Raw genomic sequence first — 1,153,433 nt, 5'->3', positions numbered from 1 at the left:
TATTTGAGTTTAACCATGCAACTGCCCCTCACCTGAAGTTGCTGTAGCATTTATACATAAATAATGGCGATGCCATTAGCCTCACTGTCATTTTAGCTGGACCAACTTTAATAAACTTTCAAGTCTCCAACTGCTGTCTCTCCATCAGCATAGGCAGTCCCTCAAACGAGGATGACCTGCTTCCACATGAGTTCACAGATGTTTCAATGAAGGACTCGATGTTTCAGCCATGAGCTCCAATTGAAGGGTGGAAGATGTCTGTGCGTGGATTTTTTTAACGTGTGGTGACCGTTGCTCACCAGCCACCACACGGGCTTGACAGAGCTAGGTCTTTATCCAGTGGCAAGGGTTAAGCAGGACGACTGAAGACCTGCTCTGCTGCACGGACCTCGTGCGCACACATCACAGTGTGGGCCGGCCCGTGCTGCCCCTGGGTCCTCGGCTTTTCTGGGCCCCGTACCCTCATTTGCCGCACCTCCGCCATGATCTCCCATCACACCTCCGCACCAAACATTCACCGAACCTCTGCCACGATCACCCACTGAATCTCAGCCACGATCCCTCAACGCTCCTCCGCCTCGATCACTCGCCGCACTTCTGCCACAACTTTCCCACTCCTCTGCTTTACCAGGGCCCCGCCGATTCTCCTGCCCGCGCTCCAAACAGCGACCTGGGTTTTGATGACGTCACCCAGTCGCCTACCTCGAAGCCGTGGCATACCTGGAACAGCTCGTGCTGGAAGTTGTAGCCGACCTGTGGAGCTGTCTCTTATTACCTGGTTATCTCTGCAGCCATCAGTTCTCCTCTCCTGTAAAATGTGACTCCTCAAGTCAGAGAAACACTGGAACACTTTGATGCAGCAGTGTTCTATTTTATAGTTAAGTCGAGAACTGTTACTGGTTGTAATGTATTTGATTTGTGGGTTCTTTGCTTAAGAATTCCGAGCAGCACGTTGCTATTAAGAACTAATTGGTTTATTAACAAAGGTTTAACAATCACACTGTACATTACCTGTTCATACACTCGGCTCACAACTGCATACCTCATCGTGGATGACCTAGACCCAACTGACTGGGGTTTTATTGAGTCTTGCGAACATCACGTGACTGGCTAAGCCACTCACAATGCAATGTCTCTATAAACCAATGAGCATACTCACAGGTGCCTACATTACACTGGTCACCCAGTGAAGTCAAACAAATTTAAATTTTCAAGTCAAGACTGGGATTTGAACATGTAATCCAATAGTTGGGGATACCATTTTTTGAGTGGGTAGACGGGGGAGGGGCACACTTAAGGACAACGAATGAACTTCTTTAAAGAAAGTACTTCTGATGCATTTTTTTCATAAAGATTGGAATGTGGTAACATTTGTTGGAGGAGCAAGCAGTATTTAATGCATAATTGCACATAACAAAAATTTCAACCAGACAAGAGAAATAAAAGTCTGATTTTCAAAAGCTTGTTTTCTAAATCCACATATCTCATGTATCTTGGGATATATATGGGAAAAATCCATTCCTTTGCATCATTTGGCTCAATACATTAAAAGTACAAGAATGCATACAGATAAATGATGAATATCACGTTGGAGGATGCCAATACCCTTCGCTATGTTTGACAAGTAGTGCAGATGAATTGCACACATATTCAAACAGACAGTGTTACGATTAGAATAAATCCACAAGACTGTATATCTCAAGCTCAAACTGTTGTGACCTTGGTCTCTTTATTGTAACTCCAGAGTGAGGAAGCAGCATGGTAGACTGCCTTTGATACCTGCTTGCCCAGTGTGCACAGGTGACCCTTAGGTCTCCCACAGGTGTGCCTCCTGGTGGCAAGTCTTATACCTTGGTGAGGTTTACATACATAACATCACTCCCCCCCAAAGTCTTATGTACAAGTTATTTACAAGTTGAACATAAGAACATAAGAACATATGAATTAGGAACAGGAGTAGGCCATCTAGCCCCTCGAGCCTGCTCCGCCATTCAATAAGATCATGGCTGATCAGGCCATGGACTCAGCTCCACTTACCCGCCCACTCCCCATAACCCTTAATTCCCTTATTGGTTAAAAATCTATCTATCTGTGACTTGAATACATTCAATGAGCTAGCCTCAACTGCTTCCTTGGGCAGAGAATTCCAGAGATTCACAACCCTCTGGGAGAAGAAATTCCTTCTCAACTCGGTTTTAAATTGGCTCCCCCGTATTTTGAGGCTGTGCCCCCTAGTTCTAGTCTCCCCGACCAGTGGAAACAACCTCTCCGCCTCTATCTTGTCTATCCCTTTCATTATTTTAAATGTTTCTATAAGATCACCCCTCATCCTTCTGAACTCCAACGAGTAAAGACCCAGTCTACTCAATCTATCATCATAAGGTAACTCCCTCATCTCCGGAATCAGCCTAGTGAATCGTCTCTGTATCCCCTCCAAAGCCAGTATATCCTTCCTTAAGTAAGGTGACCAAAACTGCACGCAGTACTCCAGGTGCGGCCTTACCAATACCCTATACAGTTGCAGCAGGACCTCCCTGCTTTTGTACTCCATCCCTCTCGCAATGAAGGCCAACATTCCATTTGCCTTCCTGATTACCTGCTGCACCTGCAAACTAACTTTTTGGGATTCATGCACAAGGACCCCCAGGTCCCTCTGCACCACAGCATGTTGTAATTTCTCCCCATTCAAATAATATTCCCTTTTACTGTTTTTTTTCCCAAGGTGGATGACCTCACACTTTCCGACATTGTATTCCATCTGCCAAACCTTAGCCCATTCGCTTAACCTATCTAAATCTCTTTGCAGCCTCTCTGTGTCCTCTACACAACCCGCTTTCCCACTAATCTTTGTGTCATCTGCAAATTTTGTTGCACTACAATCTGTCCCCTCTTCCAGGTCATCTATGTATATTGTAAACAGTTGTGGTCCCAGCACCGATCCCTGTGGCACACCACTAACCACCGATTTCCAACCCGAAAAGGACCCATTTATCCCGACTCTCTGCTTTCTGTTTGCCAGCCAATTCTCTATCCATGCAAATACATTTCCTCTGACGCCGCGTACCTTTATCTTCTGCAGTAACCTTTTGTGTGGCACCTTATCGAATGCCTTTTGGAAATCTAAATACACCACATCCATCGGTACACCTCTATTCACCATGCTCGTTACATCCTCAAAGAATTCCAGTAAATTAGTTAAACATGATTTCCCCTTCATGAATCATTGCTGCGTCTGCTTGATTGCACTATTCCTATCTAGATGTCCCACTATTTCTTCCTTAATGATAGTTTCAAGCATTTTCCCCACTACAGATGTTAAACTAACCGGCCTATAGTTACCTGCCTTTTGTCTGCCCCCTTTTATAAACAGAGGCGTTACATTAGTTACATAAGTTGAGGCGATCTGGCGCTCTGCGTTCCCGGGTCGATCGCCTGAGTTGAAGTTCTGGTATGGGTGAGTTGGTCGGATCGTTGCTGCACGGCCGCGCGGTTGGTCTGATCGGACTGACGGGCATGGTGGGTTCATCCTCGTGGTTGACAGCGAGGTCGATTGTGTTAGTGGATCACTGGGGGCCAGGTCCTTTCACAGTGGTTCCTGGTTATCTGTAGTTCGCAGTTTGGTCTGGTCCAAATGCTTTCTGCATTTGCCCATTACATGGTTTCACAACAAACGCTCCATTTTCATCACAAACACTCCATTCACCTCTTTGGCTAATACAGTGCTAGCAGCCCATCTGGGGCCATGTACATGGTCTACATCATTTATTCTGATGTCGCGTGGAGGAGCCGTACGATCATGGTGCATTCTCTGCTGATAGCATATGGAAGGCTCGGTTCTGAGTGATTCAGTCCGGTGACTGCATAGCACCCGGGATAGCCGGGTCTGTGGGGAGTCTACCGTGACACGTGTGGGGCTCAGCTTTATGATTTGGACTGCCAGCTCCAGATTACTTTTGCTGACCCTAAGGTCCGAAAAGCCAAGGATGGCAGATATGGCCTTGAGACTTTCAGTAGTGACGGGAGGCCGCGTGGTCCCCGTGGATCCTGGGCCATGGTATGTGTGTAACCTCCCTGCCTTTCTTTGCAACGTTGCAGGGTTGCCCCATAGGGGCCAATCTGATGGGATGGGCCTTTTGGCTTTGAAACGGATAAGCTGCAATATCCCGTCTAGTGGTTCGCCATGAGTAGGCAATAACTGGGGATCCTGGCTGGTCCAGGTCCTAGTCTGGGGAGCCGTTACGGTTGACCCCTCGCTTTCTAGCACTTCTATAACAATGAGCAGGTCTGCGGGCTGCGCCGTTTCCACCCCGGTGGTGGGCAATGGTAGCCAACTGAGGGCGTCAGTGCCGTTCTCAGTGCCAGGCCCGTGGCGGATCATGTTACAGTGCACAGACAGTGTTAGACCTATTCGAGACAAAACATTGATAATAGTGCCTCTGCTCTCCCAAAACTGAGAGATTGGCAGTTTGTCTGACTCGAGCAAATATTGGGACACTTTGGTATGTCTCTTTTGTCCCGTGAAGGCAGGCTACTGCCTTGGGTAACTTATTGGATACATGTACAACTGGTTGGGGTTCGCCCGCTACTTTGGCTGCTGTACAACACGCCCGACCCCGTGTGATAACACATCACTTGCTACAAGTACTTTGTTAGATACATATACAACCGGTTGGTGTTCGCCCGCAACTTTGGCTTGTTGTAAGGTACCCCCGACCCCATGTGATAATACATCATTTGCCACGAATGGGTTACACTCACATGAGTAACACAGTGCAAACAACTTATTGGAACGTAGTGGCTTCCTGGCCTTCTCAGCGGCCGCCCCTTTATCTTTGCCCCAAGCCCCGTCGTCTTCCTTGATGGGCAACACATGCCTCTGTTTTGTTGCGGTGACATCCCATGGTCTGGGTGCACTCTCGTCCCGTGGTCTGGACGCACTTTCGTCCCGTGGTCTCGACGCACTTTCATCCCGTGGTCTGGACGCACTTTCGTCCCATGGTCTGGACGCTCTCTCGTCCCGTGGTCTGGACGCACTTTCGTCCCATGGTCTGGACGCTCTCTTGTCCCGTGGTCTGGACGCACTTTCGTCCCATGGTCTGGACGCACTTTCGTCCCGTGGTCTGGACGCACTTTCGTTCCGTGGTCTGAACGCACTCTCGTCCATGTCCGTGATGCCGACTGCCGCGATCTTCCTCCCCAGGGATTTTGCCACTAGTGTCGGGAAGACGCATTCGGATCGTTTCAGCCGGAGTCCCACTCTGCTTGGTCGACCTGGAGCCTCTTCTGTCGTTGCAAAGAGGTCGTCAGCTTTGGGTGGTGGGTACCATGCCTGTACTGCTGCTCAGTTGATCTTTACCTCCTCGTGGTCGTGATGAGCGGCCTATGCCTCAGGGATCTGCAAATGGATCCGCACTTCGATGCCTGATTCAGCTGAAGATGGGGGCTTGCTCAGCCTTTGAGCAAGGGAGACGTCGTTCGCCGGAGAACATACACAGAGGTCTTCCCAGTTGCATCGAATTTTCCCCATCCACCTTCTACCAAGCAGCGTTGGCCCATCACCTGAAACAATCCACAGTGGTAAATCGTGCACTGCTCCCTCATGGGATACTCTTATGTCCACACTACCAATAACTGGTAACAGTCCCTTGGTGTAGGTGCGCAGCTTTGCCTGAATCGGGATCAGCTTGGGTCGTTGTGCTCTGTCGCCCCACAGCCCCCACGAATGCCTTCTGACTCATAATTGATTGACTCACCCCCATGTCCCATTCCATGGAGACTGGAGTGCCATTAAGTTTAACTTTTAACATCACCATAGGGCTTTTGGTGGTGAAGGTGTGTATCCTATACACTTACTCTTCATCCTCAGGTTGAGTTGCCTCTCCTGCTCGTTCAGCATGGTCCGCGCCGAATCAGTCATCTTCTGCCGACTCTGCCATGTGGTGAGTCGCATCATGTCTGCACATTCACTGGAGGTGCCCTATTGTTCCACAGCCCTTGCACACGTAGTGCTTGAATCGACATTGATGGGCTCGATGATTACCCCCGCAGCACCAACATGGTGCCAATGGATTCACATTCACGCCCCACGGCGGACTCTGAGTCATCCTAGGTCTGGCATCTGCAGGCATGTAGGCCCTGCCATGTACAGTTCTGCCTGCTGAAGGCGTTATTTTATGCAAAGTACTTACCAGTGAGTTCCGATGCTGCAATGATATCTGCTTAGTGTTAACATTCGTGGACATAAAAGCCTGGGCTATCATGATGGCCTTGCTCAGATCTAGGGATTCGGCAGACAGCAGTTTGTGAAGAATGACCTTGTGGCCGATTCCAAGCATGAAAATGTCCCGCAACACTTTCCCCAAAAATCCAGCAAACGCGCACAGTCCCGCAAGGTGTCTTAGGTTGGCGACATAGCTCGCCACGTCCTGGCCCTCGGAGCGGTGGTGCGTATAAAAGCGATACCTGGCCATCAAGATGCTCTCCCTCGGCTTGAGGTGTTCCCGAACCAGCGTGCACAGCTCTTCATCTGACTTCTCCGTTGGTTTCGCCGGTGCTAGCAGATTTTTGATGAGACCATATATCGTGGACCTGCAAACGGGGAGGAGAATCGCCCTGCGCTTGACCGAGATTTCTTCCTTTTCCAGCTCGTTGGCCATGAAGTACTGGTCAAGACGCTCAATGAAGGCTTCCCAATCATCACCCTCAACAAATCTCTCAAGAACACCAACGGCAGCCATAACTCCATGAAAGTTCGTGATCTGTTACTCGTCGCCAATTGTTATGTTTAGAATAACTCCACAAGACTATACATCTTAAGCTCAAACTGTTGTGACCTTGGTCTCTTTATTGCAACTCCAGAGTGAGGAAGCAGCATGGTAGATTACCTTTTATAACTCTTGCCCAGGGTGCACAGGTGACCCTTAGGCCTCTTACAGGTGCGCTCCTTCGTGGCAAGTCTTACACATTGGTGAGGTTTACATACATAACAGACAGAACTAAAAGTTGCTGTGAATTTCAACAAGAGGAAATTGTGAGTACATCAGAATCAGTAAGCAGAGCACTTGAGCAAATGTGTAGAGTGCAACTAACAAATTTAATGAAAATTGACGAGTGTATTAAAAAGATGACCAAATAAACACATTACCACTGTTGGATAGCTATTTTATTTCATTGTTATACATGTACTGTTGTGTTGCATTCATGCACAAAATTATCAATGTAAGTAACATTTTTGTTAGCTGCAGTGTTGCGATCAAATCATTACACATGACATTGAGGCATCTTATCATTAATTATGATACAGTTATATGATTTATCCATAGGGCTAAGAATTCCAGCTGCATACTGCAATCCTGGTGCTGTGACATCTCAACAGACACTAAGAGGAACTTGCTTTTATTTACACATAAACAATTTGATTTGAGCCAGGGCTCATGAACAGCAACAGGGCGAATGAGCAGGTGCTCTGTCTTCTTGGTGCTGTTAGTTGAGGGACAATTGTTGGCCAGAACACATGGGAGGCCTCCCTGCTTTTCTTTGAAGTGTGCCATGGGATCTTTTACATTCACCTGAATCACTAGACCGGGCAAACATCTCATCTGAAAGATGGACCCTCCAACACTGCAGTACTCCCTCAGTGAAACGTCCCAGGACACAATGGAGAAATGAACAAATCTGCTCAAAACAACAGGAATATTGCAAGCCATATTGTAAGGGATGAATACAAATATTTCATGACCTATGAATATATAAATGATAAAATGTCATTATTTAATTTCTGCTCTCTTGTCGCTCCCCTTCTATTTCATTCCCTGTTTTCCTGAAGGTGGTGATTCATGTGGGATATCATCACCCATCGCTAGTCCTCATTCGTCCTTCTCACCTGCCGCTGTCGCAGGCTTGAATCCTGCTTGAATAAACCCATGGATACTCTGTCAGCATCCTGCAATGTGCCCATCATGGCACCATCTCACCAACCTCCTTTCCATCCCACTTATCCTACGCAGCACTGCCCTCGAAACCCTGCCAGCAGATGAATAATTTCTGCCAGATTAACAATCATCACCTTCTCCAAACATAGAAACATAGAAACTAGGTGCAGGAGTAGGCCATTCGGCCCTTCGAGCCTGCACCACCATTTAATATGATCATGGCTGATCATTCACCTCAGTACCCCTTTCCTGCTTTCTCTCCATACCACTTGATCCCTTTAGCCATCAGGGCCATATCCAACTCCCTTTTGAATATAGCCAATGAACTGGACTCAACAACTCTCTGTGGTAGAGAATTCCACAGGTTAACAACTCTCTGAGTGAAGATGTTTCTCCTCATCTTGGTCCTAAATGGCCTACCCCTTATCCTTAGACTGTGTCCCCTGGTTCTGGACTTCCCCAACATCGGGAACATTCTTTCGGGAACATTCTTCCTGCATCTAACCTATCCAGTCCCGTCAGAATTTTATATGTTTCGATGAGATCCCCTCTCATTCTTCTAAACTCCAGTGAATACAGGCCCAGTCGATCCAGTCTCCCCTCATATGTCAGTCCTGCCATCCCGGGAATCAGTCTGGTGAACCTTCGCTGCACTCCCTCAATAGCAAGAATGTCCTTCTTCAGATTAGGAGAACAAGGCCTCACCAAGGCTCTGTATAACTTCATTAAGACCTCCCTGCTCTTATACTCAAATCCCCTAGCTATGAAGGCCAACATGCCATTTACCTTCTTCACCGTCTGCTGTACCTGCATGCCAACTTTCAATGACTGATGTACCATGACACCCAGGTCTCATTGCACCTCCCTTTTTCCTAATCTGCTGCCATTCAGATAATATTCTGCCTTCATGTTTTTGCCACCAAAGTGGATAACCTCACATTTGTCCACATTATATTGCATCTGCCATGCATTTGCCCACTCACCTAACCTGTCCAAGTCATCCTGCAGCCTCTTGGCATCCTCCTCACAATTCACACTGCCACCCAGCTTAGTGTCATCTGCAAACTTGGAGATATTACACTCAATTCCTTAATCTAAATCATTGATGTATATTGGAAATAGCCGAGGTCCCAACACTGAACCTTGCGGTACCCCACTAATCACTGCCTGCCATTCTGAGAAGGACCCATTTATCCCGACTCTCTGCTTCCTGGCTGCCAATCAGTTCACTATCCACATCAATACATTACCCCAATACCATGTGCTTTAATTTTGAACACCAATCTCTTGTGTGGGACCTTGTCAAAAGTCTTTTGAAAGTCCAAATACACCACATCCACTGGTTCTCTCTTGTCCACTCTATTAGTTACATCCTCAAAAAATTCTAGAAGAATTGTCAAGCATGATTTCTCTTTCATAAATCCATGCTGACTTGGACCGATCCTGTCACTGCTTTCCAAATGCGCTGCTATTTCATCTTTAATAATTGATTCCAACATTTCTCCACTACTGATGTCAGGCTAACCGGTCTATAATTACCCGTTTTCTCTCACCCTCCTGTTTTAAAAAGTGGTGTTACATTAACGACCCTCCAGTCCATAGGAACTGATCCAGAGTCGGTAGACTGTTGGAAAATGATCACCAATGCATCCACTATTTCTAGGGCCACTTCCTTAAGTACTCTGGGATGCAGGCTATCAGGCCCTGGGGATTTATCGGCCTTCAATCCCATCAATTTCCCTAACACAATTTCCTGACTAACAAGGATTTCCTTCTGTTCCTCCTTCTCGCGAGACTCTCGCTCCCCTAGTATTTCCGGAAGGTTATATGTGTCTTCCTTCATGAAGACAGAACCAAAATATTCGTTCAATTGATCTGCCATTTCTTTGTTCCCCATTATAAATTCATCTGATTCTGATGTTTGTCTTCACTAAACTTTTTCTCTTCACATATCTATAGAAGCTTTTGCAGTCAGTTTTTATGTTCCCAGCAAGCTTCCTCTCATACTCTATTTCCCCCCCTCCTAATTAAACCCTTTGTCTTCTGCTGAATTCTACATTTCTCCCAGTCCTCAGGTTTGCTGCTTTTTCTGGCCAATTTATATGCCTTTTCCTTGGATTTAACACTATCCCTAATTTCCCTTGTTAGCCACAGTTGAGCCACCTTCCCCGTTTTGTTTTTTACTCCAGACAGGGATGTACAATTGTTGAAGTTCATCCATGTGATCTTTAAATGTTTGTCCTTGCCTATCCATCATCAACCCTTTAAATATCATTTGCCAGTCTATTCTAGCCAATTCACGTCTCATACCATCGAAGTTAAGTTCAGGACCCTAGTCTCTAAATTAACTGTGGCACTCGCCATCTTAATAAAGAATTCTATCATATTATGGTCACACTTCCCCAAGGGGCCTCGCACAACAAGATTACAACTTAGTCCTTTCTCATTACATATCACCCAGTCTAGGATGGCCAGTCCTCTAGTTGGTTCCTCGACATATTGGTCGAGAAAACCATCCCTAATACACTCCAGGAAACATAGAAACCTAGAAAATAGTTGCAGGAATAGGCCATTCGGCCCTTCAAGCCTGCAACATCATTCAATACGATCATGGTTGATCATTCACCTCAGTGCCCCTTTCCTGTTTTCTCTCCATACCCCTTGATCCTTTTAGCCGTAAGGGCCATATCTCACTCCCTCTTGAATATATCCAATGAACTGGCATCAACAACTCTCTGCGATAGGGAATTCCACAGGTTAACAACTCTCTGAGTGAAGAAGTTTCTCCTCATCTTGGTCCTAAATGGCTTACCCATTATCCTTCGACTGTGACCACTGGTTCTGGACTTCACAAACATTGGGAACATTCTTCCTGCATCTAATCTGTCCAGTCCCGTCAGAATTTTATATGTTTCTATGAGATCCCCTCTCATCCTTCTAAACTCCAGTGAATACAGGCCCAGTCGATCCAGTCTCTCCTCATATGTCAGTCCTGCCATCGCGAGAATCAGTCTGGTGAGCCTTCGCTGCATTCCCTCAATAGCAAGAACGTCCTTCCTCAGATTAGCAGACCAAAACTGAACACAATATTCCAGGTGAGGCCTCACCAAGGCTCTGTACAACTGCAGTAAGACCTCCCTGCTCCTATATTCAAATCCTCTAGCTATGAAGGCCAACATGCCATTTGCTTTCTACATAAGAACATAAGAATTAGGAACTGGCCATCTAGCCCCTTGAGCCCGCTCCGCCATTCAACAAGATCATGGCTGATCTGGCCGTGGACTCAGCTCCATTTACCCGCCCGCTCCCCATAACCCTTAATTCCCTTATTGGTTAAAAATTTATCCATCTATGACTTGAATACATTCAATGAGCTAGCCTCAACTGCTTCCTTGGGCAGAGAATTCCACAGAGTCACAACCCTCTGGGAGAAGAAATTCCTTCTCAACTCGGTTTTAAATTGGCTCCCCCGTATTTTGAGGCTGTGCCCCATAGTTCTAGTCTCCCCGACCAGTGGAAACAACCTCTCTGCCTCTATCTTGTCTATCCTTTTCATTATTTTAAATGTTTCTATAAGATCACCCCTCATCCTTCTGAACTCCAACGAGTATATCCTTCCTTAAGTAAGGCGACCAAAACTGCACGCAGTACTCCAGGTGCGGCCTCACCAATACCCTATACAGTTGCAGAAGGACCTCCCTGCTTTTGTACTCCATCCCTCTCGCAATGAAGGCCAACATTCCATTTGCCTTCCTGATTACCTGCTGCACCTGCAAACTAACTTTTTGGGATTCATGCACAAGTGATTTTACGTTTTAAAGTTTAATTTGTTTTAATTGCTGGTGCTTTTAGTGTCCCCCTCCCCTTTTATAGGGGGCACTGGAAAAAATGTGATTTTAGCGCCCCAAAAAAAAACCAAAAAAAAAGAAAAACACACAAAAAAAAGAAAAAAGGGCCTTGTAAATGTCTGCTGTGTCATCCAGGGCGGGTGGCACGGTTTAATGTTTATGTTTTTTTTCAGGTAAACTCAAAAGGAGTTTCATGCACAAGGGCCCCCAGGTCCCTCTGCACTGCAGCATGTTGTAATTTCTCCCCATTCAAATAGTATTCCCTATTTTTGTTTTTTTTCCCAAGGTGGATGACCTCACACTTTCCGACATTGTATTCCATCTGCCAAACCTTAGCCCATTCGCTTAACCTATCTAAATCTCTTTGCAGCCTCTCTGTGTCCTCTACACAACCCGCTTTCCCACTAATCTTTGTGTCATCTGCAAATTTTGTTACACTACACTCTGTCCCCTCTTCTAGGTCATCTATGTATATTGTAAACAGTTGTGGTACCAGCACCGATCCCTGTGGCACATCACTAACCACTGATTTCCAACCCGAAAAGGACCCATTTATCCCGACTCTCTGTTTTCTGTTTGCCAGCCAATTCTCTATCCATGCTAATACATTTCCACTGACCCCGTGTACCTTTATCTTCTGCAGTAACCTTTTGTGTGGCACCTTATCGAATGCCTTTTGAAAATCTAAATACACCACATCCATCGGTATACCTCTATCCACCATGCTCGTTATATCCTCAAAGAATTCCAGTAAATTAGTTAAACATGATTTCCCCTTCATGAATCCATGTTGCGTCTGCTTGATTGCACTATTCCTATCTAGATGTCCCGCTATTTCTTCCTTAATGATAGTTTCAAGCATTTTCCCCACTACAGATGTTAAACTAACCGGCCTATAGTTACCTGCCTTTTGTCTGCCCCCTTTTTTAAACAGAGGCGTTACTTTAGCTGCTTTCCAATTCGCTGGTACCTCCCCAGAGTCCAGAGAATTTTGGTAGATTATAACGAATGCATCTGCTATAACTTCCGCCATCTCTTTTAATACCCTGGGATGCATTTCATCAGGACCAGGGGACTTGTCTACCTTGAGTCCCATTAGCCTGTCCAGCACTACCCCCCTAGTGATAGTGATTGTCTCCAGGTCCTCCCTTCCCACATTCCTGTGACCAGAAATTTCTGGCATGGTTTCTGTGTCTTCCACCGCCTGCTGTTTCTTCACCGCCTGCTGTACCTGCATGCCAACTTTCAATGACTGTTGTACCATGACACCAGGTTTCGTTGCACCTCTCCTTTTCCTAATCTGCAGCCATTAAGATAATATTCTGCCTTCGTGTTTTTGCCCCCAAAGTGGATAACCTCACATTTATCCACATTATACTGCATTTGCCATGCATTTGCCCACTCACCTAACCTGTCAAGTCACCCTGCAGCCTCTTAGCATCCTCCTCACAGTTCACACCACCACCCAGCTTAGTGTCATCTGCAAACTTGGAGATATTACACTCAATTCCTTCATCTAAATCATTAATGTATATTGTAAAGAGCTGGGGTCCCAGCACTGAGCCCTGCGTCACCCCACTAGTCACTGCCTGCCATTCTGAAAAGGACCCGTTTATCCCGACTCTCTGTTTCCTGTCTGCCAACCAGTTCTCTATCCACTTCAGTGCATTAACCGCAATACCATGTGCTTTAATTTTGCACACCAATCTCTTGTGTGGGACCTTGTCAAAAGTCTTTTGAAAGTCCAAATACACCACATCCACTGGTTCTCCCTTGTCCACTCTACTAGTTACATCCTCAAAAAATTCCAGAAGATTTGTCAAGCATGATTTCCCTTTCATAAATCCATGCTGACTTGGATGGATCCTGTCACTGCTTTCCAATTTCATCTTTAATAATTGATTCCAACATTTTGCCCACTACTGATATCAGGCTAACCGGTCTATAACTACCCGTTTTCTCTCTCCCTCCTTTTTTAAAAAGTGGGTATTACATTAGCTACCCTCCAGTCCATAGGAACTGATCCAGAGTTGATAGACTGTTGGAAAATGATCACCAATGCATTCACTTTTTCTAGGGCCATTTCCTTAAGTTCTCTGGGATGCAGACTATCAGGCCCCAGGGATTTATCGGCCTTCAATCCCATCAATTTCCCGATCACAATTTCCCGCCTAATAAGGATTTTTTTCAGTTCCTCTTTCTCACTAGACCCTCGGTCCCCTAGTATTTCCGGAAGGTTACTTGTGTCTTCCTTTGTGAAGACAGCACCAAAGTATTTATTCAACTGGTCTGCCATTTCTTTGTTCCTCATTATAAATTCACCAGAATCTGACTGCAAGGGACTCCTCTACCACCGTATTGCTACCAGTTTGCTCAGCCCAATCTATATGTAGATTAAAGTCGCCCATGATAACTGCTGTACCTTTATTGCATGCGTCCCTAATTTCTTGTTTGATGCTGTCCCCAACCTCACTACGACTGTTTGGTGGTCTGTACACAACTCCCACTAGCGTTTTCTGCCCTTTGGTATTCCGCAGCTCTACCCATACATATTCCACATCATCCAAGCTAATGTCCTTCCTTACTATTGCGTTAATTTCCTCTTTAGTCGGCAACGCCACCCCACCTCCTGAGGCATAGATAGCCCACAAAATTTCAAAGGCAATTGTCTTTCAGAGGAACATAGGAACAGGAGTATGTCCTCAAGCCTGTTACGCCATTAAATGAGATCATGGCTGATCTACAACCCAACTCCGCCTTTGGCCCATTTCCCTTCATACCTTTGGTGAATAAAAAGTTATTAATCTCTGATTTTAAATTACATATTGATCTAGCATCAATTGCCATTCGTGGAAGAGAATTCCAAACTTTTACCACCCTTTGGGCTAGAAATTGCCCGGGGTTGCGCCCATTTTTTGCGGTAAAAGTGTGTTTTTTGGCGCTAAATTTTTTCTGTCATTTCGCAATATTGGCCAGCAGTTTACCGCCAGCGGTAAAAAATACAATCCACCTTTTTTTTGGACCCATTTTGTGACGCCACTCGGCGCCAAACGCTCTGCTATCGTTGTTTTTGAAAAATTGACCAATGCTGTCATTTTTAAAGTCCGCGAAAAAAAATCGCCCAAAAAATGCAAGTCTCACCAGGTCGACTTCACAACGAACCCAGCGCTAACGGCGCCATCTTGAAAAACGGAGCTACAGTTCAGTGAATGAAAGCATTTGGACGGAAGGCTGCGTTTTACACTTTGAGTTTATACTTTGTTTTTAAGGACATTTAGGGACATTAAAAAGAATCGGGTATATGCTTTCTCTGCCATTATTGCTGGCTGCTTTGTCTATGGAGCAGAGACCTAGAAGAAGGCTTATTCAACAGCGTAATCAAAGAGCTCGCAGACTTATGGGGAGGGGTCCTTACCCCCCACGGGTTTTCACGGAACAGCGCTCATACCAACAGCTGTCTGAGGCACAGTGCATTAGAAGGCTGCGCTTTCGAAAAGAGCTGGTCACAGATGTATGCCAGCTCATAAAGGCAGACATACAGCCTACAAGCATGAGGAGGACTGCACTGCCCGTCGAAGTGAAAGTGACTGCGGCACTTGCCTTCTATGCCTCCAGCTCCTTTCAGGCATCAGCGGGGGACATATGCTCCATGTCACAGTGCGCTACACATCGCTGCATTCGCCAGGTGATGACTGCACTGTACACTCGCAGGATGAACTTTATCAAGTTCCCAATGACCAAGAAGGCACAGAATGAGAGGGCTTTAGGCTTTGTACAAATTGCTGGTTTCCCGAAAGTACAGGCTGCCATTGACTGTACGCACATCGCCCTGCGAGCATCTTTTGAGGAGCCGGAGGTTTGCTGAAACCGAAAGGGGTTCCATTCCCTGAACGTACAGTTCGTCTGCGACCATACTCAGCGCATCATGGCGGTAAATGCACAATTTCCAGGGAGCATCCATGATGCTTTCATCTTGCGTGAGAACACTGTCTCACAGCGGTTTGAGTGTCAGCCAGAAGGCCAGAGCTGGATGTTGGGACACAAAGGTTATCGGCTCGCCACCTGGCTCATGACCCTCCTCCAGAACCCTCAGACACAAGCTGAGCATCGCTACAATTACAGTCATATAGCCACATGCAACATCGTCGAGAAGACAATTGGAATGATGAAGCAGTGCTTCCGATGCCTGGACCACTCAGGAGGCTCTCTTCAATACCACCCTCAGCAGATCTCCAAGTTCATTGTGGTGTGCTGCATGCTACACAACTTAGCCATCATGGGTTTGCCACTGGAGACTGCATAACCACTTGAGGAGAGGGTGGGGCGGGGGGTGGAGGAAGGAAGAGGAGGTGGAGGAGGAGGTGGATGAGGGACCCATGCTACCTCCACCCCCACGACGACAGGGGAGGAGGCCTCGTGGTGCTTTCCCCAATGCAAAAGCCTTACGTCAACACTTTGCATGAAGGCTGAATGGCACATTTCATCATTGACTGCCCACTCTATCCCACCATGGTGACTATTTCCCCCTGTTAGTCTGCAAATGAGACACCGCACAAGTTTGAATTGGGTGAAAAAATACATTTAAATTTATTAAACATTTGTACAGTTGTACATTAATGAAACTTTATAAATGTTAATTTAGTAACTTCAGTAACATTTTTGAATGTTAAAACTTTTGAAATGTAAACTTTACTTAAATAACAGCATAACAACAACAACAAAAGAACAACAAAACTACAACCCCTGTACCAAACAGCCTTCAGCTGCAGCCACCTTTAACCCCCATAATTTGAACCCCCCCAGCCCCGCCATCATCCATTGTTGCCTTTGCCCTTGGCCTTGCCCACACCCCTACCCCTACCCCCGGTGGTCCCAAGACGTTTATTAGCAGCGCGGACAGAGCGCTGCTATTGTTGGGGGTCAGACGTAGGAGATGCCATTCGAAGCCCTGGAGAAGCTGGGGCTGTGGAAGGCCGGGCTTCTGAGTGTTGAGCCTGTTGCTCAGCCTCACCACTCACTGGTGCTGTCAGTCTGGATGGCATGACTCTGGGGACTGGAGTGCCCTGAGTCGAGACTGTCAATTGCCGCTGGGCATTGACCGCCTCGGTGTTCTCTTGCATTGTAGCTACTAGCTGCGACATGCCTCCCTAATGTCCACAGACAGTGCTGCAATGTTTGCGGAGATCCCACCCAGGACCTCGAGGAGCTGTCGGCTGAGCTGGGTGCTCTCCCCAGACAGTCCCACCAAATCCATTCGCCTGTCTGCCTGCCTTTCGGCAGAGCGGCTTTGCCAACTCAGCCTCCGCACAGACGGCAGACGGACTCCTGCCCGGGGTGTGCCTTGCTGCAACCCACTGGGCCCCGGGGCCTCAGATACTGGATAAGCAGGGAATGTAACGGTGTCCTCCTCCACCCAACTGGTGGCTGCAGCTGAAGTCGTTGGTGCCTGCAGGGGCTCCCCCACAGCCCTCCCCCCCGCCCCCCCCCCCCCACCACCCTGCGTGTACTGCGCATGCGTGGACGTATCCTGCACATGACCTGGAAGGTGCCAGAAAGGATCGGAAGAAAAAAACGGGTGAAATTTAAAAAAAAAAAATTTGCACAAGTGCAAAACGGATGTTTTTTTTAGCGCCGAAAAATTGAGTTTCGGTGCACAAAAGTTTGTGAAAACGGTGTAATTTTACCGCTGCAGTATAGCGATCGTCAAGAGCGTTTGACCAATTTTGCGCGTTTATTTTTTGGCGCTAAAAAAAAGATGTTAAACGCGATTAGCGCCAAAATAACGGTGCTAGCACTATTTGGCCAATTTCTAGCCCTTTGTGTGTAGAAGTGTTTTCTAATTTCTCTCCTCCTAACTTAACCCTCGGAGTCCGAGTAACATTCTGGTTAACCTACGCTGCACTCCCGCCAAGGCCAAAATATCCTTCCTAAAGTGTGATGTCCAGAACTGCTCACAGTGCTCCAGGTGTGGTCTAACCAGGGCTTTGTGCAGCTGCAGCATAACTTCCCGACCCTTGTAGTCTAGTCCTCTAGATATAAAGGCCAGCATTCCATTAGCCTTTTTGATTATTTTCCCGACCCGTTCATGACATTTTAATGATCTATGTACCTGGACCCCCAAGTCTCTGCAGTGTTTTCAGCTTTTCACTATTTTGAATTTTTGTATGCTTTTTCTTTTAGTTTTATGCTGTCCCTCATCTCTTTAGTTGTCCATGGCTGTTTTTTTTGGAAAGTATAAACTGGTTCTGTGTCACATTGAATTCTTTTTTGAAAATCTCTCACTGATCCTCTGTCGCTTTACCCATTAACAAATTTGCCCAGCTCACTGTGCACGGTCTCTGCCTCATCCTGTTGAAGTCGGCCTTACCCAAATGTAGAATCTTAATATAGCTGTTTCCCATTTCTCCCTTTCAAACACTACAATGATCACGTTATGATCGCGATTGGATAAATGTTCATGCGCAGTTAGGCTGTTAACTAATTCTGGCTCATTAATCATTACTAAATCTAATGCTGCTTTGCTGCCTCTAGAACATATTGTCGTGACTTCCTTGTGGACGATTGTGTAAACATTACAGCATTGACTGAAATGTGACTCCTGGGTGATGACAATACTTTGTCCCTTACCAAAGCCTCCCCACCTGCCTGTACCTCCCACTACCTACTCTGGCCAAACCACCGCAGGGTTGACGTAGCCCTTATCAGCAAGTCAGAATTTGCCCATTCCCCTGACTCCTTTAGCACCTTGTCCTCCTTCAAGCACCTTAATCGGTTACATCCTGTCAGCTGTCCTTGGAAAGCTTCCATTGGTCACTGTCCTGGCAAGCTCCAAGCTGGGTTTGCCCCTGTGATTTTCTCCCTCAGGTTCTGCACTGAGAAACTTCTCATTCTATGTGACTTCAATCTGCATCTCAGTTTCCCTTTCTCATCCTCTATCTCGTATAAACTATGTTCCCCATATGTATGCTGCCAGCAAAACAAGAGTATTTGGCCGCTTATTAACATGCATCACCAACATTTTCCATACACTTCAATCATACAATCACCTGATTCTTTTTTCTTCAACCAAAATTGTAACAGGTGTTACAAAGCAAAATAAAATGTCACACGAGCTAGAAATAGCATCAATAAATAACAAAAGGGAAGGAAATTAGGTTAGGCATCATTGAAACTGCACCCAAGGGTAGTCTGCAGTGTAGGTGCATCGCCACAACACCAAACAATGTAATCAAAATAGGTAGCAGAGTTTCGAGCACATTAACTCATGGTAACAATGAACAAGAGCTTGGTTAGAAAGATAAAGTTGTCAATTTAAATGTTAAGAGTGTGCGCTCTGGATAAAATATGAGATAATTCATGTTCAACTTAATTTATTATATGTATTTTCTTATCAAGATAGTGTTTAACCTGAATCAAATCTGAATCACAAAAATGACATGCATATTATATATATATTGTTATTTTTGGCAGGGTAGGATTAGGCGCAATAAACTTGTTAGACAGCTGCAATTGTTCTATAGAAACTCCCATCTCACAGCTCTTCACTTTCCAAGATCAAAAGCTCTTGCTTGCTGCATTTGGAAGGCACATGAGCTTTATGCAGATTGCAAGTGATTGGAGCAAACGCTCTATCCAGAGTCACCTCATTGGAACAACCTCTCTCACCCTTGACAGATCGTTTCTGTCATCTCAAGTTCACCTGCTTTCTATTACATTAGTATCGTTGCCCTTGAAACGATCTCACCTTGGTCCTCAGAATCCCGCCACTATCTGCCCCAACACCAGCAGCACCAGGCACACCAGCACCAACAATCAACCTTCTCCATAATCAACTGAAGGATATCCTTATTAGGCGGGAAATTGTGTTAGGGAAATTGATGGGATTGAAGGCCGATAAATCCCCGGGGCCTGATAGTCTGCATCCTAGACTACTTAAGGAAGTGGCCCTAGAAATAGTGGATGCATTGGTGATCATTTTCCAACAGTCTATCGACTCTGGATCAGTTCCTATGGACTGGAGAGTAGCTAAAAAAGGAGGGAGAGAGAAAGCGGGTAATTATAGACCGGTAATCAGTAGTGGGGAAAATGTTGGAATCAATTGTTAAGGATGAAATAGCAACGCATTTGGAAAGCAGTGACAGGATCGGTCCAAGTCAGCATGGATTTATGAAAGGGAAATCATGCTTGACAAATCTTCTGGAATTTTTTGAGGATGTAACTAGTAGAGTGGACAAGGGAGAACCAGTGGATGTGGTGTATTTGGACTTTCAAAAGGCTTTTGACAAGGTCCCACACAAGAGATTGGTGTGCAAAATCAAAGCACATGGTATTGGGGGTAATATACTGACATGGATAGAGAACTGGTTGGCAGACAGGAAGCAGAGAGTCGGGATAAATGGGTCCTTTTCAAAATGGCAGGCAGTGACTAGTGGAGTGTCGCAGGGCTCAGTGCTGGGACCCCAGCTATTTACAATATACATCAATGATTTGGATGAAGGAATTGAGTGTAATATCTCCAAGTTTGCAGATGACACTAAACTGGGTGGCGGTGTGAGCTGTGAGGGGGATGCTAGGAGGCTGCAGGGTGACTTGGACAGGTTAGGTGAGTGGACAAATGCATGGCAGATGCAGTATAATGTGGATAAATGTGAGGTATCTACTTTGGGGGCAAAAACGCAAAGATAGAATATTATCTGAATGGTGGCAGATTAGGAAAAGGGGAGGTGCAACGAGACCTAGGTGTCATGGTACATCAGTCATTGAAAGTTGGCATGCAGGTACAGCAGGCGGTAAAGAAGGCAAATGGCATGTTGGCCTTCATAGCGAGGGGATTTGAGTATAGGAGCAGGGAGGTCTTACTGCAGTTGTTCAGGGCCTTGGTGAGACCTCACCTGGAATATTGTGTTCAGTTTTGGTCTCCTAATCTGAGGAAGGACGTTCTTGCTATTGAGGGAGTGCAGCGAAGGTTCACCAGACTGATTTCAGGGATGGCAGGACTGACATATGAGGAGAGACTGGATCAACTGGGCCTTTATATATTGGAGTTTAGAAGGATGCGAGGGGATCTCATAGAAACATATAAGATTCTGACGGGACTGGACAGGTTAGATACGGGTAGAATGTTCCCGATGTTGGGGAAATCCAAAACCAGGGGACACAGTCTTAGGATAAGGGGTAAGCCATTTAGGACTGAGATGAGGAGAAACGTCTTCACTCAGAGAGTTATTAACCTGTGGAATTCCCTGCTGCAGAGAGTTGTTGATGCCAGTTCGTTGGATATATTCAAAAGGGAGTTAGATATGGCCCTTACGGCTAAAGGGATCAAGGGGTATGGAGAGAAAGCAGGAAAGGGGTACTGAGGTGAATGTTCAGCCATGATCTTATTGAATGGTGGTGCAGGCTCGAAGGGCCGAATGGCCTACTCCTGCACCTATTTTCTATGTTTCTATGTTTCTATGAATGACGAAACAATAAAAGTTGCTAATCTGATGACAGAAACATTATAGAGCTTTGGTTGAACTGAAATTGAATTGTCACTGCCATCTACTGTCTAGATTGTGCATTAACAACTTTATGTAGCTATAGTTACAATGCAAGTATGTTAACATTCTTTGAAAAATGCATGTTGTTTTCTGTCAGTTTGCCCCATATTCTTTTGTTTTAAGTGTCTGGCTGGCTGTTGCTCCTGTATAATCTAATTGGTCTGTTAGATGAAGCCAGCATTGCAGTGGGGGATCTAGCTTTGAGATGCAAAGTGCTGAGAATAAAAAAATTAAAATCACAATTTGCCTCAGCCCAACATGATTTATTTATTCCTTTCTCAGCTTGCTGCAAGACCCAGCTCGATCTCTGACATGACTTGATTGTATAAGCCTGAGGTGCTGTTCAACGTTCACATCTTACATAGGAATGCTCTAACATCTTACAGCAACTGATCATCAAAAAATATGCATCGGAAGACTGCTGCAATCTGCAGCCGGCCTCCAGCCAACCAGTGCCTGTGCTGTCTGACATATTTTAGCCACAAAAGCTTTTGTGGCTCTGCTGCCACCAATCCTGCCAATTCAAAGAGATGCAGAGAGAACCCAGGTTACTCAGCATGATAGGAAGTGGTTGAATGGGTCGGCATGGATCAGATCTCTTTTTCACTCTCCATTTTGTACATGATCTCCTTAGATCATTGAATACAATTGCTCTATAATCAAGTCGTATCAGAGATTTTTTTTTATTCATCGAAACATAGAAAATAGGAGCGGTAGTAGGCCATTCGGCCCTTCGAGTCTGCACCGCCATTCAATGTGATCCTGGCTGATCCGCTATCTCAACACCATATTCCCACTTTTTTCCCATACACCTTGCTGCCTTTTGTTTCTAGAAATCTATCTTTCTCCCTCTTAAATATATTCAGTGATTTGGCCTCCGCAGCCTTCTGTGGTAGAGAATTCCACAGGTTCACCAACGTCTGAGTGAAAACATTTCTTCTCATCTCGGTCCTAAATTTCCTACGCCGTATCCTGAGACTGTGACCCCTTGTTCTAGACTTGCCAGCCAGGGGAAACATCCTGCCCGCATCCAGTCTATCCAACCCAGTCAGAATTTTATACGTTTCAATGAGATCCCCTTTCATTCTTCTAAACTCTAGTGAATACAAGCCTAGTCGACCTCATACGACAGTCCTGCCATCCCAGGAATCAGTCTGGTGAACCTTCGCTGCACTTCCTCTATGCCAAGTATATCCTTACTTAGGTAAGGAGACCAAAACTGCACACAATACTCCATGTGCGGTCTCACCAAGGCCCTGTATAACTGTAGTAAGACATCCTTGCTCCTGTACTCAAATCCTCTTGCAATGAAGGCCAACATACCATTTGCCTTCCTAACTGCTTGCTGCACCTGCATGTTTGTTTTCAATGACTGGTGTACAAGGACACCCAGGTCCCTCTGTGCATTGACACTTCCCAAGCCATCATAATGTAGATAATACTTTGTCCTTATGTTTTTCCTACCAAAGTGGATAACTTCACATTTATTCACGTTATATTGCATCTGCCATGTGTTTGCCCACTCACTCAACCTATCTAAATCGCCTTGCAGCGTCTTTGCATCCTCCTCACAACTCACAATCCCACCTAGTTTTGTGTCTTAAGCAAATTTGGAAATATTACATTTGGTTCCCTCATCCGAATCATTTATATATATTGTGAATAGCTCGGGCCCAAGCACTGATCCCTGTGGTACCCAACTAGTCACTGTCCGCCACCCCAAAAAAGACCAGTTTATTCCTACTGTTTCTGTCAGTTAACCAATTTTCAATTCATGCCAATACATTACCCCTAATCCTATGTGCTTTAATTTTGCACAATAACCTCTGATGTGGACTTTATCAAAGGCCTTCTGAAAATCCAAATACACTACATCCACTGGTTCTCCCTTAGCTATTCTATCAGTTACATCCTCAAAAAACTCCAGTAGGTTTGTCAAACAAGATTTTCCTTTCATAAATCCATGTTGACTTTGTTTAATCCCGTTGATATTATTTAAGTGTGCAGTCCTTTATAATAGACTTGAGCATTTTCCATCCTACTGATGTTAGGCTAACCGGTCTGTAGTTCCCCGTTTTCTCTCTCCCTCCTTTTTTAAATCGTGGGGTTACATATGTTATCCTCCAATTTGCAGGAACTGTTCCATAATCTATAGAATTTTGGAAGATGACAACCAATGTATCTACTATTTCCATGGGATGCAGATCATCAGGCCCTGGGGATTTATCGGCCTTCAGTCCCATTAGTTTCTCCAGCACTATTTTCTTACTAATAATCATTTCCTTTAATTCCTCTTGCTCACTAGACCCTTGGTTCCCTAGCATTTCTGGGACGTTATTTGTTTAATTGTCCTGCCATTTCCTTGTTCCCCATTACAAATTCTCCTGTTTCTGTCTGTAAAGGACCAACATTTGTCTTTGCTAATCTTTCTCTTTTTACGAACTTGTAGAAACTTTTGCAGTCGGTTATTATGTTCCTTGCAAGTTTACTCTCATACTCTATTTGTTCCCTCTTAATCAATCTCTTGGTCCTTTTTTGCTGAATTCTAAACTGCTCCCAGTCCTCAGGCTTGCTACTTTTTCTGGCAACTTTGTATAACTCCTCTTTGGATCTAATACTATCCTTAATTTATTTTGTTAGCCATGGTTGGGCCACTTTTCTTTTTGTGTTTTTATGCCAGAAAGGAACATATATCTTGCAATTCATGCATTCATTCCTTAAATATTCGCCATTGCCTATCCACCTTCATGCCTTTTACTGAATCTTCCCAATCGAACACAGCAGGCCTCAAGCAGCTTTGCTGTAGGAACTGAGGCCTCATTAGGAGGAGCAGCAGGTATGGAAGGGAGATAAAGGGTGTGGGGGTGCAGGGGGCAGGGAAAGCACATGGCACGTCCCAATAAGGGATCGTACCACCAGTTGCAAATGTGTTCATGTGTAATGAGTGCTCCTGTTCATAGTTATTTTGTCATAATTTACTTTAACCTGAGTAACTTGCAGCAGGACGTATAGTTTTATATTGATGGCTTGAAGTATCGTTTGCTTTTGCTGTTTTGTAGCATCTTTTGAAATTGTTTGTTCATTGATTCATTGCGTTTGTTTGGGGGGGGGTCGTGTTTGATACTTTTATTCATTAAATTATAAATTTGAGCCTTTGACGTTGTTGTCTTGTGTATCATTGCGAAGCTCAGCGCAGATGTGCCTTTATGGCGGCATATAGCGTGGCCAGTATTAGATGCATCCCTCAGCTTCCTCCATTCATGCAAGCCTCTCCATTATGAGTTGGCAACATGCAGCTCTTGCTCCGGCAGCATCTCTATGCTACCTCCCCTGTAGTTGTGGCGGCTGTGTAATCGCTGCCTCTCCAGGCTCATCTTCATCGTCCTCCTGAGTTGGGCCAACAATCCCCACTGGCAATGGCTGGCCCCTGATGAGTGCCAAGTTGTGCAGCATTGCAGCACACCACAACGGCCTCGGAGACCAGTTGACGGGGATATTGAAGGCTGCCTCCAGAGCGGACAAGGCATCGGTGTGCCTGTAGGAGATGGCATATCTCTGTCAGCACTTCCTTCCGGGTGTGCAGCCTTCTCACACACTGCTCCTCAGAGAACTAGAGGTATGAGCGTTGGTGCCTGTAAACCCGTGGGGGGTAAGCCCTCCTCCCGAGACGTCTTCAGCCTCTCCTCATCCGTGGCCCGACATGGCCAGCAGCCCTTCTTCTAGCTTGACGCCGCCTGGCAATGGCAACGAGCACGAGACACTGGCGAACTAGTAATGCTCCCATTAAGTTCTCTCACTGACTTTGTCAGGACACTGTAATGACAGATAAAAGTGCCGTTTGCAAGGTTGAGCTTCACGCAGCGTTCTAAGCCCAACCGTTGTAGTCAATGTGAACTGCGATGTAGGATCTTCAGCCATGTATTTAAAAATGGTGCAATACCGTCAGCTGCACTCTGGAAATGTCTGGTTTTTCAGACGTTTCCTGGAGCGGGTGTTAAATGAGGCATTAGAGACAAATTTTTCATCCTGGGCGCTAGTGCAGCGTTGCACGACGATCGACATCATGATCTCAGTGAAACTGGAGGGCAGGGCGGTAAGTTTTTGCACCACCACGAAGCAGTAGCCTAATTTACTGGCCGGGCGCTAAAACCTGGACGCCCGGCATAATTACCGCTCCTTTGGGCTGCAAACAGAGGCACAAACGAGCCGAAACTCCAGCTTTGCTGGACCTCTAATTATTATAGTATGATGGATTTCATTTAATACAGGTTAAACCTCCCTTATCCGGAACTCTCTCATCCGGAACCACCCCTTGTCCGGAACCATTCCCGGCCACCGGGGGCGCATACGCAGAGCTCCGACTCGAACAAATTGAATAAATTGAAGTCCTTCCTCGCTGCCGACTCCTGCAATCGCTGGTCTGACCCCGCGATCCGCCGCCGCCCCTCCCCACCCATGATCTCTCTGTCGCACTCCCAACCCCAAGCCAGCCAGGCCTGATATCCCCTTGCTCAGTAACTGTACCATCCAATTTAGCGTTGCCATCCCTCATCCGGAAAAATCCCTTATCCAGAACAGGCCAGCTCCCGAAGGTTCCGATAAGGGAGGTTCAACCTGTCGATACTAATAGATATTGGCCTTAAATTTGCTGGAGCCCTTCTGCTTAAAACTGTTTCAGCCTGTAAGTTGACGGAAGTGTGAGCTGATAACAGCGTAGCGAGGGAGGCAGGGCATCCGGGATCTTGGGGAACAATGGAACCAACAGGGTATCTCCTTAACCACTGAGAGTTAAGAATTGAATAATAAATAGAGGAACGACAGAGAAGGAAGGAGAATTAGAGTGGGTGAATTCAACGTCAAATCAGGTACAGAAAGAGAAATAAAGGCCGCGGTCTCACCAACTGAGGCGATTCCAGGGCGGCCGAAGTCTGCAGCAAAGTCCTGCCCGCTGTTGGCTGCAGCCTGCTCTCTCCAAGTGATTTTACCTTGATGGGGCTCGTTAAGCCCGCCTGGCGAGGTTCCCGGCCAATTAAAAGGAAGCTGGTATCATGACATCATTTGATGATGTGTCATCAGTCCGTTTGATTTTGTGTCCACATTTGATTTTGACAGTTGTGTTGTCAGTGCTCTATGACATTGAGGTGCTGCAAACACTGACAAACACTGCACAAAGGTGCACGGCTGCACACAGGCTCTCCCATGACACCCTCCATAAGCTTATGGAGGGAATCACAGCAGGTAGGGAGGTTCTCTTCCCTTCCCATGGGCGGAAGAGACCTCCCCAGGAGATCAACGCAGCCTGGTTGCACATTGCAAAGGAGGGCACAAGCAGGTATGTCATCAGGAGGACCAGGCTGCAGTGGCACAAACCTTTCAATGATCTCAGTAGATCACGAAACGTTAGTACAAAGCCACATTCAACCTCATCCTGCTGTGCCACTCATCACATCCCCATCACTCTGCCTTCCCTACCCTATTCCTGCACATCCTTACTCACACCAACTTACCTTGCACCTCCACACATCCCTCTCTCTCTATATTATCACATCTCCATCTCACCAGCCACCCCTCATACTCACTCTCACCCGAGTCCAATCATACCAACTAACAACACACAAGGGTAGGCACTTGGATGTTATTGCCAATGTAAAACTTCTGTTAATGTGTTGTCAAGCATTGAAATCTTTACTTTGAATACTTTGCTTTCTTGGACTGATTTTTGTGCTCCTTTGGAAATGGCAGTGAAGTTGCAGTGAATGGTGAGACATAACGGTACCATCTGCAATGGTGATGAGTGTGAAAGGAATGGGTTGGGCATTGCAGGAATGCTTTATGGTGTTGGTGTGGGGTGGTACCAACCTGGCGCATCATGTGGCAGCCAGGGTGTACAGCATCAAGTGAAGTAAAGCTGGCCATGGTGAAGTCATCCCTGGCCACCTGGGCAGCAATGTGGTCAGGTGCTGATGCCATGTCCTGTGCAGCATCAGTGCACTGCAGAGAAGTTTAGTGTTGTTGTTGGTGCTGCTGGTGTGCCTGGTGATGCTGGTGTTGGGGAGGATTGTGGTGGGATTCTGAAGACCAAGGTGAGATTTTTTTCAAGAGTACCAATGCTGATGGAATAGATGGCAGGTGAGGTTGAGATGACAGAAGCGATCTGCCAATGGTGAGAGAGGTTGTTCCAAGGAGCTGAGAGTAGTATAGAGTTTACTCCAAACACTTCCAACTTTCATAAAGCTCAAATGTGTCTTCCAAATCCTGAAGGCTCCAGCTTCTAAGATTGGAAAATGAACAGATATGAAATGGGAGCTTTTATACCACATTTGCAGCTATCAACTATCCAGAAGAATGGATAATGATGGTACATCCGAACGACTTACCTGACGTGAGCCTTGAGCGCTGTGAACCTATGCAAAAGTTGTGCAAATGGTAAGAGCAGGGCAAAATGGTATTTAAATGACTTTTACCTATCTTTTAATGATCTAAATTGCCTCCCCTGCCACGGTGTCGAGGAGTCTGCTAAGTGCTGACCGATCCAACATATGGGAAACTACTGTGGAGGTGGGTTATCAGTGGGCTCCTGGCCCACTGTCAATCATTTCTATTTTGACACCTTACCCATCTCCGATCCCACCCTCTGAGCACTGGTAAAATTCCGGCCAAAGAGAGGGAAAGAAAGATTGGACTAAGAGAGAGAGGGAGAGAGAAGACTGAAAGCAAAAGTAATAAAAACAATGTAAACATTTTAATTTTGTCATTTTTAACATCTGCAACAAAAGTTCATTAGCTGAAAGAAGGAGAGTACATGCTTTTAATTGTTCGCTTTCTGGACCAAAGTGGTTGAATGACAGTCATTAACAATTATCATAACGTTAAAAGGGTACTTTGGTGAGCGGGAGATCGAGGAGCCAGAGGCATATAAAGGCCCGTGAGCGAGGAGTCCGGGGAGTTCGTGGAGGTGGGAGTTTGTTGGTGAGGCGGGAGATCGAGGAGCCAGAGGCCGATAAAGGTCCGTGAGCGAGGAGTCCGGGGAGTTCGTGAAGGCGGGAGTTCGTTGGTGAGGCGGGAGTTTGTTGGTGAGGCGGGAGATCGAGGACCAGAGGCCGATAAAGGTCCGTGAGCGAGGAGTCCGGGGAGTTCGTTGGTGAGGCGGGAGTTTGTTGATGAGGCCTACTGGTGCAGCTGCAGCAGGGAGGCAAAAAAGAAGTAGAAAGAAATCGAAAGGTGATGTCACAGCCAAGGGGGTAAGTGATTGGCTGGTGATTGGTGAGTAGTTTTTCTTTTCTTTATCAATAAGTAACATTTTAACATTGTTGTTGCCCAATTAGGTTAATCTAAGGGTTAAGTCATGGCAGGAGAGCTCCTCCTGTACTATGTGGGAAGTCAGGGACGCTTCCGGTGTCCCTGACGACTACATGTGCGGGAAGTGCATCCGTCTGCAGATCCTGACGGACCGCATTGTGGAACTGGAGCTGCGGGTGGATTCATTCTGGAGCATGCACGATGCTGAGAATGATGTGAATAGCAGATTTAGTGAGTTGGTCTTACCACAGGTAAAAGGTCCACAGCCAGATAGGGAATGGAAGACCAACAGGAAAAGCAGTGCAAGGAAGGTAGTGAAGGGATCCCCTGCGGTCATCCCCCTGCAAAACAGATACACCGCTTTGAGTACTGTTGAGGGGGATGACTTATCAGGGGAGAGCAGCAGCAGCCAAGTTCATGGCACCGTGGCTGGCTCTGCTGCACAGGAGGGTAGGAAAAAGAGTGGGAGAGCAATAGTGATAGGGGATTCAATTGTAAGGGGAATAGATAGGTGTTTCTGCGGCCGCAACTGAGACTCCAGGATGGTATGTTGCCTCCCTGGTGCAAGGGTCAAGGATGTCTCAGAGCGGGTGCAGGACATTCTGAAAAGGGCGGGTGAACAGCCAGTTGTCGTGGAGCATATAGGTACCAACGATATAGGTAAAAAACAGGATGAGGTCCTACGAGACGAATTTAGGGAGCGAGGAGTTAAATTCAAAAGTAGGACCTCAAAAGTAGTAATCTCAGGATTGCTACCAGTGCCACGAGCTAGTCAGAGTAGGAATCTCAGGATAGCTCAGATGAATACGTGGCTTGAGCAGTGGTGCAGAAGGGAGGGATTCAAATTCCTGGGGCATTGGAACCGGTTCTGGGGGAGGTGGGACCAGTACAAAGCAGACGGTCTGCACCTGGGCAGGACCGGAATCAATGTCCTAGGGGGAGTGTTTGCTAGTACTGTTGGGGAGGAGTTAAACTAATATGGCAGGGGGATGGGAACCTATGCAGGGAGACAGAGGGAAGTAAAATGGACTCAGAAGCAAAAGATAGAAAGGAGAATAGTAAAAGTGGAGGGCAGAGAAACCAAAGGCAAAAAACATAAAGGGCCACATTACAGCAAAATTTTAAAGGGGCAAAGCGTGTTAAAAAGCCAAGCCTGAAGGCTCTGTGCCTCAATGCGAGGAGTATTCGGAATAAGGTGGACAAATTAACTGCGCAGATAGCAGTTAACCGGTATGATGTAATTGGCATCACGGAGACATGGCTCCAGGGTGACCAAGTCTGGGAACTCAACATCCAGGGGTATTCAGCATTTAGGAAGGATAGACAGAAAGGAAAAGGAAGCGGGGTGGCGTTGCTGGTTAAAGATGAAATTAATGCAATAGTAAGGAGGGACAGTAGCCTGGATGATGTGGAATCTGTATGGGTGGAGCTGCGGAATTCCAAAGGGCAGAAAATGCTAGTGGGAGTTGTGTACAGACCACCAAACAGTAGTAGTGAGGTTGGGGACAGCATTAAACAAGAAATAAGGGATGTGTGCAATAAAGGTACAGCAGTTATCATGGGTGACTTTAATTTACATATTGATTGGGCTAACAAAACTGGTAGCAACGCAGTGGAGGAGGATGTCCTGGAGTGTATTAGGGATGGTTTTCTTGACCAATATGTCAAGGAACCAACTGGGAAGCTGGCCACCCTAAACTGGGTGATGTGTAATGAGAAGGGACTAATTAGCAATCTTGTTGTGCAAGGCCCCTTGGGGAAGAGTGACCATAATATGGTAGAATTTTTCATTAAAATGGAGAGTGGCACAGTTAATTCGGAAACTAGGGTCCTGAACTTAAGGAAAGGTAACTTCGACAGTATGAGGCGTGAATTGGCTTGAATAGACTGGCAAAGGATACTTAGAGGGTTGACAGTGGATAAGCAATGGCAAATTTCATCTGTGGAATTCTCTGCCCAAGAAAGCAGTTGAGGCTAGCTCATTGAATGTATTCAAATCACAGATAGATAGATTTTTAACCAATAAGAGAATTAAGGGTTATGGGGAGCGGGCAGGTAAGTGGAGCTGAGTCCACGGTCAGATCAGCCATGATCTTGTTGAATGGCGGAGCAGGCTCGAGGGGCTAGATTGCCTACTCCTGTTCCTAATTCTTATGTTATGTTCTTATGTTCAAACATTTAAAGATCACATGGATGAACTTCAGCAATTGTACATCCCTGTCTGGAGTAAAAATAAAACGGGGACAGTGGCTCAACCATGGCTAACAAGGGAAATTAAGGATAGTGTTAAATCCAAGGAAGAGGCATATAATTTGCCAAGAAAAGCAACAAACCTGAGGACTGGGAGAAATTTAGAATTCAACAGAGGAAGACTAAGAGTTTAATTAAGAAGGTGAAAATAGAGTACGAGAAGAAGCTTGCAGGGAACATAAAAACTGACTGCAAAAGCTTCTAGAAATATGTGAAGAGAAAAAGATTAGTGAAGACAAACATAGGTCCCTTGCAGTTGGATTCAGGTGAATTTATAATGGGGAACAAAGAAATGGCAGACCAACTGAACAAATACTTCGGTTCTGTCTTCACGAAGGAAGACACAAATAACTTTCAATTGTACTAGGGGACAGTAGGTCTAGTGAGAAGGAGGAACTGAAGGAAATCCTTATTAGGCGGGAAATTGTGTTAGGGAAATTGATGGGATTGAAGGCCGATAAATCCCCAGGGCCTGATTGTCTGCATCCCAGAGTACTTAAGGAAGTGGCCCTAGAAATAGTGGATGCATTGGTGATCATTTTCCAACAGTCTATCGACTCTGGATCAGTTCGTATGGACTGGAGGGTAGCTAATGTAACACCACTTTTTTAAAAAGGAGGGAGAGAGACAACAGGTAATTATAGACCGGTTAGCCTGACATCAATAGTGGGGAAAATGTTGGAATCAATCATTAAGGATGAAATAGCAACACATTTGGAAAGCAGTGACAGGATCGGACCAAGTCAGCATGGATTTATGAAAGGCAAATCATGCTTGACGAATCTTCTGGAATTTTTTGAGGATGTAACTAGCAGAGTGGACGAGGGACAACCAGTGGATTTGGTGTATTTGGACTTTTGACAAGGTCCCGCACAAGAGATTGGTGTGCAAAATCAAAGTGCATGGTATTGGGGTAATGTACTGACGTGGATAAAGAACTGGTTGGCAGACAGGAAGCAGAGAGTTGGGATAAACAGGTCCTTTTCAGAATGGCAGGCAGTGATTAGTGGAGTGCCGCAGGGCTCAGTGCTGGGACCCCAGCTCTTTACAATATACGTTAACGATTTAGATGAAGGAATTGAGTGTAATATCTCCAAGTTTGCTGATGACACTAAACTGGGTGGTGGTGTGAGCTGTGAGGAGGATGCTAAGAGGCTGCAGGGTGACTTGGACAGGTTAGGTGAGTGGGCAAATACATGGCAGATGCAGTATAATGTGGATAAATGTGAGGTTATCCATTTTGGGGGCAAAAACACGAAGGCAGAATATTATCTGGATGGCGACAGATTAGGAAAAGGGGAGGTGCAACGAGACCTGGATGTCATGGTTCATCAGTCACTGAAAGTGGGCATGCAGTTACAGCAGGCGGTGAAGAAGGCAAATGGTATGTTGGCCTTCATAGCTAGGGGATTTGAGTATAGGAGCAGGGAGGTCTTACTACTGTTGTACAGGGCTTTAGTGAGGCCTCACCTGGAATATTGTGTTCAGTTTTGGTCTCCTAATCTGAGGAAGGACGTTCTTGCTATTGAAGGAGTGCAGCGAAGGTTCACCAGACTGATTCCAGGGATGGCTGGACTGTCATATGAGGAGAGACTGGATCAACTGAGCTTTTATTCACTGGAGTTTAGAAGGATGAGAGGGGATCTCATAGAAATGTATAAGATTCTGACTGGACTGGACAGGTTAGATGCGGGAAGAATGTTCCCGATGTTGGGGAAGTCCAGAACCAGGGTACATAGTCTTAGGATAAGGGGTAGGCCATTTAGGACAGAGATGAGGAGAAACTTCTTCACTCAGAGAGTTGTTAACCTATGGAATTCCCTGCCGCAGAGAGTTGTTGATGCCAGTTCATTGGCTATATTCAAGAGGGAGTTAGATATGGCCCTTACAGCTAAGGGATCAAGGGGTATGGAGAGAAAGCAGGAAAGGGGTACTGAGGGAATGATCAGCCATGATCTTATTGAATGGCGGTGCAGGCTCGAAGGGCTGAATGGCCTACTCCTGCACCTATTTTCTATGTTTCTATGTTTCTTACGCTGATAACTACTAGATATGACTTTTGTGGTGATTTTAATGGGCAATTAATGAGCAAATGCAGCAACTTCATGAAACTCACGAGGAGGTTAGGTGCGTGGTGCTGTTTTCGGGAAGCTAATGGTGGTACGGCGCAAATCATCCAACAAATTGTGGGGATTCTCTTCCTTGCCTAAGTTGCTGGCCGATTTGAGCATTCATAATGGCGTGCATCATTCATAAGCTGTTATTTTTTCCAGCAAATGCTGGCCCATTATACTCTGTGGAGTAGTCGAAGTGTTTTTTAATTCTTGGTTCAAGCTATTTCTTGCTTTATTACTAACCTGTTTTTGGTGTCAACGTGACTGACTTACAAATGCCTCCTTATGCATTCTGAGATGATAAACCAGGCATAATTGAAAACAAATCCACCTTGTTCTTTCTCTAAAGAGCTATCATTATTTATGTATTACCAAACCAGTTAAAAGACAAAGAATAAATAACACACGATTAAATATAGTATATGTTATAAATATAATATAAATAGCATAGATTAATTGGATAATCTGGAATTAAAAGGACATCACCAGGTTTATACCAGATACCAGAATTGCGAGGGTGTACATATCAGGAAAGGATGAACAGGCTGGGTTTCTTTTCTCTTGACAAAAGAAGGCTTGCCCAATAGAGGTCTTTAAAATTATGAAAGGTTTTGATAGAGTGGATACAGAGAGAATGGGTTCAATTTTCACCACCATTCTGCGCCGTTTTTTTGGCGTCCGCTGGGTTTTTTTTTGCAAACTAAAACCTGCAATTTTCTCCAAAGTTTCTGCACCATCGTAAACTACTAATGGTCGATTTTTTTCGTTCCTGATTTTTTGACGTCACTGAGGGTGCCGGCTGCTGGCAGTGCCATTTCTGGCCATTTAAGCGAGTTTGGCCAACGAGGACTTTTTCAGAAACCCGCAGTGCACCGTTCTAAAAAACCTTACCTAACTTAAGAAAATCGGCGCAGAAGATCGGGTTTCTCGGCCCGGGATAGCAGCAGCGGGGGCGAGGGGGGCCTTTCGGCCTGGGATAGGAGCAGCACCGGGTGAGGGGGGGGGGGGAGGGGGCATTCGGCCCGGGATAGGAGCGGCACCAGGGGAGGGGGGTGGCATTCAGCCCGGGATAGGAGCAGCACCGGGGGCGGGGGGGGGGCTATTCAGCCTGGGATAGCAGCAGCATCGGGGCTCTACAATTGCTTATGTCTTGCTGCATCTTGTATGTTTCACTTTGCAGCCTCAGCCCTTCAGTGCGTCCCTCGTTACCCTGGCAACCTCAATTTTTCAGCGCAGACCTTAAGCTCCACCCACAGAGCTTAAAGTCTATGTGCGCCGCGCAAAAGGAAAGTTTATTCCGGCGAAACTTGCAACTTTTTTTTGGTGCAATCGGCCACTAAAAAAATCGGATGTACCTCTACAAATGCGCCAAAAATCGGCAATGTGGAAAAGTGGCCCCATAGATTCCACTTTTATGGAAGAGCATAACTGGAGCCCATCAATATAAGATAGTTACCAAGAAATAAAGATTTCCAGTCTTTTCCAACCCCGCACATTACTCATGCACCTTGAATGAGAATTTATGTAAGTTTGATTTATTAATCTGTGCATAGATGAGAAATGATGAGCACTTTAATGCAGTAACCCATTTCACTTTATTATACAAGGTGTAGTTTGTACTATCTAAACCATAAGCCTAAACTTAATTGTAACTTCTGTAATGAAAAATCTAAGACCTATACTTGCGGGCTGATAATAAGTGTGTTGTGGAGCAATATTTGAAAATACTCGCAATGTTCGCAGGATAATTTTAATAAAACACCTGGTATGTACTTTTCTATTTTACATGATTTTAGTACTTTCTGATAAGTGAGAGAATTCTCAACCTTTATCACCATTGTTTAGAATCTTGTGAGTTTTATATTTCATCATGTAAAAATTGCTGCAATTATTCAAAGCTGACGAGACACTTTAGGGCCGATTTTAACTCCCGCCGGAGTCTGATGCCTAGCAGATTTTAAATACGGCCTCATTTGAAAGCTGGTGGTCAGCTGTTCAGGCATTACCAGCAGAAAGCGGCTGTTGGCATCAGGAAAGGGCTTTCAGCAGCAAGCCAAGTCCAGCATGAGGGATTTGCCAGGGTCCTGAGGCTGGGGAGCCTGGAGTTGCAAAAGCTTGGACCCCCTGCTCCTCCAGGCCCCACTAAGGAATTTTTTAAAAATTACTTTCAGTGGCCTTGCTGGCTTAATGACAATTTCACGTGGCGGGGTGGGTTAAAATTCCCTCGGAGTCCCATGTTACGTCATGGTACCCTGATTTGCATTTATTGATGAGGCTCCCATCAGAGTCCGACAAAAGTGTCATCCACTGCCAAAAGCAGCAGCAAATGTGAGTCATTCTATTTTAACTGTTCTCTGCTTCTCTCCCGCCAATTGAGAAGATGTAATTCTCCTGTTGGGTGAATAAATTTATAAGAACGTAAGAACATAAGAATTAGGAACAGGAGTAGGCCATCTAGCCCCTCGAGCCTGCTCCGCCATTCAACAAGATCATGGCTGATCTGGCAGTGGACTCAGCTCCACTTACCCGCCCGCTCCCCGTAACCCTTAATTCCCTTATTAGTTAAAAATCTATCTATCTGTGACTTGAATACATAAATTTGGCAGGTAATGTGGATCGGAGACCACACACCTAATTAGTAGCAGCCATAATTTTGCAGCAAATGAAAGATTTGCATTTTATTTGGAACAGGAATGGGCCATTTAGCCCCTCAAGCCTGTTCCGCCTTTCACAACTTCAGGACCTCCCAAATCGCTTTACAGCCAGTGAAGTACTTTAGAAGTATAGCCAAAGTTATAATGTAGGAAACGTGGCAGCCAATTTGCACACAACAAGGTCCCACAAACAGCAATGTGATAAGGACCAGATAACTTGTTGAGGGATAAATATTGGCCAGGACACTGGAGAACTCCCCTGCTCTTCTTTGAACAATGCCCTGGGAGCTTTTACGTTCACCTAAGAGGGCTGACAGGGCAGGGCCTTGGTTTACCGTCTCATTTGAAAGACGGCACCTCTGACTGTGCAGCACTCCCTCAGTACTGCAGTGGAGTGTCAGCATAGATTTTGTACTCAAGTCCCTGGAGTGAGACTTGAACCCGCAACCTTTTGACACAAACAAGTGTGCTACCACTGAACCATAGCTGACTTGGCTAAGAAGATCTAGTCAAAAGGAGTTTGCAATGATTGCTCGTGCCTGCCTTATTGTAATATGGCAATTATGGTGATAATCGTGCCAAATTTCACGTTCTTTTGGTCAGTTCTGTCCCAGGTGCTCACTTCATCCATTTAAAATGGGTATCCATTTGTCTAGGAAGCAGAGCTGCAACCAGGAAGATTGCAATCACTCATTGACAAATGCTTCCAGTTATTGCCAGATCCAACCCCCAAGGCGCGTCACAGGTGTATTATAAAACAAAATTTGACATCGAGTCACATAAGGAGATATTAGGGCAGATGAGCTTGCTCAAAGGCGTAGGTTTTAAGGAGTGTCTTAAAGGAGGAAAGAGAGGCGGAGATGTTATGGGAGGGAATTCCAGATGAGATGAATGAAAGATCATATATTATACCTGGAAATAAATTGCTTGTACATTTCCGTCAATTCTAACTTAATTGCCATCTTCAACTATCCTACCATCAGTTAACTTAACATACCTCATTCCTGAAGGAGGGGCAGGTTTGGCAGCTCAATATTCCTGGTTACAGGATTTTTAGACAAGGCAGAGAGTGGGGGTAAAAAGGCGGGCGAGGGGGGTTACGGTATTGATTAAATAAACTATTACAGCTGTGAGGAGGTATGATATGTTGGAGGGATCATCAAATGAGGCCATATGGGTCAAACTGAAAAATAAAAAAGGGGCGATCACACTGCTGGGCGTATATTATAGACCCCCAAACAGTGGGAGGGAGATAGAAGAGCAAATATGTAGACAAATACCTGTGAAGTCCAAAAACCATAGGGCAGTAATAGTAGGGGATTTCAAATATCCTAATACTGATTGCCAGATCCAACCTTGAGGGTTGGATCTGGCAATAACTAGTGTGAAGGGTATAGAGGGTGCGGAATTCTTAAAATGCATTCAAGAGAACTTTTTTAGTCAGTATATAATGAGCCCAACATGGGAGGGGGTGGTTCTGGATTTAGTTTTGGGGAATGAAGCTGGGCAGGGTGGAAGGGGTATCAATGGGAGAGCACTTGGGTGCCAGTGATCATAATTCAGTCAGATTCAAGGTCGTTATGGATAAGGACAAGGATAGACCAGGAATAAAAGTCCCAAATTGGGGAAAAGCTAACTTTGCTAAGTTGAGAAGTGATTTGGCCACAGTGGACTGGAAACACCTACTTGATGGTAAATCAGTGTCGGAACAGTGGGAGGCATTAAAGGAGGTGATCCAGAGGGCTCAGGCCAAACATGTGCCCTTAAAGAAAAAGGGCGGAAGTAACAATTCTAGAGCCCCCTGGATGTCTAGGGACTCACAGGGGAGGATAAAGAAAAAAGAGAAGCTTATGTCATGCACCGACGGCTAAATACTGTAGAATCTCTGGAGGAATTTAGAAAGTTCAGAGGTGAAATTAAAAAGGATATTAGGAATGCTAAGAGAGAGCATGAACAATTTTTGGCAAGTATAATGATGGAAAACCTGAAGATGTTCTATAAATATATTAAGAGCAAGAGGATAACTAAAGAAAGGGTAGGGCCTATTAGAAACCATGAGAGTAATCTGTGTGTGGAGGCGGAAGATGTGGGTATGGTTCTAAATGAATACTTTGCGTCTGCTTTCACAAAGGAAAGGGGCAATGCAGATATCGCTATCGAGGAGGAGTGTGAAATTCTGGATGAAATAAGCACAGTGAGAGAAGAGGTATGAAGGAATTTAGCAGCTTTGAAAGTGGATCAGTCCCCAGGGACGGATGAAATGCATCCCAGGCTGTTGAGTGAAGCAAGAGAGGAAATAGCAGAGGCCTTGACCATCATTTTCCAGTCCTCTTTGGATTCAGGCATGGTGCCGGAGGTCTGGAGGACTGCTAATGTGGTACCCTTGTTTAAGAAGGGAGAAAGGGATAGGCCGAGTAATTACAGGCCTGTCAGCCTAACCTCAGTGGTAGGAAAATTATTGGAAAAAGTCCTGAAGGACAGGATAAACCTACATTTACAAAGGCAAGGATTAATTAGGGACAATCAGCACGGATTTGTTAAGGGAAGATCGTGTTTGACTAACTTGGTTGAATTTTTCGAGGAGGTAACCAGTCGGGTCGATGAGGGTAGAGCGTACAATGTAGTGTATATGGACTTTAGCAAAGCTTTTGATAAGGTCCTACATGGCAGACTAGTCATAAAGGTAAAAGCCCATGGGATCCAGGGCAAAGAAATGGCAAAGCAATTGAACAAATACTTTGGATCTGTCTTCACTAAGGAAGACACAAATAACCTTCCTGAAATACTAGGGGTTTGAGGGTCTAGCGAAAAGGAGGAACTGAAGGGAATCCTTATTAGTCAGGAAATTGTGTTGAGAAATTGATGGGATTGAAGGCCGATAAATCCCCAGGGCCTGATAGGCTGCATCCCAGAGTACTTATGGAAATGGCCCTAGAAATAGTGGTTGCATTAGAGATCATTCTCCAACATTCTATGGATCAGTTCCTATGGACTGGAGGGTAGCTAATGTAACATCACTTTTTAAAAAAGGAGGAAGAGAGAAAACAGGGAATTACAGACCGGTTAGCCTGACATCGGTGGTGGGGAAAATGTTGGAATCAATTATTAAAGATGAAATTGCAGCGAATTTGGAAAGCAGTGACAGGATCTGTCCAAGTCAGCATGGATTTATGAAAGGGAAATCATGCTAGAATTTTTTGAGGATGTAACTAGTAGAGTGGACAAGGGAGAACCAGTGGATGTGGTGTATTTGGACTTTCATAAGGCTTTTGACAAGGTCCCACGCAAGAGATTAGTGTGCAAAATTAAAGCACATGGTATTGGGGGTAATGTACTGACGTGGATAGAGAACTGGTTGGCAGACAGGAAGCAGAGAGTCGGAATAAATGGGTCCTTTGCAGAATGGCAGGCAGTGACCAGTGGGGTGCTGCAGGCTTCAGTGCTGGGATCCCAGCTATTTACAATATACATCAACGATTTAGATGAAGGAATTGAATGTAATATCTCCAAGTTTGCAGATGACACTAAGCTGGGTGGCGGTGTGAGCTCTGAGGAGGATGCTAAGAGGTTGCAGGGTGACTTGGACAGGTTAGGTGAGTGGACAAATGCATGGCAGATGCAGTATAATGTGGATAAATGTGAGGTTATCCACTTTGGTGGCAAAAACATGAAGACAGAATATTATCTGAATGGTGACAGATTAGGAAAAGGGGAGGTGCAACGAGACCTGGGTGTCATGGTTCATCAGTCATTGAAGTTTGGCATGCAGGTACAACAGGCGGTGAAGAAGGCAAATGGCATGTTGGCCTTCATGGCTAGAGGATTTGAGTACAGGAGCAGGGAGGTCTTACTGCAGTTGTACAGAGCCTTGGTAAGGCCACACCTGGAATATTGTGTTCAGTTTTGGTCACCTAATCTGAGGAAGGACGTTCTTGCTATTGAGAGAGTACAGCGAAGGTTCACCAGATTGATTCCGGGGATGGCAGGACTGACATATGAGGAGAGACTGGGCTTGTATCCACTGGAATTTAGAAGAATGAGAGGGGATCTCATAGAAACATATAAAATTCTGATGGGATTGGACAGGTTAGAGACAAGAAGAATGTTCCCGTTGCTGGGGACTTCCAGAACCAGGGGCCACAGTCTAAGAATAAGGGGTAAGCCATTTAGGACCAAGATGAGGAGAAACTTCTTCACTCAGAGAGTTGTTAACCTGTGGAATTCTCTACCGCAGAAAGTTGTTGAGGCCAGTTCGTTAGATATATTCAAGAAGGAGTTCGATATGGCCCTTGCGGCCTGAGGCATTAAAGGGTATGGAGAGAAAGCAGGAAAGGGGTGCTGATGTTGAATGCTCAGCCATTATCTTATTGAATGGCGGTGCAGGCTCGAAGGGCTGAATGGCCTGCTCCTGCACATGATTTCTATGTTTCTATGTTTCTAAAGTAGCAAGTTGGATCCAAAATTGGCTTAGAGGTAGGAAGCAAAGGGTAATGGATGATGGATGTTTGTGTGACTGGAAGGATGTTTCCAGTGGGGTTCCGCAGGGCTCAGTACTGGGTCCCCTGCTTTGATCATCAATGAACTAGATTTGAATATAGGGGTATGATTAAGAAATTTGCAGATGACACTAAAATTGGCTGCGTGGTGGATAATGAAGGGGAAAGTCATGGACTGCAGGAGGATATCAATCTACTGGTCAGGTGGGTAGATTGGCGGCAAATGCAATTTAATTCAGAGAAATGTGAGGTAATGTACTAATAAGGAAAGGGTATACACATTAAATGGTAGGCCACTTAGAAGTGTAGATGAACAAAGGGACCTTGGAATTCTTGTCCATAGATTCCTGAAAGTAGCAGGCCAGGTGGATAAGGTGATTCATAAGGCATACGGAATGCTTGCCTCTATTGGCTGAGGCATAGAATACAAGAGCAGGGAGGTTATGCTTAAATTTATGATACACTGGTTAGGCCACAGCTGGAATACTGTGTGCAGTTCTGGTCACCGTATTATAGGAAGGTCGTGATTGCACTGGAGAGGGTGCAGAGGAGATTTACGAGAATGCTGCCTGGAATGGAGAATCTTAGTTATGAGAACAGATTGGATAGGCTGGATTTGTTGTTCTGGGAACAGAGGAGGCTGAAGGAAGACCTCATTGAGGTGTATAACATTTTGAGGGATCTGAACATAGTGGATAGTAAGGGTCTATTCCCTTAGTGGAGGGGTCAATTACAAGGGGGCATATAGGTCTAAGATGGTTGGTGGAAGGTTGAGAGGGGATTTGAAGGGAAACCTCTTCACACAGAGGGTTGTGGGCATCTGGAACTCACTGCCTGGAAGAGTGGTGGATGCAGAAACCCTTACCACATTTAAAAGGTGCTTGGATGTGCACTTGAAGTTCCGTACCTGCAGGGTTACGGACCTAGAGCTGGTAAATGGGATTAGACTGCATAGCCTCTTGTTAGCTGGTCCAGATATGATGATAAGTACATCATGGAATCTAATATGATCTCCTGGACTAGTTCCAATCACCTGGATGGGTCGGAGAGGAATTTTCCCAGATTTTCTTCCCCCAATTGGGCTGTGTTTTTATCTGTTTTTTTGCCTCTCCCAGGAGATCGCATGGCTCCGGGTGGGGTGGAGTGTAAAACGTTACGATACATGGGGTATCGCATTTGTATGGGGCCGATTGGTTGGGCCGGATGCTCTTTACCTGTCCGCCATTGTTCATTGTTCATAGGTTTATATATAACTCTCAGGGCTGCTGACTGAGGGCCGTGTGACTCTTTGTCGGCCGGTGCAGACAATGGGCCGAAATGGCCTCCTTCTGCGCTGTAAATTTCTAAATCCTACAGGGAATTCAGAAGAAAATTCTTTACCCAAAGAGTCGTCAGAATGTGGAACTCGCTACCACAGGGAGTGGTTGAAGCGAATAGTATCGACGCATTTAAGGAGAGGCTAGACAAGCATATGAGGGAGAAGGGAATAGAGGGTTCTGCTGATAGAGTTAGATGAGGAAGGATGGGAGGAGGCTCGAGTGGAGCATAAACGCCAGCATGGACTGGTTGGGCTGAATGGCTTGTTTCTGTGTCATATATCCTATGTAAGTTTAGAATCAGTTTCGATTTGTGATGGGTAAGTCATGTCTGATTAATCTAACTGAGTTTTTTGAGGGGGTCATTAGCAATTTTGGATGAGGGCAAATCTATGCATGTTGTCTATATGGACTTCCAGAAGGCATTTGATAAGGCTCCGCACAATAGATTACTAGCAAAACTGAACATGCACAAAGTGGAGGCAACCTTGCAACTTGAGTTGGAAATTGGTTGGGAGGTAGGAGACAGAGAGTAGGGATAAAGGGCACATAGTCCAATTGGGGGATATGGCAATAGTGTTCTCCAGGGATCTGTACTGGGGCCTCAGTTTTTCATCATATTTACCAGTGACTTGGATGAAGGAATAGAGAGTTGTACATGCAAGTTAGCAGATATGACTAGTAGGAGGCGCAGTACATTGTGCAGGTGGGAACAGGAAATTACAAAGTGATAAACAGATTAATTGAGTGGGCAAAACTGGGGCAGATGGAATGCAATGTGGGAAATGTGAGGTCATCCACTTTGGATCCAAGAAAGACAAACCGGAGTATTTTCTAAATGATGAAAAACTAGGAACTGTGGAGGAGCAAAGAGTATCCATGTACACAACACACTAAAAACTAACGGACAGGTACAAAAAGCAATCAAAAGGCTAATGGAATGTTGGCTAATGGAAATTTGGCCTTTATCTCAAGAGAGCTGGATTGCAAAGGGAGGAAGTGATGCTTCATGTGCACAGAGCCTTGGCCAACAGGAGTATTGCCTACAATTCTGGGCACCACACCTCAGGAAGCATTTGGTGGTCTTGGAGGGGGTACAGCGCAGATTCACCAGAATAATATCGGCATTTAAAGAGTTAAATTATGAGGACGGGAAGCATAAACTTGGCTTGGATTCCCTTGAGGATAGAAGATTGAGGGGTGATCTAAATTGAGGTGTTTAAAAAGACAGAAGGATTGGATAGGGTAGGTAAAGATAAATTATTTTCTCTGGTGGGGGAATCAAGAACGAAGGGAAATAATCTTAAAATTTAGAGCTCGGACATTCAGAAGTGAAATTAGGAAGCACTTCACATAAAGGGTAGTAGATACCTGGAAATCTTTTCCCCCCAATGCCGTGGATGCCGTGTCAATCGAAGCGTTTAAGACTCCGATCAATAGAATTTCATTAGGTAAGGACATCAAGGGATATGGAGCCATGGGTGGGAAATGGAGTTGAGGTACAAATCTAATAGAATGGTGGAAGAGGCTGGAGGGGCTGAATGGCATTCTCCTGTTTCTATGTTGCTGTGTTTCATTTTCAAAGCAGAGTGCTTGATCTCACCAGCCCTCCTGTCTGGCATGGTAATCCTCATCTGGTAACACCACTTGTTCACCCTCAGACATGGCCTGTGACTCACTCTGTGCTACCTCCTGATGGATTCTTTTCAGTTGGTCTTCCCACGCAAAGTGATTTGATAACCAGCAATGTTCCTCAGATGAGTATTGACACCATGCAATTAGGAATGTACCATGTTTTCCTTACATCCACAGCTACATCTATCTATACTGACATTTCTTGTGTCCTATCTGTCACCTGGATATTTATAAAACAGGAATCAGCAATCGGACAGAAGAAATGTCAAATGTAACAACAACAACAACAACTTTCATTTATGTTATTGTGTATGTAAGCACTGTGTTAATGACTCCACAAGGCAGGGGTATGGCACTTGAACTGTACAGACTGTAGTCCTTTATTGCAGCTCCGAGAGTGAGGACACCAAGAGGTGAGCTCCCTTTTATACTTGGTTACCTGCAGTGTACAGGTGACCCTTAGGCTTCCAGCAGCAGCCTCCTCTGGTGTATAGACAGGTTGAAGGTACATTCAGGTCTAGTGTTACAGTACATCATTGACATGCATACATAACATATATGGGGCCTTTAATGTAGTAAAACGTCCCAAGGTGCTTCACAGGAGTGTTAGGAAATCTGACACCAAACCACAAAGCCACATAAGGAGATATTGGCCCAAAATTTGCTGTACCCAGTCAATAAATGGTGCCCGCCGGTAGTTAGACTGGCCCTTGCCAGTTAATCGGCAGGATATTTTGCACTGCAAGTTGCTAGAAGTGCGAGATGGAAACGGCATGACGCCCTCTACAGGGCATCTAGGGCCTGAGTGAACAGGGCAAACAACTGTGTATCTCCTGAACCAATCAGATTGAAGGATTGTGAAATTAATAGTAAATGGAAGTTAGAATGGTGAATTCAATGTCAACTCAGATACAGAAAGAGAAATAAAGAGAGGGAAAAAAAATTGGATTAAGAGACAGAGAGTAAAAAGAGACAGAAAGAAAAAGTTCAAATAATTTTTTTAAATTTAAATCTCCAACAACAATTAACACTTGAAGGGATGAGCCTCCGCACGTAACAGTTAATTTTCAGTACCAGGGCGGTTAACTGGCAGTAATTAACACTTATCATGTCATTAAAAGAATACTTGCACTTTCTGTGGCATGTTAGGTCTGTATCTACAGTGCAAGCACAGGAACCTCACTCTGTTCAATGCATTTGAATGGGGAGCCAGACAGCGAGATGCTATTTTCATGAAGCTAACGGCAGAGCTTCTTCTTCTTAGGCAGTCCCTCGTATCGAGGATGACTTGCTTCCACACTAAAAACGGATGAGTTCACAGGTGTTTCAATGAAGGACCTGATAATCCAGGTCCGGAACTACATGTTGAAGGGTGGAAGATGCCTGTGCGTGGATTTTTTTAACGTGGGGTGACCGTTGCACACCAGCCACCACACGGGTTTGACAGAGCGAGGTCTTGGTCCAGTGGCAAGGGTTAACCAAGACAACTGGAGACCAGCTCTGCTGTATAGACCTAGCGTGCACACATATCGCAGTGTAGGCTGGCCCGTGCTGCCCCTGGGCCCTCGCCTCTTCGAAGCCCCAAACTCACGCCTCTCCTGGGCCCCGATCACACCGTTCCACGAACTCTCGCCGCTCCTTCGCCCCGACCTCACTGCTCCTGCTGTACCTGCCCACGCTCCAATCACTGACCCAGATTATGGTGATGTCCAATCCAATCGCCCTCCTGCAGCAGCACGCACTGCTCCATGAAGTGGCATTGCTCCCTCTAATGGCCCCGGCCTGCTGATGGTCTTGCAGGCCGGGAGCACGCCGATTTCCGGGCCGGGCTGCCGCACAATGCATCTCCGACAGCAACTTTTTGATTTCAGCGTTTAATCGCACATCTGCCCTTGTCTGAAGTTGCGGTGGCATTTGCACATAAATAATGGTGCGCGCCATTAGCCTCGTCATTATTTTGACAGCAAATTTTGGGCCAATAGGAGAGGTGACCAAAAGCTCGGTCAAGGAGGTAGGTTTTAAGGAGTGTCTTGAAGGAGGAGAGAGAGGTAGAGAGGCGGAGAGGCTCAGGGAGGGAGTTCCAGAACCTAGGGCCTTGGTCACCAATGGTGGAACGATGGAAATCGGTGATGCATAAGAAACCAGAATTGGAGGAGCGCAGAGACCTCGGAGGGTTGTAAGGCTGGAGGAGATTACAGAGATAGGGAGGGTTGAGGCCATGGGGGGATTCGAAAACAAGGATGAGAATTTTAAAATTGAGGCGTTGCCAGACTGGGAGTGATTGTAGGTCAGCGAGCAGAGGGTTGATGAGTGAACAGGACTTGGTGCAAGTTAGGATACGGGCAGCAGAGTTTTGGATGAGCTCAAATTTACGGAGAATGCAAGGTGGGAGGCCAGCCAGGAGAGCACTGGAATAGTCAGATAGATAAGGAAAGTGTAACTGCACCAGGGATTTTCATGAGCATTGCTCAGGGGTGAGCCATTTCGGACCGAGATGAGGAGAAACTTCTTCACTCAGAGAGTTGTGAGCATGTGGAATTCTCTACCACAAAAAGTTGTTGAGGCCAGTTCATTTGATATATTCAAAAGGGAATTAGATCTGGCCCTTACGGCTAAAGGGATCAAAGGATATGGAGAGAAAGCAGGAGTGGGGTACTGAGGTGAATGATCAGCCATGATCTTATTGAATGGTGGTGCAGGCTTGAAGGGCCGAATGGCCTAATCCTGCACCTATTTTCTATGTTTCTATGTTTCTATGCCGCCTATTGGAGGAAGAAATAATTCTCTGATCTGTACCCGGTATTAAAGTGCACAGCAAAGATGTGAAAGCATTTAAAAATGATAAAGTCTTCATTTTATTTCAAATTTAGTTTTTTGTCATCTTGTCGATATACGGGACAATGTTTTGTCAGTAGTATGCAGAACTAAAGAGCCTTTTACAGGTAATGACAAGTATGACTGAACCTGACAGACTTTTGTGTTCTGATTGTATTAAACATATACAGGTTTATGACATACAACTATTTAAATGAGTTGAATACATTGTTGTGAAAATTACATAACAACCTTTAGCAGTAAGCAGAGTCCTTTCCGGTAAACTTCAATTTAACAAAAATACAATGACGCAATCTATAATTCATAAGTTACAAGAATTCATTTCCATCATCCACAGCAATCTGCAGCAATGACATTGGTTTCCCAGAATGTAAATGAAGTGCCCGACTTTAACTCGGGGCAGGAGTCGTGCGGGTGCTGTGAGGGTGCCAGGGGCTGTGGCGAGTGGGGGGTCGAGTCTGGCAATAAACGGCGGAATTTTGGCAGCAAGAGACTTTAATCCTCGGGCCTCAACTACATCGGCTAGTCAGGTTTATCGCTTGATAGCGGCAAGCAGCAGCAAGATACATAAAGCAGCCGGACATCGCCGCTGGGGGCCAAAGGAACGATCCCCAGCACACGGGCAACTTTCTGGGAGGGTGTTTGGGAGTGATTTGCGATTGGGCGAGGAGTGGTGGGAAGCCTGAGGCAGGAGAGGTCTAAGCGTTCCTTGTGGAGCCCGGAGAAAAGTCAAATAAAGTAAAAAAAAAAACTAACTATTGTGTCTTTAGATGCTCTAACAATGACTCCACGGGGCAGTGTGTTGTACTTGAACTGTAGTGAACTTAGTCCTTTATTAGTTAACTCCAGAGTGAGGATCACACCTGGTGGCCTGCCTTTTATACTAGGCCAGGCACACCTGTACAGGTAACCTACGAGTCTCCCACTGCTGTGCCCTCTGGTGGCACACCTTGTGATAGTACCAACAGTGGCCATGTAAGATACATGACACTAACTGCTCCGGCACCTTCTGGTCCACCTGCTCTTCTCATAAGACTTCTCCACGTAGGTCTCTGGTTAAAATAGCAATTGGGCCTCGATAACATCAGGCGAGTCTAATCTGCTTACAAGGGCCTTGCTTGTCTCCGGTGGGTGTCAAAGAATCATAGAACCTTACAGGTCGTTGTGCCTGTGCAGGGCTCTGTCAGAGCTCTCAAATTTAAAGAGGTGTCCTTCCCATCAGAAGGGTAGGTTAAGATCAGAACCTGTGGGAAGAGAGCGGAACCTCGGCTGCTAAGTCCCACAGACGATTTTAACTGTCCACCCACTCAGTTTCCGTCGAGCAGCAGGGTTAAAATCACCCCTAAGATTCCCAGAAATAAAGACGCTGAATGAACACCCAGTCAGGGCAGTGCTTTTGCCTGTTGCAGATTATATCAGGCCACTAGATGGTAGTCTGAGATTGGATAATGGGTCAGAATTCAAGGAGCGATGATGTGAAGTTATAACTTGTCAGATTTCAGCACAGTTTTTGGTTGAGCAGTTAAAAAAAATGTTCTCTGGATGTGGTTGTACTGGTGAAGAATGCTGGGTGTTATTTGTGCTGTCTGGGATGGTGCTGAAGTAGTGGGTAGTTTTAGCAGAGGAGAGTGAGGCCAGACCGGACTGGATGTGCCCCAGCCATATCTGGTGATGGATTGAGAAACCAGTCGTGCACCAAACATGCTCAAGCAATGTTCCCGTTAAGCTGCGCGGCTGTGCAGCGTTCTAGAGATTCCGCGCAGGCCGCTTGCCGGCTTCATAATGGAAAAAGAGCGCAGAATTCAAGGAACGTGAAGTTCTAACTCGACAGATTTCAGCACAGTTTTTGGTTGAGCGCGGAAATTTGAGCGGGCGGCGCAGCCCGTTCAAGGGGCCGCGCGTCCAAAAGAACGAGAGGGAACACTGCGCACAACTCTGCATCCCTTAGACGTGGGGGAGTGAAGATAGAGCTTGGAGAACAACCAGGATGGAAGAGAATAAAGGTTTTACCAGGGACAAGGGTATCAAATGTGGAGGTAAGGGAGGGAATTGGTAGATCAACATCTGCCGAACTATTGCCCCGGTTTTCACAGGGGGAAGGGAAGGGTGTCGGGGTACCCGGGAGTGGTCGATGAACCCGGCAATGCCGGTGAAGTGGAGGCCCCACCGATCCTAACGGGATTGGACAGGTTCGATGCAGGAAGAATGTTCCCGATGTTGGGGAAGTCCAGAACCAGGGATCACAGTCTAAGGGTAAAGGGTAAGCCATTTAGGACCGAGATGAGGAGAAACTTCTTCACTCAGAGAATTGTGAACCTGTGGAATTCTCTACCACAGAAAGTTGTTGAGGCCAGTTCCTTAGGTATATTGAAAAGGGAATTAGATGTGGCCCTTACGGCTAAAGGGATCAAGGGGTATGGAGAGAAAGCAAGAACGGGACACTAAAGTTGCAAAAATGATAAGCCATGATCATATTGAATGATGGTGCAGGCTCGAAGGGCTGAATGGCCTACTCCTGCACCTATTTTCTATGTTTCTATGTAAAGGCGCGACCTCATTTAAATAAATCTATGCCAAGTCCCGCCCAACAACCTAACCGGTGGGCAGGAGTCCACAGCTGGGAGCAGGAGCCCGCAGCTGGGGACCCGTATGAACCGTCCCTGGCAGTCGATGGGGATGGAAAGCTTTGGCCATAATATGTCCTTGCTATACAGCATAAATGCACACGAGGCCCATACTTGAGAGAAGGTCACTCTGTGACCAGTAACCTTTATTAGCCAGCACTGAAGTGATGAAGGTGGGTGGAGCTTTCCCTTTTATACCTGAAAGTCCAGGTTAGGAGTGTCTCCCACAAGTTCACCACCTAGTGGTCAATGTTCTCACGGTGTACAATTTAGGTCAGTTTATACATGGGTTACAATGACAGTTAAATACATGACATCACCTCCCCCGCAAAATCTTATTGGGATCACAGGTTGAGTCTCTCTGGTGGTTTTCGCTCCCTTGTAGAGCGCCTGAGTTGGGGCTCCGGTTGTTGTGAACTGGCCTGAATATCTGCTGTTTGCGGTGCCTCAGGACTGTCCGGACTGCCCACAGTGACTGGGCTCTCCTCCATTTTGTTCCGGTGTTCGGGCATCTGTGGTGGAGTAAACTCTACATCGTGTTCTTCCTCTGCTTCTTCTATGGGGTTGCTGAACCTCCTTTTTGTTTGATCCACGTATTTGTGGCAGATTTGTCCATTGGTAAGTTTAACTAACAGAATCCTATTCCCCTCTTTGGCAATCACAGTGCCTGCAAGCCATTTAGGCCCTGCAGCGTAGTTGAGGACAAAGACAGGGTCATTGACATCAATACATCGCGCCCTAGCATTCCCGTCATGGTAGTCACATTGTGACTGACGCCTGTTCTCAATAATTTCTTTCATGGTGGGGTGTATAAGGGATAACCTGGTTTTGAGCGTCCTTTACATTAGCAGCTCTGCGGGTGGGACCCCTGTGAACGAGTGTGGTCGCGATCTATTGGCCAACAGGAGGCGTGATAAGCGGCTTTGTAGGGAACCCCCTTGGATTCTGAGCATCTCCTGTTTGATTATCTGCACTGCTCGTTCCGCCTGGCCGTTTGAGGCCGGCTTGAACGGTGCCATTCTGACATGGTTGATACCATTTCCTGCCATGAAGTCCTGGAATTCAATGCTTGTAAAGCACAGGCCAAAGTCACTGACCAAGACGTCCGGTAGACCATGGGCAGCGAACATTGCCCGTAGACTTTCTACCGTGGCAGAGGATGTGCTTGAATTGAGAATGTCACACTCGAACCATTTGGAGTAGGCGTCAACTACAACCAAAAACATTTTTCCCATGAAAGGACCTGCGTAGTCTACATGGATGTGTGATCATGGCTCGGCAGGCCAGGACCAGGGGCTAAGGGGGGCTTCCCTGGGCGCAATGTCCAGCTGGGCACACGTGTTGCACCTACGAACACAAAGTTCCAGGTCTGCATCTATCCCTGGCCACCAAACGTGTGACCTGGCAATTGCCTTCATCATGACAATGCCCGAGTGCTCATTGTGGAGTTCTCTGATGAACATCTCTCTGCCCATCTGGGGCATGACTACTCGGTTTCCCCATAGAAGGCAATCGACCTGAATCAAGAGTTCATCCTTGCGCCTGTGAAATGGTTTGAATTCCTCAGGGCATGCCCGTATGTGGCTGCCCAGTCCCCATTCAGGACACAATTCTTAACTAAAGACAGTAGTGGGTCTCTATTTGTCCAGACTTTAATCTGACAGGCTGTCACTGGTGAGCCTTCGCTTTCGAAAGCTTTAACAGCCATGACCATCTCAGCAGCATGCTCGGTTGCCCCCTCGGTGGTGGCTAGTGGGAGCCTGCTGAGTGCATCGGCGCAGTTTTCAGTGCCCGGTCTGTGCCGAATTGTCACAGGTGGCTAACGTGAGTGCCCACCTCTGTATGCAGGCCGATGCATTTGCATTTATGGCCTTGTTGTCGGCCAAAAAGGACGTTAGGGGTTTGTGATCTGTCTCCAGCTCAAATTTCCTGCCAAACAGGTACTGGTGCATTGTTTTACAGCATATACACATGCAAGCGCTTCCTTTTCTACCATCCCATCACCCCGTTCTGCCTGGGACAGACTTCTGGAGGCATAAGCTACCGGCTGTAACTGACCCTTGGCATTAACATGCTGCAACACACACCCGACCCCATAAGATGACGCGTCACACGTTAAACTAGTTTCTTACATGGGTCATATAGCGTTAACAGATTGTTGGAGCATAACAAATTTCGTGCTCTATCAAAAGCCCTTACCTGGTTGTCCCCCCAGACCCATTCGCGACCTTTGCGTAGAAGCACGTGTAGCGGCTCTAACAGCGTGCTCAGTTTGGGAAGAAAATTCCCAAAATTGTTCAGGAGCCCCAGGAACGAACGCAGCTCTGTCATGTTATAGAAACATAGAAAATAGGTGCAGGAGTAGGCCATTCGGCCCTTCTAGCCTGCACTGCCATTCAATGAGATCATGGCTGAACGTGCAACTTCAGTACCCCATTCCTGCTTTCTCGCCATACCCCTTGATTCCCCTATGGGGTCTGGGTGCTCTCTGGATCGCTTCTGTTTTGGACGCAATAGGTCTGATCCCGTCTGCTGCTACCCTCGTCCCCAGGAATTCTACCTCTGGGCTAGGAAGACACACTTCGCCTTTTTCAGTCGCAGACCTGGTCCAGTCTGCATAGCACCTCCTCCAGGTTGCGGAGGTGTTCTTCAGTATTGCAACCCATGATGAGGATGTCGTCTTGAAAAACCACTGTCCTTGGAATCAACTTGAGGAGGCTTTCCATATTTCGTTGAAAGATCGCGACGGCCGAGCGAATCCCAAACGGACATCTGTTGTACTCAAACAACCCCTTGTGTGTCATGATGGTGGTCAGCTTCTTCAACTCACTCGCCAGCTCCTGGGTCATGTAAGCTGAGGTCAGGTCCAATTTTGAAAAAAGTTTGCCACCAGATAGCGTCGCATGGAGGTCCTCCGCTCTCGGTAGCGGGTACTGGTCTTGGAGTGACACCCGATTGATGGTGGCCTTGTAATCACCACATATTCTGACCGACCCATCCGATTTGAGCACCGGCACAATCGGGCTCGCCCAGTCACTGAATTCGACTGGCGAGATGATGCCTTCCCTCAGCAGGTGGTCCAATTCGCATTCTATCCTTTCCCGCATCACGTACGGCACCGCTCTGGCCTTGTGGTGTACTGGCCTGGCGTCCGGGTTTATGTGAATCACTACCTTGGTCCCCATGAAAGTGCCAATGCCGGGTTGAAAGTGAGTCAAATTTGTCCAGGACCTGAGAGCATGACATTCGCTCCACAGAAGAAATTGCATTGACATCGCCCCATTTCCAGTTCATGACAGCCAGCCAACTCCTCCCCAGCAGTGCGGGACCGTCCCCCAGGACAATCCAAAGTGGTAACCTGTTCTCCGAATCTTTGTGGGTCATGACTACCATGGCGCTGCCTAGCACCAGTATGATCTCCTTTGTATATGTCCGTAGCTGTGCGTCAATTGGCAATAATTTTGGCCTCCTGGCCTTGGACGCCCACAACTTGTCGAACTGTTTGATACTCATCAGGGACTGGCTGGCCCCCGTGTCTAGCTCCATTGATACTGGGATGCCATTGAGAAGCACTTTCATCATTATCGGTGGCATCCTGGTGTATGAACTGTATATGTGCTCCACATGAACTCGCTGAACTTCAGCTTCAAGCGATTTCCCCCCGTGTCCATTTGGCCTCGTAGGGCTTACATCGGGCCCGTCCTCCTCGTACATCAACCTGGCTGCAGGCTTCCTGCAAATACGTGCCAAGTGACCGCTGACATTGCAGTTTCTGCAGGTATATTGCTGATACCTGCAAGCTCTGGCTGTGTGTTTGCCTCCACACCTCGAACATGAGTCGTTGTTGGAAATAAAAGGTCCATTACCAGTCGATCGTCTCTGACTGTCTCTGTAACTGTCCTTAAGAGCACCATTGACAGGTGTTGATGGCCCCATTACTGGCCGCATTGTCCCTTGTGATGGCATGAATCGCCATTCAGCTAGCCATTGTCTCTGTTGAATTCCCCCTTTGGGTTCGACAACCTGTTCGGGCATGCCCGATTACCCCTGTCTGCCTGGAGAATTGTGTGCCGTATTAACAATGTTGACTCCCTGTCCATCTGCTGCATTTAAACCAAGATTTTTGTCAAACATCATTCTGGTCTCTTGCTCCCCTGAGATAAATGTCTGGGCCATCAAAGCCGCCATTTCCAGGTTCAAATCTTTGGTCTCAATCAGTTTCCTGAAAACCCCAGCGTGCCCGATGCCCTCAATAAAAAAGTCTCGCAGCATCTCCGCTCTGCATGCATCTGGGAACTTACATAGGCTCGCCAGTCGCTGGAGGTCTGCCACGAAATCTGGAACGCTTTGCCCTTTTCACCGCCGGTGCGTGTAAAACCGGTGTCTCGCCATGTGCATGCTGCTCACCGGTTTAAAGTGTTCCCCGATCAACTTACTGAGCTCTTCAAAAGTCTTGTCCGCCGACTTCTCTGGCGCTAGAAGGTCCTTCATCAGGGAGTACATCCTGGATCCACAAACCGTCAGGAGATGAGCCCTGCGTTTGTCGGCCAAATCCTGTCCCAGCCATTCCTTAGTGACGAAGCCTTTGCTGTAGTCTCTCAATAAAATCATCCCAATCATCACCAACACAGTACCTCTCATCCGTGCTGCTAGTGGCCATGCTCGCGTGGTTTAAATCTTAGTTTCTCGTCGCCAATAATATGTCCTTGCTGTACAATATAAATGCACACGAGACCCATACTAGAGAGAAGGTCACTCTGTGACCAGCAACCTTTATTAGCCAACAATGAAGTGATGAAGGTGGGTGGAGCTTCCCTTTTTATACCTGAAAGTCCAGGTTAGGAGTGTCTCCCACAAGTTCACCACCTAGTGGTCAATGTTCTCACGGTGTACAACTTAGGTCAGTTTATACATGGATTACAATGACAGTTAAATACATGAGAGGCCAGGTAGTGAGTGCGGGGTGGGGGAGACTGTCAGCCGGGATCTGTAAAGGGGGAGACTTTGGCCAGCATCAGGATGGGGGAAGGACCCCGATGCATGGGAGGCCCAAAGACTTCTCTTGTGAGGCCTAGAGAAACACTCCTGCCCCTCCTGGGCCACAAGGAAGCTTAAAATCAAACTTTAAAAATTAACTTCTGGGTCTCTCCTGGACTATGATCCCTTTCCTGACAGCTTAGTCTGGTGGGGAAGCCGACACTGCCCCACCCCCGCAGTTCAGGCTTCAAGTTGCAGATCGGGCCTTGATGACATCATCGGACACTATCTGCATATTTAAAGTAGGACCCTTTTCCTTCCTGCGTGTCTCCTGCTCGCCTGATCAAAAGACTAGGTTAATATCGGGACACGCGGGTAGGCAGCGGGATCGGAGGGGGCAAGTGACTTGCATTACTTTAAATGTCCCCCTGCCCGGTTTCCGCCAGGTGGGGGCAGTTAAAATCAGGGCCATTGGGACAAATGAAAGGCTAAGGGCTAAGCAGTTGGGAGTTTGAAAGTGCACTTGTGACTTGGGGAGAGCTTTTTTCCAGGGACGGATGCAGTTGGAAGTGGGATAGGAAGGGGTGCGGTGGTGAAGTCTACAAGGATCTGGCCAAAATTGTCTTGTCTGTGATGCAGACCACGAGAGTAGCGAGACCGCGGTGGCTTTAGGTAGGTGGCCTTGTCAGTTGTTCCTCTTCCCTGCTAGGTTGGCCTGGTGGGAAACATACTGTGGCCTCCTGCTCAGGCCACCGAGTTAAAATTGCAGGTGGGTCCAAATGATGCCATCGGCAGCTGACATGCACATGTAACAAAACACTCCGCTAGCCTTGCGTGGGGGTGGGGGCGGGTGGGAGGGGGGCGGGGCCCTTGCCAGCTGCTCAGTTGAGCAAATTAAAATTGGGAACTGTTAGCTCCCAGCAGCTCCAAGGTAGATAAGTAACCTAGGTGATTTTAACTGCTTACCTGGCTGGTTATCGCCGGGCGGTTAAAGATAAATCACCCACTCGATGTCAGAAATCACTTTTACATTTTAACAGGTACTACGAAGAGGCAGAATGGGCTGGATGTAGCTTCAACAGCTTAACATGTAATGATACATGAAATCCTGCTGGTCAATCATTAACATTCAGGGCATGAGGCAAAAGGTTTATTAACGAGCTCTTTTCCATCATTCGCAGTACAAGCATTTCCATTCCACAAGGGAAATAAATTGAAACATTCACAATTTGTAAAGGAATATTACATGTAGACCAAGCATATTTCTGAAAGATTATTTTAAATATGTATCCACTTTTGACAGAGCCAAGGATTTGGCAAAGATTTCTAATGATGATGGCCCAGAAATCCCGGTCGGCTGCTTCCCGCGGGCGATCGAAGGGAAAAACATAAAAAAGATGCGCACTTACCTGAAGCTGCTGGGCCCACGCAAGTTCCCGGTCCTGAGGCCTCCACTGACTGCGCATCACAGCACGTACACATCTGGACATGTGCAGGGCTGGAGCTGCAGTCACATAGCTCTGGGCAGCCAATCAGGTAAAGTATGTTCTCATTCATAATAATGGGAACTCTAAATTATGAATGAGAACCCCTCCCAACACCCAAAACACTCATTAAAAAATAGAAAAAATACACCACATATTTTTAGTAAATTAAATTAAAATTATTTATGTATTGTAAAAAAATATATATTTTTCTGACTTTTTAAAAAGTTTTTAAAATTATGGTTAAAAATAAACTTACTGTAGTGGGGAGGGTTTTTAAACAATAAAATGTGTTTTTATAATTTTATTTTAAAATGTTTTTGCGTGTTTTAAACCTCCTACGCCTGTAACAGTAGGCTATGCGCCTGCTTTTATCAGGCGCAAGAGTTTTGAGGACATTTGCTGAGCAAGATATGGGTAAATACCGCAATCTTGCCCATGCAAATGTCCTTGCTCACGAGATATGGAGGATCTGTCAAGCTGGAGCGTGACAGATCGGGAAAGTCGGTTTTCAGCGCATACGCATTGTGTGCTGAAAACCGGCTACATTAATGTAATGCAGTACTTTTGAAATGGTTACTGTTGTAATTAAATGTTGTAATTACGACGACATTAAAGAGCAGAATGAGAAGCAAAAGGAGATTACAAAGATCGGGAAGGGCGAGGCCATGGAGTGATTTGAAAGCATGGATGAGAATTTTGAAATCGAGAATTTACTTAACCTGGAGCCAATGTAGGTCAGCGAGCACAGGGGTTATGGGTGAGCAGGACTTGGTGCAAGTTAGAACACGGGCAGCCGAGTTTTGGATCACCTCTAGTTTATGTGTGGTAGAATGTGGGAGGCCAGCCAGGAGTACATTGGAATAGTCAAGTCTCGAGGTAACAAAGGCATGGATGAGGCTTTCAGCAACGGATGAGCGAAGGCAAAGGCGGAGTCTGGCATAAAGTCACAACTGAGACTAGCATAAGTGTTATCAAACCTATGCAAATATGAATCCCCATTGCAGGCATATGATCTTTCATGAAAGTGCGACCTATAAACCTGATATTACGGTATTAGAATCTGTATTATTGAAATATGATTGACCAAGAAGAGTTGCAGAATGATGCTCAGTCCTACTACTGCAGGCTGCCCTGGATTGCAAAGTTAGGTATCATTCTATAATATGTAATCATCCATCTCTTCCAAAACAAGGCCACCTCTCCTGAACTGAGTATGCAGCATGAATTTGTGATCAAAGAGGCACCCAAGGCTTCAGTTAAAACCGAATGTGATTCCACTAAAAAGAGAAAGGATGAAATATACTTAAACACTGAAAAATTCAAAAAGCAATTAGTAGTTTGGAGTATGTCATGTTGCTGAGAATTAGCAATTGTGGTTTCAAAACCTGAATATGTCTATGAATGAAATTAAAAACATTGCCGGCATGAAGCTCTTGTGAAAGGAATGAAACTGGGCAACTATTCTCTTCAAATCTGACATGAAGCAGACGAACAGCCACTGAATACCAAGTAAATAATTTGTCCATGAATATGTTCCTGTTCCCAATTGCTAATAGGTGGTCACAGCACTTCAGCAGCGTAACATGGAAGAGCATGGATTGAGGTTATAGTTAGCTGTATTTGTTTATCATGACAGCCGCACTTCATTTTTATGCAAGATGATGTCCAACAGCACAGACAATGTTGTCATTGTTGCATTTTGCAATCAAGCCTGTAATTATACTCAATTTTCATTCTGCAGCTTGGTTGCATACAATTTTAATTACTGTACATCAAAAAAGCATTGCCTTTTCCATGAGCAGATTATTCAGTGTTACTGGGAGAAAGACATATCTATGGTAATTCTGCACAATATCTGAACTGCACAGTGTTTTCATCTGTGTTGGCTGCCCATTTCTTATTCATGATTAGGTTGCGAGCTGCAGGAGTAGAAGATACAATAAGAAATACAGGTCCCTGCTGCATACAGCTTTAGTATCGTGGGCAGACTGGTGTAAAAATTACGTCTGAGGTCAGCAAAAATGCAATTCTACTGGTACACTTGTCAAAATTCAGATTTACAGACCACAAAATAAATCATGGAGTTGCAGCCTGTGGATCTGATATATCTCAAAACCGCAGGACCTCTTTTTAAAATTTCATGGACCAAGTTGAAATTGCAGCACTCAGCCCTGAAACTCCAATCTACCCTTGGTTGCAAGGGACATCTCATTCCGCTCTTTAATGTAGTAAGTACAGTTAGTTGTAAGTGTCTCAATACAAATCCGCATGTACCTTTAAAGGAAAGAAAATTGACAGCTTGTCCACATTTTCAGTCAATGTACCCTGTCGGCTGCACGATGTTCTGCGCGGCCTGTCTCTTTCAATACGCGGTCCCTTTAAATGCCTGCGCATGCGCGGCATTCCCAATGTAAAAGCTTGTGAGCGGCCTGCGCGGGATCGTGCAGAAGGCTGCACAGCCCACACACGTGTGCAACTTAGGGGCAACATTGTTTGCAGTGTTTGCACCAGGAGAAAAGAACCCATGGTTGTCTGTCTCTCGGAACCTTACCGTTCTCAATTTTAACTTGCTCAACTGAGCCGGTGGCAAGGCCACCCACACAAAGCCGACGGAGCATTTTTTTTACATCTGCATATCAGGTGACGATGACATCATCAGGTCCCAACTGCAATTTTACCTTGGTGGCCTGAATGGGAAGCCACAGAGAGTTCCCCACTCGGTCGACCTGGCAGGGAAGAAGAGCAACTGGCCAGAAAAGCCCCAAAGGGTAAGTTTTTAAAACCACTATTTTTTTAACTTTCCTTATGGGACCAGGAGGAGCTCCTCAGGGCCCCACAAGGAAAGCTTAGGCCTCCCCTACCACAGAACCGCTACCCCTTCCTGATCATGAGAACCCGCCTCCGCGAGGGGGCCCTGGCAGCACACCTTGCCACCTTACCTGGTGCCAGAATGTATGCAAAGTTGGCCAGTGGGATTTAAATGAGGCCCAGTGGCTGAAATACAGGAGGCTCATTCCTGAAGCAGCTAACTCAAACAGCTACTCACTCGTCAAAACTGGCCCAGAGTTAAAATTGGGCTTCTCGTTCTTGCGCACAGAAAACCTAAGTCCACAGCACAGCCCTCTGTCTCACTTGAAGGAGCACAAAAGCAACAGTAGGGATAACAACTCAACCATTGAAATGCACCTATGATTATTACCAAGTCAGAGTCTAAGGATCGAGATTTGCAGTATTACAGAGATCCTACTTGTCCTCTCTGCAGCCTTTTGACATGTTTTCCGACACCTACTTTTCCAGCGCCTCTCCTCCATTGCCCTGCTGAGTGGGACGGTACCCGTTTGGTTCCACACTTACCTATCCAGTCACAACCAGAGAATCACCTATAATGGCTTCTCAGCCCTGCACCATTACCTCTGGAGTCAAAACTAGTGGGAGGACAGAAGATTGGGAAGCTTTAAAAAAAAAACAGCAAAGAATGACTAAAAAAATGATTAAGAAAGGGAAGATTGACTATGAAAGTAAACTAGCAGGAAATATAAAAACAGATAACAAGAGTTTCTATAGGTATGTAAAAAGGAAAAGAGTGGCTAAAGTAAATGTTGATCCCTTAGAGGATGAGACCGGGAAATTAGTAATGGGGAACATGGAGATGGTGGAATTCTGCATTAGGATGGAGAATGAAACAGTTAATTCAGAGACTATGGTCCAGAACTTAAAGAAGGGTAACTTTGAAGGTATGAGGCGTGAATTGGCTAGGATAGATTGGCGAATGATACTTAAGGGGTTGACTGTGGATGGGCAATGGCAGACATTTAGAGACCGCATGGATGAACTACAACAATTGTACATTCCTGTCTGGCGTAAAAATAAAAAGGGGAAGGTGGCTCAACCGTGGCTATCTAGGGAAATCAGGGATAGTATTAAAGCCAAGGAAGTGGCATACAAATTGGCCAGAAATAGCAGCGAACCCGGGGACTGGGAGAAATTTAGAACTCAGCAGAGGAGGACAAAGGGTTTGATTAGGGCAGGGAAAATAGAGTACGAGAAGAAGCTTGCAGGGAACATTAAGACGGACTGCAAAAGTTTCTATAGATATGTAAAGAGAAAAAGGTTAGTAAAGACAAACGTAGGTCCCCTGCAGTCAGAATCAGGGGAAGTCATAACGGGGAACAAAGAAATGGCAGACCAATTGAACAAGTACTTTGGTTCGGTATTCACGAAGGAGGACACAAACAACCTTCCGGATATAAAAGGGGTCAGAGGGTCTAGTAAGGAGGAGGAACTGAGGGAAATCCTTATTAGTCGGGAAATTGTGTTGGGGAAATTGATGGGATTGAAGGCCGATAAATCCCCAGGGCCTGATGGACTGCATCCCAGAGTACTTAAGGAGGTGGCCTTGGAAATAGCGGATGCGTTGACAGTCATTTTCCAACATTCCATTGACTCTGGATCAGTTCCTATGGAGTGGAGGGTAGCCAATGTAACCCCACTTTTTAAAAAAGGAGGGAGAGAGAAAACAGGGAATTATAGACCGGTCAGCCTGACCTCAGTAGTGGGTAAAATGATGGAATCAATTATTAAGGATGTCATAGCAGTGCATTTGGAAAGAGGTGACATGATAGGTCCAAGTCAGCATGGATTTGTGAAAGTGAAATCATGCTTGACAAATCTTCTGGAATTTTTTGAGGATGTTTCCAGTAGAGTGGACAAGGGAGAACCAGTTGATGTGGTATATTTGGACTTTCAGAAGGCTTTCAACAAGGTCCCACACAAGAGATTAATGTGCAAAGTTAAAGCACATGGGATTGGGGGTAGTGTGCTGACATGGATTGAGAACTGGTTGTCAGACAGGAAGCAAAGAGTAGGAGTAAATGGGGACTTTTCAGAATGGCAGGCAGTGACTAGTGGGGTACCGCAAGGTTCTGTGCTGGGGCCCCAGCTGTTTACATTGTACATTAATGATTTAGACGAGGGGATTAAATGTGGTATCTCCAAATTTGCAGATGACACTAAGTTGGGTGGCAGTGTGAACTGCGAGGAGGATGCTATGAGGCTGCAGAGTGACTTGGATAGGTTAGGTGAGTGGGCAAATGCATGGCAGATGAAGTATAATGTGGATAAATGTGAGGTTATCCACTTTGGTGGTAGAAACAGAGAGACAGACTATTATCTGAACGGTGACAGATTAGGAAAAGGGGAGGTGCAACAAGACCTGGGTGTCATGGTACATCAGTCATTGAAGGTTGGCATGCAGATACAGCAGGCGGTTAAGAAAGCAAATGGCATGTTGGCCTTCATAGCGAGGGGATTTGAGTTCAGGGACAGGGAGGTGTTGCTACAGTTGTACAGGGCCTTGGTGAGGCCACACCTGGAGTATTGTGTACAGTTTTGGTCTCCTAACTTGAGGAAGGACATTCTTGCTATTGAGGGAGTGCAGCAAAGGTTCACCAGACTGATTCCCGGGATGGCGGGACTGACCTATCAAGAAAGACTGGATCAACTGGGCTTGTATTCACTGGAGTTCAGAAGTATGAGAGGAGACCTCATAGAAACGTTTAAAATTCTGACGGGTTCAGACAGGTTAGATGCAGGAAGAATGTTCCCAATGTTGGGGAAGTCCAGAACCAGGGGTCACAGTCTAAGGATAAGGGGTAAGCCATTTAGGACCGAGATGAGGAGAAACTTCTTCACCCAGAGAGTGGTGAACCTGTGGAATTCTCTTCCACAGAAAGTTGTTGAGGCCAATTCACTAAATATATTCAAAAAGGAGTTAGATGAAGTCCTTACTACTAGGGGGATCAAGGGGTATGGCGAGAAAGCAGGAATGGGGTACTGAAGTTACATGTTCAGCCATGAACTCATTGAATGGCGGTGCAGGCTCGAAGGGCCGAATGGCCTACTCCTGCACCTATTTTCTATGTTTCTATGGCAGAAATTCTGAACAAATATTTTGCATCAGTCTTTACGGTAGAGGACACTAAAAATATCCCAACAGTGGATAGTCAAGGGGCTATAGGGGGGGAGGAACTTAACACAATCAAAATCACTAAGGAGGTGGTACTCAGTAAGATAATGGGACTAAAGGCAGATAAATCCCCTGGACCTGATGGCTTGCATCCTCGGGTCTTAAGAGAAGTAGCGGCAGGGATTGTGGATGCATTGGTTGTAATTTACCAAAATTCCCTGGGTTCTGGGGAGGTCCCAGCAGATTAGAAAACTGCAAACGTAATGCCCCTGTTTAAAAACGAAGGCAGACAAAAAGCAGGAAACTATAGACCAGTTAGCCTAACATCTATGGTTTGGGAAAATGTTGGAGTCCATTATTAAAGAAGCAGTAGCAGGACATTTGGAAAAACAAAATTCGGTCAGGCAGATTCAGCATGGATTTATGAAAGTGAAGTCATGTTTGCCAAATTTGCTGGAATTCTTTGAGGATATAACGAACAGGGTGGATAAAGGGGAACCAGGGGATGCGGTTTATTTGGACTTCCAGAAGGCATTTGACAAGGTGCCACATAAAAGGTTACTGCACAAGATAAAAGTTCACAGGATTGGCGGAGATATATTAGCATGGATAAAGTATTGGCTACCTAACTGAAAACAGAGAGTTGGGATAAATGGTTCATTCTTGGGTTGGCAATCAGTAACTAGTGGTGTGCCGCAGGGATCAGTGCTGGGAGCCCAACTATTTACAATCTATATTAATGACTTGGAAGAAAGGACTGAGTGTAATGTAGCCAAGTTTGCTGACGATACAAAGATGGAAGGAAAAGCAATGTGTGAGGAGGACACAAAAAATCTGCAAAAGGATATTGACAGGGCTAAATGATTGGGCAAAAATCTGGCAGATGGAGTATAATGTTGGAAAGTGTGAGGTCATGCACTTTCACAGAAAAAAATCAAAGAACAAGTTATTATTTAAATGAAGAAGAATTGCAAAGTGCCACAGTACAGCGGGACCTGGGGGTACTTGTGCATGAAACACAAAAGGTTAGTATGCAGGTATAGCAAGTGATCAGGAAGGCCAATGGAATCTTGGCCTTTATTGCAAAGGAGATGGAGTATAAAATCAGGGAAGTCTTGCTACAGTTATACAGGGTATTGGTGAGGCCACACCTGGAATACTGCGTGCAGTTTTGGTTTCCATATTTAAGAAAGGATATATTTGCTTTGGAGGCAGTCCAGAGCAGATTCATTAGGTTGATTCCGGGGATGAGGGGGTTGACTTATGAGGAAAGGTTGAGTAGGTTGGGCCTCTACTCATTGGAATTCAAAAGAATGAGAGGTGATCTTATCGAAACATATAAGGTTATGAGGGCTTGACAAGGTGGATGCAGAGAGAATGTTTCCACTGATGGGGGAGACTAGAACTAGGGGGCATAATCTTAGAATAAGGGGCAGCCCATTTAAAACTGAGATGAGGAGAAATGTCTTCTCTCAGAGGGTTGTAAATCTGTGGAATTCGCTGTCTCAGAGAGCAGTGGAAACTGGAACATTGAATAAATTTATACAGAGATAGACAGTTCCTTAACCGATAAGGGGATAAGGGGTTTTGGAGAGCGGGCAGGGAAGTGAAACTGAGTCCATGATCGGAATTATGATGGTATTGAATGGCGGAGCAGGCTCGAGGGGCCGGATGGCCTACTCCTGCTCCTATTTCTTATGTTCTTCTGAGTCACCCAAGGATCACCTATTATTTCTCATCTACAAGCTGCCCCTCGGTGGCATCATCCAAAGACATGATCTCAGGCTCCACATATTCTACCCATGCTTTGTCCCGCTTTCCCATCACCCCTACACTCACTGACTTACATTGGCTCTATTTTTAAATTCTCATTCTCATGTACAAATCCCTCCATGATGTCACCCATGATGTGACCTTCTCCAGCCCTACAGTCCTCCAAGAACTCAGCGTTCCTCCAACTCTGAACTCTTATGAATTCCCCACTCCCTTTGCCTCACCTTTGGTGGCCGTGCCTTCAGCCGTCTCAGCCCTGAGCTCTGCAAATCCCTCGCTAAACCTCTCTGTCTCTCCACCTCTTTCGCCTCCATTAAGACCCTCCTTAAATCTTACTTTTTTGGCTTTTAGTCATTTGTCCTGATACCTCCTCCTTTGGCTCAGTGTCAATTTTTTTGTTATTTCACCACTGTGAAACGCCTTGGGACGAAAGAACTTGAATTTATCTTGTGCCTTCCATGACCGCAGGGTGTCCCAAAGCATTTGACAGTGAATGAAGTAGTTATGAAATGTAGTCACTGCTGTAATGTAGGAAATGCGACAGCCGATTTGTACACAGCAAACTCTCACACTGAAATAAATGACCAGATAATCTGCTTTTTTTTTTTAAAAGGTGTTGGTTGTGTAATATATACTGAGGAGGACACTGGGGAAAACATCCCTGCTCTTCTGTGAAAGAGTGCTGTATAATTTTTTATGTTCACCTGAGAGAGCAGGCATGATTTAATGGCCCTGAAATTCTGAGGAGGGTTTCCCACGGGTAAATCCTGAAAAAATAGAAATAAACTGCGCACTGGAGCGGCTGCGCACGTTGGGACTTCCGATTCACAGGTTTCCTCTTCCAACGACACGCAGTGCGTGCACGTCAGGATGTCCGCAGGAGTCACGTGGGCCTGGACACCCAATCACAGGTAAGTATTGTCTCATTCATAGTAATAGGAGATTCGTAAGTTACTATTAATGAGAAAAACCCCAAAACGCACTAAAACTATACAACACATTTAAAAAACACCTCACACAATAAACTAATAGAAATTAAAAATGTTACACACGTTTTCTAAATTAAAAAAATTCCCAATTTAAAAAAAAAATTTAGGGATAGGGTTTCAAATAAAATTATCTGAGTGGGCAGGGTTTTAACATAAATATGTTTTTAAAATTTTTATTTAAATCATGTTGTTTCTATGTTTTGAAACTCTTACGCCCGTAAAAGTAGGCTATGCGCCTGCTTTTTCAGGCGCAAGATTTTAAAGGACATTTGCAGGGCAAGATATTCGTAAATATCGGACATCTTGCCCTGCAAGTGTCCTCGGTCCCGCGATACGGAGGATCTGACAAGCCAGAAACTTGACAGATCGGAAATGCTGGTTTTCAGCGCATGCGCATTGCGCGCTGAAAGCGGCTTTTCCGATGCCTTCCCGGGTCCATAGAAACTTCGTACGGACCCGGGACATCGGAATTTCTGGGCCATAGTCTCAACTGAAAACCTCCAACAGTGCAGCACTCCCTCAGTGCCTCACTCAAGTGTCAGGCTAGGCTATGTGCTCAAGTCCGTGGACTAGGACTTGAACCAACAATCGTCTGACTCAGAGGTGACAGTGCTGCCGCTGAGCCAGGACTGGCACTTGACTACTACAGTAAAGGCACTATATAAATGCAAGTTGTTGTTGTTTCGAACAGGTTTTGAGATATAATAGTGTGTTGAGATTAGTTTGAACAATATTTGCCTTATATTCAGTAGTAAATGGCTTTCTTATGAACAGTACTACTCCATTGTAAAAAAAAATATAGGTGCAAAGTTCAGGACAATTAAACTATAAATGTGCTTTTTTACAAATGTACTATCTAGGAATTTTATTTATTTATATTGATTTTTAAAATTGAAGTTATTGCTTCACAAGCTGAAAGTGAAATAAAAGTACAAAGTTTTGGATACGTTGAACAGGCTACGCATATGTATTGATTTGTATACATCAGCTGCGCAGAATTGCACAAATCTTCAGGAATACAAAACTCAATATCGACCAATACAGAATGACATTTCGGAGACTGATCTTTAGCTGATGAAAATAAATAGCATCAGAATAGTTTCTCAGTTATAATTTTAATCTAATACTGTCTTGGTTCTGTAAACCTTTCTGAATGTCATCTAATGCATCATTACTGACTGATGGAACACATGAAGAATAAATGAGAGCCAGACATGTCAAGGAAGGTGCTGTTATAGTTTTGGAAGAGAATTATTAGGTAGAGATAGAATTTTACTGCAAACTGAAGAAGTGCTATTGTATTTAAAAATACATGTTACAAATCTCAGGTCTGCATTGGATGTTTTCCTGATTTCAGCAGTGCTGGTGACTCATGTATGCATTCTCTGTTCAAGAGTGTGACAAAACAGCCCAATACCTAATCATATGATACCGTGACCGGAGTGGGTATAACAATAGGACCCCCTCTGTGATCTGAACTGGACATCATGGGTGCTGATTGGAATTTTGGGAGGCTGGTTATGCAATCACTCCATCTGTTCCATGTGTTCACTGAGAGTCAGGTGTGGCTCAGTGGTAGCACTCCTGGCTCTCAGTCAGACGGTTGTGGGTTCAAGTCCCACTCCAGAAACCTGAGCACGTAATTCAGGCTAACACTTCAGTGCAGTACTGCGGGGATGCTTCCCAATCGGTAGTTCTGTCCTTCAGATTGTTAACCTGACACCTGAGAGTCCCTGACCAAAGACCGCCCTAAGTGGAGGAAGTGCATCCGGGAGGGTGCTGAGCACCTCGAGTCTCATCGCTGAGAGCATGCAGAAATCAAGTGCAGGCAGCGGAAAGAACGTGCGGCAAACCTGTCCCACCTCAACGACTATCTGACCCACCTGTGACAGGGACTGTGGTTCTCGTATTGGACTGTTCAGCTACGTAAGGATTCATTTTAAGAGTGGAAGCAAGTCTTCCTCGATTCCGAGGCACTGCCTATGATGATGATTATCTGCTCTCTCAGGTAGATGTGGAAAACCCCACTGCACTATTCTAGCCCCTCCCTATCTCTGTAACCTCCTGAAACACCTCCTCCCAGAATTCTCTGTTCCGCCGAATCAAGCTTCTTGTGCAACCCTCCCTCCCATTGCTACACCTTCAGCCATTTAAACACCATGCTCTGGATTCTCAACCTCTCCGCCGCCTCTCCTTAAAACCCACCTCCATGACCAAGCTTTTGGACGGCCCTTGCAGTAGCTCTTTCTTTTGCTCAGCATCCATTTTTGCCTAATTAGAAGATTACTGGGCTCCTCACTTTCTCAATGATACACTAGGTGAAGGGTTATTCACGGTCGATCCATTTCATTATCATATGCAAAACATTTGGCTGCTGTGAACCCTGTTATTATATAGTTGGGATACATGCTGTAAAAGATCATGACCTGAAATTTCTGGACCATCAGTTACCCAGACCGTATGTTTACAGAAACAGAGATAACGAACAATGAAAGTGCCAATGAGATAGATATTAAAAATAAATAAAGATAAAGCCAAGAAACCTAAACGGTTCGAAATGAGCATCACCACTTTGATAACAGTTGCAGCAATGGAACCAGTACTAGGTGTGAAAAAGTAATTATGTCCTAGGTAAGTACAATTCACTTCCAGAATTCAGGCAAAGGAACCTGGGTCAGTGCAATTGCAGTACAGATCAGAACCACTGAATGAGTAAGAGTCACAGCAATCTCTGTCACATTGGCTGGAACATTCTTATGACGTCAGACTGGAAGCAGCTAATGTGCCATTTTGTTGCATAATGCCAGTCACATTACATTTATGTTTGTTAACACAAAGGGGTCCTGACACCATGGGTGGTTTTACAACTTATTGGTCTTGCTCCCTCTCCTCTGAGTTCACTGCCCTCCTTTCCTTCCTTAATCTCTCCCTTCATGTCAACTCCTCCACCCATGCCCACTGCCACCCCCTCAATCTTATCATCTCACATGGCCTTGCTATCCCCTCCATATTAATCACCGATAAGCAAATTCTGACCATTTACTTACATCACTCTTGATCCAAATCCTCTTCTCCGTCGTAAACTCACTTCTTTTCGCACCTGTCCCTTAAAAAAAAAATTCTCTCTCAAGTCCTTTACATTACACTTTCTAATTCCCAACTACCTAGCCTTTGGCCTACAAGTCTTCATAACATCTCTGCAGCGACTGACTTACGAAATCACACCCTCTCCACCACCTTTAGCCCCCCCTGTCCCCACTAAAATCATTACGCTCTCTCACTCCAGTCGTTCCCCCAGTATACTCCTCCTCGCCGCTCCTTTAAGCCCAAGGGACAATGTCTTTGAACGTCTTTGGCAGATAACTGGTCTAATCATCCATCACCAGATTTGGCAGATCAAATAAAGCACTACCAGGTCCTGCTCTCCATCACTAAAACTGCCCACTATTCTAAGATCATCTCAGATGTCAAAAATAACACCAGGCTTCTCTTCACCGTGACTAAGTATATTCTCAAACTACCCTCCTCTGCCTCCTCCTCCCTCACATCCAACAATAATATGAGGAGCTTGTGGATTCCTTTGTTAAAAAGATCGGCAACATCGTTTACAGCTTCTGCTTTCAATTCCTTCCCTTCCCCGGGCCCACCGGATGTTACTTCCTCTCCGTTTTCCCCCTGCCCTAACCCTAAATTTGCGTATTTCTCTCATTTCTCTCCTATCTCCCCTTTTGCCTTTTCAAAGCTCATCTTGTCAATGAGACCAACCTCCTGCTCTCTCGACCCTGTTCCTACTAAATTGTTGACCGCCCAACTTCCCTTCCTGACTCCCATGTTAGTGGTTCTCTCTCCTCAGTTACTGTCCCCCTTTCCTTCAAATCGGCAGTTATCACCCCTCTCCTCAAAAAAAAACAACCCTTGACCCCTCCGTTCTTGCAAACTACCGCCCCATCTCCAACCTCCCTTTCCTCTCCAAAGTTCTTTAACATGTTGTCATCTCCCAAATCTGTACCCACCTTTCCCTGGACTCCTTGTTTGAATCCCTCCAATCATGCTTCCACCCATGCCGCGGTACTGAAACTGCTCTTACCAAGTTCACAAAAACATCCTAATTGACTGCGACAAAGGTAATCTATCTCTTCTCATCCTTCTGGACCTGTCTGCAGCCTTTGACACGAGTGACCACAAAATTCTGCTCCAATGCCTCTCCACCATCATCCAGCTGGGTGGAACTACACTCGTCTGGTTTCATTCCTATCTTTGCAGCTGTAACCAGAGAAATCGCCTGCAACGGCTTCTCTTCCTGATCGCAATGTCATCTCTGTGTCCCCAAGGATCTATCCTTGGCCCTCTCTTATTTCTCATCCACATGTTGCCCCTCAGCGACATCATCCGGCAACACAATGTGAGTTTCACATTTACGCTGATGATACCCAGCTCCTCTTCTCCTCCACCTATCTCAAATTTTTTTTTTATTCATTCATGGGATGTGGGTGTCACTGGCAAGGCCAGCATTTATTGCCCATCCCTAATTGCCCTTAAGGAGATGGTGGTGAGCCATCTTCTTGAACCACTGCAGTCTGTATGGTGCAGGTACTCTCACCATGTGGTGAAGGAATCCTTCACCGTCTCGACTATCAGACTGCTTGTCTGATATCCAGCACTGGAGGAGTAGAAATTTCCTCCAAATAAATATCGGGAAGGCCAAAGCCATTGTCTTTGGTTCACACCACAAACTCCATTCCCGTTCCACTAATTCGATCTTTTTCCCTGGCAACTGTCTAAGGCTGACCAAGTCTGTTAGCAACTTGCCATTATATTTGGTCACGAATGAAGCTTCCTACCACATATCCATTCTATCACTAAGACTATCCACTTCCACCTTTGCCTGTCTCCACCCTTACCTCAATGTACCTGCTGCCGAAACCCTCATCTATGCCTTTCTCACCTCTGGACGTGACTATTCCAACGTACTCCTGGCCAGCCTCCCTAGTTCTATCCTCCATAAACTTGAGGTCATCCAAAACTCTGCACCCATGTGCGAACTCGCACCAATTCCCACTCACTCATCTCCCCTATGCTCGCTGACCTACATTAGCTCCCAATTGAGGTTTTTGAACAAAGCCTCAATTTTAAAATTCACATCCTTATTTTCAAATCCCTCCATGGCCTTGCCCCTCCCTATCTCTATATTCTCCTCCAGCCCGATAATCCCCCTAGATCTCTGCGCTCTGCCTATTCTGTCCATTTGAACATCCCCGATTTTAAATGTTCCAGCATTGGTGATCATGCCTTCAGCTGTTAGATCCTGAGCTCTGGAACTCCCTCCCTAAATCTCTTTCCTCCTTTAAAACGCTCCTTAAAACCTACCTCTTCGACCAAGCTTTTGGTCATCTGCCCTAACATCTCCTTATATGGCTCGGTGTCAAATTTTGTTTTATTTCGCTCCTGTGATGCACTACAGGATGTTTTAATACATAAAGGCACTATATAAATATAAGTTGTTGTTGTTGTCAGAAAATAAATCAAATATCATGACACCTGGCACTGTGCTGACAGACTGTGCTCGGTTTTAACTCCAGGGCAGGAATGCGGCCGAGCGAGCAACTAGCCGGGCCTCATTAACATGAAACTTGCTGGTTTCCCAACCAAAACAGTCGGGAAGTCAGCGGGAACCAGCAGCCCGGCTGTTAAAATTGGGCAACGGGAGACTGCCATCGGCAATATAGGGGAACGGTCCCCAGTGTAAGGTCAGTGCTCCAAAAGGAGGCGGGGGGAAGGTAGGGGCAGGGGAGGACCAAGGTTTCCTTGTGGAACGTGGAGCACCTCGCTCCTCCTGGCCTACGAAGAAACCTGCTCAACAAAACGCAAACACTTAGCTTACTGTCCTCTCCTGGTCCCGGCTCCTGTTCCCGGCAGGTTTTGCCTGGCTGGGAAGCCAACACTGCTTCCCCACTCAGGCCTCAAGTTAAGATGGCAGCTCAGGCCCCAATTACATCATCGCAGGGTGATTTGCATATATAAAGTGGGCCCTCCCGGCTTGGGGTGGGCATCCTTGTTGCCTGCAATTTAAAATTACAGTCGGTCACATCACCTGCTTGGTTTGTATTTTTTGGAGTTATAAATGAACCCCAGTAATTCATGCTGTAGTGTCAGTGTCATTGCAGATATAATTGATAACATGGCAAGGTGCTTCAGCAGTGGTGTTGCGTATCACATAAAATGATTGGAATATTTTCTTTGAGGGGCAGCTTGTTCGTTTAATCATTATAGGACAAGCCCTGACAAATAAAATGTTCTCCACTGTTTCAATAATGGCTCCAAAAATTGTTACCAATCAAGGAATGGTAAATTCCAACTTCTGACTACCCTGGGCAAGCTACTTTTAAATTTTGATAATTTGAAAGCCGAAGTAAGTTACTAATTTAGCAGCAATATTGGATATTATTCAGTACTAAATGATTTGAATTTGATGCCCTTGTGACTTCCAGTTTCTGCTGTGTTTAAGGCTTTATAATGTAACTGCATATGTATCCAGGAGAGGGAGTTAGTCATGGGAGGTAATGCTGTTATTTTACTGGATAGCCTCCTGGTTTTCCAGATGTAGGCAACCAGCAAGTTGAAAATGTGCTTCGAAGCAACAGAGACAAGTCCGCAGACAGCAGCTCCATTAATTGGCTGTTAGACTGCAAGGTGCCGTTGAAGCCAGCTGGTCGAGAAAACATGGCGGCGGCTGACTCACTTCCTCGTTGCTTCCCCACTGTGGCCAGTTAACACTTTCGAAGCAATGTTGATTTTGTTTGGCTGTTTCAGGGAAACTGGCTGAAGAGTTTTAAAAAAGAAAGGATTGCATTTATTTTTAAAACTCAACAGGTATACATGCATGTCGTTGTACATGGAAGGGGAGCGCCCATGCAGTGCATTGATTTGGGTGCCGTCACGGGTGATGTTTGTGCCAGCCTCGCGGGTCGCGAACCGGGCTGCACTCGGGGCGAAAAGCAAAGGGGAGGTGCGCGCCGGCATTTGTTTGAAATTGCCGACAAACCAGTTGGGCCTTTCGCTGACGGTTTTTTGCGGGGTCTGTGCCGCAAAAAGGTGAAAGTCCGGCATTCCGCCTCTGTGCCGGGCTGCGGCCACGACACCCCGCTCCCCCGGTGGCACAGTGGTGGCCCCTCACCCCACTGCAGAGCTCGCAGCGTGCCCTCCCCTTTAACAGAAGGGGGAGGGTAATGTGCTTGCGCCATCGCTACGCGGTGCTCCGTGTAGCGCTGGAAAATTCACGTGCTTACTACCCCGGTCCCACCGCCCGAGAGGAAGTGGAGCACCCGACATTGCACTGCACTTCCTCTCGGGCGCGGTAACCCCAATTTCGCGGCTGGGCCGGCACCTCCTCGCCAGGCGTAGGAAGTCCCGCCCTGCAGCCGTTACCACCCATTACGGGGCGTTACCAAATTTCGGCCCCAAAGAGTCCAGTTACTTTTTCAATCACAGCAAATGTTAAAATGCAAACAAACACAGTACTCTGAAACTTTAAACTTTTTGCAGTGACAATGTTAGTTTGCAAGGTCAGCCCTGAAGTTATCTGTGACTAGACACAGCGAGGAACTTCAGTTTATACTTGCACCCACGCATTAGCTAAAACTGGAGAACAAAGGCAGATCTCTCTATGCTGTGCAGGCCTCAGCAGACATTGGCAGGATGCATTGTGACTTCTAAAGTATTTGTGATAGTAAAAATAATTCATACACATGCCTGAAGATTTCTAATATTACTGCTAATTCCTTGCAACTTACAGTGTCATTCATGATATTATTTTAATTAGACAAACATCAAAAATGAACTTGAATCTTATTATTTCTAAAACTGTGCTGAACACACAACTTATAAAACATATAATTGAAAATAAAATTCCAATTACAAGACCTAAATTATTTCAGAAGTTAGTTCCTCTGAAGCCATAGTCATTAAATGTACCATCATGGTGGTCTCGCCTGTGACAGAGACTGTAATTCCCAGATTGGACATACAGTCACCTGAGAACTCACTTTTAGAGTGGAAGCAAGTCTTCCTCGATTTCGAGGGACTGCCTATGATGATGATGATGATGGAGCCAGACAAACTCCATCCAGGTTCGCTGCTTGATCAGTGCACATTGAGTTGATCTCAGCTCTGGCACTTGCTTGGATGTTGCAATTGCCCTCAGTATCACTGACTAGGGAGATTCAAGGGTCTTCTTGTGTGAACATTGAGCAAAGGCAGGATTGGACTCAACTATGAAGCTCTTTGTTGTTGAATAGGCTACTGGTGCTCACTGTCTAGACTACACATGAAGAATGGCTATTTGGATGAGGTGCCAGAGGGTTATTAGTACCCTTGAATTCTACCCTCACAAGAAAAGTGTCTCTTCAAAAGAGAAAGAGAGAAAATTGGTTTCAAAAGTGACTGGAATCTTATTACACCATTATCAGAATATGTAAAGTACCTTTTTACAATTGCCTTTTTTATTGAGGAAAGCAAAATGACTGAGCGCTTACTTTTCGTCCCAACTTACTTGTGTAATTGTGTGGTTAGTATTGCATATCTTTACCAAAAGCATCAATTACATCTTCCTTCCTTGGTCTTTTGCAGTGAAGGCTGAAAAAGTGAAGCTATTCTGAAATTGTGAGAAGAATTTCATTTCTTAAATAACCACCCATTTTCTTTGATGTTGTAGAATTTGTTGAAGTACAAGGGTAATGCAAACACTGCTTCTACTGAGAATATCAAGGTGTTGTGTATTGTCCAGGTACATTAAATGTATAATATAAGTACAATGGTGCACCACAGAGGGCGCTGTGGTGGGAGACCTGAAGGTACCTGCAAGAGGCAGTATAAAAGGCTGCCCACCACACCTGAGAGGCACTCTGGAGCTGAACAATAAAGGACCAAGGTCACCGCAGTTATTACAACACCAGACCGTATGGAGTCAGTGATTTGTGTACTACATACACTACATTGGCGACGAGGACACGGACGAACTTCACGCATCACGCAACTATGGCTACTCTGGGCTCGTAAAAGGATTTTACGGTGGGAAATGATTGGGAGGCCTTTACGGAAAGGCTTGAGTACTACTTCACAGCAAATGACCTGACGGGGCACTCGGACACACTGAGAGAGAAGCGTAAGGCGATATTACTTTCCAGCTGTGGCGATGAGGTTTACTGACTCGTCAGGGATTTGTTGGTACCTGGGAGCGCCAGGGACAAGTCATATGAGGAGCTGGTCGCACTCATTCGTGACCAACTTAAACCGAAGGAGAGCATCCTCACGGCCCGGTACAAGTTCTACCACCACTGCAGACCTGAGGGCCAGGATGTCACCAAATATGCTACGGACCTCAGGAGACTCGCGGCGCCATGCGATTTTGGCACACACCTTGAAGACGTGTTGCGAGACGTTTTTGTTATGGGGATTGGCCATGAGGGTCCCCTTCACAAGCTGCTATCCACGGAACCTACAGTCACCCTGAAGCAAGCCATCACCACCAGCAGGGCGTTTATGACCTCGACTTGCAGCACCAAACAGATAATCCACAAAGTCTCGAATCCGGCAGGCACTGTCCACAGGATAGCGCCTACCACAGACAAAACTGCAGAACGTGGCTCTGCCCAGGACAGAGAGCATGGACCTCGGGGTCCTGGAACTCAGAGTCCGCTGAGGGGGGCCAATCAAGCAGCACCATGCTGCCGCTGCGGAGGAAGCCATGGGGCTCACCGGTGCAGGTTTGCGGAGTACACGTGCAATACCTGCCACATTAAAGGCCACCTTCAGCGTATGTGTAAAAGAAATCGGACTCACCGCGTGGCTGAGGAGATGGGGGATGATCCACTGTTCAGCGAGCAGCAGGTAGAAGAAGATGAGGTGATGAGACTCTATACGTGCACCGACGATTCGCCCCCAGTGATTATGGAAGTCAAAATCAACGGAGTCCCTGTGAGTATGGCAGTGGATACGGGATCGGGTCCGTCATTAATGAGTCAGAGAACTTTTGATAAACTGTGGGGTAACCCGGCTGCACGACCCAAGCTGGTCCCGGTCACGGCGAAGCTGCGTACCTACACCAGGGAACTGATACCTGTTCTCGGCAGAGCGATGGTGCAGGTATCTCATGGGGGCGAGACGCACGGTTTACCCTTGTGGGTTACTGCAGGCGATGGGCCGACACTACTCGGCAGGAGAGGGATGGGGAGACTTCGTTCCTCCACAGACTGCTGCTCCCCGGGTTTCCCAAAGAGCAGTCTTGTCGGTGCAGGCCGATTGCTGGGGTGCGGGCCAGCGGGGCGGCACAGGTGATGAGCAGGAGGTCCATCGATGGCCGACAAACCAGGGGGGCCCACACAGAGAAAAAGTCAGGCGGCGGTAGAGACGACAGCGGCGGCCGGAACGGCAGGAGAGGAGGCGAGAGCGGCGGCAGGTATGACCCGGGAGAACGCGACAAGTTTCAATTCTCAGATCTTTCCAGACGGGCTTCTCTCTCCGCACGCATAATCGCATAATCGATCCAGCCTCCTTAAAAGCTTCCACTGCTTTGCTATGTGTTAGTTCCCCTACATCTGCAACAACTACCCGAAGGACGCAATCTTTCCACCGCAGTCCCTCCTACCATGGTTGTTGTAATGAGAGGGCTCGGATCATCACCAGCGTGCGGATTATCGGTGCTACCTGCAATGCTGGAGCCCAGGCCAGAAAACCCCCGCCCCCCCCCGCCTCTTTCTTTCTTCTTTGTCAGTGAGCTCAAGATGGCGGCGGCCTCGTGGCAGCAACGCTCGGCAGACAAAGGCCAGCAAAGCAGCTAAAATGGCGGAGCCCATAGGAAAGCCTCGTGGGAACCACAAGATGGCGTCTTAAAAGGGCAATGCATCCGGGAGCCTTAAAAGGGCCCCCCCACCACTGGTGGTCCCCACAAAGAGACTTTTGTAAGGCAAGAATAATGAGATTGGTATGGTGACGTGTGTGGATAAGAATTAATTTATTTTTTGTGTTGATGCTGGTTTGTTACTGTGTTTAAAAAGGTGAAACGAGGGATATGAAGCTAAATGGGCACTGCGTTTAAAAATGATGGACACGAATGATTTACGAAAAGAGTCACATCACGGGGTACAATAAAACAAGTAAAAGGGTTAACGGACCCGTGACTTATAATGCAAGGATTCAGCGGCTGCAGATGAACTACTGAGCACAGAGGCAGCGCACCAGTTGTGATACCCTGTCTCAGTGCAGCCCAGTAAAAAGGGGGCTGTATTCCGCCACCATACCTTACCCAGCGGAGCTGGGATTAAACAACTGTTCAGTGCACCTGTAATCTTTTGACATACCAGCTGTACCACATATTGTATGTACCATACCAATGTACCGTCTATGTATACCTGTTTTCTGTTGGAGGTTATACCCGACACTTCATCACCCATGCGAGGACTGCAAACACCACATGCTTGCACCTAATAATCTCTGCATGGGATGGTCATGGACTCACACTCACTAACCCATCAGGACGAACAAGGCCGAGGTTACCGGCAATGGCTTTTGGAACTGTGGGTGGGGAAATGAGATGTTGTGTATTGTCCAGGTACATTAAATGTATAATATAAGTACAATGGTGCACCACAGAGGGCGCTGTGGTGGGAGACCTGAAAGTACCTGCAAGAGGCAGTATAAAAGGCTGCCCACCACACCTGAGAGGCACTCTGGAGCTGAAATAAAGGACCAAGGTCACTGCAGTTATTACAACACCAGACCGTGTGGAGTCAGTGATTTGTGTGCTACATACACTACACAAGGATACGCCAAACTTTATTTGAAGCGTTCAAAAAATCTGTCATGATTTCACTTTACAAAAAGCCAAATCTGGTCAGACTTTAATTTGAGACTGTAATTTGAAAAACAGCTGAGGCATGTAATTGAGTTTGTTAGCATAATTGTATTTCTGAATAGATAGGACTTTTAAATCCAGCGAGCCCTGTATTTAAGGCTCTGATTAATTCTGTTAGCGAAGCTAATTAAAAAGATTGAGATGGTGGTGTAGATCAGATACAATTCGTTTTAAGTATAAGTCCCTTGTTAGATTACTTTGTGTATGAACAGTACAAAGAAGTGGCAGTGGAGCATCTCAGGAGCTTGGTTAAAATAGATAAAAAAACACTGCTTTGGAAGACGGACAAATGAAAATTATGAATATAATCTAAATTACATGAAGCTCCTTTGAGATGTCTATCAGACTGAAGGCAGCAGTACCTGCAATCCTCAAGGCAAATAAAATGTGTTGGACTTTATTCAGCATCCTTCATTTTATATAATGTTCCCAAAGTTATGTTAGTTGTATTTTGTACTTTTTGGTGGCAGTCGACATAAAAATAAAGCTTTGGGCTGACCTTGTCTGTCACTGTTTGAGCCCATGAAGGGACAGCTGTCCAGAGCCAAAACCAAGATACATGAGAATACACCTGAATCTTGATCAAAGCATCATGAGCTTGCCCAGATAAATTATGTTTAGATTATTCATGAAAACTGCAGATAAAAATTGCCAATTTGCAAACATTTAACTATTCATTCCACAGTTCAATATATAGAGAACGAGCAGAAAATATTTTCAATATATACAAATAAGATCAAATTGATTAGGTTGCGGAAATTCTGCTGCTATTGTCGCAAACGTAAAAGTGAATTGGCTTTATTTAGTGTGTAGAGCATAAAAAACAAAATTGTGGAACATGTTTCGCTTGGTCAGGTTTTGCATTAACGGTTATGCTTGGATCGGGAAATCTGCACTTTATGAGTGAACAGGAGGTGGTCTGCTTGGATACATTGGATTTCGAAGCTTTGGTAAGAATTCTGCTTGGATCAGGTTGGGTTATTGGGTTATATGGGTTACTGTACAGTATGAATGGATGGAGTTTTCATACTTTGTACATCATTTTTATAATTTTCATTATATTCACTGGAATTTAGAAGAATGAGAGGGGATCTCATAGAAATATATAAAATTCTGATGGGACTGGACAGGTTAGATGCAGGAAGAATGTTCCCGATGTTGGGGAAGTCCAGAACCAGGGGTCACAGTCTAAGGATAAGGGGTAAGCCATTTAGGACCGAGATGAGGAGAAACTTCTTCACTCAGAGAGTTGTGAACCTGTGGAATTCTCTACCACAGAAAGTTGTTGAGGCCAGTTCGTTAGATGTATTCAAAAGGGAGTTAGATGTGGTCCTTACAGCTAAAGGGATCAAGGGGTATGGAGAGAAAGCAGAAATGGGGTACCGAAGCTGCATGATCAGCCATGATCATATTGAATAGTGGTGCAGGCTCGAAGGGCCGAATGGCCTAATCCTGCACCTATTTTTTATGTTTTTATGTTTCTATGAGGACAGCAAGTATTTATACTTTGTACTTTCCTACATTCTTGTCCACTATTCCTTTATAGTAGCATGTTTTGCACGTGCAGAGTCTGATTTATCAATTTGATTTAGCGGATGCTTTGCAGTTTCTCCTTCAATTGCCAGAGTTTGTTGTCCAGGGAATTACTGGGCACTCTTTTCATCTTTTTTCCAAAGCTTTACAGGACTTCAGCTTGAATGCTGTTGTCCTTGACTTGCTTTATATGTTATAGTTTTTATTTTTGGGTTAAATACCAGAAAATGTACGATACTGACAGATCAGAAAGGCTACGGTTCACCTTAGCTAGTCCACCTGGCAGACCCCACAATTCCCTCCCCCATCATGCATTACAACTGTTTCTTAAATTATTCTAGGGTTTTGTCTTCTCAGCCCTGCCCATCAAATGTTTCCATGTGTTGATCACTGATTGTGTGAGGAAAGACCTCCTGATTTCAGTCCTAAATTTGCCTTTTAGAAGTCCCCTTGTCCTATTGTCATGGTTAACTGTGAAATTATGTTCCAGACCTAACTGTTCTACACCACTTACTATCTTACACATTTCTAATTCATTCTAATTCATTTTGAGGTTCCCAAGCTGCCTTGTCAGATTCAACTGCCATTCCTAATTTGTTCTCATTTGAAAATTTGGTCAGCTTGATTGAGTCTCTTAATCAAGTTTGTAATACAAACTAAAAACAGTCGGGGCCCACTGCTACCTACTCTTAAATTAATTTCTTATCTAGTTCCAGGTTTTACTCTGAATTCTCATTGCTTTAAGCTTAATTAGTAGCCTTTCATGTGGAACTTTGTCAAATGCTTTTCAGAAGTCAAGGTGCCCCACATCATGAGGCATTCCACAATACCTCTGGGATGTTACTTTCTCTAAAAGGTCAAGGAGGTTGGATGTTGCTGCTAAGTTATAATCAGGTAATTCTCAAATTTACAGTGATAATTTATTCCATCGTTTCATTGTAAATTCTCTTGACTTCCTGTTTTCTCTTTGCCTCTGAGCACTGATTCTAAAATGAGGCAGCTCATTGATTGGATTTATTCCTAACAGAACTATTACTTGGCTGCATAATGTCCTGACCTTCATTCTTCCTTACTCAAAAAATACCGGTAATCTGTTCATTAATTCACTTGCTGTTTGTGGGACTTTGCTGTGTGGACATTGGCTGCCACGTTTGTCTATGTAAGAAAAGTGACTGCACTTCAAAAATAATTCATTGGTTATAAAGAGCTTTGGAAAGTGCCGAGCACATGATAAGGTGGTATATTAACGCAAGTACTTTCTTTTCTTATAAAAATTGAAGCTGAATAAACACTGCATCTGTATGTTTTTGCTGGAAATTATAATTTTGTTATTTTTAACAAACACAGATTTGAATAGTTTGGCAAACTGACCTCCACCTTGCGGAGACTCTGCCAACACCTCCTACCTCCCTCTGGATCATGATCCCACTACCGAACATGAAGCCATCGTTTCCAAGGCTGCCACTGACCTCTTCTCCACTAAAGATCTTCCCTCCATGGCTTCCAACCTTATAGACCCCTAACCCTGCCCATTTCTACCTCCTTCCCAAGATCCACAAACAGGTCTGTCTGGTAGGCCCAACATTTCAGCCTGTTCTTGCCCGACAGAACTGGTTGATTCCTATTTCGACTCATTTTTCTCACCTCGTCCAGTCTCTTCCCACTGACATCCGTAACTCTTCCACGTCCTCTGCCACTTTAACAGTTTCTAGTTTCCTAACTACATGCATCCTAGCTATGTCTGCCTTATCATGGGATATGTGAAACATTCTTTGTTCCAGTCCTACTCAGGTCCCCTCCCGCACCTCATTTTCCGGTACATTGATAACTTTTCCTAATTTTGCCACGAACTGGAAAATTTCATTCACTTTGCTTCCAAGTTCCACCCTTCCCTCTCCTTCACTTGGTCCATCTCTGACTCTTCTCTTTCCTTCCCTTCCCTTTCTTGACTTCTCTGTCTCCATTTCTGGGGATAAGCTATCGACCAATATTCACTATAAGCCCACTGACTCTGGCAATTACCTTGACTACACTTCCTCTCACTGCGCTTCCTGTAAGAACTCTATTCCATTCTCCGTCTCTGTCACATCTGCTCTGACAATGCCACCTTCCACACCAGTGCTTCCGATATCTCTTCCTTTTTATTTGACCAAGGATTCTCCTTCACCATGGTTGACAGGGCCCTTGACTGTGTCCGTTCCATTTCCCGCACTTTCGTCCTCACCCCTTCCCCTCCCTCCCAAAACCTGTTTAATAGCAATTAAAAGTGGAAATACTAGCTAGTTTTTACCTTCCCTGGCACTGGGGCTTTGATGCCATTTATCGCAGCCCAATTATCATCAGATAAGTGAACACATTCTCGGGACTGAACGTGGGAAGTTCTTGAATTTTTAATGATTGATATTTTTGTTTAATTCTACCCACAAAAATATCCTGGATAGTCCAAAAGCAGAAAGATGTAACTTTTACAAAGTGACTCTAAAGGCCTGATTTTATGAAAATATTCATAAATATCAGCTTTGGGAAATATTCACAACCTCTTTGATCTCAGGGTCTGGGATGATTCACTGTGGAGGTTAACCATAATGAAGGGTTGCAAAATTCATGGGAAAACCCCCCCAGTGTTTGGACTCATTGGAAAGGAAATTTAATTTGGAACTAACTACCAGAAAGTTTGAAATTCTAAAGTGCATATGGAAGAAAGTACGAACTTTAATCAAATTTGGGATTTTACAAGGCAAATTAAGTCTGTGTGGGCAGGGCTAAAGAACTAAAGGATAACTATCCTGCAAAGAAGCCAGTTTGAGTATTAAAACTGTCTGGGGTATTGAAACTAAAGTAAATTGTCTGGAGAATTATGGATACTCGAAAACCCTTCTCCCCAGAAGACATTAACATAGCAACAATTAACCCAGAGATAGCTAACCATTATCCTGATCTGGAAAACCATTCCAGCATATGCATAATAACAATAGCACATCCAGCCCGCATGAAAAACCCAAGCACAGACAGACACTGCAAATACCAAAGTTAATATTTCCATCAAGAAACAGATTTAATAGATCGAAACATCAGAGACAGGTTAACTTTTAATGAGCCCGCCAAAATATGACAAAGAAATATCAAGCCGGCCAAAATTAAACAAAGAATCCGGGCTGATTTGGTGCGAAGATTAGAACAGCTTCAAAGGTATAACTGGGTCATGCTTTAACAAAGGGTATGCTACTGCCTCAGAAGACACTGCTCGGGACGCTTAGCAGAAGGTATGCACACAGCATCATAGAGCATCAAGAAGGGAGAGAGACCACCGCAGCAGTTTTTTTAACTAACTTCTCCAGCCTCAACGTCCTGCTATCGAAAAGGAAAGAAGAACATCAGCATCGCGACAGCAACCGACCACAGCCAAAGTGGTACCACTAAAACCACCGCGATCGACCAACTTCGAAACAAAACTCCACAAGGAAGAAATTGAAGAATCGAAAGTTTCCACTCTACAACCTAGGCCTGACAACCAACTGGTGAAAACATTATCTAAAAAGACTTTGAAACCTATTTCTAACGAAAGAAAACGGGTACTTACCCCATAAGTCCATAACATGCCCTACTGCATCAGTGGACACCACCCAACTGAAGATTGTGCAGTAAGAAGTCTTCTCCGACGTTCGGGGTACAGCAAGCAGAACATACAGAATCCAGCGAACCCCGAAATCGCGAACCACCACTAACTACCAGTAAAGGATTGGTAAGCATAGTCCCTGTTTGCCCTGGAGTTTAATCTAGTCAGTATTGGGAGATGGGAGGTGTACTATTCACTGTAACCCCTTTGAATGTGTAATGTACTGTTCTTTATTTGAGTAATTTTAAGTTTGACATTGTATTTTCTTGTCTTTAATAAAATCAACCTTCTTTTGCACCAAACCAGTTGTCTCTTGCATTTTATCCCCCAAATAAATCCAGAGTCTAGAAAACAGGGAGTGGGAGTGATTCGAACCGCTCAGAAGGTCAGAGGTGAGCCTGACCCCACACACCACCCCCTACAATATGAAAGGCTCAGTGGGCACAACAAATAAAATGACCATAATTAAATTGTAGGTCAGATGGAGCTTCAGATGGTGCCTTCAGGAAGGAACCATTTGCAATCTGCTTTGCTGTATAATTGCAAGTTGAAATGAGGGCCAGATTGTTAAGTTTTCAAAGATGGTTTTCACGCCAAGGAGAGTAAAGAAAAAAATAATTGGTGGTTCAAAACCCCTATTGGAGGGCTTAACTAAAAGCTGCTTTAGCCTTGGAAGGAAAGATGTTATGGGACGGGGCCAGGAGAAGATTGGTTTTATGGTGATGTGTAACACTGTTCCAACCAAGAGCTGGCCTTTGAGTTAGGGAACTCTATGGAATTGTGAGCAGGAGGGAAGTGAATGAATGAAATTATGCAATATTTTAATCATTAAAACTGAATTAAATGCTAATGAATCTCACATGGTGCTGCATGGGTAAGTCAGTGTTGTTTTATAAGGACAGGAACATTATGCCAAGTAATTTCGGGCCCAAATTTCCCCAACCCCTTTTGCCGGCGCACTCTCCCGAGATGGGCAGACTTTGTGTGCTCAAAATGGCGCCAAAAAACTTACTAACAATTCTGGCCACCCTGCTGTGTGTCTCAGGTCCTGGCGCGCCGTTTCACGTGGCGTGGGGGGGTGGAGCTACAGCCCTGCACCGAAAACAGTGCCGGCAGCTGTCCGCATGCGCAGTAGAGCATTCGCGCATGCGCAGTAGCTCCTCCCATGATTGTGATGATGATGCCTGCAGCGTGGGACCCAACTCGTCCCGCCCCTAGCCCGGGCCGAGTGGCCTGCCACACAGGCCGGCCACTGCTTTCCCGCGCTGAGGGTTACAAGAAACAGGTTGGTGGGGATAAGAGTTTTGATGGGGGTGGGGAGAAGAGTTTTGATCGGAAGGGGGAGGGGAGGGGGAAGAGTTTTGATTGGGTTGGGGGGAGGGAAGAGTTTTGATCCAGGGTGGGGGGGGGGGGGGGGAGGTGGAGAAAGAATCTTCAAAGATTTTCCAGTACTTTAATATCTAGCTATCTTCACTAAAAATTCCCAATCTACAGTATCTTACAGCTCACCCACTACTGCATAGAATTCTAAAATATTACTAATTATCGGTGTCACACTACGCAATGCTGAACACCAAAATTTAAGTTTATATTTTGACATGCTATTTTTGTTAAGTCTGACATTTTAAATTTCTAAACCTAGTCAGGGCAATTCTTTGGTGCTGCAGAAGTCACAATCCAATGTGGTGTGGTGCCACACATGAATCCATGAGGCGAGAGTGTTGGTGCTCTTGATCTATTATTTACAAAAAAAACCTCCCCTTCCTTAAGTGGCTCCTATACTTCAGCCTTCATTACAAGATTATTACAGATTATTCTTGTAAAAACCCCATACTCAGTTTAATCAGGCTGATCGCACCTACACCCTGTCCAGTCCCGTTGCTTGGAATTTAAAAAAAAACCTCACATTCCTATCATAACACTGTCATTTGGAGACTACCTGCGCTGATTTCTTAACTCTCCGCAAGGGTTTTCTGTGCGGCCACAAAAGTGGCCACATACGCTGGCCTAAGTTAGTTTGGAGCAACTATTAGCTGTCCAAACTGGCTTAAATGGCCAAAACAGGTGTGGGTGGCTGGTAATGCCCCCTTTTGGAAAAAAAACTAAACTAAAAAAAATCCGAACTAAATCACTTACACTGGCGCAAATTATCTTAAAAATCCCTATTCTGTACTTTTAAATAGGGATTTTTAAGATATTCCAAAAAAATCTTGCTCCAAAAAAAACAGAGCAATTCCTGGCCAAATTTGGGCCCATATAGATATCTGTCCTTTTAAAACTGGAATGCATAATTGCTGTGGCTTCTTGAAGTGAATGCTACAAACAGTTGCAGGTCAGACTGCAGATCATAACCCTGGCTTGGTTTGATTGACAGTTCAATTATGAAGTCAGGAGACACTGATAGCTTCTCGGAGAGAGCGAGCTGAAACCTAGTGGGGTGGATTTTTACTCAAGGCCAGGTATCAGTGGCCTTCCTGCCCGCGAGCTTTGGCGATTTTAATGCCTGGGCCTCATTTACATCCTGCTTGCCAGCTGCCCACTCAAAACGGGCAGAAAGGGTCAGCTGATCAGCTTCGGGCAGGTCGAAATCACGGGGCCTGGAACATGGAAACATAGAAAATAGGTGCAGGAGTAGGCCATTCGGCCCTTCAAGCCTGCACCGCCATTCAATAAGATCATGGCTGATCATTCACCTCAGTACCTAGATAAGTTGCGAAAGGGGATGGATTCAGACTGTTTAGCAGGCCAGATGAAGGTGGAGCCTGGGGCAGCAGAGGGCCTGACTTTCCTTGTGGGATCCAAAGGAGCATTCCTGCACCTCCAATGAAGCAAAACTTCTAACATATCTTCGAGGGCCTCCTCTTCTTCCTGCTGAAATGCCATAGGGTCCAATGGACGTGATAGGACTGACAGGACCAAGATTGGGAATTAAGCTTATGGAAGAATGACTTAGTTAGGTGTGATAGAGTAAATGTGCCTAATACATTTTTACTGTGAGTAAACAGGACTGAGAAGCATTATAGAGAAGTGTTACAGCAAATTTTAGAGTGTGATGGCACTCTGAGCACAGGGACCCTGAAATGTTAATGGGCCCGCTCTGCTGGTGGATGTGTAGAAAAGTGGACTGTTGGTCCGCCAAAACCTGGAACTCCAGACCCCTTCCTCGATTATAGAGACAGCATCATTTGCATGCCTGGGATGGATGACCAGCACCTGTAAGGTCGCATCAGTGGCACCTGCCCTAGATGGCCTGCAGCAATATCTCAACAGCAACAAGTTGGTCTCCTGGTCGAAAAGAGGCTGGGAAAGGCACAATGCTTTTAATTCTGCAGGTACTCCAGGAGCTACTGGGCATTTTCACTCCTCAACTGATTACCTTTGGCATCACGACTTTCTGGAGCCTCACTGAGAATTTTGCCAGCTTTCAGCATTTAAGAAACAATTCATTCTCAGGATGTGGATGTAGCAGGCAAGGACGGCATTTATTGCCCATCCCTAGTCGCCCTGAGAAAGTGATGGTGGGCCTCCTTCTCGAACTGGAGTCCTGGTGGTGAAGGCACTCCCACAATGCTGTTGGCTAGGGAATTCCTGAATTTTGGCCCAGCAACGTTGAAAGGAAGGTGATATATGCCAAAGTCGGGTTGGTGTGTGACTTGGAGGGAAACTTGAGGGTTTTCCCAGGTATCAACTGCTCATGTCCTCAATGGTCGAGGTCAGAGGTTTAGGAGCTGCTGCTAATGAAGGCTTTATGACTTGCTGCGGTGCATCCTGTAGATAGTATGCAGCGCAACCAGTGGGGGAATGGGTGGATGCTAATGGATGAGATACCAATCAAGCAGACAGCTTTGTCTTGGACGGTGCTGAACTTGTTGAGTGTTGTTGGAGCTGCACCAAACCAGGCAAATGGAGAGTATTCCATCACACTCCTGAATTGCGCCTTGTAGGTGGTGAAAGAGTCTTTGGGGAGTCAAAAGGTGAGCCACTCACCACAGAATACCCAGCCTCTGACCTGTTCTAGTAGCCAAGCATTAATGTAGCTCATCCAATTGAGTTTCTGGTCAATGGTGACCACCAGCATAATGGGGAACTTTGTAATGATAATATAATTGAATGTCAAGGGGAGGTGGTTATACTCTGTCTTGTTGGAGATGTTTATTGCCTGCCACTTGTGTGGCATGATTGTTACTTGCCACTTATCAGTACAAGTCTGGATGTTGTTCTGGGGCTGAGATGATCAGCCTGAAACAATGACAACCATCTCCTTTATGCCAGATGTCACCCAGCCACAGAAGAATTTCCCCACCCCCGCATTTGAACATAAGAACAGGAGTAGGCCATTCATCTCCTCAAGCCTATATCACCATTTCATCATCATTGAGAAAGACTTGCTTCCACTCTAAATGTGAGTTCTCAGGTGGCTGTACAGTCCAATGTGGGAATTACAGTCTCTGTCACAGGTGGGACAGACAGTGGTTGAAGGAAAGGGTGGATGGGGAGTCTGGTTTGCCGCACGCTCCTTCCGCTGCCTGTGCTTGTTTTCTGCACACTCTCGGCGACGAGTCTCAAGGTGCTCAGCGCCCTCCCAGATGCTTTTCCTCCACTTTGTTTGATTTTGAGACAGGGACTTCCAGGTGTTGGTGGGGATGTTGCATTTTATCAAGGAGGTTTTGAGGGTGTCCTTGAAACATATCCTCTGCCTACCTGGGGCTCACTTGCCGTGTTGGAGTTCCGAGTAGAGTGCTTGCTTAGGGAGTCTCTTGTCGGGCATGCGGACAATGTGGCCTTATGTCTGCGCACAATCAGAGGCCGAACTCCAAGCCATCAACGTCAAATCACCATTTAATTAGATCATGGTTGATATTGATCAAGGACTCCATTTGCACGTCCTTGATCAATATTGTTTTATAGACTTACCTAATGAACCTCTGCCGATTTCAGTCTTGAAAATTTTAATTGACCCAACATCTGCAGCATTTGCGGAGAGAATTCCAGAGTTCTACTGGCCTTTGTGTGATAATAGTGTTTCCTGATTTCCCTCCTGAATGACCAAGCTCTGATTTTAATATTGTGATCCCCATCACCTTCAGTTCCTTAGTGTCACGCTCGAAGAATGCTGGCTTGATGTCAAGGGCAATCATTTACACCTCACCTCTGGAATTCAGCTCTTGTGTCGATTGCGTATGCAATAACCTCAATAGGCTTGGTACCGTGAACTCAATCAGGTGCGACCTGACTCTACTTTATTCGCTCTCAAAGTAAGGATTAAACATGGAGGCTTTCTTTATATACAAGGGCTGCACGTGTGTGTCTGTGGCCCAATGACCTCCGACAGTCGCTCCCCCTGGTGGCAGGTAAACCCAGGCATACGTATATTACAGTGTCTATGTTAGGACAGGCTATAATGAGGTCAGGAGCTGATTGGTTCTGGCAGTACCCAAACTGAGTATCAGTTAGCAGGTTATTGGTGAGTAAGTGTTGCTTTATAGCATTGTTGATGACTCCTTCCATCACTTTGCTGATGATTGAGAGTAGGCTGATGGTATGGTAATTAATTGGGTTGGATTTGTCTTGCTTTTTGTGGACAGGACATACCTGGGCAATTTCCCATGCTATCGGGTAGATGCCAGCGGTGTAACTGTATTGGTGTAAATTCTCCTGAGGCCTACCGAGGGCGCAGAATTCCTCAGATAGCCTGGGAACTCCCCCTAAACACACCCACTTGATGTAAGATGCGAGGGCAGGAGAATCACTTTCCTGTCCAAACAGAAAATTTGCTCTAGAGTGCAAACAGAGTAGAATCTTGGCAGAAATGAGTTTCGTCCCATTTTCCGGTCTGCTAATGGGTATCCCACCATATTTCTACCCAGGGTCCAATTAGAATTTCGAGCCCAAAACTTTTACTATATTACTTAGATAGGTATAAGATAATAGGCTCAAGTTTCGGACCCCCGCTAGAATGGCGCACATCGAAGAGGCCAGCCTAGTTTGTGGAACAGAAATTGCACCGAATACTTACCTCGCGACTTTCGGATATATGTCGGGCCGTTTCCAGCTCAGTGTGGTGCAGCAGGAGCTGCTGAGGGCGGAGCTATAGCCCTGCGCCAAAAAGAGTGGCGGCAGCTGCGTGCGTGCGCAGTAGCTCCTGGCCCTCCCAGCGCGTCCTGTCTCCGGGTGACGACCCTATCCCTGGCCGAAGGGACGTTGCACCTATCCCGGGCCGAGTGGCCTGACTGCCCTTACCTCTTCTGCAGCGGGGCCCGCCCGCCCGGCATCTCCTGTAACAAATGAGTCATATTCTACAAGTGTGAGAAACCAATCTGTTGATCAGTGGAAAATTTTCAGAGTTGGCCAAAACCAAACTATAAATCTCAATTGCTGCTTTGACTCCAATTGACAGTCCATGTCACTCCCCCCCTCTCTCTCGCCCTGCTCCCTCTCTTGCCCTCCTCTCTCGCCCCCTTGCCCCCTCCCCTCTCTCGAACCCCTCTCTCATCCCCCCTCTCTCTCATCTGTCCCCTCTCTCTTGCCCCCCTCTCTCTCTCTCCCCCTCTCTCACCCTCCCCTCTCGCCACACCCCACCTCTCGAACCCCCCTCTCTCGCCCCCCCTCTCTCACGCCCTCTCTCTCGCCCCCCCCTCACCCTCCCTCTCTTCACACCCCTCTCTCTCGCAACCCCCCTCTCTCTCACCCCCCACCTCTCGCTCCCCTCCCCCTCACTCCCCCCATCTCGCATAAAGGTGCTGAAGCAGAAAGAAGTGGAGGTTTTGATTAAGCGACACGAGGCAGAAGAATCGAAATTTGAACGTGAGAAAAAGGAGAAGGAGCATTAAGGGAAGGACAAATAGAGCTGCAAAGGAATCATTGAAAATCTAGTTGACTGCAGGTTCTCAATTTATAGAATTGGTCGCACCAGATACCATCGAGCCTTCCTCTTCAGTCATCGAAGGTTGGCATGCAGGTACAGCAGGCGGTTAAGAAAGCAAATGGCACATTGGCCTTCATAGCGAGGGGATTTGAGTACAGGGGCAGGAAGGTGTTACTACAGTTATACAGGGCCACACCTGGAGTATTGTGTACAGTTTTGGTCTCCTAACTTGAGGAAGGACATTCTTGCTATTGAGGGAGTGCAGCGAAGGTTCACCAGACTGATTCCCGGGATGGCGCGACTGACATATCAAGAAAGACTGGATCAACTGGGCTTGTATTCACTGGAGTTCAGAAGAATGAGAGGGGATCTCATAGAAACGTTTAAAATTCTGACGGGTTCAGACAGGTTAGATGCAGGAAAAATGTTCCCAATGTTGGGGAAGTCCAGAACCAGGGGTCACAGTCTAAGGATAAGGGGTAAGCCATTTAGGACCGAGATGAGGAGAAACTTCTTCACCCAGAGAGTGGTGAACCTGTGGAATTCTCTACCACAGAAAGTTGTTGAGGCCAATTGACTAAACATATTCAAAAAGGAGTTAGATGTAGTCCTTACTACTAGGGGGATAAAGGGGTATGGCGAGAAAGCAGGAACGTTGCATGTTCAGCCATGAACTAATTGAATGGCGGTGCAGGCTCGAAGGGCCAAATGGCCTACTCCTACATCTATTTTCTATGTTTCTATGTTTCTATGTTTAGAAGGCTGTTGGAGGGCTCCCAGTGCTGCAGTAGGTGTGTAGAAACTTTTAATGTTTTATTTATTGATTGATTTTTTTATTATCTTTTTTATCTTTTATTTTTTAATTTTTTTTGGATTGATTTATTGGTTGATTTTTTGATTTATTTATCATATATTATTGATGATGGCTCTTTATTGGTAAAAGTGAAGTGTTTAATGCTTTGTAAAATCCCCTAACTTCCCTCTAACTTCCCTTCACCCCCCTCCCTCCCTGCATCTCTTGTTCCCTACGTCTAATTCCTAAAATGTGGCAAGGTTTTTCTGAGCGTACAAAAATCTACACTTACTCCGTTCTAAGTTAGTTTGGAGTAAGTTTTCACTGCCTAAACTTTCAAAACAGGCGTAAGTGGCTGGTAACATCCCCTTTTGGAAAAAAAACTGTTCGAAAATGAAACTATTCTAACTAACTAGAATTGGAGCAAACTAAATGCCGAGAATTGCAATTTCTAAGATACTCCATATTAAACTAGTTGCTCCAAAAAAATAGGAGCAACTCGAGCCAAAACTTGAGCCCATAGTAATCAAAGCAACAACCGTACACTGAATGCTAGGAGAAATTACCCAGTTACTTGGTTTAGGGTATGGGCTCACGGAGTGGAGAACCTACAAAATCACTGAATTTGACCTCGGATAAGTTTACAGATTCCTGGACTCACATTTTTGAGAGTTTTATTCTAATAAATGCTCAATTTAATGAATAGTGCAGGAGAGTTCAAAATGTGTGCAGCAGTTAGAAAGCCTAGAAAACAAAATCATTAAAATTAATATTATTTTGATGCTAATGCAGGTCTCATGATTCCATTTGTGCATAAGGAACTTAGAGAATTTAGCTCTATACTTAAGTGTAGTAAAGCAACATGCTTAAAGTACTGAAGTGGAAAGGTATTAGGAAAGAACGCTGTGTATATATGGTAGGAGCTTAAAGACTGATGTTTCTTCAATATGTCGAGCCGGCAAGTCACAGCCTCATTAGTCTTTTTGCTGCTGTATCAGTCTTGCTTTACACTGGCTGCTGGCAGTAGGTCTGGTTAGTTTTCACAATTGGCCATGTAGCTTTCACTTTGTCTGCAATAGCAAGCCCATGAGTAATTATAGGACAGGATAAAGACTCCTGATGTTAAAAATAGAATCATTAAAAGGAAGCTATAATCTTCCAAAGTTCTCTCGATTCAGGAACCGTTCCTTTAGATTGGAAAATTGCGCATGTCACTCCACTATTTAAAAAAGGTGAGAGAGGAAAACCAGACAATTATAGACCAGTTAGCCTAACATCTGTTGTCGGGAAATTGCTACAGTCTATAATTAAGGATAATGTGACTGAACACCTTGAACATTTTCAATTGATCAGAGAGAGCCAGCATGATATGTGAAAAGTTGCTCATGCCTGACAAACCCAATTGAATTTTTTGAAGAGGTGACTAAAGTAATACACAGGGGCATGTCTGTGGATGTTATTTATATGAACTTCCAGAAGGCATTTCCTAAAGTCCCACCTAAGAGATTGTTAACTAAGGCAGAAGCCCATGGAATTGAGGACAAATTATTGACTGATTAGGAAATTGGCTGAGCGGCAAGAGATAGGCAGTCGGGATAATGGGTAGGCACTCTAATTGACTGGAGGTGACTAGTGGTGTCCCGCAGGGATCGGTGTTGGGGCCTCAACTATTCACAATATTTATTTACAACTTAGATGATGGCCTAGAAAGTCATATACCCAAATTTGCCAATGATACAAAGATAGGTGGAATTGTAGGCAGTGTAGATGGAAGCATAACATTAGAAAGGGATATCGACAGATTAAGTTAATGGACAAAACTGTGGCAAATGGATTTCAATGTCGGCAAATGTGAGGTCATCCACTTTGGACCTAAAAAAATAGAATGGGTACTTTCTAAATGGTGAAAGGCTAAAAATAGTGGAGGTCTAAAGAAACTTGGGGGTTCAGGTACATAGATCATTAAAATGTCATGAACAGGTACAGAAAATAATCAAAAAGGCTAATGGAATGCTGGCCTTTATAACTAGAGGACTAGAATACAAGGAACTTGAAGTTATGCTGCAGCTATACAAAACCCTGGTTAGACCACACCTGGAGCACTGTGAGCAGTTCTGGGCAAGGATATATTGGTCTTGGAGGGAGTGCAGCGTAGGTTTACCAGAAAGATACCCGGACTTCAAGGGTTAAATTATAAGGAGAGATTGCACAAATTAGGGTTGTATTTTCTAGAATTTAGAAGGTTAAGAGGTGATCAGATTGAAGTTTTCAGGGTATTAAGGGGAACAGACAGGGTAGAGAGAGAGAAACTATTTCTGCTGGTTGGGGATTCTAGGACTAGAGGGATTTTTCAAGAGTGAAATTAGGCAACACTTTTACACACAAAGGGTGGTAGACGTTTGGAATTATTTTCCGCAAACAACAATGGATGCTAAATCAATTGTTCATTTTAAATCGGAGATTGATCGCTTTCTGTTAACCAGAGGTATTAAGTGATATGGGCCAAAGGCAGGTATATGGAGTTGGATCGCAGATCAGCCATGATCTCATTGAAGGCGAAGCAGGTTCGAGGGGCTGAATGGCCTACTCCTGTTCCTATGAAATGATACAATGTGAAAACTGTCAAATTCTGAAATCAGTCCTCTATAGTAATAATTTTATTTGTTCTTCCTTTTTGTTATTGGCTGTCCTTACACACACCCATACACTTAACACCCATACTACAATGTCATTTCGAATCTAGTAATGAATTTAACAAAATGGTACTTTTTCAGCACTTCAGAGAGTTAAAGCCTGACCTGATTTTCATCCATTAGAAAACTGCACTTGTGTAAGCAGTCACAGTTTGTGAACTATACTCATTGGACTGGCTTTAGCCAATCAATACATGCCAGCGCTGATAGTGACGAGCTTTGCTCAGCACAAACCTCGGCCGCAGAAATTTATCAAAAGCTAAAGAAATGCATCATTACAATCGATGCTGGGCAGTGTTACAATGGCATAGATATACAAGGCCTATCTGAAGCATTATTCTTTCCAGCATGATGTATCTATATTTAGGCAGGTATGAGGAACAGAATCAATATGCTCACGGCAACTAATATTTCATTTGGTGTTTGTGCAAGGTGTTTTGTGCTCTGGTCCTGTTTAACGACTCGTCATACATTACTCAATCTTATTTGCTAGATGGCAGATGAAACCTGGTGCAGATCTGTGGGGATAATGACCTATTTCACAGGTGGAGTTAAAATGAAAGAAAGAACATGAGGGCAAAGAGACAAAGAGAAGCTCAGATGGAAAGGTAAAATGGTACCAAAGTGGGAATGATGGAGATTAACAGTGACAGAGAAAACAAATCTGATTAAAAAAATATTTAAAGAGAAAGTGAAAATAAGATGAAAGTCACAAATGTGAGAAAGGGTCCTAACTAAAATACGGTAGATAATTACTGAAAATGAGAAAAAATGCCATTGCATGAGTGATGATAAAATAATATAGAGCAATTTAATAAAAAATAAATGAAAACATAACAGGGCTGACTTTACGACCCCTACAGGCATGTATAAAGTGTGCACGTGCCCATAGGGGCCCCGCAAGTTCCAGGTTTAGGCACGCACTGCGCATGCGCGAAACCCGGAACTTGCGATCTGTCAGGAATTCTCTTGCCAGATCGTACGGATCTGAAGTAAATGAGTATTCACTGGCAGAGAGTTGGGCTATTTGCCCAACTTCTGCCCCAAAAATGCCCGTGAAATTCTTATGCCTGATAAAAATAGGCATAAGGCCTGCTTTTGTCAGCGTAAGACTTTTAAAGGACAGAAAAAACATTTTAAAAAATAATGTAAACATTTAAAAATCGTGAAATAAGGTAAGTTTATCTTTAGACCCGTTAAAATATGTAAATATATTTTTCAAAAAAATTCATTTTTGTTCGAAATAATTAATTAAATTCCATTTTGATTCATTTTAAATTTGTGATTTAAAAAAGTATATTTTTTAGTGTACATATATTTTGTGAGATATTCCCATTCATATTTCCCGTACATATGGAACTCACCACAAGTATGAATGGGAATACCCTGACTCTGATTGATTGTGAAACCCATGCAGCCCTGAGACACATGTGTCTCTCCGCAGACCTAGGCGTAGAGGCCCAGGACCGCAAGGCGCTGAACCTCCCGGACCACCAGGTAGGTTTGTAGATTTTTTTCAGGTCGGAGGCATCTGCCCGCGGGAAGCCTCCGACCACAATTCCTACACAATGTCCGAGATATCAACAAAACTACTTGATTATCCAGAATCTAGATATTTTAATGTAGCAGTGCCGATTTTAATTAATGGCACTTGTTTTATTCCTAATAGCTCTGTCGGCATAGAACATTTTAACAGGTTAAGTATATTCGGTCTCATAGCATTGCCCATTCCTTGCCTATGGCTATGTTCTAGATCCACGACAGTCATCTGACTGTATCAGTACATCACAATCTTGTATGGGTCATAAAGCGAGAGAGACAGTTCTACTTACTCCTAGCACTTTATGTCAGTAATTATAAATATTCTGCATAAGTGAAAAATGTATCTAATAAGTATGAAGTCAGAGGAAGCAAACCTTTAAAAGAAAATTATTGAGGTTTTAATCATCAGCCATGTTTTCTTTGAAAGCTGTTTATCATAAACCATATATTAATAATATTCTCTGTAAAATGTTTCTGTTTATACATCTTTTAACTGCTTATGGTATTCTTTTGCCCACATCGGAAAGCTGTCTTCCCATTTAAGGAAAGAGATTTAATAATAATCTGGAAAAATTTGCCTTTTGTCAGTTTTCATTGCAATGGTCCCTCATACCATCTGTTACTTTGTCCAGAAAGCAGATGTGCAAAATTGCTTTGTGGTTTGACCCACTCTCTCATTTTCTTCTCCCTCCCTCAGAAGGCATATGTAGCGGGGAAGTTGCAAGGCTCAACTCAACGGCCCAGAAATTGCTGGAGTGACTGATCTCGCAGTGAATTGGATTATTTTCCTCATCTTTCAGGTCATTTTATTTTTGTGCCGCAAATTGTTGGAAGTGCGAACTCATAATGGCACAGTGAGCTCAACAGGGCATCTAGGACCTCCTGAACGTCCAGTCCAATGGTTTATCACCTTAACCAATTAAATTTAAGCATTGAGAAAGATGGTGAAGGAAATAGAGTGAATTAGAGTCATATTAGCTGCAGAACGATAAATAAAGAGAGGGAAAGAAATATTAGATGAAGAGAGAGAGAGAGAAAAAAGAGACACCAAGAAAAAGTAAGAATAACATTTTAAATTTTTTTTTAACTCCAGGAACAATTTACTACCTGCAAGAGTGAGACACCACAGTAACAATTGTTCGTTTTTGGGCCTCCAAGGTTGAGATTCATGTTAGGACCACAAATCACGTCATTAACATGTCCGTACGACATGAAATAGCAGTGCTAATTATCTGCGACGAGATTCATTCCTATTTTGCACAAACCATGCCATTTTTTGACACTCATGGGGAGGTTGATGGTGAGCTCCCATTTTTGTGAAGCTAACGGTTCAGCAATTTGTGGCGAATCACAACTGATGACGTATCTCTTCCTCGCCACACATTGTTGTTTTTTACATACTAATAATGGTAGGCACCTTGAACTCGCTGTTATTTTCCCACCAATTGCTGGGCCAAAGATGGAGCAAATTTGTGCAAGAGTATTCTGAACACTGTGAGCTGTCTATGCTTCACTTTTCCCATGTCATGATACACCTCTGGTGCCCTACAAATCTGATGCAGAAATCACATTACTGAACCTCTCACAGCATGATCTCACTTGTAATTGCAATAACTTTGCACTATTAAGACGAAACTTTTGAATCCAACAATTGGCACTGGATAATTATCATGTTTTACTTTCCAGATTGACCCAGTATTTATCGTACCAAAGTACTGGACTTGTAAGTGTCTTGAATATAGATCCCACTCAACCAACATCCACAATCATTCTACCATGGGCTCTGGTTTCTTTGCTGGACTATCTATGGAAGAGTGAGAAAATTGATTGAATAAGGTTTTTTTTGATGTACCTCAAGTGACCTGGTGATCCAATGAATAAGTATCACTCGTGGTATTGTGGGTACCTCTAAATGTTTCTGAACATAAGAACAAAAGAAAATATGGAATGAGGTAAGACCAGTCAGCCCAACAAGCTCACTCCATCCACAGCCCACTTACAATCTGCACTGTTGATCTAACCTATTGTGAAAGGTCTTGATACCCAGCTGAAATTCTAAAATACCCATAGCAACGTCCTCACTGTTTAACCGGGATCGGCTGGTCCCCAAGACAACATCTTGTACTCCTTTCTGAACTATCACCCAGACACCTCCAGTAAAGAAACCACTGTGTCTTGTGGCTTATTCAATCATTTTAGTTTATAATTATTATTGTAACCTTCAATCATTTCCCAACCGGATATTTATCCAGTTCCTTTCTTAATTGACACAGCATCATTTGCTTTTTCTGGAAGTTTGTTCCACATAGCCATTGGTCATTGGGATTTGTTTCACTCATCTCTAGATTTGCTGGAGACTTGTTAACTTTGAATCTGTGCCCTCTGGTTCTGTGCTCACAGTCCAAGTAAAATTCTTGTAAGTATACCTCAACGTTTTAAAGACTGGTTCAATGTCTTCCCTCATTGTTCATTCGCAAGTTCAGTTCCATTTCTCCTTATAACATGGAACCATAAGTCTCATCCTTGTAACTTTTCTCTAAGTACTCCCCAATACAAAGGTAGTGTGTGTTAAAAGCGACCTCACCAGTGATCAATACAAGGTTATAATAACTTGCTTCTGCTTATGGTCAAATGCTCTTTATATCCAGCTTAATGTTGTCTGGAAACTTTCAGTAAATGATCTGTTTGCACACCCATAACCTTCTCTTTTTTCACATCTCATCATAGGCGGTCCTTCGAACGAGGATGACCTGCCTCCACATAAGTTCATAGATGTTTCAATGAAGGACCCGATGTTCCAGTCCTGAACTCCAATTAAGGGGGTGGAAGATGCCTGTGCGTGGATTTTTTTAACGTGTGGTGACTGTTGCACACCAGCCACCACACGGGCTTGACAGAGCTAGGCCTTTATCCAGTGGCAAGGGTTAACCAGGACGACTGGAGAACTGCTCTGATGCACGGACCTAGTGCGTACACATATTACAGTGAGGGCTGGTCCATGCTGCCCCTGGGCCCTCGGCTATTCTGGGCCCCATGCCCTCGTTCGCCGCATCACCGCCACGATCTCTCACCGCTCCTCCGCCACAAACATTCGATGCACCTCCACCACGATCTCTCAGCACTCCTCCACCACAAAACACTTGCCGCATCTTCACCACGATCTCCCGCTGCAGGTCCGCACCAAACATTTGCCGGACCTCCGCCACAATCACCCACCGAATCTCAGCCACGATCCCGATCCCGTGGCTGAGAGACTCACATCTACTAATGGAATGGAGTGCGTAGCTTAATTTGGAGTGAGGCAAACAAGTACCAATATGTACATCATTAATAGAAATTATTAATAAAGCTGAAGACTTTGAGCCTGCATTGGTGTTGTAACAGCTGGTAACCGCATTATTTGAATAGCTATTTATTTGTAACTTTTTGTCACGTTGGGTAACAGCTATGGTCATTCTACCTTCTCTGCAGAGGGGCTGTATGGGTGCAGAGGTCTCCTTTCAGAATTATTTTGTGCTGATTATAATGTTCCTGGCATCTACCAATGCCATACTCTCTGGGAGCCAACCAAGAAAGACTTTAAATAACAGCAAAGCCAGATAATCCATTTAGCAAGCACTCCAGAGGGGAGTGTAAAGTCCTTACACAATACCACAAATCCACACGAGGCACATTCTATGGACAAGGCCACTCCATGACCTGAACCTTTATTCACAGGATCAAGAAGTGATGATCCTGCGTGGGACCTCCCTTTATATACTTGGGTGACCAGGTAAGGAGTGTCTCCCACAAGTTCACCCCCTGTGGTCAAGGTGTGCATTTCGTACGCATATACAGTATTGCTGTGTTGTTACATAAAGATTACATGCATGACATCACCTCCCCCTCACCATCTTATTGGGATCATAGGTTAAGACTCTCAGGTGGTCTGCGCTCTCTCATAAGAAAATAACATAAGAACATAAGAATTAGGAACAGGAGTCGGCCATCTAGCCCCTCGAGCCTGCTCCGCCATTCAACAAGATCATGGCTGATCTGGCCGTGGACTCAGCTCCACTTACCCGCCCGCTCCCCATTACCCTTAATTCCCTTATTTGTTAAAAATCTATCTATCTGTGATTTGAATACATTCAATGAGCTAGCCTCAACTGCTTCCTTGGGTGGAGAATTCCACAGATTCACAACCCTCTGGGAGAAGAAATTCCTTCTCAACTCGGTTTTAAATTGGCTCCCCCGTATTTTGAGACTGTGCCCCCTAGTTCTAGTCTCCCCGACCAGTGGAAACAACCTCTCTGCCTCTATCTTGTCTATCCCTTTCATTATTTTAAATGTTTCTATAAGATCACCCCTCATCCTTCTGAACTCCAACGAATAAAGACCCAGTCTACTCAATCTATCATCATAAGGTAACCCCTTCATCTCCGGAATCAGCCTAGTGAATCGTCTCTGTACCCCCTCCAAAGCTAGTATATCCTTCCTTAAGTAAGGTGACCAAAATTGCACACAGTACTCCAGGTGCGGCCTCACCAATACCCTATACAATTGCAGCAGGACCTCCCTGCTTTTGTACTCCATCCCTCTCGCAATGAAGGCCAACATTACATTCGCCTTCTTGATTACCTGTTGCACCTGCAAACTAACTTTTTGGGATTCATGCACAAAGACCCCCAGGTCCCTCTGCACCGCAGCATGTTGTAATTTCTCCCCATTCAAATAATATTCCCTTTTACTGTTTTTTTTTCCAAGGTGGATGACCTCACAATTTCCGACATTGTGTTCCATCTGCCAAACCTTAGCCCATTCGCTTAACCTATCTAAATCTCTTTGCAGCCTCTCTGTGTCCTCTACACAACCCGCTTTCCCACTAATCTTTGTGTTATCTGCAAACTTTGTTACACTACACTCTGTCCCCTCTTCCAGGTCATCTATGTATATTGCAAACAGTTGTGGTCCCAGCACCGATCCCTGTGGCACACCACTAACCACAGATTTCCAACCCGAAAAGGACCCATTTATCCCGACTCTTTGCTTTCTGTTAGCCAGCCAATTCTCTATCCATGCTAATACATTTCCTCTGACTCCGCGTACCTTTATCTTCTGCAGTAACTTTTTGTGTGGCACCTTATCGAATGCCTTTTGGAAATCTAAATACACCACATCCATCGGTACACCTCTATCCACCATGCTCGTTATATCCTCTGTGGAAATGTATTTTTATCTCAGCTGATACCACACGGTATTTTTGTGCCCTTTGCATTATATAATAAAATGTAATACTGGTCCTTCCAGAAATTTCTGCATAAAGCAGTCGGCTTGCATAAACAGCTAAACCTGGCTTGAAATGGCTGATAGCCACCAGACAGCTGGGAGGCAAGTCCTGCTGAGACAAGTAGCGCCCCCCCACCCCCATGGTGCTCTCCTATTGTCTATACGACACCAGTTCCACTCCACCACACCCTTTTTGAAGTACTCAAACCACCAGCCATTATCTCTTGTAGAGACCTCATCCATTTTGATGCAAAAAGATAACTGACCAGGAAACTGGACAATCCTGACACAATGCAATGCAATAATAGCTCATTACCTCACTCTCATCGAGTGATGGCCAGCTGGCCAACTAATAACCCTGACAAAAGGAAATATCTGGAAACCATGTCAGGACAAGGATGTAGTAATTAACTCTTTATCTGTATTCACTGACTGCGGGACAGAGCCAATACACAGGGAGAGGCCATAACTTGGGTTTTGCTGTATAAATATCTCATGAAATTGTATCATTCACTTAGTCATTGACTGAGTTTGACCTTTCCCTTGCTAGCAAGTAAATTAAAGAAACTTCTGCTGGAGCTGAAGGTGTCTGAGATATTTATCGGAGGTCGAGATTTCGACAGTTACTTCTTGAAGGTTCCACCGAGATGCGTACACTCTGCCCTGTGAGTAAAACGGATACAGGCATAGTGCCTCTCCAGTGAAAGGCTTCAGTGGCCAAAACAAGGTGAGCCTGTTGCTCACAAGAGGTTTCTTCACTGTTGAATTGCATATGTAATCTGTTGTCCACAGGGGAGGTACTGCAATCTACGAGACTCGACATTTAAAAGCTAAAGTTATTTTTTATGATCATTTCTTTCTCAGCTCGCAAGCAGAAAAGAACTGGTTCTGGAAATATCTTGAAACAGCCCGGGGAAGGTTTCAGTAGGTAAGGTAAAAACAGCGCTAGTCGATCGAAGGTTCTTATGTGATAAGATTAGGGGAAAAACAGCGCAATCGATCGAAGGTTCTTATGTGATAAGAGTTAAGGTAATGGGACCATAAGTTTTATAAGTTTTATAAGTTTCATTAGGATAAGTTAAGGACTCGGTCTGTAGTGGCGTACAATGCAGACTGAGAATTGATTATTTGTTTAGATAGAGTTTAAGGTTATGATTTGTGTTCTCGCGTGAATGTTGTTTGTCCTAGTTGTCCTTGTTATACTGTTATGTGCAATACCTTTGTGCGACATTGCAATTAGAGAAACGGGAAGAGTCACTCGGGAAAATTGTGATTCGGATAAAAAAAGAAGGATTGATTGAGAAAAGAAACAGTAACTGATTGATCAACTACGGTTGGTTCGTGTCAACATCTCTCACACACCCAGACTGAGCCCGAATTAAGAGCCTTTTCAGGCCACGTAATGGCGAGGAAAAGTGGGCGTAGAGAACTTGGTTGGCGAAAGGATTGTGAGATCAGAAACTGTGGAAAATCTTAATCATCCAGAATGGGTACCGGAGCAAGTAAAACACCACAAAAGGGCATACCAGCCTATTTTATGCTCCAGAATTGTGGTCAGTCTTCAATTGACCAAAACAAAAAATGGGTGAAGTGGACTAAGGGTGAAAACAGGCCATTTCCACCTGATGGTTCATTTAATTTAGAGAGAATAACATGTCCAGAGGAGTGTCTTATAAACAGAGATCCAGGTAGAAGAGGTAAAGAAAAAAAAAGGAAAGTAATAGAAAAGGCCTGGGATCCGATTCTTCAAGCCCATGTAAAATTAACAGAGGAAGTAAATCAATATGAAAAAAAAGAGAACCTGATAGTGACTTATGGATTCAGAAAAAAATAAAGCTGGCCAACAAAAAAAGCTTTATTGAATGAAGAGAGACTTTTGTGAATGTCTGTCTTTGAATGAGAGTGCTTCTGTGTTTTTTTTTCTCATGTGTCTGGAAACCTGTTTGGAAAGGTGGTGCAACTGCCTGTTTGTTTTAACTCCACCCACTTTTTCAAACAGACTGAAGTTTTTTTTTAACCCTTCATAGTGTTATCCTGTATGTGGGAAGTTTAAGACATTTACAAACGCAGGTGTGGATTTATTCGGATGAGAAGTTACGGAGCTAGGAAATGCACAAAGGATAGGTTTGTTGAGACATGGTCCCGGTTTTAAAAAAAAGAGAATTTATTTGACACGCTCACTTACTTGTCGAAAGAAGACAAGCAATCATTGATTACATTGGGTATGAAAGACATAAATTTAGTCTAGGAGTAAGATAAAGAACGGGGAAGGGAAGTTGCAATGCCTTTTAAAAAAAAAGCCTTTGTGGGTCTCTCGAGGCTGCAGGCTGGGGGAATACACTCCCATTGTCCTTGGTGTAAAATCTTGACGCGAAAGCTTCCAGCTCAGTAAGAGGATTTGTTTTTTAGATAAAGAGTGGCAGTACAATATTTGAATTGGGATTTTGAGATATTTCAGGTGATCTCCTTGATCAACATTTTGGGTGTATGGGAAAAATCTTGGGTTTGGAAGCCTTTTAATAAAATTATAAAACAAATACTTTACATTCTGTGATCTGTGAATCACTATAAGCATAAATGAGAAGTCCGTGTAACACACCGATTCTTCCGGTTCAGAAGCCCAATAGTGACAAATGGAGGTTTGTCCATGACCTACGAGCTGTGAATGAATCTACTATATTCTCACAATGCTTAAAGAAGGATTTGGAATGAAGTATCCCGGAATGCTTTCCAGAATCTTAAGCGGTCCCTCACTTCAGCACCAGCCTTGGGATTACCAGATTACACTAAGCCATTCAACTTATTTGTTCATCACAAGTCGGGTTTTGCACAATCTGTTTTGACTCAGTTACATGGGGACAGGCAGCGAGCGGTAGGGTATTTCAATACCCAACTAGATCCAGTGGCACACGGACTACCAGGATGTCTTCCTTCGTTGGCAGCAGCTTATTATGCTGTACAACAGGCTCAGACAATAACTCTAAATCATCAGACCATTCTATACATCCCACACTCTGTCGAGATTTTACTTACTAAATGTGCCACCCAACACCTAACCTCTGCAAGAACCACTAAATATGAAGTTGAACTGTTATCAAATCCGAACCTTATCATCAAAAGATGCACTACCTTAAATCCAGCCACTCTACTCCCCACGGAAGAAGACGGCGAACCCCATTCATGTGAAATGGTAACCGAATTAGTGACTAAACCACGTATCAATCTAACAGATGTACCAATGTGTAACCCTGATCTAGTGTACTATGTTGACGGATCAGCCCTACGAAATGATAGGGGCCAACCTAGAGCGGCTTATGTAATTATAACCCAGTTTAATGTTGTCGAAACAGCCTCCCTTCCAGACTCCTTTTCAGCCCAACAAGCTGAATTGTTTGTGTTAACTCAAGCCTGTATTCTGGCTGAAGGACAAACAGTTAATATCTACACTGACTCCAGGTATGCTTTTGGGGTATCACATGACTATGGACAAATTTGGAAGATTCGCGGGTGCCTGACTTCTTCAGGAACCACTATCAAAAATGTAGAACAAGTGGAAAATCTCCTGCGAGCCATTCAGTGCCCCTTGAAACTTGCCATTATCAAATGCCAAGCACATACAGGCCAGTCGAATGAGGTGGCACTTGGAAACGCCAGAGCTGATAATGCAGCTAAGTCAGCAGCTCTGTCAAAAGAGGGGATGCAGGTGTCATTGTTCCCACTAAGGAACAATAATTGCTCAGACCCGCCACCCACTATTAATGATATGCTGGCCTTTCAGACACAGGCCAGTACGGAGGAGGTGGTGACCTGGACGAAGGATCAATGTTATAAAAATCCAGAAGGAATATGGGTTCACCACGACGGCCGCGTGGTGGCCCCAGATCCTTACTTCCATGGATTGCCCGATGTGTTCATACATTCACACATGCAGGCAAAGGGGGGATGGCAGATTATATTTTGGCAACTTGGTATGCACCCAGTATTTCGGCAATCGCAAAACAAATCTGTGAAAATTGTGTTACCTGTCAGACAATGAATCCGGGTAAGACGGAAAAAGTAGAATCTGCCTCCCACCGAAATCCAGTAGGGCCTTTTTTACATTTACAAATGGATTTTATTGAATTACCTATGTGTATGGGATTCAAGTATGTATTAGTTATTGTCGATGTGTTCTCTAGATGGATTGAAGCCTTTCCATGTAAAAAGGCCGATGCCACTACTGTTGCTAAATGTTTGTTAATAGAAATCATACCGTGCTTCGGAATCCCTGCTAAACTTTCAAGTGATAATGGGTCATATTTCACGGGAACTGTTATAAGAGAAATGTGTGAAGCTTTACAGATTAATCAACGTTTTCATTGCAGTTATCATCCACTATCAGCTAGACTTGTTGAAAGATATAATGGAATGCTTAAAAATAAGCTGGCAAAATTATGCAATGACATTGGACTGAAATGGACAGAACTGCCGCCCTTAGCTTTGATGATAATGCGATCTGCAACCAACAGAACAACAGGCCTGTCACCGCATGAGATAGTTATGGGACGTCCCCAACGACTACCTTTTACAGCACCATTTACTGCAAAACAAATGGAGGAAAATATGTTGAATTATTGTATTGCACTAACCAAATGTATTTCCAGCTTTCATTCACAGGTAAAGGAAGCTCAAGTCAAGCCAGCGGAAGAGAAGTGTCATAACCTGGAGCCAGGGGAATTCGTTTACATCAAAATCTCTAAAAGATAAAGCAGTCTACAGCCAAGATTTGAAGGACCATACCAGGTCTTGCTGGCAACTAATACTGCAATCAAGGTAAAGGAAAGACCAACATGGATCCATGCGTCCCATTACAAAAGGGCACCTGACCAGGAGGAAGGGAAGAAGGAACCAGAGGAACAGAAAAAGGAAGACTGAATAAGGAACTGTATGGACGATGGGGACTGATGGTGCTGGGCTTGACAGGGTTTTACTTTGCATTATTGATTATACCAGGGGTACAGACATGCCACCGAAGGGAACTGCAAGTAAACGTATTTATGGCACTGAGTCATAAGTATGCTCAAGAAAGAAACTTGTCGAGTTGTTGGATATGTTCCCATGTACCTGTCCACTCCAGGGGGGGTATTCCCCTGAGATCCGTCCCCTTTAATGAATCAGAAATGGTAGAATGGTTGATAGTGCAAAATAGGACAAACCTAACCAAGGTGTCAGAAACGAAGGAGCAAACAGAATGGAGGTCAGCAGGGTATAAACTTACAACCTTCCAGGGATGGTACCAGCCCAATTATAATAATAACCGTCAGCCACCCTTCCTAAGTATTACTCCCGGAATAGGAAATCCTGAAGGTATAATATGCCTAGTGAGTAATGAGACTAAAGGAGCAGAAATGGGTTGCAGCAAGTGTTCCCAAATGACTAAATGGCAAGCCACAACTAATCCCACTGATGGGAGAAAGATAGCAACCGTTGGCTGGACAATGGTCCATAACAAAGGCCCAGGTGAAGGGTGGGAAGGTGAGACCACTCGAGTATGGATGGCGCGAAAGGACCAGGAGCTGACGTCCTATAATTGCACCTACTTTATTTGTGGCCATAAAGCCTACCCATGGTTACCAGCCAACTGGACAGGGTCCTGTTACTTAGGATATGTGGTACCCTTTATCAGATCAATAATGACTCTAAGGGATGCCTGTGGAAGTCATAGATTCAAACGGGATTTGACATGGCTAAATGGAATATTCAAGGTAATGGTGCCACCCTATGGAATAGCATCAACCGAATGGCAGTTACGGGAACTGGCTAACTTAGTTGAATCAGTAGCCAACGCAACTTCCCAAGCCTTTGAAGGGGTGAATGATGAAATGGTAGCTATTCGAACAGTGGCTCTCAAATCGTATGGCCTTAGATTATCTCCTAGCCGAGGAAGGAGGGACGTGCGCATTAATAGGTGGAGAATGTTGTATGTATATTCCGGATAAATCAGAAGAAATCGGCAGTCTAGCTGAATACATTAGGAAAAAGGTAATAAAGGACGGTATGACCTTGTGGGGTTGGGCATCGGGATGGTTGAGATCCCTCGGGAGATCTGTGGTACAGGGTTGATCATGTTGATAGTCTTCGCCCCATATCTATTATTTGTCTTGGTTAAGTGTTGCTGTGCCAGGGTGGGAAAAACCATGTTACCTACCGAGACCAGGGCTAGAGTTATGGTAGCAACAACTACTGAAGGCTCTTGTGTGGAAATGGAAATAGAGAGACTGTAGAAGACCAGAATGGATTAAGTTGTCCTTGTGAAGGACAAAATGGGGGAATGTGGAAATGTATTTTTATCTCAGCTGATACCACACGGTATTTTTGTGCCCTTTGCATTATATAACAAAATGGAGTCCTGGTCCTTCCAGAAATTTCTGCATAAAGCAGTCGGCTTGCATAAACAGCTAAACCTGGCTTGAAATGGCTGATAGCCACCAGACAGCTGGGAGGCAAGTCCTGCTGAGACAAGTACCCCCCCCCACCCCCCACCATGGTGCTCTCCTATTGTCTATACGACACCAGTTCCACTCCACCCCACCCTTTTCGAAGTACTCAAACCACGAGCCATTATCTCTTGTAGAGACCTCATCCATTTTGATGCAAAAAGATAACTGACTAGGAAACTGGACAATCCTGACACAATGCAATGCAGTAATAGCTCATTACCACACTCTCATCGAGTGATGGCCAGCTGGGCAACTAATAACCCTGACAAAAGGAAATATCTGGAAACCATGTCAGGACAAGGATGTAGTAATTAACTCTTTATCTGTATTCACTGACTGTGAGACAGAGCCAATACACAGGGAGAGGCCATAACTTGGGTTTTACTGTATAAATATCTCATGAAATTGTACCATTGTGGAGGTGTTCACTTAGCCATTGACTGAGTGTGACCTTTCCCTTGCTAGCAAGTAAATTAAAGAAACTTCTGCCGGAGCTGAAGGTGGCTGAGTCATTTATCGGAGGTCGAGATTTCGACACCTCAAAGAACTCCAGTAAATTAGTTGAACATGATTTCCCCTTCATGAATCCATGTTGCGTCTGCTTGATTGCACTATTCCTATCTAGATGTCCCGCTATTTCTTCCTTAATGATAGCTTCAAGCATTTTCCCCACTACAGATGTTAAACTAACCGGCCTATAGTTACCTGCCTTTTGTCTGCCCCCCTTTTTAAACAGAGGCGTTACATTAGCTGCTTTCCAATCTGCTGGTACCTCCCCAGAGTCCAGAGAATTTTGGTAGATTATAACGAATGCACCTTCTATAACTTCCGCCATCTCTTTTAATATCCTGGGATGCATTTCATCAGGACCAGGGGACTTGTCTACCTTGAGTCCCATTAGCCTGTTCAGCACTACCGCACTAGTGATAGTGATTATCTCAAGGTCCTCCCTTCCCACATTCCCGTGACCAGCAATTTTTGGCATGGTTTTTGTGTCTTCCACTGTGAAGACCGAAGCAAAATAATTGTTTAAGGTCTCAGCCATTTCCACATTTCCCATTATTAAATCCCCCTTCTCATCTTCTAAGGGACCAACATTTACTTTAGTCACTCTTTTCCGTTTTATATATCTGTAAAAGCTTTTACTATCTGTTTTTATGTTTTGCGCAAGTTTACTTTCGTAATCTATCTTTCCTTTCTTTATTGCTTTCTTCGTCATTCCTTGCTGTCGTTTAAAATTTTCCCAATCTTCTAGTTTCCCACTCACCTTGGCCACCTTATACGCATTGGTTTTTAATTTGATACTCTCCTTTATTTCCTTGGTTATCCACAGCTGGTTATCCCTTCTCTTACCACCCTTCTTTTTCACTGGAATATATTTTTGTTGAGCATTATGAAAGAGCTCCTTAAAAGTCCTCCACTGTTCCTCAATTGTGCCACCGTTTAGTTTGTGTTCCAAGTCTACTTTAGCCAACTCTGCCCTCATCCCATTGTAGTCCCCTTTGTTTAAGCATAGTATGCTCGTTTGAGACACTACTTCCTCACCCTCAATCTGTATTACAAATTCAAACATACTGTGATCACTTATTCCGAGAGGATCTTTTACTAGGAGATCGTTTATTATTCCTGTCTCATTACACAAGACCAGATCTAAGATAGCTTGCTCCCTTGTAGGTTCTGTAACATACTGTTCTGAGAAACAATCCCGTATGCATTCTATGAATTCCTCCTCAAGGCTACCCCGTGCGATTTGATTTGACCAATTGATATGTAGGTTAAAATCCCCCATGATTACTGTCGTTCCTTTTTCGCATGCCTCCATTATTCCCTTGATTATTGTCCGCCCCACCGTGAAGTTATTATTTGGGGGCCTATAAACTACGCCCACCAGTGACTTTTTCCCCTTACTATCTCTAATCTCCACCCACAATGATTCAACATTTTGTTCATTAGAGCCAATATCATCTCTCACAACTGCCCTAATATCATCCTTTATTAACAGAGCTACCCCACCTCCTTTCCCTTCTTGTCTATCTTTCCGAATTGTCAGATACCCCTGTATGTTTAATTCCCAGTATTGGCCACCCTGAAACCACGTTTCTGTAATGGCCACCAAATCATACCCATTTGTAATGATTTGTGCTGTCAACTCATTTACTTTATTTCGAATGCTGCTTGCGTTTAGGTCGAGTGTTTTAATACTAGTTTTTAAACCATGATTTTTAGTTTTGACCTCTCATGCAGCCCCTTTATATTCATACATATTGTCCCTTCCTATCACCTTGTGGTTTACACTTACCCCAGTGCTACTCTGCTCTGTTCCCTCCTGCCTTTTGCATTCTTTCTTGGGGTCCTGTTCATCTGAGCTCTCACCCACTCTAACTAGCTCAGAGCCCTCTCCTGGGTTCTGAATACTCCTCGCATTGAGGCACCGAGCTTTCATGCTTGCCTTTTTATTGCATTTTGACCCTTTAGAATTTTGCTGTACAGTGGCCCTTTTTGTTTTTTGCCTTGGGTTTCTCTGCCCTCCACATTTACTCATCTCCTTTCTGTCTTTTGCTTCTATCTCCATTTTGTTTCCCTCTGTCTCCCTGCATTGGTTTCCATCCCCCTGCCATATTAGTTTAACTCCTCCCCAACAGCACTAGCAAACACTCCCCCTAGGACATTGGTTCTGGTCCTGCCTAGGTGCAGACCGTCTGGTTTGTACTGGTCCCACCTCCCCCAGAACCGGTTCCAATGCCCCAGAAATTTGAATCCCTCCCTGCTGCACCACTGCTCAAGCCACGTATTCATCTGCGCTATCCTGCGATTCCAACTCTGACTAGCACGTGGCACTGGTAGCAATCCTGAGATTACTACTTTTGAGGTCCTACTTTTTAATTTAGCACCTAGCTCCTTAAATTCGTCTCATAGGACCTCATCCCTTTCTTTACCTATATCGTTGGTACCAATGTGCACCACGACAACTGGCTGTTCACCCTCCCTTTTCAGAATGTCCTGCACCTGCTCGGAGACATCCTTGACCCTTGCATCAGGGAGGCAACATTCCAACCTGGAGTCTCGGTTGTGGCCTCAGAAACGCCTATCGATTCCCCTTACAATTGAATCCCCTATTACTATCGCTCTCCCACTCTTTTTCCTGCCCTCCTGTGCAGCAGAGCCAGCCACGGTGCCATGAACTTGGCTGCTGCTGGCCTCCCCTGATGAGTCATCCCCCTAAACTGTACTCAAAACGGTGTATCTGTTTTGCAGGGGGATGACCGCAGGGGACCCTTGCATTACCTTCCTTGCACTGCTCTTCTTGCTGGTCTTCCATCCCCTATCTGGCTGTGGACCCTTCACCTGTGGTAAGACCAACTCACTGCACGTGCTACTCACGTCATTCTCAGTATCGTGGATGCTCCAGAGTGAATCCACCCTCAGCTCCAACTCCGCAACGCGGTCCGTCAGGAGCTAGAGTCGGATACACCGGAAGTGTCCCTGAGTTCCCACATGGTACAGAAGGAGCATATCACGTGACCGAGCTCTCCTGCCATGACTTAACCCTTAGATACACTTAATTTGGCGACAACACTGTTAACAGGTTACTTACTGATATAAAAAAGAAAAAGAAAAGCTACTCACCAATCATCAGCCAATCACTTACCCCTTTGGCTGTGACGTCACCTTTTGATTTCTTTCTACTTTTTTGCTTTTTCTCCCGGCTGGAGCTGCACCTGCTCGCCTTTTGTAGGCCTCACCAACGCCACGAACTCCCGCCTCTGACTGCCGCCGCCTCTCGCTGCTGCTGGGCCTTTTGTAGGCCTCACCCCGCACCTCGAGCTCCCGCCTCCAATCTGCCACCATCTCTCGCAGCCGCTGGGCCTTTTGTAGGCCTCGCCCTGCACCTTAAGCTGCCGCCTCCGATCTGCCGCCGCCGCCTCTCGCAGCCACTGGGCCTTTTGTCGGCCTCACCCCGCACCTCGAGCTCCCACCTCTGATCTGCCGCCACCTCTCGCAGCTGCCGGGCCTTTTGTAGGCTTTGCCCCGCACCTCGAGCTCCCACCTCCTCTCTCGTGGACCACCGCAGTTGAGGCTCTGATTGTTGAGCCTTGGTATGCGTGTCTGTCACCTGTGGTGATTCCGGCCTGTCCGGGCTGACCACAGGGACTGCGCGTGCTGCTGAATGTTCTTGTTGCTCGTTCACTGGCGGTGGTGTAAATACTATCTCATGATTTTCCTCAGGTTCCTCAGTGTCCATGCTGAAGCTTTTTTTTACTTGGTCCAGATGCTTGCGGCATATCTGCCCATTGTTAAGTTTAACCACTATGACCCTATTCCCCTCTTTGTCTAATACAGTACCCTCAAATCATTTGGGCCCCAAAGCGTGATTGAGAACAAATACGGGGTCATCAATTTCTATACATCTCCCCTTTGAATTTCGGTCATGGTACTCGTTTTGGGACTGGTGCTTGCCCTCAACAATGTCGGACAGGACTGGATGAATGAGGGACAACCGGGTTTTGAGTGTTCATTTCATGAGTAGCTCCGCGGGCGGGACCCCCGTGAGCGAGTGCGGTCGGGACCTATAGGCCAGCAGGAGACGCGATAGGCGGCATTGAAGGGAGGGTCCTTGAATCCGGAGCATGCCTTGTTTTATGATTTGGACCGCACGTTCCGCCTGGCCATTGGAAGCCGGCTTGAAAGGTGCTGTCCTGACATGGTTAATGCCATTACCCGACATGAACTCCCGGAATTCGTAGCTTGTGAAACATGGGCCATTATCGCGAACAAGGATGTCCGGCAAGCCGTGGGTTGCAAAGACTGCGCGCAGACTCTCCACGGTGGTGGATGTTGTGCATGAATTCAAAATGATGCACTCGATCCATTTCGAGTACGCATCAACCACAATGAGAAACATTTTTCCCATGAACGGGCCCGCGTAGTCGACGTGAATATGTGACCATGGCATGGTGGGCCAGGGCCACGGGCTGAGCGGGGCCTCCCTGGGGCATTACCTAGCTGGGCACACGTCATGCACCTGCGAACACAGTGTTCCAGGTCTGAATCAATTCCCGGCCACCACACATATGATCGGGCAATGGCCTTCATCAGCACAATGTCTGGGTGCTCGCTGTGGAGTTCCCTGATGAATGCTTCCCTGTCCCTTTAGGGCATGACTACCTGGCTGCCTCATAGTAAGCAGTCGGCTTGGATGGAGAGCTCATCCATCTGTCTGTGAAATGGTCTGACCTCCTCAGGGCATGCTCCGTGTGCGGGCGCCCAATCTCCTGTCAGGACACATTTCTTAATCAAGGATAGGAGGGGATCTCTGTTGGTCCAGATTTTGATCTGGCGGGCTGTGATGGGGGAGCCTGCGCTGTCAAAGGCATCGACAGCCATGACCATCTCAGCGCTTTGCTCCGCTGCCCCCTCGGTGGTGGCCAGTGGAAGCCTGCTGAGCGCGTTAGCGCAATTTCCGATGCCGGGCCGGTGCCGTATGGTGTAGTCATACGCAGCCAGCGTGAGAGCCCATCGCTGTATGCGAGCTGACACATTGGCATTGACAGCTTTGCTGTCTGACAACAGGGATGTTAACGGCTTGTGGTCCGTTTCTAATTCGAACCTCCTGCCAAAAAGGTACTGATGCATCTTTTTCACCCCATAGACACATGCGAGCGCTTCCTTTTCGACCATCCCATATCCCCGTTCAGCTTGAGAGAGCGACCTGGAGGCATAAGCCACAGGTTGTAGTTTGCCCTCAGCGTTACCCTGCTGCAATACGCACCCAACCCCATAGGACGATGCACCACATGTCAGAACCAATTTCTTACGGGGGTCGTACAGGGTCAGCAACTTATTAGAACAAAGCAGGTTCCGCGCCCGATTGAAAGCCCGTTCCTGACAGTCCCCCCAAAACCAATCACAACCCTTACGCAGGAGCATGTGTAGCGGCTCCAAAAATGTGCTTAAGTTCGGCAGAAAGTTCCCGAAATAGTTCAAGAATAATAGTATTCCAGGTTGTGTAGGTGTTCCTCGGTGTCACGACCAGTGATGAGGGTGTCGTCCTGGAATACTATTGTTCCCGGAATGGATTTGAGCAGGCTTTCCATGTTTCTTTGAAAGATCGCGGCCGCTGATCGAACGCCAAACGGCCATCTGTTGTAAACAAACAGTCCCTTTTGCGTGGTGATGGTGGTCAGTAGTTTAGATTCGTTGGCCAGTTCTTGGGTCATGTAGGCTGAAGTGAGGTCCAACTTGGTGAACAGCTTGCCGCCTGCCAGCGTGGCAAAAAGGTCCTCCGCTCTCGGGAGCGGGTATTGGTCTTGTAGGGACACCCGGTTGATAGTGGCCTTGTAGTCGCCACAGATCCTGACCGAGCCGTCCGCTTTTAGGACGGGAACGATGGGGCTTGCCCAGTCGCTGAATTCAACAGGTGAGATGATGCTCTCTCTCAGCAACCGGTCCAAGTTGCTCTTAATTTTCTCCCGCATCACATACGGCACAGCTCTGGCTTTGTGGTGCACTGGTCTGGCGTCCGGGGTGATGCGTATCACTACTTTGGTACCTTTGAACGTCCCGACGCCAGGTTGAAATAGTGACTCAAATTGCAGTCGGACCTGTGAGCATGAACTTCGCTCCACAGATGACACTGCGTGCACATCCCCCTATTTCCAGTTCATCTCAGCTAACCAGCTCCTCCCCAACAGTGCGGGACCATTGCCCGGGACAATCCAGAGCGGCAGCCGGTTCACTGATCCATTGTGTGTGACCGCCAACATTGCACTGCCTAGCACTGGAATGATTTCTTTGGTGTACGTCCATAATTGCGTCTCAATGCGTTCTAGTTTGGGTCTGCTGGCTTTGAGTGGCCACAGTTTTTTGAATTGTTGAACATTCATGCGTGACTGGCTGGCCCCCGTGTCCAGCTCCATGCGTACAGGGATGCCGTTTAATAGGACTTTCATCATCATAGGTGGCGTTTTGGTATATGAGCTGTGAATGTTTGCCACATGAACCCGCTGAACTTCAGCGTCCATTGATTTTCCCCAAGCACCTGCCTCACAGACCGCTCATCTGGTTCATCCGCCTCGTATATTAGTCTGGTTACAGGCTTTCTGCACATTCTGGATAAATGGCCACTGAGGTTACAATTTCTGCAGATGAACTGTTGAAACCTGCAAGTCCTGGCAGCATGTCTGCCCCCACACCTCCAGCATGAACTGAGATTCCCATTGTTGTGACCAAAAGCGCTGTTGCAAGGCATTCCTCGCTGATAGTCCCTTTGACTGCTCTTGAGCACCCTGTTATTGGGTGTCAATGGCCCCATCCCGGGCCACATTGTCCACTGGGGGGTGTAAATATCCATTCAGCCTGTCATTGTCTGTGTTGGAGATTTACTCTTGGGTCTATTGCTGCCTGGGGTATGTCGAACTGCCGGTGCCTGCCTGTGGGGCTCTGTGTCGCGTTTATGATATTGACTCCCTGATCCATCGCCACATTGGAGGCGGAATTGTGCGCGTATATTATCTTGGTTTCCTCTTCCCCCGCCATAAAAGTCTGAGTCATCAACGCCGCCGCTTCCAAGGTCAAGTCCTTGATCTCAATTAGCTTTCTGAAAATCCCAGTATGACCGATGCCCTCAATAAAGAAATCCCTTAGCATCTCCCCCCTGCAGGCGTCTGTGAACTTACAGAGGTTGGCCAAGCGCCGGAGGTCCGCAACGAAATCCGGTATCCTCTGTCCTTCCCGACGTCGGTGTGTATAGAATCTGTGTCGGGCCATGTGTACGCTGCTCTCCAGTTTGAGGTACTCACCAATTAGTTTGCTGAGCTCTTCAAAGGCTTTGTCTGCCGGCTTCTCGGGCGCTAGCAGGTCTTTCATGAGCGCGTAAGTCTTAGGTCCACAGCTGGTCAGTAAATGAGCCCTTCGCTTGTCGGCCACTGCGTCTCCCAGCCAGTCCTTCGTGACAAAACTCTGCTGGAGCCTCTCAATGAAATCGTCCCAGTCCTCACCAACACAGTACCGTTCATATGTGCTGCCGCTGGCCATTCTCATGGGTCGTTGATTCCCGTTTCTTGTCGCCAATGTAAAGTCCTTACACAATACCACAAATCCACACGAGGCACATTCTATGGACAAGGTCACTGCATGACCTGAACCTTTATTCACAGGACCGAGAAGTGATGACCCTGCGTGGGACCGCCCTTTATATACCTGGGTGACCAGGTGAGGAGTGTCTCCCACAAGTTCACCCCTTGTGGTCAAGGTGTGCATTTCTTACGTACATAAAGTATTTCAGTGTTGTTACATAAAGGTTACATACATGACAGGGAGAGCCCTCTAGTCTGTAATTGAAAGTGTATAGGCTTTGCAACATGATCTTTCTCTGGAAGGTTCCGAAAGTGCTCAGCAGTTCAGATTAGACATTCTGTATCTTTACTAACTTAAATATGTTGTGCTTTTGTTTTTTTGTAATCGATTGTAATCTATTCTTATTTTCCAGATAAATCAAGATCATATAAGATTACATGACACTAAGAAAATCACATTCTGCTTCACATTAGCAGCTTAATGCTAAATAAGTTTGTATGACATATCTCTGTGCACTATTGTAACGGACATGATTTTTGCAGCGCGACAGCTGCAGGAAAAATGCAGGGAACAGCACCAGCCCTTTCTTGTACATGGCCTCCTTCGACCTTGCAAAGGCCATTGACACTGTCAACCCCGAGGGTCGATGGAGCATCGTCCTCCATTTCAGATGCCCCCAAATGTTCGTCACCATCCTCTGCCTGCTCCATGACGACATGCAGGCCGTGATCCTTACCAATGGATCCATTACAGACCCAATCAATGTCTGGACCGGAGTCAAGCAGGGCTGTGCCATTGCTCCAGCCCTCTTCTCAATCTTCCTCGCTGCACCTTGTCATGTATTTAACTGTCATTGTAACCCATGTATAAACCGACCTGAGTTGTACACTGAGAACATTGACCACTAGGTGGTGAACTTGTGGGAGACACTTCGAACCTGGGCTTTCAGGTATAAAAGGGGAAGCTCCACCCACCTTCATCACTTCAGTGCTGGCTAATAAAGGTTACTGGTCACAGAGTGACCTTCTCACAAGTATGAGCCTCATGTGCATTTATATTGTATGGTAAGGACATATCATTGGCGACGAGAAACTTGGATTTAAATCACGCGAGCATGGCCACTAGCAGAGCTCATCTCCTGACGGTTTGTGGATCCAGGACGTACTCCCCGATGAAGGACCTTCTAGCACCAGAGAAGCCGGCGGACAAGACTTTTGAAGAGCTCAGTAAGTTGATCGGGGAACACTTTAAACCGGTGAGCAGCATGCACATGGCGAGACATTGGTTTCATACGCACCGGCGGCGAGAAGGGCAAAGCGTTCCAGACTTCGTGGCAGACCTCCGGCGACTGGCGAGCCTATGTAAGTTCCCAGATGCATGCAGAGCCGAGATGCTGCGAGACTTTTTTATTGAGGGCATCAGGCACGCTGGTGTTTTCAGGAAACTGATTGAGACCAAAGACTTGACCCTGGAAATGGCAGCTTTGATGGCCCAGACATTTATCTCAGGGGAGGAAGAGACCAGAATGATGTTTGACAAAAATCTTGGTTTAAATGCAGCAAATGGACAAGGAGTCAACATTGTTAATGCGGCACACAGTTCTCCAGGCAGACAGGGGCAATCGGACATGCCCGAGCATGTAGTCGAACCCAAAGGGGGAATTCAACAGAGACAATGGCTAGCTGAACGGCGATTCATGCCATCGCAAGGGACAATGCGGCCTGTAATGGGGCCATCAACACCTGTCAATGGTGCGCTTAAGGACAGTTACAGAGACAGTCAGAGACGATCGACTGGTAATGGACCTTTTGTTTCCAACAACGGCTCATGTTGGAGGTGTGGCGGCAAACACACAGCCAGAGTTTGCAGGTATCAGCAATATACCTGCAGAGACTGCAACGTCAGCGGTCACTTGGTGCGTATGTGCAGGAAGCCTGCAACCAGGTTGATGTACGAGAAGGACGGGCCCAATGTAAGCCCTACGAGGCCAAATGGACACTGGGGGAAATCGCTGGAAGCTGAAGTTCAGCGAGTTTATGTGGAGCACATATACAGTTCATACACCAGGGCACCACCGATAATGATGAAAGTGGTCCTCAATGGCATTTCAGTATCAATGGAGCTAGACACAGGGGCCAGTCAGTCCCTGATGAGTATCAAACAGTTCGACAAGTTGTGGGCTTCCAATGCCAGGAGGCCAAAATTATTGCCGATTGACGCACTGCTACGGACATATACAAAGGAGATCATTCCGGTGCTCGGCAGCGCCATGGTAGTCGTTACCCACAAAGATTCGGAGAACAGGTTGCCACTCTGGATTGTCCCGGGGGACAGTCCCGCACTGCTGGGGAGGAGTTGGCTGGCTGTCATGAACTGGAAATGGGGCGATGTCAATGCAATTTCTTCTGTGGAGCGAATATCATGCTCACAGGTCCTGGCAAATTTGACTCACTATTTCAACCCGGCATTGGCACTTTCATGGGGACCAAGGGAATGATTCACATAAACCCGGACGCCAGGCCAGTACACCACAAGGCCAGAGCGGTGCCGTACGTGATGCGGGGAAAGATAGAAGGCGAATTGGACCACCTGCTGAGGCCAGGCTCTCACTAGCCACCACCGAGGGGGCATATGAGCATGCTGCTGAGATGGTCATGGCTGTTGAAGCTTTCGAAAGCAAAGGCTCACCCGTGACAGCCCGTGAGATTAAAGTCTGGACAAATAGAGACCTGCTACTGTCTTTAGTCAAGAAATGTGTCCTGAATGGGGACTAGGCAGCCACGCATGGGGCATGCCCTGAGGAATTCAAACCATTTCACAGGCGCAAGGATGAACTCTCGATTCAGGCCGATTGCCTACTGTGGGGAAACCGCGTAGTCATGCCCCAGATGGGCAGAGAGATGTTCATCAGAGAACTCCACAATGAGCACCCAGGCATTGTCATGATGAAGGCAATTGCCAGGTCACACGTTTGGTGGACAGGGATAGATGCAGACCTGGAACTTTGTGTTCGCAGGTGCAACACATGTGCCCAGCTGGGCACTGCGCTCTGGGAAGCCCCCCTTAGCCCCTTGTCCTGGCCCGCCAAGCCATGGTCACGCATCCATGTGGACTACGCAGGTCCTTTCATGGGGAAAATGTTTTTGGTTGTAGTAGACGCCTACTTCAAATGGATCAAGTGTGACATTCTCAATTCAAGCACATCCTCTGCCACGGTAGAAAGTCTACGGGCAATGTTCGCCGCCCATGGTCTACCGGACGTCTTGGTCAGCGACAATGGCCCGTGCTTCACAAGCATTGAATTACAGGACTTCATGGCAGGAAATGGTATCAACCATGTCAGAACGGTACCGTTCAAGCCGGCCTCAAACGGTCAGGCAGAACGAGCAGTGCAGATAATCAAACAGGGGATGCTCAGGATCCAAGGGGTTTCCCTACAAAGCCGCTTATCACGCCTCCTGTTGGCCAATAGATCCCGACCACACTTGCTCACAGGGATCCCACCCACAGAGCTGCTAATGAAAAGGAAGCTCAAAACCAAGTTATCCCTTATACACCCCACCATGAAAGAAATTTTTGAGAGCAGGCGCCAGTCACAATGTAACTACCATGATGGGAATGCGAGGGCGCGATGTATTGATGTCAATGATCCGGTCTTTGTCCTCAACTACACTGCAGGGTCTAAATGGCTCACAGGCACTGTGATTGCCAAAGAGGGGAATAGGATTCTGGTAGTTAAACTTACTAATGGACAAATCTGCCGCAAACACGTGGATCAAACAAAAAGGAGGTTCAACAACCCTATAGAAGAAGCAGAGGAAGAACACGATGTAGAGTTCACTCCTCCACAGGTGACCGAACACCGGAACCAAGCGGAGGAGAGCCCAGTGTCTGTGGGCAGTCCGGACAGGCCTGAGGCACCACAAACAGCAGACACTCAGGCCCAACAACCGGAGCCCCAACTCAGGCGCTCTACAAGGGAGCGTAAACTACCAGAGAGACTTAACCTGTGATCCCAATAAGACTTTGGGGGGGAGGTGATGTCATGTATTTAACTGTCATTGTAACCCATGAATAAACTGACCTAAGTTGTACACCGTGAGAACATTGACCACTAGGTGGTGAACCTGTGGGAGACACTCCTAACCTGGACTTTCAGGTATAAAAGGGAAAGCTCCACTCACCTTCACCACTTCAGTGCTGGCTAATAAAGGTTACTGGTCACAGAGTGACCTTCTCTCAAGTATGGGCCTCGTGTGCATTTATACTGTATGGTAAGGACATGTCACACCTCACAGTCAACAAGCTCCCCGCTGGAGTGGAACTAAACTACAGAACCAGTGGTAACCTGTTCAACCTTCGCCATCTCCAGGCCAGGTCCAAGACCACCCCAACCTCTGTCGTCGAGCTAGAGTACGCAGACGACGCCTGCGTCTGCACACATACAGAGGCTGAACTCCAGGACATAGTCAACGTATTTACTGAGGCATACGAAAGCATGGGCCTTACCCTAAACATCCGTAAGACCAAGATCCTCCACCAACCTGTCCTCACCGCACAGTAATGTCCCCCAGTCATCAAGATCCATGATGCGGCCCTGGACAACGTGGACCATTTCCCGTCCCTCGGGAGCCTCTTATCAACAAGAGCAGACATTGACGACGAGATTCAACATTGCCTCCAGTGCGCCAGTGCAGCCTTCGGCCGCCTGAGGAAACGAGTGTTTGAAGACCATGCATTCAAAACTGCCACCAAGCTCATGATCTATAGGCTGTAGTAATATCCGCCCTCCTGTATAGCTCAGAGACATGGACCATGTACAATAGACACCTTGCTGGAGAAATACCACCAATGATGCCTCCGCAAAATCCTACAAATCCCCCGGGAGGACAGACACACCAACATTAGCGTCCTCGACCAGGCCAACATCCCCAGCATTGAAGCACTGACCACACTTGATCAGCTCCACTGGGCAGGCCACAATGTTCGCATGCCAGACACAAGATTCCAAAAGCAAGCGCTCTACTCGGAACTCCTTCATGGCAAACGAGTCCAAGGTGGGCAGAGGAAACGTTACAAGGACACCCTGAAAGCCTCCCTAAAAAAGTGCAACATCCCCACTGACACCTGGGAGTCCCTGGCCAAAGACCGCCCTAAGTGGAGGAAGTGCATCCGGGAGGGCACTGAGCACCTCGAGTCTCGTCGTCGAGCGCATACAGAAATCAAGCGCAGGCAGCGGAAGGAGCGTGCGGCAAACCTGTCCCACCCATCCTTTCCCTCAACGACCGTCTGTCCCATCTGTGACAGGGACTGTGGTTCTTGTATTGGACTGTTCAGTCACCTAAGGACTCATTTTTAAGAGTGGAAGCAATTCTTCCTCGATTCCGAGTGACTGCCTATGATGATGATGATGATTGTAATGGAAGCATTACACTTAATACTAATTTTAAACAGTTTATCGGCAACATTAATTTCTCACCTGTCGGCAAGTATATATATATTAAGGCAAAATACTGCGAATGCTGGAAATCTGAAATAAGAACAGACGATGCTGGTAATGCTCAGTAGATCAGGCAGCGTCTGTGGAGAGAGAAACAGAGTTAAAGTTTCAGGTTTACCCTTCATTGACCCGAAATGTTAACTCTGTTTCTCTCTACATGTGGCGGCCAATGTATTCAAATCATCATCCGAGTAGAGCGCTTGCTTTGGGAGTCTCGGTGTCGGACATGCGGACGATGTGGCCTGCCCATCGCAGCTGGTCGAGTGTGGTCAGTGCTTCGATGCTGGGGATGTTGGCCTGAGCGAGAACACTGACGTTGGTGCGTCTATCCTCCCAGTGGATTTGCAGGATCTTGCAGAGGCAGCGCTGTTGGTACTTCTCCAGCACTTTAAAATGCCTGCTGTATATTGTCCACGTTGCTGAGCCATATCGGAGGGCGGGTATCACAACTGCCCTGTAGGCCATAAGCTTGGTGCCAGATTTGAGGACCTGGTCTTCAAACGTTCTCTTCCTCAGGTGACCAAAGGCTGTGCTGGCACATTGGAGGTGGTGTTGGACCTCGTCGTCGATGTCTGCCCTTGCTGATAGTAGGCCCTTGAGGTATGGAAAGTGGTCCACGTTGTCCAAGGTTGCTGTCGGGAAACAATGGGAAAACATCTTCTGACATCATTTATACTTTAGCAAATCAGGCTTCAGAAGTGCCATTGCATTCTTGGTATTGAGTGCTGCTGAGGCAGTGGGGGAAGGCGGCTGTCAAACCGAATGCAGCAGCAGGGGGCACCAGTCCCTTTTGTCTCGGTCACCTGAGGTGGCTCACCTAATAGCAGCACAAATACGATTAGGAGCTGACCAAAACAATGTAAATGAGCCTGAACTCAGAAGATCCACCAAGATCTGCACTCCGGAGAACAAGTGAGCACAAAGCTACCAAATAGTCCAAAATCCTTTGACTTCAGATTTGTCAGTTAGCCCCGATTAAAGAAAAAATCAAGTAAACGATTGCACAGGATGCTGATGAGAAGGTGCTCAGACTTTGTCTGATTACTGCGGGCCTGTTGCTGCCTTTGCCATTAATAACTTTCGACCAAGAACAAAGCTCCTATACCCTTACTGATTTCCAGATCAATAAATCAAACCCGATCTCACAAGAAATTCTCCCCAAGCATCCATTTTGAAATTGAATAAACAGCTTCCATTTTTAACTTTAGCTGTTTTTGAACAATGTGTGAAATAAAGATAGTGATTTCCCTGCTTTATTATAGTTTCTGTTGTCCTCTGTGTCATTTATCAAAGAAGCTTCCCTAAATTAGAAAAGCCTTCTTACTTTTGAAATGCAGGTTTATTGTTTGATTTAAATGAAAATTGCCGAGCATTCGCAGTAAATTTTATATATGGCCAGATGACTTGAAAATAATTATGTACTTTCTCTTCCAGCAAATATGGTGAGTGAAATCTGATATGGCTGATATCCTCTGTTAACACGTGTATTAGGATGGATGGCTGAATTGTAACTGTGCAAATAGTACATTTTAAATTCTATTATTGAATTTCAGCTCTATGGTCTGGGGAGAGTTTTGTGCTCCCAGTGACACTTACAAAAGCTGCACATGATCAAAGCATTTCCAATCATCAGGAGAGCCATCCCATGAAAGGAATATTGGGCACAAATGTAATCCAGAATCCGGAATCCTCGGGACCGAGGCCGCTCACGATTCCACGTTTTTCCGGACTTTAGATGATCTTTGTTACGTCACAAATCCAGATACATCCGAGCCCAGGTTCGGGTATTTCCGGATTTGGGAACTTCAGAAAGGGGGGTCACCACCGAGGAGCTGTTCAACTGAGCCCCACCATGGAGGAGCTGTTCGGGCAAGCCCCACCATGGAGGAGCTGTTCGGGCAAGCCCCACCATGGAGGAGCTGTTCGGGTGAGCCCGCCATGGAGGAGTTGTTCGGGTGAGCCCCGCCATGGAGGAGCTGTTCAACTGAGCCCCAACATGGAGGAGCTGTTCGGGCAAGCCCCACCATGGAGGAGCTGTTCGGGCAAGCCCCGCCATGGAGGAGCTGTTCGGGCAAGCCCCGCCATGGAGGAGCTGTTCGGGCGAGCCCCGCCATGGAGGAGCTGTTCGGGCGAGCCCCGCCATGGAGGAGCTGTTCGGGCGAGCCCCACCATGGAGGAGCTGTTCGGGTGAGCCCCGCCATGGAGGAGCTGTTCGGGTGAGCCCCACCATGGAGGAGCTGTTCGGGCCAGCCCCACCATGGAGGAGCTGTTCGGGCGAGCCCCGCCATGAAGGAGCTGTTCGGGCGAGCCCCACCATGGAGGAGCTGTTCGGGCGAGCCCCGCCATGGAGGAGCTGTTCGGGTGAGCCCCGCCATGGAGGAGTTGTTCGGGTGAGCCCCGCCATGGAGGAGCTGTTCGACTGAGCCCCACCATGGAGGAGCTGTTCGGGCAAGCCCCACCATGGAGGAGCTGTTCGGGCGAGCCCCGCCATGGAGGAGCTGTTCGGGCAAGCCCCACCATGGAGGAGCTGTTCGGGCGAGCCCCGCCATGGAGGAGCTGTTCAGGTGGGCCCCGTCGCCAAGGAAGTGTTCGGGCCGGCGGGCCCTGTCACATAGGAGGTGTTGGGGCGGGTCGGTGAGGGGACCCCGAGGTAAGGGCAGCGGCGGCGGTGGCAAGCGGCAGTGAGGTGAGTGGAGGCAAGGCTCGAGGTTGGGCAGCGGCGGAGCCCCAAGGTCGGCAGGGTCGGCGGGTCCAGATTCCGGAACATTTTACAGATTCCGGACGACCTTGCCAGCGATCGGTCCGGAGTCCCGATTACGGAACATTCCGGATTCCGGAACTCTGGATTTTGGATGCTGCACCTGTACATAGCTTTCAAAGATTTTATTTAACAAATAAACAATATGGGTTCTGATGATAAATCTTTGCGAATTCAAGGAAATGGCCATCACTTAGCACAAGGCAGGGACTCATTAATATATGTCCCCAGTAGATGGTTTTCAAAAGCCCCTAAATTATCTGGTTTCCTAAATAACAGGCGAGAAAATGAAAATGGGAAACAATGAAAATGAAGCTGATAAGTAGTTTAATTTAGTTAGTAAAGGAAAATTATTACATATAATATAATACTGTCTCCTGTCCGGCTCTGTGCCTGGTGGAGACAAGGTATACATTAACTATGATTATTTGCAAATGACGACAGATTAACAGAGCTGTCTTGGAGATCCTGCAAAATCCAAAGCTTTGTACTTCTTTTAATGAGACAGAATATAAACTGTTTAATAAAATGCAAAATGCCATGTAATCGATGATGAGCTTTATTATGTATTAGCTGTTTTATAGTTAAAGGGCACTATAAAAAAAGCGGGCAGTATATAAACCTGACAAACAGACTCCCTTTTGTTAAGTGGATGTATATGGAGATGAGCACATTGTTCTTTGTGGCCATAAGTGAGCTTTTTGATGCATTAATTACGAGTGGCATGTTGTAACTTTCTTATTATGAGCCAGATTCATGATATTAAGCAGGTTTATTGGGCTCAAATTTTGCCCAACCCCTTTTTTCGACGCACTTACCTTAAGTGCGCCGACTTTGCACGCTGGAAACGGTGCCGGAAAAAAGTCGCCCCATCCTGGCCGCTCTTCCGAGTCCCTGGAGTCCCAGCGTGGCATGCATTGTGAAGTGGGGGGGCGGAGCAACAGGCCAGCGCCGAAAATAATGCCGGCACCTGCGTGCCTGCGCAGTGAAGTCTGCGCGCATGCTCCTGCCCTCCCAGCGTGTCCTATGGGCTGTGAGCAGGACCCAATGCTCACAGCCCCTATCCCCGGCTGAAGGGACGCCCCGATCTCGTCGCACCGGCCGGCCAGCCCACTGAGTTCCCGGGCCGAGATAGGACTTCAGTTTTATTTTTTATTTATTGGTTGTGCTTGAGAGTTTTGATTGGGGGCGGGGTGGGGGAGGAGGAGCGTTTTAGCGGGGGGGGGGGCGCGTGAAAGAGTGTTTGTGGGGGTGGGGGAGAAAGAGTGTTTTGGGGGGGCGGGGGAGAAAGAGTGTTTTGATGGGGGGGAGAGAAAGAGTGTTTTGATGATGGGGGGGGGACTTTAAAAAAAATGTGATTCTGGCATAAAGGTAGGACTTCTATTTTTTATTTGTTATTGATTGATTGCTTAGTACTTTTTGTGCTTTGTTTAGTGCTTTGTAAGTCTTGGTGCTTTAAATGTACTAACCTGCGCCGATTTCTTAACTGCCCGTAAGGTTTTTCAGAGCTGGCCACATACTCTGACCTAAGTCGATTTGGAGTAAGTTTTAGCTGGCCAAAGTGGCATAAATGGCCAAAAACTGGCGTAAGTGTCTGGGAACGCCCCCTTTTGAAAAAAAAACTGAACTAAAAAAAACCGTACCTAACTGACTTACTCCGCAGCAAATTTTGGGGGGAAAATGGCATTTTTTAACTTACGCCAGAAAAAACAACTTACTCCAAAAAAATTGATGCAAGTCATAGCCAAAATTGGGCCCATAGAAACAAGTCACAAAAAACAGACAGGTGAAATGAAATAAAAATAAATCAATTAAAATATAGGACAAGGTGAATATATTGGGAGGGAATTTCCTTAGGGGCACAATCAGGAAGTTATACCCAGAATTCCGCCTGTTTGTGTGCCATTGTCTATCTTGACCCATTGTGTTGCCATTGTCTTTCTCGACCCAAATTTTCATCCCATCTTATTAACATATGCCAGAATGTTAAAATAGGTGTAAACAATAGGGACTTGAAAGCGCCAAACTCACACCGTGTTCCTTCTTTAAAAATGAAAACCAGCTAACTATCATTCATGCACATTAGGCACAGCATGTTTCACATCGTGGAAGATTTTCAATTTTTAATGAGACGCTTATTGATACCCTAAAAATCCATTCAAGGAAATAGAAACCACAGTGTGAGTCTCAGTGAGGATAAATCTCAAAAGATTGCTCAAAAATCGCAATAAGCAAAAATTGACTTTGTTTCCTGCTGCGCTGAACATTCTGGGCGCAATTTTACACCATTCTTGGACCAGCATAATTGCAGTTTGCTGTGTGTACGCATCTTTAGCCTGGAGGTGGAGCCAATATAATCAGCTGAGATGCGTTCAGGTGCAGGGATCGATCATTGGGCCTAAATAATCGAGGAAATTCGGGCGTAATGTAATTTTGTGGGGAACACGCTTGCACCCGAGTTTCCTCAATCTTTCACACCGGCTTTTGCTTTACACCCCGATTACATGTGTCTCTGGTAATTCCGCCCCATTGCATAGAGGCAAAATACAGAAATGAGAAGAAGAGGATGGCAATACTTCAGGCTCTTTTCCGAGGAGTGGTATATTGGTATCGCAATACTAATATACAGCAAACTAACTGATTATCATTTGTTGTCTGTTGCCAATTCTTCTGAAGTTTTAATGCTCTGTTTTATCTCCATTCAGTTACCCTCTAATAAGGTTACCTTTCCATCACCAATTCCCACCTCTTGTCACATTCTTAAACATACTCGTCAAGAACACTTAAAGTTTTATTTTCTTGTCATTTTAGGTTAATCACATATTGAGAGACATAAAACAGATGTTTTGAAAGGGAGCATATTCCCCAAATTGCTTATTCTGGTTATAACGCACAGTCATCACATTTTACTGCCTGGTTTTGAAATCTGCCAAGATCATGAAAAAGCAAGGATTGAAATTGAAAAGACGTGAAGCATTCATCACCTGATAATGTCATACATTTAAACTAAGAGTACGTTTTAGAACTTCTTCCAAAAGGGCAGGATAAGCAAAACTCTACCAAATTGCAGAAGCAGCTGGTAGCAAAAATACATGGGCTGTTTCATGTCGATTTTGTGACAAATCAGTACACTGAAGGAAGTGAAATCATGTTGGACCTTGTTACAATAAGGTGAAGCCAACAAATTGGATGTGACAAAGAATTAAATTCCTTTACTATGGGGGCAATTTTCATGTTGGGGCACTGGCAGGAAACATAGAAACATGGAAATATATAAAATAGGTGCAGGAGTAGGCCATTTGGCCCTTCGAGCCTCCACCACCATTCAATATGATCATGGCTGATCATGCAACTTCAGAACCCCATTCCTGCTTTCTCTCCATACCCTCTGATCCCTTTAGCCTTAAGGGCCACATCTAACTCCCTTTTCAATACATCCAATGAACTGAACTGAACAAATTTCTGTGGTAGAGAATTCCATAGGTTCACAATTCTCTGGGTGAAAAAATTTCTCCTCATCTCGGTTCTAGATTGCTTACCCTTTATCCTTAGACTGTGATCCCTGGTTATGGACTTCCCCAACATCGGGAACATTCTTCCTGCATCTAACCTGTCCAATCCTGTCAGAATTTTATATGCTTCTATGAGATCCCCTCTCATTCTTCTAAATTCCAGTGAATATAAGCCTAGTTGATCTAGTCTTTCTTCATATGTCAGTCCTGCCATCCCGGGAATCAGTCTGGTGAACCTTCGCTGCACTCCCTCAATAGCAAGGATGTCCTTCCTCAGATTAGGAGACCAAAACTGCACACAATACTCAAGGTGTGGTCTCACCAAGGCCCTATACAACTGCAGCAAGACCTCCCTGCTCCTATACTCAAATCCTCTCGCTATGAAAGCCAACATGCCAATTGCTTTCTTTACTGCCTGCTGTACCTGCATGCCAACTTTCAATGACTGATGCACCATGACACCCAGGTCTCGTTGCACCTCCCCTTTTAATAATCTATCACCATTCAGATAATAATCTGCCTTCCTGTTTTTGCCACCAAAATGGATAACCTCACATTTATCCACATTATACTTCATCTGCCATGCATTTGCCCACTCACCGAACTTGTCCAAGTCATCCTGCAGCCTCTTAGCTTCCTCCTCGCAGCTCACACCGCCACCCAGCTTAGTGTCATCTTCAAACTTGGAGATATTACATTCAATTCCTTTGTCTAAATAATTAATATATATTGTAAAAGGCTGGGGTCCCAGCACTGAGCCCTGCGGCACCCCACTAGTCACTGCCTGACATTCTGAAAAGGACCCGTTTATTCCCACTCTTTGCTTCCTGTCTGCCAACCAATTCTCTATCCATGTCAATACATTACCCCCAATCTCCCAATGTGCCTTAATTTTGCACACTAATCTCTTGTGTAGGACCTTGTGAAAAGCCTTTGAAAGTCCAAATACAACACATCCACTGGTTCTCCCTTCTCCACTCTACTAGTTACATCCTCAAAAAGTTCTAGAAGATTTGTCAAGCATGATTTCACTTTCATAAATCCATGCCGACTTGGACCGATCCTGCCATTGCTTTCCAAATGTGCCGCTATTACATCTTTAATAATTGATTCCAGCATTTTCCCACCACCGATGTCAGGCTAACCGGTCTATGATGCCTTGCTTTTTCTCTCCTTCCTTTTTTTAAAAGTGGGGTTACATTAGTTGCCCTCCAATCCATAGGAACTGATCCAGAGTCCATGGAATGTTGGAAAATGACCACCAATGCATCTACAGGAAGGCAGAGATCCGGAAATCTGGCAGAGATCGTGTTAGTTTAAGGTCCTGCTTGATCTTTGGATCAGGCCTGGGGTTGTGAATAAAGTTCATGCATGAAGCAGGTGGGAGCTTCATTATTGTATGCAATAGCGGGCAGCGAAGGACAAGACACCGTTTTCTAGGCCATTGGCTTGTTGAATGCCTTGTCTCCAGAATTCCCGGTGAAACCTGGCGCAAACAAGGCCTGCAGGTGAGAGGGCAATTAAAAGGCCCACATCAGCATCATCATCATCACAGGCAGTCCTTCAGAATCGAGGAAAACTTGCTTCCACTCTTAAAATGAGTTATTAGGTGGCTGAACAGTCCAATAAGAGAACCACAGTCCCTGTCACAGGTGGGGCAGATAGTCGTTGAGGGAAGGGGTGGGTGGGACTGGTTTGCCGCACGCTCTTTCTGCTGCCTGCGCTTGATTTCTGCATGCTCTCGGCGACGAGACTCAAGGTGCTCAGCACCCTCCTGGATGCATTTCCTCCACTTAGGGCGGTCTTTGGCCAGGGACTCCCAGGTGTCAGTGGGGATGTTGCACTCTATCAGGGAGGCTTTGAGGGTGTCCTTGTAACGTTTCCTCTGCCCACCTTTGGCTCGTTTGCCGTGAAGGAGTTCCGAGTAGAGCGCTTGCATTGGGAGTCTCGTGTCTGGCATGCGAACAATGTGGCCTGCCCAGCGGAGCTGATCAAGTGTGGTCAGTGCTTCAGTGCTGGAGATGTTGGCCCACACTCTATAAGGGTAAGTACATTATGCACTTTAAAGAATCTGCCATCTGCTGCAAGGACACTAGTAGTTACCAGGCATCATCGAGCTTGTACATGTGCAGGGACAGGAACAGTCAGCTGTGGCCTGAAACTTGCCTCCTCCAGCAGGTATGCTACAGTACTGTCGTCTGGAGTGGTGCTGTAGAGTGACACAGATGAAAACCTTCTCGCAAGCATCTGACGCAGTTCCATCTCAACCTAAGCAGTCATCAGAGAAGAGGCCAAGTGTAGGTTGTGTCATGTATTCAACCAGCATTGTAACCCATGTATAATCTGACCTAAGTTGTACACTGTGAGAACACTGACCACTAGGTGGTGAACTTGTGGGAGACACTCCTAACCTAGACCTTCAGATATAAAAGGGGAAGCTCCACCCACTTCCATCATTTGAGTGCTATGAAATAAAGGACAGGTCACAGACTGACCTTCGATCAAGCATCGGCCTCGTGTGCATTTATACTGTATAGTAAGGACATATCAATGGCGACAAGAAACTAGGATTTAAACCACGCGAGCATGGCCATGAGTAGAGCAGACTAGAGGTACCGTGTTAAGGAATGGTTGGGACAGAGATTCAACATTGTTAAAGCAGCACACAGTTCTCCAGGCAGACAAGGGCAGTCGGGCATGCCCCAGCATGTAGTCGAACCCAGAGGGGGAGTTTGACAGAGACAATGGCAAGCTGAACGGCGATTCATGCCATTGCAAGGCATAATGCGGCCAGTAATGGGGCCATCAACACCTGTTAATGGTGCACTCAAGGGCAATAACAGGGGCAGTCAGGGACGATCGACTGGCAAGGGATCTTTTGCTTCAAACAGCAGCTCATGCTGGAGGCATGGAGGCACACACTCAGCTCATGTTTGCAGAGGTGAGCAAAATACCTGCAGAAATTGCAGAAATGAACACTGGGGGAAATCGCTGGAAGCTGAAGTTCAGCGAGTTCATGTGGAGCACGTATACAGTTCATACACCAGGACGCCACCAATAATGATGAAAGTGCTCCTCAATGGCATCCCAGTATCAATGGAGCTAGACACGGGGGCCAGCAAACACATGGGTATCAAACAGTTCGAAAAGTTGTGGGCGTCCAAGGCCAGGAGGCCAAAATTATCGCCAATTGACGCACAGCTACGGACTTACACAAAGCAGATCATTCCGATGCAAGGCAGCGCCACGGTAGTCGTGACCCACAAAGATTCGGAGAACAGGTTGCCACTCTGGATTGTCCCAGGGGACGGTTCCGCATTACTGGGGAGGAGTTGGCTTGCTGTCATGAACTGAAAATGGAGTGATGTCAATGCAATTTCCTCTGTGGAGCGAGTATCATGCTCACAGATCCTGGACAAATTTGACTCATTATTTCAACCCGGCATTGGCACTTTCATGGGGGCCAAGGTAGTGATTCACATAAACCCGGACGCCAGGCCAGTACACCACAAGGCCAGAGCGGTGCCGTACGTGATGCGGGAAAAGATAGAAGGCGAATTGGACCGCCTGCTGAGGGAAGGCATCATCTCGCCAGTCGAATTCAGTGACTGGGCGAGCCCGATTGTGCCGGTGCTCAAGGCGGATGGGTCGGTCAGGATATGTGGCGATTACAAGACCACCATCAATCGGGTGTCACTCCAAGACCAGTACCGGCTACCGAGAGCGGAGGACCTCTTTGCGACACTATCCGGTGGCAAACTTTTTTCAAAATTGGACCTGACCTCAGCTTACATGACCCAGGAGCTGCCGAGTGAGTTGAAGAAGTTGACCCCCATCACGACACACAAGGGTTTGTTTGAGTACAACAGATGTCCGTTCGGGATTCGCTCGGCCGCCGCGATCTTGCAACGAAATGTGGAAAGCCTCCTCAAGTCGATTCCAGGGACGGTGGTTTTTCAGGACGACATCCTCATTACGGATTACGATACTGAAGAACACCTCCACAACCTGGAGGAGGTGCTACGCAGACTGGACCGGGTAGGGCTGCAACTGAAAAAGGCGAAGTGCGTCTTCCTAGCTCCAGAGGTAGAATTCCTGGGGATGAGGGTAGCAGCAGACGGGATCAGCCCTACTGCGTCCAAGACGGAAGCAATCCAGAGAGCACCCAGACCCTGTAACACGACGGAGTCTTGTTCATTCCTGGGGCTCCTGAACTATTTTGGTAACTTTCTTCCCAAATTGAGCACGCTGCTCGAGCCGCTACACATGCTCCTACGCAAAGGTCGCGAATGGGTCTGGGGGGATAGCCAGGAAAGGGCTTTTAATGGAGCACGCAATTTGTTATGTTCCAACAATCTGTTAACGCTATATGACCCATGTAAGCAACTTGTGTTAACGTGCGATGCGTCATCTTATGGGGTCGGGTGTGTGTTGCAGCATGTCAATGCCAAGGGTCAGTTACAGCCAGTAGCTTATGCCTCCAGAAGTCTGTCCCAGGCAGAAAGGGGCTACGGGATGGTAGAAAAGGAGGCGCTCGCATGTGTATATGCGGTAAAGAAAATGCACCAGTACCTGTTTGGCAGGAAATTTGAGCTGGAGACAGATCACAAACCCCTAACGTCCCTTTTGGCCTAAAACAACAAGGCCATAAATACAAACGCATCGGCCCGCATACAGAGGTGGGCACTCACATTAGCCGCCTATGACTACACAATTCGGCACAGACCGGGCACCGAAAACTGCGCCGATGCTCTCAGCAGGCTCCCACTAGCCACCACTGAGGGGGCAACCGAGCATGCTGCTGAGATGGTCATGGCTGTTGAAGCTTTCGAAAGCAAAGGCTCACCCGTGACAGCCCGTCAGATCAAAGTCTGGACAAATAGAGACCCGCTATTGTCTCTAGTCAAGAAATGTGTCCTGAATGGGGACTGGGCAGCCACGTACAGGGCATGCCCTGAGAAATTTAAACCATTTCACAGGCGCAAGGATGAACTCTCGATTCAGGCCGATTGCCTACTGTGGTAAACCGCGTAGTCATGCCCCAGATGGGCAGAGAGGTGTTCATCAGAGAACTCCACAATGAGCACCCGGGCATTGTCACGATGAAGGCAATTGCCAGGTCACACGTTTGGTGGCTAGGGATAGACGCAGATCTGGAACTTTGTGTTTGCAGGTGCAACACGTGTGCCCAGCTGGGCAATGCACCCAGGGAAGCCCCCCTTAGCCCCTGGCCACGGCCCGCCAAGCCTTGGTCACGCATCCATGTGGACTACGCAGGTCCTTTCACGGGGAAAATGTTTTTGGTTGTAGTAGACGCCTACTCCAAATGGATCAAGTGTGACATTTTAAATTCAAGCACATCCTCTGCCACGGTAGAAAGTCTATGGGCAATGTTCGCCGCCACGGTCTATCGGACGTCTTGGTCAGCGACAATGGCCTGTGCTTCACAAGCACTGAATTCCAGGACATCATGGCAGGCAATGGAATTAACCATGTTAGAACTGCATCGTTCAAGCCGGCCTCAAATGGCCAGGCAGAACGAGCAGTGCAGATAATCAAACAGGGGATGCTCAGAATCCAAGGGGGTTCCCTACAAAGGCGCTTATCACGCCTCCTGTTGGCCTATAGATCCCGACCACACTCGCTCACAGGGGTTCCACCCGCAGAGCTGCTAATGAAAAGGATGCTCAAAACCCGGTTATCCCTTACACACCCAACCATGAAAGAAATTGTCGAGAGCAGGCGCCAGTCACAATATGACCACCATGACAGGAATGCGAGGTCGTGATGTATTGATGTAAATGATCCTGTTTTTGTCCTCAACTACGCTGCAGGGCCCAAATGGCTCGCAGGCACTGTGGTTGCCAAAGAGGGAAATAGGATTCTGGTAGTTAAACTTACCAATGGACAAATCTGCCGCAAACATGTGGATCAAACAAAAAGGAGGTTCAGCAACCCCATAGAAGAAGTTCACTCCACCAAGATGACCGAACACAGGAACCAAAGGGAGGAGAGCCCAGTCCCTGTGGGCAGTCCGGACAGGCCTGAGGCACCGCAAACAGCAGACACTCAGGCCAGCGCCCAACAACCGGAGCCCCAACTCAGGCGCTCAACAAGGGAGCGTAAACCGCCAGAGAGACTCAACCTGTGATCCCAATAAGACTTTGCGGGGGGGGAGGTGATGTCATGTATTCAACCAGCATTGTAACCCATGTATAATCTGACCTAAGTTGTACACTGTGAGAACACTGACCACTAGGTGGTGAACTTGTGGGAGACACGCCTAACCTCGACCTTCAGATATAAAAGGGGAAGCTCCACCCACTTCCATCACTTGAGTGCTATGAAATAAAGGACAGGTCACAGACTGACCTTCTCTCAAGCATCGGCCTCGTGTGCATTTATACTGTATGGTAAGGACGTACCAGGTTGTCTGCAGCACATGCTTGCACGTAAGGGTTTCTTTCCCTTCATCCTGGCCTCCTGCTACTTAATCCACTGCCCCTTCAGCCTTGGCAAAGGTTGCTCATGGGTTGAAATGCCTTATAATGCTCTCCGGAAGCTTTCTAAATGTTTGTGTCCCCAAACCAATGATATCCTCCCGAGACCCACTGGAGTTTGCCCCTGGAGTTGTGAATCATTACGCAAATAAGGTTAGACATGAAAATTGAGTGCTATTAGCACTTAAAATTTGGACACGTTTTCATGCAGTGCAAACTGAAATAGAAGTCCCAGACTTTAAATGCCCATACGCCACACCAATGGGTTGTAAAAGCGTGGCGATATGATATCCTGCCTTTGCACTTCTCACCATTTTTGCAGGTCAATTTTGGACACCATGCCAAGCATTGGAGGATCGAATTGAAAGGTGAAAGCCATGCTCTGATGACATAATTCAGACCCGAATGCCATTTTAGCATGCAGTTAAATAGTTAGCAAGTTCTCAGTACCTTTTCACCAATATAATTTTCATACTACAGCCATACATTGAAGATGATATTGCTAAACGGTATCAATTTACCTGCACATTCCAGCCAATAGTAAATGAAGTGATACGAAGTTGTTGCAATTATAAGTTATTTCCAGCTTCCTACAATCAGAGTGAATAATTAATTAATTAATGACTGACAATGATTTAAAAGCTTGTTATTAAGGTCCCTCAAGGGGCTTGTAGGTAAAGACGTTAAGCTCGAAATCCAATCCGCTGCTATACCCAGCACTGATCCCGTCCCATATCCCTGTTGACCGAGTGATTTAAATATTTGGGATGTGCGCCTGTGCCTGTAGTGAAATAGAGGGAGCCGTTCCACTGAGAAGATGGAATTGAGAGCAGACCCTGCAAGGGAGAAGCGGAGCAGGAGGGAGGGGGCACAGTGCAGGAGGTGGCTCCCAAGGTCTGGATCAGGCTGAAGAAAGATGGCCCAGGAAATGTTTCACTTCCCCTTAGGAAACCAGAGGGCCAGCGTAGTTAAGATAATTGAAACCTTACTGTTGTTATCAACTTTGGGACCTCTGCCTGCTCTCAGCCAAGGTAGGTTGGGCACATAGGTGGAATTGCTGGAGTTGCCAGGGATTGTCCCGGGATACACCCCCAAAATTAGTTTTCAATGTCATGGCAGTGAGCAAAAGCAGCTCTGGCCTCCTCTCCTCGGAGCACAGTTTCTCATGGAACTTTAGAGGGGCAGAAACCTTGTGGATCTGAGTTCCACCTCAACTTATAGTGCCACCCCCTCGTTGATGAAGGTGAGCCAAGTGCGGCCGAGGTAGGTGGCAGACTGCGACCACGCTCCTGGTTCCATCGCACTCCGTGGAAATGATTTTGCCCTGATTAGGCTTGTTAAACACGCCCTGCAAGGTTCCTGGCCAATTAAAAGGAAGCGGGTCTGATGATGTCATTTGATGAAGCATCATCAGCCAATATCCTTAAAGGGACCATACCCATATTCATTTTGACAGTTGCAGCATTGAGGTGTTGCAAACACTGACAAGCACTGCACAAAGGTGCACAGCTGCAGCTAAGCTCTCCCATAACTCCCTCCATATGCCTATGGAAGGAGTCACAGAACACAGGGAGGTCTTCTTCCCTTCCGGTGGGCAGAAACATAGAAACAGAGAAACATAGAAATTTACAGCGCAGAAGGAGGCCATTTCGGCCCATCGTGTCCCCGCCGGCCGACAAAGAGCCACACGGTCCTCGGTCAGCAGCCCTGAAGGTTATATCTAAACCTATGAACAATGAACAACAGCGTACAGGCAAAGAGCACCCGTCCCAACCAGTCCACCCCATTCAACTGTGATACCCCATGTATCGTAACATTTTACACGCCACCCCACCCGGAGCCATGCGATCTCTTGGGAGAGGCAAAAAAACAGATTAAAAACCCAGCCCAAATGGGGGAAGAAAATCTGGGAAAATTCCTCTCCAACCCATCCAGGCAAGCAAAACTAGTCCAGCAGATCACCCTGGCCATATTAGATTCCATGATGTACTTACCATCGTATCTGCGCCAGCCAACAAGAGACTATCCAGTCTAATCCCACTTACCAGTTCCAGGGCCGTAACCCTGCAACTTACGGCACTTCAAATGCCCATCCAAGCACCTTTTAAATGTGGTGAGGGTTTCTGCCTCCACCACCCTTCCAGGCAGTGAGTTCCAGACCCCCACAACCCTCTGTGTGAAGAAGCTTCCCCTCAAATCACATCTAAACCTTCCACCAACCACCATAACCTATGCCCCCTCGTAATTGACCTCTCCATCAGGGGAAATAGGCCCTTGCTATCCACTATATCCAGGCCTCTCAAAATTTTATATACCTCAATGAGGTTTCCCCTCAGCCTCCTCTGTTCCAAGGAGAACAAACCCAGCCTATCCAATCTGTCCTCATAGCTAAGATTCTCCATTCCAGGCAGCATCCTCATAAATTTCCTCTGCACCCTCTCCAGTGCAATTACGTCCTTCCTATAATACGGCGACCAGAACTGCAAGCGGTATTCTAGCTGTGGCCCAACCAGTGTATTATACAATTTAAGCATAACCTCCCTGCTCTTGAATTCTATACCTCGGCCAATAAAGGCAAGCATTCCGTATGCCTTCTTAACCACCTTATCCACCTGGCCTGCTACTTTCAGGGATCTGTGGACAAGCACTCCAAGGTCCCTTTGTTCATTTACATTTCTAAGTGGCCTACCCTTTAATGTGCATACGCTTTCCTTATTGGCCCTCCCCAAGTGCTTTACCTCACATTTAAATTCCATTGCCACTATTCTGCCCACCTGACCACTAGATTGTTATCCTCCTGCAGTCCATGACTTTCCTCTTCATTATTAACCACACAACCAATTTTAGTTTCGTCTTCAAACTTTTTAATCATACCCGCTATATTCAAATCTAGATCATTGATGCAAAGCACAAAAAGCAAGGGACTCAGTACTGAGTTCTGCGGAATCCCACTGGAAACATCCTTCCAGTCACAAAAACATCCATCAACCATTACCCTTTGCTTCCTACCTCTAGGCCAATTTTGGATCCAACTTGCCACTTTGCCCTGGATCCCATGGGCTTTTATCTTCATGACCAGTCTGCCATGTGGGACCTTATCAAAAGCTTTGCTAAAGTCCATATACACTACATCATACGCACTACCCTCAGTGACATTCCTGGTTACCTCCTCGAAAATTCAATCAGTTTAGGCTAACACAATCTTCCCTTAACAAATCCGTGCTGACTGTTCCTGATTAATCCTTGCCTTTCTAAATGTAGATTTATCCTGTCCTTCAGGAATTTTTCCAATAATTTTCCCACCACTGAGGTTAGGCTGACAGGCCTGTAATTACTCGGCCTATCCCTTTCTCCTTTTTTAAACAAGGGTACCACATTAGCAGTCGTCCAGTCCTCTTGCACCATGCATGAATCCAAAGAGGACTAGAAAATGATGGTCACAGCCTCTGCTATTTCCTCTCTTGCTTGGGAGGCATTTCATCCGGGCTTGGGGATTTATCCACTTTCAAAGCTGCTAAACTCCCCAATACCTCCTCTCTCACTATGTCTATTTCGGCCAGAATTTCACACTCCTCCTCGATAGCAGTATCTGCATTACCTCTTTGTGAAAACAGACACAAAGTATTCATTCAGAAGCATACCCACATCTTCCGACTCCACATAAAGATTACGCTCAAGGTCTCTAATAAGCTCTATCCTTTCTTTAGTTATCCTCTTGTTCTTAATATATTTATCGAACATCTTTGGGTTTTCCTTGATTTTACTTGCCAAGAATGTTTCATGCTCTCTCTCAGCATTCCTAATATCCTTTTTAATTTCACCGCTGAACTTCCCATATTCCTCTAAAGATTCTACTGTGTTTAGCTATTGGTAGAGGGCATAAGCTTCCTCTTTTTTTTCTTTATCCTCCCCTGTGAGTCCCTAGATATCCAGGGGCTCTAGAATTGTTATTCCCACCCTTTTTCTTCAAGAGCATATGTTTGTCCTGAGCTCCCCCGGATCTCCTCCTTGAATGCCTCCCACTGTTCCGGCACCGATTTACCTACAAGTAGCTGTTTCCAGTCCACTATGGCCAAATCACTCCTCAACTTAGCAAAGTTAGCTTTTCCCCAATTTGGGACTTTTATTCCTGGTCTATCCTTGTCCTTATCCATAACTATCTTGCATCTGATTCAATTATGGTCACTGGCACCCAAGTGTTCTCCCATTAATAACCCTTCCACCTGCCCAGCTTCTTTCTCCAAAACTAAATCCAAAACCGCCCCCTCCCGTGTTGGGCTCATGACATACTGACTAAGAATGTTCTCTTGAATGCATTTTAGGAATTCCGCACCCTTTATACCCTTCACAATATATCTGTCTCAATCAATATTAGGATAGTTGAAATCCCCTACTATTACTGTCCTATGGTGTTTGGACCTCACAGAAATGTGCTTACATATTTGCTCTTCTATCTCCCGCCCACTGTTTGGACATCTATAATACACGCCCAGCAGTGTGATTGCTCCTTTTTTATTTTTCAGTTCGACCCATACGGCTTCATTTGATGATCCCTCTAACATATCATCCCTCCTCACAGCTGTAATAGTTTATTTAATCAATACCGCGACCCCCCCCTTTTTACCCCCTCTCTGCCTTGTCTAAAAATCCTGTAACCAGGAATATTGAGCTGCCAAACCTGCCCCTCTTTCAGCCATGTCTCTGTAATGACTATAATTTCATACTCCCAAGTGTCTACCAGTGCTCTCAGCTCATCCGCCTTATTCGCTATGCATTGAAGTATATACCATTTAGCACAGGAAGACCTCCTTGATATTACTTACTCACCCTTGTTTCTTCTGTCTTACAAATTCAAGGCTCAAATTTCCCCAAATCCTTTTTCTGGTGCCCTCACCCGAGGTGCGCCACTTTTGTCCGCCTCCAAGCACGCCAAAAATCTTCCTCCCGATTCTGGCCGCTCCCCAGCCTCTCCTCAGTGATAGCGTAGTGTGGCCCAGTGGATTGGGGGCGGAGCCAGGTCCCAGCGCTGAAAACAGTGCCGGGACCTCTGCACATGCATGCTAGAGTCTGCGCGCATGTGCAGTAGCTCCTGGCAGGCCGAATCTGTTGGGAGGGGCCCGAAGCACGCCGTCCCCAGCCCTGGCCGAATGGGTTCTCTCATCGGCAGCCCGCTGCGTTCCCTAAAGTAGGACTTCTATTTTTTTATTTGTTATTTATTGATTGATTGATTGCTTATTACTTTGGTCTTGGTGCTTTAGGTGCAGCGTTCCTTCCATTTTTTATTTGTTAATTAATTGCTTATTACTTTTTGTGCTTTGTTTAGTGCTTGGTGCAAATGTACTGCTTTGTTTAGTGCTTGGTGCTTTAAATGTATTTATGCTTCTTTAGTGTTGTTGTGAAGGTGTTTAGTGCTTTGCAAGATCCCCTTCCCCCCGCTATCTCTGGCTGCCTGCGCTGATTTCTTAAGTCACCGCAAGGTTTTTCTGAGCGTACAAAATTGGCCACATACGCTGGCCTAAGTTAATTTGGAGTAACTTTTAGCTGGCTGAACTGGCTTAAATGGCCAAAACAGGCGTAAATAGCTGGTAACGCCCTCTTTTGAAAAGAAAACTAAACTAAAAAAAAACCTAACTAACTCACTTACACTGGTGCAAATTAAATGGCCAGAAATGCAACTAAAAAGATACTCCAGAAAAATCAAGTTGCTCCAAAAGAAACGGAGCAATTCCTGGGGAAATTTGGGCCCTCACTTTCTACATTCTTGCTTTGCAATTTCTGCTTTACTTCTCTCCCTACTGAAGTTGTTCTCAGGTTCTCATGCCTCTGTCAAGCTAGTTTAAACTCTCCCCAACAGCACTAGCAAAACTCCCCGCAAGGATATTGGTCCTGGCGCTGTTGAGGTGCAACCCGTCTGGTTTGTACAGGTCCCATCTCCCCCAGAAGTGGTCCCAATGCCTCAGGAATTTAAAGCCCTCGTTCCTGCATCAACTCTCCAGCCACGCGTTCATCCTCCCTATTCTTCTATTCTTGTACTCATTAGCACATTATTACCTTTGAGGTCCAACCCTTTAATTTTTCTCCTAGCTCCATAAATTCTGCCTGTAAGACCTCATCCCTCTTTCTACCTATGTCATTGGTCCCGATATGGACCATGACCTCTAGCTGTTCACCCTCTCCCCCCAGAATGCCCTGCGTTCGCTATGTGACATCCTTGACCCTGGCACCAGGGAGACACCACACCATCCTGGAGTCATGTCTACGACCTTTCCAGGACACCAAGCAGCCTGGTTGCACATAGCACAGGAAGGCACAAGCAGGGATGTCATCAGGAGGGCCTAGCTGCAGTGGCACAAACCTTGCAATGATCTCGGCAAAGCCACACTCAACCTGCTGTGCCACTCATCATAATCCTGATCACTCTGCCTTCCCTACGGTACTCCTGCACATCCTTACTCACACCAACTTACCTTGCACCTCCACCCATCCCTCTCTACCTACATTATCACTTCCCCATCTCACTAGCCACTCCTCACACTCACTCTCATCCTTGCCCAATCACACAAAAGTACAACACACAAGGATAGGCACTCTTTTAGCCAATGTTCATGTCAAATTTCTGTTAATGTGTTGTCAAACATTGAAATCTTTATTTTGAACACTCAGGGGGAGAAATTTGCCTCCACTGCACCTCCCGTTAGCACCTCCAGGAACGATAATGGGGGCTAACTGTATACCGACCTGGCGTGGCGAAAGTACTGATACCTGCTAACTTGCATGGCGGGTTCCTTACCGGCCCAATCGCCTGCGCCCCAGAGATTGTGACATCATCCAGTGCACAGCACCCCGTTATCACCCTGGATCATAACTTCCCTTCCGCCCCCTGCAGCACCGCCGGGCATCAACAACAGCTCGGCTGGCCGCTTAGGAAGCAGTAATTAAAGGCATTGCTGATCAGGTAGGCCACAATTTTTGTTGCACCCCACAGTGCTGCTTTTTGACTTTTTCCAATGCCGCGATTTATCAGCACTGCACTCTGTTAGAGTGCTTCGGGGTGATCTTCGCCGATCACCGGTGCCATCACCAACCAGTGGAAGTCTTATCTTGAAATGACCTCAGCATTGGCCCTTCCCTTTAAGGAAGGGAAGGAGCCTGTGATTCCGCCAATGTTGCACGTGACAGTGTGCAGTGCTCTGCTGCCACCGCTCCTTTTGCTTCGCTTGGCATTCCAAGGGAAGTGGTAGCACTTGATTTAGCACTCTACTTCCCGCCTGGAGCTCTAAGCTGGAAGTTTGCGTCTGCTGGACTTGTGTAGCGCCCGGCAATACTTTTGTGCTCCCGCAAAAGTTATCGTGTCAAATGGGGCACGACACAATTTCTTGCCCTTTGTCTTCCTGGATAGATCTGTGTGCTCCTTTGGAAGTGGCTTAGTGAGTGGTGAGACATAACCAATTCCCACCATCTGCCCACCCCCCCCCCCAGCAATGGTGATGCGTATGAAAGGAATGACTTGGGCATTGTGGGGATGCTTTATGATGTTGATGTGGGGTGGTGCCAACCCGGCATATCATGTGGCAGTCAGGGTGTACAGCGTCAAGTGAAGTAATTCTGGCCAGGGTGAGGCCATCCCTTGTCTTCCGGGCAGCAATGTGGTCGGGTGCTGATTCCCTGTGTCCTGCCCAGCATCCGGTGATTGCAGAGAAGGTTGGTGTTGTTGTTAGTGTTGCTGGTGTGCCTCGTGATGTTGGTGTTGGGGCTGATCGTGGTGGAATTCTGAGGACCAAGGTGAGATTTTTTTCAAGGACACTGATGCTAATAGAAGAGATGGCAAGAGAAGTTGAGGTGACAGAAGCGATCTGTCAATGGTGAGATAGGTTGTTCCAAGGAGGTGACAGTGGATAGAGAGTTTACTGCAAACACTTCCAACCTGCATAAAGCTCAAAAGTGTATTCCAAACCCTGAAGGCTCTAGCTTTTAACATTGGAAAGTGAACAGCTGCAAAATGGTAGCTTTTATACCAGTTTTGCAGCTGTCACCAATGCAAAGTAATGGCGAGGCACTGAAAACCCAATGTACTTACCTGACATGATCCCCAAGTGATGGGAACCTCATGAAAAAGTTAGAAAAATGGTTTGTGGCTGGTAAAATGCTGCTTAAGTACCTTTAACACCCTCTTAATTATTAAATTGGCTCGCCCATTGCTTAGTGCCTGGTCTGCAAAGCATAAGCAGAGCTGGCACTTGGGAAACTTACACGGAGGTGAGTTCAGAGAGGATATCAGCCCAACGTCAATCTTTTAGAATTTGACAGTGGACCCGGCTGCAAACCTACCCTCTGACCCCAGCAAAATCCAGCCCTTTGTGTCTCAAATTCATGGTCAGCTTTTAGTTATTTTAATAATGCCTTAATGTTAAGAAGAGCATTAAGTTTTGACTTTTCTTACTTCTGTGAGCAAACGAGTGAATATGTGAGTTACACACTTGTAGCTTGTGCAAAAGCATAGTGGATAGTAGCATATAACTGAAGGTAGAAGGGATCAATGACTGCCACAGTAGCATTGCTGAAGGTTTCAAACAGTAACATGTTGGGAAATGAACTGGACACTTTGGGTTAAAAATTAGTTTGAATCGCACCACCCATTAGCGCCCAAGAGGAGCACTAAGATGTGGCCGCCCGAGTACCGTGCTGTTAGTGCCTGCTGCGAACGTCATTGGTGGTTTAGCAGTGACGCTAACAGTTAGTGCGCACGCTCTAGCATCACCCACTTGGTGATGTCATGAGTGTGTAACGCGACGTTAGTGCCACGATCCCGAACTTCATTCCTCCTGCCTGCGATAGCGCCCGGTGCCGTCACCGACGGGGAGAGCAAGCGTGCCGTGGGAGCTCCCGGGACAAAATTATAAAGCAGGAGCAGGTGGGTGTTCAGTATAACATCTTTTAACGTGGCTGTGATTCTGTGAGGTCTGACATACCGCTGCTGATGTTTCCAATTTTCCCTTCAACTTTCTCTCATTTTTCGGGTGGTCCAGCTGAGCTCACCTTTAGGCGCTGGGATGCCAGTTTTCTAGCGCCAGAACGTCATTATCCCTGTCGCGCTATTGTTCCGTAGTGCCCTCAGAGTAGCGTGGACTGCTTCCCTTCGTGCTCCACTCCCCTCTTGGGGCGCTAATAGTGAATATCCCAGTTGGAGGCTGTAAACATCGGCCGGCACTAAAATTAGCAGGCGTTGTCACTGCCTCAAATTGGGCTCTAACACATTTTTTTAGCCCTTTGTGTTACATTCCATTAGCTGATAGATAGGTGGCCATTACATTTGTGAGCTAATTGTTGAAATATATGTGTACAGCAAATGATTGGAGTAGTCCAAAAACATTCATTCAGTGAACATCCCAGAATCTGATTATTGAGAAAAATGTCATGAAGCTCCCAGCATTCAGAAAAGCTCTGTTCTGTGAGTGTGCCTGTGTCTTTAAATAAAGATCGTAGTTTTGCTAAAACTGAGCTTGATTTCAAAGATCAGTTGAAGTTATGCTTTTACAGAATAATGCCACATCTGCAATTTTGTCCTGGAATGATTCGTTCAATATATTTCCTCATTTTATGCATGACTTCATTACTTTCAAGTATTGCACTGGGGAAACTGAAGCTTTAAGTACAAAGGAGACAACAGATAGATTGTTCTGAACCCAACAAATCTCAGTTGTTGTCCTTCCACATTTAAAAGCTGTTGAAGGATGCTCATCTGTCACAGAAAACTGCTTTAAATGAACCTGCTTACTCTGCTGTTAGCAAAAACTGAGCAGTGAGTCAATGTTCCTAAGATCCTTTGGGCTTCTTGTAATGAACATTGTCTAAGTGCGGAAAGAAGTGTTCCAGATTGAACAAGAGAAATAGATGGCACAAGTGTGTACAACCTATTTGTAAAGTGGCTCTGGTAAATTGAGGCTCTGGAATTTAATCAATTGTATTTTCTGCACTAGTCTAGGGCACATCCATACACATCCACTGCCTGCATTTCAGACAGATAGTCAGTGTTCTGGGCGCCCTGACTGTGCGAACACGTTCACAGATAAAAATCAGCGCCCCCCCCCCCCCCACCTCACCAATCCTACCAGAGTCCTACTGCCACTGTAAATGATTCCAGTCATTGCATACTGTGGCCGTGAATTCTCAGGAAATGAGGAATTCCTGCTCACGATGTGCAACGGCTTCAATCGCTTACATGAGAAGTACAACTCGGGGAGGAGAGAAGCTGTGGGGAGACAAAAAGCCAGAAGCCAGCACATCGCTTTTGTGGGGGGAAAGAGCAGTATCTTGAAGTAGTGGAAGTAATTGAAGTCATGAAGGTATTTGGTGGGTGTGCAGTGTCTCTGTGCTCTGCATCTGGAAGGAACAGAGTGTCCCCCTGAACGCTGGGGAGAGGGGTGCAGAAGGGGAAATGATCACTTGAGGTAGCTTTTGGGGAAGTGCTTTCTGATCTACTGAAAACACAAGTAGGGAAGAGCTGGAAGCCTTGGTGGAAAAGAGACCAAGAGAGAAAGGTTGGGACTTGGGTGCCGAGGGGAGTGTTTGATACCCTGATTTGTGAAATGTTGTCATATAACCTCCTTCCCTCTATGGTTCACAGCATGTTTCGAGCAAACACAAGACATTTGAAGGTAGAGTATACGCAACACACTTTATTAATATACACCACAGTGATCAGCTTAACTGTATACAGAAGAGCAGCTTTTTGCCTTCTGTATCTTTTGAGCTCTCTGAAGAACTGTTGAAAACCACGCTCCTTTATACATCATATTTTGCCTACATCAAAGGGACATGCCATAGATAAGACCTCATGATGTATCTATTCCCAAATAGTTTGAAGACAAACTATTCATGTAAACAGTTGTAGTTGTTTACACCAAAGCTACTTCCCTCAAACAAGACTTCCTGAGGCAACTGTTCTTAACCTCTTTGAAGAATAGGCTTTATTAACCATTATCTTTCTATACTATAGCTAATGGATAGCTCTTCCGTTATTTATTACCCTAGCCCCTAAAATTACACTTTATCAGAAGACAAGCTGTGCAATCCTCTTACGACAGGTCAAAACCATCCTGTTTTATTGGAAAACCCATTGCTCCAAAATACAAAGAAGTTCGACTGTTAACCCTTAACTCTCCAGGATGTCTAACGTGGTTAGAAATTGAAAATTGGACTGGAAAATATGAATGTTTGCAATTATTACTGCTGACCCAGGAGGAGGAAACTATCCTGGTGTATTGGTGGAATTTCCAGCGAATGCACCGATGCTCCAGCAGTTGATTATAGCAATGAAGCTGGAAAGAGATACTGCAAAAAGAGGCTACTGGCACCAAACAAGATCTCTTGCTTCCCTCCAGCCCATACTGGCACTCTGCTCCCAACTGCACATCTATGCTAACATTATGTCCTTCATCCTCTCTTTACCTCCACTTTTCCACTTTATACTTTCTCACCTTAACATAAGAACTTAAGAAATAGGAACAGGAGTGGGCCATACAGCCCCTCAAGCCTGCTCCGCCATTCAATAAGATCATGGCTGATTTGATCATGCACTCAGCTCCACTTCCCCACCCGCTTCAGTAACCCCTTATCCCCTTATCGTTCAAGAAACCATCTATTTCCGTCTTAAATTTATTCAATGTCCCAGCTTCCACAGCACTCTGAGGCAGCGAATTCCACAGATTTACAACCCTCTGAGAGAAGAAATTTCTCCTCATCTCTGTTTTAAATGGGCAGCCCCTTATTCTAAGATCATGCCCTCTAGTTCTAGTCTCCCCCATCAGAATCTGACCACGATGAGCCTGAACACCAGAATGACCAGGCACACCAGCAGCACCAACAACACCAATCTTCTCCATAATAACCTGATGCTGCACAGGACACAGGGCATCAGCACCTGACCACATTGCTGCCCGGGAGGCCAGTGATGGCCTCACCATGGCCACATTTACTTCACTTGATGCTGCCACATGATGCCAGGTTGGCACCACCCCATACCAACTCCATAAAGTATCCCTACAATGCCCAAGCCATTCCTTTCATACCCATGACCATTGTGGGGGATACCGTTGTTTCTCGCCATTCACTGTAACTCATTAAAGCCACTTCCAAAGGTGCACACAAATCTGTCTGAGAAGGTAGGTAAAATGTGGAAAATTAAAATTTTAATGTTTGACAACACATTAACAGAAACTTCACATGAACATTGGCTAAAACACACAAGTGCCTATCCTTGTGTGTTATTAGTTGGTATGATTGGACAAGGATGAGGGTGAGTGTGAGGGGTGGTGACTGAAATGGGGAGGTAATAATGTAGATGATAATAATAACTTTTATTTATAAAGCATCTTTAATGTAGCAAAATGTCCCAAGGCGCTTCACAACAGTGTTACAGACAAAACAGACAAATTTGACACCAAGCCACAGAAGAAAAGATGATCAAAAGCTTGTTTAAAGAGGTAGGTCTTAAAGGAGGAAAGAGAGGTAGAGAGGCGTTGAGGTTTGGGGAGGGAGTTCCAGAGCTTAGAGCCCAGGCAGCTGAAGGCACGTCCACCGATGGTTGAGCAGTGATGATGAGGGATGTTCAAGAGGCCAGAATTTGAGCAGCGCAAACGTCTTGTGGGATTGTGAGGCTGAAAAAGATTACAAAGATAGGGAGGGGCAAGTCCATGGAGTGATTTGTAAACAAGGATGAGAATTTTGAAATCTAGGTGTTGTTTAACTGGGACCCAATGTAGGTCAGAAAGCACAGGGGTGATGGGTGATCTTGACTTGGTGCGGGTCAGTACTTGAGCTGCTGAGTTTTCATGTCTTCAAGTTTACGTAGTGTGGAATGTGGGAGGCCGGCCAGGAGTGAGTTGGAGTAGTCAAGTCTAGAGGTAACAAAGGCATGAATGAGGGTTTCAGCAGCAGAAGAGCTGAGGCAGGGGCGGAGGCAGGCAATATTACGGAGGTGGGAAAAGGCGGTTTTAGTTATGCCGCCGATATGTGACTAGAAACCCATTTCAGGGTCAAATATGACACCTAGGTTGTGAAGAGTCTTGTTCACCCTCAGCCTGATGCCAGGGAGAGGGATGGAGTCAGTGGTTAGGGAACGCAGAATGTGGCGGGGACCAATGATCATGGCCTCAGTCTTCCCAATATTTAATTGGAGAAAATTTCTGCTCAGCCAATACTGGATGTCGGACAAGTAATCTGACAATTTAGATACCAAGCAGTGGTTGAGAGAAGTGCGTGGAGATGTAGAGCTGGGTGTCGTCTGCCTACATTTGGAAACTGACTCCGTGTTTTCAGATGATATCTCCAAGGGGCAGCATATAAATGAGAAATAAGAGGGGACCAAAGACAGATCCTTGGGGGACACCAGAGGTAATGATGTGGGAATGGGAAGAGAAGCCATTGCAGGAGATTTTCTGGCTACGATTAGATAGATAAGAATGGAACCAGGTGAGTGCAGTCCCACCTAGTCCCACCTTGGTGGAGAGGCACTGGAGGAGGATGGAGTGGTCAACTGTGTCAAAGGCTGCAGACAGGTCCAGAAGGACGAGGAGGGATAGTTTACCTTTGTCACACTCACAAAAGATATCATTTGTGACTTTCATGAGAGCAGTTTCGGTACTATGGCAGGGGCGAAAGACAGATTGAAGGAATTCAAACAGTGAATTCATGGAAAGATGATCACGGATTTGGGAGGCAATAACACGTTCAAGTACGTTGGACAGGAAAGGAAGGTTGGAGATGGGGCGCTATCTAGCAAGCAAAATGGGGTCAAAGGTTGTTTTTTTGAGGAGAGGGGTGCTGACAGCAGATTTGAAGGATAGAGAAAGAGGGATGGGTGGAGGTGCAAGGTAAGTTGCTGTGAGTAAGGATGTGTCGGAGAGGGAAGCAGAGTGATAGGGATGTGATGACTGGCACAGCGGGATGAGGTTGAGTGTGTCTTTGCAGTAACGTTTCGTGATCTACTGAGATCATTGAAAGGATTGCGCCACTGCAGTCTGGTCCTCCAGATGACATCCCTGCTTGTGCCCTCCTGTGCAATGTGCACCCAGGCTGCGTTGATCTTCTAGGGAGGTATTATCCGCCCATGTGAAGGGAAGAGAATCTCCCTACATGCTGTGACTCCCTCCATAAGCATATGGAGGGAGCCATGGGAGTGCCTGCGTTCCGCCATGTACCTCTGTGCAGTGCTTGTCAATGTTTGCAGAACCTCAATATCAAATTAAAGTTAGCCACGGTCCCGTTAAGGAAACCGGCTGATGACGTGTCATCAAATGACGTCATCAGACCTGCTTCTTTCAATTGGCTGGGAAATGCGCTGGGCGAACTTAATAAGCCCAATCAGGGGAAAATCATTCTACAGAGCGGGCTGGAGCCAGCAGTGGGTCCAGGACCCACCGAGGCTTGTAAAATCCAGCCCAGATGTTCTCTGGACTTTTACACTGGAATTTGTGGCTATTAGAAATCCAAAACAGCAAGGCGCCTTCTGCAAGGAATCTGGGGCCTTTGTGAACAGGACAAGCAACAGGGTGTCTCCTTAACCAATCAGACTGAAACATTCTTACTGAGACATGCAAATTCTAAACCAGGAAGTGTAAGTTAGAATAATTAATTAATTGCCAAATCTTGTACTGAAAGCAAAATAAAGAACAGGAAAGAAAGATGGGATTAAGAGAGAGAGATAAATATCTTTACGTTTTTTTATTTTTTTAAATCTCCAACAATAATTAAAATTTTAAAGAATGAGGCTCCACATTTATAAAATGGAATTTTCAATACCAGAGATGTTGTTTGGCAGTAATCAAGACTTATCAAGCCATTAAAAATTCACTTACACTTGAATGGACAAGCTCTAATTTTTTCTGGCATATTTAGTGGGTTATTACTACAACTTCTCGCGTTCCATGTATTTCAATGCCAAGTGTCTTGGCGAGATCCTGTTAGAGCAAAGCTTCTGGAGGAGCAGGATAACTTCCTGAATTCCACGTTTAACTGTGCATGTGTGGCTGAACATAAGAACATAAGAAATAGGAGCAGGAGTAGGCCATACGGCCCCTCGAGCCTGCTCCGCCATTCACTAAGACCACGGCTGATCATCAACCTCAACTCCACTTTCCCGCCCGATCTCCATATCCCTCGATTCCCTCAGACTCCAAAAATCTATCGATCTCAGCCTTGAATATATTCAGAGACTCAGCATCCGCAGCTCTCTGGGGCAGAGAATTCCAAAGATTCCAAACTCTTGCCCAGCTAATGTCCTTGCAAAGATTCTAAAATCTACTGAGACCCTGAATATATTCAAGGCTGAAGATCGATAGATTTTTGGAGTCTGAGGGAATCAAGGGATATGGAGATCGGGCGGGAAAGTGGAGTTGAGGTCGATGATCAGCCATGATCTTATTGAACGGGAGAGCAGGCTCAAGGTGCCGTATGGCCTACTCCTGTTCCTATTTCTTATGTTCGTATGTTCAACAGTATAGCTACTGTTAGGGGGCCTGTATACTAATACCACCAGTGTTTTCTGCCCCTTGTTATTTTTTATCTCCACCCATACTGATTCTACTTCTTGATGCCGGAGGTCAATGGTTTTGGTCCTTAATAACAGTGAGCACTGATAGCATCACTGTTATTTCTACCTCAAAATCTGGGCCATTAATATTATCAGTTAAGTTTCACAGAATCAAATCAGGTGCAGAATTCAGAAATCACAGGTTGGCAACTTTACCAACTTTCAAGTCAAAAACAAGTAAAAATTCATAAACATTGGGGATGTAAGAGTTAAAAAGTGGACCTGGGAACATTAATCCTTAAACATAATGCTTTGGCAAGCACCACAATGAAACAGAATGAATGAAAATGATTTCTCATTTAGCTATAAAAAGGCTCAAAAATATGTCAAAAACAGAACACTGAGTTTAGGCACTTGGACTTTATTTTCCAAAATCTACAGTACTGCATCTGCTAATTCTGCATAAAGGCAGTGTTATTTTCCCCTGTGTGTAATAAATTGTGAATCATAATAGAAGAGTAATATAAAACAAATCAACACTATAATGGCAAATGTCTAGTACCCTGTTAGAGATAAAAGAACATGCCAGGTGTAATCTGGACTCTGAAAGTAGGTGCTTCATCACAAGCAAATTGGGCCAAAAAACCCTAATGCTTCAGTTGAGTCTCAAAACATTCAATTATTTGATTTTAAGTATGGCAGAAAATGTCTTTATTCCTTTGTGTAACCTTACAAAACACAAAGATGGTTCTTTCTGTGGAAACCTAGCAGTGTGTGAACATTCGCAGTGTTCTTGCTGTACCATGCAGAAAGCAAGCGCAGGCAGCGGAAAGAGCGTGCGGCAAACCAATCCCAACCTCCTTTTCCCTCAACGACTACACGTCTCATAGAAACATAGAAACATAGAAAATAGGTGCAGGAGTAGGCCATTCGGCCCTTCTAGCCTGCACCGCCATTCAATGAGTTCATGGCTGAACATTCAACTTCAGTACCCCATTCCTGCTTTCTTGCCATACCCCTTGATCCCCCTAGTAGTAAGGACCTCATCTAACTCCTTTTTGAATATATTTAGTGAATTCGCCTCAACAACTTTCTGTGGTAGAGAATTCCACAGGTTCACCACTCTCTGGGTGAAGAAGTTCCTCCGCATCTCGGTCCTAAATGGCTTACCCCTTATCCTTAGACTGTGACCTCTGGTTCTGGACTTCCCCAACATTGGGAACATTTTTCCTGCATCTAACCTGTCTAACCCCGTCAGAATTTTAAATGTTTCTATGAGGTCCCCTCTCATTCTTCTGAACTCCAGTGAATACAAGCCCAGTTGATCCAGTCTTTCTTGATAGGTCAGTCCCGCCATCCCGGGAATCAGTCTGGTGAACCTTCGCTGCACTCCCTCAATAGCAAGAATGTCCTTCCTCAGGTTAGGAGACCAAAACTGTACACAATACTCCAGGTGTGGCCTCACCAATGCCCTGTACAACTGTAGCAACACTTCCTTGCCCCTGTACTCAAATCCCCTTGCTATGAAGGCCAACATGCCATTTGCTTTCTTAACCGCCTGCTGCACCTGCATGCCAACCTTCAATGACTGATGTACCATGACACCCAGGTCTCTTTGCACCTCCCCTTTTCCTAATCTGTCACCATTCAGATAATAGTCTGTCTCTCTGTTTTTACCACCAAAGTGGATAACCTCACATTTATCCACATTATACTTCATCTGCCATGCATTTGCCCACTCACCTAACCTATCCAAGTCGCTCTGCAGCCTCATAAAATCCTCCTTGCAGCTCACACTGCCACCCAACTTAGTGTCATCCGCAAATTTGGAGATACTACATTTAATCCCCTCGTCTAAATCATTAATGTACAGTGTAAACAGCTGGGGCCCCAGCACAGAACCTTGCGGTACCCCACTAGTCACTGCCTGCCATTCTGAAAAGTACCCATTTACTCCTACTCTTTGCTTCCTGTCTGACAACCAGTTCTCAATCCATGTCAGTACACGACCCCCAATCCCATGTGCTCTAACTTTGCACATCAATCTCTTGTGTGGGACCTTGTCGAACGCCTTCTGAAAGTCCAAATATACCACATCAACTGGTTCTCCCTTATCCACTCTACTGGAAACATCCTCAAAAAATTCCAGAAGATTTGTCAAGCATGATTTCCCTTTCACAAATCCATGCTGACTTGGACCTATCATGTCACCTCTTTCCAAATGCACTGCTATGACATCCTTAATAATTGATTCCATCATTTTACCCACTACCGATGTCAGGCTGACCGGTCTATAATTCCCTGTTTTCTCTCTCCCTCCTTTTTTAAAAAGTGGGGTTACATTGGCTACCCTCCACTCCATAGGAACTGATCCAGAGTCAATGGAATGTTGGAAAATGACTGTCAACGCATCCACTATTTCCAAGGCCACCTCCTTAAGTACTCTGGGATGCAGTCCATCAGGCCCTGGGGATTTATCGGCCTTCAATCCCATCAATTTCCCCAACACAATTTCCCGGCTAATAAGGATTTCCCTCAGTTCCTCCTCCTCCTTACTAGACCCCCCGACCCCTTTTATAACCGGAAGGTTGTTCGTGTCCTCCTTCGTGAATACCGAACCAAAGTACTTGTTCAATTGGTCCGCCATTTCTTTGTTCCCCGTTATGACTTCCACTGATTCTGACTGCAGCGGACCTACGTTTGTCTTTACTAACCTTTTTCTCTTTACATATCTATAGAAACTTTTGCAATCCGTCTTAATGTTCCCTGCAAGCTTCTTCTCATACTCCATTTACCCTGCCCTAATCAAACCCTTTGTCCTCCTCTGCTGGGTTCTAAATTTCTCCCAGTCCCCAGGTTCGCTGCTATTTCTGGCCAATTTGTATGCCACTTCCTTGGCTTTAATACTATCCCTGATTTCCCTTGATAGCCACGGTTGAGCCACCTTCCCTTTTTTATTTTTATGCCAGACAGGAATGTACAATTGTTGTAGTTCATCCATGCGGTCTCTAAATGTCTGCCATTGCCCATCCACAGTCAACCCTTTAAGTATCATTCGCCAATCCATCCCAGCCAATTCACGCCTCATACCTTCAAAGTTAGCCTTCTTTAAGTTCTGGACCATGGTCTCTGAATTAACTGTTTCATTCTCCATCCCAATGCAGAATTCCACCATATTATGGTCACTCTTCCCCAAGGGGCCTCGCACAACGAGATTGCTAATTAATCCTCTCTCATTACATAACACCCAGTCTAAGATGGCCTCCCCCCTAGTTGGTTCCTCGACATATTGGTCTAAAAAACCATCCCTTATGCACTCCAGAAAATCCTCCTCCACCGTATTGCTTCCAGTTTGGTTAGCCCATCACATGTGACAGGGACTGTGGTTCTTGTATTGGACTGTTCAACCACCGAAGGACTCATTTTTAGAGTGGAAGCAAGTCTTCCTCGATTCCCAGGGACTGCCTATGATGATGATGATGCCCTGAAGGGGAATTTGGCTTGTCAGGATCGTGTGATTGGGCCAAAAATCGCGGTCTCTGCAGGCACTTACGATGTGCGTACACACCCGTAGAGGCCCCTCAAGTTCCGTTTCCTGGCCTGCGATGAGCAAGCGCCGAAATCCGGCACTTTCGAACTGTCAACATTTCTTTTGACAGTTCCAACACATCCCCGGAAGAATGATCATCGCGGGCGGAGATTTGGGCAGTTTGCTCAACTCTTATCCAGCGAATATCCTTCAAACTCTTACGCCTGGTAAAAGCAGTCACAAGGCCTCCTTTTACCAGCGTAAGAGTTCTAAAAACTAGTAAAATAAAATGTAATCAATAATTTTTATATTAAAAACCCTGTCCATGAAGGTAAGTTTATTTTTACCCCTATTAAAACATTTGTAAAAATATAAACATTTTTTTTCCAAAACATGTAATTCAATAAAATTTCAATTAATTTCAAATATGTGAAGTGTTTTTCTTATTTATTTAAAATGTTTATGTGTTTTTACGTATATCCCCATTCATAGAAATGGTGATCTCCGTACAAACGGAACTCACCATGACTGTGAATGGGTGTTAGATCTCTTAATTTTCAATGAAATGCGAACTTCGATTGTAGTTTTAACATAACTTTTATTCTGGCAGCAGCAACAAGCTTCTGGCTGATTGCTAGTTCCTTTGTCCTTCTGGGAACACATGGCGAAACGTGATAGTCAGAGTAGGAATCGCAGGATAGCGCAGATGAATACGTGGCTTGAGCAGTGGTGCAACAGGGAGGGATTCAAATTCCTGGGGCATTGGAACCGGTTCTTGGGGAGGTGGGACCAGTACAAACCAGACGGTCTGCACCTGGGCAGGACCGGAACCAATGTCCTAGGGGGAGTGTTTGCTAGTGCTGTTGGGGAGGATTTAAACTGATATGGCAGGGGGATGGGAACCAATGCAGGGAGACAGAGGGAAACAAAAAGGAGGCAAAAGCAAAAGACAGAAAGGAGATGAGGAAAAGTGGAGGGCAGAGAAACCCAAGGCAAAGAACAAAAAGGGCCACTGTACAGCAAAATTCTAAAAGGACAAAGGGTGTTAAAAGAACTAGCCTGAAGGCTTTGTGTCTTAATGCAAGGAGTATCCGCAATAAAGTGGATGAATTAACTGTGCAAATAGATGTTAACAAATATGATGTGATTGGGATTACGGAGACGTGGCTCCAGGATGATCAGGGCTGGGAACTCAACATCCAGGGGTATTCAACATTCAGGAAAGATAGAATAAAAGGAAAAGGAGGTGGGGTAGCATTGCTGGTTAAGGAGCAAATTAAGGCAATAGTTCAGAAGGACATTAGCTTGGATGATGTGGAATCTATATGGGTAGAGCTGCAGAATACCAAAGGACAAAAAACGTTAGTGGGAGTTGTGTACAGACCTCCAAACAGTAGTAGTGATGTTGGGGAGGGCATCAAACATGAAATTAGGGGTGTGTGCAATAAAGGTGCAGCAGTTATAATGGGTGACTTTAATATGCACATAGATTGGGTTAACCAAACTGGAAGCAATACGGTAGAGGAGGATTTCCTGGAGTGCATAAGGGATGGTTTTTTAGACCAATATGTCGAGGAACCAACTAGGGGGGAGGCCATCTTAGACTGGGTGTTGTGTTATGAGAGAGGATTAATTAGCAATCTCGTTGTGCGAGGCCCCTTGGGGAAGAGTGACCATAATATGGTGGAATTCTGCATTAGGAAGGAGAATGAAATAGTTAATTCAGAGACCATGGTCCAGAACTTAAAGAAGGGTAACTTTGAAGGTATGAGGCGTGAATTGGCTAGGATAGATTGGCGAATGATACTGAAGGGGTTGACTGTGGATGGGCAATGGCAGACATTTAGAGACCGCATGGATGAACTACAACAATTGTACATTCCTGTCTGTCGTAAAAATAAAAAAGGGAAGGTGGCTCAACCGTGGCTATCAAGGGAAATCAGGGATAGCATTAAAGCCAAGGAAGTGGCATACAAATTGGCCAGAAATAGCAGCGAACCCGGGGACTGGGAGAAATTTAGAACTCAGCAGAGGAGGACAAAGGGTTTGATTAGGGCAGGGAAAATGGAGTACGAGAAGAAACTTGCAGGAAACATTAAGACGGATTGCAAAAGTTTCTATAGATATGTAAAGAGAAAAAGGTTAGTAAAGACAAACGTAGGTCCCCTGCAGTCAGAATCAGGGGAAGTCATAACGGGGAACAAAGAAATGGCGGACCAATTGAACAAGTACTTTGGTTCGGTATTCACTGAGGAGGACACAAACAACCTTCCGGATATAAAAGGGGTCGGAGGGTCTAGTAAGGAGGAGGAACTGAGGGAAATCCTTATTAGTCGGGAAATTGTGTTGGGGAAATTGATGGGATTGAAGGCCGATAAATCCCCAGGGCCTGATGGACTGCATCCCAGAGTACTTAAGGAGGTGGCCTTGGAAATAGTGGATGCATTGACAGTCATTTTCCAACATTCCATTGACTCTGGATCAGTTCCTATCGAGTGGAGGGTAGCCAATGTAACCCCACTTTTTAAAAAAGGAGGGAGAGAGAAAACAGGGAATTACAGACCGGTCAGCCTGACATCGGTAGTGGGTAAAATGATGGAATCAATTATTAAGGATGTCATAGCAGTGCATTTGGAAAGAGGTAATATGATAGGTCCAAGTCAGCATGGATTTGTGAAAGGGAAATCATGCTTGACAAATCTTCTGGAATTTTTTGAGGATGTTTCCAGTAGAGTGGACAAGGGAGAACCAGTTGATGTGGTATATTTGGACTTTCAGAAGGCTTTCGACAAGGTCCCACACAAGAGATTAATGTGCAAAGTTAAAGCACATGGGATTGGGGGTAGTGTGCTGACATGGATTGAGAACTGGTTGTCAGACAGGAAGCAAAGAGTAGGAGTAAATGGGGACTTTTCAGAATGGCAGGCAGTGACTAGTGGGGTACCGCAAGGTTCTGTGCTGGGGCCCCAGCTGTTTACACTGTACATTAATGATTTAGACGAGGGGATTAAATGTAGTATCTCCAAATTTGCGGATGACACTAAGTTGGGTGGCAGTGTGAGCTGCAAGGAGGATTCTATGAGGCTGCAGAGCGACTTGGATAGGTTAGGTGAGTGGGCAAATGCATGGCAGATGAAGTATAATGTGGATAAATGTGAGGTTATCCACTTTGGTGGTAAAAACAGAGAGACAGACTATTATCTGAATGGTGACAGATTAGGAAAAGGGGAGGTGCAAAGAGACCTGGGTGTCATGGTACATCAGTCATTGAAGGTTGGCATGCAGGTACAGCAGGCGGTTAAGAAAGCAAATGGCATGTTGGCCTTCATAGCGAGGGGATTTGAGTACAAGGGCAGGGAGGTGTTGCTACAATTATACAGGGCCTTGGTGAGGCCACACCTGGAGTATTGTGTACAGTTTTGGTCTCCTAACCTGAGGAAGGACATTCTTGCTATTGAGGAAGTGCAGCAAAAGTTCACCAGACTGATTCCCGGGATGGCAGGACTGACCTATCAAGAAAGACTGGATCAACTGGGCTTGTATGCACTGGAGTTCAGAAGTATGAGAGGGGACCTCATAGAAACGTTTAAAATTCTGACGGGGTTAGACAGGTTAGATGCAGGAAGAATGTTCCCAATGTTGCGGAAGTCCAGAACCAGGGGACACAGTCTAAGGATAAGGGGGAAGCCATTTAGAACCGAGATGAGGAGGAATTTCTTCACCCAGAGAGTGGTGAACCTGTGGAATTCTCTACCACAGAAAGTTGTTGAGGCCAATTCACTAAATATATTCAAAAAGGAGTTAGATGAAGTCCTTACTACTAGGGGAATCAAGGGGTATGGTGAGAAAGCAGGAATGGGGTACTGAAGTTGCATGTTCAGCCATGAACTCATTGAATGGCGGTGCAGGCTAGAAGAGCCAAATGGCCTACTCCTGCACCTATTTTCTATGTTTCTATGGCTGTTCTTATACCTGATCAATTTACAGAAAAGAACGCGCCTTCTTTGACCTTATTGGCTCAATTAATATTCTGTTAACCTTTAATTGGCTCGCTACCAAAGGTCCTGAAATGTCAAGTTGATTGATAACTTAATGCAATGTGCTGAGTTGCATGTAGAAGTTCTAACTGGGGGGTCTGTGCTTTCTCACCGACTGCTGTATGCAGCCTGTTTGAATTCTCTATCAATCCCCCCTTTGATTCTTTCACAAACTGAATCATAAAACATCAGGTATCACTGGTTAAACATTCTACAAAATAATTTCATACATGTTAATAGAGTTTCCTTCTAAAATTTGTTGATGTGTTTCACCACATGTCCGGACTAGTAGCTTCCACACAAATTTACACCAACCCGAATTCCATCATGGCCACAATGGAAGTCTGGTTTTAGTAGGTTAATTAACCTTATTCCAATTTAATCCAAATCAAAATCTTAATTCAACCAGTAAACAACCTTCCCTTAAGCATAACGTACCCCTGTGGCCCATACAGATGGTCTTCTGGGACCTGCAAGGTGTCTCACCTGTGGGACAGCAGCTACAGCCGCCTGGTCACAACAACATTTAATCAACATAAACAAACAATATAAAAGTAAAATAATTACAACGAATAGAATTAAACTTTCCACCAATGAAGTTCCTATTGAACCTAGCCATTCAGTGGCTCCGCTCCACAAAGTGAATGATGGGGGTTGCTTAAGTTTTTCAACCTCCTCTTGGATATGCTCCGCTAAGTGGGTAATTTCTTCGGAGCTATCTGGGATATACGTGCAACACTCAGTTCCGAGTAGGGTGCAAGTACCTTCCTTTTCAGCCAGGATGTAGTCAAACATAGAAACATAGAAACATACAAAATAGGTGCAGGAGCAGGCCATTCAGCCCTTCTAGCCTGCACCGCCATTCAATGAGTTCATGGCTGAACATGAAATTTCAGTACCCCCTTCCTGCTTTCTCGCCATAACCCTTGATCCCCCGAGTAGTAAGGACTTCATCTAACTCCCTTTTGAATATATTTAGTGAATTGGCCTCAACTACTTTCTGTGGTAGAGAATTCCACAGGTTCACCACTCTCTGGGTGAAGAAGTTTCTCCTCATCTCGGTCCTAAATGGCTTACCCCTTATCCTCAGACTGTGACCCCTGGTTCTGGACTTCCCCAACATTGGGAACATTCTTTCTGCATCTAACCTGTCTAAACCCGTCAGAATTTTAAACGTTTCTATGAGGTCCCCTCTCATTCTTCTGAACTCCAATGAATACAAGCCCAGTTGATCCAATCTTTCTTGATAGGTCAGTCCCGCCATCCCGGGAATCAGTCTGGTGAACCTTCGCTGCACTCCCTCAATAGCAAGAATGTCCTTCCTCAAGTTAGGAGACCAAAACTGTACACAATACTCCAGGTGTGGCCTCACCAAGGCCCTGTACAACTGTAGCAACACCTCCCTGCCCCTGTATTCAAATCCCCTCGCTATGAAGGCCAACATGCCATTTGCTTTCTTAACCGCCTGCTGTACCTGCATGCTAACCTTCAATGACTGATGTACCATGACACCCAGGTCTCGTTGCACCTTCCCTTTTCCTAATCTGTCACCATTCAGATAATAGTCTGTCTCTCTGTTTTTACCACCAAAGTGGATAACCTCACATTTATCCACATTATACTTCATCTGCCATGCATTTGCCCACTCGCCTAACCTATCCAAGTCACTCTGCTGCCTAATAGCATCCTCCTCGCAGCTCACACTGCCACCCAACTTAGTATCATCCGCAAATTTGGAGATACTGCATTTAATCCCCTCGTCTAAATCATTAATGTACAATGTAAACAGCTGGGGCCCCAGCACAGAACCTTGCGGCACTCCACTAGTCACTGCCTGCCATTCTGAAAAGTACCCGTTTACTCCTACTCTTTGCTTCCTGTCTGACAACCAGTTCTCAATCCACGTCAGCACACTACCCCCAATCCCATGTGCTTTAACTTTGCACATTAATCTCTTGTGTGGGACCTTGTCGAAAGCCTTCTGAAAGTCCAAATATACCACATCAACTGGTTCTCCTTTGTCCACTTTACTAGAAACATCCTCAAAAAATTCCAGAAGATTTGTCAAGCATGATTTCCCTTTCACAAATCCATGCTGACTTGGACCTATCATGTCACCATTTTCCAGATGCACTGCTATGACATCCTTAATAATTGATTCCATCATTTTACCCACTACTGAGGTCAGGCTGACCGGTCTATAATTCCCTGTTTTCTCTCTCCCTCCTTTTTTAAAAAGTGGGGTTACATTGGCTACCCTCCACTCCATAGGAACTGATCCAGAGTCAATGGAATGTTGGAAAATGACTGTCAATGCATCCGCTATTTCCAAGGCCACCTCCTTAAGTACTCTAGGATGCAGTCCATCAGGCCCTGGGGATTTATCGGCCTTCAATCCCATCAATTTCACCAACACAATTTCCCGACTAATAAAGATTTCCCTCAGTTCCCCCTCCTTACTAGACCCTCTGACCCCTTTTATATCCGGAAGGTTGCTTGTATCCTCCTTAGTGAATACCGAACCAAAGTACTTGTTCAATTGGTCTGCCATTTCTTTGTTCCCCGTTATGACTTCCCCTGATTCTGACTATTCTGTAGGGCTACTGTGCGGATTGCTACCATTTCTGCATTGATTTTAACTAGGGCCTCTGAGGTATCATTGGCTACCCGTTCCACAACGGATGCCATGTTAATGGATTCACTTGCCAGTCTGGCGGTCCCATACCTGGGGATCAGAATGGCAAAGAACCGCTCTGTTTCTGTGATAGCTCTCTTAGGACGGTGTAAATGTTCCAACAGTGACTTTATATGATACATATAAGGCACAATGTAGGCTAAATAGCAGGATCCTGTCCAATTCTGGGGCAGCCAAGGTTAGGCCAATACCCAATAGGTGCCATTATAAGCAATGAATGTGAGCTGTTTCTTTGTCAGCAACACTCCGGGGCCTGTCCAGGACTGTGGAGATCACTAATGAAGGTGTCCCTGCCTTTTTTAGTCACCACTACCTGATTACCCCATAGGAGGCAGTCTGCTTGTATCGACATTTCAGCTTTGCGCCGCTGGTACGGCTTTATTTCTTCCTGCATCTCTAACGGGACACTAGACCAACTCCCATGGAGCACACAGTTTTTTACTAAGGACAGTAAGGGGTCCTGGCTCGTCCAGTTTCTAATCTGTCGGGCGGTGACAGGTGATTGCTCACTCTCGAATGCTTCCATTACCATAACTAAATCTGCGGGCTGTGCCATCTCCACCCCTGTGGTGGGCAATGGCAGCCTACTGAGAGCATCGGCACAGTTTTCTGTGCCTGGCCTGTGGCGGATGGCGTAGTTGTATGCGGACAATGTGAGCGCCCATCTCTGGATGTGGGCCGTGCGTTTGTATTTATCCCTTTACTTTCAGAAAAGAGGGATATAAGCGGCTTATGGTCGGTTTCCAATTCAAATTTGAGCCCGAACAGATATTGATGCATTTTCTTTACCCCATAAACACACGCTAATGTTTCTTTTTCAATCATACTGTAGGCCCTCTCAGCCTTAGACAGACTTCTGGATGCATAAGCAACCGGTTGCAATTTCCCAAATTCATTCGTTTGTTGCAATACACACCTGACTCCGTACGACGACGCATAACATGCTAGTACCAAACGTTTACATGGATCATACAACACAAGCAATTTGTTTGAACATAACAGATTCCTAGCTTTCTCAAAGGCATTTTCTTGGCTTTTACCCCATACCCATTCATCTCCTTTACACAGTAAAGAGTGCAGGGGTTCTAAACTTGTGCTAAGACCCGGTAAGAAGTTACCAAAATAGTTCAGGAGTCCTGGAAACGACCGCAGTTCCGTCACGTTCTGTGGTCTCGGTGCGTTCTTGATTGCCTCCGTCTTCAAATCGGTGGGCCTGACGCCGTCCGCCGCGATTCTTCTCCCCAGGAACTGCACTTCAGGTGCCAGGAAAATGCACTTTGAGTGTTTTAGCCTGAGCCCCACACGATTAAGCCAACTAAGAACCTCCTCCAGGTTCTGCAGGTGCTCGACGGTGCCCCGACCTGTAACCAAGATGTCGTCCTGGAAGACCACTGCATGGGACCGACTTCAGCAAGCTATCCATGTTCCTCTGAAATATTGCCATGGCCGATCGAATCCCAAACGGGCATCTGTTATAAATGAAGAGACCTTTGTGCGTGTTGATGCAGGTGAGGCTTTTCGATGATTCCTCCAGCTCCTGCATCATGTAGGCCGAGGTCAAGTCCAGCTTCGTGAACATTTTCCCTCCCGCCAGCGTTGCAAATAGGTCGTCTGCCTTTGGTAGCGGGTATTGGTCCTGCAGTGAGAAACGGTTGATAGTTACTTTGTAATCACCACAGATTCTGACGGTGCCATCTCCCTTGAGGACTGGAACAATCGGACTGGCCCACTCATTGAATTCAATCGGCGAAATGATGCCCTCTCGCTGCAGCCTGTCCAGCTCGATCTCCACCCTCTGTCTCGCCTTGTAATGGATGGGTCGTGCCCCCGGAATCAAATGGATCTACACTTTTGCTCCTTGGAACTTCCCGATGCCTGGTTCGAACAGCGTGGGGAACTTGCTTTGGACCTGGACACATGTGATGTCGTCGACGGATGAAAGCGCTCGGACGTCGTCTCAGTTCCAGCATATCTTTCCCAGCCAGCTCCTACTGAACAGCGTGGGGCCATTGCCCGGTACCACCCAGAGTGGTAACTCATGCACCGCCAATTACGCGAATCAGTTCCTTTGTGTACGTTCTCAGTTTAATACGAATGGGATTCAGGACTGGTCTTCAGGTCTTGCTGCACCACAATTTATCGAAAGGCTTATTGCTCATTATGGACTGGCTTGCGCCAGTGTCCAGCTCCATGGCCACCGGGAATCCATTTAATTCAACCTTCAGCATTATCGGGGGACACTTTGTGGTAAATGTGTGCACCCCATATCCCTCTGCCTCCTCGGTCTGAGACTCTGGTTCGTCGTGATCCACCGTGGATCTGTCCTCCTCTGCAACATGGTGGCTTGCAGGATTAGCAGGATTTGCAGCTCGCCTGCACATGCGTTGGAGGTGTCCCATTGTTCCACAGGCCTTGCAAGCGTATCCTTTGAAGCAGCAGGAATGGAAACGATGATCACCCCCACAGTGCCAACAAGGTGTTAATGGCCTTGTATTCACCACCCTTGATGGTGGACTCTGAGTCATCTGCGGACGTGCAGTTGCAGGCATGTAAGTCCTGCCTGTACATTTCATTTCGAAAACAATGTTACTTTGTTCACAGTACTTGCAGCAGAACTAGTGTGCTGAGAAATTTGTTTGGTATTGTCACTGGTGGCGATAAACGCCTGGGCTATCGCTATGGCTTTACTCAAGGTTGGGGCCTCTGCAGTCAAAAGTTTGTGAAGTATTACTTCATGGCCAATGCCAAGTACAAAGAAGTCCCTGAGCATGTGCTCCAAGTGTCCTTCAAATTTGCAATGTCCTGCAAGGCGTCTTCAGACCTCTTGTACGTGTAGAACCAATAGCTCGCCATCAGAACGCTTTCCTTCGGGTTTAGATGCTGCCAGACCAGTGTGCACAACTCTGTGCACAACTTGTCTGTGGTTTTCGCTGGAGCAAGCAGATTTTTCATGAGGCCATACGGTGGTGCCCTGCAAACGGTGAGGAGTATCGCCCTTCGTTTGGCAGCATTCGCTTCTCCTTCCAGCTCGTTGGCCACGAAGTATTGGTCGAATCGCTCCACGAAGGTTTCCCAATCATCTCCCTCCGAAAATTTCTCCAGGATGCCCATGGTTCTCTGCATTGTTGCGGTGGGGTTCGTCATCTGTATCTTGTCGCCAGTTGTTATGTCTTGAATAAAGAATCAGACTAGATACTGCAAGCTCAAAGTAAAGTGTGACCGTAGTCCTTTATTACAGATCTCAGAGTGCCTTTCCAGCCTGTGAGGCCTCCTTATATACAGATGCTCCCAAGGGATTGTGGGATCCCTTGGGACTCCAGGGGATAAGCCCTCTGGTAATTAGACATGGTATTTGCAGATTTACATATATAACAGTTTTGGTCTCCTAATCTGAGGAAGGGCATTCTTGCTATTGAGGGAGTGCAGCGAAGGTTCACCAGACTGATTCCCGGGATGACAGGACTGACATATGAAGAAAGATTGGATCGACTAGGCTTGTATTCAATGGAATTTAGAAGAATGAGAGGGGATCTCATAGAAACATATAAAATTCTGACGAGATTGGACAGGTTAGATGCAGGAAGAATGTTCCCGATGTTGGGGAAGTCCAGAACCAGGGGTCACAATCTAAGGATAAGGGGTAAGCCATTTAGGACCAAGATGAGGAGAAACTTCTTCACTCAGAGAGTTGTTAACCTGTGGAATTCCCTATCACAGAAAGTTGTTGGTGCCAGTTCGTTAGATATATTCAAAAGGTGTGAGATGTGGCCCTCAAGGCTAAAGGAATCAAGGGGGTATGGAGAGAAAGCAGGAAAGGGGTACTGAAATGCATGATCAGCCATGATCATATTGAATGGTGGTGCAGTCTCGAAGGGCCGAATGGCCAACTCCTGCAGCTATTTTCTATGTTTCTATGTTTTTCTTCCCTTTCATTGGCTGGCCTGCTGTGTGGCAGTAATAGTTGACAGTTTAGCCTACACACTAAAGACGGTAAAGTCAAGAGCTAATCAATAGTTTTTGTCGCCCATAAAAGAGCAAAAGTAAACCTCGGTTAACCCCTTAATAGCTCATAAACAGTCATTTCCAGGTTGGCGTCTGACAAACCATTTTAGCTTGGCATATAATCATGTTAATGTTAGATTCTGCAAACTGAATACAGTTGTTTTAGAGTTGGACAGAAAATAACTGGAGGCCAAAATCTGATAGATGTGATGGCTTTCATTTTAATTACTTTGACCAACTCATGCATATTTCTGCTGCAAAACACGGGAATGGTTAGAGAGGTGAAAGAGTTGGATTGCTTCTTGAGACTTGAAACAAGGCAAAATTTGGACTAACGCAAGCTAGGTTGTGATAACAAGTACATCGCCAACATTTGATGGAAGAATTATGATGAGAACAATAAGAGTGTAAGGAAATACTCAAGGGATTGTTTCCTGTCAGCTTTGAAGAGCAGACGGTGCTTGCTACGTATCAGACAGCTCCTCACCTGCTAAACTAGTCATATTTGATTGTCTTCTAGCTGTTCAGCCTTTTATACCTTTACAGGGCATGTTTCATTCCAGTGCAAGTTAGTTAACCTTTTAATACTTTAAGATACTCCTCTTAAACCCGTTTTTTTCCCCTTTCATCTCCAACTTGTCTGGGGTACATTTCACATGAAATAGAGGTTAAGTAACAGAACCCTTATTTTGACCTTTAAGGTAATTCTATTGATCTATCGTTTCCTTCCTCCTTGTGTGTAATACAATCTGTCAGTTTCCAGCAGCTGGGTCATGCATTCTTTCCCAGTTCTAAGGCTACATGTTGAAGCTGGAATTTCACTTCCGGTTGGATTTACCCTTCCAGTGATAGCTTATTTCATTGTCAGCCTGGTGAGTCCTTTCCTCCTGTGGACAACATTGGTAATATTTGGTTACTGACCATATTTTGTGCCTCGAAAACACACTTGGATGCAGTTATTTTAATTTCTCTACCATTGTAAGTTACTTCGCCTTTTAATTATATGTTTTTTTCACATACCAAAATGTTATTCTGGAATTTTATCCGACTGGTATTTAACCCTCATTTCACTGTTACTGTTAGAAATATTCTTAGGTTCCAACTGGATGTGCCCAGACAGTTTGGTCTGCTGCATACATAGGGCCCAAGTTTCGGGCCACGCCTAGAACGGCGCAACCCCGACCTGGATGCCCGTTTTTCGCTCGAGAAAGTGCGCCTAAAAAATACTTCCCGATTCTCCGGCTCCCTGCAGGTCCTCTGGAGCTGGGCGTGGCGCAGCATGATTTGTGGGGGTCGGAGCCAGGTCCCTGCGCTGCAAACAGTGCCGGGACCTCTGCACATGCGCGCTACAGTAGGCGCGCATGTGCAGTAGCTCCAGGCGCTCAAGACTGTGTGGGAGGGGCCCGAAGCACGCAGCCCCTAGCCCTGGCCGAATGGCCTCACTGGTGCTGCGTGGATCAGGCTGCACCTCCCATGCCCAGCTCCTGCTTCCTCCCGATCCGACCCGACACCTGCTCACCCCCCCCCCCCCCCCGCCCCCAGACCGGACCCGATCCTGGACGACCAACCCCCCCCCCCCTTCGCCCCCGGACCCGACCCCCCCACCCGCCCCCGGACCGGACCAGACCTGAACAGACTCCCACTCACCCCGCCCCCCCGCCCCTGGACCCGACCCGACCCTGGACCCGACCACCCCCGCCCCCTTCGCCCCCTAACCAGACCCCGGACCCGACCCTCCCACCCACCCCCGACCGGACCGGACTCGAACAGACTCCCACTCCCCCTCCCGCCCCCCGGACCCGACCCCCCCCCCGCCCCCGGACCGGATCCGACCCAAACAGGTTCCCACTCGACCCCCCCCGCCCCCAGACCCGACCCAACCCCGGACCGAGCCCCCCCCGCCCCCGGACCGGACCCCGGACCGAGACCCCCCCCCCGACCCCGGACCGGACCCCGGACCTGAGCCCCCCCCCGCCCCCGGACCCAACCCGACCAGACTCCCACTCCCCCCCCCGGCCCCCGGACCCGACCCGACCCCGGACCCAACCCGACCCCGGATCTGACCTCCCTCCACCCCCGGACCGGACCCCGGAACGGACCCCACCCTTCCCCGAACAGGACCAGACCCGAACAGACTCCCACTCCCCACCACCGCCCCCGGCCCCCGGACCCGACCCGACCCCGGACCCAACCCGACCCCGGATCTGACCTCCCTCCACCCACGGACCGGACCCCGGAACGGACCCCCCCCTTCCCCGAACAGGACCGGACCCGAACAGACTCCCACTCCCCACCACCGCCCCCGGACCCGACCCGACCCCCGGCCACCTACCTTTAAATCAAGTCTTGGGCCCGGCCGGGCCCGGCCCGTTCAGCCTCCCTCTCCTCTCTCCCCTCCCTCCCTTCTCTCCCTCCCTCACCCCTTCCTCTCCCTCCCTCCCTCCCTCCTCTCCCTCCCTCCCCCTGCCCCTCCCTCTTTCCCCCCTCTCCCCCTTTCTCCCTCTCCCGTTCTCTCCCTCTCCGCCCTCCCTCTCCCCTACCCCTCCCCCTGCCCCTCCCTCCCCCCCCTCTCCATCTCTCTCCCTCTCCCCCCTCTCCCCCTCGCCCTCTCCCCCTCTCCATCTCCCCCCTCCTTCCCTGCTCCTCCCTCTCTCCCCCCTCTCTCCACCCTCCCTCCTCCCCCCTCCTTTCCCCCCTCCTCCCCCTCCCCCTCCCCTCTTCCCCTTCCCCTCGCTGTCAGAAACACAGACACTGACAGACAGATAGTGAGAGAGACACACACAGACAGACAGAGAGATAGAGACGCTGACAGAGACACAATGGGGGGAGGTGGGGGGGGGGCGTCCCAGCATGCTGTTGGAGGGCTCCTGGTGCTGCAGTCGGTAAGTAGAAAATGTTTTATTTATTGATTTTTAAATTTTTTTTATTTTTTATTAATTTTTTTGATTGATTTATTGGTTGATTTATTGATGTATTTATTATTTATTATTGATGATGGCTCTTTATTTGTAAAACTGAAGTGTTTAATGTTTGTAAACTTCCCTTTAAACCCCCCCCCCCATTCCTTACGCCTGATTTGTAACCTACGCCTGATTTTCTAAGTGTAGGCAAGGTTTTTCTGAGCGTACAAATATCGACACTTACTCCATTCTAAGTTAGTTTGGAGTAAGTTTTCACTGCCTAAACTTTCAAAATGGGCGTAAGTGGCCGGACATGCCCCCCTTTGAAAAAAATAATCTGTTCCAAACTGAAACTGTTCTAACTGACTCGAACTGGAGCAAACTAAATGCCGAGAATTGCAATTTCTAAGATACTCCATTCGCAACCAGCTGCTCCAAAAGAACAGGAGCAACTCAGGCCGAAACTTGGCCCCAAAGAAAGCATGGATTGATTGTATTGGAAAATCCTGGGGTCAATTTTCGCCAGTTCCTTTAGGTGCTGAAGAGCCTCTGAGGTGGCCAAGAAGGGGTCTTGAGCTGAAACACCGGTTTAGCCCGTGTTTAGCGCAAGGCGTCATCTTGGTAAAAGTGTTGAAGCGCACGCGAGGAACGGCCACCCAAATGATCGTTAAGGAGCTGATTGGCACTTAAATTTCCTGCTAGCATTCATTAACGAGGCGGCACGATATTTTGGTGGCTTGTGCTTGATCTAAAGCTGTTATGTATGCAATGGAGGTTCAAACGGATTACTGTTTAGTTAAGCAAGGTACAACCTTGCTTCTGCTTTATTTTGGCCCAAAGTGCCTGACTCACAAAATGGCTGGCCTTTTATACCAGAGCAACACTATGTGCATGCTGCTCAGTGGCTTCCAACAATGACACCATCTGGTGGCTACAAACAGTATGTACATACATGACAAAAGCTCTCTCCTAACAGTGACCAGCTGATTGGGAGTAAACAAGTCATAGCAGAGGATTTCGAGCACGACTTAAAGGCATACTCGCCTCTTACTCTTCACTTGCTGCGGGAGGTTCGAAGAGCACTTTTAAAACACATTGGGAGAGTTTCTGTGACCATTTGTCAAGGCTTCACCAACATTCTATCATCATTAATTCCGGAAATTCTCTGAGGACGTAACCTAAAAAGAGTAAGTGTTGCGCTACTCTACCTTATTGGACACCTTATCGGAGTCACCAGGAGAAAGGGAGTGCTTGGTCATGGGCATCTTGCTAGTGATCCCCCTTGGTCTGCAGGAGGAATGGGAGGAGGACATGAGGCCAGGCAGAGCAGCACCAGCTGCTGCAGGAGAGAGGTACAGGAGGGCGAGGTGAATTTCTTCCCCGCTGTGAGTATAGGACATTCCTCCTCTGGACCTCCTCCACCAGGAACCTCCAGTGCCGCGTCCGAGAATCTGTACGCTCTCTCCCTCAGTCCCTGAGCCTTCCTGAAACCTGCCGCTGTATATCAGCCAGCCCATACTACACCTTCAGTTGAAGGTGCGACGAACTGGAGCCCAGATATACTGCTCCACAAAAATTGCCTCTAATCAGCACTTGAGTGCTAAACCTGCAGGTGTCTGTTTTAGCATCTCCAAGCAAGTTCAAATTATGGTAATCAGCAATTAAAACCAAAATTGTGTGCTAAAATCAGACTTTCAAACAGGCGTGTCTTATTAGCACAGCACCCATTTTGCACCTCTTTTCACCCTTTCACCAAAATAATCCCCTCAGTCTTTTCATTTTGGTTACATTGTTAGAATTTAGTACCCATTGCTAAAGTAATAGTACATCTCAGAATAGTTGACCATTGTGAAATTCACAGACACCAGTAAACCTGGGCTACTAAAATATAATTTAGGCTACTAAATTTCAAATGTTAGAAATCAGGAAAACCAACACATCCCTGTTACTTTGTGGTGAACATTTTCATAAATATTTTGGTACAACTGAATCTTTGATCAAACTTTTGACTCAAAAGGGACTCTGATAAACTAAGATTCAAGCAGATAAAAAATCCTTCTTTAGATGTCGCTTTTCAACAGTGTAAATTCTGTAGCCAACTTTGTTGATACTGACTCAGTGCTCACTTTCAATGCTAAATAGTTAAGTTCGTTAGACAAATGCATTTGTATAATTTTAGTTGAAACCTTAATGTCGATGAAGAATAAGCAATGAATCAGTTATCTGAAGTAATGGTTTTCTCTTAATAATTTAAAAAGAGGAGCCGAATGGCCTTCTTCTGTGCTGTATAAATCTGATTTTATGAGGAGGTTTTTTGCCCTAGGTATTAGTTTTCAGAAGTTTCTTGCTTGAAGAAGGAAGAATTTTGAAAAAGAAAGACCTCTGTAAATAAAACCCAGTTCATCCAAGCTGTGGCATTTAATGAATATCCAGCTGTAACGCAAACACATATTATTAGTTGTGCAAAACGATGTGTTCTGTTCAGGCCTTGATGTCTTTGACAAAAAATAATGGGTCCTTGTAATGGTGTGAGTTTATGCAGGACAACTCAAGGGCCAAATTAGGTACAGGTATTACATATAACCTGTTAATGTTCAGAATAAATCCACAGGACTGTGTTGCAAGCTCAAACTGTTGTGACCTTGGTCTCTTTATTCAGACTCCAGAGTGGGGAAGCAGCATGATGAATCACCTTTTATACCTACTTGCCCCAGGGTGCACAGGTGACCCTTAGGTCTCCCACAGGTGTGCCCCCTAGTGGCAAGTCTTACATTTTGGTAAGGTTTACATACATATATAACAAAACCCTTCCACAAACAACCCACCAATTTCAATGTATTTCTCTTATTTTAGGAAATAATCATCAAATATTTTCCGTGCAGCTACAGGTATTGATTATGTTCTGATCACGATTCATCAGCCTGAATTGTTAACTCTGCTTTTCCTTCACAGGTGCTGCCCTAACCCGCTGAGATTTCCAACATTTTCTGTTTTTATTCCAGATTCCAGCATCTGCAGTATTTTGCTTTTGTATTGATTATTCTTATTTGCTCAGCATTGGCTGATAGCATTTTGGAATCCTACTAATTATTCATATTATTACATTATATTATAGATACTCAAATAACACGCTCAAAAAAGAGACTGACAGTGGCTATTATATTGGGTTATATTTGTTTCATCTCCTGTAAATGGTGATCTACCAAGACAAGTAGCAATTAAGAAACAAAGGCATCATATGGCTGTTAGACAGTGGCATCAGCATGGGCATTTTTCACGTTTGATGTTGCTAAACCGATCAATGAGCAGCAAACTAAATGTCAAGAGAAGGCGCAATGAATCTTCACTGTAACAAATTTAGCATATGACCCTGAAAACTCAATTGAATGGCCTTGAAATTTTCTACAAATTCAAAGTAATTTATAACAAGTAATAACAGAGGCAGCACGCGTCATACCTAGATTTGAAAGTAGCTTTGAAGTAGCCTTGTTCAGATTTGAAATTCCAGGTTTAGTAAAATCTCTGGATTGTCATTCAGCAAAGCACTGATCCCAATGTGATGAGAGCTCGATGGGCCACAGAATTGTTCCTATAATTTTAGAATCCTGTCTCCGACCTGCTTTCTCGTGTGGCTCCACAGCAGGAATACACTCCCACATAATGATCGTTGTACGTTATTTACTCCCTGCTTAGCTTGTGGCAGCCCTGTGGCAGACAGAAAAGACTCGTCTATAGAGAGACTTCTGCAACTGCACTCCATGGTGCAGCAGATTAGTATAGCAGCACTCCGTATCACTCTTCAAATGATTTTGGGGTTCTGGCAAAGAAATTAGTGAAAGCCTAGCCAGAAATGTAGCGTGTAAAAACAAATTGTGCTGGAAATACAATCTGTTCTTTTTACTTTCAAAAATGTAAGATTTGCCTTTGGTGTGTACCGTACTGCAGTGTGCTGAGACTACAGCAGCAGTGGGTTTCTGACCTTAGCTGTGCCAAGCAGGAACGGCATTGAACTAAAGGAGGATACTTCATCACAGCTAGAGAGGAAATCAGAGGGAGAACACTGTGGACTGCTCTTGTGCACCTCCGACTGCTATTGCCAGAGGTCTTAGACCAGGATATCATGCAATGAAATAATTAACAAAATTAAATTTTAATGAAATTAAAAGAAGCCATCATCCCTTCTTCTGAAGAGGAAAGGAAAGGTTATGTTAGCCTTTAACATTCAGAGACGGCGAAGTTCGGAGAGGGATGAGAAAATAGATCGTGGGGCAGAAATTCCGGCCTCCCGGGTCCGTACTGTCATGTATGTAACCTTCATATAACAACACTGCAGTACTGTATATACTTGAGAAATGCACACCTTGACCACAGGGGGGTGAACTTGTGGGAGACACTCCTCACCTGGTCATCCAGGTATATAAAGGGAGGTCCCACGCAGGGGCATCACTTCTTGGTCCTGTGAATAAAGGTGCAGGTCAGAGTCACCTTGTCCATAGAATGTGCCTCGTGTGAATTTGTGGTATTGTGTAAGGACTTTACACGTACGGAGTGTGTATGGATTCGGGAAGGCATCGCAAAAGCCTATTATCAGCGCACAATGTGGATGGGCTGAAAACCGGCTTTTCCGATCTGTCAAGCTGACAGATCTTCCGTATCTCGGGAGCGAGGACATTTGCAAGGGCAAGATTTCAGTATTCACCCATATCTTGTCCAGCAATTGTTCTCAAAACTCTTGTGTCTGATAAAAGCAGGTGCATAGCCTACTTGTACAGGCGTAAGAGTTTTAAAATACACAAAAACATTTTTAAATAAAATTATAAAAACACAATTTATTGTTAAAAACCCTCCCCATTATAAGTTTATTTTAAACCATAATTTAAAAAACTTTTAAAAAATCTGAAAAATATATATTTTTTAAATACATAAATAACTTTAATTTAAATTGATAAAAATACATGGTGTATTTTTTCTATTGTTATTATTGGTTTTGTGTGCTTTGGGGACTGTTACCCATTCATAATAATGGGAACTCCAACTTACAGAGATCCCATTATTATGAATGAGAACATACTTTACCTGATTGGCTCTGGGCAGCCATGTGACTCCAGCTCCAGGCCTGCGCATGTCCTGACGTGCATGCGCTGTGACGTGCAGTCACTGGAGGCCTCAGGACCGGGAACTCGCAGCAGGATAAGCTAAGTGTGCATCTTTACAAAGTTTTTTACCCGGTTGCCAGCGGGAAGCAGCCGACCGGGATTTCTGGGCCACCCATTGGATTAGAGTTTGTCCTATTCTATGCTATAGCATTTACTTTAAAAGTACAAACACCCACACAGTCTAGTAGCTCAATCAGTAGACCATTTACCTCCCAGCTATGAAGAGAGTTTTATCCATTCGTCGCCAGTTGATAGATGGAACAACACAAGAAAACAATAAAAACAATAGTCCTCACTTGAAATATGCCATTTGTTGGCTGACGTGATTTGTCATTAAAGATAGATATGGAGGAACAACTTGGTATCTTGACGTCTGAACTGATGATAAATGGTACGGTCAGAGTGGAAAAAGAGACTTTTGAAAAACCTGCGAATGCTGAATATTTTTAGGCTATCAAATAGTTTGGTAAGAAACATACAGCAGTTTTTAGAGAATGAAATTATGCAAAGATTGCTACTAGAATGCAATAATATTAATGTATTAAACAAAAGCTTGATGAGGTGAAGCCTTCTTATACAATTGGAAAATAAACATCAAACATAAATTAGTATTAGCATGTTCCTTGCACCAGAACAATGCAGTTGAATACCTGGATAATTATTTTGGTGTCCTTTAAGTAAATTATAAAACAAATTTGTATTTATAACAAATGCTTTGACGGTATAGCAGGATTAGGCTACCAACCAAATTAGTAGAATTAACCCTGAAATTTTAAGATGCTTCAAATTGTTAAGGAATGATCATTATCAATGGCAAAACACTGAATGCACAATAGGAATAGCAAGCGGTATCATTTGGGTTTAAGTTTTTGTCCCTTTTAAGGCCATATTTTGTCAGAGACCTTTGTCAAGTTCAAACAGGATTACTGTTGATTACAAAGATGCTGGAAAAGATGCATGAATCATATTTATTTGAGTTGTCTATGGCAGGAGGTTGAACATAATTTGGATGACCTTATCAGAATGGATGGTAACTGTTGTGTCCTTACACACTACAGCAAATCAACACAAGGCACATTCTGGAGACAAGGTCACTCTGTGACCTGTACATTTATTCACAGGACCAAGAAGTGATGACCCTGCATGGGACCTCCCTTTATATACCCTGATGACCAGGTGAGGAGTGTCTCCCACATGTTCACCCGCTGTGGTCAAGGTGTGCATTTCTCAGGTGTATATAGTGTACAGTGTTGTTACACAAAGGTTACAGTTATGTGAGGTTACAAATATGACAGTAACAATACTGGAGTTCATATCGATTAGCAACTGGATTAGAAGTACCCAAATTCATGTCATGTTAGAGAAAGAATCTTCATCCCATCTGTCTTGGCTCTAGTTAAACCCAGTTTCCAACAATGGAGGGCTAATTACATAAACACAAAGTGCCACCTGCTCCTTTTTGAATCAGCTTTGTAAGTACAGCATGAAGGGGACACTTGAAAAGATTTTTTTGGAGTGTGCTCCCCCGCCCCCCCTTTAATCAGGGGGGCACTTGATTACTGATACAACTAAAATAGTTGTAAGTATACCATGTAATTTTAAAAAAAGAAACTGTTTTCGTGTTCCTGGCATTTAATGGCTCTGACTTTTGAATAGAACAGATCAATGTTTACTTTATTAATGGCACTCATTATGTTGGTTATTAATATCGGGTCCAGTGTAGTCCAAAGGTGACATATATCTTTGCTAGAAAGATGTAATGATTCCTGCTACACAAACTATGAACCTTGATTATTTTCCTTGGGTGATTACACTTTAACTCATCAGATAGCATCAGATTTCACAGAGTAGCAAGTCCTTTTAGAATTACTTCTGAAATGCTTTCAGAATCTAATCAAATTAACCATTCAGTCAACTGGTCTTTTTCTGGCAAACTATAAACTCAGTTGCGTAATATCATTTGACTATGATTTTATTGGGACACTGTTGTAGCTCAGTTCTTTATGTGTAATTTAAAATAGCTTATATGCGCAATTTAACTGCAGTGGTTAATGTGTTTATATCAAATTCCACCTTGCACTACTTTCAGGAAGTCATTAACTTATGAGTTAAAGGCTTCTTTAAATGAGTGCATGCAGGAATTTAATGGAATTTAAAATGCAGAAAAAATGTCAGATTGGAGAAAATAAATAAAGTTATAAAATTAAAATCAGAAGAATGGGAAAGAATAAAGAATAATGGGAAAAGACAGATGCTAAGGTGAGCAGATAATGTACAGGTACATATGATAGTTTTTGTCATATTAATGACATTGCCATATTGTGTGTTGATAAACAGCTTAAAAACACTTTTGTTTTATAAGTTTACAGGGTGGCAATGCTCCTTTGCAAGTTTAAATATTAAAATGGCAGCTAAGGACAAGATGAACAGTTTACCATTTATTACTTGCAACAAGACCTGGACAACATTCAGGCTTGGACTGATAAGTGGCATAACATTTGTGCCAGGCAATGTCTATCTCCAACAAAGAGCGAATCTATCTATCTCCCCTTCACCTTCAAAGGCATTAGCATCGTCGAATCCCCCACCATCAATGTCCTGGGGGTCACCATTGACCAGAAACTTAACTGGACCAGCCACGTAAATACTGTAGCTGCAAGAGCAGGTCAGAGGCTGGGTATTCTGTAGCGAGTGTCTCACCTCCTGACTCCCCAAAGCCTTTCCACCATCTACAAGGCACAAGTTAGGAGTGTGATGGAATACTCTCCACTTGCCTGGATGAGTTATCAACATAGGTGGTCCTTCGAAACGAGGATGACTTGCTTCCATGCCAAAAAAGGATGAGTTCACAGGTGTTTCGAATGAAGGACCCGAACTACATCCTCAAGGGTGAAAGATGCCTGTGCGTGGATTTTTTTAACATGTTGCACACCAGCCACCACATGGGCTTGACAGAGCTAGGTCTTGGTCCAGTGGCAAGGATTACCCAAGAAGACTGGAAACCAGCTCTGCTGCACGGACCTAGTGTGCACACATATCGCAGTGTGGGCTGGCCTGTGCTGCCCCTGGGTCCCTGGCCCCGAACTCACGCCTCCCCTGGGCCCCGATCATATTCCCTCCACGGTCTCTCGCCGCTCCTGCTGTATCTGTCCACACTCCAATCACTGACCTGGACCTGGATGAGTGCAACTCCAACAACACACAAGAAGCTCCACAAAGCAGCTCACTTGATTGGCACCTCATCCACCACTTTAAACATTCACTCCCTTCACCACCATGGCTGCAGAATGCACCATCTACAAGATGCACTGCAGCAACTCGCCAAAGCTTCTTCGACAGCACCTCCCAAACCCGCAACCTCTACCACCCAGATGGACAAGGGCAGCAGGTGCATGGGAACACCATGACCTCCAAATTACCTTCCAAGTTACAAAATATCCTAACTTGGAAATATAGCGCCACTCCTTCATCATCACTGGGTCAAGGTCTTGGAATTCGCTGCCTATCAACTTCGGCAGTCCCTCGAAACGAGGATGACTTGCTTCCACGCGCTACCTAACAGCATTGTGGGAATACCTTCACAACATGGACTACAGTGATTCAAGAAGGCGACGTACCAACACCTTCTCAAGGGCAATGAAGGATGGACTATAAATGCTGGCCATGCCAGCGACACCCACATTCATAAATATATTTTAAAAAATGAAAGCAAGTAAATGACTGAAGAGGCTAGTTCTTAACAAGGCAAAGCAGCTATTTTCATACTTCCTGTTCCCCAGTGTTCTGCCAGAGTCAGAACAATTCCGAACCAGTGCTGACCAGAAATGTTTGTCATGCCATTATCTGCCACAGAACCTCTGATAATTTTAACGAAATAACAGCTATGAAAACTACAGTGGTAGATGGTTTCAGAAAAAAAAAATCTAACACAGAAAAATGCCCTTTCCTATAGTTGAACAGATCAATTTAAATTAAAGATAGAGCTGTAGTAATCTCTGAGAAATGGATAGTATCTATTGACCTTCATACAATATTAATTCCTTATGTGAGATGAAGCATACCTCTGTAATCATCTCTAGTTCATAAGCAGAGATTATGCATCTAAGTTTAAAATGTCCCGTAGATCAATTTGCCAGGTAAATTATTGATTGTGAAGTGAAAGGTAGTATGGATCTTGGATACTTTGTGAAGGTTTGTTTTATCAAAGACATCTGCTTTCAGTGAAATGACAGTATATGAGGCCCTCCCAATTTGATTTCAATAATCTTCTTCTGATCTCAGCTCAGCTGATGGAAACATAACTGACATGCCTTGCATCACATTATAATGAAGCAGATTTTTGTGGGAGTTAATGAGTAAAATGATGGTGGATTCCGAATGTATCACCACACTTAACTCTTTACTGCTTCTACAGTAAATGCTGTACCAGGGATTTTCGGTCCCCCTTTACCCTCATTGCACCTGTAACATTTACATCATACCTGACTGTCGTTCCTTTTGTTTGTTTTTAATTATGATATGCATTTAATTAAATGAATAAACTTTCATCATCAGAAGAGAAAAGCATTGCAATAATCAGTTCTTACCATCGAAAATACCATCGCCATAGTAAGACACATTTTTTTAAAGATAAAAGCCTTCAAGTATCATTCCAGTTAGTGTTTTTGACACTCTATCTAACCTTTATCTTTTATTAATAGCTAACTTAACAGTTGTGAGACCTTAAAAGTAATTCTCCCAGGACTATTGGTATTCACAATCAGCAGGCCTAAAGTCATATAAAACTCGTATAAAACTCACATAAATTGAAATCATGAGCATATTAAGTCCTTACCTCTTACTTTGCGTCAAAAAGCTGGTTATACTATTTACACCACACATGCCATTTAGATCTTTTTCTTTCAAATAATTCTATACACTGATGCTAATTTTTTCTCCTTCAATTTCCTCCATGTCTCCCCTGTAGGTGCTGACTTATTCCGGAGTGTGTTCAATGGGTACCAACACGCCATCACCACATCGGCAAAGTATCCATTATTCGTATGTGAAATAATAATAATAAAAAGATTTAACAATCAATCACTATCAGCAGAATATTCACACGTGCCAGTCGTCATAGCTGGGCCTTAATCCTGTCCTCACCTGATATCCACATATGCACACAGGGTAGCAATCAAGACCAGGAGCCCCGTCTGATATTTAAACATTTCCTAGCTCAGAGGCAGTGAGGCTAAGCTTTTTTTGATTCATTCACAACAACAACAACTTGTATTTATATAGCACCTTAAACGTAGCAAAATGTCCCAAGGCACTTCACAGGAGTATTATAAGACAAAAGATTTTACACTGAGCCACTAAAGGAGAAATTTGGGCAGGTGAACTGAGGCAGGTTTTAAGGAGCATCTTAAGGAAGAAAGAGAGTCGAGAGGTTTAGGCAGGGAATTCCAGAACTTAGGGCAACTGAAAGCATGGCCACCAATGGTTGAGTGATTATAATCAGGGATGCTCAAGAGGGCAGAATTAGAGGAGCGCAGATATCTCGAGGGGTTGTGGGGCTGAAGGAGATTACAAAGATAGGGAGGGATGAGGCCATGGAGGGATTTGAAAACAAGGATGAGAATTTTGAAATTGAGGCGTTGCTTAACCGGGAGCCAATGGAGCTCAGCGAGCAGAGGGGTGATGGGTGAACAGGACTTGGTGTGAGTTAAGGGTTGAATGGGTAGAATGTGGGAGACCAGCCAGGAGTGCGTTGGAATAGTCAAGTCTCGAGGTGACAAAGGCACGGATGAGGCTTTCAGCAGTGGATTAGCTGAGGCAAGGGTGGGGGTGAGCAATATTACACAGGTGGAAATAGACGGTCTTAGTTATGCTATGGATATGTGGTCGGAAGCTCACTTCAGGTTCAAGTATGACACCAAGATTGCAAACAGTGTGGTTCAGCCTCAGTCAGACGTGAGGTAGAGGGATGGAGCCAGTGGGTAAGGAACAGAGTTTGTGGCAGGGACCGAAAACAAGGCTTTGGTCTTCCCGATATTTAATTGGAGAAAATTTCTGCTCATCCAGAACTTGATGTCAGACAAGCAGTCTGGTAATTTAGAGACCGTGAAGGGGTGGAGAGCAGTGGTGATAAGGTAGAGCTGGGTATCGTCAGCGACAATGTGGAATCTGATGCCGTGTATTCGGATGCTGCCACCATGGGGTAGCATGTAGACGACAAATAGGAGGGGACCAAGGATAGATCCTTGGGGGACACCAGAGGTAACAAAGCAGGGGCGGGAAGAGAAGCCATTGCAGGTGATTCTCTGACTACGGTTAGATAAATAAGAATGGAACCAGGCGAGTGGGATATAGGCATTTCCGGCTTATCCAGTATTTATTGCCCATCCCTAATTGCCCTTAAGAAGGTGTTGGTGAGCTGCATTCTAGAAACGCTGCAGTCCTTGTGATGAAGGAACTCCCACAGTGCTGCCAGGTTGGGAGTTCCAGCATTTTGACCCAGCGACGATGAAGGAACAGCAATATATTTCCAAGTCAGGGTGGTGTGTGATTTGGAGGGGAACTTGGAGGTGGTGGTATTCCCATGCGCCTGCTGCCCTTGTCCTTTTAGATGGTAGAGATCGTGGTTTTGGGAGGTGCTGTTGATGAAGCTTTGGTGAGTTGCTTCAGTGCATCTTGTAGATGGTACACACTGCAGCCACGGTGCACGAGTGGTGGAGGGAGTGAATGTTTAAGTTGGTGGATGGGGTGCCAATCAAATGGGCTGCTTTGCCCTGGATGATGTTGAGCTTCTTGAGTGTTGTTGGAGCTGCACTCGAAGAAGCTTTGGCAAGTTGCTGCAGTGCACCTTGTAGATAGTGCATACTGCAGCCAAGGTAGTAAAGGGAGTGAATGCTTAAAGTGGTGGGTGAGGTGCTAATCAAGTGAGCTGCTTTGTGCTGGATAGAGTGGAGCTTCTTGAGTGTTGTTGGAGTTGCACTCATCCAGGCAAGTGGAGAGTATTCCATCACACTCCTGACTTGTGCCTTGTAGATGGTGGAAAGGCTTTGGGGAGTCAGGAGTTGAGTCACTCGCCGCAGAATACCCAGCCTCTGACCTGCTCTTGTAGCCACATTACTTATAGAAAATGCTGGAAATCTCAGCAGGTCAGGCAGCATCTGTGGAGAGGAAGCAGAGTTAACGATTCGGGTTGAGATTGCCAGCATTTTCTGTTTTTATTCCAGATTTCAGGATTTCGCTTTTGTATTAGCCACATTGTTTATGTAGCTCGTCCAGTTAAGTTTGTTAAGTTAAGCTGTGATGGCCTTCATGATATAGTGTTCACTGATATTATTGGATAGTCCCGGGCCCAGACTTCTCCAGGCTCCAGGCTCTTTCAGAATCATACACTAGCATGAGTGACGACATTTCGGTGATGGAATCAGAGGGAATATTGAAGCAGAAAATTAGATTAGCATTCTCACTCGTGCCTACTGTAAATGTACAGAAATCCAGACTGATTTCCCTCATATATTTGTACACATTATGGAACAGAAATGTAAGTATCTTCAGCATCATCATAGGCAGTCCCTTGGAATCGAGGAAGACTTGCTTCCACTCTAAAAATGAGTTCTTAGGTGACTGAACAGTTCAATACGAGAACCACAGTCCCTGTCACAGGTGGGACAGACAGTCATTGAGGGTAAGGGTGGGTGGGACAGGTTTGCTGCACGCTCGTTCCGCTGCCTGCGCTTGATTTCTGCATGCTCTCGGCGTTGAGACTCGAGGTGCTCAGCGCCCTCCCGGACGCACTTCCTCCACTTCGGGCAGTCTTTGGCCATGCATTCCCAGGTGTCGGTGGGGATGTTGCACTTTTTCAGGGAAGCTTTGAGGGTGTCCCTGTAACGTTTCCTCTGCCCACCTTTGGCTCGTTTGTTGTGAAGGAGTTCCGAGTAGAGCGTTTGCTTTGGGAGTCTACATACATACATACATATATACTTACCTACATATCAGCTCACATGGGGCATTATTCTTTGTTTTAGATGGTGAAGGATACACTGCTACTGACCAGCCACTGAGTATCTCCTTTTATTTTATTTAGACCGACTCTGTAAGCCTGACAATTGGAAGGCTGCAGGTGTGCCATGGAATGATGCAGCACTGGCTTCATCTCTTATTCACTGAGTTCTTGATCTCAGTCTGGTGTAGTGGGGAAATACTAGGCCAAATTCAGGCACATCCTCGGGGAAGAAAGGAAAATGAATGGGAAAGTAGTCCTCAGGTATTCTCATGTGTCCCCTTGCAACAGCTTTTGAATGGTATTGGTGGAGGCTTGCGAACGGTTGATTCAGGAAAATCAATGGGGGAGAAAATAGAGTAAAGCATGAAATAATTAAAAATTGTATAATTGAATCTGCCTGAGAATCTTTTAATCCCCAAATTCTACACAGCCAGCGAAATTTGAAGATGCTGAGCATGTTAGTATTTGTGTTACAGTTAGATGCCCAGCACTGACTTTAAATTAGAAAAACGGATAAGAGAAAGACTTAGCAAGATAGGGTTGATTGCAAAAGGACCTTGGTGCTTGTCCTTGGAATGTGATGCATCTACTGTCATAAGAAGCCATTGTTAAAGTGATACTGTTCAGAAAATCTCAACACGGGTCACAGATTGTAAAAGGCAGACAGTTCACCTCACATGTTTATGTTCTCATGGGCTGAATTGGTGTCAAAAGTGTTGACAACCTTATGCTACAGCTTCTGAGTATGTAACAAAATAAACATCACAGACTAGTGGGCAAAATGTACGGTGTGAATAACAGGAAGAGGAACTGAAAGAAAACTAGTGAAAGATGTTTTCATTGAAAGAACCGTTGACTAATGGCAAGATTTAAGAACTTTAGAAAAATACCTAGTCAGGTCAGCAGTAAATCTTTCTGTGTTGTTTTGTGTAGCTTTATATTGACCGAGCCAAAACAACTGTTTCTTCATGCTTCTTAATTAGTGAATGGAAGTTGGAGGATTTTGCATCTGTTGAATATTCTGTGGGAAGAGAATTTACATTTTGCTAAATGGTAATAATATATGTTATCTGAGAGTTCAGCACATGGAATAATTGGAAGTGAATACACATATTGAGGCTTGTAAATATGTGCCTGCAATTCTCCACGCACTCATTTCCCATTTTGGCCATTCTGATGGAGGAGCGGTGCTGAGTGGAGGCCAGACACTCTGCCACAAGGTATGAGGGGATCCGGAGTATCAGGCTGCTTATTTGGGAAGGATATCATAGACAGTTTAAACACTTACCTGGCAGGGGAGTAACCATGATCAACAAGGTGGTTTTCCCAGGCTAGCCCATTGCACTTCGGGTGTGCTGACGCCTGCGATGTTGATCGCTTCTCGGCCTTTTGGCTAAGATCAAGTGTAGTATCTGTTCTTATCAGTTTAATATCCCCTATCTGGGGTCCAAATATTAAATTGATTTTTGGAACAGGGAGATGGAACAGAGCCTTGCTCCGTCCACTCCACGCATCGACCTGGTATTGCAGTGTTTCCAGGAACGGTGAAGCTTCCCCTCTCGGCCTTTTGGCTAAGATCAAATGTAGTAGCGCAAAGTGATCTTTGGCGCTGGAGTTGATCTGACAAGAATGATCAAAAAAAAAATCATAGACAGTTTAAAGCCCTCCTGCCACAGTAAACCCGGGGGCAGGAATCAGTATAAAACTCCCCTCGGGCCGTACTTGTAACTTCTTTTTTGTGTACATGGAGCACCATGATCTGTAAACACCTATGTAGTGCCATGTACAATGCAAGGTCTGTTTCGTAATGCACGTTGAAAAGAAAAAATGTAAATGTACCGTCATCCATTCCACGTACTGTATAGTGACACATGTAATGTAATTTGTCGAATGTACTACAATGTATCCCGTATTGTACCAAATTGTACTTGAACTGAAAAGCAAGGAAATGTATCGAACGGAACTGCTGTCAGCACCCAAATGTAGTGTGTGGGATTGCTGACCGCAGCTAAATGTACTGAACTGCTTTTGAATGTACTGTACAAATTTTTATATGATATTTTGAAATTTTAAAAAAATCATAGACAGAGAGTAGACAGCAGGTGACCCCCCCCCCTGCCCCTCCTTCCTCCCCCTCCCCCAGCCCCAGACAAGAAAGAACTTCAAAGCTACAGGAACTTTCGAAGCACAATGCAATCGTTGTATTGAAATCAAAAAGAAAGTAAAAGAGTTCATTAATCAGACATCAAACTATCGTGGACAAGACAAAAAACAGCAGTTGCTGGAAATCCAAAACTAAGACATAAAATTCTGGACACACTTGACAAGTCAGTCAGAAATTGTGGAGAGAACAGAGAAGTTAACATTTCAGGTGAGGACCCTTCGTCAGTATTGGAAAGAAACGTAATACCATTTGTACCTACTTCCGAGACAATTACTGGCACAATGCAGGATATTTGTAGTTCAACACACCCGTGAAATTAAGCTGATGTTGTAAAGTGTAATGGTGACACAGTGTACAGAGCAATGGGTACCTGGGAATGATTACAAGACAGGGATATAGGGCTCAATTTTGCCCAAGGCCATATTTTGGCGTATTGCCAGAGTTACTCCCATTTTCTAGACCACAACTGCTCCAAAAATAAATGTGCCAAATTTCCCCGCTCTATTTTTTAAAATTGGTGCCACGCAGCTTGTCCTGTAGCCTCGGGGAATGGAACCAAATGTCTGCGCCGAAAAAACGATGCCGCCCCTTCTGCGCATACGCAGGGAAAAAAAGGACATTTTTGACGTGATTCGTATGGACGCGCATGCGCAGTACAGCTCCCGGTCTGCAATCGGCCATTTTTAAAGAGCCAGTTGTGTGTGTGAGAACTTTGAGTGCTGTGTGAGAACTTTAACTATCATTCGAAAAATCAGAGCTGCAATACAAGATGCAACGCGGCGCAAGGACCAAGAATTTCTCACAGGATGAAGTGGAGGCACTAGTTACTGTGATTGAGGGCAGATGGCAGGAGCTGGACTCCAGCAGAGGTCACATAAAAGTTCCACCCAAAGAAATGAAGGAACACTGGAATCAACTTCCACAAGATTTCTGTGCAATGGTGACCATCCCGAGGTCTGGAGGCCAGTGCAAAAAGAAGGACCTTGGTCAAGTAGTTAGTGTAAGTAATATTTTCATTTTTCAATCGAATTGCAATTGTAAATGTCCCACCCAGCAGAAAGACATCCTCTCTAAAAAGTTATATTTTCATCTTTGCAGAGGAAGGTGGCATGCAACAAACAAGAAACAACCCGAACAGGAGGAGGCCCGGCAAATCTGCACCCACTGACACACTTGGAAGAGAGGGTCGCTACTTTGATGGGTCCTGCCTGGAGAAAAGCAACCACCACTGCACAAGCTGGGCTCCACACTCGAGGGAGAGGGTAAGTCCTGCAAATTCCACAGTCCGGCTTTGCTAAATGTTAAGTACTGCGCGGGCTAGCCATGCTTCAGTTCATGGGGATGTCTCCCTCAGCTACGCTTGGGTTGATGTAATGTGCCATCATTCATTGTGGTCCTTCAAATCAGCCTGCTGCCTGCGCTGTGTGAGCCTACTCATGCCACCCTGCCCCCTCCTCTGCTGCTAACCATTTGTCTGTTCTGTTATATTTTGCAGAACTTGAGGCAGAAAAAGATTCAGACGAGGACGAGACGAGGAAGAGAACATCTTCTAATCACACTTTCCAGACTAAAAGCATGGGGGTGAGGGGGAGGGGGAGGGGATGGATGAAGTACCCACTGTTATACTCACTTTGGAGAAGGTGCAGGTGCTGCCCATTAAGGTGCTAGCCCCGTCCCTGAGTAGTTTGTGTGTTGGTTGGACATTCCATGGTTTCCCACTGTCTGAGGCTGTGGGTTCCAATGGGATGCAGTGAGCCACACCCAAGGTGAGAAGGGAAAGGAGAGCTCGACAGCACTCTCGCAAGGTGCAGGATCTAACAGATGTGGTTCAGATGATGGCAATGAGTACGGAGAGCATTGACCTTACCCGATCACTCCTGGAAACCATCAGTGGGGTGGGTGATGAGATATCGGGACTGTCAGGAGAAGTAACAACACTCTCACGAGAAATGGGAACACTGTCCGGGCACATGAGGGAGGGAATGTCTCAGTCAGCTGATACAATGTCAGTGAACATGAACGAGGGACTGTTGTAACTAGCTGATGCGCTGTCAGTGACTATGAGGGAGGGAATGTTGCAGGTAGTTGACACACTTTTGCTCAACATGAGGGAGGGCATGTCACAGGTAGGTGAGACACTGTTGGCGAACATGAGGGAAGGAATGTTGGAGATAGTTGAGACACTGTCAGGGCACATGCGGGAAGGAATTTTGGAGTTAGCTACTGCAATAAGGGAACACGCCCAGACCCCGTGCCCATTGACAAAATCAACTGCCACTCCCACTCCAATCCCCAGACCAACCTCTGAAGAGGCCCAAGCCAGGCCCTCCACATTGCCGCCTGCCCTGCCTCCCCGTGCGCATTACCTGAGATGTTCGAAAGAATAAGCTTGGTACCAACCTAAGAAACGCTGCAGTCTTAGAATAAGGTGGAGGAGAGATGGGTGCAGTCTTTCTTTGCTGCTGCTGTTGTTGTTGTTGTTGTTATTCTTGTTATGATTATTGTTGTTACTGTTATAACTGTTCTCAAATTAAAAGTTTTTTATAAGTTATGTAAATTTACAAATTAGTAAAAGTCAGTAAGTAACCTTAAAGTTTTTAAGTGATCTTAGAGTTTGTAAGTGATATCAGAGTTTGTAAATGATCTTAAAGTTTGTAAGTGATCTTAAGTAAAAACTTGAAAGTTTGATATAAAAATATGTTTATTAAAGTTAACTTAAGTACAAATAAATGTTTGTTAAACTTTTGAATAAAATATATTTTAAATTATAACTGAATCATTTACATTAATTATTCCATTACTAACACAATTTTTGGAACCTAAGAAGAATCATTTCCATTATTCGTTTGATTATTAACACAACTCTCTGAAGTAAACAAGAATCATTTCCATCATTTGTTCAATTAACACAACACAACATTACGGAACAGGTCCAAACAGTAAACATGCTCCATGTGGAATAGTTGCCGCTGAGCCTTCAGGCAGCAAAGCGTTCACAGATGAGCTGCTGACGCAAGGCTCGAGCAATCGTTAAAGGGGCATGACGGCCCGCCCTCCTCCGGCGTCGTGATCCGGGTTCAGGTAGTTAATGGCTTCCTCGTCCTCATCCTCCTGCTTCTCATCATCTGCATCTTCCTCCTCATCATCAGCCATTCTCACCGCAAGTGGATCTCCTCCTACCAGCTGCTGCTGCCTCATGATGGTTAAGTTATGCAGCATGCAGCACACAACAGTGAACTGACCGACAATCTCAGGGGAGTATTGCAAGCAGCCTCCGGAATGGTCCAGGCATCAGAAACGCTGTTTCAAGATGTCAATGGTCCTCTCTATGATGCTGCGCATCGTAATATGCGACGTGTTGTATTCCCAGTCAGCTCCCATCCGGGTTACGAGTAGGGGAATCATGAGTCAGGTGGCAAGGCCATACCCTTTGTCTCCCAGTAGCCAGCTCTGCCCTTCTGGTTGCTGCTGAAACATGTCAGATATAATGCTTTCGTGTAGGATGAATGCATCTTGGGTGCTCCCAGGGTATCTTGCATCAACTGACATGATGTGATGCATGCCGTCACACACAAGTTGCACATTAACGGAGTGGAAGGCTTTGCTGTTCCTGTACATCTCGGAATCCTCCAAAAGCGATGTGTGTACAATCAATGCAGCCCTGTACCTTTGGCAAGCCAGCAATCTTGGAGAAATCCACAGCCCTGTCACGCATTGCCTGGATGGTCATGGGGAACTTTATGCAGTCATTCCTCCAGGCATATAGTGCAGCAATCTCCTGCCGAATGCAGACATATGTTGCATGTTGAGAAATGGTGCACACATCCCCAGTTGTAGCTTAGAATGATCCAGAATCATAGAATGGAAGTGCAGCTGTAACCTTGACTTCAATTGACAAAGCAATCCTCCTAATGCTTCTAGGTTGCAGGTCTGCTTTTACTAACTCACAGATCTCAGTTGCAACTTTTTACGGAAACGCAGCCTTCTGACATAGTCTGCATCACTCAGGTGCAGGCCCGAACGCCTGTCTCGATATACCCAACGTGGGTAAGGCCTGCCCATCACCCTATGGGCTCTGAGGTTCCTCATGCGATGCCGTCGAATCAATTGTCTCCTCCGCAGCGTCATAATGCAAAACACTTGCATGAGGTATGGCATTGTCAGTATTCCCCACATGCTTAAATTTTACCTTTACAAGAAGCTCAAAACGGCAGGCAGGCAGGACAAGGTTCTTTGTTCTCTCTCCCCCCAGGTCTGTATGGACCACACCCTGATCTGAGCAGGCGCAGTGATTGGGAAACCCGTCCCCCAACCTACATTTGATGCATGGTGCAGGCTTCTGATGCCTTCCGTATGCGTTCCCCAGCCGCCCCCCACCCCCCCCCCTCCCCGGGCTTCTTTTGCAGCCAAGCACCGAGCCCCTGTGTCCGGGTGCGGGAACGATTCTGCCAGCCGACGCTCCGACACTCGAGCCCTGTTAGCAGACGTTCGGTGGTGGCATGTCCGTTGAAAAAAAAAGAAAACTTACAGAATTCCATCAAACTTCCATTTATTGTGTTATAAGGTTAAAAAAAATAATCTTTATTATGCATATTTAAGTGTTCTTGATTCCCCCCCAAAACTTCGCTGATAAACAATGACGTCTTTCTGTGCTGATTTTTCAATGTGCGCTACTTTTTCTTAACTCACCAGAAGGTTTTTCGGGAGTGGAGAATTTTTTGGGGGGCAAACTTACATAATTTACAAAAGCTAACCTAAAAAAAAATCGTAACTAATTGAGTTATGCTGGTGTAAATTCCTTGGGGAAACTTAAATTTTTTAACTTGCACCAAAAAAAGCGGCATGCCAAAAAAACGGCACAAATCACTGGGGAAAATTCAGCCCCTGATCAGGGTGGTGAAATGATGATGTAATCCATTGACAGTGAAGTTCAATTGTATGTCCCTGATTTAGATGGCCACCCGGGACACCTAAAAATGGGCCCAATGAATTTAATAGTAGGTCCAACGCCTGCACAGATTGAGTGCAGGCTGTCCCACTGCCAAATTGATATGTTTTGCACCCGTTTTACGCCTGAAAAATGAGGTATTAAACAGGAAGTGAACCAGAATGGAACAATTTTAGTTAATTCACTGAATACTTGAACACTTCAGAGTAAGGATGGAGTGTTACTTTTAACAAAGCACGCACATGCACACCCCATTTTATTTATTATTCTCTAAATTTCCCCACTGTTATGGTGGGTGGTAATTGAGTTGGTTTCCATTGATGGAAGGATAACAGTAACAAAGTTTTTTTGTTTTACTTCCTTTTATGTTCTTGTCTCCTGAAGACACTGTCTGATGCTGGGGTACAGTTCCACGAGCACCAATACCTCTCCAAAGCCTTGCCTGAGTGACCGTCCTCCATGTGGAACATAGCTGTGCCCATTCTGATCCCATTATCCCCTGAAATCCTCACAAGCACATTCTCCAACAGGAATACAGATAATGCCAGAATAAGAAGTCTTGTTTAATTCATCTCCATGATGCTGAGATCAATTCTAGTCGCATTTTTCACTGCACTGACTGAGAGTAAGAATTTAGTTCATTCATTTACTTTAGTTAGAAAAATTCCAATCTGCAAGCTGCCAGCCTAAAGGGATTTTTTTGTGGAGACCATTCAGAATATACAGCCAGTCTCTTTTTTACTTTTTAACTGTCTCTTTGTCCCCACTCAATTTTGGCTCACTGGGTAGCACACTCACCTCTGAGTCAGGAGATTTTGGGTTCAAGTCTCACTCCAGGGACTTGAGCACTAGGCTGACACTCCAGTGTGGTGCTGAGGGAGCACTGCACTGTCAGAGGTGCTGTCTGCTCTCTCAAGTGGACATAAAGATCCCATAGCATAAAAATCTTATTTCAAAGAAGATCCCTGGAGTCCTGGCCAATATTTATCCCTCAATCAAAAGCAGATTATCTGGTCATTATCCCATTGCTGTTTGTGGGAGCTAGCTTGTGCACAAATTGGCTACAGCATTTCCCACATTACAACAGTGACTACACTCCAAAATCATCATCATCATAGGCAGTCCCTCGAAACGAGGATGACTTGTTTCCACGCCAAAAAAGGATAAGTTCACAGGTGTTTCAATGAAGGACCTAATATTCCAGATCCTGAACTGCATCCTCAAGGGTGGAAGGTGCCTTTGCGTGGATTTTTTTTAACGTGTGGTGGTCATTGCACACCAGCCACCACACGGGCTCGACAGAGCTAGGTCTTGGTCCAGTGGCAAGGGTTATCCAAGACGACTGGAGACCTGCTCTGCTGCATGGACCTAGCGTGCACACATATCGCAGTGTGGGCCGGCCCGTGCTGCTCCTGGGCCCTTGGTCCCAAACTCATGCCTCTCCTGGGCCCCGATCACATCCCTCCATAGTCTCTCACCGCTCCTGCTGTATCTGCCCATGCTCCAAAAGTACTTCATTGGCTGTAAAGCGCTTTGAGACATCCTGTGGTTGTGAAAGGCGCTATATAAATCCAAGTCTTTCTTATCATCTAATGGAAAGATGCATATAGAACCATCTGAATCCAATGATGGTCTGAATTCTCCTCATCTTGTCAGACGGCAATAGGTGCTCATGCCTCTCTACTATTCCTGGATGTAAGTAAGCACCGAAGACAGTTGTATTCCAGATCCTTGAAAATGTGTGCACAGGTGGGAGAAGAGAACTGTAATTATATTCTTTACTCGTGCAGTAAGAAATGTTATTTGAATCTAATGCAAAAAAGATAACACAGCCATTTTTGTTTCAGGGCAATAGCGAAAGTTACTTGATACAAATGGGGAGAAATAAAAAAGTAACAAGAAGGATACACTGACATCTTCAAAGTTGAGCCTTTTGTTGTTAAAAATATTTAAATTGCCTTTGGCGAGTTGTATCCTGCAACTTCTGATATTGAGATGTTTTGGTGGTCTTAAAGGTTTAAAATGATTTTTTTGTCTTTTAGTAATTTCTCGGTTTTTGTGATGGGTACAATTTGCATGGATATTGAAATGAACAGTACAGCATTATGAATTGTAACACATTATTATAGGAAACCTTGTTTTGTATCACAGCAATCATATTATTTATGCATTAGATATTTTAGATAACCAGGGATAGTGATATAAGACAAAAGATAAAGGCAGGGAGGATTGCTCACTGAATTCTTGCTGGCTCTCCTTGGACTTTTGTGTCCTGGTTCTAGTTTGCATATATATTGAGAGATACTGCACTGCATTACAGTGTTTCTCCTAATAGTTTTCAATAATACTGTTATCGAGCAGCATATTTTTGCAAAGTAATTATATTATTCATGTCCTGGATATGTTAGTTGGCTTCAAATAGAGAATTACTATGGGAGAAGCATTATAGATCAGCTATGTGTGAACTCTTGAGTTGTTGCAGTTCTGCAAGGAGCCAAATAAAGGAGTGGAAATAATATCAGTAGCTATAGAAGAACATTTCTGTAATAATCAATACAATTGTCAATAGTAAGAATTGAAAAGATCTCAATTTAGTCTACTTCGTTTCATTGACGGTACTAATAAGATCATCAAAATGACTAATAAAAAGTTCACTAACTAGATAAAGACAAAGTTGAAGAGGTGTAGGGTTATGAAACATTGGGAAAAGATCATTAAGTGGTTTTTCCAAACTTATTTAGACATTAACTACATTTCAGCTTGTCTGTTTAATAACAGGTTAGCCACCCAATTTACATTGGATTGACATGATCTCGAAGACTTTATTTTCACTGATGGTGTTTATTATGTTATTGTGAAATTTACATCTTCAAGTTCTGATCAATATCAAGAAAAGATAATCCATAACATGCTTCCCTCATTTTATTTATAACTTCTCTCTCCTCTCTTCAGAACAGCATTATAATGACAAAAATATAATGGTCAAACAATAATCCTAGAAAGAAATGATTCCTTTCGCATGGAGTCTTGTCAGAACCTTTACTAAGTTTCCTTCTGCGAGGTTTTGTGGTGCTGTAAATATAGAATGATATGTTGATGTCTTAACACTGCCCCAAAGTCAATCATTTTAAGGAAGTGGCCTTGACTTATTGACATGCATATCCCTCTCATTCACTCCATCTCAAGGGCGAAGGGTACAAAGGGCAACTGCCGGTCACTTGTTACTGGGTGGCCATCAGAGGAAGGTGGGCTGCTGGACATCCAGTTGCCTGCCTGATTCAATTTTCAGGCACGCCTTTAAATGGGTGCTCAGCATTCTCAGCCAAAACAGACAAGAGGCTGTTTAAATACGCAAATTGGTGTCCGACATCAGTCGTAAAATCCAGGTTGCCATTTTAATCTACAGATGAGTGCCACATGCGTTCTGCATGCTAATCCCAGCGGGCGTTGAGCACCCAAACCAGTAGTGTGTAAAGGGACCGCTGGAAGTTGCTGATGGAATTTAAGTTTTTTGAGTTTGTTAAAGATTTTAGTTGGCCCGCTGCCAACCCATTCTCGCCTCCCCCCACCCTCACCCAGCCCCCGCCGCCTCTGCCGGATTTGTGCCCGCAATCCCACCGCCTCCTCCCCGAACCAAAAGACCCTGTTTGTTGGCCGGAAAAATCACAATCTGCACTTTTCAGTGGCAAACATTACAAGGTATTCAGATTTGTTTTGCATTTTAAATCTGTTAAAATATATCCTTGCACCAGTACAGTGACTGTATTTCTAAAATAAAAATTCTGTTCATTAAAGAGAGGGATATTCATGGTGGGGAATGGGCGTTTTTCATTTCAGGTACCACCAAGTAGGGAAATTACAGTTAGTTGCGGGATCATTCCCCCCTCCAACCTGCCCCAACAATGTGTATTAGCCCCAGCATCAGAAGAGCAATCTCTGCTGCACCAGTGTGATACTTTTAATTTTCTGCACCAGGCATTCTCTGGCCTCTTTTTTAGCAAGATTGCCAATTTTAGGGTCAATCAGGGGTCGGTTGTGGGCTGAAGGTCTCCAGGAGCTGGACTGAAATTGCCCAAACCCATTTTACATGGGACAGTTACAGCCAGCAGAGAGAGGAAACATACTCCATCAGTCTAAGGGCTGGATTTCAACCCAAATATATGAGTTATTTGGGCTTGTCGTTTTCTTTTCCATCTAAAAGACATATTGGGGTCTAGTTTGACTTTTGGAGCGCACTGGTTGGCCGCCCATTCTGGCAGTAAAGAGGCCCGCGATTTTGAGGCCCCGGCCTCATTTGAATCTGGCAGGTATGCTGTACAGCGCCAATAGAGGTCCTGGTGCAGTTCACCGGATTGAGGCCTCAATATCGGGCCGGGGCGGCGTCAGAAAGGTGAGTTACGGGGGATTGGGTGGGGAGGGGGGGTTGCAATCACGAAACATGGGGGTCCACAAAAATAATTTACCACTTGCCTTTGCTGGACCTCATCGGTTCCATCGCATTGCACAGGCTCTGACCAGTTTTGACCTAAACTGATCATCGATGTCCTATTTATGTCATAGGAACCCAATTTCCATATTAAAAAGGGGCCGATCACCTAAAACAAGCCTTTTTCAAAATGGAGCTGATCGTATCGCTGCTGTTAACGAGGCGGTAAGGTTCCGACTGCATTTTGAGGCCTGTTATCGACAGGCAAAGGCAGTGAAAATCAGCCCCATCTTTTCATAAGTCCTTTAAAAATGAGAAATGTGTATTTGTTTTTTTCTCAAAAATGGTAAATGTTTTAAGGTTTTGAGCTGAGTTGCTTTGAAGGGGCCCGACCATGCAAATTTCAGCATTAAGAACCTTGACTAACAATTTATACTTTTGCGGCCATGACAGTTCTGTTGTGCTGTTAGTTACATATGACTGCAATGGTGGTGGCACGGTGAAAAAACAAATCTAGCCTCAAAAGACTTGTTCTGTTAAAAACCACAAAAGTATTGCATTGCACTTATCTCCACAGTGATTGCAGGATAATCGGACTCAACATGTAAAATGGCCTCACCCCTTGCAACCTATTGGTTGAAATGATACAGGGGCAGGTTCCAGTGCTAAGGTATTCTTGTGTCCGGCCTTGTTCTGGGTCACTGATGCATGCAACAAAGTACCATGGTGCATATACATCAGTGACCCTCACCCAGTCTGGATCTATGAACAATTTAGTATTATTGTCCACCTAAGCACTCCAACACTCCGAAACTCCACTAAAACATACAAGATTTGTGGTGGGAATATTTAATAACCATTATGTAATGTCCACCTAAGCACTCCAACACTCCTTTGAAACATAAAAGATTTGTGGCGGTAACATTTAATATAAATTATTTATTTTCCACCTAAAAGATTTATGCTGGGATTATTTTTTTTTCAATGTAATGTTCCACCTTTATTAGATATCACTGCTGCTTGCCTTTCAGCCTGGAGGGTCTTGCACTGTCTTATGTGTGCAGCCCTTCGGCCTGGGCTAGCAGCCGGCCGCGTGGATGGAGGACCTTCGGCCTGGGCTAGCAGCGGGCTGCATGGATGGAGGACCTTCGGCCTAGGCTAGCAGCGGGCTGCGTGGATGGAGGACCTTCGGCCTGGGCTAGCAGCGGGCTGCGTGGATGGAGGACCTTCGGCCTAGGCGGAGAACCTTCGGCCTGGGCTAGCAGCGGGCTGCGTGGATGGAGGACCTTTGGCTTGGGCTAGCAGCGGGGCATGTGGGTGGAGGACCTTCGGCTTGGATGCCAGAAGAAGAAGACTTGGATTGGTATGCTGATTCTTCATTTTTGGATGTGTATAATGGTTTCCCTTAACTATTTGTAGTATTTTGGGCTGTGAGGACATCAATGTAAAAAGGCAAATATTTTTTATTTGCCATCATTCTTTTTTCATCGCAGGAGCATCAGTATGGGTAAGTTGATATTTATTTTTGATTTTACACCTGCGTTTAGTTAAAATTTGGTTTTTAAATTACCTTAAAGTTTAATTGTCAGATAAACGGAAGTCCCTTCAGCCGGGGATAGCAGCGGGCCAGCGCGGATTCTCTGACTGCAGGTAAGGGTTTTTCCGACGGTGTTTCTAGAGTCTGTGCGCCGGCTTGAAAAATATTGTTGGTGGGGAAAGTTTGCCTTATGAAAAGAAATGGTGCGGAACCTTCTTTTGCAGGTACACCAAACATTCTGGCACTGGTAGTAGACACCGGCGCCCCGACACTGGGGAATCTTTGGACTGAGCTTTGGCGCCAAAAAAATTCACTGGTCGCCGAAAATAACGGTGCGCAGTGCTAGGAAAATTGGAGCCTATGGACCAGAACATGACTTCCAAGATTGCCGATTTATGAGAATAACTGACGTTTGCAGTGGACTGAAATTCAGATTGAGGTAAAATTAAGCATGTGACATGACTGAGAAAAGGAGGCAGCTTTAATCATTCATTTATTTGTATCAGTTCTGTGACAATGACCAGTTTTGATCTTATGTTATTGCGACATGGCTTTAGCAAAGGTCAGCCAATTATGACTTTTCTCAGTGTTTCTACAAGTTTCATACTTCTAAAGGCATGCCCACAAATCAGTATTGTTTGAATATAGACATTGTTCATAGCTTCCGATTAACTGTACCAGTATTTCTCTGTTTAGTCATCATGTTAATACATCTTTTCCAGCAAATAACAAGCAGACATTCTGCTGAGACAGCCTTAATATTATAGAATCCCTTTTGTATGTAAAAGTGGCAGATATCAAGTAGGTTTCTAATGTTAAAGAAATGGTAAATGGAATATCACCATAGCGACCTGCAACAAGCAATTATACCTACGTTATGTAATATATGTAAAAAGTTATATAGAGTCATTAAAGGGTCAGCAATGGGATTGATATGTGAATACCATGCGCTCAGAGAAGGATGCTGGTATTTGAATAAAACGTACATGCTGCAAATAGTTGCTCATTAAGGTTAGAAACCTTTACACAGGAGATCTGTAAGTTGATGCAAAGCAGGTCAAAAATAGCTTTCAACTTTTTCAGTGCATATTAAGAGGATGAACAAAATCCTCCTGCCAGACTTGTATCAATGTCACTTTTGAGCCAGTTGAAAGAGATGTCTGAAAGCAGTTATTGTTCATATTGCTTCATCATTACTTCTCTTGACAGAACAACCAAGATTGAAAACCTGACATTTGACAAAGAACAAGATTGAGCCCATGTCCTTTTATTGAATTCATTAGTCTGTACAACGTCAGGCTGAGGAATAAATCTGCCCATAATTAGATTGTTTTTGAATGAGATGAACCATGTTGAAGCCTAATGTTGAGCAGAAGAGCACAGGTCACAGAAATCTAGAGGATGCACTGACTTGGCTTAAAAAGATGTGATCTAAGTTGGTCATAGAAAATTCTTTCACATGCAATTCTGCTGTACTATCACTCCCTGACTGCTCAGAAATGGAAGAGATGGCATTTGTTCAGTGCAGTGACCTAGACGTGTTTTAATGGAGAGACTCGAAAGGTTAGGAAGTTTCATTAATGTGCCTTGGTGTGGAGGGAAAAACTCTGCTTTCATTTCAAAGGTGCTCATTTATTTCCAGCAGCAAATGGGTTTTCCTATTAGCTTTACTTTTAAAAAATGGATGAAATGGAAATTATACGGTTATTACACTGTCTAATGTCTGTGTCCATCAACATAATGACATTACAACAAAAGCAGAATACTGTGGATGCTGGAAATCTGAAATAAAAACCAAAAATGCTAGAAACACTCAGCAGGTCAGGCAACATCTGTGGAGAGAGAACCTTTCATCAGAACATTTTCTCTTTTATAACATAATGACATTGGCTGTTTGTTGCACAGTTCATTTCTGCTCTCAGTTTACTTTGCTCATTCCATCTCAAGTTCTCACTATTCTCTGAATGAAGTCTGTTCTTTTGTGGGCCAATAGATTGACCAGTAACGGATAAAATAAGCAAAAATTCCTCTTATTTTCACACCTGGTCTTCTTGGTTTCAGAGGAGAGTGTGTTAAAACTGCGTTCTCTCAGTGACACCTGCATTCAGTTGTACAGACCCAGTCTCTCTCTGCATGGCTGTCCTCTTGGGATTTAATGAAAAAATCCCCCTAAGCGACATATCACAAAGATGGATGTTGGGCCTGCAGCATGAAACAGAACTTGCTCATTCAGAACAGAACAGCAGCTTAGATGAAAAGAAAGGTTATGACCTTCCTAATGCAGAAATTGTACCTTTCTGACAGAAAGTGATAAATAAAGGAAGCACAGGTTGAGGAGCATATTTCTAAGGGAAATAAAGGGATGCACCGTGCAAAATGGAAAAAAAATGGCTGATAAGGCTCGAAGGGACATCATCAGGGAATGTTGAAACTTCATGAAAAACAACAGTTTATACTCTGATATTTCACCACCATCCAAAGGCTACAATGCTGAGGAAAAATATTGATTGAAGATCAGAGTCTATGAAGCCTGTTTTCCAATGTTTTTGGTACATAAGATGTAAACATAGGCTGCTAATCTTGTAGGTAAAAGTCACTCATTTAATTCAGGAAACAAATGAGTTCTGGATATTTTCAGCTGGAGTTATTGTTCATAAAAGGCTTAAAAATGTTCAAATACAAAATGATTTTTTCCCCTTTTTAAAATTAAACAGGTTTTGTGTGTCTTTCTTAATTTTTGAATACTGACTCATTTTGTGCAGTGGCTGCGTAGTTGCAGTTCTCTGAGAATTGTAAACAATGCAATATATGTCTGGTGAGATTTTGTCCCTGAGAGATTGACTCAAATAGGATTTATTTTCTTATTTTATACCTAAAAGCAAACTGCTAGCGATAGTACTAGCAGAAAACCTTAGTCTAAATTTGGCTTTTGTTAACAAACAAATAGCAATGACAAAAAAGCATAAATAGCTTACAGTGTCAGCTGTCAATTGTTCCACTTATGTTGCTGATATCAGTTAACTCAGCTGGGACCCAAGCCTGGGGATTTCCCAGTCCATATAATTGAGCCATTTGAGGGAGTATAATTGGTCATTTCTTTCAGAGCCAGCACTAAATAGGGGGAAACTCATACCTTGCATACCTTGCATAAAGGAAGATAGTTGTGGTTGTTGGAGGTGAATAATCTCAACCCCAGGACATCGCTGCAGGAGTCCTAGACCAAATGTTCTGCAGTTGCTTCAACAGTTAGCTTCCTCCATCATAACAATGGAGCTGCTCGCTGATGATTGCACAGTATTCCGTTCCATTCACAATCCTCAGATAATGAAGTAGTCCATGCCCACATGCAGCAAGACCTGGGCAACAGCCAAGCTTTGACTGATAAGTGGCAAGTAACATTCACGCCACACAAGTGCCAGGCAATGGCCATCCCCAACAAGCGAGAGTCTAATCACCACTCCTTGACATTCAACGGCATCACCATCGCTGAATCCCCCACCTTCAACATCCTGGGGGTTACCATTGACCAGAAACGTAACTGGACCAGCCACATAAATACTGTGGCAACAAGAGCAGGTCAGAGGTTGGGTATTCTGTGGGGAGTGAATCACCTCCTGACTTTCCAAAGCATCTCCATCACTACAAGGCGCAAGTCAGGAGTGTGATGGAATAATCTCCACTTGTCGATATGAGTGCAACTGCAACAATGATTAAGAAGCTCGACAAAGACTGCTTGATTAACAGCCTATCCACCACTTTAAACATCCACTCCTTCCACCACTGGCACATCTTAACTGCAGCGTGTATTATTTACAGGATGGGACCCAAGCATGGGGGTTTCCCAGTCCATATAATTGAGCCATTTGACAGAGTATCAGTGGTAATTTCTTTCAGTGCCAGCACTAAATAGGGGAAAATTCTCCAGTGGCTGGAGTCATACCTTGCATAAAGGAAGATGGCTGGTTGTTGGAGGCGAATACCTCGCCAAGGCTTCTTCGACAGCACCTCCCAAATCCTTGACCTCCAGCACCTCGAAGAAGAGCAGCAGGTGCATGGGAATGCCATCACCTCCAAGCTCCCCTCCAAGTTACATACCATCCTGAATTGGACATATATCGCCGTTCCTTCATCGTCGCTGGGTCAAAATCGTGGAACTTCCCACCTAAACTGATTTTACGCCCATAAAATGTGCAACATATGTTGAATTTATTTTCCATAGTGTAAATGTACACCATTTATTTATAAGAAAGGCCAATATTATAAAGTGGTTATATTTGATCAGAATGGTCTGCTTTAGACCCGTGGCTGAGTGTACAATTGTTATACTCATTAAACCTCATACAATAATCAACTACACACTGAAAACCAACTAATTCTTCTTGGAATGCTATCGGAATACTGTATATCAAGAATGGGTTGTGTCATTAAAGAAGTTAAAATGCTCTGACAGTAGTGGATTGATTAATGCTGTTTTTAGACTAATTTAGTTCATTCATGCCTAAAAGTCACCCTTACAGGAGACTACAGTTCACCCACGCTACTGTTCATCTCTATGGGCGATGATGAACAATTGTATTCTGGGATGGATTATGAGAATTACATAGTCACACTGGATAATGGATCATTGAGTTATTGTCTCATGGTACATGATATGTGACTGAACATAGCCCTCCAGCACTAATCATTAGAGGCAAATGCCATTAATTACACAAACCATCAGGGCACTGTAAAATCAACCTCTTTGATAAAACAAAGTTACTCCAAACTGCAAATACAAATAAACTGCAGCTGCTCAGCTAAAAATGTCACAGGAACGTTAGGAAATAGCGAAGAGTAGAAAATAAATACTGGAATAATACCTCACTTAAAGGCTCGGATTTTGAGGTAATAATAACAGTGAGGCTGTCAGTGCTCACAGTTATTAAAGAGTAAATTGGACAGCAACTTGCGCTGACCGCACATGTACAGTTAAAGGTGCAAATCAACAATTAAATGTCTGATTTGCCGAGCTCCTCCACAAGCTGCTCTATACCAGTACAGTGGTACCCCACTGAGAGACTTAGCATTGAAATCCATGAAGGCGTGAAGTTGGGGTACATACCCACTAGTTACCAATTAAACCCACCAGAAAAAGTTAGGGCTTGTCCTTTCAACTGTAAGTGAATTTTTAACGGCGTGATAGATAAGACTTGATTACTGCCAAACAAGCCAAGGAGGTTGACTTATGAGGAAAGGTTGAGTAGGTTGGGCCTCTACTCATTGGAATTCAGAAGAATGAGAGGTGATCTTATCGAAACGTATAAGATTATGAGGGGGCTTGACAAGGTGGATGCAGAGAGGATGTTTTCACTGATGGGGGAGGCTAGAACTAGAGGGCACGATCTTAGAATACAGGGCAACCCATTTAAAACTGAGATGAAGAGAAATTTCTTCTCTTAGAGGGTTGTAAATCTGTGGAATTCACTGCCTCCGAGAGCTGTGGAAGCTGGGACATTGAATAAATTTAAGACAGAAATAGACAGTTTCTTAAACAACAAGGGGATAAGGGGTTATGGGGAACAGGCAGGGAAGTGGAGCTGAGTCCATAATCAGATCAGCCATGATCTTATTGAATGGCGGAGCAGGCTTGAGGGGCCGTATGGCCTATTCCTGTTCCTATTTCTTATGTTCTTATGTTCTTATGTAACCTCTCTGCAACTGAAAATTTACTTTTACAAGTATGGAGTCTCATTCCTTCAGATTTTAATTATTGTTGGAGATTTTAAAAAGTTAAAAGAATTAAAAAAATACTGAGGACCAAGGTGAGATAGTTGCAAGGGCACCAATGCTGATGTCATAGATGACAGGTGAACTTGAAATGACAGAAGTGAGAGAGATTGTTGCAATGAGGTGAGGCTGGCTGGAGAGTTTACTCCAAACACTTGCAACCTGCATAAAACTCACTCTGTCTTCCAAATGCAATAAGCAACAACTTCTGAGCTTGGAAAGTGAACAGCTGTGAGATGGGAGCTTTTATAGTATATTTGCTCCCGTGATATGCTCCTCCTGCACCATGTGGGAACACAGGGACACTTCCGGTGTCCCTGATGACTACGTGTGTGGGAAGTGTATCCACCTCCAGCTCCTGACGGTCCGCGTTGCGGAATTGGAGCTGAGGGTGGATTCACTCTGGAGCGTCCACGATGCTGAGAATGACGTGAGTAGCACGTATAGCGAGTTGGTCTTACCGCAGGTGAAGGGTCCACAGCCAGCTAGGGAATGGAAGAGCAGTGCAAGGAAGGTAATGCAGGGGTCCCCTGCGATCATCCCCCTGCAAAACAGATACACCGCTTTGAGTACTGTTGAGGGGGATGACTCATCAGGGGAGGCAGCAGCAGCCAAGTTCATGGCACCGTGGCTGGCTCTGCTGCACAGGAGGGCAGGAAAAAGAGTGGGAGAGCGATAGTGATAGGGGATTCAATTGTAAGGGGAATAGATAGGCGTTTCTGCGGCCGCAACCGAGACTCCAGGATGGTGTGTTGCCTCCCTGGTGCAAGGGTCAAGGATATCTCGGAGCGGGTGCAGGACATTCTGAAAAGGGAGGGAGAACAGCCAGTTGTCATGGTGCACATTGGTACCAACGATATAGGTAAAAAAAGGGATGAGGTCCTCCGAGACGAATTTAAGGAGCTAGGAGCTAAATTAAAAAGTAGGACCTCAAAAGTAGTAATCTCGGGATTGCTACCAGTGCCACATGCTAGTCAGAGTAGGAATCGCAGGATAGCTCAGATGAATACGTAGCTTGAGCAGTGGTGCAGCAGGGAGAGATTCAAATTCCTGGGGCATTGGAACCGGTTCTGGGGGAGATGGGACCAATACAAACTGGATGGTCTGCACCTGGGCAGGACCGGAACCAATGTCCTAGGGGGAGTGTTTGCCAGTGCTGTTGGGGAGGAGTTAAACTAATATGGCAGGGGGATGGGAACCAATGCAGGGAGATGGAGGGAGACAAAATGGAGACAGAAGCAAAAGACAGAAAGGAGATGAGTAAAAGTGGAGGGCAGAGAAACCCAAGGCAAAAAACAAAAAGGGCCATTGTACAGCAAAATTCTAAAGGGTCAAAGTGTAATAAAAAGGCAAGCATGAAAGCTCGGTGCCTCAATGCAAGGAGTATTCGGAACCCAGGAGAGGACTCTGAGCTAGTTAGAGTGAGTGAGAGCTCAGATGAACAGGACCCCAAGAAAGAATGCAAAAGGCAGGAGGCAACAGAGCAGAGTAGCACTGGGGTAAGTGTAAACCACAAGGTGATAGAAAGGGACAATATGTATGAATATAAAGGGGCTGCAGGAGGGGTCAAAACTAAAAATTATGGTTTAAAAACTAGTATTAAAACACTCTACCTAAACACAAGTAGCATTCAAAATAAAGTAAATGAGTTGACGGCACAAATCATTACAAATGGGTATGATTTGGTGGCCATTACAGAAACGTGGTTTCAGGGTGGCCAAGACTGGGAATTAAACATACAGGGGTATCTGACAATTCGGAAAGATAGACAAGAAGGGAAAGGAGGTGGGGTAGCTCTGTCAATAAAGGATGATATCAGGGCCGTTGTGAGAGACGATATTGGCTCCAATGAACAAAATGTTGAATCATTGTGGGTGGAGATTAGAGATAGTAAGGGGAAAAAGTCATTGGTGGGCGTAGTTTATAGGCCCCCAAATAATAACTTCACGGTGGGGCGGACAATAATCAAGGGAATAATGGAGGCATGTGAAAAAGGAACGGCAGTAATCATGGGGGATTTTAACCAACACATTGATTGGTCAAATCAAATCGCACGGGGTAGCCTTGAGGAGGAATTCACAGAATGCATACGGGATTGTTTCTTAGAACAGTATGTTACAGAACCTGCAAGGGAGCAAGCTATCTTAGATCTGGTCCTGTGTAATGAGACAGGAATAATAAACAATCTCCTAGTAAAAGACCCTCTCGGAATGAGTGATCACAGTATGGTTGAATTTGTAATACAGACTGAGAGTGAGGAAATAGTGTCTCAAACGAGCATACTATGCTCAAACAAAGGGGATGAGGGCAGAGTTGACTAAAGTAGACGAGAAACACAGACTAAATGGTGGCACAATTGAGGAACAGTGGAGGACTTTTAAGGAGCTCTTTCATAGTGCTCAACAAAAATATATTCCAGTGAAAAAGAAGGACGGTAAGAGAAGGGATAACCAGCCGTGGATAACCAAGGAAATAAAGGAGAGTATCAAATTAAAAACCAATGCGTATAAAAGTGGCCAAGGTGAGTGGGAAACTAGAAGATTGGGAAAATTTTAAATGACAGCAAAGAATGACTAAGAAAGCAATAAAGAAAGGAAAGATAGATTACGAAAGTAAACTTGCGCAAAACATAAAAACGGATAGTAAAAGCTTTTACCGATATATAAAAGGGAAAAGAGTGACTAAAGTAAATGTTGGTCCCTTAGAAGATGAGAAGGGGGATTTAATAATGGGAAATGTGGAAATGGCTGAGACCTTAAACAATTATTTTGCTTCGGTCTTCATAGTGGAAGACACAAAAACCATGCCAAAAATTGCTGGTCACGGGAATGTGGGAAGGGAGGACCTTGAGATAATCACTATCACTAGAGGGGTAGTGCTGGACAGGCTAATGGGACTCAAGGTAGACAAGTCCCCTGGTCCTGATGAAATGCATCCCAGGGTATTAAAAGAGATGGCGGAAGTTATAGCAGATGCATTCGTTATAATCTACCAAAATTCTCTGGACTCTGGGGAGGTACCAGCGGATTGGAAAGCAGCTAATGTAACGCCTCTGTTTAAAAAAGGGGGCAGACAAAAGGCAGGTAACTATAGGCCGGTTAGTTTAACATCTGTAGTGGGGAAAATGCTCGAAGCTATCATTAAGGAAGAAATAGTGGGACATCTAGATAGTAATAGTGCAATCAAGCAGAAGCAACATGGATTCATGAAAGGGAAATCATGTTTAACTAATTTACTGGAATTCTTTGAGGATATAACGAGCATGGTGGATAGAGGTGTGCCGATGGATGTGGTGTATTTAGATTTCCAAAAGGCATTCGATAAGGTGCCACACAAAAGGTTACTGCAGAAGTACACAGAGTCAGAGGAAATGTATTAGCATGGATAGAGAATTGGCTGGCGAACAGAAAGCAGAGAGTCGGGATAAATAGGTCCTTTTCGGGTTGGAAATCGGTGGTTAGTGGTGTGCCACAGGGATCGGTGCTGGGACCACAACTGTTTACAATATACATAGATGACCCGGAAGAGGGGACAGAGTGTAGTGTAACAAAATTTGCAGATGACACAAAGTTTAGTGGGAAAGTGGGTTGTGTAGAGGACACAGAGAGGCTGAAAAGAGATTTAGATAGGTTAAGCGAATGGGCTAAGGTTTGGCAGATGGAATACAATGTCAGAAAATGTGAGGTCATCCACCTTGGAAAAAAAAACAGTAAAAGGGAATATTATTTGAATGGGGAGAAATTACAACATGCTGTGGTGCAGAGGGACCTGGGGGTCCTTGTGCATGAATCTCAAAAAGTTAGTTTGCAGGTGCAGCAGGTAATCAGGAAGGCGAATGGAATGTTGGCCTTCATTGCGAGAGGGATGGAGTACAAAAGCAGGGAAGTCCTGCTGCAACTGTACAGGGTATTGGTGAGGCTGCACCTGGAGTACTGCGTGCAGTTTTGGTCATCTTACTTAAGGAAGGATATACTAGCTTTGGAGGGTGTACAGAGACGATTCACTTGGCTGATTCCGGAGATGAGGGGGTTACCTTATGATGATAGATTGAGTAGACTGGGTCTTTACTCGGCATTCAGAAGGATGAGGTGTGATCTTATAGAAACATTTAAAATAATGAAAGGGATAGACAAGATAGAGGCAGAGAGGTTGTTTCCACTGGTCGAGGAGACTAGAACTAGAGGGCACAGCCTCAAAAAGGGGCAGCCAATTTAAAACCGAGTTGAGAAGGAATTTCTTCTCCCAGAGGGTTGTGAGTCTGTGGAATTGTCTGCCCAAGGAAGCAGTTGAGGCTAGCTCATTGAATGTATTCAAATCACAGATAGATAGATTTTTAACCAATAAGCGAATTAAGGGTTACGGGGAGCGGGCGGGTAAGTGGAGCTGAGTTCATGGCCAGATCAGCCATGATCTTGTTGAATGGCGGAGTAGGCTCGAGGGGCTAGATGGCCTACTCCTGTTCCTAATTCTTATGTTCTTATGTTATGTATTTGCAGCTGTCAAGTAAAGAGATGATTTCATGGTAACACAACTCCCGACCTCCTTACATGACGTGATCCCCGAACAGCGTAGACCCCGTGGGTGACCTCGTAAAATGGTAAGGTGAGCTCAAAATATTGTTTAATGGATTATTAACAAGGTCAGAATGACCTAAATTACTTTCCCTGCCACTGCGTGTCGGGTCGGTTTTGCCCTGACAGACCCGACATCTGGGAAAAGTGCATAGCAAGTGGATGACAACGGGTTTTCGACCCGCTGTCACAAATGTTTTCTTCCCACCTGACCCTGCCACTGAACGCGCCAGCTGACCCCCCCCCCGAAAATCCCCCCCGCAGAGTCTGAACCAGGAAGTGTCAGTTAGAATATTTAATTCAATGCAATATCATGTACAGAAAGCAAAATACAGGGAAAGAAAGATGGGATTAAGCGAGAGGTAAAAGAGACAGATTGAGCTTTATGCAGGTTGCAAGTGCTTGGAGTAAACTCTCAGCCAGCCTCACCTCATTGGAGCAATCTCTCTCAGCATTGACAGATCACTTCTGTCATCCCAAGTTCACCTGCCATCTATTACATCAGCATTGGTGCCCTTGAAACTATCTAACCTTGGTCCCCAGAATCCTATCACAACCAGCCCCAACAACAACACTTACCTTCTCCACAATCAACTGATGCTGCACAGGACATCAGCACCCAAACACATTGTGCCCGGGAGACCAGGGATGGCCTCATCATAGCCAGATTTACTGCACTGGATGCTGTAGACCCTGGATGCCACATGATGTGCCAGGTTGGCACCACCACACCAACACCATAAAACATCCCTATAATGCCCAACCCATTCCTTTCACACTCATCAGCATTGCGGGGGTACCCTTATGTATCACCATTCACTGCATTTCATTAAGTCGCTTCAAAAGGTGCACACAAATCTGTTAAAGAACGCGAAGTGTTGAAAATAAATGCTTCAATGTTTGACAGCACATTAACAGAAACTTCACATGAACATTGCATAAACCGTCTAAGTGCCTACCCTTGTGTGTTGTTAGTTGGTATGATTGGACTAGGATGAGGGGTGGCTAGTGAGATTGGGAAGTGATAATGTGAATAGCGATGAGTAGAGTTGCAAGGTAAGTTGGTGTGAGTAAGGATGTGCAGGAGTAGGTTAGAGAAGGTAGAGTGATGGGGATGTGATGAGTGACACAGCAGGATGAGGTTGAGTGTGGCTTTGCAGTAGCGTTTCGTAATCTACTAAGATCATTTGAATGGTTTGTGCCACTGCAGCCTGGTCCTTCTGATGACATCCCTGCTCGTGCCCTCCTGTGCAATGTGCAACCAGGCTGGGTTGGTCTTCTGGGGAGGTCTCTTGTGCTCATTGGAAGAGAAGAGAACCTCCCTGCTTTGACTCCCTCCATAAGCATATGGAGGGAGTCATGGGAAAACCTGGGTGCAGCCATACACCTTTGTGTAGTGTTTGTCAGTGTTTGCAGCACCTCAACTGTCAAAAATAATTTGTGCATGATCCCTTTAAGAAAACTGGCTGATGACGCATCATCAAGTGGCTTCATCAGACCCGCTTCCTTCAATTGGCCGGGAAACACGCTGGGCGGGCTTAACAAGCCCAATCAACGTAAAATCCTTCAACGCAGCATGCTGGAGCGAGCAGTGAGGTCGGGACCCGCCACCGACCCCAGCCGCACCGGACCCGCTGAGGCAGGGGAAATCATGGCATTCATCGCTCAGTAAGGATTCTTCATTCTGATTGGTTGAAGAGACAAGCTGTAGCTTGCCCAGTTCACGCAGGTCCCAGATCCCTGTAGAGGGCGCCGGGCTGCATCCGACTCCTGATTACCGTAAGTTGCTGTACAAAAGCCCACAAAAAGTCTGTGGGAAGCTGTAGGCAGGATGAACAGCGAGCGCTGTTCGTTCGCCGCTGACTGTAAAATCCAGGCCAGCATTGTTCTTGCGGGGGACTTTTAACTCCCGGGCAGTCAGTCAGAAGATCGCATAGGTCGACCACCGGGCTTTAATTTCAGGAACCAAAGAGGCTTTCCTCCATTCATTTCATTTCCCTAAAGCCTGTTTCTACAATTTCAACCATGAGATGGTGCATGAGCCTAGTTTTCCACCCAATGGGAAAAAGTTAAATCTACCACTCTGTGTAAACTAACTAAACCAAGCTACAGAACACAGAGTGGTTTATGGGTCCTATTATATTGTTCTTCTCTCCCTTATTGCCCTAATAATGTGATAGCAATATTTTTTTATACTTATATGCATATCACAATTATTGTACCAAACTATTTAATATTTTTAAGTGCGCTTAAATATGTTACTGGAGCTTTGGTCAAAACCGAATAATCCCAACATTTCATCCTTTAATTCAAATATGTAAATACACAATAGACCATTTATAGATATCAAAATGTAGCTACCACCAACAGCATCTTGTTTCTATTTCTCTCAGGACCAATAAGGATGTTGAGTGGCTCCCCACGGTTGTGGTACTTTCAATGTGGTTTGTTTCGATTAAACTGGAATGATAGTGTACCAAGAATGTCATAACACATTAGCCATTATAACAAATTAATTAGAAACACGTTTTGCAGATGATAGCTTTCATACTTGCTTTCCTTCTATAATTACTGATATGCAGAATGAAGCATATGTTTCCTTTTAATTACACTTATTGTGATATGCTTTTCCATTGCCTCCAGTGTGAGTCAATCTGTTTGGAGAATTCCATAAATAGAAAGCAGCAGTGAATAAAGCCAGTGACCATTGAAAGGTTTTCATAATGTACAGTTTCACTTGGTCAGGATTCAACAGATTGACTTGAATATTTGGGGCAGGCAAACTTTCAATTACATGTTACTTTGTGAAAGAAAAAATATATTTTACGGATCGGTGTGTTGGAAAGCAGTGTATTTCAGTGGTGAATTAAGATTCCATTTTTAATGTGTGAGAGAACACTTTTCCCGAGTATTTATAATGAAAACACAGCTCTACATGATTTGAAATGCATTAAAGTATTTTAAATTTATTCTATCCTCCTTCGAGCCATCATGTACCAATGCCAATATGGTAAATAAACTGTAAAATGCCTCTTTTCTTTGATCAACTGCAATAGAGCATCACTATAATGAATGCCCTTGGGACTGGCAGAAAAGATCATTATATTAGGGTATTCACCACAGTAGGGTCTGATGATTAAAGGACTCAATCACCACTGCACCCAACCTCTGATCCTCTGTCCACCCCGACTCCCGATTACAGGCTCCCAGCGCCGACTCCCAATCGTGGATGCCAAGTCTCCTGACCTCCACTCGTGGAACCCCGACCTGACCCAACTCACATTGTCTCACATCCTCATCCCTGACATGACCCCACTGCAAGGCTAGTGTGAAGCCCGAGGCCCAACATCACGGGAGCCTCGGAGCTCACCATTTTGCCAGTCTTCAGCCAATTCAATTCACGTGATATCAAGAAATGGCTGGATACAGAAAAGGCTATGGGCCCCGACAACATCCCAACTATAGTGCTGAAGATTTGTGCTCCAGAACGAGCCATGCCTCTAGCCAAATTGCTCCAGTACAGCTACAACATTGGCATCTACCTGAAAGTGGAACATTTTCCAGGTAGGTTCTGTCCACAGAAAGCAGGACAAATCCGATCCAGCCAATTACCGCCCCATCAGTCTACTCTCAATCATCAGCAAAGTGATGGAAGATATCGTCGACAGTGCTATCAAGCGGCACTTACTCACCAATAACCTGCGCAATGATACTCAGTTTGGGTTCCACCAGGACCATTCGGCTCCAGACCTCATTACAGCCTTGGTCCACACCTGGACAAAAGAGTTGAATTCCAGAGCTGATGTGAGAATGACTACCCTGGACATGAACGCAGTATTTGACTGAGTGTGGCACCAAGGAGTCTTAGTAAAATTGAAGTCAATGCAGATTAGGAGGAGAACTCTCTACTGGCTGGAGTCATACCTAGCACAAAGGGAGATGGTTGTGGATTTGGAGCCCAATCATCACTGCAGGAGTTTCTCAGGGCAGTGTCCTGGGCCCAACCATCTTCAGCTGCTTCATAAATGACCTTTCCTCCATCATAAGGTCAGAAGTGGGGATGTTTGCTGATGACTGCACAATGTTCGGGTCCATTCGCAGCTCCTCAGATAATGAAGCAGTCCATGCCCGCATGCAGCAAGACCTGGACAACTTCCAGGCTTGGGCTGATAAGTGGCAAGTAACATTCGTGCCGCACTACTGCCAGGCAATGACCTCCTGCAACAAGAGAGAGGCTAACCACCTCCCATTGGTATTCAACAGCATTACCATCACCGAATCCCCCAATATCAACATCCTGAGGATCACCATTGACCAGACACTTAACTGGACCAGCCACATAAATACTGTGGATACAAGAGCGGGTTAGAGGCTGGGTATTCTGTGGTGAATGGCTCACCTCCTTACTCCCCAAAGCTTTTCCACCATCTACAAGGCACAAGTCAGGAGTGTGATAGAATACTCACCACTTGCCTGGATGAGTGCAGCTCCAGCAACAATCAAGAAGCTCAACACAATTCAACACAAAGCAGCCCGCTTGATCAACATCCCATCCACCACCTTAAACATTCACTCCCTCCACCACCAGTGCAATAGAGCTACAGTGTGTACTATCTCCAAGATGTACTGGAGCAACTCACCAAGGCTTCGTCGCCAGCACCTCCCAAACCTGCAAACTCTACCACCTAGAAGGACAAGGACAGCAGGTGCACGGAAACACCATCACCTCCAAGTTCCCCTCAAAGACATATACCATTCTTACTTGGAAATATATCACCAATCCTTCACCATCGCTGGGTCAAAATTACTGGAACTCCATACCTAACAACAGTGTGCATGTTCCTTCAGCACACATACTGCAGTAGTTCAAGATAGCAGCTCATCATCACCTGGGAGAGACTAGAACTAGAGGGCATGATCTTAGAACAAGGGGCAGCCCATTTAAAACTGAGATGAGGAGAAATTTCTTCTCTTAGAGGGTTGTAAATCTGTGGAATTCACTGCCTCAGAGAGCTGTGGAAGCTGGGACATTGAATAACTTTAAGACAGAAATAGACAGTTTCTTAAACGATAAGGGAATAAGGGGTTTTGGAGCGCGGGCAGGGAACTGGAGCTGAGTCCATGATCGGATCAGCCATGATCTTATTGAATGGCGAAGCAGGCTCAAGGGGCCTAATGGCTTACTCCTGTTCCTATTACTTATGTTCTCAAGGAAAATGAGGGATGGGCAATAAACACTGGACTTGCCAGCAATGCCCACATCCCTTCGATGAATACTTAAAGAAAAAATGTCTCATTTAAAATAACCATATTCAACTACACAACGCTGAGCTTCATCTGTTTATTCCTTATAGTTGTTGATAGTATAGTATTCCAAGCCGGCATGGACTGGTTGGGCCAAATGGCCAGTTTCTGTGCCGTATATCCTATATCCTATGTACTATAAAGTATTAATTTTTTTTTCCTGATTGCTTAATGCCTCAGGTTTCTCTAATGACTAAGTTATCCTATATTTGATTTTGGTAATCCTCATTGAATACTCTCCACCACCCACTTTCATTTTAAATGTTTACTACCTGGCTGTGCATCAGGTCATGGCTCAATGGGCAGCACCCTCGCCTCTGAGTCAGAAGGTTGTGGGTTCAAGTCCCACTCCAGAGACCTGAGCACAAAAATCTAAGCTGACACTGCAGGGAAATTCTAAGGGAGTGCTGCATTATCTTTTGGATGAGATGTTAAACTGAGGCCTCGTCTGATCTGTCTCAGGTGGATATAAAAAATCCCATGGCATTATTCTGAAGAAGAGCATGGGAATTATCCCCGGGGTCCTGGCCAACATTTATCCTTCAATAACATAACAAAAACAGATGAGCTGGTCATTATCACATTGCTGCTTGTGGGAGCTTGCTGAGCACAAATTGGCTGCCATGTTCCCTACATTACAACAGTGACTACACTTCAAAATTACTTCATTGACTGTAAAGCGCTTTGGGACATCCGGTGGTCATGAAAGGCGCTATATAAATCCAAATCTTTCTTTTTATCACTGCTTTGAAAAGCTTTATCCCAGTTTTGTAGTGTCTGCACATCATCTCCTTCAAGCAATCCATGCCTTCCCACAAACCTGTCCAATTTTTAGCAAATTCTATCTATCTTTATTATACAATCTCTCCAGCCATGATCAGAACCACCTTTACTGTTCGATTTTACGCTATTACGTCATTGCTGGAAGCAGCTCAAAAAGAAGTTTTGCACTTCTACTGAGTAGCCTCATATCAACACCTTGGGGCCGAATTTGGTCAATGCCTCCGCCCGCCCAACTGCTGCCCAAAGTGCCGCCGATGGCCGTCGAGGTACCGGGCGGTACTTTCAGCGGGGTTTTCATCGCCGAGGTCCCTTGAAAGTCAGCGGGCGGCAAAGCAACGACGTACGCCACCAATCTGGGCGACAGTGAGCGGGAGGTCTCATTCTCGGCAGCAGAGGCGCTTGCCGCCCAAATGCCACCGAGGATGGAGTTGGGCCCACGGTGGGGGGGGGGTCGAAGACCTGAAAATAAAAATCATCAACAAAAAATAAATAAACATCTGATGATCTTCAGGGGACCCCATCCAGGTAAGTACCTGTAATGAAATCATTTAAAAACATTCCACTTACCTTTTTTACAGGACCTTGACACTCACCATTCAGGACAGAGCAGCCTCCACGCACCGGTCCACCGCCGACTCCCACCTGCACCAATCTGGCATCTCGGCGGGCGGGAGGTCACTTACGTGCATCGGCCGTCCGCTGACGTCGGCGGGCACTTCCCGGCGGCTCTCCCCTCCCGCCCGCTCCAGGCCACGTCGAGCAGAGGAATGGCGGCAGCAGTGGGCAGCAAGTTCATCAAAATCGGCCCCCCTTGTTCCTTGTTAGGAGCTTCGGTTGTTTGGGATTATATGATTAATTCTAATATACGAGCAGCTATTTAAGATCTTCAGCTCCAAAATGGAAATCAAAGCCTGAAGAAAATATTATTGTCCCTGATGAACTTATGGAAGCCTTTAAGGCTCAAAGCTCTCACAAGACTGCAGGAAAAAAAAATGAGTACCAGACCTGCTTCCAGCTTGCTCTGACAGCAGCTAATGATGCCTTTAAATAGTGTTGTAAATTGGTGCCTCCCAACCTGGACTGCCCATGGTTCAGGCAGAGCTGATTGACATGAAAATGGTGTTGTGGGGGAATGTCCTGACACCATCAGTTGAACCCTATTTGAATATCTTAATTAACAGGCCTGTTTCCAATGGGAATGCTGGTCGCCTCAGTCAAAGTGTGCTGAGAAACTGGAACAGAGGCAGGGGGAGGCGGGTGCCTCCAGCACTAATTCAGCAGGTTCTCTTTTTCTGATTTTCATCCTGCTACTGCCCCATTGGCAAGTGCCATCGGGGTGGTAGCGAGACAAAATCGATCCCAATGAGGAGCATCACAGCTGAGCCCAATTCTGCCCTCACCTGATCACCACAAACCATGCATTTTCCAACAAATAAAAACCATGGCTGATTTTGCCCCTTCCTGTCCCAGTTGCTATCAGTTGCTCCCTGCTCACACCCCAGTGGGGATCAGTTAATTCAGCACAGACCAGGGATCAAACATGGCATCTTCCTGGTCTGTTTCATATTGCGAAGTGAATATACATTTTTTGAATGATAAAAATTCTGAATCTTTCAGAGAGCCTAACAGATAGCTGTTGTGTATGGAAAAAGAGTCAGACTGAACACTGTGAGCTCAAAGTAAAATGTGACCGTAGTCTTTTATTGCAGGTCTCCAACCTGTGAAGCCTCCTTAAATACCTGTGCTCCCAAGGGATTATGGGATCCCTTGGGACTCCAGGGGATGAACCCTCTGGTGGCTGTACAGAGTAAATACAAGTTTACATATATAACAACACTCCCTCCCAAAGTCAATAGTGTAACTATTTACAAAGTGAGTCAATCTGGGGCCCTTCTTGCCCTGGTTGATCGTCTCGGTGTGAAAGCAGGTGTTGTTGAATCATTTGTTGGGCCCTCGCTGGGCTGCTATGCAGCTGCCTTGCTGGGTTGCCTGGTGTGTTGTGTCCTGCTGGACTGTTATGGATGATGGGTTCTGCTTCGTGGTCGACCATGGTGCTGGTTGCCTCTGATGTGTATGTTGGGGAATCAAAAAAGGTAGGTTGCTCAGGGTAGTCTGTGAATCTGAGTTTGATTTGGTCCAAGTGTTTCCAGTGAATGAGTCCATTTGAAAGTTTGACCTGAAACACCCTGCTCACTTCTTTGGCCAAGACAGTGCCGGGAAGCCAATTGGGACCTTGTCCATAATTCAATACAAATACAGGATCATTGATTTCAATCTCGCGTGACACATTTGCGCTAGATCAGGGTGAACTAACGAGAGCCTTGTCTTTAGTGCTCTTTTCATGAGCAGTTCAGCAGGTGGGATCCCAGTGAGTGAGTGCGGTCTCGTGCGGTAGCTAAGCAGGACTCGGGATTGGCGAGTCTGCAGTGAGCTTTCAGTTACCCTCGTCAAGACTTGCTTGATGGTTTGCACTGTTCTCTCTGCCTGACCATTGGACGCTGGTTTAAACGGGGAAGATGTGACATGTTTGATCCCGTTATGGGTCATGAATTCCTTGAACTCAGCACTGGTAAAACATGGCCCGTTGTCGCTCACCAGGACATCGGGTAGGTCGTGTGTGGCAAACATGGCCCTCAGACTTTCAGTAATGGCATCAGATGTGCAAGCCAACATTATCTCACGTTCAATCCACTTGGAATACAACCACAAGGAACATTTTACCCAAGAACGGGCCGGCATAGTCGACATGTACTCTAGACCACGGTTTGGAGGGCCAAGACCATAAACTTAGCAGTGCTTCCCTGGGTACATTGCTTAACTTCGAGCATGTATTACATCTGTGAATGCAAGACTCTAAGTCCGCATCGATTCTGGGCCACCACACGTGGAATCTAGCTATTGCTTTCATCATTATGATGCCTGGGTGGGTACTGTGGAGGTCATTGATGAAGGTGTCTCTACCCTTCTTGGGGACCACTACTCGATTGCCCCTCAGAAGGCAGTCTGCCTGTATAGACATTTCATCTTTGTGCCGCTGAAATGGCTTTATCGCTTCCTGCATTTCCACTGGGACACTGGACCAGCTCCCGTGAAGCACACAGCTTTTTGACTACAGATAATAAGGGGTCCTGGCTTGTCCAGGTTTTGATCTGCCGGGCAGTGACGGGTGATTGCTCACTCTCAAATGCTTCCATAACCATGGCTAGATCTGCGGGCTGTGCCATTTCTACCCCCATGGTGGGCAATGGCAGCTTACTGAGAGCAATAACCCAGTTTTCTGTGCCTGGCCTGAGGCAGATGGCGTAGTTGTATGCGGACAACGTGAGCACCCATCTCTGAATGCGGGCCGACGCGTTGGTATTTATCCCTTTACTCTCAGGAAACAGGGATATGAGTGGTTTATGGTCGGTTTCCAATTCTAATTTAAGCCCAAACAGGTATTGATGCATTTTCTTTACCCCATAGACACATGTTAACGCTTCTTTCTCAATCATGCTGTAGGCTCTCTCAGCCTTAAACAGACTCCGAAATGCATAAGCAACTGGTTGCAGTTTCCCAAAATCATTAGCTTGTTGCAATACACACCCGATGCCATATGACGACGCATCACATGCTAGTACCAAACACTTACATGGATCATACAACACAAGCAATTTGTTTGAGCATAAAAATTTTCTCGCTTTTACAAAGGCATTTTCTTGGCTTTTGCCCCAAACCCATTCATCCCCTTTTCATAGTAAGACATGCAGTGGTTCTAACAGTGTGCTGAGACCCGGTAAGAAGTTACCAAAGTAGTTCAGGAGTCCCAGCTCCATCACATTCTGTGGCCTCAGTGCGTTCTCGATTGCCTCCGTCTTCGCGTTGGTGGACCTGATGCCGTCTGTCGCAATCCTCCTTCCCAGGAACTCCCTTCAGGCGCCAGGAAATCGCACTTGGAGCGTTTTAACCTGAGGCCCACGCGGTTGAGTCGACTAAGAACCTCTCTCGGTTCTGCAGATGCTCGACTGTGTTCCGATCTGTGACCAACATGTCGCCTTGGAAGACCAAGGTGTGCGGGACCGACTTCAGTAAGCTTTCCATGTTTCTCTGGAATATCGCCATCGCTGATCGGATTCCAAACGGGCATCTGTTATAAACAAAAAGACCTTTGTGCATGTTGATGCAGGTGAGGGCCTTCGATGATTCCTCCAGTTCCTGCGTCATGTAGGCTGAAGTCAGATCCAGCTTCGTGAACGTCTTTCCTCCTGCCAGCATTGCAAAGAGGTCATCGGTCTTTGGTAGTGGGTATTGGTCCTGCAGGGAGAAACGATTGATAGTTACTTTGTAATCGCCACTGATTCTGACGGTGCCGTCTCCCTTGAGGACTGGGACGACAGGACTGGCCCACTCGTTAAACTCGATCGGGGAAATTATGCCTTCTCTTTGCAGCCGGTCTAGCTCGATCTCTACCCTTTCTCTCATCATGTACGATACTGCTCTCGCCTTGTGATGGATGGGTCGCGCCCTCGGAATTAGGTGGATCTGCACTTTTGCTCCTTGGAATTTCCCGATGCCTGGTTCGAACAGCGAAGGAAATTTGTTTAAGACCTGGGCACATGAAGTATCGTTAGCGGGCGATGATGCTCTGACGTCGTCCCAGTTCCAGTGTATCTTTCCCAGCTAGCTCCTGCCGAGCAGCGTGGGACCATCGCCCGGTACCACCCAGAGTGGTAGCTTGTGCACCGCTCCATCGTAGGAGGCCTTTACGGTAGCAATACCGATTACAGGAATCAGTTCTTTCGTGTAAGTTCTTAGTTTCGTGCGAACTGGAGTTAAGACTGGCCTTGAGGCCTTGTTGTACCACAATCTTTCAAAAGTCTTTTTGCCCATGATGGACTGGCTCGCGCCCGTGTCCAGCTCCATTGACACCGGGAGTCCATTTAGTTCAACATTCAGCATTATCGGGGGACAACTCGTGGTAAATTTGTGCACCCCATGTACCTCTGCCTCTTCGATCTGAGGCTCTGGTTCATCGTGATTCTCCATGGATCTGTCCTCCGTTGTAACATGGTGGTTTGCAGGTTGATATGGAATTCAATCTCTGCAGCCTGGCTGCAGTTTTGAGAAAACACAGACCACATTGCATTAAGTCATCAATCAACTTGACATTTTAGGTCCTTTGGTAGCGAGCCAATTAAAGGTTAACAGTATTTCAATTGAGCCAATAAGGTCAAAGAAGACGCGTTCTTTTCTGTAACCTGAGTCAGGTATTTTGGCCATGTGGTCTCAGAAGGACAAAGGCCTGGCTTAAAACCAGAAGCTTGTTGCTGCTGCCAGAATAAAGTTACATTAAAACTACAACCAGAGTTCGCATTTCATTGAATAGTAAGAGATCTAATAATTTTGGCGTCACGAACACGATTGCTGAGGAAAGAAACTGAATTTTGGACATCGGACCTACATACTGAGGTAAGGGCTCCTCTTTATAAAAGTCCATGGTCAAAAGTATAAATTCGCCTCTCCTTCTACGTGATTCCGAATGCCTCCGGTTTGCGAACCCTCCGGTTGGTAGTCGGCTCGAGGTCCCATAGACGTCTAACTTCGGCGGTGTGTTAGTTAATTAATCACGACCCACTGATCGGCTGGAAAGCCTACGACTCGAGACCCCAGTAAAGAAATCAGTATTATGGCAGCAGGAGATAAGAGCAAAGAATTGCCTACAACTGTTAAAGGCGGGCGGGCACCACCTGAGGTTTCGATAGATGAAATCCTCGAACAGTTGAAAGAATACATAGAGCAACAATTCGACTTATCTAAAACCTGTATTAAGATCGAACAAAAGTACGGAACCTCCAAAGGACAATGGTCCTTGGACGAGATTAAAGGGGTCTGGGGAAAAACGACCCGTTTGAAAAATAAAGAGCGAATCCGATGGTACCTAGCCGTTATGAGACAGATCCGAAAGTGGAATGAAATTATAATGCGTTCCCAACATGATCGAGAACTGACCAGTACAAAGGACCAATTGCAAGCTGTTTGTGCACAGCTGCGACAGACAAGACTTGAACTTAAAAAGTCGGAAGCGGAAGTTAAAGATCTTAAAGGTGAAATTAAAGAATGGAAAAAATCATTAGGTCAAGAGACAGTAATAGGAAAAGGAAAATGTATCGATCAATTCCCAGGGTACCCATGTTTGGATAAATTAAAAGCGCAAACCTGAGGACACGACCGAGGAATAGATACGGATTCTGAATCCTCTGACGAGACAGGGTCGGAGAATGAAGAATTAGGGGTGCGCTTTGCCCCGTTTAAAAAAAAGACGAGTTGTAGTCAAATCAGAAGAGACTGCGGATGAGGGCGGAACAAAAAAAAACGAGGAAAAGGGTGTATGCAGAATACTTATTTCATGATCCGGCAGACCCAGAGAAAATTGATAAATGGTCCAAGGAATTGCCCAATCCAAAGAAAGAGGGAGTGAAAACGTGGGACCAATTGGACCGCTTACGAAATATATATCAACTTCATCCCTGGGACGGAGTGCAAATTTTGACCATAATGGTGCCAAAAACACAAGGAAGAAAATTGCACGACAAGGTAGAAGAAGCTTTGGGGCAGGATGAGCAAGAATTAAACGCAGGGTGGGAGGCAATTAAACACTGGCTGCAAGCCTTCAGTCCAGCTAAGACAGACTGGGGAAAAATTGCAGCCTTCCAACAGAAAGGAACAGAGGAGGTTCTGGAGTATGACGAACAGTTTAGATGCACGTGGCTAGAACATTCGGGTATGAATAATACGGATGAGGAAATGGATGAACATGTGTTTGGACCCCTGAAAGCAGCTTTTATGGCAGGTCTAAAGCCAGAGCTGTCCAAAATGCTTAAGGTAGTGTTACCGGACTGGGAAGGTAGAGGAACTACCTTTGCAGCATTGGTGGATCGATGTAGCCAATTAGACAGGGATATGGGAGCTAAAGTCCGAGCTGTACAGGCTATGGGATGGAAATCCCAGGATTCCGATAAGCAGTCATTCGGAAAATTACCCGGAAAATGTCATTATTGTGGGAAAGAAGGTCACTGGGCCAAGAAGTGCAGGGCAAAACAGCAAGGTCACGGCCGGGGAAGAGGACGCAGCCAGGGATACAATTCAGCCAACAGACCAGGCCTGTCACAAGATAATGACCTCATAGAAGCATTTAAGCGACTGACAATACAACAACAGAAGGAGTTACTTGGGATAGCAAAAAACGATTAGAGCCCACCCTGGCCCCCCTCCTCGCACTAATACAACAGAGGGGAGATGGGCTATATATAACTGTGAGGGTGGGCGATAAGGAAGTGGACTGTCTTTTAGACACAGCGGCGGAATTAACATGCTTACCCCTACAATATGGAGACTTTTTGCCGTTGGATGGTAGGGCACGTACAGCCTATGGAGTTGGGGGCCATAAAATGGAAATTAAAAGGACAACACCGGTACTTATAGGGCTGGGTCTACATGAACTAACCACGCCGGTCTGGATAGGCCCAGTAGATCAACCCCTTTTGGGAATGGATGTTCTAATCCAAGTAGATTCATTGTTGCATTTCGAGGATGGTCGGGTGACATGGTCAATTAGAACTTTGAAGAAAGAAGAATTGAAGGAACACCCGATATGGGCTAAAAATAAGAACGATTGTGGCCTACTCCAGTTGGAGCCTGCGGCATTTACCAGGACCAAGCCTCCATGCACTAAACAGTATCCCATCAGTCCAACTGCCATCGCGGGAATTTTACCGGTTATTCAGCAATTGGAGAAACAGGGGGTGCTTATTAAAACACATAGCTCCTCCAATAGCCCCGTGTGGCCGGTACAGAAATCTAATGAGACTTGGCGTTTGACTGTCGATTATAGGAAAGCTAAAGGGGAAATGTGCCTCTAAAGAAGCCATCACCCTCACTAAGGAACAGCAAGAGGCCTTCCTGAAATTTGAAAAAGGCTTTGTGTTCGGCACCGGCTCTTGGAATCCCCGACAGTGGTAAACCATTTACCCTGTTTGTCCATGAGAAAGAAGGATATATGACAGCTGTACTGACACAAGAACATGGGGATCGGCAAAGACCTATTGGCTATTATTCGGCAAAACTGGATGCGGTAGCCCTCGGATGGGGAAGTTGCCTAAGAGCCATGGAAGCTACATGTCGAGCGGTAATGATCACTGCAGGTCTAGTCCTCGACCAAAAGCTGATTGTCAAGTGTCCCCACACCGTACACACTTTGCTGTCTATGAATAGAAAGTCTCAGGTGACCGCAGCTAGATGGACCCGCTGAACAGCAGTTTTGGAAGCTCCTAATTTCCATATCGTCCGGGCCAGCCCGGTTAATCCCGCAACTATGCTGCCGATGTCAGAATCGAGGGAGCAAGAGGGGGGAGAATGTGAAGAGCATGACTGCGTGGAGATTTTAAAAGAAACAGAAGAAGCAACCTTAGCAGCAGAGGAGCCTCTACACAACCCAGACCTCATCCTGTTTACAGATGGTTCCTCCTTTGTTGACAATGGTACCAGAAAAGCAGGATGGGCAGTTACAACCTTATATGAGGTAGTGGCAAAGGATGTTTACCCTCAGGAACGTCAGCACAACAGGCCGAGTTACGGGCCCTGTCAGAAGCATGTTGAATAGCAGAAGGGCAGACAGCTAATGTCTACACAGATTCGCGTTATGCTTTTGGAGTCGCTCACGACTTTGGTCTGTTATGGCGGAAAAGAGGATTCCTCATTGCTGCTGGTACACCTATCTGAAATGGAAAAGTAGTCAGAGACTTACTAGAGGCCAGACAATTACCTCAGCAAGTGTCCATCCTGAAGTGTAAGACCCATACCAGGGAAAATACCACGGAAGCACAGGGAAATGCCCTAGCCGACCAGGCAGCTAAAGATGCCGCCTCACAGGGTGTTCCCCCAGAAGGACCCACACAGATGTGCAGATTGAAAGCACTCAGGACTCTGATACGAGACCTTCAAACAATGCAAGGCGAGTGCTCCCGAGAGGAAAAATGGACATGGATTGAGGCAGGAATTAAGCTATGTGAAGATGGTGTCTGAAGACAAAGAGTTACCGACAAGCCAGTCGCGCCACAAGCGCTTATGCCTTTTTTAGCCCAACAGATCCACTCGTGGGGACACTTGGCCTCACAACAGATGACGGCACAGTTCCAGAAAAGCTGGTGGGGTCAGGGATTTAAAAAACATGCCCAGCTGGTAGCAGACCGCTGTGTGGTCTGTCAGAAAAATAATTCTGGACCCATCACGGTAATGCCCCAACTGAGGTCCCCTGCCCCTGTCGGACCATTCCAGCATCTGCAGGTTGATTATATATCTCTTCCTTCATGCCAAGGATACACTAACATTCTTGTCATGGTCGACAGATTCTCTAGATGGGCAGAAGCTGTCCCAACTAAAAGAGCCACAGCCAATCACACTGCAAAGGTCTTGTGTAAGGATTACATTCCTCGATGGGGAGTCCCGAGTAGCATTGACTCAGATCAGGGAACACACTTCACAGGTGCTGTCTGCCAAGAAGTCTGTAGGTTACTGAACATTACATGGGATTTACACTGTCCTTCTCATCCACAATCATCAGGACAAGTAGAGCGAATGAATCGAACTCTGAAACAACGGCTTGCCAAATATCACCAAGAAGGAACACCATGGCCCCAGGCACTAACAATAGTGCTATGTAGCATTAGGGCAACCCCGAACAGAACTACAGGTCTAAGCCCATTTGAAATTATAACAGGAAGACCCATGTCGCTGCCAGGAACTATTGATTTACGGAAAACTGATGTTCACTTAATGAGTGACACTTTGTTATCATAATGTCAGAACCTAACCAATGCTATCAGTTCTGTTTCCCGACAGGTATCGGCAGCTTGGGGTAATACACCTGAAGGAGGACACGACATCATCCCGGGAGTCTGGGTGTATGTGAAAAAGTTGCATAAAGAACCTTTGGGTGCCAAGTGGGAGGGACCTTATCAAGTGTTATTGACCACCCAGGCAGCTGTTAAAGTCCAAGGAAAGAAAGCCTGGATCCACGCTTCACATGTTAAATGAGCACCCTCTAATTGAAGCTGAAATCTAATAAGGACAATTACTTTTTGCCAAAATGTATAAATTTACTGTATTACTGACTGTAGGCATTCTCAGCATTTGCCTACTTCTTACTAGCCGACCCTCTGCACCAAAGGGAAATAGTAGAGTAGCAAGGGAATTACATGTAAATACCTTTTTATATATGTCATGCATTTATGCCAAACAAGGTAACATTTCTAGTTGTTGGGTGTGTGGCCACAAGGCCTACCCTTGGTTTCCCCAGAATTGGACAGGATCCTGCTATTTAGCCTATATTGTGCCATATATGTATCATATAAAGTCACTGTCGGAACATTTACACCGTCCTAAGAGAGCTATCACAGAAACAGAGAGGTTCTTTGCCATTCTGATCCCCAGGTATGGGACCACCAGAATGGCAAGGGAATCCATTAACTTGGCATCCATTGTGGAACGGGTAGCCAATGATACCTCAGAGGCCCTAGTTAAAATCAATGCAGAAATGGTAGCAATCCGCACAGTAGCCCTACAGAATAGACTGGCCCTTGACTACATCCTGGCTGAAAAGGGAGGTACTTGCACCCTACTCGGAACTGAGTGTTGCACATATATCCCAGATAGCTCCAAAGAAATTACTTCACTTAGCGGAGCATATCCAAAAGGAGGTTGAAAAACTTAAGCAACCCCCATCATTCACTTTGTGGAGCGGAGCCACTGAATGGCTAGGTTCAATAGGAACTTCATTGGTGGAAGGTTTAATTCTATTCGTTGTAATTATTTTACTTTTATATTGTTTGTTTATGCTTAAGGGAAGGTTGTTTACTGGTTGAATTAAGATATTGATTTGGATTAAATTGGAATAAGGTTAATGAACCTACTAAAACCAGACTTCCATTGTGGCCATGATGGAATTCGGGTTGGTGTAAATTTGTGTGAAAGCTACTAGTCCGGACATGTGGCGAAACACATCAACAAATTTTTGAAGGAAACTCTATTAACATGTATGAAATTATTTTGTAGAATGTTTAACCAGTGATACCTGATGTTTTATGATTCAGTTTGTGAAAGAATCAAAGGGGAGATTGATAGAGAATTCAAGCTCTGCAGCCTGGCTGTAGTTTTGAGAAAACACAGACCACATTGCATTAAGTCATCAATCAACTTGACATTTTAGTACCTTTGGTAGCGAGCCAATTAAAGGTTAACAGTAAATCAATTGAGCCAATAAGGTTAAAGAAGGCACGTTCTTTTATGTAAACTGAGTCAGGTATAAGTACAGCCATTTTGGCCATGTGGTCTCAGAAGGACAAAGGCCTGGCTTAAAGCCAGAAGCTTGTTGTTGCTGCTGCCAGAATAAAGTTACATTAAAACTACAACCAGAGTTCGCATTTCTTTGAAAATTAAGAGATCTAACACAGGTTTAACAGGATTTGCAGCTCACCTGCACACTCGTTGGAGGTGTCCCATTGTTCCACAGCCCTTGCAAACGTACTCTTTGAATTGGCATGAATGGAAATGATGATTACCCCCGCAGCGCCAACAAGATGTTAATGGCCTTGCATTCATCACCCTCGATGGTGGACTCTTGAGACATCTGTGGACGTGTAGCTGCAGGTATGTGTGACCTGCCCTGTACATTACGATTCAAAAACAACATCACTTTGTTCACAGTACTTGTGGCAGTACTTGAGTGCTGAGAGATTTGCTTCGTATTGTCACTGGTGACAATGAAGGCCTGGGCTATCGGTATGGTCTTACTCAAGGTTCGGATCTCTACAGTCAAAAGTTTGCGAAGTATGGTTTCGTGGCCAATGCCAAGTACGAAAAAGTCTCTGAGCATGTGCTCCAAATTCACAACATCCTGCAAGGCGTCTTCGCTCGGCGACATAACTCGCCACTTCCTCACCTTCAGATCTTTTGTAGGTGTCAAACCGGTACCTTGCCATCAGAACGCTTTCCTTTGGGTTCAAATGCTCTCGGACCAGTGTGCACAAATCGTCGTATGATTTCTCCATGGGTTTCGCTGGAGTGAGCAGATTCTTCATTCGACCATACGTTGGTGCCCCACAGATCATGAGGAGGATCGCCCTTCGTTTTGCAGTGCTCTCTTCCCCATCTAGCTCGTTGGCCACGAAGTATCGCTCCACAAAAGTTTCCCAATTATCTCCCTCTGAGAATTTCTCCAGGATGCCCACTGTTCTCTGCATCTTTGGCTTCGCTATCTGTATCGCCAGTTGTTGTGTATGGAGAAAGGGTCAGACTGAACACTGTGAGCTCAAAGTAAAGTGTGACAGTCTTTTATTGCAGGTCTCCAGAGTGCCTCTCCAACCTGTAAAGCCTCCTTAAATACCTGTGCTCCCAAGGGATTATGGAATCCCTTGGGACTCCAGGGGATGATCCCTCTGGTGGCTGTACAGAGTAAATACAAGTTTACATATATAACAATAACAACTATCATTCAGTACTTTTTATTTTTTGGCCGGGGAATCCGAAATGGAGGAGGATGCTCCATAAACCCTCGCGATTGACAGTTCAAAGGCCTTCGTAAGGTTGAAGAAGGCCATGTATAAGGGCTGGCGCTGTTGCCTGCATTTTTTATGCAGATGTCACACTGCAAAAATCATGTCTGTTGTGCCCCGCAGGGGATGAAATACGCACTGTGATTCCGGGAGGAGCTCCTCGGCCACAGGGCGAAGACGGTTGAGGAGGACTCTAGCGACGACTTTCCCAGTGGTTGATATCAGGGAGATTCCTCTGTAGTTGCCACAGTTGGACTTGTCCCCTTTTTTAAAGATGATCATGGTCACTGCCTCTCTGAGATCTTCCGGCATGCTCTCCTCTCTCCAGATGAGAGAAATTAGGTTGTTTATCCGCGCCAACAGTCCCTCTCCGCCATACTTCAATTCTTCAGGCATTCCATCCCTGATGATGATGACTTTTATATTTTATATATTTTTTTAGCAGACTCAGGAAGGGGAACCCTTTAACAAGGAAGAACAAATACATTTCTTACCATATGTCGTCTATTTAATTATGTTTTCACAATGCAAATGATGAGTTATTGTCAGAATCATTACAGCTATTTTTGAATGGAAAAAAATATAACTGCAAATTTTTCAAATAGGTTTTGCTACCAAATAGTTTCATCCCCCCGAAGTATTGGCCTTGTAAAGGAATGGTAACATGAATCATTTTCTATAATAATCTTGGGTATCACAATGGCTTCTCACCTCTTGGTCTTGTGTTTGAATCAAGCCCAGGCTGATAGGGTGAAACTTCCTCTCTTTATGTTAGTTGTAATGGCCCTATATGAAATCAATTTGAACAGCCTCAACTCTATTTTCAATAGCCATAGGTCCAACACAAAGAACTGGCAGTGTATATGGCAATCATACTCAAAAGGGACCAAATGATGACTGATGTGGGGAATGGAAAATATCAAACTGCTGTAGTGTGGATCTTCTGAAGTTGGGACTTGTTGGAATGGAGTTGAGAGAGTTTTATTCTGAATGGAGGTATTTCTTACTGATACTCGGTGACTGCATTCTGAAAATGTTCCATTTCCACAACTAATATCATGTATCTTAATGAGCAAAAAATTTACTGGAAAATAAAAAGTTAAAAAGCAAAAGTGTTTCCAAAGAAAGAAGAACAGCTGACCTGCCTGAGAATCTGGATCATCTTGGATATATTAAACATACATATTTTTGTAATATTTTTGATGATATCTTGGATATGTTAAACATACATATTTTTGTAATATTTTTGATGATACCTGGGATATGTTAAACATACATATTTTTGTAATATTTTTGATGATATCCTGGATATGTTAAACATATATATTTTTGTAATATTTTTGATATCTTGGATATATTAAACATACATATTTTTGTAATATTTTTGATATCTTGGATATGTTAAACATATATATTTTTACAATATTTTGATGATTTTGACTGCCAATTTAATGCGTTTACATCCATCCATAAAAACAACTTGCTGAACAATGAAAACTTGAGCAATCCATCCAAACTGAACTTTTGCAGAGCACTAGAATAATTTTACAAACACAACCTTCTATAAATGGTAAAGATTAGAAAAGACCTACTTGTGGACAAATGCAGAAAACAGTTTGGTGACCTGGTGCAATCGCTGATGCGCCATCGACTCCAGACAGACAGATCAAATAACGCAGACCAGAATGGCAGTTCTATTACTCACAAAAGTCACTTCTCATAGCTGCTTCTGTCAGACATGTGTCACACAGGAGCCCTGTAATTATCTTTCGCTGCACCACAAGTGAGAAGTAATCAGCGACTACATATATGTCACACATTTGAGGACTAGTGTGACAGAAAGCCAAGGACCAGGACAGAGACTGCAATCAGGATATGGGCTGTCCACAGATTAGGTATCAACCCTTTCGAGTAACACCATGAAAATTTATTTCAAATGTCAAGAAAATGAAAAGTATAGGTTATTGAGCACTGGGAGTAGGCGTCTTTAAAGGAATGGTTATAATGCGCGACAGAGAGAATCGGTTATTTTTGAGTTCTGATGAAGAGTCCCATCTGAAACATTAATGAATCTTTCCCTTTCAGATGCTGGCTGACCTGCATATTCAGGATTTTCTGTTTTAATTTTAGGTTTCCAGCATTTTCTTTTTTTTCTTATTATCTTTACCAGTGGATTGTCTTGGTGGTAAGGACAAAGGAACATGGCCCCAGCTTTTAAAAAGCTGACTACTACAATATCCGACTTGCAAAAAGCAAATAAATTAAATTATACAACAACAACAACAACTTACTTAAAAAGCAACTTTAACGTAGTGAAACATCCCAAGGCACTTCACAGGAGTATTATGAGATAAAAATGTTGACATCGAGCCGTATAAGCAGAAATTAGGGCAGGGGCTTGGTCAAGGAGGTTGGTTTTAAGGAGCATCTTGAAGGAGGAAAGAGAGGTAGAGAGGCGGAGAGCTTTAGGCAGGGAATTCCAGAGCTTAGGGCATAGGCAACAGAAGGCACGGCCACCAATGGTTGAGCGATTATAATCAGGGATGCTCAAGAGGGCAGAATTAGAGGAGCGCAGACATCTCGGGGGGTTGTGGATCTGGAGGCGATTACACAGATAGGGAGGGACAAGGCCATGTAGGGACTTGAAAACAAGGATGAGAATTTTGAAATCAAGGCATTGTTTAGCCGGGAGCCAATGTAGGTCAGCGAGCACAGGGATGATGGGTGAGTGGGATTTCGTGTGAGTTAGGACATGGGCTGCCAAGTTTTGGATCACCTCTAGTTTATGTCGGGTCATCATCATCGTCTTCATAGGCAGTCCCTCGGAATCAAGGAAGACTTGCTTCCACTCTTAAAATGAGTCCTTAGGTGGCTGAACAGTGCAATACGAGAACCACATGTCCCTGTCGCAGGTGGGACAGATAGTCGTTGAGGGAAAGGGTGGTTGGGACTGGTTTGCCACACGCTCTTTCCGCTGCCTGCGCTTGATTTCTGCATGCTCTGGGTAGAATGTGAAAGGCTCGCCAGGAATGTGTTCAAATAGTCAAATCTAGGGATAACAAAGGCATGGATGAGGGCTTCAGCAGTGGATGAGCCAAGGCAAGGGTGGAGACGGGCAATGTTATGGAGGTGGAAATAGGTGGTCTTAGTTATGCTGCAGATATGTGGGTAACAATTAGATGAGAAATAGGAGAGGGGTCAAGGTTAGATCCTTGGGGGATACCAGAGGTAACGATGCGGGGACAGGAAGAGAAGCCGTTGCAGGTGATTCTCTGGCTATGATTAGATAGCTAAGAATAATATTCCACCAACTGGATGTTGGAGAGGCGTTGGAGAAGGATAGAATAGTCAACCGTGTCAAAGGATGCAGATAAGTCAAGAAGGACGAGGAGGGATAGTTTGCCTTTGTCACAGTCACAAAGGATGTCATTTGTGAATTTGATGAGGGCCGTTTCGATGGCAGGTGGGGAAACCAGATTAGAGGGATTTAAACATGGAATTCCAGGAAAGATGGACATGGATTTGGGAGGCGACAACATGTTCAAGGACTTTGGAGAGGAAAGGGAGGTTGGAGATGGGGCGGTAGTTTGCAAGGACGATGGGGATAAGAGTTGTTTTTTTGAGGAGAGGGGTGATGGCGGCAGATTTGAGGGAGGGGGGACATTACCTGAGGAGAGAGAACAATGTCAGCTAACATGGGAGCCAGAAAAGGAAGTTGGGTGATCAGCAGTTTGGTGGGAATAGGGTCAAGGGAGCAGGAAGTGGGTCTCACGGACAGCTCTATTCATCACTGAATGCATTACCTGGAAATGTGAGTTAGCAATAATTCAGAAAGTTTATCATCCCCTGCTGTTTGTTGCTTTTTTTCAAATTACCTTGAGTTTGATATTGCTGAGATGACTCATGCTCCCATTTCATCAAGTAACAGTCAGTGTGCAGTGATGACTGGTGATGTTCTAAAATCTTAAACTTTTCACAGAAGTCTACTTTAAAAAGATGTTTGGTTTTAAGATAAAAACAGATGTAAAGCTTTAAAATATTGCACATTTTTGGGAGAATCTGCTGGCTAAGAAATTCATCTCGGGCGGTGGTCCAAAACAGGCGGTATCGAATCGGCTGCCTGTTATGTGCAATTCCATCGCAGTCAATGGAACCAAATGTTAGGCGCTGTGTATAACAGGCGGCCGATCGGATACCACCCGTTTCACGCCACTGCCCGAGACAAATTTCTAAGGCACTAAGTTCTAAAGTTATATTCATATTCAAGTTAAATTCACGAGAGAAAATGTCCAGGCAATCTGAAGCTGTAATCAGTAAAACTCAAATACATTTTATCGGTATTTGACTATATGTCAAACAGGTTGTTTAACTCTTATAGTTTCAGGAGTGTAGTACTCTCTTCTCTCAGAAGCAGCTCCCGTAAGTAGATCTTTGCTTGTAAGGATACAGAAATTAAAATTTCTCTACTTTGCCCTCGCAGAGCCTAACAGTTTCCCCCACTACAGTGATCTGCTTACTCGATTTAACATCATTTTGTAGTATGCTGCTTAATTCTGTTAGAAACTGTGAAGGTTTAGAGATTAAAGCCACAAATAACTTTACTTTTAAAACAAATAAAAAAGTGAAACACAACAATTAGCAAATGCTAATGGTACAATATAAATATCTCCTTCTTAGGCAGTCCCTCGGAGTCGAGGATGACTTGCTTCCACAGTAAAAATGAGTTCTCAGGTGACTGATGAGTCCAATGCGGGACCTGCAGTCCTTGTCACATGTGGGGAAGGCGGTTGTTGGAGGGACGGGAAGTCGGGGTGCTTGGGTTGCCGTGTGCTCCTTCTGCTGTTTAATCTTGGTTTCAGCTTGCTCCTGGCGAAGAGCCTCGAGGTGTTCGGCGCCTTCCTGGATGATTTTCCTCCATTTTGAGCAGTCTTGGGCCAGGGATTCCCAGATGTTGGTGAGGATGTTGCACTTTTTCAAGGAGGCTTTGAGGTGCCTGCTGTACATGGTCCATGGCTCTGAAGCATTTCGGAGGGCAGGTATCACTACTGTTATGTAGACCATGAGCTTGGTGCCGGGTTTGAGGTCCTGGTCTTCACTCTCTTCCTGAGGTGAGCGAAGGCTGCACTGGAACACTGAAGGCGGTGCTGGACTTAGTCATTGATATCTGCCCTTGTTGACAGTAGGCTCCCGAGGTATGGAAAATGGTCCACATTGTTCAAGACCCTGTCGTGGATTTTGATAATCGGGGGGCAGTACTATGTGGCGGGGGCAGGTTGGTAGAGGACCTTTGTCTTACGGATGTTCAGTATAAGGCCCATGCTCTTGTACGCTTCAGTGAAGGTGTTGATGATGGCTTGGATTTCGGCCTCCGAGTGTGTGCAGACGCAAGCATCATCTGCATACTGTGCTTCAATGACAGAGGATGGGACGACCTTGGATCTGGCGGAGTTAATTGTCAGTTTGGTTCAGTACCAACACACTCGAATGGTTGAAGGTTCAGATATTACTTCAGGACCGAAGCATATAATTGACGCCGACACTTCAGTGCAGTACTGTGGGAGTGAGGTATTGTTGGAGGTGCCATCTTTCAGATGAGAAGTTAAATCGAGGCCCTGACTACCTTTTCAGGCGGATTAAAAGATCTGAAGAAGAGCAGGGAGTTTTCCTATTATCTTGGCCAACATTCATTCCTCAACCAACACTATCAAAACCAGATTAAATGGTCATTCATTTGGTTTGCTGTACATAAATTGATTGCTCCAATTGCCCACAAATGGACAGTGACTAAACTTCAAAAGTAACTAATTGGCTGTGAAACACTTTGAGATGTCCCAACCATATAAAAGGTACTACATAAATGCATCTGTCCTAATTTGGTTAAAATGTGGTTACTATGCTTCACTTTCACTCAACAATCAGTTCTATGCTTCATTTCCTCCACATAGGGTTGATGAAAACTCCTTCACCTTTTCGCGTCTGACACCTCTTGTTTTTTAATCACTTCTGAGTCAAAAATAATACTTCTTGAATTCTCAAACAAGGCAATGTTTTATGTATTTGGCAATTAACATAGGCGATTATTGAAGTGATTTCCTAAACAAATTAAACAATTGTCACGCACCATCATCATTATCATCATAGGCAGTCCCTCGGAATCGAGGAAGACTTGCTTCCACTCTTAAAATGAGTCGTTAGGTGGCGGAACAGTTCAATACGAGAATCACAGCCCCTGTCACAGGTGGGACATACAATTGTTGAGGGTAAGGGAGGTTGGGACAGGTTTGCTGCACGCTCTTTCCGCTGCCTGCGCTTGATTTCTGCATGCTCTCGGCGATGAGACTCGAGGTGCTCGGCGCCCTCCCGGATGCACTTCCTCCATCTTTGGCCAGGGACTCCCAGGTGTCAGTGGGGATGTTGCACTTTGTCAGGGAGGCTTTGAGGGTGTCCTTGTAAAGTTTCCTCTGCCCACCTTTGGCTTGTTTGCCGTGAAGGAGTTCCGAGTCCAGCGCTTGCTTTGGGAGTCTCGTGTCTGGCATGCGGACAATGTGGCCTGCCCAGCGGAGCTGATCAAGTGTGGTCAGTGCTTCAATGCTGGGGATGTTGGCCTGGTCAAGGACGCTAATGCTGGCGCGTCTGCGTCATGCATAAGTTCAACTAAATTCAGTACACAGCTTGTTATAATATGTGAGTATGTCTCGTGAATAACGTCAATTTAGATGTATCAGACAATGTATGCTAGTTTATTGCTTCCGTGTCTTCAATAAAAAATTGAACAAACCAACCATGAAATTCACATGATTCCTTCTCATTACCTCAATGAGGCCATCTGCTATTTAGATCACAGACATCATTTCAATGTTACAGTAAAAGGAGACAAACAATTCAGACTCTACCATGCAAACTGTGAGCTATGATTTTGCAGAGTATTTCCCTCACAAGTCCACAGCTGAAGTAATAAAAAAGCAAAGGAGCTAATTTTGTCAATGGTGTAAAATGGCCGATTTTGGATTGGAAAGGAAAATCGAGTGGGTTGTTTCATGGGGCTGATCCAACCATTTATACCATCTCCGAAAGTTAAAGTGAACCCCAATGTATCAGTCTTAATTCTAGTGATATGCAATATACTCACTGCAGTCAGGAATATTGGCCCTGAAATTCCATTTTGGCCTTCCTGCGGGCATTTTAGAGAAAAAATACGCACCTACCTTAAGTTGGGGCCCACGTTCTACTTTCCGATGCTGAGGCCTCTCCTGACTGCCAGTCACAGTGCGTGCACGTTGACGCATGTGCAGACCTCGAGCTGGACTCACATGGCTCTGAGCAGCCAATCAGGTAAAGTATCATAGTAATAGGAGTTCTGTAAGGTCCTACAACTCTTATTACATTGATTGAGAAACAGCCCCAAACAACCAAAACACTAATAAAAAATAGAAAATATATACTACATTCATTTAAATTAAAGTTATTAATGTCTTAAAAATATATATATTTTCCCGATTTTTAAAATAGTTTTTTTAAATAAACTTACCGAAGTGGGGAGGGTTTTTAATGATAAAATATGTTTTCATAACTTTATTTTTATATGTTTTTGTGTTTTTTAAAACTCGTGCGCCTGTAAAAGTAGGCTATGCACCGGTTTTTTCAAGCGCAAGATTTTTGAGGACATTTGTAAGCGTAAAAATCGGAAATCTGCACTTACAAATGTCCTCGCTCCCGATCTGCGGAGGATCTGTCAAGCCAGAAACTTGACAGATCGTAAATGCCGGTTTTTAGCGCATGCGCATTGCGCGCCGAAAACCGGCTTTTCCGATGCTTTCCCGGGTCCGTACAAACTTCGTACGGGTCCGGGAACGTCGGAATTTCAGGGCCAATATCTCAGCTAAGAAACTAATATTATATAGTTAGCTTCAGATCAAATACATGGTGAATTGTTTGAGGGAATGGGTGGAGAACAATTGTTACACAAGTTGTATGCTTCCTAGGTTCTCATCAGCCTCATCTCCAACATTAAAACAACCAAAGGCACAACATTTTTACAATACCTTTTCATCGGGTAAGTTTGATGCATGTCATCAGAACTAAAATTGTAATACATTCATCAGACATATCTGCAGTCTCCTTTCTGCATAATTCACATGAATTATTATTTCAGTTTACAATACGAATTATAATAACTGCTTCCAGGCAATACTGACACAGTAAAGTGCCTGTCTGACAGGAAGCTGCAAGCCTGATGCAATGTTGGCATTCTGGAAATTATTGTAGTGTTCAGAAAATGACCTTATAAATCATCATTATTATACTACTCAGGGTATGTGACATTAAGAACTAAACCTAAAGTTAAAAAAATTATTTTATGTAGTGGTGTCCTAGTGATAGAAATACTGTGCTTTGTAATTTTACATTTCACATATAATTCTATAAATTCAAGTAAGATGTAGCTCTGCATTTCAAAACTGTATTAAATACCAAAGCATCAGAAAAGCTATTATTTATAAAACTCAAGAGATCAGATAAACCTAGCTTCATCTATTTTCACATGTCCTTTGGTATTAAAGTCAAGGAGATCTCAGAATAGGCTTACTTGTACACTGTGTGATTTACAGATGATTTTTCATTGCATTACTGCCGTTCTGCTTTCTTAAAGCATGCAGAGGCAATACATATCTTGTTCTGGACATTTCTCACAAGTAATACTAGAAACGGCTTACGATAGATGTATTTCCCTAGAGATCTTCAACTGTGACATGAAATAAAACCTAAAGCCTTTTTTGCACCTGAAAAAAGAGGGGGGAAATAACAGTGTACTTACTTTACAGCTCTGACAGATATCAGCACTGTATGCTGTAAAGCTGCTGAATTCAGGACAAACTTCAAGGTTACCTCAGAGAGTGGGAAAATTCCATTTTAAGATGTCCGATTCCAATATATGGGAAATTTGTCGAACAAATGATTCAAGCTCATTTAATGATCTTCCGATAAAGTTCCATATTTATTCATCAAAGCTACAATGCTCTTCAGAAAATAAATTATATAAAAATGAACAGGTTCATTAATAGTAACAAAATTTGCTTTAGAAGAAATAGAATTTATGAAGTCTGGGACCGTATCGTCCGGCTGTACCACAACTGATGGAGATAAACAGCCACTATAGAGATCATCATCATCATCATAGGCGGTCCCTCGGAATCGAGGAAGACTTGCTTCCACTCTTAAAATGAGTCCTTAGGTGGCTGAACAGTCCAATATGAAAACTACAGTCCTTGTCACAGGTGGGACAGATAGTCGCCGAGGAAAAGATTGGGTGGAACAGGTTTGCCGTATGCTCTTTCCGCTGCCTGCGCTTGATTTCTGCATGCTCTCGGCAATGAGACTCAAGGTGCCCAGCTCCCTCCCGGATGCACTTCCTCCACTTAGGGCGCTTTTTGGCCAGGGACTCCCAGGTGTCAGTGGGGATATTGCACTTTATCAGGGAGGCTTTGAGGGTGTCCTTGTAACATTTCCTCTGCCCATCTTTGGTTCATTTGCTGTGAAGGAGTTCCGAGTAGAGTACTTGCTTTGGGAGTCTCGTGTCTGGCACGCCCAGCGGAGCTGATCAAGTGTGGTCAGTGCTTCAATGCTGGGAATGTTGGCCTGGTCGAGGACGCAAATGTTGGTGCGTCTGACCTCCCAGGGGATTCGTAGGATCTTGCGGAGACATCGTTGGTGGTATTTCTCCAGTGACTTGAGGTGTCTACTGTACATGGTCCATGTCTCTGAGCCATACAGGAGGGCGGGTATTACTTCATCCCTGTAGACTATGAGCTTGGTGGCAGATTTGAGGGGCTGGTCTTCAAACACTCTTTTCCTCAGGCGGCCAAAGGCTGCACTGGCGCACTGGAGGCGGAGTTAGATCTCGTTGTCAATGTCTGCTCATGTTGATAGGAGGCTCCCGAAGTATGGGAAATTTTCCTCAATCTTCCTCGCTGCCATGTTTCACCTCACAGTCAACAAACTCCCCGCTGGAGTGGAACTAAACTACAGAACCAGTGGGAACCTGTTCAACCTTCGCCGTCTCCAGGCCAGGTCCAAAACCACCCCAACCTCTGTCACAGTATACCGACGGGGCCTGCATCTGCGCGCATACAGAGGCTGAACTCCAGGGCATAGTCGACATATTTACTGAGGCATACGAAAGCATGGGCCTTACATTAAACGTCCTCAAGACAAAAGTCCTCTACCAGCCTGTCCTCGCCGCACAGCACTGCCCCCCACTCACCAAGATCCACGGCGCGGCCCTGGACAATGTGAACCATTTCCCATACCGATAGAGATAAAGAAAAAGGGGCTACAAAAGAAAATCTTGTGATATTGAAAGGGTTAGTCCTTTATCTAGTTGAAAAAGTCAATTCTGTTACACATCAAAATATTGTTTTTTATTTTAGCATTTTTGACATAATCCTCCTTCAGTCAGTATGGTCTAACCTCTAAACTCTCTGCAAAGTCCTGTCCCCTCAGTACAGATTCACACGAGGCATGTAGTGAAGTCAAGGTCACTCTGGACCTGCACCTTTATTTCACAGCTCTGGAATGCTGCACTTGCCTGAGACCTGTGCTTATATACCTGTCTCTTGCAAGTGCACCCCTGGTGGTAAGGTATGCTGGTAGTTACAGGTCATATCTTATTACAGTCATGTTAGGGTACAGTTATGTATAATAATGTAAGATACATGACACTCTCTATCAATACTGTCAATGGACTGTAGATCAGCCAAAAGTAAACACAATGGAGTACAAAAAGCCTGTGTAAATTCTCGGAAAGTAACTGAAGCGATTCAATTGCACAGTAATAAGGTGAGATGGGCATGGAGTCTGGGCATCATGCCTTCCATCTGCAACAGGCTGAGGGAGGGACAAGGCAAAATTTGCCACCCCATATAAACTCTGTAAACTGAGTGAACCTATCAGATGAGTGCAGGGAGTACTACGGCCATAAGAGCGTAACTTAGCACACATTCTGAAGTGGCTCTACCTCCAACCATTTTGGAAGAGGTTCTGGAGGCCACAAAGCCATGATGTGCCCTACAATGTTGCTGAATTTGAACCCATGCCAACTTCACCAACTGCATATAAGGCAAGCAATACGTCCCACCTGCAGGCCTTCCCACCTTTCATTCTTGGCAGCAAGCTGTTCCACCCTCAGCTCTGGTGTAACACAACATCCTCATCACAAATTTATGGATAACTAACCTGGAGGATATCTGCCAAACAAAACAACTGAGGCACAGACATGATGTGCACTCTCTTCCTGCTGGCTCACTGTCCACTCCAAAATCCCACAGGTCTCTTAGGCTGCCCTTGGAATGGACAGATACCTGCTCCCACCGAATCCCTCACCTCTGCCAGACTCTAGCCAATGCTCCAACCTGGTGCCCAACAGGACCCTCCTTCTTGTCCTCACGACCTGGTCCTGTAAACTAGTAAACATACCCAGTGGGAAGAACTGTGGAATAGCATAGGGTCCTCAGTATATCTACTTGCAAGTACTGTAACCTACGAAGCAGCATGTACCATTATTCTGTATTCTATCATGGCTTGAGAAGGCATGTAAATTCTACTTACTAATAATAATAAAGGAAAAAAAAAATCTTGTGAAAATGCAAAATTGAACAACAAACCCTGAGTGGAGCAACCCTTCAATTATATAATGTCCGTGTTGCTTCAATTAAAATTGCACTATCTTACTTGTATCTCTTTTTAATAATTCTACCTTAATGATATCTTCCTTAAAACCATTCTATTTTAAACCATACAGTATTTTACAGGTGTAGCACTAAAAATCAGTGGCAAACAATTAAAATCGTAAAAAAAATTTATTCATTACACAGATACCAACTACAGTTTTTTTGGTGAATATAATGCATTTTGTGGTATATAATTCTATATCTTCAGATATATTTAGTTCAAAAATATAAAAAAACATGTTTTGTAACATGTTTTTTAAGAATGTCCTGAGGCATTTGTACTGTACTACAAAGCATTGAATATATTTTTTATCAATACCCCGAGGAGTCCTTGCTGTTGAAGTATATTAATTAGGTAGTTACCAGTTGCTGTAAAACTGAAGAAGTATGGGAAAGAACATCAAATTAATTTGAGAACGATGTCATTAGAGACCATTGGAGATCAACTAATTCTCTTAAAATGTTTTTTAAAGTTAAGGTATTCTTTACCCTAAAGGGCATTTCCTTTGAATTTTCTAGAATTTAAACGTAATTCATTTTAATGAAGTTCAGATAGGTTTCTGGCGAGTCAGATTCAAATCTGTGCAATAGATGAGAATGAGAACTTGAGATAGAAACATTGGGCCCAAATTTGGCAAAGAGTTGCTCCGTTTTTTTTGTAGCAACTTGATTTTTTTGGAATGTCTTAAAAATCCCCATTCTGCACATTTAATTTGCGCCAGTGTAAGTGAGTTAGTTAGGATTTTTTTTAGCTTAGTTTTTTTTTCAAAAGGGGGCGTTATCAGCCACCTACACCTGTTTTGGCCATTTAGGAAAGTTTAGACAGCTAATAGTTGCTCCAAACTAACTTAGGCCAGCATATGTGGCCACTTGTAGCCCGCACAGAAAACCCTTGCGGAGCGTTAAGAAATCGGCGCAGGTAAGTACATTCAAAGCACCAAGCACTAAACAAAGCACAAAAATAAGCATTCAATAACAAATAAAAAATACGAGGAAGCTGAGAGGACCTGCACCAAGCACCAAGACTTACAAAGCACTAAACAAAGCACAAAAATTAATAAGCAATTAATTAACAAATAAAAAATAGAAAGAACCCTGCACCAAAAGCACCAAGACCAAAGTAATAAGCAATCAATCAATCAATAACAAATAAAAAATAGAAGTCCTACCTTAATGTGAAGTGAAGGCAGCGGGCCGCCGATGAGGGAGCCCATTCGGCCAGGGATGGGGTGGCATGCTTCGGACCCCTCCCACACAGCCTGCAGCACACACTCACAGATTCTGGGGGCTAGGAGCTACTGCGCATGCGCGCACACTCTAGCGCGCATGTGCAGCCCAAATCCAGTTGCCACACTACGCCACCATCAAGGAGAGGCTGGGGAGCGGCCAAACTCGGCCTGAAGATTTTTTGCGCCCTTGGAGTTCTACAAAAGCGGCGCACCTCTGGTGAATGCGCCAGAGATCTGTACTGGCCAAATTTGGGCCCAATATCTAAACTCAATATTATCTTTTATAACAATAATCTTTAAACCATTTAAAAATAGCATCCAGTGTTTGCAAATGTCTTTCATAAAATTTAAATAAATCACTGAGATAAGTTCACTATCATATGGCTCACTCTTTCCATTAAACGGCCATATATCTACCATATGGCTCACTCTTTCCATTAAACGGCCATATATCTACCAAATGGCTCACTCTGTCCATTACACTACCACATAACTCACTCTGTACATTGCATGACCAAAAAACTCACTCTTTTCATTACAATATCTATGAATCTTAGAGGTCAGATTTAGTTAATATTGCATATAAACTGGATTATCATTGTTGCATCCTTCCTTGTTTATGTGGAGACACAAAGCTGCGATAATTGATAAATTTGAGGTGTACTATACCAAGTGTCAGTTTTAAATTTAACACCATCTGTTTTGATCACAGAAACTCCAAAGAGAAACAGGATAATCAAAATGCAAAAGGATCTTTAAATACATTTTATTTTAGGTATGATCAGAATGGAATACTTTCTTAAACTTGAAGTGGCAGCATTGCAAATTGTAAGTTAGGGAACAATAAATCATGTAAAAGAGTGGATATTTAAAATAATCCACCAAGCAATGTTGCAGCTTGAGCTGGAAGGATGAGTTATGCAGTTTGTTTAAGAAGGTGATTGCTTTATTTATTCTACCGCTGCAAAGTCATTTATTATGTCTCTACATTTTGCATTTGTGTATAACTATGATAAACAATGTTAGTTTTAATTGTAAAACATAAAATATTCAATTTTTTGATCTGTCACAGGTGCACATTTTTTCATCGCAGACGCATTCTACCAATTGTAAGAGAAGGAAATAGTTAATTATTCACTGTGATGGCACTGGAAAAAATTCTGATATTAAAATAAATCATTAATACAGCAGTAGAATAAAATAATCTAACAGAACAGTACTCTAAACCACTGAATGTTCGCCATAGATTCTGCACTGATATTCAAGGATTCTGACATGTTAAATTTTTTTCTCAGAAGATAGAATATCACAGTACAAAAGCTATTCTGAATTTGTTGAAATTGTTCTGTTGCTGTATCAATAGGTTTAAAGTGTCTGGTTACAGCAATATGAAGTTAATGTATGAGGTTTCACCAATATGAAATTAAAGTGTATGGTTACAACAATATTAAGTTAAAGTATGTGGTGAGATCAATATGAAGTTAATTTATGAGGTTACAGCAACAGGAAGCGTATATCCTGGGTTACAACAATGTGAAGTGAAAGTATTTGGTTAGACCAATATTTTGTATTCATAGGGCCCGAAATTGATGCATTCACCGTCCACTGCCGCCGACATTCTTCCTCGGGTTCTGCCCAGTGTCAGTTTCGATCTGGTCTGGAGCAGGCGGGAGGGGAGAGCCACCGGGAACCGTCCACTGACGTCAGTGGACGGCCGAGTGGCGTAAGTGGATTCCCGCCTGCCGAGATACCAGATTGGTGTGGGCAGGAGCCAGCGCCAGAACAGGGGTGGACCACTGCGAGGAGGCTGGTCTGTCCCCGACGGTGAGTATGAAGAGCTGAAAAAAAAGGTGAGTAAACGTTTCTTAATTTTTTTCTTTACAATGGGGTCCCCTGAAGGTGTTCCAGTGTTTTTTTTTAATGCTTTTTCTTTGCAGGTCATCGACCCTCCGTGGGCTCCGACTTCATCCTTGGCGGCACTTGGGCGGCAAGCGCCTTTGACGCTGAGATTGGGAGCTCCCGCCAGCTGCCGCCCAGATTGGCGGCATAAGTCCCTCATTTGCCGCCCGCCACCCTTTGAAGGAACGTTTTGATGAAAACCCCACCCAAAGTACCGTCAGGTATCTCGCCGACCATCAGTGGTCCTTTGGGCGCAATTGGGCGGGCGGGGGCCTTCATTAAATTCGGGCCCATAGAATCATAGCGGCCAAAATTGCGTAGCGCCCCATTTAGGGGCGGTAACAGCCGTGAGGTGGGAGTTCATGCGCCTGGCGCGGAGGTCCCACACAATGACCAATATTCGGGTTACCGACCCCGAGAGCAAGTGGAGCGCAAAATATCGTGCTCCACTTGCTTTGTGGGGTGCGAGCAGGGCGGTAGGGCGCTGCGAGGGGCACAGTGCTGTGCGGTGGGATGCGTAGCTCTGTTAAATAGACAGGGCCCTCTCCTTCATTAAAGGGGAGGGCCAAGCTGCAGACTCTGCAGGGGAGAAATGGGGCCCTACTTGGACTACCACGGAGTGGGGTGCCGTGGCAGCAACCTGGCACACGTGCGGAGTGCCGGGCTGCAAGACTGCGGCACGGACTTCGCAATCCAACGTGAAGAAGGCCGCGTCCGGTAAGTCAGGCATTTTTTTTTCTCAATTCCCCACCTCCCCTTTAAATTTCGCCCCGCAAGCAGCCGGCAGCCTGATACGCGCCCCCTGAAGCTTTTGCTGGCATCGCCCGGCACAGCTTCGGGATGTGTTACCGAATTCTCACTCCGGGCGAAAACCGGGTCGCTGCGCACGGTAATGATGTTGTTATCGCTGGCGCAGTGGGGCACCACCGGTAACCGCGGGATTACCGTCGCCGCTAAACTGCAGCGGAATTACCTGGGAGACGTTAGTGTCGCTGCACCCGGGCGAAACGTAGTTTGTGTCCTGTTAGCATGGGAGGTGCGAACACCCCGAATTTCTCCCCCATAAATCTTATAGCACCTTGACTTGAGAAAGTGTGTAATAATGTTTTTTTGAAAAATTGAAAGAAAGTATTGGCCCAAAATTAGCTGTGGCAGGGCTGTTCGTTGGACTTGCCCTTGCCGTTTAATGTCCACGATATTTTGCACTGCAAGTTGCTGAAAGAGGGAGATAGAAATGGCTTGAAGCCCTCTAAAGGGCATCTGGGATCAAAGTGAACAGGACAAGCAACTGTGTCTCTCCTTAACCAATCAGATTGAAGTATTGTGAAATTAACAGCACAAGGACTGAGAAGGCAGTGTAAGTTACAATGGTGAATTCAATGTGCAAATAGATAAAGAAAGAGAAACAAAGAGAGGGGAAGACAGATTGGATTAAGGGAGACAGAAAGAAGAGACAAAAAGTAAAAGTTAAAACAAAACGTAAAAAAAATCTCCTGAAGGAATGAGGCTTCACACTTGTAATAGTTAATTTTCACTGCCAAAGAGTCGCAAAAATTATCACATACACATTGTTAAGAGTACTTAGATTTGAAATGACTTGACTTAACATTCTATAGTGAGTTTACTTCATATCTACTGAGCAATTACAACAACAACTTGCATTTATATAGTGACTTTAATGTAGTAAAACATTCCAAGGCGCTTCACAGGAGCATTATCAAACAACATAAGGCACCGAGCCAAATAAGGAACTATTAGAACAGGAAAAGATAGATTTTATAGAGCGTCTCAAAGGAGGAGAGAGATAGAGAGGTGGAAAGGCTTAGGGAGAGCCCAACACCCTGGCCGCCGAAGGCATGACTGCCAATGGTGGAGCAATTAAAATTGGGGATGCGCAAAATAGGACACCAAGGTTGAAAACTGTTTGGTTCAGCCTCAGAGAGTGACCAGGGAGAGGAGTAGAAACATAGAAACATAGAAAATAGGCCCTTCGAGCCTGCACCACCATTTGATAAGATCATGGCTGATCATTCCCTCAGTATCCCTTTCCTGCTTTCTCTCCATACCCCTTGATCTCTTTAGCCGTAAGGGCTGTATCTAACTCCCTCTTGAATATATCCAATGAACTGGCATCAACAACTCTCTGCGGCAGGGAATTCCACAGGTTAACAATTCTCTGAGTGAAGAAGTTTCTCCTCATCTCAGTCCTAAATGGCCTACCCTTTATCCTAAGACTGTGTCCCCTGGTTCTCGACTTCCCCAACATCGGGAACAATCTACCCGCATCTAACCTGTCCCGTCCCGTCAGAATCTTGTATGTTTCTATGAGATCCCCTCTCATCCTTCTAAACTCCAATGTATAAAGGCCCAGTTGATCCAGTCTCTCCTCATATGTCAGTCCGGCCATCCCGGGAATCAGTCTGGTGAACCTTCACTGCACTCTCTCAATAGCAAGAACGTCCTTCCTCAGATTAGGAGACCAAAATTGAACACAATATTCCAGGTGAGGCCTCATCAAGGCCCTGTACAACTGCAATAAGACCTCCCTGCTCCTATACTCAAATCCCCTAGCTATGAAGGCCAACATACCATTTGCCTTCTTGACCGCCTGCTGCACCTGTATGCCAACTTTCAATGACTGATGAACCATGACACCCAGGTCTCGTTGCACCACCCCTTTTCCTAATCTGCCACCATTCAGATAATATTCTGTCTTCGCGTTTTTGCCCACAAAGTGGATAACCTCACATTTATCCACATTATACTGCATCTGCCATGCATTTGCCCACTTACCTCACCTGTCTAAGTCACCCTGCAGCCTCTTAGCGTTCCCCTCACAGCTCACACCACCACCCAGTTTAGTGTCATCTGCAAACTTGGAGATATTACACTCAATTCCTTTATCCAAATCATTGATGTATATTGTAAAGAGCTGGGGTCCCAGTACTGAACCCTGCGGCACTCCACTAGTCACTGCCTGCCATTCTGAAAAAGAGTGGAATTGGTGGCTAGGGAACGCACTTTGTGGCAGGGATTGAAGACAAAGGCTTTGGTCTTCCAAATATTTAGTTGGAGGAAATTCCTGCTCATCTAATAGTGGATGGCGGACAAGCAATGTGACAAATCAGGAACAGTGAAAGGGTCGAGAGAGGTGGTGGTGAGATAGAGCTGGGTGTCATCATCGTACATGTGAAATCTGACATGTTTTCAGATGATGTCGCTGAGGGGCAGCATATAGATAAGTCGTAGGAAGCAGAAAATAGATGAGAAGCACAGGAACTTCTTGCTGCTCAGTGCATTTGAATGGGGAGACAGATAGCAAGATGCTGCTTTTGTGAAGCTAATGGCGGAACGGTGCATGACAGCAACTTTTCTATTTCCAGACCTGCCCTCACCTGAAGTTGCTGTGGCATTTGCACATAAATAATAGCAAACACTATAAGCATCACAATTATGTTGGCAGCAAATTTTGGCCCACTATCATTTTACCAGTCTCAGTCAATATGGAGGGGTGAGATTATCTGATTGATATTTCTAGCAATACTGTTAATGAGTTCTTCGTATGCACGATTATAATTTCTAAAACTAAACAGAAAAAAAATATTCTTTGTGTTAATCAGTATTGTCTGAAATAATCTACAGTGCCATCTGGTGCAATTATAGAACTGAAAATGGCTGGAGCTTCGGCAGAGGAATTCATTTTCTGATAAATTTTCAGGTTAGAAACACAAGGGGATTTTCAGGTATCAATTTTGTTGAACGTGTCGAAGTATATAAAATCAATTGCCTTTATTTTACAATTGTTGATACTGGTGGTAGTTGCATTGGTGTGTTATTAGCAATGGAATTGAGCAAGGAAACAGCATCTGACTTGTGGAAAGCTTCTGAGAGGAAAATCCTGAGAGAAACACTGGTGAAGGGAAATTTGAATGGGACTAGACGTGAGAAAACTTGTTGGAAAACACTATTGAGCCTGGACCAGTTAGGATCAGCAATTTAACTAATTTCATTTCGTTACAGTAATCTGTATTCCTGTGGTAAGATAACCTCAATTATATTGTAAAAGGATACATGTTTACCTTTTGAAATACATATCTGATATACAAATGCATTTATTCCGTATTGTGCTACACAAGTAAATTATGGCTCATCATTCATGATAGTATTGCAAATACATTCAATTTACTGAAAGGAATTGATAGGGTAGATTGAGAGAAATATTTTCCACGGGTGGGGAGTCTAGGACAAGGGAACATAACCTTAAAATCACAGCCAAGCTGTTCAGGAGAGAAGTGTGGCAATCTCTCCCACTAAAAGCAGTAGATTCTGGCTCAATGAATAATTTTAAGCTGAGATTGATAAGATTTTTGTTAGCCAAGGGTATCAAAGGATAGGGACCCAAGGCAGGTGGATGGGGTTAAGATACAGATCAGCCATGACCTGGCGGAATAGGCTCGAGGGGCAGAATGGCCTGCTCCTGTATGTTCCTATATTTAGAGTGAGCCCACCATGGTAACTTAACCATAACAGATATGGGCATGTTCAATACTTTACTGGGTACAAATAGAATGAAGTTCCATTTGCTATTATTAGATACATCGAGGATCATTTTCAACTTCACTGCCTGGGTGGTAACCTGGCAGAGTGGGTTGCCCAACCATTGTAGAGCCCAGCTAATTTTCACCCTGTTAATTTCAATGAGATGAACATTGGACGGGTTCTACAATGGATGAGCAATCAGCTCTGCCAGGTTATCACAAAGGTAATGAAGTTAAAAATTATCCACATTATATTGATCACATAGAAATGGGATTGAATGATGGACAACCACTACAAAGGTCGTTTGTACCATGAAAGTTCTAATGGCTTGATGGAGTCATGTATGTTTTGGTCAATTGGCTTAAACTGTACACCCCAGGGCACAAAACCCAACACATGTGGAAAACAAATAAATGAGACCAAGTCACATTTCAGTATTGCTATGTGTCCACGGAAGGATCTCAGTACAATTTATGTTAAAATGTTACGTAAATTTTTTCTCGAGAGGTTATTCAAACCAAACAATCCCGTTTGTGGAAGGTTGCTTCTTGCTTTAGACAGTGGACTGCATTCGGACCTTCCTGTGAGCCATCCAAATTCATTTAGTCAAGGTCTGATGGAAGGTCATCGACCTGAAACGTTAACTCTGTTTCTCTTTCTACAGATGCTGCCTGGATAGCATTTTCTGTTTTTATTTCAGATTTCCAGCATTCGCAGTATTTTGCTTTTGTTATTATGTCAAGATGGTCCTATCCATTTGAGAGCAGCAGGAGATTATTTTCTGGGGATCCCCATGCCAAAGGACGGTAGCTAGTTTCACTGGCAGACCGATTGGCCAACCTCTGGACAGGAAAAGAATCTGAGGTCAAGCTGTTGGCTTTCTTTCCAGTAAGGAAAAGAGCTGGAAGGTCATGTTCAAAAGGGAGTTCTTGAAGTTCTGCCGAGGGAGAGACAAGAGGCAAGTAATCCCTAAGTCAAAACCATCTTGCTTGCTGATTATCAAATAAAGCAGCTTGAGAATTTGTATTTGGCCTCATTTCATTAAAGTTTGAATCATTCAGCCTTTCAGAAGATTGGCAACATGGGGCAACATCGTACATGAGCCATCCAGGGGCAGGCTATAGAGCAGCTAGGGAAACATTCTGCTGTACCTGTTGGGAACAGTGAGGTCCGTGGCACAGCCCCTAGCATAATATTAATGGGTGCACTCCGACATAGAGAAAATGGCAGCCTTGTGATGCAGCACAAGCCACAAGCAATCCCAAAAGGGTTATGCTCACCCATTCTTAGCTTGTACCCTCCTACCCTGAAGATCTACCACAGGAATGTGGGGGGGGGGGACAAGGGGGAGGGGGCAGTGCAGACAATGAGGAAGAGGAGAAAGATGAGGAAGGTGGTGATGAGGGAGAGAATGTGAAGGTAAAGCTCACCCACGAATTCCTGGATCAATAGTGTGAACCGTGTTCCTCTGTTGCAACCTTCCGTTTCTCACCTGTCATGTCACTTGCTTCTCACCTACGCACCGCCTCAGATACTTTTACCCAGGGGAATTAGATCTGACCCTGGTTGATTCACAGGGCACAAAGGAGGCGGAGGAGTGCAGAATGGTTGACGATGATTGCAGCTTCCCAGTGGAGGCCAAGGAGAAGGCTTCAGAGCTGTGGTATCCAGATCCCATAGGTACCCGCCTGAAGTAATTTAATATGCATTAACTGACAGATTTGACCTTGGAGTCTACAGTAATCATCAGGGAAGCATTTTCTTCACTGCAGACATCTATAGAGCATATATATAGCTTCCCACATTACAACGGTAACTACACTCCAAAAGTACCTACATTCCAAAAGTACTTAATTGGCTGGACAGCGCTTTGTGACATCCGGTGATCATGAAAGGCTGAATATAAATCCAACTCCTTCCTTCTTTCTTTCATATGACAGCATCATTTAAATCGGCAGTAACACCTCACCTAAGAACTGGCCAGAGACCAGTCAGGACCTCCTCCTCCATGGAAACAAAGACTGCGGCTCTAGTGGCAATAGGGAAGAGATTAGATAGCACCGTGCGGATTGAGGGTCGGGGTACAGGTTACGACCTCTTGGAGCTTTCATTAGACCAGCCAGCCTGGTGATCAGTGTGGACTCAGATCCAGGGCCCAGATGAATGGTGACCACTGCAGGTGACCCGTGTCAGTCTGCCAATTCTCATATTGGCAGCACATGTATGGCATATGGCTTTCTTTCTCCTCAAAGAGTACCATGCTAGCGGCACACAGAAAGTAACACCAGGCTTTCCAGGCACAAGATCCAGAGATGCAGACGGCAGAGTTCCCTCTCAGGAGCACTGTGCCATCAGAGGAGGGCCGTTTCAGAAGCATGCACTGTCGTTTAATGCAGGAACAGCCAACCATCTGGCCCTCAGCTGGTGCATACATTTTTGAAAAATAAAAATAAAATAAAAGAATCTGGGATAAGGTCAAGGGAGTGGGATAGCCAGTGTGGTGGGCCGAATGGCCTCTTTATGTGATGTGAAATCTGATTCTATTGCCCAAAATTGCAGTTAACGCACATCAGCTGAGGAATGAGTGGAGACATTTTCTTTCAATTTCCCAGCAATGTTCGTCTGTTCAATGCTGGCACCATTGCCCATGCAGACCGCCAAATCAATTCTGGTATTAAACAGAGGAAAACATAGAAAATAGGAGCAGTGGTAGGCCATTCGGCCCTTCAAGTCTGCACCGCCATGCAATATGATCATGGCTGATCCTCTATCTCAACACCACATTCCCGCTTTTTCCCCATACCCCTTGATGCCTTTTGTTTCTAGATATCTATCTCCCTCTTAAATATATTCAATGACTTGGCCTCCACAGTCTTCTGTGGCAGAGAATTCCACCGCTTTGCAATCTGTATCACTTTTGCTGATCTTTTCTAACATTTCCTCAGTCTTGACAGGTTTGGGTCAGGGTGGGTACAGGGCTCGGGCTGGAGTCAGGGTCGGTTCGCTATCGGCTGAGGGGTTAGCTTTGGCTGTTCGGTGATGGCACCACTGGCCTTGCGGATCAGCAATCAGTCCTGGCGTTTACATGAGATTTGCAATCCCTGTCACTTTTCCTGATCATAAACAGTGACTGACATTTCCTCGGTGTTGACAGCCCTGCAAGAGGTTTTTTTTTAATCTTTGGAAGTGGCTCAAGTTGTGCCCAGTGGATCAGCACTCAGTTGCTTGTGGCTGCAGGTGATGTTGTGGATTAGTTGCAAGTGCTGCTGCTGCCACACCAAGTCTTCCAGGGGTTTGGTCTGTGCAGTCACCGGAAGTAGAGCTGGGATTTGCCCCCGGAAGCACTCTCTCGGGGTTAGGGCCAACATGGCGCCGCCCAGGAGGCGCGGGCTGCTGATGACTGCTGGTCGCTGAGCGCAGTTTGTGTGGAGAACCAGTGTGTAAGGATGGACGGCAGAGAGTTCATTGCGTCTCTTGTGGTGAGTGCTGTACGGGGCTTGCCGCTTCAGGTCTGCAGAAAGTAAGAGGATCAGTTTGTGTTCGGTTTTAAACGTTCAGCTTAGACTCCATGGGAGATTAAAGTGGAACCATGAATAAAGAGCCTTTTTTTTTAGAGTTTTGTCAGGATGTTTTAACAGGCGTTTTCTGCATTAGACCATTATTATACACTCGGGCACTTTTTTCAAAACAATCTTCTTTTAGAAACCAGTGAATTACCCGAACAGTTGAAGTAACGCACTGTACATATAGTGTGCTAGTTTCCATTAATTTATATATGCTTTAAAAACCTGTAGGCACTTTGCACTGCCCTTGGAGCAGTGGTTGTAAAGGTAGGGTTTTGCCTTGCTTAACATGGCCCATGCCATTTCCTACATCATCATCATAGGCAGTCCCTCGAATCGAGGATGACTTGCTTCCATGTCAAAAAGTTCACAGGTGTTTCAATGAAGGACCTAATATTCCAGATCCCGAAGAGTGGAAACATAGAAACATAGAAAATAGGTGCAGGAGTAGGCCATTCGGCCCTTCTAGCCTGCACCGTCATTCAATGAGTTCATGGCTGAACATTCAACTTCAGTACCCCATTCCTGCTTTCTCGCCATACCCCTTGATCCCCCTAGCAGTAAGGACCTCATCTAACTCCTTTTTGAATATATTTAGTGAATTGGCCTCAACAACTTTCTGTGGTAGAGAATTCCACAGGTTCACCACTCTCTGGGTGAAGAAGTTCCTCCGCATCTCGGTCCTAAATGGCTTACCCCTTATCCTTAGACTGTGACCTCTGGTTCTGGACTTCCCCAACATTGGGAACATTCTTCCTGCATCTAACCTGTCTAACCCCGTCAGAATTTTAAATGTTTCTATGCGCCTATGCGTGGATTTTTTAAACGCGGAGTGGTCGTTGCACACCAGCCACCACACGGGCTTGACAGAGCTAGGTCTTGGTCCAGTGGCAAGGATTAACCAAAACGACTGGAGACCTGCTCTGCTGCACGGACCTAGTATGCGCACACATCGCAGTATGGGCTGGCCCGTGCTGCCCCTGGGCCCCGAACTTGTGCCTCTCCTGGGCTCCGATCACGTCCCTCTACAATCTCTTGCCGCTCCTTCACCCCGACCTCGCCGCTCCTGCAGCACCTGCCCACTCTCCAATCACCGACCTGGACCTTGGTGACGTCCCTCATCACTGCCGATGCTCCCCTGCTCCAACACATGCTGCTCCCTGTAGTAGTATGCTGCTAACACAGCCGGGGGCAGTGCTGGCAACAACTACCGGTAAAGCAAGGGAACCGTGTTCAACCAATGGCATCCCATGCGACAGTCCATGATTGAGGCAGACAACATCCTGCTCTTTACCCCTAGCCAACCTTTCTCACTCCTCCCAAGCGCTGTGTCGCAAGCTGGGGTATAGTTTCACAGCCCTGCCGCCCCCCCCCCCCCAGCCCCAGGACTCTACTGCCGTGCCCAAGATGTCTTTCCGTACTTTGGTGCACTCGCTGTCTGAACACACCAAAGTACATTTCCTACATTACAACAGTGACTACACTTCAAAAATACTTCATTGGATGTAAATTGCTTTGGGACGCTATGAGGTTGTGAAAGACGCTGCATAAATGCAAATCTATCTATCCAAAAAAAATGCAAATGCTGGAAATTTGAAACAAAAACTGACGTCAAGTAGTTAGTAATGTTTTAAATAAGTAAAATAGTAGCTTTGCTGTTGAGTCCTGGGGTGGGAGTGCAGCTTGTGATATCCATACTCAGGTCCTGGATCAACTCCTGAAACAACTGTTGTCACTCACTCATTTAAGGTGCATGTTGCGAATCATTGTCCCAGTTCCCCGGTCATTAACATCCATGGACAATGTGGACCATTTTCCATACCTCGGGAGCCTACTATCAGCAAGGGCAGACATCAATGACGAGGTCCAACACCGCCTCAAGTGCAGCCTTCGGTCGCCTGAGGAAAAGAGCGTTTGAAGACCAGGACCTCAAATCTGGCACCAAGCTCATGGTCTACAGAGCAGTAGTGATACCCGCCCTCCTATATGGCTCAGAGATGTGGACTATCTACGGCAGACATCGCAACGCGCTGGAGAAGTAACACCAGCACTGCCTACGCAAGATCCTACAAATCCACTGGGAGGATAGACGCACCAACGTTGGTGTTCTCGCTCAGGCCAGCATCGAAGCACTGACCACGCTCGACCAAAACTGGGCGGGCCGCATCGTCCGCATGCCCGACACGCGACTCCCTCAGCGAGCGCTCTACTTGGAACTCTCACACGGCAAGCGAGCCCCAGGTGGGCAGAGGAAACATTTCAAGGACACCCTCAGCACCTCCTTGACAAAGTCCAACATCCCCACCGGCACCTGGGAATCCCTGGCCCAAGACTGCCCAAAGTGGAGGAAGAGAGGGCGCTGGGAGGGTGCTCTTTGGCCATGGATTCCCAACGCTGGGCACCTCGAATCTCATTGCTGAGAGCACGCAGAAATCAAGCGCAGACAGCGGAAGGACCGTGTGGTAAACTAGGCTCCCCACCCACCCCTTCCTTCAAACACTATCTGCCCTACCTGTACAGAGACTAATTCCTGCATTGGACTGTACAGCCACCTGAGAACTCACTTTTAGAATGGAAGCACGTCTTTCTCGATTTCAAGGGACTGCCTATGATATGATATGTTCAGGAATGACTGCAACGAATAGAAGTACTGTACTGCATATGATTGGGCAGGTTACCAACACTCAGAGTAACTTTATAGTGCAGAGACTTGGAACAATGCTTGTCTAACTACTTCCACCATACAAAGTGAAGTGAAGCTGGATTCAGGACTATTTACTGTGATTATGGGTTTTTAAAAGTCAGAAATTTTAAAGGTGTATATAATGGGGTGGAGGAGAAACTGGTTGTGTGCCACAAAATTTTGTTACATAAAAATATCATTAGATCAGTCACTCTACAATGATGCCTCTGAAGTGATTGAGAGATCTAGTGAAATGCAGCTCTTGGATTTGATTTTTTTTTTCAAAAATATACTTTATTCATATAAAAGTTTCACAATACATTGGAAAATAATTCAGTACCTTGCTGTTAGCAATTCCATACAATTCGTCTGGATGCTGACAGCAGTTCCATACAATGCACTCGTGTGCATTTTATTTCAAGGTACAGTTTAGTACAATCCGTAAATCACGTTACATGTAGCACTGTGCAAATAAGGGTATTACATGGAGCAGATAAGAACAGGTTTACATTACACTCCAGGATACATTTAAGTACCGATCACGAATCACGTTGCATGTAACACTATGCAGATGAAAGCAGTTCATGGAACGGATGAGAATACTTTTACATTTCTTTACAAGTTACTTAATAGTGCAGAGACTTTCATTATACATGGCACAACACAGGTGTTTTTCAGTATATGGTGCTCTATGTATACAAGCAGATTAACAAGTACAGCCCGAGGGGGTTCTGATTCCATCCCCTGGGTTTACCCGTGGCAGAAGGGCCTTAAACTGTTCTTCCCCATTGTGCCTTTGCGGCGACGGCACCAACCTTTAGTGCGCCCCTCAGCACTAAATTCTGAGTATAAGGGGTGAAAGGGATACTGACCAAGATACTATCAAAAATCACAAGGATCTAGAATTTCCACATGGTGAGTCGCCCTGCTTTTACACCAGTGGAAAAAGATTTGTGCCTGACAGTGGCCTGGAAAGGTATTTACATGTGAGTTATCTGTCATCTCATTTGCATATCCATTGCTGTAGATCTCGTTAAAAAAATGGATGTAGAAATTAGAGTACAGCCTTTAAAGAGAGAATTCTGGCTGAACACTGCAACAGCTGATTGGTACAACAACAACCGTTATTTATATAGAGCTTTTAACGTAGTAAAACGTCCCAAGATGCTTCACAGCAGTGTTACAAGACAAAACAGCTAAATTTGACACTGAGCCACAAAATAAGAAATTAAGGCAGGTGACCAAAAGCTTGGTTAAAAAAAGTAGGTTTTAAGGAGCGTCTTAAAGGAGGATGGGGAGGTTTAGGGAGGGAGTTCCAGAGCTTAGGGCCCAAACAGCTGAAGGCACGGCCACCGATGGTTGAGCAGTTATAATGAGGGATGTTCAAGTGGGCAGACTTTGAGGAACGCCGACATCTTGTGGGGTTGTGAGGCTGAAAAAGATTACAGAGATAGGGATGAGTAAGGCCATGGAGTGATTTGTAAACAAGGATGAAAATTTTGAAATCTAGACGTTGTTTAACCGGAAGTCAGTGTAAGTCAAAGCACAGGGGTGATGGGTGAGCATGACTTGGTGCGAATTAGGACACGGGCTGTTGAGTTTTGGATGACCTCAAGTTTATGTAGTGTAGAATGTGGGAGGCCAGCCCGGAGTGAGTTGGAGTAGTCAAGTCTAGACGTAACAAGGGCATGAATGAGGGTTTCAGCAGCAGAAGAGCTGAGGCAGGGGTGGAGTTGGGCAATGTTAGAGGTGGAAAAAGGCGGTTTTAGTTATGTCGCGGATTTGTGGCCGGAAATTCATTTCAGGGTCAAATATGACACCTCGGTTGTGAATAGTCATGTTCACCCTCAGCCTGATGCCGGGGAGAGGGAGGGAAGGAGTCAGTGGTTAGGAATGCAGTTCGTGGGGGGGATGAAAGATAATGGCTTCGGTCTTCCCAATATTTAATTGGAGAACATTTCTGCTCATCGGACGAGCAGTCTGACAATTTTAGATAGATAAGAATGGAACCAGGCGAGTGCAATCCCACCTCGCTGGATGATGGTGGAGAGACATTGGAGGAGGATAGAGTGGTCAACTGTGTCAAAGGCGGCAGACAGGTCAAGGAGGGATAATTTATCTTTGTCACAGTCACAAAGGATGTCATTTGTGACTTTGATGAGAGCCGTTTCAGTACTGTGACAGGGGCGCAAACCAGATTGAAGGGTTTCAAACTTTGAATTCAGGGAAAGATGCAGGACAAGGTGACAACACGTTCAAGTACTTTGGACAGGAAAGGGAGTTTGGAGATGGGGCGATAGCTAGCAAGCAAAGTGGAGTCAAGGGTTGTTTTTTTTGAGGAGAGGGATGATGACAGTAGATTTGAAGGAGGGGGGGAACAGTACTTGAGAGAGAACCGTTAACAATGTCGGCTAACATGGGAGCCAAAAAAGGAAGTTGGGTGGTCAGCAGTTTAGTGGGAATAGGGTCAAGGGAACAGGAAGTGGGTCTCATGGACAGGATGAGCTTGAGGAGATCAAAGAGAAACTCGAGAGAGATGTGAATTTAGGGCTAGTGCAGGTGGGAGCATCAGGCTCAGTTTGGCCCTGTGGACTAGGGGAAGGAAGGGCAGAGGCAACTGATCGGATAGTCTCAATCTTTGAGACAAAGTCGTCCATGAGCTCCTCACAGTTATTGGAGGTGAGTGTGGTGGAGACGGGAGAGCGGGTAAGTAAGGAACAGTGCTTGACTCGCTCACTGTATGTCCTATGAATCTTTTTCTGCCCTTTTTTAAAAAATAAAACTTGTCTATTACAGGAGAAGTTGGCACATGCAGTCATACAAGACAGCAGGGCATAGAACACAAGCAGCGAAGAAGATGCCATAATTTCACAGACTCTGACCTGAAAACCCTACTCCAGGAAATTAACACCAGGGAACACAAACTGCTCGCTGTCCATGGCAGCAAACCTGTCACTCGTGCCACCTGGTGACACGATCAGAGTGCCAATTCTCTCTCACTCCCAGGGCTGCAGATGAGTGTGGCAAAGTTTCATGTTACCATACTGACTTACTTGGCCTCTCTGGGCACCAGCGCATTCTTCACTGTATGAAAGAAACGCTTGTACAACTGACCCTTCACAGTGCACTCTGGATAAAGGCCTCACCGTCACCTTGTGGGCTCCAACCTGTCTTGCCTAACAGCAATTACATGCACAACTCTTCTTCCACTTTTGCAGACTGATATTCCCATAGCTCTTACTTCAGCTCTCCTATGCCACTAGGCACACTTTCCTTAACTACTAGCCTTCTGCACAGTCTTGCTGCAGGACAAGTTGTGCAATTACCATGGGAGACAGGCCACTGGAAGGGGCACCCTCGACTTCAAACAACTCTGGCCTTCAGAGGAGAAGGCTATGGAGCTTGTAGGGAGACCATTTGCTCTTGCCATGGGAGATAGTGAGGTAGGGGGCATATTGCTGGTGCCAGGTTAGTAACTGTATCCTGGCAGCTCTATGAAGTACCACACAGCACCCCTTCACACGTTCCTTAATTTCAAGAGACTAATGCTCTCCCATTCTTAGCTTTAACCTCCTATTTGGCAAATCCACCACAGTCCTTCTCAGATTTGTAAATTGTGTAAGAGGAAATGGAAGCTAACCAGTGTAACACCTCTGCTCAGGAATGGAGTAAAGAATAAACTAGTAATGATAGACCAGTTAATTTAACATCATTTGTGGGCAGACTCTTAGAATCTGTTATTTGAAAAAAATTGAGAGTATTTAGTAAAGCATCGGTAAATCAATTACAGCCAGCATGGATTATTAAAGACCAGTTGTGTTTAGCAAATTTAAGAACTTTTTGAAGACACAAACAATTGGATAGATAAAGCAAATGCAGTAGGTGAGGTGCACATATGGAATTTCAGAAGGGATTTAATAAAGCTATCGTACAGGAGGCTTGTTAGAACAATATGGTATAGAAAATCAAGAGTTAAGGTTAATGTGTGCTGTTCAGTTTGGAAGTATTCTACCCCAGCAGTCTGTGTTAAATTCATTTTTGTTTTTGAGTTCTATTATACAAGAATCATACATCCTTTAGTATTGCACAGGAGGAGGCCATTCTGCACCGGCTCTTTCGAAGAGCAATCCAGTTCGTCCCACTCCCCTGCTCTTTCCTTATATCCCTGTCATTTTTTTTCCTTCAAGTATTTATGCAATTTCCTATGCAAGGCTACTATTGAATCTGTATTCACCACCCCATCAGGTGGTTAATTCCAAATCCTAACCACTCGTTGAGTGAAAATGTTTTTCATCATGTCGCCGCGGGTTCTTTGGCCAGTCACCTTAAATCTGTATCCTCTGGTTATCCACCCTTCAGCTATTGGAAACAGATTCTCTTTATTTACTCTGTCTAAATCCTTCATGATTTTTAGCACCATTATCAAACCTCCTCTTAGCCTCCTCTGCTCCAAGGATAACAACCCAGCTTCTCCAGTCTCTCCATGTCATTGTAATCCCTCATCCCTGGAACCATTCTAGTAAATCTCTTCCGTGTCCTCTCCAAAGCCTTCACATTCCTTCAGGGACCCCTCTCACATAGGTGAGAGGGGATGGAACTCGCACTCATTTCAGGGATCCTTCCTCAAATTAAAGGGGTTGGGTTTCGTTGACCTGTTGGAGGTGGTGTGGGGGGAGAGAAAGAGAATGCTTCATCGCACTGTACATAATAGGGAACATGACTTTGAAGTTTTCTGACGTTGAGAAGGACTGTAGAGGACAGATAAATTTGGCAGAATGGACAGACAGGTGGCAGTTGTTATTTAAGGTGAAGTGTGCAGCAATAAGTTATTTGAGGTAAAAACAGGGAATGGGAGTTTGCACTCAGTAACCAGAAGAGAGACTCTTGGCTTTTATTTCTCACTGACCTGGGTACTCAGGCTGACTGCTGCACTTGCTGAAATCAGCAAACTCAGCACAGAGAAGGAATCAAATCTGCAACTTTCAGGGCAATGGGGAAAGAGCAGGGGAGTGAGACTAATTGGATAACTCTTTCAAAGAAGCGGCACAGATTCGATGGTCCATATTACCTACTCTTGTACTCAATGATTCTAGGATCTATCATCCTTGGTATTGCACCAGGTTGTGCCTTTAACCACTTGGCCATTGGCGGGGCAGTGTGGGGGGTTCCTTATTACTCGGTGTACGATTAAATGTGTTTCTTTCCAGTTACTGAGGCACATGCTTTCTATAAATAATTTGAGGCTTCTTTGACTTTAAAAGACCAGAATTAAAACCTGACAAAGCTATAATGTCACATCTAACTGATTATATTGTTCTTTGAGACCTATTTTGACCTAGGTAACAAAATATTTATTTCATTTCACACATATCTTTTTGCCACCACAGTGAGCACTTCTGCTTTTCAGAAAGATTTGTGAGCAAGTCTCTCTCTCTCTCTCTCTTTCTCTCCTTCCCATTACCCCTGTTGCAAGTACCATTCCTGACTGTCATTAGCAGTTTTTAACATCCATCGAGCGTTCAGGTTGAAAAATCTGAATCGGCAAACAACAGTCAACCAATATATTTAGTGGCTGTTTGGAATCGAGTGTGGTCAGTGCTTCAATACTGGGATGTTAGCCTGGTCGAGGACACTGATGTTGGTGCGCCTGTCCTCCCAAGTGATTTGCAGGATCTTGCGGAGACATCGTTGGTGATATAGCTCCAGCGACTTGAGGTCTCTACTGTACATCGTCCATGCCTCAGACCCATACAGGAGGGTGGGTATTATTACAGCTCTAGACCATGAGTTTGGTGGTAGATTTGAGGGCCTGGTCTTCAAACGCTCTTTTCCTCAGGCAGCCAAAGGCTGCGCTGGCGCACTGGAGGCAATCTGAATCTCCGCATCAATGTCTGCCTTTGTTGATGAGAGGCTCCTGAGATATGGGAAATGGTCCACATTGTCCAGGGCCGAGCATTGGATCTTGATGATTGGAGGGCAGTGCTGTGCGGCAGTGACAGGCTGGTGGAGGACCTTTGTCTTACAGATGTTAAGCGTAAGGCCCATGCTTTCATATGCTTCAGTGAATACATTGACGATATCCTGGAGTTGAGCCTTTGAATGTGCACAGACGCAGGCGTCGTTTGCATACTGCATCTCAACGACAGAGGTTGGGTTGATCTTGGACCTGGCCTGGAGGCGGCGTAGGTTAAACAGCTTCCCACTGGTTCTGTAGTTTAGTTCCACTCCAGCGGGGAGCTTGTTGATTGTGAGGTGGAGCATGGCGACGAGGAAGAGTGGGAAGAGGGTTGGAGCGATAACGCAGCCCTGTTTGGTCCTGGTCCGGATGTGGATTGGGTCTATAATGGATCCATTGGTAAGGCCACATAGTACGCATGCCAGATACGAGACTCCCTAAGCAAATGCTTTATGCGGAGCTCCTTCATGGTAAACGAGCCAAAGGAGGACAGCGGAAACATTATAAGGACACCCTCAAAGCCTTCCTGGTAAAGTGTGACAACACCACTGACACCTGGGAGACCCTGGCCGCAGACCGCCCGAGGTGGAGAAAGTCCATCCGGGAGGGCATTGAGATCTTCGAGTCTAAGGTAAAGAGCATGAAGAGGCCAAGCGCAAGGCGCGGAAGGAGCGCGCGGCAAACCAGCGACCCCTTCCCTCGATGAATGTCTGTCCCACCTGTAACAGGGTCTGTGGCTCTCGTATCGGACTGTTCAGCCATCAAAGAACTCACTTTGGAAGTGGAAGCAAGTCCTCCTCGATTCCGAAGGACTGCCTATGATGATGATGTTTGGAATGCCTCTGCTGCATGCTATTTGGGGAAATCGCTCCAATAACTGCGCATTTGTACTGTAATATTGACAGTCCTGAATTGTGAGCATTGTACTATAGATAGTCTTAGCAGTATAACTGTTTCAAGTCTTAAGAACATAAGACATAGGAGCAGGAGTAGGCCATTTGGGCCCCTCGAGTCTGCTCCACCATTCAATAAGATCATGGTGGATCTGATCACGGACTCAGCTCCACTTCCCCACCCACTCCCCATAACCCTTTATTCCCTTATTGCTGAAAAATCTGTCTATCTCTGCCTTAAATATATTAAATGACCCAGCCTCCGCAGCTCTCTGGGGCAGAGAATTCCATAGATTTACAACCCTATGAGAGAAGTAATTTCTCCTCGTCTCAGTTTTAAATGGGCAGCCCCTTATTGTAAGACTATGTCCCCTAGTTTTAGTTTCCCCTCTGAGTGGAACTATCCTCTCTGCACCCAGCTTGTCGAGCCCCCTCATCTTATCACATCTCATTCTTCTGAACTCCGATGTGTATAGGCCCAACCTACTCAACCTTTCCTCAAAAGTCAACCCCCTCATCTCCAGAATCAGCCTAGTCAACCTTCTCTTGACGTGGGTGGGGGGCAGGGGTGGGAGGGGGACGCGACGAGAGGGAAGAGCAGTGAGACGGTAAGTGGAGACCCGAAGTAAATAATGACATGCTTAATACTTGAGGGAATCGCTTTCAAAGTAGAATAAATGGAAGAATCCCAAAAAGTTATTTGAAATTCTAGACAGCTGGATTAAAGCTGATCGACATTTTCTTTTTCCAGCTTGACATGAATACTAATGTGATAAAAAGAAATCAATGTATCCAAAAAAAATTTTAAACAGATTTAAAACAGTAATTGCCCTATTGATTAGTACCTGCACTTGGCAGAAGCAGTGGAGTGAAGCAGATGCAAAGTTTAGCACATTTAAGTGTCGTCTGTTTCGGGTATAGTCTGTCGTATTCTGCATAGTGTGAGCTCTTCTCTAGATAAAACTACTGAATATTATCGTATTACATCAGTTCGTCATACTCTCCATTTTTGAACCAGTAGATGTTAACAGACTACTAAATTGAAATGCTAATTTAAAGTTTTGAGTCGGGTCTATTTGGCTTTAGATAGGAATGGCCACCTCCATTTATGTTTGGGGGGGACAAAAGATATTGATTTGTATAGGTAGAAAGAGCATCCTTGGTTAAGTTGGTAATGTTTGAGGAGTACTGGGGCTAAAAGGGTTAAGTTATGAGGATAGGTTGCATTGACTCGGCTTGTATTCCCTTGAGCATAGAAGATTTAACGGGTGATCTAATTGAAATGTTTATGATGAAAGGATTAGACAGGGAGAGATGCTCCTCTGGAGGGGAGTCCTAAACAAGGGGGCATGACATTAAAATTAGAGTTAGGCTGTTCTGGCGTGATGTTCACACAAAGGATAGCGGAATTCTGAAACACTACCCACAACCCCCCGAGATGTCTATGCTGCTTTAATTCTGGCCTCTTGAGCATCCTGATTTTAATCGTGCCACCATTGGTGGTCGTGCCTTCAGCTGCTAAGGCCCTCCCTAAACCTCTCCGCCTCTCCATCTTTCTTTCCTCCTTTAAAGTGCTCCTTAAAACCTACCTCTATGACCAAGTCTTTGGTCATCTGCCCTAATTTCTCCTCCTGTGGCTCGGTGTCAAATTTTGTTGAATAGCACACTTGTGAAGTACCTTGTGATGTTCTACTACGTTAAAGAAGCTATATAAATACAAGCTGTTGTTTCAACATAATGGGTACGAAGTGTTTATAATTTACCCAGACTGGTTAGCTCATTCAACCACCTTTCGTTTCTGCATTTTCTTTTATTTAAAACAAAAATTTGGCAAAAACATTTACATGCATCTTTATTCGTATCTTTTCTTTGGGAAATGATCAAAAGCCCAAAACTTCAGAGACACAGGAGTGATTATAAAGCAGTACATTGGGGGTACAGAGATGCTGCAAACAGTGAAAAAGAGATGGTGACGTCATGTGTATCATGGATAATGTGTGCTCGGTTTTTTGATGTCCCGATGCCCACGTTGAATAGTTAATGAAAAATCAGTGCTTGTTTATCAAAGTGATAATCTGCAAGTTAATTACTTCGTTGGGACCATTCCTAGTCTTGCAGTAATTTGATATTAAGCAAAATTCAGATCTTTTAAGATTTGTGGTAACACAAATCTTGTGATTTTAAACACTACTTGTTCAACAAATCGACCATCCCAGAAATGACAGAAAAATCATGAAAAGTTCCGTGGCTCAGAAGTATCTTTCTGAATAAGTAAGCCATCTGAATATTTATCAATTTGAGGCTGTAATTTGGACAATGTAATACAAGTGTGTATAGTACCAATAGCAGTAACATTATACATTGTAGCGTACAATGATTTTTTGAAAGTACAGTCTATGTGTAAACCTACATGTAAGTGTTGATGCCAAGATAACTGATTCATGTTGCTTTTGCTTGTTGCTTTAGGCTGGTGGCATGGCAGGGATGTGTGTGGATCTGACACTGTTCCCACTGGACACCATGAAAACCAGACTACAGAGTCCGCAGGGGTTCTACAACGCTGGAGGGTTCCGTGGGATTTATGCTGGTGTTCCTTCTGCTGCCATAGGATCTTTCCCCAATGGTAAATTCCTGTTGCCATAACTAGCTTTCATCTGGCACTTCCTGAAAAAGATGCGACCATATAGAATATTAAAACTTCTGTAATGTTTATAGAATCGAATTTTTAAAGCAGTTTATTTGAGCACTATTTTGTGTAAATTTTTAAACATGTATTTTTTCTGTTGCTTTTGGAGGCCAAATGATCCTGATATTTGCTGAGGGTGGAAGTTGGAGGTGTGTAAGGTGAGACCATCTGTCCAGCTGCCACTGCCACATCCTTCCCCTCCCCATCAAAACAAGCTTTCCGTCTTAGCCCTGAACCTGCAACGCTCTCTAGTTTTACTCCTATTTCCTCTCATACCCTCTTCGAGTTCATCTTGTCCTTGAGACCCACCCCCTGTACTCTCAACCCCATTCCCACTAAACCGCTGATCACCCAACTTCCCTTCCTAGGGCCCTCGCTAGCTGATGTTGTAAACGGTTCCTTCTCCTCAGATACTGTTCCTCCACCCTTTCAAATCTGCCATCATCATTCCTTCCCCCTCATCAAAAGAACCCATGCTGATCCTTCTGTCCTTGCACACTGCTACTCCATCACCAACCTTCCTTTCCTCTTCAAAGATGCTCTCGCCTTCTAAATATGTGCCCCCCTCCCTCTTTCCTGCAACTCCATGTTTCAACTTCCAATTAGGTTTTCACCTGGCCATAGCACTTAAAACAGTTCTATTCAGTCACAAATGACATTCTCTGTGACTGTGACCATGATGTAGTATCTCAACTCATTTTCTCGATCTCTCTGCAGCCTTTGTCATGGTTGACCTCACCATCTGCCGACAACACCTCTCCTCCATTGTCCAGCTGTTGAACCTCGCATGGTTCCTCTCTTCTCTATCCAGCTACAGCCAGAGAATCTCCTGCAATGACCTGTTCCTGTGCCCGCACCGTTAACTCTGGCGTCCTCCAAGGATCAGTCCTTGACCCCCCCCCCCCTCTTATTTCTCATCCACCTGTTACACCTTGGCGACATCATCTGAAGACACGTCGGGTTCAGTGTACGCTGATGACACCCAGCGCTACCTTCGCACCGCCATCACCTCTCTTGATTCCTCCACTGCCTCTGCATTGTCAGCCTGTTTGTCTGACATCCAGACCTGCATGAGCCACAGTTTCCTCCAATTAAACATTGGGAAGATCAAAAGCATTGGCTTTGGCCCCCGCCACAAACTCTTCTTTTGCCACCAATTTCATCCCCTGCCCTGGCCACTTCTCAGGCTGAACCACAGTTTACAACTTTGGTGTCCTGTCTGACCCTGGGTTGTGTTTCCAACCCCTTGTCCTCTTCATCACAGATGACCATTTACTTCCACTTCAGTAACGTGTCTTGTCTCTGCTGTCGAAACACTCAACCATGCTTTTGTCACCTCCAGTCCTTACTATTCCAGTGTTCACTGGGCTGGCCTCCCATCTTCCATCCTCCATAACCTTGAGATGATCAAAAACTGTGCTAATCTGCACCAAGTCCCACTTGCCCATCGCTCAGGTGCTCATTGACCTGCATTGGCTCCTGGTCCATCAAAGCCTCAAATTTAAAACACTCATCCTCATGTTCAGATCTGTCCATGGCTTTGCCTCTCCCTTTCAAGGGAGTCCTACACCCCTTCCAGAATCTCTTCAATTCTGGTCTCTTGCGCAACCTCCACTCCCTTTCATCAGAGTCGGTCCCTCGAACGAGGATGACTTGCTTCCACGAGAGTTCACAGATGTTTCAATGAAGGGCCCAATGTTCCAGTCCTGAACTCCAGTTGAGGGGGTGGAAGATGCCTGTGCGTGAATTTCTTTAACGTGTGGTGACCGTTGCACATCAGCCACCACATGGGCTTGACAGAGCCCGGCCTTTATCCAGTGGCGACACTAATAGGAATGTTACAGAACCTGTCGGATTTTCATTCTATTTAAATCGGTGAAATGAAAATCGAGCGGGTGATTTGCTCAAATAGGCAGTGAAGGTGAAAATCTACCTTTCTATTACTAGGCGAAGCAAGATACTTGGTCTCTTCTGGAATAGAAACCCCGGCTTTGCTTCCTCTTTCACACACTTCAAAAACGAGGGTGCAAGTGCACTTTTACATTATTTTGGTTCCAGTGCATCATTTGCAGCCAACTCAATTTCTTGACTGGCGTGAAAGACTGGCACCAGGAATGAGATTGCTTTGAGTGCAGTTAGAACAACTGAGTTGCACACACACACTACTCTAATATTGGACAAAACTCGAGAGTGAATCATAAATAAAATGCTAATGAATTTGCACTTCACTTAAATATTCACTTTAGTATCACTCTCACCTGGAGGATAGTATTAATTGTGTGAGCTTAGAGAAATTAGATTTTGTCATTTGAATATTAATTTTAGAAATTCTTTTTAGGAACAGATTGCCCAAAAAACAGTGTTTTTAATTTAAATGTACTTTTTGATTCCATTAAACATTCTAATAACATGGCATAGTTACAACCTGTTTTGCACTTCAGGGGCAGGATTGCAAACTGTGTTGGTTGTCTTAAACACTTTTTTGCAGTAGTAAAAAGGAAAGGCTGGTAGGTTATTCACCTCTCAATAGCCAATTGCGAAGTGCCACGAACATGCTTGGGAGGAGCTGCTTCTTGGCCAAAAGCCCCTTTGAGAGAAGAACATACTCCCTTTGCTGCACCATTGCCAGCCATGTCTTCAGCCATCTAGTCTCTAAGCTCTGAAATTGCCTACCTAAACCTCTCTACCTCGCGCTCTCTTTTTTAAGACTCTCCTTAAAACTTAGTTCTTTGACCATTTTAGTCACCTTTCCTAATGCCTTTTTTGATTTGGTGCTAATTTTTGTCTAATTATGCTCCTATGTTAAGCTGCTATGTAAATGAAAGTTGTTGTAGACGCTGCAAATCATACTCTGTCCAGGGGCAATGAAAGTGCATGTGTACATGTGCTGCACACAGTACCTGGCTGTGGCAGATGGTGAAAGTACTAATTCTTCTCTGGAAAATGTTTTATTTTGTCATTTCTGAAACTAGTTTCTGGCCCTTGGCAGCAAATAACTGGGACCTTGCGGTGTGCAAATTGGCTGCCATGTTTCCTATGTTACAATAATGATAATACTTCAAAAGTATTTCATTGGTTGTAAAGCACTTGGGGTCGTCCTCGGGTCCTTGCGACTGTGTTTGCCTGTGGGCATAGAGAGTGGGTTTAACAATGTGAAGGATTGGTACAAGATATCTTTCCATATTTGGTCAGATGTAGTGATACATTCTTTCTAATCTATGCCAGCAATGCATCTTAACACTGAAGAACACATTGCACTAAAACAGTGTGATGCTCCCCCCCCCCCCTCCCGCCCCCGCCTCCGCCTCCCCAAACACACAGCAAGATACTTCAATCCTATCGATAGGTGCTCTATTGCAACCTAGGTCTCAGCTGAAATATGATGTGCTGATTCATTACTCTTTGCAGTTTCCATGTTTTGTGTTGTTTCGGAACATCTCGAGACCGCTGCTTTATGATCATTCCCATGTATCTATTATTTTTATGTAACTTACTGCCAGCCATTGCTTCCAAGGTTGTTCACTTAATTAAACATGAAGTTATGTCAACATTTATATTTTTCTGACCCCAAAAGTCATTGGTTGACCCACAGTTGATTCCACATGATTTTTTTAAAAATTCGGAATTCGTGAATGTTGTCTGCTGAAGATAGTATTGTATTGTAAAATCTTTTGTGCAGCTCCTTGTAATTCTAAAGGCGATGCTTAGATGACACAAAATATAAAACCACCAATCTTTGAGGGTTAAAAGAAAAGGTATGTTTACAGAAACGCTAATGTTCTAAGCAGACATTATAGTGCGAAGGATAGTGGGGTACACATGGTTAAATATTCAATTGATTTTGGTCATCTTGGTGTGGAATGATCGTCAAGTAATTTACAACCAGTAAACTTGTAACTCTGAAATTCAACAGCCTAGTTCTTTCAATACGGTGATAAAGTACTGACGAGTAGTACTTTGCTATTGCTCACAAACTGATATTAAGACTCAAGATGTAACTCTCTAAATTAAAAAAAAAAATGTTGCTGTTTGTTTTTAATAATTCACCGGCTATTTCTAGAACATTTGGCAGAACTGCCACAAACTGAGTGATTTCAGCCAGGTGTTGCATAGGTTTACTCTTCATAGCCATAATTGGACCTGCTATCCCTAGCTCGTCTACTTTATAACCCCAAATTTAATTCATTATTGATGTGTAAAATTTGCTGTCTCCAAAGATTGCACTGCATTGATGAAGCCAATTTTAAAAATAGCTAAGTTTTGATGAGAGCAAGTTGTGAACCACTGAATGTTAATCAGTGACCAAACCAATCACAGCACACAGGAATGAAGTTTGACAAGAAAAGTCCACTGACACATAAATTGTCGGCCACCTTCAAATGTCGCGCGTCCATCAGCTAACAGTTTGGCGAAACCATTAGAATTTCATCCCTGAAACAATGGCAAGTTCTGTGCTCCTCTAATAATTAGCATTGCTTAATTAACTGCAAAGGTCAGCAATTCCAGTCATCTTGTCAAATTAAAACCAGTAGTCATAGTTATTTTTTTCTCTTTACGAATAACATTAAATTAAAAATTCCATTGATTAACATGTTAACTGTTAGTTAAATGAGCAATTGATGCACGTTGATCATTTGAAAGGCAATTGATTATCGAGCCTGCAACTGAGGCACTGCATTGATAAAGCAAATTTTAAAAATAGCTGAGTTTTGATGCATAAATTTCAAGTGTTTACCTCTCTTATTGCAGAGACACATGACTTTACAGTGATTTCCAAACTGTCCCCTCCATCTTTGCTCATAGCATGACTCTTGATGGTGGGTGGGGTTGGGGGTGGGGGAGCGCGCAGAAGGAAGGAGAGAATAAAACCTCTGTTTTAACATAAGAAATTCATTGTTAAATTCAAAAACCTAGCTTTGTGTAATTTTTTTTCAATCAGCAAAGTCATATTGGGCAAAGTTTAATGTGAATGGTGTAATTTTGAAACATCTTTGTTAGAAATTACTGGGGAAAGACAAAATTCTGCAGTTCAGTATCTGTTGAAGTAGAATTGGGGACTGTGTGGTGAATCTCTCGTGATCTTGTTTGTGGTTACTTGGAGGAAATACTGCGGGGTAGAGTATCCGCGAGGTTGTGCTGGTTTTTCCAGCGTAATTCAGTCCATAAAACTGACCATGCCCCCAGATCGAATTCATCACCATGGCGAGTTTCCACTAATTGCGTCCATTTGCGGTCCTTCGAAGGAGGCTCTTAAACTTCAGCTTTTATTTTAGTGGCAAGGGCACTAATGGGTACCTTTTTAAAATATGAATTATTTAATTTACTAAAACTGACTACTGTGCACCAATGAAACTAATAAATAGTTGTGTGTAGTTTTTTTAAAGTCATTTTCAGTTATTTAAAATCAGGTTATTCATAGGTGGCGGACAAGACACTCTGACTTAAATAAATGCTTATTTTTTGTGATGAACCCTTTTGAGCTGTATTAATAAAACTGCATCACTCTTAAATATATCACGGATTATTTTTTAATGCATGAGAAAAAAACAATTGGCTTCTACAATACTGCCCGATTGCGCTGGTTCATGGAAGATTTTATGTTTGTGATTTAGCAAAAGTGTTTGAACGGAAATTTGAACCATAAACTTGGGAAAACTAGTGCAATTTGCGCCCAAAGCAGAAACTCCACCTCTACATCTTGAAACAGCATATTTTGTCATGGTCTGAGGGAGGTGAGGGAACCACCTGGAGAGCAAGCAAGAAAACAGGCTTTCTGATCATTTATTTTGAAGAAGTAACTGTGCCATCCTCCTGGAGGGAGTAAAAGTAGTAGTTGTTATTTGTGTTACCATGGTACTGAATGAATTCAGTGGAGTGGAGACTTTGCAGCTTTACCTATCGATTTTCATGGTCATTATTGTGATATTATGTACAACGGAAACAAAAACTTGAGGGATATATAACCTGCATAGCACAAGTGATTGTGGGAAATTGTAGCCCTTAATTGCTTTGTGTTTAAAAGATGTGCAGATTTGAATGTGGGTTACTCAGTACATTCTGATTATTGTATTTTTCAAACAGATTTTTAATCCAAAAAGACATTTTGATTCAATTGTGTGAGGTTGGTGACGAATGTACCCTAAATTCCCGAGGGCACTTTTGTCAAAAACCTGAAAATTGGCTTGAAAACTAGATACAATTAATATGAAATTAAGAAGGGTTTTATTGCAAACAATAAATTAGTGCAGTGATACTCTGGCACTTGCCCTCCAAGGTGCAGTCAATAGAATACTAACTGAGTTTTCTTTTTATAAATCACACATTTCTAGTAGTGAGGGCTTTGTTTAATAGCTGTTGGCTGTAAATCTATGGAGAGCATAAACTAAGTTTTCAAATTCTTTTTCAACCAGCAAAACCTCCAATCTCCCATTCGCACATCATTATAGTGTGCATGGATGTAATAAAATAGATATATTACACACGCACACACTCTCTGTCACTCACTCCTGGTAATTGTCTTTTTTTAATTATTTTTTTGGAAATGAACAACTGCATTTACATGGCACCTTGCATGCCCTCAATGTCCCAAAGTGCTTCCGAGCCATTGACGTATTTTGAAGTTTCGCCATTGTTGTAATGTGGCAGCCAATTTGTGCACAGCAAGCTTCCCACAATCAGCAATGCGATAAATAACCAGACAAGCTATTTGGGAGGTTGGTTGAGGGATAACTGTTGGCCAGGACACTAGAAGAATTCCCCCTCTCTCTTCTTTTGACTAGTCCCATGGGATCTTTTACATCCACCTGAGAGGGCAGGTTTCAAGTCTCGTCTGATAATGCAGCATTCCTTCAGTACTGCAATGAAGTGTAAGCCAAGGTTATGTGCTCAAGTTCTTGAAATGGAGCTCGAGTTCACAAGCTTCTGACTCCGAGGTAAGAGTGCTGCAGAAAGCATGCGTAAAGAAAGATAATGCAATTTGAGGCAATACAGTGGTGCCTAATACAGTGCCCTGATTAAAGACTGCTTTAAGCACCAGTGGGCCCTCAGTTTGATGGTGAATTTCTGAATGGTTTGATCTGCACTAATCTAATTTGTCATAGAGGTGTATTTATGGGTTGTAATTATGCAGTTGTGGTATTTTGTACTGCTTGCCTTTTATATGTATATATAGTCTGTAATAGGGCGTTGCCTTTATCCACACTAACATACCAGGTTGAGTCTTGTACATTTTGCATGCTTTTCTAGGCATATGTACTAGCTAACCTGGCTCAGTTTTCACCCCGTGCTGCTGCAACTGTCGGTCACGGGGGAAGAAACTGTTGGAATTCATGCACAGTGTGTGTGCTTTGCTCTACTTTCTTCTTTTAAATCGTAAAATTCTACTCCGAATAACATTTCATGCATTTGTATTCATGCGTGTATTTTTCCATATAGATATGGATACTTACTGTAATTTCATGCTTTCCCTTCCCTTGGATTCAGTGTGATTTCTTGCCAACTCCCTTGAAAATGGGCAGATAACTTGCTTAAAATATGTTGCACAATATGCTTAGCTATTGGTGTTTTCACTATTGTCTTGATTGCAAAAAAGAATTCTGCCAGAAACAAATTAAACATGACTACCTTATTCACATCTGCCTTTGACTCTTCCTGCACTCCCCACCCCACGGTTGTTCAGGCTAGCCTCTGAAGAATCATACATTGTAAAGGGTGAGCAGACCTGGGTAATTGAAAGTCAAATAGTATAAATGGAAGAAGAGCAGGATATACCATTATCCATTCAATAAAGTCTTGTTCGTACAGTTGCTATGGTGATAAGGTCACAACTTGGCAAATATTAAAGTGCTTTTTCCCAAAGTAATGTATATGATTTGGTTGATTCAAGTTGTCAAATAATGTTCCAAGATTTTGGGTGCTTATTTCGCTCTTCATTTGCATCATATTGTCATGAACATGCAAAGGTTTAGTTCAGTCTTTATGTAGGATCCTTACTCTGTCAGTATTTATATTTCCAAATATTTCTTTTTACAATTAAGTTAAGCATTTACTTCTGATAAGTTTGGGGCCTGTGTATTTTGATGGTACTAAGGCGGAATGTATAAATTGATCAAGACACTACCAAATGGAAATGTAGTTCCATCAGGGACCTGTAACTGGTGATTAATTAAAGAGGTACTTTAGTTCTGCAAACACCTGCTTTCTGTTCAACTCTGGTGTGAGCGACAATGGTTCTGCTTTCTCTTGATGGTCCTCATTCTAATTTGTAAAGGGCACAACCCCGCATTCAATGTTTATTCCATGTAAAAATAGAAGATTGAATAGAAAGATACAAGTTATACACTATCCTGACATAGATGTGTATCACCATTCCTTCATTGTCACTGAGTCAATATATTGGACTTTGCTATCTCATTATCATCATAGGCAGTCCCTCAAAATCGAGGAAGTCTTGCTTCCACTCTTAAAATGAGTCCTTAGGTGGCTGAACAGTCCAATACAAGAACCACAGTCCCTGTCACAGGTGGAACAGATTGTCGTTGAAGGAAAGGGTAGGTGGGACTGGATTGCCGCACGCTCTTTCCACTGCCTGCGCTTGATTTCTGCATGCTCTCAGCGATGAGACTCTAGGTGCTCAACACCCTCCCGGATGCACTTCCTCCACTTAGGGCGATCTTTGGCCAGGGACTCCCAGGTGTCAGTGGGTATGTTGCACTTTATCAGGGAGACTTTGAGGGTGTCCTTGTAACGTTTCCTCTGCCCACTAGAGCACTTCCTTTGAGAGTCTCGTGTCTGGCCTGTGAACAATGTAGCCTGCCCAGCGGAGCTGATCAAATGCAGTCAGTGCTTCAATGCTGGGGATGGTGGCCTGGTCGAGGACGCTAATGTTAGTGCATCTGTCCTCCCAGGGGATTTGTAGGATTTTGTGGAGACATCGTTGGTGGTATTTCTCCGGTGACTTGAGGTGTCTACTGTCTCCTATCTAACATCATCCTGAGAGTACCATCATCACAAACAATGTTGTGGTTCAAGGAAAAGACCACCACCACCACCATCTTGGAACAACTGGAGATGGACACTAAATGTAACCTTGCCAGTAGTATTGCCCACATACTGAGAATAATAAAAAAAAAAAATGAGCAACTACTGCTGGTAAGCAGCACTTCGATAACAGGGATATTTGTTCTGCTGTCCTTGTGTGTGATGATGTAAAGGTGTTGCATCCAATATGCCAAAATGTGTGAAGTGGCGAGACTAAAATAAACTGGTCAATAGTTAATATTGAGAGTGGAACATTGGGCTATATTCTAAGAAAATTAGCCTTGTGCCCTCAAGAAAGCAGATTTCCACATAGACAGATAGGGATATAGCTGTTCAAATATCTTAAGTTTAAATGAGTTAGATGATGAATAAATGTTCAAAGTAACTGGAGTGGTGACCAGTTGTTCTATCACTCTTGCAAATTCCTTTTAGAGCAATTCGATAACACTTTATTTTTAGACTGACTGGAATCTTTTGTTCTGTGTATGATTAATTGCAGCTGCTCTTTTCTTCGTTACCTATGAGTGTACAAAATCTGTTCTGGGTTCTCGTGTGTCTACAACAAAGGCTCCACTTGTACACATGATTGCTGCTGCTCTTGGCGAGGTGGTGAGTGCCGAATTTTATGCTCGATCTGAAAGTTTAAAATGATCAAATGTAAAGAGATACTGATTTATTATTTGTGATCATTTTAACAACAGTACTTTTAACATAGGAAAATATCCCAAGGTGCTTCACAGGAGCGTTGTCCAGCAAACATGTATAGAACCGTGGTTAGAACACACTGGAGGCCTGTGAATAGTTCTGGTCTCCATTTTATAAAAAAAATAGAGTTGCACCGGGGCAGGTGCAAAAAAGATTTACTAGAATGAAATCAGAACTGAGAGGTTATACCTATCTGAAAAGATTGAACAGGCTGGGGCTCTTCTAGAAAAGAGCAGACTGAGGGGTGGCCTGTTGGAGGCCTTCAAGATTCTGAAAGGATTTGATAGGTTCGATGGAGAGATGATGTTTCCACTTGTGGGGGGACCAGAACTCGGGGTCATAAATTTAAGATCGTCACTAATAAACCCAAAAGGAAATTCAGGAGAAACTTCTTTATCCAGAGAGTGGTTAGAATGATGAACCCGCTACCACAAAGGGTAGTTGAGACAAATAACAAAGATGCTAGATCAACACATGAGGAAAAATGGAATAGAAGGATATATTGATGGGGTTAAATGAAGAAGGGTGTATGGAGGCTTGTGTGGAGCATGAACGTCGGAATGGACCTGTTGGGCCTGTTTCTGTGCTATCAATACTACGTAATACTATGCAATATTTGACACAAGCCAGTTGAGATATTAGGCAGGTGACCAAATGCTTGGTTAAAGGAGCATCTTGAAGGAGGAGGGAGACGTAGCAAAGTAAGAGAGGTTTAGGGAGGGAATCCCAATCTCTAGGCAGCTAAAGGCACAGCCGCCAATGGTAGAGTGATTAGATTTGGGGGAGTGCAGAGATCTTGGAGGGAGGGGCGAGGCCATGGAAGGATTCAAAAATAAGGCTGAGAATTTAAAAATTGAATCGTTGTCGGACCGAGAGCCAATGTAGGTCACCAAGTACAGGGGTGATGGATGAGCAGGACTTGGTGCAAATATAGAAAGCAGAGTTTCGGACAAGTTCAAGTTTATGGAAAGTGGGAGACCAGTCAGGAGAGCATTGGAATAGTCAAGTCAAGGGGCAACACAGGCTTGGATCGTCACACATTTTCTGTTGCTCTTTTTGTTGCACTTTTGTATCAACTTTATAGGAAACCACCTGTATAAACTTGTCACCTTCTAATTGTACAAACTGACCACTGATGGCATTATTATATTTGTCCAACAAATCGGTCAAATTGCTTTCTAAACATTTTTGATCTGCCATTTTCTCAGGAACTGAAATTTCCAATGTTCGAAACAAAAAATTCAAAAATTTACACATTTCTCTATGATTAAACAGATCTACTGAATATTCTTTTGTGCCTTTTTCAAGCATTCATTTGTTTTAATGTGAAGGCCTCCGTTTCTGGGCTTGGTATTTTTGCCTCGAGCTGTGATGATGATGTGCACTGAATTTAGGTTGTGTGGTCTGAGAATGGGCCGGGTACTTAATATCCCAGAATGCATCATACATTCAGTCAGCTGTATTGATGGATTTTATTTCTTCAATGTTTTTCAAAAATTTTGAAGAAAGGCTAGAGCCATATGGCATCTCTGGCATGTTCGCTACTTTGCTAATTGTGTTTATCAGTTTTGGATCCAGGCCAGAGCACACACAATGAAGTAACATTTCTCCCCTTTTTTGAAGATTGTTCTGAATTTGTAACAAAATGTGATGACTGGCATGGGTTGACATACTATTTTTTTAATATACTGGATCTCCTGTGGTGTTGCTCACGATGAGGTGGAAGATGCAATTATAGGGTATAATGCACAACATATTATCAGGATGATTGATTTGATTGGTGAGATTGATTGATTTGTTCAGTCAAATTCTGCTTTTGTGGTATCCTGGGATTTTGGCTATTGTTTCATGGATTGAATTACGTGACTTGGTTCATTTTTTCATGAAAACCATAAATGAGTAGCATTGATTGCAGATTCTTTTACCCATATGTACTTAGTAGCATAAAGGAGATTGTAGTATCTAATTAAGGCATTAATTAAAACACAACAATATTTGACGTTTGTTTTTAGTCTACTTTTGACATTGTTTCTCATTAATTTTGGACTCTGCTCGGGGCATTAATTGCATTGATCCTAAAAATGCGTACTTCAAATGTTTCAACATGCCCAATTATTTATGAGTGACAATTATTACACCCAAATGGATTCTGGCCTTTTGTCCCAAGTGTTCCAGTATGGCAGTAGCAGTAGTGTACACAATACCAGCTAGAACCATAAGTAAATACTGTTTCACTAGTGCAATTGATCAGCTCCGCTGGGCAGACCACATTGTCCGCATGCCAGACACGAGACTCCCAAAGCAAGAACTCCTTCATGGCAAACGAGCCAAAGGTGGGCAGAGGAAATGTTACAAGGATACCCTCAAAGCCTTCCTGATAAAGTGCAACATCCCCACTGACACCTGGGAGTCCCTGGCCAAAGACCGCCCTAAGTGGAGGAAGTGCATCTGGGAGGGCGCTGAGCATCTCGAGTCTCATCGCCGAGAGCATGCAGGAATCAAGCGCAGGCAGCGGAAGAGTGTGTGGCAAACCTGTCCCACCCTCCCTTACCCTCAACGACTATCTGTTCCACCTGTGACAGGGACTGTGGCTCTCGCATTAGACTGTTCAGCCATCTAAGGACTCTTGTTAAGAGTAGAAGCAAGTCTTCCTCGATTCCGAGGGACTGCCTATGATGATGATGATAGTGGATCACTATACAATGCAGTATTTTGCCCTTTCAATGTCACAATATGCAGGGAAAATATGTAATGTGTAGAATCACTGAACATTATTTTATTCACTATATATTCAATAAATATTTTAAAAACATCTAAATATTTGTTTATTTTGATGCAAAAGTGGGCTTCAAACTGGATATTATACAATGCTGCTGTGTTTCTTAAGTACTGTATTTTTATAGACCTTATTCTGGTTTAACTTCATTTGTATTCCACGTATGTATTCCTGGAGAGCTCATTTGTCAAGTTGAAGTGAATCGCTTACTTGCATTTATAAACCTTTTCTCCCTGAGGACATACTAGAAAATACAGTGTGACATGACACGGCAAAGCAATTGGCAGGCATTTAACTTGGCATGTCAACTCATCCACAAATTTTGGGATGCCAAAAGCTACTTGAAACAAAATGCATTGCATTTGTAACAAAAGACAATGGCTGCCCGATTCCATTGTTTTTCCTTTTATTGGAGAGTAATACTTTTGATAATATTTCAGGGGTATAAATAAAGTTGACATTATCAGGAATAATATATTCCTTTCTATGTTGAAAAACGATTCCGAATTTACCTGCTGAGCATTTTGAGTATTTTCTGTTTTTATTTCAAAATTCATATTTGTTGAGTTCCATATTCTGTTCCATTGGATTCTGTGATAGGAGAGAATGGAATTCTGGAAGAGTATTTCCATCTAACAAATTTAACATACAAATGTGAACAATAAGCAAGTGTCCAGTTAATCCTTTTATTTCCCTATTTTAAGAAGCATAGAAGCGGATTGGGCCGCTACTTATTCCAATGCTTGACCGATTTCAGCTGGTTGTACAATGATCTGACTGCCAAGCTGGAAACTACCACTTTTCTGATCTTTGCTCACGCACCCCCCACTCCCGTCGCCCCACCATTGGCGGCTGTGCTTTCAGCCATCGAGCTCCTAAGCTCTAGATTTTCCACTCTAAACCACACCACCTCTCTCTTTCTCCCTCTAAGACCCTCCTTAAAACCTGCCCCTTTGTTCAAGCTTTTAGTTACCCTTCCTAATAACTCCTCCTTTGATTTGGTGTCAAGTTTTGTCTGATAACGCTCCTTGGGATGTTTTCCTCCGTTAAAGGTGCTATATAAATGCAAGTTGTTTTGCAGAGCTGCTTTTAAGGCTAACTATTTTCTGTCAGAATAAGTTTTGGAAGGTAATGAATTGTACATTGAACCTGTGAGTCCATAGAATTTGTGTAGCTGCGAGCTTCTTGTATTTCAAGGGAAACTGTCTGTTTACAGTAGTTGCTTTTCAAAGCAAAAATCTGTACTGAAAATGTAATTTTAAAAACACAAGGATAAAAGCCATTAAATCATCGACAGGGTCTCTTTTACTAAGGCTGTCTCTCCCATTCGCATGAACAATTCTGTTGATGAAATTAAATTTTCATAATAAATGTTTTGCATGACCTCTAGTTGAAGTACTTTGTGTTCTGAGCCCTTACCTGCTGTACAGGTTCCTGTGAAAATATACCAGTTCCATGTCTCTGCTGGATAGATTAACCATTTGAAATGCATTCTAAAGGAATTGCCACAAAAATTGGTCTGTCATTTCTTAGGGACGTTTCCATCTTATTGAACTGAAACTCTACCTCTGTTGTGCAGAGCAGAATACATTGTTTTATACAAAGGATAAGTTGCAACTCTGAAACAAACTGGAAATGCACAGCAGGTCAGTCAGCATCTGTAAAGACAAGTTATGATATTTTGGGTATAGAATCATAGGAACTTGCAGCAATGAAGGCCATTCGGCCCAATATTTCTGTGCTGGCTCTTTAAAGGAGCAGTCGTGCTTAGTCTCCCGCCACCACTTTTTGTCCGTAACCCTGTAAGTTCCTCATAGAAACATAGAAAATAGGGGCAGGAGTAGGCCATTCGGCCCTTCGAGCCTGCACCACCATTCAATATGATCATGGCTGATCATGCACTTCAGTACCCCTTTCCTGCTTTCTCTCCATACCTCTTGATCCCTTTCGCCGGAAGGACCACATCTAACTCCCTTTTGAATATATCTAACGAACTGGCCTCAACAACTTTCTGTCCACATGCTCACTACTCTGAGTGAAGAAGTTTCTTCTCATCTCGGTCCTAAATGGCTTACCCCTTATCCTTAGACTGTTACCCCTGATTCTGGACTTCGGGAACATTCTTCCTGTATCTAACCTGTCCAATCCCGTCAGAATTTTATATGTTTCTATGACATCCCCTCTCATTCTTCTAAATTCCATTGAATATAAGCCAAGTCAATTCAGTTTTTCTTCATATGTCGGTCCTGTCATCCGGTGACTCAGTCTGGTGAACCTTCGCTGCACTCCCTCAATAGCAAGAATGTCCTTCCTCAGATTAGGAGACCGAAACTGTACACACTATTCAAGGTGTGGCCTCACCAAAGCCCTGTACAACTGTAGTAAGACCTCTCGCTATGTAGGCCAACATGCCATTTGCCACCTTCACCACCTGCTGTTCCTGTATGCCAACTTTCAATGACTGATGTACCATGACACCCAGGTCTCGTTGCATCTCCCCTTTTACTAATCTGTCACCATTCAGATAATAATCTGCCTTCCTGTTTTTACCACCAAAGTGGATAACCTCCCACTTATCTACATTATACCACATCTGCCATGTATTTGCCCACTCACCTAACCTATCCAAGTCACCCTGCAGCCTCTTAGCATCCTCCTCATAGCTCACACTGCTGCCCAGTTTAGTGTCATATGCAAACTTGGAGATGTTACATTCAATTCCTTCGTCTAAATCATTAATGTATATTGTAAATAGCTGGGGTCCCAGCACTGAACCTTGTGGTACCCCACTAGTCACTGCCTGCCACTCTGAAAAGGACCCGTTTATTCCTACTCTTTGCTTCCTGTCTGCCAATCAGTTCTCTATCCACTTCAGTACATTAACCCCAATACCATGTGCTTTAATTTTGCACACCAATCTCTTGTCTGGGACCTTGTCAAAAGCCTTTTCGAAGTCTAAATACACCAGATCCACTGGTTCCCCCTTGTCCACTCTTCTCGTTACATCCTCAAAAAATTCTAGAAGATTTGTCAAGCATGATTTCTCTTTCCTAAATCCATGCTGACTTGGACCGATCCTGTCACTGCTTTCCAAATGCGCTGCTATTCCATCTTTAATAATTGATTCCAACATTTTCCCCACCACCGATGTCAGGCGGACTGGTCTATAATTCCCTGTTTTCTCTTTTTTTTAAAGTTGGGGTTACATTAGCTACCCTCCAGTCCATAGGAACTGATCCAGAGTCTATAGAATGTTGGAAAATGACTACCAATGCATCCACTATTTCTAGGGCTACTTCCTTAAGTACCTGTCCAACTCCCATTTAAAATTATTTATGGATTCAGCTTCCACCACCTTTTTCAGGTAGAGTGTTCCAGATCCCAACAACTCTGAGTGAAAATATTTCTCCCCTAGATCTTGTACCAATCTGCGACCTCTGGTTATTGACCCACTTGCCAGAGGGAATCGTTTTTTTTCTATCTAATCGATCAGAGCCTCTCATTTTGAAAACTTCTTGACCTTCTCTGTTCCATGGAGAACAGTCCTAACTGTTCCAAACATTCTTCATAACTGAAGACCCTCGCCCCTGGTAACATCCTGGTAAACCTCCTCTGTACTCTTTCTAAGGCCTTTGGATCTTTCCTGAAGTGCGGTACCCAGAATTGTCTTTATAATGCTTCTCCCTGCGCCCGAGTCTCAGTAGTTTATGAAAACTGACCCTTGGGGATCATTGCTGCAAACCACCTCCCAGTCTGAAAACCATCCATTCATCACCACCCTCTGCTTCCTGTCACTGAGCCAATTTCATATCCAAACCACCACTTCCCATTGATTCCATGGGCTTCCATCTTAACAAGCCTTCTAAGTGGCACTTTGTCAAATACCTTCTGAAAGTTCAAGTATACAATATCTACTGGCAAACTTCTCTGTTACTTAAAACTCAGTCAAGTTAGTCAGACACAATTTGTCTTTAACAAATCCATGTTGGTTCTCCTTGATTTCCCTTTGGGCCCTTAATCGGCCCAACTTTTTCCCGAGCTAACCTCTTGCAGTTATATGTTTAGAAAATGTTTGAGGATTAAATTTAATGTTGCCTGCTAATCTTTTCTCATAATCGCTCTCTGCCTCCCGTAATAACTTTTTCAATTCCCTCTTGTACTTTTCATAACCTTCCTGGTTATGAACTGAATCTTGCTTCTGATATTTATCATAAGCCTCTTTTTTTTCTGTTTTATATTTCCTTGGGGCGCATTAGCTTTATGGGTACTGTAGCATCGTGGTTATGTTATTGGACGAGTAATCCGAAGGCCTGGACTAATGATCCGGAAAAACAAGTTCAAATCCCACCTTCCCAGCTGCGAAATTTAAATTCAATTGATTAAGTAAATGAAATGAGAGAAATTTCTGAAATGAAAAGCTAGTATCAGTAATAGTGACCATTAAACTATCGGATTGTTTAAAAACCCATCTGGTTCATTAATGTCCTCACCAGTCTGGCCTATATGTGACTCCAGACCTACAGCAATGTGGTTGACTCTTGACTTCCTCTGAAATGGTCTAGCAAGCCACTCAGTTGCATCAATCTGCTGTGAAAAACAATAATGAGAATAAAACCGGACAGATCACACGGCATCGACCTAGGCACCATCTCCACCAAGAGAATGTATAACCCCCCTCCCCATGACATTCAATGCCATTATCGTCATCTAATCCCCCCCCCCCCCCCCAACATCAAAATTAACTGGACCGGCCACACACATACTGTGGCTACAAGAGCAGGTCAGAGGCTGGATATTCTGTGGTGTGGGCATCACCTCCTGATTCCTCAAAGCCTTTCCACCATCTACAAGGCACAAGTCAAGAATGTGATGGAATAATCTCCATTTGCCTGGTTGAGTGCAGCTCCAACAGCACACGAAGCTCAAAAGCAGTCCACTTGATTGGCACCCCATCCACCACCTTAAACATTCCCTCCCTCCACCACCGGCGCACCGTGGCTGCAGTGTGTACCATCGACAAGATGCACTGCAGCAATGTGCCACCGCTTCATCGGCAACACCTCCCAAACCCACGAGCTCTGCCACTAAGAACGACGGGGCAGCAGATGAATGGGAACACCATCACCCCCCAGTTCCCCTCCTAAGTCACAAACCATCCTGACTTGGCAATATATCGTCATCTCTTCATCGCTGGAGATCCTTACCTAACAGCACTGTGGGAGTACCTTCACCACACGGACTGCAGCGGTTCAAGAAGGTGGCTCACCACCACCTTCTCAATGGCAATTACGGATGGGCAATGCATTTTGGGCTTGCCAGCGACACCTTTTCCTTTGAAAGGAATAATGCCTAGTTTGTACCTGAACTATCTCTTTCCTGAATGTCTTCCATTGCTCCGTTACTGCTTTACCCTGCAATCGCCTTTTCCAATTTACTTAAATCACTGAAATTAGCTCTTTCCCTAATTAAGCATTTTTAGTGTCGATATTTGTTTTATTTCCATAATTACTCCAAACCAAATTATGCTGTGGTCACTGTTAGCTCGATGCTCTCTACTGTAACACATTTCATTTGCCCTACTTAATTTCCCAGAACCAGATCCAACACGGCTTCCTTCCTTGTTGGACTGCCGACATATTGATCGAGAAAGTTCTCCTGTACACACACCAGAAATTCCTCTCCTTCGCAAACCTTCGCTCTGTTTTTCCAGTCTATATTAGGGTAATTAAAGTCTCCTAATGTTACTACTCTCTTTTTGTTATACATGTTTGAAATTGGCCGACATATTTGCTCATCTATCTCCTCCTCACAGTTTGGAGCCGTATTAAAAATAACTCCCAGCATTGTAACAGCTCCCCTCTGTTCCTTAACTCAAGCCAGATATTTTCAGCCCTAGAACCATCTGGTTTATAAGTGCTATTTAGAACTGTAAAATCATCCTTAATCGATACTGCTACATCCACTCCTTTCCCTTCTCTATCATTCCTGAATACTTGGTAACCAGGAATATTAAAAACCCATTCCTGGCCTTGTTCGAACCAGGCCTCTCTTGATGCAACTATGTTATAATCCCATGTGGCACTTTGTGCCTGCAGCTCACCAACATGCACTGCGGACATTGATGTACATACAATATATTACCTCCTTCGTGACTTTTGCCATTTTCCTCGATCAATTTTTTGTATATTTCTAATATTCCTGCTGTTTATAGATCTCTCTGTCCTCTGATAACATTGCTGCTACTTTTGGTTCCCCTCCCTGTCAAATTAGTTAAAGCCCCCTCCAACAGTACTAGTTAACCTCTCGGCCGGAACATTGGTCCCGGCTCTGTTCAGGTGCAACTCATCCATCCTGTGCAGGTTCCCTTCGCCCCTCTCCCTCCCCTGCCCCATTGCCCCAAGAATCTGAAACCCTCCCTTCTACACCACTTCTCCAGCCACGCATTTACCTGAACTATCTTCCTATTTCTATATTCACTAACACGTGGCACTGGGAGTAATCTGAGATTACTACCCTTTGAGGGTCTGTTCTTTAATCTTTTTTCCTCACTCCTGAAACTCTGCTTGAAGGACCTTAACACTTTGTCTACCTATGTCATTGGTTCCAACATGCACTATGACTTCTGACTGATCCCCTTCCCCACGGAGAATGTTCTGTACCCACTCGGTCCTTTATGAGAGGGTAAACATCCAAAACACCATTTAATTCACAAATAAATTGAAATTTACTTACAAGGACTATATGGTATTGTTTGTTAAGCCAGAGATGCTGACTGACCTACTGTGCATTGCTAGCATTTTCTGTGGGTTTTTTTGCATATTGTTTGGCAGTTTTCGTAATCTCCACTGTAGCAATAATTCTCTAAGTGTGGTACCTGCAGCACAAATCATACATGGATGCAGATATTTGTTCAGTGCCTTCATTGTACTGAAAATCTTCCTAGATTACTAAGGTGCTATTTTTCAGAGCCTAATAACAATTGGCAAAGGTATGCACATGCGTAAAAAGCCTAATTGCCAATTATGGTGCATAATATTGTAATTATGTAGCTTACTGATGGGTTAATGTGGCCATAATTCCACCTATAAATCAGAAGCTTTTGTTTTTTGTGGAAGAAGGAACAATTGGATTTTACCTTTTTAAAGTTTGTTCCTCCTATCATTTATAACTTTAATGAGCTCCTAAAACTGAAATAATGGGGGGAAAATCTGGTTCGTTTTCAAAATACAAGATTTTCAAATAAGACACAAATGATCCTTTATTTATTGATTGATTGTTTCCAATCTTCTTGAATGTGAGTAAGCATCACTTCACATTGGGAACTGATTGAAGAGACAAAGTGTTTATGTGTTGAAGAGTGACAGAACATTTTATCTTCTCAATCAGCTCTTTCATCCATGGATCTGGTGGAAAGTTTTGCTTTTTTTCCATTCAGGCAGGGCACACAATCAATTGATCCTCTTGACAAAACACAGTTGTGTGGTTACTATTTTATACTCTTGTAAAAAAATTCTGTTCCAATTTGAAGATAACAATTTAATTCCCCCTCGCCCTTTTCTCTCTGTCCTTTGGTATGGTTCCTCTGGCAACCTTTCAATACCTCACCAACTAACTACTCTTCGTGGTCAAGCTTAATGCTTCAGACAGCATTGACAAGTGAAATGGTGTACATAAGAGAAATATTTATATGTGAGTGCTCTGGGGCAGAAGAAATAGGACAAATTGACATAAATATACAAAAAGGACTGGGTTTTAAGGGCCAGAGCTTGGGTTCCACGTGTTTCTCGGGCCACAGGAGGAACATTTCTGGCTTAACACACACTACCATATAGTCCTTGGAAGTACATTTTAATTTATTTGTGAATTAAATAATTCAGTCCAATTTTTAAAATTGTTTAAAGTTCTGAGTATGTATAACTTTAGATCTGCTCAAGTGGGATAGTTTCTGATTAAGCAGTCATAACTTGATACGCTCAGTCAGTTATGGTTGTTTTAAGTACCCTTTATCCCCCAGTTAGATCATGAGATTTTTGTGCTGAAACAATTAATGATGCCGACTACAAACATATGTGCAGTCCCAAGAAACATGATTTAAAATCCACGCACACCTGTATCAAATACTGGAATGCATAAAGAATATTAAAACATACGTTATCAAGAGCTCATCTGATCTGGAGTTTCTACATGAAGTGTCGTCAGTTTAGATTGTAGAATGTAGAGGAGAATATCCACTTTTAGTACGTTGACCTGGATGGTCAAGTTTTAATTAATGTTTGCTATTAATTTTTTAACGTTGGTGGAAAAAATTAATGTAATGATGGCCATTAGCAATTCTTTGAATGGGGTCAGTAGGACAGATGACTCTTACCAACATAGTCTGCCTGAAGAGGACCGTACAACCAAAACTGCATTTTATTCTAGAATATGTTTTCACCATTTTTAGGTCCTGGAACTGGTGATGAGGATTGCTGAACACATTTAAGGTACGGTTATAGGGATCCGCACCTTGAGGATGTTGTCTCAAAGCAGCAGTATCCCTTAATATTATTTCTTATTGATTGTGCTTTTTGTTTGGAAGATACACTGTTTTTAAGCAATTATTGCTATTTTATCTCCATAGAAGCATGGTTTCTCTTGTTTCCCAGTAAAACAAGGATTAATTAGTGCAGTTCAGTTGGCTTTTCATGCAAACTAACTCTTTTTTGTAAGTGATGATGTGGAACTGAATTGTTCACTGCGTTTTACTTAAATACAGCAATGTGGTTCTGTTTTATTGTCCTGCTTGGGATGAGAGATTAAGAGCAGAAACAAAAGGAATGTAATGTTAACACTGATCATTTTAATTGTGGTACAAGTTACCAGTAATTTTCCTGATGGGTAGTTTTTTGTGTTGAACTGATATTGTGGTGAATGCATGCAATGTAGTGTATTCCAAAAATATCAGTTCAGCACTACACGATTTGACAAAAGCAGAACTTCACATTATTATGTTGCAGTCCCTTCTAGATAAGTGTCAGTATCATCTTGCTGGATCCATCATAGAATCTAAATATTGTGACACTTCCCAAATCAAGCACTCGTTTAAATATCTTTAATTTGCAACAAAGCTGCATACTTCAGTAGTAGTTCTATAAGGAGTGTGGTTTACAATACTTGGTTAAAAACCAATACAAAATGCTGCCAGAATTTCCTGTGATCCAGCTGCTGGCTTTTGAGGAATAAATTGGAAATTGAATCTGTGTTGGGAAATGTTTGATGAAGAAATTACTGGAGTTGACAATAACAAAGCAACTTTACATTCCAGTGATGGTTAAGTAAAAAGTGTTACTGGTCTTTTGTGCCAAGATGTTAATCTACTTGCAAAAACTATCTGGAGCAAAAATTACACAGTAAAAGGAACTATCCAGTCAAATGAACCAAATAATACAACAACCATACCTCTGGGAACAATCAGTGCTCACAAGGCTGTTTCTGTCAAATATCGAGTGATGAGCATATATGTGGGCGAGCAAGTGCATAAGAGCAAGTTGAACAAATTTTTTTTTTGCATGCTTTCCCCCCCCACTTATAGTATAGCTGAGATGTGGAACCCATCTCAACATTTTTTTGCATGATGGGCAGCATTCTTTTCGTAAAAGAGCAATAGAATCGTGGAACAGATCACTGGTAGGGGTGATAGAACTGAAAACCATGGCATGTTTAAAAACATGATTTCCTGTTGCGGGGAAAAAGGCTTATGGGGCAATTAGCTTGAGATTATGAATTATGCCTTTCTTCAGTGTATTGAAGCCAGGGGTGGGGGGGGAGCGGTGCGGCGGGTGGGGAAGAAAGGGAGCATTATTCATCAGGGCAGAAACATTATGGTTAAAGAATCAATGAAGTTGTAGAGAGATGGTGAAAACCGGGTTCTTCATATCCAGTACTGGGCACTTCCATGTCGAGTCCTGCCAATATGTGTTACAGCTGTTCTTACAGTGGAGTGTTGATACAGGTGCAGCGTCGAAAATCCGGAGTTCCGGAATCTAGACTCCGGGACGATCCGTGGCGGCGTCGTCCGGAATCTGGACATGCTGCCAAACCGTTACCGCCGCCAGCCAGGCCCAGGGAAAAGTTCAAAAATGAAATCCAACCACTGTACAGTGACGAGAATTAAAACGCCAATCCTACATGTTCCAGGCCAGGTCTTCACAGTCACCGCACTGCTGCTCCTGGGTCCGCACCAACTGTGCACAGCTCACAAGTACCCAGCCAGAACTAACCAAGCTCAGCGCGCAATTCACTTCGGCCAGAACCAACTCTGCATCGCACGCAAGTCCCCGGACAGAACCAACCAAGCTCCCGCACAAGTCCGGAAATACCCGAACCTGGGCTCGAGCGTTTCCGGACTTCGGACATTAGAAACATGTTCGAAAGTCCGGAAAAACGCGACATATGGAATGGTCTCGGTTCCGGATTTTAGGCGCTGTACCTGTATTACACTGTCTGCAGTACTCCAGCAATGGTCTGAGGAAACAAAAAGGGAATGTGATTTTGCCTTAATACACTGTTCTCCAATGCAAGAGGGCTCAGGTAGATTTCTATTATGTGCCACATCTGCTGACAATGCAGGAATCCTGGCAGGCAATGCAGGAAGTGATCATAGAAATTTACAGCACGAAAGGAGGCCATTTTGGCCCATTGTGTCCACGCCGGCTGACAAAGAGCTAGACAGCCTAATCCCATTTTCCAACTCTTGGTCTGTAGCCTACGGCACTTCAGATGCACATCCAAGCACTTTTTAAATGTGGCGAGGGTTACTGCCTCTACCACCCTTTCAGGCAGTGAGTTCCAGACTCCCACAAACCTCTGGGTGAAAATATTTCCCCTCAAATCCCCTCTAAACCACTGACCAATTACTTTCAATCTATGCCCCCTGGTTGGTGACCTCTCTGCTAAGCAAAACAGGTCCTTCTTATCCACTCTATCTAGGTCCCTCATCATTTTATACACCTCAATAAGATCTCCCCTCAGCTTCCTCTGTGCCAAAGAAAACAACCCCAGCCTATCATAGAAACATAGAAAATAGGTGCAGGAGTAGGCCATTCGGCCCTTCTAGCCTGCACCGCCATTCAATGAGTTCATGGCTGAACATGCAACTTCAGTACCCCATTCCTGCTTTCTCACCATACCCCTTGATTCCCCTAGTAGTAAGGACTTCATCTAACTCCTTTTTGAATATATTTAGTGAATTGGCCTCAACAACTTTCTGTGGTAGAGAATTCCACAGGTTCACCACTCTCTGGGTGAAGAAATTCCTCCTCATCTTGGTCCTAAATGGCTTCCCCCTTATCCTTAGACTGTGTCCCCTGGTTCTGGACTTCCGCAACATTGGGAACATTCTTCCTGCATCTAACCTGTCTAACCCCGTCAGAATTTTAAACGTTTCTATGAGGTCCCCTCTCATTCTTCTGAACTCCAGTGAATACAAGCCCAGTTGATCCAGTCTTTCTTGATAGGTCAGTCCCACCATCCCGGGAATCAGTCTGGTGAACCTTCGCTGCACTCCCTCAATAGCAAGAATGTCCTTCCTCAGGTTAGGAGACCAAAACTGTACACAATACTCCAGGTGTGGCCTCACCAAGGCCCTGTACAATTGTAGCAACACCTCCCTGCCCTTGTACTCAAATCCCCTCGCTATGAAGGCCAACATGCCATTTGCTTTCTTAACCGCCTGCTGTACCTGCATGCCAACCTTCAATGACTGATGTACCATGACACCCAGGTCTCTTTGCACCTGCCCATTTCCTAATCTGTCACCATTCAGATAATAGTCTGTCTCTCTGTTTTTACCACCAAAGTGGATAACCTCACATTTATCCACATTATACTTCATCTGCCATGCATTTGCCCACTCACCTAACCTATCCAAGTCGCTCTGCAGCCTCATAGAATCCTCCTTGCAGCTCACACTGCCACCCAACTTAGTGTCATCCGCAAATTTGGAGATACTACATTTAATCCCCTCGTCTAAATCATTAATGTACAGTGTAAACAGCTGGGGCCCCAGCACAGAACCTTGCGGTACCCCACTAGTCACTGCCTGCCATTCTGAAAAGTCCCCATTTACTCCTACTCTTTGCTTCCTGTCTGACAACCAGTTCTCAATCCATGTCAGCACACTACCCCCAATCCCATGTGCTTTAACTTTGCACATTAATCTCTTGTGTGAGACCTTGTCGAAAGCCTTCTGAAAGTCCAAATATACCACATCAACTGGTTCTCCCTTGTCCACTCTACTGGACACATCCTCAAAAAATTCCAGAAGATTTGTCAAGCATGATTTCCCTTTCACAAATCCATGCTGACTTGGACCTATCATATTACCTCTTTCCAAATGCACTGCGATGACATCCTTAATAATTGATTCCATCATTTTACCCACTACCGATGTCAGGCTGACCGGTCTGTAATTCCCTGTTTTCTCTCTCCCTCCTTTTTTTAAAAAGTGGGGTAACATTGGCTACCCTCCACTCCATAGGAACTGATCCAATCTTTCCTCATAGCTAAAATTCTCCAGTCCAGGCAACATCCTCGAAAGTCTCCTCTGTACCCTCTCTAGTGCAATCACATCTTTCCTGTAATGTGGTGACTAGAACTGCACGCATTAATCTAGCTGTGGTCCAACAAGTGTTTTATACAGTTCAAGCATAACCTCCTTGTTCTTGTATTCTATGCCTCATCTAATAAAGACAAATATTCCATATGCCTTCTTAAACCACCTTATCTACCTGGTCTCCTACCTTCAGGGATCTGTGGACATGCACTCCAAGGTCCCTTTGTTCCTCTACACATCTCAGTACCCTACCATTTAATATGTATTCCCTTACCTTGTTAGACCTCCCCAAATGTATTACCCCACAGTTCTCCGGATTGAGTTCCATTTGCCACTGTTCTGTCCACCTGACCAGTTCAATGATATCTTCCTGCAGTCTACAGTTTTCTTCTTCATTATCAACCACACAGTCAATTTGTGTATCATCTGTGAACTTCTTAATCATGCCCCCTACATTCAAGTCTAAATCATTGACTTCTGCCACAAAAAGCAAAGGACTGAACCCTGCAGAACCCCACTGGAAACAGCTTTCCAGTTACAAAAACACCCATCAACCATTACCCTTTGCTTCCTGCCTCTGAACCAATTTTGGATCCACTTGCCACTTTGCTCTGGATCCCATGGACTTTTACTTTCGTGATCAGTCTGCCATGTGGGACCTCATCAAAAGCCTGGCTAAAATCCATATACACTACATCAAAAGCATTACCCTCCTTGTTACCTCAAAAAATTCAATCAAGTTCGTCAGATATGATCTTCCCTTTAAAAAAAAATCCATGCTGCTTGTTCTTGATTAATCTGTGTCTTTCTAAATGAAGATTTATCCTTGCTGCTTAGAATTTTTTCCCCAGTACTTTTCCCACCACTGAGGTTAGGCTGACGGGCCTGTAATTACACAGTCTATCCCTTTCTCCCTTTTTAAATAAGGGTACGATGTTAGTAGTCCTCCAGTCCTCTGGCACCACACCTGTAGCCAGAGAGGATTGGAAAATGATGGTCAGAGCGTCTGCTATTTCCTCTTTTGTTTCGCTTAACATTTCATCCGGGCCTGCAGATTTATCCACTTTCAAAGCTGCTGAATCCCTTAATACTTCCCCTCTCATTGTTTGTTTCATCCAATATTTGACACTCCTTCCTGATTGCAATGTCTCCATTGCTCCTCTCTTTTGTGAAAACAGATGCATAGTACTGTAATCATGAAGAACCATACCCATGTTTTTTGCGTCCTTACACAGATTACCTTTATGGTCTCTAATAGGCCCTACTCTTTTTTTAGTTCTCCTCTTGATCTTAATGTATTTATAAAGCATCTTTGGGTTTTCCTTCATTTTACTTGCCAACATTTTTTCATGCTCTTTGCTTTCCTCATTTCCTTTTTAATTTGACCCCTACACTTTCTGCAGTATTGAGCACTTAGTATTTGTCATAAGCCTCCCTTTTTTTCTTTATCCTATCCTCTATGCCCCTTGACATCCAGGGGGCTCTAGATCTGTTAGTCCCACCCTTTTATTTTAAGGGAAAATACTCAGGATGTCCTCCTTGAATGCCTCCCACTGCTCTGACACTGATTTATCATCAAGTAGCCGTTTCCAGTCCACTTTAGCTAAATCCTATCTCAGCTTAGCAAAATTGGCTTTTCCCCAATTGAGAACTTTTATTCATGGTCTATCTCTGTCCTTTTCTATAACTACCCGAAATCTAACTGAATTATGATCACGAGCACCAAAATGCTCTCCCACTGATACCCCTTCAACTGCCCAGCTTCATTCCCTAAAACTAAGAGCAGAATCGCCCCCTCCTTTGGGCTTGCTACATACTGCATTTTCAGAATTCCGCACCCTCTATACCTGTATGGAGAGGGGCTTTATAATGTATCAAACATGAAATATTTCTGCATTATACCTTTTTTATATGACTTCAAATAGAGTAAAATGACTTGAAGATTGGCTTTACATTCGCCATATCGTTAAGAGTTTTTGTGTGCATTGAAGTGTTAATGTATCTTAATTTGCAGACAGTGGAAAAGAGATTCATTATCTATAATCTGACTAATTTGGGGTTCTCTTGAAATGAAGACTGTCAAACATCTCAAATTTAACACTTGTGTCATGAAAGGCTTATTTTGGCATCGAGGCATTTCTGTTGCAAATTGTCCACAATTCAGTGTTTCTGTTCGAAGTCCAACTTTCAATTCCATTTCAGTAACTGACATTCTGAATCCTTTTAGTGGCGAGTGTTTCCCACAGTGACTACACTTCAAAAAGTGCATTGACTGTGAAGCACTTTGGGATGTCCTGAGGTCGTAGAAGTCTTTCAAACTGGCAGCCGCGTGCCACACAGGAAAGTCCATGATAGTCTAATTTATCCATAGATCTTGTTGATTATTGGACTGCTTAACAATGTGCTCTGAAGGAGATATTAACTTGTGGGCTGTTTTCAAAATATTCGTGCCATCAGCATGTTATATATTTCTGAATCTGCGATTACTTTACATGTAAATGAGTTTTGTCTCTTCACCGGACTGTGATCGTGTAGCAGTGTGATGGTTATTGCTCTTCAAAGAGGACACGACCGTGTGGAGAATATCCCATATGGTCACCAGTGTTGTAATGTATAACAAAGGGTATTTGTTAATTGTGGCACATCAGGTTATTCACAGCACACACAATGGTGCAAGCTTCAATTGACCGAATAATTCTATTGATGTAAATTGTCCTTTTGTTGTGAATACAGGTTAAAAAGTATTGCGAGAGAACCTTAATCACGAGAGACAATTTTTTACAAAGTGCTGTGGGGCCACTCTCTTTCACATGAATTTGGGATGGATGGGTTCCAGCAGGGCAGATGGTCTGGGGTGCACTATACTCCATGTCTGATGTTTAAATGCTACTCATTTCTTGAAACCCAGAATGGAAAAAAATGGGTTAGATTTTTACTTTCCATTTCATTCGGCCTGAGCCTGGATTTGAATGCAGTGCAGAAATCCAGGCTGATATCATCTGGTGGTGGCAAGGATCTTGAGTGAAATGGACTTGAGCCTCCATCCATTTCCCACTGGGTATGACACTCTTATCACAACAGTGCCCCTATTTCTGAACAATTGTCATTATCTATTCTATTATCTCAATAAGACCATGAAGATAAAGGGTGTAAGGGTGCTGCCTGGGTGGAATGAAGGGCCAGTATTCTGAGGCTGGGTTTTTGTACCTGTTTGGACAATGTAGGGCAACCTCTACACTGTACCTGCCAGACACGAGACTCCCAACACAAGCGCTGTATTCGGAACTCCTTCACGGCAAACAAGCCAAAGGTGGGCAGAGGAAACGTTACAAGGACACCCTCAAAGCCTCCCTGAAAAAGTGCACCTGGGAGTCCCTGACCAAAGACCGCCCTAACTGGAGGAAGTGCATCCGGGAGGGCGCTGAACACCTCGAGTCTCGTCGCCGAGAGCATGCAGAAATCAAGCGCAGGCAGCGGAAAGTGTGGACGGCAAACTAGTCCCACTCTCCCCTTCCCTCAACGACTATCTGTCCCACCTGTGACAGGGACTGTGGTTCTCGTATTGGACTGTTCAGCCACCGAAAGGACTCATTTTTAGAGTGGAAGCAAGTCTTCCTCAATTCTGAGGGACTGCCCATGATCTGATCTGACTTGACCTGACCTGTAAGGTGCAAAAGAAATTCTATTTTCCCTCGTTCACCCAGAAAAATACAATCTTCTCAATTTCTGTAGCAGCACGTTGTTTATTTTGGAGGAAAATGGGGAGGAGGATCAAGAGAGATTATTTGTGTTCTTTCTCTCATCTCTTTCCGGCCTGCTCCAAAAATAGCTTTCCTCCTGTAACCAACTTAATTTAGCAAGTGGGGAAATCGGGTGTTTTCTTTTTCTTGCTACTTTTCAGTTTGTGACTTGAAGACCGCTTTCTGTGGAATGGGAAAGAGATGTCCGATTCACCTTTTATAAGGTGAGCTGCCGCCGCGAGCTGGTGGCCAGGCTATAAGGCCAGTTGCATCATCAGATATGGCTGACTGTGAGTTGAACCTGTAGCATTTGGTTTCCTCAGAAGTACTGCATAACCTGGCTGAGCAAGTGTGACTAGGATACAATGGGGTAAATAAGGGATCAGTGAGATTCATCTACTATTACAGTGCAAGTCTGTGGACGTTTTAGTACTTCATTTGTTGGTGTTCAACCAAGGTTGCTGCCAATTTTGGCACACTGGTAGATTTTACAGTTTTTCTGTTCATTTGTTACACTGTGACTGAGAGGATACTTAATTCAATTCCATGTAGTTCACCTTCAATTAGTCATGTAGACCTTGCCTTTGAAGTGACCATTGCTCAAATTTGGTAGCATACAATCCAATTGTTCATGCAACTACAAAGAAAACAAGCACTTTGAGAAGTCCCATGGTAGTGAAAATAAATACTTTTTAGTTGAAATTCTATATCCTGTAATCTTGCATCTTGTGCCATTTCTATTTTTCATCTGCCTTTGCAAAATGGCATTATTCAGACTGACTGTTTTCATCCATTTTAAAACGCTGATTGCTTGCTTCAATGTTTCTGCAAAATGTCAACTGTGTCCTTTGCATTGTAGTTGCTGTTGTGCTTAGTCACCCTGAAACACCAGTCTGATTTAGCTTAACCTAATGGTTGCCCAGGAAATGAGATTGCTGCCATAAAGACCTGCTGCAAAATGCAGGCGAGTTTTGTGGTCATATCAGACCAAATCCTTAATTAAACCTGGAGTGGAAATTGCCTGTAAATAAAGATGAATGGAGTCTGAAACCCTCCAACACAGCTAGCAAATTCATCATACAATTAGGGGCTGAAACCTATAAATTAGGACCTGTCAGCCACCCACACATGAGCTGCATCAAAACTGCGCAAGCAACAAATAAAACCGGTTTTATTACACTTAAAAATGCGTTATAGCGACATACTGATAACACAGAAAACCTGCAATCATCTGTTTAGCCTACATCATAAGCTATGATACAATACTAGTTTTAATCATCTAAACAGTAGAAAGAAGGTTCCTAAATTTAAAAATCTGAATATTTTAATGTGCACTTATAATTTCATGAAAAGTTCCAGGATTTATTGATGATCTCAAATGTGATTCACTGTTGAATCTTTAAATAATTTCACTCAATTAAAAATTATTTTCACAGCCTACTTTAACACTATACCTATGAATTTGTCACGATATTAAATGTTTGAAAGCATGGTAGTATAAATATGATATTGTGGAGGGTCTTGCAAAGAAGCATTATCCACTTCCAGCCTGAAGGGGTCAGTCTTGTCACAGTGAATTCTGATATCCTTTGTACTGAATAGGATCACTAAATTGTTCTCTGTAAAGTTATTAAATTTTTAACTACATGCGATCCGGACCCATTTTATATTTTTTTTAATAAGAAAGCTCTTTCTAGTTTTCTGTTTAGTAGCTGAAGAGCACATCATTATTAAGGTTTTGTTTGCGCACAGAAAACTGGCTTAATCCCAATGAGGCTAAATTTAATTAATTCTGGACTTCACATATTTGTAGAGTTTATAATCTTTACTTTAAACATTCTTTGGCCAATTAATTCTATATCTATGTCTGTCTTATGAAGTTAATTGCTTTTTATCCCTGTCAGAAATTTGCCCTCATTGGCCAGTTGGAAGGTTCTAAATGAGCTGGGGATTCTCATTGAAGTGAGAGCATCGTTTAATTCTAGATTGCAGCCAGGTATAGCGTACTTTATCTCAAGCATGATCAACACAATAAAGCTAGATGTCGCCTCCAGGAGCTCGTGAGGCTGCTTAAAGGTCTGGCTCATCAACAGTCATTGACTTTTGGAGACTATTGATATTTGGATGATGGAAACCACTGGTTCCCAGTGCTTGTCTTTTCATCAGAGCTTTAAGTTAAATCTATCGGCAGCAGTCTCCTGCAGATTCCCTTGTTTTATTTGATTCTTGTGAACTGAGCATTAGTCCTGTTCTAAAAATATGCTACTTTATTGTGTTTACAGAGCTGACTACCAACCTTTGGGAGGTACATCACTTAAAGGATCCTCCACACAGTGAGACTCTGGATCAGAGGCCACCTCGGCCACAGGAGAACTGGATGTTGGCCTAAGATCCTCTGCCGAAAGTCCTTCTGAGAATTGTGTTTGGCAACACGCTAGAGCTGTGTAGAGTAGCATTCCTGGGTTCTGGCAAGCAGATTGATAAGGGTGCTAACCTGCTCCTTTAGCATTGTCCAGCCCAATTGCATTATATTATGCAAGATAATTATTTCAGTGTACATTAGGTGTTTCCACACAGATATAGATATTTCTAATGACCTGATGAAGGTGGCATGTATTGTTGTTCAGTAGCCTCTGGAATAATAGTAGGGTGTTGAAGGGCCAACATCAACCTAATACTCCTGATGTATATTCTAATCTGCCAATCCTCTGGACCCCATGGAGAATCTGATAAGTGAAGGCTGTTCACAGCACTTGGAAGCAAAATATGATGCATAGTCCCTGGGTGGCACATCTTCAGTATTTGCTGCTGATTTCCTCTTCACCAGAGGAGCCAGTGTCATCCTCTTGTGTCTTGTTGCTGGCCTCTTTTAGATGGCAGTTGCCTCAGGTTTCAGTTGGGAAAACAAACTTGTCAGTGCTGTCAGGGTTCCATTAAATACTTTGAGCAGTATATGCACTAGAAACATGGGAAAGTTGCCAGACAGGCGCATCATTTATGCAGCTGAAGTAAGCAAGGAAGGACTTTCTTCACTTCTTTATTTTTAATGCATGGGGTAATTTAATTTTTTTTGGAACTGTTTTGCACTTTAAACTCAGGTGATACCTCGTTTGTGAAAACAGTTGAAATGAGTTTCCCTGATTGTTTGGTGGGTGAAGGCACTTTCCTGTTTGTGTCAAGTTATCTGATTTAAGTTGCCGTGGCCATAGGGGTGATACAATTGACTTTTGTGTCTCTGAGCTTTGGGAGGGGAGAATCAGCCAAGGTTCCTGCTCCAGACTGTAATTCAATGACTCTTGCAGGAAGGTGTGAACTTGTGGATAGCTTGTGAGTTCTGAAATAAAAGAGAAAATGCTGGAAATGCTCAGCGGGTCAGGCAGTTTCTGTGGAGAGAGAAACAGAGTTAACGTTTCAGGACGATGACCCTTCGTCAGAACTGGAAAAAGTTAGAGATGTAACAGTTTTTAAGCAAGTGCAGAGGCGGGGAAAAGGGAGAGGAAGGCAGGAGAGATTAAATGACAAAAGGGATGATGGTGCAAGGCAAAAGGGGGCAGTGCTGGGACAAGTAAAGAAACAAAAGATGGGTCAAGAGGAGCTGTAAATGGCAACAGCAGAACCATTACCAGCTCCTGCTGTCTGGGGGGGAAAAATGGGAGCAGTAATTATGATCTGAAATTGTTGAACTTGATGTTGAGTCTGGAAGGTTGCAAAGTGCCTAATCAAAAGATGAGGTGCTGTTCCTCGAGCTTCCATTGGAACAGTGCACGAGCTGAGGTCAGAGTGGGACGGAGAATTAAAATGGTAAGCGACTGGAAGCGTGCGTACTGAATGGAGGTGCTCAGCAAAGCGATCATCCAATCTGCATTTGGTCTCCCCAGTGCAGAGGAGACCACGTTGTGAGCAGCGATTGCAGTATACTGCATTGAAAGAAGTACAAGTAAATCGCTGTTTCACCTGGAAGGAGTGTTTGGAGTCCTGGACAGTGAGAAGGGAGGAGGTAAAAGGACAGGTGTTGCAACTTCTGCACTTGCACAGGAAGGTGCCGTGGGAAGGGGATGATGGAAGAGTGGACCAGGATGACACGGAGGGAATGGTCCTCTCGGAATGCTGAAAGGGGAAGGGTGAGGACAGAATTGGGCTCGGCTTTGTTGCTCTTCAGAAGTCAATATCCTGCTAACCTCCATGCCTTCATAGTATACAGCACAGAAGGAAGCCAATCGGTCCATCATGCCTGTGCCGGCTTTTTGGTAGAGCTGTTCAATTACTACCACACCCCTGTTCTTTCCTCAAAGCACTGTAATTTTTTTCATATCAAGTATTTATCCAATTCCCTTTTGAAAGTTACTATTGAATCTGCTTCCACCAACCTTTCAGGCAGGGCATTCCAGATCAGAATTCTGCATTTATTTATTTTTTTCCTTCATGTCGCCTCTGGTTCTTTTGCCAATTAACTTAATGTGTGTCCTCTGATTACTGACCCATCTGACACAGAATAAATAGGAGAAACTTTTTTCAATCAAAACCATTCCTAATGCTGAACACCTCTATTAAATCTCCTCGTAACCTTCTCTGCTCTGAGGAGAACCCAGCTTCCCCAGTCTCTCCACATAACTGAAGACCCTCATCCCTGGTGCCATTCTGGTAAATCTGTAGGGCACACCCTCAAAAACCTTGACATCCTTCCTAAAGTGTGGGGCCCAGAATTGAATACAGTCATCCAGCTGAGGCCTGATGGGTATTTTATGAAGGTTTAGCATAACTTCTTTGCTTTTGTACTCTAGTCCAACATTAATACTGCTAAGGATCCCATATGCTTTTTTTAACAGCCTTCTCAACCTGTCCTGCCACCTTCAAAGCTCTTTGTACTTGCACCCCAGGTCTCTGTGTTCCTGCACCTCCGTTAAAATTGTAGCAATTGGTTTATATTGTCTCTCCTCATGCTCCCTACCAGAATGCATCACCTCACACTTCTCTGTTAAATTTCATGTGCCATGTGTCTGCCCATTTCACCAATCTGCCAATGTCCTCCTGAAGTCTGTTACTACCCTCCTCAAACTTTCACTACGTTTCTGAGTTTCAGACCATCTGCAAACTTTGAAATTATGTCCTGTGTATCCAAGTCCAGGTCATTAATATATTAAACAGAGCTGTGGTCTTAATACCGACCCCTGGGGAACATCACTGTATACTTCCCTCCAACTGTTCATCACTACAATCTGCTTTCTGTCCCTTAGTCAATTTTGTATCCATGCTGCCATGGGCTTTAATTTTGCTAACAAGTCTATTATGTGGTAATTTAACATGCATTTTGAAAGTCCATATACACAACATCAATCGCACTACCTTCATCAACCATTCTGGCACCCTCCCCCCATATCTAAGGAGCATTGGAAGATTGTGGTCAGAACCTCCTCATTTTCCCCCCATCTTCTCTCTCTAGCATAGGATGCAACCCATCTGGACCGGGTGACTTTTCTACTTTGAATGCTGCCAACCTTTTAAGTACCTCTTTATCAAGTATTAGTATTTACAGCTCAGAAACAGGTCATTTGGCCCATGCCAATGTTTATGCACCACAATAACCTTCCCCCTCCCCCCCTCTTCATCTAACCCCAGCAGCATACCCTTCTAATCCTTTTTCCCTTATGTGCTTACCTTTCTTCCCCTTGAATGCATCGATGCTATTCACCTTAACTACTCGCTGTGGCAGCGAGTTCCACATTCTCACAACTCTCTGGGTAAAGATGTTTCTCCTGAATTTCCTGTTGGATTTATTAGTTACTATCTTGTATTTATGGACCCTGGTTCTGGTCTCACTTGCAAGTGGAAACATCTTCTCCATCAACCCTATCAAACCCTTTCATAATCTTGAAGACCTCTATCAGGTCACCTCTCAGTCCTCTCTTTTCTAGAGCAAAGAGCACCAGCCTATTCAATCTTTCCTGATAGATATAACCTCTCAGTTCTGGTATTCTAACCGTTGTATCATTCTATTTGTATCCTATCCAATATCTCTACTACCTCCTTTACTGCTACATTAGCAGCATCTTCTCTGGTAAAGACAGATGTGGAGTATTCATTTATTACCTAAGCCCTCTGTCTCCACGAGTCAATCTCCTTTTCACCCCCTCCCCCTCCCCCCGAGTCAGCTCCACCCTTTTTGGCTAACAGACGAACAGTCACCTCAGTGAATTCATCATCATCATAGGCGGTCCCTCGGAATCAAGGAAGACTTGCTTCCACTCTAAAAATGAGAATTGCTGGAGGGTGGCTGCCCTTTGAAACTCTATTTCCACAATATTTGCCATTATCAGGCCCAGAAAGGAGAATTTTTTTTTGGTGGGGGTAATCAAACCAAGTTAGTGTGGGTGCGAATAAGAAATTTGGCCCCGTTTTGTGATGTGGACAGTAGTCTTAAGACAAGTTTCCAGCAATTCTGCTGAACTTGGGTGGTGGGGGGGGGGGAACAGTTAATGTTAAGGATCATGGTCCTTCAAGAAGACACCGAGTCATTAAACACCTTTCACAATGGAGGATGGCAGATCTAGATTGCCAGGGAAACGAGCTTAGAGAAAGCATGCTGGGGTGACACAGATAAATGCCACTTTTATCTGGTGATGTTTTGTTCTCTTGTTATTGAAGGTTGAGAAATTATGGGGATTCATCAGCCAGCAAGCATTTCTGGTTTTTGTTTTGTAGTTAAAGTTGAATTATTGTAAGCTCTTTACAGGTGTTTGTTTAAGGCAACCATAGGAACAAGATTAGTCCAATCAGCCCCTTGAGCCTGCCATTCAATTAGATCATGGCTATTCTGTATCTTAACCCCATTTACCCGCCTTAGTTCTATAACCCTTATTGTCCTTGCCTAACATAAATCTGTCAACCTCAGTTTTGACATTTTGAATTGATCTAGCCTCCACAGCTTGTTTTGGTGGGAGCGAGGAGAAAGAGTTCCAGATGTCCACTGCCCTTCGTGTGAGGTGCTTTCAGACATCACCTCTTAATCATCTATATTCAGGAGAATACAAACCTAATCTATGCAACTTGTCCTCTTAATTTAACCTTTTTAGCCCTGGTATAATTCTGGTAAAGATGCTTTGAACTCCCTTCAAGACCACAATATCCTTCCTGAGGTGTGGTGCCCAGAACTGAACGCAGTACTACAGGTAGGGTCTGCCCAGAGCTCTGTCCAACTGTAACATAACTTCCAGCCCTTTGTATTCCAGCCCTCTTGAGACAAAGGTCAACAATCCATTATTTGTTGTACCCTGTACCTGTCAACTAGCCTTTAGTGATTTCTATTCTTGGATCCCTAAATCTTTGGTCATCCACAGGTCCTAGTTTCTCGCCATTTAGAAAATACGCTGATCTATCTTTCTTTGATCCAAAGTGGATAACTTCACACATTGCCACATTGATCCCCACCTGCTACAGTTTTACACATTCACTCAATCTATCAATGTTCCATTGCAACTTGCTGCTCCCACCTACACTAATTACTGTGCCACCTTACTTAGTGTCCTTAGATAGACAGCCCTCTATTCCTTCACCCAAGTTATTAATAAATCTATTGAAATGCTGAGGTTCCAATACAGATCCCTAGTGGATACCACTAGTCATATCCTGCCAATTGGGGTACATACATACCCATTATACCTACTCTTTGTCTCATTCTAATAGATCGCCTCCAATTCCATATGTTCTCATTTTTATTAACTGTCTCTTATGCGGAAATTTGTCAAATGCCTTCTGGAAGTCCATATAAATAACCGCCATAGACACTCCCTTATCTACCATGTTAGTTACCTCCTTTTTTTAAAAAAAAAAGTTCAACGAGGTTCATTCGACATGACTTACCTGTTATAAATCCATGCTGGCTCTCTGATCAGCTCATATTTGTCCAAATGCTTAATCAATCTGCCCCAAATAACAGATTCTGGTATCTTCCCCACAACTGACATTGGACTAATGGGTTGGAGAGATAAATTTCCTCGTTTATCTCTCCGACCCATCTTAAATAATGGAGTGACATTGGCAGTTTTCCAATCCAAGGGGACAATTCCTGAATCGAGAGTTTTGGAAGATCGTGACTAACATGTGAACAATTTACTCACCTACTTTGAATACTCTCGGGCGGAAACTATCAGGTTGTGCGATTTGTCTATCTTTTAATCTCATTAGTTTCTCCATCACCATTTTGTAAAACTTGTAATGAATCTAGTTAGTTCTTTCCCATGATCTCCTAATATCTCTGGTACTTTAACCTCATCCTCTATTGTGAAGACCGACACAAAGTTGCTGTTTAGTAAGTCTACCCTAGTCTATGCTGCTGCAGAATACTGCTCTGCCACCTGGACCTGAAGCTGCCACACAAAGACTGTGGTCATGCAAGCTAAATGCCACAGTGTCGGGGATGCTCAAGTCCAATCGAACTGTCCCACATTGCCCCACCTGTCATTCACTATGATGCCTCCGTGCACCGTGAGATGGAAAAAAATCATGAGCAATACCAACCTTCCTGTTGACAAAGACTTTGACAGCGCTCAACCGAATCTGCACAGGGCATGAACGATGCGGCCACCTGTTCCACGAGTGAAAAATGAGGGCGGCCCTAAGTGAGACTGTGACCATGAGTCTCAGACCATGGGACACATCACATAAATCTGCCCACTAAGATCTGCTGTGGGAGGCACCTCATTTCTCCACTCGACATCTCGGGAGGCCATTAAATAGATAGCCAAAATAGACACAAAAACAGAAAATGCTGGAAATCTCAGCAGGTCAGGCAGCATCTGTGGAGAGAGAAACCAAGTTAACATTTCAGGTTGATGACCGTTCTGACGAAGGGTCTTGTATTCTACTAAATACATTTTTGACTACCTCTCACTGTTCACCTGTAGTTTAATAGTTCTGCCTAGTCAATTGTGGTCATTTCCTGCCTCATCACTCCAAAGTCTGCATTGCCGAAATTTAAAACCGTTGTTCGTGACTCACCCTTCTTACACGCAAACCTAATATTGAATTTTGCCATGTTATGGTCAATGTAAGTTAGGCGTTCCCTTACCATTAGATTTTTGACCAATTCAGGCTCATTACTCATCACTAAATCTAACATGGCCTGTTCTCTTATTGGTTCAAGAGCATATTGTCCCGTATACACTTGGAAAGTGAGCTATTCTGCTTTCCCCAGTCTGTGTGAAAATTAAAGTCTCCCATTATAACATTGCAGCTAGCTTCTCTGATATCTGCGATAATTTGTCCTGCTACTTTATCATTACTATCTGGAGATCTATAAACAACTCCCACCAAAGTCTTGCATCTTATTCTATTCCTCAGTTCTACCCATAGCATTTCTGCTGCCAGCTCACCCTTAGTGGTTGGCACCTAAAGTTTAAACCCTTATAGTACATGTATCACCCAGATTGACCAACTGTCAGGAGTTTACTTTATGAAAATTAATGGTACAAAAGATAGTGATTGCAACAACCAAAGGACAGAGAAAGAGAAAGAAACGTCTCGATGGTTTCAGACACTTTCAGATGAACAGAAAGGCACTGGGAGAGTTTAAAGGTCAGAGAAGCTATGGTAGATCTGAAGAAAAGTTCAAATGTTGAGTCAGATACAGTTTAATTGTGCCATTTGTGTACAAGAAAAGTTTCCTTGAGAAGGGACGCGAGGTTTGAACTAGCTCCAGTCTAAATAATAGTTCCGCATGTGAATGCTGGATCTACCCAGGAGAGGCAGATGATCCGTGAGGAAAGGGACGCCACGTCCATGGATGGAGGTTCGTTGCTTTTCTTGGTCCAGGAGACAGACATAGCCTCCAGTGGGAGGCAAGGCAACCACCTATACTATGCTGACCCAGAAGGGCAGGGTTGTTATAAGATCCAAGAATCGTTGCTAAAGCTGCAATCTGATCATCAATAAGCTGAACTAACTTGACTTTTAATATATCTGGTATACTTGTTATTCCAAGCTGTTTACTTGTCAGTTTTACAAGGGATATAATAAACTAACCATATGAACTTTGTCAACCTTGGACATTGAGTTTAGCTATCAACTTTTAATAAGTAAAACCCAGCTAATGCTAAATTACTATGATACACTTGAACTACCTTTGTAACCTGAAGCTTACTAATTCCATCAGTTAATTATGTCTGCTTAAGTACTTTATTGTGTTTAGTAATAAATGCTGGTAATTGTGTCATTATCAATATTAATAAAGAAATGTTATTTCATGATTTAATTGTTTGACTTTGATTTGGCAAGAAGGGATTAACTCATTGGCTGTAAAACGCTTTGCGATGTCCGGTGGCTGTGAAAGGCACTCTATAAATCAAAGTCCTTTCTTTCTTTTTTTTGACTTTGGTACCCTAGTCCTCTGAAGGGAGGTTGATTGTGTAGGGGTTAATTATAAATAAGGTTAATAAAATTTGGATGGGTTGATTTAAGTGAGCCAAATTTTGTCATCAAAATATTTTTTAGACAGGGCTGTTAAGTCCACAGGTACTACTTGGATGAGTTAAGATAAAGTAGTTAAGGATACCTCTGGTGCCTTTTTTATTTAAAGGTAATATACCCTGCAAAAATGATGGGTTTACCGACCAGTACAATCTTACAACATTAATTATACTTGACTTTCATCTTTGTTCTTTTTAGACATTATTGATGAATTGAGAGCAGTACTGTACACGTAATAGAAATTTCTAAACACTTGATTTTATGTACGATTGTCGACAAAACCATTTTGTAGCAGTGTGCTTGGGCGAGCAGATTTTGTGCGAGAAAAAAAGTAGGTTTTAATTTGATGAATTATTTGACGAGAACAAACCATTTAGCTTCTGAAAAATGTGCTTATCTTTCCTTTTTTTTGTATTTGGTTCTATTTTTGTCTACCAGCAACATATTGTTGCAGTTGTAAACACAGAGCACGTACCTTGTTCTCGCTCATTGAGGCAATAACTTCAAATCATTTCAGCTAACTTCTAATTAGATAATGTATGATAATTTGGGATACAGTTTATCTTGAATATGCATTGTGCTCTGCTAGTTGTAACTATGCTATTACAGGTTTTATGAAGTCTAAAATGCTTCAATTCTTGACGGCCATGGAATAGCAATTTTCTGCATTTTGGACCCATTATCAATGAGTACACTCCAATCAGGTTCATGACAACTTAAATACATGCTAACCCTCTGAGCTTGCCTTAACCCCAACTTTGCAATGGCTGCACGTTGTGGTGACAACTTCTCTTTCAATTTCTCTCAGTGATTATTCTCAAGCCTCCGTGGATAGACAGTTGGTTCTTTGGATGCTTGGGCACCAGGAGGCGAGTTCTGAATACAAGGCATTAAAGCCTCTAATTTTGCACTGAATTCAAACCAGGCCTCAGAGCTGAAGAAAAGTGATGTGGAGGAAAGTAGTTATCATATTTCCATATATTTGGTGGGGTATTTTGTGCTCATCGAGGTGAAAGATGTCTATGCCAGAAATTGAACAGTTGTTCCGCTTTTGTCAGCATCAGGCACTCACCAGGCAGTTATGCATGAGTTATAGCTCCCTTATTCTGCCCTAACAATTGTAAATAAGTATATATTGGTTGGTGGAGCTCGTCAAAACTGTGTTTTCTTTTCTGGCCATCGAAAGCGAATGATATAGGTCAAGACTACAAATAATCCAATAAGCAAGGTTCTACAACAACAACAACTTGTATTTATATAGTGCCTATAATGTAGTGAAATGTCCCAAGGCGCTTCACAGGAATATTATAAGGCAAATAAATTGACACCAAACCACATAGTAGAAATTAGGGCAGGTGACTAAAAGCTTGGTCAAAGAGGCAGTTTTTAAGGAGTGTCTTGAAGGAGGTAGAGTGGCGGAGAAATTTAGGCAGGGAATTCCAGGACTTGGGGCCTAGGCAACCAATGGGTGAGTGATTATAATCGGGGATGTACAAGAGGGCAGAATTTGAGGAGCACCGATATCTCGGGGGGGGGGGGGGGGCGGAGGGTGATGGCTGGAGGCTGGAGGAGATTACAGAGATAGGGAGGGGTGAGGCCATGGAGGGATTTGAAAACCAGGATGAGAACGTTGAAATTGTGGCATTGCTTAACCGGGAAGCAATTTAGGTCAGCAAGCACAGGGGCGATGGGTGAGTGGGACTTGGTGCGAGTTAGGACACGAGCAGTTGAGTTTTGGATCACCTCTAGTTTACATAGGGTAGAATGTGGGAGGCCAGCCAGGAGTGTGTCGGAATAGTTAAATCTAGAGGTAACAAAGGCAAAGGTTATCCACTTTGGCAGAAAAAATAGAAAAGCAAATTATAATATAAATGGAGAAAAATTGCAAAGTGCTGCAGTACAGAGGGACCTGGGGGTCCTTGTGCATGAAACACAAAAAGTTAGTATGCAGGTACAGCAAGTAATCAGGAAGGCAAATTGAATGTTGGTCTTTATTACAAGGGGGATGGAATATAAAAGCAGAGAAGTCCTGCTACAACTGTACAGGGTATTGGCGAGGCCACTTTTTTTTTTGGTCTCCGTATTTAAGGATGTTACGGAGGTGGAAATAGGCTTAGTTATGCTGCGGATATTTGGTTGAAAACTCATTTCATGGTCAACTATGACACCAAGATTGTGAACAGTCGGATTCAGCCTCAGACAGAAGTTGGGGAGAGGGATGGAGTCAGAGGCTAGGGAGCGGAGTTTGTTGTGGGAATCGAAAACAATGGATTCGGTCTTCTCAATATTCAATGGGAGAACATTTCTATTCATCCAGAATTGAATGTCGGACAAGCAGTCTGACAATTTAGAGACCGAGGAGGGGTCGAGAGAAGTGGTAGTGAGGTCGAGCTGGGTGTCATCAGCGTACATGTGGAAACTGACGCTGTATTTTCGGATGATGTTGCCAAGGGGCAACATGTAGATGAGAAATAGGAGGGGGCCAAGGATAGATCCTTGGGGGACATGAGAAGCAACGATGCGGGAATGGGAAGAGAAGCCATTGCAGGTGATTCGCTGGCTACGATTAGAGAGATAAGAATGTAGCCAAGCGGGTGCAGTCCCACCCAGCTGGACAATGGTGGAGAGGCGTTGGAGAAGGATTGAGTGGTCACTCATGTCAGAGGCAGCAGACAAGTCAAGAAGGACGAGAAGGGATAGTTTGCCTGTCAGTGTCATAAAGGATGTCATTTATGACCTCGAGAGCCATTTTGGTACTGTGGAAACCGGATTGGAGGAATTCAAACATGGAATTGCGGGAAAGATGGGCACGGATTTTGGAGTGAACAACACATTCAAAGACTTTGGAGAGGAAAGGGAGGTTGAAAATGGGGCGGCGGTTTGCAAGGTCAAGGGTTGGTTTTTTGAGGAGAGGGGTGATGACAGAAGATTTGAGGGAGAGGGGGACAGTACCTGTGGAGAGAGAACCGTTAACAATATCAGCTAACTGAAAAGGAAGTTGGGTGGTCAGCAGTTTGATGGGAATAGGGTCAACGGAGCAGGAAGTGGGTCTCATGGACAGAATGAGCTCGGAAAGGTCATGAGGGGAGATTGTAGAGAATGATGTGAGGCTCGAGCAGGGGGGGACCCTGAGGAAGTTTGGCCTGGTGGGCTAGGGGAAGGAAGGGAAGAGGCAGAGGGGGCTGAACAGAGGGTCTCAATCTTCGAGACAGAGAAGTCTATATGAGCTCCTTACACTTATTGTTGGAGGTGAAGGTGGAGACTGGGGAGAGGGGTTTAAAAAGACGGCTAGCAGTGGAGAATAGAAGCCGGAGTTTATCTTTACATTCCAGAATGATCCTGGAATAGTGAGCGATTTTGGCAGACGAGAGCAGGACCCGATAATGCTTTATGGTCCAGCCAGATCTGGCGGTGAATGGCTAAACCAGTCGTTCGCCATATCCGTTTAAGTCTGTGTCCCTTGGACTTGGGGAAGGGTAGGGGGGGGTGTGGGGGGGCGAAGATCAGGGCTGTGCCAGGGGGAACGGCCAGGGTTCAGAGAGAGTAATTGTTTTAACAGGTACTGGACCATCAAAGATGGTGAGGATGTGGTTGAGCAGAATGTTCGGTGCAGAAATGTCATGGTGAATGGAGGGCTGGACAGTTGGGAGTTCGTAAGTGCAGTTGTAAGAGATTTTTTTTTTTCCTGGGGTGGACCCAGAAGGGGGATGTGGCTGGAGAGGGGATGTGGGTGCAGAGCGATACGAGGGAGTGGTCAGAGGCGGCCTTATCTGCGTTTGACACGATGGTAGTGGCGAGGCCACGGGACATGGCAAGGTCGAGGGAGTGGTCGTGAATATGGATTGGGGAGTTTAAATGGAGGGAGAGATTAAACGAGGACAGGAGGCTAGTGAACTCGGAGGAGAGAGTGCATGATGAATTGAGATGAAGGTTGAAATCACAGAGGATAAGTCGTTCGGTGCAAAGGCAGATGGAAGAAAGTAGTGAAGAAATATCAGTATTCAAATTTTTATGGTACTTGGGTGGGTGGTAGAGAACGAGAATTTTAAATGAGGGGTGGAATAAGGCGAGATGCTCAAAAGAGGAGAAATTGCCGGAGGAGTAGTGGGACAGACCAAGATGCGATTTGCTGATAAGAGCCAAACCGCCGCCACGGTGGCCTGAGCAGCGAAATTGGTGGAAGGTATAGCCAGGTGGAGAGACTTCATTTAAGGGTAAGGTGTCATCATCCCTCAATCAAGTTTCTGTCAGGGCCATGATGTCGATGCCATCATCCACGATAAGCTCATGGATGGGAAGGGCATTGTTTGTAAGCAAACGGACATTCTGAAGGGAGTTGCAGAGAGAGTCGGTAATGACTGTCCCACTGCCAGCATCCACAGGGTCAGCACTGTACGGGATGAGTTGAACGGGAAGGAGATTGGCAAGATTAGCCCCTAGTCAGCAGGAAGATTGGCGAGAGAGTAGGGCGGGACAGTTGGGATTGCTGCATGTAAGGAGGCAGCGATGATGATTGCCTCAATGGGCAGATAAGGTTAACCCTTAATCTCTCTCATGCAACAGTTCAAGTCCAAATTATTGAAATACTTGAAATTGTACACCACCTCTTTGACAAGAAACCCAGTGGTCCAGTCACTTTACCATGGCTGCTTCTTGGGTATCCTTGAAAATAGAATTCTCATTCATAGAATATATAATGAGCACTCTTTATTTGCCATTCTCTGCAATTCAAACCTAGCAAATAAGTATGCTGATGTCTGGTCGATTTTCTCTGGAGGCTGGGATTTCTGTCCACATCCAATCTCTCACTCCATCCCCACAAAGTCTTCCTTCCTAATCCTGTCTGGGAATGCGTGGAGAATGCCGGTGAGAGAAAGATTACGTGCACTCTAATCTTCATTCTTTGATATGATTCCTGCTTCATTCACTTCAATCCCACTCTGGCTTTGCAGGAGAATAGTCATATTTTTGTCAGAATCTGGTAGGCTCGAAGGCAAAGCAAACTGCCATTTGACTCTTTGGTGACTTGAGTGCACAAGAGTAGGGTCACCAGGTGAGGTGGGCTGACATTGAAAATTTTACTTAGGGGCAGGGTTCGAAGTGTCTATTGACATTACTGTGTCAGCGAGTGAGTTGAAGGTCGGCCAAGACTTACAGCAAACAATATATTTTACAGCAAAGTTTATTTACCCAGCAGACAGAGTCTATTTAGAAAGAGTGCAGCAAACTGAACTCGTGACCAAAACTGCAGCAACTTTTCCCAATAAAAGCAGGGTGATTTCTCCAGCAAAATGCAGTGAGTTAAGGATAGTTACACAATACAAATTATATGTGTAAAGTCAATCCGAGTCACTTACAGCAGTGTGGTCTCCAGGCATGGTTGACTGGAATATTACTAATCATCTCCATTCTGGCCAGAAATAGTGGTATCACTATATGCGGCTGACAGGGCTTGTTGTGTAATGAGACAGGATTAATAAATGATCTAGTAAAGGATCCTCTAGGAATGAGTGACCATAACGTGGTTGAATTTTAAATTCAGTTTGAGGATGAGAAAGTTGGATCTCAAACCAGTGTTCTCAGCCTAAGGAGACTACAAAGGTATGAAGGCAGAGTTGGCTAAAGTGAACTGGAAAAATAGATTAAAGTATGGGATGGTTGATGAGCAGTGGCAGACATTTAAAGAGATATTTCATAACACTCAATAAAAATATATCCCAATGAGAAGCAATGACTAAGAAAAGGGATAACCATCCATGGCTAACTAAGGAAATAAAGGATAGTATCAAATTGAAAACGAGGGCATACAATGTGGCCAAGACTAGTGGGAAGTCAGAGGATTGGGAAACTTTTAAAAGCCAGCAAAGAATGACTAAAAAAAAATGTTAGAGAGGGAAGATAGATTATGAAAGTAAACTAGCAAGAAATATAAAAACAGCAAGAGTTTCTACAGGTACATAAAAGGAAAAGAGTGGCTAAAGTAAATGTTGGTCCCCTGGAGGATGAGACTAGGGAATTAATAATGGGGAACAGGGAAGTGACAGAGAGGTTAAACAAATATTTTGTATCCGTTTTCCCAGTAGTAGACACTAAAAACATCCCAATAGTGGATAATCAAGGGGCTAGAGGGAGGGAGGAACTTAATACAATCACTAAAGAAGTAGTACTCGGTAAAATAATGGGACTAAAGGTGGACAAGTCCCCTGGACCTGATGGCTTACATCCTAGGGTCTTAAAATAAGTGGCTGCAGAGACAGTGGATGCATCTAACGCCCCTATTGAAAAAAGAAGGCAGACAGCAAGCAGGAAACTACAGACCAGTTAGCCTAACGTCTGTCGTTGGGAAAATGCTGGAGTCCATTATTAAGGAAGCAGTAGCAGAACATTTGGAAAAGCATAATTCAATCAAGCAGAGTCAGCATGGTTTTATGAAAGGGAAATCATGTTTGACAAATTTGCTGGAGTTCTTTGAGGATGTAACGAGCAGGGTGGATAAGGGGAAACCAGTGGCTATGGTGTATTTGGATTTCTAGAAGGCATTCGATAAGGTGCCACAAAAAAGATTACTGCACAAAATAAAAATCCTTGGGATTGGGGGTAATATATTAGCATGGATAGAGGATTAGCTAACTAACAGAAAACAGAGTCGGGAAAAATGGGTCATTTTCCGGTTGGCAAACAGTAACTAGTGGGGTGCCACAGGGATCGGTGCTGGGGCTTCAACTATTTACAATCTATATTAACGATTTGGATGAAGGGACCGAGTGTAATGTAGCCAAGTTTGCTGATCATACAAAGATGGGTGTGAAAGCAAGTTGTGAGGAGGACACACAAAATCTGCAAAGGGATATATAGACAGGCTAAGTGAGTGGATAAATATTTGGCAGATGGAGTGTGATGTGGGAAAGTTTGATGTTATCCACTTTGGCAGAAAAAATAAAAAAGCAAATTATTATTTAAATGCAAAAAAATTACAAAATGCTGCAGTAGAGAGGGACCTGGGGGTCCTTGTGCATGAAACACAAAAAGTGATTATGCAGGTACAGCAAGTAATCAGGAAGGCAAATGGAATGTTGGCCTTTATTGCAAGGGTGATGGAGTATAAAAGCAGAGAAGTCCTACTACAACTGTACAGGGTATTGGTGAGGCCACACCTGGAGTACTGCGTACAGTTTTGGTCTCCTTATTTAAGGAGGGATATACTTGCATTGGAGGCAGTTCAGAGAAGGTTCACTAGGTTGATTCCTGAGATGAAGGGCTTGACTTATGAAGAAAGATTGAGTAGGGCCTATACTCATTGGAGTTTAGAAAAATGAGAGGTGATCTTATTGAAATGTAAGATACTGATGGGGCTCGACAAGGTAGATGCAGAAAGGATATTTCCACTCATGGGGAACTCTAGAAGTAGGGGGCATAGTTTCAAAATAAGGGGTCGCCCATTTAAAACTGAGATGAGAACGAGTTTCTTCTCTCAGGATTGTAAATTTGTGGAATTCTCTACCCTAGAGAGCTGTGGAGGCTGGGTCATTGAATATATTTAAGGCAGAGATAGACAGATTTTTGAGCGATAAGGAAGTAAAGGATTATGGGGAGTGGGTAGGGAAGTAGAGCTGTGCCCATGATCAGATCACCCATGATCAGATCAGCCATGATCTTATTGAATGTTGGAGCAGGCTTGATGGGCCAAATGGCCTACTCTTCTCCTATTTAATATGTTCTTATGTTCTAATACAACCGCTACACCAGCAAAGACATGCCAATGCAGGCTGACTTGAACAAACAACCACCAACTTGGCTCAAATCTAGAAGGCCATTTTGGGCTGTTGCTGAAGCCCTTCAGCGATCTCCCCTCAGCCTTGATGGCCGATGGCGAAATGCTTGGAAGATCAGCGACATACAGAATGGATTCCTTATGGAGGACCCCACAGTACAACCTGTAGGATCAAATCTTCCTCGCAAACAGTGAGCAACCATCAACTGCCTCAGAACTGATCATGGTAAATGCTTCTCCATGGGGATGCTTTAATGTACCTATTAAGCTACTATCGAGCTCCTAATCAGACCCTGGAGCACATCATTGAGCACTGCCCTCAGAGGGAATTTGCAAGCAGTCTACAAAATATCCACGCTGTTAAACTGGAAGCTTTGGCCTGGATCTCCAATTTAGATATTGACATTTGATTTGCCTTGCTACTACCATATGAAAGAAGATGATTTGTATTGTGCCCACATTATGGTTTATGTCCCTGGTGTAGGATTTAACGTTTCATGTGTTTGTTTCAGTGAATTGTAACTGATTGACAGTGCCACAAAGGCACAACAATATAATTAAAATGTTCTTGACTTTGCTAAATTGAGCAAGTGTCTCGACGTTACTTAGAAATAAACTAAAATAATTGCAGTATAAATTTCTACAGCCATTAAAAGATGTAGCTAATTCCTAAGTAAGTCAATTGGTTTAGCATTTGAATTAATTTAATGTTTGGGACCAAAATGATTGACACAAAAATGGTGCCTACTGAGGTTGGTGTGCATCAATGGATGTTCAGTTTGTACCATTGAGTTATTAAGTACTTTGATACCATACAATGTGACTTTATTTTTGTGGATTTCCATTATACTGTATGTAAATGTGCACACTTGCCTGTCACGCTTACTACGTCTACCTATTCTGTTTCCTTTGCAACACCAAGGCTTACCTGTCATACCACCATGTGGGGCTGTTATTTCCCCCTCCACAAATCATTCAAAATGCTTTCGTAAAATATTCTGCCTGCCATTTTTCTCCAACTGTAATTTCTAGTTTTAGGATGAGGTGAATGATTGATTGTGGGCTGAGGGGGAGAGAAGTATGCCCAGGTTTCATGAGTAGTTCTAAGCGAGGAGGTATGGAAGTAAGTATAGATAGCAGTAGGGTCAGGGGGAGGGGCGAGTTAAAAGACAAGAGATACAGAAGTCAATCGGATCGAGTGGGTGGAGGGGTGGGGGAAGTATGTGTTAAAGGATGAAAAAGAACCTGCTGTTGGCTGCAGGCCGCGTTTGCCCTGTAACTCGGATTGGAAAATGCAGCTTTTCTCTTATTTTCCAGAGTGGGCATTGCGGGCGAGGCTGGCATTTATTGCCCAAACTTAGTTGTTCTGAGAAGGTGATGGTGGGCCGCCACAGTCTATGTGAAAAGGAGCTGGCGGAAAGAAACCTGTCGAGAAGCAAAAAGAAAAATGAGGGAGAAAGAAGCAGGAGAAAATATGAGGGCAGAGAAAGAAATAGCAACATGAAGACAATAGACAAGGAAGAGAAGAGCCATATGCAGTGGATCCAGTGATGTATGTTTTGCTTCAGTCAGCAGTCTGCACCGGTCAGAGCAAAGCCGCAGTTTTATTATTTTTTTTAACAGGTTTGGAGTAGCAAAATGGTTGTCAATTTTTACAAGGCCGCATTGCAGAGCCAGGCAGAGGAGGGATTAGGGGCCAGAGTTTGGGAAATAGTTTTATTTTACAGCTGGCAACACCCCTAGGAGCAGAGTCATCATTTTATTTTCAGGTTTGACGTTGCAGAGTAGAGATGAGTAATGTTACAAGGCGCTGCACTTTGCACTTCAAATGAAGATGGGAGAGCTAATACTGTGGTTGAAGGCAGAAGAATGGTGAGACTTTTGGAGGATAGCTGGGCAAAGTGTGCTCCATTTAATTTTCCATTTACTGGATCATGCGGTTGAATTCTGAAACTTATCCGGAGAATGTGGTCTAGGATGAAGTAATGTTTTTTTTTAAAGAGAGGTGAGCGGAACAGGGCCACAGGCCTTAAGAGAAGTCTTTAAGACAAATAGGAGCCTGAATTGTAGTCATCGGCCTGGAGTTGAAATTGTTATAATGAGTCGGTCAGCAGGGACTGAGATGGTAGGTCTGAAGTAGTTTATATTTAAAGCGGGACAGGGTAGAGTGGAGTCAAGGGCAGGTGGGACTTAAACGTAACCACTATTGGAAGAGAGTGGGGTGGGTGGGGAATGGGTGCAGGGTGAGGGGGTCGGGGGGGTTGTGGGTGTCGAGACAGACCTGAGAAATGAAAAGATACAATGAATACATGAGAAACAAGTAAATTAAAAAGTAAACTTATCAGAAGTACAATTGGTGGCTGGACTTGATTGAATCTGCTATAGCACCTCTAGTGGCAGTAGATCTGCAACTACTTTGTGACAGGCAACCTTTTATATATGGAATTATCATTATAAATGTTTACATAGACAGAGGGCATAATCTTAAAATTAGAGGTAAACTAATTAAGAGTGAATCCAGGAAGTACTTTTCTACACCTTTTCCAAAAGGCTGTTGCTGGGTCAATTGAAATTTTCAAGACCGAGATGGATAAATTTTTGTTAAGTAAAGGTATCAAAGGGTGAATCAACTTTTATTTATATAGCACCTTTAATGTAGTAAAACATCCCAAGGTGCTTCACAGCAATTTTGCAACACTATATAGATTGACCATTGAGAGAAAGAGAAAAAGCGTGAGAAGGAAGTGTAAAAAGAGGTTAAAAGCTCGGGTCTGAAGTGGCAGCCAAAATGTGCACGCAGATAGACACAGGCGAGAAAACTAAAAAAAATAAATTCAAATTACATTGTAATGAATACAAGAAGGAGCAAAGGTGAGTAAATGGAGTTGAGATACAGTTGAGCCATGATCTAATTGAATAGAACAGCTTATTCCTGTTCCTATATTTGTTTTAAACATTTTTTGCAGGAATTAATGTGTGGATGGAATGTGTATGCAGACTGAAGATTTTTAATAGCCCATCAACAATATTTTCTGTGTGTTTAGAATGTTTATCCCACACTCAGGAAGATGTTGAAAATTCATGTGTGGCTTTGACATTTTTAAGTTGTACTCTTTTTCTCATCCATTGCATGGAAGCTTTTTTAAGTTATTGTTACAATTTAAATGTTTTGTACTTTTGACATATTTGCATCATATTAATTCAATAAATATTTGCGGTGCTTTAAACAACTGTTCAACACAAACTGAATACAGATAACACAAGGTGATCAGCCTGCAGCTACTGTAAATTATTATTTCAGGATAGGGAAGAATTATTTTCTGGGAAAAGGGTTCGTCACAACCTTGCTTTTCAAAGTTCTGGATCAGAATTTGTATCCAAATCGGAACTGCTTAATGCTATACCTCTTCCTTCTAAGAAATTGTTTGAGAAATAACAAAGCAGGGCTGAAGGAGAGATTTTTAAAAAAATGGATGTCAAATGGAGGAAAAAAACAGTCCTGTAGAATTTTAATCTACTTTGTAATGCTTATAGAATTTTTAATTCTATATCATAAATGACAAATATTCTGTAAGTATTTGAAATGCCGAAATTTTCTTGTGGAGTTTAGGTAACATACAAATTTGTTCTTCAATACAGACCCTGTAGATCTGGCTGAATTCTCAGAGATCAAAGTTAATTCAAAAAAGCATGTAGAATGCCGTGGAAATCAGGAAGGCCTGCTGATCACTTTGTGCCTCATTGGATAGTGAAATTGCTGCACTGTGGATGTCAGGAGTCCCTGCTGGCTCCTTTGTACCCCTCAGCTGGAGAGATTGCTTTTCATCACTGACTTTTAGCAGTTCACCTTGTCACCATATTAATAAGAGATAAAAAGCCAGCATAAGGACATGTGAAGATATGAAGTGTAAAGTGCTATAAATATTTATGCATACTTCAAAAGTTGACAATTCTTATTTTCTTGACATATTGAGGTCATAAGTTATTCGTAACCTTAAGAATTCTGGGTGTTCTTGGAATAATCTTTTTGGATTCACAAAGGAAATGGCAAGTGAAGTCTATTCTTAAATGTGTTCACAATTGACTTGAGCTTATCAGTAGAATAGTGATGATTCATGAGGCCTTTTGCAAAAATTATTTGAGCTCACTCGCAGCTAAAATTGATATTTAAATAATTTGGCTTCTACTTTTGCCTTCAAGATTGATATGCTTTATTAAAAATAATAAAAGCCTAATTGATGCAAAATATATTTGGACGTGTTAAAATTGTTTTATCCATTTGAAATCTCAAAACATGTGTTTGATAAGTCGCTGCAATGATTACCAGGCGTAAGATCAAAGTGCTGTGTGGATAGGTTGGGAACTTTGGCTGTTCTCTTGAGAGTCAAGAAGATTTATGGGGATGTAATGTAATTAGTTGATATGAATGCTAAAATATCCCTTTATTATTTTTAATATGCTTTTCATAATAGATGCAGTGCATAGAAAATTAATCTTTGATTGTAAGAAATTTCAAAAAAGATGATGCCGGGAATAGCTGTTTTGCTCACTTGGGTTTTGGGTTTTGAAAATGTCAGTGGACTGCCACCAAGTGCAGTTATGTATGTAACCATTTACCATATAGAATTGGATGTGTTTTGTTTCGGAAGGGATTTGATGATTAAAATATCAGGGGAAAAACTTTGAAGGAAACTTGATATGAAATGATATTCATATGCATAGGAGACCTTGTTTATACACATCAATATCAAACTAGATTAATTATGTTCAATACCTTAGTATAAACACAGATGAGCTAACAGAATGATTTGATATAGATAACATTATGAAGGGATGGCACAGAGTACATAGAAACAGGCTGTTTCAAGTGGCAAAGGGGTTTAGAACAAGGGGACATAGATGTAAGAGATTTTGGACAGACAGCAGGAGAGGATTGAGAGACTGAAATGCTCTACCAGGGTTAGTGATTACAGTTGAAATCAGATCACCATTTAATAATATTTGGTTGGTGGATGAAGAAAATGAGATAGAGATATGGGAATAGAGCAGGTACATGGGATTAGGACTGCTGTTGATGCGAAGAATATACAGCAGTACAAGCTGGTTGGACTGAAGACCCTGTTTCAGTATTGTAATTTCTATGTTGAATAATTAAAGAATTAACTGACTGGTCTTTTCATTTGTCTTTTTCTTGCAGTCATTCATTTTACAATTCTTTCTTGTCCTTCTATTTATATTTTATTCAGTCAATCTTGATCCCACTCCCTCACTGGTTTTCACTTAGATAAACTATCGATTATATATATGTGGTATGTTTTCTTGGCTTTCTGTGGCAGCCTTGAAGACAAATACCAATAATTTTTACAGAAAGACTTGCATTTATATAGCACCTTTCATGGCCTCAGAACATCCCAAAGCGTTTTACAGCCAATGAAGTATTTCTGAGGTGTAGTCACTGTTCTAATGTAGGAAACGTGGCAGAAAGTTTGCAGACAGCAAGCTCTCACAAACAGCAATATGTTATAGTTTAGGGATAAATATTGTCCACGTCATGGGGAAAACCCCTCTGTTCTTTGAAATAGTGCCACAGGATCTTTTACGTCCACCTAACAGGGCAGACGGCGCTTCAGTTTAACGTCTCATCCGAAAAGCAATCCTTCAGTACTGCACTGAAGTGTCAACCTAGATTATGTGCTCTAGTTTCTGGAGTGGGGTGTGAACACACAGCACTCTCGCCTCAGTCAGAAGGCTATCACTGAACCATGGCGGACACCGGGCAAGGTCGGTGTGTCTTGTTTCAAAGCTCATGGGAAGAATTGATGCAGGAGAAGAAATGCAAAACAGACTAGGCTTGTTGCAAATTATATTTGCAGCAGGTCTTGTAGAAAATGGACTAATGTGGACATAATAGCTTGCCACTCCGTTGTAGATACTTTGGCCTGGATTCTGTGGTCACTCACTGCTGACCACGAAGAAAGCTGCCCACAAAGATTTAGCGATCTCTGGCATCTATTTCACCTCTTATAATTTGATCTGATGCCAAGTTTAGGGGACGACCAGTGACGTCATCAAGCTGGCTAAGCAGCCGATCATGTTGAAGAATTTTCCCAGTCAGCAAACCAGGAAGTAAAATGTACTGATTTTCCTTCACTTTTTAATCATTTTATAGAGAGCAAAATAAAAATTGGGATTAAGGTAGAAGCTAAAATATCAAACTTAAAAAGAAATTATTAAAAAATACATGAATTTTATCATAATGGAAAAATGTGACATTCCACTATAAAATTAGATTTTCAGGGCCAGAACTGTTGTTTAGCAGTAATTATGACTCATTATGTCATTAAAAACCTAGTTATACCTCATTCAACGAGGCTTGATTTTTTCGGGTAATTTTAGAAGCAATATTCCAGCGTAAAGGGGAAAGTTTTCGACAGTCCAGTGATTACAATTGATTGTCGGCTCTGGGGAGGTCAACAGTGCACCCAGTGGAGGAGCAGGGAATGTCTGACACTGACTTCTGGAGTCCGCACATGCTCAGTTAATCGCGGAAATCCAGAAGTTGCTGTTAGATTCAGAGTAATGACAGCGAATGCTGACAGTTTCACCATCATTACAACCACAATTTCTGGGTCAATAACTTCTATAACTCAGTTATCGGTACATTAACTTTATTTTAATAGCTTTTTTGATCTGAGGTGAAACAGAAGTAATAAATCTATGAATGCAAATGAGTGCATTCTTATTTTGTGTGACGACTGGCTTAAATTTGCAAATAGCTATCAAACTCCTTTATAAACACTCTTATTAATTTTTATTTTACTTTTTATGTAGTCTGGACTATATTAGTCTCATTTATTAGGTTATAATTGCATGTTAGTCTGAGTTAATATTTAGCTTTTTCTATTTTTGAATTCATGAATTTGATTAAGGTCAAGTAAAGTGCTCTATTATCCAGATACAAAATTGGCTAAAGTGACAAATGATTTGGACAGCACCAATGAATGCTTTTGTTCCAAAAATATTCTTTCCATTATATTTGCAGCAATAAATCATTTTTCCCCCCCCCATGGCCATTTGACAGCAGGAAACCCACACATCACCGTGTTTGAGTTAAAGCTGGTTAGTTAGTTAGTCCAATAAGAAATGCACTTTCTCACCATAGGGACTTATACAGGTCCACAGAGCTTAGACGCAGGTTGGCAGAGTTGGAGTTCAGGGTCCCTCAAGTACATGCAAGGATTACTGCTGGGGTTTAACTCGGCTTATTTCTTCCACTTGTCTACCGTTGACTACCCTCTCCATCAGGACATTGGCTTGCAGTGTTAGCTGGGCTGAGGGGGAAGAATCCAAACTCTCAATTGCATCAAATATTTAGAAGAGTTAACTGTTTTGGAAGTATTGTTATTTGCGTGATTGCAGGTTTGAAATGAAACCAAATTCAAAGAATGGAACACTGTCATCAAATCATCATCATCATAGGCAGTCCCTCGGAATCGAGGAGGACTTGCTTCCACTCCCAAAGTGAGTTCTTTGATGGTTGAACAGTCTGATACGAGAGTCACAGACCCTGTTACAGGTGGGACAGACATTTATCGGGGGAAGGGGTCGGTGGGGCTGGTTTGCCGCGCGCTCCTTCCGCTGCCTGCACTTGACCTCTTCGTGCCCTTTGCGTTGAGACTCGAAGAGCTCAATGCCCTCCCGGATGGATTTTCTCCACCTCGGGCGGTCTTCGACCAGGGTATCCCAGGTGTCAGTGGTGATGTTGCACTTTACTCGGGAGGCTTTGAGGGTGCCCTTATAACGTTTCCGCTGTGCTTTGACTCGTTTACCATGATGGAGCTCCGCATAAAGCATTTGCTTCGGGAGTCTCGTATCTGGCATGCGAACTATGTGGCCTGCCCAGTGAAGCTGATCGAGTGTGGTCAGTGCTTCAATACTGGGGATGTTAGCCTGGTCGAGGACACTGATGTTGGTGCGTCTGTCCTCCCAGGGGATTTGCAGGATCTTGCGGAGACATCGTTGGTGATATATCTCCAGTGACTTGAGGTGCCTTCTATACACTGTCCATGCCTCAGATCCATACAGGAGGGTGGGACTGCAGCCCTGTCGACCATGAGCTTGGTGATAGGTTTGAGGGCCTGGTCTTCAAACACTCTTCCTCAGATGGCCGAAGGCTGCACTGGCACACTGGAGGCGATGCTGAATCTCCGCATCAATGTCTGCCTTTGTTGATGAGAGGCTCCCGAGATATGGGAAATGGTTCACGTTGTCCAGGGCTGCGCCGTGGATCTTGATGATTGGAGGGCAGTGCTGTGCGGCGGTGACAGGCTGGTGGAGGACCTTTGTCTTACGGATGTTAAGCGTAAGGCCCATGCTTTCATATGCCTCAGTGAATACATTGACTATATTCTGTAATTCAGCCTCTCAATGTGCACAGACGCAGGCGTCGTCCACATACTGCAGCTCAATGACAGGTTGGGGTGATCTTGGACCTTGCCTGGAGACGGCGTAGGTTAAACGGCTTCCCACTGGTTCTGTAGTTTAATTCCACTCCAGCGGGGAGCTTGTTGATCAAATATGCAGCATTTGATTTACTCGACCAATCCTTCGGAGGATTCGGCTGCTTTTGTATATAAACTTGCATTTGTGTCTTTGGGAATATTACCAGAACCTTAATGTTCAGCCAGTATTTGGGTAGTCCCAATACTGACATTTCCACTCAGAAAAATGTTCTAAAGTCAATGAGGTGTTTTTAGTTGGTGACTGTCCCTTTAAATCCAGACACAGTACATAAGTACATAAAGACTTGATTTCTGATTGTTGTACAACATTTATTCCAATAAAATCACTGGGAATTTCCTTGAAGCTTATCCCACTCAATCACTATAGCTTTGATGGAAATGGGATTTTCACTGAACATTTGCCAAAGTTACAGTAGTGGAACGGGAGACACGCCGAGGAAATTTCTAGGGAATGTTGCACATTTAGATGGTTACAGGCTGGAGGAAGGAATAATTCCACAGTGCTGCGGGATTGGTTCAGCTTGTATGTGACTATCCATTCTTAAATTTGAGTGGTGAGATATTCAAAATCCAGGTGGTCCTGGTAACTCTTTTCCAGGATATAAAAAAGAGCTGTGTGCAAAAACAGAGTCAGCTTGGAAATAAGTGACCAGTTTGAAATTAATGAAAGAGAAAGATCAAGGAATAATTCAGATTCCTTAGGTTCTCAGTGTTGAGAAGTTTAAGAAAAAGAACCGTACTGTAGTTATTTACAAAGTGTTAGCTAAACGATTCGGAGTTGTTTTTTAAAATTATTTATTATGCAAGGAGTTAGGTGGAAGGATGTTTACTGCAAATTTATTACTATTATATGACTGTTTCCTATGTGCTTAATATTTTTAACTGATGTGATGGTTTACTGCTTTCAATGACTGGACTGAGATCTTAGCAGAAAAAGAAAACCCTAAAATGATATACCAGGCAAGGTTTTGCTGTTAATGATCTCGGGAACATTGCTGAAGGCTTATCTAGATCTAAAGGCAAGAATAGACATTCTGCAAGGACTGGGGAATTGGAACTCACTGAAGAGAGTGATCTTAGATGCGTGAGTTAAAATAATCTAGAGTGAGAAGATTAGAAAAGACCCAAAATGTCAAGAGTGCTATACAGTAAGACATTAGGAAATCAAAACCAAACTGTTCAATCTTGCTGTGATTAATACTGTATTTGTTCTGTGCACCTGATTGACAACCTCTGATTACTCGGTGGTTATTTCATATGTTTGTAAATCTAAATGATAACTTACACATGTGAAATGACTACTAATCACTCCCAAGCCTCATATAATGTTCCAGAATGTATTTAAATTTATTTCCAAAAGCTACGTGCCTACAAATAAAAGAACAACTTATCAACTGTGGTGAGCTGCAGGCCGATGATTTATCAGGGCAGGTGAAGTATGAGCATGAAGATATGGCGGATGAGCTAAATAGGTACTTTGCATCAGCTTTCACTTCTGAAGATGATTGTTCAAATAGGATGGAGTTGTTGAACCTGATTCCATTTATCCCAGAGTTGCTGAGAATTGGAGGAAGGCTTTGTAGTTCCATTATTTGAGAGGGAATTGGGCTTTGGGAATGATGGGTTCACGAGATTGATATTGGTTGTAAGAGAGCTGTTAGGCAGCATTATATGGAATGTAATTTATGATCACTGGAAAAGTTTGTGGTTGGTGGAGATTCCCAGCATGGCTTCAGGAAATGTAGGTCCTGCCTCACTAACCTCATTTTAGTTATTTGAGGAAATGCTCAGCATGTCCCAAATTGTACTTCTGTTGATATATATCTGGATTTCCAGAAAGCGTTAAACAATGGACCTGGCACATGGTGAAGAATATCCAGGTTCTGAAAAAGATGCTAAAGAAAGTAACCAGACTGATACCTACCCTAAGAGTTTTTAGTTCTGAGGATAGGCTCCAAGAGTTAGGGCTATCTACCGAGGAGAAACAGGTGAGGAGTTTGACTGGGGCGGTACACCTGTCACACTAACACAAGTGTCCTAAGGCGAGCTTGGAGGGCAGAAACTTCCTGTGGAGCAGAAGGGATATGGTTGAAGTTTTTGGAAGGGCTAGCACTTCGAGCAGTTTAATTAGATATTTGAGATGGATATAAATAGTAGGACTAGAGGACAAGAATGTAAAGAGCTAGTTTAGATGCTAGAAAATATTCAGCTTTGTAGAGTCACCCTCTGCAACAGACAACTTGATTTGGTGGTCAGTATGAATTCAGTACAGTCCTTTAAATGAGATGTTGATATGTTCCTGAGGGAGGAAGATATTTCCCGTTATGGAGAGTAAGTTGTGTGTTTGTAATGATTATAAGGAGCTATGGGCTAACGTCTCCTGCAGATTTGCTTGGTTGCATCATGCATGGTTATATCATGTCTAGCTGGGATGATCCTGATGAGTTTCGTCTTTTAAAATGTCAGCCTTAGATCAGTGCCTCCGAGTCAGAAGGTCAAGGGTTCAAGCCACACTCCAGACATTTGAGTATGTAATCTCGGCTGCCACTTCAGTGCAGTACTAAGGCTGAGATGAGTCGGAGATGCTGTCTTTCAGAAGAGATGCTAAACTGAGCTCCCGACTGCTCTGAGATGGACATAAAAGATCCCATGTCATTAGTCGAATAAGTGCAGGGGAGTTCTCCTGGTCAATATGTATCCATCAACCAACATCACTAAAACAGATTGTCTGGTTATTTATTTCCTTGTCGATTGTGAAACCTTGCTTTGCACAGATTAAGCATGCACCTATTATGATAACAATGAGGAGCATACACAATACCAAATATATAGGAAAAAATAGACAGAGAAGAAAACATAAACACAAACTGATGCAGTGTGACTGCTATACACAGAGTGACATGTACAGAAGTAGAGGAGAATGACGGAAGGAGTGCTTGCGAGATAGAGCCAGACAGAATGAATGAGAGATTCTGAGATAGAGCAGGGAGAAAGTGACTGAGTTATACAGGTCCAGACAGAAAAAGACAGGTAATCGGAAAAAGAGAGAGATACAAACTCAAAAGAGCTTGAGGAAATGAGCAGAAGAACATTTACAGAGAGAAAAATAAATACAAATGTTCCTCTCCTTTTTGCTTATGAACAACGCCACAGGAGCTCAACTAATACGGCGTGGCCAAGATCCAGCCCACAAATCCCATTCCTTTCTCCTTTGCTTTTTGTGTAAAGCTGGAGCAGAAGGTTCAACTCTACTGGGTGCTCCCTGATTGATGGATTTCCCTGAGGGAGAAGTGTTTTTGCACCATTCATGGGACGAATGTTTATTACTCTTCTCGGCCCAGAAACTTTAAGGAGCTGAAGGTTCCAAGTTTCCCAGCTTGGGGAATGGGTGGGAGCTTGAAATATTAATGTATGGGGCGTCTGAAGTTTAATGTATAGGGCATTTTTTGCATTTTTATGGATGGGAGGTTTTGCTTATTTGTTTTGAGGACTTTTTTCCGTTGGGGGCGGGTCCTGCATTTTCATATACGGCTCACATTTCTGTTTAATCAGATGTGTCCCATTCACTGCTTTTGACGTGTATCTAGCCCCAGCTTCAAAACATTGGATATCCCCGAATGAGTTTGTTAAAAACTGCCCATGTTTTTGTAAAAGATTAGCTGCATTGAGTAATGTTAATCGAGGAAGTTTTCTTATTGCGTCTATATAATGGTTCTTGAATCATACAATGAATATTGCACTTGTATGAAGTAGAGTTCAAAAGATTAGTGGAGGAGTTTTCTTTTAATGACAGCAAACTGAAAGGATTTATGCTCTCAAAATTGCTGGTTTGTTTTATTAGGCACATGATTGCATTTTGAAAAGTCACATCCATTTTCTGATGATCTGCATTGACCCAGCTCTATTTGTGCTTGATGTGATGTTTTGATTATTTACAGGTTGCATGTCTGATACGGGTTCCTACAGAAGTTGTCAAACAGCGGGCCCAAGCTTGTTCCTCACTGGGTACCTACAAGGTATTTGTTGACACCATAAGGCAAGAGGTAAGCTTTCTTCTGTAGTGAAGTATGTGATTAGTGCCCTTGATGCAGTGGCAGTGGTCTGATGGATATCTATTTTATCAAATTGAAAGAGAAACCAGACTGCATCGTTTCAGTTATGGCATAAGAGGGAAAGACAGAATAAGACAAAACATCATAGGCTGGATTATCCTCCTGGTTAATTCCCCTTTGTGGGCTGCCCCAGGCAGCACCAAGAGGAAAATGGAGCAGGGAGACCAACTATTGAATCCCAATCCCCACCCCTCCATAAAAAGGGGGGTCATTTTTATCAACTCCACCCTCGCTCCCCCCCCCCCCCCCCCCACTCTCGCAATAGAGGTGGCCATATCGCCTGCCGCTTATGCTTTCACTGCATGTAGATAAGAGCGAATAGGCATAGATTACTGCTCCAGGGATTTGCCCCTCCTATTACCTGTGGTCTGCATCTTTTATAAAATAAAGAGGCATTGCCAGTTGGAGGAAGGTAGAGAGGGCAAGGACAGTCAAAAGCATTTTAATTAGCATTGTGATCTTGCTGAAACTTTACTGTAGAAAAATCATTTCTCTTTAATTTTTTATGCCTTTTCCAACTCCATCTTGCTGAATGCTGCAGCATTGCTGCTGAGCAGCTTAAATTTGTCCACTCATTTTTTTTTTGTGCCCCATTTTTTAAAAACCATCACCTTTGTGGACAGGGTATTACTCGCTCAGTCTCCAGCTGGTGTGTGATGCCAATCACCGAATCATTACACATGAATGTGTGCTGCATTTTATAGGACACCAGACCTGCACTTTTTACTGGTGAAAGGCGGGTGCCTGGATGGTTGTTCTTTGCAGCAGTGGATCATGACTCCAGTTTATGTCCCTATTGCCCCTGCACAGCACTGACACAATGAAACTCAAGCTGCTGTCACACTGTGATTCCAAAGAGCCCAAGGGGGAGCCCGTTGCAGGCTGCCAAAATATACACATGCAGATGATGATAGACATTTTTAGTCAAGATCTGTGCCCGCTGCAAAATCAGTTCTGTCATCTTTTATCCGCTTTTCCAAATACATAAACCCATTCATTCACTCTCCTCCACATTTATCAAGGTTCCCGTTTGAAAAACTTTCTGCTGCCGTTTCCTGCAGATGCTCCCTAACCTTATCCAAATCATTCTGCACATACCCCGTCAGTGAATGACACAAAACCTTCAAGGAGCACAGGCACAAATCTGTGCGCCTGCCTACTATTTTTCACTACCTTTTGTCCCCTTACTGCCCACAGTTGAGTCCGCTTTCAATGTGTCTGGCCTACTTCTGCACAGTGCTTCCTCAATGACTTGGCTAATGCTTTCCATCTGGGGTCTTGAGGCATTTGGGGGCACTTTTCTCCCTTCAGTTGTGGGTCACCTTCCCCTTTGAAAAGAAAGTCAAGAGTGTGAAGGCACGCGACTTCCTTTCATATGGAATGCAACCCAGGTGCCTGAAAACATTCCTTGGTGGGGATACGAACAAGTGCAGGAAATGCGCACATGCATCTCATATTAGTCTCTGACTGCTTTCTTTCATGCTGTGATTTGAGTGAGGGGAGGGAGTTGTTTCAGGGAAGAAAGGAGGTGTGAAGGGTCTTGTGGTTCCTGCGGGAAATTTCAGGAAAGTCATACATATTGTTGACGATGTGGAGGGCAAGATAGGTGGAATTGTGAATCATTGTTCTTTTTTCACATTCTAATAGTGTCTTTGTACCTTGGCTGACCTGGTGAAGTCACTAAACTTCTTCTTGGATGAAGTCGCTTTGTGGGGGTTCCTAGAGTTGGCGTTCACGTGCAAGGTTACCTACTTCCACGGGGCATGCTCCATGGCCTCGTTGAGGCTCCTTCCCTCAATGCCAAAAGCTGGATACTCTTGTTAGATTTCTGACAAGACAACCTCAAATGAAGAATCTGTAAATTCGAGGGCCCTAAAAAAGACCAGCCTGAGTCATTGCAGTGATGAACATTGCTCCTGGCCTGCTCCTTTAGCTTGCTGCTGCCATCCCTTTAATACTGCAACAACACAGCATTTTTGTTCTTCCTCCCCTCCTTCCTGCAAGCAGTAGGCTCCCTATAGAGGGAACAAGTAACACTTAAAGCCCTCCCTGAATATTTAATGAAGATCCTCATGGGGAAAATTGGATGGAGTCATGACAGAGCATTTCTGGTGGTGGAGAAAATCCAGGCTGGTTCTTTTGTCTATGGGCCTTGCTTTATATGTAGTTATATATTCTGAATAGTATTTTCCTTTTTCTCCTAGATATATATATGTATGTATAATAACAAATTAACTGAGTAAAGCTTTTGTTCATGATGACCAGCTTGTGTAATATCAATAGAATTGAAGAAAAAATTGATTTTAATGGCACTGAAAGGAATAGTGATGGAACAAATTCCATTTGCCTTGGTAATGCAGATTCTGATTTGTCTTGTTTATTCTGCAAAAACTCACATTTCTGTTGTGAATTTTGTGAGAGTAGGGCAGTCTGCCAGTTGTTCACATTGCAAAGCTATGTGAAATAGGATTAGCGATGAAAAGTGTGAGGCTGGGATAGAGAGGAACTTTCTGAGAGAGAAAGACGGAGGTAGTGTTCTGGGGAAGAGAATGAGTGAGTCTTCGGAGGTGGAGAGTGGGTTGCAGTTTTGTGTGCAGCAATTGCAGGCAACCTTCACAAACTTCTAGACCTAACCTCATTGACAAATCCATAAGTGCATCATGAATTATTTGTCTGAGCTGTTGCTAGATTGCTCCTGTTGACTTGTATGAAATAAAAATCAAGAGTTGTACAGTGCAAGCCACAAAACGTGGTAAATTATGCAGTTATTTAATCTATACGCACATTAGTCATCAAATTTGCTCCAGTGCATTCTAATGATTAGATTTAACATTTGAAGGATGGGCCTACCCTTTTTTGGCATTTATTTTGATCTATTTCTGTCTGGGCCTTTTGCTTCATAGATCATATTGACAAATTTACTAATTAGATTGAATTTCGTGCACAAATGACTCTGATTATCAAATAGACTTTACAAGATCATCATTATTGTCTGAACAGCATAGTACCATCTGGAGGATGTATATATGAAGAAGATTAGTGTCGAGACAAAGGAGTGTATCTTCTGTGTTGAATTTAGCAGCACTGGGAAATGTCTGAAGGAGCATGTTGAGGGCTCTGTTTTTAAAATCCAGCTCACATAAGGTAAAAAGGTTGTTTGCCAAATGGTTGTAGTTGGATTAGTTTAGTTGGCCTTGATCCCGTTGAGCACAAGTCGACAGCTCAGAAAGCTTGCTCTTAAGCCACAAGGAGGAGGGAGATTAAAGTTTAGGCACATTATTGGGGTAATTTTGAAGAGCTTCAAACACTGAAGCAAGATTTAGGAAGGATGGTTGTTGCCTTTCTTTTGGAATAATTTGGGCCAGTCCTTAATTAGAAACTGGCCCTTCAACAACAACAACAACAACTTTTATTTATATAGAGCATTTAACGTAGTAAAATGTCCCAAGGCACTTCACAGCAGTATTATAAGACAAAGCAGATAAATTTGACACCGAGCCACATAAGAAATTATGGCAGATGACCAAAAGCTTGGTCAATTTTGACAATTTTGGGCAAAGTTTTAATGACTGGAATATCGTTATCCAGTTGGTCAGCGATAGACAATCAGAATTCAACTGCATTTTCCACCACGATGATATCACTCGTGAAATCATTGGCCATTTACAGCACATTTCTCTTAAGAGTGGCATTTATCAATTTGAGACTCCTGAGGATTGTAAATTCATGTTACAGGGTATGCTTACACCCTTCCAAAGATTGGTCACTTCAGAAGAATTCAATATTGAGCACTTCGACTGAGCATTTCTAAAACACGCCTTCTCAAATGATATTATCATCTTTACCACTGTCAAACATCACAGAACATGTCTCACCAATTCATTATAAGCAGTTTATACTTTTATACCGAAGAGGTAAGACTAGAGCACATTTTGAAGCTAAGAAATTTGAATAAACGTAGCTATGAAAATAAATTTACAAAAGTATCCCTAAGCCATCTTTCCAAGATGCTTATTTCTGAGAACAATTTAATAATTTTCTATACTCATAGCAAACACAAGGTTCTTTTAATTGATTTCATGCCTTAACCACAGACTGTGGTAATTCATCGAATACTTCTGCTCTCATCTGTTGGTGCCTTTCCCAATGTTTGAGTGGGTGGGTTCTGCCACCCAACTGGACAAATAAATCTGTTCAAGTCCATTTAACTATTTTCTGGAAGGTTAACTTTTGCCATCAATCTTCCACAATACCATCCATATCATTGAAGACTTGGACGTTATTTTCAGATAGCTTTGGAAATCCTCCCTCTACTTTATCCCTTGACTGTTCGGACATCTTTGTCACTGCAGTTATGTTTGAGGAAGGGGGGCTGGTTTCTTGTGTCTCTCTTGTTTCACGAGTTACATTGTAGTTAAAAAAGGACACATTTTCCCCATGTAGTATTTTTATTTTTAGGGCATGTATAGGGCACTACTACTATTCTCTGCTCCACTTTCCCCCCTCCTCCCCCTGACCGCCCTCATTCATGCTGCGTTACATGTCCACCTGCCTTTCAGTATCTTGTCATCTTTTTCATGTGTGTGTCAGCAGACTACGTGATTGTGGGATAGCATCACAATGAAACCCAACCCAACCCAACCTTATCCAATGTCCACATTTATTTCCAGCAATTATCGAAGGCAGAGATCATGGCTGATTTTTCTTGCCTCCTTCCCAGTTGAAGGATGTGAAGCATATTGCAGCACCTGTACCACCAACTAGTTAATTCGGTGCAGAGCGAAAATTGAACCTGGGACCTTCTGATCTTTATGGGTCAGTGACGCATTGCTTTTACCAACTGAGCTCTTGGAGGGTGAGTGGAGAGTTGCACTTATTTCGCTCGCACCTTGATCCCCACATTGTTAACGGATACAGGGAGGGAAATTGATGGAGAGTGTTTGCACAAAAGCTTGACACGTTGCAGAACTTGCAATGTTTAAAGTCTTTCACCATGTTGTTGCAGAGTCTCTCTCATTAGTTTTGTATGTTGCAACCAAAATCTCTCTTCTCCCATTAATACTGTTACCTGTATCTGCATTTTTCCTGCTCCAAGGCGATCTTGTTTTATAAAGCCTATGCATTGCATCCCTAGGTCTGGAACAGTCAAGATGTTAGGGATTGGATGATGTTGGCTTTGTTAAAACCCTACTATAATCCTGCAGAGGTTGCACTTGGGAAAGAAAATATTGCCAGCCTCTGACTTTAGAATCTGTTTGGAAAGATTGTTCAAAAGTTCTGTTATTGTTGAGAAGAAATGTAACAGTTTGTTGCATTAAATGTTTCAAGTATTGCCTAATTTTATCTGGAGAATTATTGTTACCTTTTCCTTCCCTCCCCAGGGAATTCTCGGACTCTACAGAGGCTATGGAAGTACAGTAAAACGAGAGGTCAGAAAAACCACACATGTCTTTCCTTTAGTTTATAGATTATTCCTTGAAATGTAATGCAACTGATTTTGGTTAATTAGAACCCCACAGAGCCAACTGCTTTCAAAATGTAACAATAAATTGCTGCCATTTATTTCCGCCCTCCCCGCCACAATTGGATAAACCTGTCTCTTCATTCTGTGTGTGAATTTACAATGGTGGAAATTGATAGATATTATAGTGTGCTCTCTTTATGGAGCCTGCTTGATGGATATTTGCTTAGTGTTGGAGCACGTGTGCTTGAATTTTTATGGTGTTTATGCGTTTGGTGGTGATTGTTAGTTGTAAAAACAGCATTGGGCATGAGTGTGTCAGTGTAGAATGCATTTTCTGACCTTGTAGAATTTAAAAGATGGTGGAATCAGTCCATTTGCTGCATTCAGAATTACATTTCATAAACTTAATTTGTTGCTAATTTTATAGGAAGGGCCACGAAGGAATGAATGATTGGATTTGAAATTTTGAATTTTGTAATCGCTATTTTCGTAAATGAAAATCTAAAACCGGGTCGATATGATGGTCAGGATAAAAGTAATTTTGTCAATGTTGGACGAGATCATAGTCCAGTGATGTTAGATAAGGTGCAGAGTGCATTAGATACCAAGGATCAATGCAGTTGGTTCTGGGAAAGGGGTAGTTACTTTGCTGTTGGTTGGTTTTGAAGCAGACTGATTGCATTTACTAATGCTCAGCGACAGACGAACTCTGCCTGGTTGTTCTTTTGGCTGACATCAGGGTGTGGCAGTTTGGTTCCTGAACCTTGTGGAAAAGCCTTTCTGTTATATGTAGAAAACAAAATTATAAGAAAGAATTTGCCTTCAGATAGAGTTTGCGCAATCTCAGTGAGCAGCCAGTGAAGTACTTTTGAAGTCTTGTAATGTAGGCAAATGCAGCAGCTAATTTGTGCACAGCAAGGTACCACAAACAGCAATAAGATTACTGACAAGATATACTATGATGTAAAATGGCAAAATAATTGCTTAGAACATATCAAGGAGCAAATACTTTACATTTCATGGACTCATCTCCAGAGTTACATTCCTCTTTAAGTACAATAGATTTTGTAAATGAGTGGCAGTTGCAACTACGTTTGAAGATTAGAGTAATTTATAGTTGGTAGACAACCATTTTGCACTTGTGCCTGTGGGAATTTTTTGATGCTCTTCACAATTTGCTGACTGGAAAAAATCCATTGGATTAGATATTAAATATGACAGTCTATCTTTCCACTGTATTTTTCAATATCTACTCACCTTTACTTTTACTCACGTCAAGAATCTCATTAATTGGTTACATAAAGTTAGTGGCAAATTGCGTAAACAAGTAACATCTGGCATATAATCACTAACTGGAGCCTACATTTGTCCTCTGAGTAAAAGGAAATGACTTCTACACCAGAATGAATGTTAGACTAATGCGATGCAAGTAATTTGCATAAAGTTACAGATGTGTGATTTATTCATCCGAATTTGTGGCCGTACACTTATTCATGCTGTTTGGTAACACTTTTACTCCATGCTTACATAATTTCAAAATAAATTGAAATACTTTAAGCATTTTGAAGTTAATTGTAGACAGGTGTTCTGTGGTAAAACATGATATTGACATTGATGAATGTTGTAATAGTCACTGTACTTGACACCACAGGTGTGAGTAAGTTGGGGAAGTATTTTCCATATTTTCACAAATGGAATGTAACTTGCTGTGAGGACTAACTGGTGGCCACTCCAGCAACAATACTATTTCATTGTTCCCCTAATACTAAGGGAGTGTGGCACTCTCAAACTGATATTCAGCATTGCATATCCGTGAGAGTGACGATACCTTGAAGGAATGCAGTCCCGAGCTTGGCACTGTGCAAAGGACTGGACAGAGGGCCCGGAGGTGGGTGTGGGGTACACCAAAGTGCAGGAATGCAGTAGTAATTGGGGATTCGGGAGGACAGACAGACAGGTAGTTCTGCTACCATTAACATGAGACCCATATAGTATTTTGCCTCTTTGGTGCCAGGGTAAGGGACATCACTGAGAGGGTGCAGAATGTTCTGCAGGGGTAAGGGGACAAATCAGAAGTCATGAGCCATGTCAGAATCAATGACATAGGGAGGAAGAAGTCCTGCAGTCAGAGATTAAAGAGCAAGCAAGGAAGTTAAAAAGCTGGATCTCAAAGATAGTAGTCTCTGGATTGTTTCCCATGCCACGTGCTCGTAAGAGTAGAAATAGGAGGATATTGGCAAGTTAATGCGTAGCTAGAGGCATGTTGCAAGAGGGAGGGTTTCAGATTTCTGGGATGTTGGGTGTTCAAAATGGACGGGGTGCACCGGAACAGATCTGGGACCAATATCCTTGCGGGCAGGTTAACTAGTGCTGTGGGAGAGGGTTTAAACTAATTCGGCAGGGGGTTGGGCACCAAGTTCTAGTATTAAAAAGTAGAAACAAGGTGCACAGAGGACTGGGTGAGACAGGTAGAGTTGGAAACAACACCGAATTAAGTGGGATCATAGAAAAGACAAAGAAGATCTCAGTTAGGTTTGGAGTGAATGTGTGTGTATGCATGAGTATGGTTAATAAGGTTGAGGAGCTGCAGGTACAAATAGCCACATTGGAAATATGATGTAGTGGTGATAACTGCGACCTGGCTCAAAAAAGGATTGGGTGCTTAATATTCTAGGGTACAAGGTATTCAGGAAAGAGAGGGAAGGTAAAAAGGGTGAAGAGGTAGCAGTTTTGATTAAGGAAAATATTGCAATGCTAGAAAGAGAGAATGTCCTTGAGGGAATCAAAGACAGAATCTATTTGGTTGGAGTTGAGCAACAATAAAGGAACTATTATGCTACTTGCTGTATTTTATAGGCCATCAAATACTGGAAGGGAGACAGAGGAACAGATTTGCAAAGAAATTACTGAGAGGTGCAAGAACTATAGAGTAGTGACAATGGGAGACTTTAACTACCCCAATATTGAATGGGGCAGTGATTGTGTTAAAGAAAGAGAAGGGGAGGAATTTATGAGGTGTGTTTAGGAGAATTTTCTTGATCAGTATGATTCCTGCTCAATGAGGAAGGAGGCATTGCTGGATCTAATCCTGGGGAATGAAGTGGACAATTTCGCACTTAGGGAGCATCTCTAGAATAGTGATCATGGTGGCTGAACTTGGTGGACTCACCGCCCGCTGCCACCGAGTTTTCTGGGCGGTCTCCCCTCTGAGTGAGTTTCGTGGAGGCTTCCCGCCGGCGGGGAGGGAAAACTGCCGGGGACCGCCTGCTGACGTCCGCTGGCGCACAACTCGTGTAAGTGTCCTCCCGCCCGCTGAGCTGCCAGTTTGGTCCGGGCGGGAGTCCGCTGCAGCAGGGGACAGGACCGCCGTGTGGAGGCAGGTCTAACCTCAACGGTAAGTATGAAGACCTGCAAAAAAAAGTTAGTAAACTTTTCTTTATTTTTTTTTCCAGCGATTCAGGTGGATGGAATCCCCTGAAGGTTTTCCAGTGTTTTTTTTTTCGTTATTTTGGGGAAATTTTTATTTTTATCTGTTTCCCCCCTCCCTGCGCCCGACTCAATCCTCGGTGGTACTTTGCCGAGGATTGCATTTGCCGCCGAGATTGGGAGCTCCCACCCGCTGCCGCCCTGATTCATGGCGTAAGTCCTTTTTTTGCCCCCGGGCGGTCTTTCCAGGACTTTTTCATGAAAGTTCTGCCCAAAGTACTGTCAGGATCTCAGTGGTCCTTTGGGCTGCACTTGGGCAGAACTTAGTTTCTACCAAGTTCGGGGCCTAAGTATCGTAAGGTTTAGATTAGTTATGGAGATGGACAAGGAGCAATCTAGAATAAGAATACTTAACTGGAGCTGGGCTAATTTCAGCAAATTGAGGAGGGATTTGGCCTGGGTAAATTGGAGTCAAAGACTAATGGGCAAAAATGTAATGGAGCAATGGGCAGCCTTTAAAGAGGCGATGGTTCGGGCATATACCAGGAACATGTCTGCAAGGGGGAAAGGGAGGGCAACCAAAGCCAGAAGTCCCTGGATGACAAAAAAGTTAGAGAATAGGATGAAGCAGAAAAAAGTGGTGTATGACAGATGTCAATTTGATAATACAAGGGAGAATCAGGCTAAATATAAAAAGTACTGAGGAGAAGTGAAAAATAAGAGAAACAAAGTGATGGTACTAGAATAGATTGACGGCTGACCTCAAAGGGAATCCAAAGATCTCCTGTAGGCATATAAAGAGTAAAAGGATTGTCAGAGGAGCAGTGCGGCTAATCAGGGAGCAAAATGGAGAACTATTGGTGGAGGCAGAAGGTATGGCTAAGGTACTAAAAGAACACGTTGCATTGGTATTTACCGAGGAAGAGGACTTTGCAAAGCTATGGTAAACGAGGAGGTTGAACATAAGAACATAAGAAATAGGAACAGGAGTAGGCCATACGGCCCCTCGAGCCTGCTCCGCCATTCAAAAAGATCATGGCTGATCTAATCATGGACTCAGCTCCACTTCCCCACCTGCTCCCCATAACCCCTTATCCCCTTATCGTTTAAGAAACTGTCTATTTCTGTCTTAAATTTATTCAATGTCCCAACTTCCACAGCTCTCTGAAGCAGGGAATTCCACAGAATTACAACCCTCTGAGAGAAGAAATTTCTCCTCATCTCTGTTTTAAATGGGCGGTCCCTTATTCTAAGATCATGCCCTCTAGTTCTAGTCTACCCCATCAGTGGAAACATCCTCTCTGCATCCACCTTGTCAAGCCCCCCCATAATCTTATAAGTTTCGATAACATCACCTCTCATTCTTCTGAATTCCAATGAGTAGAGGCCCAAACTACTCAACCTTTTCTCATAAGTCAACCCCCTCATCCCCGGAATCAACTTAGTGAACCTTCTCTGAACTGCCTCCAAAGCAAGTAAATATGGAAAGCAAAACTGCACGCAGTATTCCAGGTGTGGCCTCACCAATACCTTGTATAGCTGTAGCAAGACTTCCCTGCTTTTATACTCCATCCCCTTTGCAATAAAGGCCAAGATTCCATTGGCCTTCCTGATCACTTGCTGTACCTGCATACTATCCTTTTGTGTTTCATGCACAAATACCCCCAGGTCCCGCTGTACTGCGGCACTTTGCAGTCTTGCTCCATTTAAATAATAACTTGCTCTTTGATTTTTTTCTGTCTGGTTGGTGGGATACTGGCTGAGATAAAAATAGATAAAAAAGGCTGGTGGTACTTAAAGTGGATAAGTCACCTGCTCCAGATGGGATGCATTCCAGGTTGCTGAGGGAAGCAAGGGTAGAAATTGCAGAGGTGCTGGCCACCATTTTCCAATCCTCCTTCGATACAGGGGTGGTGCTAAACGATTGGGAAATTGCAAATGTTACCCCCTTCTTCAAAAAAGGGAGAAGAATAATCCTGGCAATTACAGGTCAGTCAGTTTGATATCTGTGGTGGGCAAGCTTTTAGAAACGAAAATCCGAGAGAAAATTAACAGACAAACATGGACTGAAAAGAGAGCCAGCACAGATTTATTATGGGTAAATCGTGTTTGACTAACTTGATTGAGTTTTTTGATGAGGTGGATGAGGGCAGTACAGTTGATGTTGTATATATGGACTTTCAAAAGCCGTTTGCTAAAGTACCACAGGTTGGGCTTGTGAGCAAAATTGAAACCCATGGAATAAAAGGGGCAGCAGCAGCAGCATGGATACAAAATTGGCTAAAAGATAGAAAACATAGAGATGTCGTGCATAGTTGTTTTTCAGACTTGAGAGAGGTATACAGTGGCGTTCCCCAAGGTTCAGTACTAGGGCCACTGCTGTTTTTGATATAAATGACTTGGACTTGGGGCTATAGGACACATTTTCAAAATTTGCAGATGACACGAAACTTGGAAGTGCAGTAAGTAGTGAGGAAGATAGTAATAGGTTTCAAGAGGACATAAACAGGCTGGTGGAATGGCAGATGAAATTCAACGCAGAAAAGTGTGAGATGATATATTTTGGTCAGAAGAATGAGGAGAGAGAATACATGCTAATAGTACAATTTTAAGTGGGGTGCAAGAAGAGAGAGACCTGGGCACAAATTTTTGAAGCTGGCAGGACAAAGCAGTGAATAAAGCATATGGGATCCTGAGCTTTATAAATAGAGGCAAAGAGTACAATAAAGAAAGAAAAAGAAAGACTTGCATTTAAAGGGCATCTTTCACGATCAGCAGACGTCTCAAAGTGCTTTGCAATCAATTCAGTAATTTTGGAATGTAGTCACTGATGTAATGTGGGAAATGCGGCAGCCAATTTGCACACCGCAAGCTCCCAGAAGCAACAATGTGATAATGACCAGATAATCTGTTTTTGTTATGTTGATTGAGGGATAAATATTGACCAGGACTCCCCTGCTCATCAAAATAGTGCCATGGGATCTTTTATGTCCACCTGAGAGCAGACGGGGCCTCGATTTAATGCCTCATCCGAAAGATGACACCTCTGACAGTGGAGCACTCCCTCAGTGCTGCACTGGAGTGTCAGCCTAGATTTATGTGCTCAAGTCCCTGGAGTGTTACTTGAATCCACAACCTTCTGACTCTGAAGTGAATGTGCTACCCACTGAGCCACGGTTGACAAAAGCCAGGAAGTTATCCTGAACCTATGTAAAGGTTTTTTTGCTTTTTTTTCTCCCATGAGAATTTTTCATTCTGCTTGGGTACAGCTTGTAGAAAAAGCCAGGTTTATCAGCATTTAAGATGTCTTTGTGCTTATAATGAGATCCAATTTTGTGAACTTTTACATGCACCCAGCTGTAAATATTTTCTGTGTAGGCTGATGTGAGATCATCCACTTTGGACCTATAAAGGATAGAACAGTGTGTTTTCTAAATGGTGAAAAGCTAAAAACAGTGGAAGTCCAAAGAGACTTTGGGGTCCATGTATATGGAGCATTAAAATGTAATGAACAGGTGCAGAAAATAATCAAAAAGACTAATGGAATGCTGGCCTTTATATCTAGAGGACTAGAATAAAACAGGGTAGAGGTTCTGCTGCAACTGTGCAAAGCCCTGTTTAGACCACACCTGGAGCACTGTGAGCATCACACCTTAGGAAGGATATATTGGCCTTGGAGAAATGCAGCATTGATTTGCCAGAATGATACCTGGACTCCAAGGGTTAAATTACAAGGCGACATTACACAAACAAAGGTTGTATTCCCTGGAATTTAGATGGCTAAGGGTGATTTGATCGAAGTTTTCAAGATATTAAGGGGAATTGATGGGGTAGATGGAGAGAAGCTTTTTCTGCTGGTTGGGGAGTCGAGGACTAGGGGGCATAGTCTGAAAATTAGAGCTAGACCTTTCAGGAGTGAAGTTGGGAAACACTTTACACGCAATGGATGGTAGAAGTTTGGAACTCTCTCCCGTAAATGGCAATTGATGCCGGGTCAATAGTAAACCTGAGATTGATATATATTTTTAACCAACGGTGTTAGGGATATGAAGGTAAATGGAGTTAGATCACAGATCAGCCATGATCTCATTGAGTGGCGGAACAGGCTCGAGGCGTTAAATGGCCTACTCCTGTTCCTATGGGGTAGAATTTGGCCAGTACAGATTTCTGGCAGAATCACCAGAGGTGCGCCGCTTTCGTCTGCCTCGAAGTGCTCCAAAAATCTTCGGGCCGAGTTTGACCGCTCCCCAGCCTCTCCTCGATGGTGGCGTAGCGTGGCCACTGGATTCAGGGGCGGAGCCAGGTCCCAGTGCTGAAAACAGTGCCGGGACCTCTGCACATGCGCGCTAGAGTGTGCGCGCATGCGCAGTAGCTCCTTGCCCCCAGAATCTGTGAGAATGTGCTACAGGCTGTGTGGGAAGGGCCGAAGCGCGCCACCCCTATCCCTAGCCGAATGGGCTCCCTCATCGGCGGCCCGCTGCCTTCCCGGGCTGTGTTTTGGTAGGACTTCTAGTTTTTATTTGTTATTGATTGATTGCTTATTACTTTGGTCTTGGTGCTTTAGGTGCAGGATTCCTTCTATTTTTTATTTGTTGATTAATTGCTTATTACTTTTTGTGCTTTGTTTAGTGTTTTGTAAGTCTTGGTGCTAGGTGCAGATCCTCTCAGCTTCCTTGTATTTTTTATTATTGAATGCTTATTTTTGTGTTTTTGTTTAGTGCTTGGTGCTTTAGAATGTACCTACCTGCGCTGATTTCTTAACTCTTCGCAAGGGTTTTCTGTGCGGCCACAAGTGGCCACATACGCTGGCCTAAGTTAGTTTGGAGCAACTATTAGCTGTCTAAACTTACCTAAATGGCCAAAACAGGCACAGATGGCTGGTAACGTCCCCTTTTGGGGAAAAAAAACTAAACTTAAAAAAAAAAAGTCCGAGCTAACTCACTTACACTGGCGCAAATTAAATGTGCAGAATGGGGATTTTTTTAAGATACTCCAGAAAAATCAAGTTGCTCCAAAAAAAACGGAGCAACTCCTGGGGAAATTTGAGCCCATATGTTCCTATGTTATGTTCTTTGTTCAGATTTCTCTCTCTCCAGATTCTGACACGGTGTGTGGGTGGTGTGTGTGTTTCGTGGGTCCTCATGCTGTGGCACATATAAAATTAACAAGTACCCTCTGATTACCTCCTATAGTATTTAGGTTTATGTCGAAGATGTAATGTGCTGAGGCACCATATTTATTTTCAAGGCAAAAATGAGTGTCCTTTTTCTCCTCTATTACCTTCCAGAAGGTGACACCAGCTATTTTTTTTCAACAAAAAGGAGTAAAATCCTATCTCGTACTTATTTTCTGCCTCACTAAACAAGTGTTATTTAGCCTACCTCCATCTGGAAGCAGGAAAAGGGTAATAAGCTGCTTTTTTTTTGATTTCTCTAAGGGGTTCCGAATATATGAATAAATTTAGAACCCAGTGAATACAGATTTTGCATACTAACAATTAGATAAAACACACCGCTACAAATGGATGCTATTCTCTTTAGAATTTGTTTTGACATATGTCACGCAGGTAATTAATTTTCAGTCTGCTATCTTCGTGTGAGATGTGACCCTGTCGAGATAACTTTGTTTACGGAAGATGGCAGAACTCCAGTGGCAATTTAATTGGGGTCTTTTCCATCATGTATATTCATTAACCAACCTTCAGAACTGATTTCTACAGAAATATTGCTTTTTTGTGCATTTGCCGGATTGTGAAGTGGGACAAATTACTGACTAATGAAATGCTATTTCCTTTTAAAATTAAAGAAATCACAAGTGACCTAGCATTTAGCATGAAGCCTTGCAAAGATTCTTGGTGAGGAATTATTAGTCTCCTCTCCCTACCAGTAGAATTATTACAGTAGAACACTGGGAATGTAAATGTTCATTTGTTGTACTGCTCTCATTAAATATCTAAATGTTTCAGTACTCATAGGGCAGCAGGCAGCTTTTTCAGCATCAAGTATTTTCATATATGGGTGCAGGATCAGCGATTACAAAATGAAGTAAAATGGCACAAAAGCTGTGAGGGACACTATTGTGCTGATCACTCAGCAAGCATGCAGCGTAGCCATTTCGTTCACATAAAGGAGGTATTTTCTTTTTAAAAAGAGGTTAAATCAATCAAACCATTGTCTGCTTCAGTAAATGACTGGAATATTCATGCATTGACCACCAGGCAGCCTAGGATTCTATGTTGTACAAGAAATCTGAGTTCAGAATCATTTACCGTTGCCAGTAGATCTCCTGTGATATTCCTTATGAGTGCCTGGAGTGGCATTTATGACTTTTATCTTGGTGTTTCTAATTTTTACAGTGGCACTGCATTGAGGTCCCAGAACACTTGCTCCAGCTCTGAAGCAGCACCGTCATGGTGGCCCTGACTCGGACACGAGCAATGCTCCCTGTGTACTTCCTGGGATATTGACCAATGAGAAAGAAGAAAAGGCATTTAGCCAATGAAGAGAAAACAACCGATAGGTGTTTGTGACAGGGCAGTTTGTCACAATCTGGGAATATTGCACATGTGCATGGCATAGAAAGATTGCAACAGTGCAAGCTCTGGCACGGGAGTAAATGGAAGGTCAAGGCTGATCAAAAGCGGAGTGCCATATTGGGGATGGAGGGTCAGTGGGGAACACCTGAAGCAAAAGAGGTAGGTTATAGTATTCCATGGCAGTCATCCCTAAAACGGGAGAGTGAGGAAGAATTAACAAAAGGGGGGAACTGGAATACTGTCGCAGTCTTTCTCACAGTGTCTTTCAAAGATATGTTTGTTTTCTTTTGTGTGAATGGGAATTTTTTGAGAACATTATTATTCTGTGTTTTGTGAGCATTTTGACTCTCTCAAGTGTTCAGTAAGAAGCAACCAATCAGCATGTTAGTATCCTGCCAACATGGATGTACACAAGACACAAAATGTAAATTATATTTGAATGTTTTAATTGCCATTTAAAACAAAAATTCTTTAAAAGCAATTGCTTGTTGCATCATCGGAAGGATTAAAATCATTCCTTTAAATGAGTTTTCTGAAAGGTCATTCATTGTGGTGTGGGAGGTGACAAGGATTGCATTTGCTGAAGCTATATTCTGTGGGTCTCCATTTTGCCAGTTTGGACTCCTGTGTTAGATAGCTGGATGCACATGTTGCAGATAGAACTTGAATGTGATCAAGTTTATTGAGAAGACAGACAGTGCAAAATGGTTAAATGAATAATGATTTTTACCAATTAATTTATTCATGCAACAGTTCTGTTCTTTAATCTGTTTTAGCTATTGTATCAAGTTTGGCAAGGGGCCAACAATGGAATGCAAACTGGATTGCAATAACAGCACTGTAAGAACGGTCCCACAGTTGTGATAGATAACTGAAAGTGTATTTGTCATTTGCTCCTTTACAATATACATATTATAGTGCAGTGCAACAAATCTTCAAAAAAGGCTTTAAAATCTTTGTTTAAAAAAGTACATTAAATTCTCATTTAAAAAAAAAGTATCTTCAGAAACGGATTAATCACATCGAGCAATACTGCATGGTATTTAACAATTAATCACTTAAATAACAGTTTGTGACTTAATGCTTGCCTTTTAGCTAGAGACACCAGATGAACTGTATAAAATCAAAGCTTGAGCATTCGTACCTGATGAGGGTGGGGAGTCTGGTTTGCCGCACGCTCCTTCCACTGTCTGCGTTTGGTTTCTGCACACTCTTGGCGACGAGACTCGAGGTGCTCAGTGCCCTCCCGGATGCAAGAGTTTTCCATAGGTATATAAAAAGGAAAAGAGTGGCTAGAGTAAATGGAGGACGAGACTGGGGAATTTGTAATGGGGAACATGGCGATGGCAGAAACTCTGAACAAATATTTTGTATCAGTCTTTACGGTAGAGGATACTAATAATATTCCAGCAGTGGATAATCAAGAGGCTATAGGGGGGGAGGAACTTAACACAATCACAATCACTAAGGAGGTGGTACTCAGTAAGATAATGGGACTAAAGGCAGATAAATCCCTTGAACCTGATGGCTTGCATCCTAGGGTCTTAAGAGAAGTAGCGGCAGGGATAGTGGATGCATTGGTTGTAATTTACCAAAATTCCCTGGATTCGGGGGAGGTCCCAGCAGATTGGAAAACTGCAAACGTAATGCCCCTATTTAAAAAAAGGAGGTAGACAAAAAGCAGGAAACTATAGACCAGTAAGCCTAACATCTGTGGTTGGGAAGATGTTGGAGTCCATTATTAAAGAAGCAATAGCAGGACATTTGGAAAAGCAAAATTCGATCAGGCAGAGTCAGCATGGATTTATGAAGGGGAAGTCATGTTTGGCAAATTTGCTGGAATTCTTGGAGGATGTAATGAACAGGGTGAATAAAGGAGAACCCGTGGATGTGGTGTATTTGGACTTCCAGAAGACATTTGACAAGGTACCACATAAAAGGTTACTGCACAAGATAAAAGATCACGGTGTCGGGGGTAATATATTAGCATGGATAGAGGATTGGCTAACGAACAGAAAACAGAGAGAAGGGATAAATGGTTCATTCTCAGGTTGGCAATCAGTAACCAGTGGGGTGCCGCAGGGATCAGTGCTGGGACCCCAACTATTTACAATCTATATTAACAGCCTAAAGGAAGGGACTGAGTGTGATGTAGCCAAATTTGCCGACGATACGAAGATGGGAGGAAAAACAATGTGTGAGGAGGACACACAAAATCTGCAAAAGGACATAGACAGGCTAAGTGAGTGGGCAAAAATTTGGCAGATGGAGTATAATGTTGGAACGTGTGAGGTCATGCACTTTGGCAGAAAAAAATCAAAGAGCAAGTTATTATTTAAATGGAGAAAGATTTCAAAGTGCTGCAGTACAGCGGGACCGAGATGAGAAGAAACTTCTTCACTCACAGAATTGTGAACCTGTGGAATTCTCTACCACAGAAAGTTGTTGAGGCCAGTTCGTTAGATATATTCAAAAGGGAGTTAGATGTGGCCCTTACGGCTAAAAGAATCAAGGGGTATGGAGAGAAAGCAGGAATGGGGTACTAAAGTTGCATGATCAGCCATGATTATATTAATGGTGGTGCAGGCTCGAAGGGCCGAATGGCCTACTCCTGCACCTATTTTCTATGTTTCTATAACCTGGGGGTACTTGTGCATGAAAACCACAGGTTAGTATGCAGATACAGCAAGTGATCAGGAAGGCCAATGGAATCTTGGCCTTTGTTGCAAAGGGGATGGAGTATAAAAGCAGGGAAGTCTTACAGAGTATTGGTGAGGCCACACCTGGAATACTGCGTGCAGTTTTGGTTTCCATATTTATGAAAGGATATACTTGCTTTGGAGGCAGTTCAGAGAAGGTTCACAAGGTTGATTCCAGAGATGAGGGGGTTGACTTATGAGGAAAGGTTGAGTAGATTGGGCCTCTACTCATTGGAATTCAGAAGAATTGAGAGGTGATCTTATTGAAATGTATAAGATTATGAGGGGGCTTGACAAGGTGGATGCAGAAAGAATATTTCCGCTGATAGGGGAGACTAGAACTAGAGGGCATGATTTTAGAATAAGGGGCCGCCCATTTAAAACTGAGATGAGGAGAAATTTCTTCTCTGCGGGTTGTGGATCTGTGGAATTCGCTGCCTCAGAGAGCTGTGGAAGCTGGGACATTGAATAAATTTAAGACAGAAATAGAGAGTTTCTGAAACGATAAAGGGTTTTGGGGAGCGGGTAGGGAAGTGGACCTGAGTTCATGATCAGATCAGCCATGATCGTATTAAATGGCGGAGCAGGCTCGAAGGGCCGTATGGCCTTCTCCTGCTCCTATTTCTTATGTTCTTATGCTCTTCCTCCACTTAGGGCAGTTTTGGGCCAGGCATTCCCAGGTGCCGGTGGGGATGTTGCGCTTTATCAAGGAGGCTTTGAGGGTGTCCTTGAAACGTTTCCTCTGCCCACCTGGGGCTCGCTTGCCGTCTCGGAGTTCCAAGTCAAGCACTTAGTTTGGGAGTCTTGTGTCGGGCATGCGGACGCTGTGGCCTGCCTAACGGAGCTGGTTGAGTGTGGGGTCAGTGCTTTGATGCTGGGGATGTTGGCCTGATCGAGAACACTGACCTTGGTGCGTCTATATTGCAGGATCTTGTGGAGGCAGCACTGGTGATACTTCTCCAGCACTTTGAGGTGTCTACTGTATATGGTACATGTCTCTGAGCCATATAGGAGGGCAGGTATCACTACTACCCTGTAAACCATAAGCTTGGTGCCAGATTTGGCTACCCACTGAGCCACAACTGACATGATATGTAGAAATCATAATGTGATAACACTGATGCCCTTTACCTCTATTCAACAATAAAATAGCTTACAACTTAGTTTTGCGGACTTAATCACACAAATATACAGAACGATTTTGCCTTTAAGATTCATTTACTAGTAGCAAAACTATTGGAGAGATGTTCCATTTTATAAGGCCTTATCACATTCTCAGAGCATCTGAAAGTGCTACATATTCAGTAAATAATTTGTAAAGTGCTGTCACTTATACAAATGCATGTGCCCCACAAACAGCAAATAAGATGAATGACCAGTTAATTGCTTTATTCATTCTATTCGAAACAAGACAGTTTTGCAGGAAAATTCAGACGGTAGTGTTTTAAGAATCAGAGCATGGTACTAAACAGAATATTAAAGCTGTTTTTTGAATGTAATGCTGCTGGTTGAAAGACATTAATATTCTTCTGTAAATTACATAAACTCTTCTGGAAGGCTCTGATGGATATAAACCATTAGGAAGAAACAAAGAACAACAGTTTTCATGAAAGGATTCATCTTTAGGGAGTCAGGGTAAATCTCGTGAATGATTAAGGAATTGGCTGAAGCGTAGAAAACAATGGATCCTCATTGGAGGAGTTATGTCTGAGTTGGATTTCAATGTGGGGTACCTCAGGGATTGCTATTGAGACCACTATTTGTAATTTTGATATGTGACTTGGATTCTGAAACTAAATGCAAATTGGCCATATTTATGCATGATACCAAACTAGGAAGGGAGTGGATTTGGAGAATGCAGCTCAGAAATAGGCAGAATAATGCCAGGTGAAATGTCATGCAAACAAATTGAAATATTGCACTTGGGAAGGAAATTAATGATGAAACAGCTAACAAGGAAGTTGAAAAAGACATATAAGTCTTATTGGATCTGACACTCAACATGTCCAACCAGTGCAAAGCAGCAAAGTCCATAGAATGCTCAACTATATCGGCAAAACAGTAGAGGACAATTGACTGGAAGTCGTGCTCAAACTGCATATGGCCATGGTTAGGCCACACCTTGAGTACTGTGTCTAGTTCTGGTCACCGAGATACAAAGTAGGCATTCAGGTGCTAGAGACAGTGTAGAAAAGAGCAACAAAGCTAATCCCTAATGTTGGAGGTCTAAGTTATGAGGAATGACTGGCGAAAGATGAGTTTTTCATCCTTGAGCGGAGGTGTCTGAGAAGTGATCTTCGAGTTACATAAAAATAGTAAATGGTGTGGAAAAGGTAATTCTGGAAAATTACTCATTTCTGATTATGCCTCTGCAAAGCACCTTGGGACATTTTTCTACGTTAAAGGCACTATATAAAGTCACATTGTTTTGTTTTAGGATCTTTCTGGATAGCTGAACGAAGATGGGCTGAATGGCCGCCTTCATCCATAATTATCTTGTGAACTTGTATCGAGGTTTTATGCAGCCCAGTAGCCTATGGGATTTGTTTCTCTTTAAACGCAGATATGGATGCTCAAGTGGAGTTTCCCCATTGGGCGTAATGGGCAATCTGGGCACATGTTTCACTGGTTTCCCCGAAGTGATGTTATGGTTCAGGTTTCTACCCAAACTCATTTGCATAATCACAAACTTAAAGGCGGGGAGGGCGCGGAGAAAATGCCCTCAGCGAGATATTGGGGAGGGCACTAAGAAATATCCGGAAATTTAGCACTCGGCAAGACGGGCTGCTTAAATCACTGTCAATTCAGCACATGGAGTGAAAAAGGTAATGGGGGTGGTAACCTGGGCGTTCGCGGGGCATAAATCTCAGCGGCTCACTCCACACATCAGTGCCGTGCTGCTGACGTCAGTGACAATGCCGCCGCCTCGCAACATCCCTCCCAATGGGCTCAATTTTGCCCGTTTTCTGGCATATGGCCAGAGTTGCGCCGGGTTTTTACGTCCAGAAATGCGCCAGATAAACATGTCCAAACTTTCCTTGATCTTCATACTGCAATCCAGAGCCGCGCAGCATGGCCAGTCGCCTCAGGGGGTGGAGCCTGCTGTCTGTGCCGAAAAACCAGCCGGGCCTTCTGCGCGTGCGCAGGGAAAAAAAACTTAGATTTTTGACGTCGCTGAAATGGATGCACATGCGCAGTACAGTTCCGAGTTGGCAATCGAGAGGCCTCTGGACTGGGACCGGATTTCAGGCGGGTGCAGCAGCTTAAGGTAAGTGCACATTTTTTAATTTCTACTCTACAGGGTTAACAGAGAAGCGCTCCCTCCCCCACGGACCCTGGCCCCGCTTGCCTTCCTGGTCCGCTCCGCTCCCCGCCCCTAGCCCAGGCCGAAGGGCTTGCCGGTCAGTCCGCTCCCTCCCCTGCCGACCCCCTCCAGGCCCCGAGTGAATGCCTTCCCGGTCCGCTCCGCTTCCCGCCCCTAGCCCAGGCCGAATGGCCTCCAGTTTATTTTAACTCTCCGTAGGGGTTTTCTCGAGAGGCCACGTACGCTGGCCTAAGCAGAAATGGAGTAACTATCAGCTGGCCAAAGTTCACTAAATGGCCAGAATTGGCGTAGGTGGCTGGTTACTCCCCCTTTGAATGGAAAAAAAAACTTACTTTAAAAAAAAACGTAACTAAATGAGTTACGCTGGTGCAAATTGATGGGGGAAACTGTGGATTTTTAAGTTAAGCCAGAAAAAGCAGCCTGTTCCATAAAAAACTGCGCAAATCACTGGGGAAAATTGAGCACCTTCCCTTAAAGGGGAGGGCCGCTGAAACTGCGGCATCCACTTCAGTGACACCCACTGGGCCACCAGGGAGGGTTTCGGCCGGGTCAGTGGCCCGTCAACCAAGAGGGGCTGCCGTGCTGCCTGTTGGCGGCCCGGCCAAACCAGCGGCCGCCATTGTCGGGCCGACTCCAGACAATTGAAGTAAGATGGCGGCCACGGCACTAGGCCCTCCCCTCTAAGAACATAACATAAGAAATAGGAGCAGGAGTAGGCCATACGGCCGCTCGAGCCTGCTCTGTCATTTAATGCGATCATGGCTAATCCGATCATGGACTCGGGTCCACTTCCCTGCCCGCTCCCCATAACCCCTTATCCCCTTATCGTTTAAGATAAGGGCGGCCGCAGCACCCCAGCCACCAGTAACATCGTCTGGCGCCGACTGCGCTCTCGCAGGGCAATTTCCGCACGCAGGGCGCAAAGGGGTTGGCGTGTATGGTGATGTCATCGCCATGCGTGCCGGTGCCCAGGGCACCAACGACAAGGCACGGCGCAAAGCTGTTTTCACCACTGGCACTCCGTATTTCTGCTGATGCCCCAGGGCGCAAAACACTTACTGCCCTAATGGGCATTTGCAGAAGCGGCAATTTTGCCCACAAAATCTTCCGTGAACTAGCACAATTGGGCAGCATAACAGAACGGAATTGTTTTTTTTCCCTTGCAATATAAAATATTCTTGTGGTAACCTGGTGCAGATTTATTAATACAGCTGAAAATGAGTTTATCACAAAAGATGAGCATTTTTAATAGAAGTGTCTAGTCCAGTAACTGTGAATGATTTTTAAAAAACTATACTGAACCATTTACTAGTTTCATTGATGTACTCGAGTTCATTTCTTAGTAAATTACATTTTTCAATATTTAAAATCTTTTAAAATGTGCCGATGCGCCAAAGAGAGCTTGATTTGAAGACCCGCCTCGAATGGTCGCAAACGACCACAATCGGCAAAAACTCGCTGTGCTTATTATTTCGATCCGGGGCTGTGGCCAGTTTTATGGGCCGAGCCGGCTTCCAACGCAATGCTTTTTAAACCAGCAGAAAATCTAATTAAGCTCGGCATAACTTGCATTTAAAATTCTGCAATCTTTTACGCCGGTTTGGTTGATTTTTGTGCTGATAAAACCAATGCAAACTAGTGCAAACCCTGGGCCCCAGTGTGTGTGGAAATAAAAATGTTACCAAATATAGATCAATGGATTTTATGACCGAATGAAATAATACTTACTTTTGTTTACATGATTGTATTTCTTATGGATTTTCACTGTAGTGACTGCTTGATCAGTTCTATTACTTTACCCAGAATTGTACTTGTTCCTTAATGGACTAAGATAATCATTTAAATTTGCGTATTGTCACGTACAATTGCTGTTCTTCTATATATATATATTTATCTGAAGGCTTGTAGATATCAAACAATAATGCTTGAGTTCCATACAAATGTGATTGGTATTGATTTTCATAGAACTTAATGCTGAAACATTCAGCTGTAGCAATGTTAGCTACTTGATAGATTTCTGATTTATACTCATAATTTAGCATTCTGTACAAAATTAAGCCACTCAATAAAAGCAATGGACATTTTAGTTACACTTTTTCAAGGGATTTGTCTATTGATTTTCAGATTGTCAACTTTATCTTTGAAAATCAGATAAAATTAATGTCTCGTTCTCTTGTCTGCAAAACAAAACAAACTGAGCTTTAGAATGAAAGCACGACATGACTGTAAATAGGCTAAAGATAAGAATGCTGTACAAAGACCTGGACATTCCAAAGACTAACAAAATTACTGTGCTCCTTCACGGCAAATGAGCCAAAGGTGGGCAGAGGAAATGTTACCAGGACACCCTCAAAGCCTCCCTGATAAAGTGCAACATCCCCACTGACACCTGGAAGTCCCTGGCCAAATACCGCCCTAAGTGGAGGAAGTGCATCCGGGAGGGCGCTGAGCACCTCGAGCCTCGTCGCTGAGAGCATGCAGAAACCAAGTGCAGGCAGCGGAAAGAGCGTGCGGCAAACCTGTCCCACCCTCCCTTACCCTCAATGACTATCTGTCCCACCTGTGACAGGGACTGTGGTTCTCGTATTGGACTGTTCAGCCACCTTAGGACTCATTTTTAGAGTCGATTCCGAGGGACCGCCTATGATGATGATGATGATGATACATTGTGTTATAGAATCTTTGGGAGCTAAATTGGGGCCGTGTCGTGCCTGCATTTTAGGCGTTACGCAGCCACATAAGCCTCAAATCCAAAATGCGTACACACACATTTCCAACAGCATCTTTGTAAAGGGGTTTGCGTGTGCCTCACGACCGGCAGCCATGTGCAGAGCAGTGAGATGATGACATGAATGAGTGTGCAATGCTGAATTGAAGCCGCTGCTGCCATTTTCCAACTTCCAGCTCCCAATTCTAGCCAACCCCTGCTGCCTTAACTTCGCACAGCTGAACCAATGTTCCCTTTCAGTTGTACAGCCACACAGCACTCCAAGGACCCCGCGCAGTCAGCTTGCCGGCTTTTCAATGCAACAACGCACATCAGTGGTATTTTGAATGGCCTGCACGGCCCCATTAAAGGGCCGTGGGGCATCAAAAATAATTACAGGGAACATTGAGCTGAACACAACGTTAAACGGAATGAAGGCCGACCCCCCACAGTGGTACTTAAAAGGAACACTAAGTACTTGCAATTTAGTTGGTGCAGTACTTCTTCTGGCTGCTGATGCAATCTTAGGCATTTTGAAGCTTTCCTATACTTGGTTAATGTTGACAGGGAGTGGTCTGGCTGGTCTTCCAGTACTTTTTTGTCATAGAAAATATTGTGCTGAAAGAAGTTGCTTTCAGACATGGGTGGCCTAGTAGGGCTTCCTCTGGGAATTGAACATGCCTGGGAGAATGAAGAGAGGCCGCACAGAGCAGGGCAAGCTGCTGAAAGAGGGAGGAAGCAGAGGGAGAGGAAGGTAGGAAACGCCCTTCTCTGCCCGGGCGCTACATAATCAGATTATTCAATAACCGTGACTACACCTCCCCAATCAGCAACAATCCCACACTCCTCACCTTTTCTCACCTCTGTCAGTGAACATCACATTGTCTTCTTTCTGACAACGCAAAAATAACAACCTCCAGGAAGTGAAAATTTCAATCCAATTTTAGCAATTCACTCATTAAGTAATCTATACAAAATGATACCAATTATCCTTGTGCATTTCCTTAGTCCCTGTCTTCCTTGCCTTTACCTTTCCTAGTGCTCCTATGAGGCATTTGCTCAGTGGCTGCAGCATGGGGGGGGGCAGAGGTGGGTGGAAGGCTGCTGACCTTCAATTGAGGAGACTGCAGATGGCCTTGGAGGATAACCTCGAGCAGTTGTGGGCCGAGAGGGTCTGGCTTCAGACTGCACTATCCCAGGCTGGGCGGTAGCAGTCTGGGTTGGCTGGCTGACTGGCAACAATAAGGGCACTGGGGATGTGGCAGGGGTCATCCTGAGAGAGGATAGCAGGTTTGTGTTCCATGGCGGCACTGCCATTTTCCTGGGCGGCACCTCAGCAAACCTGGTGATCTGCTGCAGAACAGATTGCTGGGCCGCTGTGACCCCCTAAAGGCCCCTTTGAGCAGTGGTGTCCAGAGCCATGATGGCAGTGTCTGAGCTTGCAAGGCAGCACTCAGACCTTTGATGGAATGGAAACTGTCATCGACCATCAGATGCTGCATCATGGTGGGGTCCACAGGTGTGCTGATAGAGGTGACCACCTATTCCATGTTTGAAAGGATGGGCTCTAAGCTCTCTACAAAGCCTTGTGCCGAATTGGAGCTGGATTCCTCCCTTCTTGACATTGTGCGAAGGCTTTCCAATTCACCAAGCATTCTTCCATCAGGCTGCTTCTGTAGCCTTGGCCATCAAAGTTCTCATCTGAGTCCTCTGCTGTAGAATTAATGTGCGACCTCAGCCTCTGGTGAACTGGCTATCCTTTCTAACCTGTTCTATCCTCTTTCCTTGCCGTGGCTCCTGTGCACTTATGCCTGGAATCTCACCATGTGCAGATCCATCCTCTATCTTAGCCGCTGAAGTCAGTATCTGAGTTGTTGGCTGTGAGTGTACGATCCAGTGATGGTGTCTCTTCATCTTCACTCTCCTTGTCCTCTGACTGGGGATGGTTACAGTCCTTGGGTATCTGAAATTAAAAAGGTAAAAGGGTTGGGTTGTGGTGCGGGGAGAGGAGAAAGTAGGAAGTATGTGCTTACACCATCTGAAGTTTTTCAGTCAGAAGAGATTGTGGTATGAGGGAGAAGTGGGAAGAGAGAAGGAGGATTAGGTATGCAGGTACCCTCATCATTGATCCTTCTAGCTAGGCCATTGGCCATGGCCTCAGCGATGCCCCTTTCCATGAGAGCCAGCACTCTTGTCATCCCTGTGAGTTAAAACATGTAGGCGTGCTTATCCACCTCCAGTTTCTTGCTGCTGCCTGCTGTTAAGCATCACCTGCAAAAAAGAGAGAAGTGTGTCAGCGAGTGTCCTGCAATATGTTTGAGTAATGTGGCTGTCATGGTTGAATAGTTGACAGTGCATGGTGTGATTTGTAGGTGTGTGGCTTGCACAGTGCTAATTGTGTGAAGGAGAGGTAAAGCATACGAATTGAAGGGTTGGGTGATGGGGATTATTGATAGGTGGGTGATGGGGATGTGGTGAATTGAGCAGTGGATGAGGCTAGTGATGAAGTTGGTAGGATATGGTATTTTAAGATGAACTCACTGACCTTGACGTTTCATGTCAGATTGTTAAACTTCTTCCTGCACTGCTTTGCTCTTGGCATTGACCTCCACCGATACGTCTTCCTACTGCCTCCTGAATATACATCCCGTGGGCCTCCTGCCCCGCTCCCCCACCCTGCGGATATACGATGTCTCTCCTCTCCACGTCTTACACCAAGGCCTCCAGTGCATTATCAGAAAATCTTGGTGCACCCTCTCTCGCAGGTTGAGCCATCTTGACAAAAATCTTCAAAATCAATTCCGGACATCACTTCCAGCAGCCACACTGCAACTCCCCTTTAAGAGGTGCAGGTCACCTTTAAGTAGCACTAGCCATTTGTGATATCGGGCACCCTGCTGATGCGTGTAGCCAATGAAGAGTGCAGGTAGCGCTGGCTGCCCACAGCAATCATGGAAATCAGCAGCCAGCACAAATTTCATGTCCTGCCTGCAGTGTAGTGAATGGGCACGGGTTAATCGTCGCACCTGTTTTGGATCTTATCCAATTTAACCCCTATCGAATCATTCAACACGGAAGGAGGTCATTCGGCCCATCGTGCCTGTGCTGGCTCTCTGAAAGAGCTGTTAATTAGTTCCACTCCCCTTCTCTTTCCCCATAACCCTGCAAATGCTTCCTTTGCAAGTGCAGATCCAATTCCCCTTTTAAAGTTCCTTATTGAATCTGCTTCCCCCACCATATCAGGCATTCCATTCCAGGTCATAACTCGGAGTAAAACAAATTCTCCTTAGCTCTCTTCTAGCTTTTTTGTCAATTATTTTAAATCTACATCTTCTAGTTACTGACTCTCCTGCCATTGGAAACTATGGGCCCCAAGTTTCCGGCCTCTGGAAAAACGGTGCATCTCGATAAGGTGCACCGACTTTCTGGAAGAAAAAGGGCACCGAAAACTTACCTTGTGATTCTCCGGTCTCCTCAGGACGTCTTTGTGCTCGGCGTGGCGCAGCACAAGGGGTCGGGGGCGGAGCCAAGTCCCGGCGCTGAAAACAGTGCCGGGACCTCTGCACATGCTTGCTAGAGTGTGCGCGCATGTGCAGTAGCTCCAGGCCCTCGAGGCTGCGTGGGAGGGGCCAAACCCTAGCCCTGGCCGAATGGGCTCACAGGGCGAAGATTGGGACTGGACCTCCCTCCCGTTTAGCTCCCTCCACCCCCACTCACCCGTTCCCTGTTCAGCTTTTTTCCTCCTTCTCTCTTCCCCCCCCCCTCCTTCTCTCACCCTCCCCCCCCCCCCCCCCCACCCCACCCCACTGCCCGGCATCTCACTGGGGGTGGGCTCCGCCCGAAGTGGCGGCAGAGGCCCGGCCCGTTCAGCCTCTCTCCCCTCCTCTCTCCCTCTTCTCTCCTCCTCTCTCCCTCTTCTCTCCTCCTCTCTCCCTCTTCTCTCCTCCTCTCTCCTCCTCTCTCCCCCTCTCTCCCTACCTCCCACTCTTCCCCCCCCCCCCCTCCCTCCTCTCTCCTCTCTCCCCCTTCCTCCCTTTTCTCTCTCCCCTCCCTCCTCTCTCCCTTCCTCCCTCCTCTCTCTCCCTTCCTCCCTCCTCTCTCTCCCCTCCCTCCTCTCTCTCCCCTCCCTCCTCTCTCTCCCCTCCCTCCTCTCTCTCTCCCCTCCCTCCTCTCTCTCCCCTCCCTCCTCTCTCTCCCCTCCCTCCTCTCTCTCCCCTCCCTCCTCTCTCTCCCCTCCCTCCTCTCTCTCCCCTCCCTCCTCTCTCTCCCCTCCCTCCTCTCTACCTTCCTCCCTCCTCTCTCTCCCCTCCCTCCTCTCTCTCCCCTCCCTCCTCTCTACCTTCCTCCCTCCTCTCTACCTTCCTCCCTCCTCTCTACCTTCCTCCCTCCTCTCTACCTTCCTCCCTCCTCTCTACCTTCCTCCCTCCTCTCTACCTTCCTCCCTCCTCTCTACCTTCCTCCCTCCTCTCTACCTTCCTCCCTCCTCTCTACCTTCCTCCCTCCTCTCTACCTTCCTCCCTCCTCTCTACCTTCCTCCCTCCTCTCTACCTTCCTCCCTCCTCTCTACCTTCCTCCCTCCTCTCTACCTTCCTCCCTCCTCTCTACCTTCCTCCCTCCTCTCTACCTTCCTCCCTCCTCTCTACCTTCCTCCCTCCTCTCTACCTTCCTCCCTCCTCTCTACCTTCCTCCCTCCTCTCTACCTTCCTCCCTCCTCTCTCTCCCTCCCTCCCTCCCTCCCTTCCTCCCTCCCTCCCTTCCCCCCTCTTTTTCCTCCCTCCCCCCTCCTCTCCCTCCCCTCCTCCCCCCTTCTCCCTGCCCTCCCTCCCTCTCCCCCCTGCCCTCCCTCCTTCTCCCCCCTGCCCTCCCTCCCTCTCCCCCCTGCCCTCCCTCCCTCTCCCCCCTGCCCTCCCTCCCTCTCCCCCCTGCCCTCCCTCCCTCTCCCCCCTGCCCTCCCTCCCTCTCCCCCTGCCCCCCCTCCCTCCCCTCCCTCCCCTCCCTCCCCTCTCTCCCCTCTCTCCCCTCTCCTCTCCCCCCTACCCACCCCTTGCTGTCAGAAACATAGAGACACTGACAGAGAGAGAGAGACACTGGAGGGGTGGGGGGCATCCCAGCATGCTGTTGTGTGGAGGGCTTCCGGTGCTACAGTTAGTGAGTCGAAATAATTTTTTATTTATTGATTGATTTTGTAATTTTTTTTATATTTTATTTTTTAATTTTTTTTGATTGATTTCTTGATTTATTTATCATTTATTATTGATGATGGCTCTTTATTTGTAAAAGTGAAGTGTTTAATGTTTGTAAACTTCCCTCCCCTTCCCCCCCCCCTCCATCTTTCATTCCCTACGCCTGATTTATAAGTGTATGCAAGGTTTTTCTGAGCGTACAAAAATCTACACTTACTCCATTCTAAGTTAGTTTGGAGTAAGTTTTTACTGCCTAAACTTGCAAAACAGGCGTACGTGGCTGGACACACCCCCTTTTGAAAAAAAAATTGTTATAAAATGAAACTATTCTAACTCACTATAACTGGAGCAAACTAAATGCCGAGAATTGCAATTTCTAAGGTGCTCCATTCTAAACTAGTTGCTCCAAAAAAATAGGAGCAACTCAGGCTGAAACGTGAGCTCAGTTTCTCCCGATTTATTCCATCAAAACCCCTCATAATTTTGAACACCTTTATTAAATCTCTTCTTAATCTTTTCTGCTCGAAGGAGAACTGTGCCAGCTTCTCTAGTCTTTGCTGAAATCCCTTATTCCTGGTGTAAATCAGCAGTGTGGGTGCAATGCCAGGCTGAGCAAAGTTACACGATTATTTCATTTTTAACCAGGTTTCACTTTTTAATTTAGCTTCATTGTTTGTCTTATTATTTGGATCTATGTTTATAATTTGCTCACAAATAGGTATTCCTGGGCGTGAGGTTTCTGACGTGGTCTGGCAGCATCCCCTAACACTGCAGCACTGTGGGCGTGTTGTGGTTTGTGCCTTTTCATTTTAGCTTTTAGATTTTTCCCTCCTTCTCTGGGCTGGATTCAAGTCTGATGACTGAAAGCCATGTAATTGCATTAAGTATCCTCTGTAGGATTGGCCAGTAGACAAGTAAAAAGAATATACAAAATTATTTACTTGTTTGAAATAAATCCATGTCATATGGGCTGCTATCTGGAAAGCAAAACTTTTATTCTAAAAGATGGTTTGCTGCTGATCATCTTTATCCTTCAGGCCTCGTCGTCTTGTGGTACAAACATATTTCCAAACTGTAATGAAAGCTCCAGTGTATTTTATGCTCCATTCTCCTTTTCAGTCAATTTTTGTTACTGCATTGAAATGTGTGGCTAGTTTTCACAGAATTCCTTTTCAGTCTTGAAGAATCGATTGTGATTTCTCACAGATTGCGTGAAGCTTCATCTTGTCTAAGGTGGCGGCTTTTCACAGCAGCACTGCATGTCATTTCTTTTATGTGGAAGAATCAACCTGCTACTGTACAAATGTCTTGCCACATAATTGTGACCACTCTTGTCAAAACAATAAGGGGCAATACTTTAGACTCAACAAAAAGTCCTGAACCGTATCCATTCATTTGCTGTTCTCTGCAAACCGTTGTTGTCAAGGCCAGAAATAAGACTCAGAATTCAAAAAGTGACTGTTACCCAGTTGGATCCAGTGATGGTTCACTGAGCTTATCCAGTGAGTAGCTGAGCCATATAGATGAGGGAAGTATCACATCGATCCCTGGCCTGTGCTGAGCTAGCTGAACTCTACTGGGGTGGCATTGATAGCCATAATGTCCAGAATGTCCCTCAGTGAGAGCGGCCAAAATCAGTCCATGTTTCAGGTGTGGGCTATTATCCTGCAACCCCATTTCACGTGCTTGTGTGGCCATGGAGTGAAGGCTCAACAGTACTCTGCGTTGATGCCTCAGTGCGTGAATAGCCTGCTGACACTGACTGAAAAACTACTGGCCACTTGAGGAAGGGGCTGTGGGACGCCTGGTGTCTAAGGGACTGTGTACAGGAAAGAATCCATAAATTTAGGAGGAGAGGGGAGAAATTTGGTGGGGGTAGAAATAAAATAGCTGTCTCTTAAAGCTTTTTTGTCCCTTGATCATGTGACTTCTCCTTTATATCTCTAATCTCACCAAGCCTCCAAGGGAACGTTGGCCAGTAAACCCAAAGGAGGGTGATGCATTATCCAAAGTTGTCTCTTGATTTGAAGTTTTTGTTGGCATTTCCTGGGCTTAAGTCCTCCGGCTAATGACAGGAACATCTATGCAACAGGCATTACATAGCTCAGTGACATCTGTTCCACAACAACTGTAACTTACATTTATTTAATGCCTTTAATGTAAAAAAAAACTCCCTAGGCACTTTACAGTTAGGCATATTGTAAACAGACGGCTTTCTTAGTCTGGTATTCCAGAAGTAAGTTTTTTTTTTTCTCTTGGGTGGGAAATTGTTAAAACATCATAGAACTTTTGTTGAACATTGCAACTGTTGAAACAAGTAAAAGTAAACTATTGAAAAAGGATGGTGGCACCCTGGCTGTAATTTGCAAATCCTTTTCCTCTTCTCAAGGTATCTTGTAGAAATGGAAGCTTCAACACAATGTGAAGCATTACAAATGAAGCCCCATGGATGGGAGAACTATTAATAGATACTTCGTAATCTCTATGATAACACATGGCTTCAAACCAATCTTGGATATAAGCGATCTAAACAAACTTGTTAAAAAGTTCAAAATGTTCACACCATCATCCAAATTATTTGCCCAGAGTACTGGCTGAGAGCAATCAGTTAAAAGTATGTCTGTTTTCCACAATCATAAGGGACAATTGCAGATTGTTACTCTAGTTTCATGACCTGCTAATTACCAAAAGTTAGGTAACTGTCTTTTATGATGCACTCACAGGGAGGAGTTAAGGGAAATTATCTCCAGATTATTCATATGATTAATTCTTACGATAAATCTGGCTGACTCCAACTTGAAATCCGACCAGCATGCCACCGTCATAGTAACCAGTTTCCAGATGGTTCATGAATTGCTGGCACTTCTAAAGCATGTTTTACAGACATCCATAAATGATTGCTTCAAGTTAGGACAAGGTCACTAGGTTACAGCAACACTCCACGACAGAGTCTTGGGTCTGAGGCTATGGCCATTTTTATAGTGGACCATTTAGGACCCTTCTAATACAATGGTTGAACAAATGTTAAACTCCGATCCTAGCTTGGTAGTTTCCAGTTTTGTAAAGCTGGACAATGTTGTACAGACTGTATCAATGTCCAAGCAGGTGTTTGGCTGCAGTGGCCTTCACGTTCTTTGATCATCTTGATAAATGCTTCCCTGTCTGACTGGAGAGCACATCTGGGAGGCAGATGTCTGCCAAATTTATGATCCCCTCAATAGTCAAATGGCACATCACAGGCTGGAATTGAAGGCAATTTGTACAGTTTTATAACATTTCCTGCCTCAGATCAAGGATCAATCTATTCATCTGTGAACAAAGCACGGTGGTGAAATACATAAATAACAATGGATGTTCTGGGCCTTATGCAGATTACACTATCTCTAAACAGGTCGACACCTGGCAAAGAATCAGACCGTCATTGCAGCCCTATTTAGTAGAAAGCTTATTCAACCCAGTGAGCATCATAAAATGACAACTATATTTTCTGCAGATACCTGGAGGATAACTTCTTCACAAGGAAGGTGAATTCAAATAAATAGATGGAGTTGCTAACCCAGCTGCTTTAAATAATCTTGCCATTTAACTATGTGTGTTAATTTAGCTCCCCTGGACTGCTATGTACAGTAACCATTTTCCCTCCAGTGATTTCCTCAGAGCTGATGTTTAAATCGGGCACAAGTAGAGAGCATTTGATGAATCCAACATTCCCCAGACTCAGCACCGGGTCAATATTTAAAATTATTTTTCCCTCTTTGGTAGATTTCCTCCTGTTACCCAAGTGCCGTAGAGGATATCTAGATGGAAACCAATTCTCTGGAGATTTGAGCCCTCGCCTAAAAGCCCACGAAGAATAAATAAGGCCAAGCCTTTCCCACCCATTTCATCAACCAGTTGATCACACGTCTTAGATCTCAGATCGCTAGGACATAGATTGCAGGATTGTTCTAATGGGAGCCATTTCAAAACAAACTATTCTTCGCTGAACTCTCAGACAGTCCATTTGGTAAATGTATTGCCTTACTGACCTCGAAGGTCTCTGGTTTGATCCCTGGAAGGTGCTGAATTAGTTGGGCTCAGCCAGGGTGACAATCGGGGTGTAAAAATGAACTTGAGTTCCTGATCGAGGTGCAAAGTCAGCAAGGGTTCCCATTCGCCATTCAGTGATCCCTGCGAAGGAAGATGAAGGATGTGGATGAAGACAGAATTGGCAACATGGTCTTAATAGCCTAGTGACTTGAGGCTAGCCTTTTCTCTTTGGGGTGGTGTTTTGGTGGTGCAGGTCTCTCTTTCTCCCCCCCCCCCCCCCCCCCCCCCAACCGCACTACCCCATGCGCCCATCCATTTTCCTGGGTTGGTGTTCATTTCTCAAAACCTATACTTGCTGGGGTTTAGAAGAATGAGAGGCGGTCTCATTGAAACATAATATTCTGAGAAGGTTTGACAGGATAGATGCTGAGCGGCTGTTGCCTTTGACTGGAGAGAATTGGGGAGCATAGTCTCAGGATAAGGAGTCGGCCATTTTAGACTGAGATGAGAAATTTCTTCACTCAGAGGCTGGTGAATCTTTGGAATTCGCTACCCCAGAGGGCCGTGGATGTTGAGTTGTTTCAAGGCTGGGCTAGATAGATTTTTGAACTCTATGGGAATTAAGGGATATGGGGATCATGGGAAAGTGGAGTTGAGATGGAAAATCAGCCGTGCTCATATTGAATGGCGGAGCAGTCTCGAGGGACCGAATGGCTTATTCTGCTCCTATTTCTTATGTTCTCATTAATGAGGCAGTGAGAAACCTTAATGGGCAAGAAGAACCCTGAAAGACAGCAAGAACTGCAACCTTGTGGGCCCCAGTAGAGACTGAGACGTACGTAGATAAATGGGAGCAGGACCGGGGATGGGTGGGTGGTAGAGGATGAGGGGAGGGGAAGAAGAGTCCATTACTAAATCCCTGCTCTCCATTTGGAGACATTACCGCTGCCCCTCTGGGCCTATGCCACCTTGCACCAAGTTGGCCTCGGGTCGGAGTGGCCAGCTGGGGTAGGGGAATTCCAGTTGGGGCATGGAGGGAGCAGTCGACCTCATTACCCATTTTCCCACTATTACTTTGCTATTCCGCCTGATTTCAGGTTGGATAGTGGAGGAAAATTTAACCCCAATACTCTTTAATTTCACGTGTGAAGAATGGATATTTGGACGATGTAACATAAGGTAGCCAGTGCATGTGGAACTGAGCCATCATCATCATAGGCAGTCCCTCGAAATCGAGGAAGACTTGCTTCCACTCTTTTATTAAAAAAAAATGAGTTCTTAGGTGACTGAACAGTCCAATACGGGAATTACAGTCTCTGTCACAGGTAGGACAGACAATTGTTTTGGGAAAGGGTGGGTGGGACTGGTTTGCCGCACGCTCCTTCTGCTGCCTGCGCTTGATTTCTGTATGCTCTCGGCGACGAGACGCAAGGTGCTCAGTGCCCTCCCGGCTGCACTTCCTCCACTTAGGGCGGTCTTTGGCCAGGGACTCCCAGGTGTCAGTGGGGATGTTGCATTTTATCAGGGAGGCTTTGAGGGTGTCCTTGAAACGTTTCCTCTGTCCATCTTGGGCTCGCCTGCCCTGTAGGAGTTCCGAGTAGAGCACTTGGTTTGGGAGTCTTGGTGTCAGGCATGCGAACAATGTGGCCCACCCAGCAGAGCTGGTCGAGTGTGGTCAGTGCTTCGATGCTGGGGATGTTAGCTTGGTCGAGGATGCTAATGTTGGTGCGTCTGTCCTCCCAGGGGATTTGCAGGATCTTGTGGAGACATCGTTGGTGGTATTTCTCCAGTGATTTGAGGTGTCTGCTGTATATGGTCCACGTCTCTGAGCCGTACAGGAGGGCGGGTATCACATCAGCCCTGTAGACAATAAGCTTGGTGCCAAATTTGAGGGCCTGATCTTCGAACACAATGGCTGCGTTTGAGCACTGGAGGCGGAGTTGAATCATGTCGTTGATGTCTGCCCTTGTTGATAACAGGCTCCCGAGATATGGAAAGTGAAGAATGGATATTTGGTCGATGTAACACAAGGTACCCAGTGCATGTGGAACTGTAACCCCACATGAGCCACCACCTTGACAGACAGACAGACTTGCATTTATATAGCACCTTTCACAACCACCGGACGTCTCAAAGCGCTTTACAGCCAATGAAATACTTTTGGAGTGTAATCACTGTTGTAATGTGGGAATGTTTAGGAGAGAAATGGGGGTTACAGGAAAAAAAAATACCCCTAACATTCCCACATGAATATTCCCCCAAAAATGCAGTTTCTAAAAATACAGTTCCTTTGGATGGTTATGGATGGAAAATAATGCAGTTCATTTTACACTTGTTGTCCATTGGTCCAATCAGAGAGATGAGGCAACTGGGTTGGACATGTGTGGAAGTGAGGAACATGTTTTTTCAGTTTGAAGATTTGTTAAAACATAACGGTGATGAAAGTAGAATTTGCCATTCTTGAAATGTAGACGGGTACCAAATGAACCATTCTGGCCACTCCACTACTTGGAAATTCAAGAGATGTATGCAAAATTACACTCTCTCAAAATTCCACATTTAGGTGCATTTTGATTAATAACCTAACACTTCAATTATAACAGAATAAACTGATGATAAACATTTAAAACATAAAACATGAATATTTAGAACTAGCAAAAAAAAAAGCTTCCAAGATACTTCATTGTTTTTGTAGTGAAAACAATGGGTTAAATCAGATAAATATTCAAGCTGCAAGGTTTGAAGCACATTATTTCTCCCCTGAATAAACCAAAGAACCTCCAGGGAAAATTTCCCCCACAGCTAACTGAATCAGTAGTGTGTTTATTGTAGGTTACCCTTCAATAAAATGAAATGTGCGAACAGGAGCTGTAAAATGCATTGATATTCAATCTGTGGAAGATAAACAATATATTTCAAACTTGCAGAGGAATAAATGAAGACAATTATTTTCCTGTTGCTTTATTCAATACATGTCTTTAGCTATGCATAATTTAGAGAGCTCAGCACCTTTCACTTTCAGTACATGAAATGAAATAGATTCAGCTGGTTAATTAACTTGCCTCCATGTTGAAACGAATATATGTTAGTCTTGATTCTCTGTGGAAATGCTAATGTTTATTACTTACCTATTCAGTCTCTTGACTAATTTCTTATTTTTTATCAGTTCTGAGCACATTTGCTGAGGTAATACAATGCAAACTTAATTTGGAAAGTCAACAATGTTGCGAATGAAATCAAAGCTCAATTCAAAGAGCTATTTAAAAAGTGTTAGAAAATTAGAGAATCTGATGGAGATCCTAAATGAAGCTAATGAGATTTTGCTGAGAATATTAAGTTTCAAAATTAAAAGTCATTAAACTATGTGAGAGACGATATACCTTATTTACAATAACTAAACTAAAGAGGTCAAAATTGACAAAATTCAAATCTTAATTGCGTACCTTTAATCAGTCGCTCGAGCTTGCATTGAATCTTGCAATGTACTTTTGAGGCTTGTGTATCATATTCTTGAGCACTCGAGCAATTATTTAAGGCTACTGATTTGCAGAATGTTTACATCAGTCTAGGATTTTCCCCCTTTGCTTTGTGCGCATGCCAGTATTTTAACCAAAACAAGAGAGGTCGCTAAATAATGGTGACCTACAACATTCTGTGGCTTGCATAGCAGCCCAAGTATGCTGAGGTAAAAGTTGCAGATCCTATGTTTGATATTCACTGTCGGGTTAGGGTTCGAGTTCCCTCCGCTGGTCTTGTTAACAGAATGCCAGTATAAGTCCAGGTCAGGAGTGGGAAAATCACAAAAAATCGTTGTTGGGGTTACCAACTCTGGCTGGATGTGTTCCTGGAGGTTTCATCGCATGACGTCCCACCTCCAAGTCCCCCACCCCCACGTTTCCGCCTTTGGTTCATCCCCACTGCTTTCCCACACCAATTGGCCATTCGATCAGGCCAACATCCCCAGCATCAAAGCACTGACCGCACTTGATCAGCTCCGTTGGGCGGGCCACATTGTCCGCATGCCCGACACCGAGACTCCCAAAGCAAGCGCTCTACTCGGATCTCCAGCAGGGCAAACGATCCCCAGGTGGGCAGAGGAAACATTTCAAGGACACCCTCAAAGCCTCCTTGATAAAGTGCAACATCCTCACCGGCACCTGGGAATCCCTGGCCAAAGACTGCCCTAAGTGGAGGAAGAGCATCCGGGAGGGCACTGAGCACCTCGAATCTCGTCGCCGAGAGCATGCAGAAACCAAATGCAGACAGCGGAAGGAGCGTGAGACAAACCAGACTCCCCACCCACCCTTTCCTTCAACCGCCGTCTGTCCCACCTGTGACAGAGACTGTAATTCCCATATTGGACTGTACAGCCACCTGAGAACTCACTTTTAGAGTGGAAGCAAGTCTTGCTCGATTTCGAGGGACTGCCTATGATGATGATGATGATGGAAAACAAACACTCATCATTATCCGATTGGATGATTCTTGATTGTTGGTCAAACAGACGTTTTTCTCATTTCACATATTTTTATAACTAATAAACAAAAAATTCTTAGAAAATGAAGGAAACGTGCACTTTTTTTTTAATGCCCCTAAGATTTTTATCCCGGGGTGCTCACAGCAGTGTCTAGGAGATTCATCTTTCAATTCCTGGATTCCAGGATAATCTTGGAGGGTTGGCAAGCCCTTAATGTAGTCCCTTAATCAGGTTATTTATAATTGACCATGAGCGCAGAACTCAAAGGCACAGGCCAAAATCTAACAAGCCTGAAGTGAGACTCCAGGTTAGAACCTTTGCCTGCAAAATAATGAATATATGGAACAGATTCTGAACAAAAGTAGCTAGCGCTGTGTCAGTTTAACTCCTTCCTAAAGGAAGTGCTAAAGCCCAAAATAAGTATTGGGGGAATGATCCATAAGCATGCAGACTATACGAAGCTGTGTGAGAGTGTTTGGGCCAAAGAGGATGATAAACTATTGCAAGCAAATCGCAACGTGTTGGGGGAATGGGCCCATGTTTGGCAAATGATGCTTAAATTAGTGCATTGCAGTGTTACCCATGTGAGAAGATCTACTGCTAAATAGACATACACCCTATAGGGAACAGAAGTAAAGCTAGTGGTGGAAGAAAAAGATCTGGGAGTTACAGTGTATCCCCCTAAAGGTTCGCGACTGTTGTTGTGAAGCTGTTAATAAAGCAAACAGCAATAAGTTGCATTCACGGGGCAATTCACGACAAAACAAAAAAATCAATGATGTCCTCTTAAAAGACCTTGGTTAGACCTCATTTGGAATACTGGGCCCAAGTTTCGGCTCAAGTTGCTCCTATTTTTTTAGAGCAACTAGTTTAGTATGGAGTATCTTAGAAATCGCAATTCTCGGCACTTGGTTTGCTCCAATTCTAGTTAGTTAGAATAGTTTCGTTTTAGTACACTTTTTTTTCAAAAGGGGTCGTTACCAGCCACTTAGGTCTGTTTTGCAAGTTTAGGCAGCGAAAAGTTACTCCAAACTAACAGAATGGAGTAAGTGTAGATTTTTGTACGCTCAGAAAAACCTTGCCTACATTTTAGGAATTAGGCGCAGGGAGCGAGAAATAGGGGGGGGGAAGGGAAGTTAGGGGATTTTACAAAGCATTAAACACTTCACTTTTACCAATCAAGAGCCATCATCAACAATAAATGATAAATAAATCAATAAATAAAAAATAAAATTTTCCTACCTCTCCATCGAAGCAGCGGCAGCAGGCACTGAGCTGCAATCTTTCGGCCGTTTGGCCAGGGGATAGGGGCGACATTGAAAACACCGGGAAGACGAGCACACACGCAGGCAGCAAGGCACCGAGCTCCACACACCCAAAATTCACTCTTCTGCATGTCCCTTTAAAGATGGCCGATTGCCAATGTTTGTGTGCCATTGTGCATGCTCCAACGCGCATGCGCAATGCTGCCGGCACTCAAACTGATGCTGGGCCCTAGCCCCGCCCCCCCTGCTGGCAGTGCTTGGTCAGAGCGTGTTTGCTCCACCCCCAACAGCTCCTGCTGCGCCGCGCTGAGCTGCAAACAGGCCTACAGATATCGAAGAATCGTGAGGTAAGCATTTGGCGCTTTTTCAGTTCCAGAAATTAGGCGGGCCTCTCCAAGGTGCACCGTTCTACCGGGGATCCAAAACTTGGGCCCACTGTGTCTCGTTTTTTTTTCCTCTTCACATGGTGGGGGGGATATTGAAGCTTTGGAAAAGGTACAGAGGAGGGCAAGAATATTGATTCCCAACACCCAGACAGGCTTAAAGAGCTGGGTCTGAGATGCCTAGACTAGGAGTGATATGATCAAGGTTTATAAAATAATAAAGAGACTAAGTTGAGTTTACATTGACAAAAAAGTTCAATTAGATGAGTTATGTAAATTTGAGGTCATCCAAAACTCGGCTGCCCGTGTAGTAACTCGCACAAAGTCCCATTCCCTCATCACCGCTGACCTTCATTGGCCCCTGGTTAAGCAATGCCTCGATTTCAAAATTTTCATCCTCGTTTTCAAATCGCTCCATGGCTTCTCCCTTCCCTATTTCTGTAATCTCCTTCAGCGCCACCATCCCCGAGATATCACCGATCCTCTAATTCTGTCCTCTTGAGCATCCCTGATTGTAATTGCTCCACCATTGGTGGCCGTGTCTTCAGCTGGAGTTTAATGTGGGAAAATGTGAGGATATCCACTTTGGCGGAAAAAATAGACAAGCAAATTATAATTTAAATGGAGAAAAATTGCAAAATGCTGCACTACAGAGGGACCTGGGGGGTCCTTGTGCATGAAACACAAAAAGTTAGTATGCAGGTACAGCATGTGATCAGGAAGGCAAATGGAATGTTTGCCTTTATTACAAGGGGGATTGAGTATAAAAGCAGAGAAGTCCTGCTACAACTGTGCAGGGTATTGGTGAGGCCACACCTGGAGTACTGCGTACAGTTTTGCTCTCCGTATTTAAGGAAGGATGTACTTGCATTGGAGGCTGTTCAGAGAAGATTCACTCGGTTGTTTTCAGAGATGACGGAGTTGATTTACAAAGATAGGTTGAGTAAGTTGGGCCGATACACATTGGAGTTCAGAAGAATGAGAAGTGATCTTAACGAAATATATAAGATAATGAGGGGGCTTGACAAGGTGGATGCAGAGAGGATATTTCCACTCATAGGGGAAACTAAAACTAGGGGACATAGAGGCTGGATTTGATGCAGGTTGTGCCCGCAGCTGCCGAGGATCCGCTGGAAATGTATGTTTTCTGGGCGATTCCTCCGGAACCCCCCATCTGCCATCCAGGTTCCGCCCGGCGCGAGATTGGTCACGGAGGGATCCGCCGGCGTGATGTCATGCTGATGCCCATGCCGGATGCTGCAACTCTCCCATTTTGGTCAGGGATGCTGGCCTCAGATCGACCCACCGCCCGCCAGAAGGACCGCTCACAAAAAGCAGGTGTGAGCTGGCCGTGAGACGGGTGGCAGGGAGAAGGGCTCCGAGTGCTGCAGCGCTGTACATCGCCGCTATGGTGCAGATGCTGGACCATCGTGAGTGGGACTGCTGGGAAAAAGTTAGGTGGATGTTGCTTTACTTTATTGCTGATGGTCATATTTAATTTGGGTGTGATACAAGCGACTGAAATGTGTCTAGGCTGATGGAAACTTTTTTCCTTGACCGAAGGCAAAATAATTATGAATATGAAAAGTCACATTTTGTCCATCCAAGCTGATTAATGAATTCTGTGACACAGTCCTTCAAGAAGTTCTCAGGGAAGCACTATATATCACACAGAGGGTGAGAGGGTTAGGATTAGAATGCTCTATTGTAAGCCTGAGGCAGTTGCAGACTCTGACAACATTTGTATGGGGGGAAAAGGGTATAAAGTTACAGCTATTCGACTTTACAGCGCGATTACAGACCAAACTGAGGAAGGACTACGGTCAATAGAACACAGCAAGAGACAAGTGACGCAGTGGCCTACGTTGACTAGACTGTCACTATCACCTTGTTAATGTGTCTTTCTCTGTACTGCAAGAAAACTACTTCATAAAATCTGTTCTGATTCATCACAAAAGACCTGTACCCAGTACCCAGTGTGCCTTATTGTGGTGACGGACATAAGTCTGTTCTGAGAGATGTAATTAATCTGACACATCAAATAACCCTCTCAGCACATACAGCATGTTGCGATGGCCTGATGACTGTACCCATTATACAGTGCAGTCATATGTAGATGGGAAGATATTCCTGATAAAGCAGATGATTTGAGGGACAGATGTATGTTTCTCACAAGGCACCACACATGACATTAAAATCAGACACTCACCAAGAGAGGGTCAACAATGTGAGTGTATTTACAAGTACACAATAACAAAGGTTACATAACATTATTACATTTACACCACCAACACCTACCCCTCTAACCGGCACCACCAGCTCTATTCCTCCCCCTTGAAGCCATGCCCAAGCTCCTTTTCCTCGCCCCGCCTACACCATGGCGAGCCGCTCCCCTGCCCCTCTCTGCCTCTGGTTGACGAGGTTGTGCAGGAGGGCAGTGGGATGTCTGCAGGCATGTCCGTCTTGGTGAGAAGGCAGGGGGCGTGACCGAAGGCGCCGGGATCTCCTGCTCCTCCGATCTGTCTGCCTTGAGGGTGTGGGGTCAGGGGCTTGAACTGCGCGTCCAACACAGTGATGAGCCGATCTCTTGCCTCATCGCCTCAACGGTCTCGGTTATGCGCTCCAACACAGTGATGAGCCGATCCATCTGGTCATCATGCTGCTGGGTGAAGGTGGCCATGCTGCCAGCTATCCCAGTCGTGGTCTGGAGCATATCGCGACCTATCTGCATGCCTGTCTGTGTTAGCTGGACCATCTCCAGAATTGCAGAGAGCCGTGGTGAATCCTCCGGTGGATGCTCGCTCCTGGTGGGCTCTGGCGTCTTGCTTGCCTTCGTGCCACGGCCTCTGCACTTGGTTGAGCTTGCCAGTGTGACGTCCGTTCCAAACCCCAGGAACTCAGAGCCAACGCCGAGGTTCTGCTGATACCTGGCTCACGTGGCAGGAGGCTGCTGTCATCCTGTTCCTGCTCCTGGAGCTCAAGGGGCTCAAAGACAGTCCCTTCTCCCTCCTCTCTCTCTCCTCTTCTTCGTGGCTCAGGGTGGCTGAGGTGGGAGCGGTGGAAATGGGTGATATGGGTGTGGAGGAGGGATCCGCTGTCTTGGGCTGGGGGCAACGTCGGCGTGGGAAACGTTGGGGACTGACGACTTCTCTGAAGGCCAAAGGTCGATGGTGTGCCTTGATCCGTGCTGTCCGAGTCATCATCTGCAAGTAGAGGACGACATTTCAGTCTGTGGGGGGTGGGGCGGGGCGGTTGGTGCTGGTCAAGCTGAGATGTCAGCTGTGCCATCTCACATTCTGCCACCAAGGAGTTCCATCTCTACATGGGCACACCAATAATGGCGAACAAAGTGTGCAGTAAACCGCGAGTACATCAACTTTGCATGTCCTTTCATGCCATGAGCACGGCTCAGACCACAGATTAGTCTAACCTTGCCATGCTGTGGCATCGGATCTGCATCAACCGTTGTGGTTGCAGGGCGGTGGGCACCCACCAATGCCAATGCACGCTCCTCCAGGCTGCTCAATCTGACCACCTCTGCTGCTCCCCCTCCTGTTGCTCTCAGGCTTGCTGCCTTGGATGCTTTTTTCTTCTGCACAAAGAAACGTTGCAGCCTTTAGCCCCTTTGCTGATGCCCCCCACACACTCTCCCACACACACACACATCTGGCGCATAACCTTTTTGGTGTTGGGCAGGAGGGGGCGAATAAATTTGGACTCACTCTTGCAGCCGCCAACGTTTCCGGCATTGGTCCGCATCGCGCTCAACGTTGCCCATTGCGCTCACGATCTCACCGATCTCCCTCCAAATGCGTCGGTGTTGGGGTGGTGGAGGCTTGTCACGGCCATCCCGACTGAGGTCTTTATACCTGCCCTCCATCTCCATCATGAGCTCCTTCAATTCCTGCTCATTAAACCAGGGAGCTCTGGGCCTGGTTTTGCCAGTCTTCATTGCTGGTTTCTGGCCACTCATCGTCAATGATGAAACGAATGGCTGCTCAACAGTTTGTGTGTCTCAATTTCTCCGACCGCCCCCACTGCAACTCAGACTGACCCCTCTGCAACCTTCCAACTCTCTCCTCTCCCTCCTCCCCTCTCACAGGTGGAATAAAGTGGTGTGCCTTTATGCGCATGCACAGTGCAGCAATCCTCAAATGGCCCCGAAATGACGACACGTCGGAAGACAAAAACTACAAAAAAAAAAATCACAAAGTCTCGCACATGCACGTTGGAGATTGGAGCTCTCCGAAGGTCCCCGAGTGGAGAGGCCTCCAACTGCCATACTCTAATGACGCCGGCCACTCACTCCCGCTCCCGCCCAGCGACTGCCGCTGACGCTGTCGCCCACACAACTGAGCCAAAAGTGGCTGCCGACAGGACTCGGCGGCAAAAAGATAGGGGCCGTCGAGAAATGGGCGGCGACCAAATTTGGCCCCATAGTCTCAGAATAAGGGGTCGCCCATTTAAAACTGAGATGAGGAGAAATTTCTTCTCTGAGGGTTGTAAATCTGTGCAATTCTCTTCCCCAGAGAGCTGTGGGGACTGGATGATTGAATCTATTTAAGGCGGAGATAGACAGATTTTTGAACAATAAGTGAATAATGGGTTATGGGGAGTGGGCAGGGAAGTGGAGCTGAGTCCATGATCAGATCGGCCATGATCTTATTGAATGGCGGAGCAGGCTCGAGGGGCCGAGGGGCCAAATGGCCTACTCCTGCTCCTATTTCTTATCTTATGTTCTGTTGCCTGGGCCCTAAGCTCTGGAATTCCTTGCCTAAACCTCTCCGCCTGTCTACTGCTCTTTCCTCCTTTTAAGATGCTCCTTAAAGCCTACCTCTTTGACCAAGCTTTTGGACATCTGCCCTAATTTCTCATTATGTAGGTCAGTATCAAATTTTTTGACTTGTATCACTCCTGTGAGAAGCGCCTTGGGATGTTTTACTATGTTAAAGGCGCGATATAAATAGAAGTTGTTGTTGTTAATGAGGACCAGGGATCACACTTACAAGTTATGTAAGGGTAAAACTAGATTGTATTTTAGGCAGTTCTTCTTTTCTCAGAGAATCATAGACCTATGGAAGAGGCTGACAGCTTGTGTGGAGAATGCTGAAATCAAATAGGGAATTTAGAAAAAACTTCTATACCCAGAGAGTGGTGAGAATGTGGAATTCGCTACCACAGTGATTGAAGCAAATAGTATAGATGTGTTTAAGGAGATGCTAGATAAGCATATGAGGGAAAAGGAAATATAGGGTTATGCTGATAGATTTAGATGAGGAAAGACTGGAGGAGGCTCAAGTGGGGCATAAATGCTGGCATGGACTGGTTGGGCCAAATTGCCTGTTTCTGTGCTGTATATCCTATGTAATTCTCTGCTTTACACCTTCAAGAGAACTGTACCTGTTTCTGGATGGGTCAGAGATCATATTGTACAAAAGATAAGTCTGCAATATAAATCAGGTTATCTGGACTAGTTTTAATCATCTAAAATAATCAGAGAGGAATTTTCTATATTTTCCCCTCAAATTATCATAGGTTTTATGCTGTTTTTTTTTTCCTCTTCCAGGATATACTTGCATTGGAGATTGTTTAGAGAAGGTTCACGAGGTTGATTCCGGAGATGAGGGGGTTGACTTATGAGGAAAGGTTGAGTAGGTTGGGCCTATACACATTGGAGTTCAGAAGAATGAGAGGTGATCTTATTGAAACATATAAGATAATGAGGGGGCTCGATAAGGTGGATGCAGAGAGAATATTTCCACTCATAGGGGAAACTAAAACTAGGGGACATAGAATAAAGGGCCGCCCATTTAAAATTGTAATGAGGAGAAATTTCTTCTCTCAGTAGGTTGTAAATCTGTGGAATTCTCTGCCCAGAGAGCTGTGGAGGCTGGGTCATTGAATATATTTAAGGCGGAGATAGACAGATTTTTGAGAGATAAGGGAGTAAAGGGTTATGGGGAGTGGGCAGGGAAGTGGAGCTGAGCCCATGATCAGATCAGCCATGATCTTATTGAATGGTGGAGCAGGCTCGAGGGGCCAAATGGCCTACTCCTGCTCCTATTTCTTATGTTCTTATGTTCCAGGTGAGTAAGAATTCCGTGCCTGTAACATGATGCATAAAGCATCGCAATGTATGGGACATGCTAGATAGGCCAGCTGGTCTTTTCCGGCCTGATGTTTTTGTATGTCTGTTTGTGGAATATGAAGGTGAACCTCAGCTGATGAATCATACATGGCATGGGGAGAAATTTTGAAAGTGGCCGTTGTGTGTAAAATGGGAGGGAAACTTGGTAATAATGGAAAATTCATGGTTAAAAAAAATAATTTAGATGAAGGCAAAAAGATGAAGATGAAAACATATTTATTTTGGTGACCACAAATTTCCTACATCCTTAAAGTGACATGCACCACCTATATTAAACAGCAGGTAAATCCGACCGAAATGTTTTCTCTTGGGCAAATTAAACTGAACTTTTGTCTCCATTCATTTCAAATTGTAAATAGTTGGTATGCTCAGCATCGCAAGACTGTGCTTCACACATTTTAGAATCTAGGGATGGGCTTTGAAATTATGCCAAGAAATACTGGAATATCGGTACGTGCTGTAATTGCCGAAATCCTACTCTCTGCTGTTTTAATGCAGATTTGATTTATGTGATTGTGTGCAAGTATCCCTCAGCATACTTTCAACATCACTGCTTTTACCGTAAAGAGGTAATCTTTGTGAAAACAAAAATCAAAACATGTTGCGTTTGTCTATGGAACACACCTTTTTGAAAACTAGTGTGGTTAAGATATTTATACGAGCAGAATTACTTTATTTTCTAGTCCCAGAGAAATGTGCTGAGCATAGTAAACAGCATCGAAGAGTCTCGAGAGCAGCTCGCCACTGATCCTTCAGTCAAAGGTTAGTCAGAAGGTTGTGATTTATCTCTGATAACAGTTTGATTTGAAGGCTAACTTAACATTTTATAAAAGCTGTAAATTATTAACATTCCAGTTAATTCTCCTTGTAATTTCCATGCTGTGGATTCCCTGTGTTAATTCAAGTGTTATTTGCCGCTGTGTTGGTAGTAGAATGCATGCAGTTTCTAGCCGGCTGCAGGGTTCTGAGCTATTGACATTATTCTAAATTTCACTCAATAGTAAACCCCTACTGTAAACATGCTTCTCATTTCCCTGACTACTGTTAGTGAATCAAAGTTCAGCCACAGTACAGTGCATTACTTCCTGTCAGTATAGTGGTTGTAGACGCTGAAGGGTGCCCATTTCTAATGTAGTTTCAATAAATAGTATTAGATTTGTGAAGGTCACAACCAGCTGCTAGTCCTTTTGATTAATTGTGCGCTGTGTTTTGGAGTAGTCATTTACCAACAACAACTTGTATTTATATAGCGCTTCTGACACACTGAAACATTCCAAGATGCTTCACAGGAGTATTATGAGATTTTTTAAAATGACGCTGAGGTGCACAACGAGAAACGAGCGCAAACACAAAAGCAAAATACTGCAGATGCTGGAATCTGAAATAAAAACCGGAAATCTCAGCGGGTCAGGCAGCATCTGTGGAGAGAGAAACAGAGTTAACGTTTCAAGTCGCTGACCCTTCGTCAGAACTGGCGAATGTTCGAAATGCACAGATTCTTAAGGAGTACTGAAAAGGGAAGGGGAGGAAAGAATAAAAGGGAAGGCCTGTGATCAGGTGGAAGACGGGAGAGATTTGAGAGATGTAGAGATGGTAATGGCAAAAGTTAGAAAAAGATTAGTCTAGATAGGGTGTGAATGGCAGAATAATTACAAGCTACTATGGAAAAAACAGAGAAAAAATACAAGATCGGGGGAGGTTTAAAAAAAGGAGGAAAGGGAATAAAATACGGGCAGAAGTTATGGTCTGAAATTGTTGCACTCGATGTTGAGTCCAGAAGGTTGTAAAGTGCTTAAACAAAAGATGAGGTGCTGTTCCTCGAGCTGCATTGAGCTTCATTGGAACAGTGTAGGAGGCCGAGGATGGAGAGGTCAGAATGGGAGTGGAGTGGGGAATTAAAGTGACAGGCAACCGGAAGCTCAGGGTTACACTTAGACTGAATGGAGTTCCGCAAAGCAGTCACCCAAACTGCGCTTGGTCTCCCCAATGTAGAGACCACCACATCATGAGCAGTGAATACAGTTAACTAAATTGAAAGAAGTACAAGTAAATTGCTGTTCCACCTGAAAGTATTTGGGACCCTGGACAGTGTGAAGAGAGGAGGTAAAAGGAAAGGTGCCGTGGGAAGGGGAGGGGGTGCTGGGGGTGACTGCGGAAATGGACCAGGGTATCGCAGAGGGAGCGGTCCCTTCGGGATGCTGGGAGGGGAGGGGAAGATGTGGTTGGTGGTGGGATCACGCTGGAGGTGGCGGAAATAGCAGAGGATGATCCTTTGAACATGGAGGCTGGTGAGGTGAAAGGTGAGGACAAGGGGAACCGTGTCGTGGTTCTGAGAGGGAGGGGAAGGGGTGAGAGCAGAGGTGCGGGAAATAGAATGGACACGATCGAGGGCCATGTTAAACATGGCGGAGGGGACTCCTCTGTTCAGGAAAAAGGAAGACATGTTAGAGGCGCTAGTGTGAAAGGTGGCATCGTCACAACAAGTGCGCTGGAGACAGAGAAACTGAGAGAATGGAATGGAGTCCTTACAGGATGCGGGGTGGGGGGAAGTGCAGTCCAGGTAGCTGTGGGAGTCGGTGGGTTTATAATGAATCTTTATCAATAGTCTATCCTCAGAAATGGAGACAGAGAAGTCAAGGAAGGGAAGGGAAGAGTCGGAGATGGACCATGTGAAGGTCAGGGAAGGTTGGAAATTGGATGCAAAGTGAATGAAATTTTCTAGTTCAGGGCGAGAGCAGGAAACAGCACCAATACAGTCATCCATGTACCGGAAAACGAGGTGAGAGAGGGGACCTGAGTTGGGCTGGAACAAAGAATATTCCACATATCCCACGAAAAGGCAGGCATAGTTAGGACCCATGCGGGTTCCCATAGCAACACCTTTTAATTTGGAGAAAGTGAGTGGAGTTAAAGGAGAAGTTGTTCAATGTGAGAACAAGTTCAGCCAGGCGGAGGAGGGTGGGGGTTGGGGACTGGTTGGGCCTCTGCTCGAGGAAGAAGCGGAGCGCCCTCAGGCCACCCTGGTGGGGGATGGAAGTGTAGAGGGATTGTACGTCCATGGTGAAAAGGAGACGGTTGGAGCCGGGGAACTGAAACTGTTAAAGTGGCGGAGGGCGTCGGAGGAGTCATGGATGGAGGTGGGAAGAGAGTGGATAAGGGGAGAAAAATTAGTCGAGATAGGAAGAAATAAGTTCTGTGGGCAAGAACAGGCTGAAACGATGAGTCCACCGGAGAGTCCTGTTTGTGGATCTTGGGAAGGAGGTAGAAATTAGCCCAGTTGTCCAGAAGCTTGGTCAAAGAGGTAGGTTTTAAGAAGCGTCTTGAGTATGACTTCATCTGCCTTGCACTCCAACCAACATTTTAGCTTTATAATTCACCAATCTATTTGCTTTGTTGATTTGCTTCTCTGCTGTGATTGGACTTGCTGAGGGGTGAAGTATGCTAAATCCCACAGATTCTTTTCAACTTCATTGTTATCGAATTCAACACCATTCATGGAGTACTTTTATTACTAATTTTTAATTGCAGCACTTTACACTCATCGGTATTACATTTTATCTGTCGTTCTGCCAAACTTGTCTATTTTGTCTGATTCTTTTTGCAGTTCCTCTGCTGAATTCTCAGATTTAACTGTCTCTCCTCATTTGGTGTTGTCTGCAACTCTGCGTACTTTTCATTGAGATTCTTAATCAAACTCTGTAATGCCAATTAGAAACTGTAGGGGTCATAATACCAATCTCTCTGGCACCCTACTCAGCATTGCCCCACAAACTAACACAACTCCTCTTAACAAGTACACATATTCAGCTAATTGCTTAAATAGCCCGATATTACCTTGACCAGCAACAGGTACTTGCATTTATATAGCGCCTTTAACATAGTAAAACCTTCCAAGATTCTTCACAGGAGCATTGTCAAACAAAACTTCACACTGAGCCACATAAGGAGATGTTCGGACAGTTGTCCAAACGCTTAGTTGAAGAGGTAGCTTTGAAGGACCGTCTTAAAGGAGGAGAGAGGGGTGGAGAGGTTTAGGGAGGAATTCTAGAGCTGAGGGCCTCGGCAGCTAATGGCCAAGCGATTAAAATCAGTGATGCGCAAGAGGCCTGAATTGGAGGAGCGCAGAGATCCCGCAGGGTTGGAGGGCTGGAGGAGGTTACAGAGATAGGGAGAGGTGAGGCTTCGGAGGGACTTGAAAACAAAGATGAGAAATGAAAAGTAAGAACCACCATTTAAGCTTGAACAGCAGTCTTAGTGCACTTTGCAGTGCAAAAATCTTGACAATGTCATAGGGCTCTCAAAATTTCATGGAGGTTAGTTAGGTGTCAGCTTCCTTTTCTGAACCCAGTTGGCTGCTGTTTACTAGATTTTCTATATTAATTGTCTAAAACCTTCTCCAGATTTGCTTTGCTCTTTAGTTTCAGCCCCATTAGCACCTTTTAGAGTTCGAACCCGAGAGAAGTCTGAGCCTTGGACTGTTTCTTAACACTATAAATACAGAAAGCATTTCTTAAGGTTATGGTATGCTTTTTCTGGGTCTATCTTCCCACCTGGCCACCTTTTTTAACATTTCCGCATGTTCTTCCACTTGTCTCAGTCAACCTGTTCACCCCTCTCCCAGCAAGGTTTATGGTGCTCCTTATTCCTCCTTATTTTGCTGCTTTTTCCTTAATTTGTTAATCTGTTTGGGGTCACGATTGTTTAGTCTGCGATGATTAATTCTAGGTAACTGTTTATCTTGCACGCTTGTTATTGTGATAATGAAGGCCTCTGCCGAAGTGCTGTTGAATATGTCCAAAACACTTCGCTTCAACTCTTCTCTCATTTACCTGAAGCTAAAATATTTTAGAATTATATATGTGGCTTCTGGTCTTGGGTATTTCCGAACCTCAGATCATATTGAACCAGATCGTTCTGTGGTCACTATCTCCAAAGGGTTTCACAGACTCGTGCTCAGACATCTTGGGCTGGATTTTCCCCGCTTCTCTCCCGCTTTTGCCCCGGAGCAGCGGCAATGGTGGTGGTGAGGGCTTCTGGGCGGGCGGTCAGCCTCCAGCGCCCCGCAGCAACCCTCGGGTCCGGTTTTGCGGCCCGCAACGACTGCCTGGGAAATCAGGGCGGTCCTCCCATCCCGAAGCGGAGAGTTGAGTAATAGACTCCTAAAGTAAGTGTGATTGTTTTTTCTTGAAATGTTTTCAGTGATTTGTGTTCTGGTGGCGTGGGCAATGTTTTCGGAATGTTTTTGAGGGGTTTTTTTTAGGTTCCCTGCCCCCGCCCCCCCCTCGATGTCTCGGAGCGCTCCCGGCCCAGCTCTTCAGCTCGGGAGTTTCCCATCCTTGCGCCAAGAGAGGTCTACAACGCCTCCCTTAGCGCTGTGCCCCCTGACGCAGGGCCCAGATGCCCAAATTTAACGACTAAAGCGAAAACTATTCCCAGCCGCTAACTTTCTCGCCCCATCGCCATTATTGCCCCAAACATAAAAGCCTAAAATCTAGACCCTTATTCTTGGAGCTTCAAAGAGGTGTGTTGCCTTGATTTACTCCTAATGTCTTAGTTACCACTAAGCGTCCTCGTCCAGGCCAACATCCCCAGCATTGAAGCACTGACCATACTCGATCAGCTCCGCTGGGCAGGCCATATAGTTCGCATGCCAGACTCGAGACTCGCAAAGCAAGCGCTCTACTCGGAACTCGTCCACGGCAAACGAGCCAAAGGTGGGCAGAGGAAACGTTACAAGGGCACCCTCAAAGCCGCCCTGATAAAGTGCGACATCCTCACTGACACCTGGGAGTCCCTGGCCAAAGACCACCCTAAGTGGAGGAAGTACATCCAGGAGGGCGCTGAGCACCTTGAGTCTCATCGCCGAGAGCATGCAGAAATCAAGCGCAGGCAGTGGAAGGTGTGTGTGGCAAACCTGTCCCACCTACCCTTTCCTTCAATGACTATCTGTCCCACCTGTGACAGGGACTGTGGTTCTCGTATTGAACTGATCAGCCACCTAAGAACTCATTTTTAGAGTGGGAGCAAGTCTTCCTCGATTCCGAGGGACTGCCTATGATGATGATGATGATAATGAGGGAGTGCTACCTTTTGTATAAAGCATTAAACTGAGGCGCTCTCTGTCTATTTGGGTGCACATAAAAATCCAAAATTCGAATAAGAACAGGGGAGGTTTATTGGCGTCCTGACCAGTATTCCTCTCTCGGCCAATACAACCAAAACAGATTGCTCACTTATCTCATTGCAGTTTGTGGGACCCTGTTGTGAGTGAATTAGTTGTTGTGTCCCTGGGAGTTGTTGTGTCCCAGGGAGAACAAACTTGCTTTTTTATAGCACCTTTCACATTCTCAAGCAATTATCACTTAATTTTTGGGGGGGAACGGTGCAGTTTTAAGGGAACATTGTTCTCAAGATGCACCGAGTGCTTCACAGCCAGTGAAGTACTTTTGAAGTGAAGTCACTGTTGTAATGTCGGCAAATGTGGTATCCAATTTGTGCACAGCTCAGTCCCAAAAACATCATTGACCAGATAATCTGTTTTTTAGTGATGTTGGTTAAGAGAGAAATGTTGGCCAAGAACTGCAAGACCTCCTTTGCTCTTTGACTGATACCATGGGATCTTTTACATCCACCTGAACAGACAGACAGAGCCTTAGTTTAATGTCTCATCCAAAAGGCAGACTCGCTGACAGTGCAGCACGCCCTCGGTTCTGCAGTGAAGTGTCAGGTTAGATTATATGCTCACGTCTCTGGAGTGGGGATTTAACCCAATATATCCTGGCTCAGAGGCAAGAGTGTTACCACTGAGCCAAGGGTGACATGTGACAACAACAAATACACTTCAGAGTAATTTATTGGCTTCGAAATCCTTTCGGGGTGTCCTGAGGACGTGGAAGGTACCATATAAATGTTAGTTTATTCCTTCTTTCATGAAAAAGACTGTTCTTTCGAGCAGGAAGAAATGTCTGCTTCAGAATTTTCTGTAATCTATAAAATAGTTAATGCAATCATTGAAAATTAAACATCAATGTTAGCAACTAGAACAAAATCCTCAGTTAAAAGGTCATACACCTGAGGCACTGAGCAACCTGTCTGTCCCTCTATCTATCTACAAGGACTCGTTTATCATCTAACCCATTCAAGCACTTGCAAAGGTTTCCATCAAACCTGAAATCTTGATTTCCCCTCATCAGATTCTGCAGTTCATCCCTAATCCATAAATAGATTTCCCATTAACACTGGCCTTTCTCGCTTTCTTTTATTTACTCATCATGTTCCAACGTAGTTATTTTCTTGATTGATTTTGATGTAATATACGACAAAAATAATATAAACCACAGCGCTCATTAATCCAAAATAGAGCCGACATTGTAATACATCTCGTTTTAAAATCAGACGGTACAGTCTCAACCTTGAAATATTGTAGAGGAAATTACAAATATATTGGCGCCCTAACTTTAAATATATACATAAGAAATATCTGGGGATTGTTTTGAGGTTGAGTTCCCAGGAAAGATGCTGAAGTACGGTGCCATGTTAAGATGCTGTCAGCTGTCCTCCTTTGTTGTGCTTAGTTATCCACCATAAAATGTTTTTACCGTGGCAAAACATAATAGAACCTTATCAGGTAATGATAGTGACAGCTTGGCTCAGTGATAGCACCCTCACCTCTGAGGTAGAGTGTTCAAGCCCATTCCAGGGATTTCAGCACATGATCTGGACAGGCATTCCAGCCCTATCCTCACCTGTCCACACCGCACAGCACCGCCTCACAACCCCTTTTCCATCCTTGAAGAATGAGTCTATTAGCAATTTTTTAACTAAGTATCAATTTTGTTCCTTTCAAAAGTACTTGGATCAGTTCATTTTCCCAATAATGACATTTTGTGATCTTGTGTTTTGTTAATTCTCAAAGTGATGCTCATCACTTCTTTGGAAAAAGATGAGATTATGGGCCAGGCTTGCGCACGTTTTTTTGGCGATATTTTGCCTTTTTTTGCTGTTAACTTTGGTAAGTACCTTTTTAACGAATGGCGGTTTTGAAATGTCACCGAAAAGCAGATCGACCACGTGCAAAAAAATGCACCGCTTAAGATTGGCCATTTGGGGAACCCGTACTCAGCGTGAAAAAAACCACCTGCGAAAAGCCTGCGTGGAAGCCCCAGAAGCAGTGGTAGGTATGAATACCTCCAAAAAAGGTAAGTTGAAGTTTTTATTTTGTAATTCTTTTCCAGCGATTCATTGGTTAAGTGTATAGTGAATGTTTCCTGATTTTTTTTTTTTTTTTTTTGCAATTTTGTTTGTGTTTTCTCCCCTCCCAGGGCCTGTATTTTTGGCGGTGATTGGACTCGGGCTAAAGTTGACGAGGACCACGAATCCTTGTGCAGCACTTATTTTTACCGTCGGGCGCATTTTTTTTGCCAATTTTACCCCCTTAAAAAAATGGCGTTGTTTTTAGTGGTATTTTGTCCGTAAAATAACGGGAAAAAAACGATATCGCCAAAAACTGAATTTCTAGCCCGATGTGACACTCCCAAAGAAGTAAACTAATGAACCCTTTTCCACCTTACATCTCCAGCATTCTACAGAATGTTTTCTGCACTGCTTATTGATAGTGTATCAGATGAAGCATCCCCTGTTCAGCATTCGGCCAAATACCATTTCACTTGGCTGCAGCAGAATACATTTCATATCTTTTCCTTAAAGTGCAACACTTCAGGCGGCAAGAAAGGAAACAACGTCAATTGGCAGAGCCTGGATTAAATTTTTTTATACAATGCTTTTCATAAGGGATTCAGTGAAGACTAGAATTTAAGAGGTAAGCTGTTAAATCACTGATCAATTGTTTGTATATCTCCGCAGTAATTAAAGAAGCTAAGAAACTGCTCTAAAAATACTGAGGGGGGAAAAAAACAATAGTTGAAAGTCAAGGATAGCCACACACTCGAGCACTTCAAATGTCAGAATCCAAGGGGGCAAAGCTCATATCATTTACATAGTTCTTTGAGCTCTTTTCTATGTTAAAGCCTTGGACATCAGTCTTTTTCATTAAATTTTGTTGGAGCTGTCCCATTCCGGTGTGCTGTTGGAATTTGTGTATTCTGTTACTGTTGTCATTGTCACTGTTTTCCCATCAGAGGGCAAGTGCTTTCCAACATGATGCTGGACCATGTAGCTGATGGGAAAGGTGTTTTAATGAAATGGATACATTGTCTTGAGAGGTATAAAACTTGTGCACTTGTAAATTGTTAGAGGTTCAGTCAACTAATTATCACATTTATCAATTTTTTGGAAATGACTTCATTCACCTCTATGGGAATCTGTAAACGTTTCAAGAAAAGTCTTCCTGCTTGCACATTGAACTGCAGGTATATTCATGTGCTGAGTATTTTGAGACTATGGAACTCATGTTATTTTTTTCTCAAAGCTAGGTTTTCTTTTGGTGACTGCCAGCACTTTGTAAGACTTGCATTTACCTTTTTGTTTATTTACTTACAAATCCTGGTTGGAATGATTTCTAAGTTTTAGAATATTGAGTAAGTACAGTGATTCGGAACATTGCTGTAGATTTATGTTGTCCGATTCATTACTTGCAGTGCTAGAATTATCATGGTAAATATGCAAAAGGTGTTTGTATCTTTTTTTAATTAGCTTTGTGAATTTGCAAATCAAATTTTTTCCATCAATTTTCACTGATGAACCCACTACATTTTAGTCAAGTTTTCAATGTTATACCACTAGAGGGCAGGATAGATCTATGGTGAATGTAACAACCTCTAGTTCATTTTTAGTTTGTCAGATAATATATGCAGCACAGTATAGAAAGCACATCTGCTGAATTTGTGTACAGCATGCTTTATGAAGTCTGTCTGAATAAAAGGCAGATTAATATAAAGCACCATGGCAAATAATGAGTCTGTTGGAAATGTTGCGTTGGCTCCAGCTGGCTGCAATGTCTCCAACATGTTGGTGTATAATGCCATGAAAATGGGGCCAAATTATAAGGCGCTTTTTTTTTTCCTTAATTTTTTTTCCCCAAGAGAACTGGGACCCGCTACAAAATAACACTTGCCTGTTTTCTGAAGTCGTTCTCTCCTGGTAATTAGATTCTGTTGAACAATTGTGACGAACCCTCTTGGCAGTTCGATCTTTGGCAGCTGACAGCACTCATTTAAAGTCTGAAAGTTCAATTTTTCAGCAAATTCCACAAGATGCTCGTAACTGCAGCATGTTGGGAATATGACAGCATCACGCTCTTGCTGCAGCTGCTTTGTGAGGATTCAAGGCCTGCCAGGAATTGTCAGGACAAGCTTTTGCATTGGTTGAGGTTTCGTTGTGTTTAAGTAAACAAAATTTTTCTAGAAATTGACTATTTATTTTCTAGTTGTTTCAAATACAGAGGATGTGTGTAAAGAAGCAGATGTTTGCTTTATCCCAGATAATAAAATGCATTCCTCACTAACCTTCCAGAACATGAGGTTCTTGGGAGACACCTGCAGCTGGATTAATTACTTTTTAGTAATTACATAACTGGGGGAGAGAGAGAATAAAACTCCACATATGGTGTGGCTCTGTTAAAAATGGTTTTGTCCTTTTCCTTATGCAATGGATCATCTAATGAAAAAAAAAAGCAATAAATTGTGTCGTTTTGGAATTGGATTTGAAAGTTTTCCCAGACTCTGTGTCCTTGTCTCTCTCATCGAGGATTCACTCCTGCAATGCATGTGTTTGTAGCTTTGCGCACAGCTTTCGCAGGTTCCCCCGGGAAAACATCTAGTTGAACTCATTATCTTCTTGCCATAAAAAGAATTGTTTGCCTCTGAGAAAATTATTTTCACAGTTTTGTGAGATAATAATGGTTCATGCATATAGGTGGTCCTCTTTTATGCTACATGCATTGGTAGCTCAGGATAAGCAGTATAAAAACCTACTTTAGGACAGCCTACATGTAAAGAAAGAAAGCATTTATATAGCGCCTTTCATGACCACTGGACGTCTCAAAGCGCTTTACAGCCAATGAAGTAATTTTGGAGTGTAGTCACTGTTGTAAAGTGTGGTTTCCCTGCTTTCTCATGTAGATGGTGACTGGTTTGAGTCCGGGAGACTTCACTTGCTCAAGCTACTGCTGAGTGTGAGTTTTCTAACTTCTCCTAAATGATAAAGCCTGGAATACAAGAACACGTAGCGATCAGGACAGTCTTTATTTCAATGGTTTGATTGGAGTCCCAGCAAGGCAACAGTGCACTCCGGCAGCTCTGCAGGGTCACACAATGTTGTTGCACCATGTGTAGAAAGGTCAGTGCCACTCTGTGAAGTATCATTTTTATTTTCATTGTGGAGTTGCCTGAATAACTCAATCACAAGTCGGTTTGATGAGTGGAATCAAACTAATTGAAGCGTGAATCAGTGTGTCCACAAACAAAGTCAGTTTCTACTCTCTTTGCAATTCAGTGACACCTGGAATGTGTGTGTGTGTGTGTGTGTGTGTGTCGGTGAAAAGATTAGGCTCAGTTATTACCTATCGCACACCACACTCCACTACCATCCTGTGATGGAATAACCCATCGACACTCACTATCTGGGCTCACACATGTATAATTATCACTTGGGTGAAGTGCTGATGTTTGTGCAACAATATCCTAATATTAATCACCAGTTTTAGGAAGAGAGAACGTTAGAATCATACAGCACAGAAGGAGGCCATTCAGCCCGTGTTGGCTCTTTGAAAGAGCTATCCAATTGGTCCCATTCCCCTGTTCATTTGGAAACATCTGATTAGACTCACTATTTTGAGGTTTCTCAATTTATTTTCATATATTTTACCTCCTTTTTCATTTTCTGGGTAAGTTACTCTTTAGCTTTTTTTTGCACCCAACTTTTTTCTCCTCTTATGGTTTCCCATGCCAATCATCGAATGCTATCAAAAGGGTGAGACATATGACCTGCTCCTGGGTCTCCCCCACACTGGCCCTTAGCCCGGTGCCAGGTGGCACATGCAAGTGGCTTACTGATAGAAACATAGAAAATAGGTGCAGGAGTAGGCCATTCGGCCCTTCGAGCCTGCAACACCATTCAATAAGATCATGGCTGATCATTCACCTCAGTATCCCTTTCCTGCTTTCTCTCCATGCCCCTTGATCCCTTTAGCCGTAAGGGCCACATCCAACTCCCTCTTGAATATATCTAATGAACTGGCATCAACAACTCTCTGCGGAAGAGAATTCCACAGGTTAACAACTCTGAGTGAAGAAGTTTCTCCTCATCTCAGTCCTAATTGGCTTACCCCTTATCCTTAGACTGTGTCCCCTGGTTCTGGACTTACCCAGCATCGGGAGCATTCTTCCTGCATCTAACCTGTCCAGTCTTGGCAGGATTTTATATGTTTCTATGAGATCCCCTCTCATTCTTCTCAACTCTAGTGAATACAGGCCCAGTCGATCCAGTCTCTCTTCATATGTCAGTCCTGCCATCCAGGGAATCAGTCTGGTAAACCTTCTATGCACTCCCTCAAAAGCACGAACGTCCTTCCTCAGATTAGGAGACCAAAACTGAACACAATATTCCAGGTGAGGCCTCACCCAAGGCCCTGTGCAGCTGCAGCAAGATCTCCCTGCTCCTATACTCAAATCCCCGAGCTATGAAGGCCAACATGCCATTTGCCGCCTTCACCGCCTGCTGTACCTGCATGCCAGCTTTCAATGACTGATGTACTATGATGCCCAGGTCTCATTGCACCTCCCCTTTTTCTAATCTGCCACCATTCAGATAATATTCTGCCTTCGTGTTTTTGCCCCCAAAGTGGATAACCTCACATTTATCCACATTATACTGCATCTGCCATGCATTTGCCCACTCACGTAACCTGTCCAAGTCACCCTGCAGCCTCTTAGCATCCTCCTCACAGCTCACACTACCACCCAGCTTAGTGTCATCTGCAAACTTGGAGATATTACTCTCAATTCCTTCATCTAAATCATTGATGTATATTGTAAATAGCTATGGTCCCAGCACTGAGCCCTGCGGCATCCCACTAGTCACTGCCTGCCATTCTGAAAAGGACCCGTTTATCCCGACTTTTTGCTTCCTGTCTGCCAATCAGTTCTCTATCCACGTCAATACATTACCCCCAATACCATGTGCTTTAATTTTACACACCAATCTCTTGTGTGGGACCTTGTCAAAAGCCTTTTGAAAATCCAAATACACCACATCCACTGGTTCTCCCTTGTCCACTCTGCTAGTTACATCCTCAAAAAATTCTAGAAGATTTGTTAAGCATGATTTTCCTTTCATAAATCCATTCTGACTTGGACCGATCCTGTCACTGCTTTCCAAATGCACTGCTATTTCATCTTTAATAATTGATTCTAACATTTTCCCCACTACTGATGTCAGGCTAACCGGTCGATAATTCCCCGTTTTCTCTTTCCCTCCTTTTTTAAAAAGTGGTGTTACATTAGCTACCCTCCAAACCATAGGAACTGATCCAGAGTCGATAGACTGTTGGAAAATGATCACCAATGCATTCACTATTTCTAGGGCCACTTCCTTAAGTACTCTGGGATGCAGACTATCAGGCCCTGGGGATTTATCGGCCTTCATTAATTTCCCTAACACAATTTCGTGACTAATAAGGATATCCTCAGTTCCTCCTTCTCGCTAGACCCACTGTCCCCTAGTATTTCTGGAAGGTTCTTTGTGTCTTCCTTCGTGAAGACAGAACCAAAGTATTTGTTCAATTGGTCTGCCATTTCTTTGTTCCCCATTATAAATTCACCTGATTTTGACTGCAAGGGACCTACATTTGTCTTCACTAATCTTTTTCTCTTCACATATCTATAGAAGCTTTTGCAGTCAGTTTTTATGTTCCCAGCTAGCTTCCTCTCATACTCTATTTCCCCCCTCCTAATTAAACCCTTTGTCCTCCTCTGCTGAATTCTAAATTTCTCCCAGTCCTCAGGTTTGCTGCTTTTTCTGGCCAATTTATATGCATATTCCTTGGATTTAACACTATCCCTAATTTCCCTTGTTTGCCACCTTCCCAGTTTTATTTTTACTCTAGACAGGGATGTACAATTGTTGAAGTTCATCCATGTGCTCTTCACGACATCCTCAGCATCGCGGATGCTCCAGAGTGAATCCATGCGCAGCTCCAGTGCCGCAGTGCGGTCTGTAAGGAGCTGCAGCAGGATACACTTCCTGCACATGTAGTTGTCAGGGACACTGGAAGCGTCCCTGACTTCCCACATCGCACAGGAGGAGCATGACACGTGTCTGGGCTCTCCTACCATGACTTAACCCTTAGATTAACTTAATTTGGCAACAATGTCAAAGGTTACCTACTGATAAGGAAATAAAATGAAGAAAAAAAAGATTAAGATTAAATACTCACCAATCCACCAGCCAATCACTAACCCGCTTGGCTGTGACGTCACTCTTCGATTTCTTTCTACTTCTTTGTTTACCTTCTGCCCCTGCACCGGCTGGCCTCCTCGAACTCCCGCTGGCCTCCCCGACTTCCGCCTTTTATGGGCCGTGCTTGCTCGAACTCTCTTTCATTCCATAGTTGGGTGCTCTGTGCTCCTGGGATATAGCGTTGCCTTTTTAAAACATAAAACATTTTTTGTTAATGGCAAGAGACGAAGAACTGTGGAGGAGGGATTTTGGTGTCCAGGTACACCAATCACTAAAATCTAGTCAACAGATACGAAAAGTAATTAAGAAGCTAATGGAATGTTGGCCTTTATCTTAAAAAGGCTGGAATTCAAAAATGACGAAGTGATGCTTCAGTTATTCAGAGCCTTTGTCAGACCCCAACTGGAGTACTCCATTCAGTTTTGGGCATTGCACCTCACGGTGGATATATTGGCCATGGTTGGAGGTACACCGCACATTTACCAGAATGATACCAGGGCATAAAGGGATAAATGATGAAGATAGGATCCATAAGCTAGGCTTGTATTCCCTTGAGCTAAGGTTGAAAGGTGATCTAATTGAGATGTTTAAAATGATAAAGGGATCCATGGGGGCGAATCTATTTCCTCTGGTGGGGAATCCAGAAAAAGCGGGCATAATCTTCAAATTAGAGCTAGGCCATTTAGGAGTGAAATCAGATAGCACTTTTTCACATCAAGGGATGTGGAAATCTGGAATTCTCTTCCCCAAAAGCAGGTAACTGCTGCATCAGTTGAAATGTTCAAGACTAAGATGGACAAATTTTTATTAGATAATGGTATCAAGGGGTTTGGTTCATAAATTGGCCCATAGTTTTCTTTGTCCATTGTTCTGTCTCATTCAGTTGGTATTACTGGTGGTGGGAAGGTTGCACCCTCTGATGGATATGGTGAGCATGGATGGACCTGATGGTCTTTTCTCATCTTCTTGCACACAGTGTTCCCGTTACATTTTGTTTTGGGTGCGCGGCCAATGCGAATTCCCGCGCGTGTGCGTTTTTTCCGACTGTAAAGCTGGCAAGCGGTCTGCGCGGGAGCACTATTTAGCTGAGCAGCTTAAAGGAAACGTTGCTTATTTGTACATTGGCACCCTTCTGTGTGACTTTGTTGACTGAGTAGATCTGAGAGAAAGGCTTTGCTTGCTATGCTAGAAAAAAGCACGGCAGAAAAGAGTGGTGAAGGGTGTAGGCCAAAGCCGGTTGGGGAGTGGAAGGTGACAAATTAAAATTGGAAAAGGAAAACCCTGTTTGCTGTTAATCCAGCAGAGACTGGACGAATAAGGTGCCACTAATTATCCTGGCCCCATTTTTTTTTCCCTTTGAAAGCTTGGGTTGGTTGAGACTATCTGGTGCATTTCCCATTGGACAAATATCACAGCTGCTTACTATGTAACATAACTAACGTGTGTCACTCAGTGTTGTAACAAAATCATCAAAATGTAATAAATAACATTTAGGCCGTGTAATCAAGCCGAATGTACAGGGTTTCAAAAAGATAATCTCGTGTAGTTTCATTAGATAATGGGTCTATTTATTCAAACAAGCCCATACTTTGAGATAATTATTTGAGTATGACAAATTACCAAGATAACATTTTTTGCTCATAGTAATCCTTTTAACTCGCAGCTTCAGTCAGAACTGTTGCTGCAATCTAGATTGGCAGTCCTTCACTGCGATAATCAGTTTATTCTATTGACCATTTTTGTGATTTTTCAAGTTCAAAGGGAAATGTAGGTGCAAGATGACATCAGATTCCTCGACTAACCCATTAATCACTCAGACATTTTGAGCCACTTTGAGACACTTTGATCTGAAGAAGATGGATCATACTCAGCAGTACTGTCAGATTATTACGGATATTTTCAGCGTATTAGATGTGAACTGCAAGGTTTAATACAACAGGTTGTTGCCTTAAAATTTCATTTTTATAGTCTTTCTCTCGCTCCCCCCTCCCCCCCCCCCCCCCAACTGCCAAAGTTAATTTCTCAGACCATCTTCAGTTGGGTCGAAGGTGGAGGGTTAATGGAGACCGAGGAGGTTGGAAAAGGGATTTTAATAAGCTCCAACAGTGTTGGTCTATAATCAGCCAAAGGGGGATGATGTGCTTCTCACAAATCAGATGAGCAGTTCCTTTCTTTCAAATGTAATATGTGAATTTTTCTAATTAAGTTTCAATAATAATGATTTTCTTTTCATATGCCCTTGATACAAGAATACGTTGGCAAAAAAGTAGGCCAGCGTAAGTTAGACTTGCCCTTGTCTGTTTAATCGCAATTTTACGTGGCAAGTTTCTGGAAGTGCGAGGTGGAAATGGCACGCGCCCTCTGCAGGGCATCTGGGATTTGAGTGAACAGGGTAAGCGACTGTGTATCTCTTTAACCAATCAATTGAAGGATTGTGAAATGAACAGCGCCAGGTCTGAACAAGGAAGTACAGGTTGAACCTCCCTTAACCGGCACCCCCGGGACCTGGCCTGTGCCGGATAAGGGATTTTGCCGGATGACGGGAGGTCATGCTAAACCCCCCCCCCCCCCCCCCACCAGACTTACCGGGTACTGCTGACTTGCGGCACCAACAACACCCACGCTGTGTCCTCGGGCTGACCCCCTCACCTCTCACTCCTCTCCGACCCCCTCACCTCCCGCTGCCCCCCGACCCCCTCACCTCCCGCTGACCCCCTCACCTCCGGCTGCTCTCCGACCCCCTCGCCTCCGGCTGCTCTCCGACCCCCTCGCCTCCGGCTGCTCTCCGACCCCCTCGCCTCCGGCTGCTCTCCGACCCCCTCGCCTCCGGCTGCTCTCCGACCCCCTCGCCTCCGGCTGCTCTCCGACCCCCTCGCCTCCGGCTGCTCTCCGACCCCCTCGCCTCCGGCTGCTCTCCGACCCCCTCGCCTCCGGCTGCTCTCCGACCCCCTCGCCTCCGGCTGCTCTCCGACCCCCTCGCCTCCGGCTGCTCTCCGACCCCCTCGCCTCCCGCTGCTCTCCGACCCCCTCGCCTCCGGCTGCTCTCCGACCCCCTCACCTCCCGCTGCTCCCCGAACTCCCACTGCTCGCCGACCTCTTCTGGGCCCCGACACCGCCGCTGGGCTCGACCTCGCACGAAGAGACCTTGTTGCTTCAACCCAGGTTGGGTCTGCCGACGCCAGAATGCTGCAAAATGGCAGGCTGTGCAGCTCGATGGCTGCAGTTGTCTGTGTGAGTGTCAGGCTGTCTCTCTCTCTCTCTCTCTCTCTCTCTCTCTTGGGGGGGGGGGGGGGGGGGAGCTCGAGGTGTCGGGGTTGATGAGAGAGGGGGGAGGCCGGCACTGATTCTCCGGATCACCGGCCATCCCACATTCGATGCAGCAGCAGCTCCCACTGCTTTCACACACAGACCTGACCCCCTGCCGGGAGTGGTGCCGGACTGGGGTGATCCCGGATAAGGGAGTCCCGGATAAGGGAGGTTCAACCTGTGTAAGTTACAGTGGGTCAATTCAAAGTCAAAATCAGGTACAGAAAGAGAAATAAATAGAGGGAATGAAAGGATGGATCAAGAGAGACTATAAAGAGACAAAGGAAAAATAACACTTTTTTTAAATTACATTTTTTTTTAAATCACCAACAACAATTAAAACCTGATGGAATGACTCCACACTTCTAACAGTTAACTTTTAGTGCCAGAGAGGTTGACTGGCAGTAATTAACACATCCAGTTGTGAAAAGGCTACTTAGACTTGAAATGCAATGATTGACTTCACTTTCTGTGGTGAGTTTACTTGGTCATTGCAAGAATCCTACTGAACTCCTATGGCTGAAGAACTCGTCCCAGAGTCGCAAGGCGGATTTCACCCACTAAGGAGCACAATGGACATGATCTTCACCGCATGTCAAATTCAAAAGAAATGCAGGGAACAACACCAACCTCTGTACATAGCCTTCTTTGACCTCAGAAAGGCCTTCGACATTGTCAAACCGTGAGGGATTATGGAGCGTCCTCCTCAAGTTCGGCTGCCCTCAAAAGTTTGTCACCATGCAAGCTGTGATCCTGACCAACGGATCTACCACAGACCCAATTCACGTATGGATCAGGGTCAAGAAAGGTTGTGTCATCTCATCAACACGATTCTCGATCTTCCTTGTTGCAATGCTCCATCTCACCCTCTGCAAGCTCCCTGCCGGAGTGGAGATAATCCACAGAACAAATGGGAAACTGTTCAAATTCCATCGCCTCCAGTCCAGATCCAAGGTCGTCCCATCCTCTGTCATCGAATTACAGTACACAGACGAGGCTTGTGTCTGCACACACTCGGAGGCCGAACCCCAAACCATTGGCAACTCCTTCACAGAAGCATACGAGAGCATAGGCCTTACACCGAACATTCGTAGGACAAAGGTCCTCTACCAACCTGCCCCCGCCACATAGTACTGCCACCCGATTATCAAAATCCACAACAAGGCCTTGGACAACGTCGACCATTTTCCATACCAGCCATGATCGTATTGAATGGTGGTGCAGGCTCGAAGGGCCGAATGGCCTACTCCACCTATTTTCTATGTTTCTATACTTCGGGAGCCTACTGTCAACAAGGGCAGACGCCTGAGGAAGAGTGTGTTTGAAGACCAGGACCTCAAACCCGGCACCAAGCTCATGGTCTACAGAGCAGTAGTGATACCCGCCCTCCTATATGGCTCAGAGATGTGGACTCTATACAGCAGACACCTCAAAGCGCTGGAGAAGTACCACCAATGCTGCCTTCGCAGGATCCATTGGCAGGATAGGCGCATCAATGTCAGTGTTCTCACTCATGCCAACATCCCCAGCATCGAAGCATTGACCACGCTCGATCTGCTGTGATGGACGGGCCACATTGTCCGCATGCCCAATACGAGAACCCCAAAACAAGCGCTCTACTCGGAGTTCCGACACTGCAAGCGAGCCCCAGGTGGGCAGAGGAAATGCTTCAAGGACACCCTCAAAGCCTCCTTGAAAAAGTGCAACATCCCCACCGACACCTGGGAAATTCCTGGCCCAAGACCGCCCAAAGTGGAGGAGAGGCATCTGGGAAAGCGCCGAACACCTCGAGTCTCGTCGCCGGGAGCTAGCGGAGGCCAAGTGCAAACAGGTGAAGGAGCGCACGACAATGCAAGCACCCCACCCACCCGTCCCTTCAACCACCGTCTGCCCCACCTGTGACACGGACTGTAAGTCCCACATGGAACTCATCAGTCACCTGAGAACTCATTTTTAGTATGGAAGCAAATCATCCTCGGCTCTGAGGAACTGCCTGAGAGAGACTTGGTATCTACACTGCAAGTACAGGAACTTCACACTGCTCAATGCATTTGAATGGTGAGCCAGACAGCAAGATGCCATTTCAAAAATCTAATGGCGGTGCCGCACATTTCTGACAGTTACTTTCCGATTTCCGCGTTTAATCGCGCATCTGCCCTCGTCGAAGTTGCTGTGGCATTTGCACTTAATTAATGGTGAATGCTATTAGCCTCACTGTTAATTTGACAGCAATATTTGGGCCTTTAAATCTCACTTTTCACAGAATGGTTGAGAATGTTAGTACAATGATTAAACCGTTTCAAACCAGCATCAGATGTGTGCAAGACATGACTTGACTGAGTTATTTCTTCACGGTGCTTTTCGGTAGGCAGGAAACTTTAGGTCATCCTGGAGTTGGTGGAGCATGTGTTAGAATATGAAGATTTAGTCACTTGCATGCTGCTACCCCAGAGTCGTTTCTTCAAGTCTTTGTGTTTCCAGCAGAGACAAGGGTAGAAATTGAGAGACATTTGCACTTGGTATAGTTGCTTATCACTTTGTCCTGTTTTTATCTAACCGATAATACGTCTTTGCTATAATTAAACTGATGCATTTCGTGTGTGTTCCTGTGCCAGTTAACTGATCATTTAAATTATTTATTGATTATTAATATGGTGACCAATAGACCATGTCTGACTTTTTTCATGTGTTCTATCATCAGTACAAAGTGATTTTATATATTTATATAATATATATATATATATATAATATATATCCTCAGTTATGTTCAGCTTTTCTGACTCACATTGAATAACTAGTTAGATTTATGACATAGTGATCAAGAATATCTCCTAATCTTTATAGTAAGCAATGCAATCTTTGGCTCTTTCCATTATGAGTTAAATATGTTCAATTGATTTCATGTCAAAGCCTTTGAAAAGTCCGATTCATTATTGTTAAATTAATTAAACATATTGTGCAATTCTGAATGTTGATACAGACTGACCAAGATCACACGTAGCCCACAGTGAGCAAATAGTAAACGGTTGGGTGGAAAAGTGTATTCAATTTCAAACTACATTGTCAATACTGAGTTTAGTAGCACTATAGTGCGATTTGCAAAATGCAACATTATTTAGTGGTTCAGCTGTGTTATAGCCGGCACCAGACTAGTTTGACAAAGGCTTGTTCGGATCAGGACTGCATTAGAACCAGTGACCAGTCAATTTGCAATATGCGTACCTTAGTATGTACAATTACTTGTTCTACAATTACAGGTGGGTACAAAGCAAAGGTCCTTTTACTGTACCTTAACTGCATTTTCAATAGAACACCTCCCATTGCCACAAGAATTTTACCTTTTCCTGTACAAGTTTATTTGGCTTGTGAGTGAGATTGTCATTTTAGTGCTGAATTATAGTCCAATTTTCTGTTGTGGGACCGTGTCTATTCGTGATTGGATTGAGAGTTTCCAAGCTTATTTCCTGTGGGACCCTTACACCAGCAAGCAGTGTAGAATTTGATCACATTAGTCTGGGCAGGATTCAAATCCGAATCCTAAAAGTGAAAGGACATTGTGATACCAAGTGCCTGAGTTTGCACATAAATCCATCGATGGCAGGAAGGTTGGTTGATGCCAGGGCACTTTAATAAGCAACTCAATATTGTATGCAGTAAGGAAATACAGTAAGGTTGATGCTGTGGCAAGATGAGATTAAATAGCTTTCAATGGAACCTATGTGTGAGAAAGAAAGACTTGCATTTATATAGCGCCTTTCAGGACCACTGGATGTCCCAATGCGCTTTACAACTAATTAAGTACTTTTGAAGTCACACTATTGTAATCTAAGAAACACGGCAGCCATTTTGCGTACAGCAAGCTCCCACAAACAGCAATGTGATAAAGACCAAATAATGGCCCTGAATTTGTGGTCATAGGCTTCCCACGGGAAAATGCCTCCAATCTGCAAATAAAATGCCCACATACCTGGCGGTCCTGGGCCTCTCCGGGTACCCGCGGATAGAGGCCCACGTATCCCAGGGGCGCAGGTGGTTCGCGAGCACTCCTGGGATCATGTGGGTTTGCCCAACGAATGACAGAAGGGGCTCCCCATTCATGCTTATGGGGATTCAGTATATACGGAAACCGCATAAGTATGAATGGGAATACCCCAAAAATTCATATTGGGCTGGAAGTTCCGCAACCTTCGGCGGTATTTCGCCGTTTTGGGCGGAAAACGGTGCAGCGGGAAATTCCCTGAAGTCTTGCGCCGGCGTTTTTGGAATACCGCTGGGGAGCAGACCACCGGCGTGCAAGACTGGAAAAAGCACTTTCGCCCGATATTTGGCTCAGCGGTGACCTGTAGGTAGGACCAAAAAAAAAACGCAGAGGAAAAACCTGTTGGTACGGCGGTAGGTATGAAAACCTGGAAAAAATTGATGCTCGCATTTTTTATTTTTAAGTTATTTTGCAGCGATTTGCGAGAAAAGGGTCGTGTGAATGTTTTATGTTTTTAATTTTTGTTCTTTTGAAGAAAAAAAAATTGCGTTTTCCCCCCTCCCTGGGCCCCAACTCACAGCGGTATCGACCTCGGCGAAAAGTGCAGAAAATTTGCGGTTTCGCAAGCCCTCATGCAACGCTGATTTTTCCTGCCGGGCACATTTTTTCCCATTTTTTCCCGAACGCTCGGCCTCGAAATTGTAGCGGAGTCATAGCGTTTTTTTGCGGAAAAAAAAACGCTTTGACCCAAAACCGAAATTTCCAGCCCTATAGACTTCAAATAAATTTTAAAAATCACACATTTAAAATTAATTCAAATGGCATTAAATATTTTAAACAAAAATGTAACTTTTTGAAAAATAAATTTATGTGTTGTAAAGAGGCTAAAAATAAGCTTACCTTATTCATAGGTTTTTAAATGTATAAATTATGTAACAATATATAAAAAAATGAATTCTTCTGTTTTTTAAAACTCTCTTGCTGGTAAAAGAAGGTCTTACGCCTGCTATTACCAGGCGTAAGAATTTCACGGTCATGCGCTGCGCAGGCATTTGGAAACTAGCCCAACTCTCCGCCTACGGAAACCCTTTTCCCGGGGATTCGTTCCATCTGTCAAGAAGATGCCTAAACCTGAAACCTGCGCAAGCCGCTAAGGGCTCATGCACACTTTGTACGCATCCCGTACTGGCCGCAAATTACGGCCCAATCTGTTTTTGTTACGTTGATTGAGGGATAAATATTGACCAGGACTCCGTGGATAACTCCACTGCTCTTCTTCAAAATAATGCCATGGGATCTTTTACATCCACCTGAGAAAGCAGATGGGGCCTCGCTTTAACCTCTCATCTGAAAGACGGCATCTCCGACAGTGCAGCACTCCCTCAGTACTGCGCTGGAGTGCCAGCCTAGATTTTTGTGCTCAAGTCCCTGGAGTGGGACTTGAACCTACAATCTTGTGACTCAGAGGTGAGAGTGCTACCCACTGAGCCACTGACTAACACTGAGCTTCTCATATTTCAAGGATTATTTTTAATTTCAGTTTAATTTTTGCCAATAAATGTAGGGTTTTGTATGTGCTTTTCAATCTATCTGAAGGCAAGTATTAGTTACGCCATATGTATTTATCTTTTTTTTAACTCTTATTTTCAATATTTATCATGATGGATTTGCTGTTTGTTCATAAGGTTAAAAATTGTAGAGGTATGAGCGAGTACTGGGTTTGCTTCACTCGTGAGAAAGAACTCCTAATTCTTGTGACATGTAATCCAGGAATGCACTCCTACCACTGCAATAGATTATATTTCTTGTATGGCCTAAAGTATTGATGTACATGTTTGATTTTCTGCTGATTATGCAGCCTCTCCATGCTTATCTGTTCTAAGAACTCGACATCCGCTATCTAAGTATGTACATCTGTGGAGAATTTAAATCCTGTGGTTTAATTCATGAGAGATACCAGGATCTGCAGGCTTTTATTTTGCCTAACTTTGCGTGCAGCTGAGCGTCTCATTTGTGCCATCTTGCATGCCAACAGTGCCACCAGCTTTTCATTTAAGTGACGGTTGGAGCTGCATTTCACTGCCAATTCAAGTTGGTGTGGGAATGGTACACCCCAGCTTTGGATAGAGTTCTCAAAGTGCTGTGCAATCCATAAGCTCACTGATGCATGTACTCGTTGCTGTCTTCAAATTAAATTTCTGTTCTTCCCTTTGTTCAATTTCAAAAGAAAAAGGAAAAAGATTTGGAAAAAGCTGCGGAAAGGTTAGCATGGTGATTTCTATCAGAATTACCAGCTGCGTTCTATTTAGCTGAGCATTCGCTTTGTAAATCTTGGTACTGGTTTGTGTTAAATTTCATCTCAATTACAGATCTTGAAACTAATGATCTTAATTTGTTCTTGGGATGCACGTGATGTAACCCAAGCAGATTTTATTTTTGCTAGTGTAGATTAATAGTACAGTTTTCAATTTTGGTTTACACCATTCAAAATTGTTTGTGTAAAATAAAGGCCAGGCAATTGTATAATTTGATGGATTAATGAATTGCAGGGTTGGAAATAAATTTGAGGCGAGGAAACCTCAATTCTGAACTGTGTACCTATTGGATCTTGTTTGGGAAAGGAACATAGGGGGAGAAATTCGTGTTAGCCAGCAAAGCTGCCGGTGTCACCGGGAATTAACGGCAGCTGAAAATGGCTGCAACGCTTTTGGTGCAATATTCGTCTGGGGAGGGGGTGGGGGTGGGGGAGGGGTGGAGATTGTGGGCGCAGTGCTTACCTGCCGAGCAATGCTGTCCTGTGTGCAGGTGCGGCGTTCGAGCCTCGCACAACTGCTGGAAACGAGGCTCTGGAGCTCGCATGGCATTGTGGGACATGAAGAGGCCTGAGAATTAATGGGCCATGCACACTTGAAGCAAAAAAAATAAAATTAAGCGAAACAATGGCGTTTTCTGCCCTTTCTGCCTTTTTAAAAAAAAAGATTATTAAAAAGATGTCCCAAAATGTGAATATTCATCTCTTAAAGCCGAATTCCCTTCCTAACCTCATAAAATGAGCAAAATGCCTCAACACTAACACAAATGGCTCAGCAAGCCAGGGAAGGGGCACCCAGAGTCTTGCACGCAGCACTCCAGCTTTGTGCAGGGGACCAACACTGCAAGACAGGCCCTCTAAACACGGGCCAGGAGGCCCTCCAGAAAGAACGATGTGGAACCACATTACCGAGCCCGTCATGGCCAGCAGTGTCGCCCCACCACCTGGCTCCAGTGCCCAAAGAAGCTTCATGACCTCAGCCCACTGGTTAAGGTCAGTGAATGCATCTTCAAGAGCCGCCTCCAACCAACTGCACCACGAGCCTCACACACTGCTCAACGCACGACCCCCACCCCCAATCACTCACCTTCCAACAATCTGCACCAATTACGAGGCATATCTCCCATTCCTAAACTCACCTCACCTTGGAGGAGACGGTGTTGGCCATTCTTGGCAGGAAAATGGTTGAGCCCTTGGCCAGCGGCTGGGGTTAAAAAGGATACAAGATGCGTTCATCCTCACATATTATCCTCCTTCTGGCATGCACCTCTTGCTTTCCCACCCTCCTGTCACCATAACTCCACCCTTGTGCCTTCCTCATTTCACACACCCAAGAAATGCAGCCTGCCCATCCAGTGGGTGACCAAGAAGAGGGAGAGGAGAGTGAAGAAGAACAAGAAGAAGGAGAAAATTAGTTTGACACTCTGTTACCAGCTCCTCAAGGTCAACCAGCAAGGGGATTTGCAGTGTCCCTCTCTGAAAGTCAGCAGCGTTCTTCCAGCCAAACTGCAGCCACTGGGGTAGCACTGTGAGACATCAGTAGGATAGGCAAAGGCACACACAAGATAGTCACGAAGAGAAATCAGTTGATTTCTTCATGCCACATTGCAGGAATAGACACATGTAGATGGATTGGAAAGTTTGCTTTTGTGTTGGCTTTTATTTCAGCATTGCGGCCAGGAGGATACTGTGATGGTCAGTGACAGATGGAAGGTAAGATGTGGGACTAATGTTAAAAGAAGAATCAATGCAAATTGCAGAGCTATCCATGAAAATTTGTGTTTCAATGGAATGTCATGTGATCAGTTTCTAATCTTTAGATACAAAGTATCCAAAATGTAACAAACTCTTCGATCTACAATCTAATCCATGGAACTGAATGGATGAGTTTGTGAATCCAAGTGTCCCAATTCGCACCAAGTCCCGTTCACTTACCACCCCTGTGACCACTGACCTGTTGCTGTTCCAACCACATAACCAAGACATCACTAAGATCACCTATTTTCACCTCCGTCTCTGACACACACAAATCTAGGCTGACACTCCAGTGCAGTGCTGAGGACGCAAAAGATCCCATGGCACGATTTTGAAGAGCAGGGGAGTTATCCCCGGTGTCCTGGTCAATATTTATCCCTCAATCAATATAACAAAAAATCAGATGATCTGGTCATTATCACATTGCTGTTTGTGGGAGCTTGCTGTGTGCAAATTGGCTGCCACGTTTCCCACAACACAACAGTGATTACACTCCAAAAGTATTCCATTGGCTGTAAAGTGCTTTGAGATATCCCGTGGTCGAGAAAGGCGCGTTATAAATCCAAGTCTTTCTTTTTCTTTATTTTCCATCGCGCGTCTGGCTGGCCTCCCCCGTTCCACCCTCCATAAACTGAAACTCATCCAAAACTCTGCTGCTCATATCCTAGCTCGCACCAAGTCCCGTTCACCCACCGCCCCTGTGCTCGCTGACTTATATTGCCTCTTGGTTATGCAACGTCTCAATTTTAAAATTCTCATCCACGTTTTTAAATCCCTCCATGGCATCGCCCCTCCCTATCTCTGTAATCACCTCCAGCCCCACAACCCTCTGCGATGTTCCTCTAATTCTGGCCTCTTGAGCATCCCTGATTTTGATCACCCCGCCATTGGTGGCCGTGCCTCCAGCTGCCAAGGCCCTAATCTCTGAAATTCCTTCCCTAAACCTCTCTACCTCTCTTTCATCCTTTAAGACGCTCCTTAAAACCTACCTCTTTGACCAAGTCTGCCCTAATATCTCCTTATGTAGCTCGGTGGCAAATTTTGTTTGATAACGGTATTGTGAAACGTCTTGGGACGTTTTATTATGTTAAAGATGCTATATAAATACAAGAAAGTTGTTGTTACAATTTGGATATTTAATATTAAAAGGCTTGATTCTGATCTCACATGTCATTGATACTTTTTATCCCTGTTCCATGCTCTTTTGATCTTATGCCCTGTGATCTCCTAGCTGGATTGGGTTTGACATTAGGATTTTAAAGTTAAAATTAGCCTGTTGCGAAATCCAAAATCAATTTCATTAAATATTCTTTTATTTTTGTCATGTGCAAATTAAGATTTTTATCCAACTGAATCGGTTCAGGAAAAAAAAAATTGCTTGAAATTCCAGTGATTGCTCTGCAATCTAATTGGTGGACCGCAGATAGGAGAGGCAGCAGTTTACTGGGTCATGAGTGAATGACCAAAAAATGAGGGATAAGATTATAAGAAATAGGAGCAGGAGTAGGCCATTTGTCCCCTTGAGCCTGCTCTGCCATTTAATAAGATCTGATCATGGACTCAGCTCCACTTCCCTGCCCGCTCCCCATAACCCTTTATTCCCTTAATGCTCAAAAATCTGTCTGTCTCCGCCTAAAATATATTTAATTTCCTGGCAGGATTGAGTCCTACATTGGAACCCAGATATCAGAATTTGTCTGCCATAAAGTCCAAAATCACTTTAATTTGGTGAAGTTTATTTTGTATAAATGCACATTTTATCAAATTTAATCCAATTGGATCAGTCAGGGGTAAAAAAAATCCTCGCTATATTACCGTTGCTTCTCAAGTTAGGATTTGCAGTTTGAATTTAGCAAATGAGTCCCCATGGTGATCTTTGCCATCAAACAGGACCTGTCAGATATAACCCCAAGAAATTGAGGAAATAGTGTGACTAGGGGTGGGGGGTATGATTTCGTATGAGTAACAGCTCTTGGGAACTCGTTTGCTAAATTCAAACTGCAAATCCTACCTTGAGAAGCAACGGTAATATAGCGAGGATTTTGTTTTTCCTGACTGATCCAATTGGATTAAATTTGATAAAATGTGCGTTTATACAAAACAAAGTTCACCAAATTAAAGTGATTTTGGACTTTATGGCAGACCAATTCCAATGTAGGACTCAATCCTGCCAGGAAATCATAAGGCATCAGATAATGAGGTGGGCATGGATGTAAAAGGCAAGAAATCCAGGCCATGGAATGGGAGAATGATGTTCCCCCATTCAGTCCTTGATGAAGATGGAGTTGCTCTGTGACAGATGTTATTCTGTGATTGTAATCTACATATACCAGGGATTGAACACTGGATTCTTGGCCTGTCTGCCTCAAGACCACACTGGACCAGTGTGTTTACCAACTGAGCAATTTGGAGGATGAGCTTGCTCCTTATAGTACCTGCTATTTTGTGTACGTATGTCATAAAAATCAGCTAGAATCAAAAATCATCACCAAAATTGAAGCTTGTGCACTATAAATTTAATTGGGACAAACAAGTAAAAATGGCCCATTGTGCATTGTAAAAAAAGCATTTCAAGATTTGAAACCAAGGTCTGTTTTAACTATGGTAGAGTGAGCAGACTGATAAATGATGTATGACAAGTCACTGCCAATCAGGCCTGTTAAAGACTTCTGACACAAAAATCCTGGCCCACAAAATCTAATCTCACTTTCACTAAACAGTGGTGTGAATAGTTCATCGGTAAATTTGAAATTGCTCACAGATCAAAGTTGTTCACATTTTTTGTCTTGACAGACAGACAAAAATATTTGGGATGTCAAATGCCCTTTTTTCATAAAAAGTTTCCTTTTAATCGTGAGGATTGTGAATGTACCTTCCAGCTGTGAGTGTAGGGACATGTTTTTCATCACCTCCTATCTATAAGGTTCACAGTCTGCAATGTTTCAATGTTGAGGATTTGAAAGCAAAAAAGATGGAAATAGATAATGGGCAACAGTGGAATATTCATTTCATTCCAAGAGTGAGGAAGATCTGATAAAACTCGCAAGTGAATTATGTTTCTGAGATTTTTCCTTGCAAGTGAATTAATCTGGGCATTCTATTGTCTGCACTGCACGTACAGCAGATGTGGGATAATTTTGCTTAGAATCACTAGAAATGTGGGTAAATTACTGCTTCATATTCTGTTGGGATTACCTCTGTTGTCACAAATACAATTCCAATCCCACAGGTCATAGAACTATTGTAAATATTTACTTACATACAAAGAGAAAAATTAACTGTGTTGTCAATTTTTTAGTTAGAATTTCCTGTGCAACTTGCTACTTTAATCCGTACAGCCATTTGTCCTGTGATATAATCATAGAGGGCCAGTGTAAGACACATTGATGGGAGAAGTCCTGGTCGTCCGGAAGTGTGCTGATGAGATTAATTGCAAGCTATCTTTTTTTGTTGTTGTTTCCAAATCTCTCGAGTTTTGCTGACCATCAGTCAGTGGCAGAGGGAGATGTGCTCAAAGGAAATACCTTTGGCGACTGTCACTGCAGTCCACCATTTTACTGAGGAAATGGAGGATGTATTGGGAGGAAGAAGTAAATAAAAATAAATATTTAAAGACAAAACAGCTACGTCATGGTGCATTCAGTGTTGCCTTTTCCTTAAGCAAAGTTGCTACTGTAACACATCAAAGATTGTTAATTCTGCATTTAAATTAAAAACAATAGATGTTTCTTGTTTGACATAGTGAGGAAATGGCATTCAAACTGTGTCCATTGGGCAGCATGATGGTGCAGTGTATTGGAGTCCCAGCATGCCAAATCAGAAAGATACCACTTCACACTCGTCAATGGCTGATGTTGAAAAACATCTGGCTATTGCATGAATGTGTGTTGCAAATGTTCAAGTTATTAACCTATCTTCGATATCGCATTAGAATTAGCTGATAAATTTGTGGGAATGTAGTTCACTATATTCCTTCGGACTGGACCTGTTCCATAGCAGAAGGTGGTAGAAAATCGACTGAGTTGTGCTAGTTGCTGTTTCTATTAATCAAAAGTCCAAGCAGCCTTCATCTCAAGTAGTCCTGGTTATTGGTTACCATTTTGCAAATGAAATCAGCTAATGTTTAAATTAAATACTTAAATAAATACACTTAAATGAAAGCAATAATAGATTAGCAGGCTGCATTAGGTATGCAGAAATCAAGCGCAGGCAACGGAAAGGGCGTGAGGCAAACCTGTCCCACCCACCCTTTCCCTCAAAGACTTATCTGTCCCACCTGTGACAGGGACTGTGGTTCTCGTATTGGACTGTTCAGCCACCTAAGGACTCATTTTTAGAGTGGAAGCAAGTCTTCCTCGATTCTGAGGGACTGCCTAAAGTGATGATGATGAGCATTAGGTATGTTGTTTGTGATTCCTAGTCTCCACCGTTATTACAAATTCAGGCATTTTGTTTTGTTTTGGACTTTGGAAAAATAAATCCATCTGAAAGCAAATGTTCCCTGTAATTGAGCAGTGGTATTAACATGAGTTACTGGAAGATGCTTTCAAATGGATGTAGCATTTCTGTTGCAGGAAGATGTATACTGTAATAATTTAGAATGAATTAAATGCAATTAATTTCCAGGTAGAATAATTTACTTCTCCAGTGTGGAACATCTAACCAAAATGTACAGCACGTGTTTCACACGGTCCCAAATTCATTTTGAAGTTAATGTGTGGAATAACGTTTCCAGGCTTTTGCTCGAACTCAGTCAAATGACAGAAGGAACACCGAGCACCTTCTCTGTTTAGTTTATAAATACATTGTTAACTCTGAAACTATCAATTCAAATGAAAATATTGTGGCGGGGAATCATGTGATGCAGTTGACATGGAACATTCAGGTGAATGGGTAACTGGGTGGTGGAACTAGGCAAAGTTCCTGCTGAAATTGTAGAGTACCATGAAATGTGTCGCAGTTGAGAAGAAGGAACTGGCCTTGCCACTTTGTCAAGGAGTCTTAGGATATAATGTTGCTCCTGCAGTTCTCAACACAGATTTCATGACCACAGCTGGGTAGTTAAGAAGTGCATAGCAAAGATTCTTCACAAAGAATCGAGGAAAATTCAGATGAGTCACTCGGGGGCATTCCAGTGTACATCCTTGCATCCGGTTTCAGAAGGACACTGGCAGAGATTTAAGACAAGGTTGTTTGTCCATCCTTTTGGATTGGAAATGGCGTTAAGCTGTGGGAACCAATAACTAAATGAAGTGTTTTATTACAAAAATCAAATTATTGGGTAGAAATTGCAGTCGGAGGCTTCCCGCGGGCAGATGCCTCTGACCTGCAAAAAATGTAGAAATTTACCTGGTGGTCCGGAGGTTCATAGACTCGTTCTCCTGGGCCTCTGCACGTAGACCTGCGTAGAGGCCCAGGTACCTCAGGAGCGCATGTGCTCCTGGGATCGCGTGAGCTTTCCAACCAACAAAATAAGTGATTCCCATTCATACTTATGAGAGAGTTCCATTTGTACAGAAATCCCATAAGTATGAATGGGAATCACTTAGAAAATACACAAACACAAGAAAAAATTTTTATAAAATGACATGTTTAAAGTTAGATAAAATACCATTTAATTAAATATTTTAAATAAAAATGTATTTAAAAGCATTTTTTTTTTAATGAGGCCGATTTTGATCAAGGCCTCTGCCTGCCCAAAGTGCCGCCGAGGGCCACCGAGGTACTTTGGGCGGGATATTCATCAGCGAGTTCCCTCGAAAGGCGGCAAATGGACGACGTACGCCGCCAATCTGGGTGGCAGCGGGGCGGGAGGTCTCATTCTCGGCGGCAGAGGCGCTTGCCGCCCAAGTGCCGCCGAGGATGGAGTGGGGCCCACGGAGGGTCGAAGATCTGAAAAAAAATATCGGCAGCAAAAAAATGTAAAAACTATCGGAAGACCTTCAGGGGACCCCATCCAGGTAAGTCGCTGTGGGGAAAAAAATATATAAAATGTTCACAAACCCTTTTTTTTTCAGGATCTTCGCACTCACTGTCGGGGACAGACCAGCCTCCAGCCAGCGGTCCATCCCCGTTCTGGCGCCGACTCCCGCCCGCATCAATATGGGAGCTCGGCGGGCGGGAGCTCAGTTGCGCCACTCGGCCGTCCGCTGACGTCAGCGGGCGGTTCCCGGCGGCTCTCCCCTCCCACCCGCTCCAGGCCACGTCAAAGATGGCACTGGGCGGATCTGCAAGAGCAATGTCGGCAACAGCGAATAGTAAGTTGATGAATTTCAGCCCCTATATGTTTTAACGGGGCTAAAAATAAACTAACCTTAATGGACAGTGTTTTTAATGTATAAATGAGTGCTAAAATTTTATTTTTCTATTTTTTTTAAACTCTTATGCTGGTAAAAGCAGGCCTTATGCCTGCTTTTACCAGGCGTAAGAATTTCGAGGACATTTGCTGGACAGAAGTTGAGCAACTGGCCCAACTCTGTGCCCGCGAATGCCCGTTTCTTTCAGATTCGTATGATCTGTCGAGAGGATTCTTGACAGATTGCAAGTACTGGGTTTCGGTGCATGCGCAGTACATGCCTGAACCCGGAACTTGCGAGGCTCCTACGGGCACGTGCGCACCCGTAGGGGGGCCGCAAATCCAGCCCCTATCTCTTTGAAAAATGTTTCCATCTAAAATTTGGACAGGACTCTAAATATTAACAATGAAGTTGGTGGCAGATTTATCTTTTTCAGCCTTTTGCTCACCCTTTCGATCTTCGCCACCTCTTGCAATGGGCAGTTTTTTCCAACTGTGGTTAAAGGGGTTGGGTGAAAAATGAATCTTTCTTTCACAGATCAACTGCAGAACAGTTGCACTTTTACTCAAATCCTTATTTTTCATTTGGGGACTTCATATATAGTACAAGTGGTGTCCCTTTTATGACTTAACAGACTGTACGAGAAAACTTGAAACAATAAAAAAAAGAGACTTCAATAAAATGTATAAAATATAACACATGGTATAGATAAAGTAAACCCAGATTATTACTTAATAATATGCCAAGCAAGTAGAATCATAAAATTTGCAATAGATATCAGGAAAGAAAAAAAATAATTGGATTTATATAGCGCCTTTCACAATCTCAGGAAGTCTCAAAGCGCTTTACAGCCAATCAAGTACTTTTTGTGAAGTGTAGTCATTGTTGTAGCAAATGTAGCAGGCAATTTGCACACAGCAAATTCCCACAAACGGCAATGAGATTCTGACCAGATACTGACCCTGAGTTCACGGTCTCTACAGGCGCATAGGAAGTACGCATGCGCATGCGCCTGTAGGGGCCCCGCAAATTCTGGGTTTAGGCATGCGAAGCACGTGCGTCTAAACCCGGAACTTGCAATCTCTCAGGAATCTTCTTGACACATCGCACGCATCCGGAAGTAAAGGGCCTCCGCAGGCGGAGAGTTGGGCTATTTGTCCAACTTCTGCCCAGCGAATGCCCTTGAAATTCTTACGACTGATAAAAGCAGGCTTTTATCAGCATAAGACTTTTAAAGGACAGAAAAGGACATTTATTTTCAATAATTTAAACATTTTAAATCCTGTTAAATAAGCTAAGTTTATTTTTAGACCTTTTCAAAAGTGTAAAAAAAAATAAAAATTAATTTTTTGTTTTAATAATTAAATGTTATTTTTGATTAATTTTAAATATGTGATATAAAAAAATATATTTTAAATGTTTTTGTGCTTTTGAGGGTATTCCCATTCATACTTATGGTGATTCGGATTCACCATAAGTATGAATGGGAATACCGCAACTTGGATTGGTTGGGCCAGCCCATGTGATCCTAGGGATACGTGTGAAGCGCCTAAATCCCTGGGATACATGGGCCTCTACACAGACTTTCGTGTAGAGGCCCAGGAACACAAGTTTCCAAATCTCCCGGACCACCAGGTAGATTCGTAGAAATTTTTCAGGTCGGCAATTTCTGGGCCAATCTGTTTAGTTGGTTGAAGTTAAAATATTAAAAAGAAACATAGGGATCCCCAAATGTGTTATGAAAAATGCACAATATCCATATCTATGCCCATCTTTCCAGGCATGGAGCTTCATGAACTCGTTTCAAGGATAGAATAAGTAACCCAGTGGCATTGTGCCTTGGAACACGAGTACAGTGCTTTGTGGTGTAACATGAATTTATGCCTATGATTTCTTGCATAATGGTTTCTTGATTTTAGTTGTCCTGGGTTTGGGCCAAGCAGTAAAGAGAGTTAATCATTCTGTGTTCTCGTAATACTCTGTACTTGGCTATTGAGTGGCTTCTTTTGAGGCCAGGAAGCAGCCTCCAGTCTGTTTTTCTGACTGGGAAAAGGGCACGGCATATTGAGGCAAAAAGAGGTCGACAAAGTACCACACGGGAGGCTTATTAAGAAAATGGAAGTCCATGGAATTAAGGAGAGCGTGGCTCGATGGATGCTAAATTGGCTCAGTGACAGGAAGCAGGGGGTGGTGATGGATGGATGTTATTCAGACTGTGAGATGGTTTGCAGTGGTGTTCCCGAAGGTTCAGTTTTGGACCCATTACTCGTTTCAATATTTATAAACAGCCTAGACTCGAGTGTAGGGAGCAGCATTATAAAGTTTTCAGATGATGTGAAACTTGGCAAACTAGTAGATAGTGATGAGGATAGTTATAGACTTCAGACATAGACAGGATGGTGAAAAGGGCAGAAGCATGGCAGGTAGAGAAGTGTTATGTGATGCACTTTGGGAGGACACTATAAATGGCACAATTTTGATAAGTGCAGATGAGCAGAGCGACCTTGGTGTCCTTATACATAAATCCTTAAAGTTGGCAGAACAAGTTGATTAGGTGGTTAAACATGGTAGTTACTTGGGTTATAAATAGAGGAATATAATATAAAAGCAAAGAGATGATGCTAGAATTTTATAAATCACTGGCTAGGCCTCAACTAGGGTATTGTGGATAATTCTGAAAACCACACTTCAGGAGTAAAGTATAGGCCTTAGAAAAGGTACAGAGGAGGTTTACTGGGATTTTACCAGGAATGAGGGATTTCAGTTATGAAGAGAGGTTGGAAAAGTTAGGACTGTTCTCCTTGCAACAGGGAAGGTCAAGAGGTGACTTAATAGAGGTTTTGAAAATGAGAGCTTTTGATAGAGTAGATAGAAAAAAAACTATTCCCTTTGGTGAGTGGGTCAATAACCAGAGGACATCGATTTAAAATCATTGGCAAAAGATGTAGAGGGGAGATGAGAGGAATTATTTTTCTCTCTGAGAATTGTTATGATCTGGAATGCTCTACCTAAAAAGGTGGTGCAAGCTGATTCCATCAATAATTTTGAATGGAGTTGGACAGGTACTGGAGGATGAGGAAATTACAAGGTCACTGACAAAAAACGGGTATGTGGGACTATGCATGGTGGCTCCTCACAGAGCCAGCATAGGCATGACGGCCCGAATGGCTGCCTCCTGTGCTGTAAGCTTCTATTATTCTATGAAAAGAATGAAAACAAACAGAAATCTCACACGCCGATATCAGGTGACTTGGGGCACAAATCTACACCAAGACATTATGATGTAAATGTAGGAAACTGGTGTGAGCTGCTTTTTTCACAGGGATGGAGCATTTCGACAGGCCGATCTCAGAGCTGGCAAAAATGATTCGTATGTACCAATGTAGAATTGGCATAATGCTAATATCCTAGCCAGAAAAACAGGGCTATGTCGTATTTATGCCGAAAGTGTCCAGGAGATTTGGGCCAATTGAATCCTTCCATTTTCTTGATGTGTTTTCATAAAAGATAAAAAGTGGTCATTAGCAACTGGGAAACACAACAGAAAAACATGATCATTGCCCAGAAATTTCAGCCTCCCCGTGTCCGTACGGAGTGTGTACGGACCCGGAAAAGGCATCGCAAAAGCTGGTTTTCAGTGCACAATGTGTATGCGCTGAAAACCGGCTTTTCCAAACTGTCACGCTCCAGCTTGACAGATCCTCCATATCTCAGGAGCGAGGACATTTGCTTCGGCAAGATTGTGGGATTTACCCATATCTTGCCCAGCAAATGTCCTCAAAATTCTTGTGCCTGACAAAAGTAGGCACATAGTCTACTTTTACAGGCGTAAGAGTTTTAAAACACACAAAAACATAAAAAATAAAATTAAAAATACACATTTTATTGTTAAAAATCCTGCCCACTACAGTAAGTTTATTTTAAATCATAATTTAAAAAACTTTTTTAAATATCGGATTTTTTTTCTTTAAGACATTTATTAACTTTAATTTCAATTAATTTTAATTATGTGAGGTGCGATTTTTAAATTTTTTTATCATGTGTGTTTGTTTTTTTCTCTCATTAATAGCAATGAGAACTAGTAGATACTGAGGTCCCATTGCTATTGATGGGAAAGCTGTGGAATACTGTACCTGATTGGCTGAGCAGTCACATGTGACTGCACCTTCTGCGTGGGAACCTGGAGGACGGGAACGCGCTCCGCAGCGCGGGAAGAGAAGGCCTCCCCACCGGAATCCCACGCTCCTCCTGGACCACCAGGTAAATTTGTAAAAATTCTCCGGTCCGAGGTGTTCGTCCGAAAGAATCCTCCGACTGGAATTTCAGGTCCCGTGATTTCAAACGACCAGTCAGGCAACATTCCATTTAGCCTGAGGGCCATTTTTCACCAAGGCAACATTGGTTAGGAAGCTTCGTTATAGTGAGGGAGCATACCTTTCAAAGAAAGCCCTGCTCTCAAATTGGTTATTCAGCTTAGACCATGCCAGTGGTTTTAATTACTTCCAGTAGTGGCTCAGGAAAAAGAAACCATTATCGGCACGTGATATATATATAAAATGATAAGCTATTTTTAACTGGATAGCTGTACAATTGTATAACTAACAAAAAAAACACTGAAAACTATTTTTTATATATTTGCAACAATTGAGTTAAAAATATCAGAAAAATATTCTTAATCCAATTTATGATTTGTTTAATGATTCACTTATTGTTCCTGTGAAATATAAATGGAATCACATAATTTGAACATGAAATTATTATTGACACTCCCATGGCACTTTGAATAATTAGTTTAGTTCATGGTAGTTTTGTTACAATCACCAGACGTCAGTAACCCTGATATGTTACAGAGTTGTGTCAGAAACGAGCGTGCTATGCTTAAACAAAGGGGACTACAGTGGGATGAGGGCAGAGTTGGCTAAAGTAGACTGGAAACAAGGACTAAACGGTGGCACAATTGAGGAACGGTGGAGGACTTTTAAGGAGCTCTTTCATAATGCGCAACAAAAATATATTCCAGTGAAAAAGAAGGGCGGCAAGAGAAGAGATAACCAGCCGTGGATAACCAAGGAAATAAAGGAAAATATCAAATCAAAGACCAATGCGTATAAGGTGGCCAAGGTTAGTGGGAAACTAGAGGATTGGGAAAATTTTAAGCAACAGCAAAGAATGACTAAAAAAGCAATAAAGAAAGGGAAGATAGATTACGAAGGTAAACTTGCGCAAAACATAAAAACAGATAGTAAAAGCTTTTACAGATATATAAAACGGAAAAGAGTGACTAAAGTAAATGTTGGTCCCTTAGAAGATGAAAAGGGGGATTTAATAATGGGAAATGTGGACATGGCTGAGATCTTAAACAATTATTTTGCTTCCATCTTCACAGTGGAAGACACAAAAACCATGCCAAAAATTGCTGGTCATAGGAATGTGGGAAGGGAGGACCTTGAGATGATCATTATCACTAGGGAGGTAGTGCTGGACAGACTAATGGGATTGAAGGTAGACAAGTCCCCTGGTCCTGATGAAATGCATCCCAGGGTATTAAAAGAGATGGCGGAAGTTATAGCAGATGCATTTGTTCTAATCTACCAAAATTCTCTGGACTCTGGGGAGGTACCAGCGGATTGGAGAGCAGCTAATGTAACGCCTCTGTTTAAAAAAAGGGGGCAGGCAAAAGGCAGGTAACTATAGGCCGGTTAATTTAACATCTGTAGTGGGGAAAATGCTTGAAACTATCATTAAGGAAGAAATAGCGGGACATCTGGATAGGAATAGTGCAATCAAGCAGACGCAGCATGGATTCATGAAAGGGAAATCATGTTTAACTAACTTACTGGAATTCTTTGAGGATATAACGAGCATGGTGGATAGAGGTGTACCGATGGATGTGGTGTATTTAGATTTCCAAAAGGCATTCGATAAGGTGCCACACAAAAGGTTACTGCAGAAGATAAAGGTACGCGGAGTCAGAGGAAATGTATTAGCATGGATAGAGAATTGGCTGGCGAACAGAAAGCAGAGAGTCGGGATAAATGGGTCCTTTTCCGGTTGGAAATCAGTGGTTAGTGGTGTGCCACAGGGATCAGTACTGGGACCACAACTGTTTACAATATACATAGATGACCTAGAAGAGGGGACAGAGTGTAGTGCAACAAAATTTGCAGATGACACTAAGATTAGTGGGAAAGCGGGTTGTGTAGAGGACTCAGAGAGGCTGCAAGGAGATTTAGATAGGTTAAGCGAATGGGCTAAGGTTTGGCAGATGGAATACAATGTCGGAAAGTGTGAGGTCATCCACCTTGGGGGGAAAAAAACAGTAAAAGGGAATATTATTTGAATGGGGAGAAATTACTACATGCTGTGGTGCAGAGGGACCTGGGGGTCCTTGTGCATGAAACCCAAAAGGTTAGTTTGCAGGTGCAGCAGGTAATCAGGAAGGCGAATGGAATGTTGGCCTTCATTGCGAGAGGGATGGAGTACAAAAGCAGGGAGGTGTTGCTGCAACTGTATAAGGTATTGGTAAGGCCGCACCTGGAGTACTGCGTGCGGTTTTGGTCACCTTACTTAAGGAAGTATATACTAGCTTTGGAAGGGGTACAGAGACGATTCACTAGGCTGATTCGAGAAATGAGGGGGTTACCTTATGATGATAGATTGAGTAGACTGGGTCTTTACTCCTTGGAGTTCAGAAGGATGAGCGGTGATCTTATAGAAACATTTAAAATCATGAAAGGGATAGACAAGATAGAGGCAGAGAGGTTGTTTCCATTGGTGGGGGAGACTAGAACTAGGGGGCACAGCCTCAAAATACGGAGGAGCCAATTTAAAACCAAGTTGAGAAAGAATTTCTTCTCCCAGAGGGTTGTGAATCTGTGGAATTCTCTGCCCAAGGAAGCAGTTGAGACTGGCTCATTGAATGTTTTCAAGTCAAAGATAGATAGATTTTTAAGCAATAAGAGAATTAAGGGTTACGAGGAGAGGGCGGGTAAGTGGAGCTGAGTCCACGACCAGATCAGCCATGATCTTATTGAATGGCGGAGCAGGCTCGAGGGGCTAGATGGCCTACTCCTGTTCCTAATTCTTATGTTCTTATACCACAGTGCGTTATTTGTTGCACCATGAACAGCTCTCTGGGTGATCCAGCAGTAATATATTGCATTTCTTGTACATAACTTACATTTCCTGTTTGCTTAACACATTCCATCTTGTTTTACAATCAGACATTTTGTGTCACACTTTATTGATTGTTTAAAATTTTAAAAGTGCCAATTCAGAACTGCTGAAGTGTGAATATCAAAATTGAGGGAACTACCTGGAAAGTGCTCAGTGAGAAAGTACTAAAGACTTTGGAAAACAAATCAGTCCTAAATGACCATCCAGGAGAACCTACTAATAATCGAAAGAAGAAGCAAAAATAAATCACTTAAAGCACTTTTTGAAACATTTCTCATCTACCATTTTTTCTTAGTAACTAAAATTTTTGAAGTCCAAGCTTAAGGTTTGCAACAAAAAGATAGAGACAATGATAGATTTCCCTGAAAGTCTCGATCTGCAGTCTAAAAGCTTGGCCCTGGATTTGATATTTTTACCCCGCGCTAAAGATGGATTCTGTAGCGTGTCTGTGTGTGTGTAATGTGGACATTTTCTCAGCGCATCAGTTTGTATTTTGTCAGCCTAACTAAATGTTTCTCTACCGCCTCCAAGTGTATCTGGTTGTTTTCCAACAATATTTCAGAAAAAGCTGGAGGATGTATTTCAAAAGCTTTATTTAGTTAATGCTAGTCATCTTTTCTTTGAAAACAGAAACTGTGGGAAAGAGAGAAGCAGGCAGTCTACTTCAAACATGATAGTACAGCTTGCACACCTGTGGTGCTTTTGTTTATCTTCAAATTTCAAAACAATGTATTATTTTCTCAGTCTAAAAGTCAAATTGTGTCTTTGCATGTTGCAATGTGTGTGTACAACCGTACCTGTATTTTTAGTATCAACACTTTAAACACAAGGGGCTCGACTTTCCACTGATGATTGCCCATCTATCGACCAAATAGGCAGGCTATCGCCCATTTTACTTAAAAAATGGAACGTGGGGCCGGAACATCGCCCAAAGATTGCCGGCCCAACTTTCGGCGCACAAGAATTTCACGTCGTTGAGGTGATCGCCCACCACAACTTTCGCCACATCGCCCACACATCGCCAGGCTGATCGCTTGCCGAGGAGATCGCTGGAGAAAAGCTGCTCCTACCTGGCACTGTTCACAGGACTCAGCACTACGGACACCATTTTGAACGTCGGAGGAAGTGAGAGGCTACTTGAAGAGGGACTTATCAGGATCATTTCAATTTGTGAGTTATTTAAGGATCTTACTGACCTGCTCACATTTATATTTATTAAGGGCATTTATAGCAATAGTGATGGGGTCTGTAACTTCTCTACCATTATTTGTAAATGCTCACATGCTGGAGACTGAAGTTGGATTTAGTAAAGAGGTGGCAGACTAATGCGGAGCAAGAGACCTTACACCCGACGAACTTACAGGGAAAAGCAATCATAACTGAACTTGTCTGGTAACATGTGCCTTCGGCTGCGCTTCCGAAAGAAGGTCATCGCTGAGATATGCCAGCTAATTAAGGGAGATCTGCAGCCGACCAGCATCATCAGGACCGCACTGCCCGTTGAGGTAAAGGTCACTGTGGCACTTTCCTTCTACGCATTGGGCTCCTTTCAGGTTTCAGCTGACGACATCTGTGGTATCTCTCAGCACGCTACACATTGCTCCATTCGACAGGTGACTAAAGCCCTTTACGCCTGCAGGATGGACTTTATAAGCTTCCCTATGACCAGGAAGGCATAGACCGGGAGGGCTTTGGGTTTCTCAAGAATAGCAAACTTCCCCAAGGTGCAGAGAGCAATAGACTGTATGCACATCACCTTGAGAGCACCTTTACAGGATGTGGAGGTGTTTCGTAACCGAAAAGGATTTAACTCCCTGAATGTGCAGCTCGTTGTCGACCACAATCAAATCTTCATGGCAGTAAATGCTAATTTTCCAGGCAGCATCCACGATGCGCACATCTTGCATGAGAGCACTGTCTCTGACCTGTTTAACAGTCAGCCACAAGGTCATGGTTGGATGCTGGGAGATAAAGAATACGGCCTTGCCAGCTGGCTCATGAACCCCCTGCGTAATCCCCAGACGGAAGCTGAGAAGCGTTACGATGAAAGCCATATAGCTACATGCAATATCGTCAAAAAGACAATTGGAGTGCTGAAGCAATGCTTCAGATGTCTGGACCACTCTGGCGGCAGATTGCAATACCACCCTAACCAGGCCACTGAGTTTATTGTGGTATACTGCATGTTGCATAACCTAGCTATAAGGAGAGGACAACAGTTGCCAGATGGGGCTGCCGGTCCAAGTTAGGAAAGAGTGGAAGGGGAAGAGGCAGTCGACGAGGAGGGGGAGGATGATGATGAGGACCTCGGGGAGGACAATCAGCCTGGCGATGAACCCATGCCCCCACGCGCCCCCCCCCCCCCCCCCCCCCGCAAGACTGGAAAAAGCCCATGGGAGTTACGCAGCTGCAAAACTCTTGCGTCAGCAGCTCATAAATGAACGCTTTGCATGAACTTACATTGGTGACAGTTACAGTTACAATTATGGAAAGACAACAGTTGCAGTTACGTGACGTTTCATCCTTGTCTGGCTGGCCTGGCCATTGTTTTCCAACAATTGTATTCATGTTTTACTTTGTCTTACATTATTATAAGACACTGCACAACAATTGTAAAACTCAATTTTAAAAAAAAATTAAATAATTGAACACTTTTCATTTTTAAAATGTAACACTCCCCCCCCGCAAAACGGTCACACAATGATAAATTTAATAAACAACAACAGTACACACACACACAATAACACCCCCTTCCCTACCTGTGGCCACGCTTCCCTCCAGGTCCTGTACTCCCCCCCCCCCCCCCCCCCGCTTCTTAGCCCCCCGTTTGAATCCCCGGGTAGCGGGATGAGACAGACGTGCAGACGGACGGGCGATCTCAAGACTTCCTGCTGTGGGGGAGGTTACGGTGGCAGGATTGGCTCGGGGGGGCGGTGGAGGAGAAGAAGACGTTCCTGAGGAAGCGAAGTTCTTCCTCCTGACTCGTGTCTGTGCTGGCGGTTGGTGGGACGGCACCTCGGAGTACAGTACCAGCCTCGCCAGCCGCAAGGCGTGGATGGCGGGGGTCTGCTCACGCATCTCGTAGATCATCTGCATATCCTCCGATATGCAAGCGGACATCCGGGACATGCTCCCCGTGAACACACCAAACACCTGGAGGAGGTCGCAACTTATCGTGACGCTCTCCATGCCCAGTCTGGTCGTGCCCTCAATCCAATCTGCCAGGAGTGCTAACCTCGCTGACTCGACCTCTGTGGGGTCGGCGTGAGCATTAAACGCCTTGGAGTCACCGGCTGCAAGCCGCTTGGTCCCGCTACTACTTCTGTCGAAGATGACGACGAAGAAGTGGCCGCAGGTACGACATCCAGTTGGATGCAAGGGGCATCCTCCTCCCTTTCCGCAACATTCTCCTCCTCTGGTTCAGGTTCCGACGTGTCTCCCTCCTCCGTGACAGGTGCAGGTGTGGCCCCCCCCTCTGTTGTGGGACCTGCAAAACACAATTGAGCTTATTTGGGACTCTTGCGCTGCGCTGGCATATGTAAGAGGAGCAACACTACTACAATAAATGTGACCGAGAGACGTTGGACGTTACATATTAATGCATCATATGGTAGTACATCTATGTGGAATTCACTGCCCCAGAGAGTTGTGCAGGCTGGATCAGTTGGAGATGGACAGAATGATAAAAGAGTGAAGGTTTATGGGGAGTGGGCAGGGACGTGGAGCTGAGCCCTACATCAGATCAGCAATGATCTTATCAAATGGCGGAGCAGGCTCGAGGGGCCAGTTGGCCTTCTCCTGCTCCTATTTCTTATGTTCTTATGTTGTTAACCTGAGAGTCGGACAGAAGCTGCATGCATAACGTGACATCATTTGTATATGAATTGCTGTTGCATTACTTTGAATTAACACTGCTTTGCACATTACTCACGTGACGCAAGAGAGGGCTCTGCCTCACCACGGGTGGTGGCCGAGCGACAGTGGCTGCCGACCAGTGCTGCAGCGCGTTCCTCAAGGTCGGTCAGTCAGCGGAGCTGGGCAGGGCCTTCTCCTGTGCGCCTGTGCTCAGCTCGATTCTTAGATATCTTCCTGTGCAAACGTGGCAAGAGCATGGCATAAGCTAATTGACTAGGTAATATCATGGAAAGACAACAGTTTCCAACGTTATATGCTAATGGGGTTTTTTATCCAGAATTGATGCATGGTTATAACAAAGATCGTGTTTAAGATCTAATGCTTGACACACACATCTCGACTACACTCTCCATTGAAGGGCCCCTGGGGGTGGTGGGAATTAGGATAGCTGGTGAACTCGGCAATGACAGGAGCTAATGTCCCAAAGTGTCCCAGGGCAGACAGTGAGCCAGGGCAGCTCTCCCCCAGTCCAGGCTGGGTCACTGTGTAAGTGACAGCAGCTGGAGAGACTGACACAGTCTGGGTAAAGGTGACCGGACACCTCGGTGCTCAGTCATGCTCCATCCATCAACATAACTCAAAAGGAGATGGTGCCAAAATTAGACTTAAAAGGGGCGCAGGCTCTGAGCCCTGTCCAGATCTTAGCAGGGAATATATGCAAGAATAACCAGCGTAATTTCAATCCTGGGGATTTATGTATTATGTGGATCATTACAATTTAAAATCTATTTCATACTTACTCTTGCCAAAGCAACCAGGCTGTTCCAGCGCTTGCGGCACTGGTCGGACGCCCTCGCCTCGTGGGACGCCGCCAAGGCCACGTGGGCAATCTCGCCCCAAATCTTCCTGTGGCCCGGGGTGGAGGTTTCCCACGCCCACCCCGGGTTAATTGGGCCCACCGGGAGTGCACCTCCTGGACGAGGGCTTCATTGGCCTCGCCCGAGAAGGGTTTGGCCCCCCTCCTCCCCTCCGTATCCTGCCCACTCTCTGCCGACTCGTGCTCCAGGTTTGACATATTTATGATTTATGATATATTATCATATATAATATTTAGAAAATTAATCATTAATAATTATTAATCTCCTCTCCCCTCTCTTTGTTTGTCTGTCTCTCTCTCTCTCTCTTTATCTTCTCTGGCTCTCCTCTCCTTTCTACTCTCTGTCTCTCTCTCTCTCTCTCTCTCCCCCTCCCTTTGCCTTCTGCGCATGTGGATGACCCCCGACCTCCCGAAGCGTGGGAAAACCTGTTTGCCAAAAAAAAACACATGCTTGCCTTCCACATCGCTGAGCTATTGCTGGGCTATTGCCGGGACAAAAAAGCCGAAAGTAGCGATCTGAAAAATGGGCGATGTTCCAGCAATCCTGAAAGCTGAAACATCGCTAAGGCTGGAACATCACCCATTTTGTGGGCCCGAGCGATCTGAGTGGAAAGTCTAGCCCAAGCAATCTTGTGTTCTTTAAATATGTGATTATCAAAAAAGACTTTTAGCCTTATCCTCTTTCGACATGACTCATAATAATTAGATTTAGTTGCTTTAAAGAGAGAGAGCTCCATGTATGCAGCAGAATAATACACAGGTTATACCTCTCCAGTCCGGGACTCTTTAGTCTGGAAACATCCCTGGTCCGGTATCAGTCCCGGCGTGGGTGGTGTCCCGTGCTGTTTGTGAGGTAAGCGAGCCAGGCAAGGAAAGGGAAGGGAAGGGCAGGCAGCTGACTGAGACACCGAAGCTGGGCCTGGCCCCAGGCTCGCTCACTCTCTCTCTCTCTCTCTCTCTCTCTCTCTCTCTCTCCCCCTGCCACCCGCCGCCACCACTCTTCCCCCATCGCCACCACGGCTCAGCGGAAGGCTCAGGGCCCGGTCGGGGGCTCGGTGGCTCAGCTCTATCTCTCTCCACCCCGCCGCTTCTCTCCCCGTTCTGCCACTTCTCTCTCCACCCCGCCGCTTTTCTCGACCGATGGACAACTAAATGCTGCGCAGTAGGCTTCTGCACAGCGCATGCATAGAACACGTCTGGGTCGTTGTCAGAAGCGTTGTCATCAGTTGGCCTCCCATGGTTCAGGAAATTCTCTGGTCCGGCACCGGTCAGGTCCCAAGGGTGCCGGATTGGAGAGGTCCAACCTGTATTAGCCATTGTATGGTATAATATTGCTGTCTTCATAAAACTATGAATTCTCTAAATTACAGTGAGCATGTAATGGGAGATCCAACATTATTCTCCACACACCATGGATAATCTAGCAAACCTTGCAGGTGAGTCAGAAAGGGCACCGATTTCTTTCAACTTTCTATTCTGCGCAATGTAACCTCCCATTCACATTCCTTTCTTCAGCGTCTCTGTGGTCAATCATCATTCTATTTCACCCCTTTACCACTTTCCATTAAGTGCATCTACGTTAGACAAATATTTTCTTGAACAGTTCTATTTTGGCCGATGGGCCCAAGATTTACTATTAATTTGGTAAATTTAAAATCCCGGTTCTATTTGTGTACATTCCTCGATCTTTGCTAAGGCAGGATCCAAAATTAGCTCGGCGGCAGGAAGCAAAGGGTAATGGTTGATGAGTGTTATTGTGAATGGAAGGCTGTATCCAGTGGGGTTCTGCAGGGCTAAGTACTGGGTCCCTAGCTTTTTGTGATAGATATCAATGACTTAGACTTAAATGTTGGGGGTATGATTAAGAAGTTTGCAGATGACACTAAAATGGGCTGTGTGGTTGATAATGAAGAAGAAAGCTGCGGTCTGCAGGAAGATATCAATGTATTGGTCAGGTGGGCAGAACAGTGACAAATGGAATTCAATCCGGAAAAGTGTGAAGTAATGCATTTGGAAAGGTCGAACAAGGCAAGGGAATACACATTAAATGGTATGACACTGAAAAGTGTGGAGGAACAAAGGGACCTTGAAGTGCAGGTCCACAGATCCCTGAAGGTAGCAGGCCAGCTAGATAAGATGGTTAAGAAGGCATATGGAATACTTGCCTTTATAAGTCGAGGCATGGAATACAGTAGCAAGGAGGTTATGCTTGAACTGTATAAAACACTGGTTAGGCCACAGCTGGAGTACTGTGTGCAGTTCTGGTCACCATATTACAGGAAAGATGTGATTGCACTGGAAAGGGTGCAGAGGAGATTTACAAGAATGTTGCCTGGACTGGAGAATTTTGGCTATGAGAAAAGATTGGAGATGCTGGGACTGCTTTCTTTTGAACAGAGGAGGCTAAGATTGACTTGATTGAGATGTATAAAATTATGAGGGGTCTGGATAGAGTGGATAGGAAGGACCTGTTTCCCTTGGCAGGGGGGTCAACCAGGGGGTATAGACTTAAAGTAATTGGGGGGAGGTTTAGAGGTGATATGAGGGGAAATTTCTTCACCCAGTGGTGGGGTCTGGAACTCACTGCCTGAAAGCGTGGTCGAGGAAGAAACCCTCACCACATTTAAAAGATACTTGGATATGCACTTGAAATGCCATAACCTACAGGGCTACGGACCAACAGCTGCAAAGTGGGATTAGGCTGGGATCGCTCTTTGTCGGCCGGTATGGACACAATGGGCTGAAATGGCCTCCTTCTGTGCTGTAAATTTCTCTGATTCTATAAAAATCGATTTCTGTTGCATATGGACCAATGGTCAAAAGATTCTCTTGAGTGTCTTTTGATGGATCACAGCTTTGCATTCTTTTGAGATCTTCCAAAAATTGGAACGGGGATCTAAGGAAAGCGGCTCCAGTGGTTTGATAATATGATCAAATCCAGAATAGCAGAAACAGTAAAGCATTTCATAGTCAAAGCTAGAAAGCTATTTCCACTCTTGCTCACGTAAGGAAAAATTGAAGAAACTTTGGGAAAGAGAAGTTTTGGAGTTGAATTTTTTTGCTAAATACTTAACTTCCAATCTGAGGTTTGCTTAAACAGTAAACATTTCTTGCATAAGAATATGCAGAAATGCAAAGGTACCAACTCCCTATCTAGTCCAAGCATCCCAAAGAGGTTGGATTGAGGGTAATGAGAAGGGTTTGGGTTGATAGGTGATTTAACTGACTCCGACAGTGGGCATCACTGTTGTCATGTATGTACTTTTGGGATCACTAGCCACTGGATGGCGTCACTGTTGGAGACCATTGGACTGCACGCACGTGCGTGCAGCTCAAGTATAAAAGGCCAGCCATTTTGTATATTAGTCACTTTGGGCATTAATAAAGCCGATCTAAGGTCGTACCTCTTGGAGTTAAACAGTACTCAGTCTAACAGTTATTGCATACACAACGTTTGGCGATGAGGCATCAAGAACCTTTGCTTGCAAAAACGAGCACAATTGAATTGTTGGAGCGATTCGTGGAAGGAGAAGATTGGGCCGACTTCGTGCGCCATTTGAGCCAGTTCTTCATGGCCAACAAAATGGAGGAGGTCGGCGACGCAGATCGGCGCTGGGCGGTGTTCCTCACGGTTGCGGTCCAAAAATTTATGGTCTGATAAAGAATCTCTACTCCTGCCTGTGAGTCCAACAGAGAAGACGTATGAAGAATTGTATGCACTGGTACAGGACCACCTTAAGCCAGACGAATGCATCAGCATCTCGAGATACAGATTTTACATGCACGTTTGCGGAATTCGTTGCTGACCTGAGATGTCTAGCAGGACCATGTAAGTTCGGGGCTGTGTTGGCAGACATGCTGCGGGACTTCTTTGTAATCGGCATCGACCATGAGGTGATTCTGCTTAAACTACTGGCAGTGGAGATGTTGGACTTGAACAGGATCATCACGATCGCTCAGTCATGCATGACGATGGATAGAAGTCTAAAGCAGTTTTAAGTGAAAAATCTAAACTTGGCAAGTACTGTAAATATGATTGATTTGACGTTCGGCAGAGCGGCACATGGCAGGGCCGACCCGACTGTGTACGCGAAACCTGTGGTTGCCCAAAGTCCGCCAGCAGGAATGCATCCAATTTCTCCATGTTGGCGTTTTGGGGCAAATCGCTGGCACCAGCAGTGCCGATTTCAGCAATATAGTTGCAAAGGCTGTCTGAGAGTGGGGTATCTCCAGCGCAAGTGTCCGCAGATGAGCAAGCGTGCTGCGACACACCACATGGAGGATGATGGTCAGACTAGCGCGGATCCGGATACGCAATCCGAGATACCAGAGGAGGAAGTGTATGGACTGTACTCGTTCCGAACGAGGAGCAAACCGATAATGATCAACGTGAAACTTAATGGGGTGCTGGTATCGATGGAACTGGACACGGGGGCGAGTCAATCAATAATGAGCCAGAGGGCATTCGACAAGCTGTGGGATACTAAGGCTGTGAGGCCCAGGCTGAGTCCAGTCAATGCCAAGTTGCGCAAGTACACCAAAGAACTCATAACAGTGATTGGCAGTGCCACAATTAAAGTGTCGTATGACGGTGCGGTTCACAAGTTACCACTATGGATTGTCCCAGGCAGTGACCCAATGCTGTTCAGCAGGAACTGGCTTGAAAAAAATCAGATGCAATTGGAACGACATCAAGGTGTTGTTGTAGGAGAAAGATATATGTTCCCAAGTACTGAGCAAGCTCTCCTCGCTGTTCGAACCAGGCATCGGCAACTTCACGGGAGCCAAGGTGCAGATCCACATGGACTCGGATGCAAGACCCGTCCATCATAAAGCTCAGGCAGTGCCGTATATGATGAGGGAGAAGGTCAAAATCGAACTGGACAGACTCCAACGTGAAGGGATCATAATGAATGGGCCAGCCCCATTGTTCCTGTGCTGAAAAGTGATTTCACAGTCAGAATCTGTAGAGACTACAAGGCTACGATCAACAGGGTTTTGAAACAGGATCAGTACCCGTTACCGAAGGCTGATGACTTGTTTGCAAAGCTAGCTTGGGGGGTGTCGAAATCTCGACCTCCGAAAAGAATGACTCCGACACTTACAGCTCCGGCAGAAGTTTCTTTAATTCGCTTGCTAGCAAGGGGTAGGTCACACTCAGTCAAGGGCTAAGTGCACACCTCCGAAATGGTACAGCTTCACAAGATATTTATACAGTAAAACCCAAGTTCTGGCCTCTCCCTGTGTATTGCTCTGTCTCACAGTCAGTGAATACAGATCAAGAGTTAATTACTATATCCTGGTCCTGACATGGTTTACAGATATTTCCTTTTGTCAGGGTTATCAGTTGGCCAGCCGGCCATTACTCCATGAATCATATGTAATGGGCTATCACCTGTCTTGTATTGTGTCAGGATTGTTCAATTTCCTGGTCAGTTTATCGTTTACATCAAAAGGATGAGGTCTCTACAAGAGATAGTGGCTGGTGGAATGGAGTACATAGGAAAGGTGGGGTGACATGGAACTGGTGTCATGTAGACAATAGGAGAGCACCATGGGGGGGTACTTGTCTCAGCATGACTTGTCTCCTCGCTGTCTGATGGCCATCAGCCATCTCCAACCAGGTTTAGCTGTTTATGCAAGCTGACTGCTAAAAAGCAGAAAGTTCTGGAAAGACCAGGACTCCATTTTGATATATATTGCAAGGGGCACACAAATACCGCATGGTATCAGCTTAGATAAAAATACATTTCCACATTCCCCCATTTTGTCCTTCACAAGGACAACTTAATCCATTCTGATCTTGTACAGTCTCTCCATTTCCATTTCCACACAAGAGCCTTCAGCAGTTGTTGCTACCATAACTCTAGCCGTGGTCTCGGTAGGTAACATAGTTTCTCCCACCCTGGCACAGCAACACTTAACAACGACAAATAATAGATACAGGGCGAAGACTATCAGCAGGAATATGATCAAACCCTGTACCACAGATTTCCCTAGGGATCCCAACCATCCCGATGCCCAACCCCACAAGGTGATACCGTCCTGGCCAACTGTCTGTTTATACTCTATTACCTTTTTCCTGATGTATTCAGCTAGACTGCCGATTTCTTCTGATTTACCTGGGATATACGTACAGCATTCTCCACCTATTAATGCGCATGTCCCTCCCTCCTTGGCTAGGAGATAATCTAAGGCCATACAATTTTGGAGAGCCACTATTCGAATAGCTACCATTTCGTCATTTATCCCTTCAAAGGCTTGGGAAGTTGCGTTGGCTACTGATTCGACTAAGTTAGCCAGTTCCCGTAACTGCCATTCGGTCGATGCTATTCCATAGGGTGGCACCATTACCTTGAATATTCCGTTTAGCCACGTCAAATTCCATAGGCCTCCCTTAGAGTCTTTACTGATTTGATGAGGGGTACCACATATCCGAAGTAACAGGACCCTGTCCAGTTGGCTGGTAACCATGTGTAGGCTTTATGGCCACAAATAAAGTAGGTGCAATTATAGGGCGTCAGCTCCTGGTCCTTTCGCGCCATCCATACTCGAGTGGTCTCACCTTCCCACCCTTCACCTGGGGCTTTGTTATGGACCGTTGTCCAGCCAACGGTTGCTATCTTTCTCTCAGTGGGATTAGTTGTGGCTTGCCATTTAATCATTTGGGAACACTTGCTGCGTCCCATTTCTGGTCCTTTCGTCTCATTACTCACTAGGCATATTATACCTTCGGGATTTTCTATTCTGGGAGTAATGCTTAGGAAGTAAGGCTGATGGTTATTATCATAATTGGGCTGGTACCATCCCTGGAAGGCTGTAAGTTTATACCCTGCCGACCTCCATTCTGTTTGCTCCTTCGTTTCTGGCCCCTTAGTTAGGTTTGTCCTATTTTGCACTATCAACCATTCTACCATTTCTGATTCGTTAAAGGGGACAGATCTCAGAGGAATACCCCCTTCGGAGTGGACAGGTACATGGGAACATATCCAACAACTCGACAAGTTTCTTTCTTAAGCATACTTATGACTCAGTGGCATGAATGCGTTTACGTGCAATTCCCTTCGGTGGCGGGTCTGTACCCCTGGTGTAATCAATAATGTGAAGTAAAACCCTGTCAAGCCCAGCACCATCAGTCCCCATAGTCCATACAGTTCCTTATTCAGTCTTCCTTTTTCTGTTCCTCTGGTTCCTTCTTCCCTTCCTCCTGGTCGGGTGCCCGTTTGCAATGGGATGCGTGGATCCATGTTGGTCTTTCCTTTACCTTGATTGCAGTATTGGTCGCCAGCAAGACCTGGTATGGTCCTTCGAATCTTGGCTGTAGACTGCTTTTTCTTTTAAAAATCTTGATGTAAACGAATTCCCCTGGCTCCAGGTTATGACACTTCCCTTCCGCTGGCTTGACTTGAGCTTCCTTTACCTGTGAATGAAAGCTGGAAATACATTTGGTTAGTGCAATACAATAATTTAACATATTTTCCGCCATTTAGTGGATGTCCATTTGTTTTGCAGTAAATGGTGCTGTAAAAGGTAGTCGCTGGGGACGTCCCATAACTATCTCATGCAGTGACAGGCCTGTTGTTCTGTTGGTTGTAGATCGCATTACCATCAAAGCTAAGGGCAGCAGTTCTGAACATTTCAGTCCAGTGTCATTGCATAGTTTTGCCAGCTTATTTTTAAGCATTCCATTATATCTTTCAACAAGTCCAGCTGATTGTGGATGATAACTGCAATGAAAACGTTGATTAATCTGCAAAGCTTTACACATTTCTCTTATAACAGTTCCCGTGAAATGTGACCCATTATCACTAGAAAGCTTAGCAGGAATTCTGAAGCGCTGTACGATTTCTTTTAACAAACATTTAGCAACAGTAGTGGCATCGGCCTTTTTACATGGAAAGGCTTCAATCCATCTAGAGAACACATCGACAATAACTAATACATACTTGAATCCCATACACATAGGTAATTCAATAAAATCCATTTGTAAATGTACAAAAGGCCCCACTGGATTTGGGTGGGAGGCAGATTCTACTTTTTCCGTCTTACCCGGATTCATTGTCTGACAGGTAACACAATTTTCACAGATTTGTTTTGCAATTGCCGAAATACCTGGTGCATACCAAGTTACCAAAATATAATCTGCCAATCCCCCTTTGCCTGCATGTGTGAATGTATGAACACATCGGGCAATCCATGGAAGTAAGGATCTGGGGGCCACCACACGGCCGTCGTGGTGAACCCATATTCCTTCTGGATTTTTATAACATTGATCCTTCGTCCAGGTCACCACCTCCTCCGTACTGGCCTGTGTCTGAAAGGCCAGCACGTCATTAATAGTCGGTGGCGGGTCTGAGCAATTATTGTTCCTTAGTGGGAACAATGACACCTGCTTCCCCCCTTTTGACAGAGCTGCTGACTTAGCTGCATTATCAGCTCTGGCATTCCCAAGTGCCACCTCATTCGACTGGCCTGTATGTGCTTGGCATTTGATAATGGCAAGTTTCAAGGGGCATTGAATGGCTCGCAGGAGATTTTCCACTTGTTCTGCATTTTTGAAAGGGGTTCCTGAAGAAGTCAGGTATCCGCGAATCTTCCAAATTTGTCCATAGTCATGTGATACCCCAAAAGCATACCTGGAGTCAGTGCAGATATTAACTGTGTGTCCTTCAGCCAGAATACAGGCTCGAGTTAACGCAAACAATTCGGCTTGTTGGGCTGAAAAGGAGTCTGGAAGAGAGGCTGTTTCGACAACATTAAACTGAGTTACAATTGCATCAGCCGCTCTCGGTTGGCCCCTATCATTTCGTAGGGCTGATCCGTCAACATAGTACACTAGATCAGGGTTACACAATCTGTTAGATTGATACGTGGTTTAGTCACTAATTCGGTTACCATTTCACATGAATGGGGTTCACCGTCGTCTTCCGTGGGGAGTAGAGTGGCTGGATTTAAGGTAGTGCATATTTTGATAAGGTTCGGATTTGATAACAGTTCGACCTCATATTTAGTGGTTCTTGCGGAGGTTAGGTGTTGGGTGGCACACTTAGTAAGTAAAATCTCGACAGAGTGTGGGATATACAAAATGGTCTGATGAATTAGAGTTATTGTCTGAGCCTGTGCATAGCATAATAAGCTGCTGCCAACGAAGGAAGACATCCTGGTAGTCCGCGTGCCACTGGGTCTAGTTGGGCACTGAAATACGCTACCGGCTGCTGCCTGTCCCCATGTAACTGAGTCAAAACAGATTGTGCAAAACCCGACTTGTGATGCACAAATAAGTTGAATAGCTTAGTGTAATCTGGTAATCCCAAGGCTGGTGCTGAAGTGAGGGACTACTTAAGACTCTGGAAAGCATTCCGGGATACTTCATTCCACATCCTTCTTTAAGCATTGTGAGAATATAGTAGATTCATTCACAGCTCGTAGGTCATGGACAAACCTCCATTTGTGTGGGCTTCTGAACCGGACGTATCTGTGTGTTACACGGACTTCTCATTTATGCTTATAGTGATTCACAGATCACAGAATGTAAAGTACTTGTTTTCTAATCTTATTAAAAGGCTTCAAAACCCAAGATTTTTCCAATACACCCAAAATGTTGATCAAGGAGATCACCTGAAATATCTCAAAATCCCAATTCAAATATTGTACTGCCATTCTTTATCCAAAAAAAAATCCTCTTACTGAGCTAGAAGCTTTTGTACCAAGGTTTTACACCAAGGACAATGAGAGTGTACTCCCCCAGCCTGCACCTCGAGAGACCCACAAAGGCTTTTTTTTTTAAAAAAAAGGCATTACAACTTTTAACCACCGGGACCATGTCTCAACAAACCTATCCTTTGTGCATTTCCTAGCTCCGTAACCTCTCATCCGAATAAATCCACACCTACGCTTCTAACTTAAAATGTCTTAAACTTCCCACATGCAGGACAACACTATGAAGAGTTAAAAAACTTCACTTTGTTTGAAAAAGTGGGTGGAGCTAAAACAAACAGGCAGCTCCACAACCTTTCCAAACAGGTTTCCAGACACAAGGAAGAAACACAGAAGCACTCTCATTCAAAGACAAGACATTCACGCACTCTCATTCAAAGACAAGACATTCACAAAAGTCTCTCTCCATTCAATAAAGCTTTTTTTTTGCTAGCTTTATTTTTTTTTTGAATCCATAAGTCACTATCAGGTTCTCTTTTTTTTTACATTTGATTTACTTCTTCTGTTAATTTTACATGGGCTTGAAGAATCGGAACCCAGGCCTTTTCTATTACTTTTCTTTTTTTTTCTTCTACCTGGATCTCTGTTTATAAGACACTCCTCTAGACATGTTGTTCTTTCTAAATTAAATGAACCATCGGGTGGAAATGGCCTGTTTTCACCCTTAGTCCACTTTACCGGTTTTTGTTTCTTTGGTCAATTGAAGACTGACCACAATTCTGGAACATGACATAGGCTGGTGTGCCTTTTGTGGTGTTTTAACTTGCTCCGGCACCTATTCTGGATGATTAAGATTTTCCACAGTTTCTGATCTCACAATCCTTTCGGCCAACCGAGTTCTCTACGCCCACTTCTCCTGGCCGTTACGTGACCTGAAAAGGCTCTTAATTCGGGCTCAGTCTGGGTGTGTGAAATATGTTGGCACGAACCAACCATAGTTGATCAATCAGTTACTGTTTCTTTTCTTAATCAATCCTTGTGTTTTTTTTTCCGAATCACAATTTTCCCTAGTGACTCTTCCCGTTTCTCTAATGGCAATCTCTCACAAAGGTATTGCACACAACAGTACAACAAGGACAACAAACAATATTCTCAGTCTGCGTTGTACACCACTACAGACCGAGTCCTTAACTTATCCTAATAAAAAAACTGATAAAACTTATGGTTCCATACCCAAACTCTTATCACATAAGAACCTTTGATCGATTGCGCTTTCTTTTTTTTTTCCTGTACTCTTATCACATAAGAACCCCTTCCGAATTAAAAACAATAAAAATCTTATCACATAAGAACCTGGAACCCTTTTCGATCGACTAGCGCTCCCTTACCTACTGAAACCTTCCCCGGGCTGTTTCGAGATTTTTCCAGAACCTGTTCTCTTCTGCTGGCGAGCTGAGAAAGAAATGGTTATAAAAAAATACCTTTAGCTTTTAAATGCCAAGTCTTGTAGATTGCAGTACCTCCCCTGTGGACAACAGATTACATATGCGATTCAACAGTGAAGAAACCTCTTGTGAGCAAAAGGCTCACCTTGTTTGGCCACTGAAGCCTTTCACTGGAGAGGCACTATGCCTGTATCCGTTTTACTCACAGGACAGAGAGTATGCATCTCGGTGGAACCTCCAAGAAGTAACTGTCGAAATCTCGACCTCCGAAAAGAATGACTCCGACACTTACAGCTCTGGCAGAAGTTTCTTTAATTCGCTTGCTAGCAAGGGGTAGGTCACACTCAGTCAAGGGCTAAGTGAACACCTCCGAAATGGTACAGCTTCACAAGATATTCATACAGTAAAACCCAAGTTCTGGCCTCTCCCTGTGTATTGCTCTGTCTCACAGTCAGTGAATACAGATAAAGAGTTAATTACTATATCCTGGTCCTGACATGGTTTGCAGATATTTCCTTTTGTCAGGGTTATCAGTTGGCCAGCCGGCCATTACTCCATGAATCATATGTAATGGGCTATCACCTGTCTTGTATTATGTCAGGATTGTTCAATTTCCTGGTCAGTTTATCGTTTACATCAAAAGGATGAGGTCTCTACAAGAGATAGTGGCTGGTGGAATGGAGTACATAGGAAAGGTGGGGTGACATGGAACTGGTGTCGTGTAGACAATAGGAGAGCACCATGGGGGGGTACTTGTCTCAGCATGACTTGTCTCCTCGCTGTCTGATGGCCATCAGCCATCTCCAACCAGGTTTAGCTGTTTATGCAAGCTGACTGCTAAAAAGCAGAAAGTTCTGGAAAGACCAGGACTCCATTTTGATATATATTGCAAGGGGCACACAAATACCGCATGGTATCAGCTTCGATAAAAATACATTTCCACAGGGGAAATCATTCACCAAACTGGACTTGACGTTGGCCTACATGACACAGGAGCTGGTCGCAATGTCGAAGAGACTTGCGTTCATTAACACGCATAAAGGCTTGTTTATTTATCACAGATGCCCTTTTGGAATTCGCTCGACTGCAGCAATGTTTCACAGGAACATGGAGAGTCTACTGAAGTCTGTTTCCAGAACCGTCGTGTTTCAAGATGACATCCTGATCACAGGGCGTGACTCCGAGGAACATCTGAACAACCTAGAAGTGGTTCTACATCGTCTGAGCAAAGTGGGACTCAGACAGAAACGCTCGAAGTGCGTCTTCATGGCACCAGAGGTCGAATTCTTGGCGAGGAAAATTGCTGCTGATGGCATCAGGCCCACGGACGTGAAAACCAAGGCCATCGAGAATGCACCCAAGCCGCAGAATGTGACGGAGCTGCATTCGTTCCTGGGTCTACTCAACTACTTTGGTAACTTCCTACCTAAATTGAGCACCTTATTAGAACCACTGCACATGCTGCTAAGAAAAGGTGACAATTGGGTGTGGGGTATGTCTCAAGACAGAGCTTTTGAGAAAGCCACTAATCTGCTTTGCTCTAACAAGCTGCTGGTACATTATGACCCATGCTAACATTTAGTATTGGCCTGTGATGCTTCGTTATATGGAATTGGTTGCGTACTCCAACAAGCTTAATGAATCGGGTAAACTTCAACCAGTCGCGTTGGCTTCAAAAAGTTTGTCTAAAGCAGAAAGAGTCTACAGCATGGTAGAGAAAGAAGCACTAGCCTGTGTGTATGGGGTTAAAAAGATGCATCAGTATCTGTTTGGTCTTCAGTTTGAACTGGAGACAGATCACAAGCCGCTCATTTCACTGTTCTCTGAAAACAAAGGCATCAATACCAATGCTTCATTCTGCATCCAGAGATGGGCGCCGACATTATCCGCTTATGATTACGTCATTCGCCGTAGACCTGGCACCAAGAATTGTGCTGATGCTTTGAGCCATCTGCCGTTGTCCACACCGGAGGTGGGAACACCACAACCGATGGATCTGTTGTTAGTTATGGATGCTTTTGAGAGTGAAGGAACCCCTGTCATGGCTCAACAAGTTAAGACCTGGACCAGCCAGGACCTTTTATCAGTGGTGAAGAGTTGCATCCTCAAAGGTGATTGGTCTGCCACACCCAAGCAAATGTGCGAGGAGACCAAACCTTACATTCGTCGCAAAGACGAGCTGTCTATTCAGTCGGATTGTATACTGTGGGGCAACCATGTTGTTATGTCCAAGAAAGGGAGAGAGAAATTTGTATGTGAGCTACATAGCACACATCCCGGCATTGTAATGATGAAAGCCATCGGCAGGTCTCATGTATGGTGACCGGGAATTGACTCTGAGCTGGAATCATGTGTGCACCAGTGCAACACTTGCTTGCAACTCAGCAAAGCTCCAGCGGAATCACCGCTGAGTCTGTGGTCGTGGCTGTCCAAACCATGGTCCAGGATCCATATAGACTTTGCAGGTCCTTTCCTGGGAAAGATGTTTTTAGTTGTGGTGGATGCATATTCGAAGTGGATAGAGTGTATAATCATGTCATCTAGCACATCCACAGCTACCGTTGAGAATCTCAGTGTCATGTTCGTGACACATAGTGTGCCTGACATCGTTGTTAGCGACAACGGATCGTGCTTCACCTGTCAGGAGTTTCAAGAGTTCATGAAACTCAATGGTATCAAACATGTAAGGTCAGCACCATTCAAACCTGCATCCAATGGGCAAGCAGAACATGCTGTCCAAATCATAAAGCAGAGTATGAAGCGAGTAACCCAAGGGTCACTGCAGACCCATCTGTCATGCATACTGCTTAGTTACAGGACAAAACCACACACGCTTAGCGGGGTATCGCCTGCTGAACTAATGATGGAGAGGTCTTAAGACGAAGCTATCTCTTGTGCACCCTGACTTGAATAATCATATTGAATATAGAAGACAAAGTCAGCAAGGGTATCACGAACGTGCAGCTGTGTCACGTGATATTTCTGTAAAGCATCCTGTATATGTTCTGAATTATGGTCAGGGTCCCAAGTGGATCACTGGTACTGTCATGGCCAAGGAGGGCAACAGAGTATTTATTGTCGAGCTCAAAAATGGTCAAACATGCAGGAGACATATGGATCAGATAAAGCTGCAGCACACAGACGAACCGGAACAGTCGGAGGAAGAGATAATCGACGACCAACCAACCTACCCCCAGTCATCAGAGAACTCAGTGGTCATCAGTGAATCGAGACTTTCAATCATTGACATGTTCAATGAAAATGGACTTTCAATCCCTGACATGGCCATTGCCACTCCCACCAGGTCAGCCACCAGCCACAACAGACTCAGGTACTCACCCAAGGCTGGAGTTGAACTGAGGCGGTCAACCCGGAAGCGTAAAACACCGGATCATCTCAATTTATAAAAGACTGTGTTAATATCTCAGAGGGGGGTATTGTCATGTATGTACTTTTGGGATCACTAGCCACTAGATGGCGTCACTGTTGGAGGCCAAGTGTATGCAGCCCAAGTATAAAAGGCCAGCCATTTTATATGTTAGTCACTTTGGGCCTTAATAAAGCAGAGCCAAGTCATACCTCTTGGAGTTAAACAATACTCAGTCTAGCAGTTATTGCATACACAACAACTGTCACCAAAGTTCTTTCCACTATTCTGTATTGATTGTTATTACCTATGTCGAGCTTGAGTCAAAACATTTGAGCAAGTGGGATAATGAGGTAATTCTATCTCTTACATGGATAATATGATAATGCAGGAAGCAGCATGTACCTACAAGGAACTCTACAAGTCTGAATAGCTATTTTAGGAAAATTTATATCTCGCTGGACAAGCCAACTTTGTGATGTGATGAAGATATTATGATCCCTGGTATTAGATGCAGTTCTTTCTCTTATTGAGGATATATTGGGCAGATAGCAAGCTTAAAATAAAGCAAGCTTATGAAACCCTTGATCTTGGCCTCATAACTACCAAGTGAGCAACATTACTCATGGGTTTAGATTTATGTCCCAGGCCAACGATACTTCCTTTTGAGCTTCAGGAAACTTTTATCAAGTACAAACAGACTTCACTTGCTAACACTGTGCAACTTGGCTTACTCCACGAGAGAAAATCCTTCCCAGAAAGGAAAAGAGCACACAGCTCATGTCAAAGCAGAGTTGCTTTCAGTGCTGTAAAAGTATCATCTCAGCAAGATTCAAAAAGAATGTTACAAGTAGTCTCTTAGGACCCCTGACATCCGAAGTCTCTTAACCCTACCCCCACCCCCTGCCTCACCACAAGGCTGTACAGAGGAATAATGTAAAGATTTCATAAATCAGTTGAGATTACCTCAGATGAGGTAAGTTAATTCAAATGTTTTTTTTAGGGAATATGCTTTGGAGATTAATCTAAAAGACACATTTTAGCATAGCTTTCAGATAGGCATTCCAGATGGTGGGTACATAATTCCAGGATAGACTATTGGTCGATGGCCCACTCTTTGAACCTTAATAAAATGTCTCTCTGTGGCTCCACATCTGGACAACTTTTCCCAAACTTATACCTTCAGCTTCAAAAGCTTCCTCTGAACACATCTCTCCAACAATGCCTTTGGTCCCCTTTCCCACTACTATACGACTGATGCTCAATGTCTTTTTTTCTTCTTTGTGAAGCACTTTGAGCATTTACTACATTAAAGATGCTACTATTTTAAAGACTCTGCATAACTGTTGACCACAATTTCTTCAATGCAGATTCGACTGTAACTTGACTGATTTTACCCATGTAACTTTGTATCATAGCAAGTGATCAACAGGTTAGGTTATATATTTTCCTCCTTTATTCGCTCGTTAGTAATGCTCACATTGTACTATTATTTCAATATAAATTTGTATTATCATCCACATGCATTGAAAAATAGGTTTTCTTTTTTGGTTAATTTGCCTTCAGCCCCCTCTAAATATCATATTCTGTCCTGAGGCATCAGGCTTCCTCGATCCTCGAGGTTGATCAGTTGTTATACAGCCTCCCCGCCTCCTCTTTGTGCAGCTTTGCGTCTTCTCTGTAGCCAGGTACATAGTCATCAAGGTCCAGGTCGGTGATTGGAGCGTGGGCAGATACAGCAGGAGCGGCGAGGTTGGGGGCGAAGGAGCGTCGAGAGACAGTGGAGGGACGTGATTGGGGCCCAGGGGAGGCGTGAGTTCGGGGCCAGGGGCCCAGGGGCAGCACGGGCCAGCCCACACTGCGATATGTGGGCACTAGGTCCGTGCAGCAGAGCAGGTCTCCAGTCTTCTTGGGTAATCCTTGCCACTGGACCAAGACCTTGCTCTGTCAAACCCATGTGGTGGCTGGTGTGCAACGGCCATCACACGTTAAAAAAATCCACGCACAGGCATCTTCCACCCTTGAGGATGTGGTTCGGGTCCTTCATTGAAACACCTGTGAACTCATCCTTTGTTGGCGTGGAAGCAAGTCATCCTCGTTTCGAGGGACTGCCTGTGGCTGATATGAAAGTGAAATCAGTGACATTTCCTGACGCGTGGAACAATTAGTTTGCTAATTTGGCTTGGAGAATCTATCCTGGCAGTAGATAGTGATGTTGACACTGACCAAAGAGATAGATAGTCTCTCTTTTCCAGTTCACGGTGGACAATGTGAAAGCAGTATGATTGTCCCAATTTTTACTGTCATATCAGACTATCATTACAAAAAAAAATCAAGTGCATAATAATTTGAAATAAGAGCTCGCCCATTGACATCGAGGCCTCTGAACACATAAGGGAGAAAAACTCTATGCCGTAAATCTTTTATTATCTAATATATTGGTAATTTCATTTTTCTGCTCACTCTCGTCTTACCATTTATACCATTTGAATGTGTGACAGATGCAATTACCTGTATCACCAGAGTACATATTGCAGATCCTGCACTGACAGTTTATATAAATAACTTTTCCAGTGAATTATTAGCTCTGCTTGAAATGTTTATTCAGAGAGTGGGGAAATAAATGCCCACAGTGCCTTCCGGAAGAAGAAAGCAATTGTGCCACAATTATGGCACAAAATAATTAGCCTGTAACAAAGTCAAGATATCTTATTTCTGTGATGAAGTCAGTTTTAATGCAATTGCTACAATTGTTAGGAGATTTGAAATTCACTCAAACAGATTGTGTTCATGAACCTGTAATTTTTGTTTAAAGATTTGCACTGTGCAGTGTAAGGTGCAAAAGAGAGAAATTTAAATACTGGTCTTTTTTTATTTTTGAAGTTGTGCAGATGAATAACAATAAGTTGAACTGACAAATATATCGTTCCATGCTAAATATTGTGGTAGAAATTCCGACGTCCCCGGGTCTGTACGAAGTTTCTCCGGACCCGGTAAGGCATTGGAAAAGCCGGTTTTCAGTGCGCAATGTGCATGCGCTGAAAACCGACTTTTCCGATCTGTTAAGCTGGAGCAGTTGTACGGACAAGATTGCAATATTTATGCACATCTTGCCCAGCAAATGTCCTCAAAAATCTTGCGCCTTAAAAAGCAGGCGCATAGCCTACTTTTACAGGCGCAAGTGTTTTAAAACACACAAAAACATATGAAAATAAAGTTATGAAAACATATTTTATTGTTTAAAAAACCCTCCCCACTACGGTAAGTTTATTTTAAGGCATAATTTAAAAAAAAATTTAAAGATCTGGAAAATATATATTTTTTATGACATTAATAACTTTAATTTAAATGAATCTTAAATATGTAGTGTATATTTTCTATTTTTTATTCGTGTTTTGGGTGTTTGGGGGGTCTTTCTCATTCATAATGGGAACTCCAACTTACGGAGTTCCCATTATTATGAATGAGAAAATACTGTACCTTAATTGGCTGGCCAGAATCATGTGACTTCAGCTCCAGCTTCAGCTTATGGACGTCCCTACGTGCACACGCTGCAACGCGCAGGGAGAGGAGGCCTGTGGATCGGGAACTCGAGAGGGCACAGCAGCTTCCGGTCGGTACGAATTTTTTCTCGAAAGTCGAGTCGCACGCCCGCGGGGAAGGAGAAAGCAGAATTTCTGTGCCATTGCGCCTGTAAACTAAGTTTGGTTTGAATGCTGTAACATTCCTGTTTATCTTGATAAAGCAATCAAGCTTAAAATATGACTGGGTGAGCTAAAAACAATTGAGAAGATTTGAAGACAAGGTGAGAAAAAAATCCGCACACAGCAGGGTTTACTTTTGAGGGCCTCTTTCCGTAGTGCTGACCCGTAAGAAGTAACATCAAAACTTGGGACAGGAGGATCCTTTGCTGAAAAACCTGTGCGCTGAAAATTATGCCATGTTACAGTCATTTTGTTTCACTTTTTCATTTATTTTAAGCATTTCTGCGCAAAAAGATTCAGAATTTCAAAACGTTTCTAATCAGCTCAATGCAAGAAGAGGTTCCAGAAGGAATATTTTATTCACTCTTAATGCAACACAATCAAAACCGATCTAGCACTGACAAATCCACTTGGGTATCAGAATTGAAAGAAAAACTGACCACAATATGAAATCACCATTCAGTTCACTCAATCTGAGTTTTTTTTTTAGGGGAAAAATTCAGATCATTTGCGCCTCCAGTTAGCGCCCCGGGGTGCAAACCACTTTTTCGTCCAGGCACGACATCGCTACTGACTCCCGCGAAATTCCGTGGGAGTTTCGTGGTGGCGCTAATTGATGGCGTCCCGCTCGTGCACCGGGCCGCTGCGCGAGCGCCGACAACATCATCACTGCGCAGCGACCCGTTTGCACCCTGGTGCGACAATTCAGTCGAGCCCCATAAGGCTGCCGGAGGCGAAAATGAAAAGGGGGGTTGCGGCCCTGAAAATTAAAAAAAAAAAAAAATGGCCTGCTCACTGGTTGCAGCCTTTTTCAGTGCAGATCGCGGGGTCCGTGCCGCGATCTTGCACCCTGCTCCTTGGTGGTCTAGCGATGGCCCCTTCTCCCTCCTGCAGAGTCAGCAGCTTGGTCCTCCCCTTTAACGGAAGGGGCGGGCGCTGTCTTCCCGCCAGCACTGCGCGTTCCTCAGAATCAAAACTTTGCATTGTTTAACGCTCCAGTACTGCCCCCGAGAGGAATTGGAGCACGAGATTTTGCTCTCCACTTCCTCCCGGGGGTGGTAGTCCAATTTAACTCGCGGGGCGGAACTTCTGAGCCTGGCGCAGGAATTCCCGCCTTGCGGCTGTTACCGCCGCGGCGCAATCTCACCCCGCTAAACACATCATTTTCTTTCTTTTAAAAAAACCCCCAGTAAATGCTGAAAATATCCAGCAGCTCTGTCACCATCAATAAAGAGTCAAGATGTAAGCCAACGGTTTAGATATGGACCTCTTGTCAGAACTGTAAACTTGTAAAGAAAAAAGTGAGCCCTTCAATGGAGCTGAGCAAAACAAAAAGATGTAGGGGGCCGGGGGTGGGGGGTGGCGGGGCGGTGGAATTCATGAGCTGCATGCCCAAACAGATTTTATTGAATAACTGGCAAGAGTTGAATGATGTGATGAGATCATCTCTAGGGAACTAAAGCAACAATTACACATCATCTTTACATTACAGTGAGGTGGTTTCTGCTTCACCACAAATTATGTCGGATTTCATCAAACTCTATACCCAGAAGCGGAACCCAGCACCTGATGATTTGAGATCCACCCTCAGATCATGGACCACAGTGTAAAACTCTGCGGTTTCGGTATGGAATTGCTATGTAGAGAGTGGACACAGCAAAGGACTCTGTGGCCGGGCATAGAAACACGGAAATTGAAGGAAAAAGCTTGATAGGATTGTCTGTCCCTCCTGTGATGATGCAATAAATCTTTTTAATAAGAACATAAGAAATAGGAGCAGGAGTAGGCCATACGGCCCCTCAAGCCTGCTCCGTCATTCAATAAGATCATGCCTGATCTGATCATGGACTCAGCTCCACTTCCCTGCCCGCTCCCCTTATCCCCTTATCGTTTAAGAAACACTCTTTTTCTGTCTTAAATTTATTCAATGTCCCAATTTTCACAGCTCTCTGAGGCAGCAAATCCCACAGATTTACAACCCTCTGAGAGAAGAAATTTCTCCTCATCTCTGTTTTAAATGAGCGGCCCCTTATTCTAAGATTGTGCCCTCTAGTTCTAGTCTCCCCCATCAGTGGAAGCATCCTCTCTGCATCCACCTTGTCAAGCCTCCTTATAATCTTATACGTTTCAATAAGATCACCTCTCATTCTTCTGAATTCCGAGTAGAGGCCCAACCCACTCAACCTTTCCTCATAAGTCAAACCCTTAACCCCGGAATCAACCTAGTGAACCTTTTCTGAACTGCCTCCAAAGCAAGTATATTCTTTTGTAAAAATGGAAACCAAAACTGCATGCAGTATTCCAGATGTGGCCTCACCATTACCTTGTATAGCTGTAGCAAGACTTCCCTGCTTTTATACTCCATCCCCTTGGCCTTCCTGATCACTTGCTGTACCTGCATACTATCCTTTTGCATTTCATGCACAAGTCCCCCAGGTCTTAATTCTTAATTTTACCAGCTGCCTTGTGTACCTGCACACATCATGACACAATAACATCAACTGTCTTGATAGCCTGATAGCCAGATGACAGCATCAGTGTTTGGAGGAGTTAGCATCAATTAGCTCTCCAAACCCAAAGTGAATCTGGGGCAGTTGGATTCCAATTTGCTTCCTATTTCTGAATGCACCATAAAAGGCACAGAAGAAAGGGGCATGAACATAACTAAGATGGGCAGTGAACAGATTGGGAAAAAATGGGGGGAAAACAAGATTTTGAGGTGTGTCTGAAAGCTTGGTCAAAGCAAAGTGTTATGTATTGATGTGTGTATCGTCCTGGTACCTTAAATGTAATGTAAGCACTATGCCACACCACAGAGGGCGCTGTGGTGGGAAACCTGGAAGTGCCTAGAAGATAAGGCTGACCACCACACCTGAGAGGCACTCGAGAGCTGAACAATAAAGGACGAAGGTCACAGCAGTTAGACTTACACCAGACCGTGTGGAGTCAGTGATTTGTGTGCTACATACACCACTTTGGCAACGAGGAAGTGGACGAACTCCACGCAACCATGGCTACTCTGGGCTCGCTGAAGGATTTTACCATGGGCAATGATTGGGAGGCCTTTACGGAAAGGCTCGAGTACTACTTCACAGCAAACGACCTGACGGAGGACACGGACGCAATGAGAGATAAGCGTAAGGCGATATTGCTCTCCAGTTGTGGAGATGAGGTTTACTGTCTCGTCAGGGATTTGCTGGCAGCCGGGAGCGCCAGGGACAAGTCATACGAGGAGCTGACTGAACTCATTCGTGACTAGTTGAAACCGAAGGAGAGCATCCTTACGGCCAGATACAAATTTTACCATCACTGCAGACCTGAGGGCCAGGATGTCACCAAATATGCTGCGGACCTCAGGAGATTCGCGGCGCCATGTGATTTTTGGCACACACCTTGACGAGGCGTTGCGGGACGTTTTCGTTATGGGGATTGGCCACGAGGGTCTCCTTCACAAGCTGTTGGCAACGGAACCCACAGTCACTCTGACAAAGGCCATCGCCATCAGCCGGGCATATATGACCTCGACTTGCAGCACCAAGCAAATAATCCACACGGTCTCGAACCCGGCGGGCACTGTCCACAGGATAGTGCCCACCACAGACAAAACTACAGAACGTGGCTCTGCCCAGGGCAGAGAGCACGGACCTCGGGGTCCTGGAACTCAGAGTCCGCTGAGGGGGGCCAATCAAGTAGCACCATGCTGGCGCTATGGAGGAAGGTTTGCGGAGTACACGTATAATATCTGCCACGTTAAAGGCCATCTTCAGCGTATGTGTAAAAGAAATCGGACTCACCGCGTGGCTGAGGAGATGGGGGATGATCCACTGTTCAGCGAGGAGCAGGTCGAAGAAGATGAGGTGTTGGGACTGCACACGTGTACTGACGATTCGCCCCCAGTGATAAGGGAAGTAAAAAATCAACGGAGTCCCAGTGAGTATGGAAGTGGACACGGGCTCGGGTCAGTCGTTGATGAGTCGGAGAACTTTTGATAAACTGTGGACTAACCCAGCTGCACAACGCAAGCTGATCCCGGTCACGGCGAAGCTGCGTACCTACACCAGGGAACTAATACCTGTTCTCAGCAGAGCAATGGTGCAGGTATCCCACGGGGACGAGACGCACGGTTTACCTTTGTGGGTCGTTGCAGGCGATGGGCCGACACTCCTCGGCCGGAGGTGGATGGGGACGGTCCGTGGGAGCTGGGAAGACTTCATCACTCCACAGGCTGCTGCTCCCCAGGGATCTGCCGTTCCCCGGGTCCCCAGAGAGCAGCGCCGACCGAGCTGGAGCTGCAGCCTCAATCTACCCACAGGCAAGCCCCAGGCCCAGACCTCAAGCCACAGAGATCCTGCAGCCTCAGCCCCCACAGGCAAGCAGCCCTGCAGAGAGGGGCCTAATGGAGGTGGGGGGGGGGGGGGGAGCGGGGTGCGAGGGATCTAGGATGGCCGGCGGATTGGAAGAGCCCCACCGAGGAAGCTGCTGTCGGGCGGGCCCCGCAGAGGAAGAGGCCGTTGGGCGGGCCCCGCCAAGGAGCTGGTAGCGTCGGTCGGTGGCCATGGCAGTCGCAGGGGAGGCTGCTACGGAGGCCGCGGGGGAGGCGGCAAGTGCGGCCGCTGGAGAGGCCACGACGGCCGCAGGAGAGGCGGCAAGTCAGGTGGCAGCGGGGGGGGAGTGAAAGCTGCGACGGCGGAGGGCATCCGGAGCGGCGGAGTAGAAGATGGCGGCGGCATTGTGTTCAGAGCAGCAGAGCATCAAAGATGGCGGCGCCCAAGAGAAGCCTCGTGGAATCCCCCTGCATCAAAGATGGCGCCTTAAAAAGGAAATGCACCCAGGAGTCTTAAAAGGGCCTTACCAAGAGGTGGTCTCCACAAAGGACTTCTGTAAGGCAGAGCGAGTCTAAAATGAGCTATGTTAATGTGAGATGGCGAATTTATAATAATTTTTTAATGCTGAATGGCCATTGTATTTGTGTAAAATAATGGATATGAAGTACAATTAATGATAAGGGCTAACAAGGAAATCAGGGATCCGTTACCGGTCAATAACTAGTTAGTGTGGTACATATTATCTGGTACATTAACGCGCTGTCCATGCCTACCTGCCTTCCGTTGGACAAGTGTGATGTTATGTATTGATGTGTGGGGGGGGGGGGGAAGGTGATGTTATGTAATGGTGTGTGTATCGTCCCAGTACCTTAAATGTAATGTAAGCACTATGCCACACCACAGAAGGTGCTGTGGTGGGAAACCTGGAAGTGCCTACAACAGGCACTATGTAAGGCTGACCACCACACCTGAGAGGCACTCTGGAGCTGAACAATAAAGGACGAAGGTCACAGCAGTTAGACTTACACCAGACCGTGTGGAGTCAGTGATTTGTGTGCTACATACACCACACAAAGGGTATTGAGAAGGTATGTAATGGTGAAGAGAGACCTTTAGGGAGAGAATTGCCGGAAGTAGGGCCAAGGTAGTTGAAGGTTCTGCCTCCTAATGGGGTGAATAGATGGGTACCGAATGCCAGAGTCAGAGGGACAGTCTTCAGAGGAGGATATAGGGCTGGAGAAAATTGCAGACATAGGGTGGGGTGAGACCACAGAGCGATTTATTGATGAAGATTTAAAACTTAATGGGCTGGATTTTCGGCGACTTTGCGACCGGGTTTTCACCGCAATCTGACTTCCACGTACTGCCGGGGAGGGGAGCGCCGACATGAAGCAACATGCAACATCGGGGATTGCGTTACCATTGTACTTTCGGCCCTCTCCGGACCCGTATTCGGCGGCCAGAATACCGACCGGGTCAACCTGTGGTGCAGCCCTGCCGGCAGCAGTAAGTATGAAGACCTGCAAAAAAGGTAAGTTAAAGTTTTTGTTTTTTAATTATTTTTTAGCGATTTAGTAGGTAAGGGTTTTGTGAATGTATTTTGCAATTTTTTTTGTTTTCCACCCTCCCAAGGCGCCTCTCGCACGCTACTGGCCCTGGACTAAAGTTGCCGAAACTCGCGACTTTACCAATGCGTCCAGACGTAAAGGCCGAAAGTTCGGCCTAAAAACGGTAGCGCAGCGAAAACGGTAATTTTGGTGGAAAACTGCCGTTTTCGACTAAATCCGAAACTCTAGCCCAATATGTTGGGTGCCAGGGAACTAACATAAGATATACTTGCATTCGTAAAGGTACAGAAAAGATAAACAAGACTGATGCTGTGTAAAGCTATGAGGTTAAGAAAGAAGGTGGTTAAGGGAGACTTCAATAAAGCTTATAAAATATAACAAATGGTAAGATAAGGTAAACCCAGATTATTACTTAACAATGTGCCAAGCAAGTAGAATCAGAAAATTTACAATAGATATCAGGAAAGAAAAGAAAGAATTGGATTTATATAGCACCTTTCATGACCACCGGACCTCTCAAAATGCTTTTCAACCAATGAAGTACTTTTGGAATGTAGTCACTGTTGTAATGTAGGAAACGCAGCAACCAACTTTGCGCAGAACCAAGCTCCCACAAAGAGCAATGTGACAGTGACCAGCTAATCTGTTTTTTTTTATGTTGATTGAGGGATAAATATTGACCAGGACACCGGGGATAACTCTCCTGCTCTTCTTCACAATTGTGCTGTGCAATCTTTTACGCCCACTTGAGAGAGCAGACAGTTTAATGTCTCATCCCAATGACCTTCAACAATGCAGCACTCCCTCAGACACCTCAAAGCACTGGAGAAGTACCACCAGCGCTGCCTCTGCAAAATCCTGCAAATCCACTGGGAGGATAGACTCACCAACATCTGTCTTCTCGCTCAAGCCAACATCCCCAGCATCGAAGCACTGATCACACTCGACCAGCTCCATTGGGCGGGTCACATCGTCTGCATGCCTGACACGAGACTCCCAAAGCAAGCGCTCTACTCGGAACTCCTATATGGCAAGCGAGCTCCAGGTGGGCAGGAAAAATGTTTCAAGGAACACCCTCCTTGATAAAGTGCAACATCCCCACCGGCACCTGGGAATCCCTGGCCGAGGACTGCCCTAAGTGGAGGAAGAGCATCCGGGAGGGCGCTGAGAACCTCGAATCTCGTCACCAAGAGCATGCAGAAACCAAACGCAGACAGTGGAAGGAACATGCAGAAAACCAGACTGCCCACCCATCCTTTCCTTCAACCACTGTCTGTCTCACCTGTGCCAGAGACTGTCATTCCCGTATAGGACTGTTCAGTCACCTGAGAACTCGCTTTGAGTGGAAGCCAGTCTTCCTCGACTTCATGGGACTGCCTATGATGATGATGACTCCCTCAGTATTACACTGGATGTCAGCCTAGATTTTTGTGCTGAAATCCCTGGAGTGGGACTTGAACTCACAACCTTCTGACTCACAGGCGAGAGTGCCACAAAAGGTTCTTTATTCAAAGAGTAAAAAATGGTTGCAATAATAAAAGTATGGAAATAAAGGAGAAAAAAGTTATGGTTATTCAAAATACAGATGGCTGCCAAGATGGGACAGTTAATGTAATACAGCAGGGATGTCGACACCTTATTTCTTGGTGGAACACATGTACCATGGAACGCTGCAAACCATCGACAAACAAATTGACACGTAACTCCTAAGTCCACCCATGAGGGAGCAGCCCTTTCCAAATTTAAACGGGTTATGCCAGAAAAAAAGGGATGACAAAACAGCGATAAGAAATCTGAGTACGCAAATTGAAGCTAAGCCACTATGGGTTTGTGGACTCGGTTACCATGGCAGCAATGGCCCAGGGGCCCTGACAACCTGTTGCCAGAACTTGGAACCCTGGCATTGGAAGGATAAGCATTGCATGGCCAAATGACCCTTTCTCTTCTGTGACCTTTTCTTAGTTGTTATATTTTAAACTATTACATAATCAGTGAGGCAGAAACAGAAAGGTAACTTAGCAGTGAGTTTCTTTTCTGCTCTTGTATATGAAAAAAAACAGACCAGGAAAGATCAAATAAAAAACAATCAAGAGTTCTTGTTGTGTATTTAAATGGGCTAGTTATCCCATAGAAGATTGTTTCCAGGTGGACTGGGGATACATGCAAGGTGCGAGGTAAATTTATTGCAAGAGTAAGGTGAATCAGAGTTTAGACAAGCACATCATTCGCAATAAACAAGACAAAATCGTTATTCATCCTAAAGCAACACAAGACTTTCTCAAGGAAGATAAAACAAGTGCAATAAAATTAAGAAACCACCACTGATCCCAGTCAGAACAAGATGGATGGCATAGAAATTTGTTGATGCCATGGCCATTCTACAAGTGTAAAATGGGCGCCGACGCATCCAGTAATGCCGCACGTGCACACATTCCGCACTGGAAGTATGCTGCCCACCATATTGGTAAAGGATCCTGCATAGGTGTCGAGGGCCTGCACCTGAAACAGGTGTTGGGGCCTTTGCATATTCTTATAGGGAACTGAACGCCTGCTTGAACCCCTCGCCTCGAAATTGGGCTGCCCTGAACGCAGCCAGTGCCGGCAGTATGTGGATGAGCCCCAATTTTGGGTGAGCCTCGGGCCACTGGCTTCTGGCGCATACTCCTCCTGCTTCAGGCTCAAAAAAAAAAAAGTCTGAAACGAATTTCCATCTTGATATCTTCCTGTTTCTTTGTTTCTCTTTTTACTTCCAGCTTTGCCCTATTATAGCGGTGTTCTCCAAACCGGCAGCTCATGTTCCATCTGATGCTATCTTCCTTCAGCAACTATCTACTTTATAATTCTCAAACCATCTATCTGACTGTCCCAGCTCTACCTAAAACTAGCTATTGATATCAAAAATGTACAAAAAATCAGCTATTTATAATTGTGGATTTGATTTTTGACATGCATACACATGAAACTGTGAACCCACGCAATCTTTTTTGTACATTAGTCAATATATTGATACTAAACCTTTATTGCAGACAATACAAGCTTTTCCAGTCTGGCCTTCTGTGTTTCTACAAGCGATACTTGTATGAACAGACGTTGGAAGACAGCAAAACTTTTAAGTGAAGAATCTGAGGAAGACAGCTGTTGAACAGATGGGGACTTGCTGACATAACAGGATACTAACTTGGCATCACTACACACTCCAGTATTTCAAACCACAACCAATAGGAAAGCAATCTGTTTTTAACTAGCCCACTGCTGTCGGTGGTACAATTTGAGCTGAGAAAAACTGATTTCTGCCGATTTCCTTTGGAAGTTCTCCTTATGATGGCTGGTGCTCATTTGAATATTGGATTCAGTCGTTCTGAGGTCATCAATGGCTCAACGGTGTATTCATCGAGCTGTGGCCACAATGCAGAACTTTTATAATTAAATTAAATAAGATAGAGAAAGTGGGACTAAATACTAAACAATGAATTATAATACAATTAAGTTACTAGGCATGTAACGACATTTGAGGGTGGGATTAGATGCCATCATTGTGCTTTCGTAGTGTTTGTTGTGATTGCACAAATTATTTTGACCATTATCACTGCATACTACGGCAGAGAAATAAAAACTAAAAAAAAAAAGAATATATGTTGCATGGACTACTCCTAAACAATAGTCTAGGTGTTCTGGGTTGAGGACGAGGGAGGGGGCCAGGAAGGGGGTCGGGGGTGAGAGGGTAAGAAGAACGAGATTCGTGCATTGATTTTAAATTCGGTTTGATAAGAAGCAGTAATATCCTGTGGACGAAATGTAAATGAAAGGCAGAAGCTGAGCAGTGAAAAGATAATTTCTCTTATTGGGTTGAGAAGATTTCGTGATCTGTTTCAGATCCACAAATCACCACCACTGCAGCGCACATAACAAGTTCAGTTTGGGATTTGAGCCCAAGCCAGACTTGAGATTTTTAAACAATGTCTAAACTTAAATGGATTAAACAGAATGAAAGTCAGACAAAAATGGACCTGACATGTGACGATTGTAATCGCTCCACCATTGGCACCCGTACCTTCAGCTGCCAAGGCCGAAAGCTCTGGCATTCCCTCCCTAAAGCTCTCTACCTCTCTGTCCTCTAAGATGGTCCTTAAAACCTACCTCTTTGACCAAGCTTTTGGTTACCTGTCCCAATATCTCCTTATGTGGCTCAGTGTTAAATGTTGGTTGATGACGCTCCTGTGAAGTGGCTGGAGATGTTTTATTACATTAAAGGCGCTATATAAATGCAAGTTGTTGTTATGACATTTAAAGGACTCTTGTGTGTCTGGGAAGTTGCTTTGTTCTTTTGAAAAGCTGCAATGTTACCTCTAAAGCTAGAAAAAAAAACAATATTTTAAAAAGAACATATTTACTTGGGAGGGGTGAGTACATAGATGCAAATATATTTTGCTCCAGTTATGCTATACGAAGAGGTTTAAATACTGATCAGAATAAACCCTAATCTAGTCTGTTTGAGTTGTGCATGCCTGATAATGCAATGTTTAGCTGCGGCAAGACTTGGAATCACGGATTGGTGACTGCTTTCTTTCTGGCAACCTCACTCCAACTTTGACAACTCACAGGGCCCAAATTTCCCCAACCCCATTTTCCGGCGACGCACCGACTTTGGGCACTCAAAACGGCGCCAAAAAACTTACAAACAATTCTGGCCACTCTGCTGTGTGTCCCGGGTCCTGGTGTGGCGTGGGAGGCGGAGCTACAGCCCTGCGCTGAAAACAGTGCCGACAGCTGTCCGCATGCGCAGTGGAGTCTGCGCGCATGCGCAGTAGCTCTCGCCCTCCCAGCGCATCCTGCAAGCTGTGAGCAGGACCCGATGCTCGCCCCCCCCCCCCCCCCCCAATCCCTGGCCGAAGGGACGACCCGATACTCTTCAACAGCACTGCACTGGTAAACGATACTGCACCAACACAGAGCCATGGTTGAAGTAAGTTAGGGGTGCTAGCAGGAGTGGCATGTCTGTCAGACAGGTTCCCACAGAGTTCATGGAATCCTGTTGTTTGGAAGCACCAGCAGCCATAGTGAATCGCTTAGCACAGTGTGCACAGTTGCATACATGGGACTTGCGTACAAGGAACTTTTTTTTATAGCCGGGTGGGAGAGGTATTATTTTGTCTTTAAAGAAAAGTCCGGTCCTGATGCAGTTAAACATATTTCTGTAATATTAAATTCAGAATTTTCGTAACAATAAGTTGGCAGCATAGAGCGAGGCTAGTGGTGATCTGAAACGTTAATATGCTATCCAGAGATGTAGGTCATAGCTAGTCCAAAGACATGCTGGCATTGATGCTGCTTAATTTCAGTGAGAAACTCTCAGGTCAACCCATCGTTTAATTAGATTTTGGGTGTCAATATGTTGAAATGGACATTTTAGACTATAAAAGATAGTTTTCATTTAATGTTGATAGGATAGCCAATCTGTGTGAACTAATGTACATTGTTTGGCCCAGCTTTGAGCCCTTGGTGACCTATGTTTTTTTGTAATTTATTATTGATGGTTCTTATGCTTCTTTAATGTTGCTGTGAAGGTGTTTAGTGCTTTGCAAGGTCCTCTCACTTCCCTCCCCCATCCCCCCCCCCCCCCCCGCCAATCTCTGGCGACCTGCGCTGATTTCTTAACTCTCCGCAAGGATTTTCTGCGCGGCCACATACGCTGGCCTAAGTTAGTTTGGAGCAACTATTAGTTGTCCAAACTGGCTTAAATGGCCAAAACAGGCGTCGGTGGCTGGTAACGCCCCCTTCTGAAAAAAAAATCCTAACGAACTCACTTACACTGGCACAAATTACCGTATATACTCGCGTATCCTGCGATCTCGCGTATCCTGCGATCTCGCGTATCATGTGACCCCTAAATCTTCGTCCCCAAAACATGATTTTACCATATATCTCATGTATCATGTGAGTCACTTTTTTGAGATCGAATACAGACCTTAACATGAAACATCGAGTGGATTCTGCTGTGAAAGCTGTTCGCGAATCGAACACCGATACAGCAATCGTTCCAGCTGGCTTGACTAGCGTCGTTCAGCCACAGCCTCTACTGTGTTTGCGGGTAAAAGAAGCATGGGCTGAGATAGATGGAGCCTCTAATAATGCAGCAAACTTCAGAGGGAGTTGTGGGTGGCGGAGGTCGGGTCGCCGGGGGGGTGGGGGGGGGGGGGTGAAGAGGAGGTCGGGTTGGGTCACCGGGGGGGAAGCGGAGGTCGGGTTGCTGGGTGGGGGGGGAGTTGGGGGAGCGGAGGTCGGGTCGCCGGGGTAGGGAGAGCGGGGGTCAGGTCGGATCCGGTCTGGTCTCTTTCCTCCCCCCCCCCCCCCCCCGACCTCCGCGACTCTCTCTCTCATCCCCCCCGATACAGTACAAGCGACAATAGAGGCTGCAATCCAGCCCAGGAGATACCTGCCGAGATTCAGCGTGGATACGGTCTGCTTAACAGCCTAACAGCCTAATCTTGGCCAGCACTTCACACCCGCAAATTTTGTATCTCGCGTATCATGCGACCCCCCCAAATTTAGGTTACAATTTAGGTCTTCAAAAGTCGCATGATACGCGAATATATACGGTAAATGTGCAGAATGGGGATCTTTAAGATAATCCAGAAAAATCAAGTTTCTCCAAATAAAACGGAGCAACTCCTGGGGAAATTTGGACCCAGAGAGTGCACAAGGAAACACACACACGTTGAACTTTTTTAAAAATTCCCTTGCTGTTTTTTTTCTCCCATCTCCTCTACAAGACACTAACTTTGTGCTAGGTACAGTTCCACAGTTGCCCTTCCTCTTAATCCCTTCACTAAAACTGGTTGGCTGCCTCATCAAAGTCTCAACCAATGCTGATCAGCCCAAGAATTTGGGTGTTACCTTCTGTTTTGTTGCTGCTTGTCATAAGCTGTACAATGTACTTTACCTTAACTTCGCAAACTGTGAAAATAGGGGGAAGGAATTACAGGGGAGGAATCAGTTTGCCGCCTTTATGTAACCGAGCCATTGCTGCTTTTTCTAACTAATTTGTTTTGAATACTGGAAGTTTCTAAACCTCCCAATCACATTACTCTCCTTCATTGGCGATCATCCCTGGTGCTGCTGATCTGCCGTTGCTCATTTTCAACCACTGCTCTGATGTTGCTGGTGAGTTCCAGATTCCTACAAGCATATGGCAGCTCTTTAAACTCCTTGGCATTGCTACAGAACATGTGTCGAAACATTAATGAGCTACCTGGGCAATCATGGAGACCCCAGTGGGTCCCACAATATGCTTCTTTTTTGGCCACTGTTCTGAATCTCTCTCCCTCCATGGCAACCATATTTCCACTGTGTACTGCTTAACGTCAGCAAACTCCGTTTATCACAGCAGTCCTCCAGAGCCTTCCATATTCTCTAAGCAATACTGTTGGCCTTTGCTGGATTAACTCCAGAATTCTTATAAGGGTATTAAAGGCAATAATGCTAGGAATCTCTACCAATTACCTAGTACTATCAAACTTGAATAAATTATTTGAGTCACCAATTCCTGGAACTGTCACCATAGTACCTGTGCAAAGGAGGAAAAGGAGCAATTTTTACAATGTATAAAATACCTGTGCGTATTGTGTAAAATTATTTCTGTGTGGGGAGAGAGCAAGTTTATGTCGAGGAACCAATTAGGGGGAGGCCATCTTAGACTGGGTGTTGTGTAATGAGAGAGGATTAATTAACAATCTCATTGTGCGAGGCCCCTTGGGGAAGAGTGACCATAATATGGTGGAATTTTGCATTAGGATGGAGAATGAAACAGTTAATTCAGAGACCATGATCCAGAACTTAAAGAAGGGTAACTTTGAAGGTATGAGGCGTGAATTGGCTAAGATAGATTGGCGAATGATACTTAAGGGGTTGACTGTGGATGGGCAATGGCAGACATTTAGAGACCGCATGGATGAACGACAACAATTGTACATTCCTGTCTGGCATAAAAATAAAAAAAGGAAGGTGGCTCAACCGTGGCTATCTAGGGAAATCAGGGATAGTATTGATGCCAAGGAAGTGGCATACAAATTGGCCAGAAATAGCAGCGAACCTGGGGACTGGGAGAAATTTAGAACTCAGCAGAGGAGGACAAAGGGTTTGATTAGGGCAGGGAAAATGGAGTACGAGAAGAAGCTTGCAGGGAACATTAAGGCGGATTGCAAAAGTTTCTATAGGTATGTAAAGAGAAAAAGGTTAGTAAAGACAAACGTAGGTCCCCTGCAGTCAGAATCAGGGGAAGTCATAACGGGGAACAAAGAAATGGCAGACCAATTGAACAAGTACTTTGGTTCAGTATTCACTAAGGAGGACACAAACAACCTTCCGGATACAAAAGTGGTCAGAGGGTCTATTAAGGAGGAGGAACTGAGGGAAATCTTTATTGGTCGGGAAATTGTGTTGGGGAAATTGATGGAATTGAAGGCCGATAAATCCCCAGGGCCTGATGGACTGCATCCCAGAGTACTTAAGGAGGTGGCCTTGGAAATAGCGGATGCATTGACAGTCATTTTCCAACATTCCATTGACTCTGGATCAGTTCCTATCGAGTGGAGGGTAGCCAATGTAACCCCACTTTTTAAAAAAGGAGGGAGAGAGAAAACAGGGAATTATAGACCGGTCAGCCTGACATCGGTAGTGGGTAAAATGATGGAATCAATTATTAAGGATGTCATAGCAGCGCATTTGGAAAATGGTGACATGATAGGTCCAAGTCAGCATGGATTTGTGAAAGGGAGATCATGCTTGACAAATCTTCTGGAATTTTTTGAGGATGTTTCCAGTAAAGTGGACAAAGGAGAACCAGTTGATGTGGTATATTTGGACTTTCAGAAGGCTTTCGACAAGGTTCCACACAGGAGATTAATGTGCAAAGTTAAAGCACATGGGATTGGGGGTAGTGTGCTGACATGGATTGAGAACTGGTTGTCAGACAGGAAGCAAAGAGTAGGAGTAAATGGGTACTTTTCAGAATGGCAGGCAGTGACTAGTGGGGTACCGCAAGGTTCTGTGCTGGGGCCCCAGCTGTTTACATTGTACATTAATGAATTAGACGACGGGATTAAATGTAGTATCTCCAAATTTGCGGATGACTCTAAATTGGGTGGCAGTGTGAGCTGCGAGGAGGATGCTATGAGGCTGCAGAGTGACTTGGATAGGTTAGGTGAGTAGGCAAATGCGTGGCAGATGAAGTATAATGTGGATAAATGTGAGGTTATCCACTTTGGTGGTAAAAACAGAGAGACAGACTATTATCTGAATGGTGACAGATTAGGAAAAGGGAAGGTGCAACGAGACCTGGGTATCATGGTACATCAGTCATTGAAGGTTGGCATGCAGGTACAGCAGGCGGTTAAGAAAGCAAATGGCATGTTGGCCTTCATAGCGAGGGGATTTGAGTACAGGGGCAGGGAGGTGTTGCTACAGTTGTACAGGGCCTTAGTGAGGCCACACCTGGAGTATTGTGTACAGTTTTGGTCTCCTAACTTGAGGAAGGACATTCTTGCTATTGAGGGAGTGCAGCGAAGATTCACCAGACTGATTCCCGGGACGGTGGGACTGACCTATCAAGAAAGACTGGATCAACTGGGCTTGTATTCACTGGAGTTCAGAAGAGTGAGAGGGGACCTCATAGAAACGTTTAAAATTCTGACGGGTTTGGACAGGTTGGATGCAGGAAGAATGTTCCCAATGTTGGGGAAGTCCAGAACCAGGGGTCACAGTCTAAGGATAAGGGGTAAGCCATTTAGGACTGAGATGAGGAGAAACTTCTTCACCCAGAGAGTGGTGAACCTGTGGAATTCTCTACCACAGAAAGTAGTTGAGGCCAATTCACTAAATATATTCAAAAGGGAGTTAGATGAAGTCCTTACTACTCGGGGGATCAAGGGGTATGGCGTGAAAGCAGGAAGGGGGTACTGAAGTTTCATGTTCAGCCATGAACTCATTGAATGGCGGTGCAGGCTAGAAAGGCTGAATGGCCTGCTCCTGCACCTATTTTCTATGTTTCTATGTGTATATAATATGTGTATTTTACATTGTTATTACATCATCATCATCATAGGCAGTCCCTTGGAATCAAGGAAGACTTGCTTCCACTCTTAACATGAGTCCTTAGGTGGCTGAACAGTCCAATACGAGAACCACAGACTCTGTCACAAGTGGGGCAGATAGTCGTTGAGGGAAGGGGTGGGTGGGACCGGTTTTCCGCACACTCTTTCGGCTGCCTGTACTTGATTTTTGCATGCTCTCGGCGATGAGACTCGAGGTGCTCGGCGCCCGTCAGGGTGCGCTTTCTCCACTTAGGGCGGTCTTTGGCCAGGGACTCCAAGTGAGGATGTTGCACTTTATTAGGGAGGCTTTGAGGGTGCTTGTGTAATGTTTCCACTGCCCACCTTTGGCTCGTTTGCCATGAAGGAGTTCCGAGTAGAGCGCTTGCTTTGGGAGTCTCGTGTCTGGCATGCGAACAATGTGGCTTGCCCAGCGGAGCTAATCAAGTGTGTTCAGTGCAAACTCTCTTTATCACAGCAGCCCTCTAGAGTCTTCCTGAGGCTTAAGCAACAACCCAACTCCGGAGCAGCAAAGCAGCATTATAGACGCCTCAAGGCTGAGATCCAACAAAAAACCCGGGACCTAAAGAACAGGTGGTGGTGAATGGAGAAAGCGCAGGAGATACAGCAGATGGCCGACAGCCATGATGTGCGAGGATTCTTCATCGCGGTCAAGGCCACCTACGGTCCAAACACCCAAACTCCACCCCACTGCTGCCCAAGAACGGGGAAACACTCATCAAAGACACCGAAGCAGTTAGGGCCCGCTGGAAGGAGCACTTTGACAATCTCCTCAACCGAGACTCTGTTATTACATCGAACTATATAGAATGTACATGCGGTCCAACTGGTCCATGCAAGTAGCAAGTTTTCTCTTAGTCTACCCTATTGAATCCTTTCATAATCTTAAAGACCTCAATACTCTCTCTTCTCGAGACAAGAGCTTCAATCTGTTCAATCAGTCTTGATAGTTATTACCTCTTATTTCTTTTATCATCCTTGTAAATCCTTTTTGCACCTTTCCCATGCCTCTATATCATTTTTATAATATGGAGACCAAAACTGTTCACAGCACTCCAAGTGTGGACTAACCAAGGTGCTATACAAGTTGAACCCGAGATCGATTTAATGCCATTCCTGCATTACAGTGTGGAAAGAGGAATCTTTTATGTCTTTAGCCACAAGCCAATCCTATGAGCAAATTCTCCAAATAACCTGAGGCAGTGTTAACATCTTGAACTTTTCTTGTTTGAGTAAACAATTCAAGATCTAACTGTAGCATTGGGCAGAGGCCACGTCCCCGATATTTAAGTGGAGGTGGAGAGGGTGCGGGGGAGAGCAAAAATGGCCGGGGAATGCGTCGAGGTGGGGGATGCAGGGATCGTGCCGAATTTAATGGCAGGACCTAATTATCATCTTTTTTCTTACATTTCCCGCTTGGCAGCCGGCCAAATTGACGAGCTGGGCAGCTGCTGGGCGAGAAACCAGACTTCCACCAGTTCAGGCTGATGCACGTTATAATGACACCCAAGTTTGCCAATAATCTGATTTCATCAGTTTCATTGACTTGTGTTTTTTTTAGTCCACATTTTATCTCTTGAAGTGAGGGTATGTTCTGGAGTTCAGGCTGTGGCTTGCATTAAAAAAAATCACCTTACTTCATGTTCAAAGGGCCAAATGTTGCACCATCACACATACAGCTTTACAACAGACACATTTTTTTTTCCTTGTTCCGATTGCATTTGATTTAAGATCCGTTAGAAGCAGAAAACCTTTGGTTCTGCACTAGACAGTGGATAATCTGTTGACAAGAGGTCCAGGTCAGTGACAATCCGGCATTGAATAAATCTGTCACCGATATTTATACCATATGTGATCTGATTTTTGACGATCACCACTAAAATTTAATCCGATCAAAGATGTCTCTGTAATTAAATTCATATTGCTGTTCTGAGAAAGTTCCAGCTCTGCAGCTATTTTAAATTAATAAAGCCCTTGACTAAATATTGCCAAATGTAAGGTGATCTTGGGACCTTAATTCAGGATTAGAAACCCTGCAGTGGAACCTGACAGCTGCCTCACGCAGGCTTTGCATGTTTAAATGGCCTGTTTAAATCTGCAGAATTTTCAATCTAAATTTGTAGATAGGAATTTTAAAAATGCAGTATAAATTTGAAGTGTAAATGGTAAAATAAATTTGTAATAATTACACAGAGTGACCCCCCATGTACTTCAGAATTCAGCACATCCACCAGTTGAGCTTTATAGCTTGAGAAGAAGATCTTAACTAGAGCTGGCACGGGGTTTTCTAATAATGAACATCTGTGCAAAGCAAGTAGTGTGGTAAAGGTAATGTGTGTTTATTTTTTAAAAGAGCTCTTTTGCTCGGTCAAAACTGAGCTCAGATAAAGAGAGTATTTCAAAATGTATATTTTGCAACTGGAATCAAAGAATTTTATGTGTTTTCCCTATTTCTTGATTCTTTATATGGTTTCCTTGTAGTTTGTTTTTTTTCTTCTTGTATTTTCTTATATTTTATTCTTGAATATTTCTCAGTCAGATAGCTTGCACTTTATATTCTTATTTGGGTGAAGCCAGGATGTGCTGCTTCATGGAATGGGTGGTAGAAATCTGGAATTCTCCTCCAAAAAGCTGCTTCAAGTAAGTCGATTGCAAATTTAAAAACTGAGATTGATAGATATTTGTTGGTCTCGGGAATTAAAGGATATAGAACCGTGGATAAATGAAGCTAAGATACAGATCGGCCATGATATAATTGAATGGCAGACTAGGCGTGAGGGGCTAAATGGCCTACTCCTGATCCTATGGGCTGGATTTTCGAGGGGTTTGCGACAGGACGTTCACCGCGTTTTGACCCTCCGCGGCGAAAACCCGGACATACCGCCGGGGAGAGCTGCGCCGGACGTGTAACGACGCGGATTGCGTTACTGTCCGAGTTTTGTCAGTCTCCCGACCCGTACGCCGCACCCAGAACACCGACGGGTGTAAAACCTGCAGCGGTAAGTTAGAAAACCCGCATAAAAGGTAAGTTAAAGTTTTTATTTTTTAATTTTTTTTGCAGCGATTAGTTAAGGATCTTGGTAATGTTTTTGGAATGTTTTTTGGAATTTTTTTTCCCCCTCCCAAGGCTTCTCTCGCAGTGCAAACGACCCCACACTAAAGTTGCCGAAACTCGCGTTTTGCGCCGTGAATAATGGTGAATTAATCCTTTGCGACCCCAAAGGCCAAAAGTTCGGCCCAAAATCAGTAATGCAGCGAAAACGATAATTTTAACATACCGCTAACGTTTTCGCCCAAAATCCCGAAAATCCAGCCCGTTAGGTTCCTATCTGCTAGCATGTACTCTGAGAATCCCCTCCCTTTTTCTCCATTTAATAATATATTCTGTTTCTCAATATGTCTTGTCTTGTGGCTAAATTGATTCATATTTATCATGTTCTTTAGATTCTTTAATAAAGGATAGAAAAATAGAACTTGCATTTATATCCCACATTTCATAATCTTAGTCCCAAAGCACTTCACAGTCAAGGACTTTTGAAAGGTGGCCACTATTGAAAAGTAGGGAACTGGTTGTAATAATCTTTATGTCTTCTCAATTTGTCATTTTATTTCTTCAATTTGATCTATCCATTGCATGGAGATCACGTCTTAAAATATATATTTCTAAGTGTACTTACAGACTAAATGGAAACTATTGTGTTCCTAACGCAGATGAGGCTGCACACAAGGAGGTTAAAGTAACAGTGACCTCAGTCTTTAATAAGACACTCCAGAGTGAGGAACAAGCCTTAGGGGGACGGCTTATATACAGTGCTCCCAAGGGATGCTGGGATCCCTTGGGGCTTCAGGGGATGAGCTCCCTGATGGCGGAACATGGGAGTGCATGCTTTACAGATGTACAACATCACTACCCTCGCCCCCCCAACAGTCAAAATGAAAACTATTTACAAGGTGAGGCGCTCCGGAGTCTTTCTTTCCCTGGTGGACCGCCTCGCTGTGTTGGCTGTGCCCTCGCTGGGCTAGCGTGTTGTTGGTCCTGCAGGGCTGCTTGGTGAGCCTGGCCTTGCTGGGCGTGATGGGTTCGATTTCCTGGTCCGGCGTGGTGTCGTTGATCCTTTGGGTGTGTGTTGTGGGCTCGAAAAAGGTGGTGTCTGCTGTGGGTTGTTCAGGGCAGTCTGTGAACCGCAGCCTCGTTTGGTCCAGGTGCTTTCTGCAAATTTGTCCATTGTCAAGTTTGACTACAAACACCCTACTCCCTTCTTTAGCTATCACCGTGCCCGCGATCCACTTGGGACCATGTTTATAGTTTAGCACATACACAGGGTCATTCAGATCAATTTCCCGTGACACAGTGGCGCGACCATCGTTTACATTTTGTTGCTGCCGCCTGCTCTCTACCTGATCATGCAGGTTGGGGTGAACCAGCAAGAGTCTGGTTTTAAGTGTCCTTTTCATGAGTAGCTCAGCCGGGGGCACCCCTGTGAGCAAGTGGGGTCTCGTGCGGTAACTGAGCAGTACTCGGGACAGGCGGGTTTGGACTGAGCCTTCTGTGACTCGTTTAAGGCTCTGTTTGATTGTTTGTACTGCCCGCTCTGCCTGCCCATTGGAGGCTGGTTTAAACGGGGCCGAGGTGACATGTTTGATCCCATTGTGGGTCATGAATTCTTTAAATTCGGCACTGGTGAAACATGGCCCGTTGTCACGGACCAATATGTCAGGCAGGCTGTGGGTGGCAAACATGGCCCTCAGGCTTTCAATGGTGGCGGTGGCGATGCTTCCCGACATTATTTCACATTCAATCCATTTTGAAAAAGCATCCACCATCACCAGGAACATTTTATCGAGAAACGGGCCCGCATAGTCAACATGGATCCTCGACCATGGTCTGAAGGGCCAGGACCACAAGCTTAGTGGTGCCTCTCTGGGCGCGTTGCTCAACTGAGCACATACGCTGCATTGCCGTACACAGGACTCTAAGTCAGAGTCGATATCGGGCCACCACACGTGGGATCTGGTTATCGCTTTCATCATTACTATACCCGGGTGTGTGCTGTGGAGATCTGAGATGAACGTCTCCCCGCGCTTTTTTGGTAGCACTACGCGATTACCCCACAACAGGCAGTCTGCCTGAATGGACAGCTCGTCCTTTCGCCGCTGGAACAACTTGATTAGCTCTTGCCTTTCAACGGGGATGCTGGCCCAGCTCCCATGCAGTACACAGATTTTTACTAGGGACAGCAGAGGATCTTGGCTGGTCCAAGTTCTAATCTGGTGGGCCGTGAAAGGTGACTTATCATTTTCAAACATTTCCATGACCATCAACAAGTCTGCAGGCTGCGCCATTTCCACCCCCGTGGTGGGCAATGGTAGCCGACTGACAGCATCCGCACAGTTCTCGGTGCCTGGCCTGTGGTGGTATAGTTATACGCTGATGGCGCGAATGCCCACCTTTGTATGCGGGCTGAGGCATTAGTATTTATCCCCTTGTTTTCAGCGAACAGGGATGTGAGGGGCTTGTGATTTATTTCCAGCTCAAATTTGAGGCCAAACAGGTACTGATGCATTTTCTTTACCCCGAGCACACACGCTAATGCCTCTTTCTCAATCATGCTGTAGGCTCTCTTGGCCTTAGACAAGCTCCTGGAAGAATAGGCGACAGGTTGCAACTGCCCCGCAACGTTAGCTTGTTGTAATAAACACCCGACTCCGTACGACGACGCGTCACATGCTAGCACAAGTCTTTTACACGGGTTATACAATACAAGCAGCTTGTTGGAGCATAAAATGTTTCTGGCTTTCTCAAAAGCAATTACTTGGTTTTTTTCCCCCATACCCAGTTCTCACCTTTACGCAATAACACATGTAGGGGCTCTAAGAGAGTGCTTAACCCTGGAAGGAAGTTATCAAAATAGTTGAGGAGTCCCAGGAACGACCACAGCTCCGTGACGTTATGTGGCCTGGGCGCATTCCTGATAGCCTCTGTCTTGGCGTCTGTGGGCCGAATGCCGTCCGCCACGATCTTTCTCCCCAAATACTCCACTTCTGTTGCCATGAAGACGCATTTCGACCTCTTCAGCCGCAGCCCTACGCGATCCAGTCGCTGGAGGACCTCCTCCAAGTATTTTTGTAGGCTCTCTACGGTGTCCCGACCCATGACCAATTTGTCGTGTGTGGTACCAACTTGAGTAGGCTCTCCATGTTTCTCTGGAAGATCGCTGCAGCCGACCAAATTCCAAACAGGCATCTGTTGTAGATGAACAGTCCCTTGTGCGTGTTGATGCAGGTGAGACCCTTCGAAGACTCCTCCAGCTCCTGCGTCATGTAGGCCGAAGTCAGGTCGAGCTTGGTGAATGTCTTGCCAGCGTCGCAAATAGGTTGTCTGCCTTAGGTAGCGGGTATTGGTCCTGTCGCGAGAAACGATTAATAGTTACTTTATAATCGCCACAAATCCTGACCGTGCCATCACTTTTGAGTACTGGAACAATCAGGCTGGTCCACTCGCTGAATTCCACTGGGGAGATGAATGCCCTCGCGTTTGCAGCCTGTCCAGCTCGATTTCCACTCTCTCCCTCATCATATGAGGTACCGCTCGCGCCTTGTGGTGAATGGGTCGTGCCTCTGGGGCCAAGTGGATCCGCACCTTCGCCCCGGAAAAGTTTCCAATGCCTGGCTCAAAAAGGGAAGGAAATTTGTTAAGAACCTGGGTACATGAGGCCTCATCGGCATGTGAAAGCGCTCGGATTTTATCCCAGTTCCAGCGGATTTTGCCCAGCCAGCTCCTTCCAAGCAGTGTGGGGCCATCGCCTGGGACAATCCAGAGTGGCAGTTCGTGCACCGTGCCCTTGTCGGTGACCTTGACCATGGCGCTGCCCAGGACAGTGATGAGCTCTTTGGTGTACATTCTCAGTTTTGTGTGGATGGGGCTCAGGGCTGGTCTGAATGCCTTGTTACACCACAGTCTCTCAAACATCTTTTTACTCATGATGGATTGGCTAGCGCCAGTGTCCAGTTCCATGGCTACGGGTCAGCCATTCAATTTTACGTTTAGCATTATAGGTGAACATTTCGTCGAAAATGTGTGCACCTCAAGTACTTCAGCATCTGCCTCCTCTCTCTGAGGCTCGAAATTGCTTTGATCCACCATGGAGCGATCTTTCTCTGCCACGTGGTGGTTAGCAGGTTTTGCAGAGCTTGCAGCTCGTTTGCAATCTCGTTGTTCCAATTGTTCCACAGCTCTTGCAAACATACTCTTTGAAGCAGCATGAATAGGCTGAATGGAAGCCTCCACAACACCAACAAGGTGTGAATTGCCTTGCATTCATCCTTTGTTGGGGACTCTGAGTCATCTGGGTCACCTGAGGCCTGTTGGCAGTTGCAGACTCGTGGGTTCTGCCCTGTACATTTCTGCTCGCAAACACAGTTCCAGTTAATTTATGAACATTGCTAGCACTTGTGTGCTGAGAGATTTGTTTGGTGTTATCACTGATGGACATAAACGCCTGTGCTATCGCAATGGCCTTACTGAGGGTCGGTGTCTCTACAGTCAAAAGTTTTCGTAGGATGGTCTCGTGGCCAATGCCCAGTACAAAAAAGTCTCTGAGCATTTGCTCCAGGTAGCCATCAAACTCACATTGTCCTGCAAGTCGCCTTAGCTCGGCGATGTAGCTCGCCACTTCCTGACCTTCAGATCTCTGGCACGTGTAGAACTGATACCTCGCCATCAGCACGCTCTCCCTCGGGTTAAGATGCTCCTGAACCAGTGTACACAGCTCCTCATACGACTTCTGTGGGTTTCACCGGAGCCAGAAGATTCTTCATGAGGCTGTCGGTCGGTGCCCCGCAGACTGTGAGGAGGACCGCTCTCCTTTTTGCAGCGCTTCCTGCTCCGACCAGCTCATTGGCTACAAAGTACCGGTCTAGCCGTTCGACATAGGCTTCCCAGTCATCACCCTCCGAGAACTTCTCCAGGATGCCCACAGTTTGCTGCATCTTTGCGTTGGATTCGTATTCTCGTCGCCAGTTATTGTGTTCCTAACACAGATGAGGCTGCACACAGGGAGGTTAAAGTAACAGTGACCTCAGTCTTTAATAAGATACTCCAGAGTGAGGAACAGGCCTTTGGGGCCGGCTTATATACAGTGCTCCCAAGGGATGCTAGGAACCCTTGGGACTTCAGGGGATGAGCTCCCTGGTGACGGAACATGTGAGTGCATGCTTTACAGATACACAACAGAAACCTTGCCAGTTTGTGGACATCTACTGGCTCATTCATTGGTCCTCCAGGTTGTAGCTTCAGCTGCTTTAAGCACAGGTACTAATCTTGAACAAAAATACTTGTACCAAGTATTATGTGACCCTCATACCAGTCCGTCAGATGTGTACTTTTATGCATAAAATGAAAATACCAGATTCGATAACTGGCTGCTGTGAACGTCTGTGCCTCTCATTGCTGAAATGTCTTCTGAATTGCTCTAAAGACCAAACTTTGTGAGGGTTATGTCAGTTTAATTAAACTGTCCCTGGACAGGTTAGAATTGTTTTATGCATTATAACAATGTCTGCAAATTAGTAATCATGTTTTTGCCACATTGTTAAACCTTTAGCAGATGCTAGTAGCCTATACTCTCAAGAATACTTGTTGTTATTTATGTTTTACTGTCAGCAAGAAAATTCACTTCGGTGCTCAGACAGGCAGGTTTCATGCAGGTTCGAGGGAGTAATGTTTGAAATTCTGTAGTAGCGTCAAGGAAGACTTGACAATGAACTGAAATTTCTTCATGCATTAAATTAAAGCAAAATCTATCAATATATGGACATGAGGTGTGTAGGTCTGTGACTACATTTGCAATCATTTCACTATTTGCTCATCGATAAAAGGAACAATTCTAAGCATCATAGAATTTAATATGGGAACTGTGAAAGACATTTGTTGAATTAATTTTACTCTTTTTTTTTTACAATCAGCATTTGAATTTTACTCAATGTAATTTGAAATAAAAGAACATTCTGGTGACTTGCAGAAGTAAGTCGGCACTTGAAGAGCTTAATATGTGCTGGTTCTCATTTATTGTACTCTCTGAATAAGTACGGTATATTTAATGAGATCACGCATCATTAATTCGGCTCCATGCATGGTTGTGTGTTTCAGATGAAGTTAAACTGTTCTTTTCCTCAACGCTAATCAAAAAGCTTTTCTTTGAAAAATATTATATGTCTGAAAACAATAAATGCAGCAAGGTTTTCTAGACTGCTTCAGTTTTATAATGTGTTTCACCTGTAGCTTTCTACATTTTGTATTTATCTGTGTAATAATCATATGTGTAAATATGTGTTTTAATAAACAAAGCAAAGATCACCACTATACAAGAGTTGTTGCTGATACAGTGTGACGTATTTATCTAGCTCAGGTTTTTGCTGTCCATGCTACTGTATAAAAGAAATACAACGGCACATTATTTATGGTGTGGATGTATTGTGTTCGATGCTTTCTAATATCAGTTTAATATTCTTTATCTGTCAGCTCTTTAACTCAAGCCACTGCATAATAGCTCTTTCTGCCATTGAATTCAACAATGTTAGGATATTAAATTGCCATGAATCATTCTTTTTGAAAAGCATGTTAACCACATTTTAAAATCTATTTCCATAAAATGTTTTCTCTTAAGTGAACATCTAAAAGTCTTTCATTAAAATAACTCTCATTGAAAATGATAAGAAATCAATAAATATTCCAACAGTTTCTGAAATGACAGTTTGTACAGGTTTCAATGTATTATGTATGCAAAAAGAATTTGCAATGCATTCTCTATCCCTTGAAAGCTTTTCAAACCCATTTTATCTATGCCATGGCAGAGATTATTTTTGTTATTAAATTACTGCACAGTTAACTTAATATTTAAATGCCTGCCAACATATTTCATATGGATTAAGGAGGCTATTTCCACTGGGGCTGATAGACGTGCAAAATTGAATAAGTAGGACAGGAAGGGTGGTGTGCATGTGCTGTCAGAGCTGAGATCGCCAATGGCTTGGAAATACATATTTCTCCAATTTTCCCAATTAGTGGCAGATCTGAATTACCTACAATGTACTCTGTATTACAAGCTTACCTATACTCACATTGAGGTGAGAGCCAATTCCGTAGGCCAGTTATTCCTGGAGCCACTGTTAGCCTCATCCAAGATCTGCTCTCCACCACACATGGCTCCTATGCAAGTGCATATTGACCCTGTCTGTGAGGCATGGGCATGTAATTTTTTTTTAACCTCAAATATTATTCCCCTGATGTCTGTTTTCCCCCTAATTCAGTGATTATGCACAGTCATATGCGGCCCAAGTTTGCCCAGGAGTTGCTCCGTTTTTTTTTGTGGCGCAATCAGATTTTTTCGGAGTATCTTAAAAATCGCAATTCTGCCCATTTAATTTGCTCCAGTGTCAGTGAGCTAGTTAGGTTTTTTTTTTAAGTTTAGTTTTTTTTTCAAAAGGGGACGTTACCAGCCACTTAGGCATGTTTTGGCCATTTAAGCAAGTTTAGACAGCTAAAAGTAATTTAGGCCAGTGTATGTGGCTACTTGTGGCCACACAGAAAAACGTTGCGGTGAACTAAGAAATCAGTGCAGGTAGGTACATTTAAAGCACCAAGCACTAAACAAAGCACAAAAATAAGCATTCAATAACACATTAAAAAAATACAAGGAAGCTGGCACCTAGCACCAAGACTTAGAAAGCACGAAACAACGAGATTAAAAATGGATTGGTAAACGAACAAATACATTATGGCAAGTCCTGTAAATAAGAGTTTCAGCCAAACTAGTTTACAGAATTCCTTTTGAAAGCAGATAAAGAGTAAACTTGAATGTAAATCAACAAGAATGTAGGACCACATAATCAATCAATAAATAAATAAATAAACAAATAAAAAATAGAAGTTCTACCTTCAGCAAAGCTTTTTACTGCAGAAAAACACTAGCAGCTGGCCGCCGATGAGGCAGCCCATTCAGCCAGGGCTAGGGGTGGTAAGATGTACGCCGGGAGGCTAGGCTCAACGTGGCATCGGTAAAGGAGCGGGGGCAGGGGTGGGGGGGGGGAGGCTGAACACAGCATTGGTAAAGGGGGGGGGGGGGGGGAGACTGAACGCGGCAGGGAAAGCTGATGAGGGAGCTCATTCGGCCAGGGCTAGGGGCGGCGTGCTTCATAGAAACATAGAAAATAGATGCAGGAGTAGACCATTCGGCCCTTCGAGCCTGCACCGCCATTCAGTAAGATCATGGCTGATCATTCACCTCAGTAGCCCTTTCCTGCTTTCTCTCCATACCCCTTGATCGCTTTAGCCGTAAGGGCCATATCTAACTCCCTCTTGAATATATCCAACGAACTGGCATCAACAACTCTCTGCGGTAGAGAATTCCACAGGATAATAACTCTGAGTGAAGAAGTTTCTCCTCATCTCAGTCCTAAATGGCTTACCCCTTATCCTTAGACTGTGTCCCCTGGTTCTGGACTTCCCCAACATCGGGAGCATTCTTCCTGCATCTTACCTGTCCAGTCCTGTCAGAATTTTATATGTTTCTATGAGATCCCCTCTCATTCTTCTAAACTCCAGTGAATACAGGCCCAGTCGATCCAGTCTCTCCTCATATGTCAGTCCAGCCATCCCGGGAATCAGTCTGGTGAACCTTCGCTGCACTCCCTCAATAGCAAGAACGTCTTTTCTCAGATTAAAAGACCAAAACTGAACACAATATTCCAGGTGAGGCCTCACCAAGACCCTGTACAACTGCAGTAAGACCTCCCTGCTGCTATACTCAAATCCCCTAGCTATGAAGGCCAACATACCATTTGCCTTCTTCACCGTCCGCTGTACCTGCATGCCAACTTTCAATGACTGATATACCATGACACCCAGGTCTTGTTGCACCTCCCCTTTTCCTAATCTGCCGCCATTCAGATAATATTCTGCCTTCATGTTTTTGCCACCAAAGTGGATAACCTCACATTTATCCACATTATACTGCATCTGCCATGCATTTGCCCACTCACCTAACCTGTCCAAATCTCCCTGCAACCTCTTAACATCCTCCTCACAGCTCACACCGTCACCCAGCTTAATGTCATCTGTAAACTTGGAGATATTACTCAATTCCTTCATCTAAATCATTGATGTATATTATAAATAGCTGGGGTCCCAGCACTGAGCCCTGCGGCACCCCCAATAGTCACTGCCTGCCATTCTGAAAAGGACCTGTTTATACCGACTCTCTGCTTCCTGTCTGCCAATCAGTTCTCTCTCCACGTCAATACATTACCCCCAATACCATGTGCTTTAATTTTGCACACCAATCTCTTGTGTGGGACCTTGTCAAAAGCCTTTTGAAAGTCCAAATACACCACATCCACTGGTTCTCCCTTGTCCACTCTACTAGTTACATCCTCAAAAAATTCTAGAAGATTTGTCAAGCATGATTTCCTTTTCATAAATCCATGCTGACTTGGACCAATCCTGTCACTGCTTTCCAAATGCACTGCTATTTCATCCTTAATAATTGATTCCAACATTTTCCCCACTACTGATGTCAGGCTAACCGGTCTATAATTACCTCTAGTTTTCTCGCTCCCTTCTTTTTTAAAAAGTGGTGTTTCATGAGCTACCCTCCAGTCCATAGGAACTGATCCAGAGTCGATAGACTGTTGCAAAATGATCATTAATGCATCCGCTATTTCTCGGGCCACTTCCTTAAGTACTTTGGGATGCAGACTATCAGGCCCTGGAGATTTAACGGCCTTCAATCCCATCAATTTCCCTAACACAATTTCCCGACTAATAAGGATTTCCTTCAGTTCCTCCTTCTCACTAGACCCTCGGTCCCCTAGTATTTCCGGAAGGTCATTTGTGTCTTCTTTCGTGAAGACAGAACCAAAGTATTTGTTTAATTGGTCTGCCATTTCTTTGTTCCCCATTATAAATTCACCTGAATCCGACTGCAAGGGACCTACTTTGTCTTCACTAATCTTTTTCTCTTCACGTATCTGTAGAGCTTTTGCAGTCAGTTTTTATGTTCCCAGCAAGCTTCCTCTCATACTCTATTTTCCCCCTCCTAATTAAACCTTTTGTCCTCCTCTACTGAATTCTAAATTTCTCCCAGTCCTCAGGTTTGTTGCTTTTTCTGGCCAATTTATATGCCTCTTCCTTGGATTTAACACTATCCTTAATTTCCCTTGTTAGCCACAGTTGAGCCTCCTTCCCCGTTTTATTTTTACTCCAGACAGGGAATGTACAATTGTTGAAGTTCATCCATGATGTTCGGGCTCCTCCCACGCAGCCTGCAGAGATTCAGGGGGCAAGGAGCTACTGCACATGCGCACACATTCTAGCGCGCATGTGCAGAGGTCCCGGCACTGTTTTCAGCGGCGGGACCTGGCTCTGCCCCCCGCACTGCCTATGCTGTGCCACGCCAAGGCCCGCGACGTTCCAAGGAGCGGGGAGAATACCTAGTTAAGTTTTCAGCGCCGTTTTTAGTGTAGAAAGTCGGTGCACCTCATGGAGGTGCGCCATTTTAGGCAGGAGGTGGGGGGGAAGGGGGCAAACTTGGGCCCGTTAAGACGAAGTACAGTTCTGCTCTGACTCCGCATCACCCATGACTCCAGCATGGCACAGGCAGTTACAATTGCCATGAACCAACCAAAAATGCCTTACTGAACCTGCCCCCAAGTCGCTGTGTATGAAGTCAACAAACAAGCAAGCAGAAAGTCAATCAATACCCTACCTTAGACCCAGGAGTTTCATCTACAACCACACTCGGTAATGAACACTGAGCTTGATATTCTCATCAGGTTACAAGGATGGATTTAATCTTCAAATTTCTGGAGGGTTAAAAATTGGAGGGAGCCATTGGTTCCCCCTCCCCCGCCCCCACCAACTCACTGCTTATACTCCCCTGATGGTTCCTGTGTTTTCTATATTTAAAAAAAAAAGTCTATTTAAACTTGTAAAGTGACCTCCCACCTATTGGAATTCCTCTTTAAACAGAGCTGTTATAGAAGGAACTGGTTGTGAATTGCAGTTTCCAATTTTTAGGTACAGATCCACAATCAATAACAGATTACTTGTGTATTCAGACATAATCTTCTGAGTGACTAGTTTAAGCTTGTAAAATCTGTGCTCAGGCACATGCACATCAATAGTCTAGGTGTCCTTGCCTAAAGGATATGCTCCAGTGGGATTGCTATGGATTTAATAGTACTGAAATTTCCTATCGCAAAGCATTGAAGGGACATATCAAATATGTAGGATTTTATATGCACTCTTGATTTAGAATAACTTATACTGTCCTGAAGTGTGTGCAGATCTTTGTTACATGTAGCTTTCTAAAACTTGCTCAACTCAGATATATTTTACTGCCATTTACATCCACTATCCACAACCACCGTGCATGCACTGGGTCCAAGACTCGCTTTTATGCAGTGCCTTATCATGTCCAAGAAATATCTCAAAGCACGTAACCTTCAGTTACTTACTTTGAAATGCATTCACTATTATGTAGGTTAATACTATAGGCAATATGCATACAGTAACATCCTTCAAATATCTGAGATGAATGGTCATTTTTTTGGTGGTGTTGAATGCTTACCTATAGACTGGGATTATTCTTTGGTGCTTTGAAATGTTTAATCATAGAATCATAGAAATGTATGGCACAACTTGCCACTTTCCCTTGAATCCCATGGGCTTTTACTTTTTTGATCAAACTGCCATGTTGGACCTTGTCAAAGGCCTTGCTAAAATCCATTTAGACTACATCAAGTGTACTACCCTCATCGATCCTCCTCGTTACCTCTTCAAAAAATTCCATCAGGTTAGTCAGACATTGACCATAATTTAACATCAACATCATCGGCAGTCCCTCGGAATCGAGGAAGACTCTCTTCCACTCTTAAAATGAGTCCTTAGGTGGCTGAACAGTCCAAAACGAGAACCACAGCCCCTGTCACAGGTGGGACAGATAGTCGTTGAGGGAAAGGGTGGGTTGGACAGGTTTGCCGCACGCTCTTTCCGCTGCCTGCGCTTGATTTCTGCATGCTCTCAGCGATGAGACTCGAGGTGCTCGGCGCCCTCCCGGATGCACTTCCTCCACTTAGGGCGGTCTTTGGCCAGGGACTCCCAGGTGTCAGTGGGGATGTTGCACTTTTTCAGGGAGGCTTTGAGGGTGTCCCTGTAACGTTTCTTCTGCCCACCTTTGACTCGTTTGCCGTGAAGGAGATCTGAGTGGAGCGCTTGCTTTGGGAGTCTCGTGTCCATGCTGACTGCCCTTGATTAATCCGTGAATTTCTAAATGATGATTTATACTGCCCTCAGAATGTTTTCAATAATTTTCCCACCACCGAGGTTAGGCTGACTGGCCTGTAATTACATAGTTTATCCCTTTCTGCCTTTTTAAACAATTGCAAAACATTCGCAGTCCTCCAGTCCCCTGGGCCATGCCTGTAGCCAGAGAGAGAATTGGAAAATGATGGTCAGAGCCTCCGCGATTTCCTCCCTTGCCTCTCAACAGCCTGAGATACATTTCATCTGGGCCTGGCAATTTAGCTACTTTCAAATATGCTAAACCTCAATATTTCCTCTCTCTCTCTATGTTTATCCAATCTAATATTTCACACTCCTCCTGCTTAACTACAATGTCTGCATCATCCCTCTCTTCTGTGAAGACAGTTGCAAAGTATTCATCAAGAACCACGTCTTCTTCTCCACATATAGGTTACCTTTTTGGTCTCTTATAGGCTTTACTCTTTCCTAAGTTATTCTCTTGCTCTTTATGTATTTTTAAAGCATCTTTGGGTTTTCCTTGCTTTTATTTGCCAATATTTTTTCATGCTTTCTCTTTGCTTTCCTAATTTCCTTTTTAATTGCACCCCTGCACTTTCTGTACTCCTCTCGGCTTTCTGTAATATTGAGCTCTTGGTATCTGATAAAAGCTTTCCCTTTTTTCTTTATCCTATCCTGTATGCTCCTTGACATCCAGGGGGCTTTAGATTCTGGAGTCCCACTCTTTCTCTTTGTGGGAACATATTGCTCTTGGCCCTCGCTATCTCCTTCTTGAATGCTCTGGCACTGATTTGTCTTCAAGAGTCCACTCTTGCTAAATCACAGCCAGCTTAGTAAAAGTAGCCTTTCCCCAATCGAAAACTTTTACACCTGATCTATCTTTGTACTTTTCCATAACTATGCTAAATGTAACTGAATTATGGTCACTATTACCAAAATGCTCTCCCACTGATGCCTCTTCTACATGCCAGCTTCATCCCCTAAATCTAAGTCCAACACTACCCCCTCCCTTGTTGAGCTTTTAAAGCGCTGTCTGAAAAAGTTCTCCTCAATGTTTCTTAAGAATTCCACGCCCTCTATTCCTTTCACACTAATTCTATTCCAGTTAATATTAATCCCCTACTATTACTGCCCCATTGTTTTTGCATTTCTCAGAAATGTGCCTACATATTTGCTCTTCTATCTCCCTCTGACTGTTTGCGGGTCTATAGTACACTCCCAGCAGTGTGATTGCCCTTTTTAAAACTTCTTCAGTTCAACCCATATGGCCGCATTTGATGATCCTTCTAAGATATCATCCCTCCTCACAGCTGTAATTGTTTCCTTAACCAATATTGTGACCCCGCCCTCCCTTTTTATCCCCCTCACTATCTCGTCTCAAATTCCTTTAATCAGGAATGTTGAGCTGTCATTCCTGTCCTCCTTTAAGCCATTTTTTAGTAATAGCTATATCATACTTTCATGTGCCTTCAGCTCATCTGCCTTGTTCACTAGATACCTTACATTGAAGTATATACCTTGCATTAAGCACAGTCAAACTCCCTCATTGTCTTTGTTCTAGCCTTTGCTTCCTCTGCCTTCCACACTCACTAATTTACTACCTTCCATTTCCAGTTTTGCTTCGCTCCCTGCTAAATCTATGCTCCGATTTCCATGCTCCTACCAAGCTAGTTTAAACCCTCTCCAACAGAACTAGAAAACTCCCCCAACGAGGATATTGGTCTTGGCCCTGACAGGAAGGCACCATTTCACTGAAAAATAAGATTCTGTTCTATTGGATTACAACACTACTGCTGAACTTTCGAGAAATGCATAATCAGACAAATATTGTTCCCATTTAAAAACCCAACTTATAGCTGGAATACTACTTTGTCTGCTGTTTTCACTGCCCCACAATAGTGTTTTACTGGCTAAGATCCAACATTAGTGTAATACTCTGGGTAGCCACCTGGTTTTAAGCAGTATTCCTACCTATATATTATGTCACAGCATTTGAAGAGTTTTCCAAGAACCATGAGCCGTAACAGCTAACAGAAACACCAAGTGCCAATGGGAATGACAATTTAATATTCATAGTTGTGAAGTGTAATGTTAACACTCATGTTTTTATTTTATTCTGTAAAAATTTATTAAAGTTAATACAAAACCACACTTCTCTTCCAAAAAAAATTAAAAAGAGAAGCTGCTGTTTCTGCTTATAGTTCTGTCAATGCCTCTGCTATTTATGGCAGATCATAAAATAAAGATTTGGTTTCAGTTTAATGTAGTAAATGTGGTAGTGGTAGAATGAGGTTCCGCGCAATTTATTTTAGCTTCATATTGGGGCCAGGGAAGGAGACGGAGGCAGTGGTAAAGGATCACAGTTTGTGGCAGGGAGCCAAAGAAGATGGCTGGAAGTAGTTATGGCTCATCGTAGGCTGGATGGCAGGCAAGCAGTCTTGACAGCACAGAGGCAGTGGAGGGGTTACGAAACGTCTTAAAGAGATATCATTGGGTGTTATCACCATACATGAGAAAGCTGACCCCCATTTCTGTGAATGACATGCGCAAGGGGCAGTATGCAGATGAGGGAGAAGAGGGGGCCAAAGATGGATCCTTGGAAAACTTCTGAGGTGAATGCAGAAGGAAAAGGGGTTGAAGACGGGTAATGGGATGTAGATAAATATCGGTGGGAGAGGTTTAGGGAGGATGAGAGAGCAAGTGGAACTGAGGTAGAGATCGGAATCATTGAAGGTGAGACATTGCTCAGAACAGAAGCTGAGGGAAGAAGGAAAGGAAACTGTGTTGGGGGTAAGCTCAGAATGCAGGTTGGGGGGAGGAATGGGAAGAGAAGACCCCGGGGGGGCGGGGAGTAGACCCCAGAGGGGGTTGGGGAGAGTAGGCCTGGGGGAGGTGGGGGGAGTAGGCCCGGGGGTGTGGGCAGGGGAAGTAGGCCTCGTGGGGGCAGGTGTGGGGGAAGAGTAGGCCCGTGGGGCAGGGATGGGGGGAGTAGGTCCAAATGGTGGGGGGAGTAGACAATGAAGATTTTAAGGGGACATGGTGTTGTCACCCATGAGCCAAGTTGCTGTCAAATCCAGGATGGCAATATGATGATGCATAATGAGATTGTGGATGGCAAGAGCTTTGGAAATGGGGAGAGGGCAGTGAGAATTGACCAACCGGCAGATTCCAAGGGGCAACAGCGAATGGGATGAGCTGGCGAGCTTTGCACCGCAGAGGAAAACTCACTTTAACATCAGTGTTTGATGAATTTTTTGATCCAGTGAAGTTTTGCACCTGTGAGCTGACAGTTGGTTAATTAGATATTTTAACAGCTTATTGTAATAAGGTACAGAGTGTAACAATGTTTTGTTCAATTTGATAAAAGACACCTGGAGTAAGGGCCAAGTGCTTACTCTGCCATGCGATGTAACACAAATTCTTTCGGTGTCCAATCACCTGCAGATTTTGCCTCTGGACACCAGCCCATTACTTGTATCCCCCTTGTGACAAAAAGGGAACCGCTCCCCCCCAGAGTCTAACAGTTGGAAAACTGAAAATGTAACACCCCTATTTAAAAAAGGAGGCAGACAAAAAGACAGGAAACTGTAGACCAGTTAGCCTAACATCTGTGGTTGGGAAAATGTTGGAGTCCATTATTAAAGAAGCAGCAGCAGGACATTTGGAAAAGCAAAATTTGGCCGGGCAGAGTCAGCATGGATTTATGAAGGGGAAGTCATGTTTGACAAATTTGCTGTAATTTTTTGAGGATGTAACAAAACAGGATGGATAAAGGGGAACCAGTGGATGTGGTGTATTTGGATTTCCAGAAGGCATTTGACAAGGTGCCGCATAAAAGGTAACTGCACAAGATAAAAGTTCACGGGGTTGGGGGTAATATATTAGCATGGATAGAGGATTGGCTAACTAACAGAGAACAGAGAGTCAGGATAAATGGTTCATTCTCTGGTTGGCAACCAGTAACTAGTGGGGTGCTGCAGGGATCAGTGCTGGGAACCGAACTATTTACAATCGATATTAACGATTTGGAAGAAGGGACTGAGTGTAACGTAGCCAAGTCTGCTGACGATACAAAGATAGGAGGAAAAGCAATGTGTGAGGAGGACACAAAAAATCTGCAAAAGGACATAGACAGGCTAAGTGAGTGGGCAAAAATTTGACAGATGGAGTATAATGTTGGAAAGTGTGAGGGGTTATGCACTTTGGCAGAAAAAAATCAAAGAGCAAGTTATTTAAATGGAGAAAGATTGCAAAGTGCTGCAGTACAGTGGGACCTGGGGGTACTTGTTCCTGAAACGCGAAAGGATAGTATGCAGGTACAGCAAGTGATCAGGAAGGCCAATGGAATCTTGGCCTTTATTGCAAAGGGGATGGAGTATAAAAGCTATGACCTTATTGAATGACGGAGCAGGCTCGAGGGGATGCATGGCCTACTCCTGCTCCTATTTCTAATGTTCTTATGTACGACGTGCTCTCTGCTGATGACTGCACGTCACTTGGCCATATTCTCGAGGACATCTGCATAACTATTTCCTCATATCTACCTTTGATGCACTTGGTCGCAGCAAAACCTTTACTCTCTCCCCTCCTGGTCGATCCCACTGGTCTGCCCCACCCCCATCATCACTTGCTGAAGTTTAAGAAGCGCACACTAGAGCATATCTAACACAATTGTTTTAGCCATCCATCACCAGCTCTGGCTGGACCACATCAGTCCTATTGGGCAACATCCTCTCCTCTGCCTAAATCACACACAACTCTAAGATCACGCTGGATAACAAAGATAACCCACTGCTTCTTTTCTCCGCCATCAATTGTCCCCTTAAGCCTCTCCCCCTGCCAGCTCCACCCTCACCTCCAAGGAACTCCTGGGCGATCAGTTGCCTCTGCTACAACACCCTTTCCCTTGCCCACCAAACCAAATGTGCCCCCGGGTACCCTCCTGTCCCAACCCTGAATCCACATCTTTCTCTAGTTTCTCTCCTGTCTCCCCTGCATGCTCTCTCCAAGCTCATCTTGTCCTGCTCATTTGACCTAATTCCACTAAACTGCTGACTACTCATTTTCCCATGCTAGCTACTCTATAAATGGTTGCCTTGCCTCAGGGACTGTCCCTCTCCCTTTCAAAACTGACACCACCCCAGCTCATCAAAAAAAAAACCTTTTACCCTCTGCCTCTGCAAATTGCACCATCTCCAACCTTCCTTTCCTCTTCAAAGTTCTTGAACATGTTGTCACCCCCCAAATCTGTGCTCATCTTTTCTTCAACTGAATGTTTGAATCTCCCCAAACAGATGTCTGTCCCTGCCACAGCACTGAAACAGCCCTACTCAAAGTCACAAATGACATCCTCTGTGACTGATCATGGTGCACGATCCCTCCTCATCCTTCTCTACTTCTCTGCAGCCTTTGACACGGTCAGCATTGCCATCCTTCTCCAATGCCTTACCTCTTGTCCAGCTAAGTGGGATTGTCCTCACCTGGTTCCAGTCTTATATGTCTGATCACTGGTCGAGCATCTTCAGTGATAAAGAGCATGAGGATTGTGAAGCCAGGGGAGGAAGGGTAAATCTAAAGGATCATGTCCAAGGAACAGCTGTAGAGTGGCAGGGAGGATACAAAATCAGGAGCAGTAGCACAGTTCTGAGGACCGAGTCTGGTGAAGGACAATGGAAAAGTACTGAAGGAAAGAAAGTACTTGCATTTATATAGCACCTTTCACAATGTCAGTACGTCTCTAAGTGCTTTACAGTCAATAAAATATTTTGAAGTGTAGTCACTGTTGTAATGTTGGAAATACGAGAGCTAATTTATGCACAGCAAGGTCCCACAAATAGCAATTTGATAATGACCAAATAATCTGTTTTAGGTATTGGTTGAGGGATAAATATTGGCCAGGACACCGAGGAGAACGCCCCTGCTCTTCTTCGAAATAGTGGCAAGGGATCTCTTAACTCCACGTTAAAGAGCAGACAAGGCCTTAGTTTAAAGTCTCTTCTGAAAGACAGCACCTCTGACAGTGCAGCACTCCCTCAGTTCTGCATTGAAGGATAGACCAAACAGTCAGCAGCCATGGGAAAACAGCAGATAGTGGTAGGGTTTTCAGTAGCACTACGTGTAGCAAGGTGGGAGTCAGAAAGAGCGAATAGGGCTAGTCACAATGGTGGAGCAGAAACTGAACCGGCAAAAGCTGTTCGAAACAGGCATGTTCGTGGAAATGAAGCAGACTGGCAGAGAGCGCTGGCAACATGGAGGTAAAGCTCATAAAACCGGGAAGAAATGAAGTTCAGCTCAGGACCCAGCATAGTAGCAGAGTTGGACTGAGAAGCCAGCTTAGTAGTGAATTCCAGATCTAGGAAGATCCTTAAACAATTAAATCTTTTCATAATTGAATTCACAACTTCAATCAGGGATAAGAATGGGAAAAACTGGACCATTCTGTTAGGCATCTCTCGGTTTTTTTCTGCACTCTGTGTTGAACCTCCACCTACACTGCCGCTGCTATTAATGAGGAATATATAAGATAAGTGATCTTGTGAAGAGCACCCAATTCGATTCCATTGACCAGAAGCAAACCTCCTTGATCTGGGAGTAGTGAACAGCTTCCGTTACTTTCAGGCACGAGAGTCAGGGCCTACAAATATTGAAGACCAAGTACCATCTGTGACTTCTAATTGATAGAAATGATTAAGGAATGTTTTAAGAGCATTACTTTTTCATTCTGATTGTTTGACACCTCTTCTTTAAAACTGCTCCCCTTCAGCTTGACATTTTTACGAATATACATTAAATGGCCACTGTGTTTTGTAAAACACTCATTCAAGCCTATCACTGCCTTTGACTAAGAGCTCAGTGAATGCAGAAAGCAGTCCTCCTGTAATGTAGTTTCCAGGTTGAGACAAGTCAGCCATAGAATAGTCATACAAGTGGATAGAAGAGCATGTCTGGTTCTTGTCTCATTTTTCCTTTCCTGCAAGTTTTGACTTTTTGTTACTCACTTTTTTGTTTGTTCTTGCGCTCGATCCTGAAAAGAATATTGCTCATAACTAGTATTTTTAAATGTTTTTAATATGGCTTATAAGTCATGAAAAATGACAACTTTCAAACGAGGTTAAATGTTTACATTGCAGCTTTCAGACCATAATAACAAGACGTTCTTTCATAAACAGTTTATAATTATAGTAAACACACCTGCAAATGTGGTCAAGGGAACAATGGGATCTTTCCATAAAACTCAAGTTGTGCAGTTTGTTGGCAAGAGCCAACTGAACAGAGTACAGCAGAAAGAATGTAGACTCAGGTATCATGTTCACATCGACAGGTTGTGACTAATGTTTTGTATTGTGATAAGTGCAGTTTCTATACACATTTACACAGAGACCAGGTGATGGAATCCAGGCACATTCTGTGAGTGGAGATGACCAATTTCTACCACTGGCTCTCATGGGACAACTCCACTTGCATTTGATTTTTTTGCAAGCACAAATGGTGCCATCTGCTCCAGATTGTGGTTGTGCAAAGAACATTTTATTTGAATGAAAGCCCCCAAGGAACGTAGAAAGTGGTGCAGGGGATTTGGTCATGAGTTTGTATTGTCTAATGCTCGTACTGGTATCAGCTTCAAACCTACTCTCCAGATAATCAGAAAATCCATGATACTTCGTGGTTCCTGTGGTGTTGTGGTTTTGTGTGTATATATTTATGGACTTCACGAGTCTCAGCACTTTTACATGTGTCTTGTGGCTGTACAAGACCCACTCTATCTGCCAGTTGGGAATAGGACGGCAGTGCCCCAGAAATCGTGGTGATTCACTTACCACCCCAACCTTGCCTGCTGCCGTTTTGGTTGGGGCTTCTGAATTAGCGGCCTTGGTACCTTCATGTTTTAGGTGGGAGCCTATTTAAAATGTGCTATTCGGGGCCTATGACCTACATAAGGTCCTGAGGAGATTTGTGGTAGCAATGGATTAGCATGCATGCTCCGTCCATTGGTACGTGACGTTGAATGCATTAATCAGTAGTCCTTCAAGGGACCGCTGTGGGCTGCTCCTGAGAAGATCGGTTTTAGTTTTTTAAATTGTTATGGTGCCAGGAGGGGCAAGAATGCTCTTCCTGTCCCCACAAAATGCCTCGGGTCTCACGCAATGAACTCATTGAATGGCGGTGCAGGCTCGAAGGGCCGAATGGCCTACTCCTGCACCTATTTTCTATGTTTCTATACAATTGCATTGCCCACTGTCTGCCCGGGATTAAAGATCACCTCTTAAAGTTTAAACATGGCACTTGCAGTTAATCTGAATTCTCACAAGATTTTACGATGCATAATGAATGATCTTTTGGGATGAACTTTGTTGGGACCATTTGAGAAGAATTGCCCTCTCAGTCACTGGAACAATGATATTCATACATGATGTTTATTCTTGCTGTTGTTTGACATACTATGCAATCCCATTTTCTTTTTGAGTGTTTTTATAGGAAATTTTGTGGAAGTTGCTGAGATTAGACATGTGCGTGGAATTCGTAACCTCGTCGCCTGTTATTGTGTATGTAGGCACTCTGTTAATGACTCCATGAGGCAGGGGTATGGCACTTGAACTGTACAGACTGTAGTCCTTTATTGCAGCTTCTAGAGTGAGGATACCAAGAGGTGAGCTCCCTTTTATACTGGGTTACCTGCAGTAACCAAGCAGCACCCTCTGATGTACAGGTAAGGTATATACAGGTTGAAGGTACATTCAGGTCTAGTGTTACAGTACATCAGTACATCATTGGCATGCATACATAACAGAAGTCATCAATTTTTCTAGGCGTTTTAGTAAGCAAATGCATCAAGCAGAATTTCTGTATTCCCTCTGTTTCCTTTCTAAGCAAGGATCAAGTGCTCCTTTGACTTTGTGAAACCTTTCTTCTGGTCCAAATGTATCATTGACATTTGTCCTTGACATTTTCCTCACTACTTTGGGATGTAGTTCATTTCTCTGTACCCACAGGGTTACCTTTGTTGAGCTTATTATGCGACCTTCATTTACATTCTTGCCCAGCACCAGTGATTTCTATCAGTGGTACACTATAACTAGTCATTCTGTCTTGGAGAATATCTACATTGAATTTGCTCTCTGGAGAGCTGAAGAAATGCAGATATACAGCACGTCAGGGCAAAACCATATCAAAATACAATTGAATAAATATTAGGCATGTTGATAAAGGGAAATATTGTTTTTGTCGGACCAAATGAGTAAATTCTAATTATAGCTTTATTCGCAGCATTTGATAACAAATCACTGTAGTCATACAGAATCCAGTTTATAATCCAGTGTAGTTTGAGACATGAGTTTTTAAGAACAATATATTTAAAGTCCAGAATGAAACTTGGTCCAATAATGTTGTAATTTCACAAATCAAGGATTCCAGAAGAATAAGATTACAACATTTTAGTTTATTCCCAGAAGAACATGGTTTTGATTATCTTGCTCTCTGCATTTATTTCTCACTTCATAACACTAATTGCTGAAAATCCAGAGATTTATTTTTGCAGATGTTGTGTGAAAGAAAATAGGGATGTATATTCCAAAAAATCTGGGGAGAACTTTTAGTACTCAAAGGACTAAGCAAACTTTTATTGCTTTGAGGTCACTTTCCCACTGATTAGTTGATATAAGAAGTGCAAGCATTACTTCCACTAAATTCCAATATGTTTCTATAGTCGCATCAAAATCATTTCGTTTACACCAGCTTTAAGGATTTGTGTCTGGATCAGGTCAGAGTCAGCTCACTTGAAAACAGTTGACATTGTCAACTGGAATCTGTTTGAAGCTGGTCCAATTTGCTGTGCATGGTTCGGTGCAGGAACTAACAGGTCCTGGGTGAGAACAGGGGATAGAAAAATTACTGAAGCAGGAAACTGCAGTCTACCATACTGTCTCTTTCAGAACACGCTACCATGCTGAATTATAAATGTCATTCTAAAAGTCAGTTTTGTAGATTCATGTTATTTTATCAGCCAATTAGACACATAGTTGTGCATTCGTAGAGGCATTTTCACCTCATACTATTGAACCCCTTCTTTACCTGGGTAACATGTCTGAGAACAGTAGATCATGTATCTTCTATCCCAACACAGGGAAGGTTATGAGCGCTGACCGCATCCTGGTTGTAATGCTGAAGTACTGTGAGGGGTCAACTTGTCCTAGCCATGGAATTCTGTCACTAAAGTGTAGTATAACTGCTTCACTTTGCTTCAAAACTGTGCAGCAGCTGACCTGTAGTTTTACTTCAGTGCAGTGTGAACTGCACTCCAGTACAATCACAAGCTCGTCAGTTTCTTTCTTTTGTGTCCCTTAGTACAACTTGATAAGTGTTTGCAAGTTTGAGAAGGAAAGTGGAGGGATTCCAGAGAGCTTGGTGCTGAGCACAGATAATGTTAGTAGGATTGGGTCCGAACAGGGCGGTCTAAGCTATTATATTATGCTGAAGAGAATGCTGAGTGAAAAGATAGTGAGGCAAAAGTCATATCTAATTCAAAAATTGGTATCTGGATGTTTTACAATACATGGAGTTATAGAATAAAATCAAAAGTAGAGTGTGTGTGTATATATATATATATATATATATATATATATATATCTCACTGTGAGTGGGAGTAAAAAAGGAATAACAGAACAGGAGCAACATTGTGCAGGCAGCTCAAATCTTCTGTCACTCAGAGAAACTGGGCGATTTAAAAAAAAACTTCAAGCAGTCGGCTCCAGCTGGGAAGTGGGGAAGATATTCTGTGGGGATGGCATTTTATTTCAAGTGGGGCCAGTTTTTGGACATGTGGGAGGCAGGACTCAGAGCGAGTTCACTGGGGGAACTAGGGAATGTTTAAACAAATGAAGTTGGCGACAGGTGCTACAATGCTACCACTGGGAGCAGACCTAGGTGCAGGAGACGTAGGAGCTGCAAGAGCAGTTAACATTATAAAATGTGGCCATAGAAATTTATAATGAAAAAAAAAAATGACTCAAAGTATGCCAAAAAAAAGGCACAACTGGAATTAAGGTTTTCTAGACAGGAAATGCCATGCAGATATTTTTAAAGAAGATACTAATCTCTCGTGGCATTGACCGGATGCGGGGAGGATGTTTCCCCTGGCTGGGAAGTCTAGAACAAGGGGTCACAGTCTCAGGATACGGGGTAGGAAATTTAGGACCGAGATGTCATAGCAGTGCATTTGGAAAGAGGTAATATGATAGGTCCAAGTCAGCATGGATTTGTGAAAGGGAAATCATGCTTGACAAATCTTCTGGAATTTTTTGAGGATGTTTCCAGTAGAGTGGACAAGGGAGAACCAGTTGATGTGGTATATTTGGACTTTCAGAAGGCTTTCGACAAGGTCCCACACAAGAGATTAATGTGCAAAGTTAAAGCACATGGGATTGGGGGTAGTGTGCTGACATGGATTGAGAACTGGTTGTCAGACAGGAAGCAAAGAGTAGGAGTAAATGGGTACTTTTCAGAATGGCAGGCAGTGACTAGTGGGGTACCGCAAGGTTCTGTGCTGGGGCCCCAGCTGTTTACACTGTACATTAATGATTTAGATGAGGGGATTAAATGTAGTATCTCCAAATTTGCGGATGACACTAAGTTGGGTGGCAGTGTGAGCTGCGAGGAGGATGCTATGAGGCTGCAGAGCGACTTGGATAGGTTAGGTGAGTGGGCAAATGCATGGCAGATGAAGTATAATGTGGATAAATGTGAGGTTATCCACTTTGGTGGTAAAAACAGAGAGACAGACTATTATCTGAATGGTGACAGATTAGGAAAAGGGGAGGTGCAGCGAGACCTGGGTGTCATGGTACATCAGTCATTGAAGGTTGGCATGCAGGTGCAGCAGGCGGTTAAGAAAGCAAATGGCATGTTGGCCTTCATAGCGAGGGGATTTGAGTACAGGGGCAGGGAGGTGTTGCTACAATTGTACAGGGCCGTGGTGAGGCCACACCTGGAGTATTGTGTACAGTTTTGGTCTCCTAACCTGAGGAAGGACATTCTTGCTATTGAGGGAGTGCAGCGAAGGTTCACCAGACTGATTCCCGGGATGGCGGGACTGACATATCAAGAAAGACTGGATCAACTGGGCTTGTATTCACTGGAGTTCAGAAGAATGAGAGGGGACCTCATAGAAACATTTAAAATTCTGACGGGGTTAGACAGGTTAGATGCAGGAAGAAGAATGTTCCCAATGTTGGGGAAGTCCAGAACCAGGGGACACAGTCTAAGGATAAGGGGGAAGCCATTTAGGACCGAGATGAGGAGGAATTTCTTCACCCAGAGAGTGGTGAACCTGTGGAATTCTCTACCACAGAAAGTTGTTGAGGCCAATTCACTAAATATATTCAAAAAGGAGTTAGATGAAGTCCTTACTACTAGGGGAATCAAGGGGTATGGTGAGAAAGCAGGAATGGGGTACTGAAGTTGCATGTTCAGCATGAACTCATTGAATGGCGGTGCAGGCTAGAAGGGTTGAATGGCCTACTCCTGCACCTATTTTCTATGTTTCTATGAGGAGAAATGTTTTCACTGAGGGTGGTGAACCTGTGGAATTCTCTACCACAGAAGGCTGTGGAGGCCAAGTCACTGAAATATATTTAAGAGGGAGATAGATAGATTTCTAGGAACAAAAGACATCAAGGGGTATGGGGAAAAAGTGGGAATATGGTGTTGAGATAGAGGATCAGCCAGGATCATATTGTGAATGGTGGTGCAGACTCGAAGGGCCGAATGGCCTACTACTGCTCCTATTTTCTATGTTTCACAAATCAGAAAATATGGCCTCTCTCTTACCTATCTCTGGTGTCTTTATGTTGCTCATGCTCTTGCTCTCTCTGTCCCTTCTTTGATTCTGTCTCTGTGCTTCTCTCTATCTATCTTCTTTCCCTTGAGTGTGATGTGGCAGGGATAGAGCCACCAATGGCTGCAGGCAGTATTTGGGGTGTGGGTTGTAAGGAAAAGGTAGCGATCACTGTCTCCCTTCCTATCCCCTCCCTCAATCATCATGCTTCCCGCATCCCTCATATTCTCTCTACCTTCCACTTCTTACCACTCATTCCCCTTCGTACCATCCCCTTACTCCCATCATAGCCCTATCTTTTCATCTTTAACTATCTGCTCAACCCTTTTACACTCCCCTCCCCCATGCTGCATTCACTCGCCTCACCCTTAACGCTCTATCTATTCCCCACTCCCCCTTGCCCTCTCCCCAAAGGAAGATGGTGAGAGCCCGGAGGCCCTCTTGCACAAAATCCATTTTCCTCCTCCCTTTACCCACCAATGTGTTTCCCCAGAGGCTTTGTTTGCTTTCAAAACTCAATTTGTCTTTGAAAAACAGGAATCAAATTCTCTTCCCTTCTATCTCGTAGGTGTTAGAAATTGGACCCTCTGTCTCTCAGGTTAAGGCCATTAGCATTGACCTTTTCTGTCAACAAAACGCAGGTGTGATAATTAGCTGGCTTCAAAAATAAGACAAAAATACCATTCAATGTGTGAATGTAATCATATTACTGTGAAATATATCATTTTACATTTTTTTCATTTTAGTTCAACCTTTATTTTGGAAATTTGGAAATGTCAATTACTGAAGAAAAATGTCAGATGAATTTTTATTTCCAGAAAGCATTTTGAGAGGGTTATGGGAACCCAGTGATTGGATTGTGCAATCATAGCAATAAGTTTACATGGACAGTTTCCACTATAAATATGGTAGGATTTTTTAATGAAGTCAAGTGATGTCGACAGGAAGCATGTGCAGATATATATATAAATCTATCTATCACATTTAGATACACATACACACCTCACTCACTCACTCTTGGGCTAGATTATATTTTCACATACTAATGTTATTTATAATCATTTTATGCTGTCTGATACTAGCCAGAGAAAAACATAATCCAAGCAGATGTTAGCAAATACCTAAACACTGAGATGTTATTTTGCCAGGATAATTGCTAATACTTGTATTCTTATTAAGAAAATAAACTGTATTTCTCCTACAAAATTACAAAGCCTCTGTGTAATATTGTAACATGAGATTTCAACTTGTCATAGGTACCTTTTGTATTCTCTTTATGCTCTTGTATCAAGAGCTTGCTTAAAGTATTAAAGTGTAACAGTCAAGTGAGGTGCTGTTTTTGTATTTCCTTCACTTAGTGATACTGCAGGATTGCAGAGTTTCAACAGTAAAAGCACAATGTGAAGATAATTTAACATTATTTCTCATGGTAAGGATTATCGTCCTGGAAAGGAGCCATAATACTGGGCCAAGTACCCATTCCTCATCCTAATTTGTGTGAAATATAATTGCCCTTCACTAATACCCAATTTGTCCTCCGGCCAGATTTGGAGAAATCCTATAGAGCTCTGTGCTATTGTTTTGACATGCTCAGTGACAACTTTAATTCACTTTCTGTAAACACAACATATGTGGTGGTGGTTCACAGGGTGGGGGAGAAGGTTTACAACTGACAGGTGGAATTGTTCGGCAAGTGTTGAGTTACGATGTTCAACTGGGATCATTTTAATCTACATTTACAATAAGCAATGACTACATGTTTTGCGTTACTAACGGCATCTGCAACAACTGGAAATTGTCCACTAGTTATAAATTACAGATGCCATTTGTGCCATTCCCAGCTAATCAAAGATTATTCTGCAGAGTACAGCTACTGCCCATAATTTGCTTGTTTACTGTAAGCAACTAGTTCAGCTAGTGTAACTTGCAGAAACTAGGGCCACTATTTTCCATTTACCCGATTTTTGGCGTCTGCGTACAATAACGTACGATTTTTTTTGCCCGATTGCTCCCCCCAAAAAAAATTGCAATTTTCCCCAAGATAAAATTTTATTTTGGCGCCACGCTACCCGAAATTAATTCTGGGGGCGGAGCTTCAAGTGTGCGGCAACAATTCTGTGGGCATGCACGACAGGCTGAGGTTGCTAGGGCAACCAGAGACACACTGACAGCTGAAACCCACTCCCCCGCGGTAACCCCGGCCAGAAAGGACAGCTCCCCCTGCTGTACCTGCTGCAATCCCGGGCCGAATGGTCCCTCTCCCGGTCCCCCTCCCCCCTGCGAGTTGAAGTTCCATGGCCTGGGGTTGCAGCAGGACTGGGAGTAGGAGGGCAATTCGGTCCAGGGTTGCAGGGTACAGTGGGGGGGGGAGCGGGTCCTTCGGCCCAGGTTACAGTGGGGGGAGCAGTCTGTTTGACCTGGGATTACGGTGCGGGGGGGGGGGGGGGTCAACAGATGAAAATCCATGAAATAGTTCCCTCTGAAAAATCTTCTTCCCTTGCTTCAATTTCAGAGTACCCTGTGAAAAAATAATCATGCATTGATATTTTAACTTGTCTTTTGCCTCGCTCCAATGTCATTTTGTGTGCCGCGCCGATTTCCCTAAGTTAACAGAAGGGGTTTTTTGTGGTGCTTTTGGCCACTGTGCACCTCAAAAAAATAAAAAATCGCACACACGGGGAAAATCACTTAACTGTGGAAAAACGGCCAAAAACGGCGTCCGAGCCAGTTATGACATCATCGGGTGCCAAAAAAAAAACTGGCACTGGCAGTGGGCGTCGGCGCACAAACTTTTGCCAAAGTTGCAAAAGGAGGATTTCACGCCATAAAACGGCGCACGCCAAATAAACGGCGCCCAATCGTGGCAAAAATAGGGGCCTCGGCCTCTGCATTCTGCAGTTAGATAGAATCCCGACGAAGGACTTGTAATTATATAAAGTAGATCTTTCCTGCAACAGTTATGAAATGTCTGCCAAATATAGGGCCTGAAATTGATGGCCTTACCACCCGCTGCCGCCGGCATTCCTCCTCGAGTTGCGCCCAGCGCCACTTTCGATTCGGGCGGGGGAGGGGGAAAGCCGTCGGGAACCGCCCGCCTGACATCAGCGGTCGGCCGAGTGGCGTAAATGGACTCCTGCCCACGGAGATATCATATTGATGTGGGTGGGAGTCGGTGCCAGAATGGGGGTGGACTGCTGGCTGGAGGCTGGTCTGACCCTGACAGTGAGTATGAAGATCTGAAAAAAAAGCCGAGTGAACATTTTATGATATTTTTCTTTACAGGGACTTACCTGGATGGGGTCCCCTAAAGGTCTTCCGATGGGGTTTTTTTTTGATGCTTTTTCTTTTTCATGTTTCCATGGGCCCGACTGCATCCTCAGCGACACTTGGACGGCAAGCGCCTTTGCCGCCGAGATTGGGAGCTGCCGCCCAGATTGGCAACACAAGTCTCTCTTTTGTCGCCCGCCGACCTTTGAAGGACCTTTACAATGAAAACCCCGCCCAAAGTACCGTCCGGTACCTCGGCAGCCATCGGCGGTCCTTTGGGCGGGCGGAGACATTTACCAATTTCGGTCCCATAAGCTGCAACTTTGGGTTAACAATTAAAAATAACTTCTTATTTAAGAACTCAATGAAGGTTAAATCATGGTAATGAATATCGAGTTCCTACTATAGTCATCACCTTAAGTTAATGAGAAGAGTCTGCTTTTTCTAATAAAATAAAATTTGCAAGATGTATATGTTCCAATTTTATTCTGTATACTATTCTATTTCTGCGGAAAGTTACTCACCCTGGAATATGCTTCCACTCACCAGCAGATCACGTGGTCATCCGTTTGAGGCCGAAACACTGAGGGCCGAAAATTGCAGTCGGAAGCTTCCTTCGTATAAACGCCTCTGAGCCGAAAAAACTCTACGAAACTTCCTGTTGATGCCGGAGGAACGTAGGATTCTGGTCTGAGGCCTTCATTTGCTGTACAAAGCATGGGAAGATGTCTTCCACATATGAACGCATCTGCTGGAATCATATGGGCCTGGACCCCCAATCACTATCTAGTATTCTCATTGATAATAATGGGAACTCCGTTTGTACCGGCTCCCATTACTATCAATGAGAATAACTCCCTAAAACACTGAAACACAGCGCAATAAATAAAAAAACACTTCACACATTTAAAATTAATTGAAATTAAATGTAATTTTGTTATTTTTTTGAAATGCGTTTTAATCGGGTTAAAATTAAACTTACAGTAATGGACAGGGGGGCCGAAATTGGTGAAGGCCAAGGGCCGCCCAAAGAACTGCCGAAGGCCGCCGAGACGGTACTTTGGGTGGGAGTTTCGGCAAAAAGGTCTTTGAGAGGGTGCCCGGCGGCAAACAAGGGACTTACGCCATCAATCTGGGCGGTAGCGGGCAGGAGCTCCCAATCTCGGCGGCAAAGCCTCTTGGCGCCCAAGTACCGCCGAGGAGAGTCGAAGAGTTGAGAAAAAAAAAATCAGTGCATAAAAAGAACGTAACACCTTCAGGAGACCCCATGCAAGCAAGTCGCTGTAAGAAAAATGTTTTTAGAATGTTCACTAACCTTTTTTTGCACGTCTTCACACGTCGGAGACAGACCAGCCTCCACACAGCGGTCCTTCCCCGTTCTGGCTCCGATTCCCGCCCGCACCAATCTGGCATCTCGGCGGTGGGGGAGATCGTTTGCACCATTTGGCCGTCGGCTGACGTCGGTGGGCGGTTCCCGGCGGTTCTCCCCTCTCGCCCGCTCCAGCCCAAATGTAAACTGGCACAGGGCGGAACCAGAAGAGGAATCTCGGCGGATCTCAGCGGCAGCCGGCGATAAGGCCGTCAATTGCAGCCCCAGGGTTTTTAATATAAAAATGAATGATTAAAGTACATTTTTCTATGTTTTAAAAGTGTTAGGTTGGTAAACGTAAGCTTATACACTTGCTTTTACCAGGTATAAAAGTTTGAAGGACATTCGCTGGGCATGAGTTGGGCAAATAACCCAATCTCTGCCGCGCGGATGTCCTTCTCCTGGGGATGTGTAGAAGCTGTCCCAAAAAAGTTTGACTGATTGGAAAAGCCGGTATCAGCACGTGCGCATCACGTCCCGAGAACCAGCTTTTACGAAGCCTCGTTGGGTCTGCGCGCACTTCGTATGCACCTGGTGAGGATGCGAGTGTTGGGGGCTATTCAGTTTAGGCCATGAGCTTATTCTGATCCTTTCATTATCCAGCATCAGCCTGGGTCTATCCAGCCAGGAGTTGCAACCAATGGCTGGTTTCATTTTATTTTCTCTCCCCAACCTGGGAACATTGTAGTAGCCCCACTACCACCTCTGTTCAGATTGGTTAACTCATTGTGGGCAGGGGATCAACCCTGGCACCATCCTGGTCTGTTAGGCAGACCTATTTCAAATTGAAATCAGCCTAAGATGAGTGTCCCAGAGCTCCTAACTCAAATGCAGTTCGGGCTGCCACACAAATATCAATCAGCAGACCAAAGCTATGCCGAATTAACAAGAAATTAGAAATGACAAGAAACAATCCTTTCTCGATAGTTTTGAACATTTTTGTAAGTTTATACATAGCGCAGTTCTTCTAAGTCATAGTAGCACATAGAAGTGTGACTTAACTCGCTGCAATATAAAGTAGTAATTATGGACAACTGTAATTACTCCACAGAAAGTTTCTAAAATTCACTCTGGCATCTAAATCTTAAATCAATAGCATCCTATTGAGCTTCAGCAAACTATAGTTTTAATGGGCAGTGGTTATTTAACTACGAATTGGTGAAATTAGCAATGCTCATTTCTATAAAGATCTTACAGGGACTGGCATTTTCTACGCTCTTTGCTCACTTCGCTTTGATAGCAGCAGGAGTTGTATTCATTTCATTTGTTAAACATTATAATAAAGAATAGATTGCTAATATACAAAAATTACGAGATAATCAATGCAAAAGGCAATAGTCTTAACAAACTATTCAGAGTTTAAAACAGATAAAGCTAACGGACTGTGACTTTTATGGAAACGTTAACTTATCTGTTCCTTTTTTTGTTTGGCTCCGGCACCTTGAATGAGCATCGGATGTTGGCTATACCTCTTCTGATTTGTCTCTATACTTGCTGCGGCGTATTCTAATCCGTTCACCAGCACACGTCGGCGAAAATTCGCTACCGGAGGATCGGGGAGCTCAACGGTCTAACTTATGGTGATCAGGGCCAAATGTTCCATTCCAAGAAAATCGCAGCCAAAGGCCTTACTTAAAATAAATGTTACAAAAGACAGATTTTGCTTTAAGCGGCGAAGGAATGGCTTTCGTCGTTTACCTTGCGTACAGTTGCCCAGAGACTTTTGCGGCCTTGTCACCGGAGATTTCTAGTAATTAGGCATCAGATCCAGTGCGGCGCCCTCTACAGGGGATCTGTGGTGTCTGTGAGCGGGAAGGCAGCAGGGAAGCTCTTCACCAATCAGATTGAAGAATCCTCACTGAGACACTCATACTGCAAAACAGGAAATAAAAAACAAATATATAAATTACATTAAAATCATTGTAGAGGAATCAAAATAAATATTGGGATAGAAATATGGGATTAAGGGAGAGAGATAAAAGAGAAAAACTTAAAAATATATATCTTTTATTTTTACTTTTTTTAAAATCTGCAACATTAATTCTCTATTGAGGGAATCTCGGAATGAGACTCCGCACTTGTAAAATAAATTTTTCAGGGCCAGAGAAGTTGTTTTGCAGTAATTATCACTTATTACATTAATAAAATCTCAATTACACCTGATTGCACTTTTTCATCTGTCTTTGGTACGAGATTAGTGCGTCATTAATTACCCCAAGTTCATACCATTACAATGATTGCTGTGCAGATTCCATCAGCGAAGACTGCAACAGCGCACCTTGTGGAGGAGCTGACAGCAACTTTCGGATTTCCGCGTTTAGTTGCACATCTGCGGACGCCAGAAGTTGCTGTCAGTTTAAAAAGATAGTGCTGAGTCAAATGCACTAAAATGTTTATTTATCCAAATGATATTCAGTGACAATTCATTTGTGCCAAACTCTTGTGATTGTTTTGTTTCAAATTATTTTGGAATTATGAATGCATTTTAAACAAGTTTTACTCTCTAATGTCAATAACATTTTGAAACTTTAAGATAGCAACTTGAATTGCTTAACTGGTTGCTCATTCTGTTGCTTAGTTGCTGGTCTTGTGCAAGTACTCCAGACTTGGGTTAGCTGGTCTGGCAATTAAGTCAAAGAACTCAATTTTCCCCAATGCCATTTACTGTGTATTGCCTATGCCCGTTTTTCTTGGCCCCCAACTACTCCAAAAAAAAGGAAGCAAGTTTCCCCGTTCTATTTTTTGAAATTGGCGTCGTGCAGCCTGTTCTGTAGCCTCGGGGGGTGGAGCCTAATGTCTGCACCGAAAAAATGATGCCGCCCCCCCACCCCCTTCTGCGCATGCGCGGAAAAAAAGGACGTTTTTGACGTGATTCCTGTGGGCGCGCATGTCCTGGTCTGCATTCGGCCATTTTTAAACAGCCAGTTGTGTGTGAGAACTTTAATTCTCATTGGAAAAATTGGAGCTGCAATACAAGATGTAATGTGGCGCAAGGACCAAGAATTTCTTACAGGATGAAGTGGAGGCACTGGTTACTGTAACTGAGGCCAGATGGCAGGAGCTGGACATCAGCAGAGGTCACATAAAAGTTCCACCAAAAGAAAAGAAGAAACGCTGGAACCAACTTGCAGAAGATTACTGTGCAATAGTGACCACCCCGAGGTCTGGAAGCCAATGCAAAAAGAAGTGGCAGGACCTTGGTCAAGTAGTTAGTGTAAGTAACATTTTCCTTTATTCAAAGGAATTGCAATTGTAAATGTGACCATCTGTATATGTCCCACCCAGCAGAAAGACATCTCTCTAAAACATTATATTTACATCTTTGCAGAGGAAGGTGGCACACAACAAAAGAGAGAGAACTTGAACAGGAGGAGGCCCGGCAAATCTGCACCCACTGACACCCTTGGAAGAGAGGGTCGCTGCTTTGATGGGTCCTGCCTGGAGAAAGCAACCACCACTGCACAAGCTGGGCCCACACTCGAGGGAGAGGGTAAGTCCTGCAAATTCCACAGCTTGGCTTTGCTAAATGTTAAGTACTGCGCGGGCTAACCATGCTTCATGGGGATGTCTCCGTCAGCTACGCTTCGGTTGATGCAATGTGCTCCCATTCATCGTGGTCCTTCCAATGAGCCTGCTGTCTGCGCTGTGTGAGCCTACTCATGCCACCCTGCCCCCTCCTCTGCTGCTCACCATTTGTCTGTTCTGTTATATTTTGCAGAGCTTGAGGCCAACCCTAACGAGGCAGAAGTCGATGCAGAAAGAAGATTCAGACGCGGACGAGCCTGAAGAGGAGAACATCTTTCAATCCCACCTTCCAGACCGAAAGCATGGGGGTGAGGAGGAGGGGGAGGTGATGGATGAAGACCACGCTGTTGTACTCACTGTGGAGGAGGTGCAGATGCCGCCCATTGAGGTGCCAGCCCCTTCCCTGAGTAGTAGTTTGAGTGTTGGTGGGACATTCTATGGTTTCCCACATTCCGAGGCTGCGGATCCCAGCGGGGTGCAGCGAGGCACACCCAGGGCCCCACCGCCCGAGGCTGCGGGTCCCAGTGGGATGCAGCGAGGCACAGCCAGGGCCCCACCGCCCGAGGCTGCGGGTCCCAGTGGGATGCAGCGAGGCACACCCAGGGCCCCACCGCCCGAGGCTGCGGGTCCCAGTAGGATGCAGCGAGCCACACCCAGGGTGAGGAGGGGAAGGAGAGCTCAACAGAGCTCTCCTGAGGTGCAGGATCTAACAGATGTGGTTCATATAATGGCAATGAGTGCGGAGTGCATTGACCTTACCTGATCACTCCTGGACACCATCAGTGGGGTGGGTGATGAGGTATCGGGACTGTTGGGAGAAGTAACAACACTCTCACGAGAAATGGGAACACTGTCCGGGAACATTAGGGAGGGAATGTTTCAGGTCGTTCAAATACTGTCAGTGAACATGAGGGAGGAAATGTTGCAGGTAGTGGACACACTGTTGCTCAACATGAGGGGGAGGACACCTCACAAGTAGCTGAGACACTGTCAGTGCACAAGAGGGAGGGAAGTCGGAGTTAGCTACTGCAATAAGGGAACACGCCCAGACCCCACGCCCACTGACAGAATCAACGATGACATCGAATCAATCGTCTCCTCCGCAGCACCATCATGCAGAAGGCTTGCACAAGGTCTGGTATTGTCAGTATTGCCCTGTGGTTAAATTGTACCTTTGCAAGAAGCCCAAACCGGCAGGCAGGAAGGACAAGGTTCTTTGTTCTCTCTCTTCTCAAGGTCGATGCCCTTGTGTGGACCACACCCAGGTCTGAGCAGGCGCAATGATCAGGAATCCCCCCCCCTCCCCCCCACCCAGGCTTCATTTGATGCATAATGTAAAGCTTCTCATGCCTTACACCTTCCACAGCCCCCACCCCTCCCGGGCTTCTTTTCAAGCCGAGCCCCTGTGTCCGGGTGAGGGACCAAGTCTGCGGCCGACGCTCCAACCCTTGAGCCTGGTTTGGAGACGTTCGGTGGTCGGCGTGTCAGTTTAAAAAAAATCTAAATTTAAAGCATTCCATTAAACTTCCGTTTCCTGCATTTTAAGTTTTAAAAATTTAAGCTTGATTATGCCTATTTGTGTGTTCTTGACTCCCTCCAAAACTTCACCCAAAAACAATGACGTCGTTCTGCGGCAATTTTTTAATGTGCGCTGGTTTTTCTTGAGTGCCCAGAAGGTTTTTCGGGATTGGTCACATACGCCGTCCTGGGAGAAATTTAAATTGGCCAAACTTGCATAATTGTGAAAAACTGGCGCAGACATCAGTTTATGTCCGCTTATGACGCAAGAAAAACTTAACCCCCAAAAAATCGTAACGAACTGAGTTACGCTCGCACGCAAAGATTGGGGAAACTTTGATTTTTTAATTTAGGCCAAAAAAAGCGGCGCAAATCACTGGGGAAAATTGATCCCAAAAACTTCTGAAACAAACTACTCAGAGAGGAATAACATTTCCCCACTGAATCTGCCCATGTGAGAGCAGTGATTTGGTAAGAAGCTATTATATTCCTTTATTCAGTTTATTGAACTAATTTGTGAGGTTTTGGATGCCCAGCGTCTGTGCACATTGAGTTTACAATGTTGTCCATCAATCACACGAAGAGTTCTGTGATTGTTTCATTTCTGTGTGGGACTGATTGACAAGCTAGGCTCGGAAAGCTGATCTGAACAGATGCTGAGAATCCTGGTTCAGAAAAACAAAACTTTAATTGGTTGGATTGAAGTGACAGATTTTTTTTAGTGGCCGGACAATTTAAAAAATACTGGGAACAAAGGCATCTTTAAATAAAAATTATCCCGAGGATGGTGATATGTACACTAGAATGCCTCTTTAAGAATATTTGTTAAAATGATGACTGTAAAGTAGGGATGAAACTTATGCTGCAGACTTTTAAGTAATTAGGTAAGTGTCAGCTATGGCTCAGTGGTATCTCGAATCCTATCTCTCCCCCACCCCCTCCCCCAAAACACTCTCGAGCCAATTGGATCAATTGAAAATTTCAAAACTGAGATTGATAGATTTTTGTTAGGCAAGGCTATTAAGGGCTATGGAACTAAGGTGGGTAGATGGAGTTAAGCTGCAGATCAGTCATGACCTAATTGAATAATGGAACAGACTCGAAGGGCTGAATGGCCTACCCCTGTTTCTATGTAACTAGATTATGAATTTGGATAAACTATAAAATCTGCTGTATCGATCATAATTTTATATATGCTTTCATAATCTCTAAATATGGAAGATATACACTGGACCACTATAGTGGCTTCTATATGAAAATTGGAAACATAAAATAGGATATGATAGCCTGTGAACATAAGAACATAAGAATTAGGAACAGGAATAGGCCATCTAGCCCCTCGAGCCTGCTCCGCCATTCAACAAGATCATAGCTGATCTGGCCGTAGACTCAGCTCCACTTACCCGCCCGCTCCCCGTAACCCTTAATTCCCTTATTGGTTAAAAATCTATCTATCTGTGACTTGAATACATTCAATGAGCTAGCCTCAACTGCTTCCTTGGGCAGAGAATTCCACAGATTCACAACCCTCTGGGAGAAGAAATTCCTTCTCAACTCGGTTTTAAATTGGCTCTCCCATATTTTGAGGCTGTGCCCCCTAGTTCTAGTCTCCCCAACCAGTGGAAACAACCTCTCTGCCTCTATCTTGTCTATCCCTTTCATTATTTTAAATGTTTCTATAAGATCACCCCTCATCCTTCTGAACACCAACGAGTAAAGACCCAGTCTACTCAATCTATCATCATAAGGTAACCCCCTCATCTCCGGAATCAGCCTAGTGAATCGTCTGTACCCCCCTCCAAAGCTAGTATATCTTTCCTTAAGAAAGATGACCAAAACTGCACGCAGTACTCCAGGTGCGGCCTCACCAATACCATGTACAGTTGCAGCAGGACTTCCCTGCTTTTGTACTCCATCCCTTTCGCAATGAAGGCCAACATTCCCATTCGCCTTCCTGATTACCTGCTGCACCTGCAAACTAACTTTTTGGGATTCATGCACAAGGACCCCTAGGTCCCTCTGCATCGCAGCATGTTGTAATTTCTCCCCATTCAAATAATATTCCCTTTTACTGTTTTTTTTTCCCAAGGTGGATGACCTCATACTTTCCGACATTGTATTCCATCTGCCAAACCTTAGCCCATTCGCTTAACCTATCTAAATCTCTTTGCAGCCTCTCTGTGTCCTCTACACAACCCGCTTTCCCACTAATCTTAGTGTCATCTGCAAATTTTGTTACACTACACTCTGTCCCCTCTTCCAGGTCATCTATGTATATTGTAAACAGTTGTGGTCCCAGCACCGATCCCTGTGGCACACCAATAACCTCCGATTTCCAACCCGAAAAGGAGCCATTTATCCCGACTCTCTGCTTTCTGTCGCCAGCCAATTCTCTATCCATGCTAATACATTTCCTCTGACTCCGCGTATCTTTATCTTCTGCAGTAACCTTTTGTGTGGCACCTTATCGAATGCCTTTTGGAAATCTAAATACACCACATCCATCGGTACACCTCTATCCACCATGCACATTATATCCTCAAAGAATTCCAGTAAATTAGTTAAGCATGATTTCCCCTTCATGAATCCATGCTGCGTCTGCTTGATTGCACTATTCCTATCTAGATGTCCCGCTATTTCTTCCTTAATGATAGTTTCAAGCATTTTCCCCACTACAGATGTTAAACTAACTGGCCTATAGTTACCTGCCTTTTGTCTGCCCCCCTTTTTAAACAGAGGCGTTACATTAGCTGCTTTCCAATCCGCTGGTACCTCCCCAGAGTCCAGAGAATTTTGGTAGATTATAACGAATGCATCTGCTATAACTTCCGCCATCTCTTTTAATACCCTGGGATGCATTTCATCAGGACCAGGGGACTTGTCTACCTTGAGTCCTATTAGCCTGTCCAGCACTACCCCCCTAGTGATAGTGATTGTCTCAAGGTCCTCCCTTCCCACATTCCTGTGACCAGCAATTTTTGGCATGGTTTTTGTGTCTTCCACTGTGAAGACCAAAGCAAAATAATTATTTAAGGTCTCAGCCATTTCCCCATTTCCACATTTCCCATTATTAAATCCCCCTTCTCATCTTCTAAGGGACCAACATTTACTTTAGTCACTCTTTTCCATTTTATATATCTGTAAAAGCTTTTACTATCTGTTTTTATGTTTTGCGCAAATTTACCTTCGTAATCTATCTTTCCTTTCTTTATTGCTTTCTTAGTCATTCTTGGCTGTTGTTTAAAATTTTCCCAATCTTCTAGTGTGCAACAAGTAATTTGTTAAAAGTGTAATTTCAGTATGTGTTTGCAGTCAATGTTAATTATGCCAATAAATTAAGGGATCTATGAATCTGAATCCCATTTAATTCCTTCATCCGCTCATTTACTGACAAATTACCCGTACTGTAATGTCACCTCGAAGATTGTTTTTGTCTCAGTTGCTTTTAAATTTCTTGTTTTAAAAAAGCTCATTGACAATACATCAGATATTCTCAATCAAATGTTGAGATTTAATTTTATGTTACACAACACTATCTATATTATAGCGTGTTATTCCCCCCTTTGTTTTTTCTGTAGCTTTTCACCATAGTTGATTATTCCATCCTTTGCTGCTTCAGCAATATGGTTTATCTCTGTGCCACTAATTAGGCTTGGTTACACTCCTTGTCACAATGTGTCAAATGCATCTCCTTCCGTGTCAAACGCATCTCCTTCCATGTCACAACATCCCTCCATCACCACCCCTTCTATAGATGCTGCCTTTTGACAACCTTATCTGTAAATACGAGGTCGGCTTCCATATGTATATTGACGCTATTCAACCTCTCTCTGCCACCACCCTCAACTCCATGAGCATCGGTCTCGGGGATGACCCAGAATTTTATCCAGCTGTATTGATAAAACTGAGGCCGTCCTGTTGAGCTCCCACCAGAATTCCATTACCTTGCCTCCAATATTGTCCCAGCTGCTTGCTCAGGCAAATCCCAATACTATATGAGCTCAGTGTTCTTCTAATTCTGACCTAAGCTTCTAACCCCATATCCTATCCATCACTAAGACCTCCTATTTCCACCCCGAAACATCACCTACCTCTGTCTTTGCCTCACCCCACCGCTGGAGAAATCTTTGTGCATGCTTTCACTTGCGAATTACTAAACTTATCTCCTCGTACTATGTGTACCACTCATGTATCGCCATTGACTTTGCCAACCACACTCACTCTTTGTATTGAATTTAAAATCTCTCATTGTCCTGATCATTTACATACTCTCTCTCTGCAACCTCCTCCAGGCCTATGTCCCAGCTCGTGCTTTTTGCTCTCCAAAGATTGCTCACAGTCCATCTACCTGCCTCCTACTCCGCTCTCACTGGCCGGGCCATCGGTGAATCCTGAGCCTAAACCCTTCTACTTTGCTATTTTTCTCCCTACTTTCAAAAGGCTCCTCAAAACCTACTTTTTAAACTATGGCTTTAGTCACCTCCCCTAATTATTTTGTCTGTGTTCAGTAAGGTGCCTTGGGACTTTTACTACATTGAAAGTGCAATATAAGTGCATGTTGTTGTATAAATGACCTTTGAAATAATTTTGATTGTTTATGTATTGGGTACTTGGCAAACAGCTTGATGTTGCTTCATCTCTCGTGCTGGCCGTTGCCTGTTGCAGTATTCTGTCTGTGCCACGTGCAGCTTAATCGGGGATTTCAGCAGCTTTTATAGCACTTAAAGCCCACACATTAATGAGTGACAATAGCTTTACAGAGTTTTAAAAGCCTGTTCTTAACATAAAGGCTTTTATTTGAAGATTGTGCTTTTAAAGCACTCCAAAAAAAGAATGCAGTAAAGATAATGGCAGACTCACTTCTGCTGCCATCTCTAATTTACTTGCATTGCTCAAAACACTTATCATAAGAGTACTCCCCACGACACAGTTATCAGGGTGGGTTATGATCTTGAAGAGCAAATGCAGCCTTTCTCTGGATATCAGTCGCTATTGGCAAGCATTCTAATCCAAGTATTTTTCTGTTTATTGTATTGAAAAGTGGCAGAGATGAAGGGATAGAAACTACGTGAGCAGAGGCCCAGAATTGGACTTCGGGCCTCATCATTTCCAGATGAGCTTCCAGTGCGACACTCGGGCAAGTCGCTGTGGCCATCGGGAGCACACCTACCCCCCCACCCCCAGCTCCACTCCACATTAAGATGAACATGAACAAAACATTTTTTACTCACCCACATCCACATCCAGAAAGCGCATTGGAGCAGGCCCAATTTCTGGAAAGGGTCCTTTTTGTTTGTCAAATGCTGTTGAATTAAATTATAATGACACAGTTTGCATAGAATGTCCAGCACAGAAACAGGCCATTCAACAACCGGTCCATGCTGGTGCTTATACTCCACATGAGCCTCCTCCCCATCCCTCTTCAACTAACCCTGTCAGCAAAACCTTCTATTCCTTTCTCCCTCGTGTGTTTATCTAACTTTCCCTTAAATGCATCTATGCTATTCATCTCAAATACTCCATGTGGCAGCTAGTTTCACATTCTAAACACTCTTTAGGTAAAGAAGTTTCTCTTGAATTCCCTATTGGATTTATTAGTGATGATCTTATATTTATGGCCCCTAGTTCTGGTCTCCCACACAAGTAGGAACATTTTCTCTACATCTACCCTATCAAATCCTTTTATGACTTCAATACTTTATTTTCTAGATCTGGTATCATCCTTGTAAATCTTTTTTGCACCTTCTCCATTGGCTCTATATCCCTTTTGATTAAATGGGGACCAGAACTGTGCACAGTACTCTGTGGGGCCAAAGTTGGTTGACGTACCGCCCAAAAATGCGATTTTGGTCAAAAAACACCTATATACCGCGCGGCGGAATATTCATCATTGGCATCTGCCATGCAGGACCACCCGCATACCGCCCCAAAAAGTCCGATTTTCGTGGCATATCGCCGACATAGCACCGGAGCTGCATACCGTCCTGGAAAAGGTGGTTTTACGCGATGGTGAATGGGCGGAGTTCGTGGATCCACCATTTTGGAAATCGGGAACTGTCAGCTAAAACAGCAGCTCTGTATTTCAGAGGTTAGCAGTGATTTTACATTGCGATTTGGAGGGGAAGAGGTATTTTTATTGTTATTGAGCAACTTATTAAGATGGAAGACATTTTAGTTATTTTTTTTCATCGAAAAATATTGTGGAAATTTAAAAAGAATGGAGCCTGTACTATCTCAGCCTGTATTGCTGACAACCTGTCTAATGGAGGAACCAGATGTGAGAAGGTTTATTGAGCAGAGTTATAAGGGTAATGGAGGAGGCCGCAGACTGATGAGGAGCAGGAGGCCTTACCCTGATGACTATTACCCCAAATGTTTGACACTGTACAAAGTGCTTAAATTATATTCAAACGTTTATGTAAAAATCTCAAAAATATACAATTTTAAAACTTTGTAACACTTATAACTATAAAACAACTCTAACAACTTTAACAAAACTTTTACAATTTTAATAAACTTTTACAAATCACACTTCAATTATTCAATGAACAATTACAACAAAAAGACCCTTTATTGTCCTCGGCCACGACCTCGCCTCCTTCCTCGACCGCGTGCTACACCACCCTTGGAACTATTCCCCCCTTTCTTACTCCCGCCCTTCCCTTTCCCAGTGCTCCTGAGCCTGGACCTCCCCTGCTGGTACCAAGCCGACGTGCAGCACGCACCCCAAGTGCTGTTGCTATCGTTGGGGGTCAGACGTTGCAGGCGCAATAAATGAAGCCTCAGGAGGAACTCGCGATATGGAAGGCGTAGCTTCAGAGCTGGAAGGTGATGTCAGCTCCCCACCCTCAGGTGCTGTCGACCCGACTACTGTGGCACGGGGAGGGGTTCCACGCCATGTCCCGATCCCGTCGATTGCCGCATGGCTTCGACGGCGTTGGCGGTCTGCTTCATTGCGGTGATCATACGCAACATATCCTTCGACTGCCGCTCTGATAGAACCGCGATGTTTGCAGCTATTGTAGCCATGGCCTTGAGCAGCTCTCGAGCTTTGTTGACACTGGCCTGTGACAGACACATCATGTCCTGGTACACGCCAACAACCACCAACCTTTCCTGCACCAACCTCCGTCGCTGCGGCAAAGGCGCTGCAACACTGGGGGTGCCTTGCTGTGCACGGCTTGGTCCGGCAGAATCAGAGGGGCCATGGGGGAATCCCCTGAGTACAGACTCTGTGTTTGGAGGATGTTCCAGCTGTCCCACATGGAGCTGATGTATCCTCCTCCGTCTGCACCCTCACCCCCACCTTCACTGGCTGCAAGATCAGCGGCTCTTCCTCTTCCTGTTCCTCTTCGTCTTCCTCATCTGTGCAAGTGGTGAAGTCGGGAGAGGGTTGGGTGATGCCAGAGGTGGAGGCAGTGTTTTGTCGTCTGTGTCGGTGTGGTCTGAATCATCCGAGTCTGGAAGTACAAAACAACATTTAAATAAGCTTGGCACCAGGGGAGGGGTCAGGGTTACATAGTACAGTGACTTAGTGCAGTCTTACTTAAATGTCCACCATTGCTGCAGTACTGCATTACATATTGCAGACAGACAATGCATATATGCATTGCGTTACATTCCCCCAACATTGCAGTACATCTCATGAGGCCAACGTTACAGTACAATAAACCTACATTACATTACATCAGGCCAACATTACAGTTACATTACATGACATGAGAGGACCGCAACAAAGACTGGATTGTATTCAACTTACCGTCCTGTGTGAGTGGGTCAGCTCCAATCCCGGTGGTGGCACGGTTGCTATCCCCAATCAGGGACAGGGCACGGATCTCGATGTCAGTCAGAGGCTCTTGGGTTGTGGGTCCTCTCCCCGTATGCCGCTGATCTGCTGTTATTTCAGATGTCTCCTTGTGCAGAAAATAAAATAAATCAAAGTAAAAATCTTCAATCCATTTAACATCGCACACACACAGGGTCAGACACACACACACACATTAAAAAAAGCACTGTTTTGATCCTCTTGTCATTGCCTGAAAGCACAAATACATCGCTATAACCTTAAGATAAATAACATCATCTGTGTGACATGGAACCTACATTTACATGGTACATGGGGGGTGCATAAATAAAATCATTACTTACTCTTGCGACCCTCACCAGGTCATTCCAGCTCTTATGGCACCTTTCCCCGGTGCGTACCATGCTACTTTTGGAGGAGACAGCCACCCCGATCTCGTCCCATATCCTGTTGTACTCCTTTGGGAGGGGCTTTCCACGACCACCCTTCGTTAGCTCGGAGTATCTCTATTATATGCTTGAGAAGGGCAGGTAACTCCGTCTCGTCGAAGGTGGGCGTCCTCAACTTCCCCTCCTTTTCGATGTTCCTGTGCTTCGATTTTAAAAAAAATGTCCATAATATTTCTGTTATGAATTTTGCTTTGTAAAATATCTCCTCTTATTCTTCAAACTGTAGAATTATTAGTTGTTAGGAATATTTTTTAACTCTGCAATGTGTTTTTAAAGTAACTGCCCATCGACTAGCTTGCTGCTCCTTCTCATTCTCACTCCCTCCTCTTCAATTCACAGCGCATGCGCGGGTGACCCCTGATCCCCAAAATCGCGGGTAAAACGCTTCTGTAAAAAAAAACAGGGAAAAAAAATGCGCATGCGTGGTTCAGTGTCGCACTGTCCATCGAAGAGAAAGTCGATCTGGATCGCCTACTAGGTTACATACCGCCTGCTGCAGACCACTGGTGTACCGCCGACATAACGCCAAACATTTTTTGACCAATTTTGTCCTCTTCGATCTCGGCGGTATGCCGGTGGTTTGAAACGACGCACCGGCGGCATACTGCCGAGAAATAGGCGGACCTTACACATCGACCAAGTTCAGGCCCCAAGTGTGGTCTAAGTAAGGTTCTATATAAAGTTTAACTTAACTTCTCTGCTTTTCAATTCTTTCCCTCTAGAAATGAACCCCAGTATTTTGTTTGCCTTTTTTATGGCCTTATTAACCAACGTCGCTACTTTTAATGAATTGTGTACCTGTAACCCCGGGTCTCTCTGCTCCTCAACTCCATTTGGACTCTTATTGTCCAAGGAGTATGTGGCTCTCTTATTCTTTTCTACCAAAATGCGCCACCTCACAGTTACCTGTATTGAAATACATTTTCTAATTACATGCCCATTCTGCAAGTTTAATCATGTTTTTTGTAATTTGTCGCTGTCCTTCTCAGTATTTACTATACCCCCCCCCACCACCAATTCGGTGTCGTCTGCAAATTTTGAAATTGTACTTCCGATTCTGGGTCCAAATCGTTTTTGTAAATGGTGAACAGCAGTGGTTCCAATAGCGAACTCTGAGGAACATCGCTTCCCACGTTTTATAAGTTTGTGAATACAGAATGACTAAATATTGATGATGATTTTAAAATGAAAATAATTGAATGAAGGGTAATGCTTTGGCAAAATATTTTAATCTATTTGAGATTAAGATTGCATGTTTTAGGTTTGAGTGTTTATAGTTTAAAAGTACTGGCCGATACATCACATTGCCTGTGTGTGTTCAACGTATTTGTGCTCTTGGCCTAGTTAGGGTATAAATATTGAAGTTTGACCTCGAATTAGATCCCTCTTTAAGATCTGTTCTGGGGATGATGGTTGTTGTAAATTTTTCCTATAGATTTATCAGCACACATAAAGCATATTTAGCTTTTTAAACAATGAGCAGCTTTTAAGGACCAACAGGACATTTTGTGGTTTCACAATCCAGAGTATTATGGGCTCAATTTTCGCCACCGTTTTGCGTTTTTTTTTTTTGGCATCCACTGTTTTATTTTGAGCAAACTAAAATCTGCAAGTTTCGCCAAAGTTTCTGCACCATCGTAAACTACTTACGGCCGATTGTTTTAGTTCCCGATTTTTTGCTATCACTGGCGGCGGAACTTATCGGCTACGCCATTTTTGGCCATTTAAGCGAGTTTCGCCAACTATGATTTTTTTTCAAACGCCGCAGTGCATCGTTCTGAAAAACCTTACGGTAACTTTAAAAGATCGGCACAGAGACGACGCCATTGTTTTAGTGGAGATGAGTTCGGTTTTGGAGGGAGGGAAGACGACATTACTCTCATACACAACTGCATGATGCATGTTTCTTCTTGTAGGAGGGAAAAGAGAAACTAAATTTATTCAAGTTGTAAATGGAAATTGTGACTTGAGGTTCCACCCCACCACCGAACCTCTGCTCACCGGGCTTGAGGCACACAGGGTCCGAGCGCCGGCTGGCAGCATCGCTCCCTCGGCCGGACACAGGAGCTTGGCGCTCGGCTTCAAAAGAAGCCCGGGATAGGAACGGCACCGGCACCTGGTGTGCCCGGGATAGAAGCAGCACCAGAGGCGGGGCGGGGGGGGGGGGGGACTTTCGGCCTGGGATAGGAGCAGCACCAGAGGCGGGGGTGGGGGGGGGGACTTTCGGCCTGGGATAGGAGCAGCACCGGGGGAGGGAGTGGGGGGGGACTTTCGGCCTGGGATAGAAGCAGCACCAGAGGCGGGGGTGGGGGGGGGGACTTTCGGCCTGGGATAGGAGCAGCACCAGAGGCGGGGGTGGGGGGGGGACTTTCGGCCTGGGATAGGAGCAGCACCTCCTCTAGAATAGTTTGGCCTCCAATGTGAGCTGAGACTGTCTGACAGTCGTTCCAGCCAATCGGCGCACATACACACACTGAAAACATGTGACCTCCCCGTATCCGGAAATATCCCTCATTCGGAACAGGCCAGGTCCCGAAGGTTCCGGATAAGGGAGGTTCAACCTGTATTCATTGAAATTGTTTGCTGAACAGTTGGAGTTTGGGGGAAGTTTATTTTCAAATGTGAAAGAATATGATTTGCAAAATGTCTGTCACGTAGAATACCTTGACCATGCGGCCTCCAAACTTCAGTTGGTACTTCATTAGTATGTTGTCCAAAAGACCACAAATAATATACTTTCTGAACTTCAGAAACAGGATTTGATCAGTCGGGAGAATGTGTGTTTTTCCCGAGATTCAGTTACAGGATACATGCGATAAAATGCTTAGTGGACAAGAATACTGGGTTGGAACTATTGTAAAAAAAATTGTCAAGTGTGCAACAACTGTTTCCTGCCTCCCAAAAGTTCAACCAGCCCTACATGTAACAGGTGTTAACAATGTAATTGACACTGCCCAGTTATTCAAGAAAGAGAAAGCTCTCCCCTATTTAGCTCATTTTCCATGAGCTGGTTTTGAGTATTCTCACTGTTGTACATGTTTATCTATTCAGGGCTCACTGACCTATTGATCATTGTTATACAGGACTGTAGGCACTTCAGGCAATCCTACCATTATGTGCATTTGGATTGAAATGTTTCAAAATTAACTTGTTTCATACAACATACTTTACATTTTCTCATCTTAAGCATGTTGGGAAGAAAGAGCAGTCATTCAAGTGGGTTTATATTAAAATAAGAAAGTTAGCAGCGCGATTGAAATTGCAGATGCTGGAATTTGACAGAAATACTTTAAGTGTACACTAATTTTCTGTGTGCGATTGCAAAGTTTTCAGTTTTAGCACTGTAACAACTGTACTCTAATATGCTGTGCAAAGATAGGGATTTGTGTCAATATTTCCCACACCTTGAATATTCAATCTAAACCAGACCTTCCGTGGAAGGGAATTACATGATGATTGACTCAGTATAACCTTGTGCACCTCCGAGTGACCAGCTCAAGATCAGTCATGCCAGCGATCTGTGATCTATAAAAGAATTCTACTTTTCCCATTGAGAAATTACACGATGAGAAAAAGAAAAAGGTGTCTGGAGGGAGCTAATTTGTTCCCGTAATTAAAGGCATCAGATAAGCGGAACCATGTGACCGTATTTCTTTGCACAGCTGCTTCCAGCTTGAAGAATGAAAGTTGTATGCACAAGCAGTCAATCTACTTTTAAGCCATACTGTTTGAAATCACACAGGCAACATTAAACTCACATTAGCAAACCCAAATGCAGATGTTTGATCTGGCTCTGAATGTGCTGCCTTTCTATTCAGTGTCAGCAATGAAAGTAGTCAGTTAAATGGTGGCTTTTGGATAAAAACATAAAATAATTCAGTGCATTTGATCCATGTTCTCTGGATGAGCTCTAAGGCGGTTCTTTCTTCAAAATAAAACTGGGTTTACTGTAACCGCAAAGGATTATTCCAAGAAACTTAATATCTAATAGAATTAAATATTCTGATCGAGGTATTTACTGAATAAATGGTATATCTTTTTTCATAAAATATGTAGCAGATCTTTTCAGCTTTTGTGCAGCTTAGATTAAACAGCCGGGCCAGTTGTTTGTGTGTCAGTACAAAAGGACCAGTGGCTGTGAAGGGCGTTGTAGAATAGCAAGTCTTTCTTTCAGCTCGGGGTAATCACTAAGTAAAGGATATACTTGCTTTGGAGGCAGTTCAGAGAAGGTTCATTAGGTTGATTCTGGAGATGAGGGGTTGACCTATGAGGAAAGGTTGAGTAGGTTGGGCCTCTACTCATTGGAGTTCAGAAGAATGAGAGGTGACCTTATCGAAACGTATAAGATTATGAGGGGGCTTGACAAGGTGGATGCAGAGAGGATGTTTCCACTGATGGGGGAGACTAGAACTAGGGGGCATGATCTTAGAATAAGGGGCCGCCCATTTAAAACTGAGATGAGGAGGAATTTCTTCTCTCAGAGGGTTGTAAATCTGTGGAATTCGCTACCTCCGAGAGCTGTGGAAGCTGGGACATTGAATAAATTTAAGACCGAGATAGACAGCTTCTTAAACGATAAGGGGTTATGGGGAGCGGGCAGGGAAGTGGACCTGAGTCCATGATCGGATCAGCCATGATCATATTAAGTGGTGGAGCAGGTTCCTATTTTTTATGTTCTTATGAATCCTTCGAATTTCTGCCGATGATGAGGTCTTACACAATTTCAGGTGGAAAATTGGATTCTCCTCTTGATGAAACTACAGAGTAAACATTTTACATTAGATCTATCAGCAGTCCAGTGTCACTGCCCATATGGTTTGCATTGGACAGTCTAGTTGTCCACATTATGACGCCATTTTAAGAAAAGGAAGTTTAAAGTTTGGTTTTCAGCAATTGCTCTGTCATACATGTGTAGTGCAAAACAGCTGAAATAGTTTTAGTTCTTGTTACTTCTACTTGATCTCCCTTGCCCCATCTCTTCCTGCTGTTCCCAGCTCTGCCTCTTCTCATTCATCCTGACTCTGGGTGGTCCCACTCACCTGCTGCTGCCGCCTCTCACTCTCTACATCACTGCTTCTTCTTGCCCTCCAAAGTGCTGCCTCAACGCTGCTTTCATTGCTATCTCTTCCTGCATTCCAATACCACAGCCTCTTCCCGCTCTTTCTGTGCTCCCAAGGACTACTTCTTCCCACTCTATGGCCCAAATTTCCCCATGAGTTGCACCGTTTTTTTGGTGTAACTTGATTTTTCTGGTGTATCTTTTTGGTTGCAAATATGGCCATTTAATTTGCGCCAGTGTAAGTGAGTTAGTTAGGTTTTTTGTTAGCTCAGTTTTTTTTTCCAAAAGGGGGCGTTCCCAGCCACTTACACTATTTATGCCAATTTGGCCGGAAAAAAGTTGGACTGAACTAACTTAGGGCAGTGTATGTGTCCACTTTTGTCCGCACAGAAAGACCTTACTTACAGTTAAGGAATCGGCGCAAGTAACAACATTTAAAGCACCACCAAGCACCAAACAAAGCACAAAAAGTAATGAGCAATTAATTAACAAATAAAATAGAAGGAACCCTGCCCCTAAAACACCAAACCAATCAGTAAATAATAAATACCTTGGGGAACGCAGCGGACCGCCGATGAGGGAGCCCATTCAGCCAGGGCTGGGGGGGGGAGAGAGGAGAGAGAAGAGAGGGGTTGGGGGGGTGGTGGTAGAGGAGGGAGGAGGGGGGGAGGTGGAAGTACCCTCTTGCGAAGCACGTCTAGACTGATGTCCGGCATGGCATTAAAGACCCGCATGAAATCCCTGGTTCATCTGGTCGAGAGTTACAAACCCTCTTCAGGATTTTACAATCAGGTCAGAGGCGTCGCCACTGGTGGATTCAAGAACCATCACCACGAGACCCTCCCAGCCCAAAGTTCCATCTTGATTTTCTTAAAGTGTTTCTAATCTGTAAATCCCCTAATCCAAGGCTGAAAAGAATCAAATCATCTTTTGACATGAAGGGAAGAAAACAATCAGATGACACAGCCTGCAGAGCACACTCTGGCCGCCGATGAGGGAGCCCATTCGGCCAGGGCTCGAGACGGCGTGCTTCGGGCCCCTCCCACACAGCCTGCAGTGCGCGTTTGCAGAAACGGCCTGCCAGGTGCTACTGCACATGCGCACAGACTCTAGCGCGCATGTGCAGACGTCCCGGCACTGTTTTCAACGGCAGAACCTGGCTCCGCCCCCATTCCATTAGGCCATGCTGCATTACGACGGAGGAGAGGCTGGGAAGTGGCTAAAATACCACGGTCTTTTCTCGGCACGCTTGGAGACGGACAAAAGCAGCGCAGCTTGAGTGAGGGCGGCAGAAAAACAGGTTAGGGAAATTCTAGCCCTATATGCTGTTACCTCTTCCAGCACTCACCGCTGCGCTCTCTCTATCTGTTTTGTAGCTGTCTTTTGCCATGGTTCTCATCGCTGCCTCGAATTGCAGCGATATTAGCACGGAAAGTATTCGTAGGTTGCACTGATTTCGCTGATTACACTGATTGACCGCTATGGGGTTGGTGGGGGGGCGGGGTGTATAGGAGCAGTGAATGACTGACTGCAACATCACGAGTCCCACATTTAGATGTGCATGCGCTAAATCCTGAAGTTGCGGTCAATTTCAGAGGGATAATGACGGCAAATGCTGACAGTTTGCCATCACTGCATAATCCGGGACATTAATTCTGTTTCTCTCGCCACGGATGCTGCCTGGCCTGCTGAGTCTTTCAAGAATGTTCTTTCTTTATTTCAGGTTTTCCAGCCTCTGCACTATTTTGATTTTGTATTAGTGTTCAAAGTTTTACCTCTTACAGCCTCAGATTTTACATTCTGTGCTAAAGTCCAAGGTGTCCTTTGGATCTTCCATTTTCTGTGCAACTTCTTTAAGGTTTAGGTAATAATGAGCAATATATCCCATTTGTCTTTGCTTGTTCTCACAAGTCGCAAGCTGCAAGGCAGGAAATCGATTCGAATCAAGCTGCCAGCTAAACAACATTTTTTTGTACCAATTTAGAACTAAGCCCAAGAACGTACCAGAAAATTGGTGTTGACAGGTTTCTTAACTAAACAGAAATGACCTATTTACCACTGGCAATCAAAGCTCTTTCAAGGTCACCTGCCGCTTGCTTTCAGCAATGCACTTTTGTTTAACTCCGAAGTGGATAAAAAAAAATCCAATCTATCTATGATGAGTCCAACAGTAAAACAGCATATTCTAAGCACACTTGAATTGCAAGCATTTAGCAAAGGAGACCAAGGCTGACCTTTCCTGTGGAGCTTCAGGATGTCTCTGGAGAGAATGCTTTCTGTCAAAGATGACAAACATCCTCTGAGATTTCATTTTGTCAGCTCCGTGTACAGCAGTGACATTGATTTTTTTTCTCGCTACCATTTCCTGTCTGCGTTGATAATAAACGTGCTGTGGCAGGTGTCTGTCAAGCAGAGTTTTGCTTGAATGTCGCAGTGGAATCCTCTCATTTATTAATCATGATAGCAGAGTTGAGAACAATTTTAACTAGCTTAAGGGAAACCTGCCCCAAAAAGCTTTGACCTCCCTTGTTGTATTCTGGAGAGGGGAGTAACAAAACCTCTTATGATTTAGTTGTATGTCTGTAGTTTGGAAGATCAGTGTTGCCTCGTTGTTACTGCATTAACTATAGTAATCATAGTAGTGAACAGATAAAGCTGTTTATTTTCAGGTCATGATTGGTAGTTTCACTGCCCACAGAATCAATATTGTGCATGACTGATAGAGGTATCGGATAATAGTTGGCAGTAAGTTACGAGTAATTCAATCGAGGGATTGCAATGACATAAACGCTGACGTGGTTTATGAATGGTAGCTGGCCCCTGAGATTGAATTAAAGCTTGAACTGCACTGCCAGCTATTTGCTATTGTAACATTCAGTATTTTTTTTTTAAAGTGTTTTCTCTGCTGAACATAGTGTCATAGGTGGTGAAAAGATGCTTAATGTGACATTCAACGTTAAGTTATAAGTTATTATGCAATATGTACTGTAACAAGAGTTTTTCTTTGAGCAGTGGATTAGCAGAGAATACATTTTTAGTGTATTTTATAAAGTGATCATTTACATGTGAAATAACACATTATGGTGAACATGAAGAAAAGCTGTCTCAGTGGGTAAATACATTGACTCTCGCTTCACCTCAAGCATTGGCTTTGGATTCAGTCTAGATGGAAAATCTCCCCACTCTAACAGTTGTACCGTTCCAATACAGCGGATTAGAGTTTCTGGTGAAAGTGAATCCACTGCACAAAACATCATTGTTCAGTGTGTGTGGATCTGCACACACACACACGCACACATTAAAAATCTTATACCTGCGTGCGCCTCTATTCCTATGTCCACATTTACAATGGAAACTGCCCATGTAAACTTGTACTGTAATGACACACGCCTGCCAGTGGTGGCATTGTAGAACCTCAGTTTTGCATGTCCCAGCTCCTAAGCCTGTACTGCAAAGAAACATCAATGCTCTAAATAATATCAAATCAAAGTATTATGTCAAAATAAGTGTGGAATTATTGATGCCAAAATGAGCTCTGAATTATGTGTGTTCACCCTTGTTGAGCTGTGCCCTGTCCTCTAACTCTGTTTAACCTCACGCCTACACTTGATCTTCACTCTACGTGTGCATTGTCACAGGAGATCGGCTGGTGTGAGCAATACTGTATATTTCCTCTCTAAATATGTGTCCTGAAAAGTTTAAATAGCCATACCTTATGACTCTATTTTTGAAATGATGCAACAGCAAGATGCTTCTGAACTCCCTGATCTATTTGTATTTTACTTTCAGATTCCCTTTGCTCTGATCCAATTTCCCCTGTGGGAGTTCCTGAAGGTAGGTTAGCATTTTTTTGTAGTGTAAATCAATAAGCTTCAGCAATGAAGCACAAATGCATACAAAAGTGTTGCTGCCTATAACACGGAGCCAAGCTGGGGGATAGGGAAAGGAAATGCAGATTTGACTTCATTGAATCATAGAATGGTTACAGCACAGAAGAAGGCCATTCGGCCCGTTCAGTCCGTGCCGGCCCTCTGCAAGAGCACCTCAGCTAGTCCCATTCCTCTGCCCTTACCCTGTAGCCCGGCAAATTGTTTTCTTTCAGCCGTGATTGAGTCTGCCTCTACCACTCTGTCAGGGCCGTGCATTCCAGATCCTATCCACTCGCTGCGTTAAAAAGTTTTTCCTCATGTCACCTTTGATGGTTCTTCCAATCACCTTAAAACTGTGTCCTCTGGTTCTTGACCCTTCTGCCAATGGGAACAGTTTCTCTCTATCTCCTCTGTCCAGACCCCTCATGGTTTTGAACTACAGAACCAGTGGGAAGCTGTCTAACCTACGCCACCTTCAGGCCAGGTCCAAGATCATCCCAACCTCTGTCGTTGAGCTGCAGTATGTGGACGACGCCTGCGTCTGTGCACATTCAGAGGCTGAACGCCAGGATATAGTAAATGTATTCACAGAGGCATATGAAAGCATGGGCCTTACGCTTAACATCCGTAAGACAAAGGTCCTTCACCAGCCTGTCGCCGCCGCACAGCACTGCCCTCCAATCATCAAGATCCACGGCGCAGCCCTGGACAACGTGGACCATTTCCCATATCTCGGGAGCCTCTTGTCAACAAGGGCAGACATTGATGCGGAGATTCAGCAACGCCTCCAGTGTGCCAGTGCAGCCTTCGGCATCTGAGGAAAAGTGTGTTTTGAAGAACAGGCCCTCAAATCTACCACCAAACTCATGGTCTACAGGGCTGCAGTAATACCTGCCCTCCTGTATGGATCTGAGACATGGACGATGTATAGAAGGCACCTCAAGTCGCTGGAGATATATCACCAACGATATCTCCGCAAGATCCTGCAAATCTCCTGGGAGGACAGGCGCACCAACATCAGTGTCCTCGACCAGGCGAACATCCCCAGTATTGAAGCACTGACCACACTTGATCAGCTTCGCTGGGCAGGTCACATAGTTCGCATGCCAGATACGAGACTCCCTAAGCAAATGCTTTATGCGGAGCTCCTTCGTGGTAAACGAGCCAAAGGAGGACAGCGGAAACGTTATAAGGACACCCTCAAAGCCTCCCTGGTAAAGTGCGACATCACCACTGACACCTGGGAGACACTGGCCGCAGGCCACCCGAGGTGGAGAAAGTCCATCTGGGAGGGTGTTGAGCTCTTCGAGTCTCAACGCAAAGAGCATGAAGAGGTCAAGCGCAGGCAGCAGAAGGAGCGCGCGGCAAACCAGCCCCACCGACCCCCACCCCCGACGAATGTCTGTCCCACCTGTAACAGGGTCTGTGGCTCTCGTATCGGACTGTTCATCCATCAAAGAACTCACTTTGGGAGTGGAAGCAACTCTTCCTCGATTCTGAGGAACTGCCTATGATGATGGTGATGGTTTTGAACACCTCTATCAAATCTCCTCTCAATCTTCTCTGCTCTAAGGAGAACAACCCCAGCTTCTCCAGTCTATTCACGTAACTGAAGTCCCTCATCCCTGGAATCGTTCTCGGAAATCTTTTCTTCACCCTCTCTAAGGCCTTCACATCCTTCCTAAAGTGTGGTGCCCAGAATTGGACATGGTATTCCAGTTGAGGCCGAACCAGTGTTCTTCATAATTTCCACACTTTTGTACTCTTATACCTCTGTTCATGAAGCCCAGGATCCTGTAAGCTTTTTTAACTGCTTCATAGAATGATAGAATCATAGAAGGTTACAGCACGGAAGGAGGCCATTTTGGCCCATCGTGTCCGTGCCGGCCAACAAGAGGCTATCCAGCCTAATCCCACGTTCCAACCCTAGGTCCGTAACCCTGTGCACATATACCCCCAGGTCTCTCTGTTCATGCACCCCCTTTAGGATTGTACCCATTAGTTTATATTTCACCTCCTCATTTTTTCTACCAAAATGTATCACTTTGCACTTTTCTGTGTTAAATTTTATCTGCCATATGTCTGCCCATTCCATCAGCCTGATAATGTCCTCTTGAAGTCTATCACTCCCCTCCTCACAGTTCACTGTACTTCCAAGTTTTGTGTCAACTGCGAATTTTGAAATTGTGCCCTGTACACCCACATCCAAATCATTAATATATATCAAGAAAAGCAGTGGTCCTAGAACTGACCCCAGGGGAACACCACTGTATAGCTTCCTCCAGTCCGAAAAACAACTGTTCACCACGACTCTCTGTTTCCTGTCACTTAGCCAATTTTGTATAAGAACTTAAGAAATAGGAGCTGGAGTAGACCATATGGCCCCTCGAGCCTGCTCCGCCATCCAATAAGATCTTGGCTGATCATCGACCTCAACTCCACTTTCCCGCCAGATCTCCATATGCCTTGATTTGCTAGACTCCAAAAATCTATCTATCTCAGCCTTGAATATTTTCAGAGACTTAGGATCCACAGCTCTCTGGGGCAGAGAATGCCAAAGATTCACAACTCTCTGAGTGAAGAAATTCGTCCTCATTTCTGTCTTAAATGGCCTACCCCTTATCCTGAGACTGTGCCCCCTAGTTCTAGACACTCCAGTCAGGGTAAACAACCTCTCAGCATCTATCCTGTCAATCCCCTTCAGAATCTTGTATGTTTCAATGAGATCACCTCTCATTCTTCTAAACTCCACAGAGTATAGGCCCAACCAACTCAATCTCTCCTCATAGGACAGCCCTCTCATCCCAGGAATCAATCTAGTGAACCTCCGTTGTACCACCTCCAAGGCAAGTATATCCTTCCTTAGATAAGGAGACCAGAACAGTGCACAGTACTCCAGATGTGGTCTCACCAAGGCCCTATACAATTGTCGCAAGACTTCCTTACTCTTAGACTCCAACCCCCTTGAAATAAAGGACAACATGCCATTTGCCTTCCTTATTGCTTGCTGTACCTGCATGCTAGCTTTCTGTGTTTCTTGCACAAGGACAACCAAATCTCTCTGAATACCAACATTTAAAAGTTTCTCACCAATTAAAATATATTGGGCCCGAGTTTGGTGAAGCCTAAGTTCTGCCCAAGTACCTTCGAAAGGCTCACTAAAATCCTGACAGTTACTTTGGGCGGAAGTTTGGTGAAAAAATGTGGGAAAAACCGCCCGGCGGAAAAAATGGGCCTTGGGCGACAAATGCAATCCTCGGTAAAGTAATGCCGAGGATAGAGTCGGGCCCAGAGAGGCGGAAACGGCTAAAATTAAAATTTGCAAAGCAATTTTTTAAAAAAACTACCAGAAATCCTTCAGGTGACCTCATCGACCAACAACCCTGCAAAACAAATAAAGAAAACAAGTGCATTAACCTTTTCTTGCAGGTCTTCATACTTAGCGTTCAGGTAAGACCCGCCTCCATGCAGTGGTCTCTTCTGCTGCTGCAGCAGCGGAGGACTGCCCGGACCAATCTGGGGACGCAATGGGCGGGAGGACTTTAGTTGGCGTTGCACACCGGCGCATGCCAGCGAATGGCGCCCAGTGGTCTTCTCTCCCCGCTGGCGTGAGGACCTGACTAAACTCGCTCGGAGGGGAGAGCGCGCAGAAAATATAAAGACTGCTGAGAAAACTCGGCGGCAGCCGGCGGTAAGTCGACCTGTTATGTCTCAAATAAAGCAATGTGACTGAATACTGTAGACTTGAGTAAGTGTGACCTTAGTCTCTTTATTCTGACTCCAGAGTGCCGGCACAGCATAGGAGGCCTGCTTATATGCAGTGCTCCCAAGGGATGCTGGGATCCCTTGGGACTCCAACAGGTGCACCCTCTGGTAGCGGTAGGATGCTGGTTACAAGGTGTTGCATACATAACATCACTCCCCCCCCCCCCCCCCCCCAAAAGTCAATAGTACACTTATTTCCAGGGTGAGACGATCTGGGGCTTTCTGCTCCCTAGTCGATTGTCTCGGTACAAACACAGGTGCAGGTGAGTTGGTTGGGCCTTCGCTGGGCTGCTGCACAGCTGGCCTTGCTGGGCTGCTGGGGTTGATGTTTTCAGCTTCGTGGTCAGCCGTGATGTCGGTTGCTACTTGTGTGTGTGTATATTGGAGGGTCGAAGTTGGTGGTATCCTCTTCAGGTTGCTCGTGGCTGTCTGTGAATCGCAGTTTGGTTTGGTCCAAATGCTTTTTGCAAGTTAGTCCATTTGCAAGTTTGACCTCAAACACCCTACTCCCTTTGGCTACAACAGTGCCAGCAAGCCATTTGGGGACCATGTCCACAGTTGAGTACAAATACAGGGTCACGGACTTCAATATCGCGTGACAAATTTGTGCGACCATGGTACATGCTTTGTTGATGCCACCTGCCCTCGACGTGATCATGGAGATCAGGGTGGACAAGAGAGAGCCTTGTTTTGAGTGCCCTATTCATGAGCAGTTCGGCAGGGGGAGCCCCAGTGAGCGAGTGGGTCTTATGCCTTAGCTGAGCAGCACGCGGGACAGGCGGGTCTGCAGGGAGCCTTCCGACACGCATTTCAAGCTTTGCTTGATGGTTTGGACTGCCGGTTCTGCCTGGCTGTTAGATGTGGGCTTGAATGGAGCAGATGTGACGTGCTTGATCCCATTGCGGATCATAAATTCCTTGAATTCAGCGCTGATGAAGCACGGCCCATTGTCGCTGACAAGGACATCAGGCAGGACATGCATGGCCAACATAGCTCGTAGGTGGCAGTGGATGTGCTTACAGACATTATTACACACTCAATCCATTTTGAATAAACATCCACAACAACCAAAAATATTTTGCATAGAAATGGGCCAGCGAAGTCAACGTGGATCCTAGACCACGGTTTGGAGGGCCATGACCACAAACTTAGCGGTGCCTCCCTGGGTGCATTGCTCATTGAGAGCAAGTGTTGCATTGGCGCACGCAAGACTCCAAATCTGAGTCGATGCCGGGCCACCACATGTGGGATTTGACTATAGCTTTCATCATTACTGTACCTCGGTGGGTACTGTGTAGGTTGCGTATGAATGTTCCCCTACAAAACCATGCAATTACCCCACAAAAGACAGTCCGTCTGTATGGACATTTCGTCTTTGCGCCGCTGGAACGGCTTTATCTTTTCATGCATCTCCGCTGGGACACTGGACCAGCTCCCATGGGGGACACAGTTTTTTTTACAAGGGGCAGTAAAGGATCCTGGCTGGTCCAGGTCCTGATCTGGCGGGCCGTAACGGGTGACTTTTCATTTTCAAATGCATCCATCACCAAGAGCAAGTCTGCAGACTGTGCCATTTCCACCCTGGTGGTGGGCAATAGTAGCCAACTGAGAACATCAGCGCAGTTCTCTGTGCCTGGCCTGTGGCGAATTACATAGTTATATGCAGACATTGACCAAACTCGGGCCCATTCTGTTTTTCTATTCCTCCTACCAAAGTGAATAACCTCGCATTTCCCTACATTATACTCCATCTGCCACCTTACTGCCCACTCACTTATTCTATCTATATCCCTTTTCAGACACTTTGTGTTCTCCTCATAGCTTTGTATCATCAGCAAACTTGGATACATTACAATCGGTCCCTTCATCTAGGTCATTAATATAGATTGTAAATAGCTGAGGCCCCAGCACTGATCCTTGTGGCACCCCACCAGTTTACAGCCTGCCAACCTGAAAAAGACCCGTTTATCCCTCGTCTCTGCTTTCTGTCCATTAACCAATCCTCTATCCATGCTAATACATTACCTCCAATTCCATGAGCCCTTATCTTGTGTAATAACCTTTTATTTGGCACCTTATCGAATGCCTTTTGGAAATCCAAATATACTACATCCACTGATTCCCCTTTACCCTGCTAGTTACATCCTCAGAAAACTCTAATAAATTTGTCAGACACGATTTTCCTTTCATAAAACCATGTTGACTTTTTCTAAGTGCCTTATACCACTTCCTTAACAATGGATTCCAGCATTTTCCCAACAACTGATGTCATGCTAACTGGCCTGTAGTTCCCTGTTTTCTCTCTCTCTCCTTTCTTAAATAGCGGTGTTACATTTGCTACCTTCCAATCCGCTGGGACTGTCCTAGAAGTTATGGAATTTTGAAAGATCAAAACCAATGCATCCACTATCTGCAGCCCCCTCTTTTAGAACCCTAGGATGTAGGCCGTTAGGTCCAAGGGATTTGTCGGCTTTTAATCCCATTAGTTTCTCTAATACTTTTTCTCTACTTATACCAATTACATTAAGTTCCTCAGCCTCATTAGACCCTTGGTTCCCCACCATTTTAGGTATGCTTTTTGTGTCTTCGACAGTGAAGACAGATAGAAAATATTTATTTAACGTTTCTACCATTACCTTATTCCCCATAATAAGTCTCTAAGGGACCAATGTTTACTTTTGCTACTCTCTCCCTTTTTACATACTTGTGGAAGTTCTTACAATCTGTTTTTTATATTTCTTGCTAGTTTTCTCACATAGTCTATTTTTTCCCTTTTTATCAATTTTTTTGCTGGTTTCTGAAACGCTCCCAATCCTCGGGCTTATTACTATTCTTCGCAGCATTATAAGCTGCTTCTTTCAATCTAATGCTATCCTTAACTTCTTTAGTATCCATGCTGCCACTGTCCCTTTTATTCTCGAGGCTTCAACTTTGCTGGAAAGCCTATTATGTGGCACTTTGTCCAACACCTTTTGGAAATCCATGTACACCACGTCAACGGCATCGTCCTTATTGGACTTCTGCCACCAAAGAACTCACTTCAGGAATGGAAGCAAGTCTTCCTCGATTCCCAGGGACTGCCTATGATGATGATATCAACCCTCTCTGCTACCTCATCAAAAAACTCTATCAAGTTGGTTAAACACGATTTGCCTTTAACAAATCCATGCTGGCTTTCCTTAACATAGCCACGCTTGTCCAAGTGACTTAATTTTGTCCCTGAGTCTTGTTTCTAAAAGCTTCCCCACTACTGAGGTTAAAATGATTGGCCTATAGTTGCTGGGTTTATCTTTACACCCTTTTTTGAACAAGAGTGTAACATTTGCAGAGTTCGGCCTCTGAATGTGCGCAGACGCAAGAACATAAGAACATAAGAACATAAGAATATAAGAACATAAGAATATAAGAACATAAGAATATAAGAACATAAGAATATAAGATAATATAAGAATATAAGAACATAAGAACATAAGAAACAGGAGTAGGCCATCTAGCCCCTCGAGCCTGCTCTGCCATTCAATAAGACCATGGCTGATCTGGCCGTGGACTCAGCTCCACTTACCCGCCCTCTCCCCGTAACCCTTAATTCCCTTATTGGTTAAAAATCTATCTATCTGTGAGAATTCCACAGATTCACAACCCTCTGGGAGAAGAAATTCCTTCTCAACTCGGTTTTAAATTGGCTCCCCCGTATTTTGAGGCTGTGCCCCCTAGTTCTAGTCTCCCCGACCAGTGGAAATAACCTCTCCGCCTTTATCTTGTCTATCCCTTTCATGATTTAAAATGTTTCTATAAGATCACCCCTCATCCTTCTGAACTCCAATGAGTAAAGACCCAGTCTACTCAATCTATCATCATAAGGTAATATATCATCATAAGGTAATATTCATCTCCGGAATCAGCCGAGTGAATCGTCTCTGTACCCCCTTCAAAGCCAGTATATCCTTCCTTAAGTAAGGTGACCAAAACTGCACGCAGTACTCCAGGTGCGGCCTCACCAATACCCTGTACAGTTGCAGCAGGACCTCCTTGCTTTTGTACTCCATCCCTCTCGCAATGAAGGCCAACATTCCATTCGCCTTCCTGATTACCTGCTGCACCTGCAAACTAACTTTTTGGGATTCATGCACAAGGACCCCCAGGTCCCTCTGCATCGCAGCATGTTGTAATTTCTCCCCATTCAAATAATATTCTCTTTTACTGGTTTTTTTCCCAAGGTGGATGACCTCACACTTTCCGACATTGTATTCCATCTGCCAAACCTTAGCCCATTCGCTGAACCTAACTAAATCTCTTTGCAGCCTCTCTGTGTCCTCTACACAACCCGCTTTCCCACTAATCTTAGTGTCATCTGCAAATTTTGTTACACTACACTCTGTCCTCTCTTCCAGGTCATCTATGTATATTGTAAACAGTTGTGGTCCCAGCACCGATCCCTGTGGCACACCACTAACCACCGATTTCCAACCCGAAAAGAACCCATTAATCCCGACTCTCTGCTTTCTGTTCACCAGCCAATTCTCTATCCATGCTAATACATTTCCTCTGACTCCGCGTACCTCTCTTTTACTCTACCTCTATCATGACTTTCTTTCAGTCTTAATTGTGTCGCTTCTACGGACTGTGCCAAGTTTGGTTTTAACGACGAGAATCTGGTTCTTGGCTGTCGTTTGGGAAACAACTCTGCTGTGTTCTACCAGTAGTTGTGTGAGGAGTATTATGATACGTAATTAGGAAATTAGCCAATTTGTGGTCCATTGACAACTGTCATTTCTTTGGATTTGGATCCAACATCTGTTTGATGAGGGCACGTTTTACAATTTGTACTGTGCGCTCTGCTGCACCATTTGAAGCAGGGTGGTCCAGTGGAACCTTGGTATGTTTCACACCATTTTTGCTCGTGAACTGTGCAAATTCTTCTGAACGAAATTGTGGTCCATTATCAGAAACAATTTCTTCTGGGAGGCCAAATGAAGAAAATAATCTTCGTAAAATGTATAATGTTTTACTTGTTATTTTCCACATTGGAAACACCTCGACCCATTTAGAATGGCTATCAATCACAATGAACAATTGTTGTCCTTCTAGCTCACAAAATCGATATGTAGCCTTTGCCACACCCTGGGAAGCCATTTCCATGGCTGTAATGGTACTGATGATAGTTGCTTGCTTACCGATTGACATGTTGTACACTGACTGACGATGTACTCGATACCTTTATCAAGACCCATGGCCACCATAAGTAACTGCGTGCAAAATTCTTGGTCAAGCACATTCCCAGGTGCTGGTCATGGAGGCCTCCTAATAATTTGGACCTGAATTTATTTGGTATAACCACTCTTGCACCCCACATGATACAATCTGTATCAACTGATAATTCATTCCTACAAATGAAGAATGGATGAATATCTTTGTCTGTTACCTGGTTTGGCCAGCCATTTGCAATATAATCATACAGCTTTGACATCACTGGGTCACGTTTGGTTGCTCCACCAATCTCTTCAGCTGTGACTGGCAGTTCATCAATGTATGAAAAATAGAACACTTCTTCCCTATCGGGTGTAACTTGTGATGAGGAAGGCAATCTAGACATAGCATCAGAATTACTGTGATCAGCTGATCACCTGTATTCAATATCATATGTATATGCTGACAAAATCAAAGTCCATCTCTGCATTCAGGCTGCAGCCAATGTTGGAACTGGGGACTTTGGATGGAGGATTGCTGTCGGGCTTATGGTCCGTAACGATGGTAAACTTACGACCATACAAGTATTTGTGGAACTTCTTGACCCCAAAAATGAATGCCAAAGCTTCCCTTTCGATTTGCGCATAATTACATTCACTGGCACTGAGAGTGCGTGAAGCAAAAGCAATTGGTCTCTCCTCCCCACTACGTAATACATGAGAGATTACTGCCCCAACTCCATATGGAGAGGCATCACATGCTAGCTTGATCTTCTTAGATATGTCATAGTGAGCTAACATGGTGTTCTCTACCAATTTGCTTTTACACTCCTTGAATGCTGTATCGCATTCTTCTGACCACTTCCAATGGACCTGTTTTTTCAATAGTTCATTCAGTGGATGTAATACTGTAGCCAAATTTGGTAGGAATTTCCCATAATAGTTCAAAAGACCCAAAAATGATCGAAGTTCAGTGACATTCTTGAGAGTGGGTGCATTTCTGATTGCATCCAGCTTTCCTTTGGTTGGCTGTAAATCATCTTTGTCTACTCTGTACCCTAAGTACTCCATTGTGTTTTGAAATAACTCACACTTACGAGCAGACACTTGCACTCGTTTGAGGACTTCATTCAATAAGTTATTATGAATTTGCCTATTTGGTGCTGAAATTAATATGTCATCTAAATAACAAACTACCCTTCAATACCTTGCAAAATCTGGTTCCTCACCCTTTGGAATATGGCAGGAGCGGAAGACTTAATTGATATAGGCCTAGATGAGTATTTATAGTGAAGCATGACTTGGACTCCTCATCTAGTTCAAGCTGTAAGATCGAATTTTGAGTTGTGAACAAATCTACATTTGGCAATGTCATCATCATCATCATAGGCAGTCCCTCGGAATCGAGGAAGACTTGCTTCCACTCCTGAAGTGAGTTCTTTGGTGGCTGAACAGTCCAATATGAGAGCCACAAACTCTCTATCTGTCCCACCTGTGACAGTCATTGAGGAAAGGGGTGGGTGGGACTGGTTTGCCGCACGCTCCTTCCGCTGTTTGCGCTTGATTTCTGCATGCTCTTGGCATTGAGACCCGAGGTGCTCAGCGCCCTCTCGGATGCACCTCCTCCACTTAGGGCGGTCTTGGGCCAGGGACACCCAGGTGTCGATGGGCATGTTGCACTCTATCAGGGAGGCTTTGAGGGTGTCCTTGTAGCGTTTCCGCTGCCTACCTTTGGCTCATTTGCCATGTAGGAGCTCCGAGTAGAGCCCTTGCTTTGGGAGTCTTGTGTTTGGTAATGTATAAGGGACATTACCTTCTTGAACCTGGTTTACGGTTACTTTATAATCACCACACAGTCTTGCCTTACCATCGGACTTAGGTACAACAACAATGGGTGTAGCCCAATTACATCGATCTATCTTAGAAATAATGTTCTCAGTCTCTAGTCTTTTGAGTTCTTGCTCAACTTTCTCCTCGAGTGCATATGGTATGGAACGTGGCTTGCAGTAAACTGATCTGGCGTCCTTCTGTACCCTGACACTCACCTTGAAGCCTTGGATCGGACTTCCTGTTTCGCAGAACACTTTTGTATAATTCTTGATGACATCATCCTTTGATACAAATCTCATTTCAACACGAAAAATCTCACTCCAATCCAGCTTCAGTGATCCCAACCAATTTCTTCCTAGTAAGGCAGGCTTATCTCCTGCCACTACTATTAGAGGCAAGCTCTGAAATTGATCCTTGTATTTCACCGGTATGAAGATACGACCTACCACAGGAATGTTCTCTCCCGAGTAGCCTCGCAGCTCGATCTTGGATTTCTCCAATGGGACATCACGCAATTTGTCGAGGTATAGTGACTCCAGTACTACGCTCATGGATGCACCTGTGTCGATTTCCGTGGGTATCTTGATTCCTCCAACATCTATATGGATTATGATGCTTTTCGAATCGCTGTTAGTTAACCTCATGCTCCTGATGATGTTTAGCTCTAACATCTCTTCGAACTCTTGTTTTTCTTCCATGCTATGTAGTCTCTGGGGATTTCTACTCATAGCTTTGAAAGCTGATTTACCCTTCAGTCGGCATGCCTTCGCAAGATGCCCAGTTTTCCTGCAGAAGAAGCACTCTGCCTTCACATATGGACAACTTTGAGCAACGTGTTGTCCCAGGCACCGCTAGTAGGATGTCAATGCTCTGTTACCATTGCCAGTTTCTGAGACTTTGGGGCCCCACCACCTTTTACTTTTAACCTGCAGGCGATTCACCTCGGTTGTCTGACGACAGAAAATAGTATGAAATTCTCTGGAATATTGGTCGGCCATGTTCATTGACATAGCTGACAAGCTAAATCAAAAGTCAAGTTAGGCGTTGTCAATAACTTTCTTCTGATCGCATCATTTTTCATCCCACAAACAAAGCAGTCACGCAATGCTTGGTCCTGAAAGTTTCTGAAATTACAGTGAATTTTTTAATGCTACAATGTACTCGCTGATAATTTCTTCGGTTAACTGATCGTGTATTCCGAAACGATAACTTTCAGCAATTTCCAAGGGCTTGAGGCTGTAGTGCGGTTCTGCTTAAGAGTTGTTTCCTTTGGCCTGTCAGCCACAAGCAAATTTTTCAAGGTTTTATACACCTTAGGCCCTGCTTCTGTTAAGAAAATAGCCCTTTGTCGTTCCAACACCACCAGGTTAAGGTTTTCATCATTGGGGACTTCGATTATATTATTTGCGGTGAAAAACATTTCTAACCGTTCCACATACGCTCTGAAGCTTTCACGGTCGCATTGAAATTCCCCCAAATGCCCGATTACCCCATAGGCATGGCCATCTGGACTCTGGCAGTTCAAACAAGTGTACTTGTCATTTACCTTGGATTTGTAGGTGTCTATCAAAACAGAGAAGCTCTCAAAATCTCTCTGTTGGCTGGCTGAATCCACCACCAACAAAAATTGCAGCTTTGTTTTGTCTGCTTAATCCCGTCTTCACCGCCATTGTGATATTTTCAGGTATTACAGAAACACACACACACACACACACACACACACACACACACACACACACACACACACACACACACACACACACACACACACACACACACACACACACACACACACACACACACACACACACAGCCTTAAGATGGCAGAATCTTCCAGAAGTCACCTGGCCTCTTTATCATAAACAGCACTGGCTGCAGTGCCCCAGTGTGGAGCTACAGACATTACACGTATCGGTGCTGCTTTGAAACATAGAAAATAGGTGCAGAAGTAGGCCATTCGGCCCTTCGAGCCTGCACCACCATTCAATAAGATCATGGCTGATCATTCCTTCAGTGCCCCTTTCCTGCTTTCTCTCCATACCCTTTGATCCCTTTAGCTTAAGGACCATATCTAACTCCCTCTTGAATATATCCAATGAACTGGCATCAACAACTCTCTACGGCAGGGAATTCCACAGGTAACAACTCTCTGAGTGAAGAAGTTTCTCCTCATCTCAGTCCTAAATGGCCTGCTCCTTATCCTAAGACTGTGTCCCCTGGTTCTGGACTTCCCCAACATCGGGAACATTCTTCCCGCATCTAACCTGTCCAGTCCCGTTGGAATTTTATATATTTCTATGAGATCCCCTCTGATTCTTCTAAACTCCAGTGTATAAAGGCCCAGTTGGTCCAGTCTCTCCTCATATGTCAGTCCAGCCATCCCGGGAATCAGTCTGGTGAACCTTCGCTGCACTCCCTCAATAGCAAGAACGTCCTTCCTCAGATTAGGAGACCAAAACTGAACACTATTCCAGGTGGGGCCTCACCAAGGCCCTGTACAACTGCAGTAAGGCTTCCCTGCTCCTATACTCAAATCCCCTTGCTATGAAAGCCAACATACCATTTGCCTTCTTCACTGCCTGCTGTACCTGCATGCCAACTTTCAATGACTGATGAACCATGACACCCAGGTCTCACTGCACCTCCCCTTTTCCTAATCTGTCACCATTCAGATAATATTCTGCCTTCGTGTTTTTGCTCCCAAAGTGGATAACCTCACATTTATCCACATTATACTGCATCTGCCATGTATTTGCCCACTTGCCTAACCTGTCCAAGTTACCCTGCAGCCTCTTAGCGTCCTCCTCACAGCTCACACCGCCACCCAGTTTAATGTCATCTGCAAACTCGGAGATATTACACTCAATTCCATCATCTAAATCGTTAATATATATTGTAAAGAGCTGGGGTCCCAACACTGAGCCCTGCGGCACTCCACTAGTCAGTGCCATCTATTCTGAAAAGGACCCGTTGATCCCAACTCTCTGCTTCCTGTCTGCCAATCAGTTCTCTATCCACATCAGTACATTACCCCCAATACCATGTGCTTTGATTTTGCACACCAATCTCTTGTGTGGGACCTTGTCAAAAGCCTTTTGAAAGTCCAAATGTACCACATCCACTGTTTCTCCCTTGTCCACTCTACTAGTTACATCCTCAAAAAAATTCCAGAAGATTTGTCAAGCATGATTTCCCCTTCATAAATCCATGCTGACTCGGACCAATCCTATCACTGCTTTCCAAATGCGCTGCTATTTCATCGTAAATGAATGATTGATTCCAACATTTTCTCCACTACTGATGTCAGGCTAACTGGTCTATAATTACCCATTTTCTCTCTCCCTTCTTTTTTAAAAAGTGGTGTTACATTAGCAACCCTCCAGTCCATAGGAACTGATCCAGAGTCGATAGACTGTTGGTAAATTATCACCAATGCATCCACTATTTCTAGGGCCACTTCCTTAAGTACTCTGGATGCAGACTATCAGGCCCCGGGGATTGATCGGCTTTCAATCCCGTCAATTTCTCGAACACAATTTCCTGTCTAATAAAGATATCTTTCAGTTCCTCCTTCTCACAAGACCCTCGGTCCCCCAGTACATCCGTAAGGTTATTTGTATCTTCCTTTGAAGAGCCAAAGTACTTGTTCAATTCGTCTGCCATTTCTTCGTTTCCCCATTATAAATTCACCCGAATCCGACTGCAAGGGACCTACATTTGTCTTCACTAATCTTTTTCTCTTCACATATCTATAGAAGCTTTTGCAGTCATTTTTTATGTTTCCGGCAAACTTCCTCTCGTACTCTATTTTCCCCCTCTTAATTAATCCCTTTGTCCTCCTCTGCTGTATTCTAAATTTCTCCCAGTCCTCCGGCTTGCTGCTTTTTCTGGCTAATTTGTATGCCTCTTCCTTGGATTTAACACTATCCTTAATTTCCCTTGTTAGCCACGGTTGAGCCACCTTCTCCATTTTATTTTTATTCCAGACAGGGATGTACAATTGTTGAAGGTCGTCCATATGATCTTTAAAGGTTTGCCATTGCCTATCCACCGTCAACCCTTTAAGTATCATTTGCCAGTCTAATCTAGCCAATTCACGCCTCATACCGTCAAAGTTCCTTTTCCTTAAGTTCAGGACCCTAGTTTCTGAAATTAACTTTGTCACTCTCCATCTTAATAAACAATTCTACCATATTATGATCACTCTTCCCCAAGGGGCCTTGCACAACACAAAAGCTAATTAGTCCCTTCTCATTACACATCACCCAGTCTAGGATGGCCAGCTCTCTGATTGGTTCCTCGACATACTGGTCTAGAAAACCATCCCTAATACACTCCAGGAAATCCTCCTCCACCGCATTGCTACCAGTTAGGTTAGCCCAATCAATATGTAGATTAAAGTCGCCCATGATTACTGCTGTACCTGTATTGCACACATCCCTTATTTCTTGTTTGATGCTGTCCCCAACCTCACTACTACTGTTTGGTGATCTGTACACATCTCCCACCAGCGTTTTCTGCCCTTTGGTATTCTGTAGCTCCACCCATACCGATTCCACATCATCCAAGCTAATGTCCCTCCTTACAATTGCATTAATTTCCTCTTTAACCAGCAACGCCACCCCGCCTCCTTTTCCTTTCTGTCTATCCTTCCTAAATGCTGAATAACCTTGGATATTGAGTTCCCAGCCTTGGTCACCCTAGAGCCATGTCTCTGTGATGCCAATCACATCGTATCCGTTAACTACTGTCTGCGCAGTTAATTCGTCCACCGTATTCCAAATACTCTTCACATTGAGGCACAGAGCCTTCAGGCTTGCCTTTTTAAACACACTTTGACCCTTTAGAATTTTGCTGTAAAGTGGCCCTTTTTGTTTTTTGCCTTGGGTTTCTCTGCCCTCCACTTTTACTATTCTCTTTTCTATCTTTTGCTTCTGTCTCCATTTTATTTCCCTCTGTCTCCCTGCATAGGTTCCCATCCCCCTGCAATATTAGTTTAACTCCTCCCAAACAACACGAGCAAACACTCCCCCTAGGACATTGGTTCCGGTCCTGCCCAGGTGCAGACCGTCCGGTTTGTACTGGTCCCACCTCCCCCAGAACTGGTTCCAATGCCCCAGGAATTTGAATCCCTCCCTTCTGCACCACTCCTCAAGCCACGTATTCATCTGAGCTATCCTGCTATCCCTGCTCTGACTAGCACATGGCATTGGTAGCAATCCTGAGATTACTACTTTTGAGGTCCTACTTTTTAATTTAACTCCTAGCTCCCTAAATTCGTCTCGTAGGCCCTCATCCCGTTTTTTACCTATATCGTTGGTACCTATATGTACCACGACAACTGGCTGTTCACCCTCCCTTTTTAGAAAGTCCTGCACCCGCTCTGAGACATCCTTGACCCTTGCACCAGGGAGGCAACATACCATCCTGGAGTCTCGGTTACAGCCGCAGAAACGTCTATCTATTCCCCTTACAATTGAATCCCCTATCACTATAGCTCTCCCACTTTTTTTCCTGCCCTCCTGTGCAGCAGAGCCAGCCATGGTGCCATGAACTTGGCTGCTGCTGCCCTCCCCTGATGAGTCATCCCCCTCAACAGTACCCAAAGCGGTGTATCTGTTTTGCAGGGGGATGACCGCAGGGGACCCCTGCACTACCTTCCTTGCACTGCTCTTCCTGTTGGTCTTCCATTCCCTATCTGGTTGTGTCCCCTTTTCCTGCGGTCAGACCAACTCGCTAACCGTGCTACTCACGTCATTCTCAGCATCGTGGATGCTCCAGAGTAAATCCACCCGCAGCTCCAGTGCCGCAATGCGGTTTGTTTGGATCTGCAGGCGGATACACTTCCCGCGCACGTAGTCGTCAGGGACACCGGAAGCATCCCTGACTTCCGACATAGTACAGGAGGAGCATAACACGTGACCGAGCTCTCCTGAATTAACCCCTAGATAAACTTAATTTGGCAACAACAGTGTAGAGGATGGCCGCTGTTCTGCAAGAGTCGACGGAGCGTCTAAGTGCTGTCACATCTGGTGGCTTTCAGACTGTGGCTGCTTGGACGCAGTCTCAGCTGGATGCCCCCCGAGATCTCAGTGTTGCTTTCGCGGCCCCCACAGGGCACCTTCCTGTGTGGTGCCACAGCACCGACCTGAGCTCCCTCAGAATCATGGTGGTGGTATTGTGCCGCCCCTGGTGAGTTATTCAGGCTCCTCTGGCCAGGGTACGGATGATGCACTCCCTCCAGCTCGCAGCATTCCTGACTCCAGACCTGTCACTCCACAAGTGCCTCCACGCTTGGCCTTGCCCGAGCCAAATCAGACTGAACCCTGGCTTGGGGTTTGGCCTCCGAGTGGTTGACCAGTCTCCAGCCGGCCCTTCCAGGCCCAAAGCTGCTCGAGGGCATCCTAGAAGGACATCTGCAGCTTCCACACAGGGAACACAGCAACCTTCCCAGACCTATGAGGCAGCCACAGGGGAGACACTGAGGCGAAGTCGCAGATTGGGCACATACAAGATCATCATAGGCAGTCCCTCGCAGTCGAAGATGACTTGCTTCCACTTTAAAAGTGAGTTCTCAGATGGCTGGACAGTCCAATGCGAGACCTACAGTCTCTGTCACAGGTGGGGCAGACAGTGGTTGAAGGAAAGGGTGGGTGGGGAGCCAGGATTGCAGCATGCTCCTTCCGCTGTCTGCGCTTGGTTTCTGCGTGCACTCGGTGACAAAACTCAAGATGCTCAGCACCCTCCTGGATGCTCTTCCTCCATTTAGGGTGGTCTTGGGCCAGAAACTCCTAGGTGCCGGTGCGGATGTTTCACTTTATCAAGGAGGCTTTGAGGGTGTCCTTGAAGCCTTTCCTTTGTCCACCTGGGGCACGCTTGCCGTGTTGAGGCTCCAAGAAGAGCGCTTGCTTTGGGAGTCTTGTGTCAGGCATACGGACGATGTGGCCTGCCCAGCGGAGCTGATCGAGCATGGTCAGTGCTTCGATGCTGGGGATGTTGGCCTGTAGACCATAAGCTTGGTGCCAGATTTGAGGTCCTGGTCTTCAAAAACTTTCTTCCACAGGCGACCAAAGGCTGCGCTGACACGCTGAAGGCGGTGTTGGACATCGTCATCGATGTCTGCCCCTGCTGACAGTAGGCTCCTGAGGTTTGACCACAATATGGTGGAATTCTGCATTAGGATGGAGAATGAAACAGTTAATTCAGAGACCAAGGTCCAGAACTTAAAGAAGGGTAACTTTGAAGGTATGAGGCGTGAATTGGCTAGGATAGATTGGTGAATGATACTTAAGGGGTTGACTGTGGATGGGCAATGGCAGACATTTAGAGACCGCATGGATGAACTACAACAATTGTACATTCCTGTCTGTCGTAAAAATAAAAAAGGGAAGGTGGCTCAACCGTGGCTATCAAGGGAAATCAGGGATAGTATTAAAGCCAAGGAAGTGGCATACAAATTGGCCAGAAATAGCAGTGAACTCGGAGACTGGGAGAAATTTAGAACTCAGCAGAGGAGGACAAAGGGTTTGATTAGGGCAGGGAAAATGGAGTACGAGAAGAAGCTTGCAGGGAACATTAAGACGGATTGCAAAAGTTTCTATAGATATGTAAAGAGAAAAAGGTTAGTAAAAACAAATGTAGGTCCCCTGCAGTCAGAATCAGGGGAAGTCATATCGGGGAACAAAGAAATGGCGAACCAATTAAACAAGTACTTTGGTTCGGTATTCACTAAGGAGGACATTAACAACCTTCCGGATGTAAGAGGGGTCAGAGGGTCTAGTAAGGAGGAGGAACTGAGGGAAATCCTTATTTGTCGGGAAATTGTGTTGGGGAAATTAATAGGATTGAAGGCCGATAAATCCCCAGGGCCTGATGGACTGCATCCCAGAGTACTTAAGGAGGTGGCCTTGGAAATAGCGGATGCATTGACAGTTATTTTACAACATTCCATTGACTCTGGATCAGTTCCTATCGAGTGGAGGGTAGCCAATGTAACCCCACTTTTTAAAAAAGGAGGGAGAGAGAAAACAGGGAACAGCCTGACATCGGTAGTGGGCAAGATGATGGAATCAATTATTAAGGATGTCATAGCAGCGCATTTGGAAAGAGGTGACATGATAGGTCCAAGTCAGCATGGATTTGTGATAGGGAAATCATGCTTGACAAATCTTCTGGAATTTTTTGAGGATGTTTCCAGATAAGGGAGAACCAGTTGATGTGGTATATTTGGACTTTCAGAAGGCTTTCGACAAGGTCCCACACAAGAGATTAATGTGCAAAGTTAAAGCACATGGGATTGAGGGTAGTGTGCTGACATGGATTGAGAACTGATTGTCAGACAAGAAGCAAAGAGTAGGAGTAAATGGGTACTTTTCAGAATGGCAGGCGGTGACTAATGGGGTACCGCAAGGTTCTCTGCTGGGGCCCCAGCTGTTTACACTGTACATTAATGATTTAGACGAGGGGATTAAATGTAGTATCTCCAAATTTGCGGATGACACTAAGTTAGGTAGCAGTGTGAGCTGCGAGGAGGATGCTATGAGGCTGCAGAGCGACTTGGATAGGTTAGATGAGTGGGCAAATGCATGGCAGATGAAGTATAATGTGGATAAATGTGAGGTTATCCACTTTGGTGATAGAAACAGAGAGACAGACTATTATCTGAATGGTGACAGATTAGGAAAAGGGGAGGTGCAATGAGACCTGGGTGTCATGGTACATCAATCATTGAAGGTTGGCATGCAGGTACAGCAGGCGGTTAAGAAAGCAAATAGCATGTTGGCCTTCATAGCGAGGGGATTTGAGTACAGGGGCAGGGAGGTGTTGCTACAGTTGTACAGGGCATTGGTGAGGCCACACCTGGAGTGTTGTGTACAGTTTTGGTCTCCTAACCTGAGGAAGGACATTCTTGCTATTGAGGGAGTGCAGCGAAGGTTCACCAGACTGATTCCCGGGATGGCGGGACTGACCTATCAAGAAAGACTGGATCAACTGGGCTTGTATTACTGGAGTTCAGAAGAATGAGAGGGGACCTCATAGAAACGTTTAAAATTCTGATGGGTTTAGACAGGTTAGATGCAGGAAGAATGTTCCCAATGTTGAGGAAGTCCAGAACCAGGGGTCGCACTCTAAGGATAAGGGGTAAGCCATTTAGGACCGAGATGAGGAGGAACTTCTTCACCCAGAGAGTGGTGAACCTGTGGAATTCTCTACCACAGAAAGTTGTTGAAGCCAATTCACTAAATATATTCAAAAAGGAGTTAGATGTAGTCCTTACTACTAAGGTGATCAAGGGGTATGGTGAGAAAGCAGGAATGGGGTACTGAAGTTGCATGTTCAGCCATAAACTCATTGAATGGCGGTGCAGGCTAGAAGGGCCGAATGGCCTGCTCCTGCACCTATTTTCTATGTTTCTATGTTTGGAAAATGGTCCACGTTGTCCAAGGCCCCACCGTGGATTTTGATAACTGAGGGCAGTGCTGTGTGACGGGGTCAGGTTGGTGGAGGACCTTTGTCTTACGGATGTTTAGTGTAAGGTCCATGCTTTCATACGCCTCGGTGAAGGTGCTGATGGTGGCTTGGATTTTGGCCTCCGAGTGTGCGCAGACGTAAGATTCGTCTGCGTACTGTAGTTCGATGACAGAGGATGGGACGGCCTTGGACCTAGCCTGGAGGCGGCGGAGGTGGAACAGATTCCCATTTGTTACTGCTCGGAATTCTGAGCCGGGGCAACGTTTCCAGTCTGAGCCCCTGGATTGAGATTTCAGTTTTCTCTCTCTGAATCTTGGGATCGCTATTTCTCTCTCTCTTTTTTTTCCCCCTTGTTCTCTATTCCTATTTCTTTATTTCTCCCAATCAAATTTTCTCATTCTGTTTCTCATTCCCTTTCCTCACTTCTATCTCTTTCTCCTGTCTTCCGCTGCCTTCCCTCTCTCTCTCTCTCTCTCTCTCTCTCCCTCTCCCTCTCCCTCTCCCTCTCCCTCTCCCTCTCTCCCTCTCTCCCTCCCTCTTTCTCTCCCTCCCTCTTTCTCTCCCTCCCTCTTTCTCTCTCTCTCCCCCTCTCCCTGAGCACGGATTCTGTGCTGAACTCCTCCCATCCATTGAAGAGGCTCCTGGACTTGTTGAGCAATACGGATCTGGCTCCGGGATCTCGCCCCGTCCGGAGCTGGCTGATCTCCCCCAGATGATCCCTTACCGGGCTTCTCTGTGAGACCGACTCAGCTGTTATTACTTCGAGGACTCCGGGGAGCTTCCGACCCATCCTCAGGTTTGGATCTTACCTTCTTGTCTCTCTCCGTTCCCACGGCTCCGAGATCTCTGCCAGTCTGCACCGGCCCTAAAGCTGGCGGGGGCACCGACAGCTGAAGGGCCGGCTTTTCATGCTGAAAATGGGTCGGGGCGGAGCGGCACCGTGTGCACTTTTAGCGCGTCACTACTGCCGCAAGCCCCACACCGCCATGAGAGTTCACGGTGGCCCGCACCGCTGCAAGACCTCCCGGGCCAAAAGCTACGTCGTAGCAGTCAGTTGAGCCCAAAGCGGTGGCCATTCGATTTTGACGAATGGCTGCCGCAAATGGGCAGTAACGGGTCTCTTTGAGACCCTGAATTTCAGCCCCAGTGTCTTTCTGTAAAGCCATCGACAAGCCTGACCTTGGTGATTGTGTCTTTGTGTCATACAGACAGAAAGCATTAACTGATGAGCACATTTATAATGGTCGAGGAAGTAAACCCATCAACAAGATTGGCCTTTGTGACTGTTGATTCAGCAAAGCTATTAACCCTTTACCCCAGAATGCATCCCATTTGGTCCTGGTGACTTATCTACTTTAAGTACAGCCAGCCTTTCTAGTACCTCGTCTTTGTCAATTTGTATCCCATCCAGTATCTCCTCAACCTCCCCCTTCACTATGTCTATGGCAGCATCTTCCTTGATGAAGATTGATGCAAAGTACTCATTTCGTACCTCAGCCATACCCTCTGCCTCCATGCGTAGGTCTCTGTTTTGGTTCCTAATCGGCCCCATCCCTCTTACTACCCGTTTACTATTTATGTGTCTGTAGAAAACTTTTGGATTACCTTTTATTCTCATCCCCTCTCTTTGCCCCTCTTATTTTCTTTTTTACTTCTCTTCTGAACTTTAGCCTGATTCTCAGATGTATTCTCGACGTGACATCTGTCATACATGCTCTGAATGTGCAGGACATTCTAAAAAGGGAGGGAGAACAGCCAGTTGTCGTGGTGCACGTTGGTACCAACGACATAGGTAAAAAAAGGGATGAGGTCCTACGAAATGAATTTGAGGAGCTAGGAGCTAAATTAAAAAGTAGGACCTCAAAAGTAGTAATCTCGGGATTGCTACCAGTGCCACGTGCTAGTCAGAGTAGGAATCGCAGGATAGCTCAGATGAATACGTGGCTTGAGCAATGGTGCAGCAGGGAGGGATTCAAATTCCTGGGGCATTGGAACCGGTTCTGGGGGAGGTGGGACCAGTACAATCCGGACGGTCTGCACCTGGGCAGAATCGGAACCAATGTCCTCGGGGGAGTGTTTGCTAGTGCTGTTGGGGAGGAGTTAAACTAATATGGCAGGGGGATGGGAACCAATGCAGGGAGATAGAGGGAAACAAAAATGAGGCAGAAGCAAAAGACAAAAAGGAGATGAGGAAATGTGGAGGGCAGAGAAACCCAAGGCAAAGAACATAAAGGGCCATTGTACAGCAAAATTCTAAAGGACAGAGGGTGTTAAAAAAACAAGCCTAAAGGCTTTGTGTCTTAATGCAAGGAGTATCCGCAATAAGGTGGATGAATTAACTGTGCAAATAGATGTTAACAAATATGATGTGATTGGGATTACGGAGACGTGGCTCCAGGATGATCAGGGCTGGGAACTCAACATCCAGGGGTATTCAACATTCAGGAAGGATAGAATAAAAGGAAAAGGAGGTGGGGTAGCATTGCTGGTTAAGGAGGAGATTAAGGCAATAGTTAGGAAGGACATTAGCTTGGATGATGTGGAATCTATATGGGTAGAGCTGCAGAACACCAAAGGGCAAAAAACGTTAGTGGGAGTTGTGTACAGACCTCCAAACAGTAGTAGTCATGTTGGGGAGGGCATCAAACATGAAATTAGGGGTGCGTGCAATAAAGGTGCAGCAGTTATAATGGGTGACTTTAATATGCACATAGATTGGGCTAACCAAACTGGAAGCAATACGGTGGAGGAGGATTTCCTGGAGTGCATAAGGGATGGTTTTTTTGACCAATATGTCGAGGAACCAACTAGGGGGGAGGCCATCTTAGACTGGGTGTTATGTAATGAGAGAGGATTAATTAGCAATCTCGTTGTGCGAGGCCCCTTGGGGAAGAGTGACCATAATATGGTGGAATTCTGCATTGGGATGGAGAATGAAACAGTTAATTCAGAGACCATGGTCCAGAACTTAAAGAAGGCTAACTTTGAAGGTATGAGGCGTGAATTGGCTGGGATGGATTGGCGAATGATTGACTGTGGATGGGCAATGGCAGACATTTAGAGACCGCATGGATGAACTACAACAATTGTACATTCCTGTCTGGCATAAAAATATAAAAGGGAAGGTGGCTCAACCGTGGCTATCAAGGGAAATCAGGGATAGTATTAAAGCCAAGGAAGTGGCATACAAATTGGCCAGAAATAGCAGCGAACCTGGGGACTGGGAGAAATTTAGAACTCAGCAGAGGAGGACAAAGGGTTTGATTAGGGCAGGGAAAATGGAGTATGAGAAGAAGCTTGCAGGGAACATTAAGACGGATTGCAAAAGTTTCTATAGGTATGTAAAGAGAAAAAGGTTAGTAAAGACAAACGTAGGTCCCCTGCAGTCAGAATCAGGGGAAGTCATAACGGGGAACAAAGAAATGGCGGACCAATTGAACAAGTACTTTGGTTCGGTATTCACGAAGGAGGACAGAAACAACCTTCCGGTTATAAAAGGGGTCGGGGGTTCTAGCAAGGAGGAGGAACTGAGGGAAATCCTTATTAGCCGGGAAATTGTGTTGGGGAAATTGATGGGATTGAAGGCCGATAAATCCCCAGGGCCTGATGGACTGCATCCCAGAGTACTTAAGGAGGTGGCCTTGGAAATAGTGGATGCGTTGACAGACATTTTCCAACATTCCATTGACTCTGGATCAGTTCCTATAGAGTGGATGGTAGCCAATGTAACCCCACTTTTTAAAAAAGGAGGGAGAGAGAAAACAGGGAATTATAGACCGGTCAGCCTGACATGGTCAGTCAGCATGGATTTGTGAAAGGGAAATCATGCTTGACAAATCTTCTGGAATTTTTTGAGGATGTTTCCAGTAAAGTGGACAAGGGAGAACCAGTTGATGTGGTATATTTGGACTTTCAGAAGGCGTTCAACAAGGTCCCACACAAGAGATTGATGTGCAAAGTTAGAGCACATGGGATTGGGGGTAGTGTACTGACATGGATTGAGAACTGGTTGTCAGACAGGAAGCAAAGAGTAGGAGTAAATGGGTACTTTTCAGAATGGCAGGCAGTGACTAGTGGGGTACCGCAAGGTTCTGTGCTGGGGCCCCAGCTGTTTACACTGTACATTAATGATTTAGATGAGGGGATTAAATGTAGTATCTCCAAATTTGCGGATGACACTAAGTTGGGTGGCAGTGTGAGCTGCGAGGAGGATGCTGTGAGGCTGCAGAACGACTTGGATAGGTTAGGTGAGTGGGCAAATGCATGGCAGATGAAGTATAATGTGGATAAATGTGAGGTTATCCACTTTGGTGGTAAAAACAGAGAGACAGACTATTATCTGAATGGTGACAGATTAGGAAAAGGGGAGGTGCAAAGAGACCTGGGTGTCATGGTACATCAGTCATTGAAGGTTGGCATGCAGGTGCAGCAGGCGGTTAAGAAAGCAAATGGCATGTTGCCCTTCATAGCAAGGGGATTTGAGTACAGGGGCAGGGAGGTGTTGCTACAGTTGTACAGGGCATTGGTGAGGCCACACCTGGAGTGTTGTGTACAGTTTTGGTCTCCTAACCTGAGGAAGGACATTCTTGCTATTGAGGGAGTGCAGCGAAGGTTCACCAGACTGATTCCCGGGATGGCGGGACTGACCTATCAAGAAAGACTGGATCAACTGGGTTTGTATTCACTGGAGTTCAGAAGAATGAGAGGGGACCTCATAGAAACATTTAAAATTCTGACGGGGTTAGACAGGTTAGATGCAGGAAAAATGTTCCCAATGTTGGGGAAGTCCAGAACCAGAGGTCACAGTCTAAGGATAAGGGGTAAGCCATTTAGGACCGAGATGCGGAGGAACTTCTTCACCCAGAGAGTGGTGAACCTGTGGAATTCTCTACCACAGAAAGTTGTTGAGGTCAATTCACGAAATATATTCAAAAAGGAGTTAGATGAGGTCCTTACGACTAGGGAAATCAAGGGGTATGGCGAGAAAGCAGGAATGGGGTACTGAAGTTGAATGTTCAGCCATGAACTCATTGAATGGCGGTGCAGGCTAGAAGGGCCGAATGGCCTACTCCTGCACCTATTTTCTATGTTTCTATTCTGCTTCATCTTACTCTCTCTCTTTTTCGTCATCCACGGAGCTCTGACTTTAGTTGCCTTACCTTTCCCCCTAGTGGGAATGTACCTCGACTGTACCCAAACTATTTCCTCTTTTCACTACCATTTTGCCTGCCAATCTTTGATTCTAATTTACCCGGGCCAAATCCGTTTACACCCCACTGAAATTTTCCTTCCTCCAATTAAGTATTTTTACTGTAGATTGCTCCCATCCTCCACCCTCCATAATCTCTAAGTTGTCCAATTGCTGGCTGCCCACATCTTATACTGTATGAAGTCCCGCTAACCCATCAAACCGTCCTCACTGACTGCATTGGCTCCCTGTCCCCCAACACATTGAATTTAAAATCCACATCATTCACATCTTCAAGTCCCTCAATGGCCTGGCCCCAACCTCGCTCTGCAGCCACTGCCAGCTTAGTTTAAGGACTGTTGTTTAGGCCACTAGAACTGGAAATCTAGTCAGTGCTTGCAGACACAGGACCCGCCTTTGCATATTTAACTCAGGGAGGCCTAAAACCAATGAGGATGCTGCCATCGCAGATTGCACCTTGCACCTAATTATTATACATTGTACCCATTTTACATCTAAAAAACGGGTGAAACGCCTATTAATTTCTACCCCAGTTTGTACAAATAACTTTTGCTGAATGTAGCACATACTAAATATTAGGATATCAAATCAGGACCACCATGTAAATTGAGTATGACACCCCTGCCCTGAACTCTAAAAATCTCTCCCTAAACCTGTCATGTATGTAGACCATGTATACTAACAGTATGGTCACATAAAGTGTGGCACCAGAGGGCACTGCGGTGGGAGACCTGAGGGTCACCTGCATAGGTGTGCAGGGCCCAGAATAAAAGGCTGCCCACCGTGCTTGTGCCTCACTCTGGAGTTACAATAAATGGGACTAAGGTCACAACAGCTCTCAAGTACAATACTAGACCTCGTGGAGTCATTCATAAGAGTACAACAAAACCTACCTGCATTTCCACTTCCCTCTCTTCCTTTGAGACCATCCTCAAAACCTCCCTCTTTGATCAAGCTTTTAATCCCCCACCTCATAATATCTCCTCCTTCTTTATCTCGGTGTCAATTCTGATTACATTTTTATAAAGCGCCTTAGGACATTGTTTTAATGTTTTAAGGCGCTATATAAATGCAAGTTGTTGTAATGACGGTCATCACTTTCTCAAGGCAACTGGGGATGGACAATAAATGTGGCCTTGCCAACATAGTCCACATCCTGAGAACAAATTAAAAAGAATTATAATGCATTTAATAATATATAATGAAGGGGTCGTTTTTATATTTTTTTTAAAAATCCATGAAAAGGAAATCAACACTGTCGATTTGGTTATAAGGAGCAAGAAACCTTTCTTGGGTGCAGCTCATTGAATAACTCGTTGCAGTGCTGCCGACAACAAGATCTGCAGCTGTTCGCTCCGAACAACCCTCAGGTTATATTTAGGCACCGAATGGAGAGCACTGCAAGAGTGCCCAATTTACAGTTTATTCTTCTTACTTGTAACAACAGAGTTTCATTGGATGTTATTCTTGTGGATATTACAGTGGCAATCTCAGAATAATTGTTGTTTGGGTGATACAAAGGAAATTGAATGCTCCAAGGATTCGGGCATATATTGAAGCTTCCAGTGGACTTAGATTTGATCCTCTCCACTTTGAATGCTCACAAAATAGGATTAGCAGGCTTTAGTCATGTTGCCTGCCATCATAAATGTAAACCTCCTTTCTGCAAATAAAACGTCAGATTTTTATGTGCGTAAAATCTTAAAGCACAAATAGTGATCAGGTAGGAGTTAAAGTGGAAGGCTGTCCGGGAAGGTTAACAGAGACCTGCCTGTGTGGCTTCCCAGGCTCAGCAGCAGTGGATTTATTTGCAATTTGTTATTCATAAGGGAAGAGCAGGAGACGCAAATGGCTCTCTGTGACAAGAGGCTTTGAAGTGGAAAACAAAGTCTTCTATTCAATCTACAGCTTAATGGAGTGCACGTGACGCAGGCTCGGGACTCCAGCCTGCCTCACAAAATAGCGCTTGGCACATCATCTTCAGGAGACTGCATATGATGGTGTGAGAGGGCAGCGTCCTTTTCAAAAATAAACTAATTACTTCATGCTGTTCTTGCAATTGTGGGCCTCATTGTTAATGCGTTGCTTATTTTTGGCGCAAAACTAGTGAAATGCTGCAATAAGTCACCCTAATTATGTTATAAATACTTTATGGCATTTTAACCAAATGTCCTGTGCACAGGGAACCCCCGATACACCTGTTTTATTGTAAATCATGTCCCCAATGTGTACCCGAGTACTCCCATTGTTATAGGCAGGTGACCTTTTTAAAAAATCTTATAAAGCATTCCTAAGATCCAGACTGGCACTCAGTATAGTTTTTGTTCTCCCTCTCGTGCTTGAGGATGGTTCACACGGGTCAGTGACCCCACAATTAGTTTACTGACCTGACCAGGTACACACAGGCTTCAGTCATTACCAGGCACCAGCAGACACGAGACACGTGGCCTTCCAAATCTGACTGCCAACCTGCTTTTTTTTATATTGGTGCTGATGGCAATGGTGTTGGCAAAGGCGCCAGTGGGAATCATTCTATTTGGTGCTGCACAGCTTTTCCAAAAGACAATGCTGCCACCTCATTTACCCCGCTGGTGTGTCGATGGTAACAGGCCAGCAGTTTCATAGTAGCATGCTCATGCATAGTCATTACCAGTACTGACACAGCCCTGCTTTATACTCACACTCACAGTCTGACTGTATGGAATGGCAGACGGAATTAACGTCAATGTATCGTTTAGTTTATTCTTCCGTGTTCACAGACTACACCACAGGGTTAGTTTGGCACGAGTGCTTTCATAGCCATGTGTGTTCAGTGTTCCTGTGAAGGGATTTCTCTTGTGTTTCATTTTGTATGAAACAACACAACTGTAAATCTTATAAGAACATAAGAACATAAGAATTAGGAACAGGAGTAGGCCATCTAGCCCCTCGAGCCTGCCCCGCCATTCAATAAGATCATGGCTGATCTGGTCGTGGACTCAGCTCCACTTACCCGCCCTCTCCCCGTAACCCTTAATTCCCTTATTGGTTAAAAATCTATCTATCTTTGACTTGAAAACATTCAATGAGCCAGCCTCAACTGCTTCCTTGGGCAGAGAATTCCACAGATTCACAACCCTCTGGGAGAAGAAATTCCTTCTCGACTCGGTTTTAAATTGGCTCCTCCGTATTTTGAGGCTGTGCCCCCTAGTTTTAGTTTCCTTTTTATTAGGGAGAGAAGAATGGTAAACCGGTGATATTGCTTCTTTCACATATGGAGAGGCGATTTCTCTATTGCTTAGTCAAGTGCGTAAACATAAATTAAATTTAATGCACACATTTTACCTTTTGTATTTTTTGCAGGGCAAAAAGGTCATCTGATTCTGTCACGTAAATAAGTTTAAAGGCACATCTCATAACATTTCTAGCAGTCGTAACAAAATATCAATAGCACATTAACGTCGGTATATAGGTCACACATTCCCTTGAAAATGATTTAGGTAACTATCTCCTGAGGTTTCTAATATTAAAATGTCAAGTGTTAGCTGTCACAATTTCATGTCATGCCTGTAGGTGGGGTATTAACAGGATTTTCCATTTTAATCTGAGCAACGTGCTTGTTCCTTGTAATACCTGATGGCCATCTATTCCCACACACACACACGCAAACACACGCACACACTCTCGCACACACACACCTCTGCTGCAGTGCTCCACCGTCAGGTTATTTTATGGACTTAGTGTTTCTTTCTACTTCCCCCTGACCCTGAAATTCCTTCAGATCCTCACATAACTTCTTTGTAATATCCCCTGCCACATTGCAGTGGCTCCGGCCTTACTGCTTCTCTTGGCTCTTCTCCTGCTGTGCCTGCCCCAATGCTAACTCTCCCAATAACTCTCTTAATTTTTTGCTGGTAAGCCGGCATTTAAGTTTTAGCATTGGTCTGAGCACTTCTTCCCTTTCACCTGCTGCCTCCCATCCTCCTCACACCAACCCTCCTCCACTCGCCACTGCCCCGCACACCCCTCACCTGATGCCTCTGCCTTCTAGACCTCCCACCACCTGAGCTTACCAAGCAAACCACTCCCTGTCAGCTAAAAATCACCACCTCCCAAACTTACCAGTGCCCCAACCAGTCTCCACTGACACTACCCAATCTCACCAATGACCACTATCCACTCCTCCGCAAAATACCTACTCATACAAACTCCATTTCACTCTGACTTTTTCTTCCACCTCCTCATAACTTACCATGGCCTCGCCCCTCCCTATCTCTGTAATCTCCTCCAGCCCCACAACCTGCTGAAGTTATCTGCGCTCTTCTAATTCTTCCCTGATTATAATCGCTCAACCATTGGTGGCCGTTCCTTCAGCTGCCGCGGCCCAAAGCTCTGGAATTCCCTGCCTACACCTCTCCACCTCTCTACCTCTCTTTCCTCCTTTAAGATGCTCCTTGAAACCAACCTCTTTGACCAAGCTTTTGGTCATCTGCTGTAATTTCTCCTTATGTGGCTCAGTGCCAGATTTTGTCTTATAACACTCATGTGAAGTGTCTTCGGACATTTTACTATGTTAAAGGCATTATATAAATATATGTTATTTTTGTTACCATAATCATTGCCATAGGGAACCTCTTATTCGAAATATATTGACACAAACAGTAGCGTCACTGATCAGATGACAAAATTTACTTTTTAATAATGTCCATTATTCCAGCAGTCAATGAGCACCATAATGTTTTGAAAAATACCACAGTGGTTTGCCGATTGCATAACAAATTGCAATTGGAAAGACTCCACCGGAACAGTTGCAAGGCTGAAGGCCACATCTCTTGCATCTTTGTCAAATTTGACTCTTGATATAATACAAGTGTGTTCCAAAGCTATTTTCCCAAGTTGCCTGTATGTTAAAATACATTTCAGTTCCTTGGGAAGTTGGATGTGTTACACCATGAAAAGCACAGAAATAGCCACACACTTTGTGAGATGAGTTCTCATCATCTCAGCGAACCTCTGGGCTTTCAAATGATTTGGAATATAACTAATAATGTTGTTTTCTTTTTTTTCAACTGCAGGCCCTGTGGTCATGGAAGCAAAATCATGCGGTTGATTCTTGGCAGTCTGCAGTCTGTGGAGCATTTGCAGGTGCAGGGGATTAAATACTATACTGGGAGGGCTGAGAGCGGGAAACTTGCCAAAAAATCAAGTTAACAGAAACATTCTTCTAAAATTCCAGCGGTAGTTTGGAAATATTGTTCAGGGCTGGGCAGGTTCATGGAATAGAAAAGGTTGAAGAGAAAGGTGTTCGCATAAAGGACAAGCAATTTGTACTTGACAAATTTGAGTTGTGGGAAAATAGAGACCGTCAATCAGTTTGTTAAAGGAATATTTACAAATCTTTCAGTGAAGAGAGGCCTGTGCTGAATCCTCAGCTGTGCAGCTGTCTGTTCCAAACTATTCTTCAGAGGTTTAAAGTCATATCAACAAGGACCCATGATTAACAGTTCATGTGGCAGGTTTGACAGAAGTGCAGATTAATTAGAGTGAGGAGCACGGAGGATGCCACTGCACAGACCTCGAGGGCTGAAGACACTCCATTTGCTGCATTAGCGAGGCCGCAGGGCACAGACACCTGGTTAGTCCTCGGGCAAAACACAAAAAAAGATAGAATTGTTTGCGATGGTGCTTTTGTTGAATCTCTAGCAAAGTTTTTTTCACCAGCTCCAATTCTTCTACTGAGATATTTTCAGCATTTTTTTTTTAAGAAACTGTTTTTTGTCTGGTAAAGCAGGAATTTACTCTGCTAGTCTGTTCAATGTCATTTGGCATTACAAACCAAATTGAACAAGTCCTTTGCACATAACCGAATGTAGGTTGGTCAACACTACTGCTAGTGTAGCTTCTGTGTACATTTGCTGCTTGTTCGAGCCACTTTACACTAGCCTCATTCACAGCTACCAATTACCCGTGACCATTTAATTGATCTTCTGACCTTTAAAGTTGAGTGAAGTAAAGGAACATAAGAGCACACCAATTTTTACAAACAGGAGACTGATTGACCACACCTTTTTGATTAATGTCAGCTTCATTTACCTGTCATTTTGCCATATTTCTCAATCCTTTCTTTTTCCAGAAACACAGGAACCAATGTTTACCATTTGTTTCCATGATGACTCCTGGTATTATGTTTAAAACTCTATTACTCCTTGCGTTTCGAAGAGAAGCTTCACCGAACTTCAATTCTCATTAATAACTTTATTTCTCCTAGTATTGAAACTCATCACCATGGTGAAGAATTTGCTTGTGCCAACTACATCAGTCCGCTTAATAGTCTTGAAACTTTAATTTTGATCACTTTGAACTTTCCTCTTGTCCAAAGTGAACGAGCCCAATTTCCTTTACTTTCCTTAAAGTCAAGTAGATCAAATTCTGTTTTTATTTCATGGTATTCTGAGAGTTTTTGCTGGCATTTTGTGCATTCCATTTGGTGATCCTGTCTCTTTTTCTGTGGATACAGAAAATCAGTGGTTGTCATCATAAATTTCTACTATTCCTGGTCATGTGACTGTATATCCTAATTTGAATACACAATCTTCTGATCTGGAGTCCGATGCAGTGCCTTTGGGAGTAAGGAGGCACCTAATTGGAATTATTTAGCAGTACCAGGAACTCAATTATTTTCAGACATGCCAATATTTTTAATTTGGGAAAGTTTTTTGCTTTGATTCTTTTTTTGCAAGATTTTATTAACTTATACTGGAGTGACTGATCTTGCCTCTTACCATGAACGAACTGACTGTACTCCAATATTGACATCAGAAGTAAACCTCTTTTTCGCACTTAGTGGTATCCCCGAAGAGAGGTTCAGCTACTGGCCTGAACTCAAATACGTTTGATTTAAATTAATTATTTATATCCAGCATCTGCCAGTGCAGACTACTGCCCAACACTCAGCATTGAGACTGCTTTTAGTGCACATTAACAAACAGGGGCATGGTTGTTTCCTGTCAAAATTCATTATCTGACAAATCTGCATTATGCATAAAGGCCGCATCGCCACTTAGCAAGTAATTTTGACACTTGACTTTTTCTCATTAGAAAATATTAAATTCTAAACACCAATTCACACTTAGCAAAATGTGTGCTGTAATTACTAAGTGTGAGCCTGAACACAAATAAACCTCTTGTTTGGAAGACTTCGGATCACAAATGATCCCGCTTGGAGCGGATTGACCACACTTGACTTTGACAGCCCAACTGTTCCATTCCACCATTTAAAACAGGATACAGACACTCATTTCTTCTACGTTAGTAGGTGGTTTTTCCTTGGGGTGGTGGAACAGCTGGCATTTCGGTAAGAAATTAATGGATATCCCGTGTTGCTGTCACTTGCTGTAGTTTGCAAGTGAGTGATCAGTGAAGGCAGTCCGTGCTGTTCCAAGAAGCTTCAAGTCTCCAGTTGCTTAACCACTAATAACTGGAAAAAAACAATTGAGACTTGCACTTGCCAATGACATCTGCTGTGGTGGGGCTTCTCATTGTTGTCAACTTGAGGTGATTTGCAGAATGTAACTTTACATAGTAACCTTAAGTTGACAAAAATGATTAGCCCCGCCACAGCAGACATCATTGCAGGAGTATTCTGAAAAGCTGAAGGGAAATCTCGGGACAGTTGCATTTTACAAATACAGCACACCAGCTGTAAATCTGATATACAGGACAGCTGGCTAAACCCGCCTGTTTGTTCGACATGTGTGCTCTTTAAGTGAATACTAAATTAATAAGGTTGTGGACTGTCAAATACTGCAAACTGGACTTGGCAACAGTACACTCACCAATACTAAGCCCACTTATATCAAAATTACAAATAAAGCGATTATCTTTCTTGCAAACCTAATACTTTTAAAGCACTGTAACTGATAATAGTCATAATATTCATAAATGTAACATAGTCATTGAATAGAGGGTGGATGTGAATTTTTTTTAAATGATTGACATAGAGAACTCTCCAAGAAGCAACTAGAATAATTACCAATATTTGCTGTGGTTTTTGTTAACAAAATTGCCCATCAACTCAGCTACAAGTGCAATTTGATGCCATATTTTCATACACTCCAGATGTTCTAATTCCATACCAATCCAGAAACAGGGATAATTTGGAGCTCATGATGAACAAAAACAGTTAAATTCTGACACGATACCTAAAGTTATCACTAATCCCTGTTAGAAAACAAGTTTGAATTTCCTGTTCATTTTTGACTGTGTGTAGCCTCAGAAACAGACCTATACTGGGTCAGTATAGTCAATGGGAGGTGGATTATCTCTTGTTTTGTTGCTGCTGCTGAATGGCCTTGCGTCCAATCGGAACTTCAGATGTGGCATTTAAAGTTGTACTCTGTGGAAAACGTGTGTAAGAGTTACTCAAATACAGTGATGTGTGTTTCCTGTATATGTCTGTTTTTTTCTTTCCTTTGGCTCTTTTTCTTTATATTAGTTTTATTCTGTTCTGCCCTTCATTATTCCTTCCTTTTGTGAGACACCAAAGGGGCAAAAGACCAATTAGACCTGCCATATTTGTATGGAGGAAGGATTGGAAAACACAATCTACCTGCCATCATGTTAAATAACAGCCTGTGGGCTAGAAATTAGCCAGCCTTGCACCCGTTCTTTTGGCGATATTTCACCTTTCTTGACGTTAAAAGATGCTCACCTAAATTAACCAAAGTTGTGTGCCGGCGGTTTTTGAAATACCGCTGAAAAGCAGACTGCTGTTGTGCAATGTCAGAAAAAGCGATATCGCTTTAAATTGGTCGTTCGGCACACCCGTATCCTGTGCAAAAAAAAACGCCTGAGAAAAGCCCGCGTTGCCCAGAGACAGTATGAAAATCTGCAAAAAAGGTAAATTAAAGTTTTTATTTTTTAATTCTTTTGCAGCGATTACTTAGTTAAGTGTCTTGTAAATGTTTCGTGATTTTTTAAATTTTTTGTTTTCTGCAATTTTTTTTGTGTGCATTCTCCCCACCCCCCCCCCGCCCCCCAGTGCCTGTCTTTTTAGCGGTTATTGGCCTCCGATTAAAGTTGGCAAGGACCGCGGTTTCTACCGCGAATCCTCGTGCAATGGCGATTTTTAACGTTGGGCGCATTTTGTTGCCAATTTTACCCCTTTAAAAAATAGTGGTATTTGTAATGGTATTTCTGCGCAAAAATGCCCCAAAAATATCGCTATTGGCAAAAGACCAATTTCTAGCCCTATGTAATGTTTCATCTGTATCAGTGAAGTTCAGTGAGGGAGTAAGTGGAGTATCCATGTTGGGAATTGGTGGTTTATGCTAAGTAAACTGCCATATGGTGTCTGCTGCATAATTCACAAGTGTCGTAAGTGAGTTGTGGTAGACTAGATATGAGTGGTTTATTCTCTCTCACCCACTGGTCCCTCGTATATAATCTCTATATACAACATAACTGACTTCATTTTTTTTCTTTTCACGATGTCACTTGGCAACATGGATTTACTGAGGCTACTGATGAGGCATATGATATACAGATTGGTTTTAAAAAAAGTGAAATAATCAAGCTTTGAAACAAAGTTATTAAAAAGATTTCAAAATGGGACTTTAAAAACATTGTGAGGGAATGACTTCCTTCATTTAGTTATTTGTAAAAAATCATAAATACAAGTATAACGAATGCATTTACGATGTCACTACCACCAATAAACAGGAAAGCGTGTTGCTCTCTTCCTGGTGTTGAATTAGATATAGAGGATTAAGCAGCAATCTATATGTTTATATAGGAAAGTGCAGGGCAGGAAACGACTACTGCAGACCATCTAATCAGTCCCAAAGTTAGAGGAAAATCCATACTGCACTCTATCCTGTATACTTCCAATTGCTTCCATTTTCCAAAAAGTATGCCAGCTCTTTCTTAAATTTGTCGGCACTATCCAGCTCAACCATCTTCCCGCAGCAATCTATTTCACATATTCATCAGCTTCCCTTTTCCAACCTGGAGTCCATTCACCCAGTTTACAAAAGGCTAATTTGGAGTTTTAGTTGTAGAATAGTAAGTTTTAAATTGCAACATATTTATGATTTTCATTGGGTTTTATCCACTCAAACAACCATCACCTGATGAAATGGAAAGCTCAATTAAGCCATCATTTGTTCAGCAACACAAATGAACCTTGTGTACGGCATTAGCTAATGACAATAACAGATGACCTAGTAACATTGGCTTAAGAAAAGAGTAGAGAGGTACAGATTTTGATTGGAGGAAAACATGAGAAATGGTCAGATTGGACCCTGATACAGCTCCTGGTTCAATGTCCTTTTCTTGTTCCATGTTGTTATGTTTATATTGTTCAGAAAACGTCACAATAAACTGGAATATTTTATTGGTTAATGCTGTTTTTCTTTTTGTTTTGCATACTTTGATTCCATAGTTTGCCTATGTAAAGCTGCATCTCTTAACTTTTTTAAAATCTTGCTTCTTCTCCATCATAACCTGAGGTTCCCACTGAGCTAGTTTTATTTAGCTGCACTTGGATTTTGTCTGGTCTGTAGAGAAAAAAAAGACTGTTGAGAAATCAAGCAGGTGTGAAACTATCAGAAAAAGCCCCAAGGGCTAAGTTTAAGTTTAGAACCTACTGCTTCAGTCAGAACTGCTTCCAGCTCCCAGCACCTGTCATTTTCCACACACAACTTAGTCACAATGATTGTGCCTAAGTACATGGAAAACACATACCAATGTTTTTAAATTTGCTGTTTCCGAAGATCAGTTCTCAGACAAACAAGGGGAGATCAGTGCGTTGACACTGAAAGGCTCAGTAGGTGCAATGCCTTACTCTCAAGGTGGAAGCTGAAGGGCTGTATTTTTGGTCTTTTGGGCAAAAACGTAAGCGATACATGAAAATTACCGTTTTCACTGCGTTACCAATTTAAGGCCTATCTTTCGGCCTTTGGGGTCTGCGGCAACATCGCAAATGGAGGCATTGCACAATTACTTGCAACGCAAAAACGCGATCCTCACCAACTTTAGTGCGGGGCTGGGAGTGCTGAGAGAGAGGCCTTGGGAGGGGGCAATAAAATTCAAAAAAACATTCAAACATCATTACCAAAACCCTTAGCTCACAAATTGCTGCAAAAAAAATTTAAAAATAAAAACTTTTAACTTGCCTTTTTTGCAGGTTTTCCAACTTACCGCTGCCGGCAGAGCTACACCGCTAGGTTTTACCTGTCGGTGTTCTGGCCGCAGTGTACAGGTCAAGAGAGTGCCGAAACTCGGACGGGAACGCAATCCGCGTTGTTACACGTCCGGCGCAGCTCATCCCCAGCGGTGCCTCCAAGCACCGCCGCAAACAAGGAGCCGAGGATCGCGACCGGGCTTAGCAACCGGGTTTTCGCTGCGGAGGGTTAAAACGCGGCAAAGACCCGGTCGCAAACCCCTCAAATCCAACCCGCCTAGTCTCAACTGACACGGCTTCTCCATTGGAAGGAGTTTGCCCGTTTCTGCCAGGTTATTTGAGAGTGGGGATGTAAATTGATTGGGTGAGGGTCCAATGCTTCAGTTTACTTCCTTACAGGCTGAGTGAGGACTACTTTGGCATCTGTTGACATTTCCATGGGCTGGATCCTGTAGATTAAACAGACATTTTGGGTGGAGAGGTTGAGGTGGCAATAAATTTTTAAAACTAGGATTTCTGAAAACTGCCATTAACTTCTGGATATAATTATGTAATAGATTTTTGACAAATTGGCTTATGATTAGCTTCTCCTTGATCTGTTTTCAGGTGGGCTTGCAGCTGCAGTCACCACACCTCTAGATGTAGCAAAGACGAGAATCATGCTGGCAAATGTAAGATTGTGGAATAATACTGCAGGAAAGACAAAAGGGCTGTTGTACATTACTTGTGACGGTTCAACATCTTTTACATCTTTAGTCTTTGTAAATTATAATGCATTGCCCATTAATACTGTGAAGTAAAAATCCTTAGCCTTAAAGAATGAACTATGTAGGCCAAATCCTTTAAAACACAAGTGTAATATTGTGATAAGTTTCAGCTGCTGGGGTGCAGAATTTGTAACAGTGTGGATTAAAATTCTTTTTAATGGGGGAAAAAATGTTTATTGAGCTGTGAAATAGTTCAATTTTGCTTCAAAACTGTGTCTGTGTAAATAAGATGCAGCTTATCAATCATTTACTAAGACATTAGTCAAGCAGATTCATAGATTGCTCTGTGTGAAAATTGTTTTTTAAAATGTAGACATCAAATTATTTTCCTAAAGTACAGATATGGTAAAGTTAGGAGGCTGTTTCTTTGGTTGATAGTTATTGGAGAAATGATTTAGTCCTTTGTGGACAAAGCATTTGGGATTTTTCTTTAAATGATAATATCTAATGTTGAGAGTCACAAGGTACCTTTCGATGGGAAGACTCTTCTAAAGCAGACTTCTGACACAGAAACAGTTCACACAGAGCCTAAACAAGGTGCACCTTGCATTATTGTGACATACCGAAGGAAGATGGTGAGACAGCTGTTGATTTTCTGAAAATGTTCCTTCTGTGTAAGTCTGATCTGCGCTGTCCTTTGATGCAGGCAGGAACCACCACGGCCAGTGGAAAGGTGTTACCTATCTTGAGCAACATCTGGAAGACTCGAGGGATTTCTGGGTAAGGCTTTACTTTCTTTTCACCTCAAGGAAGCACAACAGATGGATGCTTTGTGACAGAGCATTATGACATGATATTTAAATTCCCTTAGAGAAACTAAAGCCTCAGTATTAACCTATCCCGCCTGGTGGGAACAGGGCAGGTTCAGGTCGGCCATCCATTTCACACACCCCCTGATTTTAGGCTCCATTGAAGTCCATCGAATGTAAAATCGGCTGGGAAGTAAAACATGAGTCCGACCCAAACTCATCCCTTTCCCAACAGATGGCTTACGTTAAAATCGAGGCTCCTCTAGAAGCTTCACTATACCAGTATCTCACCGAGGGACTCAGCATTGATACATGGAATGACGCGAAGTTGCTATAATTACCTGCTAGATACCCACTAAACACACCAGAAGAAGGTAGCGCTTGTCCATTCAAGTGTAAGTATATTTTTAACGGCGTGATGATCAATGTTCCCGCCAATTTTTTTTAGAACGCGGTCTCCTTAAAAGGCTGCGTGGCCCATTCCGATTTTCGCGCATGCGCGGTTTCTTCCATTTAAAAGCCGGTGAGTGGCCGGCACGGGATCTCCAACATGGCCACACAGCTTAGCGAGAATGTTGGTGATAATTCTTTAAACATCTGCTAATTGCCTCTTAACATCTTTTAATTGCCAACTCGCCTCTCCATGAGGGTTTCTCGCCCGCAGCCGAATGCGCTCCAGTTAAGTGCGGAAGTCGGCGAGTTGAAGCCGGATTGCCAACACGCTGTCAATTTCAGTGCCTTTAACTACCGACCCGCTCCCAAACCCACTTGTTCTTTGCTGTTAAAATTGCCCCTGTGTGTCTCAGTAAGGATTCTTCAATCTGATTGTTTAAGGAGACACGCCTTTGCTTGCCCTGTTTAAGCAGGTCCCAGATCCCCTGTGGAGGGCTTGGCATTGTTTTTAATTTCTAATTACCGCAACTTTCAGTGTGAAACAGAATGTCTGTGGGGAATGGTAAGTGTAATGAATGGCTAGAACCGTTTGTTCACCACTGACCACAACATCCGTGTCAATGTGTTTTATTCTGTGACACAATTGGCCGTTTCATTGTTTTCGTGTGTGGAATAATACTCAATAGTCAGCACTTGTGTGTGGTGTGTGACGTTCTACCAAGAGTTGGACAGACATAGAATAAACGAGATAACTGACTTGAAATGTTGAACTAATGAATGAAGCTAACCATGATTGTATAAATACCATGATTTAGATGTCAGCAGTCAATTATTTTCTTAACGTTAGATCTGCATTTGGACTACAAATAATTTAGCAGCATGATAATTAAAACTAAAGATAATTATGGCTTTGCACAGGTTAAGAGGGTTTATTGATTGGAAGAAATAAAGCTTATATTGGCCCATAAGCAAAATTTAGAAACAAACCGAGATAGATTTGTGCAAAAGGGGTGAAGAGATACAGGGTGAGAGGGATCCAGACTCTCTGAACCAGTCATTCAGTATTTTGGAGAGAAAGTTAGCCTCACACTGGGCATGTTTCTTTGTCCAATCCTCTCACGTGTGAGGGCCTGAATTAAGCAGTAATAAATCAAGTACATGGCATTGGTCTTGGAAATCTAGCATGTTAGGGTAGGCCATGGGCATTCGCCTTCAGCAAGGTGCAATCATTTAGCTGATGAGGGCATTGCTTGAAGACAAACGTGCTCATATAACCAGGGTTCAATGCCGACCATGATTGGATTTCTGCTGAAGCTCCACATCACCAACTGGTGGAAACACTGTTAGATGGATTATGGGTGCGGCCATGCTGTAATCGGGGAGGATGGCAGCAATGCACTCATGTATTTTATAGTAAGCTGTACTGCTCATGAGCTTCTGGTATCTGCTGTCCTCCAAAGCGGGCTTGTCAGTTGTATAATGGCCAAATAGTGATTATCTTCATCAGGGGTTGAAGATAGGTGAAATTACTCTTGCGGTCATCATGGCTTCAAGACAACTTGCCCCGAATGGAAAATTTAAATTGAGCCAACTATCTGTGGTCAACTTGGTGTTCTGATATCCTAGGCAAGCAAGTCCATAGCACTATAGGGCTTTGTTGAAGACTGACCAGCCGTCCTTGCTTCTTAATGGGATTTGAAGGAGTAAACTTCTCACTAAAGGCTGGCATTCTTTCCATTCATCTCCAAATGATGTTGCATGCCAGTGGCCGAGTAGATGGAGTGCATCTTAGCTAACCAAGCAATTTGAAACATACTGGTGTGCATCCACTTGGGGGTCCTTGAGTCTTGGCTCTACCAATCTGCTTCTCAGCTCTCTAGACTTGGGTGAGTGGGGTATACATCGATGGGGAGAGTGTGTGCATTCTATGCTGGGGAAACAGAAATTCTATCCATCTAGATTTCTCAACAGCATGGTTTGGGGACTCCATACACAATGTTGGATGTTGATGTGTATTGGATATCCGGTTGACTTAAAATGATATTAAAACTAGAATCAGCATTGAAGCCTGCATTGACAGACAATTTATAGTATCAATATATGTTATTGAAATAGAGTCAGTTGTGAATGAGTACCTTGGAATTGCATTAAGCGGTGAGCTTAAATTAAATGACCGCAGTTAAACGTTTTCTTGCAAACACCACTTCCGTGAAATAATGTGGGAATGATAACGGATACTCATCCCAATAATTGCTGGGAGCCATTTTACTATGTTATCATCTTTTGCAATTTAAATTTCCAAATGTACTCCATAACATCAGAAGCCAAATCATTCTGTATATTCTTTAAGTGATTGAATATTCTGTAAAATAAATGTTAACTGGTTTATAGTCGACTCCCAGTGTCCCAGGGCACATGGCCGGATAGGACACTGGGAGTTGACTGTAATTCTTTAACATTTATTTTACAGAGTAATCAATCACAACAACTGCAGTAACAACTTGCATATAGCGCCTTTAATGTGGAAAGCACTTTGCAGAGGCATCATCAGGCAAAAATAGATGCTGAGCCAATGAAGGAGATATTTTGAGGAGTGATCAAAAGCTTGGCTAAAGAGTCGGTTTTAAGGAGAATCTTAAAGGAGCAGAGTGAGTTGCAGAATTGGAATGGGTTAAGGATCCCTCTTTTACAAAGACCCAAATGTAATAATCTTCAATAGCAGCAAACGCACTGGGGGATTGATAGTGAATCAGCAGTCCATTTTACACTGTGCCCAATATTCCTTTCCATGGGAAAATTAGGTACAGTGTAAAAGAGGCTCATTTGCTATCAGCCTGTTTGCACTACAAGAATTGACCAATTTCTCTCCAACAGAATTTAAAAGAAAACACAGTTCTTTCTCTTGTATGTGTTCTGAACAGTGTCTTCTGTCTAACGTCATAAAAGACTTACAAACAATTACAATTAAATCAGAAAACCCTGTACCATCAACAGCCTGGATCTGATGATTTACATAACATACATTACCGTCAAAATGCACATGTATGTGAGTTGTAACTGCGAAATTATACACAAGTTTTTTAAAATCGCTTTATTAAACCTTAACCTTGTATGTGACTTGGACATGCGCATCATGCAGGTTGTGTGCAATATTTCATCAAACTTATGTACTAATGGAAACTTTCATCCATCATAGGCGGTCCCTCCAAACAAGGATGACTTGCTTCCACGCCAAAAAAGGATGAGTTCACAAGTGTTTCAATGAAGGACCTAATATTCCAGGTCCTGAACTACATGCCTGTGCGTGGATTTTTTTAATGTGTGGTGGCCGTTGCACACCAGCCACCACACGGGCTCGACAGAGCTAGGTCTTGGTCCAGTGGCGAGGGTTATCCAAGACGATTGGAGATCAGCTCTGCTGCACGGACCTAGTGCGCACTTTATCCTCCTTTTGACTTCCTTTTCCAGCTTGCATGTTTCTTCCTGTTTTCTTTCCTGACATTCTTTTGTTAAATTGGAAGAGGTGTAAAACTGGTTCTGATGGCCAATAGAAAAGCCTCACATTGCTAAAAAAATAGCTGTGGGAGGTATATCCCTCCAGGAAATTGCAACAGTCATTGTATCTCCTAAGATTGCTTGCAAATTCAGCATTATCCAGCTCCAGATACAATAAGCACCTTCGCCTATATCGTAACAATCACTATACTTGAAAAGTAATGAATTATGTGAATACTGAAACATTCAATTGTGATAAGGTGCTCTATAATGCATATACTTTTTCACGTTGCATGTCACAGCATTGTTTGCTCTGAAATATATCTAAACAGTACTTGTCACGAATGGCACATGTAGTATGGTGTGTCCATTTAAGGCAACAGCAACTGTAACCTATTTACCCTTTCTCTTGCCAATTGGCATTTTTACAACCACAAAGCCTCATTGTCTCCAACAGTGATTTTTTCTCACGGATATTTACTCCCACCTAACCCCACGCCCCCCACCCCCGCTCCCAAAAGAAAACACAGATGAAATTCTGAAATGGACATTAGTTTGGCTGCTGCAGATGTAGAAGGGTCATTGTCTATTTCACCACAGACACCTGGGCAAGCGGCCAAACTATTAAAGGGAAATGAAAGTTTTGGAAATGAACATCCAAGCTTTTTGTCTTCATGGGCCATTTAGGTTCATATCATGGAGTCTCGTGGGCCACATATAAATGAAACAGCAGGAAAAGACTAACTTGGTTTTTTAAGTTGCTATTTGCTCATTGGAAAGATCCCTATTTTGTGATTTGTTGCTGTTTTATGAACACCATACTGGAGCCAATCAAGCACAAGTTATGAGACATTTAAATCCAACAGCTGAGTCATTACAAATAAGAACATAAGAAATAGGAGCAGGAGTAGGCCATACAGCCTCTCGATCCTGCTCCGCCATTCAATAAGATCATGGTTGATCTGATCATGGACTCAGCTCCACTTCCCCACCCGCTCCCCATAACCCCTTATCCCCTTATCGTTTAAGAAACTATCTATTTCTGTCTTAAATTTATTCAATGTCCCAGCTTCTACAGCTCTCTGAGGCAGCGAATTCCACAGATTTACAACCCTTTGAGAGAAGAAATTCCTCCTCATCTCCGTTTTAAATGGGAGGCCCCTTATTCTAAGATCATGCCCTCTAGTTCTAGTCTCCCTCATCAGTGGAAACATCCTCTCTGCATCCACCTTGTCAAGCCCCCTCATAATCTTATACGTTTCAATAAGATCACCCCTCAATTCTTCTGAACTACAATGAGTAGAGGCCCAACCTACTCAACCTTTCCTCATAAGTCAACCCCCTCATCCCTGGAATCAACTTAGTGAACCTTCTCTGAACTGCCTCCAAAACAAGTATATCCTTTTGTAAATATGGAAACCAAAACTGCACGCAGTATTCCAAGTGTGGCCTCACCAATACCCTGTATAGCTGTAGCAAGACTTCCCTGCTTTTATACTCCATCCCCTTTGCAATAAAGGCCAAGATACCATTGGCCTTCCTGATCACTTGCTGTACCTGCATACTATCCTTTTGTGTTTCATGCACAAGTACCCCCAGATCCCGCTGTACTGCGGCATTTTGCAATCTTTCTCCATTTAAATAATAACTTGCTCTTTGATTTTTTTTCTGCCAAAGTGCATGACCTCACACTTTTCAACATTTTACTCCATCTGCCAAATTTTTGCCCACTCACTTAGCCTATGTCCTTTTTTAAATTTTTGTGTCCTCCTCGCACATTGCTTTTCCTCCCATCTCTGTATATTCAGAAAACTTGACTACGTTACACTCAGTCCCTTCTTCCAAGTCATTAATGTAGACTGTAAATAGTTGGGGTTCCAGCACTGATCCCTGTGGCACCCCACCAGTTACTGATTGCCAACCAGAGAATGAATAATTTATCCTGACTCTCTGTTCTCTGTTAGTTAGCCAATCCTCTATCCATGCTAATATATGTGATGGATGTTCTTGATGCAAGACTTTTATTGTATGTACAGGTATTTTTTTTCATACACAATGAGGGTAGTGCTTTGAACAGAAATTACTCCCCCTTGCTGTGCTTTCCTCTACAAGTATTTGTCCTGACAGTTCATTGGGTTAAATTCAAAAATCCATCACCAGGGTTAGGAAGAGTTGTATGGTTTGCATCATTTAATGTCATCCAGCTGGAAAACAAAATGGAAATATATTCATTTTTGCAGGAAAAGTCTTAATAGTTTTCTACGGATTGATTTTGTGGTTATGTGTGCACAACATGGTCAAAAGTGTACGGTACAGTCACTTTAACAACGTTGCTTATTTCATCTCTACTCTGTCTAGTCAGATATAAAGCCAATAAATCTCAAAGAAAAATGCAGAATCTCTTGTCATCACAAGACAGCCAAAATGCCATCTTGAATTTGCATTGTTACAACCTTGGTAAATAGCCTATCTTAAACAAAGTGACCTTGTCTACAGTGAGACAGCAAGAAGGAATTGAAGTTTTCTCTTGGCAATCTGGTAGGGTAGCTGTGGACAGAAAAGCTATGAAGAACCTCGACAAAACTCAGTTAATGCTCTGGAGCTATTTTCTGTGAAAAGAAAATGCTATAATGTATAACAATGGGCTGCAGTGTTTTGTTCTACAGGTATTATCTATCCATGATATGGTAAAAGATAACTAGCTATCTTATTAAATTAATTGTTAGCAGCAATCAAGCTGTTGTAGCTTGCACCTGAAAATGCAAAAAGCATAGAATTTGAAGCTGAAATGAACACCACCATTCCTAGATTACTCTGATAAAAATTCAGATTAACCTATTCAATCACCATAAAACTCTGCTCCTAATAATATACTGTAAATAACATTGCATAGCTGGTCTAAAGAGTAAATTTATGTCTGAAGAAAAAAGTCAAGGCTATAGAGCAGAGTGGCAATTGGGGTAAAATCAAGTGGATGTGTCAGGAAGGGACAGAGTGTTTAGCGGTATTAGGGCATTAGCGACTATGGCCACATCAAGGAAAAATAGTAAAAAGTTAAAATTACAGGTGCTATATCAGAATTCACAGAGCATTTGCGACAAGGTAGATGAATTAATGGCACAAATAGAGATAAATGGGTATGAACTAGTAGTAATTACTGAAGCATGGTTGCTGGGTGACCAAGGCTTTTATATTCCAGGGTTTTAGAAAAAGATAGGCAAAATGGAAAAGGAGTTGGGGTAGCTCTGATAATAAATGATCAGATAAAGGCACTAGGGAGCAAGGATCTTCGCCCAGAAAATCATGATGTCAAATCAGTTTGGGTGGAGCTAAGAAATAACAAAGAGCAGAAAACACTGGTGGAAGTAGTTTATAGGTCTCCTGACAGTAATCATATTGTTGGACTAAGTAAAAATCAGGAAATTAGAGGAACACGTAACAAGGGTAATACAATAATCCTGGAGGACTTTATTCTTCTGATAGACTGGGCAAACCAAATTGACAAAAGTAGTTTGGAGGATGAGTTAGAACAATATGTCAAGGAACCAACATGGGAACAAGCTATTTTAGATCTAGTCCTGTCCAATGAGATGAGGTTAATTAGTAATCTTATGATAAAGAATCCTCCGGGGAAAAATTATCATCATAGAATTTCATATTAAGTTTGAGAGTGATATAGTTAAGTCCAAAACTAGGGTCTTAATTTTAAACAAAGCTAATTACGGAGATATGAGGGGCTAATTGGCTGAGGTAGATTGGGAAATTAGATTGAAAGATATGGTAGATAAGCAATGGCAAACATTTAAAGAAATAATTCATAATTCTCAATGAATATACATTCCCTTGCAGAATAAAAAAACTCCTGGATAAGTGATACAGCCATAGCTAACTGGAGAAGTTAAGGGTAGTATTAGATTAAAAGAAGAAGCTCACAATGTTGCCAAAAAGAATAGTAAGCCTGAGGATTGGGAGGGTTTTAAAAGTCAGCAAAGGATGACCAAGAAATTGTAAAGAGGGAGAAAATAGAACATGAGAGTAAACTAGCAAGAAATACAAAAACAGATTGCAAAAGCTTTTACAAGTAGGTAAAAAGGAAGAGATCAGTAAAAGTAACCATGGGTCCCTCACAGGCAGAGATAGGAGCAATTATAATGGGGAAGGGAATAAGGAAATAGTGGACACGTTAAACTAATGGGCTGTAATTTGCGATCCCTACCGGCATATACGAGGTGTGTAAGCGCATGCGCCCCTGAGATACTTGGGCCTCTACCCACGCGTGCCCGAAGAGGCCCAGGACCGCAAATCTCTGTACCCCCTGGACCACTAGGTACGCGGGAATTTTATTTGCGATCGGAGGCATTTCCCCACGGGAAACCTCCGACTGCAAATTCAGGGCCAATATTTTATATCTGTTTTCACAGTAGAAGACACAAAGAACACACAATTGTGGGGAACCAAGGGAGTGAGGAACTTAAATTAGTTAATATTAGTAAAGTAAAAGTACTGGAGAAATTAATGGGTCTAAAAGCCGACAGATCCTCTTGTCCTGATGGCCTGCACCCTAGGGTTTTACAGAGATAGTGGATGCATTGGTTTTGATCTTCCAGAATTTCCTAAATTCTAGGATGGTCCCCATGGATTGGAAGAAAGAAAATGTAACCCCATTGTTCAAGAAAGGAGGGAGAGAGAAAACAGGGAACTTTAGGCCAAATTACACTGACATCAGTTGTCGTGAAAATGTTAGAATCTATTATTGAGGACGTGGTGACAGAGCACTTGGAAAATTGCTTTATGATTAGGCAGAGTCAAAACTGTTTTATGATAGGGAAATAGTGTTTGGCAAATCTATTAAGAGTTTTTTGAGGGTGTAATTAAGGGGGAACCAGTGGATGTAGTATATTTGGATTTTCAGAAGGCATTTGATAAGGTGCCACACAGGAGGTTGTTACACAATATTAGGGCTCGTGGGATTGGGTTAATATACGAGCGTGGATTGAGGATTTGTTAACGGACAGAAAACAGAGAGTATGAATAAATGGGTCATTTTTGGGTTGGCAGGCTGTAACTAGTGGGGTGCCGCAAGGATCGGTGCTCGGGCCCCAGCTATTCACAATCTATATCAATGACTTCGATGAGGGGACCGAGTGTAATGTATCCCAAGTTTGCTGACGATACAAAGCTAGATGGGAATGTAAGCTGTGAGGATGATGGAAAGAAGCCGCAAAGGGATATAGAAGGTTAAGTGATTGATCAAAAAGTGGGTGATGGAGTATAATGTGGGTAAGCGTGAAATTATCCACTTTGGTAGGAAGAATGGAAAAGTAGAATATTTTTTTAAAGTTGAGAGACGAGTAAATGGTAGTATTCAAAGTGATTTGGGGGTCCTTGTACACAAATCACAGAAAGTTAACATGCAGGTACAGCAAGCAACTAGGAAGGCAAATGGTATGTTAGACTTTACTACAAGGGGGTTGCAGTTAATATTCCCTTTCAGCCGCGCAGCTCTCGGGACGTCCCACGCAGCCGGCTTTTCAATGCGAAAAACTGAGCATGTGTAGTATATTGAATGGGCCGGCAGCCACTTAAAGGGGCCGCGCACCCCCAAAAAAAGGGAACATTGGTTTCATTATAAGAGTAAGGAAGTCTTGCTGCAATTATATAGGGCTTAGGTGAGACCACACCTGGAATACTGTGCACAGTTTTAGTCTCTTTACCTAAGGAAGCCTTAGAGGGGGTGCACCGAAGGTTCACTCGATTGATTCCTGGGACGAGAAGGCTGTCCTATGAAGAGAAATTGAGTAGAATGGACCTATATTCTCTGGAGTTTAGAAGAGTGAGAGGTGATCCCATTGAAACATAACATTTTTAAGGGGTTTGACACGGTAGATGCTGAGAGGCTGTTTCTCCTGGATGGAAAGTCTAGAACTAGGGGGCACAGTCTCAGGACAAGGGGGGAGCCATTTAGGATTGAGATGAGGAGAAATGTTTTCATTCAGAGGGTTGTGAATCTTTGGAATGCTCTGCTCCAGAGAGCTGTGGAGGCTCAGTCAATGAGTATATTCAAAACTGAGATCGATAGATTGTTGGGCACTCAGGGAATTAAGGGATATGGGGATAGGATAGGAAAGGGTAGTTGGTGTAGAAATTCAGCCATGACCTTATTGAATGGCGGAGCAGGCTCGATGAATCCTATTGCCTACTCCTGCTCCTATTTCTTACGTTCTTATTAATTCCAAGTTGTCACTATGAGAGCAAAGAGAGAGATTAGGAAAAATGAATTTACACACAAGATTGTTGGAGTCCGAATACTCTGCACAGCGAGTGGTTGAGGCAGTGACCATTGCATCTTTTAAAGAAAAGCTGGATAAATGTTTGGAGGATGATCGAGCTATGAGGAGAGCATTGGGCAGTGGGGTTAGTTTTGGAATACTCCAGCAAAGAGCTGGCACAGACACAATGGGATGAGTGGCCTCTATCTGTACTGTAAACGTCTATTGTTCTGAAATACTTCAAATTTGCCTTTTCTTCACTACACCTATTTTTGTTTTAACCACAGATTTTAGTATGCCATATAAATGTACAGGAAGAATGTGATAGTCTGAAATGTTTTGCAACAAAACTTGGAATAATCTAATGAAAATTGTGGGTAACATTTACAAGCTTAACACATTTAACTGTCAATTTATTTGACAATGTGGCTAGTACATCCCTGGTACAAATTGCAGTACTTTAAAGCTATAATTATAGTAATAAGCTGAATCACTGTCTACTAAAACCATAAACTGTTTCCATCTGTCAGCTCTAAGTCAATTTTGGAAAACCAAAACAACTGGAAAAACAAGCTGCCTAACTATTAAACTGTATAAGTTTAAAAACAATGTTTCAAGAATATTTACCACGCAGAGCTGGTCCTTAAAGGTTTCTATTTTTCTTTAATGTTTTTTGTGTGAGTGTTTGTCTAAGTATTAGTTTTAGCTCGGTGTCAGCACTTTTGTTCCTGCCTTAAAATGTTGTGGATTGAAGCCCGACCCTCGGACCTGAACACATCATTTCGGCTGACATTTCAGTGCAGTAGGAGGACATAAAAGATCCTACAACACCATTCGAAGAAGAGTTCATCCGGTGTCCTTGCCAACAAGTATTCCTCAACCAGCACCACCAAGAATAGAGTAACGGGTCATTTATCTCATTACTCTTTGTGGGATTATGCTCTGTGTACATTGACTACCGCGTTTGCCTACCAAACAACAGTGACTTCAAAAAAGAAGTAATTTGTTGGCTGTGAACTGTTTTGGCATGTCCCGAGGACATGAAAAGTGCAAGTATTTTCTTTTCTGGATTTTCTGTCTCTGCATCAAGTACTCCCAGATCAGGTATAAATAACATGGCCACAGGAGAAAAGCTCGTTTCCACCAGCAAACATGTCTTCATCTCAACCCCAGAAAAATGCTCCCATTGCAGATTTTGATTTTTATCTCCCACACCATTTATCCTTGGCCTCTCTGAGTATGATTGCTAATTAAGTAACAATTTATGTTTCATTTATGCTTCCCCTTTTATACCTCAAAGTCCAGGTTAGGAGTGTCTCCCACAAGTTCACCTCCTTGTGGTCAATGTTCTCAAGGTGTACAACATAGGTCAGCCTATACATGGGTTACAATGATAGTTGAACACATGACAATTCCAGCATCCAGTTCACTAGGAACAGTGTACGTGAGCCCATAAGGTTATTCCAGGCCAGGTTTACCTTGAAATTGTACTTCTTATAAAGGGGACTCATTTCAACATGTACTGCACTGTTTGTTCTATCAGATTTAACCACATATGTCTTCTGAGTACCATATCCACCGCACCCCTCCCCCCCCCCCACTCCCAACACCACCTCAAAGCGTGCACCCATACTGGTGTGTGGACATTTGTCTATTATGCAAGTAGTCTCATCAAGGACACACCAGAGGGGTTAGGCTTCCTGCTCTGCCATAGTTATGGTATTCGAGCACGAATATCACTGATATTCAGCCACAATATTCCGTCAGTCTGAGCTGGATTCAAACCAAACGACCTTAATACTCCCAACTGGTTATATACATTTATAGTTCCACAGCTGTCTTTTTGATGTCACTATATTTAGGAGTTTCAGTAGGGCTGATTTTTTTTCTTTTAGTTTTCTCATGTAAAGAAATGCATTTCTGTGCTCTGAGTTTGTGAGTAGAGAGCATCAGTTTAAGACCATTGAAAGAATGAAGGAAGAGGTTGGGAGAATGTTTTTATACAGTGACAGAAATAGTGGTGGGAGCAGAAGCGATACTAACTTTTAAAAGGGAAGTAAATAAATATGTTTTTTTAATTAAACGGGTATGAAAAAAGGCCGGACTAAGTGGATTAAGGATGATGGGATGAATGGCCTCCTGTGCTGTACAGTTTGGGTTCATTCATTCTTGTGTCGTGGGCGACAGTGGCATGGCTGGCATTTATTGTCCAACCCCAGCTTCCCTTGAGGTCGTGGTGAGTCTTCTACTTGAACTGATGCAGTCCATGTGGTGAATGTACTCCCACGGTACTATGATCATTCCTAATCCCCAGGACCAGATGTGCAGATAGACGTTTCTCACTAAATCTTACATTTCAGTGACATTACTTCATACCACAGATGTGATTTTCTGAAGCCCATGAGAGTGCATACAAATGAAATATATTTTGAACTCTGTTTTAAAATAGTTAAGCTCATCATGTTGATTTGTTAATTGTCTTTAGCGGTGTCGATTCATATTTTCTTTTAATTCTTTCTGAATTTGTTTGCCTACTTGGAAAAAAGAGACTGTGTGCAGGTTGAACCTCTCTTATCCAGGACTCTCTTATCCAGGACTCCCTTATCCGGCACCACCCCTCGTCCAGCACCATTCCCGGCCGCTGGATGGCACATGAGCAGAATGCGGCAGCAACGTGAGGCCAAGCTGCGGGGGGAGGGGAGGTGGAGGGGGGATTAGCCAAAGACATCCCCATCTCAATCCTCACTTTAGAAACATAGAAACATAGAAAATAGGTGTACGAGTAGGCCATTCGGCCCCTCGAGCCTGCACCGCCATTCAATGAGTTCATGGCTGAACATGCAACTTCAGTACCCCATTCCTGCTTTCTCGCCATACTCCTTGATTCCCCCTAGTAGTAAGGACTACATCTAACTCCTTTTTGAATATATTTAGTGAATTGGCCTCAACAACTTTCTGTGGTAGAGAATTCCACAGGTTCACCATTCTCTGGGTGAAGAAGTTTCTCCTCATCTCGGTCCTAAATGGATTACCCCTTATCCTTAGACTGTGACCCCTGGTTCTGGACTTCCCCAACATTGGGAACATTCTTCCTGCATCTAACCTGTCTAAACCCGTCAGAATTTTAAACGTTTCTATGAGATCCCCTCTCATTCTTCTGAACTCCAGTGAATACAAGCCCAGTTGATCCAGTCTTTCTTGATATGTCAATCCCGCCATCCCGGGAATCAGTCTGCACTCCCTCAATAGCAAGAATGTCCTTCCTCAAGTTAGGAGATCAAAACTGTACACATACTCCAGGTGTGGCCTCACCAAGGCCCTGTACAACTGTAGTAACACCTCCCTGCCCCGTACTCAAATCCCCTTGCTATGAAGGCCAACATGTCATTTGCTTTCTTAACCGCCTGTTGTACCTGCATGTCAACCTTCAATGACTGATGTACCATGACACCCAGGTCTCGTTGCACCTCCCCTTTTCCTAATCTGTCACTATTCAGTTAATAGTCTGTCTCTCTGTTTTTACTACCAAAGTGGATAACCTCACATTTATCCACATTATACTTCATCTGCCATGCATTTGCCCACTCACCTAACCTATCCCAAGTCCTCTCCAAAGTCTTGAGTTGACACCATTAAAATTCATACCTAACCCTCCTGTAACTCCCTGTTTGAATCTCTCCAAACAGGTTTCTCCCGTCTTACAGCACTGAAGTAGTACTAACGAATGACATCCCCTGTGACTGTGATCATTCCTTCTCATCCTCCTCTTTGCATCCTTTGACGCATTCAGCTACATCATTCTCCTGCAACACGTCTCTTCCATATCCAGCTCGGTGGAACTGCCTTGCTTGGTTCCACTTTTATCTATCTGTTTTAGCCAGAGCATTTCCGGCAATGGCTTCTCTTCTCATCACCTCCTCTGTCCTTGGCCGCCTCCTTTTGCTGATCTACAAGCTGCCACTAGGTGGCATCATCCGCAGACATGGGATTCATCATTGGCAGTCCCTCGAAGCGAGGATAACTTGCTTCCACGCCAAAAAGGGATGAGTTCACAGGTGTTTCAATGTTTCAGATCCAGAACTAATATTCCAGATCCCAAACTACATCCTGGAGGGTGGAAGCTGCCTGTGCGTGGATTTTTTTAACGTGTGGTGACCGTTGCACACCAGCCACCACACGGGCTTGACAGAGCTAGGTCTTGGTCCAGTGGCAAAGATTAACCAAGACGACTGGAGACCAGCTCTGCTGCACGGGCCTAGCGCACACACATATCGCAGTGTGGGCTGGCCCGTGCTGCCCCTGGGCCCTCGCCTCTTCTGAGTCCCAAACTCACGTTTCTCCTGGGCCCCGGTCACTTCCCTCTACAAACTCTTGCCGCTCCTTCGGCCCTCCTGCTGTGCCTGCCCGCACTGCGATCAGCGACCAGGCTTCGCAGCCGTCGTCCTCCTGCAGCAGCACGCATTGCTCCCTGCAGTGGTATGCCACCACACGCTCCTCTCTCCAATGGCCCCGGCCTGCTGATGGTATTGCAGGCCGGAACCGCGCCGATTTCCAGAGCTTCCACATGAAAGTTGAAAACACCAAGCTCTACCGTTACTCTCATCCCTTGCACTGCATCTGTGCTGTCACAATGCTTGTCCAACATCTTGTTTGCGTGAAGTGCAATTTCCTCCAACTAAATATTGGGTAATCTGAAACCAGCATCTGCAGCCCCTGCGACAAATTCTTGCCATTGATTCCATCGCCTCCCCAGCCACTGTATCAGACTGAACCAGACTGCTGCAGTCCTATTAGACCTCAAACTGAGCTTCCAACCCCATCACAGAGACTGCCTACTTCCATCCCTGTAACAGCACCTGTCTTCACCTCTGCCTCACCCATCAGCCACTGAAACTTCCATTCGTGTCTTTGACATATCCAGACCTGACTCTTCCAATCCTCTCATGTCAGGCCTCCCATCCTTCACCCTCCATAAACTTCCGCTCATCCAAAGGCTCAACTGCTCAACCGTTACACCATCCTCACTGGCTCCTGGTTCCCCAACACCTCGTCCTCGTGTTTAAATCACGTCCTGGCTTTGTCCCACCCTATCCTTGCAGCCTCTTCCAACCCTACAACCCTGTTCTTCATACTCTGCGTTCCTCTGACTCTGGCCTCTTGCACATTCTCTCCCTCCCTTCGATCCAACATAGGCGACGGTACCTTAGCTGCCTCGGTAACGTGCTCTTGAATTCCCTCTCTGAACCCCTTTGTCTCTCCAGCTCCCTCCTTTCAAGCCCTTATGTTGACAAAGAAAATATAATACACGTTAGAAAAGCAAAGTGCTGCGGATGCTGGAAATCTGAAATAAAAGCAGAAAATGTTGGAAAGGTTCGGCAGGTCAGGCAGGGTCTGTGGAGAGAGAAACCGAGTTAAAGCTTCAGTTCTGATGAAGTGTCATCGACCTGGAAAGTAAACGCTTGTTTCTCTCTCCACAGATGCTGCCTGACCCGCTGAGCATCTCCAGCATTTTCTGGTTTCATTTATAATATATATTTGTATGGCCTACACATACTCCCTCCTCCTTGCAATTCTCAGTGTTCGAATCAAAAGGGGCTTCTTGATTTATCTTGTTTCCTTCCCTGTTCTTCTCAATCCTGGTTGTGTCTTGGGTGATGAACCTTGGCCCTTCACCTAATCTTCTCAACGAAATAAAGTGATCTCCCCTCCACTTGACGGTATTTATATTTATATTTCGCTGTGAAAATCCATTTTCTAAGCAAGTGGACAGCAGCGGGGCTGAAATTTCTTGGCCCTCGTAGAAGGGCAGAGAAATAGGCCGAAACCTAGATGTGCCTGGTATCAGCCTGCGCTGGAAATCCATCAACATCTTTGCCTGCCCTCTCAATGTTTTACTCAACACACAACTGAAAGTTTTACCCTCTTTTCTTGTCCTTTGCCAGGATTGTATTCTTCTACCTCTGGATTACTGCATGTTCCTTGGTCCCTTCGCTCCACCACTGGCGTTTATTCTTTCAGCCACTATACTCCTTGGGGCCGAAATTAGCCCCTCTCTTTAAGGCCTGTTACCACTGCAAATCGGTGGCCACGCTGCAGAGTGGAGTGACCGCCGACTTTTTGTGGAATGGCCGCTGATAGCCCAGTTACCCTCCTGCGTTTTCCCAGTGGTGCCCCGATCTCCCCACGACCACTCCACTGCCGCTGATCCGTGATACGCACATCAATCACCGTGTGCACCGCCAATCTACCCCCCCCAAAAGTGACATTCCCCTCTGAAAATCTTTGGCCCGCCCGGCGGTGCCAGAATCTGTTTTGTCCCGGTGGTCCAGTGAGGCTGTGGCCTTCTGCACAGGGAGGGCTCACTGCCGCTATGTTTTTTTTTTTGCCAGCTGACTGCCATGTCGCCCCGACAGTTATGCCCCCGGGTTTGGCCGGGCCGCCAGCAGGCAGCCTGGCACCCCCTCTTGGGTGCCAGGCGACTGGCCCGGCCGAAGTCCTCCCTGGTGACCCAGTGGGCCGAAGTTTTAAAATCTCGGAGGTTCTCCCCTGCCGTGATAACGTCATCGCGGCGATCACTCCGCCCCGCCCCCAACTTCCGCCCCTCAGGTGTTGCCATCGCCCCCATTAAGAGCGACTTCTGCATCCAAAGAAAAAAAAACAAAGAGGCAACCTGAACCGCAGCTGCGGTAAAAACCAGCGAGCAGGGGGGCAATTTGTACCCCCTTGTGTCTGGAATTCTCTTCAGCAAACACTACACCTCACTATTTCAAAATCCAGGCTTTCAAAAACCTGCCTGAAACTCGTCTATTGTGACTTCATTCTCTTCTTCCCGACCCTGTGCCTGAATTCTTTCAACTTGTTGCTCAGAGTTCACCTCTCTCCCATTTCTAAAGTGCTCCGAGACATTCTTCAATGTGAGGAGCAATGTGTTGTTGAGCACCGTTGGCAGAGGTCCTGAGCAGGATGCTTGTCCACCATTGTGCATGGCATGGGGAGAATATCCCATAACTAGATCAGTGATTCCAAGAGAAATTACTTAATAAATCATTAGACAAAGTAGAAAAGTGTCATCATGAATATCCGAATATTCTGTACTATTCACAATAAATGTTCCTTTGACCCTCCACTTGTGAGTCCAAATAATCTAACTCATTTCTCAGTGTACAGCATTTTTAATAGCAAGTTTTGTGCAAAGTTATCAAGAAGGGGATCATTTTGTTTTCTTTTGGTTTGGGTGTTCACCTTGTGCAATATAAAGCCTGACAGCAAGCAGCTGTTCCCTAAATCACTAAGACAATAGAATCAATTGACGTCTGTCGTTTGAGATGATAAACTATGAATGATGGAGAATTGGGAGTGTACTGAAAGGCTGTACTGAAACTGCAACAGTGAGGTATTCTTTATAGAGTCAGCTGAATTGTAAGTATGTAAGAGCCTTGATCACACTTTTCTGGTCCATCCAGTTTCTGTACTGTTTGAACTTAGTCACTGGAGTTTATACCTTCTGTTACCATTGCCACTTTTCTGAATCAGCAACATTGAGTTATTGAGTTTTGCACTTTCATTCTGTTGTATATGGAGAAAGAGTCAGACTGAACACTGTGAGCACAAAGTGAAGTGTGACTTTAGTCTTTTATTGCAAGTCTCCAGAGTGCCTCTCCAACCTGTGAAGCCTTCTTAAATACCTGTGCTCCCAAGGGATTATGGGATCCCTTGGGACTCCGGGGAATGAGCCCCTCTGGTGGCTGTACAGAGTAAATACAAGTCCACATATATAACACATGCCCTATTACCTTTTTTTGTTTTATTTTAAACAAGAATGACACGAAGGTGAGTGTTATTGCAGTGTCAGTTGACAAGAAGGATTTTTACTGAAAAACACTATGTTCTACATAGCTCTCTATATTTGATGTCTTTTTTATATGTTCTGGGATGTGGACATTGCTGGCACCGCCAGCATTTATTGCCCATCCCTAATTGCTCTTGAGAAGATGGTGATGGTGAGCTACCTTCTTAAACCGCTGCAGTCTCTGTGGTGAAGGTACTCCCACAGTGCTGTTAGGGAGGGAGTTCCAGGATTTTGATTCAGCGACGATGAAGAAATGGCGATATATTTCCAAGTCAGGATGCCATGTAACTTGGGGAACTTGCAGGTGGTGGTGTTCCCATGTGCCTGCTGCCCTTGTCCTTCTTGGTGATAGAGATCGCGGGTTTAGGAGGTGCTGCCGAAAAAGACTTGGCAAGTTGCTGCAGTGCATCTTGTAGATGGTAGACACTGTAGCTCTGTTGCACTGGTGGTGGAGGGAGTGAATGTTTAAGGTGGTGGATGGAGTGCCAATTAAGCGGGCTGCTTTAACCTGGATGGTGTCGAGCCTTTTGATTGTTGTTGGAGCTGCACTCATCTAGGCAAGTGGAGAGTATTCCATCACACTCCCGACTTGTGCCTTGTAGATGGTGGAAAGGCTTTGGGGAGTCAGGAGGTGAGACACTCGCCGCAGAATACCCAGCCTCTGACCTGTTCTTGTTGCCACAGTATTTATTTGGCTGTTCCAGTTAAGTTTCTGGTCAATGGTGACCCCCCCAGGATGTTGATGGTGGGGGATTCGGCGATGGTAATGCCACTGAATATCAAGAGGAGGTGGTTAGACTCTCGCTTGTTGGAGATCGTCATTGCCTGGCACTTGTGTGGCGTGAATGTTAATTGCCACTTAACAGTCCAAGCCTGAATGTCGTCCAGGTCTTGCTGCATGCAGGCATGGACTGCTCCATTATCTGAGTGATGTCCTGGGACTGGGGTGATTGACCTTCAACAACCACAACCATCTTACTTTGTGCTAGGTATGACTCCAGCCAGTGGAGCATTTCCCCCCCGATTCCCATTGACTTCAGTTTTACTAGGGCTCCTTGATGCCGCACTTGGTCAAATGCTGTCTTGATATCAAGGGCAGTCACTCTCACCTCATCTCTGGAATTCAGCTCTTTTGTCCATGTTTGAACCAAGGCTATAATAAGGTCTGGAGCCGAGTGGTCCTGGTGGAACAAAACTGAGCATCGGTGAGCAGGTTATTGGTGAGCAAGTGCCGCTTGATAGCCCTGTCAATGACACCTTCCATCCCTTTGCTGATGATTGAGAGATAATTGGCCGGATTGGATTTGTCCTGCTTTTTGTGGACAGGACATACCTGGGCAGTTTTCCACATTGTTGGGTAGATGCCAGTGTTGCAGCTGTACTGGAGCAGCTTGGCTAGAGGCGCGGCTAGTTCTGGAGCACAAGTCTTCAGCACAACAGCCAGGATGTTGTCGTGGCCCGTGGCCTTTGTTGTATTCAGTGAGCTCAGCCGCTTCTTGATATCACGTGGAGTGAATCGAATTGGCTGAAGACTGGCTTCTGTGAAGGTGGGGACTTCAGGAGGAGGCCGCGATGGCTTATCCACTCCGCAAGCCTGGCTGAAGATGGTTGCAAACGTTTGAGCCTTGTCTTTTGCACTTACGTGCTGGGCTCCACCATCATTGAGGATGGGAGTATTCATGGAACCTCCTCCTCCCGTTAATTGTTTAATTGTCCACTAACATTCACGACTGGAAGTGGCAGGACTGCAGAGCTTTGATCTGATCTGTTGATTGGGGGATTGTTTAGCTCTGTTTATAGCATGCTGCTTCTGCTGTTAAGCATGTGTGTAGTCTTGTGTTGCAGCTTCCGCAGGTTGGTACCTCATTTTTAGGTATGCCTGGTGTTGTTCCTGGCATGCTCTTCTGCACTCCTCATTCAACCAGGGTTGGCCCCCTGGCTTGATGGTAATGGTAGAGTGAGGGATATGCCAGGTCATGAGGTTACAGATTGTGGTGGAATACAATTCTGCTGCTGTTGATGGTCCACAGTGCCTCATGGATGCTCAGTTTTGAGCTGCTAGATCTGTCCGATTTAGCACAGGGGTTGTGCCTCACAACACGATGGAGGGGGTCCTCAGTGTAAAGACGGGACTTTGTCTCCACAATGACTCTGTGATGATCACTGCTACCAATGCTGTCATGGACAGATGCATCTGCAACAGGTAGATTGGTGAGGGTGACGTCATGTAGATTTTTCCGTCGTGTTGGTTCTCTCACCACCTGCTGCAGGCCCAGTCTGGCAGATAGGTCCTTCAGGACTCGGCCAGCTCGGTCAGTAGTGGTGCAATCGAGTCACTCTTGGTGATGGACATTGAAATGTCCCACCCAGGATACATTCTGTGCCCTTGCTAACCTCAGTGCTTCTTCCAAGTGGTGTTCAACATGAAGGAGTACTGATTCATTAGCTGAGGGAGGGCGATAAGTGGTAATCAGCAGGAGGTTTCCTTGCCCATGCTTGACCTGAAGCCATGAGACTTCATGGGGTCCAGAGTCAATGTTGAGGACCCCCAGGGCCACTCCCTCCCGACTGTATACCACTGTGTCACCACCTCGGGTGGGTCTATCCTCTCGGTGGGACAGGACATACCCAGGGATGGTAATGGAGGAGTCTGGGACATTGACTGAAAGGTATGATTCTGTAATATGTAATCCCGTTTGGAGATAGTGGATTCTTCAGGTGATGTAATGCATTTTATATATCCCATAACAGCTTAACCTGGCAGTTTTGGGTTAAAAATATTATTCAGCCTCCCTTGAAGTGAAGTGAGTAATTGTTCCCAGTGTAGTACTAAGTCACACAGAGCACAAGGTTCTCGATTCGATTCCTGTTTCTGTGCTGAGTTGGCTGATCGCAACCTGAGCTATTGAGTTGAAACAAAAATGGAACATGCTGGAAGCACTCAGCTCAGGCAGTATCCATGGAGCGAACAGACAAGTTAATGTTTCAGGTGTTCAGAACTTTTGACGTCTCGCCACAGATGCTGACTGACCTCTGTGTTTGCAGTATTTTTTGTTTTCGTTTAAGATTTCCAGCATCTGCAGTTTTTTGCTCACCAACTGAGGTGCTTCAATTTACCACAACACCCTGGGATAGGACGGCAAAATAATCAATGGAATTCCTGCTTCTGATCGCTATTCACTGACTCCTGCATGTGGAGATTCACTCCTCAGCTTATTGTCCTGGCTCTCTCTCATTGAATACTGCTTGGGCTGTCAGGGACCATGGAACCTTAGTTCAGTGGTTTCAGGAAAGGATGGGGAAAAAATTCGCCAAAAAAAAAGAATCAAATACCAAGATTTTAATAGGTTAAATGGACAATAACTTTCTGTTTATTATTCTTAAAGCTAGAATCCAATGTCTGCAGGGCACGTGTGCAGACACAATGGGCCCAAATTTGGGCCGCCCTTTTTTTCGGCGCACTTACACGAGGTGTGCCGACTTTCTGCTCTCAAAACGGCGCCGAAAATATCTCTCTGTATTCTCCCCGCTCTGTGGACTGTCCTAGTGCTTGGCATAGCGTGGCAATCACAGTGGGGGGTGGAGCTAGGGCCGTGTGGCTGAAAGAGTGCCTGCAGGGGGACGGGGCTGGGGCCCAGCGTGTGTAACAGTGCCGGCAGTGTTGCGCATGCGCATCGGAGCGTTCGCGCATGCACAATGAGGATTAACATTGGCAATCGGCCATTTCTAAAGGGAAAGGCTTCTGATTGATTTTTGGTGCCTGAAGCAGTGCTGTGAGGAATGCTGTGGAAGAAATCAGTTGCTGGAATCAGTGAGTGCTCTGTGTTGCTGCTAAAGTTCCAGAAGGAGTGCTGCACAGGTGAAAATCATTGCTGCATGCAACATACATAAGGACTGTGTGTTTGGAAAAATCAGTGTGTATCTAAGAGCATTGGAAAAGTGCGGAGAGTGTCAATACAGCAATGCAACAACGTGCACCAAGAACGAAGAATTTCTTGCATGACGAAGTGGAGACACGAGTTAATGTCATTGAGAACAGATGGCAGGAGCTGGATACCAGCAACAGAGGTCGCACAAAAGTGCCACCCAAAGAAATGAAGAAACGCTGGAACCAAGTTGAAGATTACTGCGCAGTGGTGCATACCAAGAGATCTGGAAGCCAGTGTAAAAAGAAATGGCAGGACATTGGTCAAGTAGTTAGTGTAAGTAATATTTTCATTTATTCAATGGAATTGCAATTGTAAATGTGACCAGCTGTATATGTCCCACCCAGCAGAATTTGCAGAAGAAATTGTCCCACAACAAAAGGGAACGAACTCAAACAGGAGGCGGCCCGCCAAATCTGCACCAACTGACACCCTTGGAAGAAAGGGTCGCTGCTTTGATGGGTCCTGCTGGAGAAAAACAATCAGTCCTGCCCAAGCTGGGCCCACACGTGAGGGAGAGGGTAAGTCCTGCAAATTCATTGTGGCCTTTCAAATCAACCTGCTGCCTGGCCTGCTACATGTGAGCCTACTCATGCCACCCATCCTGCCCCCTCCTGTGCTGCTAACCATTTGGCTGTTGGGTTATATTTTGCAGAACCTGATGCCAATCCTGAAGATCTAGAAGAAGATTCAGACGCGGGCAAGCCTAACCCTGCAGACCGGTGGGGGTGGGGGGGGGCATGGAGATGTAGGAAGGGGAGAATGTTGATCTTAATATGGTTGAGGCCACGGTACAGAACTTCGCATTGCCTAACACTTCCATGAGTTCAGGTGCGACATTCTATGGTTTCAGCACAAACCCGTCCATGTATAGGTCTGATGCAACATGCCATGGCTTCCCAAGTTCCGAGGTTGCGGGTCCCAGTGCTGGTGGGATGCAGCATGGAACACCCAGGGCCCACCATCCCAGCCTGTGCCTCCCACTGGGGGGGTGCCGCGAGGCAGACCCAGGGTGAAGGGAAGGAGAAATCGACCACGCTCTCCTGAGATGCAGGATGCAACAAATGTGGTTCAGATGATGGCATTGGGTGTGGAGACCAATGACCTTACCCAATCACTCGTGGACACCGTCAGTGAGGCGGGTGATGAGGTAACGGGACCGGCGGAAGAAACCGCTGTAATGACACGGCAAATGAAGGAGGTAATTTCAGAGGCAATGGGAACGACGGCACAGGCCATCAGGGAGGAAATGTGTGCGGTAGCTGCTGCAATAAGGGAACAGAGCCAGGCCAATCAACTGCCACTCCCACTGCAATCCCCGCACCAGCCTCTGTCGAGACCCAAGCCGGGCCCCCCACCCTTGAAGAAGTGCACATTCACCGAGATGTGGATAAGAGATGGGTGCAGCCTTTCTTTGCTATTATTGTTGTTGTTGTTGTTGATACTGTTGTATCTGTTTTCAAATTGGAAGTTTTTTGTAAGTTATGTAAATTTACAACTTTATAAGTGATCTTAAAGTTTTTAAGTGATCTTAGAGTGTAAGTTTTTTTCAAATTGAAATTGTTTTGTAAGTGTTGTAACTTTACAAGTTTATAAGTGATAAAGTTTTTAAGTGATCTTAAAGAGTCATATTAAAGTAAAGTTTGATACAAGAATTATTTTATTACACTAAAGTGAAGTACATTGTAAACTTTTCAATTAAATATATTTTACATTAAAACTGAATCATGTTCCATTAACACAACACAACATTTAGGAACAACTGTAAAAAAATAAACATGTCCATGCGGAACAGTTGTCGCTGAGCCCTCAGGCATCAATAAAGCGTTCGTGGATGAGTTGCTGGTGTAAGGCTGGAGCAATCGTTAAAGGAGCACAATGGCCCGCCCTCCTCCGTGTCGTGCTCCGGCCTCAGGCACTTGCATGGTTTCCTGATCATCGTCATCAACCTCCTCATCCTCCTGCTCGTTATCTGCATCTTCCTCATCATCATCATCATCAGCCACTCTCACCACAGCTGGGTCTTCTTCCACTACCAGCTGCTGCTGTCTCATGACGGCTAAGTTATGCAGCATGCAGCACACAACAGTGAACTGACCGACAATCTCGGGACTATTACAAGTAGCCTCCGAATGGTCCAGGCATCGGAAACGCTGTTTCAAGATGCCAACGGTCCTCTCTATGATGCTGTGCGTCGCAATGTGCGCCATGTTGTATTGATGGTCAGCTTCCATCCGGGTTACGTGTAGGGGCGTCATGAGCCAGGTGGCCAGGCCGTACCCTTTGTCTCCCAGTAGCCAGCTCTGCCCTTCTGGCTGCTGCTCAAACATGTCAGATGTAACTCTGTCGCATCATGGGTGCTGCCAGGGTATCTTGCATCGACTGACATGATGCGATGCATGTTGTCACACACAAGCTGCACATTAATGGAGTGGAAGCCTTTTCTATTCCTGAACTGTTCGGCATCCTCCACAGGTGCTCGCAAGGCAATGTGTGTACAATCAATGCAGACCTGTACCTTTGGGAAGCCAGCAATCCTTGAGAACCCCACAGCCTTGTCATGGATTGCTTGGGTAGTCATTGGGAACTTGATGAAGTCATTCCTCTGCGCATACAGTGCAGTCGTGACCTGGTAAATGGAGACATGTTTTGCACGTTGAGAGATGGCGCACACATCTCCAGTTGTAGCTTGAAACGATCCCGAGGCATAGAAGGAAAGTGCAGCTGTAACCTTCACTTCAACAGACAAAGCAGTCCACCTGCTGCTTCTCGGCTGTAAATCTGGTTTCAGCAACTCACAGATCTCACGGACAACTTCTCTGTGGAATCGCAGCCTTCTGACGCAATCTGCCTCACTCAGGTCCAGGTACGAACGCCTGACTCAAAATTGCCGAGGTGGGTAAGGCTTCCTGCCCAGCAGCCTAGGGGCTCTGATGTTCCTGATGTGATGAGCTCTAATCAAGTCTCCTACGTAGCACAATGATGCCGAACCGTTGCAAAATCCGTGGCATTGATATTGCTGCAAAGTAAAAGTTAAACTTTCAAAGGTCAAAGAAGATGAAAAATGGCAGCAGTTTTGCACTTCTCCCTCCCCCCAAGGTATGTATATGGACCCCAGCCAAAGATCTTTTGTTCGCTCCCCCTCCCACCTTCAATCATGTGACTTCTCTCTCCCTCCTCGTCACCCCCCCACCCCTCCCCCAGCCTGTTGCAGCCTGGTTTATTCCTGCAGCCTGTGTGTTCTGCCCAGCCCAGCCCCCCTTTAGGTTCCCTCCTGCAGCCTCCTTCTGCGAGCCCAGCCTGCTGCTGCTTGCATGTGTGGCCAGCTCACTGTTCTCCCGCCCGGGCTTCCCACCCACCGCACCTATCCCCGCACCGGCCGGCCAGCTGACTTCCCAGGCCGAGTATGAAGGTAGGACTTAAGTTTCATTTATTTATGTCTTATTATTGATGGTTTTTATGCTTCATGAATGTTGTTAAGAAGGTCCTCTGTGCTTCCCTTCCTTTCCCTCCCCCCCACCCCCCCCCCAACCACCAGCCCCCCCACCTTCTCTGGCTACTTGCGCTGATTTCTTAACTCTCCGCAAGGGTTTTCTGTGCGGCCACAAGTGGCCACATACGCTGGCCTAAATTAGTTTGGAGAACTATTAGCTGTCCAAACTGGCTTAAATGGCCAAAACAGGCGTAGGTGGCTGGTAACGCCCCCTTTTGAACAAAACTAAACTAAATGTAAAAAATCCTAACTAACTCACTTACACTGGTGCAAATTAAATGTGCAGAATGGGGATTTTTAAGATACTCCAGAAAAATCAAGTTGCTCCAAAAAAAACAAGAGCAACTCCTGGGCAAATTTGGGCCCAACATAACTCTCAAAAACCAGAAATAAAACAAGTAGGGTTTTGGTTGTTTCTATGAGCTTCACAAACACTGAGGCTGTACCTAAGGCCTGAAAGATACCAAATCCTTCATTAACCTAGAATTCTCTGAAGTGGTAATTAAATCAGTGGATGAAAAATATCCAGCGGATTATAATTTACTTGGAGTTTCAGAAGACGTCTGATAAAGTTCAATTTGTGTGGCTTTTAAAGAAGCTTAAAACTAATGGAATTATTGCCAGATTAGCTGATTGGATTCAAAACCTTCTTGGCAATAGGAAGAACAAGTGGTGATAAATGGAAATGACTTTAGTTGGAGATTGTAATAAATTGGTTGTACAGCAACACTGAAAAAGGCATGATGGACCAAATGGCCACATGCTGCACTGATAGAGGTGCAATCTTTCAGGTGAGATTTATGCCGATGCACGTAAAAGATCCAGTGGCACAAATCGCAGAGCAGAAAGTTCTCCCAGGGTCTTGGCCAACATTCCTTTCTCAATCATCACCAACGAAGATTATTTGGTCTGTTATTCACTTGCTGTTTTTGGGACCTTACTGTGTGTGAGTTGGCATTTGCTGACAAACCAACAATGACTGTTTTGCAAAAAAGTTATTTGGTTGCAAAACACTTTGGGACATGCTAGGGATGTGATATAAATGCAAGTTCTTCCTTTCTATGCCGTAATTTCTGTATGATGTAGAACAAACTTCCATCAAAAAGCAGTTATTGTATTAACTTCTTCAAAAAAGAGATGACTGAGTATCTGGTTGGAAATGGAATTGAAAGTTATCAGGGCTAAGTCTAGATGAGATAATCCAAAACAGGACACAGAACAATGATTCCTATACTGATGTTGGGGATGGTTTCAATTGTGGAGATGTGTGGATGGATGTTCAGGAATCTCGCTTCCTTCACACAGATGGTAAACTGAGGCTGGGAACTCACCAGGTGAAGAATCATGGTTGAGAACTAGAAGGTGGTGACGTTTTCATTTTAACCCCATAGCAATTATGTTCCACCCCAAATCCTGTAGGATGGAAAAAGGAGCAGGAAATTGGCATAACCAGCTGCCTGCTGAAATTTCCTCCCCGTTCACTTAGATTATGTTTTTTTTTAAAAGCCAATTTTGGCGCGGATATTGGGCCCCGTGATATCACGAAATGCATCCTCTGGTTAAAATGTGTTCTGGCATTGTACAAGATAGAGTTATGAGTTTTGGACAAAGCCCTGTAAGTAGATTGTAATTACTCCTCTCCCAGCTTACCATCAATCATGGAGAATCTTCCACACCCAAAGGCCAGCAGCCTACTTTTCTGCATTCCAATACAACTGTTTTTGTATCAAAAATTGCTATTCACCAGCATCTCAGTATTTACTTGGGATGATCAGGTAGTACCTATTTTTAAAGTGTTTATAAACACTAGGAAATTAATCATTTAAATGCATTTTATTTATTAGACTAAATCCTTTAAGCATGGTGAGTTATAATAGTGTTATAAATGTCACTAGCTTTATAACCATTATTCCACAGATGATTTATTTTGTACTCTGTTGCCGAGGCCCTAAGCTCTGGAACTCCCTGCCTAAACCTCTCCACCTCCATTTCCTCCTTAAAACCCACTCCTTTGACCAAGCACCTGCATTAATTTCTACTTCCGCGGCTCAGTGTCAAACTTTTATTGCATAACTCCTGTGAAGTGCCTTGGGATGATTCATTATGTTAAAGGCGCTATATAAATACACATTGTTGTTGAATGCTAGGCTTGGAATGGGTCCAGACAAATTTCAAATATGGGTCACTATTTAGATTCGTGGATCTCCCTTGTTTTGCCTATAGAAAGTAAAAAGTGAATTACCCTCAGAGTGCATTAGATGATGATGATGATGCCGGTATGGATATGAGGATCTCCATCTTCTGGAGTGTATGAAGCTCCATCTAGAGGTAGAAGTGTGCAAGTTGCTGGTGTGACTGTCGCAGAATGGTGACGCTCGTATAAGTAGTGTGCAATGTGCATAGTAAATTTAATAGACAAGATTCTCAGGAAGCTGATACCAAGAATATTTGAACAAACATGCTTCAGCTTTAGTGGCAAAAACCAAACTCAGCAGTCTGTGTTTTGCATCTTGCTTGTAGATTCAGAAAGTGCAGTGTATCACTTTCTCTTGTATCAATAGAAAACTCTGTTTCAAAATTAGCTCTATCTGTGTATATTACAGAAATGTAAAATTATTTTGGAGATAAGATGATTACAGCTTTAAAAACCAATGCATTTCAATAGAATATGTAATGCTTAAAAATATTTAAAGCAAATATTCTTGGAAGAGTCAGGCCAGACCCACAGAATGTTTAAGAATTGGGCCAACGTAGGCGCTGGGAACCTTGCAGAAGGACTATCTATGAAAGTGGTAGAGGAGCACTTGGGGTTGGCCTGCTTTGGGGGAAGAAGGATTGTTGAGGCACAAAATGGCAGAGACAGACTCGGGATCAGCATTTAGAACCAATAGGAGGCGAGGCAGGTGGGTGGCAACCTTGAGGCCGAGGCTCAAAGTGATAAGGAGGGAAGTTGACAAAGCCATTTTGAGTTAAAAATAATTCATGAGGTTAAAACACAGCTTGACAGAGTGTTCTACATCCACACCAGGTGGAGCCGCCGAGTACAAGTGGACAAAGCAGTTTTTGAAGTATCAGGATCAGAGAGATGTCACATTAATGGAAAATCATTAAAAATGTGACAGAGTGGGTGTCACCAGACGTGGACATAATGAACAGTCTATGTGGGTTACTCATAGGACTATTTAATGGGAAGCAACCATCTATACAAATTTAATATCTAGATGTTTGCACTTCAGAACCCACATTCAAGTTGTCAGCATAGTGGCTGTTTTTGGTTGTTAAAAATGTTTACCGCGTGCAATTTTTTTTACTGTTTCTCTTCCTAGAGTCCATGGGCTCAATTTTCCCCAAAGCATTTTTTTGGCATATTGGAGTTACGGCCGATTTTTTGGGGCCCAAGTACGTAAAAAAAAAGCGTTGCAAGTTTCCCCGTTGGACCTCTTCATTTTGGCATGGCCTAGCCCGAGGGGGGGGGGGGGAGCCTTGATCTGCGCCAACAAGATCGGGCTGCCATGGTAACCAGGGATACAATGCGAGCTGAGGCTGCAAAGTGAAGCATACAACCACCTCCCAACACATTAAAAGAATTGAAAAACATAGCACCACCTTACCTCCAACCCCACCCAAAGGCTGTCCGGTCTGGTCCCATTCTCGATCACTGGTTCATGTCTCTCTCTCTCTCTCTCTCTGGTCCCATTCAATGGTTCACACAGACAGCCTTCCTGTGTGTGGGGACTGACTCTCTCATGGGACCGGACTGTGTGTGTGAACCAGGGACCGAGAATGGGACCGGACAGCCTTCGGGTGGGGTTGGAGTTAATTTGCTGCTATGTATTTTTCAATTCTTTCATTGTGTCCGGGCATCTGCTGCGCTGCTTTCCTTAACTCTATGGAAGGTTTTTCAGGACAGGCCACAAATGCTGGCCTAATCAGAACTGGAGTAACTCTCAGCCGGCCAAACTTCCCTAAATGGCCAGAATTGGTGTAAGCGGTTGGTTACGCCCACTTTGGCTGAAAAAAAAACTGACACAAAAAGTTCGTAACTAACTGAGTTACGCTGGTGCAAATTGTTTGGGGAAATGGGATTTTTTGAGTTAGGCCAGAAAAAGCAGCCTGCTCCAAAAAAAACTGCAAATACTGGGGAAAATCGAGCCCTATAAAAAGGTGCAGCCACCTTCCCGTAACCTCATCTGTTATTCATGTACCAGCACTGCCTAGAAGGCTATTTGACTGTGCAGAACATTACAGTCTGTCCCAATTATGGTCTCTAGTAATGTCTGTGTACTTCTGTGGAGGGTTACTGTGTAGGCGCAGAAATCCTGGCTGATTTACCCTGTTCCAGTTGAGATCAGTTTATTACTTTAGCATCGCTAATTGCTGAGAATAGTCAGCCTTCTTGAATGTACTGACTATTTACAACAATCCAGCAGATTTTGTGGTCCTTATTTTTTTAGTGGAGTCTCACAAATGACCAGATTTACTTAAATTTTTTCACAACTTATCACAGTGGAATTTGAACTCAGGAATTCTGGGTTGCTAATTCAGTACCATAACCAGGTATGGTAGCATTTGGTCAGCTTAGAACAAACCAGGGAGAAAATTCTAAGACATGACAATGGCCAAGAATCTGGCCTAGAAATTCAGGTTTGAACAATCCCAGCACCTGGTGAGGCCTGTGGCACACCAAATACTGCTCCTCCCGGCTCGAAATTCAGGAAAGTATATTTTAAAACCTTACCTTGCTGGTTGTGTCCTAAGTAATAGCTGGATGTAAACCTGGTTGTCCTGAGTGCAGTTAGCACCTCGGGGCAAACCAATTTTAGTGGGGCCTCAAACAGGAATTAGGCTTGCCGACTGCCTGTTTGAAGCGTGGATCTGCATGTGATTTTTTGGCCTTTACTAATACGGGGAGGGTTAGGCACACCTCCAGTTTGTAATGAGCATGCGCTTCCTACCTGCGGTCTCTGAGGCGGTTTAGCGCCTGCCGATTTCTAGGCCTATGTATTTAACACCGTAGTAGTGCAACTCTTGGTTCATGTCCCCAAAGACCATTTAAGCTGACATTCCAGTAATTACTGAGTAAATGCCATCTTTCTGATGGGATTAAAAATGAAGCACTGTATGATGGTTAAACATCCCATGACAATCTGACCAACACAACCAAATATAAATTAGCTAGTTAGCAGTAGTCATGTGGGACCTTACAAATTGTTCTGTGATACAAGATGCAATATAAATTGCAAGTCTTTCATAGTCAGCACCTTTGAGATGCAGAAAGCACTGAAAATAGTATTTTGACCTTGAAAGCGGTGCCCAGAATAGTTTATGGGTTAATAATGAAAGCACAAAAAAAGAGTTGGTAGAAAGTGGAGTGGTGCAAGTCATGATGTAGTATCATTAATTTGAATATTGCAACTGCAAGCTTTAAATAAACTAAGATTTTTTCCATTTTTCTCAGCTTATTTTCAGGAATTGCCCCCCGAGTAACGTGGATCAGCCTTGGTGGATTCCTTTTTCTAGGAACTTATGATAAAGTACACAAGGTGCTTCTATAATCAGTGTCAAAAATGGAGATGTAATAATGAATACAAAATTCTTAATGCAATATTATAAATGATTTTTATTAGACACTTCAATACCTTTGTTAGATACTTCTATATTTTACATTTCTGTAACAATGTATATTTTACCAAATTGTATAAATAAATATTTGTGCAGAAAAGTAACACTTCCTTCCTCGGTTTGCTTCCTTTAAGCAGCTTTGCTGTGTCCTTTCTGGCAATGTATAAAAGGAAATATTAACTGATGGATAAGTCATTTTACCTAGTGTGGTTTGAGGCAGATTCAATATGGAAATATTTGCTGGAAGTGGCACCATTCTGTCATTAGGATTTTAAATCTTAAAACTTCAGTCCAAGTCCATTAAAATTCTACATTTGTTTCCAATTTTAGCAGTATTGATTAGTAAAATTTCTACTATATCATTTCTAAGGAACAAAAGTTGCAAATACAAAGACTACAGTGAGCAGTATTTGGTTAACCCTAATGCTATTTTCCTAATAATGCAGTCCACCAGTTTCTCAAATTATTGGCACTTACAAGAATGTTGACTGACGGCTAAGGAAAACTCTTTCCAAGTGATCTGGACAAGTAGTTTTACAATTAGATGATGCATTTTCCATTTCTTCAGTATCCCTTTGCTGATAGCAGAATTTGTACTACAACTCACTGTCTGATCACAGGATTCAAACTTATCATAAAGCTTTTGAATGGCTTTTCTACAATTTCTGAAACATACTTCTACACCAAACTATCAAGGGAGCAAACGTGGGAGATTTGTAATTAAAGTTGATCCTCATCAAATGATTTATGCAATTCCCCAGAAATTCTACAGTGATGTGATTGTCCAATTTCTGCATGTAGATATTGATAATTATACCTAGCTATTCAGTGAAAAAGTGAGTGGGTTTATACAAGCAATGTTATTTTAATTATGACCCCTTGCAATAAGGCACCAGAAGGTTTTGCAAAATTTAAAAACAGCAACCAACATAACCAGGAGAAATAGTTTCAAAAATTCTAAAAATGTGTTATTCATGCGCTAAATAGGTTTAAAATATCTTCTGTAAAAGATACATATTTGGAAACTCTTATGTACAAACATATAAAAACAAAACATTCCTTTGTCTGTACATTATTCCCCGCATTTACATGCTTCAAATGCAAGTCAATTGTTGAGCTACTAATACTTCCCATGGAAGCTTAAAAAAATATATAGTTAAAGAACGCTCGAATAGGATTTTTCCCACACAAGCTCTGTCCTGCCACATCTATTCATCTTGTTGCAGAGGTATGCTAAGAGGTGAGGTAGTAACAAAAAGCTGACAAAGTTTTCAGTGCACAGGCATAAGTTTGCATTCATCTGCAATTTACTTCTGTTTTTCAGACAAAGTCACATGATCGTGATAACGGTCCATTAAGTAGTAAAGTCTGTGGTTTGTCACACAACGATACTGGTTGGTGGCTTGGGGCCTCCAATGATGGAGGTTGTACAGGATTGTGAAGTTCCTGAAGTAACTGCACAGGTTGGGAAGACAAACCTGAAAAATTAAAAAGATTTAAATTTGGCAGAGTTGTTAAGAATTGTATTTTCATGACTGATTTAAATTTTGTGGGAAAAAAGACATTTACAACTTATAGTGCCTCAAAAGGATTTGCAATTGCTTAGCTTTTCAGTTACTGCAAAATAAACTTTTTCACAAAGTACAGCTACTGTTTTTGTACTTTACACTTCAACAAAGTAACGGCCAAACATTACCTTTTTTGTCAGCAAACTTTACAGGTGGTAATTTTTGTGGCTGTGATGTCATCCTATCATGGTTGCTAGGATATACAGGCCCTTGTCTCTCCCTCATGCTACTAGAAGTCCCGTTGCATGGATAATTTAAAATGCCTCCATCGATTTTATTCTGTTCTGTACCATGTGGATGATCCACAGTTCTATGTGGATTTGAACATTCAAGTTCCTTGGAGTAAATGCTGGAATTATCAAATTGATCCACACAGACCATCGCTGGAACATCAAATGAACCTATTAACATGGAGAGATTCTCAGTCACTGTGCGAAAAAAAAAATCAGTATGCTAGAGCTTGTTATTGTACACAGGTAATTCTTTAGAAACCACTTTTAAAGTTTAACCTTGAGAATGGTCTAGTTTGTTTGTATGCTGGTAAAAATTCTCACGGTTGGAATTTTGATCATAACCAGAAATGTAAGGAATGCTTACAAAAATCTTATGAAAACTAGTCAGCTGTCATGACAGTTAACATACAAAGTGCAGTGAACAGGCCTCATTAACTACTTTGTATCAGCAGGTTTGTAATTATTTTTTTTGTCATGGTGCAGAACTAGAAGTGTTCTATGGAGAGTCACTTAAATATTCTATGGACTTTGAGCAAAACTTTGAGAACACAAATGATATTTTAGTAGCAAGGGCAGAAATTTTAATGTAAAAAAAAAAGTGCTTTTCCCTTCAGACTAAAAATAAAATTACTTAACTGACATCCAAAGCATCCTCCATGTCCATATCCATTCTCTTACTATGTGCTATAATCCCTCTCCAATTCCACTGTTTTGAGCCTTCATTCTTTTCAGTAGTACAGGTACTGAATATAAAGAATCCTGACAGGGATATTCCAATTTAGCATGCAGTAATATTCATGAAGGAATGAAGATCACTCCATGTGATCACTGTGCTGAATGTTTCAATTAAATTTTCTTCAGATTAGCACAGGATATCAATGTCAATCTCACTTGGAAACAGCTTTAACCAATCGTCTGAAGATACAAAGAGCTCATTATCCTTACGGATAGATAGTCTAATTCACCTAAAAAGATCAGAGCTTTACAAATATCTAGTGCAGCCCGTAGTGTTGACAATGTTTAGAGTGAACTGAAGGCTCTATTTTCAAGGCTTTAACGTACTCTTCTAATTTTTCAGAGGGTTTTGTGTTATCATTGGTTCCCACTCCCACGCCTCCCGCCCCACACACTTCTCCAACAAATGACAAATTGAGCTCAAACCTGCAGCATATGTAGGACACATGAAATTTTGTACATCTACCTTAATATGAACATAGAATGTGTCGGTTAGAAATTACCTATCGCCTTAGCCAGTTGTAAGTAGCATAATTGGCCCCAGTATCCTGGAGCTGGGAAGGGAGCGAAAGGGGGGGGGGGGCCTACTCTGTAACAACATCTGGTAATACATGGTCAATAGCATTGGCAGCAATGCCTGATAGCTAAACAATCCACCCTTTAATCAGCATCTAGGCTCATAGATGAATGGCCACTTGGCAAGTTCCTGGAGCACTGCCAGTACCAGTAGAACCATACCTTAACAGGAGTCTCAGTGAAGTGTTTGTCAGACCTGCCAAATGTTAGCTCCTAATGGTCTTTTCTGATATATCTATTATTCTTTGAAATATCAAAATACATCTGCTTCATACGACCAAGTTTTATTTAATTTTATTGAATATTTTCTCAAAGAACAGAACTGTTTGTTTTCATTCATGTACCATGCAAATGTCCCATAAACATTTTATACACCATTTCCAAAGCTGCTCCACTATACAATTAACCAAAAATTTACCTGTAAACTAGAGGTGCTAAAATGACTAGTCTACAAACAAGTCCCTTCTACACTTTTCTTTGAAGCTGTAGGCAGAAATCATTATAAATTGCAATAGAATATGGATACTTTTTACTCGCAATAGACTTAAGTATTTTTATAGTTAGATGGACTTCTGTTTGCAAAAGCCACATACCTATTTTTTCTGAGCACAGTCTTCCATCTGCTGCATATTTACATCCATCTTTAACATTACACCCAACAGAATGCTTGCTTTGTCTGCAGGGAATATTACGAGAGTCCACATCTGCACAGCTTCCAGCATTGGACCGACACATACCTATAACCAAATAGCCCATCAGAGCTCCACAATCAAAATTTGGCTGCCCTGTAAAATTATTGCTCACCATTAACAATCCTGATATTCCAATATATGGTCACAGATTATAAACAATCATTAGATTTGATATGATCTTCCTCATTCTTTAAATATCCATGAAATATTAATAGGCCCCGATCTTCACAGGACTAATCCAGCGGAATGCTGTCTTTTCAGAGGACCCATGATTTAGTCTGCTCTCCAGCTCTATCTGTTGGCCTCATTCTATAATCACAGATTTTAATGAAAAGTGGTGACATTGAGAACAAAAAAAATGAAACTGCAAGCCTCTTAGTGCTTACAGTTTAAAGAATAGTTTGATAGATTCTGGGGAAACCACGTGTTCAAACACACACATCAGCATCGAAGGGCAGAAAAGGGGGTCGACTGGTGCCATCTTAGCAACATCAGGTCATAACGGGGAACAAAGAAATGGCAGACCAATTGAACATGTACTTTGGTTCGGTATTCACTAAGGAGGATACAAACAACCTTCCGGATATAAAAGGGGTCAGAGGGTCTAGTAAGGAGGGGGAACTGAGGGAAATCTTTATTAGTCGGGAAATTGTGTTGGGGAAATTGATGGGATTGAAGGCCGATAAATCCCCAGGGCCTGATGGACTGCACCCCAGAGTACTTAAGGAGGTGGCCTTGGAAATAGCGGATGCATTGACAGTCATTTTCCAACATTCCATTGACTCTGAATCAGTTCTTATGGAGTGGAGGGTAGCCAATGTAACCCCACTTTTTAAAAAAGGAGGGAGAGAGAAAACAGGGAATTATAGACCGGTCAGCCTGACCTCAGTAGTGGGTAAAATGATGGAATCAATTATTAAGGATGTCATAGCAGTGCATCTGGAAAATGGTGACATGATAGGTCCAAGTCAGCATGGATTTGTGAAAGGGAAATCATGCTTGACAAATCTTCTGGAATTTTTTGAGGATGTTTCCAGTAAAGTGGACAAAGGAGAACCAGTTGATGTGGTATATTTGGACTTTCAGAAGGCTTTCGACAAGGTCCCACACAAGAGATTAATGTGCAAAGTTAAAGCACATGGGATTGGGGGTAGTGTGCTGATGTGGATTGAGAACTGGTTGTCAGACAGGAAGCAAAGAGTAGGAGTAAACGGGTACTTTTCAGAATGGCAGGCAGTGACTAGTGGGGTGCCGCAAGGTTCTGTGCTGGGGCCCCAGCTGTTTACATTGTACATTAATGATTTAGACGAGGGGATTAAATGCAGTATCTCCAAATTTGCGGATGACACTAAGTTGGGTGGCAGTGTGAGCTGCGAGGAGGATGCTATTAGGCTGCAGAGTGACTTGGATAGGTTAGGTGAGTGGGCAAATGCATGGCAGATGAAGTATAATGTGGATAAATGTGAGGTTATCCACTTTGGTGGTAAAAACAGAGAGACAGACTATTATCTGAATGGTGACAGATTAGGAAAAGGGAAGGTGCAACGAGACCTGGGTGTCATGGTACATCAGTCATTGAAGGTTAGCATGCAGGTACAGCAGGCGGTTAAGAAAGCAAATGGCATGTTGGCCTTCATAGCGAGGGGATTTGAATACAGGGGCAGGGAGGTGTTGCTACAGTTGTACAGGGCCTTGGTGAGGCCACACCTGGAGTATTGTGTACAGTTTTGGTCTCCTAACATGAGGAAGGACATTCTTGCTATTGAGGGAGTGCAGCGAAGATTCACCAGACTGATTCCCGGGATGGCGGGACTGACCTATCAAGAAAGACTGGATCAACTGGGCTTGTATTCACTGGAGTTCAGAAGAATAAGAGGGGACCTCATGGAAACGTTTAAAATTCTGACGGGTTTAGACAGGTTAGATGCAGGAAGAATGTTCCCAATGTTGGGGAAGTCCAGAACCAGGGGTCACAGTCTGAGGATAAGGGGTAAGCCATTTAGGACCGAGATGAGGAGAAACTTCTTCACCCAGAGAGTGGTGAACCTGTGGAATTCTCTACCACAGAAAGTAGTTGAGGCCAATTCACTAAATATATTCAAAAGGGAGTTAGATGAAGTCCTTACTACTCGGGGGATCAAGGGTTATGGCGGTGCAGGCTAGAAGGGCTGAATGGCCTGCTCCTGCATCTATTTTCTATGTTTCTATGTTCTGAAGTATTACACGAAACAGGAGTAGATCATGTGCAGTACCACCTTCCTACATCGTCATATTGTGATGTGTAAGTTCAGCACCTGGTTACCCTAGAACCTATCAAGCTAGACTATACTCCAGTAGTGCACAGAGAATGTGGAACGAAGAACAATTTAAAAATTCTCATTTGTTCAACCTCCGCATACTTATGTAGTACAGAAAAAGATGAAATTTGCTGAAAATGTTAATGCCAGTTTGGTCCTAAAACACCCTTAAGTAGTTAGAGACTTTGTAAAAAAGCCCCCAGCTAGGGCTTTTGAGCTTACCTCAGATCTGAAACTGTTGCTGCTCTTCAGTTAAGTACCACAAAAGTATTTAAACACATCAACCTACAGCTGTTGAATCAAACCTTTAGTGGCTTGCAGCATTTAGATGGGTTGAGGTGTAAAGATTACGCCTATCGTTATGCAAAGCTTTGTTTGCTGGTGCCATCTTTTCTACCTTTAAAAGTATCTCTTAATGATGCTACTGCAGCTGAATACTAGTAAGGTACTGAATTCAAAAGTATTTGTATTCTGGAAATAAATACTTCTTGAGGCAGAGAAAAGGCATAAAGCTCTGTTAATATTTACTCACTATACTTTCTCCCAGTTTTAAAAATTTTATACATTGGGCTCAATGGACCTTATCCTAGTGACTCTCAATGTGTTGCAAAAGAAAGCAACGATGTTTTGAAGGCAGGAGATTTAAGTAGACTGTATAAATTTTTTAGAACATACCAAATTGCATAGGAAATCAATAAGCTCAAAAAGGATAAAAATATGGTGCAAATGGACAAGCATTTAATAGTCAACCCCACATAGAATATATACTTGTTTATCACAAATGTACAGCATTTTTTGTGTGGTTGACTATCATTTTTCAAGCAAATTAGTACATAGTGATAAAAATTCCTATCTTTAAAGTATGGCTGAAAAACTAGACAATTTAAAAAAAAAGGATTCAAACCAAAATCAACCATACCATTGCTCTCCATATGTCCATTGGGAAGTGTCACTGCTAGTTGCAAATTGTTACTACCATCCACCCTGACACAGGTTTCCTGACGCTCAGACAACGTCCCTTGTGAAGAGAGGTAACTTGGTACATCAGGCGGTACAATGGTTTCATCTACAGTTTAAGCACAGACACATGCTAAGGTAAACACAGGTGAGAGGCGGACAGGTCACATTTTCCTTTTTACACTAGAATTACAATTGAGGATTGGCACATAGACCCTCCCTAATTCCAAACATGATTCAACCCACACGATATGAAAAGCTCTTTTGACTGATTTTAATTCAGTGACTACATATGAAATGAAAGCCTGCTTTAGCATACAAATTGGCAAGCTTAATTCTTTAATCTCCAGAAAAATCTTGACACCATGCCAAAATTTCTCGAAGTTTCATAACTTTGGTTTGCTGATGCGTTTTTGTTCCTCATGGAAAGAGCTGTTTGGTAGTGTACTGCTTGGACTAATAATTTTGACGTCAAATTAAAATCCCAGTTTGATCATTTGAAATCCGTATTGAAATAAAAAGCTAGTAACAGTAAAGTGATCTATACGTGATCCCAGTCCCACACCATCATGGCTGATTCTTAATTGTCCTCTGAAGTGGTATAGCCAGCCACTACCTTCTCAGGGCAAATAGGGATAGGCAATAAATGCTGGTCTTGCCAGCGATGCCCACATCCCCAGATTTAATAAATAAATGGGGAAAGAATGGTGAAATTATGTACAAAGAAAAACTGTGCAAAGGGAGCAAGGAACCAAAAGAAGTGATCAAATAAGGTACACAGTATAAATTGTTGCTGCAAACAAAATTAGTCAGACCCCATTTTGAGTATTGTGAATAATTCTGGTGACCTAAACATGGAGAGGGTACGAGTGCTCACGAGGGTAAAGACAAGCAATGGTGATTCCGGGTATCAAGAATTTAAATGCAGAAGAAAGCAAACGAGATTGGCATTTTCTTTGGAAAGGAATTATCCAAGAGACCTAATTGAGATTTTCAAAATTAAGTAGCAATTAAAGTTTATCTGGGCAACTGTTCACTATAGTGAAGAATTCAAAAATAAAGTTTAAAAATTAGGAAGTTAAATTGTCAAATAAGCTACCGATGCAAAATGAACAGGTTAGTAGTTAAAGTTCTTACCCTCAATTTTACAGACATTTTAATCTATGCAATGTTTACTGCATCTGCTAATATTAGATAACAGCTAAGTAGGTGTGGGGACCATTTCGTGCATATGCATCAAACTTGTTTTGGCGATAAGATCACTACTATATCCTTAACTTACTGCAATGCACAATACTTGCAAATGTAGTTGAATGGTGGGAAGAAACATAAGTTTTAGTCGTCAATAATGGCACTTAGCTCTGTTGCTAGTTAGAAAAGATACAAACCACTGAAGACAGCACAAGTTGGTTCAAAGGTATAGAGAGTATAGATTGAACGATGGTATGAATGCAGGTAGATGCAACTGATCTAGCAAAATGAATGGCATTTTTCTGTTTCCAAAAAAATGCTTGTGAACAAAATATGACTGACATAACTGGCAAAATATGAAACTTCATAAAATTGCTTACCAACATTTTTAGCCACTGGGTAGTTTTATCAATCTATGCAAAATTTACTGAATGGGCAGAGAAGCAGCATTTTTCCAGGGATATAAAAATGGCAAAATCTAATACGCTGACAACAGGATGAGAGAGAAAACACCAGAGGATCATGTACAACACTTTAAGGTGGCACTGATCTGCTGTATGGGCAAAGGAATTAATGATTTGTGCCTCTACATAATAACATGCAACAAATTACTCAAGTGCAGTCAAGTGCTTTGAGAGACCTAATATGACATTACATAACAAGCTGTGAGTTTCCCCACCTGTATTGGTGACACTGTATTCTTCACTCTTCTTCCTGGTCTGGTAGATGATACATACCCATACCAGTGAGGTTATCACAATACTGCAGACTACAGCAATGATGACAATGCCCACAGTCATAGTTCCATCCTTTCTGCTTTGTCCCACAACACAACCTGATGATGGTAAAATGTTGAGGTGGCTGTGAGCTCGCTCAGTGCCCAGTGTATTAGACATCTCACATGTGTATTTACCCCCATCATCAGACACCACATTTCGTATGATAAGCAGTTGGTTTCCAGGTGTGAAGTGATGCCTCTTTGTAACCACGAGGGGTTCATCACCTTTTAGCCACGTTATTCGTGGAGATGGGCTTCCTGATGCCATACACTGTAGAGCTATAGTTTCACCAATTACCACAGTTTGATCTTCAAGGGGATAAACCAATGATGGAGTTTCTAGAAATACAAAAATGAACAAGTTAATAGTTGAAATTCTTTCTTGCCTTCAATTTTACAGATAAATTTAAATCTATAAAAGGCTACTGGAAGTGTGAATACCATTTAGTGCAATTGCATCGAAAATATTCTGCCTGGGACATAGAAATGTCCTCCAATAGAAAAACTAGAACACCAAGATGAAGTAGTGGCACATTTCACAAACATGAGGAACGAACTAGTTGATGTGTGGTGGAAGAAGAATTTGGAGATGACCAGCGAGCTAATGGTCTATGAGCTAGGAATGTTTTTAAAAACAAGATTACAAATGTACAGAATAATATATTCTATTAAAACCAAAGGAAACTAATAGAAGTTTCAGGATGCCACTGATCAATTAAAAACAGGTTTTAAACCAATTAAGATTGATAAGGAACACCTGTAAGGATTGTAATAATGAAAAAAGAACATTTGAAAATGTAAAGAGGTGAAGAGCATGATAAGGAAGCGGAACGAGGGTACAAGGGAATCAAAAGGAACATTAAAGTAATTTAAAGGTACATCAGCAAAGAGACCATTGTTAAGTGAGGTGGGACCCTTGGAAGGAGAAGATTGTCAATTTGTAGATGATCATCAAAAAATGGCAGAGATTTTTAATAAGGGCTTCATATTAGTCTTCACTAAAGAGAAGGATCCAAGAGGAAGTGAATCTTGGATGTGGTTAAGATTCAAACAAGCAATATTGTGATGGATAAAAGGAAAACTTTCAGTAAAAGACAAAGTGGTAGGGCCCAACAGGATACATCCTAGGATCGGGAGGGAGAGGAGGTGCAAATTGTCATGGCCCCAGAAATAACGCCCAGATTTTGCGGTAATAATAATGGCGAGGCCATCAGCGCTCAGTTATTATGGAGTAAATCAGACAGCAATTTCCGGTGTCCGCAGTTGCTTTCCGAGATGCCCTGCTCCCCCAGAATCTGCGCTGCACCAGTACCTCGCCGATAGACTCGGTATTAAAACACATGAAGGGCGTGAGGTTGTTGTACGTACCCACTAAGATACCTACTAAACATGCTAGAAAAAGTTAGGGCTTGTCCTTTCAAGTGTAAGTGAATTTTTAAATGAAGCGATAAGCCTTGATGACCAAACAACTTCTCTGGCACTAAAAATGATCTTTTTACAAGTATGGAGTCTCATTCCATCATATTTTGAATATTGTTGGAGATGTTAAAAATTAAAATAATGTTTTTTTTAAATTTTTTTCTTTGTTTGTTTTCTCTCTCTCAATCCCATGTTTCTTTCCCTCTCTTTATTTTGCTTTCTGTACATGATTTTACATTGAATTAAATATTCAAACTTACACTTCCTTGTTTAGACTCTGGGCTAGAAAGTCGGTACATTCCCCAGGGGATGCTAACGGGGCGCAATGAGTTTGTGACCAGGCGCAACGCTGTTAACGACTCCAGCCATATTGAGCGGGAGCTCTCTAATTACCATAAGTCGCCATGCAAAAGCCCATTAAAAGTCTGCAAACAGCTGTAAGCGTAATGAACAGCGAGTGCAGTTGATTCAGCGCTGACCGCAAAATCCGGGCCTATATTTCAGAGCTATATTGAAGGTGGATGTGTCCCAGAGAATGGCCAATTAATAACCATTTTTTTAAAGTTTGGGTAATTACAGTGTAACATCCATGATAGGAAATTTTTCCAAGCCTATTATTTAAAAATTAGATTACCAAATATAAAGATAAATTTGAAGTAGCCTGCACAAATTTCTAAAAGAACAATAATGCTCAGAATTCTTTGAGCAGGGAACAGCTTTGGTACATGGGGGTGGGGGGCGGGGGAATGCAGTGGATGTAGTGTACATGGACATTAGGAAAGCCTTTGAAAAGGTACCACACAGAAGATTTAATGATTATGCAATTAGCCAAAGGATAGAAAACTAGATTAAAAATTGGTTGGAAGGGAGAAAACAGGAGTAAGCAGTTTTTCAAAGCGGCTGCAGTGGATAGTGATGTCCCAGAGAGTTTAATTCTGGGACCACTGTGCACATCAATGACTTGGATATAGATGTACAGGGACTGGTGCGGAAATTTACAGATGATACCAGTATTAGAGGAGGTATAGCTAATTCTTTAGAAGATCAAAAGGAAGCTACAATGGGATATTGATAAGATGAGAACATGCACTAAAAATTGGCTAGATGGAATTCAATGTCTTTAAGTGTGAGGGAATACTCAGTGACGTGAATGTGCAGAGGGATTTGCCAATACAAGTTCGCAAAACATTAAAAACAGCGCCCAAGGTTCACAAGGCTGTCAAAAAAAGCTAATATTCTTGGTTTTGTCACAAGCATAGAATATGAAAAACGAGGCAATGATAAGCCTATATAAAACTTTAAGACCTCAGTTAGAGTACTGTGTGCAGTATTGAACTCCACACTATGGGAAGGATATTAGGACTTGAGAGCGTACAACAGATCCATTTGGATGCTGCCTGGCATGAATGAATACAAATACAAAAGTGAAAACTTGGGACTTTTTTGTTAGAAAGACTTTTTTGTTATGGAGCAATATGATATTAAGTATTTAAAATAATAAAATGACGGTACATAGTAGATAGAAGCAGACTGTTTCCTATAGTTGAGGAGGTCAAGAACAAGGGGCCACAGATACAAGATTAAATACAAGAGGTTTAGAACAAGACTGCAAAAGAAACTTCTTTACACAAAGTTATGAGGTTGTGGAATTCACATCCAGGGTTAATGATTGTGACAGAAATTATGTCAGCATTCAAGATTAGATTGGATAGGTGGATGAAGCAAAAGGGGATATAGGAATATGGGAACGGGCGGGTAAATGTGATTAGAACCACTTGTTCACATGCAATGCAAACATCGACACAGATGGGTTGGGTGAAATGGCTTGTTTCCATATTGTAACTTGTATGTAGTTCTATGATTCTGGTGTGCCAAATCCAGCATCATGTTTTCACACCCTCTAAACATAAAGGAGCAACTTATACACCAAATCAATTAAAAAAATACTGAAACAGAGGAGCAACCTTATACTCTGCACACTACAATATAGTTATACTTTATAGAGAAGCCTACCCACCACAGTTTAAACATTTATAATCAATATGTAAAGGGGGTTTGTTAAAGAAGGAACAGCATATGAAATGGAGTCATTGCAGGATACCACTGTAAATGATGTTATTGGAACAGTTCAGAGAGAATGTGGATCCAAAATGGTTGGTCTTCCTGGGAAGGGAAATAATTCACTAAAAGAAAAATCTTACTAACCAAGAAGTAACTTGATTTTTTTTGTACAAGAACATATTAAATAGGAGCTGGAGTATACCATTTGGCCCTTCAAGCCTGCTCCGCCATTCAACAAGATCATGGCTGAACTTTTACCTCAACTCCACCTTCCCGCACTACCCTCATTCCCCCTATAGTGAGAGAGAACTTTATACAGAAAACAATCTGTCCGCTTATGCCTTTCTGTGTTTATCACAAACCAAATCTGCACTGAGATTGCATCAACAAGTTACCGTGATATGGAACTGGGCCATAAACTAAAAGTATGATCTACGAGTAATGGGATTAAACATTTGGGCTCATCTTTGCCACAATATTTTATTCTGCAATGAATTAGTGGTTTTAGATACAGAATTTTTAAATCAGAGGCATTTCAAAATAAAATATGCTATATATAAATGCTGAATCCACATACCCAATACCGTGAGGGAAGCATTGGCTGAAATGGCCCCAGCAATATTTTGAGCTGTACAACTGTAAACTCCCATATCTTCAGCTTTTACATCCACAATAAAGAAAACATCATCTTCAGGCATCACATGCATCCGTCTCTCTCGAGCTGCAGGAAAATCTGTGCCTCCGTCCTTCTGCCATGCAATCTGTGGAGTTGGGTGACCAGTGGCGGCACATTCAAGACGAGCATTGGCTCCTGTTCGGATCGTTATATCTCTTGGAGTCTTAACAAATGATGGTAACACTGTAAACATAAAATATTAACATAAAACCCAATGGAAATTTTTTCTCAAAGTATAGTTTAGTTTCTTCAAACATTGTGAATTTAAATGAGTTGAGGATGAATGGTCAAATCAGATCTATCTTGGTTCAATTGACTTATTTTAAAGTCAGAAGGAGAACATTAAAATAGAGCCATAAGACTTTCATTTTATCATCTGAGCAAACAAGTCTAACAAGGACGTCATTAAACTTCGGGATTTATTGGGATGTTTGTACTGAAAGTTTCCCAACATTGTGTCTTGCTAACTGTCTTCAAGCCAAGCATAAAACTGCCAGGAGCTGGTAGAACATGTGGTTTGGAAAACCAGAGAGATCTGTGTTTTAGGGACCAGTGGCACAAACACCCAACAATATGATACCAAACACTCCACTGACGCCATCTAAACTGTAAAATCTGCACTTCAGGGACCAGCATTACTAACACACCACTGACAATATAAAAGGAGCCTGAAGACAATCAGGGTGGGATTTTCGGATTCGGTGAAAACGGTAATTTTTTGCCAAAATTATTGTTTTCGCTGCGCTACCGTTTTTAGGCCGAGCTTTCGGCCTTTACGTCATCGGTAAAGTTGGCATTGCATGAGAATTGGCGGTGCAAACTGCAAGTTTTGGCAACTTTAGTCCGGGGCTGGTAGTGCTGCGAGAGAGCTGCAAGGGAGGGGGAAAAAAAATTGCAAAAAACATTCACAAAACTCTTACCTCTACTAAATCGCTGAAAAATAATTAAAAAATAAAAACTTTAACTTACCTTTTTTGCAGGTCTTCACAATTACCGCTGCTGGCAGGGCTGCACCGACAGGTTTGACCCAGTCGGTATTCTGGGCGTAGTGCAAGAGTGCAGAAAGTTCGACGGGAACGCAATCCGCAGCATTGCACGTCGGCGCAACTCTCCCCGGCGATACATGGAAGCGCCGCTGCAAAAAGGTGCCCGAGGATCCTGCCGACGGGTTTTCGCCGCGGAGGGTCAAATCGCAGTGAAAACCTGGTCGCAAAGTCAGCAAAAATCCAGCCCTCATTATTTAAAAAAATATATCATAATTTGTTGCACATGGTCTTGGTAAAATGTTTCAATTTGTTTTCGCTGCAGCTTTGAATATATGTACAACATTTTTTTTTAAATGCATGCTCATCCTTAAATGATTTGTTTTAAATATAGGAACAAGAAAATAAGTGTGATATTTACACTTTCAAACATTATAAAAATCAATCATTACGAATTCAAAACAACTGAATGAATAGCCTTCTGCCAGAACAGTTTACTTTTGTATTACCATAGTGCAGGGTTTCAAAGGATTTTCACATATGCTAAGGAATAGTATATTTGATTTTCTACTCATTGTTCCAGAAGCAACTTTCGTGACAATATACTGTAGAATAACCACAACTCTCCAAAAATATCCTGGAAAACCTCTAAATTGATCCTCCACTGGCATTGTTAAACTTCTAATTGACTCAGGGTTGGCATTGTGTTGTCCACCCAGACTAATCTTTGATTCAAGATCAATGGGCAATCAACACTGCACCTTGCCAAATGAACTGTTGTGCTATTTACCCAAAAGAAATTGACTGACCTTGCACCAGAGCCTGAAATTAGGCCACAGCTAACCATAATATTCATAGTTCAAGTTTGTTCATGGAATCATACAACACAGGAGGTCGTTCGGCCGATCATGCCTGTGCCGGCCTGTTATGTGCCAAGTAGAGGCCACTGGTCCTTAGTTCACTCCTCGTTTATATAATGCACCATCCACATGGGGGGTATCAATCATCAGCATCAGTGAAAAGGGTAGAAGAAGCTGAAGGGAAATTCCTTGAGGCATGTTCTGCTTCCAGGGCTATCACCTCAGGGCATGTCTGCCTCCACTAGCTGGGATACCATTTACACAATAGGCTCAGATTCAAGGATCTTGTAAATAACCTTATACCAGCAATGACGGAGAAGTTAGTAGATCCACTTAAAAAGATTTAAAGGCAGAAAGACAAGGCAACCACAAATGGTGTAGAAACCAAGGATCGTTTTGTAGCAAGATCAAATTGAAAAATGAAAACAATCATCTTTAAGGTTTACTGCAGTCAGTTAGTCTCCTGGACAAACTCCTGGATTTGCAACATTTACCATCTTGAACTTCCATTTTTAGCAACAATTAAATTAAAAACAAGGAAATGATTAGCATACCATCAAGCACTTATCCTGCATATACCCACCATTGACAGTAAGTTTGGCTCTATTGGAGTAGGTTGAGCCAAAGTTGTTAGTTATCATACACTGATATCTTCCCTCATCTGTAAATTTTACTTTTCTTAAATGAAGAATGGTAGTGTATTCCATTACTTCACCATCCTTTGCCCGAACATGTGCAAAGTTCTCAATCTCAGCATAGTGAAGAATCTCATGATCTTTCTTCCAGGCAAATATCATTGGAAAGCTGCTACTGCTTGCTGCTGAACAAGTGAAACGAATGTCTTTGCCAAGCATAGCCATTGTTGTCTCAGGTTGAACAATGATCTGAGGCTTTGGGAAGTCATCTGAATAGTTAAACAGGAAACATACAAATGAGGAACAGTTTGTAACTTGTATTGCTTGGAATGAGCAGGCGTGGGGGTGAGGTGCTGGAGAAATAAAACACTGATATATTCAATATATAACGAGTAAAGGTGAATTATAAAGACTATAACTGAGTTACACAAAAGTCGAGGATTCAACAGCAAAATGATTTATGTGAAGCTAATAGAATCATTGAAGAGAATCAATTTCAGAGCTACCAAAGTGGAACATTTTGGTGGTTTGGGCCCTGAATCAAACTATTGAATCAAAAATGACTTGCTTTTCAGTATTCACAAATACTGGGATTATCAGAAGGGACAATAATGGGGACCAGCCTCGATTTTAAAATTCTCATCCTCGTTTTCAAATCGCTCCATGGCCTCGCAGCCACCTCCCCCCTGCCCCCCCCCACCCCCACCCCCCCCATCTCTAATCTTTTTCAGCCCCACAACCCCCCACCCAGATATCTGCTTTCCTCTAATTCTGTCCTCTATCATCCCTGATTTTGATCGCTCAACCATTGGTGACCATGCCTTCAGCTGCCTAGGCCCAAGCTCTGAATTCCCTTCCTAAATCTCTCCATCTCTCTATCCTCCTTTAAGAAGCTCCTTAAAATCTACTTCTTTGACCAAACTTTTAGTCATCTGTCCTAATTTCTCCTTATATGATTTGGTGTCAAATCTTGTGTCTTATAACACTCCTGTGATGCACCTTGGGACGTTTTACTATGTTAAAAGCACTATATAAATACAAGTTTTGTTGTTGTAGCTAATGGCACTCAGCTAACTGTAAACAGGATGTGAAGATTGTTTTTTAATTATCGGTAAAGTCAACATTGTAGCTGTAAAAGCTGCAATGAACAGTTGGTCTCAATTCAGAATTCCTTCTACTATTTCAAATCTGATGTTCACAAGTCAGTCACTATCTTAATGAACAGTTTCTAAAAATCGTAAGCCATACTTTTAGCATGGCATAAAATAAAGCTGTATATACTTTGACACAATGAATTAATCAACTACTTGCAGCACACAACAGCCAGAGTTAGGCTTCTGCCTTTTATTCCCATAGAGCACGTTTGCCATGTCAGCGATGTGATGGGGGTACTAATCAGACAGGCAGTACCATACCAATAAAGATCCTTGCATCAGTCACACCTACCACTGGCACATACCTCCCTGCAGTTAGTTCTACAATACCATTAGAAGAGATCTTACAACAACAGGAAAATGGTTTACAAACATAGAAAATATGTGCAGGAGTAGGCCATCCGGCCCTTCGAGCCTGCACCACCATTCAATAAGATCATGGCTGATCATTCCTTCAGTACCCCGTTCCTGCTTTCTCTCCATACCCCTTGATCCCTTTAGCCGCAAGGGCCATATCTAACTCCCTCTTGAATATATCCAATGAACTGACATCAACAACTCTCTGTGGTAGGGAATTCCATAGGTTAACAACTCTCAGTGAAGAAGTTCCTCCTCATCTCAGTCCTAAATGGCTTACCCCTTATCCTAAGACTATGTCCCCTGGTTCTGGACTTCCCAAACATCGGGAACATTCTTCCTGCATCTAACCTGTCCAGTCCCGTCAGAATTTTATATGTTTCTATAAGATCCCCTCTCATCCTTCTAAACTCCAGTGAATACAGGCCCAGTCGATCCAGTCTCTCCTCATATGTCAGTCCTGCCATCCCAGGAATCAGTCTGGTGAATCTTCGCTGCACTCCCTCAATAGCAAGAAACATCCTTCCTCAGATTAGGAGACCAAAACTGAACACAATATTCCAGGTGGGGACTCACCAAGGTCCTGTACAAAGACTTCCCTGCTCCTATATTCAAATCGCATTGCTATGAAGGCCAACATACCACTTGCCTTCTTCACCGCCTGCTGTACCTGCATGCCAACCTTCAATGACTGATGAATCATGACACCCAGGTCTCCCCTTTTCCTAATCTGCCACCATTCAGATAATATTCTGCCTTCCTGTTTTTGCCCCCAAAGTGGATAACCTCACATTTATCCACATTATACTGCATCTGCCATGTATTTGCCCACTCGCCTAACCTGTCCAAATCATCCTGCAGCCTCTTAGCATCCTCCTCACAGCTCACACCGCCACCCAGTTTAGTGTCATCTGCAAACTTGGGAGATATTACACTCAATTCCATCATCCAAATCATTAATATATATTGTAAAGAGCTGGGGTCCCAGCACTGAGCCCTGCGGCACTCCACTAGTCTCTGCCTGCCATTCTGAAAAGGACCCGTTAATCCCGACTCTCTGCTTCCTGTCTGCCAACCAGTTCTCTATCCACATCAGTACATTACCCCCAATACCATGTGCTTTGATTTTGTACACCAATCTCTTGTGTGGGACCTTGTCAAAAGCCTTTTGAAAGTCCAAATACACCACACCCACTGGTTCTCCCCTGTCCACTCTACTAGTTACATCCTAAAAAAATTCCAGATGATTTGTCAAGCATGATTTCCCCTTCATAAATCCATGCTGACTTGGACCAATCCTATCACTGCTTTCCCAATGTGCTACTATTTCATCCTTAATGATTGATTCCAAGATTTTCCCCTCTACTGATTTCAGTCTATCTAGTCTATAATGAGCCATTTTCTCTCTCCCTCCTTTTTTAAAAAGTGGTGTTACATTAGCAACCCTTCAGTCCATCGGAACTGATCCAGAGTCGATAGACTGTTGGAAAATAATCACCAATGCATCCACTATTTCTAGGGTCAATTCCTTAAGTACTCTGGGATGTAGGCTATCAGGCCCTGGGGATTTATCGGCCTTCAATCCCGTCAATTTCCCGAACACAATTTCCCGCCTAATAAGGATATCCTTCAGTTCCTCCTTCTCACTAGACCTTCGGACCCCTAGTACATCTGGAAGGTTATTTGTGTCTTCTTTTGTGAAGACAGAACCAAAGTATTTGTTCAATTGGTCTGCCATTTCTTTGTTCCCCATTATAAATTCACCCGAATCCGACTGCAAGGGACCTAAGTTTGTCTTCACTAATCTTTTTCTCTTCACATATCTATAGAAGCTTTTGCAGTCATTTTTTATGTTTCCAGCAAGCTTCCTCTCGTACTCTATTTCCCCCCTCTTAATTAATCCCTTTGTCCTCCTCTGCTGTATTCTAAATTTCTCCCAGTCCTCCGGCTTGCTACTTTTTCTGGCTAATTTGTATGCCTCTTTCTTGGATTTAACACTATCCTTAATTTCCCTTGTTAGCCACGGTTGAGCCACCTTCCCAGTTTTATTTTTACTCCAGACAGGGATGTACAATTGTTGAAGTTCGTCCATATGATCTTTAAAGGTTTGCCATTCCCTATCCACCCTCAACCCTTTAAGTATCATTTGTCAGTCTAATCTAGCCAATTCACGCCTCATACCATCAAAGTTACCTTTCCTTAAGTTCAGGACCCTAGTTTCTGAATTAACTTTGTCACTCTCCATCTTAATAAAGAATTCTACCATATTATGGTCACTCTTCCCAAAGGGGCCTCACACAACAAGATTGCTAATTAGTTCCTTCTCATTACATATCACCCAGTCTAGGATGGCCAGTTCTCTGGTTGGTTCCTCGACATATTGGTCTAGAAAACCATCCCTAATACACTCCAGGAAATCCTCCTCCACCGCATTGTTACCAGATAGGTTAGCCCAATCAATATGTAGATTAAAGTCGCTCATGATTACTGCTGTACTTTTATTGCACACATCCCTTATTTCTTGTTTGATGCTGTCCCCAACCTCACTACTACTATTTGGTGGCCTGTACACAACTCCCACTAGCGTTTTCTGCCCTTTGGTATTCCGTAGCTCCACCCATACTGATTCCACATCATCCAAGCTAATGTCCTTCCTTACAATTGCATTAATTTTCTCTTTAACCAGCAACGCCACCCCGCCTCCTTTTCCTTTCTGTCTATCCTTCCTAAATGCTGAATACCCCTGGATGTTGAATTCATTTCAAGCAAATTAGATTCAAAGATTCATGCAGTGTAATTTAATATTTGATTAGCAATTGAACAGTTTCAGATGTCTGCAAGATGAATATTTGAAGCTGATGTAATCAAATAAGTTGGTCAGTCATATGGCTCAATGTCAGTTCTAAAATGAGTCTAATTATTAACAAAATAACTGAAGTCCCACCAGAAATATGCCCCACAAATATTCAAAAATTATAATTCAAGTAAACACTTACCACAAACAAAACTTTCTGCAGGCACAATGAAGATACTTTTGCCTTTCAGTGATTCTGGATGTGCACATGTGGCAATTACACTAGACTGGAATGCTCTTCCCATGAGCCACTCCGGCAGCCATTTTAGTTGGCAGTCACATAAAAAACTATCACTGTTCATAAATCTGTAGAAACAAAATATTTGTTTGAAAAAACCTAATGCATTAGTATTTTGAACAATATACAAGCATACAGTAGAGCTCCAAAGATAAAACTGGCATAAAGGATATGATTAATAGTAGCACTTTATTAATGTATTTGCCTGGGAGTCATTAATTTTAATGCGAAGTTGACTCTTCACTGCTACTGAAAAGTTTAATTATCCCATTTTAAGTCACCAAGATGATCAACAGATCTTCCAAATTCAAGAAATTGTGTGCATACAAGGCATAGACAGCATCTGCGGCATAAAGCATAGGTTATCATGATCAATTTAGTAAGCACTTAATACATGGGTTAATTAATAGCCAACACAAATTGGTTAAAAGCAAGTCGTATTTGGCAAATTTAATATTCTGAATTGACCAATTTGATTGATAAAGGGAATGCAATAAGTGTGTATATGGATTTTCAGAATGTGTTCGATAAGGTGTCTCCAGAGGCTTATTATCAAAGTTCAGGCATATTGTAAAAGAGGAAATATAGCAGCATGGCTAGAAAGTTGGTTAATGAGGTTAGGATTAAATGGTATTCAGAGTGAAGAAAGGGACACAACCTTGAAATTTCCTTACGATGCAGAAGTAGGAGCTCAGTAAACAGCAAGGAGGACTGTAAAAGACTTCAGGTCCATGGAATGGGCATAGGGTACAGGTGCAATTTAATGTGGAGAAATAGGAGCTGATATATTTTGGAATGGAAAGATGCTGAAGGGTGTAGATGAACAGACACCAAAGTGTTCAAATACACAATTCCCCGAGAGTGCAAATGCAGGTAGGTAAAGCCATGGAAAAATCATTAGCATTTTGGTATCCATAAACAGGGGCACACAATACAAATGCAAAACTTTGTACAAGGCAATGGTTAGGCCACAATTAGAGTATTGCAGTTTTTGTCACCCATTATAAAAAGGGCATTAAAACCCATAGAGAACCTACAGCATAGATTCTTCAAGATAATGCCAATGATGGGAAATCATAGTTATGAGTAGAAAATTGAGATTCTGGGACTATTTCCACTGCAGAAGAGAAGGCCAAGAGGGAATCCAATATAGATGTTGTGATGGGTATTGATAAGAGTGAGTAAGGAAAGACAAATTTCTCTGGTTGGGGAATGAGGGACAAGGGGTCATCAATTTCAAATGGTCATCAAGAGAGTGAAGAGAGGGTTAGGAGAAATTTCTCATTGTTGAAGTAGTTGAGGCTAAAAGCACTGCATCTTTAAATGGAAAAATGGAGAAGTATTAGAAGTAAAGGATGCTACTTCATTGCTACTGGAGAGAAAGCAGGTCAGTGAGCTGAGATTTAGATTGCCCTAGCAAAGAATCGGCACAGATACTACAGGGTGAACAGCCGAATCCGTCATAGGAGCAGGAGTAGGCCGGCCATTCTGGGTCTTGATCCTGTTCGAACATTCAATTAGATCCTGGCTGATCTGTATCGCAACTCCATTTATCCGCCTGTGATGTGCATCCTTTGAAATTAATCAACAAAAATCTATCGATGTCAGTCTTGAAATTGACCCAGCATCCACAGCCTTCTGTGGGCAGGGGGGGGGAGGGGGGGGGGGGGGGGGGAGAAAGATTGTGCCAGATTTCCACTACCGTTTATATGGAAAAAGTGCTTCTTGATTTCGCTCCTCAATGTCCCCTTGTTTTGGATTACCCCAGAGGAAATAGTTGTATCTGCGTGATCAAATCCTTTTTAAGATTTTAAACATCTTGATCAGAACACCCCTCAGTCTTCTTTATTAAATGCAATACAAGCCAAGTTTATACAACCTATCCACATAATTGAGCCTTCTAAGCCCTGGAATCATTCTGGTGAATCTGCACTGTATCCACTCCAAGGCCAATATATCTTTCCTGATGATTCATGCCCAAAATGAACGCAGTACTCTAGATGCCAAGACTCTAGAATTGAAGCATCACTTCCTCAATTTTTTTAATTCCAAGCCCCCTGTAATAAAGGCCAGCGTTCCAATAGCCTTTTTGATTACTTTTTGTACATGTGCACTGGATTTGAGTGATCGGTGTATATGAAAACCCAAATCCCTTTTTGCTCGTGTACAGTTCAGATTCTCTCCCATTAAGAAAATATTCAAATAAGTCTTTCTTGGATCCAAAGTGGGCGATCTCACATTTCCTCACATTGAACTCCCATCTGCCGTAGTTTTTCCCACTCACTTCGTCTGTCTATGCCCCTTTGTAACTTCCTGTTCCCGTGTACACAACTTAATGTCACTTGCAAACTTGGATGTACAACTCTATTCCTTTATACAGTCATCAATATATATGGTGCAAAGCTGAGGCTCCAGTATAGATCATTGGGGACCACCGCTGGTCACATCCCAACAATCAGAGAACACTCCCTTTGGGCCCAAGTTTCAAGCCGCGCCTAGAACGGCGCAGTCCCGACCTGGACACCCGTTTTTCGCGCCACAAAGTGCGCCTAAAAAAAACCTCCAGCTCCCTGCAGGTCCTCTGGCCCTCGGCGCAGCGCAGCAGGAGCTGTAGGGGGCGGAGCCAGGTCCCTACGCTGAAAACAGTGCCTGGACCTCTGCACATGCGCGCTACAGTGGGCGTGCATGTGCAGTAGCTCCAGGTGCCCGAAACTGTGTGGGAGGGGCCGAAGCATGCAGCCCCTAGCCCTGGCCGAATGGACTCACTGGGGCTGCGTGAATAAGGCTCCTGCTTCCTCCCAACCTGACTCCCGCTTCCTGCCTCCGGACCGGACCCGACACGACTCCCGCTTCCCCCCCCCGCCCCCGGACCGGACCGGACCCAACCACCCGGACTGGACCGGACCCAACTCCCGCTCCCGCCTCCCGCCCCCGGACTGGATCCGACCTCCCTCCCCCCCCGACCCGCGCTCCCCCCGACCCGACCCAACGCAACCTACCTGTAAATCTGGTGCTGGGGATGGGCCCTGCCCGAAGTCTCGGGCCCGGCCCGTTTAGCCTCCCCCCCCTCTTCTCCTTCCTCCTTCCCCCCACCCCTCCTCCACCCCCCCCACCCCCTCCCCCATCTCCTTCCCCCCTTCCACCTCCCCCACCCCTACCTCCACCCCCCCCCCCCCATCTCCTTCCCTCCCCCCTCCCCCATCCCTCCTCCTCCCCCTCCCTGTCAGAAACACAGACACTGACAGACAGAGAATGAGAGACACTGACACAGACACACTGGGGGGGGGGGGGGGGGCATCCCAGCACGCTGTTGGAGGGCTCCCGGTGCTGCAGTCGGTAAGTAGAAAATGTTTTATTTATTGATTTTTTTAAAAAAATTATTTCGTATAAATTTTTTTTGATTGATTTATTGATGTATTTATCATTTATTATTGATGATGGCTCTTTATTTGTAAAACTGAAGTGTTTAATGTTTGTAAACTTCCCTTTAAACCCCCCCCCCGCCATTCCCTATGCCTGATTTGTCACCTACGCCTGATTTTCTAAAGTGCAGACAAGGTTTTTTCGAGCGTACAAAAATCTTCACTTACTCCATTCTAAGTTAGTTTGGAGTAAGTTTTCACAAACGAAACTTTGAAAACAGGCGTAAGTGGCCAGACACGCCCCCTTTTGAAAAAAAAATTCTGTTTCAAAGTGAAACTGTTCTAACTGACTAGAACTGGAGCAAACTAAATGACGAGAATTCCGATTTCTAAGATACTCCCTTCTACACCAGTTGCTCCTAAAAATCAGGAGCAAATCATGTGGAAACTTGGGGCCTTAATCCCTACTCTGCGTCTCTCCTATGAGACAATATAAAATAAATGATACAATTTTAAAGGGGGTGCTGAAACAAAGGGATTCACATACACAAATCTTTAAAGGTGGCAGAATAAGTTGAGAAGGCTGTTAAAAGCATATTGGATCCGGGGCTTTATAATTAGAGGTATAGAGTATGAAAGCAAAGACATTTTATGTTAAATCTTTATAAATCTCTGGTTAGGCCTCAGCTAGAGCAGTGTGCCCAATTCTGGGTACAACATTATAGGAAGGATGTCAAGGCCTTGGAGAGGGTGCAGCGAAGATTTACTAGAATGGCACCAGAGATGAGGGACTCCAGTTATGTGGAGAGATTAGAGAAACTGGGATTGTTCCACTTAGAGGAGAGAAGGTTAATAGGGGTGCTCAAAATTCTGAAGAGTTTTGCTCGAGTAGATATTGGATAGCTCTTTCAAAGAGCTGGTATAGACACGACGGCCTGAATTGCCTCCTTCTGGGCTGTAAGATTCTATGGGCTAGATTATCCAAAAGATCCACCAGCGCTGGATTGCCGCCCAAAATATCACTAAGATTTTTAAATTACCGCTGGCGAAAAATTCCATAAAAAAGGAAAACATTCCACCCAGTGAAAAAAAATGGACCTTACACCCAGATTCCCAGCGGAAAATGGAATCTTGGGACGATTCTTAAACAAAATGGGTGGTAATTACTAAAATTTACATCGAGGCTGCGGGTTGGGCCTCGGAGGAGGAAAACACAAAATATTTTGTGTATTTAAATATGTAAAACGTAAAATAAAAAAAAACAGAAAACATTCTCAGGACCCTTTTCACCTTAAATCACTAAGAGAATTTTAAAATAATTATTAAAAACTCATTAACTTACCTCTTTTTGCAGGGCTACTTACCTACCACTCAGCTCCCACTGCTTCTCGTGGGTGTTTTTTTCCCCCTACTTACCTACAGGTCACTGCTGAGACAAAAATTGGGCGAGGGCAGTCTGCGGATGGTGCACACCGGCGGTCCGCTCCCTGGTGGTATTTCGAAACCGCCGGCAGAACTCTGGAAGTTTTCACCAACCTGGTTTTCGCCCAAAACAACCAATACTGCCGCGAAACCGGGCGGAGATGCAGTGCAAATTCTAGTCCTATGACTATGTCACAACATAGCGCACAAAATTGGAGGCATTCATTTTTGCTAATAATCTCCTGTGCAACCTTATCAAATGCCTTCTGGAAGCCCATATAGACAACATCCATCGACGCATCCTTATCCACCATGCTAGTGACCTCCTCAAAAAATTCAAGCAGATACGTTTGAAACATACAAAATTCTTACAGGGCTCGACAAGGTAGATGCAGGGAGAGTGTTTCCCTTGGCTGAGCAGTCTAGAACCAGGGGTCAGTCTCAGAATAAGGGGTCGGCCATTTATGATTGAGATGAGGAGAATTTTTTTTTCAGAGGCAGATGAATCTTTGGAATTTTCTACCCCATAGGGCTGTGGAGCTCAGTCATTGAGTGTATTCAATTCAGAGATCGATAGATTTTTGAATATTAAAGTAATCAAGGGATAGGGGGATAGTGCCGGAAAGTGGAGTGGAGGTAGATCAGCCATGATCTTATTAAGTGGCGGAGCAGGCGCGAGGGGCCGAATGGCCTACTCCTATTTCTTATGTTCACAAATCCATGCTGACTCTCTTTGATCAGCTTACACTATGTCCAAGTGTCCAGTCACCCTGTCTCTGCTGTTAGACTGATGAGTCTGTAGTTACCAGCTTTCTCCCTTCTTAAATAATGAGCGATATTTGGAATTTTCCAATCCAAAAGACACAACTCCTGCATCGAATCCTTGGTAATGCATTAATAGCTGGTATTCCTCACGCAGAAAAGGTTGAAAATCATTGCCATAAAATGTCAAACACTATGTGTGATTTTTCTTGTAAACATCCACATCAACTAACCATGCTAACTTTTAATGGAAGTAAACATTATACATTTAACTACAGTGAAGATTCAACAATGTAACTATTTATTTAAACAGTTTATGTTCTGTTTCCTTTTGGTGTATTTTAAAATGTGAAGCAATGGTGCCAAGTAAGCAAATAAAAACATTTTCTGTGAAGGGGAAGATTGCACCCTTACATAAAACATTGCAGGTGCAATAGAAAAAGCAATAGATAACTGTGCACTGTCAAAAGACAAAGGATCGTAACATTGTGCCGTCCATCAGTCAAACGGCCTTTCCTCATCACCTGCAACCATCCATTGTTGTTAAAAGATTGTGGGGTATTTTCAGTGCAACTCACCCAAACTAAGGTAAAAGATTGAGGAATTTCAAGCGCAAGATACTTCCAGTGCAAATCGAGTTTCCGTGATCTTTTGCACTAGATTAAAAAACACTGCACTGGAGGCTGGCCCCGCCCACAAAACCGGCCATGCCCCCAGATCAAATTAATCCCCATGGCAAGATTCTGTTAACTGCACCCTTTGAAGAGGCTCTTAAAATTAAGATTTTTTTGGTGCAACGGCACTAATAGGCATATTTTAAAAGCTTTTAAATATGAAAAAAAATAATTTACCAAAGAAACTGACTACTGTACACCAATTATACTAGTAAAGGGTTCTGTACATTTTTTTTTAAATCGGGTTACTCACAGATGGCAGACTCGACACTCTTGATTACAAATGCGATAAACTAGTTTTGAGCTACATTACTAAAACTGGTTACCACTCTTAAATAGATCATGGAGTACATTTTAATGCAAACAATTTTGTTTTAAAGAAAAGAATTACATTCTAAAACCCTGTCTGAATGTGCTGTTCCACGGAAGATTTTGTGTTTGGCGATATGCAAATGAGTTTGAGCGTAAGTTCAATTCAGAAAACTAGCACGACTTTGAGCACAATTTGCACCGGGTTCACCAATTGGAAACTCTACCTCCAAGCACCACTATTTCAAAATGTAGTATCATGTTGTGTTACTTCCAGCTAAAACAGATTTCAAACACAAGTTAGTATGGTGCATTTTTTTTTAAACTTACAGTTCTTTCAGACTCTTCATTTTGACAAAGACTTCTTCCTGGATAGACCTGATCATATTATTCCCCAGGTTTCTATAAAGGACAAATCATTTGTAGTTTTAGTATGCATATTATCACAGGCCATTTAAAAGACAAATAAAATTCTAAATTTCTCCTCAAAATGTCATAACTAATTTGTTCATAAAATAGTATCTGCAAATTAATCTAACATTGGCTATTTATGGATCCAACTACACCTCATTCCCTTTCCTACACTATGCCAAATTGCTTTTCCAATAAATATTTTTGGAAGCTTTATAACCAACATGAGAAAAAGCATTATACATAGAAATCAGTCTACTGCTGTGTACCATCTTGACATCTTCCTTTTAAATTTGAGTTGAACAGATATTTCACAACTTACATAGACTATACAATTTCTGATAAGGGGTTAGGAAAGAGAATCTAGAGTTATTTAGGTTTATCATATTGAGCTATTGACAAAAATATATAAATACCATTTAAAAATACTGAAACCCCTCAGGAACATAATTCAACCAAACATTGAGTTCCTTATGTAATATGATAAGCCTAGTGGGTAAAGTACTGTTTTGTGTAGAAAACAGGATAAAATATAATTCCAAATTAGTTTAGAACAAACTCTAAAAATACAAGAGTATCTAAACTATTTTACTCAATTACATCTGCCATAAATCAATACAACACATTTAATAAGCAAGCTGAATGGTCAATAAAAATCAACGCGGAGCCAAATTAACCCTTAATAACCAAGGTGTCAGCTGTGGCTCAGTGGCAGCACTCTCACTTCAGTCTTGTGGTTGTGGGTTCAAGTCCCACTCCAGAAACTTGAGCACAAAAATCCTGATGGAAACTCCAGTGCGGTACTGAGGGAGTGCTGAGCTATTAGAGCTGTCATCTTTTGGATGAGACATGAAACCTAGCCCTCGTGGGTGTACGTAAAAAATCAAGTGGCACTATTTGAGAAAGAGCTTGGAGTTCTCCAGGTCTAATAGTTATCCGTCAATCAACAACACTAAAATAGATTACTCATTCTCTCATTATGGGACCTTGCTGTGTGCAAATTGGTTGCGGTGTTGGCCTAAATTGCCAGAGTGACACTTCAAAAGTACATAATTGGCTATAAAGCTCTTTGGGACGTTCTTAAGTCATTCGGAGGTCGGGAAAGACATTATATAAATGCAAGTCATTTCCTAACCTGCAACATTAGCTTGCAACAAATAAGAATTGCACTTCACTGCAGAAAACTCATTAGACATGACATGATCTGCTCTTGCAGGAAAAATCCAGGTCCCAAATTGCTCTCATATTAACATATAGAATGCCCTAGCACCAATTTTTGTATAATTTAATAGAAATGGTTAAAAACGAGGGAGGAAAGCATTTATCATTTCTATATTAAGGTTACTGGACCCAGTAAAGTGGGAAAATACCCAGCATGCTAAGCAAATCTCCCAAGTCAACCAAAAATGGCTAAATACTGGAGATTAGCTACAGCAGCCATCCTTACAGATCCAACAAATGTATTGATTTACACATTTAATAGTTTTAACACCGGATACCAGTTTTTCCTGTTGAGCTGGATCCCACAATTTTGAGTAACTAACCATACTTTACAAATTGTGGGGAATACAGCTTTGAGTCACTAGTATAGCAATATTTTAATAAGGTATTTTCCCACAGTAACAATTCTAGTTTATCTTCTATTCAAGACAGCAGTAGCAAGCAGTCTGGTAAGACTACCAAGAATTTCTCAGGAATTAATGCTGATCACCAGGAAAATATCCATTTTGGAATTAATTTTTACTATAGAAAATAAAGGATGAAATTGGAATAGCAAGAGAGATATTAAAAAAAGAGGTAAGGGGTGTGTATTAAATGTAAAGTTATTTGGAGCTTGGGGTTTTTCCTTTAATGTCTTAAGGGCAAAATAAAAATAGGGCCAAAGTTTAAACAGACTATAACGAGAAGGAAGCAGATGGCCTCTGCAAATGCAACAACTTCTCAGTTTACAAAGAAGCTATTAAATTGCTAGCAGTCTGCTAAAGCAGCCACTCTTGGCAGAATGTTAACTCAGTGTATTGTGGGATACTCACAGGTGTTCAAGGGCCTCCAGTCCGGTGAATGCTTTTTTGGCTACGGATTTGATCTTGTTTCCAAACAGTGTTCTGCAGTTTCCAAACACATACAGCAGATAAATGGAAAAGAATAAGCACAATTAGTTCAGCAAAATCAGATAAAGAAACTATATGAAGAACAGGAAATCTGAACTGTTCCCAGATTAAAATGTAAATTTAGTAGTGGTCTGCTGCTTTGAAAAAAAATCTTGAGAATTCATGAACTGCAAGAGGACAAAACCATGTGGATCACATTAAATTAGATTCCAAGTACCAAAAAAAAAATCAGCTTGCTAAAATAAAAATCTGTCCAGTCATCAGCAACGAATAATGAGTAAGATTGACTGTACTGACAGCTGCAGCCTCCAACACTACACTAGACAGAATGCTTATATAGTTCCAAAGCCCTCCAGCCAAATCCACTTGCTTTTACTTTACTTCCTGCCCCTGTGTGCCTTTCTGAAACACTCTAGAAACACTAACCTCACAATCTAACTACATCCTGAAAACTGTCAAAACAAAGCTAGACTTTGTCTTGGAACTGTTTTAGACTCTGTAATTGTGCTGATATGCTTCGCTCACATGTATTAATTCACCCGTCGGTGAAAGGTTCTTTATCTCTCTTCCAGATATTTAGTGAAGAATAGCTCCACAACTCCTTTCATTGGCTCAGGTAATTTTTCTGCCCAGTGTGGAGCTGAGCCATTCAGACCAGAAAAATACCAGACTTGTACCCCAGTCTGTTTAGAGTTGGCTGATCCAAATAGGATCGTGCTAAGAGTGCTAGAATTTGCAGCCCCAGTGCCCCAAGCCAAGGAAGGAAGATTTTTTAAAAAGCTGCCAGTTTATCCATTCAAAAGTGGTATCCAATCAAGTGCATGTATGTGAATAATAGGCAAAGTTACATAAAGCTCTAGCTTGCCAGTACTGACACATGGCGAGCTCATGAAAAATACCCACTTAGGCAAGTGCCACCCATAGAACTGCATCCCAGCATGCATCAGTATTTTTATAGAGGAGGGAAGAGGAAACCTTTTCAAAAATTAAATTGTACCAGTGGTGCTCTAAGCACAAGGGAAATAACTAATGCCATGTACTATCATCTTTAAAAGAATAAATCATTCATTTTTTAAATCTCACTATACATAGCACCACAAGGTTTAGCAATGCAAAACAATATACAGCAAAGAACAAACTTGCATTTATAAACTTTCCTTTAGGACATATGCAAATATTTCACAATCTTTCCGTTGATCTATGAAGTGAATGCTGCAGCAGGCACCTGCATTTTCAAAAATCTATCAGCATGAAAATATTGAATACCAGTAAGATACTGCATAAAATGAAGCATGACTAAAGCCCTTTATTTTGCTTGCAGGAGAGGGTTACAAAAATCCATGTTCCTTTTTTAACTTTGCATACAAGAGGATAATAATTTCAGTTAAAATTAAATTCCTGTGTAAACATGTATACGTTACATTTTTATGGCATGATGCAAGCTATCGTCGAGGAGCCTCTTCCTTCCCTCTCCACCCCTACTGATTCACGCATCATCACTCAAACCAGTTCATTATGCGAATTATCAGGGGCCCTGCAAGCTAAATCTGCCTCAACCAGAGTAAAGCAACATTTTAATTCCTCTCCTCCGTTAATACAATCAACACAATTGGCTGGCAGCCATTTACGTTTCCTACACTGGAACAGTGACTGCACTTCAAAAGGTACTTCATTGACTGTAAGGCATTTGGGACGTCCAGTGGTCGCGAAAGGCGCAATATAAACAATGTGATTATCTGCACGACCATTTTCGTGTCCTCCTGTGCATGAGAGCGGACGGGCATGCCCCTTCTGCGCATGCTCACTGGTACCGAGATCCGGCCCCGGAGAAACATGGTTCAAAAGGGGAGGGGAAGAGAAAGAGAGAGGAGGGAGGGAGGGGAGGGGGGGGGGGGGGAAACATGACGGGGGGGGCGACACATGACGGGGGGGGGGGGGGGGAAGGAAATGACACGCGCACACAACACACAACGGAGAGGGGCGGGGAGACGACACACACGAGGGAGAGGGGGGACAAAAGAGAGTGACAAATCTGGGGAACCGAAGGGGGTGGAGAGGAGGCCAGGATCTCGGTGTGGAGGTAGGGGGGTGGGTAGGGTAAAGAGAGCAGTGGGGATGGCGGAAGAATGTGGGGGGGGCGGGGGGATTGAGAGCTAGAACGTGATCCAGATGGCAAGACTGGCCGAAATCTGGCCAACGCTATCACTATTCACTTTATACCCAGTAAATCCGTTAACAATACATGACCCACACACAATGCCCACAGACAGGCGAAGGTCATGAACTTGTTGGGAGAGAAGGTCATGAAACGGAAAGGGGCAGTGGGGAAAGAATGTCAGGAACAGGAGTTTGGGGAGGGGGGAAAAGGGGAGGGAACTTGGGCCGGGGGGGGAAATCATGAACTTTGGGAGGGGGAAAGAGTGGGGGCAGGAATGTCTTTGGTGGGTGGGAGAAGGTCTTAACCCATGAGAGTGAGCCCTGCCTGTTCCAAGTGAGCTCTGTTCTATCTGGAGTCAGCAGTCAGAATGGCTTGAATTACACTTTGCAAAGAGAAACGGCTGGGTGTGTCTTATTTTCCAAAGGGACCAATCAGCAATCTGGACTGGTCATTAAGGGGGCCCAATCAGAACTTTAGCTGTTGCAAATGAACGTGTCCTTAGTCTTTCTTTTTTACAAAGCACTTTTTGTACATGTTTTTCCAGCTGCTGTTCAGGAATGCTGAAGACATTTTTTCTAGTATATCTTTCAGCCCTTAATTACTTAACAACCTTCCTCATTTAATTTTTTTTTATATAAAAAGGAGATGTAGGGCCCAAGTTTCGGCCTCAGTTGCTCCTGATTTTTTGGAGCAACTGGTGTAGAACGGAGTATCTTAGAAATTCAAATTCTCAGCATTTAGTTTGCTCCAGTTCTAGTCAGTTAGAACAGTTTCATTTTGGAACAGAATTTTTTTTCAAAAGGGGGCGTGTCCGGCCACTTACGTCTGTTTTCAAAGTTTCGGCAGTGAAAACTTACTCCAAACTAACTTAGAATGGAGTAAGTGAAGATTTTTGTACGCTCGAAAAAGCCTTGTCTACACTTTAGAAAATCAGGCGTAGGTTACAAATCAGGCGTAGGGAATGGGGAGGGGGAGGGGTTTAAAAGGAAGTTTACAAACATTAAACACTTCAGTTTTACAAATAAAGAGCCATCATCAATAATAAAATGATAAAAACATCAATAAATCAACCAATAAATCAATCCAAAAAAATTAATAAATAAAACATTTTCTACTTACCGACTGCAGCACCGGGAGCCCTCCAACAGCGTGCTGGGATGCCCCCCCCCCCAGTGTGTCTCTGTCAGTGTCTCTATCTCTCTGTCTGTCTGTCTGACAGCGAGGGGAGGGGGACGAGGGGGGTAGAGAGAGAGAGAGAGAGAGGGAGGCAGAGGGGGAGTGATGGGGGGGACAAGGGGGGGAGAGAAGGGGGAGGGGGGGGAGAGAAGGGGGAGGGGGGGGAGAGAAGGGGGGGGGAGAGAAGGGGGGGGGGAGAGAAGGGGAAGGGGGAGGGGGGGAGAGAAGGGGGAGGGGGAGGGGGGGAGAGAAGGGGGAGGGGGAAGAGAAGGGGGAGGGGGAAGAGAAGGGGGAGGGGGAAGAGAAGGGGAAGGGGGAAGAGAAGGGGAAGGGGGAAGAGAAGGGGAAGGGGGAAGAGAAGGGGAAGGGGGGAGAGAAGGGAAGGGGGGAAGAGAAGGGAAGGGGGAGGGGGGGTAGAGAAGGGGGAGGGGGGGAGAGAAGGGGGAGAGAAGGGGGAGGGGGGGAGAGAAGGGGGAGGGGGGGAGAGAAGGGGGAGGAGGGGAGAGAAGGGAGAGGGGGGGAGAGAAGGGGGAGGGGGGGAGAGAAGGGGGAGGAGGGGAGAGAAGGGGGAGGGGGGGAGAGAAGGGGGAGGGGGGGAGAGAAGGGGGAGGGGGGAGAGAAGGGGGAGGGGGGGAGAGAAGGGGGAGGGGGGGAGAGAAGGGGGAGGGGGGAGAGAAGGGGAGGGGGGGAGAGAAGGGGAGGGGGGGAGAGAAGGGGGAGGGGGGGAGAGAAGGGGGAGGGGGGAGAGAAGGGGAGGGGGAGAGAAGGGGGAGGGGGGGAGAGAAGGGGGAGGGGGGAGAGAAGGGGAGGGGGGGAGAGAAGGGGGAGGGGGGAGGGGGGAAGGGGGGGGAGAGAAGGGGAGGGGGGGAGAGAAGGGGAGGGGGGAAAGAAGGGGAGGGGGGAAAGAAGGGGAGGGGGGAAAGAAGGGGGAGGGGGGGAGAGAGAAGGGGGAGGGGGAGGGAGGTCAGGTTGGGTCGGGTCAGGTCCGGGTTGGGGGGGGCGGTTCGGTTTGGGTCGGTGGGGGGCTGGGGGGAGTGGGAGGCAAGTCGGGTCAGGAGGAAGCAGGAGCTGGGCGTGGGAGGTGCCTTATGCACGCAGCCCCAGTGAGGCCATTCGGCCAGGGCTAGGGGCTGCGTGCTTCGGGCCCCTCCCACACAGTTTTGGGTGTCTGGAGCTACTGCACATGCGCGCATGTGCAGAGGTCCCGGCACTTTCAGCGCAGGGACCTAGCTCCGCCCCCTACAGCTCGTGCTGCGCCACGCCAAGGGCCACAGGAGCAGCAGGGAGCCGGAGAATCTGTAAGTTTTTTTTAGGCGCACTTTGTGGCGCGAAAAACGGGCGTCCAGGTCAGGGCTGCGCCTTTCTAGGCGCGGCCCGAAACTTGGGCCCGTAGTGCTTAATTTATCAAGCAATTTGTATATACACTTTTAAAGTGCCAATCCTTCTCTCATTTAGCACCCTTATTATTTGAAATCCCATTCTCGTTGCTGTGCTAATGACTTGCTCTTCACAGGCCAATTCTCCATAGACCAAATCATAGCTGTTGCCATGTAATAGCACAGAATTAAGGCATTTATTTACTCATGTAAATCCTACGGTTCATAACATCAGAACATCTCTCAATTTTAGATTAATTGGAAGAATCAAATAAATCAGACTCCTATAATCTAGTATGCTCCTAGACTATCCAGGGAAATATCTTTTCATCCAAGCCCTCCTTCCCAAACTAATGCATACTCCATTACATGACTTCTCTTCCAGGACATTATCTACTTTCCTAAATAGTCACATGCCTATGATGACACTACCAGGGATCACATACATAGGATATGATAGTTAGCGGGGCACAATCTCTGAGAGGGGTGGGAGACGGGAATGGTCGGGACCTGAACACCCTGGAGTTTTAAAATCAGGCTGTGTTTGAATATTTTTTTGCCAGAATTCCCACCCAACCAACCCGATTGCCAGAGCGGCTGTCTGCCTGTCTGGCAGGAAAGGCTGCAAGCAGGTTTAATGGTGGTGTGGTGGGGGGAGTCATTGTGGAGTGGGGGGGGGGGGGGGGGGTGTGTGGAGAGCGTGAAGTGGGGGGGGGGGGGGAGAAAAGAGAGCGGAGATGCAAAAATTAGGTGGGTGACGTTCCCAAGATGGAAGTAGGTAGCCTTGATGGCAGACGTAGGGCTTCAAACACTGGGTTGATCCGGATGCAAAGGTTTCATGTGGCTAGAGAAGGTGATGGAATCAGTGGTAAGGGAGTTTATGTCGGACCCAAAAAATTATGGTTTTCGGTTGGTGAAAATGGGATTGAAATGCAATGAATATAGTGCATATGGAATTTAAGTTTCACGTAGACGGTCATGGTCTCAATTTGCAAGGGAACCGTAGCTTACAAGTTTGGTGTCCAAATGCATCTGGCAAAGTCATACACGCGAGTAGAACTAAAGAATCTGGGCCCAAAATTCAGTGCTGCTGGAAAGCTGGTGCTCCCCCCAACTTTTTGTGGCCATTAGCGCCAACATTTATTCATGGCTGGGGCACCCCATATTCAGCTCCAAAAGTGAACAAATGGGTTCCAGCGCTAATGAACCCTTCCAAAGTGGATTTTTCAGCAGTGTGGCTGTCTTAATTTGAGCGTTATCACCATTGAGAAATTCAGTTTGCAGGTAAGGGTTTCTAATGAGCCAGCTGCCTTTTTGAAGGCCAGGGTTTGCAGCAAGGCTCTGAGCAGGGGGGGGGGGGGGAGAGGGGGGAAGGAGTTTTGGAAGGATGGCTGGTGTAAGAGGTGCAAGGAGAGCCAACAGGTTCGCTGATATGGAGCTGGAGACACCGATGGACGGTGTGGAAGACAGAAGAAGAATACTGTTTCCTGACGTGGGGAGACCTGGCATACCGCCAGTACACAATGCATGGACGGAGATTGTAGGGGAGGTGTCGGGCACCTCCATATATGTGTGAGGACACACCCGTCCAGGAGGGTGCTGGCCAGTCTGCATTCGGCCCTTCCAGGGTGGCGATGGGTCAACGCCTCCTAGCTCTGGGACGACGGGGATCCTCCTCCTCCTCAGGTGGTACTGCTGGCTCAACCTCCAGCGGTTGTCCCCTCATGATGGCCAGGTTGTGCAGCATGGACGTAGACCATCAGGTGCAGAGGATTTGTCGGCTTTTAGTCTCACTAATTTATCCAGTACTATTTCTTTACTAATACTAATTTCTTTTAACTTCCTCATTCTTACCAGATCCTAGATTCTTCACTATTTCTGGAATTTTTTTTGTGTCTTCTACGGTGAAGACAGATACAAAGTAAATCCTCTGGACCTGATGGCCTACATCCATGGGTTTTGAAAGAGGCGACTAGAGATTGTGAATGCATTGGTTTTTGATCTTCCAGAATTCCCTAGATTTTAAAACGGTCCCTGCAGATTGGAAGGTAGCAAACATAACCTCGCAATCCAAAAGAAAAAGGAGGGCGAGAAAACGGGGAACTATAGACCAGTTAACCTGATATCAGTTCCTTATTCCCCATTATAATTTATTTGGTCTCTGCCTCCATGTTTACCTTCACTAATCTCTTCCTTTTTACATACATATATATACACAAGCTTTTACAATCAATCTGTTTTACGTCTCTTGCTAGTTTACTCTCATTCTGTTTTCTCCATCAATTTCTTAGTCATCCTTTACTGAATTCTAAAATTCTCCCAATCCTCAGGCTTACTACTCTATTTGGCTACATTATAAGCCACGTCCTTAAATCTAATACTATCTAACTTCTCTTGTTAGCCACAGTTGGACCACTTTTCCCATAGGGTTTTATTCCTTAAGGGAATGTATATGCGTTGCGAATTATGAATTATTTCTTCAAAGGTTTGCAATTGCTTATCTACAGTCATATCTTTTAATTTAGTTTCCCAATCTCTACCTTAGCCAACTCACCCCCTCATATCTACATAGTTTGCTTTGTTCAGATTTAAGATCCTAGTTTCAGACTTGATTTAAATCACACTCAAACTATAAACTTCTATCATATTATAATCACTTCTGCTCAGAGGCTCCTTTACTACATTTAGTCCTTTACTAATTAACCGTCGCATTGCACAATATTAGATCTAAAATAGCCTGTTCCCTAGTTGGTCCCTCGACACACTGATCGAGAAAACTATCCTGTATGCATTCCACAAACTCGTCCTCCACACTATTACTCAAATTTGGTTTGCCCAGTCTATATGAAGATTAAAGTCCCCCATGATTACTGCATTACCCTAGTTATGTGCAATTCTAATTTTCTGATTTATACCCTGCCCGACACGACAACTACTGTTAGGGAACCTATAAACTGCTCCCAGCAGTGTTTTCTGCCCCTTGCTGTTTCTTAGCTCCACCCAAACTGATTCTACATCTCAATTTTCCAAGCTAAGATCCTTTCTATCTTTATCCCATCCTTTATCAGGGCTACCCCTGCCCCCTTTTCCATTCTGCCTATCTCTTCTAAAAGTCAAGTATCCTGGAATATTTAATTTCCAACCTTGGTCTCCGAATTGATTATTAGATCAAACTCATTTATTTCTACCAGTGTTATTAATTCATCTATTTTGTTGCGAATGTGTCCCCTTTGGCTTTAACCTTTTTTCTATTTTTCCCTGATGTCACCTTAGTCACTAATGCTCCATTACCTTTGTTAAGCTTGCTGTCCTTTCCTGGCCCACTCTGCTTATTTTTACCCAAATCATTATTCTGCTCAATAACCTCAACTTTTCTCTTGCTTCTTTTGTATCAACTCTTTCTTGAATCATTCCACCCCCACTTCATTAATTTAAAGCTTTATCTACTGCCCTAGTTATACGATTCACCAGGACACTGATCCTAGCTTGGTTTAAATGGAGCCCGTCTCCCTCTTTTCCCAGAACTGGTGCCAATGCCCCATCAATCAAAACCCCTGCCTTCCACACCACTCTTTCAGCCACGCATTTAACCTTTTAATCAGTTTGTCCCTATGTCAATTTGTGTACCACTCTCTTAACAATCCAGAGATTATCACCCGTGAGGTTCTGTGTTTTAATTTCGACCCTAGCTCCTCAAACTCTCAGCAGAACCTCATTCCTAGTTCTTTCTATGTCATTGGTTCCTACGTGGACCATGATCGCTCTAGAGTTCAGTATAACTAAAGCACACTTTCACCAGTCTTTGTTCTTCACTTCCCCATATCGTTTTTAAAGGCTTTCTTGCAGTTAACTGTAAAATTAATAAAATAGTTTGTGTGTAAAATGTGGGTCCTTTAACCTGATGTACCATGAATATCTGGAGGTGTACTTACTTTCTAGGATTCTATAACTTAGACAGAAAGTGTTCAAATAACTAAAATATTAAAGTATAGCATATCACATCTTCTGAATTGAACAGCTAATTAGAAGCCATTGCATCTCATCACTTCCTTGAACCCTGCATAAAAATGAGCCTAATTCCCAGAGTTCCTATTCAAAGCACAAGCACAAGAACAATGGTTGTAAAGGAATAACCTTTTTATGCATGCAGTTTGGCTGACTTCAAAAGACGAGATACTCACAGCTTGCTCAGACTATCCAAGCCAGCAAAGGCCCCATTTGTATCTTCTATTATCCCCGAGATTTCATTATTGTCCAGTTCCCTGTAGGGAAGAAAAATAAGAAAGTGCAATCAATTTTCCAGTCTCACTCATTTACATTACGAAAGGTAAGGAGAAGGGGGAGGAAAGTACTGCTTTAGTTCTTCACTACATTACCCACAAAAAAAAGAGATCTATCATTATATAAAGTTATTTAGTACTAAAATAAAATCTTATCCAACTGGGTCCTTTTAAAACTGCCAATCATTCTTATTCCCAAGAGACCACCACTGTTCTTTGGATCTGATCATTTCTGCAAGATGAAACAGCTATTAATTTGGGATTTGAATATAGAACTTTTAAACAGACTACTAACATTTATACAACACTCCATTTTGAATTTCTGTCGGGTACTTGATTTGTTATTGTAATAACTGTTTTTACTGACTATTTCACTTCATATTCCAAACAAAAATACACAGGAATCAGTGATTGGTTTACTGTGAATGTCAAAAGTGTTCTGGAAAATGCAAAGTAGTTTGTTGGAAAGGGAATGGTGTAGCTCTAATGCTTATACTGTACTACTGGAATACCACAACTTTATAAATATTAGTATGAGGAGGTGACAATCTGCACTTTTCTCTTATTTCTGCTTCAGGCTTTTTAAAATTTCAGTTGCTTGCATGGTATACACAGACTGAAGACACTACAAAAAGCACTAAGTTTACAAAATGTACTTTTCTGTATCGTGGAATACAATGAAGAGCAAGAGGTAGTTATTTTAGTTTACCTGCTGCCCTCTGCTGTATTATGTTTAGGTTATCCAAGGGGGGGGGGGGGGGTAAAGTAAAGTGTTCTTGAACTCACCCCCCTCACTCATTAGCCTGCATTTTGTTGTAATGATGACATTATCAACACTCACCATTATTATTGTGTAAATCGGACAGCAACTTCTGGCATCTGCACATGCGCAGTAAAACGCAGAAATCCGGAAGTTGCTGTCCAATTTATCCTTCTCCTCAAGCTGCGATATCTCGGTACCTCACCGATAGTCGGCAATGAAATATATGCAAGGACCTTAAGTTGCGGTATTTACCCACTAGATACCCACAAAACATGCCAGAAAAACTTAGGGCTTGTCCATTCAAGTGTAAGTACATTTTTAATGGCGTGATAAGTCTTAATTACTACCAAACAACCTCTCTAGCACTGAAAATTAGCTTTTTAGTGTGGAGTCTCATCCTTTCAGATTTTAATTATTGTTGGAGATTTAAAAAAAATTTAACTTTTTCTTTGTCTCTTATTTTTATCTTTATTTTCCTCTCTATTTCACTTTCTGTACATGATTTTACATTGAATATTATAACTTACACTTCCTGGTTTAGACTCGCCTCCTGAATGATTGAAGAGACACGCTGATGCTTGCCCTGTTCACACAGGTCTCATATCCCCTGTAAAATCCTGTAGAGGGCACCATGCTGTTTCAGACGCCTAATGACAGTTGCTGCTCAAAAGCCCACAACACATCTGTGGCCAGCTGCAAGCGTAATGAACAGCGTGCGCCATTCGTTAGCCTCTGACTGCAAAAACACGACCATTATCTCCTCTCTCACTACGCAAAAAGATCTGCTAGGCAACACCATCAATGCCAACAAGAGTCACATCATTTGAAGGATTTCAAAACAACATTTCTAGTCAACAACCTTGCTTTAGATCATGTATATGGATTTTTAAAAACAGGATATATAGCACTGAAGTCCTTTAAATTATGTTGCGGCTACTTGAACAGAACATATCATTTTGATACATTAACGTGTTTAAAAAGGGAGAAAGGGATAGACCAAGTAAGTACAGGCCAGTCAGCCTGTAGTGGTGGGAAAATTATTGGAAAAAATTCTGAGGGACAGGATGTATCTTCATTTTGAAAGACACTGATTAATCAAGGACAGTCAGCATGGATGTGTTAAGCGAAGTTCATGTCTGACTAACTTGATTGAATTTTTTGAGGTAACAAGGAGGGTCGATGAGGGTAGTGCGTTTCATGTCGTGTATAAAGATTTTAGCAAGGCTTTTGATCAGTCTGTCATGTGGGAACTTGTCATGAAAGTAAAAGCCCATAGGATCAATGGCAAAGTGGCAAGTTGGATCCAAAATTGTTTCAGAGGCAGGAAGCAAAGGGTAATGGTTGATGGATATTTTTATGACTGGATGGCTGTTTCTAGTGGGGTTCCACAGGGCTCAGTACTAGGTCCCTTGCTTTTTGTGGTACATATCAATGATTTAGACTTGAATATTGGGGGTATGATTGAGAAGTTTGCAGATAATACTAAAATCGGCCGTGTGGTTGATAATGAAGAAGGAAGCTGTAGACTGCAGGAAGATATCAATGAACTGGTCAGGTGGGCAGAACAGTAGCAAATGCAATTCAATCCAGAGAAGTGTGAGGGGAGGGCTAACAGGCAAGGGAAGACACATTAAATGATAGGACACTGAAGTGTAGAGGAACAAAGGGACCTTGGAGTGCATGTCCATAGATCCCTGAAGGTAGCAGGCCAGGTAGATAAGGTGATTAAGGCGGTATACGGAACACTTGCCTTTATTAGCCGAGGCATAGAATACAAGAGCAGGGAGGTTATGCTTGAACTGTATAAAACACAAGTTAGGCCACAGCTAAAGTACTGCATGCAATTCTGGTCACCACATTACAGGAAAGATGTGATTGCACTAGAGAGGGTACAGAGGAGATTTACAAGGATGTTGCCTGATCAGGAGAATTTTAGCTATGAGGTAGATTGGATAGGCTGGGATTTTCTTTGGGACAGAGGAGACTGAGGGGAGACCTTATTGAGGTGTATAAAATTATGAGGGGCCGAGATAGAGTAGGTAGGACGGACCTATTTCCCAAGCAGAGGGGTCAACAACCAGGGGGCATAGATTTAAAGTAATTGGTAGAAGGTTTAGAGGGGATTTGAGGGGAAATTTCTTTACCCAGAGGGTGGTGGGGGTCTGGAACTCACTGCCTGAAAGGATGGTAGAGGTAGAAACCCTCAACCATATTTAAAAAGTACCTGGATGTGCACTTGAAGTGCCATAACCTACAGGGCTACGGACCAAAAGCTAGAAAGTGGGATTAGACTGGATGGCTCTTTGTTGGCTGGTGCAGACACAATGGGCCACAATGGCCTCCTTCCATGCTGTAAATTTCTTTGATTCTAAAGTATAGGGAGACAAGACTTTTAAACACGCTATGGTTCAATATATCTCGTTTTGTGACTTTGAATACTGAAATCGAAGAATAGTGAAAGTAGTGTTATCCACTAAGGGGACTCTTTGGTACAGAAAATTCAATGCAAAGGTGCAAAATTACTTCCAAAGGGCAAGGATGATAGTCATAGTTATGGAGTAGAATCCAGGATGATTAGGTTTTTTCCTACTGCTTTATTTGTTTCTTTTTCTTTTTCAGTGTCACTTGGGAAAGAAATTTGTTACTTGCAGCTTTCAAAGTTGACTACCCCTATGGGCCATTCCTCTGTGGCTTTTAAGTACTGCTGGTGTTTCTAAAATCAGGATTCAATTTCTTCAACCAGTTACCAGAACAGGAATTTATTGTCACAAAAGCACTTCTGCCACTCTAATGATTCAGATGGTGTACAATTGTGCATATCTTTGGAGGAGAGACTCAGTCCAAATTTGAAGTGGTTTAGTCTCCAAATTCAAGCAAATCAGTGAAAATGCTTTAATCCCACAGAAATTTGTCCCAACCTAGAAACTATATGCTTTCTCATAGAAAACTTTTCCCGGGCATCTGACATGAAACTGAACTTATTTGTATATGAAGTACACCATCCTGCCACAAGCAACCAATTTCTGGGATTCCTTCGTTTGCATAAAAAGTTCTTCACTCATGCATGAATTTCCCCAACATCAATAGTGCACTTAATATTACTTTGGAATCCACATCAGCGTGTTTAAAACGGTTTCAAAGTTCAAGATTTCCAAGATCAGATTTCTAAGTTGCCTTTGGGACTTCAGGAACCTCTCTGGTCCCAAGAAAAACTATGGGGGCCAAAATTGCCCCTTTGCACAGGGCCAGTTAGCACTGCTGGCCGGCGCTAATGAGTTAGCGTGCGGGCACGCTGACCTCATTGACCCACGAGGAATTGCCCCCGGGAAGAGTGTTTTGCACTGTGCCCCGCGATTAGCACATCGGTGCGCCGACCCCTTCGCGCTCCTCGGGGGAAATTGTCTCACAGCATGTGGGGTCGGCGTAGGGCGATGCCGTCGACAGCTCCTCAATGGTGCGGCAGCCACCATCTTTTTTCAGTCGGCCGCTGGTCTGGCTGGGCCGCCAACATGCAGACCGGCACCCTTTCATGGGTGCCAAGCCCCTGGCCTGGCCGACATCCTCCAGAGTGGCCCAATGGGCGCCACTAAAGAGACTGCAGAGTTCGCAGCAGCCCTCCCCTTTAAAAGGGAGGGATGTCCATGCCGCGCTGATGTGCTGAGCATCGCGCCCCGTGAACATTCTATTCGCGCACCTACCATTTTTTTTCCCATCAAAGAGGCCAATTCCGTGCCGGGGCCAGCGCAAAAAAAACCCATCCAATTCGAATTATGCTCGGGGCAATTTCGGCCCGAGGCTCTTCCCAAATTAATCTTATGGTCCATACAGGAGGCAGAAAGCATGTGATGGCAGGTATTCTATATGTTTTCCTTCACTTGTACATTTGACTGGCCCACTTCTCAACACGGAATAGTACAACTAAATACTGCAGAGGCAGATGCATAAAAGAAATCAGAATGATGTTTTTATGATAATCAGACAAATTTGAATGAATCGGAATTTAAAAATAGTGAAAAGGCAAAACCTTAAAAGTATCCAACAGGACATTGCACAGCATTTAGTGACTTTGCACTGGAATAGTACAATACTATTTATTATAAAAAGACATTCCCAGCAAGCTTTAACCTACATGTTTCTTTTGTAAAATAGTTTTCAAAAGCAGTGCTGGAGTAGACAAATGTTCAGGTTGTTTGAGGCTATTATCCTTCCCTATACAGGTTATAAATATACAAACCACAGCTATTTAGTACCAACAAAGAGAACATTTATTAGCAAGTTCGACAACTATCACTGTCAAATAAGACATGCCACTTTGTAATTAATCATTTGAGGAATGCAATGTTTCTTTATTATTTCCAAATAAGTTTCATTTTGACTGAAGCAATTCCCCAAATAACCTACAACTTCAATGTAAACCTTGATAAGGGTTAGAATAATAGTGGTGGGTAGTAATTAGGATTTCACTCGTAGCAGTTTATAGCAACAGATAAACAAAGTCACAATCATTGCTACCACTGGCATTTAGAAATAGAGAAAAATGTAAGTACCATTCATGTTCTGATTTTAGAATTGGACAGTTTACAGTTGCTATGCAAATTGAATTATACACCCATCCACTACTATAAATGTAATAATAAATCTGATAGGATGATGAGGAGAGACTCCAGAGTGTTTAAAAAAATTAAGCGTATGGCAATAGATCCAGGAATTTTTGTGCATCAAGCACAGGATTGTAGGACTAAGGACACAGTTTGAAGTTAAGGGTTTCAGAGGAACACAGGAAATTGAGGGAATAATTTTTCGGTAAGAGGGTGAAGAAATGTGCATTAGATTACCAAAAGGTTTTAGGAAAGAACAGGATTGGATGAATTCTTATTAATAAATAAGATTTAGGACTATTAGTTCCGGAATCAGTAGGAAACCCAATCAGAGATTTGGAAGACCAGGCAAGATGGACCAAGAGTCTTCTGCCCAAAACATTACTATGTTACCATTTTTTCCAATCGTTGTGGAGTTTCAACACTAAACACTAAAAATTAAACAAATATTTTGATGGTATTGAAAAAAAGAGTTTAAAAATTATTCGGGGCTGTTTATCTGCTACAAATCTGAAACAATCTTGCTTAAATGTACAAAGTAAACAAGATCCAATTTTGATACTAGGCATACAACAATCTACTGGGTTAATGCACATGGTCCTATATAATTGAGCACATGATGTTCCACTAATTAAAAGACTGAAAAACAAAATCTATTCGATATGAAAGTGTCTGAAAGCAAAATACATAATGACATTTTAGCTGAAAATGTAGTTTAAAAATACAGAATTTGATTCTAGACTTAACCAGTCAACATCTCTCGACATGAAAGTACGTACAAATAGAATGGTGTGGCATTCTATCTGGGGCTATTTATTCTCTAAATATATGGTTTTAAATTGGCTATGACATTGTATTCAATACAATGCCAATACCCTGCTCATTGCATGTTTTCTTTTCTTTGAAAAGAACGCAAGACGGTGAAGTAAAAGAAAAAATGTTCTCTCAAACTAGCAAAACCTTTGATTTGAGCTCTTTTTGTATTTACTTCCTTTCTCTCCCAGGCTTCACTGGCAATTTCCTATTCTTTCTGGCTGGCTAGGCCTGAATGCCTGCTGGCTTGTTAATCATTGCTGTGTGAAGGCCCCAAGGCTTGACCTCTATTTGAATAGCTATGCATTTCAGCAGTTTCACACCCACTGAAGGCTCGTCAATCCTCAGCAACAATGGAACCATAATTAAAGCGTGCTCGTTTCTCTTTCACCAGGTGCAGGACCCTATGGGCCTCTGCTTTATTTAATTAGAATTCTCTGCATAGAGTAGAAAGCCTTATCACTCTGCCGTGGCTGGTCATTCAAAATACAAACAAAAACCTCTCTGGAAACTAAAAAGGTTTCAGGAAAGTCCAAGTACACTTCTGTCGACATCTTCCTGTAAGCAGTTTAAGGTAAAGGGGTCTTTTGCTTCCAGCTTTGGGCATAGAAAAGGAGAAGATGTGGTGTTTGTATAAGTCCTTTTTTAAATTCCTTTCTTCTGACAAACTCATGACTAAAGACAAGATTTGGCAGCTGCTGAGAATTAGAACTAAAGCAGGTCTTTAAAATACATTAGTTTTTAAATACCAACAATTAAACCATTCCTGTCTCAAGAGAAAAATAGAAATGAACACTCCGAGCATACTTTGGAGATACTGAAAATCGCATTTACAACACTTACTAGTGATTTCTAGCTGTAGCAAAGTATTGCATATAGCTTCCCCATTTAATGATTTTTGTGGTTTCACAACTACTGCTAATATTATAGGTAATTGGAGGTTAGGAACACTTCGATCTCTGGTATTTTCCCTTGTATTTTGCTGTCTGCAGAATTTTAGCAAAGATCAATGTTTCCACTGACATGCAATGTATTTGCATAATATTTATTACATTTGTTGCCATATTTATCCAGCCCCTCTTTCAAACTTTAAGTAAATGTTTGTTTTATTTTAAGATTTCAGGATTAGCATAGTGCATTGGGAAATAATATTTACACAACACACCAAACCAACTTAAAGTATAGTGAACCTTTCCTTAAAGAGAACATGGTTTGACTGCACCTATTTGTTCCCATTTTAAAAAGGCTGCTCCTGAAGAACAGCAAAGTGCAATGGAAGTCAATCAGAACAAAAGTCCCCAATCACAGCGTTGTGGAGCCTATCATTATGGACCAGATACTCTCGACAGCTCAATATCATCATCATCATCATAGGCAGTCCCTCAAAATCGAGGAAGACTTGCTTCCACTCTAAAAGTGAGTTCTTAGGTGACTGAACAGTCCAATATGGGAATTACAGTCTGTCACAGGTGGGACAGACAGTCGTTGAAGGAAAGGGTGGGTGGGGAATCTGGTTTGCCGCATGCTCCTTCCGCTGCCTGCACTCAATCTCACACTAGCAGAGGCCACTGGAGTAGATCTTTGTCTGGTACAGACCAACAGTGGTCACTTAGAAAAAGTTATGTAAAAAATGTAGTTTTGGGGTGAGCAAGTTTTATTCATAAATTTATACTTCCTAGTTGGATGGCAAGAAGAAATGTCCAAAGGTCAGGAGTCACTGCTACTATCCAATTCAAAAATCAGATACCAGCAACACAACTAGCATAGAAGTTGAAGCTCATAATTAAGTTTTTAAGCTGATGCTTTTCAGACAAGTATTTAACACTTATTTTTGCAGCAAAATCAGTCTTACTTAGAAAAGAGGACTGAACACCACTGTTCATTTTTAATTCCCCCCTCCCCACATTTAATGAAATCTCAAATGAAACTGATGCTAAAGGCCGACACCTCTGTGCTGCAAACCTCTCCCTCCAACTTCATCCAATATTTTTTTTTACCACTGAAGCCCTATTCCCATTCCTTTCCACCACCATTTATTTTGCCATGTTTACCCTTCCTTGTTATAAAAAATTGCAATCGAGTACGGCAAAGCTAATGAGTAGAGCGTTATTGCAGCCATTTCTCTACATCATGAAACTGACCTATTCCTCACCAGGAAGGAACAGGAGCTAAGGAATCATTTACATCCACCTAAACAGTCAGATTAGTCCCTAGTTTAACATCTTATTTGACCCATTTCTAGTATTGTGGTATTCCAATAGTATGCTATAAAGGTCCACAAAAACTGATGGCTTTATGCAGGGCTATTGTATTTTAAGATGGAAACAATTTAATATAAAAGTCTTAATTTGTAAGTGTGTGAACACAAGCTAGATTTGCTGAACCCTAAAGCACAGCATTACTACATTTAAATAGCTGTCACATGTTGCTCATTGTTACAGTAGATACTCTACATGGAAACCAAATGTTTTCATGTCTCACTATATGCCAGATTTTAATACTTACAATACTCGCAGACTTCGAAGTCCTTTAAAGGCCCCATCAGCAATATGACTTATTGTGTTGTGGCTTAAGCGGAGAATCTGTAGCCCACTCAGCCCCATTAGGCTTCCCTCATCCAACCTCATCAGGTTGTTGTGAGAAAGATTCCTGAGAAAGACCCAAAAAAAGCTATTAAAACTAAAATTTATAACCAGTTAGTATCTTTTTTGGTATTCATAAATAGCTTTCCCTATGCAGAGAGAGAGAGATGTTCATTGACCTTCCCCCTAACCACAGCAATCTTTTCCCTTCCCCTTTGCTGACACCTTGTTGCAGTACAATTCCACAAGTGCCCTGGCCCACTGGTGACCAATGTCACACGAGTCATGGTAGTGATAAGTTAGCAAATAATTCAACCACAGGGGTGGGAGTCTTCAGAGCCAATCCTGTCTTCATTTATGCAGTTCCAGTAGAAGTTAATGCACAGTGATCAGCAACATGAACTCCCTAAATCGTGGACACTGAAGATAATATAGCATTCCAACCACCATCCCTGGCTGAGATCAACTAATGCAGACAGATCAGGGATTGAATTTGGACCTTCTCACCATCACCATGGTCTCTACAACTCAGCTACTCACCGTTTTAACCAGCTGAGCCACCAGGGTAGTAATGGGGAGGGAGGGGGGGGCGGGGGAAAAAGAGAGAGAAGAAAACTGTTGAAGACTCCTCTCATTACTTCTTATGCTCCATGCAACCCAAGTAAAGAAAACAGAAACCCACTATGCGGGAGGGAGAGCAAACAGCTAAGATACACTGCAATCAAGTGTGAAGCCTCCATGCATATTTACTGCCTGCATGCCACCCTTGTCTGGATTTCAGATCAAGTCCAAGGTGGGTCTGGCCAAGTGCGTCGAGGAGGCGGAAGTCGGAGCGGCAGCAGCCTATAAAAGACCCAGCAGTTTGGGGAGTTCGAGGTGCGTCGAGGAGGTGGGAGTCGGAGCAGTAGCGGCCTATAAAAGACCCAGCAGTTCGGGGAGTTCGAGGTGCGTCGAGGAGGTGGGAGTCGGAGCGGTGGGAGTCTATAAATGGCCCAGCAGTTCGGGGAGTTCGAGGTGCGTCAAGGAGGTGGGAGTCGGAGCAGCAGCGGCCTATAAACGGCCCAGCAGTTCGGGAATTCGAGGTGCGTCGAGGAGGCTAGCTGCTGCAGCTGCAGCAGGGAGAGAAGGCAAAAAAGTAGAAAGAAATCGAAAGGTGACGTCACAGTTAAGGGGTTAAGTGATTGGTAAGTAGTTTTTCTTTTTCCTTTCTTTATCAGCAGGTAACCTTTAGCATTATTGTTGCCAATTTAAGGGTTAAGTCATGGCAGGACAGCTCGGACACGTGTAATGCTCCTCCTGTACTATGTGGGAAGTCAGGGACGCTTCCGGTGTCCCTGACGACTACGTATGCAGGAAGTGCATCCGCCTGCAGCTCCTGACGGACCGCGTTGCGGCACTGGAGCTGAGGGTGGAATCACTCTGGAGCATGCACGATGCTGAGAATGACGTGAATAGCACGTTTAGTGAGTTGGTCTTATCACAGGAAAAGGGTACACAGCCAGATAGGGAATGGATGACCAACAGGAAGAGCAGTGCAAGGAAGGTAGTGCAGGGGTCCCCTGCGGTCATTCCCCCGCAAAACAGATACACCGCTTTGGGTACTGTTGAGGGGGATGACTCATCAGGGGAGGGCAGCAGCAGCCAAGTTCATGGCACCATGAGTGGCTCTGCTGCTCAGGAGGGCAGGAAAAAGAGTGGTAGAGCTATAGTGATAGGGGATTCAATTGTAAGGGAAATAGATAGACGTTTCTGTGGCCGCAACCGAGACTTCAGGATGGTATGTTGCCTCCCTGGTGCAAGGATCAAGGATGTCTCGGAGCGGGTGCAGGGTATTCTGAAAAGGGAGGGTGAACAGCCAGTTGTCGTGGTGCATATAGGTACCAACAATATAGGTAAAAAACAGGATGAGGTCCTACAAGACGAATTTAGGGAGCTAGGAGCTAAATTAAAAAGTAGGACCTCAAAAGTAGTAGTCTCAGGATTGCTACCAGTGCCACGTGCTAGTCAGAGTAGGAATCGCAGGATAGCTCAGATGAATATGTGGCTTGAGGAGTGGTGCAGAAGGGAGGGATTCAAATTCCTGGGACATTTGAACCGGTCCTGGGAGAGGAGGGACCAGTACAAACTGTTCAGTCTGCACCTGAGCAGGACCGGAACCATGTCCTCGGGGGAGTGTTTGCTAGTGCTGTTGGGGAGGAGTTAAACTAATATGGCAGGGGGATGGGAACCTATGCAGGGAGACAGAGGGAAGTAGAAAGGGGGCAGAAGCAAAAGATAGAAAGAAGAAAAGTAAAAGTGGAGGGCAGAGAAACCAAAGGCAAAAAACAAAAAGGGTCACATTACACCAAAATTCTAAAAGGGCAAACTGTGTTAAAAAGACAAGCCTGAAGGCTCTGTGCCTCAATGCGAGGAGTATTCAGAATAAGGTGGACGAATTAACTGTGCAAATAGCAGTTAACGGGTATGATGTAATTGGCCTCACGGAGACATGGCTCCAGGGTGACCAAGGCTGAGAACTCAACATCCAGGGGTATTCAACATTTAGGAAGGATAGACAGAAAGGAAAGGGAGGCAGGGTGGCTTTGCTGGTTAAAGAGGAAATTAATGCAATAGTAAGAAAGGACATTAACTTGTGTGATGTGGAATCGGTATGGGTGAAGCTACGGAATACCAAGGGACAGAAAACGCTAGTGGGAGTTGTGTACAGACATCCAAACAGCAGTAGTAAGGTTGGGGACAGCATCAAACAAGAAATTAGGGATGCATGCAATAAAGGTACAGCAGTTATCATGGGTGACTTTAATCTACATATTGATTGGGCTAACCAAACTGGTAGCAATGCGGTGGAGGAGGATTTCCTGGAGTGTATTAGGGATGGTTTTCTCGACCAATATGTCGAGGAACCAACTAGGGAGCTGGCCATCATAGACTGGATGATGTGTAATGAGAAAGGACTAATTACCAATCTTGTTGTGCGAGTCCCCTTGGGGAAGAGTGAACATAACATGGTAGAATGCTTTATTAAGATGGAGAGTGACAAAGTTAATTCAGAAACTAGGGTCCTGAACTTAAGGAAAGGTAACTTCGATGGTTTGAGGCGTGAATTGACTAGAATAGACTGGCGAATGATACTTAAAGGATTGACGGTGGATTGGCAAAGGCAGACATTTAAAGATCACATGGATGAACTTCAGCAATTGTACATCCCTGTCTGGAGTAAATATAAAACGGGGAAGGTGCCTCAACCATGGCTAACAAGGGAAATTAAGGATAGTGTTAAATCCAAGGAAGAGGCATATAAATTAGCGAGAAAAAGCAACAAACCTGAGGAATGGGAGAAATTCAGAATTCAGCAGAGGAGGACAAAGGGTTTAATTAAGAGGGGGAAAATAGAGTACGAGAAGAAGCTTGCCGGGAACATAAAAACTGACTGCAAAAGTTTCTATAGGTATGTGAAGAGAAAAAGATTAGTGAAGACAAACGTAGGTCCCTTGCAGTCTGATTCAGGTGAAATTATAATGGGGAACAAAGAAATGGCAGACTAATTGAACAAATACTTTCGTTCTGTCTTCACGAAGGAAGACACAAATAACCTTCCGGAAGTACTATGGGACCGAGGGTTTAGTGAGAAGGAGGAACTGAAGGATATCCTTATTAGGCGGGAAATTGTGTTAGGGAAATTGATGGGATTGAAAGCCGATAAATCCCCAGGACCTGATAGTCTGCATCCCAGAGTACTTAAGGAAGTGGCCCTAGAAATAGTGGATGTATTGGTGATCATTTTCCAACAGTTTATCGACTCTGGATCTGTTCCTATGGACTGGAGGGTAGCTAATGTAACACCACTTTTTAAAAAAGAGAGGGAGAGAGAAAGCAGGTAATTATAGACAGGTTAGCCTGACATCAGTAGTGGGGAAAATGTTGGAATCAATTATTAAGGATGAAATAGCAGCGCATTTGGAAAACAGTGACAGGATCGGTTCAAGTCAGCATGGATTTATGAAGGGGAAATCATGCTTGACAAATCTTCTGGAATTTTTTGAGGATGTAACTGGTAGAGTGGAAAAAGGAGAACCAGTGGATGTGTTGTATTTGGATTTTCAAAAGGCTTTTGACAAGGTCCCACACAAGAGATTGGTGTGCAAAATCAAAGCACATGGTATTGGGGGTAATATTTTGACGTGGATAGGGAACTGGTTGGCAGACAGGAAGCCGAGAGTCGGGATAAACTGGTCCTTATCAGAATGGCAGGCAGTGACTAGTGGAGTGCCGCAGGGCTCAGTGCTGGGACCCCAGCTCTTTACAATATACATCAATGGTTTGGATGAAGGAATTGAATATAATATCTCCAAGTTTGCAGATGACACCAAACTGGTTGGCGGTGTGAGCTGTGAGGGGGATGCTAGGAGGCTACAGGGTGACTTGGACAGGTTAGATGAGTGGGCAAATGCATGGCAGATGCAGTATAATGTGGATAAATGTGAGGTTATCCACTTTGGGGGCAAAAACGCGAAGACAGAATATTATCTGAATGGCAGCAAATTAGGAAAAGGGGAGATGCAACGAGGCCTGGGTGTCATGGTTCATCAGTCATTGAAAGTTGGCATACAGGTACAGCAGGCGGTGAAAAAGGCAAATGGTGTATTGGCCTTCATAGCTAGGGGATTTGAGTATAGGAGCAGGGAGATTTTACTGCAGTTGTACAGGTCCTTGGTGAGGCCTCACCTGGAATATTGTGTTCAGTTTTGGTTCCCTAATCTGAGGAAGGACATTCTTGCTATTGAGGGATGCAGCGAAGGTTCACCAGACTGATTCCCAGGATGGCAGGACTGACATACGAGGAGAGACTGGATCAACTGGGCCTTTATACACTGGAGAGGGGATTTCATAGAAACATATAAGATTCTGATGGGACGGGACAGGTTAGATGCGGGTAGAATGTTCCTGATGTTGGGGAAGTCCAGAACCAGGGGACACAGTCTTAGGATAAGGGGTAGGCCATTTAGGACTGAGATGAGGAGAAACTTCTTCACTCAAGAGTTGTTAACCTGTGGAATTCCATGCCGCAGAGAGTGGTTGATGCCAGTTCATTGGATATATTCAAGAGGGAGTTAGATATGGTCCTTGCGGCTAAGGGGATCAAGGGGTATGGAGTGAAAGCAGGAAAGGGATATTGAGGGAATGATCAGCCATGATCTTATTGAATGGTGGTGTAGGCTCGAAGGGCCGAATGGCCTACTCCTGGCACCTATTTTCTACGTTTCTATGATAGCTCAGACAACAAGAGTTAGTTTAGAAAACAGATGGGTTTACCCTAATTTGTATACAACCAAATATTATTTTTGTAAACTAAATATTATTCTTAGTGAAGCAGTTTCATGGGATTTTAAAATAGGTCACTATAAAAACCCAACTGAAAATCATAAGTTAATACTTGGAACATGCTACAATGTGCTCCAAAAATATTTCTATTGTGAGCTTTTAAAATGCCTTATTTGTAGTCTCAGGTTTATATTAGGAAAGCTGATAGTGAATGAAAGAGATTTGCTATATTTTGACCTCAAATCTTTGACAAATCTCAAGTGTTTTCTATCTCAGCCTAAAAACCACAATTAAACATCAATCATGCATCAAAAAGCAAAACCCCAAATCACATCCGTTCATGGTGATGAAATTGATACTTTAGATGTTAGATTCTTTTAAAGAAAAACTACAATGAGTAACAGGTCTCTGACTTAAATTCAAAATCCATCTTTGAGTTACTTCTAGTAACAAACAAGTTTTTTTTCCAACTAAAATGCAATTTTATTCTCAAGCTGGGGAAAAGCAGGTCATTATGTGCATATTTATATTCTGCTCACCGGCCTCCAACCCAGTGACAATTTCAGTTCTTTTCCAACATTTAAAACTTTAATTCGAAGTTTTTAAAAAAGTCAACTCCATTTGCAGTTCGATTGCAACCAGTAGGGAGTCAAAGTAGGGAAGACTACCTAAAGATAATCTCACACCCAGTAGCAAATAAAGAAACATAGAGTACATTTTAACTGTAGCCAGACTGGTGTCTATCACCATAAAATAGAAACCACTTCATAGCAACCTGTTTTGTGCAATATAATGGCAGTCAAACTCAAAATGATGTTAATTGTGCCATTTCAATTAGTATTTTATAGTACAAAAGCAAAATACTGCGGATGTTAGAAATCTGAAATTTAAAAACTGAAATGCTGGAACTACTCAGCAGCATCTTTGGAGAGAGAAACAGTTATCGATTGAAGTCTATCTAATATTGCAGGGGGAAGGGAACCTATACAGGGAGACAGAGGGAGACAAAAAGGAAGCAAAAGCAAAAGACAGAAAGGAGATGAGGAAAAGTGGAGGGCAGAGAAACCCAAGGCAAAGAACAAAAAGGGCCACTGTACAGCAAAATTCTAAAAGGACAAAGGGTGTTAAAAAAACAAGCCTGAAGGCTTTGTGTCTTAATGCAAGGAGTATCCGCAATAAGGTGGATGAATTAATTGTGCAAATAGATGTTAACAAATATGATGTGATTGGGATTACGGAGACGTGGCTCCAGGATGATCAGGGCTGGGAACTCAACATCCAGGGGTATTCAACATTCAGGAAGGATAGAATAAAAGGAAAAGGAGGTGGGGTAGCATTATTGGTTAAAGAGGAGATTAATGCAATAGTTAGGAAAGACATTAGCTTGGATGATGTGGAATCTATATGGGTGGAGCTGCAGAACACTAAAGGGCAAAAATCGTTAGTGGGAGTTGTGTACAGACCTCCAAACAGTAGTAGTGATGTTGGGGAGGGCATCAAACAGGAAATTAGGAGTGCATGCAATAAAGGTGCAGCAGTTATAATGGGTGACTTTAATATGCACATAGATTGGGCTAGCCAAACTGGAAGCAATACGGTGGAGGAGGATTTCCTGGAATGCATAAGGGATGGTTTTCTAGACCAATATGTCGAGGAACCAACTAGGGGGGAGGCCATCTTAGACTGGGTGTTGTGTAATGAGAGAGGATTAATTAGCAATCTCATTGTGCGAGGCCCCTTGGGGAAGAGTGACCATAATATGGTGGAATTCTGCATTAGGATGGAGAATGAAACAGTTAATTCAGAGACCATGGTCCAGAACTTAAAGAAGGGTAACTTTGAAGGTATGAGGCATGAATTGGCTAAGATAGATTGGCTAATGATACTTAAGGGGTTGACTGTGGATGGGCAATGGCAGACATTTAGAGAACGCATGGATGAATTACAACAATTGTACATTCCTGTCTGGCGTAAAAATAAAAAAGGGAAGGTGGCTCAACCGTGGCTATCTAGGGAAATCAGGGATAGTATTAAAGCCAAGGAAGTGGCATACAAATTGGCCAGAAATAGCAGCGAACCTGAGGACTGGGAGAAATTTAGAACTCAGCAGAGGAGGACAAAGGGTTTGATTAGGGCAGTGAAAATGGAGTACGAGAAGAAGCTTGCAGGGAACATTAAGGCGGATTGCAAAAGTTTCTATAGGTATGTAAAGAGAAAGAGGTTAGTAAAAACAAACGTAGTTCCCCTGCAGTCAGAATCAGGGGAAGTCATAACGGGGAACAAAGAAATGGCAGACCAATTGAACAAGTACTTTGGTTCAGTATTCACTAAGGAGGACTCTAACAACCTTCCGGATATAAAAGTGGTCAGAGGGTCTATTAAAGAGGAGGAACTGAGGGAAATCTTTATTAGTCGGGAAATTGTGTTGGGGAAATTGATGGGATTGAAGGCCGATAAATCCCCAGGGCCTGATGGACTGCATCCCAGAGTACTTAAGGAGGTGGCCTTGGAAATAGCGGATGCATTGACAGTCATTTTCCAACATTCCATTGACTCTGGATCAGTTCCTATCGAGTGGAGGGTAGCCAATGTAACCCCACTTTTTAAAAAAGGAGGGAGAGAGAAAGCAGGGAATTATAGACCGGTCAGCCTAACCTCAGTATTGGGTAAAATGATGGAATCAATTATTAAGGATGTCATAGCAGCGCATTTGGAAAATGGTGACATGATAGGTCCAAGTCAGCATGGATTTGTAAAAGGGAGATCATGCTTGACAAATCTTCTGGAATTTTTTGAGGATGTTTCCAATAAGGTGGACAAAGGAGTACCAGTTTATGTGGTATATTTGGACTTTCAGAAGGCTTTCGACAAGGTCCCACACAGGAGATTAATGTGCAAAGTTAAAGCACATGGGATTGGGGGTAGTGTGCTGACGTGGATTGAGAACTGGTTGTCAGACAGGAAGCAAAGAGTAGGAGTAAATGGTTACTTTTCGGAATGGCAGGCAGTGACTAGTGGGGTACCGCAGGGTTCTGTGCTGGGGCCCCAGCTGTTTATATTATAAATTATTGATTTAGACGAAGGGTTTAAATGTAGTATCTCCAAATTTGCGGATGACACTAAGTTGGGTGGCAGTGTGAGCTGCGAGGAGGATGCTATGAGGCTACAGAGTGACTTGGATAGGTTAGGTGAGTGGGCAAATGCGTGGCAGATGAAGTATAATGTGGATAAATGTGAGGTTATCCACTTTGGTGGTAAAAACAGAGAGACAGACTATTATCTGAATGGTGACAGATTAGGAAAAGGGAAGGTGCAACGAGACCTGGGTGTCATGGTACATCAGTCATTGAAGGTTGGCATGCAGGTACAGCAGGCGGTTAAGAAAGCAAATGGCATGTTGGCCTTCATAGCGAGGGGATTTGAGTACAGGGGCAGGGAGGTGTTGCTACAGTTGTACAGGGCCTTGGTGAGGCCACACCTGTAGTATTGTGTACAGTTTTGGTCTCCTAACTTGAGGAAGGACATACTTGCTGTTGAGGGAGTGCAGCGAAGATTCACCAGACTGATTCCCGGGATGGTGGGACTGACCTATCAAGAAAGACTGAATCAACTGGGCTTGTATTCACTGGAGTTCAGAAGAGTGAGAGGGGACCTCATAGAAACGTTTAAAATTCTGATGGGTTTGGACTGGTTGGATGCAGGAAGAATGTTCCCAATGTTGGGGAAGTCCAGAACCAGGGGTCACAGTCTAAGGATAAGGGGTAAGCCTTTTAGGACCGAGATAAGGAGAAACTTCTTCACCCAGAGAGTGGTGAACCTGTGGAATTCTCTACCACAGGAAGTAGTTGAGGCCAATTCACTAAATATATTCAAAAGGGAGTTAGATGAAGTCCTTAGTACTCGGGGGATCAAGGGGTATGGCGTGAAAGCAGGAAGTGGGTACTGAAGTTTCATGTTCAGCCATGAACTCGTTGAATGGCGGTGCAGGCTAGAAGGGCTGAATGGCCTGCTCCTGCACCTATTTTCTATGTTTCTATGTTTCTATCTCCTTTTGCTTTATACAATCATACCGTTCGTCATTTAATCTCTCCTGCCTTCTACCCCATCACAGATCTTCCCTTTTGCTCTTTCCTCCCTTCCCCCTTTCACTGCCCCGCTTAAAACCTGTCACATCTCAAACCTTTTGCAGTTCTGGCGACGGGTCATCAACCTGAAACTTTAACTCTGTTTCTCCCTACAGATGCTGCCTGACCTGCTGAGTTTTTCCAGTATTCTATGGTAACTGTACATCATTCCACACTTGAATCAGAAATTCTTTGTAATAGAAATAAATTTACTACAATTTATGCTGGAATCTGGTGTGCATACATCTAGTCAACTATGCTCAAAAGAAGTTTTCATATTCCTTACAATATAGGGCGATAATGTTTGCAGTGTTATAGTTTTTGTTGTGGTAACTTTAAATAATGTGAACATAAACATTTCATCCTTGTTTGAGGGTAAAATGATTATTACAAATGTGTTTAACTTCATAAATGCTTTTTTTTTTGGGGGGGGGGGGGGAGAGGGGAATTAATTCTGAGGTTGCTCTCAATATTCTAAGTTAGACAATCTGAGCAGAAGTTAAAAACAGGTATCTCAGGCCACTTACAGTTCCACTAACTTTTGGCAGAATCCCCAGGCATCAGGGTTTATTCGAGAGATGGTATTGTAACTCAGGAAGAGCTGCTGCAGTGAGGATAGCCCATAAAGCCAACCACTAGTCACTTCATTCAAGATATTATTATCCAAATGCCTAGAAGAGGTTAAAGATTTGAGTTATATTACATTAATACAAGACATGGCAACAAAAGCCATTTAAACAAAAATAATTCAGTATTTTCCTTCCATCAAAGCACAGTCCAAAACCCTATTTATTAAAAAAGGTCAAAAATATTTTCTTTCAACACTTGAGGTTGATGTCTATTAAAACTGGTTACAATGCAGATTTTCAAACCAAAATTAGCACCACCAGAGATGTGACCAAAATCACCAGGTGGAAAAAGTTGCAAACATGTTGGGGAAAAAAACCCATTAGCCATTAGCTGCATAACTGGGATAGATATCAACTTCAGACAGCTGCCCAGTTTGCACTGGGGCAACCAGGAAGGATACTAGCATGAGCTGTTAAATGCAACTTTTCATACCATTATGACATCGGAGTATTCTATATTACAGGGGTAAACTCAAAAGTTTATGGCGCTTTGCAGTATCCACCAGATTCACTCCAGCACAAGATAAAAAGTACAAACAGGGCAAAAGATGAAAACACATGAACTTATTAGAACTACAGCATCTCAGATTGAACACCAAGTCGGATAGCTTAGTAATACGCAACTATTTATATGTAGGTGTGCGTGAGGGAGGGGGAAGATAGAAAGAGAATGGATGGACAGAAGACAGTGTAGGATCCTGCAATGTAATTGTATTCCTGCAATATATGGTCTTACATATTCTTAACATCTGTGACACAATTCCCTAAAAATAACTTACAGAATTTGCATCCTGGCAAGGCCCCAGAAGGCTCCATCCATGAGTTTGCTGATGTTATTCCGCTGCAGCTTAAGCACTTCCAAGCTGTCTAATCCATGAAATGTTAGTCCATCAATGAGACGTATTCGGTTTCGGTTCAGCTCTCTGGAACATAACACACACAAAAACCCATCTTTAAACCTGCTTCCACTTGCCACTGTCCTATCTCTTCTGTTGAGAAAACTGGCAGCTCCTGAGGTAACTGATCGATTTTCAAAACAGTGGTATTATCTTTTTCACTAACTACACACGGAAGAGAGTTCAATATCAAAGCCTCAGATGCAAAAGAACAAATATTCTTTGTCTTTCATCTATGTCATTTATCACAATACTCAAATGCTTTGAAATTTGATTCCAAAATATTATTTTCGAATTACAACAAAACTAACCAACAGGACCAGGTGCAAAAATGTTGGTTTTATAATACTAGACAGTTGAATGTTTAGATTCTGTGGAGAATGCATATCAGACCAGAAAGTTTGTCTTTGTTTTGCCATATACTGCATCAATGAGGCCAGTCCGTTCTCCTTTCCATAGGGTTGCAGCAAATTTCACAAGACTTAGGGCCCAAAATTGCCCAGGAGTTGCTCCATTTTTTTTTTGGAGCAACTTGATTTTTCTGGAGTATCTAAAAATCCCCATTTTACACATTCAATTTGTACCAGTGTAAGTGAGTTAGTTAGGATTTTTTTTTAGTTTAGTTTTGTTTTGTTCAAAAGGGGGCGTTACCAGCCACCTGCGGCCATTTTGGCCATTTAAGCCACTTTGGACAGCTAATAGTTGCTCCAAGCTAACTTAGGCCAGCGTATGTGGCCACTTGTGGCCGCACAGAAAACCCTTGCAGAGAGTTAAGAAATCAGCGCAGGTAGGTACTTAATGACTTGACGACAGAATGTGAATAAGATTAAACAGCTATACAGGACTGAAACTTGGCAAAGTTAATTTACTATACAACAGAAGCATTCATGGAAGCTTAAACTACAAAAATAAAAAAAAGTTGAGAGACAAAACATATTTACATAATTTTTTCAAAATATCCAAAAAAAATAGAACTACCTCCTGCTCGTAGTATTTTCATCAACAGGGTTAAGGAAAGTCTTGAGTAAGCTCATTAAAATTACTGGCTACACAGTTATCACCCCCTTCCGCCCCCCCCACCCCCCCCCGCCCCGCCCCATCAAAACTCTCCTCTCTTCCCTTCCCCCCCCCCCCCACCCCGCCCAGATATAAAGTCTTCCCACATCAACCTGTTTCTTGTAGCCTCAGCGTGGGAAGGCAGCGGGCCGGCCTGTGTGGCAGGCCACTCGGCCTGGGTTAGGGGCAGGATGCATCGGGTCCCACACTGCAGCACGCAACATCATCATGGGAGGAGCTACTGTGCATGCGGACAGCTGCTGGCACTCTTTTAGGCGCAGGGCCCTAGTTCCGACCCCCAATGGACTCGCCACGCCATGCCAAGCCCCAGGAGAGTCGACAGAGGGGCCAGAATTTGGGGACATCTTTTTGGCGCCGTTTTGACCCTAGGAAATCGGCGCATTTCACGTGAGTGCGCCGAAAAATGGGTGGGCCAAATTTGGGCCCATAGAAATCAGTCATGCAAGGTCATCCAGTGATCTTTACTTTAATGGCAGCAGTAATTCAAGCAGCAATAGGTTGAATAGATTAAAAAACAAAACACCAAATTGCTACTCAGGTCTTGCTCACCAATTTGTGAAGAAGTAAAATGTGATCACAAAATATCAAATGCATATCATTTACAAACAATCTCCATTTGCAATCCCATTTGTTATCTCATTGGTGACAGCAAGAGAACAAGGTTCTGGAGATTAATTTAGAACACCTGTACGAATTGGATTTCGAATAGAAAATGAAACCTCCTTAATGTCTTGCTCTAAGTTTGACTAGCTTTTCTGCCAGGAACAAAGGTTGGTTATATAACACTGTTAGCAGCTATGAATAATCTGACCCATCTTCAGTGGAGTTACTTGGGTGCAAGCTATTTTTGATCAATAAAACCAAAGCGTGGTGGGAGAATGTAACATAATATATTTATGCTACACAGCTGACATCATTTTTAAACAAATTCTGCACAATGTCTTTGGCACACCAGTTGAATAGACAGCGAAAGAAAGAAAGACAGACTTGGATTTATATAGTGCCCTTCACGACCACCAGATATCTCAAAGAGCTTTACAGCCAATGAAGTACTTTTGGAGTGAAGTCACGGTTGTAACGCGGCAGCCAATTTGCGCACAAGCAAGCTCACACAAAAAGCAATGTGTTAATGACCAGGTAATCTGTTTTTGTGTTATGTTGATTGAGGGGTAAATATAGCTCGCGCTTATTTGTATTGCCAAAACGGCTGCCATGCTCCATCCTTTGTCTAGGATTGGTCCCCTTGGAGGATAAGCCACACCTTGAAGTTTCACTGGAATGTGTAACTGGAACCCGCCTATCCCAAGGTCTCACTGACTTTGCAAATTGTAACTCGATCCACTTTGACATCCTGAAGCGACAGACGACAGAGCTCCCCAGAAGACAGCCAGGGCCAGCCAAAGTGCCACCTTACCCCATCCCCCATCCCACCCTACCCCACCATAGATGGGGCATTCTGTACGGATCGTTAACAGGTTTATTGGGTATGAAGTGAATAGTGACAGTGTTGTGACTTCTGGATTTCATCTACTCCAACGAACGTGATCAGTCTTCCCGGAGTTCCCTCTCTCCCTTCCGATTCCCCCCCACCAGTGTCTCTGCCTGCCCCCCCCACCCCATCTCTCTCCCCACCCATTCCCTCTCGCACTTCCCACCCCCGCCTGCATCTCTATCTCTCTTCCTTCCCTCCCTCCACCCCACCCCCCCCCGCCCTCTCGGCAACCCGCCGCTGCTCTGCCTGCCGCCGTTCTCGGCCGGCCAGCCGCCGGTCCTCTCACCCACTCACTTCACAGCCCCACCGCCGCCAATCTCAGCCGCGTGGAATGAGAGCGGGGCCGCACTTCCGGTCCGGGTGAGAGCCACCGGGGGCGGAGCTTGACAGACACATGCACAGAAAAAACGCAGTACAAATAGTTACTCCCATAAATATATTGATCAGGACACCGGGGATAACTCCCCTACTCTTCTTCAAAATAGTGCCATGGAATCTTTTACATTCACTTGAGAGAGCAGATGGGGCCTCGGTTTAACGTCTCATCCAAAAGACAGCACCTTCAACAGTGCAGTGCTCCCTCAGTGGGACTTGAATCCACAACCTTCTGACTCAGAGGCGAGAGTGCTACCCACTGAGCCACTGGCCAACACTGAATCCAAGAGTGATGAATGAATCTATCTAAACACATTTACAATGCACTAAAGGTATAATAATCCTAAAATATCAAGAATAATGAAAACATGTTCAGGATTTCTACTCACAGGTGTAACAAATGTGGTAGCTTGAAGATTTTGACAGGCAGATGTGAAATTCTGTTCTTGCTTAGCCGAAGAACTTGTAAGGAGCTTGACAAATTATCAAACGTGCCAGGTTCCACGATACTGATTCGGTTGTTGCCCAGATACCTACAAGAATATAGATTCATAGATTATAATAGGAGTTATTACCAGGTCCAACAGAAACCAAAACATTAAAACATTATAATTAAAAATTTGAGAATCATTAATTTATGATGCATTCAAAATAATCTAATAATTTATGCAGTTGTAATCTAAAAAAAAATTCAAACAGAAGCAAAGATTTACGTGCATTCAAAACTGCATTCAATACATACAATAGTGTATTCATCAAAGCATGTAGCTTGGTAATCTAGTGTTACAAAGTATGAGCTAGTGAGATATTAACTTCAGGTGAAAGGCATTTTACCCTTCAATTACCAGCATTTATCTTCGAACAATTGCTTTTGTTTTTATTCATAGAACAATACAAGTTTACAGCAAAGGAGGAGGGCATTTGACCCATCATAATCGGCGCTGGCTCTTTACTAGATAGAAAAGCCTAAAACTGCCCCACTCTATTCCCATAGCCCTGTATCTTCCTCTGCTTCAAATATTTATCCACACTGTGAATCTGAAAAATATTGGCCATAATTTGTGGCCCCTACGGGCACATACAAGCTCGTAAGGGTTTTAGTGTGCGAAGCGCATGCGTGAAAATGTGGAACTTGCGATCTGTCAAGAATCTTTTTTTTAAATTTGTTCCGGTATGTGGGCGTCGCTGGCAAGGCTGTTGCCACTGGAGAGTAAAGTAAGAAAAGGTGTTAATTTATCAAGGTCCAAGTAACCATGGTAATGCAGAACCTTTGACCTGGGAAGTATCTGATCTTGAACTCCATCTGGTATTGCTGGCTGCGATGGTATGTGAATGTGAATGTAGGCATCGCTGACAAGGTCAGCTTATTGCCCATCCCGAATAACTCTTAAGATGGTGGTGAGCTGCCTTCTTAACAGCACTAAGGACTGCAGCGGTTCAAGGAGGGAGTTCCAGGATTTTGACCCAGCGACGATAAAGGATAATCTATAACTTGCAGGTGATGGTGCTCCTCTGCTGCCCTTGTCCTTCGAGGTGGCAGAGATTGTGGATTTCGGAGGTGATACCAAAGAAGCCGTGGCGAGTTGCTGCAGTGCATCTTGTAGATGGTACACACTGCAGGCACGGTGCGCCAGTGGTGAAGAGAGTGAATGTTGAAGGTGGTTGCTGGGGTGCCAATCAAGTGGTCTGCTTTGTCCTGGATGATGTCGAATTTAGAGTGTTGTTGGAGCTGCACTCATTCAGGCAAGTGGAGAGTATTCCATCACATTCCTGACTTGTGCCTTGTAGATGATGTAACGGCTTTGGGGAAGTCAGGAGGTGAGACACTCGCCACAGAACACCCAGCCTCTGACCTGCTCTTGTTGCTACAGTATTTATGTGGCTGGTCCAGTTAAATTTCTAGTCAATGGTGACCCCCAGGATGTTGATGATGGGGGATTCGGTGATGGTAATGCCGTTGAATATCATGGGGAAGTGGTTAGACTCTCACTTATCACTTATCAGCCCAAACCTGAATGTCGTCCAGGTCTTGCTGCATGCGGATATGGATGGCTTCAATTTCTGAGGCGTTGTGAATGCAACTGAACACTGCAATCATCAGCAAACATCCCTACTTCTGACCTGGGGCTGGGGGGGGGGGGGGGGGGGGAGGTCATTGATGAAGCAGCTGAAGGCCATTCGGTCAAATGTTGCCTTGATGTTAAGGTCAGTCACTCTCACCTCCACCTCTGGAATTCAGCTCTTTTGTCCACAATTGGACCAAGGCTGCAATGCGGTCTGGAACAGAATGGTCCTGGCGGACCCAAACTGAGCATCGGTGAGCAGGTTATTGGTGAGTAAGTGCTGCTTGCTTGATAGCACTGTCGACAACACCTTCCATCCCTTTGCTGATGATTGAGAGTAGACTGATGGGGTGGAAATTAGCTGGATTGGATTTGTCCTGCTTTTCATGGACAGATACCTGGGCAGTCTCCCACATTGTCAGGTGGTTTTCAACCTGGTGGAGTACTGATTCATCAGCTGAGGGAGGGCAGTAGGTGGTAATCTGCAGGAGGTTTCCTTGCCCATGCTTGACCTGAAGCCATGAGACTTCATGGGGTGTGGAGTCAATGTTGAGGACTTACAGGGCCACTCCCTCCCGACTGTATACCACTGTGTCACCACCTCGGATGGGTCTGTCCGACTGGTGGGACAGAACATACCCAGGGATGGTGAGGAGGCTAAAAGGTACGATTCTGTGCGTATGATTAATCTGTGGGAAAGCTCTTCCAATTTTGGCGAAAGTCCCCAGATGTCAGTAAGCAGGACTTTGCAGGATCGACTGGGCTGGGTATGCCGTTGTCGTGTCCAAAGCCGGTGCCGAAGTTGATGTCAGGTGGTCCGTCCGATTTTATTCTCATTATTGTTTTCTGTCGCAAATTGTTACAATTGAGTGTTTCGCTAGGCCATTTCAGAGGGCAGTTAAGAGTCAACCACATTGCTGTGGGTCTGGAGTCACACATCAGCCAGGTAAGGACAGCAGATTTCCTTCCCAAAAGGACATTAGTGAACCAGATGGGGTTTTTTTCTTGACAGATCCAATGCATCCCCAGGAAAAGGGCAACTTCTGCCCAGCGAATGGCCATAAAATGTTTACGCCTGGTAAACATTTGTTTCAATGATTTAAACATTTAAAAACTTGCACAATAAAGCAAGGCTATTTTTAGCCCCTTTAAAACATTTAAATTTATTTTTCAAAAAAATTATATTTTTGCTTTAAGTAATTAATTAAATGGCATTTTAATTAATTTTAAACATGTAATTTTATTTTAATTATTTGGTGCGTACATGAATTTTTGTGGGTATTCCCATTCCGTACATACGGAATCCCCATATGTATGAATGGGGATTCCCTTCTTTCATTCATTGGTTTGGCCCACGTGATTCCAGGGGCACTTGCGAACCACCTGCGCCTGAGATACGTAGGCCTCTACCCGCGAGTTCCCGGGGTGGCCCAGGACAGCGAATCTCCGTACCTACTGGACCATAAGTACTCGGGCATTTTATTTCCCCGCGAATAGCCTCTAACTGCAAATTCAGGGCCATCAAAACTAGTCAATTAGGAATAGCTTTATTAGCCCCAAGATACTAAATCAAACTCCAGTTAACACTACATAGAAACATAGAAAATAGGTGCAGGTGTAGGCCATTCGGCCCTTCGAGCCTGCACCGCCATTCAATGAGTTCATGGCTGAACATTCAACTTCAGTATCCCATTCCTGCTTTTGCGCCATACCCCTTGATCCCCCGAGTAGTAAGGACTACATCCAACTCCTTTTTGAATATATTTAGTGAATTGGCCTCAACAACTTTCTGTGGTAGAGAATTCCACAGGTTCACCACTCTCTGGGTGAAGAAGTTTCTCCTCATCTCGGTCCTAAATGGCTTACCCCTTATCCTTAGACTGTGACCCCTGGTTCTGGACTTCCCCAACATTAATAAGAACATAAGAACATAAGAATTAGGAACAGGAGTAGGCCATCTAGCCCCTCGAGCCTGCTCCGCCATTCAACAAGATCATGGCTGATCTGGCCGTGGACTCAGCTCCACTTACCTGCCCGCTCCCCATAACCCTTAATTCCCTTATTGGTTAAAAATCTATCTCTCTGTGATTTGAATATATTCAATGAGCTAGCCTCAACTGCTTCCTTGGGCAGAGAATTCCACAGATTCACAACCCTCTGGGAGAAGAAATTCCTTCTCAACTCGGTTTTAAATTGGCTCCCCCGTATTTTGAGGCTGTGCCCGCTAGTTCTAGTCTCCCCGACCAGTGGAAACAACCTCTCTGCCTCTATCTTGTCTATCCCTTTCATTATTTTAAATGTTTCTATAAGATCACCCCTCATCCTTCTGAACTCCAACGAGTAAAGACCCAGTCGACACAATCGATCAACATAAGGTAACCCCTTCATCTCCAGAATCAGCCTAGTGAATCGTCTCTGTACCCCCTCCAAAGCTAGTACATCCTTTCTTAAGTAAGGTGACCAAAACTGCACGCAGTTCTCCAGGTGCGGCCTCATCAATACCATGTACAGTTGCAGCAGGACCTCCTTGCTTTTGTACTCCATCCCTCTCGCAATGAAGGCCAACATTCCATTCGCCTTCCTGATTACCTGCTGCTCCTGCAAACTAATTTTTTGGGATTCATGCACAAGGACCCCCAGGTCCCTCTGCACCGCAGCATGTCGTAATTACTACCCATTCAAATAATATTCCCTTTTACTGTTCCCCCCCCCCCCCCGCCACAAGGTGGATGACCTCACATTTTCTGACATTGTATTCCATCTGCCAAACCTTAGCCCATTCGTTTAACCTATCTAAATCTCTTTGCAGCCTCTCTGTGTCCTCTACACAACCCGCTTTCCCACTAATCTTTGTGTCATCTGCAAATGTTGTTACACTACACTCAGTCCCCTCTTCCAGGTCATCTATGTATATTGTAAACAGTTGTGGTCCCAGCACCGATCCCTGTGGCACACCACTAACCACCGATTTCCAACCCGAAAAGGACCCATTTATCCCGACTCTCTGCTTTCTGTTAGCCAGCCAATTCTCTATCCATGCTAATACATTTTCTCCAACTCCGCGTACCTTTATCTTCTGCAGTAACCTTTTGTGTGGCACCTTATCGAATGCCTTTTGGAAATCTAAATACACCACATCCATCAGTACACCTCTATCCTCCATGCTCGTTATATCTTCAAAGAATTCCAGTAAATTAGTTAAACATGATTTCCCCTTCATGAATCCATGTTGCGTCTGCTTGATTGCACTATTCCTATCTAGATGCCCCGCTATTTCTTCCTTAAATGATAGCTTCAAGCATTTTCCCCACTAGAGATGTTAAACTAACCGGCCTATAGCTTTTTTTAAACAGAGGCGTTACATTATCTGCTTTCCAATCCGATGGTACCTCCCCAGAATCCAGAGAATTTTGGTTGATTATAACGAATGCATCAGCTATAACTTCCGCCATCTCTTTTAATACCCTGGGATGCATTTCATCAGGACCAGGGGACTTGCCTACCTTGAGTCCCATTAGCCTGTCCAGTACTACCCCCCTAGTGATAGTGATTGTCTCAAGGTCCTCCCTTCCCACATTCCCGTGACCAGCAATTTTTGGCATGGTTTTTGTGTCTTCCACTGTGAAGACCGAAGCAAAATAATTGTTTACGGTCTCAGCCATTTCCACATTTCCCATTATTAAATCTCCCTTCTCATCTAAGGGACTAACATTTACTTTAGTCACTCTTTTCCATTTTATATATCGATAACAGCTTTTACTATCTGTTTTTATGTTTTGCGCAAGTTTACTTTCGTAATCTATCTTTCCTTTCTTTATTGCTTTCTTAGTCATTCTTTGCTGTCGTTTAAAATTTTCCCAATCTTCTAGTTTCCCACTAACCTTGGCCACTTTATACGCATTGGTTTTTAATTTGATACTCTCCTTTATTTCCTTGGTTATCCATGGCTGGTTATCCCTTCTCTTACCGCCCTTCTTTTTCACTGGAGTATATTTTTGTTGAGCACTATGAAAGAGCTCCTTAAAAGTCCTCCACTGTTCGTCAATTGTGCCACCGTTTAGTCTGTGTTCCTAGTCTACTTTAGCCAATTCTGCCCTCATCCCACTGTAGTCCCCTTTGTTTAAGCATAGTATGCTCGTTTGAGACACTACTTCCTCACCCTCAATCTGTATTACAAATTCAACCATACTGTGATCACTCATTCCGAGAGGATCTTTTACTCGGAGATCGTTTATTATTCCTGTCTCATTACACAGGACCAGATCTAAGATAGCTTGCTCCTTTGTAGGTTCTGTAACATACTGTTCCAAGAAACAATCTCGTATGCATTCTATGAATTCCTCCTCAAGGCTACCCCGTGCGATTTGATTTGACCAATTGATATGTAGGTTAAAATCCTCCATGATTACTGCCGTTCCTTTTTCACATGCCTCCATTATTCCCCTGATTATTGTCCGCTCCACCGTGAAGTTATTATTTGGGGGCCCATAAACTACGCCCACCAGTGACTTTTTCCCCTTACTATCTCTAATCTCCACCCACAATGATTCAACATTTCGTTCATTAGAGACAATACCGTCTCTCACAACTGCCCTGATATCATCCTTCATTAACAGAGCTACCCCACCTCCCTTCCCCTCTTGTCTATCTTTCAGAATTGTCAGATACCCCTGTGTGTTTAATTCGCAGTCTTGGCCACCCTGCAACCACGTTTCAGTAATGGCCACCAAATCATACCCATCTGTAATGATTTGTGCCGTCAACTCATTTACTTTGTTCGAATGCTGCGTGCGTTTAGGTAAAGTGTTTTAATACTAGTTTTAAAACCATGATTTTTACTTTTGACCGCTCCTGCAGCCCCTTTATATTCATACATATTGTCCCTTCCTGTCACCTTGTGGTTTACGCTTACCCCAGTGCTACTCTGTTCTGTTGCCTCCTGCCTTTTGCATTCTTTCTTGGAGTTCTGTTCATCCGAGCTCTCACCCACCCTAACTAGCTCAGAGCCCTCTCCTGGGTTCCCATCACCCTGCCAAGCTAGTTTAAAGCCCGTACTATCAAAACCACCCACGAGAACATTGGTCCCGTCTCTGTTGAGGTGTAACCTGTCCGACTTGTATAGGAGACAAATTTCTCCCAGTTAACATTACAAACATTCAGAACGGAGGATTTTGTGGACACAAAAGAATGGTGCTACGGTCCAAAAAAAAGCCTTACAAGTCGGGGATTATGAGAACTGTTGTCCCCTTTGCATGGATATTAAGATCTTTGCTATTGGAGGAAACAGAGCATGGAACGAGGGTAACTTTAACCCCCAAGGACGAAAGGATTTGGGGTAGATGGGAAGTAAAACATTTTAAAATTTCAAAACCGACCCCAATCTACTCACTTCCGGGAGGCGGCTTTAATGGAGGCAGGTCAGGCGACCAATTGGTCACTGAAATATTTTAAGGAGGCTGCATGCCTCCATTTTAACAGGAGTCTTTATTTTTAAACCAATGTTGCCCACATTTCCCAGGGCGCAGGAAAATTGGCAAGTAAAAGGAGGCAAGAAGGCCGTATCCATAAGATAAGTGCATCTACAGTTGTGGTTTGGGCAGGAGTGTTCACACACCTCGCGATCGGCCGACCCCCCCCACCCCCCCCAAGTAATCGCTCCATCACTCCATGGCTTGTGCCGGAGGCTTTCCCACCCGACAATCAGATAATTTCAGCAGGGCGTCCGCAGAATCCTTTCTTCTGGGTTTCCCAACTGGAAATCCACCCCCCCACCCAGACCTTCACAGTACCAAGTAAATATCCAGACGTTCCTATTCAAAAACATTAACAGGCCAGGTTGTTGAGTGCTACTGCTCTGCTTTCTTGCTTCCTGCAGCAAAATCTTAATTCTTGTTCTGGAAGGTTAGGGTAAATTCTATTTTCAGGAAATGCAAAAATCAGCTAAATTGACTTTGGTTCAAAAATCCATGTTAGGTTGAACAATGTTTTGTCACTGTTGCATTCTGAGCTCAACAAAGGTAGTGAGCAGAAAGATCAGTGTGATCAATGTAGTAACTACCAGTCTTCAATAGTATTGAAGTAGAGCAAATGGTATTCGTTTTAGTAAAAATTGCTTTTAAGCAAATATCTAATTCAGCAAGTGAGGCTTTCAACTGAAATGCATCGTGAAATTTATTTAGCTTCTTGTGGGGGTGGGGAGAAAGGACAATTATATAGCAGCAGTAAAGGATTATGAAAAAAAGAACTGGTTTGCTTTTTCTAAAATTACTAGTATATTGATTTAAAAAAAAGAATGGTTGCCTTTCAAACAATCATCAACCTTTGCTTTTAAACATGTTAGACAAACTTACTTTGTCTCTTGCAGTGGGTCGAATGGCCTCCTTCTGTGCCGTAATCAAAGAAGACCTCACCCCAAGTTAATGTACTCTGCAAAAGCCAAGAACCTAACTTCATGCTTTGCTGCCTTATATGGAAGATACTACCTTGTACTCAGCAAAGCAATGGAACTCCCTGAGGTTCCTTCTCATTTGCAGAGGAAACAAGGTTGTTCTTGTTAAAGAGAATGTTTATAAATCAGAAAACTGGTAAGCGATAAAAAGGTGCTTCTGTCTGGTTACAAAAATTCCTTTACCACCCATGAGAAAGTAACAAAAGCAGAAATTCTAATTCAAATCACTTCAAAATTGCCAAATACCCTCGGGGAATTTGACAATGGAGCAACTGATAGATCACATTTTTTTTTAAATAACAGAAAGCAAAATAGTACACATGCTGCAAATTTGAAATATAAACATATCATACTGAAAACATTCAGTAGATACAGCTACATCTGTGGCAATGGGAAAGTAGACCTTCCTCTCTCAACAGACGCTGCCTGACCCAAATGTTTACAACATTTTCTGGTTTAAAAAAAATAGATTTAGGTTCACAGCTACATAATTTTTTTCCCCAAATGTTCATGAAACTGACTATAAATAGAATCTGAGACTATACCAATTACTTTTATAAAACTTAGAATTTAGTTTTAAGCTGTAACACACGATGCAGCATATCCAGACCCAAGGCATTTTCTCTTAGGTTCATAATTGTGCACTACTGATGGTACATTGGCGGCAGTGGTTGCATGTTTCTTCATTATAAAGTAATGATGGTTAGAAGCATTGGAAGGTATGATCCTGTCCTTCTGATTGGCTTGTACAGAAAGGAAGGCTGCAAAAGGCTCACAATGAGATCTTACGTGATTATAGTGGCTGAAAGAGCAAAATAGGAGGGTATGTTATGAGGGGTTAAAAACTCAGCAAACCCTCCGCCCCTCCCACCTCCTCAGTGGTTAACACCTCTCACAGCATGGTACTGAACCTTGCAGATCATGAAGGACCCAGGCTCAATCCATGAGCTATGCCATGAACTAATTTCAGCTGGGGCAGTGGGGACAGTAATTTGTTTTGTGTCCCTGTGCTAGGAAGAAAATAAATCACTGGTCCTACTCCTGGCTGCATTGCTGTAAACCTTACAAGAAACTGGGTGTGGAAAAGTCAAATGAGGAAGCCATCAGGTAGGCTAACCTTCCCCCAACCACTCCCAGCTCATATCCGACAACATTTCATAGTTTTTCACCATCTCTACCCAACCTTCACGAGTCTTATCACCTCTGCAAGACCACCTCCTGCTCTCTTATCCCCCCTCCCAATTCAGTTCCTGATTACTCATTCTCATCCAAATGCTCCCAACATAATTAACTATTCCTTTTACTCAGGTAGCATTTCCTGTCCCCCTTCAAATTACCATAATCACCCCACTTCTTTATAAAAAAAAAAGCCTTCTCTCAATCACTCTGGCCTCTCTAACTACTGATTCATCTCCAACATACTCTCCCTGAAATGTATCATGGCCATCCAAGTCAGAAAATCTCCACATTCAAAGTGCTTACTTATCCCCAGTAATCATTTTCAAAAGAAAAAGAGAATCAAAAGATTTAGTTCTTCAGATCTGAACAGTTATTAGTGATGCATTAATATGCCAGAACTGCTTCCTGAAATAGCTCTGCAACACCAGGTGTCACTTTTTTGCTCTAGGAACAGCCCTATTCTTCCGTCTTTGCCACTTATACTTCCTCTCCCCAGTCTTACTCCTTCACACCCTTCTTAACCCCTCAACACATCCATCATCATTCACACACTGCTCTCCTTTCCTGCCACCACCCCTACGTCACATCCCATCTGCTGCAGCCTGGGCACCTCCAATATACCTTACAGGAACCATGAGCTGTTCCATTCTCAATCACCCAGGATATATTCTGCCATCTCAAACCCTGGGAGCAAATTTCACCAACATTGTCCCTGTTCTCCTTTCTACCGCCCTCTCCCCCCACCCCCCACCCACCCCACTCCACCCATTGCCCTCTGCAATCACCTCAACTGGTTTTCCCAATCCACAACTTTGTCTTAGACAAGTCAGATGCCAGCAGTTGACAAGTCTGACTGAGCTCCACCTTACAAGGATTCCTTCCTCCTCCATGCCACCATATCCTTCAGATCACAACCTGTCCCCTTATTCCTCTGGGACTGAACCTTCACTCCTGCCTTTTCAAGTTCCTCACCTACTGTACTCCAAAGCCTCCCCATCCCCCAACCTCCTTGTTCCCTGCTGTTCCTACTTAGTCCCTACACAAGCCTTATCCTCGGCAACTTCAACCTGCATCTAAGCTTATGATTTTACAATACTTTAAACTAAAGATTGCTGTCAAATACTCAACTATTGCTTTTGTGCTTGGCCCAAGTGAAGTAGTTCATAGATATTCGTGCAGCTTTATATAGGAGAAATGTGTTCAAAACAAAAATAATAAAAACCACAGACTTTTATGCTGTGTCTTTTACCCAAAAGATAGTCAAGCTACTCAGCAGCAGTGTTGTAATGTAGATAAGTTGTGGCCATGTTTCTAGCAAAATGGGAACTCAAAATTCACTGCTAAGGCTCACACATGAAAAATGGCCACTTGGTCAAAGGATTGACAAATAAAGCTGCCAAGGAAAAAAGGGGGGGAAAAGCAGAAGCAGCTCTGCAATATATATTCAGTGCAAATTTCCTCAGCTACTAATCCAAGTGCAGTGTGGAAGGATGGGGGAATCAAAGAAGAAAGGAAGCAAATTAATGGTACCAATGCCTTTTTTCCCTGCCTGTGCTCAACCTTTTAACAGTCAGAATATAGTACTCACAGGTCTTTAATTTTGAGACGCTGTGGAAAGCAATTGTTTCTGACTTCAGTTATTTCATTGTAGGTTAGGTCCAGTGTTTCTAGGGATTCATAGAACTTCAAATGATTTGCCTCAATGCTGCGGATCTTGTTGTGGTGCCTGTTAAAAAAAGAAAAGTCGCATATCAAATACAACTTCAGGAAAGTGAAAGTCAGTCACTTATTTCTGCACCACAAAATGTGTGTTGAAACTTGTATTTTACAAACTAGTGCTGCAAGTCAATCAGTCTTTCTGTGCAAACATACAAGATATATCTTTAGTCAATCAATATGTTTGTTAAATGCAGATTATACCAATAGGACTTCTCATTACCAAATTGCATCTTATCAAAATAAACATTCTTTACTAAGTAAAGCTAACAACTGGATGAAGCCAATTGTCGTGTGCCATTACTATAGATACTAGCACACCACTGCAAAACCTGAAGGTTGTTGTGTGTTATTAGCAGCACATTTAAGAACAGTGTGAGCGGAGAGCCACCATTACACTACCCGCTCACACTGCTGTAGAATCCAGGAATGCAAAACGTTGCGCACCAACTCAAATAGAGGTTGCTTACTTACTCTCAAATTACCAGCAACATTTCTACATTGAGAAGAGCTAATAAGACAGTCAACTCTTATTACAAAATTAACTGCTGTATAGCAAGCTGCCAGAGTTGTTAGTTTAAAAACATAAGCTTGAAAAAGCAGGCTTCACATTTGGCTAGTTATACAAAATTATACTGATGCTTGTCTGCATCAGGATGTCACACTGTTACACAGAAGACGAATAGTACCAGTTCTTCTGGTACTGGTGAACCACTTTCTGCACAGCCAGACACAAAAATACATATTATAAATGCAGCATTATATCACATATAATTTAACTAGATTTTAAACTTGTAAAATGTACATACCATTCCAATGTCTGTGTTCCTACCAGCTTTCAAAACCAACCATTTACACAGTACCCATCAATGCCACCTTCTCATAATGGTTTATCTCTACTAAATGTAGAAATTACAGAGATGATGAAATCCACCGAAAAAAAATTGTGCATGCAAGTATTGCACATGAAAGCACTGTGGATGCTTGTGCATGTGAATTATTTTGACAAAAAATGATATACGGCATGGTTCATAGCAAGGAAACTGAAACGTGGCAGGCAAAACAGTCAAAGGCACTGGAGATTTTTCTTTATCCACAAGCTTGTTTATTAATAATGGGCCAGAAATCGCAGTCTCTACGGGCGCATACGATGTGCGCGCACACCCGTAGAGGCCCCGCAAGTTCCGGTTCCTGGCCTGTGATTTGCATGCGCCAAAATCTGGCACTTGCGAACGGTCAACATTTCTTGACAGTCCCAACACATCCCCGGAAGGGTCATCGCGGGCGGAGATTTGGGCTATTTGCCCAGCGAATGTCTTTCAAACTCTTACGCTTGGTAAAAAATGTTTGAAAAATAAAATATCAATAATTTTTATATTAAACCCAAAAAGATACATTTTTGTCTGAAACATTTAATTAAATTCAATTTCCATTAATTTTAAATATGTGAAGTGTTTTTCTTACTTCTTTAAAGTATGTGTTTTCGGGGGTATTCTCAGTCATAGAAATGGTGATCTCCATACAAACGGAATTCACCATTACTGTGAATGAGGATACGCCATTTCCATTGGTTGGCCCGCCCACATATGCTGCACATATGTTCCTAGAATACGTGGGCCCCTACGCTGGACTGCGCAGCGCAAGTCTACGTTCCTCCGGGACCACCAGGTATTTTCGTTAAAAAAAATTTGGTCAGAGGCATCCGCCCGCGGGAAGCCACCGACTGCAATTCTTGGCCCAATAACTCCATACTAGTCCTGATCATAAGATCAAGGTCTGAAGTCGGGATAGGACAATTCAAAATCCTGCTATAGTTTAGAAATTTGGAGGGCTTTCGGTTTCAAATCAAAATAATCAACCAGGTTCAGAAGAAACAGCATGGAACTCTGATTTGGACATGCTCGGAACTGTAAATAACCTATTATGATCTTGTAACTTCATTTGAAGTACATCAGCACAAACATACACACCATATTTTTGAACAATTCCATCACAAACACATCAATTTGCCATTGGTTCTGATGAAGTAGCATAGACAATGATTACAAAGAATCCCAGATCCTGGAATGCCTTGCCCAAACAGCTGAAGGTGCAAGCATGGAACTGCTACTAACACAAGAATGAAATCAAGACTCAAAACAAAATCCAAGAGATAGAAATTATGCAATATTTTTTGTAACCTATAAAAGAGAGCACATATTTTCAATTTTAACCTTCTGGGCAGCATACAAAGACTGTATTTTAGTCCACTGAAAGGTTATTTGTTTTGATCCAATCCAATCTTTTAAATTAGCTCTTTCAAACCAATTTAAACAAAATAATACATTACAGTAACTAACCATTAACATTTTTATCTGTTGCCATGATTTGTAAACTTATAGGAGCTTGCACAACAATTCATTACACTTACAAGGAGACAAGTATCATTTTAAATGCACATTACTCAAGTAAGTGAAATGGATACAATTTCTTCAAGCATGTTTTGCCAAATTTCTATGCAGATATATATCCAAGCATAATTAATTCTATTAACCTAAAGGGCTATGCTTGAAAGACAGATCTAGCTTGTTGCAAACTATGTGAAATCCCCCACTTTCACACCCAACTTATGCCATCACATGCCCAACAGAAATGTTAATGCTGAAAGAATTTGACGAACTGCAATAGTTAGGATGATGTTTTGGTGGTTTCCAGGTGGCTTGTGTCATTTCAGCTGTTAGTTTTCCACGTAGCAGATGTACTTTCAAGTCGGTGTAGTATTTTACACAGATACCAATTTCCCTCAATGGTGCCCAAGCCAGTTTTAACTGTTTTTTGTTATAAAGAAGAAAACGAATACATACAGATTCACAGTTGCCACTCGCATTTTGAGTAGTCAGCTTTTTGAACACCAATTCGCACCACCCATGCAGCTTGATTCATCTCTATTGCAGTAGAACTGAATAGTAATACATTTGAAAAAGATCTTATTGATCACTTCACTGTTGCTGTTTGCGCTTCTGGCTGGCTGCACTCCCCCCCCCCAAACGCAGCTCAGCTCCTGCATGCGAGACAGTCCGGAAGAATCATTATGCAGTTGTGGGAGAATAATTTAATTTGTGACACTGCAGTGAAAGTAGAACTGACTTAGTTAAAGTATATGTGACGAAAGACCAGCATACACATAACCCTGGAGGTCACATTTCTATCAAACTATAATGGCTTGGCCTGAATACGATCTTCCCTCCTGATTCAGACAAAACTGATGGAAAGAGATGGGAAATTTGACTTTGAAATACAGTTTGAAATAATTCCTCGCCACGACAAGGACCAGTAGTTGTGATTGTGCTGCAGGATCATAGGAAATGTGAATTTGCAGATGTATAAAAATGGCATGCAAATAGCACAATAAATTGTGAAGAATACTGCCAGGACAACTGGAGAACTCGCTACTCTTCTTTGAACAATGCCACGAGATCTTATACGCCCAACTTGAGCACAGAGCTTGGAGACAGTGCTGGGAGATTCTCAAACAGAGTGATTTGCAAGCAGAGTGAGGAATTTTGTGAGAGCAGGAACTGGTAGAGAGGGGGAAGATGGTGACTGAAAAGGACTGGAGCTACAGAACCCAAGGTCTCTAAATTAAGACACAAAAGCAGACCTGCAGGAAAGTGAGAGGAGCAGCTGCAGATATAGGTAGGCCGAAGAGCCCTGAGGGAGAAGAGTGTCAGGAAGCAAGATAAGTGATGTCATTACAAGGGAAGGGAGGGGCGGATTGGAGAGTTGTTGATAAGTTACTGAAAGAAAAGCTAGTTAATAGTCAAATAAATAAAGACATGGCAGGGCAGCTCAATCCAACGGAATGCACATCCTATGCCATGTAGGATCTCTAGGACGCTTCCTGTGTCCTGGATAACCACGCGTGCAGGAAGTGATGTCAGCTGGAGGAGTTCAAGCTCTGGGTTTCGGAGCTTGAGCAGCAGCTGGAGTCACTGCGGTGCATCCGCGATGCTGAGAGCTACGTGGATAGCACGTTTCAGTAGGTGGTCACCCCGCAGCCAAAGAGTGCGCAGGCAGAGAGGGAATGGGTGACTACCAAATAGAAGAGGAGAACCAGGCAGGTAGTGCTGAAGTCCCGAGTGCATCTCACTCTCCAACCAGTATTCTGTTCCGCGTACTGGTGAGGGCAATAGTTCCTCTGGGGAGTATAGCCAGAGCCAAGTCCACGGCACCACGCGTGGCTCAGCTGTACGGGAGGGAGGGGGAAGAATGGGTGAGCAATAGCGGTAGGGGATTCGATAGTTAGGGGAGCAGATAGGCTTTTCTGCGACCGCAGACATGACTCCAGGATGGTATGTTGCCTCCCTGGTGCCAAGGTTAAGGATGTTACTGAGCGGCTGCAGAATATTTAGTGGGAGAAGAGGGTGAACAGCCAGAGGTTGTGGTCCATATTGGTACCAATGACATAGGTAGAAAGAGGGAAGAGGTCCTGCAGGCAGATTTAGGCGAGTTAGGAAAGAGATTAAAAAGCAGGACCTCAAAAGTAGTCATCGCTGGATTACTCCCAGTGCCACGCGTGAGTAAGTATAGAAATAGGAGGATAGAGCAGATGAATGCATGGCTGGAGGGAGGGCTTCAGATTCCTGGGGCATTGGGGCCGGTTCTGGGGGAGGTGGGACCTGTACAGGCCGGACAGGTTGCACCTCAACAGAGCCGTTACCAATATTCTCGCGGGGAGGTTTGTTAGTGCTGTTGGGGAGGATTTAAACTAAGTTAGCAGCAGGATGGGCACCAGGGTGTAGTATTAGAATGGAGAAACAAAGGATTGGGAGAGATGGATAGCACTAAAGCAAGAAATAGTGAGGTAGCTATTAGACAGAGTCAGATTAAAAGAGAACACAGGATGGTCTAAGATAGGTCTACAGTGTACGTATGTGAACGCACAAAGCATAGTAGACAAGTTTGGTGAGCTGCAGGCACAAATAACCACATGGGAATATGATGCAAGGGCAGGATTATGTATTAAATATTCCTGGATATAGGGTATTCAGGAAAGATAGGAGATGGTGCGGCAGGATTGGTTTAGGAAAACGTTACAATGCTGGAAAGAGAGGATGTCCTGGAGGGGTCAAGGACAGAATCTATTAGGTTAGAAAAAAGAAATAATAGAGGTGCTATTACACTACTAGAAGTATTCTATAAGCCACCATCTAGTGGGAAAAATATGGAGGAGCAAATTTGTAGGGAAATTACAGAGAGATGCAAGAACTATAGAGTAGATATAAAGGGGGACTTCAACTAACCTAATATAGACTGGGATAATAATAGTGTAAAGGACAGAGAGGGGGAAGAATTTCTGAAGTGTGTTCAGGAGAACCTTCTTGATCAGTATGTGTCCAGCCCAACGAGGAAGGAGGCATTACTGGATCTGGTTCTGGGGAATCAGGTAGGTCAAGTGGAGCAAGTGTCAGTAGGTGAACAGTGATCATTGTATCATAAGGTTTAGATTAGCTTTGGAAAAGGACGGAGCAATCTAGAGTAAAAATACTTCATTGGAAGAATTTCAGTGGGATGAGAACAGATCTGACGCAGGTAAATTGGAATACTAAATGAGTACTTTACATCTGTCATTATCAAGGAAGGTGCTGCCATAGACTTAGTAAAGGAGGGGCTAGAGGAGATAATGGATGGGATAAGAATTGATAAAGACAAGGTACTAGAAATGCTGGCTGTACTTAAAGTAGATAAATCACCAGGGCCGAATGGGATGCATTCTAGGATGCTGAGGGAAGCGAAGGAAGGAATCGTGGAGGTACTGGCCATAATCTTCCGATCCTCCTTAGAAACGGCGGTGGTGCCAGAGGACTGGAGAGGTGCAAATGTTACACCCTTCTTCAAAAAAGGGTGTAAAGATAAACCCAGCAACTATAGGCCGGTCAGTTTAACATCGGTAGTGGGGAAGCTTTTAGAAACAATAATCAGGGACAAAATTAAAGGCTGATTTAACCAACTTTAACCAACTTGATCGAGTTTTTTTGATGAGGTAATACAGAGGGTTGATGGGGGCAATGCAACGGACGTGATGTAGATGGATTTCCAAAAGGCATTCGACAAAGTGCCACATAATGGGCTACAACTTTGCTGACAAGCCTACGGAATAAATGGGACAATGGCAGGATAAGAAATTGGCTAAGTGACAGGAAATAGAGAATTGTGGTGAACGGCTGTTTTTCAGACTGGAGGAAGGTATACAGTGGTGTTCACCAAGCGCCGGTACTTCTTCTTAGGCAGTCCCTCGGAGTCGATGATGACTTGCTTCCACACTAAAAATGAGTTCCCAGGTGACTGATGAGTCCGATGCGGAAACTACAGTCTCTGTCACAGGTTGGGCAGATGATGGTTGAAGGACCGGTTGGTTAGAGTGCGTGGGTTGTCGTGCACTCATTCTACTGTTTGCGCTTAGTCTCCGCTTGCTCCCGGCAAAGGGACTCGAGGTGTTCGCGCCCTCCCGCATTATTCTCTTCCAATTTGACCGGGCTTGGGCCAGGGATTCCCAGGTGTCGGTGGGATATTGCTCTTTTTCTAAGGAGGCCTTGAGGGTGTACTTGAAGCATTTCCTCTGCCCACCTGGGACTCGTTTGCCGTTTCGGAGCTCAGAGTACTGCGCTTGTTTTGGGAGTCTCGTATCAGGCATGCAGACGATGTAGCCCGTCCATCGGAGCTGATCGAGCGTATAAATGCTGCGATGCTGAAGATGTTGGCCTGAGCGAGAACATGGACGTTGGTGTGCCTATCCTGCCAATGGATTTGCAGGATCTTGTGGTCAGATCTCGGACCACTGCTTAAAGTGCAAAGTGATACATTTTGGTAGAATGAGGAGAGGAAAGATAAACTAAAGGGTACAATTCTAAAGGGGGTGCATGAACAGAGACCTAGGGATATATGTGCAGAAATCGTTGAAGATGGCAGGGCAGGTTGAGAATGTGGTTAAAAAAGCTTACAGGATCCTGGGCTTCATGAATAGTGGTATAGAGTACAAAAGCGTGGAAATGATTATGAACCTGTACAAAACACTGGTTCGTCCTCAACTGGAGTAGGGTGTCTAATTCTGCACACCGCACTGTAAGTATGTGAAGGTCTTAGTGAGGGTGAAGAAAAGATTTACGAGAATGATTGCAGGAATGAGGGACTTCAGTTACGTGGATAGACTGGAGAAGCTAGGGTTGTTCTCCTTAGAGCAGAGAAGATTGAGAGGAGATTTGATAGAGGTGTTCAAAATCATGAGGGGTCTGGACAGAGTCGAGAGAAACTGTAGATGGGGCGAGAACCAGGGGTCACAAATTTAAGGTGATTGGCAAAAGAACCAAAAAGACAACATAAAAGAAATTTTTTTTTTTTTAAACACCGAGTGATTTGGATCTGGAATGCGCTGCCTGAAGGGGTGGTGGAGGCAGACTCAATCACTGCTTTCAAAAGGGAGTTGGGCAAGTACCTGAAGGAGTGAAATTTGTAGGGCTACGGGGAAAGAGCGGGGTGTGGAACTACCTTAAGGGTTCTTGCAGAGAGTCAGCACGGGCTCAATGAGCCTTCTTCCATGCTGTAACGCTTTTATGATTCATTGGGCCCAAGTTTCCACAAGAAAAAAAACGGGCGCCCAAAACGGCGCCTAAAAAAATCCTCGGTATTCTCCACCTACTTACAGGTCCTGTGGCACTCGGCGCAGCCAGCACGAGCTGTGGGGGGGGGGGGGGGGGGCGGAGCCAGGTCCCGGCGCTGAAAACAGTGCCGGGACCTCTGCACATGCGCGCTACAGTCGGCACGCAAGTGCAGTAGCTCCAGGCGCCGAACTGTGTGGGAGGGGCCCGAAGCACGCAGCCCCTAGCCCTGGCTGAATGGCCTCACTGGGGCTGCGTGAATAAGGCTCCTCCCACGGCCAGCTCCAGCTCCCTCCCCCACCCCCCCCGATCAGACCTGTTTCAACAGCATCATGAAATGTGATGTAGCCAGCTCCTGCTCCCTTCCCCCCCCCGTCGACCAGACCCAAACCGACACCCGCTCTCCCCCCACCCCCCGACCCGACACCCGCTCCCCGCCCGACACCAGCTCCCCCCCGCCCCGACCCGACACCCGCTTTCCCTCCCCCCACCCCCCTCCGCCCCGAGATCAGACACCCGCTCCACCCCCCCGCCCCGAGACCCGCTCCCCCACCCCGGCCCCGACCCGAGACCTACTCCCCCCAACCCGCCCTGACCCGAGACTCGACACCCGCTTCCCCCCCCGCCCGACCCGAGACCCGCTCTCCCCCCCGCCCCGACCCGAGGCCCGCTCCCCTGCTACGACACCCGCTCCCCCGCCCCGACACCCGCTCCCCCCCGACCCGACCCAACCAGAGGCCCGTTTCCCCCCCCCAACCCGACACCCGCTCCTGTTCCCCGACCCCCCCCTCTTCCTCCCCCCCCCTCCCTCCCTCTCCCCCCTCTCTACCCCCCTCCCTCCCTCTCCTCCCCCCCCTCCTTCTCCTCCCCCCTCTCCCTCCCCCCTCTCCCTCCCCCCTCTCTCTCTCTATCCCTCCCCCCACTCTCTCTCTCTCTCTCTCTCTCTCTCTATCCCTCCCCCCACTCTCTCTCTCTCTCTCTCTCCCTCCCCCCACTCTCTCTCTCTCTCTCTCTCTCCCTCCCCCCACTCTCTCTCTCTCTCTCCCCCCACTCTCTCTCTCTCTCCCCCTCCCCCCACTCTCTCTCTCTCCCCCTCCCCCCACTCTCTCTCTCTCCCCCTCCCCCCACTCTCTCTCTCTCCCCCCACTCTCTCTCCCTCCCCCCACTCTCTCTCTCTCTCTCCCTCCCCCCACTCTCTCTCTCTCTCCCTCTCTCCCTCCCCCCACTCTCTCTCTCTCTCTCTCTCTCTCCCTCTCTCTCTCTCTCTCTCTCCCTCCCTCCCTCCCTCCCCCCACTCTCTCTCTCTCTCTCCCCCTCCCCCCACTCTCTCTCTCTCTCTCCCTCCCCCCACTCTCTCTCTCCCTCCCCCCCTCCCCCCACTCTCTCTCTCCCTCCCCCCCCTCTCTCTCCTCCCTCCCCCCCCTCCCCTCTCCTCTCTCTCTCCTCTCTTTCCCTCCCGCTCAGCGGCACGAACGGCTGCAGAATTCTCCCTGGCTGAAGCACTTTCACACAGGTAGGATGTTGGTTTATTTAATCTTTTCTTGGCTTATAAATGTTTATTCAGGTTGGATTTATTTGTATAATATTTGTAGAAGTATAAATAAGGATTTATTGTCGAATTTAATGAGTTCCCTTCCCCCCCACCTCGTTCTGCACGCCTAATTTGTAACCTGCACCTGATTTTTTAATGTGTAGAACAGGTTTTTTCAGTTCTACAAAAATCTTCAGTGGCTCCATTCTACTTTAGTTTGGAGTACATTTTCACTGTGGAAACTTTCAAATCAGGCGTCAGTGGCCGGACACGCCCCCTTTTGAAGAAAAAATTCTGTTCTAAACTAGAACTGTTCTACCTGACTAGAACTGCAGAAAAAAAAATGTGGAGAATTGCGATTTCTAAAATAGTCCGTTCTCCACCAGTTGCTCCTAAAAATCAGGCGCGAATCATGTGGAAACTTGGGCCCTATAACTGAACAGGACATCAGGGCCTTAGTTTAATCTCTATCAAAAAGACAGAAACTCCAGACAAGGCAGCATCTCTTCACTGCACTGATGAATCAGCCTAGATTATGTGCTCAAGTCTATGATATCCACAACTTTCTGATGCTGGCAAGAGTGCTCCTACCTGAGCTAAAGTGGCACTTAGCAGTGTCTGAACTACTTGAAGCTCCCAACACTGCTGTCCAGCAAAGACTATTTACTGCACCATTCAAAAAAAAAGTGTAACAGGGCTTCACCTTCTCAAAAATTATACTAATTTACTTAAATGAGTGTAACTTGCATACCGAATTTTTCAAAGCTAAAACTATAGATGATAGATAAATGATAAGATATTTAAATCATGGCAGAACCTTTAAGAGAGCTTACTTTTGCAGCTTAAGTAATGGAGAGTTCATGTCCTGCTGCACATGCCTTGCAAATGCTTTATGTCATACACGAGGCCAATGGGTTTCAGCTTCTACAGAAAACAAACTGAATTGCAGAGTGTGATCCTAAAACACCAATAAAAATCCATACATCCAATGTAATAAAAAGGAATTCAACGTATTCAGTCATCTTGAAGCAATAGTCTTGGTCGCAGGACTGTTTTTCAGTTACATGCTTTTTTTTTTGAGATGCCAGCTTTTGGGAGTTGTGACAGCTTTTCTAAAACTCAGCTTTTCCGAGTTTTGTAGGTTCACACATATAACTGGAATGGATTTTGTGCACCTTTTCTCAGGCTTAGAAACCAAGAGTCTTTGAGCTTGTTAGTTAATCAAATATAAGCCCAGGTTTTTAACCACACTGTGCCTAGCTATCAGCAAGCTTGCTAAACTTTTTCACATCGGATCAAAGAAATGGAAAAAGTTGCATCTGTAGGGCTAAATTAACTATTAGAAACCTCAGATCAAGAATAGGCCATTTTGCTCATCATTTTGTTACTTACAACAACATTATCTTTTAAAATGCCAATTACCTCCCTTTTCTCCATCCCTCCTAATACTCCTTTGGGATAAATGGGTCATTTTCCAGTTGGCAAACAGTGACTAGTGGGGTGGGGACTCAACTATTTACAATTTATATTAATGACTTGAATGAAGGGACCGAGTGTAATGTAGCCAAGTTTGCTGATGATACAAAGATGGGTGGGAAAGAAAATGGTGAGGAGGACACAAAAAATCTGCAAAGACAGGCTAAATGAGTGGGCAAAAATTTGGGAGATGGAGTATCATGTGGGAAAATGTGAGCTTATCCACTTTGGCAGAAAAAATAGAAAAGCAAATTATAATTTAAATGGAGAAAAATTGCAAAGTGCTGCAGTACAGAGGAACCTGGGGTCCTTGTGCATGAAACACAAAAAGTGATTATGCAGGTACAGCAAGTAATCAGGAAGGCAAATGGAATGTTGGCCTTTATTGCAAGGGGGATGGAGTATAAAAGCAGAGAAGTCCTGCTACAACTGTATTGGTGAGGCCACACCTGGAGTACTGCGTACAGTTTTGGTCTCCGTATTTACGGTAGGATATAATTGTATTGGAGGCTGTTCAGAGAAGATTCACTCGGTTGATTCCGGAGATGAGTGGGTTGACTTATGAAGATAGGTTGAGTAAGTTGGGCCTATACACATTGTGGAGTTCAGAAGAATGAGAGGTGATCTTATCGAAATATATAAGATAATGAGGGGGCTCAACAAGGTGGATGCAGAGAAGATATTTTCACTCATAGGGGAAACTAAAACTAGGGGACATAGTCTCAGAATAAGGGGCCGTCCATTTAAAACTGATGAGAAGGAATTTCTTCTCGGAGGGTTGTAAATCTATGGAATTCTCTGCCCCAGAGAACTGTGGAGGCTGGGTCATTGAATATATTTAAAGCGGAGATAGATAGATTTTTGAGCGATAAGGGAATAAAGGGTTATGGAGAGGAGCAGGGAAATGAAGCTGAATCCATGATCAGATCAGCCATGATATTAAATGGCAGAACAGGCTCGAGGAGCCTGATGTTCTTATGGAAGCCAACGTAGGTCAGCGAGCACAGGGGTGATGGGTGAGTGGGACTTGGTGCGAGTTAGGACCTGGGCAGCCGAGTTTTGGATCACTTGGGGTAAGACTGGAGCTCTCAAACACGTGCAAAGGAACATACTTCTTCCTAAATGGAACTTATAATGGCCCCAGTAAGTGCATGCACAAGATTCCTTCCCTATTCAACAAATTATCAACTGGGTATAAACAGTGAGAGAGAGAAAAAGAGAAAGAGAAAGAGAGAAAGAGAAAAAGAAAACACGAGAGCAAGCAAAGTGGGAAGAAAAAAAAAGACATAGGCCAGGGAGAGGAGCGAGGGGTAAAAAAAAGTCCCCGTCGAGGATTTGAAGGAAGGGACATGGAGACTAATGAGGGAGACAGCGACACTAATGAGAGAGACAGGGGCACAGACAGTTCTACGGAGGGGAGCAGAAAAAAACCTTATAGGGTTGAAGCGGGTAAATTTCCAGCTCAGTTTGGAGGGAAGGTTGCAGCTGCTAGCAGGCCCACATATTGGGCTCAAGTTTCGTGGAGCGCCTAGAACGGCGCAGCCTCGACACCCAAGCCTGTTTTCCGCACTCAAAAGCGTGTCAAAAACTTACGGAGCAATTCTTGGCCTCGCAGCAGCTTCTTTCCAGCTTGGCGTGGCGTGCAGAGATCAGCGGGGGGGGGGGGGGGGGGGCCAAAGCGTTGTGTCGATTTTGAGACTGCAGGGGGGCGGGGCTAGGTCAGAGAAGATGTTGTGCCGGCAGCCCTGCGCATGCGCGCTGGAGTGTGTGTGCATGCGCAGTGTGATACAAACATTGGCACTCGGCCATTTTTAAAAGGTACATGAGGGAAAGTGCTGATTTGTTTTGTGGAGCTGTGGAAAGGCTTGAGTGAATTTTGGTGATTTTTTTGTGCCTGAAGGAGTGCTTTTAGCAGCACTGGTGAAGAAATCACCTGCTGAAATCAGTGAGTGCTGCTTTTTGCTGCTAAACTTCCAGAACAAGTGCTGCATAGGTGCATGCAAAATAAGGACTGTGTGTTTTGAAAAATCAGAGTGTCAATTCAATACAGCAATGGAACAACGTCCACCAAGAATTTCTTGCATGAGGAAGTGGAGATACTAGTTAACATTATTGAGCAGAGATAGAAGGAGCTGGAGACCAGCAACAGAGGTCACATAAAAGGGCTACCCAAAGAAATGAAGAAACGCTGGAACCAAGTTGCAGAAGATTACTATGCAGTGGTGCATACCATGAGATCTGGAAGCCAGTATAAAAAAGAAATGGCACGACTTTGGTCAAGTAGTTAATGTAAGTAATATTTTCATTTTTTAATGTAATCGTAATGGTAAATGTGACTATCTGTATGTCCCACCCTGCAGAAAGACGCACTCTGTAAAAAGTTATATTTTAATCTTTGCAGAAGAAATTGGCCCACAACAAAAGGGAAAGAACTCGAACAGGAGGAGGCCCACCAAATCTGCATCCACTGACACCCTTGGAACAGAGGGTAACTGCTATGATGAGTCGTACATGGAGAAAAGCAATCAGTACAGCACAAGCTGGTCCCGCACATGAGGAAGAGGGCAAGTCCTGAAAATGCATTGTGGCCCTTCAAATCAACCTGCTGCCTGGCCTTGTATGTGTGAGAGTACTCATGCCACCCATCCTGCCCCCTCCTCTGCTGCTAAACATTTGACTGTTCTGATATATTTTGCAGATGATGATGATGATGCCGATCCTGAAGATCCAGAACAAGAACCAGATGCGGATGATCCAGACTGGCTGCAGGCAGCGATGACTGAAATGTCTTCAAAGGAGACCTTCCAAATAAATATTTATGAGCCCACATTAGCGGGAATCAGAGTTTCAACCCCTTGCATAGGTGCTGATTCCACCTTCCATGGTTTTGATTCCGATGTTGCGGGTCCCAGTGGTGCCGCTGATATAATGGAGCAGTTTACACCCACTGACCCACCATCCCAGCAGTTTACAGCCAGTGCCCCACCGTCCCAGTCTGCGCCTCCCACTTGCATAGGTTCTGGTTCCACCTTCAATGGCTCGCACTCGAGTGGTGCCGGATACAAGATCCAGGGCCGCACCATCCCAGCCCGCGCCTCCCACTCTAGTGCTGCCGTTTGGAATACCGAGCGTCCCACCGTCCCAGCCCGCGACTCCCAGTGTACTGGTGCTGCGAGGCAGACCCAGGCAGAGGAGGAGATTGGAGACACGCTCTCCTGAGATGCAGCGTTCAACAGATGCGGCTCAGGTTGTGGCATTGGGTATGGAGACCAATGAGCTTACTCGATCACTCGTGGGCAGCGTCAGTGCAGTGGGTGAAGAGGTGACAGTACTGACGGGAGAAATAGCAGTAATGACACGGGAAATGAGGGAGGGAATGTCCGAGGGAGTGCAATTGACGGCACAGGCCATCAGAGAGGGCATGCAAATGACGGCACAGGCCATCAGGGAGGGCATGCAAGTGACAGCACAGGCCCTCATGGAGATAGCTGCTGCAATAAAGGCACACAGCCCGGCCAATCAAATTACACCCCCATGAAGAAATGAACATTCACCGAGATATGGATGAGAGATAGTTGCAGCCTTTCTTTGCTGCTTTTGTTCTTGTTCTTGATGTAACTGTAGTAACGTTTTTCAAATTGAAATTGTTTTGTAACTTTAGAACTTATAAGTGATCTTAGGGTGTTTAAGTGATCTTTTAGTGTAAATGCTCTCACGTAACTTATTTAATTTTGCACCTAAAAAGTGATCTTGAAGTTTAAGTGATCTTAAGAGTGTAAGATTTTTCACATTGAAATTGTTTTGTAACTTTTGTAACTTTATAAGTTTTTAAGTGAGTCATATTAAAAAGTAAAGTTTGATGCAACAAATATTTTATTACACCGTTAACTTTTCAATAAAATATTTTTTCATTAAAACTGAATCATGTTCCATTAATACAACAGAACATAGGAATAACTCCAAAAAACAAACATGTTCATGCTCAAAAGTTGTCGCAGGGCCTTCAGGCATCAGTAATTGAAGCATTCACGGATGAGCTGCTGGCGCAGGGCTCGAGCAATCATTAAAGGAGCACGATGGACCGCCCTCCTCCGACCTCGTGCTCCGGCATCAGGCACTTGCATGCTTTCCTGATTGTCGTCATCATCCTCATCCTGCTCTTCCAAATTACTATCATCAGGTACTGGCCCCTCATGTGGGTCTTCTGGTTGCACTACCAGCTCCTGCTGCCTCATGATGGCTAAATTATGCAACATGCAGCACACAACAGTGAACTGACCGACAATCTGAGGAGAGTATTGCAAGTGGCCTCCGGAATGGTCCAGACATCGGACACGCTGTTTCAAGATGCCAATGATCCTCTCTATGATGCTGCGCGTCGCAATGTGCGCCATGTTGTATTGGTGGTCAGCTTCCATCAGTGTTACACGTAGGGGCATCATGGGCCAGACCGTACCCTTTGTCTCCCAGTAGCCAGCTCTGCCCTTCTGGCTGCTGCTCAAACATGTCAGATGTAACGCTGTTGCGTTGGATGAACGCATCATGGATGCTGCCAAGGTATCTCACATCGACTGACATGATGCGCTGCTTGTCGTCACACACTAACTGCACATTAATGGAGTGGAAACTTTTTCTATTCCTACTCAGAATCCTCCACAGGTGCTCGCAAGGCGATGTGGGTACAATCAATGCAACCCTGTACCTTTGGGAAGCCAGCAATCCTGGAGAAGTCCACAGCCCTGTCATGCATTGCTTATGCGGTCATTGGGAACTTGATGAAGTAATTCTTCCGCGCATACAGTGCAGCCATGACCTGGTAAATGCAGGCATGTATTGCACGTTGAGAGATGGCGCACACATCTCCAGTTGTAGCTTGAAACGATCCCGAGGCATAGAAGGCAAGTGCAGCAGTTACCTTCACTTCAACAGACAAGGCAGTCGGCATTCTGCTTCTGGGCTGCAAATTTGTTCTCAGCAAGATCACAGATCTCAACGACAACTTCTCTGCGGAAACGCAACCTTTTGACACAATCAGCCTTGCTCATGTCCAGGTACGAGCACCTGGCTCGATATTGCCGACGTGGGTAAGGTCTCCTGCCCATCAGCCTACAGGCTATTACGTTCCTGGTGCGGTGAGCTCTAATCAATTCTCTCCTATGCAGTGAATTGATGGCGAACCATTGCATAATTCGTGGTGTTAATAATGCAGCACCCATAATGAATTACAAATTTAACTTTTAAACTTGCTGGCTGGCTCTCCCTCCCGGTGCTTTGTACGCCTCCCCTGTCTCCTGGCCGAACGGCCTGCAGCCTATAAAAATAACTTCACAGCTCTGGAGGCTGCTGCGTTGCCTGTGTGTGTGGCCCCAACCATGTCCCGCCCCTGTCTCCTGACCAAACGGCCGAAGTCACAGCGCAGCTTGGGAGGCTGCTGTGCTGCTGCTGCTTCAGACAGGTAGGAAAATTCAATTTTTTTATTATTTGCTTTATCATTTATTATTCAGGATTACTCTTTATTTGTATAAGTGAGACTGCTGAATGCTTATGAAATTTCATTACTTCCCTCCCCCCTACCTCTCGTTCCCTATGCCTGATTTGTAAGTGTAAGCAAGGTTTTTCTGAGCGTACAAAAATCTACACTTACTTCATTCTAAGTTAGTTTGGAATAAGTTTTTACTGCCCAAACTTGCAAAACAGGCGCAATTGGCTGGACACACCCCCTTTTGGAAAAAAAATCTGTTCTAAAATGAAACGGTTCTAACTCATTGGGGCCAAGTTTCGGCCTGAGTTGCTCCTGTTTTTTTTGGAGCAATTGGTTTAGAATGGAGTATCTTAGAAATTGCAATTCTCGGCATTTAGTTTGCTCCAGTTCTAGTCAGTTAGAACAGTTTCAGTTTGGAACAGATTTTTTTTTTCAAAAGGGGGCTCGTCCGGCCCTTTGAAAGTTTTGAAAGTTTAGGCAGTGGAAACTTACTCCAAACTAACTTAGAATGAAGTGTAGATTTTTGTACGCTCAGAAAAACCTTGCCTACACTTAGAAAATCAGGCGTAGGGAATGAAGGGGGGGGGGGTTTAAAGAGAAGTTTACAAACATTAAACACTTCAGTTTTACAAATAAAGAGCCATCAATAATAAATGATAAATACATCAATAAATCAACCAATAAAAATCAATAAAAATTCATTAAAAAAAATTAAAATTAATAAATAAAAAAAATTCTACTCACTGACTGCTGTATCGGGAGCCCTCCAACAGCATGCTGGGACGGGGGGCCCCCCAGTGTGTCTCTCCCTCTCTCTGTCCGTCAGTGTCTATCTGTTTCTGACAGCGAGGGGTGGGGAAAGAGGAGAGAGGAGAGGAGGGAGTGAGGAGGCTGAATGGGCCCGGCTGACATAAAGAAGCTGCGCCCAAGACTTCGGGCGGGGCCTGCCCCCAGCAAGATGCCGGGTGGGCAGGCCCCACCGAAGGAGTTAAAGGTAGGTGGCCGGGGGGGGGGGGGGGAAGAGCTGGGGGGTGGGGAGGGGTTGAGAGAGCCAGCTGGAGCCAGAGCAGGAGCTGGGTGTGGGAGATGCAGCCTGATCCTCGCAGCCCCAGTGAGGCCATTCGGCCAGGGCTAGGGCTGCGTGCTTCGGGCCCCTCCCACACAGTTTTGGGCGCCTGGAGCTACTGCACATGCGCGCCCACTGTAGCGCCTGTGCAGAGGTCCTGGCACTGATTTCAGCGCAGGGACTTGGCTCCGCCCCCCACAGCTCGTGCTGTGCTGCGCCAAGCTGCAAAGGACCTGCAGGGAGCCGGAGAATCTGCAGGTATTTTTTAGGCGCATTTTTGGGCACGAAAAACGTGCGTCCAGGTCGGGGCTGCGCCGTTCTGGGCGCGGCCCGAAACTTGGGCCCATTAGAACTGGAGCAAACTAAATGCCGAGAATTGCAATTTCTAAGATGCTCCATTCTAAACTAGTTGCTCCAAAAAAAATAGGAGCAACTCAGGCCAAAACTTAACCCCATTAGACCCAAATTTCCCCAGGAGATGCTCCGGTGTTTTTGGAGCAACTAAATTTTTTGGAGTATCTTAAAAATCGCAATTCTCCCCATTTAATTTGCTCCAGTGTAAGTGAGTTAGGTTTTGTTTTTAAGTTTAATTTTTATTTCAAGAGGAGGCGTCACCAGCCACTTACGCCTGTTTTGGCAAGTTTAGCAAGCTAAAAGTTACTCCAAACTAACTTAGGTCAGCATATGTGGCCACTTTTGTACGCTCAGAAAAACCTTGCGGTGCATTAAGAAATCAGCACAGGTAGCCAGAGATGTGAGTGTGTGGGAGGGGGGGAGTGAGAGGATTTTGCAAAGCACTAAATACCTTCACAACAACATTAACGAAGCTGAAGTACATTTAAAGCCAAGCACTAAACAAAGCACAAAAATAAGCATTCAATAACAAATAAAAAATACAAGGAAGCAGAGAGGACCTGCACCTAGCACCAAGACTTACATAGCGCTAAACAATGCACAAAAAGTAACAAGCAATTAATTAATAAAAAAAAATAGAAGGAACCCTGCACCTAAAGCACCAAGACCAAAGTAATAAGCAATCAATCAATAACAAATAAAAAAAATAGAAGTCCTACCTTTATGTGAAGGAAAGGCAGCGGGCCGCCAATGAGGGAGCCCATTCGGCCAGGGCTAGGGACGGTAGACGCACACCGGGAGACTAGGCTCAACGTGGCATCGGTGATGGGGCGAGAGGGTGGGGGGGAGCATTTTTTTAAATCCAATAAACCAATGAAGTGCTGAAGCTGTGGAGGATTCATACTTCCAGTTAGGTGGAAGTACCCTCTTGGACTTGTAATAACGAGCCAGTCTGTGGATTCTGCTCTCAATAAAAATCAAATGGAACTTGGCATCTTTATCCTTCCTGTTCCTCTCCAAATGCTTGCGGACAGCCACAGCAGTCTTGATCAAATGGCGGGGAGCCCGTTCAGCCAGGGCTGGGGGCAGCGTGCTTCGGGCCCCTCCCACGCAGCCTACAGAGATTCGGGGGCGAGGAGCCACTGCACATGCGCACACACTCTAGCACGCATGTTGTTTTCAGTGCCGGGATCTGGCTCCGCCCCCCATTCCTTCTGCTGCGCCACGCCAAGGATCTGCAATGTTCCAGCAGCAGGGAGAATACCACGGTAAGTTTTAGGCGCGGTTTTTCTTCTACAAAATCGGCGCAAACTTGGGCCCTATAAAACAGCATGTTCTCTGAAATCAGCATGAGCAATGCCACAGGTGATTCACTAGCATATTCGAAAATTAAACGATTAAAACAACCAGTCATAACAAACAAAATAAAACTGTTTATAATCAAAAGTTTAATTTTCTCCCAGGAAATGTGGGGACATTTACTGAAAAGTAAATGCGAGACCTCCTTCCTTTCCAATACAAACATTAATTCCTTGTAGAAACAAAGTTGTTCGGTGAGAGGCATTTAGGTGCTTGGATTCCAGTCACTATCTCAGTTAGATCTAGGCTGACTAGATGGTTTTGTAGTACATACCTACTCCCAATTCGAGCATATTTTTTGTTACTAAAATCTACAGGGGCAGATCCAACACGCTGATCAAACCAACACCACAATTATGCAGCTTCCAAAAGCCGGTAATTGCTTCTGACTTCATCACAATTATGCTGCCTGTGAACTTCTTTTAATAATTGGGTTTTTAAAGATACAACACACATAGGTCACTACAAAGAACATCAACTAAAAACAGAATATGTACACATACTTAAAACTGTAGGACAGCTAGCAATTTATTTTTCCTCGATCTAGTCCCTTCACCTGGTCATGAATTTAAATAGTGTTTATTAAAACAAACTTCAATCAGGCCCATAATTCATTGAGTGAAAGAAAACAAAACAGAATTTTCCAGGAGTTTTACTGCAGCCAAGCTTCCCACAAACTGGCAGCAGATTACAAAGGAAGGGAAGTCTGCAGATTGGACAACATTGAAACAGGAAGCTTTCCAGTACAAGATAAGAACATAAGAATTAGGAGCAGGCATAGGCCATTCAGCTCCTCGAGCCTGCTCTGCCATTCAAAAAGATTATGGTTGATCTTCTACCGAACTTTACTTTCCTGCACTAACCCCATATCCCTTGATTCTCTTAGTGGCCAACAATCTATCAATCTCGGTCTTTAATATACTCAAAGGGCTAGAATTTCGCCACCTTTGCGACTGGGTTTTCACAACGACGTGCAATACCCGAAATAACGTTTGCGATCGATTTATGGCTCTCTCGGGATCCGTATTCTGCGCCCAGAATACCAACAGGGTAAAACCTGTGGTGCAGCCCTGCCAACAGCAGTAAAAATGAAGACCTGCAAAAAAAGGTAAGTTAAAGTTTTTATTTTTCAATTCGTTTTCAGCGATTTAGTAGGTAAGGGTTTTGTGAATTTTTTTCTGTTTTTTGCAATTTTTTTGTTGTTTTTTTCCCCCCCCTCCCAAGGCCTCTCTCGCAACGCTATTGGCCCTGGACTAAAGTTGCTGAAATTCGCGGCCTGCGTCGCAAATCCTCGTGCAATGTCGATTTTTACCACTGCGCAAATTGATGGCCGAAAAGTGGGCTTAAAAACGGTAGTGAAGCGAAAACGGTAATTTTGGCATAAAACTACCGTTTTCCTTGAAAACCAAAATTCTAGCCCAAAGCCTGAGCATCCATAGCCCTCTGGGGTAGAGAATGGCAAAGATTCACCACCCTCCGAGTGAAGAAGTTTCTCCTCATCTCAGTCCTAAATGGCCGACCCCTTATTCTGAGACCGTGACCCCTGGTTCCAGACTCCCCAGCCAGAGGAAACATTCTCCCTGCATCTACCCTGTCAAGCCCTGTAAGAGTTTTGTATGTTTCAATGAGATCACCTCTAATTCTTCTAAACTCTGGAGAATATAGGCCTCATCTACTCAATCTCTCCTTATGGGACGATCCCCCCCATCCCAAGAATCAGTCTGGTGAACCTTCTCTGCACTCCCTCTATGGCAAGTATATCCTTCCTTGGGTAAGGAGACCAAAACTACACAATACTCCAGGTGCGGACACACCAGGACCCTATATAATTGCAGTAAGACGCCTTCACTCTTATACTCAAATTCTCTTGTAATTAAGGTCAACATACCATTTGCTTTCTTAATTGCTTGCTGTACCTGCATGTTAATTTTCAGTGATTCATGTACAAGGACACCAACATTTCCCAATTTTTCATCATTTAAAAAAATACTCTGCTTTTCTATTTTTCCTACCAAAGTGGATAACTTCACATTATATTCCATTTGCCATGTTCTTGCCCACTCACTTAGCTGGTCTATATCCCATTGAAGCCTCTTTGCATCCTCTTCACAACTTACATTCCCACCTAGCTTTGTATCATCAGCAAACTTGGATGTATAAGTTGAGCGGCCGAAATCCAGAATGTTCCAGAATCCGGGCCGAGCTGTGGAGGTGTTGTCCGGAATCCGGTAAATGTTCCGAAATCTGGACATTTTTTGTGTTTGTTTTAAACTGATTACTGCTGCGAGGGGGAAAAATACCCCCCAAAATCAAATAAAAATTCATAAAACATTCACAAAACTCTTACCTACTAAATCGCTGAAAAAGAATTAAAAAATAAATAAAAACTTTAACGTACCTTTTTTTGCAGGTATTCAACGTAGGTTTTTTCCGGCCACCGACCTCCCGATGCCAACCGCTGCGCCCCCCCACCACGGCCCAGGCTTTTCCAGATTCGGGAGGGAGACACATTCCGAAATCCGGAAATACTCGAAATCAGAATCCAAATCATTGATGTAGATTGTGAAAAGCTGGGGCCCAAGCACCGATCCTTATGGCACCCCACTAGTTACAACCTCCCAACCTGAAAATGACCCGTTTATTCCTACTCTCTGTTTTCTTTCCGTGAATCAATCCATGCTAGTATATTACCACCAGTCCCATTAGCCCTAATTTTGTTTAATAACGTATTGACACCTTATCGAATGTCTTCTGAAAATCCAAATACACCACATTCACTGGTTCCCCCTTATCTATTCTGCTAATTACCACCTCAAAAAACTCAAACAGATTTGTCAAACATGATTTCCCTTTCATAAATCAATATTGACTCTGCCCAATCCTATTATTATTTTCTAAGTGCCCGATTACCACAACCGCAACAACTTGTATTTACATAGTGCCTTTAACGTAGTGAAACGTCCCAAGGCGCTTCACAGTAGTATGAGATAAAAAATTTGACACTGAGCCGCACGAGTGGAAATTAGCGCAGGTGACCAAAAGCTTAGTCAAAGAGGTATGTTTAAGGAGCGTCTTAAAGGAAGAGAGAGAGGTAGAGAGGCGGAGAGGTTTAGGCAGGGAGTTCCAGAGCTTGGGGCCTAGACAACAAAAGGCACGGCCACCAATGGTTGAGCGATTATAATCAGGGATGTTCAAGAAGGTAGAAATAGAGGCACGCAGACACTTTGGGGGGGCGGGCGGAGGTTTGTGGGGCAGGAGATTTTAGATAGAGAGGGGCAAGACCAGGAAGGGATTTGAAAATAAGGGTGAGAATTTTGAAATCATGGCATTTCTTAACTGAAAGCCAATGTAGGTGAGCAAGTACAGGGGTGATGGGTGAGCAGGACATGGTGTGAGTTAGGACACGGCATGAGTTAGGACACGGCAGCCGAGTTTTGGATCACCTCTAGTTTGCGTAGGGTAGATTGTGGGAGGCCTGCTAGGAGTGTGTTGGAATAGTCAAGTCCAGAGGTAACAAAGTATGGATGAAGCAGTCAGCAGTGGATAAGCTGAGACAAAGGCAGAGACGGGCGATGTTACGGAGGTGGAAATAGGCGGTCTTAGTTATGCTGTGGATATGATAAACTTTGATACCGCTTCCTTAATAATAGATTCCAGCATTTTCCCTACTACTGGTGTCAGGCTAACTGGTCTGTAGTTCCCCATTTTCTCTTTCCCTCCTTTCTTAAATAGCGGGGTTACATTAGCTACCTTCCAATCTGAGGGAACCATTCTAGAATCCATGGAAAGTTAGAAGGTGACAACCAATGCATCCACTATCTCTAAAGCCACCTCCTTCAAAACCCTAGGATGTAGGCCTTCAGATCAGGGGATTTATTGGCTTTCAGTCCCATTAATTTCTCCAGTACAATAGTTAAGAAATGGTGCAAAAAGGTTTATTCCACATTATCTGTACCTAAAATTTTGCCTTTGAAGTTCAAAATGTGACGTGCTTCACACAGGATTTCAGACCAGCACTCCCTTTCATTTTGATTTTTGTCAGGCAAACCTTAGTTATCCTTAGCAACTGACCTTTCAAACCTTTAAGTCCCAAATTCATTATAGTGCTAACTATTAATTACCAAAGTGGCTTCATTTTATGCGCAAACTACTTTATCAAGAGAAAGATAAGTTCTTTATACAAACTACACTTCTAGTTCTCTCTAACCTGTTAATTCATTATGCCCATTTTTAACTTTCTTCATCCAGGAGAAAAATCTTCCTCACTCCATAGAAACAAATAAATAATCAAAGCAAGAGGAAACAACACTTAATAGTACACTATCCGGCTACTAAATTACTGAGATGTTTACTGCTAATATTTCCTTCTCCTCAGCAAAGTTTCTCACCTCCAATGGATACATCCTAAAAAGCCTCAGTTTAGATCTCAGTCCAACAACCTACTGGTTATCATTTTTAAGTACTGCAGAGATGAAATTTATAACCACATTAAAACAATTGAAACAGACTTACCTGTATATATTTACAATGTAATCTAATTGAAAAAACATGAAGGCAAAACACTGTACATGCTTCTAGATTTTTTTCCTCCCTGCTGCCAAAATCAAAACAGGCAGTACAGTGAACTACTTGAATTGCCATTCTGAATTGATTAGCAGTATGGCATCCTTTAGTGTCATATTCGTTAACGGCTTGCAAGATATCTTCATATGAAGAGAAATACTAAGTTTACCGCATGACTCACCTTTACAAGTTAAACTATTAATGACTGTTCAATCTAAAGGTTTACACTTCTTAGTAAGGTAAGACTGCAATAACTGAAAGACTGCAATAGTTAGAATACAAGTGTGTACACTGCTTTATGCTCATGAAAGTACTTGCCCTTTTAAAAACAATTGCAGTCATCCCAGAAACATAGCGTTTGGCATAAGCAGTAAAAATATAACTCTCTTGACTTAACATTAGCAGAGTGCTTGCAGAAACTTTTGCGTAACTTATGTTGAGATCTTTAGACAATACCTGCCTGCTAATGTGTAGACCTCAATTTTAATGTACTTCACATGAAGGCAAACTAACCAGTTATTTAGATTATAAGGAACAAAGCTATCTAAATTGGATACTCAAGAGTTCAAAATATGCAGTTTCAGATTAATACCCGTTTGGATTAAAATAAAGTCAGTTACAGTGTTGGCAGACTTGCAATTCCTCTCGTCACATCCAGTTTTGCAGCCGATTGCTAAAAAGGGCAAGGCAATGTCCCAAAGTGAGTTGCTCTCCAATTTTTTCCTCTCTATGTGTGAACACCTGTCTTTCACTCTGCACCATCTTCTCCCTTTCTCTGCCCGTTGTCCCTATAACCAACCAAAATCCACCAACTTCACTGTGAGCAATTACAGATGCTGCATACATTTTATATTATTTTAGATTTAGATTTTCTATTCCCTTTTAAACAAATACATTACTTCAATTTTTGATACATGTTCTTGAACTGGTTGTGCACTTTAGAAAAGTCTGCACAAGAGAAAGACAAAGAATGTGGTCACTGAAGAAGGCCATGTCCAAATGGCCTCCTCAAATATAGACTCTAGCTGGAAGAAGCCAAGATCAAAGGGGGAGTAGAACTAAGAATCTAGTGCGAGCTAATCCTTAAGAAACTATGCTGAATTGCATTGCTAATGAAGAGTCTCTCTTGTGATTCACCCGAATTCCCACAAGGGCCAATGGTATCTTGGAAGTGTTAATTCTGCAACTTCAGTGTGGTTGGAAGCTCATTTCAGGGTCAAATATGACGACACCAAGGTTGCCAACAGTCTGATTCAGATGCTAGGGAAAGGGATGGTGTCGGTGGCTAGGGAATGGAGTTTGCAGCAGGGACTGAAGACTATGGTTATGGTCTTCCCAATATTTAGTTGGAGGAAATTTCTGCTCATCCAGTACTGGATGTCAGACAAGCAATCTGACAATTTAGAGACAGTGGAGGGCTCGAGAGATGTGGTGGTGAGGTGGAGCTGGGTGTCATCAGCGTACATGTGGAAAATGACACCATGTTTTCAGATGATGTAGCCAAGGGGCAGCACGTAGATGACAAATAGGAGGAGGCCAAAGATAGATCCTGGGGGGACACCCGAGGTAACGATGCGAGAGCAGGAAGAGAAGCCATTGCAGAAGCTTTCTCTGGCTACGATTAGATAGATAAAAAGCACTGTACACAGCAGTCTGAATATACTGTAAGCCACAGTCTCAATTCTGGACTCAGTATCATTCTACATGTCTTTGACAGTGGACAGGCTGTCCATCTAGTTGTTGTTCTGTGCCAGTGAAATTTCACAGCATCTGTTGTCTTAGCTTCTGGTTTGTGTCTGCATTCAGTACAGCAATACCAAATAAAATTTGAGAAATAATTAAAGCCAGCTGTACACCTGCATTGACATTGTGTGAGGAAGTCTGCTCCATCGCCCATCCCACCCTCCACCTCAGGATGTTGGAAATTACCTCCAACAAACCCAAGTTCATCCAGAGACCCTGAATGCAATTTTATATTCAAAAAAAGATAGAAAAAAATAGAGTTAAAGGACAGCTGATTTAGAAACCAACTTAAAAAAAATACCATGGGGAAAAAAGCCTTTTTACTGCTATCTTTAGCCTCACTTAAAGCTGCTTTTCTCCATTAGAAGTCTTTTTCAAAAGCACTTGCTGAGTTCAGTTACAGTGATTTTTTGAAAGATTGTTTACAGAGATGCCAAGGTAGGCTCTTTCCATTTGGTGGATTCTCTTTCTCTCTCCCCTCCTCCACCTACCCACCCGCCCTATACTGAAAGGTGCCTATAACATGCAAACATTGATTGAGGTAACAGTAGGGTGCTGCACAAAGGAAGTAGTGGGATACGGATAGCGTGTCATTTCAGACCTTCCTAGTACCAACAGCACTACCAGCAGTTGGAAATGAAGGTTACAAATTATGTCATCAGAACTCTTCACAACTTTTTAGTAGTGTTTGAGGTGGAACCAATCTTCCACCATTAACTGCAAAGAACAGGTCAATAATTTCCTGATTGATTAACCCATTTCAAATTTAGGCGAATTTATGCAGAGTACATAACTGGATGCAGCAGGAAGTTGTTGTAGTGGACCAAGAAGATTTCAGAGTCATAGGGCCCAAGTTTCCGCCCTCTCTAAAAACAGCACACCTCCATAAAGGTTCGCCAAGTTTCTGGAATAAAAAGAGCAGCGAAAAGTACCTTGTGATTCTGCGAGCTCCTCAGGGCGTCTTCGTCCTCGGCGTGGCGCAGCACAAGGGATCGGGGGCAAAGCCAGGTCCCAGCACTGAAAACAGTCTAGCGCGCATGTGCAGTAAGCACCTTGACCCCGAAGCTGCGTGGGAGGGGCCCGAGGCACGCCAGCCCTAGCCCTGGCCGAATGGGCTCCCCGGGCGAAGATGGGGACTCGGGCCTCCGTCCTGTTCAACTTCGCCCTCCCGCCCCCTCCCGTTCAGCTGCTTCCCCACTCCCCCTGTTACAGCTCCCCGCCCCCCCGTTCAGCTTTCTCCCCCCCCCTCCCGTTCAGCCCTGCCCCATCCTTCCTCCCTCCCCTCTCCTCTCCCCATTCCCCCGCCCCCTCCTCTCTCCCTTCCCTTCCCCCCCTCTCTCCCCTCCCCCACTCTCTCTCTCCTCTCTCTCCCTCCCCTCCCCTCGCTCTCTCTCTCTCTCTCTCCCTCCACCCCTCCCCCCTCTCCCTCCACCCCTCTCTCTCCCTCCACCCCTCCCCCTCTCTTCCTTCACCCCTCCCCCCTCTCTCTTCCTTCACCCCTCCCCCCTCTCTCTCTTCCTTCACCCCTCCCTCTCTCTCTCTCCCTCCACCCCTCTCCCCCCTCTCTCTCCATCCCTCCCTCCACCCCTCTCCGCTCTCTCTTCCTCCACCCCTCTCTCTCTCTTTTCCTCCACCCCTCCTCCCTCCTCGCTCTCTCTCTCCACCCCCCTCTCTCCACACCCCTCCTCCCCTCTCTTCTCACCTCCTCTCCCCCACTCTCTCCTCACTCCTCCTTCCCTGCCCCCTCCTCCTCTTCTCCACCTCCTCCGACTCCTTCCTCCTCTCCTTCTCTTCCCCCTCCCTCCCTCTCTTCCCCCTCCCTCCCCTCATCTTCTTCCCCCGCCTCCTCCCTCCCTTCTTCTCCCTCCCTCCCACTATCCCTCCTCTTCTTCCCCCTCCCCTTCTTCTTCTTCCCGCTCCCCTCCCCCTCCTCTTCTTCCCCCTCCCCTCCTCTTCTTCTTCCCCCTCCTCTCCTCTTCTTCTTCCCCCTCTTCTTCTTCCCCCTCCCCTCCTCTTCTTCTTCCCCCTCCCCTCCCCCTCCTCTTCTTCTTTCCTCTCTCCCTCCTCTTCTTCTTCTTCCCCCTCCCCTCCCCCTCCTCTTCTTCTTCTTCCCCCTCCTCTCCCCCTCCTCTTCTTCTTCTTCCCCCTCCCCTCCCCTCCTCTTCTTCTTCCCCCTCCCCTCCCCCTCCTCTTCTTCTTCCCCCTCCCCTCCTCCTCTTCTTCTTCCCCCTCCCCTCCTCCTCCTCTTCTTCTTCCCCCTCCCCTCCCCCTCCTCTTCTTCTTCTTCCCCCTCCCCTCCCCCTCCTCTTCTTCTTCTTCCCCCTCCCCTCCCCCTCCTCTTCTTCTTCTTCCCCCTCCCCTCCCCCTCCTCTTCTTCTTCTTCTTCCCCCTCCCCTCCCCTCCCCCTCTTCTTCTTCTTCTTCCCCCTCCCCTCCCCCTCCCCCTCCTCCACCCTACCAGTGGGTCTAGTGAGAAGGAGGAACTGAAGGATATCCTTATTAGGCAGGAAATTGTGTTAGGGAAATTGATGGGATTGAAGGCCGATAAATCCCCAGGGCCTGATAGTCTGCATCCCAGAGTACTTAAGGAAGTGGCCCTAGAAATAGTGGATGCATTGGTGATCATTTTCCAACAGGCTATCGACTCTGGATCAGTTCCTATGGACTAGAGGGTAGCTAATGTAACACCACTTTTTAAAAAAGGAGGGAAAGAGAAAACGTGTAATTATACACCGGTTAGCCTGACATCAGTAGTGGGGAAAATGTTGGAATCAATCATTAAGGATGAAATAGCAGCACATTTGGAAAGCAGTGACAGGATTGGTCCAAGTCAGCATGGATTTATGAAAGGGAAATCATGCTTGACGAATCTTCTGGAATTTTTTGAGGATGTAACTAGCAGAGTGGACAAGGGAGAACCAGTGGGTGTGGTGTATTTGGACTTTCAAAAGGCTTTTGACAAGGTCCCGCACAAGAGATTGGTGTGCAAAATCAAAGCACATGGTATTGGGGGTAATGTACTGACGTGGATAGAGAACTGGTTGGCAGACAGGATGCAGAGAGTCGGGATAAACGGGTCCTTTTCAGAATGGCAGGCAGTGACTAGTGGAGTACCGCCAGGTTCAGTACTGGGACCCCAGCTCTTTACAATATACATTAACGATTTAGATGAAGGAATTGAGTGTAATATCTCCAAGTTTGCAGACGACACTAAACTGGGTGGCAGTGTGAGCTGTGAGGAGGACGCTAAGAGGCTGCAGGGTGACTTGGACAGGTTAGTTGAGTGGGCAAATGCATTGCAGATGCACTTTAATGTGGATAAATGTGAGGTTATCCATTTTGGGTGCAAAAACACAAAGGCAGAATATTATCTGAATGGCGGCAGATTAGGAAAAGGGGAGGTGCAACGAGACCTGGGTGTCATGGTTCATCAGTCATTGAAAGTTGGCATACGGTACAGCAGGTGGTGAAGAAGGCAAATGGTATGTTGGCCTTCATAGCTAGGGAATGTGAGTATAGGAGCAGGGAGGTCTTACTGCAGTTGTACAGAGCCTTGGTGAGGCCTCACCTGGAATAGTGTGTTCAGTTGTGGTCTCCTAATCTGAGGAAGGACGTTCTTGCTATTGAGGGAGTGCAGCGAAGGTTCACCAGACTGATTCCAGGGATGGCTGGACTGACATATGAGGAGAGACTGGATCAACTCGGCCTTTATTCACTGGAGTTTAGAAGGATGAGAGGGGATCTCATAGAAACGTATAATATTCTGACGGGACTGGACAGGTTAGATGCGGGAAGAATGTTCCCGGGGACATAGTGTTAGGATAAGGGGTAGGCCATTTAGGACTGAGATGAGGAGAAACTTCTTCACTCAGAGAGTTGTTAACCTGTGGAATTCCCTGCCGCAGAGAGTTGTTGATGCCAGTTCATTGGATATATTCAAGAGGGAGTTATCTATGGCCCTCACGGCTAAGGGGATCAAGGGGTATGGAGAGAAAGCAGGAAAGGGGTAGTGAGGGAATGATCAGCCATGATCTTATTGAATGGCGGTGCAGGCTCAAAGGGCCGAATGGCCTACTCCTGCACCTATTTTCTACGTTTCTATGTCTATTGGGGTATATAATCCCAATATTGAATTTAATGAGTTTCACAGCCTCTTGCTTTGTCTCCTGGGCAGCAATCCACCAAAATGTGATACCAAGAGGAGGGACAATAGAGATTTTTGAAATTACGTAGGAGCTCCATAGGCTGGATGTAGAAAAATTATTTCCTTGCGTGGTTGCAAGTTGGAAAGATTGGGAGCATGCTCATGGCACATGTGAACACGCCGAGGTCAAATTGCCTTTTTCCATCTTGTTCATTGGATTAAATAATCAGCTTTATATTCAATCAATGAACATGCTGCACTATTCTAACTGTTCATTCTTCCTTCCCACAGCAACACGGAGACCAGCAGACAAGAGAAAAGGGCACCAAGGTGGAGACTGAGTAAAAGGATGAGGGGGCCGAGTAACCCCAGGGAGTGCCCCCATGAAGGTGCTGACGTAAATGGGATGCTTGACCGTGGCCACTTTCCTTACACCCCCCATCTCCCAGAGCTTCACCTCCTACCCAACTCTGTGGCCTCTATCAATCTGTACCAGACACACCAGTCTCCCCTCTCATAAAGCTCCAACCACCACAGAGACCTACGAGATGGGAAATGCATAGCGGACAGAGTCTGACCTGTCGGGGCATCAGAAAGCATGAGTGGGTGGGAGCTGTGCCCCCAGTCCCTGTTGAGGCAGGGTTGATGTTCAACGTTGGTGCCAGCATGAGGATGACTGGGAGCAGGACGACAGGGGCCCATATCCGTGAAGGAGGACAATGCAGAAGCATCGCAGGTATCTGCGACATCTGGTCTAGACAACACTGCTCTGTGGAAGGCAGGACGCTAATGGGCAGAAGCTGGACAACCTCCATCGGGAGGTTGCGCAGGCAGCTCAACTGACTATCATGCGACCCACAGCCGTCATGCTGTGGGGACAGTCGTTGTCCTCGACGGACATGTTGTTGACAAGCAGGATGGTAGCAGTTCCCTGGGCCACTTCTGTACACCCTCAGGCTCTGTACCAGATGCACAAGCTTTGCAGGAAGTGGCTGCTGAGGATCACACTCCATCATAGGAGGCAGCTGCCAGTAGTCAGATCACACCTGTTCCTCATGTCCCCTCAAGACAATATCCAAAATCACCCACTTGCCAGTGGTTACCGATGTGGAAATTAACTTATCAGCTTCGGCAAGGTTATTTATGCAAATGTCCCAGCAAATAATGGCATTTTCATTATTTCCTGGAACCTTTACGTATTAATAATAGCACCTGCCGATCTCTTATTGGGAATAAACATTATAGATTGAAGTGTAGTACAAAGTAAAACCCAATCCCCACTGCTGTTATTCGTCACCACATTATCTCTGTCACAAAACAAAACAATTAAGCAACTCCTCTTTGAAGCCATCAATGGCACATTGGTTAATAAATTGCTGGTGTGCTTCAGTTTCACACACTCTCCAAGATTCAATGCTTCAACTATCACTTTGGCAAAGAGTCAGGAAATTTATCTAATAATGGTAGCCAGATTCAAGTAGTAGCAGTGGCTGGGATTCAAATTTTGGCCGTCTAGTTAGAACCATTATTGTCAGAACAATTAAGAGCAATTCCATGAGATTGTCTTAAATTTAGGATGCAGCAGTTTAAAAAAAAGTAGTGAGAACACAAGTGAAATGGATTAAGAATTAGCATTTTTTGGAGAAAGAAAACTGAACACAATAATTTATCATGGCCATTTGCAGCCTGGCAGTTATAGGGTTTTAGATGTTTAAATACAAGATGAAATGTTAAACAAAGAGTAATTTCACTTGGTCAAAAAAGAGAATCAAACGTGAACTTTTTAAACTACTTCAACTGAGCATTCACTCCTAAATACAAAGTAACTGTAGCACTGCAACTCTTAAGACCGTCCAGGGGAACTACAATTACAGACTCAAACACAATTAGAAACATAGAAATTTACAGCACAGAAGGCCGCCATTTCGGCCCATCGTGTCCCTGCCGGCCGACAAAGAGCCACATGGCCCTCAGACAGCAGCCCTGAAGGTTACATATCATCATCATCATAGACAGTCCCTCGAACTGAGGATGACTTGTTTCCATGTCAAAAAGTTCACCTGTGTTTCAATGATAGACCTAAAATTCCAGGTCTGAACTAAATCTTAAAGGGTGGAAGATGCCTGTGCTTGGATTTTTTAAATGTGTGGTGACTGTTGCATACCAGCTACCACATGGGCTTGACAGAGCTAGGTCTTGGTCCAGTAGCAATGATTAACCAGGACGACTGGAGACCTGCTCTGCTGCACGAACCTAGTGCGCACAAATATCGCAGTGTGGGCTGGCCCGTGCTGCCCCTGGGCCCTGATCACATCCCTCTACAGTCTCTCGGCGCTACTTCGCTCCGATCTCGCCACTCCTGATGTACCTGCCCATGCTCCAATCACCAACCTGGACCTTGGTGACGTCCCTTGTAAGATTACATATAAACCTATGAACAATGAACAATAGCGGATAGGTAAAGAGCATCCGGCCCAACCAGTCTGCGCAACATTTTAAACTTCCACCCCACCCAGAGCCATGCGGTCTCCTGGGAGAAGCAAAAAAGATAAAAACCGAGGCCAACTGGGGAAAAAAAAAAGACTGGGAAAATTCCTCTCCGACTCATCCAGGCGATCAAAACTAGTCCAGGAGACCATTCTGGCCGTATTAGATTTCCTGAAGTACTTACCATCGTATCTGCGCCAGCCAACAAGAGGTTATCCAGTCTAATCCTACTTGCCAGCTCTAGGTCCATAACCCTGCAAGTTACGGCACTTCAAGTGCACATCCAAGCACCTTTTAAATATGATGATGGTTTCTGACTCTACCACCTTCCCAGGCAGTGAGTTCCAGACCCCCACAACCCTCTGCGTGAAGACACCTTCCCCTCAAAACCTTCCACCAACTACCTTAAACCTATGCCCCCTCATAATTGACACCTCCACCAAGGGAAATAGGTCCTTGATATCCACTATATCCAGGCCTCTCAAAATTTTATACACCTCAATGAGATCTCCCCTCAGCCTCCTCTGTTCCAAGGAGAACAAAACCCAGCCTACCCAATCTGTCCTCATAATTTTGTTTTCTTTGTTTGTGCCAAAGTATGCATCAAAGAATGTGTAGTTTTACTGTGGCAGTCTTGAGCACACATAACTTTTTTAATAAGTCAACTTGTATTAATGTAATCAAATGCGTTGAATCAAGTCGATGCATCTTTTACATCAGTTTAATTATACCCTAATTAGAATGATCAATAATGACTTTTTTTTAATTAAAAGATGCAAGCTTATCTTGGATTCCTTCAAATAGCACTGTTTTGGGTTTCACCAACACAGTGACACAGTAGTTATGTGAGCATTTTCTCCAATCTGAAGTTATAGGAGTTTGACTCATTACTATCAGCGCTACCCAAAGATTAAATACTGAAATGTTTCTTCTTCCCAAATAATATACACTAAAGTCTACATCAGCATGAGGTAGAGGAGAAAGGAAAAAAGAAAAAGATAATTCCCTGAGTGCAATTTTAAAGCCACAAATTTGCATCTGGATTTTACTACTTACGGCTAGTAAGCAATTCATTCAGTTAAGTATTCTATTACTAACAATGGTTTGGGAACATGCAAATACTGTAAGATATCTTTCCCCAGATCCATTTAATATAACATTTTATTTGGATAAACTTGTCTGTCAATTAATTTTTATCCTCCCAAGACTATTTGAATTCTAATTTTGAATTGCCAAAGTTCAAGGTCTAGGAGCCATATTTTAAACCAGTGAGTTCCACAGTAAAAGCATTTCAGTCAGATGCAAAAGCAGAGAAACATTTGCAACACTGATGCCTGAAAGCTTATTCCATTTACAGTGCCAATCATCGAAAACTGCTTTTTAGTAAAAGAAAGAACTTGCATTTATGTAACACTTTATGTACCAAAGATGTTCTGAAGCAAAAGACAGAAAGGAGATGAGGAAAAGTGGAGGGCAGAGAAACCCAAGGCAAAGAAAAAAAGGGCCACTGTACAGCAAAATTCTAAAAGGATAAAGGGTGTTAAAAAAACAAGCCTGAAGGCTTTGTGTCTTAATGCAAGGAGTATCCGCAATAAAGTGGATGAATTAACTGTGCAAATAGATGTTAACAAATATGATGTGATTGGGATTATGGAGATGTGGCTCCAGGATGATCAGGGCTGGGAACTCAACATCCAGGGGTATTCAACATTCAGGAAAGATAGAATAAAAGGAAAAGGAGGTGGGGTAGCATTGCTGGTTAAGGAGGAAATTAAGGCAATAGTTCGGAAGGACATTAGCTTGGATGATGTGGAATCTATATGGGTAGAGCTGCAGAATACCAAAGGGCAAAAAACGTTAGTGGGAGTTGTGTACAGACCTCCAAACAGTAGTAGTGATGTTGGGGAGGGCATCAAACATGAAATTAGGGGTGCGTGCAATAAAGGTGCAGCAGTTATAATGGGTGACTTTAATATGCACACAGATTGGGTTAACCAAACTGGAAGCAATACAGTGGAGGAGGATTTCCTGGAGTGCATAAGAGATGGTTTTTTAGACCAATATATCGAGGAACCAACTAGGGGGGAGGCCATCTTAGACTGGGTGTTGTGTAATGAGAGAGGATTAATTAGCAATCTCGTTCTGCGAGACCCCTTGGGGAAGAGTGACCATAATATGGTGGAATTCTGCATTAGGATGGAGAATGAAACAGTTAATTCAGAGACCATGGTCCAGAACTTAAAGAAGGCTAACTTTGAAGGTATGAGGCGTGAATTGGCTAGGATAGATTGGCGAATGATACTGAAGGGGTTGACTGTGGATGGGCAATGGCAGACATTTAGAGACCGCATGGATGAACTACAACAATTGTACATTCCTGTCTGGCGTAAAAATAAACAAGGGAAGGTGGCTCAACCGTGGCTATCTAGGGAAATCAGGGATAGTATTAAAGCCAAGGAAGTGGCATACAAATTGGCCAGAAATAGCAGCGAACCCGGGGACTGGGAGAAATTTAGAACTCAGCAGAGGAGGACAAAGGGTTTGATTAGGGCAGGGAAAATGGTGTACGAGAAGAAGCTTGCAGGGAACATTAAGACGGATTGCAAAAGTTTCTATAGATATGTAAAGAGAAAAAGGTTAGTAAAGACAAACGTAGGTCCCCTGCAGTCAGAATCAGGGGAAGTCATAACGGGGAACAAAGAAATGGCGGACCAATTGAACAAGTACTTTGGTTCGGTATTCACTGAGGAGGACACAAACAACCTTCCGGATATAAAAGGGGTCGGAGGGTCTAGTAAGGAGGAGGAACTGAGGGAAATCCTTATTAGTCGGGAAATTGTGTTGGGGAAATTGATGGGATTGAAGGCCGATAAATCCCCAGGGCCTGATGGACTGCATCCCAGAGTACTTAAGGAGGTGGCCTTGGAAATAGTGGATGCATTGACAGTCATTTTCCAACATTCCATTGACTCTGGATCAGTTCCTTTGGAGTGGAGGGTAGCCAATGTAACCCCACTTTTTAAAAAAGGGAGAGATAACAGGGAATTATAGACCGGTCAGCCTGACATCGGTAGTGGGTAAAATGATGGAATCAATTATTAAGGATGTCATAGCAGCGCATTTGGAAAGAGGTGATATGATAGGTCCAAGTCAGCATGGATTTGTGAAAGGGAAATCATGCTTGACAAATCTTCTGGAATTTTTTGAGGATGTTTCCAGTAGAGTGGACAAGGGAGAACCAGTTGATGTGGTATATTTGGACTTTCAGAAGGCTTTCGACAAGGTCCCACACAAGAGATTAATGTGCAAAGTTAAAGCACATGGGATTGGGGGTAGTGTGCTGACATGGATTGAGAACTGGTTGTCAGACAGGAAGCAAAGAGGAGGAGTAAATGGGGACTTTTCAGAATGGCAGGCAGTGACTAGTGTGGTACCGCAAAGTTCTGTGCTGGGGCCCCAGCTGTTTACACTGTATATTAATGATTTAGACGAGGGGATTAAATGTAGTATCTCCAAATTTGCGGATGACACTAAGTTGGGTGGCAGTGTGAGCTGCGAGGAGGATGCTATGAGGCTGCAGAGCGACTTGGATAGGTTAGGTGAGTGGGCAAATGCATGGCAGATGAAGTATAATGTGGATAAATGTGAGGTTATCCACTTTGGTGGTAAAAACAGAGAGACAGACTATTATCTGAATGGTGACAGATTAGGAAAAGGGGAGGTGCAACGAGACCTGGGTGTCATGGTACATCAGTAATTGAAGGTTGGCATGCAGGTACAGCAGGCGGTTAAGAAAGCAAATGGCATGTTGGCCTTCATAGCGAGAGGATTTGAGTACAGGGGCAGGGAGGTGTTGCTACAGTTGTACAGGGCCTTGGTGAGGCCACACCTGGAGTATTGTGTACAGTTTTGGTCTCCTAACCTGAGGAAGGACATTCTTGCTGTTGAGGGAGTGCAGCGAAGGTTCACCAGACTGATTCCCGGGATGGCGGGACTGACCTATCAAGAAAGACTGGATCAACTGGGCTTGTATTCACTGGAGTTCAGAAGAATGAGAGGGGACCTCATAGAAACGTTTAAAATTCTGACGGGTTTAGACAGATTAGATGCAGGAAGAATGTTCCCAATGTTGGGGAAGTCCAGAACCAGGGTACACAGTCTAAGGATAAGGGGTAAGCCATTTAGGACCGAGATGAGGAGGAATTTCTTCACCCAGAGAGTGGTGAACCTGTGGAATTCTCTACCACAGAAAGTTGTTGAGGCCAATTCACTAAATATATTCAAAAAGGAGTTAGATGAAGTCCTTACTACTAGGGGAATCAAGGGGTATGGTGAGAAAGCAGGAATGGGGTACTGAAGTTGCATGTTCAGCCATGAACTCATTGAATGGCGGTGCAGGCTAGAAGGGCCGAATGGCCTACTCCTGCACCTATTTTCTATGTTTCTATGTTTCTTGCATTCAATTAATCCCTGTTGAAGTGTAGTTACTATTTTGTGGCAGCTAATTCGCACACAGCAAGATCCCACATACAGCATACGAAATGAATGATCAGTTAATCGGTTTCTTGGTGGTGCTGGTTGAGGGAGGAATGTTGGCCAGGGTACTGGGAGAAATCCTTATCATCTGATAGCACCACAAGATCTTTTATATCCATCTGAACTGTGAGCTGGGGTTTCAGTTTAATGCCTAGTACAGAAGACTGCATCTCAAGACAATGCAGCTGCTTCCTCAATAATGCAATGAAGAAATGCAGAGAAATACCACCAACCTTGTCTCCACAAGATCCTGCAAATCCTCTGGGGGGACAGACGCACCAACGTCAGTGTTCTCGCTCAGGCCAACATCCCCAGCATCGAAACACTGACCACATTGGACCAGCTCCATTGGGCGGGCCACATTGTTCGCATGCCCGACACAAGACTCCCAAAGCAAGCGCTCTAGTCGGAACTCCTACATGGCAAGGGAGCCCCAAGTGGGCAGAGGAAACGTTTCAAGGGCACCCTCAAATTCTCCTTGATAAAGTGCAACATCCCCACCGACATGTAGAAATCCCTGGCCAAAGACTGCCCTAAGTGGAGGAAGAGCATCCGGGAGGGCACTGAACACCTCAAGTCTCATCGCCGAGAGCATGCAGAAAACAAGCGCAAGCAGCGGAAGGAGCATGCGGCAAACCAGACTCCCCATCCACCCTTTCCTCCAACGACTGTCTGTCCCACCTGTGACAGAGATTGTAATTGCCATATTAGACTGTTCAGTCAGCTGAGAACTCATTTTTAGAGCGGAAGCAAGTCTTCCTCGATTTCGAGGGACTGCCTATGATGATGAATGCACTGAAGTGTAAGGCTCCTATGTGCCCCTAACGATGGGCCGGGTGTGGCGGGATTAAATTTGTAAAGATGTGAAATGTGACTCCTACCCACTGCGAACGTGCCTACTTCCAGTTTAACAGGAACAGGTTTGGGGTCAGTTGGAGAGGCAGGTCAGTAATTATAATATTTAAATGAGGCTCCATGCCTCAGATTTTGGCAACCATTTGAATTTAAGGGCATCAAGTTGGGTTTTCCAGGCCTTGGGGAACCCAGCAGCTGAAGGGAGGCAGGAGCTGCCAGATCCAGCAGGCCAAGTGCTTTTCCAGCATTACTTGTGGGCCAGAATGTGTAGGAGTGCTTCCCCCAGAGCCCTCAAGCACAACTGCCACAATCTATCCCTTCCGAGATTCCCCCCTCCTCCCCCACCCCCTCCCCCCCTCCACACCGCGATCTCTTCACTGCACTTGTAGCCCACCAATACCCAAGTTTCTCAATTACAGGGGAACATCCACAGAGGTCCCTGGCTGCTGCCTTGTACGTCAGGCTTTCCCACCTGGCATTGGCCAACACCTCAATCTGGCTAGCTGCTGGGCAGGAAACGGGGTAAAAAAAAATTCTACTGAGGTCCTGCCATTTAATTTGGCAAGACCTCTGCGTTCCCCAGCTGTTGACATGTGCACCCACTCCCTCCCCATAACTTCCAGAACCTATGGGGCTAAAATTCAGGTCAGAGGCTTCCTTCATACGAACGCCTCTGACCCGAAAAAAATCTACGAATCTACCTGTTGGTCCCAGAGAAACTTAGGGTCCCGATTGGAGGCCTTCATTTGTTGCGCATTGCATGGCGACCTATCTTCAAGATACGCAAGTCCAAGCTGGAGTCACGTGGCGCTGGACAACCAATCACTGTGCAGTATTCTCATTGATAATAATGGGAACTCCATTTCTCCGAGTTCCCATTACTATCAATGAGAAAAACCCCTAAAATACCCAAGCACAACATAATAAATAAATAAAATAAATAAAACACCTCACATATTTAAAATTAATTGAAATTAATGTTAATTAAATGTTTCAGAAAAATATCTATATTTTTTAATTTTTTTAATGTATTTTAATACGGTTTAAAATAAACTTACCTTAATGGACAGGATTTTTAAATATAAAAATGTATTTTTAAATTACATTTTTATGTTTTAAAACTCTTACGCTGGTAAAAGTAGGCTATGCGCCTACTTTCACCAGGCGTAAGAGTTTGAAGGACATCCACTGGGCCCGTGTGAATGTGGAGGATCTGTCAAGAGCAATCTTGACAGATCGGGAAAGCTGCTTTTTGACGCATGCGCATCGTGTCCCAAAAAACGGCTTTTGCAAGGCCTTGCCAGGTCCATCCGCACTTCACCGGTGAGGCTGCAATTTCAGCCCCTATGTTTCCGCTTTAATAAAGTGCACTGGTGATTGATGAATATGGTTATAGGGAATCCCACTCAGGCCACAGGATGGCTGATGTGGGAAATGCAACAAAAATGTTCCACTACTTGCTCTGTGTCTCAATGCGAGGAGCATTCGTAATAAGGTGGATGAATTAACTGCGCAGATAGCTGTTAACGGATATGATGTAATTGGGGTTACATCATGGCTCTCGGGTGACCAAGGCTGGGAACTCAACATCCAGGGGTATTCAATAATCAGGAAAGATAAACAAAGGAAAAGGAGGTGGGGTAGCATTGCTGGTTAAAAGAGGAGATTAACGCAATAGTAAGGAAGGACATTTGCTTGGATGATGTGGAATCTGTATGGGTAGAGCTGCAGAACACCAAAGGGCAGAAAGCGCGAGTGGGGGTTGTGTACAGACCACCAAACAGTAGTAGTGAGGTTGGGGACAGCATCAAACAAGAAATTAGGGATGCGTGCAATAACGGTACAGCAGTTATCATGGGTGACTTTAATCTGCATATAGATTGTGCTAACCAAACTGGTAGCAATACGGTGGAGGTGAATTTCCTGGAGTGTATAAGGGATGGTTTTCTAGACCAATACGTCGGGGAACCAACGGGAGAGCTGGCCATCCTAGACTGGGTGCTGTGTAACGAGAGATGATTAATTAGCAATTTTGTTGTGCGAGGCTCCTTGGGGAAGAGTGACCATAATATGGTGGAATTCTTCATTAAGAAGGAGACTGACACAGTCAATTCAGAGACTAGAGTCCTGAACTTAAAGAAAGGTAACTTCAATGGTATGAGACGTGAATTGGCTAGGATAGACTGGCGAATGATACTTAAAGGGTTGACTGTGGATAGGCAATGGCAGACATTTAAAGATCACATGGATGAACTTCAACAGTTGTACATCCCTGTCTGGCGTAAAAATAAAACGGGGAAGGTTGTTCAACCCTGGCTAGCAAGGGAAATTAGGGATAGTGTTAAATCCAAGGAAGAGGCATATAAATTGGCCAGGACTAGGAGAAATTTAGAATTCAGCAGAGCAGGACAAAGGATTTAATTAGGAAGGGTAAAATAGAGTATGAGTGTAAGCTTGCAAGGAACATAAAAACTGACTGCAAAAGCTTCTATAGATATGTGAAGAGAAAAAGATTAGTGAAGCCAAATGTAGGTCCCTTGCAGTCAGAATCAGGTAAATTTATAATGGGGAACAAACAATTAGCAGACCAACTGAACAAATACTTTGGTTCTGTCTTCACTAAGGAAGACACAAATAACCTTCCGGAAACACTAGGGGACCAAGGGTCTAGCGAGAAGGAGGAACTGAAGGAAATCCTTATTAATCAGGAAATTGTGTTAGGGAAATTGATGGGACTGAAGGACGATAAATCCCCGAGGCCTGATAGTCTGCATCCCAGAGTACTTAAGGATATGGCCCTAGAAATAGTGGATGTATTGGTGGTCATTTTCCAACATTCTATAGACTCTGGATCAGTTCCTATGGACTGGAGGGTAGCTAATGTAATCCCACTTTTTAAAAAAGGAGGGAGAGAAAACAGGGAATTATAGACCGGTTAGCCTGACATCGGTAGTGGGGAAAATGTTGGAATCAGTTATTAAAAATGTAATAGCAGCGCATTTGGAAAGCAGTGACAGGATCGGTTCAAGTCAACATGAATTTATGAAGGGGAAATCATGCTTGACAAATCTTTTAGAATTTTTTGAGGATGTAACTAGTAGAGTGGACAAGGGAGAACCAGCAGATGTGGTGTATTTGGACTTTCAAAAGGCTTTTGACAAGGTTCCACACAAGAGATTAGAGTGCAAAATGAAAGCACATGGTATTGGGGGTAATGTATTGACGTGGATAGAGAACTGATTGGCAGACAGGAAGCAAATAGTAGGAATAAACGGGTCCTTTTCAGAATAGCAGGCAGTGACTAGTGGGGTACCGCAAGGTTACTGCTGGGATCCCAACTATTTACAATATACATTAATGATTTGGGTGAAGGAATTGAATGTAATATCTCCAAGTTTGCAGATGACACTAAGCTGGATGGCAGTGTGAGCTATGAGGAGGATGCTAAGAGGCTGCAGGGTGACTTGGACCGGTTAGGTGAGTGGGCAAATGCATGGCAGATGCAGTATAGATAAATGTGAGGTTATCCACTTTGGTGGCAAAAACATGAAGGAAGAATATTATCTGAATGGTGACAGATTAGGAAATGGGTAGGTGCAACGAGACCTGGGTGTCATGGTATATTAGTCATTGAAAGTTGGCATGCAGGTACAGCAGGCGGTGAAGGCGGCAAATGACATGTTGGCCTTCATAGCAAGAGGATTGGAGTATAGGAGCAGGGAGGTCTTACTGCAGTTGTACAGGGCCTTGGTGAGGCCACTCCTTGAATATTGTGTACAGTTTTGGTCTCCTAATCTGAGGAAGGACATTTTTGCTATTAAGGGAGTGCAACGAAGGTTCACCAGACTGATTCCCCGGATGGCAGGACTGGCATATGAAGAAAGACTGGATCGACTAGGCTTGTATTCACTGGAATTTAGAAGAATGAGAGGGGATCTCATAGAAACATATAAAATTCTGAGGGGATTGGACACGTTAGATGCAGGAAGAATTTTCCCGATGTTGGGGAAGTCCAGAACCAGAGGTCACAGTCTAAGGATATGGGGTAAGCCATTTAGGACCGAGATGAGGAGAAACTTCTTCACTCAGAATTGTGAACCTGTGGAATTCTCTACCACAGAAAGTTGTTGAGTCCAGTTCGTTCGATATATTCAAAAGGGAGTTAGATGTGGCCCTTACGGCTAAAGGGATCAAGGGGTATGGAAAGAAAGCAGGAATGGGGTACTAAAGTTGCAAAAATGATCAGCCATGATCATATTGAATGGTGGTGCAGGCTCGAAGGGCCCAATGGCCTACTTCTATTTTCTATGTTTCTATGTTTACTGCAGTAGACTATGTTCTTCTGAGTGCCAGGCTGAGGCAAATTGTGGGAAAGATTACAAGAAACTTTACTCTGCTTCTGGCTATTCTATACCTGATCTGGGAGTATTTGATGCTGACAGGGGATAATTGAAACGTTACAAGTTCTACTCCTCTACACAAACATCTCTCACCTCAAGCACAAAAATTGAGCGCTCAGGTGAAGTGGTTTAGGGAGGAAGATCCAATGGGTAAATCTACAAAGCTGAAAGCTCTTCAGAGAGAGTTTAATACTTTGCATTCTGTGATCAGTCACCAAAAGGTTAAAACAGGTAGTGCTCTTGGCATTTCTGTCTACAGAAACTAGAAGCCATGCCAAGATAAATCTCTGATTTGAAAATTACATCAGCAACATTTTTATCAATAGGCTTGTTACACCAAGTTGCCTTTACTGACTTGTTGATTTAATTAAACTATTCAAAAGTAAATACAGGTGAGCAGAGACGACTCGCAGAGCTACATAGGATTTAGTTTAACTGGAGTCACAGCTTTATGCAAACATGAAGCAAGCTTCGCCAATGCTTGCATACACCAAAAACTGCTGAAGAGGGAGATCTGTTTGACACAGCTCATTTGTCCAAGGTATCCACCAGCACAGAATATTGAGACTTGACTATTATTCCTTTTACGACAGGCTTACTCTCACAATTTTTTCAAAAAATTGATGTAATTACCATGCTCAAGTGTGTAACTACCATGCTCAAGTGCTATGAAGAAACAGAGATGATAATGTAAATGTGCGACAGTAAATGCCTCACCAAATTCAAACACCATCAACTGGTTCCAAAACTAATTAAAATAACCACAAGTTACAAAATACATCACAATTCAACCACCCTGCTGAGCCGATCTGGCATCCAAGTGGAGAAGAAGTGTGCTTTCAGATATTGTAAAAACACTCAAGCTAATACTCCTGGCACATTACAAGTAAGTAAGTGGACTGTACCAAATGATTCGACCACCTCGCTAAGTTGATCACTTTTGATCAGTCCCTTTGATGGTAGCTTAACGAGCCTCTACTATAGGAAGATCTGTCGCAATGACTTAAAAAAAAATCTAACATGCACACAAACATTCAAATGGAATTCAATTCCTGAGAAGTGTGAGGTAATGCATTTGGGGAGGACGAACAAGGCAAGGGAATACACAATAAATGGTAGGCTACTGAGAAGTGTAGAGGAACACAAGGACTTTGGAGTACATGTCCACAGATACCTGAAGGTAGCAGAACAAATAGATAAGGTGGTTAAGAAGGCATACGGGATACTTTCCTTTATTTGCCGAGGCATAGAATACAAGAGCAGGGAGGTTATGCTTGAACTGTATAAAAGACTAGTTAGGCTAGAGCACTGTGTACAGTTCTGGTCACAGCATTACAAGAAAGATGTGATTGTACTAGAGAGGGTACAGAGGAGATTTACAAAGATGTTGCCAGGACTGGAAAATTTTAGCTTTGAGGAAAGATTGGATATGCTGGGTCGGTTTTCTTTAGAACAGGGAAGGCTGAAGGGAGACTTGATTGAGGTGTATAAAATAATGAGGGGCCTAGATAAAGTGGATTGGAAAGACCTATTTACCTCAGCAGAGAGGTCAATAGCCCAGGGGCAAAGATTTAAAGTCATTGATAGAAGGATTAGAAGGGAGTTGAGCAGAACTTTTTTCATCCAGAGGGTGGTGGGGGTCTGAAACTCACTGCCTGAAAGAGTGGCAGAAATGCTCGTCACATTTTAAAAATACTTGGCTACGGACCAAGAGCTGGAAAGTGGGATTAGGTTAGATAGCTCTTTTTCAACCAGTGCAGACATGATGGGCTTAATGGGCTCCTTCTGTGCTGTAAATTTCTATGATTTGCAAAGACATCAAATGAGACCAAGTACCAATACAAACACCAGTATAAAATATTTACAATAAATCTTATCAAGAAAATTGACTTCACTTCCTAAGAAGACTTTGTATATGGTATGATTCCGATAGAAATTGAAACAGATTTTTTTTAATTAAAGTTGCCTATTAAAGTATAATGATACAATGAATAGTTGAAAAATTCAGTAATGTTAAAATATGATAACTATCTCAGTTTCACTTGGTTATAAATTAACTTAGAAACAGGACTTCAAATACATATGGAGTACAGAGGAACAGTTGGAAATAACTCACAGATAGAGAAAGACAAGGTGGGCTGAAGCGGGTCCTATCTCAGGGATTGCAGTAAACTCATTATGATCAAGCCGTCTGTAAGAGAATAAATACAAAACCTGTGATACATCACCTCCTTTATATCTTTCACTATACAAGTATTACTTGAATATAGACCATTAACTATACAATCCTACTTCAAAAAAGAAAAGACTTGCATTTATATAGTGCCTTTCACATCCAATAAAGTACTTTTTGAAGTGTGATCACTGTTGAAATGTAGGAAACACGGCAGCCAATTTGTGCACAGCAAGCTCCCATAAACAGCAATGTGATAATGACCAGATAAGCAATTTCTGTATTGTTGATTGAGGGATAAATAATGACCAGGACACTTGGGATAACGCCCCTTCTTTTCTCCAAAATAGTGTCACCTAAGAGATCGGACGGGGCTTCGGTTTAACATCTCATCTGAAAGATGGCACCTCCGACAGTGCAGTACTCCCTCAGTACTACAGTGGAGTGTCAACCTAGATTTTTGTGCTCAAGTCCCTGGAGTGAGACTTGGACCCACAACCTTCTGACTGAGAGGTGAGAACACTACCCACTGAGCCACAGCTGACACTTGCTGTACCACGACATTTATGCTCCAAATTGCCAGTATTTCCTCCTCTACCTTCAAATCACATTCATTATCAATACAGGTGCAGCGTCAAGAATCCAGAACCCTTGGGACCGAGGCCGTTCCAGATTCCGGGCTTTCGATCATCCTTCTGACGTCAAAAATCCAGAAACACTCGAGTCCAGGTTCGGATATTTCCGGATTTCGGAACGTCTGAAGGCGTGGGGGGTGAGGGGGGGGGAGAGCTGTTCGGGTGGGCCTCGCCGCCGTGGTGGTGTTCGGGCGGGCCGGCGAGGAAGCCCCGAGGTAAGGGCAGCGGCGGCATGCGGGGCATGGGGTGATGAGGCGAGGCCCTAGGCCGGATAGCGGTGGGACCCCAAGGTCGGCAGGTCCGGATTACGGAACATTTTACAGATTCTGGACTACCCTGCCACCAATCGGTCTGGAATCCAGATTTTTGACGCTGCCCCTGTAATAAGTTCAGAAATGTGAAACTGTTTCCCGTTTAACATTTTATTAAATACAAATGCTGATAATGGGGAATGGGGGAGAAAGATTTTAAAAAGCTCGGTGGTACATAGATCCAAAGCATAAAGAAGGCAATTTAACAGAATTGAAATGTTGCAAGGTAAGCCAAGGCACTGAAACACTCTTGGTTAAGATATCAACCCGAAGGTAGTTTTCCTAATAAGTCAGTTTAAAATAAAAATAGTTTAAAAAAAAATTGCATCTCACAATCCAACAAGAACACGAACAATTCCAAAACATCTTGCAGCATTTCATCTCTCAACAAAAGTAGTTCCTCACAAGAGGTATGCAAATAGCAAGCATTCCTCAAACAGTAATGGGCAAGTCACTTCAAAATTAGAAATATATTGAGAATCCAGACAGCAGGTTGGTGTTGAATTCATTCTTTTTTCTTTGATTCAATTTGAAAACATGCTTCAGATATATTCGATATGAAACAGAAAAACATAACCACAACAAGCATTTTCAGTAGAAATCTTAACTTTCCAGGCAGGTGCAAGAAGGCAGGAGAAAAGGGCTGAACGTCAGTCATGTAAAAGGGTTGTAGAAGAGAAAGGAGAAAAAGTGGGGAGAGAAAAAAAATAGAAAAAGGTCAGAGAAAGCGAAAGAGGTCAGCAGTCTAGTAGCACACTCGCCTCGGAGTCAGAAGGGTGTGGACTCAAGTCCCACTCCAGGGACTTGAGCACATAAATCTAGGCTGACACTCCAGTGCAGGACTGAGGGAATGCTGCACTGCCAGAGGTGCCGTCTTTCGGATGAGACGTTAAACGGAGGCCCCGTCTGCTCTCTCAGGTGGATGTAAAAGATCCCATGGCACTATTTCAAAGAAGTGCAGGGGAAGTACCTCCGGTGTTCTGGCCAATGTTTATCCCTCAATCAACATCACTAAAAACAGAATTTCTGATCATTATCACAGTGCTGTTTGTGGGAGCTTACTGTGCGCAAATTGACTGCCGCATTTCGCACATTACAACAGTGACTACACTCCAAAAGTCCTTCATTGGCTGTAAAGCACTTTGAGACATCCAGTTGTCATGAAAGGCGCTATATAAATGCAAGTCATCCACCTTAGGGGGAAAAAAAACAGTAAAAGAACATTAGAACATTAAGAATTAGGAACAGGAATAGGCCATCTAGCCCCTTGAGCCTGCTCCGCCATTCAAAAAGATCATGGCTGATCTGGCCGTGGACTCAGCTCCACTTACCCGCCCGCACCCCGTAACCCTTAATTACCTTATTGGTTAAAAAACATTCAATGAGCTAGCCTCAACTGCTTCCTTGGGCAGAGAATTCCACAGATTCACAACCCTCTGGGAGAAGAAATTCCTCTCAACTCGGTTTTAAATTGGCTTCCCCGTATTTTGAGGCTGTGCCCCCTAGTTCTAGTCTCCCCGACCAGTGGAAACAACCTCTCCGCCTCTATCTTGTCTATCCCTTTCATTATTTTAAATGTTTCAAAAAGATCACCTCTCATCCTTCTGAACTCCAACGAGTAAAGACCCAGTCTACTCAATCTATCATCATAAGGTAACCCCTTCATCTCCGGAATCAGCCTAGTGAATCGTCTCTGTACCCCCTCCAAAGCTAGTATATCCTTCCTTAAGTAAGGTGACCAAAACTGCACACAGTACTCCAGGTGCAGCCTCACCAATACCCGATACAGTTGCAGCAGGAACCCCCTGCTTTTGTACTCCATCCCTCTCGCAATGAAGGCCAACATTACATTCGCCTTCCTGATTACCTGCTGCACCTGCAAACTAACTTTTTGGGATAGTGTCCAGTGGCTCAGTTGGGTAGCACCCTTGCCTCGGAGTCAGAAAGTTGTAGGTTCAAGTCCCATTCCAGAGACTGAGCACAAAAACCTAGGCTGATACTCCAGTGCTGTGCTGAGGGAGTGCTGTACTCAGATGTGCCGTCTCTCAGATGAGACGTTAAACCGAGGTCCCGCCTGCCCTCTCAGGTGGACGTAAAAGATCCTGTGGCACTATTTTCCCCTCTCCTTTTATAGGGGGCACTGGAAAAAGGAAAAAATTTGATTTTAGTGCCCAAAAAAAAAGAAAAACGAACCGGCCTTGTAAATGTCTGGTGTGTCATCCAGGTCGGGTGGCATGGATACATGTTTTATGTTTTGCAGGTAGACTCTAAAAGAGTTTCATGCACAAGGGCAAAAAAAAAAAGAGTTTCATGCACAAGGACCCCCAGGTCCCTCTGCACCGCAGCATGTTGTAATTTCTCCCCATTCAAATAATATTCCCTTTTATTGTTTTTTTTCCCCCAAGGTGGATGACCTCACATTTTCCGACATTGTATTCCATCTGCCAAATCTTAGCCCATTTGCTTAACCTATCTAAATCTCTTTGCAGCCTCTCTGTGTCCTCTACACAACCCGCTTTCCCACGAATCTTTGTCTCATCTGCAAATTTTGTTACACTACACTATCCCCTCTTCCAGGTCATCTATGTATATTATAAACAGTTGTGGTCCCAGCACCAATCCCTGTGGCACACCACTAACCACCGATTTCCAACCCGAAAAGGACCCATTTATCCCGACTCTCTGCTTTCTGTTAGCCAGCCAATTCTCTATCCATGCTAATACATTTCCTCTGACTCCGCGTACCTTTATCTTCTGCAGTAACCTTTTGTGTGGCACCTTATCGAATGCCTTTTGAAATCTAAATACACCACATCCATCAGTACACCTCGATCCACCATGCTCGTTATATCCTCAAAGAATTCCAGTAAATTAGTTAAACATGATTTCCCCTTCATGAATCCATCTTGCGTCTGCTTGATTGCACTATTCCTATCTAGATGTCCCGCTATTTCTTCCTTAAATGATAGCTTCAAGCATTTCCCCCACTACAGATGTTAAACTAACCGGCCTATAGTTACCTGCCTTTTGTCTGCACCCCTTTTTTAAACAGGCGTTACATTAGCTGCTTTCCAATCCGCTGATACCTCCCCAGAGTCCAGAGAATTTTGGTAGATGAAACGAATGCATCTGCTATAACTTCCGCCATCTCTTTTAATACCCTGGGATGCATTTCATCAGGACCAGGGGACTTGTCTACCTTGAGTCCCATTAGCCTATCCAGCACTATCTTGCTAGTGATAGTGATTATCTCAAGGTCTTCCCTTCCCACATTCCCGTGACCAGCAATTTTTGGCTTGGTTTTTGTGTCTTCCACTGTGAAGACCGAAGCAAAATAATTGTTTACGGTCTCAACCATTTCCACATTTCCCATTATTAAATCCCCCTTTTCATCTTCTAAGGGACCAACATTTACTTTAGTCACTCTTTTCCGTTTTATATAGCGGTAAAAGCTTTTACTATCCGTTTTTATGTTTTGTGCAAGTTTACTTCCGTAATCTATCTTTCCTTTCTTTATTGCTTTCTTAGTCATTCTTTGCTGTTGTTTAAAATTTTCCCAATCTTCTAGTTTCCCACTAATCTTGGCCACCTTATACGCATTGGTTTTTAATTTGATACTCTCCTTTATTTCCTTGGTTATCCACGGCTGGTTATCCCTTCTCTTACCGCCCTTCTTTTTCACTGGAATATATTTTTGTTGAGCACTATGAAAGAGCTCCTTAAAAGTCCTCCACTATTCCTCAATTGTGCCACCGTTTAGTCTGTGTTTCCAGTCTACTTTAGCCAACTCTGCCCTCATCCCACTGTAGTCCACTTTGTTTAAGCATTGTACGCTCGTTTGAGACACTACTTCCTCACCATCAATCTGTATTACAAATTCAACCATACTGTGATGACTCATTCCGAGAGGATCTTTTACTAGGAGATCGTTTATTATTCCTGTCTCATTACACAGGATCAGATCTAAGATAGCTTGCTCCCTTGTAGGTTCTGTAACATACTGTTCTAAGAAACAATCCGGTATGCATTCTAAGAATTCCTCCTCAAGGCTACCCCATGCGATTTGATTTGACCAATCGATATGTAGGTTAAAATCCCCCATGATTACTGCCGTTCCTTTTTCACATGCCTCCATTATTCCCTTGATTATTGCCCACCCCACCGTGAAGTTATTATTTGGGGGCCTATAAACTACGCCCACCAGTGACTTTTTCCCCTTACTATCTCTAATCTCCACCAACAATGATTCAACATTTTGTTCATTAGAGCCAATATCGTCTCTCACAACTGCCCTGATATCATCCTTTGTTAACAGAGCTACCCCACCTCCTTTCCCTTCTTGTCTATCTTTCCGAATTGTCAGATACCCCAGTCTTGTCCACCCTGAAACCACGTTTCTGTAATGGCCACCAAATCATACCCATTTGTAATGATTTGTGCGGTCAACTCATTTACTTTATTTTGAATGCTGCGTGCGTTTAGGTAGAGTGTTTTTATACTAGTTTTTAAACCATGATTTTTAGTTTTGACCCCTCCTGCAGCCCCTTTATATTCATATTGTCCCTTCCTATCACCTTGTGGTTTACACTTACCCCAGTGCTACTCTGCTCTGTTGCCTCCTGCCTTTTGCATTCTTTCTTGGGGTCCTGTTCATCTGAGCTCTCACCCACTCTAACTAGCTCAGAGCCCTCTCCTGGGTTCCAAATACTCCTTGCATTGAGGCACCGAGCTTTCATGCTTGCCTTTTTATTACACATTGACCCTTTAGAATTTTGCTGTACAGTGGCCCTTTTTGAATTTTGCCTTGGGTTTCTCTGCCCTCCACTTTTACTCATCCCCTTTCTATCTTTTGCTTTTGCCTCCATTTTGTTTCCCTCTGTCTCCCTGCATTGGTTCCCATCCCCCTGCCATATTAGTTTAACTCCTCCCAAACAGCACTAGCAAGCACTAGGACATTGGTTCCGGTCCTGCCCAGGTGCAGACCGTCCGGTTTGTACTGGTCCCACCTCCCCCAGAACCGGTTCCAATGCCCCAGAAATTTGAATCCCTCCCACGTATTCATCTGAGCTATCCTGCGATTCCTACTCTGACTAGCTCGTGGCACTGGTAGCAATCCTGAGATTACTACTTTTGGAGGTCCTAAGTTTTAATTTAGCTCCTAGCTCCTTAAATTCGTCTCGTAGGACCTCATCCCTTTTATTCCTATATCGTTGGTACCAATGTGCACCTCGACAACTGGCTGTTCACCCTCCCTTTTCAGAATGTCCTGCACCCGCTCCGAGACACCAGGGAGGCAACATACCATCCTGGAGTCTCGGTTGCGGCCGCAGAAACGCCCATCTATTCCCCTTACCATTGAATTCCCTATTACTAGCGCTCTCCCACTCTTTTTTCTGCCCTCCTGTGCAGCAGAGCCAGCCACGGTGCCATGAACTTGGCTGCTGCTGCCCTCCTCTGATGAGTCATCCCCCTCAACAGTACTCAAAGCGGTGTAGCTGTTTTGCAGGAGGATGACCGCAGGGGACCCCTGTACTACCTTCCTTGCACTGCTCTTCCTGCTAGTCTTCCATTCCCTAGCTGGCTGTGGACCATTCATCTGCGGTAAGACCAACTCACTACACGTGCTACTCACGCCATTCTCAGCATCGTGGATGCTCCAGAGTAAATCCACCCTCAGCTCCAATTCCGCAACGCGGACCGTCAGGAGCTGGAGGCGGATACACTTTCCGCACACGTAGTCGTCAAGGACACCGGACACCGGAAGTGTCCCCAAGTTCCCACATGGTACAGGAGGAGCATATCACGTGACCGAGCTCTCCTGCCATGACTTAACCCTTAGATACACTTAAATTGGCAACAATAATACTAAAGTTTACTCACTGTTATAGAAGAGAAAGAAGAAAAACTACTCACCAATCACCAGCCAATCACTTACCCCCTTGGCTGTGACGTCACCTTTCTATTTCTTTCTACTTCTTTTTTGCCTTCTGCCTGTAGCTGCACAAGCACGCCTCCTCCTCGACGCTGCCCGAACTCCTGAACTTGCGGCCTTTTTATAGGCCTCCGACCCCGGACTGTCACCTCCTCCTCGACGCTGCCCGAACTCCTGAACTCGCGGCCTTTTTATAGGCCTCTGACCCTGGACTGTCGCCTCCTCCTCGACGAAGTGAATATTATTTGAATGGGGAGGTGCAGAGGGACCTGGGAGTCCTTGTGCATGAAACTCTTTTTGGGAAAAGTACACCAGCTCCTTCGAGCCAGAATTGAACCAGCGACCTTAGGATGACTTTGCTGAGTATTCCGCTACAGTCCTCCGCTCTACCAACTGAGCTATCGAAGGGAAGCGGCAAAATGATGCTTCCGCCCAGACATGAATCCCAAAAAGTTAGTTTGCAGGTGCAGCAGGTAATCAGGAAGGCGAATGGAATGTTGGCCTTCGTTGCGAGAGGGATGGAGTACAAAAGCAGGGAGGTCCTGCTGCAACTGTACAGGGTATTGGTGAGGCCGCACCTGGAGTACTGCATGCAGTTTTGGTCACCTTACTTAAGGAAGGATATGCTAGCCTTGGAGGGGGTACAGAGACGATTCACTAGGCTGATTCCGGAGATGAGGGGGTTACCTTATGATGATAGATTGAGTAGACTGGGTCTTTACTCGTTGGAGTTCAGAAGGATGAGGGGTGATCTTTTAGAAACATTTAAAATAATGAAAGGGATAGACAAGATTGAGGCAGAGAGGTTGTTTCCACTGGTTAGGGAGACTAGAACTAGGGGGCACAGCCTCAAAATACAGGGGAGCCAATTTAATACCGAGTTGAGAAGGAATTTCTTCTCCCAGAGGGTTGTGAATCTGTGGAATTCTCTGCCCAAGGAAGCAGTTGAGGCTAGCTCATTGAATGTATTCAAATCACAGATAGATAGATTTTTAATCAATCAGGGAATTAAGGGTTATGGGGTGCGGGCGGGTAAGTGGAGCTGAGTCCACGGCCAGATCAGCCATGATCTTGTTGAGTGGTGGAGCAGGCTCGAGGAGCTAGATGGCTTACTCCTGCTCCTAATTCTAATGTTCTTATGTTATGTTCTAAGTCTTTCTTTTCTTTCTTTCAGGGAGGGTAGAGGCTGGTTTGAATGGCAACGGAAAAATTGAACCTTGGTGGCAAGATGTGGATTTGGATTTTGTTGCCAGTGAGATGAGGCAAGGTGGAGAATGTTTTGGAGGTGAAGCTAAGCAGATTGAAAAAGAAGGAAACTCACTTCAGGATTTAAAAGGATGCCAAGATTTCACCCCTTTCAAATATTCTCAGTTCAAATATACAAAAAGCTTGGTGTGTGATGAGTGGCCCTACTCCCTGAGCACAAGAGATCTAAGTGATACCCACGAAGAGGAGTGCCATGTAATCCATGTGACAAAAAAATACTAATACACTGGGATAAAATCAATGTGACAATATTTTAGCAATTTGTCAGATGATTTGGAATTATTCATCAAATTAACAAAATTAAAATTCTGCCAGTCTCTAATCCTACAGTAAGCATACCACCCCACAGTATTGGCTGAATATTTGAGAGAGATTTTAGGGAAGAAGCCAATAATCTCAAACATTCCTTCTTTCTATTCTTCTCTTTCCCCTTGATGTGGCCCTTATGGCTAAAGGGATCAGGAGGTATGGAGAGAGAGTGGGGTATTGAAGTTGCATGATCAGCCATGATCATATTGAACGGTGGTGCAGGCTCAAAAAGGTCCAAATGGCCTGCTCCTACACCTATTTTCTATGGCCCCAAGTTTCCACATGATTTGCTCCTGATTTTTAGGAGCAACTGGTGTAGAACGGAGTATCTTAGAAATCGGAATTCTCGTCATTTAGTTTGCTCCAGTTCTAGTCAGTTAGAACAGTTTCACTTTGGAACAGAAATTTTTTTTCTAAAAGGGGGCGTGTCCGGCCACTTACGCCCGTTTTCAAAGTTTCGTCAGTGAAAACTTACTCCAAACTAACTTAGAATGGAGTAAGTGAAGATTTTTGTACGCTCGAAAAAACCTTGTCTACACTTTAGAAAATCAGGCGTAGGTTACAAATCAGGCGTAGGGAATGGGGGTGGGGGGAGGCGGTGTTTAAAGGGAAGTTTACAAACATTAAACACTTCAGTTTTACAAATAAAGAGCCATCATCAATAATAAATGATAAATACATTAATAAATCAACCAATAAATCAATCCAAAAAAATTAATAAGAAATTATTTTTTTTTTAAATCAATAAATAAAACATTTTCTACTTACCGACTGCAGCACCGGGAGCCCTCCAACAGCGTGCTGGGACCCCCCCCCTACCCCCAGTGTGTCTCTGTCAGTGTCTCTATCTCTCTGTCTGTCTGTGTGTGTCTCTCATTCGCTGTCTGTCAGTGTCTGTGTTACTGACAGCGAGGGGAGGGGGAGGAGGGGGAGGGGGGGGGAGGAAGGGGATAAAGGGGAGAAGGCGGGGGAAAAGGAGATGGGGGGGGGGGGGAAAGGAGATGGGTTGGGGGGGGGGGGGAAGGAAAAGGGGGAGGGAGGCTGAACGGGCCGGGCCCGAGACTTCGGGCAGGGCCCGTCCCTAGCACCAGATTTACAGGTCTGTGCGTTGGGTCGGTGGGAGGGAGGTCGGTTTGGTTCGGGTCGGGGGGAGGAAGGGAGAGGGAGGTCAGGTTGGGGGGAGGGAGGTCAGGTCGGATCCAGTCCGGGGGGGGGGGAGGAGCGGGAGTCGGGTCGGGTCCGGGGGCGGGGGGGAGGAGCGGGAGCCGGGTCCGGTCCGGGGGCGGGGGTCGGGAGGAAGCAGGAGCTGGGCGTGGGAGGAGCCTTATTCATGCAGCCCCAGTGAGGCCATTCGGCCAGGGCTAGGGGCTGCGTGCTTCGGCCCCTCCCACACAGTTTTGGGCGCCTGGAGCTACTGCACATGCGCGCCCACTGTAGCGCGCATGTGCAGAGGTCCCGGCACTGTTTTCAGCGCAGGGACCTGGCTCCGCCCCCTACAGCTCGTGCTGCGCTGCGCCGAGGGCCAGAAGACCTGCAGGGAGGTGGAGAATCTGGAGGGTTTTTTTAGGCGCACTTTGCGGCGCGAAAAACGGGCGTCCAGGTCAGGACTGTGCCGTTCTAGGCGCGGCTCAAAACTTGGGCCCAATGTTTCTATGTTTCCTCACAAAATAAACTAAAGCATGGATGGAGAGACTATTATCAAGGCAAGGAGAATAGAGGTCCATGAAGGTTGCTTTTGGGTTTTAATTTTGGCTGATTTTCAAACCAAGCTCCCAACTCTAGACATGTTTCTACTTCCTTTGCTCAATTTATCATTCTTTTTTCTGTTAACTGGAAATCAATCTCCAAACAGGATTTTTTTTTAAAAAGAGATTACAAAATTATTTTTTTATTAGACCTTATATAGCACTGCCATTTAAAATCAAGTTACCATATTTAAAACAGCAGCAGACAGAATGAAAGGATGTAAACAAAGCAAAACTACTGAAAATTGTAGTGAAGATAAATTTTCACGGTATGGATGGCCCCATGGAAATTTCTAGAAGATCTAATAGTTACCTTCACAATGAACAAATTCAAGTGTTCACCTTTAAAAATATAATTAAGGTATTAAGTTCAATACTTACACTTCACGAAGGTTGGGTAGTTCTGTGAAAACAGAGGGATCGATTGATGCCAGTCTGTTGTAGCTCAGGTTTCTGTAGTAAGAGAAGCACGTGCAAATCAGATTTTGTTCAGTAGAACTCCACTAATATTGTCAATTTTATTTAAATTACATTGTAAACTAATCTCATGTTTTACAAACAAACTGAAAATTCTACTGCGCTGGTTGTCTGGAAAGAAAGTCAATCAGTTGTGACAAGTCTAGCAACTTTCTTTATAAAGAAAATCATTCTTGGTGTAGATTTTGATTACACCAGAAACGTACAAGTAATCAGTGCATAAAAGTTGCATCTACAATTTCAGTATTACAGAGAGCCTTAAGCTCAAAACAATATAGCACCCTGAATGTAAAAAAAAGCACTCATCTTGAAAACCTCTATTAAGTCACCTCTTAAACCTTCTCGGTTACAAGGAGAACATTCCTAACTTTTCCAACCTCTCCTCACAATGAAAGTTCCACATCCCTGGCAACATTCTGGTAAACCTCCTCTGTACCCTTTAAGGCCTTTACATCTTTCCTGAAGTGTGGTGCCTAGAATTGTCCAGAATACTCTAGTTGAGGCCTAACCAGTGATTTAAAGTTCTAGCATAATCTCTTTGCTTTTATATCCTATGCTTCTATTTATAAACCCAAGTAACCGGCATGCTTTCTTAACCACCTTATCAACTTGCCCTGCCATCTTTAACAATTTGTGTAAATGGACATCAAGGTCTCTCTGCTCATTTACACTTTTCAAAATCATGCCATTTATAGTATACGGTCTTTCCATATTAGGCCTCCCACAGTGCATCACTTCACACTTCTCTACATTGAACTCCATCTGTTATGCTTCTGCCCATTTCACTGTCCTATGTCATCCTGAACTCTATAACTAGCCTCATCACTAACTACTACGTTGTTTCAGATCAACTGAAAACTTTATAATGCTGCTCTGTACACCCGAGTCTCGGTCATTTATAAAAATAAATGGACCCAAAACAAACCCTTGGGGAACACCACTGCAAACCACCGATCAGTCTAAAAACATCCATCCACCATCACCCTCTGCGTCCTGTCACTGAACCAATTCTGTATTCATACGGCCACTTTTCCCATAATTACACGGGCTTCCATCTTCTTAACAAGCCTCTTGTGTGGCACTTTGTCAAATGCCTTCTGAAAGTCCAAATATACAACATCCACTGCACTGATCAACCTTCTGTTATCTCAAAGAATTCAATCAAACTAGTCAGCCACAATTTGCCTTTAACAAATCCATGCCGGCTCTCCTTGATTAACCCATGCCTCCCCAAATGAAAGTTTATTTTGTCCCAGAGAATGATTTCCAATAACTTCCAATGTAAGAGCTTGCTGTGTGCAAATTGGCTGCCGTGTTTCCCACATTACAAGTGACTACACTCCAAAAGTGGCTGTAAAGTGCTTTGAGAGTGGATTATGTGGTTATGACAGGCGCTATATAAGTGCAAGTATTTTAATGTTAGGCTGACTGGCCTGTAGTTTCCTGATCTATCCCTTTTCCCTTTGTTTCACACTACAAGCATATCATTTCAATCTGTACAATGTCCAAAATTGAATAAGATGCCCAATATGAATGGGTTTAAAGCCAACTTTTCAAAGCTGCAATTTCACATTTGTCTCCAGCTGATTAACACATGAATTGTGAAGAATTAGGTGCAGCCACAATTCAGGGCAAAACTTCCTACCTATAAACTGTGTAAACTGGTCTGTTAAAAACATGATATCTTGAACATGTGTTGGAAATCTACAGGAAACAAAAACGCAATGCATGAACCAGGCGAGTCTCATTACCCTGAAAATAACTCCACTGAATCCGCAGGTATAAAGCCTGGAAATCTGCATTTTGAGCAGCACTTACTGATCTGAAATGAATGCAATTGTTATTGAGGCCTGGACTATAAAATTCAGAATCAGTGACTAGATTTCAATCTTGTTTTGCCGGCTTCGCTCCACTATCAGATTAAAGGATTAACTGTTCCCTCTACCAGCAGTTTCTTTCTAATCACCTCAAGGACAGCAGTGTCTCAGTGCAGGTACAGGTGCAGTGATAAAAGTTCTTGTTTTAGCTTAAGAAGAAGATAAGGCAGGAGGAGCTTTCCAATCACATCAAAGGGACTGACAATGAAAAGATTAACTTCTGCTCAAGATAACCTTGACATTAAGCCAACTACATTAGCAAACCACTGATACAGCTGCCATAAATATGCGATGCAGAAAACAGTTACACTAATCCCTCTATGATTTTCAGCGATAGGGGTCCAAATAATTCCCCGACGAGCTATTGAAGGTACATTGTGGAAGGATACCAATTAGCAATGTACACCAATTCTCTAGGCTCACTTTTATTTGGGGGGGGGGGGGGGGGGGGGGGGGAGAGAGGGGGGTTAGTTGAAGGAACTGAGTTACAGTCAAAAGAACGATCATTGTTTTACACCAAAAGATCGGGCTTCTACCTGAACGCTACAATGGGCAGTATGAATAAGGTGCACAAAAACTGCAGCTTTGTGCAAGCAGTAACCCTGAGAGCTGGGAAGATTTATATAAAATGTCAGTCATGTCATTAATACAATGCTTATTTTTAAATCCTCAAAGAATAACGTAAAATCCAAGAGGCACAATCATTTCTGTAAATGCCTCATTTTTCTTTTAAAATGGAAATAATATGCACAATATAAAAACACATTCGTAACAAAAATGAATACCATCAACACGCTTTGCAGTACACAAGATACTTCTATCTCTGCCTTCGAGGTTATTTCATTTATGACTAATGTAGCCTCAGAGTTTGAATATGAAGTGTAATAAAGTGTTCAATTCCAAAACTTTATCTAATTGAGAAATGTACACATCAAGAGCTTTCATCACATGCAATCTACATTTTTACCATATGCTAAATGGTGAATCAGAACAGCAATAACCTACCTGCAATAAAACACCTCTACAGAATAAAGGTAAACACACAGAAGCCTGACCAAAGAACTCTCCCATAGTGTATAAGAACTGTCAATGAAAGTGAATGAATGTGGTGGAAAGAGAGAGACACCTGGAGTACTAGGTTCAGTTTTGGGCACCCATCTCAGGAAAGATATTGGAGTGGGTACAGTGCAGATTCACCACAGTATGATGGGTTAAATTATGAGGAAAAGTTGCATAAACTTGGCATGTATTCCGTGGAGTTTAGAAGGTTGAGGGGTGATCCAATCGAGGTGTTTAAAATGATAGGAGGCAAAAAATCCACTAAGAGATTAGGGTTTTGATTGAGTAAATAAGGAGAAACAGTTTCTACTGGCAGGAGGGTCAGTAATCACAGGGCCCAGATTGAAGGAAATTGGCAAAAGAACCAGAGAGATGAGATGAGGATAACTTTTATTAGTGATGATCTGAAATGCACTGCCTGAAAGGGTGGTGGAGCAGATTCAATAGTAACTTTCAAAAGGGAATTTGAAATATACACTTGAAAAGGAAAAAATATGCAGGGAAGAGCAGAGGAGTGGGTCTAATTGCATAGTGCGTTCAAAGAACCGGCACAGACATGATGGGCTGAATGGCCCCTTCTATGCTTTTTGATTCTATGACTAGATGGCTGCCCAGGGGAGGGAGGGAGGGTCCAGTATTGATGCTCCAGGCATCTTGTTTGGGGCAGGCTTGATGAACCAGCTGATCTTTTCCTACCTGCCATATTCATATGCTCGCATATGGTAGGTGGGGGAATCCAGAACAAGGGGACACAATTGTAAAATTTGAGGTAGACCACCTAGAAGTTAAGTTAGAAACAATTTTTCCACACAAAGAGCAGTGAAAATCTTGAACTCTATGCCAAAAGATTGTGGAGTTTGGGTGAAAAAAAGACTGAAATCGAAAGATTTTTGGTTAGGTACAGAAATCAAGCGACATGGAGAAATAATAGGTAAATGGAATTGAGGTACAGGTCAGCCATGATTTAACAGAATAGCAAAAGGCTCAAGGAGCTGACTGGCCTACTCCTATATTCCTGTATCATACTACAGATGTCAGTCGAGCTAGTGAGCATTTGTATGCTATTCCACTGTGGAGGGCATCACAGCCAAGTGTAATCCTGTCCTCACTAGTTGTTTGCAAACATGTACCTTGCAGACAGGGGCAAGCGTTAGCCATAAGGACCAGAGACTACAGCTAGTTTTCCCCTTCTTAGTCTAAAGAGACTAAAATTCAATCATGTCATCCCTACTATCAAGATCAGCTATCACCACCAACCTAGAGGCTTCTTGATCTGTATGGCTCAGTTCTATTCAGCATGGTTCATTTTTGAGTTACATCAAGTCTACAGCACAGAAACGGGCCATTTTGGCCAACTGATGTATGCTGCCACTTATGCTTCATACAAGCCTCTTTCTACCCTTCCTTCTATTCCTTTCTCCTATTGATCAAAAAATCAAGGTTTCTTCCAATTGCATTTGCTTCCCGTGACATCATTCTGACTTGGATATATAAAATCGCTGTTCTTTCATCATCCAAGAATTTCCTGCCCAACACCACCATCACCTCCAGGACTACAGCGGTTGAAGGAGAAGGAAAAGGTCCACCACCACCTTCTCAGGCAACTAAGGATGGCCAATAAATGCTGCCTTGCCAGAGTTGCCCACATCCTGAAAACAAACTGTAAACCAGTCCTAAATTATATGTCTGAAATATAAGTAGCGAAGAGTAACATGAAACAGTTAAGAGGAAATTCTTAATCCTTCTCTGATAATACTAAACAGGTCAGAATAAAAGACCACACACAAATAGCAATTAAACACAATATTCAAAGGACAATGTAATAGTGTACTATTAGTCTGAAGTTATTTTTACTTGAAAATAATGAATTAACCTTCAATTTGTATTAAACAATTTAAATAAAACAGCAAAGGAGGCATCTTTGCAGTTTCAATTTGACTCAACAGATAATTCAAATTAAGTAACTTCAAATTAGGAAGGATAGATTGTAGTGCATTGCAAAACATTGCAGCCATTATTTACAAGCTTTGGCACACATCCCACCTCTCACCAATATGGAAACTGGAGCAACTAGAAAGTTTAAAACTAACCCACAAGAAGCCATAATGTTCCTGCAACTAGACAAACCTAGCTTTTACCTACTATGAAAACCAACAAAATGATCTTTCAAAAATGGTGAGAAGGCAAGATGAGGTGGAAAAATCAAGTGCTCATAAAAATGTTAAGCTGTTGAAAAGTGTTGTTTGCACAAGGCCAATTCCAGTTTCATGGAAAAAAAATCTATGGCTATAAATTCATTTGTACAGAAAGTCTAATCTAAACACCGATGTTTATTTTGACTCTCTTCTTTTGATGAACTTATTATATATCATTCCTCATAGGTAACCACACCTTACCCAAATGTGCACTTGTACTATGAACAAAGAAATTACTGTACAAGGTAGAAGACCTTCATTTCTTGGTAGAATGTGCAGAATACACCTGCAAGCATACAGCACAGAATTGTTTATGCTAATAAGATTAAAAATTATTTAAAGAGACTTAACACTATACTCCTGAACACACAATGTATAACTGACCTGCAAATATGATAATACAGTCACATCAGACAAACCAACTGTCCAATGAATCCCCCCCCCCTCCCCCCGTCGCCCACTCCCCCACCCGCCACCCCCCCAACTCAAAACAGATATATTTTCCACCCTGTGGTGGGAAGATACAGTTGTCTTGTATCTAACACACTTCTCACACAAAAGACAGAAACACACTGTTATAGATGTAAAACAATCTTTAACAAACAGAAAGGTGGTCATTGACCTGGTGCCTAAAATTTACAAACACATCTGTTAAAGTTCAATAGAATTGAAAGCACAGAAACAGAACTATGCTGGTGTCTATGCTCCACATGAGCCTCCTCCCACCATACCCCATCATAGAACGATACAGCACAAAAGGAGGCCATTCGGTCCATCGTGCCTGTGTCAGCTCTTTGAAAGAGATATCCAATTAGCCCCATTCGCCCTGCTTTTCTCCATAGGCCTGCAAATTTCCCCCCTTCAAGTTTTTATCCAAATCTCTTTTCCAAGTTATTAATCAATCTGCTTCCACCACCCTTTTAAGCAATGCATTCCAGATCATGAAACTCGCTGAGCAAAAAAAAGGAAGTTTCCTCAGGTCAGCTCTGGTTCTTTTGCCAATTACCTTAGTGTCCTCTGGTTATCAACTCTTCTGCCACTGGAAACAGTTTCTCCATATCTACTCTTTCAAAACTCTTCATCATACCCCCCGTGTACATTATGTAACCAATATTCCCTTCCCTTTAATTTTTTTTGTACTGAGTGGGCTATGAATTCCTTGGAGCGCAACCTTTTCATACTTGGGCAAATTTTACAACAACAGCAACCACTTAAAGGCATATATACAGTAATGCTATATTGCTACCCACTGTCTCAAATCATGAGACAATCACACAACGTTCTGTACAGGTTTAACACAACTTTTGAATTCTATTCCTCTAGAAATGAACCCCAGTGCTTTATTTCCACGTTTATGGCTTTTTTAACCTGCGTTGTTACTTTTAATGATTTGTGAAGCTGTACCCCTAGATCCCTTTGCACCTCTACCCCACTTAGATTCTTATTTTCCAAAAAGAGTAGGTGGCCTCCTTATTCCTCCTACCAAAATGCACCACCTCACACTTATCTATATTGAAATTAATTCATCATTTACATGCACCTTCAAGCTTGTTTATGGTAGAATTAATTAAAAGCTTTTAGTTCGTCATACAAACTCTCCTTCCCCAATCTCTCTCTCTCCTCCTCCCCCAGTCTCTGTCTCTGTCTCTGTCTCTCCCCCTCCCCCAGTCTCTGTCTCTGGCCCTCCGATCCTCTCCTCTCCCACGGAGTTGAAGAAAATGTGGTCACACTAAGGCCGCAACTGTTGGGTGATCATGCGCAGCTCTGGGATATTGCACGCATGCGCAGAAGGCCGCAGAAATTGCCATGCGGATAATCACAGCGTTCACAGTCAGTACCTTGGGGCTCAGGGTCAGGCCTGTATAGCGGGGGACCAGCGCACAAGCGCCGAAATGGGTCCAGTGCGCAGGCACCGAAACCCGCTCCTGCGGGCCGAATGAACGAGCCTGTGGGACGCGATTGAAGAGATCGCCTGGGTGCTGGAGCCCGCATTAGCAGGACTGCGCAGCCTGCAACACCTGGTGCGCGGCAGGCTCAAAGGAGCTGCGCGACTTAGGGAGAAACAGTGCCTGTAGCTCCGACATATCCAGCAACCCAGACTGTTTAATTGCTCATTCACTTGCAGGAGCTGCTGTTCCCCCTCAAATCTCGTGTACTTATCTAACCTTCCCATTAAATGCATTTATGCTATTCGTCTCAACCACTCATGTGGTAGCGAGTTCCACGTTCGCACCACTCTGAATAAAGAGACATCTTATGAATTCCTTATTGGATTTATTGTGACTTATGGTCCCTAGATTTGGACTCCTTCACAAGTGGAAACATCTTCTCTGCTTTTACCCTCTCGAATGCCTTCATAATTTTAAAGACCTCATCAGGTCAACTCCTGTATTCCCCATTCAGTCTTTGCTGTAGTTGTACCCCCTCAGTTCTGGTTTACATCCTTGTAAATCTTCTTGCACTGCCTCCAGTGCTTCTATATCCTTTATGTAAAATGGAGACCACAGCTGTGCACAGTACTCCAAGTGTGATCTAAGCAAGATTGCATATCAACATATGTTCTCTACTTTTGAATTCTATTCCTCTAGAAGTGAACCCCTGTGCTTTGTTTGCATTTTTATGGCTTGTCATGGCTTTGTTAACCCGATTTCCCTCATAAATTAAACTCCAATGGCTGTATTTACAACAATTAGACTGTGTGGCCTTTAAAAAAACATAACTTTACCTCAGCAGTAGAATATATGATACAATACTCTTGCCCTTATAAGACAATGCATCAGACATTAAGATTTTATAATAATTGCTGCAAGCAGATGTAATGTTCTCAACAGCTTTTTTTTACAAAAATATTTTAGCATAATTTTAGAATAAAAGTGTAATTACAAATCCTCTCCCAAAGCCGATAGAGAAATAGTCACATCGAATGGACCAGCTTTAAGGTTATAACTTAAATAAAAACAGAGAAATACATAAATCAAATCACAATTCAGAATGAGAAAGGACCAGTGAATGTTTCTGGTGTATACTCATCACCAGAATCAAATACTGAAAGATAAGTAAGCAATTTAGTAATGTGGAGGGTGGAAAAAAAATGGAGAAAAAGGGAAGGAGAGAAATTGCAAACTTATGATATTAAAGCTTTTGGTATTCATTCCTGGGATGTGGGCGTCACTGGCAAGGCCAGCATTTACTGCCCATCCCTGATTGCCCTAGAGAAGGTGGTGGTGAGCCGTCTTCTTGAACTATTGCAGTCTTTGTAGTGGCTTGCTAGACAATTTCAGCGGGCAGTTAAGAGTCAATCACACTGCTGTGAGTCTGGAGTCACATAGAGACCAGAGCAGGTAAGGATGGCAGATTTCCTTCCCTCAAGGTGAACCAGATGGGTTTTTAATGACAATCCGGTAGTTTCATGGTCATTAAACTGGTGTTTTATTCCAGATTTATTTAATTAACTGTATTTAAATTGCTCAGCTGCTGTGGTGGGATTTGAACTCTCATCTCTGGATAATTAATCCAAGCCTCTGGATTACTAGTCCAGTAACATAACCATTATCATCATAGGCAGTCCCTCAGTATCGAGGAAGGCTTGCTTCCAGTCCTGAAGGGAGTTCTTTGGTGGCTGAACAGTCCAATACGAGAGCCACAGACTCTGTCACAGGTGGGACAGATAGTCGTTGAGGGAAGGGGTGGGTGGGACTGGTTCGCCGCACGCTCTTTCCGCTGCCTGCGCTTGATTTCTGCATGCTCTCGGCGTTGAGACTCTAGGTGCTCAGCGCCCTCTCGGATGCACTTCCTCCACTTAGGGCGGTCTTGGGCCAGGGACTCCCAGGTGTCAGTGGGGATGTTGCACTTTATCAGGGAGGTTTTCAGGGTGCCCTTGTAGCGTTTCCGCTGCCCACCTTTGGCTCGTTTGCCAGGAAGGAGCTCAGAGTAGAGCACTTGCTTTGGGAGTCTCGTGTCTGGCATGCGGACTATGTGGCCTGCCCCGCGGAGCTGATCCGAGTGTGGTCAGTGCTTCAATGCTGGGGATGTTAGCCTGAGTGAGGATGCTGATGTTAGTGTGCCTGTCCTCCCAGGGGATTTGTAGGATCTTGCGGCGACATCGTTGGTGATATTTCTCCAGCGACTTGAGGTGTCTACTGTACATGGTCCATGTCTCTGAGCCATACAGGAGGGCAGGTATTACTACAGCCTTGTAGGCCATGAGCTTGGTGGCAGTTTGGAGGGCCTGGTCTTCAAACACACTTTTCCTCAGGCGACCGAAGGTTGCACTGGAGGCAGTGTTGGATCTCGTCGTCGATGCCTGCTCTTGTTGATAGGAGGCTCCCGAGATATGGGAAGTGGTCCACGGTGTCCAGGGCCGCGCCATGTATCTTGATGACTGGGGGGGCAGTGCTGTGCGGTGAGGACAGGCTGGTGGAGGACCTTTGTCTTACAGATGTTTAGCGCAAGACCCATGCTTTCATACGCCTCATATGTCGACTATGTCCCAGAGTGCGGCCTCTGTATTTGCGCAGACGCAGGCGTTGTCAGTGTACTATAGCTCGACGACAGAGGTTGGGGTGGTCTTGGATCTGGCCTGGAGACGGCACAGGCTCCCACTAGTTTTGTAGTTTAGTTCCACTCCAGCGGGGAGCTTGTTGACTGTGAGGTGGAGCATGGCGGCGAGAAAGATTGAGAAGAGGGTTGGGGCGATGACGCAGCCCTGTTTGACCCCGGTCCGGACGTGAAATGGGTCTGTGATGGATCCGTTGGTAAGGATCACGGCCTGCATGTCGTCATGGAGCAGGCTGAGGATGGTGACGATCTTTTGGGGGCATCCGAAACGGAGGAGGATACTCCATAGACCCTCGCAGTTGAGTGTCAAAGGCCTTTGTAAGTTCGAAGGCGGCCATGTATAAGTGTTGGCGCTGTTCTCTGCATTTTTCCTGTAGCTGTCGCGCTGTAAAAATCATGTCCGTTGTGCCCCGAGTGGCTGATAGGGAGATTCCTCTGTAGTTGCCGCAGTCAGACTTGTCCCCTTTTTTAAAGATGGTCACGATTACTGCATCTCTGAGATCACCCGGCATGCTCTCCTCCCTCCACATGATAGAGATAAGGTCGTGTATTCGTGCCAGCAGTGCCTCTCCGCCATACTTTAATGCCTCAGCAGGGATTCCGTCCACACCCGTAGCCTTGTTGTTTTTGAGCTGTCTTATGGCTTTTTCTACCTCGTGCAGTGTTGGGGTCTCTCTGAGGTGGTGGCAGGTAGCATGCTGCGGGATGGAATAGAGAAAACTCGAGTCAAAGGCAGAGTCTCGATTGAGGAGATCTTCGAAGTGCTCCTTCCAGCAGGCCCTGACTGCCTCGGTGTCCTTGATGAGTGTTTCCCCGTTCTTGGCCAGCAGTGGGGTAGAGCCTTGGTTGTTTGGCCCGTAGGTGGCCTTGACTGTGAAGAATCCTCGCACATCATGGTTGTCGGCTAGCTGCTGTATCTCCTATACTTTCTTCATCCACCACCTGTTCTTTAGGTCCCGGGTTTTTTGTTGGACCTCAGCCTTGAGCCGTCTGTAATGTTGTTCCCGCATAGAAACGGCCTGTGCTTGCGATCTATTAGTTCTTGGATCTCCTGATCATTCTCATCAAACCAATCCCGGTGCTTCCTGGTTGAGTAACCGAATATCTCTTTGCCAGCACTAGTTATGGAGGCCTGGAGGGCAAACCAAGCGCTGTGGGCATTCTGCGTCTCGGGATTGTCAAGGCACGCCAGGTTAGTTGTGAGGCACTGGCTATATAGGGCTCTCTTAGCTGGGTCCTTAAGTGCTCCGGCATTGACTTTTTTGCGGCACTGCTTCTGCTGCCCCCTCCGCTTTGGGGCTATGTTGATGTCGATGACGAATCAGATTAGGTGGTGGTCCGTCCAGCAGTCGTCGGCTCCAGTCATGGCGCGGGTGATGCGCACATCCTTGCGATCCCTGGCTCGTACGATGACATAGTCGAGCAGGTGCCAGTGTTTGGAGTGAGGGTGTTGCCACAATGTCTTGTATTTATCCCTTTGGTGGAACAAGGTGTTGAAGACAAATTCGTGCTCTCGACATTTTGTCAGGAGTAGGGTACCACTGGAGTTGGCTTTCCCTACCCCCTCTCTGCAAATCATGCCCCCCCAGAGGTCTGTGTCCTTGCCAACCCTGCTACCATACCCTGAACTATCAATGGAAAGATATTACAAAAAAAAAACAAGAGCATAGATAAATAGTTAAAGGAGGGTGGTATGAGAAGGGAGAAGCCACAACAAATTAAAAAAGGTGAGAAAATGTGAGCAGGCAGGGAAGAGAATGTCTTCCTGGCTGCTGGTTTTAGAAAGTCCTCGCAGTATTACATTCAGTTTGCAGACAGCTGTGCAAGATTCACCTTCAAGAACCAACAGACCTAGCACGAGTCTTGTGCTAGATACTGTTAACACTACTTACTGCATTACATTAGAGAAAGGGGGGGGGGGGGGGGGTGGGGGGGGACCAGCCAATTCACTAGAAATTAAAAGGAAGATTTTAAAAGAGTGGGGAATGATAATTGGTCCAAACTGTAAAACAGTTTTTAAAAAGTTTGAAGCCTTCTTCCCATTCAATTTCACACCTACAAAGCACTGCCAATTTGATTTATAACCACTGCAGTACACAAACTATAATTTAAATGTATAACTTAGTGCTTTGCCAACTAATTTTAAGCAATCAAATTATTTAAAATTTAATTTTTAGGAACCATCCAAAGAAGCAATTTCCAGTTTGTGGTCTCTTGTGCAGTTTGTCTACTTAATAGTTTATTTTTGCCAATCGATAAGCTAATAAAACTAATGGCTGCAAAGTGCATTTTAGTATCACCAATCTTCTGAACAGGATCTGAAATGATAAAATCAAAAAAGTAGCTCATGAAAATCGGTCAAATCCTGGCAAGTCAATCATTTTAAATTTTCAATGATAAAAGGATAAATGCAATGCCAATTTATTTTAAAAAAAGAGGTATAAAGGTAACCCTGGGAATTACAGTGCAATATCTCTTGTGGATAAAACATGAGGCATCCTGAATGAGGGAATAATGAAACACAAAAAAAATGGAATAAATGTGTCAGCAATGATTTATGGGAGAACAGTCATGCCCCCAAGTATGCTACTGGAATCCTTTGAAATAGTTCACAAACCAGCAAAAGGAACTCACTCAATGTTAAATATTTATATTAAATAAAGAAAGATTTGCATTTATAGCGCCAGTCACAACCACCGGATGTCTCAAAGCACTTTATAGCCACTGAAGTAGTTTTTGAAGTGTCGTCACTGCTGTAATGTAGGAAATGCGGCAGCCAATCCCACAAACAGCAATGTGATAATGGCCAGATAATGTTTTTTGTTTTGTTGATTGAGGGCTAAATATTGGCCAGGACACCGGGGACAACTCCACTGCTCTTCTTCGTGGGATCTTTTACGTCCATCAGAAACAGCAGACAGGGTCTCGGTTTTACGTCTCATCCGAAAAATGGCACCTCCGACAGTGCAGCACTCCCTCAGTACTGCAATGGAGTGTCAGCCTAGATTTTTGAGCTCAATTCTCTAAACTCAGACAAGGGTGCTACCAACTGTGCCACAGCCGACACTGATTATTGTCGCAAACCTTTGAAATAATGCTACACAGGAGCCTGTTTCACAAGGAGGGAAGGAAGGATTTGAAGTGGATCAGAACTTGACTAAATCGAGGTAATAAAAGGGTAGGTCTATATGGAGCTACACATCAGCACGAGAAGAAATGACCTATGAGGTACCTCAGGGATCTATGTTCTAGCTGTTGTTTCCAATGTACATAATTAATGGAAACAAAGCTGAGTTCACTGATGATATCAATGTAGAGGTGGTAGAAAAGAGAGTGGGTTGTAAATGTTAGGATGAAATACAGAGGGATTCAGTAGATTAAGAAATTGAGCTGCAAAATGGCAGATCTCATTTAAATGTGGATAATTGCAAAATGATGAGCCTGGAGAAAGGGAATAAGCAGTGAGGGAATAACTGCTGGCATACGAGATGCAACACTTGACAGATGTATGTGGGCACTCATTGATAACTTGCTGAAACCATCATAAAAGTACGTAGCAGAGGTAAAGAAAGCAAACAAATATTTATGCTGCACAGCAAGAAGGATAGAATGTGTTCCAGGAAGTGAAAAGGAGCTTAAATAAAGCACGGGTCCAGCCCCACCTTTAGTAGGGTGCACACTACTACAATGGGCAGAACCAGACATTAGAGAAGGTACAGTAAAGGTCAAGTCATTTGATACCTTTGATTAAACTAATTAAAGAGAAACGGTTTCAGAAATTGGGAATGTTTTGTACAAGTTAAATTTCAACATACCTCATAAGTTCAGATCATCCTAGTCCAAGTAAATACAATATCTTGGTATCTGTGTAGCTTATCAATCACAGCAATGGATGGACAACTGTTTGGCCAAATTATGTGCAATGCAGTTTTCCACCTTCTCCAGCCCATGTCAATTTTTTTTTGATCAAAAAACTTTGCACAGAATACCCAAAGTTACTTTTATATAAATGTAGTCTATCCAAACAGGACATGCAACAACCCAATGACAGAATCCTCTTTCACTGAACACTAGATGACAATATTTTCAATTTCATTTTGCATAAATGTCTATGGATTAAAGTTGCACCAGTGAGAATGGGGGATGGGTGAAAAGAGGGAGAATAAAGAACTGTTGGAAGTTTTCAAAAAGTAGCTGAATGGGTCCTAATCCTGCCCAATACTATGATGCTCCCATTCTACTGGACTTCTGATACCATATTCAATGTCATACTTAATGTAAAATTAATATTCCAATGATCTCCCTCCTATGCCATGCTAAACTTTTCCTTTTGTCAGTAGTCCCCAAAGGACTGATCTCATTGTGTATGGAACTGTTTTATAAACATACTGTTTCATATAGCTTCATTCAAAGCATCAGCTTGGCTCAGTTGGTAACAGTCCTGTCTCAATCAGGCATCGCAATCTAATCTCTTTCTATTAGAATGACCTTGTTCAGTGACTGCATACATTGAATTCTCAAACCTTTCAGTAATAATTTTAATTAATGTAAAAAGTATGGAGGATACAAGAACAAGCTGTACTGTATAAAAAACAGATACAAGCAAAAGATTGGCTTGTCAACTGAATTATCAAATGTTGCTTGCAGGTACAAAGGCCCCAAGTTTCCACATGATTTGCGCCTGATTTTTAGGAGCAACTGGTGGAGAACGGACTATCTTAGAAATCGCAATTCTCCACATTTTTTTTCTGCAGTTCTAGTCAGTTAGAACAGTTTCACTTTGGAACAGAATTTTTTCTTCAAAAGGGGGCGTGTCCGGCCACTGACGCCTGATTTCAAAGTTTCCACAGTGAAAACGTACTCCAAACTAACTTAGAATGGAGCAAGTGAAGATTTTTGTAGAACTGAAAAAACCTTGTCTACACATTAAAAAATCAGGCACAGGTTACAAATTAGGTGTCCAGAACGAGGTGGGGGGGGGGGGGAAGGGAAGTCATTAAATTCTACAATAAATCCTTATTTATACTTATACAAATATTATACAAATAAATCCAACCTGAATAAAAATTTATAAGCAAAGAAAAAATTAAATAAACCATCTTCCTACCCGTGTGAAAGTGCTTCAGCCAGGGAGAATGCTGCAGGAAGCCTCACAAGTTGAGGCAGCCGTTCGTTCCCGACGGCAGGGGGGGAGGAGGCAGCCGTTCCCGACGGCGGGCTGGGGGGGGGGGGGGGAAAAAGAGAGTGCGGGCCCGACCGACCAACCACAGCCGGGGGGGGGGGGGGTGGAGGAAGCCGTTCCAGACAGCGGGCGGGTGGGGGGGGTGGGGAGTGCGGGACCAACCGCAGCGGGGGGGGGGGGGGGGGGCGGGGGGGAGCCGTTCCCGACAGCGGACGGGGGGGAAGGAGACAGTGAGAAGGAAGCCTCACAAGTTGAGCAGCCATTCCCGACGGCGGGGGGGGGGGGAGGCCGTCGGAAAACGGCTGCCTCAACTTTCTGAGGCTTCTTGCAGCCTTCTCACTGCTGCAAGAAGCCTCAGTGCTAATCATGGAAGGGCAATGTGCTTTTATTAAAAAATGTTCAAAAATTAAACAGCTACAAAGAACTACAAAAATGGCCGAGTGCCAAAGTTTCCTTCACACTGCGCGTGCGCGAACGCTCCAACTCGCACGCGCAGGGTTGCCGGCAGGAAAAAGAACTAATTTAAATGGTACCCGCCCCCTCCCACTTACAAAATTGGCGCGAGTGGTAGGCTCCGCCCCCTGGGCGCCGCGCCAAGCTGCTATGGAGCTGCAGGGCGCTCCAGAATCGCACGTTTTTGGCGTGAAAAACGGGCGCCCAGCTCGGAGGGACGCCCGTTTTGTAGCGTGTGGAAACTTGGGGCCAAAAGGTCTTCAATTGAGGCAATTATATGTTCCTCCAAAATTTTATAAGTTGTCAGGATGTGCATGGATGGGGAATTCCCATTCAATTTTCAAATTCCCAAACAGCTTTTCAGTCTTGTGTTCAATCAGTGATACTGGGAACAAACAGCATAAACAGCAAAAGCAGTTTTTTTCTGCAACATAATAGGCACCTCTATCTTGTTTGAACTGATTGCTGTACTGCCCAGGGTCTGTTTTCAACACTCAGAATTTAGGGTCAGCACTTGTAAAAGAACAGGTACAAGGTTGAGTGGTAAAGGCCAAGCCTCACCTGCGTGTCAACAACTCTGATCCTGCGACTTCACCATGCAAGACAATCTCCCAGTATGGGGCCGTAGTTTCCTTCAGTTTTTGGTTAGTGTTAGCATCATTCAAAAATAAAAGATTTTAAATGAGTGGTGAACTCCCTCAATATTATTTCTTCTGCATTCAGAGACAATATTCCTTTATTCCTTCATAACAAAGAAACTTATAGATCCACAAACTGCACCTCAAAAGAGAAGAGAGAACCGCATAGGTTTACTGTTCATCTTTTCTAGCCTGCACAGGTGAAAAAACTGTGGTTTTAAAAAAAGGTGATGATCACATTTAGAAAAAACATTGGTGAAATACCATTAGTGTTTCTTACAAAAATTTAAATGAAACATTAACCATAAAAAGAATAGTTAGATAAAAATAAGTCGAAGAAAAATAAAAAGTGGAAAGTAATAAAATTGTTGTCCACAAATAGCTTAGGGCGTTAAAAATATTTGCAGGTGGAGTTTTAAGCCATTAAGAATTGTCTAATAAATTCAATACCTTCATATTGTAAAATAAATTACAGTTTAAGTTTTATTTAAACCAGGTTATTGCACAAAAAAGGTGCTCAACTAATAAACACAATGTTAAACAGCCTTTCAGAGAAGATCTTTCCCAGCTGGAGCTTCCATATAAAAACTTACCCTGAGATGGGAATGCTGTGTCTGCATAAATCAATATGTTAAGCTCCTTCACACAAAAACATGTCATTTTGCACCACCTGTATTGACCCATCATAGGCTTACCAATGAGGTAACTGACATGAAGGCATTTTTATTTCCCAGCCAGAGGATAAAAGCTTGCCCTGAAAGAACCTTGGATGTCAATACTCATCTAGGACCGTTCAATGTGTTCTAACAGAAGAACCCAAATCACACTCTTTAGTTCTGATTTTCGTGAACTAATTACAGGTGCAGCGTCGAAAATACGGAGTTCCAAAATCCAGACCGATCGGTGGCAGGGTCGTCCAGAAACCGTAAAATGTTCCGGAATGTGGACCCGCTGACCTCGCCTCGCCTCCGCTGCCCTTACCTCGGTGCCTCCTTGTCGCCCCACCCAAACACCACCTCCGCACTGGGCCGACTGGTCCTAACAGCTCCTGCACAGCAGGGCTCGACGCGAAATTGCTCCTGCACGGTGGGACCCGCCCAATGATCTAATCGACTGGGCCGGCCGGCCCAAACAGCTCCTCGGCACGGACCGCCCTTTCTGACATTCCGAAATCCGGAAATACCCGAACCTGGGCTCAGGTGTTTCCCGATTACTGACGTCAGAAAGACGATTGAAAGTTCGGAAAAGCCCGGAATCTGGAATGGCCTCAGTCCTGAGGGTTCCAGATTCTCGAAGCTACAACTGTTTTTCCTTTTCAAACTACAGTACTAAAAAATTCCATCAATTTAGCTTGATAATGTTAGTTGAACAAAAACTAGCAAGCAGTAAATAGTCTTAAAGGCATCAACTGGAATATTTTACAGCAATGTTATAACAGATTAACATAACCCAATATGCAACATTAGACAATATTAAATATTTAAAAATTATAACTCGAGGACAATACTTTGATGCTGTTCAGAACTGCTGCATTCAATGGTACCAACACTAGTTGGTAAAACCATCCTATCAATTTCACCTATTGCGGTAAGAAAAAACATGATTGTACCAGCCACCAACCAATCTCACATAAAACAGAACTTCTCTCCTACACAAGGCTGAAAAGGAGGGGGTGGGGGTTAAAATTAATTTGCTTCGAGCCAACATGTTATGAAGATTTTTTTAAATATTTAAAAGTCAGTGAGTGGGTCAACTCAGTCTCACTTAAGATAATTATATCAGTGATTTTTTTTAAATTGTGAAGTTAGTTTCAAAAAAATTCTTAAACATTTTAGTTTTGTAAAACTACAGTGGCTTAGGCATTTGTAAAGTATTGACTGATAGAAAATTCAGCAATTTGCCGTGGAACCCAGAGAACACAAGAAAAAAGACACCTTTCACGACCACCAGACATCTCAAAACGCTTTAAAGCCAATTAAGTACTTTTGAAGTGTAGTCACTGTTGTAATGTAGGAAACATGGCAACTAATTTGCCGACAGGAAGCTCCCATAAACAGCAATGTGATGATGACCCGATAATCTGTTTGTGTTATGTTGATAATGTTGGCCAGGACTCCCTTGCTCTTCTTCGAAATAATGCCAGGGGATCTTTTACACCCACCCGAGACAGTACCTCGGGTTAACGTCTCATCCGAAAGACGGCACCTCCGACAGTGGAGTGTCAGCCTAGATTTTTTGTGCTCAAGTCTCTGGAGTGGAGCATGTACCCACAACTTTCTGACTCAAGAGGCAAGGGTGCCACCAATTGAGCCACAGGTGACACTTAAATGTCGCATTACATTTTTAAAATGTCTAATTTCAGGGCAAAATGAGTATGTCATTTTAAAATGTTGCTTTTAATATACTGGATTATCAAATCACGAAACCTACACCAGACTCTGCCACAGAGAAGGGAGTGATGCAAAAACTGAACGCAACAGTGATTCTTAACATGTAGAGATAACAATTCATGATAAGGCTCCTTGAAATTGTGAAACTCACAGGAAACAGCACGCAATTGCTATGACTTCCATTATGTTGGATTCTAAAGACTCAGGGAAGCACCGATTTAAAGAAAATCACTTTGAAAAAGGAAAGTATGACAGCTGACATTTAAAAGCCACTCTGAGAAACATGGCAAGACCACAGGCTGGATGTGCTTTAGAATAACAGTTAAAAATTGTTTAAACAACCTCTATAACTAAGAAAATGTCTTTATATTGGGCCTGCAACCACCAGATTTTGGTTTTACGGCACTAAAGTTGCAAGAAGCCAATATATGGCGATGAGAAAGAGATAGCTGCAGGCTAGTGAGTAAATCATTGTAAATTACATTTTGTTAGTGGGTTATTATTGGATTAAGCCATAATAAAAAGGCAGTATTATCCAACTGTAATAAACTGCAAACCAAAGCAATTGTAATATGTGTGCATCAAGTCATTTATGCATTTTAGGTATGTTAGTTTGGGCTGATAAGTGGCAAGTAACATTCGCACCACACAAGTACAATGACCATCTCCAACAAACAAGGAGTCTAACCACCACCTCTTGACATTCAACATTACCATCGCTGAATACCCCATCATCAACATTCTGGGAGCACCATTGACCAGAAACTTAACTGGGCCAGCCACATAATTACTGTGGCTACAAGAGCCGGTCAGGTGCTGGGTATTCTGTGGCGAGTAACTCACCTCCTGACTCCCCAAAGCCTTCCCACCATCTACAAGGCACAAGTCAGGAGTGTCAGGAGTGTGATGCAATACTCTCCACTTGCCTCAATGAGTGCAGCTCCAACAACACAAGAAGCTCGACACCATCCATGATAAAGCAGCCCACTTGATTGGCACCCCATTCACCACCTTAAACATTCACTCTCTCCACCATTGGTGCACCGTGGCTGCAGTGTGTACAAGATGCACTGCAGCACCTCGCCAAGGCTTCTTCGCAGCACTTCCTAAACCCACAACCTCTACCACCTAGAAGGACAAGGGCAGCAGGTACATGGGAACACCATCACCCGCAAGTTCCCCTCCAAGTCACACATCATCCTGACTTCGAAATATAGAACCGCTCAGTCAGCATTGCTGCGTCAAAATTCTGGAACTCTTCTCTCCTCCTCCCGCATCAAAAAAAGCCTGACAATTTTAATAGCAGCACAAAAGGGAGTTCCAGTAAGCCACCTGGAACAAAAACAAATACTGCGGGATTTCATCACCGTACCTAAAGCATGAGAACGGGCACACTCACGTGCAATACAATCGGTTTCAGTTTATAAAAAGGGAAGAAAAGTGCTACTATAGGTGCAACGTCCCAAATCCGGACTTCCGAAAATCGGAATAGTCCGAAAACCGAACATTTCGGCAAGCAGCGAATCGACAGGCAGCAAGATCTGAAATCCAGCAAAACCCGAAATCCTGCACGGACTGCGTCCCAAGGATTCTGGATTTCAGACATTATGCATGCATAGAGAAGAATTTTTGTCCTTTCTCCTACTCTTTCCCCCTCCCCCCAAAATAATAGAAAAAAATACGGCCTACTTTGGGACTTAAAATTTACAACGACAGAGATATTCAGGCCACCTCTAAACAGGCAATGCTTCAATAGAGGTTACATCCCTCAATTATGTATAAATAGGGGCAAGATTAAAAAAGTAATGATGAATTTGTACAAAATATTGGTTCTGCTACAGTTAAGAGTGCTGTGTGCAGTTTTGGGTGTTCCATTGTAGAAGGATATTAAAGCATGGAGAGCATGAGAGTGTAGATACACCAAGGGTGAGAAATTGAAATCTATGAGGAGAGACTCAAGATAATGAGACCATCTCCGCTGCAGCAGAGAAATCTTCGAGGAGATTTGATAAGAGCATTTAAAAATTCTGAAGAGTTTTTGATAGGGTATGGTTGGGCAGTCAGTGATGAAAGAGTCATCAACTTAAAATATCACAGTGAAGAGAGAGGTTAGAAGAAATTTCTTTACACAAAGGGTTCACAGTATGAAATGCTTTGCCACAGGAAACAGTTGAGGCAGCAGGTATTGCATCTTTTAAGTGAAAATTGAATAAATATTTGAAGCACAGGAAGATACAGGGCTATTGGGGGGGGGGGGGGTGGAGAAAGAGGGTAAGGAAATGGAATTTGTTTTAGATTGCTCTAGAAAAAACCAGTACAGACAAAATAAGCCAAATAGCCTTCTTCTGTGATATAAACATAGAAAATAGGTGTAGGAGTGGGCCATTCGGCCCTTCGAGCCTGCACCACCATTCAATATGATCATGGCTGTGGTTCTATTTTTGCTTTAAGTCCCATATGCTACATACTCTTAAATTAAGTCAACTGGGAGATACATCAACTTACTTCCACTGATCCAAGTGTAGCCAGGTGACCAGAATGATCATGAATAAAAAGTCAACTGTCTCTCTTATAGATGGGGGGGGGGGGGGGGAAAGAGAAAGAGAGGGAAAGAGAAAGAGAGGGGAAGAGAAAGAGGATGGCACTAGCAAAAAAATCAAAAACTCACATTGGGAGCTTACAATTTGAACAGGAATCCAGTATACATATTTTACAAATACCAGAAAAATCAACTAATATTCTCTAGATAGTTTGAGATATTTGTAAAAGGTATATAGTTGGACCTCAAAAAGATCAAATTCCATGCAATTCCGTCAAGTCAATCTGAACAATTCAAACAAGCTACAATATAATCCATGTATCAAAACGCTTGTCATTTTAAAATAAGTGGTTTGAGGCAAACCAGCACACTATCTCAAATCTGAAGGATACGTTGATAAAATTATTGAAATATCACTTTATAGGACACAGAAACCAAGAGAAGTGTCTTTTTCCATGCACTGTAAAATTATGAGAATTTTCTAGGTTGTCTTAAAATGCTCTACAGATAATCAGCATAATGACAGTGAACACAATGCCAAGGTGCATACAAGTCCATCTGAAATTCCTGGCTTTGACAAGCTTTCAACACAAAAAGAATTGACTATGGTATCTGAAATGAATGCTTGTTTATCATGGTTGAATTCAATAATCCTGTGTTTACTTTCCCATTTGAACTGAACTAAATGTAGAAAAGGCACACATTGACAACAAAAGTGGAGTTTTGTTCCAGTTAGAACCATTATTTGCATCATGTTCCCCTCCCCCATTATTTTGACACATTTGCAAAACACCTCACAAAGTTAGTGATCCAGAACCACAGCCTCTTCTGTACCAAGGCAAGCTGCTTCCAACTCATGTTAAGTTCAGTCCCTGCCCCCAACTGTCACAATCACAAGAGTCAGCAGGCCCTTCACACTTTCCTACTGTAAATCTGTCTAAAGCAATTACTCAGTTACAATAAAGATGGGGCCAGAACACAAACATTATCCAATTTATAAATAAAAAGCCCAGTCTGCAGTAGGGGGCTGGCCTCTCGGCAGAAGGACAATCGAAAGGCTGCTGGAATCAATCAGATACCTTTTTGTACCCAGAAAAGTGCCCCACTCACTGCCTTATACAAGGCAGGGCATACTATTAAACCAATTATATTTTGCTCCTTCACTAGAACAATTGTGTACAGTATTTAAGTTTTTTCAACAAAAAAGTTTTCTGAACAACATCCTACCCTATATTGCTTTGTACATCTGTGAACCAGGTAATTCCATTTTACAAAATAGCTGGAGTTGAACACATTTCCGTTGCCATAAAAGTGAGTTATCGCCATTTTTGTTCCATAAGTTTTTGTATTTATTTCAATACTACAGTAACCATTGTATTTGATATTTGCGAACATACACGTGCACAACAAAATCTTGTGTATGGTGCACACAAGTCCTATCATAATTTTTAAAATAATGTTGTCAACATTTCTTACTGAAACTGCCTTGATAAGTGACAATTCTGTATGTAAATAGCTGCTGCCACAATGAAGTTATTGCAGTCTATCACCATTCAAGGCACATTTCGCACAACTTCTCATCTGCTGTCATTTTGTCTTGGTCGTCAGATACTTTTTCCCTGTTTGCGTGTAAAATCTGCTTTTTGGGTTTTCCACCCAATAACTAGGGCACCTGGGAACCCTTCGCTTGTTTGCAGGCCTCATTCTCATCATTTGCACTGGCACCATTTGGTTTCGCTGGTGGTATAATGGTTGGCCTTGAGCCCATCATCTCAGGCCTTCCGCCCTCCACGCCTCATATCCACCTAAGATCATTGACCCAACTAACATCCTCCCCCATTTACCTAGCCCAGTCTTTCTCTAGGAGCTTTCTTCCAAATAGTCTTTTTGTGGTGGATTAGCCATACCTCTACATCTTGAAAGTTCAGGAATATTTACAAGAAATTAAACATTATAATATTGAAATACATAGTAATGGGTTAAGTGCCTTTGGAAACTAAAAACCTCTTATTGCCTGAAAGAGCCTTCAATTGTTTTTAAAACTTGGATGTACCATCAAATCAGAGACCATTAAGATGCAACTTTTCAACATCGTACAGGTGTTGACTCCCAAAAGCAACGATTTGGAAATCAATGATTGGTATTTAAAAAGTGGCAAGATAATACTTCTGATCTTTTAGAGGATATTATATATAATATTTTAGTACACAGTTATACTATATAAAATGAGCTGATTCCTTTTCAGCAAGAATGTGGCAATCTCACTTAACAAGAACTAATTGTCACATCCAAATAACTAAATAACATAATCAAACTAATTCAGTTACCACAGCTTGTTTTGCTCTCGCCCCCCTACAGCACCCCCCCCACCCGTCTAACCCATTAATTTAGCTCAACTATATGATAACTATGTATTTCATGAGTTATGTATTGAAGAAAAAGACTCAACAACTCTAGGCTATTCAATATTGTCTTGGCCATAGCAAGCTGATCGTAATCCTTTGTGATTTTATTCAGTGACTACGTTTTACGTGTTTTTAGCATGCATGTAGTCCTGTGTTGCAGCTTAGTCAGGTTGGCATCTCATTTATGGTATGCCTGGTGCTGCTCCTGGCAAGCTCTTCTACACTCCTCATTAAACCAGGGTTGGTCCCCTGCATATGGACTCGACAATTTTCTAGTCCATATTCATATAGCTGGGCTGTCACAAGCTTTCAACTGCCATCTCATTAAAAGGCTTATATGGTCTTCATTCTTAAGCAGCAGAGACTACATTGGAAAGTAGGTAGATAAATTTCTTCCCACATTATAAACACCACAAAGTTAGCTTTGTATACATGTCTGAACAGCAAATTCTGAGTGAAAATGATTCATTACAAATACAGTCAAATCTTGTAACGTGAAATACAAGGCAGGTGATAACAGACATAAATCTGACTTAAGTTTACATTTGTGTATAGTAGAAATGACTGGAAATAGTAAGAGAAATAAGGACCCATGTTAAAAATCTGATTACATAAAAACAAAATCAGATTCTGTATGAACAGATTTACATAGACATATGACACACATAAACGTCCAGTCTTTTGTTTTGGCCCTCGCTCACCAATTTCTGCATTAGGCAAGGAATATAAAAAAGGTTTCAAGTCGGTAGTCAGTTATGGAAGTGCTTTATCTGCAAGTGACTATCATATTTATTGACCACTTCTTACTGAAAATCTAGCACCAACTAGTTTGTTCCACGTGTGTGTTAAGATAGCATCACTGAACTCACTTCACACATAGAAGTACAAAGTTCATTCTGATGCTGTGTTTTATCATTCCTGATGCTGGCAAGAATCAGAACTGACTGGTTCTCACAGGCGCTTAGCCACAAAAATATGGCAGCGAGCCTCCCTGCTCGAGCTTGCACAACCTATCTAAACAAAGAGGACTGGCCTCCTTAAACATCAGCATATGTTTCCACTCTCTCATTCTGGCTGATGTATGGTTTCAAATTTCTTCAAGCAAAAACAGCTTAAAGCATACTCTAAAAAGGTGTTAAAACATTGAAGTTAAAAATGTGAAATAAGGGATTTTAAATGAAATCAAAATCCTATACCAAAATGACCCCTTCCACTCACTTATAAAACTTAGGTTATTTTTAAATCCATTTCCCTCCCAAGAAATGTCTCTAATTGTATGAACATTTCATGAGCAGTTGCAGCACAAGTATTTTACCCCAATCATATTTCAGCATAGTATTTTTAATCGTTAAAATAACTTTATACCTTTTTTTCAATCTATAATGTTTACAATATCCCATTTCCTTTTCAGTTCATTTCAGGCATTCAGAAATGAACAGCATTATATAAAAACAAAGATGACTTTACTGAAAGTCTCACAGAAGAGATAACCCCAGAAAAGATTTTTTTAATAAATATGATTACAACACTTTGGTTATTATGGCTGTGCACCAACTGCTAATATTCTGAATTAGTGGTTCAATGTGGTCACAAAAAAATTTAGATTATTTTAATGATTTAGGTAATCTTCATATGTCTTGGTACAGCATTTTCTACAGAATTCAACTGAACTTCTAAAAAATGAAATGTTCAACAATTATATTAAGTCAACATATTCTTAGTTTCATTTCAGTATTTTATTTCTCGGACTAATTTAACAGCCTCTCATGCCTTGATGATGATGATGCAGTCCAAGAGAAATAACCCAAGGCTTCTTCAGCTCTGTTCCAATAATCATCGAATCATAGACATTTACCGCACGGGTGGAGACCATTTCGGCCCATTGTGTCAGCACCGGCCAACAAGAGGCTATCCAGCCTAATCCCATTTTCCAGCTCTAGATCCGTAACTCTGCAGGTTATGGCACTTCAAGTGCATATCCAAGTACTTTTTAAAAATGTGGTGAGGGTTTCTGCCTCGACCACCCTTTCAGGCAGTGAGTTCCAGACTCCCACAACCATCTGCGTGAAGAAATTTCCCCTCAAATCCCCTCTAAAACGTCTACCAAATTACGTTAAATATATGCCCCCTGGTTGTTGACCCCTCTGCTAAGGGAAATAGGCCCTTTCTATCCACTATATCTAGGCCCCTCATAATTTTACACACCTCAATAAAGGTCTCCCCTCAGTCTCCTCTGTTCCAAGGAAAACAAACCCAGCCTATCCAATCTGTCCTCATAGCTAAGATTCTCCACTTCCGGCAACATCCTCGTAAATCTCCTCTGTACCCTCTCCAGTACAATCACATCCTTCCAGTAATGCGGTGACCAACTGCACGCAGTACTCCAGCTGTGGCCTAACCAGTGTTTTATACAGTTCAAGCATAACCCACCTGATCTTATACTTTATGCCTCGGCTAATAAAGGCAAGCATTCCGTATGCCTTCTTAACCACCTGGCCTACTGCCTTCAGGGATCTGTGGACCTGCACTCCCAGGTCCCTTTGTTCCTCTACACTTCTCAATGTCCTACCATTTAATGTGTATTGCCTTTCCTTGTCAGCCCTCCCCAAATGCATTTCCTCACACTTCTGTGGATTAAATTCCATTTGCCACTGTTCTGCCCACCTGATTGATATCTTCCTGCAGTCTGCAGCTTTCTTCTTCATTAACAGCCTATTTTTGTATCATCTGCAAACTTCTTAATCATACCCCCTATATTCAAGTCCAGATCATTGATGTATACCACAAAAAGCAAAGGACTTAGCACTGAGCCCTGCGAAACCATCCTTCTAGTCACAAAAATACCCATCAACCATTACCCTTTGCTTCCTGCCTCAGCCAATTTTGGATCCAACTTGCCACTTTGCCCTGGATCCCATGGGCTTTGACTTTGTGACCAGACTGCCATGTAGGATCTTATCAAAAGCGGTGCTAAACTCCATATACACTATATCATACACACTGCCCTCATCGACCCTCCTGGTTACATCGAAAAATTCAATCAAGTTAGTCAGACACGACCTTCTCTTAACAAATCCGTTCTGACAGTCCCTGATTATCCAGTATTTTTCTAAATGTAGATTTATCCTGTCCTTCAGGATTTTTTCCAATAATTTTCCCACAACTGAGGTTAGGCTGACTGGCCTGTAAATTACTCGGTCTATCCCTTTCTCCCTTCTTAAACAAAGGTACCACATTAGCAGTCCTCCAGTCCTGTGGCACCACACCTGAAGCCAGAGAGGATTGGAAAATGATAGCAAAGGCTTTTTCCACTTTTGCTTCGCTTAATAGCCTGGGATACATTTCATCCGGGCCTGGGGACTTATCCACTTTCAAAGCTGCTAAACCCCTTAATACTTCCTCTCTGTTTATTTCATCTAATATTTCACATACTCCTCGATAGCAGTGTCTGCATCGCCACCCCCCCCACCCACCCACATCTTTAACAGACGCAAAGTATTCATTGAAAACCACACTCACATGTTCCGCCTCCACTCACAGATTACTTTCATGGTCTCTAATAGGCCCTACCCTTTCTTTAGTTACCCTCTTGCTCTTAATATATTTCTAAAACATCTTTGGGTTTTCCTTGATTTTATTTGCCAAGAATTTTTCATGCTCTTTGATTTCCTTCTTTGCTTGCACATTTCAAAAAAATTTCACTATCCATGAACTCCTTCCAAATTAAAAAGCTCACTCATAACAGTGTGGTGCCAGTGTGCAGTTTGATACCGCACTCCGTGGAGTTCCCAATCTCAGTCTTGTTACTGTGGTGGCGATACCAAGCACTTCGCAGAGGAAGGTGGGAAATAGGAAGTTATTCCCAGGAAATGCTTACACATTTCTTTATGGTCAGGTCAAGGTGCACTGGTAGAGACCGAGGAATAGATCGTCAGCGCTCCCGCCACCCCCCCAAAAAAAACATGAATTTTATATGGATCACTGTAAAACCATAAGTACATCTATTATTTTTCTTTTAATATATTGAAGTTCCAAAAGATGTTCCTTCATAATTCCAGAAATCAAGGTGTTTCAATAGTGACCAATGATGGTAGCTGTAAACTAGAAACAAACAGAAAAACCAGCTGCAGTTGAACAGGTATTCCTACAAACTGTCAACAGGTCAGGCAAACACCAGTTTTGACTGCTTCACAGTCCAAACTGAATACTGTTCTTTTCAAACCAGTTGAAAATGGGAAGCAATTTTTTTGGTATGGAGACTCTTAACTGGTCAGATTGTGTGAACAGTCTCCAATGCACAGTTGCAGTCAGCATCTACCCATGCTAGATTACAGCCTTTTTAGCTTACTGCAGAATTCAAACTAGTATATACTGCAACTACTTTAGAACACACCTCCGTTACTGCAAGGATTAAAAAAACAGAACAACTAAGAAGTCAATCCAATGGCTCTAAAGATAATGTTCAAGTCTCTAGATGGACCTGCCAACACTGACCCCAATAAGGCAGCTCCATTTTGTTTGTGCTTATATTTCTAATCTCAACCCATTTCCACCAAACTTCCATTCCTGGCTCTATGTAAGCGGATATTGTTAACGGTTCTCTCCCCTCAGTTACTGTCCCCCACCCCTTCAAATCTGTCATCACCCCTCTCCTTAAACCCTCCCTCCCCTTTGCCACCTCTGTTCTTGCAAACTACCATCCCATCTTCAACCTCCCTTTCCTTTCCAAACTCCTTGAGCATGTTGTCGCCTCCTAAATCCATATCCATCTTGCCTGCAACTCCAAGCTTTAACCCCTCCAATCATGATTCTGGCCATGCGACAGCACTGAAACGGCCCTGATTTAAAGCCACAAATGACGTTCTATTTGACTGTGACCATGGTAACCTATCTCTCATCTTGTCTGCAGCTTTTGACACGGCTGACCACACCATCCTCCTGATTTATCATGCCGTTGGTGGGGATGTTGCATTTTATCAAGGAGGCTTTGAAGGTGTCCTTGAAACGTATCTTCTGCCCACCTAAGGCTCACTTGCCGTGTAGGAGTTCCGAGTAGAGCACTTGCTTTGGGAGTCTTGTGTCAGGCATGCAAACAATGTGGCCTGCACAACAGAGCTGGTCCTGTGTGGTCAGTGCTTTGATGCTGGGGATGTTGGCCTGATCGAGGATGCTAATGTTGGGGCATAGGTCCGCCCAGGGGGTTTGCAGGATCTTGCGGAGACATCGTTGGTGGTATTTCTCCAGCGATATGAGGTGTCTACTTTATATGGTCCACGTCTCAGCCATACAGACGGGCAGGTACCACAACAACCCAGTAGACTATGAGCTTGGTGCCAGATTTGAGGGCCTGATCTTTGAACACTCTCTCCCTCGGGCGGCCGAAGGCTGCACTGGCGCACTGGAGGCGGTGACTATTCCAATGCTCTCTTGGCCGGCCTCCCATCTTCCACCTTGGAATCACCCAAAACCTGACTGCCCATATTCCAACTCACACCAAGTCCCGTTCACCCATCACCCATGCTTACTGACCTACATTGGCTCCCAGTCCAGCAATGCCTCGATTTTAAAATTATCTTCCTTTGTTTCATAGTAAAATGTCCCAAGTCAGCAGGCGTTCACTCAGGCACCACCTGCACAAACATCTGGTGGCAATACAGCACTACGTTTTTACATTTGTTCACAATCCAGCCACAGTGCCTTCCTCAAAGGATAAAAGCACATCTTTCATGGTGAGTGCCACTAAACAGTCATGAAAGGGACTTAAACACAACAGCACCAATGCAAGCTCCTTACTGCAGCAGTTTCCAATTCGAGAATTACTCTCCAAAAAACTCTGCAGTCAGTGCTTTCAGATCCTCAAAAGCAGGGATACCCAAACTATTGCATACAAGCCATTTCCAGCTTTCGAGCCATGCCAGCTCCGAACCTGTGAAGTCGGGCAGCTCCAATCTGTTCGTGCTTATATTTTTAAACTTTACTCTGTGCAAATTTTATAGTCCTCGAGTTGTGGAAAGAGCTGTTCTTAGTACTGTGGTCTCATTGGTGGATAAATCATAAAATAAAACACCAAGAGTTGTTAGTATCTGTAGCTTGAGATACATACAAATAGGAACATCAATTTAAACTTTGTCTCCCATGGGGCTTCACAGTATGAACTCAAGCAGTCCACAAAGTCAAAGCTCAGACACTCTTGTTCCAAAGTAATTGCAGCCTAGTTTTAGTGAAGAACCTGTCGGTCTGTATATGACAGTAAATGCCGCCACCACCACGGCCCAAGTTTAGGCTATCACAGTCAAATATTTGGCTTTGGTGTCTGCATATCAAAAAAAGTCAAGCCCCACTGAAATTTGTTGTACAATACCCTTGATTTTGCTCAAATCAGAGCTGCTTGGGTAATAAAAAGTTAACAGCTGGGATGATGGTGACCACATCTGAGGATTGTCATGCCCCAATTCACCAGCATCTGGAAGTGATGCACAGCCTTCCACGGTTCCTTAATCCCAAAATAGTATTCCCCAGTTGATCATCGAATGGTACTGCTGTCACTAGGGAAGCAATAGTCACAATCAAATGATTTCTCATTTATTTTTATTCATTTTTTTATCCTAATGCTTTTTGTGGCTTGTATTTTTTTTAATCTCTGTGGAAACTTTGTACTTCTTACTGAGAAAGAAAGATTTTACAGAAGCTAAAAAAAATGCACAAGCCACAACAAATTCTTTTAGAAATGAGCAAATTCAGAAGATTGAGCAGAGAATATAAAAATGTTATAATTCAGGATATATAATTACTCTCAGTATTACCGATGAAGCTTTCTTCACATAATGGTCTTGATTTTCATTCCTGCTTTAATATTTCAGCGTAATGTTAGATTTGCTGTCCACAAATGTGGAGAAAAGGGATAGTGCCGTTTCATTGCTGAGCATTCATTCAATAATTCAGGCTCATAATGTTCCAGATTTTGCCCTTAATTTATTGAGAGCGCTTTAAAAACTAAATTCCAAATGTGGCAAATTCACAGATGAGTCATTAATCAGATTCTACGGCTCAAATTTGACCCACCCTTTATTCGGTGCACTCACCAGAGATGCGCCAACTTTGTGGGCTGAAAACGGCACCTAAAAAAATCTCCCCCCACCCCGATTCTGGTCGCTGTGTTGCCTCCCCCGGGGCTTGGCGCGGCGTGGCCAGTCGATTGGGGGGGGGGGGGGGGGGGGCAGAGCTAGGGCCCTGCGCCAGAAACAGTGCCGGCAGCTCTGCACATACGCATTGGAGTGTGCACACATGCACAGTAGCTCCTGACCCCAGCCTGTGTGTGCGTACTGCAGCGTGGGACCCGATGCGTCCCTCCCCTATCCCGTGCCGAGTGGCCTGCCGCACAGTAACTAGACTTTGATAGAGAAGCCTGCCTTCTTCTAAAGCACTTGGTTCTTTGGTTGACTGCCTGCATTATTGCCATTTTATGTCAATATTCTGCACACAACTTGAAGACTGAAGGACATTGCCATGCAAAGGTTCAGGTAGGATTGTATATTCTGAAATCCATCTCAAAATTTTGATGGGGGGGGGGGGGATAACTGTGTAGCCAGTAATTTTAATCAGCTTACTCAAGACTTTCTTTAACCTTGATGAAAATACTTTCCGCCATTAGAACATAAGAATTACGATTAGGAGGTACTTCTATTTTTTATTTGGATATTTTGAAAAAATTATGTAAATATGTTTTGTCTCTTTACTTCTTTTATTTTTGTAGTTTAATCTTCCATGAATGCTTCTGTTGTATAGTAAATTAACTTTGCGAAGTGTGTCAGTCCTGTATAGCTGTTTGATCCTATTCACATTCTTTAGTCAAGTCATTAAGTACCTACCTGCGCTGATTTCTTAACTCTCCACAAGAGTTTTCTGTGCGGCCACAAACGCTGGCCTAAGTTAGTTTGGAGTAACTATTAGCTGTCCAAAGTGGCCTAAATGGCCCAAATGGGCATAGATGGCTGGTTACGCCCCCTTTTGAAAAAAAACTAAACTAAAAAAATCCTAACTAACTCAATTACACTGGCGCAAATTGAATGTGCAAAATGTGGATTTTTAAGATACTCCAGAAAAATCAAGTTGTTCCAAAAAAAACGGAGCAACTCCTAGGCAATTTTGAGCCCATGGACTCGCACTTAAATCTTGATGTCCGCATTCTGTCTCCCAACTGTATTGCACCAATTCTAGACTCCCAAGCAAACTGTTTTCTATTATATTTAACATTCTTGTAAAACCAATTCAACTTATGGCCCCCCTGAGACAGTCAAAACTCTTAAGACTTGTCCAACTAGGGCATAACAAAAACAGTCATGACATGTTTCTATTGCAGCACAACAAACAGAAGACATTAAAACAGTAACTTTCAAATCAGAATAAGCAGTACCATTTTTAATCAGCTCAATTCAAAACCAAATAAACAGCAAAAATTGAACATGCCTTGCAGTACTTTAGCAGAGACAAGCTATTAGGGAATAGATTACTGGACTGTACATCAAATGTACACTGTAGTACTTAGTGAACCTTTGCAAGAGATCTCTTAAAATTATAAAATGTTTAAAGAAAAAAAGACACCCAGTGATATGTAAACAATCAGGTTTTGAAATGAACACCATTAATGAAGCGCACACGACATTACATTGGCTATTTTATTTTTAAAGGCTTACTGCCAGACTTTAAAGGGATCAGCTCCTTGGACAAACCCCAAGAGTGTTTACTCATAATGACTTGACATTTCTACTTGCACGATTATTCGCCACTGATTTCCTCTATGAATTTATTGGTGCTTTGTTTTTCTTCAAACACAATGTTCACAGCAAGAATCACGTTCTTTAATCAAAACATTTCCTGGACTCTTCACATTTAAAACAGACCTGGAAACACTTGCTTTTGAAGCAAGTCAATTAAAACATGTACAAAAGAAATCTAAATGTAGCTTTATAAAACAACAGCATGGAACACAGATCATGTAAAAGAGCTATATAACCAATGTATTAGCCAATATCATTTGTATTTTCAGTAAAGACTTACCAAAGGAATTGTATCTAAAATCAAGACACTATCCTTGCAAATGTTTTACTATGTTTTCCCCTTTTTTGCAATTATTTCTCTCTTCACCCCATCCAATATCCAGATTGTCTGCAAAAATTCTTCCAAATAAATAACTCATAACCCAACTGCATGCACAATCATACTGTTCACTTCGAAAATTATAGGGTTTGGAATGTACCAGACCATGACATTTTTAAACCATTTTACAACACAATTTGGAATACACTCACAAATGAAAGCACATACAATCCCACAAGGAATCCTGCTATTGCTTCCTATCACACCAGATTATCAACAAACCAATTTCCTGAAGAGGAAGCCCTCATTCCCCTGTTTACAAACACTAGAAGCAAAGGGCAAATTAGCCTTGGAAGTAGCGATGACTTACACAGACAAAATATTATAAAATTAGCAAAGCTATTCCTACACTGGGGAGAATGTGTCACAATATAGGAGGCCAGAGAGAGAACCGATCCCACAAGCACCAGTTATCGCACGGGGGGCCGGGGGATTATTGAAGAATTAATAGGGAGTAGTTACCATAAAGCAACAGAGCACCAAATGTAGTTGCATTGTGTTTTTATATTTAATGGCAAGATATAGACACACCTCACAAATCCCCACATAGTTAGTTCTCAATTTCAACCCCTGTTCTCTATTGCAACCTCTGCTCCAATAAAATGCAGAACAGTCAAAACATATACCCAGGATTAAAAGGAAGAGGGAAGGAAAGGCAAGAAAAAGAAATGCACCATCCACACCACTCTTAAGCAGCTAACAGCACCCAGAAATACTGAGAGGCCTACAAAGATTAGTACATCGCCTCAGGGCTCCTTAATGTCTTTAATGCAAATCACTTTAGAACTTGAAAATCTTATTCTCCACAGCAGTAAGAAATATTGCATGAAGTATTTAAAAGAGATACAAATACAATTTACACCAACTTAGAAAATTGGGAAAGGCTGGCCAATAGCTTCACAAAAGCTGATAAAGCCCTAAAAAGCTGACAGCTCAGAAACAGCCCTAGATACAAGCTTTTACACTCTGTACAGTGTTGGCCAATAAATTAGGCACTGGACAAAATGTAGCTAATTGGGAATACAGATGTGGCTAATTGCATTTTTTATTAGTAAATTGTTAAACATCATTGGGCATATGGAAATAATCATATTTGCATGGCATGTGCATGAGTACTTTCACCTTGTGTGCTGGTTGTCAAAATGGTTAAGATAAAAATCAAAAAGTGTGCAAGTGTTTTTTGATTCTTGTATGTGTTTTATTTCTTTGTTTACTGGTTATATGTGAAAATGGTGTGTAACATGGGTGAAAGTGCCAGGCTTCAGCACCATGGAAACACCAGCAACATGGTATGGCAAGGGAACTGTCATTGTGGTTACTTCAAAAATCAGAATAACCGTTCCAAGCCAGCAGAACAAGCTCAACCAGTAACGAGCAGCTCCAACAGGACAGACACATCATGGCAAAGGACAAGCAGCATCCAACAGTGTTCTGGATGGAGACCCAGAGTGGGTCTGGCACATCTCATGTGAGTCAACATTCTCAGCAATCATTTTGATGAAAAAGTACTGCTCACAACTGTTGGACAAAATAGAAGCTGCACTGAAATGTACTATGTCTGATAAATTCATGCCGGAATTCCAAACTTTGGTGAAAGAGAAGTTTGTTAAGTAAATATGCACGCAAAATACATTTGCCTGTATTGTATTATGTGAAAGACATTTTCTGATAAAATTAGTGCAAGTGGCTAAAACGGTTTAGCCATAGCCACACCTGTGGCTAGTCAGCAGTTCCTACTCCACAACACTGCTTCAAGATGCAAGGGTTGCAACTGAAAGTGCAGTACAGCATTATCAGGCCACAACTTAACCTACAGCTATACCCAACATTTCATCACTTTTATTGTAGGGATAAAAAGTATCCAAAAAGTGCACATTTGACAATGAAGAATTGAGAGATTAATAAACAGTGATGAGATTACTGAAGGCAACGTTTATTTTCTGGGGCATGTTCCCACTCCAAATCTTTTTTTTACATTTTATTCTATACATTTATTGGCATGTTGGAGCCTTTCAAACTACGAATAGTTTCTTCTGGAAGAATTGAAGAAATTTAAGAAAGGTAGCTGCAAGGACTTTAATGTGACGTTGCAGGGTAAAGTTAAAATAAATGGGTTAACACCCTCCGATTAAAATAACAGCAGAATATCAAATTGCTATTTTTGGCAAAAGTAATTCCTAGTCTGTGTAGCTCTTTGAAATTGGTCAAAAAGGTTTATTTTATTCCACTGGTAATACAACAATTACACATTGCAATCATTAAAAAAAAGTTTTAAAAATGCAGAAAAATGTGATTTCCAGGAAAAGACATGGGAATCTGAATATTGTGCTTTCAAATACAATTGATTGATTACCTCCAGTTTGGATGTGAGAATCTATTATAACCTTATTGATTATTAATGTGACTCCTCATATTCTCCAGTGGAAGTTGATCAGTCTAATATTGGTAATGTGAGCTCCTTTCCTGGTTACTCAGCAAAAGGACCTCAACCAAATATGCGTAAACAAACTGAAAGCAGTCAAATTACCAGGCACTGTAACACACACAGACACACGTGCCAACTATGCACATCACAACAGTATACTGTAGTAAAAACCTAAATATGGAATCACAATGTAATCGGTTTAAATTAAGTAAAGATTATTACCACTTCTTTCCCACTCTGACAATTCCAGTACAGTGACAAGAATGCTCAATAAAGCCAGTTAATGATTTCACATCAAGAACATCATCCTCCTCCCAAAAAAGGTGCTGCAACCAGTCTTGAACCTTGTTACAAGGCAACAGTCAGGCAGGGCCTAGAAAGTTATTTTGAGGAAAATGAAAAGATTTTAAATTCTACCTTTTAAACATCTTATTCATTATATGCATTAACTGCTTTGGGGGCAAGCACTAAATAACACTTTAAACAGAGACACTTGGAAGCTTAAACACTGCTGCTTCAAGTTTTTGCGTAGCCAACAGTAGGAAAAAAGTTGGTTCCAGTAACCATCACTTCCTCCCTTCAACTGAAGCGCACCAATCAAATTGATTGTCAGAACCAATTTCTAATAGTGGGGATTAAAAAAAAAAGTTATGAAACATGAATAGATTGAAAATACTTATATCGGTGGCACATATGATCACATACAACCAGTAGCAATTTATATTCAAGACTCTTATCTAAAGGAGTAGTTATTGGGCTGAAAATTGCAGCCTCGCCGGGTGCAGACGAAATGAACACACACCTGGCAAGGCCTTGCAAAAGCTGGTTCTTGGTGCGCAGTGCGCATGCGCCTCGAACTGGCTTGTCCGATCTGTCAAAATTTCTTTAGACAGATTCTACGCATCCCCGCAGGAAGGACATCTGTGCAGCAGAGACTGGGCTATTTGCCCAACGAATGTCCTTCAAACTTTCACGCCAGGTAAAAGCAAGCGTAGTATAGCCTACTTTTACTAGCATGACACTTTTAAAACATAGAAAAAATTAATGTCATCATTCATTTTTATATTAAAAACCCTGTCCAATAAGATATATTTATTTTTAACCCTATTAAAACACATTTTTTTAAAAAAAAAATTTTCTAAACATTTAATTGCAATTGATTTTAAATTTATTGTGCTGTGTTTCTTGTTTTAGGGAGTTATTCTCATTGATAGTAATGGGAGGTCTGTACAAACAGATAGTGATTGGTGGTCCAGGCCCACGTGATTCCAGCAGTTGCATTCGTACGTGGAAGACATCTTCTTGTACGCTACGCAGTGAATGAAGGCCTCAGACATTCCTGCGTTCCTCCGGGACCAAAAGGTTGTTTCGTAGTTTTTTCTGGGGTCAGGAGGAGTTTGTACAAAGGAAGCCTCCGACCGCAATTTTCGGCCGAATAAACGTTAAGAACACAGAACAATTTTGTGTACACCATTATTTAAAAAATATATATTTAAACTTTGAAATAGATTACACACACACACACACAGCACCGCGAAACAGAAATGATTGATCAGACTGCTAGAAAAGAACCTTATCACACTGCTGACCAAATGCAAACACTTGTGAAACAAGCACCTTTCAAAGAATCAGATAAAATTCTGCCACATACTATTGCACGAAATGATATACATATATATTCTAAGGTTTGCACTTATCACTTCAGGTTTGAAACAAATGTCTCAGATTATAATGGTTTTCAAATAGCATCCATTTTTACACACGCATTTTAAAATAATAAGTGCTGGTGACCTCATTGGGAGAACTTTCTGGAGGGAGTTATAGTCAAATGCCGAGAAAGAGCAGAAGTCGTATCTACATATTGTCATTAATGCAAAACACTTCAGTAATCTTGTGCTGACTTTTTTTTTAAATCTCTGGTCAAGATTAGTGAACGGCTGAAGAAGTTGCAATCACAAGCATACTGAGTACTGCTTGAATTATCATTGGGACCATTAGAAACATAGAAACATAGAAAATAGGTGCAGGAGTAGGCCATTCGGCCCTTCTAGCCTGCACCGCCATTCAATGAGTTCATGGCTGAACATGCAACTTCAGTACCCCATTCCTGCTTTCTCACCATACCCCTTGATTCCCCTAGTAGTAAGGACTTCATCTAACTCCTTTTTGAATATATTTAGTGAATTGGCCTCAACAACTTTCTGTGGTAGAGAATTCCACAGGTTCACCACTCTCTGGGTGAAGAAATTCCTCCTCATCTCGGTCCTAAATGGCTTCCCCCTTATCCTTAGACTGTGTCCCCTGGTTCTGGACTTCCGCAACATTGGGAACATTCTTCCTGCATCTAACCTGTCTAACCCCGTCAGAATTTTAAACGTTTCTATGAGGTCCCCTCTCATTCTTCTGAACTCCAGTGAATACAAGCCCAGTTGATCCAGTCTTTCTTGATAGGTCAGTCCCGCCATCCCGGGAATCAGTCTGGTGAACCTTCGCTGCACTCCCTCAATAGCAAGAATGTCCTTCCTCAGGTTAGGAGACCAAAACTGTACACAATACTCCAGGTGTGGCCTCACCAAGGCCCTGTACAATTGTAGCAACACCTCCCTTGATGTAAATTAGTTTCTAATTTACATCAATAAATTGGTCAAATTTGCATACGATACCAAACTAGGGTCAATGGAATTGGAGGAGCGAACTCAGAAATTACAGCACGAGCTGGACAAAATGTACGAGGGCAGAACAAAAAGCAAGTGAAGTTTGATACAGACAAGTGCAAAGTACTACACACTGGGAGGGAAAAAAATGGTCAACACATGCATTCAATAAATTGGTGAAGATGAAGATATACAGTCTCTGCAGACTCAGTACTCAAAATGTCTAAATCAATACAGAGCAGCGATCAACAAAGCAATAGAACGTTACACCTAGCCAAAATACAAATACAAATCGGAGAGAGTCAATCAAGCATTCTCAGCAATCACAATGATGAAGTCAAAGTATTGCTTGCAACTGCTGGACAAAATAGATGCTGCACTAAGATGCACTGCGTCTGAAATTCATGCCAGAATTCCAAACTTTGGTGAAAGAGAAAAGACTGCAAAGTTTTGCACTGAACAGTGATAAATGTTTAAGTGTTCAAGATGTTTTCGAATAAAATTAGTGCATGTAGCTAAAACAGTTTCACCATAGCCACACCTGTGGCTAGTCAGCAATTTCAATTGAACAACACGGAGAGGGATGCCAAATAAGTAAACATGACATCATCCAGCAGTGTAGCATCACAGGAGCAGCTGGCTGGCACACATGTCGGCAGCTGTCTGCGCTATTATGTAGCCCGAACAAATTGTAATAGATGCCACCTTTGAAAACATCCAACCCACAACAACTCCAGCAAAGGAGACCACCTGGCAATGATGCAGGGGCAGACAGCAATTCTTCGAGATTCCCGCAGCTTATTTGCTAGCCAATCACCAGTAGTGCTCTTTCAATTTGAGCATTTAGTATTAAACATGCACAACCAGCACAGCAAAGTACAGGATACATAAAAGGCAACCACATCAGAAAATGACATTGAACACCTACACCATAATCAGTGAACAACTAAATGAAAATACTTAACTTCTACTATATTTTGTAGTCTTTTTCATTGGATAACTCTTGTTCTTACACAATGACAAAAAATCAGACTTCCAAGAGATTCTCAGATGCCTAGAAGAACCCCAGTGAATCCACTGGTAGTGCATTGCAGATAGTCAACTGTCACTGCACACATTTGTGGACCAGGTAGCACAAACTGAGTCATAACTTGGTGAAGTGGAGTGTCCTCTTGCTCTGCTTTTCCACCACCACCACGCACACATATCCAACACATGCTGAATCATATGGCACTTAAACTTGCCGGTGCTAGGCCTGCTTTCCTCCTCCACTGCTACATTCACGTACTCAACAAAAGTCTCCTTTGCCTTATTCATTTCTAGGAGATGCTTCTTTTGTTAAGTTCAGAGACTAATGCTAGAATAAAATACTCCCCATTTGATTTGACTATGCAGCAGAGGAAAGCTACACACATTAATTACCAAGGCCTCATCGTGTAACTATTCGAAGAGCAGGGAGTTCTCCTGATGTCCGGGCCAATATTTCTCTTTCAACCAACATCACTAATACATAATGTAATGGAATTTCCTGTGGGGACATAATCAGGAAGTTAGGCCCAAAATTACATTCATTCATGTGCTCATTTGGCCAGTATCATTTTACACCTATATTTTCCTTCAATCTCATTAGAATACAGCGAAAGGTAAAAATCTGCATTACTAGTGGAAAGAAACAGAAAATACAGTGCAGGCATCAGTGAGGATTCAAAAATAACACTTGAAAAATTGCAATCACACACCAGAAAAATGGCCTTGATCCTGCTCTACCTAAAGTTCTGGGTATAATTTTACACTTATTTTGAACCAGCATACTTGCAGGAAATGTGTGTTTGGTTCTTGAGCCTGGGGCCTGATTGTCTGCATCCCAGAGTACTTAAGGAAGTGGCCCTAGAAATAGTGGATGCATTGGTGATCATTTTCCAACAGTCTATCGACTCTGGATCAGTTCCTATGGACTGGAGGGTAGCTAATGTAACACCACTTTTTAAAAAAGGAGGGAGAGAAAACGGGTAACTATAGACCGGTTAGCCTGACATCAGTAGTGGGGAAAATGTTAGAATCAATGATTAAGGATGAAATAGCAGCACATTTGGAAAGCAGTGACAGGATCGGTCCAAGTCAGCATGGATTTATGAAAGGGAAATCATGCTTGACAAATCTTCTGGAATTTTTTAAGGATGTAACTAGTAGAGTGGACAAGGGAGAACCAGTGGATGTAGTGTATTTGGACTTTCAAAAGGCCTTTGACAAGGTCCCACATAAGAGATTGGTGTGCAAAATCAAAGCACATGATATTGGGGATAATGTACTGGCGTGGACAGAGAATTGGTTGGCAGACAGGAAGCAGAGAGTTGGGATAAACGGGTCCTTTTCGGAACGGGAGGCAGTGACTAGTGGAGTGACGCAGGGCTCAGTGCTGGGACCCCAGCTATTTACCATATACATAAATGATTTTGATGAAGGAATTGAGTGTAATATCTCCAAGTTTGCAGATAACACTAAACTGGGTGGTGGTGTGAGCTGTGAGGAGGATGCTAAGAGGCTGCAGGGTGATTTGGACAGGTTAAGTGAGTGGGCAAATGCATGGCAGATGCACTTTAATGTGGATAAATGTGAGGTTATCCACTTTGGTGGCAAAAACACGAAGGCAGATTATTATCTGAATGGCGGCAGATTAGGAAAAGGGGAGGTGCAACGAGACCTGGGTGTCACGGTTCATCAGTCATTGAAAGTTGGCATGCAGGTACAGCAGGCGGTGAAGGCGGCAAATGGCATGTTGGCCTTCATAGATAGGGGATTGGAGTATAGGAGCAGGGAGGTTTTACTGCAATTGTACAGGGCTTGGTGAGGCCTCACCTGGAATATTGTGTTCAGTTTTGGTCTCCTAATCTGAGGAAGGACGTTCTTGCTATTGAGGGAGTGCAGCGAAGGTTCACCAGACTGATTCCAGGGATGGCTAGACTGACATATGAGGAGAGACTGGATCAACTGGGCCTTTTTACACTGGAGTTTAGAAGGATGAGAGGGGATCTCATAGAAACGTATAAGATTCTGACGGGACGGGACAGGTTAGATGCGGGAAAAATGTTCCCGATGTTGGCGAAGTCCAGAACCAGGGGACACAGTCTTAGGATAAGGGTAGGTCATTTAGGACTGAGATGAGGAGGAACTTCTTCACGAGAGTTGTTAACCTGTGGAATTCCCTGCCGCAGAGAGTTGTTGATGCCAGTTCATTGGATATATTCAAGAGGAAGTTAGATATGGCCCTTACGGCTCAAGGGATCAAGGGGTATGGAGAGAAAGCAGGAAAGGGGTACTGAGGTGAATGATCAGCCATGATCTTATTGAATGGTGGCGCAGGCTCGAAGGGCCGAATGGCCTACTCCTGCACCTATTTTCTATGGCCCCAAGTTTCCACATGATTTGCTCCTGATTTTTAGGAGCAACTGGTGTAGAACGGAGTATCTTAGAAATCGGAATTCTCGTCATTTAGTTTGCTCCAGTTCTAGTCAGTTAGAACAGTTTCACTTTGGAACAGAATTTTTTTTCAAAAGGGGGCGTGTCCGGCCACTTACGCCTGTTTTCAAAGTTTCGTCAGTGAAAACTTACTCCAAACTAACTTAGAATGGAGTAAGTGAAGATTTTTGTAGGCTCGAAAAAACCTTGTCTACACTTTAGAAAATCAAGCATAGGTTACAAATCAGGCGTAGGGAATGGGGGGGGGGGGGGGGGTTTAAAGGGAAGTTTACAAACATTAAACACTTCAGTTTTACAAATAAAGAACCATCATCAATAATAAATGATAAATACATCAATAAATCAACCAATAAATCAATCAAAAAAAATTAATAAGAAATAATGTTTTTTTTAAATCAATAAATAAAACATTTTCTACTTACCGACTGCAGCACCGGGAGCCCTCCAACAGCATGCTGGGATGCCCCCCCCCGCCCCCCGCCAGTGTGTCTCTGTCAGTGTCTCTATCTCTCTTTCTGTCTGTATGTGTCTCTCATTCTCTGTCTGTCAGTGTCTGTGTTTCTGACAGCGAGTGGAGGGGGAGGAGGGGGGTAGAGGGAGAGAGGGGGGGGAGCAGAGGGATGGGGAGAAGGGGGAGGGATGGGGGAGATTGGGGGGGAAGGAGATTGGGGGAGGAAAGGAGATGGGGGGGGGAAGAGAAAGGAGATGGGGGGGGGGGGGGAGAGAGAGAGAGAGGAGATGGGGGGGGGGGCGGGGGAAGAGAAAGGAGATGGGGGGGGGGGGGAAAGAGAAAGGAGATGGAGGGGGGGGGGGAGAGAAAGGAGATGGGGGGGGGGGGGAGAGAAAGGAGATGGGGGGGGGGGGGGGGGGAGAGAAAGGAGATGGGGGGGGGGGGGGAGAGAGAGAGAGAGAGGAGATGGGGGGGGGGGGCGGGGGAAGAGAAAGGAGATGGGGGGGGGGGGAAAAAGAGAAAGGAGATGGAGGGGGGGGGAGAGAAAGGAGATGGGGGGGGGGAGAGAAAGGAGATGGGGGGGGGGAGAGAAAGGAGATGGGGGGGGGGGGGTGAGAGAGAGAGAGAGAGAGAGGAGATGGGGGGGCGGGGGAAGAGAAAGGAGATGGGGGGGGGGAAAGAGAAAGGAGATGGAGGGGGGGGGGGGAGAGAAAGGAGATGGGGGGGGGGGGGGGAGAGAAAGGAGATATGGGGGGGGGGGGGGGGGAGGGAAGAGAAAGGAGATGGGGGGGGGGGGGGAAGAGAAGAGAAAGGAGATGGGGGGGGGGGGAAGAGAAGAGAAAGGAGATGGGGGTGGGGGGGGGGAAGAGAAGAGAAAGGAGATGGGGGGGGGGGGAGAGAAAGGAGATGGGGGGGGGGAAGAGAAAGGAGATGGGGGGGGGGAAGAGAAAGGAGATGGGGGGGCGGGGAGGGGAGAAAGGAGATGGGGGGGGGGGAGAAAGGAGATGGGGGGGGGGGAGAAAGGAGATGGGGGGGGGGGGAGAAAGGAGATGGGGGGGGGGAGAAAGGAGATGGGGGGGGGAGAAAGGAGATGGGGGGGAGAAAGGAGATGGGGGGGGGGAGAAAGGAGATGGGGGGGGGGGAGAAAGGAGATGGGGGGGGGGAGAAAGGAGATGGGGGGGGGAGAAAGGAGATGGGGGGGGGGGAGAAAGGAGATGGGGGGGGGGGAGAAAGGAGATGGGGGGGGGGGGGAGAAAGGAGATGGGGGGGGGGGGGGGAGAAAGGAGATGGGGGGGGGGGGGAGAAAGGAGATGGGGGGGGGGGAGAAAGGAGATGGGGGGGGGGAGAAAGGAGATGGGGGGGGGGGAGAAAGGAGATGGGGGGGGGGGGGGGGGGGTGGTGGTGGGTGGGAGGTCGGTTCGGTTCGGGTCGGGGGTCGGGAGGGAGAGGGAGGTCAGGTCAGATCCAGTCCGGGAGCGGGCAGCGGGAGGCAGGTCGGTGTCGGGTCCGGGGGCGGGGATGGGGGAAGAGAGCGGGAGTCGGGTCGGTGTCGGGTCCAGGGGTGGGAGTCGGGTCAGGTCAGGTCCAGTCCGGGGGGGTCGGGTCGGGTCCGGTCCGGGAGCAGGGGGGGGGGGAAAGAGAGAGCGGGAGTCAGGTTGGTGTCGGGTCCGGTCCGGAGGCGGGAGTCGAGTCGGGTCGGGAGGAAGCAGGAGCTGGCCGTAGGAGGAGCCTTATTCACGCTGCCCCAGTGAGGCCATTCGGCCAGAGCTAGGGGCTGCGTGCTTCGGCCCCTCCCACACAGTTTTGGCCGCCTGGAGCTACTGCACATGCGCGCCCACTGTAGCGCGCATGTGCAGAGATCCCGGCACTGTTTTCAGCGCAGGGACGCTCCACCCCCTACAGCTCCTGCTGCGCTGCGCCGAGTGCCAGAGGACCTGCAGGGAGCTGAAGAATCTGGAGGGGTTTTTTTTCGGCGCACTTTGTGGCGCGAAAAACGGGCGTCCAGGTCGGGACTGCACCGTTCTAGGCGCGGCTCGAAACTTGGGCCCTATGTTTCTATGGGATGGAACCATCAGAATAAGCCAAGATGCCTTCAAACATAGTGCAAGAACGGGTGAGTTACGTCCAAAATTCCTCCATATTTTGCACTATATTTTGACGGAGGTGCCATCTTTGGGATGAGACATTAAACAGAGACCCCGTCTGCTCTCTCAAGTGGACGTAAAAGATCACATGGCACTATCCAACACGTGCTGAATCATATGGCACTTAAACTTGCCGGTGCTGGGCCTGCTTTCCTCCTCCACTGCTACATTAACGAGCAGGAGAGTTATCCCCGGTGTCCTGGCCAATATATTTATCCCTCAAATCAACATAATAAAAACAGATTATCTGGTCATCATCACTTTGCTGTTTGTGGGAGCTTGCTGTGCACAAATTGGCTGCCGCATTTCCAATACTGATTACACTCCAAAAGTACTTCATTGGCTGGAAAACACTTTGGGACGTCCGATGGTCATGAAACGTGCTATATAAATCCAAGTCTTTCCTTGTAAATCGGCATTACAAGGAAATTACCCCAATTACGGGCCTAATTGTGCAGGAAATTTCAGGTTGGTAATTTATCCCATTGCTGTTTGTGGGAGCTTGCTATGTGCATTTTGGCTATCACATTTTTCTAGTTTACAACAGTAATTACACTTCAAAAGTACTTCATTGATTGTGAACCTTTGAGATGTCCCGCGGTCAAGAACGGTACTGCACAAAATTCTTTCTTCGCTCTGAGAAAGAAAACTTCCTTCATTAATCCATTTTAGGAAAGATAGGAATCCTCAGAACAACGCCAAGACCGTTTTTTTTTTAAATCTGCTTTACAATACTTTTCACTCATTGATCACTTCACCAAAATCAGGAGTATCATTCCCCGTCATGATTTAAACTGTACACATTAGTTCAGCACCGTAACTGCATCTTGGGCCATTATCCATACAAATTTCAAGTCTATTTAAGTTATTCTCAGAGCATCAGCGTCACTACATTCCTCCATAAATAATCCAGTGTATGTTACAATCAAAAGTTTACTTTTACAAGCCAATATCTGGTAATTTACAGTCAGTACACGAACATATATAGCAACAGTTACATTAATCTCACTTCATTTCAACTCAATTCAGTAAACCTTCTTGTAGTACCCTGTATAGATAATAAAAAAATCTTCCACCAAGGTCCTGTTAGCGGACTAAATATTTGTTTCATCTATCAATCTGGCTGGCTCCGAGCTCAAGAGGAGCAAACTTTCTCGCTGGGTTGCGCTCCCTCCCCAGACCTTACCGATATGACCCCAGACTACATGATAATTTGTCCTTTTGTTCTCTGACAGAACAAGAGTTCAGAACTTTCACCTGTAACTCCTTCCTGGTCAGGGATTGGCCAGTAGGGCAGCCAATTAATCTGGATATCACTCTCCGTAGGTGAAAGTTCAATGGCAACTAACCACTGCTTAACACAAATGAACAGGACCATCCCAATAACAAGTGTAGAGGATCATTGGGCTGTTAAGTGAATTTCCTTTGTTTTAAGCAATTGATCCCTATCTATTACTAAGAAGTATCAGAGTACCTGAACAAACATTTTTATGCAGCTAGTTGTTATGATCTGGTATACACTGCCTGAAAGGGTGGTAATAGTGATGTTCAAAAGAAAATTGAATATATACTTCAAAATAAAATATTTGTAGGGCTATGGGGAAAGGGCGGGGGAGTAGGACTAATTGGATAGCTCTTGAGTCACCATAGGCACGATGGGCTGAATGGGATCCTTCTGTGCTGTATGATTCTATAAGTATTCTTTTATGATTGTAACCAATGCCCCTCTCCTCTTTCTCCCCCCCCCCCCCCGCCAAACACCTCAAAAAAAAATTTTTTAAATCAAGACGAGATTTATTAGCTAATTTTACACGAACACTCAAGGCAAATTCGAGGATCAGAGATGGATTCTAACCAAGATCACAGTCCTAAAAAGACTAAGTGCTAATTCACCATGTCTCCGTGTAAAAATGTGAAAATTAAATATGGACAAATAATGTACTTAATTGCAATCTGCCTGTTCATCAAGGTTGACAGCTCAACACGCCCCATTTCAGCCTCACTACATACAACTCTTTGAGGGGGGGGGGGGGGGGGGGGTGGGGGCGGGGGAATAAAGCTCCCGTTAGCATTTATTACATGTCCAAGAACACAAAGATCTAAGATCAATACTGAATTCTATGCAGTTGCTCACTGGTCGGCAAATAAGCAACACAGATCCAAAACTGACAAGACCACATGCTCACAATAGTAACTGTTCCCATTATATAAAGAAAGCACATGTAATACGATATGTGAGCAATTAAAACGTACTTGTTTATGGCACCTGCAACCATCACTATTCCCCTCCACCGACCAAAAGAACTCAAGCTGATAAATTTCCAAATTCAATGAATGCAAATAAAAACTAAATATAATCCTTCGTACAAAAAAATTACAACAGTAAACATGCATAAAACACAAGTTCAATTCTTCCATTCAAAAACAGTAACTGACTTTAAAAGCATTAAGTATGTACTGCATATAGTGTGCTTATTACGCTCCAGACACTACACTTTATTGCACATTGGAACAGTAAGCCATTCAAACCTGTTCTGCTACTGAATTAGATCATTGGTGAATCTATACCTCAATTAAATTTATCCACCATGGCTCCATATCCCTGGATACCACTCACAAAAATGTATCAATCTCAGTCTTGAAAATTTCAATTGATCCAGCAACCACATCCTTTTGTGCAAGAAATTTCCATTTTCCACTACTCATTGCATGAAAAAGTACTTCCTGATTTTGTATCTAACTGGCCGAGCTCTAATTTTAATAACTCTTTGTAGCAGTGCATAAGCTTTTAGTGATTTGTGCGCATTGGACACCTAAATCTCTTTGCTCCTCCACAAGTTCTTGTCTTTCACCATTAAAAAGCTATTGTGATAGCTTTTATATCTGGATCTGAGCAAAAGCCCAAGTGCAGAACCCTTGGGCAACACCAAATGTCACATCCCACCATTCAAACATAATTCACAACCAATGTCACATGATTGCCTCAAATTCCAAGCACTTTTATTTTGCTAATAATCACTTGTGCAGAAGCTTTTCAAATGCTTTCTGGAAGTCCATATAGACAACATCCAGAGACATATACAAACTAATTTTAAAGAGAAAACGGAGTAGAACCTTGTAGTTTGCAATTAAACTCTGATCAACTTCACCCTTGTTTACTTAATAATGAGGCTTTCGGGCTTGAAGGCACACAACTCCACCTTAGCAACAGAATAGTGTGCATTACATACAAGAGTACATTCCTGATATTATAAATGCCACCATAAGAGATCCATTAGTTATGAAAACATTCACAAAAATTACAGTTAAAGGTTTTTTTTTAAATTCGACCTTGGAATCCTTCTTGCATCCTCAAACCAATCAAGATTTTATCCCCCTCACAGTTTTGAACTTTATGGAGCCCCTTGATTAAAATACCGCAAACACGTAACATTTTTCATTGCTATATTATAAGATAACTTTATTAACAAAAAAAGGTCTTAATGACTAAAAATGCCAGTTGTGTTTCCCAAACATAATATATCTGGTTAATTGTAGTTTTATGGCAACCTAGAGTACTGTACATCATGTTCCTTGTGCTATTTTATCAGCTCAATCTGCTACCGACATAAATTACTAAACAAATAAAAGGTGACAAACTGGAGGGAAAAAAAGTTATTTAGAAGTTGTGTTTTATACAAAAATCTGCTCTCAAAAGTTAACTGATGTAAATTTGAACTTAAAATGAGAAGTATTCAAAAGCAAATTCTTTTATAAAAGCAATCAATGCAGAAAATACAAAACAGAAAATGATCTTAAGCCAAATATGATTAAAAAGTCACAAATTTCTGAATTGTGAAAATAATTAAAGATTTTAAAACAAGGAAAAGTAATAAAGCACTAATAGAAGAGGGAATACTTACAAAACCATCAAACCAAGAATACTAAAGCCATGTTCACCTTTCAAATCAGAGCTATTCTCAAAAAAAATTCTTGTAAAAATTCTAAAGTAGAATTAAACAAATGTAGAAAGATGTAAAGGACCTCTTAAATCACATTATTGTTAAATTCCACATTTGCCAAAAAACAGAATTTTGATGCTGAAATCAAAGTATGGAGAATATGGAGAAAAACAAATATAATCCAATTTCTCCAGGTCAGTCTCAACTGATTTTAAACAACTTGCTGCGAACTTGAAGTTATTATCTGTTTTTTTGAAGTGTGTGAAAGTTTTCTTTAGTGAAACTGCAACTTGAAAGCATTAGCCAAAATCTCTGATCAGACTTGGAAAATGAATACTTCTTGATTTCTTGCTAGATAGCCAGTTTCTTTTCTAATGCAAAATCAGGGACCAACAATGGCACATTTACTAACTCTCCCCTTTATATTCAGGTTTGACAGCAATTGCAGTGGTAAATTTACAGCATTAAGTCCCCTCATTAATGCGCTATGGCACAAATCCTCCTGGGAACTTTCACTACAGGTCATCCTCCTTTTTAAATCTGCACCAATTGTGTGTACTCATGATTGTGACATAAGAACACAAGAAATTGGAGCTGGAGTAGGCCATTCGGCACCTCGAGCCTGCTCCGCCATTCAATAAGATCATGGTTGATCTTCTACCTCAATTCCACTTTCCTGCACTATCCCCATATCCCTTGATTCCCTTAGTTCCAAGGGCCCGCATTTGATGAAGGCCTCTACCCACCCAAAGGACCAGACGGTACTTTGGACGGGAGTTTTCATCAACAAGGTCGCTCGAAGGTCGGCAGACGGCAAATGAGGGACTTACACCACCAATCTGGGCAGCAGCCGGCAGGAGCTCCCAATCTCGGCGGCAAAGGCGCTTGCCGCACAAGTGTCGCCAAGGATGGAGTCGGGCCCACAGAGGGTCGAAGACCTGCAAAGAAAAAACATCAAGAAAAAAAACATCGGAACACCTTCAGGGGACCCCATACAGGTAAGTCCGGGTAAAGAAAAAAATTAAAAAATGTTTACTCACCATTTTTTTCCAGCTCTTCATACCTAGCATCGGGGACAGACCAGCCTCCTCGCAGCGGTCCACCCCTGTTCTGGCGCCAACTCCCGCCTGCACCAATCTGGTATCTCGGCAGGCGGGAGCCCACTTACACCACTCGGCCGTGCGCTGACGTCAGCGGCCAGCTCTCCCCTCCCTCCCGCTCCAGACCCGAGGAGGAACGTCGGCGGCAGTGGGTGACAGGTGCATCAATTTCAGACCCCAAAACTCTATTGATCTCAGTCTTGAATATATTCAACGACATAGCATCCACAGCCCTCTGGGGTAGAGAATTCCAAAGGTTCACCACCCTCTGAGTGAAGAAATTTCTCCTTATCTCAGTCCTAAATGGCCAACCTCTTATTCTGACAGTGACCCCCTGGTTCTAGATTCCCCAGCCAGGGGCAACATCCTCCTTGCATCCATCTGGTCATGCCCTGTAAGAATTGTGTATGTTTCAATGAGATCACCTCTCATTCTTGTAAACTCTAGAGAATATAGGTCTAGTCTACTGAATCGCTCCTCATAGGACAATTCCCCCATCCCAGGAATCAGTCTGGTGAAGTTTTGTTGCACTTCCTCTATGGAAAGTATATCCTTCTTTAGGTAAGGAGACCAAAACTGTACACAGTACTCCAAGTGTGGTCTCACCAGGGCACTATACATTTGCAACAAGATACCTTAACTTTTATACTCAACTCCTCTTGTAATAAAGGCCAACACACCATTTGCTTTCTTAATTGCTTGCTGTATCTGCTTGTTAACTTTCAGTGATTCGCGTACAAGGACACCCAGGTCCTTCTGAACACCAACATTTCCCAATCTTTCACTGTTTAAAAAAATACTCTGCTTTTCTATTTTTCCTACCAAAGTGGATAACTTCACATTTCTCCACATTATATTCCATTTGCCATGTTCGTGCCCACTCACTTAGCCTGTCTATATCCCCTTGAAGCCTCTTTACATCCTCCTCGCAATGAACATTCCCACCTAGTTTTGTATCATTAGCAAACTTGGATATATTACATTTGGTCCCCTCATCCAAATCATTGATATAGATTGTTACTAGTTGAGGCCCAAGCACTGATCCTTGCAGTATCCCACTAGTTACAGTCTGCCAACTCGAAAATGATCCGCTTATTGCTACTCTCTGCTGTCCGTTAACCAATTCTCAATCTATGCTAGTACCCCCAAACCCATGAGCCCCAACTTTGTTTAATAATCTCTTGTGTGGCACCTTATAGAATGCCTTCTGAAAATCCAAATATACAATATCCACTGCTTCCCCCTTATCTATTCTGCTAATTACAACCTCAAAACACTCTTAACAGATTTGTCAAACAAGATTGCATAAATCTTTCATAAATCCATGTTGACTCAGAAAATAATAATGGGATTGGGCTAAGTACCCCTGTTACATAGTCTTGGAAACAAGACTTCTCTGCATTTCCTCTTAAATTTGCATTCATTGCAATTATGTTTCGTTATAGATGAAGAGAGAGAGAGAAACATATGACATTCAGATGCACTCATGATCATAGCTTCCATTATTTTAAACCAGTGCAAAGTATTTGTTGGCCAAAATCCACTATATACCTGAAACTCCACTTAAAGTAAATATGACAAAGTAACAATTACGTTTTGACAACTTATAATCTTGAGTACTGAAAATGGTAAAATAAATTAGATCTATGTTCCCTCTGACAAAAGAAAAACACTCTTACACAATTTCAAAATCATGAGGGGTCTGGACAGAGTAAATAAGAGAGAAACAGTTGACATAAAGGTCGGGAACCAGGTGATTGGCAGAAGAACCAAAGGCGACATAAGAAAAAACTTTTTTACGCAGCAAGTGGTGAGGATCTGGAATGCACTGCCGGAAAGGGGGGGGGGGGGGGGGGGGTGCAGGCAGATTCAAGCATGGCTTTCAAAAGGGAGTTGGATGAACACCTGAAAGAAAAACATTTGCAGGACTACAGGGAAAGGGCAGAGGTGTGGGAGTAGCTGAGATGCTCTTGCAAAGAGCTGGCATGGGCTCGACGGGCCGAATGGCCGTCTTCCATGCTGTATCCATTGTATGATTCTAAGTTTGTGGGTGCAGAGGACTAAACATGGCAGACAAACTGAACTTTTTAAAACTCCAACTGTATGTCCTTAATTTTGAAAGGATTAGATGATATTCTACAGATAGAATGTAATTAAATTCACTCCTGGTGTTGTTACACCTGCAAACAAATTGTTCATTAAACTGTACAATGCAAATTTAATATCTTTTGGAAATGAAGGCCTCAAGATCAGAATAAGAAAAGACCAACTTGTACTGTCCAATCACAGGACTGATCATAGAAATCATATTATTCTCTTCCCATTTCACTGTCTAAAGGAAAATTTATACCTAAAATGCTTTTAAGATTTCAGCACCAATCAAGAAAATGTAAAATGTAAGCTGCTAAAAGGAAAACAAACTGTCATTCTTCCTTTGAAAATGGTTTCTAATATTTAGTTATTTTTTTTACTGAATATGCTCCACAGCCTTCAAAATACGTACTTTCATATGTATACAGCAATTAACTATAACATTTTTTCTGTTATAATACAATTAAATGAAGGATAAAAATTTACATGGACCTATGAAACAAAAGTTATAATGTTATATTGTAATCATATTGAGGCAGAAATTGTGCTGTGCTGAAAACATTAAATACTTGTTCTTGTATATTAAAACTGTACATGTACTTATCTTTCTGGTGCTTATTTTCTCAACCAATTTTGAGTCTCTGCTCCAGATAGCATTGACTGTTTGTTGCAGTAATGTTCCAAGAGTACCCGTTACCCTAACATACTTCAATCAAGTGACTCGTTATTCACGTGCAAGGTCAGCAGCGAGTGCCAGAAAGTTATGACTGTGGAATGCACCACAACCAATCTTGCCTTCATCCAATATCCATAGGCACTGCCGGCAGGGGTCAATGAACAGCAATCAGAAGTGAGAATCCTGTGCAATTTTCCCCTCCCTAACATAGGAAAGTAGAGGTCAATTATAATGCTCTATTGCTACCCCAGCTGAGATCAGCTAACTTAACATGGGAATTGGACCTATGACTTTTCTAGTTGGTACAGCTCAGTTTGTCATTGAATAAACTTGCTAAACCATGAGGGGAGCAGCAAAGAATTTGTTTTTAACATTTGTTCTTTCAATCCTGTCAACTTTTTGGGCAAAGACAATAGAAATCAGTCACAATATCGTTACAACTGATAAACATGCATTATTACCAGACTGTGTTTGGCAAACACAGTTTGTTTCTTATCTTTAAAAAGTCCCAACAAGATGCACAACAATGTAAACAGATGTATACAGAATAAAAAATAGCACTGCCAGCATTCAAGAATTACAACCTAACGAATGAAGTTAGCGCACTCGAGACACCAAGAAACAAGACAAGAGTCTATTTTCGAACAATGCGTCGGACGAGAATAAATGGAAAAATGTAATTTCATGCAGATTAACTCTAACATTAACTTCATTTTTTTGCTACTATTAGTTATTTCTCCTCCCTCCCCCAAGACTAGCAATTTCAGTTGACCGACATAGCTGCAAAAGAACTGGCAAACCTGAATTGCAGCGGGCATTAGGACCATATGGACACTGAACTGGGTGCAGGCATGCTGCCAATCAGCATCTCCGGGTAACAGACGAGTGAATGAGAACCACGTCGCAGTGACAATGCGCCCAACAATCTCTGAAAACGACATCGCCATCCAACACAGTGAGCCGCCTAATTACCTAGTTATGCGATTAGCACTCCAAAGATTTAGCCCGACACAGCCTGCAAGAGCCAAACCAGAAGAAATTACAAATGAAGATGCTACAATACAAAGTCAAAGTTTAACTAATCCACCCCATCGATGACAAAAGAACTTCCAACAGTTATCTACGGCAGTTTAAATAGGTTGTTAATTCTGAGAACAAAGTGACAGCACATTGCGCCGTCTGCATTTCTGAAATTTGTTGATGTCTATGGCTTTCTTTTGAAACTTACTATATTACACCAAATCGAGTTACTCGGTAACACACCCATTAATTTCATGTTATTAAACAATCTGGGATAACCTTAAAAACAGTTCAGTTTTCTGACATTAAGTATAGGATTTTCTTTGGCCACCTGTTTTAGTCTCAAGTGACGCAAACCACTGAGAAAAATTGAAGTTCCTTTACCCAACCCCACATTTTGTTTCGCAACAGTCTGCCTCAATACTCCAAACTCAAAAAAATAATGCAAATAATCGTTGATCAGTTGCAAGATCGCCGTCCTAAAACTTTGATCTTTGTAAGGGCCATCCTAAACAGTAACTTGGGTCGCAGGACTTCAGACTAGACCTTTTCGTTCCATTCTCTGTTAATGTGTGCAGACCGTTTTCGGGAAAACATTTCGTTACAAACCCCAAACTCTTTGAACTGTTTGCATGTTGGACGAACACGTAGAGACGAGCACAGTCTATTGACAACTGCAAAGTCCGGTCCCCTGCCACAAGCAAGAGGCACCTCCATACATTCCTGAACTCGTGGTAATGAAAAAGGCATAACTGATGCATACGAAAGGCATGAACAAAGCGTTAAAGGCTTGCACCTTTTGAGGAGGATTATAATGCCCGGAATTTGAAAGCGCGTTACAATATATTTTTTGGTTCGCGTTTTTTTTTAAATCTGCAAGAGAGTTAGAATAGTTTAGTTGGTCATGATCGATGCAATTTAGAAGCTGCGCTAAAAGGCATGCAGTTGGTTTGCACGGTCAGTAGTGAGTGAGTCGGTGCCAGTGGTGGGTTGTGCCAACCCCTGCCCCGACCCTGACAGGTCCTTGCAGACACATCCAGTGAACACACACCGCGAGTGTACTTACAGGTAGACGACCCAGGCAGGCAGCTGGCGGGGGATGCGAGTCCAGGCCTGTTTGCTGCAGTCCAGCTGCTCTCCGCTGCACGTACAGCCCGCGATGCACGGCGAGGCCGCCGGGCTGAGGGGATGGGAGCCGGGCCCATCGCGTTCCAGTGCCGGTGCCGGTGCCGGTGCCGCGCACCAAGCCGGCCGCGGGGCCCAAAGCGCCAGCACCCAGAGCAGCGCCGGCAACCAGCAGCGCCGCAGTCCGAGCGCCGCCATTTTGGCTCACAAACTCTGACGGGACTCGCGGGCGGAAAAATAAAAAAGACACGAAGCCAACGGCAGCGGCCAGCCCACACCAACCGACTGCACGGTAGCGCGCGCTCTCTCTCTCTCTCTCTCTCGTCTCTCCAACTTATTAAATCGGCCCCTCAAAAACAGAAAGCCGAATTGACGATTGTCCCCTCAGCGCACGGACGACCGCCTACTCGACGCAAGCTCTCCTGAGGAGCCGATTGCGACGGTTAAAGCGGGCTCGTTTCATATTAAAACGGCTCACGCTCGCGCTTTCCAGCCGCGACCCACGTTGGATGGCTCCCCCTTCTCGCCCTTCCCATTGGTCCAGCTTTCCCGTCACGTGAACAAACATTCGCCCGTCCACGTTCCCTATTGGACGAATCGGAACGTCATTCAAGAAGGGGGCGGGTTCGGATTGGTCTGGCTCCCCCCCCCCCCCCCCTCCCCGCGCCCCCCATGCGCGGGTGTGAAAAGCCCCGCACTTCTCTCACCTCCTCTCACCCGGTCACTGCGTTTAAAGGCCAATGCCCAGCGGGAGCCTTCTGTCGTCCGACTGAATGCATCGCACAGAGCGAGATTTTTTAGGCTGCGATTGTTACTTGCTGTTTACATTGTTTTTAATTTCCAATTTTTCTAGAAAAAAATGCATTCCCAGTTTGATGGGACCCAGGAGAGAGCCAAAAATACCAGGGTTGCAAACAGCCGACCTGGCTCTTAAAAAACAAATGATGCACAATATCTAACGTCAAGCGAACGGTGGTGTCTCTTTTGCTGGCTTTTCGAGACACGAGAGACAAAAAAAATCCTACTTGATGAAAGTTTAAAAGTAGCGCCAAAAATTAATCTAACAATTTAAATGCTTTAACCCTTTGATAATTTAGTTTTTGTTTACCCGCTATCTGATCTAGACGGAGAAGTTTGTGATTAGAAAGCACGTCAGTGCAGACTTTTTGTCAGTGTCCTCACCAGTGTCCACAAGTAAATGTTACTGAAAACACAGCAGTGTTTAAGCGACATTTCGTTATAAGGGAGGCAAACAATAATTCCTGAACATTAGCAAGCGAAGGAAATAACTTTTTATCGTTGCAATATAGGTTTAATTCCTAGCAGTATTGCTTTATTTCCTGCCAAATAGTTTTGCTAAAACAATACACGTACAAATAGTTGTAACATCGGGATATTTTGAACATCCTACCAAACTTTGCGAACTTTTTTGAGAGCTGAACATTGATGAAAGGTTACTTGTAATTTGGGCTGACTTTAACTGCCGATTTTGTTCTTTGGTTAAGATCTGTGTCTTTTTCTAATAGTGTAACCTGCCCATACAGAAACCACGAGCAAATTTTCTTACAGAGTAATCCAAGCATAGATGGCCAGTGCAAATCATGGAACCACAAACACACTATTTTGCTGAGCTAAATGTTGCTAATTAATATTTTTTACTGCAACAACCACGATTTGTTTTCTTATGGCATTATAAGTTTATTTTACTAAGATATAGAGAATTTGCGAGTTGAACTATTAAGCTCCAATATTCTGAAAGCACAAAATGAATCAAATTATATTTCGGGTCAATTTATTTATGTCGTTAATGAAAAGAGACCAGTTGGACGGTGGTTAAAATGTCTTAAAATAGAGGGTTAAACGACATACAATGATTAATTGTAAAGCAAAATGTTGTAATCAGATTATAAATTAATTGCAGAGTATAATTGTATTATCGTTACGCTTAATCCGTTCGTTGTTCCAAATGCGGAAAATAATCTCGTCTGTCTCTTCAGTAAAATCGTATCTCACAACGCTTGAGTACTATTTTTACTGTTATAATTGCCGGTCTGAAACAAACGTATGTAGATTTAGCGAAATGCACCTAATTATTCAAGTCACTTTCTCATTGGGTCTCAGTGACCGATTATCATCTCCAATATGTCGAACCGGTTGTCTGAATGACAGCCACAAAAGATCTACGAGTGAACTTGTTTCCTCGCTTTAGCGAATGAAGATTACATTGATCGCCAAAAAAGCTGATATTAAAACATTGTAAAAGTGTAATAGGAGGAGGAGTTTTCAGGAAGAGTTTAGTGCACATGATTTTAAAAGAACACAGCGGCACACGGTTTAAAATCGCGGCCAATGCCGGAAGTGCAAGCACTGAATTTACAGACGAGTTAATCTTGAAACAAATTAACGATCATTTCAAACGCGGTCAGAATTTAATTGAGACCGGGATGTGAAAAGCAAATATATCCCACTTGCATGGACTTTCGCCTTTGAGAATAGATAATGTAACAGCACTGGAGCTACTTTGTCTTCTTTGCCCTTCTCCCGCGTCCTTTCCCTTTTTTGAATAACCATTAAATGGATTAAATAATGCTGGTTGTCAGTATCGCCCCAGAAGTAACTACATGTTACTAATCACGAAGTGAATTCCATTTTCAGTATCATTACTGTTGGCAGTAATACTGATATTTATACCATCACTTTTTCACGTGCAGGACAGGATAACTTTTCAAAATATTTTGATGTTAGATTCAGTTATGGAAACATGCAGTTTCACTTGTCCTGTAAAGGAAAGTAAAACAACCGATGTTCAATTCATTTTTAGTTCCTGTGGTGAGGTAAAAGACACCTCTCGTGATCTGATAATACAAGTAATACAGATATGATAATCCCAAACTACCTATCCCTTCTGAAAATCTTCGTAATTCACGATGTTACTGTTAATACTGAAAGACTATAAGGGTGAACTTATACTGCCGCTACACTGGCCTGAGACTGCAGGCTGGGTTCCAGCTCGGCAGAACCCTGTTTACATTGTTTGACTCTTACCTGGCTGAAACTTTAACTGTCCTGTTTAGAAGAGAGCATTGTGCATGCTCGGATACATTCATGGGCAGAGCTGTCTTTAAAAGTTTGAAATTTTAATAGTTTAGACAGCAAGGAAGGGAGAATCCCCTCTCTACACATTTAAATTAGGGTCAGGTAAGTTTACAAAGTATCGACAGGACCCTTGAGTACTTTACAAATCAGGTTTGACACCCCACTGGATTTACACTCCGTGTTGTGTCAGACTGAAGTGGTATGAGACTACCTTCCAGGAAGCTTCCCTCTGCTTTGCTCCAGTAGTTTCGGTCAGTGTTATACTACTGCCAGTTTAGTGTCAGTACAAATTAGAAATCAATAAATTGATTATACACCTTCATCGTTACTACAACACTGAAGAAAAAACTTTTTTAAAGATAAATATGTTGTATATTAATATTCATAGAATAGCTAGCATTTAACAGGAATGTAATTTTGATTGTGTGAATGATAAAAGTCTTCTGATGATTGCCATTCGTGAGAATTGTGGTCTTCAGCTTTCATTAAACACTGACAGTAATCCACAATTACTGCTGAGTGTTTTCTACTAATAGAGAAGCCGCTCACATTGTATTGATGGTATATTCTTGCAAACTTTGAAAGACTAGTTATTACTTTTGACAATTTAGTAACGTAAAGAATAGATTCATATTAATTCAAAAATATTCATTATGTATTTATTCGATTGTATTAATAAAAGCAACCATACTATTGTGTTCCTAACACAGATGAGACTGCACACAGGGAGGTTAAAGTAACAGTGACCTCAGTCTTTATTAAGACACTCCAGAGTGAGGAACAGGCCTTAGAGGCCGGCTTATATACAGTGCTCCCAAGGGATGCTGGGATCCCTTGGGACTTCAGGGGATGCACTCCCTGGTGGTGGAACATGGGATGCATGCTTTACAGATACACAACATCACTCCCCACCACCCCCCCCCCCACCCCTCCCCACAAAGTTAAAGTGAAAACTATTTACAAGGTGAGGCGGTTGGGAGCCTTTCTTTCCCTGGTGGTCTGCCTTGGTACAAGAATGTCTGTTCTGGTGTGTTGGCTGTGCCCTCGCTGGGCTGGCGTGTTGTTGGCCCTGCAGGGCTGCTGGGTGAGCCTGGCCTTGCTGGGCTGTTGGGCGTGATGGGTTCGATTTCCTGGTCCGGGGTGGTGTCGTTGATCCTTTGGGTGTGTGTTGTGGGCTCGAAAAAGGTGGTGTCTGCTGTGGGTTGTTCAGGGCAGTCTGTGAACCGCAGCCTCGTTTGGTCCAGGTGCTTTCTGCAAATTTGTCCATTGTCTCGTTTGACTACAAACACCCTACTCCTTTCTTTAGCTATCACCATGCCCGCGATCCACCTGGGACCATGTCCATAGTTTAGCACATACACAGGGTTATTCAGATCAATTTCCCGTGACACACTGGCGCGACCATCGTTTACATTTTGTTGCTGCCGCCTGCTCTCTACCTGATCATGCAGGTTGGGGTGAACCAGCGAGAGTCTGGTTTTAAGTGTCCTTTTCATGAGTAGCTCAGCCGGGGACACCCCTGTGAGCGAGTGGGGTCTCGTGCGGTAGCTGAGCAGTACTCGGGACAGGCGGGTTTGGAGTGAGCCTTCTGTGACTCGTTTAAGGCACTGTTTGATTGTTTGTACTGCCCGCTCTGCCTGCCCATTGGAGGCTGGTTTAAACGGGGCCGAGGTGACATGTTTGATCCCATTGCGGGTCATGAATTCTTTAAATTCGGCACTGGTGAAACATGGCCCGTTGTCACTGACCAGTATGTCAGGCAGGCCGTGGGTGGCAAACATGGCCCTCAGGCTTTCAATGGTGGCGGTGGCGGTGCTTCCCAACATTATTTCACATTCAATCCATTTTGAAAAAGAATCCACCACCACCACCAAGAACATTTTACCAAGAATCGGGCCCACATAGTCGACATGGATCCTTGACCATGGTCTGGAGGGCCAAGACCACAAACTTAGTGATGCCTCTCTGGGCGCATTGATCAACTGAGCACACACACTACATTGCCGTACACAGGACTCTAAGTCAGAATCGATATCGGGCCACCACACATGGTATCTGGCTATCGCTTTCATCATTACGATACCCGGGTGTGTGCTGTGGAGATCCGAGATGAACATCTCCCTGCCCTTTGTGGGTAGCACTATGCGGTTACCCACAACAGGCAGACTGCCTGAATGGACAGCTCGCCCTTTCGCCGCTGGAACGGCTTGATTAGCTCTTGCATTTCAACGCGGATGGTGGCCCAGCTCCCATGCAGTACACAGTTTTTTACTAGGGACAGCAGAGGATCTTGGCTGGTCCAAGTCCTAATCTGGCGGGCCACGACAGGTGATTTATCATTTTCAAACGCTTCTATGACCATCAACAAGTCTGTGGGCTGCGCCACGATCAACAAGTTTGCAGGCTGCACCATTTCCACCCCCGTGGTGGGTAATGGTAGCCGACTGAGAGCATCCGCACAGTTCTCGGTACCTGGCCTGTGGCGGATGGTATAGTTATACGCTGATAGCGCGAGTGCCCACTTTTGTATGCGGGCTGAGGCATTAGTATTTATCCCCTTGTTTTCAGCGAACAAGGATATGAGGGGCTTGTGATCGGTTTCCAGCTCAAATTTGAAGCCAAACAGGTTTCTTTATCCCGAAAACACATGCTAATGCCTCTTTCTCAATCATGCTGTAGGCCCTCCTAGCCTTAGGCAAGCTCCTGGAGGCATAGGCGACAGGTTGCAACTTCCCCACAACATTAGCTTGTTGTAATACACACCTGACTCCATACGACGATGCATCACATGCTAGCACAAGTCTTTTACATGGGTTATACAATACAAGCAGCTTGTTGGAACATAAATTGTTTCTGGCTTTCTCAAAAGCAATTACTTGGTTTTTTCCCCCATACCCAGTTCTCACCTGTACGCAATAACACATGTAGGGGCTCTAAGAGGGTGCTTAACCCCAGTAGGAAGTTACCAAAATAGTTGAGGAGTCCCAGGAACAACTTCAGCTCTGTGACATTCTGTGGCCTGGGCGCGTTCCTGATAGCCTCTGTCTTGGCGTCTGTGGGTCGAATGCCATCCGCCACGATCTTTCTCCCCAAAAACTCCACTTCTGTTGCCATGAAGACGCATTTCGACCTCTTCAGCTGCAGCCCTACACGATCCAGTCGCTGGAGGACCTCCTCCAGGTTTTGTAGGGGCTCAACGTTGTCCCGACCCGTGACCAATATGTCATCCTGAAAAACCACCTTAGCGTGGTACCAACTTGAGTAGGCTCTCTATGTTTCTCTGGAAGATCGTTGCAGCCGACCGAATTCCAAACGGGCATCTGTTGTAGATGAACAGTCCCTTGTGCGTGTTGATGCAGGTGAGGTCCTTCGAAGACTCCTCCAGCTTCTGCACCATGTAGGCCGAAGTCAGGTCGAGCTAGGTGAATGTCTTGCGTCCTGCCAGTGTCGCAAATAGATCGTTTGCCTTTGGTAGCGAATATTGGTCCCGTAGCGAGAAACGATTAATAGTTATTTTACAATCGCCGCAAATCCTGACCGTGCCATCATTTTTGAGTATTGGAACAATCGGGCTGGCCCACTCGCTGAATTCCACTGAGGAGATGATGCCCTCGCGTTGCAGCCTGTCCAGCTCGATTTCCACTCTCTCCCTCATCATGTGAGGCACCGCTCGCGCCTTATGGTGAATGGGTCGTGCCTCTGGGAACAAGTGAATCCGCACCTTCGCCCCGGAATAGTTTCCAATGCCTGGCTCATAAAGGGAAGGAAATTTGTTAAGAACCTGGGTACATGAGGCCTCATCGACATGTGATAGCGCTCCCAGTTCCAGCAGATTTTGCCCAGCCAGCTCCTTCCAAGCAGTGTGAGGCCATTGTCCGGGATAATCCAGAGTGGCAGTTCATGCACCGTGCTCTCGTAGGTGACCTTGACCGTGGCGCTGCCCAGGACAGTGATAAGCTCTTTGGTGTACGTTCTCAGTTTCGTGTGGATGGGGCTCAGGGCTGGTCTGAGTGTCTTGTTGCACCACAGTCTCTCAAACATCTTTTTACTCATGATGGATTGGCTAGCGCCAGTGTCCAGTTCCATGGCTATGAGTAAGCCATTCAATTTTACATTTAGCATTATTTCGTCGTGGATATTTCATCGAAAATGTGTGCACCCCGTGTACTTCAGCATCTGCCTCCTCTCTCTGCAGCTCGAAATTGCTTTGATCCACCATGGACCGATCTTCCTCTGCCACGTGGTGATTAGCCGGTTTTGCAGAGCTTACAGCACATCTGCAAGCTCGTTGGAGGTGCCCCATTGTTCCACAGCTCTTGCAAATATACCCTTTGAAGAGGCATGAATAGGCTGAATGGAAGCCTCCACAACGCCAACAAGGTGTGAATTGCCTTGCATTCATCCTTTGTTGTGGACTCTGAGTCATCTGGGTCACCTGAGGCCTGCTGGCAGTTGCAGACTCGTGGTTTCTGCCCCGTACATTTCTGCTCGCAAACATTATTCCAGTTAATTTATGAACATTGCTAGTACTTGTGTGCTGAGAGATTTGTTTGGTGTTATCACTGGTGGACATAAACACCTGTGCTATCACAATGGCCTTACTGAGGGTCGGTGTCTCTGCAGTCAAAAGTTTTCGTGGGATGGTCTCGTGGCCAATGCCCAGTACAAAAAAGTCTCTGAGCATTTGCTCCAGGTAGCCATCAAACTCACATTGTCCTGCACGTCGCCTTAGCTCGGCGACGTAGCTCGCCACTTCCTGACCTTCAGATCACTGGCACGTGTAGAACTGATACCTCGCCATCAGCACGCTCTCCCTCGGGTTAAGATGCTCCCGAGCCAGTGTACACAGCTCTTCATATGACTTATCTGTGGGATTCACCGGAGCCAGAAGATTCTTCATGAGGCTGTAGGTCTGTGCCCCGCAGACCGTGAGGAGGACCGCTCTCCTTTTTGCAGCGCTTCCTTCTCCGTCCAGCTCGTTGGCTACAAAGTACTGGTCTAGCCATTCGATATAGGCTTCCCAGTCCTCACCCTCCGAGAACTTCTCCAGGATGCCCACAGTTTGCTGCATATTTGCTTTGGATTCGTATCCTCATCGCCGGTTATTGTGTTCCTAACACAGATGTGGCTGCACACAGGGAGGGTAAAGTAACAGTGACCTCAGTCTTTATTAAAACACTGCAGAGTGAGGAACAGGCCTTCAGGGCTGGCTTATATACAGTGCTCCCAAGGGATGCTGGGATCCCTTGGGACTTCAGGGGATGCATTCCCTGGTGGCGGAACATGGGAGTGCATGCTTTACAGATACACAACACACAGATTATTCAAAAAATATTCTAATAATGTTAATAATTTCACTTTATTGTGGTTGCCATATGAGTAATAAAAATTAATATTAATATACCACTTTGAAAATCGACAAATTGCGAGGTACTAAAAAGAAGCATCTGTTGAGAAAACAAAGTGCTTTTGCAATTCTGAACCAATGTTGTTTGATTATGACTATTACTTCAAAACACTAATAGTTGTCCTGTGGCATTTTATATCATGAGTCACTAAGCCACAGGCAGCATCACCGCATCCTGGAGAGCCAGCGATATTCCACAGGTGGGTTTTTCTCTCTCATTCTTCCTGTCAACAACAACAACTTGTATTTATATAGTGTCTTTAGTGTAGTGAAACGTCCCAAGGCACTTCACAGGAGTATTATGAGTTAAAAATTTGACACCGAGCCGCATAAGTAGAAATTAGCGCCGGTGACCAAAAGCTCGGTCAAAGAGGTAGGTTTTAATGAGCGTCTTGAAGGACGAAAGAGAGGTAGAGAGACGGAGAGGTTTAGGCAGGGAGTTCCAGAGCTTGTGCCTAGGTAACAGAAGGCATGGCCACCAATGGTTGAGCAGTTATAATCAGGGATGCTCAAGAGGGAAGCATTAGAGGAATGTAGACATCTTGGGGGTTGTGGGGCTAGAGGAGTTTACAGAGATAGGGAAGGGCGAGGCCATGGAGAGATTTGAAAATAAGGATGCGAATTTTGAAATCGAGGCGTTGCTTAACCGGAATTCAATATAGGTCAGCGAGCACAGAGGTGATGAGTGAGTGGGACTTGGTGCGAGATAAGACACGGGCAGCTGAGTTTTGGATCACCTCTCATCCATGATATCTCTCTTTCCTTTCTTTTAACAGGAACTTACCCCTTTAACAGTTTTTTTTCTCTCCACTTCCCACAACAGAATATCACTCCCTCTCTCTTTTCTAATCCCCTAGCCCAAGATAGTCTTTCTTTTTTTTCTTGCTATCTTGCTGCCCCCATGCCATTGCCTCTGAATAGGGTCTAATTCTCTCCCCAGCTTAACAGGATGTGAGTGTCTCTCTCTTGTGTTCCCTTTAACTGGGTCCCTACAATGGTCTCTGTCCCTCAACCTCCACCCAACAGGGCTTCTCTTAAACTATCCTTTTCTGTACCAGATGCCTTCTTTCTCTCTCTCTCCAAAGAGAGCTCTTTCTCTTTCTCTTTTTCCCCAACAAGGTTTCTTTCCCTTTCCTTTGTCATCCTCAAAAGGGTCTCTCTCTCAACCTTTCTCCCTCAATAGCATCTGTCACTCTCTGCCTCTCTCTCTTTTCTCCTCATTACCAGGGCTGCAGCGCCTCTTCGATAAATAAATAAAGTCAGGAGTTTGTTAATTGGAGATGGACTCCTGCTCATGCACATAAATTCCTATTGTTGATTATATTAACACGTAAGTGCATTCCTTTGCACAGGGTCAGCAGTGAGGTATTTTACACTGGAAGTCGATTCTATTGCACGTGCATTTCGTTTGCTTACATTACAGCTGTTACACAGGACCTCTGAATGTGGAAGAGTTGCACTGCATCTGATTTCTCACGCTGCTTGTCCAACATCCAGTATTGGATGAGCAGAAATTTCCAGCAATTAAATATTGGCAAGGCTGAAGCAGTTGTCTTTGGCCCCTGCCACAAACTCCGTTCCCTCGCCATCGATTCCATCCCCCTCCCTGGCCACTATCTGAGACTAAACCAGACTGTTCACAACCTATTTGACCCTGAGCTGAGCTTCTGACCCCATATCCTCTCCATCAGCAAGTCGGCCTACTTCCACCTTTGTAATATCATTTGCCTCCCTCCCTGCCTTTGCCCATCTGCTTCTGAAACCCTCATCCAGGCTTTGGTTACATTTAAACTCGACTATTCCAATGCTCTCTCGACTGGCTTCCTATCTTCTGCCCTCCAAAAACTTGAAGTCATACAAAACTCTGTCGCTCTTATCCTGACTCGCACCAATTCCTGTTCACTCATCACCCATGTGCTCGCTGATCTATATTGGTTCCCAATTTGGCACCAACATTCCCCCTAAGCTATGTGTCCCCATGTGCACACAGCTCTCTGCTGGGACCCCGCAGTCTGGGATCGGCTTTTTCAATGTTAAGTTTCGTGCAACTGGGAATGGGCTGTGCAGCCCCTTAAAGGGGTTCTACACCCAAAAAATTAGGGGAAACATTGCCTGGCACCACCTCGATTTTAAAGGTCTCATCCTTGTATTTAAATCCCCCATGGCCTTGTCCCACCCTTTCCCTGTAACATCCTCCAGCCCTACAACCCTCCAAGAACTCTGCATTCCTCCAATTCTGACACCTTGTGCATCTCCAATTTCCTTTTGCTCTCCATTGGTGGCCCCACCGTTAGCTGTCTAGGCCCTATGCACTGGAAAACCCTCCCTAAATCTCTCTGCACCTCCTTCTTTAAAACGTTCCTTAAAACCTACCCTTTCCTGTCCTAATATCTCAAGTGGCTCGGTGCCAATTGTTGTCTGATAACGCTCCTGTGAAGCACATTGGACATTTTGCCACAGTAATGGTTGTTGTTGTTTGTAATTGTGCCGTATTGGGAGTGTCGAGCGTCCATAATGCATCAGAGGCTTATCAGGGTGTGTTGCAATATTTGCAGAAGAGTGAGTGGGGTCCTTGAAGCCAGATTTATGGCTAGGTTTATGATTCTTTGTAATTTTAAAATTTAAAAACCTACTTTATTGTGCTTGTTTTAATTGGCAATGCCAAGGAAAGCAATTTGTCTGAAATTGAGTTTTAGTAAAGAAAGTTATTGTTTAGGAAATATTGGATTTGGATTTTTTGGTAAGATGCAAGAAACATATTGAAATGGGGAGAACTTACAGAGAGAATAAATATGTTTTTAACAAGAGAGAAATACATATTATTATATTCAATGAGAAAAAAATGGATTCAGACCTAAAGGCTAACATATGTGGCAAAAGGAGACGTGAGACTCAATGCTGTTGCCACTGGAGAGTAAAGTGAGAAAAAGTGTTAATTTATCAAGGTCCAAGTGTCCATGGTAATGCAGAACCTTTGACCTGGGAAGTATCTGATCTTGAGCTCCATCTGGTTTTGCTGGCTGCGATGGAATGTAAATGAGAATGTAGGCATCGCTGACAAGGTCAGCATTTATTGCCCATCCCTAAATGCCCTTGAGAAGATTGTTATGTTCAGAATAACTCCACAAGACTGTGTAAGAGAAAATTGGCATTAGGGGTATAAGCAAAATAAGATTTAAAGTGCCAGCTTCTACTTCAGCAAAAGGGGCAGTAGGTCTGGGGCTGACCTCACATTCTGACATATTCCAGCACCAAGGACCCAGAGGCCTCTGATTCAACATTGATGTAACAAAACACTGGATAACGTTAAGGTACATCCAGTCCAACAAGATAAGACTCTGTGAAAAGATTCTAAACAGACTTTTAGGCGCTACATATGATCAGCAAATTCTAACCCAATGAGATCATCCCAGTTAAGGTCTAAAGGTTGCCTTGAGGTCCTGGTCTGTCAATCCAAAATATTACTAATAAGGTAACCCAATTAGAGATTGAGGGAGGTCGTACCAGGGGGCGAAGAGACCTATGAAATGTATAAATGATGTACAATTTTGCTATTCAGGGAACATCTCCACTCACAGGCAGCTGTGATGAGAAGTGTTCCCGGGCATCCGTAATTAAAGATCGTTATACCTTGCCATCCATCTCCATCTAATACTTTGAGGGCTGCTACGTGGGTTGGGACGAGCGTCGACCCTTTATATCAAAGGGCCCGTGCGTGGGAAGAGAAGCCTTCCCATTTTCCCCTTCAACTGTATGCTGTAAGCTCAAACTGATGTGACCTTAGTCTCTTTAATCAAACTCCAGAGTGAAGAAGCAGCATGGCAGACAACCTTTTATACTTGCTTGCACGAGGTGTGCAGATGACCCTTGGGTCTCCAACAGGTGCGCCCCCTGGTGGCAAGTCTTACACTATTACAAATTTTACATACATAACATCACTCCCCCCGCCCCCCCCCAAAGTCTTAGATACAAGTTATTTACAAGTTGAGGCGATGAGGGGCTCTTTATTCCCGGGTTGATTGCCTGAGTTGAAGTCCTGGCATGGGTGAGTTGGTCGGATCCTTGCTGCACTACAGTGCGGCTGGTCTGATCGGACTGTCGGGCATAGTGGGTTCATCCTCGTGATTGACAGCGAGGTCGATTGCAGGTTGGATGTGTGTTGGTGGATCGATGATGGTAATGTCCTCTTCAAACTGTTCTTGGTTGTCAGTGAATTGCAGTTTGGTCTGACCAAATGCTTTCTGCACGTTTGTCCATTCAGAAGTTTGACAACAAACATTCTATTCCCCTCCTTGGCTAAAACAGTGCCAGCAACCCATTGGGACCATGACCGGAAATTAAGAACAAATACAGGGTCATTAAATTCAATGTCACGTGGTACATGTTATGCCAGTGACGCTGGGTTTCTACATGATCATTGAGATCCGGGTGGAGTAAGGAGAGCCTGGTTTTGAGTGCTCTCTTCATTAACAATTCTGCTGGGGGAACCCCGGTAAGTGAGTGGGGTCACGTCTGGTAGCTGAGCAGAATCTGAGATAACCGGGTCTGCAGTGAACCTTCTGTCACGCATTTCAAGCTCTGCTTGATAGTTTGGACTGCCCGTTCTGCTTGACCGTTGGATGCGAGCTTAAATGGGACATGTTTGATGCCATTGCGGGTCATGAACTCATTGAATTCCGAGCTGGTGAAACATGGTCTATTGTCACTAACAAGGACATCGGGCAAACCATGGGTGGCGAACATGGCCCAGAGGCTTTCAATGGTGGCAGTGGACGCACATGATGACATTATTACACATTCAATCCTTTTAGAGTAAGCGTCCACTGCTGCTAGAAACATTTTTCCTAGAAAGGGGCCAGCGAAATCTACGTGGACCCTGGACCACGGTTTGGAGGGCCATGAGCACAGACTCAGTGGAACCTCCTTTGGTGCATTGCTCAACTGTGAGCAAGTGTTGCATTGGTGTACGCATGACTCCAATTCCGAGTCAATGTCGGGTCACCAAACGTGCGACCTGGTGATAGCCTTCATCATGACTATGCCTGCGTGGGAACTGTGAAGGTCGCATACAAACGTTTCCCTGCCTTTTTTTGGTAAAACCACGCGATTCCCCCATAGGAGACAATCCGATTGGATGGACATTTCATTCTTGCGTCGGTAAAACGGCTTAATTTCGTCTTGCATTTCCCCGGGAACAGCCGACCAGCTCCCATTAAGGACGCAGTTTTTTTACTAGTGATAGCATAGGTCCTGACTAGTCCAGGTCCTGAACCAGCGAGCTGTGATGTGTGACCTCTCACTCTAAAAAGCATCCATTACAAGAAGCAAGTCTGCGGGTTGCGCCTTTTCCACCCCGGTGGTGGGCAATGGTAGACGACTGAGGGCATCAGCACAGTTCTCAGTGCCTGGTCTGTGGCGGATTACATAGTAATATGCAAATAATGTTAGTGCCCATCTTTGGATGCAGGATGAAGCATTGGTATTAATACCTATGCTTTTTGAAAACAGCGAAGTGAGTGGTTTGTGGTCGGTTTCAAGCTCGAACTGGAGACCAAATAGGTATTGGTGCATTTTTTTAACCCCGTATACACATGCTAATGCTTCTTTCTCAACCATACTGTAGGCTCTTTCAACCTTAGATAGACTTCTGAATGCATATGCAACTGGTTGCAGTTTGCCTGACACATTGGCTTGCTGTAACACACAACCGACCCCGTACGAAAATAAATCACAAGCTAGTACTAAACGTTTACATGGGTCATACAATACAAGTAACTTGTTAGAACATAGCAGGTTTCTGGCCTTATCGAAGGCTGTCTCTTGAGATTTACCCCAAACCCAGCCGTCATGCTTACGTTCTAGCAAAGTGGTCAACCTGGGTAGAAAGTTACCAAAATAGTTGAGGAGTCCCAGGAACGAACGCAGCTCCGTCACATTCTGTGGTCTGTGTGCATTCTTGATGGCCTCCATCTTAGAATCCGTGGGTCTGATGCTGTCTGCCGCAATTTTCTCCCCAAAAATTCGACCTCTGGTGCCAGGAAAACACACTTGGAGCGTTTCAGCCTGAGTCCCACTCTCTCCAGTCTCTTTAGAGCCTCTTCCAGGTTGTGCAAGTGTTCGGTGGTGTCACAACCAGTGATCAGGATGTCGTCATGGAACACAACGGTGCGCAGAATCGATTTCAGCAGACTTTCCATGTTCCTCTGGAAGATGGCAGCAGCGAGCGAATCCCAAAAAGGCATCTGTGGTATATGAACAGTCCTTTGTGCGTGTTGATGCATGTCAATCTTTTCGAAGGTTCAGCCAGCTCCATTGTCTTGTAAGCAGAGGTTAGATCCAGCTTGGTGAATGACTTCCCCCTTGTTAATGTTGTGAACAGGTCCTCCGCTTTGGGTAGTGGGTACTGATCCTGTAACGAGAATCAGTTGGTCGTTACTTTGTAGTCTCCACAGATTCTGATCATGCCATCGCTTTTCAACACCGGAACAATTGGACTGGCCCACTCGTTGAAATTGACTGGCGATATAATTTCCTCTTGTTGAAGTCTGTCCAGTTCGATCTCGACTTTCTCCCGCATCACATATGGAACCGCTCATGCCTTGTGATGAACGGGCCGTGCATCAGGGACTAGATGGATCTGCACTTTGGCGCCTGTGAAATTGCCGATGCCTGGCTCAAATTGCGATGGAAATTTGTTTAGCACTTGAGCGCACGAGGCATCATCAGCCGAACACAGCGCTTTGATGTTGTCTCAGTTCCATCGGATCTTTCCTAGCCAACTTCTGCCAAACAGTGTTGGGCCATCACCTATTACAATCCATAGTGATAAATCATTCACAGCTCCATTGTACGATACCTTCACTGTCGTACTGCCAATGACTGGTATGAGCTCATTGGTGTAAGTGCGCAGCTTTGTATGAATCGGGCTTAGTTTTGGTCTTTGTGCCTTGATGCCCCATAGTTTCTCAAAAGCCTTCTGGCTCATAATTGACTGACTCGTCCCCGTGTCAAATTCCATAGAAACTGGAATGCCGTTTAATTTGACTTTCAACATTATCGGAGGGCTTTTGGTGGTGAATGTGTGTACCCCCTACACTTCCTCTTCAGCCTTGGGTTGAGTTGCCTCTCTTATTCGTTCAGCGTGATCCGCACCAGATCAGCCATCTTCTGCCGACTCTGCCACGTAGTGAGTCTCAGCATGTTTGCACATTCGCTGGAGATGCCCCATTGTTCCGCAGCCTTTGCACACATAGTGCTTGAATCGACATTGATGGGCTCTATGATTGCCCCCGAAGCGCCAACATGGTGTTAATGGATTCGCATTCACGCCCCACGGCAGACTCAGTCATCCTAGGTCTGGCCTCTGCAGGCGTGTAGGCCCTGCCATGTACAGTTCTGACTGCTGAAGGCATTATTTTCTGCATGGTACTTAACGGTGAGCTTCAATGCTGAGAAGATATTTGCTTATTTAGCAAATATCTTCTCAGCATGTTCGGGGACATGAAAGCCTGGGCTATCGTGATGGCCTTGCTCAGATCTAAAGATTCGGCAGACAGCAGTTTGCAAAGAATGACCTAGTGGCTGATTCCAAGCACGAAAATGTCCCGCAACATTTCCCCCCAAAATCCGGCAAATTCGCATGGTCCTGCAAGGCGTCTTAGGTCGCTGACATAGCTCGCCACGTCCTGGCCCTCGGAGCGATGTTAAGTATAAAAGTGATAACTGGCCATTAAGATGCTCTCCTTCGGCTTGAGGTGTTCCCGAACCAGCGTACACAACTCTGCATATGTCTTGTCCGTTGGTTTCGTTGGTGCTAGCAGATTTTTGATGAGGCCATATATAGTGGACCCACAGACGGTGAGGAGAATCGCCCTGCACTTGACCGCGTTACTGTCCGTATCCAGCTCATTGGCCACAAAGTATTGGTCAAGACACTCAACGAAGGCTTCCCAATCATCACTCTCAACAAATCTCTCAAGAATACCAACGGCAGCCATAACCACGTGAAAGTTCATGATCTGTTACTCATCGCCAATTGTTATGTTCAGAATAACGCCACAGGACTGTATGCTGTAAGCTCAAACTGATGTGATGTTAGTCTCTTTAATCAAACTCCAGAGGGAAGAAGAAGCATGGCAGACAACCTTTTTAAACTTGCTTGCACGAGGTGTGCAGGTGACCCTTGGGTCTCCAACGGGAGCGCCTCCAGTGGCAAGTCTTACACTATTACAAAGTTTACATACATAACAAAGGTGATGCTGAGCCGCCTTCTTGAACCACTGCAGTCTGTGTGGTGAAGGTACTCCCACAGTACTGTTCGGTAGGGAGTTCCAAGATTTTGATCCAGCGATAATGAAGGAACGGCGATATATTTCCAAGTCAGAATGGAGTGTCTTCCCATGTGTCTGCTGCCCTTGTCCTTCTAGGTGGTAGAGGTCGGGGGTTTGGGAGGTGCTGTTGAAGAAGCTTTGGCGAGTTGCTGCAGCACATCTTGTAGATGGTTCCCCCTGTAGCCACAGTGCACCGCTGGTGGAGGGAATGAATATTTAAGATAATTCTGCCTTGATCAAACATTGTTATGCATCTGTACAAAATTTTATCGGCTGTAAATATCAATCTCTTTCAGGTATGGCATGATAGTACAGTACCTCGTCTTTTCAGAGTGACTGGGAAACACCAGCTAAACATATTAATACTGACATTTCAAACAGTGCTTTCATTTGAATTTATATTGTTCATTAAAAAACATTTGCAAAATTATGTTTTTTACAGACAAGAGCAGTGTGTAGCAAAAGTACTTCTCAGGTCAGGAATATGAATAATACTACTGAATACATCTCATCCAAGAATTGCAGAGATTATCATAACTAATACAATAATAAACACCTGGACATTTTGACTTGCCCACTTCAATATGAAATAAAGCCTTAATTTTAATAATTTCTTTTAAACACTATTCAAATAGTTCATACGATTTTTTACAAGCGTCAGTTTAGTTCAGTTTGTAGCATTCTTGCCTTTGAGTCAGAAGGTTGTTTGTTTAAGCCCAAGTTGAACGTGTAATCTAGACTGGCACTTCAATGCAGTACTGAGGGGGTGCTGAATTATTGGAGGTGCCAACATTTTGGTTGTGATGCTCAATCAAGATCCTGTCTACCTGTTCAGGTGGATGTAAAACATCATAGGGCATTATTTGAAGAAGAGCAGGGAGGAATTCGGGCCAATATTCCTCCCTCAGCCATCACTACAAAAATACAGAAGTTCTGGTCATCCATGTGTTCTTTCTGTGACTTTGTTCTGCACAAATCAGCTGACTACACTTCAAATGTATTGTATTGGTAACTTCGACGGTATGAGGCATGAATTGGCTAGAATAGACTGGCAAAGGATACTTAAAGGGTTGACGGTGGATAAGCAATGGCAAACATTTAAAGATCACATGGATGAACTTCAGCAATTGTACATCCCTGTCTGGAGTAAAAATAAAACAAGGAAGGTGGCTCAACCATGGCTAACAAGGGAAATTAAGGATAAATGTTAAAGCCAAGGAAGAGGCATATAATTTGTCTAGAAAAAGCAACAAACCTGAGGACTGGGAGAAATTTAGAATTCAACAGAGGAAGACTAAGGGTTTAATTAAGAGGGGGAAAATAGAGTACGAGAGGAAGCTTGCAGGGAATATAAAAACTGACTGCAAAAGCTTCTATAGGTATGTGAAGACAAAAAGATTAGTGAAGACAAACGTAGGTCCCTTGCAGTCGGATTCAGGTGAATTTATAATGGGGAACAAAGAATTGGCAGACCAATTGAACAAATACTTTGGTTCTGTCTTCACGAAGGAAGACAAAAGTAACCTTCCAAATGTACTAGGGGACAGTGGGTCTAGTGAGAAGGAGAAACTGAAGGAAATCCTTATTAGTCAGGAAATTGTGTTAGGGAAATTGATGAGATTGAAAGCCGATAAATCCCCAGGGCCTGATAGTCTGCATCCCAGAGTACTTAAGGAAGTGGCCCTAGATTTAGTGGATGCATTGGCGATCATTTTCCAACAATCTATCAACTCTGGATCAGTTCCTATGGACTGGAGGATAACTAATGTAACACCACTTTTTAAAAAGGGAGGGAGAGAGAAAACAGGTAATATAGACCTGTTAGCCTGACATCGGTAGTGGAAAAAATGTTGGAATCAATTATTAAAGATGAAATAGCAGCGCATTTGGAAAGCAGTGACAGGATCGGTCCAAGTCAGCATAGATTTATGAAAGGGAAATCATGCTTGACAAATCTTCTAGAATTTTTTGAGGATGGACAAGGGAGAACCAGTGGATGTGGTATATTTGGACTTTCAAAAGGCTTTTGACAAGGTCCAACACAAGAGATTAGTGTGCAAAATTAAAGCACATGGTATTGGGGGTAATGTATTGATGTGGATAGAGAACTGGTTGGCAGACAGGAACTAGAGAGTCGGGATAAACGGGGCCTTTTCAGAATGGCAGGCAGTGATTAGTGGGGTGCCACAGGGTTCAGTGCTGGGACCCCAGCTATTTACAGTTTACATCAATGATTTGGATGAAGGAATTGAGTGTAATATCTCCAAGCTTGCAGATGACACTAAGCTGGGTGGCGGTGTGAGCTATGAGGAGGATGCTACGAGGCTGTAGGGTGACTTGGACAGGTTAGATGAGTGGGTAAACGCGTGGCAGATGCAGTATAATAGGGATAAATATGAGGTTATCCACTTTGGGGGCAAAAACAGGAAGGCAGAATATTATCTGAATGGCAACAGATTTGGAAAAGGGGAGGTGCAACGAGACCTGGTGTCATGGTACATTAGTCATTGAAAGCTGGCATGCAGGCAGTGAAGAAGGCAAATGACATGTTGGCATTCATAGCGATAGGATTTGAGTATAGGAGCAGGGAGGTCTTGCTGCAGTTGTAGAGGGCCTTGGTGATGCCTCACCTGGAATATTTTGTTCAGTTTTGGTCTCCTAATCTGAGGAAGGACATTCTTGCTATTGAGGGGGTGCAGCGAAGGTTCACCAGACTGATTCCCAGGATGGCAGGACTGACATATGAGGAGAGACTGGATCGACTGGGTCTGTGTTCACTGGAGTTTAGAAGAATGAGAGGGGATCTCATAGAAACATATAAAATTCTTACGGGATTGGACAGGTTAGAGGCAGGAAGAATGTTCCCGTTACTGGGGAAGTCCAGACCCAGGGGGTCACAGTCTGAGGATAACAGGTAAGCCATTTAGGACCGAGGTGAGGAGAAACTTCTTCACTCAGAGAGTTGTTAACCTGTGGAATTCTCGACCGCCGAAAGTTGTTGAGGCCATTAGCTATATTCAAGAGGGAGTTAGGTATAGCCCTTACAGCTAAAGGGATCAAGGGGTATGGAGAGAAAACAGGAAAGGGGTACTGAGGTGAATGATCAGCTATGATCTTATTGAATGGTGGTACAGGCTCGAAGGGCCGAATGGCCTACCCCTGCACCTATTTTCTATGTTTCTATGTTTCTATGCAATGTTAAATCAAGTTCAATCTTTCCTCACAAATGAGTGTGAAAGATCCCATGGTACTACAGAGAGAAAAGCAGTGGGTTTTCCCAGTGACCTGGCCAAGAGGGAAGTGGAATGCTAAAACAAGCCCCATCACTTCTCTTAGAGCGCTAATGGCAGTGTGAGGGGCGGTATTGCAGAGCGCTGAGCAATGTTCACTGCAGTGCTGCCATCTGTACAGACTCCTTCCCTCGTTAAAGGGAGAATGAGTTTTCATGCTGTCTGTGTTGAGACATGGTGCTTGTAATATGTGCATAGCAGCCCCAAGCACTCTAAGAGAGTGCAGGGCTGAGCAATCGCGGTGGCAAAGGAAACTAGGAGGCACCAGAATGGGGACATAAATAGATTTTGCTCTACCTGACCACCATTACCTTTAATTAGCGCTCTCAAGCAGCCAGCCAAGCCTCCTGCAGTTGCCTTTGTTAATGCCCGGCGATGCTGCAGGGTGCAGGAGTGAAAATTGCATCCGGGGCGGTAATGGGGTACTGCGAACCGGATGACATCATGATCTCCGGGGTGCAAGAGAGCGAGGCAGTAAGTGTTAGCGCCAGCGCCAAACCGCCAGGGAAGTTCAGGGACGTCAGTGATTCCGCGCCCCCGGTCCGCAACCCCTTAGGGCCCCGTTACCGGCCCCGCAGGCGCTAACAGGAGGCGCAACAGAGGCCAATTTCTCCACCTAAGAGTTTAGTTACTTCTGTTCTTTTCTTGGTACATTCTCGTCTGTGTGTTTTTACAGGGAGGTAAAAATATTAGGGAACTATATAGTTTATGCTAAAAGTTTCATTACAGTCTGTGAATTCTAGCATTGTGGAATTTTTGAAGCATTTTTTTTAATTTAAAAATAAACTAGATGTTTCATTCATTGCATTGTTTTCTAACTGGCTGGTAGTTTGTAGATTGTATTGGTGTACAGGTTCCTTCCTTAGGGTATAATTCATCAAAGTCTACTGCAGTTTATTTAGACATTGTTTTCTCTGGTCTCATTTATTATTAGGTGAATTTTCAGCAATGTTCGATTTTGTTTAGACTTGTATTTATTTTTACTGTTGCTAGGTTAGTCTTTAGTTGCTATGGTTATAAAGCGAATATTGTGCAGCTGCAACAGAAGTTGTTGGCGTGGGGAGAAGGGGATCACAGTGTAGTGCAGTGTAACCAGTGTAAGAAAATGAAAAGGATGATCATTTGCAGATTTATTACTGCGTTTTGGGGTTTGTTATTGTTATTTATATCATTTTAAATGTGAATTATTTTACTCAAATTTTCCTTAATTTTAAATTTATTACTACCTTATATTATTTAAGTGTTTTCTTTAAATTCAGATAGTGGGCTGGAAGGAGGTGTATGTCAGCACTACTGGATCAACTAGGCTTATATTCACTGGAATTTAGAAGAATAAGAGGGGATCTCATAGAAACATATAAAATTCTGACGGGATTGGACAGGTTAGATGCAGGATGAATGTTCCCGATATTGGGGAAGTCCAGAACCAGGGGTCACAGTCTAAGGATAAGGGGTAAGCCATTTAGGACCGAGATGAGGAGAAACTTCTTCACTCAGAGAATTGTGAACCTGTGGAATTCTCTATCACAGAAAGTTGTTGAGGCCAGTTCGTTAGTTATATTTAAAAGGGAGTTAGATGTGGCCCGTATGGCTAAAGGAATCAAGGGGTATGGAGAAAAAGCAGGAATGGGGTACTGAATTTGCATGATCAGCCATGATCATATTGAATGGTGATGCAGGCTCGAAGGGCCGAATGGCCTACTCCTGCACTTATTTTCTACGTTTCTACGTTAGGTTTATTATTAAAGCAATCTTCAGCATGAAACACATTACTAACTGCAAAGTACTCCTGTTATTTTACAATTGCTACTTCATGAAAATCTTAGATATATTCTCAGGGTGCAGTTATTACTGGCAAGGCCAGCATTCATTGCCATCTCTAGTTGCCCATGAGAAGGTGGTGGTGGGCCTTTTTCCTGAATTGCTGTAGTCCATGTGGTAAATGTGCTCCCACAATGCTGTTAGATAGGCAGTTTTAAGATTTTGTCCAATGGCAATAAAGGAACAGCAATATATTTCCAAGTCAGGATGGTATGTGAATATATATAATATATATATATATTATATATATTTAGAGAATATAAACATGCATAAACACCAAACTTCAAAGTATATTTTATTGACATAATGGACTGAAGTAGTGAAGCTTGTAATGAATGTGTGTGGTGTATATCTCTACAATTAAAATGGATAGCACCCATAAAACGATATCCTACTTAGAACATAACATTTGGTGAAGTCTTGGATAAGTACAAGTATCAAATTTCAGAACATTCTGATTTTTGAATTATTGAAAATAATTAATTTTGTCATTTATAACTCATCTAGTATATCATAGCACTTTTTTAACAGTCAAACTTTAACTGTGTCTTTATGACATCTTTAGATTAGCAGCAATAAATTGCTGGTTAGGATATAACCAGCTTAATAACCACACTGGCATTACTAGAAGTAGAACCAGAAAAACAGGTCAAAATTAAACCCAGACAGTGTACATTAGGGCCATCCTGGAGTATTGCTACAGCTAACTGCACACTAAATACTGTACTCCATGATCTGAAGCTGCAGATCGCTTTTTAAAATGTAGTTGTGTTACATTTGGAAAGCATTAAATTAACCAACAGAAAATTATTCAATAGAATGAGTATTATTCTTTATAAATTTCAAAGTACAGTACTTTAAATAAAGTTGTCAACAAAATATTTTTACAGACCTTCAACAATTAGCATTCTTACAGCAAGTAAATATAACAAGTATAAGGACAACTCACAAATGATCTTTTACATCAAAAATATATGCTAAGAACACGTTTTGTACAATCAATACACTAAGTAGGGCAATAGAAAGGAAAGTTTTAAAGGCAGCAGATTAGAGAAACAAACAGTTTCTTTACTTGTTGAGTCTGGGATCCATGCTAGTTTATAGCACCTTAGGCTATTGTAGGTCAGGATTCAATTTTTTTGTGCAGCTCATTGCAACTCATTACTGTATTAATGGTATAATGGTTTTTTGATCAAACATAATTCATTCCAAATGGACATCCAAAGCTGAAGCTGGTATCTTAATGGCACTCACATGTGTTCCTATTTTAAAGGTTTAAAGGTTGATTTTACTTCTGCATATTGGTCTGTCTTTTGAAAAAAAAGAACTCCCATTTCCATTATATATTATGAGGATGTGCGATAACAAATCCCTATTAAAACAATCAATTTGAAAGGTTTATATAATTTTAGAGGCCACAGGCAGCAGGGGCCAAAATATCTCAGGCTACAATCCCAGTGGTTACACTGGGATCGAGTCTGCTGGTGTTCTCCAATGCTGATATCTCAATGTTTGGGAAGGTGGGAGGGTCGTGTCAGTAGGAGACCACGTAATTAGTATCGGCTAGGCAGGCATGAGTGCTGCTACAGGTTGTGCCCCATATACAGCAAGTCAGAAACTCCTGGAAGCAGCAGACAACCAGCACTGGTGGGTTGGTCAAGTTCTAGAAGGCTCACAACTCTGCTCACCTACTGGTGAAATCTCTATCATTATAGAAGCGCTTATAAGGCAGTTAACTCTTTCCTATTTTTGTTTCAATTTTCTCCCCTCATGAAGGTGCTGACTTTTACTGGGGCACAGTAATATTTTGTCCAAGTGCCACCAAGGGAGCGTACTGGGACATAGTACTATGGAGCCAGTCTGGTAAGTGTTCACACACACACACACACATACACACATAGATACACAGACACACACACATACATAGACACACAGGCACACACATATACATAGACACACAGACACACACACACAAGACACACAGACAGATACAGACACACATAGATACAGACAGACACAGACATACAAGATACAGACACAGATACAGACACACAAGACACACAGACACACACGCACGACACACAGACACAGACATACAAGACACACAGAGACACAGACATACAAGGCACACACACAGATACAGACACACAAGCACACACACACAAGACACACATGTCACACACAACACATACATGATAGTGATCAGGAGAGAACCCTCCCTAACTTGGGAGCACTACACCTCTCCAGTTCTGATTAGCTAACACAGGATTAAGCTAACTGAGAATCAAATGGTTCTTCTGGTCTGCACAGTTTAAAACCTATGCTGAGCAATGACTTTACTTATTCGGCCATTGGGGGAGCTAACACTTATTTTTAAGGTGTTGAATCAGGAAGGTTGAGCACTTTTAAAGCTTTATCACTTACATATTAGTTGCAGCTATGTAGCAGCCAGTGTGTAGGTGGCTTTGTTGCTGACACCAAACTGCCAATTTCTTCAACATTGGCATTATTATACTACACATTTTGCACTGGTGTACTGCAACAAACATACAGTATAACCAGAGAATAGATTAATTCAGATGTAAACAGGTTATTTATCTCAAACTATGTTAGAAGACAAATACAAAATCAAAAAACCTCCCACAAAATAATAAATATGTCCATAGCCTCGTATTTAAGTGTAAGTGGCTTCTTTAAAACATAGCTAGATAACTATCTGGTTACGAATTGATTGAAGATTATGATTATATACTCGGCAAACCATGTTGGTTCTTGTGGCTCAGGGATATATATATTAGGTTGATAATTTGCTAAATAATATTATGATGCCAGAGATATATTTCACACTGATTTATCTTTGGATAATTTTTTGTGTGGTTAGTCAGCTTCTTCAGGAGATTAAATGAGCCAGGAGGACTCCATGATAGGACAATAAGACGTGATGTGTATAGAAAATGGGCTTGAAAATCTTTAGCTCATTTCATACATAGGTCTCTATGTGCATTTACCACGTATATTTAACACTAAACATCGGATGATTCTCTATCTGCAAAGAAACAAGCAGGAACCGTCAAAATCAACCTTTCCTGTTAAGATTCTAGCCAAAGCTGCCAGGCTGCTATCTACCAATCATAATAACAGTGGGAAACATAAGATCACATATATATGTGCTGACTTTGCATTTCAAATATGAGCATACTTTTCTGACACTGCTAAATATATAAAAAATGTAAAAAATACTGCATGATATTTCATACTTATTAGGCTCCGAAAGATCTGAATCATGATCTGCAATTCATTCATTTAACAAAGTGAATAAGACTTTTAGCATACACATAATTATTGAATAATTCATGCATTTGTCTTTTTGCAAAAATGCCCTGAAGGAAAACATAGAAACATAGAAAATAGGTGCAGGAATAGGCCATTCGGCCCTTCGAGCCTGCACCACCATTCAATAAGATCATGGCTAATCATTCCCTCACTGCCCCTTTCTTGCTTTCTCTCCATACCCCTTGATCCCCTTAGCCGTAAGGGCCATATCTAACTCCCTCTTGAATATATCCAATGAACTGGCATCAACAACTCTCTGCGACAGGGAATTCCACAGGTTAACAACTCTCTGAGTGAAGAAGTTTCTCCTCATCTCAGTCCTAAATGGCCTACCCCTTATCCTAAGACTGTGTCCCCTGGTTCTGGACTTCCGCAACATCGGGAACAATCTACCCGCATCTAACCTGTCCCGTCCCGTCAGAATCTTGTATGTTTCTATGAGATCCCCTCTCATTATTCTAAACTCCAATGTATAAAGGCCGAGTTGATCCAGTCTCTCCTCATATGTCAGTCCAGCCATCCCGGGAATCACTCTGGTGAAACATCGCTGCACTCCCTCAATAGCAAGAACGTCCTTCCTCAGATTAGGAGAACAAAACTGAACACAATATTCCAGGTGAGGCCTCAACACTGCCCTGTACAACTGCAGTAAGACCTCCCTGCTCCTATACTCCAATCCCCTAGCTATGAAGGCCAACATACCATTTGCCTTCTTTACCGCCTGCTGTACCTGTATGCCAACTTTCAATGACTGATGAACAATGACACTCAGGTTTCGTTGCACCTCCCCTTTTCCAATTTGCCACCATTCAGATAATATTCTGTCTTCGTGTTTTTGCCCCCAAAGTGGATAGCTTCACATTTATCCACATTATACTGCATCTGCCATGCATTTGCCCACTCACCTAACCTGTCTTAGTCACCCTGCAGCATCTTAGCATCCCCCTCACAGCTCACACCGCCAACCAGTTTAGTGTCATCTGCAAACTTGGAGCTATTACACTCAATTCCTTCATCCAAATCATTGATGTATATTGTAAAGAGCTGGGGTCCCAGCACTGAGCCCTGCGGCACTCCACTAGTCACTGCCTGCCATTCTGAAAAAGACCCGTTTATCCCGACTCTCTGCTTCCTGTCTGCCAACCAGTTCTCTATCCACGTCAGTATAATTACCCCCAATACCATATGCTTTGATTTTGCACACCAATCTCTTGTGTGGGACCTTGTCAAAAGCCTTTTGAAAGTCCAAATACACCACCACATCCACTGGTTCTCCCTTGTCCACTCTATTAGTTACATCCTCAAAAAATTCCAGAAGATTTGTCAAGCATGATTTCCCCTTCATAAATCCATGCAGACTTGGACCAATCCTGTCACTGCTTTCCAAATGCGCTGCTATTTCATCTTTAATAATTGATTCCAACATTTTTCCCACTACTGATGTCAGGCTAACCAGTCTATAATTACCCGTTTTCTCTCTTCCTCCCTTTTTAAAAAGTGGTGTTGCATTAGCTACCCTCCAGTCCATAGGAACTGATCCAGAGTTGATCGACTGTTGGAAAATGATCATCAATGCATCCACTATTTCTAGGGCCACTTCGTTAAGTACTCTGGGATGCATTCTATCGGCTCCTGGGATTTATCGGCCTTCAATCTCATCAATTTCCTTAACACAATTTCCCGCCTAATAAGGATATCCTTCAGTTCCTCCTTCTCTCTAGACCCTCGGTCCCCTAGTACTTCCCGAAGGTTATTTGTGTCTTCCTTCGTGAAGACAGAACCAAAGTACTTGTTAAATTGGTCTGCCATTTCTTTGTTCCCCATTATAAATTCACCTGAATCTGACTGCAAAGGACCTACATTTGTCTTCATGAATCTTTTTCTCTTCACATATCTATAGAAGTTTTTGCAGTCAGTTTTTATGTTCCCGGCAAGCTTCTTCTCATAATCTATTTTTCCCCTCTTAATTAAACCCTTTGTCCTCTTCTGCTGAATTCTAAATTTCTCCCAGTCCTCAGGTTTGATGCTTTTTCTGGCCAATTTATATGCCTCTTCCTTGGATTTAACACTATCCTTAATTTCCCTTGTTAGCCACGGTTGAGCCACCTTCCCCGTTTTAGTTTTACGCCAGTCAGGGATGTACAATTGTTGAAGTTCATCCATGTGATCTTTAAATGTCTGCCATTGCCTATCCACCGTCAACCCTTTAAGTATCATTTGCCAGTCTATTCCAGCCAATTCACGACTCATACTGTCGAAGTTACCTTTCCTTAAGTTCAGGAGCCTAGTTTCTGAATTAATTGTGTCACTCTCCATCCTAATAAAGAATTCTACCATGTTATGGTCACTCTTCCCCAAGGGGTCTCGCAGAACAAGATTGCTAATTAATCCTTTCTCATTACACATCGCCCAGTCTCGGATGGCTAGCTCCCTGGTTGGTTCCTTGACATATTGGTCGAGAAAACCATCCCTAATACACTCCAGGAAATCCTCCTCCACCGCATTGCTACCAGTTTGGTTAGCCCAATCAATATGTAGATTAAAGTCACCCATGATAACTGCTGTACCTTTATTGCATGCATCCCTAATTTCTTGTTTGATGATGTCCCCAACCTCACTACTACTGTTTGGTGCTCTGTACACAACTCCCACTAGCGTTTTCTGCCCCTTGGTATTCCGCAGCTCCACCCATACCGATTCCACATTATCCAAGCTAATGTCCTTTCTTACTATTGCATTAATTTCTTCTTTAACCAGCAACACCACCCCGCCACCTTTTCCTTTCTGTCTATCCTTCCTAAATGTTGAATACACCTGGATGTTGAGTTCCCAGCCTTGGTCACCCTGGAGCCATGACTCCGTGATGCCAATTACATCATACCCGTTAACTGCTATCTGCGCAGTTAATTCTTCCACCTTATTCCGAATATTCCTCGCACTGAGACACAGAGCCTTCAGGCCTGTCTTTCCAACACACTTTGCCCCTTTAGAATTTTGCTGTAATGTGGCCCTTTTTGATTTTTGCCTTGGATTTCTCTGCCCTCCACTTTTATTTTTCTTCTTTCTATCTTTTGCTTCTGCCCCCACTCTACTTCCCTCTGTCTCCCTGCATAGGTTCCCATCCCCCTGCCATATTAGTTTAACTCCTCCCCAACAGCACTAGCAAACACTCACCATAGGACATTGGTTCCGGTCCTGCCCAGGTGCAGACCGTCCGGTTTGTATTGGTCCCACCTCCCCAGAACCGGTTCCAGCTGAGACCAGGAATTCATCCAGAGGGGATCTGCACAAACCTGTAATATACTATTGCACCATTGCCTAAATTTGGATTGTGTTTAAAATTTGAATCGGCTACTTTGGGCTGGAACTTGATCACCATTTCCGCCCAGTTTCTCGGCGGTATTCTTGTTTTTTCCTTGAAAACTGCCCATTGCAAGTTTTGTCAAAGTTTTCCGCTAGCGGTTTCGAAATACCATCGCCTGCGTGGAAGACTGAAAAAACCACCACCGCCCGAGTTTGGTGGTAGTGGTGACCCATAGGTGAGGGAAAAGTACCGCCCACGAGAAACCAGCCGGAGCAGCCCTTTGATCGGCGGTAGGTAAGAAACCCTGCAAAAAAAGGTAAGTGAAAGTTTACAAAAAAAATCTTTTGCAGCGATTCAGTGCAGAAGGGACCTGTGAATGCTTTCCGATTTTTATTTTTTTGTTTTTTGGAAAAATATTTTTTGTGTTTTCCCCCCTCCCTAGGCCCAACCTGCAGCCTCGGACTAAATTTTGAGTAAATACCGCCCAATTTGACCAGGATCGTGTTTTCCGCCGAGAATCCGTGTGTAAGACTGATTTGTCCCGCCGGGCGGAATTTGTTCAATTTTTTGATCAATTTTTCGCCGGCCTTAATTTAATAATCTTAGTGTATTTTTGGGCAATCCGGTGGTGGCAGATTTTGATCAAATTCTAGCCCTTTATATTTAAAAGTCTGTACAATTATTAATTAACCTTCAATTCCTGTTGCAAACAAATTTCCATGTTAGTTAACGTATGCTGTCAGGGCATTAGGGACTGAATGGGGCTATATCATATTATGTTCTATACACTTGTACCATATCTAAATAAAATGAAAACTCAAGTTAAATAAATTATCATTTGATTTGATCCCTATTTTAAAAATAAAGATAAAACACAATCCATAAGAAATTTAAAAAATCACTTTTAAGAAAGTAGCACACGCTTCATGAATGGTTCCAGGTTTCAGTACAATTATTGTTCTTTGTGGGATATGCAGGAGATATGTCCTGCCAACTACAACATTACATGTGATTAATATTTCATTGCCAAAGTGGGAATACCAATAGGCTAAGACTACTGTATTTTTCAAATGGTGATATTGAAACATTTTGTGCATAAGGATGAGTAGATTCTGGCCAATTTCTTTCTCTTTCACGTCCTTTGTGCACCAGTTCACAGGACACAACAGCAAAGAAAAAGGGGCAGAGTCCTGTAACGCTGGTTCTCCTCCTCTTTTGTGCATAATATGTATTTCTGGCTGGCAAACATGTGGGCATAGGATGCAGGCAGGAGTTGGCAAATGATAATGGAAAGTGATACAAGACCACTTCCGTGTCATTTTCCTGTGTTAATGAAACACACATTATAACACAAGAACATAAGAAATAAGAGGAATCGGCCATTTGGCCCCTTGTGCCTGCTCTGTCATTCAATAAGATCATGGCTGATCTGATCCTGTCTGGCCTCAACTCCACTTCCTCGTCTGCTCCCTTATCGTTCAAAAATCTGTCTATTTCCACCTTAAATATATTCAATGACCCAGCCTCCACAGCTCCCTGGGATAAAGAATTCCAAAGATTCACGACCCTCTGAAAGAAGAAATTCCTCCTCATTTCTGTCTTAAATGGGCGACCCCTTATTCTGAGACTATGCCCCCTGGTTCTAGATTCCCCCACGAGGGGAAGCATCCTCTTTACATCTACCCTGTCAAGGCCCCTCAGAATCTTATTTGTTTCAATAAGATCACCTCTCACTCTTCTAAACTTGGCCCAACCTGCTCAACCTTTCTTCATGTGACAACCCCTTCATATTTCAAATTAATGCCCATATAAACGTTATTCAGAATTGCTCGGCTGCAAGTTTAGATCAAAAGTTTTTTTCAAAAGGGACATTTGAAATTGAATGGTAATTTTTGCTAGTGTTCGTGAGCGATCGTCAGCCCCTTTTGCTGGACCTGTGCTGCTCTATGTGGGTCAGGGGGATTCTTAAGGCTTCGTTTGGGTTACTGTTTGGAGCTCGGACCATACCCCTTTGCACAATGTGTCCCCTTTGGAATACCACTGTACATATGTTACTTGGAGGAAGAAAGTGAGAATGGAAGAATGTTTGGATGGTAGGGAAAGGAAGGCTACGAGCAGGAAGAGGGTTCTTACTCACCATTACCTTTAAAACTGCTTTATATTGGCCATGGCAGAATTATCTTGACCTGACAGAGGAGCAATGCATGTGGGGACTCAGATTGAGAAAGGAGGTGGTGACAGAATTGTCCAACATGCTCCAGGACAACCTTCAATTTAACTCCAGGGCAGCTACAACATTGCCAGTGCATTGAAGATAATAGGAATTTTGAAATCTTTTTACCTCAAGCTATTTCCAGGCTGTTTAGCAGGGACTCCAGTAGTATTAGTTATATCTGCAGTACACTGGTGCATAAAGATAAAGCTCAGCTAATCGTACGGCAGTAGGTGTGGTCAAAATTCATGCAAATTTAATAAAAACTGCTCCAAGGGAGAGGGGAACAGCAATGGTCTTGGAGAACAGTGCCAAGAATCAGCAACTCAGTCAGGAGCTGACCTTCTGAGGATGGTTAATAGATTCTGCTTCAGGTGTGGATACTTGCAATGTTGCGGACACAGCTATGGCCTCTTTCCAGAAGAAAGGGGATTTTAGTGAGCCTGAAAGCTATCAAGGAATCTCACTAATATTAGTGGCTCTTAAAGTGGATCTTCATATTATCACAGCATGCATATCAGATGTTCTGGAATATAATTGAGCATTCAAAAAGGAGCAGGCAGGATATTGCCTCTGATGAGGAATGCATCAAACAAGTTGTGACTTCTGCCTAAAGCTCCTTAAGTTAGGGACCTGGATCAAGTAGTTTGTGATGAATTAGGCAAATGGACAGCTATAGACGTGCACATCTAAAAGTAGGCCTGCTCATAAGGTAGCTCAGCTTTTTATGATAGACATTCTGCTGAAAACAGGTGTCTGATATATAGTCAAAGAGGAAATTCTAAGATCTGGGAACACAGCTGCTGGAAGGTGATACTTGGAAAACGGGTATAAGAAAATACGCTCATATGTCCATGGTTCTGTGCCTACCATGATTGAGTTGCAGAGAGGCAAACAGCTGCTGTTGAAGCTCTGCAATTCCAGCAGGACCAAACATTGTACAACTGGATATGCTGTGTGTTCATGCTTTGGTTGGAAGGATGGTGACAATGCACTCACACACTTTAGGGTGAGTGGCTGCTCCATCGCGCTATTGTGAGGAGCTGCTGTTACCAACCGTACACCTAATGAACACTCCAAACCATGTTTGTCAGTTGTGTACCAGCGAGTAATATCCTTTGGGAAAGGAGGGGAGCTAAGCAGGGGTTTGAGGGGGTTCTAATGTGGCAGGTCTGAAGATGGTAACTCATAGCTAAGCCCAGTAGACTTGGTAATCCAATGTCTGAACCAGATAGCTCTGCAGTACTCCAGGAAACTATTAGTGATTGACCAGCTAGCCTGGCACACTAATGAAACCTAGCGGGATAGACCTGTTGCTGGGGACTAGGACTCTTCCTACTCAGCTTTCAATAACCCGAAAAGCCAATGTCCCAATTGATAGGGGAGTCCTAGATAGACAAGCAGCAAGAAGTTTACCAGTGCTCTGTACAATAAGTTCCATGTTTTTAGTTGGATAAACTCCAGCAGTACTCCTGCACATGTTTGGGCGTTCCTAAGCCTCGGCTTTGTCAGCCTGTGCCAAGACTCTCTGATTTGGGCAGCTCGGTTATGTCCCTGTGGGGAGAAAGTGTCTACTCTGAAACATACTCATAATAAAATTGTTCAAACTTTTGTAATTTGATATCCAACCTCTACCCGAACAAGCTATGTTAAAAATATTTTTGAACACTGAGTGGCACATTGGAATAGACTCTTCGCTTTCATCACTGGGACCTGGGTTTAACATGGGCTGAATTTTATAATCATTTTTAGGAAAAGGGAAAGTCCATATTACATAGATCAGTCCACCGACATCGTCTCACTACATCCCACCCTGCAGAAATTAATTTAGTTTTCTCTTTAACGGATTTATATTGTCTGCTTCAATTGTGTTACCTGGTAACTAAATCCACAACTTATTAGTCTGTGGGTGAAAAGATTATGTCTAACTTCTCTTTTTGTCCCTAGCCTTCTCATTTTAACTTGTCCTCTGTAGTATTTGAAACCTTCATCATAGTGAACAATTGGTCTAAATTAATTTGATCAATTCCCTTTATATTCTTGGAAACATAGGTTACCTCAAATTCTACTCTTTCACAATACATTTAACCTTTCATCACAACTTTAATTCCCAATGAGCAGAATCATCTTTGTTATTTATTTCCATACCCTTTCACTGGCAATAATATCCCTCCTGTGGTTAAATAATCAGAACTGCACACAATATTAAGATGTGGCCTAATCAATATCTTATAGAGTAACGATACAGCTTCTTGTGATTAGTCCTTTGTTCCTCTGCTAACATAATACAGTACCTTATTAGTCTTTTTTCCATAGCTAAGCACCATGCTGCCAGTTTCCTGTTTGATCTGAGGGAACAGTTGCCATTTCCATCACAACTTTGATAAGTTGATGCTTGCAACTTCATCGCAGCTGCTCCTAATTCAGGGAAGATCATCACATTTGGCAGATTAAGTTGTATTTCAACTTTTTATAATTACTAGTAAATTGCCAGTTAATGTGTCTAATATTTTCATGTACAAGATGGTGATGGAGTGAAAGACTTCAAAACTGGCTCCAAGGAGTCACCTAGTGCCAAAGGCAGCAACAATTGACAGCGAAATAGAATGGGAAATGCTGATTTAGCAATTTACACGAGTAAATCCTGACAGAAGTAAAGTTTGTGGACAGGAAGTGCATGCTCTACACAATATTTTTAATTAAAAATGGATGAGAACACCCAAAATGCTATCTATTTCCAGAATGTTCTGTTCTTATTTCATACAGAAACACAGCCTACTAGTAGTGCCCTTGGTGATCCCTCTAGCCCACCATGTCTGAAGGTTCTCCAGTCTAGGCACCCCCCAGCTCCAGATTGTCTTTTGTCGAAATGTTCCTGTATATTTTGAAGCATCTTTCCATGTACTTGCCCTGTGTACTGTCAAAAAGTTAAATACAGCCTAATAAAATATCTAAACTTTGTAATCAAGGTAATATTTTATTAAATAATAAATACTGTCTGTTATGTATGCAACACCATGTAACCAGCATTCTACCGCCACCAGAGGGCGCATCTGTTGGCGTCCCAAGGGATCCCAGCATCCCTTGGGAGCACTGTTTATAAGCAGACCTCCCATGCTATGCCAGCACTCTGGAGTCAGAATAAAGAAACTAAGGTCACACTTACTCAAGTCTACTGTACTCTAGTCACATTGCTTTATTTGAGACATAACACAGTCTGATTGGGTATATACTGAAAAAAAACTCATGTGGATCATATGCAGTTCTCTTCTCTTTATGAATCAAATAATGTGACTGATCTCTCAAATCTGATAGATCTTTGTGGGCCCAGGTAATTTGACAGGGAACCTCAGTTGCCTTACTAGGTCTTCTGTTGTGAAAGTCAAAAGGGTCATGGGTTTTCATTCACTGACCTTACTTACACATTGATCAGTAGTAACTACTTTCCCTTCCATGTTGTGGGGACAATTAGAAACAGTTTATGCTTTCACTAAAATGTTTGGCAAACATTCAAAGGTTAGAAGATTTACCACCCTCCACTTCAGAGAATTTGATTAGAGTGAATACAGCTGCATCTTATTTTAGCAACATTTTGTGTGTCTTTATTAGGATGTTTCTGCGATACAAATTGAGATGAGGCTTTGGATGCTGTTTAAAACACTTTTTGTACATACATAACTGCTGTAAGAAACAACAAGAGTTTTTCTCAATATTGGATTATTCTTAAACCATTAGTCAAAGCATCATAATGCACTGGAGGCAGATGAAAGCAGAGCTGATATAATGTGAAAGATGCAAAGTGGAGAGAGTTTAATTTTGTAAGCTGATGTATCATTTTGAATCATGGATCATGCATCCAAATTTACCAGTTATTCATCACAAAAATCTGTCAGGGTCTTCAAACGTACAACAAGAAAACCACAAATATGGAAAACATTATCATTCTGTTAGTCAATTCTGGCTGTGGCTTGTGTGAAGGAAAAATCTTGGGTATGGGATGAGGCATGCTTTTAATGCAGCTTACTGACCCTTACTTAGATTCATTAAAACAATATCACTGAGATTCAAAAATCAAATACTATCCAAGGATTCATCCATAACACCGATAGATTTTTGGGCACTAAGGGAATCAAGGGATATGAGGATAGGGTGGGAAAGTGTTGATGTAGAAGTTCAGTTATGATCTTACTGAATGGCAGAGCAGGCTCAAGGGGTGTATTGATCTATTCATGCTCGTATTTCTTATGTTCTTATGTTCTAACATCGAAAGCACATCACCACAGTGTCAGTTAGTTACGATATGCCAACAAGGGCAGTAAATGGAAAAACAAAGGATACCTTTTTGGTTTGAAAATTGTTTGCTAGTCATTTGTTCAGCTTGAATTTGAATTAGCTGCTAATCTAAAATAAATGCTTTGTTACAAATGAATAAAATTTGAAACCACCTTCAGGGTATTGGCAACTCTGCATAGCAATCTTTGCTTGGTACACTGCAGCAAAGTTTCCTCAGTAAATATGCCTATTTCCTCCCTCTAGATTTGCCTGGGACATTCAGCATTGGATAGAGTTCTCAAGTTCCTTTCAGTGCTGTCCTGTAGCCAACATCAAACTTTGCAAGGAACCTCACATAGCAGAAAATGGACAGCAAGCAGGAGTATAAGAGATAGGAGGAATGGCCCAAAGTATGATGTGAAACCCTTGAGGCGCTAAATATCGGGAGAGAAATAGCAAGGTAGAAGGATGTAGGAATGAAGTTCTAGGTAGTGGGGCCAATTGCTGAACGCTCTGTCAAAGATGTTTAAGTGAAGGGATGGGGAGTACACAGGAGGCCAGAATCAGAGGACTGAAGGACACAAGATGGCATGTAGGGCTGGATTAGGTTGGAGAGGTTGGGTGAGGTAAGGTCATGGGGGTGGGAGGTTGTGTAAATGAGGACGAGGATTTTGAATTCAATGCATTTGAGGGAAGGGAGTCAGTGGAGGTCAGTGAGCAGTGAGGACAGGGGTGACGCATAAGCAGCATAGATGGAGGACACAATGCAGCAGTGGAGCTTTGGATAGATTGGAGGTTGTGTACAGCAGAACTGATGAGGAGGATATTGGAGAAGTTGAGTCTGGAGATGACAAAAGCATGGATAAGAGGTTCAGTGATTGCCTCATCTTGTGTTGTATTTCTGGTTTCACAATTGTAGAATGCAAAATTAATGTCACACCTGATTGTTCATTAAGTACAAAATCTGAGCCAATGACAAATCAGAACTTTGTAACTATGAGCAGCGAGAAAAATATATTATAAAAGAAAGCAGAAATTGAATTAATGAAGTTGCTCAAATGTTTCTGGCCTGTTTTTTCAAACACCCATACTACTACACAGATAAAAATGTTGAAAATAAATGTTGTAACTTAACATGCCTTGGTACACTCTTCACTCCCTTAATCCTGCATCAAAAGGACATTAAACCATTTAACCAACTTCGATATCAATGATATACTGACAATGCAGAAGCTGATATAAGAACATAAGAAATAGAAACAGGAGAAGTTGGTGATCTGATCATGGACTCAGCTCCACTTCCCTGCCCGCTCCCCATAACCATTTATTCCCCTATCGCTCAAATCTCTGTCTATCTTTTCCTTAAATATATTCAATGACCCAGACTCCACAGCTCTCTGGGGCAGAGAATTCCACAGATTTACAACCCTCTGAGAGAAGAAATTCCTCCTCATCTCAGTTTTAAATGGACAGCCGCTTATTCTGAGTCTATGTCCCCTAGTTTTAGTTTCCCCTATGAGTGGAAATATCTCTGCATTGACCTTGTCAAGCCCTCTCATTATCTTATATGTTTCGATAAGATCACCTCTCATTCTTCTGAACTCCAATGAGTATAGGCCCAACCTATTCAACCTATCTTCATAAATCAACCCCCTCATCTCCTGAATCAACCTAGTAACCCTTCTCTGAACAGCCTCCAATGCTAGTATATCATTCCTTAAATACGGAGGCTAAAACTGTACGCAGTACTCTAGGTGTGGCCTCACCAATGCCCTGTACAGTTGTAGTAGGACTTCTCTGCTTTTATACTCTACCCCCCTTGCAATAAAGGCCAACATTCCATTTGCCTTCCTGATTACTTGCTGTACCAGTATACTAAAATTTGTGTTTCATGCACAAGAACCTCCAGGTCCCTCTGTACTGCAGCACTTTGCAATTTTTCTCCATTTAAATTATAATTTACTTTTCTATTATTTCTGCCAAAGTGCATAACCTCACATTTTCCCACATTATACTCCATCTGCCAATTTTTTGCCCACTAACTTAACATGTCTATATTCCTTTGCAGATGTTTTGTGTCCTCCTCATAATTTGCTTTCCCACCCATCTTTGTATCATCAGCAAACTTGGCTACATACACTTGGTCCCTTCATCCAAGTCATTAATATAGATTGTAAATAGTTGAGGACCCAGCACTGAACCCTGCAGCACTCCACTAGTTACTGTTTGCGAACCGGAAAATGACCCTTTTATTCCGACTCTCTGTTTTCTGTTAGTTAGCCAATCCCCTATCCATGCTAATATATTACCCCCAACCCTGTGAACTTTTGTCTTGTGCAGTAACGTTTTATGTGGCACCTTACCAAATGCCTTCTGAAAATCCAAATACACCACATCCACTGGTTCCCCCTTATCCACCGTGTTTATTACATCCTCAAAGAGCACCAGCAAATTTGTCAAACATGATTTCCCTTTCATAAAACCATGCTGATTCTGCTTGATTGAATTATGCTTTTCCAAATGTCCCGCTACTGCTTCCTTAATAATGGATTTCCTTAATAGTAGATATAAAACCACATTGCTGACCAAAGTGCCAAATGAGATTAACTCTGGTAATTAATTCCAGGAACCATTCAAAAGCACTTGCTTCATTGTCTTAAGGCAGAAATCTTACAAATATATTTCCAAACTTTTCACCTGAGGTCAGTCATCATCATCATCATAGGCATCAGAGGAATCGAGGAAGACTTGCTTCCACTCTTAGTATGAGTTCTTAGGTGGTTGTACCGTCCAATATGAGAACCACAGGTGGGACAGATAGTGGTTGAGGGAAGGGGTGGGCAGGGAGCCTGGTTTTCCTCACGCTCCTTCCGCTGCCTGCGCTTGATTTCTGCATGCTCTCGGCGACGATACTCGAGGAGCTCAGTGCCCTCCCGAATGCACTTCCTCCACTTAGGACGGTCTATGGCCAGGGACTACCAGGTGTCAGTGGGGATGTAGCACTTTATCAGGGAGGCTTTGAGGGTGTCCTTGCAATGTTTCCTCTGCCCGCCTTTGGCTCATTTGCCGTGGACGAGTTCTGAATAGAGCACTTGCTTTGGGAGTCTCGTGTCTGGCCTGCCCAGCGGAGCTGATCAAATGTGGTCAGTGCTTCAATGCTGTGGATGTTGGCCTGGACGAGGACGCTAATGTTTGTGCATCTGTCCTCCCAGGGGATTTGTAGGATCTTGCGGAGACATCGCTGGTGGTATGTCTCCAGCGACTTGAGGTGTCTACTGTACATGGCCCAAGTCTCTGAGCCATACAGGAGGGCAACTATTACTACGGACCTGTAGACCATGAACTTGGTGACAGTCTTGAGGGACTGGTCTTCAAACACTCTTTTCCTCAGGCGGCCGAATGCTGCACTGGCGCACTGGAGGCGGTGTTGGATCTCGTCATCAATGCCTACTCTTGTTGGTAGGAGGCTCCCGAGGTAAGTACTCCTCTCTTCAATTGCCCCCACCTCGGAACAACATTATCTCTGAGACACCATGAGCAACACAGTAAAAGACCTGCTCACATCTAGTGGATATCCATCACACTCACACATCATATTCCAGATCATAAGATATTTATAGATGATGGAGGCCATTCGACCTATCATAGCTCATTCATCTAGAATAAAGAAAAACTTACTCCTTATCATGTCATCTATCTCGTGAATGTCTAACGTTTATGTCTCCATGAACTTACCCATAGGATCATTCAAAGTGTTGATCATTGTTGCAATGAAGAAGTGCTTCCTGACATCTGTCTTAAATTTCCTTTTTATCTGTTTTAGCCTCGAATCTTGAAGTTTTGCTTTGGAATGATCTTCTCTATGTTGTTAAAGTTCCTGTATACTTGCATAAAACTCCTCTCACTCACCTCCTGCAGGAAAATATATGCAAGGTTCTCCCCATTTCCCATTATAAGTTTGGCAGAAGCCCCAGAGAAACAATGTAAGTGGCTTATCAGGCCTTTCAGGAGTGAAATTAGAAAACTCTTCGACGCGCAAAAAGTGGTAGAAGTTTGGAACTCTCTTCCACAAACCATTGATGCTGGGTCAATTGTTAATTTTAAATCTGAGATTGATAGATTTCTGTTAACCAAAGATATTAAGGGATATGGGCCAAAGGTGGATATATAGAGTTAGGTCGCAGGTCAGCCTTGATCTCATTAAATGGCAGAACAGGCTGGAGGAGCTGACTGGCCTATTTCTGTTCCTATGTTCCTATCCATCTTGTGGATCCGACTGCATCGCCTTCATAATTTGAATGTTTCCGTAATGTCTTGAGGGCCAATACTGAACACAGAGCTCAGGTTGCTGTCTGACCAGGGCATTGTACAATTTCAGTAAGACATCTTTCAACCTATACTCAACTGACTTAGCATTACAAATATTGCTTTGATTATTCCTGTTCCAATATTAATTGATATGTTAAGTGCTGAAACTATTATCCATCGGATTCATTTCCATGTCACCTTTAATGATTGTATGACATCTATAGTATAATTGCGACATCCATTCTCTTTCCAATGTATAGTACCTTGCGCTTGTCTATATTGTCTGCTACTGATTTGCCCATTTGCAGATTTTATCTAACTCTTTTCATAGGTCCCTTGCTGTGTCCTTTGACTTGACTGTCCCTCTATCAATGTGAGTTCAATTTAAAACATCTGAGTCATTCACTAATAGCATCCAGAATGCATACAAACCCAGCCAGCTGTGTAGGATTACATTCTCAGATATTTTCCTCTTTCTTTTCTTTTTCATATGTTCGATTTGTGGGCGTTAGGCTATACAAGGGCCAATTTTAATTTGCTCTACCCAGTTTATACGTGGTGGTAGTGGCCTCAAAATGGTATCAGGTCTGTTTACGTTGGTGCTCTGATTGCTGCAATCTTGGGCAGGGTCCTGAGATGGAAAGCCGGAACACCCACCTGCTTCAGGCAGGAGGCCACTTGTAATATGCAAATCATGATTGCAACTTTGTCGTACAAATGAACACAGTGTGCGCCATGCATGCTCTGTCCTTGTAGCAGGTGGCAAAAACGGACTTAAACGGACCGTTGGAGGCCACTCAGAAAGCGGCCCAGCAAATCTTTTATTTCTTTCTCGGTGGGTGCCACATAATCAGAGTCTTTACCTTTCGGTTGTCCCATATATGCGGAGTGTCACACAATCAGACACTCGGCTTGCATTAACTGTTTCAGATCATATTACTTGAGAGGTGATCTTATTAGATTGCTCAGCCCTGTAAACTATTCCTTAATTAAATCCAATGTTAGAACCATAGAACCATCAAATCTGTGCTGGCTCTTTGTGAGAACAATCCAAAGCTCCTCCCACTACTCTGCTGTAGAAGCTACAATATGCCATTTATGTTATATGCAATTAAAAAAAAACTTAAGTTCCTACTAATTTTAAGATACTTATTCCACATCCAATGACCTCAGTCTAACATCGACTGATTAAGAAATTGAGAGTTATGTACTCTATGATGATTTTCATCCGGTCTTAGCCAGACTTCTGGGTGGAAAGTGAAAGCATTCCTTGAGCGGAGAAAGACTTGTGCTAATTGACTTACAGAATAGCACGGCAGTTCAGAGTTGTACCTGTGCACTCTTGTCTGTAACAGAGGAGGCATGTTGAAGAGACAGCTATTAGAATGGAGAGGGGCGCAAATGGATGGATAAGTTTCAAAATGTGCACAACAGTTCCTTAATGTACTTCAGCTTATTCATAATGTTCGAAGGATTTTTGAAAAGATGAATTGAAAATATCATAATTTTAAACCCGCATTTATAAAATTGTACGAACACAAATTACAAATTCTAAATTAGAATTGAAAAGATCCACTGTTTCTGGAAATCTGCAAACTAACTTTTAACTAAGTCTCTACTGTTCCCAGGATGTCTCCTCTGCCCTAGGTCCTGAACTGCCACTGACTACACCAAAGAATCACAGCCCTGGTGCCAAGTTCTTTTCAATGTGATTCATCCTCAATAGGAGGCCCAGATACAAACTGTTGAAAGAAGTTCTTTTCCCTTTTCTGTTTTGTCAATTGTGAATAAAGTTGGGTGGTGTTGTGTTTCTTATTTTTTTCTTTTGGTTTCTTAAAGAACATGAGTAAATAAAAAGGCCTTGCATTAATAAAACATAGCTGTATGAATAGTCTTGTATCCAGATTCATGAATACACTGAATACCGATCAGTTCTTTTTCTTAACTTATAAAGGTCTCCAAACAAGCCTGTGACAATGATGAATTATCCATGTACTGAATATACTGTCTGAAAACAAAGAAAAAGTGCCAGTTACTTAAAAGAAAACTATCTCAATATGTTTTTTTATTATTTGGTATTTGATTAAATATACATTCTTCACATACTGTTTCTCAGTAATAAAATACTATAAACACATCTTTTATATTGAAATCTATATGTCTTAAGACATATAAAATGTTAGACCAATTACTTGATGAATTTATACACATTCTATACCTTAATTAACATTCAGTAGTGTAACTTACAATGCCATTTGCTCACAGTGCCAAAAATCTTGTGTGTTGAAGACAATATTGATATACTGCCAGCGCACTGTAAACTGAAACATCAAGTGATTAATTGAGTTTATGAATAAAGACAATGGAACAATAAAGTCTACCAATAAAAGATTTCACAAAGGGTACGGTTGTACAGGGATTAAGCAGTGGAAAAAAGACACAAGTATAGAGATTCTTCTGTGGTGTCTACACCCAAGGTAGGACAAGCCATATTTCAAATACTTTAAGCCTGACCCAGAAATAATTGTTCAAAAAAATGTTGGTGAGTTTTATTTTCACTTAAAGTAGCTCATGTTAAATTCAGCTTAAGCTGTTGGAATTCAGTCCCTTCTAGTCCATTTTGTTAATGATTTTTTAAATCGTGCATTTTCTTTCTTTTAATAATAATGGATTTATTTACAGTACCACTGTTGTGTTCCTAACACAGATGAGACTGCACACAGGGAGGTTAAAGTAACAGTGACCTCAGTCTTTAATAAGACACTCCAGAGTAAGGAGCAGACCTTAGGGGCCGGCTTATATACAGTGCTCGCAAGGGATGCTGAGATCCCATGGGACTTCAGGAGATGCACTCCCTGGTGGCAGAACATATAAGAACATAAGAACATAAGAATTAGGAACAGGAGTAGGCCATCTAGCCCCTCGAGCCTGCTCTGCCATTCAACAAGATCATGGCTGATCTGGCCGTGAACTCAGCTCCACTTACCCTGGGAGTGCATGCTTTACAGATACACGACGTCACTCCCCCTCCAAATTCAAAGTGAAAACTATTTACAAGGTGAGACGGTCGGGAGCCTTTCTTTCCCTGGTGGACTGCCTCAGTACAAATGTCTGTTCTGGTGTGTTGGCTATGCCCTTGCTGGGCTGGCGTGTTGTTGGCCCTGTAGGGTTGCTGGGTGAGCCTGGCCTTGCTGGGCTGTTGGGCATGATGGGTTCAATTTCCTGGTTCGGGGTGGTGTCGTTGATCCTTTGGGTGTGTGTTGTGGGCTCGAAAAAGGTGATGTCTGTTGTGGGTTGTTCAGGGCAGTCTGTGAACCGCAGCCTCTTTTGGTCCAGGTGCTTTCTGCAAATTGTCCATTGTCTAGTTTGACTACAAACACCCTGCTCCCTTCTTTACCTATCACCGTGCCCGCGATCCACTTTGGAACATGTCCATAATTTAGCACATACACAAGGTCTTTCAGATCAATTTCCCGTGACACAGTGGCGTGACCATCGTTTACATTTTGTTGCTGCCGCCTGCTCGCTACCTGATCATGCAGGTTGGGGTGAACCAGCGAGAGTCTGGCTTTAAGTGCCCTTTTCATGAGTAGCTCAGCCGGGAGCACCACTGTGAGTGAGTGGGGTCTCGTGCGGTAGCTGAGCAGTACACGGGACAGGCGGGTTTGGAGTGAGCCTTCTGTGACTCGTTTAAGGCTCAGTTTGATTGGTTGTACTGCCCGCTCTGCTTACCAATTGGAGGCTGGTTTAAACGGGGCCGAGGTGACATGTTTGATCCCATTGCAGGTCATGAATTCTTTAAATTCGGCACTGGTGAAACATGGCCCGTTGTCACTGACCAGTATGTCAGGCAGGGCGTGGGTGGCAAACATGGCCCTCAGGCTTTCAATGGTGGTGGTGGCGGTGCTTCCTGACATTAATTCACATTCAATCCATTTTGAAAAAGCATCCACCACCACCAGGAACATTTTACCGAGAAACGGATCCTCGACCATGGTCTGGAGGGCCAGGACCACAAAATTAATGGTGCCTTTCTGGGCGCATTGCTCAACTGAGCACACACCCTGCATTGCCATACACAGGACTCAGTTAGAGTCGATACCGGGCAACCACACGTGGGATCTGGCTATCGCTTTCATCATTACTATACCCGGGTGTGTGCTGTGGAGATCAGAGATGAACGTCTCCCTGCCCTTCTTGGGTAGTACTACGCGGTTACCCCACAACAGGCAGTCTGCCTGAATGGACAGCTCGTCCTTTCGCCGCTGGAATGGCTTGATTAGCTCTTGCATTTCAACGGGGATGCTGGCCCAGCTCCCATGCAGTACACAGTTTTTTACTAGGGACAGCAGAAGACCTTGGCTGGTCCAAGTCCTAATCTGGCAGGCCATGACAGATGATTTATCATTTTCAGATGCTTCCATGACCATCAACAAGTCTGCGGGCTGCGCCACCATCAACAAGTTTGCAGGCTGCACCATTTCCACCCCCGTGGTGGGCAATGGTAGCCGACTGAGAGCATCCGCACAGTTCTCGTTGCCTGGCCTGTGGCGGATGGTTAAGTTATACGCTGATAGCGCAAGTGCCCCCCTTTGTATGTGGGCTGAGGCATTAGTATTTATCCCCTTGTTTTCAGCGAACAGGGATGTGAGGAGCTTGTGATCAGTTTCCATATCAAATTTGAGGCCAAACAGGTAGTGATGCATTTTCTTTACCCCGAACACACACGTTCATGCCTCTTTCTCAATCATGCTGTAGGCCCTCTCGGCCTTAGACAAGCTCCTGGAGGCATAGGCGACAGTTTGCAACTTCCTCCCAACGTTAGCGTGTTGTAATACACACCCGACTCCGTACGACGCATCACATGTTAACACAAGTCTTTTACATGGGTTATACAATACAAGCAGCTTATTGGAGCATAAAATGTTTCTGGCTCTCTCAAAAGCAATTACTTGTTTTTTCTCCCATACCCAGTTCTCACTTTTATGCAATAACACATGTAGAAGCTCTAAGAGGGTGCTTAACCCCGGTGGGAAGTTACCAAAATAGTTGAGGAGTCCCAGGAACGACCGCAGCTCCGGGACGTTCTGTGGCCTGGGTGCATTCCTGATAGCCTCTGTCTTGGCGTCTGTGGGTCAACTGCCGTCCGCCGTGATTTATCTCCCCAAAAACTCCACTTCTGTTGCCATGAAGACACATTTCGACCTCTTCAGCTGCAGCCCTACGCGATCCAGTCGCTGGAGGACCTCCTCCAGGTTTTGTCGGTGCTCGACGGTGTCCCGACCCATGACCAATATATCGTCCTGAAAAACCACCGTGTGTGGTACCGACTTGAGTAGGCTCTCCATGTTTCTCTGGAAGATCGCTGCAGCCGACCAAATTCCAAATGGGCATCTGTTGTAGATGAACAGTCCCTTGTGCGTGTTGATGCAGGTGAGGCCCTTCGAAGATCCTCCAGCTCCTGCATCATGTAGGTCGAAGTCAGGTTGAGCTTGGTGAACGTCTTGCCTCCTGCCAGCGTTGCAAATAGGTTGTCTGCCTTAGGTAGCGGGTATTGGTCCTGTAGCGAGAAACGATTAATACTTACTTTATAATCGCCGCAAATCCTGACCGTGCCATCACTTTTGAGTACTGGATCAATCGGGCTGGCCCGCTCGCTGAATTCCACTGGGGAGATAATGCCCTCGCGTTGCAGCCTGTCCAGCTCGATTTCCACTCTCTCCCTCATCATGAGGTACCACTCGCGCCTTGTGGTGAATAGGTCGTGCCTCTGGGACCAAGTGGATCCGCACCTTCGCCCCGGAAAAGTTTCCAATGCCTGGCTCAAAAAGGGAAAGAAATTTGTTAAAAACCTGGGTACATGCGGCCTCATCGACAAGTGATAGCGCTCGGATGTCATCCCAGCCAGCTCCTTCCAAGCAGTGTGAGGCCATCGCGCGGGACAATCCAGAGTGGCAATTCGTGCACCGTGCCTTCGAAGGTGACCTTGACCATGGGCGCTGCCCAGGACAGTGATGAGCTCGTTGGTGTACATTCTCAGTTTCGTGTGGATGGAGCTCAGGGCTGGTCTGAGTGCCTCGTTGGAGGTGCCCCATTGTTCCACAACTCTTGTAAACATACCCTTTGAAGCAGCATGAATAGGCTGAATGGAAGCCTCCACAACGCCAACAAGCTGTGACTTGCCTTGCATTCATCCTTTGTTGCGGACTCTGAGTCATCTGGGTCACCTGAGGCCTGCTGGCAGTTGCAGACTCGTGGGTTCTGCCCTGTACATTTCTGCTCGCAAACACAGTTCCAGTTAATTTATGAACACTGCTTGCACTTGTGTGCTGAGAGATTTGTTTGGTGTTATTACTGGTGGACATAAACGCCTGTGCTATCGCAATTGCCTTACTGAGGTTCGGTGTCTCTACAGTCAAAAGTTTTCGTAGGATGGTCTCGTGACCAATGCCCAGTACAAAAAAGTCTCTGAGCATCTGCTCCAGGTAGCCATCAAACTCACATTGTCCTGCAAGTCGCCTTAGCTCGGTGACGTAGCTCGGCACTTCCTGACCTTCAGATCGCTGGCACGTGTAGAACCGATATCTCGCCTTCAGCACGCTCTCCCTCGGGTTAAGATGCTCCCAAACCAGTGTACACAGCTCCTCATACGACTTATCTGTGGGTTTCACCGGAGCCAGAAGATTGTTCATGAGGCTGCAGGTCGGTGCCTCGCAGACCGTGAGGAGGACCGCTCTCCTTTTTGCAGCGCTTCCTTCTCCGTCCAGCTCGTTGGCTACAAAGTACTGGTCTAGCCGTTTGACATAGGCTTCCCAGTCCTCATACTCCGAGAACTTCCCCAGGATGCCCACAGTTTGCTGCATCTTTGCGTTGTATTTGTATACTGGGCGCCAGTTGTTGTGATCCTAACACAGATGAGACTGCACACAGGGAGGTTAAAGTAACAGTGACCTCAGTCTTTATTAAAACACTCCAGAGTGAGGAGCAGGCCTCAGGGGCCGGATTATATACAGTGCTCCCAAGGGATACAGGGATCACTTGGGACTTCAGGAGATGCACTCCCTGGTGGCGGATCATTCACGCCTGGTATCCGAGCTTCCAACTTTCTCACTCATCTTATATGCTTCCTTGCCCTTCCTTGCTGCTTAATACACATCCTTTTCTGTTCCAATGTGGTGCCAGACTCTGCTTCCTTGTCACCTACTGCCCCAATGACATTTCCCTACCTGTCAATTTTATGAGGTCTTCTCTATCTTTCTACTTGCTGTCCAGTCTACTTGCTAACTTTTATCTCAGTCTGAAGATTAGAGTGCCGCAGGAGGTATGAAGTGCAGACAAAAATGGCACTGAGGCTCGTAACTATGTCACCTGGCCCCGATTTGTATTTATTATTGGGGCCCCTGACTGTTTCCAACAGGAGCTTTGGCCACCTACATGGATGGCCACCTGAACACTGGAACAAGCAATAAGCCTGCGCTCCAGTTGGTGTGTTCCTAATACAGATGAGGCTGCACACAGGGAGGTTAAAGTAACAGTGACCTCAGTCTTTATTAAGACACTCCAGAGTGAGTAACAGGCCTTAGGGGCTGGCTTATATGCTGGGATCCCTTGGGACTTCAGGGGATGCGCTCCCCGGTGGTGGAATGTGGGAGTGCATGCTTTACAGATACACAACATCACTCCCCTCCCAAAGTCAAAGTGAAAACTATTTACAAGGTGAGGCGGTCCGGAACATTTCTTTCCCTGGTGGACCGCCTCGGTACAAATGTCTGTTCTGGTGTGTTGGCTGTGCCCTCGCTGGGCCGCGTGTTGTTAGCCCTGCAGGGCTGCTGGGTGAGCCTTGCCTTGCTGGGCTGTTGGGCGTGATGGGTTCGATTTCCTGGTCCAGCGTGGTGTTGTTGAGCCTTTGGGTGTGTGTTGTGGGCTCGAAAAAGGTGGTGTCTGCTGTGGGTTGTTCAGGGCAGTCTGTGAACCGCAGCCTTGTTTGGTCCAGGTGCTTTCTGAAAATTTGTCCATTGTCTAGTTTGACTACAAACACCCTGCTCCCTTCTTTAGCTATCACCGTGCCCGCGATTCACTTGGGACCATGTCCATAGTTTAGCACATACACAGGGTCATTCAGATCAATTTCCCGTGACACAGTGGCGTGACCATCGTTTACATTTTGTTGCTGCTGCCTGCTCTCTACCTGATCATGCAGGTTGGGGTGAACCAGCGAGAGTCTGGTTTTAAGTGTCCTTTTCATGAGTAGCTCAGCCGGGGGCACGACTGTGAGTGAGTGGGGTCTCGTACGGTAGCTGAGCACTACTTGGGACAGGCGGGTTTGGAGTGAGCCTTCTGTGACTCGTTTGAGGCTCTGTTTGATTGTTTGTACTGCCCGCTCTGCCTGCCCATTGGAGGCTGGTTTAAACGGGGCCGAGGTGACACGTTTGATCTCATTGCGGGTCATGAATTCTTTAAATTTGGCACTGGTGATACATGGCCCGTTGTCACTGACCAGTATGTCAGGCAGGGCGTGGGTGGCCCTCAGGCTTTCAATGGTGGCGGTGGCGGTGCTTCCTGACATTATTTCACATTCAATCCATTTTGAAAAAGCATCTACCATCACCAGGAACATTTTACCGAGAAACGGGCCCGCATAGTCGACATGGATCCTCGACCATGGTCTGGAGGGCCAGGACCACAAACTTAGTGGTGCCTCTCTGGGCGCGTTGCTCAACTGAGCACACACGCTGCATTGCCGTACACGGGACTCAGTCAGATTCGATACCGGCCACCACACGTGGGATCTGGCTATCGCTTTCATCATTACTGTACCCAGGTGTGTGCTGTGGAGATCCGAGATGAACGTCTCCCTGCCGTTTTTGGGTAGCTCTACATGGTTACCCACAACAGGCAGTCTGCCTGAATGGACAGCTCGCCCTTTCGCCGCTGGAACGGCTTGATTAGCTCTTGCATTTCAACGGGGATGCTGGCCCAGCTCCCATGCAGTACACAGTTTTTTTTACTAGGGACTGCAGAGGATCTTGGCTGGTCCAAGTCCTAATCTGGTGGGCCGTGACAGGTGATTTATCATTTCCAACCACTTCCATGACCATCAACAAGTCTGCGGGCTGCGCCACCATCAACAAGTTTGCAGGCTGCGCCATTTCCACCCCCGTGGTGGGCAATGGTTGCCGACTGAGAGCATCCGCACAGTTCTCGGTGCCTGGCCTGTGGCGGATGGTATAGTTATACGCTGATAGCGCGAGTGCGTAACAGGCCTTCGGACCGGCTTATATACAATGCTCCCAAGAGATGCTGGGATCCCTTGGGACTTCAGGGGATGCGCTCCCTGGTGGCGGAACATGGGAGTGCATGCTTTACAGATACACAACACCAATTCCACTTGCAATTGTGGTCTTGCGAAGCCCCTTTTTTGAGCACAAATGTGCGATAGGGACATGAAAGGAATGTGTGTAAAAGCAATTGGAGAGCAGTGGCAGCAGTTTGGGGAGATAGGTGGTGAAAAAAGATGCAAAAGCACCAGGATCTTTGAAAGGAGTGCACTGATCAGCTATTCAGGGGAGCAGATGAGCTTCTGATACATGGCTTTCTTCACATCCTTTTTCTTTTCAAATTGTAATAGAAATTTGGAAAAAAAAACATGAAAAGAGAGACATACATACGTATTTCCCACGGCTAACCAGCACACTTCTTGTTTCAGTCCAACCTCAATTGTCCACCAATTTCCATTATCCGCAGGAGTCACCTCCAATATGGCAATCAAGGTTTCATCGTATTCACAATTCAATGGAGAAAAAAAATCCATACTGATCTTAAACATTGTTTGAAGCTTGCAAATGTTATACTCAAATCTTCCAGTTCTATGCTCACGAGAGCCTCACTTATTTCCTCTCATATCATTGTGGGTGCTAGGATATATCCACCTGATCCAGGTGCCCCGTGTATATTAAATTTCTGTAGTTTGTTCATAACACATGTGTTAATAATGTCCACAAATGTAATAGATTATTGAACTAAAATAGCTGGATCTGAAATTTGTGTACAAGTCTCTATTTGTGAAAACGATGTACATCTACAATTTCCTGATCAATTATCATTTCTACCCTACTTAACCCGTAATGAACCTGCCTGGTTTTTTTTTTTTTTTTTTTTGGGCACTAAAATCAAATTTTTCCTTTTTCCAGTGCCCCCTATAAAAGGAGAGGGGGACACTAAAAGCACCGGCAATTAAAACAAATTAAACTTTAAAACGTAAAATCAAATTAAAATTTGGTTGCCGGGCGTGATGATGCACTCCAGTCCCTCCGGTGAACCTGCCTGGTTTTAGGTCTTCCATCTACCATGTGAATAAATAAAGTGCCCCTAAATTAGGTCTTTGGAGGTATGTGAAGGTTGGTTGGAGCGACATTCGCTCTAACATTCCTTCCTTTTTCATGAGCAAGCAATTGGCCTCACTTATCTTCTGCCTGATATCCTAACTGATATAGTAACTGGATCTATTAGGCCAGATTTGTCCTTGTGGGTCACTTGTTTATATCCCATAGAGGTGGTCGTACTGCCAGCTTTCAATGCATGGGTCCCATGTAGATGGGGCAACATGAAGATAAATATACAGATTCAGAAGCAGTCAGCAGTAAGATTCATTTTCTTAGTGAATCTGGCATGTTTACCTTGGTTTTGTTGTTGGCTGTGTGACCTGCTCATCGAGAACCAGCAGCACTGGCACAGTATGAGAACAATAACAGTAACTATAAGATAACGGTGATGACAATTTCCGCTATCTGATCATTGTAACAGATCATAAATGATTGGTCCGAAGCTATTCCTAGCAGAGTCCATAACATTTCAGTTATCATGGTTGACAATAAATGACACAAATTTGGAAAGCTCACTGTGAAACTAAACAGTAACAGGAATATCCCTCGAGTGAGGGAGGGGACCTTTATTACAATACTTAAAATATGAAATCGTATAGAAGGGCCGAATGGCCTACTCCTGCACCTATTTTCTATGTAAACTCAAATTATTACCTTGAAATAGAGCCGTAGACAGAACTGGAAATTAATGGAAAGTACATTTGCAACAGAGACCTGAAAAACATCTTTATTCAAAGAGTAGGAGGTGTGGAACAATTTAGGGAATGGTAGCATGGGTGGTTATGTTACTGGACTAGTAATCCAGAGGCCCTGACTAATGATGCAGAGACGTGGGTTCAAGTCCCACCACGGCAGCTGGGGAATTTAAATTCAGTTAATTAAATATATCTGGAATAAAAAGCTGATATCAGTAATGGTGACCATGAAACTATTGGATTGCTGTAAAAACCCATCACTCATGTCTTTTAGGGAAGAATATCTGCCGTCCTTACCCGGTCTGGCCTATATGTGACTCCAGACCCACAGCAACGTGGTTGACTCTTAACTGCCCTCTGAAATGGCCTAGCTAGCCACTCAGTTGTACACAACTGTTACAGAAAACAATAAGAATAAAACCGGACGGACCACCCGGCATCGACCTCAGCACCGGCTTCAGATACGACAAAGGCACACCCAGCCAGTCGACACTACAAAGTCCTCGTCACTAACAAAATTGGGAGAGCTGTCCCACAGACTAGTCAAGCAACAGCCTGACATAGTCATACTCACAGAATCATACCTTTCAGCCAATTTCCCAGATTCCTCCATCACCATCCCTGGGTATGTTCTGTCCCACCAGTCGGACAGACCCACCCGAGGTGGTGACACAGTGGTATACAGTCAGGAGGGAGTGGCCATGGAAGTCCTCAACATTGACTCCACACCCCATGAAGTCTCATGGCTTCAGGTCAAGCATGGGCAAGGAAACCTCCTGCAGATTACCACCTACTGCCCTCCCTCAGCTGATGAATCAGTACTCCTCCATGTTCAACACCACTTGGAAGCAGCACTGATGGTAGCAAGGACACAGAATGTACTGTGGGTGGGGTATGTCAATGTCCATCACCAAAAGTTGCTTGGTAGAAACCACTAATGACTGAGTTCTGAAAGACATATCTGCCAGACTAGGACTGTGGCAGGTGGTGAGAGAAACAACACGATGGAAAAACCTACTTGACCTCATCCTCACCAATCTACCTGTCGCAAATGCATCTGTCCATGACAGTATTGGTAGCAGTGACCACCGCACTGTCCTTGTGGAGACGAAGTCCCGTCTTCACACTGAGGACACCCTCCATCGTGTTGTGAGGCACTAACACTGTGCTAATTGGGATAGATTCAGAACAGGTCTAGCAGCTCAAAACTGGGTATCCATGAGGTGCTGTACACCATCAGCAGCAGGAGAATTGTATTCCATCACAATCTGTAACCTCATGGCCCGGTATACCCGTCACTCTACCATTACCACCAAGCCAGGGGACCAACACTAGGTCAATGAGGAGTGCAGAAGAGCATGCCAGGAGCAGCACCAGATGTACCTAAAAATGAGGTGCCAACTTGGGGAAGCTGCAACACAGGACCACATGCTTGACAGCGGAAGCAGCATGCTATGGACAGAACTAAGCGATCCCACAATCAATGGATTAGATCAAAGCTCTGCAGTCCTGCCACATCCAGTCGTGAATGGTCATGAATAATTAAACAACTAACGGGAGGAGGAGGCTCTATGATGGCGGAGCCCAGCACGTGAGTGCAAAAGACAAGGTTGAAGCGTTTGCAACCATCTTCAACCAGAAGTTCCGAGTGGATGATCCATATCGGCCTCCACCTGAGATCTCCATCATCACAGAAGCCAGTTGTCAGCCAATTCGATTTATTCCACATGATATCAAGATATGCTGAAGACTTGTGCTCTAAAACAAGCTGGCGCATTTGGTAAGAGGTGATATGATAGGTCCAAGTCAGCATGGATTTGTGAAAGGGAAATCATGCTTGACAAATCTTCTGGAATTTTTTGAGGATGTTTCCAGTAGAGTGGACAAGGGAGAACCAGTTGATGTGGTGTATTTGGACTTTCAGAAGGCTTTCGACAAGGCCCACACAAGAGATTAATGTGCAAAGTTAAAGCACATGGGATTGGGGGTAGTGTGCTGACGTGGATTGAGAACTGGTTGGCAGACAGGAAGCAAAGAGTAGGAGTAAATGGGGACTTTTCAGAATGGCAGTCAGTGACTAGTGGGGTACCGCAAGGTTCTGTGCTGGGGCCCCAGCTGTTTACATTGTACATTAATGATTTAGACGAGGGGATTAAATGTAGTATCTCCAAATTTGCAGATGGCACTAAGTTGGGTGGCAGTGTGAGCTGCGAGAAGGATGCTATGAGGCTGCAGAGCGACTTGGATAGGTTAGGTGAGTGGGCAAATGCATGGCAGATGAAATATAATGTGGATAAATGTGAGGTTATCCACTTTGGTGGTAAAAACAGAGAGACAGACTATTATCTGAATGTTGACAGATTAGGAAAAGGGGAGGTGCAACGAGATCTGGGTGTCATGGTACATCAGTCATTGAAGGTTGGCATGCAGTTACAGCAGGCGGTTAAGAAAGCAACTGGCATGTTGGCCTTCATAGCGAGGGGATTTGAGTACAGGGGCAGGGAGGTGTTGCTACAGTTGTACAGGGCTTTGGTGAGGCCACACCTGGAGTATTGTGTACAGTTTTGGTCTCCTAACTTGAGGAAGGACATTCTTGCTATTGAGGGAGTGCAGCGAAGGTTCACCAGACTGATTCCCGGGATGGCGGGACTGACATATCAAGAAAGACTGGATCAACTGGGCTTGTATTCATTGGAGTTCAGAAGAATGAGAGGGGATCTCATAGAAACATTTAAAATTCTGACGGGTTTAGACAGGTTAGATGCAGGAAGAATGTTCCCAATGTTGGGGAAGTCCAGAACCAGGGGTCACAGTCTAAGGATAAGGGGTAAGCCATTTAGGACCGAGATGAGGAGAAACTTCTTCACCCAGAGCGTGGTGACCTGTGGAATTCTCTACCACAGAAAGTTGTTGAGGCCAATTCACTAAATATATTCAAAAAGGAGTTAGATATAGTCCTTACTACTCGGGGGATCAAGGGGTATGGCGAGAAAGCAGGAATGGGGTACTGAAGTTGCATGTTCAGCCATGAACTCATTGAATGGCGGTACAGGCTCGAAGGGCCGAATGGCCTACTTCTGCACCTATTTTCTATGTTTCTATGACCTTCCCTCCATCATAAGGTCAGAAGTGGGGATGATCACTCATGATTGTAGAGTGTTCAAAGCCATTAGCAACTCCTCAGATAATGAAGCAGTCCATGCCCGAATATAGCAAGACCTGGATGACATTTAGACATTTACTGATAAGTGGCAAGTAACATTCGCGTCACACAAGTGTCAGGCAATGACTGTCTCCAACATGCAGGAGTCTAACCACTGCCCCTTGCATCACCATCGCAGAATCCCCCACCATCAAAATCCTGGGGACCACCATTGACCAGAAACTCAACAGGACCAGCCACATAAATACTGTCTAACAAGAGTGGGTCAGAGGCTGGATATTCTGCGGCGAGTGTCTCATCTCCTGACTCCCCAAAGCCTTTCCACCATCTACAAGGCACTAATCAGGAGTGTGATGGAATACTCACCACTTGCCTGGATGAGTGGGGCTCCAACTGTTATGTTTAGAATAACTCCACAAGACTGAGTACTGTAAGCTTAAACTGATGTGACCTTAGTCTCTTTAATAAAACTCCAGAGAGCCAAAGCACATGGCAGACAATCTTTTATACTTGCATGAGGTGTGCAGGTGACCCTTGGGCCTCCAACAGGTGCGCCCTCTGGTGGCAAGTCTTTCACAGTTATAATGTTTACATACATAACACTAACAACACTCAAAGAAGCTCAACACCATCCAGGACAAAGCAGCCTGTTTTATTGGCACCCCATCCACCACCTTCAACATTCACTTCCTCCACCACCGGCACACCGTGGCTGCAATATGTACCATCTACAAGATGTACTGCAGCAACTCGCCAAGGCTTCTTCAACAACACCTCCCAAACCCGCAATCTCTACCACCTAGAAGGACCAGAGCATCAGGCACATGGGAAAACCACCATCTCCAAGTGCCCCTCCAAGTCACACTCCATCCTGACTTGGAAATATATTGCCGTTCCTTCATCGTTGCTGGGTCAAAATCCTGGAACTCCCTCCCTTACAGCACTGTGGGAGTATCTTCACCGCATGGGCTTGACAGAGCTCGGTCTTGGTCCAGTGACAAGGATTAATCAAGACGACTGGAGACCAACTCTGCTGCATGGACCGAGCGCGTACACATATAGCAGCGTGGGCTGGCCCGTGCTGCCCCTAGGCCCTCGCCTCTTCTGGGCCCCAGACTCAGACCTGTCCTGGGCCCCGGTCACTTCCTTCTACAATCTCTCGCCGCTCCTTCGCCCCTCCTGCTGTGCCTGCCCGCACTGCAATCAGCGACCTGACTTCGCAGCCGTCGCCCTCCTGCAGTGGTATGCCGCCGCTGCATGCTGCTCCCTCTGATGGCCTCGGCCTGCTGATGGTCTTGCAGGCCGGGACCGCGCTGCTGCACGCTGCTCCCTCTTGATCACTGACCAATTTACATCTGATCTATCTCTGACGAGTTTACATTACTTAACAATGGACCCTCCATCTTTGCCCATTACCTGTGATGAGTTGCCTTCTCCTGGCCATTGTAACTTGTCCCAGACCACCCCCGCCCATCAGATGTTGGTGTGTCTGTCCTCCCAGGGGATTTGTAGGATCTTGCGGAGACATCATTGGTGATATTGGTGACAGCTACAGGGAAAATGCAGAGAACACTAACATGGGCAGAGAACCTTATACATGGTTTTCTTTGACCTTACAAAGGCCTTTGACACTGTCAACCGTGAGGGTCTATGGAGCGTCCTCCTCCGTTTTGGATGCCTCCAAAAGTTCATCACCATCCTCCGCCTGCTCCACAATGACATGCAGGCCATGATTCTTACCAATGGATCCATCACAGACCTAATCCACGTCCGGACCGGGGTCAAACAGGGACTGCGTCATCGCCCCAACCTTCTTCTCAATCTTTCTCGCCGCCATGCTCCACCTCACAGTTTACTAGCTCCCCGCTGGAGTGGAACTAAACTACAGAACCAGTGGGAACCTGTTCAACCTGTGCCGTCTCCAGGCCAGGTCCAAGACCACCCCAACCTCTGTCATCGAGCTACAGTACGCGGATGACGCCTGCATTTGCGCTGAACTCCAGGACATAGTCGACGTATTTACCGAGGCATACGAAAGCATGGGTCTTATGCTAAACATCCGCAAGACAAAGGTCCTCCACCAGCCTGTCCTCACCGCACAGCACTGCCCCCCAGTCATCAAGATCCACGGCGCGGCCCTGGCACCATGGACCACTTCCCATATCTCGGGAGCCTCCAATCAACAAGAGCAGGCATCGATAACGAGATCCAACACCACCTCCAACGCGCCAGTGTAGCTTTCAGCCACCTGAGGAAAAGAGTGTTTGAAGACCAGGCCCTCAAAACTGTCACCAAGCTCAAGGTCTAGAGGGCTGTATTGTACACGCCCTCCTGTATGGCTCAGAGGCATGGACCATGTACAGTCGACACCTCAAGTTGCTGGAAAAATATCACCAACAATGTCTCCGCAAGATCCTACAAATCCTCTGGGAGGACAGACGCACCAACAGCAGCGTCCTCGTCCAGGCTAAGATGTGCAGCATTGAAGCACTGACCACACTCCATCAGCTCCGCTGGGCAGGCCACATAGTTCACATGCCAGACACGAGACTCCCAATGCAAGCGCCCTACTTAGAACTCCTTCACGGCAAACGAGGCAAAGGTAGGCAGAGTAAACGTTACAGGGACACCCTCAAAGCCTCCCTGATAGTGCGACATCCCCACTGACACCTGGGAGTCCCTAGCCAAAGACCGCCCGAAGTGGAGGAAGTGCATCCGGGAGGGCGCTGAGCACCTCGAGTCTCAATGCCGAGGGCATGCAGAAATCAAGCGCAGACAGCGGAAAGAGCATGCGACAAACCAGTGCCACCCATCCTTTCCCTCAACGACTATCTGTCCCAGCTGTGACAAAGTCTGTGGCTCTTGTATTGGATTGTTCAGCCACCAAAGAACCCACTTCAGGAGTGGAAGCAAGTCTTCCTCGATTCCGACGGCCTGCCTATGATGATGATGATGATAGATTTCGTGTACAACATGGAAAAATATCTGGGCCCTTCCCACAACAGGCTGCCAGCTCTTTCTGCAGTAAGAAAAATTAAAACGCAATGTCCAGATAATGCCCATCAATTATTGGGGAGACAATGCAGGAAGGATATACTTGCTATTGAGCGAGTGAAACGAAGGTTCACCTGACCGATTCCTGGGATGGGGGGATTGTCCTATGAGGAGAGATTGAGTAGACGAGGCAGGTATTCGCTCGAGTTTAGAAGAATGAGGTGTGATCTCATTGAAATATATAAAATTCTTTCAGGGTTTGACAGGGTGTATGCAGGGAGGATGTTTCCTCTGGCTGGGAAGTCTAGAACCAAGGGTCACAGTCTCAGAATAAGGGGGTCGGCCATTTAGGACTGAGATGAGGAGAAACCTCTCAGAGGGTGGTGAATCTTTGGAATTCTCCACCCCAGAAGGCTGTGGAGGCTCAATCTTAGATAGATAGACTTTTGGATATTAAGGGAATCAAAGGATATGGGGTTAGCGCAGGAAAGTGTAGTGGAGATAGAAGATCAGCCATGATCTCACTGAATGGCAGGGGAGACTCTAGGGGCCGAATGGCCTACTCCTAATTCTTATGTTCTTATGTAATGTAGCCAAAAAGATTGGAGTGATTCAAAATACTTGTAGCTACTAAGATGAGTCAGTTTATGAATGAGGATGAGCTTTGATCTGAACAGAAGAAAGGGAGACTCATTTGAAGTTTTTGCTGAGGTACACTGCTCAGGCTATATTCAGGAAGGCCACTGCAATCAGCTTATACTGAATCACTACCGAGAATGCTTAATGCTGTCATCAAATGCCATTCTTGACAATGACAAAAACACACCTGTTAAAGCCTAATCTCATCAAAAACAGTTCCTCTGAACCTCAGTATTTTAGGCTTTGAAGGAGAGACATGCTAATGAATAGCGTTCTTTGATGAAGATTGACTTCCACATGAAAATAACGACCCAACAGGTGTATGTGTCAGCAGGATTTGTGTTAATGAGATTAGTCGGTGCTGTTTTTAAACATAGAGATGTAAGCACATTTTCTGGGGCCAGTTGTATCCAGATATAAATGCCAAGTCTTTTGCAGGTATTTCACCTGAGCCGAAGGTTTGAGCAGCAGTTTCCAGTGTCCACTCTTTCATTACAAGCCGTCACTGATGACTGAACTGACTCCCGCTGTCAAAATGTTGTTGGACTTGTCTTTGAAACTGATACGATCTCGCCTGCCTCAACAATTCGCACCTTGTCCTGCACGCAGAAAGTTTCATCCAAGATGTAATGGAAATGTCACACGTAATGGAACTGCAACATTATTAACTAAAGCCTTACCACATACAATGTGATTAGTTAATACTTATTTGCATCGGTACTGTGTGTATAGTATTGCTCAGCAAAGATTTTGGGGGCTTTATAAAGATGGGCGCAAGGGTTAAAAGGAGGCAAATGATGAATGACATTTACTGTGCACATCAGAATGAATGCAAATGGAATGTATTGCGCTAAGTATCAAAATAGGGCTAGATTTTCACTCTGGGGCAGTTTTGCTGCCAGAGATGGGTTGTGGTCCATCCATTCCCCCAACTGCACCATGATTCTGATGCCGTTCTCAGGTCAGAGGTCACTGCAGCATTTCCACTACACAGAGGAAGCCCACCATTGAAAAATTTGGTAGTGCTACCGAGCGACATCAGCTGCAACACCGTTAAAGGGGGCAGAAATGCCTTGAAGACTTTTGTGACAATGTTAACAAAAGCCTCAGAATAACCTTCACTATGGACTGTATAGTGGAGCAAAATCCAGACCATAGTGCAAAAGTATTCAATATATTTTATTTAAGCTACTGCAGTATACATGTTATTTTTACCGCGACCGAGGGAGCTTGACAAGGTGGATGCAGAGAGGATATTTCTGTCATGTATCTTACATTATTATATATAACTGTATCCTAACATGCTATACATGACTGTAATAAGATATGACCTGTAACCACCAGCATACCTTACCACCAGGGGTGCACTTGCAAGAGACAGGTATATAAGGACAGGTCTCAGGCAAGTGCAGCATTCCAGAGCTGTGAAATAAAGGTGCAGGTCCAGAGTGACCTTGACTTGGTCTACATGCCACCGGCAGGTTTTGCCATTGTCCATTTGTGCTACCAGTAGCCTGTTTCCTTCCTTGCCCGTTACTGTCCCTGCAAGCCATTTGGGACCCCTGCCATAGTTTAGTACAAACACTTTGTCCCCTATCTCATTCCATCTCCCCCTCGAATTTCTGTCATGGTACTCAGTCAGCTTATGGCGCTTTGCCTCAATGATTTTATGCATGTCTGGGAGGATTAATGAGAGCCTTGTTTTTAAAGTCCTTTTCATCAACAGTTGCGCGGGGGGGATCCCAGTCAATGAGTGCGGACGTGATCTGTATGCCAGCAGCAGTCGCAACAGGCGACCCTGCAGCGTGGGACCTTGCTTAATGATTTGCACTGCTCTCTCCGCCTGGCTGTTGGAGGCCGGCTAGAACGGTGCCGTCTTGATGTGATTTATGCCGTATTATAAAGTATTTGAATTCTGCGCTGGTGAAGCACGGACCATTGTCACTGACCAATATGTAAGGGATTCCGTGCGTTGCAAACATGGTTGCGAGCCTCTCCATGTGCTACTTAGGAAGGGGTACGATTGGTTTTGGGGGGACACGCCTTCAATTAGGCACGCAACCTTCTGTGTTCCAACAGTGTTTTGACTTTCTTTGATCCAGCTAAAAAGCTAGTTCTCACATGCGATGCGTCAGCGTATGGGGTTGGGTGCGTTTTGCAACATGTCAATAGTGCGGGCAAATTACAACCCATAGCTTATGCCTCCAGGTCACTTTCGCGGATGGAGCGCGGGTACGGAATGGTAGAGAAGGAGGCGCTCGCGTGCGTGTACGGTGTCAAAAAGATGCACCAATACCTTTTCGGGGTCAAGTTCGTGTTAGAAACTGGCCACAAGCCCCTCACGTCCCTCCTATCCGAGAGCAAGACAATAAACGCCAACGCCTCGGCGCAAATTCAACGATGGGCACTCATGCTGGCGTCCTACGACTATACCATAAGGCACAGACCAGGCACAGACAACTGTGCCGCTGCGCTCAGCAGGCTACCCCTGGCGACCATGGAAGGGTCTGACGAACAGGACTGTGAGATAGTCATGGCAATCAATGCCTTTGAGTCCACAGGTTCGCCCATGATGGCTCGCCAAATTAGAGTCTGGACGGCCAGCGACCCCACGTTATCCTTAGTAAAAAGATGTGTCCTAACCGGTGACTGGGCAGAGGCTCGCGATGCCTGCCCCGAGGAATTAAAACCTTTTCACAGGCGCATGCATGAGCTATTACTACAAGCAAACTACCTGATGTCGGGCAGCCGAGTAGTCATGCCTCTGCGAGGCAGAGAGGCATTTGTCCGGAAGCTCCACCGCGAGCACCCGGGGATCGTTCTCATGAAGCCCACAGCCAGATCGCACGTCTGGTGGCCTGGTATTGACGCGGACTTGGAGCTCTGCGTCCGAAGGTGCACCATTTGTGCTCAGCTCAGCAATGCCCCCAGGGAGGCTCCACTGAGCCCCTGACCCTGGCCTACCAAACCGTGGTCGTGGGTGCACGTAGACTATGCGGGCCCATTCATGGGCAAAATGTTCCTCGTGGTTGTAGATGCATTTTCAAAGTGGATCGAATGCACCATTTTAAACTCGAGCACAACCTCCACCACTGTGGAGAGCCTCGCAACCATGTTTGCAACACACGGAATCCCTGACATATTGGTCAGTGACAATGGTCCGTGCTTCACCAGCGCAGAATTCCAAGACTTTATAATTGACCACCGCATAAATCACGTCAAGATGGCACTGTTCAAGCCGGCCTCCAATGGCCAGGCGGAGAGAGCAATGCAAATCATTAAACAAGGCATGCTTAAAATCCAAGGTCCCACGCTGCAGGGTTGCCTATCGCGACTGCTGCTGGCATACAGATCTTGTCCGCACTCACTGACTGGGATACCCCCCGCGCAACTGTTGATGAAAAGGACTTTAAAAAGAAGGCTCTCATTAATCCTCCCAGACATGCACGAAATTGTTGAGGCAAACGCCGTAAGCTGACTGAGTACCATGACAGAAATTCGAGGGGGAGATGGAATGAGATAGGGGACAAAGTGTTTGTACTAAACTATGGCAGGGGTCCCAAATGGCTTGCAGGGACAGTAATGGGCAAGGAAGGAAACAGGCTACTGGTAGTACAAATGGACAATGGCAAAACCTGCCGGAGGCATGTAGACCACGTCAAAAGCAGATTTACCAACAACACTGCAGAACCAGAGGCAGACTACAATGTGGAATTCGCACCACACCTGGTGGACAGACAGAGGGAACAACCTGAGGAAAGGGCAATCCCAACAGACAGCCCAGGCGAGTCAACAACAATCACACGAATCGAAACAGACAGCCCAGACGAGATACCAGCAACCACACCCAAAGAAAAACGGACACCAAGGCAAACAACTGAACCACAACTCAGACGCTCCACGCAAGAGCGTAGACCACCTGAGAGACTGAACCTATAAAGACAATAAGACCTTGGGGGAGGGTGATGTCATGTATCTTACATTATTATATATAACTGTATCCTAACATGCTATACATGACTGTAATAAGATATGACCTGTAACCACCAGCATATGTTACCACCAGGGTAAGGTATATAAGGACAGGTCTCAGGCAAGTGCAGCATTCCAGAGCTGTGAAATAAAGGTGCAGGTCCAGAGTGACCTTGACTTCACTACATGCCTCGTGTGAATCTGTACTGAGGGGACAGGACTTTACAATTTCCACTCATAGGGGAAACTAAAACTAGGGGGCATAGTCTTAGAATAAGGGGTCGCCCATTTAAAACTGAGATGAGGAGAAATTCCTTCACTGAGGGTTGTAAATCTATGGAATTCTCTGCCCCAGAGAGCTGTGGAGGCTGAGTCATTGAATATATTTAAGGCGGAGGTAGACATATTTTTGAGTGATAAGGGAGTAAAGGGTTATGGGGAGCGGGCAGGGAAGTGGAGCTGAGCCCATGATCAGATCAGCCACGATCTTAGTGAATGGCGGAGCAGGCTCGAGGGGCCAGGTGGCCTACTCCTGCTCCTATTTCTTATGTTCTTATGTTCTTATTCATGGAATCATTCTTGTAAATCTTTTCTTCACCCTCTCTGAGGCCTTCACATCCTTCCTAAAGTGTGGTGCCCAGAATTAGACACAATTCAGTAGTTGGGGGCGAATGTGTTTTATAAAGGTTCATCATAATTTCCACACTTTTGTACTTTATACCAGGAACCTATGAGCTTTTTTAACTGCTTTCTCAACCTGCCCTGCCACTCTCAACGATTTATGGACACATACCCCCATGGTCTCTCTGTTCGTGCACTCCCTTTAGGATTGTACTATTTAATTTATATGTCCTCTCCTCATTCTTTCTACCAAAATGCATTGCCTTACACTTTTCTGCATTAAACTTCATCTGCCACGTGTCCGCCCATTCCACCAGCCTGTCTATGTCTTCCTGAAGTCTATAACTCCCCTCCTCACTGTTCACTATACTTCCAAGTTTTGTGTCATCTGCAAATATTGAAATGGTGCCCTGTACACCCACGTCCAAGTCATTAATATGCATCATGAAAAGCAGTGGTCCTAGAACCGACCCCTGGGGAACACCACTGTATACCTTCCTCCAGTCTGAAAAACAACCGTTCACCACTACTCTCTGCTTCCTGTCACTTAGCCAATCCCGTATCCATGCTGTCACTGTCCCTTTTATTCCATGGGCTTCAACTTTGCTGGCAAGCCTCTATGTCGAACGCCTTTTGGAAATCCATGTGTACCATGTCAACCGCATTACCCGCATCCCTTCTCAAGAAAGCAGTGACTTATACTTGGGTACAGTCTGTTAGCTGCCCCCTGATATCTTGCCCAAGTGACTATTTGTCATGTGTGAGCTCAGGCTATTCAACTGTGAATTGCATCACAACTGAGTTCAATCCTGTCTTTGCTTGAAGGACACACGAGCAGTACCTTAGTTGAGTTTCCCCTCCTTCCCGTTCAGGGACCTAGCTGCCTCTATTGGGATCAAATTGCTGAGAACATACCAAATATCAAACCTGGGACCTTCTGCTTTGACTGGGTCAATGTCACGTCACGCATAACATTTATGCACTAAGATCTCGAGGTTCGAGATTGAAAAACTTGAAAAGTAGCTGCTGGATAATAATAAGGCAACATCTTTAGTTACTTATTTTTTGAAAAAAATGATGAACTGCAGCACATCCTGATTTATTGCGGGGGCGGGAGGGGGGGGGGGGGATTTTTAATCTAAAAATAAGATGGTTTGGGGGCATGTGGGAAATTGAAGTGTTAAAAATCTGAATCCCAACCAGGATCTGCCTCCAAATCATCCACTTCCAGTTTTAACGGAGGGTGGGGGCGCAGGGGAGCGGACAGTTAATCTGCTGCCAGGAGGCAGATTGTCTACGTAAATATTATAATGAGGCTGGAAGCCTCTGCTGTCACCTCCATTTTGAATTTGACTTTAGTTGGTCGGGTTTTTATTTCCAGTTGGCAAAGGAATAATCTGGAAACCTTGTGAAACTTTCATACCTTGTGTAATTTTACATAAAAAAGGACAGCTGAATTCAGTGCCATTGACAACTACGTTTTATCCCATGGGTTTGAGTGTGCATATGCACATATAACAAATAAAACAACTTCGCTTGATCAAACACTGCTAAAAGTTAGTGTTCTGTTTGTGAATGAGTAGAAGCCTATTATCTAAAAGGAAAGAAAGGGAGAAAAGTGAAGTATGTGCTTATTATAAACAACCAAAACTCAAATGCAGAGAGAAGAAAACAGCGTAGAGAGAGAGAGGAGTGGTGCCCGTGGAAGTGGATGCTGCTAACGTTGGGGAATGAGAAGTATACCATGGACTGAAAGGGGCTCACAAGATCGTGCAGCTAGAGAAGATCATGGAGGTAGGGAAGATGAGCCTGCAGAGGTGTGAACGATATTCTTGAAGTCAGGACACATGAAGCTCATGGAGCTTGGTGAGGACAGAGATAATTGGGGCATGGTCCTTGGTACAGGTGACGAAGACATAGACTGCTGTGTTCTAGATGACTTGTAATTTACAAATGATGGAAGTGGGGAGGCTGGCAAGGAGAGTCCAGCCACAAGGCGATAAAACGTGGACTAGGATTTCAAGGCCAGAGTGAGGAAGGTACAGTAATGGGTTTTGTACTGGAGCTAGAACGAAGATAACTGAAAAGATTAGAAGCTGCAGTGTGTATATGATAAATCCTGCTTTTGATACATTAGACAATGCTTGAATTATTATAAATATTTACCAATTGCATATTAATAAATGACCCTTACCTGACACGTCATCAGATTTGTTGCTGCTTCTTTGGATTCTAATCTATAATATACAAGGTATACTCACAGCTTAAGTGCATCCCGATTGAGTAAAATATATCAGTAATGTTTAGAACAGAGCTGTCATTGGATGTACTTTAATGGAATTAAAACATGAGCTGACCAGGTTATGCAAGGTGCAGCTTCTTCTAAACCTTGGAGCTTTACCAGTAACTACAGGACAGAATTTGCTCTCAAAACAATGCGGAGGCCAATGGCTGTCTGCCTCATCACTGAAATGCATTGAAAGGAGAGACATTGCTGTAATTACACAGTAGTTGCAAACTAAACTCGCCACAAAAAGTTAAGTCTTGTCTAATTTAGTCTAACCACCCTTTTAACAACATGATAAGTGTTAATTATTCCCAATCAACCTCTCTGGCATTGAAAATGATCAATTACAAATGTGGAGTCTCATTGCTTCAGGTATTAATTGTTGGAAATTTAAAATAAGTCAAACTTAAAATTAAATAAAAAAAAAACATTTCCTTTCTGTCTCCTGTTTCTCTCTCACTCTTAATCCATTATTTCTTTCCTTCTTTGTGTACCTGATTTGACATTCAATTCATCCACTCTAATTTACACTTCTTTCTCAGACCTTGTGCTGTTAATTTTACAATCCTTCAATCTGATTGGTTAAGGAGATACCCTATTGCTTGTCCTGTTCACTCAGGTCCCGGAAGCCTGGTTTCCCTCGCCGTGCCGTTATCAGCTTGCACTTTCAGCAACTTACTTCACAAAAAATATTCAAACCTAAATGCAAGGGCAAGTCTAAACTAATGGTAGACACTGTTAGATACCCTGCTACAGCAAAATCTGGGTCTATATGTCAACTGAATCAATGAGCTACATGCATCTTGGTACATTGTGAATCAGGGAAGTTGGAGTGCCAAATGTTTATAGCCATGACAGTGTGGCTGCAAGAACTAAGGAGCATTGAATAATACCACCCCAGGCATCAGACCTTGTTCATAAACTTGAAGAGCACCAGAAAATTATTTCATCCGATAAGAAAAAAGCATAATTTACTTCGGTAAATATGCTGCCAAAAAAAATAAACTCATAAGGAAATAGACCAGCCACAACAATATAATAGCAAAATATTCAAATGTGTGTCGACTCAGGATCATACACAGCAGTGACACAAATAATTAGCACATTTCAGTGCATTACATTGGCAAGGACTGTGACACTTCTATAAAATTAGAGACGTTACCTCAGGGGCCATTAAAATTAAAAGTTCACTCTGGAGTTCCTAGCCTTGACACATAACTAACTTTGATAGATTACTAATATGTGTATGATTCAGTAGCAAATGAAAGACTTAATTCATAGTTGGTTATAATAACTCTCTTCCTTTCCCACAGTGGAAGCACTTTCCCTATTTAAACCTAAATTGCACTTTATTCACCCAGTCACTCACTGTGCCAGCTTTTTACTGAGGGGAAAAGGCCTTTCTCCACAGCTGCCAACAGCTTGTGGTTCAACGCTTTCATTGAATAAATTGATTTATTGAGTAAAAGAACAGTGTGGCTCCACTGTCTGTGTTCAACTTCTCGTTCATAAGAGGTGGGATAAAAGAATTAAATATTTATTCTGACGTAACATAAAAGATATCAGCATGAAGTGACAAGTTATTTCAAACGTCCACTGCCATTATGTTAGAGAAGTGATCAGAGTCTGAGGAATTAAAGTGTGCTACTTTACAGACTTTATCAGCAGTGTACTGACAAAACTGAATCCATTCAAAGGACAGGAACAGCCACCACAATAGAACATGTACTGATATAATTTTTCTGACAGAGTAATTCTAATAGCAAAATATATTGGGCCCATTTGTCAGTTAAATACTATTGGTACAGCATTATCAAATATAGGGGTAAGACATTATAAAAGACATCCTACACTCCTGGAGTTGTTGTTGAAATGAACACCGTTTTGGAGTAAGAAGGAAAAACGTTTCAGCCAAAGAGCAATATACATGGGGAATAGGTTGCCTAGGAAGCCCATTGAAACATAGAAACATAGAAACATAGAAAATAGGTGCAGGAGTAGGCCATTTGGCCCGCCGAGCCTGCACCACCATTCAATAAGATCATGGCTGATCATTCACCTCAGTACCCCTTTCCTGCTTTCTCTTCATACCCCTTGATCCCCTTAGCCGTAAGGGCCATATCTAACTCCCTCTTGAATATATACAATGAACTGGCATCAACAACTCTCTGCGGCAGGGAATTCCACAGGTTAACAACTCTCTGAGTGAAGAAGTTTCTCCTCATCTCAGTCCTAAATAGCTTACCCCTTATCCTTAGACTATGACCCCTGGTTCTGGAACTCCCCAACATCGGGAACATTCTTGAACCATAGTCTCTCACTCATTTAGATTAAGGCTCACTCATTTTGGCTAAAAATGTGACACATTTTGGCTAAAAATGTGACCTATTTTGATACTCTGCTTCTTAAAAATAAATGCAGCTATACACTTCTAATTGGGTTATTGATCTGTTTCATGGTTTTCGGTCATAAATCTCACTGCTGATGTTTCTCTGACGTTGACTGTTCCATGAATTGGAAGCATTCTTAAGTTTCAGTCAAAATGGTGAAATTGTATTGAATTTGAATACAATAATGATAATGATTTAACCAGCAATTATTGGACATTTATTATTAAAGTTTGCTCCAGCGATAATTTTCTTTTTTCTTTTTGATCTTTTCCGATTTATTTATTATTTCACTGACCAGTAGGCCTGCTGCAGAGTCTCAGCTTGACTCAATGGTAGGAGTCTCATCTCTGATTCAGAGCATGTTGTGGGTTCAAACTCCATTCCACGTCTTGACCACATAATCTAAGCTAACATTTTGGTGCAGTACTGAGGGAATTTTCCGCTGCATTGCAAGAGCTGCTGTCTTTTGGATGCGATGTTAAACTGAGACCTTGGGGTTGAAATTGCTCCTTTTTTACAGCCTCTGGGAAGCACTAATGGGGCTCCAATGATTTCTTACTCGGGAGAAGCGCCTGCCCGGAATTGCCCCCGGGATGCTGCGGGCGAAAATGGGTTTGCGCTGCGTGCCTTATTTTTCGCCCGACAGCGGCCATTCTTTAGTGTCGTGCCAAAGTGGCCAGGACTTTTCCTGTCCCAGGAGTGCTAAGGTTAATTGCAGCACTCCTACCACCCCCTAGCTGAGATTAGATACCTCAGCACAAAACTTGGATCGAATTTGTGACTCACTTCCAGTCTGTGGCGTGCATTCACCAACTATCTAGCATACTTTAGAGCATACTTTTAAAAATTCTCTAATTTTCTCTTCTCCTGAAGATGCTGTGGTAAAATTCCATGCATATGCCCAGGCCAGGTAGCCATTCTTTTCATGCAAGCATAGACAGTGAGAGCTGCCAAACTATTCAACTGTGGAGAACATCACAATCGACCTAAACTCATCTTCGACTGATGTCCATACACATGCATGTTCTAGCGATCATGGTTCGAAACCATGGACAGTTATGGACCCCTACTGCTGTCCGGGAGCCTATCTGGGTGACTATCTGCTTCAAACTTGAAATTAATCTTAAGGACCTCCTCTGAATCATTTTCAAAGCCTCAATATCATCCACTATGTGAAGAGAACAAAACTGGTCACGGTATTCTAACTGAAGCCTGAACAAGGTTTTATGGGCCCAAATTTCCCCATGAGTTACATCGTTATTTTTGGTGTAACTTGATTTTTCTGGTGTATCTTTTTAGTTGCACATATGGCCATTTAATTTGCGCCAGTGTAAGTGCGTTAGTTAGGTTTTTTGTTAGCTCAGTTTTTTTTTCAAAAGGGGGCGTTCCCAGCCACTTACACCATTTATGCCAATTTGGCCAGAAAAAAGTTGTACTGAACTAACTTAGGGCAGCGTATGTGTCCACTTTTGTCTGCACAGAAAGACCTTACTTACAGTTAAGGAATTGCCGCAAGTAACTACATTTAAAGCACCACCAAGCACCAAACAAAGCACAAAAAAAATAAGCAATTAATTAACAAATAAAATAGAAGGAACCTTGCACCTAAAGCACCAAGACCAAAGTAATAAGCAATCAATAAATAAAAAATAAAAACATAGAAGGAACCCTGCACCTAAAGCACTAAAATCAATCAGTAAATAATAAATAAAAAATAGAACTCTTACCTTAGGGAATGCAGCGGGCCGCCAATGAGGGAACCCTTCTGCCAGGGCTAGGGGCAGCGTGCTTCGGCTCCTCCCACACAGCCCGCAGCGCGTGTTTGCCGAAATGTCCTGCCAGGAACTACTGCACATGCACGTAGACTCTAGCGCGCATGTGCAGAGGTCCCGGCACTGTTTTCAGCGCCGGGACCTAGCTCCGCCCCCCTCTCTTTCTTCTGCGCCATGCCAGCTCCACAGATGGCCCGAAAATCGGCCATGATCGCACGGATTTCTTTTGGTGCTGCTTCTGAGGTAAAATGCCGACAGCTCGGAGGGCCAAATTTGGGCTCTATATAAGGCCAAAATACCATGCTTTGTTTTGTAGTTAATTGTCCTGTAAATACCCTGTTCGTTTTAGCTATAGCTTCACAGCAATGGTTATGAATCTTCAGAGATCTTTGCATTAGAACACTTAGATCTCTTTCTTTCGCCACAGGCTTTAGTGTTTTTCCCTGAAGGGTGTATGTATGTTCAGCGTTTTATCTGCCCACATACCCAACACTGCACTTTTCTATGTTAAAAGTTATTTGCCAGTCACAGGCCCAATCCCCCAGCAAATCTAAATCTGCTTGTAGTAGTCAAGTATCCTCTACAATCCTGACTCTCACACAAATCTTAATATTATTTACAAGCTTGTAAATCATTCCCCTAACGCCTACATCTAGATCATCAATGAAATTAGTAAATAGCAACAGTCCCAACACTGATCCCTGCAGGACAGAACTGGTGACCAGCCTCCAAGCAAATCCATATCCATCTACAATCACTTTTTGTCGACAGTCTTTCAGCCAGTAGAATACCACGAATTCTAGAAGATCCAATCTTCGAGAGAAGTCTCTTATGCGTCACCTTATCAAAAGCTTTCTGAAAGTCCAGGTCGCAATATCTACTGGGTTTCCTTCATCAACTATCCTCGTGACTTCTTCAAAAAATATAATCAAATTGGTAAAACAGGACCTTCTATTTCAGGTGTCCTTAATTTGGCCTCCTCTGTCTAAGTAATCATATAATGCATTCCCAATGATTCTCTCAAGCATCTTCCCCATTACCAACGTCAAGCTAGCGAGTTGGCACTTGTGTTCATAAACCTGCGGACTGCCAGTCTATGGTACACTGCATTGGAATCAGGATAATTTGAGGCCATTCTTTAAATTAGTTAATGGGTTCCCATTTTACCCCATTTTTGTACATTGTCCTCACACAAGAAAAGAGGAAAAATAACTTAAGCTTCAGAACTCATAGGGAGTCCCATCAATGCCATTCTATAACTGGCTGGCAAGTTGTGTAATTCTGTTCATTGGATGGGTCCTGTTCCTTTTGTCTCCCTGTGAAATGAGAGTTCCACTTCAGTGATAGAATACTATCTAGCAGTGTAGCTTGAGTGTTAGTGAAAGCCACCACTCAGGAAAAATTGACTTTGAATAATGAAATGCCTCTGTGTCCACTTTGAAAGCATGGGATACAATAAAATGTGGATCAAATTTAGAACAGTTTATTTTCTAAGGATGCTTAAAACAAGGGTTAAACCTGTTATCGCTGTGCACTCACAGAAGTATTGACTTAAATGTTTTATTTCTCTTGGTTTCTAAGTAATTTTCACTTCCTTCCTTAGACTTTCCCACAGCTTGCATCCTTCATTGACACACAGAGCTGGCAGATGACCTAGTCCCAGACTTATGCAGTGTTGTTTTTAAACCAGGCAGTAGCTGATCAGCATAATGATTTAGCATTACATGATAACCATGACTTGTCGTGTTCCTTTATGCACAGCGTGATGCATAGGGTGGAATTTAAATGTGACTGGGCAGGAAAGGAGAACAACATGTATGAGTGTTCTCTTTGACCAGTACAAGTCTAAACCATGAGAAACATTTAAAGTGCTTCTTCTCAAAGTGATATTAGACAACATATGCAATCAGACTACAGAAAGATGTTTGTGTTGCAGTAACATTTGCATAAAATTCCCATGGCAGGTGTAAGGCAAGAATCAAGTACTGACAAGTTAATAGTTCCGCTGAATCCTTTGAATAGTGTATAAAATTCTGAAGTCCCTATTCATTCGGATTTTGCTGATCTGCTAAAATGTGGTTTGCTGTTGGTGTTCTGCAATTGTTGAACAAAGAGCAGTAAGAAAACTTGCAGTGTAGCTGCAAAAACTTCTCTTTAAGAGATCGACAAAAGCTTTGTGAATAGAGGGCTTAATTTTTAACATTGTGGTCTCTGTTTGCTGGCTTGTTGCCTTTGGCGATGGCATGTGCTAACTGCAGTGAAGGTTCAAAATGGAAAAAAAATACTGTCAAATGTATTTATATAAAACTAAGATTCAACAAAAAATCTACGTACATGCATATGCTTTTAAAAACTCTATTTCTGAGGATTGGCTGCCACAGTGGATTAGTAACTGTCCTTTCTCCTCCGAAAGCCAAGTTTAAAACCAGGCCCAAATGCTAGGAAAGTCTCCTGTCTCTGTTGGATGAAAGGGTCCTATGTGAAATGAGTTGGCACAGTCTCAACCCAGTTACTAAAGAAAGAAAAATTTTGCATTTATACATGACTGTAGGACGTCCCAAAGTGTTTTACAGCCAATTAAGTACTTTTGAACTATAGTCACTGTTGTTAAATATAGGGAAACGCGGCAGCCAATTTGCACATAGCCACGTCCCACAAACAGCAATAAGATAGATGACCAGATTATCACAGTGGGTGTGATTTTAACTCCCAAGACTCATCTGCGTTCCCGCGGTCGTTTTCTCACCCGAATCCGATGGGAAACAGCAGCCAGCGAGCGGGAGCACAATTTCGGGTGGCAGGAGGCTGCCATCGAGCACCAAAGGAATGGTCCCCAGCACTCAGATAAACCACGAATAGGGAGCTTTAGGTGGATCTCCCTATCCGGGGGACCTAAAATTTCTTTGTGGAGCCTGCAGCGGCATTCCTGCTCCTCCGGACCCAACAAGGAAAGTTAAAAAAAAAAACATAACTTTTTGGGCCTCTTTTGGCCCTGATTTCTCTTTCCATTAAGTGAACCTGGCGGGAAAATCACAACCTCTTCCTTGCCTCAGGCTCGTGGCTAAAATAGCAGTCAGGCCCCGATGACATCATTGGACCCCAATCTGCATGTTTAATGAAGGACCTGGCGGGTATCCTTCTCACCTGCTCAGAGCCACAGGTTAACGTTGTAGTCTGTGGGATCAGTATGGGACGTTGTTTAGTCACATGGGTGATGTTTAACTGCCTGCCCACTTCTGCCAAGCGAGCAAGGTTAAAATCAGCCCATAGTGTTAAACGTAACAAATTGTTGTTGCTTCCCAACTTTGAGTTCTGAGCATGGACAATATGAAGCTAATTCCTGAAAAATCTGTGATGATTTAAATAACTGTTACTATTTAACATGTTCCTTTGAGTAGAGTTACATATTCAACTGCTTATATTTAAATTAGGATTGCTTGATTTGCATTTGCATTTTTGCCAGCACCACTGAAGAATAAAGTACTGCCAACATGACCCATATTGGCATGTCAAAAATATTTATGGGTCTTGACGGAGACTTTGAGACTGGAAGCTGTGCTATATCTACATCAAGTACAATGAAGAGTCATGTTTCTGTATTAAATTCCTCCTTATTCTAAACTGAAGAGAATTAACGTTACTTTCTTCTTTCAAATTTATTTTTCACCCTTATGCCCTCGCTGTTCAGGAAGCTGACAAGCGCAGCCTCAGATTTCTCCTTGGCGAGTTTTAATGAAGGGACTCTATCTGAAACATTAATCTGCCTTTTCTCTTTTCAGATGATGACAGGGCTGCTGTGCGTTTTCAGCATTTTCTGCTTTACTGAATTTGAGTTTTTGACTGCTGGCTATGTCACACTGTAACAAAACAGTAGGCAGATCCAGCTGGACAATTCAGACTCGGTCACACTTTCACCTTTCCCCAAAATGGATGATCTTGCTTTGATGTGCCACTCTATCTCACCACCTAGCCAAACATTGATTAAACTTACCCAAGTGAGGCAGAAAGATTTGATGAAAGACACTCTTGAGACTCAAACGTTTGGTGGAGAATGAGCACTAACTACTTATGGTACAGTGGTACTCTCAAACAAAGCATCATAGTGCTACAAAGTATGATGGAAGGATCAAAAATTGAATGGTCATTTACATGAGTTTAGTTTCTTCAACCCTGTGTTCTGTTGCATAATTCATGTATACAGGGCTATTTCCTGTGCAAGTGTTTTGTGGCTCTATGCTCTTATTCATTTCCAGTTTTCATTTTTGCCCTCAAATTCAAAATACCTTCTTATAATTGTAAATATTGGACTGAAACAACGTTACACAGCCTATAGGTCTTTTCAACTGAGAAACATTACTGCACTTAATATATTTTATAATGGCCCTGAAATTCCGTTTTGTCCTTCCCACGGGCATTTTAGAGAAAAAATACGCACCTACCTGAAGCTGCTGCCCACATTGGACTTTCTGATGCTGAGGCCTCTCCTGACTGCGCGTCGCAGCGCATGCACGTCGACGCATGCGCAGGCCTATAGCTGGAGTCACATGGCTCTGGGCAGCCAATCAGGTAAAGTATATACTCATTCATAGTAATAGGAGTTCCGTAGGGTCCTAAACTCCTATTACTATGAATGAGAAACCCCCCAGAAACACCCCAAACAGTAATAAAACAATAGAAAATACACACTACATTCATTTAAATTAAAGTTATTAATGCCTTAAAAATATATATTTTCCCGATTTTTAAAAACGCTTTTTGAAATAAATTTACCGTTGTGGGGAGGGTTTTAATGATAAAATATGTTTTAATAACTTTATTTTTGCATGTTTTTGTGTTTTTTAAAACACTTGCGCCTGTAAAAGTAGGCTATGCGCCTGCTTTTTCAGGCGCAAGATTTTTGACGACATTTGTAAGCGTAAATATCGGAAATTTGCACTTACAAATGTCCTCGCTCCTGATCTGCGGAGGATCTGTCAAGCCAGAAACTTGACAGATCGGAAAAGTCGGTTTTCAGCGCATGCGTATTGCGCGCCGAAAAACGGCTTTTCCGATGCCTTCCCGGGTCCGTACAAACTTCGTACGGACCCCGGGAGGCCGGAATTTCAGGGCCAATGCCTTTTAGGGCTCAGAATGCAGAACGGTTCAGATCACATCTATTACTTAAATGCCAATAACTGCTAGGCAGATAAACCTCTGTGGTTTACATCTAAATAATCTGTTAAAAAGCATAACTGAATATTAATGAACCAATCTCTTTCAATGGTCCAGCTGTCCTCCACTGCAGATTGCAGGGTGATTGTAAATTGAATGTTCTCACTGAGCCTCAGGCTCCTTTAGGCCTGACTGAACCAAATATAATTATTGTTGCTGAGCAAAATGGGAGAGTGAAGCGGCATATTTAAAGGGACTGTTTGTACTGCAAAGCAAATTTGTAAAACATAAAGCTTCATAAAAATGGATTGGGATATCCAATATGATGAAAATGATGTAGTCCACTAATTCCATTTTTGAATCAGTTTTGAACAGGCAGGTGTTCTACATTGCATCTTTGATACTCTCTAACAGCTTAATTGTGAACTGTCATGTTAGATTTCCCCAATTTGACTGCAAGGATTTGTTTGTATCTTGCAAGATTCTTTGCCATGATGATTCACCTATTGAGAGGATCTGGATGATTCGGGCATTTGTTCAAATTTTCTAATTTCCTTATTTCTCCCCACTTCTTACATGATTCATGATTAAAATAGCTTGTAACATGATATGCCCTTTAAGTTACAATAACGGTCGAAAGTAAAGTTGAAAGAATGATTCAAAACAATTGTGCACATATCGTGGCAAGTGATTTATTTTCTTTTAGTGGCTATTTTTGGTGAGATTATATCATACCATTTAAAGTGTTCTTGTCTGAAAACATTTGGGAGTCAGAAAAGATGTTGAGATTGTTTGAGGCTACATGTAAGTCCTATTTTTTGAACTCGCCAAAATTGGGGCTGTGACCAAGCCAACAACGTGGGGGGCTGGCCTGGGTCAATTTTCCAATTTAGGCCTCCCTCCTTAATTTGGAAAACATCTGCAGGAAGTCTGGCCTGGAAGCTGGTTTGCTGCAAGTCAGAAATTAGGACAAACAGCTGCTCTTAAAGGCCTACTACTTGCCCTTAAAGGAATGTTTAGGAACACTGCAGCTGGGTGAATGTGGATATACAGCAGACATTGTGACAAGTGTGCCATGACACAGTATCGAGACTGTATCAGTGTCTTCAAGTTCCTGTTACAGCAGTTGCAGTGAAGGAGGGTGGCCTTCTTTGGAGCTAAAGGCCAGCCATCTCTTAACCCAATCTGTCTGGGAGGAGGTCTTGGAGTGAGGAAATGCAGTCTTACAGCTTTATTGTACCTGGGAGCAGAGGAGGAAGATGTTCACTGGTATCAAAAGAAGTGGCAAGTAGGTGTTGACATCTTTGCATAGATTCATACTATTCCTTCACACAATGTGTTGCCCCAATGTAAATATTCATTAGTTGCACCCCCAAGAGAGATTACCTGCTATGTTAGCGCACAGCATTGATCTTTTTTTACAATGCACCTTCATTACATAGAAGCTGCATAACATCTTGCCACCGGACAATAGTTCCAAACACAGAGCTTTATGAACCACAAGAGTGACTCCTTAAAAAAAAAATGAAGTCATGAGAGTAGTCAACGCCTGGGCTGGAAAACCTCAGGGTGCTAAAGCGCAGTTTCATATACGTTGCCACTTGCAAACATCTTCACAAGTCTGCTCTTCTTACAGGCAACCACAAGCACTGAGAGAGAATCAGAGGGGAAGGTGGGCCAGCTCTACTGAAGCATCTGAAAATATATGAGGAGATGGCACTCACTCTATTTGGACAGGAATCCATTCAATACATTGGCAAGGGCAAATTTGAGTTGTGTCGCCATCCAACAGGTAACCTCCATTTGCTGTGATCCTTGGTATCGTGACTCTGTTGGAATCTTGGGAGTGGAGGCTACATTTACTAATCAGTTGTGTATTGCACTAAGGCTCCCTGATAAAGTGCAACATCCCCACTGACACCTGGGAGTCCCTGGCCAAAGACCGCCCTAAGTGGAGGAAGTGCATCCGGGTGGGCGCTGAGCACCTCGAGTCGCCGAGAGCATGCAGAAATCAAGCGCAGGCAGCGGAAGGAGTGTGCGGCAAACCAGTCCCACCCTCCCCTTCCCTTCAACCACTGTCAGTCCCACCTGTGACAGAGACTGTGGTTCTCGTATCAGACTGTACAGCCACCTATGAACTCATGCTAAGAGTGGAAGCAAGTCTTCCTCGATTCCGAGGGACTGCCTATGATGACGATTTGATCTACTTGTCTTGGAAGTCATTGTCCTGGGGATGCATTGTAAAATGTACTTTTATGTTTTCTGTAGGTTCTTTCCAAGATGAAGAGACCAGAAGAAGGTGATGGTTCAACTCCAATCGCTGCACAGCATGTTACACCCAGCACTCCACTTACCAATGTTAGTGTCCTCGATCAGGCCAACATCCCCAGCATCGAAGCACTGACCACACTCGACCAGCTCCGTTGGGCGGGCCACATTGTTCGCATGCCCGACACAAGGCTCCCAAAGCAAGCGCTCTCCTCGGAACTCCTACACGGCAAGCGAGCCCCAGGTGGGCAGAAGAAACTTTTCAAGGGCATCCTCAAAGCCTCCTTGATAAAATGCACCATCCCCACTAACACCTGGGAGTCCCTGGCCAAGGACCGCCATAAGTGGAGGAAGAGCATCCGGGAGGGCGCTGAGCACCTCGAGTCTCGTCGCCGAGAGCATGCAGAAACCAAGCGCAGGCAGCGAAAGGAGTGTGCGGCAAACCAGTCCCACCCACCCCTTCCCTCAACGACTGTCTGTCCCACCTGTGACAGAGACTGTAATTCCTGTGTTCCCGTATTGGATTGTTCAGCCACCTAAGGCCTGCCTTCAGATAGGAATAATGTAAAGAACTAAAAGCATTTCAACATCTTCTGAGTGTGCTGCAGCAACTATCGAGAAATATGCAGCAGGTATCTCTGATATCACTGTAACATTAGAAGACCATGAAGTGAGGACGATGAAGCTGCAGTACTCTGCAGAGGAGCCCCAACTCTGAGGTAAAAGAAGAAAAATGAAAGAATTGCATTTATATAGCGCCTTTCTTGACCTCGGGATGACCCAAAGCACTTTACAGCCAATGAAGTACATTTGAAGTGTAGTCACATTGTAATGTAGGAAACGCGGCAGCTAATTTGCGCACAGCAATGTAATAATGACCAGATAATCTTTTTTTTTTGTGATGTCAATTGAGGGATAAATATTGGCCTGGACACCAATGCAGAACAGAGTTTTTCATGAATGCTGTGACTGGAGCCATTGAGACCAGGGACACACAGTTGCAGAAGGCTGTCACTGCCAGATAAACTGGGAGCTTGTTTCAAATGAGCAGCGATGGTGGGCTCCACCCAGATTGGAGATACATTAGGAACTGTTTTCATTGCAGATCGCAAGTTGGGAGGCACAACAGCAAGGGCATGGAAGGAGAAATGTCCAAGGAAGCAACTTCCTGAAGGATTCAGCACAAGTTCCCAGTCCAGCCAGTTCCCCGAGGGAGAGAGTGGGTAGGCTTTGGCATTCACTGTTGGCTGTGGCTCCAGCTGTTGTAGGCATATTACATAACCCAACGCCCACTAGTTCCAGCCTGCAACCATCCCAGCAGAGCTACCATCACCGTTGTTTTTCTCATTCAGGGAACACTTCTCCACAGTGTAGTTTGAGTAATAGGATGAACACATCGTAAAGCGCCATGAAAGGGAAGCACAGACGTAGCAATGAGCATCCTTATCACAATGTGTTATGGCTTCAGATGCTCTAATAATGACTCCACGAAACAATGTGTTGTGCCTGAACTGTAGTGACCTTAGTCCATTTAATGTAACTCCAGAGTGGAGATCACACCTGGTGGCCTGCCTTTTATACTAGGCCTGGCACACCTGTACAGGCAACCTACGAGTTTCCCACTGCAGTGCCCTCTGGTGGCACACCTTGTAATGGTACAAGCAGTAACCATATAGGATACATGACATCACTCTTCCCCAAGTCCTTAGTGCAAATCGCCTTTGCATTGACTGTGCTCTGGGCGTAGCTCTATCTGGTTGACCCTTGGAGGGCCGTTTCTATCTTGGGTGAGTAGGTGGTGTTTTGTTGGCAGTAGAGTTGCTGGTAGTTTCTTTTTGTGCATCCATGACCACTCCATTCTCTCTCCCCCCCCACCCCCCTGCCTGCGCCCCCCCCCACCCCCACATAGAGATTGTGCCGTTGGCTCATTACATTCATATATATTCAATCCAAAAAAAAATTTGTATTTACAGTATTGCATTTGTGGTACCGTTGTGAAGCAAGTACATTTGACTGGTGAGGCACATACTTGGAATATACTTGGAATCAGTGCTGGTGTCAGCACTGGTGCATGAGGACAAACTAGTGCCAGAACTGCTGGATGGTGTCCAGGTAATCTGATGGCGGCGCGGTGCCCAGTGCTAGCAGTGGGAACCCGGTTGGATCAAGTTGCCTGCTCTCGGGGCTTTTGCCATTGCTTCTACCATCGGACAGGTTCACAGATGCCTGTGACCTCCCTATCCTCTCCTTGCGCCCCGGGTCACTGTTGCTCCCTGAGGAGCAGTCATTTAGCAGTGTGCAGGGAACTGCTGACTTGTTTATCTGGGCGTTATTTGGTTTGGGATCCTGGCTGGTCCCAGTCCCATTTGGGAGAACTGTTGCGGGTGACCCTTCGTTCCCAGGTATAGCCTTGGTGGCGATAGGGTCTGGGGGCTGCGCCTTAGCGCAGTTTGCTCTTTCAGGCTCGTGGCGGTTGGTGCCATTGGGTGGCTGAGAGGTGGAGCCGATCGGGGGCAGGGTATCGATACTGGTGCCGTTGCCCTCCTGAGATTGCTTGCTCTGCAGCTTGTATATATTTGCTGCTTGTGGCCACACTCCGTGGTGCATCACTCTGGTCCCAGGAACGCAGGCTACAGCATTGGGTAGCTCGCTGGACCTGTGTGCTCCCGATAGGTGTTTGCCTACTGCATTGACTGTATGCAGTTGAAATCCTACATCGCACAACGTTTCATTACTCATTGTAAATAACCTGTAGCTCCGATCACGATCGTGCGACTTTTCCTTGCTTATTGCATGTACACAACAATGATCATCAATTACACTTTTTACATCTAACTCACAGTTGCTGTTACATTGATTGAGAGTGTGGAACTGTCCCTTTAAGTGTGGTGGGTTGCTGGCCTCCTTTAAGAGAGCTTTGCTATCTTTACCCCAATCCTCTTCTTTGCTTGGTGCCACATGTTGCTCCATCAGCGTTGCACCTCGTGGTCTGGCCGCCGCCATCTTTTACTTCAGCGCATCACCTCGTGGTTTGGGCGCCATCTTTCCTCCATCCACGATGTCGACTGCTGTGATCCTCTTCTCCCCCAGGTTCTGCCACCGAAGCTGGGAAGTCGCCTTTGGATCCAATTTTCTTCCTCCAGAGTCCTGCCACTGGAGCCTGGAAGGTGCGTTCGGGTCGTCTCAGCTGGATCATCTCCGCGCAGTCGTGCTGGGAGGTCTGTGCCTCGGGTGCTGTGCTGGTCTGCTCTCTGGTGCCAGATCCAACCTCAGGTGGGGGCTTCCTTTGCCTCTGAGCGCGGGGGACGTCAATCGCCGGAGGAATGAAATCTTCCCTGCTCCAATGGATCTTCTCCATCCAGCTTCTTCCGAGTAGCATTGGTCCATCACCTGCAACAATCCACTAGGTAACTTGTGCACCGCGCCATCATGGAGTATCTTAACCTCCCCACTACCAACGACTGGGATAAGTTCATTGGTGTAGGTGCGCAGCTTTGCCTGAACCAGGACCAAATTAGATCATTCAGCCTGATTGTCCCATAGCCTCTCAAAGGCTTCTTGATTCATTACGGACTGGCTCGCCCCCGTGTCCACTTCCATGACGCTATTTATCTCGACTTCCATTCTCAACGGAGAACATTCGGTGGTGCAGGTAAACATGCTATATACCTTATCGTGTGGCTGAGCTGCCTCTCTGACTATCGCTTCATAATCCGCGCTGGATTCCTGGCCATCTGCAGACTCTTCATCAACACAGGGAGTCATATTTCTTTTACACATTCACTGGAGGTGGCCCTTTGTGCTGCAGCCTTTTCATACATCGTCTTTAAAATGGCACTGGTGAGCCCTGTGATTCCCTCCGCAATGCCAGCTTGGTGCTACTCGATTAGCCTCCCTTGGCGGACTCTGAGTTAAGGGACTCGGGGGCCTGTTCTCTCTCTCCTGAGAAGATTCACGTTCTACAGTCCAGCCTCTAAATTCTGTGTACAGTACTTGCCGGGTTTGAGTCCTGAGGATGAGTCATCCGCCGAGAGCCGCAGGTCGAGGTCATGAATGCCTGGCTCACGGAGATGGCTTTCCGCAGTGTAATTGTGGTATCCGCAAATAGTAGCTTATGATGAAGGCCCTCATGGCCGATTCCAATGACAAAGATATCCCGCAGCGCTTTGGTGAGGTGGTCACCGAAATCACACGGTGCCGCCAGCCTCCTGAGGTCTGCAGCATATTTTGCGATCTCCTGGCCTTCGGGCCGTTGGTGTGTATAAAACCGGTGTCTGGCTGTGAGGATGCTCTCTTTGGGCTTGAGTTGTTCTTGGATCAGCATTACAAGCTCCTCGTACATCTTGGTCATTGTCTTCGCTGGTGCCAGCAAATCCCCGATGAGGCCATAGAGGGTGGGCCCACAACTGGTTAGCAGGATAGCTCTGCGCTTATCAGCCAGTGTGGCCGGATTGTCGCCTGCCAGGTCGTTTGCTGTGAAGAAATGGTCGAGCCTCTCCACAAAGGCTTCCCAATCATCACTATTGGCGAACTGCTGCAACGTACCAAAGTTCGCCATTTTCGCGTGAAGGTGCGTAATCTCGTCGCCAATTGTTATGTCTTCAGATGCTCTAATAATGACTCCACGAGGCAATGGGTTGTGCTTGAACTGTAGTGACCTTAGTCCATTTAATGTAACTCCAGAGTGAGGATCACACCTGGTGGCCTGCCTTTTATACTAGGCCTGGCACACCTGTACAGGTAAACTACAAGTCTCCCACTGCAGTGCCCTCTGGTGGTACACCTTGTAATGGTACAAACAGTAACCATGTAACTAGTCAAAATAAATAGAGATCTTTATATTCATCATTTGTTTTGTTGTGGCAAGGTTGTAAGGTCTGGTGCAGGGTAGAAAGCAGAAATTACAGGTTGAGTAGTGGGAATGTGTCACTTGTATAGGGGCTACAATTTGATTGCTTTCATTGCATAGCCACAAGTGGATAGTGCCAGGAGATGTCCAATACAGAAAGTGGCTGGTAATCAGTGTGCTTCACCCCACTTTCCCTGCCTACACATTAGCTCTCCCTATCTGAGTCTCCTCCTCATCTTCCTGGGGGACTGCCAATTCCCATCCAATTCTTCAAGCTACATCAATGGCTCATACAGGGCTCCCTGTAGCTACAAAGGTGACCACGGCATTAGTATTTTTAAACTACAGGATCCTTCAAGACTACTGAAGCTTTTGTTGGACGGAGCAGATATAATGGTAAGTACTGCAGGGAATAGAATACGGCTAGGGTGATCTCCTGGACTAGTTTCGATCGCCTGGATGGGTTGGAGAGGAATTTTCCCAGATTTTATCTCCCTAAGTTGGTCTGGGTTTTTATCTGGTTTTTGCCTCTCCCAGGAGATCACATGGCTCTGGTTGGGATGGAGTGTAGAATGTTTCAGTATAAGGGGTGTCGCAGTTGTGTGGGGCGGACTGGTTGGGCTGCGTGCTCTTTGCCTTTCCGTCATTGTTCATGGGTTTATATGTAACCTTTAAGGCTGCTGATTGAGGGCCGTGTGGCTCTTTGTTGGCCGACGCGGACTCGATGGGCCGAAATGGCCTCCTTCTGCGCTGTAAATTTCTATATTTCTATGTTTCTATAAAGAAATGGCAAGCCTTGGCTGTTTTCCCACCCAAGAAGTCCTGATGCGTATCGGTATTAGGCAAGGAATCCTGCTGCTAGCATGCACCGGGAAAGTTACCGTCTAAATGTTTCCTAATCCTTCCTTTTGCTATCAATATCTAATAAAAACAACAATATGGATATTTTTTCATCTTGCTCAACTTCTCCGCAGCCTTTGCCACCATCCTCCTCCAATGTCTTTCCTCCATTGTAGAGTTCAGTGAGACTGCCCTCAGTTCCATGTTTACCTATTGAAACATAGCTAGAACATCTCCAGCAGTGGCTTCTCGTCCAATCCTTGCATGGTTGCCTCCAGATTCCCCCAAGGATCTGTCCTTGCCATCCAACCTCCAACACCTCCACCCCCAGTCTTTCTCATTTAAATGTTGCCCCTTGGTGACAACATCTGCAGACACGGCACCAACTTCCACGTGTACACTGATGACACCCATCTCTAGCTGTCCACCAGCTCTTTCAATCTGTCCAGTTGTCTAACATTTAGTTTTGGTTAAGACACAATTTCTTCCAGCTAGACAATGGGAAGACTGAGGGCAATGTCTCTTGGCCCCCCACTGCAAACTCCCTACCCTTGCCAACAACTTCAACCCCTCCCTGTCTCCAGAACCTGACCAGACTGTTTGCAATCTCAGCATCCCAATTGACCCCAAGCTGAGCTCCTGATCCTATATCCGCTTTAACATAAAGACAGCTTTCTTTCACCTCTATAACATGGCCTGCCTCCACCCTTACCTCCGCCACCTGCTGCTGAAACATTCATTCGTTATTCCAATGCTCTCCTTACCTGCCTCCCATCCTCACTTTCTGTCCACTTCTTCTCATCCAAAGCACTGTTGCCTGTATCTTATCTCATACCAAATCCTGCTCACCCATCACCACCGTGCTCACTGACCTACATTGGTTCCCAATATCCCATGGCTCAAATTCAAAATTCTCATCCTTGTGATTAAAACTCTTCATGGTCTCCCACGCCCCCTAAATCGCCCGAACTCTCTGATCCTTTACTCTGACCTAGAATCATAGATTGATAGCACAGAAGGAGGCCATTCAAAACCTTTTACCAGATTTTTCCAAGTTATAGACGAAGGCCGTAAAAAAGGTTTTCCTCATGTCGCCTTTGGTTCTTCTGCCAATCACCTTAAATCTGTGTCCTCTGGTCCTCCACCCTTCGGCCAATGGGAACAGTTTCTCTCTATCTACTCTGTCCAGACCCCTCATGATTTTGAACATATGTTAATCTATGCTAAAGTAGCTATATAAACACAAGTTGTTCGTATGCACGTGGGGCTCATATGCCACTTCGAGCACGTTATGGCCTTCGTCTATAACTTGGAAAAATCCAAGCAGTTTGGGCCATTTTCTGGAAGGCCATAGAAGATATCCCGTCACTGATCCTCACAACATGCCCCTTCACATGCAAGGGTAGGCTGGTGCTAAATAGAAAATGGAAACACATTAGTACCCTCCACTAAGGTAACAAGAATCATCATCATCATAGGCAGTCCCTTAAAATCGAGGAAGACTTGCTTCCACTCTAAAAGTGAGTCCTTAGGTGACTGAACAATCCAATGTGGAAATTACAGTCTCTGTCACAGGTGGGACAGACAGTGGTTGAGGGAAAGGATGGGTGGGACTGGTTGGCCGCACGCTCCTTCCGCTGCCTGTGCTTGGTTTCTACATGCTCTCGGCGATGTTGGTAAATCCAAGAATGCTTAAAGAAACGACAGGTGTGCCCCGCGTCCGACCACTCATTCCCATTCTTGTGAACACCATGACCCAGAAGCATGTAAAACTACAATACAAATATATACAATTATATTGTCAACATACCCTCCTGCAAATATTTCAGAAAATATACTACAACTATACCAATGTGTAAACCAGTCTGCAACCTTTCTCTGCAGAATTTTCAAAAAGAAACACGCTTATACTTTGACTGTAACTGTTTTAATGTTTGTTTGGATTTGTAAAGAACTAAAATGGTTATATATAAAAAATAGTCTTCCCACACCCACACCACAACAGCTCTCCAGCCAAACAGCCACAGCCTGTGGGAAACAGAGTTCTCAAGCTTCAAATGTTTCTGGAAGGATTCACTTTCTTTGAGAAAATACTTAACTTTCTTCTGTCCATCTCGTCAAAAAAAAGAGCCCAAGTGTACTCGTTTCAACTGGATCACAATCTATATCCTGTTTCCTCTCAAACTTTTTCTAATGGTTTGACCTTGGCTGTAGAGAGGAATCAAAGGGTTGACCCACATCTATTGTAGGTGTAACACAATGGTTCATCAATCATTGGACCAGTGTGTCTTTCACTAGTATTCAATTAAAAAAAATGCATTAGATAGAATTACTCATAAATTATTTTTATTTTGTTTTACTAAACATGACTGGATTCCTTGTTGGTGACACAATAATTCTATTATAAATTACATTCTGTGAAAAATGCAATTTATAGTTAAATAGAAGTGAGAAATCCTTTTTATTTACCGATGGGGGTGGGGTGGGAGTTTTGTCTTAGTGATAGCATACCCGCCTCCAAGTCAGAAGGTGAAGGGTTCAAGCACCGCTCCAGGCAGCCCTGCTGAGTGGGGACTAGAATATGGGGCTCACTTTTCCCCAGTTATCGGCGCCGTTTTTTTGGCGCGCGCCGCTTTTTCTGGCCTAAATTTTAAAATATCCAAGTTTCCCCAAAGATTATGCATCAGTGTAACTCAGTTAGTTCTGTTTCTTTTAGGTTCGTTTTTTTTTTGTTGCGTCATTGGGGGGCGTAACCTGCCACTGGCCATTTAAGCAAGTTTGGCCAGCTCCGATTTACTCCAATTTTTCTGAGGAGGGCGTATGTGACCACTGTGGAAAAACCTCCTGGGGAGTTAAGAAAATTGGCGCAGGTAAGGAAGTCAGTGCAGCAGCAGCAGAGAGGGTAGCGAGAGTGGGAGAGAGGGGAGAGGGGGCAGGGGAGGCCTTTCGGCCAGGGTTAGGAGCAGCAACCGGCACTGGTAGGGGAGGGAAGCCTTTCGGCCAGAGTTAGGAGTAGCAACCGACACCAGGAGGCCCTTTGGCCAGGACTGGCAGCGGCACTGGGCACTTGGGGGGCGGGGGGTGGGGGGGGTTGCAGTGGGGGGATATACTTTTGACATAAACAGTTTAATAATGTAATGATGGAATGCTGCTGCAATGTGTAAGGTGCTTTTGCAGGTTGCTGTGAGCTGGCCACAATGTTGTATGTTTCACTTTCCAGCCTCAGCCCGCGATGTGACCCTCGTTACCCTGGCAACCCGATCTTTTGGGCGCAGATCTTAGGCTCCACCCCCAAAGCTAAAGGACAGACTAGGCAGCACCAAAATGAACAATTCAAACGGGGAAAGTTGGATGATTCTTTGGGGGGAGCAGTTGGGCCCCCAAAAAACAGGCGTAACTCTTCAAGTATGCCAAGCAACGGCTTTAGGGAAAATTGAGCCCATGGTCTCTAAATACTAGGTTGCCATCCAGCAGGGTACCCGTATCCGGTTGGAGTGACCACTGCCTCAGTGGTAGTAATATACGAAACGACAGACAGGAAAAGATCCACTGGTCCATTTAGCCTGGCCCATATAATTGTGATACCGTATGCATCTCCCCACCTGCCCGTAGCAATGTAATCTCCTGGAAGAGGCAAAAAAAACAGATAAAAGTCCAGGCCGGTTAGGTAAAAAAAAAAAATCTGGAAAATATTAACTGCACGGTTTAGGCAATCAAATGAGTCCACGTTGACCCTGCTTTATATTATAGGGTACCTGCCTCTTGTACCAGGTGATTGCCACTCCAGTCAGAAGCAGGTCTACGTCTCTCAAAGGAATACAGCGAATCAGTGTTCACGGGACAAGACAGCACCTGTTCCGCAGGTCGACTATTCTACGGGAAAAGAAAACACGCTTAACATCCACTTAGTTCTACCCTTACATCATTTCTAAGCATAATCTCTCTCCTCTTATTCAGTTGTAATAATTTGTCCACATAAACACAATCTAGTCCCTTCATTATTTTATAAACCTTGATCAAATCACCCAAGTCTACGCTTTTTTGTAGTATACAGACCTAGCTCTTTGTGCCTATCTGGGTAACTAAGCTATTTTAAACTGGGAATTATTATTAAGGACCTCTTCTGAGCCTTTTCCAAAGCCTTGATGTCCCTCATGCTGTTATAAGACTAAAACTGGACACAATATTCCAACGGAGGCCTACAAGGAGAAAATGATATTCCCGCCTCAGAGTCAGAAGGGTTGGGTCCGCCCCATTCCAGCCGAGTGGACATGGAGTATCAGCTCTGAATACTGGATTGAGGTCCAGCAGGGGTACTTGCATTTGATGGATGCCACCCATCCCCATCGTAAAGAGGAGGTGAGGCTCTTAAGCCTTGGAGAAGGTTCTCAAAAGATGAAAACTGTGAAGAAGGCAACAGAAAACCACCTCAGCTACTCTACACTGGCTCAAGAATCTTATGTGAGACTTGAGTTCGGTCCTGCCCTATCATCATCATCATAGGCGGTCCTTCGAAACGAGGATGACTTGCTTCCACGCCAAAAAGGGATAAGTTCACTTGTGTTTCAATGAAGGACCTAATATTCCGGATCCCGAACTACATCTTGAAAGGTGGAGGATGCCTGTGCTTGGATTTTTTTTTTATGTGTGCACACCAGCCACCACACGGGCTTGACAGAGTCAGGTCTTGGTCCAGTGGCAAGGATTAACCAAGATGACTGGAGACCAGCTCTGCTGCACGGACCTAGTGCGCACACACATCGCAGCGTGGGCTGGCTCGTGCTGCCTCTGGGCCCTCGCCTCTTCTGGGCCCCGAACTCTCGCCTCTGCCAGGCCTCAATCACATCCCTCTACGAACTCTTGCCGCTCCTTCGCCCCGACCTTGCCGCTCCTGCTGTACTTGCCCGCACTGCAGTCAACCGTTGCCCTTCTGCAGCAGCACACACTGCTCCCTGCAGTGGTATGCCACCGCATGCCGGGGCCATTAGAGGGAGCAGTGTGTGGCGGCCTGGCTCAGAAATTGCCGTGCTCCCGGCCTGCAAGACCATCCTGCCCTAGGGCAGAATACAAGACAGCTGGACTGCTGAGTGTGTGTAATGGCAGCTGAGTTTAGCTAAAACATTAATTGAGAAGCTGCCTCATGTCCTATATACCCTGACTTCATCCTCCCGATTGCCTCTGACAATGAACTGATGACAGTGCTCCTTTACACATTTAATTGTTTTGCAAGATGGGGCTAAGGAGATACACTAAAACAAACTATAAGCACCAAAAGCAGCCTTTAAAAAAGGAACAGAACATGGGAAAAGAGTTGAAGTTTGCTACGGAGGGATATAGCTGAGAGTCTGATTCTGTCCTCCTACAATATCCACAGGTGTGGGAACCCTGGCGATGTTCTGTTCCCTAACTCAGAGACACTGAGGGGAATTTTAACCCCAAAAATGGGTGGGTTGGTGTCAGGTGGGAATTTAAAGACTCCCGACTCCAACCCACCCACTTCCGGGTTTAACGGGGGCAGCCAATCCGCTCTCAGGAGGTGGGTCGCCTATTTGAATATTATAATGAGGCTGGAGTGCCTCAGATTTAACCACCATTTCAAATTTAACTGTGGCTGGTCGAGTTTCTCAGGCCTCGGGGAACCCGCCAGCTAAAGTAAGGCGAGGACTGCTGGATCCAGGAGGTAATTGCCTTTACACACACCCCTCGTGGTGAGAAACTCCCCCCTCCAAGAGGCTTTCAACCCTCCCCTCCTTCCCTCCGATCACTTTCTCGAGGCCTCTGATTTTCCCCACGAGGCCTCCTATTCCCCTCCCACCCCATTTCCTGTGGCCTCCGATCACCTTCCCGAACTGCCCCTCTCTAGCCCCAATGCTCCGGCCCTGATCTTTCACCTCCCCCCAACCCCCCAGCCGATGCTCCTCCCGAACGCCTCCCCCCACACCCCCACCCATCACCCTCCTCCTCCTGTCCTCGACCACCCCACCCCGATCTCTCCCCTCCTCCTCTCTGTGGTCTAGTACCGTAGGCCTCTCCGCCCGCAGCCAGCCAGCCTCTCCATCTGGCTGGCTGCGGGTGGGAAACCGAGATTTGAACTGCGAATCAGGCCCTGCCATTACATTCAGCAAGGCCTGTGGGAAACCCACTCACCTGGGTTTCCCGACCACTTTCTAGGCCCCTGCTCCCAACCCACCTCCTGATTAAAATTCAGGCCACTAAGGTCAATTGTAAAATCCCTACTGCTGTCCCAATATTACCCAGCTCCCCAATGGCTCATGAATAAGTGCATCATCTGACATGGCACCACCAAAACGGATCAGGAATGTCCCAGGCAGTACAAGGGGCCTCACTGATACTGGGCTAGGATCCCCAATCTAATCACTATCCAGGTGACCTTTACTGGAAATTAAAATGAGCTAGCTCAGTACAGACAAGGATCAAACCTGCAATGTCTCTGATCTATATGGCACAACTATTCACTGGATAAACATTTTGGAATATCAAGGTATATACATTGGTTAAGGATTGAATTAGGTTTGAGCATGATGCCACACATGCTTGAATAGTCTGCAGACACTTAAGGGGTAATTTTCATGTTCCTATCACCCTGTTTAGGCTTCAAAACAGAACAGTCGTAGGAGTAAAATTTCACATATAGTTGAAACCACTTGGTTTCCGCCCACTTGGAGTTTCAAGCGGACCTTGATCTAGGCTTTGTAAACAGGCTGAAAATTCTTTGGGGCAGAAATTCCGGCCTCCCAGGTCGGTACGGAGTGTGTATAGACCCGGGAAGGCATCACAAAAGCCGGTTTGCAGTGCACAATGCGCATCAAGCTGGAGCTGGACAGATCTTCCATATCTCGGCAGCCAGTTCATTTGCACAGGCAAGATTGCGGTATTTACCCATATCTTGCCCAGAAAATGTCCTGAAAACTCTTGCGCCTGATAAAAGCAGGCGCATAGCCTATTTTTACAGGTGGAAGAGTTTTAAAACACACATAAAACATAAAAAATAAAATAAAAAAAACACATTTTATTTTTTAAAACCCTGCCCACTACGTTAAATTTATTTTAAAGCATAATTTAAAAAACTTTTTTAAAAAATCGGAAAAATATATATTTTTAATAATACAGGCAACTCTCGATTATCCGGGTCCCTCGGGGATTGGGCTATGCCAGGTAAACGATTTCTCCGTTAGAGCGAGTTGACATTACAGTTAATGCTTACAGTACTGCAGGTGTGCTCTAACCAATAGCTGTAGCGTATCTTCTACTACTTGAATTCGAGTCCTCTAGATCTAAAGACCATTAAGCTTGTTGATTACTTCCTGTAACTGTTCATGGCATTTTAATGAATTATGAGAGGCAGTGGACCTGTGTGCGAGCAGCAGCGGGAGCTGAGGCAAGGTGGAGCGCTTAAAAGCAAGGCTCAACAGGCAACATTCGAAAGGAATATCAGAGTTTCAAAGTGACGTCATGCACACGGAATTTTAAATGCTGTTCCAACGTTTTCCCATTGCATCTGTGTGCGGATAATCGCGAGTTATCTGTACCTAAATAAATTACATTTAATTAATTAATTAATTAAATTGATGAATTTCAATTAATGTTAAATATGTAGTGTATTTTTTCTATTTTTTATTCATGTTTTGTGTGTTTGGGGGGGGGGGCTTCTCATTCATAATAATGGGAACTCCAACTTACGGAGTTCCCATTATTATGAATGAGAATATACTTTATCTTGATTGGCTACCCAGAGCCATGTGACTGCAGCTCCAGCCCTGCGCACGTCCTGACGTGCACGCGCTGCGACGCGCAGTCAGTGGAGGCCTTAGGACCGGGAACTCGCATGGGCGCAGCAAGAACAGGTAAGTGCGCATCTTTTAAAACGTTTTTTACCCGATCGCCCATGGGAAGCAGCCGACCGGGATTTCTGGGCCACTAATGTAAATCAGAACCAGACAATATAGTTCTGACTCTCGATGTTAGTTCTGTCTCTGCCCATGTTGCTACCACCAGTTTCTGCTCTCAGCCTGAAGCCATGGGTGGTGCAAGCCATTTGCAGTGATATTTAAAGGGATCCCCAGCTGCTATTAAGTAATATGTGAGAATGTTTTGGGAGACTTTTTCCTTATGTAAGATGGAGGGTTTTTTTTTGCCAGTGAGGCAATTGCAAAGAGCTTGTAGTTGCTGAAGAACGTTCTGAACTCTTCAGGGGCTTCTAACATTTCTTCGAGGGGGTCCTTCTGGCATTTCCACGCTGGCAGGAGGAGAAAGAGGAGGAGCAGTCATGGCAGGAGAAAGGAGCAAATAGAGCTGCAGCTGCAAGGAGAGCAAGTAGTCTTTGCAGGAATCCATACTCTCCCAACATAGAGTTTGTAGACTCACGACAAGATATCTGCAGTTCACAGAGGAGTAGTGTACAAGTAAGCTTGGCTTCTCTCAGGAGGCTGTGACAGAGGTGTGGCGTCTCTGCAACAAGACCTGTAACTAACTGACACAACTAGCACAGCATTGCCTGCTGCAGATAAATTCTTTGCCTCCAGCTCCTTCAAAGCTCTCACTGGGGATATCAGTAACATAAGTCAGTCTGCAGTTTATGCTTGCGTTATGCAAGTGACTGATCCCATGTTTGCTGGAGCAAACTTTTTCATCACTTTCCCCATGGACAACTGGAAGTAGCAGATTAGAGCTCTGGGGTTTACAGAGATTACTGGATTCCTCCAAGTCAAGGGTGTTATTGACAGCATTCATATCACCTTTCATACTGCTTCACACAACCCCACTGCCTTCATGAATTGCAGAGGCTTCCACTCCATTAGTGTGCAACTGGCTTTTCTCAGTGGCCAAGCTGCACTGCGATCAGATCCATGGCTGAACTACAGCTCTCATCAAGCAGACCATTGGGGTCCTGAAACAACAATTCAGATGCCTGGGCAAGTCAGCAACACAGCCTAATACAGTGGTTTGCTGTACACTGCAAAACTTTGCTTTGCATTGGAGACAACACATGGAGACACAATTGGACAAGTATATTTAGTATGATAAGGAATACAGCACCGATGACAGAGAATGTGAGGGAACACCAGTGGTCCAACACTTGCCTGCAGACAGGTCTTCGACAGAGGCTGATTGAAGAATGCTTCAACCGAACAATCCCTCCTCTCCAGCATTATCAGTTACACCCAACATATCTCCCTGATCTTCCGTCCTCAAGTAAACTACATCAGCCCAAAGACCAACATTAACACTAACATTGTAAGCTCACCAGCTACTGCATTCTTGCATTCTTGCACACACAGATTTAAAACAGGATTATCATTCTTACCTCATCATCATCATAGGCAGTCCCTCAGAATCGAGGAAGACTCGCTTCCACTCCTAAAGTGAGTTCTTTGGTGGCTGAACAGTCCAACACGAGAGCCACAGACCCTGTCACAGGTGGGATAGATATTCGTCGGGGGAAGGGGGAATGGGACTGATTTACCACACGCTCCTTCCGCTGCCTGCGACTGACCTCTTCACGCTCGCAGCGTTGAGATTCGAAGAGCTCAAAGCCTTCCGGGATTCACTTTCTTCACCTAGGGCGGTCTTTGTCCAGGCACTCCCAGGTGTCAGTGGTGATGTCGCATTTCACCAGGGAGGCTTTGAGGATGTCCTTGTAACATTTCCGCTGCCCACCTTTGGCTCGATTGCCATGAAGGAGCTCCTCATATAGTAATTGCTTTGGGAGTCTCGTGTCTGGCATGCGAACTAAGTGGCCTGCCCAGCAAAGCTGATCGAGTGTGGTCAGTGCTTCAATGCTGGGGATGCTAGCGAGGGCGAAGACACTGATGTTGGTGCGTTGGTGCAACAGTGACTATACCCCAAAAGTACTTCATTGGCTGTACAGTGCTTTGAGACAACTGGTGGTTGCAAAAGGCACTACATAAATGCATGTCTTTCTTTCTCTCTTTACTCCTGCAGCATAGGAGGTGGAAGGTTGCTGTGTCTCAGTCAAATGCCCTTGAGATGCTCATGTGACCTATAGGAGTTAGATCCTGAGGGGAACTCAGCAGCTGCTGGGGTAGTCTGGCCTAGCGGGCTCTCTGCCACAAGGGTGGGAGTTAGTTCAGGCAGTCACGAGGGTGTCATCCTGAGAAATTACAACATGTTGCATTCCCAATCCATTACTGCCGCTGCTATCGGGCTGTGACTCAGCACTCCCACTGATCTGCGAGAGAGAAGGCTGTAGGCTATTTGTGATCCAAGTGAAAGCCCCATCCATTCAGACTCCCAGCCTTTCCAAGATGGAAGAGATAGTCGAGTCCCGAATCATCACAGCTCTACTCTGAGAATCCCCGAGACCCCTGCAAGGAGGGCCCAGCTGCAGCCTCCGTTGCGGCGGCCACATGCTCTATGATTGACTGGAGAGCATCGATGACATGTGTCAGAGCCCCACACCAGTTGATGGTGAACTCCTCCACCCCTTGACATGTTGTGCTAATTCCCTGGCAGTCAGTCCAAAGCATTGAGCAATTGCTGGTGCACTGAAAGCGAGTGACGGTGCATCTTCTGGCAGGTTCTCCTTCTCAGTCTGTGTGATCGCAAGGAGCAGATCATCTGATAGACGTAGAAAAATGCAGAAAGGAAGGATGAATGGTGGTCCAAAGCACCACCAGGTTGTCATGCAGAGAGTTAGTGAGGGAGTTAAATAAAAAGAGACAGGGAAGGGAACATGTACAAACATCTTGCTGTATACCCTCCACCATGGCCATTTCCAATGCTGCTTGCCCTTCCTCTGCCATTAATGCCAATGGTGGCATAAGAACATTAGAACATAAGAAATAGAAGCAGGAGTAGGCCATACGGCCCCTCGAGCCTGCTCCGCCCTTCAATAAAATCATGGCTGATCTGATCATGGACTCAGCTCCACTTCCCCGTCCGCTCCCCATAACCCCTTATCCCCATATCATTTAAGAAAATGTCTATTTCTGTCTTAAATGTATTCAATGCCCCAGCTTCCACAGCTCTCTGAGGCAGCAAATTCCACAGATTTACAACCCTCTGAGAGAAGAAATTTCTCCTCATCTCTGTTTTAAATGGGCGACCCCTTATTCTAAGGTCATGCCCTCTAGTTCTAGTCTCCCCCATCAGTGGAAACATCCTCTCTGCATCCACCTTGTCAAGCCCCCTCTTCCTGTAGAATGGAAAGACCTCCTCTTGTTTTTGATGGCTCCTTCCTGTTGTGTGGTAGTTTTTCCTGCAAGAAGCATGGAAATGGATTAATATATGCCCTGTTTAAGGTTTTTTTTTTAACATGTATGAGATAGCTTAATGTGCTTAATGACAGAAAAAATCAATAAGAATGACCAAGAGGAAGGAATAGTTGTGAGGGCTTCAGTTATAGGGGAGAGCTGCTGCGAGCTTTGCATATTTTTAAGTTAGGTCCACTGGGCCACCAGGGCGGGTTTCAGCCAGAGCAAGAGGCGGGTGCCAGGCTGCCTGTTGGCGGCCCGGCCAACCCTGGAGGCATAATTGTCGGCTGACAATAAAAAATAAAGTGGCGTCGCCGGCAGTGCCACCTCCCCTTTAAGAGCGGCCATGCCGCCAACCAACAAGGACCAACCAGGAGTGCACCGACACAAACAGCTGTCGGGGGCACTGGCCGGGCGGTGTCGCCGCTCCCGCAGAGCAATTCCACAAAAGGGATATTTCCCACGGGGCAATTTAGGGAAGAAGTCGCTGGCGGTCGGTAAGGGGTCGGCACGTGCACGTCGTGGCGGGAAAACAGGCGGAGTGGTCCCCTACAATGCTGCACCCCTGATGAAGGGCAATTCGCAAAATGGCGGCCCCTCCTTGGAGAGTCGGCAGCCATTCCGCGCTGCCCCGTGACCGCTGCTTTCAGGCGACCAGAGGCCTTAACGGGAGGGGCAATTTCGGCCCCGGGAAGGGTTGGATTTGATCATGCTGGGGCTAAAGTAAGGTCCTGTAGGGGTATGCAGAGAGTACAAAGGAGGTGAAAGGGAGTCAAATTCGGCCCAGTCATAAAAATGATACGTGCCCCATACCAGTTCCTTTGTGTGGGCACGGGTCACACCCTGCCCGATTTGTGCTGGAGATGAAAATCACCCCCCTTCTTGTCTAGGCCTCCTGCAACACTTACTTTGGGCAAGTTCCTGAAGGGCTGCTGGCATCCACAGAACTCTAATGTGAATCATCTCTGCCTCAGGAAAGGAGAAGCAAAAAATTGGAAAGAAAAAAAGAGACCAAAACACTAAAGAATGCAGAATGTTCATTTTGTTTCAGGAAGAAAGGCTCAAGTGCTACTGAAAGCAGAAGCAACATCAGCAACAGTAACCAATTGCTGCCACATTTCTCCATAATGTTCCCCTCCAGCGCTGTGATTGGAGTTTTCTGAGGCATTCTTGATTAAATTTTTGTTTTACAATTTTGATCTTCCTTGTTGCATTTCTATTTTCCAAAATACCAACACAGTTTCAAAAAAAATCGCAACTAAAATAATTGACATCTGCTGTGCATTGATTTAAGCATTCTTCACATTGCTATGATTTAGTAGACAGCAGCAAAATGAAAAATGTAGCTTTTGTTCTAAAGCAAAAAATGTAAGATGTTCGTGCTTCAGATCAGCTAGTTAAAAAGAAGCCAGCTTCAAATGCAGGCAGCTTTTATTCTTGTCAATCTACTTCCAACAATGTTCAAAGACTCTCTTTATATGCAGGGCACAATGTCATTACTCACACACTTTCTTACTTACAAGGAAAAAATAGATAACAGTAAACAATCTGGCAAGAAAATGGATCGATAAGCTCCCAAATCAAATCTGTTTCCAAGTATATTCACTGGTACACTTGTCATTTTCACATCATCGTTTTTGAAATTGCTTGAACTGATGATTGAGCATCACATAACCTATAAACATTCATCTTCCAAACACTTCCTATGACTAACCCCTCAGGAGAAGTTTAGTTGACTTCTTTCTAGTTCTGATCAGCCCTACTTCACATTCAGCTTTTTCTGTACTTACCAGATGACACTTGGTTTAAATTCATAATGGGGAAACTCATGTCCAAACATATACATTAGGCCTAGCAATAAATTCACATCATCATCATCATAGGCAGTCCCTCAGAATCGAAGAAGACTTGCTTCCACTCGAAAAATGAGTCCTTAGGTGGCTGTACAGTCCAATATGAGAATCACAGTCCCTGAGGGAAAGGGTGGGTGGGACAGGTTTGCCGCACGTTCTTTCCGCTGCCTGTGTTTGGTTTCTGCATGCTCTCTGTTATGTATGTATGTAAACCTCACCAATATGTAAGACTTGCCACTAAGGGGCACACCTGTGTGAGACCTAAGGGTCACCTGTGCACCCTGGGGCAAGCAGGTATAAAAGGTGATTCACCGTGCTGCTTCCCCACTCTGGAATATGAATAAAGAGACCAAGGTCACAACAGTTTGAGCTTACAATACAGTCTTGTAGATTTATTCTGAACATAACAAATTGGCGACGAGTAACTGACCACGTGGTAATGGCTGCTGTTGATATTCTTGAAAGATTTGTTGAGGGTGATGATTGGGAAGCTTTCGTTGAGCGCCTCGACCAGTACTTCGTGGCCAACGAACTGGACCAGGTTGATACGGCGATCAAGCGCAGGATGATTCTCCTCACCAAGAGAAAACAGGGAATTATAGACCGGTTAGCCTGACATCGGTAGTGGGTAAAATGATGGAATCAATTATTAAGGATGTCATAGCAGCGCATTTGGAAAGAGGTGACATGATAGGTCCAAGTCAGCATGGATTTGTCAAAGGGAAATTATGCTTGACAAATCTTCTGGAATTTTTTGAGGATGTTTCCAGTAGAGTGGACAAGGGAGAACCAGTTGATGTGGTGTATTTGGACTTTCAGAAGGCTTTCAACAAGGTCCCACACAAGAGATTAATGTGCAAAGTTAAAGCACATGGGATCGGGGATAGTGTGCTTATGTGGATTGAGAACTGGTTGGCAGACAGGAAGCAAAGAGTAGGAGTAAATGGGTACTTTTCAGAATGGCAGGCAGTGACTAGTGGGGTACAGCACGGTTCTGTGCTGGGGCCCCAGCTGTTTACATTGTACATTAATGATTTAGACGAGGGGATTAAATGTAGTATCTCCAAATTTGCAGATGACACTAAGTTGGGTGGCAGTGTGAGCTGCGAGGAGGATGCTATGAGGCTGCAGAGTGACTTGGATAGGTTAGGTGAGTGGACAAATGCATGGCAGATGAAGTATAATGTGGATAAATGTGAGGTTATCCACTTTGGTGGTAAAAACAGAGAGACAGACTATTATCTGAATGTTGACAGATTAGGAAAAGGGGAGGTGCAACGAGACCTGGGTGTCATGGTACATCAGTCATTGAAGGTTGGCATGCAGGTACAGCAGGCGGTTAAGAAAGCAAATGGCATGTTGGCCTTCATAGCGAGGGGAATTGAGTACAGGGGCAGGGAGGTGTTACTACAGTTGTACAGGGCCTTGGTGAGGCCACACCTGGAGTATTGTGTACAGTTTTGGTCTCCTAACTTGAGGAAGGACATTCTTGCTATTGAGGGGGTGCAGCGAAGGTTCACCAGACTGATTCCTGGGATGGCGGGACTGACATATCAAGAAAGACTGGAACAACTGGGCTTGTATTCACTGGAGTTCAGAAGAATGAGAGGGGATCTCATAGAAACGTTTAAAATTCTGACAGGTTTAGACAGGTTAGATGCAGGAAGAATGTTCCCAATGTTGGGGAAGTCCAGAACCAGAGGTCACAGTCTAAGGATAAGGGGTAAGCCAATTAGGACCGAGATGAGGAGAAACTTCTTCACCCAGAGAGTGGTGAACCTGTGGAATTCTCTTCCGCAGAAAGTAGTTGAGGCCAATTCACTAAATATATTCAAAAAGGAGTTAGATGTAGTCCTTACTACTATGGGGAGCAAGTGGTATGGCGAGAAAGCAGGAATGGGGTACTGAAGTTGCACGTTCAGCCATGAACTCATTGAATGGCGGTGCAGGCTCAAAGGGTCGAATGGCCTACTCCTGCAACTATTTTCTATGTTTCTATATATATAGGTCTTCGATATATGGCCTCCTCAAAAATCTGTTGGCACCGGTCAAACCAACGGACAAGACTTACACCGAGCTGTGTACACTGGTTCGGGAACACCTCAAGCTGAAGGAGAGTATCTTAATGGCAAGGTATCGCTTTTACATGCACCATCGCTTCGAGGGCCAGAACGTGGCGAGCTTTGTTGCCGACCTAAGACGCCTTGCGGGACAGTGCAAATTTGCCGGATCTTTGGGGGAAATGTTGCGGGATTTTTTTCATGCTTGGAATCGGCCACGAGGTCATTCTTCACAAACTGCTGTCTGCCGAATCCCTAGATCTGAGCAAGGACATCACGATAGCCCAGGCCTTCATATCCACGAGCGATAACACAAAACAGATATCTTCACAGAATCGAAGCTCTCTGGCAAGTACCGTGCATAAAATAATGTTTTCAGCAGGCAGAACTGTACAGGGCAGGGCCCACATGACCACAGAGGCCAGACCTAGGCCGAGAGTGACTCAGAGTGCGCCGTGGGGCTTGAATGCGTATCCATTAACACCATGTTGGCGCTGCAGGGGCAGTCATAGAGCTCATCAATGTCGATTCGAGTCCTATGTGTGCAAGGGCTGTGGAACAATGGGGCACCTCCAGCGAATGTGCAAACGACCTGTGACTCACCACATGGCAGAGTCAGGAGAGAACAACTGATTCAATGAGGATCATGCTGAATGAGCAGGAGAGGCAACTCAACCTGAGTATATGGGATACACACCTTCACCACCAAAAGCCCTCCAATATGTTAAAAGTTGAATTCAATGGCGTTCCAGTCTCCATGGAATGGGACACGGGGGCCAGTCAATCAGTAATGAGGCAGAAGGCATTCGAGAAGCTGTGGGGCGACATAGCACAACGACCCAAGCTGATCCCGATTCAGGCAAAGCTGCACACCATCACCAAAGAATTGATACCAGTTATTGGTAGTGCGGACGTAAGAGTATCCCATGAGGGAGCGGTGCACGATTTACCACTGTGGATTGTTTCAGGTGATGGGCCAACGCTGCTTGGTAAAAGGTGGATGGGGAAGATTCGATGGAACTGGGAAGACCTCTGTGTACCTTCTCCGGCGAACGACGTCTCCCTTGCTCAAAGACTGAGCAAACCCCCACCTTCAGCTGAACCAGGCATCGAAGTGCAGATCCATTTGTAGATCCCCGAGGCACAGGCCGCTCATCACGACCACGAGGAGGTGAAGATCAACCGAGCAGCGGTACAGGCACGGTACCCACCACCCAAAACCGACAACCTCTTCGCGACGATGGAAGAGGCTCCAGGTCGACCAGGTCAACGATCCGAATGCGTCTTCCGAATGCCAGAGGCAAAATCCCTGGGGAGGAAGATCGTGGCAGACGGCATCACGGACACGGACGAGAGTGTGTCCAGACCACGGAACAAAAGAGCATCCAGACCACGGGACGAGAGTGGTCCAGACCACGGGACGAGAGAGCGTCCAGACCATGGGATGTTGCCGCAACGAAACAGAGGCATGTGTTACCCAGCAAAGAAGACAACTGGGTTTGGGGCAAAGGTAAAGGGGCGCTGCTGAGAAGGCCAGGAACCCACTACGTTCCAATAAGTTGTTTGCACTCTGTAACCCATGTGAGCGTTCTTTCGTGGCCAATGATGTACTATCATATGGGGTCGGGTGTACCTTACAACAAGCCAAAGTAGAAGGCAAACACCAACCGATCGTATATGTATCTGACAAAGTACTTGTAGCAAGTGATGTCTTATCACATGGGATCAGGCGTGTTGTACAGCAAGCCAACGTAGCGGGCGAAACCCAACCAGTTGTACATGTATCTAAAAAGTATTTGTAGCAAATGATATGTTACCACACGGGGTCGGGCGTGTTGTGCAGCAAGCCAAAATAGCGGGCAAGCCCCAACCAGTTGTACATGTATCCAGTAAGTTAACCAAGGCAGTAGCCTGGGCTCACGGGACAAAAGAGACGTACCAAAGAGTGTCCCAATATTTGCTTGAGTCAGACAAGTTGCCAATCCCACAGTATTGGGAGAGCAGAGGCACCATTATCGATGCTTTGTTTCGAGAATGTCTAACACTGTCTGTGCACTGTAACATGATCCACCACGGGCCAGGCACTGAGGACTACGTTAATTCCCTCAGTTGGCTACCGTTGCCCACCACCGGGGTGGAAACAGCCTGCAGACCTACCTGTTGTCGTGGAAATATTAGAAAGCGAGGGGTCAACCGTAACGGCCGCCCAGTTTAGGACCTGGACCAGCCAGGATCCCACATTACTGCCTGCTAACGGTGAACCGCTAGACGGGATGTTGCAGCTTATCCATCGCAAAGACGAAAGGCTCATCCCATCAGACTGCCCCCTATGGGGCAACCCTGCAACATTGCAAAGAAAGGCAGGGCGGCCACACACAGTCGGCGGTCCGGGGCCTCCATACCATGGCCCAGGATCCACGGGGAGCACGCAGCCTCCTGCCACTACTGAAAGTCTCAAAGCCATATCGGCCATCCTGGGCTTGCCAGACCTGAGGGTCAGCGACAATAGTCCGGAGCGGGCAGCCCAAATCACAAAGCCAAGCACCGCACGTGTCACGGTAGACTCCCCACAGACCCGGCTATCCCGGGTGCTACGCAGTCACCAGACAGAATCACTCAGAACCGAGCCTTCTATATGCTATCAGCAGAGAATGTACCATGATCACATGGCTCCTCCACGCGACATCAGAATAAATGAGGTAGACCATGTTCAGGGCCCCAGATGGGCTGCTAGCACTGTATTAGCCAAAGGGGGGAATAGACTGTGCGATGAAAATGGAGCGTTTGTTGTGAAACCATGTACTGGGCAAACGCAGAAAGTATTTGGACCAGACCAAACTGCGAATTACAGAAAACCAGGAACCACTGTGAAAGGACCTGGCCCCCAGCGACCCACTAACACAATCGACCTCGCCGTCGACCATGAGAATGAACCCACCATGCCCGTCAGTCCAATCGGACCAACCACGCGGCCGTGCAGCAATGATCCGACCAACTCACCCATGCCAAGACTTCAACTCAGGCGATCGACCTGGGGACGCAGGGCACCAGATTACCTCAACCTGTAAATAACCTGGGGGGGAGTGATGTTATGTATGTATAATGTTAAGTACCAATATGTAAGACTTGCCACTAGGGGGCACACCTGTGGAAGACCTAAGGGTTACTTGTGCACCCTGGGGCAAGCAGGTATAAGAGGTGATCCACCATGTTGCTTCTCCACTCTCGAGTCTGAATAAAGAGACCAAGGTCATAACAGTTTGAGCTTGCAATACAGTCTTGTAGATTTATTCTGAACATAACACTCTCAGTGATGAGACTCGAGGTGCTCAGCACCCTCCCGGATGCACTTCCTCCACTTAGGGCGGTCTTTGGCCAGGGACTCCCAGGTTTCAGTGGGGATGTTGCACTTTATCAGGGAAGCTTTGAGGGTGTCCTTGTAACGTTTCCTCTGCACACCTTTGGCTCATTTGCCGTGAAGGAATTCTGAGTAGAGCGCTTGCTTTGGGAGTCTCGTGTCTGGCATGCGGACAATGTGGCCTGCCCAGCGGAGCTGATCAAGTATGATCAGTACTTCAATGCTGGGGATGTTGGCCTGGTCGAGGACGCTAATGTTGGTGCGTCTGTCCTCCCAGGGGATTTGTAGGATCTTTTGGAGACATCATTGGTAGTATTTCTCCAGCGACTTGAGGTGTCTATTGTTAATGGTCCGTGTCTCTGAGCCATACAGGAGGGCTTGTATATCAAAGCCTTTGACTGCTTGGTTGTTCAAAGTATTGATTCACTAATGTGCTCCCTCTCAGTATGGCAGCTCCGGGATTCCGTCCCTTCCAAAGAGAGTTACTGATTTCAACACGGTCATCTTAGACACTGGGAGAACTTAGTTAGAGGTAGGACAGAAATATCTGAGGTGAAGATGCTCTTATGCACCTCTTGTGAATTTTCTCAGGAACTGGTTCAGCAGAGCTGATGGAGCAGATTATCCATTTGTTTTGTCAGCCAGTGGGTGACTGGGCTGCGTAGGTGGGAGAGCTAACGATAGGGAGAAAATAACTCACAAAATGGGGGGTGCAAACATTTGTTTTTTGAATTTATACAAATGACATATATATGGCCAGGGTAAACAAGACTCAGCTCTCAGGAGGAAGACGGATTCTATGCAGAGCAAATTCCCATTAAAAGCAAAATGACCTTTTCTGCAAATAATTTTACTCTTAACCAAAGCTGATGCCATCAAAATTTTACTCTTCTGATTTATCCAAAATGTATTCATTTTTCAGCCTTATGATCTTAGAAATGCTCCCTGGAGGACACAGCTGAACAATATTATGATTTTATTTCTAAAACATGTTCATGTTACCCGGCACTGGTAAAATCCTTCTGCTGTAACCAATTTGATTTTGTATATAAATATTGCCACTGGTGTGCCACTGGTGCTGAACTATAATCTAAATGTGTGAATTAGATTGGTATATGGTTACTGGTACATACATATATGCATTTATTGAAAACGGTCAGACAGTTTCTGCTTATCCAAACAGGCCAAGGATCAAAAAAACGAAAGCTTACAGAATATTCTGATAACATCGATACTGTCAGAAGGCTTAGCATATTTGTCTTGCTTTGTTCCCTTTGTGGAAGCAATACCGTGTAAAGCTTCGGTAATGCAAACAAATAGGAATGCCGACATCATAAACTGTTTGTGGGACCTTGCTGTGCGCAAATTGGCTATCACGCTGCCTACATTACAACCATGACTATACTTCAAAAAGCACTTTATTGTCCGTAATGCACTTTGGGACGTCCTGAGGTTGGGAAAGATGTTATAAATGCAAGTCTTATTTTTGTCGCTGACTTGCTCGGTGTCTGTTTCCCTCCCTCTCATTTCCTTAAGTGCTTCAGTATATTTCACAAGGTTAAAAGCGCTATATAAAAGCACATGTGGTTTGCTGATACACTGGATAACCCTTCATTTTAGTCACACAATCAAAACTCTCACCACAGCTTTTATGACTGTTACTGGTAGCAATAGTTATGCAGGCCTGGAGCAATATCAGAGTTTGCATTGATCCATGCTGCTCACCCCTAGTCAGAGGATTGCAATGAAATAAGATGCTGCTACCATGCTGTTATTTGTCCGAGGTATGCACGTTACTGGGTGCTGAGATCTGAGGTAGTATGACTGCTGTGGCCCTCAGGCCTTGACCCAGAATGAGCTGTGCTGTCTACCACGGCTCCATATTTTACTTGGTGTGTATTGTTTGTCTTGTTAAAATACAAAAACCTAAATTCTAACTTCTATGTATAACCTATTTATATCACTGTTTTAGATTTCTTGGATATTTTTCATGGCACTACTTCAGTGATTCTATTGCAAAACTACTTCGGAATGTTCTGACAGCTACTGCACAGTCCACGTGAGTCATTAAAATCAGGACTCTACCATTAACACTTGCTCTCAGGTTTACTATGGTATCTCCCAAAGCAAGCGCTCTACTCGGAACTCCTTCACGGCAAACGAGCCAAAGGTGGGCAGAGGAAACGTTACAAGGACACCCTCAAAGCCTCCCTGATAAAGTGCAACATCCCCACCGACACCTGGGAGTCCCTGGCCAAAGTCCGCCCTAAGTGGAGGAAGTGCATCCGGGAGGGCGCTGAGCACCTCGAGTCTCATCGCCGAGAACATGCAGAAATCAAGTGCAGGCAGCGGAAAGTGCGTGCATCAAATCTGTCCCACCCTCCCTTATCCTCAACGATTATCTGTGGTTCTTGTATTGTACTGTTCAGCCACCTAAGAACTCGTTTTAAGAGTGAAAGCAAGTCTTCCTCGATTCCGAGGGACTGCCTATGATGATATGGTAACAACAATACTCACCTGATTCCGTGTCCTTCTACCTTGTTGCAGCAGTCTCTTTCATACACAAACACCCCCTGCTCTTTCCCCGATACCACTATTACCCTGAAATGCAGCTGTGCTCGACATTGAACTATCAACTGAGTCAGAAGATTCTGGGTTGAAGCTCCACTCCTAGAAGCCCTGCAAGAGGATGGCGCAGGCTATCTAGGGGGAGGTGGCAGAGGCAATCAGCCCAACTTCTGCCACTCCATGAACTGCCATACTACTAGAAGAAGTTTAATGACCTCACATGGGTGGCAAATTTTATTATGCAGAATTAAAATCATGCATATACAAACACAAATTTAAGTGTTCCTGAAACAGCTCGTGGCCAATAGGGCAAGGAAAAGACTAATTCTCAGGTTTCTGCCTAACTTGCTGTGTGATTGCTAGGCTAATCCATGCAGCATCTGGTATTTTTTATTATTTTTTTCACATGTATGTATGAAATATAATAGACTTCAATACAAACTAGAAGCAGTGCCAAAGAGTATACTTGGCAATATCGTATATATGATGAGCACATATGTTGCTAATTCTGGCTCTACACCATAAAATGATAGACTCAGCATGAATAATGCACTATGTGGCATTGAGAACTACATAATGTTTGTCAATATGATATATTTAAGTGATCCATTCTGAAGTAGTGAAGAACCATATTGATGAAATATATCTGTAGCATTATAGAACACTATATAGATCATAATTGCTGTCACAATGGATATATGAATAAAGTGTGTTTTGCCAGATTGAACAGGCTGAATATGTTCAAAGGCCAAGGTTATCATTCTTTCAGCATGTGGTTATGTTGGTAAGACAGTACACATGGGGCCAGCATTTCCCTTCAGCACAGGACCATAATTCTTTGCATCGGAGAAAAGGTATTTTGCCCAAATTGATCCTTATCATTACCTAAAGAGATGCATCTGGGGTAATTGTTAAGCTGTGTCCTCTTGAGACCATTGTCCTAACCTTCAAACCTACTAACTTTTGCTGAATATTGACAGGGATGTAGGATTCTTGCAAATTACACACTCTCAGCGACACTTAATTGAGACCTTGATATATCCCATTAAAAATGGTGTTAATTCCAGGTTAGTCATTGTGCAATTAAACCATCTGTGAGCCAGTATCATTAGATTATATGGGCAAAAAAATTAATGAAATATATAAACTTAGTAAGCTTCTGTTTCCAGGACAAGAGGAGTCATATGTTTGGGGGGGAAAAGGGAGAGGCTACTAATTTTGGAAAAGAATAATAAAAGGACATTTTGATACTTACCTCTGTATTGCACATCAGCAATTATCTTCCACTGGAGAAGAATATAAACTGCTACTGGTCCAAATGGAATACTGTCTTTCATGCCCTCTCACGCTGATAAACATGGCTGCTACTGCTGGACTGCTTAGGGTTATATATGTAAACTTGTATATAACTTGTACAGCCACCAGAGGGCTCATCCCCTGGTGTCCCAAGGGATCCCATAATCCCTTGGGAGCACAGGTACTTAAGGAGCCTCACAGGCTGGAGAGGCACTCTGGAGACCTACAATAAAAGACTAAGGTCATACTTTACTTTGAGCTCATAGTATCCAGTCAGACTCTTTATTCATACATAACAACTGGCGACGAGATACAAATGATGAACCCAACGATGCAGAGAACAGTGGGCATCCTGGAGAAATTCTCGGAGGGAGATCATTGGGAAACCTTTGTGGAGTGACTCGACCAATATGTGGGGGCAACGAGCTGGAAGGAGAAGCGAACGCTGCCAAATGAAGAGCGATTCTCCTCACCGTCTGCGGGGCACCAACGTATGGCCTCATGAAAAACCTGCTTGCCCCAGCGAAACCTACCGAGAAATCATACGATGAATTGTGCACACTGGTCCGGGAGCATTTGAACCCGAAGGAAAGTGTTCTGATGGCAAGGTACCGGTTCTACACCTACAAAAGGCCTGAAGGTCAGGAAGTGGTGAGTTATGTCGCCGAGCTAAGCCGCCTTGCAGGACATTGCGAATTTGAAGGACATTTGGAGCACATACTCAGAGACTTTTTCATACTTGGCATTGGCCATGAAACCATACTTCGCAAGCTTTTGACTGTAGAGATCCCAACCTTGAGTAAGGCCATAGGGATAGCCCAGGTGTTCATTGCCACCAGTGACAATACTAAGCAAATCTCTCAGCACAAGTGCTGCTATAAGCACTGTGAACAAAATGATGTTGTTTTCAAATTGCAATGTACAGGACAGGCCCTACATGCCTGCAGCTGCACCTCCACAGATGTCTCAGAGTCCACCATCAAGGGTGATGAATGCAAGACCATTAACACCTTGTTGGTGCTGTGGGGGTGATCATCGTTTCCATTCATGCCGCTTCAAAGGGTACGTTTGCAAGGGCTGTGGAACAATGGGACACCTCCAACGTATGTGCAGGCGAGCTGCAAATCCTGCTAATCCTGCAAACCACCATGTTGCAGAGGAGGACAGATCCACAGCAGATCATAACAAACCAGAGCCTCAGACCAAGGAGGCAGAGGTATATAGGGTGCACACATTTACCACAAAGTGTCCCCCGATAATGCTGAAGGTTGAACTAAATGGACTCCCGGTGTCAATGGAGCTGGACACGGGTGTGAGCCAGTCCATTATGAGCAAAAAGACTTTTGATAAATTGTGGTGCAGCAAGGCCTCAAAGCCAGTCTTGACTCCAATTCGCACAAAACTGAGAACTTACACAAAGGAACTGATTCCCGTAATCTGCAGTGCTACTGTAAAAGTCTCCTACGATGGTACCGGGCAATGGTCCCATTCTGCTTGGCAGGAGCTGGCTGGGAAAGATATGCTGGAACTGGGACGACGTCCGAGCACTCTTGTCTGCTGACGACATCTCATGTGCCCAGGTCTTAAACAAGTTCCCTTTGCTGTTCGAATCAGGCATCAGGAAGTTCCAAGGAGCAAAAATGCAGATCCACCTAATTCCGGGGGCGCGACCCATCCATCACAAGGCGAGAGCAGTACCGTACATGATGAGAGAAAGGGTAGAGATCGAGCTAGACCGGCTGCAAAGAGAGGGCATCATTTCGCCGATTGAATTCAATGAGTGGGCCAGTCCAATTGTTCCTGTCCTCAAGGGAGACGGTACCATCAGAATCTGTGGTGATTACAAAATAACTATCAATCGTTTCTCCGTGCAGGATCAATACCCACTACCAAAGGCTGACGACCTTTTTGCTATGCTGGCGGGAGGAAAGACATTCACGAACTTGGACTTGACCTCGGCCTACATGATGCAGGAGCTGGAGGAATCATCGAAGGCCCTCACCTGCATCAACACGCACAAAGGTCTCTTCATTTATAACAGATGCCCATTTGGAATTCGATCAGTGGTGGCGATATTCCAGAGAAACATGGAAAGCTTACTGAAATTGGTCCCGCACACAGTGATCTTCCAGGACGACGTCTTCGTTACAGGTCGGGACACAAGCGAACATCTGCAAAACCTGGAGGAGGTTCTTAGTTGACTCAACCGCGTGGGGCTCAGGTTAAAACACTCGAAGTGCATTTTCCTGGCGCCTGAAGTGGAGTTCCTGGGAAGAAGAAGGTGGACGGCATCAGGCCGACCGATTCAAAGATGGAGGCAATCGAGAACGCACCGAGGCCACAGAACGTGACGGAGCTGTGGTCGTTTCTAGGACTCCCGAACTATTTTGGTAACTTCTTACCAGGTCTTAGCACACTGTTAGAACCATTGCATGCCTTACTGCGTAAAGGAGACGAATGGGTATGGGGCAAAAGCCAAGAAAATGCCTTTGTAAAAGCTAGAAAATTGTTATGCTCCAACAAATTGCTTGTGTTGTATGATCCATGTAAACATTTGGTATTAGCAGGTGATACGTCGTCGTATGGCGTCGGGTGTGTATTGCAACAAGCTAATGATTTTGGGAAACTGAAACCAGTTGCTTATGCATCCAGGAGTCTGTCTAAGGCTGAGAGAGCCTACAGCATGATTGAAAAAGAAGCGTTAGTGTGTGTCTATGGGGTAAAGAAAATGCATCAATATCTGTTTGGGCTAAAATTTGAATTGGAAACTCACCATAAGCCACTAATATCCCTGTTTTCTGAGAGTAAATACTAATGCATCGGCCTGCATCCAGAGATGGGCGCTCACGTTGTCCGCATACAACTACGCCATCCGCCACAAGCCAGGCACAGAAAACTGTGCCAATGCTCTCAGCAGGCTGCCATTGCCCACTGGAAGCATTTGAGAGTGAGCAATCACCCTTCACAGCTCGACAGATTAGAGCCTGGATGAGCCAGGACCCCTTACTGTCCCTAGTTAAAAACTGTGTGCTTCACCGGAGCTGGTCCAGTGTCCCAGTCGAAATGCAGGAACAGATAAAGCTGTTCCAGCGGCGCGAAGATGAAATGTCTATACAGGCAGACTGCCTCCTGTGGGGAAATCGGGTAGTGGTCCCCAAGAAGGGCAGAGACATCTTCATCAGTGACCTCCACAGTACCCACCCAGGCATCGTAATGATGAATGCAATAGCCAGATCCCACGTGTGGTGGCCCGGTATTGATGCGGACTTAGAGTCCTGCGTGCACAGATGTAACACATGCTCGCAGTTAAGCAATGTACCCAGGGAGTCGGCACTAAGTTTATGATCTTGGCCCTCCAAACCGTGGTCTCGAGTCCATGTCGACTCTGCAGGCCCGTTGTTGGATAAAATGTTCCTTGTGATCTTAGATGAGTACTCCAAATTGATTGAATGTGAGATAATGTCAGCAAGCATGTCCGCTGCCTCCAATGAAAGCCTGCAGGCCATGTTTGCCACGCACAGACTACCCGATGTCCTTGTGAGTGACAACAGGCCATGTTTTACCAATGCTGAGTTCAAAGAATTCATGACCCATAACGGGATCAAACATGTCACATCTGCCCTGTTTAAACCAGTGTCCAATGGTTAGGCAGAGAGAGCTGTGCAAACTATCAAGCAAGGCTTGAAGAGGGTAACTGAAGGCTCACTGCAGTCTCGCCTATCCCGAGTCCTGCTTAGCTACCGCACGAGACCCCACTCACTCACTGGGATTCCATCTGCTGAACTGCTCATGAAAAGAGCACTTAAGACAAGGCTCTCGTTAGTTCACCCTAATCTACATGAACAGGTAGAGAGCAGACAGCTTCAACAAAGTACATATCATGATAGCGCAAATGTGTCACGCAAAATTGAAATCAATGATCCTCTATTTGTATTGAATTATGGACAAGGTCCCAAGTGGCTTCCCGGCATTGTTGTAGCCAAAGAGGGGAGCAGGGTGTTTCGGGTCAAACTTTCAAATGGACTCATTCACCAGAAACACTTGGACCAAATCAAACTCAGATTCACGGATTATCCTGAGCAACCCACTTTGGACCCTACCTTCTTTGATCCCTCAACACACACACAAATGGCAACCGACACCGCGGTTGGCCACAAAGCAGAACCCATCATCCGCAGCAGTCCAGCAGGACACACCACACCAGGCAGCCCAGCAAGGCCAGCTGCACACCAGCCCGGCGAGGGCCCTACAGACGGTTCACCAATACCAGTATTTGCATTGAGACGATCAACCAGGGAAAGAAGGGCCACAGATCGACTCACCTTGTAAATAGTTACACTGTTGACTTTGGGGGGAGTGTTGTTATATATGTAAACTTGTATATACCTTGTACAGCCACCAGAGGGCTCATCCCTTGGAGTCCCAAGGGATCCCATAATCCCTTGGGAGCACAGGTACTTAAGGAGGCCTGACAGGCTGGAAAGGCACTCTGGAGACCTGCAATAAAAGACTAAGATCATACTTTACTTTGAGCTCACAGTATCCAGTCAGACTCTTTATTCATACATAACACTTAGCACATCCAAAGTTTTTTTGTTTGGTTGGCTATGCAACGGATCATTTTAAATGAAAATTTAGCCTATGGAGTCCATTACTGAAATTTAGCCATAGTATTAACTTTTTTTATTTTTTATATACCTTGGAGCAGAAATGGCTGAATCAGTTACAGTCTTGCAACATCATAATCGAGGTATCCTTAAACTCAACTCTAATTGGTTAATTAAACCAAGGACAACCTTAAGCCAATCAGCTGACAACTCAGGTAGGACTGAATTGGAACATCCCAACCAAAGGCCTGATTTAGGCAAGAAAACTGGAGACCATCAAAATAATTATTTTAAAATGAAAAAAGAAACATAGGGAAACAAGGAATTTCAAATGATAATGGGTGGGTTGTTTCTTTCAGTCTGTAAGTTAACTACTATGCCAAATGGCAGTAAAACATTATGTACCTCTTGTAGTGGAATCTCTGCTAGTAATTTAGTCAAGATATTAGTTGTCACATTTAGGTTTGCGCAGCAAATAATTGCACACAGCAGGGAAAAAGTTATATTGATCTTTACAACCATGTAGCCAAATGTAGCTTGAAGTCTCCCTGGAAAACTACGGAAAGCACTATTTTTCATGTTGAAAAGTAAGTCCTATGTGTATATTTACCACAAACCTATTGATAGAAGGAAAGCTGAAGTTTTGCAGGTATCTTTATAAAAGTTAACGTATTGTTCTGTTTAATAGACTTTCACATTTAGTGAACTTCCTTCAGTCCAACTGAACTGTAATTTTACACACAGCCACTTTAGGCCATCCTATACTGATCCATAAAAATCGCTGCGCACCTACATGGTCTGATTCCACTTGATAGTTAATTTGTGCTGCTAGTCACCCTTTATACATGTTGCACGTAATTATGATCCTTTATCTGACAGGTAGCTTACTTAAATCAATACTTAAACAGTTAACATCCTCAAACATTTAAGCCTTCAAAAATTAGTATGGATTTCAGCGGACTGTAGCAAGTGCTAATTCTTGATAAAATACAGATAAGGAACTAAAATACATGTAGCTTAAAGCATTTATCGGCTCAGCACCTATAATAAGATTCCAATGCACAAGCACAATGTCCTCAAGAGTAGGAAAATGGAAAATTGTCATTTGCCTTGTTTTTCAAAATTGTATAATTACCAAAAATCATTCTTTACATGATTATTGCATTTATTGACAATTTTCTTTCCTTGTACGAGGGTTTGGATCTAGGCACCCTGCAAAACCTCACCCAAGTGGCCATCATTTGTTTGTGAGCACAGACAGTGTGTCAACAGGTTTTCCGATGTTCAGATGCATCACATCCAAGCAACACATGGCTAACAGGAGCCACTGGAGAGTGATTAAGCATGAAGCTCCAAGCTCATTCACCTCTCCCTAGCAAGGAGCACAGAGACCAATTGTGATGTTCCTAGCTGAGTACAGCTATTGAACCTAGGACCCTCTTGTCTGTATGTGTGACTGAATTACTCATTGCTTTTACCAACTGAGTCTTTATTTGACTGGACTGTTGTGATGGTGCCTCTCTGAAAGCTCCGTGATTCATTAACATTTACGGGGCACAACGGACATGATTTTTGCAGCGCCAACAGCTGCAGGAAAAATGCAGGGAACAGCGCCAGCCCTTATACATGCCCTTCTTCGAACTTACAAAGGCCTTTGACACTGTCAACCGCGAGGGTCTATGGAGCGTCCTCCTCCGCTTCGGATGCCCCCAAAAGTACATCATCATTCTCCGCCTGCTCCACGACGACATGCGGGCCATGATCCTTACCAACGGATCCATCACAGACCCAATCCACGTCCGGACCAGGGTCAAGCAGGGCTGCATCATCGCCCCAACCCTCTTCTCAATCTTCCTCGCTGCCATGCTCCACCTCACAGTCAACAAGCTCCCCACTGGAGTGGAACTAAACTACAGAACCAGTGGGAACCTGTTCAACCTTTGCCGTCTCCAGGCCAGGTCCAAGACTACCCCAATCTATCGTCGAGCTACAGCATGCAGACGATGCCTGTGTTTGTGCACACACAGAGGCTGAACTCCAAGACATAGTTAACATATTTACTGAGGCGTACGAAAGCATGGGCCTAACGCTAACTATCAGTAAGCAAAGGTTCTCCACCAGTCTGTCCTCGCCGCACAGCCCCCCCAGTCCTGCCTCCCAGTCATCAAGATCCACAGTGTGGCCCTGGACAATGTGGACCACTTCCCTTATCTCGGGAGCCTCCTATCAACAAGAGCAGGTGTTGACGACAAGATCCAACACCGCCTCCAGTACAGCCTTCGGACGCCTGAGGAAAAGAATGTTCGAAGACCAGGCCCTCAAAAATGTCACCAAGCTCATGGTCTATTGGGCTGTAGTAATACCCGCCCTCCTGTATGGCTCAGAAACATGGACCATGTACAGTAGACACCTCAAGTCGCTGGAGAAATACCACCAACGATGTCTCCGCAAGATCCTACAAATCCCCTGGGAGGACAGACGCACCAACATTAGCGTCCTCGACCAGGCCAACATCCCCAGCATTGAAGCACTGGCCACAATTGGTCAGCTCTGCAAGGCAGGCCACATTGTCCGCATGCCAGACGCGAGACTCCCAAAGCAAGCGCTCTACTCGGAACTCCATCACGGCAAATGAGCCAAAGGTGGGCAGCGGAAACGTTACAAGGACACCCTCAAAGCCTCCCTGATAAAGTGCAACATCCCCACTGACACCTGGGAGTCCCTGGCCAAAGACCGCCCTAAGTGGAGGAAGCGCATCCGGGAGGGCGCTGAGCTCCTTGAGTCTCGTCGACACGAGCATGCAGAAACCAAGTGCTGGCAGTGGAAAGAGCGTACGGCAAACCAGTCCCACCCACCCCTTCCCTCAATGACTATCTGTCCCACCTGTAACAGAGACTGTGGTTGTCGTATTGGACAGTACAGCCACCTGAGAACTCATGGTAAGAGTGGAAGCAAATCTTCCTCGATTCCGAGGGGCTGCCTATGATGATGATGACTTTAAATTTTACTGTAAGAGATAAAAGAAGAAATGAAGCTAGTAGCATGAACAGAAATTGGCAAATTGGCTCCAAACTAAACAAAGGTTTGTGCTGATCAAAGGGTTAATCCAATGTCAGCATTGTCATATAGCTGAAGTTTTATCCGCATAAATTATTTCAGTTTAAGCTAAATTGTCAGAAAGCCTGGAATTTTGTTAAAAGTTACAGGGCTCAATTTTCCCGGGTCATTTGTGTCGTTTTTTGGCGCGTGCCATTTTTTTCTGGTGTAATTATTTAATTCAAAGTTTCCCCCTGGAATCTGCGCCAATGTAACTGCTTTAGATACGATTTTTCTACGTTAAGTTTTTTGGACGTCATAGGGGGCATTCCCTCATGTCTGCACTAGATTTCAGCATTTTTCGCGGTTTGCCCAAATTTTTTTATCTGAGGTCTGCGTATCTGGCCACTCCTGAAAAACCTTCTGGTAAGTTAACAGAAAGCAACACACATTGAAAAACCGGCGCTGAAAGACACCATTGTCTTTCATCGAAGTTTTTGAAGGGAGTCTCTTACACTTGAAATATCCATAATGAAGTTCAACTTTTTAAAACTTTTCAACAGAGTACATGGAAGTTTCTTGGATTTCTGAAGTTGTAATTTTTTTTTACTCCCAAGCCACCACCGAACGTCTTCAAGCAGGGATGGAGGGGGGTCATAGCATCGGCCGTCAGAATCGGCCCTGCGCCCGGACACAGGAGCTCGGGGCTCGGCTGGAAAACAAGCCCGGGGTGGGGGGGAGGGGGTGGGAGAGGTGGCGATCGGAAGGCTGCTGCACTAGGCACAAGACTGGAATGAGTTTTGGGGGAGGGGGGCGAAGGGGAGAAGTCACAAAATTGCAATTAGTTTTGGAGGGGGGGAGAAGTCACAAGACTGCAATGAGTTGGGGTGGGGGGCGTGGGGGAGAGGAAGTCACAAGACCTGGGCGTGGTCCATCCATACAGACCTTAGGGAAAAAGAACAAAGAACCTGCCCTGCCTGCCTTTCTACAGTTTTGAGATCTTGCAAAGGTGAAATTTAATTATGGGGCAATACTGTCATACCATGTGCAAGCCTTCTGCATATGGTGCTACATAGGAGACAATTGATTCGATGTCATCGCATAAGGAACATCAGAGCCCATAGGGTGCTGGGCAGGAGGCCTTACCCACATCGGGTATATCGAGACAGGCATTTGTACCTGCACCTGAGTGATGCAGACTGTGTCAGAAGGCTGTGTTTCCGCAAAGAAGTTGTAACCGAGATATGTGAGTTGGTGAAAGCAGACCTGCAACCTAGAAGCATCAGGAGGACTGCTTTGTCAATGGAAGTGAAGGTTACAGCTGCACTTTCATTCTATGCCTCCGGATCGTTTCAAGCTACAACTGGGGATGTGTATGCAATCTCTTAACATGCAACACATGTCTGCTTTCAGCAGGTGACAGCTGCAGTAATTGCACGGAGGAATGACTACATAAAGTTCCCCGTGACCACCCAAACAATGCGTGACAGGGCTGTGGGCTTCTCCAGGATTGCTGGCTTCCCAATGGTACAGGGCTGCATTGATTGTAGCCACATCGCTTGCAAGCACCTTTGGAGGATTCCAAGATGTACAGGAACAGAAAAGGCTTCTACTCCATTAACGTGCAGCTCATGTGTGACGGCATGCATCGCATCATGTCAGTTGATGCGAGATACCCTGGGAGCACCTATGATGCGTTCATCCTACGCGAGAGCGTTATATCTGCCATGTTTCAGCAGCAGCCAGAAAGGCAGAGTTGGCTACTGGGAGACAAAGGGTACGGCCTCGCCACCTGGCTCATGACGCCCCTAAGCGTAACCCGGACAGAAGTTGACCGGGAATACAACATGTCGCACAATGCGAAGCGCAGCATCATAGAGAGGACCACTGGCATCTTGAAACAGTGTTTCTGATGCCTGGACCATTCTGGAGGCTACTTGCTATGCTCCCCTGAGATTGTCGGTCAGTTCACTGTTGTGTGCTGCATGCTGCGTAACTTAGCCATCATGAGGCAGCAGCAGCTGGTAGGAGAAGACCCACCTGCGGTGAGAGTGGCTGATGATAATGATGAGGAAGATGCAGATGACGAGGAGGAGGACAATGAAGCCATGCACCTACTGAACCCGGAGCACGACGGCGGAGGAGGGCGGGCCGTCATGCCCCTTTAACGATTGCTCGAGCCTTGCGCCAGCAGCTCATCCGTGAACGCTTTGCTGCCTGAAGGCTCAGCGGCAACTATTCCACATGGACCATGTTTACTGCTTGGACCTGTTCCGTAATGTTGTGTTGTGTTAATGGAACAAATAATGGAAATGATTCTTGTTTACTTCAAAAGTTGTGTTAAGTAATCGAACAAATAATGGACATGATTCAGGCTTAATGTAAAATATATTTTACTGAAAAGTTTAACAAACAGTTATTTGTACTTAACTTAACTTTAATAAAATTATTCTTGTATCAAACTTTAAAGTTTTCAGTTACGATCACTTACAAGCTTTAAAATCACACAAACTCTAAGATCACTTAAAAACTTTAAGATCACTTACTAACTTTTAAACTTGTAAATTTATATAACTTACAAAAATCTTTTAATTTAAGAACAACAGTTACTACAGTAACAACAATAATAACAACAACAACAGCAGCAGCAGCAAAGAAAGGCTGCACCCATCTCTCCTCCATCTTATTCTAAGACCGCCCGCCGCGCTTGTTCTTGGTGACTCCACCCCTGTCCGCAGGCGGTGGTGCAGTGTTTCTGGGGTTGGTACTAAACTTATTCTTTCTAACGTCTCAGGTAGTGCGCATCTGTTGAGGGGGGGGAGCGCGGGGGGGCAGGCGGCAATGTGGAGGGCCCGGCTTGGGCCTCTTCAGAGGCTGGTCTGGGGATTGGAGTGGGAGTGGCAGTTGATTCTGTCAATGGGCGTGCGGTCTGGGCGTGTTCCCTTATTGCAGCAGCTAACTCCAACACGCCCACCCTCATGCGCCCTGACAGTGTCTCAGTGACCTCCAAAATTCCCTCCCTCATGTTGAGCAAAACTGTCTCAACTACCTGTGACATTCCCTCCCTCATGGTCACTGACATGGTTTCAGCTGACTGAGATATTCCCTCACTCATAATCCCAGACATCGTTTCTATTTCTCATGAGAGTGTTGTTACTTCTCCTGACAGTCCCGCTACCTCATCACCCACCTCACTGATGGTGTCAAGGAGTGATCGCGTAAGGTCAATGCTCTCCCCACTCATTGCCATCATCTGAACCACATCTGATAGATCCTGCACCTCAGGAGAGTACTGTCGAGCTCTCCTTCCCCTCCTCACCCTGGGTGTGTCTCACTGCACCACACCACTGGAACCCGCAGCCTCGGAAGGTGGGGCCCTGGGTGTGTCTCGCTGCACCACACCACTGGAACCCACAGCCTGGGACGTTAGGAAACCATGGAATGTCCCACCAACACTCAAACCACTAGTCACGGAAGGGATTGACACCTCAATGGGCGGCACCGGCACCTCCTCCAAAGTCAGTAAAACAGTGAGGGCTTCATCCATCACCTCCCCCTCCCCCTCACCCCCATGCTCTTGGTCTGGAAAGTGGGATTGGAAGATCCTCTTCAGGCTTGTCCTCATCTGAATCTTCTTCTGCATCATCAGGGTTGGCCTCAAGTTCTGCAAAATATAACAGAACACAGACAAATGGTTAGCAGCAGAGGAGGGGGCAGGGTGGATGGCATGAGTAGGCACAGACAGTGCAGGCAGCAGGCTGATTTGAAGGACCACGATGAATGATAGCACCAACCGAAGCATAGCTGACGGAGACATCCCCAGGAACCGAAGCATGGCTAGCCCACACAGTACTTAACTTTTAGCAAAGCCAGACTGTGGAATTTGCAGGATTTACCCTCTCCCTCAAATGTGGGCCCAGCTTGTGCAGTGGTGGTTGCTTTTCTCCAGGCAGGACCCATCAAAGCAGCGATCCTGTGTCCCAAGGGTGTCAGTGGATGCAGATTTGCCGGGACTCCTCCTGTTCGGGTTGTTTCTTGCTTGTTGTGTGCCACCTTCCTTGCAAAGATGAAAATGCAACTTTTTAGAGAGGGTGTCTTTCTGCTGGATGGGACATATACAGCTGGTCACATTTGCAATTGCAATTCCATTAAATAAATGAAAATATTACTTACACTAACACTTGACCAAGGTCCTGCCACTTCTTTTTACACTGGCCTCCAGATCTCGTGGTGGTCACCATTGCACAGTAATCTTCTGCAACTTGGTTTCAGCGTTTCTTCATTTCTTTGGCTGGAAATTTTATGTGACCTCTGCTGGTGTCCAGCTCGTGTCATCTGTTCTCAATCACAGTAACTAGTGCCTCCACTTCAGCCTGTAAGAAATTCTTGGTCCTTGCACTCATTGCATCTTGTATGCTGCAGATCCGATTTTTCCAATGCTCTGACACAGCACTCCTTCTCACACAACTGGCTCTTTAAAAATGGCCGATTGCCAACCCGGAGCTGTACTGCGCATGCGCGTCCATTGATATAACGTCAAAAACTTAATTTTTTTGTTGCACATGCGCAGAAGGTGCGGCATTGTTTTTTCGATGCAGGCAGCAGGCTCCACCCCCCCAAGGTGACTGGACAGGCTGCGCTGTGCAAAATTTGAATTATACATTGGGGAAACTTTGGCAAAATATTTCTGCCGCATTTCTGGCCTAGAAAAACGAGCGTAACTCTGGCAACTCTACGCCAGAAAACGGGCTTGGGCAAAGTTGAGCTCACAATGTTATGGCGTTTTATTGTAAGCTTGAATGAGAAAACATTCTAAAAACGTAAATACATATTGAATGCGATAGCTGTAAGTATTATTTGAAGAATATACCTCAGCGTATGCTGTAAGATTTTTAACTCACACAATGCTGTGAGGGTTATCTCTTTCTGGAGCTTATTTAAGGCCTTACTCTGGAATCTTTATAAGACTGATTTGTTGCAGCACATTGTGACTAATTCTGTCAAACTAGGTTTTGATTTACAAGAAAACTCAGTGATTCATTAGCATTTACTTTAAACCACCTGGTTGGGACAAACAGAATCTGCGTTCTTTTCAAATGTCATAGCTGCCAAGAGGGAGATAAATCTGGCAGAAATATGACAGTAAAGCCTAGCTTGTGGATGCTGTACATAGCACGGCTACAAGAGTGTAATCGTTTCCAAATCACTTCCAGAGCTTTGCGATTTCTAGCATGCTGCAACAATACAGATGTTCCTTATTTATTTCAGTTTAATAAGATATGAAACCAAATTCTGCAAGATAACAAAAGAAGAGCTCTTAATCAGAAAGTGTTTACAAGCATGTCCCATGGATAGGGTTAATTAGAGATTTGCTGTGATCATCTTCATGTTTTTGCAGTCTGTGCTCAATGGTCTCAGTTTAAAAGAATGATGTGGGTAATGCCCGTGATGGCTGGCAGATGCATTCTTTCATCTGTATGTTATTCAGAGGAAATGCCAAACTAATTGGGAGTATTAAGGAAATATCCCACAGCAGTATACAGACAGGAAACATGGAGCACTTTGGACACATATGTATGCATTATTTAATGGTTAACTTGTATATTGGTAAAGGAGGAACATTGTGATAATACTGAACTGTAGCTTTTGTTGTCTTTCCCTTTCCAGAACATGTAATAATTATTTAAGAATATGGACAGAGTGACTATTGGTCGCACCTGCACTGTGTAATGAGTGGGAATTCTGCATAGTTTTTAATTAATAAAACTACAAAGTAAAAAGTGGAAAGTGCTGGAAATGCACATCCTTTGTTGCTTAATTCTATTTTGTTCAGGATCAATAAAGGATAAACTATAGAATTCTAACATTAAGATAATATTCAATGGTACTTGTTCCCTTACTTCTGCTTTTGTAAGTGAGACAGGTTTAAAATACTCCCTCTACCAATTTCACGGGGATGTCACACAATGGTGATCATTACCACCGTTCCCTGTTTGAACTGCATTGGTTGAAGCAGCCACATTACCTTAGGCTTCATGGTACATAGCATATAAGATAGGAAGGGCTATGCAAGGGCAGTTAATACATTCTCTGAACAGATAGACTGGGCTCTTGACTTTCTTGGCAGCAGCTCAGCCAGTATTGGGGAGAAGAGGCTTACTAATCACGTTTTGATCAGAAGGTTCTGACTTCTGTTGATCCAGACGATATGCAACAATCAAGAACACATGAAGGCTCTTCACCCGAAACATTAATCTGCTCTTTCTCTTAGAAACATAGAAACATAGAAAATAGGTGCAGGAGTAGGCCATTCGGCCCTTCGAGCCTGCACCACCATTCAATGAGTTCATGGCTGAACATGCAACTTCAGTACCTCATTCCTGCTCTCTCGCCATACCCTTTGATCGCCCTAGTAGTAAGGACTACATCTAACTCCTTCTTGAATATATTTAGTGAATTGACCTCAACAACTTTCTGTGGTAGAGAATTCCACAGGTTCACCACTCTCTGGTATATCTTGTATATTTACAGCGTTTTAGGTTTCTATTTCAGAATTTGAAACTTTGCAGTTTTCCTTTTTATGAAGACTTTGTATTGCATCAAACTGGTGGAATTGAGTTTGTACTTTATAATATTTAAGCATGAGAATATGTTTTCAGCGGAGTGGAGGAGCAACTCATTCAGCTGGACAACCTCAAGAAATGTTGCATCTTCCTCTCCGCTGTCAAATGTTCCCACTATTCCAGGATTATCCTGGGGAGTTGGGACAATCTCAAACTTCTCTTTACTGATATCAAACTATCTCCTCCAACCCCTTAAATAAAAACAGAAAATGCTTGAAATACGCAGCAGGTCAGGCAGCATATGTGGAGAGAGAAACAGAGTTAACGTTTCAGATCGATGACCTTTCATCAAAATTGGAGAAAGTTAGAGATCTAACAGGTTTATAGCAAGTGCAGAGGCAGCGAAAGGGGGCTGGTGGTGGTGGCGAGGGGTGGGGGGGAAGAGAAAAGGGAAGGTCTGTGATTGAGTGCAAGTCAGGAGAGATTAAATGACAAAAGGTATGATTGTGCAAAATCTAACCCCTTTCATCTGCTCCCTTCGCTCCTATCCCCAATGGTCTTCTATTGCTGCTCGATGTCTGTTCACCTCTGAAGCGCTTTAGAAATGTTACTATGTTACATTAATGCAAACTGTATTTGTTGTAGCAAGTAAGCCTGACATTTGAACAGTACAGACTGTGACTCCCTATCCAGTACAATGTGATAGAACCGAATAATTAGGGAAGAATATCTTGTGTGTATAAAGAAATACAGGATACAATACTTAGCAGAAGTTAGGTCTCCATACATTCTAATAGAGGACTAAATAGTTTACGTGAAAGTTAGTTTTGATTTACTTTTAGTATAATGATGGCCATAGAATTTACCAGTAATCAACTGAAAATTATTTCTCAATAAGCCCGCAGAGATTATGTCACCATCATCAATCCTTAAACACACATCAACAACACGGAGAGCAGTGACAGTTGGCATGCACACTGACACTGACTGTTGGCACCAATACTGGAATCAAACAACTCAGAACGTTATTAATATATAGGATAAATAATAACAGAGTGAATTTCAAGTGATCTAATCCACCCTTGGGGTCCAGATGGCTGTTATAAAGTGCTGAAGCTTTAGTGTTGCAACTTATGACATCATCTCAACCCCATCATTAGAGTTCTGCCTTGTAATCGCTCTCGGCTATTTTATACTCTACCTCACTGATTATGCTTTACACTTAAGGGATTTGGCTTACATAAAAAATAATTTTGCAAACATTCTTGTTTCAGTACAATTGGATAAAGCATGTTGAAAGATATTATTTATTCATGATCCAATTGCAATTAAACAACACATGCTTTTTTTCTGGCACAATTTGTTAAACACTTTGGGGTGGAAACTGGAGGGGCCGAAATTGATCAACTCACCGCCGACTGCTGCCCACTGCCGCCGACATTCCTCTGCAAGATCCGCCCAGCGCCACTTTCGAGGTGGTCTGGAGTGGGTGGGAGGGGAGAGCCGCCGGGAATCGCCCGCTGACGTCAGCGGACGGCTGAGTGGTGCAACTGATCTCCCGCTCGCCGAGATGCCATATAACATGGCCAGGCACCGTGGAGCGAGGAGGGGACGGGGTAGAGGTGGGAGAAGGGGAGGGGGGAAGGAAAGTGAGGTGCATATGCACAGTTGATGGCTGTGTTATATCTCCATCTGGGTGTATGCAATTTGTTGCAATGTATGGGGGCTGGGGACCACGCTCCTGCTTTGCTTTTGTATTCTGTGTTGGTGGATATGTTGAACATGTGATTTATGTCAATGGTGGAAAAAGTTGGCTGTGGGCGGGGGTTGGGTGTTATTGGCTGTGATACTTATGATTTCAGACCAATGATCCTATTCAACTTTTGTTATTGAACCTAACCTTGTTGCGCATTATCTCATATAGCTGGACCGTTACACACTGGTGATTCCTTACCTTGAACGGATTAAATACAACTTAACATCAACTTTAACTGGCACCAAGGTGATGGGCACCATTGATGTCTGAGCTGCACACACACAGCAATGTGTCAGTGTTATCACTCACATCAGTGCTCTTTCAGGCAAATCTTTCCGATATTAGCTCCTCAAGTAAGAGTGGGATTTAACAAATGCCAGCCATACCACTGGCGTCCATCCCAGTTAGTTCTACTTTTTGTGGGCGTTTTTTTTGAGCGGGCAATATTCTGGGTGATATGTGTGGGAGATGGTGAAATTGAAGATGGGCGATCTCCATGGCCGCTAGTTTGGGTAAATATGCTCTTTACGACAAAAAACAGTGGGTGGGTATTGATATTGAATCTCGGCATTAATTCCGTGAGGAAAGTAACGCTGGGCGATAATATGGGCGTTGAAATCGCCCATTCTGCTGATTCTGCTGTAAAACAGTGGGCGGGCAGTAAGATTTTTCTCGCCATTAAGCCCATTGGGAAAATAACGCTCGCCGATAAGTTTCTGAAAAAAAAACGTCACTTTCCATTTTGTGCCAAAATGGGCGTTATACGTCATTTCAGTGGTAAAATGGGCATTAAGTGGGCATTAAGCATGCAAAAAAAGTGGTGGTTCTAGCCCATGGTGCCTAGTGGTTGAATCATCATTATCGTCACAGGCATCGAGGAAAACTTGCTTCCACTCTTAGCATGAGTTCTTAGGTGGCTGTACATTCCAATACGAGAACCACAGTCTCTGTCACAGGTGGGACAGACAGTGGTTGAAGGGAAGGGTAGGCGGGGAGCCTGGTTTGCTGCACACTGTTTCCGCTGCCTGCACTTGATTTCTGCATGCTCGTGGCGATGATACTCGAGGAGCTCAGCACCCTTCCGGATGCACTTCCTCCACTTAGGGTGGTCTTTGGCCAGGGATTTCCAGGTGTCAGTGGGGATGTCGCACTTTATCAGCGAGGCTTTGAGGACGTCCATGTAATGTTTCCTCTGCCTACCTTTGTCTCGTTTGCCGTGGACAAGTTCCGAGTAGAGTGCTTGCTTTGGGAGTCTCGTGTCTGGCATGCGAACGATGTGGCCTGCCCAGCGGAGCTGATCAAGTGTGGTCAGTGCTTCAATGCTGGGGATGTTGGCCTGGACGAGGACGCTAATGTTGGTGTGTCTGTCCTCCCAGGGGATTTGTAGGATCTTGAAGAAAGCATGGCTGCCAATGATGAGGTGAAGGGAGTAAGCAAAATGGAAGAAGGAAGAAAAAACTTGAATTTATATAATGCTTTTCATTATCTCAGGAAGTCCCAAAGTGCTTCACAGACACTGATTTAATTTTGAAGTGTAGTCACTGTTGTAATGTAGGGAAATTCAGCAGCCACTTTTGTGCACAGCAAGGTCCCTTAAACAACAATGAGATAAATGAGCAGGGAAATGTTTTAATGATATATATTGACCAGAATAGCAGGAGAACTCATCTGTTCATTTTGAAATAGTCCCATGGGATCTTTTACATCCACTTGACAGGGCAGATATCTCATCTGAAAGGCAGCACCTCTGACAATGCAGTGCGTCCTCAGTTCTACACTGAAGTGTTAGCTTGGATTATGTGCTCAAACCCTGGGATGGGCTCGAAGCCACAACCTTCTGTCTCAGAGGTGAGAGTGCGGCTGTTGAGCCAAGGCTGACACCTATGGAGAGTTAGAGGGAGGGTTTTAGTGCAAGAGGAGGTGACATAAAGGGAGAGGTGAGTCCATGGAATAATTTAAACACAAGGATGATCATTTTAAATTTGAGGCATTAGGGGAATGAGGAGCCAATGTAAGTCAACAAGGTGATGGCCAAGCAGGATAAAATATGGACAGCAAAGTCTTAGATAAGCTGAAGTTGGTGGCGGATCGGAAGCTGGGCGGCAGATCATTGGAATAATTGTGATTAACTTTCTGCCGGTGTTCTCCAGATGTTCATCATAGTTTTGGTGGAACATCTGTGGACACATCAGGGAAATGGCATCTACATTGTTTCTCCAGGGAGAATCCCCGCAGACGTTCAATCCCATCACGTCTGGAAACGACAAAGGCACGAACTCGAGTTTCAGGAGCAGATGAGCTGAGAGAAGGGTGGAGGTGGTTGATAGCTTCAGTGGCCTCATTGTTGAGCTCATCCATGACTGAATATCAGGGAAGCAGTCTGATAGCACAGAGGCAGGCAGGGATCGAGAGAGTTAATGGAGAGGTAGAGCCAGGTGTCATCAGCATATGCGTGAAAGCTGACCTCATGCCTGTGGATGATTTTGCCAAGGGCAGCATGTCAGTGGAGAAGAGGAGCTCCAAAGTGATAGTGCAGGTGTTGGAAGAGAAACCATTGCTCGGGATACTCTGGCTATGATCGGATAGATATCAGTTGGCTGCATAACCAAATTTACATAAGAATACATCTTACATTCCCAGGCACACAGTAACCTGATTCATCTATTTCTACAGGGCATTTTGATAACCAGGTCTGCAAAGCAATTTAGCTGGATGTTGTGACAAGATCCACATAAAAGAAAAGTTAAGCCCTTACAATGATTCTTTAAAGTCTGCGTATTACCTCCATCTGTAGTTATTATGGTTTTCAATTACTACAGCAGTATTGGAACATCACATTTCCTCTCCTAATGCTTTTTTGAGTCTGATATTATTTCATGTTGTAACTTGAATCTAGTGTTACATCAGCCTTATCACATGAGATGTTATCACATTATTGTGAGTGGTAGCCATTGAGTAGATGTATTACTATACTCTCTGTTTACAAAAGAAACCCTTTCACCCTTTTATTGCGTTATTCTTTCAACACACCCATTCACAAAGCTGCAGCGTACATACAATTTTCCCAATCTGCAGGCTCCATTACTTATTCTGCTTTCTCGTCGGATTCCCATTCTGGCTGGCCAAGCGCTGTGCTAATGGATTACATCACTGAGATTTGTTCTAGCAACAAGTCGTCCTTCAATATTTTCTTCATTCTATGGCCTAGTTATTGCTCAGATCTTCCATTGTAGACATCATGCTGGCTTGACATTTATTCCCCATACTTTTACTTTTCCAATTTGAACGAATTCTGATACATGTCATTGTCCGGTTTCAATATTTTGGGGCTGAAGATGCTTTTTCACGGAGTTAGCGAATGCTAGTGTCATACTGTATATAAACCACCTTCTCAAGGACAATTAGCGATGGGCAATAAATGCTGGCCTTGTCAGTGACACCCAAATCCCAAGAAAGAATTTTAAAAAGCTACATTTGGTATGGAAATGGAGGCCTCAACACATTTGGGATGCACATTCTGTGAGCACTGGCAAGATTTCGTAGAGTCTGACAAGAACACCATACATAGAGTAAAATAATCATCGAATAGTCCAGTATACGAAGAAGCCATTTGGCCCATTGATTTGGCACCAGGTTTCCTTTTTATCTGGAGTGCCTGATATTGTTGCAAAATGACTTGGTGATTGGTTTTAATATAGCTGTTAAATCAGAGCAAGGCCATTCAGGAGAGAAGTTAGGAAATACTTCTTAATGCAAAGGGTGGTACAGGTGGAGCATCCGAAATCCAGAAACCTCGGGACCAAGGCCGTTCCGGATTTCGGGTATTTCCGGATTTCGGAACCGTCTCTTTTGATTTTAGTTGGTCGCGAATTAGTTCAGTCAGCTCATTGTATGTCTTATCCTTGGCCTTCGTGGGTGCCAGCAAGTCCCTGACGAGGCGGTAGACCTCGGGCCCACAACTGGTCAGCAGTATAGCCTTGCGTTTCTCCGCTGAGATGGCCGCCTCCCCACCAGGTCGTTTGCCACAAAATATAGCTCGAGCCTTTCCGTGAAAGCATCTCAATCATCACCCTCTGTCGAAGTCTTTTAATGTGCTAAAGGTAGTTATAATCGCGTAAAAATCCGTATTCTCGTTGCCAGTTATTATGTCTGTAATGCAATTATGAATGATTCCACGAGGCAATGTGTTGCACTCAAACTGTAGTGCCCTTAGTCCTTTATTCGTAACTGAGGCACAAGCATGATGGCTCCCCTTTTATACAGCCCCTGCCACCAGGGCAGGAAACCCCAGTCTCCACCAGTTGCACCCTCTAGTGGTGCCAGCTAGTATATACACAGTGTAAACCTTATTGATAATACATCAGGTAAACAAGTCTCCATCTTATGCAACTATACAGTGACTACACAGAGAGTATATCTATAGTCTGCATATATAACAGGCTGAGTACTAGTTCGGATGGAAAGAGAGTGGATGTCTTTGGAGTCATTGACATTTATGTCTTGTAGAAAAGTGGGACTGGCTAAATAGGTGGGAGCTGCTGATTTCTTTTGTCTATTTATAAAAGAGTCAATTCTGTGCAGGGCATCTAATGCGAAATGTATCCCATGACATTTTTGTATAAGCATGAATTGCGCAGGTAATAACATATTTACAACTTAATCCGGCATCAGAACTACAACTACTGACAGAATTAGTAACTGCCCAAATTCTCCCGAATGGTATTAAAAGCTGCCTAGTCCAATTAATGTCAAACTGTAGATACAAGAGAATATAAATACCTCACACGCAACGTTCCAAAATTGATGAAAGCAGTGATATTATCAAGACATGTCTTTGGCTGGCATTATTCATCGGAAGTCGAGGAATGTATGACCAAGCTCTTTATTCAATTCTTACATTGAGCGGATGGAGATGTTTTTTAGTTAGGGCCAATAACATTATTGAGACTTTAGGTGCAGATGAGAATGTTCAAGCTCAAAATAAATGAATTCGTGAATGGAAGAAAGCAATTTTGTTAACGGCGATCAGGCCAGATGTCTACAGAACATTGATTAACCTAATTGCACTAGGGAAAGTGAAGGATGCGTCGTTTGAAGACATTGTTGCGAAACTTGATGACCCAAAGCCGTTAGAAAAAGCAGAGAGCTATAAGTTTGGAACCAGAAACCAAAAACAAAGTGAAACCAATAGTGAGTACATTGTAGCTCTAAAGAATCTGTCTTTGCATTGTATCCTTGGTACATTTTTGGATCGTGCATTGCGAGATAAGTTTGTGTGTGGACTGGTGGATAAAGACACCAAACCAAATCTTTGACATAGCACGCAAAATTGCTCCATCTATGGAGATGATATCTAAGAATGCTAGGGAGCTTCATCCAACTCAAGTGACTAGTGCAGCTGAGGTCTACAGTCACAAAGCCACCGCCAAACTTAAAGCTGTGTGTCCGAGTCAAAAGCGTGTCGGTGAGAGCAGTTCAGTGAATTGTTATCGCTGCAATGGAAATCACTCACCACAGTACTGCCAATGCAAAATGCAAAATGTTTTCACTGCCAGAAGCAAGGCCATATTTCAACAGCTTGCAGAGTTAATTACCATTCTAGTGGCAATGCAAAGCAGTGACAAAAAAAGGGTGGACTTCACAATATTGAAGTGAACACACCTGATGTTGAAGAACTAGGCATCGACAGTATCTCTGCCACTAGCTTCCAAACAAAACTTTTGATCAACGAGCAATATATTGATAAGTGTATCAACAAGGCAGCGGACTGCTGTATCATGAGTAAGGACACATATGAGAGTAAGTTTAATCAAATACCACTTACAAAGAGTACCATAGAAGCCTACTCTGGAGAAATCCTAGAGACATTTGGACAAATGGAATGTACAGTTCAACACAATGGCCAGTCAGTAAAGCTGCCTATTATTGTAGCAAGTTACAACAGGCCAACTCTCATGGGCAAAGACTGGTTGAGGAAGTTAAAACTAGACCGGAAAAGCATCTTCAGTGTAGATGCTTCAAAGAAGTGACTCGACACAATGCTGAGCAAGTACGAAGGCATGTTCACAAAACACTATGAGGGCATCACTGGGTATGACACGCATACCTGCATCAGGTCCAACGCGAAGCCTGTCTATTGTAAGGCAAAGCCGGTCCCCTGTGCGTTGAAAAGTCAGATGCCGAAGCTCAGAGAGAACGGAGTGTGAGTTAAAACTGACAAAAGTGAATGTGCTACCCTGATTATGGTAGTACACAAAGCAGACAAAACTGTACGTTTGTGCGGTGACTACAAAGTTACTATCAACCAAACAGTTGACGATGAGCAGTACCCGTAACCTACATCACATGATTTGTATGCAGCATTCTCTGGGTCAAAGGTTTTCTTCAAGCTTGACCTGTCACAGCTTAAGCTCAGCTGAATGTTGACAAAGGAAGCCAACAGTATCTCACTATCAACACACACAAAACGATGCGCTGATCGCAACAAGCAGCGAGGAAGAAAATCTAAAAGTGTTAGATATAAGAAGATAAGAATTAGGAGCAGGAGTAGGCCATTTGGCCCCTCGAGCCTGCTCCGCCAGTCAATAAAATCATGGCTGATCTTCTACCTCAACCCTATCCTGCACTATCCTCTTGATTCCCTTAATATTCAAAAATCTATCAATCTCTGTCTTGAATATATTCCATGACTGAGCATCCACAGCCCCCTGGGTAGAGAATTCCAAAGATTCACCACCCTCTGAGTGAAGACATTTCTCCTCATCTCAGTCCTAAATGGCCAACCCCTTATTCTGAGACTGTGACCCCTGTTTCTAGACTCCCCAGCCAGAGGAAACATCCTCCCTGCATCTACCCTGTCAAGCCCTGTGAGAATTATGTATATTTCTAAACTCGAGAGAATATAGGCCTAGTCTACTCAATCTCTCCTCATAGGACAATCCCCCCATCCCAGGAATCAGTCTGGTGAACCTTTCTTGCACTCCCTCTATGGCAAGTATATCCTTCCTTAGGTAAGGAGACAAAAACTATACACAATACTCCAGGTGTGGTCTCACCAGGGCCCTATATAATTGCAGTAAGACATCTTTACTCTTATACTCAAAACCTCTTGTAATAAAGGCCAACATACCATTTGCTTTCTTAATTGCTTGCTGTACCTGCATGTTAACTTTCACTGCTTTGTTACAAGGACACCCATGTCCCTCTGAACACCAACATTTCCCAATCTCTCACCATTTAAAAAATACTCTGCTTTTCTATTTTTCCTACCAAAATGGATAACTTCATATTTCTCCACATTATATTCCATTTGCCATGTTCTTGCCCACTCACTTAGCCGGTCTCTATCCCCATGAAGTCTCTTTGCATCCTCCTCACAACTTACATTCCTACCTAGCTTTGTATCATCAGTAAACTTGGATATATTACATTTGGTCCCCTCATCGAAATCATTGATATAGATTGTGAATAGCTGGGGCCCAGGCACCGATCCTTGCTGTACCCCACTAGTTACAGTCTGCCAACCTGAAAATGACCCGTTTATTCCTACTCTCTATTTTCTGTCCGTTAACCAATTCTTAATCCATGCTAGTATATTACCTCCAATCCCATGAGCCCTAATTTTGTTTAATAACCTCTTGTGTGGCACTTTATCGAATACCTTCTGAAAATCCAAATATACCACATCCTCTGGTTCCCCCTTATCTATTCTGCTAGTTACAACCTCAAAAAACTCGAACAGATGTCAAACATAATTTTCCTTTCATAAATCCGCGTTGACTCTGCCCAATCCTATTCTTATTTTCTAAGTACCCTGTTACCGCGTTCTTAATAATAGATTCTAGCATTTTCCCTACTACTGATGTCAGGCTAACTGGTCGCTAGTTCCCCATTTTCTCTCTCCCTCCTTTCTTAAATAGCAGGGTTACATTTGCTACCTTCAAATCCTCGGGAACCTTTCTAGAATTTAAGGAATTTTGGAAGATGACAACCAATGCATCCACTATCTTTATAGCCAGCTCTTTAAAAACCCTAGGATGTAAGCCATCAGGTCTAGGGGATTTATCAGCTCCTGTATTATTTTCTTACTTCTACTAATTTCTTTTAGTTCCTCATTCTTGCTAGAGCTTTGGTACTCCACTATTTCCGGGTTTTTGCGTCTTCTTCTATGAAGGCAGACACAGAGTATATGTTTAATTTATCTGCCATTTCCTTATTCACCATTATAATTTCTCCTGTCTCTTCCTGTAAGGGACCCACATTTACTTTCACTAATATTTTCCGTTTTACATACCTATAGAAGCTTCTACAGTCTGTTTTTATGTCTCTCGCTAGTTTCTCTCATATTCTAGTTTCGCTTTCTTTGCTGGATTCTAAAATCCTCCCAAACCTCTCAGGCTTACTGCTCTTTTTGGCAACATTATAAGTCTCTTCCTTTGATCTAATACTATCTTTAACTTCTCTTGTTAGCCACGGTTGGACCACTTTCCCTGTGGGGTTTTTGTGCCTTAAAGGAATGTATATTTGTTGTATGTATTTATTCTTTAATGCTAGCCATTGCTGATCTACCATCATACCTTTTAATATCGCTTCCAAATCGTAGCCAACTCACCCCTCATATCTACATAGTTTGCATTGTTTAGATTTAAGACCCTAATTTCTGATTTAACTAAATCACTTTCAAACTTAATATAAAATTCTATCATATTATGGTCACTCTTCCCTCAGGGCCCTTTACTACAAGCTTATTAATTAACCCTTTCTCATTGTACATATAGTGTTTCAAAGGTTGAATGCTCACAATGTCAAATTGAAAAAGAGCAAATGTACATTTGTGTAGCTTGTGGTAGTGTACCTTGGTCTGAAAGTTGATGCAAATGGCTTGCAACCAGTGAAGGAAAAGGTTGATGCTTTCATCAATGCTCCAAAGCCACAGAACGTTTCTGAGTTAAGATCTTTCCTTGGAATGGTCTGGTACTATGGATGTTTCTTACCTGAATGAGCGACCATGTTAGCTCCACTGCCCGAGCTCCTCCAGAAGGATGTCCAGTGGAAGTGGACGAAAGCACAACAGGAAACTTATGATGCTTGTAAGAGAAGTCTCTCCAGTGATGTTCTACTTGTGCACTGTGGCACACAGTGTGAGCCTAAGTTAGCGTGTGATGCTTCCAGCTATGGGTGGAAGTTGTCATAAGCCACGTAATGGATGACGGCCAAGAGAAACCAGTCGCATTCGCCTTGTGAGCCCTCACAAAGAGTGAACGAAACTATATGCAAATTGAACAGGAAGCACGTGCCATAGTGTTTGGAATCAAGAAATTCCAACACTTCCTGATCGGCAGAACGTTTAACCTGATAACCGATCACAAACCTCTCCTAACAGTATTGGGGCCCAAATCTGCCATCCCTGCAATGGCCACATCAAGAATGCAATGTTGGGCAGTGTTGTTGACATAATATGACTACACTATTGCATTTCACACTTCAAAGCAAAATGCAATGACAGATGCCTTGTCCAGGTTGCCACATGAGGACTCATGTTGGGAGTGAAGTTGAGATTTCATGCTAGGTGCAGTTGACAAAGACTTTCTCGTGAATGCAACTGAGATTGCAGATGAGGCTCAAAAGGACTCGGTAATGAAAGGAGTGTATGTAAACACCTTGCATGGATGGACTGATCAGTGTATGGATACAGAATTGAAACCATTCCATAACTGCTGTACTGAATTATCTTGTGAGCAAGGTTGTATCAAGTGGGGAAACAGAGTGGTGGTATTTACTTCTTTGAGAGATAGAATTCTGGTTGAGCTTCATGCTGAACATCCAGGGATCGTCAGTATGAAATCAATTGTAGGAAGCTTTGTTTAATGGTCTGGATTGGACAGTGATCTTGAACCACTTGATCATGAAAACATACATGAGTTGGACTCACTTCTGACTTCAGTAACTGAAGTACCAGGTTCAAACAAGTCTGAGGTAGAAACAGGATCATCTTTGAGTTTGGAACCAAAACAAAACAGCCCGACAATTGGTTCAACACCAAAAACCTGAAAGGTGACCAGGAAGGTTTGGAAAACCTGTTATTAAACTGGACTTGTAGTTCATTTAAAAAAAAAGCCAGGAGTTTTTGCTCTGTTGTACATGGTAAAGATGGCACCATAATTTTGTTATATTTGAGAGGGGAATATATATATTTTTTAAAAGGGGGAATGCAGTGTAATATATTATCACATGATTTGTCACATGGTTTGGTATGAGCATGCTCAGTTCGCTCTGACACATGAATTAGCAACTCATTGTGTATCTGTTCTTCATTTGTTCTACTCACATATATTACAAGCATCAATTCGTTTTGTTGACGTATTCAACATTTCATAGCATTACATTTCTGAAAATATCAAGAAGATATATGAACTTCTCTAAAACTGAAGACATTCTTTCACAGTGCTGGTTTCCATAGGATCTTGAAAACTAATGCTTTACACCAGTATGTGCCATGTGTATCTTCCATAAGTGGAACCACATTGGACCATTCTTTGGAAATAAATTCATGCCATTCTGGAAGATCATCTGGATCTTTTCCACAAGACACTGCATATTGGTCCCTAAGTAACCAGATATTACTTAATCTGGGACATTTCCTCATTCTGCAAAGTTTACGGATAATGTGAGATCCAGCTGTGCCTGAAAGGTTTTTGTGGTTTATCCCATTTGAAATATGGTAGATAATGGCAGCAGAATGAGGAAATGTCTGCTACACGAGGTTGTCTTTTCTTCCTGGGTTACTTCAACCGGTCAGCGTTTATGAGGGCCTGTTGACTTAGCTCCTACTATTTGTGTTCTTCTAGTGATTCCTGTTATTATGGGGCCAGTTGGACAGGTTCATATGAATTAAGTGTTCTCATTGTCCAAACGGGGATGTCTGGGTTTGTCGTCTCTCCTGTGAATAGCCACTTCACTGTTCCTTTTTTCTATTGAACCAGCAGCATGTAAAATAGACATGTGGGCCATTATAATTGAACTGGTGCTCAAGAATAAATGAGACATTGGAAAAATTCCAATGTGGGTTCTGAGAAACAGAAGTAAGATGATACAACTTTTGGTTTCAACTTTCAGCAATAATGATGTGTTAGATCATATGTGATAGGTAGTCATTCTTAACTATGCATGCATGTGTTTCTTTATTGTATTCCTTTTCCCCCTTTCCTCTTTTAATACCACACACAATACGCTGGGAGGTTACCTGTGCCCAATTCTTCTCCCGTCACTTAACTGTAACTAGTTATTATTAGGGCCATGAAGACCGCTTAGTGTGATTTGCCTCTGATTTTTATTCCATATGGGGAAGTGTCTGGTCTTTGTACTGCACTCCCATTGCTAGTATGGCTGACATTAAGAGCTCTAGGGTAATAATGGGTTCAAATAATTTTGTTCCAGTTCATGGCATAGCAACAGTGTACTTGCCTGATGAATGTTTGTTTATCCGTATACAAGCAATTGCATATGTAAAGGTTTCAATAGTGATTTTAGAGTGCATGATGCAGTGGTACCTAAAGAAGGAACACAAGATATATATATTTTTTAATGGAGGAAAACAGTTAAATTACAAGAACGTTGCACTGATAAGTTTACCCAGATCCTCCTCACAGGGTGCAATCACCAAGTAATACCAATCTCTTTTGCCCTCTCCAGTACTATGCAGAAAAAGAAAGAACCCAATAGTTTGATGAAGGGTCATCAACCTGAAACATTAACTCTGTTTCTCTCTCCACAGATGCTGCCTGTCCTGTTGAGTATTTCCAGCATTTTCTGTTTTTATTCCATAGTTTGTTGGTCAACTATTGTGGAGAAATTCTCCTTCAGTGGTCTCAGACTGCTTGTTTGCAGCTATTTATTTTTTGTCTGTCCTCTTTACACTGTTGAGCTGGTTTCTTCAGTCCTTTCCTGCCCTCTTTGCTCTAGACACAGCATTGATTCTGTTGCCATTGATTCCCTGTGCCTTTTTACCTCTGTACTGTAAGAATAAAAGTGTTTATTAATTGATTCTGTGTATGTATAAATGTTAAAAGTGTAGATTAACGGAAAGGCTTGTTTGTGTTGAGATAAAATGGAAACCCACAGATTGCCAGCATGGGCTAAGTTTTGTAAGAAACAAAATGAAACCCCCAAGAGTTGCCGCATGGATTTTGTGTATTGGAAAGCCATTTAAACTAATCAGAGATGGCTGAGCCAGACCAGACTGCCACATGTGTGAGGAGAGCCAATAAGGAGCTGCCCTGGAGCCAAGATCCAATCGGGAGACTTTCTGAGGACAACGACCATGAGGAATATAAAAAACACAAGCCAGGAACTTTCCTCTCTTCTCTCTCTTGGACACATGGCACGAGACATCCCTGAAGACCAGCTAAAACAGCAAGCCGTGTGGCCAAACCAGCTTGCAAAAGGGACGTAACGTATATCACTCATTTTTATAACGTCATTGTAGCTCTATTATAACATAATTGACAACTGTTGGTAATGTGCATGTGTGTGTCTTTTTAAGATAATTGATTGCTGCTGCTATGTGCATGTGTGTATGTTTTTAATAAATTCTCCTAATTGTTTGGAAAGAATCATCTCACTGTCAAATGTAAGCCCAGAGAGATTCAGAAATCTTACAGTGTGAGCACAGTATGTAGCTTTGACCTAAAAGATGTGGGATTAGTATTTCAGAACCTTTTCCAGCAACACTTTCATGAATCTCTTTGCCAACTCCCTCAGGATACGCATCCTCTTCAAACCAAATGGTGTATTCCAGTAGATTGAACCTTAAGTTGCCAAGATCAAAAAAACAAATTAGCTCCCAGTCTTTATAATGAGAAAAACAAAGGGCTGAACATTTTGAACCCTTTGAAAAGTTTGGCTCAAACTGTTTAATTTAAAAAGTCATATTCAAGTTAGAGAGCACAATAAAGAAGGGTAAGGACATACTGAAGGTTAAATTGGCTAAACCCCCAAACATGGGCGTGGTGACTGTGGTAACTGATTAACTCGCACCCATTCATTGTGTTGCAGGCAGCACATTGAATTTGTCTGTCTGCTGTTTTAAATGATTACTACCTGCAGCCAGCACTAACTGCACTATTCATTAGCTGCACACATTAGCAGGGGGCCTGATATAAGTGGCTAGCGTAACTTAAAGGCAGCATGCACCTCTTAAAAGCGGAGGCGTATTGTGGCCGCAAGAAGTGGTGGGAGTTTGTTGTAAAGTGAATCTCGGCTGCAATACTTTGAGGAATGGCTGAACATGAAAGATAGTGAACACCAAGGTTTTCTGGCAATGCACTGGAGGTCCTGATGCAGGACATGGAGATAGGAGAGATATCCTGTTTCCGCAAGGAGGAAGGAGGTCTTCCAGTCAGGAGGCAGTGGGTAGAAGTAGCAGCGGAGGTTAATGCCAGGAGTGTTGCTCCAAGACCATGGATGCAATGTAGGAAGAAATTTAATGATCTGACATGAGTAGTCAAGGTGAGTGAGTTCATCTTAAAATACCATATTCTACCAATTGCACCACTAGCCTCATCCACTGCTCAATTCACTACACCCCTATCACCCACCTACCAGCAATCTCTATCAATCAGTGCTCAACAATTCAATTCATATGAATACCTAATGCTCACTCACTCAGCACTGTTGGAAGCCTTGCACTCACAACTCACAGCTCACATACTCTGGCAGCTATTTAACCATGACACCCAAACTTATTGCAGGACACTCACTGAGAAACTTCCTGCTTTCTTCCAGTAGGTGGTGCATAACAGGAAGCTACAGGAAACAACGGATTTGCGGATGACACTAAGTTGGGTGGCAGTGTGAGCTGCAAGGAGGATGCTATGAGGCTGCAGAGTGACTTGCATAGGTTAGGTGAGTGGGCAAATGCATGGCAGATGGAGTATAATGTGGATAAATGTGAGGTTATCCACTTTGGTGGTAAAAACAGAGAGACAGACTATTATCTGAATGGTGACAGATTAGGAAAAGGGGAGGTGCATAGAGACCTGGGTGTCATGGTACATCAGTCATTGAAGGTTGGCATGCAGGTACAGCAGGCGGTTAAGAAAGCAAATGGCATGTTGGCCTTCATAGCGAGGGGATTTGAGTACAGGGGCAGGGAGGTGTTGCTACAGTTGTACAGGGCCTTGGTGAGGCTACACCTGGAGTATTGTGTACAGTTTTGGTCTCCTAACCTGAGGAAGGACATTCTTGCTATTGAGGGAGTGCAGCGAAGGTTCACCAGACTGATTCCCGGGATGGCGGGACTCACCTATCAAGAAAGACTGGAACAACTGGGCTTGTATTCACTGAAGTTCAGAAGAATGAGAGGGGACCTCATAGAAACGTTTAAAATTCTGACGGGGTTAGACAGGTTAGATGCAGGAAGAATGTTCCCAATGTTGGGGATGTCCAGAACCAGGAGACACAGTCTAAGGATAAGGGGTAAGCCATTTAGGACCGAGATGAGGAGAAACTTCTTCACCCAGAGAGTGGTGAACCTGTGGAATTCTCTACCACAGAAAGTTGTTGAGGCCAATTCACTAAATATATTCAAAAAGGAGTTAGATAAAGTCCTTACTACTAGGGGGATCAAGGGGTATGGCGAGAAAGCAGGAATGGAGTACTGAAGTTGCATGTTCAGCCATGAGCTTGTTGAATGGCGGTGCAGGCTAGAAGGGCCGAATGGCCTACTCCTGCACCTATTTTCTATGTTTCTATGTTTCTAACTGGAGGAGGATAAGCATGCCTACATGTTTTGACCCCCATGGAGGAGACAATGCTGGCCATCGTGGAAGGGGCATCATTGAGGCCGTGGCCATTGGTAGGGCTGGAGGGAATGAGGATGAGGGTATCTGTATACCGAATAATCCTTCTCTCACCCCACTTCTCCCAAATCCCACGATCTATTCTGACTCACAATCTCTTCTGACTCTCCTCTCCCCTCACCACAACCCAACCCTTGTCTTTGGTTTCATTTCAGATACTGAAGAACCGGAACCGTCCTAGTCAGAGGAGGAGGCAGAAGACAGTGGAGATGAAGAGACACCGTCACTCGATCTTACACTCACAGCCACCAGCTCAGAGACTGACATTGCACATATTTTGGAGGCTAGGATAGAGGAGGGACCTGCACATGGTGAGACATGTGAGCAGGAGCCAGAGCGGCCGGGGGGGGCGGGAGGGACTAGACCAGGTCGCCCAAGGGTAAGGTTGCTCATTAGTTTTTCTGCAGAGGGATTAGATGAGGACTTTGATGCAGCAAACTACAGAAGAAGGCAGATGAGTGCACATAACCAAATGCTTGGTGCATTGGAGAGATCCCAGAAAGGCTGCCACAATATCAAGGAACATGGAGGAGTCCAGCACCAACTTGCCATCGGGCTTTGCGCAGAGCTTGGAGCCCATCCTTTCCAACATGGAATGGATGGTCACCTCCATCAGCACACTTGTGAAATCCACCATGATGCAGCGTCTGTTGGTCAATGTCGCAGCTTGCATTGCAGCAAAACAGTTTCCATCAAAGGTCTGAGTGCTGCAGTGGAAGCGCAGACTGTAGCCATCATGGCTCTGGGTATCAGTGTTCAAGGGGGCTTCCAGGGTTTCACAACAGTCCATCAATCTGTTCTCCAACAGCTCAGTAGGACACCTGAGGCGCTGGCCCGGGAGCAGGGCAATGGCTTCATGGAACACAAACCTGATGTCCTCTCTCAGGGTGACAGCATTCCTGCTCGCACCCCTGTCACTCCACTAGTGCCCTTGCTGTAGCCAGGCTGAGATGGTGCAGTCTGAAGTCGGGCCCTCAAGTTCCCCCTCCAAGGCTGTCTGTAATCTCCTCAATTGAAAGTCAACAGCCTTCCACCTCCCATGCTGCAGTCACTGGGGAAGCACCTCATAGGAGCACAAGGTTAGCCAAATGGTTGACTTTAAAAGTTGGATTATAATGTGCATTTTTTGGTGGTTTTTATTTTTGGGCTGTCAGAAGGAGGAATATGTGATGGTCAGTGATAGAGGAAAGATAAGGAGTGTGAGACTGTTGGTGAATGAGGAGCTGTGATTGAGGTTACTGGTATCACTCATGATTTATTTGATCATGCAGAGCCTGGGCAGAAAGGGGTTGTCTACATTCGAGCCTTCTTTCCTCTTCCTGTTCCTCCATTTTCTGTTGCATTTCCTCCAGCTCAGCCTCCGTGACCATCCTTATGCAGCAGCAGACTGCAAACTGCGAGATCTTGCTTATATCTCCAGTAACAGCCTGGAAGGGGCCAGATGCATAAAGGTTAAGAGCCACGGGCATATTGACAACCACAGGCAATGATGTCCTTGCCCTACTTTGAGGCTGCAGTAGTGGCTACAGCAGTTGGCAGATTTCACTCACGACCTCTTTTGTGTAGCAAAGACGTCTCAACTATTGTGTATCTGTAAAGTATGCACTCCAATGTTACTCCACCAGGGAGTGCAACCCCTGAAGTCCCAAGGGATCCCAGCATCCCTTGGGAACACTGTATATAAGCTGGCCCCTAAGGCCTGTTCCTCACTCTGGAGTGTCTTACCAAAGACTGAAGTCACTGTTACTTTAACCTCCCTGTGTGCAGCCTCATCTGCGTTAGGAACACAACAACTGGCGACGAGTATACGGATCCAACGCAAGGATGCAGCAAACTGTGGGCATCCTGGAGAAGTTGTCGGAGGGTGAGGACTGGGAAGCCTATGTCGAACGGCTAGACCAGTGCTTTGTAGCCAACGAGCTGGACGGAGACGGAAGCGCTGCAAAAAGGAGAGCGGTCCTCCTCACGGTCTGCGGGGCATCGACCTACAGCCTCATGAAGAATCTTCTGGCTCCGGTGAAACCCACAGATAAGTCGTATGAGGTGCTGTGTACACTGGTTCGGGAGCATCTTAACCCGAGAGAGAGTGTGCTGATGGCAAGGTATCGGTTCGACACATGCCAGGAAGGTCAGGAAGTGGTGAGCTATGAAGCCGAGCCAAGGCGACTTGCAGGACAATGTGAGTTTGATGGCTACCTGGAGCAAATGCTCAAAGACTTTTTGGTGCTGGGCATTGGCCACGAGACCATCCTACGAAAACTTTTGACTGTAGAGACACCGACCCTCAGTAAGGCCATTGCGATAGCACAGGTGTTTATGTCCACCAGTGATAACACCAAACAAATCTCTCAGCACACAAGTGCTAGCAATGTCCATAAATTAACCGGAACTGTGTTTGCGAGCAGAAATGTACAGGACAGAAAACAAGAGTCTGCAACTGCCAGCAGGCCTCAGGTGACCCAGATGACTCAGAGTCCGCAACAAAGGATGAATGCAAGGCAATTCACACCTTGTTGGTGTTGTAGAGGCTTCCATTCAGCCTATTCATGCCACTTCAAAGGGTATGTTTGCAAGAGCTGTGGAACAAAGGGGCACCTCCAATGAGCTTGCAGAGGAGCTGCAAGCTCTGCAAAACCTGCTAACCACCACGTGGCGGAGGAAGATTGGTCCATAGTGGATCAAAGCAATTTTGAGCCTCAGAGAGAGGAAGCAGATGCTGAAGTACACTGGGTGCACACATTTTCGACGAAATGTCCACCTATAATGTAAAATTGAATGGCTTACCCGTAGCCACGGAACTGGACACTGGCGCGGGCCAATCCATCATGAGTAAAAAGATGTTTGAAAGACTGTGGTGCAACAAGGCACTCAGACCAGCCATGAGCCCCATCCACACGAAACTGAGAACGTACACCAAAGAGCTTATCACTGTCCTGGACAGCGCCATGGTCAAGGTCACCTACGAGGGCACGGTGCATGAACTGCCACCCTGGATTGTCCTGGGCGATGGCCCCACACTGCTTGGAAAGAGCTGGCTGGGCAAAATCCGCTGGAACTGGGATGACATCCGAGCGCTATCACATGTCGATGAGTCCTCATGTACCCGGGTTCTTAACAAATTTCCTTCCCTTTCTGAGCCAGACATTGGAAACTTTTCTGGTGTGAAGAAGTGGACACACTTGGTCCCAGAGGCACGACACATTCACCACAAGGCGCGAGCGGTACCTCACATGATGAGGGAGAGAGTGGAAATCGAGCTGACAGGCTGCAACGCGAGGGCATCATCTCCCCAGTGGAATTCAGCGAGTGGGCCAGCCTGATTGTTCCAGTACTCAAAAGTGATGGCACGGTCAGGATTTGCAGCGATTATAAAGTAACTATTAATCGTTTCTCGCTACAGGACCAATACCTGCTACCTAAGGCAGAAGACCTATTTGCGACGCCGGCAGGAGGCAAGACGTTCACCAAGCTCGACCTGACTTCGGCCTACATGACGCAAGAGCTGGAGGAGTCTTCGAAGGGCCTCACCTGCATCAACACGCACAAGGACTGTTCATCTCCAACAGATGCCCATTTGGAATTTGGTCGGCTGCAACGATCTTCCAGAGAATCATGGAGAGCCTACTCAAGTCGGTACCACGCACGGTGGTTTTTCAGGACGACATAATGGTGACAAGTTGCGACACTGTCGAGCACCTACAAAACCTGGAAGAGGTCCTCCAGCGACTGGATCGTGTAGGGCTGCGGCTGAAGAGGTTGAAATGCGTATTCATGGCAACAGAAATTGAGTTTTTGGGGAGAAAGATCGCGGCGGATAGCATTTGGCCCACAGTCGCCAAGACAGAGGCTATCAGGAACGCGCCCAGGCCACAGAACGTCACGGAGCTGCGGTCATTCCTGGACTCCTCAACTATTTTGGTAACTTCCTACCGGGGTTAAGCACCTGTTAGAGCCCCTACATGTGTTATTGCGTAAAGGTGAGAACTGGGTATGGGGAAAAAAAAACAAGTAATTGCTTTTGAGAAAGTCAGAGACATTTTATGCTCCAACAAGCTGCTTGTATTGTATAACCCATGTAAAAGACTTGTGCTAGCATGTGACGCGTCATCGTACGGAGTCGGGTGTGTATTACAACAAGCTAACGTTGCGGGGATGTTGCAACCTGTCGCCTATGCCTCCAGGAGCTTGTCTAAGGCCGAGAGAGCCTACGGCATGATTGAGAAAGAGGCATTAGCGTGTGTGTTCGGGGTAAAGAAAATGCATCAGTACCTGTTTGGCATCAAATTTGAGCTGGAAATCGATCACAAGCCCCTCATTTCCCTGTTTGCTGAAAACAAGGGGATAAATACTAATGCCTCAGCCTGCATATAAAGGTGGGTACTCGCGCTATCAGCGTATAACTATACCATTCGCCACAGGCCAGGCACCGAGAACTGTGCGGATGCTCTCAGTCGGCTACCATTGCCCACCATGGGGATGGAAATGGCGCAGCCTGCAAACTTGTTGATCGTGGCGCAGCCCGCAGACTTGTTGATGGTCATGGAAGTGTTTGAAAATGATAAATCACCTGTCACGGCCCACAAGATTAGGACTTGGACCAGCCAAGTTCCTCTGCTGTCCCTAGTAAAAAACTGTTTACTGCATGGGAGCTGGGCCAGCATCCCCGTTGAAATGCAAGAGCTAATCAAGCCGTTCCAGCGGCGAAAGGGCGAGCTGTCCATTCAGGCAGACTGCCTGTTGTGTGGTAACCGCGTAGTGCTACCCAAAAAGGGCAGGGAGACGTTCATCTTGGATCTCCACAGCACACACCCGGGTATAGTAATGATGAAAGCGATAGCCAGATCCCACGTGTGGTGGCCCGGTATCGACTCTGACTTAGGGTCCTGTGTACAGCAATGCAGTGTGTGTGCTCAGTTGAGCAACGCACCCAGAGAGGCACCACCAAGTTTGTGGTCCTGGCCCTCCAGACCATGGTCAAGGATCCATGTCGACTATGCGGGCCCGTTTCTCGGTAAAATGTTCCTGGTGGTGGTGGATGCTTTTTCAAAATGGATTGAATGTGAAATAATATCGGGAAGCACCGCCATCGCCACCATTGAAAGCCTGAGGGCCATGTTTGCCACCCACGCCCTGCCTGACATATTGATCCGTGACAACGGGCCATGTTTCACCAGTGCCGAATTTAAAGAATTCATGACCCGCAATGGGATCAAACATGTCACCTCGGCCCCGTTTAAACCAGCCTCCAATGGGCAGGCAGAGCGGGCAGTACAAACAATCAAACAGAGCCTTAAATGAGTCACAGAAGGCTCACTCCAAACCCGCCTGTCCCAAGTACTGCTCAGCTACCGTACGAGACCCCACTTGCTCACAGGGGTGCCCCCGGCTGAGCTACTCATGAAAAGGACACTTAAAACCAGACTCTCGCTGGTTCACCCCAACCTGCATGATCAGATAGAGAGCAGGCGGCAGCAACAAAATGTAAACGATGGTCGCGCCACTGTGTCACGGGAAATTGATCTGAATGTCCCCGGTGTATGTGCTAAACTATGGACGTGGTCCCAAGTGGATCGTGGGCACGGTGATAGCTAAAGAAGGGAGTATGGTGTTTGTAGTCAAATTGGACAATGGACAAATTTGCAGAAAGCAGCTGGACCAAACGAGGCTGCAGTTCACAGACTGCCCTGAACAATCCACAGCAGACACCACCTTTTTCGAGCCCACAACACACACCCAAAGGATCAACGACACCACCCCGGACTAGGAAATCAAACCCATCATGCCCAACAGCCCAGCATGGCCAGGCTCACCTAGCAGCCCTGCAGGGCCAACAACACGCCAGCCCAGTGAGGGCACAGCCAACACACCAGAACAGATATTTGTACTGAGGCGATCCACCAGCGAAAGAAAGGCTCCCGACCGCCTCACCTTGTAAATAGTTTTCACTTCGACTTTGCGGGAGGGAGTGATGTTGTGTATCTGTAAAGCATGCACTCCCATGTTTCGCCACCAGGGAGTGCATCCCCTGATGTCCCAAGGGATCCCAGCATCCCTTGGGAGCACTCTATATAAGCCGGCCCCTAAGGCCTGTTCCTCACTCTGGAGTGCCTTAATAAAGACTGAGGTCACTGTTACTTTAACCTCCCTGTGTGCAGTCTCAGCTGTGTTTGGAACACAATATCAACCATTGGTCCTTGCTCAAGTTAAGCTAAGAGAAGTGCTCTCTAAAGACTGTCGGCACATATGGCCTCCTGCTGAGAGCCCTTCTCCTCCCCCTCCTCCTCCCCCCTCTTCTAGCAGCTTGTCCTGCTCTGTGTGGCCTTTCTTCTTTCTCCTAGTCATGCTCGATTCCCAGAGGAAGCCCTACCAGCCTCATTTAGATTCCAATATCTTGTAATGTTATTGTGAATCCTGCCCTGAACTTGTATTATATGGGGTGAAATCAACTCATTGATGGATATAAATGCTAGAATTCCCATCGCAAAATATCCAGGGCATAACGGAACAGCTATTGGAAGGTCAGGATATTCACTGACGTTGAATAGGGCATTGAGTACACTTTGACACTTCTCATATTGGTTTTATTTTCCTTGTGAGAAGGACACATAAAAACCACAGTTGTGTGTATATATTGCATGTATGATTTCTGTGTCATACTCGATCAAAAACACCTGACTATGCAAAGTTGTACAGAGCTATTTGCCAGGGCTTTTCATGCATTCATTAGGACTACATTTAATTCATTGAAAAGACCATCAGAAATAATTAAGAAGTCATAGATACCACTCATGTTAGACTGTGGGTTGATGGCCTTTGATCTCCTTTAAACAAAATTAAAGGTGGGGGGGTGGCCAATGATACTTTGGAAGGGAATTTCAAATACCCACTTTGGGAATAGCTGAGTTTCGCTTTTGTGTTGAATGATATCATGTATCGGCGGTGCAATAATGTTTTTCCAATAGACTTATTATCAGCGGACAAAGAACTTTCATGGGCCAATTACAACACTCACAACTAAATTTTACCATTCATAATAATTTAGATTTTATCATTCATAATAATTTAGGTTTTATTTCAACTCCATTCCAATACATGGCCATGAATTTCTGTTCTCAGGGGTTTCAGACCATCAGTGTTTCTGGCAGAATTAGTCATTCCATTGAATGAGTTGCTCCAGTCCTAGAATTTCTAATTCTGCAAGAGTGGAATAGAATTTTCATCAGTGTTTTGTGTCCAGAGTTGTGGTTTGGTATCTCTGTGATGGATTGGTATCATTCCAACTCAGCAAGTGTATCATTACAAACAAACATTAGAACATCCTAACCGGAATACTTGTGTGACAAAAATTGGTCTCAGTGCAGGGTGTTTCTCGGTCTGTGTCTAAATCGAGAATTGTGTAACATTTATTCCACAGTTTGTCTGTATGAAAGGAAACTGCTATATTTTGTTCGCACAATGCAGTTTCATTGGCTGTAGATTTCGGGTTCTCTATTACCTTGGGCCTCAAAATTTGACCCAGGTGCTGTTGCATAGTGAAGTGTAGTATCAGTCAAAGTTCAAGCAGCGGAAGAGCATAATAGAACTTAACTTGGGAAGAGGAAAACGCAAAACAATTCAACTATCATACAGAAAAGCTGTCTCTAACACAGATGTTATATAATAGTATTTATAATTGATACAGATTTCTTTTTATAGACCCTGCTATGGAACTAAAGTATTTTCCCTGCTGTATGGCAACTACCTAAACAGAATGGTTTAGATACATTTCTTAAATGTCTCATTGAATGAGGCCAATTTTACTAAAGTTTCTTTGATAAACCTGTTTAATTAACCAGAAGCAGATGGGAATTAAAAGGAGGGAGCATAATAAGATGTCAAAGTCATTGCAGAATTAAGAATTTCTTGTTTAAATAGAAAAGTTCCTATTGACAGATATTCCCAAGCCATTGTAAAGTTTTCAAATAAGCATCATTTTAGACATTTCAGTCAAGAGCAGAGTTTTGAACACGTGTTTGCTCCCATTTCTAATGTAGTTTATAAAGTTGTTTGGTTTATTTCAGTAACAACCGCAGAATAAACAGAAAGTAAGAAATCTCTGATCACACAAAGTCTCTAAAAGGGAGGCTTGTACAGTCCAAAAATTATCATTACTGACTAGTTCTGTGCGGGCTTATTAATTATGCTGACACCAAATCTATATAATAATATTAATAGCAAAAGAGGCTTTTGTAACAAGTGATCAATTAATTACCTGATTGAAGTAGATGTTTATAAATGGATTTAGCATCAAGTTAGGTTACTTACCGCAGCTGTGCATGACTGTAGTCCTGCATAATGTTTATAAATAGGAGCAGGAGTTGAGCTTGAATCAGTTTAGATGCCTTCTGCATAGTCAGAACATGAGTTCGTTGTAGTATTCCTTGTATGGTTGGACATTGTCCTTCAAGGACAGGTACCATTCACTGAGTATTGCTGAATATTAATTTACTTAGTTTTGTGCAGTCTAATTACAATAGATGGAAGGAGAATAATTTTATTTGTAGTTTTTGGAGGAAAAATCTGATTAGGAGTGAACATATAACATGCTTGCATGACTTTGAAAACAATGTTAAAGCCTTTCTATTCCCTTTACATCAATTCATAGATTCACTTGCAATTAGGAAAGAACAACTGAATGTTAAAAAAATAAGTACCTTCATTCTTTGCTCAAGATTTCAAACAAGTGGGAATATTTTGGTCAGACATTTAATTGAATAAGGAAAATATTTTGAACAAAACTGCTTCAGGAACACCCTTACCTGGCATACATTATTATTACACATGTTGCATTTCTTCTGCGTAAAGTAAAATGTCATAAAGTGTGAAAAGTTCAAACTGGCACGCTGTAACTGTTTGCTTTGGTTGAAAAAGAAATTGTATACAAGCAAGGATCATTTTTTTCCATTCTGCTCAACCTTCCTGTGCAAATGGGTGACTGTACTGGAAACTGCTATTCTCAAATGGAGTTACGGCTCTCCTTTCTGATTATCTTTTGTTAGACTTGACTCAGTGGTAGCATTGTCGCCTCTGAGTCAGAAGGTCGTGGGTTCAAGTCGCTCTCCAGAGCCTTGAGCACATACTCTAGGCTGACACTACAGTGCAGAGTGTTGTACTATCGGAGATGCCCTCTTTCAGATGAGATGTTAAACCGAGGTCCTGTCTCGGTGGATGTAAAAGATCCCATGGGACAATTTGAAGAATTGAAGCAGGGGAGGTTTCCTGATGTCCTGGCCAATATGAATTCCTCAACCAACGACAGCAAAAATAGATTATCTGGTCATTTTATCTCATTGCTGTTTGTGGGGCGTTGCTATGCGCAAATTGGCTGCTGGATTTCCCTCCATCATCATCATCATAGGCGGTCCCTCGAACGAGGATGACTTGCTTCCACAAGAGTTCACAGATGTTTCAATGAAGAACCCGATATTCCAGTCCTGAACTCCAGTTGAAGGGTGGAAGATGCCTGTGCATGGATTTTTTTAACGTGTGGTGACCGTCGCACGGGCTTGACAGAGCTAGGCCTTTATCCAGTAGAAAGGGTTAACCAGGATGACTGGAGACCTGCTCTGCTGCACGGACCTAGTGCGCACACATATCGCAGTGTAGGCTGGCTCGTGCTGCCCCTGGGCCCTTGGCTCTTCTGGGCCCTGTGCCCTCATTTGCCGCACTGATCTCTCGCCGCTCCTCCGCCACAAAAATTCGCAGCAGAATTCACCCTCAACCTCTCTTTTTTTTTTTCCCCCCCTCCTTTCTTTCAGTCGCCGCATCACTGCTTAACCGTTGCATTTACCATCCCTGCATTGCAACAGTGACTATGCTTCAAAAGTAGTTTATTTTGTGTGAACTGCTTTGGGACATCCCGAGGTTGTGAGGGATGCTATGTTAATGCAAATTCTAATTTGACATAAATATGTATTCCTCAATGGGGCTGTAACTTAAGTCCCATTAAAAAACCTGGTGAAAAATGTGGCTGACCTTGTAGATCTATGCATGATAACCTGAGAAGCTACAGTGTTAGTGATTCAGTAGAAAGCTGCTGAGTGAGTGAAGCTCTGGTACTAGTTCAGATGATAAATGCATCGAAGCAGAAGCGAACATATCTTTCTGATGGTGTCTTACTTTGCAAAATAAGAACAATCCATTTCAAATAATGAAAAACATCAGTCCAACAGGGGCATGTTTTATGTTATGAAGTGTGTTCAAAGTCCCATCTTGGGTTATATCAAGTGTTGACTGGCATGGAGGGGAAAGGAAGTGGTTCATATGATAACTGCTTAGGCTTAATAGAAGACATTACCAGTATAATATCCATTATTGTCTCTCTGTTGCCTTCTGTGGGTGCAGAACATCTCTTATGCTTCTTCAGTTATTATAGGGATGACCCAACATCAGTCTTCATTAACTGATGCCCTCTTACTTTACTTAAAAAATTATACACATTTCAATATATTTGACATAATTAAGTACACTTTTATTGAAGCTTATTTATGGATGTGGGGAGGTGGAATAAGATTGTATACACAACAGAAAATAAGTAATTGTGTCAATAATAAGCACTATTCCTCACAAGCAAGTCAATATACCTCAATAGAGATTGTTAGCAGGAGACTGGATGAAGCAATAGGTTGTGTTGCTGCTTTTCAATGCTGGCTTTATGCTCCACATCATTGGTTAATGAGGCAGATTGGCAAGTCATGCACACCAATATATCCTGTAGTGAGTTACAAAACTATCTTGCCCAATGATCCCGGTACAAATTTAACCCAAACAGAGATAATAAGAACCAGTTCTCGTGTCAGCTAAGGATCTTTATGAAATACCTACAGGGTTCCAATTACCAATGGCCATGAGACTATGACCCTGAAATTGCGGTGTATGTGATGGTGTACTCGCAGAGTGCAGTGCCGTAATCCCTTTGAAATGCTCCGCAAGTTCCAGATTTCCGCATGAACTTGCGCATGCGAAAATCCGGAACTTTCGGCCTGTCAACATACGCGTTGACAAGCCATCCACGGGGGCTCTGAAAAAGCAATTACTGGCGCAGAGTTGCGCTAGTTGTCCAGCGACTGGCCAGCAATTGCCCACATAGTTCTTATGGTTGATGCAAGCAGGCTTAGGGTCCGTTTGCATCAGCATAAGGGGATATCTAAGGCTTCAATATCAAAGGCCATGACACTGCCCTCTGCCTCGAGGCCTGAGACTGTAACCATTCGCAGCCTGGCCAGGAGGTAATTTCATAAATGTTTCGTGGGTCGGAGGCGTACTCCGGAGTTATGCCTTTCACCGCAACTTCTAGGCCTATGTCACTAAGCTGCTGCACTAGTTCTGTACCACAAGCCCTATCATATGGCTATGAGATGGGCCAATATTAGAAATAGCAAAGTCATGTTGGTGCAATCTGAGTTAGACTTTGGAGGTTGAGGTTCAGCTATATTTATCAAGGATAATATACAGAGAGCTCCACACAGCAAAATGTATAAGGCTGGCCAAATCTGTATTCATGCATAAGGTATAAAACTATCAGTTTGAGTAGATCTGCTACAAATGACAAACCTGTAATAGGCTTCATAACCTGATGGGGAAGGAGCACACAGATTTGTATGTTAAAACATGGTGGCGGTTATGCAAAAATGTATGTTAATTTCGCTATTTTCTAAATCTTGTCATTCTTTTAAAACTATTGAACGACAATAAACTGCACTAGATTTTGGAAAAAAACAAAACAAATAAAAATTCTAATTTGTTCTATTGTCTAATACTGAGGTCCAGATAGTAAAGCCAAAGGGATGGATTGGACCTTGCAAATACTTCAGGGGACAACTTGGTTGCGATTTTGTGGACCAATATTGAGTACTTATGGAGCACAGCTGAGGCAAGCCATTGAATAATTACAATGCAACCCATGCCTGTTCTCCACAATGTACTATCTTTAGCAACAGTTAGATAGAATTACACTAGGTGCTATATTTAGGATTACTTTCTGATTAAAAATTAAACCACCTGTACTACACTGTAATACATTCTATGGCTAATTTTATCATGGATAAAGTATATTCCTGTCATCTTAGGTCAAGGCTTTGTGACTTGGGTAAGGGCCATATGTTTGTGTTTCCATAGACTGATGTCACTGTTTCTGAAATGGTTCCTGACTATCTGTTGGGCACATGACTTAAATTGTGCAAACTCAAAAGTGTATACAGCAAATTCCAATTAACATCAATGATGGTCTGCAGTTAGAATCATAGAGCAGTTACAGCATTGAAGAAGGCCATTTGGCCCGTCGAGCCCATGCCGACAATTTAAAATAAGAACACTCACTTTGCCAGTAAATAGAATAGTCTATCGGAGGCATATCAGCCCCTCCTGTGAAATCAATGCTCTAGCAATATTGAAATAGTTCTGTGCGATCCTATTGGATCGCACAAAGACATTAAAAATCCAGAAGCTTGCATATCTTTTCCCAATGTTCTTAGAGGAATTATTTTTCCTGCTAAGGTCTATAAAACCTCTCATAATTTTAATAGATGTTGAGAATGGCAAACCCCACCATGAACTGAATTAATTAAATAATTCTTCCACTAACTGCAACAGCAGAATTTCCTGAATACATTTTGCTTGGAGTAAGCCCATTCGGGCACTATATATAGCGGCATTCTTGCTCGAAGTGCACTCCCTCCATTGGAGTTTGTAACCAGGTTACAGAGCTGCAAAATGAAAGCCACTGTCTGGACTGACTGAGTTATAGGCTTGGAATTTCCTCGAACTTTTCAGTGTAAGAGCGGCAAAGCACCTTTTTTTTTTTAAATGACTAAATTAACAGTGGTTTTATGTTGAAACAGTGATACGTGCAAATTTCCTCGATTGTTTGCACCACTTCTGAGATATATCTGCTGAAACCCTTTGCTGCTCATTCACATAGCTTTACCCCCATGCAAAAGACCAGCTCATGTGAATTTACTGACTTTACACCAGTAATGCGCTGGTGTAGTTTAATGCAGAGGACCTGAAGTAACTGACCAGTTTCAGCCTTAGAAGAGTGTCCAAATGTAGCAGCTTTAGTTCTTCAGTTTTACAGCGATTTCCTTATTTTTGTCACTGAGACCTGTACAAAACTTAACCCAAAACTGACAATTCAGTCTGATGCATAATGCTGCAGAGGAGTGGTACGATCATGCCCTCGCAGCGAACAGGCAGGTGGTGGATAGGGGCATTGGGTTACTGAAGGGCTGCTTCGAGTGCCTGGACAGGTCAAGGGTTGCCCTGCAGTGCATACCAGTGAGGGCGACAAGAATCCTTAATGGCCTGCTGCTCCATTCACAATGTCACCTTGTGGGAAGGGCTCAGCCTGGGCATACCTGGCAAGGAGCCTTGGAACTAGAAGATCCTGAGCTGCAGGTCACAAAGCCCAAGGGTGATGTCTGTTCAGATAGGTCATCACTTCGAGCTGCCAGGGATGTCAAAGGGCAGTTCTGAGCAGAGGTGTTCAGCAACTTATTGCCTTCTATCACAGAAGACTCTGCCAAATTTCATTGGTTGAGTGAGCAAATTTGAACCATTTGAGTGGACCTTTCCCTGTGGGACTGTGCTCTCAATGAGTAACAGACCAGAGTATTAAAGAGATAATTTAACTTTAATACAACTAATAAGAGAACACAAACAGGCTTCCTGAACAACAAGGCACAATACAGTGAACTTTCAACCATTAAACTACATTAGTGGTCAAAAACAGAACAGTCAAGGTACAGACATTTCTTTTCATTCATTCATTGGACGTGAGTGTCACCAGCATTTATTGCCTGTAAAGTCCTTACTCTGCAGTATGAAACCACACGAGGCACATTCTGGGGACAAGGTCACTGTGTGACCTTAACTCTTTATTCACAGAACTCCAAAGATGATGACCCTGCGTGGGACCTCCCTTTTTATACCTGTGTGATCAGGTAAGGAGTGTCTCCCCCAAGTTCACCCCTAGTGGTCAAGGTGTGCATCTAGGTTGAGTGTATACAGTAATATAGTGGTGTTACATTGTGGTTACATACATGACATCACCTCCCTCCCCAAAGTCTTATTGGGATCATAGGTTTAGTCTTTCAGGTGGTCTACGCTCCCTCGTGGAGCGCCGCAGTTGGGGCTCTGGTTGTTGGACACTGACGTGAGTGTCTGTTACCTGTGGTGATTCCGGCCTGTCCGGGCTGACCGCAGGGACTGTGCATTCTTCTGATTACTCTTGTTGCTCGTTCACTGGTGGTGTTGTGAGCTCCATCTCATGGTCTTTTTCAGGTTCCTCCGTGTCAACGCTGAACCCTTTTTTTATTTGGTCCAGATGTTTACGGCATATCTGACCATTGTTGAGTTTTACCACAATGACCCTATTCCCCTCTTTGTCAATTACAGTGCCCTCAAGCCATTTGGGCCCCATGGCGTGATTGAGGACGAATACAGGATCATTTATTTCTATACATATCCCCCTCGAATTACGGTCATGATACTCGTTTTGTGACTTGCACTTGCTCTCAACTATGTCGGTCAGGACTGGGTGAATAAGGGACAACCGAGTTTTGAGTGTCCGTTTCATTAGTAGCTCTGCGGGCAGGACCCCCGTGAGCGAGTGCAGTCGGGATCTATAGGCTAGCAGGAGACGCGATAGGCGGCATTGTAGGGAGGGTCCTTGAATCCTGAGCATACCTTGCTTAATGATTTGGACCGCACGTTCCGCCTGGCCTTTGGAGGCCGGCTTGAACGGCGCAGTCTTGACGTGGTTGATGCCATTGCCCGACATAAACTCTCAGAATTCGTAGCTTGTGAAACATGGACCATTATCACTAACCAGGATGTCCGGCAAGCCATAGATTGCAAAGATCGCACGTAGGCTTTCCACGGTGGTGGATGACATACATGAATTCAGAATGATGCACTTGATCCATTTCGAGTATGCATCTACCACAATAAGGAACATCTTACCCATGAGCGTAGTCAACATGAATGCGTGACCATGGTCTGGTGGGCCAGGGCCACGGGCTGAGCGGGGCCTCCCTGGGGGCATTACCCAGCTGGGCACACGTCGTGCACCTGTGAACACAGTGTTCCAGCTCTGAATCAATTCCCGGCCTCCAAACGTGTGACCGGGCAATGGCCTTCATCAGCACAATTCCTGGGTGCTCGCTGTGGAGTTCCCTGATGAATGCCTCCCTGCCCTTCTGGGGCATAACTACCTAGCTGCCCCATAGTAGGCAGTCGGCTTGGATGGAGAGCTCATCCAGCCGTCTGTGGAACGGTCTGACCTCCTCAGGGCATACTCCGTGTGCGGGTGCCCAATCCCCAGTCAGGACACATTTCTTAATCAGGGATAGGAGTGGATCTCTGTTTGTCCAGATTTTGATCTGGCGGGTTGTGATGGGGGAGCCTGCGCTGTCAAAGGCATCGACAGCCATGACCATCTCGGCGCTTTGCTCCGCTGTCCCCTCAGTGGTGGCCAGTGGAAGCCTGCTGAGCGCATCAGCGCAATTTTCAGTGCCGGGCCAATGCCGGATGGAGTAATCATATGCAGCCAGCATGAGAGCCCATCGCTGTTTGCGAGCTGATGCATTGGCATTGACAGCCTTGCTGTCTGACAACAGGGATGTTAATGGCTTGTGGTTCGTCTCTAATTCAAACTTCCTACCAAAGAGGTACTGATGCATTTTCTATTACACCATAGACACATGCGAGCGCTTCCTTCTCGACCATCCCATATCCTCGTTCTGCTTGAGAGAGTGACCTAGAGGCATAAGCCACAGGTTGTAGTTGACCCTTAGCATTGCTCTGCTGCAACACGCACCCAACCCCATAGGATGATGCATCACATGTCAGAACCAATTTTTTACAGGGGTCGTACAGGGTCAACAACTTGTTTGAACAAAGTAGGATTCGCGCCCGATCAAAAGCCCGTTCCTGACAGTCCCCCCAAAACCAATCGCAACCCTCACGCAGGAGCACGTGTAGCGGCTCCAACAATGTGCTCAAGTTCGGTAGAAAGTTCCCGAAATAGTTCAACAATTCCAGGAATGAACGCAGCTCTGATGTGTTGCAGGGCCTGGGTGCTCGTCGAATCACCTCTGTTTTGGATTCGGTGGGCCGAATCCCATTTGCAGCAACCCTCTTGCCCAGAAATTCAACCTCAGGAGCTAAGAACACACATTTAGACTTCTTGAGTCGCAGGCCTACCCGATCCAGTCAGCATAGCACCTCCTCCAGGTTGTGGAGGTGTTCCTCGGTGTCTCGACCCGTGATGAGGATGTCGTCCTGGAATACAATCATTCCAGGAATGGATTTAAGCAGGCTTTCCATGTTTCGTTGAAAAATCGCGGCCGCTGATCGAATGCCAAATGGGCACCTGTTATAAACAAACAGTCCCTTGTGCGTGGTGATGGTGGTCAGTAGTTTAGATTCGTCGGCCAGTTCCTGGGTCATATAGGCTGAAGTGAGGTCCAACTTGGTAAACAGTTTGCCGCCTGCCAGCTTGGCAAAGAGGTCCTCCGCTCTCAGGAGCAGGTATTGATCTTGTAGGGACACCCGATTGATGGTGGCCTTGTAGTCCCCACAGATCCTGACAGAGCCATCCGCTTTTAGGACGGGAACGATGGGGCTCGCCCAGTCGCTGAATTCAACAGGCGAGATGATGCCCTCTCTCAACAGCCGGTCCAATTCGCTCTCGATCTTTTCCAGCATCACATAAGGCACTGCTCTGGCTTTGTGGTGCACTGGCCTGGCGTCCGGGGTGATGTGTATCACTACTTTAGTGCCTTTGAAAGTCCCGACGCCAGGTTGGAATAGTGAATCGAATTGTTGTAGGACTTGTGAGCACGAACTTCGCTCCACAAATGACATTGCCTGAACATCCCCCCATTTCCAGTTCATCTCGGCTAACCAGCTCCTCCCCAACAGTGCGGGACCATTGCCTGGGACAATCCAGAGCGGCAGCCAATTCACTAACCCATTGTGTGTGACACCCAACATTGCACTGCCTAGCACCGGAATGATTTCTTTAGTGTAAGTCCGTAATTGTGTCTCAATACGTGGTAATTTGGGTCTACTGGCTTTAAGTGGCCATAGCTTCTCAAATTGCTGAACGCCCATGAGTGACTGGCTGGCCCCAGTGTCCAGCTCCATGCGTACAGGGATACGGTTTAATAAAACCCTCATCATCATTGGTGCCGTTTTGGTGTATGAACTCTGAATATTCGCCACATGGACCCGCTGAACCTCGGTGTCCATCGATTTGCCCCAAAAGTCATCCTGCCTCAAAGAACCCTCTTCTGGTCCATCCACCTCATATATTAGTCTGGTGGCAGACTTCCTGCATGTTCGAGCTAAGTGGCCACTGAGATTGAATGTTTCTGCAGACAAACTGTTGAAATCTGCAAGATCTAGCTGCGTGTTTTCCCTCACACCTCCAGCTTGTTAAAGTTTCCATTGTTGGGAACAAAGGGACTATGGCCAGGCATTCTGCGCTGACTGTCCCTTTGACTGCTCTTAAGTACCCTATTAGTGGGTGTCAATGGCCCCATCCCGGGCCGCATTGTCCACTGTGATGACGTAAATGTCCGTTCAGTCTGCCATTGTCTCTGTTGAAGTCCTACTCTGGGGTTTATTGCTGCCTGGGGAGTGTTGGACTGCCCCTGCCTGCCTGCAGGGCTCTGAGTCGCATTGATGATGTTGACTCCCTGGTCCATCACCGCGTTAGAAGCAGAATTGCGCGCATATATTATTTTCGTCTCTTCCTCCCCCACCATGAAAGTTTGAGCTAACAACGCCGCAGATTCCAAGGTCAAATCCTTGGTCTCAATTAATTTGCGGAAGATTCCCGCATGACCGATGCCCTCGTTAAAGAAGTCCCTCAGCATCTCCCCCCTGCAGGCGTCTGTGAACTTACAGAGGCTGGCCAAATGCCGGAGGTCCGCTACGAAGTCTGGTATGCTCTGTCCTTCACGACGTCGGTGGGTGTAGAATCTGTGTCGGGCCATGTGTATGCTACTCGCTGATTTGAGGTATTCCCCGATCAGTTTGCTAAGTTCTTCAAAGGTTTTGTCGACCGGCCTTTTGGTGTTGGTAAGTACTTCATGAGCGCGTAAGTCTGTGGTCCGCAGTTGGTCAGAAGATGAGCCCTTCGCTTGTTGGCCGCTGCATCCCCCAGCCATTCTTTCGTAACGAAGCTTTGCTGAAGCCTCTCGACAAAATCGTCCCAGTCTTCCCCAACACAGTACCATTCCTCTGTGCTACCGGTGGCCATTCTCGTGGGTCGTGAATTCCCGTTTCTCATCGCCAATGTAAAGTCCTTACTCTACAGTATGAAACCACATGAGGCACATTCTGGGGACAAGGTCACTCTGTGACGTTAACTCTTTATTTACAGGACTCCAAAGATGATAACCGTGTGTGGGACCTTCCTTTTTATACCTGTGTGATCAGGTAAGGAGTGTCTCCCACAAGTTCACCCCTACTGGTCAAGGTGTGTATCTAGGTTGAGTGTATACAGTAATACAGTGGTGTTACATTGTGGTTACATACATGACATTGCCCATCCCTAATTGCCCTTGAGAGAAGGTGGTTGTAAGCTGCCTAATGCTACGTGTCATGCGGTGAAGCCGTTTGGTACAACTGAGTGGCTTGCTGGGCTGTTTCAGAGGGCAGTTAAGAGTCAATCACATTGCTGTGGGTCTGGAGTCACATATTAGCCAGACCGGGTAAGGATGGCAGATTTCCTTCCCTAAAGGACATTAGTGAACCAGATGGGTTTTTACAACAATCCAGTAGTTTCATGGTCACCATTACTGATACCAGCTTTTTACTCCAGATTTATTTAATTAACTGAATTTAATTTCCCCAGCTGCCGTGGTGGGATTTGTACTCATGTCTCCGGATCATTAGTCCAGGCCTCTGGATCACTAGTCCAGTAACATAATCACCATGTACCGTACCCCTTGCAAAATATTAAACCGTCTGCATGAAACTCTATTAATGCAACTTAATAAAGTGATGGACAAGGCCAAGCAGGCCTGCATTAATGATACAGAACAGAAAAACGTGCAGCATCAAACTGTATACAATTTTGGAAAGTTTGAAAACATTCCTCTATGAACTGTATTAATGTACACTGAACCTTAATAAAGAAATGTTCAAAGATGAACAGGTTTGCACCAATCACTCAAATCAGAATAAGTGCAGTATCAAACTGTATATAGTAATTGCAATTTAAATCATGATGGAAAGTGTGCATGTTAAACCTTTGTACAGGAATGGCCAAAAGCAAAGAGGCCAAATGAAATAACTCTGAACAGTCACCCGTCATTCTGTTACAAAGGAGCCACCAGGATTAAAATGAACTAAAATGAGGTGGACTTGGCCAACAAAAAGTCACCCTACTCCTTTGAGATATAGGCCTAGAAATTAATCTCTGGCGGTGACGCAGATCAGGTGGTATCGGATTGGCTGCCTGTTATACACAGTACCTGATATTTAGTTCCATTGATTGCACGTGATCTGCACTCCATTCATCCACCTTCCAGTATGCAAGATGTTGCCCCATTGCACAGCTCCCTAACAACCATTCTCCTCACACCCGACATAAATTAATCTTCCAGACCAATGGAGGTTAAACAGAGTTTGTTATTTGTATTGCACAAATTTCTGTGTGTAGAACATTTCGTGGTTTAAAAAAAAAATCTAAATTTGGGGTTTCTTGATTATCTACCAACTTCCAGTATGCATTAGGGTCCATTATGGTGGCTAATGGACGTCCCACTGTACAGGCATTCTTGTGTAAAATTCACATTGAAAGTAATCTTTGTCAATCTATTACATTTAATGAGATTTTACTGCAATTTGAACTGAAATTGGAATTGGGTTCATATTAAACCAAACCATAAAGAACAGTTATGTGCAGATTGGACTGAATGAGCTGTCATTAAAGACACAATCAGATTAATGTATTCTGGTTGAAATATAATCAGACTCTGGATATTCATCGAAAAATTGTTGTGTATTGCACTTAGTTACTAATTAAAGAGAAAAGTCTTCTACCATGGGTTTCAGTGTGTATTAATGTGAACTGTCTTAATAAAGGCATATAGTAGTAAACAGACAGCAAAACCTTTTTTGAGAGCATACTGTTAAGATCTATTACTGTGCACAGATGTTGAAGGAAAGCACAGAGATCATCTCCAGAACTTTAATTTGGGGTCTTAATATTTTTTTGGTAAAATCCCTGCAGATCGATTTTTAAAGTGGGGCTTTAAAAGTAGGAAGGAGAGGAATTACTGGAAACATATTGGCAAGTGTTGTACATTCTTTTAACACTGCAGCTTCAAAGACTGCATTCAAGCTGTTAAATGTTTGTGTTGCCAAGTATTCACTTGTGCAATCTTTCTAAAACTTGATATTTGGTTTACACTATCAACAGTCCCGATCAGCAAGGAAAGTGAGAGCTGTGAACTGCATTAATGTTGCCTTTATATTAACAAACCTCAGTCAAATCTACTCAAAATTCAAATCTGTTTTCTACTACAATGTAAATTGGCTCCAGGTCAACAAAGTCCACGAGAAGAGAAGGACTCAGACTTGGAAGCATTCAGATGGAGTCTAACACGTATAAAAGGGCAGCTGGACTCCATTAAAAAATGGCTGCCATGACCTAATTGCTTCTGCCTTTCCGAACTAGATTCATCGTTCTTTGCAGTTCCTACCCCAAGCTTATTTGGTTCAATGCCAACTTCTACATACATACAATAAGAAAGTGAGGACTCTACCGCAAAGAGTGCCATGTGTATTGGAACACTCTGAAGTGCAAAAAAAGACACAGGAGCCCGGAAAGTACTTTTTCAATACACGCATTGAACATGAAGTGATAGAAATAATTGTGTAATTGATATGTAGTAAAATAATGTAAATATTGTAACTTCCATTTATAGAATAAGTAGGTAATTTGGTATGCACAGCAGCAGTATTTTTCTTAGCAATCACAAGGAGGATCCCAGCCTAAAACATGGAATTAAGAAAATAGTGCAAACAAAGTAATGGGGTTCATTTCTAGAGGAATGCTGTGTGTAATTCCCTCAAATCCTCCCTGAAAAAATGCAACACTTTGGAACCCCTGGATCAAGACCACTCAAAGTGGAGGAGAAGCATCCGGGAAGAAGCCGAACACTTTGAGGCTCTTCGTCAGGAGCACGCAGAAGCCAAGCGCAAGCAGCAGAAAGAGCGTACGACAAACCAAGCACCTTACCCACCCGTCCCTTCAACCACCACATGTCCCACCTGTGACAGAGACTGTAGGTCCCGCGTTGGTCTCATCAGTCACCTTAGAACTCATTAGTGTGGAAGCAAGTCATCCTCGACTCCGGGGGGCTGCCTAAGAGAAGAGCGACTGCGTAGGAGCACTACGACAGGCAAAAGCCCACACTGAAGACAGGCACTAAGGGAATGCACAAGGGTGATTAGTTGACTTTGTTAGGTTATATTGAAATGGATTGATGGGTAAAGTTAGATTGGATAGCCCTTGTCGCCCAGTAGCCTCCCTCTGGTTTGTCTTGGTGGCTCAAAGACTGAGGGAACATCAGACTGGCACAGAATAAAAGCATCATGACTGCTGCCGGATACCGGGCATTCTCCATCACGATGTGTTTAGCATGGTCGCACACCAACTGCACAATCAACAAGTTGTAACCTTGGTGGTTGCGGTACAACTCAGCATTTAGATACGGTGCCCGCAAAGCCACGTGCGTGCAGTCGATGGCGCCCCGCACCATGGGGAAGCGCACTATCCTGGCAAAGCCACATGCACACTCTGCCTGCTTCTCTCTCGTCAGAGAAGTCCCCTCTCCTGGCAAAAAATGTTTCTATGCAACGAAGCAATTCAGGGACATGGTCACCTTCCCAGCGACTGGCAGCGCTGTCCTTGCCCTGGAGTGAGGCGGCAGGTCTGGTTGCAAGAGTGGCAGAGTTCTCTGAGTACCTCCTTCGTAAAGCGCAGTTGCCTCACACACTGCTCTTGGCTCAGGTTGAGGTAATAAAATTGCTTTCGGAAGACCCTAGGTCCTGCTTCTTGTCCTCTTCTTTGCTGCCTCTGCTCCATCTCCCTGTCATGCTGCAGGCTAAGGGGGATGACACCCATGACTGGGAGCAAGTGGTCTGACCAGCACCCTTGAAGTCAGAACCACTTGCGGCACCGCTCGCTGTCACCTCATCAACTTTAAACAATTCTGGAAAGCTTCAAACACTTCCACAAACTTACACAGACCCAGTAGAAATTAATCAGCAACTAACCTGAGAGCGGTTGATGATCCCTTTAAATATCATTGGTACGGGGTCCTTGCTGCTGCTGAATGCATGTTCAGCTGTTCGAGGTTAACACAGTCCTCATTTTCTGCATTGAGGACGAAAATGGTAGAGCTGGCATTAAATCAGTGTTACACGCCGACTGACGTCATGATCTGCCAACTCTACATACTTCTGGCGCACGTTCTCAGCACCGACGCTAACGGCCTCACCAAGATGGGGTCAGGTGCGACCCGCACCAGAATTGTGCGCATGCGGTTCGGACACCATTTTCATCCACATTGGGGCTTGGCTGATCGCAGGGGGATTGATTGCGAGGAGGTAAGCTTGTTGGGCCTGGGGGAAACATTCCTGCTCCTCCTGGCCCACCAGAAGTGCAATAAAGGCACTTAATCCCTTGTCGTCTCCTTTTACCTGCCGGGATTCCCAAGGTCTGGGAATCTCGGCCTCCGTGCATTAAAAATAAAACTGAAGTTAAAATGGAGGCACGCAGCCTGCTTAAAAGATTTTCATGACGCACCCACTTCCTGAGAGCGGGTTGGTCGCCCAACTCTCGACCCGCCTCCATTAAAACCAGAAGTGACGGGCTGGGTCGGATTTGAGAATTTAACATTTTTTTACCTTTCTCATCATCCAAAAAGACAGCGTCAGTTTCCACATGTACGCTCTACCTCACTACCACTTCTCTCAACCCCTCCACGGTCTGTAAATTGTCAGACTGCTTGTTCAACATCCAGTTCTGGATGAGCAGAAAATTTTCTTCAATTGAATATTGAAAAGACCAAAGCCATTGTTTTCAGTTATCGACACAATCTCCGTTCCCTAGCCACTGATTCCATCCCTCTCCCCAACTTCTGTCTGAAGCTGAACCAGACTGGTCGCAACCTTGGTGTTATATTTGACCCTGAAATGAGCTTTCAACCACATATCCGCAGCATAACTAAGACCGCCAATTCCACCTCAGTAACATCGCCCAACCCCACCCTTGACTCAGCTCATCTTCTGCTGAAGCCCTCATCCATGCCTTTGTTACCACTAGACTTAACTTCCAATGCACTCCTGGCTGGCATTCCACATTCTACCCTACATAAACTAGAGGTGCCCATGTCCTAATTTGCCCCAAGTCCCGCTCACCCATCACCTCTGAGCTCGCTGATCGACATTGGCTCCCCGTTATGCAACACCTCGATTCAAAAGTCTCATCCTTGTTTGCAAACCCTTCCATGGTTTTGCCCCTCCCTTTCTATGTAATCTCCTTCAGCCCCACAACTCCCCGAGGTATCTGCGCTCCTCTAATTTTGCCCTCTTGAGCATCTCTGATTATGATTGTTCAACCATTGGTGGCCGTGCCTTTTGTTGCCTAGGCCCTAAGCTCTGGAATTCTCTGCCTAAACCTCTCTGCCTCTCTACCTCTCTTTCCTCCTTTAAGATGCTCCTTAAAACCTACCTCTTTGACCAAGCTTTTGGTTACCTGCCCTAACGTGGCTTACTGTCAAATGTTTTGTCTCATAATGCTCCTGTGAAGCGCCTTAAGACGTTTCACTACATTAAAGGTGCTATATAAATATAAGTTGTTTTTGTTAAAGGTGGTCTAATTTGGGTAGTGTTCTTGGTCCAACTTTGTTACTGAAGAATTGGTGTTTTTCTTTGTTTTTTTGGAGTTGTTTTTCTGTCTGCAGCTTGCAAATAGCTTCTTCATTGTGGTTAGAACTGTGCTAATTTGTTTTGGATGTTAATCCATGAACCATAGGACACCACAGTGCGTCTGTACGCTCCCCGTACCTGCATTTCAATGAATGAAGAAGAGGAAATTGAAGAAGGGTAACAGAGTAAGCAGGCAGCTGAGGTTCTTTTTAAGATGAAGTTTCCCAGGAGACGCTGTTGTCAGCTGCCGGACATCTGCACAGGCAAGGGATAACTTGACCTGACTAAGATCCGTACCAACTGCAAAACCATAGTTCCCTTTCAATTCATTCAATTGTTGACCAGCTCTCCTCCACGTTTTCCAATCCTGCCTTTTGGAAAGCATTGTGCTATTTTCTCTTCTTGCAGTCATGCCCCTGCCGTGTGCTCCAAGTCATTCTCCATGAATCCCACTTGCACTAAAAACATTTGAAGGAAAACAAATCTGTGTGCTTTCTTTTCGTTTTATTTCACTATTAAGCTCCCTCCAGGTGCTTACAATTGAGTGCCTTGCCAATCTTCTCCTCCTACTTCTCCTCATGTTCCTTCTGTGAGTGGAGGTTCTGAGGTGGCTCGTCCTATTCTTTGGTTGTGGACAGCTTCCCCTTTAAGAAGCAAGTGTGCGAAGGGACTCTCCTTGCCCTCTTATTGGAATGCAAGCAGTCCAGTGGGGTCATTGACTCAAAATCAGGAGTAGAAACCTCGCTGATTTTTAAAATGATCTTCTCTGCCCTATTCCAACACTGATGTTAATTGTCGTACTCCGACTGCTGCTATTACCTGAGATCAGATAACTGAGCCAAGACTAGGATTCAAAACGTGGCAACGACTGTCAAGGCCGTGCAAGAGGAAACAACAGTTCCTTTTATATGTTTTTAATGATAGCAGATAATTTCATAGTATCTGTAACTAGCTGACTTGGAAATATATGGGCCGTTCCTTCATCGTCGCTGAGGCAAAATCCTGGAACTCCCTCCCTACCAGCACTGTGGGAGTACCTTCACCCCACGGACTGCAGCGGTTCAAGAAGGCGGCTCACCACCACCTTCTCAAGGGCAATTAGTGTTGGGCAATAAATGCTGGCCTTGCCAGCGACGTCCACATCCCAGGAATGAATAAAAATAGATTAAGACTGCTTTGCCTTTGATCATGCAAGTCACAACAGCCCTGAATATTTTCAGTACAGGATCACTCTTGACACCTGGAATGATGTGGAATTTCTCTGGAATTAGACAAAGAACTAGGTCCACCTGTATTCAAGAAAGACCATAGTTGAGCCCTGATTAGGAGCCTTAAATGCCTAGAAAAAAGGGGATCACAGAGCAGCTATCAGTTGGGAACTTACTCCTAATATGTCTTTTCCATTAAATAAAAATTAATTCTTGGAATACTGGCATGGTTGGCATTTATTGCACACCCCTAGTTGCCCTGAGAAGGTGGTGGTGGGCTGCCTTCTTGAATTGTTGCATTCTTTGCACCAGTTTGATACGACTGAGTGGCGTGCTCGGCTACCCCAGAGGCCAGTTAAGAGTCAATCACATGGGGGTGGGACTGGAGTCACATGTAGGGCAGACCAGATAAGGACAACAGGTGTCCTTCCCTAAAGGACATTAGTGAACCAGTTGTTTATTTTTACGACAACCCAAAAGCTTCATGGACACTTTTACTGTTACACGCTTTTGATTAAAGGCAGGCTTGTGCACATAGGGGAGTGACTATGACTCTAAATTCAAGATTGGAATGCAAGACTGTGTCTGAATATCCAGTTAAGATGTTCAGATCCAGGATCTTTCACCAGTACTTTTGTGTTCCTTCAAGTTTCAGGTGCGATTGAAAATGAGCTGAAGCTGCACTTAAGCTCAGCTGGCCGTACCTTACAAGTCTGAACACATCTATACAGGTTGACTTAAACAAAAATCTGAATATGTATGCTTTGATTCAATTTGAAGTTGGGACTTATTTTGGCTTTAATCCCTAGTGAAAGGCTTCAGCTTGTTTTTAAAAAAACGTGAGCACCTTCATTTCTATTTATACAATAATGTACACTTCAATATTAACTTATTGTCGACTATGTTTTCTACCAAACTACTGCATAACAAGTAGACTTGAGGCCAATGGGTTAATGACACTTAGTTTAGAGAAAGTATTTTGGCAGGCCAGTGTTCTCTGAAGCCAAAATGCACCATACGGCTTACATATGAATGTGAAGTTGTAATTATATCACAGCCAGACAAACATTAGGCAAAGCTTAATTTTAAACAGTTTACACAGAAAGTGAAAAGTATTTGTATTATATATTTTATTCTTTAAATGTTTCTGTCTGTTGCTATGCAACATTCCACATCAATACGATAGTAATGGAATAAATCCTATTTATGGCTGTGAAAGATATGAAACAATTAAGGGGCACACTTCAGCACAGGGGCAGTGAACTATATTTTTTTAAAACTCCTCATATGAGGTCAATAAAATACCAAATATAGCAAAGAGGTGGTTTACCATTGCCCGCTACTTGGTTAGTGGAATGTGTTTCTACACTTCTGTGTATGTGCTAAAATAACAGAGGCATACAACACTTTGAACAGGTTTCTTAGAAACAGCTGTGATTTATTGAGGCCTCTAAATCTCATTTGCTCATTGCTAAAGCAATCCAGACCATGGTGTTCCTGCTGCCACTCTTCAAAGCCAGAAAGATGCTGAAGAATGCCCTTTATTATCTGTGGCCAAGTTTAGCAAAGTCTGTTTGAAATTCCACACAGTTAGGGACTATAATATTCATTAGCCTGTCAAGCAGTTCTAAATAATTCATAGATCCTTTGCTGCAAACTGTATCTATCACAATGTTTACTGTTGTTGCCTGTTTGACCAGAACGCCTTTTAGAACCGAAATGACAAAATTAGACAAACTACTGTTTTCTCTAAGTGATTTTCATCTTTTAAATAAAAAAGTGCGTTGCCCTTGTGATTCAGGGCTGACTCAATTCAATTCTTCTGAGAAGAAACCTCAGACAGAGAAAGCTTTCAAATATACTTTTGAAGAAGCATGGCTATCGGACAAATTTAGATACAAAGATATCATGAAAATGTTGGTCGCCTTAATTTTCCCTGTGTGTCAATGAAGTTTAAAAGATAATTAGCGACTTGTGTTTGAAAAGAGGAGAGACTTTGCACAAAGCCTTTCCTGCGCAAATAAGGGAAACAAAACACACAGATGGTTGGCAAATAACCAAGTAGCTTGTTTTGTTCCCATAGCGTCTGAGAGAATAAGGCTCTTTTTGTCTTTAAATCTCCCTTTTGGATACCTTGGTTAAAATAGACCTTTAAAATTTACAAACCAATGTTTTTTTTTAATCTTGAGCATCAGATCACCCTATACTTTATGGACTACAAGTGCAAAGAAAGTTTTGTGCCAATACTGAGCATTTAAAAAAGCCAAGTTTTATACCATTGGTGGCAGCACGCCTTGCGGTGAGTGGGTGTGTTGGCACACGAAGTGCTGAAATTAATATTTTATCATTTAAAACGTTGTTTTGAACAGTTTTTTTTGCTGACGTTAATAATCCCAGTAAAGGACACCGCCATGGTACAAATATTAATCCCATATTTTAAAAGATTTCCAATTTCTAACTGACAATAATCCTCCACGTTATAGGGAGGTTGGAATTCTTTCTAATATATATAAATAAAATATAAATATAATAATAAAGAAGAGAGGGTAAAGGGAAATAACTTCATTATTTGCTCATTGTGCTTATTTGCCATTCCTTATTATCACAGCACAGATAAAATGGCGATGAAATTCCAGGTGGTGAATTGTGCTCAATTTGCACCAATGTATTTGGAGCTGTGCCCACCTCTGCAGAACTGAATCCGCTCGAACTTCATGGGTCAACTTGTTCACATCACAAACGAGGGAATCTCCAGTGCAAATCCTGTGTAATCCAGGAATAATATGTTGGGGTGGGGAGGCTCTTGGAAATTAAAGTGCAAACTTAAAAAAACCCAAATCTGGCTGAAGATTGCAGCAGCAGGCTGGTGGGACAGCAGGGAAGCAGGAAGCTGGTTCACTCGCACAGCTCACTCTTGAATACCTGCATTGAATGGCTCATGTGTGATTTTTATCCCGCTTTCCAAGAATGTCTTCAACTGGAGGGAATGGGACAGACTGTTTAGGAAGGGCTAGGATATGAGGTGCTTTCTCTCAAGGCTTGCTGGATGTGATAACGGTCATAAAATCCTGCAGACCAGTGTGGATCCAGATCCAGGGCCCAGTGCATGGCAATGGCTGGAGGTGATCTTCCTGAAGCTACCATTTCTCATGAGCCTTCAGAGCTTCATACCATTTGGAGGAAACGCCACGTTCCTTCTCAGGACCAAACTGCCAATGAGAGGAAGGCCACCTCCATCCATTGGGACAGTCAACCACCTCTTGCAATACTGGCCCTCGGGTTGCATCTAGGAGAAGCACTACAACATGAAAAAGAAAGGCACATTTGATCCCCAGGGGAAGCACAATGTTGGGAAAGAGTAGCTTGGCCTTCTGTTCACTTTGAAGCTTGTTGTATGAAAAGAGAATTTTCACTTTTGTCGGACTTTGTTATTCATGGAGATTAGAGCTACATAGGAAAGGGTGCAGTTATTTTGCACTGACCTCAATCAGGTGGTCATATGGAGGTAAAGAGGTTAACTGTGTCTTGATTCTCCAGGATGGGTACTAGATGGAAGGAAGAAGTATTTTAAGGGGGGAGAAAAAGTTAAACTGGTGGTGACAAAGGTAGATTGTGGTAAATAGAAGAGAACACTTCATTAATCAATTGTGCTCTAATGGCAATACCCGCCCTCCTGTATGGCTCAGAGACATGGACCATGGACAGTAGACACCTCAAGTCGCTGGAGAAATACCACCAACGATGTCTTTGCAAGATCCTACAAATCCCCTGGGAGGACAGACACAGCAACATTAGTGTCCTCTATCAGGCCAACATCCCCAGCATTGAAGCACTGACCACACTTGATCAGCTCCGTTGGGCAGGCCACATTGTTCACATGCCAGACACGAGACTCCCAAAGCAAGTGCTCTACGCGGAACTCCTTCACGGCAAATGAACCAAAGGTGGGCAGCGGAAGCGTTACAAGGACGCCCTTAAAGCCTCCCTGATAAAGTGCGACATCCCCAGTGACACCTGGGAGTCCCTGGCCAAAGACCGCCCTAAGTGGAGGAAGTGCATCCGGGAGGGCACTGAGCACCTCGAGTCTCATCACCGAGAGCATGCAGAAATCAAGCACAGGCAGCGGAAGGAGCATGCGGCAAACCAGTCCCACCCACCCCTTCCCTCAATGACTATCTGTCCCACCTGTGACAGAATCTGTGGTTCTTGTTTTGGACTGTTCAGCCACCTAAGAACTCATTTTAAGAGTGGAAGCAAGTCTTCCTCGATTCCGAGGGACTGCCTAGATGATGATGATCTAATGGCCCTTGCAGCAGTCTCTGAGAAGCCCTCTGAGCGACAGTACTCCTGATGTTCTCCTCCATGTTCTTTCTGCCTCCAAACTGCTCGGGTCCACCCCTTCAAGAATGTCCACATTCAGGACATTTTTGGATGGCAAGGTTGAACTTCCATAGTATGCTGGAACTACTTGGGACAACATGAGCTGGAATGTACTTCTGAAGCCTTCCCAATCTGATAAGACAGCATAAAAGTCCCTGTAAGACCCTGACCGTCCTCCCACTGACCTCTCCGGTAGAGGCATGTGCCTCACTGGAATACTTCTTTGCTGTTGTTGGGCCACTTTAACACGGATCATTAACATGGGAGCAGGGGTACACTAACCCATAAGCCATCTGTTGACACACTTTTCTTCCTCAAAGAGCTCAGGGAGTGTTGAATTCCAAAGGATAAATATATCGTGACATCTTCCAGCAAATCTCTTGTTGATGTGTAATATTCTTTCTATGTTGTCACATAATCTGTACATTGAAGGAGCGGAAGCCTTTTCTGTGAGGAACTGAAAGGGATTGACTGTAGCGGCTCGCACAGCAACGTGAATGTCAACTAATCTATCCTAGACCTTGGAAAACCATAAAACTGGATGGCCATTTCTCACTGGTGCCTTGCTGTGATGCCATATTGGTTGAAGTCCCCAGTTCTCCAGTTACGTGTGCCAGACACCTGGCGAATAGATACCTGTACTGTGCCCCGGCTGATATTATAGAGATCTTTAGCAGCTATCTGAAATTACTTGGTGTCATAAAGTTTGAGTGCAGTTGTCACCTTTATAGCAATGTTGGCAGGCCTTCATGCAGTAGGTGGCAGAGCTCCCCTATTACGTCTTTAGTAGGCCAGAAAAATGAGTTGACCCAATTTAATACCCCAGAACCACTGAAAACATCATCAAATTTCAGGGCCTGTGGGTTTAATGTTTGTGGGGAAATAAAATAAAAATGGCAAGAATAAATGAAGCCCTGACTTTCTGCCACACAAGCAACCTTCAGGGGGCTGTCATCAAGATTTATGATGATGCACACTAAAAGCATCAAATCAGTGTTTTATATTAATTAAACAATCTGCAACTGGCGTTCCTCAGTCAAAATTCGCGGCAAGTAAATGTGAGCATAGAGTGGTGGAATGTTGCAAGAAAACAGAAAGGCTTATTGGACTGTGCTCAGCATTGATCCAAACATTCTGACCCCATGAATGTGAAGAGTTCTAGGCAGCAGGAGAGCAGTGAAGACCACAGCAGGACTGAGAGCAAGAACATAACGGCCATTGCTAGTTTATAGAAAGAAAGACTTGCATTTATATAGCGCCTTTCACGATCACTGGATGTCCCAAAGTGCTTTACAGCCAATGAAGTACTTTTGAAGTGTAGTCACTGTTGTAATGTAGGAAATGCGGCAGCCAATTTGCGCACAGCAAGCTCCCACAAACAGCACTGTGATAATGATCAGATAATCTGTTTTAGTGATGTTGATTGAGGGCTAAATATTGGCTAGAACACAAGGGATAACTCCCTTGCTCTTTTTCGAAATAGTGCCATAGGATCTTTTACGTCCATCTGAGAGGGCAGATGGGCCTTGGTTTAACGTCCCATCCAAAAGATGGCAAGTCCGACATTGCAGTGCTCCCTCAGTACTGCACTGGCGTATCAGCATAGATTTTTGTGCTCAAGTCTCTGGAGTGGGATTTGAACCCAAAACCTTCTGACTCCGAGCTGCGGGTGTGACCTGCTGAGCCACATTTAGGATGTAGAGAGGGAGATCAAGGAGCAGAAGGGAGGCTTGTGACTTGGAGCAGGTATGACCTCAGATATCAGGATTGCCACAGTTACCTGGGCACTATGGAGAAGCAGTACATACAAATGCTTGGACTCACCAGTGAGATTGTTACTAAATAGAACAAGCAAGGAACAGTTAACTACTGGAACTGCATTAGCAGTGATTTTGAAGCTCATTGCTTCCCCAAACTTTTACACCACAGGGACCTCCCAGCCATATAAAGGGGACAATGCAGAAGTACGATGCTTTGTTGTAAAATATACCTTAAAGTTTACCCGAGAAAGTTGGTAACATAATAAGAGGAATGCCGCATAAAATTGCATGGGTAATAATGACACATATTAAACATCTACAGAGTGATTTGGAAATGGGGTGAGAGTCAAAATACATCTGCCCATTTTCTGGTTAATTTTGTTCCCACAGAACCATAATCCCTAATGCTCTGCTTCTCCGATCACCCTCTGAAGCTCTATTATTGAGCAGAGCTTCGCAGAACATTGCAAAGCAGAAACCGTGAGCTAAATATACTGTGCTGAAAGTAAAAGGTTAACTATTGGACTTTATATATAAAATGGCGGAGAAAGCAATTAATTTACAGTACACTTCTGTCTTAAAGAACGTATTTATTTTATCTAATCTTTTGTAGATGTTTTACAGACACTCTCTTCTCAGTGTGACATTGTAAGTGGTGGGTGAAGGGCCGTTTGCCAGTTTTTTGATGTGAAGCAGAGTTTCACATTTATTACACACTTGTTTAGCAATTCTTCTTCTTTCATCAACAAGTTAGATTCATCTACCATGAGTGTTCTGTTTTCCAAACCAGTCTGGGAATTGTTTCCCTGATCAGGTTGTTTAAAAATTGAAATCATGATGTGTTAACATTTGCTTCTGATGGTGCCTCAGCGGGAGACATTTTGTTACAGCTATTCTAGATTTTTTATACATGTTTTGTTGCCATGCAACGTAAAATTGTAATCCTAGGCCTGTCAATTATTTTTTCGAGTTTGGCACAAAATCCCACTTATTTTGTTGAACCTACGTGGCCTGTGAAAAATGCTGCTTCTTGGCTCTGCACCACAAATGGCCAGTACTTTATGTTGTGTACGTAAATAAACAGACTAACTGAAACAGGAGTAATATAACTTAACTGTGTCCTTTATAGCAACTCCCCAAAATGGTGAACCAAAACCAGCATGAACCAGCAGGTTTCCAGCAATGTGTGAATAGCTCCTGCAGTGTCCTAATGCCTGTCTAGTGAAGGTTCGTGTAACAAACAAATAGAGTACGAACACAACATATTTCCTCCCTTCTGGAAAATATAGTCTATGAACAGTCGAAGTCCTTGAGATAGCCAGACCGTGTTCTGATACGCTGAACCGGCGTGGAGCTTGCCGTGTTTAATCGAGATTTTCGGTTGGGAATCAGAATGGTGCCTCTGTTTCATCCTGCTGGTCTGTTGGCCTGTGAGTTGGGATCAGTCTATGAGCTTTCCATCGAGTTCCATCATTGAGCTCGTAGGTGTGAGGGCTGAACTTTCGCCCTATTTGTTTTGGGGGCGAAAGTGAAAATGCGAGCTTATGACTCCGGTTTGGGCGCTTAACTCTGACCCAATCTCCGTTCTTCAGTTGGGGCTTTTGAGCGCGTCGTTTTGTGTCAGTGTACGACTTTGCTTTTCGTTGGCGTTCTGAAATCTGGGATGCGAGTGTGGTTATCTTCGCGCTAGTTTTGGCTGGGGGTTTGAGAATGCCCGGTAGCCAGCGAAGATTCCACCCAATCATGAGTTCAGCGGGTGTCTTCCCCATTAGCGAGTGCTTTGTCGAACAGTATGTGCGGAGAATTGTTTGAACCGTTTCATCGAATGTTTGGCCTGCTGTGAGGTTGGCTTTCAAAACCTCTTTGATGACGCAGTTAAATCGCTCAACACCTCCATTGCTTTGAGGATTGTACCGAGCAGTGAGGCAATGCGCGATAGCATGACAAATGAGGAAATCTGTGAACTGATTGGACCACAAACTGTGGTCCATTGTCAGTGATTATGACCTCTGGGAAGCCCCACTTCATGAACATATGCTGCAGAATAGTGACGATCGTTGAAGAGGTCACTGAACTTGTAGCGATTTCGGGCCATTTGGAATGCAGGTCATGTACTACAACAAGGAAACACTGGTGCTGTGGAGCTGCTTCAACTGGACCGGAGATATCCAACTGAAGTTGTTGCCATGGTCTTTGTGGCCATGGAATGGGCTTCATTGACACTGGTCAGATGTCTGTGGCCTTTTCCCTCAGACTGCATGCTTCGCTGTGTGAGACAAACTCCTCGATGCGACTGTCAATCCCAGGCCACCATTCTGAATCGCGACATCTCTGCTTCATGCGGACAATGCCAGGGTGTCCATCGTGTGCCAATGAGAGAACGCGCTGTTGAAGCAATTTGGGAATTACTGCTCTATCACCACGAGCTAGGCAGCCATCGTTCCAAGCGGAAAATTCATCGCGAAGTCTGTGGAAGGTTTTCAGCACTTCCGGAATTTGCTTAGGCCTCTCAGTCTGGGGGAAGTGGCACGTGTTGGAGCGTAGCATCACACTGTGATTCGGCTTTGAGTTTGTCGCAGGAGACAAGGTTTCTAATGGACTGAGTGATGATTGATGTGACATGAGTCGTCATCTGTGAACAAGTCAGCACCAGAGTCCGAAGCAGGTTATCGAGCGGCTGAGCATGTCAGCTACGTGGTTGTGATTGCCAGCAATGTACTGTACATCAAAGTTATACTGATGAAAGCGATCTGACCATCGGCTGATTCGTAGTGGTCTGTGCCCAGATCCATTTATAGCGAGTACTGTAGTTAGTGCTTGCTGATCTGTACGGAGGGTACATTTCCTGCCATAAAGGTAGATGTGCCAGAGTTCATATGCGTAGATGCAAGCGAGTGGTTCGCCTTTCCCTGTAGCGTATGTACGTTATGCAGACAAGAGCATGCGAGAGGCGAAGGCTACTGGGCGTTCCAGGCCGTCAATCCATTGCGAGAGCACAGCACCCATGGCCGTGCCTGATGCATCCGTGGTGATGTATGTAGTGGCATTCGGATCAAAGTGCGCGAGGATAGGAGGGGAAGTGATTTTCTCCTTAAGCGTGGTGAATATCTGAGCCCGGGAATCTGTCCATTCCCAAGGGACATCCTTGTGCAACAACTTGCGAAATGGTTCGGCAATGTGCGCGTAGTGAACTTTCAGATAGAAGTTGCAAGAGCCGAGGAATTATGAAAGTTCTTTGACGTTCGTAGCCTCCTGCATTCGCTGGATCATGTCAATGTTGTCAAGCGTCGGCTTGATATCTTGTGCTGTGACTCTGTAGCGCAGGAAGTTTATTTCTCCAGCAGCGAATGTACACTTGTCGCCATTAAATGTAATGTTATGTATAGCAAGTCTAGCCATAACTGCGTGAAGTCGCTGGTCATGTTCTTCCATTGTCCGTCCATGGACGACGATATCATCAAGCAGATTGAGGGCTCCCTCTTTGCCTGCTAGCATAGTAGTGACAATCTTCTGAAATGCACGGTGCAGAATATAATCCGTAGGGCATGCATCAATACTGACACAGACCATCATGCGCCGAGAATGCCGTGAGCGGTTTGCTGTCCTCTGCCAGGGGTATTTGCAGGTAACTGCGGCGCATGTCGAGTTTCGTAAAAACTATTGAGCCGTGGAATTCTGAAGACAGTTCATCGATTGTAGGACGAGGGCACTTGTCGGGGATGATGGCCTTGTTGACCTCTTTCAGGTTGATGCATAGGTGGATCTCCCCATTTTTACGCCAAGCAGTGACTAAGTTCAAGATCCAGGGTGAGGAGTCGATGCTCTCAATGATTACTTGAGATTCGAGTCGCGTTAATTCTGCGGATACTTGGTCGCGAACCGCGACTGGGAGAATATAAGAACATAAGAAATAGGAGCAGAGTAGGCCATTTGGCCCCTCGAGCCTGTTCCGCCATTCAATAAGATCATGGTTGATCTGATCCTGGACTCAGCTCCACTTCCCTGCCCATTCCCCAAACCCTTTGCTCCATTATCACTCAAACATCTGTCTATCTCCGCCTTAAATATATTCACTGGTTCAGCCTCTACAGCTCTCTGGGGTAGAGAATTCCATAGATTTACAACCCTCTGAGAGAAGAAATTTCTCCTCATCTCAGTTTTGAATGGGCGACCCCTTATTCTGACACTATGGGCTAGAACCTCCACTTTTTTTGCATGCTTAACACCCACTTAATGCCTATTTTACCGCTGAAATGACGTATATCGCCCATTTTGGCACAAAATGGAAACCGGTGGGCATTTTTCGGAGCCTTATCGCTGAGCGTTACTTTCCCCATGTGCTTAATGCTGAGAAAAAATATTACCGCTCGTCCACATTTTTGGGGCGGAATCAGCAAAATGGCCGAATTCAACGGCCATAATATCGTCCAGGTTACTTTCCGCACAGATTTAACGGCGAGATTCAATATTAACGCTCGCCCACTTTTTTTGTCGTAAAGAGCATATTTACCAAAACTAGCGGCCATGAGAACGCCCAGCATCAACTTAACCATCTCGCACACATATCGCCCACAATATCGCTCGTCCAAAAAAACACCTACAAAAAGTGGAACTAACCGGAACGAATGCCAGCGGTGTGGCTGGCATTTGTTAAATCCCACTCTTACGTGAGGAGCTGACATCTGAAAGATTTGCCTGAAAGAGCGCTGATGTGAGTGACAACGCTGACACACTGCTGTGTGTGTGCAACTCAGACATCAATGGTGCCCATCACCTTGGTGCCAGTTAAAGTTTACGTTGATTGATGGTAAGTTGTATTTAAACCTTTCATGGTAAGGAATCACCAGTGTGTAACGGTCCAGCTATCTGAGACAATGCGCAACAAGGTTATGTTCAATAACAAAAATTTATTACCAACATTGGTCTAAAATCAAAAGTATCACAGCTAATAACACCCAACCCCTGCCCACACCCCACTTTTTCCATCATTGACACAAATCACATGTTCAACATATCCAGCAACACAGAATACAAAGGCAAAGCAGGAGCGTGGTCCCCAGCCCCCATACATTGCAACAAATTGTTTACACCCAGATGGAGATATAACACAGCCATCACCTGCAGACATGCACCTCACTTTCCTTCTCCTTCTTCTCCCCACCTCTACCCCTTCTCCTCCTCGCTCCACGGCGCCTGGCTGAGGAGCTCCTCAGGAGGTGCTTCATTGCGGGGGGGGGGGGGGGGATGAAGGCAGATGCGGTGCTTGCACAGGTACGGGAGCGGGGAATGCCGAGGGGCCAACATTCTCTAATGCAGAAGCAGGATCTTGGTCCTTGCTCTCATCTGTCATTCGCAGTGGTGGTGCGGAACCTAGGGGTGGAGTGCCGCACTCGGGGACCACTGGGAGGCCTGTGGCAGCAGTGTTCCTGGCTATCGCATCCAGGGACTCCGCCACGCGTGGAATGTATTCAGTCATGGTGGCCAGCTGTCGCGATATGCCCCCCAATGCTTCGATGAGCTGGTCACCAATGTCTACAGTCCTCCTGGACAACTGTACCATCTCTCCGCTGTCATGTGGCGCTCGTGGAACAGACTTTCCGCGTCCACGAGGCCTCTGTGGGGTTTGCGCCATCCTGGGGACAAATGGGGTGCCCCGTGGAGAGGTGCTTGGGGCCGGTGCCTCCAGACTGGAGGCGGGAATGACCGGAGGACCACTAGATGGCCTTGGGGTGGAATAGCTTCTGGAGCGTGGCAATGCAGGTTCCTCGAAGTCCACGCTCTCATCCGTGGAGAACAGACCCAGTGGATTGATGGGTGAGAATCGGAGTTCCTCAGCACCAGATGTAGTAGGATCGTCCACTGACTCCTGCCCCGTACCCCCACCTTCTGGCCTCTGTGGTCTTGCCTGGGGCTGCGCTGCTGGCTGAGCTACAAAACACAAATGAGGTTATTAGATGAGAAGGGGGTGCTAGGGTCTCAAGGTGAGTCCAGCGCTACACACAGCATATGCACGGCAAAAGCACCACCGCTATCAAAATCATCACAGACATCACACTTCATGACCATCAACAGATTGTGCATTGCAATGATTTTCATTAGGGCAGCATTATTTCTATGACACTTTTAGAAATCATCTATCATACATGATTGTTTGGATATGAGTGGGTGTGGCATCTATAGACGTTACATGACGCAATGGTGTAAGCTTTACTCACGTGGCATCACTTCAGGATCTGCAGATGCGTCCGTGGCTGTCCGGGGGTGCTTCCCCACGAGTGCGAGCACCCGCTCCTCCATCTCAGTGATGTCGCTGGGGACTGGTGGCCCCCCACCCGTTCACCTCTGCATGGACCTCATCGTCAATAGCTTCTTCTGTAAAAGATGACAGGACGACATGGCATGAGAACATTGCGTGATATCATTGCTAGGTATTGTCACAGATACTGATACAACACATAACCAAGAGATGTAATCATGATTATTATGATTATTATCATTCTTTACCTAAAGACGTACACCATGACTGCAGGCTTTGAGTAAAATATTCCTGGTAAAAGTGCAAGACCTCACATCTGCTGATATTCACTCATTCTTGTTACAAATCAAATTATATAAATACATAAGTACATGTAAATCAATGTAATACTTACTCTTGCAGATCCCACAAGGTCATTCCATCGTTTGCGGCATTGGTTGCTCTCACGCACCTCGAGACCACCTCTGCTATCTCGGTCCATATCCTCTGGTATGGCTTCCCTCGCCCTCCCTGTATCAAATCACCCCAGCATGACTCAACCTTCTGCAGGAGGGAGGCATTTGCCTCATCCGAGAACCTCCTGGCTCTTTTGCGCCCTCCAATGTGCTCCTCTCCCACCGCTGCTCTCTCCAGCGTCAGTCTCCACAGCATGCTGTGATGCCTCCTCCTTTCTCTCCATTATAGGCCAAATTCCGTCAAATATGTGGCTGGTAACAGCTACTTTTTGTTTGCCTACTTGCTGTGAAGCTCTAAAGTCTCCCTCGTTCCTCCCAAAGCAGCCACACCACACCCAGACACATCTTCAGTCCCTCTGAGCTCCCTCTCTCTCTGTCTCCTCTTCCACGCATGTCATGGTGACCCTTGACCTCCAGAATCGCGGGAATTGAGCGTTGCCATGCCGTTGCTAAGGACGGCCACACTTTACGGCAGAAGGTCAAAAAAATTTAACGCAACCGCCCATTTTATATCGCTCGCGATAACGCCCATTTTCAAAAGTGGAGACTAGGTGGTTTGAGAATGGTCGAGAAGCCAGCGATCTGAAAACCCTTTTTTACCGCCCACGCCGCAAATATCGCCCATTTTTGGGCAATAACCACTGTTATGTATGCATGCTAATATATGTACTGTAACACTAGACCACTGAATGTATCTTCACCCTGTATGCACCATACCTGTACACCAGAGGGTGCTGCTGTTGGAGACCTAAGGGTCACCTGTACACTGCAGTTAACCAAGTATAAAAGGGAGCTCACCTCTTGGTGTCCTCACTCTAGGAGCTGCAATAAAGGACTAAGGTCACTACAGTTCAAGTACTACAACCTTACCTCGTGGAGTCATTACTAGAGAGTGCTTGCATACACAATAACTGGCGACGAGGTTACGAATTTCCACGCACAACATGTCTAACCTAAGCAACTTCCAACAATTTGCTGATGGGGAAGATTGGGATGCCTTTGTGGAAAGACTAGAACACTTTTTCATCGCGAACGACCTGGCTGGTGACTGACCGATCTCGCTGGCGAACAAGCGCAGAGCCATCCTGCTCAGCAGTTGTGGGCCCACTATCCATGGCCTAGTCAGGGACTTGCTAGCCTCAGCGAAGATGACAACCAAAACGTATGCGGAGCTCGTAACTTTAATACAAGAACAACTTAAACCTAAAGAGAGCATCCTCATAGCCAGGCACCGGATCGAAGAAGATTGGCTGCACCACCTCACCGAAGCACTACGGGACATCTTCGTTATTGGAACTGGCCATGAGGGCCTCCTCCATAAGCTGCTCTCTGTGGACACTGCGGTCACCCTGCAGAAGGCAATCAAAGTGAGCTAGGCCTTCATGATTTCGGTCTGCGACTCCAAACGGATGATGACCCACACCCAAGACTATAACCCGACGAGCGCAGTGAACAGAGAATGCTGCCCTGAGTCCCGCAACCCTGAGTCCGCCACATGGGGCTAACCGGCTAGCCCCGTGTTGGTGCTGTGGAGGAAACCACAGGGCCCACCAGTGCCGATACAAAGACTATACCTGCAAAGGCTGCAACACTAAAGGTCACCTACAGTGAATGTGTAGAAAAAGTTTTACTCACCGAGTCGCTGAAGAGTTGGCTGATCACCCGGGCTCCGACATTGACAAAGACGAAGCTGCACAGCCCCTGGAAGAGGAGTAGGGAATATATACCCGCCCCACCGAGAGTTCCCCGTGGAAAATGGAAGTGGAAATCAACGGGATTCCAGTCTCGATGGAGATCGACACAGGGGCGAGCCAGTCGTTGATGAATCAGACGATCTTTGAGAAACTCTGGAACAATCCCGCCGAACGACCAAAAATGTCCCCAATCCAGGCAAAGCTGCTCACCTGCACAAAAGGCACCATCCCAGTCGTTGGCAGCGTGGACGTCCAGGTGTCCCATGGCGGCGCGATGTACAATCTCCCCTTGTGGATCGTTGCCGGTGATGGTCCAACGCTGCTGGGTAGAAGATGGATGAAGCAAGTCCAAATTGGTCAGAGCGACGACGGCATCCGGGCCCCGGTGATCACCATCCCACGCAGCCCCAAACTTGGATCCATCACAGCACCTGAAAATCCTACCGTCCAGCTCGACTACGTGGCGACGACACAGACTGCACAACACCACGCCGAGGTGACCCAAACTGAACGACCAGACCTCACCTTCCGGGCCATGGCAGGACTCCGAGGGAAGAAGATCAGCTCAGAAGGTACATTCCCGGTGTCCATGGCAGAACCTGAGGAGATAAGGATCACCGCAGCCCACCTCGCGGAGAGAGAGAAGATGGCGCCCGCACCACGAGATGAAGCACCTGGAATCAAGATGGCCGCGACCAGACCACGAGGGGCAGCATTGAGGGAGCAACACGTGTTACCGAATAGCGAACCGGGTTGAGGTAAAGATTGCAAGGCCCTCTTAAAGGAGACCGGCAACCCAGAACAATTAAAGGGACAGTTCCACTCTAGGCACAGCGATGCCAGTGATATTAAAGATAAAAGTGTAGTAAATGAATGCAGGTATACAAATGTACTGTTAAATGATGATGCCGGCAAGGCTAGTGGGAGAAATGTAACGAATGCTTCAAAAAGTGATGTAAGTACTTTTGAACAGTGATGCCAGTAATGCTAACATGATAAATGTAACCTTGTACAGAGATACCGATACACAAGAAAGCATTGTAAGTGCAAAATGTGAAAGTGTAAAGAGTAATAACAATGTTGAGTCGACTAGTTGCGATTGGAGCCAATGTGTCATGTATGCTAATGATAGAATGATAAATGATACCAGGTTCTACATGTTTAATGTCAATGTCAAAGGAAAGCCCCCTGTGGGAAACACCCAGGTCCAGTGGGCTACCTGATCATGTAGCCTGTGCTTTCGGGACCAATGTGATGCCCCAGGAAGGGCTCACTCACACCCAGTGGGAGCATACCCACTGCAGGGACAGTGGTCAATGGGCAGCACAGCCACCACCACTGGCAACCTGCCCCAGATCGGCCCTACCTTCCCTGGCCATCAGGGCCAGCACCGGGAGCAAGAGGCTAGTACCCTCCAGCTTTCCCGGCGGAACCTGGGATGACCAGACTCCCACCACCAATGGAGGACAAGGAGCCCACACCACCCTGTGGCCCTGTCACCACCAAACGCCACCACTTACCCATTCTACAATGTGCATATCTTACTCTTAGCACTTGCTCCACCACTGCGGAATCGTCCAACAGTGAGACCCACATGGTCTTTGTATGAGGGGGGGGGGAAATGGATGAGTGCAGCCACGAGCACAGGGATCAAACCTGGCACCCACACAACCCTCACCACAACGTCCCACAGCCTACTACTGATCACCTCCCCATGTCATGGCAATAAAGACTTGGGAAAGGCTTAGGGGGGAGTGTTGTTATGTATGCATGTTAATATATGTACTGTAACACTAGACCACTGAATGTACCTTCACCCTGTATACACCATTCCTGTACACCAGAGGGTGCTGCTGCTGGAGACCAAAGGGTCACCTGCACACTGCAGGTAACCAAGTATAAAAGGGAGCTCACCTCTTGGTGTCCTCATTCTAGGAGCTGCAATAAAGGAATAAGGTCACTACAGTTCAAGTACTACAACATTACCTCATGGAGTCATTACTAGAGAGTGCTTGCATACACAATAACCACAAAAGTGGAGGTTCTAGCCCATAGTCCCCTAGTTTTAGTTTCCCCTATGAGTGGAAATATTCTCTTTGCATCCACTTTGTCGAGGCCCCTCTTTATCTTATAAGTTTCAATAAGATCACCTCTCATTCTTCTGAGCTCCAATGTATATAGACCCAACCTACTCAACCTCTCCTCATAAGTCAACCCCCTCATCTCCGGAATCAACCTAGTGAACTTTCTCTGAACAGCCTCCAATGCAAGTATATCTTTCCTTAAACATGGAGACCAAAACTGCACGCAGTACTCCAGGTGTAGCCTTACCAATACCCTGTACAGTTGTAGCAGGACTTCTCTGCTTTTATACTCTATCCCCCTTGCAATAAAGGCCAATATTCTATTTGCCTTCCTGATTACTTGCTGTACCTGCACACTAACTTTTTGCATTTCATGCACAAGGACCCCCAGGCTCTTCTATACTTTGCAATTTTTCTTCATTTAAATTATAATCTGCTTTTCTATTATTTATGTGGATAACCTCACATTTTCCCACATTATACTCCAACTGTCAAATTTTTGCCCACTCACTTAGCCTCTATATCCCTCTGCAGATTTTTTGTGTACTCCTCACAATTTGCTTTCCCACCCATCTTTGTATCATCAGCAAACTTGGCTACATTACACTCGGTCCCTTCATCCAAGTCATTAATATAGATTGTAAATAGTTGAGGACCCAGCACTGATCTCTGCGGCACCCCACTAGTCACTGTTTGCAAACTGGAAAATGACCCATTTATCCCGACTCTCTGTTTTCTGTTGGTTAGCCAATCCTCTATCCATGCTAATATATTACCCCTAACCCCGTGAACTTTTATCCTGTACAGTAACCTCTTATGTGGCACCTTATCGAATGCCTTCTGGAAATCCAAATATACCACATCCACTCGTTCCCCCTTATCCACCCTGCTCATTACATCCTCAAAGAACTCCAGCAAATTTGTCAAACATGATTTCCCTTTCATAAAACCATATTGACTCTGCTTGATTGAATCATGCATTTCCAAATGTCCCACTATTGCTTTCTTAATAATGGACTCCATCATTTTCCCAACGACAGATGTTAGGTTACCTAGTCTATGGTTTCCTGTGTTTTGTCTGCCTCCTTTTTTAAATAGGGGTTTTACATTTGCGGTTTTCCAATCCACTGGGATCGCCCCAGAATCCAGGGAATTTTGGTAGATTACAACCAATACATCCACTATCTCATCAGCGACTTCTTTTAAGACCCTAGGATGTAAGCCATCAGGTCCAGGGGACTTGTCCGCCTTTAGTCCCATTATTTTACCGGGTGCTACTTCTTTAGTGATAGCGATTGTATTAAGTTCCTCCCTCCCTATAGCCCCTTGATTATCCACTATTGGGATGTTTTTAGTGTCTTCTACCATGAAGACCGATACAAAATATTTGTTCAACGTCTCTGCCATTTCCCTTGTGCTCCATTATTAATCCCCAGTCTCATCCTCTAGGGGACCAACATGCTCTTTTCCTTTTTATGTACCTGTAAAAACTCTTAATATCTGTTTTTATATTCTGTGCTAGTTTACTTTCATAATTTATCTTCCCTCTCTTTATCATTTTTTTAGTCGTTCTTTGCTGACTTAAAAAAATATCCTAATCCTCTGGCCTCCCACTAGTATTGGCCACATTGTGTGTCCTTATTTTCAATTTGATACCATCCCTTATTTCCTTAGTTAGCCATGGATGGTTATCCCTTCTCTTACAGTCTTTCCTTCTCATTGGGATATATTTTTGTTGCGAGTTATGAAATATCTCCTTAAATGTCTGCCACTGCTCATCAACCGTCCCATTCTTTAGTCTATTTTTCCAGTCCGCTTTAGCCAACTCTGCCCTCATACATTTGTAGTCTCCTTTATTTAAGCTTAGGACCCTGGTTTGAGAACCAACTTTCTCACCCTCCAACTGAATTAGAAATTCAACTGTGTTATGGTCACTCATTCCTAGAGGATCCTTTACTAGGAGATCATTTATTAATCCTGTCTCATTACACAATACAAGATCTAAGATAGCCTGTTCCCTGGTTGGTTCCACAACATACTGTTCAAGGAAACCATCCCGTATACACTCTATGAACTCTTCCTCAACGCTACCCTGGCCAATTTGCTTTGTCCAATCAATATGAAGGTTAAAATCACCCATGATTATTGCCGTTCCTTTATTCCAAGCCTCCATTATTTCTTTACCTATACTCTGTCCAACAGTGTAGCTACTGTTAGGGGGCTATAGACTACGCCCACTAGTGACTTTTTTCCTTTATTATTCCTTATCTCCACCCAAACTGATTCAACATCTTGATCCTCTGAGCCAATATCATTTCTCACTAACGCACTGATCTCATCCTTTATTAACATTACAACCCCACATCTTTTACCTTTCTATCTGCCCTTCCAAATTGTCAAATACCCCTGAATATTTAGTTCTCAGTCCTGGTCACCTTGCAACCATGTTTCTGTAATGGCCGTCAACTCATCTATTTTTTATGAATGCTACGTGCATTTAGACAAAGAGCTTTAAAAAAAATGTTTAAACATTTTTTCCTGCTTGTTTGCTCTGTCCTTCAAATTCACTTTCTACATTTTTGCTTTCCCATTCCAGCTTTACTCCCTTCCCTACTGAATCTATTCTCAGGTTCCCATCCCCCTGCCAAGCTAGTTTAAACCCTCCCCAACAGCACTAGCAACCCCCACGAAGGATATTGGAAGATGGCAAATTCGCTGCGTAACCAGTTTGATGGAAGGGTCAACGTGGGGATGATGGCAGGATTTTATTGTCACTCCAAACCATGTGAAGATTGAGGGATACTGCTTGTCAAAATCCACCCTATACACAGGTGTGCCGGTTGGGTCATAAACTTTGAACCCAAGCTTGTCAGAAAGAGCAACACCCATGAGGCTTCGTCCCTTCGCGACATGAAAGGGAAAGTTCTCCAATGTTATGTCCTTGTAGTATATCGGAACAGATATGACCCCAAGTACCTCAAGTTTGCACTCAAAGTATGCATGTAGAGTGGAAGTTGTGGGCTGCAGTTGACAGTGCGTGAAGTGGGTTTTGTACACAGCCTCACTCAATATAGAGACTTTGGCTCCAAGGTCAATGAGGAGGCAGATGGGTGTGCCGTCAATGTTTACATCACAGTCCTTGAATTTGCCTGAACCGATGTGCGAAATGTCATTAACGGTGTAAACCATACTGGGTTCATCACTGTCGGGGTTGTCCACATGTCGAATAGGCTGTGATGAGCAACAGACACTAGCAAAATGGTTCATTTTACTACATGCAGAGCATTTCTTCCCACATGCAGGGCAGTTAGGACTCTTTGCTGAATGTGATTTGCCCAGCAGTGGAAGTTAGGCCCGCGATCCGTAGTGGGTGGCTTATTACTAGCTCTGGGTCTCTGCTGTGATTTCCGCTTTGGACGAACGCTTTGCACATGGGCTGTAGCTGCAGTCTGCTGCACAGGGGGAGCAGGGGATCTGATCGCTTTTGAATCGGAAAGTGCTGATTCGATTTGGATGGCCAAATTAGTTGCTTTGTCCAATGTCAATTTGTCATCCTCCAGTAGTAAGCGTTCCCGAATGCGGGGGGATCGTTGTTTTCTCAATAATTTGATCCCTGATCATTTCCTCTGTGAGTGCTCCAAAGTTACACGTAGCGGCCAGTTCAGTTAATAAAATGATGTACTGTTCGATTGGTTCACCGTTCCCTTGCCCTCTTTGACGAAATTTGTATCTCTCCATCATGATACTTTTCTTTGGCCCAAAATATTTCTCTAGGTTGCGTACCGCTTTGTCATAGGACTCCGTGTCTTCCATTTGGCCAAAGATGCGTTGGCCCTCGGTGCCGAGGCAGTGGCTAAGTATTGCAGGGTGGCGAGCTGGTGTTACGTTGTTGCTGTCTAACACACTTGCCATGATATACGTAGAAAAGCTTTTTATCCATCTCGGCCACAGAATTGGAGGGTCCTTGGGTGTGGAGAGGAAAGGCGGTGGGGGGAGGGGGGGGTTTAATTTGATTCATCCTCATCACCAAATTATGTTGTGTACCTAAATAAACAGACTAACTGAAGCAGGAGTAATGTAACTGTGTCCTTTGTAGCAACTCCCCAAAATGGTGACCCAAAACCAGCATGAACCAGTAGTGTGTGAATAACTCCCGCAGGGTCCTAATGCCTGTCTAATGAGGGTTCATGTAACAAACAAATAGAGTACGACCACAACACTTTATATCTGGTTTACAGTGATAGCACACGTTTACTGTGGACAGATTAGGTGTAATATGGCTTTTATTTCTAATAGATGTTGAAGGCACCATGTGCTGGGAAGAATGGACATACTTTGTCAGAAAATTAAGCTGTTATTTTTCCCACCTCAGATATCTGATTAGAGAATGTAAGATCCTTTTTACTTTTTTAGTCTTCATGTTATGTTCAGTACTTATCTTTGTGGGCACCTTTTCAAGATAAAATCTAAAAATTCAGTATGGCAGAATAGCAGAGTTATTGTTGTTGAAACCAGTCTTACATACTCATTTTATTTACTTGACTCATAGGCTTTAGTTAAATTACTTGGCTGTTTTTTATATTAATTTATTTCTATTTCCATTTCACCTATGTACCCATCTCAGTCTGTCCCTTGAACAGCATGCAAAGATTACGGGTGGCCAAATGCAGACATAGCCCACTCTCTCCACAAGTGCCAATCTGGGGGGCATTGCAATACTGACCACACCAGTTATCTCTCCCTGTCCTTTCCTATGTACATCTTGCACTTTTAATACTGTGTCAAGTGACCTGACCAGGACTGGGACCTTGCCAAGTGGAAGCTTTATTGTGAATGTATCCAAGGTTAAGATTTGGAGCTGGGTCTCCCAGTTTGTGGTATGACGCATTCATTGATAAGCCACAGTGCAAGAGGCTTTCGTTTCTGCTCCCAAAAATCAATCCCTCGCTTCTGGAAGGTTTATCTACGAGATATTAACTAGAGCTGTTCAAACTCTTACTTTTTAACACTCGGGCTAGGTTTTTCAGCACAGCTGTGAGTTTATTTGTTTTAAATGGCGTGTCAAGAACTAGAGGCCACTAACAAAATATTGACATGGTACCAGTCCAAGAGCATACTGACAGTTTCTCTGTGATGGGCCAGTGGTGCTGAATCAGGCAAAGCTCTGTATATCTGGAAGCTATTGAAATGAGACGCTGTCTGCTGGCTTCTTTTGAAGAGGTTGGAATTGAGTGATGGGACTTATTTGTTCCGTTGATCACTGGCATACTGTCCACTCTTTGTGCCTGCCAAATGTGGTGTGTGATTTCCTCACAGCTCACCTGTTGGGCTCGATAGCAAAATAAGCTGCACCAACACTGCTGACACAAGACCTTTGACCCCACTGCTCCTTGATGAATTAGATTCCAACAGCTCTTGAAGTTTTCTTTTTATGGGATTCGTGAAACTTTTAAATCTTTTTAGTCTGAAGGAGGACCCCACCCCCTCTCTTTGCCTCCCCACCCACCCAAATCCATTGAAATAGTTCACAGGTGGACATTTTAAAAAGCCGCATCAGTAAATTCCAGAATAGGGATTGAAGTATTAGGCATTAAGTATTAGGCTTTTCTGGTTCTCATAGCTCATAAGCTTCTTGAAGCCTAAAGTTTCTGGCTGTATAGTTAAAGTCAAATGGAGTCATCCTACTTTGCACTCCAGTTGCTCTGTCCCCACCAATGTCACAACATATATTGTGTCTATGAGATACAAATACTCTCACTGGTTTCCCTTGTTTGGCTGGATTTAACCTTCATCAAAGAGGGGCACTGGAGTAATTGTGGATCCACACTTATGTGTTAACTTTTATTGGCAGCGTGGCATTCTATATAACATAAACAAGCAAACAAGATGTTGTTGTTGATTTGATTCCCCCCTCTAGCTACAAGGACACCCTCAAAGCCTCCCTGATAAAGTGCGAATCCCCACTGACACCTGGGAGTCCCTGGCCCAAGACCGCCCTAAGTGGAGAAAGTGCATCCGGGAGGGCGCTGAGCACCTCGAGTCTCAACGCCGAGAGCATGCAGAAATCAAGCGCAGGCAGCGGAAAGAGCTTGCGGCAAACCTGTCCCACCCACCCCTTCCCTCACCGACTATCTGTCCCACCTGTGAAAGAGTCTGTGGCTCTTGTATTGGACTGTTCAACCACCAAAGAACTCACTTCAGGAGTGGAAGCAAGTCTTCCTCGATTCCGAGGGACTTCTTATGATGATGATGATGATGATTATAAAGTCACAAAATAATTATCAATGAGGAAGACCATTGGGCCCATAATTAGGTAATCCATCCAGAAGTACATGCAATCACCCTATTGCAACGTCCAATTGTTTCTTAAATATTTCCAGGGTTTTCTCCACCACCACACTATTGAGAATTCCATTGCAAGCATTGATCATACTCTGCATGAAGAACTTCCTGAATCCTGTCATTAGTTTGGACCTATATTCTCTTGTGTTACTCTCGCAATTTAATTCCGGATCAACATTTTTCTAGACCATAGATAACATCCAGACTTGTGCTGACAAATAGCAGGTAATATTTGCACCACATAAATGTCAGGTACTTTCTTGAACAAGAGAAGGCCATGCAACCTGAGGATATGGAGGGGGGGGGGAAAAGAAACATAGCTTTGTGTTGAATAGGACACCAAGGTTGCGAACAATCAGAATCAGCCTGAGACAATGGCTGGTTGAAGGATGGAATCAGTGACAAAGGTGAATAATATCTGCCTCTCCAGACCTCGTGGTCCCTGTAAACCTTGTTTTGCATTGGAGAAGGGTCTGGAGGATTAGGGTGTTGCCACTCACTAACTGTGCTTCTTTTTTCCACATGGCCCTGACTGCTATGTTGACACGTCTCTTGCTACCCACTGTCCATTCACCTGCCCTTGCCCCCCCCCCCTCCCCCTGACACCCGCCCATGACTAAGTTCAGTTACAAGAATATTTATGTCACTCTGAGAATTTTGAGGCTTTCGCCTCACTGGTTCCTGTTGGATCCTTGTTTTCAGCATGTTGCTTGCTACTTTTGCTTTAAGAGGGAGGAACTTGTATTCAAAAAATTGATATGACAAAATTGACATGTTGATTCCTGTTGCTTCATCTTGCCAGCACTTTTATGCAGGTTTACAACACCTGGAATACTGCAGAATGTACTACTGAGCACTTAGCCAGAACTGTCATGCAATATTGATTATATGAGACTATTTAGGGTTGTCTATAGTTACTTTCAAATAATAAATGGTATGGGGTTCCTAATCTGTTTTCCTCTGCACACACTATTTGCCCGGGTTCAGGTGATTTCCCCCAAAGCTGAAGGTCCAAAGATAGCTTTGGACATCTGACTGAAGAATGAACCATCTTTCCTGCCATCAACTTGATCTCACAGCAGAAAGATAGTCCCACACTGACCTAGCTAAAATCAGGGTAGCAAAGTAGTATCAGTTCAGAATCCTTAAATTGTTTTTATGCCGCAAAGGGCTCAATTTTCCCCAGTATTTGCACCTTTTTTTTGGAGCAGGCTGCTTTTTCTGGTCTAACTTAAAAATCCCCAGTTTCCCCAATCAATTTTTTTCAGCCAAAGGGGGCGTAACCAGCCACTTCTGGAAGTTTGGCCAGTTGAGAGTTGCTCCAGTTCTGATTAGGCCAGCGTATGTGGTCTGTCCTGAAAAACCTTCCCTAGAGTGAGAGAGAGTTAGAGAGAGAGAGAGAAAGAGAGACATGAACCAGCGACTGAGAAGACCAGAAGCCTTCAGGTGGGGTTGGAGGTAAGTTGGTGCTATGTGTTTTTCAATTCTTTTAATGTGTTGGGAGCTGGCTGTATGCTTCACTTTGCAGTCTCAGCTCGCGTTGTGTCCCTGGTTACCGTGGCAGCCCGATCTTTTTGGCACAGATCAAGGCTCCACCCCCCTCGGGTTAGGCCACGGCAAAATGAAGAGATCCAACGGGGAAACTTACAACACTTTTTTTTGGCGTACTTGGGGCCCAAGAAATCGGGCGTAACTCTTCAAGTACGCCGAAAAAATGTTTTGGGGAAAATTGAATCCAATATACTTAGCTCTCAGGTAACCAGGCCTGTTTGTTCTGTATAAGTCCTGATGCACGTAACACGTGAACAGTAATTCAGTAATAAAAGTTTAATTATGACTCGTAAATATGATTTGAGTGTAATTCAAACAAAAGAGAATATTTAGCATTTATACATATTTTCCGACAATTTTTCCCTGTGACCTTCCCTCTTACCTTTCTTTTTCTGAAGGGAGGCTGGGCTTTGGTTTCATATTCAGCAATAACTGTTCAATACTGAACTTTCCAGACTTCAGAAGTAAGCATATACAGTGGTTAATTAACCAAGCACGATGCTGCCTTTACTCAGTGTCCATGTACACTTCCAGCTGGTAGGCACCCTAAGCCATTTTATTCTTCCCTGACTCAGTTATATTAAGATTTATTATTGTATGTTTCTTCCTTCCACCTCTCCCCCCCCCCCCAGTTCCTAAATTGAAACGGCTAAGTCAGCACAGGCCAGGGATCGAATCTAAGGCCTTCCAGGTGCTTGCTTACTCGTTGGCGCTGGTTGGAGGCAGGGGAAAGGTATACTTCCTGTATTATAAACAAAATAGGCTGACGTCTTTGATGGTAAACGATTTTGTGAGGGGGGCTGTAGACAGGTGGGAAGGCATTTTGTTTAGTGTGTCAACTTTTATTCATTGAAAACACTAGACTATAAGTTGTCTCTTTCTTGTACTGGCTGCTGGCTCTCCTGTTCTACATGCTCTCGTTCCTGTGCACCCTCCACATACTATTGGGGATGAGAGCTTCTCCAAAATATTTATCACCCCCCTCAGTTTCTGGGATGCATCAAGTCTTTCTTCACAGTGATGTTATGTAGCTACAATGATTCTGGAATCTCTTGCTGGACTGTATTGCAGGCACTCAACATGTGGATTCAGAATGCTGATTATTTGCTCTATTACATTTCTTGTTCTGGCAAGGGCCTCACTCTATTTATCATACTCTTCTATCTCTGGAAGCCTCACTGGAGTCATAAACCCCTACTGCAAGAGATAGCCCCGATCACCAATCAATCATCCTGATAAGTTGCTTTCAGTCATCAGGGCTGATATGGTCAATTTATGCATGACGAAAACCTTACAGCAGCCTTCTGGGTAGTGACCATTCATGTGCATGATAATGTGCGCATGATTGATAATACACACACATTAATGGATTGAAAGATCCATGTGTTTGTGAAGTTGAGGGAGTTGTCATATGGGCTTTGAGTGCCACATGTGTTCCATCAGTGTAAACCACCATTGACTATTTATCCTCCCAAAACCTCTCATAATTTTGAAAACCTCTAAATGACATAGTAGACATCACATCATAGAATTTAAGCCAAAACAGTGAAGAGGCAATTATTATTCCAGAGAACCTTTGCAGCTGAAGAAATTGGCCCCCACTCACTAACAATGAACAATGATTTGAAATTTTAAAGGAACGTTCTATTGTAAAATGTTTTGCCAAACCTTGTTTTGTCTGGGGATGCAGAAGAGTCATGCTTCACTTTTATAACACTGACATCATGCACACAATTGCTGTAATTATGTGTTTATGGAGATTTACATTGTAAAGAAAAAAGGTTTGCCAATCACTTTTTCGTGGAAGATAGTCCCCATTGAGTCATTGTTAAAGATTTGGGCACTTAAAACTGTCCCAGGGAGACCTCAGCCAGATTTGACTAAAAATTGCACTCAAAGTTAACATGGTGTACCAGCCAAGAATGGAGTTGAGTGAAGTGCTCCAGACCGAGAGAATCATGGACAGCTGCTGGCAATTCAGAACCAGCAACATACTCCATTGAGGAAAGTTTAAGTATCCAGCCACTAGTCAGGCAACCTGTGAGGTGGTTTAATCTACCCTTAAGCAACATGTCCATCTCAACATATGTATTAAATACACAGAGATACGACCATGCATAAAGAACTAAGGGAGAACCAACCAGGGGGCAGGCTTTCTTAGATCTGGTCCTGTGTAATGAGACAGGATTAATAAACAATCTCCTAGTAAAGGATCCCCTTGGAATGAGTGATCATAGCATGGTTGAATTTCAAATTCAGATGGCGGGTGAGAAAGTTGGATCTCAAACCAGTGAACTAAGCTTAAGTAAAGGAGACTATGGAGGTATGAGGGCAGATTTGGCTAAAGTGAACTGGGAAAATAGATTAAAGTGTAGGACGGTTGATGAACAGTGGCGTACATTTAAGGAGATATTTCACAACTCTCAAGACAATATAATCCAGTGAGGAGGAAAGGTTGTAAGAGAAAAGATAGCCACCCGTGGCTAACTAAAGAAATAAAGGACGGTATCCAATTAAAAACATGGGCATACAAAGTGGATAAAACTAGTGGGAGGACAGAAGATTGGGAAGCTTTTAAAAGCCAGCAAAGAATGATTAAGAAAGGGAAGATAGATTATGAAAGTAAACTAGCATGAAATAAAAAAAACAGATAGCAAGGGCTAGACTTTCACCTTCATTGTTGGCGATTTTTTTAGTGGTACAGCTGTTTTATCGCCCGGCGAAAGTTTCCACTTAAGTTTTTCATGGTATCGCCCACATCTGAACACGCCCGCTGGGACCAAACCACAGACGTGCAATGGAGAGAACAACTGCCAGGGCGTAAGTTTGACCTCAACCGCCGACGTCCAGATCGGTGAGAGACCCACCCTGTAAAAGCTGCTTAAACAGGGCGGTAAGGGGGATCCTGAAAAGAAAGGTAAGTTAAAGGTTCTTTATTTATTTAAAAAAAAAATTTAAATGGCGATTAGGTCTAAAAGTGTCTTGGGAATGCTTTGTACGTCTTTATTTTATTTAATTGAAATTAAAAAAAAAAATGTCCCCACTCCCTAGGCCCAACCGCAGCCTCGGACTAAATTTTAGTACTTACCGTCTATTTCGGTAACGACCGCCCACGTTACGAAATTTCCACTTAAGCGCCGGGAAAACCGCCGACAATGAGTGTGCAACGCCCATTTTCTTGCCAGGCGATTAGTTTTAATTACTTTAAACATAAAATTGGAAATTCTCGCCAGCGTTACTCACCGAATGTTAGTGGTTCTTCTCAGCGGGCAGTCGTGCGCTGAGGGCCTTTAGGGAAAGTCTAGCCCCAAGAGTTTCTATAGGTATATAAAAAGGAAAAGAGTGGCTAAAGTTCCTTAGAGGACGAGACCGGGGAATTAGTAATGGGGAACATGGAGATGGCAGAAACTCTGATCAAATATTTTGTAAAAGTCTTTATGGTAGAGGACACTAACAATATCCCAGGAGGTGGTACTCAATAAGATAATGTGACTAAAGGCGGATAAATCCCCTGGACCCAATGGCTTGCATCCTAGGGTATTAAGAGAAGTAACGCCAGGGATAGTGGATGAATTGGTTGTAATTTACCAAAATTCCCTGGATTCTGGGGAGGTCCCAGCAGATTGGAAAACTGCAAATGTAATGCCCCTATTTAAAAAAGGAGGCCGACAAAAAGCAGGAAACTATAGACCAATTAGCCTAACATCTGTGGTTGGGAAAATGTTGGAGTCCAGTATTAAAGAAGCAGTAGCAGGACATTTGGAAAAGCATAATTCAGTCAGGCAGAGTCAGCATAGATTTATGAAGGGGAAGTTATTTTTGACAAATTTGCTGGAATTCTTTGAGGATGTAACAAACAGGGTGGATAAAGAGGAACCAGTGGATGTGGTGTATTTAGATTTCCAGAAGGCACTTGACAAGGTGCCATATAAAAGGTTACTGCACAAGATAAAAGTTCAAGGGGTTGGGAGTAATATATTAGCATGAATAGAGGATTGGCTAGCTAACAGAAAACAGAGAATCGGGATAAATGGTTCATTCTCGGATTGGCAATCATTAACTAGTGGGGTGCCGCAGGGATCAGTGCTGGGACCCCAACTATTTACAATCGATATTAACGACTTGGAAGAAAGGACCCAGTATAACGTAGCCAAGTTTGCTGACGATACAAAGATGGGAGGAAAAGCAATGTGTGAGGAGGACACAAAAAGTCTGGAAAAGTACATAGACAGGCTAAGTGAGTGGGCAAAAATTTGGCAGATGGAGTATAATGTTGGAAAGTGTAAGGTCATGCAGTTTGGCAGAAAAAAATCAAAAAGAAAGTTATTATTTAAATGGATAAAAATTGCAAAGTGCTGCAGTACAGCGGGACCTAGGGGGACTTGTGCATGAAACACAAAAGGTTAGTATGCAGGTACAGCAAGTGATCAGGAAGGCCAATGGATTCTTGGCCTTTATTGCAAAGGGGATGGAGTATAAAAGCAGGGAAGTCTTGCTATAGTTTACAAGGTATTGGTGAGGCCACACCTGGAATACTGCGTGCAGTGTTGGTTTCCATATTTACGAAAGGATATACTTGCTTTGGAGGCAGTTCAGAGAAAGTTCACCAAGTTGATTCCGGAAATGAGGGGATTGACATGAGGAAAGGTTGAGTAGGTTGGGCCTCTACTTATTGGAATTCAGAAGAATGAGGGGTGATCATATCGAAACGTATAAGATTATGAGGGGGCTTGACAAGGTGGATGCAGAGAGGATGTTTCCACTGATGGGGGAGACTAGAACTAGGGGGGCATAATCTTAGAATAAGGGGCCGCCCATTTAAAACTGAGATGAGGAGGAAGTTCTTCTCTCAGAGGGTTGTAAATCTGTGGAATTCGCTCCCTCCGAGAGCTGTGGAAGCTGGGACATTGAATAAATTTAAGACAGAAATAGACAGTTTCTTAACCGATAAGGGAATAAGGGGTTATGGGGAGCGGGCGGGGAAGTGGAGCTGAGTCCATGATCGGATCAGCCATGATTGTATTAAATGGCGGAGCAGGTTCGAGGGGCCGTATGGCCGACTCCTGCTCCTATTTCTTATGTTCTTATGTTCTTATTAATTCACATTTTGGTATGGGGGACTCATTGCCCCATGCCCGTCAGAAGTGGTTTTAGCTGTGTGAAGATATGTATATTAATCTCTGAATAAGGAGAATAACTTCTTGAGAATCATAACGCTATATTTACCAATGTGCCCTGACAAGTTTACAACTACAGTATCTCTTTCATTTGGCTCTTGAGCAGTTGTTTCAGATGAAGACAATCAGTTCCATTGTGCTCTTGATACACTTTCATTTTCCTTTGCCCCATTTCAATTCACATGTTGGACTGTTTTAGACTATCAATGTTTGTGTGACGTTCTATTTCTTTAGGTCTATTGGATCTGTTCAAAGAGATTGATGGCAAAGGATTTCTTTTTACTTTTTGGGTGCTTTTCGTTAGCTGCTTGGGGTAGAAATACCTCCAATCCATATTATTGTGAGCTTGTTGTTGATGAATGTTGGTAACATTTAGAGTTATTAAGACCCAATGGTTATAGTTAGCCAGTAGTTAAGGACGGAATGGCAAGAAACTGCTCAGTTATTGTCAGACATAATGTTCCAGGGTTTAATGTAATTTGAAGTTGAACTTAATATCAGTCAACTTGTTTAAAAATATTCTTTGCACACTATTATTTTTGCCAAAGTACTTTTACCAGTAACAATTGATATTTTTTCCAGATGATAGCTGCAGAAGGAGCATACATGGAAGGTGTAATACCACAGTAGAATTTATGGGCACACTTGTCTAACTCTATGTGAAGATGCTTTTTACCTCGCTGTAGTGCTGCTGATCTAGGTGCATTGGTATTGCGCTGTTGACAACACCGCCAAATGGATCAGGTTGCACAGGCCTCATGGCATTTTGTACAGTAGGGAGAGTACACATAAGTTAACGTCTCACACAAACGGGAGTTGGGGTGTTAGAAGAGGGAACCAGGATGTCACGGAGGAAATGATCCCTCTGGCTACACTGGATTTCTGCCCACCTAACACCTCACAATTTTCCAGTTAGATTTTCCAGTAATGCTGAATGCCCACCAGTTTCCAACCTGCAATATTTAAGCAAGGCCCCAGTGACACAATTTCCTAGAGTTTGCACCAGATTGGGACTGAACCATAAACCTATGCCTATAAAGTAGATATCCAGGGTTGCTAGGAGTGGTGTACATGCAGAAGTATATTTAAAGAGGCTTATAAGAATGTTTATAGTTTGAGGTTGTTTTTCCAGCTTTTTTGTGTTAGTTACTCAGGAGGCTTTGCATCAAATGTTTTGGCACTCACTTTAAAAAAAAATGTTCACAATATTGGCACAATTGGTTGCCCCTTCTTTCACATATGTTTTTTTGTAGGAAGAAGAGGAGGAGTAACAGAAGGATGTTCGACCACTTCAAACTACCCCAGAGGCAGATCCTATAGGTAGTACCTATACTTACAGGCGGAGGTGCATCTTTCTGGAATTGTCACAAGTGCTCTACCTGATGATTCTTTGAATCACCAGGGAGGCACTGATAGAGTTGTGTCATATTGCAGCTAACATAGGACTAGCATTGCCAGTGGCAGTAACAGTGAGCTGTTCCCTCAAATTCTCTGTCTCTGTCTCCTGCAATGCATGCTGCAATGCAGTCCCATGGAATGGCAAACATTTTTCACTGTCACCTTACTCAGCAAGGGTGCAGAGGAAATTTACAAGAATGTTGCCTGGACTGGAGAATTTTGGCTATGAGAAAAGATTGGAGATGCTGGTTCTGTTTTCTTTGGAACAGAAGAGGCTGAGGGGAGACCTGATTGAGGTGTATAAAATTATGAGGGGCCTGGATAGAGTGGATAGGAAGGACCTGTTTCCCTTGGTAGAGGGGTCAACAACCAGAGGGCATAGATTTAAAGTAATTTGGGGGAGGTTTAGAGGATACATGAGGGGAAATTTCTTGACCCAGAGGGTAGTGGGGGTCTGGAACTCACTGCCTGAAAGGGTGGTAGAGGCAGGAACCCTCCCCAAATTTAAAAAATACTTGGATGTGCACTTAAAGTGCCGTAACCTACAGGGCTACAGATCAAGAGTTGGAAAGTGGGATTAGGCTAGATAGCTCTTGGTCGGCTGGCATGGACACGATGGGCGAAAATGGCCTCCTTCTGTGCTGTAAATTTCTATGATTCAGCAACACATCTAGTTCGCCAGTCATGAGATTTGAGTGCTATGCTGCTTCACCCCTCAGCTAAAGACTTGGCTTCTTGCCTCCACATTTATTCTGTCAACCCCTGGGTATTTCCATCCATGTTTGAGATCCAAACAACCTTTGCAAAGGCTGAAATACATAGTAACATGATTAGTACTCTTTGTAAAGGCTCCCAACATTTCTGTCCCCATATGTGCCCAGTTACCTATAAGTGGCTTCATGCCTTTAATTTATCCCCTACCCCCATAAAAAACCTGTTCAGTTCCTAATTCCAGGCAAAATTTGAGCTGGAAATTCGCCCATAAAATGTTGCTGACCCTGTAAAATCATATGGGGGCAGCACACTATCAGTGAGGTGGGTGCTCTACCTGACTAATGTCTGATCAAAGATTCGATTTAAAAAGAAACTACCCCAATGTGTTACCTTATTAATATATAATGTAGCCTAGTAGAATGATATGTTGTATAATGGTGCATAATAAGCCTAGGCAGAAATCCCATCAGGAGTCTGCCTGAAACATGCAAATTAGGCTGACCCTGGGAAATTTGCGAGGGTCAGCACTAGGTTGATGTAGATGGGTGGAAAAGCTGCCTAGCCACAGTTCCCACAGCAAGATTGCTGCTGAGGAAAATCTGGGCCTATGATCTTCCTGAAGCCTTAGTTGATAGCTTATTTTCTCTGACAGCTTCCTAAATCCACACAAAATCACGCAACAATATATGACTGACCAAATTATCGCAAAATGATAGTAGCACTTCTTACAAAGTCTGCTGATTATATAGGAGGTTTCAGATGTGCCTAGAAGGCCCAAGAAGGTTTCATAATATTTCTGAAGTATATAAGACGTTCCCTAAATAGTTCAATATTTCCAAATGTTCAGGATATTACAGAAGGCTCTTAAAATGTCAAATTGATATGACGGAAAACATGGTTACAGAACAAAAGCAAAGTGCTATTTATTGCCTTTTCCCCAAAGGAAAATCTCTGGAATCCACTGATCTGCAGTGCATCCAATGGATGCTAAGTTTAATGAATAACAAACTAATAACATCATCTCTACACTCACCCTGCCCACATGTGACATTCCTAAATGAAAGAAACGAACATTAAAAAGTAATCCAAATTAGTTGCATGTTAATATTGTAATTTGAAGAGACCCTTGCAGCCCAGTTGACTGAAGTGCCACCTAGGGTTCAGTCTCGGATGTAAAAGGGGATCCTTTGCCCTGAATTAAATCAATTTAAATGAAATCGAGTTAATAGCTTCACCCCATTTACATTCCCAGTTTTACTGAGAATCAGCTGCGTCTTCTCAACAAAGGCAAACTTCCAATTCAGATGGTAACTGGGCCTGTTTTTCTTTAATAATAACTTGTGGCATAGAAAGTCATGTCACAATGATTAATTCACAGGTGTTAAAAATATTGAATGCAACATTTCACATGTTGATCTGTGTAGAAATGATGATTATCTGGAAATGAGCAGATACAAGATATGTAATCTAATCTGGGAGTCCAAATGGCTTCAGAAATTGACAGCAAAGCTTTATTAGGCTTGGAATGCCTGAATTTCAACTTGGGGTAATACCCTTTACACTCCTAGGTGCCCTTATATTTTCTAAATGTAATCTTAAAGAAATGTTCAACAGGTATGGTGAGAAAGCAGGAATGGGGTACTGAAGTTGCATGTTCAGCCATGAACTCATTGAATGGCGGTGCAGACTAGAAGGGCCGAATGGCCTACTCCTGCACCTATTTTCTATGTTTCTATGTTTCTATGAATTGTCAGCTTCTGAATGAGAGTTTTGTACAGGATGTAATGATGGTTGTTAGAGAAATAGTTTGACTCAGAAATGAGAATATCCTTCACGTCCTTTGTGATATTACTACATTCAAATAATATAATTCTATGGCCCTGGAATATTTGGGAAGGATGTTCTGCAGTAGTTACAGGTCTATTCAATGTACAGAACAGAAATTATGAATAAGAGGAGCTAATCTTGGATAGATTCATGTAGTAATGGGTCACAGGACTATCACAGGCGTGGTGAATTCATGACTTCATTGAACCCAAAACACTAGTGATGATCTGCACCTATGGTGCAGCCAGGGGGCCCGATTTTACCAACCTCAGCGGGTCCGTGGTGGCCGGCATCCTGGCCCCACTGCCGGCTCCAGCCCACTGTCCAAAATGATTTCCCCTTCATGTGGGCTTGTATAGCCCACCCAGCGAGGTTCCCGGCCAATTGAAGGAAGTGGGTCTGATGATGTAATTTGATGACGCGTCATCAGCGTGTTTCCTTAAAGGGACGGTGCACAAATTAATTTTGACATTTGTGCTGTTAGTGTTCTACAGCATTGAGCTGCTGCAAACACTGACAATCACTGCACAGAGGTGCACGGCTACACCCAGGCTCTCCCATGACTCCCTCCATATGTTTATGGAGGGAGCGAGGGAGCCACAGCACGCAGGGAGGTTCTCTTCCCTTCCGATGCGCCAAAGAGACCTCCCCAGGAGATGAACGCAGCCTGGTTGCACATTGCACAGGAGGGCACAAGCATGAATATCATCAGGAGGACCAGGCTGCAATGGCGCAAATCTTTCAATGATCTCAGTCGATTACGAAATGTTACTGGAAAGCCACACTCAACCTCATCCTGCTGTGCCACTCATCACATTCCTATCATTCAGCCTTCCCTACCCTACTCCTGCACATCCTTACTCACATCAATTTACCTTGCACCTCCACCCATCCCTCTCTATCTACATTATCACTTCTCCATCTCACTAGCCACCCCTCACTCTCACCTTAATCCAATCATATCAACTAACAACACACAAGGGTAGGCACGTGTAAAGTTCATGTAAAGTTTCCCTTAATGTGATATCTGTGATATCTTCACAGAGCACAGCACACACAGCTCCTAACATGGCAGGCATCTCTCTTGGAAGCCTCCAGAAATCTGCCGAGTTCTGTTTATTATTAACCCTGCACTTGCAGTACACAATATGTCCACATCCACAAGGTGGAGCTACAACATTACAAGCTTACAGACATTACACTTCTCCCTCCTTAATGAAGAAGCCATCATCACAAATATCATACATAACTTTCATGTTTATACATAACACAGAATATAAACTTTTTTTTTCCATATTTACAAATTTAACTTTACCACTTGTTTTCTGTTTCGAAGAGGATACCTTCGCTCTTGAACAGACTCTTCCAAACATGGTGTCGATTTCACACTCATTCGAGGCTCATGCTGGGAACATTTTCCTCCATGGAATTTCCTTGATTTTCATTTGAACTCACTCTAACTTCAGGCTCTTTGTTTTCCTGACTCGGACTCAGACTTTCATTCTGATTCTCTCCTGGATTTGTTTCCAGTACATTGGATTTAGGATTTGCTACTGGTATATCAAAACTATTTGATGAGTCAGAAATAATTGAATCATTCCCATCTTCAACTCCTTCCATGTCTGTAGGTAAAATATGATCAAAATGAACAAACCTAACCTGTCCATTATCAAACATCTTTACCAAATATGTACGAGGACCACATATCTTCACCACTCTTCCTGGTAACCACACTTCTCTCTTTTACTCTACCATTATCATGATTCTCTTTCTGTCTTAATTGTGTCTCTTCTACGGACTGTGCCAAATTGGGCTTTAACAACGAGAATCTGGTTCGTGGCTGTCGTTTGAGAAACAACTCTGCTGGTGTTCTACCAGTAGTTGTATGAGGAGTATTTTGATATATAATCAAAAAATTAGCCAATTTGTGATCCAATGACCACTGTCGTTTCCTTGGATTTGGATCTAACATTTGTTTTATGAGGGCACGTTTTACAATTTGTACAGTGCGCTCTGCTGCACCATTCGAAGCAGGATGGTATGGTGGAACCTTGGTATGTTTCACACCATTTTTGCTCGTGAATTGTGCAAATTCTTCTGAATGAAATTGTGGTCCATTATCCGAAACAATTTCTTCAGGGAGGCCAAATGAAGAAAATAATCTTCGTAAAATGTCCAATGTTTTACTTGTTGTTATTTTCCACATTGGAAACACCTCAACCCACTTCGAATGGATATCAATCACAATGAACAATTGTTGTCCTTCTAACTCAGCAAAATCAATATGTAGCCTTTGCCAGACCCTGGAAGACCATTTCCATGGCTGTAATGGTACTGGTGATGGCTGCTTGCTTACCGATTGACATGTCATACACTGACTGACGATGTACTCTATATCTTTATCAAGACCTGGCCACCATAAATAACTGTGTGCAAAACTCTTGGTCAAACACATTCCCAGGTGCTGGTCATGGAGGTCTCCTAATAATTTGGACCTGAATTTATTTGGTATAACCACTCTTGTACCCCACAGGATACAATCTTTATCTACTGATAATTCATTCCTGTGAATGAAGAATGGATGTGTATCTTTGTCTGTTACCTGGTTTTGTCATCCATTTGCAATATAATCATACACCTTTGACATCACTGGGTCACGTTTGGTTGCTCCACCAATCTCTTCAGCTATGACTGGCAGTTCATCAATGTATGAAAAATAAAACACTTCTTCCCTATCGGATGTAACTTGTGATGGGGAAGGCAATCTAGACATTGCATCAGCATTACTGTGATCAGCTGATCATCTGTATTCAATATCATATGTATATGCTGACAAAATCAAAGCCCATCTCTGCATTCGGGCTGTAGCTAATGTTGGAACTGGGGACTTTGGATGGAGGATTGCTGTTAGGGGCTTATAGTCCATAACGATGGTAAACTTATGACCATACAAGTATTTGTGAAACTTCTTGGCCCCAAAAATTAAAGCCAAAGCTTTCCTTTCAATTTGCGCATAATTACTCTCACTGGCACTAAGAGTGCGTGAAGCAAAAGCAATTGGTCTCTCCTCCCCACTACTTAATACATAAGAGATTACTGTCCCAACTCCATACAGAGAGGCATCACATGCTAGCTTAATCTCCTTAGATATGTCATAGTGAACTAACATGGCGCTCTCTACCAATTTGCTTTTACACTCCTTGAATGCTGTATTGCATTTTTTTGACCACTTCCAATGGACCTGTTTTTTTAAAAGTTCATTCAGTGGGTATAATACTGTAGCCAAATTTGGTAGGAGCTTCCCATAATAGTTCAAAAGACCCAAGAATGAACTAAGTTCAGTGACATTCCTGGGAGTGGGTGCATTTCTAATTGCATCCAATTTTTCCATGGTTGGATGTAAACCATCTTTGTCTACTCTGTATCCTAAGTACTCCACTGAGTTTTTAAATAACTCATACTTACGCGCAGACACCCATACTCTGTGCTTCTCTAGCCGTTTGAGGATTTCATTCAAAATGTTATTATGAATTTGCCTATTTGGTGGTGAAATTAGTATGTCATCCAAATAATATACTACCCCTTCAATACCTTGCAAAATCTGGTTCATCACCCCTTGGAATATGGCAGGAGTGGAAGACACTCCAAACGGTAGCCTATTAAATTGATTTAGGCCTAGATGAGTATTTATAGTCAAACATGACTTGGATTTCTCATCTAGTTCAAGCTGTAAGTAGGCATTCGTAAGATCCAGTTTTGAGAAGATCTGACCATCTGTCAGTGTTGTGAAGAAATCTTCTATATTCAGCAATGTATTGGGGACATTACCCTCTAGAACCTAGTTTATGGTTACTTTATAATCACCACACAATCTTACCTTACCATCGGACTTAGGTACAACAACAATGGGTGTAGCCCAATTACATCGGTCTATCTTACAAATAATCAGGAAGGCGAATGGAATGTTGGTTTTCATTGCGAGAGGGATGGAGTACAAAAGCAGGGAGGTCCTGCTGCAACTGTACAGGGTATTGGTGAGACCGCACCTGGAGTACTGCGTGCAGTTTTGGTCACCTTACTTAAGGAAGGATATACTAGCTTTGGAGGGGGTACAGAGACGATTCACTAGGCTGATTCCGGAGATGGGGGGGTTACCTTATGATGATAGATTGAGTAGACTGGGTCTTTACTCGTTGGAGTTCAGAAGGATGAGGGGTGATCTTATAGAAACATTTAAAATAATGAAAGGGATAGACAAGATAGAGGCAGAGAGGTTGTTTCCACTGGTCGGGGAGACTAGAACTAGGGGGCACAGCCTCAAAATACGGGGGAGCCAATTTAAAACCGAGTTGAGAAGGAATTTCTTCTCCCAGAGGGTTGTGAATCTGTGGAATTCTCTGTCCAGGGAAGCAGTTGAGGCTAGCTCATTGAATGTATTCAAATCACAGATAGATAGATTTTTAACCAATAAGGGAATTAAGTGTTATGGGGAGTGGGCGGGTAAGTGGAGCTGAGTCCACGGCCAGATCAGCCATGATCTTGTTGAATGGCGGAGCAGGCTCGAGGGGCTAGATGGCCTACACCTGTTGCTAATTCTTATATTCTTATGTTCTTTTGAGTTCTTGCTCAACTTTCTCCTTGAGTGCATATGGTACGGAACGTGCCTTGTAGTAAACCAATCTAGCGTCATTCTGTACCCTGACACTTGCTTTGGAGCCTTGGATCGGACTGCCCGTTTCACAGAACACCTTCGAATACTTCTTGATAACCTCATCCGTTGATGAAAATCTCGCTTCCACACAGAAAATCTTACTCCAATCCAGCTTCAGTGAGCCCAACCAATTTCTTCCTAGTAAGGCTGGCTTGTCTCCTTTCACTACTATTAGAGGCAAGTTCTGAAATTGATCTTTATATTTCACCGGTACGGTGATACGACCTACCACAGGAATTTTCTCTCCTGAGTAGCCTCGCAGCCCTATCTTGGATTTCTCCAGTTGAAAATCACGCAATTTGTCGCGATATAGTGTCTCCGGTACTACACTCATGGATGCACCCGTGTCAATTTCCATTGGTAACTTAAATCCCGCAACATCTATATGGATTTTGATGCTTTCCGAATCGCTGTTCGTTAACCTCGTGCTCCTGATGACGTGTAACTCTAACATCTCCTCGTCCTGTTGTTGTTCTTCCATGCTATGTAGTCTCTTGGGATTTCTAATCATAGCTTTGAACGCTGGACTCATAGCTTTAAAAACTGGTTTACTCTTCAGTCGGCATGCCTTCGCAAGATGCCCAGTCTTCCTGCAGAAGAAACACTCTGCCTTCACGTATGGACAACTTTGAGCAATGTGTTGTCCCAGGCACCTATAGCATGACTTCGACGCTCTGTTAGAATTTCCAGTTTCTGAGACTTTCGGCCATGCACGTCTTTTACTTTGAACCTGCAGGTGATTTACCTCGGTTGACTGATGACTGTAATTATTATTTAAGTCTCGGTAATATTGTTCGACCATGCCCATCGACCTCGCTGTCTGACAAGCAATCTCAAAAGTCAAGTCATCCGTCGTCAATAACTTCTGATCGCATCATTTTTCACCCCACAAACAAAACAATCCCATAATGCTCGGTTTTGAAAGTTTCCAAAATTACAGTGCATCGATAGCTTTTTTAATGCAATGATGTAATCACTGGTACTTCTATCAGTCTTTTGATTTCGAATCCCGAAATGATAGCTTTCAGCAATTTCTAACGGTTTGGGGTTATAGTGCTGCTCCAGCTTCGTTAAAATCTTTTTAAGCGTTGTGTCCTTTGGCTCGTCTGGCACAAGCAGATTTACAAGACTGTCATATAATGCCGGACCCGCCTCCGATAAGAAGATCGCTTTCTTACGTTCCAACACAGCCCGGTTATGGACTGCATTGTCTGGAACTTCGATTATGTTATTTGCAGTGAAATACATTTCTAGCCGATCCACATACGCTTTTAAATGTTCCCGGTCATGTCTATATTCACCCAAATATCCCAATACACCTGCCATTTTAATCGCTAGCTGTTCACACCGTGTGCTGTATTTTACCTCGGATTTTTGTAGCTTTTTTCAAAGACCGAAACTTCCAAAGTCTTCTGTTAGCTGGCTGAATTCTTCACCAACAAGATTTCAGCTTTAAATCATGCAAAAAAAATCCCATCTCAGTCGCCAAATGTGATATCTTCACAGAGCACAGCACACACAGCTCCTAACATGGCATGCAGCTCTCTCGGAAGTCTCCGGAAATTTGCCTAGTTCTGTTTATTATTAACCCTGCACTTGCAGTACACAATAAGTCCACATCCACAGCGTGGAGCTACAACATTACAAGCTTACAGACATTACAATGTCCAACAGTGAAACCTTTATTTTTAACACTTTGCGTTCTTGGACAGATTTATCTGCACCTTTGGAAGTGGCTTAGTGAGTTGCAGTGAATATTGAGACAAAAGGATACTCCCCGCAATGGCGATAAATGTGAAAGAAATGAGTTGGACATTGCAGGGATGCTTTATGGTGTTGGTGTGGGGTGGTGCCAACCTGGCACATCATGTGGCAGCGAAGGTTCACAGCGAATGAAGTAAATGTGGCCATGGTGAGGCCATCCCTGGTGTCCCGGGCAGCAATGTGGTTGGGTGCTGATGCTCTGTGTCCTGTGCAGCATTAGATGATTGCGGATAAGATTTGTGCTGATGTTGGTGCTGCTGGTGTGCCTGGTGCTGCTGGTGTTGGGGCGGATCGTGATGGGATTCTGAGGACCAAGGTGAGATAGTTTCAAGGGCACTGATGCTGATTGAATAGATGGCAGGTGAAGTAGAGATGACAGAAGTGATCTGTCAATGGTGAGAGAGGTAATGAGGTCAGACTGGATGTAGACTTGTGTAAAGACTTGTAGCATCTCGAATCTGTAGTGGGAATGCAATTTAGAAAAACTAGTGGCTAAGAGAAGATATCTGATTCAGCTTGGAGCTTTGACTTGAAATTTGAAGCTGTCAACTCATCAGCTGAAACAATGGCAAGTGACCTCCCGCCTCAGCTTCACTGACAAGATCTAGGCACAGCTGGAAATTGGTGGGCGATCTGTCAAAACCAAGAAGCTGGGCAAAAAGCATTGTTAAATGGCTGTAAACAAGACACCAATGATTTAAATTGCCTCCTCCGCCACTGCATTGGGTCTGCTCAGTGCTGGCAGACCTGACATTTGGGAAAGGAGTGTGCTGGCGGGTTGACAACTAGGTCCCACCCAACCCGCCACCAATTGTGCCTGCTGAACCCCCACGCAAAATTCTGCCCAAATAGTTGAGCTCACTATTATTTTCAACCTAGGTCAGATCAAGGAAGATACTGTGAATACAGCATAACTGAATTTAACTTATTGGGAGGTCATTTCCTCACCGTGCTCAGCTTATAAATGAAGCTGGAAACATTTTAGGCAGGAAAATCAGGTGGAAGCCTGTTTTTCCAAGTGTCCCCCTTGTGTTCCCCTTCCTGCGATCTGCCCGCTGAGTCCCCACTGACCTCATTTCTTCACAAGTGGGCCAGTGGTGTAGCAGCTGTGGGTTTCATGGGCTTTCACTGCTAATGTGCTTTGGTAAGTTAGACTAGGATATATGAGGCGTAGCAGCTGCTGGGATCACCTGATCAAAGTAGCAGTGTGTGTGGGGGGGGTTGTGGGGGGTGGGGTTGTAGGTTGGGGGACTGAAGAACCTGGAAAGTCTGCACACTGATGTCTGCCACTAGGAAACATTTCTTAAAGCGCTTTTTGTTGATTTCTGACTAAAAATAAATGCACTTGCTTCTGCTGCTTCTGACAGAGTCAGTTCATTGGTTATTCAGGAGCAGGCATGGCATTTCCTATGGCCATACCCTTGTATTCCATTATCAAGGAGGAGGAGAAGTAAAGGATAAAACTAAAGCGAGTCAGGCACCATATATGAGAACACACCTCACCAGGTACTAAGCTCCCCCTGTAGAATATACAGGCAGTGCAGGTCTTATGAGGACCTTTCTGAAGTACAGTGTGTTTCAGCAAACAGACTCCCTGTTTTATGTTCGTTAGCCAATCCTCTATCCATGCTCATATATTACCCCCAACCCTGTGAGTTTTATCTTCTGCAGGAACCTCTTTCTCGGATGCCTTCTGGAAATACATTTTTTCTTTCTGGTTGGCAAACAGTGACTAGTGGGGTGCTGCAGGGATCGGTACTGGGTCCTCAATTATTTACAATCTATATTAATGATTTGGATGAAGGGACCGAGTGTAATGTAGCCAAGTTTGCTGATGGTACAAAGGTGGGTGGGAAAGCAAATTGTGAGGAGGACCCAAAAAAGTCTGCAAAGGGATATAGACAGGCTAAGTGAGTGGGCAAACATTTGGCAGATAGAGTATAATGTGGGAAAATATGAGGTTATCTACTTTGGCAGAAATAATAGAAAAGCAAATTATAATTTAAATGGAGAAAAATTGCAAAGTGCTGCAGTACAGAGAGACCTGGAGGTCCTTGTGCATGAAACACAAAATGTTAGTATGCAGGTACAGCAAGTAATCAGGAAGGCAAATGGAATGTTGGCCTTTATTGAAAGGGGGATGGAGTATAAAAGCAGAGAAGTTCTGCTACAACTGTACAGGGTATTGGTGAGACCACACCTAGAGTACTGCGTACAGTTTTGGTCTCCTTTTTAAGGAAGGATATACTTGCATTGGAGGCTGATCAGAGAAGGTTCACTAGGTTGATTCTGGAGATGAGGGGGTTGACTTATGAGGATAGGTTGAGTAGGTTGGGCCTATACTCATTGGAGTTCAGAAGACTGAGTGGTGATCTTATCGAAACATATAAGATAATGAGAGGGCTTGACAAGGTGGATGCAGAGAGGATATTTCCACTCATAGGGGAAACTAAAATTAGGGGACATAGTCTCAGAATAAGGGGCCGTCCATTTAAAACTGAGATGAGAAGAAATTTCTTCTCTCAGAGTGTTGTAAATCTATGGAATTCTCTGCCCCAGAGAGCTGTGGAGGCTGGGTCATTGAATATATTTAAGGTGGAGATAGACAGATTTTTGAGCGATAAAGGAGTAAAAGGTTATGGGGAGCAGGCGGGGAAGTGGAGCTGAGCCCATGATCAGATCAGCCATGATCTTATTGAATGGCGGAGCAGGCTCGAGGGGTCAAATGGCCTAATCCTGCTCCTATTTCTTATGTTCTTATTTTCTCATTACCTGTGACTTGCTGCAGGAAGACCTCGAGCCAGGCTCATCTGCTCTCAAGACTCTCTCATTAGCTATGAAGATGACTACTGCCTATGGCACAGGGTCTTTTCAGGCAGCCATGGGGGGAATCTATGTCGCATCAGCCAGGCTGCAGTAGGTGCATGCATTCCTTAGGTTATTGACACCTCTTAAAGGAGAGCAGGCCATTCACTGCCTTTATCATCACAGCAACACAGCAGAAATATAAAGTCATACAGTTTTATGGGATTTCTATCTTCCCCATGGTCCAGGGTGCAATCAATCACACCCACATTGCTTTGAGCATGCCCACAGAACACCCCATCTACGATGTCAACAGGAAGGGCTTCCACTCCCTCAGTGACCACATTGCATGTGACAACAATCAGAGGGTCCTGCATGTCACCGTCTGATATGCAGCAAGTTGCCATATTACCTTCATCCTTTGTAATTTAGCTCTCCCTGATCTGTTCAGGGAAGAAAATCTAATCAATAGAGGCTCCCATGGCTAATAACTCAAATGAGTGGCCCAGACAGCAGCAGTGAGGCACATGCCTCGACTCGACTGGACATGAAAGGGACCATCAAGATGCTAAAAGTATGCTTTCGCTGCCTGGACAGGCCATAAGCGGCACTACTGTATACTTCAGGTTGGGTGTCAAGAGTACTTATAGCTTACCGTGCCCTTCGTGGCTTCGCACGTCAGAAAGGCCTGGGCTTGTCCATAACTGATGAGGAGGCCCTTGGCCATATAGAAAGCGCAGGCCCTTGGCAGTAACAGATGAGGTTCCTCCTGTCCAAACCCTTCCAGGAGGACAACAAGGTCTGAATGAGTGAACTTCTGCTTTCTTCTCCTCTGGCTTCTTCTATGCCATGCCCTGTAGCCTGCTTGGTGCTGATGCCATATTTCTTGAAAAGTATGATAAAACTATTGATGAATTGTGCAGTTCAGCTATGTGAAAGTGAATTGAGAGAGCGAAGCACTGTTCTTTTCTAACCTCTTCTGATAAAGTCTGCAGGCTGAACAGTATTTAAAAAGACTGGAAATTAGCTTACAAGTAGTTCAGCTACTTGCACAGGTTTTACCCCAATACCTACTCCAATTGAAATGCAAATAAGCAGGTCCAGGAGATCTGCATTTAACTCTCTCTACAGACCACGGGCGGGTGCACCAGTGGCAAAACTTCCACCCACCCCCCCTCCCCCCTCCCCCCAAGGACATTCCCTACTGTAACGTAGTCAATAGGTCATGATGGACTGAATGCCTTTTTAAAAAACTTTTAATGTAGGTATGTTGAATTTTTGGCACTTTTCTGTTGTATATCTGTAAAGCATGCACTCCCATGTTCCGCCACCAGGGAGCTCATCCCCTGAAGTCCCAAGGGATCCCAGCATCCCTTGGGAGCACTGTATATAAGCCGGCCCCTAAGGCCTGTTCCTCACTCTGGAGTGTCTTATTAAAGTCTGAGGTCACTGTTACTTTAACCTCCCTGTGTGCAGCCTCATCTGTGTTAGGAACACAATATTTTCAACGTGTTGGTAAAATATCCCAAAATATATTTTCTATCCAAGATTATTGCCCACATTGAGAAATAATTCTGTCCATCTCTTATCCCATAATAATTTCAGTAGAACAGCCAATGACAGGTATAGCAGGCATCACAAGTTCAATATTGGGATAATATTTTGAACGAATTGGACATTTTCTGCACTAATGTAATGAGGAAAGACTGTGATTGATTAAGGTGACTATTATATTCTGCAATATCCATTTATTATTATTCTACAGACACGAGGAAAATAGAGCCTACATCATCTCAGATCAAGCTATTTATCATTTAAAATAAACGCAAGTTTCTCAAGTAATAACTTTGACGTCTCCTGCTTCAATAACATAAAACTGGTGTCACACTGAGATTCCCAGCTGGTCAAGGTAACCTTCGGAACAGTCAGGGGTCCAAATAAATATAGACATGTTTTATGGTTGAGTCCAAATATCTTAGCTAAACTGCCCAAGATAGACTAGGCAAAAGGGAGGATGTATTTTAAGCACTGCTCAGAGAATATTGAACATCCCTCCTATGAACGTCAGCAACCATAGGCACCTATAGTTAGTTAGGTTTGGCTGCGATGCTTTAACCTTGAGATAAAATTGAACATACTATGACATATGAGAGCACAAACCACCTAAAAAAGTAGCTGTAAATGGCCCACTGTGTTAGCATTTTGTGCGAGTTGATATGATGAGGGTGAGCTTTATTTTAACGTAACAATTAGAGGCTATTTGTTAAAACAAGACGTTCCTTAACAGCAGAAGAAACACATCCCTGGAATTTTCTGGAAGGTTTCAGCATTCCAACGACATAAGAGAAGAGTTGCGCCATTCTTTTTACTTCAATGGAAAGGAAAATCAGGCGGGTTGTATAGTGGGGGCCGTCCACTTCAATCTGCTTTATGCCCCGTTGAAGTTTGGAAGATCCACCCAGTAAATCAGTCCTGTCATTGAATCGGATTCATTAACCCTTTGGGTACCAGTGCTACACTCTGCACTTCTCAACACAATTGAACAAGATTTGAAAATGCACATTTTGATTTATAATAATTTAATACTATATTTAAATTCCGCCAATCAGAAAATTCCAGTCCATTACTTTATTTTGGGTCTTGATTAAACATTCTTTCATTAAACAACAAAGTTAAGTGGGTATTACCACCGTCAGCAGGGTGAAGACGGACCACTCTAAACCTTTTAGTCTCAACCTCTAACTTACAAGTAAAAATAGTCAGGTTTTTTTTTTAGCTGTTATGCATTGAATATCCTTTTCATAATGTGAGCTGTCCTTTCATCAGCTTGTATCCACACGAATGAGAATAGCGATTATTACAGAGGAGTTAAAAGATAGAGCAGACAAATTAGCTGTTTCTTTGCAAAAAAAAATCTGATATTTAGAGGCGGCAAAGATAGGTTGCCTCTGACATGTCCAGGTACATGTGGAGGGGTTCTATAAATGTAGGTCTTGGGGTAGTTATAGGTGTGGACAAAATGCCTCAGATCGGGTTGTCCCCTCACAAATGCATCTTCCTCATCTAGACCCCCAAAGGACTTCTCATCTGGACAAATTTCTATTGCACTATTTAAATAGCAGCAACCAAGCAATAGCAGAGAACAACAAAAATGCCAGCATGCCCAGCAAAACAAACGAATGCATGGAACAAAATGTATTTACAAACACAAAAAAAAAATCAATTACATTGAACAGTATCTCAAATAATTGAGTGGATAGAGTCCAGGCCTGGAATTTGCGGTCCTGATGATGGCAAACTGACAGTGTCCGTCGTCATTCCGCCTCGGAAACTGACCGCAACTTCAGGATTTAGCGCATGCGCAGCCTAATGCAGAAATCCTGAAGTTGCGGGCTGTCATTCACTACTCCTCCACAGGCTGCGCTGTGTGCCCCCAACCCCTGCCGCCCGCCCACCCCCCACAGAGCCGGCAGTTAGTGAAATCTATCAAATCAGGGGAACTGACACAAATTTCTGCTCTTCCACAATAATAGTCCTGTTAACTACCCCAATAAAGGATCAACCCAAAGGGATTAGGTATAACTGAGGTTTTAACAGCGTAGTGACTGCTAAACAAAGGTTATGGTCCTTAAAAACCAATTTTAATTTTGTGCAGTGTCAAATTTATTCATTTTAATAAAAATTACAATTTTTAAGAAACTTTTCAAAAAGATTTAATGTTTTTAAAAGTTGGCTCACCTTTACTTCAGGTTTCCCGATGGGTGTGCCCCAATCTTTGTTTTGCTCTCTATAACATTTTTTTAAAGTTTAGGGCTAGATTTTACACTTTTGTGCAGATCGCCGAAAAATGGGCGTTATTTCCCGCGTGGGCAGTAAAAATGGGTTTTCAAATCGCCGGCTTGTTGCCCATTATCAAAGCCCATAGTCTCCATTTTTGAAATTGGGCGTTACCACGAATGATCTGAAATGGGTGGTAGAGTTAAATCTCTCTGACCTTCTGCCGTAAAGTGTCACCGTCCTTAGCAACGGCATGGCAATGCTCGTTTCCCGCGATTCAGGAGGTCAGGGGTCATCATTACATGCGCAGAAGAGGAGACAGAGAGAGAGGGAGTAGAGAGGGACTGAAAGCGTGTGTGGGTGTGGTATGTGCTTGTTTGGCTGTTGTGGGAGGCATGAGGGAGATTCACCATCAGCAAAAAGCCTACTAAGCACCAAGAACATAGTTGGCACCAAGTTTTTGTCCAACAAATAATATATAACATGAAAGGGATGGTGGAAGCCCTGGAGCTGGTAGCCAGGAACACTGGTGGCAGAGGGCTCCCAGTGGTCCTGGAGCACAGCACTGCACCCCAAGGTGCTGCACCCCCATTGCCAATGGCACATGAGAGCCAGGAGCAACATCTTGCTTCTGGCTTGGAGCACGTTCCCACCTCGGGACCGTCCTCTCCTGTATCCATCCAAGCAGCGGTTCGGCCGTCATCCCCCCCCCCCCAATGAAGCATTGCCTGAGGAGCTCCTCGGCCAGGCGGCTTGGAGTCAGGAGGGGAAAGTGAAGGGGTAGAGGTGGGGAGAAGCCGGGGGTGGGGTGGGGGGGGTGTGGAAGGGTTGGTTTTTACAGAAATACTTATGATTTCAGATAAATGTTCGGTTTAAATGTTTTTTATTTAACAAAACCTTGTTGCGCATTGGCTCAGATAGCTGCACCATTACACGCTGGTGATTCCTTAACATCAAAGGGTATAATTAGATATAATTTCAATCAACTTAAACTGTAACTGTCACCAAGGTGATGCCCACCATTGATGAATGACCTGCACACCCAGCAGTGTGTCAGCCTTGTAAATACCACCAACGTTCTTTCAGGCAAAGCGATCATTGATGAGCTCCTGATTTAAGAGTCTTGCAGCTATCATGCCACCATGGGCCCTTTCATGCGGTCTACAGGGGGGCGGGGGCTTGGCTTCAGCATCTGCCTGATTGTCTGGGCCGATGTCAGCGTGCGCCTCCTCGTCCTCCTCTTCCTCTCTCTGGTGAGGTGGACTGTCAGACCCTTCAGGCAATTCTTGACCCCTCCCGATAGCCAAGTTGTGCAGCATGGAGCACACCACCACGAATTGAGCTACCTGCTTAGGGTGGCATTGGAGTTCGCCTCCTGAGTGGTCCAGGCATCTAAAGCGCTGCTTCAGCACTCCAATGGTTTTCTCCACGATATTGCGAGTGGCTCTGTGGCTCTCGTTGTATCGCCTCTCGGCTTCGGTGTGGGTGTCATGCAGGGGGGTCATCAGCCAGGTGGCGAGGCCATATCCTTTGTCACCAAGCATCCAGCATTGACTTTGTGATTGATTGTTAAACAAGTCAGATACAGTGCTCTCACACAGGATGTGAGTATCATGGATGCCGTCCAGAAATGTAGCATTCACTGCCATAATAATTTGCTGGTGGTCGACAACGAGTTGCACATTCAGGGAATGGAATGCCTTGTGGTTCCTGAAAACCTCTGCATCCTGAAAAGATGCCTGCATCGTGACGTGCATACTCCCTGCACCTTGGGGAAGTTAGCAATTCGGTAGAATCCTAAAGCCCTCTCAGTCTGAGCCTCCCTGGTCATAGGGAAGCTGATAAAGTCCATCCTGCATGTATACAGGGCTTCAGTGACCTGTCTAATGCAGCAATGTGTGGCATGCTGAGACAGACCCCAAGTGTCGCAGCTGAGGCCTGAAAAGGACCCAAAGCGCAGAACGACAGTGCCGTGGTGACTTTGACCTCGACGGACAGTGCAGTACTGACGGTGTTGGTAGGCTGTAGATCTGCCCTTATCAGCTGGCATACCTCAGTGATAACCTCTTTGTGGAAGCGCAGTCTCCGAAGGCAGGTGTTATTGGACAAGTTGAGGTAAGACCGCTTCTCCCTGTACTTGCGGGGTATGTAAGGTCGAGTCCTCCTCAACAGTCTGGCTCGTCTTACATTGGGCACATAATGCTGTGGAGCATACCTTCTGCTATCCCGAGTCTGCGGCATGTATTTGGTCATCAAGAGAGGGTGAGAAAAGACAGACCCCATTCCAATAGCTAACTGTTTTCCACCGATTGGTCACAAAGAATGAATGTCCCGACGAAGACACCTATTAAATTCCAATCGTTCACAGTATGATAAAAATGATTGTTCAGATGTTCACATCACCTCCAAAGACCTCCAGAGTACATCTGACCCTGAAGTTGAAGCAGAGCAGTCTTTTAAATGATCCTGCCAGATTTTGCGGTACCCACTGGTTGGAGGTTTCCCATGCCCACCCCATGTCAAGTCATCCCACCTGCCCCGTACAATATTAACCAGAGCCTTGTCGGCCTCCTCGCTGAAGGGTTTTGCCCTCTCACCCTCCATTTTAAAGTATAATTATATATAGTACACTATTATATTTCAAAAATGATTTCAGTAATTTCAATGCAATAAAACACTGAAAAGTAAAATAACATAAATTATTTTTTACTCAAAGAACTATTTCAGTATGACTACACTCCAACCAGCCCAACAAATCTCCTCTTCCTCTATTCCTTCCTTCACTCGCTCTGTCTGCACTCTCTCTCTCTCTCTCTCTCTCTGACCCTCCCTGTGCCTTCTGAGCATATGTGATGAACCCTGACCTGTTAAAACACGGCAAAGAAACTCGACCAAAAAAAAAGCTTCTTTTGACTTCCGTTTTCGGTGGGCAATCGTGAGATCGGCAAAAAAATCACATCGCCCATTTGACATCGCCAAGGTAAGTCCGAGTGGAAAATCGCAAAAAAGAAAAGCGGGCCTTGTGCCGGCGATCAGCAAGGCTGAGACGTCCCACATCGCTGGAACAAGGCCCGTTTTTTTGGGCCTTAGCCATCTAGTGGAACGTCTAGTCCATGGTGTCCATAACGCTGTGAGTAGCTCCGATTAGTTCCACTTTTTCCCGGCAGTTTTTTGGGCGAGCGATATTGTGGGCGAGATGTGTGCAAGGTGGTGAAAGTGACGCTGGGCGATCTCCTAGGCGTTAGTTTTGGAAAATGTGATCTTTACGAGAAAATAAAGTGGGTGGTCGGTATTATTGAATCTCAGCGTTAATTATGTGCGGAAGGTAACGCTGGCCGATATTATGGGCGTTGGTTTTGCCCATTCTGATGTTTATGCCCCAAAAAAGTGAGCGGGTGATATTATTTTTTCCCAGCGTTACACACATGGGGAAAGTAACGGTCGCCGATAAGTGTCTGAAAAATGGGCATCAGTTTCCATTTTGTGGCTAAATGGGCGATATCTGGGCGTTAAAAGTCATTTCAGCATTAAAATGGACATTAAGTGGGCGTTATGCATGCAAAAAATGTGGAAAATCTAGCCCTTAGAATTTTAAGAGCTTACCCATTTCCTTGTTCGCTGTCCATGAGAATTCTACATTTTGTTTGGCTGCTTAGATAGCTTGTTGACGTCATAGCAGCTTGCACTATGGGATTTCCACTATACTCCATTTGATTTGAATTACACATCGGAAAACCCAAACTTCTCAACACTTAGTACGCAAGATCTTTGTGCGAAGCTTACTCCTGCTATCCCTCTTCATCTAATCTTAACATGCATATCTTTCTAACCTTTCAGAAATCCGACATGAGCGAGTCAGATCCCATGATTCTGATGCATCCATTTAATCTCAGTGTACTGTAGGCAGAGCTTCCTCTGAAGCTGTGAAATGTTAATTTTAGTCTCTGAAGTTTACTGCACAGAAAGAGGCCACTCAGATTATCGAGTCCATGCCAGCTCTTTGCGAGAGTAATCCAGATCAAATCCCACTGTCCATTTCTCTCTCCAGTCTCTCCCCACAGTCCTGTATCTTCCTCTGCTTCAAATATGTATCCACTTTTCACTTAAAAGATGGAATGGTCTCTGCCTTGACTACGCCCAGTGGCAAAGTATTCTGTGTTGTAACAACTCTCTGGGTAAAGAAATATTTCCAATCTCTCCTCACTCTCGTTGACCACTTTAAATTGATAACCCTTTATCATTGACTCTTCAACTAGATCTACAAAACCCTTTAAAGCTTTAAAAACATCTCTTCAATGTCATTGCTCAGTGTAAAGAGCCACTGTATCTCAAAGTCTTTTCTCATAACTATAGTTCCCATCCCAGGTATCATCCTGGTGGATCTTTGCTGAATGTTCTCTTAGGCTTCAGAATCCCACCTATAATTGGATGCTGAAAACTGCATTTGTATCCTAACCATTGCCTTGCACAAATTTATCATGACCTCTTTGCTCTTGTACTCTATGTCCTTATTTATAAAATCCTGTTTTATGGTATTATCTGCCTACACTAATGCTTTTGAGGAATGGTATTTGAACCCCACTGGTCTCTCTGTTCACCTACACCTTGCAGCACGTTTCCATTGACTGTACACTTCCATTTCTTGTTTTTCCTCCCAAAATACAAGATCTCATACTTCTCTGCATCAAACTGTGCCTGACAGCTGTCTGTCAAATCCACTAACCAGTCTATGTCCTCCTTAAGTCCACCTTGTTGTTTGCCAAACCCCTCTACTTGTGTGTCATCAGCAAGTTTCAAAATCATGCACTCTATACCAAAGTCCAATTCATCTACACATACTGAGAACAGAAGTGGACACAGTACTGACTCCTGGGGTACTCTACTTGCAACCCTTCTCCAATTTGGTGCAGATTACAATGGTATAAGTGCCTTGGGAAGTTTTACCACATTAATGGCACGATATAAATGCAAGTTGTTGATGCCTGTAAGCATATCACACTGTAATTACAACAGTGATGAGAATGCAATGCCTCAGCTTTGAGAGTCCCAGCTACCCGGACTATATTGCAGTGAAATCTTATGCACCAACCAACAATGCCATCAGTTAAGCCATTTGACTGTAAATAATTATATAAAACGAAGAGCAGAATGCGTGACTTTACAATGGGTGTTGAATAATGTCCATGGACCCTGGTCTAATACCTTCTATCCATAAATGTGAGGTTATCCACTTTGGTGGCAAAAACAGGAAGACAGAATATTATCTGAATGGTGACAGACTAGGAAAAGGGGAGGTGCAATGAGACCTGGGTGTCATGGTACATCAGTCATTGAAGTTTGGCATGCAGGTACAGCAGGCGGTGAAGAAGACAAATGTCATGTTGGCCTTCATAGCTAGAGGATTTGAGTATAGGAGCAGGGAGGTCTTACTGCAGTTGTACAGGGCCTTGATGAGGCCACACCATGAATATTGTGTTCAGTTTTGGTCCCCTAATCTGAGGAAGGATGTTCTTGCTATTGAGGGAGTGCAGCGAAGGTTCACCAGGTTGATTCCTGCGATGGCAGGACTGACATATGAGGAGAGGCTGGATCAACTGGGCTTGTATCCACTGGAGTTTAGAAGAATGAGAGGGGATCCCATAGAAACATATAAAATTCTGACGGGATTGGACAGCTTAGAGGCAAGAAGAATGTTCCCATTGCTGGGGAGTTCCAGAACCAGGGGTCACAGTCTAAGAATAAGGGGCAAGCCATTTAGGACCGAGATGAGGAGAAACTTCTTCACTCAGAGAGTGGTTAACCTGTGGAATTCTCTACCGCAGAAAGTTGTTGAGGCCAGTTCGTTAGATATATTCAGAAGGGAGTTAGATATGGCCCTTACGGCCAAAGGGATCAAGGGGTATGGAGAGAAAGCAGGAAAGGGGTACTGAGGTTGAATGATCAGCCATGATCTTATTGAATGGTGGTGAAGGCTCGAAGGGCCGAATGGCCTGCTCCTCCACCTAATTTCTATGTTTCTAGGTTTCTAGGTTAACCCTGCTAAACCTGAAGGCTACACTTGGTCTTGACTTTCCCTGTGCAAGCTCACGGGAATCGAACATTACAAATAATGGATTTTGTGATCATTTGGGAAGATAGTATTCCCCCTTAATAAATAATAAATATAAAATGAAAGTTCCTTTAATTTTATAATTTAGTTTTAAAGAATTACTGCCTGTAGCAAAACAGCTCAGGATTCCCTTTAGAGGGATTATGGGTTTTAAGCCTGACAGAGATGCACTTGGCCTGTGTTATGCATACAACTCTGTACAGCTATTTCTCTGTGGCTGGTGAGTCAGAAGCCAATAGAAATGAAAGATTCAGAGTTGAAGAATCCCTTTTACAAGCAGTTTCTGTCAGCAGAAGTTTTTGATGCTGGTATCGCCCACAGAGTTCCTTGTATTTCAAAGCAGTTTCAGTTTTACATTTATAAGTATCTGAGAGTTCCTGGCCTCACAGTTAACTCTGAGTCAATCTGCCATCAGCCTGCTTTGATGCCGTTGACACTTGGGCTTACGACTTTGGTCTCCTGAAGTGGATTCTCATTCAGAGAACAGCTACCAATACTAATAAAACTGACATCATTTAATGTTAGGAGAGCACTGGGAGCATACTTCACGCTCATACATTTTGATGGGATGTTTTCACAAATGATAATTTTCTTCACAATAATATTTATAAAGTGACAGGTCCCTCTCTGCAAATATGGCCAGATTAGAAATGAATGGTGTAGTACTGGGCTCTATTATTATCTTATTCCATTAAAATAACTTGGGGGAATTTTTTGCTGTTGATAGTAATAGGAGCAAATTCCATTCCTCAGATGGTGACTTGGGATAGAAATATAAGGGAGGCGAGATTGCGCCCCGGTTGGGAATGGTAACCTTCTGGGGCCTGGACTATTTGGCACTCCACGCGGAAGTCCTGCCCTGACGCTGAATTGCGCCTACCGGCCCTCTAAGAAAACGGAGCACTATCTCTGGCACTCCACTTCCTCTGGGGGCGGGTCCTGGGGCGCCACTGCAGTGCTGAGTCAAGCGCTATGTGGATGTTCCGCATAGCACTGACGCGCTACAACGCCCCTCCCCTTCGATTAAAGGGGAGGGCCGCTGCGCGCTCTGCAGGCCCTTTAATGACCGCCACTGATCCACCAGGGCAGCGTGAGCCTGGGCCAGCAGTCCGGCACCCAAGCTGGAGCCGAGCCGACCCGAAAGTCATCGACAAACAAAGATGGCAGCCCGGGGCGCTGGCGCTCCCCTTTAATCAGCGCCCTAAGATGGGGTGTTCCGCCAGCTTCGCGACCCATGAAACTGGTGTGGACATCCGCCGACGTCAGCCTCGCGGGGCGATTTCCCCCATGTGGCAGTAAGGGGTCGGCACGGGGCAGTGAGGGCTCGCCGTACACGCTGATGGTGCCACACGGCGGCGACCTGGGGCGCTTACTGCGTGGCTTCCGAGGCAGTGCCTCCAAAGTCTTCCGGAGGCACTAACGGGGCTATAAAAAGGGACAATTTGGCCCCCAAGATGTATACTTCACCATATAGCTTTTATTGTAGTTATGTAATGTGATTATTTTAATAACTATTTTGGCTTTGTCTGAAGTAATAAAATTAACAGCGTTACAAACATACAAATATAAAATATGGGGGTGCTTGTCTGTGTGAAGTGCTTAATTTTAACTTAACATACACATGTTTTCATTCATAGGGGAGTATATTATACTTTAAACATTTATGATCAATTGGTATTTCAGGAAAAAATAGTCAAGATTTTTTTTACAGCTACTGATGTAAAACTAAAATCACACAGCTAGGCTGATGTGTTAGAAAACAGGCAGCTGATATGATAACATAGGTAGTTTCCTGATAGCACAGATATATTTGACATGAATACAAATAAAACCTTTAGTCTAACACCATAATGCTGTTTTATAGCCCATGGGCCAGAATTTACTGAAGGCCTTGGCCTGCCCAAATGCCGCCCAAAGGATCGCCGATGGCCGCCGAGATCCCTGACGGTCCTTTGGGCGAGGTTTTCATCAGCAAGGTCCCTCGAACGTCGGCAGGCGGCAAAGTAGAGATGTGCGCCGCCAGTCTGGGCGAGAGCCGGCGGGAGGTCTCATTCTTGGCGGCAAGAGCGCCTGCCGCCCAAGTGGCGCCGAGGATGGAGTCGGCCCACGGAGGGTCGAACACCTAAAAATTAAAAAAAGCATAAAGGAAACATCTGACGACCTTCAGGGGACCCCATCCAGGTAAGTCCCTGTAAAGAAATAAATTTAAAAAAAAAAAAATGTCACTAACCTGTTTAACCCCCATCTTCGCACTTACCGTTGAGGACAGAGCTGCCTACACGCAGCGGTCCACCGCCGTCCCACCGACGACTCCAGCCGACTCGCGCCCGCACCAATCTGGCATCTCGGCGGGCGGGGTTCTACTTACCCGCATCGGCCGTCCGCTGACGTTGGCAGGCGCTTCTCGGCGGCTCGCCCCTCCCACCCGCTCCAGGCCACATCGAAGGTGGCATTGGACGGTTCTAGCAGAGGGATGTCGGTGGCAGTGGGCAGTAAGTTCATCAATTTCGACCCTCATATTGAGCTAATAACAATCAAAAGAAACAGAATTGTTAGCAAAGAGTAAAATTTTGTTTGCCAGTTTTCTCACCTCACTTTCTCTTCATTGGGGTAGATTTTAGTCATCACTGTCTGGACTGTAATCTGGCAGGGCAGATTGCCCGCCCTTTATAGAACCCACCTAAAATTAATGGAATAAAAACCTTATTGAATTCTTTAAGAAGCAACAGAAAGATTCGACAAAGGCAATACAGTGGATGCGGTAGACATGGACTTTAAGGAGGCTTCGATAAGGTGCCACATAGGACACACATGACAAAATACAAGGCATGTGAACTTAGGGGTCAGCTCGCAGAATGGATTGAAAGGTAGTTACAGACATGAAAACAGAGGGTGGGAGTTGAGGGAAGTTCCTCAGACTGGCAGAAAGTAGGAAGTGGTGTCTGCAGGAATCTGTACTGGGACGACTGTTGTTCACCACATACAAAAATGATTTGGATTCAGGAATTGGAGAAAAGATGTCAAAATTTGCAGAGGATGCCAAATTGGGGGTATAGCTAATAATGTGGAGGACTGCACCAAGCACGATATAAACAGGTTTGCAGAGTAGTCGGGAAAATAAATTTAATATAGCGAAGTGTGAGGTGGTTCATTTTGGTTGGAGGAATAAGAAGGCCAATTATTCCTTGCAAGGTAAGTAACTAAATGGAGTAGAGGAAAATAGTGATCTGGTTTACAGATACATAAATCGCTGCAAGTAAGTAAAGCCATAAAGAATGCAAACAAAATTTCTAGAGGAATAGAATACAAAAGCAAGGAGGTAAAGTTCAATTTATATAGAACCTTGGTTTAGACCACACTTGGAATACTGTGTGCAGTTCTGATCTCCATACTACGAAAAGAATATTGAAGCATTGGAGAAAGTGCAGAAAAGATTAAGCAGGCTCTGGTTCTTTTCGCTGGAAAAGAGATTAAGATGAGACCTGAAAGAAGTCTTTTAAAATTATGAAGGGGTCAATGAGATGGAAACTATTTCCACTTGTGGACAAGTTCAGAACACGGGTCCATAAATATAAAATAGCCACTAACAGGTCAACTAAAGAATTTAGCAGGAATTTCTTTACATAGTGAGCGCTGAGACTGTATAACTCGCTGCCACATGGAGTGGTTGAAACAGATTGCATTGATATATTTAAGGGGAGACTTCAAGGATACATGAGAGAGAGAATGAAATAGCGGGAAATGGGGGCAGGGTGGAAAGAATGGGAGGAGGTGCATGTGAAGTATAAACATCGGCATCGACCAGTTGGGCTGAATGGCCTGTTTCTGTGCTGTACATTCTCTGCGTGTAATTCATCCCCCTCAATTGAGGGATGCTGAGATAAACTGGAGCACTGCTGCTGCTGCTCCAGCTGAGATCAAGTTACTCAGCACACACTGGATACCAAGCTTCCTAATCTGTATGGCTCAGCTACTGACTGGATGAACCTGCTGCACCAAGAGGGGAGCCAGCTGACAGTAGAATATTTATAGCATATGATAAAAGACTTTGGCTTATCATGGAGATTACTGTATCCAGAAAGCAAGAGCAGAAATCGCAGTGTGAAACACACTAAATGAGCATTGGAATAAACCTAAAGCAGAGTCCACATTAGCTTGAGCTGAAATATCAGGTACAATTTCAGTCTTACTCTTCAAAAGTCCACCTGTAGTATAGCCCTCCATATGTTGGAAGTTAGAAACTTGAGCACTAGATTCCATAGAGTCTTGGCATTGCTATCATGGATTTATGTTCACCCCTAGTTGAACACAGCTGATCTGTAGCAGTTGGTGCAGCAGTGCATTAAATGGGAAGGAAAGTCTGTACAGAATACTTTTTGTTTAAAGTACCTCCCTTGTTTAGTAGAAACCATAGTCTGAGTAGAACTTTCTATCTGCAGTTTCATAGAATCATACAACACTCAGCCATTTGGGCCATCATGTCTGTGCCGGCCCTTTGAAAGAGCTATCCAGTTAGACCCAATCCCCTGCTCTTTCCCCATAGCCCTGCAAACCTTTACTTTCCAAGTATAGATACAATTCCCTTTTGAAAGTTACTATTGAATGGGCTTCCATCACCCTTTTGGGCAGTGTATTCCAGATCATAGTAATTTGCTGTATAAAAAAAATTCTCCACATCTTCTCTGTGGTTCTTTTGCCAATTATCTTAAAGCTGTGTCCTCTGATTACTGACCCTCCTGCCAATGGAAACTGCTTCAGTAGGGAGATTCTAGAGTCAGTGGTCCTTCAGTGTTGGACCACTGAGGTGTTACTGAAAGGGGCTGTCCTTGTGTATCTGGAATGGTTCCAAAGGATCCAACTTTAAACCAACTTTAAACTTGAGAACGAGTCCCGAGATTTCAAGCCCAATTCGCCAAGGCTTCTTCGGCAGCACCTCCCAAACCCACGACCTCTACCACCTAGAAGGACAAGGGCAGCAGGTGCGTGGGAACACCATCACCTGCAAGTTCCCCTCCAAGTTACACACCATCCTGACTTGGAAATATATTGCCGTTCCTTTATCGTTGCTCGGTCAAAATCCTGGAACTCCATCCTTAACAGCACTGTGGGAATACCTTCACAACATGGACTGCAGCGGTTCAAGAAGGTGGCTCACTACCACCTTCTCAAGGGCAATTAGGGATGGGAATAAATACTGGCCTTGCCAGCAATAACCACATCCCAGGAATTAATAACAAAAAAAATAGAGCAGTAAGATACTGATATTCCATCAGTACCACCGCAAGGGAGTCCCTCATTCCTACTGAAATAGTTCAGAAAGCACTAATGGAGGTAAAATGCATTGCGAGGGATGCAAATGTGAACCATGAGTCAAACCAGATGTCTGTTAGTGAATAGTTTTAGAACAGTATCAGCAGCAATGTTAAAATGGCACGTGCTGTAGGGGTGCCCAAAGATACAAAAGAAAATAACATAAAATCAGGGATTTGGAGGAATTAATAAAAAACAAACAAAACAATTAAGTTACTATTGCCGCTAATACACTACCTTTCAGAAAGACAGACCTACCAACTCTAGGTTAAGTGGGACACTCCTGAGAATAGCGATCTCTCACCTGTTTTGATTGTGCTATCGAGGTCCTACAATCGATGTCGGAGCTTTATATAGAAAAAAGACACGTGCATGTTGCAGAGGTGATCATTTTGCGTTGAGACATGGCAAATGGTTAGAAAATAGAAGGAAAACAATAATATAGAAGTAACTGTGAAAGGAATATTCTCATTTGCAATTGATCCAGTTGACCAGCTCCTGATGTCTATATTTTATAATTTAATTTATATCATTCCTAGTTTCTCCTTTTACCCACTTCGATCCCAATTTAAAAAATACTTGCATTGATGTGAATTTTAAATAAATTCTTTTTGCGATTATCTTAAACTAGTTAACTGTTGTTGCTGACCAATAAAACAATTGATTTCTATTCATATTATCATACCCCTCATAATCTTGTAAGACCTCTATCAGTTCTCCCCGAACCCTTTCAGCTCTAGCAAAAAAAACCCAAACTACTCAAGTCTTTGTAGTGGTAACCGTAATCACTCAGCCCCAGTATCATCCGAATAAATTTATGATCAAGCCTCTCTATTGCTTATATATCATTCCTATAATGTGGTTCCTAAAACTGCACACAACACGCCAACTGGAGCCCAATTAAAGTTCTGTACAAGTTCACCGTTACCCCCTTGACTCCGTGGTCTTAATTTTCCCCGGTCATTTGCGCCGTTTTTTTGCTGCACACTTTTTTTTGCCGTATTTATTTTTTCCAAGTTTCTTGTCCAGCGTTCCCTCATGTCTGCGCTGGGTTTTATAATTTTTCGCAGTTTGGCCAACATTTTTTCCTCCTAGGTTGTCATATCTGGCCACTCCCGAACAACCTTCTGGGCACTTAAGAAAACCAGAGCACATTGAGAAATTGGTGCTGAAAGACACCATTAAATCGAAGATTTTGGAGGGAGTCAAGAACACTGTCAAAATCAATAATAAAGTTCAACTTTTTTTACCTGTCAACGTAGTAAATGTAAACTTATTGGATTTCAGAAGTTTTCTCATTTTTTTACTTACTTACACACCACCACCGAACGTCTTGAAGCAGGGCTGGAGGGTCGTAGGTTTGGCCGGCAGAATCGGCCCCACGCCCAGACACAGTGGCTCGGGGTTCGGCTACAAAACAAGCCGTGGGGGGGGGAGGGGGAAGAGAGAGAGCGAGGTGCTGATCGTAAGACTTCGAGCCCGGGGAGCGAGGTGCCAATGAGTAGGAGTGGGGGGGGGGGGGGAGAGGGGGCAGAAGTCACAAGACCTTGGGTGTGGTCCATCCATAGAGACCTTGGGGAGAGAGAGAACTGCAAACCTATCCTGCCTGCTTTCCTACCGTTTTGAGCTTTTTTCAAAGGTTACATTTTGTTGCCTTTTTATGACTTTTTCTACTTGTGCTGCTACATTTAATATTCTGCATATTTACCTTTACCCTTTGCTTTCTGCCCTGTACCCATCTAACTATGTGACCATATTCTCCTTTATCTGGTACCTTATAAAATGCTTTTTGAAAGTTGATAAAAACTACATCCACTATATCTCCTTATTTATTTGTAATATTTTTCAGCAGCAGGAACTGTTTTGTTCAGCAACTTTATTCGTTCTGATTTTTGTAATAATACAGGTCACTGTGATGCTACCCCAACAGTCTGCTGGCATTCCAAATGGCACTGTTCGGTGAGATCAACCTCGCAGTACCTATTTTTAAACGAGCTATCATAAGCCATTTAATCCAGATTATTCCGGTAAGTTTTGGGAAAAATAAAACAAAAGCTTTAACGACTGTAGTTATAGTGAATGAGTCATGGATATTGGTGATGGTCACCAGTTCGATAAAGAAAATGGAAAACGAGTGGTGTACAAGAGTTTGTAACTAGCCGCAGCTCACAGCAAAGTAAACCTAGTCGGGCCCAAATTGCCCCTTTCTATAAGGCCCGTGGCAGCCTGAAAGCGGCAGACACGGGTCGGTGCGGAATGGCCGCTGAGTCTCCGCGGAGGGGCCCCCATTTTGAACATTTCCCTTGCTCAGGTTTTGAGCGGTGTAGGGGACCACTCCACCTGTTTTCCTGCCATGACGCGTGCACGCGCTGACCCCTTACCGACCCCTTACCGACCAGCGGCAACTCCTTCCCGAAATTGTCCCGCGGGAAGTTGCCCCTTTCCCGGAATTGCCCCGTGGGAGTGGTGTCGCTGCCGGTCAGTGCCACTGACAGCTTTTGCTGTCGGTACACTCTCTGTGGCTTGGCAGCACGTCCGCCCTTCAAGGCGAGGTGCTGCTGCCGGCGACGTCATGTTATTTTTTATTGTCGTCCAACTGGCAGGTCGGGCCGACAATTATGGCCGGGGGTTCGGCCGGGTCACCAACAGGCAGCCTGTAATCCCCTCTTGGGTACCGGGCCGCTAGCCCGGCCGAAACCCTCTCTGGTAGCCCAGTGTTTGCCACTAAAGTGGCTGCAGAGTTTGCAGCGGCCCTCCCCTTTAACTGAAGGGGGAGGGATGTTGTGACGCGCCAGCGCAATGACTTTGAGTGTCGGCTACTCCGCCCTGCCCCCACTTCTGTCACCATGGTGACGCCCACTCCGCCCTGCCCCCACTTCTGTCCCCATGGTGACGCCCACTCCGCCCTGCCCCCATTTCCGCCCGCTGGTGACGCCCACTCCGCCCTGCCCCCACTTCCGCCCGCTGGTGACGCCCACTCCGCCCTGCCCCCACTTCCGCCCGCTGGTGACGCCCACTCCGCCCTGCCCCCACTTCCGCCCGCTGGTGACGCCCACTCCGCCCTGCCCCCACTTCCGCCCGCTGGTGACGCCCACTCCGCCCTGCCCCCACTTCCGCCCGCTGGTGACGCCCACTCCGCCCTGCCCCCACTTCCGCCCGCTGGTGACGCCCACTCCGCCCTGCCCCCACTTCCGCCCGCTGGTGACGCCCACTCCGCCCTGCCCCCACTTCCGCCCGCTGGTGACGCCCGCTCCGCCCTGCCCCCACTTCCGCTTCCATGGTGAGGCCACTTCTGCCCCACTCCAAAAAAAAAGCACGAGGTGCTGAATTTCTCCGGTTTGGCCAACCCCATGCATTGGGGCAGCCAGGACACTTCAACAGCGATAGGTGTTTCAGGCAGTGGGCAATTTTTGGCCCCAGTGTCTCCACATTCTTAACATTCAATTCAAGAATTAATTTTTAGAAGAGTTTTGATATTTTCTATGATTTATATTTTGCAATTTTATACCTGCTATTGGCTCAACAGAAAGAGAATAAGTAGCTGATCAGCTGCTATGTAGAGGAAAACTGCAGCTAAATGGAGCACTGGCACTGCATATTGGCACTTGAAATGTTGTGAAGCAGAGAAAATAACATAAATGAGCATCAGAAGTTGGAAATGACATTGACAACTCCAGCAATTGATCCCATTAATTTGATACCACAGTATAGTATCTTGTGTTACTTTAGAAAATAAGGTTTCCCTTTCACCAATTATGCAGGACAGGACAGATCAGAGTGTGATGACTGCACAGATTTCCTTGCAGATAAACCTCTATTTTTTCCTCCTGGACCAAACAGGATGATAGAAGATTTGTTTTCAATTATTCATTTGCTTTCAGTTCCTGAAGGTCAGGAGCCAAGTGGTAACGACAGTTGAGGAAGGGAACAATGTCACACGATAAAATATTCATTTTCTTTGTGTAATTAAATGAGTTTCTGAATTGTGGTAGATAAACAAATTAGAACCTGGTTTCTCTGGGAAAAATAGAACACATTTAATTTGTTTCTATGTATGTGCTTTTGCATTTTAACTACTATAATTAAAAGAATGTTAATTTAAATTATTTTAATGCAAATGAATGCATTTTATAGAGTTTTTTTTTAATGACATTACCAGCCAGTTTACTGCCATCATTACAACTGAACTTTTGCTTATTTAATCAACGGTTGCTTGAGTGTGGATAATGAGTTTGTTCAAACATTTCATCTTCAATTAAAATAAAGGGATTATTCCAAAGAAATGCATATGTAAAGTATAAGTTAAATAAAAATGCTTGAGCAAAGTCTTTAGTTCCGTGTGTTATTTATTGCATGACCATGTAGTATTTGATACTTCCTGTTCCCTATGTTAAACAAAACCTGATCCCAGGTCCTTTTTTTAGTTTGTCCTGTTTCCCTCCCTGCCTGCCCGCCTGCTGATTGATGCCTTTCTAAACATGCTGGTGTAAATGAGTAGTCCTGGCCGAGTCAGGTGCTGTAAACAGCATTTGGGGATTTCACCTCACAAAAGAAACCAAGGGTATTTTCTTTTACAGTGCTTGGCGATGGAATGTGTCTGCCATCTGACCAAGAAACAATGTGCATTTGCTCCCCATCAAGGAATGCGGTTAACTTATCTTAAGTCAATGGCTTCTTTCATTTTAAGGAAACCATTACATTTTATTTAGGTTGTGTACATTTCTTTTAGGTATTTAATGTTAGAATTTGCCCACAGACAACACGCATATTCCCCTAATTTATGGTTGCTTATTGATGTCTATGTCTTCCTTTTCATGTGGGTGACATTCTCTGTGCCCCCATTTTGCAATACATTTTAATTTGTAGACACAAAGTGAAGCCATTTTCTCACGCTGTCTGGCTCACACTGTCTACTTGATGAGGATACAGTTTCCTGTTTTTGTATCATTGGACAAGTAAATTGAATGAAAAGTTGAGCATGAATTCAACCATGTTTATTTATTATTTAATGTTTTTTGCATTCAGTCCACACTCTGTGCTGATCATTTCACCATATGCCCTTTTTCACCAGCAATATTACTTTACCCCTCTCCATCCCACGGCACAGTTCTGGCTCCCACCTGAAGCCGCAGCTGCTGCTCTGGGGTGGGCCGGGGAATGCAATTCTTCTGTGGGCGGGAATTCTTGTATTAGTTTTGTGAGATCAAGAATTCCCCCCCTGGGCAGCAGAAGCATCAGGCAAGCACTGGGCCCGGCAGCGATTTCATAGAAGATGAGTTCTCGGTTGCAACCTGCAGGAATCACTAAGCATTTGCAATAAAATTCCTCCGAGAGATTAGTCTATGAAATGGGGGAAGGGGAAATCAGAAAGTCAGCTTATTATCATTATTACGCGTTGAATAATTGCGAGGGAGGAGAGGAAAAAGGTGTAAGTGGTGACATGGATGGGAAGAGAGTGGAAGCAGGAATTGAGGTAGGGGTGGGTACTGGTTTGAATGGAGGAGTATGGGAGGAGACTGCCAGCAGGAGCTGGGAGGGAGGGGTAAGGTTTCCAGCATGAACTGAGGGGAGTGGCAGTAGAGGAAGAGTGCTAGTGTGTTCTGGGAGGAGGGGGAGAGTGCCGATGTGAACTGAGGAGAGGGACGAATAGTGTCCTCATGCAACTGTGACAACTGTCTAAAATACTTAATATTATGTATTTATATTTGGGGTCACCAGACACGGGGGGGGGGGCGGCCACTGTCGGAGGTCATCGGGCTGTGCGCGCGCATGCCCGGTCACTGGTACATAAGTGCGGATACCATGTCACGCGGCTTACTTTGGGCGCGAATAAAGTTGGATCAGGTTTACACCTGAGGCAGTTTACAGTAACAAGTCGTGTGAGTTATTACATTCATTACACTTAACATTCAGATTTCTCAACTGAGGCCTGAAATGCCTGTGGACATTTCTCGACCAGAAATGAGGGGGGGAAAACCTCCCACAATTTGCAACAATTGTCTGCTATACAAGTGCTGGAATGTTGTGTCTACTCGTAGCTTAGGTGTGAAAAGCCTGTTCTCCATTTGGAGTTTTCAGTTTAACTACATGTCATAGGCTGACATTCAGAGCGGGTTTCAAATTGTCCCATTTTTGAAGCTGTGTGAAACTCTTTGGAATCTGTTGGTCAGTTTTTGCCAGTTTCTAGATTGGCATGAATCTCATTCTTTCATTCTTTTTTTGGCACACACTCTGGAAATAAAAGGAATTGTGTTTCATTTTTAAAGTACAATTCTGCTTAAAAGGTTTAAATTTGTAGAGCTCTATAAGTAATTATGGAGGAAATTTTAACCCTACCTCCCCTGGTGGAAACCAGATGGACAGACAGTTAAAATTGCCCGAGTTACTTACCCCCCATGGGAGTTGACATGATCGTATTTTAACCTGCTCCCCTGAGCAGGTGGCAAGGACACCGAAGAAAAGCCAGCAGGATCCTTTTTAACATATCCATATGTAATCGGGACCTGACTACCGTTTTTACTAGCTAGTCTGAGTGGCCTGAGTTTCCTGTCAGGCCAGCCCAGCACGCAAGTGGATCAGGACCAGAAGAGGTCCAAAAAGGTAAACACTAAAAACGGTTTTACTTTCCTTTTGGGACCAGGAGGAGCAGAAGTGCTCCGTCCAGCCTCACAAGGAAAGCTTAGGTCTCCTCTGTCGCCATCTTGCCCCGACCACGGGATCTCCGCAGGATGCTCCCGCCTCCAGGTCGTGCGATTTTCTGCTCCTTCCTGCTGACTTTCTGCTCCGAATGAGCGGGAGGTCGGCCGGTGGGATTTAAATGAGGCCCAGTCATTAAAATCAGCCTGGTCTAATTCTCAGTTTCCCACCGGAAAACCATTGGCAGTTAAAATCCAGTCCTATGTTTTAGTTGGCCAAATAAAATGAGATGTGTCTTTTTCGCAATGCTTGACTGCAGGTTAAGCGATGGGTTTAGTCCATAATCAGTCAGTTGTTGGCTGAACTCACACTGCAACGGTAGCAGTTCCGCTTCACACACTTACTACTATCGCAATAGTGAAGCTCTTCAAGTACCATCTACAATTTGTTTGCTACATACTAGCCATCAAATGCTGAAGCTTTATTGTGACAAGAGTTTCTGTAAAGTGCTGAGGAAAAAAAAATCACAATATTATATAAGGACGATCGTTACAAATGCTTTACTGAAATAAAACAGGACCATTAAAGAAATAAAGACTTTATATAAAGTCTCAGACTGCCCCAAAGTGCTTTAGATCCAATTAAGTACTTTTGAAGTGTAGGGCCCAAGTTTCCACAGAATAAAAAACGGGCGCCTCTCCGAGCTGGGCGCCCGTTTTTCGCGCCTAAAACGGCGCCAGAAAAAAAACGTGCTATTCTCGAGCGCTTTGCAGCTCCTTGTCTGTTTGGTATGGTGCCCAGGGGGGCGGAGCCTACCACTCGCGCCGATTTTGTAAGTGGGAGGGGGCGGGTACTATTTAAATTAGTTTTTTCCTGCCGGCAACGCTGCGCGTGCGCGTTGCAGCATTCGCGCACGCGCAGTGTGAAGGAAACATTGGCACTCGGCCATTTTTGTAGTTCTTTGTAGCTGTTTAATTTTTGAACATTTTTTAATAAAAGCACATTGCCATCAGCACATCAGCACTGAGGCTACCCTTCTCACTGTCTCCTTCCCCTCCCCACCCTGCTCGGCAACAAACCGCTGTCTCCTTCCCCTCCCTCCCCTCCACGGCAACAAACGGCGGTTTCCTTCACCACCCCCCACGGCAACGAACGATGGCTGAAGCACTTTCACACAGGTAGGAAGATGGTTTATTTAATCTTTTCTTTGCTTATAAATGTTTATTCAGGTTGGATTTATTTGTATAATATTTGTAGAAGTATAAATAAGGATTTATTGTAGAATTTAATGACTTCCCTTCCCCCCCCCCCCCTCATTCTGGACGCCTAATTTGTAACCTGCGCCTGATTTTTTAATGTGTAGAACAGGTTTTTTCAGTTCTACAAAAATCTTCACTTGCTCCATTCTACTTTAGTTTGGAGTACGTTTTCACTGTGGGAACTTTGAAATCAGGCGTCAGTGGCCGGGCACGCCCCCTTTTGAAGAAAAAATTCTGTTCCAAAGTAGAACTGTTCTACCTGACTAGAACTGCAGAAAAAAAAATGTGGAGAATTGCGATTTCTAAGATAGTCCGTTCTCCACCAGTTGCTCCTAAAAATCAGGCGCAAATCATGTGGAAACTTGGGGCCGTAGTCACTGTTGTAATGTAGGAACCACGGCAGCTAATTTATGCACAGCAAGCTCCCACAAATAGCAATGTGATAATGACCAGATAATGGCCCTGAAATTCCGGCCTCCCCGGGTCCGTATGGAGTTCCTACGGACCCGGGAAGGCATCGGAAAAGCCGGTTTTCGGCGCGCAATGCACATGCATTGGAAACCGACATTTCTGATCTGTCACGTTTCTGGCTTGACAGATGGCCGCATCTCGCGAGCGAGGACACTTGTAAGTGGAAATTTCCGATATTTACGCTTGCAAGTGTCCTCAAAAATCTTGCGCCTGAAAAAACAGGTGCATAGCCTACCTTTACAGGCACAAGTGTTTTAAAAAACACAAAAACATATAAAAATAAAGTTATTAAAACATATTTTATCATTAAATACCCTCCCCACAATGGTAAGTTTATTTAAAAAAGCTTTTTAAAAAATCGGGAAATTATTTTTTTTAAGCCATTAATAACTTTAATTTAAGTGAATGTAGTATAATTATTTTCTATTTTTGATTAATGTTTTGGGTGTTTGGGGCTGTGTTTTGGGTGTTTTGGGCTCTATCGCAATCATAGTAATAGGAGTTTAGGACCTTGCGGAACTCCTATTACTATGATACCTTAGCTGATTGGCTGCCCAGAGCCACATGAGTCCAGCTGGAGGCCTGCGCATGCGTCGACGTGCACGCGCTGTGAATCGCAGTCGAAGGAGGCCTCAGCATCGGAAGGTCCAACGTGGGCCCCAGCTTAAGGTAGGTGCGTATTTTTTCTCTAAAATGCCTATGGGAATGGCAAACCGGAATTTCAGGGCTAATGTGTTTTTGTGATGTTGATTGAGGGCTAAATATTTGCCAGTGCACCGGGGAGAACCCCACTGCTCTTCTTTGAAATAGTGCCATGGGATCTTTTACGCCCACCTGAGAGGGTAGACTGGGCCTCAGTTTATTGCCTCATCGAAAGATGACAAGAACTGGAATCCACTTTGAAAATTATTGATTCAGCATTTTAACTCTGACTCTGGCATGAGCTGCAATTGCAAGAACAGAACTCAGCTCTCAGCACTGACTAAATGGGGGAATTTTGACATGGATGTAGGTGTGGGTTTAGGTGCGAGTGGGGATTAAAACCGGCAAAAATGTCAGGAAGCTGGCTACAAGTCGCATTTAACTCCAGCGTGTTAGGTTGCGGGAGAGGCGGATTGTCAATATCGGTATGTTAATTGTTCAATTACAGCAATATTGCTTCTGCAATTTAACTGTGGGTCCATCGGTCTCCCAGGCTTCCTGGAACTCGCCAGTGGAAGCAAGGCGAAAAAACAGCGGCAAGTGAGGGGGCTGAAGACATAACATGGAAATATGCCAATTAGCCAATAAGCACTGGCACCTCACAACTGCTTTCTAGCCTGCTTGTGTGAAAGGCTTTGTTCACAGTACTTGTGCTGGGAGGTTGCTTTGCACACTTTAGAGGGTACTCTTCCAACTTTGGAGATGTCATCTGCACCTCAGACGTTTGTATGTCTGATTTGCACTTTGTTGCTCTGATCTATCAGATCAGTGTGGGTGCCGCTAACACTGTGTCACTTTGGACTTCAGATGAGGACCAAGATGACCATCACCAGCAGGATCAGCATCAGCAGCAGCACCACCAGGAAGTGTAAGCTGTAGCTCATGGACAGCACTCTCGCCTCTGAGTCAGAAGGTTGTGGGTTCAAGTCCCACTCTAGGGACGAGAGCACATAAATCTAGGCTGACATTCCAATGCAGTGCTGAGGGAGTGCTGCACTGTTGGAGGTGCCGTCTTTCAGATGAGACGTTAAACCAAGGCCCCGTCTGCCCTCTCAGCTGGACATAAAAGACCCCATGGCACTATTTCAAAGAAGAGCAACATAACAAAAACAGATTATCTGGTCATTATTGTCATGTATTCAACCAGCATTGTAACCCATGTATAATTTGACCTAAGTTGTACACTGTGAGAACAATGACCACTAGGTGGTGAACTTGTGGGAGACACTCCTAACCTGGACCTTCGGGTAGAAAAGGGGTAGTTCCGCCCACCTAAGGAATAAAGGACAGGTCACAGACTGACCTTCTCTCAAGCATGGGCCTTGTGTGCATTTATACTGTATAGTAAGGACGTATCAATGGTGACGAGAAACTTAGATTTAAACCATGCGAGCATGGCCACTAGCAGAACAGACGAGAGGTACTGTGTTAAGGAATGGTTGGGACAGAGAATCAACATTGTTAAAGCAACACACAGTTCTCCAGGCAGACAAGGGCAATCGGGCATGCCCCAACATGTAGTCGAACCCAGAGGGGGAGTTCGACAGAGACAATGGCAAGCTGAACGGCGATTCACGCCATTGCAAGGGACAATGCGGCCAGTAATGGGGCCATCAACACCTGTTAATGGCGCACTCAAGGACAATAACAGGGGCAGTCAGGGACAATCGACTGGCAAGGGATCTTTTGTTTCCAACAGCAGCTCATGTTGGAGGCATGGAGGCACACACTTAGCCGGAGTTTGCAGAGATGAGCAAAATACCTGCAGAAATTGCAGAAATGAACGCTGGGGGAAATCGTTGGAAGCTGAAGTTCAGCGAGTTCATGTGGAGCACGTATACAGTTCATACACCAGGACGCCACCGATAATGATGAAAGTGCTCCTCAATGGCATCCCAGTATCAATGGAGCTAGACACGGGGGCCAGCCAGTCCCTGATGGGTATCAAACAGTTCGAAAAGTTGTGGGCGTCCAAGGCCAGGAGGCCAAAGTTATCGCCGATTGACGCACAGCTACGGACATACACAAAGGAGATCATTCCGGTGCAAGGCAGCGCCACGGTAGTCGTGACCCACAAAGATTCGGAGAACAGGTTGCCACTCTGGGTTGTCCCGGGGACGGTCCCGCACTACTGGGGAGGAGTTGGCTTGCTGTCATGAACTGGAAATGGGGCGATGTCAATGCAATTTCCTCTGTGGAGCGAATATCATGCTCACAGATCCTGGACAAATTTGACTCATTATTTCAACCTGGCATTGGCACTTTCATGGGGGCCAAGGTAGTGATTCACATAAACCCGGACGCCAGGCCAGTACACCACAAGGCCAGAGAGGTGCCGTACGTGATGCGGGAAAAGATAGAAGGCGAATTGGACCGCCTGCTGAGGGAAGGCATCATCTCGCCAGTCGAATTCAGTGACTGGGCGAGCCCGATTGTGCCGGTGCTCAAGGCGGATGGGTCGGTCAGGATATGTGGTGATTACAAGGCCACCATCAATCGGGTGTCACTCCAAGACCAGTACCCGCTACCGAGAGCGGAGGACCTCTTTGCGACGCTATCCGGTGGCAAACTTTTTTCAAAATTGGACCTGACCTCAGCTTACATGACCCAGGAGCTGGCAAGTGAGTCGAAGAAGCTGACTACCATCACGACACACAAGGGGTTGTTTGAGTACAACAGATGTCTGTTCGGGATTCCCTCGGCCGCCGCGATCTTCCAACGAAATATGGAAAGCCTCCTCAAGTTGATTCCAGGGATGGTGGTTTTTCAGGACGTCATCCTCATCACGGGTTACGATACGGAAGAACACCTCCACAACCCGGAGGAGGTGCTACGCAGACTGGACCGGGTAGGGCTGCGACTGAAAAAGGCGAAGTGCGTCTTCCTAGCTCCAGGGGTAGAATTCCTGGGGATGAGGGTAGCAGCAGACGGGATCAGCCCTACTGCATCCAAGACGGAAGCGATTCAGAGAGCACCCAGACCCTGTAACACGACGGAGCTGCGTTCATTCCTGGGGCTCCTGACTATTTTGGTAACTTTCTTCCCAAATTGAGTACGCTGCTAGAGCCGCTACACGTGCTCCTACGCAAAGGTCGCGAATGGGTCTGGGGGGACAGCCAGGATAGGGCTTTTAATAGAGCACACAATTTGTTATGTTCCAACAATCTGTTAACGCTCTATGACCCATGTAAGAAACTTGTGTTAATGTGCGATGCGTCGTCCTATGGTGTCGGGTGTGTGTTGCAGCATGTCAATGCCAAGGGTCAGTTACAGCCGGTAGCTTATATCTCCAGGAGTCTGTCCCAGGCAGAAAGGGGCTACGGGATGGTAGAAAAGGAGGCGCTCGCATGTGTATATGCGGACAAGAAAATGTACCAATACCTGTTTGGCAGGAAATTTGAGCTGGAGACAGATCACAAACCCCTAACATCCCTTTTGGCCAACAACAAGGCCATAAATGCAAACGCATCAGCCCGCATACAGAGGTGGGCACTCACGTTAGCCGCCTATGACTACACAATTCGTCACAGACCGGCACTGAAAACTGCACCGATGCACTCAGCAGGCTCCCACTAGCCACCACTGAGGGGGCTACTGAGCATGCTGCTGAGATGGTCATGGCTGTTGAAGCTTTCGGAAACGAAGGCTCACCCGTGACAGCCCATCAGATTAAAGTCTGGACAAATAGAGACCCGCTATTGTCTCTAGTCAAGAAATGTGTCCTGAATGGGGACTGGGCAGCCACGTGCAGGGCATGCCCTGAGGAATTTAAACCATTTCACAGGCGCAGGGATGAACTCTCGATTCAGGCCGATTGCCGACTGTGGGGAAACCGCGTAGTCATGCCCCAGATGGGCAGAGAGGTATTCATCAGAGAACTCCACAATGAGCACCGGGCATTGTCATGATGAAGGCAATTGCCAGGTCACACGTTTGGTGGCCAGGGATAGACGCAGATCTGGAACTTTGTGTTCGCAGGTGCAACACGTGTGCCCAGCTGGGCAACACACCCAGGGAAGCCCCCCTTAACCCCTGGTCCTGGCCCGCCAAGCCTTGGTCACGCATCCATGTGGACTACGCAGGTCCTTTCATGGGAAAAATGTTTTTGGTTGTAGTAGACGTCTACTCCAAATGGATCGAGTGTGAAATTTTTAATTCAAGCACATCCTCTGCCACGGTAGAAAGTCTACGGGCAATGTTCGCCGCCCACGGTCTATCGGACGTCTTGGTTAGTGACAATGGCCCATGCTTTACAAGCATTGAATTCCAGGACTTCATGGCAGGCAATGGAATTAACCATGTCAGAACGGCACCGTTCAAGCCGGCCTCAAACAGCCAGGCAGAACGAGCAGTGCAGATAATCAAACAGGGGATGCTCTGAATCCAAGGGGGTTCCCTACAAAGGCGCTTATCACGCCTCTTGTTACATAGAAACATAGAAACATAGAAAATAGGTGCAGGAGCAGGCCATTCAGCCCTTCTAGCCTGCACTGCCATTCAATGAGTTCATGGCTGAACATGAAATTTCAGTACCCACTTCCTGCTTTCTCGCCATACCCCTTGATCCCCCGAGTAGTAAGGACTTCATCTAACTCCCTTTTGAATATATTTAGTGAATTGGCCTCAACTACTTTCTGTGGTAGAGAATTCCACAGGTTCACCACTCTCTGGGTGAAGAAGTTTCTCCTCATCTCGGTCCTAAATGGCTTACCCCTTATCCTTAGACTGTGACCCCTGGTTCTGGACTTCCCCAACATTGGGAACATTCTTCCTGCATCGAACCTGTCTAAACCCGTCAGAATTTTAAATGTTTCTATGAGGTCCCCTCTCATTCTTCTGAACTCCAGTGAATACAAGCCCAGTTGATCCAATCTTTCTTGATAGGTCAGTCCCACCATCCCGGGAATCAGTCTGGTGAATCTTCGCTGCACTCCCTCAATAGCAAGAATGTCCTTCCTCAAGTTAGGAGACCAAAACTGTACACAATACTCCAGGTGTGGCCTCACCAAGGCCCTGTACAACTGTAGCAACACCTCCCTGCCCCTGTACTCAAATCCCCTCGCTATGAAGGCCAACATGCCATTTGCTTTCTTAACCGCCTGCTGTACCTGCATGCTAACCTTCAATGACTGATGTACCATGACACCCAGGTCTCGTTGCACCTTCCCTTTTCCTAATCTGTCACCATTCAGATAATAGTCTGTCTCTCTGTTTTTACCACCAAAGTGGATAACCTCACATTTATCCACATTATACTTCATCTGCCATTCATTTGCCCACTCACCTAACCTATCCAAGTCACTCTGCAGCCTCATCGCATCCTCCTCACAGCTCACACTGCCACCCAACTTAGTGTCATCCGCAAATTTGGAGATACTACATTTAATCCCCTCGTCTAAATCATTAATGTACAATGTAAACAGCTGGGGCCCCAGCACAGAACCTTGCGGTACCCCACTAGTCACTGCCTGCCATTCTGAAAAGTATCCGTTTACTCCTACTCTTTGCTTCCTGTCTGACAACCAGTTCTCAATCCACGTCAGCACACTACCCCCAATCCCATGTGCTTTAACTTTGCACATTAATCTCTTGTGTGGGACCTTGTCGAAAGCCTTCTGAAAGTCCAAATATAGCACATCAACTGGTTCTCCTTTGTCCACTTTACTGGAAACATCCTCAAAAAATTCCAGAAGATTTGTCAAGCATGATTTCCCTTTCACAAATCCATGCTGACTTGGACCTATCATGTCACCATTTTCCAAATGCGCTGCTATGACATCCTTAATAATTGATTCCATCATTTTACCCACTACTGAGGTCAGGCTGACCGGTCTATAATTCCCTGTTTTCTCTCTCCCTCCTTTTTTAAAAAGTGGGGTTACATTGGCTACCCTCCACTCCATAGGAACTGATCCAGAGTCAATGGAATGTTGGAAAATGACTGTCAATGCATCCGCTATTTCCAAGGCCACCTCCTTAAGTACTCTGGGATGCAGTCCATCAGGCCCTGGGGATTTATCGGCCTTCAATCCCATCAATTTCCCCAACACAATTTCCCGACTAATAAAGATTTCCCTCAGTTCCTCCTCCTTACTAGACCCTCTGACCCCTTTTATATCCGAAAGGTTGTTTGTGTCCTCCTTAGTGAATACCGAACCAAAGTACTTGTTCAATTGGTCTGCCATTTCTTTGTTCCCCGTTATGACTTCCCCTGATTCTGACTGCAGGGGACCTACGTTTGTCTTTACTAACCTTTTTCTCTTTACATACCTATAGAAACTTTTGCAATCCGCCTTAATGTTCCCTGCAAGCTTCTTCTCGTACTCCATTTTCCCTGCCCTAATCAAACCCTTTGTCCTCCTCTGCTGAGTTCTAAATTTCTCCCAGTCCCCGGGTTCGCTGCTATTTCTGGCCAATTTGTATGCCACTTCCTTGGCTTTAATACTATCCCTGATTTCTCTAGATAGCCACGGTTGAGCCACCTTCCCTTTTTTATTTTTACGCCAGACAGGAATGTACAATTGTTGTAATTCATCCAAGCGGTCTCTAAATGTCTGCCATTGCCCATCCACAGTCAACCCCTTAAGTATCATTCGCCAATCTATCCTAGCCAATTCACGCCTCATACCTTCAAAGTTACCCTTCTTTAAGTTCTGGACCATGGTCTCTGAATTAACTGTTTCATTCTCCATCCTAATGCAGAATTCCACCATATTATGGTCACTCTTCCCCAAGGGGCCTCGCACAATGAGATTGCTAATTAATCCTCTCTCATTACACAACACCCAGTCTAAGATGGCCTCCCCCCTAGTTGGTTCATCGACATATTGGTCTAGAAAACCATCCCTTATGCACTCCAGGAAATCCTCCTCCACCGTATTGCTTCCAGTTTGGCTAGCCCAATCTATGTGCATATTAAAGTCACCCATTATAACTGCTGCACCTTTATTGCATGCACCCCTAATTTCCTGTTTGATGCCCTCCCCAACATCACTACTACTGTTTGGAGGTCTGTACACAACTCCCACTAATGTTTTTTGCCCTTTGGTGTTCTGCAGCTCTACCCATATAGATTCCACATCATCCAAGCTAATGTCTTTCCTAACTATTGCATTAATCTCCTCTTTAACCAGCAATGCTACCCCACCTCCTTTTCTTTTTATTCTATCCTTCCTGAATGTTGAATACCCCTGGATGTTGAGTTCCCAGCCCTGATCATCCTGGAGCCACGTCTCCGTAATCCCAATCACATCATATTTGTTAACATCTATTTGCACAGTTAATTCATCCCCCTTATTGCGGATACTCCTTGCATTAAGACACAAAGCCTTCATGCTTGTTTTTTTTAACACTCTTTGTCCTTTTAGAATTTTGCTGTACAGTGGCCCTTTTTGTTCTTTACCTTGGGTTTCTCTGCCCTCCACTTTTCCTCATCTCCTTTCTGTCTTTTGCTTTGCCTCCTTTTTGTTTCCCTCTGTCTCCCTGCATTGGTTCCCATCCCCCTGCCATATTAGTTTAACTCCTCTCCAATAGCACTCGCAAACACTCCCCCTAGGACATTGGTTCCGGTCCTGCCCAGGTGCAGACCGTCCGGTTTGTACTAGTCCCACCTCCCCCAGAACCGGTTCCAATGCCCCAGGAATTTGAATCCCTCCCTTCTGCACCACTGCTCAAGCCATGTATTCCTCTGCGCTATCCTGCGATTCCTACTCTGACTAGCACGTGGCACTTGTAGCAATCCCGAGATTACTACTTTTGAGGTCCTACTTTTTAATTTAGCTCCTAGCCCCTTAAATTTGTTTCGTAGGACCTCATCCCTTTTTTTACCTATGTCGTTGGTACCAATGTGCACCACGACAACTGGCTGTTCTCCCTCCCATTTCAGAATGCCCTACAGATCCCGACCACACTCGCTCACAGGGGTTCCACCCGCAGAGCTGCTCATAAAAAGGACGCTCAAAACCCGGTTTTCCCTTATACACCCTACCATGAAGGAAATTGTCGAGAGCAGGCGCCAGTCACAATATGAATATCATGACAGGAATGCGAGGGCGTGATGTATTGATGTAAATGACCCTGTTTTTGTCCTCAACTACTGTGCAGGGCCCAAATGGCTCGCAGGCACTGTGATTGCCAAAGAGGGAAATAGGATTCTGGTAGTTAAACTTACCAATGGACAAATCTGCCGCAAACATGTGGATCAAACAAAAAGGAGGTTCAGCAACCCCGTAGAAGAAGCAAAGAAAGAACACGACATAGAGTTCACTCCACCACAGGTGACCGAACACCGGAATCAAAGGGAGGAGAGCCCAGTCACTGTGGGCAGTCCGGATAGGCCTGAGGCACTGCAAACAGCAGACACTCAGGCCAGCACCCAACAACCGGAGCCCTAACTCAGGCGCTCTACAAGGGAGCGTAAACCACCAGAGAGACTTAACCTGTGATCCCAATAAGACTTTGGCGGGGGGGAGGTGATGTCATGTATTCAACCAGCATTGTAACCCATGTATAATTTGACCTAAGTTGTACACTGTGAGAACAATGACCACTAGGTGGTGAACTTGTGGGAGACACTCCTAACCTGGACCTTCGGTTAGAAAAGGGGAAGCTCCACCCACCTTCATCACTTGAGTGCTAAGGAATAAAGGACAGGTCACAGACTGACCTTCTCTCAAGTATGGGCCTCGTGTGCATTTATACTGTATAGTAAGGACGTATCAATTATCACATTGCTGTTTGTGGGAGCTTCTTGTGCATAAATTAGTGGCCACATTTCCCACATGACAACAGTGGCTACAGTCCAAAAGTACTTCATTGGCTGAGACATCTGAAAGGCGCTATATTAATGCAAGTCTTTCTTTCAGCAGGAGCATCAACAGCTTGCTGCTTACAGACCTTCAGCTCCATAAGAGAGAGAGGTACAGCTTACAGGAGGCCGGACCTGGCACACAGGGTCTACAGGCAGTGGATAAGCTTTCTCGCCATATCGGAACACCAGTGCCTCAGGAGACTCGGCGTGTCACCTCAGGTGGTGGTGGATATTTGAGGCCTGCTGGAAGAAGACCTGCTGCAACCTGGACCTGGTTGCTGCGTGGTACCAATGGCTCTCAAAGTCGCCACCACCCATCGTCTTCTTTGCTTCTGGATCTTTCCACGGTACTGCCAGAGACTTTTGCAGGCCCACAAATCCAAAAGCTAGGAGCTTGATGGCTTGTTCGCCAGGACCAGCACTCATATCAACGTTTCCTGCGATGACGCCAGTCAGAATGAGCAGGCGCTCAGGTTTGTGGCTCTGGCTGACTTCCCACAGGGGCAGGCCGTCATTGACTGCACACACATAGCAATCGTGGAAACCCCCAGAATAACCAGGTGTATTCGTGAACCGCAAGGGCTTCCACTCCATCAATGTGCAGCTGGTGTGCAATCACCAAAAGGTCTTTATGCAGGTATGTGCAAGATTCCTGAGGCAGTCCGCCCTCCCTGATCTCTTCGCACTTTGAAGCAGACTTACTGGCTGGCTGCTTGGAGACAAGGGACACGCACTTAATACGTAGCTGCTGACACCTGTGAGGAACCCAACCAATGAGGCCAAGGAGCGATACAATGAAACCCGTATGACAACTAGATATATGATTGAGCGAGCCATCGGCATGCTGAAGATGTGCTTTAGGTGCCTAAATAGTTCTTGAGTCGCTCTTCAGTACGCACCAGCCAGGGTCTCCAGAATAGTCGTGGTGTGCTGCGCTCTGCACAACATTACACAGCAGCGAGGATTGGACGTGCAGGAGGAACAAGGCGCAGAGCACGGCCTCTTCAAACAATTCCGAGGAGGAGGAAGAGGTGGAACATGCTGTGGCCAGTGCTTTAGCTGCAGCGCTCATTATTGCGAGATGCACAGGTTCCACCAGTCCACCAATCTGATAACCACGTGCAAAAGCCACTTATCCCCCACTCCCCCACCCCCCATCCTTCCATGCCACTAACACAAAGCAGTCATGCAAACAAACAAGCTCAGCCCTCATTGCTTGGCGTTAATTGATGACTTCCCATTCTGCACAGGTGAAAAGGCCAGGCAGCGACCAAAAATGGGCAACTCGGGTAAGTGGAGGAGAGAGATAATATTTATGTGGCTCAAAAATAAAACAGAAACTTACCAATCTAACATTGTGTAACACACCTATGTGCATTCCCTTGTGCAATTAGAAATCTTTACTCTTGCTCTTCGTAACACTTCTACGTGGTACAACTCCTGTGGCTTCAGCAGAGGTAGAGCCAGGCTGCTGCGATCATTGCTTGGCCTGCTGAGATGCTCTTGGCCGATGTCCTCTGGGTTTTAGAGTCTGTGAAGGCCCCGTTAAAGACTGATCCAGCTGCACCTGCACAGGGGCAGACTCAGCCATCGGGACATGAGGCAGCATGTGGGGCACTGAGTGGGTGGGGAGGGAGGGAACTAGTTGGGAAGTGAAAGCGCTTTGAGCCGAGTCTCCACTTCCATGTCCCCTTTCACCATCCTCCCTCTCATGGCCCAGCCACACCTCCCTGCTAGCACGGCTCTGGAGAACACTTTGTTGCAGATCAGTGGTGCAATGAACAGCCAAGGCTGGGATATCATTCATCCTATTTAAGGCAGCATTCAGAATGTGCAAGCCATTGGTGAAGGCCTGCATGCACTCGTGTGATTGCCGCGTTTGATGCTCCATGCAGGTGGCCACTCCTTCCATTGACAAAGATGTCACTACAAAGGCCTGTGACATCAGGCCACTCATGATTGCGATGGACTCCTCCAGTTTCCCTGCAAACATGCACAGTGCAGCTGGAACACCTACCAGCACATCACACATTCTTTGCTACTGTTCCAGAGGTATCCTGTTTGTTGACGGCCCCCGAAGTACAGCATATGGGTCCAGCTTAGCAGAGCTTGTAGCTTCCTGTGTCCTCTAACACCGACTCTTCACTGCTGTCCCGGTCTCGACCAACGCCTCTTGCTCACTTGTCTTGAGTGAGTCACCAGATGAAAACCCAACTGGTCTTACTGGTCCCACCAAAGTGCGAGTATCTGAGCTGGTGCATGTTCTACAAATGTCCCGTGGTGGTGCACCCTCAAGAGAGTGTGACCTCCTCTGAGGAGTTGTCGTCATCCTCCTGAACCATCTCCTGCGGGATGCTCGAAGGCCCTGCAGGAGATTAAAGACATGATTTAGAACTGTCAAGGTAAGAATGTTTTAAGTGATCATCATACACATGATCATATTTCATGCGCTCTGACATCAAGTCAGCATGAGTGAGTGTTGTATGCCATGTGGTTGTCTGATAGTTAATTCTGTCACCAGGTAGCTGGAAGGCCTCCATCTCTAATGGCCAGACATGCCAAGACTCCAATGATTTCCAGCACCTCCTCCTCTGCAGCGGTCAGTTGCGAGATGGCTAGAGGGCCACCTCCGGTTCTCTGCCTCTACCTCGTGTTCTGTGCACTCTTCTCCCGTAACGAGGGAAAGAAGATACCTATGAGTGAGAGTAATAGCATGTGTCGAATGGATGGATGGAGAGCATTTGTTGAGGGTAATTATGAGGGAGAAGCATGCCATTGCATAACGATGAGAGTGAGTGTCAGTGGTGGATGGACACTTGGGGCTGTGAAAAGGTGCATTGACAGAGAGGGGTGGGCACACCTGAAAGATAAGTTGGTGTGAGGAGTGATGTAGACTTGAGAAGGCAAAGTGAGGCGTTGGGTTGATACACAAATCAAGTTGTAGGTCAACGTATGACTGTACTCTTTTTTTCCTGCCCTGTTTAAAACGCTTTCAGCATTGAATCCATGAGCGTGGCACCATGCTCCTGCTGCTGACCTCATGGCCAGCTCCAACCACACCTCCTTTGTTTCACCTGGAGGCTTCTTCCTCCCGTCATTAGGGAAGAGTATCTCCCTGCAGGCCCGTAACAGCCTCTAGCAGCATATCTAAGGAGGCGTCACTAACACAAGGCGCAGCCTTTGAACATCGGACTTCAATCTGCCAATTCCTTCTGTTGTGCTCCCAACTCTAAACTCCATTAAATTGCAGGTTTGGAATGTTCCTTTAAATACTGGAGTTGAAATCGCCTCATGTGGGTCGTCATCACACCTGCTCATGCTAATTGGTCGTGATATCCAGACATGATACGGGAGTGCAGTGCTTATTGATGTGCCCAGGAGAGGCGTGAAGCTGGGGCCCAGAAGAGGTGAGGACCCAGGGGCAGCACGGGCCAGCCCACACTGCGATATGTGTGCGCGCTCAGTCAGTGCAGCAGAGCTGGTCTCCAGTTAGCCTTGGGTAATCCTTGCCACTGGACCAAGACCTAGCTCTGTCAAGCCCGTGTGGTGGCTGGTGTGCAACGGCCACCACACGTTAAAAAAAATCCACACACAGGCATCTTCCACGCTTCACGTTGTAGTTCGGGATCTGGAATATTAGGTCCTTCATTGAAACACCTGTGAACTCATCCCTTTTTGGCGTTGAAGCAATTCATCCTTGTTTCGAAGGACTGCCTATGATGATGATGATGATGATGATGCTTACTGATAGACACGCTATACTTAATTCCAGGTTTCTCACACATTACCAGGTCCATCCTGCACACCACCTCGCCCACCCACCCCCTCCACTCCCACTCTCAGAACATCACAAAGTTAAAATACAGCCGAATATTTTTAAGAGTTAGTTAATTACAGAATAGCAGTTGTCCCTAAGCAGATTTCTTTATATCATGATCCAATTATTAGTATCTAATGAATACCTGAAATGGTAGCCATAGCCTCTTCTGCATGCATCATATTTTCAGCCCATTACTAAATGTTTTCCTTTGACTGCTATCAGATAGAAACCAGACACATCTCCTCTACTACATGGCTGTACATATGTCTTGCAGTCCTATTCATGACACAAGGCTTTGGTTGCACATGTCACAAACCCCAAATTACAACCTTCCCCTCCCAGTATTGTAACCACAAGGTCAGAACTACTGCCAGCTTCCTTCTGCTTTTGCCAGATACAAAGGGTGCCAAAGTGGGGAATCTTCAGATTGTGAAAGAGAATTCTAAAGCTCAAAAATACTGGTTAGTGTCGACAAGTAACTTTACTGCTTATTGTAGATGATAAATCCACGATTGCCTGACATGGGGCAAAAAAAAAATGCTGTTTTGGACTTGTATCTCCTCCCTGCACATGAATAAAACAATTCTCTCGTACTCAGACTAACACACTTCTGTATTCTGACCAATTATTATTTGATCAGTACCCACTCTCACAAAGACTGAATGTAAAACTGGAGAAACTAGAGCAGACACACGCATAGAAATAAATTGCATATAGAATCATAGAATGATACAATGCAGAAGGAGGCCATTCGGCCCATCGTGCCCGTGCCAGAACGATTCAGTTAGTCCCATTCCCTTGCCCTCCCCCATCGCTCTGCAAATAGTCCCCCTCAAGTACTTATCAAACTCCCTTTTGAAATTTATTATTAAATCTGCTTCCACCTCTCATTCCAGATCATAACATCTCACTGCATTAAAAAGAAATTATCCTCATCTCACCGCTGGTCCTTTTTGCCAATTCTGGAATGGTAGCACAGCGGTTATGTTACTGGACTAGTAATCCAGAGGTCTGGACTAATGATGTGGTGACGTGAGTTCAAATCCCAGCACGGCAGCTGAGGAATTTAAATTCAGTTAATTCAATAAATTTGGAATGATAAGAACATAAGAAATAGGAGCAGGAGGAGGCCGTTTGGCCCCCGAGCCTGTTCCGCCATTCAATAAGATCGTGGCTGATCTAAGCATGGACTCAGCTCCACTTCCCTGCCCGCTCCCCATAACCCTTCACTCCCTTATCGCTCAAAAATCTGTCTATCTCCGCCTTAAATATATTCAATGACCCTGCCTCCACAGCTCTCTGGGGTAGAGAATTCCATCGATTTACAACCCTCTGAGAGAAGAAATTTCTCCTCATCTCAGTTTCAAATGGGTGGCACCTTATTCTATGTTCCCCTAGTTTTAGTTTCCTCTATGTGGAAATATCCTCTCTGCATCCACCTTGTCGAGCCCCCTCATTATCTTATATGTTTCAATAAGATCACCTCTCATTCTTCTGAACTCCATTGTGTATAGGCCCAACCTACTCAACCTATCTTCATAAGTCAACCCCCTCATCTCTGGAATCAACCTAGTGAACCTTCTCTGAACAGCCTCCAATGCAAGTATATCCTTCTTTAAATATGGAGACCAAAACTGTACACAGTACTCCAGGTGTGGCCTTACCAATACCCTGTACAGTTGTAGCAGGACTTCTCTGCTTTTATACTCTATCCCCCTTGCAATAAAGGCCAACATTCCATTTGCCTTTCTGATTACATGCTGTACCTGCATACTAACCTTTTGTGTTTCATGCACAAGGACCCCCAGGTTCCTCTGTACTGCAGCACTTTGCAATTTTTCTTCATTTAAATTATAATTTGCTTTTCTATTATTTCTGCCAAAGTGGATAACCTCACATGGCAGAGGGATGGGAACCGATGCAGGGAGACAGAGGAAAATAAAATGGAGGCAGAAGCAAAAGATAGAAAGGAGAATAGTAAAAGTGGAGGGCAGAGAAACCCAAGGCAAAAAACAAAAAGGGCCACATTACAGCAAAATTCTAAAGGGGCAAAGTGTGTTAAAAAGACAATCCTGAAGGTTCTGTGTCTCAATGCGAGGAGTATTCGGAATAAGGTGGACGAATTAACTGCACAGACAGCAGTTAACGGATATGATGTAATTGGCATCATGAGACATGGCTCCAGGGTGACCAAAGCTGGGAACTCAACATCCAGGGGTATTCAACATTTAGGAAGGATAGGCAGAGAGGAAAAGGAGGCGGGGTGGCGTTGCTGGTTAAAGAGGAAATTAATGCAATAGTAAGGAGCGACATTAGCCTGGATGATGTGGAATCGGTATGGGTGGAGCTGCGGAATACCAAAGGGCAAAAAACGCGAGTGGGAGTTGTGTACAGACCACCAAATAGTAATAGTGAGGTTGTGGACAGCATCAAACAAGAAATAAGGGATGTGTGCAATAAAGGTACAGCAGTTATCATGGGCGACTTTAATCTACATATTGATTGGGCTAACCAAACTGGTAGTAATGCGGTGGAGGAGGATTTCCTGGAGTGTATTGGGGATGGTTTTCTCAACCAATATGTCGAGGAACCAACTAGAGAGCTGGCCATCCTAGACTGGGTGATGTGTAATGAGAAGGGACTAATTAGCAATCTTGTTGTGCGAGGCTCCTTGGGGAAGAGTAACCATAATGTGGTAGAATTCTTTATTAAGATGGAGAGTGACACAGTTAATTTGGAAACTAGGGTCCTGAACTTAAGGAAAGGTAACTTTGACGGTATGAGGCATGAATTGGCTAGAATAGGCTGGCAAAGGATACTTAAAGGGTTGAGGGTGGATAGGCAATGGCAAACATTTAAAGATCATATGGACGAACTTCAGCAATTGTACATCCCTGTCCGGAGTAAAAATAAAACGGGGAAGGTGGCTCAACCGTGGCTAACAAGGGAAATTAAGGATAGTGTTAAATCCAAGGAAGAGGCATATAAATTGGCCAGAAAAAGTAACAAACCTGAGGACTGGGAGAAATTTAGAATTCAACAGAGGAGGACTAAGGGTTTAATTAAAAGGGGGAAAATAGAGTATGAGAGGAAGCTTGCAGGGAACATAAAAACTGACTGCAAAAGCTTCTATAAATATGTGAAGAGAAAAAGATTAGTGAAGACAAATGTAGGTCCCTTGCAATCGGATTCAGGTGAAGTTATAATGGAGAACAAAGAAATGGCAGGCCAATTGAACAAATACTTCGGTTTGTCTTCACGAAGGAAGACACGAATAACTTTCCGAATGTACTGGGGACAGTGGGTCTCGTGAGAAGGAGGAACTGAAGGATATCCTTATTAGGCGGGAAATTGTGTTAGGGAAATTGATGGGATTGAAGGCTGATAAATCCCCGGCTGATAAATAGTCTGCATCCCAGAGTACTTAAGGAAGTGGCCCTAGAAATAGTGGATGCATTGTTGGTCATTTTCCAACGGTCTATCGACTCTGGATCAGTTCCTATGGACTGGAGGGTAGCTAATGTACACCACTTTTTAAAAAAGGAGGGAGAGAGAAAACGGGTAATTATAGACCAGTTAGCCTGACATCAGTAGTGGGGAAAATGTTGGAATCATTAAGGATGAAATAGCAGTGCATTTGGAAAGCAGTGACAGGATCGGTCGAAGTCAGCATGGATTTATGAAAGGGAAATCATGCTTGACGAATCTTCTGGAATTTTTTGAGGATGTAACTAGCAGAGTGGACAAGGGAGAACCAGTGAGTGTGGTGTATTTGGACTTTCAAAAGGCTTTTGACAAGGTCCCGCGCAAGAGATTGGTGTGCAAAGTCAAAGCGCATGGTATTACATAGAAACATAGAAACATAGAAAATAGGTGCAGGAGTAGGCCATTTGGCCCTTCTAGCCTGCACCGCCATTCAATGAGTTCATGGCTGAACATGCAACTTCAGTACCCCATTCCTGCTTTCTCACCATACCCCTTGATTCCCCTATTGGGGGTAAAGTACTGACATGGATAGAGAACTGGTTGGTAAACAGGAAGCAGAGAGTTGGGATAAACGGGTCCTTTTCAGAATGGCAGGCAGTGACTAGTGGAGTGCCGCAGGGCTCAGTGCTGGGACACCAGCTCGTTACAATATACATTAACGATTTGGATGAAGGAATTGAGTGTAATATCTCCAAGTTTGCAGATGACACTAAACTGGGTGGCAGTGTGAGCTGTGAGGGGGACACTAAGAAGCTGCAGGATGACTTGGACAGGTTAGGTGAGTCGGCAAATTCATGGCCGATGCAGTATAATGTGGATAAATGTGAGGTTATCCATTTTGGGGGCAAAAACACGAAGGCAGAATATTATCTGAATGGCGGCGGATTAGGAAAAGGGGAGGTGCAACGAGACCTGGGTGTCATGGTTCATCAGTCATTGAAGGTTGGCATGCAGGTACAACAGGCGGTGAAGAAGGCAAATGGCATGTTGGCCTTCATAGCTAGGGGATTTGAGTATAGGAGCAGGGAGGTCTTACTGCAGTTGTACCAGGGCCTTAATGAGGCCTCACCTGGAATATTGTGTTCAGTTTTGGTCTCCTAATCTGAGGAAGGACATTCTTGCTATTGAGGGAGTGCAGCGAAGGTTCACCAGACTAATTCCATGGATGGCTAGACTGTCATATGAGGAGAGACTGGATCAACTGGGCCTTTATTCACTGGAGTTTAGAAGGATGAGAGGGGATCTCATAGAAACGTATAATATTCTGACGGGACTGGACAGGTTAGATGCGGGAAGAATGTTCCCGATGTTGGGGAAGTCCAGAACCAGGAGATATAGTCTTAGGATAAGGGGTAGGCCATTTAGGACTGAGATCAGGAGAAACTTCTTCACTCAGAGAGTTGTTAACCTGTGGAATTCTCTGCCTCAGAGAGTTGTTGATGCCAGTTCATTGGATATATTCAAGAGGGAGTTAGATATGGCCCTTATGGCTAAGGGGATCAAGGGGTATGGAGCGAAAGCAGGAAAGGGGTACTGAGGGAATGATCAGCCATGATCTTATTGAATGGTGGTGCAGGCTCGAAGGGCTGAATGGCCTACTCCTGCATCTATTTTCTATGTTTCTATGTTTCTCACATTTTCCCACATTATACGCCATCTGCCAAATTTTTGTCCACTCACTTAGCCTGTCTATATCCCTTTGCAGATTATTTGCGTCCTCCTCACAATTTGCTTTGCGACCAATCTTCGTAACATCAGCAAACTTGGCTACATTACACTCGGTCCTTTCATCCAAGTCATTAATATAGATTGTAAATAGTGGAGGATCCAGCACCAATCCCTGTTTGCCAACCAGAAAATGACTCATTTATCCCGACTCTGTATTCTGTTAATTAGCCAATCCTCTGTCCCTGCTAATATATTACTCCCAATCCCGTGAGCTTTTATCTTGTGCAGTAACCTCTTATGTGACACCTTATCGAATGCCTTCTGGAAATCCAAATACACCACATCCACTGGTTCCCCCTTATCCACCCTGCTCATTATATCCTCAAAGAACGGCAGCAAATTTGTCAAACATGATTTCCCTTTCATAAAACCATGCTGACTCTGCTTGATTAAATCTTACTTTTCCAAATGTCCCGCTACTGCTTCCTTAATAATGGACTCCAGCATTTTCCCAACCACAGATGTTAGGCTAACTGGTCCTGCTTTTTGTCTGCCTCCTTTTTCAAATAGGGCCATTATATTTGCGGTTTTCCAATCCGCTGGGACTGCCCCAGAATCCAGGGAATTTTGGTAGATTACAACCAATGCATCCACTATCTCTGCAGCCACTTCTTTTAAGATGCTAGGATCCAGGGGACTTGTCTGCCTTTAGTCCCATTATTTTACTAAGTACTATTTCATTAGTGATAGTGATTGTATTAAGTTCCTCCCTCCCGATAGCCCCTTGATTATCCACTTTTGGGATGTTTTTAGTGAATTCTAAGCTAGTATTAGTAATGGTGACCATGAAACTACTGTAAAAATCCACCTGGTTCACTAATGTCCTTTAGGGAAAGAAATCTGCCGTCCTTACCTGGTCTGGCCCATACGTGACTCCAGCCTCACAGCAATGTGGTTGACTCTCAACTGCCCTCTGAATGGCCTAGCAAGCCACTCAGTTGTACGAAACCACTACTGAAAACACTAAGAATAAAACCGGACGGACCATCGAGTATCGACCTCAGCACTAGCTTCGGATACAGCAAAGGCACACCCAGCCCAGTCGGTCCTGCAAGGTCGTCTTCACTAATATCTGGGACCTTTGCCAAAATTGGGAGAGCTGTCCCACAGTCTAGTCAAGCAAAAGCCTGACATAGTCATATTCACAGAATCATATCTTTCAGCCAATGTCCCAGACTTCTCCATTACCATCCCTGGGTATGTCCTGTCCCATTGGCAGGACAGACCCACCAGGGGGTGGTGGCACAATGGTATATAGTTGGGAGGGAGTTGCCTTGGAGTCTTCAACATTGATTCCGGACCCCATGAAGTCTCATGGCATCAGGTCAAACATGGGCAAGGAAACCTCCTGCTGATTACCCCATACCGCCCCACCTCAGCTGATGAATCAGTAACTCCTCCATGTTGAGCACCACTTAGAAGAAGCACTGAGGTTAACAAGGGCACAGAATGTACTCTGGGTGGGACTTCAAGGTCCATCACCTAGAGTGGCTCTAGCAGCTCAAAACTGGGCATCCATGAGGCGCTGTGGGCCATCAGCAGAGCTGTAACCTCTTGGCCTGGCATATGCCTCATTCTACCATTACCATCAAGCGAGGAGACCAACCCTGGTTCAATGAGGAGTGTAGAAGAGCATGTCAGGAGCAGCACTAGGCATAACTAAAAATAAGCTGCCTAACTGGGGATGCTGCAACACAGGCAGAACAGTGGCAAATGGAATTTAATCCGGAGAAGTGTGAGGTAATGCATTTGGGGAGGGCTAACAAGGAAAGGGAATACACATTAAATGGTAGAATACTGAGAAGTGTAGAGGGACAAAGGGACCTCAGAGTGCATGTCCACAGATCCCTGAAAGTAGCAGGCCAGGTGGTTAAGAAGGCATATGGAATGCTTGCCTTTATTAGCGGAGGCATAGAATACAAGAGCAGGGGTTTATGCTTGAACTGTATAAAACACTGCTTGGGCCACAGCTAGAGTACTGCGCGCAGTTCTGGTCACCGTATTACAGGAAGGACGTGATTGCACTGGACAGGGTACAGAGATTTATGAGGATGTTGCCGGGAGTGGAGAATCTAAGCTATGAGGACCGATTAGATAGGCTGGATTTGTTTTCATTGGAACAGAGAAGGCTGAAGGGGTGATCTAATTGAGGTGTATAAAATTATGAGGGGCCTAGATATAGTGGATAAAAAGGGCCTATTTCCCTTAGTAGAGGGGTGAACAACCAGGGGCATAAATTTAAAGTAATTGGTAGATGGTTTAGATGGGAATTGAGGGGAAATTTCTTTACCCAGAGGGTTGTGGGAGTCTGGAACTCACTGCCTGAAAGGGTGGTAGAGGCAGAAACTCTCACCACATAAAGGCCCCAAGTTTCGCCATGATTTGCTCCTGATTTTTAGGAGCAACTGGTGTAGAACGGAGTATCTTAGAAATCGGAATTCTCGCCATTTAGTTTGCTCCAGTTCTAGTCAGTTAGAACAGTTTCACTTTGGAACAGAATTTTTTTTCCAAAAGCGGGCATGTCCGGCCACTTACGCCTGTTTTCAAAGTTTCGTCAGTGAAAACTTACTCCAAACTAACTTAGAATGGAGTAAGTGAAGATTTTTGTACGCTCGAAAAAACCTTGTCTACACTTTAGAAAATCAGGCGTAGGTTACAAATTAGGCGTAGGGAATAGTGGGGGGAAGGGAAGTCATTAAATTCTACAATCAATCCTTAGTTATACTTATACAAATATTATACAAATAAATCCAACCTGAATAAAAATTTATAAGCAAAGAAAAGATTAAATAAACCATGTTCCTACCTGTGTGAAATAGCATCAGCCTTCGAGCTGCTGTGCTTCAGGCAGGCCTTTCATGTTGGAGACAGGCAGGGGTGTGGCGTCAGCGTCTCGACGGCAGCGGCAGCAAGCTTCGAGCTGAGCTGCGGTGCTTGAGGCAGGCCTTCATTCTCTTCGTGGCTGGCCGCGAAGAAGCAACACCCGGACGGACTTGAGGCCATTCGGCCATGGGATAGCAGCGGCGTCAGTGGCTGGCCGGCAGCCAGCCGAAGAATCAGCAGCGGACCGACGTGAGGCCATTCAGCCATGAGATAGCAGCGGCATCAGTGGCTGGCCGGCAGCCAAAGAATCAGCAGAGGACAGACGTGAGGCCATTCGGCCAGAGGATATCAGCGGCGTCAGTGGCTGGCCGGCAGCCGAAGATACAGCAGCAGCCTTCGAGCTGTGAGGGGGACTGAGGCCATTTGGACAGGGAGAGGCAGCCACATCGACAGTTTTATATTTAAATTTGCAGAATGGGTGCTGCATTGTCAACACCACGTATTATGCAATGGTTTGCCATCAATTCACTGCATAGGAGAGAATTAATTAGAGCTCACCGCACCAGGAACGTCGTAGCCCGTAGGTTGATGGGTAGGAGACATTACCCACGTCGACAATATCGAACCAGGCGCTCCTATTTCTCCAAACACACAGTCCTTAATTTGCATGCACCAATGCAGCACCGGTTCTGCAAGTTTAGCAGTGAAAAGCTGAACTCACTGATTTCAGCAGGTGATTTATTCAGCAGTGCTGCTAAAAGCACTCCCTCACACACAGAAATATCAAAAAAATTAAATTACAAGCCTTTGCAGGGGTCCAAGAAACAAATGTTCACTTTTTCTGCAGTCCTTTTAAAAATGGCCGAGTGCCAATGTTTGTTTGAGACTGCGCATGCGCGCACGCTCTAACGCGCATGCGCCGGGTTGCCGGCACCACGAAGGCTAATTTAAATTGTACCCGCCCGCTGCTACTTAGAAAATCGGCGTGAGTGTTAGGCTCCGCCCCCTGCTGCGAAGAGAGCGCTGCGTCAAGCAGACATCGAACTCCAAGGAGCTCGAGAATATCGGAGTTTTTTTTAAGCGCAGTTTTCGGCACGAAAAACAGGCGCCCAGCTCGGAGGTGCGCCGTTTTCGCCACGGGACGAAACTTGGGGCCATAAAAAGTACTTGGATGTGCACTTGAAGTGCCGTGGCCTGCAGGATTAGGAATCTAGAGCTGGAAAGTAGGATTAGGCTGGATAGCCTCTTGTTGGCTAGCACAGACACGATGGGCCGAAATGGCCTCCTTCCATGCTGTAAACTTCTATGATTCTATGAGGACTAAATGATTGCTAAATAGCACAAGCAGCATGCTATCGACAGAGCTAAGCGATTCCACAACCAACGGATCAGATCAAGGCTCTGCAGTCCTGCCATATCCCAGTCGTGAATGGTGATGGGCAATTAAACAACTAATGTGAGGAGGAGGCTCCATGAACATCCCCAGCCTCAATGATAGAGAAGCCCAGCACATGAGTGCAAAAGATAAGGCTGAAGTGTTTGCAACCATCTTTAGCTAGAAGTGCCCACTGAATGGTCCATATCAGCCTCCTCCTGAGGTCCCCACCCTCATAGAAGCCAGTTTTCAGTCAATTCGATTCACTCTATGTGCTATCAAGAAACGGCTGAGTGCACTGGATACAACAATTGCTTGTGGGCCCTGACTGTTGTGCTGAAGACTTGTGCTCCAGAACTAGCCGAGCCTCTAGCCAAGCTGTTCCAGTACAGCTACAACACTGGCATCTACCTGACAATGTGGAGAACTGCCCAGGTATGTCCTGTCCACAAAAAGCAGGACAAAGCCAATCTGGCCAATTACCGCCCCATCAGTTTACTCTCAATCAACAGCAAAGTGATGGAAGGTGTCGTCAACAGTGCTATCAAGCGACACTTACTCACCAATAATCTGCTCACCGATGCTCAGTTTGGGTTCCGCCAGGACCACTCAGCTCCAGACCTCATTACATGGAAGAAAGAGCTGAATTTCAGAGGTGAGGTGAGAGTGACTGCCCTTGCTATCAAGGCAGCATTTGACTGAGTGTGGCATCAAGGAGCCCTAGTAAAATTGAAGTCAATGGGAATCAGGGGATAACTCTTCACTGGCTGGTGTCATACCTAGCACAAAGGAAGATGTTTGTGGTTCTTGGAGGCCAATCATCCCAGCTCCAGGACAGCACTGCTGGAGTTCCTCAGGGCAGTGTCCTAGGCCCAACCATCTTCAGCTGCTTCATCAATGACCTTCCCTCCATCATAAGGTCAGAAGTGGGGATGTTCGCTGATAATTGCACAGATAATGAAACAGTCCATTCCCTCATGCAGCAGACCTGGTGACATTGAGTTTGGGTTGATAAATGGCAAGTAACATTTGTGCCACACAAGTGCCAGGCAATGATTATTCCCAACATGTGAGAGTCTAACCACCACCCCTGTGATATATTCTTACGACATCACTAACACACAGACTTTACAAGGTGGCTCCAGTACGTCATGTGACTTTTATTATATTTACAGCAGCAGTTGCACTACCACAGTAGTCTACTAGGTGGAGCAGTAGTCTACTAGGCGGAGCTCTATATTTCACTTGTCCCCCCCTTAATATAGAAATAATCATAACAAAATAATTGTCATACATAACATCCATGGTTATACACAACAAAAGATATGGACTTATTTTGACATATTTACAAATCAAACTTAACCACTGGTTTTTTGTTTTGAAGATGATACCTTTGCCCTTCAACAGAACTTTCCAAACTTGGTGTCAAACTTAGACTCATTCTAGGTGAGCCTGAGGAGAGTTTTTCTCCAAGGGCAACCCGTGATCTACATTTGAACTCTTTACAACTTCAGACTGTTTGTCTGCCTGACTCAGACTCAGACTTAAATTCTGACATTCTGTTAGAGTTATTTCGAGACCATCTGATGTAGGATTTGTTACTAGTACTCTACTTGTAACAAGACTATCTAACTCATCAGAAATAATCGATTGATTCCAACTTTCAACTCCTTCCACATCTGTCGGTAAAATATGATCAATGTGAACAAACCGAACCTTTCCATGATTAAACATCTTGAACAAATATGTGCAAGGGCCACATATCCTCACTATTCTTCCTGGTAACCACTTTAACCATTTATGGCGATGGTTCTAGAGCTCCGCCTAGTGGACGACTGTGGTAATGCAACTGCTGCTGTAAATACAATAAAAGTCACATGATGTATTGGAGCCATCTTGTAAAGTCTGTGTGTTAGTGATGTTGTAAGAATATATTACATTGGCGATGTAGGATAGGATTTATGGATACCCTAGCTGAAATTTTTGTTGGAGAATGATCCAGCCAACCAACAGAGCAACTTTGAGAGGTTCTTTGTTTTGCAGCACAGCTAAAAATCCAAGGTGAATTTCAAGCACACTGTTGACATTGCCAGAGTCCAGATGTCTGCGCCTATGGGAATAATAGTGTGCTTGGGTGAGTTCCATAGCGACCGAGAGACGTCCAGAGCATATGTGGAGTAGCTAGAAATGTTTTTCACCGCAAATAGTATTGTTGAAGTCCCGGATGATGAAAACCATAACCAGGTGGTTTTAGAAAGAAAACAGACTATTTTATTGACTGAAGCAGGCCCTGAGGTTTATTAAATCCTGGAAAATGTGCTTGTTCCCATCAAGCTAAAAGACACGCCAATGATGGAGATTCTAACAGCACTACAATCCTAAGCCCCTGGAAATTGCTGAAAGTTACCATTTTGGAATAGGAGATCAATTCATTGATGAGACCATCAGTGAATACATTGTAGCTTTAAAAAAGTTATCTATTCACTGTCATTTTGAAAACTTTCAGGACCGAGCATTGCATGACCCCTTTGTTTGTGGACTGGAAAATGAAGCAGTCAGAAGAAAGTTGTTGACTACTGGACTTTTGATTTAGCTTTTCAGACAGCTATGTCGATGGATATGGCCGACCAATGCTCCTGAGAATTTCGCGTCATTTCCAGTCGTCAGACAACCGAGGTGAATTGCCTGCAGGTTAAAAGTAAAAGGCAGTTGGGCCCCCAGACCTCAGCAACTGGCCAAGGTAACGGCGCATTGAAGTCATGCTATTGGTGTCTGGGACAACACGTTGCTCAAGGTTGTCTATGTGTGAAGGCAGAATGTTTCTTCTGCAAGAAAACAGGGCATCTTGCAAAGGCATGCCGACTAAAGAATAAACTGATGTTCAAGGCTATAAGTAGAAATCACCAGAGACTACATAGCATTGAAGAGAAGCAACAGGACGCGGACGTTCTGGAGATACACGCCATCAGGAGCATGAGTGTATCTAACAGCAATTCACGAAGTATCGTCATCAAAGTAGACACTGCAGAAACCAGGATACCCATGAAATTGACACTGGTGCATCCGTGAGCATAGTACCGGAATCGCTATATCTCGACAAGTTGAGTGATTTTCCGATGGAGAAGTTGAAGATAGAGCTGCAAGGCTATTCAGGAGAGCAAATCCCTGTGTTAGGACATATCACCGTACCAGTGAAATACAAGAATCAGTTTCAAAGCTTGCCTCTCTTAGTAGTGGCAGGAGACAATATGTAGAAATTGATTGGGATCACTGAAGCTGGATTAGAATGAGATTTTTTGTGTTGAAACAAGATTTGCATCGAAGGATGATGTCATCAAGCAGTATCTGAAGGTGTTCTGTGAAACAGGCAGTTCAATACAAGGTTTCAAGGCGAGTGTCAGGGTACAGAAGGATGCTAGACCAGTCTCCTGAAAGCCATGTCCCATACCATATGCACTCAAGGAGGAATTTGAGCAAGAACCCTAAAAACTAGAAACTGAGAACATTATCTCCAAGGTAGATCTAAGTAATTGGGCTACAGTCATTGTTGTTGTACTTAAGTCAGATGGTAATGCTGATGCTATGTCCAAGTTGCCATCCCCATCACAAGTTACACCCAATAGGGAAGAAGTGTTCTATTTTTCATACATTGCTGAACTGCCAGTCACAGCTGAAGAGATTGGTAGAGCAACCAAACGTAACCCAGTTATGTCAAAGGTGTATGATTACATAGCAAATGGCTGGCCAAACTAAGTATGAGAAAGATACTCATCCATACTTCATTCGTAGGAATGAATTACTAGTGGATAAAAATTGTATCATGTGGAGTGCAAGAGGAGTTATTCCAAATAAGTTCAGGTCCGAATTGTTAGGAGATCTTCAGGACCAGCACCTGAGAATGTGTTTGACTAAGAGTTTTGCATGCAGTTGCCTATAGTGATCAGTTCTAGATAAATAGATAGAGTACATAGTTAGTCAGTGCACAACATATCAATCGGTAAGCAAAAAATCACCATCAGTACCATTACAGCCATGGAAATGACCTCCCAAGGTATGGAAAAGGTTACATGTAGATTTTGCTGAACTAAAGAACAACAATTGTTCATTGTGATTGATAGTCAATCGAAGTGGCTAGAGGTGTTTCCGATGCAGAAAATAACAACAAGTAAAACACTAAACAATTTGCGAAGATAGTTTTCTTCATATGGCCTTCCAGGAGAAATTGTGGCTGATAATGGGCCGCAATTTTGTCAGAAGAATTTGCACAGTACCTTCGCTGAATCCCCTACCATCAACATCCTGTGGGGTCACTATTGACCAGGAACTTAACTGGACTAGCCACGTAAATACTGTGGCTACAAGAGCAAATCAGAGACTGGGTATTCTGCGGCGAGTGTTTCACCCCTTGATTCCCCAAAGCCGTTCCACCATCTACCACGTACAAGTCAGGACTGTGATGGAATACTCTCCACTTGCCTGGATGAATGCAGCTCCAACAACACTCAAGAAATTTGACACCAGCCAGTACAAAGTAGCTCGCTTGATTGACACCCAATCCACCATCTTAAACATTTATTCCCTCCATCACCTGGGCACCAGGGCTACACTGCAGCAATTCGCCAAGACTTCTTTGACAGCACCTCCCAAATCTGCGACCTCTACCACCGAGAAGAACAAGGGCAGCAGGCGCATGGAACCACCATGACCTCCAAGTTCCCCTCCAAGTCACACACCAGCCTGACTTGGAAATATATTGCCATTCCTTCATCGTTGCTGGGTCATAATCCTGGAACTTCCTCCCTAGCAACACTTTGGGAGTAGCTTCACCACAGGGGTACTTGACAATTTGGAAGGACAGACAGAAAGGAAAAGGAGGTGGGGCAGCTCTGTTGATAAAGGATGGAATCACTGCAATAGTGAGAAACGATATTGGCTCAAATTATCAGGATGTTGAAACAGTTTGGGTGGAGATAAGGAATAATAAGGGGAAAAAGTCACTGGTGAGCATAGTCTATCGGTCCCCTAACAGTATCAACTCTGTTGGTCGGAGTATAAACCAATAAATAGTGGGGGCTTGTAAAAAGGGAACAGCAATAATCATGGGTGATTTTAACCTCCATATTGATTAGCCAAATCAAATTGGTCAGGGTAGCCTTGAGGATGAGTTCATAGAGTGCATAAGGGATGTGTTCCTTGAGCAGTATGTAATGAAACCAACCAGGGGGCAGGCTTTCTTAGATCTGGTCCTGTGTAATGAGACAGGATTAATAAACAATACCCTGGTAAAGGATCCCCTTGGAATGAGTGATCATAGCATAATTGAATTTCAAATTCAGATGGAGGGTGAGAAAGTTGGATCTCATACCAGCGTACAAAGCTTAAATAAAGGAGACTACAAACGTATGAGGGCAGAGTTGGTTAAAGTGGACTGGGAAAATAGATTAAAGTGTAGGATGGTTGATGAACAGTGGCGTACATTTAAGGAGATATTTCATAAATCTCAAGAAAAATATATTCTAGTGAGGAGGAAAGGGTGTAAAAGAAAAGATAGCCACCCGTGGCTAACTAAAGAAATAAAGGACGGTATCCAATTAAAACCAAGGGCATACAAAGTGGTCAAAACTAGTGGGAGGACAGAAGTTTGGGAAGCTTTTAAAAGCCAGCAAAGAATGACTAAAAAAATGATTAAGAAAGAGAAGGTAGACTACGAAAGTAAATTAGCACGAAATATAAAAACAGATAGCAAGAGTTTCTATAGGTATATAAAAAGGAAAAGAGTGGCTAAAGTAAATGTTAATCCCTTAGAGGACGAGGCTGGAGAATTAGTGATGGGGAACATGGAGATGGCAGAAACTCTGAACAAATATTTTGTATCAGTCTTTATGGTAGAGGACACTAAAAAATATCCCAACAGTGGATAGTCAAGAGGCTATAGGGGGGAGGAACTTAACACAATCACAATCACTAAGGAGGTGGTACTCAGTAAGATAATGGGACTAAAGGCGGATAAATCCCCTGGCCCTGATGGCTTGCATCCTAAGGTCTTAAGAGAAGTAATGGCAGGGATAGAGGATGCATTGGTTGTAATTTACCAAAATTTCCTGGACTCTGGGGAGGTCCCAGCAGATTGGAAAACTGCAAATGTAACGACCCTATTTAAAAAAGGAGGCATACAAAAAGCAGGAAACTATAGACTATCTGTGGTAGGGAAAATGTTGGAGTCCATTATTAAAGAAGCAGTAGCAGGACATTTGGAAAAGCAAAATTCAGTCAGGCAGAGTCAGCATGGATTTATGAAGGAGAAGTCATGTTTGACAAATTTGCTGGAATTCTTTCAGTATGTAACGAACTGGGTGGATAATGGGGAACCAGTGGATATGATGTATTTGAACTTCCAGAAGGCATTTGACAAGGTGCCACATAAAAGGTTACTGCACAAGATAAAAGTTCAAAGGGTTGGGGGAAATATATTAGCATGGATAGAGGATTGGCTAATGAACAGAAAGCAGAGAGTCAGGATAAATGGTTCATTCCCGGGTTGGCAATCAGTAACTAGTGGAGTGCCGCAGGGATCAGTGCTGGGACCCCAAATATTTACAATCTATATTAAAGATTTGGATGAAGGAACCGAGTGTAACGTAGCCAAGTTTGCTGACGATACAAAGATGGGAAGAAAAGCAATGTATGAGGACACAAAAAATTTGCAAAAGGACATTGACAGGCTAAGTGAGTGGGCAAACATTTGGCAGATCGAGGATAATATTGGAAAGTATGAGGTTATGCACTTTGGCAGAAAAAAATCGAAGAGTAAGTTATTATTTATATAGAGAAAAATTGCAAAGTGCCGCAGTACAGCGGGACCTGCGGGTCCTGGTGCATGAAACACAAAAGGTTGGAATGCAGGTACAGCAAGTGATCAGGAAGGCCAATGGAATCTTGGCCTTTATTGCAAAGGGGATGGAGTATAAAAGCAGGGAAATCTTGCTACAGTTATAAAGGGTATTGGTGAGGCCACACCTGGAATACAGCTTTGGTTTCCATATTTGAGAAAGGATATACTTGCTTTGGAGGCAGTTCAGAGAAGGTTCACTAGGTTGATTCCAGGGATGAGGGAGTTGACATGAGGAAAGGTTGAGGAGGTTGGGCCTTTACTCATTGGAATTCAGAAGAATGAGAGGGGATCTTATCGAAACGTATAAGATTATGAGGGGGCTTGACAAGGTGGATGCAGAGAAGATGTTTTCACTGATGGGGGAGACTAGAATTAGAGGGCATAATTTTAGAATAAGAGGCCATCCATTTAAAACAGAGATGAGGAGGAATTTCTTCTCTCAGAGGGTGGTAAATCTGTGGAATTTGCTGCCTCAGAGAGCTGTGGAAGCTGGGTCATTGAATAAATTTAAGACAGAGATAGACAGTTTCTTAATCAATAAGGGAATAAGGGGTTATGGGGAGCGGGCAGGGACCTGAGTTGATGATCAGATCAGCCATTATCGTATTACATGGCAGAGCAGGCTCGCGGGGCCGTATGGCCTACTCCTGCTCCTATTTCTTATGTTCTTATGTTTATGTTCTTACAGGGACTGCAGCGTTGCAAGAAGGCAGCTCACCACCACTTTCTCAAGGGCAATTAGGGATGGACAATGCAATGCCCACATCCCAGGAACGAATAAAAAAGAAAAAAAAAACTTAAATCTGTGTCTTCTTGTTACCGACCTTTATGCCACTGGAAACAGGTTTTCCTTATTTACTCTATTAAAACCTTTCATGATTGTGAACATCTCTATTAAATCTTCCCAGATCTAAGGAGAACAACCCCAGCTTCTCTAGTCTCTCCACCCAACTCAAGTCCCTCATCCCTGATACCATTCTAGTAAATCTCCCCTGCACCCTCTCCAAGGCCTTGACATCCTTCCTAAAGTGCGGTGCCCAGGATTGGACACAATACTCCAGCTGGGGCTGAGCCAGTGTTTTGTAAAGGTTTAGCATAACTTCCTTGCTTTTGTACTCTATGCCTCTATCTATAAAGTCATGGATCCCGTATACTTAATCTCTTTCAACGTGTCCTGCCACCTTCAATGATTTATGTACGTGCTCCCCCAGATCTCTCTGTTCCTGCTCCCCCTTGAAAATTGTTACCATTTAGTTTATATTGCCTCTCCTCGTTCTTCCTCCCAAGATGTATCTGCCACGTGTCTGCCCATTTCACCAGTCTGTCGATGTCCTCCTGAAGTCTGTTACTGTCCTCCTCATTGTTTATTATATTCCTGAATTTCATGTCATTTGCAAACTTTGAAATTATACCCAAGTCCAGGTCATTAATATAAATTATAAAGAGCAGTAGTCTTCGTACCGACTCCTGGGGTACAACATTGTATACCTCCCGCCAGTCTGAAAAAAACCAGCCACCGCTACTCTCTGCCTTCTTTCCCTTCGTATCCTTGCCGCCGCTGCACCTTGAATCCCATAGGCTTTAATGTTACTAACAAGTCTATTACGTGATATTTTATCAAGTGCCTTTTGAAAGTCCACGTACACAACATCAACTGCACTACCTTCATCAACCAGCTCCATTACTTCATCAAAGAACTCAATCAATTTAGTCAAACGTGATTTTCCTTTAAAAAATCCATGCTGGTTGTCATTTATTTTTCCAAGTGGCAATTAATAGTGCCACAGATTATTGTTTGTGCAACTTTCCCCACCACCAATGTTAGGCTGCCTGGCTTACAGTTGTCAGGTTTATCCCTTTCCCCTTTTATGAACAGGGCTGTAACATTAGCAACCCTCGCCCATACCTAAGGAGGGTTGGAAGATTGTGACCAGAGTCTCCGCTATCTGCACCCTCACTACCCTCAGCAACCTAAGATGCATCCCATCGGGCCCGGATGACTTTTGTACTTTGAACACTGCTAATCTTTTAAGTACCTCCTCTTTATCTATCTTTATCCTATCCAATTTCTCTACTACTGCCTCCTTTATTGTGACATTAGCAGCATTCTCTTCTTTGGAAGACAAATGCAAAGTATTCAATTAATACCTCAGCCATGTCCTCTGCCTCCTCAAGAAGATCTCCTTTTAGGTTCTAATCAGGCCCACCCTTCCTTTAATTATTTATATGTTTACAAAAGACTTTTGGATTCCTTTTTATGTTACCCACTAATCTATTCTCATATACTCTCTTTGTCTCTCTTATTTCTTTTTTCACTTCTCCTCTGTGCTTTCTCTACTGTATTATGAGCCTGACATTTATCATCAGCCTTCTTTTTCTATTTAATTTTAATCTCTAGTCACCCAGGGAGCTCCAGCTTTAGATACCCTTCATTTTCCCCACTCCAAACTATCTTCACTTTGAAGGCCTCCCATTGCCTATTAACTTTTTCACTTGCCAATTTTTGATTCCAATTCACCTTGGCAGAACGTCTTTCCGAAATTAGCTCTCCTCCAGTTAAATATTTTCACGTTTGATTGTTCCTTGTCCTTTTGCATAACAACTCTACACCTAATGATATAGTGATCACTGTTTCCCAAATGCTCCCTCACTGAAGCATGCTCTACTTGGTCCTGCACTACTTCCTTCCTCGTTGGGCTGGAAACATACTGATCAACAAAGTTCTCTTGTACACATTTCGGGAATTCCTCCCTCTCTTTGCCCTTTACACTGTTATTTTCCTAGTCTGCATTAGGATAATTGAAGTCCCAATTATAACTACTTTATAATTTTTGCATCTTTCTGAAATTTGCCTGCAAACTTTCTCCTCTATCACGTTCCCACTATTTGGTTCCCACTATAGCATAATAGCTCCTCTATTGTTCCTTATTTCTAACCAAATAAATAATATATCCTCAGCTAATATATATATTTCACTAAATAATGGTGCACAACACATTCTGTTTATTGTCAGTTGCATAAGCAACATTCAATCAATCTCAGGTCCTGTGAAATACATGGGCTAGACTTTCTACTAGGTGGCTAAGGCCCCAAAAAATGGGCCCTATTCCAGCGATGTGTGATGTATTGCCCATGCTGAGCGCCAGCATAAGGCCCATTTGTTTTTTGCGATTTTCCACTCGGCCTTACCCCAGCGATGTCAAATGGGCGATCTGAATTCTCAGCGATCTCACGATTGCCCAAAAAAAGAGGAAGTGAAATGGAAGTCCAAAAAAAAAAGCTTCCCTATCAACGATATTGTGCGCATGTGTGGAATTTTTTTTTTTGGGTCGATTTTCTTTGCCACGTTTGGAGAGTTCATGGGTCATCGCACATGCTCAGAAGTACAGGGAGGGTGGGAGAGAGCGGGAGAGAGAGAAGGAGAGAAGGAGAGAGTCATTGAGGAAGAAGTTTGTATTTTGCTAATTTGATTTAAAATGCAAGATTGGAAACACCAAGTAGAAGGGAGATGGAGAGGCAAAAGGCAAAAGCCTTTATTGAGGAGGCGAAAGAGGCCCTTGTAAATGTTGTTTCCACAAGGTGGGAGGACTTGACAGGGGGTGGCCTTGGGAAACCTCCACCCCGTGCCTATCGACGGATCTGGCTGGAGATTGCCGATGTGGTCACATAGGCATCCAATGAGGTACGGACAGCTGACCAGTGCCGCAAGAGATGGAACAGCTTGCTGGAAGCTGCCAGAGTAAGTTGGATTTTATATATGTCTTTAAAACATATTTAAAAGTCATATTTAAAAGCACACATATGTCTTATTTACTTCATGTTTATAAATTATTATTATGTATTATTTACTTGATGTTTATAAATTGCAAACAAAATCCTCAATGTTATTTAGTTAGAATGTGAAGTAATAACATTAATTTAAAAACTACATTAAATTAAAAAAAACATTACATTACCAATTACATTTATTCACCCTAATATTAAGTTGCATGTTATAGTATTTAAAATTATTCATATGCAGCTACCAGAGTAAGTTGCATTTTAATATTTGAAAGATATTTAAAAGTCATATTTAAAATCATACATATGTATTATTTACTTGCTGTTTATAATTAGAATAATATTGAAAATTATTCATATGCACTACGATGTCACATAATAATTGAACATTTAAATCAGTCTTCAATGTTGATTGTCAAGTACAGTAGCTTATACCATGCAATGTTAAATTATCATTTATAGAAAAAGATCAGTAGCAACCGTGCGGAGCAAAGGAGGACGGGTGGCGGCTCCGCGACGATGCACACACTAAATGCGTACGAGGAGCTTGCGGTGGCCTGAAAGCTGTTTGGTCACGACTCGTGGCATGGCCGAGCCCACCCTTGAGTCTGGTGAGTAATGGGAAACGTGCAATGTGTCAAACATTACTAAATACATACGAGCAATAGTAGTTACGCATTTGTTATGCAATTATAATTCATTAATTTAGATTTAGTCTGACCTATGAATGAGGCCATGTTAACCCTGATGAACCCTTGTGCATATGTGGTTTTGCAAAGTATTGCAATGTTTTGGGTTATATTGAAATATTGATATTGATATTGAAATATTGAAATATATTGATATGTATTGTTATGAGTTGTTTAGAAATTTCATTCATCTTTCTAAGGTCAAATGTCCGTTGAGCAGTGCTCAGTAGCACAGAATGTGATAGACTCCTCACGCAGCTCGTTGAGACGGTGGAGGATGAGGAGGAGGAGCAGGAGGAGGAGGAGGATGATGAGATTGTTTTTGTGGAGGGGGGAACAACCTGCGGCCATCTCGATTGAGATGGAAGAAGCACCGGGACCAAGCGGTGTGCAGGTGGCGACGCCAAGGCGCGTCATTTTGCAAATGCCGACCCCACAGAGATCTGGTCAGTATGGCAAGCAATCGCCTACCATGGAGGGTCAGACAGAGAGCTTGATTTCCCTGTGCAGGGAGGCAATCGCGATTGGCTACAACCTTATCCAGGGGTTCGCGGGATTCTCTGCGAACTGGAGCCAGTTTCCAGCATCCTGGAATGAGTTCTGCCAGAACTTCTCCAATTGGTCTCCCAAGCAGGCACAGAGTGCAAGGGAGACCTTAGAGACCATTTGGCAGCAGACAGCCGCAACCAATGCCCTACGGCATGTGTTGCTGGCTGGACACGGTGCTGCACCCCAAGGTGTCGTGTCTGCTCACAGTGAGACCCCAAGCACGCAAGCGAGTACGGAGGACACAGTTCCTCCTGACTCGGAAGTGGAGCTTCAGGCTTTCGCTTCCGCTCCGTCACCTCCAGCACGGCAGGAAGTCTTGCCGTCCCACTCTGCACGACGTCTTGGTGTCGGTCTGCGTAGACCAAATTGGGCGGGTGGGGTTCGAACACGGGGTGGGACTGGACCTGGAGGGAAACGTGGCCACAGGTAGGGAGGGGGGCGTTTTTTCACAGTTTGTTCACTTGTTCAATTGTTCTTGTTCCTGTTTTGTCACTTCTGTTAGTTGTTAAAGTTTAATTGTAAATTGTTAATTGTTAACTGTTAAGATTTTTGTGTATTTGAGGGAAGGGTGGGTTAATACAGGGGGCGGGGGAGGGTGGTTGGAGGGATAGTTTTTCAATTTTTATTTGTGTTTTTGTTAATAAAAAAAAATGTCTTTAATTCAATAAATGTCTTCTCTCTCAGTTATCAACTATACAGATGTTATTCCATATCTGAGCATTCTATTAATATACAAGTACTTTAGTAACACTTCAGTAATACTAAACTTTATAAAATAAGCATAAGTTCTGATGATAGGCCATTGCAGGCAAGACCTAAAGGACACCCCAAGCAATTGAAAGTATTTTGATTCACCCTAATTGTAAATCAACATCTGAAATGTCCGCATTTAGCGAGTGGAACCCTTTTCTGTTATGAAAGACCTCCGCGTTATTTCATGGTGCTTTGAGGGCTATGTGTGTACAGTAACAATATCTAATCATGTCCGCTGCACTCTCTGTACCCTATACGCTGTTTACCAGTCAGTTTGATAGGCACCAACAATATCAGTAAATAACTTCACTATGTAAAAGCTTTTTAATAAATTCAATATATAAAATATATATAAAACCTTCCAATAAATTCTATCATATAAAACCTATTCACTAAAAACAACGTAATAATACCTATATGAAAAATTACAGCTCTCATTCTCATTAAATTCTATTATATAAAACCTAATTATATAAAACCAAACGTAATGATAACTATATGAAAACTTACAGCTCTCAGTAAATTATACTATTTCAAACCTATTTAATAAAAATAACATAATAATAGCTATTTATATTCCCTATCTCAATATTCTGCGTACAACTAGCTTTCTAATTAAATCACAACCAATCCTCTACCCTTCCATTGAAGTCAAAATGGTGTCTGTGGTGCCCATTTTCCTTCTCTTAGGCCCAGAAAAAGCAACTATTTCTCAGCACTGTTTTGGGCCTTACATCAGCCCAGCGAAGTGCATGCTAGGTGCTGAAACTTGGGATGGGCCTTGTGTGGGCTATAATTTCGGCGATCTTCTCGGCGATCGAAGTGGAAACTTAGGTACCTGTTTTTCAGGCGATATTTTGGGCCTAGTTTCCACTTTTTGCTCAAAATGGGCGATAGAGGTCCGTTTTGGGCGATAGATGGGCCATAGATTGGCGATGTGAAGTGGAAAATCTAGCCCCATATTTCCTCCCCAAATCCCTCTGTCTCTCTGTCTCCTTCTCCTCCTTTAAGATCATCCTTCAAATTCTATTCTTTGATCATCCTTATCTTTCCTTCCTTGGCTTGGAATTTCTTTTTCATGACTCTGTGAAGCTCCTTGAGATTTTCTTTACATTAAAGATGCTAAATAAATTGTTCTATTGAGAAAATCTTAACATGGAGCAGGGTGTGGGTCGAGGTGTGGGTGACAGGTTAAGTGTCTGAAAGCCGGCTCCAACCTGACGACTTCCGTATTTAACTCAGGTGCATTCGACTGTTTGCACATAACCTCCTCCAATGCAGTGATGTTTCAATATACTTTCAGATTTAATGGCGCATTCATAGATTTCCTGGGCCTGAAACTCACCACTGAAACCAAGGCGAGAACGCAAAGCACGATTATGGGTCTCATTAAAAATCAGGCAACTAGTGCAATAAATACTCAGTGCTCACAGCTACTTTGTTACCTACCACTGGGAAAGGGTTTGCTTGGAGTACTTGTGGTGAGAGGTTAGTTTGTACAATTGGAACATTTTGAGACTCGGATCATGATGGGTGGTGCTTTGCCTGTCTTGGATTGGACCTCTGCTGTGCAGTGATCTGCAGATGGACAGCAGAGAGGAGGGCAGCAGAGGGGTTTAGCTCACAGGAGGCACTACTTGCGTTACAGGGTGTACAGGCAGAAGCTCAGCTTCCTAGAGCGCTCGGAAGAGCAGTACTGCCGGTGGCTGAGATTGTCAGGCAGGTGGTGGCAGACATCTGCAGCCTCCCGGGAGGACCTGCTCCCTGCTGGACCTGGTGGTCACGCGTTACCACTGGCTGTGAAAGTGACCACTGACCTCAACTATTTTGCCTCTCCAAGCCTCTCCCAGTCAGCCGCACACAAATGCATAAGGCAGGTCACTGATGGGATGTTTTCCAGGGCTGGCAATGATGTCAACTTCGTCTGTGACGAGGCCAGTCAAAATTAGCGGGCGCTCAGGTTTGAGGCCAACTTCATAAGTTTGGAAATATCTAACCAATGATCTCTATTAACTCGGGCAAGTTTGAAAGGTGTATAAAAGAAGAATTGGAAGAATGAAACAATAGCACAAAATCACAAACAAGGATGCTTATTATATGTTTCAACATGACGCTGTACAATGGATACAGTGAGGCCAGGAATCCACTTGGGTGGGGCTGCATCCTTGCATGACTGCTGGGAAAAGCCCATCGTGTACATCACTGACACTGACAGGCTTTCCAGGGTCAGAGGAAAGTTCCTTACTTTGAATTCCAGTGGTGGAAGCTTGGGCCAATCTCAGATGCCAAATGGACCACATGCTGCGGTACTGAAAGGGGTGTCAGATAGTCTCCCCCACCCCCTTGCCACCTTTGTAGTGGGCGGGGGCAGCTTTAAAAATTAAAGAAAGAATTCTCCCATTAAATCCTCAGAGATCACGGGCGGGCCGCATGCCGAGGGCATTTCAACAAACATCCATTTTCTTCTTCCAAACAGATTTCCAGCGTCATATTCTAGGTTTCCTCTGCGTCCATTTGGATGGGATTCAGTGATTATGGCAGTAACTTTCAGCTGGGGGAACGCGTTAGAAACTGATTCGAATGATCTTACACAATGTTTTTCAGCTGTGTTTTTTGGAATGCTGCATTTATGTGTCAATTTCATAAATAGCAGCTTTTCCCAAATGTTCGCAATTCTTTTAATGCCAAAAAATGTGTTGGGAAATGTAGCCTTTACGCATGAAATTAAATTAGTTAATGACCTCATTATGTGATGGCTATTTTCACAGGACCTTATGAATATTATCTGATTATCTCAAGAGAGCTTCTCCCAGGTTTCCATTACATTCTCTCTCATGGGCATCATTGCCTTGCTGCATATGAGTTTCCCATTCTCCCTCCTGGAATTTTACACTCTACCACTACAACTTCTCACAGCTTATGATGTTTTATGAATGTTGGAGATGTGGCTTATTTAGTTGTATGAATAATGTTTTGCCTCTTGGCTCTTGGGCAAATCTTTACACAAAGAAAGAAAAACTTGCAGTTATATAGCGCCTTTCATGACCACTAAACATCTCAAAGCACTTTACAGCCAATGAAGTACTTTTGAAGTGTAGTCACTGTTGTAATGTGGGAAATGCAGCAGCCAATTTGCGCACAGCAAGTCCACCAAACAGCAATGTGATAATGACCAGATAATCTGTTTTGATATGAAGATTGAGGGACAAATATTGGCCAGGACACCAAGGATAACTCCCCTGCTCTTCTTCGAAAATACTGCCATGGGATCTTTTACATCCACCTGAGAGGGCAGACAAGGCCTCGGTTTAACGTCTCATCTGAAAGACGGCATCTCCGATTGTGCAGCAAACCCTCAGCATTGCACTGGAGTGTCAGCCTAGAATTTATGTGCTCAAGTCCCTGGAATGGAATTTGAACCCACGACCTTCTGACTCAGAGGCGAGTGTGCTACCCACTGAGCCACAGCTGACACAAGTGCAAAGCATGCATCAGTTTTTTGAGTGTTTTATTAGAAGTCTTCCATTTTCCCCTCATGAGACTTTAATTTTCCCTCAGAAATTTCCTTCATCCAAGCAACGAGGGTCTTCCAGTCTATTTTAGGAATACTCATCATCATTAGCAGTCCCTCGGAATCGAGGAAGACTTGCTTCCACTCTTAACATGAGTTCTTAGGTGGCTGAACAGTCCAATACGAGAACCACAGTCTCTGTCACAGGTGGGGCAGATAGTCGTTGCGGGAAGGGGTGGGTGGGACTGGTTTGCAGCACGCTCTTTCCGTTGTCTGCGCTTGATTTCTGCATGCTCTCGACGATGAGACTCGAGGTGGTCAGCACTCTCCCAGATGCGCTTCCTCCACTTAGGGTGGTCTTTGGCCAGGGTCTTCCAGGTGTCAGTGGGGATGGTGCACTTTATCAGGGAGGCTTTGAGGCTGTCCTTGTAACATTTCCGTTGCCTTGTTTGCCGTGAAGGAGTTCCGAGTAGAGTGCTTGCTTTGGGAGTCTTGTGTCTGGCATGCGAAATATGTGGCCTGCCCAGCGGAGCTGATCAAGCGTGGTCAGTGCTTCAATGCTGGGGATGTTGGCCTGGTCGAGGACACTAATGTTGGTGCGTCTGTCCTCCCAAGAGATTTGTAGGATCTTGCGTAGATATCGTTGGTGATATATCTCCAGCGACTTGAGGTGTCTGCTGTACATGGTCCATGTTTCTGAGCCATACAGGAAGGCGGGTATTACTACAGCCCTGTAGACTATGATGATAGTTTTAAGGGCCTGGTCTTCAAACACTCTTTTCCTCAGGCGGTCAAGGCTGCACTGGCGCACTGGAGGCGGTGTTGGATCTTGTCGTCAATGCCTGCCAGGAATTGTGTGCTATCACTGTCCTCCCTCATGCCAATTTTACCTGCCATCTTGCGAGATGCTTCCACTCTGTCTAATAGAGGCGCTCACAAGATGATCATCGTTACTGTAATATGGCAAAGGTGATTGTAAAATGCTTCCTTATGATGGATACAATGAGGTCGGAAGGCTAAGTAACAAAATACACAGCACATAATCAGATGGACAACTGTTTCTTCTATGAAAATGCTTCCCATTCAAAATGAGATTGAACTGCTACTAAATGGCAATAATTATTATTAACTTTGTCAGTAATCTACATTTCATGCTCCAACATCAGTGGCAATCACATACCACACTCTGAAATTCCTTTCTTGCTACTTGTTCTCCAACATTCAAATACATCCTGAAAACTTGCAGCTTCAACCTTGGCATCAGTCAATATTATTAAGTCTTCCGCCAACTCCTGCCACATATCCAACCTTCCTTCATTCCCACCCACCCCACCACCTCACCCCCACCAGCGAATGACCTTGGGATGTTACATTTCTATTTGTTATTAGTGTTTGTAAAACAATAAAATAACTTAGACTCAGAGGGGCTGATTTCCATCAAGGCCCGCGCCCGCCCAATTGCCGCCCAAAGTGCCGCTGATGGCCGCCGAGGTACCGGACAGTACTTTGGGCGGGATATTCATCGCCGAGGTCCCTCGATGGTCGGCGGGCGGCAAATCAACGACGTACGCCGCCAGTCTGGGTGGCAGTGGGCGAGAGGTCTCATTCTCAGAGACGCTTGCCGCCCAAGTGCCATCGAGGATGGAGTCGGGCCCACGGAGGGTCCAAGAGCTGGGGGAAAAAATCAACAGGAAAACATTTTTTAAAACTATCCGAAGACCTTCGGGGGACCCCACCCAGGTAAGTCGCGGTTGAAATTTAATAAAAAAATGTTCACTTATCTGTTTTTCAGGTTCTTCCTACTTACCGTCGGGGACAGACCAGCCTCCAGCCAACGGTCCACCCCCGTTCTACCACCGAGTCCCCCCGACTCCCGCTCGCAGGAATCTGGGAGCTCGGCAGGCGGGAGCTCAGTTGTGCCACTCGGCCGTCCGCTGACGTCAGCGGGCGGTTCCCGGCGACTCTCCCCTCCCGCCCGCTAAAATGGAAAGTAGCACTGGGCGGATCAAGAAGAGCGATGTCGGCAGCAGTCGGCAGCAGCGGGTGGTGAGTGATGAGTGATGAATTTCGGCCCCATAGAATCATCAAAGTTTACAGCATGGAAGGAGGCTACTTCAGCCCATCGTGGTCCGCGCCGGCCGACCAAGAGGCTATCCAGCCTAATCCCACTTTCCAGCTCTAGGTCCGTAACTCTGCAGGCCACGGCACTTCAAGTGCACATCCAAGTACGTTTTAAATGTGGTGAGGATTTCTGCCTCTAACACCCTTTCAGGCCATGAGTTCCAGACCCCCACCACCCTCTGGGTGAAGAAATTTCCCCTCAAATCCTCTCTAAACCTTCTACCAATTACTTTAAATTTATGCCCCCTGGTTGTTGACCCCTCTGCTAAGGGAAATAGGCCCTTTCTATCCACTATGTCTAGGCCCCTCATAATTTTATACACCTCAATGAGGTCTCCCCTCAGTCTCCTCTCTTCTAAAGAAAACAAACCCAGCCTATCCAATCTGTCCTCATAGCTTCGACTCTCCACTCCCGGCAACACCCTCGTAAATCTCCTCTGTACGCTCTCCAGTGCAATCACGTCCTTCCTATAATGCGGTGACCAGAACTACACACAGTACTTTAGCTGTGGCCTAACCAGTGTTTTATAAAGTTCAAGCATAATCCCACTGCTCTTGTATTCTATGCCTCAGCTTATAAAGGCAAGCCTTCTTAACCACCTTATCTACCTGGCCCGCTACTTTCAGGGATCTGTGGATATGCACTCCAAGGTCCCTTTGTTCCTCTACACTTCTTAGTATCCTATCATTTAATGCGTATTCCCTTTCCTTGTTAAATTTCATTTGCCACTGTTCTGCCCACCTGATCAGTTGATTGATATCTTCCTGAAGTCTACAGCTTTCTTCTTCATTATCAACCACACAGCATATTTTTGTATCATCTGCAACTACTTAATTATACCCTTTGTATTCAAGTCTAGGTTATTGATGTATACCACACAAAGCAAGGGACCTAGTACTGAGTCCTGCAGAACCCCACTGGAAACATCCTTCCAGTCGCAAAAACACCCATCAACCATTGCCTTTGCCTTCTGCCTCTGAGCCAATTTTGGATCCAACTTGCCATTTTGCCCCTGGATCCCATGGGCTTTTGTGATCAGTCTGCCATGTGGAACCTTATCAAAAGCTTTGCTAAAATCCATATACACTACGTCATACGCTTTGCTTTCATTGACCCTCCTGGTTACATCCTCGAAAAATTCAATCAAGTTAGTCAGACATGACCTTCCCTTAACAAATTCGTGCTGACTGTCCCTGATTAATCCTTGTCTTTCTAAGTGAAAAGATTTATCCTGTTCTTCAGCATTTTTTCCAATAATTTTCCCACCACTGAGGTTAGGCTGACTGGCCTATAATTACACTTGGTCTACCCCTTTCTCCCTTCTTAAACAAAGGTACCACATTAACAGTCCTCCAGTCCTCTAGCACGACACCCGAAGCCAGAGGGGATTGGAAAATGATGGTCCAAGTCTCTGCTATTTCCTCTTTTGCTTCGCTTAATTGCCTGGGATACATTTCATCCGGGCCTGGGAGCTTATCCACTTTCAAAGCTGTTAAAACGCCTGAGTACCTCCTCTCTCACTATGTTTATTTAATTTAATATTTCACACTTATCCTCCTCGGTAGTAGTGTCTGCATTGCACCTCTCTTTTGTGAAAACAGATGTAAAGTATTCATTAAGAACATCTTCCACCTCCACACACAGATTACCCTCATGGTCACTAATAGGCCCTGCCCTTTCTTTAGCTATCCTCTTGCTCTTAATATATTTAAAAAACATTTTTGGGTTTTCCTTGATTTTACTTGCCAATAATTTTTCATGCTCTCTCTTTACTTTCCTAATATCCTTTTTAATGTCACCCTGGACTTTCTATATTCTGCTAGAGATTCTGCAGTATTTAGCCCTGGGTATCTGTCATAAGTGCTATGTATTCAACTGTCATTGTAACCCATGTATAAACTGACCTAAGTTGTACACCGTGAGAACACTGACCACTAGGTGGTGAACTTGTGGGAGACACTCCTAACCTGGACTTTTAGGTATAAAACGGGAAGCTCCACCCACCTTCATCACTTCAGTGCTGGCTAATAAAGGTAACTGGTCACAGAGTAACCTTCTCTCAAGTATGGGCCTCGTGTGCATTTGTACTGTATAGTAAGGACATATTATTGGCAACGAGAAATTGGGATTTAAACTACGCGAGTATGGCCACTAGCAGCACGGATGAGAGGTACTGTGTTGGTGATGATTGGGACGATTTTATTGAGAGACTACAGCAAAGTTTCGTCACCAAGGAATGTCTGGGACAGGATTCGGCCGACAAACGCAGGGCTCATCTCCTGACGGTTTGTGGATCCAGGACGTACTCCCTGATGAAGGACCTTCTAGCGCCAGAGAAGCTGGCGGACAAGACTTTTGAAGAGATCAGTAAGTTGATTGGGGAACACTTTAAACCAGCGAGCAGCATGCACATGACCAGACACCGGTTTTACATGCACCGGCGGCGAGAAGGGCAAAGCGTTCCAGACTTCATGGCAGACCTCCAGCGACTGGCGAGCCTATGTAAGTTCCCAGATGCATGCAGAGCGGAGATGCTGCGAGACTTTTTTATTGAGGGCATCGGGCATGCTGGGGTTTTCAGGAAACTGATTGAGACCAAAGACTTGACCTTGGAAGCGGCGGCTCTGATAGTCCAGACATTTATCTCAGGGGAGGAAGAGGCCAGAATGATGTTTGACAAAAATCTTGGTTTAAATGCAGCAAATGGACAGGAAGTCAACATTGTTAATGCGGGACACAGTTCTCCAGGCAGACAGAGGCAATTGGACATGCCCGAGCATGTAGTCGAACCCAAAGGGGGAATTCAACAGAGACAATGGCTAGCTGAACGGCGATTCATGCCATCGCAATGGACAATGCGGCCAGTAATGGGGCCATCAACACCTGTCAATGGTGCGTTTAAGGACAGTTACAGAGACAGTCAGAGACGATCGACTGGTAATGGACCATTTGTTTCCAACAACAGCTCATGTTGGAGGTGTGGAGGCAAACACACAGCCAGAGCTTGCAGGTATCAGCAATATACCTGCAGAAACTGCAACGTCAGCGGTCACTTGGCACGTATGTGCAGGAAGCCTGCAGCCAGGTTGATGTACGAGGAGGACGGGCCCAATGTAAGCCCTATGAGGCCAAATGGACACTGGGGGAAATCGCTGGAAACTAAAGTTCAGTGAGTTCATGTGGAGCACATATACAGTTCATACACCAGGACGCCACCGATAATGATGAAAGTGCTCCTCAATGGCATCCCAGTATCAATGGAGCTAGACATGGGGGCCAGCCAGTCCCTGATGAGTATCAATGAGTTCAACATATTGTGGGCATCCAAAGCCAGGTGGCCAAAATTATTGCCGATTGACACACAGCTACGGACATATACAAAGGAGATCATTCCGGTGCTGGGCAGCGCCATGGTAGTTGTGACCCACAAAGATTCGGAGAACAGGTTGCCACTCTGGATTGTCCCGGAGGACGGTCCCGCACTGCTGGGAAGGAGTTGGCTTGCTGTGATGAACTGGAAATGGGGCGATGTCAATGCAATTTCTTCTGTGGAGCGAATATTATGCTCACAGGTCCTAGACAAATTTGACTCACTATTTCAACCTGGCATTGGCACTTTCATGGGGACCAAGGTAGTGATTCACATAAACCTGGAAGCCAGGCCAGTACACCACAAGTACGTGATGCGGGAAAAGATAGAATGCGAATTGGACCACCTGCTGAGGGAAGGCATCATCTCGCCAGTCGAATTCAGTGACTGGGCGAGCCCGATTGTGCTGGTGCTCAAAGCAGATGGGTCAGTCAGGATATGTGGTGATTACAAGGCCACCATCAATTGGGTGTCACTCCAAGACCAATACCCGCTACCGAGAATGGAGGACCTCTTTGCGACGCTATCCGGTGGCAAACTTTTTTCAAAATTGGACCTGACCTCAGCTTACATGACCCAGGAGCCGGCGAGTGAGTCGAAGAAGTTGACCACCATCACGACACACAAGGGGTTGTTTGAGTACAACAGATGTCCGTTTGGGATTCGCTTGGCTGCCGCGATCTTTCAACGTCGATTCTCAAGTCGATTCCAAGGACAGTGGTTTTTCAAGACGACATCCTCATCACGGGTTGTGATACTGAAGAACACTTCCGCAACCTGGAGGAGGTGCTACGCAGACTGGACCGGGTAGGTCTGCGACTGAAAAAGGCGAAGTGCGTCTTCCTAGCTCCAGAGATAGAATTCCTGGGGAGGAGGGTAGCAGCAGACGGGATCAGACCTACTGCTTCCAAAACAGAAGTGATCCAGAGAGCACCCAGACCCCGCAACACAACGGAGCTGCATTCGTTCCTGGGGCTCCTGAACTATTTTGGTAACTTTCTTCCCAAATTGAGCACGCTGTTAGAGCCGCTACACGTGCTCCTACGCAAAGGTCACGATTGGGTCTGGGGGAACAGACAGGAAAGGGCTTTTGATAGAGCACGAAATTTGTTATACTCCAACAATCTGTTAACGCTATATGACTCATGCAAGAAACTTATTTTAACGTGCGATGCGTCGTCCTATGGGGTCGGGTGTGTGTTGCAGCATGATAATGCCAAGGGTCAGTTACAGCCGGTAGCTTATGCCTCCAGAAGTCTGTCCCAGGCGGAAAGGGGCTACGGGATAGTGGAAAAGGAAGCGCTAGCATGTGTATATGCAGTAAATAAAATGCACCAGTACCTGTTTGGCAGGAAATTTGAGCTGGAGACAGATCACAAACCCCTAACGTCCCTTTTGGCTGACAACAAGGCCATAAATGCAAATGCATCGGCCCGCATACAGGGGTGGACACTCACGTTAGCCGCCTATGACTATACAATTTGGCACAGACCGGGCACTGAAAACTGCACCGATGCACTCAGCAGGCTCCCACTAGCCACCTCCAAGGTGGCAACCGAGCATGCTGCTGACATGGTCATGGCTGTTGAAGCTTTCGAAAGTGAAGGCTCACCCGTGACAGCCCGTCAGATCAAAGTCTGGACAAATAAAGACCAGCTACTGTCTTTAGTCAAGAAATGTGTCCTGAATGGGGACTGGGCAGCCACATACAGGGCATGCCCTGAGGAATTCAAACCATTTCACAAGCACAAGGATGAACTCTCGATTCAGGCTGATTGCCTACTATGGGGAAACCGCGTAGTCATGCCCCAGAAGGGCAGAGATGTGTTCATCAGAGAACTCCACAATGAGCACCCGGGCATTGTCATGATGAAGGCAATTGCCAGGTCACATGTTTGGTGGTCAGGGATAGATGCAGATCTGGAACTTTGTGTTCACAGGTGCAACACATGTGCCCAGCTAGGCAATGCGCCCAGGGAAGCCCCCCTTAGCACCTGGTCCTGCCCCGCCAAGCCATGGTCATGCATTCATGTGAACTACGCAGGCCCTTTCATGGGAAAAATGTTTTTGGTTGTAGTTGACGCCTACTCCAAATGGATCGAGTGTGACATTCTCAATTCAAGCACATCCTCTGCCACGGTAGAAAGTCTACGGGCAATGTTCGCCGCCCATGGTCAACCGGACGTCTTGGTCAGCGACAATGGCCCGTGCTTTACAAGCATTGAATTCCAGGACTTCTTGGCAGGAAATGGTATCAACCATGTCAGAATGGCACCGTTCAAGCCGGCCTCAAACAGTCAGGCGGAACGAGCAGTGCAGACAATCAAACAGGGGATGCTCAGAATCCAAGGGGGTTCCCTACAAAGCCGCTTATCATACCTCCTGTTGGCCAATAGATCCCGACCACACTCGCTCACAGGGGTTCCACCCGCAGAATTGCTAATGAAAAGGATGTTCAAAACCAGGTTATCCCTTATACACCCCACCATGAAAGAAATTGTTGAGAGCAGGCGCCAGTCACAATGTGACTACCATGACGGGAATGCGAGGGCGCAATGTATTGATGTCAATGACCCTGTCTTTGTCCTCAACTACGCTACAGGGCCCAAATGGCTCGCAGGCACTGTGATTGCTAAAGAGGGAAATAGGATTCTGTTTGTTAAACTCACCGATGGACAAAACTGCCACAAACACGTGGATCAAAGAAAAAGGAGGTTCAGCAACCCCATAGAAGAAGCAGAGGAAGAACACGATGTAGAGTTCACTCCACCACAGGTGACCAAACACCGGAAACAAGTGGAGGAGAGCCCAGTCACTGTGGGCAGTCCGGACAGGCCTGAGGCACCGCAAACAGCAGACACTCAGGCCAGCGCCCAACAACCGGAGCCCCAGCTCAGGCGCTCTACAAGGGAACGTAAACCACCAGAGAGACTTAACCTGTGATCCCAATAAGACTTTGGGGGGAGGTGATGTCATGTATTCAACTGTCATTGTAATCTATGTATAAACTGACCTAAGTTGTACACCGTGAGAACACTGACCACTAGGTGGTGAACCTGTGGGAGACACTCCTAACCTGGACTTTCAGGTATAAAAGGGGAAGCTCCACCCACCTTCATCACTTCAGTGCTGGCTAATAAAGGTAACTGGTCACAGAGTAACCTTCTCTCTAGTATGGGCCTCGTGTGCATTTATACTGTAGAGTAAGGACATATTAATAAGCCTCCCTTTTTTTCTTTATTCTACCATAGAAACATAGAAACATAGAAAATAGGTGCAGGAGTAGGCCATTCGGCCCTTCGAGCCTGCACCGCCATTCAATGAGTTCATGGCTGAACATACAACTTCAGTACCCCATTCCTGCTTTCTCACCATCCCCCTTGATCCCCCTAGTAGTAAGGACTACATCCAACTCCCTTTTGAATATATTTATTGAATTGGCCTCAACAACTTTCTGTATGTTCTGTACCCTGTATGTTCCTTGATATTCAGGGGGCTCTAGATTTGTTAGTCCCACCCTTTTTCTTTAAGGGCACATATTTGGCCTGAACCCTATGGATCTCCTCCTTGAATGCCTCCCACTGCTCTGACACTGATTTACCTTCAAGTAGCAGTCCACTATGGCCAAATCACCTCTCAGCTTAGCAAAGTTGGCTTTTCCCCAATTTAGAACTTTTATTCCTGGTCTATTCTTGCCCTTTTCCATAACTACCTTAAATCTAACTGAATTATGGTCACTAGCACCTAAATGCTCTCCCAGTGATACCCCTTCCACCTTCCCAGCTTCATTCCCTAAAACTAAATCCAGAACCGCGCCCTCCTGTGTAGGGCTTGCTACATATTGGCAAAAAAAAATATTATTTTCCTGCAAAACATTTAGAGAACCTGTAAAACTGTATCCATTTGTGGTAAAGTTTTTAGAGCTTTAGTAGTTATCTGAGTAATAAGAAAAAATATTGAGGCTTTTCAGACTGGAAAGGAGACATCTGCTGTGGTCATATTGAGCTATATGAGAGTAAAGGGCATAGAAAAGGTTAATCTGATATAGTTCTTTAATTTAAGGTGTGGGAGTAGGACAATGGGACACAGGTACAAACTGGTAGAAGGTACTAGGCCACACAGAGGAGGGAGGGAATCATCGGGCCGGGCTGTTAAAAGGATTGAGGGAGGGTGTGTGTGGTTGGCCAGGGATCGTGCTGTGTTGGTAAAGCATTGAAAGGATTGGAGGGGCGGGGGTTATTAGCCAAGGATCGGGGATCAGGCTGGTGAAAGAATTGCTGGGGGGGGGGGGGGTGATGACATTCGGTCATGGATCTGGGATTGGGCTGTGCCGTCAAAAGGATCGGGTGGGGTGGGGGGGAAGGGGGTGGAGATAGGGCAGCGATCGGGGGGAGTGGGGGGGAAGGGGGTGATGATATCATCGTGGCTGGCTCAGCATCATCGGTGGGGGGAAGGGTGGCGAGGCCTGGGGCGCGAATGATCGGGGGCCTCGTGAAGCGGTCTCCAATTGCGGCGGGTGGGTTAGGCAGGGACCCTGGATCCAGGGGGTCGGTATAAAGGCACTTACCTCCTGGATCCAGCAGCCCCGCCTCACTTTAACTGCCAGGTCTTACGAATTACGTGAAACCTGTCCGCGTGCAGTTAAAAACAAAATGGAGGTTAAAGAAGGAGTCTTGCAGCCTCATTATAATATTTAAATTGACGTCCTGCATCCTGGGAAGTGGGTTGGTGGTGCCCCCCCCCCACATACTGCCTCCTTTAAAACTGGAAGTGGGCGGTTTGGAGGCATGTTCAAGTCAGGATTCCCATTTTTAACAATTTAACTACTACCATGTCCCCAACCCCCATCATCGACAACCTGAAGACAGAAAAAAACCTTTCGGGGGGGGGGGGGCGGTTCCCCCACCCTGCTCTGGATTCTTCATCCCCGCCCCCACCCCCCGCAATTTCATAAACCACTGACTGCCTTGGAATGCCTGTTCCCAACCCCGGGGCACATTCTGGGGGTGAAGTCAGCAGGCCACATTGTTCGCATGCCAGACACGAGAATCCCAAAACAAGCGCTCTACTCGGAACTCCTTCACGGCAAACGAGCCAAAGGTGGGCAGAGGAAACGTTACAAGGACACCCTCAAAGCCTCCCTGATAAAGTGCAACATCCCCATTGACACCTGGGAGTCCCTGGCCAAAGACCGCCCTAAGTGGAGGAAGTGCATCCGGGAGGGCGCTGAGCACCTCAAGTCTCATCGCCGAGAGCATGCAGAAACCAAGCGCAGGCAGCGGAAAGAGCATGCGGCAAACTTGTCCCACCCTCCCTTACCCTCAACGACTATCTGTCCCACCTGTGACAGGGACTGTGGTTCTCGTATTGGACTGTTCAGCCACTTAAGGACTCATTTTTGGAGTGGAAGCAAATCTTCCTCAATTCCGAGGGACTGCCTATGATGATGATGACCTAATATATACATCTGCAGAAACCAAATTAATGCCTATTTAAATCTATCACATTCAATTCGACCCGTAAGTAATCATGTGGTCTTATTTCTGACTAGAATGTGATCTAATTATAGTTAATGTACATGGGCACATTTTCAAAACACATTGTATCTGCATTATTGTGACACGTCCTTACATTAGGTAGCAGGGAATAAATGACATTCTATATTTAAAGGTAAGAGTTTGTATCAGATCCTATTGTCTATTCCAGACCCACCGTGTGCTCATAAACTATTGGGTTTGGAACATGTCCTTCAGGACAGGTTGTTCCTGTCTTGCTGGATGCCAGAAGTCTGACTTTTCCTTTAGTGGTAATAAACTTCAGCAGGAGTTTCTACTTAGCCAGTAGTTCATCCAGTACTAACATGCATTTCAAAAGTACCATTAGGCTGGCAATTTGGAACTTTTGATGCAGAGCAGGGAAACATTTCCTCCTTTAGTCAATTTTTAGAGCTTGGAATTTGAACTATTTTTGCTGAAGCCCTGAATTTTCTGGATCGTGCTTAAACAGAAATATCAGCGGAAATTTACGCCAGTCTCTGCATTAATCTTGCTGACGGGAGCTCATGCCAAAATTTCCTGAAGAGCTCATTTGTCGACCCCGGAATGTAAAAAATGGCATAAAACAAGCACAAATGTAGCACCACCAAATTCTTCTTCTTTTGTTACAACTACTTCATAAGCTATTTTTAAAATAAGTGTACTCCCTTTAGAAAATACTTACTGTATGTGTCCATAGTAGGGACTATTTATTTTGTAAAAATCAGGAAACTTGCACTCCGATGTTTCACAGTGGCAATGCTGCATCATTTAACAAGGACCTCCGAGACATGTATAATGAGGGAAAGGCAGTACGAATCTACTTAAATCTGGGTTTCAACTCAAATTGTCCATTTGAGATCCCTGACATTTTTTCACCAAGCACATTGGAGAGGAATTTATTTCTGGTTTTGCCTCTTCTTCCTGAAGGGGCAGCAACTCCATTGCTATATCCAGTAACAAAGATTAATTTGCACATATTCACCCTGGTGTCAATTAGGGTAACATTCTACACTAGCCTCAAAAAGCCATTGTTAACAGCGTTAAATTCTGAATTATTCAGAATTACCTTGTGAGGTTAGCATCCCTATCAGATGTAGTGAAGCATTTTAACCTTACCCAGCCAGCTAAAACTGGGCTGGTGGTCAAGAAAGAAAAGGAAGAAAGAATCTTCATTTACATAGCACCTTCCATGATCTCATGATGTCTCAAAGCGTGTGGGCAGCCAATGAAGTACTTTTGAAGTGTGGTCACTGTTGTAATGTAGGAAACGTGGCAGCCAATTTCAACACAGGAAGGTCCCACAAACAGCAATGAGATAATGATCAGATAATCTGTTTTAGTGATGTTGGTTGAGGGATAAATATTGGCCCCAGGACACTGCGGAGAATTCCCCAAATTGGTTAATGTCTCATCTGACAGAGCCAGGCTCCCTCAGTACTGCACTGAAGTATCAGCCTCGATTACATGTTCAAGTCTCTGTAGTGGGACTTGAACCCACAACAGTGTGACTTAGAGGCAAGAGTGCTACCATGGAGCCAAAGCTGACACCGGTTAGTTAAAATCATCCAGGTTACTTACCCACCTTGGAGATGCTGGGAGCTGACTGGTTGTGATTTTCAGCAGGTGACTAAGCTCATTTGAGCAGGTGACAAGGACACCCACCCAAAGCTGGCGAGGTCCGTTTTCACTAATGCATATTGGGTCGTGATGACATCATTGGGACCTGACCGCAAGGTTAACTTAACGGCCTGAGCTGGAAGCTGCAATGAGTTTCCCGCCAGGCCACCTTAGCGGATGGGGACTGGGGCCAGAAGAGGTTGAAAAACTTAAGATTCAAAACTTTATTTACTTTCCTTGTAGGGCCAGAAGGAGAAGGAATGCTCCCCCGGGCCCTACAAGGAACCCTTAGGTCTCCCCTGCAAAGAATTCACACCCTCCTTCCCACCAGCGAGACCCTTGCAGGTCGATTCTTGCAGCCGTTCCCGCCAATTACCCGTTCTTGCTGATTTTCTGCTCCTTCCTGCTGACTTCCAGCCCAGAATGAGTGGAAAGTTGACTAGTAGGATTTAGATGAGGCCCATGACTTAAAATACCCTGGACGTCATTTAGAATGTTCACCGTTGCTCACCTGCCGATAACTGGCCGGATTTAAAATGTAACTTTTGATATTGTGTTGCTACGCTAGTGCCAGTACCTTCTGCCAGAGCCTCCTGTCTCTACTGCTGCTCTTCCTCACCGTACTCGGGCACACTGCTGGCAACATTCAGACTTAAGGTTTCCCACCCACCAAAAAAATGGTCTTTACAAGTTCCATATCACTTGTCCAAGTGAAGACCTTTAAATTCATTAAAAGCCACAAAGCATCAGGTTGATTTTTTTAAACGTTCAATCCTCATAATTAGTTAATTGAGCCAACAGGTGGAAACAGCGAATTCAACAAAAAATCGGTTGATTAAAAGTAAATAACTCGAGCGATTCGTGTTCTCGGAGACCAGTCATCTTAAAAATCAGCAAGAATGGAAGAACGGGTAAATGGCGGGAACGGCTACAAGAACCGACCTGCAAGGGTCTCGCTGGTGGGAAGGAGGGTGTGAGTTCTTTGCAGGGGAGACCTAAGGGTTCCTTGTAAAGCTAAGATGTATAATGCCCGGCCAGAGTGCGGGAGTTGGGAGTTGGCTCAGGCTCGATGGGCCGAATGGCCTTCTTACTGCAGTTGTACAGGGCCTTGGTGAGGCCTCATCTGGAATATTGTGTTCAGTTTTGGTCTCCTAATCTGAGGAAGGACGTTCTTGCTATTGAGGGAGTGCAGCGAAGGTTCACCAGACTGATTCCTGGGATGGCAGGACTGACTTATGAGGAGAGACTGGATCGACTGGGCCTGTATTCACTGGAGTTTCGAAGGATGAGAGGGGATCTCATAGAAACATATAAAATTCTGACGGGACGGGACAGGTTAGATGCAGAAGAATGTTCCTGATGTTGGGGAAGTCCAGAACCAGGGGACATAGTCTTAGGATAAGGGGTAAGCCATTTAGGACTGAGATGAGGAGGAACTTCTTCACTCAGAGAGTTGTTAACCTATGGAATTCCCTACCACAGAGAGTTGTTGATGCCAGTTCATTGGATATATTCAAGAGGGAGTTAGATATGGCCCTTGCGGCTAAAAGGATCAAGGGGTATGGAGAGAAAGCAGGAACAGGTTACTGAAGGAATAATCAGCCATGATCTTATTGAATGGTGGTGCAGGCTTGAAGGGCCGGATGGCCTACTCCTGCACTTATTTTCTATGTTTCTATGTTTCCCTGCTGTAATCATTCTATGATTCTATGATTCCTCTTCCATTGTTATACCGAACAGGGGTATGCCCATTGGGAGGGCCAATCCAGCTGTTTAGTCCTTCTGAACATGTTGGGGGTGCAAGAATATGGGTCTGAAAACATCCAGGTGCCCTTGAGATTGACAGCACTTTGGTTAAGCATAGTGCAGGTCTCAATAAAAATTTAAAACAAAATCATGCAGCAAGTCACCATCAGCCTCCAGAGATCTCCGTTACCTTGATATCAGCTGACTTTGGTCCTGTTGCGCCTAAATGTTCTGGGCGTAATTCTACACCAGCACATTACTGGTGTAACTCCAGGAAACTTGTGTGAGCTGGTCTGCATGGAGGGGGGAGCTATGCAAATTATTGAGGCAATTTGTGCATACCGATGTTTCAGCATAAAACCGGTGTAAATCAATGTTGCTCTTATGCTGTAGTTACACCGAATCTTTCCAGGAAATTCTGGACAGTTATAACTTTTGAGGATAGCATAGTTTTTTCTCTTCTGATACTCTGTTCCCTTTTGTACATCGGGACTCTAGTGAGCCATCCTCTTCTTCATCTTAGGTCGTCATCATCCTGTCAGTCTACAAATAGCCTGGATCAAAAGCGAGTGAACAGAGTCTCTCTTCTCCATCTCTCGAATCTGCACATCCTTTATTTCATAGATGCCTGTTTTATTTAACTTCCTAATGACTTTCACAATTAGAACTAAAGATCCTGAGCTGAAAGCCTCCTAAGTAAACTAAATTGTACTCTTTTTAGATTTTGAATTCAGGCATTTATGCTGCTGCAACTGTCAAAATATCAATTTCCAAAAGCATATTGGAATTGAACAAACATTGATTTTTTTTTTTGCCTCACGCATTTTGTTGGGAACATTACAGGCACCCAACCAAAAGAAATTAAATCAGTAACAGGAAAAACAAAAAATAAAATTTGACTTATTATTCAAAACTGTGTTGAGAATCCAGTCACGTTATTTGACCTTAACTGTGGAATTCAAGGTCATTCTGGTCGGAACAACCTGATCACCTGTCGAAAAGAATTTATGACAAACAAGCTTTGCCAGTGAGAGAAGCATCTGTGTGTGTGTATGTGTGTTTGTGGGGAGGGATGGGGAAATATTTCTCTATTTATTTATTGGATGTTGCAGCTTTTGGTTTGTGCCCTATATTTGCCACCATATAAAACATTTTTGACAGTTTCTCAATATAATTCCTGTCTTGAGTATTGGGGTCCAATCAGTATTCTGAATAATCTCTAATCCATTAATCAGGAAAAGTGAGTCCTGAACATTGCGGTTTGGTATATTAAACAAGTAATCATCATCATCATCATAGGCAGTCCCTCGCAATCGAGGAAGACTTGCTTCCATTCCTGAAGTGAGTTCTCTGGTGGCTGAACAATCCAATACGAGAGCCACAGACTCTGTCACAGGTGGGACAGATATTCGCCGAGGGAAGGAATGTGTGGGACTGGTTTGCCGCACGCTCTTTCCGTTGCCTGCGCCTGACCTCTTCATGCTCTCGGCGTTGAGATTCGAAGAGCTCAGTGCCCTCTCGGATGCACTTTCTCCACTTAGGGCGGTCTTTGGGCAAGGACTCCCAGGTGTCAGTGGTGATGTCGCACTTTATCAGGGAGGCTTTGAGTGTGTCCTTGTAACGTTTCCGCTGCCCACCTTTGGCTCGTTTGCCGTGAAGGAGCTCCGTATAGAGCATTTGCTTTGGGAGTCTCGTGTCTGGCATGCGAACTATGTGGCCTGCCCAGCGGAGCTGATCGAGTGCGGTCAGTGCTTCAATGCTGGGGATGTTAGCCTGGACGAGGACACTGATGTTAGTGCGCCTGTCATCCCAGGCTGCCTGCAAATGGCTCCACAGAATGTGATTGATGATGTAGCGGTCATCTAGGTGTTAGTGGCAGCACAGTGCTACCAGTATTTCTCATCCTTTAGCACTGATCTTATCTCCAATTGAAATTTATGACCGAATTAACTTGCACTCAGCTGAATGGCAGTGGAAGAACACCTCCCACAGCCCCCCCCCCCCCCCACCCCCAAGGTTTTAGATACTTGAGAGTTTCACTCTGAATTCCAACCTTATGCCCACAGAAGTGCTTATTTTCCCATTAAACTAATGCTGACATGAGCTACTTGGGGTCTTGAGGGAGCACTTTGCAGCTTTATAGAGACAAATTGCTACTCAGTGATGAGAATAATGGGCTTAGTAATAAGTACGTAGGCTGAACAAGATATTGTTATGTACCATGAATTACATACCTTGCAGGGGGACAAAAAGTTATGTTTGCTTAACTAGCTATATTTTGTACTTTGACGAAAATAAATTCTGTGTAGGTGCAACATGATTTGAATCTGAGCCTCAGTTGTTTATTCAACTTCTCTGTCCTCCTTCAAGGGGGTGCGGGGGAGGGAGGCTCCAGCTCTAGTCGGGCTTTCTATATGGAGCACAGCACAATCTCAAGGGTGATTAAAGAAACTGTTGGGACCAGCCCTCCCCGCTTACCTTGTCTTTGATTCTCATGAAGCAACATTAATGAGTGTCGTGATTGATTATTCTACCCTCCAGGAAAAGGAAGCATGGCAGCAGGAAGCAGGAAATAATTACTTGCAAAAAAAGAAAAGCACAAGCTCTTGCCGAGTTTGTTCGCCCTCCACCCCCGATGCCCACTGCCAACACATCATTGGGCTTTCCCACTTTCTTGTTCCTTCTTTGCTATTGTTCCCACTTGAGATGTGGTCGTAGAGTTGTTAGCCAGACATCTGAACTGGTTGAAATCCCTTGACATTAGTTGCTTATGAATAAGCTACAAGGGACATTGATATTTATAACTTAGTGCAGAAAATGAGTGCCATTTAATTTTTGAATATAACTGAAGTTTGAAGTTTCTTTTCCCTCCGGGTAGATACAGCTGAGCGATGTGATATGATTTGTCATGGAAACCAAACCTGACTATTTGATCTTACTCGCTAAGTAACGTTTGATGCTGGTTTATTGACTAATTTTGTTCCAACTTTATTTTTTGCATTTCTTTCCCCTTTCCACACTTTTGGGCTCCCCGTGACAGACACATTTCCCGTTCTCTCTACCAGCACTGCTCCAAAGGTTAACTTAAGCCTCCCTGATCTAGAGAGGGGTAAATAAGCCAGGGTTGCCACTCCTGACAATGACCCAGTGACCCTTGTTACAAATATGCACTTGTGGATGCCAGATGAAGACATAGCTGTTGCGGTCTGCATAGTCAAACAGCCCTCTGGCACTCACAGTTCAGGCTGACGCATAAAGAGAGACCATCAGGGCACGTTATCAGGGAGCAACCAGTACGGATGGAACTGTACCTCAAAGTTGCTGCCTTCAGAAGAGGGAAAAGAACACATACTAAAGTAAATGAGACACTAGCTATTAGGACCATGCACCTTCTGGAATGACAGATAGTTTTTATAAGAGGCTTATCGCTAAGATTTTTTTCAGATAAAACCTAAGTATATCTTATCAGGGGCTGAATGTATTTAGTGAAAAGACATGAACAGATGCTATCCTCATCTTCATGCTTTTTAAAATAACATACATGATCTTTGAACTCCCCGTGTCCTAATTTCCCTCCGATCAATCCATCTGGAAAGCGTTGTTAAGCCATTTTCACTCTTTACCAATGACCCTTTTTAAGCTGTCCCAGGCCAGTATTATTGCTGTTTTCTTAACAGCAACCAAACAAAAGCTGTTTAAATAACGAGGAGAAAATAAATGATTTAATAGCATAAATGCAGCCAAACCAACAGGACAGATTTTCATGCAATATGCCTGTGAGGCGAAAACACCAGCACCTGTGATTCCCATTCGAATTCCCTTGACACCCTACATTCCATCCATACTGCTCAAATAAAGTTCTTATATGATCCAGTGTTGACCCTGGGGCAGGGCCTAAATGCCAGGAAGGCCTCATCTGAGATCCTGGACCTTGCTTTGCACTGTGCTTCCATTAATCACAGCATCAGACTGACAAGCATAGGCCACAGGCTGTCAGTGGCCTTCATGCTGTTTCCATGGAAACACTGAAGCCTTTTGCAGATGTGGCTTAGTCTCAAAGTTTTCCTTTCCAGATTTTTGCCTTATATCCACAAACAGCCGTTGTATCCTGTGTGGACCAGATGGCAATGAAGCTTCTAATTTTAACTGGACTGTAACCTCATGTAAATGCCTTACAGAAGAGTATCTTGCAAGGTCCAGAGATTCTTTTGTTTCCAAAATCAGTACAAAATGTTGCCATTGTTGTTCCATAAAAATCTGCTCAAGTTCTTATCTTCGTAATGTCCTTGGTCATTTAGCATTAGTGTTAAAATTCCGATTTGAAGTAACAAAAACCTTCTTCAATGTATAGAACTTAAGAGTATAAATCAATTTAATAGTCTAAAGTATAAACATAAGCTGATAGTTCCTGAATGTGAAGTTTTATTAGGCTTTTCAAATTAAATGTTAAAATTGCAGTGGAAGCTACATATCTGGTTAGGATCTTAAATGTTTTGTTAGACTTGCAATTTCTGGTGATGCCTGAGATAAACTTTAAACCAGATCTCTGTAAATAATATTAGTCTGGCATGTTGGACAGCTTGACAGTATAGATGAGAATTTTTGTTATATTCTTGACATGAACTGTACAAAACATATATAGAGATGTTTTATAACCCACAGTATTTTCTTGTAGAAGGGATATTTGGCTGATGTGTTGCATATGTGTTCCAGACAACATCAAATGGTGTTTGGCGCAAAGAATAAAGGCCTGTCATATTGAATAAAGTGAGTGGGAATAGGGCACATATGCATTTATCCTTCTGCTCGGAGATAGGTGGGGAGGATAAGAGTATTTCCTGCCAAACATTTCTGACAGTTGAACGGTCAAGTTAAGTAGAGATGCTTAAGTTAAGTAAAGAATACTCAATGGGAAAGTGTGTAACATCTCATTTGTTCCATCATTAAGGAAAAAATGCGAATTCACAAGTGACAAATAATATGCATACAATATTAAAGTGAGTTCTACAAAACCTTTCACTGATCCATAAACTTTATAAATGGAGATATTTGTACATTCATCAATACCCCTGAGCTGAGTCCATGATCAGATCAGTCATGATTTTATTAAATGGCGAAGAATGCTCGAGGGGCCGATGGCCTACTCCTGCTCCTATTTCTTATGTTCTTATGTTTACCCCCGATTGCCCTATTTTATGCTTTAGAATTGCTGATTACAGGCAGGTCATTTTTGACATCTTGAGGTTCTGAAAGAAGTTGATTATTTGCTGAGGCGTCCCGATATTTGGCTCTCGTACTGTGCACGTGAATTGCCTGCCTAAACCCGGAATAAAACGTAGCGGGTCAGATTTTCCAAATTCAGGTTGATTGCCCCCTTAAATTTTCGGGAGCATCTTAACCCGAGGGAGAGCGTGCTGATGGCGAGGTATCGGTTTTACACGTGCCAGCGATCTGAAGGTCAGGAAGTGGTGAGCTACGTCGCCGAGCTAAGGCGACTTGCAGGACAATGTGAGTTTGATGGCGACCTGGAACAAATGCTCAGAGACTTTTTTGTACTGTGCATTGGCCACAAGACCATCTTACGAAAACTTTTGACTGTAGAAACACCGACCCTCAGTAAGGCCATTGCGATAGCACAGGCGTTTATGTCCACCAGTGATAACACCAAACAAATCTCTCAGCACACAAGTGCTCGCAATGTTCATAAATTAACTGGAACTGTGTTTGCGAGCAGAAATGTACAGGGCAGAAACCACGAGTCTGTAACTGCCAGCAGGCCTCAGGTGACCCAGTTGACTCAGAGTCTGCAAGAAAGGATGAATGCAAGGCAATTCACACCATGGTCGAGGAAAGATGTCGACTATGCGGGCCCGTTTCTCGGTTAAATGTTCCTGGTGGTGGTGGATGCTTTTTCAAAATGGATTGAATGTGAAATAATGTCAGGAAGCACCGCCACCGCCACTATTGAAAGCCTGAGGGCCATGCTTGCCACCCACGGCCTGCCTGACATACAGATCAGTGACAATGGGCCATGTTTCACCAGTGCCGAATTTAAAGAATTCATGACCACAATGGGATCAAACATGTCACCTCGGCCCCGCTTAAACCAGCCTCCAATGGGCAGGCAGAGCGGGCAGTACAAACAATCAAACAGAGCCTCAAACGAGTCACAGAAGGCTCACTCCAAACCCGCCTGTCCCGAGTACTGCTCGGCTACCGCACGAGACCCCAATCGCTCACAGGTGTGCCCCCGGCTGAGCTACTCATGAAAAGGACACTTAAAACCAGACACTCGCTGGTTCACCCCAACCTGCATGATCAGGTAGAGAACAGGCGGCAGCAACAAAATGTAAACGATGGTCGCGCCACTGTGTCACGGGAAATTTATCTGAATGATCCTGTGTATGTGCTAAACTATGGACATGGTCCCAAGTGGATCGTGGGCACGGTGATAGGTAAAGAAGGGAGTAGGATGTTTGTAGTCAAACTAGACAATGGACAAATTTGCAGAAAGCACCTGGACCAAATGAGGCTGTGGTTCACAGACTGCCCTGAACAACTCACAGCAGACACCATGTTTTCGAGCCCACAACACACACCCAAAGGATCAACGACATCACGCCGGACCAAGAAATCGAACCCATCATGCCCAACAGCCCAGCAAGGCCAGGCTCACCCAGCAGCCCTGCAGGGCTAACAACACGCCAGCCCAGCGAGGGCATAGCCAACACCCCAGAACAGATATTTGTACCGAGGCGGTCCACCAGGGAAAGAAAGGCTCCCGACCGCCTCACCTTGTAAATAGTTTTCACTTTGACTTTGTGGGGGAGTGATGTTGTGCATCTGTAAAGCATGCACTCCCATGTTCCGCCACCAGGGAGCGCATCTCCTGAAGTCCCAAGGGATCCCAGCATCCCTTGGGAGCACTGTATATAAGCTGGCCCCTAAGGCCTGTTCCTCACTCTGGAGTGTCTTAATAAAGACTGAGGTCACTGTTACTTTAACCTCCCTGTGTGCAGTCTCATCTGTGTTGGGAACGCAATAGTATTTAATATGGGTTGACGATGAGCTTTGAAGCACTGAGCACACTTGATCAGCTCCGCTGGGCAGGCCACATTGTCCGCATGCCAAACACGAGAATCCCAAAGCAAGCGCTCTACTTGGAACTTCTTCACGGCAGACGAGCCAAAGTTGGGCAGAGGAAACGTTACAAGGACACCCTGAAAGCCTCCCTGAAAAAGTGCAATATCCCCACTGACACCTGGAAGTCCCTGGCCAAAGACCGCCCTAAGTGGAGGAAGTGCATCCGGGAGGGCGCTGAGCACCTCGAGTCTCATCGCCGAGAGCATGCAAAAATAAAGCGCAGGCAGCGGAAAGCGCGTACGGCAAACCAGTCCCACCCATCCTTTCCCTCAATGACTATCTATCCCACCTGTGACAGGGACTGTGGTTCTCATATTGGACTGATGATGATCATGATGAGCAAGACCACCGCCCAGATTTAATAATACTTCCATTGAATTACTGTTGGGTGCAGTAAGGAGTGGGAGGGAGATAATTTTCCTTGTAACGTTTCCTCTGCCCAACTTTGGCTCGTCTGCCGTGAAGAAGTTCCGAGTAGAGCGCTTGCTTTGGGATTCTCGTGTTTGGCATGCGGACAATGTGGCCTGCCCAGCGGAGCTGATCAAGTGTGCTCAGTGCTTCAATGCTCATCGTCAACCCATATTGGTACTTACTGCTGGTACCAAGAAGACGTGGTTGGAGGTGGCTGAGGAAGTGAGTGGCAGTGTTGTGCCCCAATCTTGGATGCAATACAGGAAGTGGTTTAATGACCCAACTAGGTCAGGAAAAGTGAGTACAGTTACTGATTCACCAACATCTTGTGGTGTACAACCGTGCCCCCACCCCCCCACCCCACTCTCTCTTGCCAAGCATATTCCATCCCTCCTCACACCCACTTATATTTCAGCAGCACCCATCTTCCAATTTCTATTTACTTCCTCACTTACCCATTTATCCATCCACCATTGCCACTCACCATAATCCTTATGCAAGGTACTGCATGTGTCTCATCGTCAATCTCATCGAATGCACTGCATCCATTGGGTGAATACACGACTTTCAGTCAATCACAGGTCTGTTCTTTCACCCCTTGTAGGAGAAGAGAGTGGAACACAAATAGTACATCCAACAGATGTAGAGGAGGAGGCCCTGGAGATAAGTGGTGTATCTGTGCCCCTCCCAGTTGCTGATGGAGAGACTGGGAACTTGCAAATGCCTGGTGACAGAATTAAAAATATCTCTGACACAAATGCTGACTTTATTTCATCAGTGACTGAACTATGAGAAGCCTGAGTATGGTGATTGTCAAGATTGAGACTTTTTCATGACTAAATCATACCCCTTTCTTTTGTCTTCATGCTACATGAGGCGATTTTTCAGAGGACCTCATTCCTTCTGAGGGTGTAGCGTTTAAATCCGAAAGTTGGTGCGTTGGGGTTGGGCTTGAGAATTTTACAATTTTTACCTTTCCACCGGCTCCCGACCCAGTCATCCTTGGGGATTAAAATTTCCCCTTTAGTGCCAACTGTATGTGGCAGAATGTGACACCTGGGAGTCCCTGGCCAAAGACCGCCCTAAGTGGAGGAAGTGCATCCGGGAGGACGCTGAGCATCTCAAGTCTCATCGCTGAGAGCATGCAGAAATCAAGTGCAAGCAGCGGAAAGAGCATGCGGCAAACCTGTCCCACCCTCCCTTCCCCTCAACGACTGTAAGTCCCAGCTGTGACAGGCTCTCGTATTGGACTGTTCAGCCACCTAAGGACTCATTTTAAGAGTGGAAGCAAGTCTTCCTCGACTCCGAGGGACTGCCTATGATGATGATGATGATGATGATGTGGCAGAGTGTGAACTGTTGGCATCACACAAGGAACTGGCATCTCAAAAGGAGATCTGACTTGAAATACGTATCACAGCCCTACTGGGGCTAAACATCAACCCATTGTAATCATAATACTGGATCTCCTTAAACAATGCCAAGGAGTCCACTGGTTTGATTTACCGGTTGTGTTCAATTAATAGATTTATATAAGCTTCTCTGCATTGTTTTTCTGCACTTGCTTCTGTTATCTACTATCTGTATTGTAGAGCATTGGAAGCGTAACTTAAGGGAGTAAATGGGAGTTTGTTTTTAGAAACATAAAATAGAGAATTAAATAAAGTGAAAGAGAAAAAGAAAGACTTGCTTTTAGATGGCACCGTTCACAACCACCAGATGTTACAAGTCTTATAGCCCAAGCTCATCGACATTACATTCAAAGGGTGGACCAATATTAGGTGTAGTCTAATCACAACTCATCATTGCCACAAACTTTTTTCGCTACTTAAAGGGGAGGTTCATTGCGGAACAGGAGTAAGAGCAAGAGCGGGAGAGGGAGAGGGAGAGGGAACGGGAGCAGGAGAGGGAGAGCAGGAGAGTGAGAGGGAGAGGGAGAGGGAGAGGGTGAGGGAAAGGGAGAGGAAGAGGGGGAACGGGAGAGGGAGCGGGAACAGGAGCAGGAGAAGGAGAGGGAGCGGTAGACGGGGAGAGGGAGCAGGAGAGGGGGAGAGGGAGAGAGTGGGAGAGGGAAAGAGGGGGAGGGAGAGAGGGCGGGAGAGAGGGGGGGAGAGAGAGAGGGGGGGAGAGAGAGAGGGAGAGAGAGAGGGAACGGGAGCAGGAGAGTTAGAGCAGGAGAGGGAGAGGGAGAGGGAGAGGGAGAACGGGAACGGGAGAGAGGTAACAGGAGAGGGAGAGGGAGAGGGAGAGGGTGAGGGAAAGGGAGAGGGAGAGCGGTAACGGGAGAGGGAGCGGGAACAGGAGCAGGAGAGGGAGAGGGAGAGGGTGAGGGAAAGGGAGAGGGAGAGCGGTAACGGGAGAGGGAGCGGGAACAGGAGCAGGAGAGGGAGAGGGAGAGGGAGAGAGGGGGGGAGAGAGCGAGGGGGGGAGAGAGAGAGGGAGAGAGAGAGGGAGCGAGGGGGAGAGAGAGGGAGAGAGAGGGAGGGAGAGAGGGAGTGGGGTGAGAGGGAGCGAGAGCAGGAGCAGCCCTCGCCACATGTCTTCTGTACCATATGGAGGGAAGTCGCGCAGCCTGTCTTGGGCTGCACTGTTCTCCCCAGGACCCACACACAGTGCAGGAAGAAATTTAATGACCTCACTCAGGTGGTCAGGGTGAGTGAATGCTTCAACCGTTGTCACATGCCACCATCTGTACCACAATCTTCACACACTGCCCAAAGCACCACAGCCCCAGCACTCACCCACCAGCAATCTCCACCAATCAACACTCACACCCACATCTCACACCTGGCACACAATGACAGCTATTCAACTATGGCAGGCGCATCATCCAAACACATTGTTCCACACTCACTCACACACTTTCCTTTCTCTTGCAGGCCAAGGTGGCGAACACCAGGAGGGAGTGGGAGTGCACAGGTAGGGGACAAGCTGACACCCAACCACTGTCTGCGCTGCAGAATCGAGTGCTGCAAATCATTGTGCGACGTTGAACCCCTTGGGGAGAACAATAGTATGTTCATCAATACTTCTTCTTCTCATATCTCACTTCCTCCTCACCCTGCAAGCGTTTCGCATTTTCCAGCTAATTCTGCTGTGTGCATGCATTTCTCCCTTCCTGTCCCCTCCCCCCACCTTAACCCGACTCTTGTGCCTTTATGCTTTCAGATAATCAGCAAGCACCAGAGCGGCCTAACCCTGAGGGCACATGGAGAGCGAGGTGGGGGAAGAGGAGGAGGAAGAACACACCGTGTCACTGCATCGCTCATCCGCAGGCACCAGCTCAGATACTGACACGACTCCTTCTTTAGATATGAGCAAAGTAGTGGGATCTGCACAGTGTGAGACATCAGGGAGGAGTAGGTTGCAGCAATGCCACGGGGAAAGGGTAGCCCTGGAAGGCGAGTTCACACGTGAGTTCTGCTGCACAGGACTCCGATGAGGACCTCGATGGGGAGGCCTCTAGCAGAAGGGTGGTGGGCATGTACGCGGAGATGATAGGTGAACTGGCAAGGGTGCTCAAGAGCCTCTGAGCAATGGTAAGGAGAGTGGAGGAGGCCAGCTCCAACATTACATAAGGTCTGCGCACACCATGGAGCCCCTCATTTCCAGTCTGTAAAGGATGCTGGACTCCCAGAGAGACCATGGCAAGTCAGACCTGATGCCGCATGTAACGGGTGATAAGAACACAAGAAATAGGAACAGGAGTAGGCCATACGGCCCCTCGAGCCTGCTCCACCATTCAATAAGATCATGGCTGATCTGATCACGGACTCAGCTCCGCTTCCCTGCCCGCTCCCCATAACCCCTTATCCCCTTATTGTTTAAGAAACTGTCTCTTTCTGTCTTAAATTTATTCAATGTCCCAGCTTCCACAGCTCTCTGAGGCAGTGAATTCCACAGATTTACAACCCTCTGAGAGAAGAAATTTCTCCTCATCTCTGTTTTAAATGGGTGGCCCCTTATTCTAAGATCATGCCCTCTAGTTCTAGTCTCCCCCATCAGTGGAAATATCCTCTCTGTATCTACCTTGTCAAGCCCCTTCATAATCTTATACGTTTCGATAAGATCACCTCTCATTTTTCTGAATTCCAATGAGTAGAGACCCAACCTACTCAACCTTTCCTCATAAGTCAACCCCCTCATCCCCGGAATCAACCTAGTGAACCTTCTCTGAACTGCCTCCAAAGCAAGTATATCCTTTCTTAAATATGGAAGCCAAAACTGCATATAGTATTCCAGGTGTGGCCTCACCACTACCTTATATAGCTGTAGCAAGACTTCCCTGCTTTTGTACTCCATCCCCTTTGCAATAAAGGCCAAGATACCATTGGCCTTCCTGATCACTTGCTGTACCTGCATACTAACCTTTTGTGTTTCATGCACAAGTACCCCTAGGTCCCACTGTACTGCGGCACTTTGCAATCTTTCTCCATTTAAATTATAACTTGCTCTTTGATTTTTTCTGTGAAAGTGCATGACCTCAAACTTTCCAACATTATACTCCATCTGCCAAATTTTTGCCCACTCATTTAGCCTGTCTATGTCCTGGCAGCTTCCATTGCAGCACAGGCGGAAGCAATGCAACGTCTTAGTGCTATAATTGAGTCTATGTTTGGTGGCATCCAATCTCAGACTGCACTCATGCAGTCTCTGCTTGATGCCACAGAAGCTCTGACTGCTGACATTGTGGCTGGATGTACCACTGTCGACCGGGGATCTCACAGTGTCGCAGCAGGCCACCGATCTGTGCTCCAGCAGATTAGGAGGGATGCTAAGGTGCTGCCCCGGGGGAGTGGCAGTGGGCCAGTGGAGCAGGAACCTGCTGTCCTCTCTCAGGATAGCAGCATTCCTGCTTCTACCAGTGCCCTTGTTGCTTCCTGTCATCCAGCCAGCCCAGACTGCTGCCGCCCAGCCTGAGGTGATGCAGTCTACAGCCGAGCCTTCCCAGTCCAGAGCTGGTCGAGGGCATATGAAGTCTCCTGCACGGACACTCAGCTGCCTTCCACCAGCTGTGTCGCAGCCACCGGGCGAACACCTCATAGGAGCATGAGAGCGGGAAAAGGCACAGTAATGGCAGGCACTCAGGGATTGCACAAGGGTGAAAAGTAAACATTTATGGTGCAAATATATATCCTCTACTTTCTGATAAATGTATTACTTCACTTACCATTCTTTTGTGGTATCTCTCATTTCAGTGTTGCTGCGTGAAATGGCCTGCAAAAGGGATGGAATGACGGGCGTGTGGTGAGCAAAGGTGATCTGGGATTTAAGTCATCCTGGTGTGAGGCTGGAGGTCTGTTTGGAGGAGGCGGCAGAGTTCTGTGACCACCTCCTTGGTGAAGTGGAGCTGTCTCGTACACTGCTCCTCGCTTAATTGAAGGTAGGAGAAGTGTTCTCGGAATACCCTCGGAGGGTAAGGCCTTCTGGTGAGAGCCCTGAAGTCCCTCCTCATCTCTCTACACACATGTTCCAGTCTTTCTCGCTGCCTACGCTCCCTCTGCTGTCGATTCTGGAGGGCAAGGTGGCACGCCAGTACAGCCCCCAATAATTTTACCATGTGTAGCCGTTTTAATCTTTGAAGAATAAATGTAGCTACTTTTTAGTTACCAGAAGACTCCTGATACAAAAGAACCTTGAAATTACTGAATTAAACCTTGCAGTGGGGGAAATGAACAAAAACCCACTTATACTTCACTAATCTGACAGCTGCGAGTGATCACTGATGATCCCTTTAAATAACATCCTCAGAGTCGGCTTCCTGGTGCTGCATGCCAGCTCTGCCTGTTGCCGTTTACTCCAGGCGGTAAAGTATGTGGCGAGAATTAATTTTGTAAATCCGGCGGTCACAATCTATCTGCCGTTGATGTTGCCGGTGATACTTCTTACCAACGGTGCTACGGGAGGGGGGCAGGAGTGGGGGCCAGATTTAACGTGTGGCTCTGGATTCGCCTTGCCCCAGTGATACTGGTCTCGCGCCCAATCTACTGATGCTAACGGGAGGGGCTATGTGGCTGAATTTTCCCTCTATTGGGTCTGATGAGCAGATTCAATTGATATATGTTACTCATGATGAAATATTTGATATTTTCTGCTGAACTTTATAAGCATAAAGCTCATAAGCCTCAGACAAATGTTCAACACTTTCATGTGACATTTCCTTGTCCAGTATCTTAACACAAACATTAACCTGTTTATTTCAAATGGATTAATTCCCCCTGCTGAAGATATGTTAAGCATTCAGATACTAAGACAGTCCCTACCACTTAAAACTTCCATGTTTAAAACAGGCAGTCGCTTATGTCGACCAAAAAGCGATAACCATTAGTCATTTTCATTAACGTCAATTTCAAAGTTGCTGGTTATAGTGTTTTAATTGCTCCATTTATTCTGAGCAGGAACAGCTGTGCTTACTGTCATATTGTATGAGTATAGCACACATGAAAATATATGTAGCAATTTTCTCCATTATTTTAATGTATGTATGTATAAAACAGTCAGGGAGTTGCACAGAGGATAAGCACTGTAATCCCTTTGTAGCAACCTATCTGTAATATGCTGGAAAATTAAATAGTGCAAAAACACTCCGAAGAGCTATATACTGAAGCTCTGGTTTCTAATCGGCTGCCATGCCTTTTGATGGTGCAATTCAGTTTCTCCGCCCTGTGTAGGAACTGCCTGCCGCTATCCAGAGTATGAAGCATCAATAGTTAGTGTTAATCGCTGTTTAGTATTGAGCTATGCTTCCCATGTGAGACAACAAACGAATAGTGAAAAGGCAGACCTGGTCCAATTTTGTTACGGGGATTACAGGGATGGACGCAAGAGAGCAGCAACTCCAAAGCTGGGAGGGACTGAAATAAATCTAAGTCCTGGGTTAGGTCTAAGGTCCGGTTGTAAGGAGGTTCATTTAGGTAGCGGTTCAGGGAGCTGCGGCTGCTGATGAATGATAACAACATATATGGATATATATATAAAGTGCCATCGGATAATAACGGCCATCACGTATAACAGGCAAATTGCGTGTACATGAACGTGCCCGCTGTAAGTGGTCATCACCATAGGCAGTCCCTCGAAGCGAGGATGACTTGCTTCCACGCCAAAAAGGGATGAGTTCACAGGTGTTTCAATGAAGGATCTAATATTCCAGATCCTGAACTACATCTTGAAGGGTGGAAGATGCCTGTGCGTGGATTTTTTTAATGTGGGGTGACCGTTGCACACCAGCCGCCACACGGGCTTGACAGAGCTAGGTCTTGGTCCAGTGGCAAGGATTAACCAAGACAACTGGAGACCAACTCTGCTTCACGGACCTAGCGCGCGCACATATCGCAGTGTGGGCTGGCCCGTGCTGCCCCTGGGTCCCCGATTCTTCTGAGCCTCTCCTGGGGCCCCGGTCACTTCCCTCGACAAACTCTTGCCGCTCCTTCGCCCCTCCTGCTGTGCCTGCCCGCACTGCAATCAGCGACCTGGCTTCGCAGCCGTCGCCCCCCTGCAGCAGCACGTGCTGCTCCCTGCAGTGGCATGTCACCGCACGCTGCTACCTCCAATGGCCCTGGCCTGCTGATGGTCTTGCAGACCAGGACCGGGCCGGTTTCCAGGCCGGGCCACTGCACGATGTTCCCTGGAACAGGGTCTCTGTTACCAACAACCTCGAGGCTATCATTTTTCAAGGTGCCAGTGAATAACTTTTATACCACAGATTCCTAACACCATTGAATTATCTGCCCCAAACATCTGTGGATGCTGAGTCATTGATTATATTCAAGGCTGAGGTTGACAGATTTTTGGACTCTAGGGGAATCAAGGGCTACGGGGATCGGGCGATAAAGTGGAGTTGAAGTCGAAGATCAATCATGATCTCATTGAATGGCAGAGCAGGCACACCATTACCTTTCCTAGATAATGGTTTAGTTGTGCAGGCAAAACAAAAATGAAATGAATCAGAAAATTCAAAATAATATTGGAAAATGAAAAGTGACTTTGAGCAGAGGCTGGGAAACCATTACTCAATTCCATATTTTCTACATTCTTTATGAAAAATTGTGGCTAAGTTGAATATAAGAACATAAGAATTAGGAACAGGAGTAGGCCATCTAGCCCCTCGAGCCTGCTCCGCCATTCAACAAGATCATGGCTGATCTGGCCGTGGACTCAGCTCCACTTACCCGCCCGCTCCCCATAATCCTTAATTCCCTTATTGGTTAAAAATCTATATATCTGTGACTTGAATACATTCAATGAGCTAGCCTCAACTGCTTCCTTGGGCAGAGAATTCCACAGATTCACAACCCTCTGGGAGAAGAAATTCCTTCTCAACTCGGTTTTAAATTGGCTCCCCCATATTTTGAGGCTATGCCCCCTAGTTCTAGTCTCCCCGACCAGTGGAAACAACCTCTCTGCCTCTATCTTGTCTATCCCTTTCATTATTTTAAATGTTTCTAAAAGATCACCCCTCATCCTTCTGAACACCAACGAGTAAAGACCCAGTCTACTCAATCTATCATCATAAGGTAACCCCCTCATCTCCGGAATCAGCCAAGTGAATCGTCTCTGAGCTGGAACCTCTCAGCTGAGGAGGGCTGACATGGCTGAATGTCGGAAAACACAGTCACAGGATGTGCAGGAACTGGTCATGGTGGCAGGGATTTTATTGCAACAATGGGAATCTACGTAAGCATTAGGAGCAGTTGTGGGCTTTTGAGGAGGCTCTTAAAAATAAGTTTGTCCAATTGGGCACAAGGACACTAATAGACAGGTTTTAAAAGCCTTTGAATATAATTTTCCGTTAATTTACGAAGAAACTGACTACCGTACCCCAATATAACTTGCAAATGGTTCGGTATATTTTTTAAAGTCATTTTCAGTTATTTAAAATCAAGATGGTGGACTAGACTCTGTGATTAAAATGCTTATTTTTTGTGATAAACTCATTTTAGCTGTACCAGGTTACCACTCTTAAATATATCAAAGAATCTTTTTTAAAGCAATTTTCTTTAAAATTAAGTTCTAAAATGGAACCCGATTGTGCTGGTTCATGCCAGATTTTGCGTTTGGCAATATGCAAATAAGTTGGAGCAGAAACTTGTGAAAAAAATGCTTCCCAAAACTACCGCAATTGTGGGCACAATTTTCGCCCAGCACCTGTGCCCAAAGCGGAAAATCTACCCCCTTGATCTTTTCAAGTCTTTCCTCAAATCTCCAACCCCTACCTTTACAGGGGAGATCATTCTTGTTGCCTTTCTCTGTCACCTTTTCAAAGTCTGCACAGAACTTAACACAGTACTCTAAATATAATCTAACCATTGTAAAATCGCAACATAACATTTGTAAATGGGTACTTTACTGCCTGGTTATATATTCCAATATTTTATTCGCTTTATAACTGATTTTGGCATATGAGGAGTGATCCCATCATCCAGCATCCAGAGGTGGCATCTTTCTTTAAATATGCAGATCGGGCTCCGATGACATCATTGAGGCCTGACCGCTATTTTAGCCACAAGCCTGAGTAGGGAAAACATTGTGGCTTTTCCATCAGATTCAGTTAGCGGAAAGAGGTGCTGGGGTCAGAAGAGACCAAAAGTTAAGTTTAAAAAAAAACTTTTTTGTTTTCTCTGTGGGTTAGAAGGAGCAGAGGTGTTGTTGGTCCCAGAAGGAACATTTAGACCTGTCCTTCCCCCATGGGGCACCCCCTGAACATGAGTACTTCACAAATCCCCTCCCCACGACTTACCTGACTGCTGCAGACTATTCCTTTGGTCCCACCGGTTTTGAACAGGGGTGCATGCATATGAGGCCTGGGATCTCCTGGGCCTCACACTGATGTGATCAGGAAGGTTTACTGCCTGCCTCGGTCCCTGCCTGTCTGATTCCTACCCTGAATTAAATTCAGGTCTCCAGATCCCTTTCTAAGAGACGCAAACTGAATTAAATTACTACCTCATAGTTTACACCAAACCAGGACTGTGTAGTGTTAAATTAGTGTTGGAAAGGTGAGGTGATGATTTCTTGGCAAATATACTTGGATCAGTTCCTGTGGACTGGAGGGTAGCTAATGTAACCCCACTTTTTAAAAAAAGGAGGGAGAGAGAAAACAGGGAATTATAGACCAGTTAGCCTGACATCAGCAGTGGGGAAAATGTTGGAATCAATTATTAAAGATGTAATAGCAGCACATTTGGAAAGCAGTGACAGGATCGGTCCAAGTCAGCATGGATTTATGAAAGGGAAATCATGCTTGACAAATCTTTTAGAATTTTTTGAGGATGTAACTAGTAGAGTGGACAAGGGGGAGCCAGTGGATGTGGTGTATTTGGACTTTCAAAAGGCTTTTGACAAGGTCCCACACAAGAGATTAGTGTGCAAAATTAAAGCACATGGTATTGGGGGTAACGTATTGACGTGGATAGAGAACTGGTTGGCAGACAGGAATCAAAGAGTAGGAATAAACGGGTCCTTTTTCGAATGGCAAGCAGTGACTAGTGGGGTACCGCAAGGTTCAGTGCTGGGACACCAGCTATTTACAATATACATTATTTATTTAGACGAAGGAATTGAATGTAATATCTCTAAGTTTGCAGATGATACTAAGCTGGGTGACAGTGTGAGCTGTGAGGAGGATGCTAAGAGGCTGCAGGGTGACTTGGACAGGTTAGGTGAGTGGGCAAATGCATGGCAGATGCAATATAATGTGGATAAATGTGAGATTATCCACTTTGGTGGCAAAAACAGGAAGGCAGAATATTATCTGAATGGTGACAGATTAGGAAAAGGGGAGGTGCAACGAGACCTGGGTGTCATGGTACATCAGTCATTGAACGTTGGCATGCAGGTACAGCAGGCAGTGAAGAAGGCAAATGGCATGTTGGTCTTCATAGCGATAGGATTTGAGTGTAGGAGCAGGGAGGTCTTACTGCAGTTGTACAGGGTCTTTGTGAAGCCACACCTTGAATATTGTGTACAGTTTTGGCCTCCTAAACTGAGGAAGGACATTCTTGCTATTGACGGAGTGCAGCGAAGGTTCACCAGACTGATTTCCGGGATGGCAGGACTGACATATGAAGAAAGACTGGATCGATTAGGCTTATATTCACTATTTTCTATGTTTCTATGTCTCTATGCCTTAATCTGATGTTTCAGTAGTTAAGTTTTTATGAATTTAGAAGAATGAGAAGGTATCTCATAGAAACATATAAAATTCTGACGGGACTGGACAGGTTAGATGCAGGAAGAATGTTCCCGATGTTGGGGGAGTCCAAAACCAGGGGTCACAGTCTAAGGATAAGGGGTAAGCCATTTAGGACCAAGATGAGGAGAAATTTCTTCACTCAGAGGATTGTGAACCAGTGGAATTCTCTACCACAGAAAGTTGTTGAGGCCAGTTCGTTAGATATATTCAAAAGGGAGTTAAATGTGGCCCTTATGGCTAAAGGGATCGAGGGGTATGGAGAGAAAGCAGGAATAGGGTACTGAAGTTGCATGATCAGCCATGATCATATTGAATGGTGGTGCAGGCTCGAAGGGCTGAATGACCTACCCCTGCATCTATTTTCTATGTTTCTATGTTTCTATGCCTCAATCTGATGTTTCAGTAGTTAAGTTCTTATGTTCAATATTAATCAGTTTGCAGGTGCATTGTGCTGTAAATCAGCAACCGGTTTAAACTTACAGTCATAATATAGATAGGGCTGTACATTTGTGAGAAAGAAAAATCACACGAGGCATGTGGTGTGGGAGGGGCTACACTTCACTGTGTAAATGGGGCTATAATTGTCTTATACTCAAACTCCTTTACTTGAGTCTATATCATTTGTTCATCTTACTAACTGTGACAAATCTGTTCTGACTTTGATGGGATAAAAGGTTTCTTCCAGTTCTCTGAACGTTGCTTTGGTTGACAGTAATAAAATGTGGACTGCAGGACTTTGTTAAGCAAAACCCAACTCATTTTAAGTCACGGCCAATCTCTCAGTTGCTGTGTAATAGTTTCATTGTTACAGACAGGAACAGAAGTATTTTCTTAATCATATTCTAATATCTCATTAACATTAGAAACTGAGAAAAAAAATAATCTGGCCCGGAATTTACAGAGCCTGTGACAACGTATACACATCGTACGCTGTCGTAGGTGCTGTAAATAGCCCCGCGAGTTTTGGCTTTCCGCATGCAATGCGCAGTTAGTACCGATCCGCTGTAAATTCACTTTCGCTGGCGCAGAGTTGAGCTATTTGCCCAGTGAATACCCATGGAACACTTATGCCTGGTAAAAGCATTAAAGTAAAAGGGTTAAAAAAACTTTTAAAAAAATAATTTGAACGTTCACTTACATTTAAAATTAATCTGTCATTTATGTCCCATTTAAAAATGTTTACATTTATCTAACAAAATTAAATTTTTATTTTACTTGTTTAATTAAAGGGGATTTTAATTAATTTTGAACCTGTGATCATTTATTTTTATTTCGGTGATGTGAAATTTTATTTATTAGGTGATTTCTATTATGCTTATGGGGATTCCTTACTTAAATGAAATCTCCATTAGCATAATAGGAATCCCCCTTTGTCATTGGTTGGCCTGGCTCACGTGATACCAGGGACACTTGCGAACCGCCTGCGCCCCTGGAATGTGTGCGTCTTTACGCAGGCGTGCGCCTGCAGGCTCTGGACTGCAAGAGCCCGAAGCTCCAGAGACAGAAGGTAAGTACAGAGTTTTCTTGCGGTTCGGAAGCGTATATAGGCAGCAAGCCTCTGACTGCAATTTGCAGACCAACGTCTTTCTCTTGAATTTGTGTAATGGAAGAATATGAGCTCAAGCTGCTTCTCATATGACTGCTTCTCTCAATGGAAAGCAAGACCTAGTTTTCTATTTTGACAGGTTGAAAACCCTGCATCAAACAAGCAGGCCAGATCTTGATTCTGATAGATCTAGCAGAAGGAACAAGAAGGCAGCAACAGAATCTTTTTCATGTTCCCAAGAGGCTATGTTGGTGAGGAGATAGCAGAGGATGATGGTCACTGCCCAGAATACATTGTTCGCGGGAAAGATTACAGCTGTCGTGTGGCCTCTGAAGCTCATAGGGAGATCAGAGGCAGGTCACTGGTCCCTAGTGTGCACTCAAAATTCAACCTGCAGTAATGGCAAATCCATACACTTGATTTCTTCGCCATCTGAGAGGATCGCTGTCAGATATCTGGGATAAAGAGCCTCTTTCTTCCCTCTGCCATCTGAAAACATAATCTCGGTTTCAGAAACCAGATATATCAGCAGCTTAAATTTCACAGATAAGGATGATTTTTCGTTGTTAATCCTTCGAGGTAGCGATCATTTGCAGTCCAGGTGTCTGATTAAAATTGCAAATCAAAGTTGAAGCTTGATCTGATAACAAAGAAGTCATTGAAACCATGTGCGTCTGCTTTTAGACACAGAAAATAATCACACATTGCTTGTTCAGGAGTATTATATGGGGTATTTTACATTTATTGGGACTAAAAGTCTGATCTCTGCTTTACATCTTGGGTTTCATGTGTATTGTAAAAGATTTTTATATATCTCTTTGTGGCACAAAAGTAGTTTAGACCCTTTACCAACCCAGTCTGTACATTGAATTGAACAAAGTGCACTCTAAATTTCATTAACATATTAATACAGTGAATACTATTCACATACTGTATCAATACAAAGTACCAATAGTGTCAACAGTAATTTTCCAACTCATGAATCAGTTAAACTCAGCAACGATAACCTGCATGTATAGAATGCCTTAAACGCACAACAACATTGCAAGGCACTTCACAGAGGTGTAATCAGATAAAGTTGGATGCCAAGACATAAAAGGAGACATTAAGAGGGTTGACCAAAAGCTTCATCAAAAAGGTGGGTTTTTTAAGGAAGAGCTTAGAGAGGAAGGTGGAGAGGCAGAGGGTTTAAAGATTCCAGAGTGTGGGGTCTTGACAGCTGAAGGCACAGCTGGCAATGGTGGGAAAAGGAAAGGAGGATGCTCGAATGCCCGGAGTCAGAGGAACAGAGAGTTGGGGGCGAGGGGAGGGTTGTAGGGCTGGAGGCTTTTACAGAGATAGGGAGAAGCAAGGCCATGAAGGGACTTAAACACAAGAATGAGAATTTTAAATTGGAGGTGTTGGGGGCCCGGGAACCAATGTCAGCGATGACGGGAGTGATAGGTGTGTGGGATGTGGTGCAAAATAGCTCACAGGCAGCAGAGCTTTTGGATGGAGGATGGGAGGCCAGCCAGAAAAACATTGGGATAGTTGGATCTGAAAGTGGCAAAGGCTGAGGCTGGGGCGGAGGTAGGTGAAATGGATAGTCTATGTAATGGAGAGGATAAGGGGTCAGAATCTCAACTCAGGGTTAAGTAGAATGTCGAGATTGTGAACAATCTGATTCAGCCTGAGGCAATGGCTGGGGAGGGTGAAGAAATCAATGGCAAGGGTACGGAGTATGTGACGGGGGTCGAAGATGATGTCAGCCATGGCTCAGTTAGTAGCACTCTTATCTCTGAGTCAGAAAGTTGTAGGTTCAAGTCCCACTCCAGAGACTTGAGCACAAATTCCAGTCTGATACTCCAATTCAGTATTGAGCGAGTGCTGCACTGTTGGAAAAGCTGTCATTTAGATAAGACGTTAAACCAAAGCTCCGTCTGCCCTCTCAGGTGGACATAAAAGATCCGAAGGCACCATTTGTCCGCAAATTAGCTGCTGTGTTTCCTACATTAAAACAGTGACTACATGTCAAAAAGTCCTTAATTGTTTGTAAAATGCTTTGGGAAGTCTTGAGATCATGAAAAGTGCTATAGAAATACAAGCCTTTAGTTCTTTCTTTATGATGGCTTCAGTCTTCCTGATATTTAACTGGAGGAGATTGCGGCTCTACCAAGATTGGACAAGCAGTTGAACAACACAGAGGCAGTGGAGGGTTTGAGAGAGAAGGTGGAGATGGAGCTGGGTGCGGTCAGTCAGTCATTGAAAGTTGGCATTCAGGTACAGCAGGCGGTGAAGAAGGCAAATGGCATGTTGGCCTTCATAGCTAGGGGATTTGAGTATAGGAGCAGGGAGGTCTTACTGCAGTTGTACAGGGCCTTGGTGAGGCCTCACCTGGAATATTGTGTTCAGTTTTGGTTTTCTAATCTGAGGAAGAACATTCTTGCTATTGAGGGAGTGCAGCGAAGGTTCACCAGACTGATTCCCGGAATGGCAGGACTGACATATGAGGAAAGACTGGATCAACTGGGCCTGTATTCACTGGAGTTTAGAAGGATGAGAGGGGATCTCATAGAAACAGATCAAATTCTGACGAGACTGGACAGGTTAGATGCAGGAAGAATGTTCCCGATGCTGGGTATGTCCAGAACCAGGGGACACAGTCTAAGGATAATGGGTAAGCCATTTAGGACTGAGATGAGGAAAAACTTCTTCACTCAGCGAGTGGTTAACCTGTGGAATTCCCTGCCGTAGAGAGTTGTTGATGCCAGTTCATTAGATATATTCAAGAGGGAGTTAGATATGGCTCTTACGGCTAAAGAGATCAAGGGGTATGGAGAGAAAGCAGGAAAGGGGTACTGAGGTGAATGATCAGCCATGATCTTATTGAATGGTGCTGCAGGCTCGAAGGGCAAAATGGTCTACTCCTGCACCTATTTTCTATGTTTCTATATTTCTATGGATGATGTCGCCGAGGGGCAGCACATAGATGAGGAAGAGGATGGGGCCAATCATAGATCATTGGGAGATTCTCGAGGTTATAATGTGGGGGGTGGGAAGAGAAGCCATTGCTGAAGATGTATGAGTGGAACCAAGTGAGGGCAATCATAATGAGCTGAACAACAGAGTATAGGCATTGAAGGAGGATGGTCTGGCCAACCATGTCAAAGGCTGCAGAGAGGTCGAGAAGGACTAGGAAGGACATTGCACCATGGTCACAGTCATAGTGGATCTTATTTGAGACTTTGTTTAGGGCCCTTTTGTTGCTCTGGCAGGCATGGAAATCTAACTGGAGAGATTCAAATGCATTGTTTTCAACCTAATTCTCATTTAAGTTTTGATAATTATGATATAGGCGATTAAACCTGGCACTTGCCATCTGTCAAACGTGGGCATCCCTGGGAGAAAGGCCTTCGCGGAAGGAGATTTGGGCTATTTGCCCAACTCCTGTTGAGCGAGAGTCCTTAAAACTCTTACGCCTGGTAAGGCCTGTTTTTACCCGCGCAAGAGTTTTAAAATTAAAAAAAAATCAATGTTATTACTTATTTTTATATTAAAAACCCTGGCCATGAAGGTAAGTTTATGTTTAACATTATTAAAACATTTCAAAAAAAGATTTTTTTTTATAAAACATTGAATTTAATTTAATTTCTATTACTTTTTAAAAAAGTGAAGTGTTCTTTTTATTTTTATGTGTGCGTTTTTTTTAGGGGTATTCTCATTCATAGAAATGGGAGCTCAGAGCTCAGAGCTCCCATTACTATGAATGAGAATACTACATTGTGATTGGTGGTCTAGGCCCACATGATCCCAGGAAGCTCTGACGCTCCTGGGATGTGTGTGCCTCTGCGCTGGGCATCTAGGCCTTGGAGCGCAAGTGTTCATTCCTCCGGGACCACCAGGTACTTCTATTTAAAATGATTTGGTCGGAAGCCTCCGACAGCAATTTTTGGCCCATTGTCTTTTCACCAAAACAACGATGAGAAGAGATGTAAAAATTGTTGCGCCTTTGAGGACTGAAGCATAGATAAAGGAAATCTACTGTAAGAATTTTCCAGGAATAATCAGAAAAGGAAAATGAAAACAAGGCAGAGGAAACATGAAACACCTGCTGCCCAGAAATGAATGGGATTTTTGTGTGAGGCAGAAATTCTACTGCGTCCATAAAAAGCTAATAAATTAAAAAGCAAAATTTACAGAGACTTTTAATTTAAACCATGGAAGGATGTACATTAGCAGTTAGATTCTGTTTTCCGAAATAAAGACTAAATTTGGACATTTGTTACAAGAGCACAACCTCGTTTTGCCAAAGTGTTTGAGTTATCAATGAATTTTCAATGAAGTCTCAGATTCCTTGTGTCCTTGGTTGACTCAAAACTGAAGAGCTGTTCCCAAACTTTGTGAAATATCACCTTGCATGCCTTACATATTAGACATCTATCTGTAAAACACAATTATGCCCTCGAGGAGATTTTCAAGACCTCCTACCCCGGTGACTGTGTACACCTGGCCTAGAAAATCTGCTAGGGGGGCACAATTGTGTTTTACAGATAGACTTCTAATATGTCAGGCATGCAAAGTGATATTTCACTTGGAACAACTTTTCGGTTTTGAGTCGACCAAAATCAATGTCGGCCCCATCACTCCTACTTCCCTTGGGACTATTTACCCATCCTCCCACTTAGAGATTCTCAGCTACCCCATCAGAGTCAGTCTTTGTCGACTTCCCTCACAGTTTGGCACTGCCACTTGCTAAGATAGATACCAGTGCTCCCCAAATGAACTGGTTTTCCAGCTTTCCCTACCTCCGCAGAGACTGTTGACAGTGTCCCTCCCCATCGCACGGGATTATTTTTCTGCACACCCGAGGTAATCTCCCTAGTCTGTGTTTTTCATTCCCTTGCGCTGTACCTCTCCTCTCCTCCTGTACACAATTCTCCTCCTTTTGTCACCCGCTCCCCCCCCACCCCCGTCCTATCCCCCTCCAGTCTTCCATGCTGTCTCTCTCAGGCTGACTCCCATCCCTCGTTTCTACATTTTCCTCAGCTCTGCCTATCCACTCCATTTTGCCTCCTCTCCCCTCCCTCTCTTCCCCCCTCTCTCCTCTTGTCCCTCTCTCTTTCACCTCCTATCTGCCTTCTCCCCTTCCCCTTCCCTCTTCCACTTCCACCACCTTGGTCAAATTAGCCTCCTGTCCTCCAATCATGCCTGACCTGAATAATGCATGTATTTTTTACTTGCCATGGGAAATTAACTCGTCATACTTAAATTTATCAGGACAATTTTCCAACTTTGCACTTCTAGTGGGATACCTCATCCTCGAGAGTGCATATTTAAAAATGAACTCCCTATATTTCAGCTTTTCACAATCTTGAATCAGCTTTTTATTGAGAACTATATTAACACGGAATGGTTTCTGATATAAATTGATAGTTACAATATGGAAGACTTTGAGGAGGGAAATTAATGCAATGCATTTATTTGTCCTTACACATCTGACTCACGTATCTTTAGATGCATTGATATAAATTAGAATGACATCTATAGGACCATCCTGCTGCAAGTCAGCAGTAAAAATAACATTATTTGTTTCAGTTTCCTATCTATCTATACTGGTTCTTAATAGAAATAAATTAAACATTTCTTAGCAATTTTCTTGTATTTTAGGACAGGTTACAAGATTTTTAGATTAACATAATTCAAATATAATCAGAATCCATTAAGGAATATAGAGTTAAACTAATGTGTTGAGTCTGAATAATATACATGAAACATTGAGAGCAGCTACCAAAGACTATCTGTCCCATCTGTGACAGGGACTGTGGTTCTCATATTGAACTGTTCAGCCACCTAAGGACTCATTTTTAGAGTGGAAGTAAGTCTTCGTTGATTCCGAGGGACTGCCTATGATGATGATGAGTTCCATCGGTGTAATTCTAATTTATATCGATATATGTATCAGGTGTACATCTGTCTTAATTATTGTAAATATATACAGTGGGTAGAATGGATACTTTGTCATGTAGAGCTCGTAGGCAAAAAAGGATTTAGTAAGTTCTTTCCAGAGTGGACTCATCTGAAGTGAAGGGTGAGTCAGAGTGAGGAATTCATTGCATTAACACCTATGGTCAGAATTTCAGGTCTAGTCTCCAATTGAATGTGTGATGTTCCTTTGCCTCAGAAAATGCTTCAAATAAACTGCAATACAATTATGCCCATTTCTATAATTCTTCTGCACATTATTTAGAAATGTGTAATATTTTATGCGCTGTGCCCTGATAATGCAGATATTATTAAATCTGCAAAAAGAATTTCAAGACAAGGAGAAATTCTAAGATTCTTTTTTTCCACGTCGGCAAGTCACTCTACATGATTTGAAGGATTCATTTTTATTGACTGTACTGTTTTCACATGCTCAGTAAAATTAGGCACAGACTTCCTCAAGAAAACATTGCAGTAGAGTGACTAAGTATATGATTTATAAGAACGTTTATTGAAATGCCTAGAATATTACACTGGGCATACGAACTATAGCCAAGTCGAATGAAACAGGAAGAGAACCAGATGTGGAGGGAAGTTGTCAGTTTGCAGTGAAATTTCACAGTAGATCTGTCTCAGAAAGGAAATGTGTAAATAGGATGTGCTAGGAATTTCAACATCACATCGACATAACGTAGATTTTCTGTGGGGTGTGAAAAATATGTTTCTATTTAGTGCAAATCAAATAGACAATTACTTACTTTAAAACAACTGTATAGATGAAAAATTATGCCAGTATGGGTGTCATGTCATGAACAGATTTATTTTTCCATAACTCTTATGTTGTTTTTCCAGTTTATATCATCTGCTTCAGTGCCGTTTATGGCAGAATTAATTTATGGCTGTTCATGATCATAGATGATCTGAGTTCACATAACATCACATTTCAAACTTTGGTAGGAAAATAACTGACCGACGCTAATTCTCTGTGTAGGTAAAGGGCTATAAACCTATTGTACAAATATACAGATAGAGTGCATTTATCTTTTTTCAAAATTGGAAACTTTCTACATATGGAAAATATGTGTTGTTATTTCCATTCCATTGATATTTTGGTCCATTTATTTCTCCTGTTATTCACTACAGTTATACAGGGCCTTGGTGAGACCGCACCTGGAGTATTGTGTGCAGTTTTGGTCTCCTTACCTAAGAAAGGATATACTTGCCATAGAGGGAGTGCAGCGAAGGTTCACTAGACTGATTCCTGGGATGGCAGGACTGTCGTATGAGGAGAGATTGGGTTGACTAGGTCTGTATTCACTAGAGTTTAGAAGAATGAGAGGGGATCTCATTGAAACGTATCAAATTCTGACTGGGTTGGATAGACTGGATGCGGGGAGGATGTTTCCCCTGGCTGGGAAGTCTGGATCAAGGAGTCATAGTCTCAGGATACAGGGTAGGAAAATTAGGACCGAGATGAGGAGAAATGTTTTCACTGAGGGTGGTGAACCTGTGGAATTCTCTACCACAGAAGGCTATGGAGGCCAAGTCACTGAATATATTTAAGAGGGAGATAGATAAATTTCTAGATACAAAAGGCATCAAGGGTATGGGGAAAAAGCGGGAATATGGTGTTGAGATAGAGGATCAGCCATGATCATATTGAATGGCGGTGCAGACTCGAAGGGCCGAATGGCCTACTACTGCTCCTATTTTCTATGTTTCTATATCCAAACTGCCATCATGTCAGTGGGTTACAGGACCAGATCCATTAAAAAAACAGCTTTCAATTTCAGGGCACCTCTTAGGATATAGTAGCTGATCGGGTTCACCTGATAAAGAGGCATAAATTGGGCGAGCTCAGCAGTGAGATTGGGTGGAGATCTGTACCACTGAACTTCTGCTTACTTAATGCGCTGTGCAGGCAGAAGCTTCATTGTGATATGAAGGTTGGCTGACATTTTGAGATCTACCCAATTTTCCATTGTACATTATGCTGAGTGATCCATATATCATGGGAGTTGAGGGTTGCTAGGCAATGAGTTGTGTACAGAAATAAGTAAACGGCTTGATAAATGATCAATTTTCAAACCTTTCTGGTTTTTTTTGCAGTTTTTTCTGCTGTTACTTACTTTCTTCTGGAATTTTTTGTGGCAACTGCTCTGTTGCTGCCTTTTTCTTTCCTGTATCCATAATGGGTTTTCCATTGGGGATCCCCCTATATCTGGACTTTTCAGGGCAGGACCAGCAAATCAGGAATGCGAAGCAGGTCGGTCTACACTAGAACTATTCTGTGCTCATCTTCTGGTACCCTCCCATCTCCCAACCCTTCACGTCAAACGAGCCAAAGGTGGGCATAGGAAACGTTTCAAGGACACGCTCAAAGCCTCCCTGATAAAGTGTAACATCCCCACCGACACCTGGGAGTCCCTGGCCAAAGACCGCCCTAAGTGGAGGAAGTGCATCCGGGATGACGCTGAGCACCTCGAGTCTCATCGCCGAGAGCATGCAGAAACCAAGCGCAGGCAGCGGAAAGAGCATACGGCAAACCTGTCCCACCCTCCCTTACCCTCAACGACTATCTGTCCCACCTGTGACAGGGACTGTGGTTCTTCTTTTGGACTGTTCAGCCACCTAAGGACTAATTTTAAGAGTGGAAGCGAGTCTTCCTCAATTCCGAGGGTCGACCTATGATGATGATCTACAGACAGAGATGTACATATCTTGCTTTATCAGCAGATTGATGCCTGTGGAGTTTCCAATCCACCCAGTGTCACATTGCTCTATCTCTTGCTTGCAGATTGTTTCATGCCTCCATCAAATTGTTTTCTTTTCGCTTATTCTTTGCTTGTCACTTGTCTCCTCCAAAGAGGCAAAGGTTACCTACAGTTTGAAATACCTTTTGAGCCCTTTCCAAAGGCTGTAAGAATTATTGACCCCTCCCCCTTCCAATTCTGTCACTTTCCTTTAAATGTCTGCATCCTATATGATTCAATGTTCCAGTCTCACTACTACCTCTTTTTTCTTTCCTCCCCCCACCGATACAACAAAGTCTTTAGGGGAATGCACCAAAACACACCCACCCCCCTTTGGTTGATGAAGTTTCTCCCTCCTTCCACACTGGATAGTTGTTGTTCTTTTCCCCCCTCTCTCCAACTCTTTGTAGCAGTATTAAAGGTTGTTGAGTTTTCTGCTCTCCTCCTCTCCCTCTGGATGAATTGGAATTGTAGTAAGCCCCTTCTTCCTCTTCCTGGGCTGTTTCACAGGGCTCACTCAAGGCTTTCCAGGCAGGAGCAACAGCAGGTAGCTCCTTCTCTCACTGCTCCAGGCTCCAAGTGAATAGGCCACGCCTCCAAAGCTCCACCATTGGTCCACAGAACTCTTTTTGGGAGGAAACTAAAGTATTATATCATTAAATCGTGTCCCCCCCGATCTGGGGGGCACACCAAACATTTCCAAGGCCCTTTTTTTTGGTGTTTTTCTTTGTGTGTTTTTTTTTAAAGTTTTTTTTGGGCACTAAAATCATTTTTTTTTTCTCCAAGTGCCCCCTATAAAAAGGGAGGGGGACACTAAAAACACTGGCAATTAAAACAAATTAAACTCTAAAACATAAAATCAAATTAAAATTTGGTTGCCGGGCGTGATGATGCACTCCAGTCCCTCCGGTGCCGACCTCTCGCGGAAGGCCGCGAGCGTACCGGTGGACACCGCGTGCTCCATCTCCAAGGACACCCTGGCGCGGATGTACGCGCGGAAGAGAGGCAGGCAGTCAGGTTGAACGACCCCCTCGACCGCCCGCTGCCTGGACCGGCTGATGGCACCCTTGGCCATGACCAGGAGCAGTCCTACGAGGAGGCCCTCGGACCTACCCGCTCCCCTCCGCACAGGGTGCCCACACTACTACCTCTTTGCCCTCATCAATAGCCTCACCTGAAGCTATAAGTAATTATAATAGAGTTGGCCGTAGGAAAGTTTATACAATCAGCACACTACACTTGAGCTTTTTGCTTATTTGTAGCTATTTACCACTAAACTGCATCTGCACTGGAAAATCTAGGCTCTTAAATCAGTCAGTGGAGTGAACACTTCCATCAGATGCAGTTGAGATTGTTAATTGTATTCAAGTGATGCATATCAATTGGCTGTTAATTGTATTCAGGTGGTGGGTATTATCTGGGGGACTCTTGTGTACATATATATGGGAGCAGGATCAGGAAGTGGGAAAAGCTGATCTGGGGGTGCGTGGTATACAATGTGTGTCTCTGTAAGTAAAGGTGCCAGGATTCTATTCTTCACACATGGTTATCTGACTTTTTGCAGAGATCATCAGATAATTATGGATGAGGAAGGCCATTTGGACCAGCTTGATTCATTGATCCAGAGTGATCCTATCCTACCCCATCCCCTCCTTGCCATTGTAGCAACCTAATGTCCATTATGCAATTCTGGAGGTTTTGCCCCCAGTATTCCATCTGGATGTTTATTCCACATGTTTAGCATTCTTTGTGTAAAGACAAATTTTGTGATATGTTATTAAATTACCTAGTTTGAACCTGTGACCCCCTTGTTCCAAGAAACAAAGAATTTGCAATTAGTTAGCATCGTTCACAGCTGCCTTATGCCCCACAGTGCTTTACAGCCAATGAAGTACATTTGAAGTGTCGTCTCTGTTGTACTTATTTATATAGTGCCTTTAACATAGTGAAACATCCCAAGGTGCTTCACAGGAGTATTATGCGCTAAAAATTTGGCACCAAGCTGCATAAGTAGAAATTAGCGCAGGTGAGCAGAAGCCTGGTCAAAGAGGTATGTTTTAAGGAGCGTCATGAAGGAGGAAAGAGAGGTGGAGATGTTTAGGAAGGGAGTTCCAGAGCTTGGGGCTTAGGCAACAGAAGGCACGGCCACCGATGGTTGAGCGATTACAATCAGGGATGTTCAGGAGGTCAGAATTAGAGGAGCAAAGACATCCTGGGGTTTGTGGAGCTGGAGGAGATTACAGATTTAGGGAGGGGCGAGGTCATGGAGGGATTTGAAAATAAAGATGAGAATTTTGAAATTGAGGCGTCATTTAACGGGATCCCAATGTAGGTCAGCGAGCACAGGGGTGATGGGTGAGTGGGACTTGGTATGAGTTAGGACACGGGCAGCTGAGTTTTGGATCAACTAGTTTATGTAGGGTAGAATGTGGGAGGCCAGCCAGGAGTGTGTTGGAATATTCGAGTCTTGAGGCAATAAAGGCATGGATAAAGCAGCAGCGGATGAGGTGAGGCAGGGGCGGAGACGGGCGGTCTTAGTTATGCTGCGGATATGCTGTTGAAAGCCCATTTCAGGGTCAAATATGACACCAAGGTTGCGAACAGTCTGGTTCCGCTTCAGGAAGGAGTTGAGGAGAGGGATAGAGACAGTGCCAAGGGAACAGAGTTTGTGGCGGGAACCGAAAACAATGTAGGTAAACGTGAGTCAATTTACATACAGCAAGGACCCACAAACAGCAATGAGTGACATTGGTTGACTGATAAATGTTAGGCTGATACCAGGAGAATTTTCCCATTCTTCTTCTTTAAGGGGACCGCTGGAGGCCACAACAAGAACAGGAACATCTGAATGGCCAGCGGAACATAACCAATTTCCGAGAGGTGTCCTTAAACAGGTGCTAGGCCCTGGTATATGGCAGCCTGATTATTGCCCGAGCCAAAATGGCATTGGATATGTTTCAGGTATCCTTGGCACATGAGAACTAGCCTGTAAAATTTAATCTTTTTCCCCTTTGATTTTGTAATATGTTGCACATATCTGCATAATGCTTCTGAGCATCATGGGGAAAACACTGGCTTTACGATATGCCAACCTGTATCAGGTATCACACTCCTCCCCCTGACTCTCACCCAGTTTAATTGCTATGAAATTCATTAAACAACCTCTGGCTTAAGCCATCCTTAGCAATTACTTCACTTCACTGTAATGCTGTCATTGATAGATCTTTTCTGACACCATCACCACTGCACACACTTCAGAAATACAATGGTTTAATGTAGCGACAAAAACTGTTAATGGCTTTTTTAATAAATAATATAACCACCTGCCACTCTTTAGATATTATTTAGTTGAAAATTATATAGATAATGACCAATTAGTCATAGCAGAGAATTTTACAAAGACCTATTATTTTCACGTCCAACTGAACATATGGAGTAAATTTAAGTCATAACATTGCAATTACTGGAAATATTTAGACTGTGTTCAGATGCAGGATGTTCTAATAGGCTGTTTTATAATGATACTCTGGTGATTAATAAGGATAATAGGTTGGGTACCATACAATGTTAAACTAGTTGTTGTGAGGTTGATTTATACCTAATAAATAAAGCACCATCTGGCTAGACATCTGGGTTGTACTATGGTATAAGGAATTAGAAAGTTATTTATATTCAGTGATGGACTCAGCGTCTGCAATAGAGATGAATAACTGTTGCCTTCCACTGATGTCAACAGTTCAGCTCCACAAACTGGTTTCCCATAGCATGTCAAAGATGAGTATGCTTGGCTCATAGACCACAACTTAACAACCATTGGCCTGACTAGTACTGGAGTCTTTATATAAGTGGATTTTTAGATGTGAACTGTAATGACTCAAGAGTCTGGTTACTGTAAACTCACTCAGGTGCAACCTGATCCATCTTTATTGCAGCCCAAGAGTGCCAGCGTGACAAAGACACCCAGCTTATATACAGATGACCAAGCACACATGCCACATGCATACAGCCCGATGACCTCCGACCGTGGCGCCCTCTGGTGTCTGGTGACCCCCAGGCATTAATACATAACATGAACATACCCATGAATCTACAGATATACCGAGGTCAGATTATTCATATTGTAAACCTAGACTGGAAAATTATCTCATAAAAGAATTTTTACTATATCCAAATCATTTCTTTGGTAAAGTTATCATCTGTGAAGATTCTACGGAGTAGGTTTTGACTGCGGGCAGGTTTTGGATGGCTGGCCAATGTGCTTCTTCTGCCGGCTGCAAGATAGTCCTAACAGGAGGCCTGTGACGTTAATGGGGCTGGGCCTTGTTAGGATAGCTGGCGGACTGCTGGTGAAAAATGAGCACCCCTTAGGACAGCCGCAGTATCGGGCGGGCCTGGAGAAGGTAAGTGCAAAGGGGAGGGTCCATTTTTTTGGTGGGTGGGGGTGAATCCTGGCATGAAAACATTATTGCTCCCACAGCCCCACAAAAATAAATTAAAACATACCTGCTAGGCTCCTCTTTGGCTGGATGGCCTGCTGATGCTCAGAGGTGTGTGCACAGTCTGCACTCCTCCCAGTATTGTCCTAAAATAGAAATCAGAGTCCTATAGACGTCATACGATCCTGATTTGCAAATTAAAAGGGCCTACTGGCTCAGGTTCATCGCTCTGCCCATCCAGCAGTTGACTCTGAGGAAGATAGGGACGGTCACAACATGATAAGAAGATAAGAAATAGGAGCAGGAATAGGCTATTTGGCCCCTTGAGCCTGCTCTGCCACGCAATAAGATCATGGCTGATCTGATCTTGACCTCAAATCCACTTCCCCGCCCAATCCCCATAACCCTTGACTCGCTTATCGTTCAAAAATCTGTCTATCTCCACCTTAAATATATTCAATGACCCAGCCTCCACAGCTCTCTGGGGTAGAGAATTCCAAAGATTCACGACCCTCTGAGAGAAGAAATTCCGTTTTAAATGGGCGACCCCATGGGTTGGATTTTCGACTTTTCCGTTTTCGGGGCGTAATCGGAGGCGGATCGGGAAATTTACCGCCCGATTCACCTTTGCGCTGAGTGGAGCAACTTTTGACATTTGGCCCCTGCGCCAGGGTGCAGTGCGAAGAGAGGCATTGTACGACTTTCGCGTCGCAAAAACGGGAACCTTGCCAACTAAAGTACGGGGCTGGGAGCGCTCCGAGAGAGACCTTGGAAGGGGAAAAATACATGCAAAAATAAATTCACATAAACATTCAAAAAATATTGCCAACATCCTTACCACACAAATCTCTACAAAAAATTAAAAGAATAAAAACTGGAGCTTACGTTTTTTGCAGTTAATTTATCTCACCACCGCCGGCAGGCCTGGACCGCTGTGTTTTCCCCGGCGGTCATCGCGGGGCGCGCTTCAGGGCGTACGGGTCGGGTGCGAGTCCAAACTGCTGCCGGTGTCGCAAGGAGAGCCATTGCACATCCGCTCTCCCCAGTGGTGCCGCAAAACCTGACCGGAGGATCGTGCCCGGCTGCGAAAGACCTCACCGCCCCATTTCTCGCCGCGTAGGGTCAAAACCTGGCGAAACCCGGAGTGTAAACCACCCGAAAATCCAGTCCTTTATTCTGAAACTATGCCCCCTAGTTCTAGATTCCCCCATGAGGGGAAACATCCTCTCTGCATCCACCCTATCAAACCCCCTCAGAATCTTATACGTTTCAATAAGATCACCTCTCAGTCTTCTAAATTCCAATGAATATTGGCCCAACCTTTCTTCATATGACAACCCCTTCATTATCGGTGGGAACGAGACACTGAGACATTCCCCACCATTTTTGGGACACTATCACCCAGTTGCTGCTGGATGGGAGGGCTCAAAAAAGTCTCCCTTAATTTTTTTTAGCAACATATTACTTTAATCTCCATGTCGGTTATTAATCATTTGGAAAAGTGCAAATTGCAATTGATGAATTGTATTTTCCACATATGTTTTTGAAATTAGACACAGCTGCATGTAAATAACTAGTCTTCCAAATAAAATGGTTGGTCGATTAGAATATTTAGACAGAATGATTAAAGTATAATCGGAACCTATCAAAAGAAAATCATTGTGCCAAGCAAAGTAAACTTGTTATCTAAATAATCTTATAAAGTGCGGGGCTGGGAGCGCATATCATTCAGTATATACACTGATCTGGATAATTATTTGCAGTATATACTATTACCAAAGAATGCATTTCAGGGGCAGGTTCACATTATGTAGTAATATTGTATAAAATGATCTAATCAGTAAATGAGCCTGGCCAAGCAGGAGGTTGTATAGAATCTGTTCAATCATATTAGTTATACATTGAATCATATAAATTATAGCACAGAAAGGGGCTATTTGGTCCATCATGTCTGTGTCAGTTCGAGCTCTTTGAAATATCAACTCGAATCAAACTTCTCTGCCCTTTTCCCTTATCCTTTTATATTCTTCCTTTTCAAATATCCAATTCCATTCTAAAGTCTCAATAGCCATGTGTGCTAAATTATTCCATGCTCTAATAGCCTTCTTTGTGAAAAGGTTTCTTCTAACTTTCCGTTCAATCTTCTAGTGCTAATCCTGGGTTTACGCTTCCTTATTATCAAATTGTTCACTAAAGTCGTATTGAATACTATCACAACGCTCCATAATAGTAGAACAACTGCATTTTGTTACATACAATTTAATAAGAAGTTGGAGTGCTGACTTAAAAAAATTGCATATCAAGTAGAAAGCCACTCTAAATTATTCTTAGAAACTGTCTTTGCTTTTGGAGGATAGAAAGTGGCAATCTATGTATGTGAAATTGAAATGGTGTCTGAATAAATGTTCCCTTATATAACTTTATACAGGCACCTACTAAACATATGTCCATAATTTGCACACTGGATAAACAAATAGAAATGGTGCAGGCGCCTGATCTCCAGGGTGGATGGTACAAGGTTTGATTTCCAGTCTGTGCTGCGAGAAGTGTTAGCCCGAGTAACAGCAGGAGTGCTAAAACTAGTCTCACTGAGCGTTTGAAAGTGGGGGGCAGTGGGGTGGAAATCAGTCAGGTTTATGAGGTCGTGTGTATTATGTCCTTACTATACAGTATAAATGCACACGAGGCCCATACTTGAGAGAAGGTCACTCTGTGACAGTAACCTTTATTTGTCAGCACTGAAGTGATGAAGGTGGGTGGAGCTTCCTCTTTTATACCTGAAAGTCCAGGTTAGGAGTGTCTCCCACAAGTTCACCCCCTAGTGGTTAATGTTCTCACGGTGTACAACTTAGGTCAGTTTATACATGGGTTACAATAACAGTTGAATACATGACATCACCTCCCCCCCCAGTCTTATTGGGATCACAGGTTAAGTCTCTCTGGTGGTTTACGTTCCCTTGTAGAGCGCCTGAGTTGGGGCTCCGGTTGTTGGGCGCTGGCCTGAGTGTCTGCTGTTTGCGGTGCCTCAGGCCTGTCCAGACTGCCCACAGTGACTGGGCTCTCCTCTGCTTGGTTCCGGTGTTCGGTCACCTGTAGAGGAGTGAACTCTATATCGTGTTCTTCCTCTGCTTCTTCTATGGGGTTGCTGAACCTCCTTTTTCTTTGATCCACATGTTTGCGGAAGATTTGTCCATTGGTAAGTTTAACTACCAGAATCCTATTCTCCTCTTTGGCAGTCACAGTGCCTGCGAGCCATTTAGGCCCTGCAGCATAGCTGAGGACAAAGACAGGGTCATTGACATCAATACATCATGCCCTCGCATTCCCGTCATGGTAGTCACATTGTGACTGGCGCCTGCTCTCAACAATTTCTTTCATGGTGGGTGTATAAGGGATAACCTGGTATTGAGCATCCTTTTCATTAGAAGCTCTGCAGGTGAGACCCCTGTGAGTGAGTGTGGTCGGGATCTATTGGCCAACAGGAGGCGTGATAAGCGGCTTTGTAGGGAACCCCCTTGGATTCTGAGCATCCCCTGTTTGATTATCTGCACTGCTCGTTCCGCCTGGCCGTTTGAGGCCGGCTTGAACGGTGGCGTTCTGACATGGTTGATACCATTTCCTGCCATGAAGTCCTGGAATTCAATGCTTGTAAAGCACAGGCCAAAGTCACTGACCAAGACGTCCGGTAGACCATGGGTGGCGAACATTGCCCGGTGACTTTCTACCGTAGTAGAGGATGTGCTTGAATTGAGAATGTCACTCTCGATCCATTTGGAGTAGGCGTCTACTGCAACCAAAAACATTTTTCCCATGAAAGGACCTGCGTAGTCCACATGGATGCGTGACCATGGCTTGGCGGGCCAGGACAAGGGGCTAAGAGGGGCTTCCCTGGGCGAATTGCCCAGCTGGGCACACGCGTTGCACCTGCGAACTCAAAGTTCCAGGTCTGCATCTATTCCTGGCCACCAAACGTGTGACCTGGCAATTGTCTTCATCATGACAACTCCCGGGTGCTCATTGTGGAGTTCTCTGATGAACATCTGTCTGCCCATCTGGGGCATGACTTCTTGGTTTCCCCATAGTAGGCAATCGGCCTGAATCGAGAGTTCATCCTTGCGCCTGTGAAATGGTTTTAATTCCTCAGGGCATGCCCTGTACGTGGCTGCCCAGTCCCCATTCAGGACACATTTCTTGACTAAAGACAGTAGCGGGTCTCTATTTGTCCAGACTTTGATCTGACGGGCTGTCACGGGTGAGCCTTCGCTTTCGAAAGCTTCCACAGCCATGACCATCTCAGCAGCATGCTCGGTTGCCCCCTTGGTGGTGGCTAGTGGGAGCCTGCTGAGTGCATCGGCGCAGTTTTCGGTGCCTGGTCTGTGCTGAATTGTATAGTCATAGGTGGCTAACATGAGTGCCCACCTCTGTATGCGGGCTGATGCATTTGCATTTATGGCCTTCTTGTCGGCCAAAAGGGACTTTAGGGGTTTCTGATCTGTCTCCAGCTCAAATTTCCTGCCAAACAGGTACTGGTGCAATTTTTTTTACAGCATATACACATGCAAGCGCTTCCTTTTCTACCATCCCATAGCCCCGTGCTGCCTGGGGCAGACTTTCTGGAGGCATAAGCTACCGGCTGTAACTGACCCTTGGCATTAACAAGCTGCAACACACACCCGACCCCATAGGACGACGCATCGCACGTTAAAACAAGTTTCTTACATGGGTCATATAGCGTTAACAGATTGTTGGAGTATAACAAATTGCGTGCTCTATCAAAAGCTCGTTCCTGGCTTTCCCCCCAAACCCATTCGCGACCTTTGCATAGGAGCACGTGTAGCGGCTCTAACAGCGTGCTCAATTTGGGAAGAAAGTTACCAAAATAGTTCAGGAGTCCCAGGAGCAAAGGCAGCTCCATCGTGTTATAGGGTCTGGGTGCTCTCTGGATCACTTCTGTTTTGGACGCAGTAGGTCTGATCCCATCTGCTGCTACCCTCATCCCCAGGAATTCTACCTCCGGAGCTAGGAAGACACACTTCGCCTTTTTCAGTCGCAGACCTACCCGGTCCAGTCTGCGTAGCACCTCCTCCAGGTTGCGGAGGTGTTCTTCAGTATCGCAACCTGTGATGAGGATGTCGTCTTGAAAAACCACTGTCTTTGGAATTGACTTGAGGAGGCGTTCCATATTTTGTTGAAAGATCGCGGCGGCCAAGCGAATCCCAAACAGACATCTGTTGTACTCAAACAACCCGTTGTGTGTCGTGATGGTGGTCAGCTTCTTCGACTCACTCGCCAGCTCCTGGGTCATGTAAGCTGACACCAGGTCCAATTTTGAAAAAGGTTTGCCACCGGATAGCGTTGCAAAGAGGCCCTCCGCTCTCGGTAGCGGGTACTGGTCATGGAGTGACACCTGATTGATGGTGGCCTTGTAATCACCACATATCCTGACTGACCCATCCGGCTTGAGCACCGGAACAATCAGGCTCGCCCAGTCACTAAATTCGACTGGCGAGATGATGCTTTCCCTCAGCAGGCAGTCCAATTCGCGTTCTATCCTTTCCCGCATCACGTACTTATGGCCTTATGGTGTACTGGCCTGGTGTCCGGGTTTATGTGAATCACTACCTTGGTCCCCATTAAAGTGCCGATGCCGGGTTGAAATAGTGAATCAAATTTGTCCAGGACCTGTGAGCATGATATTCGCTCCACAGAAGAAATTGCATTGACATCGCCCCATTTCCAGTTCATGACAGCAAGCCAACTCCTCCCCAGCAGTGCGGGACCATCCTCCGGGACAATCCAGAGTGGCAACCTGTTCTCCGAATCTTTGTGGGTCACGACGACCGTGGCGCTGCCGAGCACCCGAATGTTTTCCTTTGTATATGTCCGTAGCTGTGCATTAATCGGCAATAATTTTGGCCACCTGGCCTTGGACACCCACAACTTGTCAAACTGTTTGATACTCATCAGGGTCTGGCTGGCCCCCGTGTCTAGCTCCATTAATACTGGGATGCCATTGAGGACCACTTTCATCATTATCGATGGCGTCCTGCTGTATGAACTGTATATGTGCTCCACATGAACTCGCTGAACTTCAGCTTCCAGCGATTTCCCCAGTGTCCATTTGGCCTCGTAGGGCTTATATCGGGTCCATCCTCCTCATACATCAACCTGGCTGCAGGCTTCCTGCACATGCGCGCCAAGTGACCGCTGACGTTGCAGTTTCTGCAGGTATATTGCTGGTACCTGCAAGCTCTGGCTGTACGTTTGCCTCCACACCCCCAACATGAGCCATTGTTGGAAACAAAAGGTCCATTACCAGTCGATCGTCTCTGACTGTCTCTGTAACTGTCCTTAAGCGCACCATTGACAGGTGTTGATGGCCCCATTACAGGCCGCATTGTCCCTTGCGATGGCATGAATCGCCGTTCAGCTAGCCATTGTCTCTTTTGAATTCCCTCTTTGGGTTCGACTATATGCTCGGTCATGTCCAATTGCCCCTGTCTGCCTGGAGAACTGTGTGCCACATTAACAATGTTGACTCCATGTCCATTTGCTGCATTTAAACCAAGATTTTTGTCAAACATCATTCTGGTCTCTTGCTCCCCTGAGATAAATGTCTGGGCCATCAAAGCCGCCGTTTCCAGGGTCAAGTCTTTGGTCTCAATCAGTTTCCTGAAAACCCCAGCGTGCCCGATGTCCTCAATAAAAAAGTCTCACAGCATCTCCGCCCTGCATGCATCTGGAAACTTACATAGGCTCGCCAGTCGCCGGTATTCTGCCACGAAGTCTGGAACGCTTTGCCCTTCTCGCCGCCGGTGCGTGTAAAACCGGTGTCTCGCCATGTGCATGCTGCTCACCGGTTTAAAGTGTTCCCCGATCAACTTACTGAGCATTTCAAAAGTTTTGACCGCTGGCTTCTCTGGCGCTAGAAGGTCCTTCATCAGGGAGTACGTCCTGGATCCACAAACAGTCAGGAGATGAGCCCTGCGCTTGTCGGCCGAATCCTGTCCCAACCATTCCTTAGTGACGAAACTTTGCTGTAGTCTCTCAATAAAATCGTCCCAACCATCACCAACACAGTACCTCTCGAGGTTTAAATTCCAGGTTCCCGTCACCACTAATATGGCCTTATTATACAGTATAAATGCACACGAGGCCCATACTTGAGAGAAGGTCACTCTGTGACCAGTAACCTTTATTTGCCAGCACTGAAGTGATGAAGGTGGGTGGAGCTTCCCCTTTTATAGCTGAAAGTCCAGGTTAGAAGTGTCTCCCACAAGTTCACCACCTAGTGGTCAATATTCTCACGGTGTACAACTTAGGTCAGTTTATACCTGGGTTACAATGACAGTTGAATACATGACAGTATGAGGAGAGATTGGGTCGACTGAGCCTGTATTCACTAGAGTTTAGAAGAATGAGAGGGGATCTCATTGAAACGTATAAATTCTGACGAGGTTGGACACACTGGATGCGGGGAGGATGTTTCCTCTGGCTGGGAAGTCTAGAACAAGGGGTCACAGTCTCAAGATACGGGGTCGGAAATTTAGGACCGAGATGAGGAGAAATGTTTTCACTCAGAGGGTGGTGAACCTGTGGAATTCTCTACCACAGAAGGCTGTGGAGGTCAAGTCAGTGAATATATTTAAGAGGGAGATCGATAGATTTCTAGAAACCAAAGGCATCAAGGGGTATGAGGAAAAAGCGGGAATATGGGGCCGAAGTTTTGGCCTCAGTTGCTCCTGATTTTTTGGAGCAACTGGTGTAGAACAGAGTATCTTAGAAATTCAAATTCTCGGCATTTAGTTTGCTCCAGTTCTAGTCAGTTAGAACAGTTTCACTTTGGAACAGAATTTATTTTTCAAAAGAGGGCATGTCCGGCCACTTACGCCTGTTTTCAAAGTTTCGTCAGTGAAAACTTACTCCAAACTAACTTAGAATGGAGTAAGTGAAGATTTTTGTACGCTCGTAAAAACCTTATCTACACTTTAGAAAATCAGGCGTAGGTTACAAATCAGGCGTAGGTAATGGGGGGGGGCGGCGGGGGGGGGTTTAAAGGGAAGTTTACAAACATTAAACACTTCAGTTTTACAAATAAAGAGCCATCATCAATAATAAATGATAAAAACATCAATAAATCAACCAATAAATCAGTCAAAAAAAATTAATAAAAATTTTTTTTAAAAAATCAATAAATAAAACATTTTCTCCTTACCGACTGCAGCACCGGGAGCCCTCCAACAGCATGCTGGGATTCCCCCCCCCCCCCCCCCCCCACTCCCCAGTGTGTCTCTATCAGTGCCTCTATCTCTCTGTCTGTCTGTCTGTGTGTGTCTCTCACTCTCTGTCTGTCAGTGTCTGTGTTTCTGACAGCGAGGGGAGGGGGAGGAAGGGGGTAGAGTGAGGGAGGCGGAGGGGAGGGGGAGGGAGGGAGGGAAGGGGGAGGGATGGGGGAGGAGAAGGTGAAGGGGGGGAGAGGAGAAGGTGAAGGGGGGGAGAGGAGAAGGTGAAGGGGGGGAGAGGAGAAGGTGAAGGGGGGGGAGAGGAGAAGGTGAAGGGGGGGAGAGGAGAAGGGGAGAGGAGAAGGTGAAGGGGGGGAGAGGAGAAGGTGAAGGGGGGGAGAGGAGAAGGGGAGAGGAGAAGGGGAGGGGGGAGAGGAGGAGGTGAAGGGGGGGAGAGGAGAAGGGGAGAGAGGAGAGGAGAAGGGGAAGGGGGGGAGAGGAGAAGGGGAAGGGGGAGAGGGGAAGGGGGGAGAGGAGAAGGGGAAGGGGGGAGAGGAGGAGGGGGGGGAAAGGGGGAGAGGAGAAGGGGAAGGGGGGAGAGGGGAAGGGGGGAGAGGAGAAGGGGAAGGGAGGAGAGGAGGAGGGGGAGAGGAGAAGGGGAAGGGGGGAGAGGAGAAGGGGAAGGGGGGGAGAGGAGAAGGGGAAGGGGGGGAGAGGAGAAGGGGAAGGGGGAGAGGGGAAGGGGGGTAGGAGAAGGAGGGAAGGAGAAGGGGTAGGGGGAGAAGGGGTGGGGAGAGAAGGGGGGGAAGGAGAAGGGGGGGGGGAGGCTGAACGGGCCGGGCCCTGCCGGGCCCAAGACTTCGGGCAGGGCCCGTCCCCAGCACCAGATTTGCAGGTAGGTGGCGTTGGGTTGGGTCGGGTCCGGGGTCGGGAGCATGAGTCGGGTCGGGTCTGGGGTCGGGAGTGCGGGTCGGGTCGGGGGGAGCGCAGGTCGGGGTCGGGGTCGGGAACGTGGGTTGGGTCGAGTCGGGTCCGGTCCGAGGGGGGTGGCGGTCGGGAGCACGGGTCGGGTCGGAGGGGGGGAAGGATGGAGGTTGGTTCGGGGAGGGAGGGAGCGCAGGTCAGTTCGGGTCGGAGGGGGGGGAGGATGGAGGTTGGTTCGGGGAGGGAAGGAGCGCGGGTCGGTTCGTGTCGGGGGCGGGGGGAGGGAGGTCAGGTTGGGTCGGGTCCGGTCCGGGTGGGGGGGGCGCGGGGGTGGTCGGGAGCACCGGTTGGGTCCAGTCCGGGGGGGTGGGGTCGGGTCCGGGGGCTGGGGGGAAGCAGGAGTCGAGTCGGGTCGGGAGGAAGCAGGAGCTGGCCGTGGAAGGAGCCTTATGCACGCAGCCTCAGTGAGGCCATTCGGCCAGGGCTAGGGGCTGCGTGCTTCGGGCCCCTCCCACAAAGTTTTGGGCGCCTGGAGCTACTGCCCATGTGTGCCCACTGTAGCCCGCATGTGCAGAGGTCCCGACACTGTTTTCAGCGCAGGGACCGAGCTCCGCCCCCCACAGTTTGTGCCGCGCCAAGGGCCAGAGGAGCTGCAGGGAGCCGGAGAATCTGGAAGTTTTTTTTAGGCGCACTTTGTGGCGCGAAAAACGGGCGTCCAGGTCAGGGCTGCGCCGTTCTAGGCGCGGCCCGAAACTTGGGCCCATGGTGTTGAGATAGAAGATAAGCCATGATCATATTGAATGGCGATGCAGACCCGAAGAGCCGAATGGCCTACTACTGCTCTTATTTTCTATGTTTCTATGTTTCCCACTTCTGGTGGCTGAATTACTCGTTGCTGAAAAGTGTGCACATGCAGATATCAGGTGAGAACAAGATTGGGTTTGGCTGTGATGCCACTGGATGTATCCAGCACCCATGGAACCAAAGTCCAGCTGGAGTCAGCACTTTCAAGTGTTGGCTGGAAGAAAGACAAATACTAATATTAAATATCTCTGATCTTTATATGCATAATATGATTTTGAAGTGATCTGAGCCCAGTTTATACCTGGTGTGTGGCTGTAATGCTTAACTTGTGATTATGTTGGCTAGATCATTCATTTCTGTATGTAATAACCTTGCTGATGATTTTGAATACCCCGGACTACCTTGGGCATTGGAAGTTGTAAAGGGTGTGTGCTAACATACACATAGAAATAAAGATATACTTGCATTTATTTAATGCCTTTTGTCATGTATCCAGACCTGTTTACTGCTTGTACTATTACATATGATGTGCCACCAGAGGGCACTACTATGGGAAACTTGTACACCAGTTGTATGGTCACTAAGGTGTGCCACCAGAGGGCACTGCAGTGGGAGACTTGTAGCTTACCTGTACAGGTGTGCCAGGCCTAGTATAAAAGGCAGGCCACCATGTGTGATCCTCACTCTGGAGTTATATTGAATGGACTAAGGTCACTATAGTTCAAGTACAATATATTGCCTCATTATCAGAGCATCTAAAGACATAACACCTTTCATGAGCTCAGGACATCACAAAGTACTTTACAGCCCAATAGGTACTTTTTGAAGTGTAATCACTGTTGTAATGTAGGAAACACAGCAGCCAATTTGCACACAGCAAGCTCCCCCAAACAGCAGTAAGACAAATAACCAGATAATCTGTTTTAGTGATGTGGGTTGAAGGATAAATATTGTCTAAGACACTGGAGAGAACACTCCTGTTCTTCTTCAAAATAATGCCGTGGGATCTTTTATGTCCGCTTGAAAGGGCAGACGGGGCCTCGGTTTAACATCTCTTCCAAAAGATGGCACCTCCAACGGTGCAGCACTCCCATCAGTACTGCACTGAAATGTCCGCCTGGATTATGTGTTCAAATCTCTGGCTTGGGACCTGGACGCAGAACCTTCTGACTCAGGGGAAAGAGTGCTACCACTCAACTACAGCTAACACACATGCACGTCATTTGGAACATGAAAAACTTGGGTAAAATAAATCAATGTAGGAATAACAGTGTATCAGTTCCAAGTTTCAGTTTAGTACAGTGGTAGTGCCTTTGAGCTAGAAGGTTTTGGGTTCAAGCCCCATTCCAGGACTTGAGCACATAATCCAGGCTGACACTTCAGGGGAACACTCCATTGTAAGATGAGACATTAAACCACGGCCTCACCTGCCTGTTCATATGCACATTACAGATCCAATGTCACTATATGAAGAAGGGATTATCTTGGCCAGCATTTATCCCTCAATTGACACTACCAAAACATATTTAGATTGTACTTTCTCTCATTGTATTTGGGATCTTGCTGTGTACAAATTGGCAGCTGCATTTTCCAACAAGACAACAGTGACTGTACTTCAAAAGTAATGCATTAGATGTAACCAGTGGGAACCAGTGGGAAGCTGTTTAACCTAAGCGCCTCCAGGCCAGGTCCAAGATCACCCCAACCTCTGTCGTTGAGCTGCAGTATGTGGACGACGCCTGCGTCTGCGCACATTCAGAGGCTGAACTCCAGGATATAGTCAATGTATTCACTGAGGCATATGAAAGCATGGGCCTTACGCTTAACATCCGTAAGACAAAGGTCCTTCACCAGCCTGTCATCGCCGCTCAGCACTGTCCTCCAATCATCAAGATCCACGGCACAGCCCTGGACAACGTGAACCATTTCCCATATCTCGGGAGCTTCTTATCAACAAAGGCAGACATTGATGCGGAGTTTCAGCATCGCCTCCAGTGCGCCAGCACAGCCTTCGGCCACCTGAGGAATAGAGTGTTTGAAGACCAGGCCCTCAAATCTACCACCAAACTCATGGTCTACAGGGCTGTAGTAATATCCGCCTTCCTGTATGGGTTTGAGGCATGGACGATGTACAGAAGACACCTCAAGTCGCTGGAGATATATCACCAACGATGTCTCCGCAAGATCCTGCGAATCTCCTGGGAGGACAGGCGCACCAACATCAGTGTCCTCGACCAGGTGAACATCCCCAGTATTGAAGCACTGACCACACTCGATCAGCTTCGCTGGGCAGGCCACATAGTACGCATGCCAGATACGAGATTACCTAAGCGAATGCTTTATGCGGAGCTCCTTCATGGTAAACGAGCCAAAGGAGGACAGCGGAAACGTTATAAGGACACCCTCAAAGCCTCCCTGGTAAAATGCGACATCACCACTGACACCTGGGAGACCCTGGCCGCAGACCGCCCGAGGTGGAGAAAGTCCATCCGGGAGGGCGTTGAGCTCTTTGAGTCTCGATGCAAGGAGCATGAAGAGGCCAAGCGCAGACAGCAGAAGGAGCGTGCGGCAAACCAGCCCTACGGACCCCCACCCCCGACGAATGTCTGTCCCACCTGTAACAGGGTCTGCGGCTCTTGCATTGGACTGTTCATCCATCAAAGAACTCACTTTGGGAGTGGAAGCAAGTCCTCCTCAATTCCGAATGACTGCCTATGATGTAAAGCTTGTTGTGTGTGAAAGGTGCTATATCAATGCAAGTTCTTTCAGCTAAATCCAACAAAGCATTCAAACACACAGAGAAATGAAAAACGGATACTCATGCATCATAGTCTCGACCAAGAAACACTGCATCACAGAGAATGGAAAAATTTTGGCTAAATTTACTGATACTGTGCTTTTGATCAGCACTGACCCACCATTTTGGTTTGAATTGAGGTTCTTGCAGGGCAGGCAAGACTAAATTGATTTTGATACACAGCAATTCTATACGTTCTTTGTGCCCAAAGAAGTTATTTGCTTCCCAAGATTATAAAGAACAGATTCACTTTCCAACACATGTCCTGTAAGCACACTGGTTCCTTTATTTGTAATGACAGCTTTCTGGAGTTTCCTGGATATAGCTTTTATTGTTGGAAAATAGGACAAAGTGCAGACTCCCGCAGGAAGGGCCTGAAATTCCTTGGTCCTTGCTCCGCTGCCGGAAGTGTGGAAGGGAGGGACTACCAGTTGCCGATCCTGTCCCAAATCCCAGGATGGAGCTATTTTGTTAACCGGGGTGGGCAACTCTCCCCTCTGAAGGTGCCACAGGAGCACCTGCCACAGTGAAGTGCCAGAAAATCAGAGTGGCAGGTAACGTCTCCAAAGGGGTGAGTTTGTGGCCCTTTTGGGCAAAGTGGTAATCTCCACCACTTTCTTTATTTTCTCCTCGGGGAGGGATCGATTACCTTTCACGCCTTACAATATGCGGGCCTTTACTAGAACCACAATGGAATCCACAAGTGAAACTTGGGAGGAGGATGCCGTGTCCACTCTCTTCCCGATTGGGGTTTGAAACGCAGTGTGAAAAGAGCATAAACACGACAGATCGCAAATTCCTACCCCTGCTGACGACCCACCTAAGCTTTGCCCTCTCCCACCCCAGGAATTACAGCTCCAGAGCCCTTGTATACACCAGAGGGAAGGTTATGTTTCGGGTGATTTGTGAAGTGCATTGTGAGAGAGGCGTATGTGCTTTGAAGAGTTGGACAATGTACACACAGCAACAGCAGCGCTGGGTTACAGGACACGTCCTTCAGAGAATGGGAGAACTGAAATGTCAGCCCTAATGTGCATTGTATTTAGCGGCAAACTGCAGTTTACATATCAGCAGTTAAAATACTTTTAGTGAACATTTCTGGTGATACAATCAGACTCCAATCCCCTTTACAATCACCATAAAATGGCTCTTTTTTTCAGTTGCTACGAGATGCCTCAGTTCAAATATTAAAAGTCAGTGACATTGAAATGACTCATTTAAAATAGAATGCAACATTTTCAAAATACACAATGCTTATTACCAGCTCTAGCTGCCTTTGCAAAACATTGCTAATATGTATTTTTGATGTAATGTTTAAAAATGGAGGTGCAGTAAATAGACTGTGCCATGGCACCTGTTTTCACTTTTCTTAGGAATCTCATTTAATTTAGATGGTCAACATGGATATATATTTGTTTACAGATTAGATTGTCACAAAATACTAAGGAAATAATGCACTGAGTAAATAAGTACCTTTGAGCTATTGCTTCAGACACAGTTCTATCGAGCCTATTCACTTGTTCAACCTGCAAACCAAATTAACTTTTTAATTTCATAAAATATTAACCAAATCATGATTTATAATAGGGTACTAATGTACAATGCATAGTTCAAAAGTATATTGTACTTCAGGTGACATTAGAATCACAGAATTGAATGGGCGTAGGACTGAAATGAAAAGTTGGAAGAAATATTTTCCCTTGATAAAGATTACACATGCAAATATTATATCTGGGTGCAGGAACTCTACACAAAAGGAATAAATGGGGAAGTGATTTGTACATTTAAAATTCAGTACTTGAGTCAAATACACTATAAAAATCACAACACCAATTTGCGATTCCGATTGCTCATGCTGGATGGAAAATAGCTCAGATTATGCAGAGGGAATAATTCAGGACAAATCAAGTGAAATCTGCATTGAATAGTTCTTGAAGCAGAAAAAAAGCTGCTTGGTGCAAAACATGGCTTAATCCCCGATAAGAAGGAAGATGGTTCAAAATGACTGTCGACAATATCAACATGCTCTCCACAATCAAGGCAGACTGAAGGGCTCTAAAAATCATTTAAGGGTGATTCCGTGATCTGATATTCCCAGTACATCTTTGGAAATTGTGGGACGATGCCCTGAGGAATTCCGTATAAATGTCCCCGGGCTATTATGATGAACTTCTGACAACCATGATCCATCGTTTTGTGTGTCAGTTATGTCTCCAGCCACTGGAGGGTTTCCCCTTGATCCGTACTGACCTCATTTTTGCTCGGGCTCCTTGGTACTAAACTCAGCTGAATGCTGCCTTGATATCGAGGGCAGATTCTCACATTTCTGCTCTATGCTGATATAGGCTGTGATTAGGTCAGGAACTCAGTGGTTCTGACGGAACCCGAACCGAACTATTGATGACTCCTTCAATCACATTACTGATAATTGTGTGAAGTAGTAAGGTGGTCATTGGCCAGCTTAGATTTGGCCTGATTTTTGTGGATAGGACATACTTGGCACTTTTGACTGAAGACACTTACAAGCACTTCAGCCTTGTGTCTTGCACCCACGCTGGGCTCTGATATGGGTGGGTCGACATCCATTTTACCATACGCCTCTGACGCATCCTGAGACTTTTTCTACATTAAAGGTACTATATAAATACAAGTTGTTGTTGATGATTGATAATGACATGTTAAATGGCGGAGCACGCTCGAGGGCTGTATTACCTACTCCTGCTCCTATTTCTTATGATGTTAGTTATCTGATTGTCCACCACAATTCTCAACTGGATGTGGTGAGACTAAAGAGCATTTCTCTGATCTATTGGTTGTCAGACTACTACCTCTGTCTTAAACCTACTGCTTTTTTGGTGGACAGCATGTATTGTAAATTCACTACGTTGTATCTCATTCTAAGGTATACTTCATGTTGCTTCTGGCACATCCTTCTACACTCTGCATTGATCCAGGGTTGATATCCTGCTTTGATGGTGATGGAGAATTAAGGCCATGAGGTTACAGACTGTGACAGAATAAAATTAAGCTGTTGCTGATGGACCACAGATCTTCTTGTATGTCCAGTTTTGGCCTGCTAGATGTGTCCTTAGGGTACTCTACTTAGCACAATGGTAGTGCACACTGCATGATTGAAGGTATTCTCCCTGTGAAGGTGAGACTTTGGGGCCGATTTGAAACGACTTTCATGGTCGGGCTTTGTTTAAATTTGTTCAGTGAGCTGCAAGCATTTAAAAAGTGTTGACAGTTAGCTCACTGATTGGAGGAGGGAGGACGGGGTCAAGGTGAGGTGCTCAAAGGAGAAAAAGGTAACAGAGGAGTGGGGGGAAGAGACGAAGGTGTGATTTGGTGATATGAGCCACACCGCCACTGTGGTGGTTTGGGAAGGGCAGACAGTGGGAAATAGTGACAGGTGGGGAGACCTCAAGGTATGGGTCAAGATATCGTCACCCATGAGACAAGTTTCTGTCAAAGCAATACAATCATCTGCCACATGCTCGTGGATGGCAAGGGCTTGTTTGTGAGTGAACAGACATTCTGGAGGGAAATATAGAGAGGGGCAGTGATTGTTTATCCACTGGCAGAGCCGGAGGGCTCAGACATGGGTGATGTGTGCATGACGGGAAATAAGTTGCCGAGATTATCCCCCATTGGGCATGCTGTGTGGAAAGGTCGATGAGAGAGGAGAATGGGATAGTTGGGTTTTCCCATTTGGAGAATGCTGAGAGAAGCACAGTTGGTCGCTGTTATATATGTAAACTTGTATATACTCTGTACAGCCACCAGAGGGCTCACCCCCTGGAGTCCCAAGGGATCCCATAATCCTTTGGGAGCAAAGGTATTTAAGGAGGCCTCATGGGTTGGAGAGGCACTCTGGAGACCTGCAATAAAAGACAACGGTCACACTTAACTTTGAGCTCACAATATTCAGTCTGACTCTTTCTTCATACATAACAACTGGCGATGAGATGCAGACGATGCAGAGAACAGTGGGCATCCTGGAGAAATTCTGCAGGGAGATGATTGGGAAACCTTTGTGGAGCGACTCGACCAATACTTCGTAGCCAATGAGCTGGAAGGAGAAGCGAACTCTGCCAAACGAAGAGCGATTCTCCTCACCGTCTGTGGGCACCAACGTATGACCTCATGAAAAATCTGCTTGCTCCAGCGAAACCCACAGAGAAATCATACGATGATTTGTGTACGCTGGTCTGGGAGCATTTGAACCTGAAGGAAAGTGTTCTGATGGTGAGGTATCGGTTCTACAGCTACAAAAGGTCTGAAGGCCAGGAAGTGGTGAGTTATGTCGCCGAGTTAAGACGCCTTGCAGGACATTGTGAATTTGAAGGACATTTGGAGCACATGTTCAGAGACTTTTTCATACTTGGCATTGGCCATGAAACCGTACTTCGCAAACTTTTGACTGTAGAGACCACAACCTTGAGTAAGGCTATAGCGATAGCCCAGGTGTTCATTGCCATCAGTGACAATACTAAGCAAATCTCTCAGCACACAATGCTGCTACAAGTACTGTGAACAAAGTGATGTTGTTTTCGAATTGCAATAGACAGGGCAGGTCACACATACCTGCAGCTGCCCGTCCGGAGATGTCTCAGAGTCCACCATCAAGGGGTGATGAATGCAAGGCCATTAACACCTTGTTGGTGCTGCGGGGGTGATCATCGTTTCCATTCATGCCGATTCAAAGGATACGTTTGCAAGGGCTGTGGAACAATGGGACACCTCCAACGAGTGTGCAGGCGAGCTGCTAAGCCTGTTTAACCTGCAAACCACCACATTGCAGAGGAGGACAGATCCACGGCGGATCACGACGAACCAGAGCCTCAGATCGAGGAGGCAGAGGTACATGGTGTGCACACATTTACCACAAAGTGTCCCCCGATAATGCTGACTGTTGAACTAAATGGACTTCCGGTGTCAATGGAGCTGGACAAGGGAGCGAGCCAGTTCATTATGAGCAAAAAGACTTTTGAAAAATTGTGGTGCAGCAAGGCCTCAAGGCCAGTCTTAACTTCAATTCGCATGAAACTAAGAACTTATACAAAGGAACTGATTCCCGTAATGGGCAATGCTACTGTAAAGGTCTCCTACGATGGAGCGGTACAGAAGCTACCACTCTGGGTGGTACCGGGCGATGGTCCCACGTTGCTCAGCAGGAGCTGGCAGGGAAAGATACGCTGGAACTGGGACGATGTCGCCCGCTGACGACACTTCGTGTGCCCAGGTCTTAAACAAATTCCCCTCGCTGTTCGAACCAGGCTGTTTGGGAAGTTCCAAGGAGCAAAAGTGCAGATGCCACTTAATTCCGGGGGCGCAACCCATCCATCACAAGGCGAGAGCAGTACCGTACATGATGAGAGAAAGGGTAGAGATCGAGCTCGACCGGCTGCAAAGAGAGGGCTTCATTTCACTGATCGAGTTCAACGAGTGGGCCAGTCCGATCGTCCCAATCCTCAAGGGAGATGGCACTGTCAGAATCTATGGCGATTACAAAGTAATTATCAATCGTTTCTCCCTGCAGGACCAATACACAGGTCGGGACAGAGTCGAGCATCTGCAGAACCTGGAGGAAGTTCTTAATCGACTCAACCGCATGGGGCTCAGATTAAAACGCTCGAAGTGCGTTTTCCTGGCACCTGAAGTGGAGTTCCTGGGGAGGAGGATCGCGGCGGATGGCATCAGGTCCACCGATTCGAAGACAGAGGCACTGAGGCCACAGAACTTGACAAAGCTGCAGTCATTTCTCGGACTCCTGAACTACTTTGGTAACTTCTTACCGGGTCTCAGTACGCTGTTAGAACCATTGCATGCCTTATTGTGTAAAGGGGACGAATGGGTATGGGGCAAAAGCCAAGAAAATGCCTTTGTAAAAGCTAGAAAATTGTTGTGCTCAAACAAATTGCTTGTGTTTTTATGATCAATTTAAGTGTTTGGTACGAGCATGTGATGCGTCATCATATGGTGTCGGGTGTGTATTGCAACAAGCTAATGATTTTGGGAAATTACAACCGGTTGCTTATGCAACCAGGAGTCTGCCTAAGGCTGAGAGAGCCTACAGCATGATTGAAAAAGAAGCGTTAGCGTGTATCTAAGGAGTAAAGAAAATGCATCAATATTTGTTTGCGCTAAAATTTGAATTGGAAACTGACCATAAGCCACTGATATCCCTGTTTTCCGAGAGTAAGGCGATAAACACTAATGCATCGGCCCGCATCCAGAGATGGGCGCTCACGTTGTCCGCATACAACTACGCCATCCGCCACAGGCCAGGCACAGAAAACTGTGCCGATGCTCTCAGTAGGCTGTCATTGCCCACCACAGGGGTGGAAATGGCGCAGCCTGCAGATTTAGTCATGGTTATGGAAGCATTTGAGAGTGAGCAATCACCCGTCACAGCCCGACAGATCAAAACCTGGACGAGCCAGGACCCTAGTTAAAAACTGTGTGCTTCACTGGAGCTGGTCCAGTGTCCCAGTGGAAATGCAGGAAGAGATAAAGCCATTTCAGCGGCGCAAAGATGAAGTGTCTATACAGGCAGACTTCCTTCTGTGGGGTAATCGGGTAGTGGTTCCCAAGAAGGGCAGAGAGACCTTCATCAGTGACCTCCACAGTACCCACCCCGGCATTGTAATGATGAAAGCGATAGCCAGATCCCACGTGTGGTGGCCCGGTATCGATGCGGACTTAGAGTCATGCGTGCACAAATGTAATACATGCTCGCAGTTAAGCAATGTACCCAGGGAGGTGCGACTAAGTTTATGGTCTTGCCCCTCCAAACCGTGGTCTAGGGTCCATGTCGACTATGCAGGCCCGTTCTTGAGTAAAATGTTTCTTGTGGTTGTAGATGCGTACTCCAAATGGATTGAATGTGAGATAATGTCTGCAAGCACGTCCGCTGCCACCACTAAAAGCCTGTGTGCTATGTTTGCCACGCATGACCTGCCCGATGTCCTTGTGAGCAACAACGGGCCATATTTTACCAGTGCTGAGTTCAAAAAATTCATGACCCGCAACGGGATCAAACATGTTATATCTGCCTCGTTTAAACCAGCATCCAATGGTCAGGCAGAATAATCAGTGCAAACCATCAAGCAGGGCTTGAAGAGGGTAACGGAAGGCTCACTGCAGACTCGCCTATCCCGAGTCCTGCTTAGCTACCGCACGAGACCACACTCACTCACTGGGATCCCACCTGCATGAACAGGTAGAGAGCAGGTGGCTTCAACACAGTCAATATCATGATTGCGCAACTGTGTCACGCGAGATTGAAATCAATGATCCTGTATTTGTATTGAATTATGGACAAGGTCCCAAGTGGCTTCCCGGCACTGTTATGGCCAAAGAGGGGAGTAGGGTCTTTCGGGTCAAACTGTCAAATGGACTCATTCACTGGAAACACTTGGACCAAATCAAACTCAGATTCACGAACTATCCTGAGCAACCCACTTTGGACCCTACCTTTGATCCCCCAACATACACATCAGTGGCAACCGACACTGCAATTGGCCACGAAACAGAACCCATCATCCACAGCAGCCCAGCAAGGCCAGCTGCACAGCAGCCTAGTGAGGGCCCAACAGACGATTCACCAATACCAGCATTTGTCCCGAGACGATCAAGAAGGGCCCAAGATCGACTCACCTTGTAAATAGTTACACTGTCGACTTTGGGGGGGGAGTGGGAGTGTTTTTATATATGTAAACTTGTATATACTCTGTACAGCCACCAGAGGGCTCATCCCCTGGAGTCCCAAGGGATCCCATAATCGTTTGGGAGCACAGGTATTTAAGGAGGCCTCACACGTTGGAGAGGCACTCTGGAGACCTGCACTAAAAGGCTAAGGTCACACTTTATTTTGAGCTCACAGTATTCAGTCTGACTCTTTCTTCATACATAACAGTCGCTGTGGGCTTATCCAAGGGGAATTCAAGGCTGGGACGGTCGCAGGACAGTACAAATGCAGAAGTATAGTAATACAAACTGATGATTCTGCTATTGCAATTCATACCTCTTCTAGACCCATCTTTTGTTCCTTTACTTGTCCCATTACCATCTCCTTTTGCCTTGCACCATCATCCCTTTTGTCTTTTAATCCCTCGCGCCTATCACAGACCTTCCCTTCTGTAATGTATGTACATAAGGTCTGCCCACCAACAGGGGGGCAGATGTCCTAGGGCTGGGCCCGGTATATAACCTGAACTTCACCTTTGTATCGTCACTTCTGGAAGCCATTAAAGACTGATCAGGTTACATCTAGTCACTGGCTCACAGTATGGAGTTCATTGTATCATTTCATACACTATAACTGGCGACGAGGCAAATACGAACCCACGCAAAAGTATGGCGAGCACAGCACGATCGAGTCCTGTTGGAATTCTTGAGAGATTCAATGAGGGAGAGTATTGGGGAGATTTCACGGATTGTCTTGACCAGTATTTCATGGCAAACGATCTAAATAAAGACAAGGATGCAGAGAAGAGCAGGGCAGTTCTTCTCACCGTCTGTGGCCCCACGATCTATGCACTCATCAAGAATCTGCTCTCACCCACTCTTCCTACAGAAAAGGATTACAAAGAACTGTGTGCTCTAGTTCTGGAACACCTTAAACCCACGGAAGGAATCCTCATATCCAGATATTGCTTCTATATGCACATTCGTCCAGAAGGCCAGGATGTAACGGCATTTGTTGCCGACCTGAGACATCTTGCAGGGCATTGCAAATTTGGGCCTGCGTTGGAAGACATGCTGCGTGACTTTTTCGTGATCGGGGTCAACCACGAGGTGATCTTAAGGAAGCTGCTGTCTGCGGAGACGCCGGACCTCAGCAAGGTCATCACCATCGCCTGGGCTTGCATGTCCACGCAGAAAAGCACAAAGCAGATATCGCGATCAAAGAGGAGCTCCACGGCGAGTACGGTGCACAAAATTGTATCAACGGCTGGCAGAGCTGCACATGGCAGGGCCTACTCGACTGCGTCTGTAAGACCGGGAGCCGCTCAAAGTTCGCCATCGAGGACCTCCTCGGCTGCGTATGCGAGAACGGGAGCCACTCAAAGTTCGCCATCGAGGGCCTACTCGACTGCGTCTGTAAGACCGGGAGCCGCTCAAAGTTCGCCATCGGGTGCAAATCCGAGCTCAACGTGTTGGCGTTGCGGGGGCAATCACTGACCCCATCTGTGCTGCTTCAGGCTGTATGTGTTCAGAGGGTGTGCGAAGACAGGGCATCTTCAACGGATGTGTCCACAACAGAGCAAGCGAACTGCGACACACCACGTGGATGATGGTCAATCCAGCATGGATTTAGCGATGCAGCCCGAGGCATTTGAGAGCTCCGAGGAGGAAGTGTATAGCGTACGTGCATTCCTAACAGAGCCAACCGATAATGATGAAGGTAAAATTACTAACATAGAGCCAACCGATAATGAATGAGGTAAAATTAAACGGCGTGCCGGCATCCATGGAATTAGACACGGGTGTGAGTCAATCGATAATGAGCCTGAGGACTTTCGAAAAGCTGTGGGAGAGCAAGGCAGAGAGACCCAAGCTGAGTCCCATAAATGCGAAATTGCGTACCTACACCAAAGAGTTCATACCAGTGATCGGTAGTGCAGCAGTAAGAGTGTCGTACGAGGGAGTGGTTCATGATCTACCGTTATGAATTGTCAGCCCATCGTTATTCGACAGGAGTTGGCTTGAGAAAATAAAATGGAAATGGTATGTGTAAAGTCCTGTCCCCTCAGTACAGATTCATACGAGGCTTGTAGTGAAGTCAAGGTCACTCTGGACCTGCACCTTTATTTCACAGCTCTGGAATGCTGCACTTGCCTGAGACCTGTGCTTATATACCTGTCTCTTGCAAGTGCACCCCCGGTGGTAAGGTATGCTGGTGGTTACAGGTCATATCTTATTACAGTCATGTAAAGCATGTTGGGATACAGTTATATATAATAATGTAAGATACATGACATCATCCTCCCCCAAGGTCTTATTGTCTTTATAAGTTCAGTCTCTCAGGTGGTCTACGCTCTCGCGTGGAGCGTCTGAGTTGTGGTTCAGTTGTTTGCCTTGGTGTCTGTTTTTCTTTGGGTGTGGTTGCTGGTATCTCGCCTGGGCTGTCTGTTTCGATTGGTGTGATTGTTGTTGACTCGCCTGGGCTGTCTGTTGGGATTGCCCTTTCCTCAGGTCTGTCCACCAGGTGTGGTGCGAGTTCCACATTGTAGTCTGCCTCTGGTTCCGCAGTGTTGTTGGTAAATCTGCTTTTGACTTGGTCTACATGCCTCCGGCAGGTTTTGCCATTGTCCATTTGTACTACCAGTAGCCTGTTTCCTTCCTTGCCCATTACTGTCCCTGCAAGCAATTTGGGACCCCTGCCATAGTTTAGTACAAACACTTTGTCCCCTATCTCATTCCATCTCCCCCTCGAATTTCTGTCATGGTACTCAGTCAGCTTATGGCGCTTTGCCTCAACAATTTCGTGCATGTCTGGGAGGATTAATGAGAGCCTTGTTTTTAAAGTCCTTTTCATCAACAGTTGCGTGGGGGGAATCCCAGTCAGTGAGTGCGGACGAGATCTGTATGCCAGCAGCAGTCGCGACAGGCGACCCTGCAGCGTGGGACCTTGGATTTTAAGCATGCCTTGTTTAATGATTTGCACTGCTCTCTCCGCCTAGCCGTTGGAGGCCGGCTTGAACGGTGCTGTCTTGACGTGATTTATGCCGTGGTCAATTATAAAATCTTGGAATTCTGTGCTGGTGAAGCACGGACCATTGTCATTGACTAATATGTCAGGGATTCCGTGCGTTGCAAACATGGTTGCGAGGCTCTCCACAGTGGTGGAGGCTGTGCTCGAGTTTAAAATGATGCATTTGATCCACTTTGAAAATGCATCTACAACTACGAGGAACATTTTGCCCATGAATGGGCCCGCATAGTCTACGTGCACCCGCGACCACAGTTTGGTAGGCCAGGGCCAGGGGCTCAGTGGAGCCTCCCTGGGGGCATTGCTGAGTCGGGCACAAATGGTGCACCTTCGGACGCAGAGCTCCAAGTCCGCATCAATACCAGGCCACCAGACGTGGGATCTGGCTATGGCCTTCATGAGAACAATCCCCGGGTGCTCGCGGTGGAGCTCCCGGACAAATGCCTCTCTGCCTCACAGAGGCATGACTACTCGGCTGCCCCACATCAGACAGTCTGCTTGTAGTGATAGCTCATGCATGCGCCTGTGAAAGGGTTTTAATTCCTCGGGGCAAGCATCGCGAGCCTCTGCCCAGTCACCGATTAGGACACATTTTTTTACTAAGGATAACGTGGGGTCGCTGGCCGTCCAGGGTCTGATTTGGTGAGCCGTCATGGGCGAACCTGTGGACTCAAAGGCATTGATTGCCATGACTATCTCACAATTCTGTTCGTCAGATCCTTCCGTGGTCGCCAGGGGTAGCCTGCTGAGCGCGTCGGCACAGTTGTCTGTGCCTGGTCTGTGCCTTATTGTATAGTCGTAGGATGCCAGCATGAGTGCCCACCGTTGAATTCGCACCGAGGCGTTAGCGTTTATTGTCTTGCTCTCAGATAGGAGGGACATGAGGGGCTTGTGGTCTGTTTCTAACGCGAACTTGGCCCCAAAAAGGTATTGGTGCATCTTTTTGACACCATACACGCACGCGAGCGCCTCCTTCCGTACCCGCGCTCCGCCCGCGAAAGTGACCTGGAGGCATAAGTTATAGGTTGTAATTTGCCCGCACTATTGACATGTTGCAAAACGCACTCGACCCCATATGCTGACGCATCGCATGTGAGAACTAGCTTTTTACGTGGGTCAAAGAAAGTCAAAACACTGTTGTATCACAGAAGGCTGCGTGCCTTATTGAAGGCGCATTCCTGGGCGTCCCCCCAAAACCAATCGCACCCCTTCCTGAGTAGCACGTGGAGAGGCTCCAGCAGCGTGCTTAAGTTCTGCATAAAGTTCCCAAAGTAATTGAGTAGCCCGAGAAAGGCGCGCAGTTCTGAGACATTCCGGGGCCTGGATGCCAGGCGAATTGCTTCTGTTTTGGACTCTGTTGGGCGGATTCCATCAGCGGCAATCCTTCTGCCCAAAAATTCAACCTCGGGTGCAAGAAACAGGCACTTGGATTTCTTGACTCGTAGACCTACCCGATCCAACCGCTTTAGTACTTCCTCCAAATTACGGAGATGGGAGTCGGTGTCCCTGCCCATGGTAAGTATGTCGTCTTGAAATACAACTGTCCCCGGGATGGACTTGAGCAGACTCTCCATGTTGCGCTGGAATATGGCAGCTGCCGACCTGATGCTGAATGGGCATCGATTGTACATGAAAAGGCCTCAATGAGTGTTGATGGTGCTGAGTAGCTTGGATTCCTCGGTCAATTCTTGCATTATATACGTAGATGTGAGGTCTAACTTTGAGAAAAGTTTACCTCGCCAATGTGGCAAATAAGTCCTCCGCTCTGGGCAGGGGGTACTGGTCCTGTAGGGAGACTCTGTTTATGGTAGATTTGTAGTTCCCACAGATTCGTACGGATCCATCAGGCTTCATGACTGGGACGATGGGACTTGCCCAGTCGCTAAATTCCACAGGTGATATAATGCATTCCCGCAGAAGCCTGTCTAGTTCGTGTTCAATCTTTTCCCTCATCACATAGGGTACAGCTCTGGCCTTGTGATGGACCGGTCTAGCATCCTGTGTGATGTAGATTTTGACTTTGGCCCATTTGAATGTGCCCACACCTGGCTGAAAGAGATGTTCAAATCGCTTTATAACTGTTGAGCAGGAGGTCCGTTCCTCTCATGATATGGCATGGACATCATCCCATTTCCAGTTTAGTTTTGCCAGCCAGCTTCTCCCCAGCAGTGCTGGGGGAGTCTCCGGGGACAATCCACAGGGAAAGTCGGTTAACTGTCCCTTTGTGTGTGACAGAGAGCATGGCGCTGCCGAGGACTGGTACGATTTCTTTGGTATAGGTCCTTCGTTTGGTGTCGACCCTTGTGAGTTTTGGTCTGTCTCTTTTATGCGGCCACAGTTGTTCAAATTGTTGAGCGCCCATGAGAAATTGACTCGCTCCTGTATCCAGCTCCATGTCGACAGATATCCCGTTGAGTAGGACCCTCATCATTATAGGAGGCGTCCTGTCGTAGGAGCAGCGGCCATTGATCGTGTTGACCCGCTGTATATCGGTGTCCCGGATACTGTCCCCACCGTCTTCTGGTCCGCTTTCCGACCCATCTGATTCGTATACCAGCTGAGCTGCCGTTTTTTGCACATGCGGGCCAAATGCCCTGTATATTCACAGTTCCTGCAAACAGCCTGCTAAAATCGACATTCCCTTGCCGAGTGCCCACCCCCACACCTCCAGCACAGACTGCTTGCAAAGAATGAACTGCGTCTGGCTGATCTCTCTTGAGCTTCTCTCAGTTTGTAGTTGATTGCTCGCATTGTGGGTTGATGATGTGTGAACGGCCGTTCCTGTGGCCCTTGATGGCTTCTGTTGCCACTGCTTGCTGTTCTGCCGGCTTTGTCTGTGTGTGGGGGTAGCAGCTTTTCTAATGCTGTGAACTCCTTGTTCCATTATTTCGTTAGTTGTCGTACCTGCATTGTAAATCAACCTCGTTTCTTCTTCCCCTACCAAGAATGTCTGTGCAACCAGTGCTGCTGCCTCTAAGGTCAGGTTCTTGGGCTCTATGAGCTTTCATAATATGCCTGAGTGGCCTATTCCTTCAATGAAAAAGTCTCTCAGCATTTCTCTCCTCAGTTCATCAGAGAACTCACATAAACTAGCTAACCTCCGAAGTTCCGCCACGAAGTCGGGTATGCTCTGGCCCACACAGAGTCTGTAGTTGTAGAACCTGTGTCTGGCCATGTGTAAGCTGCTCGCTGACTTCAGGTGGTCTCTAACCAGTGTGCTCTATTCTTCAAACGACTTGCTTGCTGGTTTGTCAGGTGCCAACAGATCCTTCATTAAAGCGTATGTTTTCGAGCCACAGCTGGCCCTTATATACCTGTCTCTTGCAAGTGCACCCCTGGTGGTAAGGTATGCTGGTGGTTACAGGTCATATCTTATTACAGTCATATATAGCATGTTAGGATACAGTTATATATAATAATGTAAGATACATGACAGTATGATAGCAAAGCTTTGTCATCAGTGGATGATGATTTGTGTGCTCCAGTGCTGAGCAAATTTCCCTCACTGTTTGAACCGGGAATTGGCAGCTTCAAGGGAGCCAAGATGCAGATTCATCCAGGCCCAGACGCAAGGCCCATCCATCACAAAGCCAGGGCGGTCCCGCACATGATGAGAGAAAAGGTCGAGCTCGAACTGGACAGGCTACGACGCGAGGCGGTCATCTCACTGGTCGAATTTAATGAATGGGCCTGGCCCATTGTGCCGGTGTTAAAGAGCGACGGCACAGTCAGGATTTGTGGAGACTACAAGGTCACGATCAACCGAGATTCAAAACAAGATCAGTACCCACTACCGAAAGCTGATGACCTGTTTGCAACGCTAGCTGGGGAAAAATCATTCACCAAATTGGATCTAACATCAGTCTACATGACACAGGAACTGGTTGAATCATCAAAGAAATTTACTTGCATCAACACGTATAAAGGACTGTTTATTTACAACAGGTGCCCTTTTGGCGTTCATTCGGCAGCAGCCATATTTCAGAGAAACATGGAGAGCCTATTGAAATCCGTCCCCAGGACCATGGTATTCCAAGACGACATCCGAGTCACAGGTCATGACACCGCCGAGCACCTGCACACTCTGGAAGAGGTTCTGCATCGTCTGGACAAAGTGGGACTCAGGCTGAAACGTTCGAAGTACGTTTTCATGGCACCAGAGGTGGAATTCCTTGGACGAAAGATTGCTGCAGATGGAATCAGGCCTACAGACGTGAAAACAGAGGCCATCAAAAATGCGCCCAGGCCCCAGAATGTGACAGAGCTGTGTTCGTTCCTGGGTCTTCTCAACTACTTCGGTAACATCTTACCCAAATTGAGCACAGTATTAGAGCCGATGCACAAGCTGCTCAGGAAAGGAGATGACTGGGTGTGGGGTGAACTTCAAGACAGAGCCTTTAGAAGGCTAGAAATCTGTTGTTCTCCCACAAGCTACTGATACTGTATGACCAATGCAAGCGTCTAGTTTTGACCTGTGATGCGTCGTCCTATGGGGTCGGCTGCATACTCTAGCAAGCCAATGAGTCAGGCAAACTACAACCAGTTGCATACGTATCTCGAAGCCTATCCAAGGCGGAAAGAGCCTACGGCATGGTAGAGAAAGAGGCTTTAGCATGTGTTCATGGGGTAAAAAAAATGCACCAGTACCTGTTTGGGCTTCGCTTCGAGCTGGAAACCGATCACAAGTCGCTTATATCGTTGTTCTCGGAACATATAGGTATCAATACCAATGCGGCATCCCGCATCCAGAGGTGGGTGCTGACATTATCTGCCTATGATTATGTCATTCGCCATAAGAACATAAGAATAAGAACATAAGAAACAGGAGCAGGAGTAGGCCATACGGCCCCTCGAGCCTGCTCCGCCATTCAATAAGATGATGGCTGATCTGATCATGGACTCAGCTCCACTTCCCTGCCCATAACCCCTTATCGATTAAGAAACGATCTATTTCTGTCTTAATAGATTAGGCACCGACAACTGCACTGATGCATTGAGCCGGTTACCATTGCCCACACCAGAGGTGGAAACACCAATGCCCGCAGAGATACTCATGGTCATGGATGCCTTTGAGAGTGAAGGGTCACCCATCACTGCTCAACAAGCATGGCTCTCAGGTTCTCAATGGTGGCAGTGGAAGTGCTGGATGACATGATCACACATTCTACCAGTCAGGATCTGACCCTATTGATTGTAAAATGTTGTGTTCTTAACGGGGACTGAGCGACCATCCCCAAGGAAAAGGGTGATGAAACCAAACCGTACAGCCATCGCAAAGATGAGCTTTCCATCCAGTCTGACTGTTTATTGTGGAGTAATCGTGTTGTGATGCCCAAGAAAGGCAGGGCGAGATTTGTACGGGAGTTACATAGTACGCATCCAGGTATTGTCATGATGAAGGCCATCGCCAGGTCCCATGTTTGGTGGCCTGGCATTGACTCGGACTTAGAGTCATGCATACATCAGTGCAGCACTTGTATGCAGTTAAGCAATGCCCCAAAGGAGGCTCCGCTCAGTCTGTGGTCATGACCATCCAAACCGTGGTCTAGAATCCACATCGACTTTGCGGGCCTCTTCCTCGGTAAAATGTTTTTTGTGGGGGTGGATGCAAACACCAAATGGATAGAATGTGTGATCATGTCATCCAGCACTTCCATTGCCACCATTGAGAACCTGAGAGCCATGCTTGCCACACATGGTCTGCCAGACGTCGTAGTACTGAGAGCCACTGTGGTCAACGCCCAGCTCCAAGTCATGAGAGACTCGGAAAGCACTGGGATTGTACTGAGACAGTCAACCAGGGAGCGAAGGACTCCGGACCACCTGAACTTGTAATATGGACTTGTGCCAAGAACTGGGGGGAGAATGATGTAGTGTATGCACATAAGGTCTGCCCACCACCAGGGGGCACTACTGTCGGAGGTCCTCGGGTCATAGGTACACTTGTGCTGGGCCCGGTATATAACCTGAACTTCACCTTTGTATCATCACTTCTCGAATCCAATTGCACCTGGTCACTGGCTCACAATATGGAGTTCATTGTTTCATTTCATACACTACACCTTCTGTTCTTTCCTCCCCTCCCTCTTCTCCTGCCTCTGCACTAGCTTAAAACCTGTTATATTTCTAACTTTTTTCAGTTCTGATGAAAGGCCATCGATCTGAAACATTATCTCTGTTTATCGATCCACAGATGCAGCCTGGCCTGCTGAGTACTTCCAGCATTTCCTTATTTCAGATTTCCAGCATCTGCAGTATTTTACTTTTGTAGTTGTGGCAGAGGAATAGTGATGGGTTACGGTCGGGATTGGCGGTGGCGGGGGGGGGGGAGTGGGGACAGGGGCAAAGTACTTGAGAGGGCAGGTCTGTGCAAAGCAGGTCTCCAGTCGTCCTGGTTAATCCTTGCCACTGGGTAAAGGCTTAGCTCTGGCGAGCCCATGTGGTGGCTGATGTGCAACGGTCACCACACGTTAAAAAAATCCACGCACAGGCATCTTCCACCCCCTCAACTGCAGTTCAGGACTGGAACATTGGGTCCTTCATTGAAACATCTGTGAACTCTTGTGGAAGCAAGTCATCCTCGTTCGAGGAACCGCCTATGATGATGATGATAACTTGGGAGGGAGAAATAAAAGGTGACATAATTGGGTGATAGGATAGGGAGATGACAGAAGAAAAGTGCCCAAGAAGGGTCAAGAGAAGAATGGAAAAAAAAGGAATATAGAGCTATAATGGGTTTGAGTTTGGAGCAGCAGGCAAAATGCACATGGACACAAAAGGGCACGGTAAAGATTAGGAGAGACATGTTCTGGTTGTAAACCGAGGATAGCATATTTTTTGGTTGATTGTTTCTCTTTGTCTCCTCCAGATAACTTGATTCTGGCTTGTAGCTCACGGTGAGAAAGTTGGTTCTGAATAATTGTGAAAATCCCCTTTAAAGCAGATGGCAGCTCTATGGTGCATTGTTTTAAAAATACTGCTTGACTGTTTACCGAAGAATACAAGAGACTGATAAGCTGCTCTAACCATATAACAACATTTAAAGCCTAGCCTTTCATGTTTCTATACGCTTTTATAGAAAGATGAAAGGCTAAGTTTTAAATGTTGTTATATGATGTAATGTGACCAATGAACAAAAGTGTTTTTTTACACTTTGTTTGAAGTGCTCCTGGATGTATTAATCATTTCATATTAGCAGAAAACTGCCTTTATTGTATCTAGTCAGTTTTATTGCAGTTAGTCAGTAAAATTATTGTTTGGAATTAGCATGTTTCTGTAGGTTGTATTATTGCCATAGTAACCAGCAGATCTTTATTGTCCTTTGACACTGTGGGCCTCACAGCTGTTCAGTTACCCTTCAAAGGACATTTGTGTTGGTCAAACAAAGATGCTTAGAAACAAATTCCACCACTCTTGTATTTTAAGTCCGTATTTTCTTCATGTTGTGTCTGACTGAAAAAAATTTGTCTATTATCAAACCGAGTGAAACATTTTGCACTCAAATTTTCACACGCTTGTCATCTGTCTATTTTAGATTGTCCACCATTACTTAAAAAAGGAGTACTATATAAACGCAAGAAAAGCCACTAGCTAACAATGACTCATTTTCTTTTAATGAATCAACCTTCAAACCAACAAACAAATTTGACTCTGGCAACTTCGTCAAAGGAAGTGCAAACATTTCTAATTAGTTTGACTTTTGTGGAATTTTAAGATACATTGTTACCATAAGGAGAATTTGTCCGGCAAGATGGATTAAAATGAATTGTCTCTTTTATGCTTGTTGTGAAACCTTTGAACTTAGCCTTGTTTTATCTATATGGCAGTTATAAACCATTTCAGCTGCACTGTGCATAGTAACTTGCTGAGAAGCTGAGAGTGAAAGGGGAGGGAAAGAAAAATAGGGTGGGATTGACATAACGAGGGGAAAAAAGACCAGTTCTACAGTCATTAAAAGAAACCAAAACAGTGATGTCTGAAAGAGATCAACCTAAAATAATCATCAAGCAAAAATGTTACAATAATTACTCAACGGTGTTGTGGATAATTGCTGGGAATACACTATTCTGGGCATAGAAACCAGAAAGAAAGAAAGACTTGGATTTATATAGCGCCTTTCATGACCACCGGATGTCTCAAAACGCTTTACAGCCAATGAAATACTTTTTGAAGTGTAGTCACTGTTGTAATGCAAGAACAGAACATTTAACATTTGTTGGGGTAGAGTTTCCGTTTTGGTTGCAATCAGCGGCGATTCCAGCACAAATTGTGCCCAAAATTGAGCCCGTTTTGAAAGGTACTTTTTCCCCCAGTTTCCACTCAAACTCATTGGCATATGAGTGAACACAAAATCTGCCATTAACTAGTGCAACTGGGCAGCATTTTAAAATGTAACTTAAAAAAAAAATGGTGCTTTAAAAAATATTCCTTGATATGTTTAAGAGTGGTAACTTGGTAAAGTTTGATTAATATGCTGTAAATGGGTTTATCACAAAAAATAAGCATTTTAAATCACAGGGTCAATCCACCACCGGTTAGTAACCAGAATTTCAATGACTGAAAATGATTTAAAAAAAAATATGCAAAACTATTTTCTGGTTAGATTGGGGTACGGTAGTCAGTTCCTTAGTAAATGTTTAATTCAAAACCTTTCACAACATTGGTGTCCTTGCACCCAAAGGATCCAGCTGAAGTTTTGGAGCCTCCTTGAAGGCTTGCAAACGAGTGCAATTAGTGGAAACTCCCAATGATGATTCATTCACCCTAGAGGCATGGCCAGTTTTGTGGGCGGGGACTGCTTCGAGTGTGATGTTTTTAAATCTAATTCCAAAGATAGCGGAAATTTAATTCGTGCTGATTTGCGTTTCAAATTTTGCGATCTTTTGCGCCGGTTACATTGACATCGACCAAATTGCACCGACAAAACCAATGCAATCGAGCGGAAGCCCCAGGCCATTTGGGTTTCCTGGCACTATTAGTAAGTAATTCACAGTAATGACACCAAATTGGGGTGAGTAGTTAATACAGAGGAGGACTGCGACAAAATGCAGGAAGACATTAATAAACATGCAGAATGGGCGTGTAATTGGCAAATGAACTTTAATATAGATAAAAGTACATTTTGGTAGAAGAATAAGGAGGCCACATACGCCTAAGAAAATAAAGCCTAAAAATTCGGGTGCGCCACAAGAGTTGTGGGTTAACGGCCGCTGAAAAGGGTGGCACTGGTAGGAATGAACAATTTGTGCCAGGGAGTGCTAAACTCAGTGCAATGGCCTCCTTGGTGTTAGTCCCGGCATTGGTCACGAATGTGGTGTCCAGAAGCAACATTGCGTCTTCCAGCAGCCTCTGGGAATGAGGCTATGATTTTGCTAGGCATTGTGGGATATTGAAGGAAAATGCATTGTCATTTGCTTAAAAGGGGTAATGCCTTCAGAACTGAGGAAAATAAAAATGAAGTGAAAAAAAATGCAGTTTTCAGTCCCTACATCTCTACTGCCATTTTAAAGAAATTTCCAAATGGGAGTCCTCAGCTCTTAAAATTGAATTCCCTTCCACACCTCAAAAAATGGAAAAGTGCTTCAGCGCTAACAAGCCAGGAAAGGGGGCACACATGGTCTTGCCTGCAGTAGTCCAGCTTTGTGCAGGGGGTCAACACTGCAAGAGAGGTTCTTCTACCCACAGGGGCCAGGAGGCCCTTCAGAAAGAACAATGTGGGACCAGATCACCGAGGCCATCACTCCCAGCAGTGTCACTCCAGCCCCGCCTCCACCAGCTGGCTCCAGTGCCCAAAGAAGCTTTGTGACCTCAGACCAGTGGTCAAAGTCAGTGAATGCACCTTCAAAAGCTGTCTCCTACCACCTGTGTCACTAGCCTCACACAATGCATTACTCCCCCCCCCCCCTGCCCCGTCATATCACTCACCTATCAACAATCTGCACCAATCACGAGGCACAGTTCCCATTCCTAGCCTCACCTCACCCCCTTGGAGGAGATGGTGCAGGCCATTCTTGGCAGGGGCATGGCTGAGCCCTTGGCCAGCGGCGGGACTGAAAAGTATCCTCATGCATTATCGTCTTTCTCGCATGCACCCCTTGCTTTCCCACCCTCCTGTCACCATAACTCCACTCTTGTGCCTTCCTCATTTCACACAACCAAGAAATGCAGCCTGCCCAGCCAGTGGGTGACCAACAAGAGGGAGAGAAGGGAGAATGGAGAAGAGAGAACACCGTCACTCGATTTGTTGCTCCCAGCCACCAGCCCCTCAAGGTCGACCAGCAAGAACATTTGCCGTGTCCCCCACTGAAAGTCAGGAGGCCTTTCACCAGCCATGCTGCAGCCACCGGGGTTGCACAGCATGACATCAGTAGGATAGGCAAAGGCACACACAATGCAGTCAGTAAGGGAATGTATAAGAGTGATGATTTGATTTCTTGATGTCATATTGAATGAATAGATGTATAAAGTAAGATTGGAAATTTTGCTTTGTGGTGGTCAAGAGGACGCTGTGATGTCAGTAACAGAGGGAAAGTAAGGTGTGGGACAAATGTTGAAAGGGGTATTGGGGTTGTGGTCACTGGTACTTCAGGCGAATGATTCCAACCCAGATATCCCAGCCAGAAAGGGGCTGTCTGTGTTGTATCCTCCTCTTCTGCATCTTCTCTTCTGTGTCTTCTGTTCCTTCTGCAAGTCGATGCTGGAAATCTGAAATAAAAGCATAAAATGTTGAAAATACTCAGCAGGTCAGGCATCATCTCGACCTGAGATGTGAACTCTATTTCTATCTGAATGGATGTTGTCTGACCTGCTGAATATTTGCAGCATTTTCTGTCTTCACAGAGGCCTTCCTTTACCATTCGAGGCCTTGCAAGCGTCCAGCAGCACTCTCTATACACTTAAAACATCATCGCCATGCGCAGTGCCCCGTTAGCGCCCCGGATCCTAAATTGGGTATCACCCCCTAAGCTGTGCCCTCGATGACAGGGGACACATACTGGGCAGCCAGCCGCTAGTGGGACAAAATTTAAAGGGGAGATGACCAGCTATTCCTGAAAAAAATACCCCAGTTTTCTTTTCCGCACTGCTGCCATTTTGGATGCAGGGTCGGTGCCGTGATCGCTCAGCCCGGCACTCTGCTTAAGCCTAATATTTTTTATTAAAATTGTCCATTTTCAATCCAGGTAGGTGAGTTCCCAATGTGCACAGAATGCAGCTTGGGCCCTTCCTTTTAATTCAGGGAAGAGCCCCTCATACGCGGCAGTGCTACGTGGCCCAGTGCATAGCGCTCCCGAGCCGTGCGCCCTGCTCCTGACGCAGAAAGGAAGTGGAGCACTTGATTTAGCGCTCCACTTCCTTTCGAGGGCGGTAACCCCAATTTATCGCGAGAGGCAAGAATTCAGCATCTAGCACACAGTCTCGCGCCTCATAAGTGTTACTGCCCCCAAATGGGGTGCTACCGAATTTTTAGGCCTAACATTTTTTAATAAAAATTTACCCATTTTCAAGAGTCCAAGGAATTTCCCTTGGCTGGATCACCTGATGAGACTCACTTCAGCCTTTTTGGAGGCCAGCCTGCCTCATTTTATTGGGTGTACCAGCCTTCAGATTTACATCAGTTCCCTTATGGGCCAGATAAATGCGATCTCCCAACATAGAGAGTTGCCACTCCCAATCCTGCCCCTTCTGAGATGGCTCTCCTCGTAAGGGACAGGCAGAGGCTCTGGCCCTTATAAGACCAGCTAGATGTTAGTCGGGACCCAGCGTATCTGGTGTCCTGGATCTTTTCCAAGTGGCAGTTTATGGGAACTTTCAAGTAAATTTGCCTGCATCACTTCATTGAGGCAATAAAATGATATGTAAAGAACAAACTAGCCTGAAAATAACTAAATAAGGTAGTGAAAAGGCATGGGACTTGGCTTTGAAATGCACAAAACATCTTCAAAATGGGGGTGAATGAAAAAGGCAGGAAGGAAGTTGTCAATAGGCAGCCCAAATGGAGATGAGTGACTGCTTTGCCAAACAGTTGCATTCTGTCTGCAAACATAATCCTGACCTCCCTGTGGCTTATCAGTTCAACTACCTCATCCATTCCCACTCTGACCTCTGCCTCTTTGGCCTCCTACACTGTTCCAAATAAGTTCAATGCAAACTTCAGGAACAGTAGCCTAGATTTGCAGGCAAAACAAATTTTAAAAATTGAGCAGATCGCCGCCCATTTAGTGCATCATGTGAACATTGGTGGGGTATTTGATGAGCTTAGAAAACTGCAGCCTGAAAGAGAAGTTTAATTTTGAATATGTTAATGCTGTACTGATACCAGTTGCTCCTGCACATTTGTGCTTCATGTCTCACCCAGTGCAATCCATATCTGAATCTCCCTGTGTAGACGTATCTGACCTGATGATGCAAAGTGATAAAGTGAGTCATGTTGTAGGATGTAAAGTGTTAGTGGACCTGAGCTTATTAGGGTTTGGCTCAGCCCTAATGAGATACTATAATGGTATCCTTACAACAAACTTTCTTACATAACTTCCAATAGAAGGAGTGACATGCTTACTGCTTCAGTATATAGAGTGAATGAATGAACAGGACAGGCAGAAAGAGCAGGAGAAACTGGTTAGCACAAACCCTGAGTTAGAGTCGATTTTCTTGAGCCCCCTTGTTGGCCTCTTTCTCTGGGATTTGGATGGATTTCTCTACAGAGTAGAAATGAGAGGTTCCAATTATCGGATTGATATCCAGAAATACTCATGTGTAATACTCAGCTTAGATGCGATCATTACTTTAACCTGAATGTATATAAGGAACACTTCAGGGCTAAGTGCACCCTGTACTTAATGAACATTCATGGCGAGCACTAAAAGTAATTAACATACTGTGGGGAGGAGGGGGTAATTGTAGGTATCAAAAATTATGAAAATTAGTTAATTTCCCCCTGCTTTATTCATGTGTATATAGTTTATCTCACTGTGTTTAGAATGTTTTAGTTTGCAGTTTAGCAGTACATGTTCATGTTTAAAATATAGAGCTGTTATGGCTGGAACAATATGTTTCTTCATGTGTTGGATTGCTTTGAAACATAAAAACATAAGCATTAGGAGCAAGAGTAGGCCATTTGGTCTCTTGAGCCTGCTCCACCATTCAATAAGATCATGGCTGATCTTCTACCTCAGCTCCACTTTCCTGCACTATCCCCATATCCCTTGATTCTCTTAATATTCAAAAGTCTATCAATCTCAACGATTGAGCATCCACAGCCCTCTGGGGTAGAGAATTCCAAAGATGTACCACTGCTGTATTTTGTACACTGTTACTCAAAAAGGGAGGAACTACTTCTAGATGTAAATGGGTTGATGGCAGTAGAGTTGTTCCATTGGCTCACGTTGACAGTGGGGTAGTATTTGCTGATTTCTCTCTTACAGAGGTGGAACAGAGGAGCATAAGAACCCGGTCACAAATTTTAGGTGACATTTTTTTTTGTTGTACACTCAGAAGTGAGCGAGCCTCCAACTAAGCTTGGAGCCCTCTCTGCGACACCACCCCCCCGCCCCCCCATAAAGTATGATGGTGAGTCTGTGTAATTATTGCTTGTAGCTGGTCTTTAGCATGTTAGGGAAGGAAATACCTATAAGTTTGTCATAATTAAAGTTTTTATGGTTGTTTTAAGAAAGTACACCCAACTAGTGTTAATAGCTTTGAGTTATTTTAATTCAGAACCTTGGTTGAAGATAGCTTATTTTATGTTGGCTGACCTAGTAAGGTCATTAAACTTTTCTTGCATTGCTTCCAAATTATGTGTTATTATGTGTTAGCAAATATGGTTCAAAGCGCGTTGGTGCTGTCTTATAATGCACAATGCCTGTCAATTTAAGCTACGACAGGCCTTTAAATCCTGTAGCATTTTCCACCTCTCCCTACCTCCATATTTAGTCATATTAACGGGCTTGTTTATCTTCCAGTTTCCAGTTCTGACAAACGGTCTACACCCAAAATATTAACCTGTATTTACTCATTATAGACGTGGCTGGACTTGCTGTGTGTTTCCACCATTTTCTGTTTTTATTCCAGATACTCCAACTTTAGATCGGAGTATTGAGTAATGAATGATCAATGAACAAGGTACCACGGCACAAACATAACTAAATAATCAAACCCACCATTGGAGCTACATGTAAAATTGCCAGTTTTAAAATATTTTTCTTTATAATACCATGCCTAATAAGTAGTCACCAAGAATAAAATACGTCTTGTTTCTCTGATTAGTTATTGAGTAGCATGTGTTAACAAAACATTTCCAGCAATTGTAAGCACTCAAGTCGACTGATACACCACTGGGTACTTGTGATGCATCAGAGTACGTGGACCAACATGGACAATTTTCAACTTGCTACTGCCCATTTACGTCTAGAAAATCCACCTGGTCCTCCTCACTTGTCTTCAATGAATCACCCAGTGTTGACCTCTATTGCTTACCATCTGTACCATGCAGTATGCCAATTTCTGCACTTGTGCTTGGAAGGGTAAGACTGAGAGACGGTGCATCTTCTGAAGGACTCTACCCTCTCCGTTTGTGTGGCTACAGGGCTTCAGTCATCTGGTGGACCTGGAAAAAAAGGATGAGGGTTAGTAAATAATAGCACGGGTAAGTAGAACAGTGGAACACAATACAGTACCAGCATGTCAAGCTGAATGTGTGTGAACATAAGAACATAAGAAATAGGAGCAGGAGTAGACCATTTGACCCCTCGAGCCTGCTCCGTCCATTTAATAAAATCATGGCTGATCTGATCATGGACTCAGTTTCACTTCCCTGCCCACTCCCCAGAACCCTTTATTCCCTTATTGCTCAAAAATCTGTCTATCTCCGCCTTAAATATATTCAGTGACCCAGCCTCCACAGCACTCTGGGGTAGAGAATTCCAGATTTACAACCCTCTGAGAGAAGAAATTCCTCCTCATCTCAGTTTTAAATGGGCGACCCCTTATTCTGAGACTATGCCCCCTAGTTTTAGTTTCCCCTACGAGTGGAAATATCCTCTCTGCATCCACCTTGTCGAGCCCCCTCATTATCTTACATGTTTTGATAAGATCACCTCTCATTCTTCTGAACTCCAATGAGTATAGTCCCAACCTACTCAACCTATCTTCATAAGTCAACACTCTCATCTCCGGAGTCAACCTAGTGAACCTTCTCTGAACAGCCTTCAATGCAAGTATATCCTTCCTTAAATACGGAGATCAAAAATGTATGGCTACAGAGCTTCAGTCATCTGATGGACCTGGAAAAAAAGGATGAGGGTTAGTAAACTAACTGCAGTACTATAGGTGAGGCCTCACCAATACCCTGTACAGTTGTAGCAGGACTTCTCTGCTTTTATACTCTATCCCCCCGTGCAATAAAGGCCAACATTCCATTTGCCTTCCTGATTACTTGCTGTACCATACTAACTTTTTGTATTTCATGCACAAGGACCCTCTGTACTGCAGCACTTTGTAATTTTTCTCCATTTAAATTCTAATTTGCTTTTCTATTTTTTCTGCCAAAGTGGATAATCTCACATTTTCCCACATTATACTCCATCTGCCAAATTTTTGTCCACTCACTTAGCCTGTCTATATCCCTTTGCAGACTTTTTGCACAATTTGCTTTCCCACCCATCTTTGTATCATGAGCAAACTTGACTGCATTACACTTGGTCCCTTCATCCAAGTCATTAATAAAGATTGTAAATAGTTGAAGACCCAGCACCGATCCCTGCGGCACCCCACTAGTTACTGTTTGCTAACCGGAAAATGACCCGTTTATCCTGACTCTCTGTTTTCTGTTAGTTAGCCAATCCTCTATCCATGCTAATATATTACCCCCAACCCCGTGAACTTTTATCTTGTGCAGTAACCTTTTGTGTGGCACCTTATTGAATATCTTTTGGAAATCCAAACTCACCACATCCACTGGCTCCCCCTTTATCCACCCTGCTCGTTACATGCTCAAAGAACTGCAGCAAGTTTGTCAAACACGATTTCCCTTTCATGAAACTATGCTGACTCTGCTTGATTGAATTATGCTTTTCCAAATGTCCCGCTACTGCTTCCTTAATAATGGACTCCAACATTTTCCCAATGACAGATGTTCGGCTAACTGGTCTATAGTTTCCTGCTTTCTGTCTGCCTCCTTTTTTAAATAGGGGCGTTACATTTGCGGTTTTCCAATCCGCTGGAACCTCTCAGAATCCAGGCAAATTTGGTAGATTACAACCAATGCATCCACTATCTCTGCAGTCACTTCTTTTAGGACCCTAGGATGCAAGCCATCAGGTCCAGGGGATTATTTTACTGAGTACTACTTCTTTAGTGACAGTGATTGTAGTAAGTTCCTCCCTTCCTATAGCCCCTATTGATTATCCACTATTGGGATGTTCTTAGTGTCTTTTACCATGAGGACCGATACAAAATATTTGTTCAAAGTCTCTGCCATTTCCCTGTTCCCCATTATTAATTCCCCAGTCCCAACCTCAAGGGGACCAACATTTACTTTAGCCACTCTTTTCCTTTTTGTGTACCTGTAGGAACTCTTACTATCTGTTTTTATATTTCATGCTAGTTTACTTTCATAATCTATCTTCCCTCTCTTTATCATTTTTTTAGTCGTTCTTTGCTGCCTTTTAACATTTTCCCAAACCTCTGGCCTCCCACTAGTCTTGGCCACATTGTATGCCCTTGTTTTCAATTTGACACCATCCCTTATTTCCTTAGTTAGCCACAGATTATTATCCCTTCTCTTACAGTCTTTCCTTCTCATTGGGATATATTTTTGTAGTGAGTTATGAAATATCTCCTTAAATGTCTGCCACTGCTATTCAACCGTCCCATACTTTAATCTAATTTCCCAGTCCACTTTAGCCAATAGCCAACTCTGCCTTCATACCTTTGTAGTCTCCTTTATTTAAGCTTAGGACACTGGTTTGAGATCAAACTTTCTCACCCTCCAACTGAATTTGAAATTCAACCATGTTATGGTCACTCATTTCTTGAGGATCCTTTACGAGGAAATTGTTTATTAATCCTGTTTCTTTACACCATACCAGATCTAAGATAGCCTGTTCCCTGGTTGGTTTCACAATGTAGTGTTCAAGGAAACTGCCATGTACATAACCACAATGTAACACCACTGTATTACTGTATACACTCAACCTAGATGCACACCTTGACCACAAGGAGTGAACTTGTGGGAGACACTCCTCACCTGATCACACAGGTATAAAAAGGGAGGTCCCACGCAGGGTCATCGTCTTTGGAGTCCTGTGAATAAAGAGTTAAGGTCACAGAGTAACCTTGTCCCCAGAATGTGCCTCATGCGGTTTCATACTGTAGAGTAAGGACTTTACATTGGCGACGAGAAACGGGAATTCACGACCCATGAGAATGGCCACCGGTAGCACAGTGGAATGGTACTGTGTTGGAGAAGACTAGGACGATTTTGTCGAGAGGCTTCAGCAAAGCTTCGTTACGAAAGAATGGCTGGGGGATGCAGCGGCCGACAAGTGAAGGGCTCATCTTTTGACCAGCTGCCGACCAAAGACTTACGTGCTTGTGAAGGACTTACCAGCACCCGAAAAGCCGACGGACAAAACATTTGAAGAACTTACCAAACTGATCGGGGTGCACCTCAAACCGGCGAGTAGCATACATATGGCTCGACACAGATTCTACACCCACCGACGTCGTGAAGGACAGACCATACCGGGCTTCGTAGCGGACCTCCAGCATTTGGCCAGCCTCTAAGTTCACAGATGCCTGCAGGGAGGAGATGCTCAGGGACTTCTTTATCGAGGGCATCGGTCATGCGGGAATTTTCCGCAAATTAATTGAGACCAAGGATTTGACCTTGGAAGCGGCGGCGATGTTGGTTTAAACTTTCATGGCGGGGGAGGAAGAGACGAAAATAATATACGTGCGCAATTCTGCCTCTAACGCGGCGATGGATCAGGGAGTCAACATCATCAATGCGACTCAGAGCCCCGCAGGCAGGCAAGGGCAGTCTGACATTCCCCAGGCAGCAATAGACCCCAGAGTAGGACTTCAACAGAGACAATGGCAGGCTGAACGGACATTCACGCCATCACAGTGGACAATGCGGCCCGGGATGGGGCCATTGACACCCACTAATAGGGTACTTAAGAGCAGTCAAAGGAACAGTCAGCGCGGAATGCCTGGCCATAGTCCCTTTGTTCCCAACAATGGAAACTTAACTTATGCTGGAGTTGTGGGGGAAAACATTCATCTAGACCTTGCAGATTTCAACAGTTTGTCTGCAGGATCTGCAGTCTCAGTGGCCATTTAGCTCGAACGTGCAGGAAGTCTGCAACCAGACTAATATATGAGGCGGATGGACCAGAAGAGGGTTCTTTGAGGCAGGATAACTTTTGGGGCAAATCGATGGACACCGAGGTTCAACGAGTCCATGTGGCGAATATTCACAGTTCATACACCAAAACGCCACCAATGATGATGAGGGTTTTATTAAATGGTATCCCAGTACGCATGGAGCTGGACACTGGGGCCAGCCAGTCACTCATGGGCGTTCAGCAATTTGAGAAGCTATGGCCACTTAAAGCCAGTAGACCCAAATTAGCACATATTGAGACACAATTACGGACTCACACGAAAGAAATCATTCCGGTGCTAGGCAGTGCAATGTTGGCTGTCACACACAATGGGTTAGTGAATCGGCTGCCGCTCTGGATTGTGCCGGGTAATGGTCCCGCACTGTTGGGGAGGAGCTGGTTAGCTGAGATGAACTGGAAATGGGGGGATGTTCACGCAATGTCATCTGTGGAGCGAAGATCGTGCTCACAAGTCCTACAACAATTCAATTCACTATTCCAACTTGGCGTCGGGACTTTCAAAGGCACTAAAGTAGTGATACATATCACCCCGGACGCCAGGCCAGTGCACCACAAAGCCAGAGCGGTGCCGTATGTGATGCGGGAAAAGATCGAGAGCAAACTGGACCGGCTTTTGAGAGAGGGCATCATCTCGCCTGTTGAATTCAGCGACTGGGCGAGCCCCATCGTTCCCGTCCTAACAGCGGATGGCTCTGTCAGGATCTGTGGCGACTACAAGGCCACCATCAATCGGGTATCCCTACAAGATCAATATCCGCTCTTGAGAGCGGAGGACCTCTTCGCCACGCTGGCAGGCGGCAAGCTGTTTACCAAGTTGGATCTCACTTCAGCCTATATGACCCAGGAACTGGCCGACGAATCTAAACAACTGACCTCCATCACCACGCACAAGGGACTGTTTGTTTATAACAGGTGCCCGTTTGGCATTCGATCAGCGGCCGCGATTTTTCAAGAAACATGAAAAGCCTGCTTAAATCCATTCCTGGAACGATCGTATTCCAGGACGACATCCTCATCACGGGTCGAGACACCGAGGAACACCTCCACAACCTGGAGGAGGTGCTATGCTGACTGGACCAGGTAGGCCTGCGACTCAAGAAGTCTAAATGTATGTTCTTAGCTCCTGAGGTTGAGTTTCTGGGCAGGAGGGTTGCTGCAGATGGGATTCGGCCCACCGAATCCAAAACGGGCGATTCGACGAGCAGCCAGGCCCTGCAAGACATCGGAGTTACATTCATTCCTGGGACTATTGAACTAATTTAGGAACTTTCTGCCGAACTTGAGCACGTTGTTGGAGCCGCTACACATGCTCCTGCGTAAGGGTTGTGATTGGTTTTGTGGGGACTGTCAGGAACGGGCTTTTGATCGGGCGCGAAACCTACTTTGTTCAAACAAGTTGTTGACCCTGTACGACCCCTGTAAAAAATTGGTTCTGACATGTGATGCAGCGTCCTATGGGGTTGGGTATGTGTTGCAGCAGGGCAATGCTGAGCATCAACTACAACCCGTGGCTTATGCCTCCAGGTCGCGCTCTCAAGCAGAATGGAGATATGGGATGGTCGAGAAGGAAGCGCTTGGATGTGTCTATGGTGTAAAAAAAATGCATGGTCGGAAGTTTGAATTAGAGACGGACCACAAGCCATTAACATCCCTGTTGTCAGACAGCACGGCTATCAATGCCAACGCATCAGCTCGCATACAGCGATGGGCTCTCACGCTGGCTGCTTATGACTACTCCGGCCCGGCACTGAAAACTGTGCTGACATGCTCAGCAGGCGTTCACTGGCCACCACTGAGGGGGCAGCGGAGCAAGGCGCCGAGATGGTCATGACTGTCGATGCCTTTGACAGCGCAGGCTCCCCCATCACAGCCCGCCAGATCAAAATCTGGACAAACAGAAATCCCCTCCTATCCCTGATTAAGAAATGTGTCCTGACTGGGGATTGGGCGTCCGCACACAAAGCATGCCCTGAGGAGGTCAGACCATTCCACAGACGGTTGGATGAGCTCTCCATCCAAGCCGACTGCCTACTATGGGGCAGCTGGGTAGTTATGCCCCAGAAAGGCAGGGAGGCATTCATCAGGGAACTCCACAGCAAGCACCCAGGCATTGTGCTGATGAAGGCCATTGCCCGGTCTCATATTTGGTGGCCTGGAATTGATTCAGAACTGGAACACTGTGTTCGCAGGTGCACGACGTGTGCCCAGCTGGGTAATGCCCCCAGGGAGGCCCCGCTCAGCCCGTGGCCCTGGCTCACCAGGCCATGGTCATGCATTCATGTTGACTACGCGGGCCCGTTCATGGGTAAGATGTTCCTTATTGTGGTAGATGCGTACTCGAAAGGGATCGAGTGCATCATTCTGAATTCATGCACATCATCCACCACCGTGGAAAGCCTACGTGCGATCTTTGCAACCCATGGCTTGCTGGACATCCTGGTTAGTGATAATGGCCCATGTTTCACAAGCTACGAATTCCGAGAGTTTATGTCGGGCAATGGCATCAACCACGTCAGGATTGCACCGTTCAAGCCGGCCTCCAATGGCCAGGCGGAACGTGCGGTCCAAATCATTAAGCAAGATATGCTCAGGATTCAAGGACCCTCCCTACAATGCCGCCTATCACGTCTCCTGCTGGCCTATAGATCCCGACCACACTCGCTCACGGGGGTCCCGCCCGCAGAGCTACTAATGAAACGGACACTCAAAACTCGGTTGTCCCTCATTCACTCAGTCCTGACTGGCATAGTTGAGGGCAAGCGCAAGTCACAAAACGAATAGCATGACCGTAATTTGAGGGGGAGATGTATAGAAATAAATGATCCTGTATTCGTCCTCAATCATGCCATGGGGCCCAAATGGCTTGAGGGCAGTGTAATTGACAAAGAGGGGAATAGGGTCATCGTGGTAAAACTCAACAATGGTCAGATATGCCGTAAGCATCTGGACCAAGTAAAAAAAAAAGGTTCAGCATCGACACGGAGGAACCTGAAGAAGACCATGAGATGGAGCTCACAACACCGCCAGTGAACGAGCAACAAGAGCAATCAGAAGAATGCACAGTCCCTGAGGTCAGCCCGGACAGGCCGGAATCACCACAGGTGACAGACACTCACGTCAGTGTCCAACAACCAGAGCCCCAACTGCGGCGCTCCACGAGGGAGCGTAGACCACCTGAAAGACTAAACCTATGATCCCAATAAGACTTTGTGGGGGAAGGTGATGTCATGTATGTAACCACAATGTAACACCACTGTATTACTGTATACACTCAACCTCGATGCACACCTCGACCACAAGGGGTGAACTTGTGGGAGACACTCCTTACCTGATCACACGGGTATAAAAAGGGAGGTCCCACGCAGGGTCATCGTCTTTGGAGTCCTGTGAATAAAGAGTTAAGGTCACAGAGTGACCTTGTCCACAGAATGTGCCTCGTGTGGTTTCATACTGCAGAGTAAGGACTTTACAGAAACTACCCCAGATACACTCGATGAACTCTTCCTCAAGACTAACCTGGCTAATTTTCTTTGTCCAATCAACATGAAGGTTAAAATCGTCCATGATTATTGCTGTTCGTGTTTTACAAGCCTCCATTGTTTCTTGAGAGAGTTAAGTGGAAAAAGAAAAGTGAAGATACTCCATCATTCTACTGTGCATGGCCTCCAGCTTGTCATCTCTAAAGCTGCGTGTCCTCTCTGCCAAAGATGCAGACGGCTGCCTCCTCTGTCGGTGTCAGTGTTAATTTAGGGGCAATTTTAATCTAACCCGCCCATTGGGAAATTGACAGGATTGGGTACAACATTGGTTTTACATCCTGCCAGATTTTACTCTCCATTGAAGTCAGATTGGTTTAAAATTACCCCCAATTGTCAATTAGTCATCATGGTTTTATGAAAGGGAAATGCTATTTAACAAATTTATTATAATTTTTTGAGGATGTAACTAGCTGCGTAGATAAAGGGGCACCAATGTGGATGTAGTATATTTGGATTTCCAGAAAGCATTCAATAAGTTCAAAATGTTGCTACGCAAGATAAGGGCTAATGGGCTTGGGTGCGATATATTCGCATGGATAGCGGATTGGTTAATGGACAGAAAACAGAGATTAGCGATAATTGGGTCATTTTCGGGTTGGCAGGCTGTAACTAGTGGGGTGACTCAAGACATAGTGCTTGGGCCCCAGCTACTTATAATCTATATTAATGACTTAGATGAAGGTAATGAGTGTAATGTATCTAAGTTTGCTGACGATACAAAGCTAGGTGGGAAAGTAAGCTGTGAGGCAGACACAAAGAGCCTGCAAAGGGATATAGACAGGTTAAGTGAGTGGGCAGTAAGGTGACAGATGGAGTATAATGCAGGGAATTGTGAGGTTATTCACTTTGGTAGGAAGAGTCGAAAAACAGTATTTTTTAAATGGTGAGAAACTATTACATGTTAGTATTCAGAGAGATTTAGGTGTTCAAAGAACAGAAAATACAGAGTTAGCATGCAGGTACAGCAAGCAATTAGGAAGGCAAATGGCATGTTGTTCTTTATTGCAAGAGGGTTGGAATACAAGAGGAAGGGGGGGGCAGAATTTTCCCCCCGCTGGAAACAGGGCGAGGTGAGGTGGCCTCTTGAGCGAAATTCCGCTCTTTGGCTTTTTTTTCCCGGCGGACCGGAAGTCGCTCACAATGGGGGTGGTAGTGCGGCGGTGAGCAGACCTGAGGGGCGGAAGTTGGGGTGTGTGGACATCATCACGGCAGCACGGCTCTCCCTTTCACTTAAAGGGGAGAGCGGTGCAATTTTTTAAGTTTAATCCACTGGGCCACCAGGGAGGGTTTCGCCCGGGCCTGAGGCCTGGCATCCAAGAGGGGGTACCAGACTGCCTGTTAGAGGCCTGGCCGAACCCGGGGGGCATAATTGTCGGCCCGAAATGGCAGTCGGCCGACAAAAAAAAACATGGTGGCAGCGGCAGTGCGTCCTCCCCTTTAATGGGGGCCGCACCACCATTTTAGAAGGCCAGAGCCTCACTGGACCATCTCAAAAAAGCGGGTTATAGCACCATCCGGCGGAAGGAAGATTTTCTCTGTGTAATTTCGTCATCAGTGGTGTGCACTGTGGTGGCGCACTTAGGATGGATCAGCAGCAGCAGAGTGGGTCATTGCTGGCATTCCGCAGGAGCGGAATTTTGATAATGGCGGCCATTACACGAAAAATTCGCAGTGTGGCCACCGATTTCCGGTATTATCATCATCATAGGCAGTCCCTTGGAATCGAGGAAGACTTGCTTCCACTCTAAAAATAAGTCTTTAGGTGGCTGAACAGTCCAATATGAGAACCACAGTTCCTGTCACAGGTGGGACAGATAGTCATTGAGGGAAGGGGTGGGTGGGGCTGGTTTGTCGCACGCTCTTTCCGCTGCCTGCGCTTGGTTTCTGCATGTTCTCGGCGACGAGACTCGTGATGTTCGGCGCCCTCTCAGATACACTTCCTCCACTTTGGGCGGTCTTTGGCCAGGGACTCCCAGGTGTCAGTGGGGATGTTGCACTTTATCAGGGAGGCTTTCAGGGTGTCCTTGTAACGTTTCCTCTGCCCACCTTTGGCTCGTTGGCTGTGAAGGAATTCCGAGTAGAGCACTTGCCTTGGGAGTCTTGTGTCTGGCATGCGAACAATGTGGCCTGCCCAGTGGAGCTGATCAAGTGCAGTCAGTGCTTCAATGCTGTGGATGTTGGCCTGATCGAGGACGCTAACGTTGGTGCATCTATCCTCCCAGGGGATTTGCAGGATCTTGCGGAGGCATCATTGGTGGTATTTCTCCAGCGACTTGAGGTGTCTACTATACATGTTAACAGGCCTTAAGTGAAGGGGCAATTTCTCAGGATAAGGGATCAACCATTTAAGACTGAGATGAGGGTTATGAATCTTTGGAATTCTGTACCCCAGAGAGCTGTGGAATGCTGTATCGTTGAGTATATTCAAGGCTGAGATAGATAGATTTTTAGACTCTGTATCAAGGGATATGGAGTTGCGGTTGAAGATCAGCCATGATCTTATTGAATGGCAGAGCAGGCTCGAGCGGCAGTATGGCCTACTCCTGCTCCTAATTCTTATGTTCTTATGTTCTTAATTGACTTGAAAAATTTACTTTTATCTCGTTAGACCAATGCAGATTATGGGATGTTGTGTTAGATGTGTTTGAAATTATGAAAGGGTGGGGCGTGGTAGATAGAAGCAGACTTTTTACACTTGTTCAGGGGTCTGGAATGAGGGACCATGGATACAAGATTAAATATAAGTGATTTACAGCAGACAGCAGGAGAAACTGCTTCACACCAAGAATTGTAAGTTTGTGGAATTCACTTCCAGAGTTCGTGGTTGAGGTAGAAACTATGTGAACATGCATGATTAGATTTAATAGGTGGATGACGGAAAATATGATAAAGTTATATGCAAACAGGTGAGTAAATATGATTAGAACTAGTTGCTCGTGTGGAGAACCAACACAGAATGGTTGGGCTGAACGGTCTGTTATTGCTTTGTAGTTTCTATGTTTTTCTATGTATAATTACCTCCTTCAAAAAATATTTAAATAAATAATTGATTAGGAACAGGATTGAAAGTTATTAACAGCTGCATGGCTACTGGTCAGAGGGCATCACCCTCCCTGATAAAGTGCAACATCCCCACTGACACCTCGGAGTCCCTGGCCAAAGACTGCCCTAAGTGGAGGAAGTGCATCCGGGAGGGTGCTGAGCACCTCGAAGTCTCATCGCCGAGAGCATGCAGAAACCAAGCGCAGGCAGTGGAAAGAGCGTGCGGCAAACCTGTCCCACCCACCCTTACCCTCAACGACTGTCTGTTCCACCTGTGACAGGGACTGTGGTTCTCGTATTGGACTGTTCAGCCACCTAAGGACTCAGTTTAAGAGTGGAAGCAAGTCTTCCTCGATTTGGAGGGACTGCTTATGATGGTGATGATTGCATGAGACACTACAATGGTCTCCTTAAATAAAATAACCTCCAATAGAAGGATTGACATGCTAACTGCTTCAGTATATGGCTTCTGGGGCACAATACTGGCTCCAAGGGAGCCAATACAACACTACTCCAACATCAGATTAACGATCTGAGGTGTTCCAGGAGATAGCGTAACTGAATCAAAGGGTGATCTGGCTGCTCCTGAACAGGACTTTTGAGTAGAGTTCTCACAATTAGTCTTGCATTTAGCATGAAAACCCAAGCAAAACAAGACTGTTAACTCTTTATTTTTCAGCAAACCATAGTGTCCTGTTGTGTGTCCAGTATTTCCACAATCCTATACATTTATTAAGGGCATATGTAGTTGCCTATCAAAATAAATTGTTTTGATAAAAACTTTTAATTTGTAACAATAGTTCAAAGAGTTTACAATTTAATTATGTTGGGTAGCCACTAAGACACACAAAATACGGATGTTATTAATGCAACTACAGGTTGAACCTCCCTTGTCCGGCACCCTCGGGACCTGGCCTGTGCCGAATAAGGGATTTTGTTGGATAAAGGGAGGTCAGCTCGAGGTGGGTGGCGGGGGGGGGGGGGGGGGGGGGAGGAGACCGGTGCCCCGGGCGGGCCTGAAGTGTCGACGGGCCCTCAGCGGCCCGAGTGTTGTTGCGGCCCCCAGCGAGCCGAGTGTCGGCGTGGCCTGAGCATGTGTTGGCGCGGCCCTCAGCGAGCTGAGTGACGGCAGGCCCCCAGTGGGCCGAGTGTCGGCAGGCCCTCAGCGAGCCGAGTGTCGGCGTGGCCTGAGCATGTGTTGGCGCGGCCCTCAGCGAGCTGAGTGACGGCAGGCCCTCAGCGGGCCGAGTGACGGCAGGCCCCCAGTGGGCCGAGTGTCGGCGTGGCCTGAGCATGTGTTGGTGCGGCCCTCAGCGAGCCGAGTGACGGCAGGCCCTCAGCGGGCCGAGTGACGGCAGGCCCTCAGCGGGCCGAGTGTCGGCGTGGCCTGAGCATGTGTTGGTGCGGCCCTCAGCGGGCCGAGTGACGGCAGGCCCTCAGCGGGCCGAGTGTCGGCAGGCCCTCAGCGAGCCGAGTGTCGGCGTGGCCTGAGCATGTGTTGGTGCGGCCCTCAGCGGGCCGAGTGATGGCAGGTCCTCAGCGAGCCGAGTGATGGCAGGTCCTCAGCGAGCCGAGTGACGGCAGGCCCTCAGCGGGCCGAGTGTCGGCGTGGCCTGAGCATGTGTTGGTGCGGCCCTCAGCGGGCCGAGTGACGGCAGGCCCTCAGCGGGCCGAGTGACGGCAGGCCCTCAGCGGGCCGAGTGTCGGCAGGCCCCCTGCGGGCCGAGTGTTGGCAGGCCCTCAGCGAGCCGAGTGACGGCAGGCCCCCAGTGGGCCGAGTGATGGCAGGCCCTCAGCGAGCCGAGTGCCGGCAGGCCCCCAGTGGGCCGAGTGATGGCAGGCCCTCAGCGAGCCGAGTGACGGCAGGCCCTCAGCGGGCCGAGTGTCGGCAGGCCCCCAGTGGGCCGAGTGATGGCAGGCCCTCAGCGAGCCGAGTGTCGGCAGGCCCTCAGCGAGCCGAGTGATGGCAGGCCCTCAGCGAGCCGAGTGACGGCAGGCCCTCAGCGAGCCGAGTGACGGCAGGCCCCCAGTGGGCCGAGTGATGGCAGGCCCTCAGCGAGCCGAGTGCCGGCAGGCCCCCAGTGGGCCGAGTGATGGCAGGCCCTCAGCGAGCCGAGTGATGGCAGGCCCTCAGCGGGCCGAGTGTCGGCAGGCCCTCAGCGGGCCGAGTGATGGCAGGCCCTCAGCGAGCCGAGTGTCGGCAGGCCCTCAGCGGGCCGAGTGCCGGCAGGCCCCCAGCGGGCCGAGTGTCGGCAGGCCCCCTGCGGGCCGCGTGTCGGCAGGCCCCCTGCGGGCCGCGTGTCGGCACAGCCCCAAAGTCGGGGTGGAGGTCGGCTGCGTTCTGCGCATGCACCCGCGGCCACCAGAATCATGCCGGACGAGGGGTGGTGCCGGATAAGGGAGTCCCAGATAAGGGAGGCCCAACCTGTAATTACATAAAGCCAGAAAGGAAAATAAGACCATTGGGGCCTTCATTTTTCCACAGACAATGCACAGTCTGCCCCATCATGGATTCTATGTAGTGAAGAGATTGAGTGATGCACCATTACTATGGGCTCAATTTTCCTCTTTGCTGATTTTTGGTGCCCATGAGGATTAACGGCCGATTTTTTTTTGATTGCGGCGGAAAAAAAAGTTGCAACTTTTGGCAAAGTAAAATTTAATTTTGGCGCTGTGGTACCCGAAGTTAAAGCTCGGGGTGGAGCTTGAAGTCTGCGCCAAAAGCTGAGGTTGCCAGGGTAATGAGAGACACACTGAGGGCTAAAGCTTCCCCTGCAAGCTGAAATTCCACGGCTCGGGCTTGCAGTGGTGGGGAGCGGGGGGGATGGCGGTGGGGGGGTTTGCTGTGGGGCATTCGGCCCGGAGTTGCAGCGGGAGCGGGGGGGGCCAATACCAAAACAAGTAATCTTTAAAGTAAGGAGATGAAAAAGGAACGTACTTTAACATGATCATTATAAACTATCTTTATGAGCAAGACTGAACTGCAAAGAAACAGCTCCTATCTAGATTTCAGCACCGATTTTCGTAAGTTAACGTAGGGTTTTACTGATCGGTACTTAAGGTGTTAAAAAAATCGGTGTCGGGGAAAATCGCTTAAATGGCCAAAAACGCGCAGAATCCAGTTTTCAACCAATCCGCCGCCAAAAACTCTGGTGTACAAAAAATCCGCCGCTGACAATTGTCTCCGGCATACAAACTTTGAGGAAAGTTGCAAATTCACCATTACTCCAAAAAAATCAATGGACGCCAAAAAAACAGCACCCAATGGTGACGAAAATAGAGCCCTCAGTCTCTATGAAGACTTCAAGGGTAGACTCCTGAGTAGAGCACACTAGAGAAGTTTTGCTTTGGCATCAATATATTTCTGCTAATGGTTTTAAGCAGAGAAGACTAAGATGTCGCAGTCTGATAAACTGAAGCAACAGGGAGGCAGCATATCTACAAAAGGCCAAACATGGCCTGTGTTTTTATTCAGTCTACTTAAATGTAAAACCATCTGCAAGAGTAATTATTTTGTTCCAAATAAAGACATGCACTAATGAAAAATAAGATTTATTTTACTTTAGTCCACCAATGCAGGTCATTGAAAGACTGGACTGAGGTTTGAATAAATAGCTTATCAGTACACAAGAGAAAATGCAACTAAAGGAAGCTAAATGCCATTTTGGGCCAGATTTTGCTGTCAAAGTAATTGTGAGGCTAACAGCACTCACCATTTTTTGTGTGTAAATGGTACAGCAACTTCAGGTGCTAGGCAGATGTGCCAATATCCAAAAATAGCTGTCTGAGTTGCACCGCTTGCCTTTAGCTTCACAAAAATTCCTTTTCATTGTTTGCCTTACCATTGAAATGCATTGAATGTCATGCAGTTGCAGTATTTGCATGGTAGATAGGAACTAAACTCGCCACAGACATTTAGGGCTGGTAATTACAAGTGTAAATACCCTTTTAATGATGTAATAAGGGTTAATGACTGCCAATCAACCTCCCTGGCACCGAAAATTAACCATTACAAATGTGGCGTCTCATTCCTTGAGGCTTTGAATTTTTGGGGGTTAAGGAGATACCCTGTTGGTTGCCCTGTTCATTCAGGTCCCAGATGCCCTGTTTCCCTCGCTGTGCTATTATCAACTTGCAATTTCAGCAATTTTATGGTCAAGGTTTTATGGAGCTGAAGGATGCAGGGGCAAGTCTAACTAATGGCAGATGCCGTTAGATGCACTGCTACAACACATTCTGGCTCATAATTTTTTTCAAGCTAAGATGGTTATTAAAAAAGTAAAAGATGGATACAATTACAAAGTGATGGTTGGATTTGATATCCTGGACAGTGTAAGGCATAGGTTCCCTAAACACCTGACAAATGTACATGTAATTTTAAACAGTATTTCTCCCTTTTACATTCGAGGACAGATACTTATTATACACTTTTTTTAAAATTGGACAGAATAATCAAGATACAAAACCCATCATCAGTCACTGAAGGTAGGCATGCAGGTACAGCAGGCAGTAAAGAAAGCAAATGGCATGCTGGCCTTCATGGCGAGAGGATTTGAGTATAGGAGCAGGGAGGTCTTACTGCAGTTGTACAGGGCCTTGGTGAGACCATACCTGGAGTATTGTGTGCCGTTTTGGTCTCCTAATCTGAGGAAGGATGTGCTTGCTATTGAGGGAGTGCAGCGAAGGTTCACCAGACTAATTCCTGGGATGGCAGGACTGACATATGAAGAAAGACTGGATCGGCTAGGCTTATATTCGCTGGAATTTAGAAGAATGAGAGGGGATCTCATAGAAACATGTAAAATTATGACGGGATTGGACAGGTTAGGTGCAGGAAGAATGTTCCCGATTTTGGGGAAGTCCAGAACCAGGGGTCACAGTCTAAGGATAAAGGGGTAAGCCATATAGGACCGAGATGTGGAGAAATTTTTTCACCCAGAGAATGGTGAACCTGTGGAATTCTCTACCACAGGAAGTTGTTGAGTCCAGTTCATTGGATATATTCAAAAGGGAGTTAGATGTGGCCCTTATGACTAAGGGGATCAGGGGGTATGGAGAGAAGGAGAGAGTGGGGTACTGAAGTTGCATGATCAGCCATGATCATATTGAATGTCGTTGCAGGCTCAAAGGGCCGAATGGCCTGCTCCTGCACCTATTTTCTATGTTTCTATGTTTCTATCATTTGGACAGCATCTCAATATGGCTCTATATTGGAAAATCTTCGGCGTATAGCGAAAGAAGACAATACTTGAAATCTCGTCCATTCATTCTTTTTCAGATTCAAATCCACCGATGACCAAAGATACCTAAGTAATATATTCCATTTCGGGACCACTGCAATTAGCTGTATTTTGCAAGGAAGCCATTTGTTGATATAGATGGAGCCCCAAAGATTTATCCTTTTTAATGTTCTAGCCAAAGATTTTAATTAGCTCCAAAAAACAGATGGTACATAGCTTCAAGTAGGTCAACAGGATATAGAAGAATACTACCTGTACATAAGGGGTTCTATGAAATCTGGTTCTGAAATGTACTCCCGAGCTCATACATCAATGTGAAATGGTTTCAGCTATTTTTTTTTTTTTTTTTTTGAAATTCGTAGCCAATCGTTCCAATTCTTTGTCAAATCACAAACGCCAGAGGTCACCTTGCACACGCCAAGGATCACTCTGCGCCAATGCTCTTAGCCAAAAGGCCTAGAGCCACTGCACCGTTCCTGGAAGTACTGCAATACCAGGTTCGTGCCATGGAGGTGGATGGGTCAGGTCCCCCACACACCTCCGTGGAGGTGGATGGGTCAAGCCACCCCACCCACCTCCTGTTTCCAAAAAAGCAAGCATATACCTTCCTGATCCAGGGAGAACCACCCGGAGGTCATGGTGGCTACTCCCCTGTCAGGTCAGTTACGCATGATCTTAGCCAAAAGGCCGATTTCAGCTATGCACCAGCAGAAACAACCTTGTGCAATTTGCTTGCATTGAATTAGACAGCAAGTGTAAGATCATCTCCACCTCTCCCGACCACTTTGGCTTCACACCGGCTGCAGTAGAATTGTAATTGGTATGAAGCAAAGTTTTACAATTCCCAATCACTTGATGTTCTGGGAGCCTCTAAAACTTCATTTTTAATCCTTTTAATACTAGGAAGGAGCAGGCTCTCCCATTGGCTCTCTGCTAAAATGAAATTTTGTCAGGAGTTTACATGCCAGTGAATAGAATGCCACACATGCATACAAACACTTACGTGCAGGACTCTGGTTCTCAACCTGTAAGTATTAGAGAGCCTGCAGAATAACTCAGGTCTACTGCCCCACATCACTCAAAGTAGGCTGGTTTCAAACTCGAACCTGTAGTGTAACAATGTCCTAATACTGGTTGTTAGAACAGGAGGGAGATGAAAATTGTATTCATGGATCCTGTGCAACAACCTACAAATTAGAACAAACTAGATGGACAGCGAGGCTTTTGGTTCTGACATTTTTATATGCTAAGTATTTTAGAACAAAGATAACTAATACTAGAAATGCTGGATGCTGGAAGTTCCCTCTGCTTATTTCCCTGATTCATGCAGTAAAAAAGTTCAGAAAAATATCACAGACGATATTTCCCCTTTTTGAACAAAGAGATTAATGACATTTTGTTGGTCACTGTTCAGAAAGCTGGGCCAGAACAGTTTTTCTATGGTGCTGTGTCTGTGCAGCACAAATTTGTTAGTGGGAATGGCACACTTTTAATAATACCCCTTTGGATGAGATGTTAAACCGAGGCCCCGTCTGCTCTCTCAAGTGGATGTAAAAAATCCCGTGGCACTATTTTGAAGAAGAGCAGGGGAGTTATCCCCGACATCTTGGCCAATATTTATCCCTCAATCAACATAACAAAAACAGATTATCTGGTCATTATCACTTTGCTGTTTGCCAAGAGACTGTTTGCCCATTTTGGCCTTATTGCTCCTTGATCTACTTTCTCCTGGATAAATGCCACGAGGTCCCCAAAGGATGCATGTTGGCCCTTACAAAAGTACGGTGCCTGTACCTGTAACCCTTCTATGTCTGTTATGGATACCGTTTTGGACAACTTCTGATAAACTATCTCAACATTCCTTTTTATTGGCTTTCTGTTCATGACCGATCCCTTCATCCTGGGTCCCCACTTAAACAGCTCCAACTATCGAGACAACTGCTCCTTAAGACGCAACTCTCCCAATCCATTTAACCGTTTATAGTTTCTACTTCGCAACATAGGTTAGAATCGCAACTCCCAAAATTTCCAATTGTGAAAAGAATCATCAAAAGCTGTCTTGCCAGATCCCGGACGAGCCCCCAATTTGTAAGATTTCTAAATCTCTGGCATTAAATTGATAGTAAGACTGATTCTTTAAAAAAAATTTGGAATAGTTTATTAAACATACACACACACACACACACCAACATCTATCAGCAGTCGTCAGCTATCCTACGGATTGACTTAGTTACAACAGATACAATGACGTTACAATAAAAACAATATACTTTACTTCCCTCTGACAAAGCACATGACCTGCTCCTTTGTCTGTAGAGGGAGGTCCTGCTTTTGCCATGTGCTAAGGAGAAGAGAGAGAGCAATCTTTGGCTTGAGTTTTTATATCTCTTAAGGCCATTGTTTCTCAGGAAGCCTCAGGATTGGATCTTGGTTCCAAGGCCATTCCTGATTGGCTTTCCCTCATACATGTGTCTGTCTGGAGGGCCGGCACCACTCCTTGACTAGGTTAATGACTTGCCAATTAACACCTTTGTTCCTTTAAGCTCTGTCCAGCTAGAAGACAATATAACATGCTGGAAGTCTGTGAGCTTCCATTTTGTTTCAACACTGCAGCCTTTCCGTATAATCTACACTTTTAACATTTATATATATATATATATACAGAATCAATTTTGTCATTACTAAACACTTTTATTCTTACATGACTGTGCCATGAGGCGCTTGTGAATTGCAGCATAGAGAAATGGGAGGACCATTTTGATCAGGCAGGGCAGCTCACAAGCTTGCTCCAGAGAAAGAGCTTGGTAATATTGTATGTCACATAGCATGTGAACTCCAGCTTGACTTTTATAAGGATCTGGAAGGAGCTATGGAAGAAGATTAATGACATGAAAAAGGGCACCAAGTTTAGACAAGAATAATATTGTGAAGACCTAGGTGGACATGAAGCTAAGTGGTAGTTTTATAGATGTTTTTAAAAATTGTAAAATTAATGAATTTCCATGTGTCAAATTCTCCTGTGTAAATGCAAATTGCTTATAAGTTTCAAAGTAAATCTTTTGTGTAACAAGAAGTGGAGCAGGTGGTGACACCCCAGGTGAAACTACTAAATTTACAGGTAATAAATGAAAGAGTGGCTTTCGGGGCCCGAATTTTGCGATGGTAATGATGACGCAACTGTCAGTGTTCACTGTCATTGCTCTTCTGGACAACAGTAACTACACTCCAACTTCTAGCAGCAACTTCTGGAATCAGCGCATGTGCAAATAAATACAGTAATCCAGACATTGCTGTCAGAGATTCCCTGCTCCTCCATAGCTTACACTGTGCATCTCCCCAGAGCTGGCAATCAATTTAAATCACAGTTCCTGGCAAAAATTCCCCTATTACATTGGAATATCGCTGTTAAACCCCTTCACCCCTGAAAAAGTTAAGCCTTCATGAAAGAGGCGTAACTGGGGTTTTAATGCCGTATTGACTGCTGAACAATCGTTCTGGCACTGCAAAACTCATTTTATATTTGTGGAATGTCAAATTTTCCATTAATATGATAAGAATTACATGGGTTTTAATATAATAATTATTTTTTTTAAATTGTTTACGATAGTTCAGTGTCTGCCTTAATCTGATGTATATGTCCCAATCTTTATTTTGCTCTGCAAAATTTATAAAAAGTAAATTACAATCTGTGCATTTTACTTCCTGGTTTGCTGTCTGTGAGAATTCTTCAATGTGATTGACTGCTTAGCCTGCTTGATGACATCACTTTGCTGGACGCTGAAGATTCACTTGATTTGGTGCAAGATTCAAACTAAGGTCGGGACAGCTGAAATTCACACCACAGAGATAGCTAAATCTTTGTGGGCAGCTTTCTTCGGAGATCAGCGGTGATCCCTGTCACTTCACACAGATTTGTATGTGTGTATTGATCTTATATTCTACCAAATATTACATGATAGTTGATCTATGCAGCTATCCAACCTCATCATGCCCAACACCCTTGAGAGACCCTCGTCCCATGATTTGTACCTTATTTTATATTAGCATAACTGTTATATATTGAATAAAGGGTCTGACCAAATACTGTGAGCTCAAAGTAAAGTGTGACCGTAGTCCTTTATTATAGGTCTCCAGAGTGCATCTCCGGCCTGTGAGGCCTCCTTCTGTACAAGTGCTCCCAAGGGATTGTGGGATCCCTTGGGACACCAGGGGATGAGCCCTCTGGTGGTTAAACAAGGTATTTACAGATTTACACATATAACAACACACGCCCCCCCCCCCACCCCCCAAAGTCAATAATGTAACTATTTACAATGTAAGTCGATCTGGGGCCTTTCTTTCCTGGTTGATCGTCTTGGTGCAAATGCTGGTTTTGGTGAGTCATTTGTTGGGCCCTCGCTGGGCTGTTGTGCAGCTGGCCTTGCTGGGCTGCCTAGCGTGGTGAGTCCTGCTGGGCTGCTGCGGGTGATGGGTTCTGCTTCGTGGTCAACCACTGGGTCAGTAGCCACTGGTGTGTGTGTTGGAGGGTCAAAAAAGGTAGAGTCTAATGTGGGTCGCTCTGGATAGTCCGTGAATCTGAGTTAGGTTCGGTCCAAGTGTTTCCTGTAGATGAGTCCATTTGAAAGTTTGAACAGAAACACCCTACTCCCCTCTTTGGCCATAACAGTTCCGGGAAGCCACTTGTGACCTTGTCCATAGTTCAACACAAATACAGGATCACTATTTTCAATTTCGCATAATACATTTGCGCGATCATGATATGTATTATGTTGAAGCCGCCTGCTCTCTACCTGTTCGTGTAGATCAGGGTGAATTAACAAGAGCCTTGTCTTAAGTGCCCTTTTCATGAGCAGTTCAGCGGGGGGGAGTCCCAGTGAGTGAGTGGTGTCTTGTGCGGTAACTAAGCAGGACTCAGGATAGGCGAGTCTGTAGTGAGCCTTCAGTTACCCTCTTCAAGCTCTGCTTGATTGTTTGCACTGCTCTCTCTGCCTGACCATTGGATGCTGATTTAAACAGGCAGATGTGACATGTTTGATCCCATTGCGGGTCATGAACTCTTTGAACTCGACACTGGTGAAGCACGGCCCATTGTCACTCACAAGGACATCAGGCAGGCCGTGCGTGGCAAACATGGCCTGCAGACTTTCAATGGTGGTAGCGGACGTGCTTGCTGACATTATCTCACATTCAATCCATTTGGAGTACGCATCTACAACTACTAGGAACATTTTTCCCAAGAACGGGTCTGCATAGTCGACATGGATCCTGGACCACAGTTTGGAGGGCCAAGACCATAAACTTAGTGGCGCCTCCCTGGGTGCATTGCTTAACTGTGAACACTTATGCACGCAGGACTCTAAGTCTGCATCGATACTGGGCCACCACACGTGGGATCTGGCTATCGCTTTCATCATTACAATGCTGGGTGGGTACTCCGGAGATCACTAATGAAAGTGTCCCTGCCCTTTTTTGGTATCACTACCCGATTACCCCACAGAAGGCAGTCTGCCTGTATAGATACTTCATCTTTGCGCCGCTGGTATGGCTTTATTTCTTCCTGCATTTCTAACGGGACACTGGACCAACAACCGTGGAGCACACAGTTTTTTACTAAGGACAGTAAGGGGTCCTGGCTCGTCCAGGTTCTAATCTGTCGGGCCGTAATAGGTGATTGCTCACTCTCGAATGCTTCCATTACCACAACTAAATCTGCGGGCTGTGCCATCTCCACCCCTGTGGTGGGCAATGGCAACCTATTGAGAGCATTGGCATAGTTTTCTCTGCCTGGCCTGTGGCGGATGGCATAGTTGTATGTGGACAACGTGAGTGCCCATCTCTGGATGCGGGCCGATGCATTCGTATTTATCCCCTTACTTTCAGAAAAAAGGGATATCAATGGCTTATGGTCAGATTCCAATTCAAATTTGAGCCCAAACAGATATTGATGCATTTTTTTTTACCCCATAAACACATGCTAACGCTTCTTTTTCGATCATGCTGTAGGCCCTCTCAGCCTTAAACCGACTTCTGGATGGATAAGCAACCGATTGCAATTTCCCAGATTCGTTAGCTTGTTGCAATACACACCCGATACCGTATGACGACACATCACATGCTAGTACCAAACGCTTTCATGGATCATACAAAACAAGCAATTTGTTTGAGCATAACAATTTTCTAGCTTTCTCAAAGGCATTTTCTTGGCTTTTACCCCATACTCATTTGTTTGCCTTATGCTGTGAAGCGTGCAGTGGTTCTAACAGTGTGCTAAGACCTGGTAAGAAGTTACCAAAGTAGTTCAGGAGTCCTAGAAACGACCGCAGCTCCGTCATGTTCTGTGGTCTCGGTGCGTTCTCGATTGCCTCCGTCTTCGAATCGGTGGGCCTGATGCCGTCCGCTGCGATTCTTCTCGCCAGGAACTCCACTTCAGGTGCCAGGAAAAAACACTTTGAGCATTATAACCTGAGCCCCACGCGATTAAACCGACTAGGAACCTCCTCCAGATTCTGCAGATGCTCGACGGTGTTCTGACCTGTAACCAACATGTTGTCCTGGAAGACCACGGTGCGTGGGACCGACTTCAGTAAGCTTTCCATGTTCCTCTGGAATATCGGCGCAGCTGATCGAATCCCAAACGGGCATCTGTTGTAAATGAAGAGACCTTTGTGTGTGTTGATGCAGGTGAGGCCTTTCGATGATTCCTCCAGCTCATGCGTGATGTAGGCCGAGGTCAAGTCCAGCTTCGTGAACGTTTTTCCTCCTGCCAGCATCGCAAAAGGTCGTCTGCCTTTGGTAGTGGGTGTTGATCCTGCAGGGAGAAACAATTGATAGTTACTTTGTAATCACCACAGATTCTGACAATGCTGTCTCCCTTGAGGACTGGAACAATCAGACTGGCCTGCTCGTTGAATTCGATCGACGAAATGTTGCCCTTTTGTTGCAGCTGGTCTAGTTCGATCTCCACCCTCTCTCTCATCATGTATGGTACGGCTCTCGCCTTGTGATGGATGGGTTGCGCCCCGGGAATCAGGTGGATCTGCACTTTTGCACCTTGGAACTTCCCGATGCTTGGTTCGAACAGCGAGGGGAACTTGTTCAGGACCTGGGCACATGAAGTGTCGTCGATGGATGAGAGCGCTCAGACATCATCCCAGTTCCAACGTATCTTCCCCAGCCAGCTCCTGCCGAGCAGCGTGGGGCCATCGCCTGGTACCACTCAGATTGGTAACTTGTGCACTGCTCCATCGTAGGAGACCTTTATAATAGCACTGCCGGTTACGGGAATCAGTTCCTTTGTGTATGTTCTCAGTTTAGTGTGAATGGGAGTCAGGACTGGCCTTGAGGCCTTGCTGCACCACAATTTATTGAAAGTCTTTTTGCTCATAATGGACTGGCTAGCGCGTATGTCCAGCTCCATTGACACCGGGTATCCATTTAATTCAATCTTCAGCATTATCGGGGGACACTTTGTGGTAAATGTGTGCACCCCATAAACCTCTGCCTCCTCGGTCTGAGGCTCTGGTTCGTCGTGATCCACCGTGGATCTGTCCTCCTCTGCAACGTGTTGGTTTGCAGGATTAGCAGGGTTTGCAGCTTGCCTGCACATACAGTGGAGGTGTCCCATTGTTCCACAGCCCTTTCAAACGTATCCTTTGAAGTGGCATGAATGGAAACGATGATCACCTCTGCAGTGCCAACAAAGTGTTAATGGCCTTGCATTTACCACCCTTTATGGTGGACTCTGATTCATCTGTGGACATGCAGCTGCAGGCATGTGAGGCCTGCCCTGTACGTTACGATTGGAAAACAACGTTACTTTGTTCACAGTGCTTGTAGCAGCACTCGTGTGCTGAGAGATTTGTTTGGTATTGTCACTGGTGGCTGTAAAGTCCTTACTCTGCAGTATGAAACCACACGAGGCACATTCTGGGGACAAGGTCACTCTGTGACCTTAACTCTTTATTCACAGACTCCAAAGACGATGACCCTGCATATGACCTCCCTTTTTATACCTGTGTAATCAGGTAAGGAGTGTCTCCCACAAGTTCACCCCTTGTGGTCAAGGTGTGCATCTAGGTTGAGTGTATACAGTAATACAGTGGTGTTACATTATAGTTACATACATGACATCACCTCCCCCCGCCCTCCCTCCCCAAAGTCTTATTGGGATCATAGGTTTAGTCTTTCAGGTGGTCTACGCTCCCTCGTGGAGCGCCGCAGTTGGGGCTCTGGTTGTTGGACACTGATGTGAGTGTCTGTCACCTGTGGTGATTCCGGCCTGTCCGGGCTGACCGCAGGGACTGTGCATTCTTCTGATTGCTCTTGTTGCTCGTTCACTGGCGGTGTTGTGTGCTCCATCTCATGGTCTTCTTCAGGTTCCTCCGTGTCGATGCTGAACCTTTTTTTTACTTGGTCCAGAGGCTTACGGCATATCTGACCATTGTTGAGCTTTACCACGATGACCCTATTCCCCTCTTTGTCAATTACAGTGCCCTCAAGCCATTTGGGCCCCATGGCGTGATTGAGGACGAATACAGGATCATTTATTTCGATACATCTCCCCCTCGAATTAAGGTCATGGTACTCGTTTTGTGATTTGCGCTTGCCCTCAACTATGTCGGTCAGGACTGGGTGAATGAGGGACAACCGAGTTTTGAGTGTCCGTTTCATTAGTAGCTCTGCGGGCGGGACCCCCGTGAGCGAGTGCGGTCGGGATTTATAGGCCAGCAGGAGACGCGATAGGCGGCAGTGTAGGGAGGGTCCTTGAATCCTGAGTATACCTTGCTTAATGATTTCGACCGCACATTCCGCCTGGCCATGGGAGGCCGGCTTGAACGGTGCAGTCCTGACGTGTTTGATGCCTTTGCCCGACATAAACTCTCGGAATTCGTAGCTTGTGAAACATGGGCCATTATCACTAACCAGGATGTCCGGCAAGCCATGGGTTGCAAAGATCGCACGTAGGCTTTCCACGGTGGTGGATGATGTGCATAAATTCAGAATGACGCACTCGATCCATTTTGAGTACGCATCTACCACAATAAGGAACATCTTTCCCATGAATGGGCCCGCGTAGTCAACATGAATGCGTGACCATGGCCTGTTGGGCCAGGGCCACGAGCTGAACGGGGCCTCCCTGGGGACATTACCCAGCTGGGCACACGTCGTGCACCTGTGAACCCAGTGGAAGCCTGCTGAGCGTGTGATCGCAATTTTCAGTGCCGGGCCAGTGCCAGATGGAGTAGTCATAAGCAGCCAGCGTGAGAGCCCATCGCTGTATGCGAGCTGATGCGTTGGCATTGATGGCCTTGCTGTCTGACAACAGAGATGTTAATGGTTTGTGGTCCGTCTCTAATTCAAACTTTCTACCAAAGAGGTACTGATGCATTTTTTTTACACCATAGACACATGCGAGCGCTTCCTTCTCGACCATCCCATTTCCCGTTCTGCTGGAGAGAGCGACCTGGAGGCATAAGCCACAGGTTGTAGTTGAACCTCAGCATTGCCCTACTGCAACATTCCCCCAATCCCATAGGACGATACATCACATGTCAGAACCAATTTTTTACAGGGGTCGTACAGAGTCAACAACTTGTTTGAACAAAGTAGGTTTCGCGCCCGATCAAAAGCCTGTTCCTGACAGTCTCCCCAAAACCAATCGTAACTCTTACGCAGAAGCACATGTAGCGGCTCCAACAACGTGCTCAAGTTCGGCAGAAAGTTCCCGAAATAGTTCAACAGTCCCAGGAATGAACACTACTCTAATGTCTTGCAGGGCTTGGGTGCTCGTCAAATCGCCTCTGTTTTGGATTCGGTGGACCGAATCCCATCTGCAGCAACCCTCCTGCCCAGAAACTCAACCTCAGGAGCTTAGAACACACATTTAGACTTCTTGAGTCGCAGGCCTACTCAGTCCAGTCGGCGTAGCAGCTCCTCCAGGTTGTGGAGGTGTTCCTCGGTGTCTCGAGGATGATGAGGATGTATTCCTGGAATACAATCATTCCAGGAATGGATTTAAGCAGGCTTTTCATGTTTCGTTGAAAAATCGTGGCCGCTGATCGAATGCCAAATGGGCACCTGTTATAAACAAACAGTCCCTTGTGCGTGGTGATGGTGGTCAGTAGTTTAGACTTGTCGGCCAGTTCCTGGGTCATATAGGCTGAAGTGAGGTCCAACTTGGTGAACAGCTTGCCGCCTGCCAGCGTGGTGAAGAGGTCCTCCGCTCTCGGGAGCGAGTATAGATCTTGTAGGGACACCCGATTGATGGTGGCCTTGTAGTCCCCACAGATCCTGACCGAGCCATCCGCTTTTAGGACGGGAATGATGGTGCTCGCCCAGTCGCTGAATTCAACAGGCGAGATGATGTCCTCTCTCAACAGCCGGTCCAATTCGCTCTCGATTTTTTCCCACATCACAGACTGCATCGCTCTGGCTTTGTGGTGCACTGGCCTGGCGTCCAGGATGATGTGTATCACTACTTTAGTGCCTTTGAAAGTCCCAACGCCAGGTTGGAATAGTGAATCGAAGTAGGACTTGTGAGCACGAACTTCGCTCCACAGATGACATTGCATGAACATCCCACCATTTCCAGTTCATCTCGGCTAACCAGCTCCTCCCCAACAGTGCAGGACCATTGCCCGGGACAATCCAGAGCGGCAGCCGATTCACTAACCCATTGTGTGTGACAGCCAACATTGCACTGCCTAGCATCGGAATGATTTCTTTAGTGTAAGTCCGTAATTGTGTCTCAATACGTTTTAATTTGGGTTTACTGGCTTTAAGTGGCCATAGCTTCTCAAATTGCTGAATGCCCATGAGTGACAGGCTGGCCCCAGTGTCCAGCTCCATGGGATACCGTTTAATAAAACCCTCATCATCATTGGTGGCGTTTTGGTGTATGAACTGTGAATATTCAACACATGGACCTGCTGAACATCGATTTGTCCCAAAAGTCATCCTGCCTCAAAGAACCCTCTTTTGGTCCATCCGCCTCATATATTAGTCTGATTGCAGACTTCCTGCACATTCGAGCTAAGTGGCCACTGAAATTGCAGTTCCTGCAGACAAACTGTTGAAATCTGCAAGATCTAGCTGAGTGTTTTCCCCCACACCTCCAGCATGAGTTAAAGTTTCCATTGTTGGGAACAAAGGGACTATGGCCAGGCATTCCGCGCTGACTGTCCCTTTGACTGCTCTTAAGTATCCTATTAGTGGGTATCAATGGCCCCATCCCGGGCCGCATTGTCCACTGTGATGGCGTGAATGTCCGTTCAGCCTGCCATTGTCTCTATTGAAGTCCTACTCTGGGGTCTATTGCAGCCTGGGGAGTGTCAGACTGCCCCTGCCTGCCTGCGGGGCTCTGAGTCGCATTGATGATGACGACTCCCTGATCCATTGCCACGTTAGAGGCAGAATTGCATGCATATATTATTTTCGTCTCTTCCTCCCCCGCCATGAAAGTTTGAGCTATCAACGCCACCGCTTCCAAGGTCAAATCCTTGGTCTCAATTAATTTGTGGAAAATTCCCGCATGACCGATGACCTCGATAAAGAAGCCCCTTAGCATCTCCCCCCTGCAGGCGTCTGTGAACTTAGAGGCTGGCCAAATGCTGGAGGTCTGCTATGAAGTAAGGTATGCTCTGTCCTTCACGACGTCGGTGGGTGTAGAATCTGTGTCGGGCCATATGTATGCTACTCGCCGGTTTGAGGTGCTCCCCGATCAATTTGCTAAGTTCTTCAAAGGTTTTGTCCGCCGGCTTTTCGGGTGTTAGTATGTCCTTCATGAGCGCATAAATCTTTGTTCTACAGCTGGTCAAAAGATGAGCCCGTCACTTGTCGGCCGCCGCATCCCCCAGCCATTCTTTCATAACGAAGCTTTGCTGAAGCCTCTCGACAAAATCGTCCCAGTCTTCCCCAACACAGAACCGTTCCTCTGTGCTACCGGTGGCCATTCTCATGGGTCGCGAATTCCCGTTTCTCGTCGCCAATGTAAACTCCTTACTCTACAGTATGAAACCACACGAGTTACATTCTGGGGACAAGGTCATTTTATTCACTCTTTATTCACAGGACTCCAAAGACGATGACCCTGCGTGGGAACTCCCTTTTTATACCCGTGTGATCAGGTAAGGAGTGTCTCCCACAAGTTCACCCCTTGTGGTCAAGGTGTGCATCTAGGTTGAGTGTATACAGTAATACAGTGGTGTTACATTCTGGTTACATACATGACAGTGGCGATGAACGCCTGGGCTATCGCTATAGCTTTACTCGAGGTTGGGGTCTCTATAGTCAAAAGTTTGCAAAGTATTACTTCATGGCCAATGCCAAGTACAAAGAAGTCCCTGAGCATGTGCTCCAAGTGTCCTTCAAATTCGCAATGTCCTGCAAGGCGCCTTAGCTCGGCGACGTAGCTCGCCACTTCCTGACCTTCAGACCTCTTGTATGTGTAGAAGCGGTACCTCGCCACCAGAACGATTTCCTTCGGGTTTAGATGCTCCTGGACCAGTGTGCAGAAATCATCAGACGACTTATCTGTGGGTTTCGCTGGAGCAAGCAGATTTTTCATGAGGCCATATGTTGATGCCCCGTAAACGGTGAGGAGGATCGCCCTTCCTTTGGCAGTGTTCGCTTCTCCTTCCAGTTCGTTGGCCATGAAGTATTGGTCGAGTCACTCCACGAATGTTTCCCAATCATCTCGCTCAAAAATTTCTCGAGGATGCCCACTGTTGTCTTCATCGCTGCGGTGGGGTTCATCATCTGTATCTCATCGCCTGTTGTTATGTATTGAATAAAGAGTCTGACCAGATACTGTGAGCTGAAAGTAAAGCATGACCGTAGTCCTTTATTACAGGTCTCCAGAGTGCCTCTCCAGCTTGTGAGGCCTCCTTATGTACAAGTGCTCCCAAGTGATTGTGGGATCCCTTGGAACTCCAGCGGATGAGCCCTCTGGTGGTTCAACAAGGTATTTACAGGTATACATATATAACAGTAACCAGTTATAGTGTGCACTGGTCCTTAGTGGTTTCTGTAAGGACTGTAAGGTTCGAAAATCCACGGACACATTTTCTTTTGCAACACCCTAAGGACAAGAAAATCAAGATGGGATCATCCTATACATTTTCAATGAACATTTTTGGCCAATAAAATCCTCAGACCAGGCGGGCTGGGAAACGTGTGGGCAGGTACAGACGTTGTGGAGTCTGGCTCACAAGCGAGACAGAGGCACTAGCCAATGGGGGAAAAGTGCATTCTGGCAGGCCAATCAGGGGTCGAGTCAGGCCTGAAGCGGGGAAATCCTCAACCAATGGGGACTACCCGGCCCAGTTTGAAAATATGACTCACCCCTAATCAAATTATGAATGTGGACCATCATCTACCTAATTAATATGGACAGTGGACAATAGCCCGGAGATCACTGCGATGATGGCCCATCAAAGGGGGAGTCCCAAACCGATTGACTCCCAGGACTGTTACAATGGACCAGCAGACTTTGAGGCACCAATGTGTACTGAAACAATACCCCTGTCCTCACACCTACCTGTGACATCTTCTGATTAAATATTCAAAGCTATCTCCTCGCCCAAACTTACACAATGGACCACCAACTGAGTTTGAGCGTGAAAAGGCCAGAACTAAATTGGATACAAATATAGGACCTACGGAACCACCGGGGGAGAGAAGCAGCTGGAGCAGTAGGAGAAGGAGTCGAGGAGCAGTAGCAGTCACAGACAGACCGAGAGAGAACGGAGACGGACTGTTACCGGCTGGGAAAACGTACCATCGAACGGGCCCTGGACTCGACTTGTGTGCAGAATCTACAACCCAACTACCGAGAGGCCCAACATCGTCTCAAGAAGCCGAGCGGCACACCGAACAACGCTCCGAGGCCAACCAGCTGAAGAACCGGAGACCGAAGTAACTGGGAGAGGCAACATTCACTCCACCTACCTCGTAAACCAACCATCCTAAAGCTAAAAAAATAACTGTCAAAAGGGATCGTAAGTATTATCCTGGGATTTCTTTTCCCAACTGTCAGCCGAGGTCAGTCAGGTAAAAAGGGGGTGGGGGGGAGGGTGGTGGTGGTGTTGGAAATGTCTTGTAAAGATAAAATTGTGTAAGGTTTTCATTGTGTCCGTTTCTTCCCTTAGATTTTCATAGTTTATAAGTGTGTGTCAGATATGTGTGTTGATGAGGTTTGACCTTGTTGGAAACTTACCGTGGTTAATAAATTGGACTTACCCGTTTTTTTTTTCGTTCCAAGGACTACTTGTCACTGAGTGCTTTGTTTTCCCTTGTTGAAGCTCATAATCCACCAAAATTCTGAGGTCAGAACAAGATAGGGGTGCTAGGGCGCTTCGAAACCGCCAGTTTAGTGGTCAGCGAGCCATAAGCTGCTGGACCGTCCCCTAGAAGGGACAGAGAAGCCCAATACACCAACAGCCACCAAAGACCCCGGTAATTGGGCAGAGCAAAAACTCCCTACACTCATGGCGACCCAGATGGGACCTCAGTGGGAGAATGAGCTTACTGCCTCAGAGAGGGTGGTACTGGAAAAATCTGAAATGGAGGAGAGAATCACAGAATATGTTTTCTCCAAGGTCAATTTTGCCAAAACATGGGTTCAGAACCTGACCAGGGCGCCACGTACAGCGGACGCAGCAGCCCAGTGGACAGAAGAGCCTACACATAACAAAAAGGTAGAAAAGGCAATTTGGCTGATATGTTTAACTAGGCAGGTTCGGGAGTTAGACCTCCAGGTAGGAAAATTACAGGAGGAATTAAAGGATGCCGTTATCACCTCAGCGGTCAGGGGGGCCGCGGGTACTAAGGTCACAGAAGAGTTAATAGAGGAAAGGAATAGAAGGGCACGGTTAGAGGAAACGTTCCGCAACCATAAGGTGTACCTGCAGAGTCAGGTTACGGTGTCACGAGCTACGGAACAGAAGTACAGGGAGCAGAGCACAGCTTATGCCCAGCAGGTCCAAGAACTTCAGGTCCAATTAAAGGATTTGTGCACAGCCTATAAAGTTAACACTGAAATAAGCCATGAGAAGGCAGATCATGCGCCCTGCCATAAGCGAATCCAATCCCTCCTCCAGGCTCTGTCCCAGGTAAAGGGGGCAGTCTGTCTGTTGGGGCCCAGGGAGGCAACCAACGAGTCAGGGTATTGGGGAGTGGAAGAGGATCCGGCGGCAGAGGTCAGTCTGGTAGTGTGTCCGGCAGGCCTTACGGAGGATCAGAGGGTGCAGCCCAAGAAACCCACAGGGCATGGGATCGGCCAGGTAGAGCCGGTCCAGCCAAAGGGGTATGGGACACCCGCAGAAAGGGTCGAGTCTGCAGATTTAAATTTAGAGGCAGTTGAGGCTGAGGAAAGGGGGGAGCCAGTGGTGGTGTCTGCCGCGGGACCGCTGTGCCCGGCTGTGCAGAGGAAGTACGGTCGCCCACAAGGTGCACAACCCCAAGGACCGCTGGAGTTTATCATTCCGCATTCAGTTGCTGCATTAAAGGCCATGGTGTCACATATCCCAAAGCTCACTAGACTGGGAGATCCGTATGCTCACTTCCTGGAGATAGCGCAGGCAGTGGACATGAACACGCGGAGGCAGTTAAAGTGCTCCTTTTTTCCATTGACGGGAAGATCTACCAGGCTCTTCCCCCGGATTGTCGCGGGGACAAAGCACCCTCACAGCATGACAAAGGGCTATCCTAGAGGCCATGGGGTGGAACAAAGGGAGTCCCTTTGAAAGGATAGCAAAAACACGCCAGTTAGTAAGGGAGGCCCCATAGATATATGTGGAAAGGCTATGGCTGGTCTACAGCACAGCATGTGGTGGCCTGCTTGTCAGAAACAACCTTACAGCGGAACAAAGGGAAGCATGGTTTCGCACCATAATTGCGAACAGCCTGCCCAGTGTCAAGGAAAGGGCAGATTTCTGGTCCATCCCGGGAGTCATCGTGATAGGCAGACTGGCTGCCACACGGCGGCGGGATGGGGAGGAAGAGGGGAAGCCGGAGAAAGCAGTAAAAGGCCGGGTGCATGCGGTGCAACCCAACCAAACCCCCAAGAGAGAGTGGCATCAGGAGGGTGGACATCCTCCCGATAGAAGGGGGGTGTGTTACGGGTGCGGTAAGCCTGGCCACTGCCGCAACAACTGCAGGGCCAACCCCTACCGCGTAAAAGAAGTAAAAACACCCACGGAGGTGAAACCGGGTAATGAGAAAGTGGGTGCCACAACAGTGTTTGAAACCGCTGTAGAAACCCTCAGGCAGCTGCTGACAGGTCCCGGCAGTATCAATGTAGCGGTGGGTAGAGAGATCCCCATAGCTCCCATACGGCAGGATCCATGACTAGCACCCACCAAGCCTGCCTACCTGTGTCCGCTGGACTATGACTCGTGGGGAAGACCGTGGGTGAAAATGGAGGTGGAGGGGAACCAGGGAACTTACTTGTTGGACACGGGGGCTTCAAGCACCCTTGCCCACACAGAGGACCCGGCCTCCTCGCCCCTGCCCAGCGGTGTGCCCTACGAGCTAGTCGGCTTCACAGGGAACGAAAGAACAGGGTATTTTTCGATCCCACTGACCCTTAAGTTGGGAGCACCGACCCACCAAATGGAAGTGCGTCCTGATAAGGTGGGAGCAGGCTAACAAAGGTATATTGGGGGCCGACTTCATTATAGCCCATCAGATCCTGGTGGCTCTGCGAAATCACTGCTTATGGGGAACAGTGAACCCAGGTACAAACAACGAGGTCATGCTTATAGAAAGAATACAATACAAAGGGACTCTCTGTACTGTGAAGCCAAAAGGGGGTTATGACTTAGAACTCAGGAACACCCCGGCAGAGTACAGGGCCTATGTGCGAGCCAGTCTTGCAGCCTTCGCCACCCACAAACACGACTGTGGAAGAGTCACCGGAGTAGAGGTCAGGATAGATGGGGATCCCATGTCCCGACCTCAGAGGCAGTATAACTTCCCGAGAGAGGCAGAAGCCGACTTGGAAGTGGCACTGAGCTCACTGGTGGAGCAGGGTGTGTTGAGACCCATAGCCACGCACGTGGGACTCTCCCCTGTGGCCGGTCAGAAAACCGGACAATTCGTGGAGGGCCACCGTGGACTACCGGGTGCTCAACAGGAACATCCCGGCTTGTGCTCCTACAGTGGCAGCAGTGGCAGACCTGATCAGGGAAATCCCTGCGTCTGCAACCACCTTCACAGTCCTAGATGTTTCAAATAGCTTCTGGTCTATCCCTGTGAGGAGAGAGGACCAGTACAAGTTTGCTTTCACCTTTAAGGAACAGCAATATACTTGGAGTTGCCTCCCTCAGGGATTTCACAACAGTCCCAGCATCTTCCACCAGTGCATGGCGAACTGTTTGAAGAGCTTCAGCCAGCCGCAACAGTTGGTGCAGTATGTGGACGACCTGCTCCTTGTCACTGACAACAGTAAAGAGCATGGTCCCCTGCTGGCAGAACTGTTGGCTGTACTCAAGGAGGGGGGGTTTTAAGGTCAACCCCAAGAAGGCCCAGATAGGGTTAAAGGAAGTAAAATTCCTGGGTCTAACACTTAGAGCAGGGGAACGAGGTATAGATGAGGCCCGAAGGCAAGCTGTGCAGGAACTCCCGGTACCGACCACCGTATCCGGAGTCAGATCTTTTTTAGGGATCACAGGCTACTGCAGAGATTTTATAGAAGATTATGCAGCAACCGCAGCCCCTCTACTCAGGCCCCTACACAAAGGGGTCGAGTGGGAGTGGGATCGAGGCTGCCAAACTGCATTTCTTCAGTTGAAACAGAACCTGCAGAAGGCACCTGCACTGGGGGCTATTGATGGGGGAAAGGATTTCTATTTAGAAGTAGCAGCCAGCGGGGACAGTCTGAGTGCAGTGCTTTTACAGGAAAGGCATGGACAGCTGAGACCTGTGGTGTACTCCTCTAGAGTCCTTGCAGAGGTGGAGAAGGGGTACTCCAACTGTGAAAGGCATCTGTTAGCCACGCACTGGGCTGTGAAAAGAGCACAGGTTTTCACAGGAGTATCCCCTATCACACTCCTCACCCATCACACCCCGACCCAGATGTTGTTAGATGGGAGAATAAAGGATGGAACAGTCAGCAGTGCCAGGATCACTCGCTGGACCCTCCGCCTCTCCCAAATGCCATCAGGGTCAGGGGCCTCTGCGAGCCCAGGCTCGCAGCTAACCTCATTTATGCAGGGGAGCCACACAGATGCTCAGTAGAAGGGTTTTGGCACACCGACTTTGGATTTCGGGCAGGGGTACATCCCACAGACCGCGAGATCTACGTCGATGGATCCAGTTCGGTGTCTGCGGGTACAAGACTCACGGGCTGCGGTGATGTAAGTAGTGACACACCCCGAGGAATTCCCCACGCCGTTCAATATGTTTACCTGCAATTCGTGTGGAGAATATCTGGCTATTTGGTCATGCAGGGGGTACACATTCGCAGATGGGAAGTCCCTGGTAACCAAACCCCTGTTAGTAAGGATAGTGGCAGCACTAGGGAACAATAGGGACGTCTACATCCACAAGGTTAAGGCACATTCTAAGACAGAGCCCAGGGCGGAGGGTAACCAGCGGGCGGACCTCATGGCCAGAGAAGGAGCCAAGACAGGTCGCTTCTGGGACCCTATGAGAAAGGCAGGGTGATAGCAGCTAGAGACAAGCCAGGGAAACAAGGGAGCGCAGGGGTAGCAGTGGCCCCGGACCTGAGAACGGTTCAGGCGCAGGACCCCGTCCTCAAGGCTGCCGTAGCAACCATCCTAAGTGGAGGAAAGGCACCATACAGTGCCGTAGATATAGCTGTCAAGGAAGGGATGCTGTTTAAAGGAGATAAGTGGGTGGTTCCAGCACAACACCAGCGGGAGTTCCTACAACTGGCCCATGAGGGTCCAGGTGCGGGACACCCCGGGCCAGAGTCCACCTGGCAGAAGGTGGAACAGGCAGCATGGTGGCCAGATCTCTGGAAGGACGTCCGTGATTTCTGCGCAGCCTGTCTGGTGTGTGCAGCCAACAACCCAGACCCCCAGAAGAGAAAGGCATCCATGGGACACATCAGGTGGGTAGAGGGACCATGGCAGTCGATCCAAATCGACTACATAGGGCCCCTACCAACCGCCCAGGGGGGGTACAAATACTGTCTAGTGCTGGCGGATGTATTCTCCAAATGGGTGGAAGCCTTCCCTTGCCGAACAGCTACTGCATTGGGGACGGCCAAGATCCTGCTCAGGGAAGTGTTCTCAAGGTGAGGTCTGCCGCAGTTTGTGGAGTCCGACCAGGGAAGCCACTTCACCGGCCAAGTGATGCAGGCCACCTTAAAGGTACTGGGGATTAAAGCACGGTGGCATGTGGTGTACAACCCCCAGTCCTCAGGCCCTGTAGAGCGTCTCAACCGCACCATCAAGGAAAGGCTCCGCAAGGAGACAGGGAATTCACCCAACAGATGGGTAGAGGTCTTGCCACTGGTCCTTATGGGGATCCAGGCCAGTCAGTCGAAAAGCACAGGGTGTTCACCCCACGAGCTGATGACTGGGAGACCCATGAGGACCCCAGTACACACATTGGTGCCAGGTCTCACCGAAGGACAGCTTCAGGAAGCTAACCGAGACCGCTTTGCGAGGAATCTGCTGGACCAGCTGGAGCAGATTCACTGGCAGGCAGCCACCAACATGGGAAGACAACACTTTAGTAACAAGCTGCTGCTGGAACCCCACAGCCACCACGACTGGGAAATAGGCGACCAGGTCATGGTACGCAGCTTCGCCAGGGTGGGGGTGTTCGAGCCACTGTACATGGGGCCCTACAGTATCGTGGGCAAGGCAAGCCCTGTGGGTTATGCGGTCCAATTACCCCGCCGGGTAAAGTGGTACCACATAAACCAATGCAAGCGGTTCAACCCTACTAGGGCAGGAAAAAGGAAGGCTCCCACAGGTAAAGAAACCTCACGGGAGGAAGAGGACATTCCGGTGGATGTGGAGGCTGTAACAGAGGTCAACCCCGGCCCCGAAGCCCCACAACTCGGAATAGTCCACTGCCACAGTAAGACCATCACACAGCAGAGTGAAGTGGCACAGCCTGATAGGCAGGAAAGGGACTTAGCACAGGAGAAGGGAGCCCTGTGCAGTATAACGACAGGGCAGATAGAGGCAGGGATAGACCAGTGGGTGCACCAAGGGGTGCAGCCCATAACTTGGGACTCCTGGTTAGGCGTAGTTCCAGAGTGGGGCAGCCTAGGATGCCTTGGTCCCCCGTGTACCTTCCCGCCCGTCCCAGAGTCAGACGAGAAAAGCACAAGAGGGGCAGACTCTGTGCGGTAAAAGGGACACCACCAAAAGACCCAGGAAAGATCCCAGACACCGAAGGGCTCACAGAAATGGAAGCAGGACATTTAAAAGAAGTCCTCCTGCAAGCCCTACAAAAGGGGGCAGTCCGGCTCCTGGGGCAAGGTCAGCAAGGTGGCCGACAAAGCCAAGTCAGTATCAGAGACTGACCTGGCCACCCAGAGACAGGTGGCATTGTATATAGCCCGGTGTTCTGTATATAGTTTAGGGAGATTTTAAAGTGAGGGGATGATGTTTTTTTATTTTGTGATGTTACTCCAGTCGAGCCTGAAGAAGTCTCAGGCAACACTGTGTTCAATCTTGTGTTCCAGAAGATGCTCCGGACCGTCACAATGTTATTTACCTACCTGGGGACCTGCACCGGGCAGAAACTCGACATCGAGATGTCTTTGACATACGGGTGCTCCGGGGGCAGGGCACCAATCGTGACCACGGGAGAAGGGATCAATGAGGCAGAAGACCAGGCCACCTACTTCCACAAGGGGAGATGGCCTGGGTGGTTGGGTTTGAATTCCACCCGGTATTCGAGCCACGAGAGTTTTACCTATGGGGAGGCCTCCATCCCTTGCCCCGAAATCGAGATGGCCACGTCCCGGGTTAGGGTGACAGAGGGAAAGAGAGTGTGTTTAACGTGTGTTGGGGACGCTGGTGGTGGCTCAGGAAACTGAGCACGGACGTCGAGGACAGCAGCTCAAATTGGGAACGCCTGAGCAATGACACCTACCGGACGATCACGGGGTCACCGGGGGGATCACGGTGTGTTGGGAGAAATGGTGGACCTATGATCAGGGGATCTATACATGCCTATGGGGGTCGGCCCAGGTGTGCCCAGCGGGTTTGTCCATTGCCTTTGCCCGATGGTGGAAGGACTTGGGGAAGGGGATGGAATGGGATCGCAGCAGGGAAGACTGTGTGTTCCCTCGCTTCCGGGTACCAGTCAATGCCACCGAGCTGCTGGCTCAGGTGAAGAAACCCCTGCCCACGCCCAAGCCCATTGACAGTTACGGATGTCCGCCCACCACTAGGGGACCTGGGAATGGGTTAGTGTTAGTACCAACAGATAAGTTAGTGTACCAGGGAGTACATTATGCTGTTGCTTCAGTAATTCTAAACCTGACAGAAGTACGCCTACCCGCCTTCTGCCCCAGAGAAACCAAGTTGTTGTACCAAGCTCTACTGAAGGAAATGTTCAGGAGCTTCTACGAGTTGGACTTTGGGGACATCAATGTGGCGGACCTGTATAGACAAGAAGATACAAGCGAGCGGGGCAGACAACGCAGGGGGGCTCATGAATGACGTTTTCACCGGATTTAACGCTGGGGCATTCGTCATGAACAGCCTGGATGATGTGTAGCTGGCCCTACAGATCAATGGGTTAAAGTCACAGCTGTGCAGCATCCTAGGGAAAGAGAATAACGTGTTGGGTTCCATGCTTCACGAGGGGGTGGCTATGACTGTGCATCTGAAAGAAATTGTTGCCCAGCTAGAGGCTCATGCCCGGACAATAGACACCTTGATCAAGGAGGACTGGCTGGCCTCGGATCAGGCTGCACAGAACGAGGTGTGTATACTCTATGGGGTCTGGTTGCTGGGAGAGGGACGGAGCAATTTGGGGGGCCTTAGGCAAGGTCGGGTCCCCTCCTGGATCAGCAACCAGCACCTGGAGGCACTACACCCATACAGCAGCACCCTCAGTCCCTGCCAACTCCGCGTGGCGTCGGAAGCCTATCCTGTCCCTGTTGACTGTGGGAAATCCAACCACACTATTATGGGTGTAGTTGTGCGAATGCCAGTGATGGGGCCATCTGCCAAGCCAGCACCCCTGTACCGCGTGGAGAACATTGGAGTCATTCGCGGGGGAGGGGTACACGTCTGTTTCGCAACTGTCCCACCCTATGACATTGTGTGGGCAATAATTTCTTTCAGATGCACAGTCATAGCCACCCCCTCGTGAAGCGTGGAACCCAACACGTTATTCTCTTTCCCTAGGATGCTGCGCAGCTGTGACTTTAACCCATTGATCTGTAGGGCCAGCTGCACATCATCCAGGCTGTTCATGACGGATGCCTCAGTGTTAAATCCGGTGAAAACGTCATTCATGAGCTCCCCTGCGTTGTCTGCCCCGCTCGGTTGTATCAACGCCTTCGGGAGGCCACAGTGCGGGTTTAGCACTGCTGGGGCAGAACCTATAAATTGCACGATGGAGGTGATGGCACCTGGCCATGTACCTCCACAGATAGCATATGTAGGTGGTGGGACGTATTGTGTCGCCACGACTGCCCACCGGTACAGACACGGCCCGAGTAAGTGGTGTGATGTTCTGGACAGCAGTTTTTGCTTTAAACCTAGGCAGAAGTTCATGTGGCCCAGGAAAGGATCATCCCAAACCTGGAACCCTCCACGATCCACCTCACGGTACAGTATAACGCGAGTGATCTGCAGAACTATGTTGCCCATTTTGGGTACCCCATACCCTTACTACCTGAGAAACTCACCGCCCTGTTGAAGGCAGTGAATCTCAGCCAAAAACATTATTACACCCTACAGCAAAAGACCAAAGACATAGCCCTCGAAATCGTGGACATACAGTCACCAGCGTGGTGGGAATGGGGTATGAGAGTAGATATCCCGGTTTGGTTTCGCATGGCCTCCCACACACTGGTGATTGTACAACTGGTCATTGTCCTATGTCTCATCATCAACACCTGCAGATCCAAAAGAGCCCGAACAGCACGGGGTTATCTTAAAATATTCCAGAAACAACAGAAGGACAGCCCAGTCTAACAAACAAGAATGCCATTTTTGTTTCCAGGTGTTTTTTTGTTAACAAAAGGGAACATTCTGGTTTACCATAGCACCACGAAAGCCCATACCTGGAAACTGACTGGCACTGTCAACTACGTAAGCTGTTGAAAATATCCATGACAGAACACAATACAGACTTACTTATCACAGATATACATTTGCACAGTGTAAATACATCTGTTCGATATGCTGTGATGGCGGAAAAATCTTTCAAGGAACGCAAGGAACACGCGACATGATGTGCTATAATTATGTACTTAACTATACGTAACTAAAAGCACAATGGTACCTTGTTTGTAGTTTACCTGTAAAGAAGCGTGGATAGTGCACAAATTATGGATAGAAATATTGTTTGTGCACATTGGTTTATGCGGGTCTATAGTTTAGAACAATTATGGGGATGGCTGACACTTGGGGAGCTCTAGGATTTTCTTGCAAACCTTTTGACACATTCCATCTATATTCGGGTGTGTCAAGATGGGGGAGTGTAAGGTTCGAAAATCTACGGCTGCATTTTCTTTTGCAACATCCTAAGGACAAGAAAATTAAGATGGGATCGTCCTATACATTTTAAATGAACATTTTTGGCCAAGTAAAATCCTCAGACCAGGCAGGTTGGGAAACGTGTGGGCGGATACAGACATTGTGGAGTCTGGCTCACAAGTGAGACAGAGGCACTGGCCAATGGGGGAAAAGTGCATTCTGGCAGACCAATCAGGGGTCGAGTCAGGCCTGAAGCGGGGAAATCCTCAACCAATGGGGACTACCCGGCCCAGTTTGAAAATATGACTCACCCCTAATCAAATTATGAATGTGGACCATCATCTACCTAATTAATATGGACAGTGGACAATAGCCCGGAGATCACTGCGATGATGGCCCATCAAAGGGGGAGTCCCAAACCGATTGACTCCCAGGACTGTTACAATGGACCAGCAGACTTTGAGGCACCAATGTGCACTGAAACAATACCCCTGTCCTCACACCTACCTGTACCTGTGACATCTTCTGATTAAATATTCAAAGCTATCTCCCCGTCCAAATTTGCACAATGGACCACCAACTGAGTTTGAGTGCGAAAAGGCCAGAACTAAATTGGGTACAAATATAGGACCTACGGAACCACCGGGGAGAGAAGCAGCTGGAGCAGTAGGAGAAGGAGTCGAGGAGCAGTAGCAGTCACAGACAGACAGAAACCGAGAGAGAACGGAGACGGACTGTTACCGGCTGGGAAAACGTACCATCGAACGGGCCCTGGACTCGACTTGTGTGCAGAATCTACAACCCAACTACCGAGAGGCCCAACATCGTCTCAAGAAGCCGAGCCGCACACCGAACAACGCTCCGAGGCCAACCAGCTGAAGAACCGGAGACCGAAGTAACTGGGAGAGGCAACATTCACTCCAGCTACTCCGTAAACCAACCATCCTAAGGCTAAAAAAATAACTGTCAAAAGGGATCGTAAGTATTATCCTGGGATTTCTTTTCCCAACTGTCAGCCTTGGTCAGTCAGGTAAAAAGGGGGTGGGGGGGAGGGTGGTGGTGGTGTTGGAAATGTCTTGTAAAGATAAAATTGTGTATGTTTTCGTTGTGTCCGTTTCTTCCCATAGATGTTCATAGTTTATAAGTGTGTGTCAGGTGTTTTGATGAAGTTTGACCTTGTTGGAAACTTACCGTGGTTAATAAATTGGACTTACCCGTTTTTTTTTTTCGTTCCAAGGACCACTTGTCTCTGAGTGCTTTGTTTTCCCTTGTTGAAGCTCATAATCCACCAAAAGTCTGAGGTCAGAACAAGATAGGGGTGCTAGGGGTGCTGACCACAAAACCGCCAGTTTAGTGGTCAGCGAGCCATAAGCTGCTGGACCGTCCCCTAGAAGGGACAGAGAGGCCCAATACACCAACAGCCACCTAAGACCCCTGTAATTGGGCAGAGAAAAACCCCCTACAGCTAATACAATTACCTAGTAGATAAGTGTGCTGTGTACTCATAATGTTCCATCTACTCCACAGAGTAAAGGAAAACAAAGTGGCATGCACCACTCAGTGAGCAGTCCAACTGTGATCTTACAGATTTTTACAAATACCAGCAGAGGTACAGACACCTTGGGGGGGAATTTTAACTCCCAGGTTGGGTGGGAGAGGGAGGTGGCAGGGGGCGGTTAAAATTTCAAAAATCGGAAACCTGACCCCAACCCACCTCCAACTTCTGGTTTTAACGGAGTCGGGTTCGGGGGGTGGGCAACTAACTTGCTATCCAGAGGCCATCCATAACTTAAGTATGTTAATGAAGCTGCGTGTCACACATTTTAGCTCAGTTTTAAATTTAAGAGCCTTGGGTGGGTTTCCCAGGGCTCGGGAAACCCGGCAGCTGAAGGAAGGCAAGAACAGCCGGATCTGGCAGGTAAGTGCTTTTCCAGGACTGCTTGTGAGCTAGGAGGAGTAGGAATGCTTCTCCCTCCCACCCCCCAACCAGGTCCTCGAAGCTAAACCTGCTTCCCTTCGTGCGAACAAGCCCTCCCCCTCTCTCCACGATCCGACCCTTGAGCCACAATTGGACACCCCCCACCCATAATTGTACCTGAAACCCACAATCAGACCACCTCCCAACGATCAGACCCTTGACCCACAATCGGACCCCACCCCGCCCTGCCATGAACTGGAACTTACCTAGTCAGAGGAGGAAGAGGAATAAGACAGTGAGATGAAGAGACACTGTCATTCGATCTTACACTCGCAGCCACCAGCTCAGACAATGACAGTGTGCATATTGTAGAGGCTTGGATAAAGGAAGGATTGACATGTGGTGAGACATCGGGCATAAGTGCCTGGAAGCTAGGGTGGGGAAGAAAATATAGCGCTGGTGCAAAGCTTGTCAAAGGACGAGGTCACACACTAGTTTTGCTGCAGAGGAATCAGATGCGGCAGACCACAGAAGAAGGCTGAAGGGTGTACATAACCAAATGCTTGGTGCACTGGAAAGCTTGCCAGAAAGCCTCTGCACAATGTCAAGGAGCATGCAGGAGATCAACACCAATTTGGCACAAGGCTTTGCGCAGAGCTTGGAGCCCATCCTTTCCAACATGGACCAGCTGGTCACCTCCATCAGCACACCTGTTGAACCCACCGTGATGCAGCGTCTGATGGCCAATGTCACAGCTTGCATTGCAGTACAAACAGCTTCCATCAAATGTCTGATTGCTGCCTTGAAAGCTCAGACTGCTGCCATCGTGCTTTTGGATACCACTGTTCAAAGGGGCTTCCAGGGCTTCACAGCAGTCCATCAATCTGTTCTTCAACAGAACAATAGAATTGCTGAGGTGCTGCTTTGGCAGCATGGCAATGGCTCCATGGAACACACACCTGCTGTCCTCCCTCAGGATGACAACTTTCCTGCTCCCACCCCTGCCACTTTTCCAGTGCCCTTGCTGTTGACTGTCAGCAAGCCAGCCCAGACTGCTGAAGCCCAGGCCGAGATAGTGCAGTCTGAAGCCAGGACCTATAGGCCCAGAGCTTCTGGTGGTCTCCCCAGCCGCCCCCTCCCCCCCGCTCAAGGCCATGTACAGTCTCCTCAATTGAAGGTCAGTAACCTTCCAGCACCCATGCTGCAGTCACTGGGGAAGCACCTCATAAGAGCACTCGGATCAGCAAGGCACACGGAAGAGTCACTAAGGGAATGCACGAGTGATTAGTTTAATTTTGAATGCATTATAGAAACATAGAAATTTACAGGACAGTAGGAGGCCATTTCGGCCCATTGTGTTCACACAGCCCTTGATCAGCAGCCCTAAAGGTTACAAATAAACCTATGAACAATGACGGAAAGGCAATGAGCACCCAGTCCGCCTCACACAACGGCGACGCCCCTTATACTAAAACATTCTACACTCCACCCCAACCGGAGCCATGTTATCTCCTGGGAAAGGCAAAAACCAGATAAAAACCCAGGCCAATTTAGGGAGAAAAAATCTGGGAAAATTCCTCTCCAACCCATCCAGGCGATAGAAAATAGTCCAGATCACCCTGGCCGTATTCTATTCCCTGCAGTACTTACCATTATATCTGCGCCATCCAACAAAAGGTCATCCAGTCTAATCCCAATTACCAGCTCTAGGTCCGTAACCCTGCAGGTTATTGCACTTTAAGTGCCCATCCAACTATCTCTTAAAAGTGGTGAGGGTTTCTGCATCCACCACTCTTCCAGGCAGTGAGTTCCAGATCCCCACAACCCTGTATGTAAAGATGCCCCCCATCAAATCCCCTCTAAACCTTCCACCAACCACCTTAAAACTATGCCCCCTCATAATAGACCTCTTCACCAATGGAAATAGACCCTTACTATCCACTATATCCAAGCCCCTCAATATTTTGTACACCTCAATGAGGTCTCCTCTCAACCTCCTCACTTCCAATGAGAACAAACCCAGCCTATCCAATCTGTCCTCATAACTAAGATTCTCCATTCCAGGCAGCATCCTAGTAAATCTCCTCTGCACCCTCTCGAGTGCAATCACGTCCTTCCTATAATACGGTGAGCAGAACTGCACGCAGTACTCCAGCTGTGGCCTAACCAAAGTATTATACAATTTAAGCATAACCTCCCTGCTCTTATATTCTATGCCCCGGCCAATAAAGGCAAGCATTCCGTATGCCTTCTTAACCACCTTATCCACCTGGTCTGCTACTTTCAGGGATCTGTGGACAAGCACTCCAAGGTCCCTTTGTTCATCTACACTATTAAGTGGCCTGCCGCTTAATGTGTATACCCTTTCCTTATTAGCCTTCCCAAAGTGCATCACCTCACACTTCTCTGAATTAAATTCCATTTGCCACTGCTCTGCCCACCTGACCAGTAGATTGATATCCTCCTGCAGCCCATGACTTTCCTCTTCATTATCAACCACACAGCCAATTTTAGTGTCCTCTGCAAACTTCTTAATCATACTCGCTATATTCAAATCTAAATCGTTGATATATATCATAAAAAGCAAGGGACCCAGTACCGAGCCCTGCAGAACCCCACCGGAAACATCCTTCCAGTCACAAAAATATCCATCAATCATTACCCTTTGTTTCCTACCTCCAAGCCAATTTTGGATCCAACTTGCCCCTTTGCCCTGTATCCCATGGACTTTAACCTTCATGACCAGTCTACCATGTGGGACCTTATCAAAAGCCTTTCTAAAATCCATATATACTACATCCTACTTCATCAATCCTCTTGGTACCTCCTCAAAAAATTCAATCAGGTTAGTCAAACACGATCTTCCCTTAACAAATCCATGCTGACTGTCCCTAATTAATCCTTGCCTTTCCAAATGCAGATTTATTCTGTCTTTCAGGATTTTTTCCAATCATTTTCCCACCACTGAGGTTAGGCTGACAGGCCTGTAATTACTCGGCCTATCCCTTTCTCCCTTCTTAAACAAGGGTACGACATTAGCAGTCCTCCAATCCTCCGGCACCGTGCCCAGATCCAAAGAGGACTGGAAAATGATGGTCAAGGCCTCTGCTATTTCCTCTTTTACTTTGCTCAACAGCCTGGGATGCATTTCATCCAGGCCTGGGGACTTTTCTACTTTCAAAGCTGCTAAACCTCTTAATACTTCCTCTCTTACTATATTTATTTCATCCAGAATATCACACTCATCCTCGATAGTAGTATCTGCATTACTCCTTTCCTTTGTGAAAACAGATGCAAAGTATTTGTTAAGAACCCTACCAACATCTTCCACCTCCACACAAAGATTACCCTCGTGGTCTCTAATAGGCCCTACCCTTTCTTTAGTTACCCTCTTACTTTTAATATATTTATAGAACATCTTAAGAGTTTTCCTTAATTTTATTGGCCAAGAATTTCTCGTGGTCTCTCTTAGCATTCCTAATATCCTTTTTAATTTTGCCTCTTAACTTTCTATATTCCTCTAAAGATTCTATAGTATTTAGCCATTATGTCATGATTGAATTTATTGAATTGGATTGGAATGTGCCTTTTGTGGTGTTTTTTATTTTTGTGCAGTCGGAAAGAGGACGAATGGTTGGTCAGTGATCGAGGAAAGGTAAGGAGTGTGGGACTGTTGTTGAATGGGGAGGTGTGGCTCAGGTTACTGGTATTGTTCATTAATAATTTGATTATGTAGAGCCTAGGCAGAAAGGGGTTGTCTGCGTTGTAGCCTCCTTCCTCTTCCGGTTCCTGCACTCTGATGCACTTCCACCTCTTCCACTTCCTTCTCCTCCTCCTCGCCCTTGTGCTCCTGCTCTTTAGCTTTGTGTTTGATAGGTGGTGGCAAGGGTTGTTCACTCATAATGGCCAGGTTGTGTAGCATACTGCTACAAATCTAGATACCCGCTCACCTGGGTAATGTAGGGCTCTTCCAGAGCGGCCCAGGCAGCAGAAACGTTGCTTGAAGACGTCGGTGGTTTGCTCTAAAATGTTCCTTGTGGCAGCATGGCTCTCATAAGAACATAAGAATTAGGAACAGGAGTAGGCCATCTAGCCCCACGAGCCTGCTCTGCCATTCAACAAGATCATGGCTGATCTGGCCGTGGACTCAGCTCCACTTACCCGCCCGCTCCCCGTAACCCTTAATTCCCTTATTGATTAAAAATCTATCTATCTGTGATTTGAATACATTCAATGAGCTAGCCTCAAATGCTTCCTTGGGCAGAGAATTCCACAGATTCACAACCCTCTGGGAGAAGAAATTCCTTCTCAACTCGGTTTTAAATTGGCTCCCCCATATTTTGAGGCTATGCCCCCTAGTTCGAGTCTCCCCGACCAGTGGAAACAACCTCTCTGCCTCGATCTTGTCTATCCCTTTTATTATTTTAAATGTTTCTATAAGATCACCCCTCATCCTTCTGAACTCCAGTCTGCTCAATCTATCATCATAAGGTAACCCTCTCTTCTCTGGAATCAGCCTAGTGAATCGTCTCTGTACCCCCTCCAAAGCTAGTATATCCTTCCTTAAGTAAGGTGACCAAAACTGCATGCAGTACTCCAGGTGCGGCCTCACTAATACCCTATACAGTTGCAGCAGGACCTCCCTGCTTTTGTACTCCATCCCTCTCGCAATGAAGGCCAACATTCCATTCGCCTTCCTGATTACCTGCTGCACCTGCAAACTAACATTTTGGGATTCATGCACAAGAGTTTCATGCACAAGGACCCCCAGGTCCCTCTGCACCGCAGCATGTTGTAATTTCTCCCCATTCAAATAATATTCCCTTTTACTGTTTTTTTTTTCCCAAGGTGGATGACTTCACATTTTCCGACATTGTATTCCATCTGCCAAACCTTAGCCCATTCGCTTAACCTATCTAAATCTCTTTGCAGCCTCTCTGTGTCCTCTACACAACCCGCTTTCCCACTAATCTTTGTGTCACCTGCAAATTTTGTTACACTACATTCTGTCCCCTCTTCCAGGTCATCTATGTATATTGTAAACAGTTGTGGTCCCAGCACCGATCCCTTTGGTACACCACTAACCACCGATTTCCAACCCGAAAAGGACCCATTTATCCCAACTCTCTGCTTTCTGTTAGCCAGCCAATTCTCTATCCATGCTAATACATTTCCTCTGACTCCGCATACCTTTATCTTCTGCAGTAACCTTTTGTGTGGCACCTTATCGAATGCCTTTTGGAAATCTAAATACACCACATCCATCGGTACACCTCTATCCACCATGCTCATTATATCCTCAAAGAATTCCAGTAAATTAGTTAAACATGATTTCCCTTTCATGAATCCATGTTGCGCCTGCTTGATTGCACTATTCCTATCTAGATGTCCCACTATTTCTTCCTTAATGATAGCTTCAAGCATTTTCCCCACTACAGATGTTAAACTAACCGGCCTATAGTTACCTGCTTTTTGTCTGCCCCCTTTTTTAAACAGAGGCGTTACATTAGCTGTTTTCCAATCCGCTGGTACCTCCCCAGAGTCCAGAGAATTTTGGTAGATTATAACGAATGCATCTGCTATCTCCGCCATCTCTTTTAATACCCTGGGATGCATTTCATCCGGACCAGGGGACTTGTCTACCTTGAGTCCCATTAGCCTATCCAGCACTACCCCACTAGTGATAGTGATTATCTCAAGGTCCTCCCTTCCCACATTCCCGTGACCAGCACGTATGGTTTGGTGTGGTTTTTGTGTCTTCCACTGTGAAGACCAAAGCAAAATAATTGTTTAAGGTCGCAGCCATTTCCACATTTCCCATTATTAAATTCTCCTTCTCATTTTCGAAGGGACCAACATTTACTTTAGTCACTCTTTTCCGTTTTATATATCGGTAAAAGCTTTTACTATCTGTTTTTATGTTTTGCGCAAGTTTACTTTCGTAATCTATCTTTCCTTTCTTTATTGCTTTCTTAGTCATTCGTTGCTGTCGTTTAAAATTTTCCCAGTCTTCTAGTTTCCCACTAACCTTGACCACCTTATATGCATTGGTTTTTAATTTGATACTCTCCCTTATTTCCTTGGTTATCCACAGCTGGTTATCCCTTCTCTTACCGCTCTTCTTTTTCACTGGAATATATTTTTGTTGAGCACAATGAAAAAGCTCCTTAAAAGTCCTCCACTGTTCCTCAATTGTGCCACCGTTTAGTCTGTGTTTCTAGTCTACTTTAGCCAACTCTGCCCTCATCCAACTGTAATCCCCTTTGTTTAAGTATAGTACGCTCATTTGAGACATTACTTCCTCACCCTCAATCTGTATGACAAATTCAACCATACTGTGATCATTCCGAGAGGATCTTTTACTCGGAGATCGTTTATTATTCCTGTCTCATTACACAGGACCAGATCTAAGATAGCTTGCTCCCTTGTAGGTTCTGTAACATACTGTTCTAAGAAACAATCCCGTATGCATTCTATGAATTCCTCCTCAAGGCTACCCCGTGCGATTTGATTTGACCAATCGATATGTAGGTTAAAATCCCCCATGATTACTGCCGTTCCTTTTTCACATGCCTCCATTATTCCCTTGATTATTGTCCGCCCCACCATGAAGTTATTATTTGGGGGCCTATAAACTACGCCCACCAGTGACTTTTTCCCCTTACTATCTCTAATCTTCACCCACAATGATTCAACATTTTGTTCATTAGAGCCAATATCGTCTCTCACAACTGCTGTGATATCATCCTTTATTAACAGAGCTACCCCACCTCCTTTCCCTTCTTGTCTATCTTTCCGAATTGTCAGATACCCCTGTATGTTTAATTCCCATTCTTGGCCCCCCTGAAACCACGTTTCTGTAATGGCCACCAAATCATACCCATTTGTAATGATTTGTGCCATCAACTCATTTACTTTATTTCGAATGCTGCGTGCGTTTAGGTAGAGTGTTTTAATACTAGTTTTTAAACCATGATTTTTAGTTTTGACCCCTCCTGCAGCCCCTTTATATTCATACATATTGTCCCTTCCTATCACCTTGTGGTTTACACTTACCCCAGTGCTACTCTGCTCTGTTGCCTCCTGCCTTTTGCATTCTTTCTTTGGGTCCTGTTCATCTGAGTTCTCACCCACTCTAACTAGCTCAGAGCCCTCTCCTGGGTTCTGAATACTCCTTGCATTGAGGCACCGAGCTTTCATGCTTGCCTTTTTATTACATTTTGACCCTTTAGAATTTTGCTGTACAGTGGCCCTTTTTGTTTTTTGCCTTGGGTTTCTCTGCCCTCCACCTTTACTCATCTCCTTTCTGTCTTTTGCTTTTGTCTCCATTTTGTTTCCCTCTGGCTCCCTGCATTGGTTCCCATCCCCCTGCCATATTAGTTTAACTCCTCCCTAACAGCACTAGCAAACACTCCCCCTCGGACATTGGTTCCGGTCCTGCCCAGGTGCAGACCATCCGGTTTGTACTGGTCCCACCTCCCCCAGAACCGGTTCCAATGCCCCAGGAATTTGAATCCCTCCCTGCTGCACCACTGCTCAAGCCACGTATTCATCTGAGCTATCCTGCGATTCCTACTCTGACTAGCTCGTGGCACTGGTAGCAATCCTGAGATTACTACTTTTGAGGTCCTATGTTTTAATTTAGCTCCTAGCTCCTTAACTTCGTCTCGTAGGACCTCATCCCTTTTTTTACCGATATCGTTGGTACCAATGTGCACCACGACAACTGGCTGTTCACCCTCCCTTTTCAGAATGTCCTGCACCCGCTCCGAGACATCCTTGACCCTTGCACCAGGGAGGCAACATACCATCCTGGAGTCTCGGTTGCGGCCGCAGCAACGCCTATCTATTCCCCTTATGATTGAATCCCCTATTACTATCGCTCTCCCACTCTTTTTTCTGTCCTCCTGTGCAGCAGAGCCAGCCACGGTGCCATGAACTTGGCTGCTGCTGCCCTCCCCTGATGAGTCATCCCCCTCAACAGTCCTCAAAGCGGTGTATCTGTTTTGCAGGGGGATGACCGCAGGGGACCCCTGCACTACCTTCCTTGCACTGCATTTCCTGCTGGTCTTCCATTCCCTAGCTGGCTGTGGACCCTTCACCTGCGGTAAGACCAACTCACTACACCGTGCTACTCACGTCATTCTCAGCATCGTGAATGCTCCAGAGTGAATCCACCCTCAGCTCCAATTCCGCAACACGGACCATCAGGAGCTGGAGGCGGAAACACTTCCCACACACGTAGTCGTCAGGGACACCAGAAGTGTCCCTGAGTTCCCACATGGTATAGGAGGAGCATATCACGTGACCGAACTCTCCTGCCATGACTTAACCCTTAGATACACTTAAATTGGCAACAACAATGCTAAAGTTTACTCACTGTTTTCGAAGAGAAAAAGAAAAACTACTCACCAATCACCAGCCAATCACTTACCCACTTGGCTGTGATGTCACCTTTCTATTTCTTTCTACTTTTTTTTTGCCTTCTCCCTTTAACTGCACAAGCCACGCCTCTCCACGCACCTCCTCGACGCTGCTCCCCGAACTTCCTGCTGTGCCTCTCATTGTAGGCTTGCCCTGCATGTGTGCGTGGGTTCTGGACCGGAGTCCTTTATTCTGTCTCTGCTCTTCAATTTGATGAGGCAGAACTTTGCTGGCCTCCTCAAGTAAAATTATGGAGTTTTGTACTACATACATTATATTGTTTCCTTTATTCTGTGGCAGTCCTCTCTATCGCTGGAGTCATGAGCAATGCCATGAGTGGACAATCCTGTTGTGTTTCAGCACAAGTTTTTACATGAGCAGAAACGTACTTCAACACCAGCCAGTGTAGACGATTCAAATTTTAGACAACTATAGGAAAGCTTCAAAAACACATACAATTGCACCAGCAGCCAGAAGAAATAATCCAACAACTAACCTGTAAGAACTTCATGATCCCTTTAAACAGCACTGGTGGTGGACCCTTCATTCTGTTTAATGTTGTGTTCAACTGTGCGAAGTTAAGCAAGAGTGTTGGCTGGAGCGTGCAGTTGGAAAATGTCAGCTCTGGCATTAACTCTGCCTTGCACACTAATTCCCATCTTGAATTGCCTGCCCTGTGTGCTGTTGGTGGTCATTCGGTGCATATGTGCAAACCCCTTTACCAAGATGGCATCCTGTGATCTTCCTATCGGAAGTGTGTGTGTGCATCTCAGACTCAATTTTTGAGCATTAGATGGCTGCGTAGTGCCTAAAAACTGATGCTAATTGACCTAATTTAACCCCAAGAAATGTCATTACATCTTGAGTAGTACTTATTTGCCAGAATTTTGAAATTATTTTTCAGGAGTAATTCTGACAGTCCACGAGGTTCATTATATATGGATTCTACATAATCTTAATGGATCTCATAGTTGCTTGGTTTCCAAGGCCCCACTGATACTACTGATAGCAGCATTCCTCATAAAATGTTGCCACAATTCTCAACCCTATGGGCATTATCTGAGGATTGAATAACAAATAACATTAACTATCTTATTTTCTATCCAAGGCTGATACAAGGCCTCATTCCATGATTTGATGAGCCAAGGCAATTCTAATTTGGAAATGATTCAAGGTCAGCAGTGCTGTTCCATTTTGAAATACACAAAATATTGGAAAATGTTTGAAATAGTTGAGTAATGGCATTAGCTTCCATCAATACACTACCACCTGCCCATTTTAATTGCTATAATTACTCATTCTGTCTCTGCTCTTCAATTTGATGATGCAGAACTTTGCTGGCCTCCTCAACATGTTTAAACTAAAGTGATGGAGTTTTGCACTGCATACATTTTATTGTTTGAAAAAAAAGTTGTACATTCCAGTCTATTGCACCTAAGTGGAGCTAGTGTCAGCATGACAGTTCATAAAGATCGTCAAGTGTTTCACATCCCTTTTCTCATTCAGACACAATCTTCCTCACATTTGTTTCATGTTATTGGCATATCATGTAATAAAACCTTGACACACATATTATCAGTTTCCCATAGATGGCCACTGAGATGGATAGAAAATGATGAAAAGAGAGTTTTTAGATTCCTTCTCAAAAGTTAGACACAGTAGTACATGAGTTTGCCAGTCTGAGGCTCTGGAATCAATAGGAAAATCAATGCTAGTTGCAAGATGGTCAGACAGTACAATAATGCACTGTTCTTGAAAATAAAAGATCAAACCATCAAATATTTTGAAAACTAAGTTACTTAAATACTCATAAATAACATGTATTGAAGAGCAGAACAAATATTTAACTCAGATGGATTTACAGTGTGGTGCATGTTAACTAGACTGTTCTTCTCCATTAGCCATCCAAAGTCAATTAATATATTATTCCATAATCTGACCATCTGGCAACTAGGGCCATAGATTGGCAAACAAATGGATTGTTTTGCTCAAATAAGAATTTGCACAAATTTTGAGAAGAACATAAGAAATAGGAGCAGGAGTAGGCCACCTGGCCCCTCGAGCCTGCTCCGCCATTCAACAAGATTATAGCTGATCTGATCATGGACTCAGCTCCACTTCCCCGCCCGCTCCCCATAACCCTTTATCACCTTATCGTTTAATAAACTGTCTATTTCTGTCTTAAATTTATTCAATGTCCCAGCTTCCACAGATCTCTGAGACAGCGAATTCCACAGTTTTACAACCCTCTGAGAGAAGAAATTTCTCCTCATCTCTGTTTTAAATGGGTGGCCCCTTATTCTAAGATCATGCCCTCTAGTTCTAGTCTCCCCCATCAGTGGAAACATCCTCTTTGCATCCACCTTGTCAAGCCTCCTCATAATCTTATACGTTTCGATAAGATCATCTCTCAATCTTCTGAATTCCAATGAGTAGAGGCCCAACCTACTCAACCTTTCCTCATAAGTCAACCCCTCATCCCCGGAATCAACCAAGTGAACCTTCACTGAATTTTACAGGTATAAGAGTTTTAAAACACACTTAAAACATAAAAATAAAATTAAAAATACACATTTTATTTAAAACCATAATTTTAAAAACTTTTTAAAAACTCAGAAAAAATGATTTTTCTCTAAGATATTTATTAACTTTAATTTTAATTAATTTTAATTATGTGAGGTGTGTTTTTTATTTTTTAATTGGTGTTATTGTGTTTGTTTATTTTCTCAATTAATAACATTGAGAACTCGTAGATACGGAGTTCTCATTGCTATTAATTGAGAATACTGTACCTGATTGGCTGTGCAGTCACACATGACTGCACCTTCTGCGTGGGAACCTGGAAGATGGGAGCATGCTTCACAGCACGGGAAGAGAAGGCCTCCCCACTGTCATGTATGTACATTCTGTTTGTAGCCACCAGATGGTGTCATTGTTGGAGGCCACTGAGCAGCACGCACATGGTGCTGCTCAGATATAAAAGGCCAGCCATTTTCAGAGTCAGGCACTTTGGGCCTAAATAAAGCAGAGCCCAGGTTGTACCTTGCTTAGTTAAACAATACTCAGTTAGAACCTTTATTGCATACATAACACCCACCGCAATCGTAGGCTCCTTCCGGGACCACTAGGTACTTTCGTAAAAATTCTCCGGTCGGAGGCACTTGCCCACGGGAAGCCTCCAACTGGAATTTCAGGGCCATAAACTAATAGATCTGCAAATGCAAGAATGTAAAGCAATCGGAACATGCTGTTCAATTGTGATGTCTGACCTTTTCTCCTTCTTGACAGTTGATGACATATGCAATGATCAGCAAAGAAATAGGTATTATTGATCAAGAGAGCATTTCACTTTTTCAGCTAATACTGAATTATATTTATCAAGTTTAACTGGTTTCCAAACCAGAACCTTGAGATATTTTAATTTTGGGATTGGTGCATGGGAGACCTAAAGTGGGCGGCACAACTAGAAGTTCAGAAGGAAGGGAGACCGGCTAATTTTAACCACATTTTAATATTTGAAATTGGTGCTCCGCCTAATGCTGGTTGGAATTAGGTCAGGATCAGTGGGCAGCAGCAGGATTAAGAGTGAGAGCCGCCTACTGTTGGGATACCAGTGGTCTAAGGTAAGTGTGGGGGTGGAGCTGGGGACCGGGGTGTGGGGGGGGGTTCTCTAAAAAGACTCTAGTGTGAAGCGGTTTCTCTGCTGGGTTTTGACACTCTGCGGACTGCCCGCAAGTCTTCATTAAAATTACATGACGCTGCCGATGATGTCATTGGGCTGTGACTTTCAGATTTAAATTAGGACCTCACTAGCCTGCAGCCGACTTCAAATTTGGGAAAGATAGAATGCCATCGAGTGGGAATGGTGTGGCCTCAGGCTGGTATGTGGACATGGCTGATTATATCCCCTCCTTCTGTGTGGGGGTTCAAATAGATCCTTTGCACTTTTAGTTAGACTTAGGTACCACTAAATAGAAACATAGAAACATAGAAAATAGGTGCAGGAGTAGGCCATTCGGTCCTTCTAGCCTGCACCGCCATTCAATGAGTTCATGGCTGGACATGCAACCACTCTCTGGGTGAAGAAATTCCTCCTCATCTCGGTCCTAAATGGCTTCCCCCTTATCCTTAGACTGTGTCCCCTGGTTCTGGACTTTCCCAACATTGGGAACATTCTTCCTGCATCTAACCTGTCTGACCCCGTCAGAATTTTAAACGTTTCTATGAGGTCCCCTCTCATTCTTCTGAACTCCAGTGAATACAAGCCCAGTTGATCCAGTCTTTCTTGATAGGTCAGTCCCGCCATCCCAGGAATCAGTCTGGTGAACCTTCGCTGCACTCCCTCAATAGCAAGAATGTCCTTCCTCAGGTTAGGAGACCAAAACTGTACACAATACTCCAGGTGTGGCCTCACCAAGGCCCTGTACAATTGTAGCAACACCTCCCTGCCCTTGTACTCAAATCCCCTCGCTATGAAGGCCAACATGCCATTTGCTTTCTTAACCGCCTGCTGTACCTGCATGCCAACCTTCAATGACTGATGTACCATGACACCCAGGTCTCTTTGCACCTGCCCTTTTCCTAATCTGTCACCATTCAGATAATAGTCTGTCTCTCTGTTTTTACCACCAAAGTGGATAACCTCACATTTATCCACATTATACTTCATCTGCCATGCATTTGCCCACTCACCTAACCTATCCAAGTCGCTCTGCAGCCTCATAGAATCCGCCTTGCAGCTCACACTGCCACCCAACTTAGTGTCATCCGCAAATTTGGAGATACTACATTTAATCCCCTCATCTAAATCATTAATGTACAGTGTAAACAGCTGGGGCCCCAGCACAGAACCTTGCGGTACCCCACTAGTCACTGCCTGCCATTCTGAAAAGTCCCCATTTACTCCTACTCTTTGCTTCCTGTCTGACAACCAGTTCTCAATCCATGTCAGCACACTACCCCCAATCCCATGTGCTTTAACTTTTCACATTAATCTCTTGTGTGGGACCTTGTCAAAAGCCTTCTGAAAGTCCAAATATACCACATCAACTGGTTCTCCCTTGTCCACTCTACTGGAAACATCCTCAAAAAATTCCAGAAGATTTGTCAAGCATGATTTCCCTTTCACAAATCCATGCTGACTTGGACCTATCATATTACCTCTTTCCAAATGCACTGCTATGACATCCTTAATAATTGATTCCATCATTTTACCCACTACCGATGTCAGGCTGACCGGTCTGTAATTCCCTGTTTTCTCTCTCCCTCCTTTTTTAAAAAGTGGGGTTACATTGGCTACCCTCCACTCCATAGGAACTGATCCAGAGTCAATGGAATGTTGGAAAATGACTGTCAATGCATCCACTATTTCCAAGGCCACCTCCTTAAGTACTCTGGGATGCAGTCCATCAGGCCCTGGGGATTTATTGGCCTTCAATCCCATCAATTTCCCCAACACAATTTCCCGACTAATAAGGATTTCCCTCAGTTCCTCCTCCTTACTAGACACTCCGACCCCTTTTATATCCGGAAGGTTGTTTGTGTCCTCCTCAGTGAATACCGAACCAAAGTACTTGTTCAATTGGTCCGCCATTTCTTTGTTCCCCATTATGACTTCCCCTGATTCTGACTGCAGGGGACCTACGTTTGTCTTTACTAACCTTTTTCTCTTTACATATCTATGGAAACTTTTGCAATCCGTCTTAATGTTCCCTGCAAGCTTCTTCTCGTACTCTATTTTCCCTGCCCTAATCAAACCCTTTGTCCTCCTCTGCTGAGTTCTAAATTTCTCCCAGTCCCCGGGTTCTCTGCTATTTCTGGCCAATTTGTATGCCACTTCCTTGGCTTTAATGCTATCCCCGATTTCCCTTGATAGCCACGGTTGAGCCACCTTCCCTTTTTTATTTTTACGACAGACAGGAATGTACAATTGTTGTAGTTCATCCATGCGGTCTCTAAATGTCTGCCATTGCCCATCCACAGTCAACCAAACTGGAAGCAATACGGTGGAGGAGGATTTCCTGGAATGCATAAGGGATGGTTTTCTAGACCAATATGTCGAGGAACCAACTAGGGGGGAGGCCATCTTAGACTGGGTGTTGTGTAATGAGAGAGGATTAATTAGCAATCTCATTGTGCGAGGCCCCTTGGGGAAGAGTGACCATAATATGGTGGAATTCTGCATTAGGATGGAGAATGAAACAGTTAATTCAGAGACCATGGTCCAGAACTTAAAGAAGGGTAACTTTGAAGGTATGAGGCATGAATTGGCTAAGATAGATTGGCTAATGATACTTAAGGGGTTGACTGTGGATGGGCAATGGCAGACATTTAGAGAACGCATGGATGAATTACAACAATTGTACATTCCTGTCTGGCATAAAAATAAAAAAGGGAAGGTGGCTCAACCGTGGCTATCTAGGGAAATCAGGGATAGTATTAAAGCCAAGGAAGTGGCATACAAATTGGCCAGAAATAGCAGCGAACCTGGGGACTGGGAGAAATTTAGAACTCAGCAGAGGAGGACAAAGGGTTTGATTAGGGTAGGGAAAATGGAGTACGAGAAGAAGCTTGCAGGGAACATTAAGGCGGATTGCAAAAGTTTCTATAGGTATGTAAAGAGAAAGAGGTTAGTAAAGACAAACGTAGGTCTTCTGCAGTCAGAATCAGGGGAAGTCATAACGGGGAACAAAGAAATGGCAGACCAATTGAACAAGTACTTTGGTTCAGTATTCACTAAGGAGAACACAAACAACCTTCCGGATATAAAAGTGGTCAGAGGGTCTATTAAGGAGGAGGAACTGAGGGAAATCTTTATTAGTCGGGAAATTGTGTTGGGGAAATTGATGGGATTGAAGGCCGATAAATCCCCAGGGCCTGATGGACTGCATCCCAGAGTACTTAAGGAGGTGGCCTTGGAAATAGCGGATGCATTGACAGTCATTTTCCAACATTCCATTGACTCTGGATCAGTTCCTATCGAGTGGAGGGTAGCCAATGTAACCCCACTTTTTAAAAAAGGAGGGAGAGAGAAAGCAGGGAATTATAGACCGGTCAGCCTGACCTCAGTAGTGGGTAAAATGATGGAATCAATTATTAAGGATGTCATAGCAGCGCATTTGGAAAATGGTGACATGATAGGTCCAAGTCAGCATGGATTTGTAAAAGGGAGATCATGCTTGACAAATCTTCTGGAATTTTTTGAGGATGTTTCCAATAAAGTGGACAAAGGAGTACCAGTTGATGTGGTATATTTGGACTTTCAGAAGGCTTTCGACAAGGTCCCACACAGGAGATTAATGTGCAAAGTTAAAGCACATGGGATTGGGGGTAGTGTGCTGACGTGGATTGAGAACTGGTTGTCAGACAGGAAGCAAAGAGTAGGAGTAAATGGGTACTTTTCGGAATGGCAGGCAGTGACTAGTGGGGTACCGCAGGGTTCTGTGCTGGGGCCCCAGCTGTTTACATTGTACATTAATGATTTAGACGAGGGGATTAAATGTAGTATCTCCAAATTTGCGGATGACACTAAGTTGGGTGGCAGTGTGAGCTGCGAGGAGGATGCTATGAGGCTACAGAGTGACTTGGATAGGTTAGGTGAGTGGGCAAATGCGTGGCAGATGAAGTATAATGTGGATAAATGTGAGGTTATCCACTTTGGTGGTAAAAACAGAGAGACAGACTATTATCTGAATGGTGACAGATTAGGAAAAGGGAAGGTGCAACGAGACCTGGGTGTCATGGTACATCAGTCATTGAAGGTTGGCATGCAGGTACAGCAGGCGGTTAAGAAAGCAAATGGCATGTTGGCCTTCATAGCGAGGGGATTTGAGTACAGGGGCAGGGAGGTGTTGCTACAGTTGTACAGGGCCTTGGTGAGGCCACACCTGGAGTATTGTGTACAGTTTTGGTCTCCTAACTTGAGGAAGGACATACTTGCTGTTGAGGGAGTGCAGCGAAGATTCACCAGACTGATTCCCGGGATGGTGGGACTGACCTATCAAGAAAGACTGAATCAACTGGGCTTGTATTCACTGGAGTTCAGAAGAGTGAGAGGGGACCTCATAGAAACGTTTAAAATTCTGACGGGTTTGGACAGGTTGGATGCAGGAAGAATGTTCCCAATGTTGGGGAAGTCCAGAACCAGGGGTCACAGTCTAAGGATAAGGGGTAAGCCATTTAGGACCGAGATAAGGAGAAACTTCTTCACCCAGAGAGTGGTGAACCTGTGGAATTCTCTACCACAGGAAGTAGTTGAGGCCAATTCACTAAATATATTCAAAAGGGAGTTAGATGAAGTCCTTACTACTCGGGGGATCAAGGGGTATGGCGTGAAAGCAGGAAGTGGGTACTGAAGTTTCATGTTCAGCCATGAACTCGTTGAATGGCGGTGCAGGCTAGAAGGGCTGAATGGCCTGCTCCTGCACCTATTTTCTATGTTTCTATGTTTCTATAACCCCTTCAGTATCATTCGCCAATCTATCCTAGCCAATTCACGCCTCATACTTTCAAAGTTACCCTTCTTTAAGTTCTGGAACATGGTCTCTGAATTAACTGTTTCATTCTCCATCCTAATGCAGAATTCCACCATATTATGGTCATTCTTCCCCAAGGGGCCTCGCACAACGAGATTGCTAATTAATCCTCTCTCATTACACAACACCCAGTCTAAGATGACCTCCCCGCTAGTTGGTTCCTCGACATATTGGTCTAAAAAACCATCCCTTATGCACTCCAGGAAATCCTCCTCTACCGTATTGCTTCCAGTTTGGTTAACCCAATCTATGTGCATATTAAAGTCACCCATTATAACTGCTGCACTTTTATTGCACGCACCCCTAATTTCATGTTTGATGCCCTCCCCAACATCACTACTACTGTTTGGAGGTCTGTACACAACTCCCACTAACGTTTTTTGTCCTTTGGTATTCTGCAGCTCTACCCATATAGATTCCACATCATCCAAGCTAATGTCCTTCCGAACTATTGCCTTAATTTGCTCCTTAACCAGCAATGCTACCCCACCTCCTTTTCCTTTTATTCTATCTTTCCTGAATGTTGAATACCCCTGGATGTTGAGTTCCCAGCACTGATCATCCTGGAGCCACGTCTCCGTAATCCCAATCACATCATATTTGTTGACATCTATTTGCACAGTTAATTCATCCACTTTATTGCGGATACTCCTTGCATTAAGACACAAAGCCTTCAGGCTTATTCTTTTAACACCCTTTGTCCTTTTAGAATTTTGCTGTACAGTGGCCATTTTTGTTCTTTGCCTTGGGTTTCTCTGCCCTCCACTTTTCCTCATCTCCTTTCTGTCTTTTGCTTTTGCCTCCTTTTTGCTTCCCTCTGTCTCCCTGCATTGGTTCCCATCCCCCTGCCATATCAGTTTAAATCCTCCCCAACAGCACTAGCAAACACTCCCCCTAGGACATTGGTTCCGGTCCTGCCCAGGTGCAGACCGTCCGGTTTGTACTGGTCCCACCTCCCCCATATAATCGGGAGTTAATTGGTAAATTAGTAGACCTGGTGATGTAATTGTTCCCTTTAATCATTTTGAAGAAAGCATTCTACAGAACATTAACAAACTAATTTGGAGCAATGTCTTCACAGAGCAGAATCTTTGTTAAGTGAGTTCTTTTTACTGCTCAAACTCGTGTTTCATTGGAAGAGCTCTATCCAAATAAGGCATTGCACCTATACAACATACTCAGCCATTTCACTCGATTATCCCTTTGGAGGTTACAGGAGACAGAGCAAAATTTATTGCAGGAGTGCTCCTCAGTGAGAAACTTGGGTGAAGGCTCAAAGCCTAAAATGTCATCAGCACTGAAAGAATTAGATAAACTAAAGAGTAGCTAGTTGGTGCCAACAAACCTGGGTTTTGAAGCATGTATGAGAAGAAAAGACCAATGGAAATAGGCAGGGGGGGAGGGGGGTGTCATTTTAGCCTAACTCACCTGGTGGGAAATGGAGCATTGTGAGCTAGAAAGGAAGGAGAACATGTGGAATGTCACAGATGGAGTCATGAAGGAAGTTCAGAGGAGCAGTGGCCCAAGTAGATTTATTGCCACAATAAACATTTCTTGTGACTACCAAAATCATTTGTTCTACACTAATTAATATAGAGTTCTAGCCAAGCATTATATTCAGCTTGGCTTAGTTAGTAGCATTTTTGCCTCGGAGTGAGAAGGTTATGGATTCAAGATTCACTCCAGGATTTCAGCACATAATCCTTAGTTCTGTACTGATGGGTTCCTGCATTGTTGGAGGCACCATCTTTTGATTGAGACATTAAAAATGTTGGTTTAAATTCTACTTCAAATAATATTTCTCCTTCAGAGATTTTTTTTATTGATGTTAGCAAGTTAATTTGCCTCTGTTAAATCATTATTGGAAATTAATTAAGATGAATTAGAACCCAGTGTGTCTATCTTTTCAAGAAGTCTCGAATTGCTTTATGATACTTTATTTATATAGTAAACCTCTTCCATTAGAGCAGAAAGTTCTTTCTCTCTTTTTGTGAGGCAAAAGCTTCCTCTGCTCAGCTACAAAATGAAACGGTCACATAGGAAAATCAAGCTGAATAGATGTGTCCTGAAAAGGAACAAGAGTTCATTTAATTGATAGTATTGAAGTAAATGGTATGAAAAGATTAGATTATTGCAAACTAATATTAAAGAGTGAGGCTTAGGTTTTCATTATTTGCATTTTCATGAATTATGGATTTTATTCATAATAATGCTCC

At 44.6% G+C, this 1,153,433-nt stretch overlaps 2 protein-coding genes, 1 long non-coding RNA gene and 2 other non-coding genes across 8 annotated transcripts in view; 2 read left to right on the top strand and 3 right to left on the bottom strand.

Annotated features, from left to right (window-relative positions):
- LOC139276694 (uncharacterized) overlaps positions 1–74,420 on the bottom strand; it is a 122,993-nt gene extending 48,573 nt beyond the window's left edge. Inside the window, exon 1 of the long non-coding RNA XR_011595973.1 lies at positions 73,573–74,420. This is a non-coding gene — a long non-coding RNA (uncharacterized lncRNA). The remainder of the gene's footprint in view (positions 1–73,572) is intronic.
- Positions 74,421–177,995: 103,575 nt separating this feature from the next.
- On the top strand, positions 177,996–178,177 carry LOC139277873 (U2 spliceosomal RNA). Its single transcript, XR_011596177.1, has one exon. It is a non-coding gene; the product is annotated as a U2 spliceosomal RNA (small nuclear RNA).
- A 63,285-nt stretch (positions 178,178–241,462) lies between these two features.
- Positions 241,463–561,643, top strand: slc25a26 (solute carrier family 25 member 26). Its single transcript, XM_070895207.1, has 10 exons — positions 241,463–241,577; positions 253,660–253,816; positions 263,418–263,527; positions 313,424–313,528; positions 318,979–319,026; positions 492,309–492,353; positions 522,904–522,973; positions 529,617–529,681; positions 530,424–530,497; positions 561,410–561,643. The coding sequence occupies exons 1-10, from the start codon at positions 241,545–241,547 to the stop codon at positions 561,504–561,506; spliced, it is 804 nt and encodes a 267-aa protein (XP_070751308.1). The 5' UTR covers positions 241,463–241,544; the 3' UTR covers positions 561,507–561,643.
- A 998-nt stretch (positions 561,644–562,641) lies between these two features.
- Positions 562,642–742,495, bottom strand: lrig1 (leucine-rich repeats and immunoglobulin-like domains 1). 4 transcript variants are annotated; one of them, XM_070895205.1, is made up of 20 exons: positions 741,472–741,525; positions 740,815–740,857; positions 688,337–688,408; positions 677,701–677,775; positions 633,828–633,965; positions 622,939–623,082; positions 619,489–619,632; positions 618,608–618,751; positions 608,558–608,701; positions 599,780–599,860; positions 590,811–590,882; positions 588,697–588,768; positions 581,742–581,905; positions 577,183–577,503; positions 574,658–574,939; positions 570,502–570,939; positions 568,594–568,740; positions 565,279–565,470; positions 563,270–563,542; positions 562,642–563,051 (listed from the first exon to the last, which is right to left on the bottom strand). In XM_070895205.1, exons 1-20 carry the CDS (start codon positions 741,494–741,496, stop codon positions 562,894–562,896), a joined length of 3,129 nt encoding a protein of 1,042 aa, XP_070751306.1. In that variant the 5' UTR covers positions 741,497–741,525; the 3' UTR covers positions 562,642–562,893. The 4 variants fall into 4 exon arrangements, with proteins under 4 accessions (XP_070751306.1, XP_070751303.1, XP_070751305.1 ...); XM_070895202.1 differs by lacking the exons at positions 740,815–740,857; positions 741,472–741,525 and adding an exon at positions 741,929–742,495; XM_070895204.1 differs by lacking the exons at positions 740,815–740,857; positions 741,472–741,525 and adding an exon at positions 741,929–742,495 and having other exon boundaries at positions 565,279–565,422.
- On the bottom strand, positions 684,952–685,043 carry trnay-gua (transfer RNA tyrosine (anticodon GUA)). The gene is given in 2 exon segments: positions 684,952–684,987; positions 685,007–685,043. It is a non-coding gene; the product is annotated as a tRNA-Tyr (tRNA).
- Positions 742,496–1,153,433: the final 410,938 nt, after the last annotated feature.

The sequence above is a fragment of the Pristiophorus japonicus genome, chromosome 12 (genome assembly GCF_044704955.1).
Source record: "Pristiophorus japonicus isolate sPriJap1 chromosome 12, sPriJap1.hap1, whole genome shotgun sequence".
NCBI classification, from domain to species: Eukaryota; Metazoa; Chordata; class Chondrichthyes; family Pristiophoridae; genus Pristiophorus; species Pristiophorus japonicus.
Note: the sequence above shows the minus strand (reverse complement) of the source record. Positions and strands in the feature narration are given on the sequence as shown.

What these genes read in the sequence shown, in the direction of transcription:
- slc25a26 (XM_070895207.1), top strand. Translation starts at nt 241,545, where the DNA reads ATGGACGGCAGAGAGTTCATTGCGTCTCTTGTG. An exon ending in AGTTCATTGCGTCTCTTGTG is followed by an intron (nt 241,578 to 253,659) that starts GTGAGTGCTGTA and finishes TTGTTGCTTTAG; the next exon opens with GCTGGTGGCATGGCAGGGAT. An exon ending in CCCTGTGGGAGTTCCTGAAG is followed by an intron (nt 492,354 to 522,903) that starts GTAGGTTAGCAT and finishes TTTCAACTGCAG; the next exon opens with GCCCTGTGGTCATGGAAGCA.
- lrig1 (XM_070895202.1), bottom strand. Translation starts at nt 742,185, where the DNA reads ATGGCGGCGCTCGGACTGCGGCGCTGCTGGTTGCCGGCGCTGCTCTGG. An exon ending in CCTGCCTGGGTCGTCTACCT is followed by an intron (nt 688,409 to 741,928) that starts GTAAGTACACTC and finishes CTCTTACTACAG; the next exon opens with AAACCTGAGCTACAACAGAC. An exon ending in TGGACATATGGAGAGCAATG is followed by an intron (nt 565,471 to 568,593) that starts GTATGGTTGATT and finishes ATAATTTTACAG; the next exon opens with GGCAGCCAAATTTTGATTGT.